Here is a 1,153,433-nt window from a genome sequence, read left to right as displayed (position 1 = left end):
CCACACAGGTGGCTGAGGATATGTGAGGCGCAGGAGGGATGAGGCAACTCAAAGTCTGGATAGCAGTAGGTCAGGGCAGGCGGCATAGGAGCAAGGTCAAGTCACAAGAGCAGGAGATCTGGTACACGGCAAGGCAATACAATGGAACGCTTTCTCTAGGGCGCAAGGCAACAAAGATCCGGAAGAGAACTGAGGAGGGTGGAGGAATTTATAAACAAGCCACAGGTGGTTACACTAATGAGTGTACTGGCCCTTTAAATCTTAAAGATCCGTGCGTGCACGCCCTAAGGAACGGGGACACGCGTGCCGGAGCAGAGAGGTGGAGGCAGAGGCAGGAGAAACACCCGGAGAGTGACGGACTGGGGCTCGCATGTGGGCGCGTCCCGCGATGCGAGTCCCAGCCCCTTCAGCAGCAGAAGGTAAGGGGACCATGCGCTCATGGCCAGCGTGTGAGGTCGGAGCGCATAGTGTAACAGCTACAGTACTCTTAAAAAATGTATTTTAGTAAATCACCAGCCGGTGATTACTTTTCCCAGATCTTTCACAGTACCTAGGCCCTTGAGGGTTTAACAGGTACAAAACAGTACACTACTTAGATGCAGGTATGTGGTATGCACATATTAGGGCAGAAAAAATGCGTTCAGTAGGCTTTAATGGAGTACAACACCAGCCAGTGAATACTTTTGCCTGGACTATACAGTATCTAGGCCCTTAACAGATTAACAGCTACAAAATAGTACACTACTTAGATGTACGAATGTGGTATGCACTTATAAGGGCAGAACAATGAGCCACAATACGCATTAAAAAAACTTATTTTAGTAAAACACCAGCCAGTGATTAATTTTCCCGGGCCTTCCTTTCACAGTATCTAGGCCCTTGAGAGTTTAACAGGAACAAAATATTACTCTACTTAGGTGTAGGTATGTGGTCTGCACTTATGAAGGCAGAAAAATGCGCTACAGTATGCTTACATTTTTTTATTTTTGGACAACACCAGCAGTACACAACAGTGCTGGAGCACACAAAAGCTGTGATTACTTTTGCCTGGACTTTCACAATATCTAGGCCCTTGACAGATTAACAGGTACAAAATAGTACACTACTTAGATGTAGGTATGCACTTATGAGGGTAGAAAAATGCTCTACAGTAAGCTTAAAAAACATATTAGTGCACAATACCAGCAGTACACAGCAGTGCTGCAGCACACAGTCACTGTGTACTAATCTCAAAATTACACTCTTTCAGACTAGTATAACCAGCAGACCATTTGTTGTGGAACAAAGATACAGAGTTGTACTAAAAACATATTCCTCCCTCCTTCTACTAAGGTTTCTCCAGCTGAGCCAGCTTGTTCAAATTTATGAGGCAACACATAGCTCTCTGCCCCTCTCTCTAATACAATGCTGTAGAAAGTGACTCGGAGGTTTATGGCTGCAGTAAACATTATTTTCTGTGAAAAACGCACAGCTCTCTATCCACCCGAACGCTGATGTGACTAGGAGGTGAAACGCTGCTGGAAAAAGCTTTTCTGTGTAGCACACAAAGCACTGTCTCTCCTATCTCTCTGCATTGAAAGGATGAAGTGACATGCCGGAATATGGCTGCCGATTATATAGGGCTGTGACATCACAGGGGTTACCTACTGCTGATTGGCTGCATCCTCCATGTCATTCAGGGTCATCCCGCCTGCCCTTGTTCCCACCTTTCCAGGATTCCTTGCCTCTGTCCTCACATGTGGATCCACCATTTTAGATGCATTGGAGCCTGAATCGCACTAAATGGAGTTTAATGAAGTGATTGGCGCAATAGAATCGCGGCGATATTCGCATTAATTGCAAATCAAATTTTTCATGAAATTTGTAATGAATTCGGATTCATCATATTCGATTCGCTCATTCCCACTTGTGATTAAATACTCGAAAACACTGCTTTAAATTGTATTTATTTAAACACATTTTTATCATATTCCACATATAAATTGCATATACAAATTTATAAATACCTTAAAAACATAGCATTAAAGGGGTATTCCAGGCATTCCAGATTTGTAAATTACTTCTATTAAAAAAATCTTAATCCTTCCAGTAGTTATTAGCTTCTGAAGTTTTCTGTCCAACTGCTCAGTGATGATGTCACGTCCCGGGAGCTGTGCATGATGGGAAAATATCCCCATAGGAGCTGCACAGCTCCTGGGAGGTGAGTCATCAGAAAGCAGTTAGACAGAAAACAGCAACTCAACTTCAGAAGCTAATAACTATTGGAAGGATTAAGATTGTTTAATAGAAGTAATTTACAAATCTGTTTAACTTTCCGGAGCCAGTTGATATATAAAAAAAAAGTTTTGGCCTGGAATACCCCTTTAAATACTGTAACTTTTTCCAAACAAAAAAATTCAAATATCTTAAAGGAAATTTTTTTAAATACAATGGGGGAGATTTATCAAAGGATTTAGACTGGTTTTTCCTGTCTAAATTTGTCGCACAGAAAGTCGCAGTCTAAATATGTGCGACTTTTCTGCGACTTTTGCTGTAGAGGATTTTTAGAACATGATGCATTCAAGTCTATTTTAGACAGAAATGCATTGGAAAATGCATTGGTGCGGAATTTATCAAGTGCGACTTTTGTGCGATAAGTCGCATCTGCCCAAAATACGCTGAAATGTCAGACCATGTTGGAGCAGGTCTAAATGCAGTTTAAGCTGTAGACCCTGAAGTCTGAGCACAGAATTTATCAAGGGCTGTGAGACCTTTGATAAATTAGGAGAACAATAGACAGGAGACTACCACATATGCTGGTCTATAAGCATACCCAGAATAGACTAGATTAGGAAATGTCCCCCAATGAAACTGGAATGATAGGGGATAGAATAGACATTTTAGTAAATCTGGGCTTGTTGTCAGTCTACATTGGTCTGCATTAGGGAAACACTCAAGGAAACCTTGCCATTTATGTTATTGTTTCCCAGAACCTTTCATCTAAAATATCAATTGTACAACTTTCCATAAGTAACAAAAAAATGGGGAGGATAAACTCTGAGGTTCAGACAGTGAGAAGACGCATGTTCTCTGTGGGGTCAAGTTATCCCATTGGTTTTGATTATAGTATCTAAGGATAACATATGACACCTCAGGCTTCTCATATAAAGGGTAAAACACATTTTATTTGGACACCATTTAACCCCTTAAGGACATAGCCCATTTTGGTCTTAAATACACAGCCATTTTATTTTTGCATTTTCGTTTTTTTTTTTTCCTCCTTCCCTTCTAAGAGCCATAACTCTTTTATATTTCCATCCACAGACCCATACAAGGGCTTGTGTTTTGTGCGACCAACTGTAATTTGAAATTATGTCACTTACTTTACCATAAAATGTATAGCAAAACCCCAAAGATATTATTTGTGTGGGAAAATTGAAAAGAAAACTGCTATTTTGCTAATTTTGGAGGGTTTCCTTTTCACGCCGTACATTTTATGATACAGATGACATGTTTCATTTATTCTGTGTGTACACAGTACACTTAAAATGATACCCATGTTTACATGCTTTTTTTATTATTATTGTACTGTTTAACAAAAAACTCAAACCTTTTTATAAAAAATAAATATGTTTAAAATAGCCCTATTCTAACCCCCTATAAACTTATACGAGGCTGTATGAGGGCAATTTTTGCGTCGAAATTTATAGTTGCATTGTTGTAGGTGCCGTGTGATCAAGATTAATTACGGCATCTGAGGGGTTAATGGAGGACATCAGCGCAATTGCTAATGTCCGCCATTACCAGTGGGTCACTGGCTGCTGCTAGTAGCGGTGACCTGCCGTACATGAAGCGTACGCAGCTCCTATGCTTGTTTCATGTACTGGATGTAAATGTATGTCCTGGTATGTTACGTACCAGCGCACCAGGACGTACATTTATGGGGTTAATGCAACAGATTAAGTGGTAGAATTTAGATTATCATCTATAACAGTGTTTCTCAAGCGCGGTCCTCAAGCACCCCCAACAGGTCATGTTTTCTGGATTTCCTTAGTCTTTCACAGGTGATACAATTATGGTCAGTGCATCAGGCATCAGGCATTGGGGGTACCTGAGGACCACACATGAGAAACACTTATCTATAGCCAAATCCTTTCTTGTTGTAGACTCCAACCCAACAACAACCCATCCAAGGTATGAAAAAAATCATAATTTTGACGTAAAATGTATAACCAAACACGTCAACACTAAACTTAATCTGACTTTTTGTGGCCATTTAGCATGTTTTTCCAAGTTCTCCTGTAGGGAAAAGACATCCTATACCATATTAGCCAAGTTATCAGCTTCTATCAAGGAGAGAGACAGAAGAGCATGAAGCTTTCTGCTATGATACCCCTCAACTTCCATAAAAGGTTGACAACTGCATATTTCTTATTAAAGCCAGAAATACACAATACAGCCTTCCTGTGATTGAACTCCTGTTTTGTGTTGGTTCTCTGGGAGGAGAACAATAATGAAGAAATTGCTTGGGGATTAATGCTGCTGAAAACTCCTATGCAGTGGGTTCTCATTGTCACATAATCTTGTATTTTATAAGTATCAGTTGTTCACGTTTCAGCTAAGTGGATAATGGAAAGAATAGAAAGTGTAATACGTTCGGCTTGTTCATCAGAATTCGATGCACTTCTGGAGAAACAGTTATATAGGACACTGACTATCACATTTGTCACTGCTCTGTCAAAAGACTGTTCAAAAATTGACAAACTTTGGAGTGTCCTTCTGCAAGAACCAGCCATAATAAAATGCAATATCATGAGAAGTTTCTATGCATTTGTCTCTGTTTATACTGGCAATATTCATTACTATTGAGGATTGCAGTATTTTAACAGTACAAATAGAACACCAATTAAGGGGTGTGGCACCAATGAAGATGGGCGCACACTAGGTCTGCTCCCACTGCCATGGCCGCAATATAGCCTCTACCTGCCAGTGACCCTTACAGGGGCTGTAAAGTTAGTGTAGTTCATAATATAGTGTCTTTACCTGTGTGTGACGGTTTTCTCACAATTCTTATGTGATTTTCATCCCAATATTAATTTTTAACAGCATACAAAATTACTGCTGTCTAGGATTTTTCCCAGCTTGCAATGCGGTCGAGACCTGACTCACTAGTCAGCTGATGACAGGGAGCCTTTCTGCTTCAATGGGTGCAGAGAGCAATCTGCATATAATGCAACAGCTGGAGGCACCCTGATTGAAAACCACAGGTCTGCAGCTCATTTATGTTTCAATGAGTGGGGTGGCTGATGTGTGGGAGGGAGGAAAATGGAATCATGGGATTTGTAGGCAAACAAGAAAACTGAAAACAGGAAATACAAGTTCACAGAAAGCTAGCCACAGTGTTCTGGTAATCTCACAGCATAGCCATTTAGCCCAAGACAAGCACAGACCCTTCCTAAGCATGTCCATTACTGTCTGCCAGGTACGTACTAAAATCACCTTACGCTGGATAACCCCTTTAACGCTTAGATGGGAAGAACCTCCCAGTGCCGTAAAAAGCCTCCTTCTACCCCCCGGCAGTCTCATGCCCCTCCTGGGGGAATTGTTCTCTTCTTAAGGCCGCCTTCGGCCTCTGCTTCTGGCTGCCCACCCGCAATTACAGGCCCTGCGCAAGGTCTGCGGTCACGCTCTCTGGGTCCTGCTTCCAGCCGGGCTGCTGACTTGCCTGTGCTATTGCCGACGTCACAGCTGCAGACACCTGCCTCAGCTGCTCGGCCGTCTCTCTGTGCGGACCGGCCGCCTCTTGTCTGCACCAGCTGAGCCCTATGAGATCTATGAGATCCCTGTTGCAGATGACGCTCCTGTCGGAGCACAGGACTGCTCTCCTGCCCGCCTACATAATGCGGTGAGTGGCTCCCTAGACTGCCTGCCAGGGAGATTAACCCTTTGGGCGCCAGCCTGCAGTCCTTCTCACAGGGGAACCTGACCTCCTCCCCCCTCATGAGCAGTGGGCCACCATCTTGAGCCTTACTAGTGCGGGGGTCTTCTTCCTCTCCCTCCTGCTCGCTGCCTGAACCCCTCTCCGCCAGACCAATTTTGCCTGCCTCACCTAAATCCCAGAGGATTATGACTGAGCATAAGCTGAATTCTGGGGCTCCACGCATCTCCACCCAGGGGGGCCCCTCAGTCTCCCCTGGGCCCTCGGTGCCTCCTTTGCTGATAGTTGATAAACTGTCTTGGGATGCGCTTTCACTGGCAGGTTTGGCTAGTTCGGGAGTACCTGCACCCTATCCTGACCCTCCTGATTGGAGTCAGCTCCTTTCCCAGATTCCTACTAAAGAGGACTTCCGTTCACTTATTGCTGAAGTTAAGGTTACCTGCCAGGCGGAGATTTCGTCCCGAAGCCAAGACTTACAGCATGTTTCCGACATAGTTGAGGGTCTGAAAGACGCCCATTATTCCACCAGAGCCTATGTTGCTCAGCTCCAATCTACATTTGTCCTTTGAATTGAATTTTTCAGTGATCTTCATTTTCATGTTGAGGACTTGGGCAATTGGGGGAGGCGTAATAACATCTGGGTACAGTAGTTGCCTGAAGCGACTCAGTAGGAGGACCTCCATGTGACCCTAGAGGCTATTTTCAACCTTATACTGGGTGAACCCCCTTCCCACAAAATCAAGCTGGACAGAGCTCATAGGGTCCTCTGCCCTAAATCCACCACTGGCACTCCCAGGGACGTTATTTGTTGTGTGCACGATTTCTAGCTTCACGAGGATATCATGGCCACTCTCCAGAAGTTTGCCACTCTCCAGAAGTTTGGAATCACTGGTAACTTTCTTACTGCGCTGCAGGGTCTTTACTCCTCTCCTACTGCCTTTAAACTTCTTCATGCTTCTTCTCCAACTTTCCCCTTCTGTAACGGTACTCGTCAGGGCTGTCCATGATCCCCCTTGATTATTGTGTCATGTATTGAGCCTCTTGCTGCCATGATCCGGGAGGGTCAGGACATTACTGGCATCATCCTTTATGATTGGGAATTTAAGATTTGCCTATTTGCTGATGATGTCTTGCTTACCCTTTCTTGACCTTTGCTTTCTCTTCCTAACCTTTAGAGGGTTCTTCACGCCTATGGCTTAGTCTCTGAGAAAAATTGGAGTCATTTACTCAAAAGTAGCAGAAAATATTGGGGGACATTTATCAAAGCTTTTAGTAGATTTTTTTTGCTTAAAAAAAAAATTGTCGCAAAAAAGTTGCAAGTGTGACTACTCTCTTTTTTCTGCGACTTTTTAATTGTGCAGTGTCCTAAGCAAAAAAATAAAAATCTTACTTACCAAAGCAAAAAGTGATTTTTGAATTGCAGTGGTCAGAGATTTATCAAGTGCAAAAGTCGCAAAAAAGTCGCATGGCATGAAAAAACTTACTAAATTTACTCCAGCTCAGACATGGAGCAGAAAAAGCCACTACCAAAGCAAAAAAAATAAAAAAAAATTGCTTATGTGAAATAAATTTATCAACAGGCTGAAACCAGTTGATAAATAAGTCGCACATAAGCAAAAAATTGTAATAAAAAAAACTAAAAAAAGGAATACATAAGCAAACATTGATAAATGTCCCCCATTATGTTTATTAGTACATTTATGAAACAGAGATTTCCACAAAAGTGGGGGACAAGGTCAATCTCTGGCTACAAGGCCAATCTCTCTAAAACTGAAGCACTCCCTCTTAACCTTTCTCTGCCCCTGTCTGCTCTCTTACGTGCTAATTATTCTTTTAAATGGTCGTCTTTTGCTATTAAGTACCTGGGTGTCAACATTACTCCCCGCTATTCCTCTGTCTATTCCACAAATTTACTTCCCTTTTTTTCGTGAACTCAGGGCTCTCATGGAGAAATGGGGGGTCGCAATATATTTAGTTTTCTGGCCATATTGCGGTAGTTAAAATGACGATTCTCTCTAAATTGCTCAATTTTTTCGAGACCTTGCCTGTCCGTGTGCCGTTGTCGGCTCTTCCTTCCTTTTTGGGAAGTGGCACCATCTCCCAATGTCGGTTATGATGGTTAGTAGATCGATTGGGGGTTTAGCGGTCCCAGACGTGACTAAACACTATTGGGCTGCCCACTTGCGCCATCTAGCTGCGTGGTCTACATACCATGCGTATTGTCGCTGGATGGAGCTGGAGAAGCTGTGTTTGGCCCCAATAAATCCCAATACTCTTCTTTGGTGTGTCCAGCCGCCTGCTATTTCTCTATCTCCTTTGTTAGGTCCCATGTCTTTCCCTAGTTAAGTGTGGGGATACTGTCCTAGGAAGTTTAAGTTGTTTTCTTCCCCTTCCCCTATGCGGTTCTTCCTCTACCATCCTGACTTTCCTTCTGGCTTGTCCTCTAGTATGGTGTGGGAATGGGGCTCCCCCTGTCTCGCTCTCTCTTGACTTTTGAACAGACGGTTTCTCGTAGGGATCTCCCCCCTTCTGAATGGTACCAATACCTGTAACTCCGGCATTTTGTGTCCTCTATGCTGAGTTCTGTGGTTGTTTCACAGCCTACCAGCTTTGAAAGATTATGCAAAGGTGGACCTCAGATGAGGGGACTTCTTTCTGATATCTATTCTCTTCTTCTTCATCCCCCTGATGGTGATCTCCATTGCACCGTTATATGGGTCACTGGGAGGATGTTTTAAATGCTATTATTACCTCAGTGGCATGTCATTTGGGAGCAGGCATCCATGGCTTCTATCTGCACTGCTTACAAGGAAACCCAGAATAAAATGCTTATGGGGTGATACCATACACCGGAACTGCTGAATAGACTGAATCCTGCTATCCTCCACAGTACTGGCGCTGTGGGGTAGGACTGGGATCGGTTTTCCATATTTTCTGGTCCTGTCCACTGTCTTGGGTGTTTCTGTCTACTTGGACCCCCTTATTTATCTTTTGCATTTGTCCCATTGGGCCCTGTCTAAGAAGCCCTTTAAGCTTTTCATGCATATTGCTCTGGCTGCTGAGACCCTTATTGCTAAGTGCTGGAAGAGGTCCCTCCCTCTGAGGTTGATTTAGTGGCTCATATACAAGAGATTCGTTCTCTGGAATCTCTCACGGATTCCTTAAACAACTCTATCCCTTTGTTCCTCTCTGTCTGGGAACCATGGCACTGCTTCTCTGATGGACAGCCTCCTTGATCTCCTCTGCTCCTATTTTACTTGTTCTTCCTTTTCTTCTTTCCCCTTCCTTGCCGGTTTTGTGGTTTGTCTTTCATGTTGGTCTTCGTGGTCCCCTTTCTGTTTTTCACTCCCCCTCCCCCCCCCCCCCCCGATGCTACCACCACCACTAATTCTTCTAAGGAGCTAAAGATGGGTGGGGGGCTGAGATTACACTACAGTGCTGTGGATATACAGCAGTAGGTACACTGGTAATGCATTTACACAAGAATCAGCTTCCCAGAATTTTAAGGGTGGTGTAAGATGAGAGGAAGGCCTTGATTTACCTTTCAGGAACAGTGTAAATAATCCTCAGCAGGCATATGCACAGTCTCTCTCTTTCATTCCTGCAAAAAGCACGTGCTTAACTCCATCTCCACTTTCCTTTCCCTTTTATTATTTTATTATACTACAAATATACATTCCACTTTGGATTTGAACTAGACATGTGTTATTTTCGTTTTGTTTGTTTTCGTTTTTTTTTTATTTTCGGTTCTGTGGATATTCGGAGTGCTGTGCATTCGTCATATTCGGTTTTCGGATGCATCCGAATTTTTTTTTTTCATTTTCGGATGCATTCGTTTAAAAAAATGGATGCATTCATTAAAAACAACAAATGCATTCATTAATTCTGATTTTTGGTTCTGCACATGTCTAGTGATCCCTCAACATACGATGGTAATTCGTATGTTGAGGGATTCGTGCAATGTAAAAAAGTAAAGTCCTACTCACCTGTCCCCGCTGCTCCCGATGGTGTCCCCGGGCCTCCGCTGGGCTCTCCTAGTCCTCTTCGGTACTCTGCTGGGCTCTCCTGGTCTTCTCCGGTCCTCAGTTGTCTGCCACAATGCCTTACTGGGCCTCCGTAGCGATGTCATCACGTCGCTGTCGCACGCCGTTCCTATTGGATGACGGGACGGCGTGCGCGACGGCATCATGACAACGTCAGAGGGAGACCCGTATGAAGGCCCCGGACCAGCCCAGGACCCACCGGAGCAGCGCGGAAAGGTGAATGAACCTGCCCGGGCTGCTTCAACTGCTCTCCGGCAGCAGCTTAAGCATTATGCGCTGCCGGATAGCAGTTGATGCATGGCCCCGACATTCGGTATACTGATAACGAATGCATTCGTTGTTCGTTAACATGCATATTCGTTATGCGTTAGTTAACGAATGCATTCGTTAACTGTATATTCGTATTCATATGCTTTTTCGGGATTTTGTAATTTTTTTTTCGTGCATTCTTTTCTAAACGAATTGCACATGTCTAATTTGAACATTATTCCTTACTTATAATACATTTTCATTTAGATAAGCAGCCTCTGACATCAGAAGGGTTTTCTTTCTTCACCTCCGTACTATGTATCTATGATTTTGGCTAAATTCTTCAGAAAATGCAAAAACTGGATTAAACAAACCTGACACCATGGATAAAGTAAATGTGCTCTGTATCTGCTACTACATTTAGGTAATAGGTACATATTAGAATATTTTCTGACTAAAATTTGACTCTGGTATTAAACCATCCATATACCATATATCTTATGGTCATCACTCAGGGATTGACCCCTGAAGTTATGCCAAACTGAGTACTCAAGAGGAAAAATAGGAAAGCTTTCCCTATACCGCAAAGCAAATATATTAATGTTTATGGTGATGCTGTACTGTACCTGTATAAAAGAGGAAGTACCCATTAAGCTGTTAATAGTGCCAGAAATACTCCATTTGGTAGGTAGAGGTGTAATGTGCAGCTTCTGGCCCCCAATGTGAAATCCAACACATAGGTTTCTATTATTTGTGCCACTTACATATATTTACATTTATTTCGTGGCAGAAGCACCATCAGATAACCTTAGGCACCAGGTGTGGGGTAGGACTGATACCTTTGCACCCCTCACACATATGCCCCCCTGGAATAAAGTCATCCATCAATTGATTTGCATAACAATCCTGACAGGTTATTTGGCTACATGAGTCACTTTTTTTCTATTTCCTATTTTCTTGTTCAACAGTTGCATAAAAATCTCATAAAAGATTCATGTCTTTGCAACTGATTGAATTCTATGGACTGCAACTGGGGCTATCTCATTTCCATAAATGACCAAATCCAGAATTACACTTTAAAATTAAATAATATTGATTCCCTTTGTGGAGTCTTATGTATTTAATCTTAGCTCTAGTATTTGCTTGTGCTGTTTTCAGAGTTATCTACCCACTTACAAGTGATGTATAGCCATCATTAATGGCAGCCATTATAATGCCAATAGATCTTTTCGCTTTACTTCTACAAACCCTAAATGGCATATAAAATTATATGTTAAGTTGCTCCCCCCCATCCGTTTGCATAATCTTTGCAGTGCTTCTAGTTGTTCTATAGCTTTAGCATTGTGTACTTGCTATATCAGTTTACCTTTAGTGATAGAAAACCCACATCCATATGACACTTTTAATAGATGCACCTCATTGCAATAAAGAGACGCATCACCAGAATAACATTATGGGGGGAGATTTATCAAACCTTGTACAAAGAAACTGTGGAACTGTTCTAATGATCCTTTGCACAAAGTTTGATAAATCTCCTTATTTGTTATGGCAAGAAATAATCTAACTACAACATAATCAACATATATATATATATATATATATATATATATATATATGTATGTATATATATATATATATATACATGTATACCGTATTTTTCGCCGTATAAGATGTACTTTTTCTTCCCCAAAACTGGGGGGGAAAAGTCGGTGCATCTTATACGGCGAATACACCCCTATCGCGGCGGTCCCTGCGGCCATCAACGGCGGGGACCCGCCGCTAAAACAGGACATCACCGATCGCGGTGATGCCCAGTATTAACCCTTCAGATGCGGCGATCAAAGCTGACCACCGCGTCTGAAGGGAAAGTGACACTAACCCGGCGGTCCCTAACAGCCCGACTGAATAGCCGGGTTAGTGCTTACAGGACACCGGGGGGGACCTTACCTGCCTCCTCGGTGTCTTCTCCGTTCAGGGATCCCCTGTATGGCCGGCGCTCTCCTTCCTCGTCATCACGTTGTTGCGTATGTGCGTCGGCGTGCGTAACGACGTGATGGCGGCGTCGGAGAGCGAGGATACCCGGCCGGCAGCAGAGACGTTCCGGAGCGACGGGGACACGGCGACAGCGATGGAGCGACATCCAGGGCAGCGGTGACGGGTTCGGAGCGGCGGGGACACGTGAGTATTAACTCCTATGCAGTGGTCTTCAATCTGCGGACCTCCAGATGTTGCAAAACTACAACTCCCAGCATGCCCGGACAGCCAACGGCTGTCCGGGCATGCTGGGAGTTGTAGTTTTGCAACATCTGGAGGTCCGCAGGTTGAAGACCACTATTGGGTTCAAAATCTTTATTTTTTTAGATTTTGCACCTATAAATTGGGTGCGTCTTATACGCCGTTGCGTCCTATAGGGTGAAAAATACGGTATATATATATATATATATATATATATATATATATATATATGTTTAATGGCAAAAAATTATAATAAAAAAGGAGAAAATTTCAAGAACAAAATAACATTAATGCATATGCAACAATAAATCATCCCCTTTATCCACCCATACCCCTTCCCTTCGCTTCCTTGTTTGCACTTAATAGACATGTGTCTTTTATTTATACGTCCTAACTATGTAACTATGCAACTTTATAATATCAATGGGAGTTTCCCTACACAGTTCACCTGTCGGAAGTTCTGCAACAGAACTGTCAACAAAGAATTGGAATCTTCCAGAGACATGGGACGGCACTTATGTCCATGACAAATTCCCACTGACATAGGCTTTGATGCTGGACCATTTTATAATGGCGCAAATCCACTGAGAAAATTCAGCGAGGAAAGTTCTTGCTGAATTTTCTCAGTGTGAACATATTCTTATGGTACGTTCACAACCTTCATGCTTTTTTAGATGAAAGCTGTACAGATTTTTAAAAAATCAAAAACAACATGGTGTTACTTTGCAAAACACTGTTCCCATTTACTTTAATGGGAGACAATAGACCATAGAAGCTCGACAGGTATTTCGGACCCAGTTCCTGCAACAAGCCAGGTCATTTACATATTTTGTGCCTCCAATAAAGCATTTAAAACATTTTTTTGTCTACGTTTTTAATTAGTTATATTTTGATAATAATTTTTCTGGGGGCTAATAATTTTTCAATTAAAACAGATAATGTTATCCCGGTGATCCTGGTCCTCTTTACATTCTTTTCTTTGCACAGGGTATTACATATTTGCAGATAGTGCTATGTAATTAAAAATTTTTAATTAGACAGATATCCACAACTATTTCTTCTAAAAGGCTTTCGCCAACCTAAACCTAAAAATAAATAAAATAAAAATATTTTTACAGCTATCATTCTGGAATAAATAATTCGTTTTTTTTTTCTCTCATAATATATTCATTAAAATGTTTTACAGTTATGTATATACGTTTATTCTTTTTTTCATATAGATATATAAAATTTATAAATATATTAAAAGTATTTGGCTGGAAAGTGAAATGTATTATTGTACACAGAAACCAAACAGAAATGAAACAAAATAAATATGGGAAATAATGGCTCATTTAATGTGCATTACTAGGCAGACAACTAACTGAAATCACCATTTCTCCTGACTGCACACAATGGCATGCTGTTCAGTTAATTGTAAATCCCCTAAACTTATACGACTAAATGTGCATATATCATGTTGGCGTTTCTTACAATATTTACTGGGTACAACTAATTTTCTCTGCTTTTAGAGAAAAACACACAAAAACGATACAAGAAAAATCTTTGTAAACTCTTCGTTTAAGTGGGCGCATTTCCATTTTTTTTTCTCACAAAGCACAGTAGTGGAGATTTATGGGGGAGCGTTATTAAAAGCTGTGCATAGGAAAAGCATAGCGATTGTACATAACAACCAGTTAGAGTGCCCCTCTTTGTTTTGAAAAAAGAAGCTGGAACCTGATTGGTTGTTATTGGGTACTGTGGTATAGCGACCAGGGTGTAGGCAGCACCGGGTGACACCAGCCTGATGGGGTGACACCATGCCGCTCAACGCCCGCCCCCCCTGGCCTTCAGCTGCACCCGGCTGAGTCCACGCTACTACAACCCCCCACACGTCTTCAGGTGTGCCCGCTCCCGTCCAATAGCACCCTCCACCTGTCCGGTAAAACGCTCTGCAGACCCGCGCAGAGTGACGTCAATGACGTCACTCTTCAGGCCACTGCCGGAGAGAAGAAGCGCTGCGCAGACTAGGTGAGTGTGTGTGTCTGTGTTTGTGTGTCTGTTTGTCTGTGTGTGTATGTGTGTGTCAAAGTGGGGGGGGGACTACATTGTTACCTAATGTGGGGAAACTATACTACTTAATGTGGGGAAACTATACTACCTAATGTGGGGAAACTGATTCCTAATGTGGGGAACCTGCTACCTAATGTGGGGAACCTGCTACCTAATGTGAGGAAACTTCTACCTAATGTGGGGAAACTGTTACCTAATGTGGGGGAACTGCTGCCTACCTAATGCTTCCTCCCCCCTTGCAGTAGCACCTTTATGATCCGCCAGCAACCCCCCCCCCAGCAGTAGCACCCCCATCAGCAGATCCTACTGGTGGATGATGGGGTGGCTACTGCCAGGATCATGATCCTGCTGATGGATGATGATGGTGCTACTGCACCCTGCTGGGGGGGGGGGGCAGTAGCACATCCACAAGCAACACCCCCCCAGCAGTAGCACCCCCATCATCCACCAGCAGCACCACCAATCCCCCTTCCCATAGTGATCAGCTAACGTATGATGAAGGGTGCTACTGCTGTTGTGGTATTGTAATCAGAGGGTGCACTCTATAGCAAGGTTATATTCAGAGGGCACAGTGTGTGGTAGTATATCCAGAGGGTACAACGATTGGTAGTATTATATTCAGAGAGCACAGTGTGTGGTAGTATTGTATTTAGAGGGTATGGTGTGTGGCAGGTTTATATTCAGAGAGCACAGTGTGTGTTGGTATTATATTCAGAATGTACAGTGTGTAGTAGTATTATTCAGAATGTACAGTGTTTGGCAGTATAATATTTAGAGGGTACAGGATGTCATAGTATTATATTCAGTGGGTACAGTGTGTGGTAGTATTATATTCAGTTGGTACAGTGTTTGGTAGTATTATATTCAGTGGGTACAGTGTGTGGTAGTATTATGTTCAGTGGGTACGGTGTGTGACAGTATTATATTTAGAGGGTACAGTATGTGGCATATTTATATTCAAAGGGTACAGGATGTGGCAGATTTATATTAAGAAGTTACGTTGGGTGGAAGGTTTATATTGAAAGAGTGCAGTGTATAGTAGTATTATATTTAGAGGGTAGGGAGTGTGACAGTATTACATCTAGAGGGCACAGTATGTGGCAGATGTGTAGTGTATAGTGCAGTGTATAGAGGATACAGTGTCTGGCAGGTTTATAATAATAGTTGTTTTTATATAGAGGATCAGAATAGTGAGGAGCCATCTGGGTATCATTCTGCAGAGAGAAGATTTAGCCAGAACAATTCATGGTGGTATGTTCCATCTGAATTAGATAAGGAAAGACTATAGAGAAGATGTCATCTATAGTCACTGATATTATTGTGTATTCTCCTCATTATGTCCTATCAGAGCTGTAGTCACTTTTAAGTTCTACAGTTATGATGAGTGAAACTACAACTCCCAGCATAACCTTACCACTGCTTAACATCTTCAGGATGCAGGGCATGCGTGTACGCCCTGCATCCTGAGTCATTAAGGACCTGGGGCATACAGGTACGTCCGTGGGAATTTCATTCAGCAGGCATCCCGGCACATTGCCGAGGGGGTCCTGAGACCGAGACACATGTGACCCTGATGATCCGGATAAGGAGGGTTACCAGTGGTGTAATATACACCACCAATCACCCTCCGTACTGTACTGGGAGGTGGCAGTGTTGCCACCCCCCAGGATAGCTGTGATTGGCTGGTTGTAGTGACAGTATGGTGAGGGGGAGGTGGGTGAAGGAGCATGTTGCTCCGTTCTGATCACCATTTTGTGTGATCTGGTGAGCAGGACGGAGCAGGACTATTACTATGTAAGGGAAAGGGGTGAGAGTCCTGTTATGTAGTGTGTGTGGGGTGGGGGACCTGTGATTTGGGGGGCTGGAGAGGGGGGACCTGTGATGTGGAGGGCTGGAGAGGGGGGACCTGTGATGTGGGGGGCTGGAGAGGGGGGACCTGTGATGTAGGGGGCTGTTATGTGGGGTGGGGGTGGCCTCTAAGGAGAGAAGACCTGCTGTTACTACTTTGTAAGAGAGGGCACTTTGGTTTTCTTTTTTTTGCAATTTAAGCTGTTAGTTAATGAAAAATAATAAATATTTTTTTACATTAATCTACAGTTAAGGGGAATGTTTTATCAGTTTTATGCTGCCTAAACAGTGGGCAGCATAAAACTGATGCAGGCATCACGATCCCAGGACACTAGGAAAAACACTGATATGCTTGTTCATTTAGAGTAATCTTAGTTTGCAAATCCCGCTGAAACTCTGGTAATTAGTCCCTGGGGCTGGTACCAGTAGGGCGGTTGATGCATCTCTCCCTATGCCAATGGTCTCCAAACTGTGGACCTCCAGCTGTTGCTTAACTAAAACTCCCAGCAAAACTACAACTCCCAGCATTCCCAGACCATTGTTGGAACAGCTAGCAGTCCACAGTTTGGAGACCTAGTCCCTATACAGTTAAATTCCTCGCTTCTGCACTACTACTCAAATTCTGTTCCTGGTATCTGGCACTTCCGGGCTAGGTGACGTCACATGGCTAGCCTTCCAATCAGCGGCTGAGGCTGGACATTGCTTTGGCCCATAATTCAATGAGCAGCTGCATAACGTCACCTAACCCAGAAGCGCTGGACACCGGGAACTGAGTTTCATGATTGTGGCGGTAGCGCAAGAGCAAAGAAGAGAGTTTTTTTTTTTTATACTGTCTTCCCAAGTGGATTTTACATAGCGTTAATACCACATTTCTGTCTTGTATGTTAACTTCAGAGCGCAGCCACAACATAGCTCTCTAATGGAGGCCTGGCAAAGCAAATGTCAAGCTTCCCTGTCCCTTCCCTGCAGCCGGCGGCTGCCACAATGACACAATGCTGTGGGGCTGGTAAGATCATTTTTCCAGGGCTGGTTTTTAGCCCCAGTTCCGCCCTGGGTGGGGGGAGAAATATAGCTAGCTAAGGCTGCATTCACACCACAATCGTTACATACCGGATCTGGCTGGGAGATGTGAAAACTAGGCGCTCCTGTATCCCAGCCGGACCCAGCCCCCATCTCATTTGAATGAGCTGACCGGAGTCAGATAGTGACTCCAGACAGCTCAGTTTTGCTCCGTATCCAGTTTTGTGACTGGACTTAAAACTGTAGAATACCAAGGTTTTAAGTCTGGTCAGAAAACCGGATACGGGGCAAAAATAAGCCCCGTATCCGTTCATTCTCAAATGAATGAGATGGGGGCTGGGATGGGGGCTGAGATACGGGAGCGCCTGGTTTTCACATCTCCCAATCGGATCCGGTCCTGTATGTAACAATCGTGGTGGGAATGCAGCCTAATGTGGAATGGAGGTGGAAGTAGGAAGAAGCCTGCCTACCTACCTAATATATTAAGGCTGAACATTTACTTAGCTAAGAAGGGGAGAGGGAAGGGGGGTACATTTGTAGTGTTGGTATCTATCTGTATATGATCACTTTATGGAGTTAACTTTGGTCTTTGCCTAGTGGATTTTTTATCAGTAGCAGTGTGGGGATATTAGTCCTTCTGCGGTGATACTGGTCATGATGTGGCAGTATTACTTGTCCCTTGTATACTGATATTGATCATTTCGATCTCAGTTCACAGGATTCGGTCAGTAACAGTATGACGGTAATATGTAATTCCTCCTTGTATACTGGTAATATTGGTCTCAGTATACAGGATTTGGTCAGTAACAGTATGACAGTAAAATGTATGGTGATAATTTTCCTTCTTGTATACTTGTATTATTCGTAATATTACTCTCAATGTACAGGATTTGGTCAGTAACAGTATCATGGTAATATGTATGGTGATAATTTTCCTCCTTGTATACTGGCATAATTGGTAATATTGCTCTCAATATACCAGATTTTCACATATGGCAAAGTACTGGTGTATTCAGTGATATATATATATATATATATATATATATATATATATATAGCCACGTAAAGTGGCTATGCTCAGTGACCGTTTGCTGGCACAATGACACAATGCTGTGGGGCTGGTATGCAGTAATTTCCAGGGCTGGTTTTCCTCCCCAGTCCGGCCCTACCTGACCCTGTGCCCCATGCTGGTATGAGTCCCCTTGGTGCTCATACTAGTCAAGCCCCCCAGCCAAGTTCACTGGTGCCCCGTGCTGGTGAACTTGTCTGGACTATGAGCGGACCACAAGCCCGTGATTCTTGAGTTTGTTGGTGATTCAGGAATCAAGATTGACATCGTCGGGTTCACTGAAATAGACTTTGTGAATCTTATGGTTGAGCAGACGAATCTGTACGCCCAACAGTTCGTCGTCGCAAACCCGGGTTCACTTTTGATAAGGGCTGGTGGCTGGTTTCCAGTCGATGCAGCCTAAATGAGGACATTTTGGGGCCTTGTGCTGCATATGAGCCTAGTCAAAGAACCTAGTGTCAAGCAATATTGGAGTGGGGACGTCCTTTACCAGACCCTGCTTTACAATATGGCCATGGCACGTCTCCGGTTCGAGGCTATCCGGAAATGTTTGCATTATGCTGATAATGCGGCATGTTCCCCCGAACTGATCCCGCATATGACCGCCTGTATAAAATCAGGCCAGTCATCAATCACTTGAGGGCCATATTTTGGGAGGCCTATGTCCCTGGAAAGGAGGTCACTATTGATGAGTCCCTCATCAGCTTTAAGGGGAGACTCAGCTTCCGGCAATACATTCCAACCAAGCAGGCGCGGTATGGCGTGAAGATGTATAAACTTTGTGAGAGTACTTCAGGGTACACTTACAGGTTTATGGTGTATGAGAGACAAGATTACCATATTGAACCCCCAGAATGTCCCCCCACTCTTTTGGGCTTTTTGCACCCATTGCTAGATAAGGGTTACCACCTTTACGTGGATAACTTTTATACTAGTATCTCTCTCTTCACATCCCTCACCGCCAGATCCACATTTGCTTGTGGGACAGTCCGGAAGAATCAAAGAGGCCTTCCTTTCTATTCCCTCCAAATTCCTGTCCCCCGGGGTGAGTCCCATGCCCTTACCAATGAAAACCTGTTGCTGGTCAGGTATGAAGATAAGAGGGATGTCCTTATGCTCACCACAATTCATGGGAGCGACAGCACCCCTGTTCCTGTGCTAGGTACCTTGGGACCGGTCCTCAAGATGTATTCTGGACTACAATCAGTATATGGGGGAGATGATCTTTCCGATCAAGTCCTCAAGCCATATAATGCCATGCGGAAAACACGGATATGGTACATATAATTTGCGGTCTACATGGTACAGCTTGCCATGTACAAATCTTTTGTACTGTCCCAGTACGTTGGCAACACAGTTCACCTGCAGTTCCAAGAGGAAGTTCTAAAGGCCCTAATCTTTGGTGACCGCTAAAGGTCACAGCACCTCTGGAACTGTGGGCCCCCGGATCGTCCCAGGTCAACCCTTTCCAGATGAGGTCCCCCACATTGGAAGGAAGGGATGATCCCAGAAAAAATGCAGAGTGTGTCGCAAGAGGGGTATATGGAAGGACACCACCTGCAACACTTGCCCCGATCATCTGGGCCTCTGCATTAAGGATTGCTTCAGGGAGTATCACACTTCCATGGAGTTCTAAATTTTTTATACTTTTCCCTAACTTTAATTCCCCAGAATTAGACTCCAATGTATCAGTCCAGAGTACATTGTCTTCCGTGGGAATTTCGGTCCCTGCCGCGCACCGGGCAGGGACCGGACCAGGGTGACTGCTCATATCGATCAGCAGGCACCCCGCGCAAATGCCCAGGGGGGTAATCAGACACCCCCATGTCGGCGATCGGCGCAAATCACAGGTGAATTCACCCGGTGACCCGGAATAAAAGGGGGATCGCGGTAGTCCAAGACACCCACGATCCCCCTGAAGGGATAGGAGTGAGGTGGCAGGGGTGCCACCCCTCCTATCCCTGCTTTTGGTCGTCAAGAGTCGACGACCAATAGCAGATCGGGGGCGGGGGGTTAACTTTCGGTTTCCCCGTTCTGCCCACCCACAATAGGAGGGGCAGAATGGGAAACCGACAGGGACCGGGTGCCGAAGTCCCCTTACCAATTGGTGGTGGCAGCGGGCAGAGATTGGTGGTGGCAGCAGGCGGCAGAAGAGGACAGCTATGCGGCTCCCTTGATCCTATGGAAGCAGGTGAGTTGCCTAGCAATATCTGGAGGGCTACAGTCTCAGACCACTATACAGTGGTCTCTAAATTGTAGTCCTCGAGATGTTGCAAAACTACAACTCCCAGTATGCCCAGACAGCTGTTTGCTGTCTGGGCATGCTGGGATTTGTAGTTTTGCAACATCTGGAAGGCCACAGTTTGGAGACCACTGTGCAGTGGTATCTAAAATGTAGCCCTCCAGATGTTGCAAAACTGCAAATCCCAGCATGCCCAAACAGCAAACAGCTGTCTCGGCATGCTGGGAGTTGTAGTTGCGTACCTCCAGCTGTTGCATAACTACATCTCCCAGCATGCCCTTCGGCGATCAGTACATGCTGGGAGTTGAAGTTTTGCAACAGCTGGAAGCACACTGGTTGGAAAATACTGAGTCAGGTAACAGAACCTCAGTGAAGGTTTTCCAACCAGTGTGCCTCCAGATGTTCCAAAAATACAACTTCCAGCATGCATGGTCTGTCAGTACATGCTGGGAGTTGTCGTTTTGAAACAGCTGGAGGTCTGCTCCCCATGTGAATGTACAGGGTACATTCACACGGGCAGGTTTACAGTAAGTCTCCTGCTTCAAGTTTGAGCTGTGGCAAATTTTTCACCGCAGCGCAAACTCCTAGCGGGAAACTACCCATAACCTGCCAGTGCGAACGTACCCTAAAAGCACTACACAACACTAACACTTAATAAAGGGTAAAACACTAAATATACACCCCCTTAAACTGCCCCCCCCCCCCCCCCCCCAATAAAAATGAAAAACGTATTGTACGGCAGTGTTTCCAAAACGGAGCCTCCAGCTGTTGCAAAACAACAACTCCCAGAATTTCCGTACAGCCACTGACTGTCCAGGCATGCTGGGAGTTTAGCAACAGCTGGAGGCACCCTGTTTGGGAGTCACTGGCGTAGAATACCCCTATGTCCACCCCTATGCAATCCCTAATTTAGTCCTCAAATGCACATAGCTCTCTCTCACTTCAGAGCCCTGTCGTATTTCAAGGAAACAGTTTAGGGCCACATATGGGGTATTTGCGTACTCGGGTGAAATTGCACTACAAATTTTGGGGGGCTTTTTCTCCTTTTACCACTTTTGAAAAGGAAAAGTTGGAGTCTACAAAGCCCTCCATAGTGCCAGAACAATGGACCCCTCCCACATGTGACCCCATTTTGGAAACTACACCCCTCATGTAATGTAATAAGGGGTACAGTGAGCATTTACGCCCCTCAGGTGTCTGACAGATTTTTGGAACAGTGGACCCTGAAAATGAAAATTTTTATTTTTTATTTGCACAGCCCACTGTTCCAAAGATCTGTCAAATGCCAGTGGGGTGTAAATACTCACTGCACCCCTTATTAAATTCTGTGAGGGGTGTAGTTTCCAAAATGGGGTCACATGTGGGGGAGGGGGTCCATTGTTCTGGCACTATGGGGGGCTTTGTAGACCCCAACTTTTCCCTTTCATAAGGGGTAAAAGGAGAAAAAGCCCGCCAAAATTTGTAGTGCAATTTCTCCCGAGTACGGAAATACCCCATATGTGGCCCTAAACTGTTTCCTTGAAATACGACAGGGCTCCGAAGTGAGAGAGCGCCATCCGCATTTGAGGAATAGATTAGGGATTGCATAGGGGTGGACATAGGAGTATTCTACGCCAGTGATTCCCAAACAGGGTGCCTCCAGCTGTTGCTAAACTCCCAGCATGCCTGAACAATTCTGGCACTATGGGGGGCTTTGTAGACCCCAACTTTTCCTTTTCATAAGGGGTAAAAGGAGAAAAACAGTAACAATGCAATGGTGTAAGTTATTATGTGATAGTAATAAGCATCATGTCGGGAAGCTTACAGGATTTATCCAGGATTTTAAACTATTCTTAGGATACCTCATCAAAAGGTTTTCTAGGAGTCCAAAATTTACTCTACCAGAAATCAACTGTTTGAAGGTGATGTGGTGCTTAAATGAGTGCCACTTCTTGTGAACTGTTTCCAGGCACACTTCCCTACTTTTAATAGCAGTTGTGCATTGTGTTACTACAGCTTGGTCCTATTGACATGAGAAGAACTGAGCTGTAATGCCAGATGAAGCCATTATTAAAAAGGGACTGTTTCCCAGTCTAAAAGGGAACCTGTCATCACTTTCATGCTGTCTGAGCCATTAGGGTGGTCCCCAGTGGCTTATGTTTGCTCCACTGGCCTTAAAGGGGCATTGCAGAAAGTTAAACAGATTTGTAAATTACTTCTATTAAAAAAATTAACCCTTCCAGTAATTAATTACATTAATGTGGTCTTAAGGTGATACAAGGTGCTCAACCCCAAGTGCAGTTGTGCACCTATATTGGAGTGGATGACCTGCACCTATGGATCACAATATGGTTTCACTACTGCGGTTAATGTAAACAATTACATTAGCTAACCCTCAAAACTGCCTCCGCTGCCTTCCTGGCTTCTTCCACTCTGGTCTGAGATCAAACAGACCAGAGCAGAAGATAGCAAAGAACACTGATCAGTTACAAAAAAAAAAAAAAATCCCCTCCCCAATAAAAATGTATATTGTCCCTTTTCCCCATTTACCCCCAAAAAGTGTAAAAAAATAATTAATAAACATATTTGGTATCGCCGCATGCGTAAAAATGTCCGAACTATTAAAATATAATGTTAATGATCCAGTACTGATCATGGCGCAAAAAATGAGACCTCATACTGCCGCTTATACTGAAAAATCAAAAAGTTATAGGTCGTCAAAATAGAGAGATTTTAAACTTACTAATTTGGTTAAAAAGTTAGCGATTTTTTTCAAGCACAACAATAATAGAAAAGTATGTAATCATGGTATCTTTTTAATCATATTGACCCACAGAATAGAAAACATTAGGTGCCACTTTGAAAAATTTACATAAGAAAAAGATAACAAAAGAGACCGAACAAAATTGGTTAACAGACAGTATTCCAACGGGTAACTTTAAATGTCACCAGTGTAATATCTGTAGTCATAACTTAAGTAAAAACGCTTTTAGATTGGGGGAGATCATGGTTACAGTAAATCAGTTAATAACATGTCAAAACCACCCTCGTAGTATACTGCCTGGTATGTCCATGTCAGTACTACTACATAGGAAAAACCAAAAGAAGACTTCTGCTACGAATGAAAGAACACTTTCGATCTATTCGTACAGGGACAGGGGCATCCCGATTTAAAGAACACATTCGTAACATTCACAATAGTTATATATCTACCATAAAATTTGCAGGAATTGAGAAAGTGGAAATATCTCCTAATGGAGGAGATCGTGATCTGATACTAATGGAGAGAGAAGCCAGATGGGTCATTCGAACGAATGCACTCGGACCTTTAGGTCTAAATGACAAGAATGAAATGGGCGGCTTTCTCCATTAAGTAACAAGCCGTTATAAGTATGATTTTAACGTGTCAGTCTTTATTGCACTGTATTTTCTCTTTTTTACTCACCTGTATGTTGCACTGAAGTTGATGTCAGTTTAGTAACGCCCAGTTGCAACTGCATAAAGTCTCCACCCTGACATGATGATGTCAGCGTGGGCCAGAGGAAGCGCCTCAGTGCGTGAAACCGGTTGCCACCCCTTCGTCACACCACCGCCTCACCTGTTTCATCAATGCTCCCTGTGTGTCTGTCTGCATTGTTTGTACCGCTCCAAGTTTGGAATAAATCTGAATCGTGTTGCTGAACCTCTGGCTGCGGTGAGTGCTTTATTCCCGTACGGTGTACGCCATGATCATAAATAATTTTAAAAAAGGCCAAAATTGCTGCTTTTTTTTTAATAACATTTCATTCCAAATAAAATTGATAAAAAAATGTATTAAAAGTTTCACATATGCAAATGTGGTATCAAAACAAAGTACAGATCACAGCACAAAAAATGAGCCCTGATACTGCCGCTTACACGTAAAAATGAAAAAGTCATAGTTCGGCAAAATAGAGGGATTTTAAATGCACTCATTTGGTTTAAAAGTTAGTGATTTTTTTAAGCTGTATAATAATAGAAGAGTATATAATCATGGGTATCATTTTAATCGTATTGACCCACAGAATAATGAAAACTGGTCTATTTTACCATAAAGTGTACAGCATGAAAATGAAACCTTCCAAAATTAGCAAAATTGCGGTTTTCTTCCAATTTCGCTCACAAATAATATTTTTTGGGTTGCGCCATACATTTTATGGTAAAATGAGTGATAGTACTTATGTTCTACAACATATCTCTAATACAGATCCATACTTTTTTTTTAATTAAAATAGTTTATTTTAATTTTTAAAACTGGCCACTAGGGGTCTCCCTCCTAGTGGCCGGCTGCAGGCTGGCATGACGTCACGCTTGAATTCAGACCGATGCTCCCTGGCTGAGAGCGCATTGGCTCCCTGGCCTCACACACCGGCCCCGCCTCCCAGGATTTACATGCTGCTGCCTCAGAACTCTGTACTAGGGTATATCTATAGTGGGGTTTGGGGTTTTCAACACGGGGGTTGGGGGAGAGGGGGGAGAGGGGTTCTCAACACAGGGGGGGAAGTGGGGGTTCAGGGTTTTCAACGCGGGGGGAGGAAATGGGGTAGCGCTGCGGCCATGGCCTAACTTATTGTTTTCAACACAGAGTGCCTCCAGCTGTTTAACCACTACAACTCCCAGCATGCCCTGACAGCCAATAGATGCCAGGGCAAGCTGGGAGTTGTAGTGGTGAAACAGCTGGAGGCACCCTGTATAGATGAACTAAGGGCGGAATTGTCGGCCCCAGCAGGCATCAGTGACGTCGCGCCTGCTGGGGAAGTATGCCTGGTGAGTGAGCACACTACCAGAATGGCCTTTTTAATCTAGTAAAAAAAAATAAAGGCAAGAAGGGGGTTAGGGATAGATGGGCAATAGGCAGGGACAGAAAAAGAAGAAAAAAAGGATGGTGGGAGCTACTTTTAAGGCCCAAATGGGCTGAGCCCTTAAGGGGTTAAAAAGCTATAGAGAAAAATGTCAAATATGTAAAAAAACAGATAAAAGCCGCAAAAATAGAGACAGAAAGACTCATTGCCAGAGAGAGTCAAATTAACCCAAAATGTTCTTTAACTATATAAATAGCATAAAGGTTAAAAATGAGAGTGTTGGCCCTTTAAAAAATAATGAGGAAGAAATTATAAACAGACATCAGGAAAAAGCAAATATATTAACCCCTTGCCGCAGAACGCCAGGTTTTTATGGTGCTGCGGCATAGGACGGTTATGATGTGAGCTTAGGAGCTGAGCTCACATCATACCCGCACAGTCCCAGCTGCTATCAGCAGCCAGGGCCCGTGGCTAATGGCGGGCAGGCTAATGCCTGCATTAACTCTTTAGACGTGGCGATCAAAGTTGATCGCTGCATCTAAAAGTGAGAGTAAAAGCATCCCGGCATGATCCCGGCTGAAATCCAGGCTTGAGCAATCAACCACCGATAACACTGATCAATGCAAAGCTATGGCTTTGCAATGAACAGTGTTAAAGATCAGTGTGTGCAGTGTTATATTCCCCTATGGGAGCTATAACACTGCAAAAAAAAAGTGAAAAAAAAAAAGTGAATAAAGATCATTTAACCCCTTCCCTACTAAAGGTTTGAATCACCCCCCTTTTCCCATAAAAAATGAAAAACTGTGTAAATAAAAATAAACATATGTGGTATCGCCACGTGCGTAAATGTCTAAACTATAAAAAATAAAGTGTTATTTAAACTGCACGGTCAATGGCATATGCGCAAAAAAATTCCAAAGTCCAAAATAGCGTATTTTTGGTTACTTTTTATAACATAACAAAAGGAATAAAAAGCGTTCAAAAAGTCCGATCAAAACAAAAATGGTACCGATGAAAACTCACGGTGCAAAAAATGAGCCCTCATACCTCCCCGTACATGGAACAACAAAAAAGTTATAGGGGTCAGAAGAGGACAATTTTAAACGTATAAGTTTTCCTGCATGTAGTTATGATTTAACAAAATCAAACCTATATAAGTATTTTAACCATATGGACCTACAGAATAAAGATAAGGTGTAATTTTGTATGAAAAATTTACTGCATTGAAACAGAAGCCCCCAAAATTTACAAAATGGCGTTTTTTCTTCCATTTTGTCGCACAATGATTTTTTTTTCATTTCGCCATAGATTTTTCAGTAAAATGACTGATGTCATTACAAAGTAGAATTGGTGGCGCAAAAAATAAGCCATCATATGGATTTTTAGGTGCAAAATTGAAAGGGTTATGATTTTTAAAAGGCAAGGAGGAAAAAACGAAAGTGCGAAAACAGAAAAACGCTATGTCCTTAAGGGGTTAAACAAATTTTTCTCCACTGTATGCATGGAGGAAAATGAAATGCCATGTGAAATACAGCAAGATAAGGTAAACTCCCCAGTACAGCTCACCTGTCTATCCCAGGAAGAAGTACAATGCCACCTACAAAAAATCAAATAGACAAATCACCAGGTCCAGATGGCATTCACCCCCATGTGCTAAAGGAATTAAGTAATGTAATAGACAGACCCCCTATTTTTAATATTCAGGAACTCTATAGTAACACGGACTGTTCCCCAGGACTGGTGCAAATGTGGTGCCAAAAGGTGAACCAGGAATTATAGGCCTGTTAGTTTAACCTCCGTTGTATGTAAATTGTTTGAGGGTTTTCTAAGGGATGCTATTTTGGAGTATCTTAATAAAAATACAGAGTATACAAATACAGAGTATACCAAAAAAATTTTTGACCAAGTGTGCTGCTGCAACCTTCTTTTTTTGTATACTCTGTATTTGCCACAGCAGCGTGCACCCGTGTATTAGGTAGTTGTGCTGGCTATTTTTCTTTTAGTTTTTTTGTGCAACTTAGGGGGAATGGCACCCTCTTTAGCCGTGCACCCCTCCCCTTTTTCACAGGAGGCACTTTAATTTAAATTGATAATGGATCCAGCATGTCACCCAGTCAGAGGCTATATTCCCACAGAGGTGAGTGTTATGAGTTTTAGGCTCAGAATGTGTGTTAGGGTCCCATCCAAAATGAGGCCACATCCACGTGGTAGATGGGGGGGGGGGGGGGGCACGTTTTGATCAAAAAGTGCACTAAGAGCCTCCATTTTTTGACCAATTGTGTTGCTGCAACCTTCTTTTTTTTTGTATACTCTGTATTTGCCACAGCAGCGTGCACCCGTGTATTAGGTAGTTGTGCTGGCTATTTTTCTTTTTGTTTTTTTAATAAAAATAAATATATGACCTTATATCAGCATGGCTTTATGAGGGATTGGTCCTGTCAAACTAACCTGATCAGCTTTTTTTAGGAGAATGTGTGTAAGTGAGTAAGTAACTGGTTCAGTGATAGGAAACAGAGGGTGGTTATTTATGGCACTTATTCTTATTGGGTAACTGTTACTAGTGGGGTACCACAGGGGTCAGTCTTGGGTCCTATTCTATTTAATATACTCATCAATGACCTTGTAGAGGGGTTGAATAGTGAAGTAGAAATCTTTTCAGATGATACTAAACTCTGTAAAGTGGTAAACACTATAGAGGACAGTGCACTGTTACAAATGGATCTGGATCGGTTGGAGGTTTGGGCTGAGAAGTGGCAGATGAGGTTCAACACTGATAAATGTAAGGTAATGCACATGGGGAATAAAAATCCGGGCTGGGATTATGTATTAAATGGGAGAACACTTGCGACGACTGACATGGAAAAGGACTTGGGAGTCTTAGTTGACATAAAATTTAGCTATAGTGAGCAGTGTCGGGCAGCTTCTGCCAAGACCAATAAAATCATGGGGTGCATCAATAGGGGCATAGATGCCCACGACAAGAAAATAATTCTACCGCTGTACAAATCACTAGTCATACCACACATAGAATACTGTGTACAGTACTGGGCACCAGTGTACGAGAAAAATATAGTGGAGCTGGAGAGGGTTCAAAGACGGGCAACCAGGGTAATACGGGGTATGGGAGGACTAGAGTACCCAGAAAGATTATCAGAATTAGGGTTATTTAGTTTAGAAAAAAGAAGGCTTAGACCAAATAATTATGTATAAATATATCAGGGGACAGTACAGAGATCTCTCCCATGATCTATTTATACCCAGGACTGTATCTATAACAAGGGGGCATCCTCTACGTCTAGAGGAAAGAAGGTTTCTACACCAGCACAGACGGGGGTTCTTTACTGTAAGAGCAGTGAGACTGTGGAATTCTCTGCCTGAGGAGGTGGTCTTGGTTTAGTCGGTAAAAGAATTTAAAAGGATGCATTTTTGGAGAATAACAACATTACAGGTTATGGATTCTAGATCCATAGGGACAGAAGGTTGATCCAGGGATCTATTCTGATTGCCATATTTTGAGTCAGGAAGGAATTTTTACCTTGAGTATGATGGTTTTTTGCCTTCCTCTGGATAAACTCAGTAGTGACTCATTAGGGTTATAGGTTGAACTTGATGGACTCTGGTGTTTTTTCAACCTTATGAACTATGTTACTATGCCAGTGGGCAGTAGGGGGTCCAACTTCTAGGACCTCCACCAATTTTAGAACATAGCTTAAATGTCCCCCTGATTGAATGGAGCACACTTTGCATGTTCAGCCAGTGCTCCACTCAATGTCCATGGGGTTTTCAAAGATGGGGTATGCATAAATAGGGGTATAGATGCCTACAACACGAAAATCATTCTACCACTATACAAATCACTAGTCAGACCACACATAGAATACTGTGTACAGTACTGGGCCCCAGTGTACAAGAAAGATATAGTGGAGCTGGAGAGGGTTCAAAGATGGGCAACCAGAGTAATAAGGGGAATAAGAGGACTACAGTACCCAGAAAGATTATTAGAATTAGGATTATTTAGTTTAGAAAAAATAAGGTTTAGGGGAGACCTAATAAGTATGTATAAATATATCAGGGAACAGTACATTTATAGGGACAGAAGGTTCATCCAAGGATTTATTCTGCATGCTATATTTGGAGTCGGGAAGGAATTTTAACTCTAGTATGAGGGAGTTTTGCCTTCCTCTGGATCAACTCAATAGGGACTCATTAGGGTTAAAGGTTGAACTTGATGGGCTCTGGTCTTTTTTCAACCTTGTGATGAACTATGTTACTATGTTACTTGGCACTGGCCAGCAGCCCTATATTAAATGCAAAGAGCAGGCAATTCTGAGTTGCAACTTCCTTCAGCTCTATTGATCATGGGGGTCCCAGTGATCAGATCTCCACTGATCATTATATAATCACCCATCATTAAGAAAGGGGATAACATTACACTTGTAACAATAAGGGCCTACCTCTTTAAGCACATTCTATATATCAACCTCACCTTAAGCAGTTGCAGAATGCTATGGGACTCATGTGTTAGCATATGGCAATTCAGTCACGGCAGATTAGCTTGACATATTTATTTTATCATATAATGAGTCACTGGCTAATATTATATTTTATATAAACCAGTCTTGTGTGGCCAAGAGATTAGGCACCACTGCTCAGTACCCATTAGGCCAGCTGCATTATCAGTAACTCCATGGCTGCCCTTTACTAATATACACACTTTCTATTTAAAGGGGTTGTTTCATGCTTTCCTTTTCTAGCCCACATTAATATTCTTCATCTCTTATCTTTTTTTTTCTTCACCCTGTTTATCTTCCCTCCCACTGCTAAGCTCTCCTTGCTGCTTGCAGAGCTGTCTATTTTTCAGTCATTCATTATCTATAAAAGAATCATGTATATAGGTGAGGATATGGCAGATGACCTTTCCCCATACACCTTCCCTTGTTTAATTAGCTGCCTTTAGATGCCAGAAGCAATTCACCTATCTAATTACATAGATGGGACATGTTGATATGTCAGACTATAAGGTCAAATATTTAACCAGACTATGGCCAATGATACAGTAAGAAATTGGAGAAGTCTACAGCTATGAGTTGTTTCAGAAATACTGAATTGTTAGACCTTGTTTTGAAGAAAGCACTGTGTTAGTGGAGCACTGTGAGTTTCTTTTGGGTTTCCTTTAAGATTTCTGCCACTTTTAATAGCAAGAATAGCACATAACGTAACAAATAATTTTACCAAACAACTGGCCAAACTCAGTAGCAGAGTCTGAGTACCTTCTAGGTTTTTACTGTTTATCCCACTCCAAGATGTGCAAACGTACTGACATTGCCTGTGTGAACAAACTGTAGCCTTACTGTTTCTTAGGAGCCCCTGACCAGGTTTATTGACCCCAGAGTTTTCAGGAATGTCTGTTGGGAATAATTTCTAAACATGGATGAAATCACCTACGGAACTAGGTGCAGCTCCTGTGAAAGGAGGTAACCAGCGAAGCAGGAGAATAAAAATTGGATGTACCGTAATAAAGAAACCATTGGCCCGGCACTAGCAGAACTAATATACGGAGTACAATGCAAGGGAAGGACTGGGGTATCCTGAGATATAGTTGGTCCCGGACGTGCAACGTCCACAATAAGACTAGGACAGTGATGACTGCAAGAAAGAAATGAGACTGCACTCACCATCCAACACCAGTTTATTCGGTATTCTGCAGGGGCAGACCGGAACAGACAGCTATTGCGCACCTTAGCGTGAAACAGACTGTTCCTGTCTGCCCATGCCTCCGCCACAGTACCTGCCTGCACTCACAGAATACCGAATAAAGCGGCATTGGATGGTGAGTGCAGTCTCATTTCTTTCTCATCACGGAGAATAAAAAGTGTTTGTGAAATGCAAAGTTCAGTTACATCAAGGTTCTTATACCATAAGCATTTAGTATATAATTTTATTAAGGTGTTTTGACAGTTTTATTTTCCTGTAAGTCTCTAATGTTTATTTGGTTTCTTGGTTTTTAAAGGTTATAGTTATGCTGACCTTTACAACCAATTTTTTATTGCTACAATGCATCTAAAATTTAAAGTGTTACCATCATTTAACAAAACTTTTTATAAGTCAAAGCTACATGTCAAAAGTTTTAATCCTTTGGGGATCTGTGTTTTTAGACCCTCCACAAATCCCTAGAATGACCTGGGAGAGATGCCCAGCTGAGCGCCTCTCTCCTCAGCTATCTGGTTTTCCCATCTCCCCACAGGAGACGGATTCTATAGTAAGTCTATGGAGCCCAGTCTGTGGCAGTGAGACTGGTAGGGTGGCGACACAAGAAGAGAAGGGCTCAGCCAAGTGCTTCTCCCAGCTTGTTCTTGTGATCAGTGGAGGGTCTATACACCCAGACCCCCTATGGATGCAAATTTCTGCTATGTCTCTATAATGTGTCAAAAGGTTTGTTAACAATAACGATAACTAAAAAAACTAAGTAAGCCCCTTTTCACAAGATGTTGGTGAAGCAAACATACAAGCAAAAAAAACGGTCTGGGAGGCGCTGCTCAAGCAGCACCTCCAAGACTGTTTTTTGCTTGTATGTCCTCTTATCCAGATCGGTTTCCTTCCTGGTATCTGATACCGGTCAGAGTGCAGCAGACAAAATCTACTTTACTTTCCTTACTACTGCATTTACACACCAACGAGCAACTTTTTTTACAGGTCAGTATATCACTTCGGTGTGGTGGAAGGTGCACACCTTTTTGATATACGATACCAGGGAGCGCCCCCCTGTCTTTTCTTCTCTCTCCCAATATCCTTAAGATGTTGGTGATAAATTTCATTTAGGTTTTTTTTTTTATATCTCCTATGCAGACTGGACATGAGCGAATCGAATTCGCAACTAATGCGAATATCGCAGCAATTCTATCACGTGAATCACTTCATTAAACTCCATTAAGTGTGGTCCAGGGCATCTGAAATGGCGGATACACATGTGAGGATATGGGGCAAGGAATTCTGGGAAGGCGGGAACAAGGGTAGGCGGGATGACCCAGAATCACAAGCAGGATCAGCAGCCAGTCACCCCTATGATGTCACAGCCCTATATAATCGGCGGTCATATTCCAGCTAGTCACTTCATCCTTTCACTACAGAGAGATAGGACAGACAGCATTTCATTTTTCAAAGAAAAGGTTTTTCCAGCAGCATTTCACCTCCTAGTCACTTAAGTGTTCTGGTGGATAAAAAGCATTTTTCAAAGAAAATTATTTTTACTGCAGCAATTAACCTCCCAGTCACTTTCTACAGCATTGTATTACAGAGAGGAGCAGAGAGCTGTGTGTTGCCTGATACGTTTGAACAAGATGGCTCAGCTGGAGAAAAATTAGGAGAGGAGGGAGATATTTTTAGCGCAACTCTGTTTCTTTGTTCTACAACAAATGGTCTGCTGGTTATACTAGTCTGTAGATGGTATAATATCCAACAGTCCATTCCTAATAGTCTTTAAGAGAAAGTGCAATTTTGGGTTTAGTACACAGATACTGTGTGCTGCAGCACTGCTGTGTACTGCTGGTGTTGTGCACAAATACTTATTTAAATGAAATATAGAAAAACGAGGTGCACTCCTAGTGGAGTATTATTAAAGGGGTATTCCAGGAAAAAACTTTTTTTTATATATATATATATCAACTAGCTCAAGAAAGTTAAACAGATTTGTAAATTACTTCTATTAAAAAATCTTAATACTTTCAATAATTATTAGCTGCTGAAGTTGAGTTGTTGTTTTCTGTCTGGCAACAGTGCTCTCTGCTGACATCTCTGCTTGTCTCGGGAACTGCACAGAGTAGAAGAGGTTTGCTATGGGGATTTGCTTCTAAACTGGGCGGTTCCCGGGACATGTGTCAACAGAGAGCACTTAGACAGAAAATAACAACTCAACTTCAGCAGCTCATAAGTACTGAAAGGATTAAGATTTTTTAATAGAAATAATTTACAAATCTGTTTAACTTTCTGGAGCCAGTTGATATATATATATATATATATATATATATATATATATATATAAAATCCTGGATAACCCCTTTAAGGTGGGGTAACGCGTTCACGAGTAGTTGCACCTAACCGTGTTTAGTTGTGCTGAGGGCACAACACCTCAGTGCGCCTGTAGACTCGCTGGGGTCTGTAGTCCAAAATCGGGCGGCAGCTTTGGCGTAATAATTATGAAAGGAAAAACAGGACGTTTATCCATATGGTGCCTATTCCCAGAAACCAAAATGCCACAGGATATTTGTTAAAATAAAATTGCATTTGTTGGTACAAAAAAGAGGGCAACACATTGGTTTTGAACACAGGCTGGGTTCTTCCTCAGGCAATGGGTGTTACAAGCGCATGTTTGCGCTGCTTTAAATATACACATGCTCACCCGGCATTGGAACAAAGTGGCCAATAAAGAAGTGAAAAATCAATAAAGTGACAACTGGTGGATATTTGCTAAAATATCCACAAGTTGTCACTTTATCGATTTTTCACTTCTTTTTTGGCCACTTCTGTGCTATCCAATATAGCTGTGTGGGATCGCTGGCTTAAAAGTCCACGATCCTCTGCTAACTGCGCCCTGGACCAATTCAATACACTAGCCCCATAACTATGCAGAGAACAACCCCTGTAACACCACCGCAAGCTTGGCCCTGCAACGTGGGCAAGATACGGGTATCTATAGCGCTGCAAGATAACTGTAACATCCACACCCATTTACTTCAGCGTGGGCAATTTGCGGGCATCTCCAGCGCTGCAATAAAACTCCGGGCAGTTATTTTAACATCCTCACTGATCAACTTTACATGTAATTTACTATCCCTTACCCTGTGAGATATCCTATGACCTCACAAGTACACTCGTGACCTACAGTAGTCTCCCGGTCAATTAATTAGCTTGGGACATACAGTATTCTGCTGATCAACTACCCAGCTATTTGGCTACATATATTACATCAGCCGTACTCACCCCTGAAACGAGCACTGTAGTATACAGCATCATAATACATGATAATATGATCCACGGCATACCAGCAGTGGGTTCCACAAGAGAGACCTCCAGCGCCTAGCGAAAATATACAATGTTGCAACATCGATGGCATAATACATCTTGCTACTAATAGTGCAAAAATTTGCATTTATGTCAAAAGTAAAGGTTTATGCTAAATAAATGTTAAATAAAGTTAATGCTAATTTCATGTTTTAATGTACCTTGACCCGGTGGCCCGCCAGTGAGCATGTGTATATTTAAACTAGCACAAACATGCGCTTGTAACACCCATTGCCTTAGGAAGAACCCAGCCCGGGTTCGAAACCAATGTGTTGCACCCTTTTTTGTACCAATAATGCCATTTTATTTTAACAAATATCCTGTGGCATTTTGGTTTCTGGGAATAGGCGCCATATGGATAAATCCTGTTTTTCCTTTCATACAAACACTTATTTAAGTGTACTGTAGTGCTTTTTTCTGCCCTCATAAGTGCATATCACATATTTACATCTAAGTGGTGTTCTATTTTATACCTGTTAAACTCTCAAGGGCCTAGATACTGTGAAAGTCCAGGCAAAAGTAATCACCAGCTGGTGTTTTACTCAAATACTTTTTAAGTGTACTGTAGCGCATTTTTCTGCCCTCATAAGTGCATACCACATACCTACATCTAAGTTGTGTACTATTTTGTACCTGTTAATCTGTTAAGGGCAAAGATACTGGGAAAGGCCAGGCAACAGTATTCACCGGCTGGTGTTTTACTCAAATTCTTTTTTAAGCTTATTGTAGTGTATTTTTCTGCCCTCATAAGTGCATACCAAATACCTACATCTAAGTGGTGTACTATTTTGTACCTGTTAATCTGTCAAGGGCCTAGATACTGCGAAAGGCCTGGCAAAGGTAATTACCAGCTGGTGTTTTACTCAAATACTTTTTAAGTGTACTGTAGCGCATTTTTCTGCCCTCATAAGTGCATACCACATACCTACATCTAAGTTGTGTACTATTTTGTACCTGTTAATCTGTTAAGGGCAAAGATACTGGGAAAGGCCAGGCAACAGTATTCACCGGCTGGTGTTTTACTCAAATTCTTTTTTAAGCTTATTGTAGTGTATTTTTCTGCCCTCATAAGTGCATACCAAATACCTACATCTAAGTGGTGTACTATTTTGTACCTGTTAATCTGTCAAGGGCCTAGATACTGCGAAAGGCCTGGCAAAGGTAATTACCAGCTGGTGTTTTACTCAAATACTTTTTTAAGTGTACTGTAGCACATTTTTCTGCCCTCATAAGTGCATACCACATACCTACATCTAAGTGGTGTACTATCCTGTACCTGTTAAACTCTCAAGGGCCTACATACTGTGAAAGGACAGCCAAAAGTACACACCTGCTGCTGTTCTAGACAAATACTGTTAAGCATAGTGGAGCGCATTCTACTGCCCTCATAAGTGCATACCACATACTTACATCTAAGTATTTTACCATTTTGTTCCTTATAAAGTCTTAAGAAGCAAGTTACTGTGAAAGGCCAGCCAAAAGCACACACCTGCTACTGTTCTGGAGAAATACTGTTTTAAGCAAAGTGAAGTGTATTTTAAGCCCCTCATATACTCACTAAGTATGTCAGGCAGAGAAGTGCCAGGATGTGCACAAAGGAGTGCAGAGGCCAAAATTCATCAGGTGCAGGCAGAGGTTGCAGCAGACTACGGCCGAGTGGCAGCAGGAGTCACAGCAGAAGGCCTGATCTCCCGTATCAGCTAGGGGTCATGTCTCGACCAGTGACCCATCTGCCGTCATCGATTGGTTAACACAGTCATCCACTTAATCACAAGTGACATCTGATACCCCCAGTCAACAGTCGGTGGGTTCCTCAGACACAATCCTCAGTTGGCATGGCTGGGGAGCAGTCCCTGTCCTCCCATTGCCTCTGTCCTATGTTGTCCTCCCTTAAAGAAGTATATTATGCTGTGGGTTCAGCTCCACTATTTAGTGAGGATGATCTAATAGAGGACAGTCAGCAACTACTTCCCAGCCAAGAAGTGGAGGAGACGGGTAAGTATTGATGAGGAGACTGACATGGGAGGTAGTGTTCAGGGTCCTGAAGCAGACACTATAGAGGAACCTGAGGAGGACATCAGTGACGTGTAGACACTTGTTGATGATAATGAAGCTGATCACAATTGGGTGCAGGAGGGGCTTCATCATCATCAGGAGAAGATGGTTGCAGGTTTCCCGTGAGGCAGCAGCTGAGCCAGCAATGTGGTAGCATGGTTGGCAGTCAGCATGGTGGCAGAAGTGGGAATTCTGGAGCCAAAAGTGCCCAGGGGAGACCACCTGCCTTGTGGCAGCCTACCTTCCCGGGAGGTAGTGAAACAGGGATTCCTGGAGACGGCAGTAGCAGTCAATTAGTGCAGACTGTTGGTGGGAAAATCAAATACTCTGCAGTGGGGCAGTTTTTCATCAAGAATCCGGAGGAGGTTAACATAGCCACATGCAAGATGTGTCGGCAGAAGGTGAAGCGTGGCCAGGGTCCCAATATTGGCACCACGGCGCTGCATCAATATTTGCTCAGCATAAGCGGCCTTGGAGAACCGTGGCTCCGATGTGGTGGTCCAGCCTGCTGCATCACCCAGTGGCACGCTGCTCCCTCTTTCAGCCAGCCAAGGCTCCACCACCTCAGCCGAAGGGAGCTGTGTGTCATACCCTTCATCTATCGCTCCAGATGCCCCTGCTCCTCCTACTTTTAGTCAGTCATTCCGCCAGCATACCATCAGCGAAGCCATGACCAAAAGACAACAGCATGCGCCCACTTATCCAACGGTGCAGAAGTTGAATGTGCTCCTGTCCAAGCTGCTGGTGCAGCAGTCCCTCCTTTTTCAAGTGGTGGACTCTGAACCTTTTAGAGAACTGATGGCTTGTGCCGAGCCGAGGTGGAGAATGCCAAGCCGTCATTTCATTGCGAAGAAGGCAGTACCAGCCCTGCACAATTTTGTGGAAGAGAAAGTGGCCCAGTCCTTGAGCCTGTCGGTGTGTACCAAAGTGCACGGCAGCACCGACGTGTGGAGCTGTATCTGGTCAGGGAAAATACATGTCCTTTACAGCCCACTGGGTGAATGTGGTTCCTGCACAGCCACAATACCAACTTGCACAGGTCATGCCACTTCCTCCTCCATGCTCTAAGGCCATTGGTCCTGTGACAGTGTTGGACTCCGCCTCCTCATCCTCCACGGTGTCCTCAGCCTCCACTGCACAAGTCTCAGTGCCCCTTCAGCATACCATGTGCTCGCAGTCACATGGGGAGGAACTGCTAAAAGTAATTCATAAAGAAATCAGAGCATGGCTTACTCCTCGAAAACTGGAAATGGGTACCATAGTGACTGACAACGGGAAGAACATCTTGTCTGTGCTGTGACAAGGAAGGCTGAGTCATGCGCCCTGCATGGCACACGTGTTCAATCTGGTTGTCAAGCGGTTCCTAAAGTGTTCCCCCCATTTGCAAGACATCCTAACAATGAGAAGGAAACTTTGAATGCACCTCAGCCACTCATACACCACAAAGCACACCCTCCTTGAGCTGCAGTGTTAGAGCGGTATCCCCAAACATAGTCTGATTTGCAACGTTGACACACATTGGAATTCCACCCTCCATATGTTATACTGACTATATGAACAGAGAAAAGCCATCACCAATTTCTTGATGATTCAAACGGATAGGGTTACTCCCCTGTGTAACTTCAATGTCAACCAGTGGCAGCTCATATGTGACACCTGCCGTTTGCTCAGGCCCTCTGAGGAAGCCACATTATTAGTCACCAGGATTACGGGATGAACAATGTCCTTCCACTGCTTCATTTCCTACAACACGTGTTGGGAACGATGGCTGTCAGGGCAAGGGAGATGTGGCGCCTACATCTCACGGCCACATGGGCCCTGTGGGGGCTGAACTGGAGGAGGAGGAGGGATAGGGGCACAGTAGAGCACAGTTTAGGTTTCGCAAAATGGGCAGTTTTTCTAGTCATCTGACAAGAGTGGAGGAGCAGGAGCAGCCAGAGGAACTAGAGGGTTATGAGGAAGGCGAGACAGAGGACCCAGACACACTGTGGCAGTATGCAGTGGAGATGGAGGCAGGGCGTTCCTCCAAGTCACTTGCACAAATGGCACAATGCATGCTCACTTGCTTGCGTAGTGACCACCGAATTGTCACCATTCGGCAGCGGGATGACTCCTGGCTCTCCATCTTATTGGACCCTCGCTACCGCCACAAAATGGGGGCTTTTTTTTACACCCACTGAGAGGGAGGAAAAACTGACCCAGTACAGAGACATCCTATGTAGTCAGTTGGCTGATCCCTATCTGCACCATCGTTCATCCTCTCGCAGGTTTGACTCGGGGGGCTCTCTGTGCTCACCTTCCACTGCCATGGCTGCTGAGTCTACAGTCGATGATGAGTACCTTTCTTCACCCACATAGTGAAGCAACTCATCAGCAGCAGGTAGACCTGGAGCAGGACCTAAACCAACAGGTTGTGGCATACCTTGACATTCCCATGCCAATACACCTTGAAGATCCGCCGGACTTCTGGGCAGCCTAACTTGATTTGTGGCCGCAACTAGCAGATTTTCCCTGGAAAGGCTGTCCTGCCCAGCCAGTAGTGTGCCATCAGAGCGGGTGTTTAGTGCAGTGGGGGCCATAGTCACCCCAAGGAGAACTCATCTGTCCACAAAAAATGTGAAGAGACTGACCTTTGTGAAGTTGAATCAGACATGGATCAGCCAGGATTTCCACCCCCCAATGCCTGATGCATCAGAGCGGATTGACCATGGTGCCACACCAACACTTCACAAATATGGATAATGCCAAACAGATTTAACCCCTTAATGACGCAGGACGTAAATGTACGTCCTTGTGCGGTGGTACTTAATGCACCAGGACGTACATTTACGTCCTATATATGACTGCAAGCATCGGGTCATGCGCCACAGGTCCCAGCTGCTGAAAGCAGCCAGGGACCCACCGGTAATGGCAGACATCAGCGATCAAGGGGATGTCCGCCATTAACTCCTCAAGTGCCGTGATGAATACAGATCACGGCATCTGCAGCGCTGCGGTCATTAAAATGGATGATCGGATCGCCCGCAGTACTTCCGCTGAGATCTGATCATTCAGAACGGCAGATGGAGGTCCCCTCACCGGCCTCCACTGCTTTCCACAGGTCCTTTCACCCCCAAAAAGTGTACAAATTTGGTATTGACGCATGCATAAATATCCGAACTATTAAGATACAATGTTAATGATACCGTACGGTAAACGGCGTGAGTGTAAAAGAAAATATTCCAAAATTGATGCTTTTTTTATAACGTTTTATTCCAAAATTGATAAAAATGTATTAAAAGTTTTATAAACTGTATGCAAATATGGTATCAATAAAAAGTACAGCGCATCACGGCGCAAAAAAATTAACCCTCATAGTGCCCTTATATGGAAAAATGAAAAAGTTTTAGGTTTTTAAAATAGAAGGATTTTAAATGTACTAATTTGGTTAAAAAGTTTGCGATTTTTTTAAGAGCAACAGTAAAAGAAAAGTATGTAATCATGGGTATCATTTTGATCGTATTGACCCAAAGAATAAAGAACACATGTCATTTTTACCATAAATTGTACGGCTTGAAAAATGAAACCTTCCTAAATTTGCAAAATTGCGGTTTTCTTTTTAATTTCCCCACACAAATAGTATTTTTTTGGTTGCGCCATACATTATGGTAAAGTGAGTGATGGCATTACAACGGACATCTGGTCACGCAAAAAGCAAGCCCTCATACTAGTCTGTGGAAGAAAATATAAAAGAGTTATGATTTTTAGAAGGCGAGGAGAAAAATACGTAAAAATAAAATAGTCAAAATGGGCTGAGTCCTTAAAGGGGTACTCCGCCCCTAGACATCTTATCCCCTATCCAAAGGATAGGGGATAAGATGTCAGATCACCGTGGTGCTGCTGCTGGGGAGCCCCGGGATCCCCCTGCAGCACTGCGCTATCATTACAGCACAGAGCGAGTTTGCTCTGCACGTAATGACGCGCAATACAGGGGCCGGAGCATCGTTACGTCACGGCTTCGCCCCTCGTGACGTCACGGCCCGCCCCTTTCAATAGGGAGGGGGCGCGGCGGTCGTCATGCTCCCTGCCATAGATTTGCATTAAGGGGACGGGCCGTGATGTCACGAGGGGCGGAGCCATGACGTCACGCGGCTCCATTCCCTGTATCGCCTGTCATTACGCACAGAGCGAACTCGCTCTGTGCTGTAATAATAGCGCAGTGCAGCAGCGGGGATCCCGGGGCTCCCCAGCAGCGGCACCGTGGCGATCTGACATCTTATCCTCTATTCTTTGGATAGGGGATAAGATGTCTAGGGGCGGAGTACCCCTTTAAGTGGTTAAGGCACTGCTTCCTAGTTACAAACATTCCACCGCATCAGACCGTTTTTCACCCACCTTCATCACCGGGTACTGGTATTGCCACCCACCGCACCACTCTGTCACTGGGTCACTTTCAGGACTCCTGCTACTGCCACCTCCAGGATGTCTCATTCTGCCACCATATGGTCTCCTTATGCTTCCGCCACCTCCAGGCTGTGTCATTCAGCCACTTTTTGTTCTACTCCTGCTGCCGCCAACTCCAGGCTGTGCAATTCAGCCACTACATGGTCTCCTCAGGCTGCTGCCACCTCCAGGCTGTGTCATTCAGCTATTATATGTTCTACTCATGCTTCCGCTACCTCCAGGCTGTGCCATTCAGCCACTGTAGGGTCTCTTCATTTTTCCGCCACCTCCAGGCTGTGTCATTCGGCCACTATATGGTCTCCTCATGCTTCCGCCGCCTCCAGGCAGTATCATTCTGCTCCTATATGGTCTTCTGATGCTTTTGCTACTTCCAGGCTGTATCATTCAGCCAATGTATTGTTTACTGATGCTGCTGGGCCTGGGACATTACCTAAATTTTTTATGGTAGCACTAGCTACCATAAATCTTTAATTTAAATTTGAAAATTCATCTTTTAATCTTTGGGATTGTGAAGCCCTATGGTCTCCTCATGCTGCCACCAGCTCCAGGCTGTGTCATTCAGCTACTATATGGTTTACTGATGCTGCTGGGCCTGGGACATTACCTAATAAATGTTATGGTAGTGCTAGCTACCATAAATCTTCAATTTAAATTTGAAAAATCATTTTTTAATCTTAGAGATTGGTAGGCCATATGGTCTCCTCATGCTGCCACCAACTCCAGGCTGTGTCATTCAGCCACTATATGGTCTCCTCTTGCTGCTGCCAATTCCAGGCTGTGTCATTCTGCCATATTATGGTCTCCTCATGCTGTTGCCACCTCTAGGTTCTGTCATTTTGCCACCATGTGACTCCCTGTTAGATTGTTTTTTGTGGTCATACAGTATTAGTTTAAACTAAACACCAGGACATTAAACTTGAGAATCTAATTTAAGACTGAGGCCCTTTTGGTCGTTGACGTCATATTAACTGTGGAATTATCACAAGAATCCAATGGAACAGCTTGGAGCGATAACATTGAACCATAACTGATTAAATGAAACATTCGCACAGTCAGGGGGGCACTGAGAGGCAGGGGCTGGGACAGGTGGTATATCACCTGGCGGAGGACCGCCAGCTCTGGCTTACCAGAATGTGTAATCAAAAAATTTAAATAAATTCAAATTAAATGAAATTTAAATTACATAAAAAATCTGCCACATCTAGACGCTCTGTGGCAGTGCTTCTAATAGCGATGCTTGTAATCTGCATATCACACTGAAAATCAGTATTATTTCACTAACACAGCACATTCCCTATACCTGTTGGGACAAAGCAAAGTGTTCTACACCCCTATTGAGCCTCTCTGTAGGCCAGAAATAGCTGTTTTTAATAGTGATTTTCTAAAATTCGCTCATCTCTAATGCAGACGATTAAGGGAATTTGCTAATCAAAAAATAAATAAAGGTCTCATATTTTGGTTCAAACATTTTTATTTATTTATTTTTGTTTCAATGCAGCCCTCACATTTCCCATAATTTACTATAATTTATTCCAAAAACTGACTTTAATTGTAGATAAAATATGTGGCATGGACAGGGAAAGATGCAGTAAAATATATTGAGTGCCACTTAATATACTTGAAGAATCTTACTACGACAGACTGGCGTATGAAATGAAGGTTTTATGTAAAATTCCCCTTATGTGTAAATAAGGGGGCAAACTGTGATGTTTGATCTTGCAGTCATACTCTCTTCATCCTTTCCTAGTTGTATTGTATTTAAGGTCTGATGTACATATAATAAGACATCTACAGTAAGCCTATAGTACAGAGCTGTAGTGATGTGTACTACTATATAATGCAGCACAGATTTTTTGTCTGAAAGCATTCATTCGAAGAAGAATATTTCCATAAATCAGCAAATGATGGAACATTCCTTTTAGTGTTACTTAATATGATTTGGGTTTATAGATTTTTATAGGCAGAGAATTATGGATCAAACCAGGATATAGTACCTATTTGCACCAATCATTTCAAGATTGTCTTTCCGAGAAATTTTTTAGCATAATTGGAAATGCAGAACTCAGTTTGTTACTAAAAAGACTTGACATTATAAAGCATGAAAAAGTATCTGATGAAAATGGAAATGTGGAAGTTGATTTTCACCTTTTCATACAGATGTCACCTGTAAGTCCTGTAACCCTTAATTTTTAAAACTTATTTAACATAATTCCTCATCTCCTGAGGGCTTCTAAATTGCATATTAGTCCAATTTAGAAACACCATTAGTAAAAGATACACGTTAACCTCACGTCATCAGCTTCAAGTAACATTTTGATATTCATGATAATTTTTGAGAGAGAAATTAAAGGGGTATTCCAGGAAAAAACTATTTTTTTTTTTATATCAACTGGCTTCAGAAAGTTAAACAGATTTGTAAATGACTTCTATTAAAAAATAGAAAAAAGTAATCCTTTCAATAATTATCAGCTGCTGAAGTTGAGTTGTTGTTTTCTGTCTGACAACAGTGCTCTCTGCTGACATCTCTGCTTGTCTTGGGAACTGCACAGAGTAAAAGAGGTTTGCTATGGGGTTTGCTTCTAAGCTGGGCAGTTCCCGAGACACGTGTCATCAGAGATCAATTAGACAGAAAAGAACAACTCAACTTCAGCAGCTCATAAGTACTGAAAGGATTAAGATTTTTTTATAGAAGTAATTTACAAATCTGTTTAACTTTCTGGAGCCAGTTGATATATATAAAAAAGTTTTTTCCTGCATAACCCCTTTAAGACTGAGAAAAGATAAGAAAGTTGGGACAAAATATCAGTATTGGAATTCAAGTTAATTTTATCTACTTTAGATAATTTATCTTGAACTCCATCTTCGTAGCTTTGCCACAACTGTAAGTTGGTTTACAAACATTAATGTATAATACTGTAAGTTAAAAGTGTCTACTAAGGAGAACAAGCCTCAACACAAATCAATTTTGGCTTAGATGTTGGCATGGGCCTACGATTGTTGTAGCATTGGACCGACCTTGACAGCTTTGTATTATACTCTGCTGCAGGGCCCAACTGGAAATCGAGGAAACATGTCCTGGGCAACTGTAGCTTTCAACTGTGTGTGTGATATGGAAAAGACTGCCAGGTATTTATGGCACAGGCAACATATCTGTAATGCTGGGTTCAGATATATCATAGTTTCCCTCCAGCGTTCACCGGAGGGAAACTGATGCTAGAACAGATCCCATTAATTTGGAAAGGACAGTTCACAATCATCCAGCATCCCAATTTTGACACCGGATGGTTGGACATGCCGGATAGCACCGGACAGGGGAATGCAGCAAGCCAGAAACAATGGACGCCGGATGCCATACAACTAATGCCAACTGATGTACGTTGTCATCAGTTGCAGCATCAGTTGTGTTGAGATTCATGCCGGGTGCTGGACATATGTGAACACATCCTAACATGCAGCCTGCACCAGAAGCTCAGAGAGCAGGGCTGCTGGACAAAGAGGGAGCCTAACTACTATATAAAGGCATATCCAGAGGGCCTAACTACTATAGGGGGAGGACACAGAGGGGGCCTTATACTACATAGGGGCACAGAGGCTACCTAACTACTACATAGAGTCATATACAGAGGGCCTAACTACTATATGGGGGAGACAAAGAGGGGGCCTTGTACTATATAAGGGCACAGAGGCTGCCTAAATACTATATAGAGGAATATACAGAGGAGCTGCAATCTCATAATTTGTTTAACTCTCATTGAGATTTCTGCACTTGTCTCCAGGTATCTTGGCCCATTCTTCATAAGACTATGAACAGAAATGAGAGACTTTCCGATTGGCGCCTTCCTTAATAACTGAAAATTGCCAAGAATTCTTCATAAGAAACTGCTCAAGCTGTCTCAGGTGTGAGGGTGTCTCCTCCAGACTGCAGTTTTCAGCTCCTTCCACAGATGCACACTATGATTCAGATCAGGACTTTGAAGGCCACATCAAAATAGTCCAATATTTTGCTCTTAGCCTTTCTTGTTTTTTTTAGCTGTGTGTTTTGGGTCATTATCCTGTTGGAGGATCCATGACCTGCAACCCTTAGAATACCTCAATAATCTTGAGATTTTATTGTGCCCTGTTCATTTTTGAGTCTGTGTACATAGAGCTGATGTGACTTGTCAAAGTTTTTTCATAATGTTCAAGGGAATTCTCCTAGAAGCATTGTGACCTGTCAATATGCATTTTGGCAAATTACAGTTTTGATTCATTTTTTAAGATTTTTTTTCAATAGTGGTGTTCTCCTCGGTCGTCTTCCATTAAGTAAACTTTTGCACAAACAGTGACAGATGATGGGATCTAAAACTGATGTACCTGATGTACCTTGACCTTGGAGTTCACCTCTAATGTATTAGCTATGACCTTTACCTTTGATATGCTTGTCTATAATTTTCTTTCTAATCTTCTGAGACAACTTTCTCCTTGGCTTTCTGTGGTCCGTGTTCAATGTGATACTCCCCATGATACCAACCTACTATCACCCTATAATTACACCATCTGCCTGATTACAAGTTTGGAGACACCTGTGACGGTATTTGCAGTACCCACCTTAGTTTAACATGTCCTTATTGTCAAATTATTTCTTTTCTAGGGGTACCATTATTTTTGTCAAGGCCAGTTTCATTATTTGTTTTTTCAAAATGATTCTGTTGAACCACAATTCAAAAGCAATGTCTGATATTATTATGCTTGGTCAGACAGCAGTGGGGCTGCCTGGCCACTGGGTCATTCCCCCCTTGGACATGGTGTTGCAGTGGCGGTGGCCAATGTTAAGTTAGGGACCCACTCTGAATAGGTAGCTTTGACGTGGTGAGTGGGCTTGTACTTTTTGATCAAAATGCATACTAACAACCTGTTAGTTTTTGAATTTATGCTGAGAAGCAAATTGTATATATTGGTAATGTGCGGCTGTGTTTCTGTTTCTCTATTTTTGTTCTACAATTGTAGTCTATCCCCTCTTTCATAGCCAGCACTCTGCTCCAACCATTCGGCCCAGGCATTTTTAATTAGCAGGAGACTGCAGATGGGATTCTTCCTAGCATTCTCTCAGCCCTCTGGCAGGGAGCACTTGGTAGGTGTTCACGCTGGTGTGGTGCTCTGCGGTGGTCATTATTACTGTGGTACTTTGTCTGCGGGATGGGTTGGCCCGGAGCCAGGGGCTTGGTCGGGCAGCAGTGGGGCTGCCTGGCCACTGGGACATTTCCCCTGTGGACGTGGTGTTGCGGTGGCGGTGGCCAATGTTAGGTTCGGGACCCACTCTGAATAGGTGGCCTTGACATGACAAGTGGGCTTGTACTTTTTGATCAAAATGTATACTAACAACCTGTTAGTTTTTGAATTTATGCTGAGAAGCAAGTAGATCAAAATACATATTGTGGATGTGCAGCTGTGTTTCTGTTTCTCTATTTTTGTTTTACAATGTCTGATTTTATTCAGTTAACTGAGAGATTTTTTTTAAGTGAAATTGTGTAGTTTTTGACATTGAAATCGTTACAAGTTAACAACATGGTTAATGCTTGTGTAAACATGTCCTAACAATGTTGTTGCAGAAATGTGTTGGGCTGAATGGTGTTCCCCAAGAATAACTTCCTCTAGTGGGCCAAAGATACTTCAATCTGACACTGATCATGTGGGCAACTGGACAAGCTTGTCACATCACATTCTAGAAAAAAAAAAGAAAAAAAAAGTGATCAAAAAGTCAGCTGCACTATATGCAAAAAGGGATACCAATCAAAAACACAAATCATGGTGCAAAAGATGAGCTCTTATACAGCCCCATATATGGAAAAATATGGAAATCACTGGCATTCAATATTAAGAAAAAGAGTTGAAGGATGGCACTCACTTCAGCTGGCATGCTGGAGACTTTGCTTTGTACACCGCACCTTTAATAAAGAAGCTACTTGATGCATAATAAACTCTTGAGTGCCATCCTTCATCTCTTTTGTGTTGTGTTCCCTTAGTTCAGATTTTTCCACCGGTTTATAAAGAATGTCCAAATTCTTAGAACACATTTATATCATTTATATCACATTTATATGTAAAGATATAGGAATTCTTGGGATCAAGGGGGAAATATTTTCCTTTTAGTTCAGAATAGCTCAAATCAGGGCCATCCCCTATCAGTTAAATGACTACTTTTCAGTTCAGAAAGTGTCTATCTATTCATGATATCAATTTTGTCCTCATGCACATTAGTTTTCAAAAATGTTTTTTATGCATTAACAAAAAGATTAAAATGTTAAGCACAACTTGGAGAATATGAATACTTTTTTAAGGTAAAAAATATTTCATATAGAAAATGTTAAAATAACGTTTTATAAAATAAAATGAAAAAAAAACATTAAGTCACAATCTCCTAATATCACGTGTGACTATAATGAAACCCTATCTGGAAAAACATTGCATGTGATCTGCAATAAACCTGTGATTTCATACAGCTCTATAGGATTACTTGACCTGTGAGATGTCACGGTTGGATTAGCGGGATAATCATAGTTTCTATGTTCCCTGGTCTATTCATTATCTTCTCTAGTAAATAACCAGTCATGCATTCCAGCATCTATTTAATTCACTAAACTTCTTGACTATTCAAAGGCTAGAGCTCCATGGTGACATTAGTGGTCTGTAAGTTGTGGCAAAAAGGGGACATTAGTGCTTCTCAGGCACTACCTTAAAGTCTCTGTCTGAGTTATCAAAGTTTCAGGTGACTTGTTGTGACAATTAATGGCTGATAAGTATCTTTGCCCATTCAGGGTATCATTCTGGGTAAATTCCACTCATCTAAGGTTACTTTCACACTACCGCTGACCTCCGCTAAAGGGAGTTCCATTCCAAAATCACAGGAGTTGAGCAGAGAAAAAAAATTACAGCATGTCTGGTACTTTTCTCAGCGCAACTCCTTCAGAAAAATGGACACAAAAAGCACCCCGTGCAAAGTAAATGGGATCCATTGGAACCCGGCGGTGCCCGCTGTGGTCCAACCTGTTCAGGGTCTGTTATGCGCAAATAAAAAAGAGCCTAAGGGACCCTTAACATGGGCATAGCAACAGTGTGAAGGTAGCCTTAATCCATCGACTTCAACATTTCTTGCTTTGAATCCTAACCTTAAAGGGATATTCTAGGATTTTTTTTATTTAACTATGCTACAGGGGCTGCAAAGTTAGTGTAGTTCATAATACAGTGTCTGTACCTGTGTTTGACGGTTTTCTCACAATTCTTATGTGATTTTCACCCCAATATTTATTTTTAACAGCATACAAAATGACTATTGTCTCAGATTTTTCCCAGGATGCAATGCAGCTAAGACATTACTCACTAGTCAGCTGATGACAGAGAGCCTGTCTGCTCCAATGGGTGGAGGGGTCACTTGGTGGGAGTGAGATCAATTTGCAACTAATGCAACAGCTGTAGGCACCCTGATTGAAAACCACAGGTCTTTTGAATGGATGTAGCTCATTGATGTTGCAATGAGTGGGGTGGCTGATCCGTGGGAGGGAGGAAAATGGAAATATTGGATTTGTAGGCAAAAGTAGAAACTCAGACAGGAAATACCAGTTCACAAAAAGCTAGCCACAGTGTTATGGTAATCTCACAACACAGCCATTTAGCCCCAAGACAAGCGCAGATCCTTCCTAAGCATGTCCATCACTGTCTGTCAGTTATGTACTAAAATCACCTTATGGTGGAGAACCCCTTTAATCTAATCTCTAATCTTATTTTTCAAGCATATAATAATATTCCTTCTTAAACATTTTTGCCTACCATCTTTACTAACATCTTAAACCAATCAAAAGATTTTACCATGTTTAACAAATAACAACAATTTATATATGGTAAAACATTCTTCCACACCATCCCCAAGAGATGTTCCTGCCCCTATGGATGGTGAGAATATGAAGTTAGGAAGTCTCCCTGGGCAGGGAGCTACTGTATACTTACCTATCTTCCTGTCTTCTCAGGCTATAATCCCACTTCCTCAGCATGATTGACAGCCTGGCCATGACCCGCATCATGGCTCTGCTCCAGTCTAGCCTTTATAATGTCTTTCATACACTGCACACCCACAGGAGAGGAAATCTTGCTCTTCTCTTTCAGTACAATTCATCATCATAGAAGCAGTAGCAAAGCTTTATAGAGCGATAATGAACAGTCAAAACTGTAAATCAAGCCCTTTGATTAGTTAGTTCTTGTGTAGTCTCTTTGTAGTCTCTCTGTGTTTCAATGTCTGTCTCTACCCTCTCAACTTACACCAACTCCCAACTCCCTCCTCACATCTCCTTAACTATGTTACTTATAGCACAGTGGATTTAAGTGAAAATGAAGTGTTACAATGATAATAGTAACAACAACAACTATCATTATCATCATCATAAGAACAAATTGAAAATTATAAGACCTAAAATATCTAGCAATACTAAAACAATAAATACTTTACACAATAAATCTTTATTTAATCGCTTGATGATGAGCACCATAAATGTATGGAACTGCCGCCTTGCTTAAAAGAAGAGCGCAGTACATTTACTATAATATGAAGCACGCCCATAAGCTAACACTCACTGCTAATGACAGACATTAGCTATTATGCTGATGTTGGCCAATAACCCCTAAAATGCTGCTGCATTTGAGAGAATTAGTGACAGAAGCAGCACTTGTTCTGCGCCTGATCGACACCCCCACAATGTGACTACAAGGTGTTGATCTGTTTTTTATGGCAGCTAAAGACCTTCTGAAGGCTTTTGGGCCAGCAACTCTGATAATGTTGGGTCTATAATATTCTGATATGTTGATTGATATATCTATACTCATATGCCTTTGCTAAATGCTATATGCTATTGCTAAAATATTGCAGAGGAACTTTGATGTAACGCCAAACGCTCCGGGTCCCGTCTCCATCCCAGAGCGCTCACGGCGTGTGCCCTCCTGCAGCGCCCCGGTCTGTCCCTCTGACCGGGAGCACTGTTACAGTGATGCCGGCGGGGATGCGATCCTCCGGCACAAGTCCGCCCGCGGGCCGCATCCCGTTCTACTCACGTCCCTCTGCCTGCTGTGTCCCCCCGGCGCGCGTGGCCCCGCTCTCTAGGGCACGCGTGCACCGGCTCTCTTAAATTTAAAGGGCCAGTGCACCATTAATTGGTGCCTGGCCCAATCACTGTAAAACATTATAAAACCTCACTTCCCTTTCCTGTCCTTGCCCGATCTTGTTGCCTAGTGCCTTTTGAAAGCGTTTCTTGAGTGTCCACTGCCTTGTTCCAAGAACCTTTGCTGTTGCCCCTGACTACTAACCTTGCCGAATGCCCTGACCTTCTGCTACGTCTGACTTTGCCTTGCCTTGTCCTTTTGTACCGCGCCATCTCCGCTGCCAGAGAGGTTGAGTCGCTACCGGGTGGAATGACCTGGGGGTTACAACCGCAGCAAGTCCATCCCGCTTTGCGGCGGGCTCTGGTGAATACCAGTAACCCCTTAGACTCCATTCCCCTAGTACGGCCCACGCCATCACCTCTCTGGCACAGAGGATCCACATACAGTGTCCTCACCATCCGCCAGCCCGGACCCTGACATTTGTTTTCCTTAATTCAAAACATTTCAGCTTGTACTTTGCCTGTAATTAAGATGAGAACCTTGGGATGGAGTCTGGAGATACAATAAGTTAGGAGTAGAAGGTCATACAGTTTTGTGGAAGGATGGAAAAATCTCAAGATAGAGATAAGTGACCTATGCTACGCCATGCTCAAATGACCAATCAGCATATAAAACAATGATTTGATGCAATAGTTTTACCCTCCCCTTTTTTGTCAATTATAAAAACTAATGTGATTTTCTAATAAAGAACAGAACTCCTTGGGAGTCAGTGTTGAGAAGGGGATTTATACCAACATTGACTCGTGTGAATTTGCTTATGTCGACACTCAGCAAAATAACACAGCAGTTTAAGCCCTCACCTTAAGGCATCCTTGTCACTAATAGTGGTAGGAAATGGAGGAAAAAAAACGGACTTGGAGCGCAATCCACTTAGACAGCAATTGAGAGCTAGATTGTTAATTATTACAGCCAAACAACAACGCGTTTCAAAGCTACACTGCCTCTTCGTCAGGTAAACAGGCTTGCATGTCTGTTTACCTGACATAGGGGCAGTGTAGCCTCAAAACACTTTGTAGTTTGGTTGTAAGGAAGAATCTTACTGTCAATTGCTGTCAAAGTGGATTGTCCTGCAAGTCCATTTTTTCCTATATTTCCTACAATTGTTCCAATCGGCTGGAGACTCACGTTGACATGGGTGAAGACGCACCACTATCTTTTACTGATGCGCAAATAGTAGTTGTGTCTATAACACAACCAAACCAGGTGAGCAGTTTTACTCATACACTAACGTGTCTGCACTTGGTTGTACTGGCGATACCATCCCATGGGAAGCTCTGCCTCTCTCTTAAAGTAACTCTGCTAATAGGGTATGCTTCAGACAGGCTCTACTAGCAGAGCATAGATCTAACTGAACAATGCTGTGCCATAGCATAGCATTGTTCAATATATGCTATCTAATAAAATAAATAAATACATTGTCCGTACTGTTAAAATACAGCATTACTGATTCCGTGATGTCACACAACGCACTCTCGTGATGTTACACCACGCCCCCTCCCATAGACATGAATGGAGGATGTGTGGCGTAACATCATGTCTCCAGTCCCGGAAACACCGTTTTCAAGACTCGAGTAGCAGCCCTGCATGGAATGTAGGTGCTGCACAGAGATCGTGAGGGATCCCAGCGGCGGGCCCCCCACGATCAGACTTCTTATCCCCTAGTCTTTGGATAGGGGATAAGATGTCTTCGACTGGAATACCCCTTTATTGTAAGAATCAGTCAACTTGAATATGAGGCTGTGGGGTGTGAATCATCTCCAAATTATAAAGCTCGCAGCTTTCAGCATCCTCATCACATTGCCATAGCCTAGCATTTACACCCTAATTTTCAATATAGTTACTGCTCATATGACTGTTCCGTGTTAAACATCTTTATCTTGGGAACAGGGGAGTATAGAAAGAAAGCAAAAACATCATAAAATCAGGATGCCCGAGACTAAAAAATTATATACCGTATTTATCGGCGTATAACACGCACTTTTTAGGCTAAAATTTTTAGCCTAAAGTCTATGTGCGTGTTATACGCCGAAACCGCCCCAGGAAAGGCAGGGGGAGAGAGGCCGTCGCTGCCCGCTTCTCTCCCCCTGCCTTTCCTGGGGTCTAGAGCCCTGCTGCCGGCCCTTCTCACCCCCTGGCTATTGGCACCGCTGCCCGTTCTGTCCCCCTGACTATCGGTACCGGCGCCGATAGCCAGGGGGAGAGAAGGGACAGCGGCACCCATTGTCGGCGCCACTGCCCCGTTGCAATAGGAGGGACCTATGAGTGGAGGGTAAATCCAATATTATTAACATTTGACCGCTAAGCGGTCACTAAGACCCTAAATTTCCCACCCAATTTAAAACTTAACGTTTAATGAGCCGAGATTAAAATAACCTCACACATATTGATCCATGGTGCATTGATGGGCATGACACTGCATGCTATAGAAGTGAATTGAAAAATTAGACTGTGGCTGCAGTCCACAGTCTATAGTGTGAGACAATTAAAAATCTAACACATTGCCCGCCCGCCCGACGTTTCGCCACAGGCTGTGGCTTTATCAAGGGCTAAGAGGCAAAATGCCCCGTTGCCTCCCCCATCCCCGGTGGCATAATTACCTGGGTCGGGTCCGCGCTGCTCCAGGCCTCCGGCGTGCGTCCCCTTCGTCGTTGCTATGCGCTGCACGGCGCGGCGCATGACGTCAGTGCGCCGCGCCGTGCATAGCAACGACGCAGGGGACGCACGCCGGAGGCCTGGAGCAGCGCGGACCCGACCCAGGTAATTATGCCACCGGGGATGGGGGGAGGCAACGGGGCAGCCGTGCCGGCAATGGGTGCCGCTGCCCCTTCTCTCCCCCTGGCTGTCGGCGCCGCTTCTCTCCCCCTGGCTATTGGCGCCGACAATGGGGCGCCGGTACCGATAGTCAGGGGGACAGAACGGGCAGCAACGCCGATAGCCAGGGGGTGAGAAGGGCCGGCAGCAGGGCTGTAGACCCCAGGAAAGGCAGGGGGAGAGAAGCGGGCAGCGACGGCCTCTCTCCCCCTGCCTTTCCTGGGGGTGTATCGGGGTATACACGCGCGCACACGCACCCTCATTTTACCATGGATATTTGGGTAAAAAACTTTTTTTACCCAAATATCCATGGTAAAATGAGGGTGCGTGTTATAGGCCGGTGCGTGGTATACCCCGATAAATACGGTAATAACAATTTTTTTTTAACTGACCACAAGTCCTCCTAAATTTCAAGGTTCTATAATGTACATTTAGTCAATACTTTCAGTATAAATACTTTATTCTAGCAAATGACTAAAATAAACTCTGAATAAAAATGTTCTGTAATGTCTGTCATTTTTCTGCGGGGCACCCCTACCAAATAATTTTCGACGCCCGACAAAAAATGGCTAAAAAGAAGCAATACAAATCACCTACATATCTGTTAGGTATGTAGATTACAGTGCTGCTATATGCAGGACTCACAGGTGATGTCTTCTCTGATCGTAGTCCTTCACTTTTCTTTTTCTTCTCCATCTGGCCCAGACTGTCATGACGTTTTCTTCCAGTCACAACTCTTCACCACAGAACATTAAAAAATAAAAAATAAAATAAACAAACATATTAGGCTTCATACATTTCCAGCATCATCCCATCTTTTTTTCCACAAATACCTTCAGTCTCACACACACAATGCCTCCAGCAACTTCACACAGTGCCTCCAGCAGCCTCACACACAAACACACAGTGCCTGCAGCAGCCTCACACACACAGTGCCTCCAGCAGCCTCACACACAATGCCCCCAGTAGCCTCAAACACACAGTGCCTCAAGCAGCCACACACACACACACACACACACACACACACACACACACACACACAGGGCCTCCAGCAGTCTTACACATGCACACAGTGCCTCCAGCAGCCTCACACACACACACACACACACACAAGGCCTCCAGCAGCCTCACACACACACACACACACACACACACAAATACCTCCAGTAGCACACACACACAATACCCCAAGCAGCCTCACATACAATGCCCCCAGCAGCTTAGAACATGCACACAATGCCCCCAGAAGCCTCACACATGCACACAATGCCACCAGCAGCCTCATGCATGCACAAAATGCCCCCAGCAGCCTCATACACAATGCATCCAGCAGCCACACACAAAATGCCTCCAGTAGCCCCACACACACGGACAATGCCTCCAGCAGCCTCACACACAATACCTCCAACCTCTCTCCCACACACACACACAATGCCTCCAGCATACCCCGAAATGCCTCTAACATCTCTCCCCCACACATACACACAATACTTCCAGCCTCCCCCCCTTATGCCTCCAGACCCTTTCTCACACACAATGCCTCCAGCCTCTCACAAACACAAATACCTCCAACCTCCCAAATGCCTCCAGCCACTACTTCCATTCACCCCGCAGTTACCCATCCACCTCTGCCACTGATTCCATTCACCTGCAGCCACCCAACTACCCACCCCTGCTTCTATTCAGCCCCCTGCCCCTGCTTCCCTTCAGCCCCCTGCCCCGATTCCATTCGAATGCACCCCTGCCCCTGCTTCCATTCCACTTCTTCTATGCCACTGCTTACATTCAACCCCCCCCGCTTCTGCCCCTGCTTACATTCAAACTCCTTCCCCCCTTCCCTTGCGCCCATTTTCATAAAAAATCCTGCTTCCATTCACCCCCCTTGCCCCTGCTTCCATTCACCCCACCACTCCTGCCCCTGCTTCCATTCACCTAACTTCTCCTGCCACTGCTTACATTCAAAGCCCTCCCCCTTCCCTTGTGCCCGTTTTCATAAAAAATTCTCCTTCCATTCACCCCCCTTCCCCCGCTTCCATTCACCACCCCTTGCCCCTGATTCCATTCACCCCCCTACTCCTACCCTGCTTCCATTCACCCCATCCCTCCTGACACTGCTTCCATTCACCCACCGCTCCTGCCCCTGCTTCCATCTAGTCCACCGCTCTTCCCCCTGCTTATATTCTCCCCACCGCTCCTGCCCCTGCTTACATTCATACCCCTTCCCTTGCCACTGTTTTCATAAAAAATCCTGCTTCCATTCACCCCCTTGCCCCTGCTTCCATTCACCCCCCTTGCCGCTGCTTACATTCACCCCCCTGCTCCTGGCCCTGCTTCCATTCACCCACTGCTCCTGCCCCTGCTTCCATTCACCCCACCGCTTCTGCCCTGCTTCCATTCACCCCACCGCTCCAGCCCCTGCTTCCATTCACCCACCGCTCATGCCTCTGCTTCCATTCACTCACGGCTCCTGCCCCTTCTTCCATTCATCCCAATGCTCCTGCCCCTGCTTCCATTCACCCCCCTGCTCCTGCTTCCATTTACCCCCTGCTTCTATTCACCCCACCTGCCCTGCTTCCATTCACCCACCTGTCCCTGCTTCCATTCACCCCACTGCTCCTGCCCCTGCCTCCATTCACCCCACCGCTTCTGCTTCCATTCACCCCACCACTCCTGCCTTTGCTTCTATTCAAACCCCTTCCCCCCTTCCCTTGTGCCCATTTTCATAAAAAATCCTGCTTCTATTCAACCCCCTTGCCCCTGCTTCAATTCACCCACCGCTTCTGCCCCTGCTTCCATTCATCCCACTGCTCCTGCCCCTGCTTCCATTCACCCCACTGCTCCTACCCATGCTTCCATTCAAACCCCTCCCCCCCCTTCCCTTGCGCCTGTTTTCATTAAGAAACCTGCCTCCATTCACCCCCCTTGCCCCTGCTTCCATTCACCACCCTTGCCCCTGTTTCCATTCACCCCCTGATCCTGCCCCTGCTTCCATTCACCCCATCCCTCCTGCCCCTGCTTTCAACCCCCCCTTCTGCCCCTGCTTTAAAACACCTCCCCTTTTGCCCCTGCTTTCAAACAACCCCCCTTCTGCCCCTGCTTTCAAACACCTCCCCTCTTCTGCCCTGCTTTCAAATACCCCCCTCTTCTGCTCCTGCTTTCAAGCACCCCCCTCTTATGCCCCTGCTTTCAAACACCCCCCTTCTGCCCCTGCTTTCAAACACCCCCCCTTCTGCCCCTGCTTTCAAACAATCCCCTTCTGCCCCTGTTTTCAAACATCCCCCCCTCTTCTGCCCCTGCTTTCAAACACCTCCCCTCTTCTGTCCCTGCTTTCAAAACCCCCCCCCCCGTCTTCTGCCCCTGCTTTCAAACACCCCCTTCTGCCCCTGCTTTCAAACACCCCCCTTCTGCCCCTGCTTTCAAACACCCCCCTTCTGCCCCTGCTGTCAAACATCCCCCCTTCTGCCCCTGCTTTCAAACATCCCTCCCTCTTCTGCCCCTGCTTTAAAACACCCCCCCTCTTCTGCCCCTGCCTTCAAACACCCCCTCTTCTGCCCCTGCTTTCAAACACCCCCCCTTCTGCCCCTGTTTTCAAACACCCCCCTTTTGCCCCTGCTTTCAAACACTCCCCCTCCCACTTCTGCCCCTGATTTCATTCAATCCCCTTCCCTTGCTCACATTTTCATCAAAAATCCCCGCTCCCCAATCCCTTACCTGTGCGCTGGACTGTGCGCTGTAAAGAACGCAGGATGCTGGAGAAGTGCCGTTGCTGCAGTAACGTGGACGCTTCTCCACCCGGCATCCCAATGCAGGATCCTCTCTGGCAGAAGTGTTAAGAGCATGACGCTTCCGCCTGGAGGGAAATTCAAATTAAAAACATAAAAAAATCTAAAAAGTTTTCCCCTCCGGAGCCCATGGCATTCTGGGCACTGCCAGGGCACCCCGGTTTGGAATCACTGGTCTAGAATATGTTTTCTAACCCTAGACTTTAGGGGTCATCCAGGAATAGAAAAAGAGAGTTAATTTATTTTCAAAAATATGCCTGGTGGCAGGTTATGTGTGGTATTACAGCTTGGCTCCATACACTTCAATGGAACTGAGTTGCAATAGCACACACAACCTGAAAACCGGTGTGGTTCTGTTTACTCGGTGTATGAACAAAGTATTTTCCACTGCATTTACAATTCTATTGGGTATTTTGATGCCTCTGAAAAGAAAGGCGTCTACTTGTGATGAACATGTGATAAGGCGGTATGGTGTGATGGTGGCTATAATGAGCAAAGGGCATATTAAAGGGGTAGAAAATTAAACAGATTTATAAATTACTTCTATTTAGAAATTTTAATCCTTTCAGTATTTATTAGCATCTGTATGCTACAGAAGAAATTCTTTTCTTTTTGGATTTATTTTCTGTAACGACCACAGTGCTCTCTGCTGACACCTCTATCCATGTCAGGAACTATAAAGAGCAGGAGAAAATCCCCATAGCAAACAAATGCTGCCCTGGACAGTTTCTAAAATGGACATACATGTCAAAAGAGAGCACTGTGGACAGACAGAAAAGAAATCCCAAAAGAAAATAATTTCCTCTGTAGTACACAGCCGCTAATAAGTACTGGAAGGATAAAGATTTTTTAATAGAAATAATTTACAAATCTGTTTAACTTTCTGGCACCAGTTGATTTAAAAAAAAATAGTTTTTTCCTGGAATACCCCTTTAATTTCTCTCTCAAAAATTATCATGAATATCAAAATGTTACTTGAAGCTGATGACGTGAGGTTAACGTGTATCTTTTACTAATGGTGTTTCTAAATTGGACTAATATGCAATTTAGAAGCCCTCAGGAGATGAGGAATTATGTTAAATAAGTTTTAAAAATTAAGGGTTACAGGACTTACAGTTTTCCACCAGAGTACCCCTTTAACCCCGTCATGACCCAGCCCATTTTCACTTTCAGGACCTGGGCATTTTTTGAAAATCTGACCCCTGTTACTTTAAACATTAATAACTCTGGGATGCTTTAACTTATCATTCTGATTCCAAGATAGTTTTTTCGTGACATATTCTACTTTATGTTATTGGTAAAATTTCACTGATATTTGCATCCTTTCTTGGCAAAAAATCTAAAAATTTCATGAAAATGTTGAAAATTTTGCATTTTTCTAACTTTGAAAGTCTCTGCTTGTAAGGAAAATGGATATTCCAAATAAATTATATATTGATTCACATATACAATATGTCTACTTTATGTCTGCATCATAAAATTGACGTGTTTTTTTTCTTTTGGAAGACACCAGAGGGCTTCAAAGTTCCGCAGCAATTTTCCAATTTTTCTCAAGGTTTTCAAAATCGTACTTTTTCAGGAACCAGTTCAGGTTTGAAGTGGATTTTAAGGGTCTTCATGTTAGAAATACGTTATAAATTACCCCATCATAAAAACTGCACCCCTCAAAGTATTCAAAATGACACTCAGTAAGTGTTTTAATCCTTTAGGTGTTTCACAGGAATAGCAGCAAAGTGAAGGAGAAAATTCTAAATGCATGTTCTTGTAGACCCAATTATGGAATTTTTACAAGGGGTAAAAGGAGAGAAATAACCCTAAAATTTGTAACCCAATTTCTCTCGAGTAAGTAAACACCTCATATGCGTATGTAAAGTGTTCGGAGGGCGCAGTAGAGGGCTCAGAAGGGAAGGAGCGACAATGGGATTTTGGAGAGTGAGTTTTTCTGAAAGGGTTTTAGGGGGGCATGTCCCATTTAGGAAGCCCCAATGGTGCCAGAATAGTTGATCCCCCACATGTGACCCCATTTTGGAAACTACACCCCTCATGGAATTTAATAAGGGGTGCAGTGAGCATTTACACCCCACTGGCGTTTGACAGATATTTGAAACAGTGGACTGTGCTAATGAAAAATTGTATTTTTCATTTTCCCAGACCACTGTTCCAAAAATCTATCATACACCAGTGGGGTGTAAATGCTCACTGCACCCCTTATTAAATTCCATGAGGGGTGAAGTTTCCAAAATGGGGTCACATATGGATATTTATTGTTTTGCATTTATGATTGAACTGCTGTAACAATCAGCCACCCCTGTGCAAATCACCTCAAATGTACATGGTGCGCTCTCCCTTCTGAGCACTTTGCACCCACATATGGGGTATCTCCGTACTCGGGAGAAATTGCATTACAAATTTTACCTCTTGTGAAAATGAAAAGTATAGGGCAACACCAGCATGTCAGTGTAAAAAATTTAATTTTTATACACTAAGATGCTGGTGTAGACCCCCCAACTTCACCTTTTCATAAGGGGTTAAAGAAGAAAAAGCCCCCCAATATTTGTAAGGCAATATCTCCCGAATACGGAGATACCCCATATGTGTCCCAAAACTGTTGCCCTGAAATACGACAGGGCTCCAAAGTGAGAGAGCGCCATGCGCATTTGAGACCTAAATTAGGGATTTGCATAGGGGTATTCTATACCAATGATTCCCAAACAGGGTGCCTCCAACTGTTGCAAAACTCCCAGCATGCCTGGACAGTCAATGGCTTTCCGGCAATACTGGGAGTTGTTGTCTTGCATTAGCTGGAGGCTCCGTTTTGGAAACAGTAGCGTACCAGACGTTTTTCATTTTTTTTCGGGAGGGGGGCTGTGTAGGGGTATATGTATATGTAGTGTTTTTTACTTTTTATTTTAGGTTAGTGTAAGTGTAGTGTAGTGTTTTGTGTAGTGTAGGGTACAGTCACATGAGCAGAGGTTCACAGCAAGTTTGCCGCTGGGAGTTTGAGTTTCAGCGCAAAATTTGCGCCATCTCAAACTTGCAGCACTCACTGTAAACCTCTGCCCATGTGAGTGTACCCTGTACATTCACATTGGGGGGAGGGGGGGGGCAAACATCCAGCTGTTGCAAACTCCGAGCATGCCCTTTGGCTGTCCGTGCATGCTGGGAGTTGTAGTTTTGCAACAGCTGGAGGCACACTGGTTTGGAAACACTAAGTTAAGTAATAAACTTTCAAGTGTTTTGCAACCAAACTTAGTGTTTCCAAACCAGTGTGCCTCCAGCTGTTGCAAAACTACAACTCCCAGCATGCATGGTCTGTCAGTGCATGCTGGGAGTTATAGTTTTGCAACAATTGCAACAGCTGGAGGCACTGAGGTAGGAAACGGACAATGTTTTCCAACTTCCAGCATGCTTGGGCAGTCTGGTATGCTGGGAGTTGTAGTTTTGCAACATCTGGAGGTCCACAGTTTGGAGACCACTGTATAATGGTCTACAATCTGTGCTCTTCCAGATGTTACAGAACTACAACTCCCAGCATGCCTGGACAGACTGAGCATGCTGAGATTTGTAGTTTTGCAACATCTGGAAGAGCACAGATTGGAGACCATTATACAGTGGTCTCCAAACTGTGGACCTCCAGATGTTGCAAAACTACAACTCCCAGCATGCACAGAGAGCCAAAGGCTGTCTGGGCATGCTGGGAGTTGCAGTTTTGAAACTCCAGAGGCAGCAGTGAGATCGCTTTACGGCGATCTCACTGCTGCCAATGAAGATGCTGCCCTGCTGCCGGAAACTCACCGCCGGGACGCACCACCCCCGGGACCGGCTGGAGGACTCCGCTCGCGCCAGGACCGCTCGGGACACCGTATGGCCGGGTAAGTGACGCCGGGGGACGGGTAAGGGACACTTAGCAGAGCGGTGTGTGTCCCGATCCCCGTGATCGGGACTCACACACCGCGCTGCTACGTATTCTGATAGCGAAACGCTGCTATCAGCTAGTCAGATTTGACTAGCTGATAGCAGCGATCGCTGGGGAGGGGGGGGGGTGGGTGATGAAACCCCCCGTGGTCGCATGGTAAGATGGCTGGCTATCAGTGATAGCCACCATCTTACCGGGCGCTGCGGGATGCCGCGAGTAGCGACAAAAATGTTCATGACGTACCTGTATGTCATGGGTCGGGAACACCTTCCCACTCATGACGTACAGGTATGTCATAGGTCGGGAAGGGGTTAAAGGGGTACTCCGGCCCTGAGACTTCTTATCCCCTATCCAAAGGATAGAGGATAAGATGTCTCATCGCGGGGGTCCCACCGCTGGGGACCCCCGCAATCTTGTATTCGCCTTGTATCCACCTGTTTCAGCTGCATGCTGCGATGCCAGCTCACAAACAGCCGGGTGGCGACCACAGGACCGGAGTATCGTAACGTCACGACTCCGCCGTCACGCCCCCTCCCATAGACTTGCATAGCGGGGGCGGTGACATCACACGGGGGCGGAGTTGTGACGTCACGATAATTGGGCCCCGTGGTCACCAACCGGCTGTTTGTGAGCTGGCACCGCGGCGTGCAGCTCAAACAGGTGGGTGGCGAATACAAGATTGCGGGGGTCCCCAGCGGCAGGACCCCCGCGGTGAGACATCTTATCCCTTATCCTTTGGATAGGGGATAAGATGTCTCAGGGCCGGAGTACCCCTTTAAGCCAACAAATGCAAAATAACCCCATGGCTGGACACAATATTCATATTTTTTAAAAGACAGAAGAGAAATACAAGAAGGAAGAGGAGACCTCTAAGACTGTATGTGTTTATACCTAAGTAGTACCTTCATCAAAATAAGCTGTCCTGTATTTACACGTGAGGTATAGCACTATTTCCCACCAGATTTTGCTGTGCTGGATTCTAATTTTCACTTGTCCCTGGGCTAGTGTGTGAAGTCTAGCCTTTATAATGTCTTCCATACAGTACACACCCACAGAAGATCTTGCTTTTATAGAAACATAGAATGTGTCTGCAGATAAGAACCATTTGGCCCATCTAGTCTGCCCAATAATCTGAATCCTATCAATAGTCCCTGGCCCTATCTTATATGAAGGATAGCCTTATGCTTCTCCCATGCATGTTTAAACTCCTTCACTGTATTTGCAGTGACCACTTCGGCAGGAAGGCTATTCAATGCATCCACTACTCTCTCAGTAAAGTAATACTTCCTGATATTACTGCATAAACATTTGCCCCTCTAATATAAAACTGTGTCCTCTTGTTGTAGTTTTTCGTCTTTTAAATATCTTCTCCTCCTTTACAGTGTTGATTCCCTTTATGCATTTAAAAGTCTCTATCATATCTCCTCTGTCTCTTCTTCCTTCAAGCTATTCTTGTTAGGGTCCTATAACCTTTCCTGATAAGTTGTATCCTGCAATCCATGTACTAGTTTAGTATCTTCTCTGAACTCTCTCTAGAGTATCTGTATCCTCCTGGAAATGCCAGCTTCAGTGCATAAAGAGGTAAACACATCATCATGTAGCATTTTCGCATATCCAGTGGCCTTGAGGTTTCCATTGAGGAAGAATGGCCCCACTGTCTTTGTACCCCATATACCACACCATACCATCATTTTTTTGTGTTCCAACAGTCTTTGAGGGATCTATCCAATGTGGGTCAGTGTGATATCAATAGCGGTGGTTTTGTTTGTTAACTTCACTATTCACATAAAAGTTTGCCTAATCACTGAACAAAATCTTCTGTGTAAGCTGAGGGTCCTGTTCCAATTTTTGTATTGCCCATTCTGCAGCACCTGAAACTGCGGATACTGGAAGCCTGTGCTAGCATTTCTCCTGCGGTGTTGCTACCAGTATGTGAAGAGTGGGAGAAGAGGGTTGCATTGACAATCCAACACAATGGGCAGCACATTAAACACATTTTATAAGTGGTCAGAAACTTGTAAATAACTCATGAAAGAATAAAGTTACGTTAAAACCAAGCACATCATTGTTTTCCTTGTGAAATTCTCAATAAGTTTGATGTATTGAAAAACAAAGTTGGATTGAAAATGGCCGACTTCAAAATGGCCACCAAGGTCACCACCCATCTTGAAAAGTTTCCCCCCTCACATATACTAATGTGCCACAAACAGGAAGTTAATATCACCAACCATTCCCATTTTATTAAGGTGTATCCATATAAATGGCCCACCCTGTACTATTTTTTACATGTTAATTTGTCAAGGTCCTACATGCTGTGAAATTCCAGGCAAAAGTACTAACCGGCTGCTGTTCTAGACAAATACTGTTTTATGCATACTGAAGTGTAGTGTACTCCCCTTATATACGCACTACGTATGTCAAGCAGAGAAGTGCCAGGACGTGCACAGAGGAGTGGCAGAGGCCAAAATCCTTCAGGCAGAGGTCGCAGCAGACTAGGGGCAATTGGCAGCAGGAGTCACAGCAAGAGGCCTGAGCTCCCGTTATCAGCTAGCGGTCGTGTCTCGATCAGCAACCCATCTGCCGTCGTCGATTGGTTAACACCGTCCTCCACTTCATCAAAAGTGACATCTGACACCCCCAGTCAACAGTCCTTGGGTTCCTCAGACACAACCCTCAGCTGGCATGTCCCTGTCGTCCCATTGCCTCTGTCCTCTGCTGATCCCTCCCCTACAGAATTATCTTATGCTGTGGGTTCAGCTCCACTATTCACTGAGGACGATCTAATAGAGGAAATTCAGCATCTATTGCCCAGCCAAGAAGTGGAGGAGACATGCGCCGCTTCCTCCGCTAGGCTGGCAAGTAGTGATGAGGAGAGTAACGTGGGAGGCGGTGTTGCCAGGGTTCAGGGTCCTGAAGCAGACACAGTTGAGGAACCTGAGGAGGGCATCAGTGACGTGCAGACACTTGTTGATGATGATGAAGCCGATTGCAACTGGGAGCCGGGTGCAGAAGGGGCTTCATCTTCATCAAGAGAAGAGAGTTGCAGGTTGCCCGTGAAGCAGCAGCTGAGCCAGCAAGGCGGTAGCATGGTTGGTAGTAGTGGAAATTCTGGAGCCAAACATGCCCGGGGAGACCACCTGCTTCGCGGCAGCCTACCTTCCCGGGAGGTAGTGTAACAGGGGTTCCTGGAAATAGCGGCAGTAGCAGTCAATTAGTGCAGACTGTTGGTGGGAAAATCAGCTACTCGGCGGTGTGGCAGTTTTTCATCAAGCATCCGGAGGAGGTTCACATGCAAAATATGTCGGCAGAAGGTGAAGTGTGGAAAGGGTCACAATGTTGGCACCACGGCCCTGCATCACCATATGCTTCACCAACATAAAGCGGCCTGGGAGAACCGTGGCTCTAATGTAGTGGTCCAGCCTGCTGCATCACCCAATGGCACGCCGCTCCCTCTTTCAGCCAACCAAGGCTCCACCACCTCAGCCGAAGGGAGCTTTTTGTCATACCCTCCTTCTGTCGCTCCAGATGCTCCTGCTCCTATGACTTTTAGTCAGCCATTCTACCAACTATCCATCGGCAAAGCCATGTCCAGGAGACAACAGTATGCGCCCACTCATCTAACGGCGCAGAAGCTGAATGTGCTTCTGCCTAAGTTGCTGATGCTGCAGTCCCTCCCTTTTCAAATGGTGGACTCTGCACCTTTTAGAGAACTGATGGTTTGTGCCGAGCTGAGATGGAGAGTGCCAAGCCGTCATTTCTTTGTGAAGAAGGCAGTACCAGCCCTGCACAATTTTGTGGAAGAGAAGGTGGTCCAGTCCTTGAGCCTCTTGGTGTGTACCAAAGTGCACGGCAGTGCCGACGTAACTACGGTCAGGAACAAAACATGTCCTTTGCGGCTCACTGGGTGAATGTGGTACCTGCACAGCCACAACCCCAACTTTGACAAGTGATGCTGCTTCCTCCTCCACGCTCTCAACCCGTTGGTCCTGTAACAGTGTGCGACTCTGCCTCCTCATCCTTCACCGTGTCATCAGCCTCCGCTGCCCAGACAAGTCTCAGTGGCCCTTCAGCATACCATGTGTGCAGGGCACGGCATTGTCATGCTGTTCTTCACATGGTTTGCCTTGGCGAAAAGAGTCACACAGGGGAGGAACTGCTAAAAGTAATTCGTAAAGAAATCGGAGCATGGCTTACTCCATGAAAACTGGAAATGGGAACCATGGTGACTGACAACGGGAAGAACATCTTGCATGCACTGCGACTGGGAAGGCTGAGCCATGCACCCTGTTCAATTTGGTTGTGAAGCAGTTTCTAAAGTGTTCCCCCCATTTGCAAGACATCCTAACAATGGTAAGTAAACTTTACATGCACTTCAGCCACTCGTACAACACAAATACACCTTCTTTGAGCTGCAGCGTCAGAATGGTATTCCCCAACATAGTCTGATTTGTGTTGTTGCCACACATTGGAATTCCACCCTCCATATGTTGGACTGACTGTTCGGACAGAGAAAAGCCATCACCGATTTCTTGATCATCCAAGCGGATAGGGGTACTCCCCTGTGCAACTTCGATGTGAACCAGTGGCAGCTCATACAGCTCTTCTGGGCAGCCAAATTTAATTTGTGGCTGCAACTAGCAGAGTTTTCCCTGGAAAAGCTGTCCTGCCCGGCCAGTAGCGTGCCATCAGAGAGGGTGTTTAGTGTGGCGGGGGCCATAGTCACCCCAAGGAGAACTCGTATGAGACTGACCTTTATGAATATGAATCAGGCATGGATCAGCCAGTATTTCCAACCACCAATGCCTGATGCATGAGAGTAGATTGACCATGGTGCCACACCAACACTTCACAAATATGGATAGTGTCAAACAGATTTAAGGCGCTGCTCCCCATTTACAAACATTCCTCCGCATTAGACCTTTTTTCACCCACCTTCGTCACCAGGTACTGGTATTTCCACCCACCGCACCACCCTGTCACCGGGTCACTTTCAGGACTCCTCATGCTGCGGCTGCCACCACCAGGCTGTCTCATTCAGCCACTATATGGTCTTTTCTCATGCTTCAGCCAACTCCAGGCTGTGTCATTCAGCCACTATATGGTCTCCTCATGCTTCAGCCACCTTCAGGCTGTGCCATTCATCCAATATATGGTTTACTGATGCTTCAGCCAGCTCCAGTCTCCATTCAGCAACTACATGGTTTAGTGATGCTACTGGGCCTAGGACATTACCTATATATATATTTATGGTAGCGCTAGGTACCATACATCTTCAATGGAAATTTAAAAATTCATCTTTTATCCTCAGAGATTGTGAGGCCTTATTGTCTCCTCATCTGCCTCCAACTCCAGGCTGTGCCATTAAGACACTATATGGTCTCCCCATGCTGCCACAAACTCCAGGCAGTCATTCAGCCCTTATATGGTCTCCTCATACTGATGCCATCTCCAGGCTGTCTCATTCAGCCACTATATGGTCTCTTCTCATGCTTCAGCCAACTCCAGGCTGTGCCATTCAGCCACTATATGGTCTCCTACTACTAATGCCACCTATAGGCTCTGTCATAGTGCTGCCATGTGACATGTGACATCTTGTTCGATTTGGTCCTTTGTACCCACACGCCGGCGTCCGGGACACTAAAACTTGGTTCAATTTCAAAACCCTCAATTTCAATTTAAAAATCTTAAATTTAAATTTAAACTCATAAATTTCAAGGGTCTCCTCATGCTTCTGCCAACTCCAGGGTTTACTGATGCTGCTGTGCCTGGGTATAGGAATAAAAAATTTGTTATGGCAGCACTAGCTACCCAAAATCTTTGGTTTAAATTTCAGAATTCCTCTTTTAATTTTAGGGATTGTGAAGCCCTAGTGTCTACTCATGCTGCTGTCAACTCTTGGCTGTGCCATTCAAACACTATATAATCTCCTCATGCTTCAGCCAACTCCACGCTGTGTCATTCAGGCAAAAGTTCGCTCATCTCTAGTTACTTGATTCCTCCCTACTACCTTTCTTGTGAATGGGCATGACATTTGCTAATTTCCAATCTTCCAGGATGACTCTCGTTACCAGTGATTGGTTAAATAAATCTGTTAACAGTTTTGTTAGTTCACCGCTAAGCTCTTTTAATAATTTTTGCTGTATCCATCAGGCCCTGTGACTTATTTAACTTTAGACAGCAAACGTAGAACCTCTTCCTCTGTAAAGACACATGCATCAAACAATTCATTAGTCTTCCTTACTAATTGAGGTCCTTTTTCTTCTTTTTCTTCTGTAAAAACTGAACAGATTCTCTTCTACATACCTTCCTTCCTTTGTTTCTACTTTAGTTATTCCTTGTTTTTATTTCCTTTTTTCATTTATATATCTGAAGAATGTCTTATCCCCTTTTTTCACAGACTGAGCTAGTTTTTCTTCTTCCTGCGCTTTAGAAGTTCTTATAACTTGCTTGGCCTCTTTCTGCCTATTCTTGTAGATTTGTAGATTTCACTTGTAGATTGTCATTGCTCTGTTTATATATATATATATATATATATATATATATATAGTTACTAAATGCTAGCTTTTTGTGTTTTATGATTTTGGTAACTTCTGCTGAGAAGTGGTTTCTTCCTTTTTCTGCTTTTACTGACAAGTTTAATGCAATTTTTGTTGCCTTCGTGCACCCAAAGGAATGTGGTGTCTCGTTATCAACGACAACAGCACATCACCTTGAGGGAGGGTGAAGAGGGGGCGGTCGTGGCAGTTGTACAGCTCGAAACCCCCATCCGTGACCACAACGGGTACGGAAATAGCGGAGATGGAAAATAACTAATCAAAAAAAGGGGGTTATATACGAGAGCTACTGCTGATTGGGAAAAGGATTCAGGATGCCACTGTAGCACAGGACAGTTTATTGAGATTCAAAGCAATAGGACAACGCGTTTCGGCACTAGCATGTGCCTTCCTCGGGTCCACAAAACAGTTAATGTCTGTTGTCCTGTAGCCTGTGTTGTGCTTAGGTGGCGTCCTGAATCTTTTTCCCAATCAGCAGCAGTGCTCGTATAACCACCTTTTTTTGTTTAGTTCTTTTCCGTCTTATGTATAAAGAGCATCCTGGTTATGTCCCAGTCATTACTTTCACTAAACCATGTTTCAGTTAGCCACTAAATCAACATTCTCAGATGCCATTATTGACCCAAGTTAATAGATTGTATTACCTATACTGCAAGCATTTGTAGACAGGACTCTGAGCTTGTCATTTCTTAACTTCTGTCATTACAGTACATCATCATAGAAGTAGATAGAAGCAAATAATAACTTTATAGAGTGATAATGAACAGTCTAATGTCACGATGCCGGCTGGCAGGAGGTGGATCCTCTGTGCCAGAGAGGGATTGGCGTGAACCGTGCTAGTGGACCGGTTCTAAGTTACTACTGGTGTTCACCAGAGCCCGCCGCAAAGCGGGATGGTCTTGCTGCGGCGGTAGTAACCAGGTCGTATCCACTAGCAACGGCTCAACCTCTCTGACTGCTGAAGATAGGCGCGGTACAAGGGAGTAGACAAAAGCAAGGTCGGACGTAGCAGAAGGTCGAGGCAGGCAGCAAGGATCGTAGTCAGGGGCAACGGCAGGAGGTCTGGAACACAGGCTAGGAACACACAAGGGAACGCTTTCACTAGGCACAAGGGCAACAAGATCCGGCGAGGGAGTGCAGGGGAAGTGAGGTATACATAGGGAGTGCACAGGTGAACACACTAATTGGAACCACTGCGCCAATCAGTGGCGCAGTGGCCCTTTAAATCGCAGAGACCCGGCGCGCGCGCGCCCTAGGGAGCGGGGCCGCGCGCGCCGGGACAGGACCGACGGAGAGCGAGTCAGGTACGGAAGCCGGGGTGCGCATCGCGAGCGGGCGCCACCCGCATCGCGAATCGCATCCCGGCTGGAGGCAGTATCGCAGCGCACCCGGTCAGTGGATCTGACCGGGGCGCTGCAGTAGCGAGGGTGTAGCGAGCGCTCCGGGGAGGAGCGGGGACCCGGAGCGCTCGGCGTAACATCTAAACTGTAAATCAAGCCCTGTGATTAGTTAGCTATTGTGTAGTCTCTTTGTAGTTGCTCTTGGACTCTCTTTTTAGTCTATGGGACAAACCATAATTATGGGCACAGGTTTAAAACATTAGAAAGCTGCAAGGCTGTTGTCAGAAAAAAAAAAAGCAGGGGCTCTACCAAGGAAAGAGTAGTGTTGGGCACGAATATTCGCATTTCGAATTTTTTTCGGGAATATCGCAAATTCACGAGTATTTCGAATATATTCCCTATATATTCAAAATTACGAATATTCACTTTTTCCGCATATGCGCATATTCGCATATGTGAATATTCGCATATTCGCATATGTAAATATTCGCATATTGCTTCTTTTCACTTGTGGGCCAATTAGAATGATGCAAATACACTTGTCAGATGTTATCAACAACATCCCTAGCAACCAATAGTAAAGTTGCCCACCCCCTCACTGTTTTCTTCCTCGAATACGCGAATATGCCAATGTAACGAATACACGAAATTCACGAATATAGGATGAATATTCGTCTATATATTCACGAAATATCGCAGATCGAATATGGCCAATGCCGCTTATCACTAGGAAAGACCAGAGCTGGCACTGGAGCCCGACAAGGTACATATGTAACACCAGCCCTACCTAACCATGTGCTTATTTATACCCCTAGTTGACTACTGATAGCTTTAAGTTTGAAATATGTACTTGTCTATGCAAATAAAAATCTAGAGATTAGTGAGCCAAGCCCTGCAAAACCCGGCAAACCGAGCTTTCCAACTTTGCCATGCTCAGCTGACTCAAGCCTGGCAACGGCAGTAATAATAGTAGAAGGGATAAGGAACACATGGCATTTTGGCACCTGAATGAAGGGAGGATGTACTAAGAACACTAAGATCATGTCAGGGTAGCCCAGAATACCTTGCAGATTGCTGCAAAATCACCTGACCTATGATTATACAATCATTGCTTGCATTTATGTGACATAAAGCTCCCAGGCTAATCAGGAGACAGTGTATGGGTGGGTTTGAGGCTTTTAAAGGGGTATTCCAGGAAAAAACGTTTTTTTTTTAATATCAACTGGCTCCAGAAAGTAAATTACCTCTATTAATTTTTTTTTATCCTTTCAATAATTATGAGTCTCTGAAGTTTAGTTGTTGTTTTCTGTCTGGCAACAGTGCTCTCTGCTGACATCTCTGCTTGTCTCGGGAACTGCACAGAGTAGAAGAGGTTTGCTATGGGGATTTGCTTCTAAACTGGGCGGTTCCCGAGACAAGTGTCATCAGAGAGCATTTAGACATAAAAGAACAACTCAACTTCAGAAGCTCATAAGTACTGAAAGGATGAAGATTTTTTAATAGAAGTAATATACAAATCTGTTTAACTTTCTGGAGCCAGTTGATATATATATATATATATATATATATATATATATATATATATATATATATACATATATATATATATATATATATATATACATATATATATATATATATATATATAAAGTTTTTTCCTCGATAACCCCTTTAAATCCCTATGCACTGCATTGAGGCCGTCATCTTGGAGAGAAAAAGAGTTAGCAGTGTTATATAAGGCCTGAGAGCTCTTAGGCTGTGTTATACACATGTTTTGAGGCATATTTTATTGCAGGTTTGCAGAGAACCTGTTTGCTGTGAACCAAACATTTGGAAAGTTCAAAGAGCTCTATTTAAAAAGTTCACTCTTGTTTATAAAATTTTTTTTACAGTAACAAATAATTATGGGAGAACTATTGGAATAAAGAAACTGTTAGTGTTAGTTGAGATAAAATAGCCAGTCTGATACTTCTACTGGGTGAGGTTAAAGGGGTACTCCAAAGGATAGGGGATAAGATGCCTGATCGCGGGGGTCCCGCCGCTGGGGACCCCCGTGATCTTGTTGTCACGGTGGAGCCGTGACATCACAATTCTCCGGCCCCGTGATCGACAGTGATCAGACCCGGAGCTAACACGCTCCGGGGTCTGATTTTAACGGGGTGCGGCGTGCAAGATCACGGGGGTCCCCAGTGGCGGGACTCCCGCGATCAAGCATCTTATCCCCTATCCTTTGGATAGGGGATAAGATGTCTAAACGCCGGAGTACCCCTTTAAAGACAAGTGTTAAATGGCATTGAAGATGGAAAAGAATATTTGGTAGAAAAAGAGGTTATCCTATGCAATAGAGGGACCTCAGAAGTGGATGCAGAAAAGTTCCATCAATGCCACTGTATAAGTTGCCATGGACAGGTCTCATGCATTCTAATGAAGGGAGCTATGACAGATTGCTGGAGGCATATTTTAAGTTATTTGGAGCAATTTGACAGAACTGTATTTATTTTAGAATGGGCCATGATTTTTGCTATATTTCTGTATGTTGTAACTTTCAATATTCCAAAAGCTACAAAATCACAATAGAAGATTTCACCACACTGCTTATGTGGACACATTTCTTATCTCAGCTAAACACTTCTGTTTGTTATAATATGCAATAAATTACTTTAAACAGGACAGTGATAGCCATGTGTGTTTTGCTTCCCTTGCACAATCCCTTGCAGTTGCAGTCGTTATAACAGTGGATAAGTATTATTTCTATATATAGCTAGCTATTTATACCCAGGCAGAAAACTCAACTGATTCTGCAATGTGAGCAGGAAAGAGTAGAACATAACTATATGCATCCAGATGCTCACAATGGAGCTCACTACAATTGCTGATTCACATACAGTATTATTATGCATTATTGTACAGAAAGCATTGCTGCATAGAATGCATAAGAAATCAACTGCAATAATTGCAAATTACAAAGCTTTTACATTTTCCTTTATAAAATTAATTGTCTAAGGAATGTAGACTGGTGCTTTTTGCTTCCTATGTCCATCATGTGCCATTAGTTTCATGGGACAAGGCTAGGGAGTATTGTAAAATCCAGCCACTTAACCCTTTGGGTACAGAGGGTTTTTCCACTTTTGCACTTTTGTTTTTTCCTCCTTTCCTCCTTACCTAATTTTGCACCTAAAAATCCATATGATTGCTTATTTTTTGCGCTACCAATTCTACTTTGTAATGACATCAGTCATTTTACCCACAAATCTACGGAGAAACGGAAAAAAAATCTGTTTCCGTTTCAACGTAGTACATTTTTGGGAAAAATTGACACCTTCTCTTTATTCTGGACATCCATACAATTAAAATGATACCCTGCTTATATAGATTTGATTTTGCGTACTTCTGGAAAAAATCATAATTACATGCAGACCCCTTTAACTTTTTTTTTTCCACGTACGGGGCAGTATGATGGCTCATTTTTTGCGCCGTGATCTGAAGTTTTATGCGTTACCATTTTTGTATTGATCGGACTTTTCATTGCTTTTTATTCATTTTTTCATTATATAAAAAGTGACCAAAAATACGCTATTTTTGACTTTGGAATTTTTTTGCGCGTATGCCATTGATTTAATTAACAATATATTTTTATAATTCGGACATTTCCACAAACTTTTATTAGGGAAGGGGTTAAATTATTTTTATTAACTTTTTTTTTCACTTTTTTTTTTTTTTTTTTGCAATGTGTTAGCTCCCATAAGGGGCTATAACACTGCACACACTGATCTTTTACATTGATCAATGGTTTCTCATAGGAAACCATTGATCAATGATTCTGCCTGGATCTCCTGGATCTCAGGCACTGAGCAGTCATTCGGCGATCGGACAGCGAGGAGGAAGGTAGGGACCCTCCTGCTGTCCTACAGCTGTTCGGGATGCCGTGATTTTGCCGTGGCAATCCCAAACAGCCCCCTGAGCTAATCAGCATTCGTTTACTTTCACTTTAGACGCGGCGTTCAACTTTGAACACTGCATCTAAAGGGTTAATAGCACGCGGCACCGCGATCAGTGTCGCGCGCTATTAGCCACAGGTCCCGGCCGTGGCCCCGCGTTATTGAAAGGGAGTTGGCAAAGGGCATACAGGTACACCCTCCTTCCCCAGCAGGTTTAAAGGGGTACTCCGCCCCTGGCATTTTATCCCCTATTCAAAGGATAGGGGATAAGATGTTAGATTGCCGCGGTCCCGCTGCTGGGGACCCCGGGGATCACCGCTGCAGCACCCCGCCATCATTACTGCACAGAGCGAGTTTGCTCTGTGCGTAATGACGGGCGATACAGGGGCCGGAGCAGCGTGACATCATGGCTCCGCCCCTCATGACATCACGGCCCGTCCCCTTAATGCAAGTCTATGGCAGGGAGCGTGACGGCCGCTACGCCCCCTCCCATAGACTTGTATTGTGGGGGCCGTGACGTCACGAGGGGCGGAGCCGTGACATAACGATGCTACGGCCCCTGTATTGCCCGTCATTACGTGCAGAGCGATCTCGATCCCCAGCAGCGGGACCCCGGCAATCTGACATCTTATCCCCTATCCTTTGGATCCTATCCTCAGTGTTTGACGTTTGCTCGCACACACCCCCTCCCATAGACTTGCATTGAAGGGAGCAGGGCATGACGTCATGAGGGGGCAGGGCTATGATTTCACAAGCTCCCGGCTTCAGCGTTCGGAACAGTTTGTTCCTAAAGCTGAGCAGCGGAGTACCCCTTTAAATTATAACAATTTTCATAGACTAGAGGCATCTTTCCAAGTTGAAGTGAAAAACTAGGCATACAAAAGAAAATATTGCAGCAGAACTCTATAAGCACTAAGGCATGTGAGCACTCTAGATTCTGAATTTTAAAACTGCTATATTAACTATATATGTAAATTTGAGGCTCTTAGCGCACTTTTTGATCAAAACAAATCACACCACGCCTCCTCCATTCATATCTATGAGAGTGGCAGCGGCCATCACGCCCCCTGCCATAGACATGAATGGAGGGGATGTGGCGTAACGTCAGCACAAACCCACCGTTCTAAACATACTGTTTAGAGTGGACAGTGCGGCACGGGTGCTGCATGGAGATCACTGGGGGGCCCAGCAGCCCCCCTTGATATGACATCTTATGCCCTATGCCCTTTGGATAAGGGATTAGATGTCTGTGGGCAGAGTACCCCTTTAAGGCATATAAACTGGGCACAATTAAAATGTTAGTGAGCTTCTATTGAAACACAAATGCTTGTTGTATTGATTCCAGCAGCATTCAACTAAATATATGGTTTCAATTGAGGAGGAGCTGTAGCTGCCCTTTTATGCTCTTCATAAACTCTATGTGCCACTTACCCAGGGGAGCAACATTTTATTAGTCACTTATAACTGTGGGCTACTACCAGCTCCCTATATGTGTGTATATTTCTTCAGCTTTGTGCTTATTTGGGTCCATTCTACAACATTTTTACTATAGTGATATGCAGGATATACAAAGATCCCTTAGTATTTCAACTTGCTCTGTACAGCCAACCTTTTCTTGTTTTACCAACTCCAGAGATCGATGTTAAAAGCAATTGCACTTCACAAATTTCATGTTAATTCAAAAGTGACTTTTACTACACATCTCCCTGTGAGCTCCCTTGATAAAGGACAAGCTTTTGTTGTTATTTCACTGCACTTTATTGAAAAAGTAATAAATTCAGCTTCCCCACAAGAACAACTTCTCTAGCTTCCTTTTCTTACTTTGTAATCATCTTCTTTACAAAGACTAAGTAATTTGTGGACCTCCAGAGTCCTATCGTCACTATTCAAAGCAGAGACATAAGGAAAAGTCTTTGGTCCAGATTTACTAATCTGTCTGTTTTTTCCACTGCAACCAATAACAGCTCACCTTTTATTTCCCATAGATCAATAAGATATGAAAAATGAGCTTTTGATTGGTTACTATGGGAAAAAAAAACAGTTTGTGAACCCCAAACCGAATGGTAGATTTGGGCCAAAACTTCTCCACCCAACTAGGCACATGGTACCATATAAAAGAATCAACGTATTTGTCACACTGATTGGTATATTAAAAATACAGTTGAGCAAGCTTTAAGAAAGTTTGACTCACTGGGATCAACAAACTTTGTGTTTGGTTCGCGTCAAGCTTACAACTTTATTCTTTTGTCTCGGTAAACCAGTGAAACCGCTATGCAACAGCCAAGCAGGAAAGGAGTTAATTAGCACTGCTGAGTCCAAAGCTCTTCTTGTGTAGACCCGTCTCTAGCGATTACATCACGGGAGGTTGGGGGAGACACAAGAAGAGGCCCAGACCAGCGACAAGATGGAAGGTATCACTCTCTTCACTGTATACATTATACAGCCATTTAGATGGCTGTGTAATGTATACCTCCCACCCCCCCATGAGTTAACTGGCATTGTTCAGCAGTGCTCATTAACTCTTTTCTTGCTGGGCTGAGCTGTACTCATGGCTCTCAGCTACGAGCACAGCTCAACCCTTGCGAGCCATGAATCCCATGAAGTTCTGCTCGGGGGGGGGGGGGGGGGGGGGAGAGGAAATTATACCTTGATTTTGCAGCAAAGAGTTGAGTGATATTTATGGTATTTGTAAAATTTGCTATCCACATTATTAACCACAAAAACACACCCACACTCATTTTACAATGTTTATTGATCACATCGACTTGAAGGTATTTTAGCCTATTCCTCCACACAAAGCAACATTACCTGTAATTGATTGGTGTGTTTCCTCCCAATAACTATTTGCTTCCACAACATTTGTTTTGGATAAAAAGCAGGACTTTTACTGATTGTTCCAAAGCTTTAGAGTACCTGTCACCAGATAAACTGCTCTAAACTAACTCAGGCTATGTTCCCTAGCTATTCCTAACACCCCTCCCACCCTTAAAAAATTTTTTTTTAGAGCTTTAACCCCTTAAGGACCGGGGGTTTTTTCCGTTTTTGCATTTTCGTTTTTTGCTCCTTGCCTTTAAAAAATCATAACTCTTTCAAATTTGCACCTAAAAATCCATATGATGGCTTTTTTTTTGCACCACCAATTCTACTTTGTTATGACGTTAGTCATTTTGCCCAAAAATCTATGGTGAAGCGGGAAAAAAAATCATTGTGCGACAAAATTGAAAAAAAAAAACGCTGTTTTGTAACTTTTGGGGGCTTCCGTTTCTACGTAGTACATTTTTCGGTAAAAATGACACCTGATATGTATTCTGTAGGTCCATACAATTAAAATGATCCCCTACTTATATAGGTTTGATTTTGTCGGACTTCTGGAAAAAATCATAACTACATGCAGGAAAATTAATACGTTTAAAATTGTCATCTTCTGACCCCTATAACTTTTTTATTTTTCCGTGTATGGGTTGGTATGAGGGCTCATTTTTTGCGCCGTGATCTGAAGTTTTTAATGGTACCATTTTTGCATTGATAGGACTTATTGAATTTTTTTGCGCGCACGCCATTGACCGAGCGGTTTAATTAATGATATATTTTTATAATTCGGACATTTCCGCACGCGGTGATACCATATATGTTTATTTTTATTTTTATTTACACTGTGTTTTTTTTTATTGGAAAAGGGGGGTGATTCAAACTTTTAATAGGGGAAGAGTTAAATGATCTTTATTCACTTTTTTTTAAACTTTTTTTTTTTGCAGTGTTATAGGTCCCATAGGGACCTATAACACTGCACACACTGATCTTCTATGTTGATCACTGGTTTCTCATAAGAAACCAGTGATCAACGATTCTTCTGCATGACTGCTCATGCCTGGATCTCAGGCACTGAGCAGTCATTCGGCGATCGGACAGCGAGGAGGCAGGTAGGGGCCCTCCCGCTGTCCTGTCAGCTGTTCGGGATGCCGCGATTAGCCGCGGCTATCCCGAACAGCCCGACGGAGCTAGTCGGGAACTTTCACTTTCACTTTTAGCTGCGTGGCTCAGCTCTGAGCGCGCGGCTAAAGGGTTAATAGCGCGCGGCGCCGCGATCGGTGCTGCGCGCTATTAGAGGCGTGTCCCGGCTTCACTATGACGCCGGGCCCGCCGTGATATGACGCGGGGTTACTGTGTAACCCCGCGTTATATCAGAAGAGCAGGACCAAGGACGTACCGGTACGTCCTTGGTCCTTAAGGGGTTAAAAAGCTGTGTATCTTACCTTTCTTCTTGCTCACAGCAGGAGAAAGTGGGTGTTTCCCAGAAGACATTACATCGTTGAAGCCTGCTGGGGGACCACTTCCGCCCTCACATGGTTGCAGTGCTGTGATGACTAGAAGACATCAAGCTCTGTGCAGGTTTCAGTCTGTGCATCTTTCAGTGAGATTCTGTGGATCTTTCACTTACTGTGCAGCTGTCAATCAAGCTCAGTGCAGCCAGAAGCACTTTCTGAGTTTGGTCTCCTGCCAGGCCAGGAGGAGACCAAACTCACTGCATTAATTGTGGCAGGGAACTGAGCAGAGCCACCTAGTGGCCATTTTTTCTATTACATTTTAAACATATTTATGTTGATAATTTTAAAAGCAAGTGATTGGGAAAGTGTCTTCTAATTACACAATGAACACTATATTAAAAGTTTTATTTGATGACAGGTACTCTTTAAAGGGTTACTCCAGTGGAAAACTTTTTTTTTTATCAACTGGTGCCAGCAAGTTAAACATATTTCTAAATTACTCATATTTAAAAATATCAATCCTTCCGGTACTTAGCTGCTGTATGCTACAGAGGAAGTTGTATTTCTATCTGGAGTTCTTTTCTGTCTGACCACAGTGCTCTCTGCTGACACCTCTGTCCGTATTAGGAACTATCCAAAGCAGGAGAGGTTTGCTATGGAGATTTGCTTGTACTGTGGACAGTACCTGACATGGACAGAGGTGTTAGCAGAGAGCACTGTGATCAGACTGAAAAGAATTCCAGAAAGAAATAAAACTTCCTGTGGAGCATACAGTAGTTGATAAGTACTGGAAGGATAAAGATTTTTTAATAGAAGTAATTTACAAATCTGTTTAACTTCCCTGGCACCAGTTGATTTAAAAAAAGAAATTCCAATGGAGTACCCCTTTAACTTTTTTAACCATTCTTTGGTAGAACAACTTGTGTGCTTAGAGTTACATAGAAACATAGAATGTGTCCGCAGATAAGAACCATTTGGCCCATCTAGTCTGCCCAATAATCTGAATCCTATCAATAGTCCCTGGCCCTGTCTTATATGAAGGATGGTCTTATGCTTATCCCATGCATATTTAAACTCCTTCACTGTATTTGTAGTGACCACTTCTGCAGGAAAGCTATTCCATGCATCCACTACTCTCTCAGTAAAGTAATACTTCCTGATATTACTTTTAAACCATTGCCCCTCTAATTTAAAACTATGTCCTCTTATGGTAGTTTTTCTTCCTCTGTAAAGACACATGCATCAAATGATTCATTAGTCTTCCTCCCTAATTGAGGTTCCTTTTTCTTTTTCTTATGTAAAAACTGAACAGAAGTATTCATTAAGGCAGTCCGCTAGCCCTTTATTCTCTTCTACATTCCTTTGTTTTTAATTTAGTTATTCCTTGTTTTATTTTCCTTTTTTCATTTATATATCTGAAGAATGTCTTATCCCCTTTTTCACAGACTGAGCTAGTTTTTCTTCTGCCTGCGCTTTAGAAGTTCTTATCACTTGCTTGGCCTCTTTCTGCCTAGTCTTGTAGATTTCCCTATCTTCATTGTTCTGGTTTGTTTCAGAATTATTAAATGCTAACTTTTTATTTTTTATGATTTTGGCCACTTCTGCTGAGTACCACAGTAGTCTCTTCCTTTTTCTGCTTTTACTGACAAGTCTAATGCAATTTTCTGTTGCCTTCAATAATGCGTCTTTTAAGTAGTCTCATTTCTCCTGGACTGCATGTAATCCCTTCCAGTCTGATAGGGACTCATTTATGACTAATATCATTTTTGAAAAGTTTGTTTTTCCAAAATCTAAAACTTTAGTTTTTGTGAGGTGTGACTCCTTCACTGTTTTTATATTAAACCACAGTGACTGGTGATACCTAGATCCCAAGCTTTAGCCTACAATAACATCATATACCAAATCCCCATTTGTGAACACCAAATCCCAAATGGACTCTCTCTGGGTTGGCTCCTCAACCACTTGTTGTAGACATAATCCCAGTAGGAAATTTAGAATATCTGTACTCCTGGCAGAACTGTGTTTTCCTGTTTATATCTGGAAGATTGAAGGCTCCCATAATGATACCTTCTCCTTTCATTGTCATTTTAGCTATTTCTTCAACTAGTAGATCATCTAATTATTTAACTTGGCCAGGTGGTCTATATATCACACCTACACAAGTTACTGTCTGATTACCAAACTGCAACGTAACCCAAACTGACTATATGTTGGCCTCACTAACTTGCATTAGGTTAGATTTTATGCTATCTTTCACATATAGGGCCACTCCTCCCCCTTTCTTGCCTTCTCTGTCTCTTCTGTATAATGAGTACAATGGTATGGATATGTCCAAGTCATTACTTTCATTAAACCATGTCTCAGTAACAGCCACTAAATCTACAATCTCAGATGCCATTATTGACCCAAATTCGTTGATTTTATTACCTAAACTGCAGGCATTTGTAGACAGGACTCTGAGCTTGTCATTTCTTAACCTCTGTGCTACTGGCATGTTCTGGCATTGTTTCAGGGGGCAATTGGACTCATGGATTTTCACTCTTTTGTCTCTGTCCGCCCCTTCCTAGTTTAAATACTCCTTATTCTTGGAATTGTTCACTGAGTTCATTTGTTCCTTTGAGAGAAAGATACAAACCATCTTTTTTGTACAGTTCCTTTCTATTCCAAGTAGAGCTATCATGAGACACAAAACCATATCCTTGCTCTTGACACCATTTACTAAGCCATAAGTTGAACTCCTTAATGCGCCTTTGCCAATCATTCTGAACATTATGCACAGGCAGGACTTCAGAAAATGAAATAGTGGATGCAAAATCCTGTACATCATTACCAAGTGTGATAAAAGATTCCTTCACCTCTGAAACTTCATTGCAAGCCAGGTCATTAGTCCCTAGATGGACAAAAGCATCCACGTCCCCTTCCTGCTTTGCTTGCTTAACAATATTAAGAATATGTCTTCTAACTCTTCTAGCAGTAGCACCCGGGAGACATATCACAAAACCATTTCCCTTAATCTCTACACTTCTTATGATTGAATCACCCAGCAACAGCTGCTTCCTTTCAGACTTTACTTCATCTTTTTTTGTCCTTGGCTGCAGTCTTGCATACATTAGACATAGGAGTCGATGGTTCCTCACCCTCTGTGCTTGAGCCAATATCCATGTTGCCCTTACATTCTGAGAGTGCTGCAAATGAATTATGGAGAACCACAGACTGTGGGACATGTCTTCTATCCACAACTCTAAGTCTTCCAGAGCCTACAGTAACCCTTCTGCCATTTCTAGGGGTCCTCTGTGGCAGTGGCATTGCAGCAGTCCCAGTTTGAGTTTGTTTAATAGATAATTTAAACATCTCAGATTTCAAAAATGCTATTTCCTGCTGTAGTAAGGAGAACTCTCTACAGATCTGACAGCATCCAAACCTCCAAAGAGTGGAACATGAAATAAATGCACAACAATTCATGCACTGAACAAAGTCTGCCACTTTAAAGAGGAGAAAAATATTTTAAACAAACAAATCTTACCTTTTTAGATTGTATCCACCTCCAGCCCACCTCCTGACTATCTCCTGCAACATCGCTCCAATGCACTTAGAAACAGCAGCACTGTTCTCAAGCAGCGGTCAGCAAAATCACAGATGTTGCAGTTGAATACTCCAAGTCAGTCTCCTGCAATATCTCCAAGTCAGTCTCCTGCAATATCTCTCCAATTCACTTAGAAACAGCAGCACTTTGAATACAGCAGCTAATGTTGTCTTACCGCATGACCTTGGGTTTCTTATGAAAAATGTCTTGACATTTTCCTTAAAGTAGTAGTCCAGTGGTGAACAACTTATCCCCTATCCTAAGGATAGGGGATAAGTTGCAGATCGCGGGGGGGGGTCCAATCGCTGGGGCCCCCGAGATCTCCTGTACGGAACCCCAACAGCCCGCGGGAAGGCGGGGTGTCGACCTCCGCACGAAGCGGCGACCGACACGCCCCCTCAATACAACTCTATGGCAGAGCCGGAGCACCTTACCTGAGCAAGGGTCCATTCCGGACCAGAAACATGTTGTATTTAGTGCAATAAAATACTATTCGGGCTTTAGAACGTGTCCGACTGCCTTCTTTGGAGATCAGCGCCCGAAAAAAGCTCAAGTTTTTTCTCTGAGACTGCCTTTCTACCAGACCAAGCGAAGCTACCACCGGATGAGCTGAGGCTGCAGGCTCCATACCCATATCTAGATGATTTCTTAGGTGTTGTGCTCTTAGCGCAACACTATCTGGTAAGTAGTAGTCTAACAGGGGGGTTGTGCAGCTCGACTAGGTAGAAAATTAGATAACCAAGGTTAACTGTATAGCACCTAATACCCAAGGTGCTTGGCTAAAAACATGAAGTGTGAAAAATAAGGTTACAGTCCTCAAGTGATCTAGTGAAGGGGGAGGAGGTGAAGAGGAGGAGGTAGAGGAGAGGGGAAATGGGAAGAGGTGGGAATCAGATAATAGAGGTGAGAACAAAAAGAGAGATTAGACCATAGGGCAAAAATTATATGAATTTAATGAAAAAAAATTAGATAAAATACAAAAAGGGTAGATGTGAGCTGGAGGGGGGTAACGCAGGGCCCTTGCGATTCCCCTCCAAAAATGAAAAATAAGATATAATAAATAGGATAAATTCAATATAAATAAATAAATAAATAAAATGTGCAAAAAATATGCAAAAAATATGCAAAAATAAATGTCAATTCTGAATCCCCAGATGGTGCATATAATGTCCTATAGATCAAAGTTCATGGATATGCATAGACATTTAGGTGCAAAAACTGTCAACACAGATATACGGTGTAATATGAGGCACAGTAATATGTGGCTGCACTGGTCATGTAGAAAATACCGTTCCAATACGTTACATGTACGATAAATAAGTGCAGAAGGTATGTATCCTGTAAAAGAAAGTCACAGCAATATGGTGTATCAATATGTACAGTCCTGTAGGTAAAAAGATATTCTGCAGGTTCCTGTCATGCAGTTATGTCCATAGGATCCTGTGAAGAAATAGCGGTGGGACTATGTCCCTCTCACCCTGTCCAGCTGGCAACAGCCTGGTGCAATGTCTTCTTTGCTCGCACTGCTGTGTGGGGCGGCCACTTGTCAGGCAGACTATCTCACCCAGCGAGCGCACAGGAGCAGGAGCGTGTTCGCAGTGGTGAGTGGGTTCAGCGTCCTCGTTGGTCCGGCTCCAATCCTGTGTGAGGCAGAGTGGTGCTGAGCGCGCTCAGGAGAAAGAAAAAAGGTGCCACGTTTGAATGCTGGCCAGTGATGGCAGTCTCTGTGTTGGTAGATATTCCGTATCAGGCTCTAAAGGGCAGTTGGGGATCTATGGTATAATCCTGGGGATTCAGGTAAAAACACTAGGGCTAGACGCGTTTCAGGAGACTACTCCTTTCTTCAGTAGCTGATTCATGATAGGGGTAGTGATCCTTTTATATTATGCAGTGGTCTAAGGCCTAATTATAAAAAAGAGGAAAGTGGATTGCAGGAAAGGAGAAAAGGAAAAGAGAAAAGCAGGAGTGGATGGGAGGAATGGGGTTGGCAGTGAGGGACATCTGAGCACAGCAGGAGGTTTGCTGCAATGCGTTATTGCCCATGAACTAGAATGGACTTGTGTATAAAATTTTTGTATAGTAACATTAATACAGTAAAAAAAGAATCAAAGTAAATGAGGAATAGAGGATAATAATAAAGTTTCATAAAAAAAAAAGGAAAAAGTATAAATGAATAAAGTAAAAAAAAAAAAAAAAAGGGTTAGCACAGCAGTAGGTTTGCTGCAATGTGTTATTGCCCATAAGATAGAATGGACTTGTGTATAAAATTTAGAATGATAACGTTACAAGTGAGAGATGGATATCAATGAGTTTATAAATATAAATATAAATCTAGTAATACAGTAAGAGTGAATTGAAATAAATGGGGAATGGAGAATAATAATAAAGTAAAAAAAAAATAATTATATATATATATATATATATATATATATATATATATATATATATGTGGGGGGATTAAAAATAGATAATAAAATGTGTTGGGAGGAGGTAATGCATGTAATGACCTTATTTGTGGCAGTAGTTCAGTCCCTATACTAATTAAAAAAAAAAAAAATATATATATATATATATATATATATATATATATATATATATATATAAAAAATAAAAGGGAAAATATAAATGGCGACAATGATGGTGGTAAAAAGGTAGGAAAGATAATAATGTTAAAATAGAATAATAATACTGGCTACATATGAAGGTCTAAAATGTAATTCTTATTGTGACCTTTGTGGTGGAAGTATTAAAATAAAAATAGAAGTGGTAATGGTGGTAAAGGGGTAGGCAAAATAATTATGTTAAAAGGGTAGAATAATAATATTAGCTACATATATAAGTCTAAAATGTCTTTCTTGGGTGACCTGTGTGGTGGAAATACAAATTATAATCTATCAAAGGTCAAAAGCGTAGGGGTTTACTCATACAATGGGGACCAAAGAGGTTCAAAGTCTGGGCATTCACGGGCTGTCATCAGTGCCCGTGCATGCCCAAACTTTTACCACCATGATTTCCATCATCTATATTTTTATTTTAATACTTCCACCACAAAGGTCACCCTAACAATAACATTTTAGACCTTCATATGTAGGCAGTATTATTATTCTATTTTAACATTATTATCTTTCCTACCTTTTTACCACCATCATTGTCGCCATTTATATTTTCACTTTTATTTTTAATATATATATTTTTTTTAAATTAGCATAGGGACTGAACTACTGCCACAAATCATTACGTGCATTACCTCCTACCAACACATTTTATTATCTATTTTTAATTCCCCCCTTTATATATATATATATATATATTTTTTTTTTTTTTTTTTTTTTTTTTAAACTTTATTATTATTCTCCATTTATTCTCCATTCCCCATTTATTTCAATTCACTCTTACTGTATTACTAGATTTATATTTATATTTATAAACTCATTGATATCCATCTCTCACTTGCAGCGTTATCATTCAAAATTTTACACAAGTCCATTCTATTTTATAGGCAATAACACATTGCAGCAAACCTCCTGCTGTACTAACCTCTATTTTTATTTTTTTTAACTTTATTATTATTCTGCATTCCTCACTTATTTTAATTCTCACTTACTGTATTACTAGATTTATATTTATAAACTCATTGATATCCATCTCTCACTTGTAACGTTATCATTCTAAATTTGATACACAAGTCCATTCTATCTTATGGGCAATAACACATTGCAGCAAACCTACTGCTGTGCTAACTCTTTTTTTTTTTTTTTAACTTTATTCATTTATACGTTTTCCTATTTTTTTTTTTAATGAAGCTTTATTATTATCCTCTATTCCTCATTTACTTTGATTCTTTTTTACTGTATTAATGTTACTGTACTAAAATTTTATACACAAGTCCATTCTAGTTCATGGGCAATAACGCATTGCAGCAAACCTCCTGCTGTGCTCAGATGTCCCTCACTGTCAACCCCATTCCTCCCATCCACTCCTGCTTTTCTCTTTTCCTTTTCTCCTTTCCTGCAATCCACTTTCCTCTTTTCTCTAATTAGGCCTTAGACCACTGCATAGTATAAAAGGATCCCTACCCCTATCATGAATCAGCCACTGAAGAAGGGAGTAGTCTCCTGAAACACGTCTAGCCCTAGTGTTTTTACCTGAATCCCCAGGATTATACCATAGATCCCCAACTGCCCTTTAGAGCCTGATACGGAATATCTACCAACACAGAGACTGCCATCACTGGCCAGCATTCAAACGTGGCACCTTTTTTCTTTCTCCTGAGCGCGCTCAGCACCACTCTGCCTCACACAGGATTGGAGCCGGACCAACGAGGACGCTGAACCCACTCACCACTGCGAACACGCTCCTGCTCCTGTGCGCTCGCTGGGGGAGACGGTCTGCCTGACCAGCGGCCGCCCCACACAGCAGTGCGAGCAAAGAAGACATTGCACCAGGCTGTTGCCAGCTGGACAGGGTGAGAGGGACATAGTCCCACCGCTATTTCTTCACAGGATCCTATGGACATAACTGCATGACAGGAACCTGCAGAATATCTTTTTACCTACAGGACTGTACATATTGATACACCATATTGCTGTGCCTTTCTTTTACAGGATACATACCTTCTGCACTTATTTATCGTACATGTAACGTATTGGAACGGTATTTTCTACATGACCAGTGCAGCCACATATTACTGTGCCTCATATTACACCGTATATCTGTGTTGACAGTTTTTGCACCTGAATGTCTATGCATATCCATGAACTTTGATCTATAGGACATTATATGCACCATCTGGGGATTCAGAATTGACGTTTTATTTTTGCATATTTTTTGCACATTTTATTTATTTATTTATCCTATTTATTATATCTTTTTTTTCATTTTTGGAGGGGAATTGCAAGGGCCCTGCGTTACCCCCCTCCAGCTCACATCTACCCTTTTTGTATTTTATCTAATTTTTTTCATTAAATTCATATAATTTTTACCCTATGGTCTAATCTCTCTTTTTGTTCTCACCTCTATTATCTTATTCCCACCTCTTCCCATTTCCTCTCTCCTCTCCCTCCTCCTCTTCGTCCCCCCTCCCTCACTAGATCACTTGAGGACTGTTACCTTATTTTTCACACTATCTGGTAAGTGGCTTTCCACCTACTTACTTACACACCACTGTGACATACTTCACTAGGGGCGTGTATCGCTCTTTTTTTTTTTTTTTCTAAATCATTTCAAGCAGGTAGCAGGTATACAATACTAACACAAAGGATGACTTCTCTCTCTTAGGCTATGCTCACAAGGTGGAATGTCTGCATTTTTGGAAAATTCCACTGACCGGCAGAACAAGCAAGCAATCAATGAGACTCTGCTGCAGCGGAATGTCTGTGTGGAATTCTTCTGCAGAATTACGCACTGAAATTCCATCATGGGAAGATGGTCTAAGTGTATTGTTTTACATTTGAAAACACTGAACTACATTTTCAGTGCATTGTGGAGCGCACATATAAGATGCTGGGCAGCCCGCCTGATCCAATAGCATGGGTGTCACTAATAGGTTGTAAGCCAGCATGGTGCACTACATGCTATCATGTAACTGGCACCCTGTATATATGCCTTATCTGTGTGTGTTCATCAATTATCTTTTCTAAAAAATGTAAGATCCTGTTTCGACCAACCACATATAACTGTCATTCCCAATTGATCATGATCGCACACATTCTGTATTGAGAGTAAATCCACATTAAGGGTAGGGTCACACACAGCAGATACGCAGCGTATTTCACACTGCACAAAATCCGCTGCGCAAACAGAAAAACGCTGCTTATTCTCCTATAAGCAGACACACAAGGCTACTCCAAACCATACTGCACACACATGGCTGCTGCCTACCCGGCAGCAGCCATGTGTGTGCAGTATGGTTTGGAGTAGCCTTGTGTGTCTTCTTATAGGAGAATAAGCAGCGTTTTTCTGTTTGTGCAGCGGATTTTGTGCAGTGTGAAATACGCTGAGTATCTGCTGTGTGTGACCCTGTATGACTGTTCATATGCTGCGTATACGCTGTGTGCCCCTCTCCTTAAAATGACTGCAGGAATACAATAGATGCAGTCCAATCTTTGCCGCCTAGATGTATCAGATGTTGCAGTGCCTCGCGCAACTTCTCAATAACAGCACAAGTCCAAACAATATCTACTCACGCCTTATTGCAGAAAATCTGGTATTGCGCTATAATCTAGGTTGGGGCGGCAGTGTTCAAGTGCAATGATGCAAATGTCGTAGACGGCAGAGTTCTTCTCTGTGGTCTAGTTTTTTATGGGACACTCTTGGATGACCTGTAGAGGTGATACTGCTCCAGCATTACATCTGCAGTGGACACAAAGCCTTTCTCATTCTACTGCCCATGTGGCTCTCACTCACCCCTCCTGCATTACCCACTACCCAGATCCTTGTCTAATCAGTCATTTCCTCTGTGATTCCTTTGTTATACATCCATGTGGCAGCGGCCTAGCTGTTGGGAACTGTATTCCTGTGCACTTTAGAAAAAAGATATTGGGGAAGAATTATCAAAACCTGCGCAGAGGAAAAGTTGACCATTTTTAAAAGAAACAATCTGATTGGTTGCTCTGGGTTGCACAGGTTTTTATAACTCTCCTCCATTGTCTCTTGTCGTGGGCATTAGCTGCCACACTCATAGGTTACATAAATGAACAGAATAAACATAATGTAAAGCTTTACAAAGCACTATTAGAGCAAAATGTGTAAGTACCTACTTGAAACATTATAAAGTTCTTTTGGCCTTCAAATATCTGACAAACTGTTTGCCTTTTTTCTATGTATAGTTCTGAAGAGGTAATGAGATTTCTGTTTGTACAATGTTCTATTTCAATAATGAAATGTTCTAGAACACAAACTGTTTTCCGTTACCTCTCTGCCACACTCCAAGTTGTATTGGGTCAATTAGGAGAGGATCCCGCTGTGCTATAAGAGATCAAGACTAGGACAGCTTGATGGCACAGACATCTTTAGCGTGCACTATTTTATAAATGAGGATTGGTTTTAGAGTTCAAGAAGGAATGTATAAAGCAGCATAAGCCAGGGGTCAAAAATCACAGTATCACAGTTCAGGGCAAAAGGAATACACTTTATCTCCCTTGAGGAAGGACATCGGCTTTTCCAGTCATACTCTATTTTTTCTGTTAATTAATCTGTTTTTTTTTTAAATGTAATTGTTGTTATTCATTAATTTTTGTTATTATTCATATTATTATCATGACATTGCTTTTTGGTTTTTTACAGTTTGCTTTATAGTACGAGTAGTTATGATTGTGACTTGATCAATTATGTCAGCAATAATCATGACATCTAAGGTGTTAAACGGACAGGATTGGAATTATCTCCAATCCCGGCCATTGCAGAAATGTCATCTGTATTATACAGCTGATACCCAAATTGGATTGTGCATGCTTGATTCCTGAGCTTGCACCATCTCAATGCTGTGCATTTAAACTGTCTGGCACTAACTAAATAGTACTCATGCCGTAGTGTAAAATGGATGTCACCAAGGGTTTAAAAACATATAAAAAGGTCTGAATAAGGCTAATATAAAGGAATGTGTCATTAAAAATGACCAAATGTATTATGTTAACCATATTTTCTAATAATTTGTCTTTTGTTTGTTGTGATTTTGCATTTTAATATCTATAATTTATATTAATCATGAAATATTGCAATTCTCATTCCAGCCACTAGGCTTAATGCAAAGTTGAGACCTCCTGTTCTGCACAGATCATTTCTCAGTAATGCTTTTCTGCTAAACACTGAGTACAGCAAAAAGTGACACCAGTATATAGATAACACTGGATCCACCACCATTCCTAGCAGAGCTCATCATCCCCATCCCTATAGAATGACCTCTTAAAAGGTCCCAAACAACATTTCCAATGCATGACAATGTCTAATTATGTTTATGTTTTTGAGCCCTGCTATAAAGCATATCTTTAAATGCTGTTAAAAAGCTAGGGCAAAATGGCAGCCCTCATAATAATGAACAATAAATGAAGAAAAAATTGTAACATAGAAGAAAACAGCACTGATGCACACGGACTCCGGTCAAGCGGTTTATTTGCAGGTGGAAATACTTGCCAACAATTGTTTCACTACTCACAGGTAGCTTTTTCCTAGCCTAATTGAACCAGAGATCCCCACCCCCTTAAGAAATCACAGCATTCCATTCATATTTTATTAACAGGGAACAAACAAGGACATATGTAGAAAAATTGCATGTGAAAAACACTATTTCTACTAAAAACAATTAAAAATAAACAAGAGAGTAGGTAGCAATATATGCATTACAAGCAACACTAGGGTCTTCTTCAAATTCAATTCCATTATACTGTTCAAATAACTTCTTTCATGCAAGCCTAATGGGCCCAATGCTTCTGTTTAAGAATAATCTCTGTCTCTTTTCTAAGTAACTCTTGGTTACGATCACCTTCCGTTTGTAGCGGATCAATTCGTCTCAATCCACAGAAACGCATGCGGTTAGCATCCCCTTCATTACATTGTTTCATGTGTTCTATTAATCTGGGTGATCTGACCTGTTCTGAGTGAACATACATGTTCACCAAAACTTCTGAACAGGGGTCGGATAGTTTTCCCAATGTAGTAGTGACCACAGTCACAAATGACTGCGTACACTACGAAACTCGTGCGACAAGTGAAAAACTGCTCAATCATAATTTCATGTAAACCCAATCTGATAAATGATATCTTTTGAAATTGGCTGCAGAAACGGCAGCTACCACAAGGGTGGTTGCCCTTAGAAACCGAACTCTGCAGCCAATTGTCCCTACGGGTCCTCTCCATTCTCCCCTTTACTAATGAGTCCTGTCATCTTTTGAAGGATACAATAGGTCTATGGCAAGCTTTCTCTGCAAATATAGGTTCTCTGGCAATAATGTGCCAATTCTGCTGTATGGCAGATCTGATTATATTAAACATGGCACTGTGTCTAAAGATAAATGAAAAACCTTCTCTCTTTTTCCTTCCCCAATTTTGGGGTGCAAAAGTTGTTCACAAAATTTAAGTTTAAGTACTGTCGCCTGTTGATTGAATGAAACAATGTCACTATTTATGCGGCGTAGTCAGACAAATTGTCCATAAGGTAGAGCATCCTTTGTGTAATTGGGGTGAAAACTATCATACTGTAGTAGTGAATTGGTCCAGTTGGTTTAATGTATGTAGAAGTGCTAATAGATCCATCCACTATTGAAACATTTATGTCTAGGAAGTTTATGGATTCGTCACTGCAGTCACTTGTAAAGGTCATGTTGTCAATTGTTTGAATTTAAATGCTGTACAAATGAATTAAACATCTCCCTCGAGCCCGCCCATACCATAAAGACGTCGTCAATATATCTTACATATAAACTGATATACCTCAAGTAGTGATTGGACAAGGAGAAAACCATCTTTTCTTCCAAATCACCCAGATAGATATTTACAAAGGTTGGTGCAACCGGGGTCCCCATCGCGGTCCCCAACCGCTGCCAATACCATTAACCATCGAAAGTAAATGCGTTGTGGGTGAGGACAAAAGTCAAAGCATGGTAGACAAAGTCCCTGTGGTAATCCTCCATCTGCAGGCAACCTAACTGGCGCCTGACAGCCTCCACACCCGCATCCTGTGGGATGCGGGTGTAGCGACTCTCCACGTCCAGGGTCTCCAACAGACAGTCCTTCTGCCACACAGCACACTCCACATGTTGCAAAAAGTCCCCGGTATCCTTTATGTAAGATGGTAATGTATTCTGAACTAGAAGTAATGTCCAGTCTAAATACAGTGACAGCGCTTCTGTAAAGGATTTTTCGACCCTCTACAATAGGACCCAGCGGTCGTGTCAATGGGTCTTACGGAGAAAGTACCAGTACGGTCATTCAGGAGAGGGCCAAATTAACTTTTCCGCGAATCTTTCTGAAAAAATGCCTCTCTCCACTGCTACTCACAATAGACTCCTCAGACCATCCTGATACTTTCTCGTGGGGTCAGTGGGTAAAATAACATAAGTATTTTTATCACACAACTGAGGTTTAGCCTCTTCTTAATAATAGGTTTTACTCATCAACACGATATTCAAGAAGTCAAACTCTTTTGGACTTTAAATTCCTTGCAATTGTACTGTGCCCATAACACGGCTCCACATGACTTATGTTCTTATAAGGAAATCTCCCAGTTCCAAGATGACCAAGACTTTGCCCAGGCATGGAAAGATCTACATGCCGAGCATGCTTTGAAACTCACTAACCTAGTGACTGACTGGACTGAGAGAGTACACTGCGGTCACTAGTGAGTTGCTATGGGCGAAAAAGGAGCTTAAAACTTGTCTTACCTCTGCACAGTTACAATTTTTTCTGAAATGGTTGGAGAAAAGAATCATCCCCATACAAGAAGAAACTAAAAAGAACAAAAAAGAGAAATTAATACATGATAAGACGGACTATGACTGGCAAACTGTTCAACTGGCAGAAGGGTAATGCTAACCCTAGACGACAGCGCCCGAGGAGACGTCCACAGTCAGTGAGCCTTGTGGCAAAACCAGGAGATGTCTCTTTCGGCACCGCACTCAGAGGGGCCGAAGAAAGCAACACAACATTGGCAAAAGGAGGTTGCAAGCGCAAACAGGTCTCCTGGTGATCGTAGGAGATTCTGCTGCCAAAAACACCACAGGTAATAACAATGTGATTAACCTGACTGATACTATCCTCTCACCTGATTGCCTTAGTTTGTTATCGAAAGGTCTTAATTTTTGTGCCACCCAAGCATTTGATTACACTGAGTTTGAGTTAGATCTACAGAAGGGAATAAGTAATTTAAATCTGCATAGGTGCTTTCACATGTCCAGTGAGGGTGTGCAGCCTAGATAATCCAAGTTTGTGGGAGAAAAAACAGTAGGAGGGGGACAGTTAGATTGGAATTTTTATGGTGCTATTTCCGATGAAGAACAGGATGTCATTAGGGGGTTATTGGATTTACCATCTGATTCCACTCCATTCACAGAGGTATTTGGAGAAGAATTTTTCAGTGGTATACCAGTGGTATACCATCACAATTTAACCCACCCTTGCCAATTTGTCCATGGGCGAAAGGAGGGCACTCAGATGGCTAAAATCCCAGGGTGACCTTATAATTAAACCGGCAAATAAGGGTGGGAATATCGTGGTGATGAGTAAAACCAATTATTTAGAGGAGGCTAAACATCAGTTGTGTGATACACGTTATTTTACAGACTGACCCAACAACGACCGCCGGGTCGTCCTATTGTAGCGGGTCAAAAATCTATTACAGAAGCGCTGTCAAGGTATTTAGACTGGACGTTACATCCAGTTCTGAATACATTACCATCTTACATAAAGGATACTGGGGACTTTTTGCAACATCTGGAGTGTGCTGTGTGGCAGGAGGACTGTCTGTTGGAGAGCCTGTACAACTGCATGCCACAGGATGCTGGTGTAAAGGCTGTCAGGTGCCAGTTAGGTCACCTGCAGATAGAGGATTACCAAAGGGATGTCGTCTGCCATGCTTTGACTTCCTTACCCACAACACATTAACTTTCGATGGTCAATGGTATTGGCAGTTGTCGCACAAACCTTTGCAAATATCTATCTGGGTGATTTGGAAGAAAGGATGGTTTTCTCCTTGTCCAATCACTACCTGAGGTATATCCGTTTATATGTAAGATATATTGACAATGTCTTTATGGCATGGGCGGGCTCGAGGTAGATGTTTAATTCATTTGTACAGTATTTAAATTCAAACACTGACAACATGACCTTTACAAGTGACTGAAGTGACGAATCCATAAACTTCCTAGACGTAAATGTTTCAACAGTGGACGGTTCTATTAGCACCTCTACATACACTTAACCAATTGCGACCAACTCACTACTACAATATGATAGTTTTCACCCTAATTACACAAAGGATGCTCTACCTTATGGACAATTTGTCTGACTACGCCGCATAAATAGTGACATTGTTTCATTCAATCAACAGGTGACAGTACTCAAAATTACGGGATCGAGGATATCCCTTTCCATTTATTCAACAAGCATGGGATAAGGCACATAACAGGAATCGTGAACAACCTTTGCACCCCAAAAATTGGGAAGGAAAAAGAGAGAAGGTTTTTCATTTATCTTTAGACACAGTACCATGTCTAATATCATCAGATCTGCGAAATTGGCACATTATTGTCAGAGAACCTATATTTGCAAAGAAAGCTTGCCACAAACCTATTGTATCCTTCAAAAGATGCCATAACTTGAAGGACTAATTAGTAAAGGGGAGAATGGAGAGGACCCGTAGGGACAGTTGGCTGCAGAGTTCGGTTCCTAAGGGCAACCACCCTTCTGCAGCCAATTTCAAAACATATCATTTATCAGATTGGGTTTACATAAAATTATGATTGAGAAGTTTTTCACTTGTCGCACGAGTTTCGTAGTGTACGCAGTCATTTTGACTGCGGTCGCTACTACATTGGGAAAACTATCTGACCACATGTACGTTCACTCAGAACAAGTCGGATCACCCAGATTAATAGAACACATGAAACAATGTCATGAAAGCAATGCTAACCGCATGCGTTTCTGTGGATTGAGACAAATTGATTCGCTTCCTACGGGAGGTGACCGTAACCAAGAGTTACTTAGAAAAGAGACCGAGATTATTCTAAAACCAAAGCATTGGGCCCTATGGGCTTGAATGAAAGAAGTGATTTGAACAGTAAAATGTAATTGAATTTGAAGAAGACCCTAGTGTTGCTTGTAATGCATATATTGCTACCTACTCTCTTGTTTATTTTTAATTGATTTTAGTAGAAATAGTGTTTTTCACATACAATTTTTCTACGTATGTCCTTGTTTGTTCCCTGTTAATAAAGTTTGCATGGGAATGCTGGGACTTCTTAAGGGGGTGGGGATCTCCGGTTCAATTAGTCTGTGAAAAAGCTACCTGAGAGTAGCGAAACAATTGTTGCCAAGCATTTACACCTGTAAATAAATCGCTTGACCGGAGTTCGTGTGCCTCAGAGCTGTTTTCTTCTATGTTTTTTTTTATTTTTTTTTATGAAACATTGCAAAAGTTTATTTATTGAGAATCATATAAAATATTCATCATAGCAATTAAAAAGCACAGTGTACACAGCTGGAAGAAAAGGCAGGAACACACAGGCCCAAAGTGAAGGGCACCGAACAAAAAGAACACCGACAAACGCCGCACTAACAGGGGACCCTGTTTTCTTCTATGTTACTTGCTGAAGTCTTTCCTTTATTTGGCCGAGAGCACCAGAGATCTTTGCCGCAGACACCCGGAGGTTTGGTGTGTGTTCCAGGTTGTAGTCATCCCCCAAGGGGGGGGGGGTGTTATATGTAGCAGTGCGGCTGCATCTCTTGGTGGTGAATAGAAAAAAAAATAATAATAGGTTAGAAAAATGAACGTGTTTAAGTATTAATCATGGAAAAATTCAAGTGACACATTCTCTTTAAAGGGGTATTTCTAACATATAAATTGATGGCCTATTACTAAGATAAGCCATATTTTTGGATTTGTGTGGCCACAATACATGTAGCCACTCACCTACTGCTGCCCATATTGTATAACTCTGTTAGCATGCAATCAGGTTCACACCCTAAATTACCACCCACATCTATCGTTCTGACATTATCTGGTACTCATTCCAAGCATTCAATGTGCTTACAGGGATCACATTATTTTGCTAACATATCTGTAGTTCTGTTGTTATGTGTATTCCACATCCTATATACATCCATTACTCATATAGTAGTTCACCCTCTGTTAGTTACAATATACATATGACCTGTTTGCAATCCTCACATTTTGCACCCAGTTATCTTCATCTGATCAGTACCAGGAGAGTTTCCATAGCCTCCACACTTATATCCCTCATGCATGGCCTCCAACTTCCAAGCCTTCTATTTTTATCTATGAGCTACCCATTCCTCACATTTCTTCACAAACACTCTGGTTTGTGCAAATTTTAATATATATATATATATTTTGCAGATCTGCGCAACACTCCACCAAATGGGTGCAGAGAGAGTGTAGTTTCGCTCTAAGGGGCCGAGGCATAAATTGTAGTTGAAATCCGTGAAGCAAACATTTTATGAGTTTGTACTAGATATTGTTTGCTAGTTACATTACTTACTACCATAACTCCAGTGCCAGAGATGGAGTCAAGTGCTTCTCAGCACAATAATAGAAGAATCCCCATGCTGAGTAAAATTGGCTGCCCCTACCAACATCCCTGGGCTTTTCTAGCCTGTACATCATTTTCTACAGGATGATCTTCTAATAGCTTCTCACCACAATGGACAGGCCACAATGGGAGGTTTAGTGACCTGAAGGAAGCCACTGCCAATGATCCATGTAATGTTGACATATAATATGTCTTTCAGATTCTGATTTGGTACACCATGTAGAATAGTGCAGCGAATTTATGTTATTCTTTTTGTTTTTCTAGCGGCCTATTACCAAGAGGATAAATGTGATTTTTCAGATTGTATTCTAGTCCTAGAGAATAACAAGTTAGGAGATAACATCAGGTAAGAGAATAAAGAAAATTCTTCAGGCGTTCCTGATATCTTCCTGGCTTAAAGTCTCTTCAAGAGTTCAGACAAAACAGATTTCACCATTCACATATACTGTATTAAAATATAATTTATTGTGATAATTAGTTAAAATATTTAAAACATTGAAATATAAAATTTGAAATATAAAATGTCATCCCTCTTCAGAGAGGCTTAAATTTAGCATTGTGGCTCTGTCCATCTGCTCTGAAAGTCAGGACAAGAGCCACCGGGATTCACCTCAGCCGTTGGGTTCAACCAACTCTCTAAGGTGTACGGTGGCCTCACAAATCTTCACCTACAGATAATGTTAGTACAGAGGCATACTGGATTTTCTAAGTTTTCCTCCATGTGTTTGCTGAGTAGTTTAGCACTATGATTCTCCCATAGATACCACACCCCTCCCCAATCACAGACTGTAATTTATTGTTGTTCGACATTTCTTTTATAACAAATGATGGAGTGGCATGTTAGTGCAGCATGTGGTATAGTGTACAGCTTAGGGAACCGGTGCTGTATATTGTACCGTCATGCTTTGTATGATTGTAATTTATTGTACGACTTGTAAAGATGACTGAATGCTCAATAAAGCTCTTTTGTTTTTGGAGGAATAAGCTAGGGCCAGAGCTATTTGTCTGAAGTGTACCACTCCAAATAAAAAATACATGAATGTTCGGCCATGCCGGACTATCAGGTATGTGGGAAAGGCATTAGAGATAACTGTCTGCTGAACGAATGTTCGTCCAAGAGTTTTTGAAAATATTTCGCCACAATGAAATCAATGGCCTATCTTAAGGATGGCACTGGGGGAGGTGGCCTGATAGTATCCTAGGCCTAATAGCAAATACAGCTTGATACAGACTTTTCACTGCCTTTGTACTGAGTTTGGAACATCATCAGGTAAGTAAGAGAATAACCGGGGGACCTGGAGCACTGTCACTGGACTGAGTGAGGTATGGGTCTGCTCAGTCTGCTAATAATAAGGAGCCGGCCCTCTGCCTCCGTCTGCCTGTAGACTGTAGTTTATTTTGTAATGTAATTGATCTGTTTAAGTACTAACTGTAGCCATGGCTTGCCCCCTCAAATCCAATGCTTGGCACATGCATTCAGTCTTCTGTGTCTGTTTAAGCGGCATATGCAGTCTTCATAGGTAGGTAGCATTTATATGAGGTGCTTACACACACAGAAAACAGCTCAACTCCAGAGAGAAACAATTGACTGCTGCAGTTGAAGAACACAAATATACTTCAAGGCTTAACCCTAGGACTCAAATACAGTGCGGAGAACAAGTATTTGATACACCGCCAATTTTGCAGGTTTCGCTACTTATAAAGCATGTAGAGGTCTGTAATTTTTATCATCTTAACCCCTTAAGGACCACAGGCGTATGGGTACGCCCTTGCTCGCTGGTACTTAAGGACCAAGGGCATACTTGTATGCCTGTGGGAATTTTGGTCCCCGCTGTGGGCTGGGCGGGAACCAGGGTGACTGCTGATATCTATTAGCAGGCACCCCGTGCAAATGCCCAGGGGGTCCTGAGACCCCCCTATGTCAGCGATTGCCGCAAATCGCCGGTGAATTCATACTGGCGATTTGCGGCAATTCCGGGTCATATGGGTCTCCAGTGACCCAGAAAATAAGGGGGATCGGGGTTGTCCAAGACATCCACGATACCCCTGAAGGGATAGGAGTGAGGTGGCAATGATGCCACCCCTCCTATCCCTGCTATTGATTGTTCAGAAGTGCCTACCATTAGCAGATCGGGGGCGGGGGGGGGTTAATGTTTGGTTCCCGCGCTCTGCCCACCCACTGTAGTCCGGGCAGAATGGGGGAACCGACGGGATCGGCGTCGAAGGTCCACTTACCCATTCGCGGCAGCAGTGGGCGGCAATCGGCAGCAGAAGAGGTCGGCGATGCAGCTCCCTGGATCCTACGAAAGTGGGTTAGTTGCCTAACAACATCTGGAGGGCTACAGTTTGGAGACCACTATACAGTGGTCTCTAAACTGTAGCCCTCCAGATGTTGCAAAACTACAACTCCCAGCATGCCCAAACAGCTGTTTGCTGCTTGGGCATGCTGGGATTTGCAGTTTTGCAACAGCTGGAGGGCTATAGTTTGGAGACCACTGTAGTGATCTCTAAACTGTGGCACTCTAGATCTTGCAAAACTACAACTCCTAGCATGCCCAAACAGCTGTCTCGGCATGCTGGGAGTTGTAGTTGGGTACCTCCAGCTGTTGCATAAGTACATCTCAACTACAGTTTTGCAACAGCTGGTGGCACACTGGTTGGAAAATACTGAGTTAGGTAACAGAACCTAACTGAAGGTTTTCCAACCAGTGTTCCTCCAGCTGTTGCAAAACTACAACTCCCAGCATGCGCGGTCTGTCAGTACATGCTGGGAGTTGTAGTTTTGAAACAGCTGGAGGTTTTCCCCTATGTGAATGTACCAGGTACATTCGCATGGGTGGGTTAACAGTGAGTTTCCTGCTTCAATTACCCCCCCCCCCCTAATAAAATTGAAAAACGTATCGTACGGCAGTGTTTCCAAAACAGAGCCTCCAGCTGTTGCAAAACAACCACTCCCAGCATTTCCCGACAGCCACTGACTGTCCAGGCATGCTGGGAGTTTAGCAACAGCTGGAGGCACCCTGTTTGGGAATCACTGGCATAGAATACCCCTATGTCCACCAATATGCAATTCCTAATTTAGATCTCAAATGCGCATGGTGGTCTCTCACTTCGGAGCCCTGTCGTATTTAAAGGAAACTGTTTAGGGCCACATATTGGGTATTTCCGTACTCGGGTGAAATTGCACTCCAAATTTTGGGGGGCTTTTTCTCCTTTTACCTCTTATGAAAAGGAAAAGTTGGGGGCTCCACCAGCCTGTTAGTGTTAAAAAAAAATGTTAAACTAACATGCTGGTGTTGCCCCATATATTTTATTTTCACAAGCGGTAAATGGGAAAAAAAAGACCCCCAAAATTTGTAACGCAATTTCTCCGGAAATACCACATATGTGGGCATAAAATGTGCGGATACACAACAAGGCTCAGGATTGAGAGTTCACTATGTACATTTGAGGCCTAAATTGGTGATTTGCACAGGGGTGGCTGATTTTTCAGCGGTTCTGACATAAACGCAAAAAATTTTATACCCACAGGTGTTTGAAGAATTTTCATTAAAGTTGGATGGGAAAATGAAAAAAAACTATTTTTCACAAAAATGCTGGTGTTACACTAAATTTTTCATTTTCACAAGGGAAAATAGGAAAAAAGCCCCCAAAATGTATAACCCCATTTCTTCTGAGTAAGAAAATAACCCATATGTGGATGTAAAGTGCTCTGCGGGAGAACTACAATGCTCAAAAGAGAAGGAGTGCCATTGGGCTTTTGGAGAGAAAATTTGTCTGGAATTGAAGGCCATGTGTGTTTATAAAGCCCCCATCGTGCCAGAACAATGGACCCCCCCCCCCGCCCACATGTGACCCCATTTTGGAAACTAAACCCCTCACCGAATGTAATAAGGCGTGCAGTGAGCATTTATGTCACAGGTGTCTGACAGATTTTTGGAACAGTGGTCCGTGAAAATGAAAAATGTAATTTTTCATTTGCACAGCCCACTGTTCCAAAGATCTGTCAAATGCCATTGGGGTGTAAATGCTCACTGCACGCCTTATTACATTCTGTGAGGGGTGTAGGTTCCAAAATGGGGTCACATGTGGGGGGGGTCCACTGTTCTGGCACCACGGGGGGCTTTGTAAACGCACATGGCCCCTGACTTCCATTCCAAACAAATTCTCTCTGCAAAAGCTCAATGGCGCTCCTCCTCTTCTGAGCATTGTAGTGCACCAGCAGAGCACTTGACGTCCACATATGGGGTATTTCCATACTCAGAAGAAATGGGGTTACAAATTTTGGGGGGCATTTTCTCCTATCATCCCTTGTAAAAATGGGGGGGGAAACCAGCATTTTAGTGAAAAAAATTTGGTTTTCATTTACACATCTGACTTTAACAAAAAGTCGTCAAACACCTGTGGGGTGTTAAGGCACACTGTACCCCTTGTTACGTTCCTTGAGGGGTGTAGTTTCCAAAATAGTAGGCCATGTGTTTTTTTTTTTTTTTTTTGCTGTTCTGGCACTATAGGGGCTTCCTAAATGGGACATGCCCCCCAAAAACCATTTCAGCAAAATTTGCTTTCCAAAAGCCAAATGTGACTCCTTCTCTTCTGAGCATTGTAGTTCGCCCGCAGAGCATTTTACGTCCTAACATGGGGTATTTCCATACTCAGGAGAGATGGGGTTACAAATTTTGGGGGGTATCTTCTCCCATTACCCTTTGCAAAAATGATACATTTGAGTGAAAAAAATGCACTTTAGTGAAAAAACCTTTTTTTCATTTACACATCCGACTTTAAAGTCGTCAAACACCTGTGGGGTGTTAAAGGGGTATTCCAGGCCAAAACTTTTTTTTATATATATATATATATATCAACTGGCTCCGGAAAGTTAAACAGATTTGTAAATTACTTCTATTAAAAAATCTTAATCCTTCCAATAGTTGTTAGCTTCTGAAGTTGAGTTGTTGTTTTCTGTCTAACTGCTCTCTGATGACTCACGTCCCGGGAGCTGTGCAGTTCCTATGGGGATATTCTCCCATCATGCACAGCTCCCGGGACGTGACATCATCATTGAGCAGTTAGATGGAAAACTTCAGAAGCTAATAACTACTGGAAGGATTAAGATTTTTTAATAGAAGTAATTTACAAATCTGTTTAACTTTCCGGAGTCAGTTGATATATATAAAAAATGGTTTTGCCTGGAATACCCCTTTAAGGCTCACTGGACCTCTTGTTCCTTGAGGGGTTTAGTTTCCAAATAGTATGCCATGTGGTTTTTTTTTCTTGCTCCAAAGGGGCTTCCTAAATGTGATATGCCCCCCAAAAACCATTTCAGAAAAACTCACTCTCCAAAATCCCATTGTCACTCCTTCCCTTCTGAGCCTTGAAGTTCACCCACAGAGCACTTTACATACACATATGAGGTATTTCCTTACTCGAGAGAAATTGGGTTACAAATTTTGAGGGGCTTTTTTCCTATTACCCCTTGTAAAAATTCAAAAACTGGGTCTACAAGAACACGCCAGTGTAAAAAATGAAGATTTTGAATTTTCTCCTTCACTTTGCTGCTATTCTTGTGAAACAACTAAAGGGTTAACAAACTTTCTGAATGTCATTATGATTACTTTGAGGGGTGCAGTTTTCATAATTGGTCATTTATGGGGTATTTCTAATATGAAGGCCCTTCAAATCCACTTCAAAACTAAACTGGTCCCTGGAAAATTCCGATTTTGAACATTTTGTGAAAAATTTGAAAATTTGCTTTTGAATTTTTAAACCCTCTGATGTCTTCCAAAAGTAAAAACATGTCAACTTTATGATGCAAACATAAATTAGACATATTGTATATGTGATTCAATATATAATTTATTTGGAATTACTATTTCCCTTACAAGCAGAAAGCTTCAAAGTTAGTAAAATGTTAAATTTTCAAATTTTGGAATTTTTTTTTACCAAGAAATGATGCAAGTATCAATGAAAATGTACCCCTAACATAAAATAGAATATGTAAAGAAAAAATAGGTTTGTGAGATGTACTCTATCTGTTTGTGGTGACCGAGAACTTCAGTCAAGGTATAATCTCCTATATACCCAAATGGCAATTAGTACGAGAAAGGAAAAAAGGTGACTGGTTCTCTAGGTCTATGGGGATTACTATAGTGATGTTCTGGTTAGATTGGGTGGTGGAGTGGTAGGGTGTTGTCAGTGTGTCTGTATATATGGGATGATGGTTATGGTAGTGTGTTATATATTGTGAATGTGATATGTATGGTAATGAATGTATGAGTATATGGCGGTGTATGAGATGCGTTGAAAATGTATGGCAGTGTGTGTGTGTGTGTGTGTGTGTGTATGATGTGTGTATGGCTGAGGTGTGTATGTTAGTGTAGCTGTGATAGAGGTAAGTTTTGTGATGTGTGAATGTGAAGAGGACAAAGAGAAAAAAGGAGAAAGAAAGAAGGAAAAGTGGAATGGTTTGTACTTGGATGCTTAAACAATTTATTTGTTATAAAATGACATACAATATATGCAAAAAAGTGCTGGGCCCTAGCACTTATGTTTTCCAATACACAATAAAAAATTATAATAATCAATAAAAAACAAATTAATATATATAGAACTACACTGATAATACCAAGTCAAATAATTATACCATAGAGTCAGTATTCAATAGCCGTAAAGTCAATAGTTCAAAGCACTGGACAGAAGCTCTGTTTCTCAAGTAACTGATGTTAATATTCACGTATATTGTCCAGTATGTCCCACTGGACCATGTTCCCAATTGGCCAATGCACAGTATCGGTGCTGCGACCGAAAAGAAGTTAGTAAGTTATCCACGGTACTGTGACCGTACTTATGCAGTGTCTCTAATGCAAAGGTGAAAGAAACAATCAATTGTAAAGTGAAACAAAGTTATGGAGATAGCGGTACTGCGACCGTGGGGACAATCTCGTCCCGTAGAAACAATGTATCCGATATAGCAATATTGCGGCTGTGATATGAGAAGGATACAAGCCTGTAGTAGTATAGCTGTTGGCAGTGCTGCGACCGCGCTGGATACAGCAGAGCGGGAAAGCCGCAGGATGTACTGCGGTCCCGTGGTGGGACAGACAGAGGAGGCTCCAGCAGTTGCAAATATAGGTAAGCAGAGACGGGGGAGAAGATGTCAGGTACTATGTACCTCTCACCCGGTGCTTCCTGTAGCTTCTGTGGTGTCCATCCTCTCTGCAGGTGAAGAAATTATGCTGTATCGGCCAGCGGTGACCGGAGCTGGTGGCGATGGGCGCGTGTGTGGTCCCGGGCGCGCTAGGATGATTTCCTTGGTCTGTGCTTAGCCTCAGGGTTAGATTAGTTGCTGCAGTGCTTGAGAGTAGTAGTGCTTGACTTGGTATGCTAGGACTAGATGCGTTTCGGACCTGCACGGTCCATCCTCAGTAGCAGGAGACTACTGAGGATGGACCTAGCAGGTCCGAAACGCATCTGTTTTTGCTGGATTTAGCCATTTGTCATATTGTTGTATATTGTTTGTGTATAACCCTGCATGTGTCTGCTATCTATGTATGGAATGTTACATTAATATCCCACTAGCCCTATCATGTTATGTAATTCATGGAGGTTGTTATTGGAGCGAATATTTGTAATCGATTTAGAAATTGCTTGTAATATTTCTAATAAAGATTATACATTTTTGAGTAACTGTGTGTGATAGTGTTCATATATTTGGGGTATAGTGATTAGTACAACACTTCACTGACTAATTCTTACAGAGGTTGCAGACACCCTGTTTTTTTTTTTTTTTTGGTGTACAAGTAGTGGCTCCGTAAGAAGCATCTCAAGGTCCTAGAGTGGCCTAGCCAGTCTCGTGACCTGAACCCAATAGAAAATCTTTGAAGTCCGTATTGCCCAGCGACAACCCCCAAACCTGAGGTATCTGGAGAAGGTCTGTATGGAGTGGGCCAAAATCCCTGATGCAGTGTGTGTGTGTGTGTGTGTGTGTGTGTAAACCTGGTCAAGAACTACAGAAAATGTTTAATCTCTGTAATTGCAAACAAAGGTTTCTGTGCCAAATATTATGTTATACTTTTCTGATGTATCAAATACTTATAGCATGCAAGAAAAATGCTCATTAAATTTAAAAAAAATCATACAATGTGATTTTCTGGATTTTCTGGACCCCCGATAAAAATATCAGACCTCCACATGCATTGTAAGTAGGAAAATCTGCAAAGTCGGCAGTGTATCAAATACTTGTTCTCTCCACTGAAGGCACTACTATGTGCATGTTCAAAGAAAATACTTGGCGTAGTATTAGCTTAGAATTTAATCCAAAATGTATCAAAAGATATTTTATATAGTGATGAGCGGCATAGGCCATATTAAAATTTGCGATATTTTGCGAATATATTCACGAATATTCGTCATATATTCGCTAAATTCGCATATTCGTTATATTCCCGACTTTTTTTTGCGCATGCGAAAATTTGCGTATGTGAAAATATTATTCACATATGCGAAAATATATTATTATTCATATATCCGCGAATATATATTTTCTTTATAGTCTAAACATATATTCGCGCATGAGAAAAACTTGCAAAGCTACAACTCCCAGCATGCTGGGAGTTGTAGTTTTGCAACATCTGGAGGGCCACAGTTTGAAGACCACTGTGCAGTGGTCTCTAAACTGTAGCCCTCCAGCTGTTGCAAAACTGCAAATCCCAGCATGCCCGCACAGCAAACAGCTGTCTGGGCATGCTGGGAGTTGTAGCTTTGCAACATCTAGAGGGCCACAGTTTGAAGACCACTGTGCAGGGGTCTCTAAACTGTAGCCCTCCTGCTGTTGCAAAACTGCAAATCCCAGCATGCCCAAACAGCAAACAGCTGTCTCGGCATGCTAGGAGTTGTAGTTGCGCACCTCCAGCTGTTGCAGAACTACATCTCCCAGTACATCCTGGGAGTTGTAGTTTTGAAACAGCTGGAGGGACACTGGTTGGAAAATACTGAGTTAGGTAACAGAACCTAACTGAAGGTTTTCCAACCAGTGTGCCTCCAGCTGTTGCAAAACTACAACTCCCAGCATGCTTGGTCTGTCAGTGCATGCTGGGAGTAGTAGTTTTGCAACAGCTGGAGGTTTCCCCCCCCCATGTGAACGTACAGAGTACATTCATAACACGGACGGTTTTACAGTGAGTTTCCTGTTTCAAGTTTAAGCTGCGGCAAATTTTCCACTGCAGTGCAAACTCCTAGCGGGAAACTCACCGTAACCCGCCTGTGTGAATGTAACCTAAAAACACTACACTAACACATATTAAATTGTAAAACACTACATATACACCCCTTACATTGTCCCCCCCCCCAATAAAAATAAAAAACATATCATAAGGCAGTGTTTCCGAAACGGAGCCTCCAGCTGTTGCAAAACATCAACTCCCAGCATTTCCCGACAGCTACTGACTGTCCAGGCAGGCTGGGAGTTTAGCAAAAGCTGGAGGCACCCTGTTTGGGAATCACTGGCATAGAATACCCCTATGTCCACCACTATGCAATCCCTAATTTAGTCCTCAAATGCGCATGGCACTCTCTCACTTCGGAGCCCTGTCGTATTTTAAGGAAACAGTTTAGGGCCACATATGGGGTATTTCCGTACTCTGGAGAAATTGCTTTACAAATTTGGGGGGGGGCTTTTTCTCCTTTTACCCCTTATGAAAAGGAAAAGTTGGGGTCTAAACCAGCCTCTTAGTGTAAAAAAATAAACATTTTTACACTAACATGCTGGTGTTGCCCCATACTTTTCATTTTCACAAGCAGTAAAAGGAAAAAAAAAGACCCCCAAAATTTGTAACGCAATTTCTTCTGAGTACGGAAATACCCCATATGTGGGCGTAATATGCTCTGTTGGCGCACAACAAGGCTCAGGAGTGAGAGCGCACTATGTACATTTGAGGCCTAAATTGGTGATTTGCACAGGGGTGGCTGATTTTACAGCGGTTCTGACATAAACACAAAAAAATAAATACCCACATGTGACCCCATTTTGGAAACTACACCCCTCACGGAATGTAACAAGGGGTATAGTGAGCCTTAATACCCCACAAGTGTTTGAAGAATTTTCGTTAAAGTTGGTTGGGAAAATGAGAACAAAAAACTTTTTTCACCAAAATGCTGGTGTTATCCCAAATTTTTCATTTTCACAAGGTAAAATAGGAAAAAAATCCCCACAAAATTTGTAACCCCATTTCTTCTGAGTAAGAACATACCCCATATGTGGATGTTGTCACGATGCCGGCTGGCAGGTAGTGGATCCTCTGTGCCAGAGAGGGATTGGCGTGGACCGTGCTAGTGGACCGGTTCTAAGCCACTACTGGTTTTCACCAGAGCCCGCCGCAAAGCGGGATGGTCTTGCTGCGGCGGTAGTGACCAGGTCGTATCCACTAGCAACGGCTCACCTCTCTGGCTGCTGAAGATAGGCGCAGTACAAGGGAGTAGGCAGAAGCAAGGTCGGACGTAGCAGAAGGTCGGGGCAGGCAGCAAGGATCGTAGTCAGGGGCAACGGCAGAAGGTCTGGAACACAGGCTAGGAACACACAAGGAACGCTTTCACTGGCACAATGGCAACAAGATCCGGCCAGGGAGTGCAGGGGAAGTGAGGTGATATAGGGAAGTGCACAGGTGAACACACTAATTGGAACCACTGCGCCAATCAGCGGCGCAGTGGCCCTTTAAATCGCAGAGACCCGGCGCGCGCGCGCCCTAGGGAGCGGGGCCGCGCGCGCCGGGACAGAACAGACGGAGAGCGAGTCAGGTACGGGAGCCGGGGTGCGCATCGCGAGCGGGCGCTACCCGCATCGCGAATCGCATCCCGGCTGGCAGCGGAATCGCAGCGCCCCGGGTCAGAGGATGTGACCGGAGCGCTGCAGCGGGGAGAGTGAAGCGAGCGCTCCGGGGAGGAGCGGGGACCCGGAGCGCTCGGCGTAACAGATGTAAAGTGCTCTGTGGGCGAACTACAATGCTCAGAAGAAGAGCGACATTGGGATTTTGGAGAGAGAGAATTAGGCTGGAATTGAAGGCCACCTGTGTTTACAAAGTGCCCCCATAGTGCCAGAACAATGAACCCCCACATGTGACCCCATTTTGGAAACTAAACCCCTCACGTAATGTTATAAGGGGTATAGTGAGCAATGATCCATAACAGACCAATATATGGAGGGTTAATCCAATTATTCACCAAAAGATCGCCGCAGTGATCCACTAATTCCCTAATTTCTCATATATTAAAAAGATATAGCTTTATTAATTCACACACTAGATTAAAAAGTCAGGGTGTCTTTCTCTTTTTATGTAGAATTGTCACTGAGTACAATGTAGCTCAATTATTAATTTGCTGTATGCACCTGCAGTGTGCCCTACAGGTAAGAAGAGACACCACTGTGTTTAAAATCAGATAGCAGCCCCCCTCGACATGTTTCACCATTCACACGGCTTTGTCAAGAGGCAGTGGGGCTAGGGGTATAGTGAGCATTTACACCCCTCAGGTGTCTGACAGATTTTCAGAACAGTGGTCCGTGAAAATAAAAAATGTAATTTTTCATTTGCACAGCCCACTGTTCCAAAGATCTGTCAAACGCCAGTGGGGTGTAAATACTCCCTGCACCCCTTATTAAATTCTGTGAGGCGTGTAGTTTCCAATATGGGGTCACATGTGGGGGGGGGGGTCCAAGCATCACGGGGGGCTTTGTATACGCACATGGCCCCCGACTTCCATTCCAAACAAATTCTCTCTTCAAAAGCTCAAGGGTGCTCCTCTTCTGAGCCCTGTAGTGCGCCAGCAGAGCACTTTACATCCCCATATGGGGTTACAAATTTTTGGAGTCTTTTTCTACTATTACCCCTTGGGGAAATGAAAAGTATGGGGCAACACCAGCATGTTAGTGTAAAAAATTAAATTTTTTTACACTAACATGCTGGTGTATACCTCAACTTTTCCTTTTCATAAGGGGTAAAAGCAGAAAAATACCCCTTAAATTTGTAACGCAGTTTCTCCAGAGTACGGAAATACCCCATATGTGGCCCTAAACTGTTGCTTTGAAATACAACAGGGCTCTGAAGTGAAAGAGCGCCATGTGCATATGAGGCCTAAATTAGGAATTTACAATAAGGGCGGACCCCGATACAAGGATGGCGCTTGTCTCCACCAAAACCCTAAGGCAGTGTTTCCCAAACAGAGTGCCTCCAGCTGTTGCAAAACTCCCAGCCTGCCAGGACAGTCAATGGCTGTCTGGCAATACTGGGAGTTGTTGATTAGCAACAGCCGCAGGCTCCAATTAGGAAACACTGCTGTATGAGATGTTTTTCATTTTTATTGGGGGGGGGGGGCATGTAAGGGTGTGTATGTAGTGTTTTACTTTTTATTTTTTGTTTTAGTGTAGTGTAGTGTAGTGTTTTTAGGGTACATTCACACAGGCGAGGGTTCACAGTGAGTTTTCCGCTGGGAGTTTGACCTGCGGCGGAAAATTTGCCACAGCTAAAACTGGTAGAAGGAAACCGAATGTAAACCCGCCCATGTGAATGTACCCTGTACATTCACATGGTGGGGGAGGGGGGGGCCCAAACCTTAAGCTGTTGCAAAACTACAACTCCAAGAATGCACTGACAGACCATACATGCTGGGAATTGTAGTTTTGCAACAGCTGTAGGCACACTTGTGGGGAACCACTGAGTTAGGAAACAGACTCCTGCTCAGTGATTCCTGCTCAGCAAGTACTGCTACAATTCCGTGATATCTGTGATACTTACTGGAACCTTCAAAATTTTTACTTGTGTTTAGCAATATTTCTCATTTCCGTTTGTGTCTTGTACATGTGTCTTTTCTCTCCCGTATTTTGACCATTTTATGGACATTGAGGATATTTTTTGTGCATACCCTGTGTGCAAGGAGGTACCCACGTGAGCAGGGCTGTATTTAGACTTCATGTTGCCCTAGGCACTTTAAGTTCTCACTCCCCATATTCCTGGGTCATACTAAGGTGGGGGGGGGCGGTCTTAAACTGCGCTGGGTCATTGGGATTATGGGATTGAGTTTGGATGCAAGGGGATTATTTTTTCATAGGCACATGTTTTTACAGCAAAACAGATGTTCACTATACGACTATTAACAATTAGAGCCCATTCACACTATGATTTTCCTAGCAGAATACCACTTGGAAAATACTGTGCAGCAGCCTCCCATGAAACTACAGAATTTCAACAGCAGATGTTCCGCCATGCAAATTACAGACCTTGGACTCCACTGAAAGAATAATCTTGTTCATTCTTTCAGCAGAATCCGATTTTAGAGCTATCCCAGCATCGGTTTATTTTGCCGGTGCTTGCTCCAGAGGGAATCTCTGCCTGGAAATTCTCTAGGGGGAGATTCCATAATGGGAATGAGTCCATAGACTGCTTATAACTGAAGTCAGTTTTTAAAGGGGTACTCCACTGATCAGTGTTTGGAACATTTAGTTCTAATGCTGGGTGCATGCTGCAGGGATTGACCACGCCCCCTTGTGCCATCAAGCCACGTCCCCTCAATGCAAATCTATGGGAGGGGATGTGGTGGCCACCACGCCCCCTCCCATAGAGTTGCATTGAGGGGCGTGGCCTGGTGTCACAAGGGGGCGGGCCAACCCACCACAGCGTGCACATAGTGTTCAGAGCTAAATGTTCCAAACACTGGACAGTGGAGTACCCCTTTCAAACTTCTCCGGCTTGCATGTCAATGCGATTTCGGCCACAATGATGCTACTAATTGAGCCATAAGCTTCCCATTCACTTTGGATTGCTTTTTTTCATGTTTTCTGGGAAGTGATGTGACCAAAAAAAAAACAATTCTGTCATATGGTATTAGTTTTTGTTCATGGCATTCAACATATCAGGTAAATAATGTTATATTTTAATAAGGCTGGGTTCACACTGGGTTTTTATATCTGTTTTAAAGTATGTTTGATTTTGATGTATACCAAAAAGTTGTCAAATATGCTAACATACATTACAATTCTTTTTTTCTATAATGAAAGTTAATAGGAAAAAGATCTGCTGTCGCATCCATGTTTAGTATCGGTTAACACATATATTTTTTTTCCGCGTGTATAAAACATGCAAGTTAAATGAAAACGAAGGTGCAGTGTGCTCATAATTTGGACATTTCAGTATGTTACATTACCAATTATATTTATATACTTTTACTAGGGATCTTATGATAGCAGTATACTTTCATTTGTGGTCTCCTATTACACTCTGCTTGTAGTAGGCTGTAATAGTTGGTTGGTGGCAGTCTGACTGCTGGCACCCTTGTTGGGGGAGAAAAGTAAGTCCTATGTACAATGGCATACCTAGGGTATGGCAACTATGTCACATGCCCTAGGAGCCACTGGGGGGGGGGGGGGGCAAAGACTCCATACACTCACTAATAGGGAATCAGGACACTTACTACGGAACCCCAGACATGCGACATAGCTGTATGAGTGTGGTAGGCAAAGGACTGAGTAAGTGCGGACTATTGTGTTAGTGATACTCGGCTGGCTGGTGTTCAGTTTTTGACACCAGGAGTGTTGTATAAACAGGTGTGTGTGCAGGGCTCAAGTCCTGCAGGAACTCATGGGAACGGAGTTCCTGCACTTTTTCCACAGCAGGAATGCAGTAAAGGGTTACTCCGCCCCTAGACATATTAGGGGATAAGATGTCTGATTGCCGGGGTCCCGCTGCTGGGGACCCCCGTGATCTCAGCTGCGGCACCCCAAACATCCGGTGCACGGAGCGAACTTCGCTCTGTGCCAGATGACTGGTGATGCAGGGCAGAGGCTCGTGAAGTCACAGTAATGCCCCCTTAATGCAAGTCTATGGGAGGGGGCGTGACGGCCGTCACGCCCCCTCCCATAGACTTGCATTGAGGGACCGTGACATCATGAGCCTCTGGCTCTGCACCCAATGCTCTGAACGAACGCTGTGAACAGCAGGGAGAATGTGGGGGTCCCCAGCGGCGGGACCCCCGGGATCAGACATCTTATCTCCTATCCTTTGGATAGGGTATAAGATGTCTAGTACCCCTTTAAGTTGAAACCTAGGGTGTGTTCCCAACTTTTTTCCCAGGACTTGACCCCTGTATGTGTGGTAATGTTGATGTTAGTAGTCCTGAACATAACGTTTACTTACCACAACTCCAATTGAAGAGGTCATCGCTGTTCCAAGCACCAGGGGAGACATTTTCAAATGCAGGGACTTCGGATAACCGCTTTTTAAGTTTTCTGAGTAATTACAATACAATACAGGATTACAATACCGAATTGACAGTTCAGGTTCTGGAGACACTGGAGACAAGGTTACACTTGTTCAATTGAACTTAGTGACTCGTCCGGTGTTCTGGAGTGCGGTGCGCAGGCTATATGACGTGGGCTCGAGAATGCACATTGGGGCGACAGTGTTAAAGGTGGTGCAGCTGATGGCGAGGTAGGCTGCGGTGGAAGCGCCATGACGCAAGTATGAACATGACATAGTCACATCCAGGTAGACACTATAGAAATAGTCTGGGGAACAGGACAGAGGGAGCAGCCCCTTGATGAAGATTCTATCGAAATGTACATAGGAATTCGAAGGAGTGCTAACTTCTGACATATACAGAACTTCTTTTTGATACAGCAGGAATTCTTACATATTGAGTCTCCTCTTTCTACCATAATAATGGACAAAGTAGCCACCAATATATAATGGTTATGTAGCCTATTAGGGCTTTATGTTTTGCATATCCAATATATTAGGTGGTATTTTGAAAACAGAATATATATATATATATATATATGATATGTGGGTTATATGTAATGTAAGGCTGTTCTCGCTATGTATCAATTGCCAATCAGTTGAGCTCACATTTCTCTGATGGACACGTGGTTGGGAGTTCCCATTGTTTTCTGACTATAGGGAGCCCATGCAGTCAGTGACCAAGATTAAGGTTACAGAGACAGTCTTATTGGATTTGTGTTTGTAATGGGTTAGTGGGGTTTAGCTCATATTCACTTTAATGGGAACTAAGCTGTCTGCTTCCTTTTTATTGTGCATGCAAACAGTATTGCCCTAGCAAACAGCTTAACGGCGGGGGTGCCAGGTGTCATGCCCCCACCAATCAGATGGTGATGGCCTCTTGAGAATAGACCGTCAATCAAAAAGCCCCCCTTTATTTTGACAAACTCCTGCTATAGATGGATGGGTACAATCATACTGATTCCAAACATGTCATTTTTATCTCAGTAGTTGTCTTTCCCCTGCAGTCAGTCTGTAAAGGTCTTGTTCACTCTATGCTCATGCATACAGAGAGCTACCAAACTCAGCATGATATAATAGAGAGGGCTACTAAGTGCTTCTGCACATGGACCCTTTGCTGGCTTACTGCATGGAATGCTAATAAGTACCAAGATGAAAATGTCATATTCGGAATCAGTATTGTCTCAAGCCATGACAGTATAATAGTTTGTTGGGTGGTAAAACATTGTGATAGATACCCTTTAAATGCTAAGACAATGGCTTTGTGGTAGTCATTGGACCATGTCTAAATAATGTGACCCAGGACTGTCCAGGGCTCAATGCACTTCTAGAGTTCTTTCAGTGTCTACTTAATGTCAGTGTGATGTCTCTATTTTTTTTATGTACGATATAATGCTTTATTGTATAAGCAAATTTTATACATTAATAGTTTTTACTCTATGCATATGCAGTTTATTGAAAGTTTTTTTTTCTGGTAAAAAACCTAGTTGTACTGCGTATGTTATGTTATGTGTGAAATAGAGTATAGGTGACACTGTGTAGATGGAAGCTCCACCAGTCCGATCCACTGTTTCACAATCTTTACCGGTGGTCACGGGACCACGTCAGTGCTCGCACGCAGTTCATATGTAATCAGTGGTAACAAACACCTCATGCCCACATCACAACAATGATCAGAACCTTCACTGTAGCATGTGACTGGCAGCTTAGAAGGTGCTTCTTGTAAAGTGTCCTCCCTGCATTCTACATGTCCAATCCTGGTGCTGTGCAGTCCAGAAACATCTCAAACAGCAAATGCTTTGGTAGATCCAGAATATTTTAGCTTCTTATGACAGAGTGTATCTTCTAATATTTTATATAACAATCAGAGACCTACAGCAGAGACCTTTAGGCTGCGTGGATGAGTAGGGGCTAAGGATATAACAGCAAAAAGGTATCCTGGAGCATTACGTGATATACTTGCAGTCGGTGCATTAACTAACCTATATACGAGTGACAACTAGAGATAAGCGAACTTACAGTAAATTCAATTCGTCACGAACTTCTCTGCTCGGCAGTTGATGACTTTTCCTGCATAAATTAGTTCAGCTTTCCGGTGCTCCGGTGGGCTGGAAAAGGTGGATACAGTCCTAGGAGACTCTTTCCTAGGACTGTATCCACCTTTTCCAGCCTACCAGAGCACCTGAAAGCTGAACTAATTTATGCAGGATAAGTCATCAACTGCCGAGCCGAGAAGTTTGTGACGAATCGAATTTACTGTAAGTTTGCTCATCTCTAGTGACAACATATAACTTTTTATACGGGACTCAAAAGCATACTTTGAATCCAGCAAAACAAAGGTATATTCAGAAAGTAGACCAAACGTTGTCACTAGTAGACAACTTTTTGTCCATTAAATTCAATGGCCCAACCCCCAGTATGCCATGAGATATGCCAGAATCCTTTTTTTTTGTCAGTATCCTGATATACTTCTGAAATGCATTGTGACCCCAGCCGTATTTCTTACTTACTACTATATAGGCATGGTGGTAAATGTTTCATTTAGGGAACAGCTTTCACTGCTACCAATAAAGTGTCTCAGTGGGGATTTATGTTTAGTCACCTTATACAGTGACCCCCTGACCTACAATGGCCCCGACATACGATCATTTCAAGATACGATGGCCTCTCAGAGGCCATCGCATGTTGAAGGCAGCATCAACATACAATGCTTTTGTATGTCGGGGCCATCGCATAAACGGTTATCCGGCGGCGCAGACTGCTTCAGCTGCCACCGGATAGCCGTTTACGGTGCCCTGTGTGGTCCGCTGACGGTCACTTACCTGTCCTTGGGGCTCCGGCACGTCCTCTTCGGGATCCCTGCATCGTCGGCGCTCTCCTCCAACGCCATCACGTCGCTGCGCACGCCGTCCCGTCATCCAATAGGAGCGGCATGCGTAGCGACGTGATCGTGGCGACAGAGAGCGAGGATGTCGGGGAAGAAGAGGCCTTGCCGGAGCGTCAGGGACACCCCGGGGACGCGGTGACAGCGATGGACGGCGACATCCAGGGCAGCGGTGACGAGCGGTGACGGTCCAGAGCGGCGGGGACAGGTGAGTACAACCATTAATACCAGTGGTCTCCAACCTGCGGAGCTCCAGATGTTGCAAAACTACAACTCCCAGCATGCGCGGACAGCCATTGGCTTTCCAGGCATGCTCGGTGATGTAGTTTTGCAACATCTGGAGGTCCGCAGGTTGTAGACCACTGTCCTATACTTTACATTGCACGGATCCCTCAACATACGATGGTTTCAACAAACGATGGTCCATTTGGAACGGATTACCATCGTATGTTGAGGGACCACTGTACTTTTAATTGTTCATAAACAGTTGTCTTTATTTTTTAATAAGCAACAAAACTAACTGTCTATTATGTCCTTAGGCTACGTTCACAATAGGCAGATTCACTGTGGATGCTGAAGATAATCTGCTGCCAAATGTACAGGTGAAACTGGGTGGGCGTGTGGATAGGCGCACAGATTAGCTGAAGTTCCGTGGAGCTAATCCATGGTTGGAACATGCTTCAATATGAACACGCCGCAGATTATAAAGTCTGTGGTAGAGTCATTATTCAGCACTGATTTTTTTTCCGGAGCATGAGAATGGGGAATCTGTGCTTTAATACTGACCGAATCCACAATATGGACATGTTTTTGTAGCTGAAAATATAATAATCCATCAAAGGACTCAGGGCGTACCTGTACGTCCTGAGCCCAGTCCCAGTGTTTAAAACGGGGTCACGCCGTGACCTCGCATCACACCGAGTCGGTCCCGGCTGCTAGTCAGCCGGGACCCTGGGCTAATAGCGCGTGGCACCGATCGTTGTGCCGCACGCAATCGCGATGTCCCGATCAGCTAGGACGCGAGCGGAGACCCCCTTACCTTGCTCCGTCGCGTCCGATCGGCGCTTGATTGCTCCAAGCCTGAGCTACAGGCTTGAGCAATCGAGCCCCTATCTCGCTGATCCATGCAAAACTATGGCTTCGCAGGAATCAGGGTAAAAGATCAGTGTGTGCAGTGTTATAGGTCCCTATAACACTGCAAAAAAAAGTGAAAAAAAAAAAGTTAACAAAGGTCATTTAACCCCTTCCCTAATAAAAGTTTGAATCACCCCCCTTTTCCCATAAGAAAAAACAAACTGTGTAAATAAAACTAAAAATAAACATATGGGGTATCGCCGCGTGCGTAAATGTCTGAACTATAAAAATATATAATTAATTAAACCGCACTGTCAATGGCGTACGCGCAAAAAAATTCCAAAGTCCAACATACCATATTTTTGGTCACTTTTTATATAACAAAAAAATGAATGAAAAGCGATCAAAAAGTCAGATCAATGCAAAAATGGTATCGATAAAAACTTCAGAACACGGCGCAAAAAATAAGCCCTCATACCGGCCCATACCGGCCCATAATAAAAAAGTTATAGAGGTCAGAAGACGACAATTTTAAACGAATACATTTTCCTGCATGTAGTTATGATTTTTTTCAGAAGTATATAAGTAGGGGATCATGCACTGCGTAGAAATGGAAGCCCCCAAAAGCTACAAAATGAAATTTTTTCTTCAATTTTGTCGCACAATGAATTTTTTTTCCGTTTCGCCGTAGATTTTTTGGTAAAATGACTGATGTCACTGCAAAGTAGAATTGGTGGCGCTAAAAATAAACCATCATATGGAATTTTATGTGCAAAATTGAAAGCGTAATGATTTTTAGAAGGTGATGAGGAAAAAATGAAAATGCAAAAACTGAAAAACGCTGAGTCCTTAAGGCGTGAAGGGAACAGCTTTCACTGCTACCAATAAAGTGTCTCAGTGGGGATTTGTGTTTAGTCACCTTATACTTTAAATTTTTATAAGAAAAAAAACTAACTGTCTATTACAGTATGTCCTTTACCTATTGTGAACATAGCCTGATTCACTGTGGATGCTGAAGATAATCTGCTGCCAAATGTACAGGTGAAACTGGGTGGGCGTGTGGATAGGCGCACAGATTAGCTGAAGTTCCGTGGAGCTAATCCATGGTTTGAATGTGCTTCAATATGAACACGCCGCAGATTATAAAGTCTGTGGTAGAGTCATTATTCAGCACTGATTTTTTTTCCACAGTATGAGAATGGGGAATCTTTGCTTTAATACTGACCGAATCCACAATATGGACAAGTTTTTGTAGCTGAAAATATAATAATCCATCAAAGACGGTAATCCCGCAAGTGTTTATAGCAAAGAACTCCAATTTAATGTGGACTTGAACCAGAAGAATGAGCGGTGACAAATAAATTCCTCCTTTGTGTTCACATTTTATTTTGGGCTTTGAAAGGATTTTTACTGTGCATTCATTGTGAAGAGTCTTTACAGTGTAGGAATATCCCCCAAAGATAAGTGACACAAATCAGCAATGCAATTTGAACATTGCTAACAGCTAACAAAATATTCACCTGCCTACCTGACCACCCTCCCCCTCCCGTCCGCCATATGACTTCCTGTAACATTCATTCAGATTGAACATTTTCTGACTTTTAAACAAAAGGTAAATTTGACAATGGAAGCCTGAGTAACAGAATAACACTGTTCACACATAGAAACTGATCAATGAGTCTCAATTAACATAGTTATACAAAGAAGACTGAAATACAGTTTCTCAATAATTGTTAAGGTTCACATCAAATGATGGGTAGTGTTTGGTTGTAGTGGCGCCCCCATCATCCAGTTCGACCAAATCACTGCTATTTTTGATTCTAGTGGCGTACCTATCATCTACTTTGACCAAGTCCCTGCTATGTGGCTTCCCCTGCATTTCCTTACAAAGTGATAGAGTTCACCTGCAGATACCTATGCAGTGAAATATACTGTGTAAAGATTGTGCCAGCTGTCCCTGAGTTAAAGGGGTACTCCGGTAGAAAAAAAAATGTTCAATCAATTGATGCCAGAAAGTTAAACAGATTTGAAAATTACTTCTGTTAAAAAATTGTAATCCTTCCAGTACTTATCAGCTGCTGTATAATACAGAAGTTCCTTTCTTTTTTAATTTATTTTTTGTCTGTCCACGGTGCTCTCTGCTGACACCTCTGTCCCTGTCAGGAACTGTGTAGAGTAGGAGCAAGTCCCCATAGTAAACCTCTCCTGCTCTGAACAGTTCCTGACATGGACAGAGGTGTCAGTATAGAGCACTGAGGACAGACAAAAAAGAAATTAAAAAATAAATGAACTTCCTCTGTATTATACAGCAGCTGATAAGTACTGGAAGGATTTAGAAGTAATTTACAAATCTGTTTAACTTTCTGGCACCAATCGATTTAAAAAACAAATGTTTTGTGAGTACCTTTTTAAATGTTGTATTATATCTGTAAAAATAGTGGATCTGATCTTAAATGTAGCCTTAGACCAAAAACATACAGCCAAAACTGTACTCAACTCTGGATTTCAGACTTAAGGCTGCCCCTGTGACTTTACTGGAGCCTTCCATAAAATTGGATGGCTACCAGGCAAGGGTCTCAAACTATGGCAGGAGCCCCAAAAGGGGTTTTGGTGGCTGATTAGCTGGGTCAGTACAAGGAGGTCTCGGTAGAAACAGGCAAGAGAATAAACAGATAACAATTCAGAGATCACATGTCCAGGAGGTCACGTATCTGTAGAATCATCAGGCGTTAACAATGACAAGACCAATAGTTAGACCGGGAGGTCACATTAGTACAGAATATGCAGACAGAGGGTTAAACCATGAAGCCATGCACAAGGTCAAAGATCAGGAGCTCAGCATGCAGATACAGTGGCTAGTAAAGTCAGTAGAACAAACAATCACCATCTGTCATTGGCCGGTCATATGTTGAAAAGACCTTGGCTGTTTGAGCATTGGAATGCCAAAGCAGAGCAGTGTTAGGCACAGCATTCCTGTGCTCTATTTAGGCTAAACAACGCTGCAAGCAGTGAAGCTTGTTTCCATGACAGCAGGACAATGCTAATAGCAGCAGAAGAAGCAGGGTGCAGTGGATGCAGCAGCACTGTTAATTAAGTACATTACAATATCTCATTAGAGAAAAATGACTCTTTCTCCTCATACCAGATCACTGAAGGATCAGGTTACAGCTGTCAATGGAAGCATATGGAGAAGGGAGGGGGAAGGGAGGAGGGAATGGCTAAAGAAAAACAGAGGCACAGAGACTGACCTTTACGATTTCAAGGGTTACTCTGGCGCTAAGACATCTTATCCCCTATCCAAAGGATAGGGGATAAGATGCCTGATTGCGAGGGTCCTGCCGCTGGGGACCCCGTGATCTTGCATGCAGCACCCTGTTAGAATCAGTCCCCGGAGCACGTCCGCTCCGGGTCTAATTACTGGCGATCATGGGGGCAGGAGCATTGTGACATCACGGCCCCACCCCTGTGTGATGACATGCTCCACCCCTTCAATGCAAGCCTATGTGAGGGGACGTGTTAGCGCTGAAGTACCCCTTTAAGGTGTATAGGTTTAAAAGCCAATACAAAGTCACATTTTTTTTAAAGATCGGTTGGTTGTACAGTAAAATATTGACAGCTGGGTCACTCTCCAAGACCCCAAGAGTTATGGATCCGAGATTGAGAAAAGTTACAAGGTAGATAGTCACATCGATCCCATGTGCAAATGGACCCCTTAAAATCTGTTTGCAGTAATCCAGGACTTTCATGCTCAGAAGGAAAGCCAGGTTCTGCAAAATCAGTAGCAACAAAAAGTTGGCAGGTAAAAAGAAGGAACAAACCTGAAGGAATTTTTTTTTTTTCGAGATGCATTGAAAGAGAGAGAGCAGCATGGCAGAATGTTAATTTTAAATATTATGCAGCAGCCAAACCAGGTAAAGTTAAGTTGATAGAATGAGGATCATTTAACAAGTGGATCCCCAATTATTCAATGACTTGTGCAGAAAATTTAAAGTGGAAGAGGTTTCCATTCCCCAACTTGGAATAAATGATTCTGAAGTTAGACAATTTGGAATACAAATCAAATTCCTTTATGAGGTTTTAGATGTTAACCCTTCAACAAGACAATGACATCCAGCACACAGCTAAGACAACACAGGGATAATTCTGTGAATGACTTTGAGTGGCCCAGCCAGAGTCTTGACAAGAACCCAATGGAACATCTCTAGAAAGACCTGAAAATGGCTTTCACTGAGGGTCTCCATCCAACCTGACAGAGCTTGGGAGAATCTGCAGGGGAAAACAGCAGGGAATACTGAAATCTAGCCACATAAAGACTGGAGGCTGTAATCGCTGCCAAAGGGGCTTTAACTTAGTCCTGAGTAAAGGATCTGAATATTTAAGTCAATGCAATATTACAGTTTTTCCTTTTCAATTAATTAGCAAAGATTTCTAACATTCTATGTTCACTTTGTCATTATGAGGTATTAAAGGGTACCTCTCATCAAAAAAACTTTTGATATATTATAGATTAATGTATGCAGAATAACTTTACAATTGCATGTTATTAAAAAACATGCTTCTTTCTATTTAATTTTCCACTTTGAAGAAATGACCACTAGGGGTCCCTCTACCAGTCCTGGCAGCAAGCATTTCAGACTCATGCTGGAGTCCTAAACACTACGAGCTGCCAGTCTGCTTTGTTCACAAAGGAGAACACTCAGAGCTGCCAGCCTGCTTTGTTCACAGCCTGTTTGGCTGTGAACAAAGCAGGCTGGCAGCTCTGAGTGTTTAGGACTCCAGCATGAGTCAGAAATGCTTGCTGACAGGACTGATCGGGAAAAATACAATAGAAAGAAGCATATTTTTCATTAACATGCTATTGGAAAGTTATTCAACATTCATTAATCTAAAATCTATCAAAAGTTTATTTGATGAGAGGTACCCTTTAAAGGAGTAGTCTCATGGATAAAAACGTATCCCCTATCCGCAAGAGCCCCGGTTCTCCCCTGGAACCGGGGGCTGCCACACCTACTCCATATATCTCTATGGGAAAGCCGAATATAGCTGAACAACTCTCCCATGGATAGGGGATAACATTTTTTTCCATGAGATATCTTCTTTATATGCTAAATCATGTGAGAAAACTGTTTTTTTTTTATTATAGCACAAGTACACAACAAAATGTGTGAAAAGGTCTTAAAAACTTTCCGAATGCATTGTATGTGTTTAATTTTATTACTGTTTAATGCATCAAAAAATTAGTTTGAATACACTGCAACAGTTTGCTAATAATGTGATTGGATATAATGTAACACAATCAGATTACAGTAGGAAAACTCTGACTTCCCGATCTGTCATGCGGGGAAGCTATACAATGGGATTGTGTGTAGTATAATATACTCTACTTACAGTAGAAATGTTCTGATTTCCCTGTCTCCCTGCAGCAGGGAAGTTGGGAAATGAAGGAACAATCGGGGCAACCCTCCAGCCTTCACTGGTCCAGGCCTTTGGCTATCAGAGTCCCCTGACTGTTGTCTCTGGCTGTCAGAAGTGACTCTCATCAGGCTGTAAAGAAACCACACAGTAGACAAATAAATATGAAGCTGTTTTAGACTAATGCCTATGTTAGAAGGAAGCATGAAGCAGAACCACCTTATACATATTGGGGGATATTTATCAAAGGATTTATGTGTTTTTTTCACGTAACTATGGCGCAATACTTTGGCGCAGTGTCTTTTTGCGCCAAAGTTTGGCGCATCTTCTCCACTGTCATTTTTACAACTTTCTCCAAATCACATGGTCCGGTGTGTGATTTTAACTTTAGTCAGTAATTCATCATTTGCGCCAATCGATCTTTGGCGCAATTTTGCGCCTTTTAGGTTTTTTTTTTGTCGCAAATCACCGCCAAGAAATTTTGCACATGGAAAACACACTTAGCAATGTCAGAAAATGTAAAGGCGTCAAAATAGATAAAAAAAATTTTTTGTGAAAGCAGCGACGCCTCCAGGGCTGCGCAATACTATCCTGCGACATGGTTGTCTCTGAGGAACCTTCACCCTCCGTTGAGCCAGCATTGGACATGGCTACACAGGTTCAGGAAAGATAAGCGCTAAAGCAGTGGCCTCCAACCTGCGGACCTCCAGATGTTGCAAAACTACAACTCCCAGCATGCCCGGACAGCCAACGGCTGTCCGGGCATGCTGGGAATTGTAGTTTTGCAACATCTGGAGGTCCGCAGGTTGAAGACCACTGCACTAAAGTAACCAAAAAAAAATAAAACGACTCAAGTTGAAAATAAAATCCATTTCACATGGTGGCTATAAACCCCACAAAAGAAAATACCTCATGTCGCTTGCTGATATACTGCAGGAGGGACTCCGAAATAACTGCTCTACAGGGTAAAATACGCGTCCTCTGTGGCGGTAAGTTCTGTGTAAAAGGCGCTGTGAACGGCTGATTTCAACATTTGAGCCAAAATTACTAACAACTTGCACCAAATGATAAGTTTGGTGCATGTCCACGAAAACCAAAGTGAAAAAAAAAATGGTAAAAAGAAACTTTCAACAGGCAAAATTGATAAATACCCCCCATTGTCCATATTATGTTCTTATTGCTACTTTAGCAAAAAATGACAGATAGTAGATTTATTTTTTTTATTACGTTTATATACATATTTTAATGTTAAAGGGGTACTCCACTTTAGATAAACATATCCCCTCTCCCTGTTCCAGAGGTCAGACCACCCACAATCTCCTGGACCTAGCCCCCTCTCCCACCTCTGGATTCTGCTTCTCCCTGCTGAGCACTCCACAACACCGGCCCCACTTTCTGAGACAACCACCTTGCCATAGGAAAAGTGTCCAGTTGCCCATAGCAAGCAATCAGATTTTTTCTTAAATTTTTAACAAGACCTCTGCAAAATAAAAGAAGCGATCTGATTGGTTGTTGGGGCAACTTTTCCTCTGGACAGGTTTTGCTAAATCTCCCCCATTAGGCTAAGTTTCCACTTGTTTTTTTTTTTCTGGCAATTTTTGGAAAACTGCCACTGCAGTTTTTGAGCCAAAGTCAGAAGTGGATCCATAAGGGAGGAGAAGTGTAAGTCCTTCCTTTACATGTCCTGTTCCTTTTGAATACACTCCTAGCTTTGGCTCAAAAACTGCAGTGGCAGATCTCCAAAAACTGCCAGAAAAAAAAAAAAAACAAGTGGAAACTTAACCTTATTCTTTGTTTTGAAGAGGTTTTTGTGTGTTAGCATGTTTTGTGGTTCATACCCATCAAAACTGCTTAAAAATGCCATGTTTTTTTGAGACCTTAGCCTGGCTGTGCAGTAAAAAAGAATTGCCCCAAAAACTGCTAAAAAACAAAAACGAAATAAATTCTCTAAAATATTTAAAAAAAAAGGCCTGAGGCTATCATCACACACAAGTTTTTTTTTTTTTTTTTTTAAACCAAAACCAGTAGTAGATCCAGCAGAAAGTCCATTATATCCAGGTGTGATGGTAGACAGAAAGATATTTTATGTATGGGGGGGGGGGGGGGGGGTATCATTTATGTACGTTGTGTACCTTGCTTTGAATTGTCACAAAAATTGGAGCAACCTGCAAACTATGCAGAAAATAGTTATTTTCCCACAAAAATTGTGAGTTTCCCCACAAAAAAAATTGCAAAGTGAAGCCACATAGGGGGTATTTTATCTGGATATTAAATCAGGCTGTGCTGTATGATATGGTAACCTAAAATGTAGCACCTTCATAAGTAAAATATATCAATGAAAAGTGATGTTTTACAGGAATAAATCATTACTAGATCATTGCTTAAAAGGTAATAATGAAAATATTATCCATTTATCATCAACTTAAATTATTGTACATGACTACATCGGTTAACTATGGGAAAACGGCAGCTGTGCTGTCTATCTACATTTATTCACTGATGCTGTTTTTGTTAGGTTAAGCTAAGGACGATTTTAATTTGTTTGTTGTTATTTTGTTTTTTTCCAAATAAATATATCTTTTATGACATTTTTCAGGACATGTTTATAGACCTAGTTACTTAGGTGAGTAAATTATAGCTGTATATTTTTTATGTTATATAAATAATGCTTCTTCGTCGCTGCTTTATGTCCTCATTTCGTGGCTTAGAGAAAGAAAATTATTTCCACCCCTTTGGTTGAATCCATAGGGATCAGACGAAAATTTACCTGCAGATTTGCCCCTGCAGTCACTCACTATGCCAATCATTTCAATGGCTCAAATGGGGTCAGTGTTAAGGTTGTATGGGTCATTTCCAGGGGACTCAAAAGCGCGGCCAGCTGCGTTATCCTGTCCCAAACATTGACTCCATTCGGGCCATTGAAATGAATAGCATCGGTTGCCCTCTGTTACAGTATATGTCAGCATCCAGTTTTCGGTGGGATCCTGAAGGATACATCTGATAGAAGCCCTAATGCAGTGTGAACCTAGCCTTAGGCCCGTTTCACATGAGCGTATTTCACTATTTCACTATTATATGTAATGACTTGCTTTATCTGTATAAGGCTGGGTTCACACTACGTTTTGTCCCATACGGGAGCGCATACGGCAGGGGGGAGCTAAAAGCTCGCGCTCCCGTATGTGACCGTAAGCGCTCCCGTATGTCATTCATTTCAATGAGCCGACCGGAGTGAAACGTTCGGTCCGGTCGGCTCATTTTTGCGCCGTATGCGCTTTTACAACCGAACCTAAAACTGTGGTCAACCACGGTTTTAGGTCCGGTTGTAAAAGCGCATACGGCGCAAAAATGAGCCGACCGGACCGAACGTTTCACTCCGGTCGGCTCATTGAAATGAATGACATACGGGAGCGCATACGGTCACATACGGGAGCGCGAGCTTTTAGCTCCCCCCTGCCGTATGCGCTCCCGTATGGTACAAAACGTAGTGTGAACCCAGCCTTAGTTATTTGCTTATATGTTTAAATCTTCATATTTTCATGTTTTGGGTTGACATTTCTGTGGTTTCGGTCACAATTACTAGCTTTCCTTAGAGTTGTGGTTTTAGACTTCAATGTACAGGTCGCCCCATCAGAAATTAATATTGTAACTTAAGAGGCTGCTGTATAATATAGAAGCCAGTGACAATAAAGTGAATAAGGGACACATCTAGTAAAATTTCAGTAACCTCTATAGCAGCCTAGAGGCTAGAGCAAAGGATCCTTATGGCCTATGTTGTCATAAATACATTTTTTGTTTAGGCGCAAAATTTGGAGAAAAATGATAATTTGACACAATTAGGGTCTAGTCTTATTCTGGCATCCACAGGATAACAACATCACATAAAAGAGACATTATTAATAGATGAGCTTGTGAAAACCTCACAGCCATTATCCTAGACAGGAGAATGTTTTCAATTAATACTGCAGGTGAAACATTTTTTACTGCAGTCTCATCAGTGTGGGCGGACAAACACTTCAATTACTATGGAAAACAATCGCTTAAGTAAATCAATGACTTCAAAACTCATTGTGGTTGATACATTCCTGTAAATTCATGATCTCAATCCACTACCTCACAAGCTACATATGGTTCATGAGCCTAAACACAGTGGCTCACAGAGTCATTGTAATATATTCATCTGTCTGCGTTAATGCAGCTTCTTCCGGTCGCTACCATGCTGGTCCCATCAGTAATGTTGGTAAAAGGACAGAAGGACATGTGTACATTGTAAACAGCAGTTTGTTAAACAACTAATAGGCAAAGTGTTCTTACCAGCCAAGGAGGCTTGGTCAGTGAACTTGGTTAGTGCAGCCAAATATGAGTGAAGCTCTCTGTTTGAGTCTTTTCTGGTCCATCCCTCTTACCAGATATTGTATCTTGTAAACTACCTGGTATCTTGTGGATTGGTATCTAAATCTTGTCCTGGTACTGTTTGATTATTCTACTGGATTACCTCTGTAATTTTATGTATTCACCTTGGATTGCTAGAACTTCCATTGCCATTTGTCGGTCTTTCTGTCTAGCTGTGCTCTTCTGGTTTGCCCATGGTTTTCAAGAAACACACTACCAGTATAACGTCTGGGTCTGGCCCAACATGAAGAGTTAAATGACTCTAGTTGGGCTTGAGCTGTTTGGTGCTCACCTGTATCCCTGATCACCTGCCTATATAAGCTAGAAGCAGTGATCAGTGTCTGTGAAAGGTATACCTTAGCTGACACCTCCTGCTTACTGGATACCTGCTTCTTTATTAATTTTCCTTTGACTCTTCTCTTGCTCTGTGTTCCTGTACTCCGCTTTTTGCTAGTACCGACCTTGACTAGACTGACATTGATTTGACCATGTGTGTCTTAATGTATCTCTGTTAGTTTGTGTGCCTTCAGCTGTTTCCCGACTCCTACTGTTTTTGTATTTTATTATTTTGACAACACTGCCCTAGCACTTAGCAGTGAGGATTTGTCATTGTGGTTGTCGATCTGTCACTTAGGGCGGATAGGCAATAGGTAGGGACAGTGGCTGTGGGTGAGGGCTTCCCGGTTCCCTGCCCATACATGACAACCAAGTGTTGAACCTAGTTTAGTTTTTCTTTTGCCTATGTCAGCTCCACCAACTATTGGCTATTCTGCAGACACAACCTGATATACAGATGTGTTGTTTCTTGAAGGAGAAGTTTCATGGTTAAAAAAAATGTATAAAATGGCCGAGCTGCCAGCATATAAAACAATAAACAAGATGTCCCGGTATCTCACTCTGCTCCTCTGCTGCCGCCATCTACTTCCTGGTCTGGCCTCAGTCAGCGCGTGACACTGAGGCTCAGCAAATCACCGGCCACAGCGATGTCCCGCTTCAGCCAGCGATAGACGGAGCGGCAGTGTAATGCATTGAGCCATGGCATTCAATGCATCACACTGGTGCCCAGCCTATCGCCGGCCGAGGCAGGACATCTCTCCAACGGGATTTGCTGAGCCTCAGTATGATGCGCTGACCGTGGTCAGACCAGAAAGAAGATGGCAAGTAGAGGAGCGAAGCAAGATTCCGGGACAATGAGGGAGAAGCGGCAGATGAGTCCTGTTTATTGTTTTATATTCAGGCAGCCGGGACTTATACAAACATTTTTTTGCGATGAGACTTTTTCTTCAATTCATCTCTAAACTTAATAATATATTCAGTGATGCCTGTTGTGAGATTTTCAGCTTTTCACAGTAACATGATCTCCATACACTGTTACTAAGTGTAAACACTGTGTATCCGTAAGTGTCTTATTTAGTGATTATATGTAAATAAAGCCTTTTGAGTGTTCACTGCTAAAAGTTAACATTTAATAAATATGCCAACAATACAATCCTCCACAAACACTGTGTCAAATATATGGAGAGGTGTGCTAGTAGACAAATACCAAATCCCTTTAACACAAGATACAACAATCCCTTACACTAAAAAAGGAACACAGTAGTACCCAAAGGGTCACATTATACATGCAAAGTTATAATGGATATACTGCCAAAATGTATGACAATAAATGTGTTCTCACCCACTCCTGATGATCCCAGACATTGAGAGTAGGTTTTAGAATTGACGGGGTATCTAATGGAAAACAGTGGAAGGAATTTGACACACAATCACTCCTGCAATGTACCCCAGAATACACTAAAGTAGAATCCCTTCTCGCTCAAGGACTGTCGGGCACCCACCTTAATTAGAGCGACCCATGCCCCGATCTACTCCTTGGACTATCCCAGGTACTCTCTAAAGTTCTTTCTACAAATCTGTGAATTCATCAGGGATCAGTAATTGGGATTAGGAAAAGTCAAGTAATGTAAAAGGAATATAGTGAGTGAATTGTCATATAAAACAGGTCAAAATAATTCCTAGTCCACAGTAGTATGTCAGTCAAGGATACGTGGTGTACAGTGGTAGAGTTCATATTAATGGCAGTAATGTATAGATATAGCCAAAATTGAGTATATAAGGCTAAAAACGGCCATGGTGTTTTGGTAATAAAAAAAAATGCCCCCAAAAGCCACGCATGGTGTTTTTTGGGCCATGAATGCTGTGGAAAGATGTCAGCCGGGAGTCAATAGTAAAATTTAAGAGGCCATACTCACATGGCTTTTTGCCTTTACTGCACCTCCATTTTATTATTCTCATTTCATATAAATAAAAAACATTTTTTTAAATTGCAAATTTTTACACAAAATGTGGCTTGAATAAAAATTCACAAAAATATTTTGTAACCCAGAAAACTGGTAAGAGGCACCATCCTGAAAATTGTCTAAAACAAAAGCTGCCTTTGTTTCCCATAAGAACCAATCACGGCACAGCTTTTGTTTTTCGAGAAATTAATGTTGTGCTGTGATTGGTTGCTACAGCAACAAAGGTATTCTTTCTTTTAGACACTTTCGTAAATCTCGCTGACTATTTCTCTTCTGCAGCCAAAACATTTAATAATGGAACTCAAATGAACTTCCAATCTAAGCACAAAATGCATATTGAATGAAAATGTATTGGCTTTCTGGAGAGTTCTCTAGTAAGGAAAAGGTTAAAATAATTTAGAAAAAAAGATATAAATATTAAAACTAGGCCTTCTTGAAAACAGTCACATACGCTATTTGCTGAAGGGCTCATCACCCATCCCTTTATTGAAATGGAAGTATGGCTAGCTGAAGCATTTTTTCCATTCCATTAAACAGAATGTGAACATGTTCAGGAAACATGCAGGGTGAGATATAATATGCACAGAGATCCCAGCAGCCAGGCATTGTGTTTTCGCATTTGTAAGTAGTTTGTGGATTCAAGACAAGGAATTATGCTTCCATAATCATATGTACACTGACCTGCACAGAAAGTCTACATGTACAGAAAAGAACAGTAAGCTGATTTAGCGGAAAGTTTAGAGGAAAGTCACTTTAGCGCTAAGGCTTTCTTCACACACGGTTTATTTTTTCGTAGAGATTTACAATGCTTTAAAATACACAAAATGTTATGCTGTTTAAAGGGGTACTCTGCCCTTAGACATCTTATCCCCTACCCAAAGGATAGGGGATAAGATGTCTGATCGCCGGGGTCCTGCTGCTGGGGACCCTGGGGATCGCTGCTGTAGCACCCCGCTATCATTACTGCGCAGAGCGAGATCGCTCTGCACGTAATGACGGGCAATACAGGGGCCGGAGCATTGTTACGTCACGGCTCCGCCCCTCGTGATGTCACGACCCGCCCCCGTCAATACAAGTCTATGGGAGGGGACGTGGTGGTCGTCACGCCCCCTGCCATAGACTTGCATTAAGGGGACGGGCTGTGATGTCATAAAGGGCGGAGCCATGACGTCACGCTGCTCTGGCCCCTGTATCGCCCGTCATTACGCACAGAGCGAACTCGCTCTGTGCAGTAATGATGGCGGGTGCCGCAGTGGCGATCCCCGGGGTCCCCAGCAGCGGGACCGCGGGGATCTAACACACTGGCGTGCGAAAATTCGCATATGCGAAAATTCGCATATGCTAATTTTCGTATATGCGAATTTTCACATTTATTAATGTTCGCATACGCGTATTTTCGTATATGCGAAAATAAAACGAGAATATAACGAATGTGCGAATATTCGCGAATATATGACGAATATTCGTCCATATATTCGCGAATATTCGCGAATTCGAATATGGCCTATGCCGCTCAACACTAGTCAATATTCAAAAACAGGTCAAAAAGTAATCCTAGAAACTATAGGGCTGTAAGTTTAACACCTCGACATCCTGACTCTCCATTATATATTAGTCCTGGACAAGAAATGTCTACAATTTTATAATCATACATTTTCTGGCACATCACAAAGTGTCCTTATAACAGTTCAGGCCTTCTGGATAGCCCGATCTTTGTGAACCTCAGAAAATAGTCAGTAAGCACAAAGTAATGCAACTACTTCTGGAAAAAGAGTCATTAGTTCTATTTCAGGACGTTCAACAAAGCCTGGGCAAACGGCACTGTCAAAAGATGTGCAACGTTGCTTCCTCAGCAACTTGGCACCTGGAACAGTACCTGATGTTGCATAGTCCATGGCAATGTATGAAAGTTCTCAGGGGCAGGCCCTCCATGCCTGCTAGAAGCTACATATTATCCCACACACTTGGCCGGAAGAAGCGTTGGATGACACGAAACTAGTTGCCACTCCTCCGTGTGCCCCTGCATCTCGAGAGCGGCTGCTCTCACTCCCCACTTCACGGAAAAGCAATTAAGCAGAATCAAGAGTAAAGTCATATGAATCAAGAGAAGCATATATGCTCATGACAAGAACATATCTTTACCCCTATGTAAATCTCTATTAGGACCACACTTAGAATATTGTGCTCAATTTTGGGCACCTGTATATAAGAAGGAGATGGCTGAACTGGAGCGGGTGCAGAGGAGAACGACCAAGGTAATTGATGGTATAGGAGGATTACAGGACCAAGACAGGATATCAAGCTTGGGGTTATTTAGTTTGGAGAAAAGATGTCTATGGGGTTATTTGATCACAATAATAAAACAATGGCTTTAGTTGCCAAATAAAGCACATACAACGCATTTCGAGGGGTTTGTACCCCTCTTCTTTGGGTGCTATATTGTATGTTTCACTATAGTACTTGACGAAGAGGGGTGCCATTATTTGGCATTAAAAGCCGTTGCTGAATTATTTTGCTGTCCGTTTGTGGTTACTTTTATTAATCTTCGGATAAGCACCAACATGGCATCTATTTTTCTTCTGCCATTTGAAAAGTTCTCTTCTCTACACAGGTCTTGGTCTAGCACTCAAAGAAACATGTAGGGAGAAACACACCAATAAATCCATTTAGTACCTAAAAGGGTAGCCCTTCTCTGTAGCAGCAAATACACATTGTGGCATTGTTGGTGGTCAACAAAGGCCAGTAGGGTACCAGAGAAGCAATGGCACAGGAGTGTCAGAGAAATGTTATATTAAAAAGTACCTGTCACCAAATAAACTTTTCTAAACTAACTCATACTATGTTCCCTAACTACTCCCAACACCCCTCTAACCCTTTAAAAAATTTCAGAGCTTTAAAAAGCTCTGTATCTTACCTTTCTTCTTGCTCACATAGTGAAATCTCCCAGCAGCAGAACGTGGGCATTTCCCAGCAGGCATGACATCACTGAAGCCTGCTGGGGAACCACTTCCGCCCTCATATGGTTGCAGCACTGTGATGAATAGAAGACCTCCGGCTCTGTGCAGCAGCTTTCAGTCTGAGTATCTTTCAGTGAGGCTCTTTGCAGCTTTCAGTCTGTGCAGCTTTTAATCTATGCAGGCTCTTTACAGCTGTCAATCAAGCACAGTGCAGAGAAACACTTCCTGAGTTCCTAAGATTCCCTGATTGCCAGAAGTATACAGCAGAAAAACTAACATAAAACTTTTTTTTTTTTAATGGAAGCCAATTACAAAAGTTTTTTATTTTAAAAATGTATTTGGCATAAGGAATCAAATATTAAAAATCATGTTTAATGACAGTTCCCATTTACGTATTACTACTTTCTTTTTTTTATACTATTGTCAGCTGTTTGTAAAAGATTACAAAGGGCTCGATAACCACTTTCAGAAGAAAAACATTACATTCTTTATATAAAGCATGCAATAAAAATGAGATGTATGCTCCTAAACAGCCATGAAGGTAAGAAAGAAACTGTGAGAAAGATTCCTTTGCAAAACCACCAAGATGGTAAACACAGAGCAGTTCACATGAAGATAGGAGACAATCTGTCAGTCTTGATGTTCCTTCCCCTGATACTTAAAGGGGTACTCTGCTGCTCAGCGTTTGGAACAAAATGCTCCGAACGCTTAGAGACGGTTCCGGGAGCTCGTGACGGCATAGCCCCGCCCCCTCATTATGTCACGACCCGCCCCCTCAATGCAAGTCTATGGGAGGGGGCGTGACAGCAGAGTACCCCTTTAAGATTTGATAACTCTTGACATGTTAAATGAATTACTTAGTAAGAATATCTCTAAAGCATTAGATAGTGACGCAAATGTTTCCACTGCTGGAGTTACATTCATTGAGATCTGTGAAGTCAACAAAACAATACGTACTATTTTATTCTTTACATTTTTGTTCTTTTTGCCCACCACAATTTCTTCTTGTTCACTCACATAAATACTGGACTAATGGCATGGTCTCTGTGCCAGAAACCAGATCATTTACATGCTGATTAATGCCGGCACTGCATACTCTAGTATATAGTGCCATCAGCAGGATCAAGCTGTGACAGAACATTGTGACAGGGAACTAAATAAATCAGTTTCCTGTCACTAAGACCCCTTGGTTACCTTTAATTTTTGTCTGTTCTATCTTGGTCCGATCTGCTTTTGCACCTTTTCAAAACTTTTTCTGGACTAGGATGATTATATCATTCATATACAAATTATATATGTAAAGCTTAGGAAGGAAAATACATGTAAAATAAAAATAGAGATGTTGTCCTCAACATTATATTAACATACATTACAGTGTAGACAGGTTTGACATTACAATGCACAGAAGTATGAGGAATAATTTATGTAGTAGATGGTATTCCTTGAACAAACTACCTTAAACCAAGATGTGGAAAAAATAGGTAAAAACATTTTTAAATTTTTTTAAAATATTTTTTTCTCTAAATAATACCCATAACTAAATAAAATAATATGAAATGGACAAAGAAAACCTGCTTGCTGTTACACTAATTTCTTGAAGTTTCTTCAATGGCTCATACATCTCTAGACATGACATATGCAACTTGCTCCTAGTTTTTGTCTATTCTCATGCGTGAGTATGTCCCAGTTAGATTGGATTCACATCATGTTTGTGCATGAAAAACATCTTGTTTCTGTTTTTTTTATCATAAAAAAAATCAGTGTCTTTTTCATGAAGTTAATTTTTTTTGTCTTTTTTTTTATGGATTAGTTTCTTTCAGTTTGTAGCTTTTTCTCATTGTTGCCGTTTTAGAGGTGGTAATGTCATTGGAAAGGTTTTGTAAAGAAAAATTTAATTCTAAACAGGATCTTTAACAGCATACAACAGGATGCCCATCTTACTGCATCCTGGTGCCACAGATTTGCATTATACAAAAAACAAATCTGACAAAAAAATTAAATAGTCTCTGTTTGTCTATCCTGTTAAAAAGTATCCTTGATGAATGTTGCCAACTATCAGAGATAGCTCCCATATAAGTTAAAGGGGTTATCCAGGAATAAACTATTTTTTATATATCAACTGGCTCCAGAAAGTTAAAGGGTACCTCTCATCAAAAAAACTTTTGATATATTATAGATGAATGTATGCAGAATAACTTTACAATTGCATGCTATTAAAAAATATGCTTCTTTCTATTTAATTTTCCACTTTGAAGAAATGACCACTAGGGGTCTCCCTACCAGTCCTGGCAGCAAGCATTTCAGACTCATGCTGGAGTCCTAAACACTACGAGCTGCCAGTCTGCTTTGTTCACAAAGGAGAACACTCAGAGCTGCCAGCCTGCTTTGTTCACAGCCTGTTTGGCTGTGAACAAAGCAGGCTGGCAGCTCTGAGTGTTTAGGACTCCAGCATGAGTCAGAAATGCTTGCTGACAGGACTGATCGGGAAAAATACAATAGAAAGAAGCATATTTTTCATTAACATGCTATTGGAAAGTTATTCAACATTCATTAATCTAAAATATATCAAAAGTTTATTTGATGAGAGGTACCCTTTAAACAGATTTGTAAATTACTTCTATTAAAAAAATCTTAATCCTTTCAGTACTTATGAGCTGCTGAAATTGAGTTGTTCTTTTCTATCTAAGTGCTCTCTGATGACACATGTCTCGGGAACTGCCCAGTTTAGAAGCAAATTCCCATAGCAAACCTCTTCTACTCTGTTCAGTTCCTGAGACAATCAGAGATGTCAACAGAGAGCACAGTTACCAGACAGAAAACAACAACTCAACTTCAGCAGCGGATAATTGTTGAAAGGATTAAGATTTTTTTAATAGAAGTATTTACAAATCTGTTTAATTTTCTGGAGCCAGTTGATTTAAGAAAAAAAGTTTTTTTCCTGGAATACCCCTTTAATGGGAAACCCCTTATAGAGCCCAGAAATGTGACTAGGGATTCTCAACCAAGTCAAAATCTTCTCCATAAGGTAGAGGACCCATCTGTAGACAGCTGCTTTGGGTTTCTGACATGACTAAACAATTTAGACACCACCTAATTTTAACAACTGATACCTGATAGTTTGAAACATAATAATGAAGGCAAATTACACAAAACATATGAAGAAGATCATAAGTGAAAGTAGATCCAATAATCAACATGTGGAAAAAGGGACTAAGGGGCTACTCCTAAAGGGCCTTTTAGATTGGCCAATGAGAGGAGGATAACAAGCGTTAATCTTGGCCTGTTTGCAGATCCTTCACACAGCTCAAATAATTGTACATCCTTTATTCATTATTATTGGGCAACCATAATAATGATTTCATTGACTCTACAAAAGGTTCAATCAACCAATTAAGTAAAATTATGGACACAAATGGATACTTTTTACCAATTAACACCAATGGATCTGTAGATGGATCCATTTGAAAACAAAACAAAAAATCGAGTGAATGTTTCAAGAGAATAGCTAAACATAATAGGGATAGATCCAAATACGCACTGGATGTGAGTTGTGTGTTCAAAAGTCTAAAGTTTACCTGTGCTCTGCTTTTCTCTACAGTTTAACCTCTTCAGGACACAGGGCGTATGGATACGCCCTGCATTCCGAGTCCTTAAGGACCGAGGGTGTATCCATACGCCCGTGGGAAATCCGGTCCCCACCGCTAGCCGGTTGGGGACCGGAGCCGGATGCCTGCGGAAATCATTCAGCAGGCACCCTGGCACATCGCCCAGGGGGATCCTGAGACCCCCCCCCCCCATGTCGGCGATCGGAGAAAATCGCATGTCAATTCAGACATGCGATTTTCTCCAATTCCGGGCTGATCGGGTCTCTGGTGACCCGATCACCCAGAAAATAGGGCTGATCGGAGTTGTCAGCAACACCCCCGATCAGCCCAAAGGATTAGAGTGAGATCGCAAAGCTGCGATCTACTCCTATCCCCTGCCATTAATCAGAACTGAGTTCTGACCAATGGCAGTGCAGGACAGGGGGTTGCCATGGCAACCCCCCGTTCTGCCCGCCCCTGGATGTAGAGGGGCTCTGGGAAGAAGATGGAGGCCGTACCTGCAGGAGAAGATGCCTGGGGACCTGGGATCTTCGCTGGAGCCTGCAGGATCCTGATCAGGTAGGGAATCAACAGTGGGGGGGGGGGGGGAATTGAAAGTGAAAGTAAATCGATCTTTACTGTGGCAACCACTAGGGGGGCAAAACTGCAACTCCCAGCATGCCCAGACAGCCAAAGGCTGTCTGGGCATGCTGGGAGTTGTAGTTTTGCAGCATCTGGAGGGTCACAGTTTGGAGACCACTGTTACAGTGGTGCCCAAACAGTAGCCCTCCAGATGTTGCCAAACTACAACTCTCAGCATGCCTCGACTGCCCAGGCATGCTGGGAGTTGTAGTTCTGTAACATCTGTCCCTTCAGATTTAGCAATTTTCATGACATTTTTGAAAATTGCTGCTCTACTTTGAAGCCCTCAAATTTTTTCAAAAAGCAAAAGTATGTCCATTTTATGATGTCAACATAAAGTGGACATATTGTGTTTGTGAAGTAAAATAAAATGTATTTGGAATATCCATTTTCCTTACAAGCAGAGAGCTTCAAAGTTAGAAAAATGCAAAATTTTCAAAATTTTCATGAAATTTTGGGATTTTTCACCAAAAAAGGATGCAATTAACGCCGAAAATTTACCACCAAAATAAAGTAGAATGTGTCACGAAAAAACAATCTCAGAATCAGAATATTCGGTAAAAGCGTTTTCGCGTTATTAATTTGTAAAGTGACGGTGGTCAGAATTGCAAAAAAGGGCTCAGTCCTTAAGTGGGAAAAGGGCTGCGTCCTTAAGGGGTTAAAAGGTCATGTGTACCCTTCACACTGCTTTATATGTGTTTTCCTCCCTCTCTACAACCTATTTGAGCTGCCCTCTTTGGATGCTTTCCCCTCTCCACACTCTGATCTGCCATGTACAGCCTCACCTCCCTCTAACACTGATAGGAGAGAGGTGCAAAGCAAAAAAAGCTCAACAGAAAAAAAAACTGTCTGTTGGATTCACCACCAGCTAGGTAAAGGACTTTCACAGGCTCCACTGCAGACACCCACTGACACCCGGCATGCCTGGCACTGTTACGCCGAGCGCTCCGGGTCCCCGTCCCTCCCCGGAGCGCTCGCTTCATCCTTGTTGCTGCAGCGCCCCGGTCGGATCCACTGACCGGGTGCGCTGCGGTTCCGCCTCCAGCCGGGATGCGATTCGCGATGCGGGTGGCGCCCGCTCGCGATGCGCACCCCGGTCCCCGTACCTGACTCGCTCTCCGTCGGTCCTGTCCCGGCGCGCGCGGCCCCGCTCCCTAGGGCGCGCGCGCGCCGGGTCTCTGCGATTTAAAGGGCCAGTGCACCTATGATGGTGCCTGGCCCAATCTTCCAATTAGCTTAATTAGTTTCCACCTGTGCACTTCCCTATATCACCTCACTTCCCCTGCACTCCCTTGCCGGATCTTGTTGCCTTAGTGCCTAGTGAAAGCGTTCCCTTGTCTGTTCCTAGCCCGTGTTCCTGACCTCCTGCCGTTGCCCCTGACTACGATCCTTGCTGCCTGCCTCGACCTTCTGCTACGTCCGACCTTGCTTCTGCCTACTCCCTTGTACCTCGCCTATCTTCAGCATCTTCAGCAGCCAGAGAGGTGAGCCGTTGCTAGTGGATACGACCTGGTCACTACCGCCGCAGCAAGACCATCCCGCTTTGCGGCGGGCTCTGGTGAAAACCTGTAGTGGCTTAGAACCGGTCCACTAGCGCGGTACTCGCCATCCCTCTCTGGCACAGAGGATCCACCTCCTGCCAGCCGGCATCGTGACAGGCACCCTCCAAAATGCGATTGATATGCCTGCTCAATGGTATAGGCCCTCAATGGTATTTGCCCAGAAACTCCTTTAATTCTGCATTAAGGAAGCAAATAAATCATATTGTGCAACCGTCTTCATACGATCTACATATAGTGATCTCGATTTAGAAGACATGACACTTATTTTAGCTGTGTGATACAATAGATACAGCAAGGGCTGGGTTAAATGGCTTGCCAACTCCTAGTTCCCTTGAGCCCTTCCAAACCACCCCAACAGCAAAACATTGCACAATTAAAACATGTAAAGTTTATGTCTAACTATACAAAACCTTGGTCAGTGAGTGGCACTGCTCTCATAGACAACAGATTGTTGTCAGGTCCTGTTGTTGTTTTACTTTACTTCACTGTTGCAGTACTGTGTTGTCCTTATTGGAAACCATATTGGATATAGCAGCTCTTCACTTTTTGTAAATTATTTTATACTGAGTATATTTTTGTGTATTTGTTGGTTAAATTAAGGTTATATTAAATTTATCAGGACCTTTTTACCTTGACATATATAATTTTATACAACTCTAAGCATGAGCTACATGCCTGGGAATAAATGCCCATAACATTGTGCATCCTAATGCAAATGTGATCCTTATCTTCTCCAATTATTATCCATTACCATATAATATAATATTCCTAAACCCTGCTTCTTAGTTTCCTGTATGAATTTTCTGAACAAATCCACAAGATAATGCTCTGATCTCTTATGTGCTACCATCAGCAGGTGAAAAGTTTACATCCAGTCTATAAAAATGCTACTCAGCTTTAATGCTTTCCCACATAGATATCCCACTGATACATACATACATTTTTATGCTGTTGTGGTGCTTTTTTCCCCCTAGAAAATATAAAGAGCTTTTTTATACATTTTTATTTTTTTGTTTTCTTTAGTGGAATCTTTGAGTAAAATAACATAAAAGATCCAATTAGAATTAGAGCATATCTTAAAAACATATTAAGTACTTTCCAACACTATAAATTCACTCTCTAACACTTGATGATTAAGTATTTGGTAGAAAAATGCAACAAAAGACAGTATGCGGGGGATTCATCAACATCAGTGTATGGTAGAGCTTTTTTTTACCCCTTTCTGCTGTGTGTATTTGTCATTTAGCTGCGCAAAATTTACTAAACTTGCACACGGGTCTCTGTGAATCGTGTGCAGTAATAGAATCCAGCCCATCTCAGCTCTTGAAAAAAAATATAAGGAAGACTTGTACGTGTGCTCGGAGCTGGTGTATATTTGCGCAAGAAAATGACACTTGCGTCCTTTTACTGCGCAAAAAGAAAAGACGCAGTTAATAAATTCATGTCTACAAGAAAAACGGCTCTACGGTACACCTGAAGGGTGACATCTTTAGAAAAAGTTCCACCAAAAAAGACGCACAAAAAGAACGCAGGAAATATCCTTGCGCAAGATTTTGCGCAAGAAAATACACCTAAAATGACTCTATATAGATTGATTAATCCCCCCCTATATGTGTGAAAGATCCCTCAATGTTCGCTTATTGTGGGGGATTAGCTCTGTAGTAAAATAACAGTTACGGACAGTGACATGGAATTAATGTTTTTCAGTAACAAATAAAGCCTTTAACATCAGGCACAACCAATAAAAAATGAATCCTGCTTGACCAGAGCCAACTACACACAATTTTCCTTCTCTGTACTGGTGGATTACTAACAGCCACCAAAATGTCTCTTTCTTTGTGGCTGCACTGCTCAGGAAACTAAACCTCATCAGATGTTCCTCAAAGCCTCTCAGTGCAGAATTCAATACACCTTTTGTAAGCCCAGTTTTAACTGGCTCACCACCTGTACGGATTAGAGGACAATCTAAAATTCTGGACTAAGGCTGGGTTCACACTACGTTTTTCAACTACGGTTCCCGCATACGTTTTCTATCAAAAACCGTATGGGGAAAAAACGGATGGAACAGTATGGGAAAAAGTAAACCGTATGGGTTTTTAAACAGTATACTGTTTTTAAAAGTGCATACTGTTCCGTCCGTTTTTGTAGAAAAAAACCCATACGTTTTTGAACATTTTGTCCATTTTTAATGGGAGGGGTCTTGGGTGGGGACTTTAGGATTCAAATGCGCATGTGCAAAGTAAAAACGTATACGTTTTTCCCGTATGGAACCGTATACATGTGCGTTTCCCATTGACGTCCATGTTAAAAATAACGTATGCGGTTGCAGTACGGTTTTTAAACCGGAGACAAAATCGTGGTCAACCACGGTTTTGACTCCGGTTTAAAAACCGTACTGTAACCGCATAAGTTTTTTTTAACATGGACGTCAATGGGAAACGCACATGTATACGGTTCCATACGGGAAAAACGTATACGTTTTTACTTTGCACATGCGCATTTGAATCCTAAAGTCCCCACCCAAGACCCCTCCCATTAAAAATGGACAAAATGTTCAAAAACGTATGGTTTTTTTTCTACAAAAACGGACGGAACAGTATGCACTTTTAAAAACAGTATACTGTTTAAAAACCCATACGGTTTACTTTTTCCCATACTGTTCCATCCGTTTTTTCCCCATACGGTTTTTGATAGAAAACGTATGCGGGAACCGTAGTTGAAAAACGTAGTGTGAACCCAGCCTAACTCAGGAAGGGGATGAAAGTCCACACTACTAAACCTGCCTTCCATCCCCCCAAAAATTAGTCTCTGATAACATGACTTATCTAATTCCCTAGTAAGCTACCAAACACACACATAGGTAGTAACAATTCAAAGATAAGTTACCTTGCAGCTTTAAGATAATCTGCACATGAAGGCATGTTCATAAAATGAGAATGCCTAAAGTAGTGTTGAGCGGCATAGGCCATATTGGAATTCGCGAATGTATGGACGAATATTCGTCATATAGTCGCTAAATTCGCATATTCGTAATATTCTCATTTTATTTTCGCATACGCGAAAATTCGCCTATGCGAAAATTAACATATGCGAAAATTATCATATACAAAAATTTGCATATGCGAAAATTCGCATATGCAAAAATTAGCATGCCAGTCTCACACAGTAGTATTAGAGCTTTCTTTACACCACACAAGCTGGAAGCAGAGAGATGTGACCACTGTGATGTGTACTGTGAAAAAAAACGAATATTCGTAATTACGAATATATAGTGCTATATTCGCAAATATTCGCGAATTCGCGAATATGCGACATTCGCAAATAAAATTCGCATTGCGAATATTCGCGAGCAACACTAGCCTAAAGGAGTATTCCAGTTAATAAAACTTGTTCCCGATCCAAAGGATAGGTGATAAGTGTCTGAACATGGGGGGGTCCAACTGATGGGACTCCCACGAACTACTATATGGGGCCCTGTCTCTCACCTCCTAATGCAGGCTTTGTCTCTGCTCCTTAGAGCACTCCGGCATCCAACCTCAGAGATGCCCTGGGGCTGAACTAAATTGACAACCCGCTCAGCCAATCGCCTGCCAAAACAGGACCCCATCTGGGCCAAATTAGAGCCAGTAAACATGACAAAATTAATTCTTCCTCAGGTTACTCATTGTGAACATACCCTGAGAAAAGGACCTCGTTTTTTTTAGTCAATGGAAAATTCAAAGGGGTTGTCCTGCGAAAAAAAAAAACTGTGTATGGTGTCAAAATGTATAATAAAGCAACTTACTAATATAAAGTTATATGCAATATCAGCTCTGCTCTCTCTCTCTTGTAATTGTGACATCACATTCACAACTCTCAACCCTGCCCCTTCTGTCTGCTCAGGGAGAGACCAATGATGTGATATTACTGATCATTACATTTTAAGGCAGAGGGAAGCTCAGTCACAGAAGTTCTAGCCAGAACAGGATTACTGCTGTCTTATCTGAGAAACGCTTCCTGCAAATCTAATAAGTAGTAATATGAGCTTTCCCCTTTCACAGCCCGTGACATGATGTCATAGCTACAAGCCAGACAGCTCACAAGAATGCTGTTTAATCTCTTAAGGGCGCAGGGCATACCTGTACGCCCTGCGCCCGGTCCCGGTATTTTAAACTGGGTCACGCTGTGACCCCGCATCATACCGGGTCGGTCCCGGCGGCTTATGATAGCCGGGACCCTGGGCTAATAGCATGAAGCACCGATCGTTGTGCCACATGCTATTAACCCTTTAGACACTGCGATCAAAGTTGATCGACGTGTCTAAAACAAAAGTCGGGCTGATCAGGACTATCGCGATAAAATCATGATGTCCTGATCAGCTAGGACGCGAGCGGAGGTCCCCTTACCTTGCTCCGTCGCGTACGATCGGCGTTTGATTGCTCCAAGCCTGAGCTTTAGGCTTGAGCAATCAACCCCCTATAACGCTGATCCATGCAAAGCTATGGGATCAATGTAAAAGATCAGTGTGTGCAGTGTTATAGCCCCCTATGGGAGCTATAACACTTCAAAAAAAAGTGAAAAAAAGTTAATAAAGGTCTTTTAACCCTTTCCCTAATAAAAGTTTGAATCATCCCCCTTTTCCCATAAGAAAAACTGTGTAAATAAAAATAAACATATGTGGTATCTCCACATGCGGAAATGTCCGAACTTTAAAAATATATTGTTATTTAAACTGCACGGTCAATGGTGTACGCGCAAAACAATTCCAAAGTCCAAAATAGCGTATTTTTGGTCACTTTTTATATCATGAAAAAATTAATAAAAAGCGATCAAAAAATCCGATAAATACAAAAATGGTACCAATAAAAACTTCAGAATACGGCAAAAAAATTATCCCTCATACCAGCCCGTACTCAAAAAAATAAAAAAGTTATAGGGATCAGAAGATGAGAATTTTTTACGTATAAACTTTCCTGCATGTAGTTATGATTTTTTTCAGAAGTACAACAAAATCAACCCTATATAAGTAGGTGATTATTTTAACTGTATGGACCTACAGAATAAAGATAAGGTGTAATTTTTACCGAAAAATGCACTGTGTAGAAACGGAAGCCCTAAAAAGTTATGAAATGAAATTTTTTCTTCAATTTTGTCGTACAATGAATTATTTTTCTGTTTCTTTGTGGATTTTTTGGTAAAATTACTAATGTCAGTGCAAATTAGAATTGGTGGCGCAAAAAATAAGTCATCATATGGAATTTTATGTGCACAATTGAAAGCGTTATGATTTTTAGAAGATGATGAGGAAAAATGAAAAAGCAAAAATGGAAAAACGCTGAGTCCTTAAGGGGTTAAACTGCCTGTTTCACCTGACAATGATATAGCCTTTCTTTTCCCTCCTCCGGTTCATCATCTCCATTCATGAAAAGGTGTTACTATTACTGACGTTGCATGTGAAGTTCTATGTAACTTTATTTAAACAGGTCAAAAGCGCAACGCTAGGAAGGGCTTGAGAAAGTGCCAACTCGGAGCGAAACAGTGTCGCTGGACGTCTCCTGAGTCTCCCCTGCATGTTAATATCTGCCACCCGTCTGTGTCATCCTAGAGGCACTCTAGGTCATTGTGACCGAAGTTATTGACAACCAAGCTGCCAGCATTTTTCAAGGTGGGTGCTCCATTTTCGTTCTTTTATAACTCGTATTGAATATTGGTCTATTCCTCTTGATGTGAGCACCAACCGATTGCATATAGCTAATATGGGAGACACTGGCTGATAGCTTCCTACTGGCAGTGGATATCTACTTGGTGCCAATGTTTCTTTTCTGTGGACTGTTGTTTAAAGTAAGTAACTGTTGCCAAGGTTTCAAGGCTGAATATAGGTACATGTTAGCTCAAGTTATCTAAATTTATTGCACACTGGACAGTCACTTCCACACAGTTGGATCTACTCAAGATCATAGAGATCGTAGCTTCCCGCAGATTCTGTTGCCTGATTTTATTCTGGCCTTAGCAAAGCAATGAAAAATTATTCATTAGAGAAAAGGAATTTATAGGGTCACAATATAGTAGGTGCGTCATATAGCTCTGAAATATGCAATGGTTGCTGAGGTAACAGTATGGCACCTGAAGCCACTCACTAAAAGACATTCCTAATGAATAGTTCCTATATAAAAAAATAAATAAATAAATAAAATAAAAAATAATATATATATATATATATATATATATATATATATATATATATAATTTTTTTTTTTACTTTTCCCTTTAAACTTCTTGAAATATTTGATAAAAGAAATAAAAAGGTCCAGGTTACTTCGGTAGTGTATTATTTTTTTATTTTAAAAGATTTGTATGTACAAAAAAGACATTTCTTGATCATTGATTTTACTTTGCTTGGTATTTTAAGAGTATAGGGAAGATTAAATACTTAGTTTGAGGTAATCTTCTATGAGATTTATATCTTTCCATGGCTTCCCCACAAAATGAGGTTCATTTTTTATCTGTTAGCTTCTTTTAATATAATGCTTTCATTTTACATAGTTCATTGCAATAATTCTTTTGGTCTAAATTTGCTCTTTTCTCTGAAATCCAATTTAGCATAATGAATGTGTCTCTGCATATAAAAAGCAACACAATTTACTTTTCAAACTCTTAGAAAACAGCTTTTTTTTTATATTGAGTCGATGTCAGATTTAAGTATTAATCATAAATATTTTGAAAACTATGGTATGTTGTAGAGCACCACAACACCATATTGTTAGATATATATTTATATTATATGCAGAAATCATTTTTGGATAGACCTATAAATACCTTTATAAACATAAGAAAATAATAATACATAAGACATAGGATGTATTGGTTCCTAATACAAATGGGGCTCATTATACAATTTTTATTTTTATTTTTTATCTCAGAAAGACATTAAAGGGGTAATCCAGAAAAAAATATATTTTCAAATCAACTGGTGCCAGTATGTAATAGATTTGTAAATCACTTTTATTTTTTTTCTATTTTTAACCCCTTAAGGACCCAGCCAATTTTCACTGTAGGACCCGGCCATTTTTTGCACATCTGACCACTGTCACTTTAAACATTAATAACTCTGGAATGCTTTTACCTTTCATTCTGATTCCGAGATTATTTTTTCATGACATATTCTACTTTATGTTAGTGGTAAAATTTTGTCGATACTTGCATAATTTTTTGGTGAAAAATTCCAAAATTTTATGAAAAAATCGAAAATTTCGCTTTTTTTTTTACTTTGAAGCGCTCTGCTTTTAAGGAAAATGAATATTCCAAATAAATTATATATTGATTCCCATATACAATGGGGGAGATTTATCAAAGGATTTAGACTGGTTTTTCCTGTCTAAATTTGTCACACAGAAAGTCGCAGTATAAATATGTGCGACTTTTCTGCGACATTTGCTCTAGAGGATTTTTTGAACATGATGCATTCTAGTCTATTTTAGACTGAAATGCATTGAAAAATGCATTGGTGCTGAATTTATCAAAAGCAACTTTTCAGCGACAAGTCGCAGCGGCTGAAAAAATGCCGAAATGTCAGACCATGTTGGAGTAGGTTTAAATATACACTAAAGCATAGATCTCAAAGTCTGTGCACAGAATTTATCAAGAGCCTTGCGCAATTTGATAAATTAGGCACACAATAGACCAGCCTAACCCTCTGTGGTTTGGTCTATATTCATGCGGGACATAGACAGCTTTGATAAATATCCCCCAATATGTCTACTTTATGTTTCCATCGTAAAGTTGACATGTTTTTACTTTTGGAAGACATCAGAGGGCTTCAAAGTTATAGCAGCAATTTTCCAATTTTTCACAAAGTTTTCAAAATCGAAATTTTTCAGGGACCAGTTCTGTTTTGAAGTGGATTGGAAGCGTCTTCATATTAGAAATACCCCATAAATGACCCCATTATAAAAACTGCACCCCACACAGTATTCAAAATGACGTTCAAAAGGTTTGATAACCCTTTTGGTGTTTCACAAGAATAGCAGCAAATTGAATGAGAAAATTCAAAATCTTCATTTTTTAAATTGGCATGTTCTTGTAGACCCAGTTTTTGAATTTTTTACAAGGGGTAAAAAGAGAGAAATCTTTCTAAAATGTGTAACCCAATTTCTCTCGAGTAAGGAAATGCCTCATATGTGTATGTCAAGTGTTCGGCGGGTGCACTAGAGGGCTCAGAAGGGAAGGAGCAACAGTGAGTTTTTCTGAAATGTTTTTTTGGGGGCATGTCGCATTTAGGAAGCCCCTATGGTGCCAGAACAGCAAAAAAAAAAAAAGCCCACATGGCATATTATTTTAGAAATTACACCCCTCAAGGTACATAACAAGGGGTTCAGTGAGCCTTAAAGGGGTATTCCAGGCAAAAACTTTTTTTTATATATATCATCTGGCTCCGGAAAGTTAAACAGATTTGTAAATTACTTCCATTAAAAAATATTAATCCTTCCAATAGTTATTAGCTTCTGAATTTTTCTGTTTAACTGCTCAATGATGATGTCACGTCCCGGGAGCTGTGCATGATGGGAAAATATCCCCATAGGAGCTGCACAGCTCCTGGGACGTGAGTCATCAGAAAGCATTTAGACAGAAAACAGCAACTCAACTTCAGAAGCTAATAACTATTGGAAGGATTAAGATTTTTTAATAGAAGTAATTTACAAATCTATTTAACTTTCCGGAGCCAGTTGATATATATATATAAAAAAAGTTTTGGCTTGGAATACCCCTTTAACACCCCACAGATGTTTCACGACTTTTTATTAAAGTGGGATGTGTAAATTATTTTTTTTCACTAAACTGCTAGTTTTCCCCCAAATTTTAACTTTTTAGAAGGGGTAATAGGAGAAAATGCCCACCAAAATTTGTAAACCCATCTCTTCTGAGTATGGAAATACCCCATGTGTGGACGTCAAGTGCTCTGCTGGCGCACTACAATGCTCAGAAGAGAAGGAATCACATTTGGATTTTGCAGAGCAAATTTTTCTTAAATGGTTTTTGGGGGGCATGTCCCACTTAGGAAGCCCCTATGGTGCCAGGACAGCAAAAAAAAAACACATGGCATACTATTTTGGAAAGTACACCCCTCAAGGTACGTAACAAGGGGTACAGTGAGCCTTAACACCCCACAGGTGTTTGACAACTTTTCGTTAAAGTTGGATGTGTAAATGATTTTTTTTCCTTAAAATGCTAGTTTTCCCCCAAATTTTTCATTGTTACAAGGGGTGATAGGAAAAAATGACCCCTAACATTTGCAACCCCATGTGTTCTTAGATTGGAAATACCACATATGTGGACAATGCTCAGAAGAGAAGGAGTCAAATTTTGCTGAAATGATTTTTGGGGGGCATGTCGCATTTAGAAAGCCCCTATGGTGCCAGGACAGCAAAAAAAAAAAAAAAAAACACATGGTATACTATTTTGGAAACTACACCCCTCTAGGAACATAACAAGGGTTACAGTGAGCCTTAATACCCCACAGGTGTTTGACGACTTTGAATGTGTAAATGATTTTTTTTTTTTACTAAAATGCTGTTTTTTCCCAAAATTTTATATTTTTACAAGGGGTAGTAGAAGAAATTCCCCACATCTCTTCTGAGTATGGAAGTACCCCATGTGTGGACGTCAAGTGCTCTGCTGGCATACTACAATGCTCAGCAGAGAAGGAGTCACATTTGGATTTTGCGAAGCAAATTTTACTGCAATGGTTTTTGGGGGTCATGTCCCATTTAGGAAGCCCCTATGGTGCCAGGACAGCAAAAAAAAAAAAAAACACATGGCATACTATTTTGGAAACTACACCCCTCAAGGAACGTAACAAGGGGTACAGTGAGACTTAACATCCCGCAAGTGTTTAATAACTTTTCCATAAATTTGGATGTGTAAATGATTTTTTTTTTCAACCAAAATGCTGGTTCCCCCAAATTTTTCATTTTAAAGGGGTAATAGGAGAAAATGACCCCAAAATTTTTAACACCATCCCTTCCGAGTATGGAAATACCCCATGTGTGGACTTCAAGTGCACTGCGGGTGCACTACAATGCTCAGAAGAGAAGGAGTCACATTTGCAAATTTTGCTGAAATGGGGGGGGGGGGGGGCATATCGCATTTAGGAAGCCCTTATGGTGCCAGGACAGAAAAAAAAACATGGCATACTATTTTGGAAACTACACCCCTCAAGGAATGTAATAAGGGGTACAGTGAGCCTTAACACCCCACAGGTGTTTGATAAATATTCATGAAGTGGGATGTGAAAATGAAAATTTAGATTTTTTTACAGTAAAATGCGGGGTTACCCCAAATTTTTCATTTTCACAAGTGGTAAAAGGAGAAAATGTCATTGTAGATTTGTAAATACATTTCTTTGGAGTAAGGACATACCTCATATTTGGGCATAAACAGCGTGCACACCAGTCTCAGAGGTGCCGGAGATCAGTCAGGGTCCTTGAGCTTTGTATTTCTCCTATGGAGCCAGAACAGTTGGACGCCCCCTCAAGGGGAATACATGGGGTAAATAACTGAGGTACACTAAATAACTAAAATGGGGTACAATGTGACATAAAATTATAAAACAGGTTATGTTCCCAGAATGATTACCCAAAGCATAGCCAAAACTAAAAAATATGCCCACCCCAAACCCTATGCTCTGAATCATCATTCTGGGAATGTGATGCGTGTGGCCATCCCTAACCTGTTGCCTCAAATGGGCACCCCGCTCAGGTGGAGTGAGAGCGCTGCACATTTGAGGCAACATAAAAAGTGCCCGATGATCCCCAATGATAGTGACTCAGTGACCCATGACCCATTATTTAGAAAAAATAGATGAAACATTATTTGGGGCAATTTTGTGGTTTTATGGAGTTAAAAATTGGAATGTACTCTGGATTTGGTACATTGGGGTCAAATTATGGAAAATTAAAATGAGAAGGGAAAATTTAGTGCTCCATGGAAGTGTGATACTCCCTGAAGCAATCCTTAATGCAGAGGCCCGGATGATCAGGGCAAGTGTCACATTGAGTAGTGGTGTCCTTCCGAATCCCCCTCTTGTAACACACTCTGCATCTTTTCTAGGTTCGTCCCTTCTTTCCAGTGTGGGGGACCTCACCTGGAAAGTGTTGGCCTGGGACGATCCTGGCGCCTATAATTTCAGTTCCTTGGGAAGTCCGGCCTGCTCTTTCCCGGTCGGCAAAGATCAGGACCTTTAGGACTTCTTCTTGAAACTGAAGGAATGTCCCTGTGTTGCCAGCGTTCTGGGACAGTACAAAAGAGTTGTACATGGCAACCTGTACCATGTAGACCGCAACTTTTTTGTACCATACGCATGTATGGCTTGAGGACTTGATCAGAAAGATCAACTCCCCCCATATACCGATTGTAGTCCAGAATACAATCGGGCTTGAGGACCATTGTTGTGGTACCTCGCACAGGGATAGCTGAGCTACAGTTACCATGAATAGTGGTCAGCATAAGGACATCCCTCTTATCCTTATACTTGACCAGAAACAGGTTTTAATGGGTAAGGGCACGGGACTAACCCTGAGGTGTCTTAACAAAATTTTTAGGGAGGCCTCTCTGGCTTTTCGGCACGGTCCCACAAGCGGACATGGATCAAGGGATGTGAACAGAGGGATGCTGGTATAAAAGTTGTCCATGTACACGTGGTAACCCTTATCCAGCAATGGGTGCACAAGGTCCCAAACGAGTTTCTCGCTAATACCCAGAGTGGGGGAACAATCTGGGTGTTCAATACGGGAATCTCTTCCCTCATACACTCTAAACTTGAGAGTGTACCCGGAGGTACTCTCACAAAGTTTATAGAGCTTCATGTCATACAGTGCCTGCTTCGAGGGAATATACTTCTCCACCTTCAGATTGACCAAGCTGTCACTGAAAAAATAACTGAAATAGTCAATTTCAGTGAATCCAGCCATGTCAATCTGGATTCCGGAGTCGCCACCAAACTCCGGAACCCGTGGCTGATAAGCCTCTGGGGGTCTCCAGACAGGTTCACCGGAAGGGGGCTCCAGTAAACTTGTCTGGGGGGTCGGACTCCTAGTACCAGCGGCATTGTAGCTTGTACTACTGCTGGCCACTGGGCCACTATCATGGGGGTGCGTGGCCTCGCCTGGCGGCATCTCCGCCGCCATACAGGTGACTCATCATCAGTACTAGATGATGAGGAGGACGATGAAGAACACAGGAATGTAGGATCTTCATCGTCCTCACTGGCATATTCGGAGTCAGAGGCAAGAAAGGCGTATGCCTCCACTACTGAAAATGCCTGGTGAGCCATTGCCTTTTTTCTACGGTGGTGGGGGTTGGCGATGTCGGGGGGGAGGGTGTGTGTGTGTGGGGGGGGGGTATGTAGTGTGTGTGATTGGTGTAACTATAACTGCATGGGGGGGGGGAAACAACTGCGGCCAAAAAATAATGGGGGGCCAAATGCAGCGCCCTGAACCCCTAACAGGGCCTGGGTCATGCTGAAAAATTGCGGCGGACCCTTGGGGACCTATTAGGGGGTCAGGGGGAGGAAATATTTTTTTAACTTTTTTTTTTTTTTTACTTTTTACCCTACCTTTCCCTGGATTGTATTCTTTCCCTGCTCTATGGGGGGGCTTCTTTTCTTCTGTGGGGGCTCTGATCTCGGCAGGGGGGGGGGGGGGGCCTGGCTTCCTCCAGCAGCTCTGACCACTAACAGAACTCAACCAGCGGCGGGAGCTGCGGGAAGATGCTGTTAACCCCTCCCCTGCCGGCTGCTATTGGCTGGACAATCGTCCAGCCAATAGCAGCGATCCTGGGGGGTTACAAAATCGCCACCTCCCAATAGATACAGGAGGTGATTGGGGGTGTATCCTACACCCCCGATCACCTTGTATCTCCGGGTCAGCGGGTCACCCGTGACCCTCATCACCGGAATCGCAGCAAATCACCAGTGTGAATTTACTTGTGATTTTCTGTGATTGCCGACATGGGGGGTCTGATGACCCCCCTGGGCGTTTGCACGGATGATTTCAGCAGGCATCCCAGTCCGATCCCCTCCCGGCGCGCGGCGGGGACTGGAATTCTCCATGACGTACGCGTACGTCAAGGGTCCTTAAGAGGTTAAATCAAGCCATCTTACTTATCAGCTGTTGTATGTAGCGGAAAAAGTCCTGTGGTTCCTTTAAATATGACACAGTACTTTTTGCCTCTGTCTGTATCAGGAAGTGTCAGTGTGGTGAGCAGGGTGGCGTGTTTGTAGACTTGTGTAGTAGTGTGACTATAATGAGAGTTTGTGACGCCAGGAGTGTTAACCCACTGCACTCCGAGTGTAAGCGGTTGTTGGTGCCAAGCGCCAGGTAAAGAATACCTTAAATGCCAGATTAGGGAAACCACTTGTCACTTTACTTCAGGAGTTGCAGCAAGATGGTACAGACAGTACCGTTTAATTGTAGTGTAATTTAGCTTAGGGATGCAGAAGGGAGCCACAGTTGCTTTAATGGCACTCTAGGACATGTACAGACTTGTCTTGCACAGACTGGATTTAACTAGCCTTGATGTGACTAGACTGGACTGACTTAGACTTGACTGAGGTAGACTTGACTTGGGAGCTGACTATCACTGACTCGCTACTGCACTGAGTTGAATCCAATGGGGGTGCTTCCCACCAGGGGACATTTGTATGGACAGTGGCCTGAGGATCATCAGTCACTTGCTCAGAGGAAAAGTTGCTGAGTTGTCCATAGCATCCAATCAAATAGCTTCTTTCAATTATGAAAAGGTATCTGAAAAATGAAAGAAGCGATCTGATTGGTTGCTATGGGCTTTTTTCTCTGGACAGGTTTTGATAAATCTTTCCCACAGTGTTTTAAGTAACTTATAAAAAAAAACACTATTTGTTGCAAGCAGCTTTAGGATTACACTTGTGTTTTTTTTCTAGGCACTTTTGGACAAGAAAACATCATATTTGCTGAATAGATTTTTGGGGGGCTGAAAATGCTGTGGCCAGCTATAGCTGGGAGTCAGTAGGCAAATATGAAACACTATACCCAATGCATATTTAAAACTGCAATTTTTTTCTGGCATTTCATTCCCCTCAATTCTCCAATATACCGTAACTCTTTAAAGAGTTCCTGTCACCAATTAAAACTTTTAATATAGTGTTCCTTGTGTAATTAGCAGACACTTTCCCAAAAAGACCACTAGGTGGCTCTGTTCTGTTCCCTGCCACAATTAATACAGTGAGTTTGGTCCAAACTCAGAAAGTGCTTCTCTGCACTGAGCTTGATTGACAACTGCACAGAGCCTTATTGAAAGCTGCAAGAGCCTCAGTAAAAGCTGCAAAGAGCCTCACTGAAACACGAAATAGCCTGAGGTCTCCTTTTATCACAGCACTGCAACGATCTGAGGGCAGAAGTGGTCCCCCAGCAGGCTTTAGTGATGTCATGCCTGCTAGGAAATGCCCACTTTCTCCTGCTGGGAGACACTATGCCCAGAGTATACTGCATTTTGGCATAACAGCATAAACATTTTATATGTAGGGAATTTTTTTGTATTCTTCTATAGACTGTAAAGTAACATCTGGCGTTACGGGTACACCCTCATGTCCTGGTACTTCAGGACCAAGGGCGTACCTGTACGTCATGGGAATTTCCGTCCCCGCCGCTCACCAGGCGGGGACTAGATCGGTATGACTGCTGATATCTATCAGCAGGCATCTCATGCCAATGCCCAGGGGGATCATGAGACCCCCCAATGTGAATTAGTAATATTTTTTACTTATGTGCACCAAATTTATCAACCCCCATGCGATATTAAGATAAATATGTTGCACGTAAGCAAAACCGAAGCAAAAGTGAATGACTTCAAAACACACTTTCTAAAGACACACATGCAAATCATATGCAATTTGCTTTGGACTTGATAAAGGGAGGAATCCCGAAAGCTTGTCTCTAAAAAATGCTGTTAGTCCAATTAAAAAGGTATGACAAGATACAGCAACATTTTATGATTTGCATCCGCATCACTGGACTAATACGGCTACTCAAATTTACTACATTAAAGACACACACAATGATAAATGTCCCTCATAGACTAAAACATTATATATGTTATGTCTCCTTCGCACATATTTCTGTATTTTTTTCTTTGCTTTGATTTTCATTTTTACAGCATTTTTTGAAACATACATTTTCTTTTGCCATTTTTCAAGTGCTATAGAAAAGTCAATAGTCTAAATGCCAGAAAAAATACCATACATACTTAAAGGGGTTTTACCATGAAAATCAATAGGCCTAAACTGATGCATTATATAAAATTAACTCCTTAAGGACTTATGGCTCGTGTTCTATAACGCGGGGCCACAGCGGCGAAATCGCGGCATCCCGAACAGCTGTAGAACAGCAGAAGGGTCCCATTACCTTCCTCCTCACTGCCTGATCGCCGAATGACTGCTCAGGGCCTGAGATCCCTATGGGAGCTATAACATTGCAAAAAAAAGTGGGAAAAAAAAGTTAGTAAAGATTATTTAACCCTTCCCTAATAAAAGTTTGAATCACCCCCCTTTTCCCATAAAAAAAAAACTGTGTAAATAAAAATAAACATATGTGGTATCGCCATGTGTGGAAATGTCCGAATTTAAAAAAAATATTGTTAATTAAACCGCACGGTCAATGGCGTACCCGCAAAAAAATCCAAAGTCCAAAATAGCGTATGGTACAAAAATGGTACCGCTAAAAACTTCAGATCACGGCGCCAAAAATTAGCCCTCATACCACCCCATATGTAGAAAAATAAAAAAGTTATAGTGGTCAGAAGATGACAATTTTAAACGTATAAATTGTCCCGCATGTAGTTATGATGGGCGGGGGGGGGGGGGCGCGGAGTGTTACAGTGTTGTGGTTTAACTTTTTTACTCGTGATTGACAAATGTAGGACAATTGGTAATTAAGAAAGCCTTTGAACCGTGGGAACAAGGTTAATGGGGTACCAAACATGGGTATTGGGGTTAATTGAAACTGGATGTAATGTGTAAGGCTGGGTATTCATCAAAACCTGTCCAGAGGAAAAGTTTCTGAGTTGCCCATAGCAACCAATCAGATCGCTTCCTTCATTTTTCAGAGGCCTTTTCGAAAAATGAAAGAAGCAATCTGATTGGTTTCTATGGGCAACTCAAAAACTTTTCATCTGGACAGGTCTTGATAAATCTCCCCCATAGGGGGAAATTTATCAAAACCTGTGCAAAGGAAAAGTTGTCCAGTTGCCCATAGCAACCAATCAGATTGCTTCTTTTATTTAGCAGAGGCCATGTGAAAAAATGAAAGAAGCTATCTGATTGCTTGCTATAAGCAACTCAGCAGATTTTCCAGGAAAGTAAAGTTCCGTCCCACCTCAGGACACGTACCACCACACAGTCTCCCATACACTGTACTGCTGAGACCCTCCTGCTTATCTTACAGTTTTACATACTGTGAGATCCCCATAGACCACAATGGGCCTATTGGTTTCACCAGGCAAAAAATCACAGAGTTAATGCACTAGCGCAATAAGTTCCCTATAAAGAAGGGAGGACTCAATATTTGAGAATATGCGCATATGCGCAGATATTTTCGCACATGCGCATAAAAAAACATAACGAATATGCGAATTTCACAAACATATGATGAATATCCGCGAATTCGAATATGGCCTATACCGCTCATCACTAGTATAGAAACGGAAGCCCACAAAAGTTACAAAATGGCGTTATTTCTTCAATTTTGTCACACAATATTTTTTTTCCATTTCGCCATAGTTTTTTGGGTAAAATGACTGATGTCATTACAAAGTAGAATTGGTGGCGCAAAAAATAAGCCAAAATATGGATTTTTAGGTGCAAAATTGAAAGGGTTATGATTTTTAAAAAGGTTAGGAGGAAAAAACGAAAGTGCAAAAACTGAAACACGCTCAGTCCTTGAGGGGTTGAACATATTTGCAAACACAAATAATTATCAGAAATCCATTGTTTTTGAAAGGCGGCCCTACCAATTTAGGCTGGATGTGGTCGTGTTTATTGTTTGTTGGCATGGGATATATCCTGTTGTTTCATTTTCTGCTCAGTTGCTTAGTTCTCCTCACATACAGTGAATAAACAGCCTAATAGTCTGCAGCATATACAGCTGCTACACTGCATTCAGTTCACTAATACTTATGTCTGAGGGAGTCTGACTGAACATTCACTGGCCAGGATAAGGTAAATGTAAATGATGTACTGTTATGGCTTCTACAGTATATTACAGTCTGTAATACTTAGTGGAAGGAGAGAGGTATTATATCCTATAGTAACACTGTACACTCTGTGAGGAGAGAAAAAATAACTTTCCCGTTATGAAGAGTAGATTCTTGGTGCAGCACAGAAACTAGCATCTGCTCTAATGTCTGCTGGAAAATAAACTTCTAAACAAATCATGTGACAGTCAGAAGCTCCGCCCACTACACAGATTTTCATATGAAAAAGAGAGTATAGAAAGAAAGCAGAGACAAGGAACTAAGGTCATGTCTGCATTATTTTTCAGAGGTGTTTAGTTTCACTCAACCTAACAAAATAGTACCAGACACAGGAAACCGGAGTGATTCAGGCAACACCGCTGGAGCGAGGGAGTGAAGAGAGGGTTCCTTTTTGTTCCCTTTTCCCTCACTGAACCTATTTTAAAGAGACGACAATCACCAGAGTACCCCTTTAACTGGTAATGACAAATAATGTGAACAAGGTTTTGGTAAACCTATGTTTGACACTTACAGTGTAGACTCTCAACAAGCTAAACAGATTGTAAATAGATATTTGCCCATTTTGTTTCAGGATACAAAATTCAGAGACATTCTTAAACAGGGCTGTAACTTTTGTCCAATAATTTGTCCCCAAGTTTAGTAGGGCAGAGGACAATATCTGGATGCAGGTTAAAGGATTTAATAAATGTGTCTAAAATCGATGTGTGTGTTGTAGATATGTGGTAAAAAAACAAAGATTTTACTGATACTGTAGACCACAAGAAATACCACATAAACAATGTATTCATTAATAGTGCATATGTAATTTGCATTATGTGGGTTGTTCTCAGCATAAAAAAAAAGGTTGTAGGAACATATTCATGATGTCAACGATCCTCTGTCTGTTATTCCTTGTAACTTTTTCTCTGCATTTTAATAATGTAGATTGTGAAGACTTTTTGTTTCTAAGTCATGGAAAGGGTAAAAATACCTTGGGGAGGAGGTGATTGGAGAAATGCTCTGCTAAATAGAGAGTTACACTGGGTTTTTATGTTGAATACAATTGGTCTCAATTAATACCATATGGTCTCAATTCTTGAACTAACCTTATTCTTCACTATTAGATTTATGCAAATATTCTTTTTGTACAAGTTCTTATGGGTATGTAATTAATTGTTTAATAAGAGCCAGAATTGCATAAATCTTTTGCACTTTTTATGTCCATAAGAATTTTTTTATGTGCTGTCATGATGTGTTGCCTTGAATTCAGAGGCTTATATTCAGAATGTACAGTAGTGTGGCAGGGTTACTCTGGTGGAAAACTATTTTTTTCATATCAACTTGTTCCAGAAAGTTAAACAAATTTGTAAATTACTCTATTACTTATCAGCTGCTGTATACTACAGAGGAAGTTGTATTGTTTTTTTCTGTCTGACCACAGCGCTCTCTGCTGACACCTCTGTCCATGTCAAGAACTGTGCAAAGTAGGAGCAAATTCCCACAGCAAACCTCTTCTGCTTCCAACAGTTGGTGTCAGCAGAGAGCACTGTGGTCAGACAGGAAAGAACAACTCAACTTCCTTTGGAGTATACAGCAGTTGATAAGTACTGGAAGCATAGGGGATAAGATGCCTGATCGCGGGGGTCCCGCCGCTGGGGACCCCTGTGATCTTGTACGCAGCACCCCAGTTAAAATCCGTCCCCGGAGCATGTTCGCTCCGGGTCTGATTATCGGCAACCATGGGGCCGGCGGCGTGTGACGTCATGCCTCCGCCTCGTGTGACATCACGCTCCACCCCTCAGTGCAAGCCTATGGGAGGGGGCATGACAGCTGACAGTGAACATGCTCTGGGGACTGATTTTAACTGGGGTGCAAAATCATGGGGGTCCCCAGCGGCGGGACCCCCGCGATCAGGCATCTTATCCCCTATCCTTTGGATCGGGGATAAGATGTCTAAGCGCCAGAGTACCCCTTTAAGGCCAAAATGGTCCTGGTCCTTAATGGGTTAAAAAATTTCAAATGTTCTTGAGGGCAAAATAGCCCTGAATATCAGAAAAATGCTTTTTCTTTAAAGCAATATCAGAGGGATCTGTCCTCCACATAGATTTTTTTTTTCATTTTGCTTTACTGTAAGAATTACAATTGCATATTGTTGTTTATTTGTTCTGTTGGTTTAGGCTATTGCTAGCATACCAGCTGTGAATACAATAAATTTAGTTTTTGGATTACCTGTATTGAATCAAGGTAAACTACAGACTCAATTTAGTTAGTGTAGTTAAAGGGGTACTTCGGTGGGAAAAAAATTCAAATCAACTGGCTCCAGAAAGTTAAACAGATTTGTAAATTACGTGTATCAAAAAATCTTAATCCTTCCAGTACTGATCAGCTGCTGTATACTACAGAGGAAGTTGAGTTGTTCTTTTAAGTCTGACCATAGTGTTCTTCGCTGACACCTCTGTCCATGTCAGGAACTGTGCAGAGTAGAATAGGTTTGCTATGGGGGATTTACTCCTATTCTGGACCGTTCCTGACATGGACAGAGGTGTCAGCAGAGAGCAATGTGGTCAGACAGAAAATAACACCTCAACTTCCTGTAGAGCATACAGCAGCTGATAAGTACTGGAAGGATTAAGATTTTTTTGATAGAAGGAATTTACAAATCTGTTTAACTTTCTGGAGCAAGTTGACATGAAACAAAATTGTTGTTCACCGGAGTACCCCTTTAAATCTTAAAGGCCATACAGTTTTTTTTTTTTTATGTATAGCACTGCATTTATTTTTTAGACATTTTTGTGACCTAAAAAAAAACTGCCACAAAAAAGTGCAATAATTTTGCACTAAAACCAACTATTTTTATTGAAAATAAACTTGCGTTAGGGCTTCTGTTTCTATCTAGTGCGCTTTTTGGTAAAAAAAAAAAAAATCACATTATCTTTATTCTGTAGGTCCATATGATTTCAGCAATACCCAGTTTATGTGGACTTTGTTTTATGTTACTACTTTTAAAAAATTATAACTTTTTATATGAAAACTAGTGTACCTAAAATTGCCATCTTCTGACCCTTATAACAATTTTAGTTTTTTGTATTTGGGGTATATGACAGCTCATTTTTTGTGTCCAGATATGTCGTTTTTATCAGTACAATTTTTTGTTTTCATGGGACTTTTTGAATTGAATTAATTCTTGAATTAATTTTTTAATTAATTCTGGACCTTGTTTTTTTTTCTTTACATTTATGCCATTGACCTTGCGATTTACATTTATGCCATTGACAATGCGCCATGGTGATACCACATATGTATATGTTTATTTTTGTTTACAATATTTTATTTAAAAATGGGAAAAGGGGAGGGCAGTCAAAGTTTGATTAGAGGGGCTTATTCATATTTTTAAACAATTTTTTCTACAATTTTTTTCACTATTTTTTAGCATAGCGGACTATTACATGTCATTTTGCGGTCGTATATATCGAATAATATTGTGCCATAGCACAGCATGGATCAGTGTTGTCGGGGCTCCATAAGTGCAGGCTGCCATGGCTTGAAGGAGTGCCGATCGGACAGTATGGAGGCACGTAGGGATCCTCCACCTGTCCTCTTAGCTGATCGGGACCCCACAATTTTGATGCGGTGGTCTCGATCAGCTCCCTGAGCTAACCAGTAGTGTTTTATCCCATATTTACATGCCTCAATTTAATGACAGAAGTGTTACTGGCCTATGAGAGAACCTCCACTGGTGAACTGACTTATGTGAGAGAAGTGAACAGCTGGTTGTGTATAGCTTTGCCAACGATGTAAATAGAAAGCTATTGCTGTTGACCAACACCAGATGAAGTGAGAGACAGCTGAAGCCAGAGGGTTTTTCAAGTAAGAGATAGATAAGTGTGATGTCAAGTGACATTAGATAGATTTTGAGCAGTAGTGCTGTGTGCTCGGGCATTGTATTGGAAGGTCATTATACTCTTATGCTCAAGGTTTACATCTGATCTCATGTACGCTATACCTGCTGGCTCAGAGGGCAGAGATTAAGTATGTGATTAGAGATTATGAGGAACAGAATTATAAGACTTTGGTTACCACTGCAACTGTTACTTAAAGAGGTCCTAGGGTCAGACCTACAATTTCAGAAACAAATGACAAAATCTGGCTACCTGCAGCCACCACTAGGGGGAGCTCACTTCATAGGATCTTACACATCTCTTATTGAACTTAATCCAGATCTATCCAGGTGTTTCTGCTAACAACAGAAGGAATATTATCCCCATACTATTAATATTTTCTATATAACAGCTTTAATTTAATGGCTTAGAAGTAAGGACATTGGTGTGGGGTATATGCGCTGCCCTTTCCTAGCTAAGGTCCAATCACAGCCTGCTGATATAAGTGATTTGTTTTTAATCCAAATAATCCTGGATTCTGTTAGTATTCAATTGTCCATCTACAATCCCTGGCAGTAATTCAGAAATCTAAACTACATATTAATCTCACAGTTTATTTTCATATTTGTTTGAATGATGCATTTATATGATTTAGCTTGTTCCCTCTGCTAAGTGCCTATTGGTAACAATTTTTACCTAGTTTCCTAAACAAGGATGAGAGACCGAAGTATATTGACATTTAAAAGAATTGGATGAGAAGACAAACAATATTATGAGAGGTAACGTTTAGGTTTCATTCAATGGTTTTTTCCATGTTTAAACCCAAATTAAATCATTGTTCAGCCACTTCCTGCCGTCCCACATGCTTAAACACCGCTTAATTTAACTGAGAGAAAACGGGAACCCTATCCTTGTGATCAGATGGGGGTTGCATAATTCATCAAATTTTAAAATTAAAACTTAAACTTATTTCTATACTTTATAAATTATCATTTGAAACTCATTCGATTAAGCCCTTGAAGATCTGCCTAGTTTCCTCAACGAGCTGTAGACAGCAGTTTGCAGGGAAATGAGACAGGACTTAAAGGAGTACTCCCCAAAGGATAGGGGATAAGATGTCTGATCATGGGGTCCTGCCGCTGGGGACCCCTGCGATCTCCAGGTTGGCAGCGGCGGGCCATCACGTATCCTCCCATAGACATGAATGGAGGGGGCGCGGTGGCAGTGGTCGCCAGTCATCTGGAACAGAGTGCACCGGATGACTGGGGTGCCACAGCGGAGATTGCGGGAGTCCCCAGCAGTGGGACCCTCCCGATTAGACATCTTATCCCCTATCCATTGGATACGGAATGAGTGATACACTCATTGACAAAAACATAACACACAAAGAAGGAGTTGTTGGAATCAAATGAAACTTTATATGTGTGAATCTAATAATAATAATAATATTAGAGCATAAGGAAAACTGTATAACACAAAAACGAAGACTCTAGTGGTGGCATGCAGGTTTTATATGACATTCTGTAGTACATTTGCCCACAGATGTTGTAACTGGGCCTGCACTTCCATAGGTTGTCGCAGCTGTCTAGCCATCAATGCTAGATTGGTGATAAAGCTGTCACATACGATGACATACTTCAATGGGTAGTGTGTTGCTGCATAGCAAAGGCAGGATTGAAACGCACACCACCAGGCCTCCATACTCCATCCCCACCATCCTTAGATCCCAAACAGAACCTGTATTGATCACTATAGACAATATGGTTCTAGTCTATAGCAGTCTAGGTGTCTCACTCACAACACCACTGTAAATGAAGGTTACGGTGGCTGTCTGTCAATGGCAGGACACGTAATGGGTGCCGCAACATCAAACTTCCTTCTGCTAAACACTCTCTGGGCAGAGACAAGATGTGTAATGAAGGTGCTGCCTGTATCTTGATGGAGGTTACGAAAACTGTAGGAGCTACTCCAAACCACAAATCTCCAGAACTAAACTAAGATACACTACATTCGCCAGTGACACGTATATGAGCATGGGTTCTCCTTTATCATACAGCAGCACTATGCACTTTTTCTTTACTGCTCCATAAGCATCTTCTGCGCACTCCTCTGAACAATCTATGCAATTTTCTTGTCATTCCAGAGAACTTATTCTTCTGAACACTGCCATATCAATTTCTCACCTCGAGCTACACTGTGTCTTATGAATTTAAGAGCAATCTCACACTTTTCATGCTTATTTGCAATTCGATAGTATTATACTTGAAATAAAGAGGATTTATTTTAAAAAATGCAGAGAAGATAAGCATAGTAAAAAAAATTTTAAACAAAGTACATTAGAAATATTTTTTATTTACCATAAGGAGTGCAATAGCAAAAATTTGTTTTAAAGAGTACCTATAATCAACAAAAATTTCCCTAATCCCCCTCCCCATCTGTCCCTGACTTTAACTATCTCTATCCCTGTGACTATTTCAAGTTTAAATCCCCAGTAAATACCTTATTACATCTATCTTTGGTAGCTCAGTTTGGAGCTGTGTGCGAGGGGAGGAAGGGGGCATGGCCTGGCAGGCGCAATGTCATCTGATGCCTGCCAGGGCCGGCTTCACCCTTCTTCCTGTATGCTGTGCTCCCTCTTGGGAGCGCGCATACAGACTGAGTACAGGGCAGGGACAGCAGTCTCTGAGTCTCCTCCTCTCTGTTTGGCTATACACGTGCCATACAGAGAGGAGGAACGTCAGAGGACTTAACATGCTGTGCCCTCCAGGGATTCGCGCACAGCGCTCGCTCCCGCCTGTCTGATTGACAGGCGGGGAGCTCCGCATAGTATGCGATTTCGGACTCAGCAGCCAGGCCGGCGTGAGTCCGAAATCACTGAAACAGGGACTCCTAGCGAGACCCCTAGTGGCCAAAATTTCAAAAGTGAGGAATTTTTTTATTTAATAGAATCCAATTACAAACTTAATCTATATATATATATAAACTTTTGATGAGAGGTACTCTTTAATGACAGTGCCCATTTAAGGGTACTTATCTGTCTCCTGCTCCAGGAGGACCCTGGCCTCATCTTTGTCACCTACTGTCTTCTCTCAAACACTTGGTAAGCATCATCATTGTCATTTGGCCTTAACCCATTAATTTTTATACTTAACCTACCATTAGTTTCATACTGCCCGAACCACGGGCAATATGGAAGACTACAGGGTCCCTTATTACCATGATCTATGATTCACTATGAAAGCGGAGTTTCAGAGAAATCATATCTGTAACTTTAGTCAGGAACGGGGTTCGAAATAACTAGAGTGGCCTGTCAGCCTTGACCGATAGACGTCTCCCTATTTGTGTATAGGGTGAGCTGTCAACCAGCGGACCACCCTTATGACTCACAATCTCTGTTACAGCTATCAATACTCAGCACCACCATTCAGAGTGATTCCTAGAATTTGGTTTTAGGGAAGCCTGTTAGTGTTTCATGCTGCACGTAATTCAGGCAGCATGAAACTAGCTATGGTCATATGGTCTTATATGCACCAAAATAGTTATACAGTGGACTCCCCATGCGAACCCCTGCTAAATAAAGGGGTTATCCAGGAAAAAACTTTTTTTATATATCAACTGGCTTCAGAAAGTTAGGGTGCATTCACACCACGTTTTTGCAATACAGTTACTGTATCAGGTTTTTGATGAAAAACGGATTCCTCAAAACCTGACTAAACTGTATCAAAATATGTGTACAAATTTCAACCCGTATACAGTTAAAAACCGTATACGGTCTGAAAAATGATGTCCGGTTGCATCCAGTTTTTAAGAAAAAAACTTATTCGTTTTTAACTTTTCCCTCCATTTTTAATAAAGTTTCACTTGTTTGATTGAAATTCCAAGAAAAAAAACTGTGCAAAGTCAAAAAACGTATGGTTAAAACCAGATGGAACCGTATGCACATACGGTTCCCATTGACTTCCATGTTAAAAAAAAAAAAACGTATACGGTTTAATACAGTTTTTCACCCAGACCAAAAACCATGGTAGACTACGGTTTTGGGTACGGGAAAAAAACTGACAAAACCTTATAGGATGCAAAACGGACACAACCTGATGCATCTTTTGGCATACGATTTTCAATGGAGAGTCAATGCATATGGTTTTCAATATGGTTCCGTACGGTTTTCACATTGAAAACGAATACGGGAACTGTATTACAAAAACGTGGTGTGAATGCACCCTTAAATAGATTTGTAAATTACTTCTATTAAAAAATCTTAATCCTTTCAGTACTTATGAGCTGCTGAAGTTGAGTTGTTCTTTTCTGTTTAAGTGCTCTCTGATGACACGTGTCTCGGGAGCCGCCCAGTTTAGAAGCAAATTCCCATAGCAAACCTCTTCTACACTGTGCAGTTCCCGAGGCAAGCAGAGATGTCAGCAGAGAGCACTGTTGCAAGACAGAAAACAACAACTCAACTTCGGCAACTGATAATTATTGAAAGGATTAAGATTTTTTTAACAGAAGTAATCTGTTCTGGAGCCAGTTAAAATAAAAATAAAAGTTTTTTCCTGGAATACCCCTTTAAATACCTATAGGCACATGTCACCCCAGGGCAAACTTTACTGCAACACTGTACATAAATACCAGTGGCAACTATATAATTTCAGTATTGCATTGAACTAGGCTTTTTGAAAGGGCATCAGTCAGTACAAGATTTCTTAAGGGCACAGGTTGTTGATGCATTGTGTAAACCAGTGTATTCCAACCAGGGGGGCCTCCAGCTGTTGCAAAACTACAACTCCCAGCATGCCCGGACAGCCGAAGGCTGTCCGGGCATGCTGGAAGTTGTAGTTTTGCAACAGCTGGAGGCACCCTGCTTGGAAATCACTAGGGTGGGTGGTATAAGCTATAGCTTTGCAGGCTACTAAGGAGGAGCCACCTTGAGTAGTGCCGGGTCATAAGCCCCTCATGCCAGCTTAGAATCGATATACTATACATATTGTAAAGTGTTTCATTGTCTAGCATATCAGCATATAAAAGTAGGCCTGCCGGCCATTCTCCTATTGGTAGTCCACAGACGGCGCTGTATGCACGCACAATTTTTATTACCTTTGATGAATAAATCTTTCTGTGAATTTGCAAATGTTGTATCAATATTATCCCGAGCCTCACTCTTGTAGATTTAATTCATGTATTCCCTGACAGCATGAATCACAATGCCTAAAGAGAACGAATGTACCGAGCTGTATGATAAAGGAAAGCCGTGTCCAGGCTTCTCTTCTACGCTGTCGGACTCTGGGGAGATAGGCGTAGCAGGACACGTAATTGGATGTACCTCTGTCAGACGCATACATTGCGGGGTCTTCGAACAGGTCAGACCAAGGATTTGTCTCACTGATGTGTCAGTGAACTCTTAATATTTAATAGAAGTCTAATTAATCCCTCCGAACCCTGAGCACTTAGTATACAGTGACACCACCCAAAGGATAATGAGGAGCGCTGCTCACGCTGCACTGAAGGTGGCGAGGAGCGATTGTTCCGAAGGAAAAAATAAAATAAATAAAAAATACAGTAAGGACAGAGAAAAATGCAGAGGTGTACAGAGGGAGTAAAGATAATGTCACTTGTGTATGTGTGTGACCTTGGAAGGGAAGAGCTGGAGAACAAATGCGGAATCAAGAAAAGAGATTGAGAGCGAACGGAAGAAAAAAAGGTGGGAGGTGGGAGAGGCGGAGAATAAATACGGAGGGAAGATGTTGTGGGGAGGACTGAGAGACCATAAGTAAGAGGAATCTATTATATTGTGATCCATTTGTGTCCATCTATAGAGAGAGAACACGAAAGCGATAAAGCTAGGTGAATGAATAGTTATGCAGAGAGATATGAGATATATGAGATAGATAGATAGATATGAGATAGATAGATATATAGATAGATAGATAGATAGATAGATAGATAAATAGATATGAGATAGATAGATAAATAAATATGAGAGACAGATAAATAGATATGAGATAGATAGATATATAGATATGAGATAGATTGATAAATAAATATGAGAGACAGATAGATAGATATAAGATATTTGAGATAAATAGATATATATATATATATAAGATAGATATGAGATAGATAGATATGAGATAGATAGATATGAGATAGATAGATAGATATATAGATATGAGATATTTGAGATAGATAGATAAAACAAAAACAAGGATGAGTTGGCCAGCACTACTGATATCAAACTACTGCATGGACCTGGCATACAGGTACACGCTGCTAGGCTGAATATACATAAACAGGAGAATACAGCAGCACACTGCTAGCACAAAGATGCAGATAAAACATGAAATGCTATACAGCTATAGTGCAAAAAATGAAAAAGTGAGGTACTTAGCTCACAATTTGCCGGCCAAATAGTTTGGACTATCCCACCACGGTATGGTGACCTCATTGGGACGGACCCTACACTGTGAATATGCCTCTGTGTAATCAGTTCAACAGGCATTGCAAGGTCTGAGACATCCAGCACCTTATACACACCTAATAGAGGTGGCTGGGGTGCAGGAGCCAACATGGAGGCAGCCACTCCCCCATATGTATGACACAAACAAGGATGAGTTGGCCAGCACTACTGATACCAAACTACTGCATGGACCTGGCATACAGGTGAACGCTGCTAGGCTGAATATACATAAACAGGAAAATACAGCAGCACACTGCTAGCACAAAGATACAGATAAAACATGAAATGCTATACAGCTATAGTGCAAAATATGAAAAAGTGAGGTACTTAGCTCACAATCCTTGTTTGTGTTATACATATGGGGGAGTGGCTGCCTACATGTTGGCTCCTGCACCCCACCCACCTCTATTAGGTGTGTATAAGGTGCTGGACGTCTCAGACCTTGCAATGCCTGTTGAACTGATTACACAGAGGCATATTCACAGTGTAGGGTCCGTCCCAATGAGGTTACCTTACCGTGGTGGGATGGTCCAAACTATTTGGCCGCCAAACTGTGAGCTAAGTACCTCACTTTTTCATTTTTTGCACTATAGCTGTATAGCATTTCATGTTTTATCTGTATCTTTGTGCTAGCAGTGTGCTGCTGTATTCTCCTGTTTATAGATAGATAGATAGATAGATAGATAGAAAGATAGCTATAAGATAGATAGATAGATAGAAATAAGATAGATAGATATTAGATAGATAGATATGAGATTGATAGATAGATAGATAGATAGATAGATAGATAGATAGATAGAAAGATAGATATGAGATAGAAAGATAGATAGATAGATATACGATGGATAGATAGATAGATATGAGATAGATAGATATGAGATAGATAGATGAGAAATATGAGATAGATAGATATGAGATAGATAGATATGAGATAGATAGATATGAGATAGATAGATAGATAGATAGGAGATAGATAGATATACGATAAATAGATAGAGAGATAGATAAATATGAGATAGATAGATATGAGATAGATCGATATAGATATGAGATAGATGGATAGATAGATATGAGATAGATAGATAGATATAGATATGAGATAGATAGATAGAGCAACAAAAAGATAGTCGCAGCACTCCAAAAAGTAGAAAGAAATATAAAGTTGCTTTATTCCATATCACAAATACAGGTGCAATGTTTCGGCTGCCTGTGCAGCCTTTTTCAAGCATGTCAAGTGACCAAAGTTGGTGGTTTAAATACAACATCCAAGTAAATTAAGGGTACATACAGTGTAATAATCAATGAATACAGAAAGAAAAAAAATTGGACATTTTATTTTATCAATTGAGCTCTTATGCATCTTTTTTCATGTGTTTTACCGCTGCGCTTTGGCACTTTACACCATTATCTTGACAAATACTTTTGTCCCATATGAGATGCACTTTGTTATGTATACACTTGTTTTGATGTCCAATTATTTTTTCTTTCTGTATTAATTGATTATTACACTGTATGTGCACTTAATTTACTTGGATGTTGTATTTAAACTACCAACTTTGGTCACTTGACATGCTTGAAAAAGGCTGCATCGGCAGCCGAAACATTGCACCTGTATTTGTGATATGGAATAAAGCCACTTTACATTTTTTTCTACTTTTTGGAGTGCTGCAACTATCTTTTTGTATCTGTCTATCTATCTATCTATCTATCTATCTATCATCTATCTATCTATCTATCTATCTCATATCTATCTATCTATCTATCTATCTATCTATCATCTATCTATCTATCTCATATCTATCTATCTATCTATCTATCATCTATCTATCTCATATCTATCATATCTATTTTGCTGCTGTATCTGGATTGTGGCCTTTAATTGGGGCCAACTAGTTACATAGTTACATAGTTACATAGTTAGTACGGTCGAAAAAAGACATATGTCCATCAAGTTCAACCAGGGAATTAAGGGGTAGGGGTGTGGCGCGATATTGGGGAAGGGATGAGATTTTATATTTCTTCATAAGCATTAATCTTATTTTGTTCCAGGAATGTATCTAATCCTGTTTTAAAGCTGTTAATTGTTCCTGCTGTGACCAGTTCCTGAGGTAGACCGTTCCATAAATTCACAGTCCTCACGGTAAAGAAGGCGTGTCGCCCCTTGAGACTAAACTTTTTTTTCTCCAGACGGAGGGAGTGCCCCCTCGTCCTTTGGGGGGGTTTAACCTGGAACAGTTTTTCTCCATATTTTTTGTATGGGCCATTAATATACTTATATACGTTTATCATATCCCCCCTTAAACGTCTCTTCTCAAGACTAAACAATTGTAACTCCTTTAATCGCTCCTCATAGCTAAGATGTTCCATGCCCCATATTAGTTTAGTCGCGCGTCTCTGCACCCTTTCCAACTCCGCAGTGTCCCTTTTATGGACAGGTGACCAAAACTGAACAGCATATTCCAGGTGAGGCCGTACCAATGCTTTATAAAGGGGGAGTATTATGTCCCTGTCCCTTGAGTCCATGCCTCTTTTGATACATGACAATATCCTGCCGGCTTTGGAAGCAGCAGCCTGACATTGCATGCTATTCTGTAGTCTGTGATCTACAAGTACACCCAGATCCTTCTCTACCAGTGACTCTGCCAGTTTAATCCCCCCTAAGACATACGATGCATGCAGGTTATTAGTACCCAGATGCATAACTTTACATTTATCCACATTGAACCTCATTTGCCAAGTGGATGCCCAGACACTTAGTCTATCCAAGTCATCTTGTAACTTATGCACATCCTCTATAGACTGTACCGTGCTACAAAGCTTGGTGTCATCTGCAAAGATAGAAACAGAGCTGTTAATACCATCCTCTATATCATTGATAAATAAATTAAACAACAGCGGTCCCAGTACTGAACCTTGGGGTACACCACTAATAACCGGGGACCAATCAGAGTACGAATCATTGACCACCACTCTCTGGGTACGATCCATGAGCCAGTGTTCAATCCAGTTACAAACTAAAATTTCCAAACCCAAAGACCTTAACTTACCTGTCAGACGTCTATGAGGGACAGTATCAAATGCTTTAGCAAAATCCAGAAACACTATATCCACAGCCATTCCTCTGTCAAGGCTTCTACTCACCTCTTCATAAAAGCAAATTAGATTGGTTTGACAACTTCTATCCTTAGTAAACCCATGCTGGCTATCACTTATAATACAATTATCCCCTATGTATTCCTGTATGTAATCCCTTATAAGTCCTTCAAACAATTTACCCACAATGCACGTTAAACTTACCGGTCTATAGTTTCCTGGGGAAGACCTAGAGCCCTTTTTGAAGATTGGCACCACATTCGCCTTGCGCCAGTCCCTTGGCACAATACCAGACACCAGAGAATCTCTAAATATCATGAACAGGGGTACAGATATTACTGAACTTACCTCTCTAAGAACTCTTGGGTGTAGTCCATCCGGTCCTGGGGATTTGCTTACATTTATATCACTTAACTTACCTTGTACCATCTCTACATTAAGCCAGTTCAGTACATTACATGATGTGTTACCAGCACTGACCTGGCCAATGTCAGCTCCTTCTTCCATAGTGTATACAGAACTAAAGAACCCATTCAGTAGCTCCGCCTTCTCTTGATCGCCTGTGACAACCTCCCCATTATCATTATTAAGGGGTCCTACATGCTCTGTCCTTGTTTTTTTTGCATTTATATATCTAAAAAAATATTTAGGATTAGTTTTGCTTTCTTTGGCCACCTGTCTCTCATTTTGAATTTTTGCTGTTTTTATTACATTTTTACAGATTTTATTAAGCTCCTTGTACTGTTTAAATGTTATCGCTGACCCATCAGATTTGTATTTTTTGAAGGCTATTTTTTTGCTGTTTATTGCTCTTTTAACATCATGTGTCAGCCATGTAGGATTTAGTTTCAATCGTTTATATTTGTTCCCCTTTGGTATATATTTAGCTGTATAGTTATTTAGAGTTAATTTAAAGATGTCCCATTTACCTTCTGTATCAGTATTTGAGAACACCTCCCCCCAGTCTATGTCCTGTAGTGCAGCCCTCAGCCCAGGGAAATTTGCCTTTTTAAAGTTATATGTTTTTGCCTTCCCCGCCTGTCTTTGTTTTCTACATTTTAAGTCAAAAGTAACTATATTGTGGTCGCTATTACCAAGGTTTTCCCGCACAGTTACATTACCAACCAGCTCTGCGTTGTTGGAAATGATCAGATCCAACAAGGCATCACTTCTTGTTGGGTCCTCCACAAACTGGCCCATAAAATTATCCTGCAATAAATTTAGGAATTGTCGCCCCTTTGTAGTTTTAGCCAACCCCGGACCCCAATCTATATCTGGATAGTTAAAATCTCCCATTATTACCACTGTACCTGCCCGGGCGGCCCTCTCTATTTGTTTATGAAGCCGAACTTCTATCTCTTCAGTGATATTAGGGGGTCTGTAGATTACCCCAAATATTATTTTTTCAGTATTTCCCTCCTTTTGTAATTCTACCCACAATGATTCCACATCCTCAGAATCATCACACACTATGGCATCGTTCACACTGACTTTCATACCACTTCTTACATACAGACAGACTCCACCACCTTTTCTGTTCATTCTATCCTTGCGAAACAATGTAAACCCCTGCAGATTGACAGCCCAGTCATGCGAGGAGTCCAGCCATGTCTCAGTGACCCCAACTATATCAATATGTTCCTCCAGTATCAAGGCCTCAAGCTCCCCCATTTTATTTGCTAGGCTTCTGGCATTTGTGAACATACACTTTACATTTCCATCCTTTATGTTATTGGGGTTAATGGGATTCAAGGGTGTAAGTTTTATTTTCCTATGAAGCCTATTCCTATTAACTATTCTAACCCCTCCCTCCGCTCCACCCCCAGGTACATTTATAATTCCCACCTCTCTATCTACACTATCTTCCCCCTCTTTGCTGTAGGTTCCCTCCCCCCAAGTCCCTAGTTTAAACACTCCTCCACCCTTCTAGCCATCTTCTCCCCAAGCAAAGCTGCACCCTCCCCATTGAGGTGCAGCCCGTCCCTACGGTAGAGCCGGTAACCGACAGCGAAGTCAGCCCAGTTCTCCATGAACCCAAACCCTTCCTTCCTACACCAGCTTCTGAGCCACTTGTTTACCTCCCTGATCTCCCGCTGCCTCTCTGGTGTGGCTCGTGGTACTGGTAGTATTTCAGAAAAGACTACCTTGGAGGTCCTTGCCTTAAGCTTGCGGCCTAAGTCCCTGAAATCATTTTTAAGGACACTCCACCTACCTCTTACTTTGTCATTGGTGCCAATATGTACCATGACTGCTGGGTCCTCTCCAGCCCCGCCCAACAACCTGTCAACCCGATCCGCGATGTGCCGAACTCGTGCGCCAGGCAGACAGCACACTGTTCGGCGATCCCGGTCTTTGTGACAGATTGCCCTGTCTGTCCCCCTAATAATTGAGTCCCCCACCACTAGTACCTGTCTGGCCTGCCCTGTACTCCTCCCTCCCTCCTTACTGGAGCAGACACCCCCCTGGCGGTCAGAGGCGGTATCCTGCTGCAGTTCTGCTAGCTCTGTAATGGCATCCCCCTCATCTGCCAAGCGGGCAAACTTGTTGGGGTGTGCCAGTTCAGGACTAGCCTCCCTGACACTTTTTCCCCTACCCCTCTTTCTAACTGTAACCCAGCTAACTGCCTGACTGTCCTGCAACTCCGTCCCACTGTCCTCCCCCACCTCTATTCCCGAGAGTGCCTGCTCAGTGAGCAGGAGACTCCTCTCCATGTTGTTAATGCTTCTCATTGTTGCCAGTCGCCCCTCTAGATGCAGGATCTGGGCTTCCAAACGGACAACTAGCACACATCTCGCACAACAATATGCACCCTCAAACTGTTGTTCAAGGATTGCATACATTGAACAGGATGTACATTGGACTGCATTTTCCAACATGGAGGCCATCTAATTATGGGGATTTCACAAATGTATAGGAAAAAACAGACAGTCAAAATGACACTTAAAATTTTTTGTAGACCTTGTGGGTTCAAAAATTAAAACTCACAGCGATCTCAACCTCCTGCTTTCAAACTCCAGTTTTTGAAACTCCTCTTTCACGCCCCCTCTTACACAGCAACACTCAAAAAGAGCAAGCTCTCAATAAGAGTCCCAAGCTAAGATTTATACACCTGTGCCCAATCTACTTCTTCTCCCCCCAAAATAAGAATGTGGGCTATAGGCAGTCGCACCCACTCCACAGATTCACTCCGCACAACAGATAATCACAGTTTTTGAAACTCCTCTTTCACGCCCCCTCTTACACAGCAACACTCAAAAAGAGCAAGCTGCACCCATTTACTTCTTGAACTTTTGCCTTGGTTGTGCTGCTCTTCCATTATTTTTATTTTATTTAGATAGATAGATAGAAGATAAAAAAGAATAATAATATTATATATATATATATATATATATATATATATATATATATATATATATATATGAAGATAGATAGGTAGAGAGATAGATAGATATGAGATAGATAGATAGATAGATAGATAGGAGATAAATAGATAGACAGACAGATAGCTATGAGATAGATATAGATGAGATAAACAGATAGATATGAGATAGATAGATAGATAGATAGATAGATAGATAGATAAATAGATATGAGATAGATAGACAGATATGAAATAGATAGATAGATAGATAGATATGAGATAGATAGACAGCTATGAGATAGATATGATATGTAGATATATATATACATTTATATGAGATAGATACAGTAGACATGAGATAGATTGATATATATATATATATATATATATATATATATGTGTATATATATATATATATATATATATAGATTGTTATGAGATATAGATAGATAGATTGATTGATATGAGATATAGATACATAGCACTAGGTGAGGGATGTGCCAGACCTTACATGCCCAGAAATTGCAGGCACCGTGATAGCCTAGAAGAGGCATATACATAGTGTAGAGTCCATCCCAATGAGGTCACCTTATCTTGGTGGGATGGTACACACTATTTGGCCAAATGTAAGATAAGAGCATCTATTTTTTACCACAGTAGTATTGCAAAGTAAAACATGTCATATTTCACAAATAGCTTAGCGCTAGCAGTTTGCTGCTGTCATCCTCTTGTTTAGATACATAGATAGAATTAAGGATGATTATTTATGCTAAAAAAAAAAAAAAAACAAGTAAGAAATGAAGTATTGTCAGTCACATTTACCTGCAAAGGAAATACGGGGGATCTAGGGTCTAAATCAATCCCGTGCCAGTGCAGGAGTTCACTGGATTTATTAAGAGAAGCACACTTCCTGATAATTCCAGTTCAAGTAAGGCTACCTCAGAAGTCTCTGCCAGTCAATTTCCAATACAATTTTCACCTGCTTAAAGATGTAAATTACGATAAATTTGGCTTTTGGGGGTGACCACTTCCTCTCTGCACTTAACCACGCCCTCAGCCGCAAGCTCTGAACACTGGATGAGCATAGCTTAAAGCGACCAAACGTCCCATTTGTTGAGCACAGCTGGAGCAGGCGCAGCAGTATACATATCCTCTGTAGTGTAGCTGCATTCATGGTAGGCAAAGCAGGTCTCTTCAGAAGAAGAAGAAGAGCTATTGGGGTTGGCCTCCCTGTTAGCCAATGCTTGAAAGAGGTTTTAAAAAAAACAAGAATGATCAGCTCTATTCCAGAAGAGAATGGCTTGTTCTTCTTTAGTTCCACCTAATAGAGGGAGCTCCCCTGTAGGTCCCTGAAAGGACCTTAAAACAAGACCAGTGATTATTAGCCAAACCAGATCTGTAGACAGGTGTTTAAGGGTCCTCCACCCCCCAGTACAGAGTAGGGTGCTGGATGGTTGGGTTATAGGCTGTTGTAGCGAGGTTCACTCTGATTTCCATTTCCTAATAGAAGATTCTCTTAGCAGCCGCACAGGGGATTACATTATGGAAGAAGGGACAAAGCAAAATGACAATATGTCTGTCAGCCTTGACCTCAGTAGTTTGACCTCTATCCTCATGCATATCCTAGAATGAATTCATCTTTCTATTCACACAATGGGAAAGCATTTTACTCCCCACAATATGCAGTACACAGATGTGCAGTCACATTGCCTGTGTATCATATTTGGCTGTTACATTTAATACTACAAGTTCCCTAAAACCTGGGTACATGTGGCCATATCTCTAGGTGATGCGTATAATGTCCACATGTTTGCGTCTTTCTATGTCTGGCCATAATACAATACAGGAATTTAGGTGCACTATTGTGGTGGATGTATACAGTGACATTGGCTATCCCTCAACACTGATGTTAAAATTGAAACATTAGCCAGTGTATCCTTATATGAAGGGCACACCAGAGCCCGCACACCAACGCCAAGGTTTCTCAAATGGCACGGGACCTAACGCTAAACCTACCTGTGCATGATAAGCAAAACAGGGGCCAGTGGGCAATTACGTCAGCATTAGGCCGACTCACAGCCTCCTCCCAGGTACCCTCCAGTATGGCTAAGCACACATACAATGGGAGGAGGGAGGCAAACTGCAAGCCCCACCTAAGTTGGCTTATATAGGTGCATGGCCTCACAGGTGCTACCCTAATGCTGCCTGGAAAATGTTCAAGGCGCATTACATGTGAAGTTTACACACCTCCAAGTATAGATTTTAAACAACAACAAAAAACGTGGTCTCAAATGGCTGGAGGTGCCATAGACTGGCCATAGACTTAGTCAAACTTTGATGTCATTTATTAGTTACTTGGCTTAAAGGATGAAATGTTGTCTGCATGATGCACTGCTTGGGCAAAGACAGTATAAGAACCTCTAAAGCAGAAGTAAATGAATAAATTGGTTTATTGAATTATATATTTTATTAATGGATTGAATCCTTTCTCAAGTCTGGTCACACAGAGAGGAGGCAGACCCATATTTATGCATATGGGTATTATAACCGAAACTCTGACCCTGGCGCAATGCTAGTATTATCCTCATTTTGGGGGAGATTCATCAAGACCTGTGCAGAGGAAAAGTCGACCAGTTGCCCTTAGCAACCAATCAGAGTGTTTTTTAGGTTTTGGAAGATGCCTCTTCAAAAGGGAAAGAACAGCTAGAAGAGACAGAGTGAAACCGGCAATGCAATCCACAATGAATACCATCCCGGAAATTAGACTTCAGCAAAAAACACTTGTAGGGCTGCCACAGGGGTGCACTCCAAATAAAGAAAATGGAAGCATACAGTTCAAAAAAAGAAATGGCTGCACTCACCCAGGGGTCTAGCCAGAGGAAATGTTTATTCAATAATCCATACAACGGTATAGCGAGTAGACGCAGAGGAGCAGCCTCGCAGCTGCGAGGCTGCTCCTCTGCGTCTACCCGCTATACCGTTGTATGGATTATTGAATAAAGATTTCATCTGGCAAGACCTCTGGGTGAGTGCAGCCATTTCTTTCTTTGAACTGTATGCTTCAAAAATGAAAGAAGCCATCTGATTTGTTGCTATGGGCAACTGGTCAACTTTTCCTCAGCACAGGTCTTGATGAATCTCCCCCTTTATCTACTTCAAATATATGTTTTTAGGCCAGCACCCATAGGCAAGAGAGCGGTAACAGACAACCGGACATGGATCTGAAATAGCCTTCTCCCTTTATACCACCTTCATTACCAAGATCTGTAATAATAAAAATATTTAATAATAACCATGCTGATCACTAGAATGCAGAATCAGGATTCTCCTTTAGTAGCCACTTTTCCTGAATACCCCCAGGACTTAGGGTAGGGCAGAATAGTTAGCCTCACCAGCAGTCACATAAGTTGTAAGAAATCATACAAGCTCATATTAAATGGAAGAAGCAACTCACCATAGATGTCAGATGATGTATTCCTAAAGGGAGTGTTAACTGTCTGCGGGGAGGATCAGATTAGTGCAACAACGAGCACAACAAGACAAAACAGACTGAAAAAATATTTGACGACAACTGGACCAGATACAGCGAAACAAGCGTATAGTGATCAATATATCAAAAGTTTATTTAACATAAATGCACACAAACATTTAAAAAACATTAAAATTACAAGCATGAAACAAGATAATAAGAGTACATAAATGTCCAATGTATGGGGCATATATAGCCAGGGAAAACCAAAGGAAAAGGAGGACAAAGGAGGTCTAGGCAATGTCCAGTAGCAAAGTCATTGCCAAAGTACAAAGTAAATGCATATGTAAACATTTGACTATAAGGTGCATAAAAAGTATATGTAAGCACCCTAGTACGTTACCCTATGCTAGGTAAGCAGTACCTATCAGCTGCTGAAGTTGAGTTGTTCTTTTCTGTCTGACCACAGAGCTCTCTGCTGACACCTCTGTTCATGTCAGGAACTATCCAGAGTAGGAGCAAATCCCCATAGCAAACCTCTCCTGCTCTGGAGAGTTCCTGACATGGACAGAGGTGGCAGCAGAGAGTACTATGGTCAGACAGAAAAGAACAACTCAACTTCCTCTGTAGTATACAGCAGCTGATAAGTATTGAAAGGATTAAGATTTATAAATAGAAGTAGTTTACAAGTCTGAATAACTTTCTGGCACCTGTTGGATTTTAAACTTTTTTCCCCACTGGAATACCACTTTAATGTACTCCTTTAATCAGGGGTCAAGTCCTGGGAAAAAAAAGTGTGGGAACTCACCCTAGGTTTCCACTTAAAGGGGTACTAGACATCTTATACCCTATCCAAAGGATAGGGGATAAGATGTCTGATCCCGGGGGTCCCGCCGCATTCTTCCTGCTGCTCATAGCATCCGTTTAGAGCATTGGGTGCAGCGCCAGAGGCTCATGACGTCATGCCCCCTCCCATAGACATGCATTGAGGGGGCATTACTGTGTTACGTCACGAGCCTCTGCCCGGCATCACCAGTCATCCGGCACAGAGCGAAGTTCGCTCCATGCACCGAATGTCTGGGGTGCCGCAGCCGAGATCGTGGGGGTCCCCAGCAGCGGGACCCCCGCGATCAGACATCTTATCCCCTATCCTTTGGATAGGGGATAACATGTCTAGGGGCGGAGTAACGCTTTAAGGGCTGGTCCTGCAGGACTCCTGCTAATGGGAATGCGTTCCTGCTGTGGAAAAAGTGCAGGAACTCCGTTCCCTTGAATTCCTGCAGGACTTGAGCCCTGCCTTTAAAGGGGTACTCACACCCTAGACATCTTATCCCCTATCCAAACGATAGGGGATAAGATGTCTGATCGCGGGGGTCCCTCCGCTGGGGACCCCCGCAATATTGCATGCGGCACCCACCTGTTTCTTGTCCGGAAGCGCTGGATGGTCTGGGTCGCGACCACGGGAATGGAAGTCCGTGACATCAGGACTCCGCGCCTGTGTGACGTCACACCCTGTCCCCTCAATACAAGTCTATGGGAGCTTTTTATCCTGTGGTGCATCAGGTGTTTTCTTCCTCACTAACCAATTAGAGCTGTGGTCTCAAACAGTGGCCCTCCAGATGTTGCAAAACTTCAACTCCCAGCATGCCCGGACAGCCGTTGGCATCTGGAGGGCCACAGTTTGAGACCACTGAATTAGAGTGTTAGCTGGAAAAAAAAAACAAGGAAAGAAGACATGGCAAGAAGGGTCGACAATCAGGCAGCAGAAATACCCATTGAACATTTTAGGGAATATGATATCAAATATCAAATATTCATATTCTGAAGTGACAAATTCAACAGGAGTCACGGAGAAGATGCTGGGGTGGGCATGTAAATAATAGCTATTTATATCAATTGGTTTTAGGTCATGATCTTGTCAATTACATAGCGGTTTATCCAGCGTTTAGCTTTATATGTCTCACATTACAGCGGCGGCTAATTGCTCTGTGACTCTTGGTATTTCATGTCTCAATGACACATAGTCGGCCCCTTCCATGAAAACGAGTCATTACGGACTCAGCGGGAGCCACCACACCACCGCCATGCTTCTGTGTTCACCGGGGTTCTGTACAGAGGAAGATAAGGAAATATGAATGCAAATTGCATTTCTGTAATTGATAACTACATTTCGGAGCATACGTTTTAATGAAAACAAAACATCCTGTCTAGTAGGATGATTCCATAATCGTGTTTTCTGATTTACTTGTTTATCAAAATTGCCCATATATCATGCTAGTCATTTATTACCGAAACTGTATTTATGGAGCATTTTTAAGAGCAGTGACATTTAAGAGCCAGTGCAGTCTAGCAGCTAAAAAGTTTCTTGCTGTGCGACTAGTAAAGCTATTATACGTATACATAATGTTTTACATCCTGACGGCTTTGTGCAGAGGGAAAAGAAAACAGGACAGCATTATGGCATAGGTAGAGGTAGATAGATATATAGATGATAGGTAGATAGATAGATAGATAGATAGATGATAGGTAGATAGATAGATAGATAGATAGATAGATAGATAGATAGATTATAGATAGATAGATAGATGATAGGTAGATAGATAGATAGATAGATAGATGATAGGTAGATAGATAGATAGATAGATGATAGGTAGATAGATAGATATATAGATTATAGATAGATAGATGATAGGTAGATAGATAGATAGATGATAGGTAGATATATATATAGATTATAGATAGATAGATAAAACCACAGGGAGGGAGCGGCACACAAAGTAAGCAATAGGAGTGCCAGCAGTCATATGTTTCAGACGTCAAGCCATGATAATAGCAGTGTAAGATGGCCGGAACGTTGCTCTGACATTTTGTGCTTAATAAAGTTACACTTTTGCCCTATGGATGTGCTGCTGTGATTACTTTTTGTGTAGATAGATAGATAGATAGCTAGATAGATAGATAGATAAATAAATAGATATGAGATAGATAGCTAGATAGATAGATAGATAGATAGATAGATATGAGATAGATGTGAGATAGATAGAATGATAGATGATAGATAGATAGATAAATATGAGATAGATAGATAGATAGATAGAAAAAAACATGCTCTTTTGTGCACTTATAAGACCAGACAGACAATTGTGTCACATAAACTTATTGTATAAAAGTTTGCAGACATAGTCAAGAGGTTCAGGTTTTCTTCAGAGTAAACACTAGACTAATGAAGAAATGTGACCTTCATAAAATAAAATGATTGTTGTTGTCAGACACTGTGGTTTGAGTATCTCTTAAAATTTTCATGCAAAACAAATGAAAATGATCCTGTAAGCAGCAGCTATGTGAGTAAAACTGCCTTGTTATAAAAATATATGCCCGTGCTTCTTATTAACACAGAACTAAATGAATACTTTCCCCCATAACATCATTAAAGGAGAACTACGGGGCACAAACATGTGTCTCCTATCCAAAGGATATATCTAGCTCTCCATTATGGAGGGGGGGTGACGGCCACCACTTTAGCAGGCGGTTGACATGCTCCATTCCAGGGGAGAGACGGGGTCCTGTGCAGGAGATTGCGGGGGTCCCCCCCAAAAAAAAAAAAAAAAACAATCTAGGACTTATCCTCTATCCTCTGGGCTGTTTAAATAAAAAAACAAATGTAAAGAGATTACTACATGAACGTAATACAACCAAATGACTCCATTCATTATATGGCAGCAAGTACAGGTCTAATCCAAGACTACAGGTCTAGAGCCCTATGATGCCGTCCATTGGGGTCGTTAGACCCTCGTTTGGATGAGGACTTTGGGCTGTATTACAGATTCAGAAATGCAGCCATATTACACTTGTCTGAAACCCGCCTAACTGTGTGTTGAAGATTTGGCAACTGGACTTATAGCTGACTCAAGTTTACATTAGTCATAGTTTTGGGAGCCGAGTGCCCATGTGACAGCTTCCTACGTTGCTTCATAAAGTATCTTGCTGCCTGTTAAGGGAAGAAGCATTTGCTGGGTTTTTACTGTTTTATATATGAAAGGGAACCTGAGGTTTATCCAGACCCCAGCCGCAGTCTGCTGAACTTCTAGTCAACTTCTAGCAGAATAATGCATCATATTACATGGCACACGTCACCTTAAAGGGGTACTCCGGTGGAAAACTGTTTTTTTTTTAGTTAACTGGTGCCAGAAAAATAAACAGATTCTTAAATTACTTTCATCAGCTGCTGTACACTACAGAGAAAGTTATATAAATGCAAAAAAACTAAGGAGAGAGCATGTAGGACCTCCGGTCGGCTGCTTTTTCGGCCGTATGCGGTTTCCCGCATACGGCCGAAAAAGCCGTCGAACGGAGGCTGCGGTTCACTCCGGTCGGCTCATAGACATACATTAACTACGGTCCCCGAATATAGCTGAGTGCGGGCGCCCCCATTAAGCCCCGCCCAGTCGTATACGGGAACCGTAGTTACAAACCGTAGTGTGAACCCAGCCTTAAACATATTTGTAAATTGCTTCTATTAAAAAATCTTAATCCTTCCTGTACTTATTAGCTGCTGAATACTACAGAGGAAATTCTTTTCTTTTTGGAATGCTCTCTGATGAGATCACGAGCACAGTTCTGTCTGCTGACATTATTATAATAATAACAATGCTTTATTTATTGTTTTCCTTAGTGGGATTTGAACCCAAGTCCCCAGCACTGCAAGGCAGTAGTGCTAACCACTGAGCCACCATGCCGCCCTTAGCATACATCTGCTATGCATGGTTGCTAAAATGGACAGGGATGTCAGCAGAGAGCACTGTGCTCTTGATGTCATCAGTGTTCCAAAAAGTAAGGAATTTCCTCTGTAGCATTCAGCAGCTAATAGGTACTGGAAGGATTAAGATTTTTTAATAGAAGTAATTTACAAATATGTTTAACTTTCTGCCACCAGTTGATTTAAAAGAAAAAAGGTTTTCACCGGAGTACCCCTTTAACCCCTTAAGGACTCAGCCCATTTTGGCCTTAAGGACTCAGACAATTAAATTTTTACGTTTTCATTTTTTCCTCCTCGCCTTCTAAAAATCATAACTGTTTTATATTTTCATCCACAGACTAGTATGAGGGCTTGTTTTTTGCGCGACCAGTTGTCCTTTGTAATGATATAACTCATTATATCATAAAATGTATGGCGCAACCAAAAAACACTATTTTTGTGGGGAAATTAAAACGAAAAACGCAATTTTGCTAATTTTGGAAGGTTTCGTTTTCACGCCGTACAATTTATGGTAAAAATGATGTGTGTTCTTTATTCTGAGGGTCAATACGATTAAAATGATACCCATTATTACCTACTTTTATATTATTGTTGCGCTTAAAAAAAATCACAAACTTTTTAACCAAATTAGTACGTTTATAATCCCATTATTTTGATGACCTATAACTTTTTTATTTTTCCGTATAAGCGGCGGTATGGGGGCTCATTTTTTGCGCCATGATCTTTAATTTTTTTTGATACCACATTTGCATATAAAAAACTTTTAATACATTTTTTATAATTTTTTTTTAATAAAATGTATTAAAAAAGTAGGAATTTTGGACTTTTTTTTTTTTTTTTCGTTCACGCCATTAACCGTACGGGATCATTAACATTTTATTTTAATAGTTCGGACATTTGCGCACGCGTTGATACCAAATATGTCTATAAAAAAAATTTTACGCTTTTTGGGGGTAAAATAGGAAAAAACGGACGTTTTACTTTTTTATTGGGGGAGGGGATTTTTCACTTTTTTGTTACTTTTACTTTTACATTTTTTTACATTTTTTTTTACACTTGAATAGTCCCCATAGGGGACTATTCATAGCAATACCATGATTGCTAATACTGATCTGTTCTATGTATAGGACATAGAACAGATCAGTGTTTTCGGTCATCTTCTGCTCTGGTCTGCTCGATCACAGACCAGAGCAGGAGACGCCGGGAGCCGCACGGAGGAAGGAGAGGGGACCTCCGTGCGGCGTTATGAATGATCGGATCCCCGCAGCAGCGCTGCGGGCGATCCGATCATTCATTCAAATTGCGCACTGCCGCAGATGCCGGGATCTGTATTGATCCCGGCACCTGAGGGGTTAATGGCGGACGCCCGCAAGATCGTGGGTGTCGGCCATTGCCGGCGGGTCCCTGGCTGCGATCAGCAGCCGGGATCAGGCGCGCATGACACGGGCATCGCTCCGATGCCCGCGGTTATGCTTAGGACGTAAATGTACGTCCTGGTGCGTTAAGTACCACCGCACCAGGACGTACATTTACGTCCTGCGTCCTTAAGGGTGAAAGGGGTACTCTGGTGCTCCGGCGTTCTGAACATTTTGTTCAGAACGTTTGGAGCCGAAGGCCGTGATTGTGCCGTCACAACCATGCTCCCTTGTGCTGTCACGCCACGCCCCCTCCATTCATGTCTATGGTTTGAAGTCACGACCACTGCTGCAGGAACCCAGCAATTGTTTAGAACGCCGGGTGCTGCGTGAGATCGCAGGGGGGGGGCCCAGCTGCGGGACCCCTGTAATCAGACATTTTATCCCCTATACAAGGGATAGGGGATACAATGTCTAGCAACGGAGTATCCCTTTAAATACTAATATCTTGCTAGATCCAAACATGGATTTACTGTGTGTAGACAATATCAAACTAATCTAACTTATTTCTTTGACTATGTCACAAAAGTGTTGAATAAAGGTGATGATGTAGATTTGCTATCTGGACTTCACCAAAACCTATTATGCAGTTCCAGATGAGTCCACTCTTACCTTTTCTTTGGCTACACAATGTTCTGCCTGTCGACTTCTATTGACACGTTGACTTGTAAGTCTTTGACTTCCATGCATTTGGTCTTGTTTATGCACGAAAATTTTTTATACACTTTGCATAAAAAATAAATAAAAAAAGAAAGCAAACAAAAGAATAAGGGAGCACAGTCTGAGTCTTGTTTGGGGCAAAATCAAAAGGGGTAGTAGATGCCTGGAATAAACTTCCAGCAGATGTGGTTGGTAAATCCAAATGAGTAAGAAGGTTAAAGAGGTTATTCAGAGTTAAAAAAAATAAAGCTGATTTCTTAAAAACACAACGCAGCTCCTGTCCTTAGGTTGATTTTGATAAGCTAAGTTTCACTGAAGTGAATGGAGCCAAGTTGTAATTCCACAAACTACCTGAAGAAAGGTGTGGAGCTGTTTTTGAAAGAAATCAGCTATGTTATTCTATTACTTAATAACCCCTTTAATATATATAGCTAATAAATCCTTAATTCAAAAATAAAACATAGTATAAGAGTAGACTTGAAAACCCAGAGGGTCTTTTTCTATTTCATTTTTGTTTGTTTTATAATGGTGTAAGGCACCTTAAAGCAGCAGTAAAAGTAAATGTGCTTGGAATGCACAGTCCATGGATTTAGAAAGCATTCCAGTATTACAAAGCACAGGCGCTTAGAACACATCAGTCTGGTATGTAAAAGACAAAGGCCTAAAAGCATTTGGAATACAAAGCTTTGAACACTGAATTAAGTCTAATTTTATTTAGCATTATGATGTCCCTGAAGAGGCAAAATGGAGTGGAATGGCCAAAACATGTTGAGCTAATTCTTATCTCTTATGAATAGAATAATTGTAATGCAGCCTTTGAAGAATGGACGAAGAAATCAGCCTAATGTGTTTTTTTTTTTTTATAAAGAGATGGGATTCTTAGCCCTTGTATATTTTTTTTATAAGGGCTAAGAATATCACGCCCCCTCCCGTAGGCTACCACGCCCCCTCCCGTAGGCTTGCATTGAGGGGCGGAGCGTGACGTCACATGGGGGCGAACACGCTCCAGGGACTGATTACAAACGGGGTGCAGCGTGCATGATCAAGGGTGTCCCCAGCTGCGGGACTCCCGCGATCAAGCATCTTATCCCCTATCCTTTGGATAGGGGATAAGATGTGTAAGCACCGGAGTACCCCTTTAAGGGGTTAAGGACCTGGCCAATTTTTATTTTTGCATTTTCGTTCTTTCCTCCTCGCCTTCTAAAATCCATAACGCTTTTAAATTTCCATCTAGAGACCCATATAAGGGCTTGTTTTTTGTGTGACCAATTGTAATTTGTAATTAAAGCTCTTCTTTTACCATAAAATGTACAGTGTACACAAAAAAAATAATTTAGGGAGGAAATTTGCATGAAAAACCCAATTTTGCACATTTTGGAGGTTTTCGTTTTCACACTGTACACTTTACAGTAAAAATTACATGTGTTCTTTATTCTGTGGGTCAGTACGATTAAAATGATACCCATGACTAGATTCTTTTCTATTTTTGTACCACTTAAAAAAAATCTAAAACTTTTTGTAGAAAATCAATAATCTAAAATCGCCCTGTTTTGACCACCTATAACTTTTTCATTTTTCCATATATAGGGCGGAATGAGGGCTTATTTTTTGTGCCGTCATCTGTACTTTTTATCGATATCACATTTGTATATATAAAACTTTTAGATAATTTTTTATAAAAAAATTTTGGAATAAAATGTGACAAAAAAAGCAGCATTTTTGGACTTTTTATATTTTTTATGTTTACGCCATTCACCGTACGGGATCATTAACATTATATTTTGATAGTTTGGACATTTACGCACACGGTGATACCAAATATGTTCATAGAAAAAAAATTACGTTTTTGGGGGGTAAAATGGGAAACACGGACAATTTTCATTTTCATTGGGAGAGGGGATTTTTCACTCGATCTCAGACCAGGGCAGGAGACACCAGGAGACGGACAGAGGCAGGTGAGGGGACCTCCATCCGCCATGCTGGATGATCGGATCACCGCGGCAGCGCTGCGGGTGATCCGATCACCTATTTTAACATGCGAATTGCCGCAGATGCCATGATCTGTACTGATCACGGGATCTGAGGGTTAATGGCGGACACAAGCGCGATCGTGGATGTCGGCCATTACCGGCGGGTCCCCGGAACCTGCCGTGTATGACGCGAGCACCGCTCCGATGCTCGCTGTCATACGCAGGACGTAAATGTTCATCTTGGTGAGCGAAGTACAGCTAAACCAGGACGTACATTTATGTCCGTGGTCGTTAAAGGGTTAATTATTATAAATTATAAATTTTTTAATTCATTATAATGTTTGTTAATTTCAAGTTATTTCAGGGAGCATTATGGGCTTTCCTGTCAGGGTACTTACAATTTTGTCCAGGTCTGTATAAAGGGAACAAAAGAGTTTTATAATACATGAGGAAAGTATGTAATATGCATCCTAAGTGTGTAACTTACCCGTATTTATCAGCATATAACACGCACTGGCGTATAACACGCACCCCCATTTTAACAGGGAAATTTAAGTAAAAAAATATAAAATGTAAAATAAATGACTTGGACTAAATGCCACATCATCCCCCCCAACTTCGTTTTCTTCTGCACCTCAGTTTGGTCCTGTCCCCTCCAGTGCCACATCATTCCTTCCCTTTTATCAGTCCCTGTGCCACATTTACCCCTCTCATCGCCACCCCCATGCCTCATCATCCCCCCATGTCACATTATTTCCCCCTGTCATAGACCACCACTAGCCATACAGACATTAAGCCTTTAGTGCCTCCCCCACCATCATTTCTCCCCATCTCATCATCCCCCACCCTGTCTCATCATGTCCCCCCATCATTTCCCCCTGTCTCATCATCCGCCACCCTGTCTCATCATGCCCCCATCATCCCTCCCTCATCATTTCCCCAGTCTCATCATCCCCCACCCTGTCTGGCTGTTGGCTGTCTGGGCATGCTGGGAGTTGTAGTTTTGCAACATCTGGAGGTCCGCAGGTTGAAGACCACTGTATGCTATTCTTCCCCTCCCTCATCATTCCCTCTTTTCCCTGCTTTTCAGCGTTTTTTTTTCCTTACCTGGCTGCGCTTCGGCTGTCTTGCAGGCTGTGCAGTATGTGAAGCATATGAGTGACTTCCTCTCCCGGCTCCTCTGCGCGGCATCAGTGACATCACTTTTCATTTCCTGTAACCGCCGCGAGTCAGAGTTCGGAGTGCGGCAACTACAGGAAATGAAAAGTGACGTCACTGATGCCGCGCAGAGAAGCCGGGAGAGGACGTCACTCATCTGCTTCACTGACCGCAGCCCGCAAGACCCGCCGCCTGCCGAAACGCAGCCAGTAAGGAAAATAAAAAAAACTATGAAAAGCAGGGAAAAGGGGGAATGATGAGGGGGGGGGGGTAAGAAAAATTACAAGCAGAGCGGGAAGGAGATGCCGTTGGTCACTGATTTAAAGTGGCCGCAGCCGTGCTGCTAATACTTAACAAGCAGCCCGCTGCTGCGGCCGCTTTAAATCAGTGACCAGAAGATTTATCGGCGTATAATACGCAGGCAGGCTTTTTGCCTTAAATTTTAGTTTTAAAAGTGCATGTTATACGCCGATAAATACGGTATATGGTGAGGGTTATGGTTAACCCCTTTACTTCTTAGCCTGTTTTGACCTTAATGACCAAGGCAAATTTTCTAAATCTGACATGCATCTACTTATTTGGTAATAACTTTAGAATGCTTTTTTTGTGACATAGTGTACTTTACATTAGTGTTACATTTTGATTGATATATTTAGCGTTTTTTGTAAAACAAAAATGAAAAATGTAACGAAAAAAATCAAAAATTCAAATTTTTTCAAGATTTTAAATGTTCTGCTCGTACAATAAATAGTCATGCTGCACCAAATTAATGATTAATTCAAATCTACAATATGTCTACTGTATGTTCCCATCATTTGATAAACATTCTTTTACTTTTTAGTATGTTAGAAGGTTTATAAGTTTAGCAGCAATTTTTCAGATTTTCAAGAAAATTTCAAAATCTGATTTTTAGGGACTAGTTCCATTCTGAAGTAGAATTGAGGGGCCTCTATGTTAGATACCCCCATAAATCACCCTGTTTTAAAAACTGAACTCCTTAAAATAGTCAGAATGACATTAACCCCTTCCCGCTATTGGACGTATGCATACGTCCAGGCGAATTACACGTTCGCGCAAATGGACGTATGCATACGTCCAAGCGATCTCCTGCTCTGCCGCAGGCAGCGCAGGAGATCGCGGGTGGGACTCAGCTGTCAATCACAGCCGGAGTCCCACCGCAGCTGCCGGGGCCGCGATCGCGCCGGTCCCGGCAGCATTAACCCCATAGATGCCGTGATCAGTTCTGATCACGGCATCTACGGTGTTTGCGCCCATCAACGGCGGCGCCGCAATAAAATAAGGGGGATCGGGGGTGTCCAAGACACCCTCGATCCCCCTTGAAGAGATAGGAGTGAGGTGGCAGGGTTGCCACCCCCTCCTATCCCTGCTATTGATCGGCGGAGCGGCCGACCAATAGCAGACTGGGGGCGGGGGGCTTAAAGTTCGGTTCCCCCCGCTATGCCCACCCATCGATGTCCGGGCACAGCGGGGGGAACCGTGTAGTAGCGGCGGCGGTCACTTACCTGGCGGTGGAGCTCCAGCTCCATGCTGGGAGTTGTAGTTTTGCAAGATTTAGAGGGGTTCAGGCTGGAGATCACTGACAGTGGTCTCTAAACTGTAGCCCTCCAGATATTACAAAACTACAACTCCCAGCATGCCCAGACAGCAGTTTGCTGTCTTAGCATGCTGAGATTTGTAGTTTTGCAACATCTGGAGGGCCACAGTTTAGAGACCACTGTCAGTGATCTCCAGCCTGAACCCCTCTAAATCTTGCAAAACTACAACTCCCAGCATTCAGGAACAGCAAATGGCTGTCTCGGCATGCTGGGAGTTGTACTTGCGTGCCTCCAGCTGTTGCATAACTACATCTCCCAGCATTCCCTTTGGCAATCAGTACATGCTGAGAGATGTAGTTCTGCAACAGCTGGAGGCACACTGGTTGGGAAATACCGAGTTAGGTAATAGGTTCTATTACCTAACTCAGTATTTTCCAACCAGTGTGCCTCCAGCTGTTGCAAAACTACAGCTCCCAGCATGCACGTTCTGTCAGTGCATACTGGGAGTTGTAGTTTTGCCCCCCCCTCCCCTCCCATGTGAATGTACAGGTTACATTCACACTGGCGGCGGATTACAGTGAGTTCCCTGCTTCAAGTTTGAGCTGCAGCAGCCGCAGCTCAAACTCCTAGCGGGAGACTCAGTGTAATCCGCCGTCAGTGTGAATGTAACCTAAAAACACTACACTAACATAAAATAAAGAGTAAAACACTATATATACACACGTACACTGCCCCCCCCCTACCACCCCTTCCCCCCCAATAAAAATGAAAAACGTATCCTACAGCAGTGTTTCCAAAACGGAGCCTCCAGCTGTTGCAAAACAAAACTCCCAGCATTTCCGGACAGCCATTGACTGTCCAAGCATGCTGGGAGTTTAGCAACAGCTGGAGGCACCCTTTTTTGAGAATCACTGGTGTAGAATACCCCTATGTCCACCCCTATGCAAATCCCTAATTTAGGCCTCAAATGCGCATGGCACTCTCACTTTGGAACCCTGTCGTATTTCAAGGCAACAGTTTAGGGCCACATATGGGGTATCGCCGTACTCGGGAGAAATTGCCTAACAAATTTTGGTGGGCTTTTTCTCCTTTTACCCCTTATGAAAAGGTAAAGTTGGGGTCTACACCAGCATGTTAGTGTAAAAAAAAACATTTTTGTACACTAACGTACTTGTGTAGCCCCATACTTTAAAATTTCACAAGCGGTAAAAGAAAAAAAGCCTCCAAAATTTGTAACGCAATTTCTCCTGAGGACGGAGATACCCCATATGTGGGCGCAAAGTGTTCTAAGGGCGCACAACAAGGCTCAGAAGGGAGAGTGCACCATGTAAATTTGAGGTCTAAATTGGTGATTTGCACAGGGGTGGCTGATTTTACAGCGGTTCTGACATAAGTGCAAAACAATAAATACCCACATGTGACCCCATTTTGGAAACTACACCCCTCATGGAATGTAACAAGGGGTACAGTGAGCATTTACACCCCACAGGTGTCTGACAGATCTTTGAAACAGGGGTCTGTGAAAATGAAAAATACAATTTTTAATTTGCACAGCCCACTGTTCCAAAGATCCGTCAAATGCCAGTGGGGTGTAAATTCTCCCTGCACCCCTTATTACCTTCCGTGAGGGGTGTAGTTTTAAAAATGGGGTCACATGTGGGGGGGTCCACTGTTCTGGCACCACGGGGGGGCTTTGGAAATGCACATGGCCAAATTCTCTCTCCAAAAGCTCAATGATGCTCCTTCTCTTCTGAGCATTGTAGTTCGCCCCCAGTGCACTTCACGTCCACTTATTGGGTATTTCCATACTCAGAAGAGAGGGGGTTACAAATTTTGGGGGGTATTTTCTGCTATTATCCCTTGTAAAAATGTAAAATTTGGGGGAAAACAAGCATTTTAGTGTAAAAAAAATATATATTTTTTTACATATGCAAAAGTCGTGAAACACCTGTGGGGTATTAAGGTTCACTTTACCCCTTGTTACGTTCCCCAAGGGGTCTAGTTTCCAAAATGGTATGCCATGTGGGGTTTTTTTTCTGTCCTGGCACCATAGGTGCTTCCTAAATGCGGCATGCCCCCAGAGCAAAATTTGCTTCCAAAAAGCCAAATGTGACTCCTTCTCTTCTGAGACCTGTAGTGCGCCAGCAGAGCACTTTTCATCCCCATATTGGGTGTTTTCTGAATCGGGAGAAATTGGGCTTCAAATTTTGGGGCGTATTTTCTGCTATTCCTTTTTTAAAAATGTAAAATGTTTGCTAAACCAAGCATTTTTGGTAAAAAAAAAATTTTTTTTTTTACATATGCAAAAGTCGTGAAACACCTGTGGGGTATTAAGGTTCACTTTATCCCTTGTTACATTCCTCAAGGAGTCTAGTTTCCAAAATGGTATGCCATGTCATTTTCTTTTGCTGTCCTGGCACCATAGGGGCTTCCTAAATGCGACATGCCCCCCGAGTAAAATTTGCTCTCAAAAAGCCAAATATGACTCCTTCTCTTCTGAGCATTGTAGTTCGCCCGTAATGCACTTCAGGTCAACTTATGGGGTACCTCCATACTCAGAAGAGATGGGGTTACAAATTTTGGGGGGTATTTTCTGCTATTAACCCTTGAAAAAATGTTAAATTTGGGGGGAAACACACATTTTAGTGAAAACATTTTTTTTTTTTTTACATATGCAAAAGTCATGAAACACCTGTGGGGTATTAGGGCTCACTTAATTCCTTGTTACGTTCCTCAAGGGGTCTAGTTTCCAAAATGGTATGCCATGTTTTTTTTTTTTTTTGCTGTTTTGGCACCATAGGGGCTTCCTAAATGCAACATGCCCCCAAAAAACCATTTCAGAAAAACGCACTCTCCAAAATCCCCTTGTCGCTCCTTCGCTTCTGAGCCCTCTACTGTGCCCGCCGAACAATTTACATAGACATATGAGGTATGTGCTTACTCGAGAGAAATTGGGCTACAAATTCAAGTATAAATTTTATCCTTTTACCCCTTGTAAAAATTCAAAAATTGGGTCTACAAGAACATGCAAGTGTAAAAAATGAAGATTTTGAATTTTCTCCTTCACTTTGCTGCTTTTCCTGTGAAACACCTAAAGGGTTAAAACACTTACTGAATGTCATTTTGAATACTTTGGGGGGTGCAGTTTTTGTAATGGGGTCATTTATGGGGTATTTCTAATATGAAGACCCTTCAAATCCACTTCAAACCTGAACTGGTCCATGAAAAATAGCGAGTTTGAAAATTTTGTGAAAAATTGTAAAATTGCTGCTGAACTTTGAAGCCCTCTGGTGTCTTCCAAAAGTAAACACTTGTCAATTTTATGATGAAAATATAAAGTAGACATATTGTATATGTGAATCCCCCAAAAAAATATTTGGAATATCCATTTTCCTTACAAACAGAGAGCTTCAAAGTTAGAAAAATGCAAAATTTTCAATTTTTTCATCAAATTTTGGGATTTTTCACCAAGAAAGGATGCAAGTTACCACAAAAATTTAGCACTATGTTAAAGTAGAATATGTCACGAAAAAAACAATCTTGGAATCAGATTGATAAGTAAAAGCATTCCAGAGTTATTAATGTTTAAAGTGACAGTGGTCAGATGTGCAAAAAAGGGCTGCATCGTAGAGGTGAAAATGGGCTGTGTCCTTAAGGGGTTAAAGAAGTTTATTAACCCTTTAGGCGTTTCACAGAAATTAAAGAAAAGTGGAGGCCGAATTTTTAAATTTCTTTTTGCAGATTTTGCTGATTTTAATCCATTTTGCTATGTAACACAATATGTGTTTACAAAGAAATAAAACTCAAGATTTATTCCCCGAATTCTGACGTACTTAGAAATATCCCATATGTGGCCTTTGTGCACTACATGTCTTTCACACAGGCCTCAGACAAGAAGGCGGGCTGTGTGGATTTGGGGGCCTCCTTTTAGTTTAAGATATTTTCCTGGCATAATATAAAGTCGCAGAGGCCTTGGGGTGCAAGAATTTTTGGGAGACAAGTTGACGCTTTCATTGGTACCATTTTGGGGTACATGTGACACTCTGATCATTTTTTATTTTATTTTTTATGATGTGGTATACATAAAAAGATCTATTCTGCGGTTGTTTTTAATTAATTCTTTTTAGGTCGTTTGTTATGTAGTATAAATGACATGTTAACTTTACTCTGCAGGTTGATACGGTTATGGCGATACCAAAATTACATACTTTTTTATATTTTAGTTAATTTATAGCATAAAAACTATTTTTGTTAAAAAAATCATGTTTCTATGTCGCCATTTTCTGTGAGCCATAACTTTTTATTTTTTCACTGACACAATTGTGTGAGGACTCTTTTTTTGCAGGACATGTTGGTGTTTTTGGGGGACTATTTTTGGGTGTGTTTTGGGTGTATTATATAAACATATATAATTTATTTTCTTATTTTTTATATTTGTTTTCACTTTTTTAATTTTATTGTTCTAATTTCTTTATTTACATTTTTTTCACATTTTCTTCCTATTTTTTTCCCATTTAACTTTTTTTTTTCATTCAGTGGAGTACACATCTGTACTCCACTGAATTATGCCTATGTCACGATGCCGGCTGGCAGGTAGTGGATCCTCTGTGCCAGAGAGGGATTGGCGTGGACCGTGCTAGAGGATCGGTTCTAAGTCACTACTGGTTTTCACCAGAGCCCGCCGCAAAGCGGGATGGTCTTGCTGCGGCGGTAGTGACCAGGTCGTATCCCCTAGCAACGGCTCAACCTCTCTGGCTGCTGAAGATAGGCGCGGTACAAGGGAGTAGACAGAAGCAAGGTCGGACGTAGCAGAAGGTCGGGGCAGGCAGCAAGGATCGTAGTCAGGGGCAACGGCAGAAGGTCTGGAATCACAGGCAAGGAACACACAAGGAACGCTTTCACTGGCACTAGGGCAACAAGATCCGGCGAGGGAGTGAAGGGGAAGTGAGGTGATATAGGGAAGTGCACAGGTGTAAACACTAATTGGAACCACTGCACCAATCAGCGGTGCAGTGGCCCTTTAAATCGCAAAGACCCGGCGCGCGCGCGCCCTAGGGAGCGGGGCCGCGCGCGCCGGGACAGAACTGACGGGGAGCGAGTAAGGTACGGGAGCCGGGGTGCGCATCGCGAGCGGGCGCTACCCGCATCGCGAATCGCATCCCGGCCGGAGGTGGTAACGCAGCGCCCCGGGTCCGTGGAACCGACCGAGGCGCTGCAGTGAGGGAAGTGTAGCGAGCGCTCCGGGGAGGAGCGGGGACCCGGAGCGCTCGGCGTAACAGTACCCCCCCCCTTGGGTCTCCCCCTCTTCTTGGGGCCTGAGAACCTGAGGATCAGACTTTTGTCCAGGATATTGTCCTCAGGTTCCCAGGACCTCTCTTCTGGACCACAACCCTCCCAATCCACTAAAAAAAAAGTTCTTCCCCTGACCTTTTTAGAGGCCAAAATCTCTTTGACAGAGAAGATGTCCGAGGAGCCGGAAACAGGAGTGGGAGGAACAGATTTAGGAGAAAAACGGTTGAGGATGAGAGGTTTAAGAAGAGAGACGTGAAAGGCATTAGGGATACGAAGAGAAGGAGGAAGAAGAAGTTTGTAAGAGACAGGATTAATTTGACACAAAACTTTAAAAGGACCAAGATAGCGTGGTCCCAACTTATAGCTCGGGACACGGAAACGGACATATTTAGCGGAGAGCCATACCTTGTCTCCAGGGGAAAAAATGGGAGGAGCTCTTCTTTTCTTATCTGCGAATCTCTTCATGCGAGAAGAAGCCTGTAAGAGAGAATTTTGGGTCTCTTTCCATATGGTGGAAAGATCACGAGAAATTTCATCCACAGCGGGCAGACCAGAGGGCAAGGGGGTAGGGAGGGGGGGAAGAGGGTGACGGCCGTACACCACGAAAAACGGAGATTTGGAGGAAGATTCAGAGATTCTGAAATTATACGAGAATTCGGCCCAAGGTAGAAGATCTGCCCAGTCATCCTGGCGGGAGGAAACAAAATGTCGTAAATAGTCACCCAAGATCTGGTTAATTCTCTCTACTTGTCCATTGGATTGAGGATGGTATGCAGAAGAAAAATTTAATTTAATCTTGAGTTGTTTACAGAGAGCCCTCCAGAATTTAGACACAAATTGGACGCCTCTATCCGAGACGATCTGTGTAGGCAACCCGTGAAGACGAAAAATGTGTACAAAAAATTGTTTAGCCAACTGAGGCGCTGAAGGAAGACCAGGAAGAGGGATGAAATGTGCCATTTTGGAGAATCGATCAACGACCACCCAAATAACAGTGTTGCCATGGGATGGGGGTAAGTCAGTAATAAAATCCATACCAATCAGAGACCAAGGTTGTTCGGGGACAGGTAGAGGATGAAGAAAACCAGCGGGCTTCTGGCGAGGAGTCTTATCCCGGGCACAGATAGTGCAGGCTCGCACAAAGTCCACCACATCAGTCTCTAGAGTCGGCCACCAATAGAAGCGAGAGATGAGTTGCACAGATTTCTTGATGCCCGCATGACCTGCGAGATGGGAGGAGTGACCCCATTTGAGGATCCCAAGGCGTTGGCGTGGAGAAACAAAGGTCTTTCCTGGAGGAGTTTGCCTGATGGAGGCTGGAGAAGTGGAAATCAGGCAGTCAGGAGGAATGATGTGTTGAGGAGAGAGTTCAATTTCAGAGGCATCTGAGGAACGAGAGAGAGCATCGGCCCTAATGTTTTTATCAGCAGGCCGAAAGTGAATTTCAAAATTAAATCGGGCAAAGAACAGAGACCACCTGGCCTGACGAGGATTCAGCCGTTGGGCAGACTGGAGGTAGGAGAGGTTCTTGTGATCGGTGTAAATAATAACTGGAAATCTTGATCCCTCCAGCAGATGCCTCCATTCCTCAAGTGCTAATTTAATGGCTAGAAGCTCTCGATCCCCGATGGAGTAGTTCCTCTCCGCCGGAGAGAAGGTCCTGGAAAAAAAACCACAAGTAACAGCATGCCCGGAAGAGTTTTTTTGTAGAAGGACAGCTCCAGCTCCCACTGAGGAGGCATCAACCTCCAATAGGAAGGGTTTAGATGGGTCAGGTCTGGAGAGCACGGGAGCCGAAGAAAAGGCAGACTTGAGTCGTTTAAAGGCGTCTTCCGCTTGAGGAGGCCAAGACTTGGGATCGGCATTTTTTTTTGTTAAAGCCACAATAGGAGCCACAATGGTAGAAAAATGTGGAATAAATTGCCTGTAATAATTGGCGAACCCCAAAAAACGTTGGATGGCACGGAGTCCGGAGGGGCGTGGCCAATCTAAGACGGCAGAGAGTTTATCTGGGTCCATTTGTAGTCCCTGGCCAGAGACCAAGTATCCTAGAAAAGGAAGAGATTGGCATTCAAACAGACATTTCTCTATTTTGGCATAGAGTTGATTATCACGAAGTCTCTGAAGAACCATACGGACATGCTGGCGGTGTTCTTCAAGATTGGCAGAAAAAATCAGGATATCGTCCAGATATACAACAACACAGGAGTATAGTAGATCACGAAAAATTTCATTAACAAAGTCTTGGAAGACGGCAGGGGCGTTGCATAGACCAAAGGGCATGACCAGATACTCAAAGTGTCCATCTCTGGTGTTAAATGCCGTTTTCCATTCATCCCCCTCTCTGATGCGGATGAGATTATAAGCACCTCTTAAGTCCAGTTTGGTAAAAATATGGGCACCTTGGAGACGATCAAAGAGTTCAGAGATGAGGGGTAGGGGGTAGCGGTTCTTAACCGTGATTTTATTAAGACCGCGGTAGTCAATGCAAGGACGTAGAGAGCCATCTTTTTTGGACACAAAGAAAAATCCGGCTCCGGCAGGAGAGGAGGATTTACGGATAAAGCCCTTTTTTAAATTTTCTTGGACGTATTCAGACATGGCAAGAGTCTCTGGGACGGACAGAGGATAGATTCTGCCCCGGGGTGGAGTAGTGCCCGGGAGGAGGTCAATGGGACAATCATAAGGCCTGTGAGGAGGTAGAGTCTCAGCTTGTTTTTTGCAAAAAACGTCCGCAAAGTCCATATAGGCCTTAGGGAGACCGGTTACATGAGGAAGCACAGGGACACGGCAAGGTTTACTGGGAACCGGTTTTAAGCAGTCCTTGGAACAAGAGGGCCCCCAACTCTTGATCTCCCCAGTGGACCAATCCAGGATTGGGGAATGGAGTTGAAGCCAGGGAAGTCCAAGAAGGATTTCAGAAGTGCAATTGGGAAGGACCAACAGTTCAATCCTCTCGTGATGAGATCCGATGCACATTAGAAGGGGCTCCGTGCGGAAACGTATAGTACAGTCCAATCTTTCATTGTTTACACAATTGATGTAGAGGGGTCTGGCGAGACTGGTCACCGGGATGTTGAACCTGTTGACGAGAGAGGCTAAGATGAAATTTCCTGCAGATCCAGAGTCCAAGAAGGCCACAGCAGAGAAGGAGAAGGCAGAGGCAGACATCCGCACAGGCACAGTAAGACGTGGAGAAGCAGAGTAGACATCAAGGACTGTCTCACCTTTGTGCGGAGTCAGCGGACGTCTTTCCAGGCGGGGAGGACGGATAGGACAATCCTTCAGGAAGTGTTCGGTACTAGCACAGTACAGGCAGAGATTCTCCATGCGGCGTCGTGTCCTCTCTTGGGGTGTCAGGCGAGACCGGTCGACCTGCATAGCCTCCACGGCGGGAGGCACAGGAACAGATTGCAGGGGACCAGAGGAGAGAGGAGCCGGGGAGAAGAAACGCCTCGTGCGAACAGAGTCCATATCCTGGCGGAGCTCCTGACGCCGTTCGGAAAAACGCATGTCAATGCGAGTGGCAAGATGGATGAGTTCATGTAGGTTAGCAGGGATTTCTCGTGCGGCCAGAACATCTTTAATGTTGCTGGATAGGCCTTTTTTAAAGGTCGCGCAGAGTGCCTCATTATTCCAGGATAATTCTGAAGCAAGGGTACGGAACTGTACGGCATACTCGCCAACGGAAGAATTACCCTGGACCAGGTTCAACAGGGCAGTCTCAGCAGAAGAGGCTCGGGCAGGTTCCTCAAAGACACTTCGAATTTCCGAGAAGAAGGAGTGTACAGAGGCAGTGACGGGGTCATTGCGGTCCCAGAGCGGTGTGGCCCAAGCCAGGGCTTTTCCAGACAGCAGGCTGACTACGAAAGCCACCTTAGACCTTTCAGTGGGGAACTGGTCCGACATCATCTCCAAGTGTAATGAACATTGGGAAAGAAAGCCACGGCAAAACTTAGAGTCCCCATCAAATTTATCCGGCAAGGATAGTCGTATTCCAGAAGCGGCCACTCGCTGCGGAGGAGGTACAGGAGCTGGCGGAGGAGATGATTGCTGGAGCTGTGGTAGTAACTGTTGTAGCATAACAGTCAGTTGAGACAGCTGTTGGCCTTGTTGCGCAATCTGTTGTGACTGCTGGGCGACCACCGTGGTGAGGTCAGCGACAACTGGCAGAGGAACTTCAGCGGGATCCATGGCCGGATCTACTGTCACGATGCCGGCTGGCAGGTAGTGGATCCTCTGTGCCAGAGAGGGATTGGCGTGGACCGTGCTAGAGGATCGGTTCTAAGTCACTACTGGTTTTCACCAGAGCCCGCCGCAAAGCGGGATGGTCTTGCTGCGGCGGTAGTGACCAGGTCGTATCCCCTAGCAACGGCTCAACCTCTCTGGCTGCTGAAGATAGGCGCGGTACAAGGGAGTAGACAGAAGCAAGGTCGGACGTAGCAGAAGGTCGGGGCAGGCAGCAAGGATCGTAGTCAGGGGCAACGGCAGAAGGTCTGGAATCACAGGCAAGGAACACACAAGGAACGCTTTCACTGGCACTAGGGCAACAAGATCCGGCGAGGGAGTGAAGGGGAAGTGAGGTGATATAGGGAAGTGCACAGGTGTAAACACTAATTGGAACCACTGCACCAATCAGCGGTGCAGTGGCCCTTTAAATCGCAAAGACCCGGCGCGCGCGCGCCCTAGGGAGCGGGGCCGCGCGCGCCGGGACAGAACTGACGGGGAGCGAGTAAGGTACGGGAGCCGGGGTGCGCATCGCGAGCGGGCGCTACCCGCATCGCGAATCGCATCCCGGCCGGAGGTGGTAACGCAGCGCCCCGGGTCCGTGGAACCGACCGAGGCGCTGCAGTGAGGGAAGTGTAGCGAGCGCTCCGGGGAGGAGCGGGGACCCGGAGCGCTCGGCGTAACAGCCTATGTCTGTCAGTTTTATGCTGACAGACATAGGATAGATCAGTCTCATAAATCAGAGACAGATCTGCTCCTTTTGCCATGACAACCATCTGCGCTCTGCTTTCACTTTGCAGAGCGTTGATCGTCGAGCTCCCTCCTTCTGTAACCCTAATAGATGCTGCAGTCACAGTGACAGCAGTGTCTATAGGGTTAACTCAGGATCAGAGCTCAGCTCCAATCCTGAGTGCTGCGGGCGGCCTCCTCTGACGGTGCTCCCCTTACCACCAATCGCTTCACTGATTGAAGTGACGGAGGAGAGGGGGAAGGAGAATCCTTGCTAATTGTCCATCTGTATTGATGGACCAATAGCAGCATTTGCCGACCAGGGACCGCTGTGATTGGTCTCTAGCCGGCTTCAGGGAGGCTAGCCGAGCTCAATAAACTGTCATTGCGCCCGGCGGCACTGTGACAATTTATTTCTATCAGGTACACGTACGTGGTGATTTGGCATGAATTCCCGCATAAGACATTGGCCTAAAAACCTATCCTATAGACCAGTTAATGCAAAAGTACATATATCAAGCATTTCATAATTATTTGCATATGTATACTGTAAAATTGGGAATCATTCAGATATTTGCCTATAATTTTAATTTAAAGTGTATGTATAGTGGATGTTCCAGGACATATTTGTGGTCTTTTGAGTGAACCAGTATACTGTCTATACAGCTAATATTCAAGCATTGAGCAGCCTCGCTAAGTGGTGGCCCTGAACCTTTTGTAAGTAAGATGCTTGTATGTTCTGTATGTAGGTGTATCTATACTATATAAAATAAGTGCAGTGAAATAATGAATATATTGCATGCCCATAGATTTTATTAAAGTGTACCTGTCGGATCGCACAAAAAAATAATTAATATGTTACTCAGTATCTAATCCTGACCATGTACATCTAATTTTATGCCTCTTTCACGTCATTATTATTGCTATCATTTTATCATTTTTTTTATGAGTAAAAGTTATGTTTTATCACGCCTTATTGGTATTTTTCTCTGTTGTGATTAGCCTTGTCCATGAGTCATCTCTTGTCCATGATTCATGGACAAGCTCGATGCTGCTGCAGGACTGGTTAGTGTCCCAGTAGGCATGGGGACCCAAAATGTTAAAGGGGTATTCCATGAAAAAACTTTTTTATATATCAACTGGCTCAAGAAAGTTAAACAGATTTGTAAATTACTTCTATTAAAAAATCTTAATCCTTTCAATAATTATCAACTGCTGAAGTTGAGTTGTTGTTTTCTGTCTGGCAACAGTGTGCAGTTCCCGAGACAAGCAGAGATGTCAGCAGAGAGCAGAGTAGAAGAGGTTTGCTATGGGGATTTGCTTCTAAACTGGGCGGTTCCCGAGACACGTGTCATCAGAGAGCACTTAGACAGAAAAAAACAGCTCAACTTCAGCAGCTCATAAGTACTGAAAGGATTAAGATTTTTTAATAGAAGTAATTTACAAATCTGTTTAACTTTCTGGAGCCAGTTATAAAAAAAGTTTTTTCCTGGAATACCCCTTTAAGGTCCTTAATTTTCATCAGTAACAACATATAAAAAGTTTTTGGATCTATGTTTTTGAGAATTGTGTAATATCTTTTATGATTGTTTTAAAAGATGTATATTTAATAGACCAAAGAAGATACGGAGGCACTTCAGGTAAGTTGACTGAGCATTGCTGTATGACATATGCACAATAAAACACACGCAACTTACCTGAAGTGCCTCCGTATCTTCTTTGTTTTATGGATCTCTTGTCGTCTGAAAGAGCACAAGGAGCTAGCGGGGGTCCATGAGTAGCTGTGTCTAAGTGCTGGATATCCACATAGATTCCTGTGGCAGTGCCAACAAGGACTTTTTTGCTTCTGTGTATATTTATAGGGATGTTCATGTTTTCTTCTCCATATAAATTGAATACATTTGAGAGATTTAGATCTAATTTAATACACTGCTGAAAAAAATAAAGGGGACACTTTAAGGGGTACTCCGGTGGTCAACGTGTTTTTCCGTTTTTAACTTACCCAATTTGTTTTGTTTCATTTCTATTCTTGTTGTTTAAGCTACTCTATTTTTGTTCTTTGTTGTCTTTTTATCCCCCACTTTGTTTTCCTATGTTTGCTTCTATTTCCTGTTTCTTGCTGTGCTGACAACTACAAATCCCAGCAAACCACATGCCTTGCTGGTTTGGAGAGGCTCCTATTTTCTTTTTTGTTTGTTCCGCCCATCCTACTATTTTCCCGGGTCAGCCCCCTTATACACAGAACACTAATATAATCAGCCCTGGTTGGGATACACTGTCATACACACACAAAAGGGACTACAACTCCCAGCATGTGTCATTCAGGAGTCTTCAGTCTGTGGTATAACACCAGCATGCTGCCTCTGTAGTCTCCTGGGGCTTGTAGTTCACCACACCTCTGTAGGGCATACACCAGTGTTTCCCAAATAGGGTGCCTCCAGGTGTTGCAAAACTACAACTCCCAGCATGCCCTGACAGCCTTTGGGCATGCTAGGAGTTACAGTTTTGAAACAGCTGGAGGAACCCTATTTGGTGTGACATGATGTGTATGCTGAATAGGCTAGAACAGTGTTTCCCAACCAATGTGCCTCCAGCTGTTGCAAATCTACAACTCCTTGCATGCCCAAAGTCGGTCAGGGCATGCTGGGAGTTGTAGTTTTACAACAGCTGGAGGCACACTGGTATGTAAACACTAGCATACACACACTTAACAGGGACTACAGCTCTCAGCATGTGTCATTCAGGAGCCCCCCCCCCCCTCCCCCTTCACATATAGATAACATTCCCAGTATGAGATTCATTCCCCTGCAGTCCATACATTCCCAGCCCGTGCACCTTCTCATCCTCCGCTTCAGATAACAATCTTATCTTAACTGTCACATCCGGATAGAGGAAGTGCACAAAACAATTTGTCCCGGTGACCCCTCCTCCACCCTACTCCCCCGCTTGCACCTTGTTTGATGTCACCGCAGAGTGAATAAAGAAGATACCCTGAATGGTGAGTGTCGCCTCTTCTTACTACTTCTTGCTGCCTTATCTTATCTGTGTTCCTTCTCCTGTGCAGACCTGCATCTTCAGAAAACAGAGTAGGGGGAAGGGAGGTGAGGAGCTGTGTACTCAGGCTTCTCATGCAGACCTCGGGAGGGGGGATATGAGGGGGCGTGGCTTATTTCTCATGCAGACAGAGAAAAAAAAAAGCTTTGACATCTTGTTCACAGCAGACTCAGAACATGGCCACTGTGGACAACAGTAAAAGAAAACACTCTGAACTACAGAACTTCCTGCCCAACAAACAGGTAAGCAAAACACACACATGCTGCCAAAACGTATAACACATGTATATTGCAAAAAAAAAAAAAAAAAAACTTACAAAGAAGATGCCATATAGTAAAAAAAAATTAACCACCGAGTACCCCTTTAACCCTTTAAGGACCAGGCCATTTTACACCTTAAGGACCAGAGCGTTTTTTGCAATTCTGACCACTGTCACTTTAAACATTAATAACTCTGGAATGCTTTTAGTTATCATTCTGATTCCGAGATTGTTTTTTCGTGACATATTCTACTTTAACTAAGTGGTAAAATTTTATGGTAACTTGCATCCTTTCTTGGTGAAAAATCCCAAAATTTTATGAAAAAAATGAAAATTTAGCATTTTTCTAACTTTGAAGCTCTCTGCTTGTAAGGAAAATGGATATTCAAAATAAAACATTTTTGGGTTCACATATAAAATATGTCTACTTTATGTTTGCATCATAAAATTTATGAGTTTTTACTTTTGGAAGACACCAGAGGGCTTCAAAGTTCAGCAGCAATTAAAAAAATGTTCACAAAATTTTCAAACTCGCTATTTTTCATGGACCAGTTCAGGTTTGAAGTGGATTTGAAGGGTCTTCATATTAGAAATACCCCATGAATGACCCCATTATAAAAAACTACACCCCCCAAAGTATTCAAAATGACATTCAATAAGTGTATTAACCCTTTAGGTGTTTCACAGGAATAGAAGAAAAGTGAAGGAGAAAATTCACAATCTTCATTTTTTACACTCGCATGTTCTTGTAGACCCAATTTTTGAATTTTTGCAAGGGGTAAAAAGGAGAAAATGTTTACTTGTATTTGAAACCCAATTTCTCTCGAGTAAGCACATACCTCATATGTCTATGTTAATTGTTCGGCGGGCGCAGTAGAGGGCTCAGAAGGGAAGGAGCGTCAAATGGTTTTTGGGGGGCATGTCACCTTTAGGAAGCCCCTATGGTGCCAGGACAGCAAAAAAAAACCACATGGCATACCATTTTGGAAACTAGACCCCTCAGGGAACGTAAAAAGGGGTAAAGTGAACCTTAATACCCAACAGGTGATTCACGACTTTTGCATATGTAAAAAAAAAAAAAAATGTTTTACCTAAAATGCTTGGTTTCCCAAAAATTTTACATTTTTAAAAAGGGTAATAGCAGAAAATACCCCCCAAAATTTGAAGCCTAATTTCTCCCGATTCAGAAAACACCCCATATGGGGGTGAAAAGTGCTCTGCTGGCGCACTACAGGTCTCAGAAGAGAAGGAGTCACATTTGGCTTTTTGAAAGCAAATTTTGCTCTGGGGGCATGCCGCATTTAGGAAGCCCCTATGGTGCCAGAACCGCAAAAAAAAAACACATGGCATACCATTTTGGAAACCAGTCCCCTCGGGGAACGTAACAAGGGGTAATGTGAACCTTAATACCCTACAGATGTTTCACGACTTTTGCATATGTTAAAAAAAAAAAAAAATTTTTACCTAAAATGCTTGGTTTCCCAAAATGTTTACATTTTTAAAATGGGTAATAGCAGAAAATACCCCCCAAAATTTGAAGCCCAATTTCTCCCGATTCAGAAAACACCCCATGTGGGGGTGAGAAGTGCTCTGCTGGCGCACTACAGGTCTCAGAAGAGGAGGAGTCACATTTGGCTTTTTGAAAGCAAATTTTGCTCTGGGGGCATGCCGCATTTAGGAAGCCCCTATGGTGCCAGGACAGCAAAAAAAAAAACACATGGCATACCATTTTGGAAACTAGACCCCTCGGGGAACGTAACAAGGGGTATTGTGAACCTTAATACCCTACAGGTGATTCACAACTTTTGCATATGTAAAAAAAAAAAAAATAATTTTTACCTAAAATGTTGGTTTCCCCAAAATTTTTGATTTTTAAAAAGGGTAATAGCAGAAAATACCCCCCATAATTTGTAACACAATTTCTCCCGAGTACGGCGATACCCCATATGTGACCCTAAACTGTTGCCTTGAAATAAGACAGGGCTCCAAAGTGAGAGCGCCATGCGCATTTGAGGCCTGAATTAGGGACTTGCATAGGGGTGGACATAGGGGTATTCTACGCCAGTGATTCCCAAATAGGGTGCCTCCAGCTGTTGTAAAAGTCCCAGCATGCCTGGACAGTCAGTGGCTGTCTGGTAATACTGGGAGTAGTTGTTTTGCAACAGCTGGAGGCTCCGTTTTGGAAACAGTGGCGTACCAGACGTTTTTCATTTTTATTGGGGAGGGGGGCTGTGTAGGGGTATGTGTATATGTAGTGTTTTTTACTTTTTATTTTATTTTATTTTGTGTTAGTGTAGTGTTTTTAGGGTACAGTCGCACGGCCGGGGGGTTCACAGTAGTTTCTCGCTGGCAGCTTGAGCTGCAGCAGAAAATTTGCTGCAGCTCAAACTTGCAGCCGGATACTTACTGCAATCCTCCGCCCATGTGAGTGTACCCTGTACATTCACATTGGGGGGGGAACATCCAGCTGTTGCAAAACTACAACTCCCAGCATGTACGGTCTATCAGTGCATGCTGGGAGTTGTAGTTTTGCAACAGCTGGAGACACACAGGTTGTGAAACACCGAGTTTGGCAACAAACTCAGTGTTTTGCAACCAGTGTGCCTTCAGCTGTTGCAAAAGCTACAACCCCCAGCATGTACGGACAGCGGAAGTGCATGCTGGGTGTTGTAGTTATGCAACAGCGGGAGGCATACTACTTTGGCTGGGGATGCTGGGGATTGTAGTTATGCAACAGCTGGAGACACACTGGTTTGCTACTTAACTCAGTGTGCCTTCAGCTGTTGCAAAACTACAACTCTCAGCAGTCACCGACAGCCAACGGGCATGCTGGGAGTTGTAGTTATGCAACCAGCAGATGCACCACTACAACTCCCAGCATGCACTTAAGCTGTTTGTGCAAGCTGGGAGTTGTAGTTACACAACAGCTGAAGGTACACTTTTCCATAGAAAGAATGTGCCTCCAGCTGTTGCAAAACCATAAGTCCCAGCATGCCCATAAGTGCATGCTGGGAGTTGTGGTGGTCTGCCTCCTGCTGTTGCATAACTACAGCTCCCAGCATGCCCTTTTTGCATGCTGGGAGCTGTTGCTAAGCAACAGCAGGAGGCTGTCACTCACCTCCTGCTGCTGCTTGATCGCCGCACAGGTCAGTCCCGCCGCCGCCGCCGCCGCCGTCGCTCCTGGGGCCCCGATCCCAACATTAACACCGGGGATTGGGGTCCCCAGCACCAGGGGTGCACGTCCCGCACCCGCTCACGTTCTCCGGAAGAGGGGCGGAGCGGGAGTGACACCCGCAGCAGGCGCCCTGATTGGTCGGCCGGTAATCCGGCCGACGAATCAGGGCGATCGTGAGGTGGCACCAGTGCCACCTCACCCCTGCAGGCTCTGGCTGTTCGGGGCCATCTCTGACGGCCCCGATCAGCCAGTAATTCCGGGTCTCCGGGTCACTGGAGACCCGATTGACCCGGAATCACCGCAGATCGCTGGACTGAATTGTCCAGCGATCTGCGGCCATCGCCGACATGGGGGGGCATAATGACCCCCCTGGGCGATATGCCGCGATGCCTGCTGAACGATTTCAGCAGGCATCGGGCACCGGCTCCCCTCCGGCTAGCGGCGGGGGGCCGGGAAAGGACAGGACGTACTCCTACGTCCTCGGTCCTTAAGGACTCGGAAACGGGGGTGTAGGAGTACGTCCATTGTCCTTAAGGGGTTAAATATCACAAAATAACTCCAAGTAAATCACACTTCTGTGAAATCACACTGTCCACTCACAAAGCAACACTGATTGGCAATCAATTTCACTTGCTGTTGTGCAATTGGAACAGACAACAGGTGGAAATTATAGGCAATTAGCAAGAAAGGAGTGGTTCTGCAGGTGGTGACCACAGACCACTTCTCAGTTCCTATGCTTTCTGGCTGATGTTTTGGTCACTTTTGAATCCTGGTGGTGCTTTCGCTCTAGTGGCAGCATGAGATGGATTCTACAACCCACACAAGGGGTTCAGGTAGTACAGCTCATCCAGAATGGCACATCAATGAGAACTGTGGCAAGAGGGTTTGCTGTCTGTCAGCGTAGTGTCCAGAGCATGGAGGCACTAGCAGGAGACAGGCCAGTACATCAGGAGACGTGGAGGAGGCCATAGGAGGGCAACAACCCAGCAGCAGTACCACTACCTCCGCCTTTGTGCCAAGAGGAGCAGGAGGAGCACTGCCAGAGCCCTGCAAGATGACCTCCAGCAGGCCAAAAATGTGCATGTGTCCACTCAAACGGTCAGAAAAAGACTCCATGAGGGTGGTATGAAGGCCCGACATCCACAGGTGAGGGTTGTACTTACAGCCCAACACCATGCAGGATGTTTGGCATTTGCCAGAGAACACCAAAATTGGCAAATTCGCCACTGGCGCCCTGTGCTCTTCACAGATGAAAGCAAGTTCACACTGAGCACATGTGAGAGATGTGACAGAGTCTAGAGACGCCGTAGAAAATGTTCTGCTGCCTGCAACATCCTCCAGCATGACTGGTTTGGCGGTGGGTCAGTAATGGTGTGGGGTGGCATTTCTTTGGGGGGCCGCACAGCCCTCCATGTGCTTGCCAGAGGAGGTAGCCTGACTGCCATTAGGTACTGAGATGAGATCCTCAGACCCCTTGTGAGACCATATGCTGATGCGGTTGGCCCTGGGTTCCTCCTAATGCAAGACAATGTTAGACCTCATGTGGCTGGAGTGTGTCAGCAGTTCCTGCAAGAGGAAGGCATTGATGCTATGGACTGGTCCACCCATTCCCCAGACCTGAATCCGATTGAGCACATCTGGGACATTATGTCTCGCTCCATCCACCAACACCACGTTACACCACAGACTGTCCAGGAGTTGGCTGATGCTTTAGTCCAGGTCTGGGAGGACATCCCTCCGGAGACCATCCGCCACCTCATCAGGAGCATGCCCAGGCATTGTAGGCAGGTCATAAGGGCTCGTGGAGGCCACACACACTACTGAGCCTCATTTTGACTTGTTTTAACCCCTTAAGGACACAGGGTTTTTCAGTGTTTGCATTTTCGTTTTTTCCTCCTTACCTTTTAAAAATCATAACCCTTTCAATTTTCCACCTAAAATCCATATTATGGCTTATTTTTTGCCCAAAAATACCACGGCGAAATGGAAAAAAAAAATCATTGTGCTACAAAATCAAAGAAAAAATGCCATTTTGTAACTTTTGGGGGCTTCCGTTTCTACGCAGTGCATATTTCGGTAAAAATGACACCTTATCATTATTCTGTAGGTCCATACGGTTAAAATTGTACCCTACTTAATTAAACCCTACATAGGTTTAATTTTGTCGTACTTCTGGAAAAACTCATAACTACTAGTGTTGAGCGGCATAGGCTATATTCGAATTCGCGAATATTCGCAAATATATGGACGAATATTCGTCATATATTCGCGAATATGCGCGTTTTATTTTCGCATATGCAAATATTCGCGTATGCGAAAATTAGCATATGCGAACATTTGCGTATAAAAGCTAAACAAGCAAAATTTCGTATATGCGAAAATTAGCATATGCAAATTTTCGCATATGCAAAAATTTGCACGCCAGTCCCACACAGTAGTATTAGAGCCTTCTTTACACCACACAAGCTGGAAGCAGAGAGGGATGATCACTGTGATGTGTACTGTGAAAAAAAAAAAAACGAATATTCGTAATTACGAATATATAGCGCTATATTCGCGAATATTCGCGAATTCGCGAATATGCGATATTCGCGAATAAAATTCGTATTGCGAATATTCGCGAGCAACACTAATAACTACCTGCAGAATAATTTATACGTTTAAAAATGTCATCTTCTGACCCCTATAACTTTTTTATTTTTCCACTTACATGGCGGTATGATACTCATTTTTTGCACCGTGATCTGAAGTTTTTATCAGTACCATTTTTATTTTGATCTGACTTTGGTATAAAAAGTGACCAGAAATAAGCTTTTTTTGGACTTTGGAATTTTTACGTGTACGCTATTGACCGTGCAGTTTAATTAATGATATATTTTTATAGGACGGACATTTACGCACGCGGCGATACCACATATGTTTATTTTTATTTTTATTTACACTGTTTTAGTTTTTTAATGGGAAAAGGGGAGTGATTCAAACTTTTATTAGGGAAGGGGTTAAATGATCTTAACACTTTTTTTTATTTTCTTTGCAATGTTATAGCCCCTGTAGGGGCCTATAACATTACATACACTGATCTTTTACACAGATCACTGGCGTGTATTAACACACCTGTGATCAGTGTTATCGGTGCTTGACTGCTCCTGCCTGGATCTCAGGCACGGAGCAGTCATTCGCCGATCGGACACCGAGGAGGCAGGTAAGGTCCCTCCCGGTGGTCCCGAACAGCCCGACTGAGCACCCGGGATAGTTTCACTTTCGCTATGGACACGGCAGTCTGAATGGTTAATACAGGGCATCACCGCGATCGGTGATGTCCTGTATTAGCGGCGGGTACCGGCCGTTGATGGGCGCCGGGACGACCCGATATGACGCGGGGTCACTGCGTGACCCTGCAGCATATCGCGGGAGTCGGTGGAGGACGTAAATATACATCCTTCGTTGTTAAAGGGGTACTCCAGTGAAAACCTTTTTTCTTTTAAATCAACTGGTGCCAGAAAGTTAAACATATTTGTAAATTACTTCTATTAAAAAATCATAATCCTTTAAGTACTTATTAGCTGCTGAATGCAACAGAGGAAATTCCTTTCTTTTTGGAACACTGATGACATCTTGAGCACAGTGCTCTCTGCTGACATCTCTGTCCATTTTAGCAACCGTGCATAGGAGATGTATGCTAAGGGCAGCATGGTGGCTCAGTGGTTAGCACAGCTGCCTTGCAGTGCTGGGACCTTGGGTTCAAATCCTACTAAGGACAACAGTAAATGAAGAGTTATTATTATTATAATGACGTCAGCAAAGAGCACTGTGGTCGTGATGTCATCAGAGAGAATTCCAAAAAGAAAATAATTTCCTCTGTAGTATTCAGCAGCTAATAAGTACAGGAAGGAGTAAGATTTTTTAATAGAAGTAATTTACAAATCTGTTTAACTTTCTGGCACCAATTGATTTAAAAAAAAAAAAGGTTTTCACCGGAGTACCCCTTTAAGGAGTTAAGGCCATCACGTCAAAGTTGGATCAGCCTGTAGTGTGGTTTTCCATTTTGATTTTGAGTGTGACTCCATATCCAGACCTCCATGGGTTGATAAATTTGATTTCCATTGATAATTTTTGTGTGATTTTGTTGTCAGCACATTCAACTATGTAAAGACAAAAGCATTTCATACGATTAGTTCATTCATTCAGATCTAGGATGTGTTACCTAAGTGTTCCCTTTATTTTTTTGAGCAGTTTTAGAAAGGTGTTGCCCTTCTAGCAGGTAGCATACACATAAATCTGCTTAGAAACAACTATTATATGCCATTTGGGAATGTGAACAATAATGTAGGCATTGAAGGATTTATTTACAATATGCCGCTTACAAAGAACAACATATGCTTAATGGATTTACATTCTTTCCATATTCCATCCGTTACAAAGGCCAAGGCAATTTTGCACTTTGATACAAAGAAGATGTAGTGTTATGTTTTCAAATCTTAGCCTTGCTATTTAGTAGAATACACAATAAAGGACACCAATTAATGCAAACACCTCATCTGTGAAACAAAGACGTTTATAATTGTAGTTATTATGATAAATGATTAAATAGATAAAGGGTTCTTAAAGGAGTAGTCTACCGATAAGTATTTCTTGTCCGTAGTGCTTTAACTTAAACGTTAACTCACCTTCCTCCGTTCCCCTGTAATGCAGCTACCGCTTTTCGGTCCTTCAATCCAGTCTTCTTCCTTCTTCCGTATGCACGGATCGTCACACTGTGCGCAGCCTATCACTGGAAGAAGTCCGGAGGACTGAACAACTGTAGCGGCGCTTCGGGGGACCGGAGGAAGGTGAGTTAAAGTTTGTTTTCTTTCATTTTTTTTTGCAACCCAGGCACTGACTACTCCTTAAGGGTCTATTCACATGTACAGTATTCTTTGCAGATTTGATGCACAGGATTTCAAGCTGTGTTCAGTCATTCAGTTTACATTGAAATCTGCAGCATAAAATCCTGCACATAAAATCTGCGCAGAATACTGTACGTGTGAATAGACCATTAAGGGGAGAGCTAGGCTAGTGACCTGATCCTGATGTTTGTTCTATTTGACCATTCATGTGAATTATAGAAACATTTGTAGTCGGAAAAACACATTTAGATGATATAAAGGAAATCTGACAGCAGGGTAAACTACACTACCTAATAAAGGTAGATAGTGCAGGTGACCCTGTTTCTAATGTTGCTTACCAGGTGAAAATCAGTGCAGCCGTTCCAGACATATTCATCTGATTGCTTTACGTGGTAGTTCCTTGTTCTGTGTAATGGAAGTGGGCCACTGCAGTATGAGCAACACTTTCTCCCACCTGCTCTGGCCAATATCAACACTCCCACCTCTCTCAATCTCACTGGGTGGGAGAAAGCATAGCTCATGCTGCAGCGGCCCACCTCATAACAAGGAATTACCATATTGGCAATCAGACGAACGTCTCCGAAACAGCTCCACCTATTTTCGCCTGGTAAGCAGTGTTAGGGTATGTTCACACAGCGGAATGTCAATGCGGAATTCCACCAGAATATTCTGCAAAGACATTCCGCTGCAACAGAGTCTCATTGATTTCAAAGGGATTCTGATGCACTGTTTACACAATGGAATTTCCCGGAAATCCTGATTCTGATGTCCACAGAAAGAATAGACATGTCTTTTTTTTTTTTTCGCAGATTTCACTTGGCATTGCTGTCTATGAGACAGTGAATTTCCAATAGGTCCAATCGGACTTTCTGCACAATTTCTGCTGTGTGAACATGGCCATAGAAACAGAATCACCCACACTATCTACCTGTATATTCCTGCTGTCAGATTCACTTTAAGTTAGAAAAGTTAGAAACATCTGTTTTATGGGGTACTTAAGGTTGAATAGGTGATATACACTTTCAGAGCATAGCACATGTTTTAAGTGACAAAAGTTTAAAGGGTATTATTACTTCAACAAGTTATCCCTTAGCCACAGGATAGGGTATAACAAGGGAATTGGTTGAAGTCTGAACTGCTGGGACTTAAACTCAGCCCTCAGCCCCACAGAGAAACATGGGGCAGTGGCTGTGCATCCCCATCAATATGCTAGTAATCTCCTATCTTGTGGATAAGGAATAACATGCTGAAATCAAAACACCCATTTAGAGAGGTTGTCCAAAATCCGAAAAATGCGTCTGCTTTTTTTCAGAAACCACCAATCTCATACATAGGCTGTGCCTAGTATGGCAGCTCAACACATTCTAGTAAATAAGACTGAGAAGCAATACTAAAGAAAGCCCAAGGACAATACTGGCGCTTCTTCTGGCTTCCTAATTCTGGACAAGACATTTCTGTATTCATTTGCCATAGACAACACAAAGAATGCTATTTTACTCACAAATTTAACCACAAATTTGAACAAACATAGACATTATCAACTCCCAGGAATATATCCACTTGGCCTGGAAATATTTAGTCATTAAGTGCCTTGTTCGTCATTCCAATAATATCACTCATTCATTATTTTCATAGATTCATTCTGTTGTGTTCATTTTGTTTCTTGTACTTTTCTTCATTGACATCTTCTGGCTCCGGAGCAGAGTTTGTTAATTCATTCCCTTGCTGTAATGCTTCCCTCAAACGTTTCCAGAAAACTTTTCTTTCTACATATCCATCCACCCACTTCAGGTAAGTGTTCTTACGTAGATATTTGTTAAGTCCAAGCATATGTTTCAGATGGGCCATATTAACTGCCTCCAGCAGGATAACAATGATTCCACATTGACTCTCCAAAAATTGCCAGGACAAGACCATCTCAAATTCAAAGCTGCACCACTTGCTCTCGATAAAGTTTTGTGACAGTATAACTAAAGCTTTCCGGCTCCTACGAATGCCTTCATTCACAATATTGGAAGTAATGGGAACACCTGGTATAAAATCCCTGTAATGTAAGCATAATTTGAAGCATGGGTAACCCTCTTCCAATTTGGGAACCAATTGCTCTTTTACCCATTCTTCATCTATGCTGGAATGGATAACAAATGCATCATATTCTTTTTCCGGATTATCATATTTATCGGTTTGTAATAAATAGCAAAGGTGAAAATATTTTTGTTTATAACAATGAAACAAACCCCCAGCAATGACTACTGTAATTGCAAACACCCCGAAACATACATAAATGGTCAAATTACAACTTAGGTTCACTTTACTAAGCTGTGTACCCTTGAGGTATTCGGGTGTATTACATTCCAGACTTTCTCTAAACCTCAGGCCTCTGCTGCTCTGCTCGTAAACCCACAGCAGAAATGTTTCCTGATCGCAAGAGCAGTCATATGGATTATGGGAGAGGTCCACTTTCACCAAATTTTGAGATAAACATTGTGTGGTTTCTTCAGAGAAACTCTGGAAGCGGTTGGAGCTCACATTAAAATATGTGAGTGCTGCTAAGTGGCTAAAGACTGAGGCCTGCAGTTCCAGCAAATTGTTCTTACTAAGGTCTAACGTATGTAATAACGTAAGACTGACAAAGGTTTCAGTCGGGATATACTTCAGTCCACAAGATGACATGTCTAGAAAACGGAGCTCAGTCAGGTTTTTAAAAACTGAAGCCAATATATTAGCATCAAAAGTAGTATGGGATACTTTAAGTACTTCTAGACTGCATAGACCACAAAATGAGCACTGGATATAAAAATGGCATGATGTGTATGAGACATCAAGATAAATAAGTTTTTCCAGTAACAAAAAGACTGGGTATTCGCCAACATTGGTCAGCTGAGTGTGACTGAGATCTAGTGTACGAAGATGGGACATATTTAAGAACTGTGTAGCTAAGACCATCAGAGGATTATAACTAAGGTTTAGATGATGAATAATAGGTGCCCCATTAGAAATCTGAGAGCAACATGTGTCAATCTTTAAATTATTATTGCTTAGGTCCAATAACTCAAGGTTAGGTACTTCTATAAGGTCTTCAAAGTTTTCCAATTTTTGGTTTTTTGTTATCCGAATCTCTTTAAGTTGCTTAAGTGCTGAGATGGCTGTGGAAGGCATATGAAAGAGCAGACTTTGTTTGATTTCAAGTTTTTCAATGTTGGAGGCTCCAGATTGGAATGACATTAATGTTAAATCAGTATTTACCACACGCATTGACGTGAGGTTTCTAAAACATTCAGAAAAGGTATTTGTAGCAAAGTGCAAACCATTAATTGTCAACTCCTTGACATTCATTCCACATAGTCCCTCAAAAGATCCAGTCTGTGAACTAATCTTTGAAAAAGAGTTTCTATAATGACCGACAACAAGCTTCTCGACACGAAGTCCAGACATGGCATTTAAGTTAGTATTCATTATATCTGCATTCGAAAAACATCCTTTTAAATGTAACATATGTAAGGAAAGGAATCTGAAGGCACCAGGAGCAATGTAGTCTATAGGATTCTGAGATAATATAAGAGAAAGATTGAACACATTTGTATTCTGTAGGTTCTTCAGGTCATTTTCTTTTATATCAGAAATCTGGTTTGCATAGAGGTTCAGAATGTGTAGGGAAGACACATAGGAAGGTAGGTACAAACTCTTGAGCAAATTCCTGCCAACATTCAGTTCTTTTAGCGAGGTAAGTTGTGTCACAGGGAGATTTGATAGTGATGTTAGAGATGTTTCTACTATAACAAGTCGATTTAAGAAAGTTAGGCCTGAAAAGGTTAGTGGAGACCAGTGACTTATTGGGTTTCCAGTAAGGATTAGCGTTTGCAAATTTTCCAGGCCAAAGAAAGCATGATCTTCAATTGAGGTAATACTGCACCTATAAAGATAGATACACAAAGTATTAGGTTATAATTCAGAGTTATATTAGAACAGATACCTTTATCTTCCATTTTGAAGCATTTTGTGGAACACCTACCTTGTAAGGTCTAGAAACTCAAGTTTCAACATTTGTAAGAATTCCTTTTTGTGAAGCCTCTTCAATGGATTAAAACTAAGATCTAACTGTGTAGTATATATAGGTAAGTCCAGTGGTACCACAGAAAGATTGCATTTACAACAATTAAAAGATACTGAAGGAAGTTCCTAGAGCGAAAAGGAAAATACTTTATTAATGCTATGTTAAAGGAAAAAATATCGTAGAATAACTAGAATCTGCATTAAACTTTTAAAACTTTAAATATACTACTTAAAAATCCATAACGTCATAGGACAGAAAAGTGGCACGTTTCAAGCACTGGTACATACAACTAGTCGTACTCAATAAGGTAGAGTGACTAAGGGCACACAATAGTGCTTGAAACGTGCCACTTTTATGTTCTGCATGGTGAAAGATTTTTAAGCTAAAACCATTAAGCTTTGAAGCTTTATCACATACACAGACCTATACTGGCATTACGGGGTCGATTTACTATTGCAAATGCACTAGAATTCTGGTGCCATTTGAACTGAAAAAGAAAATATATATATATATATATATATATATATATATATATTTTTTTTTTTTTACCTGAGCCAATTGCTCGTACACATTACAATTGTGCCATACGTGGTAAAACTACTAAAATGAGGTGCTGACCTATATATATGCATGGAAAATCACAGGCCCGATTGACTTGTATATTCAAACATAATCAGCTAGTGACTACACTCTGGTCATATCTCAAATGTAAAAGAAATATAAAAAAAAATTGGTTTTTACTAGGCGTACATGATTTGCAAAAAAGGGGTGGGACCTCAATATGGAAAAAATGCAACAACATTTTGGCACATGATTGTGGTATAAAGTTAGCAAACTAATCATTGTATACTACGGTTTTAGGTCTGGTCACAAAACTGTATACGGGTCAAAAATGAGCCGACCGGAGTCACCGTTTGACTCCGGTCGGCTCATTAAAGTGAATGGAGTTCAGTGCTGGTCCGGCTGGGGTATGGGAGAGCCCAGTTTGCCCCTCCCCCAGCCGGATCCGGCACCTGTTGTGTAAGAACGAGAAGGCGATCACCGGCAATTTCGTGTACTCAGCGCTTCATCCGGCCCGTGAGGGCCGGATGAAGCGCTGAGTGTGCGAAATTGCCAGTGATCGCCTTCTGAACGCTATGTAGCAGTGACCTCCCGGATTCTACTGCATCTCCATGTAGGAGCTTTTGGTCGCTTTCCCTGTGGTGAGTGCGGATATCGTTTTTTGTTGCTTTTTACCCCATAAACTTAGAATAGACATTGCATAAGCCACTGTAAAAGATCTGAAGCCAGTTGATATATATATAAAAAAAGGTTTTGCCTGGAATATCCCTTTAAGCAGTGTTTCCCAAGCGCAGTCCTCAAGTACTTCCAACAGGTCATGTTTTCAGGATGTTTTTAGTCTTTTACATACAAGGGGGCAACCACCAATTGTGCAAGTTCTCCCACTTAAAATATGAGAGAGGCCTGTAATTTTTATCATAGGTATACCTCAACTATGAGAGACATAATAAGAAAAAAATCCATAAAATCACATTGTCTGATTTTTAAAGAATCTATTTTCAAATTATGGTGGAAAATAAGCATTTGGTCACCTACAACAAGCAAGATTTCTACCTCTCACAGACCTGTAACTTCTTCTTTAACACCTTAAGGACCCAGGACGTATGGATACGTCCTGGCTCCTCTGTACTTAATCCTTTAAGGATGGCGGGCGTATGCATACGCCCCCATTTTAAAGTCCTTAAGGACTGAGGGCGTATAGATACGGAAAATTTTATTTTTCATTTGCACAGCCCACTGTTCCAAAGATCTGTCAAACGCCAGTGGGGTGTAAATGCTCACTGCACCCCTTGTTAAATTCAGTGTGGGGTGTAGTTTCCAAAATAGGGTCACATGTGGGGGATCCACTGTTCAGGCACCACGGGGGGCTTTGTAAACTCATATGGCCCCTGACTTCCATTCCAAACAAATTCTCTCTCCAAAAGCTCAATGGCGCTCCTTCTCTTCTGAGCATTGTAGTTTGCCCACAGAACACTTTTACATCCATATATGGGGTATTTCCATACTCAGAAGAAATGGGGTGGCAAATTTTGGGAGGCTTTTTCTCCAATTACCCCTTGTGAAAATGAAAAATTTGGGGTAAAACCAGCATTTTGGTGAAATTTTTTTTTTTCATTTTCACGTCCAACTTTAGCAGAAGTTTGTTAAGCACCTGTGGGGTGTGGGGTGTTAAAGCTCACTGTACCCCTTGTTACGTTCCTTGAGGGGTGTAGTTTCCAAAATAGTATGCCATGTGTTTTTTTTTTTTTTTTTTGCTGTTCTCGCACCATAGAGGCTTCCTAAATGCGACATGCCCCCCAAAAACCATTTCAGCAAAAGTTGCTTTCCAAAAGCCAAATGTGACTTCTTCTCTTCTGAGCATTGCAGTTCGCCCGCAGTGCACTTGACGTCCACACATGGGGTATTTCCATACTCAGAAAAGATGGGATTACAAATTTTGGGGGGCATTTTCTCCTATAACCCCTCGTAAAAGTTGGGGGAAAACCAGCATTTTAGTGAAAAAAAAATTATTAATTTACACATACAACTTTAACGAAAAGTCGTGAAACACCTGTGGGGTGTTAAGGCTCATTGGACCCCTTGTTACGTGCCTTGAGGGGTGTAGTTTCCAAAATGGTATGCCATGTGGGGTTTTCTGCTGTTCTGGTACCATAGGGGCTTCCTAAATGTGACATGCCCCTAAAAACCATTTCAGCAAAATTCACTCTCCAGAAATTGGGTTACAAATTTTGGGGGGCTTTTTCTCCTTTTACCCCTTGTAAAAATTAAAAAACTGGGTCTACAAGAACATGCGAGTGTAAAAAATGAAGATTTTGAATTTTCTCCTTTACCTTGCTGCTATTTCTGTGAAATACCTAAAGGGTTAACACACTTTCTAAATGTCATTTTGAATACTTGGAAGGGTGCAGTTTTTATAATGGGGTAATTTATGGGGTATTTCTAATAGGAAGACCCTTCAAATCGACTTCGAAACTGAACTGGTCCCTGAAAAATTCAGATTTTGAAAATTTTGTGGAAAATTGATGCTGAACTTTGAAGCCCTCTGATGGCTTTCAAAAGTAAAAACATGCCAATTTTATGATGCAAATATAAAGTAGACATATTGTATTTGTGAATCAATATACAATTTATTTGGAATATTCATTTTCTTTACAAGCAGAGAGTTTCAAAGTTAGAAAAATTTAAAATTTTCATGAAATTTGGGATTTTTCACCAAGAAAGGATGCAAGTAAATGTACCACTGTGTTAAAATAGAATATGTCATGAAAAAACAATCTCAGAATCAAAACAATCGATAAAAGCATCCCAGACTTATTAATGCTTAAAGTGACAGTGGTCAGAATTGCAAAAAAGGGCTCAGTCCTTAACGTGAAAAAAGGGCTCAGTCCTTAGTTAAAGACCCAGGGCGTACCTGTACGCCCGTGGCAATTTTGGTCCCCGCCGCGCGCTGGGTGGAGACCGGACCGGGATGCCTGCTGAAGTCATTCAGCAGGCACCCTGTGCAAACCCTTAGGGGGGTCCTGAGACCGGCGATTTGCGGCGATTTGCAGCAATTCCTGGTCAATCGGGTCTCTGGTGACCCAGTGACCCGGAAAAAAAGGGTGAATGGGGCTCTCTGAGACAGCCCCATTCACCCTTACCCACCGGAGTTTGGTGCCACAACGACTGACCAATCACTTCCCTGCTGGCCGACGATCAGGGCCGGTGGGGGTCTCCTACCTCTCCTTGGCCAGGCGGGGGTCTCCTCAGGAGCGGCGGCAGTCCCGGCGGCAGGAGCGGTGGCAGCAGCGGTGGTGGTCCCCAAAATAGGCCTCAAAATAGGCCTCAAATAGGCAAATCCCCAAAATAGGCCTCAAATGGCGCTCTCTCGGTTTGGAGCCCTGTCACATTTCAAGGCAACAGTTTAGTGCCATATATGGGATATTTCTATACTCGGGAGAAATTTGGGGGGGGGCTTTTTCTCCTTCAACCCCTTATGAAAATGTAAAGTTGGGATCTACATCAGCATGTTTTTGTAAAAATTTTTTATTTTTTTACACTAACATGCTGGTGTTGCCCCATACTTTTAATTTTCACAAGCAGTAAAAGGAAAAAAAAGACCCCCAAAATTCGTAACGCAATTTCTCCTGAGTACGAAATTACCCCATATGTGGTTGTAAAGTGATTTGCGGGTGCACAACAAGGCTCAGAAGTGAGAGTGCACTATGTACATTTGAGGTCTAAATTGGTAATTTGCACAGGGGTGGCTGATTTTACAGCGGTTCTGACATAAACACAAAACAATAAATACCCACTTGTGATCCCATTTTGGAAACAACACCCCTCACGAAATGTAACAATGGGTATAGTGAGCCTGAACACCCCACAGGTGTTTGAAGAAGTTTCAATAAAGTTGGATGTGAAAAGGAAAAAAATATATATTTTTTTCACTAAAATTCTGGTGTTACCTTACCTTTTTCATTTTCACAAAGGAGAATAGGAAAAAAGTCCCCAAAAATGTGTAGTCCCATTTCTCCTGAGTAACAACAAACCCCATATGTGGATATGTGCAGTCGAACTACAGGGTGGGCCATTTATATGGATACACCTTAATAAAATGGGAATGGTTGGTGATATTAAAGGGGTATTCCAGGCAAAAACTTTTTTTTATATATCAACTGGCTCCGGAAAGTTAAACAGATTTGTAAATTACTTCTATTAAAAAATCTTAATCCTTCCAATAGTTATTAGCTTCTGAAGTTTTCTGTCTAACTGCTCAATGATGATGTCACATCACGGGAGGTGTGCATGATGGGAGAATATCCCTTGCATGATGGGAGAATATCCCCATAGGAGCTGGACAGCTCCCGGGACGTGAGTCATCAGAAAGCAGTTAGACAGAAAACAGCAACTCAACTTCAGAAGCTAATAACTATTGGAAGGATTAAGATTTTTTAATAGAAGTAATTTACAAATCTGTTTAACTTTCCGGAGCCAGTTGATATATAAAAAAAAGTTTTTGCCTGGAATACCCCATTAACTTCCTGTTTGTGGCACATTAGTATATGTGAGGGGGGAAACTTTTCAAGATGGGTGGTGTCCATGGCGGCCATTTTGAAGTTGGCCATTTTGAATCCAACTTTTATTTTTTCAATAGGAAGAGGGTCGTGTGACACATCAAACTTATTGGGAATTTCACAAGAAAAACAATGATGTGCTTGGTTTTAACGTAACTTTATTCTTTCATGAGTTATTTACAAGTTTCTGACCACTTATAAAATGTGTTCAATGTGCTGCCCATTGTGTTGGATTGTCAATGCAACCCTCTTCTCCCACTCTTCACACACTGATAGCAACACCGCAGGAGAAATGCTAGCACAGGCTTCCAGTATCCGTAGTTTCAGGTGCTGCACATCTCGTATCTTCACAGCATAGACAATTGCCTTCAGATGACCCCAAAGATAAAAGTCTAAGGGGGTCAGAACGGGAGACCTTGGGGGCCATTCAACTGGCTCAAGACGACCAATCCACTTTCCAGGAAACTGTTCATCAAGGAATGCTTGGACCTGACACCCATAATGTGGTGGAGCACCATCTTGCTGGAAAAATTATGGGTGTCAGGTCCGAGCATTCCTAGATGAACAGTTTCCTGGAAAGTGGATTGGTGGATTCTGCAAAGGGACCAGGACGACTGATCCGTGAAAAGGAAAGAATGAATGGGGCAATATATCATGAGAATTTGAGTGAAAACCTCCTTCCATCAGCAAGGGAATTGAAGATGAAACGTGGCTGGGTCTTTCAGCATGACAATGATCCCAAACACACCACCTGGGCAATGAAGAAGTGGCTTTGTAAGAGCATTTCAAGGTCCTGGAGAGTCTCCAGATCTCAATCCCATAGAAAACCTTTGGAATGAGTTGAAAATCCGTGTTGCACAGCAACAGCCTCAAAATATCACTGCTCTAGGGGAAATCTGCATGGAGGAACGGGCCAAAATACCAGCAACAGTGTGTGAAAACCTTGTGAAGACTTACAGAAAACATTTGACCTCTGTCATTGCCAACAAAGGGTATATAACAAAGTATTGCAAAACAGAGGAATGTCCAGCACAAGATCCGTGGAAGAATGCGTACTTTATTCAGTAAAAACCGCGGTCATACCTCCCCCTGGCCCTGTTGTGTTTTTCTCATAACTCATTTCATGGTCTTTGCTTCTTCTCATTTTTTTGGTTTATTTTTATATTGAAATAATATGTTCCAATCCAATATTACACATAGTTGGACCGCTTTTGAATATTAGCTACTTTAACCTGCATGCTACTATGTTTATCATTTATAACGCCTATTTAGCGATTATTATATTAATAGATATTATTATATATTTTCTTCTATTTATATACATTTTTTACATGCAGGAACATTATATCACTTGTATAATCTGGATTGCTCTTTATTTATTAATTTTGTTAGATCTATGCTAACCAGTCCTGTACCGGACAATGAGCTTTATACAGTTTATCCTTTTTATACCTGTGGATTTTATTGTAGATTTATTCCTCTCCTTTCATTTGTATCTTAGATGTCCTGAAGTCTTTTCCTTTTTCCTTCTGTTTCTAAGCACTATATTTGTGTCTTTATACAAAAAAAGTGTTTGAGCAATATTACTTTTAATTGTTTTTATACATGTTCACACTTCATGCGGTTTTTGTAACTTAGGAACATCCATTGAATGGGCGTGGAAGTGGAGATATTCGTCATTTGCATCCCTCCCTACTGGGCAGGTGAGCCCTCCCCTTCCTTCCTCATGCCCTATTTAATGGATACCTGGACTTTATCTCTCAGTGTATGAGGAAAGCCGCCTTGGAGAGGCTGAAATGCGTCCCACCTGTTATCCTGTATGACCGCGGTTTTTACTGAATAAAGTACGCATTCTTCCACGGATCTTGTGTTGGACATTCCTCTGTTTTGCTTTGTTCGTGGCGTGGTCCGCGCCTGCCCGTGCACAATCGGCCATAAGGAGGTGAGCTGGACTAACAATTATCTCTACTATAACAAAGTATTGCGATTAACTTTTGTCATTGACCAAATACTTATTTTCCACCATAATTTGCAAATAAATTCTTTAAAAATCACACAATGTGATTTTATGGATTTTTTTCTCATTATGTCTCTCATAGTTGAGGTATACCTATGATGAAAATTACAGGCCTCTCTCATCTTTTTAAGTGGGAGAACTTGCACAATTGGTGACTGACTAAATACTTTTTTGCCCCACTATATGACATAATTATGGTCCGTGCATCCGGCATCACTACAAGTGCCCTCTGTATGGAATATCCTCGAATCATGACCTATTGGGGAGACTTGAGTACTGTGCTTAGGAAATACTGCCTTAAAAAAAGAATGACTTTTTGTAATCTCAGTGGTGAAGAACTGGAGTCCTACAGTAGAGAAACAAGTGGTATTTAGGGAGATAATAGTGTATTTGGCTGAAGGAAGACTTCAACTCTTACCACAGGAGATGGTGTATTTTCTGACTGTAGAATAACTCTATTTCAGTCATAGACAAGTACAAGCAGGTTAAGAAGATGTACCCTGATTATATATATATATATATATATATATATATATATAAAATATTTGTGTATTGGAGGAAGAAAACAGTAAGTGGGTGGGCAGCTTTACTATTGGTTGCTAGGGATGTTGTTGATAACCTCTGACAAGTGTATTTGCAACATCTAATTAGCCCACAAGTGAAAAGAAGGAATATGCAAATATGCAAATATGCGGGGAAAAATAGAATATTCGCAATTTCGAATATATAGCGAATATATTTGTGAATTTGCTATATTCGCGATAAAAATTCGAAATACCAATATTCGCGCCCAACACTAATGATAATTAAATCTACAAAGTACTTCAAGGTGGTATGGTTAGTGAAGATTGTGACTTAGAGTTTAGTGTCCTTACAGCAATGTCACTATTCCTAAAGTGAAAGTTTTAATCACTGTTATTAATTCATGATCCCCAATAGTATAATTTTAGGTTGGGGAGTATAGAGTATATTTTTCTCACACATTCTGCTCCCACCCATAAAGTAAAGCAGGGGATAGTGTACCCTGAGCTCACCCATAACCCCCTTTCCCTGCTTACTTGCTTTGTACAACTACATTCTACAACTGGTTGCCAGTCCCATCACTGGACTATAAACAGAATTTTGCGGTGGTCAGATAAACAGGTGTTATGGACATGGAATATGATGTGCTTTTACACCCTAATAAATCATTAAGTATACATTCCCTACCCCCGCAGTCTAGGTAGCTTCCACAGTGGGCGTGGCCAAATAACCTGTTTTTCAGCTTTATGTGAGGAGAGTAGGCAGAGCCTAAGCCACTGGGTTGGACTTAAGTGGTAGTTTAGTGAGAACTTGATGAACAAACAGTCTCTTGGAACTTCATGCAAGAGGGGAGCATCTCCTGCTCTTCATCACTGTAACATAGCCTGGGATGGATAAATATATTGATTGTATCATTCAAGGTTTAGTGTATAGTCAAAGTATATTGACTGTACACTAAATATTTATGTATCACTCAGGTAGATCCATGATAGTCTGTTAAACATAGAGCACGTACCATTGTATAAATGCTTGTCTGTATATTTTATTTAGTTAGCTATAAATGTATTATTGAAAGTTATTAACTTTGCTGGTTACCGAGTGATTGTTAATTTGGTGAGATAAACTGCTGGTACTAAATACCTGGGTCAAAATACTAGATACATTTTTTCATTGTTGTACAAAACTTAATCAGTGTTTCTGGGTGTTTGCAAACATATTTAGGCCCTATTAATTTAGCCTGTACTTCCTTCCTCCGTTTTAAATGGTCGTCGGCCATTTTGAGACAATATTGGGAGGGAGGACATATTTGTTTTACTCTATTCCTAAAAACCACAATTGTAGTCGGCAGGATTGCCACAATAAGTGGAATTGCAAACAGGATTAGGACCCAAGAACCACAACAGGTCACAATACAAAGGGTAAACAAGCTATATAAAACAGACAGGAATCCAGGATAATATATAATGGCAGGAATGCAAAGAAGTACCAAACAGATATCAGAGAGATATAACGGCAGGTATATAGACTATATAGACTATATATACTATATATATATATATATATATATATATATATATATATATATTTATATACTATATATATACTATATATATATATATATATATATATATATATATATATATACTATATAGACTATACATAGACTATATATACTAACTAACATCCTCAGTACCAGAGCAATGTACAACACTACAAAGCCAAAATGTGAACAGACACAAACCGGACTAAAACTAGATCAAAGCTGAAATCAAGACCGAATTTTAGAGCACTGCTAGAAGGCTGAGATGGAATCAGATACCCCTTCTCAGCTGCTGATTGGTCCAGGTCTGTAACTCCTCACTGACCAAAACGCAGCATGCACAGCCTGGCCAGGTGCAATTGTTACAATGATGTGTTACCTTAAAGGAAATGGAGCACTAGATAAATAGTTCCTTAGATTAAATACTTGGAGTATATCAACTGGCGATGCTTAGGGTTTACTCCTTTTCAAGTCAGTGTAGTAAGAGGAGCCACCTGACCTAAATAAAAACCCAGGATAAAGTGCTGGTAGTAATTGGCAAATCTGAAAAATCTAAATCTTCAGAAAGCCTTGAGTTCCAACTGGTTGGGGTCACTTCAGGATGGCTGAGATCATCTCCAGATTGATTGCAATATGTGGCCTGTAAGCATTAGAGGAGAAAATGGCCAGTTGATGGGAAGATGCCATCTTTGTCCAAAAAAAGACACAGCCTCTGTGCTATAATACATATGGAGAATGCATAATCCCTTAAGAAGCCAAGATGGATCTAAAAGAGCGAACATGTCAAACCAAATGTAGGGGATTAGTTTCAGACCTAAGCGTTATTGCTGAAGAACGGGGATCTGGAGTGCATATAAGACCAAAGTGTTAAACACAGAGGGGGAAGAATCATGGTCCAGATAATGTATGGTGTTGGACAGGGATTGAATTAATGGGCACTCATATCAGGTAAGCATACAGGCCATACTGAAGCTGGTCACAGAGATACAAATGATCTTGCATTACTCCCAATGCCATGATGGGAAGTCTTTCCAAGATGTTAATCATAAAATGGTTTCTGTGATCTCATTTAGACCATTTGGTACGAGTAGGGTCTGCCAACTCCTGCAGCCCCTCTACTCCTCCTACCTTTTCTTTTACAATGATCCTTTAAAAAGCAAAACACTCTTTGTAAGATTAAGAAAATATTTTAGTACAGATTAGTAGTCTAAAAGTTTGGCTGGTTTATAAATCATAGACAGACATGTCTGAATAGTACAACATAGTAAAGTAGAATACCAACAACCTACCTCTATGCAGCAACTTCCAGCAGAGTGAAACACATATGACAGGGTGTAACATAGAATCCACTGATAGTCCATACTCCATAAATTTCACCCCTTTAGTTTCTGTTTCTTAAATGCTTTGCTTCAAGGAGAGCACCTCTTTAAATATGCTTATCTCAGTTCCAAAACTCGCTGTGTTGACGTCCAGGAAAATACCACCAATATCAGACAAATGTCAATGTCCTGAAACTGTTGAAGAAATTGTTATTTGATACAAATTCTACATTAATATTTAATATACCAAAGAATGTAATGCAAGGACTTAAATAAATAAGAATTTAAATATTTTAGTAAAAAAATCAACATTTTCTTCTTTTGGTATGTTCCGTACTCCCCTCTGTAGCAAAGTTATTAGTGCATTCCAGACCAAGACTTTTTTACTTCCTCTTTTCATGGCATGCTGGTATATATATGATCTTTCATTAGCGTGTTTTTTTTAAATTTTTTTTAGTAAGTACATTTAGGTGACTTGAGCATAAAATATGCTGGGCAAATGATTATTTTGGACACATTAAGCATATTCATCCCTAACCCTTCCACATACATTATTACCTTGTAGTGTAATGTATTTTTGAGATATATATATATATATATATATATATATATATATATATGCAATAATGTACCACCTACTGCTAATTTACAAGAAATTCCATCATGACCATATGAAAGTGTAAAAACCACAGGGTGAGTGCATTTACACAGGTCATAATGTACCAAGGTAACATACAATTGTCTCATAATTTTCAATAAGGAATACAATAATTCTTATACTACACACCTCAGCTACTGCTCTCCCATAATTATAAACACTGCATGGCAGAACATTCATATGTCCTCTATGGAGAGAGGAGGGGTAAGCTGCTGCCAAACAACTCTAGGCAGTGACTTATCTCTCTGAGAAGAATAGGATTGTGCAGATGAAATCCAATTTACCCTTCTCTCCCTCAACATTATGTTTTAGGGAAAAGACAGGAGGCCACCATATACTTTAGACAGTCAGTGTTACTAAAGTTGGCAGGTTTGGCCAACTTTTGTCCAAAGTATATGGAGGTCTTTAGATTAAAGGGGTACTCCAGTGGAAAACTTTTTTTTCAAATCCACTGGTGCCAGAAAGTTAAACAGATTTGTAAATTAATTCTATTAAAAAATCTTAATCCTTCCAGTACTTATTAGCTGCTGAATACTTCAGAGGAAATTATTTTCTTTTTGGAACACAGTGCTCTCTGCTGACATCACAAGCAAAGTGCTCTCTGCTGACATCTCTGTTCATTTTAGAAACTGTCCAGAGCAGCATATGTTTGCTATGGGGATTTTCTCCTACTCTGGACAGTTCTTAAAATGGACAGAGATGTCAGCAGAGAGGACTGTGCTTGTGATTCAGCAGAGAGCCCTGTGTTCCAAAAAGAAAAAAAATTCATTCAACAGCTAATAAGTACTGGAAGGATTAAGATTTTTTTTATAGAAGTAATTTACAAATCTGTTTAACTTTCTGGCACCAGTTGATTTAAAAAAAAATTCCACTGGAGTACCCCTTTAAGGGGGAGATTCTTGTCCATTGCTGATTTTTGAGTTCTCATTCATTTAATTCATTAAAGAAGATCTGCAGCAGCTCAGTTGTTCTGTAATATCTCCAGAGCTGGGAAAAAAACTTTATAATACAGCTAGCATCTCAAATTGAATTTATTGGCTTAAGAGGGGCAAATTTCATATAGGCATTCCATAGAGTCCAAATGTTTAAGGTCATTAGCTGATTTATAGCGTTTGGTCCAAATTATCCTGGCTCCTGATATTACTTGGAAAGAACTTAAAGGGGTTATCGAGGGGAAAAAAAACTTTTTTTTATATATATCAAATATTATATTATATATTATGAGCTGCTGAAGTTGAGTTGTTCTAAGTGCTCTCTGTTGACACCTGTCTCAGGAACTCTCCAGAGTAGAAGTAAATCCCCATAGCAAACCTCTTCTACTCTGTGCAGTTCCCGAGACAAGCAGAGATGTCAGCAGAGAGCACTGTTGCCAGACAGAAAAGAACAACTCAACTTCAGCAGCTGATAATTATTGGAAGGATTAAGATTTTTTAATAGAAGTAATCTGCAAATCCGTTTAACTTTCTGGAGCCAGTTGCTAAAAAAAAAAAAAAAAAAAAAAAAAGTTTTTTTTACTGGAATACCCCTTTAAAAAAAGAAGCAAGTCTTCATATTTATCTGTATTTGGCATAGGAAGACTAATTTGCTATACAAGTTATTCACAACACACTTACTCTGCACAAAGAGATAAGCAAATCCTACATAGTGCCACTCACCTCTACATTATTATGTATATGCCCTATAAGCTCTCTCATCTTGCCATTACAATCACTTTAAAGTTTTTTATTTTTGACTGTTCTATAGCTAGAATAAGCCAAAACACAAACTGGTAATCCAGATGGGTGAATTGTCTACTAGAACAATTTTTTAGTTTTCTAAAGACCTACCTCTATGAAACAACTCTCAGCACTGTATAACAAATTGTCAGTCTAAGAGTAAATTCCATGGGTTGTCCATAGCCAAGCACCCTTAGAATCCTGCTTACGAGAAGGTTATCCCTGTGCGAGTCATTGACAATTAAAAAAAAAAAATGTTGAATTGAAAATTATAGGGAAGTACCAAAACTTACTCAAATCTCAGACATGTTTAGAAAACAGTATATATATTTTTATCTAATTATCTATCTATCTATCTATTTCGATAAATAATATAAATAATACAATAACACGAAGTAATGTTTATAATATAAAATAATGCTGTTTGTTTAAATAAATACAATTTATTTTGGTATGTTCCGTATACCCCTGTTTTTAGAAGCTCAGTTACAGCTTTCCTAACAAAAGTCATTTGTTTCCTCTTTTGAACACACGCGAATGTTAATATATTAGTTTCATATTTCATCATATGCTGTATGATGTGCCAATCCAAAAGATATCTATAGCTTGACTCTTTACTAAATATATTAGTGAGTAGTGTTAAAAATAATATATGAATTGATAGCAGTGTAGATTCTAGGGACTTTTGCTGACACCTATTTACACGGTCAAAGGAGAAAATCACACTAAGATATGTGTGTAATATAACACATTGTAAATTGCAATACTGATATAGAGAAAATAGAGGATCTTATTTTATTATTTTCCCATAAAGTGTGAACCATTCCACCTGATAAGGTGACCTTATTTGCGATGGACTTTACACAATAAATATGACTCTCCTGGGCTAGTGCTAAGCCTACAATTTCTGAGCATCTAGAATCCAGCTGATCCCAGCTTGAAACCACCAAGGGCAATGGGTGAAGTGAATCGTGCAAAACAAGGCATGGGATGGCCTGGCACAACAGGATTAAGGCTGCAGCGTCAGTAATGTAGAGCTGTGGTGGAGTGCATGTGGAACCCCGTAGGGATGCAAATACGGGAGGTGCAAAGTCCATGTAGAGAACGCTGAATACAAAAAGAAGCAAAGAGACTGCACTCACCATGGGCATTGGAACTTTAATGCAGCATACCAGGTAACAAACAGGTGGAATGAGGGAAGCGGGGAGCGTTCACCAGGACAGGCTGTTTCACGCCGCAAACTGCGCTTCTTCTTCAGCTTCTGCAGCTGGTATGCTGCATTAAAGCTCCGATGGCCATGGTGAGTGCAGTCTCTTTGCTTCTTTTTGTATGCAATGGGTGAAGTGCATGACCAAGATGGAGGCAGGCTCTCCCCAACATACAATACAAAAAAACAAAAATTGGTCAGCACAGTTAGGCTTACACCTGCTCTTCCAGTCATAGACAGGTGTAAGCTACCACTATACAAAGACTGGTGTTACCAATAATATTGTCATACATTGACCATATAGTGATCATAAACCAGTCGTACACAGGCTGTCTGCTTAGTATAGTCATGCTGCAGACTACACAAGAGATTCAGCACTGATCAGATACAAGCATAGGCAGATTATTACATCATTATTAAATAAAGTGACTCATAGGTAACTTCCTCTCTAATATAGTCATTAACTTCCCTTTTCTTCTTTATCTAGCCCAGACTTCCTTTACAAAATCTCTTGAAGACTACAGATTTGCTGCCCAGATTTGTTTGGCCCCTCTTTGGTGCAGTTCATATGCTTTAGAGCAGTGAATCTCAAAAGTGGGTGATATTGCCCTCTGGGGGTAACAGGAGCAATACGTAAGGGTGATAGTAGCCTCAAGTGCAATATTGGAGCGCTGAATAAAAATACTGGGGCACTGGAAGCATAAGGCCCCGTTCACACTGAGGAATTGGCTCGCTTAAAAATTCCGCCGCAGAATTTTTTTTCACGTGGAATTGACGCGGAATTGACATGGAATTCCACGCGGAAATATTGGAGGAAGCTACTTTTTTTTTTTTTTGCTGGACGACAACCACCAATTAGAATTTCCCTTTTTTTTTTTTTTTTTTTTTTTGCGTGAAATTAGGTCGTAATGATCACTTTATTTTGCTAATAAAACACACATGTGTTTGAAATCTAATTTAGTTTGTTTATCTATTGTTCAATACCTTCGATTTTTATGGATAACTGTTTACATACAAAGCAAATTGTATTATTGTTGTTTAAAAAACAAACAAACAGCTATTTAATCCCTTAAAGCGTACCGGTCAGATCACTCAAAACAAAACAAAAAACTGTTATATGTTGCTCAGTATCTCATCCTGATCATGTACATGTATTTGTTATGTGTCTATGACCTACATTTCTCTCAGAATTTGCTTTATTTCTGAAATACCATAATTTTGTCCACCAGAAGCAGGGGGCGGGTACTCACTGTGATAACCACTCCCCCTCCCTCACTCTCTTCAGTCCAGTGCTTCCCAACCAGGGTGCCTCCAGCTGTTGCAAAACTACAGCTCCCAGCATGCCCACACATCATTTGGCTGTGCAGGCATGCTGGGAGTTTTAGTTTTGCAATAGCTGGAGGCATATGATTGTAGTCCATCTTTATTACACACACACACACACACACACACACACACACATACTGGCTTCATATATTCTTACACATACACATTAGATATACACACTGATATACACACATACGCATATATCCACACACACACACACACACACACTGGCTTCATATATTCTTACACATACACATTAGATATACACACTGATATACACACATACGCATATATCCCCACACACACACACACACACACACTGGCTTCATATATTCTTACACATACACATTAGATATACACACTGATATACACACATACGCATATATCCCCACACACACACACACACACACACACACACTGGCTTCATATATTCTTACACATACACATTAGATATACACACTGATATACACACATACGCATATATCCCCACACACACACACACACACATACTGGCTTCATATATTCTTACACATACACATTAGATATACACACTGATATACACACATACGCATATATCCCCACACACACACACACACACACACTGGCTTCATATATTCTTACACATACACATTAGATTTACACACTGATATACACACATACGCATATATCCACACACACACACACACACACACTGGCTTCATATATTCTTACACATACACATTAGATATACACACTGATATACACACATACGCATATATCCCCACACACACACACACACACACATACTGGCTTCATATATTCTTACACATACACATTAGATATACACACTGATATACACACATACATCCACACACACACACACACACACACACACTGGCTTCATATATTCTTACACATACACATTAGATATACACACTGATATACACACATACGCATATATCCACACACACACACACACTGGCTTCATATATTCTTACACATACACATTAGATATACACACTGATATACACACATACGCATATATCAACACACACACTGGCTTCATATATTCTTACACATACACATTAGATATACACACTGATATACACACACATACACGTATATCCACACACACACATAGGGACACTAACTTTTTTTGTCTGCAATGCAATGTGTTTCTGCCTCTCTCACACAGCAGGCATCAGTGAGAGCCCGGCAGCAGTCTTCCTGCCCCTCCCCCTCCCCTTCTCTTCACATGAGTCTGCAGTGTGTACAGCCCCTCCCCCCTCCAACATTCAGGACGAAGCAGTGTTCACAGAAGGACTGAATGCATTCCAGAAGGCAGGGAGGCAATTGTTTGACTGGCTTTTTCAGTATGAAATACTGAAAAATTTCTAATGAAAGCAATTGCAAAACCCACTGGTTATAAATGCTTTACAACATATCAAACGTTTTTATATCTGACAGTGCCTATTTAAGGGCCAAGCCCATTTTCATCTTAAAGGGGTACTCCGCCCCTAGACATCTTATCCCCTATCCAAAGGATAGGGGATAAGATGTCAGATTGCCGCGGTCCCGCTGCTGGGGACCCCCGGGATCGCCGCTGCGGCACTGCGCTATCATTACTGCACAGAGCGAGTTCGCTCTGTGCGTAATGACGGGCGATACAGGGGATGGAGCAGCGTGACCTCATGGCTCCACCCTTCGTGCCCCTCCCATAGACTTGTATTAAAAGAGGCGGGCCATGACATCATGAGGGGCAGAGCCATGACGAAACGATGCTCCGGCCCCTGTATTGCCTGTCATTACGTGCAGAGCGAACTCGCTCTGTGCAGTAATGATAGCGCGGTGCCGCAGCGGCGATCCCTGGGGGTCCCCAGCAGTGGGACTGTGGCGATCTGACATCTTATCCCCTATCCTTTGGATAGGGGATAAGATGTCTAGGGGTGGAGTACCCTTTTAACCCCTTGGGGACGGAGCCCATTATGTCCCTAAGGACGGGAGCATTTTTTGCAAATCTGACCACTGTCACTTTAAGCATTAATAACTCTGGAATGCTTTTACTTATAAATTTGATTCCGAGATTGTTTTTTCGTGACATATTCTACTTTATGTTAGTGGTAAATTTTCGGCGATACTTGCATCCTTTCTTGCTGAAAAATTCAAAAATGTCATGAAAAATTTGAAAATTTAGCATTTTTCTAACTTTGAAGCTCTCTGCTTATAAGGAATATGGATATTCCAAATAAATTATATATTGATTCACATATACAATATGTCTACTTTATGTTTGCATCATAAAATTGATGAGTTTTTACTTTTGGAAGACATCAGAGGGCTTCAAAGTTCAGCAACAATTTTCCAATTTTTCGCAAAAATTTCTAAATCGGAATTTTTCAGGGACCAGTTCCGGTTTGAAATGGATTTGAAGGGTCTTCTGGTTAGAAATACCCGATAAATGACCCCATTGTAGAAACTGCACCCCTCAAAATATTCAAAATGACATTCAGTCAGCGTTTTAACCCTTTAGGTGTTTCACAGGAATAGCAGCAAAGTGAAGGAGAAAATTCAAAATCTTCATTTTTTACACTGGCATGTTTTTGTAGACCCAATTTTTGAATTTTTACAAGAGGTAAAAGGAAAAAAATCCTCTCAAAATTTGTAACCCAATTAAGAAAATACCTCATATGTGTATGTCAAGTGTTCGGCGGGTGCACTAGAGGGCTCAGAAGGGAAGGAGCAACAATAGGATTTAGGAGAGTGAGTTTTTCTGAAATGGTTTTTGGGGGGCATGTCCCATTTAGGAAGCCCCTATGGTGCCAGAACAGCAAAAAACCCCACATTGCACACTGTTATGGAAACGACACCCCTCAAGGAACGTAACAAGGGGTACGGTGAACCTTAACACCCCACAGGTGTTTGACAACTTTTTGTTAAAGTCGGATGTGTAAATGAAAAAAAAATATTTTTCCACTAAAATGCTGTTTTTTCCCCAAATTTTACTTTTTTACAAAGGGTAATAGGAGAAAATGCCCCCCAAAATTTGTAACCCCATTTCTTCTGAGTATGGAAATACCCCATGTTTGGACGTCAAGTGCACTGCGAGCGAACTACAACGCTCAGATGAGAAGGAGCGCCATTGAGCTTTTAGAGAGATAATTTGTTTGGAATGGAAGTCGGGGGCCATGTGCATTTACAAAGCCCCCCGTGGTGCCAGAACAGTGGACCCCCCACATGTGACCCCATTTTGGAAACTACACCCCTCACAGAATGTAATAAGGGGTACAGTGAGCATTTGCACCCCACTGGCGTTTGACAGATCTTTGGAACAGTGGGCTGTGCAAACAAAAAAATGTAATTTTTCATTTTCACGTACCACTGTTCCAAAAATCTTTCAGACCCCTGTGGGACGTAAATGCTCACTGTACCCCTTATTACATTACACGAGGGGTGTAGTTTCCAAAATGGGGTCACATGTGGGTATTTATTTTTTTGTATTTATGTCAGAACCGCTGTAAAATCAGCCACCCCTGTGCAAGTCACCAATTTAGGCATCAAATGTACCCGGTGTGCTCTCACTCCTGAGCCTTGTTGTGCGTCCGCAGAGCATTTTATGCCCACATATGGGGTATTTCCGTACTCAGGAGAAATTGCATTACAAATTTTGGGGGTCTTTTTTTCCTTTTACCTCTTGTGAAAATAAAAAGTAAAGGGCAACACCAGCATGTTAGTGTAAAAAATTTTTTTTTTTACACTAACAGGCTGGTGTAGACCCATACTTTTCCTTTTCATAAGGGGTAAAAGGAGAAAAAGCCCCCCAAAATTTGTAGTGTAATTTCTCCCGAGAACAGCGATACCCCATATGTGACCCTAAACTGTTTCCTTGAAATACGACAGCGCTCCAAAGTGAGAGAGCGCCATGCGCATTTGAGGACTAAATTAGGGATTGCATAGGGGTGGACATAGGGGTATTCTACGCCAGTGATTCCCAAACAGGGTGCCTCCAGCTGTTGCTAAACTCCCAGCATGCCTGGACAGTCAGTGGCTGTCCGGAAATGCTGGGAGTTGTTGTTTTGCAACAGCTGAAGGCTCCGTTTTGGAAACACTGCTGTACAATAAGTTTTTCCTTTTTATTGGGGGGGGGGGGGGACAGTGTAAGGGGGTGTTGTGTTTTACTCTTTATTAGGTGTTAGTATAGTGTAGTATTTTTAGGGTACATTCACACTGGCGGGTTACGGTGAGTTTCCCGCTAGGAATTTGCGCTGCGGCGAAAAATTTGCCGCAGCTCATACTTGAAGCAGGAAACTTGCTGTAAACCCGCCCGTGTGAATGTACCCTGTACGTTCACATGGGGGGGGGGCAAACCTCCAGCTGTTTCAAAACTACAACTCCCAGCATGCACGGTCTGTCAGTACATGCTGGGAGTTGTAGTTTTGCAACAGCTGGAGGCACACTGGTTGGAAAACCTTCAGTTAGGTTCTGTTACCTAACTCAGTATTTTCCAACCAGTGAGCCTCCAGCTGTTGCAAAACTACAACTCCCAGCATGCACGGTCTGTCAGTACATGCTGGGAGTTGTAGTTTTGAAACAGCTGGAGGCACACTGGTTGGAAAATACCGAGTTGGATTCTGTTACCTAACTCAGTATTTTCCAACCAGTGTGCCTCCAGCTGTTGCAAAACTACAATTCCCAGCATGTCTGATCACAGAAGGGCATGCTGGGAGATGTAGTTATGCAACAGCTGGAGGTACGCAACTACAACTCCCAGCATGCCGATACTGCTGTTTTCTGTGTGGGCATGCTGGAATTTGTAGTTTTGCAACATCTGGAGTGCTACCATTTAGAGACCACTGAACAGTGATCTCCAAACTGTGGACCTCCAGATGTTGCAAAACTACAACTCCCAGCATGCCCAAACAGCAAACAGCCTGTGTGGGCATGCTAGGAGTTGTAGTTTTGCAAGATCTAGAGGGCAGTATAGAGATCACTGTGCAGTGGTCTCTAAACTGCAGACCTCCAGCTGTTGCAAAACTACAAATTCCAGCATGCCCACACAGCAAACAGCTGTCTGGGCATGCTGGGAGTTGTAGCTTTGAAACATCTGGAGGGCTACAGTCTAGAGACCACTATAGTGGTCTCAGACTGTAGCCCTCTAGATGTTGCTAGGCAAATACTCACCGGCTTCCGTCGCATCCGGGAGCCGTCCTCTTCTGCCGCACGCCGCCGCAGATCTCCGTCGCCGCCGCCGATCCCCGTCGCTCCGCTGCCTCCGGAGGGGTAAGTGGACTCCGGCGCCGCTCCTCTTCGTTTTCCCCGTTCTGCCCCGCCTATTGTGGGAGGGCAGGACGGGGAAAACGAAAGTAAACCCCTCCGCCCCAGATGTGCTATTGGTGGTCGCGTCTAGACCACCAATAGCAGAGATAGGAGGGGTGGCAACCCTGCCACCTCACTCCTATCACTTTAGGGGGATCGTGGGTGTCTTAGACACCCGCGATCCCCCTTCTATTCCGGGTCACCGGGTCACCATAGACCCGTAATGACCCGGAATCGGCGCAAATCGCAAGTGTGAATTCACTTGCGATTTGCGCCGATCGCCGACATGGGGGGGTCTAATGACCGGCGCGCGGTGGGGGCCGAAATTCCCACGGGCGTATGGATACGCCCTTCGTCCTTAAGTACCAGGACGCAAGGGCGTATGCATACGTCCTTCGTCCCCAACAGGTTAAGGACCAGAGCATTTTTTTGCACATCTGACCACTGTCCCTTTAAGCATTAATAACTCTGGGATGCTTTTACTTTTCATTCTGATTCCGAGAATGGTTTTTCATGACATATTCTATTTTCATATTTATGTTAGTGGTAAATCTTTGTCGATAGTTGCATAATTTCTTGGTGAAAAATTCCAAAATATGATGAAAAATTTTAAAATGTTGAATTTTTTTAACTTTGAAACTCTCTGCTTATAAGGAAAATGAACATAGCATATAAATTATAAATTGATTCACATATACAATGGGGGAGATTTATCAAAGGATTTAGACTGGTTTTTCCTGTCTAAATTTGTCGCACAGAAAGTCGCAGTCTAAATATGTGAGACTTTTCTGCGACTTTTGCTGTAGAGGATTTTTAGAACATGAAGCATGGAAGTCTATTTTAGACGGAAATGCATTGGAAAATGCATTGGTGCTGAATTGATCAAGTCCGACTTTTGTGCGACAAGTCGCATCTGCCCAAAATACGCTGAAATGTCAGACCATGTTGGAGCCGGTCTAAATGCAGTTTAAGCTGTAGACCCTGAAGTCTGAGCACAGAATTCATCAAGGGCTGTGAGACCTTTGATAAATTAGGAGCACAATAGACAGGAGACTACCACATACGCTGGTCTATAAGCATACCCAGAATAGATTAGATTAGGAAATGTCCCCCAATATGTCAACTTTATGTTTGAATCATAAAATTGACGTGTTTTTACTTTTGGAAGACATCAGAGGGCTTCAAAGTTCAGCAGCAATTTTTCAAAAAATTTTCAAAATCTTAATTTTTCAGGGACCAGTTCAGTTTTGAGGTGGATTTGAAGGGACTTCATATTAGAAATACCCCATAAATGACCCCAATATAAAAACTTAACCCCTCAAACTATTTAAAATGACATTCAGAAAGTGTGTTAACCCTTTAGGTACATATAAAAGAGAGAACAGAGAAAGAGAGAGGGAAGGCGCTCTCTAAGTGTAGATGGTCCCAAATGTTAAATTATCTATGGCTCTGTGTAGGAGTCAGAGGTATCTGGCAGATAGTGAGGTATTTCACTCACCTTGCTGCGTTGTGCTGCAGGCAAAACACTGCGGTGCGCATGTAGAGGTAATTATTCCTCACTGAGAGATCCTGCGGCAGCCTAGCGTCCCGGTCACCAAAGATGGCGGTCTGGCAGTAGGAAAGGTGAGAGAGGTGCAAGCCCCTCACTGGTGAGGATCGCGGTACGGCACTGCAGGGTAGCAGTCTGATGCGGATTTACAGCAGAAGACCAAGGTAAAACCAACTGGTTTATTGTTTAAAATGGCAGAGACAACGCGTTTCGCAAGGCACCCCTTTCCTCGTCAGGTCTAAAATCTTGTGGTACAAACATCCTTTAAATGTTAAAAAAGCCCGCGAATGTAACATAACAATAGTGACTGATGACATCAGTGACATGCGCAATGCAAGCGGGATCGAGTATAGTTTAAAAACACAGAATAGCCTAACATAGTTAAAACATAACATAACATGTAAAATGTTCTTGTTTGTAGATGTATCCGTGGGTGTATGAATGTTATATAGTCTTTTTGTTGTATATCTCCTCCTGCCGTGTTGGTGAATACATTGGGAGTTTCAATGTTACAGACAGCTATGACAGGCGGCCGTGTGCTATGCCCGTGTGGACCGTACGGGGCTCATACTGATTATTCGCACGGCAAGTGCCGGGTAGGAAAGAAGAATGGGAGACTCGCTGGAGGGGGTCCGCAATGGTAGAAATGACTCGTTGTTTTGGCAGGAAGGGGACGGGAAGAGAAAAGAGGGGGAGAGGGGGGAGACGGAAAAAAAGGGGGAAGGAATCAAATGAACACTAGCAGGGTAGTGTGGCCCCATTATAGTGGGCCATTATCGGTCAAATTGTGGCTCCAGCTATCATATTATCAGTGGTCGGTAGTAAGTGTCCCTAGGATGTATACATGGACTAAACGTTGGGATTGACATCAGCTAATATAGTGCAGGCATATATCCATATATTGATCTGTAAAACATGCGCATATACATATCTAAAAATTAGGATCGACATCAGATAAAATAATGCAGGTATGGATTTATATATTCATCTGTAGAACATACACATATCTATATAATTGATCCCCATATGGGTGAATAGATTTACCGATGTATTCACCAACACGGCAGGAGGAGATATACAACAAAAAGACTATATAACATTCATACACCCACGGATACATCTACAAACAAGAATATTTTACATATTATGTTATGTTTTGACTATGTTAGGCTATTCTGTGTTTTTAAACTATACTCGATCCAGCTTGCATTGGGCATGTCACTGATGTCATCAGTGACGTCACTATTGTTATGTTACATTCGCGGGCTTTTTTTAACATTTAAAGGCTGTTTATACCACTAGATTTTAGACCTGACGAAGCAAGGGGTGTCTTGCGAAACGCGTTGTCTCTGCCATTTTAAACAATAAACCAGTTGGTTTTACCTTGGTCTTCTGCTGTAAATCTGCATCAGACTGCTACCCTGCAGCGCCGTACCGCGATCCTAACCAGTGAGGGGCTTGCACCTCTCTCACCTTTCCTATTAACCCTTTAGGTGTTTCACAGGAATAACAACAAAGTGAAAGAGAAAATTCAAAACCTCATTTTTTACACTCGTATGTTCTTGTAGAACCAGTTTTCGAATTTTTACAAGGGGTAAAAGGAGAGAAATCTCCCTAAAATGTGTAACCCAAATTTCTCTAAGGAAATACCTCATATGTGTACGTAAAGTGCTGTGTGGGTGCACTAGAGAGCTCAGAAGGGAAGGAGCGACAATGGGATTTTGGAAAGTGAGTTTTTCCGAAATGGTTTTTGGGGGGCATGTCACATTTAGGAAGCCCCTCTGGTGCCAGAAAAGCCACAAAAAAAACACATGGCATACTATTTTGGAAACTACACCCCTCAGAGAACATAACAAGGGGTACAGTGAGCCTTAACACCCCACAGATGTTTGACAACTTTTCGTTAAAGTTGGATGTGTGAATAAAAACATTTTTTTTCACTAAAATGCTTTTTTCCCCCAATTTTTACATTTTTACAAGGGGTAATAATAGGAGAAAATGCCCCCCAAAATTTGTACCCCCATCTCTTCTGAGTATAAAAATATCCCATGTGTGGATGTCAAGTCCACTGTGGGCGCACTACAATGCTCAGGATAGAAGGAGTCACATTTGGCTTTTGGAAAGCAAATTTTGCTGAAATAGTTTTTGGGGGGCATGTTCCATTTAGGAAGCCCCTATGGTGTCAGAACAGCAAAAAAAAAAAAAAAAAAAAAACATGACATACTATTTTGAAAACTACACCCCTCAAGCAACGTAACAAGGGGTACAGTGAGCCTTAACACCCCACAGATGTATGAAAACTTTTCATTAAAGTCGGATGTGTAAATGAAATTGTTTTTCACTAAAATGCTGGTGTTATCCCAAATTTTTCATTTTCACAAGGGGTAATAGGAGAAAAATCCTCCCAAAATTTGTAACCCCATTTTTTTCTGAGTATAGAAATACCCCATATGTGGATTTAAAGTGCTTTTTGGGTGCACTACAATGCTCAGAAGAGAAGGAGCGCCATTGGTCTTTTGGAGAGAGAATTTGATTGGAATAGAAGTTGGGGGCAATGTGCGTTTACAAAGCCCCCATAGTGCCAGAACAGTGGACCCTCCCCACATGTGACCATATTTCGTAAACTAAACCCCTCACAGAATGTAATAAGGGGTGCAGTGAGAATTTACACCCCACTGGCGTTTGACAGATCTTTGGAACAGTGGGCTTTGCAAATGACAAATTACATTTTTCATTTTCACGGACCACTGTTCAAAAAATCTGTCAGACACCTGTGGGGATTAAATGCTCTCTGCACCCCTTATTATATTCCTTGAGGGGTGTAGTTTCCAAATGGGGTCACATGTGGGGGGTCCACTGTTCTAGCACCATGGAGGCTTTGTAAACGCACATAGCCTTCAATTCCAGACACATTATCTCTTCAAAAGCCCAATGGCGTTCCTTCTCTTCTGAGCCCTGTAGTTCGCCTGCAGAGAATTTTACGTCCACATATGGGGTATGTTCTTACTCAGAAGAAATGGTGTTACAAATTTTGTGGGGCTTTTTTCCTATTACCCCTTGTGAAAATGAAAAGTATGGGGCAACACCAGCATGTTAGTGTAAACATTTTTATTTTTTTACAATAACATGCTGGAGCAGACCCCAACTTTACCTTTTCATAAGGGGTGAAAGGAGAAATACCCCATATGTGGCACTAAACTGTTGCCTTAAAATACAACAGGGTTCCGGAGTGAAAGAGCGCCATGTGCATTTGAGGCCTAATTTTGGGATTTGCATAGGGATGGACCCGGATGGAAGAATTAGACTTGCCTCCGATACCAAAATTACCCTACGGCAGTGTTTCCCAAACAGGGTGCCTCCAGCTGTTGCAAAACAGTGCTGTACCAGACTTTTTCATTTTTTTGGTGGGAAAAGGTAACTGTGTAGGGGTATGTGTATATGTAGTGTTTTACTTTTTATTTTGTGTAGTGTAGTGTTTTTAGGGTACATTCCCGATGGGAGTTTGAGCTTCAGTGGAAAATTTGCCACAGCTCAAGCTTGCAGCGAGAAACTCACTATAAACCCCCGCCTCTGTGAATGTACCCTGTACATTCCTTTGGGGGGGGGGGGGGCAAACTTCCTGCTGTCACAAAACTACAACTCCCAGCATGCCCTATGGCTGTCCGTGCATGCTGGGGGTTGAAGTTATGCAACAGCTGGAGGAATACTGGTTGCAAAACACTGAAGAGCCAGATGTTACCTAACTACAACTCCCAGCATGCCTGGACAGTCTCGGCATGCTTTGAATTGTAGTTTTGCAACATCTGGAGGGCTACAGTTTGGACACCACTGTATAGTAATCTCCAAACTGTAGCACTCCAGATGTTGCAAAACTACAGCTCCCAGCATGCCGAGACTGTCCAGGCATGCTGGGAGTTGTAGTTATGCAACATCTAAAGGGCCATATGTTATAGAACTACAACTCCCAGCATGCCTGCACTGTCTGAGCATGCTGAGAGTTGTAGATTTGCAACATCTAGAAGGGCACAGATTGGAGACGACTGCAGTGGTCTCCAAACTGTGGCCCTCCAGATGTTGCAAAACTACAACTCTATATAACCAAAAAACAAAGAGACCCACAATACTAATAATATTTCAAAAAAGTATGACAATCTTTATTAGACAATATTAAGACAAACAATTAAAATTATTAAAAAGGCAGAGGATAGCCTTAGGCAGGAGACAACAAGTGCCAGTGAATCTGGTATGGGTAATGTAGGTATTCAGTAGAGAGTATATACAATAAAAAACTGACAAAACTACAAACTCCTAGTATAGTACAATGTAGATATAACATCTAACATACATATATATGAGATAGGGAGCAGCAATACAGTATTATAGACAAAATGGAAACCCAAAAATTGGAAATGGGAAATACCTAAAGAAACTACCTGTCATATACCCACAAGCCAGGAACACCAAGGGGGTGTTGGTGCTTGGTGTTCCTGGCTTGTGGGTATATGACAGGTAGTCAGGCAGAGAAGTGCCAGGACATGCACAGAGGAGTGGCAGAGGCCAGAATTCATGAGGCAGAGGTCGCAGCAGACTAGGGGTAGGAGCATGAGGCAGGAGGAGCCGCAGCGAGAGGCCTGAGCTTCCCGTATCAGCTAGCTGTCGTGTCTCGACCGGCAACCCATCTGCCATCATCGATTGGTTAACACGCTCATCCACTTCATGACAAGTGACATCTGATACCCCCAGCCAACAGTCGATGGTTTCCTCAGACACAACCCTCATTTGGGATGGCCCGGGAGCAGTCCCTGTCCTACAATTGCCTCTGTCCTATGCTGTTCCCTCCCCTAAAGAAGTATCTTATGCAGTGGGTTCAGCACCACTATTCAGTGAGGACCATCTAATCGAGGACAGTCAGCAGCTACTGCCCAACCAAGAAGTGGAGAAGACATGCGCCACTTTCTCCGCTAGGGGGGCAAGTAGTGGTGAGGAGAGTGACGTGGGAGGCGGTGTTGCCAGCGTTCAGGGTCCTAAAGCAGACACTGTTGAGGAACCTGAGGAGGACATCAGTGACATACAGACACTTGTTCATGGTTCATGATGATGAAGCTGATCGCACATGGGAGCTGGGTGCAGAAGAGGCTTCATCATCATCAGGAGAAGAGGGCTGCAGGTTGCTTGTGAGGCAGCAGCTGAGCCAGCAAGGTGGTAGCATGGTTGACAGTCAGCATGGTGGCAGAAGTGGAAATTCTGGAGCCAAATGTGCCTGAGGGAGACCACCTGCAGCCTACCTTCCCGGGAGGTAGTGGTGACTGCTGCAGTAGCAGTCAATTAGTGCGCACTGTTGGTGGTAAAATCAGCCACTCGGCAGTGTGGCAGTTTTTCATCAAGTATCTGTAGGAGGTTAACATCGCTACATGCAAGATATGTTGGCAGAAGTTGAAGCATGGCAAGGGTCCCAATGTTGGAACCAAGGCCCTGCGCCAACATATGCTTCACCACCATAAAGCGGCCTGGGAGAAATATGGTTGCGACGTAGTGGTCCAGCCTGCTGCATCACCCAGTGGCACGCCACTCCCTCTTTCAGCTAGCCAAGGCTTCACCACCTCAGCCGAAGGGAGCTGTGTGTCATACCCTCCTTCTGTCGCTCCAGATGCTCCTGCTCCTCCTACATTTAGTCAGTCATTCTTCCGACAATCCATTGGCGAATCCAAGTCCAAGAGAAAACAGTATGCTCCCACTCATCCAACGGTGCGGAAGCTGAATGTGCTCCTGTCTAAGTTGCTGCAGTCCCTCCCTTTTCAAGTGGTGGACGAAGAACCAATGGCTTGTGCCGAGCCGAGGTGGAGAGTGCCAAGCCGTCATTTCTTTGCGAAGAAGGCAGTACCAGCCCTGCACAATTTTGTGGAAGAGAAGGTGGGCCAGTCCTTGAGCCTTTCGGTGTGTACCAAAGTGCAATGCAGCGCCGACGTCTGGAGCTGTAACTATGGTCAGGGACAATACATGTCCTTTACGGCTCACTGAGTGAATGTGGTTCCTGCACAGCCACAACACCAACTTGGACAGGTCACGTTGCTTCCTCCTCCACGCTCTCAGGCTGTTGGTCCTGTGACAGTGTGCGACTCCACCTCCTCATCCTCCACCTTGTCTTAGGCTTCCACTGCCCAGACAAGTCTCCGTGCTCCTTTAGCATACCATGTGTGCAGGACACAGCGGTGTCACGCTGTTCTTCACATGGTTTGCCTTGGTGAACGGAGTCACACAGGGGAGGAACTGCTAAAAGTAATTCGTAAAGAAATCGGAGCATAGCTTATGTGGTGTCCCGGTACCGTATGGTATACCGTACCTTGTATGGTGGTCCCCAAAGTCAGAGTTACTTCGTTCCAGTAGGGTCCTCCTGGTGGGATAGCCCATAGTCACCTCTTCCTTCTTTAATTTTATGATGTTTACATGTATATGTAATTATATATTTAATGTTGAATGTAGTGTGGCAGGACCTTCGGTCACATGACTAATGTTAATTCTAGTAAGGTATGTTAAAGGACCTGCTTAGGTCACATAGGTGGTCACATGTTTAGACCATAATTCCTTGTAAAGTGATTGACAGAGGGTATGGACCAATGAGCTCAAGGCCAGCTCCTGCCCATATAAGGGAGCTGCCAGCCAATCCTCGCTCTCTTGGGTTCCAGACTATCAGAGAGAAGAGATCCGTGCAACTTACAAAGACAAGACCAGGCCGAAGCCTGATAATACTAAATCGTGAGTTCCAATACAACTCCCCGCTAAAGTCCGCGTGACTGCTGGACCTAAACTCAATCCCCTAAATCCAGCGGAACAGCGCATATAAATCTCCTGAGCTTAAAACTCACAAGATCCCAACCAACTGTCAGGATCCTCATAGACTCTGATTGTACAAAGACTGTTCCTGTTTATTTCTGCATAAAACCTGTAGTAAAAGTTCCAGCAGTTTTCTGAAACCTCCGGTTCTGGACATTCATTTATTATACCTCCCTGTCTCTCTTGGGACGGGTGGAGATAGGACAAGCACATACAGAGGAGCCCTCACGCTGGCGTCATGACAGTTAAGGGTTAAACCAGCACCCTTTCATGACTGCACAGCTACACCCCATATACCCTATACCCCCACAAGCTTACCACACTTACTCCACGAAAACTGGAAATGGGAAGCATGGTGACTGACAACTGGAAGAACATCTTGTATGCACTGCCCTGCATGGCACATGTGTTCAATCTGGGTGTGAAGCTGTTCCTGAAGTGTTTCCTCCATTTGCAAGACATCCTAACAATGGGAAGGAAACTTTGCATGCACTTCAGCCACTCGTACACCACAAAGAACACCCTCCTTGAGCTGCAGCGTCAAAACGGTATCCCCCAACTTAGTCTGATTTGTGACATTGCCACATGTTGGAATTCCACCCTCCATATGTTGGACCGACTGTATGAACAGAGAAAAGCCATCACTGATTTCTTGATGATCCAAGCGGATAGGGGTACTCCCCTTTGTAACTTCAATGTGAACCAGTGGCAGCTCATACGTGAAACCTGCCATTTGCTCAGGCCCTTTGAGGAATGCCCAGGATTACGGGATTCCACGGTAATTCTACTGCTTCATTTCTTACAACACGTGTTGGAAATGATGGCTGGTCAGGGCACTGGAGACATTGTGCCTACATCTCATGGTCACATGAGCCCTGTGGGGGACAGAACTGGAGGAGGAGGAGGAGGAGGGGAAGGGGCACAAATGGGCGTTGAGGAGCATGAGCAGCCAGAGGAGCTAGAGGGTTATGAGGAAGGCGAGAGAGAGGACCCAGACACACCATGGCAGTATGCAGTGGAGATTGAGGCAGGGAGTCCGTCCGAGTCACTTGCACAAATGGCACGATGCATGCTCAATTGCTTGCGTAGTGACCACCGAATTGTCACCACAAAATAGGGGCCTTTTTTACACCCACTGAGAGCGAGGACAAACTGACCTACTACAGAGGCATCCTAAATAGACAGTTGTCCGATATCTATCACCGCCATCGTCCATCCTCTCGCAGGTCTGAATCGGGGGTTCCCCTGTGCTCACCTTCCACTGCCATGGCTGCTGGGGAGGGGTGGGGTGGCAAGAGCAGTACCAGCTCCATCAGCAGCAGCCTGAGTCTACAGTCATCAGCAGCAGGTAGACCTCGAGTAGGACCCGAACCAGCAGGTGGTGGCATACCTTGACATGCCAATGCCAACACACCTTGAAGATCCACAGGACTTCTGGGCAGCCAAGCTTGATTTGTGGCCACAACTAGCAGAATTTGCCCTGGAAAAGCTGTCCTGTCCGGCCAGTAGAGTGCCATCAGAGTGGGTGTTTAGTGCTGCGGGTGCCATAGTCACCCCAAGGGAACTCGTTTGTCCATGTGGAAAGACTGACCTTTGTGAAGATGAATCAGGCATGGATCAGCCAGGATTTTCACCCACCAATGCCTGATGCATCAGAGTAGATTGACCATGGTGCCACACCAACACTTCTCAAATATGGATAGTGCCAAACAGACTTAAGGCACTGCTCCCCAGTTACAAACATTCCTCCGCATCAGACCTTTTTTCACCCACCTTCGTCACCGGGTACTGGAATTGCCACCCACCGCACCACTCCACTTTCAGGATACCTTATGCTGCTGCTGCTGCCACCTCCAGGCTGTGCCATTCAGCCACTGTATGGTCTCCTCAAGCTTCAGCCACCTCCAGGCTGTGCCATTCAGGTACTATATCGTCTCCTTATGCTGCCACAAACTCCAGGCTGTTCCATTCAGTCACTATTTGGTCTCTTCATGCTTCAGCAACCTCCAGGCTGTGCCATTCAGACACTATATGGTCTCCTCATGCTTCAGCCACATCCAGACTGTGCCATTCAGACACTATATGGTCTCCTCATGCTTCAGCCACCTCCAGGCTGTTCTATTCCAACACTACATGGTCTCCTCATGCTGCCACAAACTCCAGGCTGCATCATTCAGCTACTATATGGTCTTGTCATGCTTCAACCACCTCCAGTCTGTGCCATTCAGACACTATATGGTATCCTCATGCTTCAGCCAACTCCAGGCTGTACCATTCAGACACTATATGGTCTCCTCATGCTTCCACAAACTCCAGACGGTCATTCAGCCACTATATGGTCTCCTCATTTTGATGCCACCTCCAGGCTCTGTCATTGTGCCGCCATGTGACTCCTTGTTAGATTTGGTCCTTTGTAACCACATGCGGGGCCATTAAAGCTTGGGAGTGTAATCTTAAATTTCAATTTCAAAATCTTCAATTTCAATTTTAAAATTAATCTTTTAATCTTAGGGATTGTGAAGACCTATTGTCTACTCATGCTGCCGCCAGCTCCAGGCTGTGTTATTCAGCCACTATATGGTTTACTGATGCTGCTGGGCCTGGGACATTACCTAAAACTATTTTATGGTAGCACTAGCTACCATAAATCTTCAATTTCAATTTTAAAATTCATCTTTTAATCTTAGGGATTGTGAAGCCCTATTGTCTACTCATGCTGCCGCCAGCTCCAGGCTGTGTCATTGTGCCACCATATGGTCTCCTTATGCTCTTGGCACCTTAAATTAAACTGTAAAAATTTGTATATATCTAAAATCTTCAATTTAAAATTTCAAAAATATCTTTAACCTTCTCTATTGTGAGGCCCTATGGTCTTGTCAGGCTGTTGCCACCTCCAGATTGGGCCGTTCTGCCACTTTATGGTCTCCTCGTGCTGCCTCCAATTCCAGGCTTTGTCATTCTGCCAGATTATGGTCTCCTCCTGCTGCTGCCACCTCTAGGCTCTGTCATTGTGCTGCCATGTGACTCCTTGTTAGAATGGGTTTTGTGGTCATACAGTATTAGTTCAAAGTAAACACCGGGACATTAAACTTGGGAATCTAATATAAATCTTAAATTTAAAATTAAAAACATTGATGTAATATTTTCAAGACAGAGACCCTATGGTCGTCTACATCATATTACCTGTGGAATTATCACAAGAATCCAATGAAACAGCTTGGAGGGATAACAATTAACCATAACTGATTAACGAAAACATTTGCACTTTTATAGTCAGGGGGGCGTTGAGAGGCAGGGGCTGTAACAGTTGGTATCTCGCCTGGCGCAGGACCACCAGCTCAATGCTCACCAGAATGAGTACTCAAAAATTTTAAATGAATACAAATGAAATTAAAGATTACATAAAAAATCTCTTTATTCTCTTCAGTTTTGACACCATGTGGTCTCCCTGCTGCCACATCGACGCTCTAATGCAGTGATTCTAATAGCAATGCCTGTAATCTGCATGTCACTAAACAGCACACTCCCTATGCTTGTTAGGACAAGGAAAACTGTTCTACATCCCCTATTGAGGCTCTATGTAGGCCAGAAATAGCCATTTTTAATAGCGATTCACCGCAAATAAATCAGTCCAAACCGATTTTTTTGGGAAAATTCGGCAAATCGTCCGAATCAAATTTTTCAAACGTTCGCTAATCTGCATCTTGATCCAAAAATGGTACTGCTAAAAACTTCAGGTCACGGCACAAAAAATGAGCCCTCATAGCGCCCTGAACACAGAAAAATAAAAAAGTTATAGGGATCAGAAGATGACCATTTTAAACGTATACATTTTCCTGCATGTATTCAGGATTTTTTTTTGAAGTGATACAAAATCAAACCTATACAAGTAGGGTATCATTTTAACACTATGGACCTACAGAATAAAGATAAGGTATCATTTTTGCCGAAAAATGTACTGCGTAAAAACGGAAGCCCCCAAAACTTACAAAATAGTGTTTTTTCATCAATTTTGTCGCACATTGATTTTTTTTCCCGTTTCACCGTAGATTTTTGGGTAAAATGACTAATGTCATTACAAAGTAGAATTAGTGATGCAAAAAATAAGCCATCATATATAGAATTTTAGGTGAACATTTTTAAGAGTTATGATTTTTTAAAGTTAAGGAGGAAAAATTGAAAATGAAAAAACGGAAAAAGCCCGGGTCCTTAAGGGGTTAATATAACATAAATAAATTCAACATAATTGTATAATACATTTTTTTGACCCCACAGTGTGTAATTGTATGTGCTGGAAAATACCTTAAAGGGGTACTCCACCCCTAGAAATGTTATCCCATATCCAAAGAATAGAGGATAAGATGTCTGATTGCGGGAGTCCTGCCAGTGGGGACAGGTGAGTGACACTCACCGGAGCACACGGGGCACATTAAATGGCTATCCGGCGGCAGCTGAAGCAGTCTGCGCTGTCCGATAGCCGTTTCTGCGATGGCCCCGACATACAAAAGCAGCGTATGTTAGTGCTGCCTTCAACATGCGATGGCCTCTGAGAGAAATGATCGTATGTTGAAATGATCGTATGTTGGGGCCATCGTAGGTTGGGGGATCACTGTATGGGAAAATTGATTTTAAGTAACTAATCAAAATAACATCACACAAACATCCAATTAAAAACATACACACATTAAAAACAGTAGGGGGAACACAAGTGTAATTTCATGGCTAATATTTATTAAATGCTACAATCTGCCTATACACGATATTTGAAAAATGCATCTATATATATATATATATATATATATATAAAAAGAGAAGGCCTGACTCACTGACTCATCAACGCCCAGCCTAAACCCTTGGACCTAGAAACCTGAATTTTTTCACAGGTGTTGTTTTTAAGACGTAGACGAGGAATAAGAAAGGATTTTTTGAAATTCAACCCTTAAAGGGGGGAAAAAGGGGTTGAAAGTTTACATGGAAGTCCATCATTTTTGAAGCTAGAAGCATGAAACTTTGTTTTTAGGCTAACAATTAGAGATAAAGAAACACATGTTTTAATGTTTTCTAAAATTCCACCCCTGTGGGTGAAACAGGGGTTTAAAGATTGCATGAATTAACTCCTTGCTGCAGAACGCCGGGTATACCCGGCGCAGCGGTATGGGAGGGTTTTGAAGCAAGCTCAGGAGCCAGGACCCGTGGCTAATGCCGGACATCGCCGTTCTGGCAGATGGCCAGCATTAACTCTTCACGGCGATCAAAGTCAAAAGAATTCGGGTTGTTTGGATGCCCGTAGACTTTACCCAGAGCGGCCTCATTACTATAGGATCGTAAAAAGTAGATCTATGTTACCCCAAATTTTACGTGAATGAAGCCACAGGCAAAAGCTAGTATATAGATACACGTGAATATTCGTCATCACAAAAATACAAGTGCATACCAGAAAAAAATTGTCCACAGAAAATATTGTCCTTGGCCCATAGGTGCTGTTTCACAGTAACATAGGTGCTCTCATATCTGCATAACCTACTTATCAAAACCTACTAATTTAGACTGTAAAGTGCATATATAATAATTCAACCCATAAAGTGCATATGACTAATTAGCATATGCAGTTGGTGCCAGTAAGGCCACTGATAAAGACAATATATCACCATATGCGGCTATACCTGCTAGCAAGCAGAAAGATGAACAGAGTCCCCTGTATTGTACCACCTCACACTCCAACCTATTACACCTTGATTCCTACTGCCTTGATCTGTATGAGCAATCACTTGATTGCTCATACAATTCCCTAGGTGACTAAAAATTTTATGGAAAGAGATTAATAAGACCCATCTACAAAAAAAAATGCTAACAATGAAAACTACAGGTCACGATATAAAAAAAAAGTAGTAAAACATAGAGGAAACCTTATACATTAGGTATTTTTGTGGTCATACCAACTTGAAGAATACAGATAACATGTCAATTTTAATGGTGAATATTATAAATTTCACTTCTTAAACATGTTATTTTTTTTTTTTTTTGCTACATAGAAACGTAGAATGTGTTGGCAGATAAAAACCATTTGGCCCATCTAGTTTGCCTAATAATCTGAATCTTATCGATAGTCCCTGGACCTATCTTATATAAAGGATAGCCTTATGCTCATCCCATGCATGCTTAAACTCCTTCACTGTATTTGCAGCTACCACTTCTGCAGGAAGGCTATTCCATGCATGCACTACTCTCTCAATAAAGTAATTCTTCCTGATAATACTGCAGAAACCTTTGCCCCTCTAATTTAAAACTATGTCCTCTTGTGGTAGTTTCTCTTCTTTTAAATATGCTCTCCTCCTTTACCGTGTTGATTCCCTTAATGTATTTAAAAGTTTCTATCATATCCCCTCTGTCTCTTCTTTCTTCCAAGCTATATATGTTAAGGTCATTTAACCTTTCCTGGTAAGTTTTATCCTGCAATCCATGTACTAGTTTAGTATCTTCTCTGAACTCTCTCCAGAATATTTATATCCTTCTGGAGATACGGCCTCCAGTACTGCGCACAATACTCCAAGTGAGGTCTCACCAGTGTCCTGTACAGCGGCATGAGCACTTCCCTCTTTCTACTGCTTATACCTCTCCCTATACATCCAAGCATTCTGCTAGCGTTTCCTGCTGCTCTATTACATTGTCTTCCTACCTTTAAGTCTTCTCAAATAATTACTCCTAAATCCCTCTCCTCAGATACTGAGGTCAGGACTGTGTCAAATATTCTATATTCTGCCCTTGGGTTTTTACGCCCCTGGTGCATTATCTTGCACTTATCCGCATTAAATTTCAGTTGCCAGAGTTCTGACCATTCTTCTAGTTTGCCTAAATCCTTTTCCATTGGGAATATCCCTCCAGGAACATCAACCCTGTTACATATCTTTGTGTAATCAGCAAAAAGACCAAGACCTTACCTTCGAGACCTTTTGCAATATCACTAATGAAGATATTAAACAAAATTGGTCCCACTACAGATCCCTGAGGTACGCCACTGGTAACAAGACCTTGCTCTGAATATTCTCTATTGACTACAACCCTCTGTTGTCTGTCACTCAGCCACTGCCTAATCCACTCAACAATATGGGAGTCCAAGCTCAATTACTGTAGTTGGTTGATATGTCTTCTATGTGGGACGCTGTCAAAAGCCTTACTAAAATCTAGATATGCAATATCTACTGCCCCTCCATCATCAATTATTTAGTGACCCAATCAAAAAAAAAATCAATAAGATTTGTTTGACATGATCTCCCTGAAGTAAAGCCATGTTGTTTTTCATCTTGCAATCCATGGGATTTTAGATGTTCCACAATCCTATCCTTTAGCAGGGTTTCCATTATTTCCACACTATTGATGTCAGACTTTCTGGCCTGTAGTTGCTTGATTCCTCCCTAATACCTTTCTTGTGAATGGGACGACATTTGCTAATTTCCAATCTTCCTGGATGACTCCTGTTAACAGGGATTGGTTAAATAAACCTGTGAACGGTTTTGCTATCTCACCACTGTGCTCTTTTAATAATTTTGGGTGTATCCCATCAGGCCCCTGTGACTTATTTGTCTGAACTTTAGACAGCATTATATTTTTATATAATATAAAAAAGTTAAATAAGCAAAAAAAAATATATAACAAAAATCCTCTCCCTCTTTTTGTGCGCACGGAGTAAGCATAAAAAAAGGCTCCACATACCTTGCTAAATGTCCCCCATTGTTTTCATATCCATACAGTCTTCAGGTGCTATAGTGGTAGTGTTAAGGAGATTTTATTAACTAACAGCTTTTTTAAAAACACACTGCTCTAGTGGATTTTTTATGCATTTTAACATTAGTTGCATAAAGTTTCCCTCTTTTGTTGGCAGATGCAGTCAAACGTGGGTTTTGAATTGTTTTTCTCATAATCCTGTGAGCTCTTCTGTCTGATATTTTTCTTGGTCTTCCAGATCTTGCTTTAACTTCCACTGTTCCTGATAACTGCCATTTCTTAATTACATTCCGAGCAGAGGATATTGACATCTGAAAACGTTTTGCTATTTTCTTATAGCCTTCTCCAGCTTTGTGAGCATCAACTATTTTCAGTTTCAGATTTCTAGACAACTGCTTAGAAGAACCCATGGTGCTGATTGTTGGGGCAAGTTCAGATAAGTCTGGGCATTTAAAACCTTGGAGATTGACATCACCTGGTATACCTGACTGAGAACTGAGGTCTTCCTGACTGAGAACAATCCATGACACTGGCAGGTCTCAGCTTTGCAAAGGGGGCAGTGCATGTTATAAATTCTGCAGGGTGCCCAAACTTTTGCAGATGCCATTTTTTTGTTTTCTGTTATTTTTAAAGTGTAAATGATGGAAATAAAATCTAACTTTTATGGACATATTATAAGAATGTCTAATCTGTAATTTGATGCATTTTGGAGATTTTCCCATCTTTCCTTGGCTTCTTTATGCACATTAATACAAATTTTGACCTGGGGTGCCCAAACTTTTCATTACCACTGTATTAGCAGGATCCGGATTGCTCTCCATTGCAGCCGCAGGCCTTCTGAAGATTATCTTATGCAGCCTGTGCCAGCAGAGCACCAATATAACTAATTAAAGGGGTACTCCGGTGAAAAACTTTTTTTTTTAAATCAACCGGTGCCAAAAAGTTAAACAGATTGGTAAATTACTTCTATTAAAAAATCTTAATCCTTCCTGTACTTATTAGCTGATGAATACTACAGTGGAAATTCTTTTCCGTTTGAAACACAGAGCTGTCTGCTGACATCACGAGCACAGTGCTCTCTGCTGACATCTCTGTCCATTTTAGGAACTGCCCAGGGTAAAAGGAAATCCCCATAGCAAACATATGCTGTTCTGGACATTTCATAAAATGGACAGAGATGTCAGCAGAGAGCACTGTGTTCGTGATGTCAGCAGACAGTTCTGTGTTTCAAAAAGAAAATAATTTCCGCTGTAGTATTCAGCAGCTAATAAGTACAGGAAGGATTAAGATTTTTTAATAGAAGTAATTTACAAATCTGTTTAACTTGCTGGCACCAGTTGATTTAAAAAAAAAGTTTTTCACCGGAGTACCCCTTTAATGCTATGCAAAAGCATAGCATTGATCAGTATAAGGATCTAATGATTGTTTTTAATTTAAAAAGTGTAAAAAAAAAAGTTTCAAATATAAAAGAGCTCCTCTTAAGAAAAATGTTATTATTTTCCCTTTAAAATTAAACATATTTGGCATCACAATGTGCAGACTTGTTAGAATATCGTACAAGAAAAAAAAACATGCCAGAGTTGTATAGCTTTTTTTTATATCATATATCAGAAAAAGATTAATAAAACGTAAGAAAAAAATTCCTATCTAAACCAAAACAGTACCAATAAAACTACAGATCACAAAACACAAATGAGCCCTTACACAGCCCCCTAAACTAAAAAAATTAAAAAGGTTATAGGGGTCAGAATAAGGCAACTTTAAGGCTATGTTCACATCAGCATTTTTAGATCTAAATGTGTCCCACATCCATCATGGGGAGGTAGACTAACTTTGGATGGGAGACTTACATGCTAACTCTACTTACCTCTGCTGAACATAGAGCCTCTAACCGGGCGAATGCAGAATCCACTATTAGTTTAAAAACCTCCATGTGGATAGGGAAGGTTCATGGCTCAGAGGGGTTACCACTCCCCCTTACTAGCAATGCCAAAAACACATAAAAAAAATAGGGTCCCATCTGAAGTAATACCGCCTTTGCATGATATATTGGGGACAGTTTTTGATTAAAAAGTGCACTAAGAGCCTTAATCCTTTGATTAAATATAGAGTGCTACTGCAACTTTCTTTTTGTGAATGGAAAAAGAAGTAACGTGTAATTTATTTATTTAATTATTTATTTATTTATTTATTTATTAAGCTCCATAGTACACTTTATGAGAAAATGACAGGTTTCACTACAAAGTGATGTTGGCCCCACAAAAAAAAGCCCTCATATGGCCCTTTTGATAGTAGAAAAAAAGTTGTGGTTCCTAAAATGTGGGGAGGGGACGAAAAAATGCAAAAATTAAAATTGGCTGCATCCTCGAGTCCCAAACAGGCTGGGTCACAAAGGGGTTTGTTAATCTATATACAAAACATGTGATCATAGGTTAAGTCTGCTCTCATATCTTACCGTATTTTTCGCCCTATAGGACGCACCGCATATAAGACGCACCCAATTTTAAAGGTGCAAAATCTAGAAAAAAAAGATTCTGCACCCAACAGTGATCTTCAACCTGCGGACCTCCAGATGTTGCAAAACTACAACTCCCAGCATGCCCGGATAGCCAACGGCTGTCCGGGCATGCTGGGAGTTGTAGTTTTGCTACATCTGGAGGTCCGCAGGTTGAAGACCACTGGATAGGAGGTAATACTCACGTGTCCCCGCCACTCCGGACTCGTCACCGCTGTCCTGGATGTCGCTCCATCGCTGTCGCCTCGTTCCCGGGGTGTCCCCGACGCTCCGGACGTCTTCTTCCCCGGGATCCACGCTCTCCGTCACCGTAAACATGTCGCCGTCATCATGTCGCTACGCACGCCACTCCTATTGGATGACGGGACGGCGTGCGCGACGACGTGATAACGTCAAAGGAGAGCGCCGCCATGCAGGGGATCCCGGCACGGAGCAGACACCGAGGAGGCAGGTAAGGTCCCTCCCGGTGTTCTGTAAGCTGTTCGGGACGCCGCGATTTCACCGCGGCGGTCCCGAACAGCCCGACTGAGCAGCCAGGTTACTGTCACTTTCGCTTCAGACGCGGCGGTCAGCTTTGATCGCCGCGTCTAAAGGGTTAATACAGGGCATCACCGCAATCGGTGATGCCCTGTATTAGCCGCGGGTCCCGGCCGTTGATGGCCGCAGGGACCGCCACGATAGGTGTGTATTCGTTGTATAGGACGCAGTTTTGGGGAAGAAAAAGTGCGTCTTATAGGGCGAAAAATACGGTATATCTGGTAACTCACAGACTGAAAAAAATTACAACCCCAGTTCAGTTATTAGAATGATTTACATTTTGCTTTACAAATGTTCAAGCAATTCTGACCTAAAGATGACAAATATGTAACTTTGTCAGATACCAATATACTGTTATAAAGGGTTACACAAAGAAATACATCCACAGAGAATTCCATCAGCATCGCATCTGCCAATACTTGCTGGTATCTATACACTTCTCTGCCTCAGAAGGTGACACCTATAGGGTTTTGCTTTATACGAGATAGAGGGGATGAATTGAATCTTGATCATCTATAGCCTTGAATTTCCCATGAGAGTCCACTGCCTAGAGCACCGTGTCATCTTATTCATTTCATTTTTTCATATATATTGTTACATGGTAAATAGACACACACATTCCATAGAATTGTATTAGATGTACTATATAAAAGAATAAAAGTGTTCCTATTAAAATGCATCCACTAAAAGGTGCAAGAGAAATATTTTTTTTAGTATTTTATTTCGAGAAGATTTGTATGTTTAGACACTAGTATGGAAAAAAAGACACAAGCCTTTATAGTCCTTTTTTTTTAATCATTGGGTTGATTCAGAATAAGACTAGACTAGAGGCAATTGCCAATTTACTGATATTGTGGTAAAATATCCATCCTAAATCCATTAAGCCAATTACACTGCTCAAAAAAATAAAGGAAACACTCAAACAACACAATGCAACTCCATGTTAATCGAACTTCTGTGAAATCACACTGTCCACTCAGGAAGCAACACTGATTGACAATCAATTTCACATGCTGTTGTGCAAATGGATCAGACAACAGGTGGAAATTGTGGGCAATTAGCAAGACACCCCCAATAAAGGAGTGATTCTGCAGGTGGTGACCACAGACCACTTCTCATTTCCTATGCTTCCTTGCTGATGTTTTGGTCACCCTCCTATGGCCTCCTTCACGTCTCCTGATGTACTGGCCTGTCTCCTGGTAGTGCCTCAATGCTCTGGACACTACACTGTGTCTGTCAGTCTAGTGTCCACTGAAGAGCATGGAGGCGCTACCAGGAGACAGGCCAGTACATTTGGAGACGTGGAGGAGGCCATAGGAGGGCAACAACCCAGCAGCAGGACCGCTACCTCTGCCTTTTTGCAAGGACGAGCACTGCCAGAGCCCTGCAAAATGACCTCCAGCAGGCCCCAAATGTGCATGTGTCCACTCAAATGGTCAGAAACAGACTCCATGAGGGTGGTATGAGGGCCCGACATCCACAGGTGGGGGTTGTGCTTACAGCCCAACACCGTGCAGGACATTTGTTATTTGCCAGAAAACACCAAGATTGGCAAATTCAACACTGGTGCCCTGTGCACTTCACAGATGAAAGCAGGTTCACACTGAGCACATGTGACAGATGTGACAGAGTCTGGAGACACCGTGGAGAATGTTCTGCTGCCTGCAACATTCTCCAGCATGACCGGTTTGACGGGGGGTCAAGAATGGTATGGGGTGGCATTACTTTGGGGGCCACACAGCCCTCCATGTGCTTGCCAGAGGTAGCCTGACTGCCATTGGGAACCGAGATGAGATCCTCAGACCCCTTGTGAGACCATATGCTGGTGCGGTTGGCCCTGGGTTCCTCCTAATCCAAGACAATGCTAGACCTCATGTGGCTGGAGTGTGTCAGCAGTTCCTGCAAGAGGTAGGCATTGATGCTATGGACTGGCCCGCCCGTTACCCAGACCTGAATTCAATTGAGCACATCTGGTACATCATGTCTCGCTCCATCCACCAATGCCACGCCGCACCACAGACTGTCCAAAAGATGGCGGATGCTTTAGTCCAGGTCTGGGAGGAAATTCTTCAGGAGACCATTCGCCACCTCATCAGGAGCATGCCCAGGTGTTGTAGGGAGGTCATACGGGCACGTGGAGGCCACACACACTACTGAGCCTCATTTTGACTTGTTTTAAGTCAACTTTTAAATAAAGTTGGATCAGCCTGTAGTGTGGTTTTCCACTTTGATTTTGAGTGTGACTCCATATTCAGACCTCCATGGGTTGATAAATTTGATTTCCATTGATCATTTTTGTGTGATTCTGTTTTCAGCATATTCAACTGTGTAAAGGCAAAAGTATTTCATACGATTAGTTCATTTATTCAGATCTAGGATGTGTTATCTTAGTGTTCCCTTTATTTTTTGAGCATTGTACATTAAAAAATTGGGTCAACAATTAATTTCAACTTGCCACACTTAATATACCAGTCAAGAAAGTCATCAACACGTTTTTATTTAGATTATATGAATCAACCATCACTCCCCAACTCCAGGCTTTTCCAAACCATGACATTGGCCCCACCATATATAAAACCTACTAAACAAGTAAATTTTTTCCCCATAATTTTCCTTTGGTAATCCATAAGGCTATGTTCACACTACAGAACATTCCGCAAACTGCAGATGCTTATGCCAGCACTAGGACCGCACAGAAATGCACATCTCATAGATGGCTATGCATTCTGTGCGGAGTCCGCAGAAAGAATGAACGTATTCATTCTGCAGACATGGAAAATTGAATTTCTGTGCCGGAAACATCTGGCATGGAAATTCCGCTGTGTACACAGCACAGAAGAATCCTGGTAAATTCAATTGGACTCATTGATGCAGCTGAATCTCTCTGTGCTGAATTCCAATGCGGAATCCAGCCCTGAAATTCCGACGTGTGGACATGGAAAAAGGATTTAAATATCTTTAAAGAACAAGAATAATTGTCCCTGCATTTTGTTCTCCAAATAAACAAAATCCCCCCCAAAAAATTGTTTCTTGGCTGTCTTCAACATAGCATTTAAAGTATACAAGTAACCTGAAAAATATTTTTGACATGTCTTAGAGACATGCCAAAAGTTTTGATCTGATGGAGTCTGAGAGTTAAGACCACGAGCGATCACTAGGACGAGCTGGGAAAAGAGCATGTGACTAAGCCCTCCTCTCCACATTATCTGTGCAATCAACTGAGACGGACTCATAGACTTGAATTGTAAGTTTGTCTCGGTCATGTGGCACAGAGCCATGAGCTAATGCTCTTAGCAAGAACTTCTCCTGGCCAGTTCTCCTAAACAGTAGGGGGCCTGAGACATTTTTGGTCTCTAGGACATGTAAAATGGTTTTCAAGTGACAGTGTCCACTTAATATAATGGTGAGAATGGATGCTCCTGAAAGTGCTGTAGACTTTCAAAACTAAATTTTTTTTATTTTCTTTTTGATCACTTATCAAAGTTTGAGAAAGTAAAATTTTTAACTCACTTTAAATATGCTATTAATTCCTTAGAGGTGTAATGTGTGTGAAGGGTAACACCATTTACAATTTCTAATCAAGTTAAATCTTCAATATCCGGGAAAGGATTTATTTTTTGGCCAGATAATAGACATAATTAAAAATGTTAATCGTCTTCTCTATATGTGTCTAGTTTTGTCTTGATGTAATGTTTCCAAATGTTTCCTACTGTGTCTATTTTAAGATTTCACAAGCTTTAAGATATGCAAATGTTAAGCAAAATTTTGGTTCTTAAAGACTTTATTTGCTGGATCTTATCTGTACCATTAAAGAATAAGTTCAGAGCTGTTCTTCTGCCCATTCTGCTAAAATTGGTGCAGAGAGGAGCAGCTCACACTGGGCAGTTGCGAAGGCAACCTTATGATGCCCAGCAAGTTCCGCACTTGAGTCCCATACATCAGAAAGGGGCTTGTGCATAGAAATTGCTGGGCGTTGTATGGTTGGTTGCCTTGGCAAAGGTACCAGCTAGTGGGAGCTTTGTCTCTCCGAGCCAATCTGTGCAGAATAGGTGGGAGAGCAGCTCTGGACTTACACATGAAAGCTGACTTTACACTTAGTTCACTCCATACTAAGGCATAGTCCATGAGATTTAGAAGAAATTATATTTTTATTTTGAAGACAAAGGCCCAGCCTTTACTTTGCCTCATGCACCAGAATTGTGTCTCTATATGCACCAAATTTGGGACACAAGATAATTGAGACTGTCGACCCTTGTGCGTCTGTTTACATGTACTTAACACAAAAGTAATATATTATTTTCTTATTTGCACTTCTATCAGGTGAATGCACCTGGAAATTGTTGTACTCGTTAATAAATGTGTGTCCAAAGGTTAAACCAATGTAAATGGTTGTTGTACAGGGATTTCAACTCTGTACACGTGTACACAAAATTTTAAGGGTGTTGTAGTAGCTGTATTCAGGTGACTCTCTCAGCTCCACTGAGAGTAACCTTAACTTCACTCATCACTAAAACCTACTCAGGGTAATCTATCCCTCAGATATCAAGACTGACTTCCAAGTAATTTCATGTACACATAGTACATATCTTCACTTATTTAGTGTACCTACCTCATGCTCATTGCAGTACACAAAACTAATATCTCACACTCTAAACAACTTAAAAAGAAAAAAAACGTTAGGGACTGTCACATGTCATTACCCAGTCCATACCCCTGTTTGTACACTAATTTGTTCTCTGTTCTCTCCACGAGTTCAGGATGCTCTTCCTGGCCAGGAGGCGCTCCTGTAAGCCTAAGTGTACACACATATTCAATAACGGTAAGGTTTATCTAAAATGAGTTCTAGGGATAAGGGCGTGTAGCCAATGGACCCTAGTAGCCAGGTATTGGTCAGACGGCCTCAGGCAAGCCAGTACATTATCAGTGTACGTAACAGGTAACTCATGCGGTATAAATAAAAAGTGTAATGTGAGATTGCTAATGTCTCAGTATGTAGTATTTCTCAGTTTGTCATACATACTTATAAAAGTTATAGTCAGTCAGAAAAAGGAAAAAAAAGAAAGAAAAATAAAGTAAATAGAGACTAGGATGTATTTCTTGCATAATAATGTCATCCTGTTCCTAAATTCATGGACAATACATTCTTGTTCATGAATTTACCAGTACTTATGTCTGTACATTAAAGTTTAAGTAATTTTTTTGGTATACAAATGGAAAAAAATAATAAGTTTATTCAGAGCTTGCATGGACATTTTCATGCGCAAAGACTCTCTTATTGTGTATTAATAGAGCCTGACAAAAGGACATTTGGAAATTATGCCCAGGACTGTTTCAGAACTTTCAGTACTTCGTCCCTCTGCCTTAGGGGATGGTCGTCGAGGTAGACTTATCTCAAGTAAGGGGGTTTGTGGTGTCCCGGTACCGTACTTTGTGCCTTACCTTGTGTGCTAAGTTCCCAATGTCAAAGTTCCTGCGTACCGGTAGGATCCTCCTAGAGGGATAACCCCTTGTCACCTCTTCCTTCATTCATTTTATATGTTTGGTGTGTATAATATGTATATAATCTATAGATATGTATAGTACTTCCAGGACCTTAGGTCACCTGACTACTAAGCCCACTGGTAGGTTAACCTTAAGGACCTTCCAGGTCACGTGAGTGGGTCTCATGATGTACCACAATGCTTTGTGAAGGGACTGACAGTTGGTGGAACCAATAAGCTATGAGCCTGCCCCCTTGCCATATAAGGTCGCTATATCCAATGATCGCTCTCTTCTCCCCATGCTCTCTTGGGTTCCGGACTAGCAGAGAGAGAGAAGCTCCATGCATATCTTCAAGACAAATCTAGGCCTGAAGCCTGCTAACTTCAGCCGAATACAAAACCGTGAGTTCAACTAAACTCAATCCTAAATCTACGTGACTACTGAACCTAAAACCAAACCCTAAATTCAGTGGAACAGCGTAAAGCAAGCCTCAGAGCTTATTTCCCTACAAGTACCTATTAGAAAAAGACAAAAAGAGAGGGACCGCGCCACGTGTATTACCGAAGACAATGGGGGTGGGACTGAAGGAGTGGCTGGATTGCCCCAGCCTTGCGGATGGCCGCTCACCTTACCGAAGTAACACTTCGCTTATCACCCCTGAATCGAGGTATAGTGGTAATAGTTAAGATGGAGGTGAACTGCAAAGCCCGAAGGGTCACAGGGATGGAGAATCCAGTCCTGTTAAGTGTAGCAGATAGGGGAAAAATTTACCCATGCATCAGGCGCTGTTCGGATTTCCAATATAAATAAGATCCAGATCTAAATGTAGCATTAAAGTACCATGAGGTACTATGTTTATTTAGCACACCAATGACGCATTTCGGAGGTGGCACCCTCCTTCCTCAGCATGCCAATCTGAGGAAGGAGGGTGCCATCTCCGAAATGCGTCATTGGTCTGCTAAATAAACATAGTACCTCATGCTACATTTGGATCTGGATCTTATTTGTATTGGAAATCCAAACAGCGCCTGATGCATGGGTACATTTTTTCCCCTATCCACTATTTCCCTACAAGGTCCCAACCAACTGTGAGGGACCTAAAGTCCAGTCCTCTGTAAAGACTGTTACTCCTGTTAACCTGCACAAAAGTTGCAGTAAATTTATTTCCAGTTTACTAAACCTCCGGTTGTGGACAATCCTTTATTCCTTCCTATCGTTCCTGGAACAGGTGGCGGTAGGATATATATATACAGAGGAAGAACCCGCACCCTGGTGTCACGACAGTTAAGGGTTAATCCAACACCCTTTCATCACTGCACAGCTACACCCTACCTACCCTACATCCCCACAAGCTCAATCTTTTCTCCTGCTCTGGACAGTTCCTGATACGGGCATCAGGTGTCAGCAGAGAGCACTGTGGACAAAACAAAAAAGTAGCTGTAGCTGTAGCATACAGCTGCTAAAAAGTACTGGAAGGGTAACGATTTTTTAATAGAAGTCATGTACAAATCTGTTTAATTTTCTGGCACAAGTTGATTTAAAAAAAAAAAAATGTTTTCCACCGGAGTACCCCTTTAACGACGCAGGACGTATATTTACGTCCTGCGCCGGCTCCCGCGATATGAAGCGGGATCGCGCCGCGGTCCCGCATCATATCGCGTCGGTCCCGGCGCTCATCAACGGCCGGGACCCGCGGCTAATACCACACATCGCCGATCGCGGTGATGTGCGGTATTAACCCTTTAGAAGCGGCGGTCAAAGTTGACCGCCGCTTCTAAAGCGAAAGTGACCCGGCTGCTCAGTCGGGCTGTTCGGGACCGCCGCGGTGAAATCGCGGCGTCCCGAACAGCTGACCGGACACCGGGAGGGCCCTTACCTGCCTCCTCGGTGTCCGATCGGCGAATGACTGCTCCGTGCCTGAGATCCAGGCAGGAGCAGTCAAGCGCCGATAACACTGATCACAGGCGTGTTAATACACGCCTGTGATCTGTGTAAAAGATCAGTGTATGCAGTGTTATAGGTCCCTATGGGACCTATAACACTGCAAAAAAAATGTTAAAAAAAAGTGTTAATAAAGGTCATTTAACCCCGTCCCTAATAAAAGTTTGAATCACCCCCCTTTTCCCATAAAAAAAATAAAACAGTGTAAAAAAATAAATAAATAAACATATGTGGTATCGCCGCATGCGTAAATGTCTGAACTATAAAAATATATCATTAATTAAACCGCACGGTCAATGGCGTATGCGCAAAAAAAGCGTATTTTGGTCACTTTTTATATAATTAAAAAATGAATAAAAAGTGATCAAAAAGTCCGATCAAAACAAAAATCATACCGATAAAAACTTCAAATCACGACGCAAAAAATGAGTCCTCAAACCGCCCTGTACGTCGAAAAATAAAAAAGTTATAGGGGGCAGAAGATGACATTTTTAAACGTATACATTTTCCTGCATGTAGTTATGATTTTTTCCAGAAGTGCGACAAAATCAAACCTATATAAGTAGGGTACCATTTTAACCGTATGGACCTACAGAATAATGATAAGGTGTAATTTTTACCGAAATATGCACTGCGTGGAAATGGAAGCCCCCAAAAGTTACAAAATGGCGTTTTTTCTTCTTGTCGCACAATGATTTTTTTTCCCGTTTCGCCGTGCATTTTTGGGTAAAATGACTAATGTCACTGCAAAGTAGAATTGGTGACGCAAAAAATAAGCATAATATGGATTTTTAGGTGGAAAATTGAAAGGGTTATGATTTTTAAAAGGTAAGGACGAAAAAACAAAAGTGTAAAAACGGAAAAACCTTGAGTCCTTAAGGGGTTAAGCTGAGGGATAACACCAAATGGAGCTGCTAGCCATCTGGAGTGTTTGGACCAATATCCTGACACTGAACTTGTAGAACAGGTACAGAGAAAAAAAAAGTGAACAATGCTGGAGGTGTTAGTCTAAAGAATATTTTCGTGAACTTCAGGATATTGTTATAAATGTCAAATTTCTTAACAGCATTTTAAAACATGAACAATACTAACATAAATAAAACAAAGTGAGAAGATATTGTACAATAAAGTAAACCACAAGTGCTCCCTGCTGACACCTCTGTCTGTCTCAGGAACTGTCCAGAGCAAATTTGCTTCAGCAGATTTTGCTTCCCATTGACTTCAATGGGTAGCAGAATCTGCAACAGAAAATCTGAGGCAGAAAATATGTCTGTGTAAATGTACCCTAAGGATGATTTTACACTGCGTTAATCATTGTCCGTTTAATGTCAGAGCTGGGCTGGGTCCCTGCATATGCATTAAATGGATCTCCCCCAAAAAGGTAAAGAGAGCTTAGTAATACAAGTAAAATTATATAAGTAATGAAAATGTAGCACCCACCACCAACTTTCTTGATGCATTTTTGTCACCTTTTATTGGAGAAATCGCTTTTCACGGGATGCCGAGAGGCAATAACGGTGCAGGAAGGCTTGTCTCTGTAACCACCCTCACTTTTACTCCCTCCCGGCATGTCAGCGGAATCTGCTAGGATCTGTACATTTTGTAATGTGTGAGCACCCCACCAACACGATAAACTTAGTAAATGGTCAAGTAATTTGAGCCGATAATGAGCTGTGCTATTTATTGTCAAACGCTTTTGTTTTACAGATGCAAGCTTAGTAATACTTTTAGTTCAAGGCCTATAATTCCCCTTTTTCTTATTTTTTTTCCCTCAGATGTAGACCTACCAATAATTCCACATTAACCTATTAGGCAATAGGTAACTGAAAGAATAGAGTCATAGGTCTTCCAATAAAAACCATAATATGCTCAATACTAAATTAATCTAAACTTAATCCAAGCGTTTGATTAGAGGAAAAAGGAAAATATGTTGAAGCATAAACCTGTGTTGAACTGTGGTAAGTTATTGTTCACATACAGCCTTGACTAAAAATAGTCTTGCAGTATATACAGACAAAGCTTTATACTTGACTTTTTGGTTTAATATTACAGACTCTGGCTGTTTACCGAAAAATAGGTTAGTCATCTATATCGAATGCCTTTGCCTTACACTGCACAATCATTGGTACTCACCCGATTAATGCTATAGGATGCCATTGTATTCTAGAATTGTGCTTGTGTGTAAACCAACAATAAGCAGATACAACTAATTGCTGAGATTCAGTCGTAAAGAAAAAATGGCAAAAAAAAATGGTTGAAAATAATATATAGCTGTATTTTTTACGTAATGTAAACATACTCATATACTGTACAAAGAATATTTTGTCCTATCATGAACTTGAATTAAGTTGAGAAACTGGCTTAATATAGAGAATATTATGATTCTAATTGTTCAGTCGGGTGACTGGAAGGGTACTACATGGCGCTATATCACATTATATAAAATTAAGTAAGATATAGTTGTCAATATATCCTACAATGCTGTGCAGAGCTTGTCATTGTCACGATGCCGGCTGGCAGGTAGTGGATCCTCTGTGCCAGAGAGGGATTGGCGAGGACCGCGCTAGTGGACCGGTTCTAAGTCACTACTGGTTTTCACCAGAGCCCGCCGCAAAGCGGGATGGTCTTGCTGCGGCGGTAGTGACCAGGTCGTATCCACTAGCAACGGGTCACCTCTCTGACTGCTGATGATAGGCGAGGTACAAGGGAGTAGACAGAAGCAAGGTCGGACGTAGCAGAAGGTCGGGGGCAGGCGGCAAGGTTCGTAGTCAGGGTGGATAGCAGAAGTTCTGGTACACAGGCCTTAGACACACAATACGCTTTCACTAGGCACAAGGGCAACAAGATCCGGCAAGGGAGTGCATGGGAGGAGGTTAGATATAGTCAGGGACCAGGTGGAAGCCAATTAAGCTAATTGGGCCAGGCACCAATCATTGGTGCACTGGCCCTTTAAGTCTCAGGGAGCTGGCGCGCGCGCGCCCTAGAGAGCGGAGCCGCGCGCGCCAGCACATGACAGCAGGGGACGGGAACGGGTAAGTGACCTGGGATGCGATTCGCGAGCGGGCGCGTCCCGCTGTGCGAATCGCGTCCCCAACGGCCATGACAGTGCAGCGCTCCCGGTCAGCGGGACTGACCGGGGAGCTGCAGGGAGAAAGACGCCGTGAGCGCTCCGGGGAGGAGCGGGGACCCGGAGCGCTAGGCGTAACAGTCATCACTCACATTGGGCATAGAGTTACTAAATGTAGATGTACCAGTCTAGGTTAGAGGGAATATGTTTAGTTATTCACAGAAAGATCACAAAAAAACTTATCCATTGAAACATGTATTACAGAAAGACAAATTAGTGAATAATTGAGGACAGTAGGTAATTGATATTAGATACAGATATATATATCTTAAGCAGCCCCACTGGTAATGGGTAGTAGACTGGACCTACTCTTGTCCTAATCTGAATGACCTGCCTGTAGGTCCCTGGTCCTTATGACTAGGGCCTACTCAGGAACCTCCTCAGAGTCCCTAGGCTGGACAAAGATGTAGGGGGTAGGGGCTTTATGTGAAGGTACAGTATGGCTGCATATACTGTAGTAACTTCCCAAATGGTACCCTGACGCATACAACTCACCATGAGAAAATATTCATCAACATGTGTCATATAACAAAGTAGACAAAAATCCTTGGGTGTGACCCAGGGACAGTAGTTAGTATTCATCAAACAAAATTAGGTTAAATAGACAAATAGCATCTGATATATCCATATATTCATCCAAAACATTTCACTACCTGGTGGCAACACTGGTAGCTCCTCAGGGAGAAGTAGGAATACTAGGAGGGGGTCATATATTGACCCGGGCATCAGGATGTGTGTGCCTACACATGAACAAAAGGATTTTTGTCTACTTTGTTATATGACACATGTTGATGAATATTTTCCCATTGTGAGTTGTATGCATCTGTGTACCATTTGGGAAGTTAATATATGCAGCCATACTGTACCTGCACATAAAGCCCCTACCCTCTATATCTTTGTCCTAGCCTAGGGACTCTGAGAAGGTTCCTGAGTAGGTCCTGGTCATAAGGTCATAAGATATATATCTGTGCATAAGAAGAAAAATGAAAGGTCGGCACTCACCGGATTTCCAATTCAGCAGGTTTTATTGCACACTACTCACAGCCATAGTACAGTTCTAGGGGAGACGACGGATGGTAACAAAGGGGGGTACCACAGAGAGGTGAAACCAGTGTTTCGCACTTAGTAGTGCTTCAACGGGCCAGTTGAAGCACTACTAAGTGCAAAACACTGGTGTCGCCTTTCTGTGGTACCCCCCTTAGTTACCATCCGTCGTCTCCCCTAGAACTGTACTATGGCTTTGAGTATTGTGCAATAAAACCTGCTGAATTGGAAATCCGGTGAGTGCCAACCTTTCATTTTTCTTCTTATGCACTGATGTCATATCCTACGTGAGTCTGAGCACCACTGAATCCTCTCCCCGTAACAGCGACTTAGTGTCCATCAGCTTCCAGGTACAGAAGTTAGCAGTGCAGAACATCTTCTACATACGTTTATAGATATATATATGTATCTAATATAAATTGCCTACTGGCCTCAATTGTTTACTAACGTCTTTCTGTAACATAAAGAAATATTGCAATGGATATGTTTTTTTTGTGATCTTTCCAACACTCACATTGGTCTCTGTTTCCAATTTGGATCACAATCTATATTGTAGAATAACCCCTCCTGCGAGTACTCATAGGGAACCCATAAAAACACCGTGGGAACTCTAAGTTCCATGCAGGTGTTACCCTTGGTAGAATCTGAACCCAGGGTTAAAAAAAAAAAAAAACAACGGTGCTAAAAACTAAGCCTACCTATTTTCTCACAGACCTTATGTGTTCATATTAGGGGTTTAGTCCTGAAAAATATTTGGGAACACAGGCCTAGGAGTAAAAATAATACTATACCCCCATTTTGGAGAGATAGGTGGTTTGTCGTTTATTTTACAATTTTGAAAACTTTAGTCATTTAGACTTATTTACATTAAAGGTTAAAGGGAATATGTAATCAGAAACAAGTTTTTATGTAAAAAAAAATTCTAATTTTCCATTTTACTATATGTATAAAAAAAATATGTGAGGAGGGTGAGGAGGAGAACACTAGATAATGTGCTGGTGAACTGTTTAATTGTACCTCTTTGTCTGACTGACTTTGTTAGCAATATCCAAATTTAGGCCTATTTTGAGCCTGCTACCATCTGCCACATGTAATACATTGCATTATACAGCTTTATCATCTATCAATATTATATGCACTCACACTTTACATTGATGTAATTCGGTCTTATTATTGTAAGTGCATGTGTTTGTATTTACTCATTTATGAATTATATATTTGTTATAGCTGCATTACATATACATGAAATATGTATTGGCAATATAGTATGTATCTGGATGTAATATATATATATATATATATATATATATATATATATATATGTATATATATATATATATATATATATATATATATATATATATATGAAATGCACTATTTATGGGCAAAGTACAATAGATTTATGGTCACCAGAGTGATATTACATAGAACTTTATTTTCATTGCAATGATTGTCCCTTGTGTTTCCCCATAATTGTGTTTTAAAAATGTCTGCTGTGTTTTTGTGTTTTTAAAGGATATTTTTGGATTACATATTGTTATACAATAAAGATTAATTTCCAATCTAGTGTTTGCATTGTTATTTAAAGGGATACTCCGCCCCTAGATATCTTATCCCCTATCCAAAGGATCCCCACAATTTCTGGCCCGACACTCCAGTTTATGTTGAACGACCACAGTGATCACAGCCCATAGACATGAATGGAGGGGGCGTGATGTCGCGACCACGGCCGCCCAAAACCAGAATTCTGAACAGAAATGTTAAGAATGCCAGGGGGCCAGACCAAAGATCGCGGTGACTGCCCATGATCAGACATCTTATCCCCTATTTTTTGGCTAGGGGATAAGATGTCTAGGGGCAGAGTACCCCTTAAAGGCAAGGTTCTTGTAGGTTGACTATATTATTAAATAACCCAGACATTTTGCAGTTTGTATTCTGGCCACTGAACCTAAAACTGAGCTAAGATATTCTGTTCTGTAGAGAAAACTTTTCGGCTTCCTAATTTTTAACATCACAGGACAAGACTACTATGAAAATTGACACCTGTTAATAGGTAACACAGGTTCACACTATTAAAAACAAGTTGTGGTCACAGCTCCCGTCCTCCCCCTCCCTGCACAATGACCTTTACACGTGTCACAGAGCATGCCAAGAAAACTCTGCTATAAAAGTCAATGAGTCTTCTCCAGATTACAGGTTTCTATAGTCCATGTGGCTATTGTAAAGCCTCTCTATAAATGCAGATAACTGACCAGAGCTGAAGCTAAGGCAAATTACTGCCCCATAATAATGTACACAAATGACAGGAAATCAGGAAATAGAAACATATAAAAAAATGTGTTACTATTTGGCTCAAAACAGTAAAAAAAAAAAAAAAAAAAAAAAAAGCTATTCCACACTACTCTTTCTTTTAGTATCAGTTAACTGCATATATATGGATTTGGTGGTGTATTCTAAGATATGATAATTGTAATTCAAAAACGTAAAACACTAACAAACACAAACTACATAAGTAATTCCAATTTGTATGTGATTAGTGGTTAAAGCCAAATGACGGTGGGCAGTTGTAAGGTTAACATTTACATAGACATATCAACTAACACACAAACAGGATTAAGAGAACTTTATCAGTGATGGGGTAATTCTATTTGCTAAAGATTATACTATTTCCTCACTTTCTTTATCTTCTTCACAATGTACTTTTATTTTTTTATTTTTTTTTGTCAACTGGTGCCAGAAAGTTAAACAGATGTGTAAATTACTTCTATTAAAAAAAAATCCTTCCAGTACTTATGAGCTGCTGTTATGATCCACAGGAAGTTCTTATCTTTTTGAATTTCCTTTCTGCCTGACCACAGTGCTCTCTGCTGACACCTCTGTCCATTTTAGGAACTGTCTAGTATAGGAGCAAATCCCCATAGAAAACCTATCCTGCTCTGGACAGTTACTAAAATGGACAGAGGTGTCAGCAGAGAGCACTGTGGTCAGGCAGAAAGGAAATTCAATAATAAAAGAACTTCCTGCGGATCATACAGCAGCTGATAAGTAATGGAAGGATTAAGATTTTTTAATAGAATAAATTTACAAATCTGTTTAACTTTCTGGCACCAGTTGATAAAAAATTTTTTCCCCGGTGGAGTACCCCTTTAAGAAATATTTAATACCAGCTGACCACACCAGTGTGAGGAAGTTCTTAAAACATAACGTTTAATGTATTCTTTTGAAAACATAACTAATAATGTGCTTTCTATTGTGCCGAATGATGTTAGCAAAGCAAAGCAATTGGAAGCTGCTAAAATGATACAAGGTACAATCTGGAGTGCAATTGGTTAAACATGCACCTCACAGATCCCCATATTATAAGAACAACAAAGTAGGTTCTCCCAATGTGCTTCTGTCGCTTGTAGGGGCGACGTCATCAGGGGAGTGCCCAAAATATAATAGGGGCTAATAATAGTAATTCCCCACACGAGAAAGTAATCACATAAATATAGAAATATATAAAAGCAACAATTTCAACACCATAACAATTGCAGGTACAAATTTCTGTCAACTATATCGTCAGGTGATTATGCAGGATTCCTCCGCCAAAACCTGTAAGAAAATACATACATATGTTTCAGAAGAGGCCCAATGGGGGACACCTCATACATCTACTATTTCATCTGTCATTCACTCACAAGTTCCCAGTTGTGTCCGGCGTTTTTCTGCATAGAATATACCAGCAGCGCGCACCCACAGTGGCCGGGAGGTCAGGTGCCCAGGTCAGGCGGTTACTGCCGAACTTCCAGCCACTGCGGGAGCGTGCTGCTGGTATATTCTATGCAGAAAAACACCATACAGTCACTACCCGCAACTGGGAACTTGTGAGTGAATTACAGATGGAATAGTAGATGTATGAGGTGTCCCCCATTGGGCCTTTTCTGAAACATATTTATGTATTTTATAACAGGTTCTGGTGAATGAATCCTGCATAATCACCTGACGATATATTATACAGAAACTTGCACCTGCAATTGTTATGGTGGTGAAATTGCTACTTTTATATGTTTCTATATTTATGTGATTACTTTCTCGTCTGGGAAATCACTATTATCTGCCACTATTATATTTTGGGCACTCCCCTGATGATGTCGCCACTACAAGCGTCAGAAGCGCGTTGGGAGAACCTACTTTGTTGTTGTTACAATATGGGGATCTGTGAGGTGCATGTTTAACGATTTGCCCTCCAGATTGTACCTTGTATCATTTTAGAAGCTTCTAATTGGTTTGCTTTGCTAACATCATTCGGCATGATAGAAAGCACATTATTAGTTGTGTTTTTAGAAGAATACATTAAATGTTATGTTTTAAGCACTTCCTCACACTGGTGTGGTCAGCTGGTATTAAACATTTTGTTATTTACTGCAAGGAGGATACTTTTACGGTTGTGTGCAGAACCAAAAACTTATATGCATAATCTATACTTAGGATCTCCTTTAAAATCTTTCTCAAGGTTAATGGCGTCCATAGGGACCTTGTTTGGATTTGAACTACACTATGTTGTTATCATGTGTATCTTGTGCACTTTGATGCATTAATGGTTTGGCAGCAGGGGCCTGGCACTAGTTTCTAATATGCGCAAATGGTTCTACAGCTCCAGGGATTTTTATTTTTATCTGTCTAGAGAATACTCTTTGCATCTATAAATTGTCTTGTATATTGATTAAAAACAGTGACAAATAGCAAAATGTGGACTATCATTATTTTAAACTTTTTGATAGCCAAAGATATAGGTCGTTTATATGTGTCACGATGCCGGCTGGCAGGAGGTGGATCCTCTGTGCCAGAGAGGGATTGGCGTGGACCGTGCTAGTGGACCGGTTCTAAGTCACTACTGGTGTTCACCAGAGCCCGCCGCAAAGCGGGATGGTCTTGCTGCGGCGGTAGTGACCAGGTCGTATCCACTAGCAACGGCTCAACCTCTCTGACTGCTGAAGATAGGCGCGGTACAAGGGAGAAGACAGAAGCAAGGTCGGACGTAGCAGAAGGTCGGGGCAGGCAGCAAGGATCGTAGTCAGGGGCAACGACAGGAGGTCTGGAACACAGGCTAGGAACACACAAGGAAACGCTTTCACTGGCACAATGGCAACAAGATCCGGCGAGGGAGTGCAGGGGAAGTGAGGTATACATAGGGAGTGCACAGGTGAACACACTAATTAGAACCACTTGCGCCAATCAGCGGCGCAGTGGCCCTTTAAATCGCAGAGACCCGGCGCGCGCGCGCCCTAGGGAGCGGGGCCGCGCGCGCCGGGACAGGACCGACGGAGAGCGAGTCAGGTACGGGAGCCGGGGTGCGCATCGCGAGCGGGCGCCACCCGCATCGCGAATCGCATCCCGGCTGGAGGCGGTATCGCAGCGCACCGGGTCAGTGGATCTGACCGGAGCGCTGCAGTAGCGAGAGTGTAGCGAGCGCTCCGGGGAGGAGCGGGGACCCGGAGCGCTCGGCGTAACAATATGACTTTATAGGGGAAATTTATCAAAACCTGTCCAGAGGAAAAGTTGCTGAGTTTCCCATAGCAACCAATCAGATCGCTTCTTTCATTTTTTCTGAAAAATTTAAGAAGGGATCTGATTGGTTGCTATGGGCAACTCAGCAACATTTCCTCTGGACAGGTTTTGACAAATCTCCCCCTGTATGTTTATCATCTTCCAAACTCATTAGTCAGACAGTGGCCGACCCTGTCAGTGATGAATAGATCCATATATATTATCCTTCAGATTGTATATGCCACTTTTGATTTTATTCTGATCTTTAAGGCTGGGTTTACATATGTCAGGCATCCGGCATGAGTGAACTCAGCCTAGATCTTGATGCAACTGATGCCACAACTGATGACAAATTGTCATAAGTTGTATGGCATCCGGCATGTGTGAACTCAGCCTAGATCTTGACGCAACTGATACCACAACTGATGACAAGTTATATGGCATCCGGCATCCATTGTTTCTGGACAGCAGACAGGGAAACTAAGCTTGCTGCATCCAGTGCCCTCTGGCGTGTCCAACCATCCGGCATCAAAATTGAGATGCTGGATGATTGTGAACTGTCCCATTCAAATGAATGGGATCAGTTCTTGCATCAGTTTCCCTCCAGTGCACACCAGAGGGAAACTATGCTGGACAACTGATATGTGTGAACCCAGCCATACCAAGTACCACACACATAGAATTACAATTGTCATTAGTTTCATTAGTTTAGAGGCCTTTTAACTTTCATGTTACATGTTTTAACTTTTATAAACTCCTCTTTTGTCTGACTCCTTAGCTACAATGCTATACAAGGTGAGGTTTGCACAGGTGCAAAATAGTGTTGAACAACCACTCACACGCCTACTATTCATGAGGGGGGTAGTTGCTTAGCATTATAGTTTCACACAGATAAGACATACACATGATAGTGTGTAGTGCACCATGCTGGCTTACAACTTATTGGTGACGCTAATACTATTTGATCAGGCAGGTTGCCCAGCATCATCTATGTGCACCCTACAATGCACTGACAAACCCGGGTTGCCCCAGCATTAATGCTTTAAAGGAGTTGTCCCACCTAGTTACTGTTTGCAGCAGACTAAGCTGGTCCAAAAAGCTGAATGTGGCCGAAGCTGGAAAGTTTTGCCATTTGCGTAGCTCCCATTGACTTAAATGAGAGTTAAGCAAATGTTATAGCCTCGCAACACATGATTTGCATGAGGGGGCAGGTCCAGGATCTAGTACTCATTGAGGAACTAGGAAGAAGATCATGGGATGGCAAGGTAAATATGTTTTGTTTTTTCGATTTTTCCCCTGCCACAGTAACATATTCTTTTTAAACAAAAGCCTCTAATTGACAGGATAAAATGTTGTTTTTCCCTTGATGTGATCCACAAATTTACCAGTTACTTTGTTGAATATTCAGAGGGTTCTCCCTTGCTTTTTTTGGTTATGTTGATGATACATTTATAGAGAGAGATAGATTATAAAATTATGACAATTATGTATTCATGGTGAATTTTTCTTTGAAAGAAAAAAACTAATTTTTTGTAACCAGAACATAAATATATATAAAAAGGAATAACGATAAGCCTATTTTTTTCTGTAAACTGTAAATAAATCCTTTTTTCTTCATATATTTCCCATTATTTCAATGTTTTCTCATTGAAAAGGTATATTTGTTTTATCAGAGCAAGACATAAAAGATTGCAAGCTAACATAACAATGCACATAATAAGAAGAGGGTGTGTGACAGTGGAATTAAACCAGCATATAGAGCATAGGAGTACATAAGCATGCATTGTACATAACAAGCACAGGGAAAGTGTTGTACAGAATGTATTTAAAAGAAGAAAATCTCAGGAGAAAAACTGAACAAAAAAGCAATCAGCCTTAATAATCTGAGCCCGCAAGGCTTAAATCTAGTTCAAAAAGATGGATAGACAAAGAGGAGGAGAAGGATAGAAGGTTGAGATGAAAGGATAGAAAGGGGATAAAAGTTGAGGGCAAGAGGGGGAATTCCTCTCACTGAAGGAGGACAGAGGGCTAGAAGAGCCAGGGGATCCAAACTTTCTCAAAACAAGTAGTGGTGTCCTAAAGCAATGCTTGTGAATAGTTTTTTTGACCATACAATTGCCTATTCTTTCAAAATGCTCTTCTGCTATATTACACAATAACCAAGGCAAGACAGTCAATTCTTTTATAGAAATCCAACAATGATCAAGAAGGTAATTGAGATAATTGTTCAATAAAATCACCTATCTTCATTGTATGTAGCCCGTTCCAGAGTACCTGTGGCAATTAATGGGTCATTCTGGTAATGTTTTTTATCCCTATATGCCTGTGCTACCACAAATAAAAAAAAATAAACCTTAACTTTGCTTCCGCTGCTCCCTGATGCTGCTGATATGGTTGTTCCATCTTCCAGCAAAAGTCTTGTTTCTGCTTTTGGGGCCCAACACATCAAACTGAGCTCTGACAATTGCCAGCCACAGTAATGTCCCACCTCCGCCTGTGATTGGCTGAGCAGCAATGTGATGTATTAGGGCAGGGCCCGGCCGTCTTCCTGGTACCTGGGCTTGATACATCACATTGCCGCTCAGCCTATGGTTGGACTTCTCACTGTAACCCCCTTTAAAATGAGCCCACACATGTCTGTCCAGACCTATTTAAGACCTGGAAAATTGGTTACCTTACGCAATCGGCAAATCTTTAGAAAGGGCACCTATACTTGGGAGAATAGAAATAAATATTGGGATAGAATTACGTACTTTTTGAAAGTAGGATTTCTACAATTTTTCTACTTTTTATTTTGTATCTGTGTGGTGTAAGTTAATTGCTAATATCTGTTTTCATGCACTGTGAATATTGTTTCTTAATAATTAATTTCATAATAAATCATTCATTTATCAAGTGCCTGCCTTTTTAAGCTACTTTGGGATAGTTGATTAAACTGAAAGTTTTATAAGTGATTATTCAGTGATTTTACCATTATTTTTCGTTCTGGTGCAGACACATAGCGATTTTTCAAACCATCACACTACCAACACAAGTCACCTGCCCACTTGGAGTAGGGTGAGCCATGACAATCTCCACAACTTATATTTTTTCAAACCATTAATTGAGAAAGCTGTATGTCAGTTACAGATGAATTAGTTGGCCGGTGCCAATATTAGACTAGAGACAACTTTGTGTCATAAATCAAATGAGGGTGGTCAGATAGAGACACGCAATTCAGCTTACAGGGCAGAGAGCAGTCACAGGGACCACCCTCCAGAACTATTAACCTGGGTTTCACTGGCATATTTAAATGTTGATTTCTCTGAAATGCCCAGTGAGAATCCATATTCTAGCTCCAGCAGATGTCAGTATAATGGGAAAGCCCAGCTAAGTAGTAGTCATTGTAAAACTGTGCATTATGGGTACATTTTCTCTGTTGACACAAAAGTGGGTCATGACAACACTACCCCATTTGGTGCCAGCACAGGCTTCAGTTGCAGCCTTATAGAGGGTATCTTTTTTTAGTTATAAATGCTGTGTTTCTGTAACTTTGAGTTCTTTGTTTTATCCAATTTCTTTAAGTTGAGTTCTTGTCTCTATCCCCTCTTTTTGAGACAGAATTTAATTGTGCAGTACTTGGCGTATTTTTGTAATGCAATTTTCTTTTACCCAACAATAAGAGTGGATCCAACAGGAAGGAAGAGTATAAAGGAAACAATATTTAATCCAAATCATATAAATCTCTTTTCATATCAACTCCAGTGGTTGACCATATGAAAGCATTGAAAACTGTATGTGTTAGTCCAGCCTAAATGGTACCTACATTATGTGACAAAATGAGGCAAAATATCATAAAACATTGTTGTGTATATACAAATAACCCTGGTAAGGCCTTTTTTCATATATCTTACTAATACTTAACTATCTGTTCAGTTAAACAAACCTGCCCAAGGACCTGCTAGGTGAGAACAGTCTATTGACACTACTCTCATCAGCTCTATGAAATGCCACATTGGGGGAGATTTATCAAAACCTCTCCCGAGGAAAAGTTGCTGAGTTGCCCATAGCAACCAATTAGATTGCTTCTTTCAGTTTTGAAAAGGCCTCTTAAAAAAGGAAAGAAAGGATCTGATTGGTTGCTATGAGCAACTCAGCAACTTTTCCCCCATAGAGATAAAAAAAGAACTTTAAACACATTTGGAGTTACGATTGGTATACAGTCACGGGGGAAGGGACCTGGCTTCTCCCTGCATTCAGACTGTCAATGAAGCTTGACTGACAGACTAAGTGCAGGGAGAAGCCAATCTTTCTTGAGTAAAACAGTATTCAGGTTTTGTGTGCATTTATATAATGGGTAAAGCACCCGCCACTGCAGACACACGGCATAGGCAGCTCATAGACAGCGTGAATTGACCCACCATAGGTCTAGATGGTGCTCATTATATGTCTAATATCTGTTTCGTCCATATCCTACTAACTGGTAAGCCTTTAACTTAATTTTGACATACTGGTTTCTTCTTTGATTAATCTATTTCTGGTTTCTCATTTTTGCTGTAATGCTTGAAAGTTCATTGTATGTAGTCACACCACCCTGTTGCTTCCCCTGATTAGGTCACACACATTTGACCGAAACATGTAGGGATGGTGGTGTGAGTTATTATTAAGCATTCTTAACTATTTAACTACCTTTATACCCAATACCTTTTAACTGAGTGGTGGAAGGTATTCATGGATTTGTCCTACTCCCAGGAGACCACATTTCTAGGGCTTCTGGTACTCATTACACTTACATTTGAGTAGTGAATTTTTATACTGGTTAAAAAAATGTAAAGTTATGTTTTAATCCCTTTCTTTTAGTATTTGCTAAAGCACCTGTAAGCCCACATTTCCAATCCCACCTCATAAATTGAAATACCTTTTGAAACTATTAGAAAAGGCATTAATACAGAGGTTGACATTTTATCCCTGCACTATGGATGTTTACACAATGGGCAAATGAAAAGATATAAGCAGTACAACTTTGTGTTATTAGTTTAATTATATTTTGTTTGTCTATAATTGTGACTTAAATAACAATCAGATCACATTATATTGGTAATCAATGCCCAAATCTAGGTAATCTTGCAACTGTATGTTTGAAAATGTTTGTTTTATCGATTGTACATTTTGTACATTTGACTTTCTACATTTTTCAATTCAACAATTTAAAAAAACAAATCATAAAATAAGCACATAGAACACTATTCTCACCAAATTATGCACAGTGCCTATAAAAAAGTATTTACTCCCATTGGACTTTATTATGTTTTCTTGCATAACATCATTAAATCAGCATGGATTTATTATGCTTTTCTGACAATAATGATAAAAAGAAAAAGTCGCTTTATATGAAAGTGAAAACAAATCACAGTAAAGTGATCTAGAATTGTTGCCTTATTATTTAATACAAAATCATTGAATTCAGAATTGTGCACCTTGTCAGATCAGTATTTTGTTGGGGCTAGTTTGTCAGTGCATTAAAACATTTTTTCTTATGCAAATCTCTCAGCTACTAACTCTACTTCTTTCTATTTTTCTATGAGAAAGGCTGGATGGATTTATCAGTGTACATCCATTTCAGTTCCAGGCATAAATACTCAGTTGGATTAAGGTTTGGAGGCTGCATTGGCTACTCAGGAAGATAAACATTGTTTCTTTCAAATCACTGATGTGTAACTTTGAATGCAATTTTAGGCATTTGTTTACTTATCTATTGAGAAAAACGTTTGTCCTCGTGTGGATTCTTAGGGTGTGTTAACACGGCCGTCTGTCCCCGTTTTTTTTATTTTTCTGCGTTTAGGTTTAGTTGTTGCTGCTTGAAAACTGATTACAAACGGTTGTAAAATAGTCCCGTTGATGTCAAAGATTTTTTTTTTAATCCTTTCAAATCCATTTGCACCCATCTGCTGTCATTTCCGTTTTTCTTTTTTTTCCAGGAGAAAAGACAGTGCATGCAGTATTTTTTCTCCTGTCAAAAAAACAGAAGAAAAAATGGATACAGTAAATTTATGTGATGGCTGCTGCGCTGTGAATGATAAAGCCTGGCAGGACCAGGCTTTATCAATCGAGAGCAGAGCACACAGATCAATGTGGTTCTATGAAACCACATTGATCTGTATGAGGAATCTAATGATTCCTCCTAAAAGTCCCCTAAGGGGACTAAAAGTGTAAAAAAAAAAAAAAAAAATTGAATAAAAAGTTAAAAAAAAAACACCCATTAACCCCTTCCTTATTAAAAGTTTAAATCACCCCCCTTTTCCCAAATTCTATATAAAAAATATGTAACCATAATAAAAATAGACATATGTGGAATCACTGTGTGCATAAATGTCCGAACTATAAAATATATCGTTAATTAAACCGCACGGTTAATGCCGTACACGTAAAAAAAATTCCAGAGTCCAAAATAGCGTATTTTGGTCACTTTTTATATCATAAAAAAATGTATAAAAGCAATGAAAAAGTCCAATCAATACAAAAATGGTACTGCTAAAAACTTCAGTTTTTGACAATTTGAAAAGTATAAATTTTCGTGCATATAGTCATGATTTTTTCCAGAAGTAAGACAAAATCAAACTTATATAATAAGCAGGGTATCATTTTAATTACATGGACCTACAGAATAAAGAGAAGGCGTCATGCACACAAAAGTTACAACATGGTGCTTTTTCTTCAATTTTGTCACACAATGATTTTTTTTGTTTCACCATAGATTTTTGGGTAAAATGACTGATGTCATTACAAAGTAGAATTGTTGGCACAAAAAATAAGCCATCATATGGATTTTTAGGTGCAAAATTGAAAGGGTTATTATTTTTAAAAGGTAAGGAGGAAAAAACAAAAGTGCAAAAATGGAAAAACGCTCGGTCCTTAAGGGGTTAAAGTCCGTTTTTATGTTTGACGGGAGAAGAACAGGACGGGTATAGATGGCCGTGTGAACGCAGCCTAAAACTGTTTTTAAAATGGTTGGTATTGATAGTTCTAAACATCCTTTATAAGTGATGTCTGAGCTAGTTATTTTTTTTATTCCATAAGCCTAAGCACATCCTTAATCCGTAGAGGACACAAAACATACATGTACATCCTGAGTATTCTATCATTCTATGAAGCACACTTCTAGCTATTAGCAGCTAGGACCTACAGCTAATGCCAGACATCACTGATCAGGCCCATGTCTGGCATTAACCCTTTAGACGGCATGATTAACAAATTCTGTGAAATTCTGTGAGATAACAAATTCCGGTTAGGTCAAGGAGCTGATCAGTACCACGGCTTTAAAATTACAGGTTCTCGATCACCTGAGATGACAGGAGGAGGCTCCTCCCAGGCTTCCTCCCGTACAATCAGTGATCCTGTACTGCAAAACCTAGTAGGGAAAAAGTAAAAAAAGAGGGGGACAGCGCCTCGTGTAATACCCAAGCCACCAGGGTCCCAACAAGGAGAAGGTCGGCTCTTCAAGATGGCCACTCACCTGGTCACAGAAGCAGTGTGCATATCACCCCAGTTGGGTACCAATATTCTTGTGGAAATTAACTGCTAGGCCCAAAGGTGGAATGGGAAAGAAGAACCTTTCTCCCATGTGGGACATGAAATAAGCAGGAAAAAAAATAAGCATGTTCTTTATGTATGCAAGTGACTTACAGTACTGTATGCTTTTATTTGAGATTGTCTTTTTAATAATTTTTTTGGTCTTTTTATGATTTGTATGGGGCAGTGTAACTCCTCCCACTCATAATCTGGTGCCCATTTTGTTCTATAAATATGCTGTTTGTGTAACACTTTGTATACCAATGTGAGAAAGAGGAATATATCTCCAAAACGAGTCGTTGGTTTTTATTTATCAATAGACATAGTGCTATATATCACTTCAACCATCCTCTAGCATCTGGCTTGAAATTTCTGGAACCAAGAACAGCACTGGCTGAAAAGTATAGAAATATAATGTTAATGACACCGCAGGGTCAATGGTGTAAATGAAAGAAGAAAAAAATACAGAATTGTGTATTTTTGGTCACATCATATGCCAGAAGAAAAAGCGATCAAAAAGTCCCATCAAAACAAAAATGGTACCAAAATATGAGCCTTTCTACAGTACAGCAAAAGTGTTAGAGGGGTCAGAAGAGTACAATTTTAAGTATACTAATTTTCATACAAAAAGTTATAATTTTTGTCATTTTTAGCAAACAGTGCAAAAAGAAAGCCCTGACATGGATCTGTAGGTGTAAATTAAAAGGCTTTATGGCTATTAGAAGGCAAGGAGGAAATATTTTTCTACTAAGTTGTAGCGATTTATTTTTTATAACATACTTGAGCTCTGGCTTATATGAAATATGCAATGAATATGAGGTAAAAGTCAAAGAAATGTTAATGGACTTATCCAGTCTCCAGAAAGAGAGAGTTTTGCCCTCCCTAAAGGATCAGCAAATGGTAGAGAAGTTGCTTTATCTATGTATGTTGCGATCCTGACATATCGTGTTTTTTTGCATTGTTGAAAGCCTAGATATCAGTCATTAAATCCTCTTGCAGCTTCCCTAGTCTACAGATCTAACCAGCACTAGTGTTGCTCGCGAATATTCGCAATGCAAATTTTATTCGCGAATATCGCATATTCGCGAATTCGCGAATATTCGCGAAAATAGCACTATATATTTGTAATTACGAATATTTTTTTTTCACAGTACACATCACAGTGATCATCCCTCTCTGCTTCCAGCTTGTGTGGTCTAAAGAAGGCTCTAATACTACTGTGTGAGACTGGCGTACGAATTTTCGCACATGGGAAAATTTGCATATGCTAATTTTTGCATATGCGAATGTTCACTTATGCAAATTTTTGCATATGCTAATTTTCGCACATGCGAATTTTCATTTAGTCTAATTGTAGCATATGCAAATTTTCGCATACGCGAAATATTACGAATATGCAAATTTAGCGAATATATGACGAATATTCGGCCATATATTCGCAAATATTGAGATTTCGAATATGGCCTATGCTGCTCAACACTAACCAGCACCAATACTACTGCATAGGTGCAGCAACTTGGGGCAGTAATATTGTCACTTACACAATAGTTTCTGTGGAACTCTATGCAAACAGCATAGCATCATGGAAACTCCCTGAGTGGAGCAGGGATTCCTGTTAACATTGACCAGAAGTCTCCTACTCCACTTACTGAAGTGCTTTATGCATCACTGGCCTATTGTTATTAGATTCACTAGCAGGGGTGCTCCACCCTAACCCAGGGTAGAAAGGAGGAGAAAAAACAATGGGGCGCTCCCTGTGTGGTATTTTATGGAAAAGTAAAGAATGAAAATACCCGCCACCGACACCTATGGTGGCGTACTGACCTTGAGTCAATAGTACACAATGGTGGTGAGAAGGATTGGCGACAGTCTGCTGCTCTTACCCCTTATTATTCCGTCTTCCCAAGGAGGACGGACAAACATGCAAAATAGGAGGAGTAAAAATGGGGGGTATGTTGAGAGTGCTACTGTCTGATGGCGATGGTTGAAGTCAAGAAACGGTATGAGCCAGCGCTTATGCAGGACTAACTTTTATTGAAAAAAGAGTCAAGACAGTAAAAACAGGACAAAACGCGTTTCGGCGCTCGCTGGCGCCTTCCTCAGGTCCACAATCATAAATTTGTGTAGTCCTAGCGGGAGCAGGAACTCCGGCTAGGACTACACAAATTTATGATTGTGGACCTGAGGAAGGCGCCAGCGAGCGCCGAAACGCGTTTTGTCCTGTTTTTACTGTCTTGACTCTTTTTTCAATAAAAGTTAGTCCTGCATAAGCGCTGGCTCATACCGTTTCTTGACTTCAACCATCGCCATCCGACAGTAGCGCTCTCAACATACCCCCCATTTTACTCCTCCTACTTTCCACCCTAACCCAGGGAATCTGTGACGCTGCTCAGAAGTAAGACAGCAATGATTTATATATTGCTGGATTACTTTGGAAACTATAATCGCGGTCGTCAATACCCAGAGGTAATGTTGCAGTCACTATATTGGTGAATGCTGGTGAGCAGGTAAAGTGGCTCAGGTTCAGTTGTAGGTGGACACTGAGCAGCTTTGGGTAGGGTAAGGCTGTGGGTAGCTGCTCTTCTAATGTCCTCAAGCACTGGGGGATGTTTTCCAGATCCACAAACCTGTTAGAAACCTAGCTTGCAAACAGTAAGCTGGCAATTCTGCCATTGAAGTGATTCATACAGGCTGGCAGCATACAAAAAAGTAGCAGAGAGTGTGTCCTTGTACCTGTTTCTATGGCATCCTATGGAGACAATTCATAATGAGCAGGACTCCTGTCAAGAACAGGTGCCCCTATTCTCTGCAGAACATGTTACATTAATAGTGTAGTATGGTTTTGACAGATGTATTATGCCAACTACAGTGGTCCCTCAACATACGATGGTAATCCGTTCCAAACGGACCATCGTTTGTTGAAACCATCGCATGTTGAGGGATCCGTGCAATGTAAAGTATAGGACAGTGGTCTACAACCTGCGGAACCTCCAGATGTTGCAAAACTACAACACCCAGCATGCCCGGACAGCCGTTGGCTGTCCGGGCATGCTGGGAGTTGCAGTTTTGCAACATCTGGAGGTCCACAGGTTGAAGACCACTGTTAGAGGAAGTTGTACTCACTTGTCCCCGCCGCTCCGTACCGTCACCGCTCGTCACCACTGCCCGGGATGTCGCCCTCCATCGCTGTCGCCGCGTCCCAGAGGTGTCCCCAATGCTCCGGCAAGGCCTCTGCTTCCCTGGCATCCTCGCTCTCCGTCGCCGCCATCACGTTGCTACTCACGCCGCTCCTATTGGATGACGGGATGGTGTGCGCAGTGACGTGATGACGATGATGGAGAGCGCTGACGATGCAGGGGATCCCGAAGAGGATGCGCCGGAGCCCCGAGGACAGGTAAGTGATTGTCAGCGGACCACATGGGGCACCGTAAACGGCTATCCGGTGGCAGCTGAAGCAGTCTGCGCTGCCGGAGAGCCATTTATGCAATGGCCTCGACATACAAAAGAATCGTATGATGATGCTGCCTTCAACATGCGATGCAGGTTTGTTGCACCACCAGTGCAAAAAAGTAGGGAAATTACACTAGTTGTGGACAGCGCTGCAATTTCCCTACTTTTTTGCACTGGTGGTGCAACAAACCTGCTTCCATATTCCCACGCTGCTGCGAGGGCGGGTCTAGCTGCAGTCCAAAGTGAATATCCACGCAACCATCCGAAAGGACTTTCTACACATACCCTTACGAGCGTTGTGCCTCTAAACAGCACAACTGTATCCGGTGAGTCTCTCTGCTTTTGGGATCCGTCCGGATTAATACTGTTCTTCACAGTGGAGCGCTTTGTCTCTCTCTCTTTTTTCAACATGCGATGGCCTCTGAGAGGCCATCGCATGTTGAAATTATCGTATATCGAGGCCATCGTAAGTCGAGGGGTCACTGTATAGGTGGGTGCTGGCCACATCTGTACATTGCAAAGCTGAAAAGTGAGCTGCAGAAGCTAGGAAGTATCATCTTTTTGTAATTGCTCCAATGCTCCAAATCTTAAAAATACTTTAAGATTTAATATATAGCAATTATTATATATTGTATTTGTAAGATATAGAGAGATATTTATATATCTATCCCTATTACCTTTAAAGTGGAAAACTACAACCATAAGAAAATATGCATTACACATTATGTATTGAAAAGAAATTGAAAGAGCTGTCAGGAGGCAGTGGTTCATCCAGCAGTGATCTTCCATGTCAGCCAGCAGTAGTCAGCAAGCCATGAGGTCAGTGCTCGGCTCCAGTCAGTCCCGTCTGAGTGGGATTTTAAGCTCTAGGGATACAGCTGCTCCTTAACAGCACAGTCAGAAAACCTGTTTATCACTCCGCTGTCATCTTTATTATCCTATTCAGTCATATTTAAAAGATGTGTATTCCTAAAGAGACCTTCGGATCGAGATAACAATAAAGCCTGAAAAAGGCTAGGCCTCCATTAAAACATTTAGGTGAATGGATTTACTGCTAAAGGCACAGCTCAGAGAAATTTCAAGCGATTTCTATATTTTATTTCTATGTTGGCTGTCTTTTTCATTTAGTTAAATCCCTACTTTGAGAAATAGCAAAAGGACATGACGTTTATTCTAGCTTGTAAGCTTTTAATTTCTATACACAAATGCATTATTTCGGCTATCGGATAGTAGAATATAGGGTTTCCTTGTGTTCGACTAATGACTAACCAAAATGATAACCAACAGACAGACTTTATACTTTAACTGTAGAACAACACTTTATACTTTCTACTTGAACTGTAGAACAATCTCCGTTGTGAGTTTTGTGAATGGAAACTGAAGCATTGTATGCATAAATTATATACAATATAGGCATTCTTCAGGGAATTGCCTACATATTTATACATTTCAACATATATTGAAAATGAACAATTAGTGACGATGTAGCAGGAAGCGTGAAAGCAAGTGGATTAATGCTGCCATCTAGTGAAAAAAGCAGCATTTTTGTCTTTTATGAAACTAGAGAGTTTAGAGGTATAAAGTAATCTGCTATACACAATTCCCAATGTCTACTTTACAGTGGTGATAATAAAACGAGATACTGTACAACATAAATCATAGAAAGCAAAGATGCTGTCCAAATAAAAGGTTTCTAGTCATACAATTTCTATAAAGCATAAACTATAAAAAAGCTAAATTAAATCAATATTTTATATTAGGTATATCAGATGTACAATGCTGGGCAGCTTCTCCAGAAAACTGGTAGTCTCGGTAAAGCATCTTGGAAAACTTGTCACAAGCAACAGCTTCAATACCATACAGTCAGACTGTGAGGCTGCTATAGGGAATGGAGAATGGGTGTTCCCATTTCTTTTACTGTTGGTCGGCCAAGGAATTTGCTGGGCGCCTGCAACAACTGCATTGTTAGCAAATAAGGAGGTGAAGTCAAGGCTTATGGAAAAGATGCCGAGGTGAGACAAAAACCCAATCTCTCTGGTCCTGGGTGACAAAACCCAGCATCATAATAGAGGTCCTACTTTGATCTTTGCTATGGGGCCACCTCTCTTCTAAGTATGTTGTAAGCTGGAGTTGTCGTGAAAGAGACTGTGAGTAGGGTTCAAAGGGGTACTCCACTGCTAGACATCTTATCCCCTATTTAACCCCTTAAGGACCAGGACCATTTTGGCCTTAAGGACCAGACCAATTTTATTTTTGCATTTTTGTTTTTTCCTCCTCTCCTTCTAAAACTCATAACTCTTTTATATTTCCATCCACAGACCCATATGAGGGTTTGTTTTTTGCGTCACCAATTGTACTTGATAATAACATCACTTATTTTACCCTAAAATGTACGGTGCAAACAAACAAATATTATTTATGTGGGAAAATTGAAAAGAAAAACGCAATTTAGCAAATTTTGGAAGGTTTTGTTTTCACGCTGTACACTTTCCAGTAAAATGACAAAAAATATATCCATGGTATATGCTTTTCTATAATTGTACCGCTTAAAAAAAATCTCAAACCATTTTAACAAAATTAGTATGTTTGAAATTGCCCTATTTTGACCCCCTATAACTTTCTCATTTTTCCGTATATGGGGTGGGATGAGGGCTCATTTTTGCACCATGATCTGTAGTTTTTATCAGTACCACTTTTGATTAGGTTTTACTTTTTATAAATTTTTTATGAATTTTTTTTTAAATAAAATGAGACAAAAAAGTAGCAATTTTGGACTTTTAAAAAAAAAATTACGTTTACGCCGTTCACCATACGGGATAATTAACAATATATTTTAACAGTTCAGACTTTTACACACACGGCAATAACAAATATGTGTATTAATTATTTTTTCACGCTTTTTTGGGGGTAAATTTGGAAAAACTGACATTTTACTTTTTCATTGGCAGAGGGGATTTTTCTAATTTTTTATTTTACATTTTTTTACTTTTTCTTTACAATTTAATAGTCCCCATAGGGGACTATTTATAGCAATCATTTGTTTGCTAATACTGTTCAGTGCTATGTATAGGACATAGCACTGATCAGTATTATCGGTCATCTTCTGCTCTGGTCTGCTCGATCTCAGACCAGAGCAGAAAACCTCGGCCAGAGCCAGGTGAGGGGACCAGCCAGAGCCAGGTGAGGGGACCTCTTGCTGCCATGCTGGATGATCGGATCCCCGCGGCAGTGTTGCGGCGATCCGATCATCCATTCAAAGTACCGCACTGCCGCAGAGCCGTGATCTGTATCAATCACGGCATCTGAGGGGATAATGGTGGACATCCATACCGGTGGGTCCCTGGCTGCTGATAGCAGCCAGGACCTGCCGCGCATGATGCGAGCACCGCTCCGTTGCTCGCGATCATGGCGGCGTGTAAATGTACGTCATGGTGCGTTAAGTACCACCGCACCATGACGTACTTTTACATCCATTGTCGTTAAGGGGTTAAAGGGGATCACCTGCAGCACCTGGTGTTCTAAACAAACGCCGGGTTCCTGCAGCAGTGGTTGTGACGTCACGCACACCCCCTCCATTCATGTCTATGGGAGGGGGCATGTCATCCTATGTATGAATTGAGATATACAGTGACCCCCCCCGATCTACGATGGCCACGACATACAATCATTTCAACATATGATGGTCTCTCAGAGGCCATCGCATGTTGAAGGCAGCATCAACATACGATGCTTTTGTATGTCGGGCCATCGCATAAATGGCTATCCGGCAGCCCAGACTGCTTCAGCTGCCACCGGATAGCCGTTTACGGTGCCCCGTGTGGCCCGCTGATGATCACTTACCTGTCCTTGGGGCTCCGACGCGTCCTCTTTGGAACCCCTGCAGCGTCGGCGCTCTCCATCATCATCATCGCGTCACTGCGCACACCGTCCCGTCATCCAATAGGAGCGGCGTGCGTAGCAACTTGATGGCGGCAACGAAGAGCGAGGATGCCGGGGAAGCAGAGGCCTTGCCGGAGCGTCGGGGACACCCCGGGGACGCGGCGACAGCGATGGAGGGCGACATCTAGGGCAGCGGTGACGAGCGGTGAAGGTCCGGAGCGTCGGAGACAGGTGAGTACAACTTCCTCTACCAGTGGTCTTCAACCTGCGGACCTCCAGATGTTGCAAAACTACAACTCCCAGCATGCCCGGACAGCCGTCGGCTTTCCGGGCATGCTGGGTGTTGTAGTTTTGCAACATCTGGAGGTCCGGAGGGTGTAGACCACTGTCCTATACTATACATTGCACAGATCCCTCAACATACGATGGTTTCAACAAACGATGGTCCATTTGGAGCGGATTACCATCGTATGTTGAGGGACCACTGTATAGACATGACTTAACATGCATTTACCTTTTCTCCCTTTGTCTTGTACTCCCAAAGGGATTGCTATAGATGCAGGTTTACAGTATGTATGTTTTTATCATGTTTGTTCCTTGTTACTTCTAATAAATATTTAAGCATTTTGTATAATATCTAATAGTAGTGTTATGTTTTGGTGTGATAGACGTCTCAGAGCATCACAAGGAAATGTAAGTGAGGGAGGGGATCTTTGCTAACTTTACCCCGGCACATACCCCAGTGAAGACCCCTGAAGTACGCCTATGTAAGTTAGACAAATGCTAGAACAGTAGTAAGTTAAAAGCTTCTTCGCAACTCATAAAGTATATACCAAGTAATGTATGCCAAGCGTCATTACAAGTGTCATCGACTGCATTAGAGCTGCAACATCAATGAGAAGCAAACTGTTATCCATAAATCCTGGCTTTTAAGGTATTTATTTTCTGGGACATTGATATGAATAGCTGCTTTATTAAAGTAGTGGTTAGTGGGATCTGTCATCGAACTACAGGGTTGCTACACTCCAGCCACCAGACACTACAACCCTCATCATCTAACACTGATCCTAATCACAACCCTACTGCTAGTGTCCCAAACCTGACAGCCTTGCCAGCTGAGTATCCATCACATATAATTACTATCCCTCCATACCACAATCTGACTCCATCATTCTTAGCATATTTACCCCATTATACCTGTACACAATTATGTACCATGCTCGACTATCTTTTCTTAAAGGGGTATTCTATTGTGACAATATGCATAGCCATGCCATGCCTACACATTTACTGCTGGACTGGTATACATTCTTGTTCATGGAAGAAATGTTATCTGTCTTCTCACAACAAGCAGGCTCACATCTATGGTGCTTTGTTCTCCATGTGAAATTGCTCCCAGGGTATATATATCTGAGATAGTGAATGAAATTATGAACTATGGGGATTGGGACTGTGAAACGAGGAAGTAAGATAAGATAAGAGAAGAGTCAAACCCTAATGTTATGACTGAATGGTGTACAGTATGCAATCGTTCCTTTCTATGCATCCCTATAGTCTAAGAATTTAGCTGTGCATGCTCTATTCCCGCTGAGTTTTAGCTGCTAACAGCAGCCAGGACTCACCGCTGATGATGGGCATTAGCATGTTAGGCAATATCTTACATTATCCCTTCAGATGCCAGAATCAAAGTCAATAGAGGGATCTAAAACTGTTAAAATGAGGTTGCCAGTCAGATAGGGGGATGTTTTGGATCCCCATAGCACCTTTGCAGGCTCCCTAGCAGGAAACATGACAGATCGAGGTCACTTACCTTCCTCCCTGCCATTAGATTAGTGCCCTTACTATACAGGTTTCCTTTGCAGGCTGTGTATGAGCATACAGCCAATAATTATAGAAAATATAATTATTGTTAGTTTAGGGCTAGCGTTGGAAAAGTGTCTACTTTAACATTTTTGAAGCATCCCTTCCCTATGTGAGGGCACAGAGAACTGGACCTGGGTGCTTTGTGACGAGTAATGATTGGGGTAAACTAGTGAAGTTGTGTATTTAACATTGGTCATGGGTAAAAAGGACAAATGTGCCTAAGATTTTCAAAACTCCAGGCACCACTTTTAAAAATCTGGCACTGTGTGTGGTGCTAACAAAACTGCACTAAAAATGAATTTGTCCACCACTGTGTCAGAATTTATATAGTGACTAAATATATGTGACTGTAGCCAGTACATGTCAATACATACGACGCTATGCAGTATGATTTAGGCAATGCGTACAAGATGATTTGGCATTAATATTATGTAGACCCTATATGGTATAAATAATATGACATGTCCAATCTATCAATATTACTGAAAGTGCCCCTGTCATTTTAAAAAACTTTTCACATGCGACAGAGACATGTCAAGTTTTTACTGGTCGGGGCCTCTGTGCTAAGACCTATTCCGATAAGGCTCTCAGTGATCTTTGTCTCGCTGCTTTATTGTAAGTCTATGGGGCTGCAAAACAAGTATCAATGAGAGCAAGGGAGTAAAAAGCATTACCTTAAAGTTATGCCTTCTTGTTTACCTTATGAGAACATGTGAAACGTGTTTTTCATCACAGGGGCACTTTAAAAAGCACAGTTGCTTCCACAAACTTTGCATTGATCGATAGTACAAATATAAGAAACTTTCTGTACTACAGTATATCTAATCAGAGAAAAATGCTTCGTTAAACAAAGAAGTGCAGGACCCTCTCCTCTGTGTGTGCAGTATATGGGGGACATGTTAAACAACAAACAACTCTAAGAGAACTGAAAAATATAGATAAAGCCTGCAGAGCAGAAATCTGCAGCAAAATGCCATAAACAAGTTTTCTAATGACCTGGAGTAGTGGTGCTCTCCTCGTACAGACATGTTAGCTTATCATGTAACATTATCTAAGACAAAAGGGACAGTATGTCAGCATTATCTGAGCTTTTTATGGCACTGTTGTTTATGCACTGGGCAATAAGCATTGTATAATTGTATTGTTGCAACTGTTATTTGAACACTGTCTGGAACCATTTACTTGACACTGTATTATCTCACATTGAAAGGAATAAATATTTATAGTCTTATTTGTAAGCCATTTATGGCACTTATTTATATGCAATATTATCAAAATAAAAAGCACAACGCATCGAATAAATGGGAGCTCATAACACATCTATGCCTATAGCAATGTGAGCTGCAAATGTGGCCTTGGGTGTGCACCAATTCTAAATAGCTATATATATACACACATATATATATATCCTATTCTGGCTTCTCAAGCATGTTAAGGCTCAATACGTGAGCTGTATAGTTAGTGCCAGGGATGAAAAAAATCCCATCCTGTGAGATTAAGATAGGCTTTCCTAAAGCCTTCTTCAAGAAAGGCTTATATGATCTCAAAGTATATGGGTCTAAATATATGGCTAACATGTCCTTATTTGCATAGTCGGGCATTTTAGGTAACAGTACAATTAACAATATTTAGGGTATTGTCTAGATTTAGAGGGAAAAATATGGTCTGTTATTTTTCCTAAAACAGCGTGACACTTGGACATAAGCCATGTTTTTTTTACTGCAGCTCATTCTGATTCACTACAACAGCATTATCCAAAAGTGTGCCCCAGTTGTTGCAAAATTACAACTCCCAGCATGCCTGGACAGCCTTCGGTTGTAGTTTTGCAACAGCTGGAGACACATCAAAACGTATCTGTGTGCAGCCACTTCAAAGCCTTTTTTTTTTTGCAGTGTTTTTGTGCAACAAATTTATCAAAACGGAGCAAGCCTTAATAAATTTCCCAAATTAAAATTGCCTTGGAACTTACTGTAGGATGTCAGTTTTTATGACATCCTACAGAGGCAAGGCAGAGATGGTGTAAATGAGCGTTTTTTTTCTAACGTTTGCGTAATATTTTCGGTCCTTTTTAAAAAGACATAGTTAATAAATCTCGTCCAGTGCATAGTCAGGAATAAAGCCCTGCATTTTACAGTCACTTTTGCCAAAAGTTGCCTATTTTGAAATTGCACAAAAACTAACGGCGCAAATATTTTGTGCCAAATTTCAGCCAATAAAATGTTAGAAAATCAATGATAAATCTCCCCCACACTGTTTGGACTGCAATAAAGGTAAGCTGTTATATATTAGATACAAACCGTGGACCTTTTTTAAACAAAAAAATATATAAAAATATTACCCAAGAATAAATGTTCTCATCATATAGTAGTTCTACACCTACCTCTTTTCTGTCTGTCTATGGTGCGCACATTATTTAAAAATACTAACACCCACATACAACAATCTATGCAGCTGTGATAGCAAATCTGTAAAAGAGAACCTCAGATGAACTGTATCCGGCTAAACATGTTTTTCATTTCTTTAATTCTTTTCCCCCAAAAAAGTCTAACTTTGTAAAGTAATAAGAATTGTAACAATCCGTCACCTGTCCTGTTGTACACTTCCCAGTTCTCACCCTCTTCAACCCAAGAAGTTTTATTTTTCCAAGAGATATTATCTAAGTTCTGGCAGCCAGGACACTCACTGTGTTGTCTCAAATCACCTCTAATAAATCTTCGGAATTGTGTGGCAACTCCTATTTGTCTGTGTCTTTTCGGCTATATAAACCTAAAGCAGTAGAAAGAAGTCTTGGAAGCTAAAAACTAGGAGAGCTCTAAAGTTGTTTTTGTGCAATTGCTTACCAAACAGATCTAACACATCAACACATAGCATTCAGAAAGGACTTTACTAGTCCAAATTATACATTTTTTGTATTATAACTATTATTTAGAGAAGTTTAATGTACATTGTTTAAAAAAAAAATAATCATATTTTTAGGTGAAAAAATGTTGTCCCTGCAGCTATTGCCAGCTTGTCCTCAGTGTACAGATCCCTGCTTGTCCACATTGCACGGAACCTTGCTTGTCCTCAGTGTACAGAGCCCTGCTTGTCCTCAGTGCACAGAGCCCTGCTTGTCCTCAGTGTACAGAGCCCTACTTGTCCTAAGTGCGCAGAGCCCTGCTTGTCCTCGGTGTACAGAGCCCTGCTTGTCCTCAGTGTGCAGAGCCCTGCTTGTTCTCAGTGTACAGAGCCCTGCTTGTTCTCAATGTACAGAGCCCTGCTTGTCCTCAGTGTACAGAGCCCTGCTTGTCCTCAGTGCACAGAGCCCTGCTTGTCCTCAGTACACAGAGCCCTGCTTGTCCTCAGTGTACAGAGCCCTGCTTGTCCTCAATGTACAGAGTCCTGCTTGTCCTCAGTGCACAGAGCCCTGCTTTTCCTCAGTGTACAGAGCCCTGCTTGTCCTCAGTGTACAGAGCCCTGCTTGTCCTCAGTGTACAGAGCCCTGCTTGTTCTCAGTGTACAGAGCCCTGTTTGTTCTCAATGTACAGAGCCCTGCTTGTCCTCAGTGTACAGAGCCCTGCTTGTCCTCAGTGTACAGAGCCCTGCTTGTCCTCAGTGTACAGATCCCTGCTTGTCCTCAGTGTACAGAGCCCTGCTTGTCCTCAGTGCACAGAGCCCTGCTTGTCCTCAATGCACAGAGCCCTGCTTGTCCTCAGTACACAGAGCCCTGCTTGTCCTCAGTGTACAGAGCCCTGCTTGTCCTCAGTGTATAGAACCCTGCTTGTCCTCAGTGCACAAAGTCCTGCTTGTCCACAATGCACAGAACCCTGCTTGTCCTAAGTGTACAGAGTCCTGCTTGTCCTCAGTGCACAGAGCCCTGCTTGTCCTCAGTGTACAGAGCCCTGCTTGTCCTCAGTGTACAGAGCCCTGCTTGTCCTCAGTGTACAGAGTCCTGCTTGTCCTCAGTGCACAGAACCTTTCTTGTCCTCAGTGTACAGAGTCCTGATTGTGCTCAGTGCACATAACCTTTCTTGTCCTCAGTGTACAGAGGCCTGCAGGATGAGCCATGTTTTAATGGCACTAACATGCTGCAGTTCATGGTGTACTAGAAAAAAAATGTATTATTGTTGATGGGTGGGGGAATACAAAAAAAAAATGTTAAAGTAATACTATTTTGTGATTTGATACAATTACAGTCATACCAAAATTGTATTTTTTTTATGTTTTAATACTTTTTTACACAATAACAACAGCATTTGTTTAAAGTAATTTGCATTGCTTTATTCTGAGATATTTTGTTTTTCTTTTTCTGTCCTTGAGACTGCATTATAGGCTTGCTTTCCTTGTTGTGATGAGTTGTAATCTTCATTGCTGTTATTTTGATGTACATAAAACATTTTGATAATTTTTTATTCAATTTTTGTTAGGCAAAATGAACAAAAAAACAACAATGCTGCCTTTGTTTTTTTCTTTATGGAGGCATAAATGACATGTTAAAGTGATATTTCCACCATGCATCATTTGAAAGCATACAGTACAAAGTAAACACTCCAAATATATAGTAATAAACTCTTTTTCTGCTGGTTACATATACTCAGCTGCAACACTAGTATTTACAAATCTGTTTAACTTGCTGGCACCAGTTGATTAAAAAAAAAAAAATATATATATATATATATATATATATATATATATATATATATTCCACCGGAGTACCACTTTAAAGCCTATGGAAAAGCAGCCTTAGTGCTTGGATTGGAGGGAATTTACTATCGGGAAACCAATCATTTTTTCTTGGGTTGTGCACCACAATTTTCGCTCAAGGGCTCTGCACCACAAATATGGCTCATGAGGGTCAGAAAATCAGAATAAAATCAACATACCCTGAAATCCACTTTCTGATTGTAAAATAAAGGGTTGTTAGGTCTACAAAACCATGCAGAAGGTATAGGTTTCTTGCTCTTTAGAATTGACATACAAATCCTTGTTGGGGAATGTTTGCAAAATGTAGGGGAATTTACTTTTTTTTTTTTTATTGTATCATTTCAGATTTTTGTTCTTTATACAGAACGTATTTTTTTTATTCCAATTTTTTTTCTTTTTAACACCTTCTGTCACCACACATTTTGGTCCTTACATAGGTGATCCCAGATTAGACAAATAGGACTGCAGATTTTGTTCAGCATATTTTTAAATTCTTTTTTGGAATGTTAATGGTGAGTTTTCCAATGCCATGGAATTACACTTTGTGTAGCCTTAAGAAAGTAACAGAGGAGACCTTTCTTAGCTTTAGATATAGCTCCAGGAAACAGAGATAGCAAAGCGATGAGTGGCGTCATAAAAATAGCACAGACCCAAACAATGTTATAAAATGCAAAAACCGCCATTCATAAATGATGAATTAAGGAACAGTTCCATTATATATTAAGGTAAGTGCCTATGGATTTTTCCCATCTCCAGCAAACATTAGAAGGTAAAGAGAAGAAGTGTTGAACTAGATTGGGGCATCTGTTCCACTAGGACACTGATGTCCTACAAGAAAAATACTTTGGTGGAAAGCAAATATTTTCAAACCAACTGGTGCCAAAAAAAATGTAAATTACTTCTATATAAAAATCTTAATCCTTACTGTACTTATCAGTTGCTGTATGCTCTGTCTGACCACAGTGCTCTCTGCTGACACTTCTGTCCGTGTCAGGAACTGTCCAGAGCAGGAGAGGTTTGCTATGGGGATTTGCTTCTGCTCTGAAGTTCCTGACACAGACAGAGGTGTCAGCAGAGAGCACTGTGGTCAGGCTGGAAAGAACTACACAACTTCCTCTGTAGCAAGTACTGGAAGGATTCTGATTTTTAAATAGAAGTCATTTACAATTTTTTTTAACTGTCTGGCACCAGTTAAATTGAAAACATGTTGTTTTCCACTGGAATATACCTTTAATATTGGCATGCTAAAAATAAAGGCCCTATAGTTTTTTTTATACATATAAAAATATAGGCAAGATTTATTTTGCTGCATTCTACTTTTTCTTCTTCTACCAGCTGCTGCCAGGCACAGACCATGCATCAAGCCATAAAGGCCTGGTGAACTGAGTTCCCTTTCTTCTAATTTGTAGTATATACTATCACTTCCTAATTAGTGGAGGATTGACTACTGGGACTCCCACGATTCTCAACATGAAGTAGCTGCAAAACTACTTCCATCAGATGGATCTATTCTACTTGGGGTTGTTTAGCAGACAATAGCACAAGAAATAATGTGCTAAGTAGAGAGAGAGAATGATTTACTAAAGTCCAACGAAGCCTGAAGCTAATATTCCACAGTAAGCAAAGAGACTAAACTGAAAATGATCCAAAACATACCTTAGAATCAATCCTAAACTACTTCAAGGGACATTTAAGCAGAAGGATTTTAAATGGCTTCCTTGACTTGAAATTTTTCTGAAAATTTGTTTTGGAAAGCACTGAAGAATGAATTGTATGTAAGATGTCCTCATAATATTTCTGAACTAGCGGCTTTCTCTAAGAAAGGAAGAAAAAAAAATGTAGTAAGATGAAAAAAGATCCAAGCGATATTCCGCTTATCCTGTATAAGCGTGCCAGCACCCGGACCAGTGTAGATGAGAACCGATTAATGCCAAAAAGTACAAAACAGAGATGTCCAGCGCAGCTTGCTTGCATTAAAAGCTTCTATTTATATAAAATCCAAGACATAACGATACACATGGCAGCAAAAGAGTATCATGTTTCAGTCGACCATGTCAATCTTAGTCGCACTACCAGTATGACTAAGGTTGACATTGTCAACTGAGGCCCGTTACTCTTTTGCTGCCACATGTCTCATTGTGTCCACCAAGTATCAAAGTGCAAGAATGAAAATTTCAGCACTCACCAGTTTGTGGTATACAGACTTTTTTTTCTTTTTCAACTGCTACAGGCAGGTGTACAGGCATGTTCATAACTAGGGATGAACGAGTTGAATCTGACAAATCGGAATTTGTTACGAATTTCAGGAAAAATTTGTTTTGCATCGAATGTGAATATCGCACGAATTGCTTCATTAAACTCTATTTAGTGCGGTCCGGGCTCCAGGGCATCTAAGATGGCAGGACCACATGTCATGACATGGGGCAAGGAATGCTGGGAAGGCACAAGGCGGGTAGGTGGGATGACCCTGAATAACATGCAGCATGCAGCCTATCAGCAGCCAGCCACCCCTGTGATGTCACAGCCCTATATAATCGGCAGCCATCTTGCATCCAGTCACTTCAGCGTTCTATTGCACAGAGAGAGAGAGAGAGAGACAGAGAGCAGTGTGTGTAGCACAGAAAAACATTTTTACAGCAGCGATTCACCTCAAGCCCAAATTCAGCCTAAAAGCACTGATAGGGAAGGGAGAGAGATTGAAAGAGAAAGTGCAATTGTGGGTGTATTGCAGCAGCGATTCACCTCAAGCACAATCCAGCCTAGAAGCACTGATAGGGAAGGGAGAGGGATTGAGAGAGAGAGGGGAATTTTGGGTGTAGTACACAGCGAGTGTGCTGCAGCACTGGTGTGTACAACAACTGAAAGAGAGAGAGAAGCCAACCTGTTACGGTGAGCAGAGCACTAAAAGCCGCAATCACCTGCTATTAGTGCCTAATACAGGTTGCGTAGCGGAGCGTATTGTCCTCTATATAAGTGTAACCTGTGCATACGTAGGAGGTATACCATTTTGCTCCTGTTAAAGTCTTAAGGGCCTAGTTGTAGACAAATACTGTTTTAAGCGAAGTGAAGCGCATTGTACTCCCCTCATAAGTGCATACCACCTATATACATCTAAGTGGTGTACCATTTTGTTCCTTTTATAGTCCTAAGAGCTTTGTTACTGTAAAAGGCCAGCCAAAAGTACACAGCTTCTGGTGTTGTAGACAAATAATGTTTTGAGCATAGTGGTGCTTATTGTGCTCCCCTCATATACGCATTAAGTATGTCAGGCAGAGAAGTGCCAGGATGTGCACAGCGGAGTGGCAGAGGCTGAAATTCATCCAGCACTAGGGGCGAGTGGCAGCAGGAGTCGCATCGAGAGGCCTGAGCTCCCGGTATCAGCTGGTGGTCATGTGTCGACCAGCCACCCATCTGCCTTCATCGATTGGTTAACATAGTCATCCACTTCATCACAAGTGACATCTGATACCCCCAGTCAACAGTCGGTGGGTTCCTCAGACACAACCCTCAGTTGGCATGGCCCCGGGAGCAGTCCCTGTCCTCCCATTGCCTCTGTCCTATGCTGTTCCCTCCCCCACAGAAGTATCTTATGTTGTGGGTTCAGCTCCACAATTTAGTGAGGATGATCTACGAGAGGATAGTCAGCAGCTACTGCCCAGCCAAGAAGTGGAGGAGACATCCGCCACTTTCTCCGTTAGGCGGGCAAGTAGGGTTGAGGAAAGTGGCGTGGGAAGTGGTGTTGCGAGCATTTAGGCTCCTGAAGCAGACACTGTTGAAGAACCTGAGGAGGACATCAGTGACGTGCAGACACAACTCGATGATGATGAAGCCGATCGCACTTGGGGGGCCGGGTGCAGAAGGGGCTTTATCATCATCAGGAGAAGAGGGTTGCAGGTTGCCTGTGAGGCAGCAGCTCAGCCATCAAGGTGGTAGCATGTTTGTCAGTCACATGTTGGCAGAAGTGGAAAGTCTGGAGCCAAACGTGCCCGAAGTGGACCACCTGCTTCACGGAAGCCTACTTTCCCGGATGGTAGTGGAACAGGGGTTCCTGGAATCGTCGGCAGTAGCAATCAATCAGTGCAGACTGTTGGTGGGAAAATCAGCTACTCGGCGGTGTGGCAGTTTTTCATCAAGCATTCTGAGGAGGTTAACATGGCCACATGCAAGATTTGTTGGCAGAAGGTGAAGCGTCAACATATGCAGCATCACCATATAGCGGCCTGGGAGAACCGTGGCTCCAATGTGGTGGTCTAACCTGCTGCATCACCCAGTGGCACGCCACTCCCTGTTTCAGCCAGCGAAGGCTCCACCACCTCAGCCGAAGGGAGTTGTGTGTCATACCCATCTTCTGTCGCTCCAGATGCTCCTACTCCTCCTACTTCGAGTCAGTCATTCCTCCAGCAATCCATCGACAAAGCCATGTCCAAGAAACAACAGTGTGCGCCCACTCACCCAATGGCGCAGAAGCTGAATGTGCTCCTGTCCAATTTGCTGGTGATGGAGTCCCTCCCTTTTCAAGTGGTGGACTCTGCACCTTTCAGAGAACTGATGGCTTGTGCCGACCCAAGGTGGAGAGTCCCGAGCCGTCATTTCTTTGCTAAAAAGGCAGTACCAGCCCTCCACAATTTTGTGGAAGAGAAGGTGGGCCAGTCCTTGAGCCTGTCAGTGTGTAACAAAGTGAACGGCAGCACCGACGTGTGGAGATGTAACTATGATCAGGGGCAATACATGTCCTTTACGGCCCACTGGGTAAATGTGGTTCCTGCCCATCCACAACAGCAACTTGGACAGGTCATACGGCCTCCACACTCTCAGGCCGTTGGTCCTGTGACAGTGTGCGACTGTGACAGTGTGCGAATCCTCATCCTCCACCGAGTCCTCAGCCTCCACTGCACGGACAAGTCTCAGTGCCCCTCCAGCATACCATGTGTACACTATTCTTCACATGGTTTGCCTTGGCGAACGGAGTCACGCAGGGGAGAAACTGCTAAAAGTCATTTATTAAGAAATCGAATCATTGCTTACTCCACTAAAACTGGAAGTGGGAACCATGGTGATCGATAATGGGAAGAACTTCTTGTCTGCGCTGCGACAAGGAAGCCTGAGCCATGCATCCTGCATGGCACACGTGTTCCATCTGGTTGTCAAGTGGTTGCTGAAGTGTTCCCTCCATCTGCAAGACATCCTAACAAAGGGAAGGAAACTTTGCATGCACTTCAGCCACTCGTACACCGAAAAGCACACCCTCCTTGAGCTGCAGCGTCAGAACGGTATCCCCCAACATAGTCTGATTTGAGACATTTCCACATGTTGGAATTCCACCTTCCATATGTTGGACCGACTATACGAACAGAGAAAAGCCATCACTGATTTCTTGATGATCCAATCAGATAGGGGCACTCCCCTGTGTTACTTCAATGTCAACCAGTAACAGCTCATACGTGACACCTGCCATTTGCTCAGGCCCTTTGAGAAAGCCACATTATTAGTCAGTTGCCAGGATTACGGGATGAAGGACGTCATTCCACTGCTTCATTTACTACAACACGTGTTGGAAACGATGGCTAGTAAAGGCACTTGAGACGTGGCACCTATATCTCACGGCCACATGAGCCCTGTGGGGGGCTGAACTGGAGGAGGAGGGGGAGGGGCACAATGGAGCACAGTTTACGTTTGGCAAAATGGCGGTTTTTCTAGTCATCTGACAGGAGAGGAGGAGCAGGAGCAGCCAGAGGAGCTAGAGGGTTATGAGGAAGGCGAGGCAGAGGACCCAGACACACCGTGGCAGTATGCAGGGGAGATGGAGGCAGAGAGTCCCTTCGAGTCACTTGCACAAACGGCACGATGCATGTTCAATTGTAGTGACCACCAAATTGTCACCATTCGGCAGAGGGATGACTTCTGGCTCTCCACCTAATTGGACCCTCGCTACTGGCACAAAATGGGGGCCTTTTTTCACCCACAGAGAGGGAGAACAAACTGACATACTACAGAGACATCCTACGTAGTCAGCAGGCTGATGACTATCTGCACCATCATCCATCCTCTCACAGGACTGACTCGGGGGGGCCCTCAGTGCTCACCTTCCACTGCCATGGCTGCTGGGGAGGGGAGGGGTGGGGTGGCAGGAGCAGTACCAGCTCCATCAGCAGCAGCCTAAGTCAACAGTCACTGATGAGTAGCTTACTCCACCCGCAAAGTGAAGCAACTCATCAGCAGCAGGTAGACCTGGAGCAGTGGTGGCATACCTTGACATGACCATGCCAACACACCTTGAAGATCCATTGGACTTCTGGACAGCCAAACTTAATTTGTGGCCGCAACTACCAGCATTAGCCCTGGAAAAGCTGTCCTGCCCGGCCAGTAGTGTGCCATCAGAGCGGGTGTTTAGTGCAGTGGGGGCCATAGTCACCCCAAGGAGAATTTGTCTGTCTAAAAAAATTTCCACCCACCAATTCATGATGCATCAGAGTAGATTGACCATGGTGCCACACCAACACTTCACAAATATGGATAGTGCAAAACATTTTTAAAGTGCTGCTCCACAGTTACAGACATTCCTTCGCATCAGACCACAAGTAAGTATTGAGAAAAGGTGTGCAAAAAACACCATGTGCCACCTACACCACTAAGTATTGATGTGATGCAAAGACCTCTAAAATGTGGAAGGGAACCACTTATGGTACATTGTAACCGGTGGGGGTAAAAACTTCCCCTGTCAGGCCCTACTCTCGCATTATTAATTCCCTTATTGGCAAGTGTTACTCACCCTATAAAGGGTGGCCCCACACAGGAACCTCTCCCTATTTCCACCTACAAACACTGCCATTTCACAAGATTTTTAGGTGGAAATAGGGAGAGGTTCCTGTGTGGGGTCCCATATTTAGGGCAAGTAACACCTGCCAAGAAAGGAATTAATGCGAGAGTAGGGGAAGTTACAGGGGAAGTTTTTACCTCCACCGGTTGCAGTGAACCATACATTGTTCCCTTCCACCTTTTAGAGGTCTTTGCATCACATCAATACTTGGTGGTGTAGGTAGAACATGGTGTTTTTTGCATACCTTTCCTTTTGTTTGATTTAAAAAAAAATGTGGGTACATACATTTAATCCTAAGAATAATATTAAAAGTTAAGTTTTACGTAATGCATATCCTCAATACTTATTTGTGCACACTAACACTTTTAAAAAACAGACCATTTTCGTTTGCCTACCCGCCTCAGCTACTATTCTGATCCTGGCACCCGCCTGATGCCACACTTCTGATGCCAAGTTCTTCTTTTTTCACCTACCTTTGTCACCTGGTACTGGTATTGCCACCTACTGCCCCACTATGTAACCTGTTCACTTTAAGGACTGCCACCTCCAGCCTGTCTCGTTTTGCCACTATATGGTCTCCTCATGCTTCCGCCACCTCCAGGCTGTGTCATTCAGCCACTGTATGGTCTCCTCTTGCGGCTACCAACTCCAGGCTGTGCCATTAAGCCACTATATGGTCTCCTCTTACTGCCGCCAACTCCAGGCTGTGCCATTTAGCCACTATATGGTCTACTCCTGCTTCCGCCACCTCCAGGCTCTGTCATTCAGCCACCATATGGTCTCCTCATGCTTCCGTAAACTCCAGGCTGTGTCACTGTACCGACATGTGGTCTGCTCATGCTGCTGGCACATACTCATACTGATAAAACTCATACTGATGCCACCTCCAGGCTCTAGCATTGTGCAGCTCTGCGACAGTGATTCTAATAGCGATGCCACTAATCTGCATGTCATAGTGAATAACAGTATTATTTCACTAACTCATTACACCCTATGCGTGTTACAAAAGTGTTCTACACTCCTATTGAGGCTCTCTGTAGGCCAGAAATAGCTGTTTAATAGCGATTCGCGAAAAAAATTCTGCGAATCGGCTGAATCGAATTTTTCTAAAATTTGCTCATCTGTATTCAGAACTAGAGCTCCAGTTATGCACCTACCTGTACACCTGCAAGTTTAAAAATAAAATAAAAACTGTGACTGCCAAAATAAAATAACTAGTGACTGCCAAAATTTTGATTCTCTCTTTAAAGGGGTATTCCAGGAAAAAACTTTTATATATATATATATATATATATATATATATATATATATATATATATATATATATATATAAAAAGCAAAATCATCGGTAGTTGCAGTATCTTGTAATACCTTTTTTATTGGACTAACAAGATTTTGTAGAGACAAGCTTTCGGGATTCCTCCCTTTATCAAGTCATAAGCATTTCTGAGCTCACAAGGAGAAAACACAGGTTCTATCTCACAAAATATGCAGGGGTTAAAACAACATTAGTGTTGTTTTAACCCCTGCATATTTTGTGAGATAGAACCTGTGTTTTCTCCTTGTGAGCTCAGAAATGCTTATGACTTGATAAAGGGAGGAATCCCGAAAGCTTGTCTCTACAAAATCTTGTTAGTCCAATAAAAAAGGTATTACAAGATACTGCAACTACCGATGATTTTGCTTTTTGCATCACTGGACTAATACGGCTACTCCTAACTAATCTATATATATATATATATATATATATATATATATATATATATATATATATATATATCAACTGGCTCCAGAAAGTTAAACAGATTTGTAAATTACTTCTATTAAAAAATCTTAATCCTTTCAGTACTTATGAGCTTCTGAAGTTAAGGTTGTTCTTTTCTGTCTAAGTGCTCTCTGATGACGTGTCTCGGGAAACACCCAGTTTAGAAGAGGTTTGCTATGGGGATTTACTTCTAAACTGGGCATTTCCCGAGACACGTGTCATCAGAGAGCACTTAGACAGAAAAGAACAATCTTAACTTCAGAAGCTTATAAGTATTGAAAGGATTAAGATTTTTTAATAGAAGTAATTTACAAATCTGTTTAACTTTCTAAAAAATATATTTTTTCCTGGAATACCCCTTTAACCCCTTAACGACGCAGGACGTAAATGTACGTCCTGGTGACGTGGTACTTAACGCACCAGGACGTACATTTACGTCCTGAGCATAACCGCGGGCATCGGAGGGATGCCGGCATCATGCGCGGTAGGTCCCGGCTGTGCATCGCAGCCAGGGACCCGCCGGTAATGGTGGACACCCGCGATCCCGTGGATGTCCACCATTAACCCCTCAGATGCCGTGATCAATACCGATCACGGCATCTGCAGGATCGCGGTCACTTAACAGGATGATTGGATAGCCCGCAGCGCTGCAGCGGCGATCCGATCATCCTGCATGGCAGATGGAGGTCCCCTAACCTGGCTCCGCTGCCTTCCGAGAGTCTTCTGCTCTGATCTGCCTTCCCGCAGACCAGAGCAGAAGATCACCGATAACCCTGATGACTGCTATGTCCTTTACATAGCACTGAACAGGATTAGCAATCGAGTGATTTCTTTAAATAGTCCCCTATGGGGACTATTAAAGTGTAAAAATAAAAGTAAAAAAAGTAAAAAAATAAAGTAAAAAAAATTAGAAAAACCCCTCCCCTAATAAAAACGTAAATTGTCCCATTTTCCCTATTTTACCCCCAAAAAGTGTAAACAAATTATTTTATATACATATTTGGTATCGCCGCATGTGTAAATATCCGAACTATTAAAATAAAATGTATATGATCCCGTACGGTGCATGGCGTGAATTTAAAATTTTTTAAAAAAGTTCAAAATAGCTGCTTTTTTATAACATTTTATTCCCAAAAAAATTAATAAAAATATTAATAAAAGTTTTGTATAAGCAAATATGGTATTAATAAAAAGTACAGATCACGGCGCAAAAAATGAGCCCTCATACCACCGGTTATTCGGAAAAATGAAAAAATTATAGGTCTTCAAAATAGGGGGATTTAACTAATTTGGTTAAAAAGTTAGCGATTTTTTTTAAGCGCAACAGTAATAGAAAAGTATATTATCGTGCATATCATTTTAATCGTATTGACCCAGAGAATAAAAAACACATGTCATTTTTACCATAAATTGTACGGCGTGAAAACAAAACCTTCCAAAATTTGCAAAATTGCGGTTTTCTTTTTAATTTACCCACACAAATAGTATTTTTTTGGTTGCGCCATACATTTTATGGTAAAGTGAGTGATGTCATTACAACGGACAACTGGTCGCGCATAAAACAAGCCCTCATTCTAGTCTGTGGATGAAAATATAAAAGTTATGATTTTTTGAACGGGAGGAGGAAAAACGAAAACGTAAAAATAAAATTGTCTGAGTCCTTAAGGTCCAAATGGGCTGAGTCCTTAAGGGGTTAAGGACTCAGGGTTTTTCAGTTTTTGCACTTTCTTATTTTCCTCCTTAACTTTTAAAAATCATAACCCTGTCAATTTTCCACCTGAAAATCCATATTATGGCTTATTTTTTGCGTCACCAATTCTACTTTGCAGTGACATTAGTAATTTTACCCAAAAATTCACGGCAAAATGGAAAATAAAAAAAATTGTGCGACAAAATCGAAGAAAAAATGCCATTTTGTAAATTTTGGGGGCTTCAGTTTCTATGCAGTGCATCTTTCGGTAAAAATGACTCCTTATCATTATTCTGTAGGTCCATACGGTTAAAATGATACCCTACTCATATAGGTTTGATTATGTCGTACTTCTGGAAAAAATAATAACTACATGCAGGAAAATGTATCCGTTTAAAAATGTCATCTTCTGACCGCTATAACTTTTTTATTTTTCCACGTACAGAGCGGTATGAGGACTCTTTTTTTGCGCCGTGATCTGAAGTTTTATCGGTACGATTTTTGTTTCAATCAGACTTTTTTGATCACTTTTTATAAATTTTTTAATGGTATAAAAAGTGACCAAAATACGCTTTTTTGGACTTTTTTTGCGTGTACGCCATTGACCGTGCAGTTTAATTAATTACATATTTTTAAAGATCGGACATTTACGCACGCGGCGATACCACATTTTTTTTTTTATTTACACTGTTTTATTTTTTTATGGGAAAAGGGGGCTGATTCAAACTTTTATTAGGGAAGGGGTTAAATTACCTTTATTAACACTTTTTTTTAAACTTTTTTTTTGCAGTGTTATAGGTCCCATAGGGACCGAGGAGGCAGGTAAAGGCCCTCCCAGTGTCCTGTAAGCTGTTCGGGATGCCGCGATTTCACCGCGGCGGTCCCGAACAGCCCGACTGAGCAGCCGGGATACTTTCACTTTCACTTCAGACGCAGCGGTCAGCTTTGATCGCCGCGTCTGAAGGGTTAATACAGGGCATCACCGCGATCGGTGATGTCCTGTATTAGCCGCGGGCCCTGGCCGTTGATAGCCGCTGTGACCGACCCGATATGACGCGGGCATATTGCGGGAGCCGGCGGAGGACGTAAATATACATCCTGCGTCATTAAGGAGTTAATATTATTAAATGTCCCCTTTAATTCTATATACTTTATAAAGCCATGCCAAGTTCCACTCCATGGACTATGACTTGTTTGCTGGCCACTCCTTTTATTCTGAGGGATATTTCTCCCCTGCTCAGAACCCAACCGTCACCTAGTTATTCCTTATCCTATAGGCTAAAGATAACTTTTTAAATGGTGGAATTAACACCATTCTACCTGCTTATCTGAAATACTTTGTTTGTGTGTGTATATATATATATATATATATATATATATATACACATATATATATATATATATATATATATATATATATATACACAGTAATGGCCGTAAAAGTTGGCACCCCTGAAATATTTCAAGAAAATGAAATATTTCTCACAGAAAAGGATTGCAGTAACACATGTTTTGCTATACACATGTTTATACCCTTTGTGTGCATTGTAACTAAACCAATAAAGGAAGGAAAAAAAGCAAATTGGACATAATGTCACACCAAACTCCAAAAATGGGTTGGACAAAATTATTGGCGCCCTTTCAAAATTGTGGAAAAATAAGATTGTTTCAAGCATGTGATGCTCCTTTAAATTCACCTGGGGCAAGAAACAGGTGTGGGCAATATAAAAATCACACCTGAAAGCAGATAAAAAGGAGAGCAGTTCACTTAGTATTTTCATTGTGTGTCTGTGTGTGCCACACTAAGCATGGACAACAGAAAGAGGAGAAAAGAACTGTGGGAGAACTTGAGTACCAAAATTGTGGAAACATATCAACAATCTCAAGGTTACAAGTCCATCTCCAGAGATTTAGATTTGCCTTTGTCCACAGTGCGCAACATTATCAAGAAGTTTGCAACCCATGGCACTGTAGTCAATCTACCTGGACGTGGACGGAAGAGAAAAATTGATGAAAGGTGTCAAGCAGGATAGTCCAGATGGTGGATAAGCAGCCCCAAACAAGTTCTAAAGAGTCCTGCAGGCTCAGGAAGCATCAGTGTCAGCGCGAACTATCTGTCAACATTTAAATGAAACTCTATGGCAGGAGACCCAGGAGGACCCCACGGCTGACACAGAGACATAAAAAAGCAAGACTACATTTTGCCAAATTTAACTTGAGTAAGCCAAAATGCTTCTGGGAAAACATCTTGTTGACAGATGAGACCAAGATAGAGCTTTTTGGTAAAGCACATCATTCTACTGTTTACCGAAAATGGCATGAGGCCTACAAAGAAAAGAACACACACTACACTACAGCGAAATATGGTGGAGGTTCAATGATGTTTTGGGGTTGTTTTGCTGCCTCTGGCACTGGGTGCCTTGAATGTGTGTAAGACATCATGAAATCTGAGGATTACCAACGGATTTTGGGTCACACTGTACAGCCCAGTGTCAGAAAGTTTGGTTTGTGTCCAATATCTTGGGTCTTTCAGCAGGACAATGACCCCAAACATACATCAAAAAGCCCCCAGAAATGGATGGCAACAAAGTGCTGGAGAGTTCTGAAGTGGCAGCAATGAGTCCAGATCTTAATTCCGTTAAACACCTGTGGAGAGATCTTAAAATTGCTGTTGGGAAAAGGCGCCTTCCAATAAGAGAGACCTGGAGCAGTTTGCAAAGGAAGAGTGGTTCAACATTCCGGCTGAGAGGTGTAAGAAGCTTATTGATGGTTATAGGAAGCGACTTATTTAAGTTATTTTTTCCAAAGGGTGTGCAACCAAATATTAAGTTAAGGGTGCCAATAATGTTGTCCAGCGCATTTTTGGAGTTTGGTGTGACATAATGTCCAATTTGCTTTTGCTTTAGTAAAAATACACCCAAAGGGAATAAACATTTGTATAGCAAAACATATGTTACTGCAATCCTTTTCTGTGAGAAATACTTCACTTTCTTGAAAAATTTCAGGGGTGCCAACATTTACAGCCATGACTGTTATTTCAATTCTTGCTCTTGTTTACTTGCAAACAGCTGAGAGTTTGTATATTTTGCAAATAAATCTAATTTGCAAAAGTGGTTGAATCATTTTGTTTATGTTTTTTATTGCTTACAGAGAGATTACAGCATATTGGTAAAATATTGACTTAACTGATGATACTAGCAGGTAAGGTCCTAAACTCTAACTAGTGGTGACTGCAGAGACAGAATTTACCATAGACTTCTCTGTCAATGCACAGCTCTGTATTCGAAAGAAGCAATCTGATTGGTTGCTATAGGCAACTAGTCACCTTTTCCTCGTCACAGGTTTTGATGAAACTCCTCCAGGGTTCTGACCACTAAAAATATTTTAAAAATTGTATCAGCAATTAAAGTGGAAACAAAATTAATTACTTCATGGACTTTCACCTAATGTAAAAAAAAAAGCCTATTTAAATACCATATGATGAATTCTTATTTTATAGCAGATCTTATTAGCTTATTGATACACATCAGATGTGCATTGCAATGGCACATTTACATGTACAAATCTGCATGTTTTAAGACATTAGTGGATACCTCAGGTTAAAACAATATTGCTATTATTGTTAGTTGGGGTCCTAGATCCATATCTATATCTGGTAGGGGAACTGTAGCTAACTACTGGTATACCCACTATTCATCAGAACAGGAGTCCTGTACCCATATTTTGAATGGAATGGTAACATGCATACACTCTAACCCAGCCATGTACTCCCCTATCTTAATCAGGTCTACAGAATTTAAAGGGGTACTCCGGTGCTTACACATCTTATCCCCTATCCAAAGGATAGGGGATAAGATGCCTGATCGCGGGAGTCTCGCAGCTGGGGACGCCCGGGATCATGCACGCGGCACCCCGTTTGTAATCAGTGCCCGGAGCGTGTTCGCTCCGGGGTCTGATTATGGTTGACCGCAGGGCCGGCGGCGTGTGACGTCACGCCTCCGCCCCCCCTTGTGATGTCACGCTCCGCCCCTCAATGCAAGCCTACGGGAGGGGGCATGACAGCTCACACGGGGGCGTAGGCGTGACGTCACACGCCGCTGGCCCTGCGGTTGACCGTAATCAGACCCGGAGCGAACACGCTCCGGGCACTGATTACAAACGGGGTGCCACGTTCATGATCCCGGGCGTCCCCAGCTGCGGGACTCCCGCGATCAGGCATCTTATCCCCTATCCTTTGGATAGGGGATAACATGTGTAAGCACCGGAGTACCCCTTTAATGAATTGTACTGGGTCCACTGCCCAGTATAATTCTAATAATGAGATGAAACAAGATGAAACACAGGAAACAAGGACAGGGCTTAGCTAGTGCTATGCACAGGAGAGCCAGAAAAAGAGCCTGTCTGCCTCCTCCAGATGGTCCACACTGTGTCTGAAACATAAATCAAGGCTTCCCTCTAATATCTGACTTCCCATAAAATTCTGGGCAGCTGTACCTTGTGTTCCCACCACTATATGTACACTTGCTTTTCATCATCATTATCATCAACGGCAATTCAGTGCTTAGTGTAACCTCCTTCCTTGCTCTAAAGCTGTTGCTGTTTTTTCATTCCTGCTGACAATACCTTGCAAACTCAAAGCATCAATAACCCGTTCTCTTTCCACAAGCCAGATATTATATGAAGGAACATTTGTAAGGCGCATCTTCCTGCATGAATGTACTGTAATGAGTGCTTCATGTCAGTACAGTAACTACACTGTGACATTGCTTTCCTCATTTTCAACCAAACATCACAACATCATACCGCTAATGTTGAATATTTGAATTAAATAAAGCGCACACACTAGTCAAGTATAATGTAAACAGAAATTAAAGTGTCCCTCTCATTAAAAAAAAAAGACAATTGACATGTGACAGAGAAATTTCAAAAGTTTTGATTGGTCGGGGTCTCAGTTCTGATTGCTAGAATGAGTGAGGAGAAGCGCTTCACTTCCCGACTCGAAGGGATTGCAGCAGATTTGGTTATCTGGTGCATAAAAGGCTCAGGTATCTTGCTTGCGGCAGTCTTGGTTCTCTGGTGTAGACAAGACTAAGTTATCTTGCTTGCGGCAGTCTTAGTCCTCTGGTGTAGACAAGGCTGAGTTATCTTGCTTGCGGCAGTCTTAGTCCTCTGGTGTAGACAAGGCTGAGTTATCTTGCTTGCAGCAGGCGTGGTTCTCTGGTGTAGACAAGGCTGAGTTATCTTGCTTGCGGCAGTCTTAGTCCTCTGGTGTAGACAAGGCTGAGTTATCTTGCTTGCAGCAGGCGTGGTTCTCTGGTGTAGACAAGGCTGAGTTATCTTGCTTGCAGCAGTCTTAGTCCTCTGGTGTAGACAAGGCTGAGTTATCTTGCTTGCAGCAGTCTTGGTCCTCTGGTTAGGCAAGGCTTAGTCATCTTGCTTGCAGCTGACTTGGTCCTCTGGTGTAGACAAGGCTGAACTATGTTGTTTACATCAGGCTTTAGCTAAGACAGCTTGTTTTCTTAAAAAATTACAGGGTATAGCAGGTTAAACTCACTAACTGGTCTCCTAGCAAGGGTAGCGCTAGGAGACTTCCTCACACTACACTGTCTAGAACCAGACTGGGTCTAGCCCTCTAAGGAGAGAGAGTTGGACTTTGGTACTCACCCCCCCCCCTCCCCCCACCCCTCAGCCTTTGTAGGAGTTTCTACATAGGCAATTCATGTGATCAATGTTCCACTCATCATTTACAAAAGCAATCTACCAAGGTTACATCCATATTTCGGATGATTGATAATATTTTAGTGTATGCAAAGATAGAATTTAATAGCAACTTAGACTTATTTAACTCACAATATTGAGACAAAGAGGTTAAAGGGGTATTCTGGGGTTTATTAACTTTAAACTATCCTGCCCATTATGCAAAGTTATGTTAGTGCTACATTTACTTGGTGTATGGCTCTGCCATGGATCATCCAGATTTCTTGTTTATACAGTTCCCCAGGTTCAGCATTACATTGTGGTATCGATAACATTTGTCTCAAGCCTATTCCGAGATCCTTTGCGGCTTGAAACACCAGCTGATGTCAGGCGGCTTGGCTTTTTCTTGTCTTTTCTAACAAGCCAGACCCTTGATGACCTGTGCGCTCCATCTGTACGTCCTGACCTGCCAGCATCACGTGATCTCAGCAATCTGCAGGATGAAGGGACGCAGTGAATACCAACACATTGGGATGTACTGATGGATCACACACATCATCAGGGGGCTGGCTTGTCAGGAAAGAAAGTTTGAAGTTAACAAACCCCAGTTTTAAATCAACTGGTGCCACAAAGTTAAACAGATTTGTAAATTACTTTTATTTAAAAATCTTAATCCTTCCATTACTTATCAACTGCTTTATGCTCTACAGGAAGTTCTTTTATTTTTGAATGTATTTTCTGTCTGACCACAGTGCTCTCTGCTGACACCTCTGCCCATGTCAGGAACTGTCCACAGCAGGAGAGGTTTGCTATGGGGATATATATGTGTGTGTGTGTGCGTGTGTGTGTGCGTGTGTGTGTGTTTATTGTAAATGAAGCAACATAAAAATTTCTTTCAACATAAAAATCATCAATATCCTTATATCTAATAATACCACTGAAATTAAATATTTTATAGATTCCCTTTTATATCATAACTGACTTAGTTCTGAAGGACTTAATTTATCTAGAGTACTCAAGCATAAGACACAATACATGTACTGTAATAGAAATAAACACAGACTAAATAAGCAATGCAAACGAAAAAAAAGGAACTTTAACCTCTTGCCGCATATGGACATTTATAAACGTCCATAAACGGCTCCCGAGGCTCCCGGCTCCCAGCAGGTGAGCACGCATCATACCCGGTGGGTCCCGGTTGCTATAAGCAACCAGGACCCACGGCTAATGCCGGACCTCGCCGATCGGGCTGATGTCTGGCATTAACTCTTTAACTAAAGTGAAAGTAAAAGTTTCCTGGCAGCTCAGTCGGGCTGATCGGAACCATTGCAGTAAAATCACGATGTCCTGATCAGCTAGAATGCAACAGGAGGGTCCCTTACCTGCCTCCTGCACGTCCGATCAGCGATTGATGGCTCTAAGCCTGAAATCCAGGCTTGAGCAATCAACCGCCGATAACACTGATCAATGCAATGCAATGGCAGGGATTAGTGTATTGAATTAATGTACTGCATGTTATAGTCCCCTACGGGGGCTTTAACATTGCAAGAAAAAAGTGAAAAAAAAAGTTTATAAAGATGAATTAAAAAATAAGCCATCATATGGTGGTGCTAAATTGAAAGGGTTATGATTTTTAAAAGGTAAGGAGGAAAAAACGAAAGTGCAAAAATGAAAAATCGACAAAGAGGGAAGGGGTTACAGGAAATACTAGGAACCAATATGTTAACCATATAAAGCTTTAATGATTAATGATGGGCCCAGACACTTTAGGTCTAAGAATTAATAATTAATGAAAGAGTAATGTGTAATATATAAGCACACTGGAGTCAGAAAATTATGTATAAAGAAAATCATGAATAAACATAAACTACATATTAGAAATATATGAAGGTTTGGATTGTATTTTAGGGTGTAGATATATGTCCGCTTCCTTATGTTTCACCATTAGGCCAATGAAATAAAGCTTTGTACACTTACTATAATTCATTTAGTAAGCCCGTTTTATGGCTGGAGACCCTCCATAACAGTGCAGTGTAGAGGTAACTAGTTTCACTGAAGTAATTATAGATAAAATATTGTATAAAAATATATTCCTGCTACATTAACCCCTTCAGGATGGAGCCAATGTTTGCAGCTTTATTTTTATGTTCTAACTTTTTTTTTTACTTTTTCTTAAAGTCATAACTATTTAAATCTCTTTCTACAATGCCAAATGAGGGCTTGAATCATAAAGGGCATAGAGGGCTTGAATATAAATGGCAAGCCGGAGACATCTTATCCGCTATGCTTAACCCCTTAAGGTCGAGCGCCGTAAATGTAGGGCACTGCTCAGCATCACACAGCATACATACATTTACGGCGCTTCCTTCCGTAATCACCGCGTCTCTGGACATGGTGATCATGCCGGGATGGCTGCTGTTATCTAACAGCAGCCACCCCAGGCATATCGCTTTGGGGGGTCCTGAGACCCGGGGTTCTGACTGGTGAATCACCGCTTTTCTGAGCCAATCGGGTCACTGGTGACCCCGTGACCCAGAAAATAAGGGTGATCGGTGCTGTCCGAGAACGCACCAATCACCCTTACCCAGCAGCAGTGAGATGGCACTGGCGCCACCTCACTATCTCCGTGATAGGTCGGCCAGGACCAATAAATCTCGGTGTCTGCTGGGAGCGGCAGAGTGGGGAGGGGGCATATCGGGGCTGGGGTACCTGAGGACAGAGGCAGAGAGGACCGGAGGAGTAGGATCAGTGGAAAGGAGCCATGAAGGAAGACCAGCGGCAGCGAGGAGCCATGAAGGAGGACAGGCAGTGGCGAGGAACAGCGGCGGGACCTCGAGGCAGAAGCAGGAGGTGAGGGCATGCTGGGAGTTGTAGTTATGCAACAGCTGGAGGCACTTTTTCCCTCTGGCTGTTGCATAACTACAATTCCCAGCATGCACAGACAGCAAAAGGGCATCCTGGGAGTTGTAGTGGTGTGCCTCCAGCTGTTGCATTATTATTACTTCCAGCATGCCACTCGGCTGTCCGTGCATGCTGGGAGTTGCAGTTATGCAACAGCTGCAGGCACACTTTGTGCTTGAAATAAAGGGCCTCCAACTGTTGCATAACTACAACTCCCAGCATGTGCAGAAAGTCAAAAGGCATGCTGGGAGTTGCTGTTATGTAACAACTGGAGGCTCACAACTACAACTCCCAGCATGCCATTTGGCTGTCCATGCATGCTGGGAGTTGTAGTTATGCAACAGCTGATGCATAACTACAACTTCCAGCATGCACAGACATTCAAAAGGCATGATGGGTGTTGTAGTTATGTAACAGCCGGAGGCACAAAACTACAACTTCCAGCATGTCCTTTGGCTGTCTGGCCATGCTGGGAGTTGTAGTTATGCAACGGCTAGTGACATTTTTTTCATCTGGCTGTTGTATGGCTACAACTCCTAGTATATAAAAACAGCTGGGAGTTGTAGTTGTGTGCCTCCAGCTGTTTTATAACTACAATTCTCACATGCCCAGTTGTTAAAGCATGCTGGGAGTTGTAGTTTAGCTACAGCTGGAGGGACACTGGTTGGAAATTACTGAGTTAGGGTCTGTTAGCTAACTCAATGTTTCCCCACCAGTGTGCCACCAGCTGTGGCAAAACTAAAACTCTTAGCATAAACAGTCTGTCAGTGCATGCTGGGAGTTATAGTTCTCCCTCCTCCACACACACACACACACCAAAAAAATAAAAATAAAAAAGTTCAGGGTACATCCACACCGGCGGAAGTTTACAGTGAGTTTCCCGCTGAGAGTTTGTGCTGTTGCAAATTTTTCACAGCAGCTCAAACTCCCAGCGGGAAATTCTATGTAAACCCCGCCCGTGTGGATGTAGACTAAAAACACTACACTACACAAAATAAAGGGTAAAACACTACCTATACACACACCATTACACTGTCCCCCCCCTCCCCCCCCCAATAAAAAAAATGGCTCATACGGCAGTGTTTCCTGAATGAAGCCTCCAGCTGTTGCAAAACAACAACTCCCAGCAGAGATGAACAGCCATTGACAGTCCAGACATACTGGGAGTTCTGCAACAGCTGGAAGAACCCTGTTTGGGAAACACAGCCGCATGGTATTCTTGGTGACAGAGGCAAGCGCCATGCTTGCATCCGGATCCGCTCCCATGCAAATCCCTATTTCAGGCTTCAAATGCCCAGGGCCCTCTTACTCCTGAGCCCTGTCGTATTTCAAGGCAAAAGTTTAGGGCCACATATGGGGTATTTCCGTACTCGGGAGAAATTTTGTGACAAAATTTTTTTCTCTCCTTTTACCCCTTATGAAAAGGAAAAGTTGGGGGCTACACCAGTAAGTTAGTGTGAAAAATTTACACTAACATGCTGGTGTTGCCCCATACTTTTTTTTTTCACAAGAGGTAAAAGGAGAAAAAGATTACAAAATTTGTAACAACACTATTTCTCCCAAGTACAGAAATACCCCATATGTGGACTGAAAGTGCTCTCTCTGTGGGCGCACAACAAGGCTCAGGAGTGAGAGCGCACCATGTACATTTGTGCCCTAAATTGGTGATTTGCATCGGAATGGCTGACAGTTGCAGCAGTTCTGCCATGAATGCAAAAAATACACCCACATGTGACCCCATTTTGGAAACTACACCCCTCAAGGAACGTAACAAGGGGTGCAGTGAGCATTTATACCCCACAGGTGTCTGACAGATTTTTGGAACAGGGTTCCGAGAAAATGAAAAAATGTATTTTTCATATTCACAGCCCACTGTTCCAAAAATCTGTCAAACACCAGTAGGTTGTAAATGGTCACTGCCCCCCTTGTTATGTTCCTTGAGTGGTGCAGTTTCCCAAATAGTGAAAAAATGAAAAATTTGGGATAATACCAGCATTTTAGTGAAAAAAAAATCAAATTTTTCATTTTCACATCCAACTTTAAGGAAAACTCGTCAATCACCTGTGGGTGTTATGGCTTACTGTACCCCTTGTTATGTTCCTTAAGGGGTGTAGTCGCCCAAATAGTGTTCCCTGTGTTTCTTTTTTTTTTTTTTTTGCTGTTCTGGCACCATGGGGGCTTCCTAAATGTGACATGCCCCCCAAAAACCATTTCAGCAAAATTCTCTCTCCAAAAATCCAAATTGCTCCTTCCCTTGTGAGCCCTGTAGTGCGCCCACAGAACACTTTACATCCACATTTGAGGTATTTCCTTACTCGAGAGAAATTGGGTTCCAAATTTTGGGTTGCTTTTTCTCCTTTTACCCCTTGTAAAAGTGGAAAAAAAATTAGGCTACAAGAACATGTTAGTGTAAAAAAAAATGGAGAATTTGAGTTTTCTCCTCACTTTGCTGCTATTCCTGTGTGACACCTAAAAGGTAAACAAACTTTCTGAATGCCATTTTAAATACTTTGAGGGGTTCAGTTTTCTGAATTTGGTCATTTATGGGGGATTCCTTACATAAAGGCCCCTCATATCCACTTCAAACTGAACTGGTCCCTGAAAATTCAGATTTTGAATTTTTCATGGAAATTTGGAAAATTGCTGTTATACTTTGAAGCCCTCTAATGTCTTCAAAAAGTATATACATGTCAACTTTGTGACATAAAGAAGACATATTGTATATGTGAATCAATATATAATTTATTTGGCATGTCCATTTTCTTTACAAGCAGAGAGTTTTTCATAAAATTTTTGAATTTTTCACAAAGAAATGATGCAAGTATTGACAAAACTTTGCCACTATCTTAAAGTATAATATGTCCTGAAAAAACAATCTCGGAATCAGAATGGTAAGTTAAAGCATCCCAGAGTTATTAATGCATAAAGTGACACAGGTCAGATTTGCAAAAAATGGCTGCGTCCAGGGGTTAACACTTTCACTCTCAGCACTTTTAATGGGTATTCACATTAAACCTGTCTTCAAATGCTATATGGTTAATTAAACCCAGAAAATGCAGGTAATTTACCTAAGTGTGTAAAATGCATATTCCATTTTCAACGTTTTTATGCATATTTATGTTAAACACAGGTAGAAATGCTATCTGTTTGAATAAAACCCAGAAAATACAGGCAACTTGGCCTAAAATGCATATTCCATGTTCACTATGAATGCTTTTAAGGTACGGGGACACAAAGTGCATCCGCAGTATATTTGACACTGCAGATGCGCTGATTGCAGTCACAAGAGTGAGCTCCCTTCTGCGGCCACATAGATCTGTGTGCCTGCTCATAGCTGTGGATTTCCCACTGTAGAGTACCTGCTCTTAACTGATGGGCAGTGGGAAATCTGCCACTATGAGCACAGAGCTACCTGACCACAGCATCAAACTTGCTCTTGTGACTGCTGTCAGTGGATCCACAGCCTGAAATACGCTGCAGATGCACTCTGTTTGACCCTACCTTTAATTTGTATTTATGTTATACACAGGTAGAAATACTACCTAAATCTGTTTGATTAAACCCCCCAAAAATACACATAATTTGGCCTAAGGCTGTGCTCTGATATTGTGGCTCGTTAACAGTACTAATTACCTCATGCCTTTTTTCCACAATTAAATGAAATTGCTGCACAACTTATGATAATTACAGTATGTAAATTTCATCATTTTTACCCCAATTTTATTCATTCATGGCAACAACAAAAAACACAAAAAAGCTGTGGTACTGCTAATTAGCTGCCATGCCTGAATACAGTCTAAGTCTGTTTCTTATAAAGATCAATAATTGGATGTGATTAGCTAAGCACACTTGGCTGCTAGTGTGTGTGCAGCCAGGGCTCTCTCAAGCTAGTCCGACATGTAACCATCACTTAACCCGATACCTGTAGATTCTTATTCAATGACATTTGTTATTCCAGTTCATCACAGTACATCCAACACATAAAGTCAATCAACAATTCAATTCACCCAAAGTGCTCTTACAGTATGGAACGATCCCCGTTGCGTCTTCACTTCCTTGGAGCTCCAAGTTCATGACTGGTATCCACGGGGGGAGAACGTAGTGTAGAGACACACAGCTCTGATGTGCTTGGGTGAATTGAGCTGTTGATGTTACATTGACTTTACATGTTGGCTGTACAGTACTGCAATGAATTGGAAGAAGAATTTCATTGAATAAGAATCTGCAGGTATTGTGTGCATTTATGAATATAGTCTGTATCCTATAGTTTGAAGTGGTAAGATTATTCCTGCCAGTTAGTGCTAACAATCCTTTCCTCAAAGGCCTCTGAGAAGAAGGGCTGTGTGGACCACAGTTGGCTCAATTTTGGAATCTCTGTATACATTCCTAATAGTGCCTTTTCTGATCTAGATAGGGATGTAGTTGCAGATACAAACAAGGGCATTCAGATGCAAGAAAATGTGACATCTAAAGAAGAAATTGTTTTGAATTACTGAACAGCCAGGTAAAGTTGATGGATTAAAAAAGAAGAGAAATAACCTTTTTGTGAGTAACATGTTGTTAGATATTTTAATTTAGGACAAAGTAAGGTTGTTTTAAAGAAGGTGAAATGTCTGCCAGGCACCTATTCATCAGGCACCTATTGCAACTAATGACAAGGCAATGATGAGTTTACCAAGAAAGTAAAAAAAAAAAAAATTTGCAAAATCTCATCCTCGAGTCCGGCAAAATAACAGGATCAGTGTATTATGGTCAGACAGTGCAAGACTGTGGCCAGTGAGGAGTTACAGACACCGGACCATTCAGCTGCTCAGGCGGGTTGTGTAGCTTCCTTCTCAGAATTCTGTTTGTGCTCTTGATATGCAGTTCTGATTTGTTTATCTTCATTTTAGCCTTGTCTTGTCTTTCTTGTGTTCGGACTGTGTTTTTTTTTAACTGTTTTACTCGTGTATTTTTACCCTGGCTTATATCCTTTTTTCCTTGTGTACTGCTCAGTATAGGTCTGACCCATTTCTTTTTCTGCTTTGCCCCTTGTGTTAGTACTTTTGCTTTGATCCTGAACCTGTATCCTGAACCTGTACTCTGACTTAACTCCAGTTACCTGTATTCTGACCTGTGTCCTGGACCAGTTTGTGAGTACTCTGTAAACCTGCCGTTATATCTTCTTGATTCCCTGTTTGCCAGTGCTCTATAGAACAGCCATTTTTTCTTCCTGGGTCCCCTTTTGCCACTACTCTTGCTAGTACCCTTAATGTCCTGACCTGTTTCCCTGACTTTAACTGTTTTGTTTATTGTATTGAAGTGTAACACACACTTTGCAGAAAAAATATACAGTACAGACCAAAAGTTTGGACACACCTTCTCATTCAGAGTTTTCTTCATTTTCATGACTATGAAAATTGTAGATTCACATTGAAGGCATTAAACTATGAATTAACACATGTGGAATTATATACATAACAAAAAAGTGTGAAACAACTGAAAATATGTCATATTCTAGGTTTTTCAAAGTAGCCACATTTTGCTTTGATTACTGCTTTACACACTCTTGGCATTCTCTTGTTGAGATTCAAGAATTAGTCACCTGAAATGGTTTTCACTTCACAGGTGTGCTGGTGTGGAGGAGGAGGTGTAATGGCGTGGGGGTGCTTTGCTGGTGACACTGTTGGGGACTTATTCAAAATTGAAGGCATACTGAACCAGCATGGCTACCACAGCATCTTGCAGCGGCATGCTATTCCATCCTTTTGCATTTACTTGGACCATCATTTATTTTACAACAGGACAATGACCCCAAACACAACTCCAGGCTGTGTAAGGGCTATTTGACCAAGAAGGAGAGTGATGGGGTGCTGTGCCAGCTGACCTGGCCTCCACAGTCACTGGACCTGAACCCAATCGAGATGGTTTGGGGTGAGCTGGACCGCAGAGTGAAGGCAAAAAGGGCCAACAAGTGCTAAGCATCTCTGGGAACTCCTTCAAGACTGTTGGAAGACCATTTCAGGTGGCTACCTCTTGAAGCTCATCAAGAGAATGCCAAGAGTGTGCAAAGCAGTAATCAAAGCAAAAGGTGGCTAGAACCTAGAATATGACATATTTTAACACTTTTTTGTTAAGTATATAATTCCACATGTGTTAATTCATAGTTTTGATGCCTTCGGTGTGAATCTACAATTTTCATAGTCATGAAAATAAAGAAAACTCTGAATGAGAAGGTGTGTCCAAACTTTTGGTCTGTACTGTATATGCAAAAACAGCTTGCATAAAATAAAATGTGCAATTTTTTTGTGCTGGCGCAATCAATGATGATGATTTTCCCAAGGGTGATGCAAACTAATTATTTTAAATAATAGTAATAATACTATTGTGTAGTTCTATATATGAATGTTATTTTATTTCTGTATGTATGGCAAAAAGTGGTTTTGTTTAAAATAATGTAATGGATCAGCTGCGACCTCGCCCTGAATATGGTGCCAACTTTGATATTTATTACTGATACATTCTACAATCCTGGTTATTATATAACGTGTATATGACATTTTTGCCTTCATTTCCTTCATTCTTTCAGAGGAGTCTTGGATAAGGAATTCCTGTGACAGAAATTCTGAACTGTAATTTCTGAGCGGAATTTTTATGCGGAATTCCATTTAGAAATTACATAAATTACATAATGGGCCCTAAGCCTGTAGAGTCTGTCTGTTTTTTCTAGCTGCATGATTTGCAGCAAGTTGAAGGGTACATATCAGAGAGTTGTTGTTACTGGTGTGTATTCTGAGCAGAGACTGCTTACAAGCGGTGTGCTACAAGGTTATGTTCTGGATCCTATTCTTTTTAATATGTTTGTAAGTGACAAAAGTTAGGTAGGTAAGGTGTGCCTGCTTGTTAACCCCTTCCCGCTATTGGACATATGCATATGTCTAGGCGAATTACACGTTCGCGCAAATGGACGTATGCATACGTCCAAGCGATCTCCTGCTCTGCCGCGGGCAGCGCAGGAGATCGCGGGTGGGACTCAGCTGTCAATCACAGCCGGAGTCCCACCGCAGCTGCCGGGGCCGCGATCGCGCCGGTCCCGACAGCATTAACCCCATAGATGCCGTGATCAGTTCTGATCACGGCATCTACGGTGTTTGCAGGGGGAGCGCTCTCCCCCTGCCCATCAATCGCGGCGCCGCGATAAAATAAGGGGGATCGGGGGTGTCCAAGACACCCTCGATCCCCCTAGAAGAGATAGGAGTGAGGTGGCAGGGTTGCCACCCCTCCTCTCCCTGCTATTGATCGGCGGAGCGGCCGACCAATAGCAGACTGGGGGCGGAGGGGGTTAAAGTTCGGTTCCCCCCGCTATGCCCACCCATCGGTGTCCGGGCACAGCGGGGGGAACCGTGTAATAGCGGCGGCGGCAGCGGCGGTCACTTACCCGGCGGCGGCGGCTGTGATTACAGCGGCGGTGGAGGTAAGTATGACGCCGCGTGTCCAGAGTCTGTTGCCTAGCAACATCTGCAGGGCGACAGTTTAGAGAGTGGTCTCTAAACTGTCGCCCTCCAGATGTTGCAAAACTACAACTCCCACCATGCCTTGACAGCTGTTTGCTGTGTTGGCATGCTGGGAGTTGTAGTTTTGCAAGATTTAGAGGGGTTCAGGCTGGAGATCACTGACAGTGGTCTCTAAACTGTAGCCCTCCAGATATTACAAAACTACAACTCCCAGCATGCCCAGACAACAGTTTGCTGTCTTAGCATGCTGAGATTTGTAGTTTTGCAACATCTGGAGGGCCACAGTTTAGAGACCACTGTCAGTGATCTCCATACTGAACCCCTCTAAATCTTGCAAAACTACAACTCCCAGCATTCAGGAACAGCAAATGGCTGTCTCGGCATGCTGGGAGTTGTACTTGCGTGCCTCCAGCTGTTGCATAACTACATCTCCCAGCATTCCCTTTGGCAATCAGTACATGCTGAGAGTTGTAGTTCTGCAACAGCTGGAGGCACACTGGTTGGGAAATACCGAGTTAGGTAATAGGTTCTATTACCTAACTCAGTATTTTCCAACCAGTGCGCCTCCAGCTGTTGCAAAACTACAACTCCCAGCATGCACGTTCTGTCAGTGCATGCTGGGAGTTGTAGTTCCCCCCCCCCCCCCCTCCCATGTGAATGTACAGGTTACATTCACACTGGCGACGGATTACAGTGAGTTCCCTGCTTCAAGTTTGAGCTGCAGCCGCAGCTCAAACTCCTAGCGGGAGACTCAGTGTAATCCGCCGTCAGTGTGAATGTAACCTAAAAACACTACACTACACTAACATAAAATAAAGAGTAAAACACTACATATACACACGTACACTGCCCCCCCCCCCCACCACCCCTTCCCCCCCAATAAAAATGAAAAACGTATCCTACAGCAGTGTTTCCAAAACGGAGCCTCCAGCTGTTGCAAAACAAAAACTCCCAGCATTTCCGGACAGTCATTGACTGTCCAAGCATGCTGGGAGTTTAGCAACAGCTGGAGGCACCCTGTTTGAGAATCACTGGTGTAGAATACCCCTATGTCCACCCCTATGCAAATCCCTAATTTAGGCCTCAAATGCACATGGCGCTCTCTCACTTCGGAGCCCTGGCGTATTTCAAGGCAACAGTTTAGGGCCACATATGGGGTATTTCCGTACTCGGGAGAAATTGCCTAACAAATTTTGGTGGTCTTTTTCTCCTTTTACCCCTTATGAAAAGGTAAAGTTGGGGTCTACACCAGCATGTTAGTGTAAAAAAAAAACAATTTTGTACACTAACATACTGGTGTTGCCCCATACTTTAAAATTTCACAAGCGGTAAAAGAAAAAAAGCCTCCAAAATTTGTAACGCAATTTCTCCTGAGGACGGAGATACCCCATATGTGGGCGCAAAGTGTTCTGGGGGCGCACAACAAGGCTCAGAAGGGAGAGTGCACCATGTAAATTTGAGGTCTAAATTGGTGATTTGCACAGGGGTGGCTGATTTTACAGCGGTTCTGACATAAGTGCAAAACAATAAATACCCACATGTGACCCCATTTTGGAAACTACACCCCTCACGGAATGTAACAAGGGGTACAGTGAGCATTTACACCCCACAGGTGTCTGACAGATCTTTGAAACAGGGGTCTGTGAAAATGAAAAATAAAATTTTTAATTTGCACAGCCCACTGTTCCAAAGATCCGTCAAATGCCAGTGGGGTGTAAATTCTCCCTGCACCCCTTATTACCTTCCGTGAGGGGTGTAGTTTTAAAAATGGGGTCACATGTGGGGGGGTCCACTGTTCTGGCACCACGGGGGGGCTTTGGAAATGCACATGGCCAAATTCTCTCTCCAAAAGCTCAATGATGCTCCTTCTCTTCTGAGCATTGTAGTTCGCCCCCAGTGCACTTCACGTCCACTTATTGGGTATTTCCATACTCAGATGAGATGGGGTTACAAATTTTGGGGGGTATTTTCTGCTATTATCCCTTGTAAAAATGTAAAATTTGGGGGAAAACAAGCATTTTAGTGTAAAAAAATTTTTTTTTTTTACATATGCAAAAGTCGTGAAACACCTGTGGGGTATTAAGGTTCACATTACCCCTTGTTACGTTCCCAAAGGGGTCTAGTTTCCAAAATGGTATGCCATGTGGTTTTTTTTTCTGTCCTGGCACCATAGGTGCTTCCTAAATGCGGCATGCCCCCAGAGCAAAATTTGCTTCCAAAAAGCCAAATGTGACTCCTTCTCTTCTGAAACCTGTAGTGCGCCAGCAGAGCACTTTTCATCCCCATATTGGGTGTTTTCTGAATCGGGAGAAATTGGGCTTCAAATTTTGGGGGGTATTTTCTGCTATTACCTTTTTTAAAAATGTAAAATTTTTGCTAAACCAAGCATTTTTGGTAAAAAAAAATTTTTTTTTTTACATATGCAAAAGTCGTGAAACACCTGTGGGGTATTAAGGTTCACTTTATCCCTTGTTACGTTCCTCAAGGAGTCTAGTTTCCAAAATGGTATGCCATGTCGTTTTTTATTGCTGTCCTGGCACCATAGGGGCTTTCTAAATGCGACATGCCCCCCGAGCAAAATTTGCTCTCAAAAAGCCAAATATGACTCCTTCTCTTCTGAGCATTGTAGTTCGCCCGTAATGCACTTCAGGTCAACTTATGGGGTACCTGCATACTCAGAAGACATGGGGTTACAAATTTTGGGTGGTATTTTCTGCTATTAACCCTTGCAAAAATGTGAAATTTGGGGGGAAACACACATTTTAGTGAAATTTTTTTTTTTTTTTTTACATATGCAAAAGTCATGAAACACCTGTGGGGTATTAAGGCTCACTTAATTCCTTGTTACGTTCCTCAAGGGGTCTAGTTTCCAAAATGGTATGCCATGTTTTTTTTTTTTTGCTGTTTTGGCACCATAGGGGCTTCCTAAATGCAACATGCCCCCAAAAAAACATTTCAGAAAAACGTACTCTCCAAAATCCCCTTGTCGCTCCTTCGCTTCTGAGCCCTCTACTGCGCCCGCAGAACAATTTATATAGACATATGAGGTATGTGCTTACTCGAGAGAAATTGGGCTACAAATTCAAGTATAAATTTTATCCTTTTACCCCTTGTAAAAATTCAAAAATTGGGTCTACAAGAACATGCAAGTGTAAAAAATGAAGATTTTGAATTTTCTCCTTCACTTTGCTGCTTTTCCTGTGAAACACCTAAAGGGTTAAAACGCTTACTGAATGTCATTTTGAATACTTTGGGGGGTGTAGTTTTTATAATGGGGTCTTTTATGGGGTATTTCTAATATGAAGACCCTTTAAATCCACTTCAAACCTGAACTGGTCCATGAAAAATAGCGAGTTTGAAAATTTTGTGAAAAATTGTAAAATTGCTGCTGAACTTTGAAGCCCTCTGGTGTCTTCCAAAAGTAAAAACTCATAAATTTTATGATGAAAATATAAAGTAGACATATTGTATATGTGAATCCAAAAAAAAATATATTTGGAATATCCATTTTCCTTACAAGCAGAGAGCTTCAAAGTTAGAAAAATGCAAAATTTTCAATTTTTTCATCAAATTTTGGGATTTTTCACCAAGAAAGGATGCAAGTTACCACAAAAATTTACCACTATGTTAAAGTAGAATATGTCACGAAAAAACAATCTCGGAATCAGATTGATAAGTAAAAGCATTCCAGAGTTATTAATGTTTAAAGTGACAGTGGTCAGATGTGCAAAAAAGGGCTGCGTCCTAGAGGTGAAAATGGGCTGTGTCCTTAAGGGGTTAATGGCACAAAAGTTGCATAGTTGCAAAAGAGTCCAACAATGTTTTATTCCTGGTGTCATCTGTAATATGTATATATAGCTCTACTAGATAATTACTCGAAACAATGGAAACTGCAGTTCAATTTTATTGTTGAGTGCGAATATTCGAAATGCTAATTTTTACCGCGAAAATAGGCACTTTGCGATTTCGCGAATATTTAGAATATAGTGATATATAATCGTAAAGACAAATATTTGTTTTTTTTTATGTGTATTTATGCAAATATTTATGCATATCTCGGCACTTCCAGAGGACACTGATCCCTCCCTTCTTTTAGGTGGAAGATATAATTGTGCATGCGCAATATGCAAATTTCATTACGAATTTTCGCATGGAAAAAAAGAAGAATGAACATAGTGAATATGCGAATTACGTGAACATAGGACGAATATTCATCCATATATTCGCGAAATATCGCAAATTTAAATATGCCCCCTGCCGCTCATCACTATTCAATGTTTTCAAATGTAAAATAATGCCCTTGAGGAGAAGAATGCCTCTGTTTGAGTATGGTATCAGTAGTTCTGCGTTAGTGAAGACTTCAGAAGAGAAGTATTTAGAAGGGATTTCTGACAGACTGTAGAAGATTCATCAGTTTTACAGCATATTTTATAGTAAAACTAGCTGAGTACCTGGCGTTGCCCGGTTTTTCCATCCTAATCCTTGTTGGGGAGGAAAATCAACAAAGGAGGACGCTTTTGACTTCATATACCATACTTATATATTGTTATCATATCCCGTCCCCATATCTCAACCTCATATCCCGACCTCCTCTCCCGTCATCATATCTCAACCTCATATCCTGACCTCCTATCCCGTCCTCATATCCCGACCTCCTCTCTCAACCTCATATCCCGTCCTCATATCTCGACCTGCTAATCCGAACTCCTATCTCAACCTCATATCCTGTCCTCATATCCTGTCCTCATATCCCATCCTCATATACCGTCCTCATATCCCGTCCTCCTGTCTGGACCTCATATCCCATCCTCATATCTCAACCTCATATCCCGTCCTCATATCCCGACATCCTATCTCGACCTCATATCCTGTCCTCATATCCCGACCTCATATCTCAACCTCCTATCCCGACCTCCTATCTCGACCTCATATCCCGTCCTCATATCCCATCCTCATATCCTGTCCTCATATCCCCTCCTCATATCCCGTCCTCCTATCCTGTCCTCCTATCTCTACCTCATATCCCGTCCTCATATCTCGACCTCCTATCCCAACCTCCTATACCATCCTCATATTCCATCTTCATATCTCGACCTCATATCCTATGCTCATATCCCATCCTCATATCCCGACCTTCTATCTCGACCTCATATCCCATCCTCATATCCCGACCTCAAATCCCGACCTCATATCCCGGCCTCATATCCTGTCCTCATAGCCCGACCACATATCCCGTCCCCATATCCGACACCATATCCTGTCCCGTCCTGACGCTCATCACTATTCAATGTTTTCAAATGTAAAATAATGCACTTGAGGATAAGAAATTCTCTGTTTGAGTATGGTATCAGCAGTTCTGCGTTAGTGAAGACTTCAGAAGAGAAGCATTTAGGAGAAGGGATTTCTGACAGTCTGTAGAAGATTCATCAATTCTGCAGTAAATTTTATAGTAAAACGAACTGAGTACCTGGCGTTGCCCGGTTTTTCCTTCCTAATTCTTGTTGGAGAGGAAAATCAACAAAGGAGGAAGCTTTTGACTTCATATCCCATCCTCATATATTGTTATCATATCCTGTCCCCATATCCCCCCCATCATCATATCTCAACCTCGTATCCCGTCATCATATCTCAACCTCATATCCCGACATGCTATCTCGACCTCATATCCCGTCCTCATATCCCGACCTCCTATCCCATCCTCGTATCTCGACCTCATATCCTGTCCTCATATCCCGACCTCCTATCCAATCCTTCTATCTCAACCTCATATCCTGTCCTCATATCCTGACCTCATATCCCATCCTCATATCTCGACCTCCTATCCCGACCTCCTATCTCAACCTCATATCCTATCTTTATATCCCGTCCTCATATCCCGACCTCCTATCCCATCCTCCTATCTCGACCTCATATCCTGTCCTCATATCCTGACCTCATATCTCGACCTCCTATCCCGACCTCCTATCCCGACCTCCTATCTCGACCTCATATCCCGTCCTCATATCCCATCCTCCTATCCCGTCCTCCAATCTCTACCTCATATCACATCCTCACATCTCCACCTCCTATCCCGACCTCCTATCCTGTCCTCATATTCCGTCTTCATATCTCAACCTCATATTCTATCCTCATATCCCATCCTCATATCCCGATCTTCTATCTCAACCTCATATCCCATCCTCATATCCCGACCTCATATCCCGTCCTCATATCCCGACCTCAAATCTCGACCTCATATCCCGACCTCATATCCTGTCCTCATAGTCCGACCCCATGTTCTGTCCCCATATCGCGACCCCATATCCCGTCCCGTCTTTGTGAGATGGGGTGTGGATTGCAAGCCTGACCGACACATTCACCAGGAGATGCAAAGCAGAGCTTGTGGAGTAAGGTACTGGAAGTCCCATATACTTGCATGGGACTTGAAACAAAAACCCATCTTTTATATAAGGGTGTAGGTAAGGGTTAATTTAACTATCAAATATATATTTTTTTCAAATATACCAATTTACAAAATAGTAAATTACAAAATAAACAACAAATAAAGCATTACATACCAATAGGTAATTACCACAGAAATGCCCATCCCCATATTTCCCATAGACTTATATGGGGCTTTAATCAAAAACCCTGACCCTGGCAAATGGGGGTGAGTAAGGGTTAAATCACCTATCCGTTGTTTGTTGTTGACATATAAGTAACATGTGTGCCAAGTTTCATGTTAATATCTTTAGCCGTTTGGACGTGATGCTGGAACATACACACACACACACATACACACACACACTCACACATACACACGTTGAGTTTTATATATATACTAGCTGAGTACCCGGCGTTGCCCGGTTTTTCCTTCCTAATCCTTGTTGGGGAGGAAAATAAACAAAGGAGGAAGCTTTTGACTTCATATGCAGTCCTCATATATTGTTGTCATATCCCAACCCCACATCCCGACCTCCTATACCGTCCTCCTATCTCGACCTTCTGTCCCGACCTCGTATACCGTCCTCCTATCCCTTCCTCCTATCCTGACCTCCTATCTTGACCTCCTATCCCATCCTCCTATTCCGTCCTCCTATCCCGTCCTCCTATCTCGACCTCCTATCCTGACCTCCTATCCCATCCTCCAATCTCAATCTCCTATCACGACCTCCTATCCTGACCTCCTATCCCGTCCTCCTTTCTCGACCTCCTATCTCAACCTCCTATCCTGTCCTCCTATCCCGTCCTCCTATCCTGATCTCCTATCCCGTCCTCCTTTCCCGTCCTCCTTTTCCATCTTCCTTTCCCGTCCTCATATCTCAACCTCCTATCTCGACCTCCTATCCAGACCTCCTATTCAGACCTCCTATCCCGTCCTCCTATCCCAACCTCCTTTCCCGTCCTCATATCTCGACCTCCTATCTTGACCTCCTATCCCGTCCTCCTATCTCGACCTCTTATCCCAACCTCCTATCCCGTCCTCCTATCCCGACCTCCTATCCCGACCTCCTATCCCGACGTCCCATCCTGTCCTCATATCCCGACCCGTAATATGTGTACCAGGTATTGAAATAGCTCCAGCCATACGGAAATGATATAGGAACATACAATTTCCATTGACCCCGACCCTCACAAATGGTGGTAGTTAAGGGTAAAATTAACTATCCTATATTTTAAGTGGACATATAAGTAATATGTGACCAAGTATTATCGAAATATGTCCAGCCGTTTGGAAGTAATGCGGTAACAAATATTTCCCATTGACTTGCATGGGACTTTAAACATAAGCCCCGCCCCTGGAAAATGGGGGTGAGTAAGGGTTAAATTACCTATCGTATGTTTGTTGTTGACATATAAGTAACATGTGTGCCAAGTTTCATGTTGATGTCTTTAGCCGTTTGAAAGTTTTTGTGGAACATACACACATACATACATACACACACACGTTGAGTTTTATATATATATATATATATATATATATATATATATATATATATATATATATATATATATATAGATAGATAGATAGATAGATAGATAGATGAAGTGAGTCATTACATAGTACAATTGGTCTGACAAAAATAAACCCTCATATGTCTATGTATATGGAAAAATTAGTTATTGTTATTAGAATTAGGATGTAAAAACAAAAACCTAAGGGGCTAAACATGCCTGGGATAAACACATACAGTATCTATCCTAAGATATGAATGACAATGAAATAATGAAAGGGCAGACTAGATGGACCAGGTGGTCTTTTTTTGTTATCAATCTACTATGGGGGAATTTTTGAAGACCGGAGTTTCATGCTTCGATCTTAGTGTGCTCTAGTGTTCCCTTCCTTGGCATGCGCCTCTTAATAAATCAGGCATCAAAGTACCCTGGGCGTCATGCTTCTGAAATCTACCCCAACTTCTGAAATCTACCCCAACAACCAAGTTAACATAGATTTCAGCTACAATTTACACAACCTATGTAGCATAAATTGCAATAAATTTGGCTTAGCAGAAGGCCACACCTACTGTCATGCTTACTATAAGACAAGCTTCGTCCGCTTGGGAAAGCGTGGCGTAAAGTTCAAAAAGTCACTATATTTTTGCACAAAACAGAGACTTGTGCACACATTTTGTGACTTTTCCTTGTCTGTGCCTAGCGCAGACAATGATAAATTGCCCCTTTTTTTTTTCATAAAAGGACTGATTATCTGTAGATTCTTAAATTGTCATATTTCTAGTGTTTAACTAATTGCAAATTCAGAATTTGATATATCATCCTTGCTTAGCTTAACCCCAAAGAAAGATTTCGGATTATTCCTTTTATTAAATATAAATGATCTAACACGGTTGGTAGTTTGCTCTTGATCATTGCAGCAATATTAAGTTATACTTTACATTCTTGGGAATTGAAGAGCCCAGAGCTCCTACAGACCAAGTGATATTTTACATGATTAAATAAACACTGCCTTTACAGAATCTTTACTTTAAAGTCATATGGATTATAATGATTTGTACGTGTCAACATAAATTGAATTCCACTCATGAAACATTTAATACATTGTAAGTTTGTTTGCAATCATTAAAGGGAATATGAATATATTTATTTTAAAAAAAGAACAATAAATTTTATATATATATATATATATATATATACTGTATATATATTGTGATGACTCGCTCTTGCAGATAGGTGCGGTTGCAGTATGGAGGCAAGGAAACAGTACTTTTCAAATCAAAGTTCAGTGTTTTATTCACACTTAGCAAACAGAAAACAGTCTTTAAATGCATAACAAAGGAAAATGTAACAAAAGTCCACCTGTGTTCTTAGGTGTCCATGCCATGCGGCATCAAGCAAGTCTTTTCCAAGCCTCCAGGCAGTCTGCTGACCAGCTTCCAAACTCTCAGGGAAGAACTCCACACTAAGCTCTCTCTGGTAGTGTGAGCTGCAACTAGCAAATCCCCCTGTGCTGGAGAGACAGCCTAGCTTTAAGGCCAACAAAAGACGGCCTGGATTTTGGGGAATGGCCCCCACCCTACACTTGACCATTACCAGTAAGAGCCGTCCCGGACTGGCCTTCCAGCCATACTATGGCCACAGTGTCAGTCTGCATCGCAGCACAGACACTGAAAAAATACCGGCTCCTACTTCACTGTGGTGACACATATCGCCCATCAATCGCCCATCAACCACCATGCCTTTCACCTTCTCAGTGTATATATATATATATATATATATATATATATATAATTTTTACTATTAACCTAAACATGAAATACCTGCTCTGTCAATCATTGTCTAATACAGATCACTGCTACTGAGACTGATTGGCTGAGTGGACATTAAAGAGTACCTGTCACCACAAAAACTTTTTATATTTTTATAATCAATGTATTAGAAACAACTTTCTAATAACGTGATGAACAAAATGTATCTTTATATGTTTTGTTTTTTTTACTTTTAAAAACAGACCACTAGGGGTCTCCCTACATGTCCTGGCTCATAGCGTACGGACTCCTGCTGGCCCTGCATGAGTCCGAACTCTCAGTGCAGCTGTAACACTGAAAAGCATAGCACAGCTCCCTGCCTGTGAATCAGACAGGCGGGATGTTGCACTGAAGACTGCCACACAAGGGTCCAAGACAGCTGCTGTGCCTGCTACATTGCCACTGTTGCTGCTGTTCCACTGTGCATCTACATTGTGCACATCACCAGCACCACCTCCCATACGATCTCCTGCTGCTCTGTATGCCTTGCGCATAACAGAGAGGAGGGGAATTACAGCCTGCCTGCCATGATTGGCTGCCTGTTCTTTTTTTTTTTTAAATTCAATGTTTATTGATTTTCAACAAATAAGCATACAAGTAAGCATACAATACAAAGTGAAAAATATGTATAAGTGTCCCAAAACAAGTCCACAGCATGGGTAAATTGGTACATGGTAATGCTGCAGCAACACAATGCGTACGACATCTCCATTACGACTAGAACTCCCCCCGTGCCCCATACCCACAGAAACTGAAACAAGTGGCCACCATCGCTCACCGAGATGGGGCCCGAGGCACGGGAGGAGCTGTAATTAGACTGCAGATCCTACATGACTAAACTCAAGTAATGATCCGCAACCCATATACATAGTCCCAATGTAGCATAAACCGGGAAGAGAAATAAGGGGTAATGAAGATAGGAAAGGAGAAGGAGAGGAGAGGAGAAAGAGGGGTGAGAGAGAGAGAGGTGGGAAAGATGGTGAGTGGGAGTAGGATCTGGGATAAGAGAGAAGGCACTTACCTCCAGGACCAGGACGACTACAACCCTCCACGACAACCGTAAATCAATGGCAGTCAGCAATGAGTACCAGGACTAGGGAAACAGGTAACACACCATAGGCATAAGGGGCAGGAGACCCAATCTGTATACATGTAACGGGTAGTATGGTTAATTGGTGAGGTGAAAGGCAGGGAAGTCCCGTGATGACATAAACACCGACCAGGGGTGCCAGACAGCAGTGTAGCGTGACAGTTGATTACGTGAGTCAGCAGTGAGTTCCTCCATTCTATGAATGTGAGATACCTCCTGTAGCCATGATGTGAATGTGGGGGCTGCGGTTGACTTCCACAGTCTCGGTATGACTGTACGCGTAGCTAACAGGAGGTATGTGATAAGTCTGGATGAGCAACGTGGGGTATTGGGTGGGAGGAGGGATAGCAGCATGGTTTCGGGGGTTAGGGGCAGACGTACAGAAGTGATACGAAAGATAATATCAGATACACCACTCCAGAATCTGGAGAGTGACGGGCAGGTCAGCCAAACGTGAATCACGTCTCCCCTTCCCGAGGCACAACGCCAACAGACATCTGAAACTCCCTGATAAAAGGATGCCAACAGAGTGGGGACCCTGTACCAACGAGTCAGGACTTTGAAGTTGGTCTCCTGTGCTCTGCAAGAGATTGATGTTTTATGACAGTTCACAATGACTGCCCGCCAGTCCTCCTCAGGAATTGTGTGGCCCAGGTCCCTTTCCCACCCTGCTTTATAAGGAAGAGGCAGAGTGGTCATAGTGTCCAAAAGGATAGAGTATAGGAGGCTAACTGAGTGGCTTGTCGAAGTGGACGCCGCACATAGCTGTTCAAATTTGGTGAGGGGGTGATGAAGTTGGAGTGCATCTTTCGATTGTAGATAGTAGTGCCTAAGTTGTGCATATTAGAGAGTTAAAGTGATTGAGGGGCTCGCATCTGGGAGTAGGACCGTTAGGGGCTTAATGGTGACTCCCTGAGTGCGGTGATAGATTAGGTACTGATTCGCTTGCTGGGCAGGAGTGAAGTCGGGGTTGCCAAATATGGGTGTCAAGGGGCCTCCATACGGGAATAGGTTCAGTTTGGGTAGATACAGTCTACGTGCCCTGTGAATTGAGTAGAGAATGGAGGGGGAGAGAGGAGAATTGCATTTGAGGACTCGCAGAGCGCGGTCTCCAAAGAAATGCCTTTAAGTCACATCCCACCATCGTGCCCTCCATTGCCACCCATAGTTTAACCTGGCGATGGTGACAACAATCCAATACCCTAGTCAATACAGCTGAGAGATAATAAGACAGATAGTCCGGCATTGCGAGGCCTCCATCCTCCTTCCTACGGATCAGGACCCTTCTGGCCAATCTAGGGTGTTTGTTGGCCCATACAAAAGACGCTTGCAACGAGGAGATTTCCTTGAAGAAAGCTCGAGGAAGATGAATAGGTATGCATGAGAATAGATAGAGAAGTTTGGGGAGTACGTTCATTTTCATAACGTTCACTCTACCCAACCAGGAGAAGTCTTTCTTATTCCATTTCGTCAAGGCCAGCCTCAAGGAACTCAATAAGGGCGGGAAAGTGAGTTTATAAGTGTTGGTCAGGTTTTTAGGGATTTGAATGCCCAAATAGGAGAGGGACGTGGATTGGCATTTAAAGGGATACACAGATTGTAAGTGATGGAGCAGTGAAAGGGGGAGTGTTAAGTTCAGGGCTTCGCATTTTGAGGTATTAAGTTTTTAGTTACTGTATAAGGAGAACCTCTTTATGGTGGTCAGCAGCGATGGAAGCGAGGTAAGGGGGGATGAAAGGTAAAGTAATAAATCATCCGCATATGCTGAACACTTATAGTGGTGAGAGGCTAGTGTGAGTCCAGTGATATTGGGATTTTGTCTAATGTCCACCAGTAGGTGTTCCATGCACAGTATGTACAAGAGGGGAGGGAGGGGGCATCCCTGTCATGCGCCATTTTGTATATTAAAGGGTTGGGACAGGCGGCCATTAACTCTAATTTGAGCCTGGGGATTGGTATAAAGGGCCATTATACGAGAAAGCATCTTGGAGCCAAGACCGATTTGTGTTAGCGTTGCAGACATGAAGTTCCAATTCACCCGATCAAAAGCTTTCTCGGCGTCGAGGGAGAGGAGGAAAGCATTAATTTTTTTCTGTTTGGCAAGATGTACTGCCGAGAAGGTACAGAGGGTGTTGTCCCTTGCCTCTCGACCCTTGACAAAGCCCACCTGATCCGGGTGTATCAGAGACACCATGTGTGCGGTTAATCGGTTGGCTATCAATTTAGCAAATAGTTTGGCGTCAGTATTGATAAGTGAGATAGGCCTGTAGCTTTGACATAGCAGGGGGTCCTTATCCTCTTTGGGCAGTACTGTGATAAATGCGCGTAAAAAGGAAGGGGGGGGGGGTGAGTTCGCAGATATGTTATTGAAAGCTTCCAACATGATTGCCATAAGGTTGGGATGCATCAGTTTGTAGAATTTAGCCGTATATCCATCTGGGCCAGGAAGAGTTCCCAGACGGCAACGATTTGATGGCAGCTTCCAATTCCATAGGTGTGAAAGGCGTCTCCAATTCCCCCACAACCGATAGGTCAAGGGTCGGGAGAGATGTATTGAGACAGGGAAGGAGTTGTAACTTCCAGGTGGGTTGGTTAGAGTGTAGGTGACAGATTATAGAGAGCGGTATAGTATTGGCGGAACGCCTCAAGGATATCTGGTGTTAGGGAGCAAGGGGAGCCATTGGCATTTTTAATGGTGGGGATAAATAGAGATGATTTTTTCTCTTTGAAAGCGTTATCTAGCATCCTACCAGACTTATTACCCCACTCGTAATATAAGCGACCAGTAAGCTGCCGGTAGTATTTGTGTTTGGATGTGAGTGACTCGAGCAGTTTGCTCCTCACTCGCATAAGCTCATGCATTACAGTGTCTAGTTGGGATCGCTTATGTTGTGTTTCCAGAGAGTGTAGCATTTGTTGAAGGTTACACAGTTTCGCTGCCGCTTCCCTCTTCAGTCGCACACCATGTTTGATCAGAACACCCCTGAGGACGCACTTCAAGGTTTCCCATTTATTCATGGGGGAAGTGTCGTCCGAGGTATGGTCAGAGAGAAAATTAGATGTGGAGACTTTCAAATCCTCCAAACACACAGTGTCCCGTAGCAGCGATTCATTCAGACTCCACGAGAACTGGGGTTTAACCAGAGAGGGGAGCGTCAGCGAGTAGTGCACCGGGGCGTGGTCTGAAAGAAGTCTCAGACCTATGGTGGTTTTAGTGACATTGGAGAGGAGAAAGTGTGGACAGAAGATGTAGTCAATGCGTCTATATGAGTTCCTGGGTGCGGAATAGAAAGTGTAGTCCCTGTCCTGTGGGTGGAACGTCCGCCATACATCACTCAATTGCATGAAGTGTAATTTCTTTCTAAGGGCTCTCAATGTGCAATGAGACACAACAGACGCTCCAGTAGAGGTGTCCACTTGTGGGAGTAGGGGAAGATTAAAGTCTCCACCAAGGAGAATCAGGCCTATGGCAAAGGTCATCAGGGTTGTGAGTGATTTCATGAGAAATTTAACCTGGTCTCTATTAGGGGCATAGATCGAAGCTATGGTGAGCGGCTGATTGGCAATTTCACAGTTGATGAATAGATATCGGGCATACGGGTCAGGGAGGGACGAAATAAGCTTGCCCGGCAGTGATTTGTGGAAAGCAATGGAGACCCCCTTAAATCTAGAATCAGGGTTGGTGCTATGTTGCCAGTTAGTGTAGTACTTTGTAGACAGGGTTGGTAGATGGTTTGTCTTAAAGTGAGTCTTTTGCAATGCCAGAATATCCGACCTTTGCCTATGGAAGGTATATAATAGTTGGGCATGTTTTTTAGGCGTGTTGAATCCCTGTACATTCAGGGAGGTCATGGTAATGCTAGCTGCCATGGGGAGGAGATGGTGCAGAGGTCCACTTACCGGTCTTGTCGTGAGGGGTTGGGCCGCCCAATCCCCGAGGCGATGGGGAGATGAAGGTCATGATCCTAGAAAAGGGAGAGAGGCAAGGGGAGACAAGAGGAGAGGTGGTGAGTATGAAGAAGGAAGAAATAGGCAACCTCAAGGGAGAGGATGCACGGGGTCTAGAGGGAATAGCTGTAAGGGCTAAGACTAGGATAGGTACCAGCCCTATCAGCATACTACAACAGAGCTGGGCCTAATATAACTCGGTATACTGATAGAGCTCTAACAGGGAGATACAACATACTAGACGAAAGGCACAGTGAGCTCTCTCTCTCTCTCTCTCTCTCTCTCTCTCTCTCTATATATATATATATATATATATATATAGGGCATCATAATGTAACTGAATTACAAGGGAGAAATCACTACATAGTACGAGAGGAGGAGGAGGAGGATATAGTGAGTTTTAACCCAGAGTGTCAAAGTCCAGGTAGTATAAGCGGAAAGCATAATTTTCCTGAAATATAACAAAGTGCGAACAGTCGTTAACCTAGGGGACAGATGAACATCTAGAGGTAAGCACAACCGTAAATGGAAGCATGTCCGAAAGTGAACAAGTACACTGGGGTTTAAGCCAGTACTGGTAAGGAGGAGAGTCAGGGAGTCGGTTCTTGCTGTAAGAAGCGCTGTGCTTTCTCCAAATATTCAGATCTGTCTCTCTGTTGTTGTTGGTGGTCCGGCGGATGTGCTCTGGGCCACTGGGCTGGTTGAAACATGGCCTCCCACTCAGGTAAAGCGATATGTGGTAGTTTGAAGGTGGCCAGGAAGGCAGGCAAATCCTCAGGCTTGCGCAAGGTGGCGGAGGTGCGACCATGTCGGGCTGTCATCGAGAAGGGAAAGCCCCACTTATAGGTAATTTGGGCGTTGATCAACATCTGAAGTAGTGGTTTTAGAGTCGCTCTCAGTTTGAGAGTGCGTAGAGACAAGTCCGGGTACAAGAAGATCTTTGATCCATTGTAGAATAGCTGTTTCAAGCCTCTTGCTTTATGCAATATTTTCTCCTTAATAGAGTAGTGATGCACCCTGCAGATGACATCTCTTGGTCTCAATGGGTCAGGGCTCTTTGCCTTTAGTGCCCGGTGGGCCCTGTCCAGCTCCAACGGCGTATCTAGTGGTCTTTGTAGAATTTCGTTGAAGATTTTCTGTATGGTCTTGTCCAAGTCCTGCGGGGAAACCGATTCAGGAAGACTTTTTATGCGCACATTGTATGCCCGTAGTGCTGTCGGCCCGGTGGGAGCTCTCACAGCGTGCGTCTCATCCCTACTGCGGCAAGCCACGCCCCTGGCAGCCTGTCCTATGCGCGCCCGGGCGCAGCATAGAACAGGGAAGGTCTGAAGTGTTACTTAGCATGCTTCAGGTGACATCACGCCTGCCAGGTAATGCCCCCTTGCAGCCGAAAAGGCTCACAGGCGTGAGCAGGCTTTAGATGGACATAATGAAATAATAAACAAATAATGGGTATAATTAAAAAAGGAAAAGTGCGGGGGACTTATAATGAAGAGGGGAACAAACCAGGTACATAATAAAACATCTTTACTTGGTGGAAAGTACTGTTTAACTGTTGGATTGATGAGCCTAATACCCCTTTCTTGAACCTCTTAGTGACCAAGAAAACATTTTATTTTCTTCTTTTCCTCCTTGTATTCTAAGTGTCATAATAACTGTTTTATTTTTCCAATAACTGGGCCAGTGAAGGTCTTGTTTTCCTTTGCGGGGCCAACTGTTCTTTCTAATAACAACCTACGTAAACACAGCTGGAGAATCAGGATCTTCCCCCAAGCTCCCACTAATAAGAGCCTCTCTGCCCTAGCCTCCCGCCTATCATTGACAGCTCCAGTGTTCAGAAAACTGCTTGAGTTGTCAGATGCACAGTATGAATTTTAAACCAGCAAGGAGAATAAAACAATATTGAAAAACTAAATCCTGTCAATATGCAGAGTTTTTTTTCAAAAGGAATGATCCAGCAAAAGGAAACTTCAGTACAACTTTATTGAACATCTTTAACCCCTTAACGACCTGCACCTTTTATGCACAGGGCAGCCGTGCGGCAGGTCTATGAAGCGAGCTCAGGAGCTGAGCTCACTTCATATCTGTTCGGTCCTGGCTGCTATCAACCCGCGCCTAATGCCGGACACTATTAATCAGGCCGATGTCCGGCATTAACTTTTCAGATGCCGCAATCAAAGTTGATTGCAGCATCTAAAATGCCGAGAATACACCCCCCAGGCAGCTCAGAGGAGCTGATCGGGATCATCTCCGGGAAATCGTGATGTCCCAATCAGCTGAAAGGACGGCGGGAGGGCACTTACCTGCCTGCTTACCATCCAATTGGTTCTTCAAGGCTCTAGCCAGCCTCAGCAGGCTGAAGCAACAGAGTACCGATAACACTGATCAATGCTACGTTATGGCATAGCATTGAACAGTGTATGCAATTTAATTAGAGATGAGCGAACTTACAGTAAATTCGATTCGTCACGAACTTCTCGGCTCGGCAGTTGATGACTTTTCCTGCATAAATTAGTTCAGCTTTCAGGTGCTCCGGTGGGCTGGAAAAGGTGGATACAGTCCTAGGAGACTCTTTCCGAGGAATGTATCCACCTTTTGCAGCCCACTGGAGCACCTGAAGGCTGAACTAATTTACGCAGGATAAGACATCAACTGCCGAGCCGAGAAGTTCGTGACAAATCGAATTTACTGTAAGTTCACTCATCTCTAAATTTAATGATTGCATGTAATAGTCCCCTATGGGGACTAAAAAAATAGTGTAAACAATTAGTTAATAAATGTGATTTAACCCCTTACCTAATAAAAGTTTAAATACCTCCCTTTTCCCATTAAAAAAATATGTAAAAAAAAATTTAACTTTTACATATGTGGTATCTCTACGTGCATCCAAACTATAGAAGTAAACAATTTTTGTGTAAATAAAAACAAACTTTAACATATGCGGTATTGCTGCGAGTGTCTGAACTATAAAAATATAATGTTAATTAATGAAAAAAGAATGAGAGGCCATTTGCCAGGTCCGTGCTCCAAGGTTTATTCTTAAAAATTCAGTGCATTAAAAACGCCAACAAGACAGGGTCAGACACCATGATGGCGCTGCAATTACAGCGGCTGTTTCACACGATGATGTGCTTCATCAGACTACAGTCTGATGAAGCACGTCATAGTGTGAAACAGCCGCTGTAATTGCAGCGCCATCGAGGCGTCTGACCCCATCTTGCTGGCGTTTTTAATGCACTGAATTTTTTAGAATAAACCTAGGAGCACTGACCTGGTGAGTGGCCTCTCATTCTTTTTTCATTTGCTACATTGTATACCTGAATTTCTGCACTGAGATTGAGCACCACCAACACCGGCCCACCAGTCTCACCTCCCTAAGAAGCTTCACCACCCGTAGACACCACAGCAGAAGCAGGTTGTGCCGACCGCTGTCTCTCCCAAAAGCATAATGTTAATTAAACTGCACGGTCAATGTCGTATATATGTAAAAAAATAACAAAGTCCAGAATTGCGAATTTTTGGTCACTTTGTATTCCCTAAAAAAATTTATCAAAAAGTCCCATCAAAACAAAAATGATACCGATAAAAACTACAGATCACGGCGCAAATAAACAAAAAAGTTATAGGGGTCAGAAGAGGACAAATTTTAAACATGCTAATTTTCCAACAAACACTTTTTTTTTTAAAGAAGTGAAACAAAATAAAACCTATATAATTTGGGTATCATTGTAACCGTATGGACCTACAGAATAAACCTACAGAGTAAAGTAAGGTGCCATTTTTACCGAAAATTGCTCTGCGTAGCATCGGAAGCCCAAATTGGAAGTTACAAAATCGAGATTTTTTTTCCAATTTTGCCCCTCATGTAATTTTTTGGTTTCGCCCTAGATTTTGTGGTGAAATAATTGATGTCATTACAAAGTTAAATTGGCGGTGCAAAAAACAAGCCTTCATATGGGTTTGTAGGAAAAGCGTTATAATTTTTAGAAGGTGAGATGGAAAAAAACGAAGTGCAAAAATGAAAAAAAAAATGTCCTTAAGGGGTTAAAAATGTGTACATCCATAGAAACAAGAACTATAAACTGACACATTTCGATCACCTTAATCATGAACATACATTGACCAAAATGCGTTGGGCATTGACCAAAAAGTGTTGGATTGTAGTTCTTCTGTCCATGGATATACACGGTTTTTTAAAGATGTTAAAAATGTTTTACTGAAGTTTCCTCTTGTGGGATCATTCCTTTGGGAAAAAAATGCATGTGGATTAGTGTCCGCGACTCCAGGCTAACTGTGTAAGAGGAACATCAGAGAGCATGAGAGCCGGTGTGCACTGTCTATGTGTTTATTATATTATAAATCCTGTTGATAGTTCATTCCTTGAGGGTGAGAAGTAGAGAGCTGACATATCCAAAAAGCTTCTTGCAAAACAAATGACAAACACAAAGCGGTCCCATGTGTAGAATTCTCCGTAAAGGTGAATGGGTTGTATATACAAAAACCACTCACCTATGTGCGTTGTGCAAATGCCAGCACAACTAGTATGATAGCATACAGATGGTCACAAGCGAACCATGGCTAGGCTGCTGCTCCTCCCCAACAGTATATGGAGGGTAAGCAATCAATAATACACTATAAGGTCACCTAGGTGACCCAAAAATATCCAATTCTTCCCATATACCAATTAGATTGTGCTCAATTATTTATTAATACACATAGTTTAAAATGAAGTGCTATGTATATAGGTCCAGATATACTTGCTTATATTGCACTTAGCCACCTTGCCTCAATCTATTGTTGTTAGTAGTGCGTACCGTGTCTGCAGTACACGATTATTACGGACCTCCTAGAAGAACTATATTAAAAACTTAATGCTCAGCCCCCTCAACATGTTTCGTCACGGAAGTGAATTTGTCAAGAGGTTATTGGGCTCTGGGGCTGCTCCTCCCTAAACACGCTCCAGACGCAAAGACAATATAAAAAGCTACCAACTCTTCCTACTCGTGGAAAAATGGGAGCTGGACTTTTAAAATTCACAGAAAGTCCTTAAAGTAAAATAAAGATAACATTTTAATAAAAGTAAAAAACGTTGTGTTTTTAATAAAATGTCATCGTTATTTTACCTTATGGATGTTCTTCGAATTTTTAAAGGGCAGCACCCATTTTTCCCTAAGGAGGAAGAAGAGGAAGAGTTGGTGGCTATTTCTATTAAAAAGCTTCTTGTGTGAGTTTTGTAACATGGTCCCTGGTAACCGGTAAAGTAACACTTTTAATTTCTTGCAACTGGATACCAGAGAGATCTCTGTGGTTGTACAGTGTAAATGTGTGGAGAAACAAGAGTCCCTTCTTTTGTGTGTTTATTCTGTGGAGAACAGCAATAGCATAGTACACCACACAAACAGGGCAGTGCATAACAAATATAATTGGCAGCTGCTGCAACTATAACTGTCACCTAGAAAATGGTGCCCTACCTTTATTTTATGTGGCTGCATTGGGTTCTGATGTTCCATGCAATGTTTGGTGACCAAGTGCCTGAAGAAAGACTTAGATATTCTGTACATCTTGTGAGTTTCTTCCTCCTGGCACCAGCTATGATAGCAGTTTATTCTCTAATAAATCTAAGCTTAGTGGTAGTATGAGAAAACCTGCATCAAATATATTCAACTTTTTCAACAAGAAAATCCAAATTTTTACTTTTAGGCTATATCGCCCTAACCTACAGGGGGATACTTAACGGGGACCTGTCAGCTTGCCTGACAGGTCTGTTTTATTTAGAAAATACTTGGATTCCCTTGAAATAATTCTTCCATACCTTTCCTCATAACTCACACATAATGCATTCTGCCATTGCTCTGCAATATCTTGAATACTGTGTCACTGACGAATCAGTTCTGACAATACCTTACTGTTTCATATTCACTCTTTCTGTTCTTTGAAGATTGTGGGTTGCTGTATTGTGTACTTCCTTCTTTGACACAGAGACTCACTGGGACATCATGATTAACCTGTTAAGGATGCAGGGCATACAGGTACTGGGGATCGACCGATTATCGGTTTGGCCGATATTATCGGCCGATATTCACGATTTTGGACGTTACCGGTATTGGCAATTACCTTGCCGATAATCCGATAATGCCCCGCCCCCCGCACCGCCGCTCGCACCGCCCGGCCAGAGACCGCTGCCGCCACCGCTGCTCCGTTGCCTCCCCCATCCCCGGTTTTATAATTACCTGTTTCCGGGGCCCGGGGTCCGCGCTACCTCTGGCTCCTGCTGCGTCCTGCGTTATGCTGTGCGCTGCGCAATGACGTCCTCAACGCGACGTCACCGCCAGTGCGCACGGGTACAGCTCAGGACGCTGCTGGAGCCAGAAGTAGTGCGGACCCCGGAGAGAAGCAGGCGGTGGCAGTCTCTGGCCATAGAATAGGCGGTGGGGGGGGGGGGGGGCAGCGGCGGTGGTTAGACTCGGGGGGGTGCTGAAAGATAACTTATACCGGAATATTGGTATAAGTTATCGGCTATCGGCCTTAAAGTCCACAGATTATAGGTATCGGCCCTAAAAAAATCGATATCGGTCGATCCCTAACAGGTACGCCCTTGCGTTCCGGTCCTTAACGATGCATGGCGTATCTGTATGTCCTTGTCGCGTTACTGGGGTTTAAAGAGGGCTCACGAGCTGAGCACGCTTTAAACCTGGTAGATCCTGACTGCTATCAGGACCCAGGGTTAATGCCGGAATTACCAATCGGGCCGATGCCTGGCATTTACCCTTTAGATGGCGTGATCAAAGTTCATTGCAGTGTCTAAAATTAAAATTAAAGCATCCCGACAGCTTAACGGAGCTGATTGGGAAATCGCGATGTCCCAATCAGCTGAGAGGACGGCAGGAGAGCCCTTACCTACCTCTTCACAGTCCAATTGGTCCTCTCCTGCTCCCAGCCAGCCATGCAGGCTGGAGCAGCAGAGCACCGATAACACTGATCAATGCTATGCTATGGTATATCACTGAACAGTGCATGCAATCAAAAGATTGCATGGCATAGCCCCCTATGGGGGCTAAAAAAAAGTGTAAAAAGTGTTAAAGTGTTAAATAAAAAAGTTAATAAATGTGAATAAGCCCCTCCCCTAATAACCCCCCCCCCCCCCATTTCCCATTTTGTAAATAAAATAATGTAATAAAAAATAAAAATAATCATATGTGGTACCACCGGGTGCGTAAATGTCCGAACTATTAAAATATAAGGTTAGTTAAACCGCTCTGTCGATGGCGTACACGTAAAAAAAAGTGATCAAAAAGTCCCATCAAAACAAAAATGGTACCGATAAAAACTACAGACCACGGCGCAAAAAATTAGCCCTCAGATAGCCCCGTTTTTTTTTAAAGTAGAAAATAAAATAAAGGCAGGAGCCGCCCCCATTGGGCAGAACTAAAAATTATCATAAAGAGCAAGATTACTCAATAATAGAGATGAGGGAATCGAATCTGACGAATCTGAATTTGTGACGAATTTCAGGAAAAATTTGATTTGCAATGAATGCGAATATCACCATGATTTGATCGCACAAATAGCTTCATTAAACTCCATTTAGTGAGGTCCAGGCTCCAGGGCATCTAAAATGGCAGATCCACATGTCAGCACATGGGGCAAGGAATCCTGGGAAGGCTGGAGCAATGGTAGGTGGGATGACCCTGAATCACATGCAGCAAGCAGCCTATCAGCAGCCAGTCACCCATGTGATGTCACAGCCTATATAATCGGCAGTCATCTTGCGGCCAGTAACTTCAGCCTTTTATTGCAGAGAGATAGATAGGGACAGACAGCGCTGTGTGTTATACAGAAAAACTTTTTCCAGCAGCGATTCACATCCCAATCACATCAGCATTCTGTTGCACAGGAGAGGGACAGAGAGCAGTGTGTGTTGCACAGAAAAGCATTTTTACAACAGCGATTCACCTCCCAGTCACTACAGCACTCTATTACGGCCAGAGGGCAGTGTGTTGCACAGTGTGTTGAACAGAACAGCAGCGATTCACCTCAAGCCCAAATCCTGCCTAAAAGAACTGATAGGTAAGGGAGTGAGACTGAGTGATTAAGTGCAATTTTGGGTGTAGTGCACAATGACTGTGTGCTGCAGCACTGGTGTGTACTGCTGGTGTTGTACATGTAAATGTCATACTGGAGCACATTGTCCTCCCTCATAAGTGCATACCACATACGTACATCTAAGTGGTGTACTATTTTGTTCCAGTTAAAGTCTCAAGGGCCTAGATACTGTGAAAGAACAGCCAAAAGTACACACAGGCTGGTGTTGTACACAAATACTGTTTTAAGCATACTTGAGCACATTGTCCTCAGAGTTCCCCTCACTCAGGTTTATGGAACGGACTGTTGCAGAAATTTCTACAACTTAAAGTGCCCCCATTTTAAATTCACTCTTGATGACCTTGTCACATAATGCTACCTCTTTTTTTATAGCAATTTTATCACAGATTTGTCTTTTGAAGTTTGTGTTTTTTGCACTTGAATGTTCTGTAATCAGGGCTGTAGCTCTAATGAGGAGAGTGAGGAGATCGCCTCAGGTGCACTGTTGCAAGGGGGCACAAGGGGGGGTCCAGCAAACATTACACTGAAGCATTGATTCTTAACCAGGGTGCCAGGACAGTCTGGTGGGAAATATGGTGCTAACACTTTTTGATTTTTCTGCCCCAGCCTTCTTTCACTCACCTACACTTCTGTGTCACCCCTCTTTACCTCTCTGTAACCCCTAAACACCCCTCTGTTATCCCATACACCCTTCTGTCACCCCTCTGTCTCCCCTGTATGTCCCTTTGTCACCCCTGTACACCCCTGTCTCCCATGCACGCCCCTCTGTTACTGTGTGAGGTAATGCAGGAGACATTGTGTGTGCTTGTGGGGGCTAGAGGCATTTTAGTGAGTCTGGAAACATTGGGGGAGATTTATTAAAACCTGTGCAAAGGAAAAGTTGCCCAGTTGCCCATAGCAACCAATCAGAAGGACTTGTTAAAAATTAAGAAGCAAGCTGATTGGTTGCTATGGGCAACTTTTCCTCTGCACATGTTTTGATAAATCTCCCCCTTGTGCGTTGTGGGAAGGCTGGTGGCATTGTGTTTGGAGGAGGCTGGAGTCATTTGTAGGGAAAAGGGGAGGATAATGCTGGAAAAGTGCAGAGTCTGAAAATAATATTTTGTGTTGCAGGTTCCTTGATGTCCTGTGCCAGATGGGGAAGGAAAAAAAAAGAGAATGACTGATTATTTTGTAAGGGTGTCAAGCTAATGTTTTTTTCCAAGGGGTGCCACAAGTCAAAATGTGGGGGGGGGGTCACAATTTTCTGTTCTCGCCTCAGGAGCAAAAAGAGCTAGCTACAGCTCTGTCAGTAAAGCACATCATGTAACAATGTTTAGCACTTATAAGATTGCTGTTATTTTCTGTTTTCGCCTCAGGAGCAAAAAGAGCTAGCTATAGCTCTGTCTGCAATGCACATCATGTAACAATGTTTATGACTCATAAGATCGCTGTTATAAGAGCCTTGTAGTTTGCAGACTTTGTTTAAAAAAACTTTATGAAAAGTGACTTGTAATTTTTTAAATAATATTTAATATAATTTAAATAAATAATTGCCATACATAAAAGCCAGGTAAAAAGTCCAGAATGGAAGGTAACTCTTGTCACTACATTCTCACTGCATGAAGGACATTTCCAAAATAATCAGCATGTCTTACTGAATAACAGTATTATTTCACTAACCCAGCACACTCCCTATGAGTGTTACAGCAGGGCAAAGTTTTCTCTGTAGGCCAGATAAAGCCATTTTTAAAAGTGATTAGCTGCGAATAAATTCGTACCGAAAAAATTTGGGGGGGAAATACGGCGAATCGGCCGAATCGAATTTTTTAAAAATTCGCTCATCTCTACTCAGGAATATCTGAACATATTAGAACGATGTAAAAATTTTATAGAGGCTCATCTAAACTAAATAACTGATATTTAGGTTAGTTTGGGTGATCCTGCTGTTAGTTTCCCTTTACCTCTTACAAACATTTTTTATTTTTTTTTATTTTACCTCTACTGCATGAAATTCTGTGTAAAAAAGAGTTCTTAAATAATGTTTTGAAGACTTTGAGTATGTTTGAATACTTTGATACAATTTTCTTAAAAATATATATTTGGTAATTATTACCTATTTTGTTTGGTAGATTGTCTGTCTTACAGGCCGAGAAATGTTAATCATTTGATATATTTCAATGTTTTTTTTTTTTACAAATAAGCAAAGAATGTAATAACAAAAATTTACAACTAACATAAAGTACAATGTGTCACTGAGGAACAATCTTGGAACCACTTGGCTGAGTAAAATCATTAAAGTTATTCCCACATAAAGTGACGCATGTCAGATTTGAAAATGAAGGGCCATCATTAAGCCCAAAACTGGCTGCTGAGCCTTAGAGGTTAAAGTATGATCTCTATCTGTGTACAGCCAGATTAATTCAATATGTACTGTATTATACATTATATTACTGCAGTGAATCATGTCAACCAATGAACTTGAACTGCACAGAAAACTGTAAATCTTTGCGGTGTGTTATTAGCCCTGATACATTGTCATTTGTGTGTTCCCAGTTAATCTTTTTTGGAAATGCATCACGCTGATAAGGCTGAATGGAAGGACTATTTTTATTTAACTATCTTATAAAAACTGCGGTGTAGGCAGAAGCAGCCATGCATATCACTTAGTGTGTAACTATTACCTATTCCTGCAGGTCGAGTGTATTGATAGAGAACTGAGTAATGGGCTGAATATGCCTCACAGTATTAATGAGCCATGAGCACGACAGGAAAAAAATCACACCTCCTAAACTTCACTCCATCAACCTATAATGTCAAGTAAGTCTACGTGATTAAAGTGCAAGGCATGCAGGGTGTAAACACAAATTGCAGGGCATCTCCACTGCAATATATATATATATATATATATATATATATATATATATATAGGCACATATATATATATATATATATATATATATATATATATAGGTTTCTCAAGTTTCAATACAAATTAGTTCCAGGATTGTTATTTGAATATATTGTACATTGAGACCAAATCTCTATGCAAAACTAATAATTGGTTCTAAAGGTTCCAAAATAAAAATAAAAAGATTAACAAGATTAATTATAAATAAATAGAAAAGGAACAGAACTAAAGTAAGTCCTTGCTTATAGTGGGAGCTGTAAAATACAGTGGACTAAAGCATCTTAAGGCTTCTGTGCAGTCCACACTGGTCTTTATTTAATAACAAATCATGTTTTTTCTCACTTCTATATTAAATGTGTTCCAAATAAAGGTTCTAACTTACAATTGCCAAAGAAAGAGTATTGTACATTGAACATATTGTACACAGGTTCTGCATAACTAGAAAACCCTTGTTTTTACACAGTTACGTTAACCTCGTCCTGACACAAATACCATAACAGTAATATCTCCTTTTTTCTTTGTCATGTAGCTTATATCACTGTTGATAAACTTTATTACTTGTACTGTTCTAAAAAATCCTCTACAGTGTATGTTGCAGTTTTCCTGCTGTGTTCAATCATTTAGTTACATTGATTTACACAGCATTTATTCTGCAGCAAACACTGTACCTGTGAATGTACCCTTAGGGGCGTGATATGTCAGACCTGATGGAGTTCTAATTGGGGAATGATTATCATTGTGTGCCTGGTAGGGTGTCTGTGACCCAAATTACTAAAATGATGATGGCTGTGTTAAAATCTACTAATTCCTTGATCACATTCAGTATGGAAAAACAGGCAAAACATATGTAAACAGAGTTATCTTCAGTCTAAAGTCAATGCTTGACAGCAAGGGCAGAAGGAGACTTGGTAAACTGTAGCCATAGGTGTGCATGGACACTGTAGGGATGGAAACATGTCATATGGTCTGATGAGTCCAGTGTCACTTTTTTTCCCACTTCTCCCACTACTCCATGCCATGGTCCAGACTTTGATAAGGATATAAAAAGACTAATGTCCATCAGGTTCAGCCTATATCCCTATTGGGTTGATCCAGAGGAAGGAAAACCCTAATGAGGCTGATGGCAATTGCCCTATACGAGGGGGAAAAATTATTTCCTAACTCCAATATTTGGGTGGGCAGCTGCTTAGTATTCTAGTTGCACACAGACTTATTTATTTATTTATTTATCTCTCCGATCTGCTAATGACCTCACACTAACATCTTCTATAATCCGAACTTCTCACTCCCGTCTCCAAGACTTCACTCGTGCTGCACCGGTTCTCTGGAATGCTATCCCTCAATCCCTCAGACTCAACAACAACATCCATAGTTTCAAACGTGGCCTAAAAACACATCTCTTCAGACAGGCCTACAACAGTCTCTAATTGGCCTCAACATATCCTCAACATATCCCCAACATATCCTCAACATATCCCCAACATATCCCCAACATATCCTCAACATATCCTCAACATATCCCCAACATATCCCCAACATATCCTCAATATATCCCCACACCTCTTGTTTGAATAGTTATTGTGTAATTTTATGTCTGATACTTGTCTTTGTTTGTACACCATAATTGTAAGCGCTGTGGAATCTGTAGGCGCTATATAAATAAATAAATAAAAGCAAAGTGCTGTCTTGCAAAAATCTGAAAAAAATTAGTGAAAATAATGAAATTGTCGCATCCACTGAGGATGGAGTTGTGGAACGGCACATCGCACTACATCCCCCGTAACTTCGTCTACTTTTAACCATCATGGTTAATGTGATCCGTTGACGCAGACTATGTATGGTAAGCAAGTGTTCCATATTACCAAAGTTAATGTTCACAATTAAATTTTTTTATCCAAAATATATTAAAATTTTTATGCTCTTTTGTATCTAGAGACAAGCCAGGCTTCGGAGGTACTGGGTGCACACAATTAATACCCTTCGTGATTCACATGGCCACATCGGTAACTATATGTTGAGCTGAGAAGGTACGTGTATATGGTTTAACCCCCAACCCCTTTTTTTTTATTTTATTTTTTTAATCTGTGCCATTTTTTTGTAATTTCTGTCTTCATAGGTATCCTGAAAAATTCCACAACTTCATGAGGATGCCTATGGAGTCCTTCGATTAGCTGCTAGACATTGTTGGTCCACACCTGCGGCATCAGGACACAATGATGCGTCAAGCAATATCACCCACAGCCCGTTTGTTGATCACATTGCGGTAAGTATAGTTTGCTATATGTTTAATTTTCACTTTTTATATCAACCTCTCTCTGCAACCAGGCTTGTTGGTACAGGACAGGCAAACCAAGCAATTGTTTTGGGTCCACGAGCTGGCTGAGGTGCACAGGACAGGGGGTATTATATATGAGGGGCACATGACAGCCCCCCCCCCTCATATCGCCCTCAAATATAATGCCCCCCTGACATGTGCCCCTCAAATATAATGCCATGTCCTATGCCCCTCACATATAATGCCATGTTCTGTGCCCCTCACATATAATGCCATGTCCTGTGCCCCTCACATATAATGCCATGTCCTATGCCCCTCACATATAATGCCCCCTGAGGGGCCAGGACAGTGGGCATTATATGTGAGGGGAACATGACAGTGGCATTATATGTGAGGTGCACAGGACAGGGGGGATATAATGGCCCCTGACATGTGGCCCAAACATATAATGCTCCCCTGACGTGCCCCTCACTTATAATTAACCTTGATAACCCCCTGTCCTTTGCCCCTCACATATAATGCCCCATGTGGGGAGGGGGTCCTCCATGTTTAATTTTTTTGGGGGCCCAAAAATACATTCAAACGGCACTGTCTGTAACGTGTATCCAGAATTGTTGTTCTGTGCGATAGAGTAATCTCATGCAACTACCAGCATGCCGTGATGCAGCCACCTGCTTAGCTGACCCTAAACTACAACTCCCACCATCTCACACCATATTGTTGTATGCTAGAGGGAATGTTAAACTTGCTTGGAGTTGTAGTTTGTGCTCAACTGAAAAACTCTATTGTTTCATGTTTTTATGATAAGTTCCTACATTTTTCTTTTCTCTTTAAGATTTCTTGCCACCGATGAAAGTTTTGCATCGTTGCACCTCCAATTCCGAGTCGGAAAATCTACCGCCTCTGGAATTGGGAGGTCAACATGCAACCTGATTTGGCAAAATTTTCAGCCCATTTCAATGTCCAGTCCAACCCAGGAGACGTGGCTACAGGCAGCAGTAGGCTTTCAGTCTGTAGCCCAATTCCTCAACTGCATAGGCGCTGTCGATGGGAAGCATGTACGAGTGAAGCAGCCACCGCGATCAGTATCACAGTACTTCAATTACAAAAAGTACTTTTCTGTGGTCCTGATGGCGGTGGCTGATGCCAATTATAAGTACATTGCTATTAACGTCGGCACCTATGGTAGTACTGGGGACTCGCGGGTGCTGATGTCATCTGATTTTGGGCGGCAAGTGTTGCAAAATCAGGTCACTCTGCCTCCACCAAGACCTCTTCCGGGTACCACACATCCAGTCCCCTTCGTCATGGTATCGGATGAGGCCTTTCCTCTTATGAATAACCTGCTGCGCCCATACCCACAGAGGGGACTGAATGCCCGGAAGAGAGTATTCAACGAAAGGCTGACCCGGGCACGATGCTTTGTGGAGTGCACCTTCGGGATCATGAGTAGGAAGTGGAGGATCTTTATCTGTGCAATGCAGTTGGATGAGGCCACAGTTGATACAGTCATCAAAGCTGCGTGTATCCTTGTTGTTCTACTAATTTATATTATGTATAAATAGTTGATATTTCTTACAACACCCTATTCTATAAAATGTTGTAACTAAAAAGTTATGTTGTTAGTATTTTTTTAAATACCGATATGTTTTGTGTTATATAAATTATATGTAGAAAATTTTTTTTTGGGCTATAGCAAACATTTATCTCACTTTTATTTTTTTTATTTAGTTCAACAGATGGCAAAATAGAAAGGGATCTGATTGTTTGAAATGGTCAACTCCATAAAATTACAGTGATCCACGACCTACGATGGCCCCGACATACCATAATTTCTACATGCGATGGCCTCTCACAGGCCATAGCATGTTGAAGGCAGCATCAACATAAGATGCTTTTGTATGTCGGTGTCATCGCATAAACGGCTATCCGGCAGCGCAGACTTCTTCAGCTGCTGCAGGATAGCCGTTTAAGGTGCCCCGTGTGGTACGGTGGTTGTCACTCACCTGTACCCGCGCTCTGGACCATCCTCTTCGGGATCCCCTGCATCGCCGACGCTCTCCATCGTTGTCAGCAAGTCACCACACACGCCGTCCCATCATCCAATAAGAGCAGAGTGCGCAGCAACTTGATGAAGGCGATTAAGAGACGCAGCAGAGACGGTCCAGGGACACGGCAACAGCGGTGGAGGGCAACATCCAGGCAGCGGTGAGTGGCGGGGACAGGTCAGTACTGTATAACCTCCTATACCAGTGGTCTTCAACCTGCAGACCTCCAGATGTTGCAAAACTACAACTAAAAGCATGCCCGGACAGTCATTGTTGTCCGGCCATGCTGGGAGTTGTAGTTTTGCAAAATCTGGAGGTTTGCAGGTTGGAGACCACTGTCCTATACTATACTTTACATCATACGATGGTTTCAAAACGATGGTTAAAAATAAAATAAATGAAAACAAGACAATAATTGATTATTCCAAAAAATGTATTACATTACAAAGCTTACCCAACCAACCACCCAACCTTCCGACCTTTAAATGATCCCAACCACCCACCCACCTAAAATTTACAACTCCCCCCCCCCCCCCCCAAAAAAAAAAAAAAAAAAAGAAAGTTTGTTTAGGTACTGACACTTATGCCACGGGGAGATTGAGAACACTGACCAGCGGTGATTTTGATTTGTTTAATCAAGTCCTCTACTGGAGGAAGAGGATCTCCAGAGGCATAGACTGCTGATGCCGCTAGGCAGAATGCCATAAAATCTGGGCGAGAGGCATTTCGTATTTCCCTGCAACGTGCAGCTAGGGTGTATAAAAAATAACCACATTCGTCGTTCTTGTTGACCCTCCGGATGAGAGACAAAGCTTCGCTTTCTACCTCCAATTGTTTGTCTGATATCCAGAGGGTACGATGGGAACGACAATGTGATGGCTTGGAGGAAGGGGGGCGTGTGTCCTGAGATGGAGTCTGAGATGGACCTGGAGCCTCTTCAACTGGAGTCCTTTCAGTGGACTCTGTGGGAGCTTCAACAGCTTGGGATTCTGCTATTGCAGACACTGGAGGATCTTCGACATGTACATCCATAGCAGACTGTTCACCTTGGCCTGCAGGCTGATAATTCCCACTTGTCCTGTTTGAAAAAAACTATTAAAAAAAAAAAAAAAAAAAAAAAACTTACTGTCGAAGTTATCTGGTTGGCACGAGGGAGCGCAGCTGGTCCTCATATGGTATTTTTGGCCTTTTTGAAGGCGATGCTCCAATTGCCTCTTGGTTTTTATTATAGGATTTTATAAAGTAATCCCTTGTGGATTTCCAATGGGTTCTCAATTCTTTTACTGTAAGATTAAAGTGAACAAATAAATAAAAAATAACATGCATGACATCAGCACCACTCTCAAATAAATAGCGTATGGACAGGACAAAAATATATGTCCTTGTGCATTAGTTTAAACCGTACAATGACATGCATTTTCATCATATGGGATTATCGTAACAATGGGATTATATCCCCGTTTGAAATCATGTGTGTATGTATGTTATGTAGAAGATCTGCTACAAGTGCAACATTTTCAGGCATAAATTATGCAAAAAATAAAAATAGGAAATTTATATATGTGCGAAGGTTAATTAATTACTTAATTAACCTGTATTTGTGGGAGGGGCGATATTCACCTTTAAAGCCGGCGGCTCCTCACGCTCTGTACGCCATGGCTCTCGTGTTGTTCGGGTCCGTGACGTCAGACGCCGGTGGAAGGTCCTCGCTGCTCTGTTCCTCCTGCCTCGCGCTCAGCTTCTCTTTCCGTCGGATCGCGCTGCTCATCGTTGTCAAGGTTAGTTCAGGGTGCCAGGTCCGGGGGGTGGCAGCGGGAGTTACCTCCGGAGCTTGTATATTCAGCCAGGAGCTCCGCGGTATCCTCCCGTGCCGCTATGTGTCACAAAACGATCCAGAATGCCGGCACTGTTATCCATTCAGCAGCCGCGGCAGTGTTGCACACTTCCTGCTGCTCGTCTCTGCATACTGGGCGCATATTTTTGTAACATACTATGGTAGGGATTACTGTTATTTTAGCATTTCTGGGTGTTAGCTTTGTTTGCAGCATGCGATGACTACAAGTCTCAGCATGCCTGCTCAGTATATTGCTACTGCATACTTTCTTATGTTTTACATTGTGTACTCAGCTCTGCTTTATTTCCGCTGCACACTCTGCCACTTTATTACACTATTTATTCCGCACAATCGCTCTTTTAATGCCTATGCTGCTACTCATTTTTTTTGTACATTTACGTTGTATACTCCATATGTCACTTTTATGCTTCTGCAGCATACTCTGCTAGTCATGTTATGTATTTATCATTTACGCTGTATAGTCACGTTTCTGTCACATTCTCTGCTTGTTATTTAACCCCTTAAGGACTGAACGATCTCACGTTTTACATTTTCGTTTCTGCTTTGCGGTGGCGTTGGTCATTTTGCCGGAAAGTCCACAGCAAATAAAAAATGTAAAAAAAGGGGGTTCATTGTGCGACAAACTTGAAAAAAAAATGGATCTTGGGGGCTTCGTTTTTGCACAGTGCATTTTTCGGGGGAATTGACGCCTTATCTTTGTTCTGTGGGTCCATACGGTTAAGCTTTGCATGTTACGGTTACGCTTCTGCTGCATTCTCTGCTGTTTTTACTTCATACACTATACAGTTATGTTCCCGTTGCATACTCTGTTATTTACATGTTATATAAACTACTGTGTGCTCAGCTTACTACGGTTACGTTCCTACTGCATACTCTGTCGATTATATATAATGTTATCTGCACAGTTACGCTACTACTGTATACTCCGCTACTTATCATGTGTAAATAACGTTGTTTTCTATATATTCGGTTTTGCCTGCCACTTATTTCACTTCTGTTCTAATACATGTTACATAGTATGTTCTGCTTGGTAACTTATACGGCATATTCTACTAGTCATAGTTATTTACTGTGTTCATTCCTCGCTACTATCTTGGCTTCATACTCTACTGGTTGTGGAGGGCGGTTATGTGGTTTTTACTCTATTCAGTTGGCCTTGCGGTATACTTCGCCAGTATACGCTGCAGGTTTGTTATGTTTATGCTCTTGTGGCATACTCTGCTGGTAGGTTAGGAATATGTGATATATTTTGCTTGGTTATACGGTTAAATTTTACTATTATAGCCACGCTGTGCACCCTGCATTTTTCAGCCCACGTCTGCACCTACTTACTAGACCCAGCATAGTCATACTGTGTGTTTTGCGCGTTGCTATTTCGTTTCCGTTACATACACTTAGTTTTCTTTCTCAGTCTAGCAGTTGTAGGCAGTTCAGTTGTATGAGTGAGTATCTTTTTAGGAAACACATGGTTGCATACGTAGGATTGTTTCTTGCAATTGTTTGTTTTATTTTCGGTCAAGCGGTGTATTTAGGCATGTTTTTCTGATTTCAGTATACCTGTAAGGAAATCTGTTCCCGTGTTAGTGCGTCGTCTTATTGACTCATCGTTCGTTGTTACGGTAATGTTCTTCTTTTCGTTTTCATCCAGGTCTGTTTTAGTATTGTGTTATTTAGTAACTCTCTGTTTTCTTCTAGTCTACCTACTTCATTTGTGGGTAGGTGCTGCTCGGTAATACTTGGCTTCCCCGTTCTTAAAGGGTGTCAACCCTTGGTGCTACATTGATCGGATCACTGGGTCAGGTATGTGCTTGTCGTCTCGTTTAGGTTATGGTTTAGTGTTATTCACTTGTTTCTGTTTATCTGTACATTGTAATCTCAATATTTTCCAGATCCATAGCCTTCTAGGCCTCAAATCCGTCATTTTGCGTGAGTTCGTTGTTCTCTCATCCTAGGCCCAGTCGTTTTATAGGTATTATAAAAAATATTTAAAAAATCTTAAATAACGTCATGTTTTGTGTACGTGCAGGTTGATTATTCTTCTCCCAACTCGTCTTTGGGCCTCGGTTCATATCCTTCCACCGACTCAACTCGTCTTTGGGTCTTCGTGTGGATCCGTATTAGCATATGCTTTTAGTTATGTGCTTGTTTTTATTCAGCAGTTGTCCATGTACGCTCATCTACGGTTACAGGTATGTGCAGTCTACACTCCTAGTGGTGGTAGTAGATATTTTGCTTATACGGCTCTCCTTTAGCTTGCAGAGTTCAGTCTGGTGGTGTTCTCACCTCACCTCGTTTTCTCCGTTGGTCCAGCGCCCTGTTCGGGTCGATTCTAGTCCACGACGTTCAGTAGTTAAGGTTGGTAATTTATTCCTTCAGGTATTGTTTTAAGCAGGATCGTGGTTCTCATTCGTTTTTTCTTTTAGGCTCATTCACTTTGGACTTTCAGGAAGCATAGGTAGTAGTCATGTGTTTTAGTTTATTACCCATCACGTCCTTGGGTAAACTTTTACCCCCTGCCCATCACATCTTTGGGCCAGGGATTCGTTTCGTTATCAGTAACTTTCACGTATCAAGTTGTCAGCACGCTTTTTTGTCACTACACGGCACTCTTCACTTTTCAAGTCTGTTACGTTTTCAGACTAAGCTTCTTCAGTATTATGTACATAGCGTCGGTGGCTTTGGTGGTCTTGTTCTGGTAAGTGAGTTACACTTTGGTTTATTTGACACTTGTTAATGGCAGGGTCTGATCATTGTGTATCTAATTTTTCAGAAATGTCTCGCGCTTCAGACATTGAAGATGCAGCCTCTGTTCTGGACAACGTTGCTAGAACATCTGATCACGGTAGCATCCCGTCACTTCGTAGCTGGACTATTCCCAAGCTGAAGGCTGAACGTGTCTGCAAAGGCATTCCGTTCCCTGCCACTGCTCGCAAGGCGGAACTTTATCGTACATTGGTCTCTGACCAGTCGGGACCTAGTGACCAAGCAGGCACCAGCAGTGGAGAAGTATCCATGCAGACACTTAATACATCCATTCTGCAATTGCATACGTTAATTAATTCACTGTGTTCTAGAGTTGATACCTTGGAGAGTAAAAATTCTGAGGTTCCCGCTCCAGCTCCAGTGGTGGATTCGGCTCCCGCCGTACCTCAGACTTCCATTGCCCCTCAATCTTCTGTCACTCCGCAGGCTTCAGTATTACCGGTTGGTCTTAATATACTCGTGCCAAATATCGCACCAGCTAATTTTATCCCGGCTAATCTGAAGAAGGACATTCTCAATGGTAAGGATGTTAATCTCGCTTCCTTGCTTATTGCATCTCATGATGTCTCCGAAAACAAGACTATGGCGTTTGCCATTTATCGTGACGTCGTATGCTCAGTCAAGCCAGAGAGACGCGAAGAGCTTGATATGTACCTTTACAAAGTTACCAAGTTAGCACATAAGTACGGTGGGTCTACGTTTTAAGACTACCATAAATCTTTTTCAGCTAAGGCGGCAGCAGCTCTGGTTCAATATAATTACACAGTTAACTGGGCGTTGGTTGATACCGATATTTTCTGCAATCATTTTGCAGGCCTTAAAGCACCAGTTTGTTCTCGGTGTCAATCTATCACACATACCACTGAATGGTGCAATACAGTTAATTCTCCATCCGAAGTATCTCCCGGTATGTCTTCATCCACATTCCAGCCTAGAAATCAGAAACATGCCGGCTTAACTGACAAACTGGGTAGACCCATTAAATACCTTGGGAAATCGCAAATTTGTAATAATTATAAACTTGGGTCATGCAATTATAACCAGTGTGGACTCTTGCATGTCTGCGCAGTCTGCTTCAGAGCCCATCCGAAGTCCAGTTGTCCACAGAAGTCAAAAGCATGACTAGCAGTAATAGATGTGTTATGTTTAGAATATTTTCTGGCTGATCACCCAGATAAACGTTTTGTTCAATTTTTGGTCAATGGGTTCCAGTCAGGTTTCCACACGGGCTTCATTACTTTACCCTCTGTTACTTATGAATGTGACAATTTACGTTCTGCTCTAAGGGATCCTGTTATTGTTGATACCCTGATACAAGCAGAAATAGACAAGGGTTTCATTATTGGTCCTTTTGATGAGTCCCCATTTGATGTTTGGAGAGTAAGTCCGTTGGGGTTGGTGACTGGGAAATTCAGTAATAAACACCGTTTAATTTATGATTTGTCCGCCCCTTACTTTGCACACACACCTAGTTTGAATTCCCTTATCCCTGCAGAAGAGTTCTCCTTGAAGTATGCTTCCATAGATGAGGCAATAGCTGTGATTTTGAGCATGGGCGGTAATACGTGGCTGTCCAAGATTGATATCTCTGATGCCTTTAAACTCCTGCCTATTATGCCTCAGTTATGGAAGTGGCATGGTATTAACCCTTTAACGACGCAGGACGTATATTTACATCCTGCGCCGGCTCCCGCGATATGAAGAGGGGTCGTGCTGCGACCCCGCATCACATCGCGTCGGTCCCGGCACTCATCAACGGCCGGGACCCGCAGCTAATACCACACATCGCCGATCGCGGCGATGTGCGGTATTAACCCTTTAGAAGCGGCAGTCAAAGGTGACCGCCGTTTCTAAAGCGAAAGTGAAAGAATCCCAGCTAGTCAGTCAGGCTGTTCGGGACCGCCGCGGTGAAATTGCGGCATTCCGAACAGCTTGCAGGACACCGGGAGGGCCCTTACCTGCCTCCTCGGTGTCCGATCGACGAATGACTGCTCCGTGCCTGAGATCCTGGCAGGAGCAGTCAAGCGCCGATAACACTGATCACAGGCGTGTTAATACACGCCTGTGATCAGGATGAGAGATCAGTGTGTGCAGTGTTATAGGTCGCTATGGGACCTATAACACTGCAAAAAAATAAGTAAAAAAAAAAGTGTTAATAAAGGTCATTTAACCCCTTCCCTAATAAAAGTTTGAAACACCCCCCTTTTCCCATAAAAAAAAATAAACAGTGTAAATAAAAATAAAAATAAACATATGTGGTATCGCCGCGTGCATAAATGTCCGAACTATAAAAATATATCATTAATTAAACCGCACGGTCAATGGCGTACGCGCCAAAAAATTCCAAAGTCCAAAAGAGTGTAATTTGGTCACTTTTTATACCATTAAAAAATGAATAAAAAGTGATCAAAAAGTCCGATCAAAACAACAATTGTACCGATAAAAACTTCAGATCACGGTGCAAAAAAAGTTATAGGGGTCAGAAGAGGACATTTTTAAACGTATACATTTTCCTGCATGTAGTTATGATTTTTTCCAGAAGTATGACAAAATCAAACCTATATAAGTAGGGTATCATTTTAACCGTATGGACCTACAGAATAATGATAAGGTGTTATTTTTACCGAAATATGCACTGCGTAGAAATGGAAGCCCCCAAAAATTAAAAAATTGCGTTTTTTCTTTGATTTTGTCGCACAATAATTTTTTTTCCGTTTCGTCGTGAATTTTTGGGTAAAATGGCTGATGTCACTGCAAAGTAGAATTGGTGACGCAAAAAATAAGCCATAATATGGATTTTTAGGTGGAAAATTGAAAGGGTTATGATTTTTAAAAGGTAAGGAGGAAAAAACGAAAGTGCAAAAACGGAAAAAAACCTGAGTCAATAAGGGGTTAAGTGGCGCAACAAGTATTATTTTGCGGTTAAGTTAACATTTGGTTCTAGGAGCAGTCCTTAGTTGTTTGATAAATTTGCGCAATCCCTACACTGGCTCCTGGAAAACAGATTTGACTGTTCCCATGTTATTCACTACTTAGACGACTTTTTGTTTATTGAGCCAGGTGATACGTGCCTTAGAGACTTGAGAACCTCGTTAGCAGTGTTTCAGCAACTGGCTGTTCCGGTGTCGGATAAAAAGGTGGAGGGCCCTTGTAAGTCACTGACTTTTTTAGGTATTGTCCTGGACACTCAGGCCATGGAAGCTAGGTTACCATTTGACAAGCTCTCACGCATTAGAGAAACCATGCACAATCTTGCTAATTCGCCCCGGGTGACCAAGGTGGAACTACAATCCATTCTCGGTATGTTGAACTTTGCCATGCATGTGATTCCACAGGGTAGGAGTTTCGTTTCTAGGTTGTTAGACGCTATGAACTCTGTGCCTGGTCAGAACGACTGTCACGATGCCGGCTGGCAGGTAGTGGATCCTCTGTGCCAGAGAGGGATTGGCGTGGACCGTGCTAGAGGATCGGTTCTAAGTCACTACTGGTTTTCACCAGAGCCCGCCGCAAAGCGGGATGGTCTTGCTGCGGCGGTAGTGACCAGGTCGTATCCCCTAGCAACGGCTCAACCTCTCTGGCTGCTGAAGATAGGCGCGGTACAAGGGAGTAGACAGAAGCAAGGTCGGACGTAGCAGAAGGTCGGGGCAGGCAGCAAGGATCGTAGTCAGGGGCAACGGCAGAAGGTCTGGAATCACAGGCAAGGAACACACAAGGAACGCTTTCACTGGCACTAGGGCAACAAGATCCGGCGAGGGAGTGAAGGGGAAGTGAGGTGATATAGGGAAGTGCACAGGTGTAAACACTAATTGGAACCACTGCACCAATCAGCGGTGCAGTGGCCCTTTAAATCGCAAAGACCCGGCGCGCGCGCGCCCTAGGGAGCGGGGCCGCGCGCGCCGGGACAGAACTGACGGGGAGCGAGTAAGGTACGGGAGCCGGGGTGCGCATCGCGAGCGGGCGCTACCCGCATCGCGAATCGCATCCCGGCCGGAGGTAGTAACGCAGCGCCCCGGGTCCGTGGAACCGACCGGGGCGCTGCAGTGAGGGAAGTGTAGCGAGCGCTCCGGGGAGGAGCGAGGACCCGGAGCGCTCGGCGTAACAGTACCCCCCCCCTTGGGTCTCCCCCTCTTCTTGGGGCCTGAGAACCTGAGGATCAGACTTTTGTCCAGGATATTGTCCTCAGGTTCCCAGGACCTCTCTTCTGGACCACAACCCTCCCAATCCACTAAAAAAAAAGTTCTTCCCCTGACCTTTTTAGAGGCCAAAATCTCTTTGACAGAGAAGATGTCCGAGGAGCCGGAAACAGGAGTGGGAGGAACAGATTTAGGAGAAAAACGGTTGAGGATGAGAGGTTTAAGAAGAGAGACGTGAAAGGCATTAGGGATACGAAGAGAAGGAGGAAGAAGAAGTTTGTAAGAGACAGGATTAATTTGACACAAAACTTTAAAAGGACCAAGATAGCGTGGTCCCAACTTATAGCTCGGGACACGGAAACGGACATATTTAGCGGAGAGCCATACCTTGTCTCCAGGGGAAAAAATGGGAGGAGCTCTTCTTTTCTTATCTGCGAATCTCTTCATGCGAGAAGAAGCCTGTAAGAGAGAATTTTGGGTCTCTTTCCATATGGTGGAAAGATCACGAGAAATTTCATCCACAGCGGGCAGACCAGAGGGCAAGGGGGTAGGGAGGGGGGGAAGAGGGTGACGGCCGTACACCACGAAAAACGGAGATTTGGAGGAAGATTCAGAGATTCTGAAATTATACGAGAATTCGGCCCAAGGTAGAAGATCTGCCCAGTCATCCTGGCGGGAGGAGACAAAATGTCGTAAATAGTCACCCAAGATCTGGTTAATTCTCTCTACTTGTCCATTGGATTGAGGATGGTATGCAGAAGAAAAATTTAATTTAATCTTGAGTTGTTTACAGAGAGCCCTCCAGAATTTAGACACAAATTGGACGCCTCTATCCGAGACGATCTGTGTAGGCAACCCGTGAAGACGAAAAATGTGTACAAAAAATTGTTTAGCCAACTGAGGCGCTGAAGGAAGACCAGGAAGAGGGATGAAATGTGCCATTTTGGAGAATCGATCAACGACCACCCAAATAACAGTGTTGCCATGGGATGGGGGTAAGTCAGTAATAAAATCCATACCAATCAGAGACCAAGGTTGTTCGGGGACAGGTAGAGGATGAAGAAAACCAGCGGGCTTCTGGCGAGGAGTCTTATCCCGGGCACAGATAGTGCAGGCTCGCACAAAGTCCACCACATCAGTCTCTAGAGTCGGCCACCAATAGAAGCGAGAGATGAGTTGCACAGATTTCTTGATGCCCGCATGACCTGCGAGATGGGAGGAGTGACCCCATTTGAGGATCCCAAGGCGTTGGCGTGGAGAAACAAAGGTCTTTCCTGGAGGAGTTTGCCTGATGGAGGCTGGAGAAGTGGAAATCAGGCAGTCAGGAGGAATGATGTGTTGAGGAGAGAGTTCAATTTCAGAGGCATCTGAGGAACGAGAGAGAGCATCGGCCCTAATGTTTTTATCAGCAGGCCGAAAGTGAATTTCAAAATTAAATCGGGCAAAGAACAGAGACCACCTGGCCTGACGAGGATTCAGCCGTTGGGCAGACTGGAGGTAGGAGAGGTTCTTGTGATCGGTGTAAATAATAACTGGAAATCTTGATCCCTCCAGCAGATGCCTCCATTCCTCAAGTGCTAATTTAATGGCTAGAAGCTCTCGATCCCCGATGGAGTAGTTCCTCTCCGCCGGAGAGAAGGTCCTGGAAAAAAAACCACAAGTAACAGCATGCCCGGAAGAGTTTTTTTGTAGAAGGACAGCTCCAGCTCCCACTGAGGAGGCATCAACCTCCAATAGGAAGGGTTTAGATGGGTCAGGTCTGGAGAGCACGGGAGCCGAAGAAAAGGCAGACTTGAGTCGTTTAAAGGCGTCTTCCGCTTGAGGAGGCCAAGACTTGGGATCGGCATTTTTTTTTGTTAAAGCCACAATAGGAGCCACAATGGTAGAAAAATGTGGAATAAATTGCCTGTAATAATTGGCGAACCCCAAAAAACGTTGGATGGCACGGAGTCCGGAGGGGCGTGGCCAATCTAAGACGGCAGAGAGTTTATCTGGGTCCATTTGTAGTCCCTGGCCAGAGACCAAGTATCCTAGAAAAGGAAGAGATTGGCATTCAAACAGACATTTCTCTATTTTGGCATAGAGTTGATTATCACGAAGTCTCTGAAGAACCATACGGACATGCTGGCGGTGTTCTTCAAGATTGGCAGAAAAAATCAGGATATCGTCCAGATATACAACAACACAGGAGTATAGTAGATCACGAAAAATTTCATTAACAAAGTCTTGGAAGACGGCAGGGGCGTTGCATAGACCAAAGGGCATGACCAGATACTCAAAGTGTCCATCTCTGGTGTTAAATGCCGTTTTCCATTCATCCCCCTCTCTGATGCGGATGAGATTATAAGCACCTCTTAAGTCCAGTTTGGTAAAAATATGGGCACCTTGGAGACGATCAAAGAGTTCAGAGATGAGGGGTAGGGGGTAGCGGTTCTTAACCGTGATTTTATTAAGACCGCGGTAGTCAATGCAAGGACGTAGAGAGCCATCTTTTTTGGACACAAAGAAAAATCCGGCTCCGGCAGGAGAGGAGGATTTACGGATAAAGCCCTTTTTTAAATTTTCTTGGACGTATTCAGACATGGCAAGAGTCTCTGGGACGGACAGAGGATAGATTCTGCCCCGGGGTGGAGTAGTGCCCGGGAGGAGGTCAATGGGACAATCATAAGGCCTGTGAGGAGGTAGAGTCTCAGCTTGTTTTTTGCAAAAAACGTCCGCAAAGTCCATATAGGCCTTAGGGAGACCGGTTACATGAGGAAGCACAGGGACACGGCAAGGTTTACTGGGAACCGGTTTTAAGCAGTCCTTGGAACAAGAGGGCCCCCAACTCTTGATCTCCCCAGTGGACCAATCCAGGATTGGGGAATGGAGTTGAAGCCAGGGAAGTCCAAGAAGGATTTCAGAAGTGCAATTGGGGAGGACCAACAGTTCAATCCTCTCGTGATGAGATCCGATGCACATTAGAAGGGGCTCCGTGCGGAAACGTATAGTACAGTCCAATCTTTCATTGTTTACACAATTGATGTAGAGGGGTCTGGCGAGACTGGTCACCGGGATGTTGAACCTGTTGACGAGAGAGGCTAAGATGAAATTTCCTGCAGATCCAGAGTCCAAGAAGGCCACAGCAGAGAAGGAGAAGGCAGAGGCAGACATCCGCACAGGCACAGTAAGACGTGGAGAAGCAGAGTAGACATCAAGGACTGTCTCACCTTTGTGCGGAGTCAGCGGACGTCTTTCCAGGCGGGGAGGACGGATAGGACAATCCTTCAGGAAGTGTTCGGTACTAGCACAGTACAGGCAGAGATTCTCCATGCGGCGTCGTGTCCTCTCTTGGGGTGTCAGGCGAGACCGGTCGACCTGCATAGCCTCCACGGCGGGAGGCACAGGAACAGATTGCAGGGGACCAGAGGAGAGAGGAGCCGGGGAGAAGAAACGCCTCGTGCGAACAGAGTCCATATCCTGGCGGAGCTCCTGACGCCGTTCGGAAAAACGCATGTCAATGCGAGTGGCAAGATGGATGAGTTCATGTAGGTTAGCAGGGATTTCTCGTGCGGCCAGAACATCTTTAATGTTGCTGGATAGGCCTTTTTTAAAGGTCGCGCAGAGTGCCTCATTATTCCAGGATAATTCTGAAGCAAGGGTACGGAACTGTACGGCATACTCGCCAACGGAAGAATTACCCTGGACCAGGTTCAACAGGGCAGTCTCAGCAGAAGAGGCTCGGGCAGGTTCCTCAAAGACACTTCGAATCTCCGAGAAGAAGGAGTGTACAGAGGCAGTGACGGGGTCATTGCGGTCCCAGAGCGGTGTGGCCCAAGCCAGGGCTTTTCCAGACAGCAGGCTGACTACGAAAGCCACCTTAGACCTTTCAGTGGGGAACTGGTCCGACATCATCTCCAAGTGTAATGAACATTGGGAAAGAAAGCCACGGCAAAACTTAGAGTCCCCATCAAATTTATCCGGCAAGGATAGTCGTATTCCAGAAGCGGCCACTCGCTGCGGAGGAGGTACAGGAGCTGGCGGAGGAGATGATTGCTGGAGCTGTGGTAGTAACTGTTGTAGCATAACAGTCAGTTGAGACAGCTGTTGGCCTTGTTGCGCAATCTGTTGTGACTGCTGGGCGACCACCGTGGTGAGGTCAGCGACAACTGGCAGAGGAACTTCAGCGGGATCCATGGCCGGATCTACTGTCACGATGCCGGCTGGCAGGTAGTGGATCCTCTGTGCCAGAGAGGGATTGGCGTGGACCGTGCTAGAGGATCGGTTCTAAGTCACTACTGGTTTTCACCAGAGCCCGCCGCAAAGCGGGATGGTCTTGCTGCGGCGGTAGTGACCAGGTCGTATCCCCTAGCAACGGCTCAACCTCTCTGGCTGCTGAAGATAGGCGCGGTACAAGGGAGTAGACAGAAGCAAGGTCGGACGTAGCAGAAGGTCGGGGCAGGCAGCAAGGATCGTAGTCAGGGGCAACGGCAGAAGGTCTGGAATCACAGGCAAGGAACACACAAGGAACGCTTTCACTGGCACTAGGGCAACAAGATCCGGCGAGGGAGTGAAGGGGAAGTGAGGTGATATAGGGAAGTGCACAGGTGTAAACACTAATTGGAACCACTGCACCAATCAGCGGTGCAGTGGCCCTTTAAATCGCAAAGACCCGGCGCGCGCGCGCCCTAGGGAGCGGGGCCGCGCGCGCCGGGACAGAACTGACGGGGAGCGAGTAAGGTACGGGAGCCGGGGTGCGCATCGCGAGCGGGCGCTACCCGCATCGCGAATCGCATCCCGGCCGGAGGTAGTAACGCAGCGCCCCGGGTCCGTGGAACCGACCGGGGCGCTGCAGTGAGGGAAGTGTAGCGAGCGCTCCGGGGAGGAGCGAGGACCCGGAGCGCTCGGCGTAACAACGACATAGTCACTCAACACTCAGAAAGTTTACCGTACAGCCTCTAATCTGTTTTCCAAATTCTGTCAGTCTCACTCACATGATGATTTTCTTTCAGTGCCTTTTCTTTTAGGTTTTATAGGGGTTTGCCACTCCTCCTTACAGCTGGCATATAACACTATAAAAATATATTTGGCGGGCATTCAACACTTTGTTACTCTAAAGTTCCCAGATAGGGCATCACTGTTCTCATCGCATGCTATTAAGGCTGCTCTTAAGGGAGTTGCCAAAAGTAGAGTACCCAAGCCTCCGGGTAGGCAGCCTATTTCAGGGTCACTGTTTAGGGAATTGTCAGTTGCTCTTGATTGCTCTCCGTTTGGTCTAGGTAATAGTTTAACACTAAAAGCTGCTCTTTCCTTAGGCTACTATGGCTTCCTGAGGCCAGGCGAATTTACGTGTAAAACCAGTACCACGTCATTTCTTAAGTTGGGTCAGTTGCAGTGGGTCATGGATCATTACGCTCTCATACTTTACGAAACAAAGACATCACTTCCCGGTCAGGAGGTGCATGTCAAATATTTTAAAACCTCTCACAAATGGTGTCCAGTGTCGGTCATTAACTCGTTACTTGCATTCCGTATGCATGCCAATCCAGAGAGCCTGTTGTTGTTATTTAATAATGTTGCCTTTACTACCTCAGTTTTCGTACGTTATTTACGTGTTTTGGTTAAATCTTTAGGCCATGATGCTTCAGTTATATCCGGTCATTCATTACGAATAGGGGCAGCAGCATCGGCTTCCCTTCATGGTGTTCCTGCACACGTTATCAGGAAATTAGGTCGCTGGAGGTCCAGCACGTATATTCCAAATCCGAAATCGGAAAGGCAGTATGCTTTTGAATCTCTTGTGTTGTGATTGCTAATAAAGCTTTGTGTTCTGATTTCTGAGTTTTGCCCTCTTATTTACCCAAGGTGTACCCTTACGCGGCAGTATATGGCACAATTCAGACTGCTTAGTCAAGTTAAGTTAGTTATAGTTATGTAGGCTCGCTATTCTGTAGCACTGAGCACAAATGCGAAGGTTAATTAATTACTTAATTAACCTGTATTTGTGGGAGGGGCGGTATTCACCTTTAAAGCCGACGGCTCCTCACGCTCTGTACACCACGGCTCTCGTGTTGTCCCACCCTGCCCTCCCCTCTTTTCTTCTCTCTGCTCTCATTTAAGGTATGCCCTCTTATTTATCCAAGGTGTACCCTTACGCGGCAGTATATGGCACAATTCAGACTGTCTAGTCAAGTTAAGTTAGTTATAGTTAGGTAGGCTCGCTATTCTGTAGCACTGAGCACAAATTATATATATAACTCACATATGTCTTCTTGTAAGTGCTCTGACATTTTGTTGAAATTATCATACATGGCCTCTGCCATCGACTTCCAAGCATTGTAAATGCACATCCGGTTAAAATGGTTGGGGTCTTTCGGATCCCACAATAATGGTCGTGACTGAACCTGTGCAAAAAAATAAATAAGTAAAAGAAGAACGGAAGAAATAAGGATATACACTGGACAATCTACTATTGACACGAAGGGGTACTTGGCTACCATGCGCCGGAAGTCCATTCCCCCGCGTCCATAAATTTAATGTTAACACAGTGTGCGGGCTTTCGTAGGTCCGCCCCACGTGACTGCATGCTCGCCGCCTCAATGAAAGCATAAGTGAAGGGGGCATGACTGCCTTTAACTTTTCTGGAGGGGGAGGATGTGATGTCACAAGGGGGCGGACATGAACACCAAAGTCCGCACACTGCGTTCGGAACATTAAAGTTATGGACGCAGGGGAGTGGAGTACCACTTTAAAAATAATACAATGCTAAGTGATTTTTTTGCATTTTTATCAACTGGGTGGAAATTATTTTTCACATGTGCTAAAACAAATATAATATTGCACAAGTTTGCAACCCCACAGATTTAGTAAAGTTTCCCATTATCAAACAATCAGGGTGCAAAGTACTCAGAGAAATAACAGTGTTTCCCAAACAGGGTGCCTGCAGCTGTTGCAAAACAACAAGTACCAGCATGCCACGAAAGCCCACGGCTGTCCGGGCATGTTAGGAGCAACAGTTGTAGGCACCCTGGTTGTTAAACACCGAACTAAGCAAACAGCTTAGTTGGTATGGGCAAATGGGTTGAACTTGGTAATATGCACATGAGCACATGGCTACTTAAAAAATATAGGATAGGCTCTAAAAACAAATTTAAACATACCTCTATGATCAGTTCGTCCAGATCAACTTGGAATTTCTTAGAAGACTTATTTTTTGACATTTTGGGGCTTATATACCACTTGCAGCAAACTCACAGGTGTATGCTCTTGATTTCTGAGTAGCAGAATCATAAAATGGCCGATTTGGCCCTCCCACAAACCCTCCCCTTCCTTCTTCCCCATTTCCACGCGCAATTCCGCACGCAATTCCGCGCACGAATTTCGCGCAAATCTAAATGTAGTTTTTTCTGATGTCGTTTTTTCAGCTTGAATTCCTCTCGAATTACTACGTGAACGCACCAGCATCACAAGGCCAGACAACATTATAAAAAATATATATATTAACTGTGAAAACCTTTGACCCTGCCCAGAGTCAAAAATCCCACCCCTAAAACTTAACCTTTATTAGGTACTTTGTAAAAGGAACATTTGTGAGTGGGCTTTAAAACCACGGGCCCTGTACACAGTTACAATGTCACATAAACTTGATCACATAGTCTTATTGTGGTATCACATACAACAGTGGCCTGCAGTACAACTGTGTATAGAGTGTTGCAGAGCTCCCCTGGTAAAACAGCAGAAATGCTCCCTCTACATGTTTCTTTACCAACGTGATGTCTTCAGGAGGGAATTTGGTCTTTACCTACACTAACATTACAGACAAAAAAAATACTGAAAAATGGGACAAAAATCCTTTAAAAAAAAATCATAGAGAGGCCAAACTTACTGGTTACTGGTACAAGAGCAGCTTAGACACCTATTCCCACTATGATGCAGTTCAGCCACAATGATATATAAAGGGATGTCACACAAAGGCAGAATACTGATGAACAACCACTCACACGCCTCCTATTCATGAGGGGGGGGGGGGGGGGTAGCTGCTTAGTATTCTAGTTGCACACAGTAGGCTAATACTAAGCAGCTCTTGTTCACCCACAATCTTCTAGAGCTTCATGATGTCACCATTCCTGCTTCTCTGCAGTGTCACTTTGCTAGCAGCAATGACATCACGAAGCTCTGCTCATGCTTCAAGTAGGTCCCCAGACAGAAGATACAGAAGAAGATAGTGGGAGAACCGGAGCACGGAACAGGATCAGGTAAGTATGGCTGTCTGTACCGACAGGTTAGTGCAGGTGAAACTGATGACAGATTTCCTTTAAGAACCTACCTTGGTCAGCTCAGTAAACAGATCTGAATAATATTGAGCTTGTATGGGATATTCTAGAGAACAAGGTAAAAAAAAATACAGAAAAGTGCGCTTCTTTGTGTATTATCCCTAGGTGGGAACTATTGATAACTACAGCTCATGAGGCCAACCCAAAATGTACTCACCTTTTAGGGTTGTGCAGATTAGACATAACTCTGCTAAGCATAAAATTATGGTAAATCACTGCAGAACAATGTTAGGACTAGATTCCCACCATCTCTTTTCTTCAGGAAATTAACATCTGTATTAATTTTAGTATTTGAAAAGTTATATAAAATTGACATACTTTAAATGTTGTTCCTGATTTTAATTTGTCTACTCTTAAATCCGTACAATGTAATGTTGCTCAGTCTTGCACTGGCTATAGGTATTGACATGCCCTTACACAACATATATTATATTGTTTATTGGATGGATTTTTAAAATTTGGAGTCAACAATTATTTGTCATGTTCCTCAAACCATTCCTGAACTACATTTCTACAGTACGATAGGAAGCATTATACTGCTCAGGGGCCACTGCCATTAGGGAATACCATTGCCATGAGTGGGTTTACCTATGTGCAAAGGTGTCTAGTAACATCCATACAAATGCCAGGACCAAAGGTTTCCCAGCAGAATATTGACCAGAGGGTCGTGCTACCTTATTAGAATTTGATTAATCAGACTGGGCAACCTTCTTCCATTGCTCCATGCTCATATGCCTATTGTAGGCACTTTCAGGACATGAACATTGCTTCTGTCTGACACAGAAATCTACAACACACTGGGGGAGATCTATCAAAACCTGTCCAGAGGAAAAAGTTGCCCATAGCAACTAATCAGATTGCTTCGTTCATTTTTAAAGGGGCCTGGAAAAATGAAAGAAGCAATCTGATTGGTTGCTATGGGCAACTCATCAACTTTTTCTCTGGGCAGATTTTGATAAATCTCCCCAAATGTGTTCTGACATGTTTCTTTCATTGCCAGTATTAAAGGAGTGATACAGTATCAATAAACGTATCCCCTAGCTGCAGCATAGGGGTTAAGTGTTTGATCCCTGGAGGTCCAACCGCTGGGCCCTCGTAATCTCCTGTACGGTGCCCTACTCTCCTCATGAGGGAGGCGTGTTGACCACCATGCATCTCTATGGGAGATTATTTAACAGTAGTAAAATAACAATAGCGCTGCGGAATCTGTAGGCGCTATATAAATAAAAATAAATAAATAATAACAATTTATATAAATTGGGTATTACTGTAATTGTACTGACCCATAGAATAAAGATAACATGTCTGTTTCACTGTGCTGAAGTACTGATGTACACCTTTATTATTATTATTTAATTTTTTTTACCTCTATAATTTTCCTTACCCCTATATGCCCGGGCAGCAAAAAAAAAAAAAAGACCAAAAACTTTAACATACCTCCCGCAGCTCCCTCAATGCCCAAGAATTGGTTTCCCGGCCTCTGGCCCAATCTTCTTCTGGCTTCATGTGCCCGACACATAACACTGTGGCAAAGGTTATTGTAGGCTGGAGCAATGTTCCTCCTTGGTTGGTGATAGGCTGAGCGGCAGGATGATGTAACGGACACAGCTACCAGGAAGAAGGCCAGCCCTTTACCTAACCTCCCGCAGCTCCCTCAATGCCCAAGAATTGGTTTCCCGGCCTCTGGCCCAATCTTCTTCTGGCTTCATGTGCCCGACACATAACACTGTGGCTCAGGTTATTGTAGGCTGGAGCAATGTTCCTCCTTGGTTGGTGATAGGCTTAGCGGCAGGATGATGTAACGGACACAGCTACCAGGAAGAAGGCCAGCCCTTTACCTAACACTGCTGCTCAGCCTATCAACAGCTAATGCGGGACATCTCTGCTGCTGGCGATTACCTGATTACATGTCAGGCACCAAAAGCCGAAAGAAGACTGATTCTTGGGCATCAGGGAGTTGCAGGAGGTTAGTTAAAGGTTACATAGTTACATAGTTAGTATGGTTGAAAAAAGAGATACATCCATCAAGTTCAACCAAGGAATTGAAGGGAAGGGGTTTGGTTAGAAGAAGGGGAAGGGATGTGATTTTATATTTCTTATAGTTATTATTGTTATTCTGGCAGCCCGGGCATAAAGGGGTAAGAAAAATTTCCACTGGAGTTCTCATTTGATAAACTGGAACATGCAATTGCTTGTTCAATACCAAACCATAATCATTACTGTCCTGCTCTCCTAACAGAAACTTTTTTTTAAATCAACTGGGGCCAGAAAGTTGAACAGATTTGTAAATTACTTAAAAATTCTTAATACTACAGAGGAAATTCTTTTCTTTTAGGATTTCTTTTCTGTCACAACCACAGTGCTCTGCTGACACCTCTGTCCATTTTAGGAACTGTCCAGAGCAGCATATGTTCGCTATGGGGATTTTCTCCTGCTCTGGACAGTTCCTGACATGGACAGAGGTGTCAGCAGAGAGCACTGTGATTGTGACAGATAAGAAATCCAAAAAGAAAAGACTTTCCTCTGTAGTATACAGCCGCTAATAAGTACTGGAAGGATGGAGATTTTTTAATAGAAGTAATTTACAAATCTGTTTAACTTTCTGACATCAGTTGATTAAATTAAAAAAAAAATACAGTTTTCCACCGGAGTACCCCTTTAAAGGGGTTCTCCGATGCTTAAACATCTTATCCCCTATCCAAAGGATAGGGGATAAGATGCCTGATCGCGGGAGTCCCGCCGCTGGGGACCCCCGGGATCATGCACGTGGCACTCCGTTTGTAATCAGTCCCCGGAGCGTGTTCGCTCCGGGTCTGATTATGGGCGACCACAGGGCGGGCGGCGTGTGACGTCACGCCTGCGTGTGACGTCACGCTCCGCCCCGCAATGCAAGCCTACGGGAGGGGGCATGATAGCTATCACGCCCCCTGCCGTAGGCTTGCATTGAGGGGCGGAGCGTGACGTCACACGCCGGCGCAGGCGTGAAGTCACACACCGCCCGCCCTGTAGTCGCCCGTAATCAGACCCGGAGCGAACATGCATAGACATGAATGGAGGCGGTGTGGCGGCTGTAGTCGCCTGTCATCCAGCATGGAGCGAAGTTTGCTCTGTGCACAGATGACTGGGATGTCGCAGTGGAGGTCATGGGGGTCCCCGGCGGCAGGACCCCCACGATTAGACATCTAATCCCCTATCCTTTGGATGTTTTCCAGAGGAGTACCCCTTTAAGGAGTTAAATCATAAGACTGTTGTTTGAGGCTCAAAAATATGCTTGTCCTTTGAGCAAAAAATGTCCATGATTTTTTTAAGCCTTTGAAGCATTTCTATGCACTTTTTTAATAGAATTTTTTCCCTTTTGTATCTGTCCCATTTGCGGATTTTGCGGTCGCTTATGGAAATGAGGTCTTTGCTTTCAATCTTGGAGTGTTAGGAAATGTTTACAGGCAAAAAAAAAAAAAAAAGTTAAAAGTCAAGAAAAGGTCAATTCAAACATCTTCATCATTAAGATGTAAAATAACTACACCTGAGCTGCCATTAAAGTCAATGGGGAAAAGGTTTTTTCAGGAGTTCATTACTGCAGTTCAGGTCCCGTCAGTAGGTGGTGAGGGGGACCTAGTGAGGACTTTGCTCTGGGGCCCCTAGAAGTGTACAGCGGGCCCGGGGGTCCTTACACCTGCTTGGAGAAGGACGCGTCAAGGACTTTATTGCAGGTGATAAATGAGGCTCCTTCAGGATGAAGTGACCGGAGGACGGGGGTGAGAACAGTGCTTTCCCCGCCTGGAGCTCCAGCAGACCGGGCCCTCACACAGCTCTTCTCCGGTCACAGTTCAGCAGTCATTTATCCCCCGAGCAGAGTTACCGCACACTGGTCCCCTAGCCGCTCCGTTTTCCCGGTTTGAGAGCGACCACCTCAGTGGCGCATCTCTACCCAAACCGCCCTCTCTGATTGGCCGTTGCCAGGAGACGTCCCGTTTAATTGACAAGGGGCGGAGCCCGGAGGGCGGGCGTACCTGACGGTGATTGGCTGTTGCCGGGAGACATAACGTTAAGAGGGCGTGTAATAGATGGACAGGAGCAACGCCTGAGAGGTGGCTGCCAGAAACATAGAGTTAAAGGGGGCGCTCACTGAGAGAGATGAGGGAGACGCGGCTCGGCCGGAAGATTTGGAGTTAACACTATTGGAGGACGAGGGGATTGTGAGGACTGTCCGGAGCCGCCTGTCTGATGTCCGTCCATAGACTGGGATCATAAGGCGCCAGCAGACGGAGCGCCCCTCCAGCGGCACCATGCCCTCTGTCCTGTGTCTGGGCCTCCTGGCTGTGCTCCCCTATGTCGCCCGCTCGTCCTCCCCGGAGGGATGCCTGGTGAAGACCGTCACCGTGTCCACGTTACCGGCGCTGAGAGAGCGGGAGCTGAGTTGGAGCGGCGCCGCCGTGTCCTCCGCGCATCCCGGACCGGGGGATTCCCGACTTCCCCTGCATGTCCACAGCGAGGCGCCTGGGAGCGTGTCCGTGAGGGACGACCTGCACAACACCGAGCCGCCCTACTTCACCCTGGGTGAGGGACCGGGGACCGGGGGGAGGGGCTGTCAGAGTTGTCAGGGGCCCCAGGTGAGGGTGATGTGTGATTGGAGGATGCGGCTCCTCAGGCATGGATGATGGGCTATTCATGTATAGACACTGGGCTCCTCAGGTATGGATGATGGGCTCCTCATGTATGGATAATAGACTCCTCAGGTATGGATGATAGGCTCCTCAGGTATGGATGATAGACTCCTCAGGTATGGATGATAGATTCCTCAGGTATGGATGATAGACTCCTCAGGTATGGATGATAGACTCCTCAGGTATGGATGATGGGATACTCAGGTATGGATGATAGACTCCTCAGGTATGGATGATAGACTCCTCAGGTATGGATGATAGACTCCTCAGGTATGGATAATAGACTCCTCAGGTATGGATGATATATTCCTCAGGTATGGATGATAGACTCCTCAGGTATGGATGATAGACTCCTCAGGTATGGATGATAGACTCCTCAGGTATGGATGATAGACTCCTCAGGTATGGATGATAGACTCCTCAGGTATGGATGATAGACTCCTCAGGTATGGATGATAGACTCCTCAGGTATGGATAATAGACTCCTCAGGTATGGATGATAGACTCCTCAGGTATGGATGATAGACTCCTCAAGTATGGATGATGGGATACTCAGGTATGGATGATAGACTCCTCATGTATGGATGATAGACTCCTCAGGTATGGATGATAGATTCCTCAGGTATGGTTGATAGACTCCTCAGGTATGGATGATAGACTCCTCAGGTATGGATGATAGACTCCTCAGGTATGGATGATAGATTCCTCAGGTATGGATGATAGACTCCTCAGGTATGGATGATAGACTCCTCAGGTATGGATGATAGATTCCTCAGGTATGGATGATAGACTCCTCAGGTATGGATGATAGATTCCTCAGGTATGGATGATAGATTCCTCAGGTATGGATGATAGATTCCTCAGGTATGGATGATAGACTCCTCAGCTATGGATGATAGACTCCTCAGGTATGGATGATAGACTCCTCAAGTATGGATGATGGGCTACTCAGGTATGGATGATAGATTCCTCAGGTATGGATGATAGACTCCTCAGGTATGGATGATGGGCTACTCAGGTATGGATGATATATTCCTCAGGTATGGATGATAGACTCCTCAGGTATGGATGATAGACTCCTCAGGTATGGATGATAGGCTCCTCAGGTATGGATGATGGGCTCCTCAGGTATGGATGATAGACTCCTTAGGTATGGATGATAGACTCCTCTGGTATGGATGATAGACTCCTCAGGTATGGATGATAGACTCCTCAGGTATGGATGATAGACTCCTCAGGTATGGATGATAGACTCCTCAAGTATGGATGATGGGCTACTCAGGTATGGATGATAGATTCCTCAGGTATGGATGACAGACTCCTCAGGTATGGATGATAGACTCCTCAGGTATGGATGATAGATTCCTCAGGTATGGATGATAGATTCCTCAGGTATGGATGATAGACTCCTCAGGTATGGATGATAGACTCCTCAAGTATGGATGATGGGCTACTCAGGTATGGATGATAGACTCCTCAGGTATGGATGATAGACTCCTCAGGTATGGATGATAGACTCCTCAGGTATGGATGATAGACTCCTCAAGTATGGATGATGGGCTACTCAGGTATGGATGATAGACTCCTCAGGTATGGATGATAGACTCCTCAGGTATGGATGATAGACTCCTCAGGTATGGATGATAGATTCCTCAGGTATGGATGATAGACTCCTCAGGTATGGATGATAGATTCCTCAGATATGGATGATAGATTCCTCAGGTATGGATGATAGATTCCTCAGGTATGGATGATAGATTCCTCAGGTATGGATGATAGATTCCTCAGGTATGGATGATAGACTCCTCAGGTATGGATGATAGACTCCTCAGGTATGGATGATAGACTCCTCAAGTATGGATGATGGGCTACTCAGGTATGGATGATAGATTCCTTAGGTATGGATGATAGACTCCTCAGGTATGGATGATAGACTCCTCAGGTATGGATGATGGGCTACTCAGGTATGGATGATAGATTCCTCAGGTATGGATGATAGACTCCTCAGGTATGGATGATAGACTCCTCAGGTATGGATGATAGGCTCCTCAGGTATGGTTTATGGGCTCCTCAGGTATGAATGATAGACTCCTCAGGTATGGATGATAGACTCCTCAGGTATGGATGATAGACTCCTCAGGTATGGATGATAGACTCCTCAGGTATGGATGATAGGCTCCTCAGGTATGGTTTATGGGCTCCTCAGGTATGGATGATAGACTCCTCAGGTTTGGATGATGGGCTCCTCAGTTATGAAGCTGGGATCCTCGTAAATAGACGTCAGGCTCCTCATGTGTGGATGATAGGCTCATTAGGTATGGACGCTGGGCTCCTCATGTATGGATCCTGGGCTCTTCTTATCTGAATGCTGGGCTCCTCTTGTATGGATGATGGGCTCCTCATGTATGGACGCTGGGCTCCTCATGTATGGACGCTGGGCTCCTCATGTATAGACACTGGGCTCCTTATGTATGTACACTGGGCTCCTCATGTATGTACACTGGACTCCTCATGTATGTACACTGGACTCCTCATGTATGTACACTGGACTCCTCATGTATGGACGCTGGGCTCCTCATGTATGTACACTGGACTCCTCATGTATGTACACTGGACTCCTCATGTATGTACACTGGACTCCTCATGTATGGACGCTGGACTCCTCATGTATGTACACTGGGCTCCTCATGTATGTACACTGGACTCCTCATGTATGTACATTGGGCTCCTCATGTATGGACGCTGGGCTCCTCATGTATGTACACTGGACTCCTCATGTATAGACACTGGGCTCCTCATGTATAGACACTGGGCTCCTCATGTATGTACACTGGGCTCCTCATGTATAGACACTGGGCTCCTCATGTATGGATGCTGGGCTCCTCATGTATGGATATTGGGCTCCTCATGTATAGACACTGGGCTCCTCATGTATGGATACTGGGCTCCTCATGTATGTACACTGGGCTCCTCATGTATGTACACTGGGCTCCTCATGTATAGACACTGGGCTCCTCATGTATGGACGCTGGGCTCCTCATGTATAGACACTGGGCTCCTCATGTATAGACACTGGGCTCCTCATGTATGGCTATTGGGCTCCTCATGTATGGATATTGGGCTCCTCATGTATGGATATTGGGCTCCTCAAGTATGGACGCTGGGCTCCTCATGTATGGACACTGGGCTCCTCATGTATTGATGCTGGGCTCCTCACATATTGATGCTGGGCTCCTCACGTATTGATGCTGCGCTCCTCATGTATTAGTGTTGGGCTTCTCATGTATTGATACGGGGCTCCTCACGTATTGATGCTGGGCTCCTCATGTATTAGTGTTGGGCTTCTCATGTATTGATACGGGGCTCCTCACGTATTGATGCTGGGCTCCTCATGTATTGATACGGGGCTCCTCGTGTATGGACACTGGGCTCCTCGTGTATGGACACTGGGCTCCTCATGTATTGATGCTGGGCTCCTCATTAATGGACGCTGGCTTCCTCATGTTTAGATGCTCATGTATGGATGCCAGGCCTTTTTTGGTTTTATGCAGGGTTCCTCATCTATGGAGGCCAGGATCTTTATGTATTGATGCTGGACTCTTTGTGTATAGATCCTAGACTCCTCATGTATGGATGTTGGGTTTGTTGTGTATGGACTCTGGGCTTTTCATGTATGGACACTGGGCTCCTCATTTATGTACACTGGGCTCCTCATGTATGTACACTGGACTCCTCATGTATGGACGCTGGGCTCCTCATGTATGTACACTGGGCTCCTCATGTATGTTCACTGGGCTCCTCATGCATGTACACTGGGCTCCTCATGTATGTACACTGGGCTCCTCATGTATGGACGCTGGACTCCTCATGTATGGACGCTGGGCTCCTCATGTATGGACGCTGGACTCCTCATGTATGGATGCTGGGCTCCTCATGTATGTACACTGGGCTCCTCATGTATGTACACTGGGCTCCTCATGTGTGGATGCTGGGCTCCTCATGTATGGATGCTGAGCTGCTCATGTATGGATGCTGGGCTCCTCATGTATGGATGCTGGGCTCCTCATGTATGGATGCTGGGCTTTTCATTTTTGGATGCTGGGCTTTTCATTTTTGGATGCTGGGCTCCTCATGTATGGATGCTGGGCTCCTCATGTATGGATGCTGGGCTCCTCATGTATGGATGCTGGGCTCCTCGTGTATGGATGCTGGGCTCCTCATGTATGGATGCTGGGCTTTTCATGTATGGATGCTGGGCTCCTCATGTATGGATGCTGGGCTCCTCATGTATGGATGCTGGGCTTTTCATGTGTGGATGCTGGGCTCCTCATGTATGGATGCTGGGCTCCTCATGTATGGATGCTGGGCTTTTCATGTATGGACGCTGGGCTTTTCATGTATGGACACTGGGCTCCTCATGTATGGACATTGGGATCCTCATGTATGGACATTGGGCTCCTCATGTATGGATATTGGGCCCCTCATGTATGGATATTGGGCTCCTCAAGTATGGATATTGGGCTCCTCATGTATGGCTATTGGGCTCCTCATGTATGGATATTGGGCTCCTCATGTATGGATGCTGGGCTCCTCATGTATGGATATTGGGCTCCTCATGTATGGCTATTGGGCTCCTCATGTATGGATATTGGGCTCCTCATGTATGGATATTGGGCTCCTCAAGTATGGACGCTGGGCTCCTCATGTATGGACACTGGGCTCCTCATGTATTGATGCTGGGCTCCTCATGTATTGATGCTGGGCTCCTCATGTATTGATGCTGGGCTCCTCACATATTGATGCTGGGCTCCTCACGTATTGATGCTGCGCTCCTCATGTATTAGTGTTGGGCTTCTCATGTATTGATACGGGGCTCCTCAGGTATTGATGCTGGGCTCCTCATGTATTGATACGGGGCTCCTCGTGTATGGACACTGGGCTCCTCGTGTATGGACACTGGGCTCCTCATGTATTGATGCTGGGCTCCTCATTAATGGACGCTGGCTTCCTCATGTTTAGATGCTCATGTATGGATGCCAGGCCTTTTTTGGTTTTATGCAGGGTTCCTCATCTATGGAGGCCAGGATCTTTATGTATTGATGCTGGACTCTTTGTGTATAGATCCTAGACTCCTCATGTATGGATGTTGGGTTTGTTGTGTATGGACTCTGGGCTTTTCATGTATGGACACTGGGCTCCTCATGTATGTACACTGGGCTCCTCATGTATGTACACTGGACTCCTCATGTATGGACGCTGGGCTCCTCATGTATGTACACTGGGCTCCTCATGCATGTACACTGGGCTCCTCATGTATGTACACTGGGCTCCTCATGTATGGACGCTGGACTCCTCATGTATGGACGCTGGGCTCCTCATGTATGGACGCTGGACTCCTCATGTATGGACGCTGGGCTCCTCATGTATGTACACTGGGCTCCTCATGTATGTACACTGGGCTCCTCATGTGTGGATGCTGGGCTCCTCATGTATGGATGCTGAGCTGCTCATGTATGGATGCTGGGCTCCTCATGTATGGATGCTGGGCTCCTCATGTATGGATGCTGGGCTTTTCATGTGTGGATGCTGGGCTCCTCAAGTATGGACGCTGGGCTCCTCATGTATGGACGCTGGGCTCCTCATGTATTGATGCTGGGCTCCTCATGTATTGATGCTGGGCTCCTCACATATTGATGCTGGGCTCCTCACGTATTGATGCTGGGCTCCTCATGTATTAGTGTTGGGCTTCTCATGTATTGATACGGGGCTCCTCACGTATTGATGCTGGGCTCCTCATGTATTGATACGGGGCTCCTCGTGTATGGACACTGGGCTCCTCGTGTATGGACACTGGGCTCCTCATGTATTGATGCTGGGCTCCTCATTAATGGACGCTGGCTTCCTCATGTTTAGATGCTCATGTATGGATGCCAGGCCTTTTTTGGTTTTATGCAGGGTTCCTCATCTATGGAGGCCAGGATCTTTATGTATTGATGCTGGACTCTTTGTGTATAGATCCTAGAGTCCTCATGTATGGATGTTGGGTTTGTTGTGTATGGACTCTGGGCTTTTCATGTATGGACACTGGGCTCCTCATGTATGTACACTGGGCTCCTCATGTATCTACACTGGACTCCTCATGTATGGACGCTGGGCTCCTCATGTATGTACACTGGGCTCCTCATGTATGTACACTGGGCTCCTCATGCATGTACACTGGGCTCCTCATGTATGTACACTGGGCTCCTCATGTATGGACGCTGGACTCCTCATGTATGGACGCTGGGCTCCTCATGTATGGACGCTGGACTCCTCATGTATGGACGCTGGGCTCCTCATGTATGTACACTGGGCTCCTCATGTATGTATACTGGGCTCCTCATGTGTGGATGCTGGGCTCCTCATGTATGGATGCTGGGCTGCTCATGTATGGATGCTGGGCTCCTCATGTATGGATGCTGGGCTCCTCATGTATGGATGCTGGGCTCCTCGTGTATGGATGCTGGGCTCCTCATGTATGGATGCTGGGCTTTTCATGTATGGATGCTGGGCTCCTCATGTATGGATGCTGGGCTCCTCATGTATGGATGCTGGGCTCCTCATGTATGGATGCTGGGCTTTTCATGTGTGGATGCTGGGCTCCTCATGTATGGACGCTGGGCTCCTCATGTATGGATGCTGGGCTCCTCATGTATGGATGCTGGGCTCCTCATGTATGGATGCTGGGCTCCTCATGTATGGATGCTGGGCTTTTCATGTATGGACGCTGGGCTTTTCATGTATGGACACTGGGCTCCTCATGTATGGACATTGGGCTCCTCATGTATGGATATTGGGCTCCTCATGTATGGATATTGGGCCCCTCATGTATGGATATTGGGCTCCTCATGTATGGCTATTGGGCTCCTCATGTATGGATATTGGGCTCCTCATGTATGGATGCTGGGCTCCTCATGTATGGATATTGGGCTCCTCATGTATGGATATTGGGCTCCTCATGTATGGATATTGGGCCCCTCATGTATGGATATTGGGCTCCTCATGTATGGATATTGGGCTCCTCATGTATGGATGCTGGGCTCCTCATGTATGGATATTGGGCTCCTCATGTATGGATATTGGGCTCCTCATGTATGGATATTGGGCTCCTCATGTATGGATATTGGGCTCCTCATGTATGGATGCTGGGCTCCCCATGTATGGATATTGGGCTCCTCATGTATGGATGCTGGGCTCCTCATGTATGGATATTGGGCTCCTCATGTATGGATGCTGGGCTCCTCATGTATGGATGCTGGGCTCCTCATGTATGGATATTGGGCTCCTCATGTATGGATATTGGGCTCCTCATGTATGGATATTGGGCTCCTCATGTATGGATATTGGGCTCCTCATGTATGGATGCTGGGCTCCTCATGTATGGATATTGGGCACATAAATGTTCAGATTAGTAGCCACACTTACTATGTTCAGACATTGAAGTTAACGGGGACTGGGCCTGTCCCTGCCTTTTGGAGTTTTTATGCACACTTTATGTATTATGTAGTGTTTTGGGAATTTTATAGGCATTTTATGCAAATAAGGTATTTGCTGTCAATTTTCAATGTGTTTTGAAGCATTTACAAAATGCTTTAAAGGAGTACTCCACCCCTAGACATCATGAAGTCATGGCCTCCCCCCTCGTGACATCATGGCCCACCCCCTCAATACAAGTCTATGGGAGGGGGCGTGGCGGTCACCACACCCCCTCCCATAGACTTGTATTGAGGGGGCGGGCCGTGATGTCACGAGTGGATGAGGGGGCAAAGCTGTGATGTCACGATGCTCCGGCCCCTGTATTGCCTGCCATTATGCACAGAGCGAGTTTGTTCTGTACAGTGATGACAGCAGGGTGCTGCAGCCGAGATCATGGGGGTCCCCAGCGGCAGGACCCCCGCGATCAGACATCTTATCCCCAATCCTTTGGATAGGGGATAAGATGTCGAGAGTGCGGAGTACCCCATTAATAGTACCTACCATTATGCAAAAGTTTTGGCATGTCCTAGCAACATGTCAAAAGTTTGATCATCGGGGGTCTGAATGTTCAGAAGAGGGGACCAGGAAAAATTGGCGCTGCCGTGCACCTCTCCCTGAGCACCCCCACCCGTGTCACGTGATCGAGACACTGTTTGTCTCGATCACTTGACACAGAGCCTGGAGAGAACACACTGGCCCTCATTTACTAAGAGTGTCGGTTTCATCTCTGAGTGTTTTCCCTGAATTCTGAGTTTTCCCTGAGTGAAAATCTCCATATTTACTTATCTGTCGCCCGACAATTTTTTTTTGGGCGCACGGGTTTGGAAATGTGTCCCACTGGTTTCCTGAAAGTGTTGCATGTTCTCGGAGTAACAAAAAAAAAGGTGAAACATCTCCCTTATTTACTAATGTGTCGCATGGGAAAAAAATTGTGTACCACGGGTTGGAAATTGTTTCGCAAGGTAAATTGTATATATGTCCCCCGCACAGCACATCTATATATGCCCCGCACAGCGCAAGTTATATACCGGTATGTCCCCCGCACAGCGCAATATATGCCCCGCACAGCGCAAGTTATATATGTCCCCCGCACAGCGCAAGCTATATATGTCCCCCGGACAGCGCAAGTTATATATGTCCCCGCACAGCGCAAGTTATATATGCCCCGCACAGCACATGTATATATGCCCCGCACAGCGCAAGTTATATGTGCCCCGCACAGCGCAAGTTATTTATGTCCCGCACAGCGCATGTTTATATGCCCCGCACAGCACATGTATATATGCCCCGCACAGCATATCTATATATGCCCTGCACAGCACATGTATATATGCCCCGCACAGCGCAAGTTATATATGTCCCGCACAGCGCATGTTATATATGCCCCGCACAGCACATGTATATATGCCCCGCACAGCACATCTATATATGCCCTGCACAGCACATGTATATATGCCCCGCACAGCGTAAGTTATATGTGCCCCGCACAGCACATGTATATATGCCCCGCACAGCGCAAGTTATATGTGCCCCGCACAGCGCAAGTTATTTATGCCCCGCACAGCGCATGTTATATATGCCCCGCACAGCACATGTAAATATGCCCCGCACAGCGCATCTATATATGCCCCGCACAGCACATGTATATATACCCCGCACAGCGCAAGTTATATATGCCCCGCACAGCGCATGTTATATATGCCCCGCGCACAGCGCAAGTTATATATGCCCCACACAGCGCATGTTATATATGCCCTGCACAGCACATGTATATATGCCCCGCACAGCGCAATCATATGCCCCACACAGAGCGTTATATATTTGCCCCGCACAGCCCATCTATATACACATGCCTCTGAAGCGCTATCAATGACTAACGCAGTGGTCTCCAACTTGCGGACCTCCAGATGTTGCAAAACTACAACTCCCAGCATGCACGGAGCATTTTGGGAGTTGTAGTTTTGCAACATCTGGAGGTCCGCAAGCTGGAGACCACTGGCTAATACTTGTCAATGATAGCGCTTCAGAGGCATGTGTATAGAAGCGAAGTGGGGAGCAGACATATAGCGTTATCTGGTCCCCACTTCGCTACAATACATAATCCTCAGCCATCACCGGAGCTTCCCCATCACCTCCCCCATCCCCAACAACTGGAGGTCCGCAAGTTGGAGACCACTGCATTAGTCATTGATAGCGCTTCAGAGGCATGTGTATATAGATGCGCTGTGCGGGGGCATGTATAATATATATCTGCATGCGCTGCGGGGGGTATATAATAGCGCTATGCGGGGGGGTATATAGTATATAATAGCATATATATGTGTACACATGCGCTGCGGGGGGTATATAATAGCGCTATGCGGGGGGTATATAGTATATATATATATGTGTACACATGCGCTGCGGGGGGTATATAATAGCGCTATGCGGGGGGTATATAGTATATATATATATATGTGTACACATGCGCTGTGGGGGGTATATAATAGCGCGGCGGGGGACAAGACATATTGCGCAGCGGGGAGCAAGATATATAGAAGCTGTGGGGACATATACAAAACCCCCAGCGATTGGATATATCTTTCCCCACTGCAGCTCGCAGGGATCCCTGATTGGCTCCTCAGTACGGGCTATTCAGGGATCCCGGATGGGAAAATGAAAGTAAAACACTTCATACATCGCTGGGGAGCGGACCATGCCGCCCGCCCCCCTGCTTAATAACTTTTGATCGGATCGGGTCTCAGAAGTGAGACCCGATGAGATCAACCCCTGTACTACTACCCCCAACATGGAACAGACCCTGTTCCATGATGGGGGTAGGATTCACTTGGTTTTTAGTAATTTCCCAACAGCTCAAAGCTTCTTGGTGAAGAAAAATTCACAGGTTTTCCTGTGAGTTTTTCATCATACTCCGAGTGTTTTTTCTTTTTTGTCGGAGACACGCCCCTTTTTGTGATAACCACGCCCATTTTGACGGGTTTTGAAAAACACTCGGAGTGATAATATCTTTTGGGGGTTTGCGCGACCAAATTTGTGTCGCATGGGCTATGCGACACAAATTTGGTCGCACAACCCGACAAAAACTGTCGGTTTCACGTTAGTAAATGAGGGCCACTGAGCGTGAACTTCTCATGGGGGCCAAGACATGACAAAAGTTTTGCAAAATGACAGTGACCATTTAAGCACACTGTATTGACGCATAAAGTTAAAAGTGACAGAATTGTTCACTAAACATTAAAGGGGTACTCCGCCCCTAGACGTCTTATCCCCTATCCAAAGGATAGGAGATAAGATGTCTGATCGCGGGGGTCCTGCTGCTGTGTTTACCCCAGATAATGCCTGTTATAAGTAGGCATACATTGATACTGCTTTTTTGCTTAATTTTCTGGCTTAAAACTTTTTGTTATTTCTAGTAAGTATTCAGGAACAGCTGTCACACGCACACAGACATATATATATATATGTATATACTATTTCTGACCACAATATAACTAATATATCACATTTTTATTTATGTAGCTGCTCTACAGGTTTCATGTTTAAAAGGGAACTCCAGTATGTAAAAACATATCCCCTATACTGTGATCAGACACTTATTCCCCATCCACAGCATAGAGGATTATTTTTTCCAACTGGAGTTCCCTTTCATTTTCAGTTGTCCTTGAGCTAGAGGCTAAAGCCTAAAGTCTATAGTGTCTCCCACACACTAAACACACAGAATAGGCAATCCTGCTTCCCTATATCTCTATATTAAACCATCAACGCAGGGGTGTGGGAATTTAATAAAAAAACTACTTGTCCACGCGACTAAAAAGGAGCAAAATCTACTTGGCCCTCATGACGATCCACTTGGCCGGGCCAATTTTCGCTTTTACACTCTCGTCTTTCCTCCTCGCCCTATAATAGCCATAAATACCTACTATAATGATACCTTTTATTTTTTCAATAACATATTCTCCGAAACAAAAAAAAATAAAAAATAAAAATATATATATATAATCGATGAAGTTAAATTGAAATAGTGAAAGATAATTTAGCAAATTTGGTGGTTTTCTATTCTACGCCATTTACCTTGTGGTTGAGATAACATGTTGTTTTGCTACTTTATGTCGCCTGATTACAGCAATACCAGATTTGTATAATTTCCATCATGTTTTACTAATTAAAAAAAAATCAGAACTTTTTCGAAATTTTTTTTATTGCCATTTTTTGACCCCTGTAACTTTTCAAAAAATTATTTTTTTTCACATACCAGGTTATATGAGGGCTCAGTTTTTGTGCCATAATCTGTTTTTTGTATGGGTATCATTTTGGTAATGATCTGACTTTTTAATCGCTTTTTAACTTTTTTTTCTGGCATATTGTAAAAATTGCAATTCTGTGGTTGGGTATTTTTTTTTACATTTACCGTATAGGATACATAATGTTATATTTTAATAGTTCGTACAATAACGACGCACGCAGCGATACTAAATATGTTGATTATTATGTTTACATGTTTTATATAGGAAAAGGGGGTGATTTGAACTTCTAACATGGAAGGGGTTAATGTGTGTCTTTTAAACTTTTATAAAAAATTTCTTTTTTACACTTTATTAGACTTTTAAGAGGAATCATTAGATTCCTCATACGGATCGTGCTGCTAGCCCACCCCATTAGCCCACCAGGGAGCAATCACATGTCCCTTTAGATGCCGCAGCAGCAGCGATCTAAAGGTTAATAGCCAGCCACGGCGATCGCCACATGCTGTCTATTAGCGGTGGCCCCCAGCTACTGTGAACAGCCAGGGGCTGCAGAGTATGGAGCGGGCAGGAGTCCGGAGCCCACTCCATACAGTCTGCTGAGCGCCGCCACCCCCTGCTTGCCCAAAGCCGGGCCGAGGGCTGGAAAAATTCACCTGCCCGGCGCCCGTAACTGCATGTCCCGGGCGTCAGGCGATAGGAATTCCACATCCCTGTCAACGGCAGCAGAAGTATTGAGGACAATATGGAGCAGTAGTGAACAGTCTAAGCTCTGAATCAAGATAGCTAGTGTTGATTCTTTGCGTTCTCTTTGTCTCTGTCCACCTCTGCTCTCTGAACTTACTCTCCCTCCCCTCTCCATAGACTTGTATGGGCAGCATGCAATCTGATATGTAATGGAACTACTAGTTTGGAATTGAGCACATTTTCAGAGTAAGTTTAATGGGGTTGGGGGGGTTGGGGGAGGGGGGTAGAAAAGAATAATAATACATATTACAAAGTTTCTTTTATTTCACATGTGAATATTGTTTAAATTGTATAACCATTTAATAAACTTGTATGTGGGTTGTTGCTTCACCTAATTTCGGGGGTGGCTTCTTTTTTTTTCAATATTTGATCAAACTAAAATATTGTCTTGATTCTTCAGGATGGTACAATTGCCACAATACCCAATTTTTATAATTTCTTTTAGTATCACTATTTTAAAAATGTTAAAACTTTTTGGAAAACAAAATATTATTGATATTTTAGTTTTGTGGTAAATTTTTGCACCATCTGTAGTTTTACCGGTACCAATTTGGCACAGATCAGTGTTTATCAATTTTTTTCTGGAATGTGATATGACCAAAAAATAATAATAATCTGCCGTTTGGTATTTTTTTTTCACTTGTGCCTTGCAGGCCCAATAATGTTATGTTTAATATGTTTTACAATCCTGCACAAAGCAATACCAAATATGTTTATTTTGTTTATATTTGTTATATGGAAAATGGGAATAGGGGTGGTTTGAACTTTAAGTATGGAAGGGGCCTATTTATATTTGTAAAACCTTTATTGGATATTATTACACTTTAGTCCTCCTATGGGACTTGGGCGAGCAACCGTTCAATTGCTCCCAGAGTTATGTCCTGCATTGATCTATCAGATCTGTTCTCTATGGGTCTTGGGCTACTGTTGCAATGTGTCACCTCCTTATGATTGCGTCGCGGGGCTGATCTGAATCACTGCACCACAAACGGATATTCTAACGCTCTTTTAGATGCCACTGTCAACACTGTCAGCAGGCATCTAAAAGGTTATCGCCGGCCAAGGCAATCGTGGCACATTAGTGGTGCCCACTGGCTACTGAAATCAGCCGGGGGCTGCCGGGTATGGAGGGGCTTGGTGTATATATATATATATATAAAACGAAAAGAAAGTTCACTCGCACTCACCGGTCCTGTGGTAGTCTGTGTTTCGGATGTTTCCGTGGTGCTGGGAGACGACTGGATGAGGGTGCTCAGAGTCTAACAGCACCCTCATCCAGTCGTCTCCCAGCACTACAGAAACATCCGAAACACAGACTACCACAGGACCGGTGAGTGCGAGAGAACTTTCTCTTCGTTATTGTACATGAATACTAGTATACTTTGACACTTAGCACCACGGCAGTGAAAAACTATTTAAACAGCTGCGGCCACTAATACCGCTAACCATACTCCGAGATTTAATATAAAAGTACAATAAGTAACAGAGCAGTGCCCTCCATAAATATCCAACAGCACTCCGATGTTGTGAAAAACCAAAGTAGTTTATTCACCCGTTCCTGTGCGACGTTTCGGCTACCCACTTGTAGCCATTTTCAAGCTTGAAACATCGCACAGATACGGGTATAATAAACTACTTTGGTTTTTCATAATAAAGGAGTGCTGTTGGATTACTTGAATAGAAGTTTTTTGGGGTCCGTGACCTGGTCCCTTGGCCTGCTTGCACCCGGCATCATCTAGCAACTTGTGGTTGTGCTGCTTTTCCCTATCTCCTGTCATATATATATATATATATATATATATATATATATATATATATATCATGTTGGTTTTTGTCTGAATGATGTGGGGGTCATAAATCTCAGATGCTGGAATTATTCTAGTACCTATTCCTCATTTTCTGTTGTGCATGCTGAGTTCAATGCATAGTGACCATGTAGAAAAGGGGAACAAGTGCTTTATATAATCACAGATGAGGATTCTTTACTGTAAGAGAAGTGAGACTGGAGCTCTCTGCCACACAATGCTGTAATGGTCCATGGGGCAAAAAAAAAAAAGTCATTCAGACTGGTACACAGTGGGCAAGATTATCCTCTGGTCTCATGTCTATGTTTAATGTTCCATCAACCCCTTAAGGTCCGGGCGTTTTTCCGTTTTTGCACTTTAGTTTTTTCCTCCTTACCTAAAAATCATAACCCTTTCAATTCTGCACCTAAAAATCCATATGATGGCTTATTTTTTTGCACCACCAATTTTACTTTGTAACGATATCAGTCATTTTACCCAAAAATCTACTGCGAAACAAAAAAATATATATATATCATTGTGCGACAAAATTTAAGAAAAAACAGCATTTTGTAAATTTTGGGGGCTTCCGTTTCTGCGCAGTACATTTTTCAGGTAAAAATGACACCTTCTCTTTATTCTGTAGGTCCATATGATTAAAATGATACCCTACTTAAATAGGTTTGATTTTGTCGTACTTCTGGAAAAAATCATAACTACATTCAGGAAAATTAATACTTTTAAAATTGTCACCTTCTGACCCCTATAACTTTTTTATTTTTCCGCGTATGGGGCGGTATGAGGGCTAATTTTTGTGTGCCGTGATCTGAAGTTTTTAGCTGTACCATTTTTTTATTGATCTGACTTTTTGATCACTTTTTATTCATTTTTTCATGATATAAATAGTATACGCAATTTTGGACTTTGGAATTTTTTTGCGCGTACTCCATTGACCGTGCGGTTTAATTAACTATATATTTTTTAAGTTCGTCCATTTACACACATGGCGATACCAGAAATGTTTATTTTTATTACGTTTACATATTTTTATATGGAATTTGGGAAAAGGGGGGTGATTTAAAAACTTAAACTTTTTTTTTTACACTTTTAGTCCCCTTAGGGGACTTTTAGGAGGAATCATTAGATTCCTCATTCAGATCAATGTGGTTTCATAGAAACACATTGATCTGTGTGCTCTGCGCTCGATTGAAAAAACCTGGTCCTGCCAGGCATTATCATTCACAGCGCAGCAGCCGGCATAGGACGTGAGGTAAGTCCTCCGGCTACCTCAGCAGTGGATCACCCCCCGCGATTGCGCTGCGGGCTATTAGCCGGCCATGGCAATCGCTGCATGTCGGCTATTAACACCGGCCCCCAGCTATAGGAATCAGCTGGAGGCTGGCCGATATGGTCGGGAGTCGTCACCATACAGCGGTTGCCGTCTCAGGATGAGCCGGCTCGTCCTCAGACTGCAACCGGTTAAGAGTTCCTATTATATAATGTATAAACAATCGATGACTTAGCTATAAAAAAAAAATAAGATCCAAAGGTACAAACTGCAGGAACAGATATCTGGGTAAAAATAGAACTTACCAATAATGATGTGGAATTAATTCAAGATTCTTGTCTATTAGTTGTACATTCTGCCATTGGAATGAAAACTATTAACCTTGATGGCTTCTCAGGTTCCAGTGATTATAATGAAGCTTCGGCTCTAATATTTCCAGGGAACCTGGCGACCCCATGCAGCTTTGGTGACCACCGCAGAATTAATGAGTTCATATATCAAGTTCCTAGCACAACCTAATGTGTTTTCTCTCTCAAACCTGCTTTGATTCCCTAGAGATTACATGTGTTATTACATAGCCATAAATTACCCTTCATGCCCAGCATTAGACAGATTAACACATCAGGGAATATTTCTTCATTCAATAAACTAAAATAATCAATACTCAATGTATGATCAAGAACTGCAGATGTTGGGTGATTAGAATAATGGAAGATTATATTATGAACCCTCTGATACTTCTACAATAGACACTCCCGGTTGCTATCAGCCCGCAGCTAATGCCGGACATCGTTGATCGGGCTCATGTCCTGTATTTAGACACCACGATCAAAGTAGAGAAAACGGGAGAAAAGTCATCCCGGCTAGCTCAGTGGGCTGTTTGGGACCGCCATTGTGAAATTACGGCGTCCCAAACAGCTTAAAGGACAGCGAGAGGGCGCTTATCTGCCTCCTCACCATCCGATCTGTACCTCGATGCTCCAGACAGGCAAAAAGTTTTAAAAAAAGTTAATAAATGTGATTTAACTCCTTCCCTAATAAAAGTTTGAATCACCCCCCCCCCGCTTTTCCCTTAAAAAAAAAAATAAAATATGTATACAAAAATAAGCATAAACATATGTGGTAATGCTGCATGTGTAAATGTCCGAACTATAAAAATATAGTGTACTGTCAATGATGTACACTAAAAAAATGTATAAAAGCAATCAAAAAGTCCCATTAAAACAAAAATGGTGCTGATAAAATCTTCAGATCACGGTGCAAAAAATTAGCCCTCATACATCCCCATATATGGAAAAAGAAAAAAAAGTTATAGGGGTCAGAAGATGACATTTTTAAACATGCAAATTTTCATAATTTTTTTTTTTTAAACAAAAGAAACCTAAATTAGTTGGGTATCATTTTAATAGTATGGACCTACAGAATTAACATAAGGTGTCATTTTTACTGTGCACTGTGTAGAATCAGAAGCCCCCAAAAGTTACAAAATTGAAGTGATAAGTGTCTGATCACTAGATGCCCATCACAGGGACCCCCACTGATCAGGAGTTCCCTAGTTGAATGGTGCATTGGTCATACATGTGCTCTGATAATCCATTGAACTCTATGTGCCAGATGGAGATAGCTGACTACAGATGATCAGATCCATCTTTTCCCTCATACCTGTAACACTCACGTTTCAGAAGAAAGGAACTCCGGTGGATGTGGATCCGCTGGACCTGTGTGGCAGATGACTCAGACCGTACCAGGGAGCAGAGTCTAAGGTCCTGCTGGTTTTCACCAGAGCCCGCCACAAAGCGGACTTGCTGCGGCAGGCGACACCCAGGTCGCTACCCCTTGCACGGCTCGACCAAACAGGTGGCTGAGGAGATGTGAGGCACAGGAGGGATAAGGCAGCTCATAGTCAGGATAGCAGAAGGTCAAGGCAGGTGGCAAAGTAGCGTAGTCAGGACGTAGCAGGAGGTCAGTAGGCAGAGCAAAGGTCGTAGAGTCGCAGAGCAAGGATCAGATACACAGCAAGGCAATAACAGGAATGCTTTCTCTCAGGCACAAGGCAACAAGGATCCGGCCGGGGAGTGAGGAGGGTGGAGGAATTTATCAATGAGCCACAGGTGAATTACACTAATCAGCACACTGGCCCTTTAAATCTTAAAGCTAGGGGACGGGGACACGCACGTCGGAGCAGAGAGGCAGAGGCTGGGGCAGAAGAAGCACCAGGTGAATGACGGACTGGGGCTCACATGCGAGTCCCAGCCCCGCCAGCAGCAGCAGGCAATGGGACCATGCGCTCACGGCCAGTGTGTGCGACCGGAGCGCGTAACGTAACAATACCCTATTTTGTCAGTGTAAGATTAGAGTACATTGGATCCACCAGTGGATAAGTCATTCTCTATATTTCCTATTCATAATTCACTTCTGGCTTTGGCTTAGTAAACAGAACACAAAACTGCTACAAAAAGTTGTATGTGAAATGCCCCTTCAGGGCCTGTGCACACCAGCATACTCAGCGCCTGCGTGCAGCTCGGCGCTGTGACCATCTGTGATTTGCAGGCAGTGCAGGGAGAGTCTTCAATGGGAGAAAAAAAAAACTATTTTACTTACCTCCATTCCTCTAATGATCCCCCATTCTGCTTGCGGTCGGCATTTTAGTGATACAAGGCAGCAGACGTGACATTTTTACAGAACCGTCATAGCCCGAGACTACAATGATCAGGATACGGATTTGGCGTAAGTCTCGTGCAAGTCTAAAGGACTAACGCCAAATCCGTATCCAGATTGCTGTAGTCTCTGATTTTAAAGGTGTTGAGAAATTCAAAACACACACATCCTGACTCCAGAGTGTGACTGGAGTTACACTTTAAATAAAACAAAATTACCAAGCACAGTCACTACAAAAAATATAGCCTTATGTCGTATTAACCAGTGTAAATGCCTAAGCACTGCTGCCCCTCAACTAGCTAATTGAAGGGGCAGTGCAGAGAGTCGGACACCCAGTGATGGATTACTGATAGTCTATCCTGAGGAAACACCAGTCTGGTTAACCTTTAAGTCCAAAATGATGCATATTCTGTTCATGACATGTATGGTGGTACCCTAGGTCAGCTGGAGATTTTTATTGAGTAGTCTCTTTAAAATATTATGGCAGCCACAAGAAAAGCCTGCATTTCTATACGTTTACTTATATGTTATACTTTATATTAATGCCACTAGACTAATGGGAACGCAAATCTGTCGCCATCAATCTCTTTTGATTAAGAGTACATCAGAATTTTCCGTCGACCACATTACTCATTGGTAACAGAAGTGCTTACTTAGTTCTTTAGCCTTACACTTGTTCTCTCTCTACATTGTAAACAGCTTCTTGAGAAGAAAAGGGGGGAGGACAGATTTATTCACTCCGGTGGTTCAATAAGAAAAATGGATGCTGGTATTAGTTCTCTTGGAGAGAGGACTAAATTGTGCTTCTTCTTTCCTAGCACACGGATGATCTGGATTAATTCTCCTTTATAGCAGTTTGATTTTATGGGAAGCTATCAGGCTACAGACACATTCATCCAGGCTCGGCTTTAAGTCGAGCTGACATTTCTACCTGATGTAGGGAGTGATACCGTCATTTTGTTCTTGATATGTAGATTCATTTATCTTATCAAAATCCTTTTGCAGGCACTGAATTTGCAAGCATTAGATGTCCGACTGTAAACAAATGTGCTTACCTTTTATTACTACCTGCCTGTTCTGGTAACATTTCTGTCAGGATTATGTATTTTTAGGGTATATTTTGCTTCATTTTTGGAAGATACATTCAGTTGAATAGGATAATGACGTACATTTTTGCAGTTAATCTTCTTCATGGTAATATACATTTAGGCACCAAGCTGAAGTGTGCATTTCAAGAGGTTTTCAAGGCACAAACATTTTTCTAAAATCCCTTTAGGTTCAGTTAAAGAAAAAAAAAAAAAAAAGAGAGCGAGGTCAGTATCACTGAGGTAAGACATTCAGCTAATGTTACTTAAAAGTCAACTAGGGAATATACCTAAGTCTGGTTCGTATCAGATAAGGGCAAAGTTTAAAGGGAAAACATAAAATGCTTTTACAAAGAGTCATGTACTTAAAAGGTCCAGCTGGGTAATTCCTCCAGCCTGTAAATATGGATGACTTTTTGAATCCATTGTTGGTGGGAAGGAGATGCTTGTTGTAGCACAAAAGAGGGATTAATAGCTTGTCTGCAGAATGTAGGTGAGTACGCAAAGAGTTCCTAAAGAGACGAAATTCTGTAGTAGGTAACGCCAGAGCCACAGTAGCTCGGATAAGCTTAATTTGGGTCCCTTATATCTGGTTGAGCACCTGTAAAAAGTATCTACTGAATGGTTGGATAGATGGACAGTACCACCATATATACATATGGGAGAGTGATCCTTTGGCGTCTCCAACATTTATCTGACAGAGAGACCCACTAGTGTTTTATACCAGCATTTGTGCAACTTATAATGAGTCTCCTGTATTTTCACACATTTAGAGAAACCAAATACATGTTTCAAAATAAAAGTTTGCTCTTCTTCAGGGAACATGCTGCCAATATTGTGTTCTTAGGAGATCACGAAGGTCAAGGCAAACGGATGTAAGTCCTTCACAATTGGTGAAATATAAGAGGAGAGTTCAAGGTAACATTTTCAAGATGGAGGCACATTTCTTAAACACAGGTTCAGGCGGTTTTGGCTTATGCTGCAGCAGGGTTTACCCAAAGTATATATTCCTTCCTTAGAGATGTGGAGCTTTTCTCTCTTCTACTCGAGACCTGGTTATCAGTCTTGTCTCTCTCTTTCTGGTGCAAGTAGAAAACTGCTTGGCTCATAGTTTTTAGTCTCTCTTATGGCAGAGCTCAGAGGAAGAAGAGTTTAGTCTGCTTCCCACAGTGTAGCTCAGAGACAGGAAAACACTAATGCTTTTCTCGTGGTGCGGCTTAGAGGTAGGGACACTTGTTGGTTGTCTCAATACAATGGCAGGGTGCAATTCTGTGACGTTCATAACATGGTAGCCTCGCTGCACTATACCTGGTTTTAGAGTAAAGGTTATGGGGTCCTTGTTCAGGATAAGCTTAGGATTCTGCATGAACAGTGTCCTAAACTGAACTTATAAGCTGGAACTCCTTATTCTAAGCTTCCCTCGGCTACACTCTTCACACTTCCTCTCCGTAGAGAGGTTGCTTTCTCTGAGCAGACAGCACAGCTACAGCTTCTTATTTCATGGAGCTCTGCACTTCTCACTAGTACTGCTAGCCAAGCTCCATCCCCCTTTTAGCAGGTTCCTGCAGTGTGTCTGTGGGTTAACATATTCAGAGCTTTCAGCCTTGCATGTTGCATACTATAGGAACAAGTCCCACTGTTAAACAAATTATAGCATAAAATACTATAAAACATTGTACAAGGTTTTGGAACATACAATACCCAACCATATGTTCTTTAGAGGTCTCCTGCAGGACACTGCAGATGTATAATTGTTTGTATAATTCTGAGGTATGAAGTACTGGGTGGGGTTGAGAGTTCTCTACTCTTTTCCATTGTTGTTACATGTCTAAATGATTTTAGTTAGTGCTGGACGGTATACCGGTTCATACCGAATACTGAATTTTTTTCCCTGTAAAATATGAATTTTTTCCATTCTACAATACCGGTTGGGCCCCTCGAATGAATGAATTATCAGTCGCAGCGCGCTGGCCCCACATCTGGGAACTAATCATATGTGACCCGCGGGCACTGTTCTGCTTCTCTCTTTCCCCCCCAATTAATTATCAGCCCAGTAATGCGCTGTCCCCCACATCGGGGAACTAATCATATGTCACCCGCAAGTGCCGCTCTCTTCGTCCTCCTGTGAGTTACGGACCGCCGGCACTGGAACTCTGTACTGTACTACATATTCCTTGTGTCCGGGCTGCAAAGATAAACAAAATAAACTTTAACTTACCTTCCTACGTTCCCCCGTTTCTGCGGTAACGGCCTAACGCTGGGGATGGGAACGTCACATAGCCATCAGCCTATCACCGGCCGCAGCGATGTCCAACCTCGGCCAGTGATAGGCAGAGCGCACTGTCATGTAAGCTTCCACTACTAAGCCTGTCAAGTAAATAAAAAAAAACACGTTTCAAAAAAATTTATTCCAAAAAACACTCCCCCACAAGCCCTCGTTAACCATTTTATTAACATTAAACAGATTTTTTTTAAAAAGCTGGTCATCGACGCAGTCCACCGAATCCGAAGTAGTCCACAGGATACAGGGATCTGAAATGAGAGCTTGTCACCTGCCCCCACCACCCCTACAACTCTCCCAGCATGCCCTTACTGTAAGGAAATGCTGGGAGTTGTAGTCGTGCTAGCCAGGGAAGCGGGTGGTAATTCGTTCCCCTCCCCGGCTGCAGTGATCAGAGAATCACTGTAATTTCATATTTCCCGTCTGGTCACGTGACACGCGACCCAGCGGGAAATTTGAAATTACACTAAACTCCGCGGCGCTGTGGTAAGGAGCCCGGGCTGACATAACTCTGCACTCAACCGGGACTCCCGCAGCCGAGCAGGGAGATGTGCAGAAGCCGTCCCTGCCATCTCTCGGCGTGTACCGCAGTGCTGAGGGACGGCACCTACACATCTCCCTGCCCTGCTGTGGGAGTCCCGGGCGGCTGCAGAGTTATGTCAGCCTGGGCTCCTTACCAGGCGCTGCGGAGATAATAGTTGACGGAGCCCGGGCGGCTGCAGACTGATGCCAGCCTGGGCTCCTTTTAACATCTAACTGAGCCGCGGAGCTTTTAGTCATTAATGTAATATCAAATTAATATGAAATTACAGTAGGGGAAATAGAAACTCTGCGGCGCCGAGTTATGTTAAAAGGAGCCCGGGCTGGCCTCACTCTGCAGCCACCCGGGTTCCTCTGATTCTATCCCCGCTACCATAATATAATGATGGGGATGGGGACAATGCTTTACATAACCCCCACCCCCCCTTGTCTTCCACCCGCTCGCGCCACACATTTCCTGCCCGCTACAATACTACAACTCCCAGCATGCCCTCACTGTATGGACATGCTGGGAGTTGTAGTCTTGCAACGGGTAGCAGACAGATAGGAGATGTGCGGCGTAGGCGGGTGGGAGACAAGGGGGGATGTCATTATGTTAGGGTAGCGGGGATAGAATCAGATCAGAGTGATGGACTTTTGTAAGCAAAAAAAGAGCTCTAAATCCCTTGATAAATGTCCCCCATTGTGTATAGCAGTCACTTGTATGAGCTATTGTAATGTGTTCACTTGTTTAGTGCATAAATTATAGCTCCTTGAATATCTAATAGAGTTTTGATATGTCTGAAAGACTAAGAGGCGAGCTGGCAAGTCTCCCAGGTAACACACATACTCACCTCTGCCTGTTCCTGCAGTTCCATAGGCAACATCTTGACTCCATTCTGGTCTAGTGATCTGTATGATTTAGGGAGTGTAGTCTTTGGTTTCCATTAGTCATTGGGGTATAGGCGAATCTGTATTTATTTATGGGTCTTAAAGAGTACCTGTAACCAAACTAAACGTTTAATATATTGGTCCTTATGTAATTATAAGACACTTTGCTTTTTACTTGCTGTTAAAATTCTCAACCTTTATATGTTTTTAATGTGATTAAAATACCGGCCTCTAGGTGGCTCTGTTCCTTGTGCAAGTCAAACAGTTAGTTTGGTCTCCTCCCAGCCTGGCAGGAGACCAAACTCAGGAAGTGCATGAGGGGCATGGCGAGGCACAGCTCTTCCAGGCTTCAGTGATGCCGTGCCTGCTGGAGAATGCCCTCTTTCTCCTGCCAGGAGCTCACACAATTTGTGCAAGAGGAAAGGTATGATACAAAGCTTTTTAAAGCTCAGAAAAAAAATTTAAGGGCAGGAGGGGTGTTAGGAGTAGTTAGGGAATATGATCTGAGTTAGTTTAGAAAATATTGTTTGACAGGTACTCTTTAATTTGTTCAGGAAGTCTGGTCTGGTGTCTGTGTGTTTAGGGGGTCTTATGTGTGGTCTGGTTTTGGGGTGTGCTGAAGGGAGTCCTATGTACTGTTTGTTACTGAAATTTCATATGTTGGAGACTTACCATATTTAAATGGAAGATACTGAAATCAAAACAATTGGCACATACAGAAATGCATGTTGTTGCCATGGAACGTAAACTGTATGCCATGTCAGGATCTAAACTTGTGGTTGATACAAGGGACTAGTGACCAGTAGGTAAGTTTACTTTATACTAAATATAGTGATATAATTGTCTCTTGTCAAGCAACAGGTGGTCTAACTCTTCCAGGCTTCTGAATGGTGAGATATAAAAAGATACCGGAGATGTCTCAGATCTTAGGTAGACCTGGATTTTTAGAAAATTAGATTAAGAATCTGTGAGAGATGGAGCTGTGCCCAGATTGCTTGTCACCTACTGTTCTTATATCTACTGAAATATATCTAATAATAACAATTTACATAACAATTGACTGAAATACTTATATGTACTGTTATTTTATGGTTTTAGGGGATTGTTATAATACTAGAATTCATTAGAGAGATATAACGTGATACATAGTGGTACGCTGTTCAAACAGTTTTTTTTTCCCCCATTGTTGATAAGGTTAAGGTCCTTATAAGATGGTGTGATAAGCTGTGGGACTATACTTACCTGGCAGTTCTCCTGCAACGGGGGCAACATCTGACATTTCTGGGATTTGATGTTATAAAAAATTAAATTCTGGTATTTGATATTTTATTATGTTTACACCATTTACCGTACGGAATATATAATGTAATATTTTAATAGTATGGACAGTTATGCACGCAGCGATATCAAACATTTTTTTTATATGGGAAAAGGGTGATTTCAACGTTTAATATGGAGGAGTATAATGTGTGCTTTTTACTTTTATTAAACTTTTCTTTATTTTATTTTTTTGCACCCTTTTACACCCTTAGGAGGAATCATTAGATTCCTCATACAGATCAATGCAGTTCCATAGAACTCTGCTGTTAGCTTTGACAGAGGCAACCTAAAGTGTTAATAGCAGGTTGTGGAGATCGCCACATACCCACTATTAGTGGCGGCATCTAGCTACTGAAATCAGGAGCCTGCTTCATACACCCTGAGTACTGATGGGTTTTTGGTCTGCCTCTGCTTGCTCGAAGCATGGCTAAAGGCCTGAAAAAATCACCTGCCTGGCGCCTGGAACTGCATGTCCTGGGCATCGAGAGATAGGATTTCTAAATCCCTGTTTGAATTATTTTCCTGTAATGCTGTTCTTTTTCCAGCAGTAGATGGATAGCATTACTTTGCTGCTATGGTTTTCTCCTATGGAATTGCCATCCACAAATACTATGTAGGAACATACCTAAATTGTCAGTTTTCTCTGAGCTCACCTCTAACTGCAGTTCCTCCGTCCACCTTCTCCTTCTCTTGTCCTCTTCATACACTATTTATGGTGAGATTAAGAAGTGTTATAAGCCTTCTTCCCAAATGTTATTTTGCTTTGTTAAAGGGTACCTCTCATCAAATAAACTTTTGATATATTTTAGATTAATGAATGTTGAATAACTTTCCAATAGCATGTTAATGAAAAGTATGCTTCTTTCTATTGTATTTTTCCCGATCAGTCCCGTCAGCAAGCATTTCTGACTCATGCTGGAGTCCTAAACACTCAGAGCTGCCAGCCTGCTTTGTTCACAGCCAAACAGGCTGTGAACAAAGCAGGCTGGCAGCTCTGAGTGTTCTCCTTTGTGAACAAAGCAGACTGGCAGCTCGTAGTGTTTAGGACTCCAGCATGAGTCTGAAATGCTTGCTGCCAGTGCTGGTAGGGAGACCCCTAGTGGTCATTTCTTCAAAGTGGAAAATTAAATAGAAAGAAGCATATTTTTTAATAACATGCAATTGTAAAGTTATTCTGCATACATTAATCTATAATATATCAAAAGTTTTTTTGATGAGAGGTACACTTTAATACTGTAAAATATGTTATGTGCTGGAAAAAGTGTGAAGTTCTGTGCCAATCTAAATTGTGCAGACTGTTTATATTGCGTTCCTTTCTTTTGTTTCGTTTTTTTAGTGCATTTTTAGTCACTTCATATATCATAAAAATATTAATAAAAAAGTGATCAAAAAGTCCCATTAAAATGGTACTGATAAAAACTACAGACCCGGTGCAAAAAATGAGCCCTCATTTAGCCCCGTACGTGTAAAAATAAAAAAGTTATAGGGGTCAGAAAATGAATATTTTAAACATACAAATGTTGGTGCATGTTGTTAAAAAAAATTTTAAGTAGTAAAATAAATAAAACCTACATAAATTGGGTATTCCTGTAACCATATGGACCTACAAAATAAAGTTAGTGTCATTTTTAACAAAAAGTGCAGTGCGTAGAAACTGAAGCCCCAAAAAGTTTCAAAATGGCGTGTTTTTTTATTTTGATTATTTCACCTCACAAATTTTTGTTTGTTTTGCCGCAGATTATGTTATAAAATAAGTAATGTCATTGCAAAGTACAATTGGTGATGCAAAAAACAGGAAAAAATGAAAGTGCAAAAACAAAAACTGTTTTGAGTCCTTAAGGTGAAAATGGGCTGAGTCCTTAAGGGGTTAAACATACTAATTTTGGTGCATGTAGTTATAATTTCTGTAGAGTAGTAAAATAAAATAAAACATATATAAATCAGGTATCGTTGTAACTGTATGGACCTACAGAATAAAGATAAGGTGTCGTTTGTACTGAAAAGTGCACTTCGTAAAATCGGAAGCCTCCAAAATTTGCAAAATGTTTTTGTTTTTTTTTCAATTTTGCCCCACAATTTTTTTTTCTGTTTTGTTGTAGATTTTGTGGTGGAATGATTCATGTCATTACAAAGAAAAATTGGAGGTGCAAAAAACAAGCCCTCATATGGGTCTGTAGGTGGAAAATTTAAAGTGATTTTTTTAAGGTGAGGAGGAAAAAACAAAAGTGCAAAAATTAAAAATGACTTGAGGGGGTTGGGGCTAAAGGGACTCTAGGAAGATATGTTTGTTGTGCTTTCTCTTGAATGGTAAGAGACAGCTACAGGCTTTTATTTGCTCTGAAGCAGAGTCATTGATGTATATAGGGGGATTCTTAGTCACTAGTGTACATTGACGGAGTGGGGATAGTGAATCCTTGAAATCAGGAGACAGAAACAGAGAGACTTGTTTAGTTCAAGCCATCAGTTTATTGTGTAACCACCACACTTTCTGTGGCTTGAACAATGTTTTGGTAACCATCAAGCATCAGTGCCTTTTGGAAGTAAAGTTATGGTGACTTCTGTATTCAGTGGGCTATGTCTGTGCTTTTTTTGCTGGGCTATCTTCTTCAGGAAGGTGGCCACCATGAGGGAAATATGAAAATAGAAAATATGCTTTCACAAACCAATAGTGGTTACCTTCAAACCTTAAAGGGGTATTCCAGGAAAAAACTTTTTTTTATATATCAACTGGCTCCAGAAAGTTAAACAGATTTGTAAATTAGAAGAAAGGGGAAAAAAGGGTGCAAGTGCAGCTCACAATTAGTGTGTAAACACTGCCTGAGGTCAACAGGGCATGCAACTATACCACAGTTGCAAAAAATAATAAAATATGTGCAAAAAAAAATATATTGCCCGGACCTTCCAAGGTAGTGTAATTTAATTATATGAACAATAGGAAACTGGGTCGTACTCCAATAATAATTCAATGGTTATTTATTTAAAATGTATAGTGCATTATTCCTCACAGGGCCCTTGTGAGAAGAAACACATATAATGGATATACAAAATTAGATATATAAAATTAAAATATAGAAATATTATAAAAATGTATCACTGGCATATAAAATAGCTCTATGTAGAAGAATTCATATATCGTCTTTAGAGTATTGTAAAGGTATAAATGTCCTTTTGTATGATAATTATAAGTCAAAGTGGATACTCTGTTACCGGTCCTGAGTGATGTAGCTGTGTCAGCTCCCGTGCCCGGATGGCGGTCAACGGTCCTAGATGGTGCTGTGGCTTTATCTTTCAAGATCCAGGTGTTATGCGGTAATGGTCGTCCCAGGCTAGTGGCACTGGCAGGTGCCGATGGTGAATTCGCTGGGAGGCCGTGCGCTGGCAGGCGCTGCTGGAAATTTGTCAGGAGACCAAGCGCTGGCAGGCGCTGATGGTATCGATCTCCTCACCGCTGGACTTGGAAGCCGGAGACTACACGCTGGGTAGATGGAGCTTGCCTCGTGTAGATGGCGTGTGACGTCAGCTTGAGCCGGAGCTGACCAGGTAAAATCAGGACCGGACACTAGTCTAGGTCGACTAATGCGTGGGGAATCCACAATGTGATGGATTTGCTCCGTAAACTAGAGCTTAGATTCATAAAGAGCATAAATGCCAGTGAACAAAATCGGTGCATAAGACTAGACGCGTTTCAGGGTTCTCAGATACGACCCTTTATACTGACTACTGAGGAAAGGGTCATATCTGAGAACCCTGAAACGCGTCTAGTCTTATGCACCGATTTTGTTCACTGGCATTTATGCTCTTTATGAATCTAAGCTCTAGTTTACGGAGCAAATCCATCACATTGTGGATTCCCCACGCATTAGTCGACCTAGACTAGTGTCCGGTCCTGATTTTACCTGGTCAGCTCCGGCTCAAGCTGACGTCACACGCCATCTACACGAGGCAAGCTCCATCTACCCAGCGTGTAGTCTCCGGCTTCCAAGTCCAGCGGTGAGGAGATCGATACCATCAGCGCCTGCCAGCGCTTGGTCTCCTGACAAATTTCCAGCAGCGCCTGCCAGCGCACGGCCTCCCAGCGAATTCACCATCGGCACCTGCCAGTGCCACTAGCCTGGGACGACCATTACCGCATAACACCTGGATCTTGAAAGATAAAGCCACAGCACCATCTAGGACCGTTGACCGCCATCCGGGCACTGGAGCTGACACAGCTACATCACTCAGGACCGGTAACAGAGTATCCACTTTGACTTATAATTATCATACAAAAGGACATTTATACCTTTACAATACTCTAAAGACGATATATGAATTCTTCTACATAGAGCTATTTTATATGCCAGTGATACATTTTTATAATATTTCTATATTTTAATTTTATATATCTAATTTTGTATATCCATTATATGTGTTTCTTCTCACAAGGGCCCTGTGAGGAATAATGCACTATACATTTTAAATAAATAACCATTGAATTATTATTGGAGTACAACCCAGTTTCCTATTGTTCATATAGATTTGTAAATTACTTCTATAAAAAAATCTTAATCCTTCCAATAATTATCAGCTGCTGAAGTTGACTTGTTCTTTTCTGTCTGGCCATAGTGCTCTCTGCTGACATCTCTTCTTGTCTCGGGAACTGTACAGTGTAGAATAGGTTTGCTATGGGGATTTACTTCTACTCTGGACAGTTCCCAAGACACGTGTCATTAGAGAATACTTAGACAGAAAAGAACAACTCAACTTCAGCAGCTAAAAAGTACTGAAAGGATTAAGATTTTTTAATAGAAGTAATTTACAAATCTGTTTAACTTTCTGGAGCCAGTTGATATATAAAAAAAAAGTTTTTTCCTGGATAACCCCTTTAAAGGGGTACTCAGCTGCTCAGGTTTGGAACAAACTGTTCCGAATGCTGGAGCTGACGCCGGGAGCTTGTGATGTCATAGCCCCGCCCCCTCATGATGTCATGCCCTGCCCCCTCAATGCAAGTCTATGGGAGGGGCTTGACAGCCGACACCGGTTCCAGCGTTCGGAACAGTTTGTTCCAAACGCTGAGCAGCGAAGTACCCCTTAAGATAGTTTGCAGTGAACTGTTTTAGTGAATGATCAGGAGGCAGTGAGAAGAGAAGATGTGGCTCATAAATGAAGGGAGAGGCATTTTTCTCTGATATTATATATTGCAAATGTTATTGTGTTTACTTGTACTATTGATTTATGTGAAGTTGCTGAAACCACAATGACCATTTAAGCCTTTCATTAGCTCCTTGAGAACCTCAGATACCATAGTAGGATGCAACTCAGAAGACATCAAGGGAATCCTAAAAGGACAGCGATCTTTACTGATGGTGGATTTCCATGTAGCAGATGATACAGACAGTGTCCTCGGATAAAGGGATATGCACTTTTTTCTAGCTGTTACTTGTTCTCTGTGGAAAGGTCTTACATGATTATTCACAATTTCAGGTTTTACATCTCACACACCAGCATTTTCCATGGCTTGTAGAAATTTCATAACTACTGTAGATATTAAGCTTCTAAATCCTTTATATGAATAGATATTTGCTCTTGGAATTTCATTATCAATTGATGACTCTGCCTCAGGATCTATGTGTCCTTAGATGAAGGCAGAACAGTTGCAGACGCTTCTATCACATGTAAAGCCAGAGAACACTTAGAAGACTCCCTTTAGCATACAGAATGGGTATTGAAAAAAGTCTGCCTCTTTTTATTTTGTTAACATGGGGTTTCTGTGATAGTAAAGGGATTGTCTTGAGGAAAAGGCAAAGGAGCAGAGAGGTAATTCCATTTATAGTACTGACCTGCTCCAGCACCAAGGCCCATGTACATGTATGTCAATGTCATACCTACGTGTCTGGAGCGGGGTTAGAAGCTGTGCCTACTACACACTCAACAGTTGTCTCCACCTGTGGTATCTAGACAAAGTAGGGTGCTGATCAGTTGTCATGGAAGCCAGGGGCTCAGGGAAGGCCTCTGTAACCACCATGCTGGATCTACTATTACAGCCTGCCATAAACAGGCAGTAATAGTAGATTGCTGTGTTACTATGTATTTCCAGTCCGTTGTTCCCGGGCTGCAAAAAAAAAGAAAAGAAAACAAACTTTAACTCAGTTTCCCCCGTAGCACCACAACAGCTGTTCGGTCCCCCCGGTCCGGTCTTCTTCCTTCTTCTATATGCCAATTTTGGCACGAAAAAAAAAAGTGGCACGAATATCAACTCTCACATATTTTCAAAGCTACACAAGAGTTCTTTGAAAATGTGAGGAGAAAAAGAACAGGTGTGATTAATAGCACTAGAACAGAAATTACATATCTCACCCTCTATGTTGTGATTGTAATTATGTTATCTCTTTTTTGGTATATTATTATGGGGCCAGCCATCTTGCCTTTTTAACAACATTTAGAGATATGCTTTACAGCAAGCCTCATGGACATCGATACAGTGAACATATCCAGACCATATTCTTTGTATGAGGGAGGTTTTTAAGCATGCTCTGTAACCTGTGCATTCTGTTGGGAGCAGGAGGCTGAGCTGCTATTGTCCCATCTACACTTTTCAGCAGTCTCCTCATGATACAGAGAAGAAGGTCTCAATTTTAGTCCTAGTGGCCAGACTGAAAAACTGCAAGATTTAAGGATAGTTCAATATTATGAATAGTAAAATGGAAAATTATGAAAAACTTGACTTAAAAAATTGGTCATTTTCTGATGACACATTTTGAAGATACATATACTTATTGCACCAATAATAAAGGTCTCCAATAAAAGGGTACTCTGCCCCTGGACATCTTATCCCCTAGCCAAAGGGTCTCTGGGTCTCCCTGATCCGTGATCTCTCTTCTGCACCCATCGATCGTTTAGAGCGTCGGGTGCAGTGCTGGAGGCCCCCTCAATGCAAGCACATGAGAGGGGGCGTGACGGATAGATTTGCATTGAGTGGGCGTTACCGTGATGTCAGGAGTGTGCGTGACTTTACGAGCCTCCTCCTCGCATCGCCAGTCATCCGGCACGGAGCGAAGTTCGCTCTGTGCACTGGATGTCTGGGGTGCTGCAGCCGAGATCGCGGGGGTCCCCAGTGGATAGGGGATAAGATGTCTAGGGGTGGAGTACCCCTTTAAAGGAAACCTGTCCCATTGAGAATGCAGTCCAATCTGTAGGCATCATGAATTAGAGGAGACGCTAAACAGATACATATATAGTTTTGTAGAGAAATTCCAGAATTGTTTTTATTTTTAATGTAACTCCCTGCTTAGTCTGGTCAAGTGGGTGGTCCACTTCATTGATTTACAGCTATTTTCTTAAAATAATGCATATAGAGGTACCAATGAGGTACCTGGGGTCGGCCACCCATGATCATAAAGTGGAATATCCTAGTAATGTGCCAACACAAACCTCTTTAAACCAGCTATACTTGACAAGAGGCTTATATCTCAGTCGTGTGTATTTTTAAGAAATGGAAAAGACATTGTGACTGTAAATGTTATCACATAAATTTCTTGTTTTTGTCTTCGACCTACAGAGGGAGAGTGCTGCACCCTATCTTGATATGCAGTCACGAGCCATTGCTTGTGGTTAGTAGGAAGCATGGTCTCTCCATTAATATGATGGGCACTGGACTTGTGAGCGTCTTGCCATAAAAGGGGTCATCTTCCTATACCATCTGCATCAGCTTCATTCCTTCATGCTAATGGAATCAGGGGCAGGATGCCAGAAACCAGAGAAACAAAATAATAATAGAAAACAAAATAATTGAGAAAAAGATGTTACGTACAGGAGATACCTGAAAGATATTTAACCTTTATTTTAAATGCTTTTACACAATGAAACTGCACTGTTAGAAAATCTTTGAGTTTATCCATCTGTGTGAGAGTATTGCTTCTCGGAAGTGTTTTTGTTTTTACATTGTTTACCAAAAAAGAATAGAGGTCAAATTTTAAAGGGGTTATCCCACGAGGGGGAGGGGGGTATTTTCCTAACTATGCCCATAATGTGTTCACAGGAAGTAATGTAGGTGAATACATGACATTTTTTGTGTATTTTGATTTTTTTTTTTATATATGAGGAGAATTTGGCAAAAGATGTACAATATTAACATATGACTGCTGTGACATTCAGACATTTCTTACTCTAAATACTTAAGCAAAAGCATTCAGCAAATGTGTTAAAGGGGTTTTTCCATCTTGTAAAGTTGTGTCAGCTTAGGCTAAGTTCACATTGCTGTTGTGCTCCGGTTCTATGTTTGTTCAGCAGTTTTTTTTGTAATTTTGTGTTTTTCTGCATGATTTAGGATAAATGACATTTTGCGATTATGGAACTAAATATTATAATTTCTACATTTGATTGTGATAAAGTTAACAAATAGTGAAATCCTTAATTTCATGTCCAATCCCCCAATTTCATGACCTTTCCCCCCATTTCATGTTCAATCCCCTCCATTTTATATCCAATCACCACATTTTATGTCTAATTCCCTTAATTTCATGGCCATTCCTCTCTCTTTTATGACCATTTCCCCATTTCATGTCCCTTTCCCCATTTTATGTGCTATTCCCTCCATTTCTTTACCATTCCCCCCCATTTCATGTCCTAACCCCCTGTAACCCCGCCCCCTCATATTTCACATTCATCCATTCTAGTAGCCAATCTAACATGCCAAATCTAATATGGTGTGGGGGCTTGTGGGGTACGAAAATATTTGATGCTTACCCAGCCACAGTTAACTGTTATCTGTCACAGCTCCCATTCTCCATTTGTTCCCTGTATCTTCTCTATGCCTTCTTTAGAGACAAGCAGCTGGTTGCAGAACCACCCCACTCAGTCAATCATTGGATGAGATAATGCTACAGCTGGTAATTGGCTTGTAATAAATATTTGCCGTGTACCTCACGGCCAGATTACACACATACAAACTGGGGTGGGAGGTAGTGGATTTACAGGTTGATCAGCCAGGAGTTAGCGGACCCACTACATAGCAATTGTCATAGGCTTCCATCGGACATATGTAAACATTTATCTCCAATGGAAGACAGCAAACAACAGAGAATTTAAGTGGGTGTAACAGTGCAAAATTAGGGTGAGGCCACATAGCAGCCATGAAGTCACACCCATGCAAGTAACCAACAATACCATGTTATCATTACACCGCTGTATATCTGCAAAATTATATATACACCAACAAAGGAAAACCAGTAATGAAAAATATACTTTATTTAACACATATGCAATTCGGCATACATTTAAAATATAAAGAGATATAAAATCAAGACACCACAGGAACAACTGCAGAAAAGTGGAGAGGGTACGGTAAGCACAGATACATGGAGTACAGGGAAAGGTACACTTATAAGCAGAGATGAGACCACAAGGAACATGTACAGAACCAAAGTATACATTAAGTCAATAAGTATACAAGAGAAATGTTACAAGGGTATAGTTGCAAAAATTATCATAGGAACATAAGACATAAGTAACATCCTGCCATGCACGGCCTACCTACCACCTCCAACTCCAATGTACGTTTCGCTTGTGCTTTGTCAGGGAGAATAGGAAAAAAGCCCCCCAAAATTTGTAGCACCATTTCTTCTGAGTAAGAACATACCCCATATGTGGATGTAAAGTGCTCTGCAGGCGCACTACAATGCTCAGAAGAGAAGGAGCGCCATTGGGCTTTCGGCAAGAGAATGTGTCATGTTTGTTTACAAAGCCCCCATAGTGCCAGAACAATGGACTCCCCCACATGTGAGCCCATTTTGGAACTTGCACCCCTCATGTAATGTAATAAGGGGTACAGTGAGCATTTACATCCCACAGGTGTCTGACAGATTTTTGGAACAGTGGTCCGTGAAAATGAAAAAAATTTTTTTTCATTTGCACAGCCCACTGTTCCAAAGATCTGTCAAACACCAGTGGGGTGTAAATGTTCACTGTGCCCCTTATTAAAATTTGTGAGGGGTGTAGTTTCCAAAATGGGGTCACATGTGGGAGGGTCCACTGTTCTTGCACCACAGGGGGCTTTGTAAACGCACATGGCCCTTCTATTCCAACCAAATTCTCTCGCCAAAACTCAATGGCGCTCCTTCTCTTCTGAGCATTGTAGTTTGCCCGCAGAGCACTTTACATCCACATGTGGGGTATTTCCATACTCTGGAGAAAAAGCCTCCCAAAATATGTAACCCCATTTCTTCTGTTACCCCTTGTGAAGATGAAAGATTTGGGGTAACACCAGCATTTTAGTGAAAAAAATAAAATTTTTCATTTTCATGTCCAACTTTAGCAGAAATTTGTCAAGCACCTGTGGGGTGTTAAGGCTCACTGTACCCCTTGTTACCTTCCTTGAGGGGTGTAGTTTCCAAAATCGTATGGCATGTGTTTTTTTTTTTTTTGCTGTTCTGGCACCATAGGGGCTTCCTAAATGCGACATGCCCCTCGAAAACCATTTCAGTAAAATTTGTTTTCCAAAAGCCAAGTGACTTCTTCTCTTTTGAGCATTGTAGTTCGCCCGCAGTGCACTTGACGTCCACACATGGGATATTTCCATATTCAGAAGAGATGGGGTTACACATTTTTGGGGGGCATTTTCTCCTATAACCCCTTGTAAAAATGTAAAATTTGGGGGAAAACCAGCATTTTAGTGAAAAAAAAAAGAAAAATGTATTTACACATCCCACTTTAAAGAAAAGTCGTCAAACACCTGTGGGGTGTTAAGGCTCAGTGGACCCCTTGTTACGTTCCTTGAGGGATGTAGTTTCCAAAATAGTATGCCATGATGTTTTTTTTGCTGTTCTGGCACCATTGGGGCTTCCTAAATGTGACATGCCCCCCAAAAGCCATTTTAGAAAAACTCACTCTCCAAAATCCCATTGTCGCTCCTTCCCTTCTGAGCCTTGTAGTGCACCCACAGAGCACTTGACATCCACATATGAGGTATTTCCTTACTCAAGAGAAAATTGGGTTACAAATTTTGGGTGGCTTTTTCTCCTTTTACCCCTTGTAAAATTTCAAAAAGTGGGTCTACAAGAACATGTGAGTGTAAAAAATGAAGATTTTGAATTTTCTCCTTCACCTTGCTGCTATTCCTGTGAAACACATAAAGGGTTAACACGCTTTCTGAATGTCATTTTGAATACTTTGGGGCATGCAGTTTTTATAATGGGGTCATTAATGGGGTATTTCTAATATGAAGACCCCTCAAATCCACTTCAAAACTGAACTGGTCTCTGAAAAATTCTGATTTTGAAAAATTTGGGAAAAATTTGAAAATTGCTGCTGAACTTTGAAGCCCTCTGATGTCTTCCAAATGTAAAAACATGTAAACTTTATGATGCAAATATAAAGTAGACATATTGCATATGTGAATCAATATATAATTTATTTGCAATATCGATTTTCCTTACAAGCAGAGAGTTTCAAAGTTCGAAAAATGCTACATTTTCTAAATTTTCATGAAATTTGGGGCTTTTTCACCAAGAAAAGATGCAAGTAATGACGAAAAATTTACCATTGTGTTAAGGTAGAATATGTCACGAAAAAACAAAAATAATCTCAGAATCAGAATAATCAGTAAAAGCATCCCAGAGTTGTTAATGCATAAAGTGACAGTGGTCAGAATTGCAAAAAAAGGGCTGAGTCCTTAAAGGGGTACTCCCGTGGAAAACTTTTTTTTTTTAAATCAACTGTTGCCAGAAAAGTTAAACAGATTTGTAAATTACTTCTATTAAAAAAATCTTAATTTTTCCAGTACTTTTTAGGGTCTCTATACTACAGAGGAAATGGTTTTCTTTTTGAAACACAGTGCTCTCTGCTGACATCATGACCACAGTGCTCTCTGCTGACATCTCTGTCCATTTTAGGAACTGTCCAGAGCAGCATATGTTAGCTTTGGGGATTTTCTCCTACTCTGGACAGTTCTTAAAATGGACAGATATGTTAGCAGAGAGCACTGTGGTCATGATGTCAGCAGAGAGCTCTGTGTTCCAAAATGAAAATAATTTCCTCTGTAGTATTCATCAGCTAAAAAGTACTGGAAGGATTAAGATTTTTTAATAGAAGTAATATACAAATCTGTTTAACTTTCTGGCACCAGTTGATTAAAAAAAAATAAAAAATTCCACCGGAGTACCCCTTTAACCCCTTAAGGACTCAGCCCATTTTGGCCTTAAGGACTCAGACAATTTAATTTTTACGTTTTCATTTTTTTCCTCCTCGCCTTCTAAAAATCATAACTCTTTTATATTTTCATCCACAGACTAGTATGAGGGCTTGTTTTTTGCGCGACCAGTTGTCCTTTGTAATGACATCACTCATTATATCATAAAATGTATGGCGCAACCAAAAAACACTATTTTTGTGGGGAAATTAAAACGAAAAACGCAATTTTGCTAATTTTGGAAGGTTTTGTTTTCACGCCGTACAATTTATGGTAAAAATGACATGTGTTCTTTATTCTGAGGGTCAATACGATTAAAACGATACCCATTATTATAGACTTTTATATTATTGTTGCGCTTAAAAAAAAATCACAAACTTTTTAACCAAATTAGTACGTTTATGATCCCTTTATTTTGATGACCTCTAACTTTTTTATTTTTCCGTATAAGTGGCGGAATGGGGGCTCATTTTTTGCGCCATGATCTGTACTTTTTTTTGATACCACATTTGCATATAAAAAACTTTTAATATATTTTTTATAATTTTTTTTTTAATAAAATGTATTAAAAAAGTAGTAATTTTGGACTTTTTTTTATTTTTTTTCGTTCACGCCGTTCACCGTACGGGATCATGAACATTTTATTTTAATAGTTCGGACATTTACGCACGCGGCGATACCAAATATGTCTATAAAAAATGTTTTTTACGCTTTTTGGGGGTAAAATAGGAAAAAACGGACGTTTTACTTCTTTATTGGGGGAGGGGATTTTTCACATTTTTTTAACTTTTACTTTTACATTTTTTTACATTTTTTTTTACACTTGATTAGTCCCCATAGGGGACTATTCATAGCAATACCATGATTGCTAATACTGACCTGTTCTATGTATAGGACATAGAACAGATCAGTATTATCGGTCATCTCCTGCTCTGGTCTGCTCGATCACAGACCAGAGCAGGAGACGCCGGGAGCCGCACGGAGGAAGGAGAGGGGACCTCCGTGCGGCGTTATGAATGATCGGATCCCCGCAGCAGCGCTGCGGGCGATCCGATCGTTCATTTAAATCGCGAACTGCCGCAGATGCCGGGATCTGTATTGATCCCGGCACCTGAGGGGTTAATGGCGGACGCCCGCGAGATCGCGGGCATCGGCCATTGCCGGCGGGTCCCTGGCTGCGATCAGAAGCCGGGATCAGCCGCGCATGACACGGGCATCGCTCCGATGCCCGCGGTTATGCTTAATACGTAAATGTACGTCCTGGTGCGTTAAGTACCACCTCACCAGGACGTACATTTACGTCCTGCGTCCTTAAGGGGTTAAGGTGAAAAAGGGCTGAGTCCTTAAGGGGTTAAGCTACTTTTTCAGTTATCATGTGGCTAGAGGATTCAACAAACTGCATTAATGCTGCAGTGAAGCAATTGGTCAACAATTAGTGTAAGGACAATAACAATACGAACATATAATGTTATTTATATGGAAGTAAATGTTCTGTAGAGGCACAAAAGGCGGCAAAGTGAATGCACCCTAAGTCAGAAGGACTCTAAATGTATTCCTCCAAAGGAAGGCTTCAAGATATTCCATTGTCGATGCAAATGTGGGTTACGTTACTCCCAGAAGGTTGCCTTGGGAAAGCTCTGATGATGTCACTGTCCATTTATGGACAGATCATATAAGGTAATTGGGGGGAATTTATAATTATTTGTCTATTGTAGACACAGTTTTACCCCTTTACACTGCTTGTCTATTGTACACTCTTGCTCAGAATTTACTAAGGCTGTACACTCCTTTGATAAATCTTGTGCAAATATAGAAACGCCCCCCCCCCCTCGCTCTATTGTACCCTCCTTCTCTACCTCACAGGAAAAGTGGACACAGGGATTTTGTTCTATTGCTTTGAGGCCAGGATTCCATTGAGGTTTTTTGTCCATCAGCAAAAATGCCAGAAAAACTGTCCCAGCTTTTTCCTGTGTTTTGTCAGTTTTTCTTGTATTTTTTTTACTAGCGTTTTTGCTGGTGTGTGGAAACAAGAAAATGTACTAAACTTTTTTTCTTTGAAATTTAGATACGTGAATGCGGAGGAATATGTCAGATTTGGTGGATTGCGACGATGAACAGCGTTTAAAAAAAAAATGTAAATAAAAGGGTTAACGAGGGCTGTGGGGGAGTGTTTTTTTTTTTATAAAATTTTTTTTTCAATGTGTTGTGTCTTTTATAATTGAATTTTCAGGCTTAGTAGTGGAAGGCGTCTAGTAGACAGAATCCATTACCAAGCCGGGGCTTAGTGTTAGCCCCCAAAACAGCTAGTGCTACCCTCCAAATATTACCCCGGTACCCACCGCCACTGGGGTGCCGGGAAGAGCCGATACCAACAGGCCCGGAGCATCAAAAATGGCGCTCCTGGGCCTAGGCAGTAACAGGCTGGCATTATTTAGGCTGGGGAGGGCCAGTAACATTGGTCCTCGCTCACCCTGGTAACGTCAGGCTGTTGCTGCTTGGTTGGTATCTGGCGGATACTGTTAAAATGAGGGAACCACACCCATTTTTTTATTTATTTATTTTTAAAAAACGCATAGGTTTCCCCCTATTTTCAGTATCAGACAGATACCAACAAGCAGCAACAGCCTGACGTTACCAGGGTGGGCGAGGACCATTGTTACTGGCCCTCCCCAGCCTAAATAACGCCAGCCTGTTACCGCCTAGGCCCAGGAGCGTAATTTTTGAGGGCTCCGGGCCTGTTGGTATCGGCTCTTCCTGGCACCCCTGTGGCGGTGGGTACCGGGGTAATAATTGGGAGTTAGCGCTAGCTGTTTTTGGGGCTTAACGCTAAGCCTCGGCCTAGTAATGGATTCCATCTATAAGACAGCTTCCACTACTAGCCCTGAAATTAAATTAAAAAAAAACACGAACACATTGAAAAAAAAAATTTATTTAAAAAAAACACTCCCCCACAGCCCCTGTTAACCATTTTATTGAAAGAAGAAAAAAAACGCTGGTCATCGTCGCAGTCCACCGAATCCGACGTAGTCCTCCGCATTCACGTATCTGAAATGAGAAGAAAAGAAAAACAAGAAATATGGGTTAGTACATTTTTTGCGCTCTCCCCTGGGAAGAGCGCACATAATGCAGTGTGTTCCTAAACAGGGAGCCTCCAATTGTTGATAAGCTTCATGGGGGGCTGTAGTTAAGCAACAGCTGGAGTCACACTGGTTGCAAAACACAGAGTTTGTTACTTAACTCAGTGTTTCCCAACCCGTGCACCTCCAACTGTTGCAAAACTACAACTCCCAGCATGACGGTTTGTCAGTGCATGCTGGGAGTTATAGTTTTGCAACAGCTGGAGGCGCACAGGTAGGGAAACACTGAGTTAGGAAAAAGACAATGTTTCCCAACCAGTGTGCCTCCAGTTGTTGCAAAACTACAACTCCCAGTATGCCCAGGCAGCTGAAGGGCATGCTGAGAGTTATAGTTTTGCAACAACTGGAGGGGAACAGTTTGGAGACCACTGTATAGTGGTGTCCAAACCGTAGTCCTCCAAATGTTGCAAAACTACAACTCTCAGCATGTCCAGACTGCCAAGGCATGCTGGGAATTGTAGTTCGGCAACATCTGAAGGACCAATGTTACAAAACTACAACTCCCAACATGCCTGGACTGTCTGGGCATGCTGGGAGTTGTAGTTTTGCAACATCTGGAAGAGCACAGATTGGAGACCACTGTACAGGGATGAAAAGTTCTATCAAAATTTGCACAATAAAAAGATGCAAAAAAACACTTGCGCTTTTTTTGCGCAAAAAAATAGACACAAAATAGCTCTATATACAATGATAAATTCCCCCCATAAGGGGAGATTTATCAAGACCTGTGCAGAGGAAAAGTTGTCCAGTTGCCCATAGCAACCAATCAGATCACTTCTTTCATTTTTAACAAGGCCTATGAAAAATTAAAGGAGCGATCTGATTGGTTGCTATGGGCAACTGGCCAATTTTTCCTCTGCACAGGTTTTGATAAATCTCCCCCATTGTGTATATATATGGACATTACCATACCTTAGCTGGGAAAGCTAAGTAGTTAGGCTCTTGGGTGAGTCTTCCTTTCCTCCTTCCAAGCTCTAGGCAGAATGATGGTATTTATGACAGCCACCCAACATTTTAATGCAAAATGTGTGTCAGACGGCTGTCAACAGTACCACTGCTCTGAAGGGTGCTGGGAAAAAGAGGAAGGAGTTCTCCGCATTCCTGCATTAAGAAGCTCCAGTGATAGTGTAAATACATAGATAGTGATGTCACTGGAACTTCCTGAGGTGGTAAGATGCCTGTGACAGGTGTCAAAGTGACATTTGTCATCCATTGGCTACTTTAATATGCATTAAATTAATTTTTTATTCTAATAGGGTCCTATTGGAAGTAATAGCATAGTCTGCTACACTAGTCCATCCTTCAATATTTGCAGTATAGCCAGATGGAGGCCTGTTAGCTTTCGGTTGGCAGTGGCAGCCTAAGGACAGCTGTGGCATGTACTTTGGGAGCCTTTCCAATGTCCATACTAAATTCATAGCACAAACCATGTGAACCCAGCAGAACAGGATGTCCACACAATTATTTATAGCAAATCCATAAATCACAGATATGACACAAATGTTTAATAAGTTCATATTTGGACATTGTGAAACATTTCTCAAACAAATGAAGGTAAATAATTATACTTAACATATCTTTCCATATTAAAGTAGTGGAAAAAAATAATAGAATCACCTTGTAATCTACATTTCTAAAACAATTATGATACAAAAGTCTAAAAATAAAAGAAGTTTCAGTGAAAACAATGAAAAGGATCATAAAACACCTTAACGTTCATGAAAAGCGGATCCACATCGTATTTTATGCTGCGGATCCACAGCTGAAGGACTGCTACAGGGTGCCTTTAGATGTGCCTGTTCGGCAGCAATGCACCGCTACAAGCAGACACACTGCTGGGATGTGTGAGTCACTGCGCATGCGCAGTGTACTCGCACACATCACGGCCTCTCCCACTGCTCCCTCAGCTAGGCCAAGAGCAGTCGCAATGTGCGAGTATGCTGCACATGCGTGCTACGACTCGCACATCGCAGTGTGTCTGCTCGTAGCGGTGTTTTACAGGCACATTTAAAGGCACCCTGTAGCGGTCCTTCAGTGGTGGATCCGCTGCATAAAATACACTGTGGATACGCTCGTCTGAACGTACCCTAAAAATAGAAATCCAACACAGTGTGTTGAAGAAGATGATGGTTGTTCCCAGTCAGCTGTTTGGAAAATGAAATGCACAAAGTTAGAAGGTCATAAAATGAAAACATATTGTAAAAGCATCAGGATAGATAACTCAAAGCAGTATGCCCTGAAAATTGAAAATGACACAAAACACTAATATGGACAGAACTGCAAAAAAATTGGCTGTATAAAATGGGATTCCTGTAAAAAGAACAAAAAAAAAACTGCAGTAAAAGCTAAACAGAAGTAAAAAAAAGGGGTAAAGAAAAGCAATCATGGATTGTGATGGATTGGATAACAGTAATATTAGGTGATGAATCACCAATGTGCATTGGCCAAGGAGATGATGCCTACATTTTTGTCTGAAGGTGTTCTAATAAAGATGAGGAATAAAATCATATTTACCATAATTTATCATTTGGAGTTACATGTCAGGTAATGGACCAGGGCAGAGGGCAGTCAGACAGGTGGACATAGAAATGTTCAACACTTTTCTCATTCCATCAATAGCAAATAGGTTTGGTGATAAAGTCATTTTTCAGAATGATGATGTATTTTGTCACATAGAAAAGAGTGGTAATGTTGTTCTTTAGAGAAGGCATATGAGTTTAATAACATGGACAGTAAACAGTCAGAATCCCAATAAGATCAAAAATGTATGGCAGAAATTTAAAAGAATTGGTCTATGTCAAAACTGCATTCTGTAAGACTTGTGTCGACAGCCCTTCAAGAAAGTTGGAGCCAACCTGATGTACAATATTTTTAACCATTAACCCCTTAAGGGTTTTTCAGTTTTTGCACTTTCATTTTTTCCTCCTTACCTTTTAAAAATCATAACCCTTTAAATTTTCCACCTAAAAATCCATATTATGGCTTATTTTTTGCGTCACCAATTCCACTTTGCAGTGACATTAGTCGTTTTACCCAAAAATTCACGGCGAAACGGAAAAAAAATCATTGTGCGACAAAATCGAAGAAAAAACACCATTTTGTAACTTTGGGGGGCTTCCGTTTCTATGCAGTGCATATTTCGGTAAAAATGACACCTTATTATTCTGTAGGTCCATACGGTTAAAATGATACCCTACTTATATAGGTTTGATTTTGTCGTACTTCTGGAAAAAATCATAACTACATGCAGGAAAATGTATACGTTTAAAAATGTCCTCTTCTAGTTTCTGTTCCTCAGATGCATACCGCTCAATCTCGTGACTTTCCCTTGCTGGCTTCTGTGGTATCTCCATCTTTCTTTACCTTCTCCTTTTGTCTGATATCCTAGCCATTTCCCTGCTCCCTCACCTTTCTTTCTCTTCCCTCCACCTCTCTGTGTCCTCCCTTTGGCCCCCCCCCCCTCCCCTTGTACTTTGTCTCGTCTACTGCCCGTCCGTGTTGGTCCAGTGTGAATAGTTCTCCCCCCTGTGTACTTTATTCTTTTTGTATTGCTTCCCCACTGGCTCTGTGCACATCTCTTTATCCTCCAGTCCCTAAGCCTTTTCCTTGTGCCCCCCTGGCTCTTACCCCTTGTTCTCCAGTTTGATGATTTACGTGCTATTTCTGTTTGAGCATTGTATTGGTTATTGAGACCTAACTGGTTGCTTTATTCTCGCCATTCTCTTCATTTGGAATGCTCTTTGCACCGATTTCTACTGTTTATTTAATAAAAAGCGTTTTGACTTGGAAAAATGTCATCTTCTGACCCCTATAACTGTTTTATTTTTCCACGTACAGGGCGGTATGAGGACTCATTTTTTGCGCCGTGATCTGAAATTTTTATCGCTACGATTTTTGTTTTGATCGGACTTTTTGATCACTTTTTATTCATTTTTTAATGGTATAAAAAGTGACCAAAAAAACGCTTTTTTGGACTTTGGAATTTTTTTGCGCGTACTCCATTGACCTTACGGTTTAATTAATTATATATTTTTATAGTTCTGACATTTACGCACGCGGCGATACCACATATGTTTATTTTTTTTTTATTTACACTGTTAAATTTTTTTATGGGAAAAGGGGGGGTGATTCAAACTTTTATTAGGGAAGGGGTTAAATGACCTTTATTAACACTTTTTTTAAACTTTTTTTTGCAGTGTTATAGCTCCCATAGGGACCTATAACACTGCACACACTGATCTCTCATCCTGACCACAGGCGTGTATTAACACGCCTGTGATCAGTGTTATCGGCGCTTGACTGCTCCTGCCTGGATCTCAGGCACGGAGCAGTCATTCGTCGATCGGACACCGAGGAGGCAGGTAAAGGCCCTCCCGGTGTCCTGTAAGCTGTTCGGGACGCCGCGATTTCACCGCGGCGGTCCCGAACAGCCCGACTGACTAGCCGGGATAGTTTCACTTTGACTTTAGAAGCGGCGGTCAGCTTTCACCGCCGCTTCTAAATGGTTAATACCGCACATTGCCGTGATCGGCGATGTGTGGTATTAGCCGCGGGTCCCAGCCGTTGATGAGCGCCGGGACCGATGCGCTGTGATGCGGGGACGCAGCACGACCCCGCTTCATATCGCGGGAGCCGGCTCAGGATGTAAATATACGTCCTGCGTCCTTAAGGGGTTAAAGGGTCTATTCACACGTACAGTATTCTGCGCAGATTTGATGCAAAGATTTGATTCACAGGATTTTCTGCTGCAGATTTTAATGTAAACTGAACGCAGCTTGAAATCCTGCACATCAAATATGTGCAGAATACTGTACACGTGAATAGACCCTAAAGGGGTACTCTGCCCATAGACATCTTATCCCCTATCCAAAGGATAGGGGATAAGATGTCTGATCGCTGGGGCCCCGTTGCTGGGATCCCCCCGATCTCTGTGCAGCACCTGGCATTCATTTACAAAGTTAGGTACAGGTGGCGGGGTCGTGATGTCACACCACACCCCCTCAATGCAAGTCTATGGGAGGGGGTGTGGCAGCGTAATGACCCCTCCACTCGCGCCAAGCTGCTGGGCAGCGGTGTACCCCTTTTATGATGTCTGTGCCTGAAAGAATTCAAGTGACATAAAACCCCACAGAGGAGCAACAAAGTAATAATTGGGATAATGTTGTTGACAATTCTAATACTCTTTTTGATTCAATTATTTTTTTCAATCCAACTTCATAAGGAGAATTCTATGCCATAAAAAAAAAAAAAAAAAAAAAAATAAATTATCAACATCCTCTGTGGCCAACCATCTAACATTCTTGCTCCCATGGACTCACTACTCTGACAAGTTCTACTCTCACCCACCATCACAACCTGCAAAAGTGAGATGAAAACCCATCCCTTCAGTATAGCCTACAATAACCCTGGTGCCAATGTATTGCACTGTTAATGGCTGCTTTCCTCACCTTCTGAATCAGGTCTGTCATTTACTTTATGTTTATTGTACTTGCACATATTTATTGTACTTGTAACCTCATGTATAGCACCTTGGATCCAAGGGTGCTCTAAAAATGATTGATAATAATTATCATAATACATGTTATTGAAGTATATTTTACTTCAGAAATGATACTTCTGAGACGACACAAAGATGAAAGGTAATAAGGGAATACCTTTCTTTCCAGCTCCCTGCATAGACCCTTTAAAGAAATATTGTTTTATGTTACTATATATCTGTGGTTTGTATATCTGTGGTTTCCTATAATGATCTAGGTGAACATCCCTTTAGTGTGATGATTCCATAATTTTTGTCCTGTTGTGACATGCAGCCAAAAGGGGAGACCCCTTAGCTATACAGTAACCCCCCCACCTACGATGGCCCCGACATATGATAAAATCGACATACGATGGCCTCTCAGAGGCCATCGCATGTCGATGTCAGCATCGACATACGATGCTTTTACATGTCGGGGCCATGGCATTAACTGCTATCCGACAGCGCAAAATGCTTAAGCTGCTGTTGGATAGCAGTGTAATGTGCCCCAGCAGGTTCACTTACCTATCCCCGCTGCTCCGGGTCCACTTCGCGATCCTCCGGTGTCTTGCGTATCTTCTCCCGGGGGGAGGGCCTTGCTTTCCGGCGTCGTTATTACGTCACTATGCACGCCGCGCCGGCGCAGCAGCGTAATAACGTCACCGGAAAGCAAGGACCGGACCCTGCAGAAGATGCGCAAGACACCGGAGGATCGCGAAGAAGACACCGGAGCAGCGGGACAGCATCGGGAGCCCCTGGAACAGCAGCGGGAGCGGTGAGGACCTGGTCCGGAGCGGCAGGGACAGGTGAGTACAGATGCCTATACTTTACATTGCACGGATCCCTCAACATACGATGGATTCGACAAACGATGGGTCGTTTGGAACGAATTACCATCGTATGTTGAGGGACCACTGTATATGCTGCTGTATTCAATGTCCTCCTCAGTTTTCTTGATACATTTAAAGCGTACCCGTCATCCAACAAAAACATTTTTTTTATATATCACTCAGTACCTAATCCTGACCATGTACATCAAATTTTTATGTGTCTAGCGCCTTTATTTATTTATTTTTTATTACACTTTTAACTCAGCTCACTAGTCTGAATTCCTCTCAAGGGGAGGGGCGTGGCCTCACTGTGCAGGTCTCTGCCCCCTCCCTCAGTATGCTGTCTGCTCACATCTCCCCTAGCATTAGCAAAACTACAACTCCCATCTTGTCCTCACTGACAGTAGCGGGACACAAGCTGACAGTGGGAGGATTTTTCCTCCAGTTGTGAGCCCTGCACTCACAGTTGTCAGTCAAGGAAGTGTGTCCATGACATAGGTGATGATGCATGGACACAGCAGGACTAGTATGTGTCCAAGGTGGCAGGGGGCAGTTGTTTGACTGGCTTTTACTGTATGAAATACCGAAAATGTTCTAATGAAAGCAATTGCAAAACCTATTGGGATTGCATGCTTTACAACATATCAAAAGTTTTTGTATCTGACAGTGCCCATTTAAGGTGACTTTTCATTTTTACATTATTCTGTGTCTTTTTATAATAAGATTCATTTAGGGTGTCTGTGTGGTTTTGCTTTATTCTGTGTTTGCTTATGATGAGATACATTTTGGGTGTCTTTATATCTTTGCGTTATTCTGTTTCTGCTTTTACATTTAGGATGTTTTTATGTATTTGCGTTATTCTGTGTCAGTTTATGATAGGATACATTAAGGGTGTCTATATGTCTTTACGTTTTTCTGTGTCTGTTTAAGATAAGATACATTTACGATGTCTTTATGTCTTTACGTTGTTCCGTATCTGCTTATGATTAGATATATTTAGAATGTCTATATGTCTTTACATTGTTCTGTGTCTGCTTATGATGAGATACATTTAGGATGTATATATATGTCTTTACATTGTTCTGTGTCTGCCTATGATGAGATACATTTAGGGTGTCTATATGTCTTTACGTTGTTCCGTATCTGCTTATGATTAGATATATTTAGAATGTCTATATGTCTTTACATTGTTCTGTGTCTGCTTATGATGAGATACATTTAGGATGTCTATATGTCTTTACATTGTTCTGTGTCTGCCTATGATGAGATACATTTAGGGTGTCTATATGTCTTTAAGTTCTGTGTCTGTTTATTATTAGATACATTTTTGGTGTCTATATGTCTTTATGTTTTTCTGTATCTGCTTATGATGAGATACATTTAGGGTGCCTATATATTTTTTTATGTTATTCTGTGTCTGCTTATGGTGAGATACATTTTGTGTGTGGGCTCACAGTTGGTTTAGACACTTCACAAATATAGGAAGATAAGCCGGTTTTATGTAATTAGGAATGAAGGAAATGTTCATCGTTCATTTATGAATTCAGCCGTTTCTGCTTTTCTCCCTTCTGTGTTTATTCACGTTATTTTTCTGTATATTTATAGAGCTGTTCCAGGAGGCCCCCATAGATTGCAGCTAGAGATGTGCATGGATTACTGATGACAATCAGCTTTTATATTAAAAATGAATTCATCCTAACATTTCCTTTCACATTTCAAAAAAGGTGTCTCCTGTTTGTGAGGGACTTATGACACTTGTACATTTATAATTTTCTGGATTTTAACACAAATACTGGATGGTCCTGTAGCTGAGGAGGTATACAAGTCTTCTTTTCACACATGGTAAATTAATTTTCACCCCTCAGTCTTTTTATATGAAATGGATAATCCAAATGGCTCACTTGTGGTGGTCCAACTAGTTCCCAGGTCACCTCTGCTTGTGACCAGTAGCACCTGAGCGATAGTGTCTCCTTTTATTAAGATTCCAATGTAAAGTTTAAACGTCATCCAAAAAATGTTAGGTCTTATTTGCAGAGCAGTTTAGTGCGGGTGATGCTGATGTCACTTTAGCTTTAAACTAAGGCTGCAACAGATGAGTAACATTGAAGTCCCATTACCCTTAGGGTATTATGGCATCCTTATAAAAATAACCGTGTCTTTGATCTATTTGTGCACTCTTACATTTGCTTTGTTCTTCCCGATTTTCCCACTTAATAGCTTTTTGGGTCATTAGTTTTGGAAATAGGTACCTAGACAGGTTGGTCACCACTGCTCAGTTCTCCACTCCTGTTTATACCCCATCGAGAACAGTGGTGTTACATTATGCACTCCGGGCCGCACACGCTGTGGGTGAGTGCATGGTCCCGTGACCTGCTCCTGCCAGCAGGGCTGGGATTCGCTACGCGGGACGTGCCCGCATGAGAATCTCAGCCTGTCACTCACCTGGTTCTTCTCCTGCCCCTGCCTCTGCCTCTCTGCTCCGACACACGTGTCCCCATCCCCTAGGGTGCTCGCCGGAGCGTTAAGATTTAAAGGGCCAGTGCGCCCATTAGTGATGTAGCACCTGTTGCTTATTGATAAATTCCTCAACCTCCCACACTTCCCTGCTGCATCTTTGTTGCCCTAGAAAAAGCATTCCTGTGCATTGCCTTGCCATGGATCATACCCTTGCTCCGTGATCTTACCTTGCCTACTGACCATTTAATATGTTCCTGACTTTGCTACTGTGCCACCTGCCCTGACCTCGTGCTATCCAGACCTCAAGTTGCCTTATCCCACCTGTGCCTAGGATCTCCTCAGCCACCTGTGTGGTCGAGCCATGCCAGGGGTAGCGACCTGGGTGCCGCCTGCCGCAGCAACTCCATCCTGCTTTGCAATGGGCTCTTAGACTCCGCTCCCTGGTATGGTCCGAGTCATCTAACACAAAGGTCCAGCGGATCCACTATCATCAGTGTTTCAGTCTCCTGAAATGTGAGTGTTACAGTAAGATCCGGCCGGGATCCCGCTGAGGGACCCCTGCCTGAAGTCGTGGATCTTCCCTCCGTTGTGGTACATCAGTCTCAGCAATTGGCATGACAGGCGCAGCAACTTACCCAACTGTCTGCTATGATGCAACAGCTTTCGGCCTTGCAGCAACAACAACAGCAGCAGCAGGTACCGCAACCTGGCTCACTTCCACCACCAGTTCCTGTACTTTCTTCTGGCTCCCAGCTATGTCTGCCTTTACCTTCTAAGTATGATGGTGATTCCAAGTTATGCAGAGGCTTCATTACACAGTGTTCCTTGCACTTGGAGCTCATGTCTGAACAGTTTCCAACGGACCGTGCGAAGGTGGCCTTTGTCATTAGTCTACTGTCCGGAAAAGCCCTGGCCTGGGCTACACCCCTTTGGGACCATGGTGATCCGGTATCCTCCAATTTGTTGGCTTTTTTGGCAGAATTTCACAATGTCTTTGAGGAACCCACATGTGCTTCTTCTGCTTAGACAGCTTTGCTGAACCTCTGTCAAGGGAATTCTTCCGTTGGTGACTACGCGGTTCAATTCCGCACTCTAGCCTCAGAACTTGCATGGAATGATGAGACCTTGTGTGCCATATTCAAAAAGGGACTGTCAAACAGGATTAAAGATGCACTCACAGCACGTGATCCTCCATCTTCTTTGACTGAACTTATCCACTTGGCCAAAGGCATTGATGTGCATTTTGCTGAGAGACAGGAGGAACTGCACTTAGAGAGTGAACCTGCCCGAACACAGAGATATCCTCACCTGGCACCCATGTTTCAGCATCCACCTCTTCCGCGCCTCTTGCCGAAGAGGCTATGTAAGTGGATCATTCTCGTTTTACGCAACAGGAGAGGTCATGAATTTGTGCTAGCCTGGAGCACTTCCTCAAGGACTGTACAGTTCGCCCACAGCATCCGGGAAACGCCTGCACCTAGGGTACTTGGGAGAGGCGTCCCTGGATGTGTATACTACCTCTCCACACTTAACTATTTCTGTACAAGTCTTCGCTTCAGCCAAGTCTTCCTTCAGTGCTACAGCATTTTTGGATTCTGGATCAGCAGGTGACTTTATTGATGCTTCTTTGGTCCACAAGTATCATCTTCCTGTCACTCGGCTTGCAAAGCCCTTGTTCATCTTCTCTGTTAATGGACAAAATCTGGACTGTATGGTTCACTTCCGTACAGAATCTCTCATTATGCAAGTGGGAGTATTGCATGAAGAAAAGATTGAATTCTATGTTCTGCCACACTGAACTTCAGAGATTCTTCTTGGCCTTCCTTGGCTGCAACGCCATTTTCTGCAACTGGATTGGAGAACTGGAGAAATAATTTGCTGTCAAAATCTTTGCCTCCAACCAGTTCAGTCTAAAGTTGTTTCTTGTCTTCCTCCTTTACCTGGCCTGCCACCACCTTACCAAGATTTCTCTGACATATCTGCAAGAAACAGGCTTAGTCTCTGCCTCCACATCGTCCTTATGACTGCCCTATAGATCTTCTGCCTGGTACCACTCCTCGTAGAAGGATATACCCTCTATTGATTCCTGAGACCAAAGCTATGGTTGTGTATATCCAGGAAAATCTCCAAAAGTGATTTATCCGTAAGTTCTCTTCTCCTGCTGGAGCTGGTTTCTTTGTAGGGAAGAAGGATGGCTCACTCCATCCTTGCATTGACTACAGGGGACTTAACAAAATCACGGTCAAGAACCGTTACTCTCTACCTCTTATCTCAGAACTTTTTGACCATGTACGTGGTTCCAAGGTCTTCTCCAAGTTGGACTTACATGGAGCATATAACCTCATTCATATCCGCAAGGGAGATGAATGGAAAACGTCCTTCAATACTTGTGACGGACATTTTGAGTATCTCGTAATACCTTTTGGTCTCTGCAATGCTCCAGCCGTTTTTCAAGAGTTTGTCAATTATATCTTCCGTGATCTTCTTTACACCTGTGTTGTCGTATACCTAGATGACATCCTGATCTTCTCTTCCAACTTAGAGGAGCATCGTACTCATGTTCGTCTGGTTCTTCAGCGACTATGGAAGAATCATTTGTACGCCAAACTGGAGAAATGCCTGTTTGAGAAGTCTAGTTTTCCGTTCCTTGGCTACATTGTCTCTCATCGGGGCCTGCAGATGGATCCAGTTAAATTGTCTGCAGTATTGGATTGGCCTTGTCCTTTGGGCCTACGTGCTATTCAACACTTTCTGGGATTCGCTAACTATTATCGACAATTCATCCCACATTTTTCTTCCTTGGTTGCTCCAATCGTGGCTCTCACTAAGAAGACTTCTAATCCTAAGTCTTGGCCTCAAGAAGCTGAAGAGGCCTTCTCCCGTTTAAAGTCTTCTTTTGCCTCTGCTCCTGTGCTTACAAGACCAGATTCGGAGAAGTCCTTTGCTTTGGAGGTTGATGCCTCATCTATTGGAGCAGGTGCCGCTCTCACTCAGAAAAACGCCAAGGGCAAGACTGTTACTTGTGGACTCTTCTCCAAGACCTTCTCTCTGGCTGAGAGGAATTACTCCATTGGAGATTGTGAACTCCTTGCTATCAAGCTAGCTTTGGAGGAATGGCGACATTTATTGGAAGGTTCTTCTCATCCGGTCAGCATCTACTCCGACAATAAGAATCTCCTATACCTTCAGTCTGCTCAGCGTTTGAACCCCCGCCAGGCAAGATGTAACACTGTAATTTGGGTCGTTCTAGATTGGTTTTCCAAGATGACTCATTTCATTCCTTTACCAGGTCTTCCTTTTGCTATGCAGACCTCAAGTTGCCTTATCCCACCGTGCTCTGGTGAAAACCAGCGGCACCTTAGACTCTGCTCCCTGGTACGGTCAAAGTCATCTACCACACAGGTCCAACGGATCCACTATCATCAGTGTTCCAGTCTACTGAAACGTGAGTGTTACAAGTGGCGACCTGACCACCCCCTTGACAGTCCATAGATACGCATAGACTGTGCGGCATTAATATTTTTTTTATTTAATCCCTACTATGATATTACATATCTTCATGTATGCCAGGCAGAGGTTTATGACCTTTGTCTAACTAATTGACCATAGTAAAAAAAAAAAAAAAAAGTTGAATGGGATCTTAATGTCCTGGTCACATGATCATATGGCTCAGTGTTGCCCTTGTTAAGAAGAGGCTGAGTCCTTGTTGGTCTGATGCCCTTTTTTACTTGTTGAAATTATATGAATTTTAATCAAGGGCAACATTTCTGACATAAATTTTTTATCATTAATTCCTTAAAGGGGTATACTGCTTCTCAGCGTTTGGAACAAACCCTCCCATAGACTTGCATTGAGGGGGTGGGGCATGATGTCATGAGGGGGTGGGGCTATGACATCATTAGCTCCCAGTGCCAGCTCCAGCGTTCGGAACATTTTGTTCCAAACGCTGAGCAGCGGAGTACCCCTTTAAAGGGGTACTCCGCCCCTAGAACTCTTATCCCCTATCCAAAGGATAGGGGATATGATGTCAGATCGCCGGGGTCCCGCTGCTAGGGACCCACAGGATCGCCGCTGTGGCACCGCGCTATCATTACTGCACAGAGCGAGTTCGCTCTGCACGTAATGACGGGCAATACAGGGGCCGGAGCATCGTTACGTCACGGCTCCGCCCCTCGTGACATCACGGCCCGCCCCCTCAATACAAGTCTATGGGAGAGGGCGTGGCGGTCGTCAGGCCCCGCCATAGACTTGCATTAAGGGGGTGGGCCGTGATGTCACGAGGGGCGGAGCCATGATGTCACGCTGCTCCATCCCCTGTATCACCCGCCATTATGCACAGAGCAAACACGCTCTGTGCAGTAATGATAGCACGGTGCCGCAGCGGCGATCCCGGGAGTCCCCAGCAGCGGGACCCCAGCAATCTGACATCTTATCTCCTATCCTTTGGATAGGGGATAAGATGTCTAGGGGCGGAGTACCCCTTTAAGGGTAGGGTCACACTTGCCATATTTTACTGCCACTATATTCTGCAGCCAATTTTGCTACCCATTGACTTCAGTGGGTGGGAAAATACACAGCAAAATAGGTTGTGTGTGACCCTAGCCTAAAGGCTAACTAAAGGCTAACAGTGGTCATTCTGCCAACATTTGGACACCTCTCGCTGTGTTCGCCTCGGTCCTGTCAATCATGTGGTGAAGGATTTTATTACACGCAAGTCTGATTTAATTGTTTATGTTATTATGTGTCCCTGGGCATTGTTTTATATTGGCAAAACTATCCGCCCATTATTCCATAGAATATGTGACCATTTTTATTCTATTCGCACAGGCAAAGGATGTCCCCGCTTTATCACTCACATGATTGACATTCACAAGGGGAATACAGCTGGAGTCCGGTTTGCTGGTTTACAGCGAATCCATAATTCTGACAGCAATATGGACAGACATACCAGGTTGCTTCAAACAGAAGCTAGGTGGATAATCCGGACGGGAGCCACCGACAATTTGGGTCTAAATGACAGAAATGATCTGTCAGCCTTTCTGTAAGATGTCTCTGAGCTATTGAGTTGTGACTTGCTGCCTTTTGTGTTTCATTCTTTGTAATTATATGGTTTATATACATGTATGAGCACGTTTTATTAGGATTTTTGTATAGAGGACTTTATTATTGTTCTAATGTGTGCACAAGGGGTTAATAGATTGTACCGCCCTCTTCCCCCTTCTACCTTGATAAAGCGTCATAATGACGCGAAACAACTGTCGGTTGTGCATCCTCGTGTATCCCCGCTCCTGGCAATAAAGTTGTAGATTGCATGAAGTTTCCTGAGTGCCGTGTCCTTCATCTCTCTATTGGATAAAGGCTAACTATGACTTGCACTACTTGCAATGCTCCTCGATTAGACCCACGAGGTCTCGGGCAGGAACGATCAGGCACAGCACTTTGCTTAGCGCTTCTGCCTACTTAAGTAATCATTGAGGGCCTCAGCATCCATACACCCACTATGTTACTATGACATTTCAGACATTTTTCAAAGTGATAATTGTGTGGCGTGTTTTTCTTATTTACCCCCCTTATTACTGTTCCAGTGTGGCAGAGTAAATCAAAGTATGCCAAGTTCAAGTAGTGTGGTCCACACTGGTCCGTGATGTGAGAGTTGAATGGGGGTGAGCTGGACCTCTCTGTTTGTATTCCTAAAACCAAAGTATGTTGTGATCCTGCCCCTTGTCTCTGTTTTATGCTGCCCGTGATTCAGGCAGCATAAAACCCCTCAAAAGAAATACAGAAAATCATGTAAAAAGTTTCTCTGCTTTGTAAATGATGTTTGTTCTAGTGTATGTTGGGTCTTGTATATATAGTACGTAGAAATGTTATGGTTTTGTGACATTTCAAATGTGCTGATGTTCTTCTGGGTCTGGTTTCAGTACTATAGATTTTGTGGAGTCAGAGTTAGCTCTTCACTTTAGGAATTGTCATAGGGAAGATGAGTCGAATGGATGTAATTAAGAATGAAGGACGCGTACGTCTCTCACTTATGCATTCAGCCCTGTGTTTATTCATGTGTTATTTTTCAGTTTAATTAATGAATACATTTGTTTTCTACTAATAAGCATTTCCATTTGGAGAGGACTGTAAAGCACAGGACGCCGTCTAATTAAACGCGAAAGCTTGTTCGTACAGGAGGATAGTGGAATCATCTGCAGATCACACACTCGGACAAGTCTAGATGTAAGAATAGACAGTTGCTTTTCATAAACAAACGCCTGAGACACTCACAGTAGTATATTAAATTCTGAGATTTATTGCCGGGAAATGGAGAATGGTTGTTGTCTACACTTTCAGTATAAGACCTGGTTAATAAATGGAGGCTCCTGCACATTACGCTGTGCATAAAGAAGAATAATTGAAGCAAGAAGTGACATTATGATGACTGTTTAAATGAATCGGTCTACTAAATCTACAACACGGTTACATCACATTCTATGTGCATGTGCATTAAAAAATTAAGATCACAAATATGCTTGGGAACAGCAAGATAGATTTCCAGGCAAAAAGAGCAGTACTTCAAATCTTTACCAGTAATGTGTCTAGGTCTTGCCGTCACCCTGTTATGGATTCTTGGAATGGCATCCAATATTTTATTCTAACATCCTAGTACAGAAAGAAATCACATGGGTAGAGTGAGTTTTGTCAGGAGCATTAGTCATTTTTGGGACAATCTTATATCCTTAAGCAACAGATTCTGAAATAGTGTTATATTCAGGCAATTGGAGAATTATTTTCCTGAAAATTTGTTGAGTCGAGTTTTGGCCAAACTATAGCCATATATTTTAGGCTCTGTTCAAACCGCACAGGATCGCATTGGATCAGAATGAGTCTAACAGGTTTCTCTTATTCACAGCAAACTAACACCAGTATGAACAGAGCTGTAAAATCTCTTACAGTTGTGAAGTTTCTAGCAGCAATGTTGTGATGCAGGTAGATGATCTTTTCAGTCATATGTCTCTTTTCATAACACTTAGACAGGCCAAAGATTGTGTCAACCCTTCCTTACCCCAGGTTAACCACTAACATTAAACATCTTAACGTGTATTCATATGTACAGGATCTGCTGCATATTTAAGGCTACAATTTTTATGTTTCTGATTTCAATGTAAACTAAATGACTAAACACAGCTTTAAATCTGCAGCATCAAATTTGCGTAGAATTCTGTATACATGAATACACCATTACTCTGCATTTATACATCCAAGGTCATTTAAATATGTTCTTTAGAGTAAACAGCTTTGTGAGCGATTAAACATTTGTAGTGGAGACGGAAGAGAAAACAGGTCGTGGGGAACCAACAATAGAATTAGATTTTATGGACATATAACATGGGTTGCTATTGTCTTGTATATGATTTTAAAAAAATTACAGAATAAAATTGTTACGCCTAGCGCTCCGGGTCCCCGCTCCTCCCCGGAGCGCTCACGGCGTCTTTCTCCCTGCAGCGCCCCGGTCAGTCCCGCTGACCGGGAGCGCTGCACTGTCATGGCCGTCGGGGATGCGATTCGCACAGCGGGACGCGCCCGCTCGCGAATCGCATCCCAGGTCACTTACCCGTCCCGGTCCCCTGCTGTCTTGTGCTGGTGCGCGCGGCTCCGCTCTCTAGGGCGCGCGCGCGCCAGCTCTCTGAGACTTAAAGGGCCAGTGCACCAATGATTGGTGCCTGGCCCAATTAGCTTAATTGGCTTCCATCTGCTCCCTGGCTATATCTGATCTCCTCCCTTGCACTCCCTTGCCGGATCTTGTTGCCCTTGTGCCTAGTGAAAGCGTTCCCTTTTGTGTTCCTAGCCTGTGTTCCAGACCTCCTGCCGTTGCCCCTGACTACGATCCTTGCTGCCTGCCCCGACCTTCTGCTACGTCCGACCTTGCTTTTGTCTACTCCCTTGTACCGCGCCTATCTTCAGCAGTCAGAGAGGTTGAGCCGTTGCTATTGGATACGACCTGGTTACTACCGCCGCAGCAAGACCATCCCGCTTTGCGGCGGGCTCTGGTGAACACCAGTAGTAACTTAGAACCGGTCCACTAGCACGGTCCACGCCAATCCCTCTCTGGCACAGAGGATCCACCTCCTGCCAGCCGGCATCGTGACAAAAATGTTAATATTTATGAAACTAAAATATATGAAAATTAAAGGGGTATTCTGTTGGCACTTTTTATATTAAAAAATAAGCTATACTCACCTGCCCTGATCCCCTGCAACTACTGTTCCAATGGTTCCCAGTCACAGCTGTTTTTGGCTTCTTCCTAGTTTTTGGTCACCTCAGGAAATTCTTGCTTAGCCGCTCATTTGTGGAGAGCTGTTGGAATGGCAGCTATGAGGGAACGAGGTTGGTGAATACGTTTTTGTAATACGTTTTTTCTTTAGTTTTACAGTACCTCAAGCTAAATATAAAAAATAAAAAAATTGTGCTGCCAGAAAACTTGTTAAAGAGGTAGACAATACCCCTGCCTTTCATGCACACCAATGTACACATAATTGTCAGTTTATTAGGTACACCTTTCCAATTGCATGTTACCACAAGTAGCTAATCAGATATTCCCATGGCAGCAATTAAATACATTTTGACATGTAGACGTTATCAAGACATCTTGCTGAAGAATGGGGGAAAAAAGGAGATTTAAGTGACTTTGAACGTGGTTTGTTTGTTGTTGCCAGACAGGCCTCTCTAAGTAATTCAGCAACTGCTGATCTACTGCAACATTTTTATGCACTGCTATCTCTAGGGTTTACAGAAAATATTACAGCAGGGAGCTCATTGTTGTGATCCTACACAAAAATGCATAATATGTGATCCCACAAATTTCGCATTTTTTTATTATATTTATTTAATAAACATGTTTTTTTATTTTATTTATTTTTTACACTTTTTTCCTTTGTTTTTACACTTTTTTAAAATATTTTTACACTTTTCTTACATTTTTTTAACCCTTTTTTACACTTTTTATTAATTAATAAATTAATTTATTTTTACACTTTTTTTTAATGCTTTGGAATACTTAGTATTCCAAAGCATTGAAGTTATATGCTGCGTGCCAGTTTTCACTAGCAGGCAGCATATCAGGACGTTCCTCTGGCACATCCTGACAGGCAATAGCCAGGGCAGACCTGGGGGTCTTTGTAGGACCCCCGGCTGCCCAGGTATGAAGCAGCACCCCGCGATCTTTGCGGAGTGCTGCAGGAGAGACAGAGGGAGCCCCCTCCCTCTGTCAAACTCCTTACAGCTCGCGATCACTTCCGACCGCGGCTTTAAGGGTTAACCTGCCGGGAGTAAAGTGAACTTCACTCCCGGCAGTGCGGCAGGCCCCGGCCAGCCGCGTATTAGTCACAGCACCCCGCGATGCGGGGTTCTGCAGGGAAGACAGAGGGAGCCCCCTCCCTCTGCCATAACACTTATAGCCGCGGTCACTTCCGACCGCGGCTGTAAGGGTTAAAACTGCCGGGAATGAAGTTTACTTCAGTCCCGGCAGTGCAGCAGGGTCCCGGCTGTGTGATACAGCCGAGTCCCTGCTGCGATCTCGTGGGTGCACTGGGCAGCACCCACGAGAACCATGGAGGAGTATACTCGTCCTGGTGCTGGAACGTGCATCTGCCCTGGACGTGTATACACGTCCATGGTCGTTAAGCTGTTAAAGGTGAACTCCAGAGTATAAAAATTGTCGCCCATACTGCCGGCAGTAAAAAAAATAAAGATGTACATACGTTCCTCCGCTCCCCTGGGGCCTCCGGTAACCGGCTCTGGTCTCCGCCGAGATCCACTTCCTGGTTGCCGGTGGTCGGAGAATCATACTGCGCTCAGCCAATCACCAGCCGCAGCGAAGTCCGACTCGGCCGGCGATAGGCTGAGCGGCAGTGTGAGAACGCTTCAGGAGACAAAATTCTTCACTACAGCGGCACCTGCAGCTGGGGCTGAAAACATCACACTGTTGCTCAGCCTATCGCCGGCCGAGTCGGGACTTCACTGCGGCTGCTGATTGGCTGAGCGCAGTAAGACTCTCCGACCACCAGCAGCCAGGAAGAGGATCACTGCGGAGACCGGAGGCGGTTACCGGAGGTCCCGGGGGAGCGGTGGAAGGTATGTACAGCTTTATTTTACTGCCGGCAGTATGGGCGACAATTTTTATACTCTGGAGTTCTCATTTAAGAGTCTCCTCTGTCCTCCACTCGTTACCTGTATTAAGGGCACCTGTTTGAACTTGTTATCAGTATAAAAGACGCCTGTCCACAACCTCAAACAGTCACACTTCAAACTTCACTATGGCCAAGACCAAAGAGCTGTCAAAGGACACCAGAAACAAAATTGTAGACCTGCACCAGGCTGGGAAGACTGAATCTGCAACAGGCAAGCAGCTTGGTGTGAAGAAATCAAGTGTGGGAGCAATTATTAGAAAATGGAAGACATACAAAATCACTGATAATCTCCCTCGATCTGTGGCTCCACGCAAGCAAGATCTCACCCCGTGGTGTCAAAATGATCACAAGAACGGTGAGCAAAAATCCCAGAACCACACGGGAGGACCTAGTGAATAACCTGCAGAGAGCTGGGACCAAAGTAACAAAGGCTACCATCAGTAACACACTATGTTGCTAGGGACTCAAATCATGCAGTGCCAGACGTGTCCCCCTGCTTAAGCCAGTAAATGTCAGGGCCCATCTGAAGCTTGCTAGAGAGCATTTGGATGATCCAGAAGAGGATTAAGAGAATGTCATATGGTCAGATGAAACCAAATTAGAACTTTTTGGTAAAAACTCAACTCGTCATGTTTGGAGAAGAAAGAATGCTGAGTTGCATCCAAAGAACACCATACCTACTGTGAAGCATGGGGGTGGAAACATCATGCTTCGGGGCTGTTTTTCTGCAAAGGGACCAGGATGACTGAATGGGGCCATGTATCATGAGATTTTGAGTGAAAACCTCCTTCCATCAACAAGGGCGTTGAAGATGAAATGTGGCTGCCCGGGCAACGATGGAGTGGCTTCGTAAGAAGCATTCCAAAGTTCTGGAGTGGCCTAGCCAGTCTCCAGATCTCAACCCCATAGAAAACCTTTGGAGGAAGTTGAAAGTCTCTGTTGCCCAGCGACAGCCCCAAAACATCACTGCTCTAGAGGAGATCTGCATAGAGGAATGGGCCAAAATACCAGCAACAGTGTGTGAAAACCTTGTGAAGACTTACAGAAAAGGTTTGACCTCTACCAACAAAGGGTATATAACAAAGTATTGAGATGAACTTTTGTTATTGACCAAATACTTATTTTCCACCATCATTTGCAAATAAATTCTTTAAAATTCAGACAATGTGATTTTATGGATTTTTTTTTTCTCATTATGTCTCTCATAGTTGAGGTATACCTATGATGAAAATTACAGGCCTCTCTCATCTTGCACAATTGGTGGCTGACTAAATACTTTTTTTGCCCTACTGTATCTTACCTTGCATCTTTAAAAGTTCACATTCTGAAGAGAGAGGTAGGGGTAAAATTAGAATTTCCTATAAGTAATCCAAAGGCAACTTTTTGAGTGTTAGAAAAGGATTATGCTAAGTCTGATTCCCAGGCTTTTATGAATGGAAGATTCTCCAGAGTGACTGTGATCTCTGACAAATACACTGCTCAAAAAAATTAAGGGAACACTAAGATAACACATCCTAGATCTGAATGAACTGATCGTATGAAATACTTTCATTTTTACATAGTTGAATGTGCTGACAACAAAATCACACAAAAATTATCAGTGGAAATTTATCAACCTACGAAGGTCTGGATAAGGAGTCACACTCAAAATCAAAGTGGAAAAACACACTACAGGCTGATGTATCAACTTTGATAACAGCTGATATTACATAAACTTTGATGTAATATCCTTAAAAAAAGTCAAAATGAAGCTAAGTAGTGTGTGTGGCCTCCACGTGCCCGTATGACCTCCCTACAACGCCTGGGCATGCTCCTGATGAGGTGGAAGATGGTCTCCTGATGGATGTCCTCCCAGACCTGGACTAAAGCATTCACCAACTCCTGGATAGTCTGTGATGCAACGTGGCGTTGGTGGATGGAGCGAGACATGATGTCCCATATGTGCTCAATCGGATTCAGGTCTCGGGAACGGGCAGGTCAGTCCATAGCATCAATGCCTTCCTCTTGTAGGAACTGCTGACACACTCCAGCCACATGAGGTCTAGCATTGTCTTGCATTAGGAGAAACCCAGGGCCAACCGCACCAGCATATGGTCTCACAAGGGGTCTGAGGATCTCACCTCGGTACCAAATGGCAGTCAGGCTTCCTCTGGCAAGCACATGGAGGGCTGTGCGGTGCCCCATAGAAATGCCACCCCACACCATTATACCCACCGCCAAACCGGTCATGATGGAGGATGTTGCAGGCAGCAGAGCATTCTCCACGGCATCTCCAGACTCTTTCATGTCTGTCACGTGCTCAGTGTGAACCTGCTTTTATCTGTGAAGAGCACAGGGTGCCAGTGTCGAATTTGCCAATCTTGGTGTTCTCTGGCAAATGCCAAACTCCCTGCATGGTGTTGGGCTGGAAGCACAACCCCCACCTGTGGATGTCGGGCCCTCATACCACCCTCATGGAGTCTGTTTCTGACCATTTGAGTGGACACATGCACATTTGTGGCCTGCTGGAGGTCATTTTGCAGGGCTCTGGCAGTGCTCCTCCTTGCACAAAGGCAGAGGTAGGGGTCCTCCTGCTGGGTTGTTGCCCTCCTATGGCCTCCTCCACGTTGGGACGTCTTGTTAGGGTGAGGGTCCTCACTTGCCTCCTGATCAGCGATCTACTGCTCCAAGCCTACTCAGTTTGAATCACCCCCTTTTCCTTTTTTTTAAATAAAATGATGTAATAATAAAAAAAAATCATATGTGGTACCGCCGCGTGCGTAAATGTTCGAACTATTAAAATATAAGGTTAGCTAAACTGCAGGGTCGATAGCGTACACATAAAAAAAATACCAAAGTCCAAAATTGAGAATTTTGGCACATCATATACCATAAAAATATTAATGAAAAGCAATCAAAAAGTCCCATCAAAACTACAGACCACAGCGCAAAAAATGAGCACTCATATATCCCCGTATGTGGAAAAATAAAAAAGTTATAGGGGTCATAATTTTAAACATACAAATTTTGGTCCATGTAGTTATCATTTTTTTAAATTTGTAAAATAAATAAAACCTACAAAAATTGGGTATCCCTGTAATATGGACCTACAGAATTAAGTTAATGTGTCATGTTTAACGAAAAGTGCACTGTGTAGAAACAGAAGACCTAAAAAGTTTCAAAATGTCTTTTTATTTTTCATTTCACCCCACAAATAATCATTTTTTGTTTCGCCGCAGATTGTTATAAAATAAGTAATGTGATTACAAAGTACAATTGGTGACACAAAAAACAAGCCCTTATATGGGTCTGTATGGGCAAAATTGAACCTGTTCAGATTTTTAGAAGGGGAGGAGGAAAAAACGAAAGTGCAAAAACGAAAATAGTTTTGAGTCCTTAACCCCTTAAGAACGCAGCCCTTTTTCACCTTAAGGACTGAGCCCTTTTTCGCAATTCTGACCACCGTCACTTTACAAATTAATAACGCGAAAACGCTTTTACCGAATATTCTGATTCTGAGATTGTTTTTTCGTGACATATTCTACTTTATTTTGGTGGCAAATTTTCGGCGTTAATTGCATCCTTTTTTGGTGAAAAATCCCAAAATTTCATGAAAATTTTGAAAATTTTGCATTTTTCTAACTTTGAAGCTCTCTACTTGTAAGGAAAATGGATATTCCAAATAAATTTTATTTTTCTTCACAAATACAATATATCCACTTTATGTTGGCATCATAAAATGGACATACTTTTGCTTTTTGAAAAAATTAGAGGGCTTCAAAGTAGAGCAGCAATTTTCAAAAATGTCATGAAAATTGCTAAATCTGAAGGGACAGATGTTACAGAACTACAACTCCCAGCATGCCTGGGCAGTGGAGGAATGCTGAGAGTTGTAGTTTGGCAACATCTGGAGGGCTACTGTTTGGGCACCACTGTAACAGTGGTCTCCAAACTGTGACCCTCCAGATGTTGCAAAACTACAACTCTCAGCATGCCCAGACAGCCTTTGGCTGTCTGGGCATGCTGGGAGTTGCAGTTTGGCACCCCTAGTGGTTGCAACAGTAAAGATCGATTTACTTTCACTTCCCCCCCCCCCCCCCACTGTCGATTCCCTACCTGATCAGGATCCTGCAGGCTCCAGCGAAGATCCCAGGTCCCCAGGCATCTTCTCCTGCAGGTACGGCCTCCATCTTCTTCCCAGAGCCCCTCGACATCCAGGGGCGGCAGGAACGGGGGGTTGCCATGGCAACCCCCTGTCCTGCGCTGCCATTGGTCAGAACTCCGTTCTGAATAATGGCAGGGAATAGGAGTAGATCACAGCTTTGCGATCTCACTCCAATCCTTTAGGCTAATCGGGGGTGTTGCTGACAACTCCAATCAGCCCTATTTTCCGGGTGATCGGGTCACCAGAGACCCGATCAGCCCGGAATTGGAGAAAATCGCATGTCTGAATTGACATGCGATTTTCTCCGATCGTTGACATGGGGGGGATCTCAGGACCCCCCTGGGCGATGTGCCAGGGTGCCTGCTGAATGATTTCAGCAGGCATCCGGCTCCGGTGGGGACCGGATTTCCCACGGGCGTATGGATACGCAATCGGTCCTTAAGGACTCGGAATGCAGGGCGTATCCATACGCCCTGTGTCCTGAAGAGGTTAAGATGAAAATTAGCTGAGTCCTTAAGGGGTTAAAGGGGTACTCCGGTGAAAACCTTTTTTTCTTTTAAATTAACTGGTGGCAGAAAGTTAAACATATTTGTAAATTACTTCTATTAAAAAATCTTAATTCCAGTACTTATTAGCTGCTGAATGCTACAGAGGAAAGTCCTTTCTGTTTGGAACACTGATGACATCACAAACACAGTGCTCTCTGCTGACATCTCTGTCCATTTAAGCTACCATCCATAGCAAATGTATGCTAAGGGCAGCATGGTGGCTCAGTGGTTAGCACTGCTGCCTTGCAGTGCTGGGGACTTGGGTTCAAATCCCACTAAGGACAACAATAAATAAAGCGTTATTATTATAATAACATCAGCAGAGAGAACTGTGGTCGTGATGTAATCAGAGAGCATTCCAAAAAGAAAAGAATTTCCTCTGTAGTATTCAGCAGCTAATAAGTACATGAAGGATTAAGATTTTTTAATAGAAGTAATTTACAAATATGTTTAACTTTCTGCCACCAGTTGATTTAAAAGAAAAAAGGTTTTCACCGGAGTACCCCTTTAAGGGCTTCTTGGTGTAGTAATAGTTGTTCAAACCAGGTAGGTGTGGTGGGTCTTTCATTGAGTTTCAGGATTAGCACTCCAGAGTCAATAAAATATATTCAAATCAACATATGCCAGAAAGTTATACAGATTTGTAAATTACTTCTATTTAAAAATCTTAATCCTTCCAGTACTTCTCAGTGACTGTATAATACAGAGGACGTTATGGATTTCTAGCCAGTCTGACCGTAGGGTTCTCTGCTCTCTGTCTGTGTCAGGATATGTCCAGAGCAGGAGCAAATCCCCAAAGTGAACAGAGGTGGCAGCAGAGAGCACTGTAGTCAGACTTCAAAGAACTACACAATTTCCTTTGGATCATATGCCCCAGAGGACACCCCAATTTCCCCTTCTCTTGCTGTATGTTTGTGTTACATTGATAAAATAACATTTATGACCTGTGAGGTGCAGCTGACCATTATACTCCATTAAAAGCTTTTACAGCATTTGTGCTTAGAAGGATCATTTTTCTTTTTTTGGAACCCACATAACTGAATTAATCCCAGAAGTCCATATGTGTTATCTTTGCCTTCTCAGTGGAATACGAAAGCCACATGATCTGGACTTATTAAAGTGTACCTGTCATTTCAGACTTTTGAGCAGCAGCACTATTTCTGGCCATTACTGTACTTGTTGCCTTACGAAGGTTCCTTGTCCTCTTATGGGATAAAAGAAATATTAGCTATCAGAGATTGAGAGGAGAATAGGAAACCTAATAGGGCTTTGTTAAATAGCTGAGTCATATGGGAAGTAGAAGGTCCTCAAATGAGATATAGTAATAAGGTGAAAGGCTATTTGGCCCAGGGAATTTGTTTTTTTTAACATTGACTTGAATGTTTTTAGAACTTTATATTTTGACAGCTTGACTTTTGGAAAGTTGTGGGAGATTGACAGAGACCAAGGGTTTCAAAGGGGTACTCCGGCCCTGAGACATCTTATACCCTATCCAAAGGGGATGGAGGGGGCGTGGCGTGACATCACATCCCCAGTCACGGAAAGCCGGAGGTTTCCGAAACTGGAGATTCAGCACCCGCATAGAAAGCGGGAGCTACAGGGAATTCGCGGGGGGTTTCAGCAGCGGGCCCCCCGCTATCTGACATCTTTTCCCCTATCCTTTGGATAGGGAATAAAATGCTTTTGCCCGGAATACCCCTTTAAGTCCGCTCTGACTAGTTCAAAGTATCAGAGATAACACAAACAGTGAATATTCCATGTGTGATAGAATAGATGTTGCAGCAAATAGTTCGCTGTATTGCATTAGGCGGTACACATTGTACCTCTCACCTACAGTGCCGCGGTCTCGCTGGTACAGACCTGGCAGGGCCGATGTAATTCCGGTATGACTTGTGGAGAGAAACGGGATATTTATCAAAACCTGTGCAGAGGAAAAGTTGCCCATAGCAACCAATCAGATCACTTATTTCATTTTGCAGAGGCCTTCCTTAAAATGAAAGAAGGCCTCTGCATGACCAGTTGTCTGTTGTAATGCCATCCCTCACTTTACCATAAAATGTATGGCGCAACCAAAAAAATACTATTTGTGTGGGGAAATTAAAAAGAAAACCGCAATTTTGCTCATTTTGGAAGGTTTCGTTTTCACGCGGTACAATTTACGGTAAAGATGACATGTGTTCTTTATTCTTTGGGTCAATACGATTAAAATGATACCAATGGTAATATACTTTTCTATTACTGTTGTGCTTTTAAAAAATTGCAAACTGTTTAACCAAATTAGTACATTTAAAATCCCCCTATTTTGAAGACCTATAACTTTTTCATTTTTTCGTATAAGCAGCGGTATGAGGGCTCATTTTTTGTGCTGTGATCTGTACTTTTTATTGATGCCACATTTGCTTATATAAAACTTTTAATACTTTTTTTATTAATTTATATTTGTTATAAAAAAGCAGCTATTTTGGACTTTTTTTTTTACGTTCACGCTATTCACCGTACGGTATCATTAAAATTTTATTTTAATAGTTGGGATATTTACGCATGTGGTGATACCTGTATATAAAATATTTTTTTTACGCTTTTTGGGGTGAAATAGGGAAAATGGGACAATTTCTGTTTTTATTGGGTGAGTTTTTTTTTTCACATTTATTTTAATTAAATTTTTTAACTTTTTTTACTTTTATTTTTACACTTTAATAGTCCCCATAGGGGACTATTTATAGCAATCAATCGATTGCTAATATTGTTCAGTACAATGTATAGGACATAGCACTGATCAGCATTATCGGTCATCTTCTGCTCTGGTCTGCTCGATCGCAGAGCAGAGCAGAAGACCCCAGGAGATGGCCGGAGCAAGGTGAGGGGACCTCCGGCCACCATGCTGGATGATCGGATCGCCGCGGCAGCGCTGCGGGCGATCCGATCATCCATCTAAAGTACCGCGATGCTGCAGATGCTGTGATATGAATTGATCACAGAATCTGAGGGGTTAATGGCGGACATCCGCGTGATCGCGGATGTCCGCCATTACGGACGGGTCCCTGGCTGCTATCAGCAGCCAGGACCTGCCGCGCATGACGCGAGCATCTCTCCGATGCTCGCGGTTATGCATAGGACGTAAATGTACGTCCTGGTGCGTTACGTACCAGCTCACCAGGACGTACATTTACGTCCTGTGTCGTTAAGGGGTTAAACCTTTTAAAGAGATCTGATTCGCCAATGAGCCTAAATTGGACTTTGTGTTACCCAATTGGTCCCTTGAGCAGCTGGTCACATGATGGTTCTTCCAGAAATGATGCTGATGCCTTTTGAAGGTTGCTGACAAACAGCCTGAGCAGATGTTCTGAACCTGCTTTTTATTTACTGTTTATTATTTTGGCTTCTGAACACAACATATACCACCCATATACCGTATGCTCACAGTTTTCTGTATTGGGTTCTTTATGATATTAAGAATGATATCACAGGGAATTAAATGTATTTTTTTATTTTTTATATTATTACACTTGCTTACAGTGCAGGCATGTCTTTCTTAGGCTAGGAGTCCACTTAGTTTTTTTTCCAGCATTTTTTTTACTGAACAAACGCCTGAAAAAACGCCAGTGCAATTCCCTTAGTCTGACGTTTTTTCAAAATGTGTTGAGTACCAAAAAATAAATAAATTAAAAAAAGAAGTAGGGATGGGAAAAAAATGTATTTAAGGACATTTTTTTTTTTTATAATGAACTTTTAATAAATTTTTAATAAAGTGTGTGTGTGTTTTTCACTTTTTTTCTCTACTTTTTTTTTAGGTAGTACTACTACTCCCAGGATGGAACAGACTGTTCCATGATGGGAGTAGTAGAACCTGTACTAATAGACATATCGCCCCGGGTGTCACTCCTGAGACCCGATGCGATTGTCCATAATATAGCCGAGATGCGGACTCTATACATCGCTCACATCTCTGCTCTATACTCCGGCCAGTGATGTGAATAGAACATCACTCATTCATATTTTCCGCCCAGAGTGGGGATTGTCCGGATGATTTCAGCCAATCACTGCTCTCAGAGGGAAATATAATTGAGTGATGTTCTATTCACATCACTGGCCGGAGTATAGTGCAGATATGCAGAGCGCAGGAGAAAGCCACTCCACATCTCTGCAATAGAAAGGAAGATCGCAGCGGGCGTCAGGAGTGACACTTGCTGTGATCTTTCCTTAACTGCAGGTACACTCTGGCACACTCTGCTCCATGTTGGGAGCTGTAGTACCTGCAGTTAAGGAAAGATCACAGCGGATGTCACTCCTGACACCCACTGTGATCTTCAAGTATGATGTATAGATGCGGCCGGCCGCTCTTCTATGGTCCCCTGCACTGACGTATATATACACCTATTCAAATAGGTGAATAGGTGTATATATACGGCAGTTCAGGGAACCATAGAAGAGAGGCCGGCCGCATCTATACATTATACAGAAGGGTCGCAATGGAACCCGGGGCGATCTGTCAATTAGTACAGGTACTACTACTCCCATCATGGAACAGTGTGTTCCATGCTGGGAGTACTGGGAGTAATAGTACCACCTAAAAAATAAAGAATAAAAAGTGAAAAAACACACAAACAGTACATTTTTATTATTGTCGGCTTCATTTTTAGTGCCCTGCCTGCCCACATAAATTGATCCCTGTTTAAAAATGTAAACAAATGTTGCTATAAAAATTTTTTTTTCGTTAAATACAATTTTTCCATCACTACTGTATCTTTTTTATAACTTTTTTTTTAATGGTACCCTTCGAATTTTTATAAAAAAAAAGGTATGAAAGGAATAAAAACCACCTGCAAAACAACAAAGTTAAAACCCACATGGCGTTTTTCTTATGGGAGAAAAAGGCCACAATTTCAGGGAAGAAAACGCCATAGGCTCAACATGCTGCGATTTTGCTAAACCACCAAGGAGCTGAAAAACGCCAAAAAAGAGTGAAAGAACGCCAAAATGATTTAAAAAAAACCCCGCCAAACTGAAAAACGCCAAGTGGAAAAAGAATTTTGCGATTTCTCATTGGTTTACAGCTAACATCTGGCTGCAGCGTTTTTTGGCCGAAAAACGCCATGCTACAGAATTGCCGTTTTTCTTGGCATTTCCCCCCCAAGAAAACAAGTGGAATTCCAGCCTGAGGGAAAATAAAGAGAATATGCAATCAGAAAATGACTTACTGATTAAGTCATGTTTTCATGATAAACATATTTACTTTTGGAATTTCTATTGTTTGTTTCTTTTTAATTTTCTATTATTTAATCATTCTAAATAGTAAAACTCTGCCAGTTTTTAATGTGATCACAAAACCTAATAATAAGCTGATTAAAAAAAAAAAAAAACTTCCCCAAGGTGTGTATCCCTCCACCTCCTCATCTGTCACGCAAGCGGAATTCCGCAAGCAGAAATTCCAAAGTGTGAATGGGAGTGGCAGAATCCCATAGAAGTCTATGGGCTGTAATTTGAGGCGCAATTTCGCAAGTGGAAATTCTGCCGTGTGAATAGACCCTAACTTGATAGGGTACAGAAAACTAAGTGAACTACAGTAGTTAATAGAGGATTCATCCCTTTAGGGTTCAGTCTATAACGTTTGTTGGAGCTATTTTATCTTTAGCTAAGGAAAACCCATGCCTAACGCAGTATGCTTGGAACGCATGCTAAGTAAATGCAATGAATGTAGTATTGGAATGTATAGTCACTCCTAATGTGTTCCTTGTGGAATAAGCAGTGTGTGTGAAGGTTATCTATTATTTGCCCTATGCATGCTTCTATAGGTGTTTCGCGAGTACACTTGTTGTTTTTGAAGTAGAAGTGCTACAACCTTTCTGTAAAAGGAGAGCAAGCTTTTTTTGCTGCTTGGCCTGTGGCATTCTGGTTTGTTAACACTGTGTCAAGGAAAAAAGACATCTGCAGTGATTTCTGAGAAGCAATTGTTGCTGTTCATCAGTGTGCGAAAGGTTATGAGGCCATTTCCAAACAATTTGAAGACCATCATTCTACAGTGAGAAAGATACTTAGAAATTGCGAACATTCAATACAGTTGCCAATCTCACAGGAGTGGATGTTCCAGACATTTTCCCAGAGACTAGATTGCATGAGGCTGCGGGAAATTGAAAAGAACCCAAAAGCTAAATTCAGTTATATACAAGTCTGGAAAAAGCGTTAAAGTTCATCAAATAACACAAAAAAATAGAAATACCCATTTGAAGGTAAAAAAATAATTGTCTTAGATTAGGTTTAGGTTTATATCATAACACCAAGATAACACCAAAATGTAGTTTGTTTGCTTAAGGACCCAGCCCATTTTCACCTTAAAGGGGTACTCCGGTGGAAAACTGTTTTTTTATTTATTTATTTTTTAAATGAACTGGTGCCAGAAAGTTAAACAGATTTGTAAATAACTTCTATTAAAAATCTTAATCCTTTCAGTACTCTTTAGCAGCTGTTTGCTACAGAGGAAAATCTTTATTTTTGGAATTTCTTTTTTGTGTTGTCCACAGTGCTCTCTGCTGACACCTGATGCCCATACCAGGAACTGTCCAGAGCAGGAGAAAATCCACATAGCTAACCTATGCTGTTCTGGCCAGTTCCTGACACGGACAGAGGTGTCAGCAGAGAGCACTGTGGACAACACAAAAAAGAAATTCGAAAAGTAAAGAATTTCCTCTGTAGCATACAGCTGCTAAAATGTACCAAAAGGATTAAGATTTTTTAATAGAAGTAATTTACAAATCTGTTAAACTTTCTGGCACCAGTTCATTTAAAAAAAAAAGTTTTCCACCGGAGTACCCCTTTAAGGACCCGGGCATTTTCTGCACATCTGACCACTGTCACTTTAATCATTAATAACTCTGGAATGCTTTTACTTTTCATTCTGATTCCGAGAGTTTTTTCGTGACATATTCTGCTTTATGTTAGTGGTAAAATTTTGTCGATACTTGCGTCATTTCTTGGTGAAAAAATCCAAAATTTGATGGAAAAATTTGAAAATTTAGCATTTTTTTTACTTTTAAACTCTCTGGTTATAAGGAAAATAGACATCTCAAATAAAATATATATTGATTCATCATAAAGTTGACATGTTTTTACTTTTGGAAGACATCAGAGGGCTTCAAAGTTCAGCAGCAATTTTCCAATTTTCAAATTTTTCACCGTGTCTAAAGTGAAAGTTAATAAATTCCGGTTAGCTCAGGGGGCTGTTCGAGATTGCAGCAGTGAAATTGCTGCATCCCGAACAGCTGTAGGACACAAGGAGGGTCCTCTTAACTGCCTCTGGTGTCCGATCGCCGAATCACTGCTCAGTGCCTGAGATCCAGGCATGAGCAGTCAAGCGGCAGAATCATTGAGCAATGTTATCCTATGGGGTAACAATGCTCAATGTAAAAGCTCCTGTGGGAGCTATAACATTGCAAAAAAAAAGTGAAAAAAGTTAATACAGATCATTTAACCCCTTCCTTAATAAAAGTAAGAATCACCCCCCCTTTTCCCATTAAAAAAAAAAAAAAAAACAGTGTAAATAAAAATAAACATATGTGGTATCACCACGTGTGGAAATGTCTGAATTATAAAAATATATCATTAATTAAACCGCATGGTTAGTTGCGTACGTACAAAAAAATTGCAAAGTCCAAAATAGCGTATTATTGGTTACTTTTTATTTCATGAAAAAATGAATAAAAAGTGGGCAGAAAGTCTGATCAATTAAAAAATAGTACCGCTAAAAACTTCAGATCAGATGCAAAAAATGAGCCCTCATACTGCCCTGTACGTGGAAAAATAAAAAAGTTATAGGGGTCAGAAAATGACAATTTTAACCCCTTAACCCCTTAACGACGCAGGACGTATATTTACGTCCTGCGCCGGCTCCCGCGATATGAAGCGGGATCGCGCCGCGATCCCGCATCATATCGCGTCGGTCCCGGCGCTAATCAACGGCCGGGACCCGCGGCTAATACCACACATCGCCGATCGCGGCGATGTGCGGTATTAACCCTTTAGAAGCGGCGGTCAAAGCTGACCGCCCCTTCTAAAGTGAAAGTGAAAGTGACCCGGCTGCTCAGTCGGGCTGTTCGGGACCGCCGCGGTGAAATCGCGGCGTCCCGAACAGCTGATCGGACACCGGGAGGGCTCTTACCTGCCTCCCCGGTGTCCGATCGACGAATGACTGCTCCGTGCCTGAGACCCAGGCAGGAGCAGTCAAGCGCCGATAATGCTGATCACAGGCGTGTTAATGCACGCCAGTGATCAGCATTAGAGATCAGTGTGTGCAGTGTTATAGGTCCCTATGGGACCTATAACACTGCAAAAAAAATGTAAAAAAAAAGTGTTAATAAAGGTCATTTAACCCCTTCCCTAATAAAAGTTTGAATCACCCCCCTTTTCCCATAAAAAAAATAAAACAGTGTAAAAAAAATAAAAAATAAACATATGTGGTATCGCCGCGTGCGTAAATGTCCGAACTATAAAAATATATCATTAATTAAGCCGTACGGTCAATGGCGTACGCGCAAAAAAATTCCAAAGTCCAAAAAAGCGTATTTTGGTCACTTTTTATATCATTAAAAAATGAATAAAAAGTGATCAAAAAGTCCGATCAAAACAAAACAAAAAGTCCGATCAAAACAAAACAAAAAAGCGTATTTTGGTCACTTTTTATATCATTAAAAAATGAATAAAAAGTGATCAAAAAGTCCGATCAAAACTTCAGATCACGGCGCAAAAAATGAGTCCTCATACCACCCCATACGTGGAAAAATAAAAAAGTTATAGGGGTCAGAAGATGACATTTTTAAACGTATAAATTTTCCTGCATGTAGTTATGATTTTTTCCAGAAGTGCGACAAAATCAAACCTATATAAGTAGGGTATCATTTTAACCGTATGGACCTACAGAATAATGATAAGGTGTAATTTTTACCGAAATATGCACTGCGTAGAAACGAAAGCCCCCAAAAGTTACAAAATGGCGTTTTTTTTTCGATTTTGTCGCACAATGATTTTTTTTTCCGTTTCGCCGTGCATTTTTGGGTAAAATGACTAATGTCACTGCAAAGTAGAATTGGCGACGTAAAAAATAAGCTATAATATGGATTTTTAGGTGGAAAATTGAAAGGGTTATGATTTTTAAAAGGTAAGGAGGAAAAAACGAAAGTGCAAAAACGGAAAAACCCTGAGTCCTTAAGGGGTTAAGGACACATGACGTACTGGAACGTCATGTGTCCACTCCCGATCTATAACGCGGGGCCACGGCGTGGCCCCGCGTCATAGCGGTTCGGGCCCGGCCTCTAACAACGGCCGGGACCCGTGGCTAATAGCGCGCGGCATTGATCGCTGTGCCGCGCGCTATTAACCCTTTAGACGCGGCGTTCAAAGTTGAACGCCGCGTCTAAAGTGAAACCGAAAGCATGCCGGCTAGCTCAGTGGGCTGTTCGGGATAGCCGCGGTGAAATCGCGGCATCCCGAACAGCTGACAGGACAGCGGGAGGGCCCCTACCTGCCTCCTCGCTGTCCGATCGCCGAATGACAGCTCAGTGCCTGAGATCCAGGCATGAGCAGTCATGCGGCAGAATCATCGATCACTGGTTTCTTATGAGAAACCAGTGATCAATGTAAAAGATCAGTGTGTGCAGTGTTATAGGTCCCTATGGGACCTATAACACTGCAAAAAAAAAGTGCAAAAAAAAAGTGAATAAACATCATTTAACCCCTTCCCTATTAAAAGTTTGAATCACCCCCCTTTTCCCATAAAAGAAAAAACACAGTGTAAATAAAAATAAAAATAAACATAAATGGTATCGCCGCGTGCGGAAATGTCCGAATTATAAAAATATATCGTTAATTAAACCGCACGGTCAATGGCGTGCGCGCAAAAAAATTCCAAAGTCCAAAATAGTGCATTTTTGGTCACTTTTTATATCATGAAAAAATGAATAAAAAGCGATCAATAAGTCCTATCAATGCAAAAATGGTACCGTTAAAAACTTCAGATCACGGCGCAAAAAATGAGCCCTCATACCGCCCCATACACGGAAAAATAAAAAAGTTATAGGGGTCAGAAGATGACAATTTTAAACGTATTAATTTTCCTGCATGTAGTTATGATTTTTTCCAGAAGTCCGACAAAATCAAACCTATATAAGTAGGGTATCATTTTAATCGTATGGACCTACAGAATACATATCAGGTGTCATTTTTACCGAAAAATGTACTACGTAGAAACGGAAGCCCCCAAAAGTTACAAAACAGCGTTTTTTTTTAAATTTTGTCGCACAATGATTTTTTTTCCCGCTTCACCATAGATTTTTGGGCAAAATGACTGACGTCATTACAAAGTAGAATTGGTGGCGCAAAAAATAAGCCATCATATGGATTTTTAGGTGTAAATTTGAAAGAGTTATGATTTTTTAAAGGCAAGGAGCAAAAAACGAAAATGCAAAAACGGAAAAACCTCCGGTCCTTAAGGGGTTAAAGGGGTACTCCGGTGGAAAACAATTTTTTTTAAATCGACTGGTGCCAGAAAGTTAAACAGATTTGTAAATTATTTCTATATAAAAATCTTAATCCTTTCATTACTTATCAGCTGCTATATGCTTTACAGGAAGTTGTATTTCTTTCTTGAGTTCTTTCCAGTCTGACCACAGTGATCTCTACTGACACCTCTGTCTGTATCAGGAACTGTCCAGAGTAGGAGCAAATCCCAATAGCAAACCTCTAATGCTTTGAACAATTCCAGGTACGGACAGAGGTGTCAGCAGAGAGCACTGTGGTCAGACAGAAAAGAACTCCAGAAAAAAATACAACTTCCTCTGGAACATACAGCAGCTGATAATTACTGGAAGGATTAAGATTTTTAAACAGAAGTAATTTACAAATCTGTTTAACTTTCTTGCACCAGTTGATTTGAAATTTTTTGTTCCACCAGAGTACCCCTTTATATAACTGTTTTAATTATTGTTTTGATCAGGATATTTAAGATACAAACAATATAAAAATAGAAAAGACAATAACGAGTCAAGAGCAGTCTCGTTAGCAAACCATCAGGTTCAGGCACATAAGGTTGTGTAGTAAACATCTTAAGATAAAAGCTCGATAAGGCCTTACATCTAACAGAGAGTTATAATGTAGTAAAATTGAAACCGACATTACATATGGAATCTCAACTACATCTACATGAGACGCATAGAATTTCTAAAGTATATGTAACAGAAAAACATAAAAAGAAATAAGTAGGGTAAAGAAAAATAAGGTATGGAAAGGTGGAGGAAAAAAAAAACTAGGCAGAACGAAATAAATAAAAGAGAAGAAAGAGAAGGGAATCATGCGTGGTCAGTGAAGAAATACAGAGGGAGAGATTAGGCTCCTGTAATGGAGGTCAGGGAGTCCTCATAGTCCTCCCAACGCTGCCATATCCTCGTAAAGGCCTCCAGTTTACATTTTCCTGCATGTAGTTATGATTTTTTTTCCAGAAGTACAACAAAACCAAAACTATGTAAGTAGGGTATCATTTTAATTGTATAGACCTACAGAATAAAGAGAAGGTGTAATTTTTACCCAAAAATTTACTGCGTAGAAACGGAAGCCCCCAAAAGTTAAAAAAAATTGTTTTTTCTTCAATTTTGTCTCACAATGATTTTTTTTCCATTTCGCTGTAGATTTTTGGGTAAAATGACTGATGTCATTACAAAGTAGAATTGGTGGCGCAAAAAATAAGCCATCATATGGATTTTTAGGTCCAAAATTGAAAGAGTTATGGTTTTTTAAAGGTAAAGAGGAAAAAGCAGGCCATATACATTGCATTTATGTCAGCTGCAACCAGCAAATTTAGCAGAACCATCCAACCATGAAAAATATATGGTGTCCATTCAACATTTAATAACAGACGATAATAGGGGGGGGGGGGTTTAACAGTTGGATTTCAACAAGACCGATTATTTTGTCCCTCAGACAAAATTATTTTTCAATAGGGATGTCCCAATACCATTTTTTTAAGACCGAGTACCAGTACCGATACTTTTTCTTTAAGTACTCACCAATACCAATTACCAATACTTTTTTCAATGTCATGTGACAGGGTTTTTTTTTTTTCTTTAATGGGAAAAAGTTTTTTTTTTATAAGAAAAAGGGCTTTTTTTTAAATTAAAAATATATATATTTTTATTTTATTTAAACTTTTCTAAAAGGGGGTTAATTAAAAATGTTTATTGAGAAGGGGTTAATTCACATTTATTCTTATTTTTTACACATTCTTTCCCACTTTTTTAGTCCCCATAGGCAATAGCATAGCCTTGATCAGTGTTATCGGCACTCCTTTACTAATGCCTGCCATGACTTGCAGCATTAAAGGAGTGATGATCGATCGGACACACGGAGCACGGTAAGGGACCTGCGGCCGTGCTCTCACCTGATCAGCATTCCTGAGCTAACCGGCAGTTAATCTCCGGACTTTTAGACGCCTTAATCAACTTTGATTGTGGAGTCTAAAGGGTTAATGCAGGTCCCGTCTATGATGTGCACTCAGCTGCTGAGCCCACTGCATAGCTCGGGAGCAGAGAGTGCAGGCGTCTTACGACACCAATGTGATACCTGCCGGCGGGTGTCCCGCCGACAGGTATCGGATCAGGTATCGGGGACATTTACACGAGTACAAGTACTCGTGCAAATGTCCAGTATCGGGACATCCCTATTTTTCAATATGTAAAGTATACTTGTGCAAAGATTACATTAATGACTACAGGATCACTACTGATTTCAAGGACAAAAGGGATCTATAGAGAAGCCAAAACCATTTACCACTGATAAATGTCTCGTACCAAAAATCTCATGCAACATTCATAGCAAAGAACCATTTAGGCTGCATTCACATCATGATTGAGGCATACTGCAGCTGGATGGGATACAGCAGCAGGTTTTAAAATTCTCTCTGGCTGCGATATGCCCCAATCACAAATGTAGCTAATAGTAGTCTAAAGTGTTCCATCGGGAAGGCTGGGTGTAGATTTTGCTGCATCTATATATTACAATAATCTTTTTCATTATTTGTAGCTATAAAATTGTGGACAAGAGAAATAAAAATGTGTGTGCCAGAATTTTTGCATGTACCCTAAAAAAAATGGTGAGCGTATTATTAGACACCTGTTCAAACAAATGAGCAAAAAATAATAGACATAGGTGACATGATTGACATTGAAATGGTGCTTTCTAACTTGCAATTTATAATAAAGTTGATATAAAAAGTCTATACACCCCTGTTAAAATGCCGGTTTCTGGTGATGTAAAAGATTGAGACAAAGATAAATCATGTCAAAACTTTTTTCACCTTTAATGTGACCTATAGCGTAAACAATACAATTGTAAAACAAAATGAAATCTTTAAAGGGGAAAGAAGAAAAACAAAAACTCACAATAACCTGGTTGCATAAGTGTGCCCACCCTCTTATAACTGGTCATTTTCAGAATTAACCAGTCACATTCAAACTCATGTTAAATGGGCCATCGTCAGATATAAAAAACTTTTTATATGTTGTATATCTTGCCAAAACAATAGTTTTTGCTAATATACTTCTTTAAGTATATTAGAAAAAGGCAAGACAGAAGCCTTTTCTAACAAAGAAAAACGACCAAGCCAGGCTGAAGTTTGCAAAAACAAACATCAAGTCCCCAGAAGCACATGGGAAAATGTCTTATGGAAATACAGCAAGATAAGGTAAACTCCCCAGTACAGGTCACCTGTCTAACCCAGGAAGAAGTACAGTGCTGCCTACAAAAAATCAAAACAGACAAATCGCCAGGTCCAGCTGGCATTCACCCCCATGTTCTAAAGGAATTAAGTAATGTAATAGACAGACCCCTATTTTTAATACTCTATAGTAACAGGGACTGTTCCCCAGGACTGGCACATGGCAAATGTGGTGCCAATATTTAAAAAGGGGTTAAAAGGTGACCCCAGGAATTATAGGCCTGTTAGTTTAACCTCCGTTGTATGTAAATTGTTTGAGGGTTTACTAAGAGATGCTATTTTGGAGTATCTTGATCAAAATAAATGTATGACTCCATATCAGCATGGCTTTATGAGGGATCGGTCCTGTCAAACTAACCTGATCAGCTTTTATGAGGAGGTGAGCTCCAGACTGGACCTGGAGCAATCGCTGGATGTTTTATATCTGGATTTTTCCAAAGCAATTGATACGGTTCCACATAAAAGGTTGGTGCATAAAATGAAAATGATTGGACTGGGGGAAAATGTGTAAAAGTCGGTTCAGTGATAGGAAACAAAAGGTGGTTATTAATGGTACTTTTCTTATTGGGTGACTGTTACTAGTGGGGTACCACAGGGGTCAGTCTTGGGTCCTGTTCTATTTAATATATTTGTTAATGACCTTGTAGAGGGGTTGAATAGTAAAGTGGCAATCTTTTCAGATATTACTAAACTCTGTAAAGCGGTAAACACTATAGAGGTCAGTGCACTGTTACAAATGGATTTGGATAGGTTGGAGGTTTGGGCTGGGAAGTGGCACATGAGGTTCAACATTGATAAATGTAAGGTAATGCACATGGGGAGGAAAAATCCGGGGAGCTGGAGAGGGTTCAAAGACGGGCAACCAGGGTAATACGGGAAATGGGAGGACTACAGTACCCAGAAAGATTATCAGTATTAGGGTTATTTAGTTTAGAAAAAAGAGGGATTAGGGGAGACCAAAAAACTATGCATAAATATATCGGGACCTTACAGAGATCTCTCCCATGATCTATTTACACCCATGACTCTATCTATAACAAGGGGCATCCTCTACATCTTGAGGAAAGAAGGTTTCTACACCAGTACAGACGTTTTTTTTTTTTTTTTTTTTACTGTAAGAGCAGTGAGACTGTGGAATTCTCTGCCAGAGGAGGTGGTCATGGTGAAATTTATATGGACAGAAGGTTGATCCAGGGATCTATTCTAATGCCATATTTGGAGTCGGGATTTAATTTTTACCACGAGTATGAGGTTTTTCTTGCCTTCCTCTGGATCAACTCAGTAGGCACTCATTAGGGTTATAGGTTGAACTTGATGGACTCTGGTCTTTTTTCGACCTTATGAACTATGTTACTATGTTACTATGAAAAAACCAAGATTGAACTTTTTGGCCATAATTCCAAAAGGTATGTTTGGCATAAAAAAAAACTGCATATCACCTAAAGAACACCATAGCCACAGTGAAGCATAGTGGTGGCAGCATCATGCTTTGGGTCTGTTTTTCTTCAGCTGGAACCAGGGCCTTAGGATAGAGGGTATTATGAACAGTTCCAAATATTAGACATTTTAGCACAAGACCTTAAAGTGGTACTCTGCCCGTAGACATCTTATCTGATATCCAAAGGATAGGGAATAAGATGTCTGATCACGGGGGTCCCAACCACGATCTCCCTGCAGCACCTGGCATTCTCGTGACGTCATGGAAAGGCCCTCTTGTGATGTCACGCACCCTCAACGCAAGTCTACAGGGCATGGCAGTGACGTCACGAGCCTCCGGTGCCCCCGTATCACTAGTCTTCAGGCACGGAGTGACACCAGATGACTGGGGTGCCGCAGCAGAGATCGCGGGGGACCCAGCAGTGGGATCCCCATGATCAGACATCTTATCCCCTATCCTTTAGATAGAGTATAAGATGTCTAGGGGTGGAGTACCCCTTTAAGGCAGTTAGAAAGATAAGGAGAAAGTTCATCTTTCAGCATGAGAATGACCCAAATCACACATCCAAATCCTCAAAAGCATGGCTTCACCAGATTAACATTTTGAAACGGTCCAGACCTTAATCCAATTAAACATTTGTAGAGTGATCTGAAGAGGGCTGTTTACTGGAGATGTCATGGTGATCTGACATATTTGGGGCGCTTTTGCAAGGAAGAGTGGGCAAGTGTTGCCATGTCAAGATGTGCCAAGCTAATAGACTTCTCCCAAAAAGACAGCTATAAAAAAAATAAAAAGGTGCTTCAACAAAGTATTAGTTTTAAGGTGTGCCTACTTATGCAACCAGATCATTGTGTGTTTTTTCTTTCTTTCCCACTCAAAGATTTCAGTTTGTTTGAACCTGAATTGTTCACATCATAGGTCACATTAAGAATAGCGTCACACGGAACAGATCCGCAGCATATTTTACGCTGCCGATCGGCCGATGGCAGGTCCTACAGTGTGCCTTTAGCCTGCCTGCTTGTAGCGGCAATCTGCCACTATGAGCAGACACACAGTGATTTGCAGTGAGTTGCCGCACTCATGCGCAGTGAACTTGCGGACATTGCGGACGCTTCCCCTGCTCCCTGAACTAGGCTGAGTGCAGCTGCGATGTGTGCGAGTACACTTCGCTTATGCGCAGCGACTCGCAGATCTGTGTGTCTGCTCGTAGTGGCGGATTGCAGCTACGAGCAGGCACAGCTGGAGGCATACTCAAGTGTCCGTTATCGGCGTATCTGTTCCGTGTGACTCTACCCTTTAGGGGGAAAAAGCTCTGACATGATTTATCTTTGTCTCAGTCTTTGACATTATAAGAACCTTTCATTTTAACAGGGGTGTGTAGACTTTTATGTCCAGTAGTTCTCTATTGGTTTGAGATCCCAAACTTCAGCAGTGTGATCTTTTTTAATTTTCTTTTTGTTGGTTTTCACTTTGGAGCAGATCATTATTAAGCCCTAGATGTGTCGAATTATATATTCAGGACAAGACTTTTTTTTAAATATCAACCTAATAAAAGGACCTTGGTAATAAAAATGTGAATGCATGAAATTGAAAAGGTAATTTTTATAGGGACATTTTGTTCCTGCATTATTTTGCAAACAATGCACATGCCAATTTCATTTATTACCTCTGCCAAACCTTTTACATTCTAATTTGTTTGATAGATCAAAAAAGGAAAGGGTTACACGAGAAATAGTTATTCAAGAAGAATTCTAGTTATGCGGAAATAATGTCTCAATGTCTTTTTTTAACTAGGCCAATGAATGTCAATGAATGTTAGTTGCGTCTCTCATTGAAATCATAAAGATGAAATAATGTACAGTATTTGTGTACCTTTGTACTGTTAACCCCTCAATGTCTTTACATTTTTAGTCATAACTTTTTTACTTTTTCATCAACAGTGCTGCATGATGCTTGTGGGACAAATTGTACTTTCTCATAGGACCCTTCTGTTTATCATAAGTATTAGTGCAGGGATGTGGAAATCCTGTGTCCCGATGCCCGGGACATGCAGTTCCGGGGATTGGACAGGTACATTTTTCATGCGTTTAGCCCTGCTTCAGGCAAGTAAAGGCGGACCGACAACCTGGCGGTACTCGGAGTGTATGAACCAGGCTCCTGATTTCAGTAGCTGGATGCCGCCGCTAATAGCGACATGCGTTGATCTCCTCAGCTTGCTATTAAACCTTTAGATTGTTGCTGACAGCAGCATCTAAAGAGACATTCAAATGCTGATTGTTGTAGCTGGAGCCGCCGCTAATAGCCGGCATGCGTCAATCGCAGGGACTGACTATTAACCCTTTTGATCTCCGCTGTCAGCTTTGACAGGAATAATCTAAAGGATTCGTATAACCATTTCTGGTGGTCTAGTGGGGTTCCCTATTTGGTATTGCCGGGTGCGTAATTGTCCGAACTATTAAAATAAAACATTAATTATCCTGTACAGTCCATGGCGTTAACGTAATAAAATACCAAACTTAGAATTTCTTTTTTTTATAACATCATATACCAGAAAAAATAAAGGAGGAAAAAGCATCCAAAAAGTCCAATCAATACCAAAATGGAATCAATACAAACAGCAGATTATGTCACAAAAAATTAGCCCTTATACAGTTCAGTAAACGAAAAAAAAAATTGTTATAGGAGGTCAGAAAATGCTAATTAAAAAAACATGCTAAAAAGTTTTACAAAAATTGAAATAAGTAAAACATGACATAAACTTTACACATTTGATATCGGTGTAATCAGGCCGACCTAAAGTATCTCATAAAGGGGATAAATCAAAATAAATCCCTGGGGAGGTGCATATAATACTGAACTTTTAATAGTATAAAGTTAAAATCATCACCAAATAATAGTGCTCAAATAACCCAAAATAATGAATGTAAATGTTCTGGTAGTGATAGGAGTCTTACTCCAGATACAATGTCAAGCATACAGGGTTTCGCTTGAAAGAGCAAAAACTACATACTATACTATACTACATACTATTTTGGTTAAAGTTCTTTTTACGCCATTCACTTTGTTGTAAAACTGACACGCAAACTGTCAGTACAATTTCAGAGGTGCCCGACATATTTAATTTTTTTGTGTTTTACTACTTTTAATGCCTTAAAGACATAGGCCATTTTGGCCTTAGGACCCAGACAATTTCCCTTTTTCCCTCCTTGGGTTCTAAATGGCATAACCTTTTTTTTATTTTTATCTATGGACCCATATGAAGGCTTGTTTTTTTGCGTGACCAAATGTACTTTGTAATGACACATTTCATTTTACCATAAAATGTACAGCACAATAAAAAAAAATATTAATTGTGTCAGAAAATTTTAAAGAAGTGCACAATTTAGCAACTTTAGGGAGTGTTGTTTTTACACAGTGCACTTTGCAGTAAAACTACCATGTTTTCTTTATTCTGTTAATACGATTAAAATGATACCCATTTTTATATGTTTAACTATTTTCTATTATACTTCTTAAAAAAACTTTTTTTTATAAACAAAATAACTATGTTTAACCCCTTAAGGACGCAGGGTTTTTCAGTTTTTGCACTCTCGTTTTTTCCTCTTAAGGACCAAGGATGTACTGGTACGTCCTTGGTCCTGCTCCCGCGATATAACGCGGGGTTACACGGCAACCCCGCATCATATCACGGCGGGCCCGGCGTCATAGTGAACCCGAAACCCGCCGCTAATAGCGCGCAGTGCCGATTGTTGCGCTGTGTGCTATTAACCCTTTAGCCGCGCACTCAGAGCTGAGCGGCGCGGCTAAAATCGAAAGCTGCCGGTTAACTCAGTGGGCTGTTCGGGATAGCCGCGGCGAAATCGCGGCATCCCGAACAGCTTACAGGACAGCAGGAGGGCCCCTACCTGCCTCCTCGCCGAATGACTGCTAAGTGCCTGAGATCCAGGCATGAGCAGTCATGCGGCAGAATCATCGATCACTGGTTTCCTATGAGAAACCAGTGATCAATGATAAAGATCAGTGTGCACAGTGTTATAGGTCCCTATGGGAGCTATAACACTGCAAAAAAAAGTGAAAAAAAAAAGTGAATGAATATCATTTAACCCCTCCCCTATTAAAAGTTTGATTCACCCCCCTTTTCCCATAAAAAAAAAACACAGTGTAAATAAAAATAAACATATATGGTATCACCGCGTGTGGAAATGTCCGAATTATAAAAATATATCATTAATTAAACTACTCGGTCAATGGCGTGCGCGCCCAAAAAGTTCCTAAGTCCAAAATAGTGCATTTTTGGTCACTTTTTATATAATTTAAAAATGAATAAAAAGCAATCAATAAGTCCTATCAATGCAAAAATGGTACCGTTAAAAACGTCAGCGTTTTTTTTTTCAATTTTGTCGCACAATGATTTTTTTTTTCCGTTTCACCGTAGATTTTTGGGCAAAATGACTGACGTCATTACAAAGTAGAATTGGTGGCGCAAAAAATAAGCAATCATATGGATTTTTAGGTGCAAAATTGAAAGAGTAATGATTTTTTAAAGGCAAGGAGCAAAAAACGAAAATGCAAAAATGGAAAAACTCCCAGTCCTTAAGGGGTTAAAAATCATAACCCTTTCAATTTTCCACCTAAAAATCCATATTATGGCTTATTTTTTGTGTCACCAATTCTACTTTGCAGTGACATTAGTCATTTTACCCAAAAATTCATGGCAAAACGGAAAAAAAATCATTGTGCGACAAAATCGAAGAAAAAACGCCATTTTGTAACTTTTGGGGGCTTCCGTTTCTTTCGGTAAAATTGACACCTTATCATTATTCTGTAGGTCCATACGGTTAAAATGGTACCCTACTTATATAGGTTTTATTTTGTCGTACTTCTGGAAAAAATCATAACTACATGCAGGAAAATTTATACGTTTAAAAATGTCCTCTTCTGACCCCTATCATTTTTTCATTTTTCCATTTACAGGGCGGTATGAGGGCTCATTTTTTACGCCGTGATCTGAAGTTTTTATCGATACCATTTTTGTTTTGATCAGACTTTTTGATCACTTTTTATTCATTTTTTAATGGTATAAAAAGTGACCAAAAATATGCATTTTTGGACTTAGGAATGTTTTTTACGTGCACACCATTAACCGTGCGGTTTAATTAATGATATATTTTTATAGTTCGAACATTTACGCACGTGGCGATACCACATATGTTTATTTTTATTTACACAGGTTTTTTTTTATGGGAAAAGGGGGGGGGGCGATTCAAACTTTTATTATGGAAGGGGTTAAATGACCTTTATTAAACCCTTAAGGACCCGGGCTTTTTCCGTTTTTTCATTTTCATTTTTTCCTCCTTAACTTTAAAAAATCATAACTCTTTAACATTTTCACCTAAAATTCTATATGATGGCTTATTTTTTGAGTCACTAATACTTTGTAATGACATTAGTCATTTTACCCAAAAATCTACGGTGAAACGGGAAAATTTACGGTGCGACAAAATTGATGAAAAAACACTATTTTGTAAGTGTTGGGGGCTTCCGATTTTACGCAGTACACTTTTCGGCAAAAATGATACCTTATCTTCATTCTGTAGGTCCATACGGTTAAAATGATACTCTACTTGTATAGGTTTGATTTTGTATCACTTCAAAAAAAATCATGACTACATGCAGGATAATTTATACATTTAAAATGGTCATCTTCTGACCCCTATAACTTTTTTATTTTTCTGTGTTCAGGGTCCTGTGAGGGCTCATTTTGCGCCATGATCTGAAGTTTTTAGCGTTACCATTTTTGTTCTGATCAGACTTTTTGATCACTTTTTATTCACTTTTTTGTGGTATAAAAAGTGATCAAAAATGCGCTATTTTGGACTTTTGAATTTTTTTGCGCATACGCCATTGAACTTGCGGTTTAAAAAGTATGCAGTACATTTTTATAATTCAGACATTTCCGCACGCGGCGATACCACATATGTTTATTTTTATTATTATTTACACTGCGTTTTTTTTATTCTTGGAAATGCCGGGTGATTCCAACTTTTTTTAGGGGAAGGGATAATTGAAAGGGTTAATGATTTTTTTTTACACTTTTCTTAGGAAATATTATAGCTCCTATAGGGGGCTATGACATTGCATGTACTGATCTTTACCACTGATCGATGCATCTCCATAGGAATGTTTCAATCAGTGCTTTCAAAGATTGAATGCTCAAGCCTGGATCTCAGGCTTGAAGCATTCAATTGGCGATCGGACTGCAGGAAGGAAGGTAAGAGACCTTCCTCCTGTAGTACAGCTGTTCGGGATGTCGCGATTATACCACGGCGATCCCGAACAGCTCCCTGAGCTAACCGGCAAATTTCACTTTCGTTTTTAGCTTTGAGGCGGGTCCCGGCTTCACTATGACGCCGGGCCCGCCGCAATATGATGCGGGGTCACCGTGTGACCCCGCGTTACATCGCAGGACTGGGATCCAGGATGTTCCCTTACGTCCTGGGTCCTTAAGAGGTTAACACCTTTTTTTAACTTTTTTTTTGCACTGATCTCTCATGCTGATCACTGGCGTGTATTAGTACGCCTGTGATCAGTGTTATCGGCGCTTGACTGCTCCTGCCTGGATCTCAGGCACGGAGCAGTCTTTCACCGTTCGGACACCGAAGAGGCAGGTAGGGGCCCTCCCGGTGTCCTGTAAGCTGTTCGGGATGCCGCGATTTCACCGCGGCTGTCCCTAACAGCCTGACTGAGCAGCCGGGATACTTTCACTTCAGACGCGGCGGTCAGCTTTGATCGCCACATCTGAAGGGTTAATACAGGGCATCACCGCGATCGGTGATGTCCTGTATTAGCCGCGGGTCCCGGCTGTTGATAGCCGCTGGGACCGACCCGATATGACGCGGGGACACTGTGTGACCCTGCGGCATATCGCGGGAGCCGGCGGAGGACGTAAATATACGTCCTTCGTCGTTAAGGGGTTAAGATTGCCCTTTTCTGACCCCCTATAAATTAAAAAAAATGTAGTATATATGGTTGCATGAGGGCTCATTTTTTTGTTTTGCACTGTGATCTGTAGTTTTTATCGGTACTGTGGTTTGTATTTTTTTTTTTTCGTTTACGCCGTTCAGCATGTAGGATAATAAACATTACATTTTATTAACTCGGACATTTACGCATGAGACAATACCAGATATGAAGTGTTTTTCATTTTAATTGCATTCTTAATTTTTTTTTACATTTTTTTTTAATAGGAAAAGGGGGCGATTTATATTTTTATTTGGGGGGGGGGCTTTTATTAATAATTTTTTTTTTTGTAAATATATATTTATTTTACACTTAACTAAGTCCCCATAGCAATCCCCCTATTAATAGCAATAATTAGATTACTGTGTAGTGTTTAGTACTATGTAATACTCTCCAGGCTGCTCAAGAAGCTCAGCCATCCTAAAAGCTGGAGGAATGTAAAAAGACCTCTGACGGCCATTTGAGCTTATCAGACGCCTGCAATTGCACAGCAGGGGTCTGTTAAATCCACCGGAACCTCCAGTTTCGCTATAGATGCCATGGTCGCCATTGATCATGGCCTCTTTGTAGTTAATGGCGGACATCAGTGGGATTGCTAATGGCCATCATTTTCGGTCAGGCCCCAGCTGCTATGAGTTTACCCGCTATGTTCTTGCGCTCGCTACATAGCTGCGTTGTAACTGTATGGCGGTGTGCGCAAAGTTACTCACTGCAGCGCCAAACATTTAAGGTGCTTGTCTTTACGGGTTTAAACAATAAAAACCTTATGGATTCACTTATGAAACAAATAAGAACAATAACAGACATTTGATGAGGATGGTCAAATGTGATGGGACCCTTGCTCTTTAGAAGGTCACTCCATTCTTGCTAATACAGTGGGCCCCAAATAGGCATTGCCCATATGTCTCTGTGAGTTAGGAGTTTCAGCCCTTGTCCATCTTCAACAGCTGCTGCTGGGACTGAACTAGTAATTTAGCGTTAAGCGACAGGTGCTTTGTTTACTCTCCTGCATAATTTGCTGAAATTGCTCCCATCTGTCCTTAAAGGGAATCTGTCAGCTCTAGATCATGCTCGGAGCTTAAGAGTCGAAGAGTCTGCATTCATGACCCATTTTTCTACTTGATGACCTGTCCTGCTTCAGATTCTCTATTTTTTACCTGGCTTGCTTAACCCCTTTTTTCGCTCGGTAACTCTGCCAGACAGTTTTTTATAATGTCGTTGCCAGTTCAGACTGATTCATCCTGGCACCACTGTTCTGTCAAGATTACTTTATGGGCCTCTCAGAATAAAGCTGCTGAATATGCTTCTCCTTGAAGCACTCACCGATAGTCCTTCACCACTGGACGTGCCATACTGTATATCAACATAGTGGTGGGTGGTCTGACCATGTTGATATGTGGTTTACCACAAGTCGTGACAGTTCATCTTTATGAACATCCTTCTTTTCGATCACTGGTCAGAATTGCCAACGCACATATATCAAACAAGCAATACGTTACGGAAAAGTTTACAACAGATAAGAATTAGATAATACAGATGTGTCTTTCCTAACGTTTCTGAAAATTTTGTTAGAGAATTTAATTTCTCACAATGCAAATTTGAAACATTTTGTACCGATTAATAGGCAACACCAGCAGTGGTGACCTGGGTAAAGGGGCACATCATCTCTGTAGCCATAAATCAGGGAACCCCATCCGCAGTGGTCTCAAATTGTGTCCCTCTAGATGTTGCAAAACTTCAACTCCCAGCATGCCCGGACAGCCAACGGCTGTCCGTGCATGCTGGGAGTTGAAGTTTTGCAACATCTAGAGGGCCACAGTTGGAGACCACTGCCCTACAGTGAACCAATTGCACTAAAACAGACTTTTGACCTGACACCAATAAAAATTGTTGCAGTTTAAAGGAGTAGTCCAGTGGTGACTCAGTGGTGAGCAACTTATCCCCTATCCTAAGGATAGGGGATAAGTTGCAGATCGTGGGGGGTCCGACCGCTGGGGCCCCCTGCAATCTCCTGTACGGAGCCCCGACAGCCCGTGGGAAGGGGGCGTGTTGACCTCCACACGAGGCGGTGGGCGACACGCCCCCTCAATACAACTCTATGGCAGAGCCGAAGCGCTGCATTCGGCAATCTCCGGCTCTGCCATAGAGATGTATTGAGGGGGCGTGTCATCCACCGCTTCGTGCAGGGGTCGACACCCGCTATCTGGGCCCCATACAGAGAGATCGCAGGGGGCCCCAGCGGTCGGACCCCCCGCGATCTCAAACTTATCCCCTATCCTTAGGATAGGGGATAAGTTTTTCACCACTGGACTACCCCTTTAACACAGTAGTAAGGAGGTGGAGATGGGAAAGGGGGTGGGGCGTGCTTCATAAATATAGTGTTTGTGCCAAAAGCCATATTTTCACAATAAACTTCAGCCACACACTTGTATAATTGCATTGATAAATGTTTTCTTTCTGGTTATTTTTGTTTTTATTGCTTCTTATTTTTGTTTGTTTTACCAGCAATTTGGTACTGTGCGGGATCCTATATCCCTGCTGTGTAAACTAGGAGTTTTTATGCCCACTCAAAGGCAGAGTAATATGTAGTCACGTACACTAAAACACCGTATTGACGACATAGATGAAATAGTGGAAACTTTATTATAAATACTATGTAAAAGTTAAAAAAATATATGCAAGTGTTAAGAATACATTAACAAAACATAAATTGCTTCAAGAAAGGGTTTTTAAAGACAAGTTTATTGCAATTAGAAACAAAGCAAAGTGATAATTAAAGCTACGTCCACATACTGTGAGCACAGCACTAGCAGAACCTCAGACCCAGATATGCTACAATGGTTTCAGCTGCTGGGTATCCAGATAGTTTCCCTTTTGTAATAATTTGTAGCTCATTCTGGTGAGGTTTGTCCAGGATTCTGTAACTACCTAAGGAGCTGTTCCATCTGAATCAAGTATAAACTGTCTACCGCCATATGGAATGCTGGCAGGTATTCTGCTAACACGCATCCATATATAAGCACTAACCGTTCCCACCAAGTATTGAGAATCAGCAATGTTAAATAAATTCCTGTGATTTAAGCCGTTACTATCATTAAAGGGGTAGTCCACTGGAAAACAGTTTTATTTAATCAACTGGTGCCAAAAAGTTAAACAGATTTGTAAATTACTTCTATTTAAAAATCTGAATCCTTCCAGTACTTATCAGCTACTGTATGCTCCACAGGATGTTCTTTTTTTTTTTTTTTCTATCTGACCACAGTGCTCTCTGCTGACATCTCTGTCCATGTCAGGAAATATCCAGAGCAGGAGAGATTTGCTATGGGGATTTGCTCCTGCTCTGGACAGTTCCTGATATGGACAGAGGTGTCAGCAGAGAGTACTGTGGTCAGACAGAAAGGAAATTCAAAAATAAAAGAACTTCCTGTGGAGCATACAGCAGCTGATAAGTACTGGAAGGATGAAGATTTTTTAATAGAAGTAATTTACAAATCTGTTTAACTTTCTAGAACCAGTTGATTTAAAAAATATGTTTTCCAGCAGAGTACCCCTTTAAAGGAGTTATTGGGTGTGTAAAAATCTGCATTAAAACAAAAAAGCTCAACTTACCTTCTGTCGCTTTCTCAGGGCCTCCGGTATGCTGTTCCCGTTGCGTCTGCTGCACTCTCTTCCTTTTTTTGTGGTCGAAGCATCAGACCACAGCTCAATTTATGCTGAGTGGTGGAGTGCTGTATTGAGCCCTTGCCTTAGTAAAGGGGCCCTATTTATCACACTGCCACTCAGCCAATCACTGGTCAAGGAAGGACATCGCTGAGTGACATCCTGATGCGTTAACAGCAAGAAGCAGGAAGAGATCGCAGTGGAGGCATCAGGAGCAGGATACCGGAGGCACCAGGGGCACATCGGTAGTCCAGTTTGTTTTTTTTTTAATACCAGCAGTTAGGCAGAATTAAAAAAAAGTTAAACGCAATAAGACCCCTTTAAGTGATTTATTTAATATAATGTGCTTGGTAAAGAGAACACTTCAAAAGTATCTGGAAGTAGCAAGGAAATAGAGGAGAGGGGAAGGGGGCAGACAATAAAGTCTGACAGGGCCGTATAGGGAATGAGAATGCGCAGTTGTTCACTTATGCAGGCATTTCCAGGAAAAATAACAGATAGTTCTTTGGAAATGCATTCTAGCAGCATAATTTCCTGGTGAATACAAGAATATAGGCATTTATAAAAGCCAATAGGTGCAGTAGCAGGATACCCTTTTTAATCCCCGACACTGCTAGCGAGAGGTTTACAAAATTGCACATAATCCTATAGTCTTGCATAGGATGTCTGGCAATTCCTTTGACTGCTTGCTTAAGCAGAGGGCTTCAGAGATGCCGTTAGTTTTAAAAGTGTAACATTGTAGTTGCACATTAAAGGGGTAACATTTTTTAAATCAACTGGTGCCAAAAGATAAACAGATTTGTAAATCACTTCTATTTAAAAAATTTAATCCTTCCAGTACTTATCAGCTTCTGTATGCTCTAGAAGAAGTTGTATAGTTCTTTTCTGCCTTACCACAGTGCTCACTGCTGACACCCCTATCCATGTCAGGAACTGTCTAGAGCAGGAACAAATCCCCTGAGCAAACCTCTTCTGCTCTGGACAGTTCCTGACATGGACAGAGGTTTCAGCAGAGAGCACTGTGGTCAGATGGAAAAGAACTACACAACTTCCTATTTAGTATACAGCAGCTGATAAGTAACATAATAACATAGTACATAAGGTTGAAAAAAGACCAAAGTCCATCAAGTTCAACCTATAACCCTAATGAGTCCCTACTGAGTTGATCCAGAGGAAGGCAAAAAAAACCTCATACTAGAGGTAAAAATTAGAGGATGCCCCCTTGTTATAGATACAGTCCTGGGTATAAATAGATCATGGAAAAGATCTCTGTACGGTCCCCTGATATATTTATACATAGTTATTAGGTCTCCCCTAAGCCTTTTTTTTGTAAACTAAATAACCCTAATTCTGATAATCTTTCTGGGTACTGTAGTCCTCCCATTCCCTGTATTACCCTGGTTGCCCATCTCTGAACACTCTCTAGCTCCACTATATCTTTCTTGTACACTGTTGCCAGGTACTGTACACTGTATTCTATGTGTGGTCTGACTAGTGATTTGTACAGTGGTAGAATTATTTCCTTGTCGTGGGCATCTATGCCCCTATTGATGCACCCCATGATTTTATTTGCCTCGGCAGCAGCTGCCCGACACTGGTCACTACAGCTAAATTTACTGTTAACTAAGACTTCCAAGTCCTTTTCCACGTCAGTCATCCCAAGTGTCCTCCCATTTAATACATAATCCCAGCCCGGATTTTTCTTCCCCATGTGCATTACCTTACATTTATCAGTGTTGAACCTCATCTGCCACTTCCCAGCCCAAACCTCCAACCTATCCAGATCCATTTGTAACAGTGCACTGTCCTCTATAGTGTTTACCGCATCACAGAGTTTAGTATCATCTGCAAAGATTGCTACTTTACTATTCAACCCCTCTACAAGTACTTGGAGATTAAGATTTTTATATAGAAGTAATTAAAAAATCTGTTTAACTTTCTGGCACCAGTTGATAAAAAAAAAAAAAAAATGTTTTCCACTGGAGTTCCCCTTTAAGTTGAAATATGGTGCATTTTACCAACTGGCTGGGTTACTGTATTTTGATACATTGCTTTATTATCAAATTTCCTGCAAAATTTTTATTTTTTGTTTTGTTTGCAATAGTACATTGTGAAACAGTAAGACTTGTAGAATAGGATATTGGAACAGAACAAAGCTATAAATGTACTGTGACTTCGGTATTATTAGGTTGTTGAAGTGTTCATTGGAGGAGTGTATATCATTCAGTACAGAGCTTCAGAGGAGGTTTGGTTTCAGGAATGATATGGCTGAGTTCTTGGGAACACTGCTGACATTAAGTGATCGGTTCTGTAGCGTTTCTTTCCATTGCTAGGAAGCCGCTGAGTGATCTAATAATTGAAATTGCTGTAGATGCTGAATCCTTGAGAGTGTGCCTGATGGAGTATGTATGTTTTCCTATTTTCTTCTTTACAGGACATTGTTTTAGTCTGACATTGTGTGAGGATCAATCTAGGCATTTTAGATCATCTGATACAATAATATACAATTTTGTGTGAATGGATTATACTCCGAACACAAAGGACATGACTTGATTAATGGAATATTTGCTGCAATGCTTTGTTTCTCTACCATGTGGTTGTCAATCCAGCTCTGTTTTGTGGCTTAGCAAACCCATAATTTGTGGAGGGTTTAGAAAGTGAGCAGAAATAAAATTATAGCTAGTACATAAGAGCCTGGGCCCATTGGTTGGGAAAAATAAATGGTTCTGACCTTCCTAGACATGACTGCGGTGATATATAGCCTGTTTCGCTGGTTTTACCGGAGCAAATACTGCAACGTGTGAATGCAGCCAGAGTCGAGATGCTTAGCTATGAGCTCTATCATAGGTCTCTCTAGCGGTTTTAGATGGAGCCAGCAATCCAATAATATAGGAGGGAAGTAACTCAGAAGCTCATAGAAGGCTATTTACTCTTAAAGGGTTACTGCACCCCTAGACATCTTATCCCCTATCCAAAGCATAGGTGATAAGATGACTGATCGAGGGGGGGCCCCATCGCTGGGGACCCCCATGATTCCCCCCTACACCCGGCGTTCCTTTAGAGCATCAGGTGCAGCGCTGAAGGCTTGTGACATCACAGCCATGCCGCCTGAATGCAAGTCTATAGGAGGGGGCATGAATGACGTCACACCCCCTCCCATAGACTTGCATTGAGGAGGCATGGCCGTGACGTCACAAGTGGGCATGACCGTGACGTCACAAACCAACACCCCGCGTTGCCAGTCATCCGACACAGATGTCTAGGGGCGAAGTACCCCTTTAATACTGTGTGGTATTGAAGTCACGTGACGTCACGAGTGGGCATGACCGTGACGTCACAAACCAACGCCCCGTGTTGCCAGTCATCCGACACAGATGTCTAGGGGCGAAGTACCCCTTTAATGCTGTGTGGTATTGAAGTCACGATGTAGCCCAAGCCTAAGTTTTATAGGTTTGTGTAAGGCTAAGTTCACATTGCCGTTGTGTTCTGTCCCATTAAGGACCCATTTTGGCTCTTTTTTTTTTGCGCCGAACGGACTTCACTAGGTCCCGACGGATCCCTTTTGACTTGAATGGGGTCCATCGAGGATCCAGTAATTTACTGGAGTTAAGCAGCAACAAAATATAGTGCATGCACTATTTTTATCTCTGCTAAACTCCCTTCATTCCAACGGACTTGCCGACGGAGCTCAGTGTAACAAAGCCTGACAACAATGTGAACGAGGCCTAAGAAGTGTCAGCTGTAGAGGTAGCTAGCCCCCTACAGTGCTATTGAAAGCTGGAGACAGAGAGGAGGTGGTAGCAGCCAGTGACCTTTGTTCTGAAAGTTGCTACAATGATAACTGCCCATGTGTGTAAGGGATGGAAGGAAACTAGAAGTATATATATAATGGGTAGAAGTATCAGAATTAGTGGAAAAGGAAAGATAAGCAATGGAATGAAAGTTTATTCAATATATTATTATAAACCTCATGTACTCGGGTAATGTAGAGTGATGATGGAAATAGATGAAAAAAAAATACTGTAAATTTTGAAAAGGGTCCTTGAAACTTTAGAAAACATCTGACAAATAAAGCATATGCTTTTTTAGTAAACCACTAGCGCTGTTAACCTTTTAAAGGTTTTGCTTGCAGGCATTAAGCCAGCCATTCATAGACAGTTCTGATATTTGTCAACATGTAAAGGTACTTTAAAAGGAATCGGCCGTCAGTGTCACCAGCACTAACCTGTTGTACAGGCTTGTAGTGCGGATGAAAATGATACTTACTTATCCCCGCTCTGTGCCTCCATTCCACAGCAATCCTGGTTCTTCTGGATATGCAAATGACCTGCTTGCCATGCACGGTGACAGAGTAATGGCTCCTCCCTTGTGAGCTCATCACGGGGAGGAGGCGTTACTCTGTGGATTTCCGGCCAGACGTCACTGTGCAAGATGAGCTTGGTAATGCCCCTGTGTACCAAGCAAGTCATTTGCATACCCTTAAGAACAGGGATTGCAGTGGAACAGGCATAGAGCAAAGAACAGTTAGTATAATTGTTATCAACAGGTAAGTGCGGGTGATACTGATCACAGATTTTCTTTAAAGGGGTACCCCACTGCCCCAGCGTTCAGAACATTTTGTTCCGAAAGCTTGGAGCGAGCCGCTGGAGTCGTGACGTCATGTTCACATCCCTTGTGACGTCATGCCACGCCCTCTCAATGAAAGCCTATGGGAGAGGGCGTGGTCACGTCCCCTCCCATAGATTTGCATTGAGGGGGCATGGTGTGAAGTCACAAGGGGCGTGGCCATGACGTCACGACTCCCGCCACCTGCACTCAGCATTCTAAAAGAATGTCGGGTCCTAGCTGCAGGACCCCCACGATAAGACATCTTATCCCCAATTCTTTGAATAGGGGCGGAGAACCCCTTTAAAAATCACTGTAGGAAACAGAGCATCATTGTTTATAGAATGGGGTTTTAGTTTTTGACTAAATTACATGGTTAAAAGGCAGCCTGAGTTAATAGAGTGGGACCCTCTTGTATGAGCCATAGAGGAGAGTGACTACAAAGAGTGACTCTTCTTAAAGGGGTACTCCGGCGCTAACACATCTTATCCCCTATCCAAAGGATAGGGGATAAGATGCCTGATCGCGTGGGTCCCGCCGCTGGGGACCCCGTGATCTTCCATGCCGCACGACGCGTGCTCGCTCCGGGTCTGATTATTGGCGATCACAGGGACGGAGCATATTCATATTCTGCGACTCCACGTCCTAGTGACGTGAGTCGCATGTCACGTGAGAGCTTCGCCCTGTCAGTAGAGCGTATGTGCTGGCAGCTCTACAGCTCTCACATGATTTCTTTCAGCAGTCAGAGCTCAGGACATGAGAGCTGTAGAGCTGTATGTAAACTGCCGGCACATGCGCTCTACCGACAGAGCTCAGCGCTCACGTGACATGCGACTCACGTCACTAGGATGTGGAGTCGCAGAATATGAATATGCTAACTAAGGAGACAGCTGATTGAGAAGATGGAAAGAAGCAGGGGCGGCCAGCCGGCAGGACCCCGCCTGCTGCGCACGACTCCCTGAAACCACAGCAACGATTGTAGTAAGTGACCCCTCTTTGGATTCCTGGTCACTCACACTATAACTCAGTGTATTGGGTTTAATGTGGGTGATCAAGGTGATAGTTTTCCTTTAAAGCATTACAAAGTTATTAGCACTTAAAGTGAGACAGGAGATATTTTAAAAATGGGCCTGGGTCCTTAAAGGGGTACTTCTCCCCTAGACATCTTACCCCCTATCCAAAGGATAAGGGATAACATGTCTGATTGCGGGGGTTCCACCGCTGGGGACCCCCGCAATCTTCCTGCAGGACCTTTCATCAGTTGCATGAAGTGAAGATCCCTCCATGCCTGATGACTCATGATAGAGGGGCTGGAGTATCGTGACGTCACGACTCCGCTTCAGCTGATGACAAGTGGGTGTTGCAGGAGAGATTGCGGGGGTCCCCACCGGCAGGACCCCCACAATCAGACATCTTATTCTCTATGCTTTGGATAAGGGGATAAGATGTCTAGAGGCAGAGTACCCCCAAAATAGGGTGCATCATTAAGGTGTTAAACTGCAATCATACACCAGCCCAGACCTGGCTTTCAAGACAGCAGTGGACAGCATTATTTTTTTTTTTTTCCAGATTTTTGCACAGCAGGGGAACTATACAAAGTTGTGTACTGAAGTGTTATTTCAAAATAAGTAATAGCACCATTTTTATCATGTCATGCAATTTGATACATTCCCTCTATTAACTTTAAATGGGCATTGTCACTCACAATTAAAAATGTTTTATATGTTTTACATCCTGGCAAAACATTAACCTTTCTAGTATACATCATAAAAAATATCACCTTTTTATAGAAATCATGATCACTAGAGGTCCACATACCTTCTAGAACATAATCCTGTACGGCTTTAGCATCATGTTCCAGCTGAAGCACAGGCTGGGAGAAAGTCCAAGAAGTGAGGATGGGACTAGCACTCCTCTGTGCTCACTCCTGTCCTGTCCATCAGACTCCTGTCTAAAAACAGAGAGGAGGGGGTTCCAGAGTAGCCTGCAGTGATTGGATGAAGAGACCTAGCACTGCACAGCAGACTCAGGTAGGAAGTGTATTGTGAGTGAAGGTGGGCTCAGTGCTTGCCTCGGACATGCCCCTTCATGAGCAGTGGATGTCAGAATAAGTGAGCAGCAGAACAAAGGGATTTGTGAGGCAAATACAGAAGCTAGACAAATAAAAAAGTTATGTAAAGATTCTGCATGACCTATTTAGTAACATATACAGTATATGCATTATTTTGTTCTGTGATATGACAGGTACAGAACTGACTGTTCCATTGCTACTTAAATATTCCACCCCTTGTCAGGTGTGGTAATAAGATAATGAATGTTATTCACACCACCTGCAGGTGGCTTCAGTGTTGTAAGTGTATATATATATATATATATATATATATATATATATATATATTACAGTTAATACATTTCAGATTTCTTTCACATTTCCTTACACTTACTCTTTTTCATTAAATTATTCAGTGCTGTGTCTCATCGTGATATCTCTTCATCTAAACACTTGGGACCATGTACATGTGTATGTCAGGGCCATTGGAATTCAGATATAATGTACATTTGATTTCTTTTCATATTTCAGGACAGGACGTTTTCTAATAGGAAGTTCTATATTACATTACCATACACAGCAGGTCACATGTTACTGTCTTTATCAACAGCAGGGATACAAAGTAATACAGTAAAGTGTAAAACTTTATAATACGCCAAATCATGAAAAAATCTGTAAGAAATAATTATGTAAGAAAAAGCACCTCTATGTAATTTACTGTGTGAACACCTGTATGTAATTTAATGTGTGAACCTAGTGTTAACGTGTTAAAATTGAGCTCACATTATAGATGTAACTGCATTGCATTTTTACTCAGTGCCATATGTGCAATATAAGTCCGTGAGAATTTATGAAATATCATTTTATCGTCACTGCTCTTATTTGCTTGAATTCACAATCATGGCAAAAATACATAACATTTGTATTTAAACCAACTTGTACTGTAGATTTCTCGGCTGTTTACCATCTTAATAAAAAATAGACAAAAAGGGAGAAAAGGCCGGTGCGCACCTCGTGCAGGTAAAAGGAGTACAATAATGTAAGTAACGTAAGTTAAGGCCAACGAAATGGACCTGCACCTTAAAGGGGTACTCCTGTGGAAACTTTTTTTTTTAATCAACTGGTGCCAGAAAGTTAAAGGAGTACTCCGGAGCTAACCTTTTATGGGGGAATTGGAGCATGAGGCAAAGTTATATAACATTCTAATATACTCACGTTTTCCATGTGGTCTTTTTCCCGCTCTTCTCCTCGCTTTTCTCTCCGGCCGGAAGCTGGGTCTTTTGATGACGCTCGACCTGTATTTCTTCTTGATCCCCTGCCATCTTCGCCCGGTGACTCATCGCTCCCATGAGTCACTGCGGGCTGTGCCGGCCTCCCAGCCTGGAGTCGGCTACTCCCCCAAAGTTAATTTATTCTGCGCATGCGCAGTACTACACAAATAGCGTAGGGCTAACGCTAGGCTCCTATCGCTGCCTACGTTAGCCCTACGCTATTTGCGTAGTGCTGCGGCATTCTTGTGACACCGCTAGTGCAGTGTTTCCCAACCAGGGTGCCTCCAGCTGTTGCGAAGCTACAACTCCCAGCATGCCCGGACAGCCTTCGGAGGCACCCTGGTTGGGAAACACTGCGCTAGTGGGCACATGGATCAGTGGGCTAGTGGGCACATGGATCAGTGGGCTAGTGGGCACATGGATGGGTGGATCAGTGGGCTAGTGGGCACATGGAGAGGGCTCATGAGCTGGGAGGGGTAGGTTGGGAGGAGATAACCACAAGGGAAGGAGCTGTGGGCGTCACTTTATTATAATTTATTATAATTTCGTGGGGGGGGGGGGAGAGGAGGGGGAGAGAGCAGCAGCTAACAGGAAGCTGGCGCAGGGAGTCATGGGAAATGTAGTCTTTATGACATGGCTGCTTACTGCTACAGGTGGCAATTACAAGAGAATGGCTGGGCCAAATTTGACAAATGAGGTATCATTGGAAAGAGCTATCAGATGAGGTAAACTTTTTTTTTTAAGTACCAGCGCTCCAGAGTACTCCTTTAAACAGATTTGTAAGTCACTTCTATTAAAAAATCTTAATCCTTCCAGTACTTTTTAGGGGCTGTATACTAAAGAGAAATTCAAAAAAGAAATGCATTTACTGTGATGTCCTGACCACAGTGCTCTCTGCTGACCTCTGCTGTCCATTTTAGGAACTGTCCAGAACAGGAGAAAATCCCCATAGCAAACATATGCTGCTCTGGACAGTTCCTAAAATGGACAACAGAGGTCAGCAGAGAGCACTGTGGTCAGGACTTCAGAGGAAATGCATTTCTTTATTGTATTTCTCTTTAGTATACAGCCCCTAAAAAGTACTGGAAGGATTAAGATTTTTTTAATAGAAGTGATTTACAAATCTGTTTAACTTTCTGGCACCAGTTGATTTAAAAAAAAAAAGTTTTCCACATGAGTACCCCTTTAATAAAAAAATATATATAATTACTTGTTTCTTAAAGTTAGATGAAGTAGGATTAAAAATATTTAGTATCTAGATGACTTTTAACTGTTTATTCGCCTTTAGGGTCACACAGAGAGCATCCGCATCGTATCTCACGCTGCACATGTGCCAACGGTAATCACCAGATCAAGCTCCCTGCTGCGGGCAAGCTCTGTGCGTCGGCTTGTAGCGGCGGATTTCCCACTGCATATCTGCTTCGAGCAGGCACTATGTCTACAGCGGGAAATCCACTGTTACAAGCAGACACACAGAGCTACCGGACCACAGCAGGCCGATTGCTCTTGTGACGTTCACAGTGTAAAATACCCTAGCGATGCACTCTTTTGACGTGTCCCAGCGACATGTCAACAGTTTTGATCGGCGGGGATCTAAGTGTTCAGACCTCCTTCGATCAGGAGAACAAGACGGGAGAAGTTTGGGCTGCTTCATACTCCTCTTCAGGCTTCGTGTCACGTGATCAAGACACGCTCATAGACTTCCATGGAAAGTTGTCTAGATCATGTAACAAAGAGTCATGAGAGAATGCGCTAACCGCTGGCTTCTCCCGGCTCGTTCTTCTGATTGGTCTGAACTCTCAGACCCGGGCTGATCAAAACTTTTGACAACTTGCTAGAACATGTTTTTATAAATGACAGTGACCATTTAAGCACCAATTTACCCTGCGTATATAAAATTGATATACTTGGGTTGTGTGCCTGTATGTCACAAAGGTGTCCCAATGCTGAACACCATATAGTCATCTGTAATCTTTGATGAAGTCTGGTAGCAGTTAAAGGGGTACTCTCGTGGAAAACTTTTTTTTTTTTTAATCAACTGGTGCCAGAAAGTTAAACAGATTTGTCAATTACTTCTATTAAAAAATCTTAATCCTTCCAGTACTTATTAGCTGCTGAATACTACAGAGGAAATGGTTTTCTTTTTTGAACACAGTGCTCTCTGCTGACATCATGACCACAGAGCTCTCTGCTGACATCTCTATCCATTTTAAGAACTGTCCAGAGTAGGAGAAAATCCCCATAGCAAACATATGCTGCTCTGGACAGTTCTTAAAATGGACAGAGATGTCAGCATAAAGCACCGTGGTTATGATGTTAGCAGAGAGCTCTGTGTTCCAAAAAGAAAACCATTTCCTCTATAGTATACAGACCCTAACAAGTACTGGAAAGATTAAGACTTTTAAGATTAAAAAAAAAAATAAAGTTTTCCATAGGAGCACCCCTTTTGTTTACAGTACTCTCTTTACTGTGTCCAGCTTTTGCAAAACTACAACTCCCAGCATGCCCAGACAGCCTTTGGCACTGTTTTAAAAAATTAAAATTAAAAAAGGTCTGCAGCTCCACTACAGGATAAATGGGGCATTTACACACAGCTCATCAAAATGATGTGGACAAATCCGAGTACCAAACAGCCCATCTGTACCACACGCATATGTTTGTATGTAGTATATGTTTTTTTGTATACGTTTTTTGTATACTGGCTGTTTACAATTGCATATGTTTGCATACGTTTTAAATTTATACTTGTTTTTGTTAATATGTAAAACTATGTAAAACTGTACAACCAGCAAAAAAAGAAAAACTTTTACTACTGTGGACTAGACTTGAACTCGCCCTAAAGATGATTGTCCACCTATTAAGAATTTAATTAAACCAAACAACTTCTCTTAAAGGGGTACTCTACTGGAAAACATTTTTTATTAAATCAACTAGCGCCAGAAAGTTATACAGATTTGTACATTTCTTCTATTAAAAAATCTTAATGCTTCCAGTACTCATCAGCTGTTGTATACTCCAGAGGAAGTTCTTTTCTTTATGAAATTCTTTCCTGTCTGACCACAGTGCTCTCTGCTGACACCTCTGTTTGTTTCAGGAGCTGTCCAGAGCAGGAGAGGTTTGCTATGGGTATTTGCTTCTACTGGACAGTTCATGGCATGGACAGAGGTGTCAGCAGAGAGCACTGTGGTCAGACAGAAAAGAACTACACAACTTCCTCTGGAGTATACAGCAGCTGATAAGTACTGGAAGGATTACGATTTTTAAATAGAAGTCATTTTAAAATCTGTTTAACTTTTTTGGCACCAATTGATTAAAAAAAAAAAAATGTGTTTTTCACTGGAGTACTTCTTTAAAGATAATTCCTGTTTTCTTAGACTCAGTCCCTTTCTCTATACCTTACACTACAGCCACATCATACTGTACTATGAAGTCGGCTAATGTGTTTTCCATTAGTATTACAGCAAGAATAGCATTGTTGTGAATAACAAGTAACAAACCCTCAGCCCTTTTGAATTGACTAGGGATTTTTGATACAGGGCTAGGACAGCATACTGAATCTTTATTCCAAGCAAACTGAAGTCTAGCTTCAACACTGGACAAATAAAGCTTTTAAGGGGTTGTCCTGTGATTTATTTTTACTTTAAAAGAATCTATCATCTATCTGTCTGTCTGTCTATCTATCTAATGTCCATACCAAACAGAAACTCTGCAGGTTACAGGTCAATCTCCAATGTCCATACCAAACAGAAACTCTGCAGGACTCCAAGATATGTGAACTCAAGTGAAGTTTTATTAGCCTGACGGCATAGCGATGTTTCGGCTGCCCACCTGCAGCCTTTCTAAAGCTAGAGAAAGGCTGCATGTGGGCAGCCGAAACGTCGCTATGCCGTCAGGCTAATAAAACTTCACTTGAGTTCACATATCTTGGAGTCCTGCAGAGTTTCTGTTTGGTATGGACATTGGAGATTGACCTGTAACCTGCAAAAATGATCTGCTGGCACCCATCACCATTTTCCTTGACTGGTTGTGCTGCTTCTCTTTATCTATCTATCTATCTATCTATCTATCTATCTATCTGCCTCTGTATAACAATATTAAACTTTGGTATAATTCGTACTGTCTTCTATTGCTTGTGAATCTTTTACAAGGTTGGGTAAATAACATGACGCTATAATTCGCAGTGGCAATCTATTGACCCTTAACTAGCACCAGAATTGCTTTCCGCGTGCCTTTTCAATATGTTGTGTTAGAAGAGATTGTTACAGTACCTGTGATTGTTTTTATAGCACTTTAATTCACAATCATCCTTCCGCTTGCTTACTATGCTATATTTCCCGTCCTTCATCTTTATTACTTTGTACACAGTGCTGATAAAGAACTTATAACTACAGCTAGAATTATTTGTTCATAAAACAGAAGCAAAGAAAGGCGGTATTAACTACCAGATTTACTTCTATTCTATGTATCTTTATGGCTGTATTTTTTTTCAGAAATCACTCATGAGAAGCAGAATAAATGAGAAAGGCAGACAGCATTAGACATTAGAACCGTGATCCTTACATATTAAGTCATAGTGAATTAAGGAAATTGAAGGACTGTAAGATAGCCCTTGAAATGATAAACAGTCCTTGTTGGACTGTTCATTCATTTGAAGGTCCTAACATAGATTTCTTAGTGGGTATGGGCACCTTATCATTCATTTTTATTACATTTTATTTATTTATTTTAATCAACATATGTACAATTGGTTTTAATAAGAATTTTGGACCATTTGTCGCCTGCATTGGTTTATATTACAATACACTGCCAACTGCAAGATGCTGTTCAGTTCTAATTCCCTCAGACAAGCTCTATGATGGATCTATCTGCAGCCCCTACCTCTGCTCTCTGAAATGAAAGAGGTTATCCAGGATTAGAAAAACAGAGCTGTTTTCTTCAAAAAACAACTCCACCCCTGTCCTCAGGTTGTGTATGGTATTGCAGCTCATTTTCACTTTATTTCCTTTCTGGTAATCCCTGAGGTTGTACAAGGTGTAAAGCTTTTGGTCATAAAGGTCTTTCTTAATAGATGTAATTCTACTCCGAATGGTCCCAGACACTGAGACTTAAGTAATGAAAGTTAGGAGATATAGTGTTCCTCACCATTTTCACTCTAATCTAGTAACATAGTAACATAGTTCATAAGGTTGGAAAAAGACCAGAGTTCATCAAGTTCAACCTATAACCCTAATGAGTCCCTACTGAGTTGATCCAGAGGAAGGCAAAAAACCCTCATACTAGAGGTAAAAATTCCTTCTCGACTCCAAATTTGGCAGTCAGAATAAATCCCTGGATCAATGTTCTGTCCCTATAAATCTAGTATACATAACCAGCAATGTTATTACTCTCCAAAAATGCATCCAGACCCCTTTTGAACTCTTTTACAGAGTTCACCATGACCACCTCCTCAGGCAGAGAATTCCACAGTCTCACTTCTCGTACAGTAAAGAACCCCTGTCTGTGCTGGTGTAGAAACCTTCTTTCCTCTAAACGTAGAGGATGCCTCCTTGTTATATATATAGTCCTGGGTATAAATAGATCATGGGAGAGATCTCTGTACTTTCCCCTGATATATTTATACATAGTTATTAGGTTTCCCCTAAGCCTTCTTTTTTTTTTTTTTAAGTAAATGACCCTAATTCTGATAATCTTTCTGGGTACTGTAGTTCTTCCATTCCCCGTATTACTCTGGTTGCCCGTCTTTGAACCCTCTCCAGCTCCACTGTATCTTTCTTGTACACTGGTGCCCAGTACTGTACACAGTATTCTATGTGTGGTCTAACTAGTGATTTGTACAGCGGTAGAATTATTTCCTTGTCATGGGCATCTAGGCCCCTATTGATGCACCCCATGATTTTTATTGCCTTGGCCGCAGCTGCCTGACACTGGTCACTAAAGCTAAATTTACTGTTAACTAAGACTCCAAAGTCCTTTTCCACATCAGTCATCCCAAGTGTTCTCCCATTTAATACATAATCCCAGCCCGAATTTTTCCTTCCCGTGTGTATTTTCTTACATTTATCAGTGTTGAACCTCATCTGCCACTTCCCAGTCCAACCTATTCAGATCCATTTGTAACAGTGCACTGTCCTCTATAGTGTTTACTTCTTTACAGAGTTGAGTATCATCTGCAAAGATTGGAACTTTTCAACCCCTCTACAAGGTCATTAATTAATATATTAAATAGAACAGGACCCAAGACTGACCCCTGTGGTACCCCACTAGTAACAGTCACCCAATCAGAATAAGTACCATGAATAACCACCGTCTGTTTCCTATCACTGAGCCAGTTACTTACCCACTCTAGACTATAATTAGTTAAAAGAGAAATAGTTTCACAATGCACAGCTGAAGTTTACTTTATCTTCTTTGAGTCCCGCATGAACAAACACAGATCGAATGTCAAAAAACGCTACATGCTACATAGCGTGTCTCGTCACCTTACAAAGAAACCTGATGGCAATTTCAATATTTTAAACCTGGTTATTATAGAAACGTTCCCCTCCTATGTACATAACAGATTTCAGAAATTGATTAATAGAGAGTCCTTTTGGATATTTACACTTCAAACACTTTTTCCGAGTGGTCTTAATGAGACCATCGAAAATGCATGGTAGCATTTGGCGGTTTTTATATTTTTATATACATTTGTTATTTATAATTTTTTTATTCATTTATATCTATTTTTATATCTATTTTTATATAAAAATATTTTCCTATATTGTATAGATATCCGTAAATTTATGTATGGTGAATCTTTGCCTGGATATATCTTTGAATTTGTTATGCAATTATTTTTGTATTTGTATGATTTTGTGGCACATTTGATGTTTTGTCTATGTAAGGGTTAATGTTGTTGTATAAATACCATGCACCCTTCCTGTTCCCAATATGCCTGATGAAGCGGTCTTCCGCGAAACACATTGCATTATGGGTAATAAACCTTTGAATGAGATTCATACGCCTGCTTGATCCTGAGATTTCCCTGGAGGTGGTTGTTTGGTTGCTGAATTTGCCTCAGGAGCGGCCTGGTCATTACGACTCTATTTGCGTTTACCATTGTTATACGTGGCCCGGTACAACCATGGCAGGTGTGCACCAGAACTTCTATTTCATTATATACTTTGGTTTACGTTATCAGACTATCAAGTGCTTTCCTTTGTTATAGTTACTCGCAGGGAAGTGTCATACTTAGCAGTTTCCCTGATATATGTTATACTTCACCACACGGTCAAGTGAGATCTTGTATGAAAATGATGGTACATAATCATTCTATCTGACTTATAAGGGTTTCCCAATGTTATTGTTTTTAGCGGTCCCTGTTGGACCAGTTAGTTCTAGATATCAGTCATGATGAGGGGCTTTCTTATTCTTTTACATAGAAAAACAGGATTGTATTGTTCTGCCTGTAAGACCTTCTGATCTCTCTCATTGTGTTTGTTTTACCAACTTTATTTTACTTATTCTTTTTAAAAGATGCTTGTATGTTTTTTCTGGTAAATAACATATATTTAAAAACAAAAAAACAGCAAGATAGAGACAACACTAAAGAGGCTCCTCCCAACATTCGGAAGTAAAGTGTAGCAAAATTACATTAAAATATAATATAGAGTCACTCACAACAAATGCATTAAACAGTACATTAAATCACAATAATAGGAAAGATATCCTGCGACCAACACTCTTTTCAGACAGGATCATGTAGTGAGACACTGCACTAAAAACAAATTCTAGTATTTGTGATGAATTTTCAATGCCTAATTGAATTTTTTTATCATGTTATATTAGAACTATAATTGGTGATTTTGCAAATAGAGAAAATACTCTTTATATCCACTGTTTGTTACTTCTCAGTTGTTAATAATTTCTATTTTTCATTCAGTCTTCACTTTAAAAGAAAAATGTGCCAATCAGTGAAGGAAGGTTTAAATTTCCATTCTTTTCTTCGGCGCTGTGATTGTTCTTATAACAGTTTAATTCACAATCATCATTCCTCTTGCTTACTGTGCTATTTTTCACATTATTCACCTTTATTACTTTTGCACGGAATGGTCATAAAGAACTTTTAACAAAGGTTAGAGAACTAAGACAAGTAAGACAACTGCTATCACATACCTGTAAAAAAGAGAGAGAAAAAACAAATCAAATTTCTATGTTGACTTTATATTATACAAGTTGTAATGTTCTTTATAAAGTAATTATAACTATAACAATTTGATAACTGGCACACAATCTCACACAAGATTTAGGGTGCGCAAAATTTACGGCAGCAGCGGGAAATATGCTACGTATTCCTTGCTCACCATACACACAGGGCTTTCCGGCAGCAGCCCTATGGGTGTAGTGAGGTTTGGAGGCGGGGCCGTGTGCCAGCGTGACTGTGATGCGCGGCTCCGCCTCCAAAACTCACTGCACACATAGGGCTGCCACCGGAAAGCCCTGTGTGTATAGTGAGTAAGGAATAAGCAGTGTATTTCCTTTTGCTGCCGTAAATTTTGCTCAGCGTAAAATACGATGCATAAACGCCGTGTGGGAACACACCCTTAGAAGGTTGTTTTTTTTTCGTTCTAAAGAGACTATATTACTCGGAACCTAATCCTGACCATGTGCATCTCACTTTTATGCTTCTATCTCCTACATTTATTATAAAAATCCCTCTTTTCATTAGCTCACATTGTTAGAAATCCTCTCAGGGAAAGGGGACGTGTCCTTCCCTTGTGGTGGTTGAAGGTGATTGGTGTGTCTGCTCATGCAGCCTTGTCCATGAATCATCTCTTGTCCATGACTCATAGACAAGCTGATGCTGCTTCAGGACTAATTAATGTCTCAGTAGTTATGGAGAGACCTACTGAGGAGATTTTCAGGGGCTGTTTTCTTTATTAAATATTCACAATTTTTCAGACAGCCACATGACAAAAGGTCTTTAATTTTCATCAGTAACAACAAATAAAAGGTTGTTGGATCTCACAGTGACATTTAAATGATATCAATATTTGTACTTGTAGAGTACGTTGGTTTTATTTTTGAGCACTATATGGCGATATTAATTTGTTAATGCATACTTTTGCATTGGGATCTGTCAATGGAATATGTTTCCTTTTTTCACAACCTGATTTTATTGCTTAGTACTCTCTTATATCAACCACTGGTTTAACAATATGAAGATGTATCCTTAGACGCCGCTGAAGAACATCGTAATTCACAACACAGTGCTGCTGACCTTTTTTATATCATTTATTAGTGGACAGGAAGCTCCTTCTGATGAGGTTTGTATTGTAAGGTTTAATATCCCCTACTGTAAATTACTAAGAACATTAAAAGTCACCTCAGAGATCTGTGACCTATGCAAATGCACTCGGCCAGCAGCCTTGTGCCTTTATAAAGTTACATAACTCCTCAGTGACTTCTAATATTCTTATAATTCACAGTAGAAATGCTTTAGTTCCATATATTATTTAAAGCGAACCTGTCAGGCAATTTATGCTGCCCTATTTGAGAGCAGCATATAATAGAGGGAGAAAAACTAAGCTCTGTGATATACCGTATTTTTCGCCCTATAGGACGCATCGGCATATAAGACGCACCCAATTTTAAAGGTGCAAAATCTAGAAAAAAAAGATTCTGAACCCAACAGTGATCTTCAACCTGCGGACCTCCAGATCTTGCAAAACTACAACTCCCAGCATGCTCGGACAGCCGTTGGCTGTCCGGGCATGCTGGGAGTTGTAGTTTTGCAAGATCTGGAGGTCCGCAGGTTGAAGACCACTGGTATAGGAGGTAATACTCACGTGTCCCCGCCACTCCGGACCCATCACCGCTGCCCTGGATGTTGCTCCATCGCTGTTGCCACGTCCCCATGGTGTCTTCGACGCTCCGGACGTCTTCTTCCCCGGGATCCACGCTCTCCGTCGCCGTCATCACGTCGCTCCGCACGCCGCTCCGCACGCCGCTCCTATTGGATGATGGGACGGCGTGCGCGACGACGTGATGACGTCGAAGGAGAGCGCCGGCCATGCAGGGGATCCCGGCACGGAGCAGACACCGAGGAGGCAGGTAAGGTCCCTCCCCGTGCAGCCGGGTTAGTGTGACTTTCGCTTCAGACGCGGCGGTCAGCTTTGATCGCCGCGTCTGAAGGGTTAATACAGGGCATAACCGCGATCGGTGTTGTCCTGTATTAGCCGCGGGTCCCGGCCGTTGATGGCCGCAGGGATCGCCGCGATACGGCGAAAAATACGGTATAAGGTAGGATTATATGGTTTGAAACAGCATTTCTAGTAAAAAGCAGAGTAAATCCTGACAGGACTCCTAGGGGTGACAGTAAGAGTCCTGCTACCCCACCCACACATTGATTGACAACCTCTTCTGTACACATTTACTGATACAGGGAATGTCATTCACTAGATTTGCAACAAAAGCAGAAAGCGCTCCACAGTGTATTACTAAGATCACAAGAAAATGTTCCAAGTGAAAAGGCGCCCTCCCTTGGTTGTTTTGAAGGCCAATCACAACTTTGAAATGTACATATAGGTGTGTATTGTTGCATCTCTCTGCAGCCTTCCCATTAGCAATACGATAAAGCAGATGATTCCTCCGGTCTGATAAAGGGATTACAACGGACACCAAAGAGAGCTTTCTCACCATATTGGTAAGAAACAACAGGTCTATTACCCAGCAGTACCTGACATGCACAGAGGTGTCAGCAGAGAGCACGGTGGTCAGACTGGAAAGAAATTCAAATATAAAGGAACTTCCTCTGTAGTATACAGCAGCTGATAAGTACTGAAAGGATTAAGATTTTTTTTTTTATTCTAAATTTTTATTGAGTTTTCAACAAGAAATCACACAAATAAGAATGTAATGGGAGTAATCCTCACGCAGGAAGAAAACATCCATCAAAATACAATAATGCAGCAAACTGAAGTAGTTAAAGATACAATATATCCGCCCGGTGAATGACCAGGCCATCCAAAATTAGCACCAAACAGGGGCATGTCACAAATGGAGGGAGGGGAGAATTAAGATTTTTAAATAGAAATATTTTACAAATCTTTCTCTCACCAGTTGATTTAACAAAAATGTTTTCCACTGGAGAACCCCTTTAAGGGTTGCTTACAGTATCCTGTATCCCTGAAATATGTGCTGGATACTGTACATGTGAATGCACCTTAAAGGGGTACTCCACTGGCTAGCAGTCGAGAACATTTAGTTTCAAATGCTGTGTTGGCGCTGTGAGGGTTGACCACGCCCCCTTGTTACATCAGGCCACGCCCCCTCAATGCAAGTCTTTGGGACGAGGTGTGGTATCTGTCATGCTCCCTCCAAAAGACTTGCATTGAGGGGGGCGTGGTATGACGTCACGAGGGGGCGTGACTGTCTCCCACAGGGTGAACGCAGCGTTCGGAACATTTAGTCCAGAGGAGTACCCCTTAAAGGGGCATTCACATGTACAGTATCCTGCACATATTTCAGGGATACAGGATACTGTACGTGTGAATAGACCAGGGGTAGGCAACCTGTTGGTAGTGTTGTGCCCAAATTTTTTTCGAAGTTGCTTGGTGTGTCGGCAGTATGAGTGTGGCTTTGTGTGGGTGTGGCTTGCTTTGGATGTGGTTTGTGGGGGTGTGGCTTGTCACAGGGTGTTTTTTTTTCTGAATTGTCCCTATATAATGTTCTCGCTGTAAGGACCTTACAGTGAGAACAACCACTATAATACAGACCCCAGAATCAGACCCCACCATAATACAGTCCCAAGAATCAGACCCCACCATACTACAGACCCCAGAATCAGACCCCACCACAATACAGATCCCAGAACCAGTCCCACCATAATACAGACCCCAGAATAAGTCCCACCATAATACAGACCACAGAATCAGACCCCACCATAGTACAGACCCCAGAATCAGACCCCACCATAATACAGACCACAGAATCAGACCCCACCATAGTACAGACCCCAGAATCAGACCCCCACCATAATACAGACCCCAGAATCGGACCCCACCATAATACAGAACACAGAATCAGACCCCACCATAATACAGACCCCAGAATCAGACCCCACCATAATACAAACCCCAGAATCAGTCCCCACCATGATTCAAACCCCAGAATCAGACCAACCATAATACAGACCACAGAATCAGACCCCACCATACTACAGACCCCAGAATCAGACCCCCACCATAATACAGACCCCAGAATCAGACCCCACCATAATACAGACCACAGAATCAGACCCCACCATAATACAAACCCCAGAATCAGACCAACCATAATACAGACCCCAGAATCAGACCCACCATAATCCAAACCCCAGAATCAGACCCCACCATAATTCAAACCCCAGAATCAAACCAACCATAATACAGACCCCAGAATCAGACCCCACCATAATACAGACACCAGTATCAGACCCCACCATATTAGCCAGGTAGGGAAGTGGCCAACGCTTCTCCACATTAACATCATCATCCCTCTCCCTGTCACCTGCCCCCCCCCCCCCCCGTCACCTGCACCCCCCTTCCCCCCACATTGCTCTCTCCAATTCTACTTCCTTTCTTCCCCCCCCCCTTCCCTTCATAATTCCTATCTTATTTTATCCTGTTTCTCTCTTAATTCCTTATTTGTTTCACCCCCCTGCTTTGCCTCTTTGTTTCTTTAATTTACAATCTCCCTACTTCCTTTCCTTCATCTATCCCTCTCTTCTATCTTTCCATTATTTCTCCTTCTATCATTCACATCCTCGCTCCCTTTTTCTCCATTCTTTAATTTACATCATTTATGTGTCCTTTCTTTGATTCTTCCTCCTTTCTAGCTACTTCCATCCTTCCTTCTTCCTTTCCTTCTCCACTTTCTTTTTCTTTTCTTCTTTCCTTTATTCTTTCCTTCCTCCTTCCTTTATCTTTTATTCCCATTCTTCCTCCATCCGTCACTTCTTTCCTTTCCTCCCTGCCCATCTCCCTTCTTTCATACCTTCCTTGCCGTCACTCTTGTGCCCCTTTCTTCTAAAATTTGTCCAGGTATTTAGTTCTATAAACCAAGAACATTGTCTATTATAGTCACAGGGCCTCCTATATAAACTTCACACATTCAACTCTGGGGTGTTTATATGTTTGGGCATCCTTCCTGGACTTATTGTACCTCGACTCCCTGCACCCCCGTCCCCCCTCCCATTACCTGCACCTCCCCTTCTGATGCCAAGGTGATAAAAACCAAAAAAAAAAAGCACTTTTACTCACCTATTTCGCAGGCAGGGATCTCCTTGGCAGCACAAGCTGGCTGCGTTCTTCTCCCGCTACAGTGCAGGCGCCGATGAGTGATGTGGAGCAGGGGCGTAGCTAGATACCCCAGGGCCCCAATGCAAAAAATAAAAAATAAATCACCTTGCATATATTCTCTGTTATCTTTTCTTCTTCATCTGGTCCAGAGACCAGGTCTTCCTCCAGCTCCATCTTCTCTGCAGGGTCTGACACCCAGACATCATTGGCTTCTCACTTTGTCAGCAGATCCTCATCCTCTGCATGAAGACAGTAATCATTATAACCTTGCCAGAAAGTGTACCCTAAATAAAATACTGTCCCACACTGTACCCACTAAATATAATCCTGCAACACACTGTACCCTGAATATAATACTGCCATACACTGTACCCACTGCCACACATGTATACACATCATATATACATATACACCCCCTCTTATCCTCTTTTATAATCACTCCTCATTACCCCCCATAACCCCCCGCCAAACCTCTCCTCATCACTACTATAACCCCCCTGCACCTCTCCTCATCACCCCCATAACCCCACTGCACCTCTCATCACCTCCATAATCCCTCTGCACCTTTCATCATCCCCATAACCCCCCTGCACCTCTCATCGTCCCCATAACCCCCTGCACCTGTTATCACCAGAATAACCCCCCTGCACCTCTCATCATCCCCATAACCCCCCCTGCACCTCTCATCACCCCTATATCCCCCTGCACCTCCCATCCCCATTGTAGTCTTCCAACCACCCCCCTGCACCTCTCATCATCCCCATAACCCCCCCTGGACCTCTCATCCCCATTGTAGTCTTCCAACGACCCACCTGCACCTCTCATCATCCCCATAATCCCCCTGGACCTCTCATCACCATTGTAGTCCACCATTGTAGTCTTCCAACCACCCCCCTGCACCTCTCATCACCAGCATAACCCCCCCTGCACCTCTCATCACCCTATAACCCCCCTGCACCTCTCATCATCCCCCTAACCCCCCCTGCACCTCTCATCACTCCCATAACCCCCTGCACCTCTTATCACCATTGTAGTCTTCCAACCACCACCCCTGCACCTCTCATCATCCCCATAACCTCCCCTGCACCTCTCATCATCCCCATAACCCCACTGCACCTCTCGCCACCAGCATACCCCCCTGCACCTCTCATCATCCCCATAACCCCCCTGCACCTCTCATCACCCCATAACCCCCCCTGCACTTCTCATCACCCCCATAACCCCCATGCACCTCTCATCATCCCATGACCTCCCCTGCACCTCTCATCACCCCCAATAACCCCCCTGCACCTCTCATCACCCCCATATCCCCCCTGCACCCCTCATCACCCCAAAACCCCCTGCACCTCTCATCACCCCCCATAATCCCCCCTGCACCTCTCATCACCCCCCCATAACCCCACTCTGCACCTCTGATCACCCCCCATACCCCCCCTCTGCACCTCCCATCACCCCATAATCCCCCCTGCACCTCTCATCACCCCCTATAACCACCCCCTGCAACTCTCATCACCCCCTGCTCCTGTCACTGCACGGGGAGGATCGTCTCTACCTCTGCTGGAGATCGCGCGGGGACATAGGCAGGGACAGGTCAGGTGATTGGAGTAGATGTGCGTTCCTGCGTGGGGCACATCTACTCCCATCAACCCCAGGCCTGTCCAGCCCTGCTGTGATTCTTAAGGTGCCCGCGCCCTAAAAAGAGTTAATTGAAAAGAAATGTGCCAGACTATAAGGCCCGGTTGACATGGCGACCATTGCGACCTCTGGGGGGCAGAGTTCACAGGTCTCCTCCCAGTGAAGCCGCAGGTCCTGTGGCTCACACTGAGAGGAGGCTTTGGCTGTGTGTGCGCATACAGCTTTAAGCGGCGCTCATTCACCTTGGGTTCTGGGACAGGTGTCCCGGATCCCCATTAGCAAGCAGAGTGAACACTTCTCCATGTGCCACTCATAAGAACCCTGCGTGCCAAGAGTGGCACGTGTGCCAGGGCTTGCCGACCCTTGGAATAGACCCTTAAAGGGGTACGCCGGCGCAAAACATCTTATCCCCTAGGATAAGGGGATAAGATATTAGATCGTGAGGGTCCCACTGCTATGTACTAGCCATCATGCCCCTTCCCATAGACATAAATGGATGGGGCGTAGCTTGACGTCACAAATTCGCGAGCTCCATGCTCCCCTGTTCCAGACGCCGCTGCTGCCGGCCCGGAGATCGCGGGGGTCCCCAGCAGCAGGACCCCCACGATCTAACATCTTATCCCCTATCCTTTTGATAGGGGATAAGATGTTTTGCACTGGAGTACCCCTTTAAGCACTCTAAAAAACTTCTCAGGAAGGTTTTTCAGGTTTCCGAGGAACAATACAGTATAGCTACTTAAATGTATATACAGTCTTCTTTCTCGTAAAAAATGTAAATAAGTGTTGCTCAAAGTTGATCTACGAAGGATGTTGGGAATCCATTTAATATGGTTTTGTATATGTATATACATATGTGTAAATATGTATATGTAAATATTAGATGTAGATATAAAAACACATCTTTTTTTTTCCAAAATAAAATTCTTAGTTCTGAAGCTTTTCAGGGCCTGCATTAGTAACACTACTAAAACTAATCCTAGACATAGGACAATAGATGTCCATATGATTATTCATATAATAGGTCTCTGTTCAGATCTCCCCATTAGTGGCCAGGTGCATTCCAGTATAGAAATGGAGAGAAATTACACCTCTGAGGCTAAAAATTGTTTACCCAATATTAGATGTTGGGAAAGCATTGATGGTAAGACTACAGTCTCATATCTACGCGCACCTAAAGGCACACAGAATATTGGTATCTAAAAATAAAAGTACATTATTACTTTTTTTTTCTTTAGGAATACCCTGAAAACATAAATTATCATTGAACATTTATCTATCTAACAGTAATCATATGAAAATGTTGCACAATTAATTGTGAGACATATTTGGCCTTTTCTACAGATGCTGCTATTCCTATCTTGTTCTTTTTCAATATACAACGATTAGCGATAACATTAAATCCACTGACAGATACATAAAAAAACCTTTGTTATCTTACTACAATGGCACCTGTCAAAATGTGTTTACATTTTTTAAGCTGCAAGTGAACAATATATACTTGAAGTAGATGTATTGGAAGCAGGAAAAGGTAAATGTAGAGTGTGACTTTGACAAGGGGAAAATTGTGATGGCTTGACAACTGGGTCAAAGCATTTCCAAAATGACAGGTCTTGTAGACTTGTAGGTAAGAGTGCAGGCTAGTGCTCACCCCACACCACTGTCCATTGGATCATCTGTCCTAAACAGCGACTCTCTGTATACTGGAATAAGTGTACAGGGGCATAAAGGGAGTCAGACAGTCCAGGTCAACAACACGCGGGCAAAACAGTTCAAATTCACCAGAGAACAAACCAGAGAGCCAAAGTGAAGAGAGCAGCGAAGTACAAAGTCAGTAGTTAAAGGCAAGGTCAGATCACAGGCAGAGATCAGAACAGGTACAAAAACACAAGAGTCATTAAAGCTAGTGAAGAGAGTAATCCACAATCACGGGCATCTGACTGCAGAAGCTTTTGATATGTCGTAGAAACATATCAAATGTTTAGATTGGTCGGGGTCTGAGTGTTCAGACCCGGACCTATCACGAGAACAATCTGGAAGAGGTGGGCACTTAGCGTGTTTTCTTCAGGCTCTGTTTGTGAACTGGGCAAACTTATTATAGTAAGTCTATGTCATGGTCTGATAGACACAGTGCGGGAAGAGAAGCATGTGGCCATGCTCCTCTCTACCTGCTTGTTCTCTTTGTAGGTGTTCAACCCCCAACCGAAAAAAACATTAAAAAAAATAAATAAATGACAGGAATGGTTCAGGCTGCATGCAGAGGCCACTACATAAGAACTTGTCCTCATTATGAAAGGAGTCATTAAAACCCTTATTCCCCTCCCTTGCTAACTATACATCCAGATCCCATGACTAAGACAAAGCCTGAAATAATATAGTAATTTAATTACACAGAAAAAAGAAGGTAGTATAAGCAATCAAATGTCTACTCTGTCTCAGTGTAAGTAAATGGCCTAAGGGGAACACACTGGAGATTAATATAGTTCACAGTGATCTTAATCATTTAAAAGGGTATTACACGTCAGTAAAGAAAAGTTATATATTGTATAATAAAAGTTATACACTTTTCTCTATCAATTATAAGAATTGTATACATTTTTATAACACAACGAATAACTGTTATTTGCTCAATACTCAATAAAACAAATTTTTAATAAAAATGAAATGAAAGGTATAATTTACAGGTATATCAAGATATAGAGAAAAAGGATCATTAAGGGATGTTAGGAGTTGTAAAAGCTATGTACATGGTGGATGTTGGCTGTTGACTACAACAGTCGGTAACAGGGATAATGAGTTATGCAATATATCCATTAAAGGGTACTTCAGGGTAAATAAAAAAAATGTTTTAAATTAACAGGTTGCAGAAAGTTATACATATTTGTAAATTTCTTCTATTTGAAAATCTCAAGCCTTCCAGTATTTATCAGCTGCTGTATGCTCAAGAGGAAGTCGTGTAGTTCGTTCCAGTCTGACCACAGTGCTCTCTGCTGACATCTCTGTCCGTGTCTGGAACTGTCCAGAGCAGGAGCAAATCCCCATAACATATGTCTCCTGAGCCTGCCACCTACAGATGGGGCAGCAGGGAACACTGTGGTCAGACAGAAAAGTACCACACAACTTCCTCTATAGCATACAGCAGCTGATAAATACTGGAAGGATTACGTTTTTAAATAGATGCAATTTACAAATCTGTATTATTAATTAATTTGGAAAAAAAAATATATATAAATAATAACTTGCCCCCTTTAAGCAATCACTTGTTCAACTTTTTATAAAAAAAAATGCATAAAAATTGAAAAAAATACTTTCTCCTATTTATCCTATGTAAGAAAAATTGTCCAAACTTTGAAATTACACCAGGTCTATTAAAATATCACACTGTTTATTCGACACAGTGAACTCCTTAAAAAAAAAATCGCCAGCTGTTTTGTTTTTTTGGTCTGATCAGAAAAATAGTACCAATAAAAACAACGTAAAAAGTAAAAAAAAAAATATATATTTTTTTTTTTTCATAGATAAAAAAAAAGACAAAAAATACAAAATCAATGAATAATAATAGAAAACAAACACCCACCCTGTTTGGAGAGGGGAAAAAAAAAATATAAATAAAAAAAAAACTTTATTACTGGGTAATTCCCTAAAAAATTTCATAAAATGGAATCAGAAAATTTTAAGTAACTGAGATAGTATAAAAAAAACAAGTAACAATAAAAGGTTTTATTCATAGGTGTTGGCAAGGCAAAATAAATAATTTTAAATAAGAGGTCTTTATGCCCATCCACAACAGGGGGAGGAGCAACCAGTTGTCCATTTATTCTTTTATTTCCAGGAGGAATAGCAGAGGAATGGCACAATGCTAAATTGTTATGATACGGTGAAGCAAACATTTACCAGAACCGACGTGTCAGGAGAGCTGGAGGGTACTTACTCCCTTGATGCCAAACTTAAAATGCGTTATGAAGAAATTATTGTTATTGAGCCTGCCTAGTTCCTATCGATTTGTAGACAATTCTAAAGCTGTTTTTATTATTTTATTATGCTTATGCTGCCATAGTCCATCTGCAGTGAGGTTTCTTTTCAACACTGATGCAGCAGAACACAATGCTTTACATCAGGGGTTTCCAAACAGTCTGCCTCCAGCTGTTGCAAAACTGCAACTCCCAGCATCCCAGGACAGTGTTTGGAAAACACTGCTTTATACATTTGGTCTCCTCATTAAATGATGTCTTACCTGGCGCCTACAGTTCTGTAATGAACATCTTAAAGGGGTACTCCGCTCCTAGACATCTTATCCCCTATCCAAATATAGGGCGGAAGCTTGTGACATCATGGCCACGCCCCCTCACTGCAAGTCTATGGGAGGGGGCGTTAGACCGTCATGCCGCCTCCCATAGACTTACATCAAGGCGGCATGACCCTGACGTGACGAACCTCTGGCGCTGCACCCTATGCTCTAAACGAAGCTGGTTGCAGCAGGAAGATCGTGGGGGTCCCCAGCGGCGGACCACCATGACCCCCCCAAAGGATAGGGGATAAAATGTCTAGGGGCGGAGCACCGTTTTGAAGGGGAACTCCGGTGCAGAGCATCTTATACACAAACACTGTATCTCTGGCTCTCTCTCCCATAGAGTCATGGAGGGGGTGTTTTGGCCACCACTTCATGCTGTGGTCTTCAGAAATCCGTGCACAGTGCGGAGGAAAGCTCTGGCGGTAGCTTACCTCTCACAGAACAATTTGGCTGGGTGGTTATAATCCAACATTTGCTGTGATCGACAGAAATCTGTGCACAGAGTGGAGGTAACTCCGTGCATGGAGAGAGCTGGGGCACAGAGATATCAGGGGTCCCAGTGGTTTGACCCATCCGACTCTCCCCCAACCCCCCACAATGAGACACTTATGCCCGATCATGTGGATAGGGGGTGAAATATTCTATACCGGAGTTCCCCTTTAATGAGCCATCTCCTTTCCACAAAATTGTTATCCGCAACAACTCTCATCCTTGCTGATATACACACGTCATTGTCTTTTACTTTTTTATTGTAATCTGTTAGATGAAACATCTCAACCGCTTCAATACGCGTTCCTGCCGTCTTATCGCTATTGCGTTCAATCTGTAGACCTTCCTGTAGAGCAATGGGAAATATGGTAGTGATACACAGATAAAAGATAATAATAGAGGCTTCAAAATATGCAAGCGGCGTGCCTGGAAGAGATCCAAGGGGTGATACATTAAAAGTCTAACCATCTGTACATATTAATCACGACTAACAAACATTTATATCAATGTGACAATCACCTAAACAAAATAAGAAGACGAGGAATATAAAGAGGCTTAGTCCGATGTTATTCTGGGCGCTTTCATCTTATGAAACAAATGTTTGTTCTTTTAGAACTAAGGTTTTTGCATTAATGTTTTGATTCTGTCTCAAAACATCCACCTTATGCTACTAGTATTTTATGGTGGCCATACACTTAATTTGTTCAGCACACAGCTATTGCTCCCGACCTGCCCATACTAATAATCGTTCAGCACAGCCTAACTGTCATATTTCCTCAATGAGGAGGGGTAGGCCACAGCCAGACAGCTCTGGCGGTAGCTTACCTCTCACAGAACAATATGGCCAGGTGGTTATAATCCAACATGTCTGACACTTCACTCCACCAACATTTGTCTGAAAAAAGTGGTGAGGCCACCTACCTTTTGTCAGTCAGCTGAGCCTAATGAAGTTGATGGGTTCGGCTGACTTTAGTCTAAGGTGTGCAGAAATGACCTTGCTGCCTGTGTTGAAGCGTACTTAAAGCTTACTTGTCATATGACAGAAAGAAATAATGCCTATGTATGTTACTAACTAGGTCATGCGGATTCGTTACATGTCTTTTTTGAGTTTAGCTCCTGTATTTGTCTCACAGATCCCTTTGATCTGCTGCTCACTCATTCTCACATCCACTGCTCAGGATGGGAAATGTCCGAGGCAAGCTTTGAGCCCGTCCTCAGTTAACATGCATTCATTTCCTCCCTGAGATTGCTGTGCTGTGCTGTGTCTCTTCATCTAATTACCGCAAGCTGCTCTGTAACCTCCTTCTCTCTGTTTTCAGACTGGAGTCTAATAAGACAGGAGTGAACACAGAGGAGTGCTAGTCCCACCCTCACTTACTGGCTTTGTCCCGGTCTGTGCTTCAGCTGGGACAAAGATGATGCTGCAGCCAGACAGGATTATGTTATGGAGGATATGGGGACCCCTAGTGGCCTTTTTTTTTTATAAGCCACGATTTCTATAAAGAGAAAAATTTGATAATTTTATTTTTTATAAACTATATTATAAAGGTTCATGTTTTGCCAAGATGTACAACATACAAAAAGGTTTTTTTTTTATTTCTGACAGTGCACATTTAACATGCAACATTTCGGTCTTTCATTTGGACCTTTTTCAAACAATCAGGGGATGAAGTTCAGTCTACATATGTAGCTGTATACTAATATAGAGAAGAATAACAATCTTATTGCTATGGCAATCCATAGACACTCATTCTGTAGTATAACACTACTCTATTGTGATAATAGAGATAGCAGTGTGTTATAACTCTGACCGATTCGACAAGTCAATATACATAAGTAGATATACATTGATTTTCCATATCTGTTGGGATTATCACATTGGACATTATGTTATATATATATATTGATCTGCATAATACTCTTTCAGAAAAGTAAATGCTTTAGACTATCATAACTTAATAGAAATAAGACTATAATCCTTTTGTACTGTTTATCTGAGGGTATTACTGTTTGTATCACTTTGTATACCTACACATGTAGATCGAATGTGCTTTTTCTTTTCTTTACTGTGAATGCTTTATGGATATAGATTCTTTGCATTATTGTTCTATCAACTGATTGTTTAAGAAAGGTCCAAATATAAGACCAAAATGTTACATGTTTAGTCTCAAATATTTGAATACTGGATCTCACATTACTATTCAGTATACAAAGTGAGCCCTATTATTGGCGTGCTGAGCAAGCTTCCTTAGATATTCTATTTACAGACCTTATTCTTATGTGGTTATAAAAGCTAGGCATATGTATAGGTGTCAGACACTAATACTGTTTATATGTATTGCCGTAAATTATATGACACACACTTAGTACTTGTACTATAGTTAGTTACATGATCTGTTTTTGGGATGTTTTATACTGTTTTGATGTCGTTTTATTTATAGATTTATTCTCTCATATTTTCAGAGATGTCTGGCATTGATGAAGACATTTCGCTCGTACACTGGACCCAGAAGTGGCTGGAAAATGGGACGCTTTACTTTCATGTGTCTCTACGCATGAGGGAGTACACTTCATTTAGTACTCCCCCAACTGTGCATGAGCCGGTGCAAGAACTCGATGAGCAGCTCCATGTACTACATGTATCAGTCATGGTGAGCGTGATTTTTATTTCACAGTAGTTGGTGTGATAGATGGGCTACAGTAAATAAATGACTTGTGGGTTAACCAATTCCATGCCAAGATTCATTCATTCTCTCAATGCCCATGCTTTGCTTTACACAGCATTATCTCACGACACTATTATTTAAAGTGTACCTGTCATTTGAAAAAACTTTGTATATAATGCAGATAATATTATATGTATATTTGTAATATACATTGTTTTAAAAATGTGTACATTTTTGAGTAAAAAAAATGCTGTCTTGTACTGGCAGCTTTTGTATGTGTGTCTCGGCTGGGACAAAATACAGGAAGTGAGGTGGGGACAAGCAGGGCTCTGTGCAGGCTCCTGAATTGTCAGTAAGCCTGCTGTGTAAGCCGGGGGTATTTCACAGAGTCTTATTGCACAGAGCTCTGTTTGTCCTCAGTGTACAGAGCCCTGCTTGTCCTCAGTGTACAGAGCCCTGCTTGTTCTCAGTGTACAGAGCCCTGCTTGTCTTCAGTGTACAGAGCCATGCTTGTCCCCAGTGTACAGAACCCTGCTTGTCCTCAGTATACAGAACCCTGCTTGTCCTCAGTATACAGAGCCCTGCTTGTCCTCAGTGCACAGAGCCCTGCTTGTCCTCAGTGTAAAGAGCCCTACTTGTCCTCAGTATGCAGAGCCCTGCTTGTCCTCAGTGTACAAAGCCCTGCTTGTCCTCAGTGTACAAAGCCCTGCTTGTCCTCAGTGTACAGAGCCCTGGTTTTCCTCAGTGTACAGAGCACTGCTTGTCTTCAGTGTACAGAGCCATGCTTGTCCTCAGTGTACAGAGCCCTGCTTGTCCTCAGTGTACAGAGCCCTGTTTGTCCTCAGTGTACAGAGCCCTGCTTGTCCTCAGTGTACAGAGCCCTGATTGTCCTCAGTGAATAGAGCCCTGCTTGTCCTCAGAGTACAGAGCCCTGCTTGTCCTCTGTGTACAGAGCCCTGATTGTCCTCAGTGAACAGAGCCCTGCTTGTCCTCAGTGTACAGGACCTTTCTTTTCCTCAGTTAACAGAGCACTTCTTGTCCTCAGTAAAGCTGTCCAGGCATGCTGGAAGTTGTAGTTTTTCAACAGCTGGAGACACTACTAAATCTACTAATAAGTTTTGATACCAAAAAGGTCCCAGGACCTCAATTTCAAGATCATTTATAAGAATGTGCATTGTGCCTCAGCTCCTGACTTCATACTGAACATTCCTTATCATTCCATGATTGCACAATGGCAGCCAAAATACTGTATAGATCTCCTCAGATACAGTTATAGATAAGTCACATCATGACAACACAGTTTAAGGAACATTGCTGTCCAGAATCTTTAAAGGGGTACTCCACCCCTGGTCAATTCCTTAAAGGGGTACCCTGGAGGAAAAAAAATTTTTTACTGGGGCCAGCAACTTATAGATATTTGTAAATTACTTTTATTTCGAAATCTTTATCCTTCCAATACTTATCAGCCGCTGTATACAACAGAAGTAGTTGTGTAGTTATTTCTAGTGTGACCACAGTGCTCTCTGCTGACACTTCTGTCCATGTCAGGAACTGTCCAGAGAAGGAGCAAATCCCGATAGCAAACCTCTTCTGCTAGAGACAGTTCCTGACACAGACACGGAGGTGGCAGCAGAGAGCACTGTTGTCAGACTGGAAAGAACTACACAACTTCCTCTGGAGCATACAGCAGCTGATAATTACTGGGAGGATTAAGATTTTTAAATAGAAGTAACATACAAATCTGTATAACTTTCTGGCACCAGATTTGAAAACATTTTTTTTTCCCCTTTAAGGCTCTAGCCTGATGCAGTGATAATCTTTATTGTTGTTAGATGGGGATGTAAAAGCCGATGATATGTCACAACTAATACCAACGAAAATTGTTTGTATAACCTGGACCTGGCTCTCGGTGATGTTTCCATAGTGAAGGGATGACTTTAAATGGGCACTGTCAGATACAAAAACATTTGATATGTTGTAAAACAAGCAAAACCAATAGATTTAGCAATTGCGTTCATTAGAAAATTTTCAGTATTTCATACAGAAAAAGCCAGTCAAAAAACAGACGCCCCCCCCCCCCGCCTGCTTGGACACATACTAGTCCTGCTGTGTCCATGCATCATCACCTATGTCATGGACACACTTCCTCGATTGACAGCTGTGAGCGCAGAGCTCGCAGCTGGAGGAAAATCCCTCCCACTGTCAGCTTGTGTCCCGCTACTGTCAGTGAGGACAAGCTGGGAGTTGTAATTTTGCTAATGCTAGGGGAGATGTGAGCAGACAGCATACTGAGGGAGGGGGCGGAGCCCTGCACAGTGAGGCAACGCCCCCTCCCTTTGAGAGGAATTCAGACTAGTCAGCTAAATTAAAAGTGTAATAAAAAAATAAATAAAGGTGCTAGACACATAAAAATTAGATGTATATGATCAGGATTAGGTACTGAGTGATATATTTAAAAAATGTTTTTTGTTGGATCTGACAGGTACGCTTTATTATTTTTCATCAGATTTTAGTTTTATACCTTTAAAATGTTTCTACAACAGTATACCATATGGCATTTGTTTTACCCCCTATTGGATCGTCTGAATGTCTATTTTGTAATGTTTATTAAATAAGTTTATAATGCCCCTCCTCTCGTCCCCAAGATTTTGGCCTGTGTTAGCACAATAAATAATGAGACTATTTGTTTTTGTTTTTCCTTTTCACTTGAAAATCATATAGAAAGAATAAAAAATAATAATAATTCAGTTCAGATGAAAAGCAACCTGTGTTTTTTATTTTATTTTTAAAGACAGAATTCAGAAACCTGTTCAGTGTCAGTAAAAATGCAGTAAAGGCTAAAGATAAATGTATTTTTAGCTCTCTCAACTCCTATCTTTCTTTGGATTAAGATTTTTATTTTTTTTATGGAGTCAGAGTTTTTAGCAACACCCACAGCAACCCACAGCAACTTCTAACAACAATTCATAGATAGGTAAAAATACCCCATAAAGCTTTTTCTCAACCTTAGTGTGAACCTGGAGTTTTAGGAAACATATTTTATACAATACAGATGTATCAGAAGTGTTCAGATCTGAGACTTTTACCTCTCTAAACAAAAATAGGTGAATCCGTGAATGTAAGAGGTGGTTGCAGATTTTCATTTTAACCCCTTCCCTCTTTGGTGATTTTTCATTTTTGCACTTTAGTTTTTTCCTTCTTACCTTTTAAAAATCATAACCCTTTCAATTTTGCACCTAATAATCCATACGATGGCTTATTTTTTGCGCCACCAATTCTACTTTATAATGACATCAGTCACCTAAAAATCTATGAAGAAACGGAAATAAAAATCATTGTGGGACAAAATGGAAGAAAAAAATGCAATTTTTGTAACTTTTGGGGGCTTCCGTTTCTACACAGTAAATTTTTCGGTAAAAATGACACATTATATGTATTCTGTAGGTCCACACGATTAAAATGATACCCTACTTATATAGGTTGGATTTTGTTTTACTTCTGAAAAAAATCCTAACTACATGCAGGAAATTTTATACGTTTAAAATTGTCCTCTTCTGACCCCTATAACTTTTTTATTTTTCTGCGTACGGGCCAGTATGAGGGCTAATTTTTTGTGCCGTGATCTGAAGTTTTTATCGGTACCATTTTTGCTTTGATCTGACTTTTTGATCACTTATACATTTTTTTTATGGTATAAAGAGTGACCAAAAGTACGCTATTTTGGACTTTGGAATTTTCTGCACGTACGCCATTGACCGTGCGGTTTAATTAACTATATATTTTTTATAGTTCGGACATTTCTGCACGTGGCGATACCACATATGTTTATATTTATTTTTATTTACAGTTCTATTTTTTATGGGAAAAGGGGGGTGATTCAAACTTTTATTAGGGAAAGGGTTATATAACTTTTTTTTCACTTTTTTTTGCAATGTTATAGCCGCCATAGGGGACTATAACATGCAATACATTCATTCAATACATTGATCACTGCCTTTGCATTGCAATGCATTGATCAGTGTTGTCGGCGGTTGATTGCTCAAGCCTGGATTTCAGGCTTGGAGAAATCAATCGCCAATCGGACGTGCAGGATGCAGGAGGCAGGTAAGGCACCCTCCTTTTGCGTTCTAGCTAATCAGGACATCACGATTTTACCGCCTGAGATTCCGGGAAGCTTTCACTTTAACTTTAGACGTGTCGATCAACTTTGATCGCCACGTCTAAAGAGTTAATGCCGTACATCAGCCCGATCAGTGATGTCCGGCATCAGCCGTGGTTCCTGGTTGCTTATAGCAACCGGGACCCACTGGGTATGATGCATTCTCATCTGCTGAGCGCGCATCATACCTCGGGAGCCACTTATGGATATTTATAAACGTCCATTTGCAGCAAGGGGTTAAGAATAGATGACAGACCAGATATAAGAAGAGATTACTTAGATTTATACTCGGCGGTACAGAATCTTGATGGCTGCAGACATTAAGTATGGTACAAAAAGCAGTTAAAGGACAGTCTTAAAGGCACAGTACACCACAGGATCACAACACACACAAGAATGCACAAGGACTTTACAAAATATAACTTAGGCTCCTTTCTCGCTATCAGTATCCTCCTGTAAAAACCTCTGTCATATACTCCCGTCAGAAAGTCCATAAAACGGCAGTCAAAAAATCCTATTCATGTCACTGGGATTTTTTGACCCTTCTTTAGCATCAGTTATGTCCCATTGTGACTCACATCTGTTATTTTTGATGGGGCAAATAACGGTGCATGCACTAATCTTTGTCCCGTCAAAAAAATAACAGTAAAAATAAAGGATGTTAAAACTTTAACATTGAAGTCCATGAGTGACTGATGTTCACAAATGACATCCGTTATTGTCAGTTTTTTATGTTCCGTTATTGCTACTAAGCATGCTCAGTACAGCATCACAACCAGGAATCACATGGAAATAAAATAATGGACATAAAATAAAGGACTATAACAGGTGATAACAGATGGCACATGTCCGTTATTTTAACATCATTTCCGTCAAATTTAGTCATCAGCTATCATCTGTTGTATTCAGTTATTTCATTCATTTTTTCATGACCCGTTATTGCTGAATAACAGGTGTCAGAATACAGGAACATAACTGTAGTGTGAAAGGGGCCTTAAAGGCATTGGCTCATTAAATCAATCACCAGTTATCCCCACGATTTAGAGATTTCAAGAATAGAGTGCCCCTTGTGAATTGAGCAGTAGTGTACGTAGGTGACTGACAGTGGTGGCCATTGTCCATGCTCCTGTACTTACTGAGTGGCACTGCTGTATGCTCCTCTGGGAGGCCCAGCACATTTGCTTGGTGGTGTCCAACAGGAGTCCCTACTTCTGTACTGATTTTCCCAATACAAATCTGGAAAAAAAAAATACTCAATTGAACCAATCCAATTGTTTGGAAAATTCAGAACACATTCAGTTTGTTTGGAATTATCTGGCTCATCTCTTTTTACAATGATATGTCTTTGAACGGTTCCCATTTAAAAAAAGAGGGGGAATAATGTTTATCACCCTTAAAAGAAAGTAGAGCTGCCTACAACACCTGGGTGGGGGGGGGGGGGGGGGTCTTAGAACCAGATCTGTACCTATAAAACTTATTATGTGACACAAAAAAGTGTGGAGAATAAAAACTAAGAGACACAATACTAAACTGAAATCTGAACACCGAGTTTACTTGCATGAGATGTGCTGTAAAGGAATATCATAGTCCCTGAGTCTCCCTCTGTGTCTCTAATGTACTGCAATCAGTTCACAAACCTAATAAATGTAGCATTAATCTAATAGAAGCATAAAACCTAATATGCCAATCCTGTTTGCTTTGACAGCAAAACAGATATTATGTTCCAGCCTCAAACTATCCAATGCTAAAGGCTCTTGATTTCTCTATTTCATTTTGTCATTGAACAAAACCTGACATGCCCCCCCCCAATCATATGAACGGGGTATAACTAGGAAAAAAGCAAACTCTCACAAAAGGTTATCATAACTATTTATTTTGAATTTTTTTTGGGCTTACGGTTAGTAGGGATCAACCGATTATCGGTATGGGCGATATTATCGGCCGATAATCACGATTTTGGGCATTATCGATATCGGCAATTACCTTGCCGATAATGCCCCGCCCCCCGCACCTCTCCCACCGCACCGCGACCGCCCCACCCCCACCCGCTGCACCGCGACCGCCCCCCGACCCACCGCACCGCGTCGCACCCCCCCACCGTAGTGCTGGGCGGTATATCGGTATGAACCGGATACCGTTTTTTTTTCTCCCACGGTATGGATTTTTGCCCATACCGCTATACCGGTCGGGCCCCTCCCCCACCCTCCGAGTCAATAAATAAAATTAAACTTACCCATAATGGGGGTGGTCCGGGCCATCCATCCTTCGTGTAGTGTCCGGCGGCATTCCGGGTGGAAGGTGAACCGGTCCGGGCTGTACTTCTCCGGGGGTCCTCTTCTCCACTCCGGGCAGGCTCCGGCCTAGTACGCTGCATAGACGCCGCTACGCCGTGACGTCAGGTGCGTCGCTTTGCACGGGCGTCACTGCGCAGCGGTGTCTATGCTGCGTTACTAGGCCGGAGCCTGCCTGGAGTGGAGAAGAGGACCCCCGGAGAAGAAGTATAGCCCGGACCGGTTCACCCTCCACCCGGAATGCCGCCGGACACTACAGGGAGGATGGATGGCCCGGACCACCCTGACAGGTAGGGGGAGAGAAGCGGGTGGCGGCGGCGGCGGTCCATGGCACCGCAAAAGCCACTGCAGTGCATTGATTTAAAGCGCCCGCTTTAAATCAATGATCTGCAGCGGTGTCGCGGGGGGATAAATAGCCTATAACTTATACCGGAATATCGGTATAAGTTATTGGCTATCGGCCCTAACCTCCACCGATTATCGGTATCGGCCCTAAAAAATCGATATATCGGTCGATCCCTAACGGTTAGTAATATTTTTGTCATGTATGTCAAAGCATTTATTGCACAAAAAACAGCCTGTGGATAAAATATATGCATATAAAGAGTTGGTGTTATTAGAAGGTTAATAATTCAATTCACTAGCGTGTCAAAGAAATCTCAGCACTCACGTCTTTGCTTCTGAAATCCATAGTGTTCTATTCACACATGGAACAATTCACATCACTGCAGTAACAGCGTTACAGCAGTGCTGTGAATTGTTCCATGTGTGAATGAAACATTAAGGATTTCAGAAGAAAAGACGTGAGTGCCAAAATTTCTTTGACTCGCTTTTGGATTGGATTGTCTGCGTGCACCACGCGATCACGAGTACCGACCTCCCTACTATAGATAAAAATTCGATTCACTACTGGGATATTATTGCTAGACAGGTTCCTGATCCTTTTTCATTCACCATGAGAAATGCTTATTGAGGATAAAGGTTTTTTTTTATGCAGTTTTTTCAAGCAAAGTCAAAAATGGAACCAAAAAGGAGGACATATATCATGGAAAGACTTATACTTCTCATCAAAAGCTGCAAGATAAATGCACTCAACCCTACACCTAGAAGTGTTTGGGATACTATCAAATATACCAATGGAATCCCATTACCTACCAATGTAAACATTTGTGAAGAGCTCACTGACATGGACTCGTAGGACAGGGTTTTTAACAAAACTACTTTAAAAGGCATTGGTGCTCACCTGGAATAACAGCAAATTCCAGCAAAAGTTAAGGGATTCAAAACAGGCTTAGATATATTCTTAGAACTAAATAACAATAATGCATATGCAGAAATATAAAATCCCCTCCTCTCCCCTTTATCCACCCACACCTCTTCCCCCCTTCCCTTCACCTCCTTGGTTAAACTTGGTAGACATGTGTTTTGTTTCAACCATACTGAATATGTAACTGAAGATGAAGACCATATAAAATTACAGACTGTTGGCCCGATCCAGTGCTCGCGTCATGTACAGGACATAAATGTACTTCCTGGTGCATTAAGTACCAGGGCACCAGGACGTACATTTACGTTCTATGATGTTAAGGGGTTAATGCACAAAGCCGTTCCTGTATGCCCTGGAGCATGAAGTAACTTTCCAGCTGCACTCGCTTCAGAGCAATGAGTGTCAGCTACTATCATCCTGCCGCTGGCCGTTATTAACCCTTTAGACACTGTGATCAATGGCTATGATGGTGTTTAAAGGAAAACTAAAGGATGCCGTTAGCTCCGTGAAGCTTATTGGAGCTTCATGACGGGGTTTGATAAACTAAAATGGTGGAGAAGGGTCCTCTTTCCTGCTGCCATTTGCCGTTTGTCACTGATGCAGCATGGCTTAGCCAGGATCACTGATCACCGATCTCACTGTGTATAATCCTGCACGGTAAACAAAATACCGATTTTTAATCACATCAGAAAACAATTAACAAAGAAACATCAAAATGCTCCATCCAAAAAATAATAGTTCCAATAAAAACTACAAATCATGGCAGGAAAAATGGGCCCTCATACATATAGATTCATACCTATATGGGGGAAAAAAAGTTATAGGGGTGAGAAAATGACAACTTTATGCACTAATTTTGTTTAAAAAAAAAGTACAGTAATAGAAAAACTATATAAATTGGGTATCACTTTAATCACATTGACCTACAGAATATATAGAATATGTCATTGGTACCATAAAGTGCACTGTGGTAAAACCTCTCAAATAAAAAATAAAATAAAAAAAATTGTAGTTTTCTTATCATTTTCTGCCCACAAATAATAGTTTTTGTTTCTGCTGTACATTTTATGGTATAATTCAAGGCGTCATTACAAAGTACAATTGGTCGTGAAAAAAAAAAAGACCTTATATGGGTCTGTAGGTGGAAAAAAAAAGAGTTATGCCTTTTAATGGGAGAAGAGGAAAATGAAAACGCAAAAAGGAAAATTGGCTTTGTCTTTAAGGGGTTAAAAAAATACCTGAAAGGCTGTGGGCTCCTTTGCCAATAACTGATTACGCCAATGAGAAAAAAAAACAACAACAAAAAAACGCACTCCATTAATAAAGTGATAAAGAAAAAAAATCTGAATTCTTTCATCCCAAAGTCACAAGATTTGTAAAATGACTTTGTAATTGAGGCAAATCATTTACAGTGTATGGAGTTCTGAAATGATCAATTGATTCATTATCATATTGTGCTACTTGTCAGCCAAGTGTCCTTGAACATAAACATTTGTTGCTATATAAACATTGCCTGATTAGGCAAATAAAGTACAGCCACCTACCTACTTGGCTCCTCGACAGTCTACAACACGACGCTCTCTTTAATCATATCTACAAATCTGTTAGCATTTGATTTTATGCCATTTTATTTCTGGGTAGTTTCTAATAGTTGCCAGCTGCTGGCTGTGCATAAATGTATCTATCTTGCCCCTTAGTGATTTCGCTGTCATTGCTCCGTTCAGATTGCCAGTAATTTGTCATATGATAACAGATAAAACCAACACATTCCGAAATGAACACAGCCGCACTAATGGGAGTCCCCCTGAGCTGCTTTTCCATGAAGAAAGGGAATATCTGATCATAACTTAAATTCCAATATTGATTTGTTAAGCTTTCCTTGTCTGACCAATGTGTCAATTAGAATTTTTTTTGTTAGATATTACTTACAGTTGCTTAGCCGTGTCATTTCAACAATGTGCATTTATAGGAAGGGAATCTGTCAGATATATATTTAGATATAGATCATAGTATGGTGTAAGTAAATTAAAACGGCTGTCCAAGTTATTTTTTTTTTTAAGGATTAGTTATAAAAAAAACTATTTTTCCATGCAGCGGAAGTGTCAAGTAGGCGGGGCTGAGCTGCTGAAGTGCTGTGGCATCATTTGCCTCCTCGCTTACCCCTCCCTGCATGATTGATGTGCCTACAGCTAAGCCCTGCACATTAATCATACATGGAATGGAGGGTAAAGCCAGAAGACAAATCATTCTATGACCCTTTAATCACATGGAAAAATGTTTTTGTTTTTATAACTAATCCTTTCACCTCCTCAGGCAGCAGTGGTATGGATTTTTGTACTATAGTCTATGTCAGAGTATCAACAGATCATAAGCTTGAAGGGGTACTCAGCTGCTCAGCATTTGGAACAAACTGTTCCGAACACTGGAGCCGGGAGCTTGGGACATCATAGCCATGCCCCCTCGATAGCCCAGCCCCCTCTATTGGAGGGGTCGTGATGGATGTCACGCCCCCTCCCATAGACTTGCATTGAGGGGGCGGGACTATGATATCACGAGCTCCCGGCTCCAGCGATTGGAACAGTTTGTTCCAAACGCTGAGAAGCGGAGTACCCCTTTAAAGGGGTACTCCGCCTCTAGACATCTTATCCCCTATCCAAAGGATAGGGGATAAGATGTCAGATCGCCAGGGTCCCGCTGCTGCAGCACCCCGCTATCATTACTGCACAGAACGAGATCGCTCTGCACGTAATGACGGGCAATACAGGGGCCGGAGCATCGCAAAGTCATGGCTCCGCCTCTCATGACGTCACAGCCCGCCCCGTCAATACAAGTCTATGGGAGGGGGCGTGGCGGTCGTCACGCCCCCTGCCATAGATTTGAATTAAGGGGACGGGCCGTGATGTCATGACGTCACGCTGCTCCGGCCCCTGTATAGCCCGTCATTACGCACAGAGCAAACTCGCTCTGTGCAGTAATGATGGCGGGGTGCCGCAGCAGCGATCCCCGGGGTCCCCAGCAGCGGGACCGCGGCGATCTAACATCTTATCCCCTATCCTTTGGATAGGGGATAAGATGCCAGGGGTGGTGTACCCCTTTAAAATGAGCTGATAGATTCCCTTTAAAAATATTTATTTTAGTTTATGTATTATGTAGCCACACTATAGAAGATGTATGCTTCCTTATTAGTTTTCCAGACAAAAAGTAAAAAGTTAAAGTTCTGCAAATGTAATAATGATGTGGATAACCATAAGGCATCAATGTCTGTAGCAGGTTCAGAGACTGTTAAGATAATTGAGGAGACAGTTCAGGAGTCATGACCAGGACCTCAGATACTGCCTTTTTATCTGTGTTTTCTTTATATTTTCTTTATATTCCTTTAGCTCTGTTTTGGACCTACCGGTTTGTTTTTGTTCCCGAGGCTAAACTTTCGACAATTAACCCCTTCGCTACACATGACAGATCTAGAGAGGGACTCACGTCCACTCCTTACCCAGCAACCCCCAGCAGATTTCAGTAGCTGCTGTCTGCTGCTAATTACTGGGTCCAGCTATTAATCCTTGAGGGGGGGGGGGGGCGATCGCGTCATATCCAAAACAAGAATCAAAAAGTTATTGGGGTCAGAAAATGGGAAAAATGTATATATATATATATATATATATATATATATATATATATATATATATCAACATAACATGTTAGTTTGACCACATGGTGAACAGCTTATAAAGAAACCTCCCCAAATTAGAAAAATTAGATTTTTTGTACAATATTACCTCACATCATTATGTATTAAAAAGTGGTAGCGCACTTGACTCCCTCAATACAAAGAAAATACCATTATATTATTAGACCATTATAGTCTATGAGGCACATCAGTCAGATCAGCTGAAGAGTCACTAATAACCCATGGTCACAGCGGTCTTCAGGACTGAGAGTGCAATACAAACTTTTATAATGTCTGGCAGTTATGTTTTAAAGGAAAATGTATCACCTAGATTTTTTTTTTATTAGAGCAAGACATTGAAACATGTTTTATTTTTCTAATCTGCTTCTATTTTCCGATTGTAATTAAAAACATTTTTTTTTTGCATTATTATAGAGGCTAAGCTGCTTTTGGCAGCTTTTAGAGATACATTTTTAAAGCAGGACCCATGGACAAGGGTAACAGTGGGAACTGTTATCCCATGAATTAGAAATGTTACTGGGCATTCTTTTTGACCTTTTCAGAAATCATTTACAGGGAGGGGGTACTGATCTGTGAGCAACAGCTATTGTGTGTAAATGTATCTGTACAAAACAGGAAGTCCCAGCTAAATTTTTTGCCTAGTGGCCAAAAAGGAAATTGCAAGATTTCTGGATTATTTTAAAAAACAGTTAGTAAAATGGACAATTAGAAAAAAAAAAACACCACTTAAAATTCTTACAAAGTATGGTTAACATAAAAACTTGATTTAAACAATAAGTCCTTTTTTGATTATGCTAACACTAAATTTACTTTAGGTGCCTTTTACACTTCACAGTTATGTAAAAAAAAACTGATATCTACAAAAAATCCTCATCTATGTACAGTGTAAACATGTTAGGGAAGAATTTGCTTGTTTGTCATTGATCAAATCTTTTACGATGGCATAAAAATTATCATTTGCTGGCATACTATACTGTCGTTTTAATTGGCATCTGGTAGTCATAAACAAAGAGGAAATAGGAAATACAAGGGATATATATATAAAAAAATTTAAGAACAAAAGAAAATGTAATTATTATTACGTATCCTTTGGATGTTAACAACTCGCTATATTGTCGTTCAGCACTTGTTTTTAAAAATAATTATCTTTACATGTAAGAGGACCCTTACTAACAATCACATCATAATTCTTAAATATTTTGGATAGAGACCTACACTGCTTATTCTCTACTTTCTGAAAATCTTCAGTTAAGTTCCTCTTCAGCAATGTTTATAATCTCGGGTGATGGGTTTTGTTGGTAGTGTGTTTATTATTGTATATTATTTTATTTTTTTATGTTTATTAATTAATATTTATATTACTAGCTTAGTACCTGGTGTTGCACAGTTTTTCCTACCTAATCCTTGTGGGGGAGTAGAAGCAACAAAGGAGGAAGCTTTTGTCCTCATATCCTGTCATCACATCCCATCTTCACATCCCGTCTTCATATCCCGTCTTCACATCCCGTCCTCACATCCCGTCTTCACATCCCATCCTCACATCCCGTCTTCACATCCCATCCTCACATCCCATCCTCATATCCAGACCTCACATCCTGTCCTCATATCCCGTCTTCATATCCCGACTTTACATCCCGACCTCATATCCAGACCTCACATCCTGTCCTCATATCCCGTCTTCATATCCCGACTTTACATTCCGACCTCATATCCTGACCTCACATCCTGTCTTCATATCCCAACCTTTTATCCCGACCCATATGCTATCCCCATATCCTGTCCTCATATCCCTATCTCATATCCCGTCCTCAAATATAATCCTCATATGCCTTTCTCAAGTGGGGCTGAGTTGTGATGAAGATATTCTAAGCCAAAAATAGAAGGGGGTGTGGCTTTGTGTAAGCGGGAGTGATTTGCCAAGCAGACCAATGCACAAAAGGGTAGAAAATAAAATGGGTGTGGCTTAAATGGTGGGTGTGGCTTTGTTAGATGGGGCAAGGTATGCGGGGAGGGTGTGGTTTGCAAGCCAGACTGACGCACTCACTATGAGATGAAGAGCAGAGCTTGTGGAATAAGGTACCGAAAGCCCCATTTACTTGCATGGTACTTGAAACAAAAACTCCATCCTTCACGTAAGAGGGTAGGTTAGGGTTAATTTAATTATCCTATATTTTTTATTTGACTTATACGTAATACGTGTACCAAGTATTAACGAAATATCTCCAGCCGTCAAAAGTTACGCTGGAACATAAATTTCCCATAGACTTGCATGGGAATTTAAACAAAAACCCTGACCATTGCAAATGGGGACAGTTTTGGGTTAAATAACTACCCTATATTTTTAGTGGACATATCAGTAATGTGACCAAGTATAATTAAAATATCTCCAGCCATTTGGAAGTTATACAGTAATATACACTGCTCAAAAAAATAAAGGGAAAACTTAACCCCTTAAAGGGGTACTCCGCCCCTAGACATCTTATCCCTTATCCAAAGGATAGGGGATAAAATGTCAGATCGCCGGGGTCCAGCTGCTGGGGTCCCCCGGGATCGCCGCTGCGGCACCGCGAGTTCGCTCTGTGCGTAATGACGGGCGATACAGGGGACGGAGCAGAGTGACGTCATGGCTCCGCCCCTTGTGACATCAAGGCCCGCCCCCTTAATGCAAGTCTATAGGGGGCGTGGCGACCGCCACGCCCCCTCCCATAGACTTGTATTGAGGAGAAGGGCCGTGACGTCACGAGGGGCAGAGCCGTGACGTAACGATGCTCCGGCCCCTGTATTGCCCGTTATTACGTGCAGAGTGAACTCGCTCTGTGCAGTAAGGATAGCACGGTGCCGCATCGGCGATCCCAGGGGTCCCCAGCAGTGGGACCCTGGTGATCTGACATCTTATCCCCCATCCTTTGGATAGGGGATAAGATGTCTAGCAGCAGAGTACCCCTTTAAGGACTCAGAGTTTTTCAATTTTTGCATTTTCGTTTTTTCCTCCTTACCTTAAAATCATAACCCTTTCAATTTTCCTCCTAAAAATCCATATTATGGCTTATGACATGCAGATTACAGGCATCGCTATTAGAATCATTGCCACAGAGCGTCTGGATGTGGCAGATTTTTTAATGTAATTCTTATTTAATTTAATTTAATTTGAATTTATTTAAATTTTTTGATTACCCATTCTTGTGAGCATTGAGCTGGCGGTCCTCCAGTTACCACCTGTTCCTGCGCCTGCCTCTCAGCGCCCCCCTGACTGTTAAAGTGCGAATGTTTCATTTGATCAGTTAAGGTTCATTGTTATCGCTCCAAGCTGTTTCATTGGATTCTTGTGATAATTCCACAAGTAATATGACGTCAGCAACCATAAGGCCTCAGTCTTGAAAATATTAATTAATTAAAAAATTTTTTTTATTTAAGATTTATATTAGATTCCCAAATGTAATGTCCTGGTGTTTACTTTGAACTAAATCTGTATGACCACAAAACCAAATCTAATAAGGAGTCAAATGACGGCACAATGACAGAGCCTTGAGGTGGCAGCAGCATGAGGAGACCATTATCTGGCAGAATGACACAGCCTGGAATTGGCGGCAGCAAGAGGAGACCATATAGTGGCTGAATGACACAGCCTGGAGTTGGCGGCAGCATGAGGAGACCATAGGGCCTCACAATCCCTAAGATTAGAAAATGAATTTTCTAATTTAAATTGAAGATTTATGGAAGCTAGTGCTACCATAAAAAAAATGTAGGTAATGTCCCAGGCCCAGCAGCATCAGTAAACTATATAGTGACTGAATGAAACAGCCTGGAGCTCGTGGCAGCATGAGGAGACAATAGGGTTTCACAATCCCTAAGATTAAAGGATGAATTTTCAAATTTAAATTGAAGATTTATGGCAGCATCAGTAAACCATATAGTGGCTGAATGACACAGCCTGGAGGTGGTGGAAGCATGAGGAGACCTTATAGTGGCTGAATGACACAGCCTGGAGGTGGCGGAAGCATGAGGAGACCATATAGTGGCTGAATGACAAAGCCTGGAGGTGCCGGAAGCATGAGGAGACCATATCGTGGCTGAATGGCACAGCCTGGAATTGGCGGCAACAAGAGGAGACCATATAGTGGCTGAATGACACAGCCTGGAGTTGGCGGCAGCATGAGGAGACCATAGGGCCTCACAATCCCTAAGATTAGAAAATGAATTTTCTTATTTAAATTGAAGATTTATGGAAGCTAGTGCTACCATAAAAAAATGTAGGTAATGTCCCAGGCCCATCAGCATCAGTAAACTATATAGTGACTGAATGAAACAGCCTGGAGCTCGTGGCAGCATGAGGAGACAATAGGGTTTCACAATCCCTAAGATTAAAGGATGAATTTTCAAATTTAAATTGAAGATTTATGGCAGCATCAGTAAACCATATAGTGGCTGAATGACACAGCCTGGAGGTGGTGGAAGCATGAGGAGACCTTATAGTGGCTGAATGACACAGCCTGGAGGTGGCGGAAGCATGAGGAGACCATATAGTGGCTGAATGACAAAGCCTGGAGGTGCCGGAAGCATGAGGAGACCATATCGTGGCTGAATGGCACAGCCTGGAATTGGCGGCAACAAGAGGAGACCATATAGTGGCTGAATGACACAGCCTGGAGTTGGCGGCAGCATGAGGAGACCATAGGGCCTCACAATCCCTAAGATTAGAAAATGAATTTTCTTATTTAAATTGAAGATTTATGGAAGCTAGTGCTACCATAAAAAAATGTAGGTAATGTCCCAGGCCCAGCAGCATCAGTAAACTATATAGTGACTGAATGAAACAGCCTGGAGCTCGAGGCAGCATGAGGAGACAATAGGGCTTCACAATCCCTAAGATTAAAGGATGAATTTTCTAATTTAAATTGAAGATTTATGGCAGCATCAGTAAACCATATAGTGGCTGAATGTCGCAGCCTGGAGGTGGTGGAAGCATGAGGAGACCTTATAGTGGCTGAATGACACAGCCTGGAGGTGGCGGAAGCATGAGGAGACCATATAGTGGCTGAATGACAAAGCCTGGAGGTGCGGGAAGCATGAGGAGACCATATCGTGGCTGAATGGCACAGCCTGGAGTTGGCGGTAGCATGAGTAAAACATATAGTGGCTGAATGACACAGCCTGGAGTTGGTGGAAGCATGAGGAGACCATATAGTGGCTGAATGGCACAGCCTGGAGTTGGCAGCAGCATGAGGAGACCATATAGTGGCTGAATGATACAGCGTGGAGGTGGCGGCAGCATGAGGAGACCATATAGTGGCTGAATTACACATCCTGAAGGTGGCGGAAGCATGGAGAGACCATATGGTGGCTGAATGGCACAGACTGGAGTTGGCGGAAGCATGAGGAGACCATATAGTGGCTAAATGGCACAGCCTGGAGTTGGCAGCAGCATGATTAGAACATATAGTGGCTAAATGGAACAGCCTGGAGCTGGCGGCAGATGAGGAGACCATATAGTGGCTGAATGGCACAGCCTAGAGTTGGCAGCAGCATGAGTAGAACATATAGTGTCTAAATGGAACAGCCTGGAGCTCGCGGCAGATGAGGAGACCATATAGTGGCTGAATGGTACAGCCTAGAGTTGGCGGCAGCATGAATAGAACATATAGTGGCTGAATGACATGGCTGAAGGATGAGGAGACCATATAGTAGCTGAATGGCATAGCCTGGAGTTGGCGGCAGCATGAGTAGAACATATAGTGGTTGAATGACACAGCCTAGAGTTGGCGGCAGATGAGGAGAACATATAGTGGCTGAATGGCACAGCCTGGAGTTGGCCGCAGCATGAGTAGAACATATAGTGGATGAATGACTCAGCGTGGAGGTGGCGGCAGCATGAGGAGACCATGTAGTGGCTGAATGACACAGCTTGGAGGTGGCGGAAGCATGAGGAGACCATATGGTGGCAGAATGAGACAGCCTGGAGGTGGCAGCAGCAGCATCAGGAGTCCTGAAAGTGACCCAATGACAGAGTGGTGCTGTGGGTGGCAATATCAGTACCCAGTAATGAAGTTGGGTGAAAAAAGGTCTGATGTGGAGGAATGTTTGTAACTGGTGAGCAGCACCTTAAATCTGTTTGGCACTATACATATTTGTGAAGTGTTGGTGTGGCACCATGGTCAATCTACTCTGATGCGTCTGGAATCGGTGGGTGGAAATCCTGACTGATCCATGCCTGATTCATCTTCACAAAGGTCAGTCTCTCAACATTTTTCGTGGACAGATGAGTTCTCCTTGCGGTGACTATGGCTCCCGCCGCACTAAACAACCGCTCTAATGGCACATTACTGGCCGGGCAGGACAGCTTTACCACGGCATTCTCTGCTAGTTGCGGCCACAAATCAAGTTTGGCTGCCCAGAAGTCCAGCGGATCTTCAAGGTGTGTTGGCATGGTCATGTATGCCACCACCTGCTGGTTCAGGTCCTGCTCCAGGTCTCCCTGCTGCTGTTGGGTTGTTTCACTATGTGGGTGAAGAAAGGTACTTATCAGTAACTGTAGACTCAGGCTGCTGCTGATGGAGCTTGTACTGCTCCTGCCACCCCACCCCTCCCCAGCAGCCATGGCAGTTAAGGTGAGCACAGAGGGCCCCCCCGAGTCAGACCTGCGAGAGGATGGACGATGGTGCCAACTGACTACGTAGGATGTCTCTGTAGTAGGTCAGTTTGTCCTCCCTCTTAGTGGGTGTAAAAAAAGTCATCCCACTGCCGAATGGTGATAATTCGGCGGTCACTACGCAAGCAAGTGAGTATGCATTGTGCCATTTGTGCAAGTGACTCGGAGGGACTCCCTGCCTCCATCTCCACTGCATACTGCCATGGTGTGTCTGGGTCCTCTGTCTTGCCTTCCTCATAACCCTCTGGCCCCTTGGCTCCTGTTAGATGACTAGACAAACTGCCCATTTCGTGAAACCTAAACTGTGCTCCACTGTGCCCCTCCCCCTCCTCCTCCTCTAGTTCAGCCCCCAAAGGGCTTATCGCCGTGAAATGTAGGCTCCACATCTCCAGTGCCCTGACCAGCCATCGTTTCCAACATGTGTTGAAGGAAATGAAGCAGTGGAATGATGTTGTTCATCCCGTAATCCTGTGGACTGGATAATAATGTGGCTTCCTCAAAGAGCTTGAACAAACGACAGGTGTCATGTATGAGCTGCCACTGGTTGACATTGAAGTTGCACAGGGGAGTACCCCTATCCGCTTGGATTATCAAGAAATCGGTGATGGCTTTTCTCTGTTTGTATAGTTTGTCCAACATATGGAGGGGGGAAGCCCAACGTGCAGAGCGCATGGCTCAGCCTTCCTTGTCGCAGCGCAGATAAGATGTTCTTCCCTTTGTCAGTCACCATGGTTCCCATTTCCAGTTTTCATGGAGTAAGCCATGCTCTTATTTCTTTATGAATTACTTTTAGCAGTTCCTACCCTGTGTGAGTCCATTCGCTAAGGCAAACCATGGGAAGAACAGCGTGACACCGCCGTGCCCTGCAAACATGGTATGCTGAATGAGCACTGAGACTTGTCCGTGCATTGGAGGCTGAGGACACGGTGGAGGATCAGGAGGCGGAGTCGCACACTGTCACAGGACCAACGGCCTGAGAGCGTGGAGGAAGAAGCGGCGTGACCTGTCCAAATTGATGTTGTGGCTGTGCAGGAACCACATTCACCCAGTGGGCCATAAAGGACATGTATTGTCCCTGACCATAGTTACAGCTCCAGATGTCGGCACTGCCGTGCGCTTTGGTACTAACCGACAGGTTCAAGGACTGTCCCACTTTCTCTTCCACGAAATTGTGCAGAGCTGGTACTGCCTTCTTCGCAAAGAAATGACGGCTTGGGACTCTCCATCTTGGCTCGGCACAAGCCATCAGTTCTCTGAAAGGTGCAGAGTCCTCCACTTTAAAAGGGAGGGACTGCAGTACCAGCCACTTGGACAGGAGCACATTCAGCTTTGGTGCTGTTGGATGAGTGGGCACATACTGTTGTCTCCTGGACAGGGCTTCGCTGATGGATTGCTGGCATAATGAGTGACTAAATGTAGGAGGAGCAGGAGCATCTGGAGTGACAGAAGAAGGTTATGACACACAGCTCCCTTCGGCTGAGGTGGTGGAGCCTTGGCTGGCTGAAAGAGGGAGCGGGGTGCCACTGAGTGATGCAGCAGGCTGGACCACCACATCGGAGCCACGGTTCTCCTAAGCCACTTTATAGTGGTGCAACATATGTTGACGCAGGGCCGTGGTGCCAACATTGGGACCCAGGCCACGCTTCACCTTCTGCCGACACATCTTGCATGTGGCTATGTTAACCTCCTCCGGATGCTTGATGAAAAACTGCCACACCGCCGACTAGCAGATTTTCCCACCAACAGTCCGCACTAATTGACTGCTACTGCCGCCGTCTCTAGGAACCCTTGTTCCACTACCTCCCGGGAAGGTAGGCTGCCGCGAAGCAGGTGGTCTCCCCGGGCACGTTTGGCTCCATAATTTCCATTTCTGCCACCATGCTGACTGCCATCCATGCTACCATCTTGCTGGCTCAGCTGCTGCCTCACGGGCAACCTGCAACCTTCTTCTCCTGATGATGATAAAGCCCTTTCTGCACCTGGCTCCCAATTGCGATCGTCTTCATCATCATCAACAAGTGTCATAGCCGTAAATGTTGGCACCCCTGAATTTTTCCAATAAAATTAAGTATTTCTCACAGAAAAGGATTGCAGTAACACATATTTTGCTATACACATGTTTATTCCCTTTGTGTGTATTGGAACTAAACAAAAAAAGGGAAGAAACAATAGCAAATTGGACATAAAGTCACATCAAACTCCAAAAATGGGCTGGACAAAATTATTGGCACCCTTTCAAAATTGTGGATAAATTAGATTGTTTCAAACATGTGAATCTCATTTAACCCCTTAAGGACGCAGGGCTTATGCATACATCCCCATTTCCGAGTCCTTAAGGCCCTGCGTTCTTCCAGTCCCTGCCGCTCACTGGGCAGGGACCGGACCGGGATGCCTGCTGATATCGTTCAGCAAGCATCCCAGCATATCACCCAGGGGGGTCCTGAGGTCCCCCCATATCGGCGATCGCCGCAAATCGCGCGTCAATTCAGACGTGCGATTTGCGGTTATTCCGGGTAAATCGGGTCTCTGGTGACCCGGAAAAAAAGGGTGAATGGGGCTGTCCGAGTAAGTCACCCTTACTCAGCAGGAGTGAGGTGGGACAGGTGCCGCCTTGCGGTCACGTGATTGATCTGTCGGAACGACCCATCAGTCACGGACCTGCTGGAGACGGCGATCGGAGCGGAGATCGGCGCCAGAGGGGGTCTCCTACCTTGCACTGGTCCGGCGGGGGTCCCCTCTGGTGCGGTGGCGACGACAGGAGCAGCAGGATCGGCTGCAGCTGCGGCAGCGGCCCGGGGCAGGATACACAGCAGGAGGTAAGGCCTCTTCATTTCCTGCTGTTGCTTAGCAACAACTCTCAGCATGCAAAAGCCAAAGGGCATGCTGGGAGTTGTAGTTTTGCAACTGCTGGAGTTCCAACTACAACTCCCAGCATGCCCTTTGCTATTCTGTGCATGCTGGGGGTTGTAGTTATGCAACAGCTGGAGGCACTGCAGCCAGGTGTTGCATAACTACAACTCCCAGCATGCAGAGACTACCAAAGGGAATGCTGGGAGTTGTAGCAGTGTGCCTCCAGCTGTTGCAAAACTACAACTCTCAGCATGCCCTTCGGCTGTCAATGCATGCTGATTGTTGCAGTTTTGCAACAGCTGGAGATACATTGGTTATGAAACACTGTGAGTTTGTTACCTAACTCAGTGTTTTGCAACCAGTGTGCCTCCAGCTGTTGCAAAATACAACTCCCAGCATGCACTGAGAGACTGTACATGCTATGAGTTCTAGTTTTGCAACAGCTGGAGGCACACTGGTTGCAAAACACTGAGTTAAGTAACAACCAATGTTACTCTAGCTGTTGCATAACTACAACCTCCAGCATGTATGGTCTGTCAGTGCATGCTTGGAGTTGTAGTTTTGCAACAGCTAGAAGTTTGCCCCCCCCCCCATGTGAATGTACAGGGTACATTCACACGGACGGGTTAACAGCGAATTCTGCTGCAAGTTTGAGATGCGGCAAATTTTCCAGCAACTCACTGTAAACCTGTGCCCGTATGAATGTATCCTAAAAACACTACACTACACACTACCCTATTTTGGAAACTACACCCCTCACGTAATGTAATAAGGGATGCAGTGAGCATTTATGCCCCACAGGTGTCTGACAGATTTTTGGAACAGTGGTCCGTGAAAATGAAAAATTTAATTTTTCATTTGCACAGCCCACTGTTCCAAAGATCTGTCAAACGCCAGTGGGGTGTAACTGTTCACTGTGCCCCTTATTAAATTCTGTGGGGGTCCACTGTTCTGGCACCACGGGGGGCTTTGTAAACACACATGGCCTCCCACTTCTATTCCAACCAAATTCTCTCACCAAACGCTCAATGGCGCTCCTCCTCTTCTGAGCATTGTAGTTTGATCGCAGAGCACTTTACATTCACATATGGGGTGTTTCCATGTGGTTACAAATTTTGGGAGGCTTTTTGTCCAATTACCCCTTGTGAAAATGAAAAATTTGGGGTAACATCAGCATTCTAGTGAAAAAAATCTAAATTTTCATTTTCACGTCCAACTTTGTCAAACACCTGTGGGGTGTTAATGCTCACTGTACACCTTGTTACGTTCCATGAGGGGTGTAGTTTCCAAAATAGAATGCCATGTGGTTTTTTTTTTTTGCTGTTGTGGCACCATAGGGGCTTCCTCAATGCGACATGCCCCCCAAAAACAATTTCAGCAAAATTTGCTTTCCAAAATCCAAATGTGACTTCTTCTTTTCTGAGCATTGTAGTGTGCCAGCAGAGCACTTGACGTCCACACATGGGGTATTTCCATAATCAGAAGAGATGGGGATACACATTTTGGGGGGCATTTTCTCCTATAACCCCTTGTAAAAATGTAAAATTTGGGGGAAAACCAGCATTTTAGTGAAAAAAAAAATGTATTTACACATCCGACTTTAACGAAAAGTTGTCAAACACCTGTGGGGTGTTAAGACTCAGCGGACCCCTTGTTACGTTCCTTGGGGGGTGTAGTTTCCAAAATAGTGTGGGGTTTTTTCTGCTGTTCTGGCACCATAGGGGCTTCCTAAATGTGACATGCCCCCCAAAAACCATTTCAGAAAAACTCACTCTCCAAAATCCCATTGTCGCTCCTTCCCTTCTGAGCCTTGTAGTGCACCCACAGTGCACTTGACATCCACATATGAGGTATTTCCTTACTCGAAGAAATTGGATGACAAATTTTGGGGTGCTTTTTCTCCTTTTCCCCATTGTAAAATTTCAAAAACTGGGTCTACAAGAACATGCGAGTGTAAAAAAGGAAAATTTAGAATTTTCTCCTTTACCTTGCTGCTATTCCTGTGAAACACCTAAAGAGTTAACACACTTTATGAATGTCATTTTGAATACTTTGGGGGTGCAGTTTTTATAATGGGGTCATTTATGGGGTATATCTAATAAGACGACCCCTCAAATCCACTTCAAAACTGAACTGGTCCCTGAAAAATTCCGATTTAGAAAATTTTGTGGAAAATTGCTGCTGAATTTTGAAGCCCTCTGATGTCTTCCAAAAGTAAAAACATGTCAACTTCATGATGCAAATGTAAAATAGACATATTGTATATGTGAATCAATGTATAATTTATTTGCAATGTCCATTCTCCTTACAAGCAGAGTTTCAAAGTTAGAAAAATGCTAAATTTTCATGAAATTTTGGGATTTTTCACCAAGAAAGGATGCAAGCAACGTTGAAAATGTACCACTATCAGAAAGTAGAATATGTCCCGAAAAAATAATCTCGGAATCAGAATAATCGGTAAAAGCATCCCAGAGTTATTAATGCTTAAAGTGACAGTGGTCAGAATTGCAAAAAAAGGCTGGGTCCTTAAGGGGATAAAGGTCTCAGTCCTTAAAGGGTAGCTCCCACCATCCTATTTTTTTTTTTTTGCTAGCCCGTTCCCCCCCCCCAGTGCGGCACTAGCCCGTTCCCTCCTCCCCCCCCCCCGCCCCGCATACCCGTTCCCTCATTACACTTGCAGTTACTGCAGAGTCCGGCAGCGGGCATGCAGGGACAGCAGGGGCAACGAGGCGGCGGCGGCGATGTGCGGGAGGAGTGGCCTCCCAGCCATTGGCCGGGGAGCCAATGTGCTCGCTCCCGCCTGTCTGATTGACAGGCAGGGAGCGAGTACAGCCTAACTGAAAAAGGACTGATTGCCACTCCAAAATCAGTCCTTTTTCAGTGGCCGGTTTTTAAATGTAAATTAAACCTTTTTAATGAAAAAAAAATAAAATTAAAGTATATTAGAGATATGTTGTAGTACATAAGTACTACAACATATCAAAAAAATAAAGTTGGTGACAGTGCCCATTTAAGGGGTTACACTCACCTGGAGCAAGTATGAGGTGTGAGCAACACAAAAATCACACCTGATAGCAGATAAAAAGGAGAGAAGTTCACTTAGTCTTTGCACTGTGTGTATGTGTGCGCCACACTAAGCATGGACTACAGAAAGAGGAGACGAGAACTGTCTGAGGATTTAAGAACCAAAATTGTTGAAAAATATCAACATTCTCAAGGTTACAAGTCCATCTCCAGAGATCTAGATTTGCCTTTGTCCACAGTGCACAACATTATCAAGAACTTTGCAACCCATGGCACTGTAGCTAACCTCCCTGGGAGTGGACAGAAGAGAAAAATTTATGAAAGGTGTCAACGCAGGATAGTCCAGATGGTGGATAAGCAGCCCCAAACAAGTTCCAAAGATATTCAAGCTGTCCTGCAGGCACAGGAAGCATCAGTGTCAGCGCAAACTATCTGTCAACATTTAAATGAAATGAAATGCTATGGCAGGAGACCCAGGAGGACCCCACTGCTGACACATAGACATAAAAAATCAAGACTACATGTTACCAAAATGAACTTGAGTAAGCCAAAATACTTCTGGGAAAACGTCTTGTGGACAGATGAGACCAACATAGAGCTTTTTGGTAAAGCACATCAATCTACTGTTTACTGAAAACGGAATGAGGCCTACAGAGAAAAGAACACAGTACCTACAGTGAAATATGGTAGAGGTTCAAAGATGTTTTTGGGTTGTTTTGCTGCCTCTGGGACTGGGTGCCTTGAATGTGTGCAAAGCATCATGAAATCTGAGGATTACCAACGGATTTTGGTTCGCACTATACAGCCCAGTGTCAGAAAGCTGGGTTTGCATCCAAAATCTTGGGTCTTCTAGCAGGACAATGACCCCAAACATATGTCAAAAAGCACCCAGAAATGAATGGCAACAAAGCGCTGGAGAGTTCTGAAGTGGCAGCAATGAGTCCAGATCTAAATCCCATTGAACACCTGTGGAGATATCTTAAAATTGCTGTTGGGAAAAGGCGCCTTCCAATAAGAGAGACCTGGAGCAGTTTGCAAAGGAAGAGGAAGGTGTAAGAAGCTTATTGATGGTTATAGGAAGTGACTGATTTCAGTTATTTTTCCAAAGGTTGTGCAACCAAATATTAAGTTAAGGGTGCCAATAATGTTGTATAGCCCATTTTTGAAGTTTGGTGTAACATTATGTCCAATTTGCTTTTTTCCTCCCTTTTTTGGTTTAGTTCCAATACACACAAAGGAAATAAACATGTGTATAGCCAAACATGTGTTACTGCAATACTTTTCTATGAGAAATACTTAATTTTCTTGAAAAATTTCAGGGGTGCCAACATTTACGGCCATGACTATGTGTTTTGTAGTGGTTATTAGTTTAAAGGAGTAAGACGATTTAATTTACAAACATAGCCTGCTGGGGCTATAAAATAACAAAATAAAGCATTATCATCTTGCCTTGTTAGCGCCAGCACTCTAGTCCACCCTGATGCCTGTGTTTATTTACCCTGATGATAACGTAGCGAACACACCGCTGCTGTAGTGACACCATTGCATGCACACCTGATGTATTCTGGTCAATAGCACAGACTGATGCAATGTTAGGGTACGTTCCCACACAGCGTATTTTGCTGCGTATTTGCTCCGTATTTGGTGCTGCGTATTTTCCTACCCATTGACTTCAACAGAGAAAATAAAATATGCAGCAGCAAATACGCAGCAAATACGCCGTGTGGGAATGTACCCTAAGAGTATATTCACAAGCAGCAGTTTTGTTGCAGAAATGTCTGAGACTGTCTCATAGATCTGACCCTTAGAAATGTTCATGCCGAAGAAATAACACCACGGAGCTGTGTGAAATTCTGCTGTATAAATATGTCTTAAACAAATAGAATAAAAATGTTACCTTTACACACACACACACAAACATATATAGCCGCTAAATTTCCCCAATGTCTGTTTTCAAGACCATAGCTGCTAAGAAACCTTTGGTAAAGTTCAATTTTAGGCCTAGAATTTTATTAAATGAAAGGCATGTTGGTAGTGGGGCTTTTTATTCCCTTCCTGGTTAGTCCCGGTTTTCAGTGTTGCCCAAAATTAGCACAGGTATTGAAGACAGCTGGTTACTGGGCTATAATATCAGGTGTAACTCAGTATGCAGGCTGTAGCAGGAAGGAACCTGAATCTCTGATGGGAGTTGTAATCCTGTTAGTAAGAGATACATAAAGATGTATATTAAAACTTTTGTTTTAGCGGCGGGATACAAAAAGTCTCTTTAAACTGTGTTGTCTGGGAAGCACTAAAGAGAATAGGAGGTTTGGGGCCAATAGTGGTGAAGGACCCAGAGCTTTGCCCCTTTTGCCCTATGAATACACTGGCCCTGTACCAACTGTTTTACATTGATACTATACATTTTATTATATTTCATATCTCTGTAACCATTGTGCAAGTGTTTCATTGTTGGCTTACATATACATAGCAATACTAATAAAACAAAATCACAACTTGGACAAAGCAATAAAAAACAATCCGGATGCATAAAAGCCACCAATAGGAAATATAACGACCTTTGTTGACATTTAGAGGCCATATACCAAAAGGTCTAACCACAGTTTTGTGAGAAAATAATTGATCTTTATGTCAAATGCACTGTCAGCACTAATAGCAGGAAAGACCTTGAACACCAGGAGGTGATGTATGAATGTATCAGTTTAACAGAATATACCCAGGGTAATGTATACAACAAAAAGAAACCTTCCTCCAACATTCTGACAACACAGCAGAGATATTCTATTGTAACTGATCAAATTAGAGTTGGGAATTATTCTTTATGAAATGTGAGACGTTTTAGATATAACCGGTCTGGAGTTCTGTGGTTATTCTGTAATTCCTTAGAGCATTCCCGTACATAACAACAGACAGTGTAGTATTTTTGAAAGACTGTTATGTCAGATTATTTGTCTACAGCTCTTGCTAGACAGGCAGCATTTTGTTATTACTGTCAAAGCAATGCTGTAGTCTGTCATGTTGCCTGCAGCTGCACACCATGTTAGGGGAATGCGTTACATGACATGATTTTCCTGCAACACAACCCCAGTTGTCAATCTAATAGGTTAGGTGTCTCATCTTAACCCGGTTCACTTTGGCACTTTTTCGCTGCATTTTTATTTTTTGTTGACTGCTATATGAGTTCTTGCTTTGTTTGCTTTGGAAATTTGCATTTTGAAGGTAAGGCACTCTATGTTATTTTTTGTACGCAGAATGTGCAAAAAAATATTTTTAATTCTGTAAATTGTGTTTTACATCTATTGTAAGGATTGTAATGCTTACATTGATAATTAATATATGTATTATGTATCAATCATGTATTAGAATATTTAGCTTTAAAAAGAATATATTTATTGATTCTTCACATTTTCTCTTTGTGTTTTTTTGTGAATATCCCAATGCAGAGAAAATCTGGCTGATACTGTATTGCAATCACTTAGGAGCAAACAATGCTGGTGGTAATAAAGTTTAATCCATTCGGGTTGCTCTGCTCCCCATTAAAAGTAGACAGGTGCAGTCCAGATTATAAGGGAAAAAAAAGATGGCACTCACCAGGTTTGTCTGAACAGGGTCCAATGTTTATTTCTTTGTGGTTTTACAACATGCAGGCTCGGTACTTAGCACAACATAACTCCCTGCTTTTTGTCAAGGCCTTAGAAAGTGCAGGGAGTTACATAAAACATCAGTAAGCTGTGTTGTGCAAAGTATCAAGCCTGCATGTTGTGCCGCAGAGAAATAAATATTGCACCCTGTTCAGCCTGGTGAGTGCCTGGTTTGCTCTGTTGAGACAGGCATCTAAAAACTCAGAACTGTGCTAGCGGCTTTTGTTAGACCAAGAGAGATCCCTTAAAGGTGTACTCCGCTGATAACATCTTATCCCCTAACCAAAGGATATGGGATGCAAAGTTAGATTGCGGAGGTCCCGCCGCTGGGGACCCCCTGCGATCACCACTGTGACACCCCTGTCATTCAGTGCACGGTGCGAACTCCACTCCATGCCCGATGACTGCCGATGCCAACCACCATGCCCCCTCCATTCATGTCTATGGGAGGAGGCGTGATGGCTATGTACTATCCAACACGCCCCCTCCCATAGACATCAATGGAGGTGGTGTGGCGTGACATCACAAACGCGGAAGCTGCAAGCTTCAGTGTTCTGGACACCGCTGCTACCAAACTCGATCGTGGGGGTCCCCAGCGGTGGGACCCCAGCGATCTAACATCTTATCCCCTATCCTTTAGATAGGGGATAAGATGTTTAGAGCGGAGTACCCCTTTAACCTCTTAAGGACGTAGGGCGTACCTGTACGTACCTGTAATAACGCATGGCACCGATCGTTGTGCCGCGTGCTATTAACCCTTTAGACGCGGCGCTCAAAGTTGATCGCCGCACTGAAAATGAAAGTAAACGCTTCCCGGCAGCTCAGTCGAGCTGATCAGGACTATCACGATAAAATCACGATGTCCCGATCAGCTAGGACGCGAGCTGAAACCCCCTTACCTTGTTCTGTCGCGTCCGATCGGCGTTTGATTGCTCCAAGCCTGAGCTACAGGCTTGAGCATTCAAGACCCTATCTCGCTGATCCATGCAAAGGTATGGCTTTGCAGGGATCAGGGTAAAAGATCAGTGTGTGCAGTGTTATAGCTCCTTCCCTAATAAAAGTTTGAATCACCCCCCTTTTCCCATAAAAAAAAAACCTGTGTAAATAAAAATAAACATATGTGGTATCGCCGCGTGCGTAAATGTCCGAACTATAAAAATATATTGTTAATTAAACCGCACAGGCAATGGCGTACAAGCAAAGAAATTCCAAAGTCAAAAATAGGTCACTTTTTATATCATAAAAAAATTAATAAAAAGCGATCAAAAAGTCCGATCAATGCAAAAATGGTACCGATAAAAACTTCAGAACACGGTGCAAAAAATTAGCCCTCATACCGGCCCATACGCGGAAAATTAAAAAAGTTATAGGGCTCAGAAGAGGACAATTTTAAACGTATAAATTTTCCTGCATGTAGCTATGATTTTTTTTCAGAACTACAACAAAATCAAACCTATATAAGTAGGGTATCATTTTAACTGTATTGACCTACCGAATAAAGATTAGGTGTCATTTTTACCAAATCCGAAGCCCCCAAAAGTTACAAAATTAAATTTTTTTCTTCAATTTTGTTGCACAATGAATTTTTTTTCCATTTCGCTGTGGATTTTTTGGTAAAATGACTAATGTCACTGCAAAGTAGAATTGGTGGCACAAAAAATAAGCGATCATATGAAATTTTATGTGCAAAATTGAAAGCGTTAGGATTTTTAGAAGGTGATGAGGAAAAATGAAAATGCAAAAACGGAAAAACGCTGAGTCCTTAAGGGGTTAAATCTACACAGGGAATAAAGTGTTATTGGCAGAGCATACCAGTTAATAAAAACTAACGGAGCTACTACAGAGTTGATTGAGTCTGCTCACGACTGCTAAGTACAAAAATGTTGATTACAAACCAAAACACAGTAATCCCTGAAGCTCTAAAAAAGGCATATACACATGTGTGCCTATGTTCATTTATATATAAAAGTCACAAACAAATGCCAATAAGGCTACTTGCTCTTAGATATGTCTATTCCTTCACATGTCTGCACACACACTCACTGGCCCTCGGTTATTGTGCCTAAATTTTAGTCACAACGCCTGTGCGACTATTTATGCGACCAAATTTTTGTCGCACAACCGACACTTTAGAAAACACTTGGAGTGTTTTTTTTTTTCGCTCTGAAATAGGCGTGTTTTATGCAAAATGGGCGTTTTACCGACAAAAAACAAAAAATACTCCAAAATACTTCCAAAATCACTCAAGAAAAAGTGTGAGTTTGCCTCACACAATAACCGACAGCCAAGAGGCCGAGTGAAATTCCAAAAATGGAGAGATTTGTAACAAGGGACTGTTTACCATTGTGTTTTTTTTTTGTAAAAGTAACTTGTTTTATAGCCTGAAAACATTTTGTACAGTTCAACAATGCTTTTGTGATAGTTAATGTTTATATATTTTTTCTTTTAACCCCTTAAGGACCAAGGGCGTACAGGTACGCCCTTGGTCCTGCTCTCCTGATAAAACGCTGGGTTACACAGTAACCCCGCGTCATATCACGGCGGGCCCAGTGTCATAGTGAAGCCGGGACCCGCCTCTAATAGCGCGCAGCGCTGATCGCTGCGCCGCGCGCTATTAACCCTTTAGCCGCGCGCTCAGAGCTGAGCCGCGCGGCTAAAAGCGAAACCGAAAGTGGCCGGCTAGCTCAGTCGAGCTGTTCGGGATAGCCGCGGCTAATCGCGGCATCCCGAACAGCTGACAGGACAGCGGGAGGGCCTGTCCGATCGCCAAATGACTGCTCAGTGCCTGAGATCCAGGCATGAGCAGTCATGCGGCAGAATCGTTGATCACTGGTTTCTTATGAGAAACCAGTGATCAATGATGAAGATCAGTGTGTGCAGTGTTATAGGTCCCTATGGGACCTATGACACTGCAAAAAAAAAGTGAAAAAAAAAGTGAATAAAGATCATTTAACTCCTCCCCTATTAAAAGTTTGAATCACCCCCCTTTTCCAATTAAAAAAAAAACATAGCGTAAATAAAAATAAACATATATGGTATCACCACATGCAGAAATGTCCGAATTATAAAAATATATCATTATTTAAACCGCTCGGTCAATGGCGTGCGCGCAAAAAAATTCCAAAGTCCAAAATAGTGCATTTTTGGTCACTTTTTATATCATTTAAAAATGAATAAAAAGCGATCAATAAGTCCTATCAATGCAAAAATGGTACTGTTAAAAACTTCAGATCACCGCCCCATACACGGAAAAATAAAAAAGTTATAGGGGTCAGAAGATGACAATTTTAAACGTATTAATTTTCCTGCATGTAGTTATGATTTTTTCCAGAAGTCCGACAAAATCAAACCTATATAAGTAGGGTATCATTTTAATCTACAGAATAAAGATAAGGTGTCATTTTTACCGAAAAATGTACTACGTAGAAACGGAAGCCCCCAAAAGTTACAAAACAGCGTTTTTTTTTTCAATTTTGTCGCACAATGATTTTTTTTCCGTTTCCCCGTAGATTTTTGGGCAAAATGACTGACGTCATTACAAAGTAGAATTGGTGGCGCAAAAAATAAGCCATCATATGGATTTTTAGGTGCAAAATTGAAAGAGTTATGATTTTTTAAAGGCAAGGAGCAAAAAACGAAAATGTAAAAACGGAAAAAACCCCGGTCCTTAAGGGGTTAAACACATTTGCAATATTAGGTTTAAATCAATTTAACACCCAAGCTGATAAACAAGGATAATTGTTGTAATGTTTGAAAAATTATGTACACATGAATACTTTTAATTCTTGGAAACATTTTTAAACAAACAAGTCTAAACCATTTTGACTCACACAACTCATTTCTTTAGCTCGGAGTTTGTCCGACAGAGGTGACTAGTGCAACACAAAAAACCGTGCAACAGAAAATTTACCAACATGTACAACAGAATAGTAAATAAGCCTGAAAAAAAAGACGAGTGATATTAAAATCACTCCAGAATAAACACTCCACTCTTAGTAAATCAGGGCCACTGTTTGTGTTAAGTAAGCCACACATCTTGGAAGTGACCGTTTACACTCCACCTCACTAGTGCTGATACTTGTGGTTGTATCCATAGAAGTGATAGGAGAGAAGACAGCACTGGAGACCATTACCATGCAAGCGACCATCCGTATTGCCAGTCCAGAACCAAATACAAATGTACAAGTGTAGATCACAGCACACATGAAGGCCCAATGTAGTATACAGGCAGTGTTTTTTTTATTTTTATTATTACATTCCCCATAAAGTGCAACGTTTCTGCAGCAATGCCTTTTTCATGTGGAAAAAATACAATTCTCCAGTGCATGTAATCATTTAGAAAGTAAAGCAAAGGGCATTGTGCAGCCATTTCCATGTAAAAGACAGGCATATAATAAAAAATCACACAGCCTTGAATCACAGCACCTACTTCAATCTGCCCGACCCGGGTTTCACCTATTATGGCTTCTTCTAAGGGCCCTTAAAACTGTCAGCCCTGTCAAATCCTGCTTCCTGTTATGAGGTGATTGCACTTGCTCGCAATATCTCAAGGGTCATACAGTACTGACAGCTTACTACAAGCTCCAAGCATTACACATTTATGGCAGATTGTGTCAAGGGATAAAAGGAGCGCTAAAGCCATTATAATTGATAAAAGAAAACACAAGATAAACTTGCTCATAGAATTTGTCAGTCTGCATGATTATTTGCATGCTACAAAAAACAAAGAAAGTATGCAGAATAAAGAAGGCATTCTCCCATCTAGAATCCTTGGAGAATTTACTGGCAGAGCCACAAAAAGGGCATTCTTTTGCTTTATTCTGGATACTTTCAGGTCCTAGATCAGGTCATCTTTGGTTGGTTATTTCACAGCATAGCAGCTTTATGTACTCCAACGTCACCCCAAATACATGAGTGATCCATTCAAATTCCCAAAGACTAAGGTGAGAGTGAAATGCCTATAAGAAGCATCCATTTTGGGGGACACCACCCCGGTGTTCTAATGGGCATTGTCCCATTTGTTTCCTTTCTACCCCTCTTTCTAGTACAGATTCGAGTAGTCTTATATTCAAATAGGAATATATATATATTAGACTCCTCTGGTTTAGTCTAGTCTAGATGTTTTTTCTACTCTTATTTAGGACTTTTATCTGTAACCCAGAGAAGACAACAGCTCCAAAGAGCTTCTCTTGCACAGGAAGACCTAGTATGCCCATGTGTTACATGGACACTCTATTCAAGGGGTACTCCGCTGCTCAGCGTTTGGAACTAAATATTCCAAACGCTTAGAGCTGGCGCTGGGGGCTCGTGATGTCCCATCCCCGACCCATTGTGACGCCACACCCTGCCCCCTTAATGCAAGTCTGTGGAAGTCTACTTTAATAGACTTGCATTGAGGGGGCGGAGCGTGACATCACAAGCCCCCGGCGCCAGCTCTTAGCGTTCAGAAACATTTTATTCCGAATGTTGAGCAGCGGCGTACCCCTTTAATGTAAATGAGAACTGTTAAAATTTGAGAGTCCTTAGTTGTCAATACCTTTTTTAATGGCTAGCTGAATGAATGATGATAAATTGCAAGCTTTCCAAACTTTCTAAGTTTCTACTTGTTTTTCTGTTTTTTTGTTGTTTGTTTTTTTGTTAAAATATATCAACAACTGAGGAGTCTTCATTTTTATTTCTTCTCTCTATTGGCTAAGGTGCAACTAAAATATTTTTTTCCTTTAACACAATTGGGGCTGTAAAAGGCTTCATTACTCTTGTGGTGTCACTGCATAGAAATTGAACACTTACTGCCTTGTTTCCGCATAGATTACAGCTGATCGCCAGGAGTCCCAGTGAGACACCATGATCAATTTATCATCTAGGAACCTTTCGACCAAAAAGGGATTATCCAGAACGGAAACCTTTTTAATCCGAAGACAAATCATCTTTTGGATGAAACGTGTAAAGCTTACCTGCGCACGAAAAGGCCAGGTTGCTTTTTGTCACTGAGCTTTGACAACCCAAGCAAATGGGCTAATATAAAGCATTCATGTGATCTAAGTAAGCTCAAAATCTACAAGAGATGGGTTTAACATTCCCTATATATTTGCATGAATTCAAATCTTAGGCCATCTGTTATAAGAAAAACTAACTGGCTGATTCACCTGCTGGGTTTCATTGCATAATGCACGTGCTTTCTAATTAGGAGTAAAGCTTTTAAGGCACAGCAGGGAGTAAAGTTGGCGCCGTGTAGGAACGGGAAACATACACGCATGCCACAAGTGCTGTATCAATGCGCGTCTGGAAGGAAGGATCTTACAGTGAGTTCTTTTACAGACTCTAACCTTTAATTTAGAAAAGCAAAAAATATTTGCTAAATTATTATGTGTGTTACGGATTCCTGGGTAAATGTGGTCTAAATTTCAACAGAAACCTTTAGATTCTTGTTTTTTGTTTCCCATTTTTGTTAATGGATCCTTGCTTCCAAACCTCTACTTATAACATTGTAATGGATGTGTGTGTGTATATATATATATATATATATATACAAAACCAAGTAGAAGCGGCACACCAGAATTTCATTAAAAGCGTGGGTTTATTTACACATCTGTGCAGAAAAGCTTTACTGCACAGATGTGTGAATAAACCCACGCTTTTACTGAAATTCTGGTGTGCCGCTTCTACTTGATTTTGGATACAATTTAGGAATCGGTCTGTTCCTGAAGCCGGGCACCCGGGCGGATCTCGAATACTTGGGCACGGTGCTCCCCTTGATCTACTATTGCTATCTATCTATCTATATATATATATATATATATATATATATATATATATATATACAGTACAGACCAAAAGTTTGGACACACCTTCTCATTTAGAGTTTTCTTTATTTTCATGACTATGAAAATTGTAGATCCACACTGAAGGCATCAGAACTCTGAATTAACACATATGGAATTATATACATAACAAAAAAGTGTGAAAATATGTCATATTCTAGGTTCTAGCCACCTTTTGCTTTGATTACTGCTTTGCACACTCTTGGCATTCTCTTGATGATCTTCAAGAGGTAGTCACCTGAAGTGGTCTTCCAACAGTCTTGAAGGAGTTCCCAGAGATGCTTAGCACTTGTTGGCCCTTTTTGTCTTCGCTCTGCGGTCCAGCTCACCCCAAACCATATCGATTGGGTTCAGGTCCGGTGACTGTGGAGGCCAGGTCATCTGGCATAGCACCCCATCACTCTCCTTCTTGGTCAAATAGCCCTTACACAGCCTGGAGGTGTGTTTGGGGTCATTGTCCTGTTAAAAATAAATATTGGTCCAACTAAATGCAAACTGGATGGAATAGCATGCCGCTGCAAGATGCTGTCGTAGCCATTACCGACCATTAGCCATTACACCATTACACCTCCTCCTCCACACCAGCATACCTGTGAAGGGAAAACCATTTCAGGTGACTACCCCTTGAAGCTCAACAAGAAAATGCCAAGAGTGTGCAAAGCAATAATCAAAGCAAATGGTGGCTACTTTGAAGAACCTAGAATATGACATATTTTCACACTTTTTTGTTATGTTTATAATTCCACATGTGTTAATTCATAGTTTTAATGCCTTCAATGTGAATCTACAATTTTCATAGTCATGAAAATAAAGAAAACTCTGAATGAGAAGGTGTGTCCAAACTTTTGGTCTGTACTGTATATAAGGGATCGACCGATATTGATTTTTTAGAGTTGATATCGATAACCTGCGAACTTTCAGGCCAATAGCCGATAACTTATACCAATATTCTGTGCATTTTAATTCCTCCCCCCCCCCCAAATATCCTTGGTAAAATGAGGGTGTGTGCGTGCGGGTATACCCTGATAAACTGTTTCTAGCCCCGCGGAAGCTGCTGCAAATCAATGATTTAAAGCGGACACTTTAAATCAATGAACTGCAGCAGCTATTGCGTGGCCAGAGACTGCCACTGCCACCCGCTTCTTGCCTGTCCTGAGCCCATCCACCAACACTGCCCCATAGCCTCACCCTGCCTATCCTCTGGCCAGAGACCGCCGCTGCCTCTGCCCCATTGCCTCCCCATTCACGGTTTTATAATTACCTGTTCCTAGGGTCCGTGCTACTTCTGGCTCCGGCGGCGTCCTGAGCTGTCACTGTGCGCCGGTCCTCTGACGGTGACGTCGCATTGAGGACGTCACTCGTCATTGCGCAGCACACAGCAACAGCGCAGGACGCCACAGGAGCCATAAATAGCGCGGACACCGGGAACAGGTAATTATAAAACCGGGGATGAGGGAGGCAATGGGGTAGCAGCAGCGGTCTCTGGCCAAAGGATAGGCTGGGGGAGGCAATCGGGCAGCGGCAGTGGTTGGACTCAGGACCCCAGGACAGGCAGGGGGAGAGAAATGGGCTGCGGTGGCAGTCTCTGGCCCTGCAAAAGCCGCTGCAGTTCATTGATTTAAATCGCCCGCATTATCGGCATTATTGGCAAGGATAGATGCCGATACCGATAACTTACAAAATCGTGACTATCGGACGATCTATCGATCCCTGATATATATATATATATATATATATATATATATATATATTAAAGATCTCTGCACTATGGCTAATGATATTATATTAGTTGCTTTCTTATTAATACTTTGTGACACCATACACATGTTGTTTCTTTCACTGGACAACCCCATTAATTCTAAATATGTACAACATTCTGTGGGATGCATTTTTTAAATATTTTATGCTCATAAAGGGTTCCTAATTCTATGCATAGAGTTAAAAAGGTTATCCACCATAAGGGGATTTTAGTATGTACCTGGCAGACAGTAATGGACATGCTTAGGAAGGATACGCGCTTGTCTTGGGGCTAAATGGCTATGTTGTGAGATTACCATAACGCTAGGACTATCTTTTTGTGAACTGTCTGTTTCCTGTTGGAGTTCGTTCTCTCAAACTACAAATCCCATAGTTCCTTGTTTGTAAGTGTGAGATCATTTTTCTTCCTCCCACACATCAGCCACCCCACCCATTGAAACCCATCTGTGCTGCCATCAATGCAATAGACCAGTGTTTTCTGACCATGGTGCCTCCAGCTGTTGCAAATTCTTGCAAAGTGACCTCGCTCCACCCATCGAAGCAAAGATAGGCTCCCTCTGAACACCTGACTAGTGATGTAATGTCTCGAGCCGCATTGCAACCTGGAAAAACCTCAGACGTCATTTTGTATGCTGTTGAAAATGAATGTAGGGGCAGAAATCACTGAAGAATTGTGAGATCATCATGAAACACAGATGCAGACACTATAGAATGAACTATACTAACTTTACAGCCCCTGTAGCATAGTCAAATAGAAAAAATACTGAAATACCCCTTTAAATGGTAAAAAGCCCCCACTAAAAGACAAAACTGCTGGCAGCTCTATGCAGAGGTTTTAAAGGTGAATTTATCAATACCTGCTGTCTTCGTGATGACTGAGAAAGATTTGTCCTGGCAGCAAGTGTCCAGTAGGCAGGCTCTTCTCCTTAGGTGCCCTGATCTTTCTGTATTGTAAGCCTCCCCACACCATCTCTAGCGATCTCCTATTAAAAGGTACCTCTAATGCCTTTTAGATAAATCGTGAAGCACTGTGCAAAATAGTAATTTGACTAAACTTGATGCATTTTAAATTCGGTGCCTAAATGCTTGAACAGGGCACCGCTCTTCTTACTCCCGCCATATTGCTTTGCAACTTAAAACAAGACTTTTTACTCCATCCCCATAGTAGCCATCTTGAGTGTGATAGTACAACAGAGAACCCTGTAAGGGTTAATGGATCCTTTTCATATCATGTATCAAATTAAAACATAACTTTTATTCTACACTTAATGATAATATAGAGTGAGGGAATACTAAGGTAAATAGACCCTAGGGTCTGAAATCTTTGTATGTACTACAATCAGTGATAGTGGTACATACTAACATTTGAGACCATAGGGACTGTGTTTTAATGTACCTTATTATTCACTCACTGTATATTATTATTTGTACAATAAAAATGATGTTTTAATTTGACACTTGATATGAGAAGGATCCATTAATCCTTACAGGGTTATCTGTTGTACTATTGTAGCATCTTTACATGTGTCAGAGGGCTTATCTTAGTCTCATAGTAGTATTTGTAGTAGTGTTTCTATGGATGGTTGGAGGTCTGTATGAGTAAAATAGAGTTCTGACCTCTAGATCTAAAGTTGTCTGGGCCTATATAATTTATAGTGTATTCTCAGGATGGACTGTCAATTGCTGATCGACAGGGTGCTAACATCTAATACCCTAGGGCCATAAATAGTTGACTCCATTCACTATGTAGTTGTGGCACCACATTACTGCAGCTCAGCTCCCATTAAAGTTAATGGGAGCTGAGCTGCAGTAACCAGGCCCATTCACTAGGCAGTGAACTGAGCTCACTGCTTCCGGCCCTGTGCCCAGGCTGCAAAAAGTATAGGTGTATTGGTCCTCTGGTGATGGTCTTCTTCTTGCTTCCTGGGGACATTGCCTTATCCCTGCAGCCTGGGCTCCTTGCATGACAGTGCGCTCAGCCTATCACCGGCCAAGGCAGGACATCGCTGTTGCCGGTGATACGCTGAGCGCAGTATGAGTCACCGTCCCCAGGAAGCAGGAAGAAGACCATCACAGGAGGACCGAGACACCAATAACGGCACAATGGAAGGTGAGTTAAATTTTCTTTTGTTGCTTTTTACAGCATGGGCACAGCAGATTATAAAAAATGTGTACCGCAGATCTCTTTCAATAGGGTAAAAAGATGTTCACCTACACCATTCTTGATGAATTCCCCCTATTGTACAAAAAGGTTGAGATTCCCTTAGGTATGGTACAATCTGTTTAAATATGGCTTTAAGGGGTTTTCCACCATTAGGTGACTGTAGTTCTTACCTGACAGACAGTAATGGAAATACTTAGGAAGGATTCATTCTTGTCTTGGGACTAAATGGCCGTGTTGTGAGTCCACATAAAGCTGCTGTTTTTTTTTTTTTTTTGTGTGTGCAATGTGCAGTTTCCTGTTTTAGTTCCCTCCCTTACTACAAGTCCCAGGATCCCTTGTTTGTAAGTGTGAGCTTACTTTTATCACCCTACCCTTTGCAGCACACCTGAAAGTATAATTCCTTGCAGCCCTGTGGAGAATGATCTCCTTCTCACCCAGCGATCGCTTCACCCATTGAAGCAGACAGGCTCTCTTTCAACACCCGACTAGTGATATTATGGCTCGGGCTGCACTGCAACCTGGGACAACCCTCATTTTGTATGCTTTTAAATATAAACATGGGGACAAATATCACATAAGAATTGCAAATCCAACCATCAACCACAGGTACAGACACTATATTATGAAGTACACAAATTTTACAGCCTCTGTAGCACAGTCAAATAAAATAAAAATTCCTGGAATACCCCTTTAATGTTCACATTTACACAGGGCGTTAGTCCAGTGTTTGTTGAATTTTAGTCAAAGCCAGGATAAAATTCTAAAGGCCAGAAATACTATTATTTCTATCACTTTTTTTGGAACAGTGCTTTATTCAAGGCAGCATCAAGGCAGCATCATGCGAGAAGACACAAGACAGGAACTCTATTCTTAGAATATTTCATCCTCAAGGGTCCTTAGCCTTTGCACACAAAAAGGTATAAAATAGTTTTCATTATACAGTCGTCTAAAACGTACCTGCTGCCCTGACAAACTCAAGCAAAGTGTTTGTAATAGAATGGCCAAATCACAAAAAGATTTCTTATGTCACTGGATTGTGCATTATATATTCTAGATATCCACTATAAACACCATATAAAAGTTCCCAATGGAAGCATAAGTGATGATATGCATGAATTGGGTTCCACGTGGCATCAGAAATGCGAGAAAGTGCAGATTTGGAAGTGAAAATTGCAGCCTAAAAAGATGCCAACATTGGTGAAAAAATCATAAATGACTGGGATTGTTAATATATCAAAAACCACGATCACATTCTGGAAAATGGGCAGAAAGTGACGTATTTGCATTTCCCCGTGCTTTTTTTCACAAAAAGCACAATAGTACATGAGCCCCATAAAATCAAACTCAATTTATCATAATTCTATATCTAATTGGAATATCTAAAAGGTGTTAGTTTCCCCTGCGTTCACCACTCAAAGGTTTAATAAACCCTGGAATTACCGCACAATGTAAAAATATATGGACCTGCTCTGTATATGTGGAAGAAATGTCTGGCTGTGCTGAAAAATTTTCTGTTATAGGGATTTGCAATGTCATTTAACCTCTTCAGGACATAGGGCGTATGGATACGCCCTGAATCCCGAGTCCTTAAGGACCGAGGGCGTATCCATACGCCCGTGGGAATTCCGGCCCCCACCGCTAGCCGGTTGGGGACCGGAGCCGGATGCCTGCTGAAATCGTTCAGCAGGCATCCCGGCATATCGCCCAGGGGGGTCATTATGCCCCCCCATGTCGGCGATCGCCGCAGATCGCTGGACAATTCAGTCCAGCGATCTGCGGCGATTCCGGGTCAATCGGGTCTCCAGTGACCCGGTGACCCGGAATTACTGGCTGTTCGGGGCCGTCTCTGACGGCCCCGAACAGCCAGAGCCTGCAGAGGTGAGGTGGCACTGGTGCCACCTCACGATCGCCCTGATTCGTCGGCCGGATTACCGGCCGACCAATCAGGGCGCCTGCTGCGGGTGTCACTCCCGCACCCGCTCCGCCCCTCTTCCGGAGGGCGTGAGCGGGTGCGGGAAGACGACCCCGGGTGCTGGGGACCCCGATCCCCGGCGCCCCTGTTGGGATCGGGGCCCCAGGAGCAGCTGCGGCGGCGGGACTGACCTGTGTGCCGGCAGCAGCAGGAGGTGAGTGACAGCCTCCTGCTGTTGCTTAGCAACAGCTCCCAGCATGCAAAAAGGGCATGCTGGGAGCTGTAGTTATGCAACAGCAGGAGGCAGACCACCACAACTCCCAGCATTGCCTTATGGGCATGCTGGGACTTATGGTTTTGCAACAGCTGGAGGCACATTCTTTCCATGGAAAAGTGTACCTTCAGCTATTGTCTAACTACAACTCCCAGCTTGCACAAACAGCTAAAGTGCATGCTGGGAGTTGTAGTGGTGCATCTGCTGGCTGCATAACTACAACTACCAGCATGCCCGTTGGCTGTCGATGACTGCTGAGAGTTGTAGTTTTGCAACAGCTGAAGGCACACTGGTTGTGAAACTCAGAGTTTTTTTTTTTTACCTAACTCAGTGTTTCACGACCGGTGTGCCTCCAGCTGTTGCAAACTACAACTCTCAGCAGTCACCGTACACCATGCACCATACATGCTGGGAGTTGTAGTTTTGCAACAGCTGGAGGCACACTGGTTGTGAAACACTGAGTTAGGTCACAAACTCAGTGATACATAACCAGTGTGCCTACAGTTGTTGCAAAACTGCAACTCTCAGCAGTCACCGACAGCCAACGGGCATGCTGGGAGTTGTAGTTTTGCAACAGCTGGATGTCCCCCCCAATGTGAACGTACAGGGTACACTCACATGGGCGGAGGATTACAGTAAGTATCTGGCTGCAAATTTGAGCTGCCGCAAACTTTCTGCTGCAGCTCAAATTGCCAGCGAGAAACTACTGTGAACCCCCCGCCCATGTGACTGTACCCTAAAAACACTACACTACACGAACACAAAAAATAAAAAGTAAAAAACACTACATATACACATACCCCTACACAGCCCCCCTCCCCTCCCCAATAAAAATGAAAAACGTCTGGTACGCCACTGTTTCCAGAACGGAGCCTCCAGCTGTTGCAAAACAACTCCCAGTATTGTCGGACAGCCGTTGACTGTCCAGGCATGCTGGGAGTTTTGCAACAGCTGGAGGCCCCCTGTTTGGGAATCACTGGCGTAGAATACCCCTATGTCCACCCCTATGCAATCCCTAATTTAGGCCTCAAATGCGCATGGCGCTCTCACTTTGGAGCCCTGTCGTATTTCAAGGCAACGGTTTAGGGTCACATATGGGGTATCGCCGTACTCGGGAGAAATTGTGTTACAAATTTTGGGGGGTATTTTCTGCTTTTACCCTTTTTAAAAATGTAAAATTTTTGGGAAAACAAGCATTTTAGGTAAAAAAAAAATTTTTTTTTTACATATGCAAAAGTCGTGAAACACCTGTGGGGTATAAAGGTTCACTTAACCCCTTGTTACGTTCCCCGAGGGGTCTAGTTTCCAAAATGGTATGCCATGTGTTTTTTTTTTTTTTGCTGTTCTGGCACCATAGGGGCTTCCTTAATGCGGCATGCCCCCAGAGAAATATTTGCGTTCAAAAAGCCAAATGTGACTCCTTCTCTTCTGAGACCTGTAGTGCGCCAGCAGAGCACTTTTCACCCCCATATGGGGTGTTTTCTGAATCGGGAGAAATTGGGCTTCAAATTTTTAGGGGTATTTTCTGCTATTACCATTTTTAAAAATAAAAATTTTGGGGGAAAACAAGCATTTTAGGTAAAATTTTTTTTTTTTTTTTTACATTTGCAAAAGTCGTGAAACACCTGTAGGGTATTAAGGTTCACTTTATCCCATGTTACATTCCCCGAGGGGTCTAGTTTCCAAAATGGTATGCCATGTGTTTTTTTTTTGCTGTTCTGGCACCATAAGGGCTTCCTAAAGGTAACATGCCCCCCAAAAACCATTTCAGAAAAACGTACTCTCCAAAATCCCCTTGTCGCTCCTTCCCTTCTGAGCCCTCTACTGCGCCCGCCGAACACTTTACATAGACATATGAGGTATGTGCTTACTCGAGAGAAATTGGGCTACAAATACAAGTAAAAATTTTGTCCTTTTACCCCTTGTAAAAATTCAAAAATTGGGTCTACAAGAACATGTGAGTATAAAAAATGAAGATTGTGAATTTTCTCCTTCACTTTGCTGCTATTCGTGTGAAACACCTAAAGGGTTAAAAGGCTGACTGAATGTCATTTTGAATACTTTGGGGGGTGTAGTTTTTATAATGGGGTCATTTATGGGGTATTTCTAATATGAAGACCCTTCAAATCCACTTCAAACCTGAACTGGTCCATGAAAAATACTGAGTTTGAAAATTTTGTGAAAAATCGGAAAATTGCTGCTGAACTTTGAAGCCCTCTGGTGTCTTCCAAAAGTAAAAACACGTCAATTTTATGATGCAAACATAAAGTAGACATATTGTATATGTGAACCCAAAAAAAATTTATTCGTAATATCCATTTTCCTTACAAGCAGAGAGCTTCAAAGTTAGAAAAATGCAAAATTTTCATTTTTTTCATCAAATTTTGGGATTTTTCACCAAGAAAGAATGCAAGTTACCATAAAATTTTACCACTAAGTTAAAGTAGAATATGTCACGAAAAAACAATCTCGGAATCAGAATGATAACTAAAAGCATTCCAGAGTTATTAATGTTTAAAGTGACAGTGGTCAGATGTGCAAAAAACGCTTCGGTCCTTAAGGCCAAAATGGGCTCCGTCCTGAAGGGGTTAAAGGGGTATTCTAGCCTTATACATCTTATCCCCTATCCTTTGGATAGGGGATAAGATATATGATCACAGGGGTTCCACCGCTTGGATCCCCGCAATCTCGATGCAGCCCCCGGCATTCTGTTCCGGGCACTGTCTCCAAGATGTGACGTCACGGCCACACCCCCTCAATCCATGTCTATGGGAGGGGGCGTGACCATGACGTCATGTCTCGCTCTTGGAGGCAGCGTCCGGAGAGTGCCGGGGACTGCACTGAGATCGCGGAGGTCGCAGCGGCAGGACCCCTGCAATCATACACCTTGTCCACAACCCCTTTAAATCTTCCTTCATTGTATATTGCAGCCTACAATCTATAGTCATCATTCTGTACAGGATGTTACAGGAGTACTGCAGCCGTAGACACTTATCCCTATACCCTATAAATGTCTGATCGCCGGGGGTTCCGACCGATGGGAAACCCACCCCCCCCCCCCCCCCCCCCCGCGATCTCCCGTACGGGGACCCTGCTCTACCGCAGCTCTGCACGGCTAATGCTCATCGACCTCACTGAGGTGGCATATGAGGTTCAACACTGTGTCCCTTTTGTGCCCCCTATTGATGCACCCTGTGATTTTATATGCCTTGGCAGCAGCTGCCTGACACTGGTTGCTACAGTTAAATTTACTGTTATCAAAACTCCTAATTCCTTTTTCATGTCAGTCGTCCATAGTATTTTTCCATGTAATATATATTCCCAGCCTAAATTTTTCTTCCCCATGTGCATTGCCTTACATTTATCAGTGTTGAACCTCATCTGCCACTTCTCAGCTCAAACCTCCAACCTATCCAACCTATCCAAATCCATTTGTAACAGTACACTGTCCTCTAGTGCTTAGTATCATCTGCAAAGATTGATATTTAATATACAATCCCTCTACAAGATCATTTTTAAAAACTGTATTTTAAAAAGAATAGGACCCAAAACTGACCCCTGTAGTCCCTACTAGTAACAGTCACCTATTAATAACCACCCTCTGTTTCCTATAATTGAGCCAGTTACTTAACAACTTACACACTTTTCTCCATCCCAATCATTCTTATTTTATGTATCAACCTTCTATGTGGCACAGTGTCAAATACTTGAAAAAAAATCAAGATATACAACATCCTCCGATTCTCTCTGTTCCAGTCTTGAGCATATCTCCTTTTTAATGTTGATCAGGTTAGTTTGACAGGACCGATCCCTCATAAGCCCATGCTGATATCGAGTTATGCATGTATTTTCATTGAGATACTCCTATATAGTATCTCTTGTTTATTTTGATTTTTGTTTTTAGGTTGCACTGTATCTCTTCCTAGGTTACAGATGACATGTACTGGGGAGTTTACATTATTCTGCTGTATTTTACAGTGGAGAAGAATATGCTTACTATATTAACTTTTTCCTCATCACCCTCAATAATTGCTCCCTCATTACTTTTTAAAGGGCGAATGTCTTAATTTATAACCTTTTTATTACTTACTAGTTGAGTATCCGGCGTTTCCCGGTTTTCCTTCCTAATCCTTGTTGGGGAGGAAAATAAACAAAGGAGGAAGCTTTTGACTTCATATGTCGTCCTCATATATTGTTGTTATATCCCAACCCCACATCTCGACCTCCTATCCCGTCCTCCTATCTCGACCTCCTGTCCCGACCTCCTATACTGTTACGCCGAGCGCTCCGGGTCCCCGCTCCTCCCCGGAGCGCTCGCTTCACTCTCCCCGCGGCAGCGCTCCGGTCACGTCCTCTGACCCGGGGCGCTGCGATTCCGCTGCCAGCCGGGATGCGATTCGCGATGCGGGTAGCGCCCGCTCGCGATGCGCACCCCGGCTCCCCTACCTGACTCGCTCTCCGTCTGTTCTGTCCCGGCGCGCGCGGCCCTGCTCCCTAGGGCGCGCGCGCGCCGGGTCTCTGCGATTTAAAGGGCCACTGCGCCGCTGATTGGCGCAGTGGTCCCAATTAGTGTGTTCACCTGTGCACTTCCCTATATCACCTCACTTCCCCTGCACTCCCTTGCCGGATCTTGTTGCCTTAGTGCCAGTGAAAGCGTTCCTTGTGTGTTCCTTGCCTGTGTTTCCAGACCTTCTGCCGTTGCCCCTGACTACGATCCTTGCTGCCTGCCCCGACCTTCTGCTACGTCCGACCTTGCTTTTGCCTACTCCCTTGTACCGCGCCTATCTTCAGCAGCCAGAGAGGTGAGCCGTTGCTAGTGGATACGACCTGGTCACTACCGCCGCAGCAAGACCATCCCGCTTTGCGGCGGGCTCTGGTGAAAACCAGTAGTGGCTTAGAACCGGTCCACTAGCACGGTCCACGCCAATCCCTCTCTGGCACAGAGGATCCACTACCTGCCAGCCGGCATCGTGACAGTAGATCCGGCCATGGATCCCGCTGAAGTTCCTCTGCCAGTTGTCGCTGACCTCACCACGGTGGTCGCCCAGCAGTCACAACAGATAGCGCAACAAGGCCAACAGCTGTCTCAACTGACCGTTATGCTACAACAGTTACTACCACAGCTTCAGCAGTCATCTCCTCCGCCAGCTCCTGCACCTCCTCCGCAGCGAGTGGCCGCTCCTGGGATACGCTTATCCTTGCCGGATAAATTTGATGGGGACTCTAAGTTTTGCCGTGGCTTTCTTTCCCAATGTTCCCTGCATCTGGAGATGATGTCGGACCTGTTTCCCACTGAAAGGTCTAAGGTGGCTTTCGTAGTCAGCCTTCTGTCCGGAAAAGCCCTGTCATGGGCCACACCGCTCTGGGACCGCAATGACCCCGTCACTGCCTCTGTACACTCCTTCTTCTCGGAAATCCGAAGTGTCTTTGAGGAACCTGCCCGAGCCTCTTCTGCTGAGACTGCCCTGTTGAACCTGGTCCAGGGTAATTCTTCCGTTGGCGAGTATGCCGTACAATTCCGTACTCTTGCTTCAGAATTGTCCTGGAATAATGAGGCCCTCTGCGCGACCTTCAAAAAAGGCCTATCCAGCAACATTAAAGATGTTCTGGCCGCACGAGAAATTCCTGCTAATCTACATGAACTTATTCACCTAGCCACTCGCATTGACATGCGTTTTTCCGAAAGGCGTCAGGAACTCCGCCAAGATATGGACTCTGTTCGCACGAGGCGTTTCTCCTCCTCGGCTCCTCTCTCCTCTGGTCCCCTGCAATCTGTTCCTGTGCCTCCCGCCGTGGAGGCTATGCAGGTCGACTGGTCTCGCCTGACACCTCAAGAGAGGACACGACGCCGTATGGAGAACCTCTGCCTGTACTGTGCTAGTACCGAACACTTCCTAAGAGATTGTCCTATCCGTCCTCCCCGCCTGGAAAGACGTACGCTGACTCCGCACAAAGGTGAGACAGTCCTTGATGTCTACTCTGCTTCTCCACGTCTTACTGTGCCTGTGCGGATGTCTGCCTCTGCCTTCTCCTTCTCTACAGTGGCCTTCTTGGACTCAGGATCTGCAGGAAATTTTATTCTGGCCTCTCTCGTCAACAGGTTCAACATCCCGGTGACCAGTCTCGCCAGACCCCTCTACATCAATTGTGTAAATAATGAAAGATTGGACTGTACCATACGTTTCCGCACGGAGCCCCTTCTTATGAGCATCGGATCTCATCATGAGAGGATTGAACTTTTGGTCCTCCCCAATTGCACCTCGGAAATTCTCCTTGGACTTCCCTGGCTTCAACTTCATTCCCCTACCCTGGATTGGTCCACTGGGGAGATCAAGAGTTGGGGGCCCTCTTGTTCCAAGAACTGTCTAAAACCGGTTCCCAGTAACCCTTGCCGTAACTCTGTGGTTCCTCCAGTAACCGGTCTCCCTAAGGCCTATATGGACTTCGCGGATGTTTTCTGCAAAAAACAAGCTGAGACTCTACCTCCTCACAGGCCTTATGATTGCCCTATCGACCTCCTCCCGGGCACTACTCCACCCCGGGGCAGAATTTATCCTCTCTCTGCCCCAGAGACTCTTGCCATGTCCGAATACGTCCAGGAGAATCTAAAAAAGGGCTTTATCCGTAAATCCTCCTCTCCTGCCGGAGCCGGATTTTTCTTTGTGTCCAAAAAAGATGGCTCCCTACGTCCTTGCATTGACTACCGCGGTCTTAATAAAATCACGGTTAAGAACCGCTACCCCTTACCCCTCATCTCTGAACTCTTTGATCGCCTCCAAGGTGCCCACATCTTCACTAAATTGGACTTAAGAGGCGCCTATAACCTCATCCGCATCAGAGAGGGGGACGAGTGGAAAACGGCATTTAACACCAGAGATGGACACTTTGAGTATCTGGTCATGCCCTTTGGACTGTGCAACGCCCCTGCCGTCTTCCAAGACTTTGTCAATGAAATTTTTCGTGATCTGTTATACTCCTGTGTTGTTGTATATCTGGACGATATCCTAATTTTTTCTGCCAATCTAGAAGAACACCGCCAGCATGTCCGTATGGTTCTTCAGAGACTTCGTGACAACCAACTCTATGCCAAAATTGAGAAATGTCTGTTTGAATGCCAATCTCTTCCTTTTCTAGGATATTTGGTCTCTGGCCAGGGACTACAGATGGATCCAGACAAACTCTCTGCCGTCTTAGATTGGCCACGCCCCTCCGGACTCCGTGCTATCCAACGCTTTTTGGGGTTCGCCAATTATTACAGGCAATTTATTCCACATTTTTCTACCATTGTGGCTCCTATCGTGGCTTTAACCAAAAAAAATGCTGATCCCAAGTCCTGGCCTCCTCAAGCAGAAGACGCCTTTAAACGACTCAAGTCTGCCTTTTCTTCGGCTCCCGTCCTCTCCAGACCTGACCCTTCCAAACCCTTCCTATTGGAGGTTGATGCCTCCTCAGTGGGAGCTGGAGCTGTTCTTCTACAAAAAAATTCTTCCGGGCATGCTGTCACTTGTGGTTTTTTCTCTAGGACCTTCTCTCCAGCGGAGAGGAACTACTCCATCGGGGATCGAGAGCTTCTAGCCATTAAATTAGCTCTTGAGGAATGGAGGCATCTGCTGGAGGGATCAAGTTCTCCTGTTATTATCTACACCGACCACAAGAACCTCTCCTACCTCCAGTCTGCCCAACGGCTGAATCCTCGCCAGGCCCGGTGGTCTCTGTTCTTTGCCCGATTTAATTTTGAGATTCACTTTCGTCCTGCCGATAAGAACATTAGGGCCGATGCTCTCTCTCGTTCCTCGGATGCCTCAGAAGTTGAACTCTCTCCGCAACACATCATTCCACCTGACTGCCTGATCTCCACTTCTCCCGCCTCCATCAGGCAGACTCCTCCAGGAAAGACCTTTGTTTCTCCTCGCCAACGCCTCGGAATCCTCAAATGGGGTCACTCCTCCCATCTCGCAGGTCATGCGGGTATCAAGAAATCTGTGCAACTCATCTCCCGCTTCTATTGGTGGCCGACTCTGGAGACGGATGTTGTGGACTTTGTGCGAGCCTGCACTATCTGTGCCCGGGATAAGACTCCTCGCCAGAAGCCCGCTGGTTTTCTTCATCCTCTGCCTGTCCCCGAACAGCCTTGGTCTCTGATTGGTATGGATTTTATTACTGATTTACCCCCTTCCCGTGGCAACACTGTTATTTGGGTGGTCGTTGATCGATTCTCCAAAATGGCACATTTCATCCCTCTTCCTGGTCTTCCTTCTGCGCCTCAGTTGGCTAAACAATTTTTTGTACACATTTTTCGTCTTCACGGGTTGCCTACGCAGATTGTCTCGGATAGAGGCGTCCAATTCGTGTCTAAATTCTGGAGGGCTCTCTGTAAACAACTCAAGATTAAATTAAATTTTTCTTCTGCATATCATCCCCAGTCCAATGGACAAGTAGAAAGGATTAACCAGATCTTGGGTGATTATTTGCGACATTTTGTTTCCTCCCGCCAGGATGACTGGGCAGATCTCCTCCCATGGGCCGAATTCTCGTATAACTTCAGGGTCTCTGAGTCTTCCTCCAAATCCCCATTTTTCGTGGTGTACGGCCGTCACCCTCTTCCCCCCCTCCCTACTCCCTTGCCCTCTGGTCTGCCCGCTGTGGATGAAATTTCTCGTGACCTTTCCATCATATGGAGAGAGACCCAAAATTCTCTCTTACAGGCTTCATCACGCATGAAGAAGTTCGCGGATAAGAAAAGAAGAGCTCCCCCCGTTTTTTCCCCTGGAGACAAGGTATGGCTCTCCGCTAAATATGTCCGCTTCCGTGTCCCTAGCTACAAGTTGGGACCACGCTATCTTGGTCCTTTCAAAATTTTGTGTCAAATTAATCCTGTCTCTTATAAACTTCTTCTTCCTCCCTCTCTTCGTATCCCTAATGCCTTTCACGTCTCTCTTCTCAAACCACTCATCCTCAACCGTTTTTCTCCCAAATCTGTTCCTCCCACTCCTGTTTCTGGCTCCTCGGACATCTTCTCGGTCAAAGAAATTTTAGCTGCCAAAAAGGTCAGAGGGAAAAATTTTTTTTTAGTGGACTGGGAGGGTTGTGGTCCTGAAGAGAGATCCTGGGAACCTGAGGACAACATCCTAGACAAAAGTCTGCTCCTCAGGTTCTCAGGCTCTAAGAAGAGGGGGAGACCCAAGGGGGGGGTACTGTTACGCCGAGCGCTCCGGGTCCCCGCTCCTCCCCGGAGCGCTCGCTTCACTCTCCCCGCGGCAGCGCTCCGGTCACGTCCTCTGACCCGGGGCGCTGCGATTCCGCTGCCAGCCGGGATGCGATTCGCGATGCGGGTAGCGCCCGCTCGCGATGCGCACCCCGGCTCCCCTACCTGACTCGCTCTCCGTCTGTTCTGTCCCGGCGCGCGCGGCCCCGCTCCCTAGGGCGCGCGCGCGCCGGGTCTCTGCGATTTAAAGGGCCACTGCGCCGCTGATTGGCGCAGTGGTCCCAATTAGTGTGTTCACCTGTGCACTTCCCTATATCACCTCACTTCCCCTGCACTCCCTTGCCGGATCTTGTTGCCTTAGTGCCAGTGAAAGCGTTCCTTGTGTGTTCCTTGCCTGTGTTTCCAGACCTTCTGCCGTTGCCCCTGACTACGATCCTTGCTGCCTGCCCCGACCTTCTGCTACGTCCGACCTTGCTTTTGCCTACTCCCTTGTACCGCGCCTATCTTCAGCAGCCAGAGAGGTGAGCCGTTGCTAGTGGATACGACCTGGTCACTACCGCCGCAGCAAGACCATCCCGCTTTGCGGCGGGCTCTGGTGAAAACCAGTAGTGGCTTAGAACCGGTCCACTAGCACGGTCCACGCCAATCCCTCTCTGGCACAGAGGATCCACTACCTGCCAGCCGGCATCGTGACATATACCATCCTCCTGTCCCATCCTCCTATGCCGACCTCCTATCCCGTCCTCCTGTCCCATCCTCCTATCCTGTCCTCCTATCCCGACCTCCTATCTCAACCTCCTATCTCAACCTACTATCCCGTCCTCCTATCCCATCCTCCTATCTTGACCTCCTATCCCATTCTCCTATCCCATCCTATCCAGTCCTCCTATCCCCACCTCCTATCCTGTCCTCCAATCTCGAGCTCCTATCCCGACCTCCTATCCCGTCCTCCAATCCGATCCTCCTATCCCGTCCTCCTTTCCCAACCTCCTTTCCCGTGCTCATATCTCGACCTCCTATCCAGACCTCCTATCCCGTCCTCATATCCCTTCCTCCTATCCCGTCCTCCTATCCCGTCCTCTTATCCCGACCTTCTACCTGACCTCCTATCCCTAGAGAGCGGAGCCGCGCGCGCCAGAACGTGACGGCCAAGGACCGGGACGGGTAAGTGGCTTGGGATGCGATTCGCGAGCGGGCGCGTCCCGCTATGCGAATTGCATCCCCGTCGTCAGTGTCAGTGCAGCACTCCCGGTCAGCGGGTCTGACCGGGGCGCTGCAGAGAGGAGAACGCCGCGAGCGCTCCGGGGAGGAGCAGGGACCCGGAGCGCTCGGCGTAACAATATCCTGTCCTCCTATCCCGACCTCTTATCCCGACCTCCCATCCCGTCCTCATATCCAGACCCATACCTCCTATCCCGTCCTCCTATCTCGACCTCCTGTCCCGATCTCCTATCCTGTCCTCCTATCCCGTCCTCCTATCCCATCCTCCTATCTCGACCTCCTATCCCGACCTCCTTTCCCATCCTCCTTTCTCAACCTCCTATCCCGACCTCCTATCTCAATCTCCTATCTCGACCTCCTATCCCAACCTGCTATCCCGTCCTCCTATCCCTTCCTCCTTTCCCATCCTCCTTTCTCGTCCTCATATCTCGACCTCCTATCCCGTTCTCCTATCCCGACCTCCTACCTGACCTCCTATCCCGACCCGTAATATGTGTATCAGGTATTGAAATATCTCCAGCCGTATACAAGTTATGTGAGAACATACATTTCCCATTAATTTGCATGGGACTTTAAACAAAAACCCCGACCCTCACAAATGGGGGTAGTTAAGGGTGAAATTAACTATCCTATATTTTAAGTGGACATATAAGTAACATGTGATCAAGTATTATCGAAATATCTCCAGCCGTTTGGAAGTTATGCGGTAACATATATTTCCCATTGACTTGCATGGGACTTTAAACATAAGCCCCGCCCCTGGCAAATGGGGGTGAGTAAGGGTTAAATCACCTATCATATGTTTGTTGCTGACATATAAGTAACATGTGTGCCAAGTTTCTTGTTAATATCTTTAGCTGTTTGAAAGTTTTTGTGGAACATACACACATACATACATACATACACACACACACATTGGGGGTCATGTATCAAAGATTTTACCCCTGTTTTGTGTGTATTTTTTTGCGCAAAATTTTGCGCAAGCCCTTTTTTTGCGCAATTTTTTTGCACACGTTTTGGTAGAGCATGTCCTCCAGATGTGGCTGAATCAGGGTACCTTGGAGTGACATCTATAGTACACATGGATTTATTAACTGCGTACTTTTTTTTTACACCCAAAATTTTGCCGCAAGAGCTGTTTTTTTTGCGCAAATATAAGCCATCTTGGACTTAATGTAGCAAGATGCTCTAAATAATTGATTCTATTTTCCAAAGAGTGGATTTAGGAGATTACTATATTTACCCGCAATTTATGAAGCTCATTGCGCTTGATTGATAAATTTAGCGCTTCTGCACATAATTTAGAATTCGGGAAAAGGGGTAAAATGCTTCTACCATACACAAATAATGATACATGTCCCCCATCGAGTTTTATATATATATAGATATAGTTTAAGAACATTTAGTTAGTTTTACTTTCTTTGGCAATTAGTCTTTTACCATCTTCACTTTTGCTGTTTCCCATATAAGATTCACAGGTCTCAGTTTCAAAGTTTATATCAGGATAGTTAAAGTCCCTCATAATAACCACCTGATTTGCTATCTTATATATTTGCTTCAATAATAAATTGCTTCAATAATAAATTCTTCATTTTCTTTGACTTTTTGTTATCTGATAGTGGTGTGATATTTAAGGATTTATTCCAGTTGCTGGAATCGGGGAAGTTAGAAGAAGGAAGATGGGGGAAGAATTTGATGGTTAAAAGTTTGGTTAAAACATGGAAGGTATTCAGGAAGGAGATGGATATAAAGGGAGTAATGGATAGAGCACCATTGTTGGATAATTTGAATATCCCTGAAGTAAGTGAGCTAGGAAAGATACATTTATTTAATAATACGAGGTGTATTAGGATAAAAGATGTATGGGGGAGAGATAACTTTAAAAACTGGACTGAATTGAAAGAAGAATTCAATCTAAAGGAGGGAGGATGTTTGGATTATATTGGCTTAAATTTTTTTTTTAATGTTTTTTAGTAATGGAGGATACATATATTCAGTATATTCAGTATAATAAAATAATGGATAGTAAAATGAATAAAAAACATATTTTGCATGTGTAAACAGCTTTGATAAATTTAGAAAAAAAGAAACTAATGCAAAAGAGTTCTCAGAAATGCGAGGAGGAGATTGGTTCCATTAAAGAAATAAAATGGGATATAGTACGGAAGAACATCAATATAGTGTCTCCAAATTTGAATCCTTCCTTCCTGGAAAGGATAAGTATCAGGGAAGGAAGTAACTGTAATAGATGTGGTGTGGAGAAAGCAGGACAAATACATTTATTATGGAGATGTCCGGAGATTAATTACTGAAAAGAAATATACTGCAAAATTGAGGAGAAAACTGGTGTATGTATGGAGTTCTGTCCCCTGATAGCGCTTTTGGGTGATGACTCAAGTATTAAAGCTAGTAAAGAGAAAAAAATGATATGTTTAAGAATGTTATTCTATGCCCGTTTATTGATTGTTAAAAATTGGATTTCCCCTAGGAGTCCTAGTTGTGCTGAATGGTATAACAATATGAGGAGGATAGAAGGTTATACTGTAAAGAGGGAGGGGAGGAGAGGTAGAGATTTTTTTTTCTTCCTGTGAGATGTGAAGGGGCGCGTAGTTAGGAGAACGGATTGGAATGAAACAGTTGGAACAATTGAAGGGGAGATATTGTGGTAGGGTGAGCTGTAACATTGAAAGGGTTGATTAGATAAAAGTTGGTGCGGAGGGAAGACATATGGGGTGGCGGAAGCTGTAAGATCATTTTCTGCCCTTCTGATTCCATGCCCCTATGTTAAGTAATGTATGTGGGACTGGGGGGGGGGGGGGGTGAAAATAATGTTGTATATGAGGATGTGTTTCTTTCCTTTGTAATTTGAAAATGATATAATAAATAAAAAAAATAATACATTCTCTGCTGCTACCATTACAATTGGCAGCTTATCTACCAATCAGTATTTTATTATATTTCTCTTCCCACTACCCATACTACCCATAATGACTCCACATCATCATTCCCCTTACATAAATCATCATGCAGTGTGGTCTTTAGACTGGACTTTACATAAAAGCAAACTCCTCCCTCTTTTCCGATTTTTACGATCCTTCCTGAATAGACTGTAACCCTTTAAATTACCCGCCCAGTCATAGCTATCATCTAACCATGTCTCTGTTATTTCGTTATTCCCACTATGGCATATTTTTCCTCATTTTTATTAACATCATCAATATTAACTCCAGTTTGTCAATTTTATTGGTCAGACTTCTAGCATAAGTCAGCATGCAATTTAGAGGTGTATGATACCTTATTGAGTCCCATTTTCAGCTACCCTTTCTTGTCCTTTACTTTTGAAGTCTTTTGCTCATTTCTGGAGCATTCAATATAAATTCAGTGTAAAATGTCTTTTTCTACAGAGCTCCAAATCTCTTCTTTATGCAGTAATGGAGCTACATGATAATGCCCTGCATGCAGGCACCAATTGGGGGCGGTAACTGTATAAATCTTTAAAAAGCTGGTACTGAACTCAATGGAAGTTGTAAAATCTTAGCCCATTGAATTATGCTGTGACCCCATGGAAGTCACAGCTTGAGTCTTTGTTGTAGGTATGCATCTGAATATTTAATAATTTTATTTATACCAAATTATTTCTTAATAAAGCTAATGATTCTATTCTATTACACACTATATTATAACAAATGCGTGACCGTATTCTAAGACTTCTTTTTGCTGGCTTTTTATATAATAAAGGACTGTATTCTTAGCTTTAATCTCTTCCAGTACCTCAGATGAAAACCCCCTGCTTCTTAAGCTGCTCTTAATATTAGTTATTTAACATGCAAAAACCTCTGAATTAGAACAGTTATGTCTGGCACGAATCATTTCCCCATATGGGATTGCCCTTAAAGTGTGGAAAGGATGACAGCTTTTTGCATGTTATTTCCTGCCGTTCATTTTCTAAAAGAACAGGTTTTGATCTCACAATGGGATTTATTAGTTGTCAGAATGGAATCTAATTTTTCTTTTAAATGGTTTGTAAAATTAGGACTACAGAATGAGTCAGGTGTTTTCTCTAAGGGCTCGTTCCCACAGCCGCCTGCTGCTGTCAAAAAATGCCCATTATGCAACCCGTTTACTATTTTTGCAAACTGGTTGCAAAGGGCTGTAAACGGATCCCATTGATCTCAATGGGATTTTTCTACAGTCCTTTATCACCCGTTTGCACCCGTTCTGTTCGTAACCCGTTATTTTTGACGGCCAAAAGACATTCCATGCAGAACTTTTTGGGCCTTCAAAAATAAAGCTGGTCTTTTAAATTTAACATTGAAGTCTATGGCAAACAGATAAACCTTTAATGTCAGCTGTTTGCAGGGCTGTGGAGTCGGTAGATAAATGGTCCGACACCGACTCCGCAGTTTTTTGTAGCCCCGACTCCGACTCCTCTGTATTAATATACGAATGTATTTATAAACACTTACAGTTGAATCCAAGAAGCTGTTCCACCAAGTTCTACTAAGCTCTTCTAGCAAAGATAGGTAGTTGGGCAGAAGCTTCTGCCTTCTCCTTTTTGTGTGCTGATCTGCTGCTGAAGATAGGGCAGTGGGAGGATCCAGGAAGGGGCATTTATTATAAAACAGGATTTCCCTAGTAGAATCCCATAGTCATGTTTAAAGTTTAAGCTAACAATCGGAGTTTACAAGTTTTTATAGCCTTAGCTGAATGTCAGCAGTTTTTCCAATGGTTTACAGCTTCAGTCTTGAACTATTGACAATCCATTACCTTCACTTATTCAAGTGTCTCTAGTCTTGCAAACAACATATCTACTTAATCCCTTATCAGTGAGAGGCTAGGTTACCCATGTGTTCTCTGTAACAGCAGAACACAACACTATGGAAAGTATAAGTATTGCCGCTCCTTAATGTGCATTGCATGCCATATAGTGAAGTACATGAAAAGCATGCTTCTTCACGGTCACTTAACGTGTTCATTTTGCGGTTACGTGAGGCACAGAATGCATTGGTCTTTATTCTTACAGTAGAGAAGTCACTAATTATAACTTTTTGTGAATTGGGACATTTAAACTTGCTTTTTTTTTTATTCCAATCTAAATTTAGTAGGTGCATTGTTTGCCGACTCCGACTCCAGGTACCCAAAATTTTGTCCGACTCCTTGACTCCAACTCCACAGCACTGGCTGTTTGCCCCCAGTTTATACCAACCATTATTACTTCTGAGCATCCTCAGAAGAGGTGAAATCAGCAGACTCCTGCAGTGTTGTGGGACTACTACTACTCCCATCATGAAACAAACTTGTTTCCATGATGGGAGTAATAGTTCACTGGCTGCTGGAGTCTGCGGGTTGCTGGGGAGACTACATTAGTGACTGTACTACTACCCCCATCATGGAACAGACTCTGTTCCATGATGGGGGGTTATTGTACAGGGGATAAGGGATTGATTGCACCATGTCTCACTTCTGAGACCCGATGCGTTCAGAAGTTATAAAGCAGGGGAACGGGCAGCATGGTCCGCAACCCTGCGATGCATCGTGTGTTTTAACTTTCATTTTAAATTCCACATGGATTTTAAAGCCCATTCAGGGCTCCTGGCGGTGCTTTTAAAATGAACATTGTGAGTGTCAGGGGGGCCATATCTATATTAAAAGCGCCGTGGGGGGCAAGATAGCGCTGCAGGGGGGGGGGGGCAGACATATAGCAGGGATGTGGAATTCCTATCGCATGACGCCCGGGACTAGCAGTTTTGGGCGCCGGGTAGGTGAATTTGTCCGGCCCTTAGCCCTGCTTCGGGCAAGCAGGGCCGGACCTGACAAGTGCGGCGGCGATCTGCAGACTGTATGGAGCGGGCTGCCGACTCCTGCCCGCTCCATACTCTGCAGCCTGTGTCCTCCGAAGCAGAGCAGTGGAGATGAGAAGCTGTGTACAGTATTTGTCTTCTCTCCTCTGCTCTGCAGACGTGCGGGGGGAGATGAGGGGGCAGGGCTTATTTCTCCCTGTGCAGACCTGCGTCCTCTGCCTTCACTCCCCCCAGCTGTAGCTTCTGAGAGCTGAGGGGAGGAGCGGACGCGCGTCTGCACGGGGAGATGCTTGTGGCACTCACAGGGGAGTATGGAGCGGGCTCGGAATTCCTGCCCGCTCCATACACTGCAGCCCCCGGCTGTTCTCAGTAGCCGGGGGCCGCCGCTAATAGCCAGCATGCGGCGATCGCCGCGGCTGGCTATTAACTTTTTAGATCGCCGCTGTAAAAGATGACAGCGGCGTCTAAAGGGACATGTGAATGCTCCCTTGTGGGCTAGTGGGGTTGATCGCCCCCCCGGAGCGCGATCGCAGGGGGGGGGGCGATCCACTATGGAGGTAGCCGGAGGGCTTACCTCTGTTCCCTGCTGTCCCAGCTCTGTCATTGATAGAGCCTGGCTGGACTAGGCTCTACCAATGGATCACAGAGCTCACAGATTAATAGAGTTCAATAGAACTCTATTCATCTGTCTGAGGAATCTAATGATTCCTCCTATAAGTGTAATAAAGTGTAAAAAAACAAAAAAGTTTTAATAAAAGTTTTAAAGACACACATTAACCCAGTGGTCTTCAAACTGTGGCCCTCCATATGTTACAAAACTGCAATTCCCAGCATGCCAGGACAGCCGTTGGCTGTCCGGGCATGCTGGGAGTTGTAGTTTTGCAACATCTGGAGGGCCACAGTTTGAAGACCGCTGCATTAACCCCTTCCATGTTAAAAGTTCAAATCACCCCCTTTTCCTATATAAAAACATGCAAACATAATAAAAATAAACATATTTGGTATTGCTTCGTGCGTAATTGTACAACCTATTAAAATATAACATTATGTATCCCGTACGGTAAATGTAGAAAAATACCAAACCACAGATTTGCAATTTTTATAATATCCCCCCAAAAAAGTTAAAAAGCGATTAAAAAGTCAGATCAATACCAAAATTGTACCGATACAAAAAACTGATTATGGCGCAAAAAATAAAGCTACAGGGGTTAAAAAATGGCAATAAAAAAAAATAGAAAAAGTTCAGAATTAGTAAAACATGACGTAAATTATACAAATCTGGTATTGCTGTAATCAGGCGCCTAAAGTATAAAACTAACATGTTACCTCAACCACAAGGTAAATGGCGTAGAAAAGAAAAACCACCAAATCTGCAAAATTATCTTTTACTATTTCAATTTCACTTCCCTTAATATATATATATATATATATATATATATATATATATATATATACATATATATATTTTTTTTTTCTGGTTCAGAGAATATGTTATTGAAAAATTTAAAGGTATCCTTATAGTAGTTAGTTATGGCTATTATAGGGCGACGAGGAAATAACGAGAGCGTAAAAGCGAAAATTGGCCCGGACAAGTGGATCGTCATGAGGGACAAGTAGATTTTGCTCCATTTTAGTCCCGTGGACAAGTAGTTTTTTATAAAATTTCCACACCCCTGTATAGCCTATATATATAGCCCCCCAGCACATTTAAAATATGCCCCCTGCATCACATTAATAAAGATATGCCCCCCGCCAGCGCATTAATAAAGATATACAACCAGCAGCACATGTATAATGTGCCCTCCGCAGCGCTATATGTGAAAAGCATTCTAGTAGCAGCCAGCCAGTCCGATGCTGCTGTTACAATACTTTGCATTCATAGTGCTGTGGCAGCATGTGTATATAGATGCGCTGGGGGGGGCAGACATATAGCGTTATCTGCCCCCACATCGCTTCTATATACATATGCCCCTGCAGTGTTATGTATTAAAAGTATTGTATCCGCAGCATGGGGCCGGCCAGCTGCTGACAGAATACTTTTCACATATAGCGCTGCAGGGGCACATGTATATAGAAGCACTGGGGGGGGGGGGCATATCTTTATTAATGCGCTGCGGGGGGCACATTATACATGTGCTCTGGGGGTATATATTTATAAATGCGCTGGTGGTGGGGTATATTTGTATGAATGCACTGCGGGGAGCATATTATAAATGCGCTGGGGGGCTAGATGTATAGCTATATATCTAGTCCCCCCCTGCAGCACTATATATATTGCCCCCCATGGTGCTTTTAATATAGATGTGGCCCCCCTGCCACTCACAATGTTCATTTTAAAAACACCACTGGGAGCCCTGAATGGCTCCTCGGTACCGGCCATTCAGGGCTCCCCGCGGGGGATTTAAAAATGAAAGTTAAAACATGATACATTGATGCCGCCCGCTCCCCTGCTTTATAACTTCTGATCGCATCGGATCTCAGAAGTGAGACCCGGTGCGATCAATCCCTCAGCCCCTGTACTACAACCCCCATCATGGAACATAGTCTGTTCCGTGATGAGGGCAGTAGTACAAGCACTGATGAAGTCTCCCTAGCCACCCGCAGACCCCTGCAGCCTGGGAATTACTACTCCCATCATGGAAACAAGTTTGTTCCATGATGGGACTAGTAGTAGTCCTGGCTGCAGGAGTCTGCAGGTGGCTGACTTTTCATATAACGGATGAAAAACTGATGCAAAAGGATGCCACAGAATGTGATCCGTTTGCATCCGTTTGCATCCGTTTCTAGTATGTTCCGTTTAGGAGGCAGTGACGGGAGAAAAGCGGGACGGCTGTGTGAGCCTGGCCTAAGAAGGTGTGTATTTTATACTCTCTTGACATATCTGTTTTAGAAATACTAAGCATAAGCTATAAAATAATAATAATACAAATGTTTAGGCCCACTGTTCCTTTATTAGTATTCTTCCTGGAAATGTATGAATAAGTCAACTACTGGGTGCTACCATTCCCCTTATCAGTCAGTGTAGAAGAAGAGTCACATTTAAGTGTCATTTTATTCATACATGTCAAAAAGAAATAAATGAGTAGCAGCACAATGCAAAGAAGCAAATTCTCTAGAATTGTTATTTATGGGGAATTTAAGTATTTCCTAAAACAGAAGTCAAGATAGCTGGCAGATTGTATATAAATCATTCTATATTCAATTTCTACAGATGACTTCTCCCCATTCAAATGATCAGTATAGCTCCACTTTAAGCAGTGGGTTTATTTGTATTATTTTTAGTTCGGCTTTATTAAATGGGCTGGGAGAAGAACCCCAATTTTTTTTTTTTTTTTATCTTTATGTAAGATATATGATCTTCCTATAATGCTAAATAAATACAGTATCATGTTGTTTTACACCCAGTGATCTTTCATGGAGTTTCCAAGAAATACATACTGTTAAATTCTAGAAATAAATTAGTGTTTTACAATAGAATAGTATACATAGCACTGTAAAACTGTTAAAATATATAAAGCAATGCTAGAGTATTTTTTATGGATGTCTTGTTTAACATTTGTACTGTGTGATGAGGACAACAGTTCTACTGGACTAACGGACATTACATGGCCTTCGTACTACAAGAGATTAAAAGGGTTATCCTGTGGAAAAAGGGGTTCAAAATCATGACCATTGTGGGAGAAAAAAATGATCCTTTAGACACTTCCAGTGCTCCTGTGGTGCCTCCGGTATCATGTTTCAGTCCCTCGATGCGATCCTCTTCCTTAGCTGCAGCATCTCGAGTTTGACCAAGGAAGCACCCGGACCCAATGTGTCATACTGCTGATCAGCAAATCCCTGGCAGCACATTGGTGCATGCAGTGATTCACTGAGCAGAATGACACATTGGCTCCAAGTGCTTCCTGATCCCGACATGTTACGCTTCAGCTCAGAAAGAGCATTACATTGGGGATATGAGCCGGACACAGGAGGCACCACAAGAGCTCTAGAGGTGAGTAAAGGTTTATTCTTTTATATCCCAGCCAATAAACATCGTTTTAATAAAATAAAAAAAATAAAAACACTCCCAACTTATAACCTCTTTAAGCCATTAACAGTACCACCAGGTACCACATACTATATCTAACTGATTCCTTAAGCACTACAAAAGAAGTATACATAGATGTGCTCTGGCTATGCCCAGGGCCAGACTAGCTACAACAGAAAGGTGGGTCCAGGGACTTTCTCCTGCAAATATTGGTTAGGAGATGGCATGTGACCAAATGCCTATTCAGCTGTGTATTGTAGGTGCAGCAATGCATGAAACATTTACCCTATGCACCAAGTGTATCCATGAAATAAAGTGCAATGCACAAAACACAGATGTGAGATTCTCCAGTGCCTGAAATAAAGAATATGCTGTATATCCAAAAAACCTTTATATACCCAGCAACCAAACTACTGTTTAGTGAGTAGCAGCTGGAGCAGCTGCACCGAGACAAGACAAAGACAAAGCTGGTGTCGACTGTAACACTTTAAAACAAAGGATCAGGTTTATTGAAATTGAACACACTAGATTCTTCTTTCAACATCATCTGCCAGGGGGAAGTCAGTATTTCCCTATACACATAAGATACCCCTCCAGTCCCATGGAGTAGGCCAACTATGCTCTTATGTTTATCGGCACATACAATATTCTTTTAGAGGGGCAGCAGAGGTTATTTAACACTCCTGACTATGTTTTCATGCATATAGATGTCTTAATCTCTGTGAATATGTTCTAAATTATTATCATTGATAAATATGTAGTAAGAGATTTAATGTGTGAAACACACAGCTGCATTTCCTAACTTGAATAATATGTTTATTAATGCCTATAATCCATCTTAATAGCATAGGAAGGAAACATTGACCTTGTTAGTTAGACTGTAATTGACTGTCAAGTAAACTACGGCAGTAAATTAAACATGGATTGCATGTCATTACACATAGTCATTTTAATCCTAATAGGTCAAGAGCAATACACATTGTTTGCCTGGTAAAATAAAAGGCATGAAAGATATCCCCAAAAAGTAAAGTCTCATTCTGTCAGCATGTTTTCTCAATAACCATCTGCTTGAAGAACCTAAAAAAGTTATCTTTCTCTAAATAGCAGCTAAATGGTAGGAATTTTTTAATGAAGACTATGTAAAAAGTTGGTTCGCTTTGCATTCCAAAAACAAATCAGCATTACACCCCCTCCCCCCCCCCCAAAAAAAAAATGCAGACGTGTCCATAGTCTTTCACAAAAGTCCCCAAGTCTGCTATTTGGATTTGCTTCTTAAGCCATGCCTAAAGCTCCCTGCCAGTACATCAGTGACAAATAATATTACACTGCAATACTTCTGTATTACAGTGTATTTTAGATATAACAAGCGTTTAAAGCTTTACTTCAACCTAATGAAGTGGGTACTGCTCTACACTATTAACAACAATCTACATAAATAAAGTAGTACTGCCATTCAAATACAATTGATACATTCAATGGCTTGCATTCAGTCACACATTTTAGTGCACACCTCATTTTTTTTGCTAAAAAATAGTGCAACTTTTACTCACTTTTGCACCTTCTCCACCAAAGGGGTGTAGCCTTGGTATAAAAGGGCAGTTTAGTGAGTTTTTAGCCACATTTATTATCTGATTGTGCAGTGCACTCCAGGAACCCAGTTTGTGCTTTCTCATGAACCCGCTATTTCACTCTTTGGGTGTACTCTCGGTTCGTGCTGAAGTGCTTGTGTGTGGTATTTTGCCTGGCTCTTGATCTGCCATTGCTAGCATTCTTATACTAATTATACTGACCACTGTGCATTCTCATTGTAAGTACCTTGGTACATTTGCTTCATTCTATCATATAATATACAGTGGTCCCTCAACATACGATGGCAATGCGTTCCAAACGAGCCATCGTTTGTCGAATCCATCGTATGTTGAGGGATTCGTGCAATGTAAAATATAGGAAGCTGTACTCACCTGCCCCTGCCGCTCGCGATGGTGTCCCTACCGCTCCCTATGGTGACCCCGGGCCTCCGCTGGGCTCTCCTGGTCTTCTCCGGTCCTCCGCTGTCTTCTCCGGTCCTCTGCTGTCTTCCGCAAGGCCTTATTGGGCCTGCGTAGCGACGTCATTACGCCGCTGCGTACGCCATTCCTATTGGATGACGTGCGCAGCAGCGCATTGACGTCATCGGAGAGGGCCGAGAAGACACCGGAAGACCAGCGCTGGACCCGGAGGGTACCCCGGAGCATCGTGGAGGGGTAAGTAATACTTACCGCACCACACAGGGAACATTAAGCTGCTATCCGCCAGCAGCTTAAGCATTTTGCGCTGCCGGATAGCACTTAATGCGAAAGGCCCCGACATAAAAAAGCATCGTATATCGATGCTGACATCAACATGCGATGGCCTCTGAGAGGCCATCATATGTCGATTTGATCATATGTCAGGGCCATCGTAGGTCGGGGGGTCTCTGTGTATATATATATATATATATATATATATATCTACATATTAAATTTTTTTTATTTTTAGAGGTAGAAGTGCAAAGCAAGTGCTGGGTATTTTCTTCATATACTCTACCATACCTGCCCTGTGCACTGCAACCAAACTAAATTGTAGAGTTTCGATCAACCTTCAAGCCATAAGAGTATGGAGAGAGCTTTGCTCCTGAGCCCTCGCCACACTTCCTTAAAGGAGTACTCAGCGTTTGGAAAAAACTGTTCCGAACGCTGGAGCCGGCGCCGGCGCCGGGAGATTGTGACTTCATAGCAATGCCCCCTCATGATGTTACGCCCCGCCCCCTCAATGCAAGTCTATGAGAGGGGGTGTGACGGCTGCCATGCCCTCTCCCATAGACTTGCATTGAGGGGGCGGATCATCACGTCATGAGGTGTCTATGATGTCACAAGCTCCCGGCACCGTCTCCAGCGTTCGGAACAGTTTGTACCAGATGCTGAGCAGCGGAGTACCCCTTTAACACTGCTACAGACTGTTAAGGGATTGATGAGTTGTCTTCCTTAGACATTCCCTATCCATATACCCTATTGGGGCATATGGACATCGCAGAGGGTCCACTTACAAAGAGCTGCTTTGAGTAAGTGGCTCCCATTTTGGCCGACTCCAAGCTTCATGATATCTCATACAGGACCTGTTGTGGATGTGTCTAGTTCTGAGTCTAGCAGCAGCGCAAACTTCTCCCCTCTTCAGCTTAGGCTTCCCTCGTTGACGTGACGACACCCAGACCTATAAGGCCTCCTTTACATATGTGCGCCGTCAGTTTTTTGGAGGGAGGGAAAATAAAGCAAGGACTGATCCCATTCATTTGGACACCTCAGTTTGGACACCTGATGATTGGACTTGCCAGAACGGCATAGACAGGAAAATGCATCTTGCTGCGTTCCCCCTTCAGGCGATCACAAACATTGAACGCCGGATAATGCACAACTGATGCCATCTGATGCACTTCTGGCATCAGTCGTGGTAATTTTCACCCAGTTTTTCCTGGATGCCGCATATATGTAACTCTAGCCTTAGGAAGCGTTGACGATGAGCCACTTATAATCAGTTTGGCTTTCCAAGCCGTGAGCTATTTCTGCTGTGAGCTATTTTAGCCTAGTTTGGCCTGGCTTTGGTTTGGCTTTATATCCTGTTTATCTGAGTTGACTTCTTTAGCTTTTGAAACAACTTTTTTTCTGCGTTTTGACCCTGTACCTTGCTGCTTTCTCAGTTTTTGACCTGGCTTGTTAGGCCACTCTCTATATGTCGATTTGTTCATTCCCTGTGTTTTGTTATTTTTCCTTTTTTTTTTTTTGTGTCTGTTTAACCCATTGTGTCCTGACCGACTTCCTGACAACTTTACAGTGTTTGTTTTATTGCATTTGACTTTGCTACACCCATAACTTAGGTAGGGTAGGGGTTGGCACTGTGGTTAAGGCTGCCATCCTATTAAGGGAGGGACAAAGGTTTGAGCGAGCTGAGGACCACAACTATCCCTACCCGAAATGACACGACCATTCATGTCAATGTCTGCCATTTTCTAAGTAGCAACTGTAGCTGTAGAAGAATACCAGACAAGTTGTCAGAAATCTTCTAGTGTAGCTTCCTTTTAACATACACACACAAAAAAAACAGCTGGAAGAGTAAATTGGTGTGAATATACAATATGTTGTTGGCTTTTCTCTTTTTTATAATAGGAGCCCTACAGCTAATAGAACTAAAGCTGAGAACTGAACTGATTTTGCTTGTATAGATCTTTGTTATAACAATAATGAAAGATTTCTGTGTTTTAGGTGTCTTTGGATTAAATGAGAGTTTCAGGCTATTTTTATGTCAGATCATTGTGTGATGAAACTTTCAGAAGATCATAGTTTGATTAAAGTTTCTTATTATTGAGGGTTGTCAAATAGTCGATTTTATTTTCTACAACCATATGGGTAATTTCCTGTCTTCTGTTTGGCTTTGCAGGCATCACCGCGGCATATTAATTATTACTGTGATTGCATGTATTTATCTTCTCGCTTGTCATCATTTTTTTTTTCCTTTCAACCTCACAAGCATAATTGTATTTCCCAATAAAGCACCACTTGTTTGTGTTCTATGCCATCTATTGTTTCTCTCAAGACTTCACCACCACATTCTTCACATAGATGCTGGAGACCATTTTGTTTACCTTATATACTCGAGTATAAGCCAACCCGAATATAAGCCGAGGCCCCTAATTTCACCCCAAAAACCCAGGAAAAGTTATTGACTCGACTATAAGCCTAGTGTGGGAAATACATCATCCCCCAATGTCATCATCCCCCCTGTCATCATCCAGACCCCCTTCATTAACACCCCCCGTCATCATCACCCCGTCATCATTACCCTGTCATCATCACCCTGTCATCATCACCCTGTCATCATCCCCCTCGTCATCATCCCCCCTTCATCATCATCGCCTGTCAATCCCTTCATCAGTGGTCTTCAACCTGCGGACCTCCCGATGTTTCAAAACTACAACTCCCAGCATACCGGGACAGCCATCGGCTGTCCAGGCATGCTGGGAGTTGTAGTTTTGAAACATCTGGAGGTCCGCAGGTTGAAGACCACCGCGGCCTTCATCATCATTCAGACCCCCCTTCAGTTTTCTACTAACCTCCCCTCGGTGGGAAGGAAGGGTGAGCTGGTCCGAGCCATCTATGCTGCAGGGATAGTGATGTTGCCTTGACGACGATGCACTGGGACGTTCATGCGCAGGGACGTCCCTGTGCATCATCGTCAAGGCAACGTCACTAGTCCGGGGCCGGCACGGAGCGGAGAAGAGGGCCTCCCGTGAAGATGGACAGCCCGGAACGACTAACCCTCCCCACTGGACGGACCCTGCAGCATAGATGGCCCGGACCAGCTCACCCTTCCTTCCCACCGAGGGGAGGTGAGCAGAAAACTAAAGGGGGGTCTGGATGATGACGAAGGCCGCAGTGGTCTTCAACCTGCGGACCTCCAGATGTTTCAAAACTACAACTCCCAGCATTCCCGGACAGCCGATGGCTGTCCGGGCATGCTGGGAGTTGTAGTTTTGAAACATCTGGAGGTCCGCAGGTTGAAGACCACTGAGAAGGAATTGACAGGAGGAGAGTTCACCCGAGTATAAGCCGATGGGGGCGTTTTCAGCACGAAAAATCCTGCTGAAAAACTCGGCTTATACTCGAGTATATACAGTATAAATGTCTGTTCCTTGAGTTCATGTGTTGTCTTGAGCTTTTTTTTCAAAAGCTTTATTTTCTTAAAATTCTGTGTATTTTTGTTATTTACAGTAAGGACTGTGAAGGATTGAAAAAACATGGCTTCCTTACAACAGCACCACCCCTTTCTACAGGATATGTGTGGTATTGCATCTTAACCATATTGGTGTGGATAGCATCATAAGGGTGTTGCTTCCCTAGCGTTTGTGGTATTGCAGCTCAGCTCCATTCACTTCAATAGAGCTAAGCAGCAATACCAGACACAACCCATGGGCAGGTGTCATGCCATTTCTGAAATAAAGCAGCTTTGTTTTTCTAATCCTGTATAATCCCTTTAAAGTCAATCTACACTGGTGTTATTAAAAATCTTAAAACATAGTCGGATCAACTTCAGTACTATGATAGCAGATAACTTTATACTAGTCCTTTTCCTTATCTAAAATTTATTTTCCTTTACATCATAAAAAGCCCATGATAAAGACACAACAGCAGTGGCGATGTTCATGGGTCTTCTAGGCTTCAACCTCCTTGTTACTTCATCATTAGTTAGTGATATTCTTTTTATAGTGTACATTTTTATCAATGTATTTTCCATCTGCAAGTCACTTTTTATAACTCATTTTTGATGTATGATTAAATGGTTGTTGGCTGTTAACTATTTTTGTTAACCATTTATGCTAACTAGGATTTATGTATTTTATGAATTTTGACAATATAATTTTTGTATTTATTGCTACATTGCTGTACTTTACTGCTAGGTTCATATTCGTCCATTGCTATATTGTGTTCTTATTGGCTTCACATGAACAGCACTTCATGTTATCTATAGGGATTAGCTATATATGGTTGAGAGAGGGGATCAGTTTATCATGGTCTGATCCTTCCTGGACTCTAGGTACGTGTAATTGTTTTTAATGGGTTCTTGTCTGCTTTTTTCTTTGTGTGACCATAAAATTAAAGGAGTTCTCAGAGATTGAACTTAAAGGGGTATCCAAAGGATAGGGGATAAGATGTCAGATCGCCGCGGTCCCGCTGCTGGGGACCCCGGGGATCGTCGCTGCGGCACCCCGCCATCATTACTGCACAGAGCGAGTTTGCTCTGTGCGTAATGACGGGCGATACAGGGGCCGTCTCCGCCCCTCATGACATCACGGCCCGTCCCCTTAATGCAAGTCTATGGCAGGGGGCGTGACGACCGCCACGCCCCCTCCCATAGACTTGTATTGACGGGGCGGGCCGTGACGTCACGAGGGGCGGAGCCGTGACGTAGCGATGCTCCGGCCCCTGTATTGCCCGTCATTACGTGCAGAGCGTTCTCACTCTGCGCAGTAATGATAGCGGGGTGCTGCAGCAGCGATCCCCGGGGTCCCCTGCAGCGGGACCCCGGCGATCTGACATCTTATCCCCTATCCTTTGGATAGGAGATAACATGTCTAGGGGCGGAGTACCTTTAAGAGAGTTCAAAAGGGACCTGAATGCATTTAAGGAAAGTAATAATATTACAGTTTATGGATACCAGATTTATAAGCTGAAACCAACCAGTTTTTGTCTGGTTACTTTGGCGCAGAGTGTCTGAGACATGTCTGCGCCAGTCTGCGCCAGTGTGCGACAGTGTGTGCCTGAAAAAAATGACAAATCCGACATTGCACTGTGAAAAGCCTAAAAAGGGGCGTGGTCGGCCCAAAAAGAGGTGCGGTTTCACAACTTGACCAATTTACTATTGAATTCACAGAAAATCCTGTGGATAAATGGCTGGATATATCCACCTAGAAAAAGCTGGTCAGAAAATGTTCCTGACTTTTCCCAATAGTAAATAGAGAGGAATCCTGCAAGTCTGAAACAACTTTTCCCACTAGTAAAAACCCGAAACTCTTAGTAAATGAGGCCCAGAATGTTGATCCATGGATTTATTCTGATCGCCATATTTGAAGTCAGGAAGGAATTTTTCCACCTGGTTACAGGGCAATTGGCATCAGCATAAGAATAGGTTTTAACACATGTTTTATTTTTTGGATCCTAGCCTAGTAAAAGTGTTTTGTCTTCCTTTGGATCAACATAATGGAAACAAAGACGGGATATAGGTTGAACTTGATAGATTCTGATCTTTGTTCAACCTCATGAGCTATGGAGGAGATTTATTAAAACCTGTGCAGAGGAGAAGTTGACCAGTTGATCATAGTAACCAATCAGATTGCTTCTTTTATTTTTGAAAAAGTCCTTTGAAAAATGAAAGAAGCGATCTAATTGGTTGCTATGGGCAACTCAGCAACTTTTCCTCTGGACAGGTTTTGATAAATCTCCCCCAAAACATACGTACATCCACAGTGACAGACAATCAGGTTTGGCGCCTTTCGGCAATGCCTCAAGTTTTAAAGCCTTTAGCCATGAACCATAAACTAGTGCTCTTATACTCTCCGTAAGAACACGAACGACCGTTCACATGACTTGAGCATATCATAAAATCATTGGTTAACAGGTAAAATCAACACACGTTCTATGCACACAGGTGCATGAGCAGATTCCAGAAGTAACTTCATATAGAATTTCATAAACATACTGTTACTTATAGAAAAACCGGTCCAAAGCGTGCCATCCGTCTCACAGTGCTATATAAACCTTACACTTAGATATATAACAAACAGGAAAAGCAATATTCAATAATGAAAGACCTGACAATAATAATAATCAATAGGTAAGTATTAAATCCTATTCGGAATTCACACTGTACAAAACATCTTTTGTTGCATATCTGGAGAATGAGAACAAACAACACATGGCTTTCTGTACTGAAAGCGTATACAGAAAATAATAAGCATGCAGTCATAATTGTGATGTAGAAACAGTTCTATACGATCACAGTTGCAATAAATTTGTTACTAAGTGCAGTAAAAAGAACATGTTACAAATAAACCAAATTAGACCTGAATTAAGTATACTGCAGTGCATCAGAGAAAAAGAAGTCAGAAGGGAGAGATTACTACAATTTTAGCATCACATTCCTACTTATTTAGTATAATGTAGAATTGGAGGCCAAATGACTGAAGTGTGAATAATCTCATACTGGTGTTCAACAACCTGTTACCTGAGAATATATGTGTGGAATTCCAGCATGTCTCCATAGGGAAAGCAAATTAAACTGCATTTGCACTTCAAAATGTTGGGAAAAAATGTATAGTCAACATGGCAGGTATGGCTGTGTTGTAAATGACACTTACTGGTAGTGGCTGGAAGATTTAAAGAGGTTATCCAGGAATAGAAAAACAAAGCTAATTTCTTTAAAAAAAATGCTTCCAATCTGTCTCCAGGTTGGTTGTGGTATTACAACTTGGCTCCATTGACTTTAATGGAATTGAGCAGCAGAACCACACCCAAACTGGAGATGGAGAGTGGTTTTTGAAAGAAATGTGTTCTGTTTTTCTATTCATGGATAACCCCTTTAAATCCCTAGATGCTGCTGACAATTTTACCTATGGTATCTTGGTGGTGGTTTGCTGGGAGTCACTCTATCACCAGGGGTTACCTCTATCACCATGCTTCTCTCCAACATGACTGGGGGATTCCATTAGGTGGTCATGGCAGCCGGGGGCATAGGGTATATTAAGAGACTAGTAAAAAATGTAAAAACCCCATGTCCAAAAAATGCCCAGCAAAACATAACAAAAATGATATACATTTGGTTATAATTTTACTGGCCCACAGAATAAATGTAGTAATTAATTTGCATATGCAAAAAAAATAGACATAAAACTATAATGGCCCTATTTACTTAGAAAATCGGGTTGTAAGTCTATCTTGCTTTCTTACCCGACTGCTTTTTCCCCCTGGTATTTATTATTATGTCGCATCTTGTTTGTCGCACGTGCGTTTTGTTGGTTTTTGTTTCCAACTCCTCTGAGCTGTCGGGAAGAAATTCACAACAATTCAACAAATTCGGGTTGGAAACCATTATAAATACGTGGGAAAGCTCAGAAATGTCAGGTTACGCCCCTTTTTCGGGTTTGGGAGAATCCACATCGGGTCCGTCGGGAAAAAATGTTGCATCGTGTCGCAGACTGGCGCACCATGTCTGCGACATGGCGCAGACAAAGATGCGACAAAAAAACCTGACAAAAGAAGTTGGGTTTAGAATAGTAAATGAGGGTCAATGTGTGCATTCATAATGGCCATCCACACCAATAGTATTGAGCATTTACAATGAATCTACACACCCCTCTTAAAATGCCGGGTTCTTGTGATCTTAAAGAATAAGAAAAAGATAAATTGTGTCAGAACTTTTTCCACCTTTAGGGTATGTTCACACAGCAGAATTTACAGGTAGAATTCCACAGAAGAGTTCCGCCAGAAATTCTACTGTAATTTACTGCCTATTGATTTGAATGGGATTTCACAGTCCCATTTATACAGCAGAATTTCTGCTTTCCGCATTCCACATAAATGTAAGACCAGTCTTATATTTTGCAGAATTTTGTAGTGGAATCCCATTGAAATTAATTGGGCTTTAGTTTAGGCAGAATCCTGTGTTCTGGAATTTCTGCGGAACTGCGAAACATCGGCCATGTGAACATACCCTTAATGTGACCTATAATGTGAACAGTTCAGTTGCAAAACAAACTGAAATCTTTGGGGAAGAAACAGAAAGAAAATAACACACTATTACCTGATTGCATAAGTGTGAACACTCTCTTAGGCTGCATTCACATTACGTTTAGTCACTACGGCTGCCGGACCAGCCTGGAAAATGTCAAAACTGGGAGCTCCCGTGTGCCAGCTGGACCGGCACCGAAATCCATTCACTTTAATGAGCCGACCGAAGTCAGATATTGACTCTGCTCGGCTCATTTTTGCCTCGTATCTGGTTTTGTGACCAGACTTAAAACTGTGGTATACTACGGTTGTAGGTCTGGTCACAAAACCGGATACTGGGCAAAAATGAGCCGAGTCGGGTCCCTATTTGACTCATTAAAGTAAATGGGTTTTGGCACCGGTCCAGCTTGGATACGGGAGCTCCCGATCACGGTTGAATTTTCCCAGCCCGACCCGGCAGCCGTAGTGACTAAACGTAATGTGAATGCAGCCTTAGAACCGGGGATGTGGCTGTGTTCATAAATAACCAAATTTAATTAGAAGTTGTACCTGCCATCACTTATAAATGCGCACTTTTTTTTGTATTTATTTATGTTTTAACATATGAAAATCAATTTGTTTCTCAGTTAAACAAATGCCATAAAGTCACACATTCAGCTAATGGTAGGTGTACTGTGTGAGCATAGTCCACAAGCATGGACCTCATGCTAATATTTCTAAAATTTACAGAAATCTAGAGAAATTAAGTGAAGTGGGAACTGAAGCCAATGATTTAAATCTTTTGTCCTTCCCTTTGTCCTTGGTTACCTGTGCTCTAGAACAGTAGGTGTATTAAAGCCAACTCTATTCAGCGTCTGCATTGCTGTTTGATAATATTGAGGAATTTTTACCAAATGTTTCAAAATTTATAGTTTGTCAAATTCAAGGCAAGTTTCCACCGGCCCCGCATCACATATTTCATAATTTAATTCCTCTACAAATAGGACTAGTTCCGGCTGTGTAATGCACTTATACTCTTGGACAGCTGTTCTCCCATATCTTGTTAGGTTTATGAGCACCTGGGCTCCGGCCAATTTAACTGGGAGCTGCCCAGGAGCCAACTGCAATGATGCCCTTATCAGCATGCGGTTGTGGGATTTTATTATATTAAATCTTACTCTGAAGGTGTATCGCTGAATTATTAATCATCATGTTCAGAACTTAAAAATACACTTTCGGAATTAAATTCATCTCTGGGGCTAGAAATGTAAGATTCTTTGAAACCATTCAAGAATTTCCAGCTGTTTCCTGCAGCAGAATAATATCAGCTCTGTGTGGGAATGTAGACTTACTGATCATCAAATTATAAGATGAAATAAACATGTATTTTATACACAATTTGACTATAAATCCATTTAAACCTGGCATTTTTTGGCCCTAATGATTTGAGCCTTAACGGATAGGTTCTATGGTGCTCACATATTTTTTTATCATCTTTGTTGCAATATTTATTGGGTTTTTGCAGAATCAACATATAGCCATGACTAAAGACAGGAGGTTCTTGACAGGAGGTGAATCGGCCATCTCATATAAATGTAATGTTCCTCTCTAAAAAGCTTGGATTTTAAGTATAAGGACCTACACTGGAAATTCTTTTATTCTGTTCTAAATTGCAGACTTGAAGCTCATCTGACCCCTAGGGGTCCTACTGTTACTAATCTCATAGGTTCCTTAAAGGGATACTCCGCCAAAAAACATCTTATCTCCTTTTCAAAGGGTAGGGGATAAGAAGTCTGACCGCAGGGTTCACGCCACTGAGAACCCCCTAGATCTCCAGCATGGCACCCTAGTCAACCATGGACGGAGCGAACACCGCTCCATGCTGGATGACTGGCGACTACAGCCACCATACCCCCTCCATTCATTTCTATCGGAGGAGGTGTGACGGCAACATACCGTCATGCCCCCTCCCATAGACATGAATGGTGGGGGCGTGGTGTGACGTCACAAACGCTCCAAGCTTCCATGTCCTGGATTCCCTTGCTGCCGACCTGGAGATCGTGGGGCTCCCCAACGGCGGGACTCCCGCGATCAGACATTTTATCCCCTATCTTTTGGATGGGGGATAAGATGTTTTTCGGCAGAATAACCCTTTAAATAGAGCATTATTGAGTATGATCAAACTTCAGGCAAGAAGCAGTGACATGTATTCGTAAGTATCCACTAAGTGATAATTATTGATTCAACCCCAGAATATATAAGAAATTGTTTACAATGTTTGTATACCATTTCACATTTTTTTTATGGCTATAATGACTCTAAAACCAAAATTAGTAATAACTTGCCAACCCTGTATGAAGTCTGATCCTGCATTGGTCTCCACTTTCATCTATCCCCTAGTTTTTGCCAACTTACATAATTTAGATTTCATTTATCCACTAGCTTTTGCCAATTTACATAATCAAGCATGGGACAGATGAAAGGGAATGTGACTGCAGGGTCAGACTACATAGGGCTTGTTTGTTGTCTGTAGTCATTGACGACACATAAGTCTTCATAAGAGCTGTAAACACAAACGTGTAGGAAGTTGTTAAACAAGATTATTTGCAAAGTTGATTCATTTAGTTAAAATACTGTGAAGCAGTAGTTACAAAGGTGCACAAATCCTTTATCTTTTCCTTTAACCTCATAAGTACTTTGCTAATTTTCATTTTCACACTTTTTGTTCTCGCAGGTACTCCGGTGAAAAACTTCTTTTTTTTTTTTTTTTTTTTTTAGTGAACTGGTGCCAGAAAGTTAAACAGATTTGTAAATTACTTCTATTAAAAATTCTTAATCCTTCCAGTACTTATTAGTTGCTGTATGCTCCAGAGGAAGTTGTTTTCTTTTGGGATTTCTTTTCTGTCATGACCACAGTGCTCTATGCTGAGACCTCTGTCCATTTTCGGAACTGTCCAGAGCAGCATATGTTTGCTATGGGGATTTTCTCCTGCTCTGGTCAGTTCCTGACAGACAGCGGTGTCAGCAGAGAGCACTGTGGTCATGACAGAAAAGAAATCCCACAAGAAAACAACTTCCTCTGTAGTATACAGCCACTATTAAGTCCTGGAAATATTAAGATTTTTTAATAGAAGTGATTTACAAATCTGTTTCTGGAGCCAGTTGGTATATAAAAAAAAAGTTTTTTTTTCCTGGAATACCCCTTTTTCACCTTAAGGACTCGGCCGTTTTTTGCAATTCTGACCACTGTCACTTTAAACATTAATAACTCTGGGATGCTTTTACTTATCATTCTGACTCCGAGATTGTTTTTTCGTGAAATATTCTACTTTAACAAAGTGGTACATTTTAGTGGGAAATTGCATCCTTTCTTGGTGAAAAATCCCCAAATTTGATGAAAATTCAGCAGCAATTTTCTCATTTTTCACAAAATTTTCAAACTCACTATTTTTCAGGGAGCAGTTCAGTTTTGAAGTGGATTTGAAGGGTCTTCATATTAGAAATACCCTACAAATGACCCCATTATAAAAACTGCACCCCCCCCACAGTATTCAAAATGACATAAAGTCAGCATTTTAACCCTTTAGGTGTTTCACAGGAATAGCAGCAAAGTGAAGGAGAATATTCAAAATCTTCATTTTTTTACACTCGCATGTTCTTGTAGACCCAATTTTTGAATTTTTACAAGGGGTAAAAGGAGAAAATGTATACTTGTATTTAAAACCCAATTTTTCTTGAGTAAGCACATACCTCATATGTCTATGTTAATTGTTTGGCGGGCGCAGTAGAGGGCTCAGAAGGGAAGGAGCGACAAATGTTTTTTGGTGGGCATGTCACCTTTAGGAAGCCCCTATGGTGCCAGAACAGAACCCTAATACCCCCCAGGTGATTCACGACTTTTGCATATGTAAAAAAAAAAAAAAAAAAAAATTTTTTACCTAAAATGCTTGGTTTCCCAAAAATTTTACATTTTTAAAAAGGGTGATAGCAGAAAATACCCCCCCCCCCAACATTTGAAGCCCAATTTCTCCCGATTCAGAAAACACCCCATATGGGGGTGAAAAGTGCTCTGCTGGCGCACTACAGGTCTCAGAAAAGAAGGAGTCACATTTGGCTTTTTGAAAGCAAATTTTGCTCTGGGGGCATGCCGCATTTAGAAAGCCCCTATGGTGCCAGAACAGCAAAAAAAAACACATGGCATACCATTTTGCAAACTAGACCCCTCGGGGAACGTAACAAGGGGTAATGTGAACCTTAATACCCCACAGGTGATTCACGACTTTTGCATATGTAAAAAAAAATAAAAATGTTTTTTTACCTAAAATGCTTGGTTTCCCAAAAAATTTACATTTTTAAAAAGGGTAATAGCAGAAAATACCCCCCAAAATTTGTAACACAATTTCTCCCGAGTACGGCGATACCCCATATGTGACCCTTAACTGTTGCCTTGAAATGCGACAGAGCTCCAAAGTGAAAGAGCGCCATGTGCATTTGAGGCCTAAATTAGGGACTTGCAGAGGGGTGGACATAGGGGTATTCTACGCCACTGATTCCTAAATAGGGTGCCTCCAGCTGTTGTAAAACTCCCAGCATGCCTGAACAGTCAGTGGCTGTCTGGCAATACTGAGAGTAGTTGTTTTGCAACAGCTGGAGGCTCCGTTTTGGAAACAGGGGCGTACCAGACGTTTTTCCTTTTTATTGGGGAGGGAAGGGGGGCTGTGTAGGGGTATGTGTATATGTAGTGTTTTTTACTTTTTCTTTTATTGTGTGTTAGTGTAGTGTAGTGTTTTTAGGGTACAGTCACACAGGCGGGGTTCACAGTAGTTTCTCGCTGACAGTTTGGGCTGCGGCAGAAAATTTGCCGCAGCTCAAACTTGCAGCCGGATACTTACTGTAAACCTCCGCCCATGTGAGTGTACCCTGTACATTCACATTGGGGGGGAGAAACATCCAGCGGTTGCAAAACTACAACTCCCAGCATGTACGGTCTATCAGATCATGCTGGGAGTTGTAGTTTTGCAACAGCTGGAGGCACACTGGTTGTGAAACACCGAGTTTGGTAACAAACTCAGTGTTTTGCAACCAGTGTGCCTTTAGCTGTTGCAAAACTACAACTCCCAGCATGCACTGATAGACCGTACATGCTGGGAGTTGTATTTATGCAACAACTGGAGGCATACTACTTTGGCTGGGGATGCTGGGGATTGTAATTATGCAACAGCTCGATACACACTGGTTTGCTACTTAACTCAGTATTTCACAACCAGTGTGCCTTCAGCTGTTGCAAAACTACAACTCTCAGCAGTCACCGACAGCCAACTGGCATGCTGGGAGTTGTAGTTATGCAACCAGCAGATGCACCACTACAACTCCCAGCATGCACTTTAGCTGATTTTGCAAGCTGGGAGTTGTAGTTATACAACAGCTGAAGGTACACTTTTCCATAGAAAAAATGTGCCTCCAGCTGTTGCAAAACTATAATTCCCAGCATGCCCATAAGGGAATGCTGGGAGTTGTGGTGGTCTGCCTCCTGCTGTTGCATGACTACAGCTCCCAGCATGCCCTTTTTGCATGCTGGGAGCTGTTGCTAAGCAACAGCAGGAGGCTGTCACTCAGCTCCAACTGCTGATCCACGCCGCCGCTGCAGGTCAGTCCCTCGGCGCCGCCGCTCCTGGGGCCCCGATTCCAACAGGGACACCGGAGATCGGGATCCACAGCTGCCGGGGTCCCCTCCCCGACCCACTCACGTCCTCCGGAAGAAGGGCGGAGCGGGTTGCGGGAGTGACACCCGCAGCAGGTGCCCTGATTGGTTGGCCGGTAAACCAATGCCACCTCACCCCTGCTGGCTATGGCTGTTCTCTGACGGCCCCGATCAGCCAGTAATTTGGGTCGCCGGAATCCGTCGCAGATCGCTGGGCTGAATTGTACAGCGATCTGTGGCCATCGCCGACATGGGGGGTCATCATGACCCCCCTGGGCGATATGCCGCAATGCCTGCTGAACGATTTCAGCAGGCATCGGGCACCGGCTCCGCTCCAGATGGCTGCGGGGGGGGGGGGGGGGGGCTGGGAAAGCTCATGACGTTCTCATACGTCATGAGTCCTTAAGGAGTTTGAGATGAAGACGCATGAGAACGTCATGAGTCCTTAAGGGGTTAAATCAGTTGATTTAAAAAAAAAGTTTTACACTGGAGTACACCTTTAACCCATTAATTCAAAATAATTGTTGCCAGAAAATTTTTAGTGATTTGTAAATTACTTCTATTTAAAAGTCTTAACCCTGCCAGTACTTATTAGCTGCTGTATGCTCCACAGGAAGTTCTTTTCTTTCTTAAATTCATTTCTGTCTGACCACAGTGCACTCTACTGACACCTCTGTCCATGTCAGGAACTGTCTAGAGCAGGAGAAAATCCCCATAGCAAATCTATCCAGTTCCTGACATGGACAGAGGTGTCAGTAGAGAGCACTGTGGTCAGACAGAAAAGAAATTCAAAAAGAAAAGAAATTCAAAAAGAGAAGAACTTCCTGTGGAGCAAATCAATTAGATCAACTGGATAGTAAAAGTACCCTAAAACACCACAGAGACACTGAGTTAGCATGCAGCAAAAACATTTTTTATTATGGTTGGATCCCTGTGCTGCCTTCGGACTCCAGGATCTGAAATTTTCAGGTAAGCATGGAAACATTTTTGTTGTTCCTGGACGTCCTATGGCAGCACAGTATGAGATCTAAGTAGCAATAATAAGGGTGGGTAGATTACGTAGATTTTGCACCTTTTCCAGCTTTGATTTGCCTAAGGCTGAACCTTGTGTCAGATCTAATCTGTAATGTTTCACAAAGGTAGAAGGATTTTTTCAGGTAGCTGCTTGACATATTTCTTGTAATGGAACATAACATGCTTCTGCCCATGATGTAGAGATGGCTCTTGTTGAATGTGTTTTAAAACCTATCGGAGAATCTATTCCTTCTTGAGCGTAAGCAAATAAAATGGTATTCTTTATCCAGTTTGTTATAGTTATAGTGGATTTTGCCGCTTTTTCGCCTACATGTCTTCCCGAGAATTGCAAAAAATAATCCTTCCTGACCTGTAAGGTTCTTTCAATATAACATAACACTGATCTTCTAACGTCAAGCGGGGAAGGTGAACCTTCATCATCTGAAAAGCAGAGTGCAGGAAGAATGATTTCTTCATTAATGTTTCGAGCGCTGTTGACTTTGGGAACAAAAGATGGCAAATATCTTAAACATAGCGCAGAACCCATAACTCTGAGGTAAGGTTTCAGATTTCACTAATTCTTCTGGTGTGTACAATTGCCACTAGAAAGGCTGTTTTCCATGACAAAGATTTTATGTCAATGTCCTGTATTGGTTCAAAAGGAGGTTGTGATAGATGATTGAGTACCATAGTTAAATCCTTTAAAACATTTCTGAATAATTTGATTACCTGAAAATGTAACCAAAAGGAAATGATTAATAGCTGAAAATTGGACAAAGTTCCTAATTTAAGTCCTTTTTTCTAATCCTGATTGTAAAAACTGTAAAATCATCTGTAAAGTCACTTCTTTGGACAGAAAACCGACCAGAATTCCCTCCAGATACAAGCGTATGATTTCTTGGTACCCAGTTTATTAGCCATGCTCAGGGTAGATAAGACGTTATCTGATAATCCTTCTTTCTATAAAGGATTTAAGATATCTTTCATGCTGCTAGGTTGAGTGACTGTAGGTTCTGATGGAATATTCCTTTTTGCTCAAGAAGATCCAGAATTTTGGGGAGAATCCATACTCTGTTCTGGCCAAAATATAAGTACAAAAATGTATTGAGACTTCACTCTCTTCACCTTGTCTAATGTTCTTTGTGTGAGAGCTGGAGGAGGGTAGGCGTACACAAACTTGTTTTGCTAGTTTAATGTTAGGCCGTCTAGGTGATAGGGATGTTGGTCTCTGTTTAGAGAGCAAACATTCTGCATGTTCCATTTGGTGTCGAACACATCTACTTCTGGAAGGCCAAACTTCCGAGTTATTTGACGAAACACTTTGTAATATAGAGACCACTCCGACAGAACAATCTGATGTCTGCATAGCAGTTCCGCTTTTATGATCAGGGACCCTTTTATGTGTTCTGCTGTAATATTGTTCAGATTCTTCTCCGCCCATTTGAAGATCTTTCTGCATTCTCCCATCATAGTTTTCGACCTCGTTCCTCCCTGCTTGTTGAGGTAATATACTGTGGTGAGATTGTCTGATCTTACCAACACTTCTTTTCCCTGGAGGTGATGAGAACACTGTAGTAGGGCTAGTGTGACAGCCCTTAGTTCTCTTAGATTTTATATTTTTCTTTTGATATTTTTCGTTTGAAGACCAACCACCTTGTAGCCATAGATTTTGCAGATGTGTGCCCCAGCCTGACTTGGATGTGTCTGTGTTTATATCTACTTTTTTTTTTTTTACTGTAGTAGAGTTTTCCTTTGTCTAGATGCCCTGGAACCAATCACTTGATCTTGTGTTACTTCTGTGGTGATCATCATCAGTGAGTCCAGAGAATCGATCTGTTTGTCCCAAGATGTAAGAATTACGTATTGAAGAAGTCTTATGTGAAATTTTGCCCATGGTACTGCATCTATGGTGGATGAAAGACAACCTAGAGTTCTCATAGCTTGGGGAATAGAGACTTTCGAATTGTGGATAATCGTGGAGGTTTCCTTCTTGATTTTTGCAATCCTTTCCTGTGAAAGAGAGACGTTCGTTGTGGTAAAATATATGACAAAACCGAGAAATTGGATGCATTGGCCCTCATTTCAAAATCGGGTTGTAAGTCTATGTTGCTTTCTTACCCGACTGCTTTTTTCCCCTGGTATTTATTATTATGTCGCATCCTGTTTGTCGCACGTGGGTTTTGTTGGTTTTGGTTTCCAACTCCTCTGAGCTGTCGGGAAAAAATCCACAACAATTCAACTAATTCGGGTTGGAAACCTTAATAAATACGTGGGAAAGCTCAGAAATGTCGGGTAACGCCCCTTTTTCGGGTTTGGGAGAATCCACATCGGGTCCGTCGGGAAAAAATGCCGCATCGTGTCGCAGACTGGCGCAGGATGTCTGCGACATGGCGCAGACAAAGATGCGACAAAAAAACCCGACAAAAGAGGTCGGGTTTACAATAGTAAATGAGGGCCATTGTGTTGGATCTGAGATTTTTTGAAATTTATGAAAAAACCATGTTCCTGTAGAAAATTGATTGTGGTCTGCAGATGTGACAACAGTAGGGCTTCCGATTCTGCCTTTATGAGCCAGTCGCCGAGGTATGGTACAATGAAGATGCCCCGCAATCGGAGAGCTGTACAATAACCATCTTGGTGAAGACTCTTGGAGCTGTTAAAATTCCAAATGGCAGCCTGAAAATTTACCTTATGCCAACCTGGAACTTAGTTAATTGGTTATCATACATCTTCATTCTTAGGTTGTGGTTTCTTTTTGTTGGCCGATGATTGAGAGTGGTATCATTTCGGTCTGTAATTCTTAAACGTGTCCCTCTGATAATTTCTCTTAAATTTTAGAGAGTAGCAAAATTTTGGTTTATATCTGTAGCTGTTTCTCGTAGGAGGGTGAGGAAACCAGGCACCTATATTCTCGTTAAGATCTTTTAATATTTCCTTTAATTTTGGACTAAAGATTGACTCTGGAGAAAAAAAGTAGTGAGCAAAACATTTTTTAGATGAGATATCACCCCACAAATTTTTTTTCCAAAGTGCTCTGCGAATAGAATTGCTGGTAGCCATACTCTTGGATGCCAGTTTCAGTATCTATAGTGGAGCGTCACAAAGAAATTCTCTAGCTGTCTTCATGATAGGATTTTTTTGTAGAATTTCTTCTCTGGGAACTCCATCTTCTAGATCTTTGGTTAGTTGGCTAAGCCAGATTCTTAATGCTCTGGCAACTGGAGTTGTAGCTATGGCTGCTTTAGATGTGGTTGTTGCAGCTAAGTATACTTTCTTAGTGAGAGTGTCTTCTTTTTTATCTATAGGATTGGACAACATAGTAGAGTCCACTGAAGGAAATATCGCCTTCTTAGCTAGTTTGGCTACAGAGAGATCAATTTTAGGAGGCTTATACCAGGATTCTGAAGTTCCAGCATCAAGTCTATGCAGAGATTTTAACCTGCTTCCCAGATCCAGACGTTTATCTGGTCTATTCTACTCTGATTTCATCCATTTGTTAATGAGAGGATGAGATGGAAAGCTTCTATCATCTGAGACCGGAAATTAATAAAGTCCCTATTTACGAGATTTTCCTAGATCTGTCTGACTCAACCAAATGCCTAGACTGGCACTTTGCACAATGCTCCCAGCATAATTATATTTTAGTCCATAAGAAAAAGGCATAATATAAATGAAAGTAAAAAAAATAAACCAAACTATATAGCACATGGTGCCAGTTAAGCACCTCTTGATTCTTCACATTTTGCAGAAGAAGAAAAACCTCAGTGTCTATGTGGTGTTTTAGGGTACTTATACTATCCAGTTGGTCTAATTGATTTATCTATTAATTATGCTAATTGATTTTTATGATTTTAGAAGGGGAACCAAACTTAACCCATACTGTGATGCCGTAGGATGCCCAGGAACAATCATTTCACCACAAAATCTATGGCACAACCACAAAAAAATAATTTGAATTAAAAAAAAAGCCATTTTGGGGACTTCTGATTCTACACAGTGACATTTTCGGTATACTTTAGCTTCTTTTAAAAAGTTAACATGTTTAAAAATGTCCTCTTCTGACCTCTATAAATATTTTATTTTTCCGTGTATGAGGATGTGTGAGGGCTTAATTTTTGTGCTGTTATCTTCAGTTTTTATCGGTACCATGTCTGTTTTGATGGAACTTTTTGATCGCTTTTTATACATTTTTTTAGGGTATAAAAAGTGACAAAAATATGCATTTCTGGACTTTGTTTTTTTTTACGTGTACACCATTGACCATGTGGTTAAAGTAACGTAATAATTTTATAGTTCGGACATTTTCACACATTTACAGTGATACCACATATTTTTATGTTTATTTTTGTTTACATATTTTTTATGGGAAAGGGGGTGATTCTAACTTTTATTAGGGAAGGGGTTAAATCACATTTATTAACTTTTTTAAAACTTTTTTTACACATTTTTAAGGGGGACTATTACATGCAATCTTCTGATTGCATACACTGAACAATGATATGCCATAGTTTAGCATTGACCAGTGTTATTTGTGCTCAATTGCTCCAACCTGCAGAGCCTGGATGGAGTATCGAGGCATAGATCGGATGGCGAGGAGGCAGGTAAGGGTTGCTCTGGATGCTACGATTTCACCGCGGCCGTCCCAAACAGTCCGGTAAGCTAGCCGGGATGTCTTTTCTCCCATTTTAGACATCAGCCCAATTGCCGATGTCCGGTATTAGCTTCGGGTCCTGATTGCCGATAGTAACTGGGACTCACCAGGTATGAAGCACGCTAAGCTCCTGAGCGCACTTCATATAACGGGAGCGGACAATGGACGTAAATATACGCCCATTGTCCTTAAGGAGTTAGCGTACGCCACATAATATATTATGTTTCATTAATTAAAATAGTTGATATATATATATATAAGTCCAATAAGAAGCAGCACATCCAGACCAAAATGAAGCGAGTGCAGACATAATACAGCCTCGGTGCTCCGGTTCCCTTGATGTAGAGTAAATAGTAGGCAGCACTCCCAGCAGAGTGCTGCCTACTATTTAATATACAAGGTGGGCCATTTATATGGATACACCTTAATAAAATGGGAATGGTTGGTGATATTAACTTCCTGTTTGTAGCACATTAGTATATGAGAGGGGAGAAACTTTTCAAGATGGGTGGTGACCATGGCGGCCATTTTGAAGTCGGCCATTTTGAATCAAACTTTTGTTTTTTCATTACGAAGAGGGTCATGTGACACATCAAACTTATTGGGAATTTCACAAGAAAAAAAATGGTTGGTTTTAACGTAACTTTATTCTTTCAGGAGTTATTTACAAGTTTCTGCCCACTTATAAAATTTGTTCAATGTGCTGCCCATTGTGTTGGATTGTCAATGCAACCCTCTTCTCCCACTCTTCACACACTGATAGCAACACCGCAGGAGAAATGCTAGCACAGGCTTCCAGTATCCGTAGTTTCAGGTGCTGCAGAATAGGCAAAACAAAAATTGGAACAGGACCCTCAGTTTATGCAGAAGATTTTGTTCAGTGATGAGGCAAACTTTTATGTGACTGGTGAAGTTAACAAACAAAACCACCGCTATTGGTCTGACACTAACCCACATTGGATAGATCCCTCCAAGACTGTTGGAACACAAAAATTGATGGTATGGTGTGGTATATGGGGTATAAAGATAGTGGGGCCATTCTTCATCAATGGAAACCTCAAGGCCACTGGATATTCGAAATTGCTACATGATGATGTGTTTCCCTCTTTATGCACTGAAGCTGGCACGTTCCCTGAGTTTTTCCAGCAAGATGGTGCACCACCCCATTATGGGTGTCAGGTCCGAGCATTCCTAGATGAACAGTTTCCTGGAAAGTGGATTGGTCGTCGTGGGCCAGTTGAATGGCCCCCAAGGTCTCCCGATCTGACCCCCTTAGACTTTTATCTTTGGGGTCATCTGAAGGCAATTGTCTACGCTGTGAAGATACGTGATGTGCAGCACCTGAAACTGCGGATACTGGAAGCCTGTGCTAGCATTTCTCCTGCGGTGTTGCTATCAGTGTGTGAAGAGTGGGAGAAGAGGGTTGCATTGACAATCCAACACAATGAACAGCAAATTGAACACATTTTATAAATGGTCAGAAACTTGTAAATAACTCATGAAAGAATAAAGTTACGTTAAAACCAAGCACATCTTTTTTTTCTTGTGAAATTCCCAATAAGTTTGATGTGTCACATGACCCTCTTCCTATTGAAAAAAACAAAGTTTGATTCAAAATGGCTGACTTCAAAATGGCCGCCATGGTCACCACCCATCTTGAAAAGTTTCCCCCTCACATATACTAATGTGCCACAAACAGGAAGTTTATATCACTAACCATTCCCATTTTATTAAGGTGTATCCATATAAATGGCCCACCCTTTTATATATATATATTTATATATATATATATATATATAAATGTAGAAAAGCAGCACATCCAAATTCAATGAAAAAAGTGCCCGGTGCAAAGCAGTTTACGGAGTATTGGCCAAGTTAACCCCAAGCTCATACAGCAAATGGATCTTACTGCAGCACACAGTCAACTGTTGACTGTGTACTGCAGTAAGATCCTTTTGCTATATATACCATATTTTTTGCCGTATAAGACGCACTTTTTCTTCACCAAAACTGGGTGGGGAGAAGTTTGTGCATCTTATACGACAAATACCTGTCCTATCGCGGTGGTCCCTACGGCAATCAACGGCCGGGACCCGCGGCTAATACAGGACATCACCGAGCGCGGTGATGCCCTGTATTAACCCTTCAGATGCGGCGATCAAAGCTGACCGCCGCGTCCGAAGCGAAAATAACACTAACCTGGCTGTTCAGTCGGGCTGTCCGGGACCGCCGCGGCGTCCCGAACAGCTTACAGGACAATGGGAGGGACCTTACCTGCCTCCTCGGTGTCTGCTCCGTGCCAGGATCCCCGTCATCCAATAGGAGCGGTGTGCGTAGCGGTGTGCTTAGCGACGTCATGGCGGCGACGGAGAGCGAGGATATCAGGCAGCAGAGACGTTCCGGAGCGGCGGGGACACCCCGGGGGCGCGGCAACATCGTTGGAGGGCGACATCCAGGGCAGCGGTGACGAGCGTTGACGGGTCCGGAGCGGCGGGGACACGTGAGTACTACCTCCTATACCAGTGGTCTTCAACCTGCGGTCCTCCCGATGTTGCAAAACTACAACTCCCACCATGCCCAGAGAGCCAAAGGCTGTCTGGGCATGCTGGGAGTTGTAGTTTTGCAACATCTGAAGGTCTGCAGGTTGAAGATCACTGTCCTTTACTTTACATTATATTTGGTTCAAAATCTTTATTTTCTAGATTTTTATCCTATAAAATTAGGTGCGTCTTATATGCCGGAGCGTCTTATATGACGAAAAATACGGTACATATATTACTTACAGTTATGTGCAATAGTCCCAAACTACTCTTTACACAAAAACCTCTGGGTTTGGGAGAAAAAAAAAATTTGAACAAATTGGGGGGGGGGGTAGTTGTTTCGTATGTAATTTTTATAGTCACTTTTGTTGCCTTTTTTTGGCGGGCACACGCATAATTAATCATATGTGTGATAAATAATGTACAAGGCCACCAAAACTAACAAAATGATTTCACAACACCATTTCTGACTTTGTAAATCAGGTTTCTAGAGCAGCACTGGAGGTGGTCTATGTTTGCAGGTTTTTTCAACCATTGAGTTGTAATTTTGTGTATTTTAAAAAAATTGCTAATAATAAATTAGTGACCACTGCATGTAAGATGGCCTACAAAGACATGTTTTCAGAAATCACTTTTATATTTTAAGTTTAAAAAAATTGCAAAAAAATACGCTAATGCAAAGGAATTACAAAAAACATGCAAATTAGACCAAAAACAAGTAAAGAAGATTAATAAATCTGCTCAATTGAGTTTTAGAACAACATATTAAAATATGACTTCTTACAATTCCGCAAGAGCTAGGAAACCATCAAGACTCATAAAAACTCCGAGGACTTAAATACAAGACTAAGGATCTAAAGCAGTGGTTCTTAACCTTTTCAGTGACTGTACCCCCAAAGGGTGAAAGTCTGTCTGCAGGTACCCCTCGCATGGAACTTACGTGCGAGGGGTACCCATGGACAAAATAAGTACTGAAAGTACTTAATTTCATAATGGGGTGTGCTTACCTTTCTAATGCGATACTAATGTGATACTTAATCCTCTTGTACTTTTATTCCCCCCTCCCACAGAGCAATTGACATCCTCATATGAGGTATTTCCTTACTCAAGAGAAATTGGGTTACAAATTTTGGGGGGCTTTTTCTCCTTTTATCCCTTGTAAAATTTCAAAAACTGGGTCTACAAGAACATGCGAGTGTAAAAAATGAAGATTTAGAATTTTCTCCTTCACCTCGCTGCTATTCCTGTGAAACACCTAAAGGGTTAACACACTTTCTGAATGTCATTTTGAATACTTTGGGGGGTGCAGTTTTTATAATGGGGTCATTTATGGGGTATTTCTAATATAAAGACCCCTTTTCAGTGACTGTACCCCCAAAGGGTGAAAGTATGTCCGCAGGTACCCCTCGCATAGAACTTACGCACGAGGGGTACCCATGGACAAAATAAGTAATGAAAGTACTTAATTTCATAATGGGGTGTGCTTACCTTTCTGTTGCGATACTAATGTGATACTTAATAGTGTTGAGCGGCATAGGCCATATTCGAATTTGCGATATTTCGCAAATATATGGACGAATATTCGTCATATATTCGCTAAATTCACATATTCGTAATATTCACGTTTTATTTTTGCATATGTGAAAATTCACGTATGTGAAAATTAGCATATGCGAAAATTAGCATATACAAAAATTTGCGTAAGCGAAAATTCGCATATGCGAACATTAGCATATGCAAATGTTCGCATATGTCAAAATTCGCACGCCAGTCTCACACAGTAGTATTAGAGCCTTCTTTACACCACACAAGCTGGAAGCAGAGAGTGATGATCACTGTGATGTGTACTGTGAAAAAAAAAAACGAATATTCGTAATTAGGAATATATAGTGCTATATTCGCGAATATTCGCAAATTTGCGAATATGCGATATTCGCGAATAAAATTTGTGTTGCGAATATTCGCGAGTAACACTAATACTTAATCCTCTTGTGTCTTTATTCCCCCTCCCTCTGATCCCCTTTTTCCATAATCGGATAATGGCAAAAGGGAATCGGATGGAGGGGAGAATAAGGGCACAAGAGGATAAAGATGGGGGGGGGATAATGATTACTCCCCCTCCATATTAATCCCCTTGTGTCATCACACGTCAGGCCCGGCAGCCACTGCAGCTCTTGTAAAGCGGCTGCAGCTCCGGCCGCGGTACAATATAGTGAGCTGCCATGGCGACTGCAGCGTCCAATCCCCGTTTTGCACTGACAAATCCTGGCCAATACGTGGCCGTATTTAACAGCGAATAGCCTTACCCCCGCTTAACCCTTGGTGTACCCCTGGTTGAGAACCCCTGATCTAAAGGATGTGTATCTGTCAAGAGAGAAAAGTAAAATTTGCACTAGAACCTTGCAACTAAACATCAGAAATGTGGAGTAATGTTGTACTGTAATTTGAGATGTTTAGAGGTAATGGAAGGCAGTATGTATGCCTCTGAAGCAATGACAGGCTCTTTGAACTATGTCTACAAACATCTGTTAAGCATGGTAAAGATTCAGTGCAAGTCTTAGGACATATGACTACTTCTAAAATCACTAACTGAATGTGTCATGATGGCTTGTAGGCAGCAACAAATTTTAACACATCATTTAATATCACTGGCATATGGTTCATTGGAAAATCAATTCTAAAGCAAGATAACAAGGATACTGGGGCAAGTGACTTTAACTTTTGATTATTTATTTTTTTATGTTAGACCGAGCTTTTACAGTAGAATTTTGTAGTTTAGGACAACCTCATTTTATAAAACCTATCTATCTATCTATCTATCTATCTATCTCTATCTTTCTATTCTAGATACTCTATGCCATTTCAAACTGTTTTGATGTTGTGTCTAGCAATCTGTGTTTCTGTATTTATTTTTTATATATTTATACAAACGTATAAAAATCAAAATCCACAGCAATTCTCAAACAGCTAAATTAGCAACTATAAAACCCACCAAATCTAAAATCAACTCAATACATTTATTGGTGAAATGACAAAAAATGTAAGACTACTGTACATAACCACAATTAAAATTTAAAACCTACACATATACATATTTTTGAAAGCTAGAATCTTTGACTAATTATTTTTATTAACAGTGTATGTTTTAGCGGGTAAAGACTTACAGTTACCTTTCCCAAAAACCAAGTAGAAAACCTAAAGCATGATGTAAATGTTACGCCGAGCGCTCCGGGTCCCCGCTCCTCCCCGGAGCGCTCGCTTCTCTCTCTCCGCTGCAGCGCTCCGGTCACGTCCTCTGACCCGGGGCGCTGCGATCCCGCTGCCAGCCGGGATGCGATTCGCGATGCGGGTAGCGCCCGCTCGCGATGCGCACCCCGGCTCCCCTACCTGACTCGCTCCCCGTCTGTTCTGTCCCGGCGCGCGCGGCCCCGCTCCCTAGGGCGCGCGCGCGCCGGGTCTCTGCGATTTAAAGGGCCACTGCGCCGCTGATTGGCGCAGTGGTTCCAATTAGGGTAATCACCTGTGCACTTCCCTATATTACCTCACTTCCCTTGCACTCCCTTGCCGGATCTTGTTGCCTTAGTGCCAGTGAAAGCGTTCCTTGTGTGTTCCTTGCCTGTGTTTCCAGACCTTCTGCCGTTGCCCCTGACTACGATCCTTGCTGCCTGCCCCGACCTTCTGCTACGTCCGACCTTGCTTCTGCCTACTCCCTTGTACCGCGCCTATCTTCAGCAGCCAGAGAGGTGAGCCGTTGCTAGTGGATACGACCTGGTCACTACCGCCGCAGCAAGACCATCCCGCTTTGCGGCGGGCTCTGGTGAAAACCAGTAGTGGCTTAGAACCGGTCCACTAGCACGGTCCACGCCAATCCCTCTCTGGCACAGAGGATCCACTACCTGCCAGCCGGCATCGTGACAGTAGATCCGGCCATGGATCCCGCTGAAGTTCCTCTGCCAGTTGTCGCTGACCTCACCACGGTGGTCGCCCAGCAGTCACAACAGATAGCGCAACAAGGCCAACAGCTGTCTCAACTGACCGTTATGCTACAACAGTTACTACCACAGCTTCAGCAGTCATCTCCGCCGCCAGCTCCTGCACCTCCTCCGCAGCGAGTGGCCGCTCCTGGGCTACGCCTATCCTTGCCGGATAAATTTGATGGGGACTCTAAGTTTTGCCGTGGCTTTCTTTCCCAGTGTTCCCTGCATCTGGAGATGATGTCGGACCTGTTTCCCACTGAAAGGTCTAAAGTGGCTTTCGTAGTCAGCCTTCTGTCCGGAAAAGCCCTGTCATGGGCCACACCGCTCTGGGACCGCAATGACCCCGTCACTGCCTCTGTACACTCCTTCTTCTCGGAAATCCGAAGTGTCTTTGAGGAACCTGCCCGAGCCTCTTCTGCTGAGACTGCCCTGTTGAACCTGGTCCAGGGTAATTCTTCCGTTGGCGAGTATGCCGTACAATTCCGTACTCTTGCTTCAGAATTGTCCTGGAATAATGAGGCCCTCTGCGCGACCTTCAAAAAAGGCCTATCCAGCAACATTAAAGATGTTCTGGCCGCACGAGAAATTCCTGCTAATCTACATGAACTTATTCACCTAGCCACTCGCATTGACATGCGTTTTTCCGAAAGGCGTCAGGAACTCCGCCAAGATATGGACTCTGTTCGCACGAGGCGTTTCTCCTCCTCGGCTCCTCTCTCCTCTGGTCCCCTGCAATCTGTTCTTGTGCCTTCCGCCGTGGAGGCTATGCAGGTCGACCGGTCTCGCCTGACACCTCAAGAGAGGACACGACGCCGTATGGAGAACCTCTGCCTGTACTGTGCTAGTACCGAACACTTCCTGAGGGATTGTCCTATCCGTCCTCCCCGCCTGGAAAGACGTACGCTGACTCCGCACAAAGGTGAGACAGTCCTTGATGTCTACTCTGCTTCTCCACGTCTTACAGTGCCTGTGCGGATGTCTGCCTCTGCCTTCTCCTTCCCTGCTGTGGCCTTCTTGGACTCTGGATCTGCAGGAAATTTTATTTTGGCCTCTTTCGTCAACAGGTTCAACATCCCGGTGACCAGTCTCGCCAGACCCCTCTACATCAATTGTGTAAATAATGAAAGATTGGACTGTACCATACGTTTCCGCACGGAGCCCCTTCTTATGAGCATCGGATCTCATCATGAGAGGATTGAACTTTTGGTCCTCCCCAATTGCACCTCAGAAATTCTCCTTGGACTTCCCTGGCTTCAACTTCATTCCCCAACCCTGGATTGGTCCACTGGGGAGATCAAGAGTTGGGGGCCCTCTTGTTCCAAGAACTGTCTAAAACCGGTTCCCAGTAACCCTTGCCGTAACTCTGTGGTTCCTCCAGTAACCGGTCTCCCTAAGGCCTATATGGACTTCGCGGATGTTTTCTGCAAAAAACAAGCTGAGACTCTACCTCCTCACAGGCCTTATGATTGCCCTATCGACCTCCTCCCGGGTACTACTCCACCCCGGGGCAGAATTTATCCTCTCTCTGCCCCAGAGACTCTTGCCATGTCCGAATACGTCCAGGAGAATCTAAAAAAGGGCTTTATCCGTAAATCCTCCTCTCCTGCCGGAGCCGGATTTTTCTTTGTGTCCAAAAAAGATGGCTCCCTACGTCCTTGCATTGACTACCGCGGTCTTAATAAAATCACGGTTAAGAACCGCTACCCCTTACCCCTCATCTCTGAACTCTTTGATCGCCTCCAAGGTGCCCACATCTTCACTAAATTGGACTTAAGAGGCGCCTATAACCTCATCCGCATCAGAGAGGGGGACGAGTGGAAAACGGCATTTAACACCAGAGATGGACACTTTGAGTATCTGGTCATGCCCTTTGGACTGTGCAATGCCCCTGCCGTCTTCCAAGACTTTGTCAATGAAATTTTTCGTGATCTGTTATACTCCTGTGTTGTTGTATATCTGGACGATATCCTAATTTTTTCTGCCAATCTAGAAGAACACCGCCAGCATGTCCGTATGGTTCTTCAGAGACTTCGTGACAACCAACTCTATGCCAAAATTGAGAAATGTCTGTTTGAATGCCAATCTCTTCCTTTTCTAGGATATTTGGTCTCTGGCCAGGGACTACAGATGGATCCAGACAAACTCTCTGCCGTCTTAGATTGGCCACGCCCCTCCGGACTCCGTGCTATCCAACGCTTTTTGGGGTTCGCCAATTATTACAGGCAATTTATTCCACATTTTTCTACCATTGTGGCTCCTATCGTGGCTTTAACCAAAAAAAATGCTGATCCCAAGTCCTGGCCTCCTCAAGCAGAAGACTCCTTTAAACGACTCAAGTCTGCCTTTTCTTCGGCTCCCGTGCTCTCCAGACCTGACCCTTCCAAACCCTTCCTATTGGAGGTTGATGCCTCCTCAGTGGGAGCTGGAGCTGTTCTTCTACAAAAAAATTCTTCCGGGCATGCTGTCACTTGTGGTTTTTTCTCTAGGACCTTCTCTCCAGCGGAGAGGAACTACTCCATCGGGGATCGAGAGCTTCTAGCCATTAAATTAGCACTTGAGGAATGGAGGCATCTGCTGGAGGGATCAAGATTTCCTGTTATTATCTACACCGACCACAAGAACCTCTCCTACCTCCAGTCTGCCCAACGGCTGAATCCTCGCCAGGCCCGGTGGTCTCTGTTCTTTGCCCGATTTAATTTTGAGATTCACTTTCGTCCTGCCGATAAGAACATTAGGGCCGATGCTCTCTCTCGTTCCTCGGATGCCTCAGAAGTTGATCTCCCTCCGCAACACATCATTCCACCTGACTGCCTGATCTCCACTTCTCCTGCCTCCATCAGGCAGACTCCTCCAGGAAAGACCTTTGTTTCTCCACGCCAACGCCTCGGAATCCTCAAATGGGGTCACTCCTCCCATCTCGCAGGTCATGCGGGCATCAAGAAATCTGTGCAACTCATCTCCCGCTTCTATTGGTGGCCGACTCTGGAGACGGATGTTGGGGACTTTGTGCGAGCCTGCACTATCTGTGCCCGGGATAAGACTCCTCGCCAGAAGCCCGCTGGTTTTCTTCATCCTCTGCCTGTCCCCGAACAGCCTTGGTCTCTGATTGGTATGGATTTTATTACTGATTTACCCCCTTCCCGTGGCAACACTGTTATTTGGGTGGTCGTTGATCGATTCTCCAAAATGGCACATTTCATCCCTCTTCCTGGTCTTCCTTCTGCGCCTCTGTTGGCTAAACAATTTTTTGTACACATTTTTCGTCTTCACGGGTTGCCTACGCAGATTGTCTCGGATAGAGGGGTCCAATTCGTGTCTAAATTCTGGAGGGCTCTCTGTAAACAACTCAAGATTAAATTAAATTTTTCCTCTGCATATCATCCCCAGTCCAATGGACAAGTAGAAAGAATTAACCAGATCTTGGGTGATTATTTGCGACATTTTGTTTCCTCCCGCCAGGATGACTGGGCAGATCTCCTTCCATGGGCCGAATTCTCGTATAACTTCAGGGTCTCTGAATCTTCCTCCAAATCCCCATTTTTCGTGGTGTACGGCCGTCACCCTCTTCCCCCCCTCCCTACCCCCTTGCCCTCTGGTCTGCCCGCTGTGGATGAAATTTCTCGTGACCTTTCCATTATATGGAGAGAGACCCAAAATTCTCTCTTACAGGCTTCTTCACGCATGAAGAGGTTCGCGGATAAGAAAAGAAGAGCTCCCCCCGTTTTTTCCCCTGGAGACAAGGTATGGCTCTCCGCTAAATATGTCCGCTTCCGTGTCCCTAGCTACAAGTTGGGACCACGCTATCTTGGTCCTTTCAAAATTTTGTGTCAAATTAATCCTGTCTCTTATAAACTTCTTCTTCCTCCTTCTCTTCGTATCCCTAATGCCTTTCACGTCTCTCTTCTCAAACCACTCATCCTCAACCGTTTTTCTCCCAAATCTGTTCCTCCCACTCCTGTTTCCGGCTCCTCGGACGTCTTCTCGGTCAAGGAAATTTTGGCTGCCAAAAAGGTCAGAGGGAAAAATTTTTTTTTAGTAGACTGGGAGGGTTGTGGTCCTGAAGAGAGATCCTGGGAACCTGAGGACAACATCCTTGACAAAAGTCTGCTCCTCAGGTTCTCAGGCTCCAAGAAGAGGGGGAGACCCAAGGGGGGGGGTACTGTTACGCCGAGCGCTCCGGGTCCCCGCTCCTCCCCGGAGCGCTCGCTTCTCTCTCTCCGCTGCAGCGCTCCGGTCACGTCCTCTGACCCGGGGCGCTGCGATCCCGCTGCCAGCCGGGATGCGATTCGCGATGCGGGTAGCGCCCGCTCGCGATGCGCACCCCGGCTCCCCTACCTGACTCGCTCCCCGTCTGTTCTGTCCCGGCGCGCGCGGCCCCGCTCCCTAGGGCGCGCGCGCGCCGGGTCTCTGCGATTTAAAGGGCCACTGCGCCGCTGATTGGCGCAGTGGTTCCAATTAGGGTAATCACCTGTGCACTTCCCTATATTACCTCACTTCCCTTGCACTCCCTTGCCGGATCTTGTTGCCTTAGTGCCAGTGAAAGCGTTCCTTGTGTGTTCCTTGCCTGTGTTTCCAGACCTTCTGCCGTTGCCCCTGACTACGATCCTTGCTGCCTGCCCCGACCTTCTGCTACGTCCGACCTTGCTTCTGCCTACTCCCTTGTACCGCGCCTATCTTCAGCAGCCAGAGAGGTGAGCCGTTGCTAGTGGATACGACCTGGTCACTACCGCCGCAGCAAGACCATCCCGCTTTGCGGCGGGCTCTGGTGAAAACCAGTAGTGGCTTAGAACCGGTCCACTAGCACGGTCCACGCCAATCCCTCTCTGGCACAGAGGATCCACTACCTGCCAGCCGGCATCGTGACAGTAAATAGATCCTAAACACTATAAAACATTCAATTAAGATGCCGTAAACCATGTACCAAAGCAAAAAAAGGTAAATAAATGAATAATTGCTAAAGGCATTGAGTGAATGAGATAAAAAGGACTGCACAACAAGGAGATTCAAATAAATTGTATAAAATAGATCATTAAAGAGTTCAAGCGATGACAAATCGAATACATAACTGAATAGTGCATAAAAGAAAACCAGAAAGTAGACAATGGAAGCAAATAAAACAAAAAATTGTATGCATCATTCCCACATGTAAAGAAAAGTTTTCTTAAGGTAAACATTAAAGGGCTACTCCGATGGAAAACAATTTTTTAAATAAATAATTGCCAGAAAGTTAAAAAGATTATGTAAATTACTTCTATTTAAAAATCGTAATCCTTCCAGTACTTATCAGCTGCTGTATGCTCCACAGGAAGTTCTTTTCTTTTTTAAATGATTTTCTGTCTGATCACAGTGCTCTCTGCTGACACCTCTGTCCATGTCAGAAACTGTCCAGAGTAGGAGCAAATCGCCATGGCACTGACAGAGTACCTCTTTAATCCCTTGGGGACGAAGCCCATTATGACCTTTAAGGACCAGAGCATTTTTTGCTAATCTGACCACTGTCACTTTAAGCATTGATAACTCTGGGATGCTTTTACTTATGAATTTGATTCCGAGATTGTTTTTCCGTGACATATGCTACTTTATGTTAGTGGTAAATTTTTGTCGATACTTGCATAATTTCTTGGTGAAAAATTCCAAAATTTCATGAAAATTTTGAAAATTTAGCATTTTTCTAACTTTGAAGCTCTCTGCTTGTAAGGAAAGTGGACATACCAAATAAATTATATATTGATTCACATATATAATATGTCTACTTGATGTTGGCATCATAAAGTTGAAATATTTTAACTTTTTTAAGACATTAGAGGGCTTCAAAATTTAGTAGCAATTTTCCAAATTTTCCCGTAAATTTAAAAATCTGAATTTTTTAGGGATCAGTTCAGTTTTGAAGTGAATTTGAGGGTCTTCATTTTTTATACTAAGATGTTCTTGTAGACCCATAATTAGAATTTTTACAAGGGGTAAAAGGAAGAAAAAGCCCCCCAAAATTTGTAGTGGAAATACCCCTGACGTGACACTAAACTCTTTCCTTGAAATTCGACAGGGCTCAGGAGTGAGAGAGCGCCATGCGCATTTGAGACCTAAATTAAAGATTTGTAATGGGACCCCCACCACCAAAAAATACCCTACGGCAGTGTTTCCCAAACAGGGTGCCTCCAGCTGTTGCAAAACTCTCAGCATGCCTGGACAGTCAATTGCTGTCTGGAAATGCTGGGAGTTGTTGTTTTGCAACAGCTGGAGGCTCCATTTAGGAAACAGTGCCGTATGAGACATTTTTCAATTTTATTCGGGAGGGGGGTTGGGGTTAACTGTGTAGGGGTAGTGTTTTACTCTTTATTTTATGTTGGTCTAGTGTAGTGTTTTTAGGATACATTCACATGGGCGAGTTTCCCGCTGGGCGTTTGAGCTGCAGCAGAAACCCACTGTAAATCCCCGCCTGTTTGAATGTACCCTGAATGTACCATTCACATTGGGGGGCCTCCAGCCGTTGCAAAACTACAACTCCCAGCATGCACTGACAGACCATCCATGCTGGGAGTTGTAGTTTTACAACAGCTGGAGACACACTGATGGGAAAACACTGAGTTAGGGTCTTTTACCCAACTCAGTGTTTCCGCACCAGTGTAGTTCCAGCTGTTGCAAAACTACAACTCCCAGCATGCATTGTCTGTCAGTGCATGCTGGGAGTAGTAGTTTTGCAACATCTGGAGCACCACAGTTTGGAGACCACTATACAGTGGTCTCCAAACTGTGCCCCTCCAGCTGTTGCATAACTACAACTCCGAGCATGCCCTTCAGCTGTCAGTGCATGCTGAGAGTTGTAGTTTTGCAACAGCTGAAGACATACGGATGGGGAAACACTGAGTTTGTGTCTGTTACTTAACTCAGTGTTTCCCAACCCTTGTGCCTTCAACTGTTGCAAAACTACAACTCTCAACATGCACTGACAGCTGAAGGGCATGCTGGGAGTTGTAGTTATGCAACAGCTGGAGGGGCACAGTTTGGAGACCACTGTGTAGTGGTCTCCAAACTGTGATTCTCCAGATGTTGCAAAACTTTTACTCCCAGCATGCCCAGACTGTCCAGGCATGTTGAAAGTTGTAGTTGTGCAACATCTGGAGAGCCAGATGTTGCAGAACTACAACTCCCAGCATGCCTGGACAGTCTGGGCATGTTGGGAGTTGTAGTTTTGCAACATCTTTAGCATCACAGTTTGTAGACCACTGCAGCCAAAGGCTGTCTGGGCATGCTGGGAGTTGCAGTTTTGAAACTTCTAGGGGGCCACAGTTGAAGATCACTCACCTTGATCTTCAGACTGTGGCCCGCCTGTGCCGCTCCCGCCGATCACCTGCGCAGCAGTTGTAGATGTAGACCTGTAAGTGTAACATAGACTTGTCAAAGAAACAAGAATTGTCCAGCGTCAAAATGTAGAAAAACACTTCTTGCTGGGGTTATCCAGGAAAAAACTTTTTTTTAATATATCAACTGGCTCCAGAAAGTTAAACAGATTTATAAATTACTTCTATTATTTTTTTTTATCCTTTCAGTACTTATGAGCTGCTGAAGTTGAGTTGTTGTTTTCTGTCTAAGTGCTCTCTGATGACACCTGTCTCGGGAACTGTCCAGAGTAGAAGCAAATCCCCATAGCAAACCTCTTCTACTCTTTGTAGTTCCCGAGACAAGCAGAGATGTCAGCAGAGAGTACTGTTGCCAGACAGAAAAGAACAACTCAACTTCAGCAGCTGATAATTATTAGAAGGATTACGATTTTTTTAATAGAAGTAATTTACAAATCTGTTTAACTTTCTGGAGCCAGTTGAGATATATATATATATATATATATATATATATATATATATATATATATACACGTTTTTTCCTGGAATACCCCTTTAATTTAAACATATATATGCAAGAAGAACAGGTACAAAAACTAATAAATAACACTCTGACACGTTTCTCGCTGTAAGCGCTTAGAAATAAAGCACATACATGTAATCTAATCTGTAATTTGATGCCTTTTGGAGATTTTTCCATCTTTCCTTGGCTTCTTTATGCACATTAATACAAATTTTTACCTGGGGTGCCCAAAGTTTTGATCCCCACTGTGTGTATGTATATATATATATATATATATATATATATATATATATATATAGATTAGTTGGGAGTGGCCGTATTAGTCCAGTGATGCAAAAAGCAAAATCATCGGTACAAGATACAAGATACTGCAACTACCAATGATTTTGCTTTATATATATATATATATATATATATATATATATATATATATATAATATATATATATATTTTTTTTTTTATGAAAACAGCTATATAAGAACAATTTTACATCATACACATGTTCATTCCATAAAACAAACAAACGCAATCTATATCCAATACCATATATTGTATTTCTTAATCATAAAAGTTTTTGCTGTTTTAGGCTGGGATTACGGCTGCTTTATCCCGGTAAATAGGTGCCTATTTTATTTTACCATGTGGACCCAGCCTTATTCTGAAACCCAGCATCCTTTTTATATAGTACAGTAAACTATTGCAACCCGGTATAGGCATGAAAACTTCTAGAACCTCCACTATTTTAGATCAAAGTGCAAAGGTTTTCCAATTTGACAACTATACTGTTGAGGGTGTAATTTGTGTATAGAACTCAATGTAGAACCTGGCAGCAGAGAAGCGAGAACTTCTTCAAATGCAAAGAAATAAAAAGTTGTTTTTAGCTTCCCGGAAAGTTCTCTAACCCTGTACTGGACCCTGTATTATTCTATAAATGTCCAATAATTTAGTTCACAAATTCTGAATATGGATCAGGGCAATCCTGAGTACAGTGGTCCCTCAACATACGATGGTAATCCGTTCCAAACGGACCATCGTTTGTTGAAACCATCGTATGTTGAGGGATCCGTGCAATGTAAAGTATAGGACAGTGGTCTACAACCTGCGGACCTCCAGATGTTGCAGAACTACAACACCCAGCATGCCCGGACAGCCAACGGCTGTCCGGGCATGCTAGGAGTTGTAGTTTTGCAATATCTGGAGGTCCGCAGGTTGAAGACCACTGGTAGAGGAAGTTGTACTCACCTGTCCCCGCCGCTCCGGACCATCACCGCTCGTCACCGCTGCCCTGGATGTCGCCGTCCATCGCTGTCGCCGCGTCCCCGGGGTGTCCCCGACGCTACGGCAAGGCCTCTGCTTCCCCGGCATCCCCGCTCTCCATCGCCGCCATCACGTCGCTACGCACGCCGCTCCTATTGGATGACGGGACGGTGTGCGCAGCGCTGTGATGACGTCAATGGAGAGCGCCGACGATGCAGGGATCCTGAAGAGGACGTGCCGGAGCCCTGAGGACAGGTAAGTGATCATCAGCGGACCACACAGCGCACCGTAAAGGGTTATCCGGTGGCAGCTGAAGCAGTCTGCGCTGCCGGATAGCCGTTTAAGCGATGGCCCCGTCATACAAAAGCATCGTATGTTGATGCTGCCTTCAACATGCGATGGCCTCTGAGAGGCCATCGCATGTTGAAATTATGGTATGTCGGGGCCATCGTAGGTCGGGGGTTCACTGTATTTGGAATTTTACCACCATTGCCATACGAGAGCCATCATCAGAATGGTGGCTGCCTTTAATATGGATTTAATAATGAATATATATGTAAAAGTAAAAAAAACCTGCACCTTATTCTTTTAACCTTTGACTAAACATCCAATGTGTTTATGGCCTGTGTTTTCTGTTTTGTGTGCAGGGAGGTCTAATCGCACTGCTATTACTTCTGCTGATCTTCTCAGTTGCTTTGTTTGCTCAACGGCGCTGGCACAAGAGAAGAAGGATTCCACAAAAGAGCGCCAGCACCGAAGCCACTCATGAAATTCACTACATCCCATCTGTTTTGTTAGGACCCCATTCTCGAGACTTCAGGTCATCGAAGTTACATTCAGACAACTCAGTTTTGAGAATGTCCATACGAGAGACCCCAATATTGGATGACTATGATTGTGATGACGATGACTCTCAAAGATGTGGAGAGCGTGGGAATCAAATGGATCACACAAAGCAAATGACACAAGATCGAAAAGAGAAGAGAAAAATACAAAAAAGAGGTAAGTCACATACTATGTGCTAAAAACAAATCTGCGTTTCAGGAAAGAGTTTCTAAAAACAATATAAAGTATATGCAATATAAACGTATATACAAATATTAGTTTTTATAAGCTACTTTGGTTAGCTACAGGATGGCATAAGGTAAAACTTCAAAGAGAAAGTTTTACTTCTCCTCTCTTATTCGTGTAGCTCTATCTTAAAAGGTTATTAGTATCCCCACCAGACAAGAGAGTGGTCACGGAGTGTCTATTCTAGAGATAGGAGGGACACATGCAGAAACTTATGTCATTTCTTGCAGATATAACAAGATATAACAAAAAGACCTTTCATCCAATATGTCTGTTTTAGTAAATACTTGTATTCCTAATGAAATATCAATGATTTGGCACAATTTCATAGAGCTCTGGATTATGCTGGTCCTCTGTTATTCTTCCTGATAATATACAATGCACACAGTGGAAATTCAGCAGTGTGCATGGTGCAGAAAAATCCCATTGAAGACAATAGGAGGCTGCTGCACCGGAATTTCTGAGCAGAATTATTCAGTTTGTAAATTACATATTGTAAATGTGAATGTAGCCTTAGTTCTCTGTTTCCTTCTCTTGTGGCCTTTAACCCACTCAGCCCACCAAATGTTCCTGCAAGCACCTTTTCCTACCCTCCTATACCATGCCAGCCCCCTGAAGTCATGCTCTTTTTCCTCCACCATACCAACAGAAGGTATCATGCCCTTCTCTATAATACTTTATTTGCTTTATTTTCCTTGCTGAGCCAAGTACCTTAAAGGGGTATTCCGGCCAAATGCATCTCATCCATTATCCAAAGGATAGGGGCTAAGATGTCTGATCATTTGGACCCCCCTGCGATCTCCGTGCAGCACCCACTTTCTATGTGGGGCCGCGTCTCTTTGTTTCCGGGACTGGAGATGTCACGCCACACCCCCTCCATTCATGTCTATGGGAGGGGTGTGATGACTGTCACGCCTCCTCCCATAGACATGAATGAAGGGGGCGTGGTGTAACATCTCGATGGGGGCGAGGTGTGACATCATGTCTCCAGTCCTGTAAACAAAGAGGTTCTTGAGACTGGAGACGCAGCCCTGCATAGAATGTGGGTGCTGCACGGAGATCGTGGGGGGGGGTCCCAGCGGCGGGCCCCCCACAGTCAGATATCTTATCCCGAAGGGTAAGATGTATTGGGCCGGAATACCCCTTTAAACATAGTCTCACTAATACTGCTGTTTACCTATACATTGTGTAATTGTGTGTTGTGTGTTCCTCTGCTCATTTTAATATGTTATGCCTTTTTTTGCCCAATTTTTAAAGTTGACTTTTCCGTTGCAACCCTGTAGTCAATATCTCAAATTTTTACTATTTTAGATGACACATTTGATGTGTATTGTTGACATAAGTATTCCCTTCTTTGCAGGATATACCATATATGATAGGCGCAAGTCCCCCTTCTGACACCTTTCTCTATTGGGAGAATGGTTCCATGCCTCCGTTTATCAGATCAACTCACTGCCTTCAGGGCTTACTCTTTCTGGCTCATGCAGTCTCTGATACTTTATGTGGGCTAATGCATTACACATCTTGCAGTCCAAGTAAAGATAATTTACATATTTAAGGGCTGAGTCACACAGTAGCAACAAAATTTTACACACAAAGCTATCCGGGCGCAGCCAGGAGCTCACGCTGCAGTCCCTCTGTGACTGCCGTCAGCGCATGTACAGCATGAAATGCACTGCAGATGTGCCCCGAGTTACCCTGCCCTTACATAACATTGGTGCGCAGACTATGTCAAGGATTTGACAAAATAAATTAATAGATTATTTAGAATTGAGTGACTTTGCCATTAGGGCACTGGAATATGTGTGTGTGTGTGTGTATATATATATATATATATATATATATATATATATATATATATATTTATATATAAGGATTATCTACTTTCAAGCAAAATATTTAAAAATAGAGATAATGATAACCATGGCTATATTCACCACATTTTAATAACTCTGCTCAATCATCAGATATTTTTGTCTATGTAATGTGACTGCAGGCTTCATGACTGACAGTATGGGACAGTATGATATCTTGTGTAGGAGGCATCGCTGGAGGAAACAGTCAAGTGGTTTTATTTTTAAACTTTCATCACATGACGTTCACTTGATCCTACGAATAAAGCTTCTACAAAAAACTGATTTGAGATTTTTTTTGGTCTAAGGTAAAATAGATAGGTATTTGTAATACTGATAATATATATAATTTAAAATGTATTGTCCATGACGGATGTATTTTGTAGTTATAGGAAAAGGCGGTAAAATATTTCACTGTTCAATTATTATTATGCAAAATAGACTAGGCAGTATTTGTTTCTAGTTTCAAAACTCTATTGTTTATAATTGACATCTAGCATTATGCATAGACATTAAATATTATTTATTTATTATTATACATTCAATATTTTACATTCAATATTATTAAGGCTGGGTTCACACTACATTTCGGCTATACGGGAACCCATTTCCCTGTGGTATTCCACGGTTTTAGGTCCAGTCAGAAAACCAGATACGGGGCAAAAATGAGCCGACTGGTGTCACTATCTGACTCCAATCGTCTCGTTTCAATGAATGAGAAGGGGGCCCCGTTTTTCGCTCCCCCCCAGCTGGATCCAATCCCCGTATAGCCAAAACGTAGTGTGAACCCAGCCTAAGGGTGCACTCACACCACGTTTTGGCAATACTGCAGCCTTATACAGCTGTCATATTGCCAAAACATGGTGTGAATGCACCCTAACCAACAAATAGTTGTCAATAGATGTCGAGTTGCAATTCACTAGTATTAAAGAGTTGACATGTTACTTAAATGATTCAGTAATATTCTTAACAATTCTCAGTTATATTTGCAAGCTTTATCCTTTGCAAGACCATCCTTGAACTGACATAGCAAATGCAATGTTTATATGCAATAATAATAAAAACTGTAAAGAACCCATACAGAAAGATATTATGCTGCACATGCCTACCCAGCTTACACAGTCAAATACTAAGCTATACTGATTCAGAATGTTTCATAAAACCTTAGCTTTTAATATTGCCACAAAATGTCACCTGTCATGTGATGGAAGAAAAGTGCTAACTTTTTGTATTGAACCTGCATCGCATACTGTTTCTAGTTTACTTTGTTGTGGCATAGCATTTAGAAATGTCATGTTAAATTAGGCTGTTCATATTTTAGGACCCTATGTTCAGGGTACTTAACCCCTTGGGGACTGAGCCCATTTTGACCCTAAGGACCAGAGCATTTTTTGCAAATCTGACCACTGTCACTTTAAGCATTAATAACTCTGGGATGCTTGTACTTATGAATTTGATTCTGAGATTGTTTTTTCGTGACATATTCTACTTTATATTAGTGGTAAATTTCTGTCGATACTTGCATAATTTCTTAGTGCAAAATTCAAAAATGTCATGAAAAATTTGAAAATGTAGCATTTTAATAAATTTGAAGCTTTCTGCTTGTAAGGAAAATAGACATACAAAATAAATGATATATTGATTCACATATACAATATGTCTACTTTATGTTGGTATCATAAAGTTGACATGTTTTTACTTTTTGAAGACATCAGAGGGCTTCAAAGTTCAGCAGCAGTTTTCCAATTTTTGAAGTAAATTTCATTTTAAATACCCTGTTTGTCTGAAAAGAAACTAAATCAGATGTTTTATATTTAATAAGTGTACAGCCCAAGCAGCGGTTTTTACCACACGGAGCACAACGAGACTCAGTCTGAACAGTGTCATACGATCATTTCTTCAATCTACCTGAGGCAATTAGATTATGAATGCACATCAATCATCTTATGGTTTTTGACTTTTTCATAAGTGTTAGATAGGATATGTTTGGAGTAACCTTTCTCTAAGAAGCGGCCCCTTAGGACAGTAACCTGCGCATCGAATTCACTATCTAGAGTGGAGTTTTTTCCAGATACGCAGGTACTGGCCTTAGGGAATGCCTCTTAGCCAGCTAGGATAATGTGCGATATTGTAATTAAGGAAACTGTTGACATCAACTTTTTACAAAAGGTTTTTGTCATTATTTGTGCAGTATTTGACTTGAAGATTTCCAAATCCAGAAACTGAATAGAATTTAATGAAAAGTGCATAGTAACTTGAATGCCCCATGAGTTTTGGCTTAGCTCACGAACTAAATCCTCTGGTTGGGTTTGAGTTCTATACCAAATAAAAAACAAGTCGTCTATAAAACGACAAAAAAATAAATAAAATTAAATGCAAGGAGCTGTGCGATATACAGGGACTCAAATAGCCCCATAAATAAATTTGCATAACTTGGGGTGAGACGAGTCACCATGGCACAGCCCCTGGTCTGCCTATATAAGATACTATCAAATGAAAAAATATTATGTTCTAAAATAAATTGAATGGATTCTAATAAAAAGCTAGATTGACTATTACTGGATGGCCCTAATACCTAGATCAGTGTTGATGGTGGAGTAGAGAGAGCACACGTGTGTTAGTGTTAAAAAAGAAAAAAATGGGGGTAAAGATATATTTAGTTCTTGTATGAGTTGAGTGGAATCTCATAAATATGATGGTAAGTTAAGTACGTAAGGCTGTAAAAAAGATCAATATAGTGAGAAAGATTAGCAGTCAAAGATCCTATACCGGAAATAATAGCGCAACCAGGGGGATTTATAGGGTCTTTGTGTAATTTTGGTAAATAATAAAAATGAGGTAAAGCATAATTTAGATAAAAACTTGTGCTCCCTCTTGTCCAACAACCGCATGTCATTGGCCTTTTTAATTAAAGTGCAATACGCAGCATAATATTCTTCCGAAGGGTCGTTCTCCAACATAATATAATATTCTACATTAGATAGAATATGCAATGCTTCTTTTATGTATGCGAATCGATTAAGTACTGTGACTCCCCCACCCTTTTGCGTGGGTCGGACAATAATGGAGGTGTTCACCTGTAACATTTTAATAGCTCCTCTTTCCATTCAAGTTAAATTATGTGCATTTTAAAAAATCACAGATTTTTTACTCAGGTATTAAATTATTTAATAACTAACATATTAAACATGTCTAATTGGCCACCACGATGGTGAGTTGGATAAAAGAAGAGAGGTGTTTAACCTCTACATGTTTAGCAATATCCACATGGGTATTTAAGGGGTACTCCGGCACGCCCCCTCCCATAGACTTGCATTGAGGGGGCGGAGTCATGACGTCACAATACTCCGGCCCCGTGGTCGTCACGCTTCACACTCGGAGCCTCCAGCGCTGCGGAAAGCTCACAAAGGTGGGTGCGCAAGGACAGATTGCAGGGGTCCCCAGCGGCGGGACCCCCGCGATCATACATCTTATCCCCTTTCCTTTGGATACGGGATAAGATGTATTAGGGCCAGAGTACCCCTTTAACTGATGGTGAAGTAACATCCAAATTAGTGGTAGGGGTAAAATGGTTTCGCTTAAATCTTTCAAGAATAGAAAAATTACTACTTAAAGGGGTAGTCCAGTGGTGAAAAACTTATCCCCTATCCTAAGGATAGGGGATAAGTTTGAGATCGCGGGGGGTCCGACCTCTGGGGCCCCCTGCGATCTCTCTGTACGGGCCCCGGCTCTCCGCCGAGATAGCGGGTGTCGACCCCCGCACGAGGCGGCGGCCGACACGCCCCCTCAATACATCTCAATGGCAGAGCCGGAGATTGCCGAAGGCAGCGCTTCGGCTCTGCCATAGAGTTGTATTGAGGGGGCGTGTCGGCCGCTGCTTCGTGCGGAGGTCGACACGCCCCCTTCCCGCGGGCTGTCGGGGCTCCGTACAGGAGATCGCGGGGGGCCCCAGGGGTCGGACCCCCCGCGATCTGCAACTTATCCCCTATCCTTAAGATAGGGGATAAGTTGTAAACCACTGAATCACCACTGGACTACTCCTTTAAGGAGAGTTTTCTAATGTATTGGTTAAAGTCTAAAAATAAGTGAAAATCATTTGGACGAGTAATGGGACAAAATGATAATCCAATCCAATAGACTCACTTCACTGTCTGATAAAATGTGGTTTGATAAGTTGAATATTTTTATTTTGTCTTTTTCATTACTCTCATAATGCAATTTATTTATTGTCTTGTGAATGCAATTTACAATATGTGGGCCGCACTGTTGAAGCGGTGAGGTCCTGTATTAATAAACACAGGTGGAACATTAAGCACGGTTTTATGCTCCACAGTGTGTCAATATATTTTACTACTGTACATCAGGGTTCATTGGATTCATTAAGCTTAAAAATATTAGAGTCCATTTCTAGTGACTCCCCCAATAGGTACCAGCGACTTATAAATAAAGAATCATTTTGGATTCATAAACTTGTTACTTTAGCACCTTATGGTCTTAATGAAACAATAGAAAATACTCGGTAATAGATTTATTTTCAAATATATGTAGCGGTTTTATATTATATAATGATTTTTTATATATACTTTTTCTATTTATGATAGTTGTGTTATACTTTATATATTTTTAGGTTTGCTGATTATGTAATTTTATAATATGGAATTTGTGTGGAAACATGCATGGTAAATATTGTATATTATCTGGTGCAGAACTTTTAGACACGGGTGGAAGTGACGATGCCAATGTGTGAACAGGAACGAGCGTTCTTGTCCGCTGTTCTTGTTTCACCTGCAGTATTCCTTCACTTCTTATCTCATTTTTTTTGTGTCATAGAAATGTAAATATAAATACGTATGTAGTTTTAGGATGATAGGCGTTTTTATATATATATATATATATATATATATATATATATATATATATATATATATATTGTTTTTGCATTTTTTCTATATAAATGTATTGTTTCTGATATATGAAGAGTTAACTCTCTGGTTAATAAAAAATTGTTCTGCCTCAAGTCATCGCACCTGAGTTGTGTCCATCCCGGTCAGTGCTGCTGAATTCCTGATTTCCTTGAAGTCCGGCTTTTTACCCTATGTTGGGTGGTGTGGAAGTTTTCTTAAATATATTGAAAGTCTAAGACATCAAATGACTATTTTTGTATAATAGAATACTTAAGAAAATTTAAGAGAAGCAGCACGTCCAAGGACAGAGCTGAAGAAACTGACAAGCATGTATAGGAACCTTGGAGAGATACTTCCTTTGATGGAATAAAACAATCTGTTTGCACTGGATTCTACGTGCTGCAGCGTTTTTTTTTCTTCTTGTTTTCATTCAGTTGAAAAACAAGGGAGAAAGAGTGTGAAATGTTTTCAATACCACTGGTGTACAGAATATAGTATTTTAGTTTTTCAGCTCTCTTTTTTTTGTGTGTGTGTGTGCCATGTGAGAAAAATAACCTTTAAGATATGGGGAAACAACTGCTGTTGCAGTATTTGGAGGGCCCCTGGGCTCAGCCAGCATTGCCACTGAGCCAAAATAGTACAGTATTGTGCAAGCATCTGCTGCTACTTCGGAGATATTCTCTATGGGCTTAGCTACCCTGACAATTGGAGAGGCTGCATGAGCGGCTGCTCAAAAATCACTGCTGCCGGACCTGCGCTAAACCGTGTGTTTACAGGTCAATTTCACAAGCCATGTTCCAAATTGAAAATAAAAAAACTAAATTTAATATACTTTATACCTGACGCTACATACTCTAAAACCATAACAATGTTTAATGCTTAGGTAATATACAATTCTTACATGCAAATTATATTCTCCTCCTTCTCAATAGACTATTTGTTTTACATCAGAATTATTGACATTGTACAGTTTTCCAATGGGATGTTAATAAGTGGAGTCTACTCAGGGTCTAGGTGTAGGAAAATCACTATCACAATAAGCCTTCAAGAATTGGAGTCCAAACCACCCCAACACCACAGTGAAGGCCCAATCTGCTGGAGACATTATTCTTCACCCATTTTAAAATCTTTGAGGGCCACACAATGGAAAGGGACAGTCAACCTAAAGCTGCAGTCTGATATCTGCAATCTGCACTTTTTTTTAATTATCATAATGTTTGTTCAGGTTTTTATATAATAACTAGCTGAATACCCGGCGTTGCCCGGTTTTTCCTTCCTCATCCTTGTTGGGGAGGAAAATCAACAAAGGAGGAAGCTTTTGACTTCATATCCCGTCCTCATATATTGTTGTCATATCCCAACCTCATATTCCGTTCTCATACCCCAACCTCCTATCCCGACCTCCTATCCCGTCCTTCTATCCGGTGCTCCTATCCCGTCTTCCTATCCCGATCTCCTATCCCGACCTCCTATCCCGACCTCCTATCCCGACCTCCTATCCTGTCATCCTTTCCCATCCTCCTATCCCATCCTCCTATCCCGTGCTCCTTTCTCATCCTCGTATTCAGACCTCCTATCCCGTCCTCCTATCCAGTCCTCCTATCTCATCCTCATATCCCGACCTCCTATCCCGACCTCCTATCCCGTCCTCCTATCTCGTCCTCCTATCTTGTCCTCCTATCCCGACCTCCTATCCCATCCTCCTTTCTCGTCCTCATATCCCGACCTCCTATCCTGACCTCCTATCCCATCCACCTATCCCTTCCTCCTATCCCTTCCTCCTATCCCGTCCTTCTATCCCTTCCTCCTATCCCGTCCTCCTATCTCATCCTCCTATCTCGACCTCCTATCTCAACCTCCTATCCCGACCATCCCGTCCTCCTATCTCGACCTCCCATCCCGTCCTCATATCCCAACCCGCAATATGTGTACCAGGTATTAAAATATCTCCAGCCGTACGGATATTATGTGAGAACATACATTTCCCATTGATTTGCATGGGACGTTAAACAAAAACCCTGACCCTCACAAATGGTGGTAGTTAAGGGTTAAATTAACTATCCTATATTTTAAGTGGACATATAACTAACATGTGACCAAGTATTATCGAAATATCTCCAGCCGTTATGGAAGTTAAGCAGTAACATATATTTCTCATAGACTTGTATGGGACTTTAAACATAAACCCTGCCCCTGGCAAATGGGGGTGAATAAGGGTTAAATCACCTATCCTATGTTTGTTGTTGACATATAAGTAACATGTGTGCCAAGTTTCATGTTAGTATCTTTAGCTGTTTGGAAGTTTTTGTGGAACATACATACATACTGTGGCAGTGTGGCAAGGAAAGGGTGTATTTCCTTGGCTCACCCTGCAGAAACTCTCACCTGCTTCTTAAGTAATGAGGCAGGAAGGAAGGGAAGTGTATATGAGAGGGAGACTCAGTCTAATCTGGGCTCTTCCTAGGAGACAGCACGTGGGCTGTAGGGAAGAGACAGAGCCTGCTGAAGAGTACCCAGCCCGAGCTATGAGGGGCTCAAAGAGAGTGACATTGTGAGTAGAAGGTTGCAGGGGACATATGTTTAACCGGCTGAGGGAAGCTCAGCGGTTGTTAGTCAGGACAAGCTGATCTGTTTAGTCAGTGACCAGACGGTCTAGGATTTTGTTTTGTTCCTGCTTTTTGTTTATTTATTTCCCTGCAACCTGTCTAATAAAACTGGCAAGGTGCCAGATTTGCATTATAAGCGTTTGTTTGCTGGTTTATTGAGAAGAAACGCATCCTGTGGCGTAGTCCAGGACGATCCCAGAGCTAATCCCCAAGACGGATCGTCACATTTTGGTGGAGGATGCGGGCACGCCGTTGCTAAGGGCAACCCGTTGCCAAGGGCAACCAACAAGCGAGTTGGAGAGGAGCTGTTGCTAGGAGCAACCCCCTGCAAGATTGCAAGTCGGAGGAGCCCAGCAGAGGAGTTCAAGCACAGTTTGGTGTCTGTGGAGGAGCGTTGCTAGGGGCAACGGATAAAGAATTTTTTTTCAAGAAAATGGGACAACCTCAAAAGGCTGTTGCTGGGAGCAACCAACGTGGGCCACAACCGATGGACGCCAAGAAGAAGCCGAGGTCCCGTGAGTTGTCGGTGGGCGGAATCCCACTGTGGGTGGACTTGGATTGTTGCCAGACTGTATCTCGGATTATGCCAGAAATAATTCCCTTTGTGAAGTCCCGCCCGGAGCCCGGTAAGACTGTTCAAATTACCTTTGATACATGTTTTGGCACAGTAAGCCATATGATGGAGGTATGTGCGGAACTTACAGTGGAAATTGTACTGGGCAGAGACTTTCCGTATTTCTGGCAGCTGTGGGATGCTGAGAGTGCACCTAAGAGTTCGCACACAAAGGTTCCGGAAGGAGTGAGGACTGGGGGGTCTCTACTGGACTGTGTGAATGGGGCTGTATATTGTGAACCCATGCAGGCTGATAATGTTTTTCTTGAAACACTTATGTTAATGTGTTCTGATGTAAAGAGTTCTATTCCCACCTCTCGCAGGACAAAAGAAAACCTGTGTTAGGCTGGGTCCACACTACGTTTTGTCCCATACGGGAGCGCATACGGCAGGGGGGAGCTAAAAGCTCGCGCTCCCGTATGTGACCGTATGCGCTCCCATATGCCATTCATTTGAATGAGCCGACCGGAGTGAAACGTTCGGTCCGGTCGGCTCATTTTTGCGCCGTATGCGCTTTTACAACCGGACCTAAAACCGTGGTCAACCACGGTTTTAGGTCCGGTTGTAAAAGCGCATACGGCGCAAAAATGAGCCGACCGGACCGAACGTTTCACTCCGGTCGGCTCATTCAAATGAATGGCATACGGGAGCGCATACGGTCACATACGGGAGCGCGAGCTTTTATCTCCCCCCTGCCGTATGCGCTCCCGTATGGGACAAAACGTAGTGTGGACCCAGCCTGAGCTGGAAATAGAAGGTAAAAAGATGACTGTTTTGTTAGATCCAAAATGTATATTAAGTCTGGTAAAGACCAGCTGCAGAAAGCCAGACCCTGCTATAGTGTCTATACAAGCCGGTATTTGGGGTTATAAAACAGTTAATGTGTGTATTTCTACTCCCTATGGTACCATAAGTCACAAGGTTGCAATAGAGCCTACCTTAGAGTATGAAGTAGTGCTGGGTAGTGTTGAGCGGCATAGGCCATATTCGAATTCGCGAATATTCGCGAATATATGGACGAATATTCGTCATATATTCGCGAATATTCGCATATTCGTTATATTCCCGTTTTATTTTCGCATGTGTGAAAATTCGCGTATGCAAAAAGTAACATAAGTGAAAATTCGCATATGCGAAAATTAGCATATGCGAAAATTAGTATATGCGAATTTTCGTATATGCGAATTTTCGCACGCCAGTCTCACACAGTAGTATTACAGCCTTCTTTACACCACACAAGCTGGAAGCAGAGAGGGATGATCACTGTGATGTGTACTGTGAAGAAAAAAAACAAACCAAAAAAAACGAATATTCGTAATTACGAATATATAGCGCTATATTCGCGAAATTCGCGAATTCGCGAATATGCGATATTCGCGAATAATATTCGAATTGCGAATATTCGCGAGCAACACTAGTGCTGGGGAAGGATTTTCCGTTTTTTCAGCAGTTGTGGGAAGATAGTCAGGTGACTAGAGCAGGAACACCTGATAGGCTCACAACACTTGGTTTTCACCACATAGCAGGGGACAGTAACTCAGCTGAGGACAGGGAGTGTCAGCAGACCCTAGGTATATGTCAGGTGGGAGTGTGCCAGACCACTAGGGGAGCTGAAGAACAGTCTGCGAGTCAAGTTAAAGTGGTGACTGGAATAGAAGCTCCAGAGATGGCTGTGGAAAAACCAAAACTCCAGAAAAGAGTACCAGTGGAGCTGGGGGCTGCACTTACGGTCACAGACAGAGTCCTAAGTGAAGGAGACTGTGACAAGACAAAAGAAAAGTCTGCCAAGAAGCCGAGAGACAGTTCAGAGGAACTGATCAGGAATCTCCCTGACTCGCTGGTGCCAAGAGCCATTGAAGTTGTTGCTAGGGGCAACAAACTTACCACCAAGGGATTGCCGGTCCGACGGGAGTGTTTAGCGAGAGTCTCCAGAGTTGCCAGCGTGGTGGGAGAGGAAGAGTGCCAGGTGTCAGTGGCACCTGTTGTGGATGATAATAATGAGGCACAAGTGGCCGCAACCCCGGAAAAGGGGGAGACTTCATCTAGAGATGGAGAAGAGCTGGGTCGAGTGTCTGACAGAGGACCAGAGGATGTCTCAAGGTCTAACAGCGAGAGTGAGGAGACCACTGTCAGTAAAAGGTCTCGGAAAAGACGAGCTGGCCTTGGGAAAAAACTGGAGCAAATCCAGAATCTGGAAGAAACCCTGCAGATGGTTTCTGTGAAGTTGATGGAGAAAGAAAAAGAGGTACATCGCTTGATAGAGGAGAGGGACAAATCACTTGCTGACTTTAAAAAAGAGCAAGAAGTGAGGCTTCAGCTGGAAAAAGTCATGGAGCATCACAGAAGTGAGTTTGTGGCTCTGCAGGATGAACTGTCCCGCTCCCAGGGTCTTGTGACCAGCAAGGAGAGTGAAGTGCAGAGTCTGGCCAAGTGGATGTCATTCCAGGAAGAAGAAGTGAGTCTTCTACATGGTGCATATCAGGCTCTGCAGAGTGATCACAAGGCTAGCCTGGTAGCCATGGAAAAAATAGAAAAAGAGAAGAATGAAATGAAGATGGAAGATGAAGCTCTTGCCAGCAATCTGGAGAGTGTCTCTAAAGCTAAGAGACAACTTGAGGAGGAAGTAAAGGTGAAGAATGCCCTTGCACATGCTCTTCAATCTGCGCGTCATGACAATGTCTTGCTCCGTGAGCAGTATGAGGAGGCCCTGGAACAAGTTGAGACTCTGCAACATGAAAACAAGAACTTGCAACAGGAGATCTCAGATCTATCTCAACAGATTGGTGAGAGTGGAAAATCTATCAATGAGTTAGTGAAGTCCAAGAAACAGTTGCTGGACAGTGAGAAGATGATCTCCGCACAACTCAAGAGTGAGCAGCTGAGATATATAAAGCTGGAAGATGACATGAAGATCTTAAAAAAGAGCCTGGAAGCACAGAACGAAACGCGCAGAAGGTCCCACGTAGCTGCCTTGGTTTTGCTGGGAGCGCAACTCTACGAGCAGGTGGCTGTGCTGGCGGACAATGAACAATTGAGGAAACAATTGCTGTCTTCGGAAGACACTATCAGGGACTTGACAGAGTTACTTGACAGTGAGAGGATGAAGTCCGCTAAGCTCCAGTGTAAGCTGCGAAAATGTGAGAAAAAGGAAGAGGACCAGGAAGTACTAAAAGTGAGCAGAGACCAAGATATGGCGGAATTGGCTCAAGAAAGGCTTCTGGGGCCGAAGTTACAGGATACAGTTATGCTTTCTCTGAATGCCAAAAAGTCCTCTAAAGCTAAGATTGAGGTGAAGTCCCCTGAAGCTAGTACTGAGCTGAAACCTGGTGGGAAATCCTCTGAAGTGGAGACTAAGGAGAAGAGAGGTGGGAAATCCTCTGAACCTGAGCAGACCAAAAATTCTGAAGGTAATGCTGAGGCAGAGAAATCCTCTGAAGCAGAAGCTAAACCAGAGTCAACCTCAAAAGCTGTGAGTAAAGAGAATGGCACAACTGACGCTACAGGTGAAGAGAAGAGTAAGCCTGAAGAAGCTGCAATAGAAGTTGATTCTACACAAGAATCTGAAGGTGCCAAAGACTCTGAAGCCAAACCTGAGGAAGCTGGTGCCCCTGAAGAGAAAGCTGGAAGGGATGAGGTAAAACCATGTGAGAAATCCACTGAAGTCAAGACTGAGGTGAAACCAGGTGGGAAGTCCTCTAAAGTTGAAACTGAAATGGACCCGTGTCAGAGGTCCCCTGATGGTACAGAGAACAAGACAGTGGTTGGTGAAGCCACTGAGGCCGAAAGATTCTCTGAAGCAGAGGCAGAGGTCCGGCAAGCCAGAAGAAGACAAAGGTTCGAAGCATCGGTCCTCTCACTCCTTAATTTCAAGAACCCTGCCCACACCAGGGTGAAGAACCTGGTACTGGAGAGGTGTGACCGAGAGACTTGCAGTTGGTGGCTGGTAAAAGTCCGGAAGAAAAAAGTCAAGGACTTCAGAGACCCTGGGACAAAAGTTGTCCAAGAGAAAGGAAAGGCAGATGGTTTCTGCCTTTCAAATACATGTGCTCCTTCCCGGTGGTCTGAGCAAAGGGGGGGGATATGTGGCAGTGTGGCAAGGAAAGGGTGTATTTCCTTGGCTCACCCTGCAGAAGCTCTCACCTGCTTCTTAAGTAATGAGGCAGGAAGGAAGGGAAGTGTATATGAGATGGAGACTCAGTCTAATCTGGGCTCTTCCTAGGAGACAGCACGTGGGCTGTAGGGAAGAGACAGAGCCTGCTGAAGAGTACCCAGCCCGAGCTATGAGGGGCTCAAAGAGAGTGACATTGTGAGTAGAAGGTTGCAGGGGACATATGTTTAACCGGCTGAGGGAAGCTCAGCGGTTGTTAGTCAGGACAAGCTGATCTGTTTAGTCAGTGACCAGACGGTCTAGGATTTTGTTTTGTTCCTGCTTTTTGTTTATTTATTTCCCTGCAACCTGTCTAATAAAACTGGCAAGGTGCCAGATTTGCATTATAAGCGTTTGTTTGCTGGTTTATTGAGAAGAAACGCATCCTGTGGCGTAGTCCAGGACGATCCCAGAGCTAATCCCCAAGACGGATCGTCACAATACATACATATCTACATACACACACGCACACACACACACACACACACACACACACGTTGAGTTTTATATATATAGATATAAGTAAAGTTATCAATGTAATGTTAACATTTAGGTAAAATATTATCCATTTTGTTGTAGGGCTTGCTACCTGATAACATATGTATCTTATAGCTTGGTTGTGTAAACTATAGCCATACAATGGAAACAAGAGAACAATATGCCAATCTACAATTCTACAAAGGTGCTTAGCAGTGCACTTTTATAAACAGGGTTATCACTATTTCTCCATATTTCTATAGAGATATAACCACACATCTCCAACACATAAAGTACAAAGAGAAACTCATATACACAGCTGTTCTTCCCCCTCCTCGTCTCTCATCACACTGCTGCAGAAGCACTCAGCGAGGCTAAATGATATACAATGTGACTATTAGGAGAATTCAAAATGGACAGAAGGTTTCACCGGTATGGGATCCCCTGGCCAGCTGGCCCAACCTGTTACTGCTAGACTTCACTGTTATGTTTTATTATTTTATTGTCATGAACTACACCATGTACAACCATACGGCACAATCATACAACCATGCAGATAATGCAACTACACCTGTAGTACACTCTGTACTGTCTCCTGTGTATCTTGAACAGATAAACAGACAATGGCTCGTACACACAATTACCGGTATGTAAAAACAGTTTCCTCTCCATTATTATGTAGAAATATGTCATCCAAACAGAGGACAAAATGTAAACAAGACTGTGTATTTATAATCACAGAATTTTTTTTGTTCCAAACGATAACAGCTGAAATATAGTTAACGTTTTTTATAGTCTCTCAAAACGCTTATCGGCTTTGCATCTGCTTTGGTGACACATTTTGCCACATTCCTATTTTGCTAAACGGAATATTGAAGGAGTATTCCCATGTAGGAAATTGTATCCCCTGTCCAAAGAATAAGTGATAAGTGTCTGATCAAGGGGCTGGTGTGCTCGTGTATCTCTGGCACTCTCATAGAGATGCATAGAGGGGTGTTGTACAGGAGAACACTGGGGTCCCAGAGGTCAGATCCCTGTGATCAGACAATTATCCTGTATCCTTTAACACCTTAAGGACCAAGCCCATTTTGGCCTTAAGGACCAGGCCAATTTTCGTTCTTGCACCCTCTCCTTCTAAAAATTATAACGCTTTTAGTTTTGCACCTATAGACCTTTATAAGGGCTTGTTTTTTGCGTCACCAATTGTACTTTGTAATGACATCACTTATACCATAATCTGCAGTACACCTTCGGACCTTAAAGGGGTATTCCGAGCAAAAACATCTTATCCCCTATTGAAAGGATAGGGGATAAGATGTCTGATTGCGGGGGGCCCGCCGCTGGGACCCCCCATGATCTCCCTGCAGCAGCCCGCATTCTATGCGTACCTGCCTCTGAAGTTTCGGAAACCGCCAGGCTTCCGAGATGGGGACGTGACATCATGCCACACCCCTTCCATTCATTTCTATGGGAGAGGGCGTAACGGCCTTTCGATAGGGAATAAGGTGTTTTTGCCCGGAATACACCTTTAAGGTGTTAATTAGGGTATACATTTTCTTACATGGGACCCCTTTAATTAATATAAATATTCTGCCATATTCTGACTTACTCCTTTAGGCAAGAATAAAATTGTAGGGTGCATACGTAATGTCCGTTATTTTCTGCTATTGCAACATCTGTAGAATAAATGTAGGCCATTGAAACTCCTGATTTTAACTTTGTATAGTGGCTTATAGTGGCTTAAAAGCACAAATATCAGAAGAGACTTCTCATTTATATGTACAGTTCACAATATATGGGAAAAAGATGCATGCTGAAGATACATATAGGTGAAGGTTCTGAGCAAATTAGTAACATAGTAACATAGTTCATAAGGTTGAAAAAAGACTAAAGTCCATCAAGTTCAACCTATAACCCTCGTACTCGAGGTAAAAATTCCTTCCCGACTCCAAATATGGCAATCAGAAAAAATCCCTGGATCAACCTTCTGTCCCTCCAAAAATGCATCCGGGTCCCTTTTAAATTCTTTTACCGAGTTAACCATAACCACACCCTCAGGCAGAGAATTAAACAGTCTCACTGCTCTTACAGTAAAGAACCCCGTCTGTGCTGGTGTAAAAACCTTCTTTTATCAAGACATAGAGGATGCCCCCTTGTTATAGATACAGTCCTGGGTATAAATAGATCATCATAGAGAGAGATCTCTGTACGGTCCCCTTATATATTTATACATAGTTATTAGGTCGCCCCTAAGCCTTTTTTTTTCTAAACTTAATAACCCTAATTCTGATAATCTTTCTGGGTACTGTAGTGCTCCCATTCCCCTTATTACTCTGGTTGCCCATCTTTGAACCCTCTCCAGCTCCACTATATCTTTATCTTTCTTGTACACTGGTGCCCAGCACTGTACACAGTATTCTATGTGTGGTCTGACTAGTGATTTGTATGGCGGTAGAATTATTTCCTTGTCATGGGCATCTATGCCCCTATTGATGCACCCCATGATTTTATTTGCCTTGGCAGCAGCTGCCCGACACTGGTCACTACAGCTAAATTTACTGTTAACTAAGACTCCCAAGTCCTTTTCCGACAGATCGCCCTGTCTGTCCCCTGATAGTTGAGTCCCTCACTACCAGTACCTGTCTGGCCTGCCCTGCACTCCTTCCTCCCTCCTTACTGGAGCAGACACCCCCCTGACAGTCAGAGTCCTGCTGCAGTACTGCTAGCTCTGAAATTGCATCCCCCTCATCTGCCAACTGGGCAAACTTGTTGGAGTGTTCCAGATCAGGACTAGCATCCCTTATACTTTTCCCTCTACCCCGTTTTCTAACTGTCTGTCTTCCCTGCACCTCCGTCCCTCTATGCTCCCCCACCTCTACCCCAGAGAGTACTTGCTCAGTGAGCAGGAGACTCCTCTCCAAGTTGTCAATGCATCTCAGTGTTGCCAATTGCTCCTCTAGATCCAGGATCTGGGCTTCCAAATGAACAACTCACACACATCTTGCACAACAATTTGCACCCTCAAACTGCTGTTCAAGGATTGCATACATTGTGCAAGATACACAGATACACACTGGACTGCCTTTTCCAACATGGAGGCCATAATAGATTTCAAACAATCAAATATTTCAATTAAATTCCCTGAATTTATAGTCCCTTAATTTTAAGTCCCTCTCACTTTTATACTTACACTCACTTATATACTTCACACTCTTGTATACAGACACACAACCCCTTAGTATACTTTCTTTTACAGTAACCAGACACCACCTCTCTCTTCCACTGCCTGGAAGTGAATGCAAAATGACAGTGCCATGATCATTGATTCTAAACCTCACTGACTGACATTGTGACTAATTTCCAGGAAGTGTTATGGTATAGATAAATCAGTTTTTTCTATCTTAGTGGATAACTTATGTCCATCAAGGTGTATCCTGCATCCATTAGCGGTTTATTCCATGTAATTTAAACCACAGGGAAATGGCAGTAGATCTATTGCGTAGCTGGATCTACATGCACATCTGCCTCCTATAAGGATGACCTGCGTGTGAATGATGAAAAGTGTCCCCCTTTTATAATGCTTTTGCAATTGCTGCAGTCAAGACAGTAAAATGACCATGTTTAGGCTTCCCCTGTGTAATTGACTCAAAATCAGTTTGAAAGGACTGAGAAAGTACTAATTTGACCAAAAGGTCTTTTAAACTCCTCCCATTTTTGCAGGTCATAATGGGCGGCTTTCGTAACCCCACACCACTGCTAACCAGTACCCAATTTAATCTCATGATGTTGGCAATGGCTTGACTATTACTATAATAATGGAGACAAAAGGAACCTCATAGTAAATGACTTCTATTATCATTGAGAAAGGCAGAACAGAGATGAAAGGATGAAGCGGCACTCCAGCGGATTACAATCCAAATGTGAATTAATTCACCCATCAGTACAGATGCAACGTTTCGTTCCACAGTCAGGAACTTTCTCAAGCCTGAGAAAGTTCCTGACTGTGGAACGAAACGTTGCATCCTTTCATCTCTGTTATACCTTCGGGATTGTGAGTCAGATCCCTTGGAGCTGTGCACCCACTTAGGACATCAAGCCCTTCACTGTGCCTTACCTTACTTCTCTTTTTTTCTGGATCATTGAGAAAGGCAATACTGCAGAAACGCTGGAATGCAATAATGAAAACAGCTTGAAGGTTATTCCAGATCTCCATGTGGGCTGTGACCTTGACATGTATTGTTACATAGGCTAATATGTATACAAATATATATATATATATATAAATATATATATATATATATATATATATATATCATGAAACTCATTTTATTCTTTTTAAATGGGGACCATCAGCGATCCTAATCTCGTGTTGTCACACAGGTAGTTATTTGTAACTTTATTGTAACTAATTAATTTGTAATTAATTATCAACTAGTTTATGAAGATCTAAGGGCTTGTCATGGAGGTTCTCCAAGAAATTATTCAGCATTGTGTTATTTCTCAAGATTGCATTCTACCAGGGATTATTGGCCATTGGAATCTTTAACTCTAGTCTAGTACGAAGAAGAAAGCGCATTTGTTATCATTTTAGGGTGATTGTGGACCCCTTAAACTACAGATTACTATACATCTGCACATAAGATATGTCTAGCAAACAGCTTTGTGGGTCGTCTGTTTTCATCTATCTCATAGACCTTACACCATAAAAAGAAACAGCTTTTTCCAGCTGCCTCGGATGTGATTGTCGTTTCCTACTAAATAAATATAACTTTTCTTATATACATCTAGTTGAATTTATGTACCAACTAATCAGGCTTACAGGGGAACTCTGATACTTAACAACTTATCCCCTATCCACAGGATAGGGAAAGTGTCTGAATGCAGGGGGTCCGACCGCTGGGACCCTTGCAATCTCCTGCCCAGCGCCCTGGCTCTCCCCATGTAGAGAGTGGTGACCATTTCATGCACAGAGCTGTGTCGAACACCACATGAAGCCTCCATGCAGCTCTATACTGCGTTTGTGTATCTCCAGCTCTTACATAGAGATATATGGAGAGGGCGTGTCAGCCACCATTCCGTGTAGTGGTCAACACAGGAGCGATGGTGAGAGCTGATGTGCAGGGCACAAAATCACAGGGGTGTGCCAGCGGTCACACCCCGTGATTAGACACTTATTCCCTATCCTGTGGATAGGTGATAAGTTGTTATGTACCGGAGTTCCCCCTTTTTCAAAGTCCGGACCCCAGATTCAAGATAAATTTGCTGGCCTCAGTGTCCCAGATTATGGAAATTAAAATAATTTTAAATTACAGGACTGAGCAACCAAAATAGTCAACTGTACTGTTCTTGTCACACATTGGGGTTTATTTACTGTGAGTGGAGTGTAGGTTTCTTTGTGGGTTTTGATTTCTGACTGGTATTTTTCCAAGGTATTTACTAAGATTTCCCTATATTTTGCACTTTTCCCTTTTTGGCACTTTTCCGTTTTGCTTTTTTTTACAACTGTTCTGATCTGTCGGGTTTTGCTGAGCTCAAATCCACCACATTTTGTGTTGAAACCATAGTAAATATGTTGGGCCACGCCCCTTTTGTCGGGACCACGCGGACAAGCCCTGTTTTTGGATTTTTCTTGTAAAATGGAGGGTTTTGGTTTTTTGGTCGCAAATTGTGTCGCAAGGGACAAAAAAGAGTCGGGATGACGTTAGTAAATAAACACCATTGTCTCAGCAGGAACTTCCCACTAAGTTGATCACTGGCCACAACAGTGACCAAGTGATTGGCTAAGTTGGGTGTTCCGATGAGGACAACACATCACAGGAAATAGCCGAGAGCAAAGGGGATCAGAAGTCATCGGAACTGCAGCTGAGGACGATTTGGGGCAGGTGAGTATGTTTGTTTTTTTCTTTTTTTTCCCCTATCACCTCAAGCCATATACAAAAAAAACATTGTGCCATCAGAATATCAATTTAAAGTGGTAACAGTGCCACACCTGTCCTCAGGATTAGTGTAATGTTGCAACTCAGTTCCATTGAAGTGAATGGAGCTAAGCTGTAATAACTCACACAAACTGAGGACAGGTGTGATGCTGATTTTGGAAGAAGTTAACTGTTGTCCTGTTCTTGGATGACCCCTTTAAAGGAAAATGGTCACCTGATCACCCAAACTAAACTGAATACACTGAGTTATAATCGGTGCTGTGATTCCCAAAATATTGGCTAGCAAAGTTCCCTTTCTAAATTCAGGGAGTTGCATGCAAGAGGCGGGGCTCCGCCGGCTGGTGCCCCTGCTTCTTTTCGTCTTCTCAATCAGCCATTCCCCTTGGTTAGCATATATACATATTCTGCGACTCCATGTCCTGGAGTTGTATGTCACGTGAGCACTGCGCTCTGTCGGTAGAGCGCATGCGCAGGCAGTTTACATTCAGCTCTCATGTCCTGAGTCCTGACTGCTAAAAGCAGTCATGTGAGAGCTGTATGTAAACTGCCTGCGCATGCGCTCTACCGACAGAGCGCAACACTCACTTGACATGCGACTCCAGGACATGGAGTCGCAGAATATGAATATGTTAACCAGCCGGCAGGGCCCCGCCTCCTGCGCGCGACTCCCTGAAATCAGAAATGGAACTTTGCCAGCCAATATTTCGGGAACCACAGCACCAATTACAGTAAGGGACCCCTCTTTGGATTCCTGGTCACCCACACTATATCCCAGTGTATTGGGTTTAGTGTGGGTGATCAGGTTGACAGTTTTCCTTTAATGATGAATGACATTTTAGAACCTAGAATAGTGTTTCCCAAGTGCGGTCCTCAAGTCACCCCAACAGGTCATGTTATGGTCAGCGCATCAATTATATCCCCTGTGAAAGACAAAGGAAATCCTGAAAACATGACCTGTTGGGGGGACTTTATGCCCGTGCTTGGGAAACACTGACCTAGAAGACAATTTTACTATTTTACTGTGTTATTTTAACAGTCTTTCTTTCACTAAAGACAACTTTAATTATAAATTTTGTCAAGTCATTGTGTAGTATATAGAATTGTATAAGATTTTTGGACTACATATTCATCTCTGCATGAATGTCATTGAGGGTACCCTCAGAAAACAGAACATTCAGCATCTCATTGTCTTCTAGTCTATTAGTGGTCACATCACGTTTAGCAGTACGTAAAACACTGACATAGTTCAATTTTATCAATTTCATCTACTGTAGTGTATGCAGCTGTGACATGAGATAACTTATTACCTGCCATAGACCTTGAAGCTTCTGAAATTACAGGTAGTAATTCATTATGTGCACATTGCCTAACCTGCGTGAAAAGCCACAAATGCTCCCCCTGCATAAATGGAGTATGCTCCAGCACTGCTATTGAGAACAGCATGCTAATAGTCCCCACCTGTTCTGTAGACAGTGCTCCTTCACTGTCATGTAAAGTGATGGCGACTTTCCACTTCAATATCAGTCCACTCCACTTTTCTCAGTGGAAAACAAAAATGCAGTAAAAGAGACAGCAGTCTAAAATTCAATAAAATGATTGTTTTAGCTTAAAGGGATATTCCACCCAAAGACATCTTATCCCCTATCCAAAGGAGATCGCTGGCAGGACCCGGCTGTCAATCACAGACCAGGATCACGCCACTCTGGGCAGCATTAACCTCATAGATGCCGTGATCAGTCCTGATCACAGAATCTATGGGGTTGACAGGGGGAGAGGGCTCCCCCTGTTCACCAACGGCGATCCCACCATGCGATCGCTGGATTCCTTTGGTTGCCATGGCAGCAGGAATCCAGCCTCCTGTCTGCCTAGTATGGAAGCCTGTGAGGTCCAGCCATAAGCTAGATCACACAGGCTGCATGTCAGTGTATACTGACAGTTATACTGTACTGCAGTACAGATGTACTGCAGCATAGTTTAACCTAGAAAAAGGGAAAAGTAAAAAAAAAAAAAAGGTTTTTAAATAAATTAATAAGGTGTAAATAAATGCTCCTTTCCCAATAAAACCCTATATTATCACCCCCAAAAAAACAATAAAAAAAAACACAAATTATGGTCAAAAACATGGAATAAAGATCAAAAGGTAGCATGAATCACAAAAATGGTACCAATAAAAAGTGCTGCTTGTCCCACAAGAAATAAGCCCTCACACAATGTGGTTGAATGAAAAATAAAAGTTATGGCTGTCAGAACATGACAACACAAAAAAGGGGAAGAAAGGATTTTGTTGAGAAAAGAAAAAAATAACATAAAAAAGCTAAAACTATATAAATTCACCTTAATCGTACCGACCCACAGGAAAAAAATTTTTTCATACAGTATACAGTAAATGCTACAAAAAAATATTTTAAAAAACGCCTGAAATTTTCAATTTTTTTACGATATTTAACACTAATATAAAGTACATTATGTCACACACAAAAAATTCCAGAATCATGTCGCTAAGTAAAAGCATGTCAAAGTTATTACCACCTAAAGAGACACAGGTCAGATTTGAAAAATTGGGCTTAGTCATTTAGGTAAAAACAGGAGGCGTCCTTAAAGGGGTACTCTGGTGGAAAACATTTTTTTTTTAAATCAACTGGTGCCAGAAAGTTAAAAGATTTGTAGATTACTTCTACTAAAAAAAATCTTAATCCTGCCAGTATTTGTCAACTGCTGTATATTACAGAGGAAGTTCTTTTCTTTTTGAATTTATTTTCTGTCTGACCACAATGCTCTCTGCTAACACCTCTGTCCATGTCAGGAACTGTCCAGAGCAGGAGAGGTTTGATATGGCAATTTGTTCCTACTCTGGACAGTTCCTGATACAGACAGAGGTGTCAGCAGAGAGCACTTGTAGTCAGATAGAAAGGTAATTCAAAAGAAAAGAACTTTCTGTGGAGCATACAGCAGCTGATAAGTACTGGAAGGCTTAAGCTTTTTAAATAGAGTTAATTTACAAATCTGTTTAACTTTCGATTTTTGATAAAAAAAAAAAAAAAAATCTTCCAGAGTTCCCCTTTAAGGGGTTAGATTGTGATCTGGTTATCTATGTCACAAGCATAGACAAACACAATCTCACCAGCCTAATAACAAACAAACATTTCATTCTTTTGAGAACATTGGGTAAACATTAATTGTGAAGAAAGAAAAAGTAATAGAACCCTTGAATTTTATAACCTGAAACAATTATTTAGGTGCCTGAAGAAGAGGTCAGATCAACCTAGAAATGCATTGCATTTGAACAATAAAAACCCTTTCGATACTTACCTATTGTGAGCTGTGCTGTGCTCTTGGCAGTTTGTGTATTCCGGGTATTGGCAGCATGGGGGGGAGTTTTGCGTTTGTCCTCTATGTCCCCATTATAGTGGGCCCATTTTTACCCTTTCTTCTATATATATATATATATATATATATATATATATATATATATATATAAAAATATATATGCCAAGACTTTGGCAGAAATGTATCAAAGCTTGTATGCCCATTTTCTTCAATAAAACCGTCAAAAATTTTTGTGCAAGCTGCATATTGCTAAAAAAAAAAATCAAGAGTTTTCCTGTGAGAGCATTGCGCAAAAATTTGCTACTTTTGTACACCAATTTTCTGGTGTAAACATTGATGAATTCCCCTTTTTGACAACAATTTTTAAAATTTAATTTGTCATCAACTTGATGTTAAGTAAAGTTTTGCAGCTCTCAGTGAAAGAAACAGAAACAGTTTTGCAGATATGATACCTTTTAAACTCTACATGATCAGGGGTCTTCTGGGCCTTTGTGACAAAAACAACATTTCACCTTTTGTAATGCTGCTAAATTTGGCTTTATTTTAATTGTACTGAGTCGCAGAATAAAGTTAACATGCCATTTTTATCACATGGTGAAGTCTAAAAAAGTCATTGCTCAGCAAATTTGTGCAATTTTATCTTTTTTTTCAATTTCAACCCACAAACTTTTTTGTTGTTGTTTTGCAGTATGTTATGAAATAGATTGAAGGGTGCTAAATCTTACAAAAATAAGGCCTCCTACACAAATGTGGCACTTAGAATGTGAGGAGGAAAGAAATGTAAGCAAAAAAAACTAAAAATCGCCAGAATGCCACCTTCATTTTGACGGTTTGAGACACCATGAAAGATTTCTAAAGGGGAAATAAGATTTCTTAAGAGGGCTTCTTATTGAAGACATAAATCCAACTAAATACAAGAATAGAGCTTCATCATAGACCTAACAATTCAGAGTGAAATAAATTCAGGGTAAATACCGTACATAGCAACTCCATTCTCTATAATATAAATAACTCGCTGGAAGCACAAAAATTGCTCTTGGGTCACCCCCTGGAGCGGTCATTTATTCGCTATCATAGCTAGGGCACAACATAAATACTGCTATGTGACTAGGTTAAAGTTGTCTAATGGGAATTTAAAGGAATTTAATTTCTTCTGTAAAGATGTCTGTTTATCTAATCTTAAAAAAAATCTGTCAATGAGCTTAAGTAAGGAATAAGAAATATGTATTTAAAGTGTACCCGTCAGATCCAACAAAAAACATTTTTTTAAATATATCACTCAGTACCTAATCGTGACCATGTACATGTAATTTTTATGTGTCTAGCAGCTTTATTTATTTATTTAATTACATTTTTAATTTAGCTCACTAGTCTGAAGTCCTCTCAAAGGGAGGGGGCGTGGCCTCACTGTGCAGGTCTCCGCCCCCTCCCTCAGTATGCTGTCTGCTCACATCTTCCCTAGCATTAGCAAAACTACAACTCCACTGAGGACCACTGACAGTAACGGGACACAAATTGACAGTGGGAGGATTTTTCACAGCTGTCAATCAAGGAAGTGTGTCCATGACATAGGTGATGACACATGGACACAGCAGGACTAGTGTGTCCAGGCAGGCAGGGGGGGCAGTTGTTTGACTGGCTTTTACCGTATGAAATACTAAAATTTTTCTCTCCATGCATCCTAATGGGAGAGCCAACACTTGTGTATCTCCGTCTCTCCCATAGAGATGCATGGAGGGGGCGTGTTGACCACATCTTCATGCAACAGTCTCAAGCAATCCTTACTCCATGGACAAGGAGATTTGGGGTGTCGGGCATCCCGCGATCAAACACTTATCCCCCTATCCTGTGGATAGGGTGTAAAATGTACTGGAGTTCCCCTTTAACCATAATCTATAAAAAAAAAGACAATGGTCATACTCCTGCCCAAATTGAATGATATTAAGCTATTAATTGTTGGCTTTGAGGATTATTAACAGCCAGCTAAATCTACCGTATATACTCGAGTATAAGCCGACCCGAGTATAAGCCGAGACCCCTAATTTTAACCCAAAATCCCAGGAAAAGTTATTGACTCGAGTATAAGCCTAGGGTGGGAAATACCTCATCCCCCCCTGTCATCATCCAGACCCGTCATTAACATCCTCATCATCATCCCCTTGTCATCATCCCACACATCCCCCCCTTCATCATCCCCTTATCATCCCACACATCCCCCCTTCATCATCCCCTTATCATCCCACACATCCCCCTTCATCATCCCCTTATCATCCCACACATCCCCCCTTCATCATCCCCTTATCATCCCACACATCCTCCCTTCATCATCCCCTTGTCATCATCCCACACATCCCCCCTTCATCATCCCCTTATCATCCCACACATCCCCCCTTCATCATCCCCTTGTAATCATCCCACACCCCCCCCTCATCATCCCCTTGTCATCATCCCCACCCCCCTTCATCATCCCACACCCCCCCCTTCATCATCCTCTTCTCATCATTCGCCCTCAGTGGTCTTCAACCTGCGGACCTCCAGAGGTTTCAAAACTACAACTCCCAGCAAGCCCGGGCAGCCATCGGCTGTCCGGGCTTGCTGGGAGTTGTAGTTTTGAAACCTCCGGAGGTCCGCATGTTGAAGACCACTGCGGCCTTCAACATCATCCAGCCCCCTCTCACCCCCTTTAGTTCTGAGTACTCACCTCCGCTCGGCGCTGGTCCGGTCCTGCAGGGCTGTCCGGTGAGGAGGTGGTCCGGTGGGATAGTGGTTCCGGGCTGCTATGTTCACCGGGGGCACCTCTTCTCCGCGCTTCCGGCCCGGAATAGAGGCGTTGCCTTGACAACGACGCAGAAGTACGTTGGCAATGAACGCACCTCTGCGTCGTTGTCAAGGCAACGTGACTATTCTGAGGCCGGGCCCGAAGCGCTTAGAAGAGGCCTCCCCGGTGAAGATAGCAGCCCGGAACCACTATCCCACCGGACCACCTCCTCACCGGACAGCCCTGCAGGACCGGACCAGCACCGAGCGGAGGTGAGTACTCAGAACTAAAGGGGGTGAGAGGGGGCTGGATGATGTTGAAGGTCGCAGTGGTCTTCAACCTGCGGACCTCCGGAGGTTTCAAAACTACAACTCCCAGAAAGCCCGGACAGCCGATGGCTGCCCGGACTTGCTGGGAGTTGTAGTTTTGAAACTCTGGAAGTCCGCAGGTTGAAGACCACTGCGGGTGGGGGAGTTCACTCGAGTATAAGCCGAGGGGGGTGTTTTCAGCACGAAAAATCGTGCTGAAAAACTCGGCTTATAGTCGAGTATATACGGTATATGCTTCAACCAGTTGAAGCCATCTACAGTTGGGGTTAAGTAGTGTTCTCACTCAACAGTGCAAAAGCATTTCACAGTTTCGAGAAGGAATATGTGCGGCAGATTTTTAAACTAATGGGTTTTGGTGCTAGTTGCCTGTCTTGGATGCAACTCCTATACTCATCCTCTAGAATAGAGTCCATTAATGAGACTATCAAGAATGTCCTTGGTAGCTTTGACCCCACTTGCTTGTAGTGTTCATATGCCCTTGGAAATGGTTTACTAATAACTATAGAGAAGACATGCCTGAACAAAAAAAAAAAGGCTAATTTATCTGTATCTACCTCTTGGATAGATACTCTGCTCTTCCATCACGATGAAGAGAATAGCTGAAGTTTCTCTGGGTAAAGAGATATAGCAAAGAGATAAAACAACCGAACAACTTTATCATCAATATCCCTACTTTCCACTAATAAACCTTGCTGTCTTTGGTATATAGGACACCCTGCCCTATTCAGAGAAATAAATAAATACAAAAAATTTGCTTTGGCATGTACAGTATATTGTACCAGGTTAAGAAGCTGATGGAAGCACACTGGCTCATTAGAAATTTTCCCACCCAAGAGAACACTACCTCTCAATTAGAAGAGGGGATATATAAGAAAGGAATGCTATCTCTAATGTTAAAAAGGTTTGGGGAATTAAAATACATTTTCACAGAATCCCCTTACAGTTTTTATTGCTTGCTAAATGCCGATGAGAACCTGTTTACATGTCTATACCATATTGGACTTGGGGATACAAATTTAAAAATTAAATCTGTATATGCACCTAAAATAAGTTTACTAATAAAGCATAAAGCAAAGTTATGTACAATATAGAAAAGGAAACAGGTTAAATAAAAAACCAGGGTGAATACAATGAGATGGGGATCAAATGTTAAATGCTTATTTAATGTTTTTTTATGTTAGGGTTGGTGTAAAGATGAAAAAAGTGATGTGGTACTTAACTACCTTGGCCCCCTGCAGCTCTCTTTGCAGCTTCCTCTGGTCCACTGCTGCTTGTTTCTTCTGTCTGCTTCTTAAAGGGTTACTCCGCTACACAGTGTCTGGAACATTGAGTTCCGAACGCTGTGCGCAGGATTCCATGTTCACGCCCGCCCCCTCGTGACATTACACCCCGTCATGTGACGTCGCCGTTGCGCCCCCTTCCCATAGACTTTCATTGAGGGGGCAGGCCGTGACGTCATGAGGGGGCGGGCGTACACACGGAAGCCCGCACACAGCGTTCAGAACTCAGTGTTCCAGATGCTGGGGAGCAGAGTAACCCTTTAAACTAAATGTCTCAGAAATACCTGCCTGCTGATCCAATCTCTGACTGCAGTGGTGTTCCGTCTCACATAGTGATTGGCTTGAGCTGTAGGGATCGGTGTAGGAACCTATTACTTTTTTCTTTTTTTTACACCAGTCACGCAAGAATTTCTTACACATAAGTACATATACAGAAAACAATTTGTCCTTGGATACTGTTATTTTTAAGGCACAGTATATTAGTAAAGCAGAATACTATGTGATCAGTTACTGTAGTTTAGCCCATTACTCTTTCAATTTGCAGTAAAATTCCTTTAACTGATGAATCATTAATTGTTTTTCCCCATGGTCCTGCCCATTGTACCATTAATATTAATGGTAAATGGATATTGATAAGAACTATGCCTTTACTTATTATTGGGTCACCCATGTTAAACTGTGGTTGTCTCAGGGGAAATTATCTGAGTAAAACCGCTGCCAACCTTTCCTGTTAATGCTTTCTTCCAGGTACTTGATCTAAGAGATTTCTGAGGCTTGTTGATACATCTGTGAAATTTAAAAGGCAAATCTATCCTAAAATATGTGTAGCCAAGTAAAGTTTTTGTTCAGTTATGAAACAAAATGTTTTTTGAATTATTATTACATTTATTTAATAAACAACAAAGCTGGAATCGGGTGGGATAAACCAGCAATTGCCCATGGACTGGAGCCCAAATAGGAAGCACCACATTCGACTGTATCCATATCCTCTGCATGTAGTTCACATAGGCATCCACACATAGGTGGCACAATAATGTGTGTGTGTGTGGGGGGGGGGGTGCTCAATTATAGTTATGGCACAAATATTTTGTAGGGAGGGCACTAGAAAAGTTTCTGGGCAGTTTCTTGGTAGAAAACTCTGTAGATACAAGTTATGTTTAAAATATGTCCTGGCAGTCTGATCCAGAGGAAAAACATGGTGCAAGTGAATAACTGCAGCCAGAGAAGACTTGAACTCTTAATTATTAGGTTATTGGTCACGTGAGCGCTCAGTAGGTACCAGCGCTCACGTGACCAGCGCCCATTAATATTTAAATCCAGCTGGCGGGCCCGCTTACAGTGCGCAGTTCAGTGTTGAAAGAAGCCGAACTTTAGAGGGATTGGGCGCCAGAATGCAGGTACGTATATAGATCAGAAAACATAGTGGTCTCCTGTTCACCCACACTATAACCCAGTGTATTGGGTTTAGTGTGGGTGAACGGGTGACAGTTTTCCTTTAAGTGATTGGCAGTGATCGACTGTGTAGAATTGGTATGTATCACTATATGGTCACTGTACTGGGGTAATATTTGCTTGGATTTCACATTGTTTCCTAGACATTTAGAAACAGGAGAAAAAAAGGGCGCACATAGATCAAATAAAACTTTTTTTTTTTACTAAACATAAATGCATCAAGGACATAACATTTAAAATCACTAAAAAGTGTCAGGTGAGTTGTAAACAGAGACTAGTCTGACAAGTACAGAGCAAGAGGTCCACAAAGATAACTTAATATAGAGGCTAGAAAAGAAGTGCCAAGGGGTATATAAAAGATGTTCCCTGCGATACTTCAAGTGAATAGATTAATTATAGTACAAATAATGCCGCAAAGAAGGATATATACAAGTTTCACCTATTAGGAGCACAACAGGAACTCCAGCACCACCCAACGTTTCGCTCAGTTTGCTTCTTCCGGATTATATCCAGAGGTTGTCTTTGGTAAATAGGTGTATAAGTGCTGCCATCTTTGCTGCAGAGTTTGAAGAGGTAGGGGGATCAGCCTGTCAGTGCTCAGACCATAAACCGCACATTGCATCAAATTGGTCTGCATGGCTGTCGTCCCAAAAGGAAGCCTTTTACAAATGATGCACAAGAAATCCTGCAAACAGTTTGCTGAACACCAGTAGACTAAGGACCCGGTTTGCTCCCCATTCACACCTGAGACCTTGTAACACTAACGGGTCACATGACATTGAGGAGGAAAAATGGCTGTGCAAATACAGAGAAATACAGGCTGTGCACTCACTACTTTACATTGTCGCTGAGAGTCATTTGTTCAGTGTTGTCACATGAAAAGATATACAGTGACCCCCCGGCCTACGATGGCCCCGACATACGATCATTTCAACATACGATGGTCTCTCAGAGGCCATCGCATGTTGAAGGCAGCATCAACATACGATGCTTTTGTATGTTGGGGCCATCGCATAAACGGCTATCTGGCAGCGCAGACTACTTCAGCTGCCACCGGATAGGCATTTACGGTGCCCCGTGTGGTCCGCCGACGATCACTTACTTGTCCACGGGGCTCCGGCGCGTCCTCTTCGGGATCCCTGCATCGTCGACGCTCTCCATCGTCGTCATCACGTCACTGCGCACGCCGCCCCGTCATCCAATAGGAGCGGCGTGCGTAGCGACATGGTGGCGGCGACGGAGAGCGAGGATCCCGGGGAAACAGAGGCCTTGCCGGAGCATCGGGGACACATCGGGGAAGCGGCAACAGCGATGGATGGCGACATCCAGGGCAGCGGTGACGATCCGGAGCGGCGGGGACACGTGAGTACAACCTCCAATACCAGTGATCTTCAACCTGCGGACCTCCAGATGTTGCAAAACTACAACTCCCAGCTGGGTGTTGTAGTTTTGCAACATCTGGAGGTCCGCAGGTTGGAGACCACTGTCCTATACTTTACATTGCACGGATCCCTCAACATACGATGGTTTCAACAAACGATGGTCCATTTGGAACGGATTACCATCGTATGTTGAGGGACCACTGTAATAAAATATTTACAAAAATATGAGGGGCTTATTAAAACCAGTTTCCTTCTGAACCTTGCTTGACCCTTCTACAAATTGAAAGGCTTTAGTTATGTCAACCTTTTCACTTATACAAATTTATTTTTTTTGTTTTTTCTTCTGTTAATATTTTTGTGTTACGCCTTGGTCCTTTTGTAGTGTAAATTGAAACTAGTAAACTAATGGTGTGAATGTGGATGCCCACCTCAACATGAAATAAATGATCATAGAGTATTCATAGTTTAATGAAGGTTCTATAGTGCACATCACCAGAGCTGATAATCTTAATTTTCTGTTCAATTAATCTTATATCTCAGCAAAACATTTTGTCAGAGTCATTTTTATTTTTTTCACAAAAAATCTCTTTCCTGATGAAATGATTATTCATAATTTGGAATGGTATTAAGTGACATATGGCAAAGCAGATCAGCATGTATTAGTTTAAGAAATCAGAGATTATAGAAAGTGGCTTTCGGATGGGCTGTTCAGAGTATATTTGTAGTAATTTTATTTGGTAAATATTGTAGACATGCAACTGACTAAACCTTGAATGCATGAAAATATGAGTAGTAAATGTTTATTTTTTTACTTTTCTGGTTAGTGAGTAAGTTAGGAAGTTAAAATTTTTCACAATATATTAGGAACTACTCTCAATCTGATAGCAAAGATTGACATTCATAACTAGATCCCTACATCTCTTAAGGGTACATTCACACATACGCAGATTTGATGCGCAGGATTTGATGCACAGGATTTTCTGCTGCAGATATCAATTTAAACTAAATGGCTGAGCACAGCTTCTAATCGGCAGTTACAAATCCTGCACATCAAATCTGCGCAGGATCGTGTATGTGTGGAGTGCCCTAATAGTCTATTCACACGTACAGTGTTCTGCGCAGATTTGATGCGCAGATTTAATGCGCAGGATTTTCTGCTGCAGATTCCAATGTAAACTGAATGAGTGAACACAGCTTGAAATCCTGCGGATCTAATCTGCGCAGAATACTGTATATGTGAATAGACCCTAAAGGGGTATTCTGGGATTTTTGCCCTGTCACATTTGCTTCAATGGGTGGATCGACCATTGGATTGGAGGTCATTCTGCAAGAATCTGAGACAGCTGGAGGCCACCTGGTCAGAAAACACTGGTCTATTGCATTGGAGGCAGCACAGGTGTGTTTCAAGGGGTGGAGTGGCTGATGTGTGGGAGGAAGAACAATGACCTCACTTTTACAAACAAGGAATGATGGGATTTGTAGTTTGAGAAAACAAACTCCAACAGGAAATAGCCAGCTCACAAAAAGATAGCCTCAGCTTTATGGTAATCTCACAACATAGCCATTTAGCCCCAAGACAAGCGCTGATCCTTCCTAACCATGGCTATTACCGTTTGGCAGGTACATACTAAAATCACTTTATTGAGGATAACCCCTTTAACAGAAGTCTGTAGTCAATAATGAAGCTCTAACTAAAGAACACTGTAAAGGCTGTATTCTAAATTTAGAAATTTTGAGTCTGTAGTCGTAGGAGTAGTAGGAATGGAGACTAAGGGTATATTTGCACATAACGTATCAATATTATTTATCTGAATGGGTTTATTTTGGAGGTAAGCAACATGAATGTTTGGGTCAGATGAATGGGACAGTCGTAGAAATTAGTCCTTACTGTTAGTTGAAGTGCATATACAATGTACACTTATATTACAAAACATCACACACAAAAAAAGCCTTGAGAAGTAAAGAACTGCCTGTAGAGATCAGTGACTTGGGTGGAGCCACATATGTGGAGAAAGGTACAAAAGAGTTTTGGCTGCAATGAAAGTTTCCAAGAGCAAAGTGGCCTCCATTGCCATAAAGCCCAGATCTGGTGCTGCAGTAGAGTGGCTAAAAAGAAGCTTTAAACTCTGCAACAAACCTGCTGCGTGAGTCCACCGTGAAATTCCAGAAAAGCCCTTTGTTATATAACAGTGTCAATAGGCAAATTGATTTCTTGGATTTTTTACATTGATGGCCTCCTATCCTCAGGATAGACTATCAATATCAGATGGGCAGGGGTTCCACTTCCATGCCTGCACTGATCAGCTGACAGAAGGGCCCATGATCATTATGCCTCTTTCATCTCTCACTAGGAACAACTTTTTACAATATATTCGGTGGTGGCTGTACCTAGTATTGTTGCTAATTCTAATAAAGTGAATAGAGAAAACTGCTGTAACAGATGCATATAAGCACTACATGATATACATAGGCCACATGGCTTGAATTAGCCAGATATTGATGGCAAAATAAGAGGTGATGTACCTTCACTGAATATTTAGTGTTTACACCTATAAATGTTGACAAGGTGGGTCTAGATAAAATTATGTAGCATTACGGATATAAGGTTATATGGCACACTTGCAAGTTTGAAAGGACGTCTAGTCTGAAAATTCAGAAGACCTGTAGCGGTCAATGACATTTCAGGGAAGTCAAGTTTGATGTCCCCCATTAAAACCTTATTGACTCATTTGGACATCAAACATCTGACATGTACAGGAGCCCATATGGCTCTAAAGTGCAAGATAAGGCTGTCACATGATCATGTCAAGTCAAAACATGTCTTACAAGATGTATATTGCTAAGTATTAAATTAAATATGATATTTTATTACCTATTTAAAGGTCCAAGAAAACATTTCAGCACAAGGGCTTATTCTGACAAATAATAACAGTGCAGAAAATATGTAATAAATTGTATCACTTAGATGGGTTCTGGTGATGGAGAGGAACATTTAGATGAGAACCTTAGATGATAATGGACTCTCATAATTATATACCACCATCATAATCATAATAAATGCTCACAACAGAAGGACAACAGTGTTCATCTTTAACTTAACATGCTGAAGAGAAACAAACATCACAATGTTAGAATATGACACAGACAAACTTACATTGATGCCTGTATGGTTGGTTCCACTAAATGTTGTATTTGAGCCTATAACCTCTCATTGTGTAATCAACATTGCTAACAGAGAATTTATATTATTAGTACTAAGGATCGCCTATCTTCGATAGTCAGTGTCGAAAATGGGTAAGCAATGCCTGACGTGGGATCTTGAGGGAGAGAAATAGTGCATGTCAGGAAGAACGCAGATAGAATGATCGGTACAGGTGCTAAAGTCAGAGCAGAAAAGGGGGCAACTACCCAGTGTAAAAGGGCTGACGCCAATAGCTGGAGTGCAAGAATAAGAGTAAGTTTAGAGAGGAGAGAAGAAAGGAGAAAAGAAAAAGAGAAAAAAAGGGGGGAGTGAAGATAAAGAGGGGGGAGAGAGGGGGGAAAAGAGGGAAGGGGCATAGGAGAAAAAAGGACTATGACATAAGAGGCTTACCTGCGGACAAGACGGATCCCAAACCCCTGCTGCACCCGGCACAATGCCCTTGATTACAGTTATCGTGATCGTGTAGAAGTGAGGAGCGAGGTCTTGGAAGTGGGGAGAAGCAGAGCGTGGAATGCGGGAGAAGGAGTGGGTGGGATCATTGAGATAATTGCAAATTAAGAAAGTCCTGGGAGTTTAGAAAGGTAGTCCATGGGCCCCATGTCGCCAAGTATCATGTATGTTGATTGTGTGTATCAGCGGTTAGTTCCTCCATTCTATGGATATGAGACACCTCCTGCAGCCAGGATGTGATAGAGGGTGGAGTGGTATTTTTCCACAGTCTCGGGATAGTCGATCTCGCTGCTAGTAGGAGAAAGGTAAGAAGTCTGATGTAGGCTGAGGGAGTGGAAGTGGGCAGGATGGAAAGAAGGGTAATTTCAGGGCTGGGTGGGAGCCGGACCGAGGTGATATGGAACACGACATCGAGAACCTTATTCCAAAACGCAAGGAGCCGTGGGCATGTCAACCAGACGTGCAACATGGTGCCTTTAGATTGGTTACACCTCCAGCACGTATCGGAAACCCCGGGGCAGTAGGTGGCCAACAAGGCCGGGACTCGATGCCATCTTGTCAGGATCTTATAATTGGTGTCCTGAGCTTTGCAGGAAATGGATGATTTATGACATTTAGAAAGAGCCTTGCTCCAATCAGCATCCGGAATGGGATGGCCCAGGTCTTTCTCCCTTCCAGCCCTGAATGAAAGGGAGTGGCTGGTGGACTCCTCAAGGATCAGGGAGTATAGGAGACTAATTGTACGTGTTAGAGCGTTAGGGGCGAGACATAGTTTCTCGAATTGTATAAGGGGCTGATGTAATTGCAGGGCGTATTTGTGTTTGAGATAGAAATGTTGTAGCTGAAGATATTGAAAGGAGTACTTAGCAGAATTGTGTGGGTCAGGGATCAGGTCATTGAGGGGTTTGAGAGATGTTTGGTCGAGGAGGTGATGAAATGTGATACCTTGGCTTTTATGGAATGACAGGAAGTGGGAGCTGGACAGTGCCGGTGGGAATAAAGGGTTGCCGAATAGAGGTGTCAGTGGGCCATGAGGATGGAATAGGTTCAGGCGCGATAGGTACAATTTACGTGAGTGGAGGATAGAGGAGAGCACCAGTGGTCGCATCAGGGGGGATTAGTGGGGAGTTAGGAGGAGAGAACCACATGTAGGCCATTAAATTACAATCCACCGCATGATTCTCTACTTCCACCCACTGTTTGTGTGTATTCTGCCTACAAAAATCTAGAACTCTGGTGAGGATGGCCGCAAGATAGTAGGAAAGGGCATCTGGAGCAGCCAGTCCTCCTGCTGTCTTTTTTCGCGTAAGAATTCGTCTGGCTAGCCTCGGGTGCTTTCCTGCCCAGATAAAGTCCTTCTGGAGAGCAGAGACCTCTCTAAAGAAAGTACGAGGCATACAGAGGGGTATGCAGGAGAAAGATACAGCAAGCGGGGGAGAATATTCATTTTGAAAACATTGACTCTCCCCAACCAGAAGTCTCTTCTCTCCCACCTAGCCAGGTCTTGTTTCAGGACTTGTATGAGGGGAGGAAAGTTAAGGTGGTATGTGTCCGATAAGTTTGAGGGAACTTGAATCCCTAAATAAGTAAGTGAGGAAGTCAGCCATTTGAAGGGATAGGAGGAGCAAAGATGAGCTACCAGGGTCGCCGGCAGGGAGATGTTGAGGGCTTCAAACTTGGAGGGATTCAGTTTATGAGAATTTATGTTATTTTTATGTTAACAAACTCACCGATCAGTTGAGTTTCATTTGCTAGTGGGGATCTCCTTGGTGCCAACAAATGGGCACCAACAAGCTACCCTCATATTTCCAAGGTATTTAGATACTCGTATCTAGTAGCTTTGGCTAAAAAAAAGAAATAATTGAAATGCTACATGCATAGTTGGGACTCACACAGCATGTAGTTACCGTATTTATCGGGGTATACCACGCACCGGCCTATAACACGCACCCTCATTTTACCAAGGATATTTGGGTAAAAAAGTTTTTTACCTAAATATCCTTGGTAAAATGAGAGTGCGTGCGTGTGCATGTGTATACCCTGATACACTGTTTCTGACTCCGCAGAAGCTCCCAGGAAAGGCAGGGGGAGAGAGGCCGTCGCTGCCCGCTTCTCTCTCCCTGCCTTTCCTGGGGTCTAGAGCCCTGCTGCCGCCGCTTCTCTCCCCCTTGCTATCGACGCCGCTGCCCCTTCTCTCCCCCTGGCTATTGGTGCCACTGCCCCATTGCCGGCGCCGATAGCCAGGGGGAGAGAAGTGGCGCCGGCAATGGGGCAGCGGCACCGATAGCCAGGGGGAGAGAAGGGGAAGCGGCACCCATTGCCGGCGCCGCTGCCCCGTTGCCTCGCCCATCCCAGTTGTATAATTACCTGTTTCCGGGGTCGGGTCCGCGCTGATTCTGGCCTCCGGTGTGGCGTCCCCTGCGTCGTTGCTATGCGCTGCGAGACGCAATGACGAGTGGCGTCACTCGTCATTGCGCCGCGCCATGCAGCGCATAGCAACGACGCAGGGGACGCCACACCAGAGGCCAGAAGCAGCGCGGATCTGACCCTGGCAACAGGTAATTATACAACCGGGGATGGGGGAGGCAACGGGGCAGCGGCGCCGGCAATGGGTGCCGCTGCCCCTTCTCTCCCCCTGGCTATCGGCGCCGCTGCCCCATTGCCGGCGCCACTTCTCTTCTCCTGGCTATCGGCGCCGGCAATGGGGCAGCGGCACTGATAGCCAGGGGTAGAGAAGGGGCAGCGGCGCCGATAGCAAGGGGGAGAGAAGCGGCAGCAGCAGGGCTCCAGACCCCAGGACAGGCAGGGGCAGAGAAGCCTTCAGGTCTCTGCACCTGCAAATGCCGCTGCAGTTCATTGATTTAAAGCGCCCGCTTTAAATAATTGAACTGCAGCGGCTTATTGGCGTATAACACGCAGATAGACTTTAGGCTAAAAATTTTAGCCTAAAAAATGCGTGTTATACGCCGATAAATACGGTATATCTTTTATAATGTTTTTAGTATTTATTTATTTTTGGTCTTTTTTTGGTCAAGAATGATGTGGCTAGAGTTACCATTAGCCAATAGGAATATATGAAACCCTCAACATGAATCTTGGTCTCTCTCTTGAGTGTTTTTTTGCCACGATTAAAAAAAAAAAAAATTGTTCTGGTAATGTGACCTGTTGGTGACCTGTGGACACTGGAGGAGGGAAAGTAACCCCACTGGGGCGACAACATGTGAACACACTGCTTATTTATTTATCATTAACCAGGATCTGCTGTATATTTTCGCTGCATATTTTGTGCAGCTGATTTTGTAACCCCTTCAATGGGTAGCAAAATCAGCTGCAGAAAATATACAGCAGATCCTGCAGGTGTGAACGTACCCTAAGGGCTCATTCACACGGACAGGTCCGCAACATATTTTAGTTTGCAGATCTGTCCAGACACAGAGCCCGTTTAAATTTAGAATTGAGACCTCTAACATTCCAACTCAATTTTTTAAGGGACCCCATTTCTGATATTTGGAAAGACAATCGGCAGAATGTACATCAAGTCGAAGCGTCCACCCACCATACTAAAAGAACAGAGTGCATAGACCATCAAACCTGGGCCAAACCACTTCCTGGGAAACTCCCGGAACGAACAGCAGGCCGAAACCCGATGTGCCCTCTCCGCTGTAAAGTAAGGTGAGAAGGTGTCAGGTGGCAATATTTCTTTCAGCCATTTCTGCAGGAAGGCCACAGGATCCGAGCCTTCCGCTTTTTCAGGGAGGCCCACCAGACAAATATTGCTGCACTGGAGCCTATTTTCAAGATCATCAGCCCTATCCAGCACAGTCTTAATTTGCCGTTGCATGAAGGACAACTGTGAAGGAATAGGTTGTAGAGTATCTTCGATAGTAGAGACCTGCTGTTCCACCTCTCCAGCACGTTCACGGAGCTTTTGAGTCTCATGACAAAGTGTCAGAGATTCATGTCGGTGTTCAGCAACTTTGGAAACCGTCATGGTTTGGCAAGAGGTGAATGCAGCCAACAACTGAGTAAATTCTGATCCACGGAATCCGCTGGATAAGAGAAATGAGGAGGAGAATCACACCTCTCAGAGCCAGGAGAGCCGGGGAACATAGGGGGGCAGGAACAGGAGACAATTCAACCGTAGCGGCCTGCACCGAGAACTCAATGGGGTAGGCACACAGGTGTTACGTCATGTTGATCTCTGACAGGTGGAGGTCCCTCATCAGAGGACTCATCTTCTTCTGTAGATTGTCTCACAGGTTCAGCCGCAGGTTTTAGCTTTCTTGTTGCATCCTTTTGGACCCCCATATTTAGCAACACTGTAAGCACCACAAAGTCCAGCAATCCAGCAACATAGAGCCACAAGCAGGGGCGGACTGACCAGCCGGTCCATTTGGACATAGTCTGAGGGCCCGGCCAGGTAAAAGGCCCGCTGCAGCTTCTGAGGATCCAGCATACTTGTCCCAGATCCCCAGTCAGACAAGCTCTAGTTTCAGCTAATGTTTTCTTCTATGTAAATTTCCCTTCACTGCTCCTGGTCAGCGTGTCATTAGCAGAGACAGGCAGCAGCGCAGGGATGAAGGGTACCTGATTGATGGCTCCGTGCCCAGCACAGGAAGAGGACGGCTGACAGGCCTCTGAGCAACACAGAGCAGCCGCTTCATGTGGGGGTGAGTGATGTACTTGTGACCTGCCTCTCTCCCCCCTGACTAGTAGTATAACCTGGGGCTGGATATGTGTAAAGTATCAGCCGAGTGGCATCACTTTCCCTTCTCCAGTGTCCACAGGTCACCAACAGGTCACATTACCAGAATAATTTTTGGGGAAAAAATCGCTGTAAAACCTTGCCATTTTTGCCACGATTAAAAAATAAAATAAAAATTGTTCTGGTAATGTGACCTGTTGGTGACCTGTGGACACTGGAGGAGGGAAAGTAACCCCACTGGGGCGACAACATGTGAACACACTGCTTATTTATTTATCATTAACCAGGATCTGCTGTATATTTTCGCTGCATATTTTGTGCAGCTGATTTTGCAACCCCTTCAATGGGTAGCAAAATCAGCTGCAGAAAATATACAGCAGATCCTGAAGGTGTGAACGTACCCTAAGGGCTCATTCACACGGACAGGTCCGCAACGTATTTTAGTGTGCAGATCTCCCGACAATGGACCCTACAGTGCTGCCTCCATTTGTGCCTGCTCATAGCGACAGTCGCCGCGTGCATGCACAGTATACTTGCAGACATCGCAGCTGCTCCCCCTGCTCCCTGAGCTAGGCCGTGAGCAGCCGCAATGTGTGCGAGTATACTGCGCATGCGTGCGGCGACTCGCACATGGAAGCGTGTCTGCTCGTAGTGGCAGATTGACACTATAAGCGGGCACAAATGGAAACAGCACTGTAGGGTCCATTGTTGGCGGATCCGCACCATAAAATACGCTGCAGATCCGTCCAAGTGTATGAGGCGTACATATGCACTATGCCTGCTCTCACTGATGTCAGACATTGACCCTAATGGCAATGCCTAAAAGTGTTAAAACGCATGTGCTAGTCAGTTAGGGAAGCTGATCTGGACCACAGCGGCAAAATTGCAGAGTCCCAATCAGCTAAGGGGTAGGCTGAAGGGGCCCTAACTGGCTCAGTTCCGTCAGATCAGCGCTCCAAGAATATAGGCAGCCTGTATGATTATACGCCAATAACACTGCTATAGTACAGCATTGTTCAGTGTTTGCAAACAAAAGGTGACATGTGACAGTTCCCTAAAGGGACTAAAAATGGTGAGAAAACTTTAACCCCTTAAGGACGCAGGACGTAAATGTACGTCCTGGTGAGGTGGTACTTAACGCACCAGGACGTACATTTACGTCCTGTGCATAACCGCGGGCATCGGAGCGATGCCCGTGTCATGCGCGGCTGGTCCCGGCTGCTGATCGCAGCCAGGGACCCGCCGGCAATGGCCGATGCCCGCGATCTCGCGGGCGTCCGCCATTAACCCCTCAGGTGCCGGGATCAATACAGATCCCGGCATCTGCGGCAGTTCGCGATTTAAATGAACGATCGGATCGCCCGCAGCGCTGCTGCGGGGATCCGATCATTCATAACGCCGCACGGAGGTCCCCTCTCCTTCCTCCGTGCGGCTCCCGGCGTCTCCTGCTCTGGTCTGTGATCGAGCAGACCAGAGCAGGAGATGACCGATAATACTGATCTGTTCTATGTCCTATACATAGAACAGATCAGTATTAGCAATCATGGTATTGCTATGAATAGTCCCCTATGGGGACTATTGAAGTGTAAAAAAAAATGTAAATGTAAAAGTAAAAAAAAAGTGAAAAATCCCCTCCCCCAATAAAAAAGTAAAACGTCCGTTTTTTCCTATTTTACCCCCCAAAAGCGTAAAAAACATTTTTTATAGACATATTTGGTATCTCCGCGTGCGTAAATGTCCGAACTATTAAAATAAAATGTTAATGATCCCGTACGGTGAACGGCGTGAACGAAAAAAAAAAATAAAAGTCCAAAATTCCTACTTTTTTAATACATTTTATTAAAAAAAAAATATAAAAAATGTATTAAAAGTTTTTTATATGCAAATGTGGTATAAAAAAAAAGTACAGATCATGGCGCAAAAAATGAGCCCCCATACCGCCACTTATACGGAAAAATAAAAAAGTTAGAGGTCATCAAAATAAAGGGATTATAAACGTACTAATTTGGTTAAAAAGTTTGTGATTTTTTTTAAGCGCAACAATAATATAAAAGTATATAATAATGGGTATCATTTTAATCGTATTGACCCTCAGAATAAAGAACACATGTCATTTTTACCATAAATTGTACGGCGTGAAAACAAAACCTTCCAAAATTAGCAAAATTGCGTTTTTCGTTTTAATTTCCCCACAAAAATAGTGTTTTTTGGTTGCGCCATACATTTTATGATATAATGAGTGATGTCATTACAAAGGACAACTGGTCGCGCAAAAAACAAGCCCTCATACTAGTCTGTGGATGAAAATATAAAAGAGTTATGATTTTTAGAAGGCGAGGAGGAAAAAATGAAAACGTAAAAATTAAATTGTCTGAGTCCTTAAGGCCAAAATGGGCTGAGTCCTTAAGGGGTTAATGTAGGACAAAGGGCTTTTTCATTTTTGCACTTTGTTTTTTTCCTCCTCATCTTTTAAAAATCATAACGCTTTCAATTTTCTACCTACTGAACTATATGAGGGCTTGTTTTTTGTTCCACCAATTTTGCTTTGGAATGACATCAATCATTTGTCCAGAATTGCTGAGTTTTGGTCACTTCATATACCTTCATATATGAAAATGTATTAAAAAAAAAAGATCAAAAAGTCCAATCTGGACAAGAATGGTATCAATTAAAACTACAGATCATGAGCCCTCATACATCCCCATATACGGAAAAAAGAGTTATAGGGGTAAGAGGATGATTTGAAACATACACATTTTCCTACAAAAAGCTATAATTTTTAAGAGTAGTAAAATAATACAAAACCTATATAATGTGGGCATTGATGTTATAATTTCATATTATTATCATAAAGATAATGGCCCAGTTTTATCAACCTGTGTGAGAGAATAAATAGAGTGATTTTTTTTCACAGCAACCAATGACAGCTCAGTTAAGGAGCTCTAGTAAAGTGAAAGCTGAGCTGTGATTGGCTGCTGTGGGAAAATCACTCCACTTTTTCTCTCACACAATTTTATAAATCTGGGCCAATGTGTCATGTTTGTGTAGTGACAAACCCCTAAAAAATTTGCAAACTGCGCTGTTTTTAAAAGAAAATTTGACCCACACATATTATTTGCTTTTGCCATAGATTTTATGGTAAAATGAGTAATTTAATGACAAACTACCTAGATAGTTACCTGGATACTTAATCTGGCTACCTAATTACACACCTACCTACATACCTTGCTGGATACCTACCTATCTGGCTGGTTACCTACCTACATACCTGACTACCTAACTATCTAGTTAGCTACCTACCTGGCTACCTACCTACCTGCCCTTTTACTGTGCATGAGGGCATTATAACAATCCGGGGCCTGTAGATGGGGAGATTGTATAGGGGAGGGGAGGGCACTGTAAAAATGCAGAGTGTAACATGCTTGTCTTACATATGTTTAGGCTTGAAGAAGCCGACATGGCGGTCTGATGCAGACAGAGAAGAAAACAAAAAAGGATGACACTGATCAGAAAAAATGTTGATTGTGAGTCCTCAAATGTAACTGTAATCATTTATATGGTATACACATCCTGTGTACAGCTGGTGTCTCGCTCTATATGGCCCTGTATATAATCACTTATATGGTATACAGATCCTGTGTACAGCTGGTATCAACCGCTATATGGGAACTGTATGGGGGAATACTGGTCTGTGTATAGTGGTTTAATTCAGTACAGTATGTTGGTATTATCCAGTTATTGTGTGGTGGTATATATTTCCTCCTTGTATACAGGTATTATTGGTCATGGAAAATTATCTCACCTACGTTATATATATTTCATTTTATTTTGTATGTAGAAGTGGTGCATGAGGATGGATTTGGGTAGAATAGGGACGGGCAGAGGTATGGCCAGGGGCCAACTGGGGGCCCTTGCTTAATTTGGTCCGGGGCCCCTGAGTGTTTTCAGTCTGCCCCTGGCCACAAGCAAGATGCAGAGGTGGAGAGCGTCAGGTGGGGGTTAATGAGGAGCCTGGAGCAAGGACATCACAGCTTCCCTCACAGCCGCAATCCAACAGCAGCACCCGAGCACTCACAGAGGAGCAGGGGGGGGGGGGGGGTAAGCTGAACTCTGTGGGAGGCCAGAGACCGGGGCACATGGCCCTCAGTGGAAATTCAATATAGTGAAGGAGACCTCACTTCACCCCCTTTACTGATAACATACAGCACTGCAATAGAGTCCACACCTTATTGCACCCTCGCTACCGGCACAAAATGGGGGACTTTTTTACAACCACTGAGAGGGAGGACAAACTTACCTACTACAGAGACATCCTGCTTAGTCAGACAGCCGATGCCTTTCTGCACCATCGTCCATCCTCTTGCAGGTCTGACTCGGAGGGCCCTCTGTACTCACCTTCCACTGCCATGGCTGCTGGGGAGGGGTAGGGCGGTAGGAGCAGTAGAAGCTCAATCAGTAGCAGCCTGAGTCTACAGTTGCTGAGGAGTAGCTTTCTTCACCTGCATAGTGGAGCAACTCATCAGCAGCAGATAGACCTGGAGCAGGACCTGAAACAGTAGGTGGTGGCATAACTTGACAAGACCATGCCAACACACCTTGAAGATCCGCTGGACTTCTGGGCAGCCAAACTTGATTTGTAAAAGGAAAAGCTGTCCTGCCCGGCCAGTCGTGTGCCATCGGAGCGGGTTTTTAGTACGGGGGGGGGGGCATAGTAACCCTAAGGAGAACTCGTCTGTCCACCAAAAATGTGGAGAGACTGACCTTTGTGAAGATGAATAAGGCATGGATCAGCCAGGATTTCCACCCACCAATGCCTGATGCATCAAAGTAGATTGACCATGGTGCCACACCAACACTTCACAAATATGGATAGTGCAAAACATATTTAAGGTGCTGCTCCCCAGTTACAGACATTCCTCCGCATCAGACCACAAGTAAATATTGAATTAGCTAAAACTTAACTTTTCTTAGGCTAAAATATATGTACCCCAAATTTTTTTGAAATCAAACCAAAGGAAAGGTGTGCAAAAAACACCATGTTCCACCTACACCATTGATGTGATGCAAAGACCTCTAAAAGTGGAAGGGAACAACGTATGGTCCATTGTAACCGGAGGGGGGTAAAAACTTCCCCTGTAAGGCCCTACTCTCGCATTATTAATTCCCTTCTTGGCAAGTGTTACTCGCCCTAAAAAGGGCGGCCCCACACAGGAACCTCTCCCTATTTCCACCTACAAACACTACCATTTCCTAGGGTTTTTAGGAAATAGGGAGAGGTTCCTTTGTGGCGCCACCCTTTTTAGGGTGAGTAACACTTGCCAAGAAGGGAATTAATAATTGTAAGAGTAGGGCCTTACAGGGGAAGCTTTTACCCCCTCCGGTTACAATGAACCATACGTTGTTCCCTTCCACCTTTTAGAGGTCTTTACTTGATGGTGTAGGTGGCACATGGTGTTTTTTGCACACCTTTCCTTTTGCTTGATTGAAAAAAAAATGTGAGTACATATATTTTATCCTAAGAATATTATTAAAAGTCAAGTTTTACGAAATGCATATCCTCAATACTTGTGCACACTAACACTTTTACAAAAGAGACCGTTTTCTTCTGCCTACCTGCCTCAGCTACTAATCTGATCCTGCCACCCATCTAATGCCACACATCTGATGCCAAGTTCATCTTTTTTCACCCACCTCTTCACCGGGTACTGGTATTGCCACCCCACCATGTCACCGGGTCACTTTCAGGACTCCTGATGCTGCTGATGCCACCTTCAGGCTGTCTCATTATGCCACCATATGTTCTCCTCATGCTGTTGCCAGCTCCAGGCTGTCTCATACTGCTACCATATGTTCTCATCATGCTGATGCCAACTCCAGGCTGTCTCATACTGCCACCATATGTTCGTATGCTGATGCCAGCTCCAAGCTGTCTCATTCTGCCACCATATGTTCTCCTCATGCTGCTGCAAGCTCCAGGCTGTCTCATACTGCCACCATATGTTCTCCTCATACTGATGCCAGCTCCAGGCTGTCTCATACTGCCACCATATGTTCTCCTCATTCTGCCACTATTTGGTCTCCTCATGCTTCCGCCACCTCCAGGCTGTGTCATTCAGCCACTATATAGTCTCCTATTGCTGCCGCCAACTCCAGGCTGTGCCATTCTGCCACTATATGGTCTCCTCATGCTGCCGCCACCTCCACACTGTGTCATTCAGGCACTATATGGTCTCCTTATGCTGCCACCACCTCCACGCTGTGTCATTCAGTCACTATATCGTCACCTCATACTGATGCCACCTCCAGGCTCTGTCTTTGTGCTGCTCTGCGACAGTGATTCTAATAGCGATGCCTCTCATCTGCATGTCATACTGAATAACAGTATTATTTCACTAACCCAGCACACACCCTATGCGTGTTACAGCAAGGCAAAGTGTTCTATCCTATTGAGGTTCTCTGTAGGCCAGAAATTGCCGTTTTTAAAAGAGATTCCCCACAAATAAATTCCGACCGAACCAATTTTTTTCTGAAAATTCGGCGAATCGGGCGAATCTAATTTTTCAAAAAATTTGCTCATCTCTAATCTTATCCCCTATCCTTTGGATAGGGGATAAGATGTGTAGGGTCATAGTACCCCTTTAAGAAAATTTCAGGTCAGAATAAAACCATTGAATTGGATTGCACTGTACAACTATTGTACATCTTTGAATCCTATGCTGGAACAAATTTCTTCATTTGTTTTGTTATAGATCCAGCAGGGTATCTGAAGTCAGAAGAGAATTCTGGATCAGAAACAGGTGATGAAGCACAATTGACAATTCGAGGAAGACAGCATGAAAACCACCAGAGAAGCAAAGGTATCAGTATATGTGCATGGGAGAATGGTTTACTAATATTGCAGTTCTGGAAAAAATTCCCTGAAGGGCTCATTTAGTATTCAGGTCAGGTCTTGTCATCAGTATTTGGAAGCCAAAAACAGAAATGGAACCTACAGAGAAAAAAAAATCTATGATGGAAAGATTTGTATCTCTTCAATGTTCTGGACTCACTACTGATTTTGGCTGTTAGGGAGTTATCACATTGCGTCAAGCAGTGTCTGTTAGATGTTGAGTCTGAGGTATAGTTAAAGGTGTTCTGTAGTGAAAGATAACTTATCCCCTATCCAAAGCATAGGAGATAAGTTATAGATTGTGGGGGGTCCAACCACTGAGGACCCCCCCCCCCCGCAATCTCCTGAACTGGGCCCTGGCAGTCTACTGGAAGGGGCGTGCTGACACTCCCCCTCCATGTATCCCATATAGATACATGGAGGGTGCATATCGGCGGCAGCTTCACATGACTTTTGGCTCTTCTGGTGACACATACATTTAAATTTATTTTATTTTTTTTCAAACTGATCGACTAACTGATCCATTGGCTTTCTTGGTATAGTAGGACACTGTCATTGTTAAAAGTGTCCATTTGAAATTCCTTTCAGGGTCGTTTTTTCAAAACTGTTCAGACCTTCTTATTTTTTTGTTCTGTCAAAAATAAAAAGTATCTTGACTCATCTGTTTTTTGTTCGATGCAAGTATACGATATGGGATGCTGCAGGATAGGCATAGTGTTGGACCATCCTGTTTGGCATCCATTTTGCATTTGACTTCAACTCCTTTAGAAAAGGTTAAAGTGTACTCTGCTGGAAATTTTTTTTTTTTTAAATCAACTGGTGCCAGAAAGTTAAACAGATTTGTAAATTACTTCTATTAAAAAATCTTAATCCTTCTAGTAATTATACGCTTCTGTATGCTCCAGAGGAAATTATTTTCTTTTAAAATTTCCTTTCTGTCTGACCACAGTGCTCTCTGCTGACATTCTGTACATTTTGAGAACTTTCCAGAGTAGGAGAAAATCCCCATAGCAAACCTCTCCTGCTCTGGACAGTTGTGTCGGCAGAGAGCACTGTGGTCAGACAGAAAGGAAATTCAAAAATAAAAGAACTTCCTGTGGAGCATACAGAAGCTCATAAGTACTGGAAGGATAAAGATTTTTAATTGAAGTCATTCACAAATCTGTTTAACTTTCTGTCATCTTTTGATTAAAAAAAAATATTTTTCAGTGGAGTACCCCTATAAATAAACTCTGTAAAAAAATGGACATTTGATCTTAAAAAGTTTTCTATTGCCTTCTGTAAAAGATGAAAAAGGGTGTTTTACCATGTTTCAAAAACATGATGCAAACCTAGCCTTAGCATGATGTGAGCCTAGCCTTGAACCTAGCTATAGAAAGGCTAAGTTTCCAAGGGCCCCCTTGGCATATTTTCATTGAAAAAACGCTGCGGCTAGATGTTAGCTGTAAATCATTGGCGTTTTTCAGCTTCTTGGCGGTTTTGCAAAGTCACAGCATGTTGACCCTATGGCGTTTTTTCCCCTGAAATTGTGGCGGTTTTTTCCAATTGAAGTCTATAGGAGTAAAAAAAACGCCAAGAACAACGACATATGGGTTTTAAATTTGGCATTTGTCCAGGTGGTTTTTATTCTTTTTTGGACTTTAGCGATCCAAAATAGTGATGAAGATACCTTTTTTAATAAAATTTCATATGGTATCATTAAAAAAAAATTATAAAAAAGATACAGTAGTGATGGAAAAAAATGGTATTTAATGAAATTTCTCTTTTTATAGCGAAATTTTAATTAATTTTTAAACAGGGATCAATTTATGTGGGTGGGCAGGGAACTAAAAAAGTAGCCAACAATAATAAAAATGTGGTATGTGTAAATGTAGTGTGTGTGTTTTTCACTTTTTTAAAAAATTTTTATTTTATTTTGTAGGTAGTACTACTACTCCCAGCATGGAACACACTGTTCCATGATGGGAGTATTAGTACCTGTACTAATTGACAGATCGCCTCAGGTGTCACTTCTGACAACCATTGCCATCGTCCTGTATAATGTATAGGTGCGGGCAGCCGGCCTTCTATGGTCCCCTTCACTGCCGCATATATATATATATATATATATATATATATATATATATACACACACACCAATTCATATTTCCCACAGAGAGCTGTGATTGGCCAGATGGTTCCAGCCAATCACAACTCTCTGGGGGAAATATGAATAGGTATATATATACGTCAGTGCAGGGGACCAGAGAAGAGCGGCCGGCCGCATCTATACATTATACAGGAGGATCATAGCAGGTGTCAGGAGTGACACTCACTGCGATCTGTCTTTTAATACAGGTGCTACAGCTCCCAGCATGGAGCAGAGTGTGCTCCATGTTGGGAGCAGTAATACCTGCAGTTAAGGACAGATCACTGCGGGTGTCACTCCTGACACCCGCTGCGATCATCCATTATTCCTGAGATGCGGACCGGCTTTCTCCTGCGCTCGCATCTCTGATCTGTATTCCGGCCTGCCACTCCCTCATTCATATTTCCCGATGAGAGCGGGGATTGGCTGCCACCATCCGGCCAATCCCCACTCTGGGCGGAAAATATGAATTAATTTCTATTCACATCACTGTCCAGCCGGAGTATAGTGCAGAGATGCGAGCGCTGTATAGAGCCGCTCCGCATCTCTGCTATATTATGGACAATCGCATCGGGTGTCAGGAGTGACACCCTGGGCGATTGTCTATTAGTACAGGAACTGCTACTCCCATCATGGAACATTGTGTTCCATGCTGGTTGTATTAGTACTACCTAGAAAATATTTTAAAAAAAAAGAAAAAAAAAGTGAAAAACACATAGGGGGAGATCTATCAAAACTTGTGCAGAGGAAAAGTTGCTGAATTGCCCATAGCAACCAATCTGACCCCTTTTTCACAAGGCCTCTGCAAAATTAAAGAAGCAACCTGATTGCAACTAGTCATCTTTTCCTCTGTACAGGTTTTAATAAATCTCCCCCATACACACTACATTTTTATTGCCCTTCCCGCCCACATAAATTGATCCCTGTTTAAAAATTTATAAAAAATTTGTTAGAAAAAATATAAATTTTGTTAAAAAAAAATGTTTCCATCATTACTGCATCCTTTTCTTTTGTTACCCAACAAATTTTCAAAAAACAAAAGCGCAATTTCCAGGCAAAAAACGGCAGAAAAAAAAAAACTACGAAAAAAAAACGCCAAACACCGGAAAATGCTGTGGCGTTTTTTTCTGGCGTTTTTTTCTTGCATTTTTGGGCCAGAAAAAAACCAAGTGGAAACTTAGCCAAAGGCTGGTTTCCAAAACAAGTCTGTGAGTAGCTGGAAAAGGTGTGTCAATTTCTGTTTGAGGGTGCATTCACACGCCCTTTGTTTTTGCGGGTTTTCCGCAGCATATTTGAAAGGGGTGGGCTCTTCTTGGCTGTCCATAGCAGATTGTCCGCGGCGGAATTTACGCTGCGGAAAATCCGCCGCAGTCCCTACTGACTCCATTGGGGCTTGCAGCGTAAATTCCTCCGTGGAAAATCTGCTGCAGACAGCCGAGAAGAGCCTGAACCCTTTCAAATACGCAGCGGGAAACCCGCAAAAACAATGAGCGTGTGAACACACCCTGAGGGTGTGCCTGTTTTTGGCAGCCAAAGATTATGCAAAATGCAAAAATTGCTTTCATACACAATTTGAATAACTCCCATTAATAATTTATAGGCATTGCACAAATGGCATTGCACTTGGAGTTACACTGTTTTTGTAACTTTATATGCAACTTCCAATAATGTAATTGGGAGTCACACAAATTGCATTAGGCAGCCATCTTTTTCAGCTTCCCGGCCATCTCTGGTCATCCCATACAGGCTTTGTAGATTTCACCAATTCAGTGTAAAGAGTAGAAACCAACAGCAATATCTGCATGCTACATATTCACCGTTTTCTGTCCCATTCGGATGTACTCACAGCGGAACTTATGCGGAATGTCAGCACAGAATGTTCTGTACAAACATTCTGCTGCAGTAGAGTCCTATTAATATCACATTGCACATTTCTGAGCGGTCCTAGAGCCTGTTTGATCAGGCAAATGTGCGAAATGTCCGCCTGAATGTTTCCGGTGGACATTCCGCACAATTTCCTGACGTGTGGACATACTCTTAAAGTAACCTCAAATGATACTTTGTTATACAATCTTAATTAAAGGGGTACTCCCGTGGAAAACTTTTTTTTTTTTTTTTTTTTTTTAAATCAACTGGTGCCAGAAAGTTAAACAGATTTGTAAATTACTTCTATTAAAAAATCTTAATCTTTCCAGTACTTTTTAGGGTCTGTGTACTACAGAGGAAATTCTTTTCTTTTTGGAACACAGTGCTTTCTGCTGACATCATGACCACAGTGCTCTCTGCTGACATCTCTGTGCATTTTAGGAACTGTCCAGAGCAGCATATGTTTGCTATGGGGATTTTCTCCTACTCTGGACAGTTCTTAAAATGGACAGAGATGTCAGCAGAGAGCACTGTGATCATGATGTCAGCAGAGAGCTCTGTGTTCCAAAAAGAAAACTATTTCCTCTGTAGTATTCAGCAGCTAATAAATATTGGAAGGATTAAGATTTATTAATATAAGTCATTTACAAATCTGTTTAATTTTCTGGCACCAGTTGATTAAAAAAAAAAGTTTTCCACAGGAGTACCCCTTTAATATATTCCGCAACTTCTCTCATCTATGGAGCGGCGTTCTCTTTCCTACCACTTTTAGCTTCACAAGTCTTATTAGAAATAATTACTTCACAAGCCGCTTCTCTTAACCTGCAGTATAACATGTTTGCCAATCTTTTAAATAATCAGTATTTAAGAACAAAGGACACCAGTTTTATTTTAGATCTCTCAGATTCCCGTTCTTTGCCAAAAGAGCAAGAATAGAATTATAGTGAGATCTTAGAAGTTTGCCAATAGAAAAGACAATCATTTTAAACTCTCACCCGGTCAGGGGCTAATAAATCTTTACATTCTTATACAATTTACTAGTTGGACTGTCAAGCCCTGGATGACTCCATTCGCAGGGAATCAGTACTCCTTCTAAGCATAGTTGGACTGTCATACTGACACAAGGTTTTGATGTATTTTCAGTAATGCTTTTCATTTTCACTTAAAAAAAAAAAAAAATGTGTATATATATATATATATATATATATATATATATATCTGCAGCCATATGTAACTTAAAGTTACAGTAAAACATTAAACACTCTACATACACATTTTTTGTTTTTGTAAAGTTTTCGTGGGCAGTTTTATTATTATTTTTTTAATGTAGCATGCTATAGGTTTGGTATACAGTATAGTCCAATGTTCTCTCTACAGGTATTCAAAAGTGCCAGTAAATACTCCGAAAATTGAATCTCATTAGTCATGAGATTGAGGGAGCTTTGGGAGCTTAGTCCTTTGTTTCTACTTTGCTGCCATTTAAAGCAGTTTTTTTTGTTTGCTTTTCTGCAAAGTAAATGGTATAAAAATTACATGTTATGTCTATTCTGTGGGTCAATAGGATTAAAACTCTACCCGTACTTACATTCGTGTCTATTACTGTACTGCTTTTAAAAAATAGTCAAACTTTTTAAACAAAATTAGTATATTTAAAATTGCTGTATTCTGACCCCTATAACCTTTTGGGCATATATTACTTTTTAATCACTCTTTAGTCATTTTTCTGAGATGTAATCATAAATCAGAAGTTTTAGAATTTGTATTTTTTTTACATTTAGGACGTTTACCATACAGGATCATTAACCTCTTCAGGACACAGGGCGTATGGATACGCCCTGCATTCCGAGTCCTTAAAGGGTAGCTCCCACCATCCTATTTTTTTTTTGCTAGCCCGTTCCCCCCCCCACCCTGCTACGGCACTAGCCCGTTCCCTCCTCCCCCCCGCCCCGCATACCCCGTTCCCTCATTACACGTGCAGTTACTGCAGAATCCGGCAGTGGGCGTGCAGGGACAGCGGCGGCAACGAGGCGGCGGCGATGTATGGGAGGAGTGGCCTCCCAGCCAGTGGCCGCGGAGCCAATGCGCTCGCTCCCGCCTGTCTGATTGACAGGCAGGGATCGAGTGCAGCCTAACGGTTTTTAAATGTAAATGAAACCTTTTTAATGAAAAAAATTATAATAAAAGTATATTAGAGATATGTTGTAGTACATAAGTACTACAACATATCAAAAAATAAAGTTGGTGACAGTGCCCATTTAGGAACGAGGGCGTATCCAGACGCCCGTGGGAAATCCGGTCCCCACCGCTAGCCGGTTGGGGACCAGAGCCGGATGCCTGCTGAAATCATTCAGCAGGCACCCCGGCACATTGTCCATGGGGGTCCTGAGACCCCCCCATGTCGGCGATCGGAGAAAATCGCATGTCAATTCAGACATGCGATTTTCTCCAATTCCGGGCTGATCGGGTCTCTGGTGACCCAATCACCCGGAAAATAGGGCTGATTGGAGTTGTCAGCAACAGCCCCGATCAGCCTAAGGGATAGGAGTGAGGTCGCAAAGCTGCGATCTCCTCCTATCCCCTGCCATTAGCAGAACGGAGTTCTGACCAATGGCAGCGCAGGACAGGGGGTTGCCATGGCAACCCCCCGTTCTGCCCGCCCCTGGATGTCGAGGGGAGCTGGGAAGAAGATGGAGGCCGTACCTGCAGGAGAAGATGCCTGGGGACCTGGGATCTTCGCTGGAGCCTGCTGGATCTTTGCTCAGGTAGGGAATCGACAGTGGGGGGCGGGGGAATTGAAAGTGAAAGCAAAGCGATCTTTACTGTGGCAACCACTAGGAAGGCCAAACTGCAACTCCCAGCATGCCCAGACAGCCAAAGGCTGTCTGAACATCCTGAGAGTTGTAGTTTTGCAACATCTGGAGGGTCACAGTTTGGAGACCACTGTTACAGTGGTGCCCAAAGGTAGCCCTCCAGATGTTGCCAAACTACAACTCTCAGCAGGCCTTGACTGCCCAGGCATGCTGGGAGTTGTAGTTCTGTAACATCTGTCCCTTCAGATTTAGCAATTTTCATGACATTTTTGAAAATTGCTGCTCTACTTTGAAGCCCTCTAATTTTTTCAAGCAAAAATATGTTCATTTTATGATGCCAACATAAAGTGGACATATTGTATTTGTGAAGAAAAATTTAATTTATTTGGAATATCCATTTTCCTTACAAGTAGAGAGCTTCAAAGTTAGAAAAATGCTAAATTTTCATGAAATTTTGGGATTTTTCACCAAAAAAGGATGCAATTAACGCCGAAAATTTACCACCAAAATAAAGTAGAATATGTCACGAAAAAATAATCTCAGAAACAGAATATTCGGTAAAAGCACTTTCGCGCTATTAATTTGTAAAGTGAAGGTGGTCAGAATTGCGAAAAAGGGCTCAGTCCTTAAGGTGAAAAAGGGCTGCGTCCTTAAGGGGTTAAGATTATATTTTAATACGTTTGACATTTCCGCATGTGGTGATACCAAATATTTTATATGTATATCTTATTTGTATTTTAAAAGAACATTTTCTCTTCTTTTTTTTTATTATAAGGGACTTTTCCTTGTAATCTTTAGATTGCCAGGTTCAGCAGTCTCTATTAGCAGTTTAAAGTCGGGACCTGTACGGATCAGGTGAGGGGACTTCCTGCAGGCAAACAAGCTGATCAGTCCGTCACATACATAGTGCAGGGATGGCGATTGAGCAGGGACACTGTAAGGCTAAGTTTCCACTTGTTTTTTTTTCTGGCAGTTTTGGGAAAACTGCCACCGCAGTTTTTGAGCCAAAGTCAGAAGTGTATTCAAAAGGAATAGGACATATAAAGGAAGGACTTACACTTCTCCTCCCTTATGGATCCACTTCTGACTTTGGCTCAAAAACTGCAGTGGCAGTGTTTCAAAAACTGCCAGAAAAAAAACCAAGTGGAAACTTAGCCTTATTGCGGCACTTAAGTACCGTGATCACTATTAAGGGGTTAATGACAGAGAATGATCGCTGTACTCCTTGAATGTAAATGCACAGCCTATGAAGCTTCATATTCAGACCACTGCTCATGACGTAAATGTACGTCCTGGTGTGTTAAATACCAGGGCATCAGGACGTACATGTATATCCATTGTCGTTAAGAGGTTAAATGGTTTGACTGTTGAGGACAACTCCTAAAATTGAAGTGCCCCAATTCTCCTACCTCTGATTATTTTGCCAACGAATTGTTACTGTTGACTAACATTGATGATAGCTAAAAATACAATATTACAGTCATGGCCGTAAATGTTGGCACCCCTGAAATTTTTCTGGAAAATTAAGTATTTCTCACAGAAAAGGATTGCAGTAACACATGTTTTGCTATACACATGTTTATTCCCTTTGTGTGTATTGGAACTAAACAAAAAAAGGGAGGAAAAAAAGCTAATTGGACATAATGTCACACCAAACTCCAAAAATGGGCTGGACAAAATTATTGGCACCCTTTCAAAATTGTGGAAAAATAAGATTATTTCAAGCATGTGATGCTCCTTTAAACTCACCTGGGGCAAGTAACAGGTGTGGGCAATATAAAAATCACACCTGAAAGCAGATAAAAAAGGAGAGAAGTTAACTTAGTCTTTGCATTGTGTGTCTGTGTGTGCCACACTAAGCATGGACAACAGAAAGAGGAGAAGAGAACTGTCTGAGGACTTGAGAACCAAAATTGTGGAAAAATATCAACAATCTCAAGGTTACAAGTTCATCTCCAAAGATCTAGATTTGCCTTTGTCCACAGTGCGCACCATTATCAAGAAGTTTGCAACCCATGGCACTGTAGCTAATCTCCCTGGGTGTGGACGGAAGAGGAAAAATTGATGAAAGGTGTCAATGCAGGATAGTCCGGATGGTGATAAGCAGCCCCAAACAAGTTCCAAAGATATTCAAGCTGGGAGCATCGGTGTCAGCGTGAACTATCCATCGACATTTACATGAAATGAAATGCTATGGCAGGAGACCAAGGAGGACCCCACTGCTGACACTAGAGATGAGACTAGAGATGAGCGAAGTTTTGAAAAATTAGATTCGGCCAATTCGCCGATTTTTCAGAATTTTTTTTTCGGGTCGAATTTATTCGCAGCAAATCTATATTAAAAATGGCTATTTCTGGCCTACAGAGAGCCTCAATAGGGATGTAGAACACTTTGCTTTGTTCTAACACGCATATGGAGTGTGCTGGGATAGAGAAATAATACTGTTATTCAATATGACATGCATATTACAGGCATCGCTATTAGAATCACTGCCGCAGAGCGGCACAATGGCAGAGCCTGGAGGTGGCATCAGTATGAGGAGACCATATAATGCTGGTGTCGGCAACCCCTGGCATGCGTGCCAATCATGGCACGCAGGGTGCATTTGAGTGGCACGCGAGTGAGTGCCGACCTGCAGGTAGTTCTGGGACTCTGTCACTTTAAGCAGCTGCTAAAAGATGCGGCCAGGGCTGGAAGATGTATCCCTCCTCCTTCCTCTCCCTGTCCGGTTATTGCTGTGCTGTGCTGGGAACAACTTAAGAGATAGAGAGTTTTCTCTCTTTTCCTCCCCTGTCACCTTTCAGCTGCTGTGCTCTGCTGTCTGTCAGTAGCATGGAGGGGGATTGCTCTGAGCTCTGTACCGGCCGCAGCAAGGTGTCTGAAGGAGGTCAGGGGTCACTGCTAAAGACCAGTAAGTCGTCTGTATGTTTCTGTGGAATACACTTAGTTCAGCTCCTGGCTCTGACAGCAGCTTTCCTGCCCCAGAGACAAGCTCTGGTCTCTGTCAGTCAACAGATCCCCATAACTGTGTTATCTACAGATTCCCCCATAGCAGTGTTCATTCACAGCTCCCCCATAAAAGTGTTCATTCACAGCTCCCCCATACGTGTCTCATTCAGAGTTCCCCCATAAGTGTATCATTCACAGCTCCCCCATACATGTGTCATTCACAGCTCCCCCATACGTGTGTCATTCACAGCTCCCCCATAAGTGTGTCATTCACAGCTCCCCCATAACAGTGTTCATTCACAGCTCCCCCCTAATTGTGTCATTCACAGCTCCCCCCATTAGTGTGTCATTCACAGCTCCCCCATAAGTGTGTCATTCACAGCTCCCCCATAAGTGTGTCATTCACAGCTCCCCCATAAGTGTGTCATTCACAGCTCCCCCATAAGTGTGTCATTCACAGCTGCCCCATAAGTGTGTCATTCACAGCTCCCCCATAAGAGTGTCATTCACACCTCCTTCATAAGTGTCATTCACAGCTCCCCTATAAGTGTGTCATTCACAGCTCCCCCATAAGTGTGTCATTCACAGCTCCCCCATAAAGGACAAGATGTAAAGAACAAAAGATGTTGGCAACTCACCGCTTCTTCTCAGTCTTCTTTATGGTAGAAAAATACTCGCATTAGCACAGACAATGGAGAGGGATACATATGGGGGGGGGGGGGGTATGTGGAAGGCAATACCCCCCTGCCTTACACATACCCCCCCCCCCTGTATGTATCCCTCTCCGTAGTCTGTGTTAATGTGAGTATTTTTCTACAATAAAGAAGACTGAGAAGAAGCGGTGTGTTGCCGACATCTTTTGTTCTTTACATCTCGCTGTCAATTACTTTACTGGATCAGAGCAACTCTGCATCTCAAGTTGCAACTACTTCCCATCTATATGCACATAGAGATCTCGTACATACAGATTTAAGCAGTGCTGGTCCTATCACTCCTTTCAGTCCCCCATAAATGCATCATTCACAGCTCCCCATAACAGTGTTCATTCACAGCTCCCCATAACAGTGTTCATTCACAACTCCCCCATAAGTGTGTCATTCACAGATCCCCCATAAGTGTGTCATTCACAGCTCCCCCCATAAGTGTGTCATTCACAGCTCCTCCATAAGTGTGTCATTCACAGCTCCTCCCGTAAGTGCGTCATTCACAGATCCCCCATAAGTATGTCATTCACAGATCCCCCATAAATGTTTAATTCACAGATCACCGTATAAGTGTGTTATCTAAGAAACCCCCATAACAGTGTGTAATTTGCATATCCCAGAAAGGTGTGTCATCTTAAGATCCCCCATAAGTATGTCATCCATAGATCCCCCTATAACAGTGTATAATCTACAGATCCCAATAACAGTCATCTACATATTATGCATGGCAGGGATTCTGGGGTCTGTATTATATAGGGCAACGATACTGGGGTCTGATTCTGGGGTTTGTTTTATGGTGGGGTCTGATTCTGGGGTCTGAAATAAAATGCTTATCCATGCTAATCAAATACTTTTGGCTGTTGTGGGCAATCCCCTCTCTTTGTATTGTCCTCACTGTAAGTTCCTCACAGCAGGGACAATATATTGGAAACATTCAGAAAAAAAAACACTTACCCTGTGACAAGCCACATCCCCACAAACCCCACCCACAGTAAGCCATACCCATAATAAAGCCACACCCATATTTCTGGCACACCAAGTGACTTGAAAAATGTTTTGGGCACAGCACTACCAAAAGGTTGCCTATCCCTGATATAGTGGCTGAATGCCACAGCATGGAGGTGTTGGCAGCATGAGGAGACCATATAGTGGCTGAATGGCGCAGCATGATGAGACCATATAGTGGCTAAATGGCACAGCGTGGAGGTGTTGACAGCATCAGGAGACCATATAGTTGCTGAATGACACAGCCTGGAGCCGGCAGCAGCATGAATAGACACTAGGTCTTCACAATCCCTAAGATTAAAAGATGAATTTTGAAATTTTAATTGAAGATTTATGGTAGCTAGTGCTACCATAAAAAATTTTAGGCACAGGCCCAGCAGCATCAGTAAACCATATAGTGTCTGAATGGCACAGCCTCGAGGTGGCTGAAGCATGAGGAGAGACCATATAGTGTCTGAATGACTGCCTGGAGTTTGTGGCAGCATGAGTAGACCATATAGTATCTGAATGGCACAGCCTGAAGTTGGCATAAGCATGAGGAGACCATTGAAAGTTAAGATTTTGAAATTGAAATTTGAGATTTTGAAATTGAAATTTTAGCTAACACTCACAAGTTTTAGTGTCCCAGGCCCCGGCATTTGGGTACAAAGGACCAAATCTAACAAGGAGTCACATGTCACATGGCGGTACAATGACAGAGCCTGGAGGTGGCATCAGTATGATGAGACCATATAGTGGCTGAATGACTGCCTGGAGTTTGTGGCAGCATGGGGAGACCATACAGTGGCTGAATGGCACATCCTGAATGTGGCTGAAGCATGAGGAGACCATATAGTGGCTGAATGGCATAGTCTGGAGTTTACGGCAGTATGAAGAGACCATATGGTGGCTGAATGGCACAGCCTGGAGTTTGTGGCAGCATGAGGATACCATATAGTGGCTGAATTGCACAGCCTGGAGTTGGCTGAAACATGAGGATACCATATAGTGGCTGAATGAGACAGCCTTGAGGTGACAGCAGCAGCTGGGGACCAACACCTTAATTATGTTTTGCGGTATCCATGGCAGCACAATGGGAGAGACTGGAGGTGGTAGCATCAGCATGAGAAGAACATAGAGAAGCACAATTAGAGAGCCTGGAGGTGGCAGCATCAATGTGAGGAGACCATATGGTGGCAGAATGACAGTGCCTGGAGGTGGTAGCATCAGCATGAGGAGACCATATGGTGGCACAATGACAGAGCATGGAGGCATCAGCATGAGGAGACCATAGACCAGCACAATTAGAGAGCTTCGAGGTGGCAGCATCAGCATGAGGAGTCCATATGGTGGCACAATGACAGAGCGTGGAGGTGGTAGCATTAGCATGAGGAGACCATAGAGCAGAACAACAAGAGAGCCTAGAGGTGGCAGCATCAGCATGAGGAGACCATTTGGGGTACAATGACAGAGCCTGGAAGTGGTAGCATTAGCATAAGGACACCATAGAGCAGCACAATGACAGAGCCTGGAGATGGTAGCATTAGCATGTGGAGACCATAGAGCAGCACAATGACAGAGCCTTGAGGTGGCAGCAGCAGCATGAGGGCCATGCCAACTGAGGGTTGAGTCTGAGGAACCCAGCGACCATTGACTGGGGGTGTTGGATGTCACTTGGGATGAAGTGGATGACCAAGTGAACCGATCAATCACGGCTGCTGGATTGCTGGTCAAGACACGACTGCTAGCTGACACCAGGAGCTCAGACCCATCACTGCGACTCCGGCTGCCCCTACTCTGCTGCGACCTCTGCCTGCGCCTGATAAATTTAGGCCTCTGCCACTCCACTGTGCATGTCCTGGCACTACTCTGCCTGACATACTTATTGCGTATATGAGGGGAGTAAAATACGCTTCACTACGCTTAAAACAGTATTTGTCTAGAGCAGCAGAAGGTGTGTACTATTGGCTGTCCTTTCACAGTATATAAGCCCTTGAAAGATTAACAGGTACACAATAGTACATTTCTTAGATGTAGGTATGGGGTATGCTCTTATGAGGGCATAAAAATGTGCTACAGTACACTTAAAAAGTATGTGAGTACAACACCAGCCGGTGAGTACTTTTGCCTGGACTTTCACATTATGTAGGCCCTTGACAAATTAACAGGTATAAAATAGTACACTACTTAGATATACGTATGTGGTATGCAATTATGAAGGCAGAAAAATGCGGTACAGTACACTTCAAAAATTATTTGAGTAAAACACCAGCCGGTGATTACTTTTGGCTGTCCTTTCACAGTATGTAGGCCCTTGACAGATTAACAGGTACAAAATAGTACACCACTTAGATGTAGAGAAATTAAGGATATCCAGCTCACCTTGTTAGTCAAACCCCTGCCGCACGGAACTGTGTGAACCAGCACCACGGTAATATTGGGAAGAATGGAAGATCCAGCGCAGGGTAACGTGCAAATAAAATCGTATTTTATTTCAAAATCAAACCACAGGACAGCAGGACACAAAGTTACGCGTTTCAGGTGGGAAAACCAGCCTTACTCATACTAAGTATGAGTAAGGCTGGTTTTCCCGCCTGGAACGCGTAACTTTGTGTCCTGCTGTCCTGTGGCTTGATTTTAAAATAAAATACGATTTTATTTGCACGTTACCCTGCGCTGGATCTTCCCTTCTTCCCAATACCACTTAGATGTAGGTATGTGGTATGCATTATGAGGGCAGAAAAATGCGCTACAGTAAACTAAAAAAAAAAATTGCCCACAACACCAGCTGTACACAACAGTGATGCAGACACAGCCACTTTGTACTAAACGCAAAATTGCAAAAAGACTCTCTCTCAAATACTATTAGGAATAGACTGCTGGGTATGGATTATACCATCTACAGACTAGTATAACCAGCAGACCAGTTGTTGTGGAACAAAGACACAGATATGCCTAAAAAATTATTTCTCCCTCTTCTGAAAACATTTCTGCAGCTGAGGCAACACACAGCTCTCTGCCTCTCTCTGTAATACAATCCTGTTCACAGTGACTGAGGGGTTAATCGCTGCAGTTAGAATTAATTTCTGTGCAAAAACGCTGTGCTCTGTGTCCTACAGAAGGCTGAGGTGACTAAGAGGTAAAATGCTGCTGCAAAAAGCTTTTCTGTGTAACACACACACAGCGATGTCATCCTATCTCTCTGCAGTATAATGAATGAAATGATGAGCCGGAAAATGTCTGCCGAATATATATATAGGGCTGTGACATAACTGGGGTGACATGCTGCTGATAGGCTGCATCCTGTATGTGATTCAGGGACATCCCGCTTACCCGCCTTCCCGCCTAGCCTTACCGCCTTCCCAGCATTCCTTGTCCCATGTACTGACATGTGAATCCACCATTTTAGATGCCCTGGAGCCTGGACCGCAGTAAATGGAGTTTAATGAAGCGATTCGTGCTATAGAATCGCAGCGATATTCGTATTCATTGCAAATCAAATTTTTCATGAAATTCGTAATGAATTCTGGTTCGTTAGCATCGATTCACTCATCTCTAACAGAGACATAAAAAAGCAAGACTACATTTTGCCAAAATAAACTTGAGTAAGCCAAAATCCTTTTGGGAAAATGTCTTGTGGTCAGATGAGACCAAGATAGATCTTTCTGGTAAAGCACATCATGTAAACTACTGTTTAGCGAAAACAGAATGAGGCCTACAAAGAAAAGAACACAGTACCTACAGTGAAATATGGTGGAGGTTCAATGATAGTTTGGGGTGGTTTTGCTGCCTCTGGCACTTGGTGCCTTGAATGTGTGCAAGACATCATGAAATATGAAGATTACCAATGGATTTTGGGCTGCACTGTACAGCCCAATGTCAAAAAGCTGGGTTTGCTTCCGAGATCTTGGGTCTTCCAGCAGGACAATGACCCCAAACATATGTCAGAAAGCACCCAGAAATGGATGGCAACAAAGCGCTGGAGAGTTCTGAAGTGGCCAGTAATGAGTCCAGATCTAAAACCCATTGAAAACCTGTGTAGAGATCTTAAAATTGCTGTTGGGAAAAGGTGCCCTTCCAATAAGGAAGACCTGGAGCAGTTTGCAAAGGAAGAGGGGTCCAACATTCCGGCTGAGAGGTGTAAGAAGCTTATTGATGGTTATAGGAAGTGACTGATTTCGGTTATTTTTTTAAAGGCTGTGTAACCAAATATTAAGTTAAGGGTGGCAATAATTTTGTCCAATTTTTTTTGGTTTAGTTCCAGTACACACAAAGGGAATAAACAAGTATATAGCAAAACATGTATTACTGCAATCCTTTTCTGTGAGAAATACTTCATTTTCTAGAAAAATATCAGGGGTGCCCACATTTATGGCCATGAATGTATGTATGTCCATCCATTGGAATGGATTTCCAACCATACAATACACAAATAGCTTACACTTCAACCTTGGTGGTGGCGTTTCTTGATAAACTAAGCAATGTTCTTCCAATCCTGGACAACCACTGTAAAGCCACAAAAGCAAGAGACAGTGGTAGAGATTTACCACTGTGTATTTCGCTACATGTTTTTAAAACTAAATGACAACTCAATTTATGTGTATGTGCACCTAATTTATCAAAAGTCATAAATATAATACATTTGACGCACGTGTGGGATGTTTGATTCTGTGAAGTTGCTGTAAGCAAGTTTTGTAATTGAAAAGATTGCTGGAGCCCTCTGCCAGCAAGTTTGGCAAAAAAATCACTTCAGAAAAAAAGGCTTACCAGAATTTACAAAACCAGCAAATTTGCACCTTTTTTACACACCAAAAGATGTTTAAAATACTTGATAATTCCCCCAGTGTGTTTACTTGTCTGTAACCACAATTTATTCTTTCGTGAGTACATCCTGCTCGATAGCCGTGTTAATGCAGAATACATCATCAGATTCTCATTATCACATTTTGCAATAGGCAATAAACATTTTTGCCCAGAAGATTTAATTAAATGTTTGTGACTTTTCAACCCTCAACGGACTGAATTTTTTTAAAATAACTCTCACTTTTAGTACAGATGTTCTCATTCTTAACTAACCATATCTCTAAACTGAATGCAGGGTAATCCAAATAGAATGGTGTGAACCTGAACATTCTCTGATCAGGCCCCAGTTGTTCGATGTAGAGGTGGGTTCGCTACTTCTGCCGCTTGATATAGAGGCCAGCACAGGCGCAGTAGTACTTGATAAGGCTCGTTTTCTACATATGGGTGCCGGATCCGGCTAGGGGAGGGGCAAACCGGGCGCTCCCGTACCCCAGCCGGATCAGCCCGTGACTCCATTTACTTTAATGAGTTGACCGGAGTCAAATGGTGACCACGGTCGGCTCAGTTTGGACCCGTATCCGGTTTTGGACCGGACCTAAAACCGTAGTATACTACGGTTTTAGGTTCGGTCAGGAAACCGCATACAGGTCAAAACTGAGCCGTCCGGAGTCACCGTTTGACTCCGGTCGGCTCATTAAAGTAAATGGAGTCACAGATTGATCCTGCTGGGGTCCCGGAGCGCCCGGTTTGCCCCTCCCCCAGCTGGATCCAGCACCCGTATGTAAAAAACGAGGTGTGAATGCAGCCTAACACTAGCTGTGAGCGAGGAGAAACTGCTGCACAAGATGCAGTTAAAGGAGTACTCCACTGGCCAGTGTTCAGAACATTTAGTTCTGAGCGCTGTGTGCGTGCTGTGGGGGTCGACCACGCCCCCTCGTGATGTCACACCACACCCCCTCATTGCAAGTCTATGGAGGGGGCATGGCGGGTGCCACGCCCCTTCCATAGACTTGCATTGAGGGGGCGTGGTTGGCCAGTGGAGTGCCCCTTTATGCTATAAAGTATAGAGAATTCTCATCGAACATTGATTATGGATAAATAAATACATAATGATGTTGCATGCAGTATAGTTTGTTGTACTGTACAAATATAATAAAATTATATAGACCTAGAGAGATTAAACAAGACACTCATGTATAATATAAATACAAATATACCCATATCAAAATTATGAATTATCATTCAGACTTTTCAGTCTAAAAAGAAGAAAATTGGCCAAATGTAGCCACAAATATCTGCCAATGTAATAGGGGGACTTGCTAGAGAAAAAAAAGCTGAGAGGGGTTGTGCTTCAGGCTCCATCGACCACCAACTTCATTATCACACGATAGCTACAGAAAATGGGACCTAGCGGGTCCTGAAATGTGTTTTGCACTAAAGACTACTACCACCACCATCATATGTTGAAAAGAAGTACATTATCCATTTTTATGCATGTGCATTTTAAATCCTTAAATCAAAAGCAGATTTATTTCATATAATAATCTATTGTGGACAATATGGATCAATCTGCACAGGTAGCACCTTATAGTCATGGACTACTACCACCATTGGCCTTTGGAAAGTAGTCCATCATCTATTTTTATGTATGTGAGGGGGTACTTCACTGCCCCAGCATTCAGAACATTTTGTTACGGGGTTTGTGACATCACGGCCATGCCCCTTGTGACATCAAGCCTACGCCCCCTCAATGCAAGTCTATGGGAGAGGCCTGGCAGCTGCGCTGGGGCAGGGGAGTACCCCTTTAAACCCAAAGCAACAACATTTTTTCTAGTAAATCTATCTGTATTCCTTTTTTACTTCACTTCTGACACCTCTATGGATCCGTAATGACAAGGCTGTTCCTCCGCTCCCGCAACTAGCATTGTCCAGTTCCAGTGCGGCTATGCAGGCTTCCAGAGTGCAATCGGCAGAAGGATCGGTGAGCCTCCCCACTACCTCTATAGTTTTATCTATTATTCCTAGTATACAGCGGTTGAAATAATTATTGAACATATCACCATTTTTCTCACTAAATGCTGTTTCTTTAAAGGGGTTCTCCGGTGCTTACACATCTTTTCCCCTATCCAAAGGATAGGGGATAAGATCCTGATTGCGGGAGTCCCGCCGCTGGGGACCCCTGTGATCTTGCACGTGGCACCCCATTTGTAATCAGTTCCCGGAGCTGTCACGCCCCCTCCCGTAGGCTTGCATTGAGGGGCGGAGTGTGAGATCACACGGGGGCGGAGGCGTGACATCACACGTGACCCGGTGGTCACCTGTAATCAGACCCGGAGCGAACACGCTTCGGGGACTGATTACAAACGGGGTGCTGCGTGCAAGATCACGGGGGTCCCCAGCGGTGGGACTCCCGAGATCAGGGATAAGATGTCTAAGCACCGGAGAAACCCTTTAAGACAACAGTATCTCCTGATTCCAGGTCTTTTTGAAGTTCTCGACAAGTGTCCTTGGCTCTTGGACAACTTTTCTGATTATTCTTCTCACTCCATTGCCAGAAATCTTGCGACGAGCCCCTGGTCAAGGCAGACTTATTTATGTCTTTCCACTTCCATATTTTGGCCCCAACAATGCTCACTGGAACATTCAGAAGCTCAGAAATGTGCATGTAACCAACACCATCATTGTGCTTTGCAACAATTTGGCTAGGTTCAGACTACGGAATTTCCGTCTGCAATTCCACTTTGAAATTGCAGGCGGAAATTCCGCTTGCTAAAATTCATAGTGTAGTGAATGGGTTTCCGTTCACAAATTCACACTTTGGAATTTGTGAAGCGGAATTTGTGAACGGAAAATCCGCACGGAAATTTCCGCCTGAAGAATGGCGGTGCTCTTTCTTCAGGCGCAAATCCGCGCGGAACACATTGCAGTCTATTGGAGACTGCAGTGTCCACACGGTCCTAGCGCCGACTGATTCAGTCAGCACTGGCTGCACTCGGAATCTCCGGGTGGAAATTTTCTGACCGGAGATTCCGTAGTCTGAACCTAGCCTTTGATTGTAAAGGTCTGAGGCAACTCTTTGCTTTTACCCATCATAAGATGTGTCTCATGTGACAGCTTGGCAATGATACTTTTGTAGGCCATCAGTTTGGACTGAACCAGCTGATATTGATTTGCACTGACAAGGAGCTGTATTGCTGTTAATTACTCATAGATTTTGGATGTTGTCTTGGCTTTCCATGCCTTTTTGCACGTCCCTTTCTTTATGTGTTTAATACTTTTTCCCCTTTGCCATTTCATGCTATGACACAAAACCTAGTTTCTGAGCTTATTTGTTTTGGTTTCTTGGATGGATAACTGGGGTTGTTGCCAACATCTGGTGAACATTTCATGTCAGTAGCACCTTTAGAAATATATTTAGTGAGAAAAATGGTGACAATGGTGATGTGTTTAATACTTACTTCATCAACTGTATCTATGATCCTTACCTAGGCGGCGTTCACAAGGCTGACGCTCAATTCTTCATCACCACTGTGGCTCTGTCATTTGTCACACACTGTACTCAATATGCACTAAGCGTGACGTAAAGTGATAAAGGGCCAGAGGTGCCATAAGCTGATAACCTCTTACCTTTTATCATTTAACCAATATTAAAGGGCTCAGCTAGCCCTGACCTTGACTTTTTAATGATGCTGCTTCTGTCTGTCGTATGTATCATGAATGGCAGATTTTGCAGAGGTTTCGCCACAGAGTTCACCTTTTCGAGGGGGACATATTCGCAGGTAAAATCCTGTTACAAAACATTTTCACGCATGCTGCAAACTTGAAATCATGCCTTGACTTTTACTTCGATTTTTATTCGTGGAGTCTTTGAAATACCGTAATATACTGCAGACAGAGTTACTTGTACTTCGGCCCACAGATGCCTTTCTGCTGTCAGTGTATAGAGTTAAATCAACACTTGTAGTGAAACCCTTTATACTTTCTGCCATGGCCACTTTGAAGAACTCCTCACTTTTTTGTTAGCTGGCTTACTCCTCACCACGCACTGTCTGCTCGGGAATGTTGTAAATCCGCTTATGCTACCACTTCAGGCTGGAATAAGACAGCTACTGTGACTTTTGAGAACTAAATCAAATATGTGGTAGATGCCTCGATATCTTTTGGTGTGGTCTTGGCCCACCCTGCACGGTAAATCCGAGAGGATGTTTTTAATCTTTGCTAATACGGTGTTTTAGTATGTAAAATAGTAGATTTTTTTTCCTTTCCTTTACAAAAGGCACATTAAATTTAAAGGGGTATTCCGGGTTTATACATCTTATCTCCTATCCAAAGGATAGGGGATAAGATGTATGAATGCAGGGGTCCTGCCGCTGGGGACCCCCGCGATCTTGGTGCAGCCCCCAGCACTCTGTGCCGGGCCCTGCCTCTGAGATGGGAATGTGACATAATTACCACACCCCCAGTGATGTCAGACATGAATGGAGGGAAAGTGGCTGTGATGTCACGTCCCCATCTCGGAGGCAGCGCCTGTCACAGAATGCCGGGGGATGCACAGAGATCGCAGGGGTCCCCAGCGGTGGGACCCCTGCGATCATACATCTTATCCCCTATCCTTTGCATAGGGGATAAGATGTATAAACCCAGAATACCCCTTTAATTGAATGTTTACCTCTAGACCAGTGTTTCCCATCCGGGGGGCCTCCAGCTGCTACAAAACTACAACTTCCAGCATGGCCAGACAGCCTTTGGAAAAGTTGAAAAAGATTGCTCTAGACTAAAGGATTTAGCTTTAAAGGGAACCATTCAGCAGATTTTAGCATATATAACCCTTGACAATGCCAGCATATATTTAGCATATATAACCCTTGACAACCGATATATGCTAAAATCATTATCCTCACCATCCCCGGGGGACGTTTTTGCCCCATGGATGGTGAAGATATTAAGTTATAAAGCCCCCCCGGCTGGTCCGCAAGTAGTCCCCTGGGCTGGGACTTCTATTTACCAGCTCCCGTTGCTCCGCATTGCTCCGGTAAGGGCTCCGCCCCTTTGCCTTGATTGACGGCTTGCGTCATCACTCTACTCTCTAATCATATGGAGCAGAGCGGTGACACGAGCCGTCAATCAAGACCAGGGGACAGGACCACGACCGAAGCTACAGGAGCTGGTAAGTAGAAGTCCCTGCCCTGGGAACTACTTGCGGCCCGGCCGGGGGGACTTTGTAACTTAATATATTCACCATCCCTGGGGGCAAAAACGCCCCTGGGGATGGTAAGTATAACAAATTTAGGATACATAATGCATTGTCAAGCGTTAGATATGCTAAAATCTGCTGATTGGTTCCCTTTAAGGCCATGTTCACATGATGGAATTTCCCCTGCAGCATAGTCCTATTGATTTCAAGGGGATTCTGCAGCACTGTGCACACTGCGTAATTTCAGTGGCACATGTTTCCACAGAACAGTTAGACATGTCTATTCTTTCTGCCAATTCAGCACGGAAATTGCTGTCTATTTCCAAGCAATCCTAGTGCTGGCATGTTCTGCCAACGCTTCACAGTCGGTGGAATGTCTACAAGGAAATTTTCCGTGCAGACATTCCACTGTGTAAACAGTATTCAGAAAACGTAATGCTTTAGAGGGTGGGTATTCACTTTCATGTTGCTGAAAATATACATAGATGTAGCTTCTCAAGCATGCCGCAGAATTCTGCAGGGAGGGCAAATTAAAGTCTTCTTCTTCACCAAAGCTACACAGGCAACACTTAGGCTAAGTTTCTACTTGTTTTTTTGTCCTGCGCGTTTGGTTTGAAAAAAACGCAAAAAAAAAGCCTGAAAAAATGCCAGTGTAAGTCCTGCGTCTGGCTTTTTTCCTGGCGTTTTTTTCATTTGTGTGGAAATTACATTTTTATCGGTTTTTTTTGGGTACCCGAAATTTGTTGGGTACAAAAATAAAAAAAAGTAGAATGCAGTAGCGATTGCAGATAGAAATTTATATTTTTTATAATGAAATTTTAATTAATTTTTAATCAAGTGTGTGTGTTTCACTTTTTTTTTCTCTCTTTTTTTAAAATTTTTTAGGTAGTACTACTACTCCCAGCATGGAACAGACTGTTTCATGATGGGAGTAGTACCTGTACTAATAGACATATCGCCCTGGGTGTCAGTCCTGACACCCGCTGTGATCCTCCTGTATAATGTATAGATGCGGCCGGCCACTCTTCTATGGTCCCCTGCACTGACGTATGTATACACCTTTTCATATTTCCCACAGAGAGTTATGATTGGCTGGAACCATCTGGCCAATCACAGCTCTCTGTGGGAAATATGAATAGGTGTATATATACGGCAGTGCAGAGGACCATAGAAGAGCGGCCGGACGCATCTATACATTATACAGAAGGATCGCAACAGAACTCAGGCAATCTGTCAATTAGTACAGGATCTACTACCCCCATCATGGAACAGTGTGTGTTCCATGCTGGGAGTAGTAGTATCACCTAAAAAATAAAGAAAAAAAGTGAAAAACACACACACACACACACACTACATTTTTATTATTGTCAGCTATATTTTTTGTGCCCTGCCTGCCCACATAAATTGATCCCTGTTTAAAAATTTATAAAAATGTTGTTATAAAAAAGATACATTTTTTTATTATTTTTTTTAATGGTACCCTATGAAATTTTATTAAAAAAGGTATCTCCATCACTTTTTTGGATAGCTAAAGTCCAAAAGAGAATAAAAAACGCTTGAAAAAACGCCAAAGTTAAAACCCACATGACGCTTTTCTTGGCGTTTTTTTACTCCCATAGACTTCTATGGGAGAAAAACGCTAGTGGCTCAACATGCGATTTTGCAAAACCTCCAAGGAGCTGAAAAAAGCCACAAAAGAGTGAGGAAAAAAATGACAAAATAACCTAAGAGTCTGTTCACATAGGCGGATTTCATGTGGGTTTTCTGCTGCAGGTTTCACAGCAGAAAATCAGCAGCAGACCCATTTGAAGTCAATTCCCTAGCAGCAAAATGCTGCAGCGAGAAACCCACAGAAAATTTGTCTATGTGAACGTACCTTAAAGGAGATGGCCAGGCTCCTTTACATGACAGTTCGCTCAGCCTATTTCCGGCCGAGGCGGGACATCGCTGTGGCCGCCGATACGCTGACGGCTCCGTGACACTCCGAGCCCATAGACCTGCAGCACCAGAGGAACAGGACCCAATACCAGGGCAACAGGAGAATGCAGGAAGGTGAGTTAAAGTTTGTTTTATTTGTTATTGCAGCCCGGACACAGGGAGACAAAAAATTTTTGTGCTGCATATCTCCTTTAAAATAAGGGTCAGACACAGCGCATCCGCAGAGCTACTTGGCCGCAGCAGAGAGCTTACTCTGCAGTGGTTCTGGGACTGCTGGCAGTGCATCCGCAGCATCAAATATACTGTGGATGTGCCATGTGTGACCCCACCCTAAGGCTAGGTTTCTACATAGGATTTTTTCTGGCATTCTTTGGAAAACTACCGCTTCAGTTTTTAAGCCAAAGCCAGAAGTGTATTCAGAAGGAATGGGAAATATAAAGGAAGGACTTCTGGCTTTGGCTCAAACACTGCAGTGGCAGTTTTCCAAAAAATTCCAGAAAAAACCTGTGTGGAAACCTAGCCCAAGAGTTATAAGGTCTAAGAAAACATATTGAATTCATAAGTTAGTTTCTGCCACGTGATTCAGCAAGTTCAACGATTTTGCCTCTTAGGACTATATCCCACTAGTGACGGGAAGTAAGAAAGTGTCAGCTCAGCAGCAGCCCAACCCTGGGTTTCACCTCATTGCAACACTTTCATGCAGATGAAACCATGCCTATGTGTAGAAGTCGCTGAACAGTCGCAGAGAAGAAATTATGTTTTGAAGTAATTTCTTAACTTTTACCTATGTGCGCCGTATTTATCAACCTTCGTATACCACTATGATAAATAGGTCCCAGGAAAGCAAACCAATATGAAAAATAAGCTTCACACACAATGATAAATGTCCCACAATGTGTGTGTGTATATACACTGCTCAAAAAAATAAAGGGAACACTAAGATAACACATCCTAGATTTGAATGAATGAACTAATCTTATAAAATACTTTCGTCTTTACATAGTTGAATGTGCTGACAACAAAATCACATAAAAATTATCAATGGAAATAAAATGTATCAACCCATGGAGGTCTGGATATGGAGTCAAAATCAAAGCTGAAAACCACACTACAGGCTGATCCAACTTTGATGTAATGTCCTTAAAACAAGTCTAAATGAGGCACAGTAGTGTGTGTGGCCTCCATGTGCCTGTATGACCTCCCTACAACACCTGGGCATGCTCCTGATGAGTTGGCAGATGGTCTCATGAGGGATGTCCTTCCAGACCTGGACTAAAGCATCTGCCAACTCCTGGACAGTCTGTGGTGCAACGTGGCGTTGGTTTATGGAGAAAGACATGATGTCCCAGATGTGCTCAATCGGATTCAGGTCTGGGGACTGGGCAGGCCAGTCCATAGCATCAATGCCTTCCTCTTGTAGGAACTGCTGACACACTCCAGCCACATGAGGTCTAGCATTATCTTGCATTAGGAGGAACCCAGGGCCAACCACACCAGCATATGGTCTCACAAGGGGTCTGAGGATCTCATCTCTGTACCAAATGGCAGTCAGGCTACCTCTGGAAAGCACATGGAGGGCTGTGTGCCCCCCCCCCCAAAGAAATGCCACCCCACACCATTACTGACCCATCACCAAACTGGTCATGCTGGAGGATGTTGCACAAAGCAGAACGTTCTCCACAACTTCTCCAGACTCTGTCACGTCTGTCACATGTGCTCAGTGTGAACCTGCTTTCATCTGTGAAGAGCACAGGGCGTCAGTGGCAAATTTGCCAATCTTGGTGTTCTGTGGCAAATGCCAAACGTCCTGCACAGTGTTGGGCTGTAAGCACAACCCCCACCGGTGGACGTCGGGCCCTCATACCACCCTCATGGAGTCTGTTTCTTACCGTTTGAGTGGACACATGCACATTTGTGGCCTGCTGGAGGTCATTTTGCAGGGCTCTGGCAGTGCTCCTCCTGCTCCTCCTTGCACAAAGGTGGAAGTAGCGTGGCCTGCTGCTGGGTTGTTGTCCTCCTATGGCCTCCTCCACGTCTCCTGATGTACTGGCCTGTCTCCTGGTGGCACCTCCATACTCTGGACACTATCCTGACAGACGACACAGAAAATCTTCTTGCCATAACTCGCATTGATGTGCCATCCTGGTTGAGCTACACTACCTAAGCCACTTGTGTGGGTTGTAGACTCCGTCTCATGTTACCACTAGAGTGAATGCACCGTCAGCATTCAAGAGTGACTAAAACATCAGCCAGGAAGCATAGGAACTGAGAAGTGGTCGGTGGTCACCACCTGCAGAAACACTCCTTTAATGGGGGTGTTGTCATGACCAACTGGGGGACATGGAGAGTGAGCCCTAAACTGATAAGGAAACATAGGACAGTGTTTGCACCGGGACACAGAGCAAATAAACTGGACACCCCACTCCACAAAAGTAGTAGCCATTAATAATAAAGCCAAATAGACTACTGGCCAGCAGGCACACTCCACAGTGTGGTCAGGATGCTGACCCAGTAGGAAACAGAAATATAAAACACAGAACTTCATAAAAAAACAGATACAAGAACACTAAACTCTACAACGTAGAGGAACACTAGTCAGGATACTAGACAGGATATTTCTCAAGATACAAGACTAGAACTGGATGAGTCTTAATAGACTCCAGGACACCAAACAGGAATTATAAAATACAGAGCACGGATAACACTAGCAAGACTAACTCAATGTGAACACAGACAAAGCAGAATGAACAAACATAATCCTAAAACCAACTAATGTAACACAGAATAAAATACAAGGAGCATGCTATTAGTGTTGCTCGCGAATATTCGTGATGCTAATTTTATTCGCGAATATCGTTGTTTTTTTTTTGTTTTTTTTTCTTCACAGTACACATCACAGTGATCCTCCCTCTCTGCTTCCAGCTTGTGTGGTGTAAAGAAGGCTCTAATACTACTGTGTGTGACTGGCGTACGAATTTTTTCATATGTGAAAATTTGCATATGTTAATTTTCGCATTTGCGAATTTCCGTTTATGCTAATTTTCACACATGCAATTTTTCGTTTATGCGAATTTTCGCATATGCGAAAATAAAATGCGAATATTGCGAATATGCGAATTTAGCGAATATATGACAAATATTCACCCATATATTTGCAAAATATCGCGAATTCGAATATGGCCTATGCCGCTCAACACTACATGCTATATAAACATTGCTAAAAACTCAGATAAAATGACAAGATAGATACAAGGTAAATGCTCAAGCAGACTTAGTAGTATTATTGCACAAACAGACAACGAGTATTGCACTAAGAGACATCATAGAATTGCACTCAATAACCAGCCCTTAATGCAGGAGAAGTCTGGCTTAAAATACACCCAAGTGCTCATTCGTTCAGAGCATTAACCATTCTTTAACCAGGGAGAATAGAAAATTGCTTAGAAAAATACAAAAACAAAAAAACGGACATTACAGGTGTATTGCTAATTGCCTATAATTTCCACCTTTTGTCTGTTCCATTTGTACAACAGCATGTGAAATTGATTGTTAATCAGTGTTGCTTCCTGAGTGGACAGTGTGATTTCACAGAAGTGTGATTGACTTGGAGTTACATTGTGTTGTTAAAGTGTTACCTTTATGTTTTTTGAGCAGTGTATATTTCTGTATATTCCAGCATCACTTCCAAACACATGTTACTTATATGTCAACTAAAAATATAGGATCATTAAATTAACCCCAACCCATCCCCATTTGCGAGGGTCAGGGTTTGTATCCAAAGTCCCAAGCAAGTCTTTCAGATTTCTGGTACCTTACTCCACGAGTTCCACTCAGCATCCCCTGGTGTGTGTTTGTCCAGCATGGAAGCCTCGTCCCCTCCGGCAAACCTTCTTTTTTCCGCTTTCTTTCTTTTCTTTCTTTTTTTTTTAATCTCTAGGACAAAAACACCATTTTCGTCTGATACACCCACATCACAGGTCCTTTTACCAATATCTCTTTATTACAGCTCAGCCTCACCTTACTCCACAAGCTCCACATCTACAGGTGAAAATCACGCTCCGTTCCACAAGCCATGCCCTACAAAGCCACGGCCCCTTCTATTTTCCCCCTACAATCTTTTCATCACAGCTTAACCCAAACTGAGGACGGGATATGACGACCAGATATGAGGTCCCTATATAAGGACGGGATATAGGATTGGTATATGAGGAAAGAATATTAGGACAAGATATAAGGATGGGATATGACAACGGGATATGAGGTCAGTATTTGAGGACGGCATATTAGGTCAGTATATGAGAATGGGATATGAGGACAGAAAATAAGGACAGGATATTAGATCAGTACAAGAGGAAAGGACATAAGGATGGCATATGAGGTCAGTATATGAGGACGGGATATGAGGACAGAATATTAGGACGGGATATAAGATTGGTATATGAGGATAGGATATTAGGACAGGATATGAGGTCAGTATATGAGGATGGGATTTGAGGACAGAATATGAGGCCGGGATATAAGCACAGGATATGGGAACAAGCTAAAAGGATGGGATATGAGGACAGGATGTGAGGACATGAGGACAGGACATGAGGATGGGATATAAAGTTTGATATAAGGACGGGATATGTTTTTTCATATGTTGCTTTTCTGCTTCTTCAAGGTAGGAAGACCGGGCAATGCCAGGTTCTTTGCTAGTTTACTTTAAAATAACATAGGGACTTGTGTACACTTGTATATTTGTGTGGACTTGTATATTGTGTGGACTTGTATATTTGTAATCAGCACAATCTTTTCTCTATGGGAAATCTTCAAGACATGATGTGTTAGGATCTACATACAAGCACACCAACCTGCTGAGGAACAAAGCAGTCCAATAATTCATCCCCCCTAACAGCACAGATAAAGCTATTTACATAATAAGACTGATGATCACAAATAACCATTTATGGAGTATGTGACAAGAATACATTCTAACAATAAAAGCCTAAGGATTTGAGTATAAACAGCATAAATGAATAGTCATTCCTACCAAACTCTTGTCTGCACAACTATCCTATCCCACAAAGCCAAGCTGATACAGCAATTACTTACAGTAACTGTTTAGAAAAGTGGTTCTCAGGGGGCCACTATAAAAAGTATATGTAATTACACAGCAGCTAAGACAGAAACATAGAACTGAAATTCAGATGATTTTAAGATAATCATAACAATATTGGAATATAAGCAGAGCCAACTGGAAAAGAGGATAGGATCCCCAGTTGGCAGAAATAATCAGGCAAGGTGATTTTGCATTCACTTTCAGGCATTGGAAAGAGATGTGGTGTCTGGTAACTATAAAAGAAAGTATACTAAGTGATTGTCTGAACTAGTGATTGTGTGTCTGTATACAAGAGTGTGAAGTATACAAGTGAGTGTAAGTATAAAAGTGAGAGAGACTTAAAATTAAGGGACTTTAAATTCAGGGAGTTTAACCCCTTAAGGACTCAGGGTTTTTCTGTTTTTGCACTTTCATTTTTTTCTCCTTACCTTTTAAAAATCATAACCCTTTCAATTTTCCACCTAAAAATCCATATTATGGCTTATTTTTTGTGTCGCCAATTCTTCTTTGCAGTGACATTAGTCATTTTACCCAAAAATGCACGGCGAAATGAAAAAAAAATCATTGTGCGACAAAATCGAAGAAAAAAACCCATTTTGTAAATTTTGGGGGGCTTCCGTTTCTACGCATTGCATATTTCGGTAAAAATTACACCTTATCTTTATTCTGTAGGTCCATACGGTTAAAATGATACCCTACTTATATAGGTTTGATTTTGTCGCACTTCTGAAAAAATCATAACTACATGCAGGAAAATTTATACGTTTAAAAATGTCATCTTCTGACCCCTATAACTTTTTTATTTTTCCATGTACAGGGCGGAATGAGGACTCATTTTTTGCGCCATGATCTGAAGTTTTTATAGGTATGATTTTTGCTTTGATTGGACTTTTTGATCACTTTTTATTCATTTTTTAATGGTATAAAAAGTTACCAAAAATGCGCTCTTTTGGACTTTGGATTTTTTTTGACCGTACAGTTTAATTAATTATATATTTTTATAATTCGGACATTTACGCACGCGGCGATACCACATATGTTTTTTTTTTTTTTTTTACACTGTTTTATTTTTTTATGGGAAGGGGTTAAATGACCTTTATTAACACTTTTTTTTTTACTGTTTTTTTGCAGTGTTATAGGTCCTATAGGGACCTATAACACTGCACACACTGATCTTCTACACAGATCACAGGCGTGTATTAACACGCCTGTGATCAGTGTTATCGGCGCTTGACTGCTCCTAACTGGATCTCAAGCACGGAGCAGTCATTCGCCGATCGGACACCAAGGAGGCAGGTAAGGGCCCTCCCCGGTGTCCTGCAAGCTGTTCGGGACGCCGCGATTTCACCGCGGCGGTCCCGAACAGCCCGACTGAGCAGCCGGGTCACTTTCACTTTCACTTTAGAAGCTGCGGTCAGCTTCTAAAGGGTTAATACCGCACATCGCCGCGATCGGCGATGTGTGGTATTAGCCGCGGGTCCCGGCCGTTGATGAGCGCCGGGATCGACGCGATATGATGCAGGATCGCGGCGCGATCCCGCTTTATATCGCGGGAGCCGGCGCAGGACGTAAATATACGTCCTGCGTCGTTAAGGGGTTAATTGAAATATTTGATAGTTTTTTTTACTGTAAATATTTGCAATCTCCAAATCTATTATGGCCTCCATGTTGGAAAAGGCAGTCCAGCGTGCATCTTGCACAATGTATGTAATCCTTGAACAGCAGTTTGAGAATGCATATTGTTGTTTGAGACATGTGCGAGTTGTTCATTTGGAAGCCCAGACCCTGGATCTAGAGGAGCAAGTGGCAACACTGAGATGCATTGACAACTTGGAGAGGAGTCTCCTGCTTACTGAGCAAGTACTACTTTTTGGGGTAGAGGTTGGGGAGGATAGTGCAGGACAGTCAGGCAGCTAGCTGGGTTACAGTTAGAAAACGGGGTAGAGGGAAAAGTGTCGAAGAGGCTAGTCCTGATCTGGCACACCCTAACAAGTTTGCCCGGTTGGCAGATGAGGGGGATGCCATTTCAGAGCTAGCAGTACTGCAGCAGGACTCTGCCTCTGACTGCGAGGGTGGTGTCTTCTCCAGTTAGGAGGGAGGAAGGAGTGCAGGGAAGGCCAAACAGGTACTGGTAATGGGGGACTCAATTATTAGGAGGACAGACAGGGCGATCTGTCACAAAGACCGAGATCACCTGTGTGTTGTCTTCCTGGCGCTCGAGTTCGGCACATCGCGGATCGGGTTGACCGGTTGCTGGGTGGGGCTGGAGAGAACCCAGCATTCATGGTACATATTGGCACCAATGACAAAGTAAGAGGTAGGAAGAGTGTCCTTAAAAATGATTTCAGGGACTTAGGCCGCAAGCTTAAGGCAAGGACATCCAAGGTAATATTTTCTGAAATATCACCTGTACCACGAGCCACACCAGAGAGGCAGCGGGAGATTAGGGAGGTAAACAAGTGGCTCAGAAGCTGGTGTAAGAAGGAGGGGTTTGGGTTCATGGTGAACTGGGCCGACATCGCTGTTGGATACCGGCTCTACGATAGGGACGGGCTGCACCTCAATGGGGAGGGTGCCGCTGTGCTTGGGGAGAAGATGGCTAGAAGGGTTAAGGAGTGTTTAAACTAGGGACTAGGGGGGAGGGAACCTACAACATAGAGGGGGAAGATAGTGTAGATAGAGAGAGGGGGCTTATTAATGTACTTGGGGGTGGAGAAGAGGGAGGGGTTAGAATAGTTAATAGGGATAGGCTTCATAGGAAGAAAAAACATACACCTTTGAATTGCATGTTGACTAATGTCAGAAGTCTGTCCAATAAAACAAAGGAACTGGGGTGGTTGATGTCTGAGGAAAATTATGACATAGCGGGTATAACAGAGACTTGGTTGGATGATAGCTGTGACTGGGCGGTCAACATACAGGGTTATAGTCTATTCAGGAAGGATCAGACAAAACGGAAAGGGAGAGGAGTTTGTCATTAGGTGAAATTGAGTCTGAAGGCCGCACTGCGGGAGGATATATGGGAGGGAAACGATAATGGGGAGTCATTATGGGTAGAAATATATGGAGATAAAAATAAAATAAAAATCTGATAGGGGTTTGCTATAAGCCATATAATGGAAGAGGCAGAAGATCAATTACTGAGGCAAATAAACAAGGCAGAAAATCAGAATGAGGTGATAATAATGGGGCAGCAAATCAGAATGATTTGATAATAATGGAGGACTTTAACCCCTTAAGGACCAAGGGCGTACAGGTACGCCCTTGGTCCTGCTCTCCTGATATAACGCGGGGTTACACAGTAACCCCGCGTCATATCGCGGCGGGCCCGGCGTCATAGTGAAGCCGGGACCCGCCTCTAATAGCGCGCAGCGCCGATCGCGGCGCCGCACGCTATTAACCCTTTAGCCGCACGCTCAGAGCTGAGCCGCGCGGCTAAAAGTGAAACCGAAAGTGGTCGGCTAGCTCAGTCGGGCTGTTCGGGATAGCCGCTGCTAATCGCGGCATCTCGAACAGCTGAGAGGACAGCGGGAGGGCCCCTTCCTGCCTCCTCGCTGTCCGATCGCCGAATGACTGCTCAGTGCCTGAGATCCAGGCCTGAGCAGTCATGCGGCAGAATCATTGATCACTGGTTTCTTATGAGAAACCAGTAATCAGCATAGAAGATCAGTGTGTGCAGTGTTATAGGTCCCTATGGGACCTATAACACTGCAAAAAAAAAGTGAAAAAAAAAGTGAATAAACATCATTTAACTCCTCCCCTATTAAAAGTTTGAATCACCCCCCTTTTCCAATAAAAAAAAAAACAGTGTAAATAAAAATAAAAATAAACATATGGTATCACCGCGTGCGGAAATGTCCGAATTATAAAAATATATCATTAATTAAACCGCTCGGTCAATGGCGTGCGCGCAAAAAAATTCCAAAGTCCAAAATAGTGCATTTTTGGTCACTTTTTATATCATTTAAAAATGAATAAAAAGCGATCAATAAGTCCTATCAATGCAAAAATGGTACCGTTAAAAACTTCAGATCACGGCGCAAAAAATGAGCCCTCATACCGCCCCATAGTTATAGGGGTCAGAAGATGACAATTTTAAACGTATTAATTTTCCTGCATGTAGTTATGATTTTTTCCAGAAGTCCGACAAAATCAAACCTATATAAGTAGGGTATCATTTTAATCATATGGACCTACAGAATAAAGATAAGGTGTCATTTTTACCGAAAAATGTACTACGTAGAAACGGAAGCCCCCAAAAGTTACAAAACTGCGGGTTTTTTTTTCAATTTTGTCGCACAATGATTTTTTTTTTCCATTTCACCGTAGATTTTTGGGCAAAATGACTGACGTCATTACAAAGTAGAATTGGTGGCGCAAAAAATAAGCCATCATATGGATTTTTAGGTGCAAAATTGAAAGAGTTATGATTTTTTAAAGGCAAGGAGCAAAAAACGAAAATACAAAAACGGAAAACCCCCCGGTCCTTAAGGGGTTAACTATCCTGATATAAACTGGGAGACTGAGACCTGTGAATCTCATAAAGGAAACAGGTTTCTGACTATAGCTAAAGACAATTATCTGTCCCAAATGGTGCAGAGCCTGACCAGAGGGGGCCACATACTAGACTTAATACTAACCAACAGACCTGACAGAGTAACTATTGTGCAAGTAGAAGGACACCTAGGAAATAGTGATCATAATATAATACATTATAGCTTGTTCTTCAATAAGGGAATCTCTTGAGGGCCACAAAAACAATGAACTTTAGGAAGGCAAAGTTTGACCAACTCAGAGAATCCCATAACAATATAAAATGGGATAATGTCCTCAAAAACAAGAATACTGACACTAAATGGGAGACTTTTAAAAATATCTTAAATTCTCACTGTAAGAGAATTATGGGAATTCCTTATGGGAATAAAACGGTCAGAAATAAAAGAAAACCAATATGGATGAATGAAAATGTTAAGGGGGAATAAACGACAAAAATGAAGCATTTAAACTACTAAAACAGGATGGCAGTGAAGAAGCATTAAAAAGCTATAGAAAAAGTCAGCACTACCTTAGGGCTCCTCGGCAAAAGGTGCTATACAGTCCTGGCAACAGCTGCAGGTCCACCGATGGTGCTCTGTTCCGAGTGCGAAGAAAATCCAGTAATGAATCACAGAAGAAGAGGAAATGCGGCAGCTCACCAGCAAGGTGCAATCACACTTCTTTACAAAACATGCCCAGTTGGAAGAAAAATGATGCTTTAAACTTCTTGACAGAGAACAACAGGTAACGCCGTTACACGTGTGCTTCTACAGACCTTCCCACTTCCTGCATCTCGGCTCTGAAGTACTTGCCCCCAGTGACGTTTGCAGGACAGGTGAGTTACAATTAAAACTCCAACATGAAAAAGTAAATCACAACATTAAAATCAGAGAAAAACACTTAAATCAACCTTGTCGTTCATGCCTAGCATTTCTTTGGCTCTCTTTAAGCTTCTCGTTGTAGCAATTTTCTATGCCTATCTTCTCCGTTGTCAGCAGTGACGCTCAGAAATCCCAGAAATCTTAGACTGGAAGCGTCACTGCTGTAGTCTGTTCTTACATGGTTCAGGAATCTAGGTGAGCCTTTTCTGGATTTTACGGACCACACATGCTCTCTAAATCTAGTTAATAGCGGTCTGATGGTACTTCCAATATAAAAAAAATCCACAACTGCAGAGAATAACATAAACCACGAATTTGGACCTACAACAAAGAAAATCAGTGATTTAAAAATGTACTCCTCCTAGATTAAAGCGATACTCTCGTGGAAAACCATGTAAAAGGATTAAAGGGGTACTCCCGTGGAAAACTTTTTTTTTTTTTTTAATCAACTGGTGCCAGAAAGTTAAACAGATTTGTAAATCACTTCTATAAAAAAATCTTAATCCTTCCAGTACTTTTTAGGGGCTGTATACTAAAGAGAAATCCAAAAAAGAAATGCATTTCCTCTGATGTCATGACCACAGTGCTCTCTGCTGACCTCTGCTGTCCATTTTAGGAACAGTCCTGAGCAGGAAAAAATCCCCATAGCAAACATATGCTGCTCTGGACAGTTCCTAAAATGGACAGCAGAGGTCAGCCGAGAGCACTGTGGTCATGACAGTGAAATGCATTTCTTTTTTGGATTTCTCTTTATTATACAGCCCCTAAAAAGTGCTGGAAGGATTAAGATTTTTTAATATAAGTGATTTACAAATCTTTTAAACTTTCTGGCACCAGTTGATTAAAAAAAAAAAAAGTTTTCCACGGGAGTACCCCTTTAATCCTTTTACATGGTTGAAAATTGGAACACCAGTTACATGAGCCACATTTAAAATTGCTACTCGGTTTAGATTTAGACCAATTCTCTGTGGTGGCACTTCTTAATCTGCTCCGAACCAGTTCGTCTTTTAGACTCCTACTTTTTCTGAAGGTTATAATGGGTCTCTTTAAACGGATTTGACCTATACTTGGATCTTTTTCAACTAAAGGCCAATTCAAAATTGCCTTTTTGATAGTGTTTGCCATGGGGCTGAATTTGAAAGAGAAACAGAAGCGTTCACCCTCCGTATTTTGGGTGACATTAGGACGCCTCTGTTCCACTTCCAGAGGAGAGCTGAGGGTTGGGCATGCCGAAGCAACAGCTGTATTAGCAGAGGGAATATTTTTACTCTTCTTGTACAAAAGGTCAGAGCGGTTTTTATCTCTCGCTTTTAACAAGCCATGATATAAAGGACCCTCTGGGTAGCCTCTAAGTTTTAGGCGCTCAATTAACTCAAACTATTGTTCCATGAAAGTATCATCATCACTAGTGATTCGCCTTAGTCTCAAAAACTGGCTATAAGAAATAGCCCTTTTAGTGTGCTGGGGATGATAACTTTCATGGTGCAAAAGCGTATTTGATGAGATTGATTTTCTGAACCCTTTTGTAGTCGGATGTCCCTCCTTTACAGAAATCTGTACATTAAGGAAATCTAGAGTGCAGTTATTTATTTTGTGGGTGAAATGCATGTTAAAGTAATTGGGAGTGTTCATGTATGTGACAAAACCCTCAAACTCTTGGACCGAACTGGTCCAGAGAAGATGTCGTCCACATACCTGAAAAAACATTGTAAGTGTTTGAGATATGGGTTAGAGGTAGAGAAGACAAATTTTTGCCCAAACGCAGCCAGGTAAAGGTTGGTGAAAGTGCAGGCCACTGGAGTGCCCATCGCTGTCCCATTTACCTGGGCGTACCAGGTGTCATCAAATAAAAAGGCATTATGACTTAATACAAAATGGAGGGCATCACTAATGAAATCCATGAAATCTCTACCTTTATCAGTTGCAAAAATGATGCATTCTATTCCCTTTCTCTGAGGGATCCTGGTATAAAGACTTTCTACATCAATGGACGCTAAAAGAAAGCCTTATTGCCAGTGTAGACCCTCTAGAGCCACCAAGAATTTGTTAGTTTCCTTAATTAAGGAGGGGACATGATTCAGCATAGGGCGGAGGAGCCAGTCCAAATAGCGTGAGAGAGGTTCTGTTACCGAACCCACCCCGGAGACTATTGGTCTCCCGAAAGGGGACTCAAGGGTCTTATGTATTTTTGGTAGAAAATACCATGCCATGAATTTAGGGTGGGTCGGTAACAGTCTCTCTGCAGTGCATTTGGAAATAACACCGCTCTCAACATATGTTCTTAAAAGGGACTGCAAACTGGATTAAAATTTTAAGGTAGGATTCTGACATAATTTTAAATAAGTGAGTTTGTCCCCCAACTGGCATAAAGCCTCTTTTTTTCAGTAGTCCTCTGTCATAAGGACGGCATTCCCACCCTTATCAGCCTTTTTTTTTTACTACGAATGCTTTTTGTGATTTAAACCATCAAAGGGCATCAATTTAGGCACGGGTTAGATTAGGAGTATCTATAGGATATATCAACCCCCGTACCTCTTCAATCACCTTATAGTAAAATAAATCAAGGCTACTTCCTGCGACTATGGGGGGATGGAACCTTGATTTGACACCGCCGACAAAGTCGGCAATTTGTATAGTGTCTTGGTCAGAAAAAATGAATTGTTCATTCATCAATTCCCCCAGAGCCCTAAAGGGCCCACGACAGCTGGAATTTAACCAATTTTCCGTTCATGATCAAACTCTTTATTTAGAAAAATTTCTTGAGGTTGATTTTACGGATCGCTTTGAACAGATCGATTTCAAAAGTTGTGAGATGGAACCGTTCAGGAAAGCAGTAGTTCAACCCTTTAGTAAGTAAAGAAATAACTGCATCACTCAATTCCAGTTCTGTTAAATTAATGACAGGGGGAGCATCTATAGGATTTGGATTCTCATTGTACTGTATTAAGTGGGACGCTGCCAAGAGACTCTCTTCCTTTTGTCTGGTGCTCTTTCTCCCCTTCCTCCCTCGTCTTATACTCTTCTTCCCCCTAAAGGGATCGCTGTGGTATCTTTTGGTCTTGCGCCTGAACTGTTGGCATCTTGTGAATTAGAGGGTATATTATCCATTAAAGGAGCTGGATTAACTGCCTGGCTATCGGATAAACTGGAGTCTGAGTCAGTCGTCCAGTAATCTGACACTTTTTTATTGTGTTTTTTTGTTTTTTTATTGGTATTATGGATGTTCCTTTTTTGTGGCTTAGCTGTTTTTTTCTTAAGAAAGATGTTTCCTGTATCATAGTCTTTCTTATCGCGGATCAACTTTTCTCTCTTTACTTCTTTTATGGAAGATTGTGGGAGAGAGGTTCTTTTTTCTAGCTTTTTTGTGACCTCAAATCATTGTTTTTCTCCCGACTGGACATGTTTTGTACCTGCAACATGTTTTAAAGAATAAAGAAGTCTGATTGCACCTTACCGGTAAGCTGCCGCATTTCCTCTTCTTCTGTGTAACAGATAAAAGCTGCAAAAATAGAGACAGAAAGACTCATTGCCAAAGAGAGTAAAACTAAATCCAAAATGTTCTTTAACTATATAAATAGCATAAAAGTTAAAAATTAAAGTGTGGCCCTTTAAAAATGATAAAGAAGAAATTATAAACGGGGATCAGGAAAAAGCAAATACATTAAACAAATGCCAGGTGAAATACAGCGAGATAAGGTAAACTCCTCAGTACAGGTCACCTGTCTAACCCTGGAAGAAGTACAGTGCCGCCTACAAAAAATAAAAATGGACAAATCACCAGGTCCAGATGGCATTCACCCCCGTGTTCTAAAGGAATTGAGTAATGTAAAAGACAGACCCCTCTTTTTAATATTCAGGGACTCTATAGTAACAGGGACTGTTCCCCAGGACTGGCGCATGGCAAATCTGGTGCCAGTATATAAAAAGGGGTCAAAAGGTGACACCGGGAATTATAGGCCTGTAAGTTTAACCTCTGTTGTATGTAAATTGTTTGATGGTTTTCTAGGGGAGGCTATTCAGGGATGCTATGATGCTATATCAGCATGGCTTTACGAGGGATTGCTCCTGTTAAACTAACCTGATCAGCTTTTATGAGGAGGTGAGCTCCAGACTGTACCACGGGGAATCGCAGGATGCCGTATATCTGGATTTTTGCAAAGCATTTGATGCAGTGCCCCATGAAAGGTTGGTGCATAAAATGAGAATGCTTGGACTGGGGGAAAATGTGGGCCAGTGGGTAAGTAACTAGCTCTGTGATAGGAAAGAGAGAGTGGTTATTAATGGTACTTATTCTGATTGGGTGACTGTTTCTAGTGGGGTACCACAGGGGTCAGTCTTGGGTCCTGTTCTATTTAATATATTTATTAATGACCTTGTAGAGGGGTTGAATAGTAAAGTAGCAATCTTTTCAGATGATACTAAACTCTGTAAAGCGGTATACACTATAGAGGACAGTGCACTGTTTTAAATGGATCTGGATAGGTTGGAGGTTTGGGCTGGGAAGTGGCAGATGAGGTTCAACACTGATAAATATAAGGTATTGCATGTGGGGAAGAAAAATCCGGGCTGGGATTATTTATTAAATGGGAGAACACTTGGGACGACTGACATGGAAAAGGACTTTGGAGTCTAAGTTAATAGTAAATTTAGCTGTAGTGACCAGTGTTGGGCAGCTGCTGCCAAGGCTAATAAAATCATGGGGTGCATCAATAGGGGCATAGATGTCCATGACAAGGAAATAATTCTACCACCATACAAATCACTAGTCAGACCACACATGGAATACTGTGTACAGTACTTGGCACCAGTGTACAAAAAAGATATAGTGGAGCTGGAGAGGGAACAAAGACGGGCAACCAGAGTAATACGGGGAATCCTCCCGATTACAGTACCCAGAAAGATTATCAGAATTAGGGTTATTTAGTTTAGAAAAAGAAGGCTTAGGGGAGACCTAATAACTATGTATAAATATATCAGGGGACAGTACAGAGATCTCTCCCATGATCTATTTATACCCAGGACTGAATTTATAACAAGGGGGCATCCTCTACGTTTAGAGGAAAGAAGGTTTCTACACCAGCACAGACGGGGGTTCTTTACTGTAAGAGCAGCAAGACTGTGGAATTCTCTGCCTGAAGAGGTGGTCAACTTTACTCTGTAAAATAATTTAAAAGGGGTCTGGATGCATTTTGGGAGAATACTAACATCACCAGTTATGTATACTACATTTATAGGGACAGACAATTGATCCAGGGATTTATTCTGATGTCATATTTGGCATCGGGAAGGAATTTTTACCTCTAGTATGAGGGTTTTTTGCCTTCCTCTGGATCAACTCAGTAGGGACTCATTAGGGATATAGGTTGAACTTGATGGACTCTGGCGTTTTTTCAACCTTATGAACTATGTTACTGTGTTACTAAGATTAGCTCAAGGAAAGAATACATAATTGCAAACACAATGATCCTTTAGAATACATGTGGTTCTTTACACTGTAATTGACTCACAGGTCTCCTCTTTATAAGAAATCTGTCAGCAGGGTAGCCCATACTAACCTGCTGGTATCTGTAACTAGCGCTAGGGATGCTGATCCCTATACTACCTTTCTTATGTTCCTTTGTTGAGACATTTTTGGAATAATTTTATTAATAGGTGTATACAAATTAGGTTCTTTTGTGCACTGCATTACATAGCCCCCAAGTGCACCACTATCCCCGCTGCCAACCCCTGTAACAATGTTTGCTTCCCGAACAATGACGTAGCTAAAATGAGCTTGGAAATCCCACGCTCGCACAGTAACATCTGCAGCATGGCAGCTCTGGATTGTCACTGTAGAAGCATGGAATTTCCGACATCAGAACATAAGAAAGGTAACATAGTGATCAGTGTCACTAGTGCTATTTACAGATACCAGCAGGTTAGTATGGGTTGTCCTGCTGACAGATTCTCTTTAAAGTCATTAAAATAACAAGAGGATCGCCAATTTCTAGTCTCTTGGCATTCAAATCTGTCGGGGTTATGCTCAATTTGAATTGACTTTGAGTCATGGATAAAGTGTCATGTCATTACACCCTGTAAGGTGCAGCATTGATTGGTTCCTGCAAACAAATATGTGGCCCAAGTTATTGTGTAGCGTAACTTAAAAGATCGTAAAAGTCAAGAGTACATAGTTCATGATTAAACAAAAACCTAAGCCCATCAGGTTTATTCTTTTATACTAAAGGCGCTTTAACATGGGCCAAAAAGGGCACAGGGATGATCATAGAGATCGACATTGTTTAATGATCCTTTAAATGGCTCAGGTAATCGCAGGTCGCACAGTCACGGGGCTATTTGCATGATTTCTGGATTATTTAACCTCATCCTTTATCCTCATTTATGCAGGTGATAACAATGATATTAAAGGGGTACTTTTTTTATTAACTGGTGCCAGAAATTAAACAGATTTGTAAATTACTTCTATATATATATATATATATATATATATATATATATATATATATATATAAAATGTCAATCCCTCCAGTACTTATCAGCTGCTGTATGCTCAACAGGAAGTTCTTTTCTTTTCTGTCTGACCACAGTGCTCTCTGCTGACACTGCTGTGCATGGCAGGAACTGTCCAGAGCAGGAGAGGTTTGCTATGGGGATTTGTTCCTGCTCTGCACAGTTCCTGACATGGACAAAGGTGTCAGCAGAGAGCACTGTGGTCAGGCAGAAAATAGATTAAAAAAGAAAAGAACTTCCTCTGGAACATACAGCAGCTGATAAGTAATGGAAGGGTTAAGATTTTAAAATTTAAGAAATTTACAAATCTTTTTAACTTCCTGGCACTAGTTGATTTAAAAAAAAAAATTTTTCCACCATAGTACCCCTTTAATATCCACTCTAAACAAAAGATGCAATCACCCGACGTACGTTTGTTTGTAAAAGGGCCTTTACAAGACCAATTTTATCAACAGGAAAGGAAAAAACACTATCAAATGGCTTATCACATTAAAGTGGTACTCTGGTGCTTAGACATCTTATCCCCTATCCAAAGGATAGGGGATAAGATGCCTGATCGCGGGAGTCCCGCCGCTGAGGACCCCCCGTGATCTTGCACGCGGCACCCCGTTTGTAATCAGTCCCCAGAGCGTGTTCGTGTTCAAGATCACGGGGGTCCCGTGATCAGGCATCTTATCCACTATCCTTTGGATAGGGAATAAGATGTCTAAGCACCGGAGTACCCCTTTAAAGGGAACCTGGAATCATGTTCATGCTGCCTGAACCACAAGTAATCAGAACAGTCCGCAGTGGTTTCTGCCTGCCCTACCGGTCTTGATTGATAGATCTTATCCTATACCAAACAGGAAAAGATCTATCAGTCAAGGCTGCTGGGGTAAGGAAAAGCCAATGGGGACCTTGCCAAATGAATAATGGCTTGGGTAGCAAGAAACTGATAACAGGTTCTCTTAAAGCGGAAAAAAAAAAATTCCCCTGATATCTATTAGCAGTCAGGCAGATCCTTGGATTAACATTCTATATATTCTATTATATTTAGAGATGAGCGAATCGAATTGGACGAATCCGAATTTGTTCCGAATTTCATGACTAATTCGATTCTGACCGAACCCCAATTTCCACTCGATTCGAAATAACAAATTTTTTCATTCACTCCATTTTGTTATTGCAGTAAAAAAAATGTATTTAACGGAAAAAAAAATTCTATAACAAAATTTTTATTCATTTTTAAGCAGGGACCAATTTATGTGCGGCAGGGACCTAAGAATGCAGCCAACAATAATAAAAATTTAGAAAGGGGCCACTTAAATGTAAAAATAATATATTTTTTAGAATAAATTTTGTTAAACTTTTTATTACGGTAGTAATGTATTTTAATAATGTGTTTAATAAAGCGTGTGTGTGTCAGAAGTGACACTCGCTGCGATCTGTCTATTAATTCAGGTACTACAGCTCCCAGCATGGAGCTGAGTGTGCTTCATGTTGGGAGCAGTAATACCTGCAGTAAAGGAAAGATCACAGCGGGTGTCACTCCTGACACCCACTGCGATCGTCCTGTATAATGTATAGATGCGGGGCATGGCCGCTCTCCCCCCCCCACCACTGCCGTATATATATATATATGTCTATATACCTATTATTCATATTTCCCGCCCGTAGAGCGTTGTGATTGGCTTAACACATGTCTCTGCGGGAAATATGACTCGGTGATGTGAAGAACTTCACATCGCAGAACATAGTGCAGGATCACGCGGAAGAGCGGCCGTCTGCCCGCATCTATACATTATATAGGAGGATCGCAATGGGTGTCAGACCCCGGGGTAATCTGTCTATTAGTACAGGTACTACTACTCCCATCATGGAACAGTCTGCTCCATTCTGGGAGTAGTAGTACTACCTAAAATAAAAAAATGAACAAAAAAAAGTTTTAAAGTTAAATACACACACACTTTAGTATATCGATTTGTCGTGAATTTATTCGGATCGAATCAAATTTTTTCAAAAATTTTGGTGAATCAGCCGAATCAAATTTTTCAAAAATGCGCTCATCTTTAATTATATTCTATAACATTCCATTTAAGGAAGATGTCTAACCCAGTCTTTAAGTTTTAAGCTGTTTATGAAAACTGACTATAGTACAGCACTATAGCAAAAGATCCCAGCATTTACCAGTAGATGCATAAAGTTTTCAAGTTTATTCCATAATAAACAGGATGACTGTAGTAAAAGTAGTGACAGGTTGTGTTGCTCGCGAATATTCGCAATGCAAATTTTATTCGCAAATATCGCATATTCGCGAATATAGCACTATATATTCGCAGTTACGAATATTTTATTTTTTATTTTTCACAGTACACATCACAGTGATCATCCCTCTCTGCTTCCAGCTTTTGTGGTGTAAAGAAGGCTCTAATACTACTGTGTGAGACTGGCGTACGAATTTTCGCATATGCAAAATTTTTGCATATGTTAATTTTCTTATATGCCAATTTTATTATATGCTAATTTTCGCATTTGTTAATTTTCGCATATGCACATTTTTTTGGCATATGCGAAAATAAACACGAATATTACAAATATGCGAATTTAGCGAATATATGGCGAATATTCGTCCATATATTCGTGAAATATCGCGAATTCGAATATGGCCTATGCCGCTCAACACTAGTGACAGGACACGTTGCGGTCGTTTGCCTTCCACTGTGCACAATGATAATTTTTCTTAATCTTTACCTTTTTAATTCGGTGCCAATATACCTTTACCAAGTGCCCATTCTCCCCACTCCTTGGCACTGATAACCGTGAATTAGGAGACAGAGCTTTCTGGTTAATCTTCATAGTACTGTAGCCATTATGAGACTCAGCACTCTAGGATCGCATTATTCTGGATCTTGCACTGGTTACTGGTGCTATGAAGATGGAGAAGAAAGCTTCATCTCCAAAGTAGTTACCAGCTGGGGAGAACAAGCATTCGGTATAGATATTTCGGTGCTAAATTCAAAACTAAAATGGTTTCGAAAAATGACTTTGAAGTTGCACTTTAAATCAATCCACATGTTTAGTCATCATCAAGTCCTGCATGAGCATATTCAATAACTTTTTGGGTAATCGATGAAGTAATACTTTCAAACTGTGTGATTATAGCCGTTACCACCAGTCTCTGTGGGAGCAGTAAAATGGATATCTACTCCTGTTTTTTATAGAAGCCATTTACATAAAGATATTATAATCTAATATTAATTTGCTTTCCCTACTTTGAACTTTCTCAAGCTCTCAGATATCTTTTTTACGCACTGAATGGCAACTTTATTTTAGAAAAACCTGCAGTTGTGCATTGGACATCCTTTGGCCTTCAGAACTACAGCAGTCCGTCATTACATAGATTCTATTTAGTGTTGAAATAGTTCCGGCAGACAGGATAGCTTCTTGGAGTTGCCACAGATTGAATGGAGTAACTGATGTGCTGTGAATAGCCCATTCTACCTTGTCTAGAGATGCTTAATAGATTCCAGTAGGTTTGATTGTGAAAGCCAAGAAAGCAAATAAAACTTGCTGTAATGTTCCTGAAAGCAATCCATAACCCTTGTGGCTTGTTTCACTGTCCTGTTGAAAATGTCTTTTTATTATAAGATAAACTGTTGCCATAAAAGGATGAACTTAGTTGACCACAATGGTTAGACAAGTCCTTGTCCATACACATCATACAAGGGTTCCAATAGACCAAGGGTGTGCCGAGAAAACATTCATCACACTGAGTTGCCACCATGCACCTGCTTGAATTGTTGACATCTTACAAAAAGGTTTTGTTTTTTCATAGCTTTTTCCCAAATTCTAACCCTCCCATCAGCATGGTGCTTAATAAGTCTATTTGGTGTAACAGAAATCTCAATTTATCTGACCAGATAGTGGTTTTCTACTTCTTATTCATCAAATGTTTGTGCCATATTGCCCACTGGAGTCTTGCCTTATTAATTTCCTCAGACAGCAATGCTTCTCGAACTGGTCCCCAGCTGTTATGGCCCAACGGTGTTAAGAAATGATAAATTCTGACACATTAGCTTAACACAACTATTCGGGTGCAGTTTGCTTTACTGTGCATCTGCCTATTCATCCGGACGATTATTCACACCCTCTTCTGACCCCTTGCCAACCAGATGTTTATGTCCTTAGGATTCCCATTTTTTCTTTTCCCCACTGAACACCAATGACAGTGCCCAATTTGTATATTTGTCTTGTGTACAGAAATGCTGCACCACCCACTAGGTTCCTCTAAGTGGGGTAAAATCTATGCCTCGTCCCCTGTCGGCCAATAACATAGAGACCCTCCCTGCTTTCTGAGAATCTTTTTGATTGGCTGACACTTGAGGGCATCTGACTAGCCAGGGAGTCCTAAACATCAGCAGGAAGCTGTGCTAGGAGTGGAGGAGTAGACAGAAGGATGAGTGCTGTTTGTCTACCTTCCCAATCGGGTTTTGTTAGCACAGACAGGCCCTTTCTTGCACAGTGGCCCTCTGCAGTCTCTGTCCATCCCTGAATCCCTAAATTATGCTATTCACAGAAATAATTATATTGGGGTTACAAACGAGGAAAACCAAGGAATGAGGATACATCAGTCTGTAATAACAAGTTTGGAAACACAGAATATATCAGATATCTCTATAATATCACTAAATTAAATACATGCACGAAACCACAATAAGAACAAAATGTCTCCAAAGTATCAGCATTTTACTCTATGAACTTTTATCTCAGTATTTCTTCTTGGGCTAACAATATCTTTAGGTTTTAGCACTAATAGAAGCATCATATTAGTTTTTCTAAAAATGACATCTTGGCAGTACTATTTATGTCCTCGTACAATCTTTAACTGTTATTAATAGTATATTTCTAAAAACAGGAGAGAAGGCGCTCCATAGGGTAATACCACCGGAGATGGGGGGAGGGGAGAGTAAAAGCTAATTTTAAACTGCTCACCCTGGGTGGTTGTGTAGCCTCATACACAACAATTGAAATCGCTTGGATACAATGGTCCGTCTGCGGCCCTCCTGGTGTGGATTCCACAACGTATAGGTACAAGACAAGGCTTCAGTATAGGGTGCAGGAGTACATCGGCGCTGAACGGACCCAGGACACAGCAGGTAAGAAAGTAAAATACAATTTATTTGATGCGACGCGTTTCCCTGCGCAAGCACAGATTCATCAGGCATCATACATGCCTGATGAATCTGTGCTTGCGCAGGGAAACGCGTCACATCAAATAAATTGGATTTTACTTTCTTACCTGCTGTGTCCTGGGTCCGCTCAGCGCCGATGTACTCCTGCACCCTATACTGAAGCCTTGTCTTGTACCTATACGTTATTAATAGTATATGGAAACACCCCAACTGCTTACACGCTGTCAAAATATTCATCAATTTCTTGCAGGAATAACAAAGGACCAATGCAGAGATGTAAGAAAGTCCAAATTGTTATGTTATGGGTCATGCAATTCTGTACTAAAACAGATGCATCAGGAGAGCTGACAGGTCTTCCCTAAATTTATTTATGTGTCAAGTTAGATGTTGCTGAATGCTGAGGCTCCATGTTGTGTAGCTATATATTTTTTACTTTATAGGAATCTTGAAGCTCTACTTGCTGATAAGAGCTGTAGTCACTGTTGGATAGCTGATACTATATAATAGTAATTTGTATTATTCCTGGAGCTAATGATGGCTGCCCAAATCACTGCTCAAATGCCACATCCTGGCATGCCTCCTCGCTCACCCTCACCTCCCATTTGTTCCTTGGTTGACATACAGGGCTTGACTTACAATCAAGGAGGTGAGGGCATGCAAGAGGAAGAGCCTTGAGCAACTTGGCCCCGCCTCCCTGACATTTAGCTGAGCAATTATATACGTTTCGCAACCACCATGAGCTCTGTATCCTAACAGCAATGCATCCATGCAGCTTTTAGCAGCAAATAGAGCTGAGCTGGTTTTGGGACACTAATCCAGACGTACGTCTTCATGCTGCTGGGATTCAGTGTTCCAAAACTGCCTGCATAAGGCATCTATGCACAGAAATGTAATACAATTTGATATATATTACGGGTAAATTGCCAGGCAGTGGTGGGTTTGAAACAAGTATTTTAGGATGGCAATCCTAAGCTCCATGAAGATATTCTGGTGGGTGGTCACAAAACCAGGTGAAAAGTTTTACTTATACATCGCAGAGTATAGGGCAACAGAAAATTATTCTTATCAAATAAAGGAATTCACAGACCTGTTCAGACGTAATTCTTAATTCTTCTTTTTCGTTCATTAGTTTCAGGTATAGAATTTCAGTAGAAACTTTGCATATATTAAGAACTTAGAGCCTGATCACTCACTTCCATTGCTGTTCCTGACGCTACATTTCGGGACGAACACCTAAATAATGTGCTCAGGCTACCAGCTGGAGATGACTAAAATACCTTTTAGTACATATGCAAGTCTAGAAAGAGTTAACTTCATGTTTAACATAGCACATTATATAAATACTTTTTTTTTATTTATAAATAGAAGAATCCATGCTTGGGATGTGTTAGTTGCAATGCTATTATTAAGGGTGTTTATGTAAGCCATCCTACAAAAGGGATAAAAATCATGCTACAAGGTTTCCATACATGTCTTAGTCGTAATGTCATCTATTGAAATACCCATGTGGGAAAGCATATGTGGGGCAAACAATCAAGGTCCTGTTATCTGACCATAAGTCTATGATTAAGAAATTTAAAGTGAATAAAAATAAATTACCAGTAAACTTGCTGCAGTGTAAAGTTTACTGGATAAGTGAATTAGATACAATGGAGCCGAAAGGGCTAAATATGTTATGTAATATATAAAAATCGAGTATTTTTGCAACATGTTTTTAGTACATTGCTGTAATTTTTTATTAAAAAAAAAAAAAAAAGTATTTATATAATGTGCTATGTTAAACATGTAATTAAGTGCATTCACACCATAATTTAGCAATATGCTCATGGTGAGAACCTTATAAGTTTTATTGGCAGATTAAAAACCGCAGCAGACCACGATTTTCAGTCCAGCATGAATGGGATGCGGCATGGGTATGGCGGGGATACGACAGCAGACGTTTTTTAAATTTCCCTGTCGGATCTGGCAGCCATATCACACATATTGTGAATGTAGCCTAACTTTTTCTAGACTTATGTCAATATGTACTACAAGGTATTTAAGTCATCACCAGCTGGTAGCCTGAACGTATGATTAAGGGGTCTGCCCCTAATCGAAGCGTCAGGAACAACAACGGATATAAGTCCAAGCTCTGAAAGAAAATCTGTCAGGTAGTGCAGGTGACACTAATGACAATGGCACTTACTGTGTCCTGTTCCGTCCAGTTGTTCTTTGGTAACATAGTTCATAATGTTGAAAAAAGACCAGAGTCCATCAAGTTCAACCTACAACCCTAATGAGTCCCTACTGAGTTGATCCAGAGGAAGGCAAAAAACCCTCATACTAGAGGTAAAAATTCCTTCCCAACTCCAAATATGGCACTCAGAATAATGGATCAACGTTCTGTCTCTATAAATCTAGTATACATAACCAGCATTGGTATTATTCTCCAAAAATGCATCCAGACCCTTTTTGAACTCTTTTACAGAGTTCACCATGACCACCTTCTCAGGCAGGGAATTCCACAGTGTCACTACTCTAACAGTAATGAACCCCCATCTGTGCTGGTGTAGAAACCTTCTTTCCTCTAAACATAGAGGATGCCCCCTTGTTATAGATACAGTCCTGGGTATAAATAGATAATGGGAGAGATCTCTGTACGGTCCCCTGATGTATTTATACATAGTTATTTGGTCTCCCCTAAGCCTTCTTTTTTCTAAACTAAATAACCCTAATTCTGATAATCTTTCTGGGTACTGTAGTCCTCCCATTCCCCATATAACTCTGGTTGCCCGTCTTTGAACCCTCTCCAGTTCCACCATATCTTTCTTGTACACTGGTGGCCAGTACTGTACACAGTATTCTATGTGTGGTCTGACTAGTGATTTGTACAGCGGTATAATTATTTCCTTGTCGTGGGCATCTATTCACGTATTGATGCACCCCATGATTTTATTTGCCATGGCCGCAGCTGCCCGAAACTGGTCACTACAGCTAAATTTACTGTTAACTAAGACTCCCAAGTCCTTTTCGACGTCAGTCGTCCCATGTTTTCTCCAATTTAATACATAACCCCAGCCCGGATTTTTCTTCCCCATGTGCATTCCCTTACATTTATCAGTGTTGAACCTCATCTGCCACTTCCCAGCCCAAACCTCCAACCTATCCAGATCCAATAGTTCACTGTCCTCTATAGTGTTTACCTCTTTACAGAGTTTAGTATCATCTCCAACTTTACTATTCAACCCCTCTTCAAGGTCATTAATGAATATATTAAATAGGACAGGACCCAAGATGGATGCCTGTGGTACCCCACTAGTAACAGTCACTAAATCAGAATAAGTACCATTAATAACCATCCTCTGTTTCCTATCACTGAGCCAGTTACTTACCCACTTACACATATTCTCCCCAGCCCAATCCTTTTGGTAATCTTCACCGATATCTTCAGCTCTGGGCCCAGCTTGGAGCATGGGCGGAGCTTAGTGACATCACCGCTGATGTTCTCTAGCAGCGGGACCCAGCAGAGAACAGCAGCGGTGACATCACTAAGCTCCGCCCGTGCTCCAAGCCACGCCCGGAGCTGAAGATACCAGAGAAGATTACCGAAAAACGACTGTACTGACAAGTTAGTGCAGGTGACACTGGGGACAGGTTTCCTTTAATATATGCAAAGTTTCGATTGAAATTCTATACCTGAATCTGATAAAAGAAATAGAAGAAGAAATGAAATAACATCTGAAGAGGTCTGTGAATTCCTTTATTTCATAAGAATAATTTTCTAATGCCCTATACTCTGCTTTGTATGAACAAGTGTATGGATAACTGGATGGATGTATAGCTGCAGACACACCCTTGTTTACATTATTAGTGAAGACAGGTTCTGCTTAACATTAAACTGCTTCTTTATATCTCTTCCATATTGTTTTTTGGAATCACGATATGGCATATGAAAATAGCATATTTATTTCCAGTATGTCTTTTTGTATTGCTGACTTTTTAAATTACATTGTCAATCTTTTTAAATTATTTGCTTAGGGCCTTTATGAACACATACCATCAGCCTTATAATATTTTTTTCATAATTTCAGGTACTCTGAAGAGTCCATTGAGCCGAACAGCCCTGACGTTGGTCGGGGTGAGTGCCTGCGTGTTGGCTGTAGTGTGTGGGTCGCAAATATCCTGCCCACTCACCGTGAAGGTCACACTACATGTGCCAGAGCACTTCATCGCAGATGGTGAGAGAGTGAAGGGCACTAAAGAGTGAGGTTTTACACAGTGGAACAAATTAATAACAAAAAGAAGCGTTGGAAGAAACAAGGTGACGGAATGAAGGGACAGATGCAGCAGTAAGAATGTTTCAGACATCTTATTAGTATTCTGTTCTAAACTTTTCCCCACAGTCAATATTTCTTGTTTTACCCTGTATGTCCTTAGATGTATTACATGTGTCAATGTTTACCACAACTAGATACTATGTAAAGAAAAATATCTTCTTAAACAAGAAAACCATGGAGATGGAGGAATATTGCGTGACCCACCACCTGAAATCGCAATATAAAAGACTATAAAAGGCAAATGTACTTTATTTTAAAAGTTGTTAGATTTCGCAGTTGGCCTCTACGTTCTACAGTTTAGGAGTTTTAAAAGTTTTAAATGTGAATGTAATACGTGAGCCACTGCAGTTTTTTTACTTTAAGATTTAAGAAAATTGGTAGGCAAGATATACTAGTATATTTTTTATATATATTATACATTTTATACATGTAAATATCCATGCTAAAATAGATTAAAAAAAATAGATATCAAGCAGAAGAACAAAGGAGTTCCAATTTTTGTTTTGTTATGTTAGATTGATAAGTTCAAGGTCATATGACATTATGATGACTATAACATTATGTTATGTTTACGCTAGTAGTGAGGTGATTGTTTCCATGGTGTCACCTTGTGACTGAGGTACTTTGGACCTTAGAGTTGTCCATGCTAAAAATAAAGAGTTTGTGGGCTTTTTTCCAGAAATAGTACCACTTTTGTGCATGGTTTGTGTTTGGTATTCAAACGCATCTCCATTCACATAAAGAGAGAGAAAAAAAACTAAACTGAAAAAAAGTCAGACTATTGTTCTAATTCTGGACAACCCATTTAGTAGTCAGATAGTGTTTGTTCAGTTTTAATTCTGTAAAATGGCTCTTTGATTTTTTTAGGAATCAACATTTTTGAATAGATGCGATAATTCTTCCTAAAATTATAAATTTTACACTTTTCTATGGGGTATCTCTATTGTATTGGATGTCTCCCATATTTTTTAATATATGTCTGGGTCATTCATGTGTTGTGCTGCCCATGTAGTCCAATGGGCAACTACATGTGGCTTTGTAAATCACATCTTAGTAGCACAATCCCCAATGTCAAATTTCTCTCCTATGTTCTCACTCTAGACTTTTTTTTTTGGACAAAGCAACATACTTTACAATGTCCACATCTGAAAAAGGAATTCATATATATAGATATATATAGACTTGCATTGAGGGGGTGGGGTGTGATGACACACAGGGGCAGAGTGACACTCCGGCCCCGTGGTCGTCACGCTGCACACTCGGAGCCTCCAGCGATGCGGAGAGATCCCAAATGTGGGTGCTGAATGACAGATTGCGGGGGTCCCCAGCAGCGGAACCCCCGCGATCAGACATCTTATCCCCTATCCTTTGGATAGGGGATAAGATGTATTAGGGCTGGAGTACCCCTTTAACAGTCTCAGTGCCTCATTCAAGCCTGATTGAGACACTGTATGATAGAAGACCCTCTTGTAGTTAAGATTGCCAGCCCCAGTGACATTCATGCCAGAGCTGGCATCACTATGGAGGCAAACTGGGACCAAGTTCAGGTCCCTGAGCTATGTCTTGTAAAAGCTTATTAGGATGTACCAATTTAAGCCCAATTTCTATGCACAGACACAATACTGTGCACACATAATTATGCTAATTTATTGTAACAAAATAATTACATATACAAGACAGTGATTCTTTGGGCTACAGAAGTTGTACCTACACGAACACCCAATAGAGTAGGACTGTGATTGACAGCTGCCCTCCAGCACTGATAGACAGAATTGGAGAAAACTTCAGTCCCAGACATTTAAATAGGTTGGTGAGCAATTTATCATTTAGGCTTATACTTAAATATTTGCTAAAGGCTTCAGGCATCACTTTGTTTATCAGTTCTCAAATGTAGTAAAACCCTGATTTAAAATCATTTGTTTAAGATAATTTTTGACCTTGTCAAAAGCCTTGATTTAGTTTGTCCGGTGTTACAATAAATTTATATACTACTTTCCTAAAATGTCTTTTTCTGTCATCAGTATATTTTATGTACCTTGACATATGTACGCACAGACTGACATAAATCATATAGATGCAAAACAAAAGAACACTGATATTCTATACGCCTTATATAGTAATTAAAACTGCAATGGTCTTTAATCAGATTATATTACATGTTCAGGCCTTTGTTTGTTAGACACCTTCAGAAAGCATTAGAATAATAAATATTAATGGAAATAGATTCTTTTTATGTTAAAAAAAATAGTGTGCAGTAATCTTACCTAAAGATAAAAAAACATACCTTGGAGATGGAAAAAGTACAAAGAACAAAGCTGATAAGGGGATAGAGATCTTTAGTTAGGAGAAAAGGTTAACAATTATTTGGTTTTGAGGAGAGACATCTAAGGGGCATGATTATTTGTGTAAGTGTAAAAATGGCTCATACAAATAAATTGGTAAAAATATGTGGTTTGTTTAAAATCTCCTTAGAAGACAAGAGGACATTTCCTCCACATGGATAACAAAACTCAATGTCCAGGGGCAACAACCTGTGCCTCTGTAGAAATATCTACTGTACCATAGAAGTCGGTCATAGCAGTAACAGTTGCTAGGCTTAAAGATAAGCTTAAAGAGGTGGTCCAGGGATGAAAATATTTTTAGGATGGGTCCAGGGTACTGTCAAATACAAAATAAAGCAAACTTACCTGCACCAATCCCCTTCAGCTGCAGTCCCACCAACTCCTGGTCCCAAATCCTTTCAGCTTTTTCCACCTACTGTGAAATGGTGACCATACAGGAACTGCCTTTTGAACCAGTCACTGGCTACAGTGGTGACCCACTTCAGTCATTTATTGGATGGGCAGGTAGCTGAGAAGCTGAGATGACCACAAGCTAGTGGCCCTGGGTGAACAGGGCAAGAAAGTATGCTTAATTTTTTTTATTTTGAAAGCACCTGGGGCCCTTTCTGAAAAATATTTTTGTCCCTGGACAACCCCTTTAAGATGCCCAAAATAATTAGATTGATGTCGTTCGATAATGATTTTGCCATTATGGGTTGCCTGATCTCTGTTTATGAGGGTTTCCCAATTGCCATCCAAAGGCAAATGTCAGAGGAAAAAGGCTCCTGCATGTTGGATATCAGTTGGCTTTATTCTTTATTCCAGAAGGAGATAAACAACTATCAGATCAGGCATCAATGCCAGCTGCCCTTAGCATCTCAGTCTGGAATTTATCCGGGCAGAGATTCCGTAGTGTCCATCGACCCTCATGCAGGACAAGACAGGTCCTGTTTGAAGATGGATTTTTACAAAACTGTCCAACCCTTTAGGCTGGTTTTACATAGGTCCTGATCTGGTATCAGCTTGCAACCTTCTCCCCACTGACAAACATATACATATATATCTAAAATATGTTTGAGAAAACTCTGTGTATAGCTCCCTTTAGATAATTTTTCAAACAACATACCAACAATGGCTATATATATATATATATATATATATATATATATATATTACCCTGCTCTGTACTGACGAGGGGCAAGAACCCCGAAACAGCTGTCTGCAGATGGGTCCTCTTTCCTTCTGGAGAGAGAGTTCTGGCTTGGCATTAATCCCGATTATTCCGTAACTGGAGCTAAGCTGATACCAGGGAACATCGCCTAAGAAGGTGATGTAATGAGCTGATTTGCTAATTACCCTACATATATATATATATATATATATATATATATATATATATATATATATTATACAGATAATATCCTTGTTTGAATGTTCTTTGCTAGTCCCCCCTTTTCCTGGAATACTTATTTTATCTTAGTACTTGAACCTTATGAATCTGTATCTTTTTTAACCATACTAATTACATAGTCAATCATAGCTAGGGTTACTGAAATTATACGGAATATTAGAATGAGAAATACGTTTAGTGTGGCAATGTAAATGTAGGTGGATAAAATACTTTATAAAGATCACAGTGCCTTCAATAAAATTTAGCAGTCAAAGTATTTAAATATGAAATAGGAAAATGTGTGAAGACAATACTAATCTGAAAATTATCCTTGTTTTAACGCTTAGTTTAAAAGATTTAATAATTCTATCAAAATGCAAATAAAACGAGCAACTTGACAGTGAAAGAACAAAAAGTTCTGCAGTAGTTAAAAAATAGCAAAATTAAGATCTGAAAAAGGGGAATCAGCAGAGATACTCAGCAGGTCCCAGTGTGACATTTAGAATGTTATATCTAGATGAAGGGTATATTAAAAAGAAGCAAAAGTAAAAGATAAAAAAAAAATCTTTAAACATCTTCATTTCAATGCAAGTGTTTTTTTAATTTAAATATATTTTATTAAATCTGATTCCTACCGGGTTATGTATCCCTCCAGAATTTCATTTTCTTACCTTACTATTTAAATGAATAGAAGTACAAAAACTTAAGAACTTTATTAAAGACACTCACAGAGGCAGCATGGTGACTTCATGGGAGTCCTAAGATATCATTTTTTTAACAATTTAGAATTCAGAATAGTATTCTATTTGAGGACTCTGAAAAAGTAATGCATAGTTCAGGGGGAAAAGGATTTTTTTAATCCATAATTCCATGCGTGTTGGTGCCCATAGTTGAAAATGCTAGCCTTTACTCATTATACTCACTTGGCCAACTTTTTAGCAAGGAGGGAAAAACAGGGTTTGAATATATATATATATATATATATATATATCCAAGTGGTATAGGTCACAGCAAAAAGTATGCAGACTCCCAATTTGAAAAAGGCTGTGGTCTTTATTTAGGTCATCAGCAGTGCTGACCTAAATAAAGACCACAGCCTTTTTGAAATTGGGAGTCTGCATAATTTTTGCTGTGACCTATACCACTTGGATGTTCTGTATCTGGACTGGTTATCCGGATGGTCACGGGCATAGGAGCAGGGACTAGTGCTATCTTCCCCCTTGGACGTATATATATATATATATATATATATATATATATATATATATATATATATATATATATATAGTAAAATTAAGGGAACCGGCACTGTACAGTAGGACTTAAAGTCCAAATCGGGTGCTCAGCCTTCACAGGTTCAAACTCCAAACCCTTCTTAAACAACTCCAAAAAAGGAAAGTGGCACTCCAATGGCAGAAAAAAGGTGTATTTATTCACCCATCAAGTCAAGTGCGACGTTTCGGCCTCACAATGAAGCCTTTCTCAAGCAGTGTATTAGTGTTACATCACTTCCTTAAATATCATTAATCGTAGTGACATCATCACCTCATTTACATTAATTAAATGTTAAACATCCATATACAAAATAGAAAAATACATCTATGCTATCATGTGCATCATAAAACCATATTAGACATCTATGCAAATCATAGCTAAGTGTTGATCTATACAAAACAGTGTTTAAATACAAAAGTGCATCATGTAAACATAACATCACGTCAGCCGAGAGGGTGGTCCCTCACCTTCATAGCCATGTGTTCACCTCCTGATTCGCTGCTTCATCATCGGGTCCTCTGTTTGTAAATAACTCAACTGCGCAAAACTGGAAGGGCATCGCGTCACTCACGCGCGCTTCCCCTTCACTGACTTCCCATAGTTAATGCGCAGGACCGGAAATGTATAACGTTACATACATCCTCATTCCTTTCTAAGTGCTTCTCTCACCTGGCTTTCTGTGTTGCCCCGGCGCATGCGCACACACCGGAGACCACAGAATCAGCCATCTTGAAGTCGGGCTACATAAAGAACGCAAAGGGCCAATGCCGTATCTCCAATATTCACTCCGTGGCCATTTTACTAAGGGGCACACTGCCCTCACATTTATTCCACCATATGTAGGAGATCGGCATCGGCACTAAGTCACGTCAATATCACTAGGGATAGAATTGGACACACTGAAAATGTACCCCGTCCACCCGATAATCACTGGTGTGTGGCACATAATCTCAATGGGAAATCCGTGCGGGGTATGAAAAGCATCGGGGTACTCAGATTAGGGAATAAAGGAGATGATACAGAACATACAGGAATCAGTGAGAGGACAAAACTAGTTCCATGGTTACCCTAAGTTTTTTACCTTGATCAATAAATTATATCAGTTGTGTTATATTCATCAACAAGTGTATATATCCACAGTACCGTATGTCCCAAGTGTATGCTGAAACAGTCACACACTTAAAGGACGGGTATGATCATCAATACACGATCTATAATCGTATATAGCCCGACCCTGTGTATATCATGTACTTAATAATCGGTCATTTGGGACATCCCGTCCACATATGTGACCATCTAATTACACACTATCGGGTGTTCAAGAGCTATATCCAAGCTTCCGCACTCCATATCAAGTGCATATATGTACCCATGTTCTATCACTTGTCCAGCTCAATAGATTCCCCCACTGTCCATGTCAGCACCTCTCCCCTCCGAGATCCCACAAAGGCTCCTCCCACTCCACAACTGCTATCCCAGATCAGTGCCATCACACCAAAGAACACAGGTGAAATCTGGGGTCATCCTCCGTGAACCAAAAAAATCCACATTCATTATCTACAGTACCATATATAATAAAAAAGGTTGGAATTCCGGACGGTAAAGAAATTCTCAGTTTCAGATGACACGATGAATGAAGTCGCGATCAGTGGTGACGTGATGTAGTTACATCACGTCACCACTGATCGCGACTTCATTCATCGGAGGCTGCGGGCGACGGAGATCGGCGGGCGGCGATGACGTCTGGCTGGATCCGACGGAAGCCGATGAGTTGCCTAGCAACATCCGGAGGGTACAGTTTGAGACCATTATACAGTGGTCTCTAACTGTAACCCTCCAGATGATGCAAAACTAGAACTCCCAGCATGCCCAGACAGCTGTTTGGTCATGCTGGAATATGTAGTTTTGCAACAGCTGGAGGGCTACAGTTAGAGACCACTACAGTGATCCCTTAACTGTAGCCCTCCAGATCTTGCAAAACTACAACTCCTAGCATGCCCAAACAGCTGTTTGCTGTCTGGGCATGCTGGGATTTGTAATTTTGGAACAGCTGGAGGCACACTGGTTGAAAAATACTGAGTTAGGCTGGGTTCACACCACGTTTTCTTAAATACGGTTCCCTTATACGGTTTGGAGGAGGAGGGCGGGGCTTAATTGCGGCGCCCGCACTCAGCCGTATTCGGGAACCGTATTTAATACAAGTCTATGAGCCGACCGGAGTGAACCGCAGCCTCCGGTCGGCTTCGTTTTCGGCCGTATGCGGTTTCCCGACCGCAGGCAAAAACGTGGTCGACCACGTTTTTGCCTGCGGTCGGGAAACCGCATACGGCCGAAAACGAAGCCGACCGGAGGCTGCGGTTCACTCCGGTCGGCTCATAGACTTGCATTAAATACGGTTCCCGAATACGGCTGATTGTGGGTGCCGCGATTAAGCCCCGCCCCCTCCTCCAAACCGCATACGGGAACCGTATTTAAGAAATCGTGGTGTGAACCCAGCCTTAGGTAACAGAACCTAACTGAAGGTTTTATAACCAGTGTGCCTCCAGCTGTTGCAAAAGTACACCTTCCACCATGCACGGTCTGTCAGTACATGCTGGGAGTTGTAGTTTTGAAGCAGCTGGAGGTTTGCACCCCCCCCCCCCCCCCAGGTGAACGTACAGGGTACATTCACACGGGCAGGTTTACAGTAAGTTTCCTGCTTCAAGTTTGGGTTGCGGCAAATTTTTCGCCGCAGCGCAAACTCATAGTGGGAAACTCACCGTAAAACGCCAGTGCGAATGTACCCTAAAAACACTACACTACACTAACACATAATAAAGAGTAAAACACAACATATACACCCCCTTACACTGTCCTCTCCCCCCCCAATAACAATTAAAAATGTATTGTATGGCAGTGTTTCCAAAACGGAGCCTCCAACTGTTGCAAAACAACAACTACCAGAATTTTCGGACAGTCACTGAGTGTCCAGGCATGCTGGGAATTTAGCAACAGCTGGAGGCACCCTGTTTGTGAATCACTGGCATAGAATACCCCTATGTCCACCCCTATGCAATCCCTAATTTAGTCCTCAAATGCGCATGGTGCTCTCTCACTTCAGAGCCCTGTCGTATTTCAAGGAAACAGTTTAGGGCCACATATGGGGGATTTCCGTACTCGGGAGAAATTGCACTACAAATTTTGGGGGGCATTTTTCCCTTTTACCCCTTATGAAAAGGAAAAGTTTGGGGCTACACCAGCTTGTTAGTGTAAAAAAATAAAAAAATTACACTAACATGCTGGTGTTGCCCATACTTTTTATTTTCACAAGCGATAAAAGGAAAAAAAGACCCCCAAAATTTGTAACACAATTTCTCCTGAGTACGGAAATACCCGATATGTGGGCGTAAAATGCTCGGTGGGCGCACAACAAGGCTCAGGAGTGAGAGCGCACTATGTACATTTGAGGCCTAAATTGGTGATTTGCACAGGGGTGGCTGATTTTACAGCGGTTCTGACATAAACGCAAAAAAAGGAATACCCACATTTGACCCCATTTTGGAAACCACATCCCTCATGTAATGTAATAAGGGGTACAGTGAGCATTTACACCCCACAGGGGTCTGACAGATTTTTGCGACAGTGGTCCGTGAAAATGAAAAATAAAATTTTTCATTTGCACAGCCCAATGTTCCAAAGATCTGTCAAATGCCAGTGGGGTGTACATACTCACTGCACCCCTTATTAAATTCTGTGAGGGGTGTCATTTCCAAAATGGGGTCACATGTGGGGGGTCCACTGTTCTAGCACCACGGGGGGGGGGGGGGGGCTTTGTAAACGCACATGGCCCCTGACTTCCACTCCAAAAAATGTTTTTCCTCAAAAGCTCAATGGTGCTCCTTCTCTTCTGAGCATTGTAGTGCGCCCGCAGTGCACTTGATGTCCACACATGGGGTATTTCCATACTCAGAAGAGATGGGGTTACAAATTTTGGGGGGCATTTTGTCCTATTATCCCTTGCAAAAAATGTTTATTTGAGGGAAAACCAGCATTTTGGTGAAAAAATAAATAAAATCATTTACACATCCAACTTTAACGAAAAGTCGTCAAACACCTGTGGGGTGTTAAGGCTCACTGGACCCCTTGTTACGTGCCTTGAGGGGTGTAGTTTCCAAAATAGAATGCCATGTGTTTTTTTTTTTTTTTTTGCTGTTCTGGCACCATAGGGGCTTCCTAAATGTGACATGCCCCCAAAAAACCATTTCAGAAAAACTCACTCTCCAAAATCCCACTGTTGCTCCTTTCCTTCTGAGCCCTCTACTTTGCCCGCCGAACACTTGACATACACAATTTTCTTAATCAAGAGAAATTGGGTTACACATTTTAGGAAGATTTCTCTCCTTTTACCACTTGTAAAAATTCAATAACTGGGTCTACAAGAGTGTAAAAAATGAAGATTTTGAATTTTCTCCTTCAATTTGCTGCTATTCCTGTGAAACACCTAAAAGGTTAACAAACCTTTTGAATGTCATTTTGAATACTTTGAGGGGTGCAGTTTTTATAATGAGGTCATTTGTGGGGTATTTCTAATAAGAAGGCCCTTCAAATCCACTTCAAAACAGAACTTTGAAAATTTTGTGAAAAATTGGAAAATTTCTGCTGAACTTTGAAGCCCTCCAAAAGAAAAACATGTCAACTTTATGATGCAAACATAAAGTAGACATATTGTATATGTGAATCAATATATAATTTATTTGGAATATTCATTTTCCGTGTAAGCAGAGAGCTTCAAAGTAAAAAAAAAATGCTAAATTTTCTATTTTTTCATCAAATTTTGGAATTTTTCACCAAGAAATGATGCAAGTATCGACAAATTTTACCACTAACATAAAGTAGAATATGTCACGATAGCAGCTCAGATCCATTCCGGTGTAACCATCCCGGTGCAGCCATCCCGGCTCTGACTACAGCTGACGTCAGACGCCGGCAACACGAGGTGAACTTCCAGCCTTCCAGTATACGGTCCTGTTTACCAACCAGCAAAGCGGTGAGGAATACCAACTCCAGCGCAGGCCAGCGCCAGCAGTCCCCGGGCATCATTGCGATCTTCGGCGCCTGCCAGCGCCTCAGCCGTTAGCGACTGCCACCGCGCTCAATCAGACCATACTGGACCAGGCTCACGATTGGAAGTGCCCCACAGAGGACTGTGCGCACCACGGACACTCAGCCATTGCGGGAACAACACCCATCGCCTGAGTTATTATTTACAGACCGGTATCAATTTCTAATATTACAGACTGTTTGCTACTGTATCTAAAAGGGACATATCTACCCTAAATACCCAGAAGAGCAACTCTTTAACATAATTGTTTGGTACAGATCTTACTTTGCTATTTTATTATCCTATGCCAGGATTATAGTTTTAATTACCGTATATACTCGAGTATAAGCCGACCCGAGTATAAGCCGAGACCCCTAATTTCAACCCAAAATCCCAGGAAAAGTTATTGACTCGAGTATAAGCCTAGGGTGGGAAATACCTCATCCCCCCATGTAATCATCCAGACCCGTCATTAACATCCTCATCATCATCCCCTTGTCATCATCCCACACATCCCCCCTTCATCATCCACTTATCATCCCACACATCCCCCCTTCATCATCCCCTTGTCATCATCCCACACATCCCCCCTTCATCATCCCCTTGTCATCATCCCACACATCCCCCCTTCATCATCCCCTTATCATCCCACACATCCCCCCTTCATCATCCCCTTATCATCCCGCACATCCCCCCTTCATCATCCCCTTATCATCCCACACATCCCCCCTTCATCATCCCCTTGTAATCATCCCACACCCCCCCTTCATCATCCCCACCCCCCTTCATCATCCCCACACCCCCCCCTTCATCATCCTCTTCTCATCATTCGCCCTCAGTGGTCTTCAACCTGCGGACCTCCAGAGGTTTCAAAACTACAACTCCCAGCAAGCCCGGGCAGCCATCGGCTGTCCGGGCTTGCTGGGAGTTGTAGTTTTGAAACCTCCGGAGGTCCGCAGGTTGAAGACCACTGCGGCCTTCAACATCATCCAGCCCCCTCTCACCCCCTTTAGTTCTGAGTACTCACCTCCACTCGGCGCTGGTCCGGTCCTGCAGGACTGTCCGGAGAGGAGGTGGTCTGGTGAGGAGGTGGTCCGGGTTGCTATCTTCACCGGGGGCGCCTCTTCTCCGCGCTTCCGGGCCGGAATAGAGGCGTTGCCTTGACAATGACGCAGAAGTACGTTGGCAATGAACGCACCTCTGCGTCGTTGTCACGGCAACGTGACTATTCTGAGGCCGGGCCCGAAGCGCTTAGAAGAGGCGCCCCCGGTGAAGATAGCAGCCCGGAACCACTATCCCACCGGACCACCTCCTCACTGGACAGCCCTGCAAGACCGGACCAGCGCCGAGCGGAGGTGAGTATTCAGAACTAAAGGGGGTGAGAGGGGGCTGGATGATGTTGAAGGCCGCAGTGGTCTTCAACCTGCGGGCCTCCGGAGGTTTCAAAACTACAACTCCCAGCAAGCCCGGACAGCCGATGGCTGCCCGGGCTTGCTGGGAGATGTAGTTTTGAAACCTCTGGAAGTCCGCAGGTTGAAGACCACTGCGGGTGGGGGAGTTCACTCGAGTATAAGCCGAGGGGGGTGTTTTCAGCACGAAAAATCGTGCTGAAAAACTCGGCTTATACTCGAGTATATACGGTACTATATGCCTAAATATATTGTTAGGTTGCCTTTTAATATATATGTTCTTCTCACAAGGGCCCTGTGAGAAGTACCTAATCTTATTCATATTTTATAATAAATATTGATTATTATTGAAGCACGATCCACGTATATCTATTTTTATTTACTCACCTAGAAGGTCCGGGCTACATTGTATTTTTTTGGTTTGCCCTTTTCTAGCAATTAGGGTATAGTTGCTTGCCCAGTTTGACCTCGGTGCGTATTAGTTGTGAGCTGCACATACCTATATAATGTTCTCTTTATTGTACAAATCTGTTTAACTTTCTGGAGCCAGTTGATATAAAAAATTTTTTTCCTGGAATACCCCTGTAAGTGGAACCTTTTTCTGCATGTGAACTGTTCCAATAATCCCCAAACTACTGGACTGTGAACCTGTCTGTATGAGTCTGTTTACTTGCTGGCAAGATAGTTTGAAGGGTCCCGTGCTACAATTTATATAATTCTAAAATCCTGTAGTTTTTACTTTGAGACTTATGAGGCTGAAACTTCGTGTTCTGTAGAGATCACTTTTCAGCTGGCCCCATAATCATGTGCAAACACATAGTAGAATAAAAAAAATAAAAACAGATATGAAAATAAAAATAGGTATCAGTGTTTGGTTCTAATTAGCAAAAATGTACAGTGTAGGCGATACATTCCCTTTAAGGTCACATCATCTGTTTGGAATCAAGGTAGTCAACCTTTTTTGTAGTTCTGCAGGACAACATATCTAAAATTATGGATAGCCAACAATTTTATGGAAACATTGGAAAACCATAAGGAATCATGAACATTGCAATACATTGTTCAAGCTCTTCCAGCTTTATCAGAGCCAAAGACATTTTTTACAGACACTGGGAAAAAGTTTTTTAGTTTTTTTGGCTGTTAAAATTTTTTTTGGACAGTTGTCAATGCTGTCTGGAATTTTTTATTGGTTATCTCAATTAGACTATGATAACATTATTTAAATATGAAATAGGAAAATGTATGAAGACAATACTAATCTGAAAATTAGTGATGCAAATAAAATGAACAACTTGACAGTCAAAGAGCAAAAGAGTTCTGCAGTAGTTAAAAAATGGCTCAAGTAATCATTTGTATAGCTAAAGGTACATTAAAGTGTTAGACTGTCCAAAACCCAAAAGGTGAGTAGAAACAATTCATATTACAAAATCAGCTAAGGACCTGAATGAAAGAAGCTGTGACAAAAAACATGAAGCTCACAGAAACACTATAATAAAGGAATAGAGACAGAAGAATGAGGAGGGTGGATTCCTTAGACAAAATTAGTTTGAAATCAACACATGAAATTTAATAGTATGTTTCACTACCTTTGCCTGAAGATTTACCTTAAAGGTAACAGGTCACTCATTTTATGCTGCTGGAACCACAGGCCCTTAGCACAGTAATAAATTATTGACTCTGAATGGTTGTGCCATTCAGAGTAATCATAGATATAACTTTGGCCAGGAACGGGGCTCCAAGTCATTGTGGCAGTTCCTGGTCCTGATTGACAGATCTTTATATTTGCATTTAGGCCTTGGGACAGCCCTGATGACTCGGAGCCCTGTTCCTGCCTGAAGTTACAACTTTGATTATTCTGAAATTGTACAGCCATTCAGAGTCAATCATATATCACTGTGCCAAGGCAGCAGGAAACTAGTGGCAGGTTCTCTATAATGATTTAGCACAATGGTTTGGGTGTTTCTGAGACTCTCTATATGTCTAGCCCTTACTTGTGCATGTAATAGATGTATAGTTAAAGAATGTCCTTGAAATTCAGTGACCATGCCAGGTTTTCAAGATTTGCCCCAGAAATCTATTTTTCAAACTAATGAACCATAGCTACTTTACAGCATGTAGATGTGATTTTAATATTCCACTTATATAATGTACATTGTGCAGTCAATTCTAATTGGAAAGGAGTTTTTCAGACGTAAACAGTCCAATTAAATGAAGTTCATTGAACATAACCGGGTTGTAAGCATCATGTGCTTGGGGGGCACCCTATGTTGTAATGACTTCTGCCAAGAACATCCTACACCCGGGAACATCCTAATGATGCATTGCAGTTAATACTGCCTCAGGATACATAATACCTGATAAATGATATAAATGATACTTGTATGTTACTAGTTCCAACTTTTATTGAAAGGACATTCTGTGGTGCATCCCAAACTGTGTATTTACATTTACCATTGCTCTTAGGTTGGGTTCACACAGGGCAAAACTTTCAGCGCATATTGCATTTTGCATGTGGATATTCCTGTAAAATGTGGGTGCAGATTATGGCTGTATTCTCGTAGCAAATCCATGCACAAATTAAAAGAAGCACCAAATTTTATGCAGTGTGAACCTAGCCTTAGTATTATTTGCATATCTTGACACTGGTAATAAAAGGAATATTTCAGGATAGATTTATTTTAGAAAGTGTGAATTGTGTACATACTGTACATGGGATAGCTAGATGAAAAGAAAAAAGAAGGCATACTTCCTGTCTCAATCCCACGTGGCTGCCATTCTGACACCTCCCAGTCCGCTTCTTCCAATGATTTTTTGTTTGTGCAGAAAATGTCTGCTCAGCCAGTCATCAAAAACAAGAAGAAACAGACGGAAGAAGTGACCAGGAGATGTTGGAATGGGAGCTGCAGGAGCGTCAGGGCAGGTGAGTATGCTTTCTTTTTATTTTTAGCCCCTTAAGGAAATGCACTCGTAAATATACAGAATTGCAGGGAGTAACTTTGCACGCTGTATGTTTATACCACTGCTATGAAGCGAGGGCAGGAGCTGCACTTGTTTTATAGCTGATGAGTTACTTTTATAGCTGATGAGGATAGTACTAATCAGTACTATATAATTACATTTAACAACAAAGAGTCCAGATCAGCTCATCCCAAATAGCCTGGAGCAACACGGACTGACATAGAAAGACACTCAACCAAACCGAAGAAGAAAAACTTTTGTCCAGCACAACCGTTTGTGGTAAAAGCTTCATTCTTAATTAAATCACATCAAGACGGGCACGTAGACAGTGACATGGTTCAGTTGAAGATCCCAACCTTAGTCATACATAGTACTGAACAGTACATTTTATTCCAGTGATTGCATATAATAGTCCCGTAAAAGGACTTAATTTGGATTTATAGTTTTCTTAACTGTCCTGCTCAAACTGCCTTGAAGACTTCTTCCGATAATGACTTGGCACTGCAGAATTTGTCAGAAAAACATGTTAGGCTCCGGATAATTCCAGAACATTTACCAACTTTTCCCTACCCTAAGTGCCCCAGATATTGCCCACCTTGGTGCCCTGCATAGTATAAATGAGCAGGTTAACATGTTTTGGGGAAGGAGTATTGAGTGGTGGTGGGTAAATAGTTTGCCCCAGTAGGTAGAAAGAAAGATCACCTTCCCCAGTAGGTAGGTAGATTGGCATCCCCCCTTAGGTAGATACCCCCAGTAGATAGTTAGGGAATCCCAATGGTAGGTATTAGGTAATTCCCCTGGTGGGTAGATAATGTCCCCCTGGTAGGTAGTTAATGGGCCCTTTCACTGAACCTTGAAACCCCTAAAGAATCTTCCATTAGGCAGTGATACTCATGGGATTGCATACCCAAGCTCTTTTATACAGGCAGGGTTTACAGTGGTTATATCTGCCATATATCATTACATTATCATTACGTTATTTATTTATTTGATTATTATATTTTTTCTACATTTAGGCAATTTATTATTAAGTTTTTTTGTATATTTTGGACTTCTCATATACAGTATGTTAACACATGTTGTGTTTTCTAATAGTCATATGGATCTCTTATGATGTATCCAGTGTTGTGTTTTGTACATTTATTGATAAAATAAGGTAATTCATTGGGAGAGATTTATCAAAACCCGTGGAGATGAAAAGTTGACCAGTTGCCCATAGCAACTAATCAGATCGCTTTTTTCATTTATAAGAGCCTTGTTAAGAATGAAAGAATGGGTGTGCACAGGATGTTTATTTTTTTGTCGCTTATTTTTTTAAATAAAATATTCATTATATGGACATTAAGTTGTTGCAGCCCTAAGTGTGGCTTTAGGCTGTACTCACATTTACATTCTATGACATAAGATTGCTCAGCTAGCCTCTAAAGCTTAGAGTGAACATTGGTTATAAGCTCATAAAGCAGCCATCCCCTGTCTACAGTCCGTTCTGTTTTGTCACTGCTGTTGATTGCTGACCCACCAGACTTGGACAGTTTTATTGCATTTCTGGCACTGCCTATTTCTAGTGGGCAAGCGAACAACACCACTGAGTTTGTAAGTTCAAGAAATGTGATTTCCCCATCCCCAAGTGAGCATTTACACTAAAGAGACTGTTGTGCCCCATTTAATCTAAATGGCACACTGGCATTGAGTATGCATGTAGTTAAAGTTGCTGTCTGAGTGTTAAATGGAACTGGCAGCAGCAAATGAGAAACAAATAACAGTACTTGTCTGTTAAGCTCTCTGCCACTCCAGCACCCATGGTGGTCCCGGGGGCTTCTTTTACTTTCCAGGAGTGATATTGTGCCATGGCGTAATGTGAGGGCTGCAGAAAATTACTGGCCTCAGCAGAGATGCCAGTATGTAAGACACTTGACTGCTGAGACATTGGCCTCTGGGTATGGGTTACTCTTCAATAGTGATGCTTGTGGTGGTAAAAAAAAAAGCTATTGTTAGGATTCTACAGGATTCATGTGCCCCTTCCTGGCAGCCTCAGCATAAACGCTCAGTATTAAACCTGGACCAGCCAATTACCGAGTGATTTGCAAGCTAGAGTTGGAATGGGAAATTAAAACTTCCTGTCTGTATATTTCTGTGAATATAAGCTACCACCATGGTCAGACCACAGAGGGCAATCCAGAACTTAAACTGCAAAAAGCACAGTAAACAGTTTTGCAAGCAGCAGTGGTCAGGGAAATGACTGCTTTTCAGGAATAAATGTAAATGTTAAAAGCTTCTGTTAAAAGGTAAATATTGCCCAAAATATAAATATTCAAATAAAAAATAAAAAACACCTTAAAAAAAAAAAAAAATATATATATATATATATATATGGACAATCTACACATTTTAAAAGAAGTAATTAATTAACAATAGCATGGCATTATATTATTAAGTCTTTCTGCAGAACTATAAACAACAATGATTTCATTATAAGAATATAAATAGCTGAATAGCTGCAAAGCCATTACAAACGTGTAGGTACATTTCTATTATTTTACACAATGGAGCAAGTAAAGTTATTCATGGACGGTCATTTAAAAATGGCATTAAAATATTTTTTCTTTTCAACACGTCAAAACAGAATAAATTAGTTTAATAAAAAAGATTATTGATTCTTTATGTAGAATGCATAATACACATTGACTTTCAACATCGACAAATGATCTACAGCTGGAGATAATGTTAATGGGAATTCATAACAGTAAAACAGCAAATACACCAGAATACAACAAATAACATTTTGGGCTCTGCCATTAGTGTCCATTTTAACTATAAGAATTCATAAAAGTCCCACTATAGTAAATTCACAAAGCTCTAAACAGCTTGAAACATTTTGCGTTCATGAATTTTTCAGCTATCAATAGGGAAATTGATGGCCCACGCATATAATTTCACTCTTTCTACCTGTTTATAGTAGCATTTACTAAAAGGATATTTAAGAAGTATTCAAGGGCTCAACATAAAAAAAAAAAAAAAAAAAAAAAAAAAAAATGAGAGCAGATGCATTTACCATTTTCCTAAGGCTAAAATTATAGATGCAGTTTTTGTGCCATTTTTTGATGTAGTTTATTTTTTATTCGACAAAGCCAGAAATGATTAAAACAAATACAAAATATAAAGAAAATACTGAAATGCATTCTCACTTTTAGATCTGTCTAGTTCAAAAGTGCCAACGAAGCCGCATGTGTGATTCCAGCCTAAAACTTGCCAAATAACTAACCTGCAAAACAGTTTGTACCCCTAGAAACATAACCATGGTTTGTACCTGGGGAGATAGGAAGATGCTTAAATGGGAACTGTCAGATTTAAAAATGTTTTATATGTTGTACATCTTGGGAAAACATTAACCCGTATAATATACTTCATAAGAAAATGTTAGTTCCTTTTAATAGAAATCATGGCTTATAAAATTGTGGCTTTGTCCAAGCTGAAACAAAGGCACGGACAAAGTCCAGTAAGTGGGGGTGGGCTAGCACTCCTCTGTGCTCTCTCCTGTGTGAAAGTACTCCTCTGTGCTCTCTCCTGTGTGATAGTACTCCTCTGTGCTCTTTCCTGTCTGATAGTACTCCTCTGTGCTCTCTCCTGTCTGTCAGTACTCCTCTGTGCTATCTCCTGTTAGTACTACTCTGTGCTGTCTCCTGTCTGATAGTACTCCTCTGTGCTCTCTCCTGTCTGATAGGACTCCTCTGTGATCTCTCCTGTCTGATAGGACTCCTCTGTGCACTCTCCTGTCTGATAGTACTCCTCTGTCCTCTCTCCTGTCTAATAGTACTCCTCTGTGCTCTCTCCCATCTGATAGTACTCCTCTGTGATCTCTCCTGTCTGATAGCACTGCTCTGTGCTCTCTCCTGTCTGATATCACTCCTCTGTGCTCTCTCCAGTCTGATAGTACTCCTCTGTACTCTCTCTCCTGTCTGATAGCACTCCTCTGTGCTCTCTCCTGTTTGATAGCACTCGTCTGTGCTCTCTCCTGTCTGACAGGACTCCTCTGTGCTCTCCTGTCTGATAGCACTCCTCTGTGCTCTCTCTCCTGTCTGATAGCACTCCTCTGCGCTCTCTCCTGTCTAATAGTACTCCTCTGTGCTCTCTCCTGTCTGATAGCACTCCTCTGTGCTCTCTCCTGTCAGATAGGACTCCTCTGTGCCCTCTTCTGTTTGATAGCACTCGTCTGTGCTCTCTCGTCTGATGGGACTCGTCTGTGCTCTCTCCTGTCTGATAGCACTCCTCTGTGCTCTCTCTCATGTCTGATAGTACTCCTCTGTGCTCTCACCTGTCTGATAGCACTTCTCTGTGCTCTCTCCTGTCTGATAGCACTCCTCTGTGCTCTCTCCTGTCTAATAGGACTCCTCTGTGCTCTCTCTTGTCTGATAGTACTCCTCTGTGCTCTCTCCTGTCTGATAGTACTCCTCTGTGCTCTTGCCTGTCTGATAGAACTTCTCTGTGCTCTCTCATGTCTGATAGGACTCTTCTGTGCTCTCTCCTGTCTGATATGACTCCTCTGTGCTCTCTTCTGTCTGAAAGCACTCCTCTGTCCTCTCTTCTGTCTGATAGTGCTCCTCTGTGCTCTCTCCTGTCTGATAGCACTCCTCTGTGCTCTCTCATGTCTGATACCAATCACTCCTCTGTGCTCTCTCCTGTCTGATAGCACTCCTCTGTGCTCTCTCCTGTCTGATAGTACTCCTCTGTGCTCTCTCCTGTCTGATAGCTCTCCTCTGTGCTCTCTCCTGTCTGATAATACTCCTCTGTGCTCTCTCCTGTCTGACAGCACTCCTCTGTGCTCTCTCCTGTCTGATAGTACTCCTCTGTGCTCTCTCCTGTCTGATAGCACTCTTATGTGCTCTCTCCTGTCTGATAATACTCCTCTGTGCTCTCTCCTGTCTGATAGTACACCTATGCTACAACAATAGTGACCACCCATATATTTTTTTTTTCGCAATTGCTAAGGGGCTTTTAGCCAGGTTGCCATTTCTTTTAATTTCTTTTTTTTTTTTTTTTTTTTACAACAGCAGCATTGCCACTAGGCACAGGTCTCTGGAATCATGGGGCACCATCTGTAAATATGACAACTGGGGCCCTACCCAGACTGTCAGGAGTGGAAAAATCTTAATTTCAGGCAATTTAACCCATTAAACACGGCAGTGTTTAGGGCAGTGGTCGCATCGCAAACTGTGGCCCTCCAGATATTGCAAAACTTCAACTCCTAGCATGCCCGGAGAGATGTTGGCGGCAGCCAACGGCTCTCCGGGAATGCTGGGAGTCAAAGTTTTGCAACTTCTGGAGGGCCACAGTTTGAGACCAGTGGTTTTGGGGGATATAGTGTTTTCAGTGGTAAATGTAGCATATAGGTACAAGTTGGTGCATTGTCCCTTACACTTGACAGTCAAAAGATCATTGGAAACATTAATTGTAGTAGTTCCCGTACAGTGTAAAAACCTGTAACCAGACTGTAAATAAAAATAAATAAATAGATAAATAAATACCGTATTTATCGGTGTATAACACACATTTGTAAAAAAAAAAAAAAAAAAATTGCTTAAGGTCTATCTGCTTGTTATTTGCCGATAATCTCTTTCTGGCCCCGGAGAAGCCGTTACGGTTCAATTATTTAAAGCGTCCGCTTTAGATCATTTAACTGCAGCGGCTTTTGGGGGGGCCAGATTCCCTCTGCCGCCGCCGCCCAATTCCATCCCTAACTTTCATATCTACCTCTCCTGCAGGCTCTCCTGCCGCTTTAAATCATTGAACTGCAGCGGCATCTGCAGGGCCAGAAAGAGTTTATCGGTGTATACACGCACCCTCATTTAAACAAGGATATTTGGGTATAAAACTCTTTTTTTACCCAAATTTCCTTGGAAAAAATTAGGGTTCATGTTATAGGCCAGTGCGTGGTATACCCCAATAAATACGGTACATACATAAGAAAAGGATTGACTAATAAGCCTAGTTTGCTGCCTTACGGATCTCAAAACCTACAGGGTGCACTGTATATTGTCAATGTTAAAGGGTTATCCAGGAATAGAAAAACACCAGGAAAGAAAAATTTCTTTCAAAAACAACTCCCCGTCTGTCTCCAGCTTGGGTGTGGTTTAACAACTTGGCTTAATTCACTTTAATGGAAATGAGCTGCTGAACCACACTTAAACTGGAGGCAGACGGGGAGTGTTTTTTGAAAGAAAGTAGCACTGTTTTTCTATTCCTGGATGTCCCCATATACTGGTTTAATTTTTAATCCTGCTGCAGGAGTAGAATGGCTGATGCTAAATTTATAGCGTTCAAACCTATAGGCATCTTAACCCCTTAAGGACTTAGCCCTTTTTCACCTTAAGGACTCGGACGTTTTTTGCAATTCTGACCACTGTCACTTTAAACATTATTAACTCTGGGATGCTTTTACTTATCATTCTGATTCCGAGACAGTTTTTTCATGATATATTCTACTTTAACATAGTAGTAAATTTTTGTCGATACTTGCATCCTTTCTTGGTGAAAAATCCCAAAATTTTATGAAAAAAATGAAAATTTTGCATTTTTCTAACTTTGAAGCACTCTGCTTGTAAGGAAAATGGATATTCAAAATATTTTTTGGGGGGTTCACATATACAATATGTCTACTTTATGTTTGCATCATAAAAGTTATGAGTTTTTACTTTTGGAAGAAATCAGAGGGCTTCAAAGTTCAGCAACAATTTTCAAATTTTTCACAAAATTTTCAAACTCACTATTTTTCAGTGACCAGTTCAGTTTTGAAGTGGCTTTGAAGGGTCTTCATATTAGAAATACCCCACAAATGACCCCATTATAAAAACTGCACCCCCCAAAGTATTCAAAATGACATTCAGTAAGTGTTTTAACCCTCTAGGTGTTTCACAGGAATAGCAGCAAAGTGAAGGAGAAAATTCAAAATCTTCATTTTTTACACTCGCATGTTCTTGTAGACCCAATTTTTGAATTTTTGCAAGGGGTAAAAAGGAGAAAATTTTTACTTATATTTGAAACCCAATTTCTCTCGAGTAAGGACATACCTCATATGTTTATGTTAATTGTTCGGCGGGTGCAGTAGAGGGGTATGTCACCTTCAGGAAGCCCCTATGGTGCCAGAAAAGCAAAAAAAAACAACAACAAAAAAAACACATGGCCTACTATTTTGGAAACTAGACCCCTCGGGAACATAACAAGGGGTAAAGTGAACCTTAATACCCCACAGGTGATTCACGACTTTTGCATATGTAAAAAAAAAATATTTTTTTTACCTAAAATGCTTGGTTTCCCAAAAATTTGACATTTTTAAAAAGGGTAATAGCAGAAAATAACTCCCACAATTTGAAGCCCAATTTCTCCCGATTCAGAAAACACCCCATATGGGGGTGAAAAGTGCTCTTCTGGCGCACTACATGTCTCAGAAGAGAAGGAGTCACATTTAGCTTTTTGAAAGCAAATTTTGCTCTGGGGGCATGCCGCATTTAGGAAGCCCCTATGGTGCCAGAACAGTAAAAAAAATAAAAAACATGGCATACTGTTTTGGAAACTAGACCCCCTCGGGGAACGTAACAAGGGGTAAAGTGAACGTTAATACCCCACAGGTGTTTCACGACTTTTGCATATGTAAAAAAAAAAAAAATTTTTACTAAAATGCTTGTTTTCCCCAAAATTTTACATTTTTAAAAAGGGTAATAGCAGAAAATACCCCCCAACATTTGAAGCCCAATTTCTCCCGATTCAGAAAACACCCCATATGGCGGTGAAAAGTGCTCTGCTGGCGCACTACAGGTCTCAGAAGAGAAGGAGTCACATTTGGCTTTTTGAAAGCAAGTTTTGCTCTGGGGGCATGCCGCATTTAGGAAGCCCCTATGGTGCCAGAACAGCAAAAAAAAACACATGGCATACCATTTTGGAAACTAGACCCCTCGGGGAACGTAACAAGGGGTACCCCACAGGTGTTTCACGACTTTTGCATTTGTAAAAAAAAAAATGCTTGGTTTCCCAAAAATTTTACATTTTTAAAAAGGGTAATAGCAGAAAATACCCCCCAAAATTTGTAACACAATTTCTCCCGAGTACAGCGATACCCCATATGTGACCCTAAACTGTTGCCTTGAAATACGACAGGGCTCCAAAGCGAAAGAGCGCCATGCGGATTTGAGGCCTAGATTAGGGACTTGCATAGGGGTGGACATAGGGGTATTCTACGCCAGTGATTCCTGAACAGTGTGCCTCCAGCTGTTGTAAAACTCCCAGCATGCCTGGACAGTCAGTGGCTGTCTTGTAATACTGGGAGTAGTTGTTTTGCAACAGCTGGAGGCTAAGTTTTGGAAACAGTGGCGTACCAGACGTTTTTCATTTTTATTGGGGAGGGGAGGGGGGGCTGTGTAGGGGTATGTGTACATGTAGTGTTTTTTACTTTTTCTTTTATTGTGTGTGATTGTAGTGTAGTGTTTTTAGGGTACAGTCACAAGGGCGGGGGTTCACACTAGTTTCTCGCTGGCAGTTTGAGCTGCGGCCGAAAATTTGCCGCAGCTCAAACTTGCAGCCGAATATTTACTGTAAACCTCCGCCCATTGAGTGTACCCTGTACGTTCACATTGGGGGGAGAAACATCCAGCTGTTGCAAAACTACAACTCCCAGCATGTACGGTCTATCAGTGCATGCTGGGAGTTATAGAAACATAGAATGTGTCGGCAGATAAGAACCATTTAGCCCATCTAGTCTGCCCAATAATCTGAATCCTATGAATAGTCTCTGGCCCTATCATATATGAAGGATAGCCTTATGCTTATCCCATGCATGTTTAAACTCCTTCACTGTATTTGCAGCGACCACTTCTGCAGGAAGGCTATTCCATGCATCCACTACTCTCTCAGTAAAGTAATACTTCCTGATATTACTTTTAAACCTTTGCCCCTCTAATTTAAAACTATGTCCTCTTGTGGTAGTTTTTCTTCTTTTAAATATGCTCTCCTCCTTTACCGTGTTGATTCCCTTTATGTATTTAAAAGTCTCTATCATATCCCCTCTGTCTCTTCTTTCTTCCAAGCTATACATGTTAAGGTCCTTTAACCTTTCCTGGTAAGTTTTATCCTGCAATCCATGTAGTAGCTCTTCTTTGAACTCTCTAGAGAAGTATCTATATCCTTCTGGAGATACGGCCTCCAGTACTGCGCACAATACTCCAAATGAGGTCTCACCAGTGTTCTGTACAGCGGCATGAGCACTTCTCTCTTTCTACTGCTTATACCTCTCCCTATACATCCAAGCATTCTGCTAGTGTTTCCTGCTGCTCTATTACATTGTCTTCCTACCTTTAAGTCTTCTGAAATAATTACTCCTAAATCCCTTTCCTCAGATACTGAGGTCAGGGCTGTGTCAAATAATTTATATTCTGCCTGAGGGTTTTTACGCCCCAGGTGCATTATCTTGCACTTATCCACATTAAATTTCAGTTGCCAGAGTTCTGACCATTCTTCTAGTTTGCCTAAATCCTTTTCCATTTGGCATATTCCTCCAGGAACATCAACCCTGTTACATATCTTTGTGTCATCAGAAAAAAGACATACCTTACCATCGAGACCTTCTGTAATATCACTAATGAAGATATTAAACAATATTGGTCCCAGTACAGATCCCTGAGGTATCCCACTGGTGACAAGACCTTGCTCTGAATATTCTCCATTGACTACAACCCTCTGTTGTCTGTTACTCAGCCACTGCCTAATCCACTCAACAATATTGAAGTCCAAGCTCAATGACTGTAGTTTATTGATAAGTCTTCTATGTGGGACAGTGTCAAAAGCCTTACTAAAATCTAGATATGCGATGTCTACTGCCCCTCCGCCATCTATTATTTTAGTCACCCAGTCAAAAAAATCAATAAGATTTGTTTGACATGATCTCCCTGAAGTAAACCCATGTTGTTTTTCATCTTGCAATCCATGGGATTTTAGATGTTCCACAATCCTATCCTTTAGTAGGGTTTCCATTAATTTCCCCACTATTGATGTCAGACTTACTGGCCTATAGTTGCTTGATTCCTCCCTACTACCTTTCTTGTGAATGGGCACAACATTTGCTAATTTCCAATCTTCCGGGACGGCTCCTGTTACCATTGATTGGTTAAATAAATCTGTTAACGGTTTTGCTAGCTCACCACTAAACTCTTAATAATTTTGTGTGTATCCCATAAGGCCCCTGTGATTTATTTGTCTTCACTTTAGAAAGCAAACATAGAACCTCTTCCTCTGTAAAGACACATGCATCAAACGATTCCTTAGTTTTCCTCTCTAATGGAGGTCCTTTTCCTTCTTTTTCTTCTGTAAAAACTGAACAGAAGTATTCATTAAGGCAGTCGGCTAGCCCCTTATTCTCTTCTACATACCTTCCTTCCTTTGTTTTTAATTTAGTTATTCCTTGTTCTAATTTCCTTTTTTCATTTATATATCTGAAGAATGTCTTATCCCATTTTTTCACAGACTGAGCTAGTTTTTCTTCTGCCTGTGCTTTAGAAGTTCTTATAACTTGCTTGGCCTCTTTCTGCCTAGTCTTGTAGATTTCCCTATCTTCATTGCTCTGGGTTGTTTTATAATTACTAAATGCTAGTTTTTTGGTTTTTATTATTTTGGCCACTTCAGCTGAGTACCACAAAGGTCTCTTCCTTTTTCAGCTTTTACTGACAAGTCTAGTGCAATTTTCTGTTGCCTTCAATAAAGCGTCTTTTAAGTAGTCCAATTTCTCCTGAACTCCATGTAATTTGTTCCAGTCTGATAGGGACTCATTTATGACTAATCTCATTTTTGAAAAGTCTGTTTTTCTAAAATCTAAAACTTTTTGTTTTTGTGTGCTGTGACTCCTTCACTGTTCTCATATTAAACCACACTGATTGGTGATCACTATATCCCAAGCTTTCGCCAACAATAGCATCATATACAGCTGGAGGCACACTGGTTGTGAAACATCGAGTTTGGTAACAAACTCAGGGTTTTGCAACCAGTGTGATTTCAGCTGTTGCAAAACTGCAACTCCCAGCATGCACTGATAGACCGTAGATGCTGGGAGTTGTAGTTATGCAACAGCTGGAGGCATACTACTTTGGCTGGGGATGCTGGGGATTGTAGTTATGCAACAGCTGGAGACACACTGGTTTGCTACTTAACTCAGTTTTTCACAGCCAGTGTGCCTTCAGCTGTTGCAAAACTACAACTCTCAGTAGTCACCGACAGCCAACGGGCATGCTGGGAGTTGTAGTTATGCAATCAGCAGATGCACCACTACAACTCCCAGCATGCACTTTAGCTGATTGTGCAAGCAAATGTGCCTCCAGCTGTTGCAAAACTATTAGTCCCAGCATGCCCATAAGAGAATGCTGAGAGTTGTGATGGTCTGCTTCCTGCTGTTGCATAACTACAGCTCCCAGCATGCCCTTTTTGCTTGCTGGGAGCTGTTGCTAAGCAACAGCACTCACCCAACTGCTGCTCCCACACACAGGTCAGTCCCTCGTCACGCCGCTCCTGGGGCCCCGATCCCAACAGGGACGCCAGGGATCGGGGTCCCCAGCTGCCGGGGTCCACTTCCCGCACCCACTCACGTCCTCCGGAAGAGGGGCGAAGCGGGTTGCGGGAGTGACACTCGCAGCAGGTGCCCTGATTGGTCGGCCGTAAACTGGCCGACAAATCAGGGCGATTGTGAGGTGGCACCAGTGCCACCTCACCCCTGCTGACTATGGCTGTTCAGGGCCGTCAGAGATGGCCCCGATCAGCCAGTAATTCCGGGTCACTGGAGACCCGACTGACCCGGATTCCGCCGCAGATCGCTGGGCTGAATTGCACAGCGATCTGCGGCCATCGCCAACATGGGGGGTCATCATGACCCCCCTGGGCGATATGCCGCGATGCCTGCTGAACAATTTCAGCAGGCATCGGGCACCGGCTCCGCTCCAGCTGGCTGCGGGGGGCCGGGAAAGCTGATGACGTACTCATACGTCATGAGTCCTTAAGGACTCTGAAAAGGAGACGTATGAGTACGTCCTCAGTCCTTAAGGGGTTAAATGGGTACCTAATTCAACCCATCACTGTTAACATAATATGACTTTATCTGCCTAGAGTGTCAATCCAATGTGGCCCTGAATCTTTACATTAAGCCCTTCTATTTATAACACAAGTTAACACTACTTTTTGTCATCCATATTAGCTCTCATGGGGCTAATACTTCTCCCAGTCACTGTCAGCTTGTAAGGTTTCTTCTTCTCACTTGACCCCTTGTCACTTAGCTGTGAGAGAACTAGCTCTCAGAGAAATGCCTGATTCAATCTATGCCAATAGCTTCAGAGGTAAGACCATGTTGTGCTTTAACAGTGTCAGAATGTTTTGCTAATGGAACATGCCATGAATAGAAATTTTTATACTATATAACAGAACAAAAAAAATCCCCTGAAGGACATACTGTACAATATAACCTACTAGTTAATCAAAAAATCTCTAAAACACTGAATATTTTAAATAACAGAATTTAAATGGGACTCTTGCTAGAGACATGTCAAAAGTTTTTATCTGTCAGGGTCTGGGTGCTGAGACCTGAAAGTCCACTAGAAGGAGCCAGGTGAGGTGTGCACTTAGCTCATTTTTCCCCAGCTCTATTTCACGTGACCCAGACAGACTCCCAATGTAAGTCCTTGAGACCATCTCTCAGATACACACACAGAGAGTTAGGAGAGAAACACTTAGCTGCATGCTTCTTTCCCCACTAATTTTAGGGATCTGTCCGGGTCTGAACACTCAGACCCCAACCAATCAAAATTTTTAATATGTCTCTTGGACATGTTACTTTCTTTTGTTAAGTGACAGTGCCCATTTAAACTCTGATGTGTCATCCTGTAAGGATAAAGGTGATGGAACTGAAACAAATAGATTGAACATTGATTTTGCAATATTTAATATTAATAATCAAGAAATATTCAGATATTAAATTCCATTTTGTGGGTCAGCATTGGGAGTAACTGTTTACAAGGGTTGCCATGGCCATCAGGAAAACTCTGGGTAAGGTTGGTTAAGCACTTTACAATCTTGGACACTAAGCCTATTAGGGCTCTGGTTTGATATCCAATCAACAGCCTTTTGCTTTCTTGCTCCTTTTTCATTGCCTTGCTTGGTGTTTTTGATGTTCTGGCTTCTGGCTCTGGATTGTATTCTGGTTAACTCATTGTCTGATTATTTTAGTCTATCTGTGTTATTCTGATTGTCTTTGGACTGTATTCTGGTTTACACTTTGCCTGCTGTATTGATTTATTCGTGCCCTCTTGGCTGACAACTATTTTGCCCATACCAAGTTCTCTGGGTTTGTTTGAAGCCATTTGTCTTGCACTATTAATCTGTCAACTGTCTCTAGCAGCAGAGTCTATTCCGCCTTGCTGCTGGCTTTGGTGAACACCTGGGAGGTGCCTTAAATAGGCTGCCAAAATCAAACACCACGTTGGCCGAATTTAAGTACATTTTGTCATCTTTCATCCCAAGGACCTAATAGTCATAAAAATATCATACTTATTATTGTCTCTAAGAAAGAAAATAGATTTTAGATTTACAAACTTATTAAGCTTTTCTTACTTTTTTCAGATGCTTCAAAATTCTCAATCTTAAGTCACAAGATCAGTCTTCCATAAATAAAAAAAAATGGGAACAAAGCCAGTAGATTCAAAGGACTAGATGAAATATTAGTTATTTCATATTGTTTCTGTTCTATGGGGAAAAAAAAATATCCTTTTAGTAGTACAGAATGTGCTATAACGTCTTTAAGAATCTATTCCCAAGTGATTCCCCTACAGTTAAATGTATAGTATAAAAAATATCTAAATTTTTATTTCTCTTTGGAGTTACTGAAGAAAATGTAGTCAGATATTTTAATAAGGATTTCATTTAGGGTGGGACAGTCTATGTATCACAGCGTGCGCTCCGGTCCCCTTCCCCGGACCGGAGCGCCCGCTCCCTCAGCCTACTACCTCGGGATCCCGGCGTCCGGGTTCCCTTGTGTCGGGGATGGGGCTGCCGTGACGGCTGGTCCCCGTTCACGCGCCGCGTCCCTATTCCACTTACCTGGCTCCCCACTCCCTGCGCCGTCCACCTCTGCCTCCCAGTGCGCACGGCCCCGCTCTCTAGGGCGCGCGTGCCGCCTTCAGTAAATTTAAAGGGCCAGCACACCGGTAATTGGTGCGCTGGTTCCTCACTTCCCCTGTCCTTCCCAATAAAAGACACCTTCCCCTTCCTGCCCTTTCCGGATCTTTGTGCCCTAGTTCCTCTGAGAAAGCGTTTCATATTGTTTGTATTGCCTTGCCTGTTGCCGAACCCGTTGCTACCGCCTACTCGCCTTTGAACCCTTGCCGCCTGCCCTGACCTCTGCTACGTCCGACTATGCTCCTGCTTGCTCCCTGTGTACCACGCCATATCAGCCGCCAGAGAGGTCGAGTTGCTACTGGAGGATACGACCTGGTGGTTACCGCCGCAGCAAGTCCATCCTGCCTTGCTCTGGCTCTGGTGAAAACCAGTAACCACTTAGAACCGGTCCTCTGGTACAACTCGCACCATCCAGAGGATCCACTACCAGTCCTGCCGGTACGTGACACTATGTGGAAAACCTTCTTAATCACAGTCAATGGAAGGGACAGCGACCCTCTCCAATCAGTCACGGGAACCCCATTAACCTGTATAGGTTCTATAGGTGGGCCCTAAAACTAAACGATGAATGTGTCAGCAAGAAAATTATATTTGCAACATAAAACTAATTATGCACACAATTACAACTGAGAAGCTAAATTCCTTGTTTAGCATTTCTATTGTAATGCCTTATTTGCTGTTAATGTATGGATTTTTCATACGGTCTTGATAAGATATACCGTGTTTTTCCGAAAATAAGACCGGGTCTTATATAAATTTTAGTCCCAAAAAACACACTAGGGCTTATTTGCAGGGTAGGGCTTATTTATTTATGGGGGCTGCAGGAGTGTGGAGGATGGGAGGCTGTAGCAGTGTGGAGGATGCCGCACCCCCCCCATCTTCCACACTGCTACAGCCCCCCACCCTCCACACTCCTGCAGCCCCCCATCCTCCACACTCCTGCAGCCCCACATCCTCCACACTCCTGCAGCCCTCCATCCTCCACACTGCTACAGTCCCCCATCCTCCCCTTCCCCCATCGTCCTCCACACTCCTACAGTGCCCCCCACCCCTCTGCCATAATAAACTATGGTACATTACACATTTCATCCCCAGCGGAGACCAGCACTTCCTCACCTTCGTCCGTACCGTAGCGACTGTAACTTGTACTGTACTTGTACTGTATGGGATCTCCTTCTGTTGCCTGTTGCTTAGCAGTCGGGGGCAGGGCGTGACGTTGGCCGTGCATACGTGCGGACGTTTTAAAGCGAAAGCGTCCCTGCCCTTGCTCAATTACGGTAACTTGCCGCGACCAGCTAAAGGAGGTGAGGGGAGGTGAGGAGGGATGGTCTGTTTTATAGATGGGTAGCTTTTCAAAGGTTTGATTTTTACTGATCAGTTAGAAATGGAGAAACGTGATCAAAGAAAGTGTATAAATCGATTTAAACTAGGATATAGCCTTGGCACATTTAAACTTAAAGGGGTACTCTGCTCTCCCAGCGTTCAGAACATTTTGTTCCAAACACTTGGAACGGCCGCCCGGGTTCGTGACATCACGGCCACACCCCTTCAATGCAAGTCTATGGGAGGGGGTGTGATGACCGCCATGCCCCCTCCCATAGACTTGCATTGAGGGATCGTGGTGTGACGTCACAAGGGGTGTAACTGTGATGTCACGACCCCCACCGCCCACACCCATCATTCTAAATGAACGCTGGGTGCTGCACAGAGATTGTGGGGGTCCCAGCTTATAGGGGAGAAGATGTCTAGGACTGGAGTACCCCTTTAGGAACAAAGAAGAACATCAAGGTTATGTTCTCATGTCAGAATGTCTGCATGGAAAATCATGATGACTGCGGGCGCTGGCAGAATATGCCGACACTAGGACCACACAGGAATTCGCCATCTCATAGACAGCTATAAATTCCGTGTGGAGTCCGCAGAAACAATGAACAGCTTCATTCTTTCTGTTGACTGGGAAAATGGAATGTCCTTGCTGGAAACATCTGGCACGGAAATTACCCCGTCTGCACAGCACAGCAGAATGCCATGGAATTCAACAGGACTCTGCTGCAGCAGAATTTCCGTGCATAATTCCAATATGGAATTCCACATGGAAATTCCAAGGTGTGAACATAGCCTAAGAGGAGAAGGGGTAGTGGTGCAACCAAAAATTGAAATCAGTTTTACCACTAAGAATGTGTTCGCACGTTGAAACTAAGTAGCGGTACCACAACTAGTGATGTCGCGAACATAAAATTTTCCGTAAAATGCGAATTTCCGCAAATGTTCACAAACGGGTGAACCGCCATAGACTTCAATAGGAAGGCGGATTTTAAAACCCACAGGGACTCTTTCTGGCCACAATAGTGAAGGAAAAGTTGTTTCAAGGGGACTAACACTTGGACTGTGGCATGCCAGAGGGGGATCCATGGCAAAACTCCCATGGAGAATTACATAGTTGATGCAGAGTCTGGTTTTAATCCATAAAGGGCATAAATCATCTAATATTCCTAAATTGTTTGGAATAACGTGCTTTAAAACATCAGGTATGATGTTGTATCGATCAGGTAGTGTAAGGGTTACGCCCGCTTTGCAGTGACAGACCAAACTCCCCATTTAACACACCGCAAACAACTGCAAACAGTCCATTTGCACAACTACAAACTCCCCATTTGCACAAGGTTGGATACCAAGCTAGCCATGTCCCGTTCCTTGTCCTCACAGATGTAATTGAAGGTCTCTTCCTCCACGCAGCCACGTTCAACACCAAGGGTCCCCGAAGGGTTATAACAAGCCCCCTGGGACACCTGCTGTGTTTGGTCTTTCACCTCCTCAAAGCCACCTTCCTAATCTGACTCCTCTTCTTCAGACTCCTCTCTCTGCATTGCCTCTCTCTGCGTTATTATAAGGTGTGTTAAGTAGTAGTAGAACCGTGAGATGGAAAAAGATGCTTGGTTGGTCCTCCTACTTCAAATTTGGGGCACTGCACATGCAAACTAATGTGCCACCAGATATGACTGGTGTGTTAAGTAGTACTATTCTCATCAGTTTAATCCGTGTTACATCCCCTATCAGGGGACATGTATACGGCATTGATTTTAGGAACCGGGAGATGGAAAAAGATGCTTGGTCGGTCCTCCTACTTCAAATTTGGGGCACTGCGCGTGCAATCTAATGTGCCACCAGATAGGAGTGGTGTGTTAAGTAGTACTATTCTTATCAGTTTAATCCCTGTTTCATCCCCTATCAGGTGACGTGTATATGGCATCGATTTTAGGAACCCGGAGATGGAAAAAGATGCTTGGTCAGTCCTCCTACTTAAAATTTGGGGCACTGCGCGTGCAATCTAATGTGCCACCATATAGGAGTGGTGTGTTAAGTAGTACTATTCTTATCAGTTTAATCCCTGTTACATCCCCTATCAGAGGATGTGTATATGGCATTGATTTTAGGACCCGGGAGATGGAAAAAGATGCTTAGTCAGTCCTCCTACTTCAAATTTGGGGCACAGCGTGTGCAATCTAATGTGCCACCAGATAGGAGTGGTGTGTTAAGTAGTACTATTCCAGTACTATCAGTTTAATCCCTGTTATGTGACTTTTTTTTTGGTTCGGTTTTTGAAGCCACAGTGCAGCACCAGAGGCCAGAAAAATTAGGCATGTAGACATGCCTGAAAAATTAGGTATTGTTGCAGCCGCTGTTGCAGCGGCCAGAAGAATTGATGTTTGTTTCCCAGGCAGTGCCCTAAAACATTGCGGCTTGAACCCTAGTTGGTGGCGGATAAGTCACGCAAGTCATCTGGCATTCAGAGCTAAAATACAGCAGGGTGTGGACCATTTTTAGCCCAAGGCAGCTCATCTCATCAGGCCTTTTTTAGTCGAATGTATCGCCCACTGTCAGTCCCTTCGGGATCCATCCCTCATCCATCTTAATAAAGGTGAGGTAATCTAGACTTTTTTGACCTAGGCAACTTCTCTTCTAAGTGACAATACCTCCTGTGGCACTGAAGGTCCTTTCTGACAGGACACTTGAAGCGGGGCAGGCCAGAAGTTCCATCGCAAATTGGGAAAGCTCAGGCCACAGGTCAAGCCTGCACACCCAGAAGTCAAGGGGTTCATCGCTCCTCAGAGTGTCGATATCTGCAGTTAAGGTGAGGTAATCTGCTACCTGTCATTCGAGTCGTTCTCTGAGGGTGGACCCCGAAGGGCTGTGGCAATGCGTAGGACTTAAAAAGCTCTGCATGTCCTCCATCAACAACACGTCTGTAAAGCTTCCTGTCCTTGCCGGCGTGGTCGTGGGAGGAGGAGGATTACTTTCACCTCTTCCCCTGTTAGATTCCTGTTGTGCTGTGACATCACCCTTATACGCTGTGTAAAGCATACTTTTTAATTTATTTTGGAACTGCTGCATCCTTTCCGACTTGCAGTAATTCGGTAACATTTCAGGCACTTTCTGCTTATAACGCGGTCTAGTAGCGTGGACACCCAGTACAGGTCCTTCTCCTTCAGCCTTTTTATACGAGGGTCCCTCAACTGGCACGACAGCATGAAAGACCCCATTTGCACAAGGTTGGATGGCGAGCTACTCATGTCCCATTCCTCGTCCTCAGTGATCTCACTGAAGGTATGTTCTTCCCCCCAGCCACATACAACACCACGGGTATCAGATAGGTGACAACGAGCAACCTGGGATGCCTGTTGTGGTTGGTCTTCCTCCTCCTCCTCAAAGCCACATTCCTCCTCTGACTCCTCTTCCTCACAATCCTCTTCCAGCGTTGCCGCAGGTCCAGCAAGCAATGCTGATAAGGCTGTTTCTGGTGGTGATGGTGACCACAAATCTTCCTCTTCACGCTCGTCTACGGCCTTCTCCAGCACTCTTCGCAGGGCACGCTCCAGGAAGAAAACAAATGGTATGATGTCACTGATGGTGCCTTCGGTGCGACTGACTAGGTTTGTCACCTCCTCAAAAGGATACATGAGCCTACAGGCATTGCGCATGAGCGTCCAGTAATGTGGCAAAAAAATTCCCAGCTCCACAGAGACTGTCCTAGCACCCCGGTCATACAAATAGTCGTTAACAGCTTTTTCTTGTTGGAGCAGGCGTTCCAACATTAGGAGCGTTGAATTCCAACGTGTCGGGCTGTTGCAAATAAAGCGCCTCACTGGCATGTTGTTTCGCCGCTGGATATCTGAAAAGTGCGCCATGGCCGTGTAGGAATGCCTGAAATGGCCACACACCTTTCTGACATGCTTCAGGACGTCCTGTAAGCCTGGGTTCTTATGCACGAAGCGTTGTACGATCAGATTACACACATGTGCCATGCACGGCACGTGTCAACTTGCCCAAATTCAATTCCGTTGTCACAAACCACTTTGCCAATCTCCAGTTGGTGCGGAGTCAGCCACTGATCCACCTGTGCGTTCAGGGCGGACAGGAGTGCTGATGCGGTGTGACTCTCTGCTTTCAGGCAAGTCAACCCAAAGACGGCGTGACACTGTTGTATCCAGGATGTGGAATAGTATCTGGGTAACTGGGGGGGGGGGGGTGCCGTTGATGTGGAGAAAGACGCAGCAGCAGAAGAGGACTCAGCTGAGGAGGTTATGGAAGAGGATGGAGTAGAGGAGGTGGCAGCAGGCCTGCCTGCAAGTCGTGGCGGTGTCACCAACTCCTCTGCAGAGCCACGCATTCCATGCTTGGCAGCCGTCAGCAGGTTTACCCAATGCGCAGTGTAGGTGATATACCTGCTTGACCATGTTTGCAGATCAGGTATCAGTGGTCAGATGGACCCTTGCCCCAACACTGTGTGCCAGCTATGCCATTACTTCCTTTTGCACAATCGAGTACAGGTTGGGGATTGCCTTTTGTGCAAAGAAATTTTGGCCGGGTACCTTCCACTGCGGTGTCCCAATAGCTTCAAATTTTTTGACTCCACCAGCTTGTATGGTAAAAGCTGGCAGGCCAAGAGTTCAGACAAGCAAGCTGTCAGATGCCGGGCAAGGGGGTGACTTTGTGACATTGGCTTCTTACGCTCAAACATGTCCTTGACAGACACCTGACTGTGGGCAGATGAGCAGGAACTGCTCAAGGCGAGAGACGGAGTGGCGGATGGTTGAGAGGGGGCAAGGAGGACAGCAGTGGTTGACGTGGCTGAAGATGCTGGACCAGGAGGAGGATGGCGGCTTTGAGTTTGTGTGCTGCTTGCACTCATGTGTTGATCCCATAGGCGTTTGTGATGTGCGATCATGTGCCTTCGCAAAGCAGTTGTACCTAGTTGGGTGTTGGACTTCCCACGACTCAGTTTCTTTTGGCACAGGTTGCAAATGGCCTCGCTGTTGTCAGAGGCAGACACACACAAAAAATGCCACACTGCTGCACTCTGCAATGACGGCATTCTTGTGGTGGAAACAGCGTGTGTTGATTGGCGTGCTGTCTGGCTGACCCCGGGTGCCGATGCATGCTGTCTGACTGTGCCACTAGCTCCTTGCGACGACCTCTCCCTGCTTCCAACTCGTCTCCTCCTCCTCTCTGTCTCCCCATCTGAACTTTCCCCCTGTTCTTCTTCTCTTCTAGCGGGCACCCATGTGACATCCACGGACGCATCGTCATCATCAACCGCTTCACTTGTATCTGACAACTCAGCAAAGGAAGCAGCAGCGGGTACAACATCATCATCCCGTACGTCCATGTGTGTAATGCTGCCTGACTGAGACATATCCCTGTTATCTACATCCTCTGGCAATAATGGTTGTGCATCACTCATTTCTTCCAACTCATGTGTAAATAACTCCTCTGACAGATCAAGTGAATCAGCTGTGGTGCTAGTGTTGGTGGTGGCGGCAGGCGGGCGAGTGGTAACTTGAGAGGTGCCCGAAGCTAAGCTGGAGGAGGATGGTGTGTCAAGGTTCTGAGCGGAAGCTGTAGAAGATAGGGTGTCCTGTTTAGCCAGTCAACTATGTCCTCAGAACTTTTCGAGTTCAGGGTACATGGCCTCTGAACACTGGGCATTATTCTAAGGCCAAAGGGAATCACAGCATCACGATCACGACGGCCCCTGCGGGGGGGGCCTGCCTCTGCCTGTCATTTTTTTTCCGATTAGTGGTACTATGCGTGCAAGCTACTGTGACCACAGATATGCGTGGCACTGTGCAGTGGCAGAAGTTGGCAGAGTAGATGCTGTAGGACTGACACACATGCTGGCAGACAACTAAATGCTATTCAATCTACAGTTGCACTGGTGTGACACTGTGCCCTGGCAGGCACTGAAACGCACACATGTGAAGGAAACTGACTGCTATCATTTCAGTTAAATTTCTATTATTTTTTTTACTGTACACTACAGTTACACCAGATATGAGTTGCACTGGTGTGACACTGTGCCCTGGCATGCCCTGAAACGCACACGTGTGAAGGAAACTGACTGCTATTATATTACAGTCAAAACAGTTTTTTTTTTTTTTTTTTTTTTTAAATGCAAGCTATTGTGACACCAGATATGAGTGGTGGCACTGGGCAAGTGGGCACAGTATACACTGGCAGGCAGGCAACTGCAATTAGATTACACAGGGGAAAAAAAAGCAGACTGATGTTCTAGCCCTAAAAAGGGCATTTTGGGGTGCTGTCCTTACAGCAGAGATCAGATGAGTGCTTCAGGACTGTAATGGACACTGAATACACTAGCCTAGCTATCGATTTCCCTATTACATCAGCAGCAGCTACACTGTCCCTCTTCTCACTAAGAATGCAGCTTCCGAATGAATCTAAAATGGATGCTTTCCAGGAGGTGGGAGGGTCTGAGAGGGAGGGTCTGCTGCTGATTGGCTGGAATGTGTCTGCTGACTGTGAGGTACAGGGTCAAAGTTTACTCAATGATGACGAATAGGGGGTGGACCAAACATCGCATATGTTCGCCTGCCACAGCGAAAGCGAACAAGCTATGTTCGCCGGTAACTATTCGCTGGCAAACTATTCGGGACATCACTAACCACAACTAATTACTGCATGCATTTCAACTGAACAAAATGACAGTAAAAAGTAGCATAATCACGGTAAAACAAGTAATTTGTTGCAGTACCGCTAATTAGCCGCAAGGTGTTAAGACGCAGCCTAAGGAGTTAATATGGGAGGAGTAATCTGCATCACAGTTTGTTGATTCTATTTCAAAGTTGACGTTGGCTCTAACTACTGAATTAGCTGCAACATTTTTACATCCAGGGACAGATCTCAATGTGTAGAAAATTAATCAAACAGGTAGAGTGTATGTTGACACAATAAGCAATAAACAATAAGACAGCGGCAAACATTGCCTAATGAAATTCTTGCTTGGCTAATTCCCTCAATAGAATGAATCTGTAGGAGCTTCCTGAGTAATTTTCTAGATATGTCTTCTTAGAAACCTGTTTGGTTACATATTTATTGGGTCAGAAAGGGATTATAAATATTAAATTTGATCCAGAGAGAATGATAACTTTTTAAAATTCCAGGGTTATAGGGTCTTAGCTAGCATCTAAGCTGGAACAATGTGGGGGAGATTCATCAAAACCTGTGCAGAGGAAAAGTCAACCAGTTGCCCATAGCAACCAATCAGATTGCTTCTTTCATTTTTGAAAAGGCCTCTGAAAAATAAAAGAAGCGATCTGATTGGTTGCTATGGGCAACTGATCAACGTTTCCTCACCACAGGTCTTGATAAATCTCCCCCAATATGTCTACATTTCTGAAAATAAGATTGTGGTTATGTAAATAGGCACTGTGGCAAGGTATTGCATGATGCCAGGGCAGTCCTGCTGGTTACCAGTGGGGCATAAATATACTTGAGGGCAGTCCTCATCATTATAAATGGGTCATAAACTTCAGCATAGTCTTGCATGGTACAATAGGGGCATATACATAAGATTTTTTTTTTAAAGCATTTTCAACTGTAAACATTGGTCCAAAGGGAAAATGAAGATTGAGGGTCTACGTTTACCACACTCATTATGCAGCTTTTGGCAGGCGCACATGCTATTTGTACCATATGCGCCAGAGGGTGCGTTTATTATGCAAAGTGGGAGTAGTTTGTATGGCAAATGTTTTGCCGGATTTAGAAAGTTACACTAATTTATCAAATCACATGCCACCCCTGACTATCTGTACCTAACTTTACAATGTTTACTTTATAGTAAATAACCCTATTAACAGAGAGAATCTGCGACTTTTAGATTAAATTGTAACATTATCTCTAACTGACTATTGCTTATCTCTGCAATGTTTAATTAGCAACATTACCATTCATTGAATGATCTGTATGAGACTTTACTTTAAAAAGGTTATCCCCTTGACCTCTAGACAATGCAGAGCTTACATGTACATCTTGGAGCTCTAGTTGACCTTGAATCGAGCACAGGAGCTGCACTTACTTCATAGTGGTGAGTGTTTGCTACTATCATTACCTGGACATTCACTGCTTATGAGGGGCAGCAGCATTCCCGATTCTTCCTGGCATTGATCACAGCATCAAAAGCATTAAATCCCACATGCTGGTAGCTCAGAGAGCTGATCAAACGGATAGGCTATAGTTGTGGCGTAGGGTCCAGCTGCTAAACACTTAAAATTGTACAAAATAATTATACATTGTTGCATTAAAAACATGCAGGTAGTGAATGTCCCCCATTGTGTTAATTTCTACAATATATTATCAGGAACTGCCAGTTTCAGTCTGGGATTAAAAAGTAACCTGCTAGCAATTTCATGCTGCCCGAACCATGGACAGCATGAAACAAAGATAGATGCAGGATCATGACATATAATGACTGGAGCGGGATCATGACATATAATAATTTACTCTAAAAAGCCCTGGAGTTACAGAGACCCCATAGGTTTAATATCCACCATTAGGGCAACTAGTCATCAAAGCAGTCCCCACAGCTGTTTTCCACTTCAGTGACACATCTCTTATTATATGTGTATAGGAGGGACACATCACTCTAGGATGATGGGTGGGGGACAGCTGCAGAAACTGCCGCGATTAGTTACCCTACTTCCTGCAATTTCTAAAACTATAATCTCTCTGATACACCTGAGCATTTTAGAGTAAATCATTGTATGTCATGATCTGGCTTCTTGTCTCTGTTTTATGCTGTCTTGGGTTCAGGCAGCATGAAACCACTGACAGATTCCATTTACACCATGTCAGAACATGAAACAATTCTTTCTATCAATAATAAGTTCACACTTTTTTCCCAGCAATGACCCTTGTTCTGTCAGATGTGTCACCTGTCATATCCCACAAAAAAAGAAAGTTACTCAGTACCTTATCGTGATCACATACTGTTTATGTGTCTAGCTTGTATATTTCTGTTACAAATACCTTCTATCTGTTACTCACTTCATGTGCTTTAGTGGGGGAGTGTCCTCACTCTTCATGACACATCTTCCTCCATGATTTTTATAAAAAGGAAAAATAATCTTATGAAGTATATTAGAAAGGTAAATTTTTGCCAAGATGTACAACATATAAAAATTTTTAATCTGACAGTGCCCACTGCCCATTAAACTTAATAAAAAATATACATTTTTGATAGACCTTGAGAATTTAAAGAAAATCTGTCATACAGGCTTGTAGTGCGGGTGATACTGATCAAAATTATACTTACGGCATCCTGAACAGTCACTCCTTTTTGCCGTAATTCATCTTTTTCTGTATGTGCAAATTGCTTGGGGTATGGGCGGAGCTACGATGAGCCCTCATACTGCCGCTTATACGGAAAAGTTATAGGTCTTCAAAATAAGGGGATTTTAAACGTACTAATTTGGTTAAAAAGTTTGCAATTGTTTTTAAGTGCAACAGTAATAGAAAAGTATGTTATCATGGGTATCATGTTAATCGTATTGACCCAAAGAATAATGAACACGTCATTTTTACTGTAAATTGTACGGCATGAAAACAGAACCTTCCAAAATTTGCAAAATTGCGGTTTTCTTTTTAATTTCCCCACACAAATAGTATTTATTTTGGTTGCGCCATACATTTTATGGTAAAGTGAGTGATGGCAGTGCAACGGACAACTGGTCGCGCAAAAAACCAGCCCTCATACTAGTCCGTGGAGTTATGATTTTTTGAAGGCGAAGAAGAAAAACGAAAACATGAAAATAAAATTGTCCTTAAGGGGTTAAACAATTTAAAAGAGCATTAGAAGTTAATATTTATTTATTAAATAATGTCCATTTAAAACTAGACTGAACATCTAGTCTTTGTATAATGTATCAAAACATTTTTAACAATAGTTTTTCTTGATGTAATATTTGGAAATGTTTCCTTCTATGCTTTTATTTTTTTTTAGATTTTAGTGGTTGTGTCTGATCTTTGCCACTAAAGCTCAATTTTCAGTTAAGCCAGTCAGTACTAGAGGATAACTGCTGAAAGTTAGAAGAACCTAGATTTTTTTCAAGACTTACATTCTGTGCAGCCCCAAGTACCTTTACAAGTTAGCCAATTGTGCTTTCCTTTATTCTTCATCCTTTGTTCTTCAGATCATAGCTATGGAAAGTTAGCTTCTATGAGCTAATTTTCAGTTTTTTGATCTGTTGTTGAATCGTCCCATATTACACTTTCATCATTCACAGTCCCTGTTACATTCATTGGAATATTTATGTACATTTGCCCTAACTTCTGATGCATTTATACTTTTATTCAAACTTTGTATACAGTGTATACATAATTTTTTTTCTGATTAACAGTACTATGTTTTATTACGAATAATTTATATATTAAATATAAGTCTGAGCTGTAGGTTCCAATTATACATTAGCACAATTCAAACAGACAAAATGACTGATGTGTGACCAATAGAACTTGTGGGTTGTTTAAATTAGAATTGGGTAAAAAAAATGTGTAATTTATAAAAATGATGGGTTGTTCAAATAAGAACTGGGCGTAAAATGGCACAATTAAGAGAAAAACATTACTGATGTGAACTTCAAATTGTGGGTTACACTTGGCACAAAGTGCAAAAAAAACAGCAAAAAAATTGTCAATGCGTATTTAGTATATAGTTATTTAATGCACTGTTAACAGAAAAGATGAATGAGGTGTAATAAAAGTTACAAAAAAATATATATCAAATCATTATAATATTGTAGTTATTCTGGGCACAAATTAATTTGTGCAATTAATAGAAAAAAATGGCAATACATAAAGATTGTGGGTTGTTCAAATTACTGGATTCTAGAAAGGTCACCACCTCACCAAAGAAAATTTTAAACCCTTTTCAGTCACAGATTTTAATATGTCTTACAGCAACTCTTTTTATCTAATTGTTATTGATAGTTTTACAAACACATGGGCAAACACATAACTAACATACAGTGCATATCAAAGCCTTATAAAGTAGTGCAAGGCAATGTATGGCGTAAAGTGAAAAATACGGCAAACTGCAAAACGGACATGTTTGGCGCAAAGTGAAAAAAACGGCAAAGTGCCAAACAGATAAAGTGCATAAAAAGTGATTTAAATAAAAAAAAAAGTGAATAATACAGTGATCCCTTAACTAACGATGGTAATTTGTTTCAAATGAACCATTGTCACTTGAATCCATCGTATGTTGAGGGATCCGTGCAATAATAATATAGAGAGTTATACTCACTTGTCCTGCCACTCACTGCTGCCCTGGATCATAGCTCTCCATCGCCATCATCACGTAACTACGCACGCCGCTCCTATTGGATGACGGAACGGCGTGCACGGCGACGTGATGAAGAAGAAGGAGAGCCACAACCATGTAGCGGAGCGCGAAGAGGAAGGTCCAGAACGTCAGGGACAGGTGAGTGTCACTCATCGGACCACACAGGGTACATTAAATGGCTATCCGGCGGCAGCTGAAGCAGTCAGCGCTGCTGGATAGCCGTTTATGTGATGGGCCCCGACATACAAAAGCATCGTATGTTGATGCTGCCTTCAACATGCGATGGCCTCTGAGAGGCCATCATATGTTGAAATTATTGTATGTCGGGGCCATCATAGGTTGTGGGATCAATGTAAAAGAGATGGGAATTCAATTTAAAGGGAGACTGCCATCGGTTTCACCCGCACTAACCTGTTGGTACAGGTGTGTAGTGCGGGTGACACTGATGATAACAATAATTAACCTACCCCCGATCAGTGGTCCTTTTCTCCCCTTATTATTCTAGTTCGGGTGGCAGGCTTGGTATGTGTATGGAGCTTCAGGAGCACCCTGATGTCAATGCTGCTGCTTCCCCAAGGCTGTCCGAGTTAAGAAGCAGCAGCAATTATGTCGGCATGCTTCTGGACAACCGACCAAGGGTAGGTAAGTATTTTTATCATCAGTATCACCTGCACTACACACCTGTACTAACAGGCTAGTGTGGGTAAAATTGATGTCAGTTTCCCTATAAATTCAATTTTCATCTTATGTATTATTACCTTTTTTTTTGTTTACATCACCTTTTACAGTCATAAAACGTATTTGTATGCTAACTTTTGGTTTTTCATTTTTATTTCATTTGCATTATTCTAATTATGGGTATTGAGTTCAGAAAGGTGGGGTAAAAGTAGATTTTGTTTTTATTTTAGCACAAGGCTGCAACAAAATGTTAAAAAAAAGGTAATGGGTCTAAAAAACTCTCCCAATTATATATATATATATATATATATATATATATATATATATATATATATATATATATAGCAACAGAATATTATATACCGTATTTATCGGCGTATAACACGCACTTTTTAGGCTAAAATTTTTAGCCTAAAGTCTGTGTGCGTGTTATACGCCGATACACCCCCAGGAAAGGCAGGGGGAGAGAGGCCGTCGCTGCCCGCTTCTCTCCCCCTGCCTTTCCTGGGGTCTAGAGCACTGCTGTCGGCCCTTCTCACCCCCTGGTTATCGGCGCCGCTGCCCGTTCTGTCCCCCTGACTATCGGTGCCGGCGCCGATAGCCAGGGGGAGAGAAGCGGCGCCGACAGCCAGGGGGAGAGAAGGGGCAGCGGCACCCATTGCCGGCGCCGCTGCCCCTTTGCCTCCCCCCATCCCCGGTGGCATAATTACCTGAGTCGGGTCCGCGCTGCTGCAGGCCTCCGGCGTGCGTCCCCGGCGTCGTTGCTATGCGCTGAACAGCACGGCGCATGACGTCAGTGCGCCGCGCCGTGCATAGCAACGATGCTGGGGACGCACGACGGAGGCCTGCAGCAGCGCGGACCCGACTCAGGTAATTATGCCACCGGGGATGGGGGGAGGCAACGGGGCAGCGGCGCCGGCAATGGGTGCCGCTGCCCCTTCTCTCCCCCTGGCTGTCGGCGCCGCTTCTCTCCCCCTGGCTATCGGCACCGGCACCGATAGTCAGGGGGACAGAACGGGCAGCGGCGCCGATAACCAGGGGGTGAGAAGGGCCGACAGCAGCGCTCTAGACCCCAGGAAAGGCAGGGGGAGAGAAGCGGGCAGCGACGGCCTCTCTCCCCCTGCCTTTCCTGGGGGTATATCGGGGTATACACGCGCACACACGCACCCTCATTTTACCATGGATATTTGGGTAAAAAACTTTTTTTACCCAAATATCCTTGGTAAAATGGGGGTGCGTGTTATAGGCCGGTGCGGGGTATACCCCGATAAATACGGTATATATATAATTCAAGCCACCAGGAATTTCTTTAAATTAACATGTTCGTATATGTATATATTTTCATAGAATTTTTGTCATTAACTATCTGCGTATATTTACCACCTCCATCTCACATGTGATATTTCACATAAATTGTGGTTATTGTATATTCTTTTGAGATATTTTGTAGGTTCTTAGTGTTTTATTTAAGATTGTATTAGTACACACTGGCTTTGTAGGTATTGAATGTGCAAAGCATTGCCCGCTTTTTACTTTCATACCAAACAGGCTTACTTCTTAGTTCTGACAGGCTGAACAGAATACATCTCTGGCTTACTGTACATAGATACAAGGAGCAGGGACTCCTGTTTGATGACAAGATATCATTGCTCTCCTTACTTCTATGACTGTAAAAGGACTGTTCAGCCTCTATCCCTTTCAATTTATGTAGTTATTCCCTCCTCCTTCCCACAATACAGATGGGGCACAAGATGTCGTCATGGGTCCCATTTTATTTAGCAACTAGGGAGGAAACAACTAGGGAGGAAGTGCCTAGAGTCACCGGTGGGCAGTGGGTTGCTCACTCAGCTATCCTTTCTACTTATTAGCCTTGATTTGCCAGGAGACTGTCACTAAAATGGGCACAAAACCAATAATAGAACAAATGTATTTTCTGCTAAAGTCTTTTCTCCTTATTGAGTCCTGGATGGGCAATTTCAGTCACATACCTTCCTGTGCATCTCAATAACTTTCAATCTCTAGTCGCATGACAATAATGCTATTGATGCATCATCACAATTGTAGTAATATGACCTGTATTGCCATGAGATTCTTTAAATATAATTTGTATTCATTTACAAATTGTATTATCCAGGCCAGTGGACTTAATGTGCAACAGAGGCACTGGATCAAATTCTTTCAAAAAGTCAAGGACTTTCACACATTAAAATAAGTCATAGCTTCCATTCCCAACATTAGCAGATCAGCATGAACGGAATCTAACGCTGTGAAAAAATAATGTTTTTTCAAATGATGAATACTGTATACACTAAATCAGCTAAAATTGTCCTAAGTGAGTCAATTTGAAGCTACAGGTAGTGAAATCATTTAGACCTAACCTTTTTCAGCTATATAGTGAATCGATCCTGGTGGGAGATACATTTATGAACATTGTATCTGTAGAATGTTCTGACTATATAAAGGCAGATGTGTCCTCATCATGTGCCTTTCTGCCCTTTTCAATGCATTATATTATCCATGATTTGGCAGTAGCCACTTGGCATTGTTTCCCACATAGTAGATTTTCATCCACTAATATCTCAAAATCTTTTTCACATCTGTTTCATCTCATTTTATCCCATTTATTAAGTGGTGTTGATATTTGCTTTCATTTCCTTTGTGCTTTCTCAAATATATTTAGTCCTTTTTTAGCTTCATTTCTATAAATTTAGATGCAGTATAAATGTTCCAACAAATTTGTAATTAGTTTTAAGGTAATCGCATATCTCAAAAACCCTATATAACCCGGAAAGATAGGCTTACAGATTTTATATTCTCAGCTTTTTTGCCACTACATTTTATTTTAGAAATAAAGGTCTGTCTTTTATAGTAAAGCATTGATCAGAAGACTGACAGTAGGTATATGCTATCTGGACTGACTGACTTGTCTACTTTGTACTTGATAAAGGGAGGAGGGTCCTATGCCTGTTGTGTTAGTGACATTTAACAATAAGTATACTTTTGACCGAACATTTCTTCTAACATTTTCTTCTGCACAAACCAAAAAAAGCATTCCATAAGTTACCTTTCTCCTCAGCCTCTCAGCTGCCGAACCCAGATAGACTTTAAGATTTTTAACACCTTTAATTTCAATCCTTTTCTATTTAGATATATTCTAGCTTTCGCTCCCTTGTATTGTTTTGATGCAGTTTTTATGTTTCGAAGCCAAAACCAGCAGTGGATAGAAAAAAAAATGTGGGAAGAAGAATAATTCCTATTTAATTATTCTCCCTTTACGATCCCCACGAGAGGGATCTTCTGACTTCAATAACTGGATTAAAAATGAATCAAAACAAAACCAATGAAAGGACCGAATAAGTCTTATTTGTTTTTTATAATCATTCCTTTTCTTTTTGCAGTTTCTGCTCATGGTTTTAAAGATATACAAAAAAAAAAAAAAAAAAAAAACTTCAAGATAATGAGGTTTTGTTGGATTTGCTTTTAACATCACTTGATTTAACATAATTTGAAATAGTCTAAAATCTCTGGCTAAATATCAAAGGTTTTTTTTATTTTATTTTTTAATACCTGCCCTTTATGTTTTGTTATTTGGTTTCCCATAAAACCAAATTTCTGGCTATGAATATTTGTCAGCTATCCAAGGAAGTCCAACCAGTGATATAGAGACAGCTGAATGCTCTCACTTTCTCCATAGCTCCAAAAATGTTTTATAGATTGGTGGTGCACATACTCATAGGGGTATCAACCGCAGAACCCCTGTTAATCTAACTTTTATAACCTTTGCTGTAACATAAGAACATTATACAATTAAAGTTTATGCCTGGAATACCTCTTTAACAACTGTACTTGGACACTTTAACCCCATTAACACCCATTACATTTATATATATAATGGGGCTGTTAAATTGCAACTGTCATTAGCAAAAACTTTTTATATAATGTAGAAAATAACATTGACTTGCACTGAGAGGCAAGGTGTGACATCACAAGGGAGCGGAGTCGTGACGTCACGATACTCCGGCCCCTTGGTCATGGGTCTTCAGACACAGAACGATCATCGCTCAGTGCAGCTGAGACAGGTGGGTTCTGCATGAGAGATGCGAGGGATGTACTCACTTATGTAAGATACTATATACCCTAGCAAATGCTGTAGTTTGTTGTGTTACATTATATCAGTTAGATCTGTATTAACAATTACTCACCATGGTTACATTGTAAGGGAGGCCAGGAAGAACTGTCATGATCCCGTCAAGCACCTATGCCATTTTATTCTTATTATGCGCATGCCCAAACCTTACAGAGAGTACACATTATACCCTTATTCTCTATTCTTAGTCTAACAAAGCACTTACCCATTGTCATGGTTCAAAAAACATAATTGTCATTTTTTTCCACCTTGTGCATGCACAAATTTTACAGAGAATAGATATTGTTGACGAAGAATACAAGTTTGGTATTCTTTGTGCTATATTTAGATAGTGTATCCACTGTTCGTTTAACTTAAATTGGTAAACTATGCTTTCAATTGTATCTCTAGGAACACTTAGTGTCTTTGCTATATTTTTTGTATCCTTTCTTTGTTTGTACAAGACAATAATCTCTTCTCTTGAGATTTTGGACACATCTCTTGACTTATTTCTAACATGCCATCAAACATCAGTCTGTAAAGCCCCAGCCAATCCAGTATTTGATGTGTTGTAGCTTAATCACACCTGGTGCAACTAATGAAGCCCTTGATACTTGAGACCACACCAGGTTTGCACACAAATGCTCTTCTGAAAGATAGATTAAGCATTTTGGGGCTGAATTTCGAGAAACCACTTGTTATATCAGTGGTGGCAGCTATTGTAATTGTTCTGTTTTTTTTTTCTTTTGTAAACAGCTAAAAATATGTGTATTGTTGAAATAAACCTAAATTGTAATAAAGGTTGCAACTGTATAATCTACAGTGTCTAATGGAAAAGTTGTTTGTAATTTTTTTTATTAAATTGACTGGATAAACAGAAAATAATCATAATTAAATGGCGTCTAATGCAATTTTAGATCAGTTTGCGTATTAACAAAACAAATTAATGATTTGTATTGTAAGGGCTCTACTGACCCTAGCATCATGCTTTCCGTTCTTCACAACTTACTTCTGTAAGGATGCATCATGTTTCCATCTGTTTTCTGGAAGTTTCGACCGCAAGAGTAGCGTTACAGACTATGCCATTCCTGCTGCCAGAAAGAAACCTGGTGAAACAGGAAGCAATCCACTGTGATTAGAGCCTTAGGTCTATTCTGGCAGGTTTCTTATTGACCAAACAGCATGTTGCATTAGTCTAAGAGACACTAGACAGATGGATTATAAATCTGTGTGAGCTTAAAGTATAAAACTGATTCGAAAAAATCATAACTTGGATCATAAAATAATTTTTGGGGAAGTTTAATAAGTTACTAGACCTGATATGCCAACGTTATCAGTGGTTCATACTCTGTGTTAGATTTGGCACTTTATTAGACACTTTTTGGCCATCTTTCGGATGGCTTACTTTAGAAACATTTTTGAAAATGGCAAATTATGGTGCAATGTAATGCTATTAAAAGACATCTGCAGCCTAAATACACTTATCCCCTATCCACAGCATAGGGGATAAGTGTTTGATTGCAGGAGGTCTGACCGTTGGGTCCCCCTCCGATCTCCCGAATGGGGCCCCGGCATTGCAGCTAATGTGTGTAGCGTTGACCTCACTGAGAACGACGGTACGCCCCCTCCCCATACAGCTTTATGGGGGAGTGGGGGAGGTGGGGATGAACAAACGCTGCCTCCCCTCCTCTCCCATAGAACTACATGGAGGAGGCGTGTTGGCCGCAGCGTCATGCTGTGACCGGCATGCTTCCTGAACAGGAGATCGCGGGGGGGGGGGGGGCCCTGCGTTCAGACCCCCCACGATCAGACACTTATCCCCTATCCTGTGGAATAAGTGTATTTAGGCTGCAGATGTCCATTTTACAGTAAATGTATCCTTATCTGTATTTTTAAGTGTATTTAGACTGCTGTTTTTTTTTAAATATTCTGTTAGACACTGCCTACAAAATAAAATGATCTATTTGATAATTTAGGCTGCAGATGTTCTTTAAAGGAAATCTTTTACCAATGTGAACTGCACTAACCTGTCGGTACTGACAGGTAGTGCAAGTGACACTGATGACAACGGTACTCACCTTGTCCCGGTCCGTGGTGGGGATCTCCTGTAATCTTCTCTGGTATCTTCGCTCTGGGCACCGGCTTGGGGAATGGGCGGAGCTTAATGACGTAACCAATGCTGTTCCCTGGACCAAGAACCCAGCAGAGAGCAGCGGCGCTGACATCACTGAGCTCCAGCCATGCCCCAAGCTGCTGCTTTCTGCAGGGTCCCGGGCAGCAACGATTAGATCATTAAGCTCTGCCCATGCCCCAAGCCTGGAGCGAAGATAATGGAGAAGATTACAGTAGATCTCAGCCACAAACTGGGACAAGGTGAGTACCGTTTTCATCAGTGTCACCTGAACTACCTGTCGGTACTGACAGGTTAGTGCAGGTGACACTGGTGACAGATTTCCTTTAAGGCACACCTCTTTTACAGGAAATGTATCCTTATCTGTATTTTTTTTTATATTCTTTTAGAAACTGCCTACAAAATAAAATGATCTCTTTGATATTAAAAGGCATATCTGCAATTTAGACTTGCATAAGTGTTTTTTACTGACCAACAATGAATTGTATCAGGCTAAACATAAATTTCTAATACTGTATGGATTCAGTGTGTATAATCGCATTTAATTGCAATATTTGTGTGGGTTGGACAGACACCTTTTTAGTTTTTTTCATGGCCCTTCCAGGTTCAACTTTCCTCTTGACTCTGGCAAACTGTTGTCTCAAGCCTTTCCCGAGATCCTGTTGGGCTCGAGACAATAGCTGATTAAAAGGGGCTTTGCTTCTTCTCTTGACAAGCCAGCCCTCTGATGAAGCGTGCAGTCCATCTGTAGGTACCGCCACACCAGCCTTCAATATGTCCCCTGCTGTCTGTGGACTGCTAAGAGCAGGGGATGCATTGAACGTCTGCACCTACAGATGGACTGCACATGTCATAAGGGGGCTGGATTGTCATGGAAGACAAGAGGAAGCCAAGCCACCCATGATTAGCTGTTGTGTTGAGTCGAACAGGATCCCAGGAAAGGTCTGAGACAACAGTCATCCAGAGTCCACAGGAATGCTGATATTTGGGTGGCCATGAAAAAACAAAAAGGGGGTCGATCCACCCCACACAGGTAACACAAGTATATGCACTTAAAGAGTACCTATCATCAAACCATATTTTCTAAACTAACTTAGAATATATTCCCTAACTACTCCTAAGATCCCCACACTGCACTTAAAAAAAATTTCTAAGCTTAAAAAAGCTCTGTATCATACCTTTCCCCTTGCTCACATTGTGTGAGCTTCCGGCAGGAGAAAGTGGGCATTCCTCAGCAGGGCAACGTCAGTAAAGCCTGCAAGAGCTGTTCCTCCCCATGCCACGCATTCATTTCCTGAGTTTGGTCTACTGCCAAGCCGGGAGGAGACTAAGCTAACTGCTTGACTTGCTGCAGAGAACAGAGCCACCTAGTGGCCGTTTTTTCAATCACATTAAATACATATAAAGGTTGAGAATTTAAACAGCAAGTAAATAGCAAAGAGTCTTATAATTACATAAGGAACAATATAATAAAAGTTTAGTTTGGTGACAGGTACTCTTTAAGACATAACTGTGCATCAAAGGCACGATACTGAAAAGTGAAAAAAAATGGGCACCTAAAAAAAAAAAATTCTTTAAGCACCCTATAGAAGTCCAGGGATGTCCTTTTATAGCTTTGTATAACTTGGAGAATTTTGCTTTTATAAATATTTTCATAAAGCTTTGGAACTTTTCATGTTTGTAAAAAGAAACAACAACTTTAGATTACTCCTTCTTACCTTGACCATGTTGTAGCTTTTATGTTCCTTAAAGGTAATATATTACAAGAAATACAGTATAGCATCTAGCTGTGACAAACATTGACACAATGTATGGGCACTTCCATCATCAAAGGAAATTTTGGCTGTGGGGAGAAGATTAGAACAGAGTATTGATGGTTGATCTCAGGAATCTTCTGCAACAGCATTAACCTTTATTTGTCATTTGCTAAATTATTACTGTTAAATAACTTATGTTGATATGTATACCATTTAGGTGACAGCATACCACTGTCAGAAGCCTATACTCATTCTTATTATTGCTCCTTAATTTGCTTTTTATAATGTAACAGTATAGTATGTAATTCTGACACTCCTCTTTGTCTATGGTAACAGATCAGGTCACTAGGGACAAAAAAATAAATAATAAAAACATGCAAGTGCATCATGTTCAGCAGCATTGCTAGCTACCCAGCTGTGCAGGAAACTGCAGTCAGCCCCATTCGTGTGGATGTAGCTTTGCTGCTGTTCTCTCACACAGGGTTGCTGGGGTGACGCTGAGGTATGTACCAACACTTTAGAAGGTAGGAGCACATTCAAAAAGAAAACAAAAAAATATATATTTCTACAGTAGAAAATTGTTTGTGACAATGGAAGAATAAATTGCTTCTTTCATTTTTCACAGGCCTTTTCAAAAATGAAAGAAGCGATCTGATTGGTTGCTATGGGCAACTCAGCACTTTTCCTCTGCACAGGTTTTGATAAATCTCCCCCATAATGTTTTCAATATGTTATAGGGGTTTCAGGCACCACAAAATTGGGGAGTATGGGTGCAGTCCGGCAGAAAAATGAAAACGTAAAATTAACTTATGCCAAACTGCATCCATCCTGATGGTTTCTGCTTTTAAAGAGTACCTATTATCAACTAAACTCTCCTTAATCCCTGCCATTTGTCCATGACTCTCACTGACTCTATCCCTGTCATAATTTTTTCTGAAAACCCCATAAAAAATACCTTATATACATCAAGTGCGGCAGCTCAGTCTCCTGCCGTGTGCAAGTGGAGGAAGGGGGCGTGGCCCGGCAGGCACAACACTGTCTGATGCCTGCCAGGGCTCACTTCTGCCCTTCTTCCTAGCTTACTAGCAGAGTTTTCAGCAGAGTTAGGTTTTTTTTGGCAATAGAAGACCTCGATCAGCGCTATTGGGAGGCAGACCCTATCCATTCTTCATGCAGGGCAGCGTTGCACTGACATTTTGCCAGCGCACGTCGGCTCTCCTGCTCAGGGGCGGAGCCTGATGCCTTGGTGTGCCCTGCTGATTGAAAGGCAGAGAGCAGCGCTGTGCTCATCATGTGTCCTGGCCGCATTCTATGATTTCAGACTCATACCAGGTCGGCATGAGTCCAAAATTAATAAGAGACTAGTGGCCAGGGCATGTAAGGAGACCCCTAGTGGTGGGTTTCCTACAAGAAAATAAACATGTAAATATTAATTTATTTTTATAACATTCATTTAGGAACTTGTTAAAAATACATTACTTTGCAATATATAAAAACTTTTTTTCTTGACAGGTACTCTTTAAGTTAATCTACGGGAAACACTAGTTCAGTAAATCACTGGCCAAAGGTTGGTTATGACTACAGGCAGTGATATGCTGAGCAGGTCTCCTCTGTACGTTAAAACAAAAGCAATGCTCAACAGGGACAGTTGGGATGAACACGGAGGGGGATCAGGGTAGGTGAGTATGACTTATTTTCCATTTCTGTCTATACTTCTCAATTTTGCAGAATATGGTAACAAATTATCTATCCTTTATCTACCGCAAACAAGAGCCAAATATTCAAGTGTACTGGGAGACCAAATAAAATGCATTTTGCTGTTTTGTTTTGTTTTTTGCTGCTTTTATGTCTGTTTTACTTACTTATTTACTTAGTAATGTCACTTTGCTATCTGTACCTCCATAACAGTACAAAAGAGACCAATGGTAACTGTAAACTAGAAAACACTATTAACAATATGAGATTTTAGTTATTAATTTTTTAACAAAACGTTATTGTATAGCGACACTAAGAAAATTATAGGTCGATAGAAAAAAAGATGAAAATAGGCTACCTGCAGCTATTGCACTGGGTGTAGATTGATTGATGTTTAATTATCCAATACCATAAATATTTACTACACTGACTATTGAATACATTAATCTATTAAACTGTAAATGCCAAATTCTCACTCCATATAAATCAAATGAAAAATATATCCTTTAGTAGACAAAACTGTATCCACAGGAGTATAAAATCCACCATAACCGTTCAAAAAAAGGAATATTGTATTTATAAGTGGTGTCCTAATGAATATTGTATTCAGCAGGATAACTGATAAAGAATCCCTCCAATATGGCAAGTAGATCTATCAATTGAAAATAATTCATCACTTGTGACAGATAAATCTATCATGGCAACAGCAGGATCAAAAAGCAGCACAATAGAACGTCTGCGTGTTATATATTTAGTAATGAATTGACATTTATTTGTATTCAGAAATGGGGGGAAAAAATGAAAGATGTGCAGTCTTGCCAATGTATTGTAGTGAAAACTCAGACACCAAGCTCCAGCATCAGATTCATTTCTTTAATCTACACTGCTCACAAAAATAAAGGGAACACTTAAACAACACAATGTAACTCAAAGTCAATCACACTTCAGTGAAATCACACTGTCCACTCAGGAAACACTGATTGAAAATCAATTTCACATGTTGTTGTGCAAATGGAACAGACAACAGGTGGAAATTATAGGCAATTAGCAAGACACCCCCAATAAATTAGTGGTTATGCAGGTGGTGACCACAGACCACTTCTCAGTTCCTATGCTTCTTGGCTAATGTTTTGGTCACTTGTGAATGCTGGCGGTGCTTTCACTCTAGTGGTAGCATGAAATGGAGTCTACAACCCACACAAGTGGCTCAGGTAGTGCAGCTCATCCAGGATGGCACATCAATGCGAGCTATGGCAAGAAGGTTTGCTGTGTCTGTAAGCGTAGTGTCCAGAGCATGGAGGTACTACCAGGAGACAGGCCAGAACATCAGGAGATATGGAGGAGGCCGTAGGAGGGCAACAACCCAGCAGCAGGAACGCTACCTCCGTCTTTGTGCTAGATGGAGCAGGAGGAGCACTGCCAGAGCCCTGCAAAATGACCTCCAGCAGGTCAAAAATGTGCATGTGTCCACTCAAATGGTCAGAAACAAACTCCATGAGGGTGGTATGAGGGCCCAACGTCCACAGGTGGGGGTGGTGCTTACAGCCCAACACCGTGCAGGACATTTGCCAGAGAACACCAAGATTGGCAAATTCACCACTGGCGCCCTGTGCTCTTCACAGATGAAAGCAGGTTCATACTGAGCACATGTGACAGAGTCTGTAGACGCTGTGTAGAATGTTCTGCTGCCTGCAACATCCTCCATCATGACCGGTTTGGCGGTGGGTCAGTAATGGTGTGGGGTGGCATTTCTTTGGAGGGCCACACAGCCTCCATGTGCTTGCCAGAGGTAGCCTGACTGCCATTAGGTACCGAAAGGAGATCCTCAGACCCCTTGTGAGACTATATGCTGGTGCGGTTGGCCCTCGGTTCCTCCTAATGCAAAACAATTCTAGACCTCAAGTGGCTGGAGTATGTCAGCAGTTCCTGCAAGAGGAAGGCATTGATGCTATGGACTGGCCTGCCAGTTCACCAGACCTGAATCCAATTAAGCACATCTGGGACATCATGTCTCGCTCCATCCACCAATGCCACATTGCACCACAGACTGTCCAGGAGTTGGCATCCCTTAGGAGGACATCCCTTAGGAGACCATCCGCCACCTCATCGGGAGCATGCCCAGGCATTGTAGGGAGGTCATATACACTACTGAGCCTTATTTTGACTTGTTTTAAGGACATTACATCAAAGCTGGATCAGCCTGTATTGTGGTTTACCACTTTGATTGTGAGTGTGACCTCCATGGGTTGATAAATTTGATTTCCATTGATAATCTTTGTGTGATTTTGTTGTCAGCACATTTAACTATGTAAAGACAAAAACATTTTCATATGATTAGTTCATTCATTCAGATCTAGGATGTTTTATCTTAGTGTTCCCTTGATTTTTTGAGCAGTGTATTATGGTTAAAACCGATCTTATATATTATTGCACTGATGTTAAGTAGTTGTATTTAACTCTTCTATAAAATATTGCTGATAGGATAGTGAGAATAGTTACTTTTTCTCCTTCCTCTAGTGTCCACTAGTGAACTTTAGCTTTGCTGGAGCTTTGCTGACATCTTAATTATGAATAATATTTCAATAAAAATGGTAAATTCTAAATGTATGTTAAAAAGAATATGATAAAGTTACCTTGGGATCAAATTGTTTATGTCCTAGGTTTTCGACAAAATAGGGTGTGGAGAGTGTGAAGACTCTATATAATGTAAACAGACTATGCTGTATGATATGTTATACAGTTATCAACTAAGGGGTCTGGCCAGAAGAGAGGATGACGGATAAATGTCCTCAAGGTGCCAGATACCAATACCAATGCATTTCTTATTGCGTGATTTGTGCAGTGTCATCAGGGGATAAAAATCAGTGTATAGAATAAAGCAATGTCCATGCTCAGGATAGTTGGACCATGAATGCTGGCTGTCTCTGTCCCATAGCACCATAAGGCACTACTCTGTAACCAGGGGTTGTAAAGATGTACATTGTATGTACATTACATATGCCACACAACATAAGGAATGTGGGGATTTGTAATCTGAGAAGGTCCCTAAACGAACACATTTACCAGTATTCGGAACAGAACAATACAGGCAACCATAAGGTGTCCCAAATTTATTAAAAGGTGCGTGCCTTGCTGTTTAAGGCTTCACAACCATTTTTTAAAGCCACAGGAAGGCCAGAGGGGACCGGAAAGCTCTTGTTCACTGATGGGTTTACCATCTCGGACTGACATATAAAACCGCACATTCATCAGTGTACATGCACCATTTTTTACTGCAAAATAGCATCCTATTTACTGTATGATATATTCATTTGCACCAAAATAAAGATCACTTTTACCCATGCATGTCAGTTTGCTAATCAACAACTTGCATTGCTTGCAGGTTGCCAGCATTTAGACACATTTAGACATAATTTCTAAAACTTCTAATGGATAAATGTAAAATGGATAAATGTAGGCCAGAATGTGTCAGAAAAGTGGTGCAGAAGATTTGTAAATATGTTGCTCAGTACACAAACTAGACTTTCCAATTAATTTATGCATGAAATCTAGGATAAATACACTGATAAATCTGTCTCAACATTATAATCTACAAAACAAAATGTTTAAATCTTTTAAGACTTGTGGGCCAAAAAAGTATAATCTTCCCTTTGGAACATTGCCATAATAATAATTTTTTTGAACAAATAATTTGATTTTTTTTTAACCCATAGACAAACACTACGAGAGGTAGTTTTTAAACCTTCCCCGACACAAGGCTCCCCATCCAACACACATATTCCAACAGCAGCCTATGCTGTTTCGGCAGTGTACGTTTCTGTAAATCTTGCCATTGGAGGGTGGACATGTCCCCTTTGCCTGTTAGCATGCCCCCTTTTTGCTAGCCTATGCCTCTTGTGGGTGTGCAAGCTAACATGGTTAAAAATCGCACAACATCAGCAGCGAACCCAGAGATTTTTTGATTTTCTTAACATTTTCGCCACTTTCTAAAAAGATTGCACATGATAACTACCTCCCATGCAGAATCAATGGAAATGCATGTGGTGAGCATTGTCTCTAGTTTCCTTTCACCATTCACACTTTTTCTTTCATCAATTGTTTATTTAAAGTTTTAAATACAAAAACATAAGTGTAAAAAGTATACAATACACATAAAAAAGACCTTCCTTTTATAAATGACATAGCAGTAAAGAAGAAAGCTATGTGGGCACATACAATACAACCCATTTGTAAGCAAAGGAGTGGTCCGGGCAAGAACCAGAAATAGGAGCCTCGGAACATCAGTCATTAAAGTTGTGGCGACAAGGAACATAAATAGGGAGGTCGGTTACCACAGACAGCAACCGGTCTCAAACTTATAGGTTAACTAAAGATGGCTAGGAGCCAGGAACCATAGTACCAACAGAAAAGAATGATGAAGGGAAAAGAGGGAGAGGAAAAAAAGTAGAAGGCACAATAGTTAAGAAGAGAGGGAGTTACAGGAGGGAAAAGAAATGGAAAGGGGGTGATGAAAAATCATTCTACATTTTTTAATGAAAATGCGCAATGTCACACATCATCCGTGTCCTCCTAATTTCCTCTTTGTGCAGATCACTGCTAATAGTGATCTAATGGCCAGGAGGCATTAGATTCACTATTATCTGCAATTGATTTACTACCAGAGAAATTCTGAAAATAGCACAGATTATCTCAGCTTCCAATAGCCACAGGGAGACAAAGGCAAGGTAATATATATATATATATATATATATATATATATATATATATAGCTAAATGATAAATAGATAAATAAATAAATAAAAGGAAGAAAGAAAGAAAAGTCTATCCAATAAAAAAAAAACACACTTGTACTTTTGTTACTTTATTAATAAAAAATATGTTACAAAAAATAATAACCTCTTTTGTGACATGGATTCACATGATAATGCATTCACAGCACATAAAACATTATAGCAAATCCAGACAAACGGTTACCTCTCACCAGTTTTTGTTCTCTGCTCTTTCAACTACAATATTAATCTCTGCATGTGCATCCATTATCAATCCCACATAGGAGCCATGGTAGAAAAAATAGAGAATTTTGTTCTTAGACGATATATGGGCAACTACATGTATTTTGTACCATTATATTCATGGGAGCAGAGGGATATTAATGGGGCATTGGTTTGGTTAAATTAACTGCATTAAATTACATTAAAGGGTAAAAAGGCATGGAAACCTGTCACTAGTTCATTATAATGGGCAGCATGAAACATTGACAGACTCCTTTATTCCAACGATCTATGATGAACAGCCGCACTCTAACTTTCACTGAGACATCTATATAGGCAAATAGGGAGAGATCTGTCAATCAGGGCCAGGGATGGCTTGATAAGTCCAATTCCTGGTCAAAGTTACAACTATGGCCATTTATAGTGAATCATAGATTGCCATAATAAGGGAGTATGCCTTATTGGGGCCATCTCTCCCTATATTCCTATAGGGATGTCTCAGAGTGCTGTTACCGGTCAAACTTACAACTATAATAACTCTGAAACTACACACATATTCAGAGGGAATCAGAGATCTTTGTTATAAGGGAGTTTGTCAGTAGTCAATGCTGGCCCTGTTAAGCAAACATGAAACTAGTGGCATGTTCCCTTTCATAAATAAAATGATACTGGTTCTGTTTTGATATCATTAAAAAGGCAGATTGGTGTACCAAAAAGACAAATAAATAATTGCCCAAAATATAATATAAACATAAAAGCCTAATTTATTAAAACTGTCTAATAAACTACTTACCTTTCATTGGTTAATAATATCTTTCTGTTTGAAAGTTCTAAGTAAATTAGAATAAATACATTTTTGTTTGTGACTTTTTGTAATGTTTTGCCCAATGTAGCATTTCTCCAAAATGCAGTAAGCTTGAACCATTTTGAGGGCATTTTTCACACATAACTCTCAACTGAAACAAAAATAGGACCAAAAACTAAAACTGCCTGTGTGACCTGTGTTGTTGTTTTTAGAAATGTTTTTTTTTCATGCCATGGTTGTAAACAAGGCCTAAGTAATGCACGAAAAACTGCCACAGAATCCTGCAGTGTTTTTCTGCCTACTTAAAGGGGTTATCCAGGAAAACTTTTTTTATATATCAACTGGCTCCAGAAAGTTAAACAGATATGTAAATTACTTCTATTAAAAAATCTTAATCCTTTCAGTATGCATGAGCTTCTAAAGTTAAGGTTGTTCTGTCTAAGTGCTCTCTGATGACACGTGTCTCGGGAACCACCCAGTTTAGAAGAGGTTTGCTATGGGGATTTGCTTCTAAACTGGGCGGTTCCCGAGACACGTGTCATCAGAGAGCACTTAGACAAAAAAGAACAACCTTAACTTCAGAAGCTCAAGTACTGAAAGGATTAAGATTTTTTTAATAGAAGTAATTTACAAATCTTTTTAACTTTCTGGAGCCAGTTGATATATAAAAAAAAGTTTTTTCCTGGATAACCCCTTTAATTTGAGTCAAATTAAAATATTACATTTCTGACTATAGAGAAATTAAAGAATAAAGAATGTGTCTGATAGCAAAGAGTACGACTGCAGGGGCCCCCCTTAGATCTCCAGAACTGTGAATGACTGTCCATGTGCATGAAGTGCAGGGTCCACACGCTCCATCCATGCATCTCTATGGGTGCCAGACAACGCTTTTCGTTTTAACAAATAAAGGTTATTGTTTATTTAATACAAAGTTATCCATATTTTCAATTTATTTTCTGTTTACTTGGACACACAGGATATAACTTTTCAAGACCAGAAGAATAACATTTATTTGCTGAAACCTGAATAATCCTTTAAATGTTGGACACAATGTAAATTGATCTTAACAAGCTTTGTGAGGTTTTGCTAGTCTATATTACTTTATTAGGACACAGTAGATGCAGGAGAAAGAATATCTTTTTTTTTTTTTTGGAAGTAAGTCTTTCACTTCATGACATTTAAAAAATGTCAAACCACTTTTATCGATTTGTAAACAAATAAAAAAAAATTACACCAAATACAACACCATTTATGATGACTCCAGAAGTGCTAAAGAATGTTACCCAGTCCGATATGGATCATTTCTTGTGTCAATCTTTGCTTAGAAAATAGTCAAGAAGTGATCATTCATATATATTAGTAAAAATGCATATGAACTCTTAAAAAGCAGTGAAGATCCTATTACTATAATATTGGTGTAACATCTTGATGCAGTGCTACTCAATTAGTTTGGCTTTGGGCCAAGCTCAGGAGCGGAGTCTAAGTATCCTAGGTTTTCACATTTTATCCAACTGCTGGATGGTCAGGCTGGACTTCCGCTGCTAGATTTCTTCCCATGAGTGTCCTGGTATAGGTTGTGGCTGGCTAGAGGGCCACTGGAAAAAAGGTAGTGAAGTCAATTGTGTGAAAAAAAATGAAGAACAAAATGGGAGCACAATAAACTCTTAGGACTCTCCCTAGCGCAATAAACTCTTAGAGGTAAAACAATAAAATAAGGCTCACCTTTGGGTATTGGGCCCAGAGCTCAACACCTATTAGCATGTTTAGAAATGCCAAGTAGTTGTCCAGACGCAGCCTGCGTCCCGGTCTGATTCTTTAAAAGGAAGATTGGTTTATGTGAGGAGAAGGATCCAATGGGAGCTTGTAAAAGACGGGATTGCTTGTTGTGCTGTGCGGGTATCGTGGAGGTGCAAAGACACAGACCTCGATAAAATAAATAAACTGTATATTTAATGTTAATAAAACGGACCAGGTCCCTTTCTTTACACCACCACAATATTGGCACAGTGCCATGAGCGATCCAGTTTATGCTCCATTTGGATCCCTTTCTCCAGATAGTGAAGTCAGGTCCAGGGAGAGTCGTGCAAGGCAACACAGGTTCAATATCAGGTGCAAGCAGAAGAGTCATGGAAGGCAACATGGATTCAGCAGTACAGGTCAACCCTAACTACACCTAACACCTAACACCTCCACACATCCCCCCCCCCTTGCCCTTACATTTTTTTTTAAGCTTCAAAAAGCTCTATTTCGTACCTGCAGGCACAGCAGGCACAACGTCACTGAAGCCTGCTGGGGGACTGCTCCGTGTTGAGAGCGTGCAGAGATGCTTAGGCTAAGGCAGGCTGCTCTGGGGTCCATACTTGCAATAAACAGTTCTCCTCTTGCTTTCCTAATTACAGGTCTCCTCTTCTTGCACAGTGCAGCTCTCCTCTTGATATCCGCTCTTCCTCCAGGGCTGCACTGAGCTTCGGCCAGAGCACACTGCTGGCTGGCTCACCTTCAGATGGGGCAGGGACTGATGAAGTCGGAGATGTTGGGGAGCGTGCCACACGGCTGGCACAGCGCTTGCTCCCGTCTGTGTGATTGACAGGCAGTGAGCGAGAGCTGTGCCTCGCTCTTTGCCAAGGCACTTTCTGAATTTGGTCTCCTGCCAGGCCGGAAAAAGACCAAACTCACTGTGAGCACAGTGCAGAACAGAGCCACCTAGTGGCAAGTTTTTCAAAGCAATAAAACACATGTAAATGTTCAATATTTTTAATGATAGTGATTTACAAAGTGTCTTGAAATTAGATAATGAAACACATATCAAAAGTTTTACTTGGTGACAGGTACACTTTAAAGATGACACTTGGAAAATCCCATTAGCTTTTCGTCTCAAAATTATAAAATAACTTAGATTAAAGGGGTTGTCTTACTATAGCTTCCATTGGAAGAATCTGACCAGTGGGTTCTGCCACTGTAGCCACCACTAATAGCTAGGTCACCATGGAAGTGCCATGCCACTTTGGCTTCTGTTCGCTCTACTTAGCTTTCTCTGAGAGGTCACATGGTTGACCACAAACCGTAATTTGCTAAGGACAGCACAACATCTGTCTACAGGTTGAGTGTGGTATTATACCCTAGCCCAGTGGTTCTCAACCTTTTTTGCCTGAGTACCCCTTGAGAGCCCATTCCGGAAAAAAATGTACTCCTATATTAGGGACATTTTGTAATGATTATAGTATAATTTATTTGCTTTACTTTCCTCTATAACATGCCCCCTGTTGCTCTCCCTATCTTCCCAGTCCCCCCGATTTACAGGTGACGTCTTCTCTAACCGGAGTTATTTACGTTTCTTTTCTTCACTATCTGGCCTAGACCGCCATTAAGATTTTTACAATACAAGACTTTTCCACAGAACCAGCAAAACAAACATTTTAGGCTCCTTTCTGCAGTATAATACCCACCTATTTACAAACCCCAATGTTTATTGTCACACACAGTAATAGTACCCGCTTTGCATCCCCATAAAGCTGCTCCCATATATAGTTGTAGGCCACCATACTGTCCCGCTTTGGTGCTCCACTGATCCTCTGGTCTGGGGACCTGTTGCTATGGCTCATAGCAGAAGGTCCCCGGTCTGCAGGGGCAGTGGAGCAACAAAGCTGATCGTATTACTGCCCACAGCAGCCCAGTGCCCGTGCTTCCCCTTTGCTGTCCTCTTGTTCCGCTCCTCGGTGCAGTGAGGAGCGGAACAAGCATTTTTTCAAAGTGGTCCAGACCCGTAACCAGTGGCTATCGCTGCCATAACTGATTTTTTTTCAAGTACCCCCTGGAGAACTGCTAAGTACCCCTGGGGGTACTTGTACCCCAGGTTGAGAACCAATGCCCTAGCCCCATTAACTTCCATAGAGTTGATCTATAATTTCAGACACAACCATTAGGGCGACATTTTGTGACTGGCAAGTCACACTATTGTCATAAGTAATTATTACCTGGTCTGTATACAGACAGGACACCATGCAGCTGATCAATGCAATGTTCACAGTAACCAAAAAGGATTTTGCCACTCTGAAGGAGGGGCAAGGATGTGATAATTCTGGTGACTATGTTGATAAAGACCAGCATACACATGACAAGGTAGGTGGGAATCTATAGACAGAGATACTATAAGAATTAGAGAAAGCTAGTTTGTGTATTGTGCAATATTATTGCTTCTATTGTTTTCAGAGAAATAATTTTTCATTACTATTGGCCATTAAAAGCTCAATTACACTGATTTCTTTATTGTTTTATACAAAAAATAGCCATGTTAAAAGCAAAATATTACTTGATAATTATCGGATTTAACCTAGACGCCATCGTACAAAACGACAGCGTCTTCTTTTATAGGTGATTAAGCCTTTTTTTATATGAAGGCTTTTCTCTACAATTACTTTTTAATGATTACATATTATTTCTTAGTGTGCTGAACTGTCATATTATATGAGTATTTAAAGCATTAATTGCCTTTTTAGCCGATGCAGTATACTTTATAAATCTCACTTCTCAGGCTAGGTGGCTCAGTCAAAACTATAGAGCTCATAATTAACTTATGGATAATGTGATTGTGCTTGAAATATTGCCATTGTGTGGACAAAGGAAACGAAAAAATATTTTAAAGGAAATTGCAGAGATCAAGAGTCAAGCATTGTGTAAAAAACGGCAAATGAAAGGCACAGGAAAAAGCAGTGTACGATATGAACTTAAAGTGATCTGAAATAAAAAAATTTAACTCGCTGACCTATTTTGTATCCTTCACTTCTGTACTTCCTGTTGTAAACAGCAGTTTCTTAAAGAGGTTGTCTGGTTAAAAGCAGGGTGTCCCTTATTCATTAGCCTTTTATCAACTCTATAAGGTGAAGCAAAGAGTGACTAGAAATAACTTTAGAGGACTCTCTGATGCGCCATATAATGCTCCATTTCCCTATGACGGTTCTGTGGGGGAATAGGACACATGCTGATGGTCTTAACAACAGATTGCAGTTAATAAATGGAAACCACAGCGGAAGACCATTTTGTCATTCATTTTAAAGAGGGGTTAACTTAATCTTCCCAAGACTTTTGAGTTCTTCCCTTATTTGTTTCTATCTTCACGTTTAAGTGCACATTTTGCCCCTTATGTTAATGATTTGCAGACCGCTCGCTGCCTGGTCCTACCAGTGTTGTTACTAAAACAGAAGGAACAAGCGCTCTGTAGTGTGATACCGTAATTGCTCAAATTATTAAAACCAGAAACAGCTGGTGCTCACCAATTTTGGTTGTAGTATCCAAGTACACCTTTGGTGTCTGCATGAAAATAAGGCGCAAACAAGACCCTGCAGCCGCTCTTGACACAGCAAACAGCAAAAGCAACGAGCACACCTCCAAAGAAAACGGCAGGATCAAGCAGGCACTGGGACTCTTCTCAGTACAAAGAAGGTTAATAACCCATAATGCAACGCGTTTCGCAGAAACTCTGCTTCATCAGGCATATTGGGAATAGGAAAGACTAGTGGTATTTATATTGCACAATTAACCCTTAGTTAAATGTACATAATAGATAAAGATACATATAAACTATGACATAAAATACATAAAATCTATTATACAGAGTACAAAATGGCAGCAGCACAAGAATGTGGTGGTTCATGTGCTGCTGCTATTTTGTACTCTGTATAATAGATTTTATGTATTTTATATTATAGTTTTTATGTATCTTTATCTATTATGTATGTTTAATAAGTAAGGGTTAATTGTGCAATATAAATACCACTAGTCTGTTCCTGTTCCCAATATGCCTGATGAAGTGGAGTTTTCATGAAACGCGTTGCATTATGGGTAATACACCTTTTTGTACTGAGAAGAGTCCCAGCGCCTGCTTGATCCTGCCATTTTTCTTGGAGGTGTGCTTGTTGCTTTTGCTGCTAGTGTTGTGACCACCGCTATAAGCAACTGCCATAAGCCCAGCTGCTGTAATAGAGTACAATAGAACACCCACTAATGATTTATTTCTATTGATAAGTACGAGTAACTTGGACACTGTGTATACTAAGGCTGGCCACCGGGAGACATGATTTTCTGGTTGCCAGCATGAGCTGAAGACATGGACTAGAAATGTAAAGGTGACCCTTTGGCTTGGGGGGCCATACTTCTGTGTTTCACAGAGTATTATGAGACTACACATTGCACATTGTTATGCCCCGCGCTCCGGCCGCCTGCACCGGCCGGGAGCGCATTGTTCACTTGTCCCCGGCCGTCGGCGGGGCTGGGATTCGCATTGCGTGAGGCGACTGCATGCGAATCCCAGCCCGTCATTCACCTCTCTCTCCTGCTGCCTCCGCTGTGTCTCAGCTCTGGTGCGCGTGTCCCCATCCCTTAGGGCGCGCGCACGCCGGAGCTAAAAATTTTTAAGGGTCAGTACGCCCATAATTATTGTGTCTACCTTACACCATTCTATAAATCCATGCACCTCCCACACTTCCCTGCCAGATCTTTAGTGCCCCAGCCTGAGATTAAGCGTTCCCTATAGCCTATTAGCCTTACCCGTGTATCCAGACCTTCTGTTACGTTATTTTACTGCTCACCTTTGCCGCCTGCCTTGACCTCCTACGCCTCCCTGCCTTGACTACGCTACTGCCTTATCCTTCAGTACCTCGCCTTGCCCAGCTACCTGTGTGGTCGAGCTGTGTCGGGGGTACCGACCTGGGTGTCGCCTGCCGCAGCAAGCCCGTCCTGCTTTGCGGCAGGCTCTGGTGAAGACCAGCAGCACCTTAGACTTCGCTCCCCGATACGGTTTGAGTCATCAGCCACACAGGTTAGAGGATCCACATCCAGCTCCGTTACAGCAAGATCCGGCCATGGATCCCGCTGGGATTCCTCTGCCTCATAGTCCGGATATCGCTTCCAGTCCCAGCAGTTGGCCCCGCAGGCACAGCAGTTGAGCCAGTTATCCGCCATGATGCAGCAGTTGCTAACCGCTCAGCAACCACTGCAACCACAGCCTCCTCCTGCTCCGGTGGTACCTCCCGCTCCTGCAGTTGTCTCTGGATCAAGGCTCCGCCTGTCTCTTCCCAAGAAATATGAGAGGGATCCCAAGTCCTGTCGTGGTTTCGTGACTCAGTGCTCTATGTACATTGAACTCATGGCAGAACAGTTCCCTACGGAACGAGCAAAGGTGGCCTTCCTCCTCAGTCTTTTAACTGGAAGGGCTTTGCCCTTTGGCAACTCCACTTTGGGACCATGGTGATGCTCTCACTACCAATCTCCAGGCATTCCTGACAGAATTTCGGGGTGTCTTCGAAGAACCTGCTTGAGCTTCCTCTGCTGAGACGACATTGCTGAGTCTTACTCAGGGCAACTCCTCTGTAGGCGAGTATGCCATTTGGTTTCGTACCCTGGCATCAGAGTTAACATGGAATGATAAAGCTCTCTGCGCCACCTTCAAGAGAGGACTGTCAAGTCAAATCAAGGACTGGGAATTGCCATCTAATCTCAATGACCTTATACAGTTGGCATCCCGGATTGATATCCGTTTCTCAGAGCAACGTGAGGAGCTACGCCAAGAAAGGGAGTCTGCACGACTTCGGCGCTTTCCTCGTCTGGCACCAGTCTTCCAGCATCCACCGCAACCTTCTCCCTTGCCTCCCGCAGTGGAGGCTATGCAGGTGGATCGGTCTCGCCTGACCCCACAGGAAAGGACTCACTGACGAACTGAGAATCTCTGCCGACACTGCTCCAGTGCAGATCACTTCCTAAAAGACTGTCCTCTGCATCCCCAGCCACAGGGAAACACTCACACCTAGCATTTGTGGGAGAGGCCTCTCTAGGTGTGAATACCACCTTTCCATGCTTAAATATGACGGACCAGCTTTTGCTACCTTCCAAAGAGATCATCTTTGTTCTTGCCTTTCTGGACTCTGGCTCCGCAGGAAATTTTATTGATGCTTCCCTAGTGCATAGGCATCGTCTGCCGGTGTCCCGCCTGTTAAAGCCTCTCTTCATCTCTTTGGTAAATGGTGAAAGACTGGATTGTACTGTGCTATATAGCACAGTACCATTGACTATGCAGGACGGAGTCTCGCATAGAGAGAACTTGTCCTTCTATGTTCTCCCTCATTGTATTTCTCCTCTCTTGCTTGGCCTACCATGGTTGCAACTCCATGCTCCACAGCTGGATTGAAAAACTGGAGAAGTTCTTCGCTGGGGTCCGCATTGCAACAACAACTGTATCCACATACGTATCACAAAATTGGAACCAACACCTTGTCCACTGCTTGGTTTGCCTTCCTTTCTTCTGGACTATGCTGATGTCTTCGGTGAAAAGCAAGCCGAATTGTTACCACCACATCGCCCCTACGATTGTCCAATTGACTTGCTACGCGGCACCACACCTCCCTGGTGCAGAATTTGTCTGTTCCTGAAACTCAGGCCATGTCTAATTATATCCAGGAGAACCTTCAGAAGGGATTCATCAGGAAGTCCTCTTCCCCTGCCGGAGCCGGGTTCTTCTTCGTGGAAAAAAAAGATGGGTCTCTGCGACCTTGCATCGACTATCGTGGCCTGGATAAAATTACAGTAATGAACCGCTACCCACTTCCTTTAATCTCGGAGTTGTGTGATCGTCTGCGATGTGCCAAAATCTTCTCTAAATTGGATCTTCTTGGGGCCTATAATTTGATTCGTATACGAGAAGGGGACGAATGGAAGACTGTGTTTAATACTCGTGACGGACATTTCGAATATCTAGTGATGCCATTCGGACTCTGTAATGCTCCAGCAGTTTTCCAGGAGTTCATCAATGATATTTTCCGTGACCTCCTGTACTCCTGTGTCATTGTTTATTTGGATGACATACTCATCTACTTGCCCAATGTCCAGTCTCATCGCTCTAACCTACGTCAAGTCTTACAGTGTCTCCGAGAAAATCATCTCTACCCTAAACTAGAGAAATGTACTTTAGAAAAAAAACAGCCTTCCATTTCTGGGGTATATTACCAGTCAAGGCCTTCAAATGGATCCCAACAAGCTGTCCGCAGTACTAGACTGGCCTCAACCTTAGGGCTTGAAAGCAATTCAGCGCTTTCTCGGCTTTTCCAATTACTATCGGCAATTTATTCCTCATTACTCCACTCCGGTAGCCCCCATCGTTTCGCTTACCAAGAAGACTGCTAATCCAAGAGTCTGGACTCCTGAGGCTGTAGAAGCTTTCAAACAGTCAAAGTCTGCCTTCACTTCTGCTCCTGTCCTATCTAGACCCGATCCTAGCAAGCCATTTTTCTTGGAAGTAGGTGCTTCATCAGTTGGAGCAGGTGCAGTATTGATGCAGAAGTCTTCTAAAGGGAGAACTTTAACCTGCAGATTTTTCTCCAAAACCTTCTCTCCTACGGAGAGAAATTACACCATCGGATATCGCGAGCTCTTGGCCATTAAGTTAGCATTAGAAGAATGGCGTCACCTCTTGGAAGGCTCTGTACACCCGCTTACTATCTATTCCAACCACGAGAACTTGCTCTATCTCCAGTCTGCTCATCGGCTCAACCCCCGACAGGCTCGTTGGTCTCTGTTTTTCTACAGATTTAACTTCATAATCCACTTCCGTTTTAACTTCATAATCCACTTCCGTCCTGCAGAGAAGAATCTTCCTGCTAACGCTCTGTCCAGATCCTCCGATGTTCAAGGCCTGGAATCCCATTCTCAACATATTATTTCCCCTGATTGTCTCATCTCTGCAGCACCAGCGTGTCTTCAGCACTTGCCACCAGGGAAGACTTATTTACCTCTCCGTTTAAGACTCCGAGTCCTGAAATGAGGTCATTCCTCTTTATTGGCCGGTCATGCTGGTATTTGTAAGTCCATACAGCTCATCGCCCGAGAGTATTGGTGGTCCACTCTAAAACAGGATGTCGTTGATTTTGTCCGAGCTTGTTTAGTTTGTGTCCGGGACAAAACCCCTCGTTCCAAGCCTGCTGGTCTACTACATCCTTTGCCATTTCCAGAGCAACCCTGGACCGATATTGCAATGGACTTTATCACTGATCTTCCCTCTTCTAGTGGGAATAAGGTAATTTGGGTTGTTGTGGATAGATTCTATAAAATGGCATAGTTTGTGCCCTTACCTGGATTACCCTCTGCACCACAGCTTGCCAAGTTGATCCTCTGCCATATCTTCTGCCTGCATGGATTGCCCTCCCATATTGTCTCTGACCGAGGAGTCCAATTTGTCTCTAAGTTTTGGAGGGCCCTCTGTTCACACCTTCAAGTTAAATTAGATTTCTCTTCGGGTTACCACCCTCAATCCAATGGGCAGTTCGAAAGAGTAAACCAGGTCTTGGAAGACTATCTCTGCCATTTTGTTTCCGCTTGCCAAGATGACTGGGCCGATCTGCTGTGCCGAGTTTTCATACAACATTTGTGGTCTATGGACTTCATCCTCCTTTACCCTTGTCCACTTCCTCTGGAGTTCCCATGGCTGATTATCAAGTGCAGAACTTCGTCTCCATCTGGCAAAAGACTTGTGACTCTCTTCAGCATGCCGCCACTCGCATGAAATCACAAGCGGACAAGAAAAGACGTCCCCCTCCAGAATTCTCTCCAAGGGACAAACTATGGTTGCCTTCCAAGTTCATCTGTTTTAAAGTTCCATGTTATAAACTGGGCACTCGCTATTTGGGTCCCTACAAGATCAAAAACCATTTAAACCCTGTGGCTTATTCTCTCCATCTGCCCTCTTCTCTCTGGATTCAGAATTCTTTTCATGTATCCCTTTTATACCTGTTCTCCATTACCGTTTCTCTAAGAAAGTAATCGCTCCTACTACGATCTCTGGTACCTTCAATGTTTATGTTGTCAAATAAATTTTAGACTCCAAGTTGGTCAGAGGAAAAGGTTTTTTCCTTGTGGATTGGGAAGGATTTGGCCCGGAGGAAAGATCTTGGGAGCCTCAGGACAACATTCAAGACTGTGACCTTATCCACAAGTTCTTGTCCTCAAAAAAGAGGGGGAGACCAAAGGGGGGACTGTTATGCCCCACGCTCCAGCCACCTGCACCGGCCGTGAGCTCATTGTTCACTTGTCCCCGGCTGTTGGCGGGGCTGGGATCCGCATCGCAGGATGCATGTGAATCCCAGCCCGTCACTCACCTCTCTCTCCTGCTTCCTCCGCTGTGTCTCAGCTCCGGCGCGTGCATCCCCGTCCCTTAGGGCGCGCACTTGCCGGAGCTCAAAAATTTAAAGGGCCAGGATGCCCAAAATTACTATGTACACCTGACACCATTCTATAAATCCATGCACCTCCCACACTTCCCTGCCAGATCTTCAGTGCCCCTAGCCTGAGATTAAGTGTTCCCTATTGCCTGTTAGCCTTACCCATGTATCCAGATCTTCTGCTACGTTATTTGACTCCGCACCTTTGCCGCCTGCCTTGACCTCCTACGCCTCCCCCTCCTTGACTATGCTACTGCCTTATCCTTTGGTACCTTGCCTTTCCCAGCTACCTGTGTAGTCGAGCCGTATTGGGGGAAGCGACCTGGGTGTCACCTGCCGCAGCAAGACCATCCTGCCTTGCGGCAGGCCCTGGTGAAGACCAGCGGCATCTTAGACTCCTCTCCCCGATACGGTCTGAAGCAGGAGAGGGGGATTTGCTTGTTGCTTGTTAGGCCCATATAACAAAATAGACTGTTTTTCTGTTTTTGGAGATGAAATGTGGCAACCACCTGCATATGTAAACAATTAATGATTAAATATATTTCCAGTGACACCCACACCAGCTATAAATGATGTGGTAAACAGATAAATGTTATTTTATCTGATGAACAAATGAAAAATAATGACCGTTAGGAAAAGAAATGCTACACTAATCAGACATTGGTCCTCATGTACTAAGGCTTTTCCAGTAGACTTTGTAGGGTTTTTTTCTGTTGCATGTGTCGTATGCCAGAGTCTCTTACAAAAAATCAAAAAAAAAAAAAATGCTAACTCTACACTTTAGAAAAGGGGTGTGTCTACGAAAAACTACATTTAATATATAAAAAAAAAAAAAACCTACAAGTTTACTAATGTCTCCACATAAAATGTGGTGGATATAAGCTTTGGAAAACTGAACAACTTAAAGGGGTTATCCACCATAAGGTGATAAGGCCGCATTGCAAGCTGGGAAAAATCAGAGACAACTGTCATTTTGTATGCTGGTAAAAATAGTGGGGTGAAAATCACAGAAGAATTGCGAGAAAACCGTCACACACAGGTACAGACACTATATTATGAACTACACTAACTTTACAGCCCCTGTAGCATAGTCAAATAAAAAAAATTCCTGGAATACCCCTTTAAGGCATGTGTAAAAATGTCAAATACAAGAGACAATAGTAAATACTGTGGAAAAATATCTGTCAGGAAAAAAATCCACAAAGAAAACTACACTCTTAGTAAATGAGGCTTATTATGTTCCGCAACATATTTTTAAAAGAGGGCTTAGCATATAGAGGATTATGTTGAATCTTTTCATCTACATTTAAAGAAGACAAAAACTGTAGCACAGCTTGGGAAAAGTTTTGGGGTAAATGATTATTTGGGATGACCTGCATGCCTTATGAAAAGAGAAGCAATCTGGGCAGAACCCTGACTATAGATATTGACAATATTATTGAACTTGTCTATCAGGATTTTTAGAATAAATCCAAGTATCACATCTATTATCCCAAAATCAGAGCAGGACATGATAAAGAAAAGAGGCTCCAAATTAATAAAATGCATAAAATATTTTACAGGGCACTGCTGAACATGGCAAACATATGAAACATAGATAAGCATAAGGAAAATAATAATATAAATACAAAAAATCACAATGAATACACCTATAAATAATATGAGGCTTTTGAAGGGAAAACAATTTTTAAACAGTAGATATAATCGTAATTCCAGTAAACCTGTTTCGAAACACTCTATTACCCAACAACATACTGAAGGACATCAAGAAGATAAAAAACAAACAAATACACACTCTTCACCAATAAAAAGTAACAGTTCTTTTCTTGATACACTTTATAAATTATTTATGGAGTGCAACAATTCAAAATCTTCTCCACAAAAGAAATAAATGCCCCACTGAAAGATGACAGTACTTTCTTGAATACAAACTAAAACTGGAATGTAACATCTGAAAACCTCCCTTGCAGAATGAATCTAATAATCTGTCACCGTCACTGCTTTCTCCCCCCTCCTCTAAGAATAGCTCACAGGTGACCAAAGAAAACCTTAAAGGTGTACATTTTTTTTTTTAATTAACTGGTGCCAAAAAGTTAAACAGATTTGTAAAGTACTTCTATTAAAAAAATCTTAATCCTTCCAGTACTTATCAGGTGCTGTATGATCCACAGGAAGTTCTTTTGTTTTTGAATTTCCTTTCTGCCTGAAGTGCTCTCTGCTCTCTGCTGACACCTCTGTCCATTTTAGGAACTGTCCAGAGTAGGAGCAAATCTATCCTGCTTCCTGTGGAGCATACACAGAACTTCCTGTGGAGCATACAGCAGCTGATAAGTACTGGAAGGATTAAGATTTTTTTAATTGAAGTAATTTACAAATCTGATTAACTTCCTGGCAGCAGTTGATTTACATTTTTTTTTCTTCCCTACAATACAAAATAGGAGTAATACACTTGTGTTAGTAACCCAGATACAGTACATTAAAGGAATATTCCCATCTGAGGAAAATATCCTCTATCCACATGATAGGGAGAACAAGCTAATAGGTGGAGCCCGACTGCTGGTAGGACCCATTGAGAATGAATAGAGTACTGGCTCCCCACAAGAAGTATGCACCATTCATTCCAGGGCTCGAACAACACCAATTAGTTTGCTATACCCTATATCGTAGGTAGTGGATGACTTTCAATACCTCTTAAAACCTTAACAAATGTCACACAAAAAAAAAAAAAAAAAAGAACACAAAAACACAAACCAACAACAACATTCTGAAACTACAACAAAAAAGAAAAATGTAGAAGCAAAAATAAAAGAGGCCAAAAAGAGAAAAAGAGACTGCAACATTAAAAACAACCTAGATGCCCCAAAACCCTTAAATTTTGCTTCTATAACACTTATTTCTCTGTCTATGTTTACTTTTTATTCCTTTCTTTCTGGCATATGATATGACCAAAAATGAGAAATGTTGTTAATTTTAACTTTGTTAATTTTAAAGAGGTTATCCGGGAATAGAAAAACAGAACTCATTTCTTTCAAAAATAGCTCCCCATCTGTCTCCAGGTTGGGTGTGGTTCTGCAGCACAGTTCCATTGAAGTTAATAGTGCCAAGTTGTAATACCACACCTGTGGTTTTTGAAAGAAATTAGCTCAGTTTTTCTATTCCTGGATAACCCCCTTTGTAAAAGGAAACAAAAAAGGACAAGGTGCGCTCCTAGTGCAATAGGTTTAAAACGGTAGGCCCCAAAGTAAGGTAAGATGTGAGCTTACCAGATGGTGTTGTGGAAAATGATCCCATACTAAGCACCATTATACCTAAGAAGCCAATGGTAACATACCGGAGAGCCCCTACTTTAAAAAACATTCTGGCACCCAGTGTGATTAAACAACACAAACACGTAAATAAAGAATCCAAACTTCAAACTGGCTCATATTGTGGTAACATAAAGCGCTGCCTCTGCTGTAATGAGATACAGAACAAGAGGACATAGTTCTGTTCTAATAGCACAAAAGAAAAATTCATCTTAAAACACAGATTGACCTGCAATTCATCTTATGTTATATATCTTCTTGAATGTATGCGTGGCCTTCAATATGTGGGTCGGACTATACAACCACTGAGAAACAGACTGAATAAGCATAGACAGAATGTCAAAAATAAGTTTATGTTACATTGGGTCTCTAGACATTGTACCTTGAAACATCCAGACCAAAAAAACGTGTAGACTGTTACTCCCATAGACCATATACCTGACAATGTCTCAAACCGATTTGAGCTGTTGAAGAAAGAGGAGGTCTATTGGATGTATAAGTTGTCCACCGTAGCACCCAGAGGCCTCAATGAGACTGTTGAAACAATCTTGTAATGTGAATCTTTAATTCATATATCCTCATGGTATGGATCAATACATACAGTTGTGCTAAGAATGTATTATCTGCTGATATGCATTATCCACCTTTAATCACATAGGTACATTTCATTAAAAAATGAGGAAACAAGCCATGGGGTTTATATCCCTTTCAAGAATAACATAATGGACCACCTTCAAGGTAGTATATAACCATCCTCCTCTTCTTGTAACTTGTGTTATAAGCCCGAAAAGACTGTTGTAATCAATTAGGGACATGTAGTTGTATCCCTTAACAATTAATGCTTTATCTGGTTTTATAATATGAGCATATTACCATGGTTATTGTCTATCCGAATCAGCTCTATATTGTGTCCCCTTATATTCTTACATTCACAATATATCCATGTTAGCCCTGTAAAGTCTTTATAATGTGAGTATATTACCACGGTTATCATGCATTTGTATCCTCTCATATTGTCACATCAGCATATCTGGAAAGTACCCAAAGTAGCCCTGAAATGTTTCTTTTTACATCTTACTAGGTTATATATATATATATATATATATATATATATATATATATATATATATATTTATATATATATACCTTCTATGGCCAGCTAAACATCATATAGAACGGCCCGGCTCTTTACATTAACACACCGCCCGTAACGAGCGTTCTTCCTATCTATTTGCATTAGCCCCATCCCTATCTGGTTTAGTATACACCTATTAGCTCCAACTCACCTGATAAGCTCACGGTCATGGTCTGTTTGTTTACATTTTGTAGCGTGTCGGCCATACGTCACCAGCCTCGTTACCAATTATAGCAATGTTCATTCACAACCTGACAGCGCATCACCCAGATGTTTACCTCTGTGACAGGGTAATGCGCTGTTTTTGAAACACCGGCCTCACTCAAGCAGCGCTGACAGCACTGATAAGCAGCGCAGGTGTTCCCCGAACTTGGGTACTCCAGCGCTGCAAAATACAACAAGCTCTCCCATTTTAATGAGGAACGGTGTGAATTAAAGGTATATTCTACCTATCTTTTAAATAATCTTATTCAGAAATTTAGAAAATATTATGTTTGGACAGGTGTGACATCACCATGTAACCTGTGACCCGGTAGGAGTTACCTGTCTAGTGTATTTAAATGTTGCCTGTTTGATGTATGTTATGCCTGAGGAAGAGTCCAGCATAGGACTTGAAACTTTTATGTTGCATTAAAGAAACTTTGATTTTACCTACACATGACTCTTGACACCATCTAATTGTGAGGACCAGCACCTGGACTATATCCTTATTTTACGGCTTCCATATGCCAAAATTTAGCTGGATAACCCCTTTAACCCCTTAAGGACTCAGCCCATTTTCACCTTAACCCCTTAAGGACTTTGTTTTTGTAATTTCGTTTTTTCCTTCTCACCTTTTAAAAATCATAACCCTTTCAATTTTGCACTTACAGACTCATATGATGGCTTTTTTTTTGTAATGACATCAGTCATTTTACACAAAAATCTATGGCACAACAAAAAAAAATCACTGTGCGACAAAATTTAAAAAATACGCCATTTTGTCAAATTTGTGGGCTTTCATTTCTACGCAGTGCATTTTTTGGTAAAAATTACACTTTATCTTTAGTCTGTAGGTCCATACGATTAAACTGATACCCTACTTATATAGGTTTGATTTTGTCGTACTACTGGAAAAAATCATAACTTCATGCACGAAAATTAATACTTTAAAGGGGTACTCCGTTACCTTGCTGTCGGAGCTCCGCTTTGCAGCGTCCGGAAGTTATTGTTCCGAACGGCCATCACGCTCCCTTCCCATAGACTTTCGTTGAGGGGGCGGGCATGATGTCACGAGGGGACGGATGTGATGTCACGAGGGGCGGCCCTAAACGTGGAAGCCCGCACACACATTGTTCGGGACAATAACTTCCAAACGCTGCAAAGCGGAGCTCCGCCAGCAAGGTAATGGAGTACCCCTTTAAAAATGTCCTCTTCTGACCCCTATAACTTTTTTATTTTCCCGCATACAGGGATGTTTGAGGTCTCATTGTTTGCACCGTGATCTGAGGTTTTTATCGGTACCATTTTTGTTTTGATCAGACTTTATGATCGCTTTAATTAATTTTTTTATGGTATAAAAAGTGACCCAAAAATATGCTATTTTTGACTTAATTTTTTTTACGTGTACACCATAGACGACCCCTTAACGACCAAGGACGTATATTTACGTCCTTGGCCGGCTCCCGTGATATAATGCGGGGTCACGCGGTGACCCCGCATCATATCGGGTCGGTCCCAGCATGTATCTGATGCCGGGAATCGGGGCTAATAGGGCTTGGCAGCGATCGTGGTGCCACGCGCTATTAACCCTTTAGATGCGTTGTTCAAAGTTGAACGCCGCATCTAAACCAAAAGTAAAAGCTGCCCGGCTGCTCAGCGGGGCTGATTGGGACTACCGCAGTGAAAATGCGGTGTCCCGATCAGCTGGGACACGAGTGGAGGTCCTCTTACCTGCTTCCGGCGTGTCCCCTCGGCGATTGATTGCTCCAAGCCTGATATTCAGGCTTGAGCAATCGACCGCCAATAACGATGATCATTGCAAAGCTATGGCTTTGCAGTGAACAGTACTGGCAATCAGTGTGTGCAGTGCTATAGGTCCCTATGGGAGCTATAACACTGCAAAAAAAAGTTTAATAAAAAGTTAATAAATGTGATTTAACCCTTTCCTTAATAAAAGTGCAAATCACCCCCCTTTTCCCATAAAAAAAACACCATGTAAATAAAACAAATATAAACATATGTGGTATCGCTGCGTGCGTAAGTGTCCGAACTATAAAAATATATCATTAATTAAACTGCTTGGTCAATGGCGTACGCACGAAAAAATTCCAAAGTCCAAAATAACGTATTTTTGGTCGCTTTTTATATCATGAAAAAATGAATAAAAAGAGATCAAAAAGTCCGATCAATACAAAAATGGCACCCCATATGCAGAAAAATAAAAAAGTTATTGGGGTCAGAAGATGACAATTTTAAACGTATACATTTTTCTGCATGTAGTTATGATTTTTTACAGAAGTACAACAAAATCAAACCTATATAAGTAGGGTATCATTTTAATCGTATGGACCTACAGAATAAAGATAAGGTGTCATTTTTACCGAAAAATGTACTGCGTAGTAACGGAAGCCCCCAAAAGTTACAAAATGGCGTTTTTTCTTCAATTTCGTTGCACAATTATTATTTTTTTACGTTTCGCCGTATATTTTAAGGTAAAATCACTGATGTCTCTGCAAAGTAGAATTGGTGGCGCAAAAAATAAGCCATCATTGAAAGGGTTATGATTTTTAAAAGGTGACGAGGAAAAAACGAAAGTGCAAAAACTGAAAAACCTGTGGTCCTTAAGGGGTTAATTAACGATATATTCTCATTGTTCGGACATTTTTGCACACGGGAAATAAAAAACTTTTATTTGGGGAGGGGTTAAATCACATTTATTAACAATTTTTTTACACTTTTTCTTTTTGCAATGTTAGGCTGGGTTCACACCACATTTTTGCTAAACAGTTGCCGTATAAGGTTTTTGATTAAAAAAAAACGGATTCCTTGAAACCTGACTAAACTGTTTTAAAACGTGTGTACAAATTTTAATCCATATACAATTTTCCACCGTATGGGTTTGAAATATGATGTCCGGTTGCATCAATTTTTTAAGAAAAAAATTTATACATTTTTAACTTTTCATTCCGTTATGAATAAAGTTTCATTTGTTTGACGCGGAGTCACCGCATGACCCCGCGTTATATCGTGGGAGTCGGAGTAGGACGTAAATATACCTCCTGCATCGTTAAGGACGCAGCTAATTTTCATTTTCACATTTTTTTTTCCTCCTTCCCTTCTAAAAATCATAACGCTTTCAATTTTGAACCTAAGGTGTTTTGTGCATTACCAATTGTACTTTATAATGACATCACTTATTTTATAATATAATCTGTGGCGAAACAAAAAAAAAAAAGATTTGTGGGGTGAAATAAAAAAGGACGCCATTTTGTAACTTTTTGGGGCTCCCGTTACTTTGCAGTGCACTTTTCGGTAAAAATGACACATTATCTTTCTTCTGTAGATCCAAACAGTTACAAGAGTACCCAATTTATATGGGTTTAATTTTATTTTAATACTTTTAAAAAATTATTAACTACATGCACCAAAATTGGTATGTTTAAAATTGGCATATTCTGACCCCTATAACTTTTTTATTTATCCGTATATGGGGCTATATGATGGCTAATTTTTTGCACCGTCGTCTCTAGTTTTTATCGGTACCATTTTTGTTTTGATGGGATTTTTTGATCACTTTTTATTAATATTTTTATGGTATATGAAGTGACCAAAAATGCAAAATTTTTTACTTTAGTATTTTTTTTTACATCATCGACCGTGCGCCTTAGCTAACCTTGCATTTTAATAGTTGGGACATTTACGCACATGGAGGTACCACATACGATTATTTTTATTCTTTATTACATTACTTTATTTAAAAAATGGGAAAAGGGGGGTGATTTTAACTTTTAATAGGGAAGGGAATAGGAAACTTTTATTAACTTTTTTGTAGCTAAAACATGCAATCTTCTGATTGCATATACTGATCAATGCTATGCCATAGCATAGCACTGATCAGTGTTCTCGGCACTCTGCTGCTCCTGCCTGCTGAGCAGGCATGGACGGAGCAGTAGGTCGCCGATCAGACAACGGAGAGGCAGGTGAGGACCCTCTTGTCATCCAGTAAGCTGATCGGGACAGTTTTAGTTTCGTTTTAGACGCTGCAATCAACTTTGATCGTGGTGTCTAAGGGGTTAATGGCGGGCATCGGCCCAATTGGCGGTGCCCGGCATTAACAGTGGGTCTTGGCTGGTGAGAATGGTTTAAACCCCATTAATGGGATCAGGGCATACAGGTACACCCTGCGTCCATTACCCCTTAAGGACGGACCCATTTTTTACCTTAATGACCAAGCTCTTTTTTTTTTTTTCTTTAAATGGTAATAACTTTGGATAGCTTTTTCTGAGCGGAGCAATTCTGAGATAGTTTTTTCATGACATATTGTACTTTATATAAGTGCTGCATTTTTTGTTGACAAATGCAGCATTTTTTTTGAAAAACTCCAAAATATTGAGAAAAACTAGAACATTTCTGGTGTTTTTTTTAATGGTGTACACTGTGCGGTAAAAGTGATGTTATATTTATTCTATGGGTCAGTACGATTATGGGGATACCCAGGGGTCAAGTCCTGTGAAAAAAAGTGTGGGAAGATTTCCACTTAAAGGGGTACTAGACATCTTATACCCTATCCAAAGGAAATCCAAAGATGTCTGATCCCGGGGGTCCCAACCGCTGTGGACCCCCATGTTCTCCCTGCTGCACCTGGCGTTCATTTAGAGCATTGTGTGCAGCGCCGGAGTCTCGTGACATCATGACCCCTCAATGCAAGTCACGCCCCCTCCCATAGACTTGTATTGAGGGGGCATTACTGTGATGTCATGAGCCTCTGCCCCGCATCGCCAGTCATCCAGCATGGAGTGAAGCTTGCTCCGTGCTCCGGATGTCTGGGGTGCCGCCGCCAAGATCGCTGGGGTCCCCAGCAGCAGGACCCCCGGAATAAGACATCTTATCCCCCTATACTTTGGATAGGGGATAAGATGTCTAGGGGTGGAGTACCCCTTTAAAGGCTGGTCCTGCAGGACTCCTGCTAATGGGAACTGCGTTCCTGCTGTGGAAAACCACGAGGAACCATGAGTTCCTGCAGGACTTGAGCCCTGGCGATACCCATTTATGTCAAGGATTTGTGTTTTTGATCTTTTTTGGTGGTAATATAGGACTTTTATTGGGAAAGGGGCACGTCATACATTTATTGAAGAACTTTTTATTAAATTTTTTACACTTTTTACAGGTTATACTATGCTGCAATACATTTGTACTGTGGCACAGTATGACACGATCAGCTGCACACGGTACAGCCTGTGCGATTCAGCCTGTGGCTGTGATTGACAGCCGGGTCCCGCCGCCGATCTCCTGCACTGCCCGCGGCAGTGCCAGAGATCGCTAGGATGTATGCATACGTCCCAGTGCGCGAACGTGTCGGGTGCTGGGACGTATGCATATGTCCTTTAGCGGGAAGGGGTTAAGGACTAAGGATTCAGGGCCAACCTGTACGCCCTGCATCGTTAAAAGGTTAATATACGCTGTTCGCCATTCAGAATCAGATATTTTAATCTGCACGTTGCTATACCAAATATGTTTATTCATTTTATTTTCTTAAAATGTTATTTGTAAAATGATAAAAGAGGGTCATTTAATGATTAATGGGGGAAGGGCTTCTTGACATTTATAAAAGCATTTTATTACTTTTTTTTTACATGTTTTGAAGGGGCACTGTATTGGAAGAAAAAAAAATTCCAATCAGCTGGTGCCAGAAAGTTATACAGATTTGGAAATTACTTCTATTTAAAAATCGTAATCCTTCCAGTACTTGTCAGGTGCTGTATACTACACAGTAAGTTGATTTGTTCTTCTCTGTCTGACCACAGTACTCACTGCTGACACCTCTGTTCATATCAGGGACTGTCCGGAGCAGGAGAGGTTTGCTATGGGGATTTGCTCCTACTCTGGACAGTTCCTGATAAAGACAGAGAACGAGCACTGTGGTCAGACAGAAAAGAACAACTCAACTTACTCTTTAACAAAGAGCAGCTTATAAGTACTGGAAGGATTAAGATTTTTTAATAGAAGTAATTTACAAATCTGTTTAACTTTCTGGAGCCAGTTGACATGAAAAAAAAAAATTGTTTTCCACTGGATTAACCCTTAAAGTCCCCATATGGGACTATTTATAGCAATCTACTGATATAGCAATTACTGTCTAGTACTATGCATTGGCATAAGACTGATCAGTGATATCTGCGATATACTTAAATAGTCTGTCAGAAGGCAGACCATACAAGAGGATCGCCTGAGCGGCCCTGGAGCAGATAAGTAGAGCTACGGCCACCATCTTAACTCATCTAACCCCCGTAATCATGCTGTGGGTGGTCCGAGTTTCACAACCCCTTCCCTAAAGCTTCACATGCTCCAGCGCTTGCTTCATAGTCTGGATGCCTCATAGGATGTATGTGTATGTTCTGGTGCGCCAGGTACCAGGCAGCCAGGGCGTTCATGTATGTCCTATGTCTTTCAGGGGTTAAAACACATGCAAACCCCGCTATTATATTCTTCCTAAAATTCACAAGAACCTAAACAAACATAAGTGATCCATACTCTCTAGTATAAACTCGCACTATGTAGATTTTCAACATTATATAACTTAGTTACAAAACATACCAGAAGTCAATTGACTGGATGATTACCTTTTGCTAAATATGAACATCATGATCCTCTATTACAATGTTTATTACAAAGTTGGCCTGGGATTTGTCAACTGATAACAAGAAATAATCCAGAAATATCTACCTTACAAGAAAGACTTTCTATTAGAAGCACTTGAATTCATACTATCTAATAACCATTTCAGTTATGGCACCAAATGTATCATCATCCGCTCTGCACAGCCATGGGTACAAAGGTTACACCTTCATACGCAAATTTATCTATAGGCCAGTTTGAAAGTAGCGTTATTTTGTCAGATCATTCTTAAAAATGTAATATAATTCTGTACAAAAGATTTATAGATGATCTCATTTTGTATGGAGGGGAGATGAAATCACAGCAAGAGATTTTGTAGTAATGATTAATGACAACAATTGGGGAATAAAATGTATACCAAAAAAAAGGAAATTAGATTCTTGGACCTTCTCATCTCATACCAGGATAATAAATGTATCACAGCTACATATTTTAAATCAGTTGATGCTATCAGCTATTTGAATTTTGGAAGTGGACATTATAAAAAATTTATAGAAAATATTAAATTTACCCAATGCAAAAAAAGCAAAAACACCCCTGAGAATAATACCTTAAACAAGCAAAAAAAATGCCTCAAAAATACTTCTAAGATAAAGGCTACGTGAGGCTATTGATGCTGAATGCATATTGAAAGATAAAATCACTTCTTTAACAAGACTGCCTGAACATGTAAAAAAGGGGACAAAAGGTACTTACAAATAAATTTCATGACCCATTCAAAATCCAACCCCCCCCCCCCCCTTTGATGGGTCCTGCACTAGTTGGGTATGGTAATAGTCCTTTACCATTGCCAAAAACCTGTTTCCTTTGTTGGAGGTTTCAGCTTCTTAGTTTATATCAGGGTAGTTAAAGTCCCCCATAATAATAATTTCACCTTTCATTTCTCCCCCATCTATTTGTGTTATTAGTAGGTTATTCTCTGAATAGCTTAAATTAGAACTATTGTGCAGGACAATTTATCCTCTATACAAAGGATAGGTGTCTGAATGCTGGGGCCCCCTTGATCTTCTGCATGGCACCTCGGATTTCCACAAGAACTGAGCGTGTAGACCCCTGCACGAGGCGGTGGTCGACATGTCCCCTTCATGTATCTCTATGGGAGAGCCGGAGATATAGCAGCAGTCGGACCCTCCGTGATCAGACACTTATCTCCTGTCCTTTGGATAGGGGATAAATTGTCCTGCACTCCTCTAAAATTGAGCAATAGCATTGGGGTAGTGTCTGGGAGGTGGTCCCCCAGATTCTTCCTTCATCTACAGTAGCTCAGCTTCACTGACAGATATCTCCTTATACCCTAAACCTTGTCATCCAAGCTTAGCTGGGCTGAGAGAAGACAGGCAGACCACATCATGGTATAACGCAGGCTATGTTCACATCTATGTAGAGGCTCTGTTTGCTTTTTTGTTTATTTGCCCTGTCTGGAGAGAAGAAGAAAAAATGGAGCTGGTGGATTCACTGCATGACAGACACCAACACAGCCCAATAGACCCCATTAACTTTATTGCAGCCCAGTGAGTTTATGGCTGTTGTCTGTTATTTTAATGGATTTAACCAGACAACAAAAAATTGTTCTTGCTATGTTTGTATTTGTCCAGTTATTTGAACAGAATCTGTAACAGAGGCCCTGAAAAGAGCTTCCAACACACGTGAACTTAACCTTAGTTGTCATTAAAGAGAGTGCCTGTTGAGTTTTCATTCTGCTTCTAGTTTAGTCCGCAAAAGGTCTCATTCACACTACAGGATCTCCGCCCAGAGATATTCTGGGCAGAGATTCTGTTTGGAGCGGGCACCGGCAAAACAAGCCGGTGCTAGTACCACTCAGTAGGGATTAGTCTCAATAGATGTCAATGCATTTCAGAGCGGAGTTTGGGGTACAGACATAGCAGCACAGAAATTCCTTAGTGTGAATGGTGCAGCAAAAACCCATTGGGAATAATGGATAGCTGCTTCACCACATTTTTCAAACAAAATTCCGAACATGATATTTAAGTGTTTCTGTAATTTCTCAAAACATTATAAACTAGATATATGTAGAGATCGCAGGAGGGCTCAGTACTGCAAACAATCTAAATTTTTGACATGTCTTTGTGATGTCAAACATATTCTGGTTTTATAATGCATTTACTTAAAATGTCTATCTGCTATTTAGATTTACACCAAAAAGCCCCTTGTAAGTATGGCCGGGGTATACTGTAATCCACAGAGCTAGCTGTTATAAATTCTGCTAGGTAAATTGCTTCTTAGGTAAACTACAGAGACAAAATCAGAAATCCGCAGCACTCACCATCAAGAGTCAGTTTATTTATAGCTGGCTGTACATGCACAGGCAACAACCGTTTCACTGTCACAGCTTTATCATAGCCCAAGTGCATAATGTGCACACCCTCCCCCTACATACATTAAACACAACTTAATAAATGAATATCACAAAAAAGACAAACTATAATAAAAACAAAAGACTCCTAAGATTTGGTTAAGGCTAGGTTTCCACATGTTTTTTTTCTGGTGTTTTTTATGGCAAAAATGCTGTGATTGGCTGGCACCATCTGGCCAATCACAACTCTCAGCGAAAAATATGTGTCAGTGATGTGAATCTCTATTCATATCACCATCCGAAGTTCATAGCAGAGATCATGGAGTGCTGCAGAGTGCCGCCTGCTTCTCTGGGTTATAGGTCTGGATCGCAAAACGTCTCAAGATTGATACCCAGTGCAATCTGTCCTGTAATGCAGGTACTACAGGTCCCAGCATGAAACAGACTTTAATTCAGTCCACAGGGTCCTAGTGCCTCTGACTAAAGTATGCATAATGGCTCTCCGTGATGATCCCTGCCTGATCAGGGAGCGTGCACACTTTGCAGTCCAAGAAATTGCCTCTTACTGACATCATCCAAGTGGCATTAAATAGTTATTATTAACCCAGGCTATCCATTGCCCATACTGATGGAGGGTACATGCTCAATGAATCGATTAAAGAGCGGGCAAATTGTTTTGTCTATGTAAAATTTGATGCAATCACAAACCGCAACATATGAGCACAACCGTGCTCTGTAATGGGGAGATTATGGGCCACAGATTTCTGGACACTGATAAAAGTTGCATGAATGTACCTACCTGATGCCAACTGCAAACTAGTGTTTGTCCAAAAATAGTGTCCATTGCTTGTGGATAAAGCTAAGATGTTCTCAGTACACATGACAGCTAGTGCCCTTTGGGTGTGTATGTTGGCCATTGCTCAATATGTCAGAAAATGTTGATGCTGTTGTGACAACCTGTACAGGAGACATCTTCATCCTAAAATACATTGATTGCGTGCCAACAGGCAGCTCCTGGACTGTCACTGATGTGGTCAGTAAGACAGCACTGTGGTAGGGTGTCTTCACTGCAGGATAAAACACACACCACCTATAAGCTGCATGGCAAGAGCATGTGATCCCTATGTGGATACTTTTTACAGTCACAAGACTATTGAGGGTAATTATGACTATTGGTGACTGGGGTTTATTAAATACTTTGCCCGGTTTTTCCTTCCTAATCCTTGTTGGGGAGGAAAATCAACAAAGGAGGAAGCTTTTGACTTCATATCCCATCCTCATATATTGTTGTCATATCCCAAAACCATATCCTGTCCCCATATCCCGTCCTCATATCTCAACTTCATATCCCATCCTCATATCCCGAACTCATAACCCATCCTCATATCCCGACCTCCTATCCCGTCCTCATATCCCGTCATCATATCTCAATCTCATATCCCGTCACCATATCCCGTCCTCATATCCTGTCCACATATCCTGACCTCATATCCTGTCCTCATATGCTTTCCTCATATCCTGTCCTTATGTCCCGTCCTCATATCCTGACCTCATAGCCCAACCTCACATCCCCTCCTCATAATCCGACCCCATATCCCGTCCTCATATGCCATTCTTATGTCCCATCCTCATATCCTGTCCTCAGGTGGGACTGATTTGTGATGAAGATATTGTAAGCTGAAAATAGAAGGGGACGTGGCTTTGTGGGAGTGGGCATGATTTGTAAGCCAGACCGATGCACAAAAAGGGTAGATAATAAAAGGGGTGGAGCATAAACAGTGGGCGTGCCTTTGTGAGATGGGGTGTGGCTTGCAAGCCAGACTTACACATTCACCAGGAGATGCAGAGCAGGGCTTGTGAAGTAAGGTACTGGAAGTCCCATATACTTGGAAAAAACATCTTTTATATAAGGGTGTAAGTAAAGGTTAATTTATCTATCATATGTTTTTATTTGACATATAAGTAATAGGTGTACCAGGTATTGAAATATCTCCAGCCGTACTGAAGTTATGTGGGAACATACATGTCCCATTGATTTGCATGGGACTTTAAACAAAAACCCTGACCCTCACAAATGGGGGTAGTTAAGGGTTAAATTAATTATGCTATATTTTAAGTGGACATATAAGTAACATATGACCAAGTATTATCGAAATATCTCCAGTTGTTTGGAAGTTATGCAGTAACATATATTTCCCATAGACTTGTATGGGACTTTAAACAAAAACCACGACCCTGGCAAATGGGGTTGAGTAAGGGTTAAATCACCTATCCTATGTTTGTTGTTGACATATAAGTAACATGTGTGCCAAGTTTCATGTTAATATCTTTAGCCATTTGGACGTGATGCTGGAACATACACACATACACACACATACATACATACACACACACACACACACACACACACACACACACACACATTGGCCCTTATTTACTAAGAGTGTTGTGTAGGTTTCTTTGTGGGTTTTAATTCCCTACAATTTATTTTCCACAGTATTTACTAAGGTTTTCCTAAATTTTCTACTTTCCCTACACTTTGCTTTTTTTTACACATGCTCTTATCTGTCTGGTTTTCCTCAGCTCATATTCACTACATTTTATGTGGAAACCTTAGTAAATATGTTGGGTTTTTGTGAAAATGTCGGTGACACACCCCTTTTCTGAGACCACACCCCTTTCCAGGCAACCACTCCCCTTTTCTGAGACCATGCCCCTTTTCCCAGAGGGTTTTCTTAGCAAAATGGAGAGTTAGTCTGGGTTTTTTTCAATTCTGGCGCAAATTCTGGTGCAAAATCTGGCGTTGATTTTAGCTCCTCGGTACTGTTACTCAGGGCTGCAGATAAACCTTGGAATTTCTATTGAAATATCACTCAAAAAGCAGAGTTTTCAAATATAGTATTTTTTTTATATTGGATACAGAATGTATAATGTTTTCCATTGTTTGTGTGGTGATGGTTGCTGCTCTTTGTAAAAAGTGAGATACCAGAATCCATAGACCATCAGGGAAGGGGGAAGGCTGATCATATACCTGTTTATAGTATTGGGATTGCCCCCACTGTTCCAAAGATATAGGGCTTATTAGCCCATCTGATCATTCAGGTACTCTGTCACATGAGTGGGGACGGCATTAACCTCTTAACCACCACGGACTTCCTGCACCAGGACGTACATTTACGTTCTGTGTATGACCGTGAGCGTCGGAACGGTGCTCACGTCATATACGGCAGGTTCCCGCCGGTAATGGCCAACATCCGCGATCGCGCGGATGTCCGCCATTAACCCCTCAGATGCCGTGATCTGTACAGATCACGGCATCTGCGGCAATGCGCATAATAATATAGATGATCGGATCGCCTGCAGCGCTGCCGCGGCGATCCGATCTTCTGTAATGGTTGCCAGAGGTCCCCTCACCTGGCTCCGGCCGTCTCCCGGCGTCTCCTGCTCTGGTCTGAGATCGAGCAGACCAGAGCAGGAGATAGCCGATAATACTGATCAGTGCTATGTCCTATACATAGCACTGAACAGTATTAGCAATCAAAGGATTGCTATAGATAGTCCCCTATGGGGACATAAAAAGTGTTAAAAAAAAAGTTGAAAAATGTTAAAATAAAAAGTGAAAAAAAAGTGAAAAATCCTCTCCCCCCAATAAAAATAAAAATTGCCCATTTTTCCCATTTTACCCCCAAAAAGCGTAATTTTTTTAAAATAAACATATTTGGTATCGCCGCGTGTGTAAATGTCCGAACTATCAAAATATAATGTTAATGATCCCGTACAGTGAACGGTGTAAATGTAAAAAAAATTTTAAATGCTTTTTTGTCACATTATTAATTGTCATCATACTATAAACACCATACTTTTTACAAAGACACCACAGGTCCTCTGTAAAGGGAACCTGTTACCATGAAAATGCTGTTTAATCTGCAGATATCATGTTATAGAGAAAACGGTGCTGAGCAGATGGACAAATAGTTATGAAGTGAAAAATTTGGTATAACCTGTTTGCTTTAATTATTGATTGAACTCCCTTCTCTTGGAGTCCAGTGGGCGGTACTACCCAGTAATTGACAGTTTTCCCTGAACAAGTGATCATACAGAGATGACTGTGAAACATTCATTAGTTAATGAGTACCGCCCATTGGGCTCTTAATACCAGAATAAGTAGATATTTATTTAACTATACTTTATACTGAATACTTTCCCACAAGCCTATATATCAATCCGCTCAGCTCCTCCTGCTCTATAACATGCTGCTGACAGATCAGATTGCTTTTCCCACATGACAGGTTCCTTTTAAGCAGAAGGTAAGCGTTTATTTATGTATGTCAAAGTGAAGGTTAAGATAACTGTGAAAAAAAGCTTAGGGAAAGATTTCCACAGATATACAGTATAAAGTAACAATATATAATCTAACATGGCTTTGAATTATACTGCCCAGAATTTTCACTGGTAAATACTGCAGAATGAAGCAGATAGTAGAAAATGTGGCACAACTCTTTAATCAGGAAGATTAGTAAAAGTCTCTGCTTTTAGACTGCTACCAGTAATATGTTTTATCATCTCTTGGCAAGTCCTCTTAAAGGGGTACTCCGCTACCCCAGCATTCAGAAAATGCTGTTCTGAAAATTGGAGTGGGGGGCGGGGTTGTGATGTCACAGTCACACCATGCCCCCTCAATACAAGTCTATGGGAGGGGGAGTGGCGGAGTGACATAATGCGGGGTGTAGCTGTGATGTCACAACCCTACCGCCTGCACCCAGCGTTTTTCAGCGATCAGACATCTTATTTCCTATACTTTGGATAGGGGATAAGAGGTCTAGTGGCGGAGTACCCCTTTAAGATAGTTGAGTGCTCTACTGGGCTATTTTCAGCATTCCCATAGAGTAAGAATGAAGCAACTTTGTTCATACCCTACTCGCTACTCAATTTTGACAGGAGACTCAGGCCCCCATTTTCGAGATCTGACTATTCCTGTGGATAGGGAATAAACATAGTTACACAGTTCGGCTGGCTTCACACTCCGTTTGTAGTGTACGGGAACTGGATACGGCTGGGGGGAGCGAAAACCGGATGCTCCCGTATCCCAGCCAGATCCGGCCCGAATTTCAATGAGCCAACCGAATTTCAATGAGCCAACCGGAGTCAAACCCTGACTCCGGTCGGCTCATTTTTGCCTCATATACGGTTTTCTTACCAGACCTAAAACCGTGGTATAACACGGTTTTAGGTCCGGTAGGAGAACTGTATACAGGGCAAAATTGAGCTGACCGTAGTCAGTGTTTGATTCTGGTTGGCTCAATGAAATGCATTACATACAGGCCAGGTGCGGCTGGGATACGGGAGTGCCCGTTTTTTGCTCCCCCCCAGCCATATCCGGTTCCCGTACACTACAAATGTAGTGTGAACCGGCCCTGAGTATGTCCATCAATTGAAGGGAAGGGGTACGATGTATCAAGTCCTGTGCTTCTGGTCATTTGGTGCACATTGGTGGTTTTGGCTTTCTAACATGTGCGAGCTAATTGCCCTGAGCGTGCCAGTGGGCCTGTTTTGGGTGTGTTTTTAGTGTGGTTTCACTGATGTGACAATTTCCACCCTATGTATGATGGGCAACTTTTGGAAAAGTCGAACAGTTTGCACAAAGGCCGCTCCACCCCAAACCATAAGCAGCAGGCTGTGCTATGCTGATTTCTGTGGTGCACTGCAAATGTATCATGCGCAAAGGGAGGGACTATTTATTATGTTTAGCAAGCCAAGTCTTTTTAATGCCTGAGACGCAAACCTGTGCACCAATGGTTAAGCTAAAGTCGCACTCTAATGTTAAGCTGGAATATATTAGAAAGCACACATGATCATCATGATACATGCCAACCAGACGTGAAATGTGTTAAAATGTGCACCTTGGGGCACCAAAACCTCCCTGATGTTACATGACCCCCTATGTTTTGGAATACCCCTTTTATAAATTGTGCCCATATCTTCTAAAAAAGAAATGAAACATTTTTAGAAATAAAGCTACTAGCCTGACACATATCATGAAGTGTTTTGGTGATAACTCAGAGTATACAAAGTCTGCAACTGATGGGACCTCTAACCATAGATTATAAACATCACTACAATATAATACAGACAACACACACATAAGCTATACAAGATTTCCTTCTGCTTCCCTGGGATATTATTAGAGCACTCCAACTCATGAAGTAAGTGATTCTAGTAATTGAAGTATATCAGGGGACTGCTGTCTATGCAATATCAAGTGTGGAGTCACCTTCGGTTTAGCAGAGGTGAACCTACACTTTGTACCGGTAATGAAAAGCTCTTCTGATCTTTACTTTGCTAACTATTGGATTAATCTGTAAGAAAAGGTGGTAAACAGAGGACATATAATCCCTTTATGATTCGGGATAACGTTTGGTCAGATCACAGCATTGACTTTGTATAAACACAGTTAAAGAAAGCGTTTCCATACAAGATAACAGGGACTGCAGTTTCATATGTTGTGCTATTTTAACTAAGGTTATTACACATTCAGTTCCGTCTTAATGAAATTAAATTGATAACTTTGCCTCCCAGTTTTATTGACCGTAGACATGAAGCGACTTTGTATGAAGTTTTTGATCAGCTTTGTTTTCTTTGTCTTATCTGCAGGGAGCAGCTTTGTGATCAGTGAAGGAAGCTTTCTTGATGTGTCAAACTGGGTAAACCCTGCCCAACTGTTCCTCTACTATCAAGCAAATGCCAGCTCTCAATGGGTGCGGGATCTCTGCGGCCAAAGAACAATAGATGCCTGTGAGCAGATCTGTGATCCCGAAACAGGTGAGTCAAGGGTTGACCTCATAAGAGTGATTAAATAAACCATGCTCTCATTCATAATACATGATGCTTGGGGTAAGTCTTTATGTACGAGCCCCAGGAATGCTTATAAATACCTTCTAATGCAGCCATTCACTTTTATTTTACATGTATAATAAGCAGTAAGGCTGGGTTCACTTATGTCCGGAATCCATCAAAGGTGAACTCAGCCACGATCTGGAGGCAAATGATGCCACAACTGATGACAAGTTGTCATCAGTTGTATGGCATCTGGCGTTCCCCTGTCCGATGCTCTCCAGTGTGTTCAACCATTCTGTGTCAAAATTGAGACGCTGAACGATTGCGAACTGTCCCATTTAAATGAATGGCATCAGTTCTAGCATCAGTTTCCCTCCGGTGCACTCCGGAGGGAAACTATGCCGGACACCTGATATATGTGAACCCAGCCTAACAATACTGTCAGTACTGATAAACAGAAGCAAAATGTCCAGCGCAAGTATCAAGGAACAGGATGTTTTATTCCAATAAAAGCCAAAAAGACCAGGAGAACATGACAAGGTGACGCGTTTCGGTCCTAAAACTGGACCTTATTCTAACTAAGGTCCAGTTTTAGGACCGAAACGCGTCACCTTGTCATGTTCTCCTGGTCTTTTTGGCTTTTATTGGAATAAAACATCCTGTTCCTTGATACTCGCGCTGGACATTTTGCTTCTGTTTGTTGGTTCCAGTCGGTGTTGCCCACGCCGGTCCTGGCGCGACGGGCTGAGGGAGTGAGCTGGACTACATACATCTTTGCTTGCTGTCAGTCCTGATGTAATAATTGGAAGATATTTGCTGGATTAACTACAGTATAAGATAATGGACAATGACGACCCTTTAGAATGTGGGAGAATCATACATATCCAGGTGTTTGCATTTGTGTTACACGCACTTTTGGTGCAGATTTGGATGCATATTTGTTGCAGACTTGCTGTGGATTTTACCCTTTGCAAAGCATTCACTGGATTCAAATCCATGGCAGAAATGTGAGCAGCTTCAGATCCCAGGGGTTCATAGTTGACTGAACATGAATAATTTATTTAAACAGTAATAAGTATGCCAGTGAGACCAAAAGGGATGTATAATCTAAAAACATTTAAGAACCTTAATTGCTGTTGAATGCATGTAACTTTAATAAAGGGGTGTTATCTGCTGGGTAGCCCGCTCTTATAGCTTAAGCGGTGAACGTTTAGAAGGAATATCTCTGCCCAAAAACACCAAAAAGCCAAATAAAAAGGGTACCCTCCCTAGGGAAGTATATTCTCTACTAAGAAAAACAAAGTGCCCACTAACCTTGGAGGGTTGTGCTGTACATAAACACAACATTATATTTCACAAGAAAAAAGATACAGTCTACTACTCTACAACCCAGCTCCACCATCCTCCCTCCATACCTAAATGCCATGAACAAAATTGCTGGTTCTGCATAGAGTTCTACTGTAGAACCACCATAGACAAATGTAGGTTTTAATTTTCCATTTCATTTGGTGTAGATGCACACATTAAACATGCAACAATGTGTTTTGGCGCCCAATCCTGTGGCTTTCTGAAGCCCAAAATATGTACCTAGGTAGGGAAGCAGAACATCTAGGTCTTGGTTCCCAACATGGAGAGCACACTAGGAACTTTAAACCACGTGTTTGGGTGTACCCGATGATATATGTATGTTTTGCTTCCGCCATCGTCATCATGTCCTGATTGATCTGTAATCGAGCCATCAAGGTTTGACAAAGGTCATTTGCAAATGTTTTGAAGCCCAGATAATGCCTCCCTCTCCCCATCTAAACATTTGGTCTTGACCAGTTAATGGTAACGAGCTCAGAAGATGATATTTTCTATAAATGTTGCAAACCCCCAATAATTCCCAGAAAGTAGACTCAGGGGTGCCAACAATAACCTGCTTTTCGTTTGGCCAAACTCACATATTTATATTGTTTTTTACATCCCAACTATAAACCTAAATTGATTGTTATTGGTATTGTTCTAGCTATAGCACATAAAAATATATTTGGCCGTGACAAGTACGATACCAATAATGAAAAACATACCATAGTTCTGATACTTTCCAATATGCCCAGAATTCCTCCTGCAATAATATCATAGAAGGGCAATTGCCGGTAATGGTATATGCACTAAAGGCTTATTATATGTAAATGTAAGCAAAGTGAAAAATAAATTTGCAGAAAGGTTCTCGAATAAGTCACTTCGTCTCTGCAGCACTTTTCCTTGTTGACTGCATTTACAATGTAACATTTACTTTAACTTTTTTTTCTTCCCTTTTGTTTTTTTTATATTGAAATAAATATTATTTTTCTTCAAATGCTTCATTGCTTCTGTATTTTCTCCACATTGACCTGAAAAAAAATAAATAAAAATACTAAGCAGTCTGGTAGGTAATAGCGCAGGGAATTTTTACTAGCAATAACCACGGGAAATATCTATCAATTCCTACTTACAGTACAAAAATAAAGTAGTGTAAAAGCAAAGTGCCAAGGCGAAAACTGCCTTGACATTTACTGCTGCCTGGAAACTAAATAGGTGTAAGAAGTGTATGAACTAATACTGAGGCTTAGAAATTGGCTTTCTCTCCTTGTCTTTCTATTGACAAATCAGATTCCGCACGTCACTGAGTGTATTTACAGACAATTTTTATTGAACGGAGCATGGATATGCATAGTGTAATGCTGAATGAGCAAAACTGTGTACCGAATAATGGCCAGACTTGGATGAATGGGGCACATTTTTCATGCCTACGAGGTAGGCACAATAATCTGCTGGATAATGGCTCCAATTCGCTAAACAATATTTCACAGTTACATATAGTAAAATTAAAACTTGAGGAAAACACTGTTTATTAAATCTACTAAATGTATTTCTGGTACTGAAGAAAGTTATATATATAAAAGCCCTACTTAAAGGGGTACTCCGCTGCTCAGCGTTTGGAACAAACTGTTCTGAACGCTGGAGCCGGGAGCTTGTGACGTCATAGCCCCGCCCTCTCAATGCAAGTCTATGGGAGGGGGCGTGGCAGTCGCCATGCCCCCTCCCATAGACTTGTATTGAGGGGGCGGGGCTTGACATCACGAGGGGGCGGGGCTGTGATGTCACTAGCTCCGACGCCGGCTCCAGCATTCGGAACAGTTTGTTCCAAACGCTGAGCCGAGGAGCCCCCCTTTAACAAATCTAGAAAAATAAATACAGAGGTAAAAAAAAAAGTTTCTAGATACAAAGACCTGACCTGCTTTTTTTACGCTGCTAAATGGAGTAGTACAGTTAGGTTCACACTTAGTTTGTTCTCTTTGTTTGGCATATTCACTAGGAACATTTATTGCGTCCATAGACTGTTGGTACAGAAATATATGGCAAAACAGTGTCTGACCAGTATATGTCATCTATATTAAAAAAAGCATTGTCAAGTAAGTGTATTAATACAACTATATGCAGAGGCAATCAATGGCAGACATGTACAACTATGTTAGGCTACAAATGAGTTTTATAATATCTATATCTATGTTGATAGCCAATCCCAAGGCCATAAGCATTTGTCAGCTACGTGCTGACACATTGCATGGGAACTAAAAAAAAGTTGTACTCTCCTGCCTTCTATTCCCCACTGGTGCCGTTGCTGGTCCCTGCTTCCAGACATTTCCTGGTCTTTGCTTCACACACAGGGCATAGCTGTGACACACCTCAGCCTAGATTGTGTGTTAAAAAGAGACCAGGAAGCACTCGACAGTAGGACTGGCAGTCATTAACTGGCTCTGGCAAGGGATCAGTAAAAGTGAGTACAGTCTTTTTTCTATCATTCCAATCTGAGCTTTTTTCAGGGTAAAATGAAGGCTCTAAAAGATGTCTTTAATACTATAATATATATATATAATATATTTAGCTACTATTAGCTGGAGAACCACATGCAAAAGGCCAGAGCCACTGGTTAGGAAACCCTGACCTATACTATCAGGATGAGTTCAGACACTGCAGACTTTTTGCTCTGTGGACTCTACGTCAGATTTGCTGTGGATCTTCTCAGTGCGGAAACCACATAGAATTAAAGGGGTACTCCAGTGGAAAACACATATTTTTTAAATCAACTGGTGCCAGATTTCTAAATTACTTTTATTTAAAAATCTTATTCCTTCCAGTACTTATCAGCTGCTGTATACTACAGAGGAAGTTGTATAGTTCTTTTTTGTCTGACCACAGTGCTCACTGCGGACACCTCTGTCCATGTCAGGAACTGTCAAATCAAAGCAGTTCCCCATAGCAAACCTCTCCTGCTCTGGACAGTTCCTGACACAGACAGAGGTGTCAGCCGAGAGCACTGTGGTCAGACAGAACTACACAAGTTCCTCTGCAGCATACAGCAGCTGCTAAGTACTGGAAGGATTAAGATTTTTAAATAGTAAAGTAGCTTACAAATCTATTTAACTTTGTGGCACCAGTTGATTTAAAAAAAAAATGTTGTTTTCCACCGGAGTACCCCTTTAAGAGGTTTTGAGCAACTTTCACATTCTCCATTACTGACTTAAAATTGGGACAATACAATATGGAAATACTAACAATATGTGAGTTACAGAAGTAGACAAATAGTTGAAAATAAGGTCTTTTGCCTTAAGCTAAGATTTTGATGGGCTGAAGTCACAGTGTGCCTCTGTGGCCTATGTATCAACAACAGGCAGATTTACTGAACGTCTTGCTGTGCCAGTATCCAAAGCATTATAAGTAGAAATACATTTGCAATAAACAGTAAAAGGACAAAAAGAATGCTCACTGTCAGACTGGTAAGATTTTTCTCTAACTACACAGAAATTGAGTTTTCATGGTTCCTGTGGTGCGGAGCCGAAATGTTTTTTGGACAGAAGCAGGAAGCAATCTATATGTGACAGTCGAAGTTTAAGTTTCTGCTCTAAGCAAGATTACGTGCCAAGTGGAAGTACATAATGTACACATTAGCCCTAGAATAATTTATTTTGTTACTCACCATAGACAAATGTCCCCATCCTGCATTGCTATGTCTTAGGTGTAAAACACATCGCCATATTACTCCGCAGCAAGTGAAGCTTTATCTTGGAGCCACTTTAAACATTACATTATGAACTGCATGAACAGCAATACTTTATCTCTGGTAATTACAGGTTATCACCAGGATTAGTTTCTTTGAGGGACATTTATCAATGTTTGCTTATGTATTCTTTTTTTTAGTAATTTTTTCCTTACTTTTTTTTTGCTTATGTGTGACTTATTTATCAACTGGTTTCAGCCTGTTGATAATTTTCTTTCACGTAAGCAATTTTTCCTTTTTTACTTTGGTAGTAGCTTTTTCTGCTCCATGTTTGAGCTGGAGTAAATTTAGTCAATTTTTAACGCTGTTGCGACTTTTTTTTGCGCAGTTGCGACTGTCGCAGTTAATAAATACCTGACTACCCGTAGTCCATTTTAAAATTATTACTACATAGTTAAGTTTTGGAAAACTTGCTTTTCTCGCTTTCCAGTCAAAATGTCGCACGAAAAATCGCGTAGTCGCAGTTGCGACAATTTTGCGACAATTATAGTAAAGAAAACCTGACCAAACCCGTTGATAAATGTCCATATTTGTCTATATATATATATATATATATATATATATATATATATAACTTGACTTCACCTATAGCATTGGCCTTTCCTGTGTCCTTGCAATGGCTTCCAAATACCCTCAGGACTTATAGTATGGCACAAAAAGGATAAAATGCAAACAGCAATCAGAAAGAAAATCATACAAACATGTATTAATAGAAGAAGAACAAAACAATAAATCCCCATTAGATGCCTGAAACTGGAGGTGATGGGGATGAATGACTCAAATTGATAACAGCCAATAGTCATAAATGGAACAAACATTGGCAAAGACAACACTGGAAGAATATGACTTTTTCTTTCTTTCCCTTTATCTCCCCCTATTCCATCCTGAGTTTGCTGTCCCTGTTATATCCCTGCACTAGCCCTGAACTAAAGTATGCAAACTAAACATGCAGAAGGCACTAAAGACACAGAAAAAAACACATGGGGGGAGATTTATCAAAACCTGTGCAGAGGAAGAGTGGTGCAGTTGTCCATAGCAAGCAATCAGATTGCTTCTTTCATTTTCCACAGGCCTCTTTAGAGGCCTGTGGAAAATGAAAGAAGCGATCTGATTGGTTGCTATGGGCAACTGCACCACTCTTCCTCTGCACAGGTTTTGATAAATCTCCCCCATAATGCTGAAAGCAGACTGAGAAACATTAAGCAGGGCTCAATGACTTTCATATACCAAACTGAGGAAAAAATCAATGCACAACATAGTTTGATACCATACAGAAAAACACCAATATTGGATTATTGGATTTAAACCAACCACTGAACTGCGAATGGAGCTTCAGTAAAAAAATTGATCCGCAGACGATCCTTTACATTGCTAGGAAACCAAGCCTAGCATAGGTCGTATCCAAAGGGTTCAGCAAGGCAAAATAAGAATTAATGTATAATGAAATATTTATTTATACAAACTTAAATACAACTAAAACCAAACAAACCTGGCCTAACAACAACATGTTTTTGAATTTCCCTTTATCAGATCATTAAGATAACCTGGCAAGGTTCCAAATGCAAGAATCAGCATACCGTAACAAGAAATAGATAAGGAACTCAAGACACAGGACATAGAGTAAATAGAAACTTAAAGGGGTACTCCACTGGAAAACATTTTTTTTTTTTTAAATCAACTGGTGCCAGAAAGTTAAACAGATGTAAATTACTTCTATAAAAAAATCTTCCAGTACTTATAAGCTGCTGTATACTACAGAGGAAGTTCCTTTATTTTTGAATTTCCTTTCTGTCTGACCACAGTGCTCTTTGCTGACCCCTCTATCCATTTTAGGAACTGTCCAGAGCAGGAGAAAATCCCCATAGCAAACCTATTCTGCTCTGGACAGTTCCTGACATGGACAGAGGTGTCAGCAGAGAGTAGTGTGGTCAGGCAGAAAGTAAATTAAAAAAGAAAAGTACTGCCTCTGTAGTATACAGCAGCTGATAAGTACTGGAAGGAACAATATTTTTTAATAGAAGTCATTTACAAATCTGTTCAACTTTTTGGCACCAGTTGATTTAAAAAAATGTTTTCCAGTGGAGTACCCCTTTAAGCGTTGAACCATTAAACTTGTTTTACTCTAGTCTGCATGGAGATTAAATGTGCACACGATATGCCAGTATATTAGCCATGGCACTTAGGTACATCAGTGTACCCTGGGTTGTCTGCCTATACAAAGTATGAGCCCACAGGGATTCATGACAATGTTTATTTTATGACAATATTTATCATACTTTTATTAGAAACTTTAGGGATTAAACATACTAATGTTTATGAATGTGTCCACAGGTCTATGCAGTTGTCATGATGGCTACTCTCCTGATCCAAACCATCCTCATTTGTGTGTACGTAGTGACTGGGGACAAAGCCAAGGGTACGTTCCTTCAAAGCACATTGAATTTTATGGTGACTAATATTGCTCTGCATATAAAAATTAGATTTGCAAGCTACAAGAATCTACATGTTAGGTTTCTTATCATGTCAGCATGTAACCAGATCGAGTCTCACAGAACCCACAGTAAAAAACACAACCTTATTGACGACACTTCACCCAAATGGGATTTCACCTGTAGCCTTAGCAATGAGCTCTCGCCCATCCCCCCTGTGGGGGGATGGGTGGGAGCCCATTGCTGAGGCTGCAGGTAAGGTCCAAAGTTGTGTTTTTTATTACAGGTTCTGTGAGACTCAATCTGGCTACATTGATAATCCTGTCCGAGGTGTCATTTACCGGTCCAAGGATAAGGCTGCGCACCCTTATTTGATATACTCCCTCCAAGGTGTTGTACTCTGAGCGCAACCTGCTTCGGTAAAAAGTAACTTATTCTGACCGTTCTTCTCCACCTATCTTGCGATCTTCACTGGGCGCGCACCCCCTCTATTTTTCTTTCTTTTGTTGCATAAATATTTAGCCAGCATGTTACAGATCTTGAATAGCATTTAAATCCTTTTTTTGTTGTTGTTGTTTTCCGGTAACATAAAATGCCCATCATTGCCCACTATTCTGCCTATTTTTTGAAGTTCTGTAGTTCTGAACTTGTAAATTCTACCATTGGAGGTCAAACCAGTGTCATTTTGGCCTCAGCTCCTCTGGCGGTATACATATACATATATATATATATATATATATATATATATATATATATATATATATATATATATATATATATATAGACACATATTGGATGATGAGACCGCACCAGCCAGCCAGGGATAGTAGTACAAGAGTCCAAAAATCACTGCACAATCAGGTCTTAGATCAATAAAAGCTGCTGTTTTTTATTCTCAAAATAAAGTGCAATGTTTCGGCTGCAATAGCCTTCATCAAGCATCTTGATAAAGGCTATTGCTGACGAACCGTTGCACTTTATTTTGGGAATAAAAAACACCAGCTTTTATTCATCTAAGACCTGATTGTGCAGTGATTTTTGGACTCATATATATATATATATATATATATATATATATATATATGAGTTAGTTGCATGGAATAGCTCAGATTTCACTAGTTCATCTGGTTACATTATGTATAACCAGTACTATTAAATCCTGAAGCTGAGGGAGGAAGATGTTTCTTGTTTCCACACGTTTGAGATTCCATTGCAAGCAAGTATCTGGGTTTCTTTGTCCATTGTGGAGACAGATGAAGGAGGTACTAGTCGGGTCTTAGTCTACTTGTCTTGCTTAAAGGGGTACTCCGGTGAAAACCTTTTTTCTTTTCAATCAACTGGTGCCAGAAAGTTAAACATATTTGTAAATGATGTCTATTAAAAAATCTTAATCCTTCCAGTACTTATTAGCTGCTGAATGCTACAGAGGAAATTCCTTTCTTTTTGGAACACTGATGACATCACGAGCACAGTGCTCTCTGCTGACATCTCTGTCCATTTTAGCAACCGTGCATAGCAGATGTATGCTAAGGGCAGCATGGTGGCTCAGTGGTTAGCACTGCTGCCTTGCAGTGCTGGGGCCTTGGGTTCAAATCCCACAAAAGAACAACAATAAATAAAGAGTTATTATTATTATTATTATTATAATGACGTCAGCAAAGAGCACTGTGCTCGTGATGTCATCAGAGAGCATTCCAAAAAGAAAAGAATTTCCTCTGTAGTATTCAGCAGCTAATAAGTACAGCAAGGATTAAGATTTTTTAACAGAAGTAATTTCCAAATCTGTTTAACTTTCTGGCACCAGTTGATTTAAAAGAAAAAAGGTTTTCACCGGAGTACCCCTTTAACCTACTAGACAGAGTTCATCTGTCTAATATTTTAGCTTATAAAATACATAAAGTAAAAATGAAATAAGGAGAGTTGTGTTTTGTTTGTTTGTTTTAGCAAATCTGTGTTCTATATGGAAATGTTATAATTTAATTAATTGTATTGTTTTGGCTTAGAATGTGTTGATATTGTGCAGTAGATTTTTAAATAAATAAATAGCTACATACTCCTTTTAGGCCATGGCCATACAACACACTGGAAAGGGGCTATGATCTGGTGACAGGACAGCAAGCACCCGAGAAAACCCTCAGGTAAGAATTTCTGCTATAAAACAAGAGTTTATGAATCATATAATCTGTGTGTGATGTGCATGGTATTAAATGTTATATAGTTAAAGTGGATATATATAAAGGGGGGGGCTAGCTATAGCCATTGTGTGTAATATAAAAAAATAAACCTCTACTTACCTCCAGTGCTCCTATGGTGCCTCTGGTGTCCTGCTCCAGTCCCCTGCAGCGATTGTCTTCCTAAGCTGTAGTATGACATGTTGGGCCCATTAAACACCCGGGCCCAATGTGTGATACTGCAGCTCAGTATATTGCTGGCCACAGAAATGTCCTACATCACCCAGTGATTTGCGAAATGGCAGGATGACACATTGGTCCTGGGTGCTTCCCGGGCCCATCAGTCACGCTGCAGCTCAGAAACATAATTTCATCAGGAACCAGAGCAGGGCAGCATTGGTACTGTAGGAGCGATTGAGGAAGGTAGAGGTTTATTTTTTTTCTAACCCACACAATGGGGGAGATTTATCAAAACCTGTGTAGATGAACAGTGGTGCAGTTGCCCAGAGCAACCAATCAGATTGCTTTTTTTCATTTTTCACAGGCCTCTTTGAAAATGAAAGAAACAAACTGATTGGTTGCTATGGGCAACTACACCACTTTTCCTCTACACAGGTTTTAATAAATCTCCCCCAATGGGCATTGTTAGGATGCTGTTTACAACCAGAACGAGTATACTCATCCTGGGGCCAGCGTAGGGAATAGCTAACATGGAGTGATAGATGGCAGCTATTTTAACTGCTTAGATACCACTGTCAAAACTGACAGTAGCATTTAAACAGTAGTGATGCGCATGATTATTGGTTCAGGGGTCAAACTTGCTCCTTGCGAAATGATTGCATGGAGCTGATCCTTTGTCATTGCAGCCTGAGGCTTTCTGAGGGCATTGCGTTCTCTAGCATCCTGCCACTGTCAATTTTATGTTGACAGCAAGTGAAGCAGAATGGCAATCGCCGAGGTATGTGAAACAATCTTAATGCTTTATTTAGCATAATACAAAAATGTGCAAGACAGTGCAGTTCAGCAACACCACAGGAGAGTTGGTTACAGCTTCATCAACATTAAAGAGACTTTCCCACTAAAATAATTTATCGCCTAACCATACGTGATGACTGGGGGATCCCCGACAATCTCAAGGACAGCCATCTGATGCTGAGGGACTGACAGACTTGCCAAGTATGATTGGCAGTTGGACCCCCAGTGATCACATATTTGTCACCTATCCTTTAGATAGGTGATATATGCTGATAGTACGAAACCCCACTAAACTTTATTTGATACCCTGATTTCTTCCGCTATCCTTGAAGAATAGTATGCTCTGTATTGTGATAATACATTAACACAGTTAAAGGGGTACTTTTTTTTGTTAATCAACTGGTGCCAGAAAGTTAAACAGATTTGTAAATTACTTCTATTAAAAAATCTTTACTCTTCCAGTACTTTTTAGCAGCTGTATGCTACAGAGGAAATTATTTTCTTTTTGAATTTATTTTTTGTCTTGTCCACAGTGCTCTCTGCTGACACCTCTGTCCCTGTCAGGAACTGTCCAGAGCAGCATAGGTTTGCAATGGGGATTTTCTCCTGCTCTGGACAGTTCCTGATACGGGCATCAGGTGTCAGCAGAGAGCACTGTGGACAAGACAAAAGAAATTCAAAAAGAAAAGAATTTCCTCTGTAGAATACAGCTGCCAAAAAGTACTGAAAGGGTAAAGATATTTTAATAGAAGTCATCTACAAATCTGTTCAACTTTCTGGCACCAGTTGATTTAAAAAATATATATTTTCCACCGGAGTACCCCTTTAGGCATTATCTACAAATATTTTATTCTGTAGTCCAGTGTCCACCACAGGTTGGGGAACATTACTGTAGACCATCTATAACGTAAGCAACCTTAAAAGAACTAGGGTCAATACTTTCCAACTGCACTAGTAACTATAAGCCAGCCTTGGTATGTTGCATTAAAGGAGTAGTCCAGTCCTGAAAAACATATCCCCTTTTCTAAGGATAAGGGATAAGTTTCAGATCGCGGAGGGTCCAACCGCTGGGGCCCTGGCAGCCTGCAGGAAGGGGGCATGTTGACCACCGCACGAAGCGGCGGCCGACACACTCCCTCAATACAGCGCTATGGCAGAGCAGTGATTGACGAAGGCAGCGCTTTTCAAGACTGGACTACTCCTTTAACAATTCATTTAAGAAACTGGAAAATGCTCTTAAAAACCTATGTAAAAGAAGTTTCATATTAGGACTATATGTACAGTATTTCTTTTGCCATTGCTGGAAGAGTTGTGCACAGTGCGATGATCTTCACTCGCCCAATGTTACAATTTAATCCTGTTGCTTGAGGTTCGGTACATTAATCTCCTTGACACAGTTTAATGAGAGTGAAAATTAATCACCGGTCTCGGGAGATATTCGGCTTTTGTGGTGTGGAGCTACACACTGTACTCCGAGTAGAGAAAACAGGAAGTTGTTTATTTTGCTTGAGGTTGTAAATCTTGTTCAATAAACCTCATAAAATCATATTTAATTATACAATGGTTAACCATGGTTTTAACTAACAGTCGCACATAAATTCAGAGTGTTCATGATATGGCTCAACACATTTCTTTAAAATCATTTATAAAAATGAAAGCCCTAAAGACTCCATTATTTGCCACTGTATTTTTAAGGAAAAGTTCTCCTTCTTTCCTAGTAGCCTAACTGGACTAAACAAGTATTGATAATGCAGCGTCACAGTAAAAACCAGAAAAATAAACAAAAATAGGCGCTATATGGGCTGTTACCCTTGATATACAAAGGTTATACAGGAAAACAGATGTGCGCTCACCCGATTCTGTCATGTTTTGGGCACGACACCAATGAAGGCCTTTCTTAACACCACATTTGGAGGTTGCTGCTGACACCAACTGAAGGTCCAGAAGGTGTTCAGTAAATTCTCGGGGCAGACTTGATTTTTTGATAACACCTGGAGAAAATGGTGATTATATGGCAAAACCATAAATTATTACTTATAATGTATAGTGCAGGAATCACAATACGGATATGGATTGAAAATAAGTTTATTTATTAAAGAGTAGCAGACCATGCATTATGAAGGAGGATTCTCTCTTCCTCAGGTCCATCAGGTTAGGTAATAATTTGGGGTTGCACCATGTAATCACCATTCAATCCCATGTAAACAGGGAATCAAGTCTGCCTTAAAAAATATTTAACCCTTTATTGACGGCCCTTATTTGTTTTTATAGCAGTCACTAAGGGGCTTTCGGCGGCAGCCGCCCAGTACGGTATGACAGCCAAGACCCACACTCACTGCCAGGAGCAGAGAAACCTTCATTCCTTGCAGGTTAACCAGTTACATACTGTGGTTTAACCCCTTAAGGACTCAGACCTTTTTTTACCTTAAGGACTCAAAACAATTTACGTTTTTGCACTTTCGTTTTTCTCCTCATGTTCTAAAAAAGTTCAATTTTACACCTACAGACCCATTTAAGGTCTTGTTTTTTGCATCCCCAATTTTACTTTGTATTGACTTTACTTATTTTAAAACATCATTTGAGGTGAAATGGAAAAAACATGCCATTTTGCAAATTTCTAGTGCTTCCGTTTCTAAGCAGTGCACTTTTCAATAAAAATGTCACCTTATCTTTATTCTGTAGGTCCATACGGTTACAGGGATGCCCAATTTATGTAGGTTTTATTTATTCTACTACTTAAAAAAAAATTATAACTTATAAAATTAGTATGTTTAAAATTGTCATCTGACCCCTATACATTTTTTATTTTTCTGCATACAGGTCTCATTTTTTTGCGCCATGGTCTTCAGTTTTTATTGGTACCGTTTTTGTTTTGATAGGACTTTTTGATAGTTTTTTATGAATATTTTTAAGGTATATGAAGTGACCAAAAATGCACAATTTTGGACTTTGGTATTGTTTTTTATGAGTACACCATCGACCGTGCGGTTTTGTGTATTTTACACCATCGACCGTGCGACTGTGTATTTTAATAGTTCGGACATATACGCATGATTATTTTTATTCTTTATTACATTATTTTGTTTAAAAAATGGGAAAACTGGGTGATTTGAACTTTTAATAGGGAAGGGGTTAATGCTCCTTTATTAACTTTTTTTAAATTTATTTTTTAGCCCCCATAGGGGGCTAAAACATACAATCTTCTAATTGCATATACTGATCAATGCTATGCCATAGCATAGCATTGATCAGTGTTCTAAGCTATGTGCTTCTCTAGCCTGCTGAGCAGGCATGGAACAGTAGATTGCCAATTGGATGAGGAAGAGGCAGGTGAGGACCCTCTCGTCGTCTGGAAAGCTGATCGGGACATCGCAATTTTGTCACGATAGACCCGATCAGCTCCACTGAGCTGCTGGGACAATTTTAGTTTTATTTTAGATGCTGCAATCTAAGGAGTTAATGCCGGGCATAGGCCCGATCAGTGGTGCCCGACATTAGCCGTGGGTCCTGGCTGCCAGTAGCAACCGGGACCCACGGGGTTTAGCTTGTTCTCCGCTGTTTAGAACGGTTTAAACCCCGTTAATGGGATCAGGGTGTACAGGTATGCCCTGCGTCTTTAAGGTGTGGGGATCCAGGGCATCCTGAACAGGTTAAACATGACCATGGAATATAACTGAGAAGTATAAAAAATATAAAAGTAGCGCTTCATAGTGAAATACCATCAAATGAGGTAAGGAGATAAAGACAGGTGTTACGCCGAGCGCTCCGGGTCCCCGCTCCTCCCCGAAGCGCTCGCAGCGTTCTCTTATTCGCAGCGCTCCGGTCAGACCTGCTGACCGGGTGCGCTGCGATATTGCTCCCAGCCGGGATGCGATTCGCGATGCGGGACGTGCCCGCTCGCGATGCGCATCTCGGCTCCCGTACCTGACCCGTTCCCCGTCTGTGTTGTCCCTGTGCGCGCGGCCCCGCTCCTTAGGGCGCACGCGCGCTGGGTCTCTGCAATTTAAAGGGCCAGTGCACCAATGATGGTGCCTGGCCCAATCTCCCTGATTAGTTTCCACCTGTGCACTCCCTGGCCAGATCTTGTTGCCCTTGTGCCAGAGAAAGCCTTTCCTTGAGTGTTCCTAGCCTGTGTTCCAGACCTCCTGTCGTTGCCCCTGACTGCGAACCTTGCCGCCTGCCCCGACCTTCTGCTACGTCTGACCTTGTCTCTGCCTAGTCCTTCTGTCCCACGCCTTCTCAGCAGTCAGCGAGGTTGAGCCGTTGCTAGTGGATACGACCTGGTTGCTACCGCCGCAGCAAGACCATCCCGCTTTGCGGCGGGCTCTGGTGAATACCAGTAGCATCTTAGAACCGGTCCACCGGCATGGTCCACGCCAATCCCTCGCTGACACAGAGGATCCACCTCTAGCCTGCCGAATCGTGACAGTAGATCCGGCCATGGATTCCGCTGAGGTGCCGCTGTCAAGTCTTGCCGACATTTCCACGGTGATCGCCCAGCAATCCCTAATGATCACCCAACGAAATCACCAGCTGTCATACTTGACCACCGTGACACAGCAACTTCAGTCACAGATACAGCAGCTGCTGCCGCAGATACAGCAACTTCAGTCACAGACACAGCAGCTGCAACAGCAACAACCATCTCCTCCGCCGGCTCCTGCAACTCCTCCGCAGCGACCGGCCGCTCCTAACCCCCGCTTGTCCCTGCCGGACAAATTTGATGGGGACTCTAGACTCTGCCGTGGTCTCCTGCCTGGGAAGGCCCTGCCATGGGCCACACCGCTCGGAGCACCTCTCTCACAGTATCCTTTGCAATCTACCCCTGTGCATCCCGCCGAGGAGGCTATGCAAGTGGATCGGTCTCGTCTGACCCCTGAAGAGAGGACTCGCCGCAGAAAGAAAGATTTACTTCTATACTGCACTGTGCGTTACCGCACAGAACCCCTGCTCTTGAGCATGGAACTGCATCTCGAAAAAATTGAACTTTTTGTTTTGCCCAAATGCTCCTCTGAAGTCCTCCTCGGTCTGCCATGGCTCCAACGCCACTCCTCTACCCTTGTCTGGACCACCGGTGAGATCAAGAGCTGGGGTGCTTCTTGCCACAGAAAATGCCTCACGTCTGCTCCCAGTCCCGTCAGTCAAACCTCTGTGTCTCCTCCTTTACCTGGTCTCCCCAAGGCCTATCTGGACTATGCTGTGTCTCCTCCTCACAGCCCCCGTCCTGTTAACACTCTGCCCTGTGCCAAGCTTTACCCTCTTCCCTGCCTCCCCACTCCCACGCCTTCTTATGTGCCCGCTGTTGATGAGGTTTCCCGGGGCTTCGCCACAGTCTGGAAAAAGACTCTAAAATCCCTCATACTAGCCTCATCCCGGGTGAAGAAGCTTGCCGAAAAAAAAGAAGAACTCCTCCTGTTTTTGTGTGGCTCTCCACCAAGTATATCCGCTTCCGTGTCCCCAGTTTTAATCTGGGACCACGTTATCTTGGACCCTTTGTAGTTAAGTGCCCAGAGGAGAGATCTTGGGAACCTTAGGACAACATCCTGGACAAAAGTCTTATCCTCAGGTTCTCAGGCTCCAAGAAGAGGGGGAGACCCAAGGGGGGGGTACTGCTACGCCGAGCGCTCCGGGTCCCCGCTCCTCCCCGAAGCGCTCGCAGCGTTCTCTTATTTGCAGCGCTCCGGTCAGACCTGCTGACCGGGTGCGCTGCGATATTGCTCCCAGCTGGGATGCGATTCGCGATGCGGGACGCGCCCGCTCGCGATGCGCATCTCGGCTCCCGTACCTGACCCGTTCCCCGTCTGTGTTGTCCCTGTGCGCGCGGCCCCGCTCCTTAGGGCGCACGCGCGCCGGGTCTCTGCAATTTAAAGGGCCAGTGCACCAATGATGGTGCCTGGCCCAATCTCCCTGATTTGTTTCCACCTGTGCACTCCCTGGCCGGATCTTGTTGCCCTTGTGCCAGAGAAAGCCTTTCCTTGAGTGTTCCTAGCCTGTGTTCCAGACCTCCTGCCGTTGCCCCTGACTACGATCCTTGCTGCCTGCCCTGACCTTCTGCTACGTCCGACCTTGCTCTTGCCTTATCCCTTGTACCATGCCTATCTCAGCAGTCAGAGAGGTTGAGCCGTTGCCGGTGGATACGACCTGGTTGCTACCGCCGCTGCAAGACCATCCCGCTTTGCGGCAGGCTCTGGTGAAAACCAGTAGCTACTTAGAACCGGTCCACCGACATGGTCCACGCCAATCCCTCTCTGACACAGAGGATCCACCTCTAGCCTGCCGAATCGTGACAACAGGAAGGAGCTCCTTACCAAAGTTGGTTGTGTAAACCCAGCTAAAGCCTTGCTGCTCTTAAACAACAGACATAGACAGCACGAAACTTCACATCAGGGCTAGCAGGATCAACACTGCGCTCCAAACGACATCCACAGGTGTACAAACAAAAGGTTTATTGGACCGATATGCAACACATTTCAGCTGCCTATGGGCAGTGAAACGCGTTGCATGTTGGTCCAATTAAACTTTTGTTTGTACACCTGTGGTTGTCCTTTGAAGCACCGTATTGATCCTGATAGTCCTGATGTGAAGCTTTGTGCTGTCCATATCCGTGAAATATAATGGCACAGAGGGGCTCTCTTAACTCAGTGGTAGGTATTTTCATGGCAGCCACGGCCTAATGAAGCCCCCAGGTCTGCCATGGATGTTAAATATAGTGTAAAATATACTTTAACATTTAAAAAATTATCCAAGAAGATATCTAAACTAAGCCCAGTTGCAATGCGCATATAACTTCCATCCTATTCAGTGCAAGAGTCTTTCTAGGTAAATTATCACAACCATATAATTACAGCCTTTTAGTTGCATTTGTAATATGTAAAACCCCCAATCACAGATGTACACCCACACTCACATGTATGCACACAGTCATGTTTTTGTAATTTTTTTGTGCCTGTGTACTGCACGTCACTCTAATATGGTCACACTCAGTCCCTCATTCACCGACATTTAACCTTAACGGCATAGGACCTTGGTATAAGGCCTTCAGGAATGAGGCAGCCAATGCAACAGGGGGGATCCTAAGGGTGGGTAATGGGGGTTGAGCAGGGGCTTGTGAGTTCTGTTAACATCACTGTAGTAGCAGCTGACAGTGGTGATAATAATGAATGGGCGACACTATGACTGGAAGAGCCAGAAATAAAGTTGGCCAGTCAATAGCTTATTACTGTAGTATCACATTGGGTTTAACAGGCCTCTGGATCTGCTGTTCTTTAGTGTTGTAACATGGAAGCACACCAAGAAAAAGTTTAGGAATCCCCTGGTCTTCACCCTTGGCCTTTGTGAGTGGGTTTGGAATTCTGGGGCAGGACAATCCAAATTTGCTACCTTAAGGCTAGGTTTCCACACAGGTCTTTTTCTGGTGTTTTTTTTTTGCAGTTTTTGAGCCAAAGCCAGAAATGTATTCAAAAGGAATAGAAAATATAGAGGAAGGACTTATATGTCTCCTTCCTACTGGATCTACTTTTCACTTTGGCCTAAAAACTGTAGTGGCAGTTTTAATAAAAACACCAGAAAAAAAAACTGTGGAAACCTAGACTTAGGTCACCAGTACCATTTGCTGAGCGTGGTACTAAAGGAATAGGCAAGGTGTACATGCAGTACACTTAATAAAGGTTCAGCAGATCAAGGAATAGTCAGGAAATACAAAAATCAGCACCCACTAAATGAAGGAGAGCAAGCTCATGCATGCTAGGTTGCCAAAGCAGAGAAGTGGCGGCATGAAGCCTGTTACCACAGAGGAGTGGAGAGGAGGTAAGTATGTTGCAAACAAAAAATAAGCAACAAAGCAAAGGTGCTGCCTGGTTCTGTTATCCAGGGTGACAGTTTCTTGAAATAAGCAAACTCGCTTACCTGGTGGTCTTGGGCTAGGAGCTCAAACACCTATTTGAGCATGCAGTAAATCGTAGGCTGCCACCGACCTGAACCCGTCCTGTGGAAAGGTCCTTGTGTACAGATGAAACCATAGCCTGGAAGCTAGATGAAGTGGAAAAATGGGTCTAATAGGCTGCACACCGTAGCGGCGTGTAGAAGTAACTGCGGTCCGTGGGTAGCTCCACATACCGTTAAGGCGTTGCCCCATTAGATCCATTTTTCCACTTCACCAAGCTTTCAGATCATCTGTAAACAAAGAGAAAAAAATCTAAGACAAAACTAGTGTAGTTAAAGCACCATAGGGATAAAAAGTTAATAGTTATATATATTCATAATATATAACACAGTATATATTCATACAAATCAAAACAAAGTGCATTATAATAATAACATATGGGGACTATCAGTTATTGTCTGGTAAATGTAGGTGTTTTCTTGCCTGTGGTAAAGAGAATGTCAAGGACAAAAAACGCTTCTAAGTGCCTCTCAGTAGATGAGGTCTGATTTCAAGTTTTTTTTAATAAGGTGATGGTTATTTTGTCTCAAACCTGTAAAACCACATAGGTGCTTTTCGGCTGTAGGTACTCTGTAAAAAATGCAGGCAGCACTTTAGCATAAACCTTAATCCCAGAAAGTTATTTTCCCATTATAAAAATTCATTGCTTATTCTGTTCCTCGGTAAGCTTTGCCACCAGTCAGTCAACATCTTCAAAGTAAGAGATATTGTATATGGAATTCAGCACATGTTTCCTGTACATCAAGATGAGAGAGTACAGAAATATTATTTAGCCCAGGCTTTAGCAGAGCAAAATAAATCCTCGCAATGCTGTAAATTTGTGATAAGGGGCAATTAATATGATTTAAGATACAAAATTGAATATTGTCATAATGATTGAGTAAATAATAAAACTCACATTACAGAAGGCTCGTGGTCTAAAGTAATAGCGCGTGCAGCGATCAGACAGCATGGTACATTAGGGTATACATGCTTCTCTCTATGTACAGATATAGAAAGATAACGTGCAGATTCTTGTAAAACTTTAATTAATCAAGAAGCTCGACTTTTTGGGGATTAAAGATCCTTAGGGCCAGTAGTAATTACTTAGTTAAATATTATCTCTAAATACAGATGTAGCAAAGCGGAGACCGTGGTTATCGCAACACACAAAAGAGAGAGTTCAGTAACAGATTCATATCTGATACATCTGTACGGTAATTGGATAATAGGGTGACCATCTCTATTGAATGCTCAGAAGCAAATGTAGATGTAAATGTAAGTGCCGATTTCTTCTGAGTAACAAAGTAATTGTTCCCAATCATGATATTATCCAGAATAAGAAGAAGAAAAAAGTTTTAACAGGAGATGTGTGAGAAGATACAACGACCCTCTGACAGGATGAGATGGAGAGCCCACTAAGTCTTATGAACAGTAGGGAAGCTTATTGCTATTTTCACCATTACATGATCTGATGCGTAAAGCAAAAGGCCTTTGAAACGTATAATCTGTACCAAATAAAAGTGGCGCTATATATATATTTAAAAGAACTTTAATATCCCACATCATTCCTGTTCCATGTAACGCACACGCATCATCCATCTTTTTCTTGTTTACTAATGCTGACTATATGCACTATTGGGACACATGGGAATCCCACACTCGGAGCCGGCTTAACAATGATCATCCCCCGGTGGCGGTTTTCTATATAACTAGGAGAAAAGCCGTATAGCATGTCAGATGACTTTCTAAGAAGAGCTGCTGCTAACACCAGACTATTTCTGAAAACAACAGACTCTAAGCCACCTGGTTCAATATTTTTCTGCTTATTATGGAGTTTCAGAAGCTGAGCAGAACCTAAATCTGTTGGCTGTAAAAAAAAAAGAGCAATTTATAAAATGTTATTGTGATAGTATGCATATATACAGTACCTAAAGAAATGTAAATGTACTAAAATTAAACGTAATAAAGAGTAGAGTTCAGGAGTAAATGTGGGGCACTTATGGGATGCTTTCCAATAGTTTCGGAGCACGGGGCACACACATCAAATTTTCTTCAGAGGACTTTGCCAACTTTTTACATAAATTACATGTTTCAACTGTTACTGTCGGATGTTTTAGATGTAAGTAAAAAAGGCAATAGGTATGAAAAGCAACCACTTTGGGCCAGAGCAAAATCTAAGCAGACCCTTTCACCCTCCATCACACACCAGCATGTAAGAACTGGACTTAAAGGGGTACTCCGCTGCTCAGTGTTTTGAACAAACTGTTCCGAACGCTGGAGCCGGCGCCGGCAGGAGCTCTTGACTTCATAGCCACGCCCCTCGTGACATCATGACCTGCCCCCTCAATAGACTTGCATTGAAGGGGTGGGGCTATGACATCACTAGCTCCCGGCGCCGGCTCCAGTTCGCAACAGTTTGTTCCAAACGCTGAGCAGCGGAGTACCCCTTTAAGTCCAGTAAAACTGACCCCATGTTGACTAGCAGCTGGCCTATGATGGGAAGAATGGTTGAGCCGGCAGCTCAGGTTCATGAGTCTACAGTTCAGGTCATACACTGGAGAGGTAGTAAGGTACAGAGGATCAGCTAGACGCAGAATTGATGTGCACGGCAAAGGTTATGCACAGGACACTGCAACAGAACATCGTTACATAACACTGGACAAGCTAAGAATCTTTGTTCAGACTGAGTGGATCGCCTTAGGGTCTATTCACATGTACAGTATCCTGCTTAGATTGGATTCGCAGGATTTGTAACTGCAGATTAGAGGCTGTGCTCAGTCATTCAGTTTACATTGAAATCTGCAGCAGAAAATCGTGTGCATCAAATCTGCACAGGATACTGTACGTGTGAACGTACCCTTAAAGGACAAGTCTCACAGTAAACAATTGTTCAACTTTTAGTGCAGAAGGTAAAGTTATATAGGTTTGTAAATCACTTCCATTACCAATGCTGCTTAGAAACCAGCTTTATCTGCATTCTTCTGTCTGACAGGAAATTCAGCTGTTCCAGGTTTTCATGACTTTCGACCCCCTATTCATGCTGTTATCAGCAGCATCCAGGGGCCGTGACGTGACAATTACCCAGAAAACCCCTGTGCTGCAGAGAGCTCCCTGAGCTCGGCCTTAGCCCCTCCCATCTGATGAATATTCACACTGTCCTCCCTCTGTTCTGCAGTGATTGGCTGAGCAGCACTGCCTATATGCCGGCTGATTCAGATCATAGTTCTCTCCCCTCTCCTTGCTAATGTTTTTACACTGATAACGGAGGAGAGGGGGGAGGGGAGGGAGCTGCCAGCGTAGACCTGTCACACTGAGAATGGAGGGGAGGGAGAGTAGAGTTGTCACACTGAGCACTGGGGAGAGAGGAGTGCAGTGCAGAGGAGGGGGGAGGTGATTGTGCCACTGTAAAGCTGTTTCATTGAGAGGAGGAGGGGGAGGGAGTGATTTTACAGTGTAAAACTGCAGCTTCAACTCCAGGGTCCCTCTCTCTGAGCACTGAGATTACATTTTGTTTCTTCTTGGCCACCCTGCTGTATAGGGCTATGATTGGAGCTCAGTGTTATGTGACCACCCTGCTGTATAGGGCTATGATTGGAGCTCAGTGTTATGTGACCACCCTGCTGTATAGGGCTATGATTGGAGCTCAGTGTTATGTGTCCACCCTGCTGTATAGGGCTATGATTGGAGCTCAGTGTTATGTGGCCACCCTGCTATATAGGGCTATGATTGGAGCTCAGTGTTATGTGGGAGTGAGCTAGCAGAGCTGTGGGAGTGACTAACATAAGTTAGGGGAGGTAACAAGTTCTCTGCTCAGGCAGCTGAGAGCAGGAAATGTGAGCAGTGCATGCAGGGAAATGTAGTCTTTGAGATCACAGGCATAGCCACCATAACCAGGAAGTAACTGGAATTTATGAGCTGAATAGCCGGTGAATGGGGGCCGGAAAAAAAATCACAAACATGTCAGAGAGGTGGTAGGTGAATATACTATGGAATGGCTAGTTTTTTTTTTTTTCTTTGCTGCATGGGATATCTTCTTTAAGTCAGTGTTTCCCAACCAGGGTGCCTCTAGATGTTGCAAAACTACAACTCCCAGCCAAAGGCTGTCCAGGCATTCTGGGAGTTGTAGTTTTGCAACACCTGGAGGCACCCTGGTTAGGAAACACTGCCTTAAAGGGGTACTCCGGTGGAAAACTTTTTTTTTTTTTTTTTAAATCAACTGGTGCCAGAAAGTTAAACAGATTTGTAAAATAAGCAAAAAAGGAGAGGAGGGAGAGCACTCATAGGAGCAGCATCACCTTAACATATGTATGAAGCGGTCCTCAGCGACCTCTGACAATGTCTCCTGCAGGGTGCACGTATAACAGTATACAATATATTACAAGTATACAATTTGAACGCAAAAAGAAGCACATACGTGCACTCACCGTAAAGCAGAGACAATCGAGCCTGGAGGTCCGGTGACTGTGACGGGATGCCGGGTCTCAGCGTCGGCGCTGGTGTATGGCGCTCAGAGGCCTCTGAGTGCCATACACCAGCGCTGACGCCAAGATCCGGCATCCCGTTACAGCCACCGGACCTCCAGGCTCGATTGTCCCTGCTTTGTGGTGAGTGCACGTATGTGCTTCTTTTTGCATTCAGATTTGTAAAATACTTCTATTAAAAAAAATCTTAATCCTTCCAGTACATATTAGCTGATGAATACTGCAGAAGAAATTATTTTCTTTTTGGAACACAGAGCTCTCTGCTGAATCACGAGCACAGTGCTCTCTGCTGACATGTCTGTCCATTTTAGGAACTGTCCAGAGTAGGAGAAAATCCCCATAGCAAACATATGCTGCTCTGGTCAGTTCCTAAAATGGACAGAGATGTCAGCAGAGAGCACTGTGCTCGTGATGTCAGCAGAGAGCTCTGTGTTCCAAAAAGAAAATATTTTTTTCTGTAGTACTCAGCAGCTAATAAGTACTGGAAGGATTAAGATTTTTTAATAGAAGTGATTTACAAATCTGTTTAACTTTCTGGCACAATAGGTGTAAGGCAGAACTGGAGTAAAAGTCCTGACTCTTTAAACAACAGTGCACACACATGTGCAACACCGCTCAGACAGGAAATTTTGGTAATTCCTGTGATGCTGCCCTCCATCCATGCGGGCTCCCTTTTTCCCCTTCTCACTTTCCCCACAGTGTGGAGGGGGGTGACGAGCCACTTCTACAGCCCCATCCTCGCTGTCATTGCCATAGCAGCATACCCGGAGATATGGCCTGAGCAGGGGAAGGCACTGCACATCTAGGGAGAGGCAGTTCCCTGTAGTCCTAGTCCATCCCCCAGTACTACTTCCCTTCCCAGAGCCCTCCACAGCCAATCTCTAAAGAAAGGGGGCAAGAACAGGAGGAAAGATGAGATGCATCGCCTGTGCTCCTGGTAGCAGCCTTTGTCCCTTCTTGTGCTGTCCCAAGCCAAGGTGCTTGTTTGGCTGCCAGTACAACCACCAGAAGCACCACCCGGGGGCTATGGGGATGATCTCCCTGAGGACTCCCAGAATGAATTCCTTGAATATGGAGATGCATTGTACCTTGTACTCAGGGCCAGTTTTAGACAAAGTTTGGCCCTGGGCATAACTAAAAGTGGGGCCCCAAATGCTAAAATATTGTAACAACAATACGGTCCCATTCAGCCAATTCAGGTAGAGTGGCATGCTAGGAACGTTGCTATTGTCCTAAACTATCAGGGACACACGCCACAAGAAATATGTCCCCTCTGAAAACACACAAAATATTTATATGCATAGTTATCAAATAATAATACTACAGTGTTTAGCCCTTCTTCAGGCAAGCTGCAGAGCCAGACAGAAGGCCAGTGGCAGCTGCCAAACATATTTAGTGTATGTTCACACAGTGGAATGTCTGTGCGGAATTCTGCAGGAATATTCTGGATGAACATTCGGCTGCAGCAGATTGCTATTGAGTTTAATGGAATTCTGCTGCACTGTTCACATGGTAGAATTTCCACGACAAAAACATGTTCCTGCCATGGAAATCCTGATTCCAGAGTCCACAAAAAGAACAGACGTGTCTATTCTTTTTGTGGATTTAGGTTGGAAATGCATTGCCGTCTATTTCCGAGCGGTCCTACGGATTATTCAAATGTGCGAAAAGTCCACACGTGTTTTCCAGGTGGCCATTCCGGACATTTTACATTGTGTTAACATAGCCTTACACCCACAGCTATCCCTGCGTGCCCCCTCCACAGAAGATTACTGGCCTTGAGGGTATGGAGTGATGTTCAACAGGTGTGGGGTGTGTAGTTACTACATGTCCCGTTTCTTTAAAGCGGTACTCCGCTGCTCAGCGTTTGGAAAAAACTTTTCCGAACACAGAAGCCTATGCCGGGGGCTTGTGATATCATAGCCCCGCCACCTCATGATGTCACACCCCTTCCCCTCAATGCAAGTCTATGGGAGGGGCGTGACAGCTGTGATGTCACGAGCTCCCGGCGCCAGCTCCAGCGTTCGGAACAGTTTCTTCCAAACGCTGAGTATTCTGTACACCTGCCCACACACATAACGTCCCACAAATTCCACACACATTCGCACACCACAGACCTGGCCTCTATACGTTATTTCCCAGGTGACTAAGCTCACCCGGGGCTGGCGTCATGCTGTGTCCACTGCGCACACACAACTTCTTGCTGTCTCCTCTATCCGCCATCATCTAGTACTAGTGTACCAGAATGTTATGTGACATTGTACAACGGCCGCTGACTGGATATAAATATATATACCTCTGCTATTATCAGTAATCAGCTACAGCAAGGTGCACTCCCAAATGTTGCAGGCTGCTGTTGATGCACTCTGCCCAACCCATGTGAGTCAGGGAAGCTGCAGGGGGCCCTCTGGTGGATGGCCAGACAGCAGTGCAGTCACATTGAGTGCAGCTAGACAGCAGGGCAGTCACTGAGTGCAGCTAGACAGCAGGATGGTCACAGTGAGTGCAGCCACACAGAAGTGCAGTCACAGTGAGTGCAGCCACACAACAGGATGGTCACAGTGAGTGCAGCCACACAGCAGTGCCGTCACAGTGAGTGCAGCCAGACAGCATTGCGGTCACAGTGAGTGCAGCCACACAGCACGGCAGTCACAGTGAGTGAAGCCACAATAAGTGGAGCCTATTTTAATTTTGCCCCCCACCTACTGCCAAGTTGTGTGGCCCGATATAGTGTATAATCTGTATAAACTTTGTATAGAATAAGAAAATTAGATGGTTATCTTTACCAAGTGCCAATTTTATCATGTGACAATTTTACATAACACTAGAGCATATGTTGATACTATATACAAAAGGTAATAATGATAAACTGGCTTTGTTGTAGTTATATAGTACCTACTTTTGCTTTGTATATATCCAATATGGGCCATCAGACAGTCCTAGCACATCTTTATGTAGTAATGAAAAAAATAAGTTTCAGCATATTCATAGAAATAAATGATACAGTCAGCCAGATGCTGCAGTTATAAAGTAGGTTAGCTGAGGTATATGAATTTCTTAGACCACTTTGAACATTTTGGCAATGTGATTATTTTTCCTACTATATTGGACATATTACTGCATTTTATAAATAATGTACTTACATTTCTGTTAAAAATAAAACTTTTAATGTAGAGGACGTGCTGGCTCATATCCGTAGATTTAATAGTGCCAGGTGTCTTGTAATATAAAAGCATGATAATGGATACAGTACAAACAAAGCTATTGCCAGAACTTGTCCATGTTTACAGTCTTAAAAGTACTTTCATACTTTTTATAAAGAATGGATGTCCTCATAGACTATGGGTGATAGAGTCCACCGTATGGCATCTGTCACAGGCATCTGTCATTTATACCCTAATATGGCATATTTTTTAATAGATTAATCATAAAAAGCAATGCCATCTATCATTCATATACTTTTTATGGCCTCTGTTTGATGGATACTTTATTTTTTTAATTATTTTTTTAACATGATCTTGTATATAGATCATTGTGGACTACTGCCCTATGAAATCACGAGCCTCCGCTCTGCATTGCTAGTCATTCGGCACCAGATGTATGTGGTGCCACAGCCTAGATCGCGGGGATCCCCAGCAGAGGATAAGATGTCTAGGACCGGAGTACCCCTTTAAAGCGCTATTCTCATTATCAAATGTTATCTCCAATCCACAGCCTAGAGGATAACTAGCAGATTGGTGGGGTCCCACTACTGGCCCAAGTACGGAGGACAAATGTCAGTACTCCATACATTCTCTATGAGGCTTCCTTACATTGCCAAGCTCAGCATGAATCAATATCTTCACAATAACATGTAGCAAAGAGTTCCACAGTCCAGTGTTCTTACAGTGAAGAATCAGTCAACAAACAAACCAGGAATAGTCTGATCCTACAGTCATACTGCTTTCTATCTGACCCCCTACTACTTTCTTGCCTACTGAATATATCTTAGTAAGAATAATGGGATCTGAAAGTTTACTGGACGGTCCTATCTGTCTATCATCGCTTTCTCCTCCACCTGGTTACAACCTACTATGCATACACTGCTCAAAACAATAAAGGGAACACTTAAACAACACAATGTAACTCCAAGTCAATCACACTTCTGTGAAATAACACTGTCCACTCATTGACAATCAATTTCACATGCTGTTGTGCAAATGGAACAGACAACAGGTGGAAATTCTAGACAATTAGCAAGACACCCCCAATAAAGGAGTGGTTCTGCAGGTGGTGACCACAGACCACTTCTCAGTTCCTATGTTTCCTGGCTGGTGTTTTGGTCACTTGTAAATGCTGGCGGTGCTTTCTCAAGTGGTAGCTTGAGACGGAGTCTACAACCCATACAAGTGGCTCAGGTAGTGCAGCTCATCCAGGAGGGCACATCAATGTGAGCTGTTGCAAGAAGGTTTGCTGTGTCTGTCAGTGTAGTGTCCAGAGCATGGAGGCGCTACCAGGAGACAGGCCAGTACATCAGGAGAGGTGGAGGAGGCTGTAGGAGGGCAACAACCGAGCAACAGGACGCCTTTGTGCAAGGAGGAGCAGGAGGAGCACTGCCAAAGCCCTACAAAATGACCTCCAGCAGGCCACAAATGTGCATGTGTCCACTCAAATGGTCAGAAACAGACTCCATGAGCATGGCATGAGGGCCTAACATCCACAGGTGGGGGTTGTGCTTACAGCCGAACACCGTGCAGGACGTTTGGCATTTTCCAGAGAACACCAAAATTGGCAAATTGGCCACTGGTACCCTGTGCTCTTCACAGATTAAAACAGGTTCACACTGAGCACATTTGACAGACATGACAGTGTCTGACATGAGTCTGGGGACTCCGTGGAGAACATTCTGCTGCCTGCAACATCCTCCAGCTTGACCGATTTGGCGGTGGGTCAGTAAGGGTATGGGGTGGCATTTCTTTGGGGGCCACACAGCCCTCCATGTGCTTGCCAGAGGTAGCTTGACTGCCATTAGGTACCGAGATGAGTTCCTCAGACCTCTTGTGAGACTATATGCTGTTGTGGTGGGCCTTGGGTTCCTCCTAATGCAAGACAATGCTAGACCGCATGTGGCTGGAGTGTGTCAGCAGTTCCTGCAAGAGGAAGGCATTGATGCTATGGACTGGCCCGCCCATTCCCCAGACCTGAATCTGATTGAGCACATCTAGGACATCATGTCTCGCTTCATTCACCAACGTCACGTTGCACCACAGACTGTCCAGGAGTTGCTGGATGCTTTAGTCCAGTTCTGGGAGGACATCCCTCAGGAGACCATCCACCACCTCATCAGGAGTATGCCCATGCATTGTAGGGAGGTCATACGGGCACGTGGAGGCCACACACACTACTAAGCCTCATTTTGACTTGTTTTAAGGACATTACATCAAAGTTGGATCAGCCTGTAGTTTGGTTTTCCACTTTGAGTTTGAGTGTGACTCCATATCCAGACCTCCATGGGTTGATAAATTTGATTTCCATTGATAATTTTTGTGTGATTTTGTTGTCAGCACATTCAACAATGTAAAGACGAAAGTATTCCATATGATTCATTCATTCATTCAGATCTAGGATGTGTTATCTTAGTGTTCCCTTTATTTTTTTTTTCAGCAGTGTACTTTACATGCAATACCTGACAGTGACTGGCAGTCACTAATAAACTCTCTTTCTGACTCTCTCCTTAGATTCACCCTTACCTACCGTCACATACTGTTTTGCCTATGCTTCCCCCTTCTGTTCTCCTTTCCACCCTACTGTTTTAGGATTATTCTGTTGTTCTAACTCCAGTCAGATATCCTATAACTGCAATGTAGTTATAAGCTTATTGTGAAATCTTGCTATCTACATGCTACAAGTTTGTCACCCTGTCTGGATGTATACTATTGTCACCAATGTCTGTTTCTGAGTTTTTGAAACATTATTCTGTAAAAAAAAACACCCAAATAATTAAGGGATTGATGGAAGACACAATTAATTTGTTATCTGTTACTATGGAGACATGAACACAGAATGATAGAAAACTTCTCAAAAAACATTTGCAAAGTTTTACTCTTCCTTCTCAGACCTGTTATCACTATCGTGGAAAAGAGGAGGGGTCTTAAATTGGGGAGATGGATGTTTGGGAAATATTTTCAAATGATTTTAACGACCCCCACAAGAGAAGTATTTTCCTTATTCATTTCATTTACTATTGCTACAAATCTATGGAAAGAATTTCCTGGGCTGTCATTTGTTTGTTATGATATCTCTACATCCTATTTCTTACTTGAGCCTCCTGGTCGTAAGGTCATGTCCATACCACATGCAGATCTATATTTTATGTATCAAAATGGCATATGACCAGCTAAAAAAAAAATGGGTGACATGAGATAAAACAAAAAATAAAGTGGGGTACAATTAAAAATAAAATAAAAATCGCACAAATATGTGGGGCAGTTATTTTTGCTGAGTTCACCATACGGTAAGGCCTTACCTGGCCTTACCGTATGGTGAACTCACCTGCTGCTGAATTACACTTGAAGCAGAGTCCCATTTTTTTCAATGGGATACTACTGCTCTGTTCAGACTGCGGAATCGCTACAGGGAAATTCTGCTGGGGAAAGTAAGTCTGCACAAAGAATGAACGTGTTCATTTTATGAATGGAATTCCACCGGGATTGCCGTCTGTGGAGGCAACAATGTCAACAGGGCCCTATCTTATGCAGCACCCGCTGTAGCAGAACTCCACTGTCTAAATTCTGCAGTATGGATGAGTATGTTTTACTACTTTTAGTGAATAAAAAAACATATATAGCTTTTTTTAATTTTTTCACCCACAAAGTTGAGTGATGGCTCATTTTTTGCTCCAATATTTTTTTTCTGATTTTTAGTACCATTATAGAGTAGATACAACTTTTCAATTGCTTTTTATTCCATAGTTTTTTCTGGTGTGGGATGTGATCAAAAATCAGCAACTCTGGCATTTTTTTCCCCATTAATAGCATTCACCAATAACTTCATAGTTCAAAACAATTCTGCACACATTAATACCAGATATGTTATTTTTTGGCACTCTACTAGGATAGCCTGCTTATTACAGGCTGTACTTGCAAATATGTCACCACTGCCACAAAGGCCTCAGTTGCTATGACAACCAATTGACACCTAGCGATAGCATCAGACAAGACACGATAACTGTGAAATAATTGACTAAATGCTGCATTCGCTATTGATCACAGCATGTTGACAGCTCTATGGCCAGCATCGGACTGACATCCAATACCGGTCATTGATAATGTGTATAGGGCGGCTCAGCCCCCCAGTGTATTGCTTATCAACATTCATTATGGTTTTCCAGTGTATCAGTAAAAAATGTGGGCTCTTCAAGATTTTTGATAATTCGTCCTGAAAAAAAGAAATTTTGTTGGCAGCCAACCTATTTTACAACAACCTTTTTTCAGAATTTAGGTTGTTTAGCCAACATAATGGCTACAGAAAATAGTCAATACCCTTTCTGTTTGCTAGCAAAGGCTACATCAGATATTTTGTCTATGGGAGCTCTTGAGATTACATATATTTATTAAAATGTTCTCCAAATCAGGTAACCTTGGGTATGCAGAGATATGTGTATAGTGCTGTTTGTTACATTAACAATGGGACTTGTACAGACGGAGCAAATTTATTATGACCTTATGACATGTTCTCTTCTAATTTCATATTTATTTTTAATATTTTATGTTGTTTTTTTCTGCTCAATACCTGTTTATAATGCATATGCAGTACATGTGACTTGTCTTTATTGTAACAGCAGATTTACTGTTCTCTCATTAAAGTGTACCTGTTGTTAGCAAAAACTTTTATATAATGTAGATAATACCAATTTATGTATATTTGTAATACACATTGGTTTAAAAAGGTGTATATTGTTGTCCCTGCAGCTTTTGCCTGTGTGTCTCTGTGGGGAGACTAAATACAGGAATTGAGGGCAGGACAAGTAGGGCTCTGTGCAGGCTCCTGGCTTGTCAAGCATCCTGATGTGTGAGCCAGGAGCATGTCGCAGAGCCTCACTGCACAGAGCCCTGCTTGTCCTCAGTGTACAGAGCCCTGCTTGTCCTCAGTGTACAGAGCCCTGCTTGTCCTCAGTGTACAGAGCCCTGCTTGTCCTCAGTTTACAAAGCCCTTCTTGTCTTCAGTGCACATAGCCCTGCTTTTCCTTAGTGTACATATCCCTGCTTGTCCTCAGTGTACAGAGCCCTGCTTGTCCTCAGTGCACAGAGCCCTGCCTGTCCTAAGTGTATAGAGCCCTGCTTGTCCTCAGTGTACAGAGCCCTGCTTGTCCTCAGTGTACAGAGCCCTGCTTCTCCTCAGTGCACAGGGCCCTGCTTGTTCTCAGTGTACAGAGCCCTGCTTATCCCTAGTGTACAGAGCCCCGCTTGTCCTCAGTGTACAGAGCCCTGCTTGTCCTCAGTGTACAGAGCCCTGCTTGTCCTCAGTGTACAGAGCCCTGCTTGTCCTCAGTGTACAGAGCCCTGCTTGTCCTCAGTGCACAGGGCCCTTCTTGTCCTCAGTGCACAGAACCCTGCTTGTGCTCAGTGCACAGAGCTCTTCTTGTCCTCAGTTTGCAAAGCGCTGCTTGTCCTCAGTGTACAGATCCCTGTTTGTCCTCAGTGTACAGAGCCCTGCTTGTCCTCAGTTTACAAAGCCCTGCTTGTCCTCAGTGTACATAGCCCTGCTTGTCCTCAGTGTACAGATCCCTGCTTGTCCTCAGTGTACAGAGCCCTGATTGTCTTCAGTGCACAGGGCTCTGCTTGTCCTCAGTGTATAGAGCCCTGCTTGTCCTCAGTGTACAGAGCCCTGCTTGTCCTCAGTGTGTAGAGCTCTGCTTGTCCTCAGTATACAGAGCCCTGCTTGTCCTCAGTGTACAGAGCCCTGCTTGTCCTCAGTGTACAGAGCCCTGCTTGTCCTCAGTGTACAGAGCCCTGCTTGTCCTCAGTGCACAGGGCCCTTCTTGTCCTCAGTGCACAGAACCCTGCTTGTGCTCAGTGCACAGAGCTCTTCTTGTCCTCAGTTTGCAAAGCACTGATTGTCCTCAGTGTACAGATCCCTGTTTGTCCTCAGTGTACAGAGCCCTGCTTGTTCTCAGTGTACAGAGCTCTGCTTGTCCTTAGTGCACAGAGCCCTGCTTGTCCTCAGTTTACAAAGCCCTGCTTGTCCTCAGTGTACATAGCCCTGCTTGTCCTCAGTGTACAGATCCCTGCTTGTCCTCAGTGTACAGAGCCCTGCTTGTCCTCAGTGCACAGGGCTCTGCTTGTCCTCAGTGTATAGAGCCCTGCTTGTCCTCAGTGTACAGAGCCCTGCTTGTCCTCAGTGTGTAGAGCTCTGCTTGTCCTCAGTGTATAGAGTCCTGCTTGCCCTCAGTGTACAGATCCCTGCTTGTCCTCAGTGTACAGATCCCTGCTTGTCCTCTGTGTACAGAGCCCGGCTTGTCATCAGTGTACAGAGCCCTGCTTGTCCTCAGTGTACAGAGACCTGTTTGTCCTCAGTGTACAGAGCCCTGCTTGTCCTCAGTGTACAGAGCCCTGCTTGTCCTCAGTGTACAGAGACCTGTTGGTCCTCAGTGTACAGAGCCCTGCTTGTCCTCAGTGTACAGATCCCGGCTTGTCCTCAGTGTACAGAGCCCTTCTTGTCCTCAGTGCACAGGGCTCTGCTTGTCCTCAGTGTATAGAGCCCTGCTTGTCCTCAGTGTACAGAGCCCTGCTTGTCCTCAGTGTGTAGAGCTCTGCTTGTCCTCAGTGTATAGAGTCCTGCTTGTCCTCAGTGTACAGATCCCTGCTTGTCCTCTGTGTACAGAGCCCTGCTTGTCATCAGTGTACAGAGCCCTGCTTGTCCTCAGTGTACAGAGCCCTGCTTGTCCACCCTCACTTCCTGTATTTGGTCTCCTCACAGAGACATACAGGCAATTGCTGCAGGGACAAAAAATATACAAGTTTTTAACTGATGTATATTACAAATATAGATATATATATATATATATATATATATATATATATTGCAATTATTATAGATACATATGTAATGGGAATCATTCTACAATTATTATAGCTACATATGTAATGGGAATCATTCTGCAATTATTATAGATACATGTGCAATGGGAATCATTCTGCAATGATTATAGATACATGTTCAATGGGAATCATTCTGCAATGATTATAGATACATATGCAATGGGGCTCACTCTGCTACTGACTTTACAATTTTTGCATCAATCTTTTTATTTGTCATTGTGACAGACACTGACATTCTGGTTTTCACAAATAAAGCAGGTACAATAGTCCTTTATTGCCATAGTCTCCATGTATGACAGAAGAAAGCCCCAAGGCAAGGCCTCAGCAAGTAGCAGAATCAGCAGGGACTTATGGGTCCTTTTATACGGGAAGATCTGTGCCCGATACAAGCACCAACCTAGTAAATTGGTGTACTTTCAGAGAACCAATTGCATGGCTAATTATTGTTTGGTCACTGGATCATTCGTGTAGCCCTATACTTCCATTATTGTTGGCAGCACATCTCCTGTTTACTGTGTGGCCAATGAGACATGGTTTTTAAGCCTGCATACAATGTGTGATCAGCCAAGGAACGAGTGCTTGCTCATTTGTCAGCTGTCCTCTGAGCCTATTACGCAGGGTAATATCAGCCTATGCGGCCAATAATTGACCCATGTAATAGAGCCTCAAGGCAACTCCACTACACTGATAAAGTCAGATTAGCCTGGAAGCCGATCATTATAGCAGAAATGACTGAACATTAGTGCTGCAACCTTCAATTTACTTTATGTTGCGTATTCAAATCAATGATAAGCTGCCGATGAAGAACTTACCTCCTATATCAGCATCTAAAATGTTACTTTTATTTACTATTAAGCATAACTCAGTTCCTATTTGCATTTTTGGTGCAATTGCTTCTCAATCCCAAACTACTAGCACAGGTTAACCGTGCCTCCTTGAAGTCATGTTACTATCTGTACATGGTTCACTTTATACTCTGACCCATTCAGGGTCCATTCGGTGCCAAACAACAAAGCCAAATGGATCCTTTGCACAATTGACAGCGTTGGGTTCTGACAATTCCCATTGACTTGAATTGGGTCCATCGGGGATCCGTTACTTTAGGGGAGTTGAGTAGAGAAAAACTATGCTCAACTCCTTTCCTTTTGTGATGGAGCTTTCATTAGCAAAGCTCAATGGTAATGTGAACGTAGCCGTACATAGCCACTTTCTTTGCCTTTGACCATGTCAGAAGATATATACACAGATATTTCTGTTTATATTGCTTTGGTTAGCTATTGTTATCATTTGAGTAAAAAATGGTATATTGAACACATCTTTACATCTAAGGCAATAGCATGATGGATTTGGAAAAGAATCATAAGCAGAAATCAGAGAAATAGACATACACTTACTGGTTGCATTATTAGGTACACCTTGCTAGTACTGTTTGGACTCTGGCATCACGCAGTTGCTGCAGATTTGTCGGATGCACATCCATAGTTCAATTCTCCCATTCTACCACCTCCCAATGGTGCTCTATTGGATTGATATCTGGTGACTCTGGAGGCCATCGGAGTTTAGTGAATTCATTGATCAAGAAACTAGTTTGAGATGATGTGATCTTTGTGACATGGCGCATCATGCTGTTGAAAATAGTCATCAGGAGACATGAACACTGTGGTCATAAAGAGATGGAAATGGTCAGCAACAATATTCAGGTAGGCTGTCACATTTAAACATGTTTAGATGGTACTAAGAGATCTAAAGTGTGCCAAGAAAATTTCCCCACACCATAACACCACCACCACCAGTCCAAACCATTAATACAAGGCAGGATGGATCTATGTTTTCATGTTCTTTAGCTTACCTGGTCTGGGTGGTCAGACGGGGTTACATAGGGGAATATGGGAGTGTTCTGGCGACTGCAAATTGCCATGAAAATAAATGCTGATTCAACAGAAAGGTGCAAGACTCTAGAGCAATAAAGCAGGGAAATTGTCCTAGTGTTAATTCTGTAGTGGGATCCTACCCTAAACCTAGGTGAAGAACAGAGGTTTTGAGGTTGTGAAAGACCTTGTCAGTTTCATAATCATACACCATGGCAAGACAGAGAACAGCCACAAGACACGAGGCAGTTATGCTGCATCAGACTAAGATTTAAAAGCAGACTGGGGTATCAAGATGTGCTGTTCAATCTTTTTTAAACAAGCACACAGAAACAGGCAATGTTGAGGACCACTGATGCAGTGGACGGCCAAGGAAACTTTTGTCCACGGAAAATTATGCTTACTTCCCATGAAAATTAGAAGATGTCCAGCAGTGCCAGGAACTCAGAACTGGCAGAAACCAGTGGGACCCAAGTACACTAATCTACTGCCTGGAGAAATCTGGCCATAAGTGGTCTTAACAGAAGAATGTCAGCCATAAAGGCAAACCTTTGGCATTGAAACAAGCCCAAGTGACTTAACTATGCACAAAAACATGGGAACTGGGGTGCAGAAAAGCGGTAGCAGGTGCTCTGAACTGAGTCATAATATGAAATATTTGGCTGCAGCAAAAGGCAATGGGGGAGATTTATCAAAACCTGTCCAGAGGAAAAGTTGCCCAGTTGCCCATAGCAACCAATCAGATCACTTCTTTCATTTTTAACAAGGCCTCTGCAACATGAAAGAAGCAATCGGATTGGTTGCTATGGGCAACTGGGCAACTTTTTCTTTGCACAGGTTTTGATAAATCTCCCCCAGTATGTCCACCTAAGGGATGGAAAACAGTGCAACACTTGCAAGTTTGGGGCTGCATTTCGGCAAATAAAGTTGGGTATTTGATTAGGATTAAGTGAATATGCTGCTTTGAAGACCACACGGTGGAATTTCCTGATTCCGGCGTCCATAAAAAGAATAGACATGTCTATTCTTTTTTGGATTTCTCTAAGAAATGCATTGCCGTCCATGTGCATTCCCAAACAGTCCTAGTGGCCGATAGATTATTCAAATGTGCGGAATATCTGAACATGTTTTCCATACGGACATTCCGCAAATTTTATGCCGTGTGAACATTGCAGCAATTTTCCCACACCTGCCTAAAATTACAGTACTGTACTGTGTAAACTTTATTTATTGTATTATCGATCCTTAGGGTTTTCCTTATGTCTGTAAAAATTATGTTTGTACCTGACTGGTAAAGTGTCCAGAAAAAAAGAAAAAATCATGTTGATAAACCTGACAACAAGAGAGTCAGATGGTAGATGGTGTCAAAGAACTGACTATGTTTTGACTAGAATCGGTCTTAAAATTTGGAACATTATGAGGGATATTTATCAAAGCTGTCTATGTCCCGCATCAATATAGACCAAACTACAGAGTGTTAGGCCGGTCTATTGTGCGCCTAGTTTATCAAAAGTCACACGGCTCTTGATAAATTCTGTGCACAGACTTTGTGATCTATGCTTTAGACTGTATTTAAACCTGCTCCAACATGGTCTGACATTTCGGTGTACTTTCAGCTGATGCGACTTGTCGCTGAAAAGTCGCTTTTGATAAATTCAGCATCAATGCATTTTCCAATGCATTTCCGTCTAAAATAGACTAGAATGTTCTAAAAATCCTCTAGAGCAAAAGTCGCAAAAAAGTTGCATATATTTAGACTGCGAATTTCTGTGCGACAAATTTAGACAGGAAAAAAACAGTCTAAATCCTTTGATAAATCTCCCCCTATGAGTTGTTATAGCCCTACATTATCGGTCACAGCTGTTTACCATGTGTATTGACTACTGTGTATTGTACATTACTACCGGTTGGACTGTTCTCAGACACAAAGTGGCTTTTTATTTTCTTAAGTAGACTGGTTTTCCTGTGTTTCTAACAAGTTTTGCTTTCTCTTTATCATCCAAGAATGTTCAGCTTTTTCCACCATCGTAGCTAAAAGTACCAAAAATAAGCTTCTATAGTTTGGACAGTCAATGAGTTTACTGGGCACTGTTATAGAAGGTATCTGTCAAAATATAGACCTATGCCTTAAGCAAAGGCTTTTAAGAAACAGATAGTAAAACTGTCTCTTTGATATTGACTTAACATGCTGACCGAAACCTAGCTGTTTGCTCATAACTTATTAATTTATACAGAGAAATAGCTTGATCTATTAAGATTATATCACTGTGCAACCAGAAGTCATTGCACCTTTCCACCTTCTTATAATCCTACTTTTTCATGTATCTGGATGCGCCCAGATCTGCCCTCTTAAAGCTTTGATACTTCAAACCATTTATGAGAGCAGATGTGACTTGCTTTTTATTCCACCTTCAATGTATAGCTCACACACAGTATCCTTCCAAGATCCTGACAGTGAAATATTCTTTACCATTCTGTACAATGAATCTCTGTGATTTTTCTTTTTTACTGCTATAGTCATTGTTATCTAGTTTTTGATGTTTTACAAGTCAAGTAGGCTGCTTTTGTGCCTTCTTTGGATGAATTTACTTAATAGCTGATAATAGGACCATAAATGTTTTTTTTTGTATGTTGCTTCATTAGATGCTTATTCTTCTTTTAGCACGTTTCATTATTTTTTTTTTAGTCCCTTGTCTACATTGCTTTTTGTGTTTAAAATAGTAGACAGCTGGGAACTCATTAATTCTGTAAATGCTTGTTCTTTTTAGAGGAGAAGAAGCCCAGGTGTAAAAAAAAAAAAAAAAGACAGACTAGAGGAGATCAGCCAAATACACACTGCATGGTCTTAGGAGTGTGGCTCCTCTGTGTTATATGGAGAGCAGTGCCTTGTTCTTATAAAAAGCAGGTGCACTTATCGGGAGCAAATCCAGTCATTTAACTTCATATTACAAGTCGGAATTAATTGCTGCAGTAAATTTAAAGATATTTACCATTAGAACCATAATTACCATAATTGTTCAAATGGTAAATGTTTCCACCGCCCCCTTCCCTGCCCCCTTTCGCCAGTTTCCATAGAATCTTGGGGTACAATGATAATTGTACCACTACGAAAAAAGGTAAAGGGGTCTGCGTTTTTCTGAGAAACAGCACCTCTGTTATCCAGTAACTGTATTTGGTCCACCCTAAGTACATGAATAAATATAAGCGCCAATACAAAACATACCTTTTGTGCAAGAGTAGTGCTGTTTCTGGAAAACAGTACCCTTTTTCCCAGTGCCAGACTATAGCTTTAAAGGGGTACTCCTCCCCTAGACATCTTATCCCCTAGACATCTTATCCCCTATCCAATCAAGTGAATCACATAGGTTGATGAGCAGCATAATCTGGTCTTAATATTAAAGCTCTCTCCAGTACTGTTACTCACGTACGTGGTGACTCCATGGTTCATATTCGTACAAAGTTTGCATGCTTTCAGCCGCATTTGTAGCAGCCGTGTTTCCCCTGCTATAAAGAGGGGAAACCTGGCTGCTACAAATGCGGACTGAATCATGCAAACTTTGTATGAATATGAACCATGGAGCCACCACGTACGTGAGTAACAGTACTGGAGAGAGCTTTAAAGGGGTATTCCAGGCAAAAACATTTTATCCCCTATCCAAAGGAATAGACATGAATGACATGAATCGAGGGGGTGTAGTGTGACGTCACGTCCCCAATCCCGGAAACCCGGAGGTTTCCGAAACTGGAGATTCAGCACCTATGCGGGTGCTGCAGGGAGATCGCGGGGGGTATCAGCAGTGGGCCCCCTGCGATCAGACATCTTATTCCCTATCCTTTGGATAGGGGATAAAAAGTTTTTGCCCGGAATACCCGTTTAATATTCAGACCAGATTATGCTGCTCATCAACCTACGTGATTTACTTGATTGAATGTGACTGCATATTGCAGTATATTGGAAGGACGATACAACAACTAAGGACCCGGATGAACAACCATCATCACAATGTCAACCACAAATTCATAAAACAGAGCATATCACGCCATGCTATGGAAGTTCATAATAGCAACTTCTTCGCATTTATAGTGACAGCGTTGGAAAAGATACCTTCGAATGTACAAAACCGATTTGAAAATCTTAGGAGACGTGAATCCTACTGGATCTTTAAGATGAACACACTATATCCAGCTGGATTGAACAAAGAAATTGACAACATCTAAAAGCACTCAATATACATTCATTACACCCATCAGTTTTCTACAAAGATATATTCTATATGGTCATGGCTTAATATAACGCTCCTATATATCCAGATTGGTTAAGCATAAACCAGTGACATCCAAGCATATAGTGGACTCAGGATCCATATATATATACGAAAATCCAAATAATCTACCAGCACATGGAATAACATACAGAACCATGGAACATCTTTACTCCTTCCACGGGTAATAACAGAAACATGATGCAGGTTATGACACACAATAATGGGTATCCTTCATATACCCCTTATCAACCATGTAGTACATTGCTAATATAATAATAGTGAACATTTTTGCTTTCTATGAAAATCCTAAGGTTCTCAATACTCAATATTACAAGAACCCCCTTCCATAAACATGGTTATTTACTTATAATTCTTACTTGCATGTATGAGTTATTACTCCCTTAGTGAAGAAGCTCATGTCCACGAAAGCCTTTCATTCTGTCTGCACGCCAGCGCGAGCTGTAACACTTTGAATCACACTGCTCCATAGCATGCTATGCCCATGTCCACAAAAATCACTTATTCTGCCCACGCGCATATATGAGCACTAGTGTCCTTAGTTACACTGCTCCACAGCCTCGCTATGGACACACACTGACAACTCACTTCTTACTGACAGTTCGCTCCGTGCGAGTCACGGAACAAATCGCCCACTGGCATTTACATGTCCCTGCATGGCGCTAGCAGCGACACTACAGGGGACACAGGGATATACTTCATTACTGTGGCACATGTTCCCCTATGCATTAACTTTGCGTTTCCGTCAGGAGAGCTGACGTCAGACACTGTTCACCAATTAAGCTTTTATCGCCCTTTCACCTTTTTAACCACACTGTTTGTACTGTCTGCACATGCCATTGTAACATTGAGAAAGAGGCTGGTTAAGCCTCGAAACACATTTGTTTGGCACTACAATAAATTGACTTTTCTTCATTGTGATTCCATCAAATAGTTTGCGCCGAGACCTCAGGATTTTTCCACACCCATTCATCTGATGATACTATTTTATTATGTATTATTTATTATTTGTACGTATGTGGTTTTACCTGTTGTAATTTTTGTTTCTTAACTTTACATAAAAAGTTTTTAAAAAGTAGTATAAAGCTGCAAGAGCCAATCACACGATCAGTGTGTAGGTACAGATGTGACACATCTGAAAAAAAAGGAACATTAAGCTGCTTTGTAGGGGCAGATGTAAAGTATACCGGTATATTATGGCATTGAGACTAAGCAAAATCAGGGATCAGGAGATTTAGATTAAAGGGGTATTCCAGGAATTTTTTTTTTTCTTTATAGATCACCTGGCTCCAGAAAGGTAAACAGATTTGCAAATTACTTCTATTAAAAAAGCTTAATTCTTCCAATAAATATCAGCTGCTGAAGTTGAGTTGTTCTTATCTGTCTGGCAACAGTGCTCTCTGCTGACATCTCTGCTTGTCTCTGGAACTGCACAGAATAGAAGAGGTTTGCTATGGGAATTTGCTTCTACTCTGGCCAGTTCCCGAGACACTTGTCATCAGAGAGCACTTAGACAGGAAAGAACAACTCAACTTCAGCAGGTCATAAGTACCGAAAGTATTAATATTTTTTCATAGGAGTAATTTACAAATCTGTTTAACTTTCTGAAGCCAGTTGATATATATATATATATATATATATATATATATATATATATATAAATAAAGTTTTTTTTCCTGGATAACCCCTTTAAAGCATCACATCTGTCTTCAGGTTGTATGTGGTATTACAATCTGGCTTCATTCACTTCAATAGAACTGAACTGCAATACCACACACAACCTGTGGACAGGTGTGATGCTGTTTTTGGAAGCCTGATTATCAGCTTGGTTTTTCTAATCCTGGATAAACCCTTTAAGGAATATAAAAGGATTGCTTATAAAGATGTGTGTTTAGGGTCTATGGACGATGGGAATTACCTGTTTGGGCTACTGCATCTGTTAAACTGATGCAGCTTGAACAAAGTCTTGGAGATGTGGGTGAAGGATTGTAAGGGCCCTGTTACATGATCCGACACTCACTTTAAACAAGCGCCAGTCTCAAAGATTGGTGTACTTTTAAAGTGTCAATTTCAAGACTTGACCAAATTGTGGGCAGGGCCACACAAAAGATCACTGGATCCAAACGCAATGCAGACACCTCATTGTTATTGTCTATTTACCAAACGCCGTGTGGCAAAAATCGCATATGGTTTACTGTAAATGGCTGCAATCTTGTGGCAAGCACAGGTAACACACAAAACCTTTATACACTTTACCTCCACTTGACGCAACTTGCAGCAATTCCCAGTAAACAGCATCATGGCGTACGGGCGCTGGACATTAAGTGACAACCCCTCAAGAACGATCATTTACGGAATAATTATTATGTATTCTCGTTGTGATTTCTATGTCGTGCCCTTTTGTACGAAGATATTTTTCAGGATTGTTAAAAATTGTATCACAAACACCTATGCTGTACAGTCATTATGAAGTTCTGATCAGACAGTGTCTGCTGCCACAATGTTAACTCCCCTTCATCTATTATAATAGGCCATAACATATCAATGGGTTGTTTTTGACCCTAATATAATTGCATAGTTACTTAGACGGTAAGGTATAATGACTGCTTCAATTAGCTTTAACTCATTAGCATCACTTGCCACATTTATTAAGGCAAAATAAAGCCCACTAATTTTCCTCATAGAAACAAAGATAACATTCCCGACATCCATAAAATGAAGCCGTAGTCAAACAACCCTGTAAGGCTATATAACCTTTTTGCTGCTAAATCCAGCACCTCCTGTTGGAAAGGCATCCAAATCTCTTTTAAATTCACTCCCCTGCCTTTTGGACCCTCATTTAGGTGAGATACAGAGTATTGGAGGTCGAGCTCTCATACTAATTGTGAGATTTTGGCTTAGATATGCAGTAAAGACAGTAATTGAAATTACTTGGAAAATAGATGTCAGCACTATCGGTGATTGCTTTTATATAAGGTAGTAAATTATAAAGTGACTTGTCATATTCGTTCTCACAATAGGTATTAGATTCCTTGGAATATTTATTAGAGGAGGTCAGGCTTTACATATGTTTTTACACTTGATTAGTCACCAGGTTAATCCTTTAGAATTCTCGGTAGAGTCCATCTCAATGTACATTTTCATTAGAACGTATTAGCAGACCGCACTGGCAGTGTAATGGTAATTTATGCGGCAAGCGAGCGCCATGTATAAATGACAACAAATTAATTGCAGCATTAAATAAGCCCCTAGCCCCAAGCAGAGTGAAGGCTTATATACTACTGACTATGCATGAGAATAAGAAGTGATTTTGAGAAGATGGAAAATAATATTTTTCCCTCGATTATGTTGAATGAGATTGCCATACCATCAGGTGGTATTGCTATTAGATAATAGAGAAACACATTAAAATACAGGTAGCGACTTCCGGTTTCGGCGCGGCCGATGTAGGATGCAGCGGTGGTGGGCTCCCTATATGCTCTCCCCGGCATATACCAACACTGTTCCTGGCCTCCACTGCCTGCCGTGTGTCCCGTCGGCTCCCCTGTGCCTCGGTGAGCTCCGAGAATGGAGCGCTTCCTCCAGCGCAGCGGCGCAACAGCAGCCGCTGGTATCTTCACAAGTGCTGCTTGGCGCATCCAAGATGGCGCCCGCAGCTGCAGCCTTGTTCTCCTCAGCAGCCCTGTCCCAGTCTGAAGCTCCAGCAACAGCAACAGTAGCTGTAGAGGTGACACTGCGCCTGATTCTGGCAGAGACATGGAGGTAAGCTTGCCAGCTGAAATCCCAGGGGAACCCACCAGCTCCTCCCAGGGCAGAGATGAGCCCTATGCAGCCCAAGGACAGTACCTCAGTTCACCTCAAGGGGGCTCTGTTCACATTAATTACCAGAGGTTAGTTGAAGCAGTAGCCCAACGTATTACGCCAAATGTACAACACATAGTGGAAGAGGTGCTCAAAGAAACTCTGTAAAATTTACAGTTGGAAGTGACATCACACTCTACTCACTTATCTGAAGTTGAACCGAGTGTCTCCACGCTGGAAGATAGTGAAACGGATGCAACGTGCCGCTTGCGCACCACAGAGTCTGAATTATCTAGCATGACTGACAAACTGGAAGACCTGAAAAATAGGTCACGGTGTAATAATCTTTGCATAGTGGCCCCCCCGATCTGCAGCGCTACTGTGAGCGCGACCTTCACAAAGCCCTGGGCCTCTCTTATCCGTGCCGTGTAGAAAGGGCCCATCGTATCGGCACAGTACCTGCCTCATCTCAAGGGGTGCCTGTAGTTTTAGCGCACCGTCCACGCCCAGTCATCCTACGTTTCCTAGATTTCAATGACAAAGTCGAGATTTTACAGGCCTACCGACGCATGTCCCATCCGTTTATGCTTTATGGAATGTGCCTCTTGCTCTTTGAGGACCATTCAGTAGAAGTGACGAAACACCAAAGAGCCTTCAGTGCCATTTCTATATCTCTCTTCAAAGCTTCCAGCTCCAGTACCCGTCGGTTCTACGGGTATTCCACCCTGATGGCACTTTATCTGTTTATAAATCTGCTGAGGCGGCATCCTCCCCCCTAGACCAACTGTTGGTCGCTTCTTCACAACATTCCTCTACGCGGTCAGGCCGCAGATCCTGCTCTCCTACTAGACACAGCCTACTCTTCAGAACAGAGGGATCGTCGGAAGAATTTCCGCTCTCCTCACTGCGGTTATAGAAGCGACCACCATTCATCTCCTGATTGATGACTTTCTGCCTGTCCTCCACCTATTCCAGGCATCCCTGGAATTGATGGCTTCACAAAGCCTCCGATGGACTGCTGTTATCAGGTCTTATCACATGTTATTATGCCTTACATTGTTTCACTCTTTTATTGTCCCTAGTATATAGTGATTCCCCCTCCGAGCCATGGATGTCTACTGCCCTTTTATAGTGGATCTCCGGAGCCCGGGATTGCCGGTGGGCACGACCGGGGAGTAAGGGGTGGACTCACCGTTTTTCTCTTTATTTGAAAGTAGTGTTGAGCACGAATATTCGAAATGCTAATTTTTACCATGAATATCGGCACTTCGCGATTTAGCGAATATTTAGAATATAGTGATATGTATATTTGTAATGACAAATATTCATTTTTATGCAAATTTATGCAAATATTAATGTGAATATTTATGCGAATATCAGCACTTCTAGACTGAACACTGATCCATCCCTTTTTTTAGGTGAGATATAATTGCACATGCGCACTATGCAAATTTCATTACAAATTTTTGCATGAAAAAAAAAAGAACAAACATAGCTAATATACGAATTTCGCAAACATAGGACGAATATATGTCCATATATTCATGAAATATTGCAAATTTGAACATGGCCCCTGCCGCCCCTGCCCCTGATTATACAGTATTTTTTTTTGCCTATGCCGTCCGAAAAAAGGGAGTCCCTCACCCGGTGTGAGAGTGGTAATGCTATTCTGGTGCTCTCAGGGGATGTTATATTCTGCATGCCTTACTTGCTGTTATTTTCTGCGTTACCTGTTTTCTTGCTCTCTGTTTTGGGTATTGTTATTAGTTGGTGTGTGCTAACTTATTTAGATTCATTCATCGTCCATTGGTTTGTGCCTAGGCTGGATACGTGGCTGTACTCCTTGCTGCTGCTTTTCCCTTCCAAAATTGATTCCAACTACTACATATTGTTCCCCCTTGTTTTCTCCTTCCATAAGACGTGACCATGGCCATGATAGTAACGTGGAATGTCAAGGGCCTTTGTTCCCTGCATAAGCGAAGGCTATTTCTACGATATTTAAAACGTTTTCACCCAGACATTGTATAATTGCAGGAAACGCATCTCTCTGAGATCGATTTTTTTCCGGCTGCAGCAGCAATGGGTGGGGAACGTATAAGGTTCCTCAGCGAAAGAGGGTAAGGTGGGGGTTCTTACACTGATACATAAGTCATTTCCATTTACTTTCATCTCACAAAATACTGATACTGAGGGTAGGATATCACATCTCCAACTGACCCATAATGGGGAACCATTTAGTATTTATAATGTCTATGCCCCCAATGGGGATAACAGGTCTTTTTTTAGGGACTTGACTGACAAGGTCCAGAATACGATACTATGAGGAAAATTATGGGGGGCGACTTTAACACAGTGTTAGATCCTCTAGTCGACGGAAGAGCCTGACTCCCATCCTGTCATGGGTTAGATCTAGGGATTGTGTCCTCCCTTATTCCTTGACCAGTCTAACCTACAGGATGCATGGCGCTTATCGCATCCGGATGGTCGCAAGTTTACCCATCTCTCCAGTGCCCATAGTTTGTGGTCCCATATAGATAATTTTTTTCTTGGTTCTGGCATTAGCCATCAGATACACTCTGTGGACATTGGAGACTTGGCGCTCTCTGATCATGCCCCGTTAACGCTAGTGTTCCACCCCTCTTACCCCAAAGGGACAGACATACTATGGTGCTTCTCCTCCTTCTGGACCAAGGACGAAACCTTTGTAAAGTTATTACAGGGATGGTGGCTGGAATATAGGACACATAATGAGGCCCACAGATCAGATCCGCAATTGTTCTGGGAGACTGGAAAGGCAGTTATTAGGGGTAGAGTAATGGCCTATGTAGCAAACTTACGGCGTACCTCCAATGCCCAGTTCACTGCAGCTAGTAACAGATTGAGGGAAACTTATGCTCAATTTATACATTCCCCGCAGATGTACATAGAGACGAGTGGAAAGCAGCTAGGTCTCACTTTGAACTGTGGCACGATCGAAAGGAACGCCTTCGCCACTCACAGTTTGAAGTTGATCTTTTCCGGCACGGAAACAAGGCGGGTCACCTGATGGCCCGCCTGGCTGATATTTACCGTCCCATGTAGCGGCATTGAACGATGCCTCTGGTGCGGCCCAAATCAACCCCCATCTGATAAATAAGATATTGGAAACGTTTTACACTAATCTGTATGAGGACTCTCCTGCTGATCTATCCGCCTGTGAAGCTTTTTTTTCAAGGTCTGAATAAGCCTTCGTTGAAGGATGATCAGCGGTAAGTACTTAATGCCTCTGTGATGTAGGAGGAGATCCAGTCTGTTGTTAAACACTTACATAATGGCAAGACACCTGGCCCAGATGGCTATTATGGGGAATTTTATAAGTCCCTCCTACCCCAACTCTCTCCGGTTCTTGTCGAGGTCTTTGCTGACTACATGTCGTCAGGATCACTCTCTAAGGAAGCATTGTTAGCCTATATAAAAACCTGGCAAGGATCCTAGAGACCCGGGCTTATATCACCCAATTTCCTTAACAAACCAAGATATCAAAATACTTTCCAAAATTCTGTCAGATCGCCTTTCTAAGTTCCTTCCGGCTCTGATAGAAACCCACCAGGTGGGATTCATCTGAAACCAGTCTGCCACTATGAATATACGGATCATCCCGACGGTCCTGGACAAGCTGCAACACCAACCCCTGCCTGGGGAACAGCCGGCATTGTTGGCGCTGGATGCCGAAAAGGCCTTTGACAATGTCCACTGGGATTGGTTTTGGTTGGTGTTGGACCGCTTGGGTCTTCATGGCTCGTTTCGTACCTACCTGTCAGGAGTCTATCGGGCTCCGGTGGCAAGGGTCTACACACCGGGTATCCTATCTACCCCCTTTCCCCTATTTAAAGGGACTCAACAAGGTTGCCCACTATCGCCCCTCCTTTTTAATCTAGCCATAGAGCCCTTAGCTAGATCTCTGTTAAACTTGAATATTTACAATGGTATAAAGATGGGAGGTGAGGAAGTTAAACTTACTATGTTTGCCGATGATGTCTTACTTTTCCTAGATCATTGATTACCTATTGGACATTATGCGATCTCAAGCAACTGCTTCTTTCCTCCTGCTCTAAATGGTGCCTTATGTTCATGCACACAATTGTATGTTGTTATTTCTTTTTTTTTTTTTTTGTTCTGACTATTAACAAAAATTTTGCAATAAAATGTGTTGAAAAAAAAAAAAAAATGGTAGCCATGGGGGACATAGGCTTAAAAAGGCACTGTCACCAATGTAAAATATTGATATATTACAGATATAGTAATTCTAAGATATAGTAATTCTTTAATATATGTCTTGTAAAAGTATTGTTCTGCCTTATATTTGGCCATTATAATCAGGGCCGCCATCAGGGGGGGTACAGCCAGTACCCCAGTCAGGGGCCCGGGCACCCAGGGAGGCCCGGGAGCCCTAGGGCTGCAACATGCAGGGACCTTCACCTGCGGGCCCCATTGTTCCCCCTGCGACTGGACCAGCAGGTTAAGGGGGGGGGCTGCACCCGCAGATCCGGGACACCTGTCCCGAATATCCGACCGACCGCAGCTTTTAACACTGAGTGCGCCTTTAAGACGTGCTCGGCTGTGGCAGCTGATGTAACAGGAAGGAGCCGGCGGCTCCATCCTGTCACTCCAGCCCGGGCTTCCTGTGCGACAGCGGCTCTGCAGAGGCTGTCAGCACAGGAAGCTGAGGGAAGAGGAGAGAACAGGAGCTGCGGGGGAACAAGGCAGAGGTAAGTGTTTTTTTAGTTTTTAGTTTTTGTTAGAGGCATTACTATATATATATATTGGGGCCATGTGACGGGGCATTATTATGTGAGGGGGCATTACTTATATGGGGGCAAAGTGACGGGGCCATTACTTATATGGAGGGGGGGGGATCAAAAGTTTGGGCACCCCAGGTAAAAATTTGTATTAATGTGCATAAAGAAGCCAAGGAAAGATGGAAAAAATCTCCAAAAAGGTTTCAAATTACAGATTAGACATTCTTATAATATATCAACAAAAGTTAGATTTTAGTTCCATCATTTACACTTTCAAAATAACAGAAAGCAAAAAAATGGCGTCTGCAAAAGTTTGGGCACCCTTCAGAATTTATAGAATGCACTGTCCCCTTTGCAAAGCTGAGACCTGCCAGTGTCGTGGATTTCCTCAATCATCATCTGGGAAGACCAGGTGATGTCAAGCTCAAAGGTTTTAAATGCCCAGACTCATATGACTTTGCCCCAACAATCAGCACCATGGATTCTTCTAAGCAGTTATCTAGAAATCTAATACTGAATATAGTTGATGCTCACAAAGCTGGAGAAGGCTGTAAGAAGATAGCAAAACATTTTCAGATGTCAATATCCTCTGTTCGGAATGTAATTAAGAAATGGCAGTCATCAGAAACAGTGGAAGTTAAAGCAAGATCTGGAAGACCAAGAAAAATATCAGACAGAACAGCTCGGAAGATTTGAGAAAAACAATTCAAAACCCACGTTTGACTGCAAAATCTCTCCAGAAAGATCTGGCAGACACTGTTGTGGTACACTATTCCAATATAAAGAGATACTTGTACAAATATGGTCTTTATGGAAGAGTCATCAGAAGAAAACCTCTTCTACGTCCTCACCACAAAAATCAGCATTTGAACTTTGCAAATGAACATATAGACAAGCCTGATGCAATTTTGAAACAAGTTCTATGGACCGATGAGGTTAAAATTTAACTTTTCGTTCTGTGGACCGATGAGGTTAAAATTGAATGAGCAAAGGTATATTTGTAGAAGAAGGGGAACAGAATTTAATGTAAAGAACCTCTGTCCAACTGTTAATCATGGGGGTGGATCAATCATGCTTTGGGTATTGTATTGCAGCTAGTGGCACAGGGAACATCTCACGAGTAGAAGGAAAAATGGATTCAATAAAATTTCAGCAAATTTTGGAGGCTAACTTGATGCCATCTGTGAAAAAGCTGAACTTAAAGAGAGGATGGCTTCTACAAATGGATAATGATCCTAAACACACCTCAAAATCCACGGGGGATTACATAAAGAGGTGTAAACTGAAGGTTTTGCCATGGCCTACACAATTTCCTGACCTCAACATAATTGAAAATCTATGGATAGACCTTAAAAGAGCAGTGCGTGACAGACAGCCCAGAAATCTCAAAGAACTGGAAGACTTTTGTAAGGAAGAATGAGCAAAGATACCTCAAACAAGAATTGAAAGACTCTACATAAAGTGTTTACAAGCTGTGGTACTTGCCAAAAGGGGCAGTACAAGATATTAACTCTGCAGGGTGCCCAATCTTTTGCAGATGCCATTTTTTTTTTCTGTTATTCTGAAAGTGTAAATGATGGAAATAAAATCTAACTTTTGTTGACATATTATAAGAATTATAATCTGTAAATTGATGCCTTTTGGAGATTTTTCCATCTTTCCTTGGCTTCTTTATGCACATTAATACAAATTGTTACCTGGGGTGCCCAAACTTTTGATCTCCACTGTATATGGGGGCAAAGTGAGGGGGGCATTACTTATATGGGGGCAAGGTGACGGGGGAATTACTTATATGGGGCAATGTGAGGGGACATTACTATATATATGGGGGCCATGTGGGGGGACAGTACTTATATGGGGGAAAAGTGACGGGGGCATTACCTATAATTAATGCCCCCCTCACTTTGCCCCCATATAAATAATGCCCCCTCACATGGCTCCCATACATAATAATGCCCCCTCACATGGCCCCATACATAATAATGCCCCCTCACGTGGCCCCCATATATAGTTATGCCCCCATATAAGTAAGGCCCCCTCACATGGCATTGTAAGGGGGCATATATATATATATATATATATATATATATATATATATATATGTGTGTATGGGGGCCATGTGAGGGGGCATTATTATGAATGGGGGCCATGTGAGGGGGCATTATTATGTGTGGGGGCCATGTGAGGGGGCATTATTATGTGTGGGGGCCATGTGAGGGGGCATTATTATGTGTGGGGGCCATATAAGGGGGCATTACTATATATGGAGCCATGTGAGGGGGCATTACTATATATGGAGCCATGTGAGGGGGCATTACTATATATGGGGGTCATGTGAGGGGGCATTACTATATATGGGGGCAATGTGAGGGGGCATTACCATATATGAGGGCAATGTGAGGGGGCATTACTATATATGGGGGTCATGTGAGGGGGCATTACTTACATGGGGGCATGTGTGAGAAGGCATGATTATATATGGGGTCAATGTGAGGGGGCATTATTATGTATGGGGGATGTGTACGGGGACATTATTTTATATGGGGACAATGTGAGGGGTCATTACTATATATGAGGGCAATGTACAGGGGAATTATATTATATGGGGGCAATGTTAGGGGGCATTATAATGTATCAGAGCAATGTACAGGTGCATCATAATGTATGAGGACAATGTTGGGGCCTAATACTTTACAGGGCACAGAAGGGACTACTTTCTGGGGCAGTGTAATACATATAGGTGGTTTGTATAGAGGTGAGGACTTTGCTGTAGCGAGAATCCTAAAATGTTTGTCTGGCAGATTCGGTGAAGACGAGTTGTGATCATGATCATGATCTTCATGATGACCCAGGGCAGATGCAGAAGAAAGAGAAAAGTGAACAACTCTTATCAGAGAAGACTCCCCTGTGAGTATGTAACTATAATGACTTATATAGTCTGCAGCACCTGGGTACATCGCAAATCTACCTCTATATAGGGGTTTTTGATCTTTTGTATAATGGTTTTTATTCAATAACAATATAGCAGTGTTAGTCAGTTGTAATGGTAGTGGTCTTGGTGTGGCAGAATTACTGCATATGTCCCTTGTATTGTGGTGTTATTAGTGATACTGGTCTGTGTATAGTGACTTTTATTTCCTTACAGTATGGTGGTATTATTTAGTTACTGCAGAAATAATATGGAGTGGTGATATTATTTTATGTTTCTAAGCCCGATACTAAGATAAAATACAGCGTGTCTGCAGAGAGGGGGGGGGGGGTGGGCAGAATACAAGCTGTGTAAGGGGCCCCAAAATTTCCGATGGCAGCCCTGATTATAGTCCTGTTCATAAGATGTCTCCATACAGGCTAATTTGATATTCAGTTTCTGGCTGTGACATCTATGTTCTCACAGCTTGCCATCTAGATCCCTGCAGCACGAGCTGAGATACACAAAGTAAGGAAGTTAAAACTGAGACAGCTTGTGCAGGGACACACACCTAGGGAGAGGAATGCAGTGGAAATGAGCAGCGCAGAGGGGCTGTTATCTGCCCAGTCCTAAAGTCAACACAGATAAGTGACAGGAACAGGATCCTAATTTTCAATTTTATTTTTATTTACCTCAGTGTCAGGTACACTTTAAGAAAGTTCATTCTCAGAGAGTATGTCACAGTTTTGCAGTACAAAGGCTGTGTTTCCAAGAGATGATCTTTTTTTTTTTGTCCATTTTTGTTAAACACTGTTTCTTAACTTCTCATGGCCATTCAAAAGGTCATGATTTGAGGATATAAATGGAGTTTTCTAGGGTAAAGCTATTGATAACCTATCCATAGGACAGGCCATTACTAGCTGGTTGGCGGGGTGTTGGCACCCAGCACGTCTGCTGATCAGCTGTTCTACCAACAAATAAGCAAGTCATCAGCTGATCGCTGGGATTGTGCAACTGTAAAAACTATTGTTGGTCAGTTGCACATCTCCCAGTGTAAATAGGATGTGCAGTAGACCATGATGTAAGCAAAGGGCTGCACAAATGATCCAGCAATTGTTCATCTTAAAGAGCCATTACATACTGAAATTGTTTTTGATGTTTCCTTATGCCCATAATTTTATGTTTATTGACCTAAAAACATGACCTGTTGGGGGTCCTTGAGGGCTGGAGTTGAGATACTGTTCCCTAATAAATCCCATTTCCTTGTGATTATTTCTTTGGTATATCACACGACAATCATCAATACAGATATATATATTTTTTGTGCGGTTGGACCCCCTTGCCCATAGGTCCTCTATACTGCACAGGTTTCATATGTTTATACTTTCAGTGGTTGTCAGAGCTCAAATAATGTATGGCAATTCCTCATAAGAGAGTTTTTCTAGAAAGTTATCTTTAATAATGTTTCTGTTTATGGCAGGTCCACCTACAGCCTAGGACAAGGAGTATGGCTTCCAGTTAGCAAAAGTTTTGTTGTGCCCCCCATGGAGTTGTCAATTAGTCCATTGGCCAGTTGTAAAACAGATGTACTGGTGACGGAAGATCCTTCTGATGTCCGGTAAGAATGTATTATGTCATATATAGTAAATATAACAGTCTTGAAAAAAAAAAATCAGCAGAATAAAAGAAGTCCACGGTAGCAGGTAGTCTCTTTCAAGTTAAATACTCACCCCTCCCTCTGTTACAGCACTTAGGTTTTGGTGCTTCCGACTTTACTTTGCTGGGACAATATCATCACATACATCCATGTGGCCATTGCAGCCAATCACTGGCCTCCACGGTGAGGTTTGCAGATACAGTACAAGTGATTGGCTGCAGAGGCCATATGGATGTACACGATATCATTACTACAGCAAAGAAAAAAAGACCAGTGGGGAACGTTGGCTCTGGAGCAGCAGGGATTTTAACGGGCAATGGTTATTTTTTTTTATTTGATCACATTTCCTGCTGTTAGACTAATTCCTTACACTTCCAGACAAGCAAAAATGTATTTTAATTTGTTTTTATTTGTGAATACAAATGTACCTTAATATAAATAGTTATTTTAATTTTATTATTTATGTATATATTTATTTTATTATTATTATTTCTAATTATTATTATTTTGTTAAATGGGCACTGTCATGAAAACAAAAAATTGATATGTTGTAGTACTTAAGTACTACAACATATCTCTAATATAGTTTAATTAAAAAAGTGATTTTAAAACAGTTTAAAATCACTTTTAAATTCGGCCACTAGGGGTCGCCCTCCTAGTGGCCGAATGCATTCAGCAGTGACGTCTCCACTGAATTTCGACTCGTTGAAGCCTGGCAACGAGTCGAAATTCAATCACTGCTGTGCTCGCTCCCGACTGTCAATCAGACAGGCGGGAGCGAGCGCTTTGAAGGAAGAGGATGCGCGCAGGCTCGGGGACAAGGTAAAGTATTATGTTCACTGTATTATGTATACATGTATTATGTATATGTTCAAGTATTATGTATACTTTTCACCTATATAGTATGCCTCCAGTTTCCCCACTACAACTCCCAGCATGCCCTGGGAGTTGTAGTGGGGAAACCTGGAGGGACACTGAATAGGTGAACTGAGGGGGAGTGGGTTGAGCGGAGCGGCGGGGCCGGGGGGGTTGCGGGCTGCGCGGCGGGGAGGGGGTACTCTGGGTGAACTAAGGGGGAGGGGGAGTGAGTTGAGCGGCGCGACGGGGCCGGGGGCGGGGGGGTTGCGGGCTGCGCGGCGGGGAGCGGTATGTGCTCCGGTGTTCACCTATACAGGGTGCCTCCAGTTGTTTCCCCACTAAAACTCCCAGCATGCCCTGACAGCCAATAGATGTCAGGAAAAGCTGGGAGTTGCAGTGGGGAAACAGCTGGAGGCACCCTGTATAGGTGAACTACGGGCGGAAGTGCCGGCCCCAGCAGGCATCAGTGACGTGGTGCCTGCTGGGGAAGTCTGCCTGGTAGTGAGCACGCTACCAGGCAGACAAAAAAGCATTTTTAATATGTAAAAAAAAAAAAAATTAAAGGCAGGGAGGGGGTTAGGGATAGATGGGTAATAGACAGGGACAGAAAGAAAAATAAAAGTGATGGTGGGAGCTACCCTTTAATATTAATTCGTTTTACAGAAAAAACATCAAACATCAAGACAGGGCAATATTTGTTGGCAATTTTGTTTTCACAAAGTTTTTTTTTTTTTTTTTTTTTAAATAACGTAGGAGCATTAAAGGGGTTATCCACCATAAGGTGATTTTAATATGTACCTGGCAGACAGTAATGGACATGCTTAGGAAGGATCTGCACTTGTCTTAGGGCTATGTCTATGTCATGAGATTACCATAACTCTGTGGCTAGCTTTTTGTGAACTGGTATTTCCTGTTTGACTTTTCTTTTTTTTAATACAAATCCCACAATTCCATTTTCCTCCCTCCCACACATCAGCCACCCCACCCATTGAAACATAAATGAGCTGCATCCATCAAAAGATCTGTGGTTTTCAATCAGGGTGCCTACAGCTGTTGCATTAGTTGCAGATTGATCCCTCCACCCATTGAAGCAGACAGGCTCCCTGTCATCAGCTGACTAGTGAGTCAGGTCTCGGCCGCATTGCAACCTGGGAAAAATCTGAGACAACAGTCATTTTGTATGCCGTTAAAAATATATATTGGGGTGAAAATCACATAAGAATTGTGAGAAAACGCTCACACACAGAAACAGACACTGTATTATGAACTACACTAACTTTACAGCCCCTGTAGCATAGTGAAATTAAAAAAAAATTCCTGGAATACTTCTTTATTAACTATATATAATATTAAATATTATTTATATTTAAACAAATTATTTATATAATTGAATTGGCTCAGAACACAAGGGCAGATAAATGATAACTAATTCATAGTGTAAACTTGAAAATTGGACAGCTGGCCTACTTTTTGTAAAAATTGTGTGCCGAAATCCACACCCTTTGCATGCCATGCCCATTTCCTAGTAAGCTTTATACCCTTGTTAAAGAAGAAGTCTCATGGTTGAAAATAAAAAATTTCAGTATAATGTTCGGGCTGTGTGAAAATAAAACAATAAACAGGACTCACCTGCCTCTCGCTCTGCTTCTCTGCTGCCATCTTCTTCCTGGTCTGGCCATGGTCAGCACGTAACAGTGTCGGACAGAAAACCCCACAGCAATGTTCCGCCTCAGCTAGCGATAGGCTGAGCGGCAGTGTGATTCATTAAGCCACGGCATTGGTTGCCTAGGATCAATGCATCACAGTGCGCATCCTATCACCGGCCGAGGCGGGACATTGTTGCAGCTGGGGATTTGCTGACCGACTCTGTGACGTGCTCACCGCAGCCAGACCAGAAAGAACACAACGGCTGGGAAGCTGAGAGAGTGATACTGGGACACCAGTGGAGCTGAGGCAGATGAGTTCTGTTTATTGTTTTATTTTCATGCAGCCCGGACATAATAAAACACGTTATTTACCTTTAGACTTAAAGCACAAGGTCCTAAAATGTTTTAAAGGGGTCTAAAACACTAAATTTGGTGCAAATCTAGTATCCAGTTTGCATCAGATTTTAGGTATATGTAGTTAAATGTTTCCCTCTCTACTGTATGAATAAAGACCTACATTAATTTGTCACTTTATCTGCTTTATGACATGAATGCATTTTATACTAGCCAAACCAGAGTATCCTCCTAAAGGAAGAGTCTTCCATCAAAGGTTATCTTTTTGACTTGCCTGAAAAGAAGTCTCTTTAAAGGTGTATTTCAGTGAAAACATTTTTATTTTAAATCAACTGGTGCCAGAAAGTTATACAGATTTGTAAATTACTTCTATTAAAAAATCTTAATCCTTCCAGTACTTATCAGCTGCTGTATAATACAGAGAAAGTTCTTTGCTTTATGAATTTATTTTCTGTCTGTCCACGGTGCTCTCTGCTGACACCTCTGTCCATGTCAGGAACTGTCATTGAATATATTGCTGTCTAAGAGGATGACAAATGTATGTGTGATCGTAGTGTTGACTGATTCAGTCAGCACTGGCGGCACTCGGAAACCGCACTGGGCCAAAAATGTTCCTGCCAGAGATTCTGCAGTGTGAACCTAGCCTAAAGAGTAAAGGCTCATATTATACACTATATGGCCATCACTATTTTGCATTGAGCTCCACCTTAAAATTTTTTCCATTTAACCACAAACCTAGATGCAAGGTAATGATCATGGCCACGTCAAAAATGTCCATAAGTAACCGTAATCATTAAAAATTAAAAAATTGTTGTTTTCTCATATGAAAGTGGTTTGAGATATATATATATATATATATATATATATATATATATATATATATATTTATTATTTTTTATTTTATTTTTTGCACATGTGTAGCGCTTGTCATGAGAGTTCAAGGACACCTGTTGTGACGCACATGGCTGAAAAATAGTCACAAACAAAACCGAGAAAAAAATGAATTTTTTTTATTTAATTTGATTCAAGGTCGGAGTGAGATAAATAAGAAGAGAATGATGAGAAGAGAAAATGAAATGGGAAAGGGATGTAAGCACCACAGATATATCTGAGAATAATGAAAAAGGATGACAATAAACAGGAAAAGGGCAGAGTTCATGGCTAGGAACATGTCATTCTGAGAACTCATAAACATTTCTCTTTATAGAGTATATTTAACGCATCCGATGGTGTGTCGTTATTTTGCCTAAATCTTAATTATATTATATGAAAAAGAATTTTAATAGGGGTATAAAATATATGCCTACGGATACTTTTGATGAAAAATGTAAATGGTAAAAAGTAACAAAGCAGAGTAGATTGTGTCCATGTGAAGTAGCGCTCAATAATGTGATGCCGAATGGCCTTGGACTTCTGCCATCACTAAGTGTTCTTTGGCAGAGAGTGGAATGAAAAGTTTCTAATGCAGCAGAATGTATGATTGGGTTATTTAATTTTTTTGTAATCTTTGTAAGTTTTATAGGCTAAATGCCATCTTTCTTTGCCAGTCAAGTGGATAACGGATTAAAAATGGCAGCTATAATATAGTTAACTTATACGATAATGCGTTATTGATGCTGAAACAGATGTCACAGGTAATATATTATGTTATTTCAGAAGATGTTGTTACGTTTTATGTCATTAGATGTGATATATGGAGCCATAATAAAGGGTTGATAGACCTGTGTGGCTTCTAGAATTTATTATACAATTTATAAGTGATGTTTCTGGCTGTTGTTTATAGAGTGAAGATCAGCAAACGTGGTCAAAATGTCCAGGTCCAATAGACTTTTTCTTCTACCAGGATAGATGAAACAACAGTACTCCAAACTGAAGTACCGTATTTTTCGCCGTATAAGACGCACTTTTTCTTCCCCAAAACTGGGGGGGAAAAGTCGGTGCGTCTTATACGGCGAATACACCCCTATCGCGGCGGTCCCTGCGGCCATCAACGGCCATTACCCGATCGCGGTGATGCCCTGTTTTAACCCTTCAGACGCAGCGATCAAAGCTGACCGCCGCGTCTGAAGGGAAAGTGACACTAACCCGGCTGTTCAGTCGGGCTGTTCGGGACCGCCGCTATTTCACCACGGCGGTCCCGAACGGCCCGACTGAATAGCCGGGTTAGTGCTTACAGGACACCGGGAGGGACCTTTCCTGCCTCCTCGGTGTCTTCTCCATTCAGGGATCCCCTGTATGGCCGGCGCTCTCCTTCATCGTCATCACGTCGTCGCGTACGTGCGTCGGCGTGCGTAACGACGTGATGGCGGCGACGGAGAGCGAGGATACCTGGCCGGCAGCAGAGACATGGCGACAGCGATGGAGCGACATCCAGGGCAGCGGTGACGGGTCCGGTGCGGCGGGGACATGTGAGTATTACCTCCTATGCAGTGGTCTTCAATCTGCGGACCTCCAGATGTTGCAAAACCACAACTCCCAGCATGCCCAGACAGCCGTTGGCATGCTGGGAGTTGTAGTTTTGCAACATCTGGAGGTCCACAGGTTGAAGACCACAATTGGGTTCAAAATCTTAATTTTTTTAGATTTTGCACCTATAAATTGGGTGCGTCTTATACGCCGGTGCGTCCTATAGGGCGAAAAATACGGTAGATGCAAGCCATTATTTACTCAAGAGTACGTTCACAGTGTTTCAGCCCCTATGGGGTCTTAAGCAAGTGCATAATGCAACATACAAAAAAATTGTAACATAATGATAAATAGATAATTTCTTGAGAAACATCAATTCATTCATTGCAGTATGACTTTCTCAGTCGCTAGGCGACCAGTGCCGCCGTTCTTTCAGTACCAGTTTCGGAAAGAGCTATTTGCAGGAACAACAAAGATTCTAGTTATTGAGTAGTTATACAAAAATAAGAATGCGGGCCATCTGTACTCAAAGATCTAAAGTAAGGCGAGCTAGATATAAGTTAAATGAATATAACAAATTTACTAAAGCTTCAGAGGAAAACTAATGTAGCAAAATACAATGAAACCTTTTTTGGAAAGCCCACCCAAAATTGCATTGAAAAGAAGGGCGGTTGCCTCAAAGAAAACAAATGCATAATGTGTTATGGACTGAAAATCTGTCACGCGAATTCCGGTGTAGAGGAGAGAGTGGTCGTCTCAAAGAGGTTGCCTTTTGGAAATATTTCACTGTATATTCTTCACATATATATATATATATATATATATATATATATATATATATATATATATATAACTCAATGGGGGGATTTATCAAAGTTGTCTATTTCCCGCATCAATATAGACCAACCTACAGAGGGTTAGGCTGGTCTATTGTGCACTTAACTTATCAAAAGGCACACGGCTCTTGATAAATTCTGCGCAAAGACTTCGGAATCTACAGTTTAGACTGTATTTAAACCAGCTCCAGCATGGTCTGACATTTCAGCGTACTTTCAGTCAATGCGACTTTTCGCCGAAAAGTCACATTTGATAAATTCAGCACCAATGCATTTTGTTGTGAAAAAGTTGCACGTATTTAGACTGCGACTATCCGTGCGACAATTTTAGACAGGAAAAAAACAGTCTAAATCCTTTGATAAATCTCCCCCAATGTGGGTGTGTGTGTATGTATGTATGTGTGTATGTATGTGTGTGTATGTGTGTATGTATGTGTGTATATGTGTGTATGTATGTGTGTGTATGTATGTGTGTATGTATGTATGTATGTGTGTGTGTATGTATGGGTGTATGTGTGTATATGTGTGTATGTATGTGTTTATGTGTATGTATGTGTGTATGTGTGTGTATGTATGTGTTTATGTGTGTGTATGTATGTATGTGTGTGTCTGTGTGTGTGTGTGTATGTATGGGTGTATGTGTGTATATGTGTGCATGTATGTGTTTATGTGTATGTATGTGTGTATGTGTGTATATGTGTGTGTGTATGTATGTGTTTATGTGTTTGTATGTATGTATGTGTGTCTATGTGTGTGTATGTATGTGTGTATGTGTGTATATGTGTGTATGTATGTGTTTATGTGTATGTATGTGTGTATGTGTGTATGTATGTGTTTATGTGTGTGTATGTATGTATGTGTGTGTGTATGTATGTTCCAGCATCACGTCCAAACAGCTTAAGATATTAACATGAAACTTCGCACACATGTTACTTATATGTCAACAACAAACATAGGATAGGTTATTTAACCCTTACTCACCCCCATTTGCCAGGGTCGGGTTTTTTGTTTAAAGTTCCATACAAGTCTATAGGAAATATATGTTACTGCATAACTTCCAAACGGCTGGAGATATTTGGATTATACTTGGTCACATGTTACTTATATGTCCACTTAAAATATAGGATAGTTAATTTAACCCTTAACTACCCCCATTTGTGAGGGTTGGGGTTTTTGTTTAAAGTCCCCTGCAGATCTATGGGAAATGTATATTCCTGCATAATTTCCGTACAGCTGGAGATATTTCAATAATTCTCTACTGAAGAAAGGGTCATTACATTAAGTACCCTTAAACGCGTCTAGAGAAAATTACCGCACAAAATACCGCAATTTCACTGCATTGAATAACAGAACTTTACTCCACAACCCTTGAAGGACCGCTATATCTTCCATTACACAGCTGCTTGTTTCTGTTACAATCACCTAATCCAGCACTCCACCTTGCCCGCTTTCTTTCCATCTTTACCTGACTGACGTCAGATGCTGAAGTTTTCTCCACGAGGCTGTATCCATCTCCGAAGCGATTCCATCCATCTCCGAGACCAGCGGCTCCCCTAAGGCCTGTGGCAGGCAGGCCAGCCGCTGCAGCGCACGCCAGCTCTTCAAGACAGCCTAAGCTTCGCATTCCATCTACCTCCCGGACGTTTAACATAACGTTGTATTCCCCATTTACTACATTTCATCTCAAGCTGGTAATTATAAATGGTGATCTTTGCTTAATCTGGACATTTATCATACATATATATGCGGACTGTATCTTAGAATCATGGATTGTGAATATTGCTGGTCCTTCAGATGTCGGACTAGTCGAATTCAATGCACACTTAGCGTTTTTTTATGGTTTTTTATTGTAATCCTTATTGTATGTTTTATTTCACCTCCCCACAAGGGCCCTGTGTGAGGAGGTTGAAATTATAATATTCTAATTTTTCTTTATTTTTCTTTATTGCATACGTTAAACATAAATATTTTTCATCATAAATTTGAAGCACAGTTCTATTCAACCAATTCATCATGTACCAGTATATCTGGTATTAGTCTGGAGGTTTATGGTCACCCCCTTTTTCTGATATTTCAATAATACCTGGTACACATATTACTTATATGTCAAATAAAAAGATATGCTAGTTCAATTAACCCTTACCTACACCCTTATATAAAAGATATGTTTTTGTTTCTAGACCCATGCAAGTATATGGGACTTCCAGTACCTTACTCCACAAGTTCCGCTCTGCATCTCCTGGTGAATATGTCAGTCCGGCTTGCAAGCCACACCCCATCTCACAAAGACATGCCCCTGTTTAAGCCCCACCCCTTTTATTATCTTCCCTTTTTGTGCATCGATCTGGCTTGCAAATCACGCACAGTCCCACAAAGCCATGTCCCCTTCTATTTTCAGCTTACAATATCTTCATCACAAATCAGTCCCGCCTGAGGACAGGATATGAGGATGGGACATAAGGATGGGATATGAGGACAGCATATGAGGACAGAATATGAGGTTGGGATATGAGGACGGGATATGAGGACAGGATACGAGGACAGCATAGGAGGACTGGATATGAGGTCGGGATATGAGGACGAGATATGAGGATGAGATATGGGGTCGGGATATGAGGACGGGTATGAGGTAGGGATATGAGGAAGATATATAAGGAGGTTGAGATAGGAGGATGGGATATGGGGTCGGGATATGAGGACGGGATATGAGGAGGGGATATGAGGATGAGATAGGAGGTCGGGATAGGAGGTCGGGATATGAGGACGGGATAGGAGGTCGGGATAGGAGGTTGAGATATGAGGTCGAGATATGAGGATGGGATATGAGGTCGGGATATGAGGATGGGATATGGGGACGGGATATGGGGTTGGGATATGACAACAATATATGAGGATGGGATATGAAGTCAAAAGCTTCCTCCTTTGTTGATTTTCCTCCCCAACAAGGATTAGGAAGGAAAAACCGGGCAACACCAGGTACTCAGCTAGTCTATCTATATATATATATAAAACTCTATGTGTGTATGTTCCAGCATCACGTCCAAACGGCTGAAGATATTAACATGAAACTTGGCACACATGTCCCATACAAGTTTAAAGTCCCATACAAGTCTATGGGAAATATATGTTACTGCATAACTTCCAAAGGGCTGGAAATATTTCGATAAGACTTGGTCACATGTTACTTATATGTCCACTTAAAATATAGGATAGTTAATTTAACCCTTAACTACCCTCATTTGTGAGGGTCGGGGTTTTTGTTTAAAGTCCCATGCAAATCAATGGGAATTGTATGTTCCCACATAACTTCCGTATGGCTGGAGATATTTCAATAATACCTGGTACACATATTACTTATATGTCAAATAAAAATATATGATAGTTAAATTAACCCTTACCTACACGCTGATATATTTTATTTATTTATTTATTCATTTATATAGCGCCTACAGATTCTGCAGCGCTTACAATTATGGGGTAAAAGATGGGTTTTTGTTTCAAGTCCCATGCACGTATAGGGGCCTTCCAGTACCTTACTCCATAAATTCTGCTCTGCATCTCCTGGTGAATGTGTCAGTCCGGCTTGCAAGCCACACCCCATCTAACAAAGAAACGCCCACTGTTTAAGCCCCACCTCTTTTATTCTCTATCCTTTTTGTGCATCAGTCTGGTTTGCAAATCACGCCCAGTCCCACAAAGCCACGTCCCCTTCCATTTTCAGCTTACAATATCTTCATCACAAATCAGTCCCACCTGAGGACATGATATAAGGATGGGATATGAGGTCGGCATACGAGGACCGGATATGAGGTCGGAATATAAGGACAGGACATGAATTCGGAATATGAGGACAGGATATTAGGTTGGTATATGAGGACGGGATATGAGGATGGCATATGAGGTCGGGATATGAGGACGGGATATGAGGTCGGGATATGAGGACGGGTAATGAGGTCGAGATATGAGGACGGGATATGAGGATGGGATATGAGGACGGGATATGAGGTTGGGATATGAGGACAGGACATGAGGTTGTGATTGGAAGTCAGGATAGGTGGTCGAGATATGGGAATGGGATATGACAACAATATATGAGGATGGGATATAATGCCAAAAGCTTCCTCCATTGTTGATTTTCTTCCCAACAAGGGTTAGGAAGAAAAAACTGGGCAAAGCCAGGTACTCTGCTAGTATTATATACATAAAGAATCCCCACATTATATATGCATATAGTCAATGTTGGCATCCCTGAAATGTTTCAAGAAAATGAAGTATTTCACACAGAAAAAGATTGCAGTAACAAATGTTTTGCTATACACATGTGTATTCCCTTTGTATGTATTGTAACTAAACCAAAAAAGGGAGGAAAAAAAGCTAATTGGACATAATGTCACACCAAACTCCAAAAATAGGCTGGACAAAATTATTGGCAACCTTAACTTAATATTCTGTTGCACACCCTTCGGAAAAAAAAAAAAACTGAAATCAGTGGCTTCTATACCCATCAATAAGCTTCTTACACCTCTCAGCCGGACCACTCTTCCTTTGCAAACTGCTCCAGGTCTCTCTTATTGGAAGGGATTTCCCAACAACAATTTTAAGATCTCTCCACAGGTGTTCAATGGGATTTAGATCTGGACTCATTGCTGGCCACTTAAGAACTCTCCAGCGCTTTGTTGCCATCCATTTCTGTGTGCTTTTTGACATATGTTTGGGGTCATTGTCCTGCTGAAAATCTTGGACGCAAACCCAGCTTTCTGACACTGGGTTGTACAGTGCGACCCAAAATCCATTGGTAATCCTCAGATTTCATGATGCCTTGCACACATTCAAGGCACCCAGTGCCAGAGGCAGCAAAACAACCCCAAAACATCATTGAACCCCCACCATATTTCACTGTAGGTACTGTGCTCTTTTCTTTGTAGGCCTCATTCCGTTTTCGGTAAACAGTAGAATGATGTGCTTTACCAAAAAGCTCTATCTTGGTCTCGTCTGCTCACTCAAGTTCACTTGGCAAAATGTAGTCTTGCTTTTTTATGTCTCCGTGTCAGCATTGGGGTCCTCCTGTGTCTCCTGCCATAGCGTTTCATTTCATTTAAATGTCGACTGAGCCTGCAAGACAGCTTGAATATCTTTGGAACTTGTTTGGGGCTGCTTATCCACCATCCTAACTATCCTGTGTTGACACCTTTCATCAATTTTTCTCTTCCGTCCATGCCCAGGAAGATTAGCTACAGTGCCATGGGTTGCAAACTTCTTGATAATGTTGCGCACTTGGACAAAAGCAAATCTAGATCTCTGGAGATGGACTTGTAACCTAGAGATTGTTGATATTTTTCCACAATTTTGGTTCCCAAGTCCTCAGACAGTTCTCTTCTCCTCTTTCTGTTGTCCATGCTTAGTGTGGCACACACACAGACACACAATGTAATGACTAAGTGAACGTCTCTCCTTTTTATATTGCCTACACCTGTTACTTACCCCAGGTAAGTTCAAAAGAGCATCATATGCTTGAAACAATGTTAATTATCCACAATTTTGAAAGGGTGCCAATAATTTTGCCCAGTTCTCTCCTGTCTGATATCACTCCTCTGTGCTATCTCCTGTCTGATAGCACTCCTCTGTGCTCTCTCCTGTCTGATAGTACTCCTCTGTACTCTCTCCTGTCTGATAGCACTCCTCTGTGCGCTCTCCTGTCTGATAGGACTCCTCTGTGATCTCTACTGTCTGAGGATACTCCTCTGTGCTCTCTCCTGTCTGATAGGAATCCTTTGTGCTCTCTCCTGTCTGATAGTACTCCTCTGTGCTCTCTCCTGACTGATAGTACTCTTCTGTGCTCTCTCCTGTCTTATAGTACTCCTCTGTGCTCTCTCCTGTCTGATAGTACTTCTCTGTGCTCTCTCCTGTCTGATAGTACTCCTCTGTGCTCTCTCCTGTCTGATAGCACTCCTATGTGCACTCTCTTGTCTGATAGTACTCCTCTGTGCTCTCTCCTGTCTGATAGCACTCCTCTGTGCTTTCTCCTGTCTGATAGTACTCCTCTGTGCTCTCTCCAATACTATCAGGCAGCACAGAGGAGTACTATCAGACAGGAGAGAACACAGATGAGTCCTATCAGACAGGAGAGAGCACAGAAGAGTGCTATCAGACAGAAGAGAGCACAGAGGAGTACTATCAGACAGGAGAAAGCACAGTGGCATACTATCATACAGGAGAGAGAACAGAGGAGTACTGTCAGACAGGAGAGAGCACAAAGGAGTACTATCAGACAGGAGAGAGCACAGAGGAGTCCTAACAGACAGGAAAGAGCACAGAGGAGTCCTATCAGACAGGAGAGAGCACAGAGTAATACTATCAGACAATAGAGAGCACAGAGGAGTACTATCAGAAAGGAGAGCGCACAGAGGAGTATCATCAGACAGTAGAGATCACAGAGGAGTCCTATCAGACAGGAGAGCACACAGAGGAGTGCTGTCAGATAGGAGAGAGTACAGAGGAGTACTATCGGACAGGAGAGAGCACAGAGGAGTGCTATCAGACAGGAGAGCGCACAGAGGAGTGCTATCAGACAGGAGATAGCACAGAGGAGTGCTATCACACAGGAGAGCGCACAGAGGAGTGCTATCAGACAGGAGATAGCACAGAGGAGTGATATCAGACAGGAGAGAGCACAGAGAAGTACGATCAGACAGGAGAGAACACAGAGGAGTGCTAGCCCACCCTCACTTATTGTACTTCCTCCATGCCGGTGCTTCAGCTTGAACAAAGCCAAGATTTTACAAGCCCTGATTTCTATAAAAAAGAAAAGAAAATTTGCTCATGAAGTATAGTAGAAAGTTGTGTTAGAGTATATTAGAAAGATGTACAACATATAAAAAGTTTTTGTATCTGACAGTGCCCTTTAAATCCTATTCTCTTACTTTGCTTTATTCAATATATACACGTTAAAATGTATTACACATTTCAAGTAGTTCACTCACTTTAATATCCAATACAATTCTCATTACTCTCATTACTTAATAAATGATTGTGGGGTAAAGAGTTGATTGCTTGGCAACTAAGATGCTTGTTGCTATTGTTACCATATAACGATAGCATTGCATTTCTGCATATGGACAGTTTTCAACTGTTGGACCCTAGGTAGATGGAGATTATGTATGGATACATTGCAAATTTTTATTTTATTAAATGCTTTCTTATGTAAGGAAAAGTGCAGGAACTCTATTCCAATGCGAGCCCTGCTTATGCACTGTGTTATAGTATTCATATATATTTCACACTGCCACTAATAAATTCAATGTGTTTCAATGAATGGTTTAATAATGATACAGTACCTCTACTACTAATAATAATTATTATATTATTTTTGAGTGATAAAATGTTGTAAACATGTTGCTGATTTAAAAAACGCTCACATCTACCTCCAGTTGGAGTTTTCATATTCTGGCTGATTCTGGTTATTTTCTATTTAAAACCTAGCACAAAACATATTTTTTCCATTTATGTGCTACTGAAAAATCAAATACATTGTTTGTTTCTTATTTCTTGCTGATAAAATTGCAGTCGAAAGAACAATAGTGTTTGATATCTGAGCTGCTTGCTCCATCTTGGTACCCAATCACCAGCATGGCTGAGTACTTTCATCTATAGCTGGTTTTAGAAAGATTGCATTATTTATTCCATAGATAGGGATGGTTCATATTAAACAAATATACCCTATGAAACATGTAGAAAACAGCTGGCAGTGCTGTAACTTCAGAGTGAGCTCGCTCCCTTTGCCCTCCAACTTAAAGTCACTGCACAGTCACTCACTGTAGCCTGTAATGTGGTGATGCTCAACACAAAAGAAAACTAAAATCACTTGAAACGTAGCTCAGGGAAGAAGAACATGCAGCAGCTCACCGAAACTTTTGCAATCCGGCTGGTTTATTCATCCACCATGGGGTACAATAGTAGTGCAGGGTGCAAACAAACACAAAGGAGCAACGTCCGTTTTGCACGTGTAGTGCTTCTTCAGGCTCATACATGTGATGTGTAGACACTCTCTTATGTGCAGCTAACTTGTGACATCAGCTGGGTGAGGGGCGCGAGCCAGCCTGCTGACATACACGCCCCAAATACTCGGCTGACACCCCAAAACAAAGAAATAAATCATGTGCTCTGTTGCTGGACGTGACGTTGGCGTAGCATGGACTGTGATGGGTACACCCGTTGCATGTTCCCTAGCCAACCTGTACCTTGCCATCTTTAAAAAGAGGTTAATTTTCACCAAAAATAACCCTTTCTCCAGGTATATTTAATCAATTTTTAGATATATGGATGATATTTTTGTAAGATGAGGGGCAATTTAACAGCTTTTTTTAGTACTTGAATTAGAATGGGGAATTGAATATGAAATTTACTTATGTCTTCAGGGGTAATTACCTTGAGTTCTTGGACGTGAGGGTGGAGATAGCGGATGACGGTTTTATTACCAGTGGTTTCTGCAAACCCACTGTGGTTAATGACACTTTGAAAGCTATCACCCCCTCACATGAAGAGATCTATCCCTTTTAGACAGTTTCTTCAACTTAGGAGATTGAACATTATGGAGGAATCTTTTGAGATACAGGCGCTCAAACTCACTCATAGGTTGCTAAGTAGAAGGTATCCCTCAGAAATAATCAATAGTGTGCTGGTTAGAGCAAGGAGCTTGAGTGCAAATGAGGTAATCTAGGAAGCCTAAGGGAGGTACTAAAAGATTTGTCTTCTCTTTTAGACATAGTTCAATGAACCAGGTCATTCAGTCAGCAGTTAGCCGACATTGGCATCTTATAGAGAGGGATCGTGACCTGAGGGACATTGCTGTCAATAAAACCTTAGGAAGTTTGTTAGGTCCCAACCAGTATAGGGGTATATCCGATATGTGGCTGACAGGTGGGAGACCTCAAGGAATCTTCAAATGTAGGCAATGCCACCAATGCCCTCATAATATGAAGCAAAAAATATAAGGCTAGGAGGAGTGACCGGGCAGGTGAGGAATTTTATAACGTTCAAGTCCAAATTTGTTGTATTTGCTGTCATCTGTGATTGCGGACAATTCTTTATAGAGAAGACAATCTGGAATCTGAATGTTAGGATAAGGGAACACCTTAAGTCTATTGTTACAGGGGTGGGTTGCCCTAGACTCATCAAACATTTTAGGGATGATCATAAGTGAGTTATCAGACCTGAAGCTTGCAGGTCTCGAATTAGTCAACTGCCCAATAAATGGGGGAGATAGGAACAAACTCCTCTTAGAGTGCGAGAGTAGATGGATCCTAAAAACGGGAGCCATGTGCCCAGCAGGCTTGAACAAAAATAGACATGACTATGTTCTTATAAATTAGAGTATCCTATTGCTTTTAATGTATTATATTTTAAAAGTTCACAAGTTTCACTGTATTCAATATCAGTTTCTTTCATGCCTTCCCTTAGTGGTTATATTGTCCTGTGAGGCCGAGTTGCTGTGGAGACGAGGGGAAACTACGACGGGTCAGCTGACAAAGTGGTCCGTGCTTCGTCACCGTCACGTCCAGCCCGTGTCCACGGCAACAGAGCACATGATTTTAGAAAAAAACGACTTTTCAAAAATTAGATTAGTCATAAATGTGTCAGTCCAGGAGAAATGGGACTACTTAAAAGATGCATTATTGAAGGCAACAGATAATTGCATTAGACTTGTCAGTAAAAGCAGAAAAGGGAAGAGACCACTGTTGTACTCAGCAGAAGTGGCCAAAATCATAAAAAACTAAAAGCTAGCATTTAGTAATTATAAAATAAAATAGAACAATGAAGATAGGGAAATCTACGAGACTAGGCAGAAAGAGGCAAAGCAAGTTATACGAACTTCTAAAGTGCAGGCAGAAGAAAAACTAGCTCAGTCTGTGAAAAAAAGGGGATAAGACATTCTTCAGATATATAAATGAAAATGGAAATTAAAACAAGGAATAACTAAATTAAAAACAAAGGAAGGAAGGTATGTAGAAGAGAATAAAGGGCTAGCCGACTGCCTTAATGAATACTTCTGTTCAGTTTTTACAGAAGAAAAAGAAGGAAAAGGACCTCAATTGGGGAGGAAGACTAATGAATTGTTTGATGCATGTGTCTTCACAGAGGAAGAGGTTCTACGTTTGTGGTCTAAAGTTAAGACAAATAAGTCACAGGGTCCTGATGGGATAATACCAAAAATTATTAAAAGAGCTTAGCGGTGAACTAGAAAAACCGTTAACAGATTTATTTAACCAATCACTGGTAACAGGAGTCGTCTCGGAAAATTAGAAATTGGCAAATGTCATGCCCATTCATAAGAAAGGTAGTAGGGAGGAATCAAGCAACTGGAGAAATTAATGGACACCTTACTAAAGGATAGGATTGTGGAACATCTAAAATCCAATGGATTGCTAGATGAAAAACAATATTTGATTGGATGACTAAAATAATAGATGGCGGAGGGACAGTAGACATTGCATATCTAGATTTTAGTAAGGCTTTTCACACTTTCCCACACATAAGACTTATCAATAAACTACAGTCTTTGAGCTTGGGATCCCATATTGTTGAGTGGATTAGGTAGTGGCTGAGTGACAGATAACAGAGGGTTATAGTCAATGGAGAATATTCAGAGCAAGGTCTTGTTACCAGTGGCGTACCTCAGGCATCTGTACTGGGACCAATTTTGTTTAATATCTTCATTAGTGATATTGCAAAAGGTCTCAATGGTATGTCTTTTTGCTGATGACGCAAAGATATGTAACAGGGTTGATGTTCCTGAAGGGATACGCCCAATGGAAAAGGATTTAGGCAAACTAGAAGAATCGTCAGAATGGCAACTGAAATTTAATGTGGATAAGTGCAAGATAATGCACCTGGGGCATAAAAACCTGAGGGCAGAATATAGAATATTTGACACAGTCCTGACCTCAGTATCTGAGGAGAGGGATTTAGGAGTAATTATTTCAGAAGACTTAAAGGTAGGCAGACAATGTAATAGAGCAGCAGGAAATGCTATCAAAATGCTTGAATGTATAGGGAGAGGTATAAGCAGTTAAAAGAGGGAAGTGCTCATGCCGCTGGTGAGACCTCACTAAGAGTTTTGTGCGCAGTACTGGAGGCCGTATCTCCAGAAGGATATAGATACTCTAGAGAGAGTTCAGAGAAGAGCTACTAAACTTGTATATGGATTGCAGGATAAAACCTACCAGGAAAGGTTATAGGACCGTAAAGGGGTACTCCAGTGGCTAATTTTGTTAGTGAAGTAACTCCCTTTTGTTATTGTGAATATTTTATTAATTGATATGTGTTATTTTTTTCTGCAGGATGTTTGTGTTTTTATTACCTGTATCTTGGGCCGGATGTGCTGTAGTTTTTCAATGTATCCGTGACGTGTCGTCCACACTGGCAGCCATGTTTGCTTCATGCTGTGACAACGTGTTGCTGTTTTTTTTTTTTTTTCTTTGCCCGCCTCAGAGATGCATTCTTTCATTCTTTCACACGCCCTCCTTATGAATATGTATGTTGTTTGTTCGCCGGGGCTGCCTTGATTGGCGTTCCATTTTGCTCGGCCTGCTAACCCCAAATTTATGCCCCTGTGCATATTTATAATAAATTACTGGCCCCAGTGTGCAAAATAAGTTTATTCCCCCCAGTGTCCTTATGCCCCCGTTTCCTCATCTCCCCGTAACCCCCCCCCCCCCCCCCCCGTCCTTATCTGTGAGAGCTCACTGCTGGGACCAGAGCGCACCATGTCCATATCATTATCCTTATCCCTTGATGCTCCTCATCTTCTTGGAGGAGGGCAGCAGCGGGGACATGTTGGGAACTGGCAGCGGCAGTGAATGAAGCCGACATGTCCTGCATGTAGGCTCCATTAATACATTCGTCGCCGCCGCCCATGTCCCCGCTGCTGCCATGCTCCTAGAAATCAGAGCGCACCGCCGGGACCTTTCTATTCTCTGCTGCTCATCTCACTGCTGCCTTGCTCCAAGAAGATGAGGGGATAAGGATAATGATATGGACACGGTGCACTCTGGTCCCAGCCGTGAGCTCTCACAGATAAGGATTAGGGGGGAATGGGGGAATAAACTTATTTTCACATTAGGGCCAGTAATTTATTATAAATATGCACGTGGGGAATAAATTTGGGGTTAATACAGTAGTAGTTTAAAAACCCCGCCGGGAGCCCTGAATGGCTCCTTGGTGCCGGCCATTCAGGGCTCCCGGCAGGGGATTTAAAAATGAAAGTATACACTGTACAGACATCGCAGGGGAGTGCAGCATGCCGCCCGCTCCCCTGCTTTATAACTGCTGATTGCCTCAGGTCTCAGAAGTGAAACCCAGTGTGATCAATCCCTTATCACCTGTACTACTACCCCCACCATGGAACAGACTCTGTTCCATGATGGTGCTAGTAGTACAGACACTAATCTAGCCTCCCAGCCGCATGCGGACTCCCACAGCCAGGGAACTACTACTCCCATCATGGAAAGGGGTCTGTTCCATGATGGGAGTAGTAGTAGTCCCGGCTGCTGGAGTCTGCAGACGGCTGATACTAACAGATGAAAAACTGATGTGTGCGTGCGTGTGTGTGTGTGTGTGTCACATGCAACAGACACTCCTGATTGGCCAATAACCCACAAACATAAGCAAACACTGACAGGGCAACATAGCAACCAAACAAATCCCCATAGCAAACCTCTCCTGCTCAGGACAGTTCCTGAGACAGACAGAGGTGTCAGCAGAGAGCAATGTTGTCAGACAGAAAGGAACAACTCAACTTCAGCAGCTGATAAGTACTGGTAGAATTAAAACATTTTAATGGAAGTAAGTTACAAATCTGTTTAACTTTCTGGAGCCAGTTGATATGTAAAAAAAATAATTTTCACCGGAGTACCCCTTTAAGTGTTGTTCAGTGTTCTGATGAGTCCTTTGTGAGGACTTTTAAAGGTTTTTCCAGAAATTAAGCTGTCCAGGAGCTGTGGTATAAAAAAAAAGCAGCTATATCTGCTTCAGTGCATACCAGCTCCCATTTTGACGTCTTAAGATTCCTAGGAACTTATCTTTTCGTCCCTCTTTCTGTTTAGGAAGTGTAACAGTGCTGGATGTGGATCCACTGACCTATGTGGCTGATGACACGTGCCATATCGGGGAGCGGAGTCTAAGGTGCCACTGGTCTTTACTAGAGCCCGCCACAAGGCAGGATGGGCTTGCTGTGGCAGGCAACACCCAGGTCGCTACCCCCGATACGACTCAACCACACTGGTAGCTAGGTGAGGTACAGAAGGATGAGGCAAAGGCATAGTTGGGCTTAGCAGAAAGGTCTAAGCAGGCGGCAAATGTGCGTAGTCAAAAAACTTAGTGGAAGGGTCTAGAACACGGCAAGGCAAACAGACAAAAATACGCTTAATCTCAGGCAATGGGCACTGAAGATCCAGCAGGGAAGAGGGGGAGGAACTGCCTTAAATAACCAGGCACCAATCAGTGGTGCACTGGCTCTGTAAATCTAGAGAAGCCGGCATGCGCGCGCCCTAGGAGGCTGGGGCGCGCGTGCCAGGAACTAGAAAGCCGGGCAGAAGCAGGTAAGGAAATGTGTCATCAGAAAATAATCTACTTGTTAAATCAAGTTTTTATGTTCACTTTTTTTTTTAACGGAATTTATGGTGATGTTTTTTGCTAATTTTCCCTTTTACCATCTAAAATTTTAAATCATCCTAAAATCTTACATTGTCCATTCTGGCTCTAGGCCTAAATCTAAGCAGAAAATAATGGAAAGAGGGCGGCACTAGAAGTTCTTTGCCATGCAAGTGGATTGTAGGTATCCAGAAGAAAGAAAATATCCCGACACTGGCTTCTTTGATGCTTTTTCAATGCTTTATTAATGCATAAGTTGCATACATAAACGCAAGACACGTTTCGGCTTTCACCTTTATCAATTGCATATACAACACTGGATAATACATGTTTATGTAGCATCACTTCCTTCACTCAGGATCACAGATGTAGTAAACAATGATTGACATATATGCAAACCAATCGTATTCAAGAAAAACATAAACAAAACACACGTGGAAAGAAGAAGACACATGCTGTTATTCACAATTCTGAGGGGGCATAAGACTGCAAAGTTAGCCGGCCCGCCCATTGTGGCATCGGTCGATTCTGAATTATCCCCATTATCCATAGTACTGGAAAAAGCACTCACTCTACTGACTAAAATGACAAAAGCTTTTTTATTAGACACTACCGACTTTCTGAATGCACAACAGATATACATAATGTAAATGAACAAACATGGCTAGTCACAATAGATGTGACTAGCCTTTACACATCAATTAAACACACAAAAGGAACAGAAGCAGTGCAGTGGCTATTAGATTCTAGCACATACCCTGAGAATCAAAAATCTTTCTTGCTACAACTCTTACATGTGGTACTACATGACAACTATTTTCTGTACAAAGACCAACTCTACCTACAAAAATGGGGATCGGCGATGGGGCGAATGTGCCCCCCCCCCATACGCAAATGCCTATATGGCATATTTTGAGGACCATCATGTGTTTACTAATACATTATTTCACATGCATGCAAAAGCATGGTGAAGATTCATAGACAATATTTTCTGCGTTTGGGAGGGGCCACATTCTACCTTGATCGACTTTTTCAAGTCCATCAATCAAGTGAGACCAGAGCTGAAATTCACCATGTCAGAAAGCCAAACCAGGGTTAATTTCCTTGACACCTTGATGGAGCAGGAGGTCTTCACTCTGACTTATATCGCAAGGAGACAGACAGAAATAATTTATTGTTATACTCTAGTACTCATCCACCGTCAGTTAAGAATCGAAGATGACAAGATCTGCCCCCAAAGAATAAAAGAGTTACATTCTACATTCAGAGAGAGAGGCTACACAGACAGGGTATTACAGGAAGCCATGTGTGACATTAACCAACATAGGGATACCCAAGGTGACAAAAGAATCCCCTTTGTACGTACACTTCATCTGCAGCAATACAAACTAGATAAAGCAGTGATAGAATACTTGCCAATTCTCCCAAAATCCCATCCCACCATAGAAGAGTTCAAATTACTCCCCCCCCCCCCCCCCCCCCGATATGTAATAAAAGGCCACCGAACTTAAAAGACCGATAAGTAAGGGCGGATGTGGGTACAAATAAAAAGATTCATAAGCAACAGTTTTTAAAATCCAAGAGAAATGGGACCTTCCTATGCCTACAATGTGGGCAGTGTAATAATATAATAAAAGGAGATTTTTATCTCCCACCCACACACAGGTAAGAAAATTTCCATAAATGGATTTTTTACTTGCAGAAGCAAGAATGTGATCTGTGTAATAAAATGCCCTTGCAGTCTCATATACATTGGAGAAACAGCCCAACGTGTAGGAGACCGCATCAATAGTCATAAAACTACCATACGCTGCGAAAATCTTCTATTCCCTATACAGCACATTTCAAAAGTAGGGGTCACACCGTTTCACAATTTAAATTCCAGGTAGTGGAAGAAGTGTTCCTGCCAAGAAGGGTGGGGACATCTAAAAGCTGCTGCGGAAGAACGGGGCCGCTTGGATACATAAGCTGAATACTATAGAACTGAAAGGGTTAAATTGGGATTACGAGCTCACCAGCTTCCTAACCTAATTGCTTATTATTAACAGTTTCTTACCTTTTGAAGTCTTATGCCCCCTCACAATTGTGAATAACAGCATGTGTCTTATTCTTTGCAGATACATAGTCTGATGACGTAGTGCAGGACTTGCGGAAGTCTATCTGGTCATCCACGTGTGTTTTGTTTATGTTTTTTTGTAGATCGATGCCTCAATGGGCGGACCGGCTACCTTTGCAGTCTTATGCCCCCTCAGAATTGTTAATAACAGCATGTGTCTTCTTCTTTCCATGTGTGTTTTGTTTATGTTCTTCTTGAATACGATTGGTTGGCATATATGTCAATCATTGTTTACTACAGCTGTGATCCTGAGTGAAGGAAGTGATGCTACATAAACATGTATTATCCAGTGTTGTGTATGCAATTGATAAAGGCGGAAGCCGAAACGCGTCTTGTGTTTATGTATGCGACTTATGTATTGAAAAGAGCATCAAAGAAGCCAGTGCTGGGATATTTTCTTTCTTCTAAATCTAAGCATCTATTCTGTATAGGTCATTTCACAGTAATGCCTTTCTTTTTATCACAGACAGGACTACAGTGAAAGGTGACACCAGCATATAGATGACATACACTTCACCTTTCGATCTAGAATGACTTTGTATTAGGTCACAGAAAATGGGCAGTAATGTTACGAATATGAATGGGACAGATTATTGTTGCCTGGGACTTGCAGTACATCTCTTAATATTTTAAGACAGTTCAGGCAAGATGGAAGCCACAATAATGTTTACTGATATACTGGACCTCCAGGGAAAAGTCTGGATACATTTTAATGTGTATATTCCTAAGTTGGAGAAGCCTTTACTTTTATGCCAGACAACTCTCTTCTGATAATCTTCCAAAAACATTATAGTCCTTTTCCCCCAACATCTGGCGTGGAAGAAGAGTCAGGAAGCCCCCATACACAAAATAGATGGTTGGCCAATCCTGCCACGATTTTGAGAAATGGCTAACATTTATCTAATTTGTATGGCCAGCTTAACCCTCTCATTCATGACCCAACACATTTCACACTTGACAGCCTCCAGATCTTCAAGCTTCTATGCAATCAGATTTATTTACCTTCATTCGGTAACAAAAACCTCAGTTTTATTGCTATGGCTTATTTTAATAATGTATCACCATGTACAGTGTCTTGGTGTAACATATACTTAGTCATTAATGTGTTAACATGGCTGATATTGGGAGAACTGTGCTCCAAAAATTTGAAAATACAAATGCCTCTAGTTTGCCAATACAGGTAGCACTCCCTTAAAACCTTTTGTCATTTTTGAGACAAAAGCATTTAACAAATGGATTTGAAAGAGTTTGTCAGCATGTCTCATTGTTGGGCAACATATTCTTGAACATAAAATAAAATAAATAATGGCTGGATGTGCTGAGTTCTATATAGTAGTAAATTGTCCATTTCTACCTTTCTCTTAAAGGGATTATCCGGACAGCAATGCACCTTTCTCTTATCCGGGTTATCATGCATATGCTCAGTGAGTAAGTAGTTAAAAGAGAAACAAAACACACACACTTGCCTTCTTCGCTCCCGCACAGTATTACAGAGCTTCCGGGACGTGATGTCACAGGTACGCTCAGCCAATCAGTGGCTTAGGTGGGGTACCAAAGCCTGACTGAGCCGCAGTGGCGTGAGGAAGGTGTTTTATTTTTTATTATTATTTTTTTTTAAACTACCCACTCCCTGAGAAGTGATGAGCGGCAGTGCCCATATTCAAATTCGCAATATTTCGCAAATATATAGACGAATATTCATCTTATATTCACGAATTTTGCATATTTTTATATTCTCATATGCGAATATTCGCATATTTGCGTATTCGAGGAAGAAAACAGTAAGAGGGTGGGCAACTTTACTATTGGTTGCTAAGGATGTTGTTGATAACCTCTGACAAGTGTATTTGCATCACTCTAATTGGCCAACAAGTGAAAAGAAGGAATATGTGAATATTCACATATGCGAATATGCGGAAAAAAGGGAATATTCGTAATTTCAAATATATAGCGAATATAGTCGCAATATTCGCAAATTCGAGAATTTGCGATATTCGCAATGAAAATTCGAAATGCGAATATTCACGCCCAACACTATCCCTGAGCAAATACATAATACCTGCCCAGAAAAACCTCTAATTTTGCTATTATCAACATACTATGAGAAGTGGGAAATGTGTAATGACAGAAATATGCTTATTGCAGATCCCAAAGGAGTGGGCTGTGGGAGAATACATACAGCTGCAAAAGAGCCTGTCACTCCTCTTTCCTATGATCAAGGAGTAAGCTCAGCTGTAGTATTGAATGCCTAAATCCATTTTCCCCAAGAGTTTGTATTCAATGCAATACATGAATCATTACATCCATGGAAACAAAACTGCAACATATATCTCTATCCACAGGTTTGGCTGCCGGTCTGAAAGAATAAAATGGTTAAGTCTCTGGGGCCAGTTTTACTGTCCTGAGAAGGACACCTTTGAATTAATGCAGGTCAATTGCACATCCGTCAATCAATGTAATCCAGTATTTTCATTCAGGTGCAAGCATATAATGAATTTGGTCACTGGCCAGGATTATTTCAGCTAGTCCTCTAGCCCTGAACAACCTGTGTGTTATTCAGGGGATCCCAAAACAATAGTGTCTTAGTCAGAGCTTGGCACACACATCCATTTTATAATGTGGAGCTCTTTTCAATAGATTGCGGGTAATTTTGAAGAACAGTTCTGTTTCTTGGAAGTATAAAGAATAGATATTATACAAGAAAGTGGTTTGCTCTATAGGGTCCATGGGGAAACTAAACATACTTATATCCACCCTATTTTGCAGCATCCATAGGTGGTCCATGTGGAGGAATGTAGAATAAGTTGTTGGCCATCCTTTCTATGGTATAAAACAGGCATAGGCAACCTTCAGCACTGCAGATGTTTTTTTACATCTCACATGATGCCTTGTCAGCATTTAGTGTGTAAGTGCATCATGGGAGATGTAGTCCACAACATCTGCAATGCCAAAGGTTCCCTATGCCTGGTGTAAAATATTCAATACTTGTAACGCAGTATTACAAAGGGGCTTTCTGAGATCTTAGGATAGGCCATAAATATCATATTGCTGATCATCTGTTTGAAGAAGCTTTGTAGTCTTTGTTGTTTTCCAGGGTTTATTATCCTGCAAACGGTACATTTAGACCTGGAAAAAGAGAGTGTTTTAGTCTCTTGAAACGCGTTGTCTAAATAAAGAACTCTTTGAATTGATCCACGTGCAGCACTCCAGTATTTCTCTTTCTTTTCCTGTTTCTACACCATACAGTAGTCCCATTAACTTGACTACATGCAGTGCCTTCAAACAGCTGATAGATGGGGGTGCCGAGAGTCCCCCTCAGATCTGATGTTGATGGCCTATTTTAAGGAAAGGCCATCAGTGTTCAGAACTCAGAAAACCCTTTCAAAGGTAGTAATAGAGTAGAAGATAACAGAGTTTGAAAAGGTTATTATGTCCAACTAAAAGAAGATGACAAGTTTGGAAACCTGACCAAATACATTGGTCTTCAAAAACAGTGGTCAACATCAAAATCATGATATAATAGTGGTTGAAAGCCTCGCCCAGTGCCAGGTTGTGCTGCGACATTTTATATGTCGGATATGAAGCAGACTTGGAATGAGGCAGTGAATGAGGGATCACGTCAGCGTCTCTGAACAAGCTCCATAGAGAACCTCCAAACTATAATTATCAGGAGCGCAGGTCTTGAAAGGAATCTTTGTTAATATTTGCACAAAAACAGCTTTAGTGTTTTACAGTGGGTAATGTGGTGGAAATACACATTGTTTTATCAGTCTGATGCTGGGGCTAGATAATTAGAGTTATTCCTGCAAACATACATCATACATTTATTTAAGATTATGATGTTTTAACTACAATTCCTATGGCCGTTCAGTCAAAATCAAAATTTTAAATACTCACATTCAAACCTACATATCTATGGTCTCATGATATAGTAAAACCCTGTTGTTTCAAATTCTTTACGCAATATGTAACACAAATCGAGTCATTCCAAAAGGTTTTTAACTCCCATGTATGGTCCCACGTAGTGCTTATGCACTGTATTTCACACTGTGCAAAATTTTCCACGCGGCGGGAAATACGCCAGCGTGACTGTGATGCACAGTCCCGTCCCCAACGCTCACTGAACACACAGGGCTGCTGTTGGGTAGCCCTGTGTGTATGCTGATCGTAAAATAGGAAGCGTAGTTCCCATTGCGCAAAACATTTTGTGCAGCGTGAAATACGCTTTGTTAGCGCTACATTGGACCGTACCCTTAAAGGAAAAGCCCTATGAAAAGTGAATTACATTACTCCTCAGGGTACTCAATTTCTCCCATATGGCCAAAACCATGCAGGTTTCTACCATGAATTTCTGCAAACATAAATTATTTTTATTTAAAATTTTAAATCTTACAAATCACTTACTGGAATGGATACACTTGGGGGGGGGGGGGGGGCTTTTATCAAATCAGCACCTTGTACATATCATATAAAATGTAGCTTTTTTACATTTTTGCTCACATTTTTAGGCTTTTTGTCCTTCTCCACATGTATCAAATTTACTAAGGTTTAACCCCTTAAGGACCGGGGTTTTTTCCGTTTTTGCATTTTCGTTTTTTGCTCCTTGCCTTTAGAAAATCATAACTCTTTCAATTTTGCACCTAAAAATCCATATGATTGCTTATTTTTTGCGCCACCAATTCTACTTTGTAATGACGTCAGTCATTTTGCCCAAAAATCTACGGTGAAACGGAAAAAAAAATCATTGTGCGACAAAATTGAAAAAAATAACGCTGTTTAGTAACTTTTGGAGGCTTCTGTTTCTACGTAGTAAATTTTTCGGTAAAAATGGCACCTTATCTTTATTCTGTTGGTCCATATGATTAAAATGATACCCTACGTATATAGGTTTGATTTTGTCGTACTTCTGGAAAAAATCATAACTACATGCAGGAAAATTAATACGCTTAAAATTGTCATCTTCTGAACCCTATAACTTTTTTATTTTTCCATTTATGGGGCGGTATGAGGGCTCATTTTTGCGCCGTGATCTGAAGTTTTTAACGGTACCATTTTTGCATTGATAGGACTTATTGATCGCTTTTTATTCATTTTTAAATTATATTAAAAGTGACCAAAAATGCACTATTTTGGACTTTGGAATTTTTTTGCGCGTATGCCATTGACCGAGCGGTTTAATTAACTATATATTTTTATAATTCGGACATTTCTGCACGCGGTGATACCATATATGTTTATTTTTATTTTTATTTCACTGTTTTTTTTTTTATGGGAAAAGGGAGGTGATTCAAACTTTTAATAGGGGAGGGGTTAAATGATATTCATTCACTTTTTTTTTCACTTTTTTTTTGCAGTGTTATAGCTCCCATAGGGACCTATAACACTGCACACACTGATCTTTATCATTGATCACTGGTTTTTCATAAGAAACCAGTGATCAATGATTCTGCCGCTTGACTGCTCATGCCTGGATCTCAGGCACTGAGCAGTCATTCGGCGATCGGACAGCGAGGAGGCAGGTAGGGGCCCTCCCGCTGTCCTGTAAGCTGTTCGGGTCGCCGCGGCTATCCCGAACAGCCCACTGAGTTAATTGGCAGCTTTTACTTTCACTTTTAGCCACGCGGCTCAGCTCTGAGCGCGCGGCTAAAGGGTTAATAACGCGCTGCGCCGCGATCGGCGCTGCGCGCTATTAGCGGCGGGTCCCGGCTTCACTATGACGCCAGGCCCGCCGTGATATGATGCAGGGTTACCGTGTAACCCCGCGTTATATCACGGGAGCAGGACCAAGGACATACCTGTACGTCCTTGGTCCTTAAGGGGTTAAAATGTAGTGGAAATTTATGCCAGTTCAAAGCTGTTGACATACATTTCAGTGAGTGCGCACGGGGCAGCCTTAGATGCAGCAGGACAAGGTGTGAGATGTGTAATTATAATCCATGTGTTATTTTTTTCCTAATTTTTATTATGCTTATTTGTGTGGGTTTCTTTGGTGCAATTTGGACACATATTGGAATTTTTGGCGCATGCCGAAAAAAATGTAATTTGAAATTACACTAAAAATGAATGATTGTACATACATTATAACTAGGGAACCTAGTACCAAGCAAAATCACGTAGAAAAAACAAACCCAAAAAATTCCAAAGGGTCAGAAGTGAAGGGATGGAGTAATGTGGTGTTGTAGGGTTTTTCAGACCATTAATTTTTTGATCAGCAATTTTCCCAACAGAATTCACTTTTTTTTTTTGTAGAAGCAAACCTTAATAGATGGCTCAGTATGTTGAAAAGGAAATTCTTGAAAAGATGATCTTGCCAGTATTTATTTTCAGAGCTCTGGGACTCTAGTTCAACCCAATGGGAGGCCTTAAACAGTACTGAAACTTCCTATAAATGGCTGGCCAACCACAAATCATGCTGGAAACCATGAACACATGGTTATTTCTCCCAGAGCAGATTTTTTTGGCTATTTTTGGTAAGCTAGTCAATGAATGCAAAGCTCCTAAGATATCAAGAAGACATAAGAAAATGAAGGATAATTAAGAAAATATAAGAAATTACAGATAGTACAGATAGGCTGGGTTCAGACCACGTTTTTGCATTACAGTTCCCGTATCAGGTTTTTGATAAAAAACTGATTCCTCAAAACCTGACTAAACTGTATCAAAATGTGTGTACAAATTTTAATCCATATACGGTTGAAAACCGTATACGATTTGAAAAATGATGTCCGGTTGCATCCGTTTAAAAAATAAATAAAAAAGTCAACGTTTTTAACTTTTCACTCCATTATGAATAAAGTTTCACTGCTTGATTGAAATTCCAAGAAAAAAAACTGTGCAAAGTCAAAAACTGGATGGTTCTGTACAGTTCCCATTGACTCCCATGTTAAAATAAAAAACGTATACGTTTCAATACGGTTTTTCACCCGGAGCAAAAACCGTGGTAGGCTATGGTTTTGGGTACAGGAAAAAAACGGACAAAACTGTACAGGATGCAAAATGGACACAACCTGATGATCTTTTGGCATACGCTTCTCAATGGAGAGTCAATGCATAAGGTTTTCAATACGGTTCCGTACGGTTTTCACATTGAAAACGTATACGGGAACTGTATTACAAAAACATGGTGTGAACCCAGCCTTAGAAAGTGCAGGTAGGAGCAGCACAATGCATTTATTGAGCAGGATAGTACATGTAGTACAAGTAGCGAACAGAACAGGACAAGTATTTGGTTATACAGCTATGCAGTAACTAAAATATGCTTCTAACTTACAGTGGTCCAGGAAAGTCCATTGTAAGGTTTAACATGAAGCCTTATGAACTGACAGATAGCATTGTAAAATCATAAATGTTACAATATGGTTATAGTTGAAGAATATGAATGGAGAACCTTCTTCTGGCAGTTCCGGAAAAAAAGAGCACAACATGTCTGAATGATTTTTGTAGACTAGAAAATTCATGTATCAGTGTTACATCCCGTGGCTGATTCTACCCCTTTGCCTTATACAGTGAGGAAGCCCTCTTGGCAACACACTTTGAATCCGTTGATGACCTCCTTTCATCGTTTGGCCCAGTCCGAGATTGTTCATTCAGTAATGGCGGCTGTTCCCGTAATTTCAAGTGTGTCTCAGAGCGCAAGGTGGATTCTACAGGATGTGTGGTAAGTCATCCTTTACCTTTGTATTATTTTGTTACAATAATAAAACCAATATTTGCTGTTTTCACTTAGCATTTCTATCATTCTATATTTTAAACTTCATTTTATAAGGGTGCATTTACACCATGTTTGTGCAATATGACTGCCGGCGATGAAATTTAAAAACCATCCTTTGCCGTATCCCATTCATTTGAATGAGCCACATAGTGATTCCGGTCCACTATCTATTTTTGTTGGCAGACTGATAAAGCATGGTCTGCCACAGTTTTTAGTCCGGCAATAAAACTGATACGGTTAAAAAATTAGCCGACCACGGCCTTGTTGCACAAACGTGGTGTGAATGTATCCTAACACTTGCTTTCTCATGTACTGAATAGTGGCTCCAAAGTTGGATTGCCCCTTATCAGGTTTAGTCCCATTGATGATTGAGTTTTCAGTAACAATGACAAATGGTGTACAACCTATGCAAAGTGACCAAAAATACGCTATTTTGGACTTTTTTTCACTTTTTATTCAACTTTATATCCCCCGTAGGCCTGGATCTCAGGCACAGAGCAGACACTCGGCGATCAGACACGCAGGAAGCAGGTAGGGATTCTCCTGGTGTCCTGCAAGCTGTTTGGGATGCCACGATTTCACCGCGGCGGTCCCAAACAGCCCGACTGAGCTGCCGGGATGCTTTCAGTTTCACTTCAGACGTGGTGGTCAACTTTTATCGCGGCGTCTAAAGGGTTAATACTGGGCATCACTGCGATCTGTGATGTCCAGTATTAGCCGCGGGTCCTGGCCGTTGATGGCCACCGGGACCGACCCGGGGTCTCTTATATCGCGGGAGGCGGCGCAGGATGTAAATATATGCCCTGCGTTGTCAAGGAGTTAAATTGACAAGTATGGGACCTTTAAGGTACGAAATGTTTGTAAGTTTATTCAGAATAGAGGAAACATCACTCTTTGGTTTGAGAAAGCAGTTATATATATATATATATATATATATATATATATATATATATATATATAAAAAATGCAAAATCATCTGTAGTTGCAGTATCTTGTAATACCTTTTTTATTGGACTAACAAGATTTTGTATATATATATATATATATATATATATATATAAGGGGTACTCTGGGAAAAAAAAGTTTATTTCAAATTAACTGGTGCCAGAAAGTTATACAGATTTGTAAATAACTTTTATTTAGATATTTTTAGCCGCCCAGTACTTTTCAGCTGCTGTATGCTCCAGAGGAAATTGTGTTGTTTCAAATCTGAACACAGGAGCCGTCTGCTGCCACCTCTCTCCATCTCAGGAACTGTCTATAGCAGGAGCAAATCCCCATAGCAAACCTCTCCAGCTCTGGTCAGTTCCTGACACAGACAGAGGTGGCAGCAGAGAGCACTGTATTCAGACTGGAAAGAACAACACAACTTCCTTTGTAGTACACATCAGCTGATAAGTACTGGAAGGATTAAGATTTTTGAATAGAAGTATTTTACAAATCTGAATGACTTTCTGGCACCAGTTGATTTGAAAATGTTTTTTTCTCCAGAGTTCCCCATTAAGAGTGTAAATGGTTGCTTCTACCTCCTCCTGACCACATTGTGTTACACTATAGAATATAAAGTATGGTGAGGACTTCAGGTGAAAGTAACTTAAGTAAATAACAACTTAGATAATTGGCAGTGAGCCAGCAAGCAAGATAGGTCCCAACAGTACCCGAGCAGACTGGAACTGACAGAAAAAATTCAAGGGGCCCCCTCGGGTTATGGTTTTGAAAAAGAGATACAAAATATCTTTGGCAGGCAGAACCAGATCCCATCAGAGTGGAGAAAAAAAAACTATACAAGTGTGTGAAATAAATACATTTAATTCAGAAAACTCTGCCTCATAGCAGAGGCACAGAGAGCAAATATTGAGAATAAGAAAATGGGAAAACAAAGTAATGAAGCTACAAAGTCAGATAGGAGTGACATTGATTTTCTAATGACTTAAGCTGACATGTTTTTGTTTCTTTCCAGAATTCTTAATGTGAGATGTGTGTGTGTATCACAAATTGTGTTGCCTTTATTTAGAACTTTTTTTCCTTAAATAAAGAATAGGCCATCAATTCTGAATAAGCTGATAACTCTTTAAAGGACTTGGCCCTCCTTAATAAGACGGGTTTGTAGTAAGTGACAGCATGGTAAAATTAAATGTAGATAAGGAGGAAGGTTATGTTGATTTGTGTCCCTTAAAGTGGTATACTGGGGCTGTAGAAATAAATAAATAGGAAGATACTAACCTACCCCACATCCCTTGCTGCAGCTCTGGAAGCTTGGAGCAGGACCTGCCCGCTCAGGCAATCACTGGCTGCAACAGTGTCCTGTCATGGCCAGTGGTAGACAGGTTGTGCTCTGAGCGCCCATCTTAAAACAGGCATAAGACAGCAGCAGAGGACATAAAGAGACAAAATGAAAGCTGAGGGGACTGGGGATAGGTAAGGCCTAGCAGAGGCCTCAGGCTGCCGTGACAACTGACCAGCACCCTATAATCAGTGCATTGAACCACCAGTGAAGTACATCCAGACAGGTTAGGTACTGTAACAGCTACTGATAGTAGCAGGTAAACAGTTAAATGACTGGCATTAGAGTGATCTCCACTGTCAGTTATTGCTGGTGAATGTCGACTGTAGATAGCGGTTGGCATCCAAGTGGTATGGGGCCAAAATGTCAATATTTTGTGTAGCCAGCATTATTTTACAGCACTGTCTTTAGCCTCTTGGGCATGGAGTTAACCAGAGCTTCACAGGTTGCCACTGGAGTCCTCTTCCACTCCTCCATGATGACTTCACAGAGCTAGTGGAAGTTAGAGACCTTGTGCTCCCCCACCTTCTGTTTGAGAATCCCAAAACAGATACTCCATAGGGTTTAGGTCTGGAGAAATGCTTGGCCAGTCCATCACCTTTGCCCTTAGCTTCTTAAGCAAGGTAGTGGTGGTCTTGGAGGTGTGTTTGGGGTCAATATCATGTTGGAATACTGCCCTGGGGCCCAGTCTCTGAAGGGAGGGGATCATGCTCTGCTTCAGTATGTCACAGTACATGTTGGCATTTATGGGTGCCTCAGTGAACCTTAGCTCTCCAGTGCCAGCAGCACTCATGCAGCCCCAGACCGTGACACTCCCATCACCATTCTTGATTATAGGAAAGACAAATTTGTCTTTGTACTCCTCACCTGGTTGCTGCCATACACACTTGACACTATTTGAAAAAAAAAAAGGTTTATCTTGGCCTCTTTGGACCAAAGGACATGGCTCCAGTAATCTGTGTCCTTAGTCTGCTTGTCTTCAGCAAACTGTTTTCATTCTTCTTTGTGAATAATCTTCCTTCTGGGATGACAGCCATACAGACCAATTTAATGCAGCAATGTCATCAGCACTCATACATCTATTACCTAAAGACAACCTCTGGGTATGACGCTAAGCATGTGCACTTGACTTTTTCACTCAACCAAGGCGAGGCCTGTTTGACAGAAGTGGAACCTGTCCTGTCAAACCACTGTTTGACCTTGCCCACCATACTGCAGCTCAGTTTCAGGGTCTTGGCAATTTTCTTATAGCCTGGACCATCTTTATTTAGAGCAGACAAAAAAAAATTCTCAGATACTCAGCAAGGTGCCATGTTGAACTTCCAGTGACCAGTATTAGAGCGTGTGAGAGCGATAATACAAAATTTAAGACAGCTGCTTCCCAATCACACCTAAGACCTTGTAGCACTAATGAGTCACTTGACATTGGGGAGGGAAAATGGCTAATCAGGCCCAATGTGGACGATTCCACTCAGGGGTGCACTCACTTTTGTTGCCAAGGTTTAGACATGAATAGCTGTGTGTTGAGTTATTTTGAGGAGACACAACATTAAACACTGTTATGCAGGCTGTGCACTCACTATTTCTTCAGTTTTACAAAAATGTGAAGGGAGATACTATACATTTTTAGTTTATTTTATTCATTTCTAAAGAAACAAGAGAATCGTGTTTAACAAAAGGGTAAAATAAAATAAACACTGTAGCTGCACATTTCTTACCATACTCAGGCCAGTGGGGAAGTAAATAACCATCATTTTTATAATAAAAAAAATAATTGTTTCCCACTACCAGTTATATTCCTAGCGGTGGGTTATATTCCTAGTGGTATATTTATTTTTATAAATCCTAGAGTATATATAGTCATATGTGGTTCTTTTCTAAAACATTACTTAATGTTTACTTTTTCCCCTGGTGCATTTATACTGTATTGTTTTTGTGACTGTAAAGCAAATAGGTTTTTACCTCTTTTACCTTAAGGATTAAACTGGTGTTTGCACAATGGGTAGGTTGGATGTTATCCCAGCCAAAAAAACAAACAAACTATATTCAACACAGGTTCTATAAAATAAGTGTTTTACTTGAAAATATGACAAATGGTTAGTAAATGCTAATTTCTCAGTAAAAAATAGGAAAAAATGCTGTTAGTTACAAAAAAAAAAAAATCTAAAATGATGCGTGAGCCTGACTAGTTTAGCTGGGTCAGCCCTGATAATTAGTTTATTGGGTGTAGTGGTTGAATCCCGGGAGTGCTGCATGTTTTACTAGCCATATGGTTGATGTGACATGTTGCAATAAACCTCTAAAATCTGGACAAGTAATGGACCAGACCCATACCTTTCTCTGTCGGTTAGATTAGTCTGTAAACAATATTGCCCTGCAATTAAATCATTGAGGGAGATTTATCAAAACCTGTGTAGTGGTGCAGTTCCCATAAGAACCAATCAGATTGCTTCTTTCGTGTTCAAGAGGCCTCTTTAAAAATGAAAGAAGAAATCTGATTGGTTGCTATGGGCAACTGCACCACTCTTCCTCTTCCATTTCATAAATCATCCCAAATGTCTTTTATTATACAATATAGACCTCTTAATGACAACTAATCATTTTTTTTAAGGCAGTCATTAAAGGTACTTATCCACAGCTGGGAAAGAATAATGCGGCTGGCTCTCCAGCCCCACGGATCCTCGGCCCCTGCGATCTTCAGCCCTTGTTTCCAGGGCAGCCAGGGTTCTTGTGAAGTTCCCGGGCTTGCCATGGTTGCCTGTGTACCTGGCCGTGCTTTGCCACATTGCCTTCCATTATTCTTACAAGCTGTATACACTACACTAGAGAAATAGTCAGCTGTCAGTGCCTATGTGAGACTTATTAGGAGTAAAGAAAAAAAGTAAATATAAAATGTAGAAAAGATTTAAAAAAAAAAAGCTAAATGTAATAATCCCCCTCCCCCCCCCCAAAAAAAAAAATTATATCCCATTATACCCCTTTTCATGAATAAAACTTGAAAAAATACACATATTTGGCCCCATCCATAATAAGCAGAACAATAAAATGATTTTATTATTTGTCCTACAAGTTGAATGCTGTAAAAAAAAAAAAAAGCAAACAAAAAAAAAAGACTACAAGTTTTCCCATTAAAAATTTAAAAAAATTGCCAAAATGGTGGCATTAAAAAGCTCAAAACATAAGCCCTCATATGGCTTTGTCGATGGAAAAATAAAATAAAAGTTAGGGCATTTGGAAGGAGATGAAAAAAAATTTGGAATTAGGCATCCCTGGGGAAATGGTTAATAATGCTGGCAGCATAGGACATGGCAATGTTACTGTTCATTGTACATTGAGTTTTGCTATGTTGTTTCAAGGATTGTTCTGACTAGATACATAAAACATGAACAAATAGCTATAGAAATTGTTAATAATGTCAGTATAAATAATATTGATGAATCATTCAAAAATAGGCAAATAACACTTTAGCTCTTTAATGCCTATGAAATCTAGTTGGATATTGGTCTCTTGGGCACAAAATTTACTGAGTATTGTTTGTGTAAATACTGGCAATTTAGGCAAGAAGAGCCACTTGAAAATCAGACTATTTATTAATTTTTGTGTAGGAAAAATCCTAGCACTTTATTTTTGGTGTACAGAATGACAGTACACCATTTCTGTATCTGTATCATAGCTTTGCACATTAAAGGAGATATCTTATGGGAAAAAAATGTATCCCTGATCCGCAAGATAAGGGTTAATTTTTTAGATCGCGGAGGGTCTCAGCTCCCCACTGAACAAGAAATATTTGAGCCTATTTTGTTTAATACTGCATTTTATATCCACCATTGTTAAACAATGGGAATTCTATTTTTTTCATATTTTGTTGGCTTTAAAATATTCATCTCTCGGCCCTCTCCAGTGGGCGACAGTTCTCACGCTCACAGTTAGGCTACACGCATATTACATTTTTGGAACATTTATTTAAAGCAATAGAAAGTCATAAATGTTTTTTTTTCTTTGGCTGTTTTTGGGACAAATGTTTTGCAGTTGTATTTTGACACATAAACACCTGAATAAAGGTACCCAACACCTAATTTTACGGCTGTAATTTGGCATATATGTATAGAAACTAGAGCTCAATTGGAAACATTTTTAGTTTTTTGGGCCATGTAAAATGTAAGAAAGTAAGAAATTCACCACACAGTGTGCATTTTATTTAAATGTTTTTAAATATGTAGTGATTGTGTGCATTCATTTATTTACTTGTGCTTTTGTGTATATTAAATATGTATTCATGGGGTTTACCTGTGTGAAGATACACATTCTCTGAAAAAATAAAAATGGAAATTAATAAGAGATGTGTGGACTTTTACTAGGCCAAATGAACCTGTCAACCTTAATGGGGTCCCTTAGGTATTCGTCATGGTGAATAGCACTTAACTGGACAAAATAACACAGCATGCTAAGCCATTTTGTCTGGGATTTTTTTTTATCAAATCTGCCATGGAGGCCTTTAATGGAACTCCTGACTACATTAAAATGGCTCTTTGTTTCAATAAAAAAATATATAATATATGTTTTATATATAGCACTGACTGTTCAGCATTTTATTATGCTGATGCTTCATTATCATTGACTACTTCAAGTTTTGTTTTACCTTTCGTTTCTGCACTTAACACCCCTCTTCATCTGACAAGTTCTAAGATGAGGCCTGTGATTCCTGTTATTTGATGTGATGTTCTGGATCTCTAGGGATGGTCTATGTGTTATACCCTAATTAAAAATAAACCAAATGACTCATGAATGTTATTAAAAAACAACTAGAAATCACAAATTAAGGTGATGTAGAAGCTACAGATATTCCCCCAAGGGTAGTATTAAAATATGAAGCAGACATTACTATTACTGCCTGAGGCGGCTCTTCTTCCCCTGTCCGACATAACTCAATAGACTGAGATGCCATGGTGGATATTAGGCGGCTGCATTAATAATAAAGCACGTAATAAATAGTAACACAGTGTTGTTACAGAGTCCATTAATACAATAAAAATTTACACACAAAGGATTTTTCCGTTATCGTAGTTGTCCACAGATCCTAATGTTATGTACCCAAGAATTTTTAGATAATTAAGTGATTTACATAGCTGTCTTTTTCTTAAAACCCTCAACATGAAATCATCATAGTGTAAACTGAAGCAAAATAACTTTACTTATATATATTTATTTAATAGACAGTTAAAAATAGGTTTCAGAATATCAATTTAAAGAGAATCTGACAGCTAGTTCACCAGCACTAAACCAAGGAAGTACACTGGGTTATAGTGCGGGTGATGAGCTGTAAAATGATGGGTCACTTACTTAATTCTATTAGATAGGGGCAGCAAATTATAAAAAATAGTCTTATTCCTAATGCGCCCCAGCGCGCATTGGAGGTGGGAAGCTGGCTGGCTGAGCTCCCCTGCCTCTCTGAGCAGAGCATATTCGCTGCTAGCTTGCTACACTCGGAAGTCGGGTGTTTAGAGGCTTCAGTGGCGCAAGTAAAGAGACACGCTCACCTCCCCCCGCTGACTCTCACGTCCTAGTGACGTAAGAATTTGAATAATTAAGCTGGGGGCAGAAACTATAGATGAGGCAGGGGAGCTTGGCCAGCCAGCTTTCCGTCTCCAATGCCAGCTGGGGCACATTAGGAATAAAACTATTTTATTCTATTTTGCTGCATCTATCTAACAGAAATAAGTACGTGACCCATCATTTTACAGCTCTTCAATGAAGTAAGTGACCCATCATTTTACAGCTCTTCAATTAAGTAGGTGACCCATTATTATTATGAATGTATGGAGGCCCCTATACAAATAAGATTGTTCTCCAATCATGACAAAATCAGTAGGCTTAGTAATAGATGTGCAAGACTGTGAGTATTCAAGAATTAACATGTAGTTTTGCAAAAGGCATTTTTTTTACCAAGAAACTTTCCAACAGATACAATAAATATTCCTTGAGATTTCTTTTAGTAGTGAAATATTTTAATGCCATACAAATTGTTTGGATTGGTAACAACAACCATACTCAGAAAGGTCATTAATTACTCTCATTCATACTAGTGTCCTGGGGGATTAAAGCCGATGAAGGATGGAAGCGGCTGCTATGATTACACCAAAGGAATCGACTGTTCTGATGGATCCAATGGAGGCTGTGAACAACTTTGTTTACAACAGATGATATCCCTTCCAAATGATCCAAATGAGAGTGCTATATATATGTTCTGTGGGTGAGTAGATGAAAAGAACTGACATAATATAGGACTGTCACCTGACCAATTGTTAAGGGGTTGTTTATGCAGAGCAACTTTCCAATTTTATCTAGTGACTGCTGCAGCCTACAAGACCTCAACTCAGAGTATTCTTCTGGTTCTGCTTCTGTAGCACTATGGTTAAAAAAGTTGTGCTGCAAAAAGTCTCCATATTGCCCCATTCTAAAGAAAGACACAAGATCTTTAAAGGGAAACCAATACTAAAGTTTTCTTGTGTTGCATAGACTCAATCTAGCTTCCATCTCTAAATAACACACTGGGGGTTGACTGTGTCTCTTACACAGATACAAACTGGGACATTAATTGGGTTGTTTGGAAAGGGAGAAATTTTTTAAATGTGGCCCTGACTGCAGTAAGAATAACAAAAAGATAAAGTAAGCAGACATGAGGCTGGAAAGTAACTATAATAAATGGAAATTGGTGATTCTGCTGAAGGTCTTCTTTATCCCCTTTTCAACCTGCACTGTAAAAGTACAATGCATTCAGACTTAGAAACTATAGAAGCTGAATCATAAAGCCGACACCATGCTGCAACAGCGGTGACTTCAGCATCTAAAAGGCTACACAGTATACAAAAAAGAAGGTTGCAGCAGCACTCTTGGTCAAAAAATGGAGGCTCTCAGCGTACTTTTTGATTAAAACATGTCCCCCATCCATCACGCGGAGGTGGCCTCTTGTCGGATGGGACCCTAACATGCTTAATCCACTCACCTCTGCTGGGCATATGGCCTCTGACTGGGTGACATGCAGGATCCACTATCAATTTAAAAACCTCCTGTGAAACAGGGAGGTGTGCACGGCTAAAAAAGGGGGCCACTCCCCCTAACTTGCATAGCGAAAACACAAAAGAGAAAAATAGCCAGCACAACTACCTAATACATAGGTGCACGCTGCTGTGGCAAATGTGCCACAGCAGCGTGCACCCATGTATTAGGTAGTTGTGCTGGCTATTTTTCTTTTCTTGTTTTTGCTATGCAAGTTAAGGGGAGTGGCACCCTCTCTAGCCATACACACCTCCCTGTTTCACTAAAGGTATCCTCCACTGCACCAGCGTTAGGAACATTTTGTTCCTAACACTGGGTGCGGGCTGTGGGGGTCATGACATCATGGTCATGTCTCTTGTGATGTCAAGTCACGCCCCCTCAATGCAAGTCTATGGGAGGGGGCATGGCAGCCTCCACACCCCCTCCCATAGACTTGCATTGAGGGGGCATGACATGATGATACGAGGGGCTTGTCCCTGAATACACAACCCCCGACTTGCATTGGCGTGTCTGACTTCATGACCCCTGAAAGCTGGGGCAGTGGAGTACCTCTTTAAAGGGATTATTGAGGGATATAAAAATAGAGCAATTTTTTTCCTAAAACTGTACCCACTTTGTCCGCAGGTTGCATGTGATTTTGCAGCTTAGTTCCATTATAGTGAATAGAGCCAAGTTGTAATAACACAACAACAACAGATGTGATGCTGTTTTTGGAAGAAGTTAGCTCTGTTTCTCTATCTCTTGATAACCCATTTAAATATATGAATTAATTTTCTTTATTAATTTAGCCCTTCATTAGTATCCCTATTTTTATATGTAGCTGTGTGGATGAATACCGACTCGCACCAGATGGCAGATCGTGTATAATGGTGACAGATCTTTGTGAAGGTTCCAAGTGTTTGCGTCCAGAAGGTCACCAGAATGACACATTGTTTGGAGAGATGCTTCATGGCTTTGACAACAAAACTCAGAGAGTCAATCAAGGTCAAGTTTTCCAGATGACTTTTAGGTGAGACCAAATTTTCTCATTTTTATCTTACCTAGACAAAAAGTCTGAATATAAATGTAATACCTTCTAACTAGGGATGTACCGAAAGGGTAATTTTGGCCGAAACTGAAAATTTAGGCTGTGCTTGGCCGAAAACCAAAACCGATTGCCCGTCCCCTTTTTTTATATAGTTTTTGTGACATTTTTTGGGGATGTGATGTTACCAAAATCAGCAATGTTTGTGTTAAATTTTTTTTTGTGTTTATGCCGTTCACACGACAGGATCAGAAACAAAATAATTTAATAGTTGAGATACTTATGCACGTGGCATTACAAATAGGTTTATTTTTGTAATTTTTTTCATATTTTTATATGGAAAATGGGAAAAGGAGGGTGATTTAAACTTTTATGGAAGGGGTTAATGGATGTTTTTTGAAACTTTTATTAAACTTTTTTTTTCTTTTTTACACTTTATTAGTCCCCTTAGGGGACTTTTATTAGGAATCATTAGATTCCTCATACAAATCAATGGGGTTCCAAAGAACGGGGGTTAATAGCCGGCCGCAGCGATCACTGCTACAAGAATCAGCAGGGGGCCTTTGGGTATGACGCGGGCTCGAGTCAGAAGCCATACACTGTGGCAACTAGTTAAATGATGGACATTGGAGCAATCTCTGATGTCCGTCATTAGCATCATCCCAGTTATGACACGGACCCGACCCGCTGCCCGCTTCTCTCCCCCTGCCTTTCCTGGGGTCTAGAGCCCGGCTGCCGCCGCTTCTCTCCCCCTGGCTATCGGCGCCGCTGCCCCATTGCCAGCGCCGCTGCCCCATTGCCTCCCCCATCCCCAGTTTTATAATTACCTGTTGCCAGGTTCAAGTCCGTGCTGCTTCTGGCTCTGGTGTGACGTCTCCTGCGTCGTTGCTATACGCTGTGCAATGACGAGTGACGTCGCATTGAAGATGTTACTTGTCACAGTGCCTCGCAGCGCATAGCAACAATTAGAGGCTCCTTGTTTGGGTAGACATTGCATTATGAGCGCACTCCCCAGCATCAGGCTGTTGCTGCTTGGTTGGTATCTGGCTGAGAATAAAAGTATGGGGAACCCTATGCGTTTATTTTCCATGTATAAATAAATAAAATTGAAAAAACTGCATAGAGTTCCCCGTATTTTTATTCTCAGCCAGATACCAACCAAGCAGCAACAGCCTGACATTACCAGGTTGGGCGAAGACCATTGTTTCTGGCCCTCCCCACTGTGAATAATGCCAGCCTGTTACCACCTAGGCCCAGGAGCACTATTTTTTCATGCTCCAGGCCTGTTGGTACTGGCTCTTCCTGGCACCCCTGTGGCGGTGGGTACCGGGGTAATAATTGGGGGTTAGCTTTTTTTGGGGGTTAACGCCAAGTCCGGCTAAGTAATGGATTCGGTCAATAAAACAGCTTCCACTACTAAGCCTGAAAATTCTATAAAAATAAAAACAAGACACATTGGAAAAATTATGTTATTTAAAAAACACTCCCCCACAGCCCTCGTTATTAAAAGAAAAAAAATCGAGTTCATCGCTGTAATCCACCGAATCCGCTGTAATCCTCTGCATACACTGATCTGAAACGAGAAGAAAAAAAACCACAAAAAATTGGTTGGTAAATTTTTGGCGCTCTCCGCTTGGGAGAGTGCCCATAATGCAATGTCTTCCCAAACAAGGAGCATCCAATTCTTGAAAAACTACAACTCCCAGCATGCCCAGACAGCCTTTGGTTTTCTGGGCATGTTAGGAGTTGTAGTTTAGCAACAGCTGGGGTCTCCCTGTATGGGAGGACACTGCCAGAAGGGTCTGTTCACATTATACAAAACGGACAAAGTGAACAGAGCCTCACACCCTTACCAGCCTGGCTCCCATCTTTAGCGCTGCACTTTAATGACGTCATCACTAGGGGACAGAGCAACATGGACCCGGCAGGGACAGGGAGCAATGGGAGGAAAGTCGACCTTGTGTTCTGTATACAGTATATACAGCTATCTATAGGAGCAGGGAGTTTTGTCAGTCTGGTGACAGGATTCCCGGCTCCTGTATAGTATATGCGGTTGCACTATGCGGCTGTACATCACGCCTCACCTCTTTACACTCTGTGAACCAGGTGCTCAGCATCTGACCCACAGAGTGGTACCCTGAAGGCAGTAAAAACACACCAGGAAAAACGCCAGAAAAACTGCCAAAACGCAGGAAAAAGCTGTGGCAGTTTTTCCTGCCGTTTTTGCTGGTGGGAAAAAACCTCAGTGAAATCCAAGCCTTAAAGGGGTACTCCGGTGGTTAATTTTTTTTTACTATATGGCATCTTCTTTGTAAGTTTTGTTTTTTGCAATATACATGTGTTATATGTTTTGGCAGCATGTGTGTGTTTTGCTTATCTGTTTGTTGGGCAGGAAGTTCTGTAGTTCAGAGGGTTTTCTTTTACTGTTGTCCACAGTTCTGAGTCTGTTGTGGACAAGATGTCACAGCTTTTTTTTATTCTTCTCTGTCTGAGTACACAGCTCCTTAGCTCCCCTCCCCCCTGCTCTGTATTCTAAGGAGGCAGGTCTGCACAGGAGAAGAAACACAAAGAAGATAAGTGTTATCTGAAGGGGAGGATGAGAAGGTGCACGGGCTGGGGATGTATGGACTGCAGGGGAATAAATCTACTGGGAATGATCTCTATATGTGAAGGGGGAGGGGGGACTCCTGAATGACACATGCTGGGAGTTGTAGTCCCTGTTGTGTGTGTGTACGCTAGTGTTTACAAACCAGTGTGCCTCCAGCTGTTGCAAAACTACAACTCCCAGCATGCCCTGACAGACTTTGGGCATGCTGGGAGTTGTAGATTTGCAACAGCTGGAGGCACACTGGTTGGGAAACACTGTTCTAGCCTATTCAGCATACACATCATGTTACACCAGTGTTTCCCAACCAGTGTGCTTCCAGCTGTTGCAAAAATACAACTCCTAGCATGCCCAAAGGCTGTCAGGGCATGCTGGGAGTTGTAGTTTTGCAACACCTGGAGGCACCCTGGTTGGGAAACACTGGTGTATGCCCTACAGAGGTGTGGTGAACTACAACCCCCAGGAGACTACAGAGGCAGCATGCTGGTGTTATACCACAGATTGAAGACTCCTGAATGACACATGCTGGGAGTTGTAGTCCCATTTGTGTGTGTATGCCAGTGTATCCCAACCAGGGCTGATTTATATTAGTGTGCTGTGTATAAGGGGGCTGACCCGAGAAAATAGTAGGGTGGGTAAAGGGCGGAACAAACAAACAAAAAAAAAAAGGAGCCGCCCCAAACCAGCAAGGCATGTGGCATGCTGGGATTTGTAGTTTTCAGCACAGCAAGAAACAGGAAATAGAAGCAAAGAGAGGAAAACAAAGTGGGGGATAAAAAGACAACAAAGAACGGAAATAGAGAAGGCTAAACAACAAGAATAGAAATGAAACAAAACAAATAGGGTAAGTCAAAAACAGAAAAACACGTTGACCACCGGAGTACCCCTTTAAAGGGGTTCTCTGGTGCTTAGACATCTTATCCCCTATCCAAAGGATAGGGGATAAGATGCCTGATTGCGGGAGTCCCGCCGCTGGGGACCCCCGTGATCTTGCACGCGGCACCCTGTTTGTAATCAGTCCCCAGAGCGTGTTTTATGTGGCTCTTTCTTTTTTTTCCCCAGCTATCCTAGTACTAACCTGGTGGCCTGTTTTCTGGTTTCTGTGTTCAGAATTTGTCCTTGATGTGTCCTTGTATAATTTACCTGGTTTGCCTGACCTTCACTGTAACCCTGAGCACTAAGCCCAGGGCTGCACTGTTCCCTACCTGATGTGACACTCCTTTTTGTGCAATATAGCAGATACAGGTCAGGTGCTTGACTGTCTGATACAGCTAGGGACACTGGGAAGGTTGTAGAAGCAGATAATAAATGCTTCTTTCTTGCAGCCTACAGAACACTAAAAATGTGATGTGTTTGTAAATAAACATAGATACAGTATAGTGTTATTGTCCCCACAAAATTGTCCCTACAGAGCCTTTTATGAGATTTTGGGAAACTTAACAAATTTTTTATTTTTTTTTAAAAAGAAAAAACAACCTGCAAAAATTCACAGACTTGTTTAGAGGCTAAATAATAAAATGAATAATATCATATGTAACATAAGGTCTAGTTTGGAACCCAGTCTACAACACAAATCCTTAGTTAATTCTGATTCTAACCATTTGTCCTCAGTCCATAGTGAAAACAGGGTGTGATATGATCTGCATATAATACGTAGAGTATGGGTCAGGTTTTTTGCAGGTGTTTATACTTAATTGGCCATATGAATTATCATCCGCGAGTGCTAAACGCATTGTTTTGCTCTACTACAAGGTGATGAATTATCTTTTCACACTGAAGGGCATGACTTTCAAGGCTAATACCGCTGCAGGTACAATATTACAAAGAATTAAAGATGTGGAGATCACATTATTTCCCCACACCTTGATGCGAGTGAGAATGCTGAGACATCCAAAGCAATCTCCATTAAACTGCACAGTTGGGAAGAAGGTCTTCTGAATAAATAATGTGCTATGTGTAAATGAACAAATGAAAAGCTGTGGGTTTGAAGTTTTGTGTGAATTCAGTTCTGTTCTCACACAACAGAAGCATATACTGTATGATATATAGCCCCATCAGCCATAACATCAAAGGGGTACTCCTCTGACCCAGCATCCAGAACATTTAGCTCGAACACTGAGTGCAGGCTGCGGGGGGTCATGACGTCACACCACGCCCCCTCAATGCAAGTCACGCCACCTCCCATAGACTTGCGTTGAGACGTCACGACCCGTGCAGCTTGCACCCAGCGTTCGAAGCTAAATGTTCCGGATGCTGGGGCAGTGGAGTACCCCTTTAACACCAACACCCTAATAATGTGTAGGTTCCCCTTATGCCACCATGGGGTGGACTGGGATGGGGTGGCGGGCAGTGAGTGTCTTGGAGCACAGGTGTAACTCAGGGAGAGCCTCTGCACTTAGTAGGGAGAAATCCTGGTGAGAAGCTATAGGATCAAGGTCCTCCTGTACTGTAGCATGCCTTCGGGGGAACAAGGATGCTTCCCTGTGAATAGAAGCAGGCAAAGCCTATAAACCCCATTATGAACAGTTTGGGGAAAGTGCCATATGTTGTGTAGGTGGGCCTTGAACACAGGGCTGGTGCAAGAATTTTTGACACCCTAGGCAAAAGCTAATTTTGCTGCCCCTTAACCCTGCCCATTGGCTCCGCTTTTTGACATGCCACACCTTACTACTAGGGTGACACACTGTAACAAACCTCCTCATCATGCAATCACCTTAGTGGACAGAGCAGCACCCCCATCAAGAGTGCAGAGCGGGCCCTGCATGAGGACAGGGTTAGGGACCTCCGGTCTACCAAAATACTCCAGCCACTTGTTTCAGAGTAAGGTTTTGTCAGCTGGAAAGCACTATGCAATCCAATGTTATTACAATGCACAGGTGATGCAGCCTGAAAAGTTATGTGACTATGACAGTGCAGCTCTGCTAAATCTGCTTTATTACATCTTCTCTTTTCCTCCTATATCAGGTATGGAGTTGTGGACAGGTTGATGCATGTCTGTGTATACTAATGTTACCCGGGTCCTCAGGATAATGTAATCAATTTTGTCTGTTGCAAAAAGCACAGATGCTACTGTTCACCCATAAGGCAAAAGGGAAAAAATAATTACAGAGGAAAATATAAATTACAAGTCAATGCATCCTTAAGATTCTTAGCATTATGTATTCAGATTGTTGGTTAGAATAAGTTCTCAAATTTGTTACAGTGTAATGTTCTTGTTTGTCTTTAGAGATCACAACCTCCATCATACATAATTTATTAATTACTTGATTAAAAAGCATGGTAGCTCAGAGGAAAAGACGTTCTGTATACTGCGTATGCTGTATAAAAAATCATCCACCTTTCTAGCATCCCCTATGTCATAATTTATCACAAATTTTAAGAGCTCCCCTGGCTGCCAAATTCTGACCATGTCTAACTGGCAAATGCATAGGCAGGATTAGACTAGCCCCTCAGAGAGCTCAGGTTGTATGATAGTCCCTTGTAAAATGAAGACTTTTGGCCACAGTATTAAAAAACCCTAAACTTTCTGTCTACAATGAAGCTGCTTCTTTCTTTTTGTGAAATGGCTATTTCCTGTTGTAGTTTGTTCCCTCCAACTACACCTGAATTCCTTGTTTGTAAGTGTGAGGTCACTTTTATCCCTCCCACACATCAGTCACCCCACCCATTGAAGCACAGCTAGGATCCCTTCCATGCGTGATGTGCTTGAAACTATAATTCCCTGAAGTTCTGTGGAAAATTATCTCCCTCTCACCCAGGGTCATTCAACCCATAGAAGCTCAGACAGACTCCCTTTTAACACCTGACTAGTTATGTAATGTCTCGGGCAGCACTGCAACCTGGGAAAAGGCTGAGACAACACTCATTTTGTGTGCTGCTAAAAATGAACATCGGGGCAAAGATCACAAAGAATTGCAAGGCCAGCCATCAAACACAGGTACAGACACTATATTAAAAAGTACACTAAAAAAAATCCATGTATCCCCCTTTAAAGAAGACCTGTTATCAGGTTTTTAGGGTGCTTAGTTAGGGCGTGGTTGTATAGGGTGACCCTAAACCCATTCATACCTCATTAGTTTAAGGCATTGGCCACCTTTTATGAAGTATATTACAAACTACTAATGATAATAATAATTCACATCAACGGCCGGGACCCGCGGCTAATACAGGACATCACCGATCGCGGTGATGCCCTGAATTAACCCTTCAGACGCGGCGATCAAAGCTGACCGCCGCATCTGAAGGGAAAGTGACACTAACCCGGCTGTTCAGTCGGGCTGTTCGGGACCGATGCGATTTCACCGCGGCGGTCCCGAACAGCCCGACTGAATAGCCGGGTTAGTGCTTACAGGACACCGGGGGGGACCTTACCTGCCTCCTCGGTGTCTTCTCCGTTCAGGGATCCCCTGTATGCCGGCGCTCTCCTTCCTCGTCATCACGTCGTCGCGTACGTGCGTCGGCGTGCGTAACGACGTGATGGCGGCGACGGAGAGCGAGGATACCCGGCCGGCAGCAGAGACGTTCCTGAGCGACGGGGACACGGCGACAGCGATGGAGCGACATCCAGGGCAGCGGTGACGGATCCGGAGCAGCGGGGACACGTGAGTATTACCTCCTCCTGCAGTGGTCTTCAATCTGCGGACCTCCAAATGATGCAAAACTACAACTCCCAGCATGCCCGGACAGCCAACGGCTGTCCGGGCATGCTGGGAGTTGTAGTTTTGCAACATCTGGAGGTCCGGAGGTTGAAGACCACTATTGGGTTCAAAATCTTTATTTTTTAAGATTTTGCCCCTAAAAATTGGGTGCGTCTTATACGCCGGTGCGTCCTATAGGACGAAAAATATGGTACTAATAGCCTAAAACTTTACTTTGACCCTTATCCTGTGTGGCTCCATGTGGGTCCTCATCATGCGATCCCCAGTCTCTGTGTTCTGGCCAGGTGGCTTCTCTGTCTATCAGGTGGCCAGCTATGGAGGAACATGTGATGAATATGTCTCCTCTATAATTATAAAGAGCACCTGCCGCCACTCTTAACCTTTCTTATTAGTAAATAACAGGTTGTGCAGCACTTTAAAATTTTGGGGGGGGGGGGGGGTACAAATTAAGACAAGTATCGGAAATTAGAATATTACACACTAAAATATTGAAATAGGAGGAGTGGGGGCCCTGCTAATGAGAGCTTACAGACTATGAGGAATCAGATTAAGACAAAAGGCAGAAAGTGCTATATTGATGCAACCGTCGAGCCATGTTTTATAAATAGGGTCGGTTACATTAACGTAGGTGATCTAACTAATCTCTGAATGTCTAAAATGCATGGAGCATAGGGGAGGACTGCTGCACATGGTACTTTAGATGTTTCTAAGACTCAGATAACAGCGAAACAGCCCAACAAAGAGTTTTTGTAACGACTGGTTCTGAGTCTGACCGCACCTGTAGAGTTAATGCTGTTTAGCTCTGTTGTTTTTTCTGGTTGCTAGGACTACACTATCACTCCCTGATCACTTTCATCTATCAGAATCTTCCTGCTATCCTCACACTCACATATCAAGAAGTCTCTTTCACTTGTGAAGTGCCTGTGAAAGTTACCTGCTGACTGAAGCTAGCACTCCCTGTATTTCTACTGTCTATTTGTGGTACTCTGATGCTTTGGATTGACTCTTGACTTCTCTCTTGGCATTTGCATTGTTTCTGCATGTTCTCCTGGTATAGATTTTGGCTAGTTGACCCTGACTTTCTGTGTGATTGTCTTTAGAATTTTTTGTTAGTTTTTGTCTATTCCTGCAGTTCCTCGACTGAATTATAAATGGTTGTTTTGGCATTTTCTGGCCCAGCACTTAGCAGGCAAGAGAACATCTTCGTGGTTGTGGACCCGTTGCCTAGGATTGGTACCCAATAGGAAGGGACAGAGGCTGTGGGTGAGCTAGGGCTTCACTTGTCCCTTGCCCAAAACATGACAGTTCTAAGCGAAGATTCTCCATAATTGTTATTTTATTAATAATAAAAGTTGACAGGTCCTCTTTATTGACATGCATACCTGGCGATGTAGGACAGTGAAAAAGGGTTAATGTCAGTGTCACTGGTAGCTGAGGGCAGTGGAATCTCTGGTAGTCACATCATGACCGGTGTCAAATGGGCTACTTACCCCTACAAGCAGCAGTTTTATCCCTGTAACAGGAAGTCTGAGACTTAAAAGGGGTATTCCAGTAATTTATTTTTATTTGACTATGCTACAGGGGCTGTAAAGTTAGTGTAGCTCATAATATAGAGTCTGTACCTGTGTGTGACGGTTTTCTCACAATTCTTATGTGATTTTCACCCCAATATTTATTTTTAACAGCATACAAAATGACTGCTGTCTCAGATTTTCCCCAGGTTGCAATGCAGCCGAGACCTGACATCACTAGTCAGCTGATGACAGGGAGCCTGTCTGCTTCAATGGGTGGAGCGATTGCTTGGTGGGAGACTAATGCAACAGCTGTAGGCACCCTGATTGAAAACCGCAGGTCTTTTGAATGGATGCAGCTCATTTATGTTTCAATGGCTGGGGTAGCTGATGTGTGGGAGGGAGGAAAATGGAATTATGGGATTTGTAGGCAAAGAAGAAAACTCAAAAAGGAAATGCCAGTTCACAAAAAGCTACCACAGTGTTATGGTAATCTCACAACATAGCCATTTAGCCCCAAGACACGCTCCTTACTGTCTACCAGGTACGTACTACAATCACCTTATGGTGATATATTCCCTTCCTCACACAGACTCTTGTCCAGGTGTTTATCTCTCTTCAGATTGCTACCTATGCCCTCTCCCTCCTCCCACCATTATACAAAATATTTTAACCAGGGTTTCACCTCTCTCAGAGATAACTCTCCATGGTTCTATGTCTATAACAGACTGCTTTTCATAGAACTTATATCTTACAATTGTTTCCCCTCTCTTAAAGGGGTACTCCGGTGGAAAACATTTATTTTTAATCAACTGGTGCCAGAAAGTTAAACAGATTTGTAAATTACTTCTATTAAAAAAATATTTGTCTTCCCAGTACTTATTAGCAGCTGTATGCTACAGAGAAAATTCTTTTTTTTTTTTATTTCTTTTTTGTCTTGTCCACAGTGCTCTCTGCTGTCACCTGATACCAGTATCAGGAACTGTCCAGAGCAGGAGAAAGTCCACAGAGCAAACCTATGCTGAATCTGGACAGTTCCAGACATGGACAGGTGTGTCAGCAGAGAGCACTGTGGAAAAGACAAAAAACTAATTTAAAAATAAAAGAATTTCCTCTGTAGCATACAGCTGCTAATAAGAACTGGAAGGATGAAGACTTTTAAATAGAAGTAATTTACAAATATGTTTAACTTTCTGACACCAGTTCATTAAAAAAAAAAAAAAAAAAAATTGTTCCACCGGAGTACCCCTTTAATGACAATGGACGTAAATGTACGCCATGGTGGCGTGGTACTTAACGCATCATGGCGTACATTTACGCTCCGCCATAACCGCGAACACCGACCCGGTGCTCACGTCATGCGCTACAGGTCCCGGCTGCTATCAGCAGCCAGGGACCCGCCGGTAATCGTGGACATCCGCGATCGCGCGGATGTCCGCCATTAACCCCTCAGATGCCGTGATCAATACAGATCACAGCATCTGCGGCAGTGCGATACTTTAAATGGATGATCGGGTCACCCGCAGTGCTGCCGCAGCTATCCAATCATCCAGCATGGCGGCTGGAGGTCCCCTTACCTGGCTCCATCCATCTCCTGGGGTCTTCTGCTCTGGTCTGAGATCGAGCAGACCAGAGCAGAAGATGACCGATAATACTGATCAGTGCTATGTCCTATGCATAGCACTGAACAGTATTAGCAATCAAAGGATTGCTATAAATAGTCCCCTATGGCCTGGGTTCCCAACCTGGGGTACGCCAGGGGCTGTCAGGGGGTACGCGAAAGCGCTGTCAAATACTGGCCATGCATTGGCCAGTATTTGACAGCGCATAGTGGAGAACCACCGTGGCAGCTCACTGTACAGTAGCCGTGGCCCGAGCTACGGCCATGGCTACTGTGAGTGAGCTGCGTGGTTGCCGGGGAGACGTGTGACCTCCCCTGACGTTGTGCGGACTTGCCGCACAGCGCAGGAGACGTCACATGTCAGTGCAGCCCCGCTGAACGCCCCAAGGGCAGGCCACAGGGGACCGCAGGTAAAGAATAAAAACAAAAGTAAAGAATAAAGAATAAAAACAAAAAGTTGAACACAACTGTATGGCACGGAAGGGGACTATATGGGACGGAGGAGGGATATATGGGACGGAGGGGGGCTATATGGCATGGAGGAGGGATATATGGGACGGAGGGGGGGATGTATGGGATGAGCACAAGGCATTAAGATGGAGGGGGAGAGGGATAATGGTGGAGGGGGGATGGGGAGTAATAAAGCACAAGGCATTAAAATTGTATTCCTTGTGCTTTATTTCTCCACATCCCCCCTCCTTCATTATCCCTCTCCCCCTCCATCTTAATCCCCTTGCGCCGTTTCCCCTTGCTATGATTCCCTTTTGCCATATTGGATAATAATGGCACAAGGGGATTAATATGGAGGGGGGAAAATGGCAAAAGGGGGATCAGAGGGAGGGGGGAATAATGAAACAAGGGGATTAAGATGGAGGGAGGGATAATCAACCCCCCCCCCACCCCTCCATATTAATCCCCTTGTGCCATTATTATTCGATATGGCAGAAGGGGATCAGAGGAGGGGGGAATAATGGCGCAAGGGGATAAAGATGGAGGGGGAATAATGTCACAAGGGGATTAATATGGTTGATTATCCCCCCCTCCATCTTAATCCCCTTGTGTTATTATTCCTCCTCCATCTTAATCCCCATGTGTTGTTATTATTCCTCCTCCATCTTTATCCCCATGTGTTGTTATTATTCCTCCTCCATTTTAATCCCCTTGTCCCATTATTCCCCCTCCATCTTTATCCCCTTGTCCCATTATTCCCCCTCCATCTTAATCCCCTTGTGCTATTATTCCCTCCTCCATCTGATCCCCTTTTGCCATATTGGATAATACTGGCACAAGGGGATTAAAATGGAGGAGGGACTAATAGCATAAATGGATTAAGATGGATGGGGAATAATAGTACATGGGGATTAAAATGGAGGGGGAGTAATGGAACAAGGGGATAAAGGTGGAGGGGGAATAATGGGACAAGGGGATTAAGGCTGGGTCCACACTACGTTTTGTCCCATACGGGAGCGCATACGGCAGGAGGGAGCTAAAAGCTCGTGCTCCCGTATGTAACCGTATGCGCTCCCGTATGTCATTCATTTCAATGAGCCGACCGGAGTGAAACGTTCGGTCCGGTCGGCTCATTTTTGCGCCGTATGCGCTTTTACAACCGGACCTAAAACAGTGGTTGACCACGGTTTTAGGTCCGGTTGTAAAAGCGCATACGGCGCAAAAATGAGCCGACCGGACCGAACGTTTCACTCCGGTCGGCTCATTGAAGTGAATGGCATACGGGAGCGCATACGGTGACATACGGGAGCGCGAGGTTTTAGCTCCCTCCTGCCGTATGCGCTCCCGTATGGGACAAAACGTAGTGTGAACCCAGCCTAAGATGGAGGAGGGAATAATAGTACAAGGGGATTAAGATGGAGGGGGAATAATAACACAAGGGGATAAAGATGGAGGAGGAATAATAACACAAGGGGATAAAGATGGAGGGGGGAATAATAACTCAAGGGGATAAAGATGGAGGAGGAGTAATAACACAAGGGGATAAAGATGGAGGAGGAATAATAACACAAGGGGATAAAGATGAGGAGGAATAATAACACAAGGGGATAAAGATGAGGAGGAATAATAACACAAGGGGATAAAGATGGAGGAGGAGTAATAACACAAGGGGATAAAGATGGAGGAGGAGTAATAACACAAGGGGATAAAGATGGAGGAGGAATAATAACACAAGGGGATAAAGATGGAGGAGGAATAATAACACAATGGGATAAAGATGAGGAGGAATAATAACACAAGGGGATAAAGATGGAGGGGGGAATAATAACACAAGGGGATAAAGATGGAGGAGGAACAATAACACAAGGGGATAAAGACGGAGGAGGAATAATAACACAAGGGGATAAAGATGAGGAGGAATAATAACACAAGGGGATAAAGATGGAGGGGGGATATTGGCACAAGGGGATTAAGATTGAGGAGGGAATAATGGGACAAGGGTATAAAGATGGAGGGGGAATAATAACACAAGGGGATTAAGATGGAGGGGGGGATATTGGCACAAAGGGATTAAGATGGAGGGGGGATGCATTAGTATAAAGGTAAGAACACGCCTTTTGTCCACGGGTACCCCTCACGTGCAAGTTCCGCGCGAGGGGGTACCCGCGGACATACTTTCAGCCTTCGGGGGTACAGTCACCAAAAAGGTTGAGAACCACTGCCCTATGGGGGACTATTAAAGTGTAAAAATGAAAGTTAAAATTAAAAAAGTAAAAAAAAAAATGTGAAAAATCCCCTCCCCCAATAAAAAAGTAAAATGTCCTTTTTTCCCATTTTACCCCCATAAAGTGTAAAAAAAAAAAATAATTAATACACATATTTGGTATTGCCGCATGCGTAAATGTCCGAACTATTAAAATGTAATGTTATTGATCTTGTATGGTGTACGACATGAACGTTAAAAAAAGCATAAAATTGCTGCATTTTTGTCCCATTTTATTTAAAATTATAATAATGAAAAAAAATGTATAAAAGTTTTGTATACACAAATGTGGTATCAATAAAAAGTAAAGATCTTGGCGCAAAAAATTAGCCCTCATACTTCCGCTTATAAGTTGTTAAAATAGAAGGATTTTAAACATACTAATTTGGTTAAAAAGTTTGCAATTTTTTTTAAGCGCAACAATACAGTGATCCCTCAACTTACAATGGCCTCAACATACAATAGTTTCAACATACAATTTCTTTTTCTGGACCATCGTAACTTGAAACCAGACTCAACATACAATGTACAGAGAGTCCAGATATGTGATACCTGTCACAACTGGAGGAACTGACCAATCAGAATGGGCATTTTACTGGTAAATCACCTCTATTACTGAAGTGCCTGCACTGACTGGTGTCTGGTAGCGCTCCCTACAGTACACGGAGGTATTACATGTTCTGTACTACTCTTTACCTGTATTACTGAAGTGTATGCACTGACTGGTGTCTGGTAGTGCCCCCTACAGTTCAGGGAGGTATTACATGTTCTGTACTCTTTACTTGTGCCAGGGTTAGCTGCTCCTTTGGACACCAAGTACGAGTGGCTCCATTTTGGACACTGTGTGTGCTGTATAAGACCCTGAAGAAGCTCCTGTCCTCTATATAAACCATTGTTTCCCAACCAGGGTGCCTCCAGCTGTTGCAAAACTACAACTACCAGCATGCCCGGACAGCCAACGGCTGTCCGGGCATGCTGGGAGTTGTACTTTTGCAACAGCTGGAGGCACCCTGGTTGGGAAACACTGACATAGACCAGTGATTACAGCTCCCAGCAGATCTTTCTTACTTTTATATCTAAGGACTTGCTTTATCTGTATTAGTTGTCTACTTATTTTTCTTTAATCTTCACCTTTTCCTATTTTTGGATGACATTTTGTTGGCTTCAGAACCAATTACCAGGTTTCCATTGAGTTCTGGTCTCAACATACAATGGTTTCAACATACAATGGTCGTCCTGGAACCAATTAATATTGTAACTTGAGGGACCACTGTAATAGAAAAGTATATAAATCATAGGTATCATTTTAATCGTATTGACCCACAGAATAAAGAACACGTAATTTTTACCGTAAATTGTACGGCATGAAGACAAAACCTTCCAACATTTGCTAAATTTCGGTTTTCTTTTTAATTTCCCCACACAAATAGTATTTTTTGGGTTGCGCCATACATTTTTATGGTAAAATGAGTGATGTCATTACGCAGGACAACTGATGCGCAAAAAACAAGCCCTCATACTAGTCTGTGGATGAAAATATAAAAGAGTTACAATTTTTAGAAGACGAGGAGGAAAAAACAAAAATGCAAAAATAAAATTGACCTGGTCCTTAAAGGGGTACTCCGCCCCTGGCATCTTATGCCCTATCCAATGGATAGGGGATAAGATGTTAGATCGCCGCGGTTCCGCTGCTGGGGACCCCGGGGATCGCCATTGCGGCACCGCGCCATCATTACTGCACAGAGCAAGTTCGATCTGTGCGTAATGACGGGCGATACAGGGGCCGGAGCAGCGTGACGTCATGGCCCCGCCCCTCATGGCCCCGCCCCTTAATGCAAGTCTATGGCAGGGGGCGTGACGACCGCCACGCCCCCTCCCATAGACTTGTATTGACGGGGGCAGGCTGTGACGTCACGAGGGGGGCGGAGCCGTGACGTAACGATGTTCCGGCCCCTGTATTGCCCGTCATTACGTGCAGAGCGTGCAGTAATGATAGCAGGGTGCTGCAGCAGCGATCCCCGGGGTCCCCCGGCGATCTGACATCTTATCCCCTATGCTTTGGATAGGGGATAAGATGTCTAGGGGCGGAGTACCCCTTTAAGGTCAAAATGAGCTTGGTCCTTAATGGGTTAAAGAGCATTCCTCATGTCCCTCCTGTCTCACAGACTGCTTCCCATTATTTCACATCTATTGCACACTGCTCCTTATTGCCTCCCTCTTCTCCCTATCAGACTGTGCCCCATAACCCTCTTTCTTGCAGAATGTTCCCATGAGTCTTCTAAGCAGATTTTTTGTGCTTTCTTTGTTTAGCTAAGGAGGTACGAGGGCTTGGAGTATTTTCTTTTGGTACTTCTAAGTCTATCTAAGCTGTGTTTAATCCATACAACAGTGTCCCTTTGACATGATGAAGACAAATACATTATATATAAAATTTAGCTCCTAAAATGTTTCCTTGTTGTATCCTATTTCCGAATACCCCCCTGAATACTCCTGTAAATCACCATTATTGTGTAATCCCTTAACCCCTACGCAATAACTCCGGTATATCAAGTATCTTCAGATGTAATTAGAAATAAGCCAAGACATGGGATTCCTCGCTGATCAAAAATTGGGCACAATTGGGAAAAGTAATATTGCAAATGCTTTTCAAATGCCCCTTTTAAAACATATAAAATAGAAAGAAGGGCAATAAACAAAACGTAAGACTGCACATCCAAATATAGAATAAAAATATGTACAATTTATTGAAACCTTAATAAGATTTTTCATTCAGTCTACACACAACATCATAGTGAGCCACAATATGTTAAGTGCCGGGTATAGAGCCCAAAAAAATAATATTACATAGACACTGCAAAATGTTTTCTATGTGAAAAATAATATAATAACACATACCAGCACATAAACTAAAGTGCATCAAATCTCCAATAATATAAGTACAAAAAAAGTGCTAACACCAATTACAGTAAGTATAAGGTCAATACCATACCAACCTAGTCCGCCTGTTGCCGAGTTTCTGGCATCCTCAGGGATGACAGTGTTGTGGCTCATGCTGAAATAAATAAACATTAGTTAAAATGAATCAAATATATTTACATGATGCCCACATATGTGCAGTGTCTAATACATAAAAGCCCTATGTACAAGTCCATACCCAACCACAAAAGAGCACTGGTGCCAGAATTTCTGTGTAAGCCAGTCTAATGGGATGTGCATCTGCATTCTGTGGATATGCTCATACATAATATATGTTTCAACCACACATTAGCAAGTATTAGTATAGAATAGAGGTACAAAAAACAATATGAATGTGCACATAGGTAATCTATTTACATTAAGTACAATAAGCTTGGTTATAAGTCAGCGAGACAGTCAAGAATTAATACGGCAAATTGTATCAAGCGGAAGCAGGGGTGGATCCAGAGTCTAGTCTCGGGAGGGGCACTATTAGAGTATCATGCGCCGGTCGACACGCCGCCTCCCATAGACTTGCATTGAGGCGGTGTCGTGTGACGTCACAAGGGGCATGGCTATGACATCACAACACCCGCAGCCTGCACCCAGGGTTTGGAACAAAATGTTCAGAACGCTTGGGCAGTGGAGTACCCCTTTAAGTATGCAGCATAGTGCCCCCACACTAGGTAATCCTCATAGTTCCCAGTTCCCCCACACTAGGAAGGCAGCATAGTTCTCCCACATTAGGTTGTAGTTCCCCCACATTAGGTTGGCAGTATGTTCCCTCACATTAGGTAGTAGTCCTCCCCCCCCCCCATTAGGTTGGCAGTATAGTTCCCCCACATTAGGTTGTAGTTCCCCCACATTAGGTTGTAGTTTCCCCACATTAGGTTGGCAGTATAGTTCCCCCACATTAAGTTGTAGTTCTCCCCCCCTCCAATTAGGTTGACAGTATAGTTCCCCCACATTAGGTTGTAGTCCCCCCCCCCCCATTAGGTTGGCAGTATAGTTCCCCCACATTAGGTTGTAGTCCCCCCCCCCCCCATTAGGTTGGCAGTATAGTTCCCCCACATTAGGTTGTAGTTCCCCCACATTTAGTTGGCAGTATAGTTCCTCCACATTAGGTTGTTGTTCCCCCACATTAGGTTGTAGTTCCCCCACATTTAGTTGGCAGTATAGTTCCCCCACATTAGGTTGTAGTTCCTCCACATTAGGTTGGCAGTATAGTTGTGATGCCCGCAGTGTAGCACGCTGCAGAAAATAATTTCCAGTATAATAATCAAATATGCCAATTGTCACAGAATGGGAAAGTGCTAAAGAAGTTTTTACCATTTAAAACTACAGCTCCCAGTATGACCTAAGCAGTGGTGAGGGTATGCTGGGAGTTGTTGTTTCACCCATCATTACTGCAAAACTTACAAGTGACTACAGCTCCGATGGGACATAGTGAGGCAAATACACAGTGATATCAGTGACTACAGGTGACAGCTTCGATGGTACATACCGCTGTGACTTTGTCAGCTAAATATTCTCTCTGCAGGAAATGACATTTAGATGGCTCCTTAATTTGTCAGCAGATTCTGATCCTCTATATGAAAACCATAATTATTATAATACTGCTAAACACCGTATCCTCTGAATATCCCACACTGCACCCTCTGAATATAATACTACCACACACTGCACCCTCTGAATATAATACTACCTCACACTGCGCTCCCTGAATATAATATTACCACACACTGCGCTCTCTGAATATAATACTACCACACACTGCGCTCTCTGAATATAATACTACCACACACTGTACCATCTGAATATAACCTTGCCGTGCAGTGCACCCTCTGAATACAATACTGTAATGTAATGTGGCCCCGTTGCCCCCCCCCCCCCCCCTGGATCCGCCACTGAGCGGAAGTATGTAGCAAACACAACAATATACCACTATACTGTACATCAAAAAGAGCTCAAATAAAAAAAAAAACACTAGCTATGGATGGACCCAAATTCAAGTGTACACCAAAACCACAGAAGGCTCTCAGTTCTTCAAAATGAAACCAGCCTTTAATATCCTATATCCTTATGTGTCGTTGAAAACAATACTTCAGTCTGTTCTTTAGTGTACTCTGCCAAAGAAGAATCCTTACATTGGCTTTTGCTTCTTTAAATAAATAAATTAGGAACAGGTCATTAGGATGCAATATACAGGAATGTCCACCGCTTGACTCGGGAACGGGTACTTTTAATAATGAGCCAGGGTAGACATACAAGTACACGAAGATAAGTGACTCGTTTCGGCTTTCATTACGAAGCCTTAGTCATGCATAGAATGCAATATACAGTTTTATTCTATAATTGCAAATAAATATGACACAGGTAAAGTCTAGAGTAGTGAAGACCTGTGCTGATTTGTTCTTGGGTTTTTGTTACGCCGAGCGCTCCGGGTCCCCGCTCCTCCCCGGAGCGCTCGCTTCACTCCCTCCGCTGCAGCGCTCCGGTCACGTCCTCTGACCCGGGGCGCTGCGATCCTGCTGCCAGCCGGGATGCGATTCGCGATGCGGGTAGCGCCCGCTCGCGATGCGCACCCCGGCTCCCCTACCTGACTCGCTCCCCGTCTGTTCTGTCCCGGCGCGCGCGGCCCCGCTCCCTAGGGCGCGCGCGCGCCGGGTCTCTGCGATTTAAAGGGCCACTGCGCCGCTGATTGGCGCAGTGGTTCCAATTAGGGTTTTCACCTGTGCACTTCCCTATATTACCTCACTTCCCTTGCACTCCCTTGCCGGATCTTGTTGCCTTAGTGCCAGTGAAAGCGTTCCTTGTGTGTTCCTTGCCTGTGTTTCCAGACCTTCTGCCGTTGCCCCTGACTACGATCCTTGCTGCCTGCCCCGACCTTCTGCTACGTCCGACCTTGCTTCTGCCTACTCCCTTGTACCGCGCCTATCTTCAGCAGCCAGAGAGGTGAGCCGTTGCTAGTGGATACGACCTGGTCACTACCGCCGCAGCAAGACCATCCCGCTTTGCGGCGGGCTCTGGTGAAAACCAGTAGTGGCTTAGAACCGGTCCACTAGCACGGTCCACGCCAATCCCTCTCTGGCACAGAGGGTCCACTACCTGCCAGCCGGCATCGTGACAGTAGATCCGGCCATGGATCCCGCTGAAGTTCCTCTGCCAGTTGTCGCTGACCTCACCACGGTGGTCGCCCAGCAGTCACAACAGATAGCGCAACAAGGCCAACAGCTGTCTCAACTGACCGTTATGCTACAACAGTTGCTACCACAGCTTCAGCAGTCATCTCCTCCGCCAGCTCCTGCACCTCCTCCGCAGCGAGTGGCCGCTCCTGGGATACGCTTATCCTTGCCGGATAAATTTGATGGGGACTCTAAGTTTTGCCGTGGCTTTCTTTCCCAATGTTCCCTGCATCTGGAGATGATGTCGGACCTGTTTCCCACTGAAAGGTCTAAGGTGGCTTTCGTAGTCAGTCTTCTGTCCGGAAAAGCCCTGTCATGGGCCACACCGCTCTGGGACCGCAATGACCCCGTCACTGCCTCTGTACACTCCTTCTTCTCGGAAATCCGAAGTGTCTTTGAGGAACCTGCCCGAGCCTCTTCTGCTGAGACTGCCCTGTTGAACCTGGTCCAGGGTAATTCTTCCGTTGGCGAGTATGCCGTACAATTCCGTACACTTGCTTCAGAATTGTCCTGGAATAATGAGGCCCTCTGCGCGACCTTCAAAAAAGGCCTATCCAGCAACATTAAAGATGTTCTGGCCGCACGAGAAATTCCTGCTAATCTACATGAACTTATTCACCTAGCCACTCGCATTGACATGCGTTTTTCTGAAAGGCGTCAGGAACTCCGCCTAGATATGGACTCTGTTCGCACGAGGCGTTTCGTCTCCTCGGCTCCTCTCTCCTCTGGTCCCCTGCAATCTGTTCCTGTGCCTCCCGCCGTGGAGGCTATGCAGGTCGACCGGTCTCGCCTGACACCTCAAGAGAGGACACGACGCCGTATGGAGAACCTCTGCCTGTACTGTGCTAGTACCGAACACTTCCTGAGGGATTGTCCTATCCGTCCTCCCCGCCTGGAAAGACGTACGCTGACTCCGCACAAAGGTGAGACAGTCCTTGATGTCTACTCTGCTTCTCCACGTCTTACTGTGCCTGTGCGGATGTCTGCCTCTGCCTTCTCCTTCTCTACAGTGGCCTTCTTGGACTCTGGATCTGCAGGAAATTTTATTTTGGCCTCTCTCGTCAACAGGTTCAACATCCCAGTGACCAGTCTCGCCAGACCCCTCTACATCAATTGTGTAAATAATGAAAGATTGGACTGTACCATACGTTTCCGCACGGAGCCCCTTCTTATGAGCATCGGATCTCATCATGAGAGGATTGAACTTTTGGTCCTCCCCAATTGCACCTCGGAGATTCTCCTTGGACTTCCCTGGCTTCAACTTCATTCCCCAACCCTGGATTGGTCCACTGGGGAGATCAAGAGTTGGGGGTCCTCTTGTTCCAAGAACTGTCTAAAACCGGTTCCCAGTAACCCTTGCCGTAACTCTGTGGTTCCTCCAGTAACCGGCCTCCCTAAGGCCTATATGGACTTCGCGGATGTTTTCTGCAAAAAACAAGCTGAGACTCTACCTCCTCACAGGCCTTATGATTGCCCTATCGACCTCCTCCCGGGTACTACTCCACCCCGGGGCAGAATTTATCCTCTCTCTGCCCCAGAGACTCTTGCCATGTCCGAATACGTCCAGGAGAATCTAAAAAAGGGCTTTATCCGTAAATCCTCCTCTCCTGCCGGAGCCGGATTTTTCTTTGTGTCCAAAAAAGATGGCTCCCTACGTCCTTGCATTGACTACCGCGGTCTTAATAAAATCACGGTTAAGAACCGCTACCCCTTACCCCTCATCTCTGAACTCTTTGATCGCCTCCAAGGTGCCCACATCTTCACTAAATTGGACTTAAGAGGCGCCTATAACCTCATCCGCATCAGAGAGGGGGACGAGTGGAAAACGGCATTTAACACCAGAGATGGACACTTTGAGTATCTGGTCATGCCCTTTGGACTGTGCAATGCCCCTGCCGTCTTCCAAGACTTTGTCAATGAAATTTTTCGTGATCTGTTATACTCCTGTGTTGTGGTATATCTGGACGATATCCTAATTTTTTCTGCCAATCTAGAAGAACACCGCCAGCATGTCCGTATGGTTCTTCAGAGACTTCGTGACAACCAACTCTATGCCAAAATTGAGAAATGTCTGTTTGAATGCCAATCTCTTCCTTTTCTAGGATATTTGGTCTCTGGCCAGGGACTACAGATGGATCCAGACAAACTCTCTGCCGTCTTAAATTGGCCACGCCCCTCCGGACTCCGTGCTATCCAACGCTTTTTGGGGTTCGCCAATTATTACAGGCAATTTATTCCACATTTTTCTACCATTGTGGCTCCTATCGTGGCTTTAACCAAGAAAAATGCTGATCCCAAGTCCTGGCCTCCTCAAGCAGAAGACTCCTTTAAACGACTCAAGTCTGCCTTTTCTTCGGCTCCCGTGCTCTCCAGACCTGACCCTTCCAAACCCTTCCTATTGGAGGTTGATGCCTCCTCAGTAGGAGCTGGAGCTGTTCTTCTACAAAAAAATCCTTCCGGGCATGCTGTCACTTGTGGTTTTTTCTCTAGGACCTTCTCTCCAGCGGAGAGGAACTACTCCATCGGGGATCGAGAGCTTCTAGCCATTAAATTAGCACTTGAGGAATGGAGGCATCTGCTGGAGGGATCAAGATTTCCTGTTATTATCTACACCGACCACAAGAACCTCTCCTACCTCCAGTCGGCCCAACGGCTGAATCCTCGCCAGGCCCGGTGGTCTCTGTTCTTTGCCCGATTTAATTTTGAGATTCACTTTCGTCCTGCCGATAAGAACATTAGGGCCGATGCTCTCTCTCGTTCCTCGGATGCCTCAGAAATTGATCTCCCTCCGCAACACATCATTCCACCTGACTGCCTGATCTCCACTTCTCCTGCCTCCATCAGGCAGACTCCTCCAGGAAAGACCTTTGTTTCTCCACGCCAACGCCTCGGAATCCTCAAATGGGGTCACTCCTCCCATCTCGCAGGTCATGCGGGCATCAAGAAATCTGTGCAACTCATCTCCCGCTTCTATTGGTGGCCGACTCTGGAGACGGATGTTGGGGACTTTGTGCGAGCCTGCACTATCTGTGCCCGGGATAAGACTCCTCGCCAGAAGCCCGCTGGTTTTCTTCATCCTCTGCCTGTCCCCGAACAGCCTTGGTCTCTGATTGGTATGGATTTTATTACTGATTTACCCCCTTCCCGTGGCAACACCGTTATTTGGGTGGTCGTTGATCGATTCTCCAAAATGGCACATTTCATCCCTCTTCCTGGTCTTCCTTCTGCGCCTCAGTTGGCTAAACAATTTTTTGTACACATTTTTCGTCTTCACGGGTTGCCTACGCAGATTGTCTCGGATAGAGGGGTCCAATTCGTGTCTAAATTCTGGAGGGCTCTCTGTAAACAACTCAAGATTAAATTAAATTTTTCCTCTGCATATCATCCCCAGTCCAATGGACAAGTAGAAAGAATTAACCAGATCCTGGGTGATTATTTGCGACATTTTGTTTCCTCCCGCCAGGATGACTGGGCAGATCTCCTTCCATGGGCCGAATTTTCGTATAACTTCAGGGTCTCTGAATCTTCCTCCAAATCCCCATTTTTCGTGGTGTACGGCCGTCACCCTCTTCCCCCCCTCCCTACCCCCTTGCCCTCTGGTCTGCCCGCTGTGGATGAAATTTCTCGTGACCTTTCCATTATATGGAGAGAGACCCAAAATTCTCTCTTACAGGCTTCTTCACGCATGAAGAGGTTCGCGGATAAGAAAAGAAGAGCTCCCCCCGTTTTTTCCCCTGGAGACAAGGTATGGCTCTCCGCTAAATATGTCCGCTTCCGTGTCCCTAGCTACAAGTTGGGACCACGCTATCTTGGTCCTTTCAAAATTTTGTGTCAAATTAATCCTGTCTCTTATAAACTTCTTCTTCCTCCTTCTCTTCGTATCCCTAATGCCTTTCACGTCTCTCTTCTCAAACCACTCATCCTCAACCGTTTTTCTCCCAAATCTGTTCCTCCCACTCCTGTTTCCGGCTCCTCGGACGTCTTCTCGGTCAAGGAAATTTTGGCTGCCAAAAAGGTCAGAGGGAAAAATTTTTTTTTAGTAGACTGGGAGGGTTGTGGTCCTGAAGAGAGATCCTGGGAACCTGAGGACAACATCCTTGACAAAAGTCTGCTCCTCAGGTTCTCAGGCTCCAAGAAGAGGGGGAGACCCAAGGGGGGGGGTACTGTTACGCCGAGCGCTCCGGGTCCCCGCTCCTCCCCGGAGCGCTCGCTTCACTCCCTCCGCTGCAGCGCTCCGGTCACGTCCTCTGACCCGGGGCGCTGCGATCCTGCTGCCAGCCGGGATGCGATTCGCGATGCGGGTAGCGCCCGCTCGCGATGCGCACCCCGGCTCCCCTACCTGACTCGCTCCCCGTCTGTTCTGTCCCGGCGCGCGCGGCCCCGCTCCCTAGGGCGCGCGCGCGCCGGGTCTCTGCGATTTAAAGGGCCACTGCGCCGCTGATTGGCGCAGTGGTTCCAATTAGGGTTTTCACCTGTGCACTTCCCTATATTACCTCACTTCCCTTGCACTCCCTTGCCGGATCTTGTTGCCTTAGTGCCAGTGAAAGCGTTCCTTGTGTGTTCCTTGCCTGTGTTTCCAGACCTTCTGCCGTTGCCCCTGACTACGATCCTTGCTGCCTGCCCCGACCTTCTGCTACGTCCGACCTTGCTTCTGCCTACTCCCTTGTACCGCGCCTATCTTCAGCAGCCAGAGAGGTGAGCCGTTGCTAGTGGATACGACCTGGTCACTACCGCCGCAGCAAGACCATCCCGCTTTGCGGCGGGCTCTGGTGAAAACCAGTAGTGGCTTAGAACCGGTCCACTAGCACGGTCCACGCCAATCCCTCTCTGGCACAGAGGGTCCACTACCTGCCAGCCGGCATCGTGACAGTTTTATTTGGGATCTTCTAAGAATTTAGCGAACTTGTATGGTATCTTAGGACACATGTTTGCTAAGCATAAAGAGCATAAAAGGCCTGGTCCAAGTGCCCCGTGCAAGAGATGCCATTGCTGTCACTACTAAATTAATGGTGAAATGGTGGTTCTGAAAATATTGTATTTCATCTATGGTACAAAGATGGATAGATAGACAACTAGATAGATATTCTGACATTTATTTCTTATTCATGATGTTTCTCTTTAAATATTATAGAGAGAATAATTTCATCAAAGATTTCCCCCAACTGGCAGATGGACTCCTTGTAATCCCACTTCCAGTGGAAGAACAGTGCAGAGGTGTTCTGTCTGAGCCACGACCAGACATACTACTGCTTACAGGTCAGTGCTGAAGACTGCTCCAATGTATACTAAGCACTATTGTCTATGAAAATCTTTTAGCTAATATGTTAAAATAAAAAACAGTATTGAATACACCATAGACATCAACCCCCTCTAAGGCCAGGTTCACACTGCATTTTGACTCCATGTTTAGTGTAGAAGCCAAGATAATGGGCTATGGAAGGACAAAGGGCAGTAAACGGCAGTCTGAGCCAATGTCACAATTTAGATGTAGGACTTCTCCAGCCTTTTATTTTCAAACACTAAATAAAACCTTTCACACTTGTTATGTTTCCCCTGCTGAAGTCTTCATAATAACACAGTTCCCAGCAGTCTGTAACTTGTCCCGATACATAGAGTAGTTTAAAAGAAGTTACACTGTGAAGCCTGCAGTGTGCACCTATCAATGCCAGATAACGTATTCATAAGGCTTCTTTCACACTACCGTTGCGACCTGTCGAGAACGGCCATGACTTTGTTTCTTTTTTTAATTTGACGAGGCACAACGTGCAACAGCGGTTTCCGATGGACCCCATTATAGTCAATGGGGTCCGTAAGGCACCGCTGTTTTTCAGCTGGAGTAGAGGGAGAAAAAGACAACGCAAGCAGTATTTTTTCTCCCACTATTCTCCCCGGCGGCCATCACACTAACGGTGTTGTGAAAGGGGCCTTAAGGTCACTCCCCCTGCCCAGCTTCTCAAGATTTACAGGTTTCATCCTATGAAGAATAACAGTAAGAAACCTGTCAATTATGAGTGGGTGAAGAATATACTGGACCCATCTCTGCCACTGCTGGAGGGCCACATCAGTGGAGACAGCATAACACACAGCACAGTTTATTGTATGTATTGCTGTTAGTAGAGATGTTTAGATTTTTTAGCATGTTGAGTGTCATGATGTTGAGCTGTCACATTCATGTTCATAGCAGCTATAACTGTAGATAGCTTGACTGTGTCCAGTAGTCCTGTAGAGCATGAATGGATGGGGCAACATACATGTTAAATAAGGGTATATTCACACAACAGAATTTCCGCTTTGGGAATTCCACCTCAACTTAAAGCACATAGATTTCTATGGGATTCCACACTCCCATTCACACTTCTGAATTTTCGCTTGCGGAATTCCGCAAGCGGAAATTCATAAGTGTGAATGGGAATGCGGAATCCCATAGAAGTAAGTCTACGGGCTTTAATTTGAGGTGGAATTCCACAAGAGGAAATTATGCTGTGTAAATAGACCCTAAGGCTGGGTTCACTCTGTGGAATATCTGGGCAGAATTTCTGCTGGAGATTAAGCCATCGGCACTAGGACCGCACTGACTGCATTGCCATCCCCATAGATGTCAATGCATTTCTGAGCAGATCTCCCAAAAGATCCACCCAGAAACTCATTGCCGTCTATGGTGATGGCAATGCATTCAACACGGCCTTGTGCCACAAGCTTAATCTCCAGCAGAAATTCTGCCCAGAGATTCCACAGTGTGAACCCAGCCTAATCCTTCTATTTTAAACTAAGGACCTGGGAGCTTTGTTCTTTTGATAAATGAAGGTCTGGCAGGACTTAATAGCAGTGCTAAGATGCCAACCTGGAGTCCTTCATTTAGCTCCTGGCTGCCATTACAACTCAACAGCTCCTTTCAAGTATGTCAGTGGGGAACAATTGGGTGACTTGGGTGAACAAGTGGGGGCCTTATCCCGCTGACCAACCACTTAGATGCCTTGGTCTCTTTTGAAGTGGTTAAGTGGCCAAGATTGGCATTATCTGTCTGGTTGACCTACAATAGATATGCAGTGTGATGTGTTGCAGATCCTTTATCAGTACTATCCCAATTCAGGGTCTACACGTACAGTATCATGCCCATATTTGAGGAGCAGGATTTAAAGCTGCAGGTTTCAATGTAAATTAATTGACTGAACACAGCATCAAATCTGCAGCTTCCAATCCTGCATATCAAATATGCACATGATACTGTGTGTGTGAATAGACCGTCAATCTGTAATCTATGGGAATAAGTAACATATACTCATTCTTACATATCATTTTCTCCACGACACAGACTATTTTCCAAAGCATGTTGACTGGATTACAAAAATATGCATTAGAGGCGGCTTGCTGTAATTTCCCCCAAAATCTTTAAAATCCTAATATAAAGTAGGTGGAATAAACCACAGCACTCGCTTACTCCAATGCTTTATTCGACAAGGATCAACACTGACATCGGCAGGGGAACAGAAGGATGATGACCATTTTGCAGACGCTGGGAAATAGTCGTCTTCCTGTCCTTCCGTTTCTCTCCCGATGTCTGTGTAAAGCGTTGGAGTAATTACAGTAAGCGAGTGCCGTTTGTTCCTCCTACTTTATATTATGCACATGGAATCTGTATACTGGGACTAGAGATGAGCAAATTTACAGTAAATTCCGATTTGTCACGAACTTCTCGGCTCGGCAGTATATGACTTATCCTGCATAAATTAGTTCAGCTTTCAGGTGCTCCCGTGGGCTGGAAAAGGTGGATACAGTCCTAGGAGACTCTTTCTTAGGACTATATCCACCTTGTCCAGCCCACTGGAGGACCGGAAAGCTGAACTCATTTATGCAGGATAAGTCATATACTGCCGAGCCGAGAAGTTCGTGACAAATCGAATTTACTATAAATTCGCTCATCTCTAACTGGGACCACTGAGCACCAGATTTACTGGGTGTATAGCTGGAGTAGCCTTGACCCTCCGCTGCACCAGGTGCAGCTTGCTAAGTGCGCAGTGCCAACTGCATAATCTGTTTTACAATATTTAAAGGGGTATTTCGGTGGAAATATTTTTTTTCTAAATCAACTGGTGCCAAAAAGTTTAACAGATTTGTAAATTACTTCTATTTAAAATCTTAATCCTTCCAGTACTTATCAGCTGCTGAATACTACAGAGATAATTGTATAGTTCTTTTTTGTCTGACCACAGTGCTCTCTGCTGACACCTCTGTCCATGTCAGGAACTGTCCAGAGCAGGAGCAAATCACCATAGCACACCTATCCTGCTTTAGTTCCTGACATGGACAGAGGTGGCAGCAGAGAGCACTGTGGTCAGATAGAAAAGAACTACACAACTTCCTCTGTAGAAGATAAGCACAAGAAGGATTAAGATTTTTAAATAGAAGTCATTTACAAATCTGCATAACTTTCTGGCACAAGTTGATTTAAAAAATGTTTTTTATAATTTCACTAGAGTACTCCATTAAAATCCTACATATTTGACTTTAGATTTAACTCAATGTGAAGACAGAGATAGCAGCTCGGTAAGACTTTTAGATTTGCCTGATTTAAAAACTTTGGTCCTGAGCTGTTTTTTTTATTTTTATTGGAGGTCTGAAATGTTATCAAGCATATGATGGATTATCCGAATTTTCCTCCAATCTGTCAATACCCTCAGTGTTCGTCCAAAAAAGCCAATCCAGTCCATCATACTAGAATGCATGACTGCTTAATACCGAACACCATCATTTTTTTTTCTTCTTGCTGTGACAATGACATCTATTCTACATTCTGCAGACTTAAAAGAGGAATCCATGAATATGTTATTGGTTTTAGGGCGGCAGTAAATTTGCCATAATAAAGATCCATATATTTGTATGACAATGAAGCCTCCCACACAAGACATTAGTCATTACTAGGTGATCTGTGCTGTTGCAGCCACGTTGGAGAATTTTCCTGACAAGTGACAACCATCAGAAGAAAAGGCTAATAATTATGTTCTTGACAGGACTCATATGTCTGATTTCTTGCAACCAGCTTCAAAAACTGTACACAAATTTAATAATCCCATTTTCCAAAGAGAAAAAAATGATAACTAGTTGGTGCAGCAATAACTCCTGTCCCTGTTACCTGAGGTGACTTTTTATTGTACCCTTCTGACTGCACATTGGGGGAGATTTACTCATTCTGTGGTCATTTTACACAGGATCAACTAGACCAGACAATAAGAAACTATACTTTTAACTAGAATAAAAACTGTTTACCGTATTTTTCGCCCTATAGGACGCACCGGCGTATAAGACGTACCCAACTTATAGGTGCAAAATCTAAAAAAATAAAGATTTTTAACCCAATAGTGGTCTTCAACCTGCGGACCTCCAGATGTTGCAAAACTACAACTCCCAGCATGCCCGGACAGCCGTTGGCTGTCCGGGCATGCTGGGAGTTGTAGTTTTGCAACATCTGGAGGTCCGCAGATTGAAGATCACTGCATAGGAGGTAATACTCACGTGTCCCCGCCGCTCTGGACCCGTCACCGCTGCCCTGGATGTCGCTCCATCGCTGTCGCCGTGTCCCTGTCGCTCCGGAACGTCTCTGCTGCCGGCCGGGTATCCTCTCTCTCCGTCGCCGCCATCACGTCGTTACGCACGCCGAAGCACGTACGCGACAACGTGATGACGAGGAAGGAGAGCGCCGGCCATACAGGGGATCCCTGAACGGAGAAGACACCGAGGAGGCAGGTAAGGTCCCTCCCGGTGTCCTGTAAGCACTAACCCGGCTATTCAGTCGGGCTGTTCGGGACCGCCGCGGTGAAATCGCGGCGGTCCTGAACAGCCCGACTGAACAGCCGGGTTAGTGTCACTTTCCCTTCAGACGCGGCGGTCAGCTTTGATCGCCGCGTCTGAAGGGTTAATACAGGGCATCACCGCGATCGGTGATGTCCTGTATTAGCCGCGGGTCCCGGCTGTTGATGGCCGCAGGGACCGCCGCGATAGGGGTGTATTCGCCGTATAAGACGCACCGTCTTTTTCCCCCCAGTTTTGGGGAAGAATAAGTGTGTCTTATACGGCGAAAAATACGGTATTTCCTAGACAATGTAACTAGATAGTTCAAGAGGGCGCCAGATTTTCAACAGTGGCTGAGCCATAAGTTGGTTTCATTTTACTATGTGTTTCAGTAAAAAGTGTCTAGTAAAAGGGGCCAAGAGTTTTTGTAAAATGCTCCAGATTTATATACATGTTTGACATTTTTTGACAACAAAGGGGGAGGTAAGTAAAATTGTCTGAGCCAGAATTTGTTTATTTTATTTTTTATTTTTTTTTTCAAATTAAAATTTTATTGAATGTTTTCACAAAGAACAAGGGAAAAGATAAACAATGTCCAATATAACAGGTGAACAAAATAAGTAGTTGCATACGTCATCAACATAACAAAATGGCAGATTCCAAGCATAGCAAATCTCGTAGGTTCGATCAAGGAAGGCCAAGTCATGGGTAGGAACATCATGGATGCAGTGAACAAGTTGTAGGCAGTCCACCAATAAAAAACAAGCAACCTTAGAAATGCAATATCAAGAAAACTCAGAAGGGAATGAAGCGAAAGAGAAGAGGGGAACTTAAAGGGGTACTCCGGTGGAAAAACATTTTTTTTTTCTTTTTTAAATCAACTGGTGCCAGAAAGTTAAACATATTTGTAAATTACTTCTATTAAAAAATCTTAATCCTTCCAGTACTTATTAGCTGCTGAATGCTACAGAGGAAATTCCTTTCTTTTTGGAACACTGATGACATCACGACCACAGTGCTCTCTGCTGACATCTCTGTCCATTTTAGCAACCGTGCATAGCAGATGTATGCTAAAGGCAGCATAGTGGCTTAGTGGTTAGCACTGCTGCCTTGCATCGCTGGGGCCTTGGGTTCAAATCCCACTAAGGACAACAATAAATAAATAAAGACTTATTATTATAGTAACATCAGCAGAGAGCAGTGTGTTTGTGATGTCATCAGAGAGCATTCCAAAAAGAAAAGAATTTCCTCTGTAGTATTCAGCAGCTAATAAATACAGGAAGGATTAAGATTTTTTTTATAGCAGTAATTTACAAATAGGTTTAACTTTCTGCCACCAGTTGATTTAAAAAAGAAAAAAAAATTGTTTTCCCACCGGAGTACCCCTTTAAGGGAAAGAGAAAGATATGGGAAGGGAGGGAAGGGGGGACAAAGCAGTGAGGGGCGGGAAGCAGAAAGGAGAGGGAAGACAGAATTTTAGTTTATGCTTAAAAGCTGCACATGTAAGAGACAAATTTTTGAACCACAATAGACAAAAAGAATATAGATGTGCCCCATGCTTGAGAAGGGGTGGGGCATAACTTAGTAGAGAGTGGGCATGGATTTAGCAAAAGGGGCATGGCTTAAACGAGGCATCATGTGACAATTTTAGTGCACATTTTTGGCTTAAAGGGAGTCTAACATCAGTGTTACCCTCACTAAACTGTTGGAAGTGGTGCATGCCAGGAATTTCCGAAATAAGGCAAAGGGAGGGATATAAATATTCATGAGGAGGAAGTGGGCTGGACGTCAGGGTGCACTTGGGCATTGGGATCGCCCTGTGTACACCAAGCAGGCTCATTAGCATAAAGTAAAGGCAGGGATTACAGCCCAACAGAGCTACCAAGCTAAGAAAAGTAAAGACCATTGTCATGAGTATCAACTGCACTAAAAGCCTGCACCAATAGTTTAGTGTGGGTGATTCTGATGACAAATTCCCCCTTAAACCAAACATTTGTACCAGAATTTGGCACATGATGTCACATTTGACCATGCCTTTTTGCTAAATCCACTAAGCCATGCCCTCACCCCTTGTCAAGCATGGGGCACATCTATATTCTTTTTGTCTAATACGGTTAAAAAAAAATTGTCTAATACGTGCAGTTTTTGAGCATAAACTGCACCAAAATTCTGGTGCACCCAATTTTATTTACCTCTCTCTTTGTTCACAAAAAATGGCAGACATGTTAATCTTGGAGCATTTAAAAAAAAAAAAATCTTGCCATTTTTCTAGACATTTTTTTTATTTTGTTGAGGAAGGTACAAAAATGGTCTAAACGCAAAGTAAATTTGGCACAAACAATGTGTACCATTTTTTTGTTTAACTTTGTGCCAAACTTCTGTCATATTTTGCTAAGTAAATGTCCAAGTTTTCCACAATACTGCAAATTGAACACTGTCTGTTGGACCCAATATAGCCAAAAGTTGGTGGAAGCTGTGTGACTATGTAACATCAGTAAAAATAAAAGTAAGGCCCCCAGTGCCACTTGTCCAGTGATCCAGTTCAGTTTTCCTATGACGTGGCAGTAAAATGCTAGAGGGAAACAGATGGCAAAGCTGATCCGGTTGTGGTCAGTTGAATCATTCCTGCTCCAGAAGCCAGACACGAAAACATCTCCTCTAAAACATTTAATTAAAATAAGGGTGAAACATATCCCCATAGAGAGGATATATGTGGACCGTAAATCATATGTAACCAGAAGATTCACTCTCATTTCCGTTGTCTTTAACTAAAGTGTCAAGATTTTAAAGCGGTATTCCGACTTTATACATTTTATCCACTATCCAAAGAATAAGGGATAAGATGTATGATTGCAGGGGTCCCGCCACTGGGGACCCAAGCAATCTCCTTGCAGCCCCCCTGCATTCTGTGCCGTGCCCTGCCTTCGAGACGGGGACATGACATCATGTCCCCTCCATTCATGTCTATGGGAGGGGGCGTGATGGCAGTCAAGCCTTCTCCCATAGATATGAATGGAGGGGTTTGACGTAAAGTCACTTGGGGGCATGGCCGTCATGTCACGGCCAGGGGCTGCACAGAGATCGGGGGGTCCCTCACCAGGAGTGGGACCCCTGCGATCATACATCTTATCCCCTATCATTTGGATAGGGGATAAGATGTATAAAGCCAGAATACCCCTTTAAGGCTGCATTGTGTGGCCCCCTTGTATAAAGCATTAAGCTACGTGCTCATCTGTGAGATACAAAAAGAGCCGACTGCATTCTCAGCCAACAGTTGCACACAATATCAGAAGCAATGGTGCAGAAAAGGCTGCCTGCCATGTATCCATAGCCTAGAAATAGCGAAAACATAGGGAAAAGTGTGATGTGATTTTAATGTTCTGACGCTCCTTCTGCTTACTATTATTAGGTGAAGTGAGATATAATGAAGCAATGGGATACCCTGTTGTGCAGCAATGGAGAGTGCGCAGCAACCTGTATAAAGTAAAGCTCAACTCAATTTCATTGTCCACAGGTCAGCTCTTCTGATTATTATTTCTCTCAAAGTTTTACTAAAAAGAATCATGGGAAAGAAAATAAATAAAAATAATAGAATGCTATGAAAACTATTAACCCATGAATGACGGGCCTGTTTGAGCATTAATACACAGGGTGGGCCATTTATATGGAGACACCTTAATAAAATGGGAATTGTTGGTGATATTAACTTCCTGTTTGTGGCACATTATTATATGTGAGGGGGGAAACTTTTCAAGATGGGTGGTGACCATGGCGGCCATTTTGAAGTCAGACATTTTTAATCCAACTTTTGTTTTTTCAATAGGAAGAGGGTCATGTGACAAATCAAACTTATTGGGGATTTCACAAGAAAAACAATGATGTGCTTGGTTTTAATGTAACTTTATTCTTTCATGAGTTATTTACAAGTTTCTGACCACTTATAAAATGTGTTCAATGTGCTGCCCATTGTGTTGGATTGTCAATTCAACCCTCTTCTCTATATACTGCTATATACTACTATATACACCGCAGGAGAAATGTTAGCACAGGCTTCCAGTATCCGTAGTTTCAGGTGCTGCACATCTCGTATCTTCACAGCATAGACAGTTGCCTTCAGATGACCCCAAAGATAAAAGTCTAAAGGGGTCAGATTAGGAGACCTTGGGGGCCATTCAACTGGCCCACGACGACCAATCCACTTTCCAGGAAACTGTTCATCAAGGACTACTGGGACCTGGCACCTTCCCTGAGTTTTTCCAGCAAGATGGTGCACCACCACATTATGGGTGTCAGGTCCGAGCATTCCTAGATGAACAGTTTCCTGGAAAGTGGATTGGTCATCATGGGCCAGTTGAATGGCTCCCAAGGTCTCCCTATCTGACCCCCTTAAATTTTTATCTTTGGGGTCATCTGAAGGCAATTGTCTATGCTGTGAAGATACGAGATGTGCAACACCTGAAACTACAGATACTGGAAGCCTGTGCTAGCATTTCTCCTGCGGTGTTGCTATCAGTGTGTGAAGAGTGGGAGAAGAGGGTTGCATTGACAATCCAACACAATGGGCAGCACATTGAACACATTTTATAAGTGGACAGAAACTTGTATATAACTCATGAAACAATAAAGTTACGTTAAAACCAAGCACATCATTGTTTTTCTTGTGAAATTCCCAATGAGTTTGATGTGTCACATGACCCTCTTCCTGTTGAAAAAACAAAAGTTGGATTCAAAATAGCCGACTTCAAAATGGCCGCCATGGTCACCACCTATCTTGCAAAGTTTCCCCCCCCCCCCTCACATATACTAATGTGCCACAAACAGGAATTTAATACCACCAACCATTCCCATTTTATTAAGGTGTACCATATAAATGGCCCACCCTGTATATCTTTTTTGTTGTTGTTTATGCAGCCATATTTTTATTTATTTATTTAATTTATTTATATATATATTTTTTTATTTTATTGACATGGCTTCATGAGGCTTTGTTTTATGCAGGAGAATTTAAATTATTTTAGGTGCTGTTTAGAGGTACTGTTTAATAGCTTTTTGCATTTTGTATATAAAAAGCAATATTCTTAACTGCTTATAATATAATAAGGCCCCATAATAACTTTGGATTATTATGCATACCTCAGTAGTATAGATGTGTTGTTGTTATGATGTATGAGCAAGAAATGTATTTTATACTTAAATTTTTACAGATCATTTTTATTGATTACTTTTTTATAGACTGATTGTATGAATATTATATATATATATAAATATATATATATATATATATATATATATATATATATACACACACATACATACATACACACACATTTATATATAAAATTTTTATTATTATTATTCCCCCTCAATGGCCACAGCAATTATTAATTTACTTACTGCCTCAAAACTGTGTCTATGATATACTTAAGCGGCACATCATGTGATTTGTCACCCACAATCCCTTTTTTTTTAAATGAGGTACTAAATGCCTAGCTTAGAGGCAAGTGGTTGGGATTCCTAGCCTGATAAACAAGATGGAGAGACGTTGTAGGTCACATGACATACTGCTAAAGTGACAGGCAAATATTCATGACAGTAAGTAAATCTCTAATTTAAATTAATACTGTGGACTAATGCTGTATATACCATTACATTTTGACTTGTGTAACTATATCCGGGGTCCTTTCAAGGCCCCCATGGCTTACTGCAGAAGAGTTTTCTAGCGCTCTATTGTGCCAAAGAAAAACCCTGTGACCCAATGGCAGGGAGAAGTTCCCTCTGATCATACCATGATCAATATTGAGGTTCGTCTGGTCCCTGTCTTTAAAGGGGTAGACCAGTAATAGAAAAGCAAAGCTAGTTTCCTCCAAAAAAAAGCACCACACCTGTTCTCAGGCTGGGTGTGGTATTCCAGCTCAGTTCCATAAGGCCCCGTTCACTGGCGGCCGCCGCCGAAGCTACTTCAGCGCTAGGGCCGCGGGGCACTGAGCCGTCACCATTGACGGCTATGCAGTGCTCGCGGAATCCGCGCAAAGAATGAACATGTTCTTTCTTTGCGTGGAACAATTTTAGCGGCGGAGTTGTCCACCGCGGAAATTCCGCAGTGTGAACGGGTCTCGTGGAGACCCATTCACACCAATGTTAAGTTCACACCGCGGAATTCCGCTCGCAGAGTTCCGCTTGTGGAATTCCGAGAGAATTCCGTAGTGTGAACGCACCCTTAAAGTGAATGGAGCCAAATTGTAATACCACACACAAGCTGAGGACAGGTGTAGTGCTCTGTTTTTCTATTCCTGGAGAACTCCTTTAATGCAAAAAAATAAAAATAAAAATATTCTGTTATTAGAAATAAAAACACACTTCTGTAGAATAATGCCCCTTAATGACCACCGTGAAAAAAGTATTGGTAGTCATTAAGCGGTTAATCTTGAATATACTATAAAAGAAGTTGGAATCAGAAAGATGTCAAAGAAGCACTCCAGTCAAAATTGGTACATTACGTGATGTATAGTGCGATGCTATAGAGGGACGAAGTTGTTTCTGCATTAACCATGTATTAGCTTCTCCCTTATTGATTTAAAGCGGCACTTCAGTGGAAAACAATTTTAAACAAATCAACTGGTGCCAGAAAGTTAAAGTTGTAAATGACAAGACTAAATAAGTACAAGACTTGGAAGGGAAAGCACAGTAAATAACTGTATGAACCAAGCATACGACATCTAATATAAGGGGATTGCAGATACCATAGGCAGAGCTCACAAGTCTTCAGTAAAACAGCTTCCCCTGCGGGGTGCATGTATCCGATAAAGTATCATGTAAACAAAGTAAAAAGAAAGCATACATGCACTCACCGCCGAGATGGTATGAACGCGTCCGGGAGTCCTGGGTACGGGATCATGCAGAGATATGCAGGAGTGCTCAGAGGCGTTTTCAGGCAAGAACACGCTCTCCAAACCACCGAACCTAAGAATATCAATATCATTGTTATGACATGCTTGCAGATGTTCTGCCAAACTAGGAACACCTGTTCCTTTCGTCAGAGCATAGAGTTGTCTCTTGGTTTTGCCAATGTAAAATATTCAGCAAGGACACATTAGATAATAAATAATAGCATCACAGGTAATCAGTTGAGAAATAGAATGAAAAGGGCCTCCTAAAACAACTGGTGGTGCATGTAGTGTAGTGACATAAGTTACAGTTGCCACATTTGTGGTTACCAATGGGACTTAGTTCTTTTAACCAGTTTGTGTCATTCGTGTTTTTAAAGCTTTTTAATTGATCTGATTTAGTTTTGTTTTTACGATAGGAAATCATGGGACATAGACCTGCTACGTCTATCAGATCATTGTCATTCGCAAGTATATGTCAGTGGCGCATGATAGTGGAGTTAATTGTAGAATTCATTTGTGAAATATTAAAAGAAAAAATGAATCTCCGTTTCTGATTGGTGTCCCTTTTCCGATGCCTATATAAAATTCAATTTCCGCTCATTTTATCTTCTTTATCATAGGCTATAGATATAACTGAAGGTGGATAGCCTCAATCGGCTAGCCTTTTCTTCAACTTGTCAGCTTGACAAATATAGGTTTCAGGATCGCTATTTAATCTCTTCAAGCAGATAAATTGACTGGGTGGGATCCCTTGTTTCGTAAAAGTGGGGTGAGAGCTTGAGTAATGTAGAATACTGTTCTTTGCTATCTCCTTCCTATATCCTTCTGTAGCAATTCCGTGTGGAGTTATCATGATCCTAATGTTCAGAAATTGCAGGCGACTTCGACTGAAGACACTTGTGAATCTCATGTTCATTTCATTGATGTTCAGACAATTGATACATTTATGGAATCTCTCTTTGGTCCCATCCCAAATCAGCAGGACATTGTCCACGTACCTTTTATACCCTTTAATATTCATTTTAAAGGGGTTGAGCGTGGAGAAAATTTTTTTACTTGTACTCTTACACTGCCAGAAACATATTTGCAACGGTGCATGATATGGGAGTCCCCATCGCGGTCCCCACTTTTTGTTTCTACCATTGTTGTTGGTATTGAAAGGTATTATGGGATTGGACGAATGTGATGGACTCACAGACAAAATCAATGAAATCGGGAGATTTATTGGTGTGTTCCAGAAAGAAGTGGATTGCCTGTACACCAGCATCCATAGAAATTGGTACATTATGTGAGGAAATTGGTACATTATGAGGTGTACAGACTCTCCACACTACATACTTGTGAGGCAGTATAAGGTGTTCCAAGGAAACTATTCCAGATGTTTAAGTACATCTCCTGAATATTTTAGATAGGAGGTTATGGTTATCAATAGTGGATAGAGGAGCCAATCCATATACTTTTATAGGTATTCAGTTGCGGATCCGATCCCCAAGACGATTGGATGTCCCGGGGGATCGGTTCACAACTTATGCACCTTAGGGAGCAGGTACCAAGTGGGCTTTTTGGGGCATCTTGGTAGTAATCGCTCAGCAGTACGGCTATTGATGACCCCTCTTTACACAGAACTACGCAACTTTGACCGTAGTTGATCAATGACCTCTCTTGACGGATCAGATGTTAGATGTTCATAGGTTATGGTGTTTGATAGCTGGCTAGTGGCTTCCTGTTCGAATTGTGCTGTTTTCATGACTACCACTCCACCACCTTTATCTGCCCTGACTATAGTCAGATGTGTCTGTGCCGCTAACCATTTAAGAGCTTGAACTTGAGTCATCAATAGCTGTACTGGTGAGCGATTAGTACCAAGTTGCCCCAAAAAACCCACTTGGTACCTGCACCCTAAGGTGCATAAGTCGCGACCAAATACCTATCAAAGTATATGGATTGGCTCCTCCGTCCACTATTGATAACCATACCCTCCTATCTAAAAGATTCAGGAGATGTACTTAAATATCTGGAAGAGTTTCATTGGAACACCTCATACTGCCTCACAAGTGTGGATGTGGAGAGTCTGTATACCTGCATCCCTATGGATGCGGGTGTACAGGGAATTCGCTTCTTTCTGGAACACACCAATAAATCTCCCGATTTCATTGATTTTGTCTGTGAGTCCATCACATTCATCCTATCTCATAATACCTTTCTATACCAACAACAATGGTATAAACAAAAAGTGGGTTATGACCACGATGGGGACTCCTATATAATGCACCTTTGCAAATATATTTCTGGTAAATAAATTTTTTCCACACTCAACCCCTTTAAAATGAACATTAAAAGGTATAAAAAGGTACGTGGACAATGTCCTGCTGATTTGGGAGGGGACTGACGAGAGATTCCATGAATTTATTATTTATCTGAACATCAACAAAATGAACACGAGATTCATGAGTGTCTTCAGTCGAAGTCACCTGGAATTTCTGGACATTAGGATTGTGATAAGTAGAGAAAATGAGCCGAAATGAAATTTTATACAGGCAGCGGAAAAGGGACACCAATCAGAAACAGAGATTCATTTTACTTTTAATATTTCACAAATGAATTCTACAATTAACTCCACTATCATGCGCCACTGGCATATACTTACGAATTACAACAATCTGACGTAGCAGGTAGGGACCGACCGATTATCGGTATGGCCGATAATCACGATTTTGGGCATTATCGGTATCGGCAATTACCTTGCCGATAAGCCGATAATGCCCCCCCCTCTGCACCGCCCCCCCCCCCCGACCCGCCGCACCGTGACCGCCCCCCTGCACCGCACCCCCCACCGCCCTGACCCCATTGCCTCCCCCATCCCCGGTTTTATAATTACCTGTTCCCGGTGCCCACGCTACTTCTTGCCCCTGCTGCATCCTGCGTTACGCTGTGCGCAATGACGAGTGACGTGCGCGACGTGACGTCACCGTCAGTGCACACAGTGACAGTTCAGGAGGACGCCACCGGAGCCAGATGTGGAGTGGACCCCGGGAACAGGCAATTATAAAACCGGGGATGGGGGAGGCAATGGGGCCGGTGCGGTGCAGCGGGTCGGGAGGGCGGTAGGGGTGCGGTGCGGCGGCCGCGGTGCAGCGGGGGGAGTGGTGGCGGTGATAGGTCTCGGGACCCCCGGACAGACAGGGGGAGAGAAGCGGGTGGCGGCAGCGGCCTATGGCACCGCAAAAGCCACTGCAGTGCATTGATTTAAAGCGCCCGCTTTAAATCAATGATCTGCAGCGGTGTCGCGGGGGGATAAATAGCCGATAACTTATACCGGAATATCGGTATAAGTTATCGGCTATCGGCCCTAACCTCCACCGATTATCGGGATCGGCCCTAAAAAAAACGATATCGGTCGATCCCTAGTAGCAGGTCTCCATCCCATGATTTCCTATTGGAAAAACAAAACTATATCAGATTAATTAAAAAGCTTTAAAAACACGAAAAACATAAACTGGTTAAAAGAACTAAGTCCCATTGGTAACCACAAATGTGGCAACTAACTTCAATACCTGCGCCACCAGTTGTGTTTTAGGTGGCATTTTGCATTCTATTTCTCAACTGATTACCTGTAAAAGTACCTTTGTTATTTATCTAATTTGTCTTTGCCAAAGATTTTACATTGGCAAGACCAAGAACATCTGCTAACATGTCATAACAATAATATTGATGTTCTTCGGTTTGGCGAGAATGTTCTTGCCTGAAAACGCCTCTGAGCGCTCTTGCACGTCTCTGCATGATCCCGTAGCCCCAGACTCCCGGATGCATTGATACAATCTCGGCAGTGAGTGCATGAATGCTTTCTTTTAGATTTGTAAATTACTTCTATTTAAAAATCTTAATCCTTCCAGTACTTATCAGCTGCTGTATGCTCCACAGGAAGTTCTTTTCTTTTTGGATTTATTTTCAGCCTGACCACAGTGCCCTCTGCTCACACCTCTGTCCATGTCAGGAACTGTCCAGAGCAGGATAGGTTTTCTATGGGGATTTGCTCCTACTCTGGACAGTTCTTGACATGGACAGAGGTGTCAGCAGAGAGCACTGTGGTCTAACAGAAAAGAAATCCAAAAAGAAAATAAATTCCTGTGGAGTATACAGTAGCTGATAAGTACTGTAAGAATTAAGATTTTTTAATAGAAGTAATTTACAAATCTGTTTAACTTTCTGGCATCAGTTGATTTAAAAAAAAAAAAAAGAAATGTTTTCCACCGGAGTACCCCTTTAAGAAGAACAATCCATGTAAAACAGTCTGTTGAACCTTGTCCTTTTCCTTACAATATTCCAATTTAATACATTATTTTCATGGGGTTTGACTGATTTAAGAAGTATTATACTGTGCTACATATAATATATGTGGAGAAAGAAAATAATTTCACCAAGTTCTGTTATAGGGTTTGCCAACGTGCTGAAGATGATAAGTCCCCACAGTAGTCGGGAAGAGTTACAAAGTATACTACAGATGTATGGCTCTCATTATATTTCAGAGGCTCTTTATGGTTCAGAGCTTACCTGTACCATCCGATTCCCCAGCAAGAAAGTTCAACAGCAATTGTGGCTTCAGTATCAAAAAGGTGAGATATAAAAATTATATTTTAGAATATAAGAATATATTTGAATGTAAATAACTCCCAGAGTAATTCCAAGAGCATACAGTATATTGCTATGCATAATAGAAATGTATATCTACCTGAGCTTTATCCTATGCTGTCTTTAAACAGACAAGAGTTGTAAGCAGGAATCACAAACGGCGATGATCAGCCACCCTTGGTGTTTTTACATTTTCTTTTCTTCTTTAGGGTACGTTCACACAGGAAGATTACCTGCAGAATTTTCACAGTGTATTTGTGGCTGAAAATCCGCAGCAGATAATCTGCTACCATTTAATTCAATGGGTCCAAAGGAAAATCTTCAAAACTGCCTCTATTGCGGTTTTTCTGATGACCCATTGAAGTCAATGGTAGCAAAATCCACTGTCGATTTTCCACAGCAAATACGCTGCGGAAATACCACAGATAATCCGCCCGTGTGAACGTACCCTTAGACAGACATGGCAGGTCTGCTTGACATGTTTCTTTAGATTGAACCTGTCAGGGGTATTTGTCTGAACATTGCTGGGATCCCCACTTGAGTCATAGTAAAGTGAAATCAAATGGAATCCCAGTGATTTAGACAAAAAAAGAAAACCATTGTGTGAGCATAATATAGTGTAGAATACCATAGCCATCCTCTAGGTATCCTGTGGTTTGTGGCAGCAGATCCTTTAAATCCTGTAAGTTGTGTGGGGTCTATGTACCAGACTTGTCTTTCCAGCACTTACCACAGATGCTCGATGGGATTGTGATCTGGGGAATTTGGAGGCAAAGTCTACACCTTGATCTCGTTGTCATCTTCTTGAGACCATTTGTGTGGTAGGATGTATTATCCTGCTGGTAGAGGACACTGGGGGAGATTCTCAAATAATTTTGCCCCAAAATTTTGGCACGAAAAGTATCGGCCACATTTTCAGAGCTTTGTGCCGCGGTTTACACTGTTCATGTCAGTTTTGTAAAACTGGTTGTGTCCACGTATATTGGCCCTCATTTACTATTCTAAACCCGACCTCTTTTGTCGCATCTTTGTCTGCGCCATGTCGCAGACATCGTGCGCCAGTCTGCGACACCATGGGACATTTTTTCCCGACGGACCCGATGTGGATTCTCCCAAACCTGAAAAAGGGGCGTTACCCGACATTTCTGAGCTTTCCCACGTATTTATTAAGGTTTCCAACCCGAATTTGTTGTATTGTTGTGGATTTTTTCCCGACAGCTCAGAGGAGTTGGAAACCAAAACCAACAAAACCCACGTGCGACAAACAGGATGCGACATAATAATAAATACCAGGGGAAAAAAGCAGTCGGTTAAGAAAGCAACATAGACTTACAAACCGATTTTCTTAGTAAATGAGGGCCATTGTCTGCTTTACACGATATTTTCATGGGGTGAGAGTCCAGTTTACATCAAAAATTTCACACCAGCTTTTTGATTTGTGTAGAAATCACAGAAATTGTTGTAGCTTTATTGTTTTTATTTTATTTTTATTTTTTTGGGGAAAAGATGTTATTTAAGTAGTTATTAAAAAAATAAATTATTGAAAATAAATTTTTTTTTTCTTTTTTCTTGGTCACTGCCCCTGCACTCACATTTAAGCTCAGAAATGTTTTATTTATACAGTTATCACTTGTCTGGGCACTAGTAACCATGGAATATTTGAGATGAGATATTTGCGCCAGAAATCGTGACCTGTTTCCACCAGAATTTTCTGGGATGTAAAATTTGGCACAAAAATTGCCAATTTTGGCGCCAAACTCGCAATTTTCACCATAACTGGTCTAGACCAGTATATGAAGGGTTAACTTGTTTTTTTCCAATAGATTCCCCTTTTCGGGGAATCCAATAACACCCTAATTTCCCATACACTTCTTATGTTAGTATTAAAATTCCCATAAGCTTTATTATTTTCTACACAATTTTAAAAATCAATAGCGCTGTATGCCCTTATTATTCTATTGTCAGAACTGCTTATCTCTGCACAGATGTCTCTGTTGCTTTATGTTGGTTCACTTGTGGTCCCTCCTTCATTTATTTGATTGGACCATTCCTTTTGAATTTGTCATATAATTGTGCCAATCAGGACCCTGCTTAACTCCTCTCCCCATCCTGCATACTTACGTTGCGCCAGCCGACCAATCACCCCATTGGACAGGAACACATCCTGTTAGATGTCAGTGACGTAACAAACAGAGTCTATATTAAAGGCAGACACGGCATCCATGCTCAGATGCCCGCCACCTCTTGATAAAGAAACTCTGTAGCGAAACATGTCAAGGGGGCAGAGTAGGATATTTTAACTAAGAATAGCGCTGCTGCCCTGTGATATAACTGGGTGTTGACCTGCAGGCACACTCAGCTTCTCACAAGTGAACCAACATAAAGCAACAGAGACATCTGTGCAGAGATAAGCAGTTCTGACAATATAATAATAAGGGCATACAGCACTATTGGTTTTTAAATTTGTGTAGAAAATAATAAAGCTTATGGGAATTTCAATACGAACATAAGAAGTATATGGGAAATTAGGGTGTTATTGGATTCCCCGAAAAGGGGAATCTATTGGAAATAAACTCGCAATTTGGCACCAAAAAATCCAATATGGTTGCAAAAAAAAAATAATAATTGGTATATAATAATCATAATGCTATAGGGTAAAGAGGACCAGCGGTTGGTTCAAAACTATTTAGTGTTAAAGCCTCAGGTGCCCTAATTCTAAGTATGCTTTTACTTTTTTTTGCTACATTACAGCATCAGTGGCATCTCCATATTTCAGTTTTGTTGTTTGTTTTTTTTTGTTTTTTTGGGGGGGGGGGGCACACTGGGGGCCGTGACAAACGAAAGGGGGGCAATTATGCCAATGTTACATTTACAAACTGCCTTTCTCCTTATATACCAGAAGATAAGGAGTAATATTATTACTATAAATATTACCATCATACTGTTGCAGACCAAATCCTGTATACCGCGACCAATATTACCCATAATACCATTATACAAGGAGGAAATATTCCCCCCATACAGTGACCATATAATGTTAGATATCAGCTCTACACAGCCTCTGCAGACAAAATAAGTAATTACATACAGTTATATCAGGTGACTTCTCTATTTGGAGTCATTCATTTTCTTTTATCTTCTCTATCTGGCCCAGACCATCATGACCACTTCTTCCAGTCACAACTCGTCTCTACAGAACCGGCCAGACAAACATTTTAGGTTCCGCACTTTTCCAGCGCCTACAGCTCTCCAAACAATAATAATAACCCCCTTGGTGTCTCACACAGCAGAGTGAATAGAGTTAATTTGGGTTTGGAAAGAGTAGGTAGCCCCCCCCCCCAAGTAGATATTACGCTCCAGTAGGTAAATAGGTCCCTTTACGTGGGTTCCCCCATTATGGAAGTGCCCCAAATAGGTAGGTGCCACCTGTAGGTAGGTTTCCATGTAGATAGCTGCCTTCTGTAGATAGTTACTACATGTATGCAGTAGCAGCCTGCTATAAGTAGGGGTTATTTTCTGCAGGTAGGTCCCATTAAAAATAGTAACCCCCTGTATATAGTAGTAGTAGACCCCTATATATAGTAGTAGCAGCAGCCCCCTAGGTAGTAGTAGCAGTAGCCCCCTTTAGGTAGTAAAAGCAGTAGCCCCTTTTAGGTAGCAGTAGCCCCCTTTTGGTAGTAAAAGCAGTAGACTCCTTTAGGTAGAAAAATCATTAGCCCCCTTTAGGAAAGTAGTAGCAGCAGTAGCCCCTTTTATGGTAGCAGTAGCCTTCTTTAGGTAGTAGGAGCAGCAATATTCCTTAAGCTAGTAAAAGCAGTAGCCCCATTTAGGTAGTAAGATTAGTAGCCCCCTTTAAGTAGTAGTTGCAGTAGCCCCATTTAGGTAGTAAAAGCGATAGACCCCTTTAGGTAGTAGTATCCGTAGCCTCCTTTAAGAAGCAGTTGCAGTTCGGGCAACCACAAGAGTGATTGACAGGGTGAGGAGCCAATGGCCCTTTGCTCTGTAAAAAAGTGGACGGCTGCATATAACTATAGGGCATCTGTAAGACACACTTATGGTTTTATGTGTGCCAGACCAGCCGCCACATCACTCACGCTGCAGCTTGGCTGCTGTGTAGCCGGCAAGTTTTACTGCCACTGCATAGTAAGATGATGGCTGGCTGGACGGGGCGGGAGGGTCCACACTGGGAGGGGGCAACAATTATTTGGGGCGGGGGGCATGGCCCCCTTAGTGATGCCCTCGCACAGCATTTCTGAGGGTTTTACTGTTTGGTTCACAATCTGTACTTCATTAAATAGTCAGATGGGCGTGAATTTTATTACAAAATGTTGGGCTAAGGGGTGGGTGTCATTAGGATCTTTATAATTATCCCCTCCCCCCCCCCCCCCCGCAAACATGATCGCAACCCCAGAGCCTAGTATTCATGACCTATATTGCAACAAAGTTCCCACCCACCTGAATATTCTATTGAAAGTAGTCAACCAAATAGTAAAACCTCTATGGGGGACATTTATAAAAGCTTGCTTATGTATAGTTTTTTTTTTTAGTTTTATTTTTCTTAATGTTTTGCTTATGTGCAACAAATTTATTAAAAAGTAAAACAGCCTTTATAAATTTGTCGCACGTAATCAAATCAGCTTTTTTTTCCTCCACTCAGTTTTCCATTTTGAGATTTTGCTCATGTAAGCAAAATCTGTAAGCCAGGGTTGAGTAAATGTATTGCATTTTTTAATGGCATGCGACTTTTTTGCGACAGTCGCACATTATAAATCTCTGACCACTGCAAGTCATTTTTGAAAATTTGCTTACGCCAAATAAGCCAAACAGATTTTTTTTGCTATGATAAGACACAAAAGAAAGTAGAATCTGGTACTGCCACAGTGTTTGTCCTATATAAATCTTTCCACCAATGATATGGCCTTATGGCCACACTGTGCTCTGCTAGTGGTGGTGCTACACGCAAGAAATGAATGAATAAACAATGCATTACGTCCATTTGGTGAACAAGCAGGGAGGTGGAAGATAGAAACGGGGGAATCAGTCGACGGGCCACAGCCGTCTCACACCATTAGGTGCTTCGTCAGGCCCCTGGTGTCACATGACACAGGTGAGTAGGTCTAAACAAAAAAATTAAGGTGCCTATAACAAAACTGAGTGGGTTAAAAACATAACAGGAGGAACAAACTTGCATGTGAACGGGAACCAGGATACAGCGTGTCATATTAAGGCTCCCAATTCGTTTTTGTCATTAAGACCATTTAGGAAAGAAACTGCTCGCAATGCTTTTCTTCATTACAATTCCTCCCATCAAAACCAAGAATAGTATTCCATACAGCTAAATGGTCCGTCTGAAACAAATAAATAGTAATCCCAAAGTATTTGCCAAACAATTTGATGATTTGGCTCACCGTTTACTAGCAAGAGGTTATCCCCCAGACGTGATAGCACAAGCAAGAACTCGAATAGAAAACATTTCAAGAGAAGCATTGATATATAAAAACAAAGAATTTAATGCAGAAACATCCATCTAGAGTCACATTTGTCTTTTAAAATACTCCTTTGAACAAGAAAATTCAACAATCTATTTATTCCAATTGGTATATGTTACAAACAGATCATGACATTCGAGAGATTACATCCCAAAAACCTATAATTACACACAAACACAATAAAACTATTCAGGATTATTTAAAAATCAACAAAACATACAGCAACATCACAATCAAACTGGTTAAGTGAAACCAGACCAGTAGGGAATCATTCATGTGGGTCTTGTTCTTTTTGCCACATGAACTTAAAAACCCAAACTATTAAATTAGGAAGTTATACAGTGTATGTGAAATAACCAATTACCTGTAGATCTAATTATGTGGTATATTGCATGGTATGCACATGCATTTTTTTCTACATAGGGAAAACCAAACAGCCTTTATTCCATAGAATAAGAGAACATATAGATCCCTCGCTACTGGAAAAGGTTCAGCTAGATTTATAGAACATATGATTAAATCACATAATGGTGATGGTTCTACATTAAAGTTTGGTGCCCTAGAAAGAGTAGAAATTGCTAACCAAAATAAAGATAGGCACCAGACATTATTATTAAAAGAAAGTAAATGCACTAAGACCGTTAGGTCTTAATGACAAAAACGAATTGGGAGCCTTAATCTGACGCGCTGTATCCTGGTTCCCGTTCACATGCAAGTTTGTTTCTCCTGATATGTTTTTAACCCACTCAGTTTTGTTATAGGCCGCTTAAGGGTTAATTTCTTGGTTTACACCTACTCACCTGTGTCATTTGACAACATTGGTAATAAAACCAGCGGAGTGAGCATGATGACGTCGCAGGGGCCTGACGAGGCACCTAACGGTGTGATACTGCTGTGGCCCGAAGCCCGATTCCCCCCCATTTCCATCTTCCACCTCCCTGCTTGTTCACCAAATGGACGTGATGTGAATAATCCTGCTGCTATCAACCTACTGGGTGAGTTGCTCCGCACTTTTCCTTTTAGTGTTTGCAGAATTTCTTGCTCTTCTCGCTCGGCCGGTTAAAATTTGCACAGAAAAGTGCCTAGTCACACGTGAGACATTTGAGAGACAAATATAAGCAAAAAAAAATAATCTACTACAGGGATATGGAAATCCTATCACCCGACGCCCGGGACAAGTAGTTTTGGGTGCCGGGCAGGTGAATTTTTCATAGATTTAGCCCTGTATCGGGCTAGCAGGGACAGACCAACTTCCCCTTATTTTTCTTTAATACCGGTGTGAGGTGCAGGAGCGGATGCAAGTCTGCACCTCACACCGGCGCTCAGGGTGTATGGAGGGGGCAGCGGTGTGAGATTTACAAACCCATCTCACCTCACAGCGGCCCCCAGCTGATTTCAGTAGCCGGGGGCCGCTGCTCAGAGCCCCCCCAGCCGGTGTGAGGGGATCTCACCTCACCGCTCTCCGAAGTTTGCCGAAGCTAGAGCGGGGAAGAGCGAGGGCTGAGCCCGAGGACGGTCTGCAGGAGATGATTAAGCCACGCCCCCTCATCCCCCTCCCGGAGGATGGAGAGTGCAGCTCTGAATACAAGAAGACAGGGGGAGAATGAGGACGTACACAGCCCCTCCCCTGCTCTGTCTACACAGGACCTCACTTATCACGGGGAGGTTTCAGGTTTTCACGGGGGAAAACACAGAGCGGGGGAGGGGAGAGGACATGTGTGAGGAGACATACTGAACTGCACTGCACAGGCTGGGGATTTCACCTCACATCGGCATGTATGTATGTATATGTATGTAATGTATGATTAGGGGGGGTGTATCAGCGGTAGGTGTATGTATGATGTGTGCATATGTATGGTGTATGTGTCATGTGTATATATGATGTGTGTATGTAGTCTGTATGATGTGTGTATGTAATGTATGATATAGGGGGCAGCAGCCCGGTGTATGTAATGTATGATGTGTGAATGTATGATGTGTCTATGTGTGATGTGTGTTTGTAATGTATGATATAGGGGGCAGCAGCCCGGTGTATGTGTATGTATGATGTGTGTATGGTGTATGTGTGTATGTAATGTATGATGTGTCTATGTGTGATGTGTGTATGTAATGTATGATATAGGGGGCAGCAGCCCGGTGTATGTGTGTGTATGTATGATGTGTGTATGGTGTATGTGTGTGTGTAATGTATGATGTGGGGGAGAGCAGCAGGTGTATGTATGATGTGTGCATAAGTATGTTGTGAGTGTATGTGTGATGTGTATATATGATGTGTGTATGTGTGATGTGTGTATGTAATGCATGATGTGGGGGGGGGGCAGCGGCAGGTGTATGTATGATGTGTGATGTGTGTATGTAATGTATGATGTGGGGGGGCAGCGGCGGGTGTATGTATGATGTGTCTATGTATGATGTATGTTTGTAATGTATGATATAGGGGTCAGTGGCCGGTGTATGTATATGTGTATGTATGATATGTGTATGCATGTATGTTTTGTTCAGGGGCGGACTGACAAGTGCTGCCGCCAGTTGTGCCATCTAATTTTTTAAATTTATTTTTAGTGGCTTCTGGCCACCCGCACTGAATTGCACCCCCAGAATCCCACCCCTTTCATACTCACCCGCCAACCAAGAGCCCCACGGATGCACGCAAACACGCCCGAACCAAAACTACAACTTCCAGCATGTAACACCATAACCTAAACTGTAGAACTATAAAGTGTAACATGCTGGGAGTTGTAGTTTTGGTCCGGGTCAGCTGCAGAGCCATAGGCTGCATCAGGGCATGCTGGGTGTTGTAGTTACTAACTGCAATTCCCTGTATTCCTTGACACAGACTATGGCTCTGCAGCTGACACGAACCAAAACTACAACTCCCAGCATGTTACACAATAACCTTAACTGTACTACTATACAGTGCAACATGCTGCAACACCCACACAACCATAGGCTGTATCAGGGCATGCCGGGTGTTGTAGTTATCTACTAACTAAATGCAACATAATGACACATAAATTAGAGTAAATAAAATGCACCACACAAACTGGAGAAGCAGAACCCCCCCCCCCCCCCCCCGCCCAGTAACACAGCGTTGTTCAGTGTTTTCAAATCAAAAGACTCCATAGATAAGTCCCTATGAAGACTGAAAAATAGTGATTAAAATGTTTTAAAAAGTGCGTATATATGTGAATAAGCCCCTTTCCTAATAAAAGTTCTGATAATAAGTTGTTCTGATAAAAACTACAGATCACGGCACATAAGATTACCCTCATACATCCCTGTATGTAGAAAAATTGGAGTTATGGGGGTCAGATGGGGGGGGGGCGCAATTTTCTGGGCTTGCCTCGGGTGTAAAAGGAGCTAGCTACAGCTCTCCCGCCGCTAATAGCCTGGCATGCTGCGATCGCTGTGGCCGCTATTAAACCATTAGATCACCGCTGTCTAAGTTGACAGCAGTGTCTAAAGGGATCTTATATCCATCCCTGGTGGTCTAGTGGGGTGGATCGTACTATTTCTGTTGAAATTATTTCATCTACCAGGACAAGTGGATTTTCTTGAGGGACAAGTAGATTGTGTTCCGCTTTAGTCCCTTGGACAAGTAGTTTTTTTTTTTTTTTTAAATGTCCACACCCCTGCTACTAAATGCTTTTATAAATGTTGTGTGTATAAACTGAGATGCAAAAAGGCAGGAATCGGATTCACCATTCAGGAATACGACTACGCCCAATGAACACACTTCACCACCTTGGAAAATCAACCCTGAGAACTACTATGAATATCCATAGGGTGGTGTAAGGACAGAACATAATGCAAGTAATAAATATATAAGTAAAGAAGAGCAATTGTCCTGCACTCACCGCAATCCACCGCTGCTACAGGAGAGGCACCATGGAGGTGACAGGGCTTGTACGGGGGCTCAGAGTCAACAATCGGTGATTTTGTGCAAATGTGCACTTCTTCCAGCCTCGGCTTACGTCATCGCAAGCACTGTATATATGGGAATCTTGCTGCATCCACTTGATCCAATAAAATAAGCAAAAAAAGTGAAAAACAAAAACAAAAGTAAGTACCGATAATCCCAAATAACCTAAAACACAGGACTGGAGCTAAAAAAAAAATAAAAAAAATGGGAATAGATTTATCCTATCATTCAGTCCTATCGGACCTTGTGCTTTGAGTTGGAGTATCCATTTGGTTTCAATGCACAGGAGTGCGCGATCACGGTCACCACCTCCTCTAAGCACTTAAACTCTTTCAAGATCGCCAAACTGCAAATCATCCGTGATCCCATTATGATTTTCGTGCATGTGCATTATGAATCTTGGAGACCCTACAGCAGTTTTCACAGAATGGAGATGCTCACGGAATCTCGTGCATGATTGACGTTTTGTTTTCCCGACATAGAATCTGCTGCAACTGCATTCAATAAAATATACTATGTACGTACTTCTGCAGGTGATCAATTCACGTACAACATGCTCATAGAAACCTAATTTACAGACCGTAGAAGGTGCAATAAACTTGCAATATGAACAAAGCCCACATTTTTCGTTCTCTTTGGGGAAAGATTTAGTGAGCCAATTTTCTTGTTTGTTGCTCTTATGTTTCATTTTCTTTTTCTTGATGTAATCTCCAATAGTATGGTTCTTTTTAAAAGTTATGACAGGCTTATTAGTGGCTATATCTGCTGTGTCTGGGTCTCTTTCTAGTATAAACCAGTTCTTTCTGATTACCTGACTAATATATGTATTCATTTGACTATTGGTGAAGGAAAAGAAAAAAACGTTCCATAGTATAATTTCTTTCTTGTTTTTCAGACCATAATTCCTCCTCTTTCGTGCGGCTTTTAGTTTTAGACCATGCTTGTTTAATAATGTGTTTAGGATAACCTCTCTTTTGTAATCTATCAATCAGGAAGTTCTTGTGCTTGAGTCTCAAATCTGGCATTGTTGCTGTTGATACGCTCCAGTCTGATCATTTGACTATACGGTATTGTGAAAACCAGAAAGAAGGAGATATATGGTCCTTCAGCCAATAATATACATGCCCTTGGAGACAATTTGCAAAAATAATAACGCTACTGAAATCTACCAATGAGGCCACAGCAAGACGCATCAAGCTAAAAATGTATAATTTTATTAATAAAGATAATAAGAAAAACAATGCCTCACGATACAGTGCTCAGAAAGGTATCAGATATAGCACTGAATAATGAACACAAAACCAAGGGAGGGGGTTTGGGGTACAGGTGAACAACCTGACCTGACCAACCCTACCTAGTCTAACCCCTTGCCCTCACTACAATAAGTGTGGACAGGGAGTAGGGATAATATAAGTCACAAAAACATTAAAAATAAACAATGCAATGACTTAATGTGTGTATATTCTTACTCCTAACGACCTACGCGTTTCACCCTTACTTATAGTTAGGGGTTCATCAGGGCTCAGGGGAGCAGTCAACATATCACAAATAATAATCAAAAAAACACTATAAAAAAGTGATAAATGAACAAGTGAAGCACACGTGATACAAAGGTATAATAGCCGCACATTGATACTGAGTAATGATAAATAGATGTATGAAAAGTAGATAAATCATCCCACACTGGCCACCATGGAAGAAATGTGGATCCTTAATTGTACTATGAGTAGATGAAGAATACGTCCCTTGTCCAAAGCAAGTACTGTAAAAATAAGATCACAAGACCACCTGTCAAAGTCCCATATTATAACAAAAATAATAACAACAAATGCATAAGATATAAGAATAATTATAATATATACCTCCAAGAGTAATTAGGTATGCATAAAATAGCCCAACGTCGTATTATAGATGAAGCACCACAGGGATCACTGTTTGCCACACCCTGTGTTAATGAATATGCTAGAACCTGATAAGTGAATACATCAAAATTAACTTAGGTAAAAGAAACCAAAAATGACACCAAAAAATAGATAATGAGCCAGTCTTACCCATATATGATGGTAATGGGCCAAAAAACTGATGACTGGTGTGACACACCAAATGCAATGATACAAAATGTAGGGTCAAAGATACTATAAGGATAAAAACAAAAACAAAGTGTCACTGTCTAGACTATATGGATATGAGCATAAGCTAATATGGGCAAATACAAGATAGAGCTTACCCCCTGACCAGAAAATGCAAAGCGTCAGGACGAATAAAGATGGATTATGAATAAATTGGAAACACTTCCAGCAGAGTACTAGAAATAATAATAAATAAAAAATATATTAAATAAAACACCATATGACCAAGAGGTGTTATTACTACCGTATCACTGGGACCAACAGGTGTTATTACCACCGTACCACTATAACCCCAATAATGCAAACAAATGTAGTATAATATATATATATAGCCTACCCTAATGTAGGATGTTTAGAACATCAGGCAGTCCAAGATACAAGATGAATATGGTAACAAGAAAACCTGGTATCACCTCCCTATTATGGAGGCTTCAGAGGAGACGATGACTCCTACAATGGGATAATATAAGGGGTGTATAGTTACCGAAGGTACGGGTCACATAATGTATGCAAAGCAATGCAGCCACAGTGCACTCACCCAGTCCCCGGTGTCCCATGTGTGGACTCAGTGTGCGGCGTCAACACTGAACGCCGCGAATCAGATTAAAAAGCCGCGGGACCGGAAGCGGAAGTGACAAAAGGTATGTCACTGCGCATGTCGAGAGTTAGTGGAACGCAATGCGCTTCAGAAAGCGGAAGTGACAAAAGATATGTCACTGCGCCTATCGAAAGTTATTGAAACGCAATGCGCTTCAGAGGGCGCATGAGTGGTTCGGCAAATCCCAAAACGAGGCTTGGATGCAATGCAAGTCACCCCGCGCCCGCGCCCTATGCAGATATCAGAAAAATAAAAGTATGGGACGTATTAGAGAGTGAAATCTTAACTCATAGCCAAGGATAATGTACATTTAAAGAAATTATAGATGTACATAAACTGGGCCAACGTGGAAATATTAATAAAGTATGATGAGTACGATCTAAGAATGGTGAACATAAGATAAAATAAAGCAAACAATAGACGATACATGTATAATCGTACATAAATGAATAAGTACATAAATAACTAAATAAATGGCAGGTAAGTAAAGACACCCACAATAATCAGAAGGTGTATGACATAAGAGGTGAGAATTGTAATGTTAAATAAAAAATATCCATAACTACATCAAATGAAAGGGCAAAAAGATAGTTGGTCATTAAGACCATAGGGGGTGGTAGTCTTTAGCCGGTATATCCAGCGTGTTTCGGCTTGTAATAGTCTTTTGTCCAGGTCGCCGCCCCTAATGTCGGGTTTGAGGACTTCAATGACCTGGAAGTCCAAATTAAAGGGGGTGTCCACATGATGCCTAAGCATATGAAGCGACAACGGTTTCTCCCTCTTGTGTCTGATGTCACTTATGTGTTCGAGTACCCTACGTCTTACCTCCCTCATGGTCTTGCCAACATAGCTCAAGGGGCAGGGACAGGTGGCCAAGTAGATAACTTTACTTGTTTTGCAGTTCGCATAGTCATAGCACTTGTAAATCTTATTAGTGCTGGGACTAAGGAATTCTTTAGAAACACGCATGTATTTGCACGCTTTACATGATCCACATTTGAATGATCCAGATATTTTACGGTCAAGCCAAGTTCCTGGACCTCTTGGGGGAGTGTACAAACTGTGTACCAAAAAATCCCCCAGGTTTTTTCCCCTCCTATAAGTGATTCTGGGTGTCTCTTCCACTAAGGAGCCTACTACCGGGTCCGTCTTTAGAATAGGCCAGTGGTTAGTCAGAATTTGACGTATCTCCTTAGCCGCTGCATCAAATGTGCCAATAATTCGAGTTGGGAGGTCTTTGTCCCCTGCCTTAGGTTTAGAAAGTAAGAGTGTAGATCTGTCCACATGTTTTGTTTCTATATATGCCTTTTTGAGAACCCTGTTAGGGTATCCTCTGTGTTGAAATCTGCTACGTAACTCCTTAGCCTCATGATGGAAAACTTGTTCCGAGGAGCAGTTCCTTTTGAGTCTCAAATACTGTCCCTTAGGGATCCCATTTCTAAGGGAAAAAGGATGGTGACTGGACCACATGAGTAGGCTATTGCCAGCTGTGGGTTTCCTATGGATTTTGGTACTAATGTTGCCATTGCTGCTACGTTCTAGCAGTACATCCAAAAAGACTAGGGAATCCTTGTGGATCTCAAAAGTAAATTTGAGACCCACTGGGTTAATATTGAGGGACTGCACAAAATTCTCAAATTCCACTTTGGGGCCGCTCCAGATGACCGCCACGTCATCAATGTAGCGGCCCCAGTAGATGATATGGTGGTGGAAGCGAGAGTTATCCTCCCCAAAAACAATCGCTTCCTCCCACCAGCCCAGGAGCAAGTTGGCATAGGTGGGTGCCACTGGACTGCCCATGGCAGTGCCCCTGAGCTGGTGGTAGAAGCGTGAGGAAAAAATAAAAAAGTTCCTATTGAGGACAAATTCCAAAAGAGTGAGGATAAATTGATTGTGCGCGGTATGGTGGATACTGCGACTACGCAGGTAATGTGCTACCGCACTAATCCCAAAATTGTGGGGTATTGAGCTGTAAAGCGCTTCAACATCGATTGAACATAACCAATAATCTTCCTCCATGATGATGTCCTGGATCTTAAGCAGGAGGTCCATCGTGTCTCGTAGATAGGACGGTAAGCATAACACAAAAGGGCGAAGGACCTCGTCCAAGTAGATACCTATATTCTGGGTTAAGTTCCCCACTCCGGATACTATAGGTCTACATTTAAGCGGGTCCAAGCCCTTGTGGACTTTCGGTAGTCCATAGAATGTAGCGAGACGTGGTGTATTTGGTAATAAAAAATCATATTCACGTTCATCAATTAAGCAATCGGTTCTTGCTTGTATCAATATCTCCTTCAGTTCCTTCAGAAAGATAGTGGTAGGGTCCCTTTCTAGAACACGATAGGTCGTCTCGTCTGACAAAATACTGGTACACATATTCACATAGGCCTTGTGCTCCAGTATGACCAAATTACCTCCCTTGTCCGAGGGTTTTATAATAATTGTACGATCAGACTGTAGTTTTTTGAGGGCATCTTGTTCAGCTCGGGTGAGATTGTGTGTCGGTATCCTAAAATCACACAATCTTGCCTCGATATCGCTACAGACAATGTCTATAAAGACATCGATACAGTCTCGATCCCCCGTAGGGGCAGGTCTTGTGCTCTTAAGATGACAAGTGGAGAAGGGACCCAAACCAATCCCTTTCTCTGACTCCTCTAATAAGGATGCTAAAGTGGAAACACCTCTCAGGTCCTCTTGGTCAATCCCTAATTCTTGGCATGATCTTTTATCATGGTGGAAGAAATTTTTTTTCCACTTTAACCTTCTACCAAAAAGGTGGAGATCCTTGATCCACCCAAATATGTCAGGTTTATTCACAGGGACAAACGAGAGGCCATGTTTTAACAATGAGATCTCGGCCTCAGATAACAAATGTGAAGATAAATTGATTATCTGGTTATCCTCAGATGTCACATTCGAGGGGGCACTTGTGTGTCCTTCACTAAAAAACCAGAAGTTGTGGAAGAGGATGCTGGGCCAGATGGTACAGAGGGTACAGCAGAGGATTGTGAACCAAAGCCCTGGGCTTCTCCAGAGTTTCCACGTTTTGTGGATGAGCCCCGTGGTCTTGATTTCTTGCCCCAACCTCTGTTGTTGCCACGATAGGTACCCCGATACCGAGTGGAATAAGGAGACCGATTCCATGGTTGATAGTTAGGTCTTTCTGAGTCCGAGGCGTCGGTTTCAGAAGATGATATCTCTGTTTCTGTGCCTTGATATGGTTGTTGATTTAAGAAATTATAGGCCTTATTGTCCCTAAAGTCATTCAAATCCCTAATGAACTGCTTATGCTTTCTATCTTTAAGGGAATGTTTAAATTTCTCAATGTTGTTCTTTAGTTCAGTGTCCTTTTTTGCAAACTCCGGGTCTTGTTTTAACTTCAGGGCAATATCGATACTTTCCTGTAATTTCTTAGTAGTACTGTCCAGGGTATTCCTTTCCTCTTCCAATAGAAGATTCATAAATCGAAGCGAACTCTCTGTAGCCTCCTTCTCCCACTTACTCATCAGAGTCGGGGTCCTAGAACGGAGGGCTGGTGATATAGCTATCCTTAGGCCCTTGGGAACAATCCGATTTGAGATGTAATTATCTAAAGATTGTACCTCCCACCAAAATTTAATCTGGTTTTTATACCTATGATTCAATTCTTTAAAGACTGAATTGAGTGTGGGAGTCAAATGACTAGAATGTGACAGTTCTTTCTCTGAAAAAACCTCTTTCGCCTCTTCTAGCCATAAAGAAGTGTCAAAACCACCTGCTAATAAACTATTTGCCATTCTTAGATACACTACAGAAATTAATCCGTGATATCAAGATAAAAAATATTCGTCAGCTATGATGAGGATCACCGTCCTACATCTAATTGGAAAACACGAAAACCAGAAAGAAGGAGATATATGGTCCTTCAGCCAATAATATACATGCCCTTGGAGACAATTTGCAAAAATAATAACGCTACTGAAATCTACCAATGAGGCCACAGCAAGACGCATCAAGCTAAAAATGTATAATTTTATTAATAAAGATAATAAGAAAAACAATGCCTCACGATACAGTGCTCAGAAAGGTATCAGATATAGCACTGAATAATGAACACAAAACCAAGGGAGGGGGTTTGGGGTACAGGTGAACAACCTGACCTGACCAACCCTACCTAGTCTAACCCCTTGCCCTCACTACAATAAGTGTGGACAGGGAGTAGGGATAATATAAGTCACAAAAACATTAAAAATAAACAATGCAATGACTTAATGTGTGTATATTCTTACTCCTAACGACCTACGCGTTTCACCCTTACTTATAGTTAGGGGTTCATCAGGGCTCAGGGGAGCAGTCAACATATCACAAATAATAATCAAAAAAACACTATAAAAAAGTGATAAATGAACAAGTGAAGCACACGTGATACAAAGGTATAATAGCCGCACATTGATACTGAGTAATGATAAATAGATGTATGAAAAGTAGATAAATCATCCCACACTGGCCACCATGGAAGAAATGTGGATCCTTAATTGTACTATGAGTAGATGAAGAATACGTCCCTTGTCCAAAGCAAGTACTGTAAAAATAAGATCACAAGACCACCTGTCAAAGTCCCATATTATAACAAAAATAATAACAACAAATGCATAAGATATAAGAATAATTATAATATATACCTCCAAGAGTAATTAGGTATGCATAAAATAGCCCAACGTCATATTATAGATGAAGCACCACAGGGATCACTGTTTGCCACACCCTGTGTTAATGAATATGCTAGAACCTGATAAGTGAATACATCAAAATTAACTTAGGTAAAAGAAACCAAAAATGACACCAAAAAATAGATAATGAGCCAGTCTTACCCATATATGATGGTAATGGGCCAAAAAACTGATGACTGGTGTGACACACCAAATGCAATGATACAAAATGTAGGGTCAAAGATACTATAAGGATAAAAGCAAAAACAAAAACAAAGTGTCACTGTCTAGACTATATGGATATGAGCATAAGCTAATATGGGCAAATACAAGATAGAGCTTACCCCCTGACCAGAAAATGCAAAGCGTCAGGACGAATAAAGATGGATTATGAATAAATTGGAAACACTTCCAGCAGAGTACTAGAAATAATAATAAATAAAAAATATATTAAATAAAACACCATATGACCAAGAGGTGTTATTACTACCGTATCACTGGGACCAACAGGTGTTATTACCACCGTACCACTATAACCCCAATAATGCAAACAAATGTAGTATAATATATATATATATAGCCTACCCTAATGTAGGATGTTTAGAACATCAGGCAGTCCAAGATACAAGATGAATATGGTAACAAGAAAACCTGGTATCACCTCCCTATTATGGAGGCTTCAGAGGAGACGATGACTCCTACAATGGGATAATATAAGGGGTGTATAGTTACCGAAGGTACGGGTCACATAATGTATGCAAAGCAATGCAGCCACAGTGCACTCACCCAGTCCCCGGTGTCCCATGTGTGGACTCAGTGTGCGGCGTCAACACTGAACGCCGCGAATCTGATTAAAAAGCCGCGGGACCGGAAGCGGAAGTGACAAAAGGTATGTCACTGCGCATGTCGAGAGTTAGTGGAACGCAATGCGCTTCAGAAAGCGGAAGTGACAAAAGATATGTCACTGCGCCTATCGAAAGTTATTGAAACGCAATGCGCTTCAGAGGGCGCATGAGTGGTTCGGCAAATCCCAAAACGAGGCTTGGATGCAATGCAAGTCACCCCGCGCCCGCGCCCTATGCAGATATCAGAAAAATAAAAGTATGGGACGTATTAGAGAGTGAAATCTTAACTCATAGCCAAGGATAATGTACATTTAAAGAAATTATAGATGTACATAAACTGGGCCAACGTGGAAATATTAATAAAGTATGATGAGTACGATCTAAGAATGGTGAACATAAGATAAAATAAAGCAAACAATAGACGATACATGTATAATCGTACATAAATGAATAAGTACATAAATAACTAAATAAATGGCAGGTAAGTAAAGACACCCACAATAATCAGAAGGTGTATGACATAAGAGGTGAGAATTGTAATGTTAAATAAAAAATATCCATAACTACATCAAATGAAAGGGCAAAAAGATAGTTGGTCATTAAGACCATAGGGGGTGGTAGTCTTTAGCCGGTATATCCAGCGTGTTTCGGCTTGTAATAGTCTTTTGTCCAGGTCGCCGCCCCTAATGTCGGGTTTGAGGACTTCAATGACCTGGAAGTCCAAATTAAAGGGGGTGTCCACATGATGCCTAAGCATATGAAGCGACAACGGTTTCTCCCTCTTGTGTCTGATGTCACTTATGTGTTCGAGTACCCTACGTCTTACCTCCCTCATGGTCTTGCCAACATAGCTCAAGGGGCAGGGACAGGTGGCCAAGTAGATAACTTTACTTGTTTTGCAGTTCGCATAGTCATAGCACTTGTAAATCTTATTAGTGCTGGGACTAAGGAATTCTTTAGAAACACGCATGTATTTGCACGCTTTACATGATCCACATTTGAATGATCCAGATATTTTACGGTCAAGCCAAGTTCCTGGACCTCTTGGGGGAGTGTACAAACTGTGTACCAAAAAATCCCCCAGGTTTTTTCCCCTCCTATAAGTGATTCTGGGTGTCTCTTCCACTAAGGAGCCTACTACCGGGTCCGTCTTTAGAATAGGCCAGTGGTTAGTCAGAATTTGACGTATCTCCTTAGCCGCTGCATCAAATGTGCCAATAATTCGAGTTGGGAGGTCTTTGTCCCCTGCCTTAGGTTTAGAAAGTAAGAGTGTAGATCTGTCCACATGTTTTGTTTCTATATATGCCTTTTTGAGAACCCTGTTAGGGTATCCTCTGTGTTGAAATCTGCTACGTAACTCCTTAGCCTCATGATGGAAAACTTGTTCCGAGGAGCAGTTCCTTTTGAGTCTCAAATACTGTCCCTTAGGGATCCCATTTCTAAGGGAAAAAGGATGGTGACTGGACCACATGAGTAGGCTATTGCCAGCTGTGGGTTTCCTATGGATTTTGGTACTAATGTTGCCATTGCTGCTACGTTCTAGCAGTACATCCAAAAAGACTAGGGAATCCTTGTGGATCTCAAAAGTAAATTTGAGACCCACTGGGTTAATATTGAGGGACTGCACAAAATTCTCAAATTCCACTTTGGGGCCGCTTAAGATGACCGCCACGTCATCAATGTAGCGGCCCCAGTAGATGATATGGTGGTGGAAGCGAGAGTTATCCTCCCCAAAAACAATCGCTTCCTCCCACCAGCCCAGGAGCAAGTTGGCATAGGTGGGTGCCACTGGACTGCCCATGGCAGTGCCCCTGAGCTGGTGGTAGAAGCGTGAGGAAAAAATAAAAAAGTTCCTATTGAGGACAAATTCCAAAAGAGTGAGGATAAATTGATTGTGCGCGGTATGGTGGATACTGCGACTACGCAGGTAATGTGCTACCGCACTAATCCCAAAATTGTGGGGTATTGAGCTGTAAAGCGCTTCAACATCGATTGAACATAACCAATAATCTTCCTCCATGATGATGTCCTGGATCTTAAGCAGGAGGTCCATCGTGTCTCGTAGATAGGACGGTAAGCATAACACAAAAGGGCGAAGGACCTCGTCCAAGTAGATACCTATATTCTGGGTTAAGTTCCCCACTCCGGATACTATAGGTCTACATTTAAGCGGGTCCAAGCCCTTGTGGACTTTCGGTAGTCCATAGAATGTAGCGAGACGTGGTGTATTTGGTAATAAAAAATCATATTCACGTTCATCAATTAAGCAATCGGTTCTTGCTTGTATCAATATCTCCTTCAGTTCCTTCAGAAAGATAGTGGTAGGGTCCCTTTCTAGAACACGATAGGTCGTCTCGTCTGACAAAATACTGGTACACATATTCACATAGGCCTTGTGCTCCAGTATGACCAAATTACCTCCCTTGTCCGAGGGTTTTATAATAATTGTACGATCAGACTGTAGTTTTTTGAGGGCATCTTGTTCAGCTCGGGTGAGATTGTGTGTCGGTATCCTAAAATCACACAATCTTGCCTCGATATCGCTACAGACAATGTCTATAAAGACATCGATACAGTCTCGATCCCCCGTAGGGGCAGGTCTTGTGCTCTTAAGATGACAAGTGGAGAAGGGACCCAAACCAATCCCTTTCTCTGACTCCTCTAATAAGGATGCTAAAGTGGAAACACCTCTCAGGTCCTCTTGGTCAATCCCTAATTCTTGGCATGATCTTTTATCATGGTGGAAGAAAATTTTTTTCCACTTTAACCTTCTACCAAAAAGGTGGGGATCCTTGATCCACCCAAATATGTCAGGTTTATTCACAGGGACAAACGAGAGGCCATGTTTTAACAATGAGATCTCGGCCTCAGATAACAAATGTGAAGATAAATTGATTATCATTAGTCATAGCACTTGTAAATCTTATTAGTGCTGGGACTAAGGAATTCTTTAGAAACACGCATGTATTTGCACGCTTTACATGATCCACATTTGAATGATCCAGATATTTTACGGTCAAGCCAAGTTCCTGGACCTCTTGGGGGAGTGTACAAACTGTGTACCAAAAAATCCCTCAGGTTTTTTCCCCTCCTATAAGTGATTCTGGGTGTCTCTTCCACTAAGGAGCCTACTACCGGGTCCGTCTTTAGAATAGGCCAGTGGTTAGTCAGAATTTGACGTATCTCCTTAGCCGCTGCATCAAATGTGCCAATAATTCGAGTTGGGAGGTCTTTGTCCCCTGCCTTAGGTTTAGAAAGTAAGAGTGTAGATCTGTCCACATGTTTTGTTTCTATATATGCCTTTTTGAGAACCCTGTTAGGGTATCCTCTGTGTTGAAATCTGCTACGTAACTCCTTAGCCTCATGATGGAAAACTTGTTCCGAGGAGCAGTTCCTTTTGAGTCTCAAATACTGTCCCTTAGGGATCCCATTTCTAAGGGAAAAAGGATGGTGACTGGACCACATGAGTAGGCTATTGCCAGCTGTGGGTTTCCTATGGATTTTGGTACTAATGTTGCCATTGCTGCTACGTTCTAGCAGTACATCCAAAAAGACTAGGGAATCCTTGTGGATCTCAAAAGTAAATTTGAGACCCTACAGTCTGATCGTACAATTATTATAAAACCCTCGGACAAGGGAGGTAATTTGGTCATACTGGACCACAAGGCCTATGTGAATATGTGTACCAGTATTTTGTCAGACGAGACGACCTATCGTGTTCTAGAAAGGGACCCTACCACTATCTTTCTGAAGGAACTGAAGGAGATATTGATACAAGCAAGAACCGATTGCTTAATTGATGAACGTGAATATGATTTTTTATTACCAAATACACCACGTCTCGCTACATTCTATGGACTACCGAAAGTCCACAAGGGCTTGGACCCGCTTAAATGTAGACCTATAGTATCCGGAGTGGGGAACTTAACCCAGAATATAGGTATCTACTTGGACGAGGTCCTTCGCCCTTTTGTGTTATGCTTACCGTCCTATCTACGAGACACGATGGACCTCCTGCTTAAGATCCAGGACATCATCATGGAGGAAGATTATTGGTTATGTTCAATCGATGTTGAAGCGCTTTACAGCTCAATACCCCACAATTTTGGGATTAGTGCGGTAGCACATTACCTGCGTAGTCGCAGTATCCACCATACCGCGCACAATCAATTTATCCTCACTCTTTTGGAATTTGTCCTCAATAGGAACTTTTTTATTTTTTCCTCACGCTTCTACCACCAGCTCAGGGGCACTGCCATGGGCAGTCCAGTGGCACCCACCTATGCCAACTTGCTCCTGGGCTGGTGGGAGGAAGCGATTGTTTTTGGGGAGGATAACTCTCGCTTCCACCACCATATCATCTACTGGGGCCGCTACATTGATGACGTGGCGGTCATCTGGAGCGGCCCCAAAGTGGAATTTGAGAATTTTGTGCAGTCCCTCAATATTAACCCAGTGGGTCTCAAATTTACTTTTGAGATCCACAAGGATTCCCTAGTCTTTTTGGATGTACTGCTAGAACGTAGCAGCAATGGCAACATTAGTACCAAAATCCATAGGAAACCCACAGCTGGCAATAGCCTACTCATGTGGTCCAGTCACCATCCTTTTTCCCTTAGAAATGGGATCCCTAAGGGACAGTATTTGAGACTCAAAAGGAACTGCTCCTCGGAACAAGTTTTCCATCATGAGGCTAAGGAGTTACGTAGCAGATTTCAACACAGAGGATACCCTAACAGGGTTCTCAAAAAGGCATATATAGAAACAAAACATGTGGACAGATCTACACTCTTACTTTCTAAACCTAAGGCAGGGGACAAAGACCTCCCAACTCGAATTATTGGCACATTTGATGCAGCGGCTAAGGAGATACGTCAAATTCTGACTAACCACTGGCCTATTCTAAAGACGACCCGGTAGTAGGCTCCTTAGTGGAAGAGACACCCAGAATCACTTATAGGAGGGGAAAAAACCTGGGGGATTTTTTGGTACACAGTTTGTACACTCCCCCAAGAGGTCCAGGAACTTGGCTTGACCGTAAAATATCTGGATCATTCAAATGTGGATCATGTAAAGCGTGCAAATACATGCGTGTTTCTAAAGAATTCCTTAGTCCCAGCACTAATAAGATTTACAAGTGCTATGACTATGCGAACTGCAAAACAAGTAAAGTTATCTACTTGGCCACCTGTCCCTGCCCCTTGAGCTATGTTGGCAAGACCATGAGGGAGGTAAGACGTAGGGTACTCGAACACATAAGTGACATCAGACACAAGAGGGAGAAACCGTTGTCGCTTCATATGCTTAGGCATCATGTGGACACCCCCTTTAATTTGGACTTCCAGGTCATTGAAGTCCTCAAACCCGACATTAGGGGCGGCGACCTGGACAAAAGACTATTACAAGCCGAAACACGCTGGATATACCGGCTAAAGACTACCACCCCCTATGGTCTTAATGACCAACTATCTTTTTGCCCTTTCATTTGATGTAGTTATGGATATTTTTTATTTAACATTACAATTCTCACCTCTTATGTCATACACCTTCTGATTATTGTGGGTGTCTTTACGTACCTGCCATTTATTAAGTTATTTATGTACTTATTCATTTATGTACGATTATACATGTATCGTCTATTGTTTGCTTTATTTTATCTTATGTTCACCATTCTTAGATCGTACTCATCATACTTTATTAATATTTCCACGTTGGCCCAGTTTATGTACATCTATAATTTCTTTAAATGTACATTATCCTTGGCTATGAGTTACGATTTCACTCTCTAATACGTCCCATACTTTTATTTTTCTGATATCTGCATAGGGCGCGTGCGCGGGGTGACTTGCATTGCATCCAAGCCTCGTTTTGGGATTTGCCGAACCACTCATGCGCCCTCTGAAGCGCATTGCGTTTCAATAACTTTCGATAGGCGCAGTGACATATCTTTTGTCACTTCCGCTTTCTGAAGCGCATTGCGTTCCACTAACTCTCGACATGCGCAGTGACATACCTTTTGTCACTTCCGCTTCCGGTCCCGCGGCTTTTTAATCAGATTCGCGGCGTTCAGTGTTGACGCCGCACACTGAGTCCACACATGGGACACCGGGGACTGGGTGAGTGCACTGTGGCTGCATTGCTTTGCATACATTATGTGACCCGTACCTTCGGTAACTATACACCCCTTATATTATCCCATTGTAGGAGTCATCGTCTCCTCTGAAGCCTCCATAATAGGGAGGTGATACCAGGTTTTCTTGTTACCATATTCATCTTGTATCTTGGACTGCCTGATGTTCTAAACATCCTACATTAGGGTAGGCTATATATATATATTATACTACATTTGTTTGCATTATTGGGGTTATAGTGGTACGGTGGTAATAACACCTGTTGGTCCCAGTGATACGGTAGTAATAACACCTCTTGGTCATATGGTGTTTTATTTAATATATTTTTTATTTATTATTATTTCTAGTACTCTGCTGGAAGTGTTTCCAATTTATTCATAATCCATCTTTATTCGTCCTGACGCTTTGCATTTTCTGGTCAGGGGGTAAGCTCTATCTTGTATTTGCCCATATTAGCTTATGCTCATATCCATATAGTCTAGACAGTGACACTTTGTTTTTGTTTTTGCTTTTATCCTTATAGTATCTTTGACCCTACATTTTGTATCATTGCATTTGGTGTGTCACACCAGTCATCAGTTTTTTGGCCCATTACCATCATATATGGGTAAGACTGGCTCATTATCTATTTTTTGGTGTCATTTTTGGTTTCTTTTACCTAAGTTAATTTTGATGTATTCACTTATCAGGTTCTAGCATATTCATTAACACAGGGTGTGGCAAACAGTGATCCCTGTGGTGCTTCATCTATAATACGACGTTGGGCTATTTTATGCATACCTAATTACTCTTGGAGGTATATATTATAATTATTCTTATATCTTATGCATTTGTTGTTATTATTTTTGTTATAATATGGGACTTTGACAGGTGGTCTTGTGATCTTATTTTTACAGTACTTGCTTTGGACAAGGGACGTATTCTTCATCTACTCATAGTACAATTAAGGATCCACATTTCTTCCATGGTGGCCAGTGTGGGATGATTTATCTACTTTTCATACATCTATTTATCATTACTCAGTATCAATGTGCGGCTATTATACCTTTGTATCACGTGTGCTTCACTTGTTCATTTATCACTTTTTTATAGTGTTTTTTTGATTATTATTTGTGATATGTTGACTGCTCCCCTGAGCCCTGATGAACCCCTAACTATAAGTAAGGGTGAAACGCGTAGGTCGTTAGGAGTAAGAATATACACACATTAAGTCATTGCATTGTTTATTTTTAATGTTTTTGTGACTTATATTATCCCTACTCCCTGTCCACACTTATTGTAGTGAGGGCAAGGGGTTAGACTAGGTAGGGTTGGTCAGGTCAGGTTGTTCACCTGTACCCCAAACCCCCTCCCTTGGTTTTGTGTTCATTATTCAGTGCTATATCTGATACCTTTCTGAGCACTGTATCGTGAGGCATTGTTTTTCTTATTATCTTTATTAATAAAATTATACATTTTTAGCTTGATGCGTCTTGCTGTGGCCTCATTGGTAGATTTCAGTAGCGTTATTATACGGTATTGTGTATTTATTATGCTTTGGGTGCGAACTTTCGTAGTGTAAAAATACATTCTTGGCAATAGTTTTTCTGTAACCTTCAGTATGTATCTCCCCTCTTTGATCTGTATCCTAACTAGGGATGAGCAAATTGAATCTGACGAATCCAAATTTGTAACGAATTTAATTTCGCTTCATTAAACTCCATTCAGTGTGGTCCAGGCTCCAGGGCATCTAAAATGGCGGATCCACATGTGGGGACATGGGGCAAGGAATCCTGGGGAGGTAGCGGGATAACCCTGAATCACATGCAGAATGCAGCCTATCAGCAGCCAGCCACCCCTGTGATGTCACAGCCCTATATAATCAGCAGCCATCCTGCGGCCAGTAACTTCAGCCTTTTATTGCAGAGAGAGAGAGGGACAGAGAGCAGTGTGTGTTGCACAGAAAAGCATTTTTACAGCAGTGATTCACCTCCCAGTCTCATCAGCGTTCTATTACTGAGAGGGACAGAGAGTAGTGCGTTGCACAGAAAAGCTTTTTAACAGCAGCGATTCACCTCAAGCCCAAATCCAGCCTAGAAGCACTGATAGGGAAGGGAGTGAGATTGAGAGAGAGGGTGCAATTTGCCAGCCAAAAGTACACACCTGCTGGTGTTGTAGACAAATACTGTTTTTAGTGTAGTGGAGCGCATTGTCCTCCCGTCGTCAGTTCATACCACTTACGTACATCTCAGTGTGTACTATTTTGTTCCTGTTAAAGTCTTAAGGGCCTAGATACTGTGAAAGGCCAGCCAAAAGTACACACCTGCTGGTGTTGTTGACAAATACTGTTTTAAGCGTAGTGGAGCGCATTGTCCCACACTCATATACGCACTAAGTATGTCAGGCAGAGTAGTGCCAGGATGTGCACAGAGGAGTGGCAGAGGCCTAAATTCATCAGGTGCAGGCAGAGGTTGCAGCAGACTAGGGGCGAGTGGCAGCAGCAGCGAGAGGCCTGAGCTCCTGGTTTCAGCTAGCAGTTGTGTCTCGAACAGAATCATCCACTTCATCACAAGTGACATCTGACACCCTCAGTCAACAGTCAGTGGGTTCCTCAGACACAACCCTCAGTTGGCATGGCCGGGAGCAGTCCCTGTCCTCCCATTGCCTCTGTCCTATGCTGTTCCCTCCCCCACATTAGTATCTTATGCTGTGGTCTCGGCTTCACTATTTAGTGAGGACAATCTTCTAGAGGACAGTCAGCAGCTACTGCCCAGCCAAGAAGAGGAGAGACATTTAACGCTTCCTCTGCTAGGCGAGCAAGTACTGATGAGGAGAGTGGCTTGGGAGGTGGTGTTACGAGCGTTCAGGCTCCTAAAGCAGACACTGTTGAGGAACCTGAGGAGGACATGAGTGACATGCAGACACAACTTGATGATTAAGCCGATTGCACTTGGGAGCCGGGTGCAGAAGGGGCTTCATCATCATCATCAGGAGAAGAGGGTTGCAGGTTACCTGTGAGGCAGCAGCTGAGCCAGCAAGGTGCCCGGGGTACACCAACTGCTTCTGCTTTGCGGCAGTCCACCTTCCCAAAAGGGGTCCCTGGACTCGGCGGCAGTAGCAGTCAATCAGTGCAGACTGTTGATGGGAAAATCAGCTACTCGGTGGTGTGGCAGTTTTTCATCAAGCATCCGGAGAATGTTAACCTGGCCACATGCAAGATGTGTCGGCAGAAGGTGAAGCGTGGCCAGGGTCCCAATGTTGGCACCACAGCCCTGCGTCAACATATGCAGCGTCACCATTAAGCGGCCTGGGAGAACCATGGCTCCGATGCGGTGGTCCAGCCTGCTGCATTACCCAGTGGCCAGCCGCTCCCTCCTTCAGCCAGCCAAGGCTCCATCACCTCAGCTGAAGGGAGCTGTGTGTCATTCCCATCTTCTGTTGCTCCAGATGCTCCTGCTCCTCCTACTTAGAGTCAAACATTCCGCCAACAATCCATCGGCAAAGCCATGTCCAAGAGACAACAGTATGCTCCCACTCATCCAACGGGGAAGAAGCTGAATGTGCTCCTGTCCAAGTTGCTGGTGCTGCAGTCCCTCCCTTTTCAAGTGGTGGACTCTGCACCTTTCAGAGAACTGATGGCTTGTGTCGAGCCGAGGTGGATAGTCCCAAGCCGTCATTTCTTTGCGAAAAAGGCAGTACCAGCCCTGCACAATTTTGTGGAACAGAAGGTGGGCCAGTCCTTGAGCTTGTCTGTGTGTACCAAAGTGCCCGGCAGCGTTGACGTCTGGAGCTGTAACTATGGTCAGGGACAATACATATCCTTTACGGCCCACTGGGTGAATTTGGTTCCAGCACAACCACAACAGCAACTTGGACAGGTCACGCAGCTTCCGCCTCCACGCTCTCAGGCCATTGATCCTGTGACAGTGTGCGACTCTGCCTCCTCATCCACCACCATGTCATCAGCCTCCACTGCACGGAGAAGTCTCAGTTCCCCTCCAGCATACCATGTGTGCAGGGCACGGCGGTGTCACACTGTTCTTCAAATGGTTTGCCTTGGCGAATGGAGTCACACAGGGGAGGAACTGCTAAAAGTCATTCATCAAGAAATCGAATCATGGCTTACTCCACGAAAACTGGAAATGGGAACCATGGTGACCGACAACAGGAAAAACATCTTGTCTGCGCTGCGACAAGGAAGCCTGAGACATGCGTCCTGCATGGCACACGTGTTCAATCTGGTTGTCAAGCGGTTCCTGAAGTGTCCCCCCCATCTGAAAGACATCCTAACAATGGAAAGGAAACTTTGCATGCACTTCAGCCACTCGTACACGGCAAAGAACTCCCTCCTTGAGCTGCAGCGTCAGAACGGCATCTCCCAACATAGTCTGATTTGCGACGTTTCCACACGTTGGAATTCCACCCTCTATATGTTGGACCGACTATACGAACAGAGAAAAAGCCATCACCGATTTTTTTGATAATCCAAGCGGATGGGGGGACTCCCCTGTGTAACTTAAATGTCAACCAGTGGCAGCTCATACGTGACACCTGTCGTTTGCTCAGGCCTTTTGAGAAAGGCAGGTCAGACGCCAGGATTACGGGATGAACAACGTCATTCCACTGCTTCATCTACTAAACATATGTTGGAAACGATGGTTGGTCAGGGCACTGGAGACGTGGCTCCTACATCTCATGGCCACATGAGCCCTGTGGGGGATGAACTAAAGGAGGAGGAGGGGGATGGGCACAGTGGAGCACAGTTTAGGTTTCGCGAGATGGGTGTTTTTTCTAGTTATCTGACAGGAGAGGAGGAGCAGCTAGAGGGTTATGAGGAAGGCAAGACAGAAGACCCAGACACACTGTGGCAGTATGCAGTGGAGATGGAGGCAGGGAGTCCCTCCAAGTCCCTCACTTGCTTGCGTAGTAACCGCCGAATTGTCACCATTCGGCAGCGGGATGACTTCTGGCTCTCCACCTTATTGGACCCTCTCTACCGGATCAAAAAGGGGCTTTTTTTTTTTTTTTTTTTTTTACACCCACTGAGAGGGAGGACAAAACTGACCTACTACAGAGACATCCTACATAGTCAGTTGGCCGATGCCTATCTGCGCCATCATCCATCCTGTCGCAGGTCTGACTCGGGAGGCCCTCTGCACTCACCTTCCACAGCCATGGCTGCTGGGGAGGGTGGGGTAGCAGGAGCAGTACCAGCTCCATCAGCAGCAGCCTGAGTCGCTGATGAGTAGCTTTTTTCACCTGCATAGTGAAACAACTTATCAGCAGCAGGTAGACAGGGAGCAGGACCTGAACCTGAACCAGCAGGTGGTGGCATACCTTGACAAGACCATGCCAACGCACCTTGAAGATCCGCTGGACTTCTGGGCAGCCAAACTTAATTTGTGGCCGCAACTAGCAGAGTTTGCCCTGAAAAAGCTGTCCTGCCCGGCCAGTAGTGTGCAATCAGAGCGGGTGTTTAGTGCGGCGGGGGCCATAGTAACCACAATGAGAACTCGTCTGTCCAGGAAAAATGTGGAGAGACTGACCTTTGTGAAGATGAATCAGGCATGGATCAGCCAGGATTTCCACCCACCAATGCCTGATGCAACCATGTAGATTCACCATGGTGCCACACCAACACTTCACAAATATGGATACTGCCAAACAGATTTAATGCACTGCTCCCCAGTTACAGACATTCCTCCGCATTGGACCACAAGTAAGCATTGAGGATATGCATTAGCTAAAACTTAACTTTTCTTAGAATAAAATATATGTACCCAAATTTTTTTTTTATTCAAACAAAAGGAAAGGTGTGCATAAAACACCATGTGCCACCTACACCACCAAGTATTGATGTGATGCAAAGACCTATAAAAGGTGGAAGGGAACAACGTATGATCCACTGTAACCGGTGGGGGTAAAAACTCCCTGTAAGGCCCTACTCTCGCATTAATTAATTACCTTCTTGGCAAGTGTTACTCACCCTAAAAAGGGTGGCCCCACACAGGAACAACTCCCTATTTTCCCCTACAAACACTGCTATTTTCAAGTGTTTTTAGGTGGAAATAGAGAGAGTTTCCTTTGTGGGGCTGTCCTTTTTAGGGTGAGTAACACTTGCCAAGAAGGGAATTAATAGGGCCAAAGTAGGGCCTTACAGGGGAAGTTTTTACTCCACCTGCTACAATGGACAATACGTTGTTCCTTTCCACCTTTTAGAGGAAAGTGTTACTCGTCTTAAAATGGGTGGCCCACACAGGAACCAATCCCTATTTCCACCTAAAACCCTGGGAAATGGCAGAGTTTGTAGGTGGAAATAGGGAGAGGTTCCTGTGTGGGGCCACCCTTTTTAGGGTGAGTAACACATTCCAAGAAGGGAAAGAATAATGCTACAGTAGGGCCTTACAGGGGAAGTTTTTACCCCCACAGGTTACAATGGACCATATGTTGTTCCCTTCCACCTTTTAGAGGTCTTTTCATCACATCAATACTTTGTGGTGTAGGTGGCACATGGTGTTTTTGCACACCTGATGCCATGCATCTGATGTCAAGTTCTCCTTTTTTCACCCACCTTCGTCACCGGGTACTGGTATTGCCACCTACCGCACCACTTTCAGGACTCCTGATGCTGGAGATACCACCTCCAGGCTTTCTCATTCTGCCACCATATATTCTCCTCGTGCTGATGCCATCTCCAGGCTGTCTCCTTCTGCCACCTTATATTCTCCTCATGCTGATGCCAGCTCCAGGCTGTATCATTCAGCCACTATATGCTGCCGCCACTTCCACGCTGTGTCATTCAGCCACTATATGGTCTCCTCATGCTGCCGCCACCTCCAAGCTATGTCATTCAGCCCCTATATGTTCTCCTCATGCTGCCACAAACTCCAGGCTGTGTCTTTCAGCCACTATATGCTGTCGCCAACTCCAGGCTGTGTCATTCAGCCACTATGTGGTCTCCTCCTGCTGCCGCCAACTCCAGGCTGTGCCATTCAGACACTATATGGTCTCCTCATGCTGTCGCCACCTCCACACTGTGTCATACAGCCACTATATGTTCTCCTCATGCTGCCACAAACTCCAGGCTGTGTCATTCAGCCACTATATGCTGCCACCAACTCCAGGCTGTGTATTCAGCCACTATGTGGTCTCCTCATGCTGCCACCACCTGCACGCTGTGTCATTCAGCCACTATATGGTCTCCTCATACTGATGCCACCTCCCGTCTCTGTCATTGTGCTGCTCTGTGACAGTGATTCTAATAGTGACGCCTCTGATCTGCATGTCATACTGAACAACAGTATTATTTCACTAGCCCAGCACACACCCTATGCGTTACAGCAAGGCAAAATGTTCTACACCCCTATTGAGGCTCTCTGTAGGCCATAAATAGCAATTTTTAATAGTGATTCGCCACAAATAAATTTGAACTGAAACAAATATTTTTGGAAAATTTGGCGTATCGGACGAATCAAATTTTTCAAAAATTCGCTCATCTCTAATCCCAACGTCAAAGAAATCCAGTGTTTGACTTCCAAACAAGCTTGTAAACTGCATATTCATCCTGTTAATTTTATTCAAATAATTCACGAAGTCATCAAACGCACAGTTGGAGTCCTCCCAAACAATAAATTTGCATAAGTGCATGAAGTTAGAGTCCCCATAGCAGTACCCGATCGTTGCATACATCAGTTTTTGTATTGAAGAGTGTTACTATTTAAGATTAAATCTATAACTTCACAAATGAATTCTATGAATTCAGCAGATTTATTAGATTCTTGCATAACTGTACGGACGGCCTGTACACCCGCATCGTGAGGGATGCGGGTGTACAGGCACTCAACATCAATGGATGCGAAATAAAAGGTAGATTGCCAGGGGAAATCGCTCAAAAACTTCAGAAACTCTCCGGTGTCTTTTAAATAGGCTAGAGTAGCATGTAATAATGGCCAAAGGATCCAGTCTACATATTTGGAGAGATATTCGGTGACACTTCCAAAACTAGCAACGATGGGGCTAGTACTTTAGGGAGTACATATAACTTTGTTTTTTTTAGTATGGAGGGAAATTAATTTCTCAGCTTCACCATTACTCAATATTCCTTTCTCTACGTATCTCCTTAAGAAGGAACGTAATTTATCTATTGATGATTTTGGTAGTAGGGTCACATCTGAGTTTTTCATGTGGTGATATCATTTAATTGGCGGAGAATTTTGGTGTCATATTGTATAGCTGATAGCTCAAAAATACTACCACCTTTGTCTGATCGAGTGATGACTATACTGTCTCGTTCTGCAAGCCAGCTTTCTTTTCTTTTCCAGAGAAGTTAGGTTGGATGTTAGGGTACACAGGGGATTTCAATTTCTTTGATGATTGTATGCTGGAATAGATCCAAGGGAGAACCTGGTGTCACCGGGGGATTAAACATGGAGGGTTTAGACCTGTAAATTTAGTATGTACAGTATAATTGTCTTGGTATCCAGGGAATTGATCACCCAGTTTGCTATCGGCTAGACTCGCTAGTACTTGTACCATTAAGTTATCAGACTGATTGAACTCTGTCACAAGTATGATGCCCAACGGACATACAGTGCAAGGAGTGTTATGTCCGCCCACTGTTTTATGTTGGGTATTTTTGCTAGAATTTTTTTTTCTTCAAATTAATATTCCTTACAACCCTGAAGAATGTAATTTTCGAAATTATCAAAATCGAATTGTTCAAGGATGCCATAGTTAAGGCCTTTGGATAGTAGACTAACGCAATCTGGTGGTTATTCGATTCCCGAGATGTTCACTACTAGAATATCTTCCTCTAGCTTCTCCTGGACACATTCTCTCTCTTCTGGTAAGTGCGTCCGGGATAGGTGTCCCTTCCTCTCCGTCGCATTCTTTTGCTAAAGGGGTATTCACACCAGTAGAGGAAGGTCCAGCATTATCCCTCTCTTTAGATGATTTGTCTGATGTATCGGATTCTGTTGTCCAATAAATCATACTTCTCTACTTTTTAGGTACGCATATTCTGTTGTTATTTCTGTTACTAGTCTCAGAATTTGCTTATAACCTCCATGAAAATTAATTGTTGGTCTCGTAGTCTTTCTTATATCTTAGGAATTTATCTCACTTCCATTCTTTGATCTCGGCTTGTAAAACGGTGGCTTTACAGTCTAAATTCTTAAAATGTGCATTAGAATGCGATTCAGACACTTGTTCTAAATTCTATTTTGGATTTACAGAGGTCTTCTGTGATTTTCACATACTCTTGCTGATTCTTAATAAGTATGATAGCTAACAAATTATTTGCGTGCGTCAAGTGTCCGGTTTTCCAAGTCTCCAAAAAATGGGATGATTTAAAAATTGTGAGGGTGTTTTAAAAGAGTGTAAACCTTGTGGAACTCGGCCACAATCTTTGTACACTTGCAATGAATTGATAGTCCAAAAGGCATGAGTTTCTCTATCCATAAGATTGTTAATCCTTGATTCCAATGCTTTCCCACTAAGTACCTGTAACCTGCTTTTATAAATGTCCCCCTATATCTCTAGAGTCATTGTGTGTAGCAAGAAAGTATATCATTGGAGTCAGGGCACCCAAGGTTACATATAAAAAACTAAAATTTTTGGACTGACCACAGGTACTCGATAAAGAGTAGTTGTCATTTTAGGTAACGTTTCAGGATACGCTCTCCTGCGTGTGTACATGAGGAGTAGCACTATTTCTGGCCACAATATAACTTTTCAGTTGTCCCTGATCTAGTGGGTGCAACCTAGCATCTATATTGTCTGCCATACACTACACACACAAAAAAAGGTAATCCTGCACTTCTAGGTCTCTGTGCATACCCAAGGAAACAACAGCAGCATTAAGGGCATTATAGAGCACCAGTGAACAGTCTAAACTGTGAATCAAGCCCTACTTGATCAAGCACTACTCCTGTGAAGTCTCTCTGCAGCTTCTGGTCTACTTAATAACTCCAACACATCTTTCTCCTCACCTCTTTGCTCTATAGACTTGTACTGGAGCATGTAATATGATCTCACAGTAAGAAGCAGGTCCATCTTGATGAAATAAAAGTATGCTACTATTACAGAGTGAATGATGAATGGGGGAATTCCCAGAATGGTGGGGGAAGCTTGATAAGTGAAGTAAAAAGCATTTTTCTATGCGAAAATATTTTTACGCTTGCTTGTACTGTTTGTTGTTGCACAGTCTGTTGAAACAACAGCGAACTCTGGTGGAAAACACATTTTTTCAAAGCAACTGGTGCCGGAAAGTTAAACTTTTATAAATGACTTTTATTCAAAAATCCTAATCCCGGTAGTACTTATCAGCTGCTGTATGCTTCAGAGGAAGTTTTAATTTTTACTGTTCTTTTCAGTCTGACCACAGTGCTCTCTGCTGACACCTCTGTCCGTAGGAACTGTCCAGAGTACAAGCAAATCCCCATACCAATTCCTGATATGGACAGTGGTGTCAGCAGAGAGCACTGTGGTCAGACTGAAAAGAATTCCAGAAAGAAATGCAACTTCCTGTGGAGCATACAGCAGCTGATTAAGATTTTAGAAGTAATTTACAAATCTGTTAAGTTTCTGGCACCAGTTTATTTGACAATTTTTTTTTCCCAACGGAATACCCCATTAAGGCAAAATAAATGCAACACTTTTACTTGGCCAAGGTAGTAGTAAGCATACTTGACCAACCGAACCATCAAACTCATTCCCACCATAAACTTTCTAGTGGGAGGCTTTTCATAATAAGGATTGCTGGCGGTCCAAAGAGACATAGACCCCTGTTCATCTCATATGTTCCTATTCTGTGAATAATATAATACCCTTTTAATACATCGTAAAATGTGTTTTTACGTTTTTCATTAGGCTTCTTCTGTAAATCTGTGTCACACTGCCAAATTAAATCCACTGTGATTCGATGTTATACAATAAAAAAAGGAAAAAGTCCAAGGGTTAAACACTTTTTTTTTATAGGTTTTTATAGGTATTGCTACTGCTATAACCTGTAAAAGGACATTATTCCCATAATAACATATTAGGGATTTGCTGATGATGATATTTAAAGTGACTCCCAACCAGAGCTGCACTTTGAATGCAGGTTGTAAAATGAAAGCAACAACCTAATTTCTATGGGGAACACTAACTATTTCTTCACATGCATTTTTATACATCTCCACTGGTATACAGGATCTTTATGCATTTCTTTCATTAGCAATGGAATTACACTTTGAAAACTAGTGAATTTCATTGTGTAAAGTATGCAGAAATATACAGGGAAAAGGCAATAAATTATATAATACTACACAAATTTACTACAACTTCCAGCATTGTATGCAGCATTGTGTTGTCTTTTATTACAATATACATCTGCAATATGTCTGTTCTTACCGGCACTATGATCTTTTAATCTTGCATACTTCTTTCATAAATATCTCTGGCTATTTTTTTTGGGTGTACAAAAATATCATTCATCTATTTGGGAAATGTTATTTTATAAAATTAAATGTGATTACTCTGAATGCAGAAAATGGCTTAAAGGGGTATTCCAGGCAAAACCATTTTTTTATATATATCAACTGGCTCCGGAAAGTTAAACAGAATTGTAAATTACTTCTATTAAAAAATCTTAATCCTTTCAATAGTTGTTAGCTTCTGAAGTTTCTGTCTAACTGCTCAATGATGATGTCACGTCCCGGGAGCTGTGCATGATGGGAGAATATCCCCATAGGAACTGCACAGCTCCCGGGACGCGAGTCATCAGAGAGCAGTTAGACAGAAAACAACAACTCAACTTCAGAAGCAAATAACTATTGGAAGGATTAAGATTTTTTAATAGAAGTAATTTACAAATCTGTTTAACTTTCCGGAGCCAGTTGATATATATAAAAAAGTTTTGGCCTGGAATACCCCTTTAACAGGTCTCACCTTACTCAGATTTACCCCCAATGTTAAAGGGGTTAACAGGTGGAAGGTTTTTTTCCCCCAGAAAAAGCTATACATACCTTCTGCACTCTTTCAGTTACGCTGCTTGTGGTCTCCAGTGGTTGCCTCTTCCAGATGCTGGAGCCCAATATGTCAATTGCCGCTCTGCAGTGTCCTGCCTCAGTCAGTGATTGGCTAAGTAAAATACTGATGTATTGGGGCCCAGAACCAGGAAGAGGACTGCAGTTGAGACCAGGGTTGGGCCGAATACCTCAATTGCCTTTTAACCAATCACTGGCTAGACACTGCTCTGGCCAGTGATTTGCCAAGAGACATTTGACGTATTGGACCCCAGCACCATAGTGAGACCATGAGCAGCGTGACTGCAGGCATTGGGGGAGTGCAGAAGGTATGTATAGCTTTGGGGAGGTTTTAATTGTAGTCAGTGCAGGCCTTTAAACAAAAGGCATCGGGAATCAGATGTAGACCAGGTTTACACTTTTTTTTTGGCTAAATTGTGATGAGATCATTTTTAGGCATTCATAACAAAAACTGATGTTTTTTTAAAGGCTAAAATATTGACCCATTAAAATTAAAATTTTTCAAAGAAATTTGGTACACACAAAAGGCCCTTTTATTAACGAGAAAAAAATTAATAGGATAGCTCACGGTACAAGACCAAAATTGTATTAGACCGAGCTATCCAAATATTGCACCAATACCCTAGGGGCAGAGTTTATAGAGTAATAATGGAAAAAAGGATTTAGAGCTCTAGGTCTAGAAATATATCATTTTCCATGAAATGCATCAATGGGAGCATGTAAAACTTGCAACAGTAATATTGAGTGCTCTTCAATGTTCCGCAAATGGGTAGGAGATAATCCTATAGGTATGGAAACTGGTACACAGTACCGCTCACCCTTAGAAGATAATGCGAGTCCTCCCTGGTTCTTGCTGTGAGAGCGGCTACTAGCGGAGCTCCGCGAGCCCTCTCAGTATGCAGACCTTGGTGTAGTGAAGCGGGGGTGTCTCGCTGGGTCTGTGAAATTTGTTGAAGAGCACTCAATATTCCTGTTGCAAGTTTTACATGCTCCGATTGATATATAAGCAATTGTCCATGAAATGTATTTATTTTGAGTGGTGGTATATTTTCAGTAATTTTTACCATTTTAACCATCAACATCATTTTTATTCTATACACTGTGATTATTTTTGCATTTATTCTGCTAATTCACCCACAAGGACCCTGTGGGTGGACTGTTTATATGCATTTATTTGTTTATCATTTTCTTATATTAAAATTTTAAACTTATCACTGTCCATATATTTCTAGACCTAGAGCTCCATATCCTTTTTTCCTTTTACTATTGAGTTCAATAAAACTTTTAATAGTTAAAAAAAAACTAAAAAACAAACAAAAAAAATTTTTTTTTTGGTAGTGGTGCCCTAGGAAAAAGATTGGGAAACACAGCTTCAATTTTGCCAGAAGTTGTAGAGCAGCATGCTCAATATGACAGGTTCTGTGCAAGTAAAGGTTCTGCCACTGGAGACATTTATGTCATGCTTGACTGGTTCCATATCTCTTATTAATGCAGAGTGGTTTACTTATACAGATGTAGCCAGCCTAATCTTTATAGCTGGTGCATAAAGATACAGTATTGTACTCTTGATGTTCAGATAATATATTTTATCCTGATGCGTTGCACAAACAATACTCCCTAATTACTGGTCTTATATTGATTTCTGGTACATTATGATATACTAACACAACACATTGCTGTATACGGTTAACACACTTAACCATAACCATGGCTACATCTTTATGTAGATTTATTCCCCATATATAATTTCTAAGGTTATTACAGAAATCATTAATCTGACCCCGGAATGCTGAGTAACCTAATGCCAGGTACTGGCATTAAGTTACATTGTTGTGTAGCATTACACTGTTTATGTATTTTATTATTTACTGTATCTCCTGCATTGTGAAGAAAATTCTAATTATTTTCTGTACATTCTCTTCACATATTCATGTCAATGGAGAAAAAAAAATTCCATTGGGGTATACAGAAGCCTTAAAAGGGGGTTCACCCAATCAGGATGCAATCTATGACCCACAGTAGATACAAATTACAGCTCCCGCTCAGGGAGCCATTTATGTACTGCATAGATAACTATTTACTCAGCTAAGTGGCATTTAAGGCCTTGTTCACACACACAGTATTTTGGTCAATATTTGTAGCCGAAACCAGGAGTGGAACCAACAAAGAAAAAAACTATACAAAGATTTGCATTTTTTTCTGTGTTTTGGACCCACTCCTGGTTTTGGCTAAAATACCAATCAAAACAACCTCCAAAATAAAGACTAAATACTACATAAAGGCCTAACACTACATAACCTACGCCAATGGCCCCCCTTGCACAGATCATTTGTTTCATAAAACAACCCTTTTTATTTTGTTACTCTGATCATAATTCATAATTCTGCTGTGTGAACCCAGTCAGGTAACCTGCTTCAAAAAGATTAACCTTTTAATGACCATTTGAGTTAACTTGTTAGCATTTCCTTTTTACCTTTTAATAGCCATAAGCCTTTTAACTTTTATCTACGGACATTAGTCCTGCAAGGGTTTGTTTCTTGCAGGACCAACTGTACTTTGTAATGAAATCCTTAATTTTCCCTAAAATATGCTGCAAAACTGAAAAGAAAGAAAAACAACACACATTTGTAAAGGTGAAAAAAAAAGTTGCATTATTGGAAATTGGTGGTAGTAGTTCTTTTTTTATGCTGATACCCAGTCTGTATAATTTCCATCATGCTTTAATGTTTGGAAAAAAATGCAAACTTTTTAGAAAACTAAATATTCTGTAATATTTATCAGTACCATTTTGTCATTGATCACATTTTTTGAATGCTTTTTATTGCATTTTGTGTGTGATGTGATGCAATCAACATAATGTTATTTACCATGCAGGGTAAATGTAATATTTTAGTAGTTTGGACAATTCCGCATGTGCCGATATTAAATAGGTTTATTTATTTTTATATGGAAGTATAGAAGGGGTTAATTTATGCATGTTAAAACTTTATTATATATTAGTTTACACTTTATTAGTCCCTCTAGAAGACAATGTTTTGATCACTCAGAGATCAGTGCAGCGATTTCTTCTATCTGTACTCTATTAGTAGAGCCTGCTTCAGACAGGCTCTATCAATAGAAGAGCCACAGCAGCCTCAGAAGCCAAGGAAAGCCCTCCGGTTGCCAGGACTAAGGATCGAACATACCACACCATATATAACCACCTTTTTTTTTCAACTACAATGATAAGCCTTCCATTCATAGTTTGTTATTCTGTTGACAAACAACTTTTTGTATAGCAGCAACCACAGCCTTCAAGACACTGTTTAACCCCTTAAGGACCCATGACGTAACGGTACGTCATGAGTCCGCTCCTGTTCTATAATGCAGGGCCGCGACGTGCAAGTGAAAGTAAATCATTGCCGGTTAGCTCAGGCGATATCGCGGCATGCCGAACAGCGGTGATACAGCAGGAGGGTCACTTACCTTGCCTCCTGGTGTCCGATTGCCGAATGACTGCTCAGTGCCTGAGATCCAGGCATGAGTAGTCCCATATGGGAGCTATAACATTGCAAAAAAAAAAGTGAAAAAAAGTGAATAAAGATCATTTAACCCCTTCCCTAATAAAAGTTTGAATCACCCCCCTTTTCACATAAAAAAAAAAAACAGTGTAAATAAAAAATATTTCTGCCGCGTGCGGAAATGTCCGAATTATAAAAAATGTTGTTAATTAAACCCCACGGTCAATGGCGTACATGCAAAAAAATTCCAAAGTCCAAAAATTCCAAAGTCCAATCAATACAAAAAATGGTACCGCTAAAAACTTCAGATCACGGTGCAAAAAAGTATCTCCCCCCCCCCCCCCCCATAGGCAGAAAAATAAAAAAGTTATAGGGGTCAGAAGATAATTTTAAAACATATACATTTTCCTGCATGTAGTTAGGATTTTTTCCAGAAGTACGACAAAATCAAACCTATAGGGTATCATTTTAATCGTATGGACTTACAGAATAAAGAGAAGGTGTCATTTTTACTGAAAAATTTACTGTGTACAAACCGAAGCCCCCAAAAGTTACAAAATGGCATTTTTTTCCAATTTTGTCTCACAATTATTTATATTTTTCCGTTTCACCGTAGGAAAAACCGGAAAAACCCCGGGTCCTTAAGGGGTTAATCCTTTTGGCGTTTTTTTTTTTCACTTTTTTTTCCGCTTTTTTCAGCTCCTTGGCAGTTTTGCAAGGTTGCAGCATGTTGAGCCTATGACGTTTTTTTCCCCTGAAATCGTGGCATTTTTCTCCCATGGAATTCTATGGGAGTAAAAAAAAAAAAAAACGCCAAGAAAAACGCCATGTGGGTTTTAAATTTGGCGTTTTTATTCTTTTTTTGTACTTTAGCGATTTCATAGGGTACCATTAAAAAAAAAAAATTTTTAAAACAGTAGTGATGGAAAAAATTTGTTTAAAAAAACTTTGTTATAACAAATTTTTTTTAAAGTTTTAAACAGGGATCAATTTGTGTGCGCGGGCTGGGCACTAAAAATTTAGCTGACAATAATAAAAATGTGTGTGTGTTTTTTACTTTTTTTTCTTAACTTTTTACATTTTTTAGGTAGTACTACTACTCCCAGCATGGAACGCACTGTTCCATGATGGGAGTAGTAGTGCCTGCACTAATTGACAGATCCCCCCAAGTCCATTGCAATCCTTCTGTATAATTTATAGATGCGGCCGGCCGCTCTTCTATGGTCCCCTGCACTGCTGTATATATGCACCCATTCATATTTCCTGCAGAGAGCTGTGATTGGCCAGATAGTTCCAGCCAATCACAACTCTCTGTGGGAAATATGAATAAATGTGTATATATATATATATATATATATATATATATATATACACACGTCAGTGCAGGGGACCATAGATGAGTGCCGGCCGCATCTATAGGTTATACAGGAGGATCACAGCGGGTGTCAGGAGTGACATCCGCTGTTATCTTTCCTTAACTGCAGGTACTACTGCTCCCAACATGGAGCACACACGCAACAGGTGTCAGAAGTTATACTCGCTGCGATCAATTAATGCAGGTACTTCAGCTCCCAGCATGGAGCAGAGTGTGCTCCATGTTGGGAGTAGTAGTACCTGCAGTTAAGGACAGATCACAGCGGGTGTAAATCCTGACACCCGATGTGCGTGTCCTATCTATTGTAGAGTTGCGGAGCGGCTCTCTACAGCGCTCGCATCTCTGCAATATACTCCGGCTGGCCAGTGATATGAATAGAACATCAATGAGAGCAGGGATTGGCTGCAACCATCTGGCCAATCCCCGGAAAATATGAATGAGTGATGTGAATTTCTATTCACATCAATGGCCGGCCCGGAGTACAGAGCAGAGATTCGAGCGCTGTATAGAGCCGCTCCACATCTCTGCAATAAATAGGATGATCGCATCAGGTGTCAGGAGTGACACCCAGGGCAATGTCTATTAGTACAGGTGCTACTACTCCCATCATGGGAAGGTGTTCCATGCTGGGAGTAATAGTACTACCTTAAAAAGTTTAAAAAAAAAGAAAAAAAAGTGAAAAACACACACAAATTATAAAAAATGAAAATGTTGTTAAATTCCAGCACTGGAATATAATGGGTTCCTTGTAGCTTCACATTTGATTTTTCCCAAATCTTTTAGAATTAGTTTTTTTTTCTCAACATGCTTCTTAGGCCACATCCTCTCTTAATACACAAATAAACATCACCTGATATGCCTAAATCCAATAAACATTCAAGTTTATACAGCTTGAGGTTTGAAAATATGCATAAAAATGAGGATGTGGTTAAAATATTCACTTGCCTAATAATTGTTCACAAATATTAAAATAGGAGAATAAAGCGGGCAAGCAACTCTCAAATGTAGAAAATAAATAGGAAGTACGCCATAGCAATAGGTGGTGATGACTTACACATAATTGTGAAGACCACAGCTGCACTTCCTCTATAGTCTGGAATAAAGACATTTCAAATATCCCCTTAGTTGCCACTTGGCCAACCATGAATTTGGAAGTGCCAGTTTATCAGCATGGATACAGCTCAAGATAAAAGCCATACATTCAAGTGGCATTACACAGCTGTGAATTTCAGTCATCCAAAAAACAATCATTTGCATTATACTTTAGAGTTCTCATTTAAGATGCAGACCAGGGTCATCCGGTATTGACATTCCAAGACCTTGAAGCTCCTAATGCAAATATATATAACAAAGACAATGATTGCTGCATTATGTGAACGCTTGCTGCGGCATGACTCCAGCCGCCCATGAAATGTTTTCATCTTCTCGGCATATTGTTTGTCTTCTCCCTGAAATTAGTTGGAGGGCACTTATGGTATTAAACATTGCTTTAGTCTTATTTCTCCTGTCTACTTTTATATCCTTCATTCTTCCCGTGCCTAATAAATATGAATACTAATAGGAGGCGCTTTCTAACTTATTTGCTGTTTGCTTGCTTCAAAGTAATTGATTTAATGGCCAAGATAAACAGCATTTACCGTTCTTCTCATATTTTTCACATTTTATATGCGCTATACTGATAATCTGATAAAAAATATTGATAGTTATATACACATCTTATCCTTTGGACAACCACTCGAAGTTTAATTACCCATTATCCGCTGTAATATATGATCCCGGACTTGCTCAGTTTCTTTGATGTTTTGCTTTTAAGGATGTGAGTGGGTAATTTTATCCCTCTATACTTCCCTTTATGGGTTTAAATGTTCAATAAAGTTTTGTATTGTAATGTTTTCAGCAGTGCAGCGCATTATTTGGCTTCAAGTGTCCTCATAATTGAGTGCTGATAGCTCCCTTGAATACGTTAATTACTTCTATTATGTTACATTTACTGTAGTCTGATGCATACTATAATAATACAGCCAGTGTTTATGAAGAAGGATGGATCCGTCTTTGTGAAGACTTTTTGTTCCTTTCCAGGGAGAGTTTTTGAACATAAATGGCTCATATTTTGCAGCAAAAACCTTTGATGATCCTTATGAGATGGAAGATCTGATTTACTCTATAGTATCATAGTTAATAGAACACAAAAGGTATAAAATATGTAGCTATAAGAATAGCTAGAGCTTACAGCATTTGATACCTGCACGGACACTGGCTTCATAAGTTTCTGCCGGAAGCAGTCTATGCAGAATAAGATAATTTTACACAAGTATAGCATGGCCACAAGTCATGCGCGGATGTTGAGTCTAATAATCTCAACTAAAAGCATTGTAAATCCCTGCAATATTTTCAGTTCGGGTCATCAGACCTGAACTTGAGGCCATAACACAAAGGCATAAAGATGGCCATATTGCTCTCATGTGACACTGGCCTACAGCTGAGCAAGAATTTAAAGGAGTACTCCACTGGAAAAGTATTTTTTTTTCCAAAAATCAACTGATGACAGAAAGTTAAACAGATTTGTAAATTACTTCTAGTACTTATAAGCTTCTGTATGCTCCACAGGAGGTTATTTTCTTTTTGAATTTCTTTTCTGCCTGACCACAGTGCTCTCTGCTGACACCTCTGTCCATGTCAGGAACTGTCCAGAGCAGGATAGGTTTGCAGTGGGGATTTGCTCCTACTCTGGACAGTTCCCAAAATGGACAGGTGTCAGCAGAGAGCACTGTTGTCAGGCAGAAAGGAAATTCAAAACGAAAAGAACTTCCTGTGGAGCATACAGCAGCTTATAAAGTACTAGATTAAGGTTTTTTAATAGAAGTAATTTACAAATCTCAATGCAATCCACAAAGAGGCACCCGGCACTGCCCGGCTCAAGCACTAATTTAATGCACGTTGACACCTTCCTACAGATCCCGTGATGAATATTCAGCACATAGGTGATGCTCACCGCAATCCAACAAACAGTTCACTTCTATAAACTTCCAAGACGAGAAAGAAATCCACAGGGCACTCACCAATGCTGCAAAATGTGTCCTTTATTTCATGGGTCCATACATCAGTGCGGAGACGCTCATACAGGTGTGCTTCTACAAACTAAGCACACCTGTATGAGCGTCTCCGCACGGATATATGGACCCGTGAAATAAAGGACACATTTTGCAGCATTGGTGAGTGCCCTGTGGATTTCTTTCTCGTCTTGGAAGTTTAATTTACAAATCTGTTTAACTTTCTGTCATCAGTTGATAAAAAAAAATAATAATTCCAGTGGAGTACCCCTTTAAGGCTATCATGATCTACATTAGGGCTTAAATCTTCACAAACACAGAGTCTTCTTATTACCATGGTGCTTATTATGTTATTAATGGAATGTATATAAAATAAATATCTAACTGTGGTAAGCTATTGTTGTTCTAACTAAAATAGCTAATCCCCTTAAAGGTAAAATGTTTTGACTGAGAAATGTTCTTTTACAACATATAGAAATATACAAATAATAAAACAGCACATTTTGGAGGTATTACAGATCAGAATGTGTTTCTAAATAACAGAGAAAGAGCTAAGCTGGATCCCATGACGTTGTACATATATTGCCCAGTATTTGATGCTCTTTATAGTGTGTACCAAAACAGGGTGGGGAGTAAAGGAGGAGTTGCTGGTAGCAATTTATATACCTTCATAACTCTGTATTTGCCTTATTGCAGGAGCTCTAACCAGTGATACACTTTACCAACCTTGCAATGAATGCCCAATGCCAACTATAATTTAAAGAGGTTATCCCAAGATCAATGAGGCTGATCAGTGGGTGACTGACCACTAAGACCCCTACTAACACCAAAAACAGAGAACAATTGTCCTTGCCAAGAATCCATTAGTTCTCTGTGGCTTCTGAACAAACCTCCTAGAGAATGAACAGAATGAGGGCTGCACATGCGTCGTTGGGAGGATGTCGGTCTTCCATTCTAGGCATTAGTGGAGGTCCCAGTTGTAGGACCTCCACTAGAGATAAGCGAACTTTAGAAAAATTCGATTTGGTCGTTTCGCCAAATTTTTCGAAAAAATTTGGTTTGGAACGAATATTTTATCGGCAAATCGCTACTAAAAACGTCTATTTCTGGCCTACTGAGAGCCTCAATAGGGGTGTAGAGCACTTTGTCTTGTCCTAACACACAAAGGGATTGTGCTGTGTTAGTGAAATAATAGTGTTATTCAGTATGACCTGCAGATAACAGGTTCTCCGCCAGGGCGAGCTACCACCTGTTCCAGCCCCTGCCTCTCAGCGCCCACCTGATATGAAATTGCGAATGTTTCATTTAATCAGTTATGATTCATTGTTATCACTCCAAGCTGTTTCATTGGATTCTTGTGATAATTCCACAGGTAATATGACATAGACGAACATAAGGCCTCAGTCTTGAAAAGATTACATTGATTTCTTTAAATTTAAACTTAAGATTTGTTAGATTCCCACGTTTAATGTCCCAGTGTTTACTTTGAACTAATACTGTATGAACACAAAACCCAATCTAACAAGGAGTCACATGGCGGCACAATAAGAGAGCCTGGAATTGGCAGCAGCACGAGGAGACCATATAGTGGCAGTATGACCCAGTCTGGAGGTGGCAACAGCCTGACAAGACCATAGGGCCTCACAATAGAGAAGATTAAAGATATATTTTTTCAAATTTTAATTGAAGATTTTTTGTAGCTAGTGCTACCATAACATTTTTTTGGGTAATTTACTAGGCCCTGCTGCATCAGTAAACCATATAGTGGCGGAATGGCACAGATTGGAGCTGGTGGCAGCATGACTAGACAATAGGGCTTCACAATCCCTAAGATTAGAAGAGGAATTTCAAAATTTAATGCTACCATAAAATATTTTTAGGTAATGGCCAAGGCCTGGAGGTGGCTGAAGCATGAGAATACCATATAATGGCTGAATGCCACACCCTAGAGGTGGCTATAGCATGAGGAGACCATATAATGGCTGAATGGCACAGCCTGGAGTTGGCTGAAGCATGAGGAGACCACATAATGGCAGAATGGCATACCTGGAGTTGGCTGAAGCATGAAGAGATCATATAGTGGCTGAATGGCACAGCCTGGAGGTGGCCGCAGTAGCATCAGGAGTCCTGAAAATGACCTTGTGACAGAGTGGTGTGGTGGGTGGTAATACCAGTACCTGGTGACAAAGGTGGTTGAAAAAAGGTCTGATGCGGAGAAATGTTTGTAACTGGGGAGCAGAACCTTAAATCTGTTTGGCACTATCCATATTTGTGTGAAGTGTTGGTGTGGCTCCATGGTCAATCTACTCTGATGCATCAGGCAACGGTGGGTGGAAATCCTGGCTGATCCATGCCTGATTCATCTTCACAAAGGTCAGTCGCTCCACAGTTTTTGTGGACAGACGAGTTCTCCGTGGGGTGACTATGGTCCCCGCCGCACTAAACACCCGCTCTGATGGCACACTACTGGCTGGGCATGACAGCTTTTCCAGGGCAAACTCTGCTAGTTGCGGCCACAAATCAAGTTTGGCTGCCCAGAAATCCAGCGGATCTTCAGGGTGTGTTGGCATGGTCATGTCAAGGTATGCCACTACCTGCTTGTTCAGGTCCTGCTCCAGGTCTACCTGCTGCTGATGAATTGCTTCACTATGCTGGTGAAGAAAGGTACTCATCAACAACTGTAGACTCAGGCTGCTGCTGATTGAGCAGTGGAAGGTGAGCGCAGAGGGTCCCCCCAAGTCAGACCTGTGAGATGCACGGTGGCGCCGTTAGGCATCGGCCAACTGACTACGTAGGATGTCTCTGTAGTAGGTCAGCCTGTCCTCCCTCTCAGTGGGTATGAAAAAGGCCCTCATTTTGTGCCGGTAGCGAGAGTCCAAGAAGGTGGAATGCCAGAAGTCATCCCGCTGCCGAATGGTGACAATTCGGTGGTCACTACGCAAGCGAGCATGCATCGAGCCATATGTGCAAGTGACTCGGAGGGACTCCCCTGCCTCCATCTCCACTCCAATGCCATGGTGTGTCTGGGTCCTCTGCCTCACCTTCCTCATAACCCTGTAGCTGCTCCTGCTCCTCCTTTCCTGTCAGAGGTCTAGAAAAACCGCCCATCTGGCAAAACCTAAACTGTGCTCCACTGTGTCCCTCTTCCTCCTCCAGTTCAGCCCCCACAGGGCTCATGTGGCCCTGAGATGTAAGCGCCACGTCTCCATTGCCTTGACCACCCATAGATTCCAACACGTGTTGTAGGAAATTAAGTTTGACATCCAGATTGAACATGTGTACCATGTAGGGCGCATGGCTTGGCCTTCCCTGTCGCAGCGCAGACAAGATGTTTTTCTCATTGTCAGTCGCCATGGTTCCCATTTCCAGTTTTCATGGAGTAAGCCATGCTCCAATTTCTTTATGAATGACTTTTAGCAGTTCCTCCCGTGTATATCCGTTCACCAAGGCAAACCATGTGAAGAACAGCGTGACACCACCATGCCCTGCCCACATGGGATGTTGAAAGGGCACTGAGACTTATCTAGGCACTGGAGGCTGAGGACACAGTGGAGGATGAGGAGGCGGAGTCGCACACTGTCACAGGACCAATGGCCTGAGAGCATGGAGGAGGAAGCGGCGTGACCTGTCCAAGTTGATGTTGTGGCTGTGCAGGAACCACATTCACCCAGTGAGCCATAAAGGACATGTATTGTCTCTGATCATAGTTACAGCTCCAGACATTGGCGCTGCCATGCACTTTTACACACCAACAGGCTCAAAGACTGACCCACCTTCTCTTCCACAAAATTGTGAAGGACTGGTACAGCCTTCTTCACAAAGAAATGATGGCTTGGCACTCTCCACCTCGGCTCGGCACAAGCCATCAGTTTTCTGAAAGTCCACCACTTGAAAAGGGGACTACAGCACCAGCAACTTGGACAGGAGCACATTCAGCTTCTGCTCCAGGACCCTGAATGCTGGCAACACAGCCTCAAACGTCACCCTCCACATCACTACTTGCCCGCCTAGCAGAGGAAGCGGTGGAGGTTTCCTCCACTTCTTGGCTGGGCAGTAGCTGCTGACTGTCCTCTATTAGATTGTCCTCACTGAATAGTGGAGCTGAACCCACAGATACTTTTGTAGGGGAGGGAACAGCATAGGACAGAGGCAATGGGAGGACAGGGACTGCTCAAGGGCCATGCTAACTGAGGGTTGTGTCTGAGGAACCCACCGACTGTTGACTGGGGGTATCAGATGTCACTTGTGATGAAGTGGATGACAGTCTTAACCAACCGATGATGGCAAAAGGGTTGCTTGTCGAGACACGACCGCTAACCGATCTTGAGAGCTCAGGCCTCTTGCTGCGACTCCTGCTGCCACTCGCCCCTAGTCTGCTAAGACCTCTGCCTGCGCCTGATGAATTTAGGCCTCTGCCACTCCTCTGAGCACATCCTGGAACTTCTCTGCCTGACATACATAGTGCATATATGAGGGGAGTACAATACGCTTCACTAGGCTCAAGGGCATGTTCCCACTTGGCGTATACGCAGCGTATTTCACGCTACGCGAAATCTGCAGAAGCAGTGGGAACTATGCTGCCTATGCCTCGCTCACCATTCACACAGGGCTTTCCAGCGGCAGCTCTTTGTGGGCAGTGAGTTTTAGAGGCAGGGCCGTGTGTCGGCATGACTGTGACACGCTGCTCCACCTCCAAAACTCACTACACATATAGGGCTGCCGCCGGAAAGCCCTGTGCGAATGGGGAGCGAGGGATGCGCAGCGTTCTGCAGATTTTGCGCAGCATGAAATACGCTGCATATACGCCAAGTGGGTACGTGCCCTATAACTGTATTTGTCTAGAACGCCAGCCAGTAATTACTTTTGCCTGGACTTTCACAGTATGAAGGCCCTTGACAGATTAACAGGTACAAAATTGTACACTACTTAGACGTACGTATGTGGTATGCACTTATGAGGGCAGAAAAATGCGCTACAATACGCTTGAAATTTTTTAAAAAATTTTGCACAACACCAGCAGTACACAGTTGCTGTGTACTAAACCCAAAATTGCACTCTCTCAAAGACTATTAGGAAAGGACTGCTGGGTATTATACCATCTACAGACTAGTATAACCAGCAGATCATTTGTTGTGGGAAAAAAAGACAGAATTGCGCTGAAAAATTATTCCTCCATCCTCTTAAGGTTCATCAAGATGAGCCAGCTTGTTGAAATGTATAAGGCAACGCACAGCTCTCTGCTGGTGGTTAATTGCTGCAGTAAAAAAAAATATTTTCTGTGCAAAAACGCACTGCTCTCTGTCCACCAGAACACTGATGTAACTAGGATGTGAAACGCTGCTGGAATGAACTTTTCTGTGTAACATACACACACAGCGATGTCCGTCCTATCTCTATGCAGTGTAATGAACGAACAGACTGTCCGTAATATGGCTGCGTTGTGACATCACAGGGGTGACTGGCTGGTGCTAGGCTGCATCCTGCATGTGATTCAGGGTTACGCCCGCCTACCCTTGTTCCTGCCTTCCCAGAGTTCTTTGCCCCATGTGCTGACATGTGGATCCGCCATTTTAGATACCCTGGACCGCACTAAATGGAGTTTAATGAAGCGATTTGCGCGATAGAATTGCGGCGATATTCGCATTCGTTTTGAATTGAATTTTTCATGAAATTCCTAACGAATTTGGACTCGTCAGCTTCGATTTGCTCATCTTTAACCTCCACCAATCAAATAGGTATACTTATGAGATGTGCCAAGGGTGAAGAATATTTACTACCTTTTCTGCTCCCAAGATTACCCCTATAAAGGTTGTTGTATAGATTAGTGCAAAAAATAGACCAAAGGTAGCACGATTTAAAGGGGTACTACCGTGGAAAACTTTTTTTTTTTTTTTAAATCAACTGGTGCCAGAAAGTTAAAACTGATTTGTAAATTACTTCAATTTAAAAATCTTAATCCTTCCAGTACTTTTTAGGGGCTATAAACTACAGAGGAAATGCTTATCTTTTTAGATTTCTCTCATGTCATGACCACAGTGCTCTCTACTGACTTCTGCTGTCCATTTTAAGAACTGTCCAGAACAGGAGAAAATCCTCATAGCAAACATATGTTGCTCTGGACAGTACCTAAAATAGACAGCAGAGGTCAGCAGAGAGCACTGTGGTCAAGACATCAGAGAAATCTAAAAAGATAAGCATTTCCTCTGTAGTATATAGCCCCTAAAAAGTACTGGAAGGATTATGATTTTAAAATAGAAGTAATTTACAAATCATTGGAGCACTCACCTCAGACGCCAAGTATGTAGTGCAGAAAAAACACATTTATTTTTGTTTTCAAAGCTTTATACACTTGCAGGGAGGTGGAGAGATGGTACACAAGCGGGTGGACACCGGTGGGCGATGGTCCGTTATCGCGCCTTAGCGCTTCGTCAGGCCCCTTCCGGTAGGTGTGTTCCAGACAGGTAAGTACAGAAAGACGGGGGGAGGGGTCACAATACCACACCAATAAGAACAAAGTGCAAAAATTAACTATGTGAGTACCAGTGACAACCAAACACAAAAAGTGCATCTTTAAAACCAAGTCTGAACATATAGCAGCATGGTATAGGCAGAAAAGGCATACGGGAAAAATGTTTCATAATAATGCACTTAATTTGTTGCAATAGTTCAGGCCCAGGGGTCCCGTTGCATTGCATCAGATTATCCACCTGGCCTCTTTCTTCATTAGATTTTTGATTTTTTTAGAATTTGATTTTAAATTTTTACCTCCGTAAATCTAGCCTCCGCATCTAGCATACGTTCTATGAAGCGGGTCGATCCCTTCTTTGTTTTCATAGAATATATATGTTCCCTAACCCTGTGGAACAAGGGGCGAATTGTCTTCCCTATATAAAAAATAACCGCAATTGCACATTAGGGTATAAACTACATGGTCCGTCCTACACGAAATGAATTGTTTTACATGGACGTTTACATCTCCCAATTTTATCATTTTAGTATCTATACTTTATTTACAATAATGGCACGTACCACATTTGAAATGCCCTAAAAGTCGCGTATCTGTAAGCCAGTCTTTGCCAGTATGCCAGGAAGGGAAAGCTTTGATTTATCCATCTACGGTAGATAAGATCACGAAAAAAGAGAAACAAGCATTACAATGGTTGGGCGCCCAGCAAGACATAATTATATCTAAAGCAGATAAAGGGGGTGGAGTGTTTGTGTGGAGGAAGGAGGACTACAATAACGAGTCATTGAAGCAACTGAATAATGCCCAGGTATATCAAAAACGTATACAAGACCCCACTAGAAAAAAAAACTATAAATAAATTACGTAGTCATTTTAGGAAATACACAGAGCAGGGGGTAATCTCCACCAAAACCGCAGAAAAACTTATACCAGAGTCACCAACCAAGCCTAAATGGTATATTACCTAAAGTCCATAAGGGGGTTATTACCCCTCCTGGGAGGCCAATTGTGGCAGGGATAGGATCCCCCACAGAGCACCTGTCAAGTTACATTGAGTGGCTCATCGCCCCTTTATTAAAATACATACCCTCATACGTGAGAGACATGGGTGACGTTATTTCAGTCCTAGAGAAGTTTGAGTGCCAACCAGGATTCGCATTGGCATCCATAGATGTTGAGAGCCTGTATACCCGCATCCCACAGGATGCGGGTATACAGGCTCTTAAAGAATTCTTGCAATATACTGATAACTCCCCTTCATTTATTGATTTTGTTGCCGAATCTACCCGATTTGTCCTGTCCAACAACAATTTTCAGTTTGAGTCCCAGTGGTATAACCAAAAAAAACGGAACGGCGATGGGCACGCCCATATCATATTCATTCACCAATATTTTTTGCCAATTTTTGAAAAAAATTATGTTTTTACTTCGCTGAACCCTTTCACACATCACATCAAACTTTTGTTACGTTTTGTTGATGATTTATTGCTCATTTGGGATGGGACTCACAAGGAATTCCAGGAGTTCGTTTCATATTTGAACGACGTCAATATGAAATTCAAATATAATTTTGGAGGCGACTCTGTGGAATTCCTGGATATTAAAATCGAAGTCACAGATAATCTAATAGTGACCTCAGGCTATCGGAAGGCTATTTCTAAGAATGCCCTATTGCATTATGAATCTTCCCACCCCCCTCTAGTAAGGGATAGTATCCCATACGGACAGATGGTCCGTTTAAAACAAATTAATAATACAGAACAAAAATTTCAGGAGCAAGCCACAAATTTAATTTACAGATTGAGGGACAGAGGTTATCCTAAACAAATATGTAACCAGGCAAGAAAGAAGATTAATAAGATCCCGAGAAAAGAGCTATTTAAAAGTCAAAGTAATAAGAGAAAAGGTGGAATGTGCGATTTTTTCGTTCAAGAATACTAATATGAATAACAATTTAAAATGAATACTAATATGAATAACAATTAAAAAATTTACCAAAAGTGCAACAATAAAAAAAGACTGGCTTACAGATATGCGACCTTTAGGGCATTCCAAATGTGGTATGTGCCCTTATTGTAAATACAGTATAGATACTAAAATGATAAAATTGGGAGATGTAAACGTCCATATAAAACAATTAATTTCGTGTAGGAGGGACCATGTAGTTTATACCCTAATGTGCAATTGTGGTTATTTTTATATAGGGAAGACCATTCGCCCCTTGTTCCACAGGGTTAGGGAACATATATATTCTATGAAAACAAAGAAGGGATCGACCCGCTTCATAGACCATATGCTAGATGCCCATAATGGGGACCCTAATGCTCTAAGGCTCATTGGATTGGAAAGAGTAGTACAGGCATACGGAGGTAAAAATAAAAATCTAATTCTAATGAAGAAAGAGGCCAGGTGGATAATCTGATGCAATGCAACGGGACCCCTGGGCCTGAACGATTGCAACAAATTAAGTGCATTATTATGAAACATTTTCCCCATATGCCTTTTCTGCCTATACCATGCTGCTTCATGTTCACACTTGGTTTTAAAGATGCGCTTTTTGTGTTTGGTTGTCACTGGTACTCACATAGTTAATTTTTGCACTTTGTTCTTATTGGTGTGGTAGTGTGACCCCTCCCCCCGTCTTTCTGTACTTCCCTGTCTGAAACAAACCTACCGGAAGGAGCCTGACAAAGCACTAAGGCGCGATAATGGACCGTCGCCCACCGGTGTCCACCCGCTTGTGTACCATCTCTCCACCTCCCTGCAAGTGTATACAGCTTTGAAAATGAAAATAAAGGCATTTTTTTCTGCACTACATACCTGGAGTCTGAGGTGAGTGCTCCAATGCACATTTCTTTCTACTGGTCTTTGATTGAACTCTGCCTACATTGTGAAGCACACCTGACGCCGTAGTGAAGTGTGGTACGACTGGAGTGTCATCTGCTTGCCAGCAGGTGAACAACTGTATACGGGAGTGAAATTGGACAGTGCCAGGTTAATCTGTTTAACTTTCTGGCACCAGTTGATTTAAAAAAAAAAAAAAGGTTCCACGGTAGTACCCCCTTTAAGTTGTAAACATACATGCTATTTTGAAAAAGACATTCAAGGAGTGCTTGTCAAGTCAGTCTGCCAATGTCTTTCCTCCCATCAGTGGTACCAAAAGTTTTTGAGGCTGTGACAGCAAAGTCCAGCCAAATACAGCACCAGCCAAAATGACTCTAATACTGAGACCACATAGCTCAAAATACTCAACATATCACTTTCCCCTCTATCATAACTCACCTTCTGCAATCAAGTCTTTGCCACAGTATGAAGCCTGTGTGAGTGGGTTCTAATGCTTGATGGTTGGACTTGCTATATATTTACTTTAGTAAGTAAAGTACTTACTCCTTAAGGGCCGGACCAATGAAATTTTTTTTCCTCCTTGCCTTTTAATAGCCATAACTTTTTTTTTTTTTTTTATATCTACACACCTATATGTGCCAAACTAACATGTTATTTAAATTTTTTAGGTTGTCGTGATTACAATACCCAATTTATTTAGTTTACATCATGTTTTACTACTTTGTAAAACTTAAGTAATCAAATGTTTTAGCTTTGTTTTTAAAATTGCCATTTTTCATACCCTTTTAACTTAATTTTTTATAAATAAAGGTTGTTTGAGGGCGCCATAATCTGTAGTTTTTATCGGTACCATTTTGTTGTTGATCTTATTTTTTTAATTACCTTTTAAATCCATTTTTTCTGCCATTTACTAAATGGGATCAATGTTATATTTTATTAGTTCAGGCAATTCTGCACATGGTGATACCAAATAAAGTTTTTTTCTTATGCTTACATATTTTTTATATGGAAAATAAGAAAGGGTGGATATTTTTTTTAATTTTTTTTTTATTAATTTTTTTACAATTTTTGGTCTCCCTTAGGGGACTTATATGATGAATCATTAGATTCCTCATACAGGACAATGCAATTCTATTAAACTGCATTGATCTATGTGATCTGCACTCTATTGGTAGAACTTGCTCCAGGCAGAAGATTCCTTGCAGCGATGGAACAGGTCTGCCTGAACATCAGATGCTCACCATCACCCCCCATTTTTGTGATTGCACCCAGGGGTATGGGGTTTGGTGCAATCCACACCAACAAGCATTTATATGCCGATGTCAGCTTTGACAGCAAAATCTAATAGCAGGTTATTAGCGGCAGCCCCCAGTTTGTAAAGAGGGGTTAAGGTGTTAAAAAAAAGAATAAATACATCGAGATTACAAAGTAAGCAAATTAATTTGTTGGAAAGCCTAGCTTTCCACATCACAAACCGCTGCTGGAGCATGAAGTGGAACATGCAGGGGTAATGTGGGCACAAGCTCCTGAGAAAGCATAAAAAAGCAACTTCCAGGCAATGTCTGAGCATAGTGGAAGTTGTTTTTTATCTTAAAGGTTCTTCTGAGAATGGTGATTAGATGCTATTAAGTTATTTGTGATAAAGAGTGGGAACCCGCTTGAAACGTGCCCAAATAACCTGTCCCATTAACACTGTAGTGTGAATGATAATTTTACTGTGATTCATAAATAAAGCTGGAAGTTTTAATTCAAAAGCTGGATCAGTCTCTCATTTCTCCTGACAAGTCCACGCAAAGTAGATCTGTGTTCTAGTAGCCTAAACAGCACAAAAACCTATACATACGATTTGGCTTAGAAGAGAAATCAAGGCATCCGGCTGATCAATACTATTTTTACTTAGTGGAGGTAGTAAAAGGTGAAGTCAGCTGGCTTGGTGTACCACAACACATATTGTGTAATCTGTACTGCCAGCAGCGACAGTTACCAACACACTCTGTAGGGACTGCACCAGTTATCACTTAAAGGAGTTGTGTGCATCCCTGATTCCTGTCCTCCTCCAGTCCCTGCAAGGCACCACCTATATGAGAGTACTTCTCCCTTCCTGTGATGCCTGAGCAATATTGTGTATCTTGACAGCAAAGGTGCCTGTCTGTTCTTCTGTGCTCCACCTGGCTGCATTTGAACTCCTAAGCTCTTCTGTTCTTACAGCTCCAGCTCAGATATACACCAAGTCAGCTCTCCGTCATCAGACTCTGTTGTTGCACTTAAACCATCTATAGCATAGGCTCGCCCCACCTGCCTGTATCCTTGGTGCTTGGCATTAGGGCATTCTGGCCTGCCTTGCCAGCTGCCACTTAACTAGGACCACTATTTCAGTTGTGACCTGGTGTCCCCCCCCTGTAGCTGAAGTCCAGCTACTGCATCCTAGAGCAAAATAAAGGGTGAAAGCCAGGGGAACACTAAGACTCCGTTACTAATATTGGCCCAAAGCCAAATCAGTTAGTGGCACAGTCAGTCCACACCCTTTACAGCATTACAGTATCCATTGACCCCCATTACCCAATGAAACCCAATAAAAAAATATATTTGCCTTTTTTTGGTGGTACCTACTGGGAATTATGTTTATTTGTTGTATGGAATAGCGCACAAAGTGCCCAATAGGTGACTATGGTGACAAATTCCTTCAAACAAATTTCATGCAGTGAAGAAGTACTGTATTCTGTCTTCCAGTTCCAGTGATGTAACTCCAAACATGAATGGGGACTGACTTATAATGAAAAAATCTACTGTGTCATCTGTGTGAATGCAGTCATGCGGTCAACCTTTACCCACACATCTGTGAAAATTCTTAGTTGCTTTGGTATATGCATATTAAATTATTTATGTTGTGGTTTCTGACAAGAAAGATTTTGTTGGCATATTTTTTTATTCTTAGAAATGACGACAACTATCATTGCAGAGGTATAATACCAGTCACCAGACAAATGACATTCTGTAGACACTGGATATGGTGCTATGGTCCCTGCTCTCAGAGCATGAGCATCTGCACTTAGACCCTACAGTCATAATTAGAATAAGTATATAAGATTAGGGTGAAGGAGCGTTCTATTACATTTCATGCTTTTCTACATCTCTTTTCCTCAAGGCCTGTCAGAATTTACACTGCTTTCTAGTCTTTTCAGCACTGAGAACCATTTTAATTAGTCAGTTCTCGCTAGCATGTCTTTATCTGGATGCCACATAGTGCCACGTCTCGATAAAGACATGTCAGCCGCTCAGAACTTTGATTAATTAAAGTAGTCTTCAGTATCAGAAGATTGTAAGGCCGACGATTTCCTTTTAATAAATTATCTCTGTTGTACAGATAAAGAGTTTTCAGATACTTTCAGGATGCTGCTATTTGGTCTTACATGGACTTACTTTTACTAAAACTGTTTTTATCAGAGCAATATAACAAATTTTCACTTTTGTACACTGTTACATGTATACTTATAACTTACCGTATATACTCGAGTATAAGCTCGAGTTTCTCAGCACAATTTTTCTTGCTGAAAACACTCCCCTCGGCTTATACTCGAGTGAACTGTCCTCCCTCAGTGGTCTTCAACCTGCGGACCTCCAGATGTTCCAAAACTACAAATGCCAGCAAGCCCAGACAGCCATCGGCTGTCCGGGCATCCTGGGAGTTGAAGTTTTGAAACATCTGGAGGTCCGCAGGTTGAAGACCACTGCCCGGGCCTTCGTCGTCATCCAGAACCCCTCCTTCCCACCCTTCAGTTTTGTACTCACCTCCGCTCGGCGGGACGTTAGGGTGAGCTGGTCCGGGCAATCTGTGCTGCAGGGACCGTCCGGTGGGGAGGCATAGTCGTTTTGGGCTGTCCATCTTCAGCGGGGGTGCCTCGTCTCCGCGCTTCAGGCACGGCCCCGGAATAATGGCGTTGCCTTGACGACGACGCACAGGGACGTTGCTCATGAACGTCCCTGTGCGATGGCTGTCCGGGCATGCTGGGAGTTGTAGTTTTGGAACATCTGGAGGTCCGCAGGTTGAAGACCACTAAATCAGACATTGACAAGCAGTGATGATGAAGGGGGTGGTGTGGGATGATGACATGGTAATGATGACAGGGTAATGATGAAGGGGGGGATGATGACAGGGTAATGATGAAGGGGGGATGATGACAGGGTAATGAGGATGAAGGGGGGATAATGACAGGGTAATGAAGATGAAGGGGGGGATGATGACAGGGTAATGAAGATGAAGGGGGGATGATGACAGGGTAATGAAGATGAAGGGGGGATGAGGACAGGGTAATGATGATGAAGGGGGGGATGATGACAGGGTAATGATGAAGGGGGGATGATGACAGGGTAATGATGAAGGGGGGATGATGACATGGTAATGATGATGAAGGGGGGATGATGACAGGGTGATGATGATGAGGGTGTTAATGACGGGGGTCTGGATGATTACATGGGGGGATGATGTATTTCCCACCCTAGGCTTATACTCGAGTCAATAACTTTTCCTGGGTTTTTGGGGTGAAATTAGGGGCCTTGGCTTATATTCGGGTCGGCTTATACTCGAGTATATATAGTAGTAAAATTTGTAGGGAAAACAGCCTAGTAAAAGCATATGCAACCATTACTGTGTGCCTGTACTATCAAAAGAATTTTAGAAAACTGTATGCTTTTGTTACATTAACCCTTTGGAGTGGAGAAAATGTAAATGTTGGCCTCTTGCTGCTGTTATTGAGAGCCCCCTTTATGGTACACAGCTATTTCCCATTCTTTCCATTTTAGGGGTTGTACCAGAGCAAGGCTGTTCTCACACCTGGACTCTCTTTCCCTTATTTATCTGGTAAATCACAGGGCAGCACCTACTGTTATCTGCTTTGCCATGTCATAGTGCAGAACAAAGTTCACTGGACTAAACAGACTGAAGCTGTGCTGTAAGATTTACAGTACACTATACTCTATATAGTACTATAGAGCAGGGGTTCGTGTACCTCTAGGGGTACGCCAAGGGTTATGCAGGGGTACGGCAATTCGCTGACAAATACTAGCCATGCATTGACCAGTATTTGTCAGCGCAGAGCGGGAAATGGACACAGCAGTCGCACGGCCTCTTCAAGTGAGCTGCAGTGGCTGCCGGGCCTGATGTGTGACGTCCCTGATGTTGCGCGGAGGTGCCAGCATAGCGCAGGACGTCACCCGTCAGTGCGGCCCTCCGACTCCCGCCGAACAGGATAGACACAGTCCTGGCAAGCATGGTAAACTAAGTGCAACACTGCAGTATGGGAGGGTGTTATGGTATGTATTTCATATATCGGCACAGGAGGATTGGAGGTGGGGGGGGGGGAATGGCAAAAGGGGATCAGAGGGAGGGGGGGATAATGGCAAAAGGGGATCAGAGGGAGGGGGAATAATGGCACAAGGGGATTAATATATCTTAATCCCCTTGTGCCATTATTCTCCCCTCCCTCTGATTCCCTTTTGCCATTATCCAATTAGTGCAAAAGGGGATCAGAGGGAGGGGGGAATAATGGCCCAATGGGATTAAGATGGAGGGGGGAATAATGGCCCAAGAGTATTAAGTATCGCATTAGAAAGATAAGCACACACCATTATAAAATTAAGTACTTTTACAAATTATTTTGTCTGCGGGTACCCCTCACGCGTAAGTTCCACGCAAATTTACGCACAAGGGGTACCCGCGGACATACTTTCACCCTTTGGGGCACAGTCGCGAAAAAGGTTGAGAACCACTGCTATAGAGAACTTGTGGGGGGTTACTGATGCACTGGGTTTGCAAGGTGCTGTGTAGGCCAAAAGAAATACAGCAACATCATCACAGCAAGGTAGAGGTTACATCATGGTCTAAGTAGCCATGGTCTAAGCAGTGAACTGCAGCTGATAATTACAATGTAAGGTCAGAGGGGAAAACAGTAAAGAAGGGTTTACAACACAAAAGCAGACCTAGTCTAAGTGGTAATCCTTTTACAGGGGGTAGTGAGACCTTATTCACTTGCACTGCGCTGAACATTTTTGGGGATTTGGTAGCCTATTTATGAGGTAGCTGTAGTGGCACTGAGTAGGGAATTCTGGAATTGTCAACTTGCAAACTATACTAAGCCTAGGGAAGAACTCACAAAAGCCTTGCTGACAAAAATCTGGTATGAACATTGCTGTATATATTGGTCTGGGCACTGGCCTTCACACAATCTATGTTTATGTCCTATATTGTTCCAAAATCAGAAGTGAAATGAACCCAGAAAAAAATGAGAATTAAAAGAATTGCATATTTTTTGTGTTTTAGACTTTTGGTGTCTGTGAACAAAAGAAATTCACACACACTGTTTAACTGCAACAATTTCTTCCTTTTATATTTATATTTCCAAAATTATAACACGGTACAGGAAGGCAGAAAAAATTATATTCACCCACTGTGGATAGAGCAAAGTTCGCACGATGTGTCTTGGAGTAATAGCCGACTTCTTTATAACTTCATGTGCAGTGTTCACTGCTGGATACTCCGGCCATCTCCCTTCACACGAAGGACAGGTGAAACAAGTTGCTACGTTTCAGAGGCTAAGCCTCCTTTCTCAAGCATAGTGCACGTTTCCCATACTGTGAAACAGTAGTTCCTGCAGTTCAGTGCTTCTAGGAGCTAGCGGCTATGCAATAAGGCATGTAGGCCACTTGCTTCATTTTTTTAAACAAATGAATTTATGTATGAAACCCAAAAGCATATGGAGGTACAGAATATTTTTCTCTGGACACCCTATAACAGATCAGCACAAATCTGTGTTTAGTTAGTGCTAGAAAGCCAGCAACTGGATAGTTTATTTTTTTTAGTGAACAAAATACACCGATCAACCATAGCAGTAAAGCAGTGACAGGTGAAGTGAATAATACTTGCCTCATTACAATGGCGCCTGTAGAGTCACATTCCAACATGCTGCTGAAGGTATGTGGCTTTATTTTACTACAAACTTCGGCAGAAATAAGAAACTAATTACCAAGATCGGGTATAGGTCTAGGTAAGAGAGGGGGAGGGGGGGGAGGCGGAAGGGGAAAAAGGGAAGGAGATGATCAGAAAGAAGGGGAGATGGGGAAGATGGAGAAGAAAAGGGGGGGTGATTTTGAATGTGGGAGTACATGTGTCAATATCCATTTAATGTTAGAGATCCATGCAAATATAAGATATAAAATATTAGAGATTAGATGAGAGCATGCCACTTTCCTTTTACCATGAGTAGACTGTAACCAGGGAGTCCACACTTTCAAAAACACATCATGCATTTGTAGGGCTCTGTGACTCATCTCTTCAAACCTGCATATCTGGAGCACCTTGTCAATCCACTCCCTCAGTGAGGGGGGCTCAGTACTGAGCAAATGTAGAGATATAATAGATTTGGCTGCCACCACTAAGGGTGAAATTAATGATCTTTTGCCCGGTGTGTACCCCAATGAGGACAGGCCCAACAACACTGCTGCGGGGGAGAGAGATATCCTCGATTTCATGATGGAATCTATGGTTTGGTTTACTTCCTTCCAAAAGGTCGCATTGACCGGGCAGGTCCACCAGATATGTGCATGTGTCCCCACATGAGTATTACATCGCCAACATAGGTTGGTTTCAGATAAGCCATGATTGTACAGAAATTCAGGTGTTTTATACCAGTGGGAGACCACTTTATAATTTGACTCCTGAAGCCTGACACAACAGGAGAAGCCATGTGAGTTGCAGAGTACCGATTTCACATCTTTCTCCGACAGAAGCAAACCTAATTATTTCGCCCATGAGTCTACAAAGTGTTGAGAGGTGCGACTGGACAGTGTTCCTATCAAGGCAAGGCAGTTTGACAGCTTACGTTTACTGGGTTATGTGTTGAGGAGGAGTTCTTCAAATTTAGTTAATTGCCTCAGAGGTTTAAACCGATCAAGGAAAGCTTCACAAAAAGAGACAAAATTATTTGAGTGAACGAATCTCTTACCTGAGGAATTAGACTTCTAAGTGAGTCTGCAGTTGGCGCCACTCCATCCCTAAACAATTGAGCCACAGAGATCTTGCGAAGCCTGTCCCACATCGGCTGAAAAGTGGGTTCCAATCTATTCAGTGCCGCAGGTATTTAGTTAGAAGGAAGTAAAGGGGAGATGACAGAATCTGAAACAGGAGGTAGGAGAAGAGGGGCAAATTCCGACCATACCGCTACAGCACCCTAATATAGTAAGTACTTGGAGTCCGCTCTGTACCTAAGCCTGGTAGGGAGCCAAAGATCCCCCAACAAGGAGGGTGAATGTATGCCTGCCATGGTGTGAGTTTTATCGTGTAGAGGGGATAAGGGGGCCACTAGGTGCATCCACTTTTGCAGTTGTACTGCCTTATAAAAAGAGTTCTGACGTCAGGAAGACCTATCCCGCCCTCTGATGGCAGTCTGGTTAATAAAGTGTGCGCTAAGCGAGGCCTGTTCGACTTCCAAACATATCTGAAAAATAAAGATTTGACCTGGTTAAAAAATGTTGAGGGCAAAGCTATAGGGAGCATTCTCATAAGGTAGAGCAGTTTAGATAAAACATAGCACTTAATTACATTTTCCCTTCCCAACCAGGATATAACTGGGAGATCATAGTCATTGAGAATGCGACTGATATCTTTTAGCAAGGGTTTGTAATTGTGTACAAAGACATTTGCAATTGTAGCAGGGATATGAACCCCAAGATATTTCAGAGAAGTTGTGGCCCACGAGAACTGAGTCAGCTCTGTGACCCTGCGTACTAAAGTGATAGGGAGAGTAACATTCAGCAGTTCTGACTTGGCCACATGGACCTTAAAATTAGAGACACGTTCGAATTCCCCAAACAGCCGGACCATGCAGGGCAGACCTCTCATGGGATCACAAAGCATGAAAAGTAAATCGCCCGCAAATGCTAGGACCTTCAATTCTCCCCCTGCAGTAACGTGACCCTTAATACCCTCTGCCTGGTGTACTTTTTATTACAGTCTCCATTACTAGAACAAACAGAGTCAGCGATAAAGGGCAGCCCTGCCTGGTCCCATTGCTGATGGAGAAGGGGGAGGAGAGGACTTCATTTATCAGTAGGGAAGCGGATGGACTAGAATATAAAGAGAATAACGCTCGGATGAACTCCTGTGGAAAGAGAAATTTGGCCAATGTTGCTTTCATGTAGGGCCACCCCACTCTATCAAATTCCTTCTCGACATCGACACCGAGAAGGACCAGAGGATGTGGCATGTGCTTCATGTATGCATGTAAGCAGTTTCCATGTGTTGGTGCGGCCCTCTCTCCCAGGCACAAAGCCAGATTGCTCCCTGCCAATCAAGTAAGGGAGGAATTTTTTGATACGTAAAGAGAGCAATTTCGCCAAAATCTTGAGATCAAGGTTAAGCAGGGAGATTGGCATATAGCTGCCACACTCCACTGGATCCTTCCCCTCCTTCACTAAAAGAGTGACATGAGCCTCCTGAGTCTGTGCAGGGAGTCCCTCTCCTCTGAATAGTGCCTTACAAAGTTCAGTTAGTCTAGGCTGCAGAATACCACTGAACATCTTATAATAGGAAAGAGGGAGACCATCCGGGCCGGGACTTCTTCGAGGTGGAAAAGAGTTAAGAACTCTACCCACTTCATCCGATGTGATCGGAGCGAGCAGCTCCTGAATCATGGGTTGTGTTAAGGTAGGAAGATTGATCCCGGTCAGGAATTCTTCAATAAGAGAACCCCTGGCAGCCACCGGCTGCTCGGTGTCCCCCTCCCTCAGATTGTAAAGGGAGTGATAAAATTCCCTAAAGGAGTTGACCATATTCTGTGAGCTCATATGCAGCCCTCTTTCCCTGTTTCTGACGGAATAAATATGATTTTTAGATTTAGCCTTCTTCAAGAGAGCGGACATTAGTTTACCACCTTTGTTCCTGTAGGCATAGATCTTATGTCTGTAGTGAAGGTATGCTCTAGCTGATTTCAAGTGTAAGTGTTTCAAGATCTGTTCTCTCAAGGATTTTAGTTTGTCCTGTGTTTCTATTGAACGCATGCGTTTGTGGGACCTCTCTATGCAATCTCCACCAGCAAAGAATCTACAACACCATGCTTTTCTAAGTTTGGAGCCCCAGGCTATAAATATTCCCCTGATATAGGATTTATGGGCTTCCCATACTACTGGGATCGATGGGCCCGAGTTAGCGTTAAGTTCAAAGTACAATTTCAGGTGGGATAAAATGTCTTCCCTTGTTCTGGAGTCCTGTATAATACTTTCATTAAGCCTCCAGCGGGAATGAATAAGGGGGGTAGACGTTAAAGAGAGAGAGACAAAGAGGGGGGAATGATCAGAGACTGTTATACCTGCGGCCTTGAGAGAAATCAAGAAGGACAACTGGATAAAGATGTAATCAAGCATTTGGTAAGAAATATGGACTGTGAAGTCCTTCTCCATGGGATGGAGGTGGTGCCAAGCATCTAGAAGAGAAAGGTCAGAGAATTTAGACAACAACTTGGAGATGGCTCTGTGTGATATGTGGGATTTACCTGATGTGGAATCTAACAAAGGATTCATAGTGACATTAACATCTTCAACCAGTATAATGGGGCCTTCTGAAAACAGGGTTAGTGTGTCTAGAGCATCAAGCAACCATGCAATTTGGCCCTGATTCGGTGCATAGAGGTTAGCTATGGTTAATTTAGATCCCTGAAGTTGAACCTTTAAGAATAGAAGTCTGCCCTCATTATCACTGTAAGTATCCACTACCTGCAAAGGGACTTGTGCCTGCAAAGGGACTTGTGTATGGCTATGGTGACTCCCCTAGATGCTGAGGATGAATGACAGGAATGATACCATCTATCAAAATGTCTAGTCAGCAATTTCGGGATCTTATCCTCCCTGAAATATATCTCCTGCAACAATAAGATCAGGGCACCTCGCCTCCATGTGACCTCAAGAACATGGTGGCGTTTATTGGGGGAATTAAATCCCTGTACATTAAAGGATAATAATGTGACATCAGACATGAAGACACAATGACACTGCACTATGTATTTGTAACCCACTTAACAAGTACAGAGAAGAGGTAAGGGGAGAGGAAGGTTTGGGAAGAGAGAAGTAGGAACAGGAAGAAAAGGAAGGGAGTGGGAAGGTTGAAAATCAAGAAAAAGGAAAAAAGAGTGAGAAGGTGGATTAAAACTAAGAACAAGGGAAGAGGAAAGAAACGAGTACATATATTCACTCGGGAAATTAGCAAATATCCCTCAATTAACAAAGGCACTACTTCAGTCCTGAGTTGAGGGAAATGTGGGGTAAAGGAATACGGTTGTGATAACCTGAGTCCTAGCCTGTGAACACACGGGCTCAGCACCTCACTAGTGAGAAACCCGAAAAGGAAAAACTAGATCGAAGGCAGTGGAGGGGGGAGGGGTTAGAGGCAGGGAGTAACGGGGAGAAAAGTGGTCAGTAGAAGAGGGTGCCGAAGCCCGGTACAAGGAAGGAAATAACCACGATAGGACAAGGAGGGAAGTACAAGCAAGAGGAATAGAAAAGTATTGGTTCCATACCATAACTTCACGAGCCCTCCAGCCAGGGCAGGAGAGTCATGTAGTGCAAGCTGTATCTGAACATTGAAAGTCATAATAGAAATCCATTTAACTGTATAGGGAAGGAAAAAGGATGGGAAGATGGAGGGGGGGGCAGGAGGATCTCCACTAAGTATAGAAGACCTAAATAAATGTAAAAGGGTTATAAAACAGAGCATAGCATAATATGAAGTAACAAAACATCGTGGAACTTGCTAAATCTTGCGTATAGACTATGACCAATAAAGCTCACAAGTCCCGGGATTGTACTGAGTTCTGATACAGTGCAACCAATGAACATTAAACAGTCCTGCATACAACGTATGGCCAAACAGTAATGCATTCCCGATGGAGAGAAGGCTGGTCGCCTCGCGACATAAGTAACAGCAAGTACACAGTTAAGGGGACACTAACTGTCCCAAGACATGATCTTAAGAGTTAAACTAAAGTCCCGATCAAACCCCAGTACCAGACACAAGGAAGACACAGCAGCTCACAACATGGTGGCGGTTGTCCCTTGACAGGCGTCTTCTTTTGCTTGTTAGCCCTCCGTCCGGAGACCTGCTTCCAGTCTTCTGGTCTTGGTAATGTAGGCAATGGAGGCATATCAGCCACCGGCAGCCAATTAGGTATGTCTATCGGGGAGATGTCCAGAGCCGACAACAGCACAAGCAGGTCCCTCGGTGTCCGCACCACTAGTCGCCTCTCGTTCACGTTAACCGATATCCCAAAGGGAAACAGCCATGCGTAGGTCATGTTCTTGTCTCGGAGCTTCTCAAGCAACGGCCTGAGGAGTCTGTGCTTGGCCAAGGTAGTAGGTGAGATATCTTGGTATAGTGCAATTTCCACCTCGCCATACAGCAGCAGTCTGTGATCCCTTGCCACCTGTAAAATAGCTGCCGTGTCCACATGAGACAGCAAGCCGCAGATCAAATCTCTCGGGGGCTCAGACAGCTGCTGCTTAGGGCACAGCGCTCTATGTATGCGCTCGATGACCACCTGTGCAGCCCTCTCAGGACCCAGAAGGTTCTTGAAAATGTCCATGGCAACCTTTTGGAGCGACTCCGGAGCCCAGGATTCGGGTAGGCCCTTAAATCTCACGTTCTTTCTGCGGCTTGTTTTCCTGATCTTCGAGCAGCGACAGTGCATAATTAACATGCTCCACCAAGTTCCCTTGTCTGGCGGCCAGTACCGCCGAATACGCCACTACTCCTGTGCAGACCGCCTCCAGTGCCTCTGTTCTGAAACCGATAGAGTGGACCTCAGACTTGATCTCGGCCAGGTCCACTATAACTGGTTTGAGAGCGTGTTAGTGCCTTACGCATGAAGGTCTTGAGGAAATGCTGTGTAACTACAGCTGGTGCAGCACCATCCTCATCGTCTTCATAGTCCTCCATGTCCTCATATGCTTGCTCCGGAGACGCCGCCCACGCCATCTTGGCCGCTCTAGCCGGGGAGCCCGCACTTTTCTTTTTAAGGAATTTGGCCATATCAGCTTGGTTTTTCCCAGGCCAGGTTCCATGACCTATTTTGCCCATTTTCTTGCTAAAGAGAGTGGAGTAAGAGGTGCTGAAAGCGTGTGAGGAAGGAGAGCAGCAAGCTCACATGTCCATTTCAGTCTGCGGCTAGGCTCCGCCCCAATAAGGTTATCCCTTAATATTTTTGACAATAGAAAATGTATGTTTTCGGGTTTTACGTTTTACACTTTTTTATTTGACAAGTGGGAAAAGGGGTGATTTTAATTTTTATTAGGGGAGGGACTTTAAGAACTTTTTTTTTTTATTATTATTTTTTTTTCTTTTTAGGTTCCCCTAAGGGACTTTTATTAGCAATCATTAGATTGCTTACACTGATCAATGTAATGGATTGATTAGTGCAATTGGTGATATTCTAATAAAGCCTGCCAGAGGCTTAACCCCTTAACGACCAAGGACATATATTTACGTCCTTGGCCGGATCCTGCGATATAACGCGGGGTCACGCGTCATATCGGGTAGGACCCGGGGCTAATAGCGCGCGGCAGCGATCGCGGTGCCGCTTGCTATTAACCTTTTAGACGCTGCGTTCAAAGTTGAACGCCAAATCTAAAACAAAAGCGAAAGCTGCCCGGCTGCTCAGTGGGGCTGATCGGGACCACCGCAGTGAAAATGTGGTTTCCTGATCAGCTGGGACATGAGCGGAGGTCCTCTTACCTTCCTCCGGCGTGTCCCTTCGGTGATTGATTGCTCCAAGCCTGAGATGCAGGCTTGAGCAATCGACCGCCGATAACACTGATCAATGCAAAGCTATGGCTTTGCAGTGAACAGTGTATAAGATCAGTGTGTGCAGTGTAATAGCCTCCTACGGGAGCTAGAACACTGCAAAAAATAAAAATTGTAAAAAAAAAGTTAATAAATGTGATTTAACCCTTTCCCTATTAAAAGTCCAAATAACCCCCCTTTTCCCATTTAAAAAAAAATGTAAATAATAATATAAACATATGTGGTATCGTCGCGTGCATAAATGTCCGAACTATAAAAATATATAATTAAACCGCTAGGTCAATGGCGTACGCGCAAAAAAATTCTAAAGTCCAAAATAATGTATTTTTGGTCACTTTTTATACCATGAAAAAATGAATAAAAAGCGATCAAAAAGTCCGATCAATACAAAAACTTCAGATCACGGCGCAAAAAATGAGCCCTCATACCGCCCCATATGCGGTAAAATAAAAAAGTTATAGGGGTCAGATGATTGTCAGAAGACAATTTTAAACGTATACATTTTTTTGCATGTAGTTACGATTTTTTACAGAAGTACACAAAATCAAACCTATATAAAGTAGGGTATCATTTTAATCGTATGGACCTTCAGAATAAAGATCAGGTGTCATTTTTACCAATGTACAAATGTACTGCGTAGAAACGGAAGCCCCCAAAAGTTACAAAATTGTGTTTTTTCTTCAATTTCATCGCACATTGATTTTTTTTTACCTTTTCGCAGTAGATTTTTGGGTAAAATGACTGAAGTCACTGCAAATTAGAATTGGTGGCGCAAAAAATAAGCCATCATATGGATTTCTAGGTGCAAAATTGAAAGGGTTATGATTTTTAAAAGGTGGAGGAAAAAACGAAAGTGCAAAAACGGAAAAACCTGTGGTCCTTAAGGGCTTAAAGGCCTCTGGCAGCCATAGTGACTGGTTGGCACCCTGACTGTTGTGGCACCATTGAGCCATTTAAGTGCAGCGATTTTTATTGATAAGAGCTTTAATGTCCAACTACAATGTGATGACTTGAGGTCAGTCATTACCAGTGAGTGTCGGCTGCTATCAGTGAAGCTAGTCAGCTCCTGAGCTCATATCCTAGTCCCACAGCGCTTGTCCACCATTTATGTCTGAGGTTCTTCGAGAAGGGGTTAACCAGATATGTAGGACCACATTGGCAACCTTTTGAGTCAAAGCCAAATGTGGTTTAAAAAAGAATGGGAAGCACAAAGAAAGGTCACATCCTTCCCTTCCTGTTGGATCCACTTCTAGATTGGCTTGATAAAAATTGCATCTGCATTAAAAGCTAAATGTGAAACCTCCATAAAAAAGTTTGACTATGCCAGAATTAGTAAAATTATGGAAGTTTTCTGGATCCCCAAAATGCCGATTGAAAGGTAAAGGTTTTAGCATAATTATACCTTGGCACACCATTGCAAAGACTCCAAATGGTAATGAAGACTCCGGAATCTTTTTTCTCACTGTCTTAGATTCTGTTAAGCATAATACAAAGGATTAAAAAATGTGCTGAAAAGAGCGGATGTATGAAAAATAAGGTAGCATTAGGGGTCTCATGGTACTGTTAATTCTACCTGTGTGTTTCCTAACTGGTTATTAATAGGTTTAATTTGTCTTCAGTCCCTGATGTCTGCTCAGTTTGAGAAGCTGCTGTTCCTTATCACTACTTCCCAGATTTTGGCACTTGCAGAGGACAACACAGACATTAAACCAATTAAGGGCCCCGCTCACAGCACGTCTGGGCTCTGCTTTTCAAATATATAAAGGGAAAAAAAAGTGTATAGGGGAGAACAGGGCAGGCAAACCTTTTTCTAACAGATCCGATTAACATCAAATATATATTCATATCAATGTCCTTTTGTTTAAGGGAGCCTTCATGTACACATTTTGCAGCAATTCTTAAAACACAGAATTTCAGGCATTTTTTGTGCCAAAACTGCAAAAATAAAATATATAATAAAATAAACAGAAAACATAAATAACATACCAAGCACACACTCACTTTTTAACCCCTTAAGAACGACAGGTTTTTTTTCCATTTTTTTATTAGTTTTTTCCTCCTCACCTTCTAAAAATCATAACACTTTCAATTTTCCACCTACAGACCCATATGAGGGCTTGTTTTTTGCGCCAACAATTTTACTTTGTAATACCATCAATCATTTCACCACAAAATCTGAGAAAAAATATTTGTGGGGCAAAATTGAAAAAAAAAAAAAAAAAAAAAATCAATTTTGTAAGTTTTGTGGGCTTCTGATTCTACGCAGTGCACTTTTCGGTAAAAATTACACCATGTATTTATTCAGTAGGTCCATACAGTTACATGGAAACCATTTTGGCCTTAAAGGTTTTTTTTTTTTTTTTATCAACTAGTGCCAGAAAGTTAAACAGATTTGTCAACTACTTCTATTAAAAATATTTACCCTTCTAGTACTTATCAGCTGCGGTATACTCCACAGGAAGTTCTTTTTACATTTATTTTATCTTTGACCACAGTGCTCTCAGTTGACACCTCTGTCTATCTCAGGAACTGACCAGAGCAGGAGAGGTTTGCTATGGGGATTTGTTCCTGCTCTTGGCAGTTCCTGAGACAGACAGAGGTGTCAGCAGAGAGCACTGTGGTCAGACAGAAAATAAATTTAAAAAGAAAATAACTTCCTGTGGAGCATACAGCAGCTGAATAGTACTGGAAGGGTTAAGATTTTTAAATAGAAGTAATTTACAAATCTGTTTAGCTTCATGACACCAGTTTATTTAAAAAAAATTGTTTTTCACCAGAGTACCCCTTTAACCTGTCCAGGACCAAGGGCATACAGGTACACCCTCGAGCCCTGGTGCTTAAGGATCAAGGGCGTACCTTACGCCCTGGTCCTGTTAACAGGGTTTAAACTGTTCTCGTGAGAGGAGAACAGGTTAAACCCAGTGGATCCCGGTTGCTACAAGCAGCCAGGACCCACAGCTAATGCTGGGCACCGCCGATCGGAATGAACTCTTTAGATGCCATGATCAAAGTTGATTGCGGTGTCTAAAATGAAACTAAAACTATCCCGGCAGCTCAGCGGAGCTGATTGGGACTATTGCGACAAAATCGCGATGTCCCCATCAGCTTACTGGACGACGAGAGGGTCCTCACCTGCCTCTTCATCGTCCGTTCGGCAATCTGCTGCTTCAATCCTGCTCAGCAGACTAGAGCAGCAGAGCGCCGAGAACAATGATCAATGCTATGCTATGGCACAGCATTGATCAGTGCATGTTTTATCCCCCTGTGGGGGGGGGGGCTAAAAATAAATAAATTAACCCCTTCCCTATTAAAAGTTTAAATCACCCCACTTTTCCCAATTTTTTAATAAAATAAATTTAATAAAAATAAATCACCACGTGCGTAAATGTCCGAACTATTAAAATATGAGGTTAGCTAAACAGCACGGTTGATGGCGTACACGTAAAAAAGTCCAAAATTGTGCATTTTTGGTCACTTCCTATATCATAAAAAAACTAATAAAAGGCAATCAAAAAGTCCCATCAAAACAAAAATGGCACTGATAAAAACTACAGACCACGGCGACCAAGTGATAAAATAAAACTTACATAAATTTGGTATCCTTGTAACTGTATGGACCTACAGAATAAAGATCAGGTGTCATGTTTACCAAAAATTGCACTGTGTAGAAACAGAAGCCCCCAAAATTTACAACATGGCATTTCTTTTTTTTTTTTCAATTTCACCCCACAAATATATATTTTTTGGTTTTGCAGTAGATGTTAAAGGATTGATGTCATTACAAAGTACAATTGTTAGCGCAAAAAAAAAAAAGTCCTTATATGGGTCTTTAGGTGCAAAATTATAAGCAGTATGATTTATAGAAGGAGAGGAAGAAAAAACGAAAGTGCAAAAATGAAAATTGGCCTGTCCTTAAGGTCAAAATGGAATTGGTAATTAAAGGGTTAAGGACCAGGCCAATTTAATTTTAGCATTTTCGTTTTTGCCTCCTAATAATCATAACTCATATTTTCATACACAGACCCATATGAGGGCTTGTTTTTGCATCATCAATATAACTTTGTAATGACATCATTCAATTTTACCATAAAATGTACGGCGCAACCAAAAAAATATTTTTTTATGTGGGGAAATTGAAAAGAAAAATGCAATTTATCAAATTTTGGAAGGTTGTGTTTTCAAGCTGTACACTTTATGGTTAAAATGATATGTTTTCTTTATTCTGTGGGTCAATACAATTAAAATGATACCCATGTTATATGCTTTTCTATAATTGTTCCGCTTTAAAAAAAAATCTCAAGATGCAAGTTCTGTGTTTGTGGCAGAGGTCACAGATCAAAGAATGGATACTTCTCTGGCGCTCGCAGGATCCGTATTGGTGGTCAATTAGGTTTAGACTTCAGGTTTGATAAAGAATTCAGTCTTTATTTCTTCATATAAAACAGACAACGCGTTTCGAGGGGTCGCCCCTCTTCCTCAGGGGGCGACCCCTCGAACTAGAGGGGATAGCAAGGGCATACATGTACGCCCTATGTTGTAATAAAATGAACAAACACCATAAGCCTGTGTGTGAATCCAGTCTGAAGATGACATTTTTATCTCCTATGTTTTCTTTATAAGGATCCAAAACAGGAAAGCAGTGGGAAAAATATAAAAAGTGGTACCAAGTAAGGCTATGATCCCACATAAAATCTCGGTGCTCATTTTGGCACACTCCATTTAATTGAAACCTTGGGACAGTTCATCCTGAGAATTGCAAAGCATATACGTTGCATGACACTTATTCTGAGCATATTGCTTAGAAAAGTTCTAGATAGGTATTAGTCACATTGAATGGGTCTAATATTCATCCATGACAGCAAGTAAAATATGTGATATCTTTCTTAGGTAATATAATTATTGTCACTGCATCAGCCATCTCCGCAAGTGTCCTATATCCTCAAATCATCACCTGTTTGGGAAGTACTTAAAAAGGGGTACTCCACCCATAGACACCTTATCCCCTATCCAAAGGATCAAGGCCAAGCCCCGCACGTGACGTTCACGGAGCGAAGTTCGCTACATGCACCGGATGTCTGGGGAGCCACAGCCAAGATTGCGGGGGTCCCCAGCGGCGGGATCCTGCGATCAGACATTTTATCCCCTATCCTTTGGATAGGGGATAAGATGTCTAGGGGCAGAGAACCCCTTTAAGGACTGCTTTTGAAAAACACACTTTCCTAGCTTATTGGCAGCCCATTAGCTAGCATTGTTCACTTGCCACTCTAGGATCCTAAATTTAAATCTGACCAAGGATATACTCTGCATAGAGTTTGAATACTCTCTGGGGGGAATTTATCATTGCCTTTGTAAATTAAGTCATTTTTACCCCCGTTTGCCTGGGCATATGTCATGAGTACTTCCCCCACAATGATCAAAGAGGTGCACATCATTCATAAATAGAAACCCATCTACATCTAAGCAAGGTTGCTAAGGTTGGCACTAGTTTAAATTGTATAGATTACTGGTTTTATAATTCACATTCGTAAACAATAAGTAGACAAATGTATTAATTAAAAACATCTTTATTTACAAAAAAAAATATGAAAAAGGGTTAAAACAGTTCCATACCTAATAGAAATAATTCACTATCACATTTTGTATTTAAATTCTGGTAATCATGATGAATACATACACACAACCTGGCTAATGAGAAAGACCATGAGGGACCATGAACGGCAAAAGTAATGAGACAATGAGAAGTGTTCCTTTCCCCCTATTAAACACAGCATAGCTAGATTACTTAGGCTAAGAGGTTAATTCCAACACTGTGCTACAATGTACAACGAGCAATATAATCTACATTTATCAAGTAAACTATGACACAGACAAAGCAGAAAGAAAAATGCCCCCCAGGCTGGTGACCACTAATGAGTGGGGGTCTCTTTCCTATAGCTCTCCAACTGGTTTGAACCTGCAATTCCTAGTAGGAGTAGTAGTATGCTGGGAACTAAAAGAGAGATGCAGGTTGGAAATCACTAAAATATAGGGGTTGTCCAGGATTAGAAAAAAAATAAAGTGTTTGATACTGTATATAATCCTCATAAAAAAATAAATAAACAAAAAGTACAAATAGAGCAGGTCATGTTGCAGGCACTTCCTTAAATTACATAAGGAGGTTCCTGGGGACCAAAGAATACCGTTGGGACATTTCATAAACCCCCTAGTTTAAATAGGTATATGGCTCTGACCCTTTTCAAGCCCTCTGAATGGGTAAAATGAATGTTATTTTGTTTTAATGTCAGTTTAGCTTGCCTTTGTCTCATTAAAGTAGAGGTCTGCTTTGTGAGGTTGAAATAAAAAAAATAAAAAAAAACACGCTTACCTTACTCGCTCCCCCTGGTATTATAGAACTCCAGTCCCTGCTGCATGGAGCTTCCAGGTTCGAGAACATGATGTCATAGGCCTGCTCAGCCAATTGGTTTTAACAAGTTTGACACAAAAAAAAAAAAAAATTGCAGCACTTCCAAACAATGACAGGTCAGGGCGACAGTGCAACATTTTGTAGTGCTACTAATTTATTTCATTATTTATCATTTATTATTTTACTACATTTATTTAACTATTGAGTGGCAGCTGCAGTCCACAAGACTCCATACCCCATACCACTCAATGTATTGCTGTATTACAGATAGCTTGATAGGTAAAATCAGTTACCTAGTTACCCCCCCCCCCCCCCCCATAGTGCACATTTCAGCTTTAGCATTTTGGATGCTCAGAAGTAGGGCCGTGTAGCTGAGGGATTTGTGGCTTGCCCCATAAGTTGGAGCAATATACTGGGCTGCTTTCTTTTATGATAGCTGTAAAAGGGGTACTCCCATGGAAAAACTTTTTTTTAAATCAACTGGTGCCAGAAAGTTAAACAGATTTGTAAATTACTTCTATTAAAAAATCTTAATCCTTCCAGCACTTTTTAGGGGCTATATACTACAGAGGAAATGCTTATCTTTTTAGATGTCTCTGATGTCATGACCACAGTGCTCTCTGCTGACCTCTGCTGTCTATTTTAGGAACTGTCCAGAGCAGCATATGTTTGTTATGAGGATTTTATCCTGCTCTGGACAGTCCTTAAAATGGACAGCAGAGGTCAGCAGAGAGCACTGTGGTCATGACATCAGAGACATCTAAAAAGATAAGCATTTCCTCTGTAGTATAAGCCCCTAAAAAGTACTGGAAGGATTAAGATTTTTAAATAGAAGTAATTTACAAATCTGTTTAACTTTCTGGCACCAGATGATTTAAAAAAATGATTCCCACAGGAGTACCCCTTTAAGAGGTTTCTCGAAAAAAACATTCTCTTACACATTCAGGTTAGGATTTAATATATTCACAGCAGCAGTGTCATTGCAGGCGTTTCTGCCACAAAAAATCCATCCCATTCATACAAATGGGATTGTTCCTATGTGTAGGTTTCTACAAGCTTTACTGTAATGAATGTTGCGGTCACTGGTGAATCCAAATACTGTGGCTGCAGATTTTTATAGGCTTTCAAATTCCAGCTTTGTTTTATGGGTCAGAATGCAGCAAATACAGGTACAATCTAGTGAATATGATAAGCATCTGCCCCCTGCCCTGTACACTTTCATGCATTAGCCTTTGTTGATGTCAAGGATTATGTGCCAGCAAAAAGATCTGAAAAGGAGGCCGAAGCCTATGTGCATTGAGTGAAGGTTTGTTATCTGAAGATATGTTATCTCTAATGTCTATTAAAAGCTAATGTTCTTACTGTCCAAATAATGTCATACCCTAATACTGTATAGACTTTTACTTCATCTTATTGATCGGCTTTACAAAGAGCAGCAGTTGTGTACAACAAAGTAACAAAAAGTGTCAGCCATGCCAAATGTAACCAATTACTAGTTTTACATAAAACTAAAAAAAAAAAAAACTGAAAATTGTAGTGTCCTATAATAAGCAGTTGGTTGTTAAAATAAAAGAACCTTTCAGACAGCCTGCTATTAGTGACTCTGATCAGCGTTTGATTCCATTTATAAAATTATATTTTATTATTTCTATGCAAATAGCAGCACACTCCTACAATCGTGACATCACGACTCCGCCCCGTGTGATGTCATGCCCCGCCCCCTTAATGCAAGTCTATGGGAGGGGGCGTGACGGCCTCCCATAGACTTGCATTGAGGGGCGGGGCGTGACTTCACACAGGGGGTAGAGTCGTGATGTCACTATACTCTGGCCCTGTAGTCGTGAGGCTTCAGACTCAGTCTCCAGCGCTGGCGTGCAGCTCACACAGGTGGGTGCTGCATGAGAGACTGTGGAGGTCCCCAGCGGTCGGACTCCTGCGATCAGATCCTTTGGATAGGAGATAAGATATCTTAGGGCTGGGGTACCCCTTTAATGGTCAACATCCGCTTGATTGCTTTTGTTGGTCATTGATTGTGAGTGGATGGCTGCTGATAGCAATGGTCACTCACATCTATGAAGAGAGCGAACCTAATGCACTCGCTTCATAGATTGATTGTACAATGCACCATTTAATGCAGCGCATGTCATCTAAAGGTTATTCACATTTCAGACAGTGATGGTGTATTGCAAGGATAATTTACTCTTCCGTGTCACATACACATCTGTATCCTTTAAAATGGTATGCCGCCATTTATATGTGTCTACTGACAAGGGCCCCATGGACTTTAAAAGTCCTAGTGTAATCAACTAGTGACTACTTTTAGGTCATTTCCCACATGTATACATTTACTTTTTGGGGCTTAAAAGTGTAGTACACTACGCTTTTAGGTCCTACAAAGTAAACTTATACAAGCAGGAAATTACCCAAAAGTAGTCACTAGGTCACAGGAGGTCTCCTGGGGACCAACTGTACAGCACGGTCTATTTAACTGAATGGGTCTATATAGCAGTTATTTGCTACAGTTACTTTTGGTGGCCAAAAGCACTATTATGCAGAAACAAGTTCCGTCCAACTCTGATCAAAAAGTAATGCATATCTTAGAATGGTACCTAAATATTTACAATTTTTATTTCATTTTTTTATTGAAAATTGTGCTTCGAGTCAGAAAATGAGGAGGAAACAATAAGCATTAAAGTCTCCTTCTCCTTTCCATAGCAGGAAGTACTTTAGTTCTTTGGCCCTTTAAAAGGAATGTGAAATTCCAAAGTGAATTAAAGGGGTACTTCGGTGGAAAACTATTTTTTTTTTCACATCAACTGACTCCAGTAAGTTATACAGATTTGTAAATTACTTCTATTAAAAAACCTTAACCCTTCCAGTACTTATCAGCTGCAGTATGCTACAGAGAAAGTTGAGTTGCTGTTTTATGCCTGACCATAGTGCTCTCTGCCGACACCTCCATGTCAGGAACTGTCCAGAGTAGGCGCAAATCCCAATAGAAAACCACCCTGCTCTGGACAATTCCTAACACAGACAGAGGTGTCAGCAGAGGGCACTGTGGTCAGACTGAAAAGCACAACTTAACTTCCTCTGTAGGTTACAGCAGCTGATAAATACTGAGGATTAATGTTGATGTTCCTGGAGGGATCCGCCAAATGGAAAAGGATTTAGGCAAACTAAAAGAATGGTCAGAACTCTGGCAACTGAAATTTAATGTGGATAAGTGCAAGTTAATGCACCTTGGGCGTAAAAACCCTCAGGCAGAATATAGATTATTTGACACAGCCCTGACCTCAGTATCTGAGGAAAGGGATTTAGAAATAATTATTTCAGAAGACTTAAAAGGTAGGAAGACAATGTAATAGAGCTGCAGGAAACGCTAGCAGAATGCTTGGATGTATAGGGAGAGGTATAAGCTGTAGAAAGAGAGAAGTGCTCATGCCGCTGTACAGAACACTGGTGAGACCTCAATTGGAGTATTGTGCGCAGTACTGGAGGCCGTATCTCCAGAAGGATATAGATACTCTAGAGAGAGTTCAAAGAAGAGCTACTAAACTAGTACATGGATTGCAGGATACAACTTACCAGGAAAGGTTAAAAGGACCTTAACATGTATAGCTTGGAAGAAAGAAGAGACAGAGGGGATATGATAGAGACTTTTAAATACATAAAGGGAATCAACATGGTAAAGGAGGAGAGCATATTTAAAAGAAGAAAAACTACCACAAGAGGACATAGTTTTAAATTAGAGGGGCAAAGGTTTAAAAGTAATATCAGGAAGTATTACTTTACTGAGAGAGTAGTGGATGCATGGAATAGCGTTCCTGCAGAAGTGGTCGCTGCAAATACAGTGTAGGAGTTTAAACATGCATGGGATAAGCATAATGCTATCCTTCATATAAGATAGGGCCAGGGGCTTATTCATAGTACAGTGGTCCCTCAACATATGATGGTAATTCGTTCCAAACGAGCCATCGTTTGTCGAATCCATTGTATGTTGAGGGATTCGTGCAATGTAAAGTATAGGAAGCTGTACTCACCTGTCCCCGTCGCTCGCGATGGTGTCCCCGCCGCTCCCGATGGTGACCGCGGACCTCTCCGGTCCTCTGCTGTCTTCCGCAAGGCCTTACTCGGCCTGCGTAGCGACGTCATTACGCCGCTGCGTACGCCATTCCTATTGGATGACATGCGCAGCAGCGTATTGACGTCATCGGAGAGGGCCGAGAAGACACCGGAAGACCAGTGCTGGACCCGGAGGGCACCCCGGAGCATCGTAGAGGGGTAAGCATTTGCGCTGCTTAAGCATTTTGCGCTGCCGGATAGCACTTAATGCGATGGCCCCGACATAAAAAACATCGTATGCCAATGCTGACATCGACATACGATGGCCTCTGAGAGGCCATCGTATGTCGATTTGATCATATGTCAGGGCCATCGTAGGTCGGGGGGGGGGGGGGGGGGGGGTCACTGTATTCCGATTATTGGGCAGACTAGATGGGCCAAATGGTTCTTATCTGCCGACACATTCTATGTTTCTATTTGAAAAATAAATAAATTGTTTTTCACTGGAGTACTTTAAATAAATTAACAGGAAATAAAAGGGTCTCATGGATTTGCCAGTCTGCATGTAATTCTCCAAGTAAGTATAGAAAAGAATTTTCTAGTTTTTCTGCTTATGAACTGAGTGGTGGGACTTAGGCAACAAAGTTGCCATGATGGCCACCGTATTTTGGTTCAGAAACTTTACCATTTGTGGTTTTCTGGCCCTAACTTTATTTCTTGGGTTACCAAAATCATATTTGCATCATTTTTCACATGTAAGGCTATGTTCACACATTGTACTTTGGTCATTATTTTTAACGAAAACCAGGAGTGGGTCCTAAACACAGAAAAGGTGCAAATCTTTCTAACATAGTTCTTATCTGAACTGGTTCTATTCCATGTTTTGGTTAAAGGGGTACTCCGCCCCTAGGCATCTTTTCCCCTATCCAAAGGATAGGGGATAAAATGTCAGATCGCTGTGGTACCGCTGCTGGGGAGCCCCAGGATCGCCGCTGCAGCACTGCACTATCATTGCTGCACAGAGCGAGTTCGCTCTGTGCGTAATGACGGGCGATACAGTGCGCGGAGCAGCGTGATGTCATGGCTCTGCCCCTCGTGACATCAGGGCCCGTCCCCTTAATGCAATCTATGGCAGGGGGTATGACGACCACCAAGCACCCTCCCATAGACTTTTATTGAGGAAGCGAGCCGTGACTTCACGAGGGGCAGAGCCGTGACTTAACAATGCTCCGGCCCCTGTATTGCCCTTCATTACGTGCAGAGCGAACTCGCTCTGAGCAGTAATGATAGCGCAGTGCCGCAGCTGCGATTCCGGGGCTCCCCAGCAGCGGGACCGCGGCGATCTGACATGTTATCCCCTATCCTTTGGATAGGGGATAAGATGCCTAGGGGCAGAGTACCCCTTTAAACATACTAAACAAAAAACTGTGTAAACATAGCCTGTATACATGTTTATCTGTAAATTTAGGAGTTCTACAGAATTTTACACTAAGTAGTGTATTTAATGTTTTTCCTATTTCGTTTTCTCTTGTTTGATACAAAATTGGTATAGACTGGGGTTACAGGATGGCTATGCTAGTGTTTCAGATAGGGTGTTTCTTTTGTCATATAAAATATGTCTTTAAGAGTTCACAAAAGACCTCTGAAGGACTTCATCACTGTATATTTCGTTTTGTTCTGCTTCACACTGTAATTGAGGTATCCAGAAGAATCCCATTTATAGGGGGAAACAGCCCCCTATGTAATTGGAACATCTGATGTGGGTTCTGTGAAGACCCAGAACCTATGTCATGTTAGGGCACTTGGCAACCACTTGATTACAAAGTCGAATATGGCAAATCCTGCGTCTCTATTTAAAGTCACTCACTGAGTGCTATGTAGCCTTCATAAGAGCAGACAGAAGCATATAAACTACTACCTTCTCAGCATCCCTGTCTGTCTCTAATGCCTGAGCACCAAGCCTGCCTCTGCCAGATTGCAGGAGCATCAAAGCAGCAATGCCAAAAGATGTAGCTGAAGAATCAGGAGCTGCCGTCCGTCATCAAAAAACAACAGTCTATTGTTAAGAGGGTTAATGATCTGTGCATCCTACAGCAGACCTGGCAGAGGCTCCTGATTCTATAGTCAACTTACAGTCACACACAGGATTGTGAGGAGGATGGAGGACATGGCTGAGCTCCGGGGACATATAAAGGAGATTTCTTTTTATATATATATATATATATATATATATATATATATATATATATATATATATATATATTTCTCTTTGTACTTGCAAAAAGAGACAAAAAAAAAGGATCAAAAGGAAACTGGGAGATTAGGGGAATAAGAAATTGGTTTTATATTTATTAAATTGTTTTGTAAATGTTCCGATTAGTGATACTTTTATGTCACAAATGCCTCTTTCTTATATGACTTACTGTCAAGTTCAGATACATAAAGCAACCCAACCCAAAATGTCGCATTAAATCTTATTAGATCTCCATTAAACAGAAATAAATAATGACTTGTGTCACAATCCCCACGGCAGTTTCTTTGTTAAAAATGTTCACATACATGGTCATCATACAGTAAAGCATTTCTACTACAAGGCCCAGGAGAACATTGCTTGGAGACTGCATACATTTATTCCTTAAAACAATATTTCTAATCTCTCTTGGATATGATCCAGCTTGGCTTTCAACAAAAAGAGTGGCAACTACATGTCGTAGACATTGGCCCAGATCTAGCATTGCAAAGTGTGCCAAAAATCTTTCACCACACTGAGTTTCAGACATAATTCTGCCAGACCTGACGAAGAAGGTGTGGCCTTGCTATCTGAAGCTGTAGCCTAAATGTACCAAATTATGTACCAACTGGTTTGGAGACTACTAGTCTAGAAAAGTTTGCAATAAGAATTAGACAGTTTTAGTAAAACACATTGGCCCAGGTTTTTCAAACTGTGTGAGAGGAAAAGTGAAGTGATTTTTCCATAGCAACCAATCACAGCTCAGCTAACTAGCTCTAGTAAAGTGAGAGCTGAGCTGTGATTGGTGGGAAAAATCACTCCACTTTTACCCTCACATAGTTTGATAAATCTGGGCCATTATATTGATGGGACCAGCAAACCATCAAGTGTGTATGTGTGTGTTTGGCTAGTCCCTAGACATTATTGAATAATATGGGTGTCCTTAACAGGCTTTAAACAAGCATGGTGAACTACACACCATCATGCCATTGGCACCCTTTGTATGCCCTATGTGCAGTTCTCATATTAAGCAGCTACCCCCTTATGAATGGTAGGCAGGTGAGTAGCTGTTCATTTGCATGTTGCACCTATGACCTCCCCCATATAGCATTGTTGCTGAACTACACCATGGTGGGAAAAGGTTTTTTAATCTGCCATTTTATCAGTAACCCGTAAGTATGGCCTTTTGTTGGTGATTTTAGTAGGCCTGGGAGTTATAGTCCTCTGACATCTGCCACCTGATTTAAAAATGCCTAGTTCTTTTGTTTTTATGAGAGAGAAGATGCTGTAGAAGGGGGTCTGGCAACTGCTTACCCCCCTTTGCTCATTCAGAACACATGCATTTCTGACTATGTGTGGGTTGAAAAGGAATAGCTGTAGGATAAACACCCATTCGCCTGAAAGCTATCTAAAAAGTGTATGGCCAGCTTAAAGGACAACTGCAGACATAACAAGTTATCCCCTATTCACAGTATAGAGGATAAGTGTTTGATTGCGGGGGGTCTGACCGCGTAGCGTTGACCTCAGTGATGTCGTCGAAACGCCCCCTCCACATACAGCTCTATGGGAGAGGTGGGGAGGCACGAATGCTGCCTCCTCGCCTCTCCCATAGAACTACATGAAGGAGGCGTGTCAGCCGCCGCAGGAGATTGCAGGGGGGCCCCGGCGGTTGGACCCCCCGCGATCAGACACTTATTGTTGTTAGGGCTGCATATTTCCTTTAACTCTGCATATATGGAGTAAAAGCTAAATACTGAATGGAAAATCTAGACACTAACAATGTTTCCTTTGTTCCTGGAACAAAGACAAGGCCAGCCCATTGACAGTTTAAGAACTGCTCTTTTCCTTCTGTGTAAACGAGAGATGTTTTACCAGTCGATATAGAAAGAATAGCTGACATGATTAGAGCGGATACTGTAAACCAGAATATAATGTTGGGACAATACTCCCTACAATAAAGACATGATATTGAATTCTTACAATTGTTGACATCTGAAAGCCTCTACGAGCTGTTAAAAGCCTTATTTTTAGAGGTGTGAGATGAATGCATATATGATACACTCTTCTTGGTTCCTTTCTATTATAATGACTCATAGGTGAATTGGAAAATGCTGAGTGGTGCATAGACTGCATTTTTCTTTTGTTAAAGTGCCTAAAAGCAAATTGTCACAGCAAGGGCTATCAACAATGTAAGGGACCTATCTGTGTCAAGGTGAAGAATACCTGCGTGTATGGTAACTATAAATTTTAATACAATGATCCCAACAATCCAGCACCAACAGTTGGCCCTTCGGAGTTATGGACACTCCAACAGGACAGGTCAAGCCCTCTTTGATTAAGACACTGTACCCCCCGCTTTTAGGGAAATGTAGAATTTCTTTTCGACCACTATCAGCCACAATTAAGTCTCCCCGGGCCCCAACACACATTCCTGCAATACAACGGAAGTCTTCATTCTCTGAGAAAAAGTGACTGATTTGTCGACCCAGTTGCCCGTCAGCTCCCACTGAGCCAATCGAAAACCCTCCTTCAAGATTATGCTCATACTGACGGTTTTCCAAGTTTAGACCTAGCCCTTGAGTGAAATATACAGTTCCGTGCTGGTCACATGCTACAAACTTTGGCCGCACAGCACTACAAAGCCGACTGTATTTGACAACACCAAGGCTTCGGTCTACAGTCAGACACCACAGTTTTCCACCTTCCACATCAGTTACTACAAACTGACCCGTAGGCATGGCTGCAATTCCCCATGGTTTGCTTAGTTGGCTTCTGTGACAGGCAATACAGTGTCCTTCCATTGTATATACTTTCACAGAGTTATCATAATTGTCTGTTACACCTATTAGTCCATGGCAGTTCATAGTTACCGATAACGGAATCAAGTTAGGAAGATCTGCACCAAGGAAGCTTAACACAAAAGTATCAATTCCAGTGGGACTTCGTCTTATTTCTCTCAAAAAGCCTTTTCTGTTAAAAACCTGAATTCTGCAGTTACCTCTGTCCGCAACAAGTACCTCGCCCAGTGATGTAACATGGATACTGACAGGCAGATTAAACATTCCTGGCATATTACCCTTAGATCCCATCTTCCTCAGAAACTGACATTGCTGTAAACTACATGCAGTATCTGCAAGTTGGACCATAGGAGTTGAAGTACAAGGTTGCACATGACTTAGTTCCTCTGCTAGTGGCTCTATATCATTGCTCATAGCCACAGGAAATCCATCTGTGTTAGGGTCATCTAAATTTGCATTGTAAGGCTTCTTGATGACTTGACCTACCTGTACAGGACCAACATGCCCTAGCTTAAGAAATTCTACATCTTGTAGTGTAAGGTCTTGTGTTAAATTAGCCACTAGGTTGGGTTCTTCTTCCTCGAAAGACTCTTCCAGAAGAGCTGAATCTGATTGTTTTACCTTAAGCATCAGGTAGTCACACCTAGACACAATCTGTACTTCTGCTATGTTGAGAAGGTAAGCTTGCTCATCCAGAACGTGATTGTTTAATTTTTCTACCTCATACAAGGAAGATGTAAAATGCTTGCGCGATCGAGCCAGCTCCTCTTGCACATTAATTTCTTCTTTACTGTAATCTTGCAAAACTAATTTGTACTTGCACTTTAACTGTGAAGAAAGACTGTCTAGAGAGGATTTTCTCTTCTGTAGTTCCTGAATGGACTGTCTAAGACAAGTAAGCTTTTCCTGTAAGCTTTGCCGACGCTCATTTGCGGCTTCAGCGATTGAAAGTACAATGTGATCTGGAGAGGGATGTGCCTCTTCTCCACACATTTCACAAATCACATAAGCACATTTTTTGCAGTACCTTCGTGGTAGTCTTCGATTACACGTCTTGCACATTAAACCTATGACTGCCTCGCCCAGTTCTGCTGTGTTCATGATTTTTAATACTGTCAAGTTATCAGTCAGCTGAGATGAATTTGTGACACGGGTTACGCGACTACAGAAAGGACAGCGCACTCCATTAATGGTACTGGCTAAAAGCTTTTCAAGGCACTGTTTACATATGGTGTGACCACACTGGAGAAGTTTTGGCCTCAGTTCTTCTTCTGTGTATGTCTCCATACATATTGGGCACTCAAGCACTTCTCGGAGGCCATCCAGATTCACAGACGGGGCAGTAGCCATGGTTTCCTATGGGGAGAAAAGTCAATTTATGAGTTTTTATTAGTTATTTTTTTTTCCTCTCCGGGACAATAGACTACAACTCCTGTGCTTTGTTCAGCCTACCTATAAAACCATGAAAACAAGCTGAAGCAGTAGGCTGAATATGTGTAGAGATCCAAAATTTCTTACACTCTAAAGTAGGGATACAGTGTTTATATGTATTGATGTGGGTTTCCTGATTTTTATTTTTTTTAAAGGGGTGGGGTTGTTAGCTTGGGTGTATTGGCTTTGCTCATTCTCTGGACAGTTCCTGAGACGAACAAAGGTGGCAGCAGAGAGCATTGTGGTCAGACTGGGAATAACTACACAACTTCCTCTGTAGCATACAGCAGCCGATAAGTACTGGAAGGATTAAGATTTTTTTTAAATAGAAGTAATTTACAAATCTGTTTAACATTCTGGCGCCAGTCGATTTGAAAACATTTTTACCTCCGGAGCACCCCTTTAAATCCTCCATATCGAAATTAAATGAAATGGCATCTGTTAAAATAAATGTTTTTAGGAATAACCTGCGACAAGCATAGAGGATTCCTGGTTTGCTTTAGGTTAGTACTGTATGTAGACGACCAAGCTTAAAACTTTACTAGTACTGCAATAAAATTCATAAATGCTTATTTATGGTAAATGCTTGTAGTCTGTTTAATACATCTATCTACATATAGACAGCCATAAGCACACACCTAGGAAAATGCAGATTATTAGGACATGGTCACTTCGATAGGAAATGCGGCAGGGAGATTAAGTGGAATGGGTCACATTGAAGATTCAGCACGAGTACCTACTTTTAAATGGCTAATCTGGGAAACCTATTTGAGAATTCAAATCATGGAAACTGGCGTATGCAGCGACAATTTAAGAAACATGGAGGCAAAACTAATAGGAAGAAGCAATGCATAGCTGCGTCTTAGCTAATCTCACAGTTGAACACTTACAGCTCTACCCTGCCAGCAGCTCCATGCGATAATAGCAATTTAGCGACATAATTTAAAGCTCAAAACAAGAGAGATCTATTGGCAGCTACAATATTCCTTTTTGCTAACAGATAAATTGTTCACCTCAGGTCATGCTTTGGAAATGACGCGTGAGGAAACGTGTTAATATTGTGGGTGCTCTCCAGCTGTGGAATTACATACTAGCCGTGCATAACTAATACGTGACCTGTTATGTTTGCTTGTTACTGTGCAGCACCTGGAGCCTAGAATTAGCAATGTGTGCAGAAGCAAACACCGGCGACGTGGAGAATTCTGTCACTTCCCAGAAATTAATGACACTTTTTTTTTTTTTTTTTGGTTAAATTGCTGGGGCTGGTAAAAAGAAAGAAATATCTCACAGAGAATTAATGTCACTTTTACATAAGCAGAAAACTTCCCTCCCAGGAAGGACACAGCATATTTAATAGCGTATTTGTGTGTGTTTGTATCTGCACAACATACAAATTATCAGAGCCGGTCTGCAAACAAAGTGGTGGTGATAACTCAGCCGTCTCAGGATGAACAACTGGCACCACGATTAGTGGGCTTCATTTATGAAAACTGTTTTAAAAGGGGTACTGCATATTTTGCATAGGGGATACATTTTCCAAAACTGGACTACTGCTTTTAAGGGGTACTCCACTGGCCAGGAAATTGTGACATCATAGCCCCACCCCTTCATGACGCCATGCCCTGCCTCCTCAATGCAAGTCTATGGGAGGGGGCGTGACGGATGTCACGCCCCCTGCCATAGACTTGCATTGAGGGTGTAGGGCGTCACAAGGGGTTGGGGCTATGATGCCCCCCTCAATGCAAGTCTATGGGAGAAGGTGTGACAGCCATCCCGTCCCCTCCCTTAGACTTGCATTGAGGAGGCGAAGCGGGGCGTGATGTCATGAGGGGGTGGGGCTATGAAGTCACGAGCTTCCCAGCATTAGGAACAGTTTGTTCCAAATGCTGAGCAGCCGAGTACCCCTTTAAGTTTATTTATTAATATTTTTTAATGTCATATAGTAAAAAGTTTTAGTTAGTCACAGTCTAGTGGCCAAGACAGACCCCCCCCCCCCCAAACACACACTAAAAGAGTGAGGAGAAGTGCTTTGCTGCCAGTCGTCCTTTTGCTGCACGAGATGGGCCCCATAATAGACTTTCTATAGCACTGTAATCACTTTCTTATAATCTGTGGAGGCCCCAGAGTATATAATGTAATAGCATTTCCTAATTATATGCCATCACTGTATACACCTTTATATCTGTAGCACCTTTCCTCAGAACTTGGCAGTGTGCTGCTGCGCTTTTGTTGCGCCTGTATAAATGTTACATTGACAACGGTGTATTACCATTTCTCTCTTCAATAGGATGTGTTGTTCACCGACGGCCACTGTCAGCACTGACTGGACACGCACCGTTGTCTGCTGCGAATTTGCTGGTAAATCAATATAACGAAATGACTGAACACAGCATCAATTCTGCACCAGACACGCTACGTGTGAATGTACTCCAAGTGAATGCCCATTATTGCCCTGAACTACAGCCAGATGTCAATAACAGGACAGCTGCTCGATGCAGCATTATAAGAAAAGATGATCCAGAATGGATATTTTATGTGAAACAAAGTATTCACTAAACCAGACATGTCCAGAGTGCTGAGAAAATGCTCTTTTTTCACAGCCGGTGAAAAAGTTGCCCGAGGACAATGGCCCCACTTGCTGCCATTCCTGAGCAACTGCTACTTCAGAGCCTCCCTCACAAAAGTGCTCTAATGGCATCCCAAACACTCAACACAGGCGTGGAGCCATTCACTGAAATACAGTGCACTGCGGCACCGTGACGGCTGCAGCTCCCTGTGCTGAGTGTACGAGGGCAACCCTGGGGCACTTCGTCTAGGCAGTCTGGAGTGGAAGCAGTGCTGGACCAAGAGCAAGCAGAGGGGCGAGTGTGGCTCCTTTTTTTTTATTTTCCAACCACTGCTTTTCTATTCCATTTGGACTTAACCAGAGTTCACATGGAATATAAGGTCAGTATTTTTTACTCCCAAAAAAAGGAGTGAAAGAAAAAAAATTTAAAATAAAAACTATAGATCAGATTCATCAATCTGTCAAGGACAAAAACTAGAGGGACTTGCCCATAACAACCAATCGTGGCTCAGCTTTCATATCTTAAAGGGAATCTGTTCACGGCAATTCATGTTCTAAACCGCTGACACTGTTAGATATCTGTTGGATATACCACGTGTCTCCTTGCCATGTCTTTGCTTTCATAGGTGTCAGAGAAGCTTTCCCAAGCCCCTGAAGTTCTGAAGGCTGGAAACTCGCTCCCCCTCCCATCCCTGATTGACAGTCAGCTGGAAGCCGAGCCCTGTTTCCAAATTTTGTTTCTGCTCTGTGTATATAAATTGTGCAATGGTGCAGGTTTGAGACACAGGGCTTGGCTTCAGCTGACTGTCAATCAGAGATAGGAGAGGGACCAAGGTGGTGTTACAGACCCTTTACGCCAGAGAATAAAAGCATCAAGACAGATATATAAAAAGTACCACGTGACTCCTTGCCCTAACAGTTATCTAACAGTAGCTGCAATTCCCATTCCAAATTGCTGGAATGGGATAGCCGTTAGATAGCCGGATTAAGACTGATTAACCTCTTAAGGACGTACGGGGACGTCCCCGCAACCTGGGCTTTAAGGACCCAGGACGTCCCCATAGGTCCTGGCATTTTCCAGTCCCTGCCGCGCGCCGGGCAGAGATCGGAAGCGGATGCCTGCTGAAATGCTTCAGCAGGCATCCAGGGCAAACGCCAATGGGGGCCATGTAGGCCCCCCATGTCGGCGATTCCGGGCTGATCGGGTCTCTGGGACCCGACCGCCCGTTATTTTGCATGATCCCGGTTGTCACAGACAGCCAGGACCATGCTGAAGTATAGGAGCGAGGTGGCAAGCCTGCCACCTCCTCCTATCCCATGCGATTCTTCGGTTAGTTAACCGACCAATCGCAGGGGGGGGGGGGGGGTTACTTCCCATAAAAACACGTAAATTTTATGATGCAAACATAAAGTGGACATATTGTATATGGGAATAAAAATTTTTTTTATTTTGAATATCCATTTTCCTTACAAGCAGAGAGCTTCAAAGTTAGAAAAATGCAAAATTTTCAAATTTTTCATCAAATTTTGGGATTTTTCACCAAGAAAGGATGCAAGTTACCACAAAATTTTACCACCATGTTAAAGTAGAATATGTCACGAAAAAACAATCTCAGAATCAGAATGATAACTAAAAGCATTCCAGAGTTATTAATGTTTAAAGTGACAGTGTCAGATGTGCAAAAAATGGCCGGGTCCTAAGGTGTAAAATGGCTGGGTCCTTAAGGGGTTAAAGGGGTACTCCGGTCCCAAGACATTTTATCCCCTATCCAAAGGATAGGGGATAAGATGACTGATCGCGGGGTGGGTCCTGACGCTGGGGACCCCCTCAATCTCTCATGCAGCCCCTAATCATCTGCAGCACGCCCCCTCCCGTGACGTCACAAGGGGGCAGAGTCGTGACGTCCCGATACTCGGGCCCAGGAGTCGCGAGTCTTCAGACATGGAGCAATCATCGCTTCGTGCAGCAGCAGGACCCCTGCGATCAGACATCTTATCCCCTATCCTTTGGATAGGGGATATGATGTCTTAGGGCCGGAGTACCCCTTTAATACATTTTTTTGCACCCACTCCTGGTGTCGGAAAATATACTGACCAAAATACTACACCCAGCCTTATCCTTAGAGAAGTTTTTTGTCAGCCTTATTCAGTAGGGGTTGTCAATCGTTTTATTTATTTATTTATTTTAAACTGTTTTATTTGCCTCCACCTCTGTTCCCTCGCTAATCCCCCGTTCTGCTTCTTGTTGGTGCTCCATTGTTACATGAGCAGTGGATGTCAGGTGACCACTGCAGCCAATCAGCAGCCTCGGCAGTCAGGCTCTGTACTCACGTTGCATGACTTCTGGTATCTTGGTTCTTAACTTTTTATACAATATGTGGTTGCAGCGTATCAAGGTTCCCAACTTCCCCTTCACAGTAGCAGGGGTTGTCTAGGGACATAATTTTGTGATATATGGCTGGGGGCGGAGTAAAAATAAAATAAGTTATTTTCTCCTGCTCACCGTCTCTGACCTGCCCACTTAGCCAATCTCTGTCCACAGCAGTGTCCCTCCTAAGTCAGTGGTTGGCCAGGTGGGCAGACCCTGCTGAGACCACTTGTCTCTGAAACAGGGGGGAGACGAGGGGACCAGATGACATCAGACCGGGTTCTGGGGGGGAATCGGAGAAGGAGAGTTTGATAAGAGGCCTATGATGCTTCTTTGTTGTTTGTTTCCTTACTTCTGATGGGTTTTCTGGCTTAGTGGCAAAAAAAAAAAAAAAAAAAAGAAAGGTAATTTAAAATTTGTTTTTCCCCCTAAAATCTTCTTTTTGGAATACTGCCACTGCAGTTTTTGAGCCAATGTCAGAAGTGGTTCCAGTTGGGAAGAAGTTTAAGTCCTTCCTTTATATTTCTTATTCCCTTTAAAGGGATACTCCGCCTCTCAGCATTTGGAACAAACTGTTCCGAACGCTGGAGCTGGGAGCTTGCAAAGTCATAGCCCCGCCCCCTCAATGCAAGTCTATGGGAGGGGGCGTGACATCCATCACGCCCCCTCCCATAGACTTGCATTGAGGGGGCGGGGCTATGACTTCACAAGCTCCCAGCGCCGGCTCCAGCATCCGAAACAGTTTGTTCCAAACGCTGAGCAGCGGAGTATCCCTTTAAAGGGAATAAGAAATACTGTACTAAAATGCTATATTTTTGAACAATTATTAAAAAAATAAGATTGTGCAGCAAGTATGCGGCGTGTGACCCCCAAACAATTGGGGGGGTGTTGAATGAAATGTAAAAGCAGTTGCTTGTGGGAAGAATCACTATACAGGAGGGAATTTACCAAAACCTGTGTAGAGGAAGAGTGGTGTCCAGGTGAAAGAAAAAAGGATTGGTTGCTATGGGCAACCACACCGCTGATCTTATACACAGGTTTAGCTAAATCTCCCTCTATGTGCATGAATAAGATAAAGAATTGAACAAAATCCAGGGCAGTGTGGAGACTGACAGATGTATGCTGTGCACCCTGACAGATACCAATAAACCCCACCCCTTAAGTATGACAACATGCAAACCCCACCCCTTTCTACACACCTGCTAGCCCTGCCATGTCCTGTGCTGCCCCACCCCTTTCCTGTGAGGCTATGCTTGTCCCGCCCCTTCCTATATCTTGCTGGTCCCACCCTGTTCATATGATGACCTGCTAGCCCGCCCTTTCAGGATTGTAAGCCCCACCCCTTTCAGATAACCCTTTGCCTCACCCCTTTCCTATGATGACCTGCTAGCCCCACCCTTTCCTAATGATGACCTGCTAGCCACGCCCCATTTCTTATGACCTACTAGTCCCACCTCTTTCTTATGGTGATCTAGCCCCGCCTTTTCTATACTGCTGCTAGCCCCGCCCTTTCCTGACGACCTGCTAGCCACGCCCTATTTCCTATGATGGTCTGTTAGCCACGCCCCTTTCATATGGCACAGCACCACAAGATCTCGTATGGACCTCTGCACAATGACATGACAGGTCCCTACATGATGCATGTTACCACACGAGAGTCTTATCCAGTGCTGCTCTATATAACACGTATGTCTGTATGCTGTGCGCCCCCTTGTGTATTGTTGCTGTCTATACACATGTACACAGGTCAGCGGTGATACATACAGGGGATGTAATGTCACCAGTACAAGTGACACCGCTCCCTCCTCCCCCCGGAGGTCCCGCACCGGTCAACACACCAGAGCCGCGCCTGTACATCATTACCTGAGGATGACAGTGCCGACCCTCCGGCTGCGGCACCGCACCGGTCACCTGACACCAACACACGGGAGCGCCGCTTACCTGCGTATACTGCGCCACTCCCCAGTCTGGGTGAAAGTGTGCTCAGTGACGTCACTTCCGCTTCACCCCAAATGCGGCATGGGAGCTGTAGTTCCCTGCTGTACCACAGTAAAGGCGGGAAATTGTCTGTAGAATCCGCTCCGCAGTGTGTGAAGCTTGTGCCTGTCTGCTCCCAGCTTGTTATCTGCCAACCGGCTACATATACACAAGTCCTGCGTTTATATCAGTGTTTCCAGACCAGGGTGCTTCTAGCTGTTGCAAAACTACAAATCCCAGCATACATGGACAGACTCTGCCTTTCTGGGCATGCTTGAAGTTGTAGTTTTGCAACAGAACAGTTGGACATCCACAATTTGGATTTCCGAACATGGCAATACCAAATATGTGGTTTTAAAAAAAACTTTAAAAATAGTTTTAGGGGAAAGGGGTTGATCAATATCTTATTGGGGGGGGGGGGGGGGAATGGGGCTTTATATATTTTTGAAAACTTTTTTTGTATATATTTATATTAAACCTTTCCGTAGAGTACCTACCTTCCTTGACAGAAAACACATGGAAATCGGAGATCCTGCATGTCGGAGGAAGGTATAAGACCTCCATAGGGTTAATAGCGGACATTAGTAGTGAGTCCTAGGCTGCTGATAGCAGATGGAACTCATCCGCTTTGAAGCAAGCTTGCTGTAGCACTCTCTACATAGTCGTACTGTAATTGTATGGTACTGTGCCTGAAGTAGCTGTCTGCAGCGCTATATATTTACAGTGCTTTTTTTTTTTTTTTTTTTTTGCTGGACAGCCTGTTTAACCCCATAAGGACCCAGACCATTTTCACCTTAAAGTACAACTGTCATGGAAATTATACCCCCCAGACTAATAACATGATAGTATAGATGATGATATGTGTAATGCAGCTGCTGTTTATCACTCTTTATCAGCAGCAAAATAGTTTTATCGTGCGGTCAGCAACAGTCGGATAGGTGTGGCTGGGGATCGTAATGCCCCACCTCCGTCACGCCTATCCCCTGTAAATGAGCGCTGGACCACTGTGTGATTGACACACAGGACCCCACCCCCCGATGTCCATGATGTGCTGGCCGGCGTGACTCCACTGAGCCTATGCATATAATGTGCACCTTTATGTTATATGCTTGATATGCAGAAAAATTGGAAACACAAAGAGGAAGCGCAACAATGTGCCGTAAAAGTATTCAGATAAAAAGAAGGAAAAGAGGTGAAAAAAACGTGCTCACCTTCTCACCTTCCATAGGTGCGGGTCCTCTACCCCATTGTATGTGTGCACAATTGCACTTGGGGTTGAGCACTTGTTATCACCTTGAGACTACGTTGTTTTGTTTCACCTTCTGGTGTGCAGTGAGCACAACACCATATCGCGCTTGTATCCCTTTTCAAAGGGAATAGTGAGATCAGGGGGTGCAGCTCACACCGTGGCGTCCTCGGATTCCTGGACGTCTGGAGGATGCAAGAGATGAAGATCCCCGGGGCTCCGGTTCACGTGGTAAAAAGGTGGTTAGAGCGCTCACTCCTGTAGAATAGCTTGACTGGGATCGTGGCAGTATAGAAGTAGCCGGACACAGTTGAGTTTAACAGATGATAACCGGATTTTATTAGGGTAGATCACAGATAACGCTTTTCGAGGGGTGGGACCCCCTCTTCGTCAGATCCAAAGATCCAATGATCTTCATCTCTTGCATCCTTTATGTTATATGAAATACAGTCCTCTTCTTTCTTCTCCTGGTGCCGGAGATGCACTGCTTATGCTTTCACTACAGGCAGAGCTCTCTGCCTATAGTGAAAGCAGAAGCAGCGCGTCTCCGGCACTACAAGAAGAAAGAAGAGGAGTACGGGCACTGTATTTCATATAACATAAAGGTGCACATTATATGGATAGGCTCAGTGGAGTCACGCCGGCCCGCACATCATGGACATTGGGGGGTGGGGACCTGTGTGTCAATCACACAGTGGTCCAGTGCTCACTTACAGGGGATAGGCGTGACGGAGGTGGGGCATTACGATCCCCGGCCACGCCTATCCAACTGTTGCTGACCGCACAATAAAACTATTTTGCTGCTGATAAAGAGTGATAAACAGCAGCCAAAAGTACAGCTGCATTACACGTATCATCATCTATACTGTCATGTTATTAGTCTGGGGGGTATAATTTCCATGACAGTTGCGCTTTAAGGACGGGAGCATTTTTTGCACATCTGACCACTGTCACTTTAAGCATTAATAACTCTGGGATTCTTTTACTTTTCATTCTGATTCCGAGATTGTTTTTTCGTGACATATTCTACTTTATGTTAGTGGTAAATTTTTGTTGATACTTGCATCATTTCTTGGTGAAAAATTTCCAAATTTTATTAATTTTTTTTGAACATGTTTTTACTTTTGGAAGACATCAGAGGGTGTCAAAGTTCAGCAGCAATTTTCCAATTTTTCACAAAATTTTCAAAATCTGAATTTTTCAGGGACCAGTTCAGATTTAAAGTGGATTTGAAGGGCCTTCATATTAGAAATACCCCACAAATGACCCCATTATAAAAACTGCACCCATCAAAGTATTCAAAATGACATTCAGTTGTTAACCCTTTAGGTGTTTCACAGGAATAGCAGCAAAATGAAGGAGAAAATTCAAAATCTTCAGCTTTTACACTCACATGTTCTTGTAGACCCAGTTTTTTAATTTTTACAAGGGGTAATAGGAGAAAAAGCCCATCAAAATGTTTAACCCAATTTCTCTTGAGTAAGGAAATAAGTGTATGTAAAGTGCTCTGTGGGTACACTAGAGGGCTTAGAAGGGAAGGAGCGACAATGGGATTTTGGAGAGTGGATTTAGCTGAAATGGTTTTTGGGGGGAATGTCACATTTAGGAAGCCCCTATCGTGCCAGAACAGCAAAAAACAAAACAAAAAAAAACACATGGCATACTATTTTGGAAACTACACCCATCAAGGCAAGGCACGTAACGAGGGGTCAAGTGAGCCTTAACACCCCACAGGTGTTTGACGACTTTTCGTTTAAGTCGGATGTGTAAATTAATTGTTTTTTTTTTTTTCATTAAAATGCATTTTTTTCCCCAAATTTACCATTTTTACAAGAGGTAATAGGAGAAAATGCCCCCCAAAATTTGTAACACCATTTCTTCTGAGTATATAAATACCCCATACATGGACGTAAAGTGCTCTGCTGGAGAATTATATTGCTCAGAAGAGAAGGAGCACCATTGGGCTTTTGGACTGAGAATTTGTTTGGAATGGAAGTCGGGGGCCATGTGTGTTTACAAAGCCCCCATGGTGCCAGAACAGTGAACCCCCCTCACATGTGACTCTATTTCGGAAACTACACCCCTCAAGGAATATAACAGGGTGCAGTGAGCATTTACACCCCACTGGCGTTTTACAGACTTTTGGAACAGTGGGCTGTGCAAATGAAAAATAAAATTTTTCATTTTCATGGACCACTGTTCGAAAAATCTGTAAAACGCCAGTGGGGTATAAATGCTCACTGTACCCCTTATTACATTCTTGAGGGGTGTAGTTTCCAAAATGGGGTCACATGTGGGGGGGGGGGGGGTCCACTGTTCTAGCACCATAGGGACTTTGTAAACAATTTCAATTTCAATTTCAGCCAAATTCTCTCTCAGATGGCTCCTTCTCTTCTGAGCATTGTAGTGTGCCAGCAGAGCACTTTATGTCCACATATGGGGTATTTATATACTCAGAAGAAATGGTGTTACACATTTTGGGGGGCTTTTCCCCTATTAACTTTTGTGAAAATGAAAAATTTTGGATAACACCAGCATTTTAGTGAAAAAATTAAGAATTTTCCCGTCCAACTTTAGCGTGTGGGGTGTTAAGGCTCATTATACCCCTTGTTACGTTCCGTGAGGGGTGTAGTTTCCAAAATGGGGTCACATGTGTTTTTTTTTTTCCATTTCTGTCAGAACCGCCATAATGATCAGCCACCCCTATGCAAATCACCTCAAATGTACATGGTGCGCTCTCACTCCTGAGCCTTGTTGTGCGCCCGCAGAGCATTTTACGTCCACAAAATGGGTATTTCCGTACTTTTCCAGTCTTTTTTTCCTTTTACCTCTTGTGAAAATGAAAAGTATGGGGCAACACCAGCATGTTAGTTTAAAAAAAAAATAATTTTTGAATAACATTCTGAAGTAGACCCCAAGTTTACCTTTTCATAAGGGGTGAAAGGAGAAAAAGCCCCCCAAAATTTGTAAAAGCAATTTCTCCCAAAAGCACAGAAATACCCCATATGTGGCCCTAAACTGTTGCCTTGAAATAAAACAGAGCTCGAAGTGAGAGAGCGCCATGCGCATTTGAGGCGTAAATAAGGGATTTGCACAGGGACAGACCCGGATGCAAGAATGACACTTGCCTCCAATACTAAAATTACTCTATGGCAGTGTTTCCCAAACAGGGTACCTCCAGCTGTTGCAAAACTCCCAGCATGCCTGGACAGTCAATGGCTGTCCGGCAATACTGGGAGTTGTTGTTTTACAACAGCTGGAGGCTCAGTTTTGGGAAACAGTGCCGTACCAGACATTTTTTATTTTTATTGGGGGGGGGGGGGGGGGGGGAGGAGGGGACTGTGTAGGGGTATGTGTAGTGTTTTACTTTTTATTTAGTGTAGTGTAGTGTTTTTAGGGTACATTCACACAGGCTGGGGATCAAAGCTAATTTACATGTGCCCTGTACATTCACTTGGAGGGGCAAACCTTCAGCTGTTGCAAAACTACAACTCCCAGCATGCCCTTTGGCTGTCCGTCCATGCTGGGGTTTGTAGTTATGCAACAGCTGGAGGCACACTGGTTGCAAAACACTAAGAGTTTATTACTTAACTCAGTGTTTCGCAACCAGTGTACCTCCAGCTGTTGCAAAACTATAACTCTCAGCATGCAGTGACAGCCGAACTGCATGCTGGGACTTGTAGTTATGCAACAGCTGGAGGCATACAACTACAACTTCCAGCATGCCCTTTGGCTGTCCATGCATGCTAGGGGTTGTAGTTATGCAACAGCTGGAGGCACACTGGTTGCAAAACATTGAGAGTTTGTTACTTAACTCAGTGTTTTACAACCAGTATGCCACCAGCTGTTGCAAAACTACAACTCCCAGAATGTACGGTCTATCAGTGCATTCTGGTAATTGTAGTTTGCAACAGCTGGAGACACACTGGTTGCGAAACACTGAGTTAGGTAACAAACTGTGTTTTGCAACCAGTGTGCCTTCAGCTGTTGCAAAAATGTAACTCTCAGCATGCACCTACAGCTGAAGGGTATGCTGGGACTTGTAGTTATGCAACAGCTGGAGGCACACTACTGCAACCCCAAGCATGCCCTTTGGCTGTCAGTGCATGCTGGGGGTTGTAGTTATGCAACAGCTGGAGGCACACTTTTTAATAGAAAAATGTGCCCCCAGCTGTTGCATAACTACAACCCCCAGCATGCACAAACTACCAAAGGGCATGCTGGAAGTTGTAGTTGTGCCTTCTGCTGTTGCATAACAACAACATCAAGCAATCCCTTTTGTGCATGCTGGGAGTTGTTGATAAGCAACAGCAGGAGGCAAGGCCTTGGGGTCCCAATCCCGATCGATGTTGGGGATCGGGGGCCAAAGGTCAAGGTGAGAACTCCCGGGACCCGCTCTCGCCCTTCGGAATAGTGGGGACACCCCCACAGCAGAAGTCCTGATTAGTCGGCTGGTAATGGCCGACGAATCAGGATGATAGGGAGGTGGCACCAGTGCCACCTCACTCCTACTGCTAAAGGGTGATAGGTGCCGTCTCATACGGCACTATCACTATTTTATACGGGTCAGTCGGGTCCTCGAATTGATTGGCGTTTTGCAGACATGGGAGGGGGGGGGGGGGGGCTCAGAACACCCCCAGGGGTGCCTGTGGAATGATTTATGCGGAATTTCTGCCTGCGGAAAGATTGTACATGTGCAAAATACACAGGGCCGATGTCATTAGGTGAGACCTGAATGTCAATGAAAGGGCAGAGGAGCATTGCAACCTAGAGGCACAGTGGACCCCTGGCTACACCTCTCTGCCTCTACGGACGCACAAAAATCTATAGTTTGTTCATAATAGAGCCCCCACATAACATAAATGGTATAGTTAGCACAGAGACACTATAGACTGTTTGGCAGTTTTATAGGGTTCAGTTAAATGCTTTGGGAACAATAAATAATAAAAAAAAGTTTTAAAGATATTTAATAACTCCTTAATAACTGGATATACAGAAACAGCCACAACTAGGTCCCTCCAAAGATATACATCGACAAAAGAGCCAGTAATGTAAAAATAACCACTTTATTAGACATATATGCAATATGCATACATTTAAAATATAGCAAAGAGCATAAAAAACAGGCACTGGGTTGACAACTACAGAAAAGTGGGGCGCAAAAACATGGAATACAGGGGAATGAGAATGTTACATAAAATGCCAATAACACTGCTGGAAAAGATGTAAGTGGTATAACCACATGGCATAAGGAAAAGCAGTAGACCAATAAATCACAGTGACATTACATATGGAAAGATGCATGCAAAATACACAAATAGAATATCAGAACATCCTGCCATGCATACTGCCAACCTACCAGCTCCAACCCCAACATATGTTTTGCGTTGTGCTTTGTCAGGGGGCAGTCTAAAACCCCCAGGTGGGTATATACCGTATTTATGGGGGTATACCACGCACCGGCCTATAACACGCACCCTCATTTTACCAAGGATATTTGGGTAAAAAAAGTTTTTTACCCAAATATCCATGATAAAATGAGGGTGCGTGTGTGCGCGTGTATACCCCGATACACCCCCAGGAAAGGCAGGGGGAGAGAGGCCGTCGCTGCCCGCTTCTCTCCCCCTGCCTTTCCTGGGGTCTAGAGCGCTGCTGTCGGCCCTTTTCACCCCCTGGTTATCGGCGCCGCTGCCCGTTCTGTCCCCCTGACTATCGGTGCCGGCGCCGATAGCCAGGGGGAGAGAAGCGGCGCCGACAGCCAGGGGGAGAGAAGGGGCAGCGGCACCCATTGCCGGCGCCGCTGCCCCGTTGCCTCCCCCCATCCCCGGTGGCATAATTACCTGAGTCGGGTCCGCGCTGCTCCAGGCCTCCGTCGTGCGTCCCCGGCGTCATTGCTATGCGCTGAACGGCGCGGCGCTCTGACGTCATGCGCCGCGCCGTTCAGCGCATAGCAATGACACCGGGGACGCACGACGGAGGCCTGGAGCAGTGCGGACCCGACTCAGGTAATTATGCCACCGGGGATGGGGGGAGGCAACGGGGCAGCAGCGCCGGCAATGGGTGCCGCTGCCCCTTCTCTCCCCCTGGCTGTCGGCGCCGCTTCTCTCCCCCTGGCTATCGGCGCCGGCACCGATAGTCAGGGGGACAGAACGGGCAGCGGCGCCGATAACCAGGGGGTGAAAAGGGCCGACAGCAGCGCTCTAGACCCCAGGAAAGGCAGGGGAGAGAAGCGGGCAGCGACGGGCTCTCTCCCCCTGCCTTTCCTGGGGGTGTATCGGCGTATAACACGCACACAGACTTTAGGCTAAAAATTTTAGCCTAAAAAGTGCGTGTTATACGCCGATAAAATATGAGCCATCATATGAGTGGCATGGAACCTGTTTATTGTTTAAGGGAATGTGCAATAACTCCTACCCTAAAGTAATTAGTGATAGATGTACCATGTACCTGTGTGCCTAGAAGATGTGTAGCCGCCCGAATAGTGGGTAAAGTCACTGCTGATGCGACTAGCGCATTGCAATAATGTGGAATCGGGACCCGGCCCGCTGGTGTGTGAAGTCACTGATGCGACCAGCGCATCACTATGGTGCGCACCGGAGTGCCGCGGCTCCCGAGTGGAGGCGCAGCATTGTGGAAGTGTGAAGGCGTCAGGGGGTACAGTCATGTGATCGGAGCACCGATCACATGACCCGACATCAGAAAACAGGGCGGGGCTCCATGATGGATGCCGAGGAAGAGACTGCACTATGCGGGAGATTTTTAAAGAGGCCTCTTCAAAATGAAAGAAGAAATCTGATTGGTTACTATGGGCAACTGGGCAACTTTTCCCCTCTGGACAGGTTTTGATAAATCTTCCCCTATGTGTCCAGACAGGGGAATGTGATTCCTCTTGGGAGTGCAAAGTGCAGAGTCCAAAGGGGGGGGGGGGGGGGGGGGGGCGTAGGGAGAACACTGGCCAACCAATTGAGAAACAAAAATAAGGGAAAATACTGACATAAAACTGGAACAAACAACACAAACCACAAAAAGCTAAATAAAACCATGGTGCACAATGGAAAAGGTGAAGAGAAAAATGGTGCTGTGGCATAATAAAGAAAAATAGCCACCACCAAGAACCAAACAAATTTATGTTGATGACGGGAATTGTGTATGTAAACATGTGGAAAGATAAGAAAATATAAAAAATAATAAATAAAATATAATATAGTAATATAATAGTGTAGTAATATGGAAAAATGATGATTGTGAGAAATAAAGATTATAAAAATAGGAAAATAAAATCAAATAAGGTAAAATAAAATGGTGAGAATATGAAAAGGAGCAGAAAAAGGGGGGGGGATTGGAAGTGAATGTGTGTGAATATGTAAGTGTACAAGTGAAAAAAATGTTATGAAAATAAAAGTGCAAAAAAAATGAATATAGTGTACTCTAGGAGATCGCTGTGGTTACCGAAATAGTGAGAAATATACTGTCAACGAACATAAATATAAAAGTGCAATGTGTAATCACATGTGTGCATAAATACCACTAGTCAGGAGTCATAAGGACCCCCGACGGAGCGCCCACCATACCGCCTCCTCTTTTCTGTAGTTGCCAACACGGTACCTGTTTTTTATGCTCTATGCTATATTTTAAATGAATGTCTATATTGCATATTTGTCTAATAAAGTGGTTACTAAAATGTTAAAAGATTTTGTAAAACTTGCATATAAAATAGTGGACCATAAACATCTGTTATTTGCCGATAAAACATCCGATTATCTCCGTTAATGTCCATTATTCTTTAACTAGTTATTTGTTACTTCTGAGCATGCTCAATAGGAATAAAGGATATAAATAACGGATGTTAAAGAGTACCTGTCATCAACTAAACTTTCCCTGATCCCCCTCCCCATCTGTCCCTTACTCTAACTATGCCTATCCCTGTGTTTATTGAGGTTTAAAACGCTGTGGAAATACCTTTTTTTATCCCTCTTCATTAGCTCTGGAGCACTGTCTTTCTGAGGGGTGGAAGGAGGCGGGTCCAGGCAGGCATGATGTCACATGAAGCCTAGCCGGGACTCTGCTTCTGCCAGTCTTCCTGTATGCTGCTCTCCCTCTGCAGCAGTGTTTCCCAACCAGGGTACCTCCAGCTGTTGCAAAACTACAACTCCCAGCATGCCCAGACAGCCAACAGGTGTCCGGGCATGCTGGGAGTTGTAGTTTTGCAACAGCTGGAGTCACCCTGGTTGGGAAACACAGCTCTGCAGTGTGCATACAGACTAAGTACAGGGGAGGGACGGTAGCCTCCATCTCTCTCTCTCCTGTGTCTCTCTGCACTAAAAAGTCAATGCTGAGAACCAGGGGCGGTGGGGGTAATTACAGAGGCAGTAATTAAATGAATGTCAGGGGGAGGGGGGGGGGCACAGAGCAGGGAGTGCAGTGAGATAATACACTGTAAAAGATGTACAATATCTCTTCATTAATGATTATGAACAACATATTAAAAGTTTTTGTTGATGACAGGTACTCTTTAAATAATGGAGGTTACTTTTTGCCACCATAGACTTCAATGTTACTTGCTAACGTACCTTAGAATATTCATTATTTATTACAAAAAAAATTATGCATGCACAGTATTTTTCTCTGTTATAAATGACTGAAATGAAGTATTACATATAATAACTACAACAGAGTTTAAAAAAAAAGCCTATAGGAATGAATGGGAGCAATTACTGTTACCTTACAACATTTTCTTTTCTGTTTCTCAATTCCTCTAATAAAAGTTTCAAAATTGCGATTTTCTATTCAATTTCCTTCTGCAAATAATATATATATATATATATATATATATATATATATATTATATATATATATATATATATATATATATATTTTTTTTTTTTTTTTTGCTTCACCATATAATTTATGGCAAAATGAAAGGTGTCAGTACAAAGGCCTTTGGTCCCACAAAAAACAAGCCCTCAAGGGTCTGTGGATGGAAAAATTGAGGCGTAATGATTTTTAAAAGGTGTGGCGGAAACACGAAACTGCACAAATAAAAACTGTGTCCTGAAGGTCCAAACAGACAGTTTTTAAGGGGTTAAAAATTTGCAAAGTTGCTAAATTATGCAGCAATCGCTCTCTGTTCATTGTGTGGCCTGAAGATCCAAAAAGCGTAAAAAATTATGTTTTGATAATACATCAAATTCATCATTCACTCAATATGATCAATGTAGCACAATTTTTTTTAGCATGAGGACAACATGCAATCTCGAAAGGTAGTGTAAAAAATGCACAAATAAATCCCCCTCCCCCTATATTTTTAACGTTGAGATGATAAATGTGGTTATCCCACCATCCACAACAGTAACGGTAATTAATAAGCATGTATCAGTAGAGTATTAGAATATACAGCATATATCTATATATTTAATTTTGGGGTAAGTTTCACTTTGCTGGTGAATAAGGGAACTGGGAATATCGAGCACCAGTGGATGTTAATATAAGGAAGAGATGGAAGCATCACTATTATGATGATTTAAAACAAAACACTATTACCAAGAAAATGAATTATTGAATAAATGAATAAGAAAAATCTGTATTGAACATAATATGAAAAGGTGTTACATTATTCATACAGAGATAAATAAATATATAAGTAAAATCTTCCATAAGTAAAATTATCTGAGTAAAATCATTTGTTTGAAGTATTTACCATTGATGTATAATACACAAAAAAGTATCACAGGGAACAAAATCAATGCAAGGAAAAACAGCATTAATTGGTACAAAGTAAAAAACAAAGTATAGAAGCTGCATACATGGCAGTATGCATATTACAGAGAAAATGTTATCAAAGGGAAAATATACCGATTAAATAAAATGTCTTTGATGTTTTTTTTTTTAAACTGATGTATCATTTAAAAGTTATATTTGTATAAAAGAAATTACTACAAACTCTGCCATTTTGATACTGGGTACAAACCAAGGTATGTGCTGCAGGGAAAATAGATTAAGTTTAGCGGCACACTTTCTAGCTTGCTTTTTTGGCTGAAAAATGCTGCACTATGCTACAAACTATGCTTTTCTTTTTCTTTTTTTTTTTTTTTGGTCAGGTTCTAGGTTAGTGCATTTTCAGGTAGTTTATGGCATGTTTCTCCCCTAGACCTGTATTTTTTTTTACTGCTTGAAGGGGTAATCCAGCACCTGAAAAATGTTAAACTGGGGAAGCAGGCAGCATTGCACTCCACTCCCTGGCCAGCCAAGAGATCCATACATTTCTCTGCACAGAAGTCTATCTCACAATTGTAGCAGTCTTAGGAGTGAGACCTGGTGATATCAACAACTTTTGACATGTCTGATCAACATGTGAAAAGTTGTTTTTATTGAAAGTAACGCTTTATGAGTCAGGGAGCTATAAAAAGGAGACCATACTCACCAGCCCAACCTACCATTCAGTGCTTACCATTAGGAACTGCCTGCTCAGTCATCCATTAGCTGCAGCGGTGACCTGCCTTAGTCAATAAGGCTATGCTCACATGGTTTAATGACCACATGGAAAATCTCTTTGCGGACAGTGCCCTGACAGCAGAGCACCGCTATGACATGCCGACTGCTCGGTAGTGCACCTTCACATAGACGGCAAGGCATCTCCGTGCGGACTCCACAGAAAGAATAGACATCTCTATTCTTTCTGTGGACACCGGAATTTAAAATTCTGCACCAGATGTTTCTATGAACAGCCCAGCAGAACTCTATACTTCCTGATAAAGTAGCTGCGCTACTAAACGGCGTCGAGGAGGCACGAGGGTCCCCATACGGCACACCACCATGTCTAACCCAGGTAATAATATTGGTAAATTGTAATGTTATGGATCAATTGTTGCTCACTGAGAGAGTTATTGTACTGTACTGGGAATAGAATGTGGTTATACTTACCATCATTTGATTTGTGACCACATGTTAGTTACCCTGTGACATTGTTTTGGGGGTACATGTGCTTTAAGGGTTAGGGTTTGTCCATGTCTATTTTTGATATTGATTTAATCAAGTTTTGAATATTATCGCTGTATTATAGTGTTTACTTTTTTGGTAGCACATGTAGGATTTATAATTGATATGGTGGTGGTACCTGTTAGTTATTGGATTATTTTCTGAGGAAGATTGTAGATTCTTATTAATTTTGAAATCAATATAGGCGTTTTGCATCAGTATGTTTTACACCACTGTTCACTGACCACCCCTGACCCGACTGTTCTCCACCCGTCCAGAATCTGCTTCCTCACAACCAATCGTTCCCTTCACATAGCAAACATGGCATCCTTCTGAACCTTCAGACAGTGATCATTGAACACTCTGTATTTGGTTGGCAGCAAGACACTATGGGGAGATGTCTGTTCGAAGGAATGGAGAGAGGCTTTCTTGACTGAGTTCGCCAGTCTACCTTTACAAATACTTAGAACCTGAGCTATCTGAAGAAAACAACAGTAAGAAAGTGAGAAGCAACTACAGATCTACTTACGGTTAAGCCAACTCTTTTCCTCTATATGAAGCTGATGTTCAGCCCGGATAATGCCTCTTTCCCTCCTTTCCACAAAGAGACTAATGTCGCTGCCAGAGCATCACTGGTTTCGACATCAGAAATGACAGACCAGAGACCCTCCAAATCATGCCAACAAGATTCAAGCCAACATGATTCATGCCAACATAGTATCCCTTAGAACCAAAGGAAGTTTTAATAGAGGCAGTAATGCCATAATATGTGTTGAAAGGCAAGACTGATGAATCCATTCCAAACACACACCTGAATAACATGAGATTGTAACCCCGAATGTTAGAGAAGTTAACACCCCAATCTGTTATTGTGAGCAGGAGCTTCTGAAGAACTATGCAAGGTCACCTACCCTTCCAGATAAAATGAACAAAAGCTGAGTGAAGTCGTTGCAAGTCTTTGTGCTTTAGCAAGACAGGAATGGTCTGGAGAGGCTAGAGGAGCCTGCATTTTGATGAGGTGACATCTCCCCATAAAAGAGAGGAGTAGAGGAAACAATCTTTTTAGATCCCTAACTATCTTTTAAAACAAGGGGTTATAGTTTAATTGGTACAATAAAGTCTGATCTCTACTAATTATGTTGCCCAAATAGGTGATGCTGTGTTTTAATGCTTATGTCAATAAACCCACCAAGTCCCAGAGACTATAAAGATGACATTGGCCTAACTTTACCACATTACGAGCATTCATCTTATATCCAGAAAAGGAACTTAAATAAGGCCCAGCAGTTGGACCCCCCCCCCCCCCCCCCCCCATTGATCAGACACTGGGGGATAGGAAGTTAAATACCAGCATTACCCTTTAATTTGACTGGTGATATCTTAAGCCAAGCCAGAAACTCTATTTAGTAGAGATAGTTACCCTTCTAAAGACAACTGTGTCGGGGTTGTTGCCCCTTGTCAATACAAAGCAGACTGTATGTACATATGAACTGATCTTTTTGATCAAAGATGTACTTCATTCCTGAGATTACTAAAATATTTAATACCCAAGTAAAATATTGTACCCAGAGATAATAGAACAACATTTTACAATAAAATATTTACTAAGATTGGAGTGATTTTTTTTTTTTTCGAGGGGTACATACACCTAAATAGGATATCAGTCAATTATCAATCTGTTACTGTACAATATGATCTAGATCAGGGGTGATCTTTTGGAGAGGTTTCACTGTAATAAGGAACTTGGGTAAACTTATATTGTACAAAAACAAATAATTGTTTATGTCAACTTAAAAGGAAAGAAGGAATGGATGTTGCAACTCTTTATAGTTATGAATACCCTATGGAAACATCCACCATCATCTTACTGTAGAGTTCTTTCCTTAATAGCCTATTATGTTTGATAGAAATCCTGTGCTGTAGTAATGGCCACGTATTAACACTTCATCTGTGTAACTGCCACGTCAACATTCTATATATATAAGTCTGTAATACTTTTTGTGTAACCCACTTTCATTTACTGTTTTCATGCTATTTGCACCTTTTAGAATTTTGTCAGATTATTTTTTGGGGTTTTTGAATTTTCTTTCATAAATGAAAGTGTGGCTTACTGCTTTAGGTAATTCATCTTTTTTTTTTTTTTTTTCAAGATTAGTACATTTTATAGCCTTTACACCCCCCCCCCCACACACACACACATCTACACAGTTTGTACTGAATGTGGTAATGTAATTCTATTTTTATGAGAATGTGTTGAAACCACAGGGTAATGGAGGCTGGGTGAATATTTTTAGCTTGATATATACCTGCCCGATCCCCAGCCACTATTGTTCCAATGTTGCCTGGGTTCCCGCGCTGGGTGGGCATTTTCATTGTGCCATGATGATCAGTGGGGACCCTGGCACCTTCTGAAACAGCAGTGGCGTATCAACTTTTTAAAATTTTTCCTTCTTAAAGGGTTTATCCACCGTAATGTGATTTTAGTACGTACCTGCCAGACAGTAATGGACATGCTTACGAAAGATCTGTGCTTGTCTTGGGGCTGAATGGCTATTTTTGTGAGATTATTATAACGCTCTGGCTATCTTTTTGTAAACTGGGTATTTCGTGTTGAAGTTCGTTCTCTTAAACTACATATCCCATAGTTCCGTGTTTGTAAGTATGAGGTCACTTTACTCCCTCCCACACATCAGCCACCCCACCCATTGAAACACAGATCAGTTGCATTCCATTCAAAAGACCAGTGTTTTCTAAGCAGGGGGCCTACATGATCTCTCTCCCACCCAGCGGTCACTCCACCCATTGAAGCAGGACAGGCTCCCTTTGCACACCTTACTTGTGATGTCAGGTCTCGATGCACTGCAACCTGGGAAAACCTGACACATGAGTAATTTTGTATACTGTTAAAAATAAATATTGGGGCGAAAATCACAGAAGAATTGCAAGACCACTATCTCACACAGGTACAGACACTATAATATGAACTACATTAACTCTACAGCCCCTGGAGCAAAGTCAAATAAAAAAAAAATCCTGGAATTCCCCTTTAAGGCACCCTCAGTTCTTTAAGCCTTTTTTTACGGTGGGAAAATCCTGATAAACAGTGCAGATTTGCTGTTGTTTATTATGAAGTTGAAAAATACACTTTTTGTAAGGGTCAAAAAGTGCCTTAGGGTTTGTTCACACTGCCTAAAATGTTACTTTACACGTGCATTTTCTTTCATAATAAACTACACTAGCGAATTTTACGCTGTGTAAACATACTCTAACGCCGCGTCCACACGGCAGAAATTCGGTGCGGATTTCCACTTGAATTCAACGGGATCTGCTGCGCCGTGACACATGGCACATTTAATCTTTGTGCAGAGCCGCACGGAATCCTCGTCTCGTAGATTCTGCCAGGGCCCTGCACTGTACGGGATGTCCGCATGGAGATTTTTTGTATGGACATTCCGCCATGTGAACGCGGCCTAAGGCCATATTCACAAGGCAGAATTTCTGTGCTGAATTATGCATGAAAATTCTGCATGAATTTATTTCTCATTGAAGTCAATTGGCAGCAAAATCTGCAGCAGAAAATCTGCAACAGATCTGCAGCAAAAATACGTACAGGAGCTGCTGCATATTTGACACAGCTAATTTTGCTACCCATTGAAGTTAATGGGTAGCAAAATCAGATGCATAAAATATGCAGCAAAAATATAAAGCAGATCCTGTACATGTGAATGTACCCTAAGGGCTTGTTCACACAAGCGGACTTCTTTTCAAATTCACAGCGGATCTCCCACTGCGAGTTGGAAAAAGGTCTCCATGCGCTACCCACAGCAGATTTTCACCAGCAAAATCTCTCTGTTGAAAATCCACTGCAGACCCTGTTGACTCATATGGGTTTCATGCATTTTATTACTCAAAGTGTATTTTTTAGGAAAATATTTCCATGAGGAGAAAGTCATTTGACCTATAATTACAATTGAGGAGTCTTATGAAGATTTTACATCTTTATACTGTGTTTACGCGTTGACTTTTTACTTCATTTTTGACATATATTTACTGCATTTTAGTTGTTTTTGCTATTTATTTTGCACAATTGTGGTACAATATCTACACCCCCCCCCCAAATAAATAAATAAAGCAGCAAGAAATGCAGTGTGGGAACAGAGCCCCAGGGGAGGTGTATAACTACTATATATCCTTCCTCATCCTATAGAGATAGCAGTTGGAGCTGGGTGGAATTCCGGTAGGTGATTATGATTATGTCATGTTGTAATCCACAGGAAGTCATAAACCACTGTATGACTAGTGATGGTGAATGTGTATAATATTGGCTAACAAACAACAACCCCCCCCCACCCCAAAAAAAATATATATATATAATAATAAAGAAATAATAAATTTATAAAAAAAAGCTGGAGTGCTTTAATAGACACACACAAAAATAGTAGAATGTATCCCTTTAAGGAATTTGCTAAGCACATATGACCCGAGTTGTATTCAAGGGCAACTAGGACAATCAGCTCCTACAAGATGTTACATAGGTTATGGTGACAGACAAAAGCTATTACCAACAAATCTATGCAGCATGGTGACAGCAATATAAAATATCAGTTTAAGGTCTGACAAATGACTTCCAATGAGACAAAAGAAAAATAAATTTACTTTGCGGAGAACCATTGTAGCAGGTCAGTGCTGGTATTTTGACATTGGGAAGGAGACTGATCTGAGTGACCACATGAGATAAGCATTTATACCGACACAGCGATAAAACCTGAACAATGGCAGCAAAAACAAAAATAATTATAAGGCTAGGTTTCCACTTGTTTTTTTTTTTGTTGCAAAAACGTTAATAAAAACGCCCATTCTTCCGCATGGTGTTTTTTTTTTTTTTATTTGTGAAAAAATGCTGCAGCCAGATGTTAGCTGCAAGTCAATAGGGAATTGCAAAATGCCATATCCATTTGGCATTTTTTCTTTTTGCCATTTTTTTTTATCCTTTTGGCGTTTTTCTGCAATTTTTGGCTCCTTGGCAGTTTTGTTCAAAAACGACCTCTTGTTGAGACTCAAACCGGCGTTTTTTGTCAAAATCTTGGCGTTTTCCTCCCATAGATGTCTATGGGAGTGAAAAAAATTTCAAGAAAATGCCATGTGGGTTTTAATTTGGCGTTTTTGCAGGAGGTTTTTATTTATTTTTTGGAGTGACTTTTTTTTTATAAAATTTTGTAGGGTACCATTAAAAAAATAAAAAAAAGATACAGTAGTGATGGAAAAAATTGTATTTAATGAAATGTATCTTTTTTGTAACAACATTTTTATAAATTTTTAAACAGGGATCAATTTATGCGGGCGGGCAGGAAACTAAAAATGTACCCGACAATAATAAAAATTTAGAAAGGGGCCATTTAAATGTAAAAATAATATATTTGTTATAATTAATTTTGTAAAACTTTTTATTAATAATGTATTTTAACCCCTTAACGACCACGGACGTATATTTACGTCCGTGAACGGCTCTTGATCTGTGAAGCACTAAGAATCACCCCCCTTTTCCCATTAAAAAAAAAACTGTGTAAAAAAATAAATAAAATAAACATATGTGGTATCACCGCATGCGTAAATGTCCAAACTATAAAAATATATTGTTAATTAAACTGCTTGGTCAATGGCGTATGCACAAATAAATTCAAAAGTCCAAAATAGCGTATTTTTGGTCACTTTTTATACCATTGAAAATGAATAAAAAGCGATCAAAAAGTCAGATCAAAACAAATATGGTACCGATAAAAACTTCAGATCACGGTGCAAAAAATTTGCCCTCATACGCAGAAAAATGTAAAGTTACAGGGGTCAGATGATGACAATTTTAAATGCATACATTTTCCTGCATGTAGTTATGATTTTTTTTAGAAGTATGACAAAATCAAACCTAAATAAGTAGGGTATCATTTTAATCATATGGACCTACAGAATAAAGATAAGGTGTCATTTCTACTGAAAAAAATGTACTGTGTTGAAACGGAAGCCCCCAAAACTTACAAAATGGTGTTTTTTCTTCAATTTTGTCACACAATGATTTTTTTTCCGTTTCGCCGTAGATTTTTGGGTAGAATGACTGGTGTCATTAAAAAGTAGAATTTGTGGTGCTAAAAAAAAGCCATCATATAGATTTTAAGGTGCAAAATTGAAAGAGTTATGATTTTTAAAAGGTAAGGAGGAAAAAACTAAAGTGCAAATACGGAAAAACGCTTGGTCCCTAAGGGGTTAATAACATGTTGAAGTGTGTGTGTTTTTTTAACTATTTAAACTTTTTTTCCTTAATTGTTTACATTTTTTAGGTAGTACTACTACTCCCAGCATGGAACACACTGTTCTATGATGGGAGTAGTAGTACATGTACTAATTGACAGATCGCACAGGGTGTCGCTTCTAACACCCATTGAGATCCTCCTGTATAAAGTATATATGCGGGCGGTGGCTCTTCTATGGTCCCCTGCACTGCTGTACATATACACCTATTCATATTTCCCGCAGAGAGCTGTGATTGACCAGATGGTTCCAGCCAATCACAACTCTCTGCAGGAAATATGAATAGGTGTATATATACATCAGTGCAGGGAACCATAGAAGAGCAGCCGCCCGCATCTATACATTATACAGGAGGATCACAGCGGGTGTCAGGAGTGACACCTGCTGTGATCTTGCCTCCCAACATGGAGCACACTCTGTTCCATGCTGGAAGCTGTAGTACCTGCTTTAATAGACAGATTGCAACAGGTGTCAGAAGTGACACTCGCTGTGATCTGTCTATTAATGCAGGTACTACAGTTCCCAGCATGGAGCAGACTGTGCTCCATGTTGGGAGCAGTAGTACCTGCAGTAAGGGACAGATCACAGCAAGTGTCACTCCTGACACCTGTTGCGATCGTCCTGATGTGAATTTCGGGACTCAGCTGTGCCCATGGCTACAAAGCTGGGGGAATAGCTGATGCTCAGCAGTAGATATACGTCCTATATCTATTGCCCAGCAAGAACTTACAGTGAGCCTGCAATGTATGCACCAGCCCGGCAAGGAAAGAGTTAACTTACACTGCTGGACAGTGTAGGTTTACCCTTTGGGCGGTATAACCTATATAAAGAAGACATAGAAGTCCCCTTACCTCCCTCCAGTCCCGGCTGGGTCAGTGTAGTTCCACCCCCTAGTGATGACATTATTAGTGGGTGAAGCTTAATACGGAAGCCAGGCTGGTAAGGGTTTGAGGCTCTGTTCACATTGTACGTTTTGTAAAATGTGAACAGACCCTTCTGGCAGTGTGCTCCCAGACAGGGAGACTCCAGCTGTTGCTAAACTACAACTCTCAGCATGCTGGGAGTTGTAGTATTGCGACAATTGTAGCCTCCCTGTTTGGGAAGACATTGCAATATGGGCGCTCGCCCCAGCAAACAGCGCCAAAAATGTACTAAACAATTTTTATTTATTTTTTTCTTCTCGTTTCAGATCCATGTATGTAGAGGATTACAGCGGATTCAGAGGACTACTGGGGAGGCTGGCGTGGGCCAGTAACAATGGTCCTCGCCCACCCTAGTAACGTCAGGCTGTTGCTGCTTAGTTGGTATCTGGCTGAGAATAAAAATACGGGGAACCCTATGCGTATTTTTTTAAATAAATAAATACATTTTAAAAAACACATTGGGTTCCTACTATTTTTATTCTCAGCCAGACACCAACCAAGCAGCAACAGCCTGACGTTACCACGGTGGGCGAGGACCATTGTTACTGGCCCTCCCCAGCCTACATAACACCAGCCTGTTACCGCCTAGGCCCAGGAGCGCCATTTTTGATGCTCTGGGCCTGTTGGTACCGGCTCTTCCCGGTACCCCTGTGGCGGTGGGTACCTGGGTGATAAGTGGGGGTTAGCACTAGCTGTTTTGGGGGATAATGCTAAGCCCCGGCTTAGTAATGGATTCTATCTATTAGACAGCTTCCACTACTAAGCCTGAAAATTCAATTAAAAAAAAACGACACATTGGAAAAATGATTTTATTTTAAAAAACACTCATCCACATAACCATTTTTTCCATCCAAAGTAGTCCTCCGAATCCTCCATAATCCTCTGCATACACAGATCTGAAATGAGAAGAAAAAATAAACACAAAAAATTAGTTAGGACATTTTTGGCGCTCTCAGCTGGGGAAAGTGCCCATAATGCAATGTCTTCCCAAACAGAGAGCCTACAATTGTTGCAAAACTACAACTCCCAGCATGCCTAGACAGCCTTTGGCTGTCTGGGCATGCTGGGAGTTGTGGTTTAGCAACAGCTGGAGTCTCCCTGTCTGGAAGACACTGCCAGAAGGGTCTGTTCACATTATACAAAACGTACAATGTGAACAAAGCCTCACACCCTTACCAGCCTGGCTCCCGTCTGAAGCTCCAGCTCCTAGTTATCACTAGGGGGCGGAGCTACACGGGCCTGGCGGGGACAGGGAGCGAGGGAGGTAAGGGGATCTCCTCTTCTGTATACACTATATACAACTATCTATAGATAGCTCTATATACTGTATACAGCCCAAAGGGGCTATAGTAGCAGGGAGTCCTGTCAGTCTGGTGACAGGATTCCTGGCTCCTGTATAGTATACACGGGTACACTATGCCCCCCTGTATACTATACGGCCAGGGGAGGTGAGTAGTGATGCTGTACATCATTCCTCATCTCCTTACACTCTGTGGACCGAGCGCTCAGCATCCGACCCACAGAGTGGTACCTGAAGACAGTGAGAAAACTGCCACAAGGGACAAAACTGGCTATTTCCACACACCAGGAAAAATGCCTAAAAAACTGCCAAAACGCAGGAAAAAGCTGTGGCAGTTTTTCTGGCATTTTTGGTGGCATTTTGTTAGGTGTAAAAAAAAGCAACCTAGTGGAAACCTAGCCTTATACAGTCACAAAAAGCAAAACATACATCACATTTCTTTTGTGTCAATAATTATTTTTTCTTATCACGCTGCATGTTGAGAAACGTTACCTGAAGTGACAGAGTCCAGCTGCTGACTGAATTTTCTTAATGTGTTCTGGGTTGGACATAAGTGCCCAGCTTTCTGGGAGATATTTAGAATTTTCATCACCATGGCAACCTAGATTCCACCCTAGATAGAATAGCAGGTCTCTAGGCATGCAAATAAAACTTTAGTTAGTGATGACACGTTCCGTTTCCTTTCTTAAAGTCAGTTTTGCTTCCATCTTCAAGCAGTATGGGTTTTGTGTATTGAGAAAAAACATGTACACATGTTGCCTGCATGATACCGCCATACCCTACTGATGTAAAATGTTAAATCATACTCTTATAAAATACTAAAGGAGAAATGAGGAAAAAAAGTGGAGAGAGGACAGCGCCTCGTGTGATAACGTAAAACAAAAGACCCCAGATGCAAACCCTGGCAGGGTATACTCTCACCTGGTGACCCTCTTGAGGGTTATGCGTGTCTCCCCGTTTCAAGGGGTACTGATGATATCCGTGCTGCAGCCGAGGTGCCTTGACTGGTATCCTGTGCAGGAACCCGTATGATAATGGAATGTGAAGGAAAGAAGGAGGCCCCTAGGTCCGGCGCCGCCCGGTCCACAAAGGCCCAGCGGAAGATGCAGTGAAGGCCAAAAGCAGTCCACCTTCTCCTATAGCGCCACCTCTCTCTAGTCCAGTGTAGTCACTACACTATCACTGGCGCGAGGTCTGTGCTGTATGGAACTTCCTGCCGCCTATGTACTTACGCAAATACTGTGTGTTAACATTATATGAAAATATTACTCCCATAGCAGAATACATTCAGTTTAAGGTTAAAATCCTTGGTTGTCCAGAGTGGTTAGTGGGGAAAATGGAATAGAAATTGTGGTCCAGAGTGGTGAAGGAGTTAAAGGCATACTCCGCCACTAGACATGTTATCCCCCATCTCCACCGTGGCACCCCAGTCACCCCAGTCATCCGGTGCATGGAGCGAACTATGTACTGGCTGCCACGCCCCCTTCATTAGACATGAATGGAGGGGGCATGGCATGGTATCACAATCATAGAAGCCCCAGGCTTCCGTGACCATAACACCGCAGCATCAGCACAGAGATCGCGGGGGTCCCAGCAGCCAGGCCACCTGCGATCAAACATGTTATGCCCTATCTTTTGGCTAGGGGATAACATGTATAGGGGTACCCTTTACAGTACCCCTTTAAAGAGGTTCACTAGCATTAAACTGCCTAATATCCGGCCTCTGCCGTTGAGATGGTGCTTGGGTCCTTACAGCTCATTGCTCCCTGGTGGTGCCTTAACATGCAGGAAATGGAGATGACCTGTCTCAGCCAGTAGTGATAATGGAATAGAATATTATTTTCCTTTGCTATTGCCTCTTGGCACCAATTATTTTTTTTACCCCTTAACGAAAATGGACTTAAAGCACCAGAATGTACATATATGTCCTAAGCAGCATTCTGACTTTGAAGTGAGCACATTGCAGTGGTCTGATGAGTAAAAAATGCAGTTGGTGGTCTCCTCACCTACCTCTTGCAGCTCTGGGATCTTCTTGTATAGTCTGCCAACAGAGGCAGGCTGTATAAGTAGATAACCGATTGTACTGATTAGTGCTATGTTTATTCGTAGCACTGAACAGTATTAGCAAACCAAAGATTTGGGGGCTTAAAAAATCTAAAATATATAAAAGTAGGTTTTTTTTAGGGTGAGAGGCAGATTTTTGGTCATATCCGAGAAAAATCCCAAAATGTTGCACCGTTAAAAACTACAGGCGGTGCAAATGAACCCTTATACAGCCCGTATACGGAAAAATAAGAAAGTTATAGGGGGTCAGAATTTTAATCGATTTTAAACATACTTAGGCTAGGTTCACACTACCGCTATGCTCCGTCCCGCTATGCTCTAAGGTCTGTTAGGCTCTTTTTTTATGTGCTTACAGACCCTGAATGGGTCGGAGCATGATGGGTACCAACGGGTGCCGACAGATACCATTGACTTTGCATGGGTTCCGTTAGGTGTCCGTTTTTTTGGAGCAGTATGCGGGGAAAAATATACCAGACATGCAGTAATTCCCCCCCCCTCAAACTCCTGTCATTTGATTAAAAAAAGTAAAACATTTTTTAAAAGCAATAACAAAAAAACCTGTCAATTTGGGTGTAATTTAAATTGTAATGACACACAGAATAATGATAACATTTCAGTTCTACCATAAAGTGTGCAAAAACGAAACTCTCCAAAACTTGCACAATTCAATTTCCCCATTCAATTCAATAAAATAAAAGGTGTCATTACAAAGTACAATTGGTCACACAAAAAAACAAACCTTCATAGAGGTCTGTGGGTAGAAAAATAAAGGCTCTTAGAAGGCGAGGAGGAAAAAACGAAAACGCTAAAATGAAAATTGCCTGCGTCCTTAAGGGGTTAAAACGCTTTATGTAACAGACTGTACCAATTACAGAATACATTGTGGTACAAAGAAATACAACAAAATACATTTGGATGGAGACCTGGCCATACAAGCTTATGATCAGCGAGGAATAAGAAATAGAAGAGAAGAGGTCGGGGAGGAAGAATATCAGTCGGGGTTCTCTGTAGGGCAGGTTATATGTTGTAGGAGATAAGTCTTGAATCAATGTTACTACTTTTTTTTTTTATACATTTATAGTTTTGGTAAATGAATCACAACGTGAAGTCTGTAACGGACTGTTCTAGTCTGACTGTTCTCATGTCCTACCAGTAGATGGCAGCAGAATTCCACACGGACTGAACGCTGGTTTTCACCCTGTGACCTCAAAGTTATTGTACTCTAGGAATGATCTGTGGTTATTTTTGTCAAATGTACCACTTGCTCTTTTTTATTCTAATATAAATCTAATATTAACATATTAAGTAGGTCTACGCAAAAAAAAATTATTCAAATGAACTCTTATCATATGCCTTATGTCAGTGTTTTCCAACCAGGGAGCCACCAGCTGTTGCAAATCAGGCATGCTGGGAATTGTAGTGCTGCAACAGCTGGAGGCACCCTGTTTGGGAAACACTGGCTTATGTCTTAGTAAGCCCGTTACTCTTTTTTTGTTTTTTTTTGTTTTATTGAACAGTAAAAAAAGAAATAAATAAATAAACAAGTACAAAACCTAGGGGTATACCCCCAACTAGTGTGCACAGGTATCATATACAAGAAGACAGTATCCTACGCAGGGGAACAAATGATATACAGAAGAGTGCATACAATCCGAACTGATTAAGGAAAACAACAACTAACAATGGTACATAATGAAACGGTTGGTCCTAACTAGGACATGCTAGGGGAGAAAGTGGGCCAGTAAGGTATCTCTAGTAGCTCGGAAAGCAGGTCCTGTGTATAGAGTAGTTGTAGAAGAGCACCAAATCCCCCAAACCTCAAGCTTCCCAGGACATCCCCTGTGCTTAAAAGCCAATTGCTCAAAGGGGATCACTGCATTGTCCAGTTGTCTTCAAGCTGAGAGAGTAAGGCGTCTTTCACTCTACAAAATTACTCCGTTTTAAAGATCCGTAAGAAAGTTCTATCTGAAAATCAGCTGTAAAACGGCAATTACAAAATCCTTGCTTTGTGAAGGAAGATAGTAACGGGAGAAATAGTGCATGCACTATTTCTCCCGTTACTATCTTCCGTCACAAAATCACGGCCGTTATTAATAACGGGCTATAACGGGTTAAAACGGCTATTAGAAAAATTACATAGACTATAACGGCCGTATAGGATTTTGTAACTGCCGTTTTACAGCCGATATTCAGACGAAACTTCGTACGGATCTTTAAAACGGAGTAATTTTGTAGTGTGAAAGGGGTCTTAATGGACAGGGATCCAGCCACTTCAAAGCTACGGTTGTCTGTGCCAGAAATAGTGTTTCCCTCAGTAATATTCTGGTGTGGTGAGGCCACGTCTCTTCAGATAGAACCCCAGAGAGGCAAGGTAATGTTCCATCGGCACTGGCATAGACAGTTAAAAATGCTACGAACTAGGACACGTATGGGCAGCTTCACATGAGGTGCGTGAGTAGAGATAAGAGCTCTGGGCCCCTCAGAGATCACAGTCCCACGCTGGGGAAATTGGGGGACATGTATCATTATTTGTGTATGGTAGAAGCATTTTACCCCTTTTCACGAATACTAAATTAGGTGCAGAAGCGCTAAATTTATCAATCAAGCGCAATGAGCTTCATAAATTGCGGGTAAATATAATAATCTCCTAAATCCACTCTTTGGAAAATAGAATCAATGATTTAGAGCATCTTGCTACGTTAAGTCCAAGATGGCTTATATTGGCGCAAAAAAAACAGCTCTTGCGGCAAAAAAAGTACGCAGTTAATAAATCCATGTGTACTATAGATGTCACTCCAAGGTACCCTGATTCAGCCACATCTGGAGGACATGCTCTACCAAAACGTGCGCCAGAAAAATGCGCAAAAAAAAGGGCTTGCGCAAAATTTTGCGCAAAAAAATACACACAAAACAGGGGTAAAATCTTTGATACATGTCCCCCCATTGAGTGTATTGTCGGAGTACACAGCCCGTAAAGTGGTGACATTACGATCTCTCCAAAATTGGGGATCTAAATCTGAGGTGCGTTGTGGGAAATTGCTAATATCTCCCATAAGGGAATATCAGACATAATGTTATTGTAGGCATGAAAGGATCTGACTGCTCTCCATATCTGAAGGGCCAGATGATGAGTCGGGAAAACCTGTTCATCTTAAGAAATCATTAATGTGTGAAAGGAAACAAGTACTTTAGGCAAATATTGCAAACAAGGGCAGAGTATACAAACTTCATCCAGATGCTAAAATAAAAAAAAAGATGGTGGTCAGCTCTCTATTAGTCTCAATACATATTCAGTCGGGTCATAACAATGGGGGGTATTTATCAATTTTGCCTGTTGAAAGTTTCTTTTTACCCTTTTTTTTTCACTTTGGTTTTCGTGGACATGCACCAAATTTATCATTTGGTGCAAGTTGTTAGTAATTTTGGCTCAAATGTTGAAATCAGCTGTTCACAGCGCCTTTTACACAGAACTTACCGCCACAGAGGACGCGTATTTTACCCTGTAGAGCCGCCATTTCGGAGTCCCTCCTGCAGTATATCAGCAAGCGACATGAGTTATTTTCTTTCTTGGGGTTTATAGCCTTCATGTGAAATGGATTTTATTTTCAACTTGGGTAGTTTTTTTTTTGGTTACTTTAGTGCAGTGGTCTTCAACCTGCGGACCTCCAGATGTTGCAAAACTACAATTCCCAGCATACCCGGACAGCCGTTGGCTGTCCGGGCATGCTGGGAGTTGTAGTTTTGAAACATCTGGAGGTCCGCAGGTTGGAGACCACTGCTTTAGCGCTTACCTTTCCTGAACCTGTGTAGCCATGTCCAATGCTGGCTCAACGGAGGGTGAAGGTTCATCAGAGACAACTATGTTGCAGGATAGTATTGAGCAGCCCTGGAGACGTCGCTGCTTTCACAAAAATTTTTTTTTAAATGTACGCCTTTACATTTTCTGACATTGCTAAGTGTGTTTTCCAGGTGCAAAATTTCTTGGCGGTGATTTGCACCAAAAAAAACCCTAAAGGCGCAAAATTGCGCCAAAAATTGATTGCCGCAATTTATGAATTACTGACTAAAGTTAAAATCACACACAGGACCATGTGATTTTGATAAAGTTGTAAAAATGACAGTGGAGTAGCTGCGCCAAACTTTGGCGCAAAAAGACACTGCGCCAAAGTTACGTAAAAAAAAACACATAAATCCTTTGATAAATACCCCCCATTGTCTTTAGGTGCAACACAGACAACATGAAACAGAGGGGGACGGGATAAGATGTCAGATCGCCGGGGTCCCGCTGCTGGGGACCCCGGGGTTCGCCGCTGCGGCACCCCGCAATCATTACTGCACAGAGCGAGTTTGCTCTGTGCGTAATGACGGGCGATACAGGGGCCGGAGCAGCGTGACGTCATGGCTCCGCCCCTCATGACATCACGGCCCGTCTCCTTAATGCAAGTCAATGGCAGGGGGCGTGATGACTGCCACGCCCCCTCCCATAGACTTGTATTGACGGGGGCGGGCCGTGACGTCACGAGGGGGCGAAACGGTGACGTAACGATGCTCCGGCCCCTGTATTGCCCGTCAATACGTGCAGAGCGATCTCACTCTGCGCAGTAATGATAGCGGGGTGCTGCAGCGGCGATCCCAGGGGTCCCCAGCAGCGGGACCCCGGCGATCTGACATCTTATCCCCTATCCTTTGGATAGGGGTTAAGATGTCTAGGGGCGGAGTACCCCTTTAAAGATCCATTCATCCATATGCTGCCCTGGTTGGATTTGGATTTGGTTTAGCAGTTGTGCTACCTATCTGCTCCTAGTTTTTGCTCATATGAGGAAGTACAATGTTCTATTGTTATCCTTGGCTTCCTATTTTAATTTGGAATGAAATAAGCCAATGTATTATTCCATTACTATGTATGTCCTATGTGCTTTATATTTATCAGATCTACTTTCTCTTTGTAGAAACCACAGAGTTGGGCAGCAAGAAAGAGTTGAAGTCCATGCCGTTCATCACGTACCTCTCAGGTTTGCTGACAGCACAGATGTTGTCTGATGACCAGCTCATCATGGGAGTGGAAATCCACTGTGAAGAGAAGGGACGTTGTCCATCCAGCTGCCATTTGTGCCGGAGAGCAGGCAAGGAACAAGTCAGTCCCATCCCAGTTCTCCTGGAAATTAACCGCATCACTCCCTTGTATAACCTAATTCAGGATAATGCTACACGGGAGGTAAATATCTTACCCTTCAAGATCTATATTTTTATTCTTAGGGTAGGGTCACACATGCCTTTTTTGCTGCATAATTGCTGCTGAGTATTTTGCTACCCACTAACTTCAATGGGTAGGAAAATGCAAAGCAGCAAATACGCAGCAAAATACAGCAGGTGTGACCCTACCCTCAAAGCAAACCTGTTGTATCACAGAAAACATGAAGCTTATATATCTTTCTGACTATATCATGCAGTCGCTTTTCATGTCTTTTTATGTGTCTAGTTTCTGTATTTCACAATAACTACAAACCCCAGGGCCGAAGCCCAGGAGTCACTAACTCCCCTCTTAATAAGTCCCCTAAAATATAACTTTTATTAGTGTGATAAAATATTCCCACTCAATTGGTTAAAAATAAATGTCAGAGTGTTGCTTGAACAGTGAAAAATATCCAGTGGGGGACCCCCTGTCTGATAATGTAACTGTTTTAGCGGCGCTGCAGCCTGCCGCAATGGCAACACTATGACGTGCAACTTAAAATATAAGCACAGCCACCCCCGACATGTTTCGCTGTTGAGACAGCGTTATCAAGAGGTTATGTGGCTACCTCTTGATAACGCTCAATTTATTTTTAACCAATTGAGTGGGAATATTTTATCACACTAATAAAAGTTATATTTTAGGGGACTTATTAAGAGGGGAGTGAGTGACTCCTGGGCTTCGGCCCTGGGGTTTGTAGTTATTGTGTCTTAGGACCCCTCATTCCCCCGTTTGGGGTGTTTTCATAAGGGGTTAAAGTAAAAAATCTTCATCCTTCCAGTACTTATTAGCGTCTGTATACTACAGAGGAAATTATTTTCTTTTTGGATTTCATTTCTGTCACGACCTCAGTGCTCTCTGCTGACGCCTCTGTCCATTTCAGGAACAGTCCAGAGCAGGAGAAAATCCCCATAGCAAACATATGCTGCTCCGGACAGTTCCTAAAATGGAAAGAGGTGTCAGCAGAGAGCACTGTGGTCATGACAGTAAGAAAATCCAAAAAGAAAATAATTTCTTCTGTAACATACAGATGAAAATAAGTACTGGAAGGATTAAGATTTTTGAATAGAAGTAATTTACAAATCTGTTTAACTTTCTGGCACCAGTTGATTTAAAAAAAATATATATTTTTTTAAAGTTTTCCACCGGAGTACCCCTTTAGTGTGACATGTTTGTACTATGTTTGTACTATGTTTGGTGACATGTTTGTACTATGCCCCTCAGCACTTGTGACTCCTGCTCTTTAACTTTATGCAGTCTACATATCATTGCTGTGGTCTGCTACTTTGTGGTTGACTTACTGTGGTTCCTAAATCCTTTAAACTTTTTGTAATACCACCAGAGCTGATGGTGGAAGTTCTTGAAAGGAAGAAACTTGGCTTGTTGCAACAGTGGTGTCCTATGTCCTTTTACAGTACCGTGCTAGAATTCAATGAGCTCTTTAAAAGTCCTATTCTATCACACAATATTTGTAAAGGCAACTGCAATGGTAGGGGCTGGGTTTTATACACCTATAGCAATGGGACTGAATGAACCATCCAAATTCAGTGATTGAGATTGAGAGTTGTGTCCCAATAGTTTTGTCCATATAGTATATGTGCTATGTCACTTATACCATACCCTTGTTTTGGTAGCATAGACAATGGTCCTCATTTACTAAGAGTGTTGGGATTTTACTAGTGGGAAATGTTTCCGACATGCGTGGTTCCACTCTATTTACTATGGGGATTCACAGATTTACAAGTCAGGCAAGTTTTCTGGTGGAAGCTTTTTCTTGGTGAAAATTTCCAGTCATTTATTCACAGGATTTTCTGTGAATTCAATGGTAAATTAATTAAAAGGAAAATTGAGGCTCTGGATCTTGAATACTGGATAGACATTTATGAATTAATTGTGTCAAATATGTAATGTGCTCCGTGACGCACAGGGCCCTGGTGGGTCAGCGGGGACGCAAAATACAATTTAATAAATTATAAAATGACATAGATAGCATAGAATACATTATAATATAAAAATATATAATAAAATACAATCAATATAAAAGCCACACGTCTGTGGATATTCCAGCCTGTAAGAATAAAATAGTGGTGCACGTGTCTTTTGAATAGAAACGAATCTGTAAAGTGCAAAATTGTACTGTTCAATGCGCTGTTTGTAGAATGAGTGGTATCCGTTGGCAACAATGTAACAATTATTGCATGGTAACAATGTAGCAATGTCTGGTATGCTAGCAGTGTTTATGAGCAAACAGCAGCAATGTTAAGTATACTCGCAGTACTGAAGAGCTGAAGGATAGATCGCTGCTTAGAGACTCGGCCGTCTCATATGGATAGCGGTGATAGTGGGCTTCAATGATGGGGACTGCAGCGCTTCAATGAGCCTGAATTTCTCCTAATCGCGTAGAATGCGCGGAATGTTCAAATTCACGGTCCTCTTATATGTGGCATATGCTGATAGAGACTCAGCCGTCTCAGAAGTTATAGCAATAATGAAAGATCCAGTTTTTTTTGAGGCTGTAAAGGAAATCCCCGATGTGGTTTAGAGAGTATGTGGCATTGCGCATAGGTACCTGGGGCTTAGCGAATGCCATATAAGCGCAATAGCTGTATTCCAATATAGAGGCTGGATATATTTGGCGTTAGTAGCTGAGCTGGACACGTTTCAAGTCCTCCATAGGACTTTTCTTCAGCAGCTTTAACCTGTTAAGGACCCAGGGCGTACCTGTACACCCTGAGTCCGCTCCCGATCTATAATGCGTCATAGCAGGTCAGGCCCGGCCTCTTACAATGGGGCCCGTTGAGCAGTCAAGCAGCAGAATCATCGATCAATGGTTTCTTATGAGAAACCAGTGATCAATGTGAAAGATCAGTGTGTGCAGTGTTATAGGTCCCTATGTGAGCTATAACACTGCAAAAAAAAAGGGAATAAAGATCATTTAACCCCTCCCCTATTAAAAGTTTGAATCACCCCCCTTTTCCCATAAGAAAACCCAGTGTAAATAAAAATAAACATATGTGGTATTGCCGCGTGCGAAAATGTCCGAATTATAAAAATATGTCATTAATTAAACCGCACGGTCAATGGCGTGCACGCAAAAAAATTCCAAAGTCCAAAATAGTGCATTTTTGGTCACTTTTTATATCATGAAAAAATGAATAAAAAGCGATCAATAAGACCTATCAATGCAAAAATGGTACCCTTAAAAACTTCAGATCATGGCGCAAAAAATGAGCCCCATACCGCCCCATACCCGGAAAAATAAAAAAGTTATAGGGGTCAGAAGATGACAATTTTAAACGTATAAATTTTCCTGCATGTAGTTATGATTTTTTCCAGAAGTACGACAAAATCAAACCTACATAGGTAGGGTATCATTTTAACCGTATGGACCAACAGAATAAAAAGAAGGTGTCATTTTTACTGAAAAATGTACTGTGCAGAAACGGAAGCCCCCAAAAGTTACTAAATATATTTTTTTTCAATTTTGTCTCCCATTGATTTTTTTCCGTTTAGCCGTAGATTTTTGCGTAAAATGACTGATGTCATTACAAAGTAGAATTGGTGGCGCAAAAAATAAGCCATCATATGGATTTTTAGGTGAAAGATTGAAAGAGTTATGATTTTTTAAAGGTAAGGTGGAAAAAACGAAAATGCAAAAACGGAAAAACCCCGGGTCCTTAAGGGGTTAAGAGGATGGTAAATTAGTCGGGTTGTGAAACCACGTCCCTTTTTCGGGTTTGCCGGGAATAAAGGTATGTTTTATGCGCAATGCACCAAAAATGTGGCACATTGCACCCCTAATTGTGTCTGCGACAGATTTTTTGGCGCATTGCACAACCAGAGAAAAGCAGTTGGTATTACAATAGTAAATCAGGGCCAATATGTGCCAACTGATGGCTCTATGCCAGTTAATCTTTGTACATGGACTGGGGGTAATTTATAAAAGAAAACTGACAGCAGCGTTACCTGCAGTAACCTGCTGGCACTGCTTGATCACAGGGGTGTTTAGTGTGTTTGTGCATTCCGCTAATGCTAAGATATAGGTCAACATAGTCATAGGTAAATGAGGTCCTTTGGTCCATCAGGGGGACTCTGTTGCCCCTTGTGCACTTGCATTCCTGCTTTGTGGTCCCCATAAATATTTTTATCCCCACCCTCCCCCCATCAGATCTCCAGCTATGCAAGACCAGAGCATCCCTGTGCATGCGCCATTTCTACACTGCACCTGGAAGCGGTGAGCGCATCAGCTTCAGAAAAGCTGCCATCTTTCACAAAGTAAGTAGCTTCTGTGGTCTTCACTAAAAAGTTTTCTCCTTTATTTGACCTAAAATTCTCCTAATGCTGTCTAACATACCAAAAGCTTTTTACTGTGTGATAGATGGCCTCTCTTCTTAAGCCGATGTCCTTGCCACTTCCAGGTGTAATGCGGTGCCAGCAGGTTAGGGGGGGTGATGCTGCTTTGACATTTCATCTGCCAGTTCTAATACACTGATGTGTTGGAGAGAGGCTTCTTTCACACTGCCGTTATGACACGGCATTGTGAGGCCCGTCAGAGGAGCCGGGGAGAATAGCGGGAGAAAAAATATTGCTTGCGTCGTCTTTTTCTTCCTCTATTCCAGTCAAAAAACAATGGCACCCGACGGACCCCATAATAGTAAATGGGAGCCGTCGGCACCCGTTGTTGCCCGTTGTGCCCCGTCGCGAGAATGGCCGTTAAAAACACACACAAAAAGACAGCTTTAACAGCTGTTCTTGATGGGTCAAAATGGCAGTGTGAAAGATGCACACCTCCTAATAAATTTGGCGCATATTTGATTGCCATATAGGCTGTCATTTGTCATCTATGTTTCGGTGGCCTTTAAACTTGGGTAACTGTATATAGTTAATTTAATCTGATGATTTTATTTTAAATCCAGGTGTGTTTACTGTTTTATTATTAGCTATTTGCAATGCTTTCAATGTGTAGACATTGATGTGGCTGCTGATGTAAATACACTTCCCATATGAAACGAATGAACATATTCTGAGTGTGTATACTTTGGATAAGGAATGTTGCTTTTAAATTACAGTTGAAATTTTCATTTTTGAGTTTTAGAGCCAGTATCTATATTTATATAGAACACTGTAAGCAATGTAGTTGGAGTGTAAACTAAACTCACATCAGCTGTTCCCCAGTTCATAAAACAGTGTACAGTTGGCAAGCTACCTTGTTTGATATCCGCTAACTAAACTTACGGCCCAGCTGCCTTTTAGTGATTTATGTAATAGTAAATGATTGCAATGTTGTGCATAAATATTACAAATGGCATATAAAAGCATGCCGGTTAAATATTTCATGTACTACAAATGAAATGTTAATGACATGAATATTAATTTAATGTGGATACGCTTTTTAAATAGTTTATTCTAATGCACTTATGGCTTGATTAGCTGTCTTATTGGATTCCTTTAAGGCACATTTGGAACTAGTCAAAGGAAAGTGAAGGTGGAAAAAAATCAAAAATCAAATATTATCTTTATTGTTAGTTTAACCTCTTCACACCATGTGTCATACTAGTATAATATTTCTGGGTTGCTCCTATGTAACAGGGTTTTGGGGGTGTCCACCTTTGTCTCTGGGGTCCCTTTCCTTTGTTAACTCTCTACGCTTTGCAGGCTGATTTTGGTAGCTGGGGTATATATCTGCGGCTGTGCCTCCAACCAGTGGAGTATCTGGGGTACTGATGTGTGGTCCTGATGAGAACATCTTAAACACAACCTAACTTGAGCCTAACTTTATATTGCATGAAAAAAAAAGTTACAACTGTGCATAACATAACACAGTATTAAATGGTATAACACAGAGTCAGATAAGGCAATGTGGATATAGATTTCCTTTGCCCACCCACATGTACACCTGTGGCCCACCCTGATCTTCACCCTAACGGCTGTGAGTGCACATAGAAGAGATGGGGCCAATACAAAGTCCTGCTCCGCAGCATCTCTTGGAGTACACTGAGCTCTTAGACTGTCCCCAACCATACTTCAAGACCTTTAATCTATGTATGGAAACAGGGTTCCCTGTTGTGGGACAGGGAAGAAGGGCTTCAGGCTTACCCTTACCCCATAGTAATCAGGTCAGTTCAACTGCAGTTTTTTTTTACTGCTCATATTGGCTGTAGTGGAATCAATTCTGATCTCTCCAACTCAACTTGGGGCAGATTCTTGTAACCTATTTCCTGCATGTCCTTACAGCATGCTTTCCCTTGCTGGACTGCTAAAAAAAAACTGTGTAATCTCCCAAAATGGCTGCTATTGTTAGTGTAGTTTGCCATCTACTGAGCACTTCAGGTAATAATCCCAGGAGTTTCACCTATGAACCTCCATAATACTGTATTACAGCTTAGCAAGGTGAGAATTATTGAACTATCAGCCAACTCTGATGGCTGGGATTAGAGCCAACGGCAGTCTTGGCTGTTAAAACCCTTAGATTCCTCAGTCAATAGTGACTGTGGCATCTAAGTGGTCTTACAGAAGGAGCAGGGAATCAACACAATCATAGTAAGCCATGGGTTTGCCATGGCAGCCAGAGGTAACACAAAACTTCTTATCTGCCATGTTCATCAGCCTATTAGGCACTAAGTGTATAGGACCTAATACACTGCCTGAATTTGTAGCTCTGATTAGCATAATACATTGCAATACAAATGTATTGCAATAAATTATACAGGTAACCAGAGGAGTGCTTATTTAAGTCCCATATGATTATAAAATTAAAATAGAATACTAGAGACTTTACAGGAAAAGAATCCTTTCAATTAAACAGTGCCAGCATTGCTGTTTCTTGTTTATTTTCCTCTCAGCAAAAGTTATTGAATAAATAGTGTCTACCCTAAAGTGGCACAATTGAAGACTACAATGGTCTCACTAAAATATGCGCTCAGAGAGCACTGCTGATGGTTAAACAAAAATGGTGCTTGGATGTGGCCATACTAAAACAAATTATTTTAAAAGTGTTTTTCTTATACAAAAGTAGTAAAACAAAAAAAAAGATATAAATATGGAATTTGTTTTACTACTGTCTAACCTGACTAACCTGTCATCAGATTTTACCATATATATATAATAATGGCAAAATCTTTTTCACTATCCCCGGGGGACCTTGTTGCGCACAGTGATGGTGAGGATATATAGTTTAAAAGTCTCCCTTGACGACCTTGTAAGTATTCCCATGGGCAGGGAGCTATCCTCTCCTAGTCTTGCTGCTCCAGCTGTAATAAAGTCCCCTCAGCGTGATTGATATCCCTCGTCACTGCTCTGCTCCCTGCGCAGATGGAGAAAAGGGTGACAAGGGCATGTCGATCACCATGAAGGGGCATGATTTGGAGCAGCAGACAGTACTAGGTAAGTATAGCTCTCCATCCAGGGGACTACTTTTAAGGGTGGCGGGGGATGCTTTTTAACTATATAGCATTTATAAATAGATTTTCTAAATCTGGAGAGCATTTAAACTAATGTCTTTCTTTTTTCAGGTTCTGAAAAATGCTTTCATGAGCTTATATTGGTGTTCTGGAAAAGGAGAAGTCATTGAAGATTGGTGTCGATGTGATCTCACTGCTTTTGATGAGAATGGACTACCCAACTGCAGCCCCCTTCCACCACCTGTGTAAGTTATTTTTCTAAATTTTATGAACTGTAACAAGCCCCTGTGATAAGGCAACAGAAAGGGTTACTTAATGCCTGATACATGGTCACAAATTTTCCATTGTGTTATAGCGCCCATGACAATATAAATATGACTTTGATCAAGTTTTGGGAACATCTATGTGACATTTGTGGAGCTTTAGTTATTAAATACCTTGTGTTCGGCTTTATCAAAGACCATTCAATTACCGGCATTCTTTGGCCATATCCAGTCATCGCTTGTGTTTTATGGACAGTGGCCCATTACATAGCTGTCTTGGCATTACCAAAAGTGTATCAAAGGGGGCACATCCACATGGCATGTTATGTCCTTTTCCTCTGGGTACTCCCATGTCCTGACAAAGTTTTAAAACATGTACACATTGGTGCTCTTTTTGCAGGTTTCGTCTGTCTCCCAACATGGAACCCTCTAGCACCGTGGTTGCCCTTGAATGGCTAGATGTCCAAGCTGCTATAGGAACCAAAGTTTCAGATTACATTCTCCATCATAAGAAAGTAGATGAATACACTGACACAGAGTTATACACAGGTAAGATGAATACCACCAGGTCAAATCACTGCCATTTCAATTTTTTTTTCCGTATAAACGCATACAACAAAAAGTCAGTTGATGAAAAAAAAAATGTGTTTTCCACGGTAGTAAAACCTTTAAGGGATATTCCAACATAAACACTTTTCACCTATCTACCGGGTAGGGAGTAAGTGTGAGATTGTAGAGGGTACAACCACCAGGACCCTGCAATCTCGAGAGGAAAGTAGATATGTTTTTCTTAATTTTCCATGTCACCATTAATATATATATATATATATATATATATATATATATATATATATATATATATATATATATATATAAACTAAAATATTCTCGTTGTCTTGCTGGTTACACATTTATCATAAAGATGAAGACCGCACATGATGCAAATGCCCACAGCACTCTTAAAGTCGTTATTAGCATTATTTTTTCTATGTTTTAGTTGTAGAAAAATACAATATAGTTAAACAATAAACACAATATAGAAACTGCTTAGTGTCAGTATATACTTTAAGGAGTCTTAAAAGCATGAAAAATTGTATTTAGAGTGAATCTGACACCTTGTTTACTCACACTTAACCCAATATACATGGTCATAGTGCGGGTGAACCTGATTAAAAAGCGGTATAACTTACCCAGTGTTCTGTTCAGGAGATCCAGGCTGTATACATGCACCATTGCTAATCCCTCCTGTACAGTGAAGGGGGAGCCAATATACGGAACTTCCCTACCTTCGTCCTCTTTTGCTCTCATATACCCACCCTCCTCATAAATATTCATAGACCCTTTGTTTTTGTGAGTGCAGACAGAGGCAGGGAAGCTTTATATTCTGACTCCCGCCTCCATTTCGCAGGAGGGATTAGCAATGGTGCATGTATACAGCCTGGATCTCCAGGACCGAATGCTGGGTAAGTTATACCGCTTTTTAATCAGGTTCACCCGCACTATGACCCTGTATATTGGGTTAAGTTTGAGTAAACAAGGTGTCAGATTCACTCTTAATACTATTTTTCATGCTTTTAAGACTCCTTATTCCCCTGTTTATGTTGCTCACACTGCATGCAAGCATGACACTTGCCCTCACATCTCATGAGCGAATTCCTCCCTCACTCCTTAGAGCTGACATCTGGCTGCTCTCTTCACTGAGGCTCTGTGACACTCCCCTGGTTCACACAGCAGGCTGAAAAGCCAGGAGCATGCACAAAGCCCTGCTTGTCCCGCCCACACTTCCTGTATTTTGTCTCTGTATAGAGACACACTGCAAAATAGCTGCAAGGACAAGACAGAGTTCTGGACAGTGGAGGGACCTCTAGTGGTAAGAAGTATGGAACATTCCTTCACCTATAAATATACACATTTTTAACCAATGTATATTACAAATATACATATAATGTTATTATCTACATTATATTAAAATCTAAATTGGACAAATCATTTTATTTATTGGCTGCAAACTAGGGAAGCGCATGTGGGACAGCAGAGCTGATAAGTGTGATTCACATTACACAGTGCAACACATGATAGTCCCTTTCCATATACCCCATTGCATGTAGATATTAAAAAGGAGGTACTATTATTGGCAATGTGGCAGTGGCAAGCAGCTGATCAGTGTGGCAGTGTTTGTCAGGGTTTTTTGGCCAGTTTTCTTCTTCCAAAAACAGCGCCACTGCTATCCACAGGATATATGCAATATTGGAGGTCAGTGCTAAATGTTGTTGGGCTGCAATACCAGACACAACCAGAGGGCAGGTGTGGAACCATTTCTGGAAATGAGCAGGCATGCTATGCTTTTATTTTACACAATTATCACAACTTCTTTAAGATCTTCTGAACACCATTGTTATGAGTTAGTATCTTGAGGGAAGGATGGGAGGAAACGGTTTTAGAAAGATATTCTCTCTAGGTTAAAGAGAGATGATAAGGGAATGCCATAACCTATATGCGGACCTTGAAATATGTCTTTCTAGACTGATGCTTTAATGTTAGGTAAAGCTATGGAGGAATAAACGCTTGTTATACTGTTATTCGCTCTCATCGTAGCTGCATGGCTGTGATAAAATCCTTATTATCCTATCCCAAGAGGACATTTTGCATTACAAAAAAAAAAAGTGTAAATAGGTACCTGGCATGGACACTTGGTTATTCACTTTCCTATCTTGTCCTGATATGTTAAATTGGGGAATACATCTGGTTTATGTCCAGTTTTGTGGTTAACTTAGGTTTCCACCAGTCCACTCAACGGGCTTGTATTTTCTTTTAGGTTAACTTATCACTTGGATAGTCTATAATGGAAACAGTCCATAAAACTAATAAGCGTAACTGTGGTGTGAAACTATTTAGCATCAGGCTGATTCTCTCCCCAGATGTTAACTGTGTAACTTTATTTAGAGCATCTGTAAGAGATTCCTGTTAACTGTACGGCTACCTAATGCAATATACATATAACATATTTGGTCTAATGGCATGTAAAAGAGAAACTGGATTTAAATTTTTTTTTTTTTTATAAAGGATGCATAAGCTGGACCTCATAGTAATTTTCAGGCAACATGTATCTCTATATACTATACTATATACATGTAGGAGGCGTAGATAAACTGGTGTAATGGGTCTTTTCCACTAGGTGACCTGACATTTCTCTGTGTCTATTGGTGTGGGAGCACGAGAATCAATCCAATCCAAGTCAGTGTTTCCCAAGCGTGGTCCTCAAGTCCCCCAACACATCATGTTTTTAGGATTTTCTTAGTCTTTCACAGGTCAGTGCATCAAGCATCCCCACAATTATATCACATGTGAAAGACTAGGGAAATCCTGAAAACATGACCTGTTGGGAGAACTTGAGGAACTCACTTGCCAAACACTGCCCTAAGTGAAACAACCCAAACCCCCTCCCCAGCATATTTGGCTACATGATCTCACTCCTGGTCAGCTACAAGGCCCAGGGTAATTGTAATATAATACAATCTAATTAAGTTTCCTGAATGTTTAGAAAATGGATGAATTTAAATGAATGAATTAGTGAATTATCTAAACAGGGCATCTGTTCCAGATTTTCAGATTTTTTTCTGGTAAATTATGTAAACTCTGATACACCCTGAAAAACTCCAACCCCTGACGAAGCTCAGTAGAAGTGAAACGTGCGTCGGGGTCTGCACACACCTTTATAAGGGTTATGAACATGGCAGATATTGGGACTGCCATTTTCTTACCATATCTCCTGTTTTTGGTCATTCTTTGACTATTTTTTGCACTGTGCTTTATTGCTGCTGCTCAGTGGCATTGCCATGGGGGATCAGAAGGTACGGACCGCACCAGGTGACACCACCAAGTGGGAAGTAATCCCGCAATACTGTCACCCCCAGCAACGCTTCACTGTTTCTGTGTCTGCAGAGGCAGTACACTAAAATGGTAGAGCTGTCAGCTTGTGCTCCATCATTTACTCTCACACGCTGCGAGCACTCCTTGCTTGCAGCGTGTGAGCCGTAGGGACACGTTTGTGGTAGTATTATATTTAGAGAGCGCAGTGTGTGAAAGTATTATTTGCAGAGGATGCAGTGTGTGGTAGTATTATATTCAGGAGGCATAGTGTGGGGTAGTATTATATTCAGAGGGTACACTGTGTGGCAGTATTATATTAATTACTGTTTTCATATAGAGGATCAGAATCCGCTGACATAGTGAGGAGCCATCTGGGTGTCAAGTTGTGTAGAGAGAAGATTTAGCTGGAACAAGTCCCGGCGGTATGTACCATCTGAATTAGATAAGGAAAGACTATAGAGAAGATGTCACCTGTAGTCACTGATATCATTCTGTATTCTCCTCACTATGTCCCATCACAGCTGTAGTCACTTGTAAGTTCTGCAGTAATAATGGGTGAAAATACATCTCCCAGCATAACCTTACCACTGTTTAGGTCATACGGGGAGCTGTAGTTTTAAATAGTAAAAATATCTTTAGCGCTTTCCCATTATGTGGCAATTGGTATATTTGATTACTATACTGGAAATCATTTTTCACTCCACTGGCATCCTTCACAACAGGCAAAAAAAATTACTTGGGGATTGGGTGTATGGGGTGACACAATTTTTTACCACACCGGGTGACACCAGCCCTAGCAACATCAATGCTACTGCTGCTTTTAATGTCTGCACCGGGATACGTTTGTTCTTTGTTGTTTAGCCTTCTGATGTCATATTGCTTCATTATGTAAACAAGCTGTTATTTCTCCTTCCTTGCAATGTGTGTGTCTTGTGGGAAGTTTTGGTGCCTTTGTTGTCTTCTTCTTTGATTTATTTGTTTTTTTATTTCATGATTCTTTTGATACATATTCATTTTGTTGCAGTGTTTCTGTATGGAGTATGTTTAAGTGTTTTTCACTATGCAGGTTTATTTGCTCCTTTATGTGTATGTGATGCCTTTTGTGTATTTCAGTGATAAAAATCTGGTAGGTGTAGAATAGATTATTTCCATCCAATGGAATGAAAAGTCTTGGACAGCATGGTGACTTATTCTTTGGCATCAGTGCATCATGGTATTATGGTCATGGCTTTGAACCAGACAATGTGCAATATCTGCAAGGAGCTTATATGTTCTCCATTTGCTTGCTTTGTTAGGTCACTTGGCTGCCCATTAAATTGGCACTTGTGTTTGTGTCTGTCATAGGGAATTTAGGCTGAGTCTCCTTTAGACAGCTGAGTATGTTGGCTCTATATAAATAATGGGGAATAAATAATACTAAAGTCTTAAAGGTGTTTGCTCCTTGTGCTTTCAATAAGTGAAAAACTAAAGATTAAAGTGGTTATCCAGGAAAAAAACTTTTTTTTATATATCAACTGGCTCCAGAAAGTTAAACAGATTTGTAAATTACTTCTATTAAAAAATCTTAATCCTTTCAGTACTTATGAGCGTCTGAAGTTTAGGTTGTTCTTTTCTGTCTAAGTAATCTCTGATGACACGTGTCTCGGGAACCGCCCAGTTTAGAAGAGGTTTGCTATGGTAATTTGCTTCTAAACTGGGCGTTTCCCGAGACACGTTTCATCAGAGATTACTTAGACAGAAAAGAACAACCTTAACTTCAGAAGCTCATAAGTACTGAAAGGATTAATATTTTTTAATAGAAGTAATTTACAAATCTGTTTAACTTTCTGGAACCAGTTGATATATAAAAAAAAAGTTTTTTCCTGGAATACCCCTTTAAGAATGAAATCCAAGCCTTTGCACAATATGAGGCTATGTAGAAGCAAACAAAGTACCTGCAGCACACAAAGTCCCATTCACTTGAATAGAACAACTGTGCAGTACCTTGCACCATAGCTACTAATAGTGCAAGTACCAACACTTGTAAACATTGTAGGGTCTGCAGCACCTATTCTTGTGCCAGGGCCCTTTAAAACAGATATATGGTGGCTGAGTCAAACTGCTGCTCCTCTAAATAGAAAATAGAAATATGTGTTACTATCTCTGCACCCTTATATTTTAATTCCCTTTAAGCTATATAAGTCGTATAATACCCTTTCTTTTATTTAGTTTTCTTTTATTATTACAGTCCCATTTTTGCAACTGTTTTGCGGCTTAGTGTCCCGGAGTAGGTTTATTGACTTGAACTTAACATTATAGATACCTTTCCTGCTATGAGTTTGGATCAGTAAGACCGTGTTTGTGTGGAGACAGCTGGTCATAGAGTGTTACATATGCTCTCTTTGGATTTAAACAAAAGGCATAACCCAAAATATAGAACTGCATAACATTCACATAAAGCAGCTCGAGCTGTGCAACAATATATTTTATTTAAATAACCTTTATCTATCATTACCTAAAGCCACAATACTTCCATGGCTGTGCACGAGAAATTGTGGCTCGTCCTTTTAGTAGCGCATTTCAATCCCTAATGTTCACGTCTAACAGTTAACCCTGTGGCCAAGAGAGGGGGCTCCTGCATCAGATATTCTGTCACACAAAACTAATACTTTTGTTCCTTGCCATCTGATCTCTATTCCACAGTTTATGTGTTTCCAGAGCAGCTGAGATATTAGCCATGGAGAGAAGAGGAGGCACCTGGAAAGGGTAGAAAAGCTGCATGCATAGCGGCAAGGTGTAAAGAATGTGAAGCAACAATACCATGCATAAAGAGAAACGCTTCATCCACAGGGGGACACGATTCAATGACCTAATGATTAAGACATTTCATCTGTAGGTTTGAAGGTTCGGAATGGTTGGTATTGTTACATGCTGCCTATTTGATTCTATCGTAAATGAATAATACCCGCAGCAATTCAGCACAGCCATTCCTCAATTCATACCGCCTTTGCCTTTTTATATTACCTTAAACAGAGAGACCAGGACCTCCCCAGTGAGATAGAGCGGTAGGGAGGGGGTCATGTTACACACAGAATTGCTGACTAGCTTTCCTTCATAGCTTCTCAGGCCAGGCACAGTCTGAGGGGACTCATTCCATCCCTGTTTTAAAAAGCAAACATAGCGCTGGGGGTTTTACTAAAGGAGAAAGTCACTTAAGGACACCAAGTGAAACCAGAGCCAGAGAGAATTAGTAGCAAAAGGGGGGGAAGGGGTCCTTCAATAATGGCCAAACAGGTCTGATGCCGAGCATACATACAGCCCTCTGTGAACTGTTATTAGCGCTGATCAGTATGCAGACGGCACAAATCTATTTATTTCAGCACATGTGCTCACTCCTAATGAAGACAAACAAACGCAGGAGGCCGCTTTCCTTCCCATAAATTTGACATCAAAATATTGTTGCTGGGCTTAAATAAAACGTAAGCTTGCAGCCCTGTGCCAGTTCTACTGTGCATTTACAGCGTTTGACAAATACATGGCAAAACTTAGGTGCAAATGTTCTATATTGCGCTATGAAAGAAAAAGGTACAATGAGCAATAAAAAAGGATTTCCAAGCTAAATATGGATGTGTCATTTTTGGGGATCTCTTTACAATTTCTTTACAATGGTGTGAAGTGTGAATAGTTCAAAAACCTAGAAGAATAGGTGTATGTGAGTAGATATGCTTGAATATTAAAATTGCAGGGATCACTTTATGACAACACCTGTTCTGGTAATGTCATAGAGACATTGAGAAAGATTTTTTTTTTTACTTGTTATTGGTCTAATTTCTGTGTCTTTTGAGCATTGTTGGATTTGCATTTTTTTTTAACTTACCATATACCGTATTTTTCGCCGTATAAGACGCACTTTTTCTTCCCCAAAACTGGGGGGGGGGGGGAAAGTCGGTGCGTCTTATACTCCAAATACACCCCTATCGCGGCGGTCCCTGCAGCCATCAACGGCCGGGACCCGCGGCCAATACAGGAAATCACCGATCGCGGTGATGCCCTGTATTAACCCTTCAGACGCGGCGATCAAAGCTGACCGCCACGTCTGAAGGGAAAGTGACACTAACCCGGCTGTTCAGTCGGGCTGTTCGGGACCGCCGCAATTTCACCGTGGCGGTCCTGAACAGCCCGACTGAATAGCCGGGTTAGTGCTTACAGGACACAGGAAGGGACCTTACCTGCCTCCTCGGTGTCTTCTCCGTTCAGGGATCCCTTGTATCGCCGGCGCTCTCCTTCCTTGTCATCACGTCGTCGCGTACATGCGTCGGCGTGCGTAAGAACGTGATGGCGGCGACGGAGAGCGAGGATACCCGGCCGGCAGCAGAGACGTTCCAGAGCGACGGGGACACGGCGACAGCGATAGAGCGACCTCCAGGGCAGCGGTGACTGGTCCGGAGCGGCGGAGACACGTTAGTATTACCTCCTATGCAGTGGTCTTCAATCTGCGGACCTCCAGATGTTGCAAAACTACAACTCCCAGCATGCCAGGGCAGCCGTTGGCTGTCCGGGCATGCTGGGAGTTGTAGTTTTGCAACATCTGGAGGTCCGCAGGTTAGAGACCACTATTGGGTTCAAAATCTTTATTTTTTTAGATTTTGCACCTATAAATTGGGTGCGTCTTATACGCCGGTGCGTCCTATAGGGCGAAAAATACGGTAAGTGATTTATGAAGACTTGTCTTTGTTGAACCTTATATGAACCAGCAGTCTTGTATTTGTCCTATATGGGACCTCGCTACGTGAAAGAAGCCAGTGCAGTGGTCATTAATTATTCATGAGAATTAAAAGAAAAAGATGAAAAATTACAACGCATCGGTTAAAAAAAAAAACTACAAACGTAGACTGCTATCAGTGCTGCTCTAGAAAGCTGCTTTACAAAGTGAGAAATGGTGTTGTGGTGTCATTTTGTTAGTTTTGGTGGACTTGTGCATAATTTACCACACATAGTGAAACTATATGTGAAAGTATATGATAAATTATGCGTGTATGTCCGCCAAATAACCTGCCACAAAAGTGACTTAACCTCCCTGGCGGTATGATTCTGTCTGGAAATTTGTACCAAAAGCGGTACAAGTGTTTGCACTGAATTTCACATCTCCCCCCGCCCATTTCACATCTCCCCCCGCCCATTTCACATCTCACCCGTCACATTCCCCCTCCCTTGTCACATTCCCCCTCCCCCTTGTCACATCCCCCCCGTCTCATTCTCCCCCTCCTTGTCACATTCTCCCCCCTCCTTGTCACATTCTCCCCCCTCCTTGTCACATTCTCCCCCCTCCTTGTCACATTCTTCCCCCTCCTTGTCACATTCCCCCCTTGTCACATTCTCCACCTTTCCTGTTACATTCCCCTCCCCCTGTCACATTCCCCACCTTGTCACATCCCCCCTTCATGTCACATTCCCCTTCCCCCCTGTGACATCCACCTTTCACATTCCCCCCTCTGTCACATTCCCCCCCTTGTCACATTCCCCCCCTTGTCACATTCCCCCCTCTGTCACATTTCCCCCCGTCACATCCCCCCCTGTCACATCCCCCCCTGTCACATCCCCCCTGTCACATTCCCCCCCTTGTCACATTCCCCCCTCTGTCACATTCCCCCCTCTGTCACATTCCCCCCTCTGTCACATTCCCCCCTCTGTCACATTCCCCCCTCTGTCACGTTCCCCCTTCTTTCACGTTCCCCCCCTCTGTCACATTCCCCCCTCTGTCACATTCCTCCCTCTGTCACGTTCCCCCCTCTATCACGTTCCCCCCTCTGTCACATTCCCCCCTTTGTCACATTCTTCAAACCTAGTGTATTTGCTGCAGAACAAGTCCTTTCCCCTTCAGCCAATCACAGGCTTTACACCACTGCGGCCTGTGATTGGCTGAAAAGGGAAAGGTCCTGTAAGATGAATAGTGAAGAGAGCAGGGACCAGAGCACACGGAGGGGAACGACATCTGCAGGGACCGGGATTAGGTGAGCAAAAGTTTTTTTTTAATTTTACTCCTTTTTTCTTTTACACTTAGCTCAGTGTTTTTCTAACAGAGTGCCTCCAGCTGTTGTGAAACTACTACTCCCAGCATGCCCGGACAGCCTTTGGCTGTTCGGGCATGCTGAGAGTTGTAGTTTTGCAACAGCTGGAGGCCCCCTGGTAGCGAAACACTGACTTTTAGTATTTTTCTTTACCTGCTCTGGCCGGCCCCCGCAACGGGAGCCGACCAGAGCAGATAATCACATGTTTTCCCAGGGGCCGCATCGCTATATCGCATTGCTTTTGCGATATATCGCGCAGCCCGGCCGGGAACTCTGCAATTCTACCCCGAGCGTGACTCGGGGTTACCGATCCTGGCAGGGAAAATTAACTCCCGAGTCACGCTCGGGATTACCGCTCAGGAGGTTAAAAAATGACATACAAAACAACTGTGATAAATAAATCTCCTACATTGAGTCTTATACATATTGGCAGAATTGCAAATAGCGACCAGTGAAATCAGGGCTAATATTTTCAAGGCTCTTGTGGTGAACAGAAGTTCGAGGATTGTCTTTCGAAGAACTTCCCATTCACAATAAACAGTGCTTTCACTCTAGTGGTTGCATGTGGCAGAGTCTACAACCCACACAAGTGATTCAGGTAGCGCAGCTTGGATGGCACATCAATGCGAGCTGTGGCAAGAAGGTTTGCTGTGTCTGTCAGCGTAGTGTCCAGAGCATGGAGGCGCTACCAGGAGACAGGACAGTACATCAGAAGATGTGGAGGAGGCCGTAGGAGGGCAGCAACCCAGCAGCAGGACCTCTACCTCTGTCTTTGTGCAAGGAGGAGCAGAAGGAGCACAGCCAGAGCCTTGGAAAATGACCTCCAGCAGAAACAGACTCCATGAGGGTGGTATGAGGGCCCGACGTCCACAGGTGGGTGTTGGGCTTACAGCCCAACACTGTGCAGGACATTTGGCATTTGCCAGAGAACACCAAGATTGGCAAATTTGCCACTGGCGCCCTGTGCTCTTTACAGATGAAAGCAGGTTCATACTGAGCACATGTGACAGACGTGACAGAGTCTGGAGACTCTGTGGAGAACTTTCTGCTGCCTGCAACATCCTCCAGCATGACCGGTTTGGCGGTGGTCAGTAATGGTATGGGGCAGCATTTCTTTGGGGGGCCGCACAGCCCTCCATGTGCTTGCCAGAGGTAGCTTGACTGCCATTAGGTACTGAGATGAGATCCTCCCTTGTGAAACCATATGCTCGTGCAGTTGGCCCTGGGTTCCTCCTAATGCAAGATATTGCTAGACCGCATGTGGCTGGAGTGTGTCAGCAGTTCCTGCAAGAGGAAGGCATTGATGCTATGGATTGGCCTGCCAATTCCCCAGACCTGAATCCGATTGAGCACATCTGGGACATCATGTCTCACTCAATCGATCAACGCCACGTTGCACCACTGACTGTCCAGGAGTTGGCGGATGCTTTAGTCCAGGTCTGGGAGGACATTCTTCAGGAGACCATCCGCCACCTCATCAGGAGCATTCCCAGGCATTGTAGGGAGGTCATACAGGCATGTGGAGGCTACACACACTACTGAGCTTCATTTTGACTTGTTTTAAGGACATTACATCAAAGTTTGATCAGCATGTAGTTTGGTTTTCCACTTTGATTTTGAGTGTGACTCCATATCCAGAGCTATCTGGGTTGATAAATTTGATTTCCATTGAAAATTTTTCTGTGATTTTGTTGTCAGCACATTCAACTATGCAAAGATGAAAGTATTTCATATGATTAGTTCATTCATTCAGATCTAGGATGTGTTATCTTAGTGTTCCCTTTAGTTTTTTTGAGCAGTGTCTGTTTTTTCGGTGTTTGGTATTTTTTTTTATGCTTATGCCGTTTAACGTGTGGGATCATAACAGGTATTGATCACTGCGTCTAAAGTGTTAAATGCTGGGCAGCAGCATGATGTGTCTCTTTAAGGGGTTCTCCAGTGCTTACACATCTTACCCCCTATCCAAAGGATAGGGGATAAGATGCCTGATCGCGGGAGTCCCGCCGCTGGGGACCCCCGGGATCATGCATGCTGCACCCCATTTGTAATCAGTCCCTGCAGCGTGTTCGCTCCGGGACTGATTACAGGCGACCACCGGGCCGGCGGCATGTGACGTCACGCCTCCGCCCCTGTGTGACGTCACGCTCCGCCCCTCAATGCAAGCCTACGGGAGGGGGCATGATGGCTGTCACGCCCCCTCGCGTAGGCTTGCATTGAGGGGTGGAGCGTGATGTCACACGGGGGTGGAGGCGTGACGTCACACGCCGCCGGCCCAGTGGTCGCCTGTAATCAGTCCAGGAGCAAACACGCTCCGGGGACTGATTACAAACGGGGTGCCGCGTGCATGATCCCGGGGGTCCCCAGCGGCGGGACTTCCGCGAACAGGCATCTTATCCCCTATCCTTTGGATAGGGGATAAGATGTGTAAGCACCGGAGAACCCCTTTAAGTGAAAATACCTCTGACATGCCTTTACTTTGCAACATGAATTTTTTGGGACATATTGTACTTTATATTAGTGGTAAATCTTTATTGATTCATGCAGCATTTTTTTGTGAAAAACTCCAAAATATTGTGAAAAATTCCTAGCATTTTTTTTATTTATCATTTTTTTTAATGGGATTTACTGTATGGTAAAAATTATGTTAAATCTTATTCTGTGGGTCGGTACGATCATGGCAATACCCAATTTATATAGCTTTTTTATGTTTTTTTTTCCTTTTCTCAACCAAATCCTTTTTTACCCTTTCTTGTGTTGTCATGTTCTGTCATAACTTTTTTATTGTTTACCCAACCGCATTCTGTGAGGGTTTTTTTTTTTTTTTTTTCCGGGACAAGCAGTACTTTTTATTGGTACCATTTTTCTGATCATGCTACCTTTTGATCTTTTTTATTCCACATTTGGATCTAAAATTTGCATTTTTTTTTCTTTTTTTTGTGGCTTTCACAGTGGGGGATAAATACCATTATCATTTTATTGTACAAATCATTACGGACGTGGCAATACCTTTTATGTATAGGTTTGGGCATGTTTTGTTGTTTGTGGTTTTATTGGGAAAGGGACATTTATTTTATTTTTTATACACATAATTTATCTAAAAACCTTTATTTATTTAACTTTTTACAGGTTATACTATGCTGCAGTAATCTGTACTGCAGCATAGTATAACTGTCCGTATACACTGACATGCAGAATGTGTGCTCCAGCCTATGGCTGGACCTCACAGGCTGCCATACTAGGCAGACAGGAGACCATCAGCTGGCCTCCTGCTTCCATGGCATCCAATGGGATCCCGCGATCCTGGGTTCCGCCAGCAATCTCCTGCAGTGCTGAGCAGGATATCGCCACGATGTATGCATATGTCCAGTTGCGCTAACATGTTGGCAACTGGGACGTATGCATATGTCCTGGAGCTGGAAGGAGTTTCTTACCTGCCAATATTATTGGTCCCTAAAATATCTACTAATAATAAAGGTCCTTAAAATAGCTAACAATAATAATGATCCCTGAAATACCTACCAATATTTAGGGTCCCTGAAATACCTACCTATAATAAAAGTCTCTGAAATGCCTACCAATGATAAAGGTCCCTGAAATACCTACCATACTGCTTTGACTTTGTCAGCTAAATCTTCTCTCTGCAGAAAATGACACCCAGATGGCTCCTTAATTTGTCAGCGGATTCTGATCCTCTATATGAAAACAATAAATATTATAATACTGCTAAACACAGTATCCTCTGAATACCCCACACTGCACCCTCTAAATATAATACTACCACACACTGTACCCTCTGAATATATTACTACCACACACTGTACCCTCCGAATATAATACTACCACACACTGTGCTCTCTGAATATAATACTATCACACACTGTACTCTCTGAATATAATACTACCACACACTGCACTTTCTGAATATAAAACTACCACACACTGCGCTCTCTGAATATAATACTACCACACACTGTACCATTTGAATATAACCTTGCCGTGCAGTGCACCCTCTGAATACAATACTGTAATGTATTGTGGCCCATAAAAATCATACCACCCCTGAAATTCCTTTACAATATACACCATACCTCTAAAATTAAAAACACTCTGTGCCTTCACATATAGTAATAGTGCCCAAACCTGTGCCCCCACATATATAATAATTATGACCCTTCCTGCACCCTCCACATAATAATATTGTCTGCCCTGTCCCCCCACATAATAAAAATGCTCTCTATCCTGTGCCCCTAACATATAATGCCCCCTATGCTGTGCCATTCACATATAATGCCCCCTGTGCTGTGCTATTCACATATAATGCCCTCTGTCCTGTGCCCCTCACATATAAAGCCCCCTGTGCTGTTCCCCTTACATATAATGCCCCCTGTGCTGTGCCCCTTACATATAATGCCCCCTGTGCTGTGCCCCTTACATATAATGCCCCCTGTGCTGTGCCCCTTACATATAATGCCCCCTGTGCTGTGCCCCTTACATATAATGCCCCCTTTGTTGTGCCCCTTACATATAAAGCCCCAATCATGCTCCCCTAACATTTAATGCCCCCTGTGCTGTGTCCCTCAAAAAATGCTCTCATCATGTGCCCCTCACATATAATGCCCCCTGTGCTGTGCCCCTTACATATAATTCCCCTGTCATGCTCCCCTAACATTTAATGCCCCTGTGCTGTGTCCCTCATATAATGCTCTCCTCATGTGCCCCTCACATATACTGCCCCCTGTCCTGTGCCCCTAACATATAATGCCCCCTGTGACATGCCCCTCACATATAATGCCCCCTGTCCTGCCCCACAGGGGGCATCATACTCTAGCTTTATCTTTCTCCTGTTTGAATAAATCTACTGAGTACTAGGAGCAAACACTTTGGACTGAAGACTAACTTCTTCCTGTTACTGTACTGAAAAAAGTGTTTCCTCAGAGCCGCAGGAGGCTTTTTTGACAGTTTGCATTATTATTTTATAGAATTCCTCATTCAAATTATTTTGTAGACCCTTTGTATTTGAACCTATAATTTGTTCCCAGTATAATTTGGATGATTGATCCCTGCATTAGCCTGATTACTATTCTAAGGCTCAGACCATTCCTCCCTCTCCAATGTTAAATTGACATCTGCCTCACTTATGAGAGGGGGTTTAATGGCCTTCAACCTCGGTGTGTAACTATGACCTCAGCCTGCAGATTAAAGAGTGCTCCGCTATTTTTCTTCAGTCTCATCCAATTTTATCACAGTTATATTTTTCCCCTACTTTTTTCCTTTTGTCGACACTGGAATAACTCAGAATATTAGATTAGAATGTTTTGAGTTGAACTTGTATACTAAAATTAGCATTATTTTCTTCCATGGTATAGAAAGTAAATTTCTAATTTTATGAGCATCTTACGCATGTTACTAGGATGACCTGATACTATGGTGTAGTGCCCTATTGATTTAGCAATTTTGGCAGCTTGCGAAGGGGATTGAGCAATGGGATTAGCCGCTCTCATTTTGGGATATCATGAAAGTTTATTATCTTCCATTATGTCTGATAGTTAACCCAGGAGCATGGCTCACACAAACTCAAACATTATTGGAAATCTTTTCAAACGTCCTCTCTTTTGCTGTAATCCAAGCCTTTTTAAGACAGTGATGTCATGGACATAAGAAACTACACAGACAAAATGATGACTGTTTTTTGTTTCCTTGATTGCATGAATTGAAGGCATGATGGTAATATAATGCTGGGACGCTAGCTGCTCATTAGGCCATGCAAACAGCATTAGAGCTCAATATGTTTTTATAATTTTCACTAACTTCCTTCCCCTTATTAGAAAGAAAAAACATAAAACAGATACTCCTATTAACAAAACACAATAAACCAGATAAAACATCATAAATACATCTTAAATATTAACTTCAAACACAAGCACTACTACAGCTTATAATAAAAATAGAAATCTTTGTTGGACATAGATATAAAAATACATAAAGTAAAGGAGCACTATAAAAACTATCCCCTCAGAAACACATACAAAAGGGAGGCAACAATATATTAAATGGATAGGGAATGTAGAGACTCAGCTGATAAAACTATACAGTAATCAAATAGATAGCATGGTGAAAATAGTGTCCTGAAATGAATATAAGACAGCTGATAAGTACAATAGTCCCAACCTATATCATAGATAACAGACTTACCCACATATGTGTAGACCCCAACATGCGAGTTTCGCTCAACTGAGTTTCGTCAGGGGGCGTAAGCTCAGTCAAATAATACTCGCATGGGCATTACTTGCACTATTTGTACCATGATATCTATTTGATTACTGTATAGTTTTAGCAGCTAAGTATCTATATTTCCTATCCATTTAATATATTGTTGCCTTCCTTTGGTAAGTGTTCCTGATGGGATAGTTTTTATAGTGTTTCTTTACTTAATTTATAAAATAATGCAAGGGTTTAAATCTTATCAATGAAGAAAAATAATGTCTATGTAGGGAATTTTTTTTTTTTACATTAAAGTTCTGTATTTAGGTTTAATTTAATAAAATTATTATTGAAATAGTCTTTAAAACTCGTGTAAATTCAGGCTTCCAATCTAGGATTAATAAATGAGTGCTTTAGGCAGTTTTTGTACAGTTCAGAATAAAGCTGGCACTGCTAACTGCGTAGTCCCGCTTGAATACAGAACTGCTAAGGATCTGTGCACTGACTTCGATGATCTTAACTAGGTTTCAAACAGCAGCTTTTCACAATTGAACAGTGTACCACGGTTAATAAAATTGGCATTTTCTTATTCTTCTTTATTCAAGCATAGGAGACTTAAATAGGGACTGTCATATACAAAAACTTTTTATATGTTGTAAAGCATGCCAAACCAATAAGTTTTACATTTGCTTTCATTAGAAAATTTTAAGTATTTCATACTGAAAAAGCCAGTCAAACAACTGCCCCCCCCCCCCCCTGTCTGCTTGGACACATACTAGTCTTGCTGTGTCCGTGCATCATCACCTATGTCATGGACACACTACCTTGATTGACAGCTGTGAGTGCAGGGCTCACGGCTGAAGGATAAATCCTCCCACTGTCAGCTTGTGTCACCCTACTGTCAGTGAGGACAAGCTGGGAGTTGTAGTTTTGCTAATGCAATGGGAGATGTGAGCAGACAGCAAACTGAGGGAGGGGGCGGAGACCTGCACAGTGAAGCCACGCCCCTCCCTTTGAGAAGAATTCAGACTAGTGAGCTAAATTTAAAGTGTAATAAAAAAATAAAGGTGCTAGACACATAAAAATTAGATGTACATGGTCAGGATTAGGTACTGAGTGATATATATAAAAAAAAAAAAATTGTTGGATCTTACGGGTATGCTTTAACCTGTTGGGGACGAAGGGCGTATGCATACGTCCTTGCGTCCTGGTACTTAAGGACGAAGGGCGTATCCATACGCCCGTGGGAATTTCGGTCTCCGCCGCGTGCCGGGCAGGGACCGGACCGGGGTGACTGCTGATATCAATCAGCAGGCACCCCGCGCAAATGCCTAGGGGGTCATTAGACCCCCCCATGTAGGCGATCGGCGCAAATCACAAGTGAATTCACACTTGCGATTACGGGTCTATGGTGACCCGGTGATCCGGAATATAAGGGGGATCGCGGTTTTGTAAGACACCCACGATCCCCCTGAAGGGAATGGAGTGAGGTTGCAGGGGTGCCACCCCTCCTATCCCTGCTATTGGTGGTCTAGAAGCGACCACCAATAGCAGATGGGGGGCGGGGGGTTTACTTTCGTTTTCACCGTCCTGCCCACCCACAATAGGCGGGGCAGAATGGGGAAAACGAAGAGGACCGGTGCCAAAGATCACTTACCCATCCGGAGGCAGAGGAGCGACAGTGATCAGCGAGCGGCGTGCGGCAGAAGAGGACGGCTCCCTAGATCCGACGGAAGCCGATAAGTTGCCTAGCAACATCTGGGGGGGTTACAGTCTGAGATCATTATACAGTGGTCTCTAACCTGTAGCCCTCCAGATGTTGCAAAACTACAGCTCCCAGCATTCCCAGGCAGCTGTTTGCTGTTTGGGCATGCTGGAATATGTAGTTTTGCAACAGCTGGAGGACTGCAATTTGAGACATCTATACAGTGGTCTCTAAACTGTATCCCTCCAGATCTTGCAAAACTACAACTCATAGCATGCCCAAACAGCTCTTTGCTGTCTGGGCATGCTGGGATTTGCAGTTTTGCAACATCTGGAGGGTCACAGTTTGGAGATCACTGGACAGTGGTCTATAAACTGTAGCCCTCCAGATGTTGCAAAACTGCAAATCCCAGCATGCCCAAACAGCTGTCTCGGAATGCTGGGAGTTGTAGTTGCGTACCTCCAGCTATTGCATAACTACATCTCCCAGCATGCCCTTCGGCGATCAGTGCATGCTGGGAGTTGTAGTTTTGCAACAGCTGAAGTCCCACTGGTTGGAAAATACTGAGTTAGGTAACAGAACCTAACTGAAGGTTTTCCAACCAGTGTGCCTCCAGCTGTTGCAAAAGTACAACTCCCAGCATGCACGGTCTGTCAGTACATGCTGGGAGTTGTAGTTTTGCAACAGCTGGAGGCACACTGATTGGAAAATACTGAGTTAGGTAACAGAACTCAGAAGAGATGGGGTTACAAATTTTGGTGGGGCATTTTCTCCCATTGCCTTTTGTAAAAATGGTAAATTTGGGGGGAAAAATGCACTTTAGTGAAAAACATTTTTTTCCATTTACACATCCGAATTTAACGAAAAGTCGTCAAACACCTGTGAGGTGTTAAGGCTCACTGGATCCCTTCTTACGTGCCTTGAAGGGTGTAGTTTCCAAAATTGTATGCCATGTGGGGGGTTTTCTGCTGTTCTGGCACCATAGGGGCTTCCTAAAGGTGACATGCCCCCCAAAAACCATTTCTGTAAAATTCACTCTCCAAAATCCCATTGTTGCTCCTTCCCTTCTGAGTCCTCTACTGCGCCCGCCGAACACTTGACATATACATATGAGGTATTTCCTTAATCGAAAGAAATCTACAAGAACATGCGAGTGTAAAAAATGACGATTTTGAATTTTCTCCTTCACTTTGCTGCTATTCCAGTGAAACACCTAAAGGGTTAACAAACCTACTGAATGTCATTTTGGATACTTTGAAGGCTGCAGTTTTTATAATGGGGTAATTTGTGGGGTATTTCTAAACTGTTCAAAACTGAACTGGTCCCTGAAAAATTCCGATTTTGAAAATTTTGGAAAATTTGAAGCCCTCTGATGTCCTCCAAAAGTAAAAAAATTTCAACTTTATGATGCAAACATAAAGTAGACATATTGTATTTGTGAATCAATATATAATTTATTTGGAATGTCTATTTTCCTTACAAGCAGAGAGCTTCAAAGTTAGAAAAATGCAAACTTTTCAAATTTTTCATCAAATTTTTGAATTTTTCACCAAGAAATTATGCAAGTATCGATGAAAATGTACCACTACCTTAAAGTAGAATATGTCACGAAAAAACTGTCTCGGAATCAAATTTATAAGTTAAAGCTACCAGAGTTATTAATGCTTAAAGTGACAGTGGTCAGATTTGCAAAAAATGCTCCCGTTCTTAGGGACATAATGGGCTCTGTCCCCAAGGGGTTAAGACAGTGGGATCAAAGATTGGTGCATTACTCTAATTGGGCAATGGCCGTTTTGCGGTGCCCCACTTCCTCTGGCACTGTCTCACTATGTCATGAAGATGACATATGTCCAAATAGATCTACTGCAGCAGTGTTATTGCTCAGGCACGTTTGGAAGAGAAAGGATTGTCTTACGTTAGAGGTGGCCTGTGGTGATTGACAAGGGAAGGGTTTTAGGTGTGCATACAAGCTCTTTAGGAGCCAAAAATGGAGTGTGCACACATGGTAAAGCAGAGCCAGCAGCATCAAGACTGCAGTGAGAGTAGACATGGAATGGACCGCACACGAGAAGGTAATCTGGCAGCCTTACCCACTGGAAGCAATAGCGTGCCAGCAGGAACAGCCAGCCAGCATTACAATAGCAGCAGCCTTAGTACTTTGCCAAGTGTAATGTGACCAGGCTATAGCTCCACTATATCAGTAAAAACATGGCAGTCAATGATAACTTCCTATTTGGAAGTTAAAAAGATGAAAATGTCTGCAGTAAAAATAGCATAGTATGGTTTACTATATTTGTATTAAAGTTTTCAAAATGAAAAGACAAATATGGGCAACATAGCTTAAGAACATTATAAACAGCTCAAGCTATAAAGTGTCATAAAGCTACAATCATATTCAAGATAATGACAAGTTGATTAAAAAGATTCTGCCTGCCGATCAATATATTAATACTTATATACTTATATACCACTGCTAATGCTGCAAAAAATATATTTGTTACCCTTAACCTTGCTATCTGCTCGTGACTAAGATGGAGACCTTGGAATGAGGCCAAGAGAACCAAGATAAGAAGAGGAGTTGGAAGTTTAGAGATAAAATATGGCCAAGAGAGAAATGAATGATAATATGATAATATATACAGACACAAAACTCAAATAACCAATCAAAATATAACATGATGATTTTGACGTGATTACTAACCTACCTTTTTTGTCAAATGTAAAAACCAATGTACTTCCGTGTAATAAACAGAGCTCTTACCAATCCTAGGACAGCTGCTGAGCTTCCTGCTGAGAAAGAGTTTTATATCAACTTTTTGTCTGACGTATATTTATTTATGTCGACACTCAGCAGTATACAGCAGCAGTCATGCACATTTTAAGGCCTCATCCGCGGCCATCCTTGACAATAACATTATTCGGAAATAACTGGGTCTCAAATTTAAGAAGTGAAATAGAAGAAGAAAATGACGGAAAAGAGGAAAAGAAAAAAGAAAAAAAAAGGATAGAGGTGGGGACAAATAGAAATTACTAAGAACATTATAGAAGGACAGATCTAGCCATGAAAAAGTGGTCAACACATGATTGCCAATTTTTTACGAAAAACAGATCTGCCTTATCAGTCACTAAGCTATGTAAACTGTCATTAGCTATTATACAGTTAGGGTTAGCTTTGACTACGTCTTAAGAAAACGTGGACTTCTTCCACTATGTTGCGATAGAATTTTTGGCAGCTAGAAATAATAGAAATAAAAAACTGTTTAAACACTCCAGAAACTTTCGCATTTAGCAGAGCTTGGGAGGAGACAGTCTAATATTAACATGCGTAATAAACTAGAACATATAAAAAATCTGTCACCAAAAATGCCTTACCTTGGGTCTGCACCACCAAATAAACAAAGATTACTACACCATTTTAATTACAGAATAATAAATGAGAGCCAGAAGGGAAAATTGTATCTGCTCTCTATGGAACAAACAGCTTAGCTTAGCTGTTAGAAGAGAAAAGTTATACAATCACACAATAAAGTATTTATTTTACACAATAAGAATCTGACACCATACAGATGCCTTAAACTAAAGGCACCCATTATACTGAATTTTAAAAACACAAGCTGTCTGCAAATAAAGGTGCTTCAAATCCAGATCCCAGCCTTAAAGGGGTACTCCAGTGGAAAATATATTTTTTTTAAATCAACTTATTCCAGAAAGTTTAACAGATTTGTAAATGACTTCTATATAAAAATCTTATTCTTTATAGCTGTTGTATGCTCCAGAGCATGCCATGTCAGGAACTTTCCAGAGCAGGAGAGGTTTGCTATGGGAAATTGCTTGTACTCTGGACAGTTCCTGACATGGACAGAGGTGTAAGCAGAGAGCACTGTGGTCAGACAGAAAAAAAAAAAAAAAGGAATTTCAGTGGAGAATACAGAAGCTGATAAATACTGGAATCATAAAGAATTTTAAACATAAATCATTCACAAACTTTCTGGCACTAGTTCATAAAAAAAAAACAAAAAAAAAAAAACACCAGAGTACCTCTTTAACTTCTTTTGACAGTTAAGGCCCTGTTACATTATGCACTCCGGCCGAACACACTGGCCGTGAGCGGATGGTCCCGACACCTGCTGCTGCCGGCGGGGCTGGGACTCGCATCGCAGGACGCGCCCGCATGTGAGCCCCAGTCCGTCACTCACCTGGTGTTTCCCCTCCCCAGCCTCCTCATCTATGCTCCGTCATGCGTGTCCCCATCCCCTAGGATGCGCGCGCTGGAGCTTTAAGATTTGAAGGGCCAGTGCTCTCATTAATATAATTAACCTGTGGCTCATTGATATATTCCTCCACTCTCTTCACTTCCCTGCCAGCTCTTTATTGCCTTGTGCCTTGGAGAAAGCATTCCTGAGAGTTGCCTTATTGTGTGTTTGATCCTTTTTCTCTGTGACTTAACCTTGCTCCTCTGCCGCCTGCCTACTGACCTCCTGCTACGTCCTGACTACGCTACTTTGTCGCCTGCCTTAACCTTCTGCTATCCTAACTATGAGCTGCCTTATGCCCCCTGTGCCTTGCATCTCTTTAACCGTCTGTGTGGTCGAGCCGTGGCAGGGGTAGCAACCTGGGTGCCGCCTGCCACAGCAAGTTCATCCCATTTTGCGGCGGGCTCTGGTGAAAACCAGCGACACCTTAGACTCCGCTCCCTGGTATGGTCTTTTTCTCCTGCTATTCTGCCTGGCTCTCCCGACAGCCATCACACTGCTGTGAACTAACGGCAGTGTGAAAGAAGCCTTAGTACCGTAGACGCAAGCACTTGGTGCCTCTTGGCCCATTAGACAGAGAATCATGCATAAAACATACTATATATTAGGGTGACATTTAGCAAATACATAAGCACATGCTGCTGTTATTTAGAAAGAGCATATAATAATGTCAAAACTTTGGTGACTTATTGCTAAAGGTGGGGTACCGTAGTGATTGGTAAAGTAACAACAGCCAAACTAAAGTTGTTACGACCGACGGGATGGACAGGGAGAGTGAGCCCTAAGCTGTCCCGAGAAACACCTTCCCTGACTACTTGTCCATCTGCCCTAAACAGCGGATCGACAACCACGTGGGCCAGTCCCTTCCTGCGCTGGGGCATGGGGCGTAAAGGTACACAAATAATACCGTACATTATCGGGGACAGGCCAGAAACATAACGGGAAAAAAAACAGATAAACCAGACAGGATATAAATATACAAACAGGGTAGGATATAGTGTACTAATATACAGTTCAGAAACTGGAATCAAGATAAACGGCAGATATAAATAAATAAACAAGATTAGAAATGGAATAAGTATACAGCAGAAACCAGGAGATGCAGGGGATGAACAGATTAACTGAATGTAAAACACTAAACAGGTCAGGAAACATAGAACACTGTTCACACTGGACACAGAACACTCTACACAAACAGATAAAAGTTCAGAGGACACAGAACAGTGATAAAGTACAGAGGACACTATAGAACAATAGTAATGTACAGAGGACACTCTACACAGTAATCTTGTACACTATGATCAGTACATGTACTAAAAACACAAAAGATCAGAAATAATGAACTCTCTAGACTCCCCACTCCGAACATGGAGGGATATCAATACTAAAGCAAAATAGACTACTAGCCAGTGGGCACACTCCAACGTGTGATCAGTATACTGGCCTAGTAGGAAAAATAAATATAATACACGGAACACTGGACTGAGAACCAGATGAGTCTGAACAGACTCCACAAAACCAAACTCCAAAACATGGAGGAATGCAGGTCAGGATACAAAACAGGAAAATACAAAACCAAACTCTGTAACATGGAGGAATACGGATCAGGACTCTAAACAGGAATATTAAATACAGAGCATGGTAAAAGCAAGGCTCACAGTGTGAACACAGACTAAGATAACAAGGTTAAAGCAGAACAGGCATACATAATCCTAAAAAACAACAGATGTACTAAAAACCAAGCAGGCTAAAATCTATCATAAACAGACATAATAACCATGGTTAAAACTCAGACTAAAACAGTCATAGTTAGAATAAGAACTAATTAACACCTCCGCATTGCAACAGAGATCGGGTTTTAAAGCCACACCCAAGCTGTCATAGGCTGATGACATTAACTCTACCAAGGAAGAATTAGCATAGAAAACAGTTCATACACATCCTAGTGTCTGAAAAGATACCAAACTAAAAAACGGACATTACAAAAGTAATATGCAACTAATATCTGTGATAAGACAACTCATTCCGACCTTAAATTGGTGTCATTTGAATTATTTGTAAAACTGCTTAAATTGAACAAAACAATACAATAAGTCATAATTACTTCACAGTCCTCTGCCACTCTCATTCCAGTGCTTCTCAAGTCCCTTTGGTCTCTGTACTTCTTGGTCCCTCTCCACACAGACAAGTGACGTCTGATCACATGTCTGTACCAAGAAGGAACAGGAAGTACAGAGACTTATATGACCTGGAAAGTATTGGATCAGGACTGGCAGGGATCGATAGTGTAAGTATGACTTACTTTAATATTTTTCTCCAGTCTGGGCCAGAGAATAGAGATGAGCGAATTTACAGTAAATTTGATTCGTCACAAACTTCTCGGCTCGGCAGTTGATGACTTTTCCTGCATAAATTAGTTCAGCTTTCAGGTGCTCCGGTGGGCTGGAAAAGGTGGATACAGTCCAAGGAGACTCTTTCCTAGGAATGTATCCACCTTTTCCAGCCCACCAGAGCACCTGAAGGCTGAACTAATTTACGCAGGATAAGTCATCAACTGCTGAGCCGAGAAGTTTGTGACGAATCGAATTTACTGTAAGTTCGCTCATCTCTACCAGAGAACTTTAAAATTATTAATAAAGAATTGGAGTAAATTTGAGTAATTTACTAATTTGAAAACATGGGAGTATCTAATCTGGAAAAAAAAAAATGTTTGGCATTAAAGTTATTTCAGTGATAGGATAAATTGTCCTTATTATTAGTATCCAGCACTCTAACCCCTAGGCAACACAGGGAATACCTTACCGGCCAAGGCCATCTAGGACTTTATGATCATAGGCGCTGAATGACGGCTACTACAATTGCAGCATCTAAAGGAATAAATGACAGATGGCAGTATCTCAGTGGTGCTTATCTTACCCCCACAATATAATCACAGGAAATCGATGAGCTAAAATTGCAATGAAGGGTCCCTTCTCCAGCCTCCTGTCGCCAGATCAGCGCCGAAATAATGCAGAAAGGCTATCAGTAGAGTGTCAATAACACTTTGCAGTGCTATACAATAGGCATAGCATTATACCGTAATGCATCTAATGATTGCATATTAACGTAATTTAAAAAGTGTTATAAAGATAAAAATCTTAAATTATATGAAAGCCCCTCCCCTAATAAACAATAAAATTGCCCCTCTTTGCCCATTTTACAAAAATACAAAATAATAAACATATTAGCTATAGCAAGTTAAAATATCAAAATAAATGGACAGCTCACAACAAAATTAGTACAAGGTTAACTGGATGCACCTGTACCCTCAGGTCCTCAAAGAGTTCCCAGTCCTCAAATACCTCTGACAAAAAGGTTATACAATGGATGTTTGGAATGATGCATACATTTTATTATAAATAACTTTACACATAACATTTCTCACAGGGCCCGTGTGATATAACATAAAATAACATAAAAATATACTTGATAGTAAATGGACAAAAAAAAATGGAAACCTGTGAGGTACAAGAAAAATGTCCAACGTGTAGTGAAGGACGCTTCTGAATATATATATATATATATATATATATATATATAACTGCAATAGTGATTGACCGCAATTCACATTCAATTACAGTTCGTATTCAATAAAGCGGTATCTGAATAACGGATGGTACCATGTACCGCTCACTGCTCCTTGAATATTCACCATCCACCACTCAGTAAAGGCTCCGCCAATGTATGTAAAAGTTGCCAGTATACAGTAAATATTGCGACTCTGCCGTAACAGTATACAGCCAAGGTGCTCCAGATGGGCAGAATTTTCAATCTAATAGCGAAAATCCAGGTAAAGTTCCTAAATAAAAAGTCCTTCCTTAGCCCCCTTGTTCAGCCAGGGTAGGTAGGCCAAACGCATTTCGGGGCATGGACAAAAAGCCCTTCCTCAGTGGCTTTAAAGTGGCTTTAAAACGTATACATTTTCCTGCAGGTAGTTATCATTTTTTCCAGAAGTATGACAAATTCAAACCTAAATAAGTAGGGTATCATTTTAATCATATGGACCTACAGAATAAAGATAAGGTATAATTTTAACCGTAAAATGTACTGCATAGAAACGGAAGCCCCCAAAAATTACAAAATGGCGTTTTTTCTTCAATTTTGTCGCACAATGATTTTTTATTCTGTTATGCCGTAGATTTTGGGGTAAAATGACTAATGTCATTACAAAGGAAAATTCGCGGCACAAAAAATAAGCCATCATATGGATATTTAGGTGCAAAATTGAAAGGGTTATGATTTTTAAAAGGTAGGGAGAAAAAAATGAAAGTGCAAAAACGGAAAAATGCTCAGTCCTTAAGGGGTTAAATAGGGGATAATTGTCTAGCAAAGGAGTACCCCTTTACATTTAAATTGAACTAACTGGAGGACTACCTGGCATGTCCAAGCATTACACAGATAATGGCCTTCATTTACTAAGCTGAAACCAACTAGTTTTTGTGGGGTTATTTTGGTGCAGAGTGTCTGCGACATGTCTACGCCAGTGTGTGACAGTGTGTGGCAGGAAAATCCAACAAACCCGTCATTGTACTGCGAAAAGCCAAAAAAGGGACATGGTCTGTCGCAAAGGGTGCGCGGACGGCACAAAAAGGGCCGTGGTTTCACAACCTGACCTATTTTCTATTGAATTCACAGAATATCCTGTGAATAAATGGCTGGAGATCTCCACCTAGAAAAAGTTGGTCCGAAAATTTTCCCGACTTGTAAATCTGTGAATCCCCATTGAAAATAGAGTGGAATCCTGCAAGTCTGAAACATTTCCCACTAGTAAAAACCCAACACTTTTACTGAATGAGTCCCAGTGTATTGGCTTAACCCCTTAAGGACCCATGACGTATGCGTACGTCTCCGCACCCTGGGCTTTAAGGACCCATGACGTATGAGTACGTCATGGCGTTTTCCGGTCTCTGGCGCTCACCGGGCGGAGATCGGAACGGCATGCCTGCTGAAATCCTTCAGCAGGCATGCCGTGCAAATGCAGAGGGGGGTCCCGGGACCCCCCCATGTCGGCGATCGCAGAAAATCGCTTGTCAATTCAGACATGCGATTTTCTCCTATTCCGGGCTGATCGGGTCTCTGGTGACCCGATCACCCGGAAAATTGTGATGATCGGAGCTGTCAGTGAAAGCCCTGATCATCTTGCAGGGTAGGAGTGAAGTCGCAATGCTGCGATCTCCTCCTATCCCCTGCCATTAGTCAGAATTGATTCTGACCAATGGCAGAGCAGGACAGTGGGTTGCCATGTTCTGGCCACGTTCTGGCCACCCCTGGATGTTGAGGGGATCGTGGGAAGAAGATGGAGGCCGGGTACCTTACCTGAAGATGCCTGGGAACAGCTGATTGTCGCTGGAGACTGCTGGATCCTTGCTCAGGTAGGGAAGCGACGGTGGGGGGGGGATTGAAAGTAAAAGTAAAGTGATCTTTACTGTGGCAACCACTAGGAAGGCCAAACTGCAACTCCCAGCATGCCCAGACAGCCAAAGGCTGTCTGGGCATGCTGGGAGTTATAGTTTTGCAACATCTGGAGGGTCACAGTTTGGAGACCACTGTTACAGTGGTGCCCAAACGGTAGCCCTCCAGATGTTACCAAACTACAACTCTCAGCATGCCTAGACTGCCCAGGCATGCTGGGAGTTGTAGTTATGTAACATCTGTCCCTTCAGATTTAGCAATTTTCATGACATTTTTGAAAATTGCTGCTCTACTTTGAAGCCCTCTAATTTTTTCAAAAAGCAAAAATATGTCCATTTTATGATGCCAACATAAAGTGGACATATTGTATTTGTGAATAAAAATAAAATTTATTGGGAATCTGCATTTTGCTTACAAGTAGAGAGCTTCAAATTTAGAAAAATGCAAAATTTTAAAAATTTTCATGAAATTTGGGGATTTTTCACCAAAAAAGGATGCAAGTAACGCCAAAAATTTACCACCAAAATAAAGTAGAATATGTCACGAAAAAACTGTGTCAGAATCAGAATGATAACTAAAAGCATCCCAGAGTTATTAATGTTTAAAGTGACAGTGGTCAGATGTTCAAAAAATGGCCGGGTCCTAAGGTGTAAAATGGCTGGGTCCTTAAGGGGTTAAAGATGTATTCCCACCTTGTTACTTACGCAGCAGAGTCCCATTGGTTTCACTGTGCACTCAATGGAAACATCTGCCACAGAAATCCCAATTCTAGAGTCTGCAGAAAGAGTAGACATCTCTGTCTATGAGACGGCGCATTTCCGAACTGTCCTAGTGCCAGCATGTTCTGCCAGCGTTCTGCTGACAGGGGAAACATTTCCGTACAGACATTCCACCATCTGAACATAGCCTTAAAGGGGTATTCCGGGCAAAAACATCTTATCCCCTATCGAAAGGATAGGGGATAGAATGTCTGATCGCGGGGGGCCCGCCGCTGGGACCCCCGCAATCTCCCTGCAGCAGCCCGCATCCCATGCGTAGCTGCATCTGCAGTTTTGGAAACCGCCGGGATTCTGAGACGGGGACGTGATGTCACGCCACGCCCCCTCCATTCATGTCTATGGGAGGGGGCGTTGCGGCCGCTACGCCCTCTCCCATAGAAATGAATGGACGGGGCGTGGCGTGACGTCACGCTCCCGTCTCAGAAGTCCGGCAGTTTCCAAAACTGCAGACGTAGCTACGCATAGAATGCGGGCTGCTGCAGGCAGTTCGTGGGGGGTCCCAGCGGCAGCCCCCCCGATCAGACATCTTATCCCCTATCCTTTCGATAGGGGATAAGATGTTTTTGCCCAGAATACCCCTTTAATGTTTTAATTCCCTTGCATTGCTGCTAAAAAATATATCAACTAGAGCCTAAACTTAACTGTCTTGGTCCTTAGGATTTTATTTGCTCACTTTTAATTTGTTTGTTTATTTGTATGGATTGTTTTTATAATTTGTTATTATTATTGTTTGTTATTATTTTTGCTAAGTTTTTAAATCTTTTATGTTTGAGTTTTTTTTTTTTTAAAAGGATTCATTTTTTTTCCTATTTAAGCAGTAGGAATTGCAATGTAGGGTGCTTCTACTTAAAATGTAAATGTTAGACCATTGTATTGTTTTAACATTATTTTAGAGTTTTAAAAATGCATAATTTAATACATAGTGGTGTGGATACTGGATGACCTCGGCAAGGTGCTTATCCAGTCCTGGTGAAAAACGGCGATGCTTCTCTGGGGCGCCTCCGGATGCGTAGATGGTTCAGCTCCCAACCCAGGTGGGGGTTGAGGAAGGAGGAAGATACGGGAGCAATTGAAAGTTTTTAAAAGCTTTATTCAGACGACGCGTTTCGCAAGGGGTCCCTTGCTTCATCAGGTCATAGACAACAGGGGTACAGACAGTCTTTATATACAGTGTGTACTTTAAAAAGTGCAGGAGTTTGTGACAGGTGTGGTGCGTCACCTGGATGCCGGATGTGACGTGCCGGCTGAGAACGGGAGTATTCATTCATAAAATGTGCTGTTTGTATACAATGTACCGAGTGTAACTTTGTGATTGGATGTAGAGAGAGCTGCTGGGTGTATCATGTTCGGCTTAGAGGATGTTCTCAATGTGTTGGTGAGTGGGAAACTGTGATTTGGTTCGCTTGAGGAAAAAATGTCAGTAGACTGCGGGAATACTAGGAAATATTTTACTATTATATTGGAATATAATACAATATAATATTGTGAGTTGAATATTCCGTAGATTATGTTTCTGTGTAATGCATCTCGTATATCAATTGTAATTGATGAAGATACCAGGTAATTACTGGTGTATTAGTGTGTAAAAAAGATTATTTTATTTATTTTACACTATAAGTTATGCTGCTGCATACTATGAAATTGTGTCTATCGTGTGGGACGATATGTACATTATGATAATAATCTTTATGGTTAAGCTTGCTATTCTAATATAAACGTGTTAATGAAAAGGGTTTTTGTTTATATTTATATATATACTTATTGTCGCTTGTTGTAATGTCATAATATGTTTTTTGGTTATTGACAAATGTATATTGGATACACAGAAAAATGCTGGTATCAGCCTATTTGATAATTGGTAGTTGATAATTGGTAGTTGATATTTGTTGATTCGTGCGCTTTTGGCTGTCTATAGATGGGTACGGAGGTACAAGGCGAAAAAATGCCTTGGATGGAGAGTGTATGGATGTAGGATAGGTGCAAAATGATTGGTAGTGATTGCCACACTGTGGTGAGATCTCATAATTATGTGTATAGTATATTGAGATCACAGTATTCCACTGTCTTTCTCATGAGTGGTGAACATGTAATTTCACAGTTGGCAAAATAATCAATAATACATGGATACAAACATATAGGTGGGGAAAAAAACATATATAAAACCATATATAACAATTATATATATAAAAAACATACACATATGGAAGTGACCTATGGAGGTACACTCTAAAATTGGACATAATAATACTTGATAAAAACAATAATAAAAATATGGAGGTGTATGTATAAAAAAGTATTGATGTAGAGGACACAAATTGGAATGCGTCATTTGGGTGGTGATTTGATGTAAATATACTTATGGAAATGATGGTGGTGGGCCCTGTGGATGTAGGATGTATTGGATAAAATAAGCCTAAAGTTGTTAACGTATAAGTTCCACTGCTTCATTCAGACCTCTTGGGACTAAGGTGCCAAGGCGGAATATCCAGAACATCTCTCGTTTGGATAGTTCTTCGAATCTATTGTGGACAGTAATAATTTAATACATACATATACATGTTTGATGGAAATTCTATTATATAATACCCGCCATGCTAAACATCAGCAGGGAGAATAGAGATATCATATTTACGTAAAGGTTTTAAAGGTATTGGTTATATAAATTATTCTTTGGCTTTTCAAGCTCCTAATTGAATTACAATAAGCCCTTCATGAATACTATTACTGGTTGTGGTTGTACCACTAAACAGATTGGGGGAAATTGTGAGAAAACATTTGGCTTTTTTTGCTCTATAAACGTCACAAATTTTGCCGCATGTTCGGAAACTACCTAATGCACACATTTTATTTTATTATTTTACAGTGGTTATTATGAAGCGAGCACAGCTCCTGGTACCTCATTTTTACTGTCAAAGGTCCGAGGAGGCCAAATCACTTTACTACATTATAATATGTGCGTCAGACAACTGATAGCACAGGCATTCAGCACTGTGTGGGGGCACAAAGGTGGACATCAGGGCTGTGTGGAGTCGAAAAGTGTCAACACTGTATGGGTCACAGAGGGGAACATTGGCACTGTGTGGAGGCATTAAGGGGGGGGACATAAACTTTAAGGAAGCAAAGAGGGGCATCAGCACCATGTAAAGGCACAAAGGGGGACATCAGCACTTTGTAGGGTCACAAAAGTAGATATATTATGGCACTTTACTGTTACTCAGACTTAGTAAAGGGAAATTAAAGAATCTTATAAGACAAAACTTACCCATTTTGGGGATCTTAGTGGGAGATAAAGAATATGAAATATTTAAATTTTCAGATGCTTTAATTAGCCCAGGTCATGTTTTCTAAAGATTTCCAGACTATCCATTGCAATATTAAATGGCTTGTATGGTTTTAAAGACCTATTTATAGAATGTTCCCCACTGCTGCAGTAAACTAATGGAGGTTCTAGATGAAAGTGTTTACAAAGTAGAATAGCTGGAAACTATGCAATGCTTTATTTTGCCTGTCATAAATCAGGGAAACTGAACAGTTGTGACTAGGGATGTCCCGATACCATTTTTTGAAGACCAAGTACGAGTACCAATACTTTTTTCAATGTCACGTGACAGGGTTTTTTTTTTTTTTTTTTTTAAAGAAAAAAAAGGGGTATGTTTTTTTTTTTTTTGATAAGAGAAAGGGCTTTTTTTATATTAATATATATATATTTTTATCTCAACTTTTTAAAAAGGTGCGTGATTCAAATGTTTATTAGGGAAGGGGTTAATTCACATGTATAATTATGATTTATGACAAATTTTTTCACTATTTTGTAGTTCCCATAGGGGACTTATACATGCAATCTGTAGATTGCATGCACTGATCAATGCTATGCCACAGCTTAACATTGATCGGTGTTATCGGCACTCCTTTACTACTGCCTGCCATGCCTGGCTGCAGTAAAGAGGGATGGCACGGAGCACGATCAGATGGCACGGAGTACGGTAAAGGACCTCCGGCCATCCTTTCAGCTGATCAGGACACCGCGATTTCACCGCGGGGATCCCGATCAGTATCCTTGAGCTAACCGACAGTTAACTTCAGGACTTTTAGACACTGCCATCAACTATGATTGCGGCATATAAAAGGTTAATGCAGGTCCCAGCTATGACACACGCTCAGCTGCTGAGCGCGCTGCATAGCTCGGGAGTGGGCGCAGAGGGCACAGGGGAGTTGATCCGTGCAGCGTGATACATGCCGGCGGGAGTCCCGCATATCCATAGTCTTACTCACCCCACCTGGGTCCTGTGCTATGTCCAAGCAATTGGCGACAGCTCAGAATTGTTTCCTAACCGTACTCCTGCCTTATACTTCAGATACTTTCTGATTGCTAGAGGTCTAAGCTGATCCTGAGAATAAAGGGGCACCAGCGCAAATGTAACTCTGTGTCCACTACCTCTGTGTAGGGACTTATTGGCTACTAGTTGTGCAAGGAACTACAATGTGGCCCTATTTAAGTGTAAACACCTGCTGTTTCCAGTTCTCCTAGTAATGTAGCTTTAATTCTTATGTATAAAATGATCTAATAATTTATTTATACCAGGCTTGTGATTGTTATAAAAAAGACCATTATGTCAAGAGGAGAAAAAAAAGTTTTACCATTGGCCCAAAAGAGTTTTTCCTGTGAAATTATGACAATTTTGACCCCTCTTGGGATCAGCATTGCATTATAATAAGTTGAGCTAGATGACTGTCTTTTTTCAACCTGATTAACAAAATATATTTAACGTATCCATTTTATTACTAAATAAGGTGACTCATGATCTCCTTGGATCACGACTCAGCAGCCCTATTACAATCAATGTTTCTGACATTTGAATGCCTAATACAAAACAACACATATTCATCCTCTACTCACAGCCACCCAGAAAAATATTCAGAAAAGAATGAAGTCACCTACTCCACCCACTATTTAATGGTTTACTCAAAGCACCCTACAACAAGGAGTCAGGACAATCCTGCGCACACAACAGGTTTTTTCTAAATCCATAACCTAATTTCTTATTAAGTAGCCACCAAAATTGTCACTAACGGGTAAGAGTAAGGTAAAAAGTGGCAATAGTAAGTTATTATTGGCATTATTGTAGTTTTTTGTACAGTTTCATAGAAAATTGTATAACTGTACAACTTAGCCAGCTGTTTTATACAATTTGTATATCTCCCATTGATGTTAATAAAAATTGTGCAAACAGTGCGCTGCTACACTGTTTATGCAACTCCCTTGTCACAGCGAGCGCTCCGGTCATCTCCTCCGGACCGGAGCGCCCGCTGCCGCAACCCTCTGTCCTGGGGCCCCGGCATCTCTCGGTCAGAGGCACTGACCGGGAGCACGGGTCTCACAGTGGCAGGGACGCGGCTGGAGTGGCGGCTGGTCCCCGCTCACGTGCCGCGTCCCTGTTCAGCTTACCTGCTCCTCGCACGGCTCTCTGCACTCCTGCATCCCGGAGCGTGCGGCCCCGCTCTCTAGGGCGCGCGCGTGCCGGCTTCAGTAAATTTAAAGGGCCAGCGCACCGGTAATTGGTGCGCTGGTTCCTCACCTCCCACTGTGTCCTTCCCAATAAAAGGCACCTGCCCCTTCCTGCCCTTGCCGGATCTTTGTGCCTTGTGCCTCTGAGAAAGCGTTCCCTTCTGTGATAGTTGCCTTGCCAGTTGCCGAACCCGTTGCTACCGTATTCTCACCTGTGAACCCTTGCCGCCTGCCCTGACCTCTGCTACGTCTGACTACAACTTTGCCTGCTCCCTGTGTACTTCGCTATATCAGCTGCCAGAGAGGTCGAGTCACTATTGGGGGAACGACCTGGGGACTACCTGCCGCAGCAAGTCCATCCCGCTTTGCGGCGAGCCCTGGTGAAGACCAGTAGTCCCTTAGACTCCGTTCCCCTGGTACGGCCCATGCCATCGCCTCTCTGGTCTGGAGGATCCACTACCAGCCGTGCCGGTTCATGACAGTAAGATCCGGCCATGGATCCTGCTGATGTTCCCCTGCCAAGTCTAGCGGACCTCACCTTCATTGTGGCCCAGCAAGGTCAGCAGCTGGCCCAGTTACCGCTATGATGCAACAACTCCTGCCTGCTCAGCAACAGCCTGTTCCTCCATCTGCACCTTCTGCGTCACCTACGCCTGCAGTTGCCACCGGATCCAGAATCCGTTTGTCCCTACCAGACAAATACGACGGAGATCCAAGACTATGCTGAGGGTTCCTGTCTCAGTGCTTTCTTCACCTCGAGCTACTGTCGGACCAGTTTCCGTCTGAGCAAGCCAAGGTAGCCTTCATCCTCAGTCTCCTCTCCGGGAGGGCCCTGGCCTGGGCTACACCGCTTTGGGACAGCACTGATCCAGCCACCGCATCTGTTCAGAGTTTTTGTCAGGAGTTTCGTAGTGTTTTCGAGGAACCTGCCCGGGTTACCTCCGCAGAGACTGCTTTGCTAAACTTGTCCCAAGGAAATTCTACCGTGGGTGACTATGCCATCCAGTTCCGCACCCTTGCTTCCGAGCTGAACTGGAACAATGAAGCTCTTTGTTCCACTTTTAAGCAGGGACTTAATTGTGACATTAAGGACGTCCTTGCTGCACGTGACCTGCCTACCACCCTGAGTGACCTCATTTTGTTAGCCACAAGGATCGATAAACGTTTCTCCCAGAGACAAGAGGAACTCCATCTTGAGAAGGAAAAAGCTCGTCCTAAACGCTGCCCTCGTCTAACTCCTGTGTTCCAGCGTCCACCTCTACCTGTCTCTGGGTCTTTGCCTGTGGAGGCCATGCAGGTGGACCGGTCTTGCCTGACCTTGCAAGAACGGAGTCGCTGTAGAGACGAGAACCTGTGTTTGTACTGCGCTAGTACCGAGCACTTCCTTAAGGACTGTCCTCTTCGTCCTCCACGTCCAAGAAACGCTCGCACCTAGTGGATGTGGGAGAGGCATTACTAGGTGTGGATTCTTCCTCACCACGTCTCATGATATCCGTACAGTTGTTCCTTTCATCCAAGTCCTTCTTCTCTGCTGCTGCCTTCTTGGATTCCGGTTCAGCCGGCAACTTCATCCACGCCTCCTTGGTCGACAAGTATCAAATCCCTATAATCCGTCTGCCCAAGCCGTTCCTTATTTCTACGGTCAACGGGGAGAGACTCTCTGCTACAGTACAATACCGCACCCAGCCCCTGCGGATGTACATTGGGATATTTCATACCGAGACTCTGAAATTTCTTGTTCTTCTCTTCTGCTCTTCCGAACTCCTGCTGGGTTTACCGTGGTTGCAACGCTATTGTCCTGTCTGGAATTGGTCCACCGGTGAGATCCTGCATTGGGGTTCCTCCTGCTCTGACCGGTGCTTCAAGCCTGCTCCTATCAAACAGGTCCCGCCAGTTCCTCCGCCACCAGGTCTCCCCAAGCCTTACCACCATTTTGCGGACATCTTCTGTAAAAAACAAGCGGAGACTCTTCCTCCTCACAGGCCTTATGATTGTCCTATTGACCTGTTACCGGGCTCTACTCCTCCTCGGGGCAGAATTTATCCTCTCTCACCTCTAGAGACTCAGGCCATGTCGGACTATGTACGTGAGAATTTACAGAGAGGCTTTATTAGGAAGTCTTCTTCTCCTGCTGGAGCCGGTTTTTTCTTTGTGTCTAAAAAGGATGGTTCTCTCCACCCCTGCATCGATTATAGGGGCCTCAATAAAATTACCATTAAAAATCGTTACCCTCTGCCTCTAATCTCTGAGCTGTTTGACCATCTCAGAGGAGCCAAGATTTTCACCAAGTTGGATCTCCGCGGGGCCTACAATTTGATCCGCATTCGAAAAGGAGACGAGTGGAAGACCGCTTTTAACACTAGGGACGGTCACTTTGAGTACTTAGTGATGCCTTTTGGACTTTGTAATGCACCAGCAGTCTTCCAGGAGTTCGTTAACAACATCTTCCGGGACCTTCTCTACACTTGTGTAGTAGTATATCTGGATGATATCCTTATTTTTTCATCTAATCTGGATCAACATCGAGTCCATGTTCGACAAGTTCTCACCCGTCTCAGAAGTAACCGCCTCTATGCCAAAATTTAGAAATGTCTGTTTGAGTGTACCTCCTTGCCATTCCTGGGGTATATCATCTCTGCCCAAGGTCTGCAAATGGATCTTGCCAAGCTATCTGCGGTTCTGGACTGGCCACGCCCCTCTGGTCTCCGAGCTATACAGAGATTCTTGGGTTTTGCCAATTACTACAGACAGTTTATTCCTCATTATTCCACCCTGGTGGCTCCTCTTGTGGCTTTGACTAGAAAGGGTGCCAGTCCCAAGACCTGGCCTCCTCATGCTGAAGAGGCCTTTCAGTCCCTAAAAGCCGCCTTTGCGTCTGCACCTGTCCTTTCCTGGCCAGATCCTTCCAAGCCATTCTATCTTGAAGTGGATGCATCCTCGGTGGGAGCTGGAGCTGTATTAACTCAGAGGTCTTCCAGAGGCAAGACCATAACTTGTGGCTTCTTCTCTAAAACCTTTTCTTCCGCCGAGAAGAATTACGCTATTGGGGACAGAGAACTGTTGGCAATTAAATAAGCCTTCCGGGAGTGGAGACATCTTCTTGAGGGTGCTCCTCACCCTGTGACCATTTTCTCGGACCATAAGAACCTAGTCTACTTCCAGTCTGCTCAGAGACTAAATCCCTGCCAAGCCCGTTGGTCCATCTTCTTCGCCCGCTTCAATTTCCAGATTCACTTCCGTCTTGCTGCCAAGAACATCAGGGCAGATGCCCTTTCTCGCTCTTCAGATGTGGTGGGCGACGTACCCACTCCTCAACACATTATCCCACCAGAATGTCTCATCTCGGTTGCACCTGTGGACTTGCGGCTTCTTCCTCCGGGTAAGACCTATGTTCCTCCTCGTCAGCGGTTACAAGTTATCAAGTGGGGTCACGCTTCCCTCTTTGGCGGTCATCCTGGGATTAAGAAGTCTCTTCAATTAAGTTCTCAAAGATATTGGTGGTCCTCGCTAGAAAGAGACGTCACAGAATTCGTCCAGTCCTGTGTGATCTGCGCCCGTGACAAGACTCCTCGTCAGAAACCTGCGGGCCTTCTTCTGCCCCTTCCTGTTCCGGAGACCCCGTGGTCACACATCGCCATGGACTTTATCACTGATCTTCCCTCCTCCCATGGTATGACAGTCATTTGGGTCGTGGTTGTCCGATTTTCGAAGATGGCTCATTTTGTGTCCCTGCCTGGTCTCCCGTCCGCGCCTCAGTTGGCCAAACAGATTTTTCTACACATCTTCCGCCTCCACGGTCTTCCCAGACACATTGTCTCTGACCGTGGGGTGCAGTTCGTTTCCAAGTTTTGGAGGGCTCTCTGTGGTCAACTCGGAGTCAAGCTGGATTTTTCTTCCTCGTATCACCCTCAGTCCAACGGCCAAGTAGAACAGGTGAACCAGACTCTGGGAGATTATCTACGCCATTTTGTGTCCTCCCGCCAAGATGATTGGTCGGACTTACTCCCTTGGGCAGAGTTCTCTTACAATTACAAACAATCTTCCGCCACCAATAAGTCTCCATTTTTTGTGGTTTATGGCCATCATCCTCTGCCTCCTCTGCCTTGGACCTCCGCACCCTCCTCTGTACCAGCTGTAGAGGACCTCCTTCTGGACTTCACTTCTATTTGGCGAGAGACCCACTCAGCCCTCCTCAAGGCCTCGGCCCGTATGAAGCTTCAGGCCGACAAAAGTCGTAGAGCTCCTCCGGAATTCAGTCCCGGTGACAAGGTGTGGCTCTCCTCGAAGTACATCAGATTTAAGGTACCAAGTTACAAGCTGGGCCCTCGTTACTTGGGTCCCTTCAGAGTCAAGAGCCACATTAATCCGGTGTCCTACCAGCTCCATCTTCCTCCTTCCCTCAGAATTCATAACTCTTTCCATGTCTCCCTTCTCAAACCTGCTATCTTTAATCGCTTCTCTCCTAAACTTCTTTCTCCCACCCCTGTCACTGGTACCTCAGATATTTTTACAGTTAAAGAAATCCTAGCCACCAAGCTCATTCGGGGGAAAATATTTTTTTGGGTCGACTGGGAGGGCTGCGGTCCTGAAGAGAGGTCTTGGGAGCCTGAAAATGACATCTTGGACCGCAGTCTCATCCTCAACTTTCTTGGTGCAAAAAAGAGAGGGAGACCTAAGGGGGGGGGGGGGGTACTGTCACAGCGAGCGCTCCGGTCATCTCCTCCGGACCGGAGCGCCCGCTGCCGCAACCCTCCGTCCCAGGGCCCCGGCGTCTCTTAGTCAGACGCACTGACCGGGAGCACGGGTCTCACAGTGGCAGGGACGCGGCTGGCGTGGCGGCTGGTCCCCGCTCACGCGCCGTGTCCCTGTTCAGCTTACCTGCTCCTCGCACGGCTCTCTGCACTCCTGCATCCCAGCGTGCACGGCCCCGCTCTCTAGGGCGCGCACGCGCCGGCTTCAGTAAATTTAAAGGGCCAGCGCACCGGTAATTGGTGCGCTGGTTCCTCACCTCCCACTGTGTCCTTCCCAATAAAAGGCATCTACCCCTTCTTGCCCTTGCCTGATCTTTGTGCCTTGTGCCTCTGAGAAAGCGTTCCCTTCTGTGATAGTTGCTTTGCCAGTTGCCGAACCCGTTGCTACCGTATTCTCGCCTGTGAACCCTTGCCACCTGCCCTGACCTCTGCTACGTCCGACTACACCTTTGCCCTGTGTACTTCGCTATATCAGCTGCCAGAGAGGTCGAGTCGCTATTGGGGGAACGACCTGGGGACTACCTGCTGCAGCAAGTCCATCCCGCTTTGCAGCGGGCCCTGGTGAAGACCAGTAGTCCCTTAGACTTTGTTCCCCTGGTACGGCCCATGCTATCGCCTCTCTGGTCTGGAGGATCCACTACCAGCCGTGCCGGTTCGTGACATCCCTCTAAGGGTGTTACATAAACTATGTCAAACAGCTTGCTCAGCTCTTGTTGACCTCCCGACTACCTTTTACTGCCACAAGCAGTCCAGAGAGGGCAGGGTGTCCCATGTATGTGTTCCAAAGGTGGGATCTATCAAATATTTTGGGCATATCCCATGGATATGATATGCCGTAAGTGTCCAGATGGGAATATCCCTTAAAAAATATGATAGGAAGTATAAAACAACACAATTTTACCAAAACAAAATAAATCCACTGTGTGAAAGACAAGTGAATTAAAGCAACACAGTAGGTGACACATGGCAATTGATGTATGATAACAAGAATTGGATAGCTGTATATATTTTCAAACTCCATAATATTGTCACAGTACAGCTGGCGCCACTGTAATGTGCTTGGAAAAACTATATACATAAATCAATAAACTAATAAGCTAATGGAGAAATACTAACAGTAATTATGAAAATAAACCATTGAAAAGAATACAAATCTGTCACCAATGAGGTATTGTACTAAATATGGAAAGAGGTTTGGTTTATCGTAAGAGAATTGGGAAACGCTGTTGGCATGAAAAAGTATGCACATCCCTGGAAAATATAAATGCACAAGAATGCAGTTATATTTTTAGTAGCAATATAACTAAAATGTGTATATATATATATATATATATATATATATATATATATATATATATACACAAACACACACATATGTATATATATATATATATATATATATATATATATATATATATATATATATATATATAATATATTCATTAGTCAATTTTTCATCCGCAGTTGCTATATAACGAACTTTTTTATTTTATTAGGATTTTAAACTTGGCCTATTATTTTGATTTGAAATTATTGATATAATTTCATTTTAAATATTTCTGCAGCCTCATCTGAAGGCAGAATTTGATAGAGGGACAGAAGCTGTGCTCCAGGATTTTTTGACTTATGTGATTTGGAACAGAAATGCTGAGTAAAAAACAAAGTGAATTCTGACAGGACTCCTAGGAAAGACATAATCCTGAAAGCCCCGCCCATATTTTGTGAGTGACAGCTTTCTCTGTATCACTGCTTGTGGGAGGGGTTATCAGGACTCTTACTGACTCTTCTAAGAATCCTGTCTGCATTTATTCAGATTTTTTATAAGAAGTTCTGTTTAATCTTATATCAACCAACCTATATACGGTAAAGCTCAGAATCTATCCATCTATTACAGTCATGGCCGTAAATGTTGGCACCCCTGAAATTTTTATAGAAAATGAAATATTTCTTACAGAAAAAGATTGCAGTAAGACATGTTTTGCTATACACATGTTTATTCCCTTTGTGTGTATTGGAACTAAACCAAAAAGGGGAGAAAAAAGCAAATTGGACATAATGTCAGACCAAACTCCAAAAATGGGCTGGACAAAATTATTGGCACGCTTTCAGTATTGTGGAAAAATAAGATTGTTTCAAGCATGTGATGCTCCTTTAAACTCACCTGGGGCAAGTAACAGGTGTGGGCAATATAAAAATCACACCTGAAAGAAGATATAAAGGAGAGAAGTTCACTTAGTATTTGCATTGTGTGTCTGTGTGTGCCAAACTAAGCATGGACAACAGAAAGATGAGAAGAGAACTGTCTGAGGACTTGAGAACCAAAATTGTGGAAAAATATCAACAATCTCAAGGTTACAAGTCTTTCTCCAGAGATCTAGATTTGCCTTTGTCCACAGTGTGCAACATTATGAAGAAGTTTGCAACCCATGGTACTGTAGCTAATCTCCCTGGGTGTGGACGGAAGAGAAAAATTGATGAAAGGTGTCAACGCAGGATAGTCCGGATGGTGGATAAGCAGCCCCAAACAAGTTCCAAAGATATTCAAGCTGTCCTGTAGGCTCAGGGAGCATCAGTGTCAGCGCAAACTATCCGTCGACATTTAAATGAAATGAAATGTTATGGCAGGAGACCCAGGAGGACCCCACTGCTGGCACAGAGACATAAAAAAGCAAGACTACATTTTTCCAAAATTAACTTGAGTAAGCCAAAATCCTTCTGGAAAAACATCTTGTGGACAGATGAGACCAACATAGAGCTTTTTGGAAAGCACATCATTCTACTGTTTACCGAAAACAGAATGAGGCCTACAAAGAAAAGAACACAGTACCTACAGAGAAATATGGTGGAGGTTCAATGATATTTTGGGGTTGTTTTGCTGCCTCTGGCACTGGATGCCTTGAGTGTGTGCAAGGCATCATGAAATCTTGATTACCAATGGATTTTTGGTCGCACTGTACAGCCCAGTGTCAAGGTGCATGCACACCACGTTTTTGCTATACAGTTCTCATATACGGTTTCAAGTTAAAAACCATACGGAACCGTATAGAAAACCGTATGCATTGACTTAACATTGTAAACCGTATGCCAAATGCATCATCTGGTTTAGTCCATTTTGCGTCTTATATAGTTTTGTCCATTTTTTTACCCGCACCCAAAACCGTAGTGTACCACGTTTTTTGGTCCGGGTGAAAAAACGTATTTAAACCTTATACTTTTTTTTAACATGGGAGTCAATGGGAACCATACAGAACCGTATGTGCGTACGGTTACATCCGGTTTTCACTATACGGTTTTTGACTTTGCATAGTTTTTTTTCTTGGAATTTCAATCAAACAAGTGAAACTTTATTCAAAATGGAGTGAAAAGTTAAAAACATATAAATTTTATTCTTAAAAAAAGGATGCAATCGGACATACGTTTTTTAAAACCGTATACTGTTTTTAACCGTATACAGGTTGAAAATTGTACACACATTTTAATACAGTTTAGTCAGGTTTTGAGGAATCCGTTTTTCATCAAAAACCTGACAAGGGAACTGTATTACAAAAACAGAAAGCTGGGTTTGTGTCCAAGATCTTGCATCTTCCAGCAGGACAATGACCCCAAACATACGTCCAAAAGCACACAGAAATGGATGGCAACAAAGCGCTGGAGAGTTCTGAAGTAGCCAGCAATGAGTAAAGATCTAAATCCCATTGAACACCTGTGGAGGAATCTTAAAATTGCTGTTGGGAAAAGACGCCTTCCAATAAGAGAGACCTGGAGCAGTTTGCAAAGGAAGAGTTGTCACACATTCCGGCTGAGAGGTGTAAGAAGCTTGTTGATGGGTATAGAAAGCGACTGATTTCAGTTATTTTTTCCAAAAGGTGTGCAACCAAATATTAGTTATGGGTGGCAATAATTTTGTCCAGACGATTTTCGGAGTTTGGTGTGACATTATGTCCAATTTGCTTTTTTTCCTCCCTTTTTTGGTTTAGTTCCAATGAACACAAATGGAATAAACATGTGTATAGAAAAACATGTGTTACTGCAATCCTTTTCTGTGAGAAATACGTCATTTTCTTGAAACATTTCAGGGGTGCCAACATTTACGGCCATGACTGTATATGCTCTCTTCAGAATGAATCATTTAAAGGGGAACTTTGATGGAAAACTATTTTTTTTAAATCAACTGGTTCTAGAAAGTTAAACAGATTTGTAATTTACTTCTGTTTAAAAATCTTAATCCTTCCGGTACTTATCAGCTGCTGTATACCACAGAGGAAGTTCTTTTTTTTTAATTTCTTTTCTGCCTGACCACAGTGCTCTCTGCTGACAACTCTGTCCATGTCAGGAACTGTCAAGAGCAGGATAGGTTTGCTATGGGGATTTGTTTCTGCTCTGGACACTTCCTGACATGGACAGAGGAGTCAATAGAGAGCACTGTGGTCAGACAGAAAAGAAATTCAAAAAGAAAAGAACTGAAAACAAAATATAGGTATCAACTGCTGTATGTATGCTTCCTGTGGAGCATACATACAGCAGCTGATAAGTACTGGGAGAATTAAGATTTTTAAACAGAAGTAATTTACAAATCTGTTTAACTTTCTGGCACCAGTTGATTTTATAAAGACGAAAAAGTGGCCGCAAAGCGTATACACTCAGTACATTATATGACGGCCCATTCATTGACACCATATCATGCTTCATTCTGTGGCATTGCAGGGGAACTGAACATTTGCTGCTAGGTTCTCCTTCAAAGTACAGCTGGGAGACACTTTTAACACTATTAAAGGGTACCTCTCATCAAATAAACTTTTGATATATTATAGATTAATGAATGTTGAATAACTTTCCAATAGCATGTTAATGAAAAATATGCTTCTCGCTATTGTATTTTTCCCGATCAGTCCTGTCAGCAAGTATTTCTGACTCATGCTAGAGTCCTAAACACTCAGAGCTGCCAGCCTGCTTTGTTCACAGCCAAACAGGCTGTGAACAAAGCAGGCTGGCAGCTCTGAGTGTTCTCCTTTGTGAACAAAGCAGACTGGCAGCTCGTAGTGTTTAGGACTCCAGCATTAGTCTGAAATGCTTGCTGCCAGGACTGGTAGGGAGACCCCTAGTGGTCATTTCTTCAAAGTGGAAAATTAAATAGAAAGAAGCATATTTTTTAATAACATGCAATTGTAAAATGATTCTGCATACATTAATCTATAATATATCAAAAGTTTTTGTTGATGAAGAGGTACCCTTTAAAGAGATTTTACCCCTTTTTTTCCGGGGCCACACACTTTTTTTAAAAGATTGGCTCACAGAACATAAATAAATGTTTAAAAATGTGCCTTGTTCCACTTTTTCATGCAATCTGATACAAATTACAGCCCAAAAACTTGAATTCAGTTTTGAAAATCCCCCACACAAGCTTGTTCTTTGCACTGATGTAGATGGGCTATTCATAATATAGATTGGTTAGGTGAATTTTTCTTTATTATGTGATAATGAGCAGGTTCATATATGCTTTGTTTTAGTCAATTCAACCCTCCCTTTGAGAGAGCCCACAAATCTTACACTTGTAATTCTTATAATTTTTTATTTTGACTATAGTGCATTATAATAATCCCCAGTGAGTTGTGTTATTTATTTTCTTCTTTCTTTTGTCTATTGCCAGGAGAGTCCCTGAGCCTCACCGATGATTTATTGTCTGGTTTGGGTACGGCTTGCATTGCAGCTGGGAGAAGCCACGGTGGGACATCAGACAACAATCTTTACTCTGTCATTTTCAAGTGCTTGGAAGCAGACAGTATTTACAAGTAAGCTGAGACCAATTATAAAAAGAAATCAATACGCTAAATATATTGTTGAGAACAGCTGCGCACACTGTACCAAGATGTTGGGCAGAACCATGCCTTGTTAATACGCTGAATATTTTTAAGCTTGGGTTTCCATGTAGCTTGTGTATTTAAAGTGAATCTTTTTAAAGCACTTGTTCCCTAGGTCGATTTGGCTATGATGTCAAGGCTGAAGAGCTATGTTAAACCCTTTTATATGACTGTGCTTGCAGCTAGAAGCCAACAGTAATATGGACTGTGACAGATGAGTTTTTATATCATTTTATAGCCCTGAGTGCTCTGATTCCAGCAGTGCTTTTGTTATGCCTACACACTCCAGAGATATAGCTTTTTACAATTTTTCTGACAATCTATTATTTTCACTGAACAATCGGATAGATGGGATTTTAACTTCAAAATAAGTTGTAAATGCAAGGGAGGGGCTTCATAATCACACCCTCTGAACAAAACTTTTTCTTTTGCACTGCTGTTTGTGGCTCACAATTACTTTTGAGCTGAAATCTTACTTTATCATGTAAGCAATATGTTTGCGGATAGATTGATTACAAAACATCCTCTCTATTTCTATCTTTTTTTAAGGGGTTGTCTGCTTAATTTTCATTCGCTCTGAAAGTTGTGAAATACTTTTCCACCCCCTTGCCGATCTCATCAATAAGCCTATGCTGCAGTTCCCTACACAACTGGTGGGCATAGGCATTGGCCGGGGCGCTAGAGGTTTGACCCCACCGATAATTGATGGCAGTTATGGCATATCCTATAGATGAGCCATCATTTTATAAAATGAGAACAACCCTTTTGCATGGATTAATACTAAATGTATGAAATCAATTTTTGCCAAATTAAAATAAGTTCCCACAGTTCCCGCCATCATCACAGCACAGAAGAAAATCTCTGTGCATGATGACGGGACGATACAGGGGCCGGAGCACAGTGACACCACAGCCCCGCCCCCTCCCATAGACTAATATTAAGGGGGCGGGGCTGTGGCATCACGGTGCTCCGGTCCCTGTATCGTCCCGTCATCATGCACATAGATTTTCCTCTGTGCTGTGATGATGGCGGGAACTTATTTTAATATGGCACAAATTGATTTCATACATTTAGTGACGGCCGCCACGCCCACTCCTGTAGACTTGTATTGAGGGGGCAGGACGTGACGGCACGAGGGTCCGGAGCTGTGACGTCATGGTGCCCTGGCCCCTGTATCACCCCGTTATCACGCACAGAGATTTTCCTCTGTGCTGTGATGAGGGTGGGGTGCCGCTACTAAGAACAGGGGGTCCCAAGTGGCGGGACCCCCACGATCAGACAACTTATCTCCTATTCTTTGGATAAGGGATAAGATGTCTAGGGGCAGAGTACCCCTTTAAAGGGGTACTCCAGTGGAAAACAATGTTTTTAAAATCAACTAGTGCCAGTCTCCATCCAGTACTTATCAGCTGCTGTATACTACAGAGGAAGTTCTTTTCTTTTTTAATTTCTTTTCTGTCTGACCACAGAGCTCTCTGCTGACACTTCTGTCCATGTCAGGTACTGTCCGGAGCAGGATAGTTTTGCTATGGGGATTTGCTCCTGCTCTGGACAGTTCCTGACATGGACAGAGGTGTCAGCAGAGAGCACTGTGGTCAGACTGGAAAGAAATTCAAAAAGAAAATAACTTCCTCTGTAGTATACAGCAGCTGATAAGTACTGGAAGTACTGGTTAAGATTTAAGATAGAAGTAATTTACAAATCTCTTTAACTTTCTGGCACCAGTTGATTTAAAAAGAAAATTCACTGGAGTACCCCTTTAAATTTAATGCATTTGCTGTTTGTGTTTCAGAATTATATATTATATATTTCTTTCTCTTGTAACAAAGCTGGTTGGTCACAAGACAGCAGAACTTCCCCTACAGCGGTTGCTTCTCCTTGGTCCTCACAATGGCTTCCAGCACTCAGATGCCCCCTGGACTTATAGTAGAGCCAAATTGTAAAACAAATAGTCACAAGAACAAATATAACAAATAGATGGAAAAGGATCATAGCAATCAGTTAAAAAATATCAAGAATAGCAACTCACCTATGTCAAAAGTTTATACTAATGACAGTGACACTTCGATAAAGTATACAAAAATAAGAAATCTTTGCCCCTTAATAACTTACAAAAAGGTTGTATTATAACAAAATTTTTATTGTCAAAACTTGTATTCTATACAAATGAGTTCTGATTAAATGTAGGGATACAATATTGACACATTTATATTTATTTTATCATCGATGACAAACATAAATATTATTGATAACATTCCTAGCTTTCTTGTGTTAACACCATTCCACATCCCATAAGAATTGTCTGTACAAAAGTGGCACCACCTGTCAGCTTTCTCAGTCACTTATCAGTTAATTGGAAATCAGTATTGCATTTTTTAAACATACAATATGTCAAGTCTCATCAATATTTGGAAGTTAAGTATTTGACTCCAGCAAAATGACAAGCTGCAGGTGACAAGTGGCACAGTGATTATTTGCATATGCATAGGAAGGTGTAGAAGATGAATATGGGAGATTTTCTTAAAGAGGTATTCTGGGAGTTTTAAAGTGTTTTACTCACTCCTAAATTTACTGCCAATACAGTATCTTCCGACAAAACTGCTATGGTCACACATTGGTCATGTGATGCTGCAGCCAATCACTGGCCTCAGCAGTCTCTTCATGCATGTACAATGAGGCCTGGAATTGTCATATAAACAATGAAGGTTACATCATTACAGCAGTACAGGTGTGGGACATGGAACGGCAGTGGTGCTGGAGCAGTAGAAAATTTAGGGGTGAGTAAAGACTTTTTTTCACCCGATTACAGCCTGCACTAGATTTTACAAAAGATTCCAAAAACCTTTTTGAAATTTCACATTTACTTACATGAATTTTAAAATTCTATCCTGTACTGTATTTCCAGGGATTTTAATCATTGAGGACTATTTCTGATAACCCAAACCCTATCAAAACTATTATTAACCATGTCTTCTGTGGTATTCAAATAGTATCTTTACTTTAAATTTTAAATATGTAGTAAACTTTCAATAAGCATTACATTTATGTTTCTATCCCAGATTTAAATTAGAGGGGCAAAGGTTTAAAAGTAAAATCAGGAAGTATTACTTTACTGAGAGAGTATTGGATGCATGGAATAGCCTTCCTGCAGAACTAACACAGTAACATAGTTAATAAGGTTGAAAAAAGACCAGGGTCCATCAAGTTCAACCTATATCCCTAATGAGTCCCTACTGAGTTGTACCAGAGGAAGACAAAAAACCCTCATACTAGAGGTAAAAATTCCTTCCCGACTCCAAATATGGCAGTCAGAATAAATCCCTGGATCAACATTCTGTCCCTATAAATCTAGTATACATAACCAGCAATGTTATTACTCTCCAAAAATGCATCCAGACCCCTTTAGAATTCTTTTACAGGGTTCCTCATGACCACCTTCTCTGGCAGAGAATTCCATAGTCTCACTTCTCTTACAGTAAAGAACCCCCATCTGTGCTGGTGTAGAAACCTTCTTTCCTCAAGACAAAGAGGATGCCCCCTTGTTATTGATACAGTCCTGGGTATGAATAGATCATGAGAGAGATCTCTGTACTGTCCCCTAATATATTTATACATAGTTATTAGGTCGCCCCTAAGCCTTCTTTTTTCTAAACTTAATAACCCCAATTCTGATAATCTTTTTGGGTACAGTAGTCCTCCCATTCCGCGTATTACCCAGGTTGCCCATCTTTGAACCCTCTCCAGCTCCACTTTATCTTTCTTGTACACTGGTGCCCAGTACTGTACACAGGATTCCATGCGTGGTCTGACTAGTGATTTGTATTTCCTTGTCGTGGGCATCTATTCCCCTATTGATGCACCCCATGATTTTATTTTCCCTTGCAGCAGCTGCCCGACACTGGTCACTACGGCTACATTTTCTGTTAATTAAGACTCCTCAGTCCTTTTCCACCTCAGTCGTCCCAAGCGTTCACCCATTTAATACATAATCCCAGCCCGGATTCTTCTTTCCCATGTGCATTACCTTACATTTATCAGTGTTGAACCTCATTTGCCACTTCCCAGCCCAAACCTCCAACCTATCCAGATCCATTTGTAACAGTGCACTGTCCTCTATAGTGTTTACCGCTTTACAGAGTTTAGTATCATCTGCAAAGATTGCTACTTTACTATTCAACCCTTCTACAAGGTCATTAATGAATATATTAAATAGAACAGGACCCAAGACTAACCCCTGTGGTACCCCACTAGTAACATTCACCCAATCAGAATAAGTACAATTTATAACCACCCTCTGTTTCCTATTACTGAGCCAGTTACTTACACACATTCTCCCCCAGCCCCATCCTTCTTATTTTATGCACCAATCTTTTATGTGGCACCGTATCAAATGCTTTGGAAAAATCCAGATATACGACATGCAGCGATTCCCTCTGGTCCAGTCTGGAGCTCACCTCCTCATAAAAGCTGATTAGGTTAGTTTGACAGGACCGATCCCTTATAAACCCATGCTGTTATGGGGTCATACATTTATTTTTATCAAGATACTTCAAAATAGCATCTCTTAGAAAACCCTCAAACAATTTACATATAACCGAGGTTAAACTAACAGGCCTATAATTCCAGGGGTCACTTTTTGACCCCTTTTTAAATATTGGCACTACATTTGCCATGCGCCAGTCCTGGGAAACAGTCCCTGTTAATATAGAGTCCCTGAATATTGAAAATAGGGGTCTCTCTATTACATTATTTAATTCCTTTAGAACACGGGGGTGAATGCCATCTGGACCTGGTGATTTGTCTATTTTGATTTTTTGTAGGTGGCACTGTACTTATTCCTGGGTTAGGCAGGTGGCCTGTACTGGGAGGTTTACCTTATATTACTGTATTTCACCTGGCATTTCCTCGGTGAATACAGTGGAGAAGAATTTGTTTAATATATTTGCTTTTTCCTGATCCCCATTTATAATTTCTTCTTGATGGTTTCTTAAAGGGCCAACACTTTCACCTTTTTGCTATTTTTTTTGCTATATAGTTAAGGAAGATTTTGGGGTTAGTTTTACTCTCTTTGGCAATGAGTCTTTCTGCCTCTATTTTTGCGGCTTTTATCTGTTGTTTACACAATTTACATTTTTCTCTATAGCTTTTTAATGCTTCTTCACTGCCGTCCTGTTTTAGTACTTGCCGTCCTGTTTTAGTACATGCTTTATTTTTGTCGTTTATTGCCCCCTTAACATTTTGATTCATCCATATTGGTTTTCTTTTATTCCTGACCCTTTTATTCTCCTAAGGTATATACATCTTACAGTGAGAATTTAAGATATTTTTAAAAGTCTCCCATTTAGTGTCAGTATTCTTGTTTCTGAGGACATTATCCCATTTTATATTGTTAAGAGGTTCTCTGAGTTGATCAAACTTTGCCTTCCTAAAGTTCATTGTTTTTGTGGCACCTCGGAAGATTCCCTTATTGAAGAACAAGCTATAATGTATTATATTATATTATAATCACTATTTCCTAGGTGTCCTTCTACTTGCACATTAGTTACACTGTCAGATCTGTTGGTTAATAAGTAGGGAGCCCCCTCTGGTCAGGCCCTGCACCATTTGGGACAGATAGTTGTCTTTAGCTATAGTCAGAAACCTGTTTCCTTTATGAGATTCACAGGTCTCAGTCTCCCAGTTTATATCAGGATAGTTAAAGTCCCCCATTATTATCACATCATTCTGATTTGCTGCCTTGTTTATTTGCCTCAGTAATTGATCTTCTGGCTCTTCCATTATGTTTGGTGGCTTATAGCAAACCCCCATCAGATTTTTTTTATTTTTATTTCCATATATTTCTACCTATAATGACTCCACATTATTGTTTCCCTCCCGTATATCCTCTCACAGTGCAGCCTTCAGACTGGATTTTACATAAAGACAAACATCTCCCCCTTTTCATTTTGTCCGATCCTTCATGAATAGACTATAACCCTGTATGTTGACTATCCAGTCACAGCTATCATCCGACAAAGTCTCTGTTATAAACACTATGTCATAATTCTCCTCAGACATCAACCACTCCAGTTCGTCAGTTTTATTGGTCAGACTTCTGACATTAGTCCACATGCATTTCAATGGTGTATGTATTTTTTCCTATGAACCCTATTCCTATTAACTATTCTAACCCCTCCCTCCGCTCCACCCCTAGGAACATTAATGAGTCCCCCCTCTCTATCTACACTATCTTCCCCTCTATTTTCTTGGTTCCCTCCCCCCTAGTCCCTAATTTAAACACTCCTCCACCCTTCTAGCATCTTCTCCCCAAGCACAGCTGCACCCTCCCCATTGAGGTGCAGCCCGTCCCTACGGTAGAGCCGATATTCCGACAGGAAGTCGGCCCAGTTCTCCATGAACCCAAACCCCTCCTTCCTACACCAGCTTCTTAGCCACTTGTTTACCTCCCTAATCTCCTGCTGCCTCTCTGGTGTGGCTCGTGGTACAGGTAATATTTCAGAAAATATTACCTTGGAGGTCCTTGCCTTAGCTTGCGGCCTAAGTCACTGAAATCATTTTTATGTACCAGATTTATGACAGTGGCTCAGGCTGTTTGGTCTAGACTGTGTAGTCTAGACCAAGTTCAGATCAACTATTAAATCTACACCAGCTCAGAACGGACATAGATATCTGAGGTTATTGCATGGGCAATAAATCCGATCCTATGGACATGGGCATATGAAATGCAGCTCTTGATGAATTCCACCTTAGTGTTTTATAATACAAATTCATGGTTTATGCTGGCCGTAACAGTAAATGCTGTCATTCTCACAGTAGGGATTACAAACTGATATCAGTGGGCTTAAAGATGCTTGGTATTGAGGCAGGCAAAGAAGACAACAAATCTCAGCCAAACATAGCTCTGGCCAACATTTATGGAATTCTTCTTTGATGTAGGGATAGGAGATGGGGGTTTCCTTATGGATATTAAAAGGTTCTGTCACGAATGGGCAGGGAAGAATGAAGCCCTGAACTCAGCCACACCCAGTTGCCCGGCCTAATTGCGTACCCGCCCAAGTCGATGGTTTTGCAAAACTACAACTTCCAGCATGCCCACAGAGCAGTTTGCTGTCTGAGCATGCTGGGATTTGTAGTTTTGCAACATCTGGAGGGCCACAGTTTGGAGATCACTGTGTGGTGGTTTTTTAAACTGTGGCCCTCTAAATCTTGCAAAACTACAACTCCAAGCATGCACGAACAGCAAACGGCTGTCTCACCATGCTGGGAGTTGCAGTTGCGTACCTCCAGCTGTTGCATAACTACATCTTCCAGCATGCCCTTCGGTGAACAGTACATGCTGGGAATTGTAATTTTGCAAAAGCTGGAGGCACACTGGTTAGAAAATACTGAGTTAGGTAACATAACCTAACTGAAGGTTTTCCAACCTGTGTGCCTCCAGCTGCTGCAAAAGTACAACAACCAGCATGCATGGTCTGTAAGTACATGCTGGGAGTTGTAGTTTTGCAACAGCTGGAAGTTCCCCCCCCCATGTGAATATACAGGGTACATTCACACGGGATGGTTTACAGGGAGTTTCCTGCTTCAAGTTTGAGCTGCAGCAAATTTTCAGTTGCAGCACAAACTCAGCGAATGTACCCTAAAAACACTACACTAACACAAAATAAAGGGTAATACACTACATATACACCCCCTTACACTATCCCTCCCAATAAAAGTTAAAAACATTTCGTACGGCAGTGTTTCTAAAACTGAGCCTCCAGCTGTTGCAAAACAACAACTTCCAGCATTTCCCGACAGCCACTGACTGTCCAGGCATGCTGAGAGTTTAGCAACAGCTGGAGGCACCCGATTTAGGAATCACTGGCATAGAATACCCCTATGTCCACCCCTATGCAATCCCTAATTTAGTCCTCAAATGCGCATGGCGCTCTCTCACTTTGGAGCCCTGTCATATTTCAAGGAAACAGTTTATGGCCACATAGGGGGTATTTCCGTATTTGGGAGCAATTGCGTTACAAATTATTTTTTTTTCTCCTTTTACCCCTTATGAAAAGGAAAAGTTGGGGTCTACACCAGCCTTTTAGTTTAAAAAAAATTACAGTAACATGCTGGTGTTGCCTCATCCTTTTTTATTCTCACAAGAGGTAAAAGGAAAAAAAAGACCCCCAAACTTTGTAACGCAATTTCTCCTGAGTATGGAAATACCCCATATGTGGGTGTAAAATGCTCTGCGGACGCACAACAAGGCTCAGGAGTGAGAGCGCACCATGTACATTTGAGGCCTAAATTGGTGATTTGCACAGGGGTGACTGATATTACAGTGGTTCTGACATAAACGCAAAAAAATAAATAGCCACATGTGACCCCATTTTGGAAACTACACCCCTCTCGGAATGTAACAAGGGAGCATTTACGCCCCACAAGTGTCTGACAGATTTTTGGAACAGTGGTCCGTGAAAATGAAAAATGTCATTTTAATTTGCACAGCCCACTGTTTGAAAGATCTGTCAAACGCCAGTGGGGTGTAAATGCTGACTGTACCCCTTATTAAATTCTGTTAGGGATGTAGTTTCCAAAATGGGGTCACATGTGGGGGGGTCCACTGTTCTGGCACCACGGGGGGGCTTTGTAAACGCACAAGGACCCCGACTTCTATTCCAACCAAATTCTGTCTCCAAAAGCTCAATGGCGCTCCCTCTCTTCTGAGCATTGTAGTGCGCCAGCAGAGGACTTGACGTCCACACATGGAGTATTTCCATGGGATTACAAATTTTGGGGGGTATTTTCTCCTATTACCTCTTGTAAAAATTTAAAATTTAGGGAAAAACCAGCATTTTTATGAAAAAAAAAATTCATTTACACATCCGACTTTAACATTTAAAAGTCGTCAAATACCTGTGGGGTGTTAAGGCTCACTGTACACCTTGTTACGTGCCTTGAGGGGTGTAGTTACCAAAATAGTATGCCATGTGTTTTTTTGTTTTTTTTTGCTGTTATGGCACCATAGGGGCTTCCTAAATGCGACATGCCCCCCCCAAAAAAAACATTTCACAAAAATTCAAATCTTGGTAGTGTTAGCAATAAGTTACTGTCTGCAACATTGGCAACAATTGTATCAGGCGGATTTAAGTCACACTGCTCTGTATAGCATAGAATGAATGAATGTATGTGACAATTCACAGCTCTGTGTGATAGAGATAGAAGCGATACGCTCACCAGTCTGGGCGTCTGCTGGATCGTTGCGGTAACGGCTTATCCAGTTGCTGGAAGGGTATCTCCGGTAGGTGAGTGGAATCCCCGTACGGCTCCTCTGTGTGCCAGCTCTCTCAGCAAGAGAGATTGCCGCTCGGAGACTTGGCCGTCTCCCGGTTAGGGCGGTGGAAGTAGCAGTGGGCTCGGAGTCGGGGGACTACAGCGCTGCAGCTGTATCACTCAGAAGGAAGATCCGGTGATCTCCTCGTGTCTCACCAGCGCGCGCTGGGAAAGGATTTGTTTGACAGGTAGTAGCCTTTTGGTTTAGATTAGATTTTACTGATGTTGGAGGCAAAATCTCATGGTATAGTTGATCTCAAGAGTAGGTAGATATGTAGGGCTGGATGCGTTTCAGAACCTCCTGGGTTCCTTCCTCAGCAGCATAAAATGTGAATAGTTTGGGGATAATTCGCTATCTCTTTATATATGGTAGAGACCTCCCCTTAATACATGTCGACATATCCAGTGTAAACAGTGGTAAATTTATGAATGGGACTAGTAGTAGTCTATTTAGTCTGACTAATTGTATATATAATGTTGGTATCATACAACTCCATTGGTCATTGTGTGTATAAGTCATATATACATGATTATGTCTGCTATGTAGATGTAATCTATTCTGGTTGTTATGTGATAGGTAATAAACAATAAGTAAATATAATACAATCCTCATAATTATATGAATATGGAAAAATGTAGAAATATGGAAAAATGTAAAAAAAAGGTGGATATGGACTATTGCACCAATTGATGAAAATGAGAAATAAATAGTAATTAATGCAAATATTGATATGTAGTCATGAATTGTATAATTGTGCAATTATATACAAAACAAAAGAACCACCTAAGAGAAGGCCAATTAAGGTAAATTAATAGGGTATTGGACAAAAGATAAGCAAGAACTGATGAATGTTGTCTATACGTAAATATCTATAAAAATATGGATGTAAAACATAAATATATGTATATAAACACGCATAGATCCATATGTGAATACAATCTGAAAACTCGTATTTGTTGGACATATGAGGTTCCATATAGGTATGTCTTAAAATTTTCTACATAAAATAACTATATATATATATATATATATATATATATACAAATTGGCACAGTAGAGAATGCATATGGATATTCGGCATGGTGGTGATGAGGTGGGGGGGGGGAAGGCCCAACGCAGGGCCGGTAGGAGTGCTGGAAAACAACAGCCAAATGCGGCCATCCAGTGGAACCACCCCCTTATTTCTCCAGGAAGCCGAACAATTCCATATCGTTATTTATAGAAAGAAAAAAGATCGGGGAACGGCGCCTCGTGTATTACCCTTAAACACAAACAGCAAGTGTAAATGTGGGAGAAACCCACGGCACTTATAGGTGGCTGCTCACCAGATGTAAATAGAAGTAACGCATATCACCCCAAATAGGGGTACTCACTGATGTCCAAAGGAGGGCTGCAAGCCGGAGGTCACAGGCACATACGTCCTGACGTAGTCATCAAACGGAAAATGGAAAAGGACCTCATTCATCCAGGCGCTGCCGGTTAGGTCATCAGGTGCACAAAATGATGCAATGTATACCTTGGAATATTGTATACATGAAAGTTTATTAAAAAATTATAAACAACATACAGATTACGCGTTTCAAGGGTGACTCCCCTCTTCCTCAGATCAGGTGTGTCACACCTGATCTGAGGAAGAGGGGAGTCACCCTCGAAACGCGTAATCTGTATGTTGTTTATTATTTTTTAATAAACTTTCATGTATACAATATTCCAAGGTATACATTGCATCATTTTGTGCACCTGATGACCTAACCGGCAGCGCCTGGATGAATGAGGTCCTTTTCCATTTTCCGTTTGATGATATCGTTATTTAGACCTTTAGGTGCTAATGAGCCGAATTCAAAAATCTTTCTAGATTCGGCTCGAGACATTTTGCTGATAAAATTCCCGCCTCTCCAATCCTGTTGAATTTGTTGTAAAGCTGTAAATTTGAGATTATTGGGATTGCTTTGATGATATTGTTTGAAATGTGCTGATAGGGGGTGTTTGTCGTTTTGTCTTTTAATATTGTATCGATGTTCCAATATTCGCGTTTTAAGAGCTCTAGAGGTACGGCCCACATACTGTTTATGACATGGGCATTGTATCATATGAATGACACCCTTACTGGCACAGTTCAGAAATTTGTTTATTTTAAAAGAAAAATCGTTGACCGTGGATTAGATTTCTATAGTTCTTTTTCAAATTTTGTTACTTTACAGTTGGGGCATTGCCCGCATCTGAAAAAACCTTTTAGATCAAGTAAGGTTGATGTGGGTTTTGAACTGGGGTTTTCAACACGGATGGTGGGGGCTATTTTAATCCCAAATTTGGGGCCCTAGTGTAGACAATAGGGGGTTTATCTGGGAGAATGTTACCAATAGTTCTGTCTTGTTGCAATAATGGCCAATATTTTTTAAATATGGTTTAGATTTTTCTATGTTGTGTATTATATGGTATGACTATTTTGGAATTCACTGTGTTTGTCGTAATTGATGTGATGGAATTTTTTGGGGTGAAAAATGTTGTTCTATCCAATTGGCGTACTTTTTCCAATGATCTCTGTATACTCGACAGTGGGTATTCTTTTTCCAAAAACTGGTTGGTGAGGGTGACAGCTTCCACCTCAAACTGTTCATTTTCTGTACAATTGCATTTTAACCTTCTAAATTGGCTGGTTGGGACATTTGTCAACCATTGTGGGAGATGACAGCTAGTGTGTAATATGAAGCCGTTCTTAGCCACCGGTTTCCGATATGTGCTACAAATTAGTTTGTCTGCTTTTGAGGTGATTAATAAATCCCAAAATTCTACAAAATCAGGGCTGATATTAGGTGTGAATTTCAAATTGAGATTATTATTGTTGAGAGATGAGATGAAGTGATCCTCAATAGATTCATTTGAACACACCACAGAATTTTTAAAATATCAAGAAAGTCTGTGTAAAAAATTGGACAAAGTGGTGAATGAGATAATTACTAAAAAAAAACAAAAAAAGACTTTGGAATTTCAAAAAACAAACTACCGAGCAGAACAAGACACAGTCACAAACATGCAATGTCACCACTTCTAACAGATATGCAGCACTAGCTCCAGAAAATCTTTTTTTAGGGAGCAATCCCTCACGAAGAAATCCAACCCCACCGCAGTATTCTCCTCAGACCACCAATCACAGACCATATTATGGACACACAACACACTACACTTATCCTAGACACAACCCCAACACATATCCGCACAGTCCACGAACATCTCACTCCCCACACCACAACTGGAGACAAGCCAGACCATATGTCTCATACCAAACACAACCCAAGAGATATCACAATCACCAAAACAAGCAACCACCCACCCACAATGTGGAAGCAGTATCCAAACTCACTACAGAACCACGGAAAATAATACAGACGGTAGAAACAGTAGCCCAAATACACACAACACCACTCATCACCCGACCCCACTGATAAGCAACAGAAAAAGAGATTTCGTAGAGGACATAATAGAAGAAATAGAGCAACCAAAAACCAAACTGAGCAAATCATAGACCCGGACAATACAGACAGTGCTATTTTTAATCTCAGCTCCTCCCCCCTCAACTCAAACCAGCTACAATTGCTAAATAAAGGCCTCAAATTTGCCCCAAGTCAACACCTTGACAAATTTGGGGTGTATATAGGTCTAGAAAAATACATTCGCCAACTTAGTCTTAAAAAATATTTTATTAAAAATCCAATAGAATCTAAATTAGAGACCACATCCAAATACCAACACACAGTCCTTAAAAATAAATTCAACTTTTCTTCCTAGACAAGAAATAAGCCCAGACATGATGTCCTTCAAAAAGCCATAGAAAATGATCTAAGAAAAATGAAAACACCTAAAAACGCATGGGGCAATCTGGAGAAACCATAGCGATCAAACAGCTTCAACACAATCTGTCCATCACCATTAGGCCAGCCGACAAAGGCGGAGGCATAGTGGTGATGGACACATCAACATACACAGCAGAATGTATACCTCAATTGACCGATTCCAATACCTATACCAAACTTAAAACTGATCCAACTTTAGGTTACTATGAGGAACTTAATACCATGTGTACTAAAGCAACGGAGAAAGGGATACTAACCAAACAAGAAGCAGATTTAATTTTAGGTACACCAAAACGTCTCCCAGTGTTTTATACCATCCCCAAAATTCACAAAAATCCGAAACAACCAACCAGCCGCCTCATCGTCTCAGGCATTGGTTCCATCACCTCTAATCTGTCTCCATATATTGATCAGTTTTTGCAGCCATATGTTAAACTATCCAAATCCTATTTACGTGATACAACTCAAATTATCCAAATTATAGAAGCTGTCAATTGGGACCCTTCATGGTTTTTAGGTACCCTTGACGTCAGTTCATTTACACAATTATCAACCATCAACAAGGACTCGATGCCATCTTGGCCACACTACAATCATATGCAGACTTACCACCAGAACAAATCAATTTCATTATAGACAGTATCCATTTCATTTTGACACATAATTATTTTTATTTTACCGGTGATTATTACCTGCAAACCAACGGGACAGCCATGGGTACCAGATTTGCCCCCAGCTACGCCAATCTGTTTATGGCAGATTGGGAGACCACCACCGTTAATCCAAAGCTGGGGGGAGATCTGGTGTCCTGGCACCGTTATATAGACGACATCTTTTTTATCTGGCATGGCTCGAGACTGAATCTGGACCACTTCATCTCATCTCTCAACAATAATAATCTCAATTTGAAATTCACACCTAATATCAGCCCTGATTTTGTAGAATTTTTGGATTTATTAATCACCTCAAAAGCAGACAAACTAATTTGTAGTACATATCGGAAATCGGTGGCTAAGAATAGCTTCATATTACACACTAGCTGTCATCTCCCACAATGGTTGATAAATGTCCCAACCAGCCAATTTAGAAGGTTAAAAGGCAATTGTACAGAAAATGAACAGTTTGAGGTGGAAGCTGTCACCCTCACCAACCAGTTTTTGGAAAAAGAATACCCACTGTCGAGTATACAGAGATCATTGGAAAAAGTACGCCAATTGGATAGAACAACATTTTTCACCCCCAAAAATTCCATCACATCAATTACGACTAACACATTGAATTCCAAAATAGTCATACCATATAATACACAACATAGAAAAATCTAAACCATATTTAAAAAATATTGGCCATTATTGCAACAAGACAGAACTATTGGTAACATTCTCCCAGATAAACCCCCTATTGTCTACACTAGAGCCCCAAATTTGGGGATTAAAATAGCCCCCGACATCCGTGTTGGAAACCCCAGTTCAAAACCCACATCAACCTTACTTGACCTAAAAGGTTTTTTCAGATGCGGGCAATGCCCCAACTGTAAAGTAACAAAATTTGAAAAACGAACTATAGAAATCAAATCCACGGTTAACGATTTTTCTTTTAAAATAAACGAATTTCTGAACTGTGCCAGTAAGGGTGTCATTTATATGATCCAATGCCCATGTCATAAACAGTATGTGGGCCGTACCTCTAGAGCTCTTAAAACGCATATGTTGGAACATCGATACAATATTAAAAGACAAAACGACAAACACCCCCTATCAGCACATTTCAAACAATATCATCAAAGCAATCCCAATAATCTCAAATTTACAGCTTTACAACAAATTCAACAGGATTGGAGAGGCGGGAATTTTATCAGCGAAATGTCTCGAGCCGAATCTAGAAAGATTTTTGAATTCGGCTCATTAGCACCTAAAGGTCTAAATAACGATATGGAATTGTTCGGCTTCCTGGAGAAATAAGGGGGTGGTCCCACTGGATGGCCGATAGGCGTTTGGCTGTTGTTTTCCAGCACTCCTACCGGCCCTTCGTTGGGCCTTTCCCCCCCCCCCCCCCACCTCATCACCACCATGCCGAATATCCATATACATTCTCTACTGTGCCAATTTGTATATATATATAGTTATTTTATGTAGAAAATTTTAAGACATACCTATATGGAACCTCATATATCCAACAAATACAAGTTTTCAGATTGTATTCACATATGGATTTATGCGTGTTTATATACATATATTTATGTTTCACATCCATATTTTTATAGATATTTACGTATAGACTACATTCATCAGTTCTTGCTTATCTTTTGTGGTCCAATACCCCATTAATTTACCTTAATTGGCCTTTTCTTAGGTGGTTTTTTTGTTTTGTATATAATTGCACAATTATACAATTCATGACTACATATCAATATTTGTATTTATTTCTCATTTTCATCAATCGGTACAATAGTCCATATCTACCTTTTTTACATTTTTCCATATTTCTACATTTTTTCAAATTCATATAAATATGAGGATTTTATTATATTTATTTATTGTTTATTACCTATCACATAACAACCATAACAACATCTACATAGCAGACATAATCCTGTATATATGACTTATACACACAATGACCAATGGAGTTACCACTGTTTACACTGGATATGACGTCATGTATTAAGGGGAGGTCTCTACCATATATATAAAGAGATAGCGAATGATCCCCAAACTATTCACATTTTATGCTGCTGAGGAAGGAACCCAGTAGGTTCTGAAACGCGTCCAGCCCTACATATCTATTCTTGAGATCAACTATACCATGAGATTTTGCCTCCAACATCAGTAAAATCTAATCTAAACCAAGAGACTATTACCTGTCAATCAAATCCTTTCACAGCGAGTGCTGGTGGTACACGAGGAGATCACCGTATCTTCCTTCTGAGTGATACAGCCGCAGCGCTGTAGTCCCCCGACTCCGAGCCCACTGCTACTTCCACCGCCCTAACCGGGAGACGGCCGAGTCTCTCTTGCTGAGAGAGCCGGCACACAGAGGAGCCGTACGGGGATTCCACTCACCTACCGGAGATACCCTTCCAGCAACTGGATAAGCCGTTACCGCAATGATCCAGCAGACGCTCAGACTGGTGAGCATATCACTTCTATCTCTATCACACAGAGCTGTGAATTGTCACATACATTCATTCATTCTATGCTATACAGAGCAGTGTGACTTAAATCCGCCTGATACAATTGTTGCCAATGTTGCAGACAGTAACTTATTGCTAACACTACCGAGATTTGATTTATTGATGGTCATTTGATGCCCCTGGCTTGACATGGGACTAAGACTGGATTCTTTTTGTTCGTAGCCTTATCGATGGAGGCTCCCCTGGATGTTTTATCAGTGACCCCGAGCAATGAACTTTGTTGAACTACTGTGAACTCTGCTATAACTACAGTAGTCCAATAACATTATTTCTGTTTGATCTCAGAGTAATAGTTTGTTTGTTATCTTTTAAAAGCTACATACTTTTAGACATATACATTTTATATTATTTTATTAACTATCATTATCTGGTTTCTGTGCACCTGCAAGGGCCCTGCAGGCAGCCAGGCACCAACCAATATTGAGTGTATTTTATACTATTATAAATACATTTTATTATTACTTCATATATCCTTGAGCCCCATTCTTTATTTAACTTTTTTAGGTTAATGTTTTGCCAAGATGTACAACATATAAAAAGTTTTTGAATCTGACAGTGCCCATTTAAATCACATATGTACACATATATAATTGTTATTTCTGTGCTTCTCTTATGAATTTGTAGTTCAGTTAATATTATGGCTATAAATGTTTCTGTCTCTCTGCCCTACAGGTTTAGCCTTTTTGCTGTAGATACTCATGGGCGGCACTCAGTGCAGAGTTTAGTCACACTGCGTACTGCTTGCTCTTTAGTGGATGACAGTAGAGCAGAAGGTAAGCATTATGTTATGTAAAAATGTATCAGAAAACTTAATTTCATATCGGTACGCTTTTATTTTCACCCAGAAAAAGTGCCATTCTTTGAAAAAAGAAATCCAGCTGTCACCCTTAAAGGATAGGGGATAAGATGCCTGATTGCGGGAGTCCCGCAGCTGGGGACGCCCGCGATCAAGCACGCAGCACCCCGTTTGTAATCGTGTTCGCTCCGGGACTGATTACCGGCAACCGCAGGGTCGGCGGCGTGTGATGTCACGCCTCCGCCCCCGTGTGCCATCACGCTCCGCCCCTCAATGCAAGCCTACGGGAGGGGGCTTGATAGCTATCACGCCCCCTCCCGTAGGCTTGCATTGAGGGGCGGAGCGTGACATCACACGGGGGCGGGGGCATGACGTCACATGCCGCCGGCTCTGCGGTCGCCGGTAATCAGTTCCGGAGCGAACACGCTTCGGGGACTGATTACAAACGGGGTGCCGCGTGCATGATTGCGGGCGTCCCCAGCTGCGGGACTCCCCCGATCAGGCATCTTATCCCCTATCCTTTGGATAGGGGATAAGATGTGTAAGCACCGGAGTACCCCTTTAAACAATTGTGGTTGCATGGATTGCCCGGAGCTTGGCCCAAAAATTGTGTATAATGGAAGCAATGTCCAGCAGTCACTGGGTTCTATAAGAAAACATTCATGAAATTAATTGAAGCATGTTAAACTTTAATCGACATCCAACCACAGTGCGGCAACGCAGGTTTGACATGTTTCGTCACATAGACTTAATCATGGTCTATGATTAAGTATATATGATGAAACATGTCAGACCTGTTTTCTAATAGAACCCTGTAACTGCTAGAATCTCTTCTGTTATGCAAATGGGTACTCCGTTTGAAACATCGTATCCCCTATCTCTCTTATATCTATCTCTTATCTATCTATCTCATGTATAACTATCTACCTGTCTCTCTTATATCAATCTATCTCTCTCTCTCTCACATCTATCTATCTCTCTTATATCTATCTCATATGTATCTAGTTGACTGTCTTTCCATATAAATATATATACATATATATATATATATATATATATATATATATATATATATTTGTGGTCATGGCTACGGCCGAGATACTGGACTGAACCCAACCCTCCTGAAACCGTATAGGAATAATCCAAACTTACCACCACCTAAAGTCTACAAGATGGCTGATTCAAGAAGACTGGAAATGAGGGAGGGTTGGGAGGGGCATGACGCAGCACCCGTAGAGAGGCAGGAGCTGGCCGCCATTTTAAGCTGGGCCTCCGCCCTTCCCACAAATACAGGCTGAATATTCAGCCTTAAAGGGGTAGTCCAGTGGTGAAAAACGTATCCCCTATCCTAAGGATAGGGGATAAGTTTGAGATCGCGGGGGTCCGACCACTGGGGCCCCCCGCGATCTCTCTGTATGGGGGCCAGGCTCTCCGGCCAGATAGCGGGTGTCGACCCCCACACGAAGTGGCGACCGACACGCCCCCTCAATACATCTCTATGGCAGAGCCGGAGATTGCCGAAGGCAGCGCTTCGGCTCTGCCATAGAGTTGTATTGAGGGGGCGTGTCGGCCGCCGCTTCGTGCGGAGGTCGACACGCCCCCTTCCCGCGGGCTGTCGGGGCTCCGTACAGGAGATCGCAGTGGGCCCCAGCGGTCGGACCCCCCGCGATCTGCAACTTATCCCCTATCCTTAGGATAGGGGATAAGTTGTTCACCACTGGGTCACCACTGGACTACTTCTTTAACTACATATTTAAACTCCAAATGGTCTTTTATAGGGCAGACTTCTTAAAAAAAATGTTTTGCTTATAGCAACCAATCATATTCCAGCTTTTATTTTTTACTGGCCTTTTTAACCCCTCAAGGACCCATCCAATTTTCATTGTAGGACACGCCCATTTTTTGCACATCTGACCACTGTCACTTTAAACATTAATAACTCTGGGATGCTTTTACCTTTCATTCTGATTCCGAGATAGTTTTTTCGTGACATATTCTACTTTATGTTAGTGGTAACATTTTGTCGATACTTGCATCATTTCTTGGTGAAAAATTCCCAAATTTCATGAAAAAAATGAAAACTTTGCATTTTTTTTTACTTTGAAGCTCTCTGCTTATAAGGAAAATGAATATTCCAAATAAATTATATATTGATTCACATATACAATATGTCTACTTTATGTTTATATCATAAAGTTAACATGTTTTTACTTTTGGAAGACATCAGAGGGCTTCAAAGTATAGCAGCAATTTTCCAATTTTTCAAAAAAAATTCAAAATCTAAATTTTTCAGGGACCAGTTCTGTTTTAAAGTGGATTTGAAGGGCCTTCTTATTAGAAATACCCCACAAATGACCCCATTATAAAAACTGCACCCCTCAAAGTATTCAAAATGACATTCAAAAGGTTTGTTAACCCTTTAGGTGTTTCACAGGAATAGCAGCAAATTGAAGGAGAAAATTCTAAATCTTCATTTTTTACACTCGCATGTTCTTGTAGACCCAGTTATTGAATTTTTACAAGGGGTAAAAGGTGAGAAATCTTCCTAAAATGTGTAACCCAATTTCTCTCGAGTAAGAAAATACCTCATATGTGTATGGCAAGTGTTCAGCGGGCGCAGTAGAGGGCTCAAAAGGGTGTTTGACAACTTTTCGTTAAAGTTGGATGTGAAAATGATTTTTTTTTTCACTAAAATGATAGTTTTCCCTCAAGTTTAAAATTTTTACAAGGGGTAATAGGACAAAATGCCCCCCAAAATTTGAAACCCCATCTCTTCTGAGTATGGAAATACCCCATGTGTGGACGTCAAGTGCTCTGCTGGCGCACTACAATGCTCAGAAGGGAAGGAGCGCCATTGAGCTTTTGGGAAAAAAAATTTTTGGAATGGAAGTCAGGGACCATGTGCATTTACAAAGCCCCCCATGGTGCCAGAACAGTGGACCCCCCACATGTGACCCTATTTTGGAAACTACACATCTCACAGAATTTAATAAGGGGTGCAATGAGTATTTACACCCCACTGGCGTTTGACAGATCTTTGGAACAGTGGTGGGCTGTGTAAATGAAAAATTACATTTTTCATTTTCACGGACCACTGTTCCGAAAATCTGCCAGACCCCTGTGGGGCGTAAATGCTCACTGTACCCCTTATTACATTACGTGAGGGGTGTAGTTTCCAAAATGGGGTCACATGTGGGTATTTATTTTTTTGCGTTTATGTCAGAACCGCTGTAAAATTGGCCACCCGTGTGCAAATCATCAATTTAGGCCTCAAATGTACATGGTGCACTCTCACTCCTGAGCCTTGTTGTGCGTCCGCAGAGCATTTTACATATGGGGTATTTCTGTACTCAGGAGAAATTGCGTTACAAATTTTGGGGGTCTTTTTTTCCTTTTAACACTTGTGAAAATAAAAAGTATGGGGCAACACCAGCATGTTAGTGTAAATTATAATTTTTTTTTTACACTAACAAGCTGGTGTAGACCCCAACTTTTCCTTTTCATAAGGGGTAAAAGAAATACGACAGCCCTTGAAATACGACAGGGCTCTGAAGGGAGAGAGCGCCATGCGCATTTGAGGACTAAATTAGGGATTACATAGGGGTGGACATAGGGGTATTCTATGCCAGTGATTCCCAAACAGGGTGCCTCCAGCTGTTGCTAAATTCCCAGCATGCCTGGACAGTCAGTGGCTGTCCGGAAATGCTGGGAGTTGTTATTTTGCAACAGCTGGAGGCTCCGTTTTGGAAACACTGCCATACAATACGTTTTCATTTTTATTGGGGGGGGGGCAGTGTAAGGGGGTGTATATGTAGTGTTTTACCCTTTATTATGTGTTAGTGTAGTGTAGTGTAGTGTTTTTAGGGTACATTAGCACTCGGTGTTACGGTGAGTTTCCCGCTAGGAGTTTGCGCTGCGGTCAAAAATTTTCCGCAGGCAAACTTGAAGCAGGAAATTTACTGTAAGCCTGCCCGTGTGAATGTACCCTGTACGTTCACATGGGGGAGCAAACCTCCAGCTGTTTCAAAACTACAACTCCCAGCATGTACTGACAGACAGTGCATGCTGGGAGTTGTACTTTTGCAACAGCTGGAGACACACTGGTTGGAAAGCCTTCAGTTAGGTTCTGTTACCTAACTCAGTATTGTCCAACCAGTCTGCCTCCAGATGTTGCAAAACTACAACTCCCAGCATGCCGAGACAGCTGATTGCTGTTTGGACATGCTGGGATTTGCAGTTTTGCAACATCTGGAGGGCTACAGTTTTAGAGAACACTGCAAGGTGATCTCAAAACTGTGGTCCTCCAGCTGTTGCAAAACTACAAATTCCAGCATGCCCTGACAGCAAACAGTTGTTTGGGCATGCTAGGAGTTGTAGTTTTGCAAGATCTGGAGGGCTACAGTTTAGGGACCACTATATAGTGGTCTCAAACTGTAGCCCTCCAGCTGTTGCAAAACTACAACTCCCAGCATGCCCATACAGCTGTCTGGGCATGCTGGGAGTTGTAGTTTTGCAACATCTGGAGGGCTACAGTTAGTGACCACTGTATAATGGTCTCAAACTGTACCCTCCAGATGTTGCTAGGTAACTCACCGGCTTCCGTCGGATCTAGCTGCACTTCATCGCCGCCCGCCGATCTCCGTCGCCTGCCCGGATCGATAAGTGGATCTTCGGCGCCGGTCCCCGTCGTTTCCCCGACCTGCCCCGCCTATTGTGGGTGGGCAGGACGGGGAAAACAAAGTTAACCCCCGATCTCCTATTGGTGATCGCGTCTAGACCACCAATTGCAGGGATAGGAGGGGTGGCACCCCTGCCATCTCACTCCTATGCCTTCAGGGGGATCGTGGGTGTCTTAGACAACCGCGATCAAGGGGAGATTCCGAGTCACCATAGACCCGTAATGACCCGGAATCGCGCAAATAGCAAGTGTGAATTCACTTGCGATTTGCCGCGATCCCCGACATGGGGGGGGGGGGTCTTATGGCATTTGCACGGGATGCCTGCTGAATGATTTCAGCAGGCATCCCGGTCCGATCCTCGCCCGGTGCGCGGCGGGGGCCGGAATTCTCCATGACGTACGCGTACGTCATGGGTCCTTAATTACCAGGGTGTCATGACGTACGCGTACGTCAAGGGTCCTTAAGGGGTTAAACAAGAAAGAAGCAATCTGATTGGTTGCAAGGGACAACTGCTTCACTTTGCACAAAGTTTGATAAATCTCCCCCAATATTCAGTATATAACAATAAAACAATAGTTTTCTTAGAACTTTGTGACACTGTACTTTCCTTAGGAGCCTGTTTTTTTTTTTTTTTTTTTTTCATTTCCCTTCTTTCTAAACCTTTGTACACTATTTTAGCAGAAATGAACGGTTTTGCCTTTGCGCATCATTTTTTCATTCTGTCCATGGTTTAATGAAAAGCTCCCTGTGCTAATAAATCATTTGCGTTACAGAAATCGCTGACAGAATTTATACATTGTACAATGGATACACCAGTGGCAAGGAGCAGCAGATAGCATACAACACTCTCATGGAGGTGTCCGCTTCAATGCTCCTGCGAGTCCAACATCATTACAATACTCTCTATGAGAAGTTTGGAGATTTTGTGTGGCGCAGTGAAGATGAGCTGGGACCCCGGTAAGAAACTATTAATAAATAAATATAATAATAATACAATGCTGCCAGAGTGCATCTTACGATAAATACATTTCACATTATGTTTATCACTAGAAATGTAGTAACTTCACGTTTATATATTTTCTCATTTAATGTAGCACCAGAATATTCTATAGCATACTATGTACAGATTATACTACCCCCTTTTTGCAACAATAATTTTTGGGGTTTTTTGTTCTTTTCCTCCTTGCCTTCTCGGATCCATAACATTTTTATATCTATGTCGTCATTGCTTGTTTTTTATGCTAGACAAGTTGTACTTTTTAATGGCACCTTCATCTTTCCATATAATGTATTGTGAAAGACAGAAACAACACAATTGCACAATTTTTCTTAGTTTACTGTGCATTAACAGTGACATGTTAACTTTTTTCAATACCTGATATATATTGTTTTTGTTACGCTTTACTAAGTTTTGTTTAAAGTTTTATTATTTTAGAATAAATAACATAATATTCTAGTAATTTAGATGTGAGCCCATGCAGCAATACCAATTATGTAAATTTATTTACTTTAGTTTTTTTATTTAAAAATGGGAAAAGGACAATGGGGGAGATATATGAAAGCCTGTCCAGAGGAAAAGTTGCCCAGTTGCCCATAGCAACCAATCAGCTCGCTTCTTTTATTTTTAACAAGCCTCTGCAAAATGAAAGAAGTGATCTGATTGGTTGCTATGGGCAACTGGGCAACTTTTCCTTTGCACAGGTTTTGATAAATCTCCCTCAATATTTTTAATTTATATTATGGTGGATTTTTTTTTAAACCTATGGGATGGCATTTATCATTGTAGGTGTAAGTGAAGCATTTTTCTACACCTTTTTTGTGTAGGATTAGCCTGTGTGACCCAAGGGCAGTAAGGGGCCCTTGACTAATATAATTACCATACCCCAGGGCAAAAAAGCCCGGGGTGAAAATCCCCTTTTAAGGCAACCCCTAAAATATAACTTTTAGTGTTGGATATTTTTAAATATTAACCCCCAACAGTGATTAAAATTATTCAGAAAGGACGTTGTAAGCTATAATAGTGTGAGGAGTTAACACTCCATTTGTCTATATGTCGTGGCCCTGCAGTACCACTATGCTTAGGTCCATTCTGATATGTTAAAAAACACATTCAATTGCCCGCCTCTACATGTTTTGCCGTCTCCACGGCGTTATTAAGAGGCAAGAGTGTCAATGATGGTAACAATATGGCGGAGGTAGAATTTATAATAGCTGTTGAATGCATCAGTAACCTGCGTCCGGTCTCTGGGGCCATTCACAGTTGTTGTTACAAGCAGGGGCGGCCATACCATATGTGCAGCCGGTTCAGCTGCACAGGGGCCCTAGCGTGTGAGGGGGCCCGCTGCCCTTTGAAAGGGCAGAGGGCCCCCTCACACAACACACACTGAGCAGCAGCGCTGCACCGCTGCTGCTCACAGTCAGGGCCAGGGTCGCCATCAGTGGGGTACAACCCCGACTCCTGTAAGGGGCCCGGAGCTTTAGGGGGGCCCGCCGACCCTGTGCTTTTTTTTCTTTCTTGTCAGTGAGTGACTGTGTCTGTCACTCACTGACCGCTGGGGGCCGCCACTGTGCACTGCTCATTGACTGACTACATACAGTCAGCCAATTAGTCAGACTACAGTAGCGTGCCCCGCACATACCTCCATGGCGAGCATCTGCAGGGCCCCCTTCCCCGTCTTATGTCAGCCCCCCTCGTCGGAAACAAAAGAAAGAAAAACTTTACTGACAGCACTGCTCCATCCAGGCTTCCTCTCGCCCCGGCGCCGCTCCGAGCTGTACACAGTATACAGAGCAGGCCGTGACCCCTGCCTTGACGACATCACTCACAGATGCCTGGCCTGTGGAGAAGATAGGACGTGACCCGTTGGACATGGTGTGTATCTCTGCTTTTGTTATTTTTTGTCCGGGGGCGGTTACACCAATGTTTACAAATCAGTGTGCCTCCAGCTGTTGCAAAACTATAACTTCCAGCATGCCTGGACAGCTAGAGACTGTCCGGGAATGCTGGGAGTTGTAGTTTTGGACCACCTGGAGAGACACTGTTTTGAAAACACTGCCTTAGTCGGTATTTTCCAATCTGGGAACTTCCAGCTGTTGCAAAACTACAACTCCCAGCATTCCCCTGACAGTATTTAGCAGTCCAGGCATTGCTGGGAGTTATAGATCTGCAACAGCTGGAGACACTCAGGTTTGGTAGGTAGGTCCTTAGTCCATTGTTTCCCAACCTTAGTGCCTCCAGCTGTTGCAAAACTACAACTCCCAGCATGCCCAAACAGCCAAAGCCTGTTTGGAAAACACTGGACTAAGGGCCTACCTACCAAATGTAACATCACCACCCACCTACCAACCAAACATATACCTGCCCACCTACCAACCAAACATATACCTGCCTACCTACCAAACAAACATATTACCTACCTAGCAAATGCTTTTCCTGCCTACCTAACAAACGTATAACCTACCTACCTAGCGGCAAACCTTTTACTTGCCTTCCTACCAACTGAACTTACTACCTGCCTAAATAACTTGCAAACTTACTACTTGCCTACCTACTTACAGAATGTTCTACTTACCTAATTTACTACTTGCAGGCGTACTACCTGCTTACCTAGAAAACATATTACCTGGGTGGGGGTGGGGGGCCCAGGCACATTCTTTGCACAGGGGCCCTCTGTTGTCTGTGTCCGCCCCTGGTTACAAGGTATTACTCCTCATATCCAATCAGGTGTCGAGAATAGTAATCACTACCTGGGTGATCTTACAGAATTTACCTATGGTCGCAGGTAACGGCCCTACGTCACTGTTCTGGTCCGCGCACTGCCGGGTCGGCATCATTCGCTTGCGCCACGCATGTCAATTAATGCGCCCAGGGAACTTTCACTTTTTCCGGCGCCTGTGTTACTTCTTGCGCATGTGTTGACACTTGGAATCTAGAGCTTCAATGACTGTGTAATGCACGTGCGTGCACCAAATGCCTCTGTTGTTCACAATGTATATTATATCTGTTGATTCTGCTGTATTGCCCTAATAGAACATATGAACTAATGCTCAATCCTAGCCTCCAATAAGATATTAGTTAGGCTCCATAAAGGACCCAAAAATATAATTATTATATTTAATTATATTAAAGGGGTAGTCCAGTGGTAAAAAAAATATTCCCTATGCTTAGTATAGGGGACAAGTTTCAGATCGTGGGGGGTCACCATGATCTCCTGTGTGGGGCCCTGGCTCGCTGGCCAGATAGCGCGTGTTGATCACCGCACAAAGCGGCCGACACACCCCTCAATACATCGCTATGGCAGAGCCGGAGATTGCAGAAGACAGCGCTCCGGCTCTGCCATATAGTTGAATTGCGGGGGTGTGTCAGCCGCCTCTTCGTGCGATGGTCAACACGTGCCCTTCCCGCGGGCTGTCGGGGCCCCGTACAGGAGATTGCGCGGGGCCCCAGCGGTCAGACCCCCAGCAATCTGAAATTTATCCCTAATCCTTAGGATAGGGGATGCATTTTTCACCACTGGACTACTCCTTTAATAATTAAGTGAAAGTAAAAATATGTAAAAGTGAATATATAACGATGAAAAATAAAATTGAACTTAATAAATCGCTAATTCATTCTATGTTTCTAATAATCTGAGTTATTCACATAATAGTTCTTTCAAGAGTATATTTAGGGACTAAAGGATATAATTGTTACTCTGGGATGTCCCTCTCTAAGATTATAATATCCCAGAGGTATCCCTAAAGTATAATATCCCAGAGTTCTTTTGAGAGTACCGTATATTTAGGGACCAAAGGATATAACTGTGACTCTGGGATGTCCCACTCTAAGATTATAATATCCCAGAGGTTCTGCTAGGATATTACATGATATCCACACTTTAATAATTATTGGGTTATGTCTTTTGTGGATAAAGATATTATATTGATATTTATCAACAAATTGTGAATAACGAGGTGAGAAGACCTATTGTGAATAGGGATATGAGAAGAGATATCTGGATATTATCGCCAAATTACCATAATTAACTGATTTTCTTATGGGGTGAGAATATTATCTCATAAATCATAATGTCAATAAAACAAAAAAAGCACTAGGGCTGAACCATGAAGTGGAATTATCCACCCAATCACAGAAAAGCTGCAAATGTGAATCCCTCAATAATACCGACGGGTGCCTGGCTACATAGTCACCAGATCCATTTGGCCTCCTCTCTTAGTAGCTGTACATCAATATTTCCTTTCCTGGGTCCTAGTTTTAGTTGACATAAACCTGCTAATTTTAACTCCCGTAGATCACCGCTATGAAAGACATGAACATGTCTGGCTATTGGTGTGTCCTTCCTCGTCCCAATGTTACTTAAGTGTTGTGATATTCTCCGACGAAATTCTTGAGCTGTCTTGCCTACGTATATTTTTGGGCTTGAACACTGGGCGACATAAATAAGATTCTTGGAGCTACAATTGATGAATTCTCTTATCTGGTATACACGTTGGTCGGCTTAATTTTTTTTTCTTTGGTTTTATGGATTTTGTAACAGAAGCTACAGTGGCCACATGGATATGTGCTCACCATGCCCTGACTCCTTCTTTGATCTGTCTGTAGATGACTATGGACCAGCTGATCTTTAAGGCTAGGGCCTTTACGAAATCACGGATGACAGATCAGGGTCCCTTGACAATAAATGCCAGTGTCGCCGCAGTATTGACATGACATGGTCTGTCTGGCCGTCGTAGGTTCTTGAGCATTTCACTTTCTTAGTGGTGGATTTCTTCCCTGATTCCACAATTAATGTGTCCCTTTCAGATTGGCATGCCCTGTGAAAGGCATTCTTTAGATGTTTGCATGGATACCCTCTATGCCGAAATCTCTGAAAAGAGATTTGTACTCTCCCGTATGAAACTGGACTCCTCCGAGCAGTTTCTCTTTGCCCTGAGATACTGGCCAACAGGAATACTCTTTTTGAGAGCTCACGGGTGCCAGCTTTCCCAGTGTAACAGGGCATTGGTGGATGTCGGCTTTCGGTGCCTACCTAATGTGTGCATGCTGGGAGTTGTTGCTTAGCAACAGCAGGAGACCGGCCTTACCTCCTGCTGCTGCGTAGTGAAGATCCGCCTGCCATCACCCCCTCCGCTGCTGGAGCCCCGATCCCACTGCCGATGCTGGGGATCGGGGGCCCCAGCCTCAGGTGAGGGCACCTGCTCCCGTCCTCCGGAACAGGAGCGGAGCGGGTGCCGTTAGGGACACCCCCACAGCAGGTGTCCTGATTCGTTGGCCGATAACAGCCAAATAATCAGGGTTGATAGGTGCCATCTTGGACTGCACCTATCATCCTTTTTTTTCCAGGTAACTGGGACCCGATTGACCCGGAATTGACACAAATCACTGATCTGAATTGGATCTCAGGACCCCCCCAGGCATTGTCACGGGATGCCTGCTGAATTATTTCAGCAGGCATCCCGGTCCGGTCCCCGCCTGGTGAGCGGTGGGGACCGGAAATGCTCAGGGCGTACAGGTGCGCCCTGAGTCCTTAAGGATCGGGGATGCAGGGCATATGCATTCGCCCTGCGTCCCCAAGAGGTTAAGTTCTCTTTTTTTTTTTTATTTATTAATGGCCGTTATCTTGACAGGGCACAACAGGCAACAACAGGTCCCGATGAATCCCATTATAGTCAATGAGGTCTGGCAGGCGACATTATTTTGTAGCAGGAGTAGCACAGGGACAGGGGTGCTGCCGTTCCCATGAATAGTGGTGAGCATAAGGACATCCCTATTATCCTTATACTTCACCAACAACAGGCTATCATGGGTGAGGGCACGGGCCTCTCTGGTTCTTCCGCACGGTCCCACAAGCGGACATGGATCTGGCGGAAAGGAATTTGAACAGAGGGATGCTGGTATAAAAGTTATCCACGTACACGTGGAAACCCTTATCCAGCAATGGGTGCACAAGGTCCCAAACGAGTTTCCCGCTAACACCCAGAGTGGGGGGACATTCTGGGGGTTCAATACTGGAATCTCGTCCCTATACTCTAAACTTGCAAGTGTACCCGGAGTTACTCTCGCGAAGTTTGTAGAGTTTCACGCCATACCGCGCCAGATTCGAGGGAATATACTGGCAGAGATGAGTCTCCCCTTAAAACTGATGAGAGACTCATTTACCGAGAGGTCCCTGAGCGGTACATAGGCCTCCAAAAATTTGGCCCCAAAGTGATCGATGACCGGCCTCACTTTGTAAAGCCAGTCATGGGCGGGATCACCTCGGGGCGGACATGCCGCATTATCTGCATAATGCAGGCATTTCCGAATGGCCTCGAACTGCCTCCGTGTCATCGCCATACTGTAAAGCGTGGTCTGATAGCGGACGTCCCCGCTCCAGTAATGACGAGCACTTGGTTTTTTGTCCAGGCCCATATGCAGCGTGAGGCCCCAAAATGTCCTCATTTCCGCTGCATCAATGGCGCTCCATTCATTGGGCCTGGCCAAAAGCGAATCAGGGTGGTGGGCAATGAACTGCTGGGCATACAAGTTAGTTTGCTCCACCATGTGATTGACCAGGCTGTCACTGAAAAAAAACCTTTAAAAAGTCCACATCAGTGAAGCCAGCATGGTCAATCCGGATTCCTGAGTCGCCAACAAACTCAGGAATCCGTGGCTGATAACCCTCTGGGGGGCTCCAGACAGGGTCACCGGAAGGGGGCTCCGGTGCACTTGTCTGGGGGGCCGGACTCCTATTACGAGCGGCATTGCCACTCGTACCAGTGTCGGCCACTGGGTCACTCTCATGGGGGTTGCGTGGCCTCGCCTGGCGGCGTCTCTGCCGCCATACAGGGGACTCATCATCACTAGTAGATGATGAGGAGGGCGAGGAAGAACACAAAAATAGGATCTTCCTTGTCCTCACTGGCAGATTCGGAGTCGGAGGCTAAAAAAGCGTAAGTCTCCGCTGCTGAAAATGCCCGGCGGGACATCGCCTTTTTTCTACGGTGGCAGGGGGGGGCAGTGGTGGGGGGGAGGGGGTGTGTGTGGGGGGGCGGGGAAGTATGTAGTGTGTGGTGCTTGGTGTAAAAAGTGTAATAACAGTAGTAGAAAAAAAAAAGCTGCGGCCAAGGCCCCCCCCAAAAAAGGGGTGGCAAACGCAGCTCCCTGAACCCCTAATAGGGCCCGGGGTAAGGGATCAGACCCTAATAGGACCCTTGGGGACCTATTAGGGGGTCAGGGATTTTTTTTTATTAAAAGAAAGAAAAAAAAAAAAAAGCTGCGGCCAAAAAAAAAAAATTATTGCGCACGCAGCTCCCTGAACCCCTAATAGGACCCGGGGTCAGGGATCAGACCCTAATAGGACCCTTGGGGACCTATTACGGGGTCGGGGGGGGGGACTTTTTTTATTGGTACTTTTTTTTTACCCTCTGGGGGGCTCCAGACAGGGTCACCGGAAGGGGGCTCCGGTGCACTTGTCTGGGGGGCCGGACTCCTATTACGAGCGGCATTGCCACTCGTACTAGTGACGGCCACTGGGTTACTCTCATGGGGGGTGCGTGGCCTCGCCTGGCGGCGTCTCCGCCGCCGTACAGGGGACTCATCATCATTACTGGATGATGGGGAGGGCAAGGAAGAACACAAAAATGTAGGATCTTCCTCGTCCTCACTGGCAGATTCAGAGTCGGAGGCTAAAAAAGCGTAAGCCTCCGCTGCTGAAAATGCCCGGCGGGCCATCGCCTTTTTTCTACGGTGGCAGGGGGGGGCAGTGGCGGGGGGGAGAGGGTGTGTGCGGGGGGGGGAGGGGGGCGAGGAAGTATGCAGTGTGTGGTGCTTGGTGTAAAAAGTGTAATAACAGTAATAGAAAAAAAAAGCTGCGGCCCCCCAAAAAAAGGGGTGGCAAACGCAGCTCCCTGAACCCCTAATAGGACCCGGGGTAAGGGATCAGACCCTAATAGGACCCTGGGGGACCTATTAGGGGGTTGGGGGGGGGTTATAAAAAAAAAAAGCTGCGGCCAAAAAAAAAACGATGGCGGACGCAGCTCCCTGAACCCCTAATAGGACCCGGGGTCAGGGATCAGACTCTAATAGGACCCTTGGGGACCTATTACGGGGTCTGGGGGGGGACTTTTTTTTTTTTACTTTTTTAAAACTTTTTTTTAACTTGTTTTTTAATTTTTTTACTTTATTAAATCCTACCTGTCCCTGCAATCCGCTGTCCCTATTCTAAGGCTCCTGAGGGGGCTCCGGAACTCTGAGGGGGGATCCACGATCTTCTCCTCACTGCTGCACCCGCTGACTGAACACAGAGAGCGGCTGCAGCAGCGGGAAGGGACCGTTAACCCCTCCTCTGCCGCACTGCTATTGGCTGGACGATCGCCGGCCAATAGCAGCGTTGCTGGGGCGGTGACAGTATTGGCACCGCTCCCTAGCAATGGCAGGTGATTGGCGGTAAATTGTACACCGCCGATCACCATTTATTACCGGGTCATCGGGTCACAAGTGACCCGAATAGCCGAAGATCGCTTGTGTGATTTTGCAAGCGATCTCCGGCGATCACCGACATGCGGGGGTCCCGGGACCCCCTTAGGCATTTGCACGGCATGCCTGCTGAACATTTACAGCAGACATGCCGTTCCAATCTCTGCGCGGCGTGCGGCAGAGACCAGAGAAACACCAGGACGTTCTGGAACGTCCTTGGTCCGTAAAGCCCAGGGTGCGGGGACGTTCCAGAACGTCCTTGGTCCTTAAGGGGTTAAATAGGCACCGTCATAGCCAAAAACATTTTATATGTTGTTGTAAATGAAAGACCTTTTGTAATATGGTTGTTTAAAATTTTTTGAATACTTAATAAAAGAAAACAGCTCCTTAAAATCCCAACACTAGGGGTTCCCATACCTACTGGGACACTAATCAGTACTGCAGCAGCATCATGCTTTTCCATGAGTCATGGACAAGAGATGACTCATGGACAAAGCTGCATGAGCAGACACACCAATCACCTTCCACGACTACAAGGGAGGGACACGCCCTCTTCACCTGAGAGGATTTCTAACACTGTGAGCTAATGCAAAGAGGTATTTTATAATAAATATAGGTGATAGAGGCATACAAATTATATGTGCATGATCAGTATTAGGTACTGATTACGTACTAAGTTACCTTTTTTTGTTTTTGGGGATCTTACTGGTACGCTTTAATGAATATTTATCTTTTTTTAACCTATGCACCTATATATCGATTATAGTTCATATTACATACATAATCCCTGAATAATAGCTTTATCCCTGCTTTATTTTCCTCTTCCTAAACCATCAGCAACCATTATTAAGTAATAAGAAATTAAGCATTACTAAGAAGTATAATCACTGTTATCCAGAAAGCATTGGTCTATGACAGCGACACGCCTAAATAATACAATGTAGTAAAATGTATTTTTTTGTACATCCTTTCTCCAAACAATAAAATAGCTAATGAACAACAGAATAGGTATCACACATGTATTATGAAGGATTATAGCCCCTCTATTGTAATGTGCTCCACAGTTTGCTTTCTAATTCCTTTTAATTCAGTAACACATTGTATTATGCTTTATAAACTCATTTTTATTTTAATACTAAGCTTTGATATCATGTTTATAGGAAGAATTATGTCAGAATAACTACTGTGCTTGAAGTGATTCGACACAGATCAATTATTTAAAGGGGTTAGCCACTTTATAGAAAAAATCTGAAAAGGCCATTAACTCTATTGTCTTTGGCCGCATTGGAATGCTGGACAACAGTGAAATAATAAGTCACATGGTCTCCAGGGGGTGTGTCTATGCTGCAGTGGGTAGGTGGAAGAGATTCACTGAAGTAATGCAATCTACCCATCAACTGCACCAGAGCCACACCCCCTGCAGACCATGTGACTTATGACATATTGTCCTTGGCTGCATGAAATGCTGGGAAAGGTCAGACACAACAGTAAAATGAAACGACTTGCACTTTAGCAGGTCCTGTGCTTAAAAACCAGACAAAGCAGCGCATGGGGGTAAATGAAGCATATTACATAATTATATAGCTTGGCATGGACTCAAAGGCTAAGAAAAAAAATACAGCAGTACCCCTTTAAGCTGTGATGTCAGAAGTATAATTATTTATACTGTATATTATTCTGCTGCTGTGCAAATATAGGTCCCCGGCTCTCTAGGTATGTACTGTGTAAAGGATAGACAGTGGTGGTCATTGAACCTACTGTATATGATGTAAAATACCAGTAGTCACGTGGATATGTCATTAAATATAAAGTTTTATTATTAGGGGTAAGTGAGACACCAACGTAGCGTTTATAGAGTTGGTATATCATGAGTTTCATACCACTTTGATCCAAATTGTAGGCTGACGTTTCGCCCCTTTTGGACTTGTGTATGTGTGTTGTGGCCATCCACCCTGAACAAGACCCAGGAGGGCTGATATGTTGGCATATGATTTGCATACTAACTCTATAAACTCTATGTTGCAGTCACCCCTTATCCTAATAAAGAATTATCATACTTTTGTGCCTTGGTTTCTTTAAGTTGAAATGCACTGATGGTCCAACCCTACCATCGAGCACCACGATTACCCAGTGAACAGTACCGATTTTATATGGACATGCATAAATCATAAGACCGCATCCCTCAAATCTTAAAGGGAACATGCTACCTAGATTTTTTTTCTAATTAGAACCAGATAATGAAACATGTTCTATTTTCTAATCTTTTTATATTGTTTTACTTTCATTTTTTATTTCAATATGTAGAGGCAGCTGTATTGTTAAAGGAAATCTGTCACCAGTGTCACCTGCACTAACCTGTCGGTACCGTGCAATGACAATGGTACTTACCTTGTCCCGTTCCGTGCAGGGGATCTCTGGTATTCTCTGTAATCTTCAGCTCCAGCCCAGCTTGGGGCGCGGACGGAGCTTAGTGACGTCACCGCTGCTGTTCTCCAGCTCTTGCTCTATAACATCCTGCCCGAGAACATGATAGCATCTGCTTGGACTGTATCTTTTGTGTGACAGGTTCTCTTTAAATATTTTCTCTACAGAATAGGAAATGTCAACTTAGAATGAGACTTAGTGGCCAGAAAAGAAGCTGCAAGATTTTAGGATTATTTAATTATATATACAGTATATAGCAAAATGGAAAAGTTTACCAAATATTCTTTCAAAATACGTTTAACATAATAACTTATTTAAACAATAAGTATTTTTTCTGATGACACATTCCCTTTAACCGTTATTACCTTTTTAGATATAATAATAATAATAATAATAATAATAATAATAAAGTAGCCAACCCCTTTAACATAAAGGTTTAAGGAATTTTCAGAAACATAAACTCCAGCATCAAAGGAAAAAAAAAAAAAAAACAGTGCACGAAGCGAGAATTAACACATTACCATATGACAAGACTCTCCACATGAGTCACAATGGAAAAGCTACAGTAACTGTGCCATTTGAGGACAGTGATCATGTTTTCATGCTTTGGGGCCAGCCATGAAGGCCCAGATTAGGTTATACAGCTTAGATTTATTAGATTCCCTTTGTTTCACACATGTGCTAATTGGAATGTTTCATTCACATGATAACCATCTCTCATGAAGCCACGTAATAAACAGCTTAGCTTCTTCATTCAGTGTGCCGCGGAAACGTTTACATGTAAAGCTTTCATCTTCAGCTCCTATTAGCACTTATTTTTATTACCATATCATGGGTTAATGAATGACGAGCATGAGTCACAGCGGAAAAGCTACAGCATCTATGCTATTCGGGGACATTGATCGTGTTTTCATGCTTTGGGACCAGACATGAAGGCCCAGGTTACGTGATACTGTATAGATTTAAAGTTTCCCTTTTGTTTAACACGTGTTAATTGGAAAGTTTCAATCCCATGATAACCATTGACAGTGGCCATAAATAACCCATGAGCAACTATTGATAGAAAGACAAATAAAAAATAAGATGTAGGCTACAGCCACACATAGAGGAAATGCTGCAGATTAGAGAACAGAAAATCCGCTGCGGATTAAAGTCCATGTGCCATGTGGATTAAATTTGGAGAACATCTTCAACCGCGACCGTGAGGAAATAGGGAAGCGAGAAGCCACAAACAAGTTCTTGTGTTACAGATTTTTCGCTGTGGATCAGCCAAAAAAAATCTGCAAGTGCATACTTGTCTCCCCTGTTTTCAGTTTACAGGTTCCTTCTGATGACTTGTCACATTAGACACATAACCCTTGCAGCCAATCACATGCTTCAGTACTCACGTGTCAACATGTCCTCACTGAAACCGTAAGCACAGGGTCCGCCTGGGTGACCAGGGAAGCCTCACCATGGGAGGTAGAACAGCTGTTGAAATCCACTACTGAACATCAAACAATGTCTGCATCAAAATCCACACAATTTGGTGCATATTTCCCTTTGTATTTCGTTTTAAATAATATCCATCAGAATAAAGAATCCAACGGCACTCACAATATGGATGCAAATTATGTCACATTCATTGTACTCACATGAGGGATGACAAACGGTAATGAAGGGAGGGAGCAGGCACGTTGGAACTTTCCCGTTTGTCGTCCCTGATGTGAGTACAATAAATGGGACATAATTTGCATCCATATTGTGAGTGCCGTTGGATTCTTTACTCCGATGGATATTATTTTGTGACTTCACTGTCTGCTAGCAACTTAGCACCATGCTACATTGGATTTTACTATTTGTTGGGGACTACACAGTGAATATATCCCCCATTGAGGATCATCAGATAGGGTCAGTAGTGCCGACTCTGCCATTCTTTTGTTAACTGTTGTATTTAGTTTTAAATTGGCAGCAAAATGATATGCAGGAAATCCAACCTATATGAAAGGGCTCCAAACGATTTCCCCTATGAATACAATGGCATATGACAATACAATAAGGCTACATGCACCTCTAGTTTAAGGCTTTCTACAAAACCAAGCTTTATTATAGCAATTTGCATTACGCCTTATGGGAAGACCAAGCCTATATTGTGGGGATCGGATTCTCCTGATAGGTGGGGTCTTAGATCTTTTTACATGTCTTAGATATTTGCGATGGGAATACCCATATCATGTAGGATGGATAGTTTGTACTTTTATTTGACACAATCAGTTCAGTTGTAGGGCACATGCAGACAGCAATGTGTAGATTCCACGTCACAGACCTGTAGGCACCTCATGGCCTCCTGTATGGTGCCTCCATCCAGAACCTACTTCTTCACTAGAAGAAGCTGCTTAATAACGCACACAAAAACCTGCTTAAGGCTAGGTTCACACTACGGTTTGTCATTACGGTTCCCGTATATGGCTGGTAGGAGGGGTGGGCGGGGCTTAATTGCGGCACCCGCACTCAGCCGTATAGGGAACCGTAGTTAATGTATTTCTATGAGCCGACCGGAGTGAACCGCAGCCTCCGGTCGGCTGCTTTTTCGGCCGTATGCGGTTTCCCAACCGCAAGCAAAAACGTGGCCGACCACGTTTTTGCTTGCGGTCGGGAAACCTCATACGGCCGAAAAAGCAGCCGACCGGAGGCTGCAGTTCACTCCGGTCGGCTCATAGAAATACATTAACTACGGTTCCCTATACGGCTGAGTGCGGGTGCCGCGATTATGCCCCGCCCACCCCTCCTCCCAGCCGTATACTGGAACCGTAATGACAAACAATAGTGTGAACCCAGCCTAATACAGCACACAACATTGGGGACATTTGGTATTAGAGTATAGGCTTAAAGAATTCCATAGCCAAAAATTCTTTATGGTTACATTGAGCACGGCTAAACTGAAAAGAGTTTCAGGTCTGCTCACGTTTTCTGTTACATATTTATTGTTAAAGGGGTACTCCCCTGGAAAACATTTTTTTTTATCAACTGGTGACAGAAAGTTAAACAGATTTGTAAATTACTTCTATTGAAAAATCTTAATCCTTCCAGTACTTATCAGTTGCTATATGCTCCACAGGAAGTTCTTTTCCTTTTGAATTTCCTTTCTGTCTGACCACAGTGCTCTCTGCTGACATCTCTTTCCATTTTAGGAACTGCCCAGAGCAGAATAGGTTTGCTATGGGGATTTGCTCCTACTCTGGACAGTTCCTGACATGGACAGAGGTGTCAGCAGAGAGCACTGTGGTCAGACAGAAAGGAAATTCAAAAAGAAAAGAACTTCCTCTGGAACATACATCAGTTGATAAGTACTGGGTTAAGATTTTTAAATAGAAGTATTTTACAAATCTGTTTAACTTCCTGGCACCAGTTGATTTAATTTTTTTTTCCAGTGGAGTACCCCTTTAAAATTCAGTCTAAGGGTACATTCCCACACGGCGTATTTGCTGCGTATTTGCTGCTGCGTATTTTATTTTCTCTGTTGAAGTCAATGGGTAGGAAAATACGCAGCACCAAATACGCAGCAAATACGCAGTAAAATACGCCGTGTGGGAACGTACCCTAAATTGCTTATCTGAGAGGCTGCAGATGAAGAGTGGGGGAAGCTAGCTTATATTTGTTTAGCCACACGGATATATATATATATATATATATATGTATATATTATATGTTATTATTAAAACATTTTGAATAGTCCAGACATCAATTCAGGATGATTAAAAGGTTTGTACAAGATTGCAAAAAAAAACAACTTGGCTTGTTTGGTCTAAAACAGCGCCACATGTGTCTATGATTTGTGTCTAATGAATGGGTCTGAGCTGCAATACTACACATAACCTGTGGACAGGTGTGGCACTTTTTTTCAGAATTCTGCAGAAATATTTTGCTGGTAAACTCCGCTGCAGCAGAATTCCATTGATTTCAATGGGATTCTGCATCACATGCACAGGCCAAATTTTTTTATTTCAGCATCTACAGAAATAACGAACCTGTTCATTGTTTCTGTAGATTTACTCGGAAATGCGTTTCGGTCCTAGTGCGGGCAGAACATGCAAATGTGCGGGATGTTCGCCTATGTTTTCCAGTCTGCACATTTTCCGCTGTGTGAACATAGCCTAACAGAGTCTTTGAAAGAAATGTTCAGTTGAAGTTTGCGGACATTATTGATTTTCTGAACTTTATATGACTCTGCTGATTTGCTATTCACCGTTTCTAATACCTTCAGTACATTAGAGGCAAATTGCTAACTTTAGTAGGTGGATGTATTGCACTTTTAAGTAAGAATAAGTAGTAAAAATGTGTGCAGCAAAGGTCCCTACAGAGAGCCTTATCTTTCCGCACAGTACATGCCAATGGGCACTTCTCCCTCCAGCGCTAAAGTGCAATCCAATGTTTCTGTAGCAGTTGTCTGATTGAAGTGAATGCGCTGCCGGAGGGGCAATTCTAGATTGAAAAAATAAGGCAGCACAGGAGATGCACTACATTTTCGCTAGTACTGTTCTCTGATCCATTTTCTATTTTTGCATTAAAATGTTTGGAATGTTATGTAATCAATATCATTACAATTCCACTAGATATATAGCAGTAAAACAGCCTATTGGTTAGTACTGTTGCTTTGCAATCTCAGTCTGTTTAGGGAGAGCACCTGCATGGAGTTTGTATGTGTGGAATGGTGTGAATAGTTAAAGGGGTATTCCGAGCAAAAACATTTTATCCCCTATCCAAAGTATAGGTGATAAGATTTCTGATCGGGGGGGGGGGCACTGCTTAGACCCCCCGCGATCTCCCAGCATGCACCCGCATTCTATGCGGGGACTGCATCTCTAGTTTTGGAAACTTCCAGGTTTCCGGGACTGGGGACGTAACATCACACCACGCCCCCTCCATTCATGTCTATGGGAGGGGGCGTGACGGTCGTCATGCCCCCTTCCATACACATGAATGGAGGGGGCGTGGCGTGACGTCACGTCCCCAGTCCCGGAAATCCGGAGGTTTCCGAAACTAGAGACGCAGTCCCCGTGCTGCAGGGAGATCGCGGGGGTCTCAGCAACGGGGCCCCCGGGATCAGACATCCTATCCCCTATCTTTTGGATAGGGGATAATGTATTTTTGCCCGGAATACCCCTTTAAAATCTGTGTAAAATGCTGCAGAATATAGTGGCGCTATATAAGCATCTGAAAATAATCAAATAAACATTGGTACTAATATTACTAATCTCCTCATCACTTGTAAACATAATTGACAATCATTTTTATATTATTTGCTTTCATTTAGTTTGGTAAATTGAAACTTTCTGGTTGCCTGTAAGGCCCCTATTTAATATTATTCAATAATCGCATTATAGGCCGAAATAATGATGAGATCCAACTTTATAAAGTTTTCTAAAAAAAATCCACCTTTCCAGATTCTACCTCTTGTCCACATTGTGAGATGGAGGTGAAATAATTAGGTAATACATTTCCACACGTCCTGTGTAGGAAGTGTTGCCCTTTTTTCAGAAGCACCTAATCCATTTATTTTTCCATTTTAAGTGGAAATTTCCTTGATGTAAACTATAAAGCATTTAAAAAATACCCACAACCCACATAAGTATCTGTGATCCCCACCAAACATTCATGCGCACAGAATCTTTCTCTCCCGCTGCTAGTCTATGGCATACTGTCACTATTAAATGTAGGTATAGTAGCCAAAATAATCCTAGGACATTTAATTCCCATCAAATGGCCAGGATTGCCCAAACTTCTCCCTGGGCAACTATGTACAGGATAACGTTAAACTTTTTAAAAAATGGTTATTGTCATTTAAAACAACTTTCCTCCATGTGACAGCCTATGGAATTCCTAACATTTTACTAAATTACTTACTAATAATGACTCCTTAACCCAGAAAAAGCTCTAAACTTTTTGCCCAAAACTGTTTCCCTTTCCATTATGAAACACAGGAAGTTGGGGCAGGGCTTAGCTACTACTATGTGAAGGAAAGAGTGAAAGACTGTGTGCCTGCAAACTGTGTCTGTTCTCCAGAGGATCTTCACTGTTTATGCAAGGTAAATCAAGGCTTCCCTTTCACCTCATTTGCAGTTTCAGTGCTACTGCTGTATCTTCTCCCCCCCCCCTCCCTTTAGTCTGTTGGCTTGCCTTAAAGGGGTTCTCCGGTGCTTAAACATCTTATCCCCTATCCTTTGGATAAGATGCCTGATCGCGGGAGTCCCGCCGCTGGGGACCCCCGGGATCATGCACACGGCACCTCGTTTGCAATCAGTCCCCCGCCCTGTAGTCGCCGGTAATCAGTCCCAGAGCGAACATGCTCCGGGGACTGATTACAAATGGGGTGCCACGTGCATGATCCCGGGGGTCCCCAGCGGCGGGACTCCCGCGATCAGGCATCTTATCCCCTATCCTTTGGATAGGGGATAAGATGTTTAAGCACCGGAGAACCCCTTTAAACAGAAGCTAAGTGTTTATTGTTAGTGCAACTCCTATCAATGCCGTCCTGTTGTTTCTTTAAAGGGGTACTCTGGTGGAAAACTTTTTTATTTAAATCAACTGGTGCCAAAAAGTTAAACAGATTTGTGAATTACTTTTATTTAAAAAAATCTTAATCCTTCCAGTACTTATTAGCTGCGGAATACTACAGAATAAGTTATTTTCTTTTTAGATTTATTTTTTTGTCTGTCCACAGTGCTCTCTGCTGACACCTCTGTCCATGTCAGGAACTGTCCAGAGCAGGAGAAAATCCCATAGCAAACATATGCTGCTCCGGACAGTTCCTTACATGGACAGATGTGTCAGCAGTGAGTACTGTGGACAGACAAAAAAAAAAAAAAAAAAGAAATCCAAAAAGAAAAGAATTTCCTCTGTAGTATTCAGCAGCTAATAAGTGCTGGAAGTATTAAGATTTTTTTACAGAATTAATTTACAAATCTGTTTAACTTTTTGGCACCAGTTGATTTAAAAAAAAATGTTTTCCACAGGAGTACCCCTTTAATTCTGCTTACATAGCACCTTACATTTTTTGATGATTTCATCTGCCACTAGGCTGAGCCATAGAGATAACAGCAATGTGTGGTGTTTTAAGGCTCTTTTATTGTTGGACACTTTTAAGCAGCCAACAATTTTTTTCCTTCTGGAAGAGAGCTTACTTACATAGTGATTTATTATTAATTGATGTACAATTAGATTGTAGTTAGACCTCTATCTGTAGCTTCAACCAACCAGAATTTACCATTTTAATTTATGTATAACATAAATTGCACACCAATAAGGTCCTGTACACGACCGATTTAATAAACCTCTTAGCCAAGTATCAATGTAACTAATAATCACCAACTGACCAACACCAGTGAATAGAGGTGGCTTAAAACATCACTTTTAATATATACTCAATAAAAGTAGAAAGTACAATCAGTGCCGTTCCGTGCATGTACTCAATAATCTTTAATCCAAACTATAACTGCTAAAAGCAAATATAATTATATCCAAGTTAGGAGTGCTATACTGTAATACAAGCACATCCAACCATGAACAAAGTGTGCTACATCAAGGCACAATCTAGCTGATGTGACAAATCACTTGGGGTCACCCAGCAGATAGTTACTCCTTCAGTCATCCAATGATGGCGACTGAGTCTCCCAACGCGTTTCTATCGCCTGTTACGTCGGTGTCATCAGGGGAGATATTGACATAGGAGTCAATAAGAAATATAGACCGTCAGGGTATGTACCAACTGACCGGACTAAGTCAAGGGGCTGCAGCATGTAACCATACACAACACGTGGCAGCCTCTTAGCTATGGTACTTAGATATATAAAACATCAAAATAGGATTTTCTTTTTAAATAAAAAGACCATATGATTATGTTACTTGAAGTCCAGCACCAACAGAGGCCTTTCCTGTAAAAGAAAAGAACATATATGTAGACAAGTGGCCATATGAAGCTGATCTTGTTTATAAGTCAGCATTGCATTGCTTACTCACTTAACCACCTCCGATTGGCTGCCCTGCAAAACAAGAGAAACACAACCCCATTCAGTATTCCCTACGTTAAATCCACCTGTAGGGAAGGAATACTCCATATGGAGTGTACTCACTATTGTGTGACTTTAAGAAAGATTACCGGTGGCGCGCACTCCCGCAGTGGCGAAGAGGCCGGCTGACATCCAGCCCAGCGCGCTGCCGGGGAAGCCGGCGTCTGACGTTATATCCTGTGCGACCATTACCTCACGTCCGGCGCATCCGCCCCGCTTCCCAGGGCGACGCGTCCTAGGGCGGTGCTAAGTTATCTGCACTCGCCAAACGTGTTAACCATTTGTGGTCCATACAGGACGTTTGTGGTTCGCAGGACGTTGAGCGAACGTTCTGTATGGACCACAAATGGTTAACACGTTTGGCGAGTGCAGATAACTTAGCACCGCCCTAGGACGCGTCGCCCTGGGAAGCGGGGCGGATGCGCCGGACGTGAGGTAATGGTCGCACAGGATATAACGTCAGACGCCGGCTTCCCCGGCAGCGCGCTGGGCTGGATGTCAGCCGGCCTCTTCGCCACTGCGGGAGTGCGCGCCACCGGTAATCTTTCTTGAAGTCACACAATAGTGAGTACACTCCATATGGAGTATTCCTTCCCTACAGGTGGATTTAACGTAGGGAATACTGAATGGGGCTGTGTTTCTCTTGTTTTGCAGGGCAGCCAATCGGAGGTGGTTAAGTGAGTAAGCAATGCAATGCTGACTTATAAACAAGATCAGCTTCATATGGCCACTTGTCTACATATATGTTCTTTTCTTTTACAGGAAAGGCCTCTGTTGGTGCTGGACTTCAAGTAACATAATCATATGGTCTTTTTATTTAAAAAGAAAATCCTATTTTGATGTTTTATATATCTAAGTACCATAGCTAAGAGGCTGCCGCGTGTTGTGTATGGTTACATGCTGCAGCCCCTTGACTTAGTCCGGTCAGTTGGTACATACCCTGACGGTCTATATTTCTTATTGACTCCTATGTCAATATCTCCCCTGATGACACCGCCGTAACAGGCGATAGAAACGCGTTGGGAGACTCAGTCGCCATCATTGGATGACTGAAGGAGTAACTATCTGCTGGGTGACCCCAAGTGATTTGTCACATCAGCTAGATTGTGCCTTGATGTAGCACACTTTGTTCATGGTTGGATGTGCTTGTATTACAGTATAGCACTCCTAGCTTGGATATAATTATATTTGCTTTTAGCAGTTATAGTTTGGATTAAAGATTATTGAGTACATGCACGGAACGGCACTGATTGTACTTTCTACTTTTATTGAGTATATATTAAAAGTGATGTTTTAAGCCACCTCTATTCACTGGTGTTGGTCAGTTGGTGATTATTAGTTACATTTTAATTTATGGCTAGTTAATTTGGAGGTTTGTAATGTAAAAAATTGAGCTCTCATCCTTATACAGCAATTTTAAGAAATCAAAACGTTACTGTCGTTAAAAAAAAACAAAAGAAAAACACTCAATGTTCGGATTGGTCGACTCGGGATGTTAGTCTTCTAGAGCTGCTAGAAGTGCAACTAGTCGTGCAAAGCAGCAAGCCAGTAGTACATATCAGAGGGCTTCTCCCAGCTCCTTCTAGCAGTCGGTGGGGGTCTGGACACCCATGTGTTTCATGTTACACTTTAATCAGCCTAGAATTTTGAACCTGCTAGAAGTAAAATAATTAAAGTGTTTTCAGTGGTGGAGTTTTACTTTAAGCCCCCGATGCCTCTAGAATATCCTCTGGCATACGATATCTACAATTTTATTTGGTTTCTATCTTTTATATCCTAACCCAGACCTCGATGTGACAATCACAGGAGGCAGTGTTATGTTATACTACATTGTTAAAAGCCTTTAAATGTATCCACCGCAGAATGTAAAATAGCTTAAAGCTCCATTGTCTACAGACACTTGACTTTTGTTATTCTATCTGAGAACGGAGAACCTGGTTCTGGAGATATGCTCTGCCTTACTGCCACCAAGTTCTTTCTGATCTCCGCTACAACTAAATGCAAACACTGGGGTCTGGGAAACCTGCAGAATGACTGCATATATGTTATTCTCAAAGAGAGAAAGTGTTTCCAGATGTTTGAGCTTGAATGGGCTTTTCTTTACTTTCCATGTGTCCCTCCTTTTCCTATCATAACAGTGAGCTGGAAAGAGTTACAAAGCTTTAAGTCTCCTCTTCCCAAACTCCCTAATTTCTCTGTCCTGCCATGACCGTCTCATCCAGAATTTGACATGCAGTCCATCCAATGATTTCATAGGTCATCTTCTTACATGCAGGTCACACCTTTTCTTTTCTGTATGTCTGACTCATACAGCGTACATTACAGACTTCATAATTCCACCAGGAGAATCTGAGATGTGGAACTAAGGGTATAGAACTTTTATAGGTAACATTAACAAATATAACAATAGTTTTTCCTCATCTACAAGTGAAAAATAGTGTGTGATAAACACATTTGTAAAAATCAACATGTAATACATTGTAACAGTACATGTAAGAAAAAGTTGATGTCTCTAAGAAAATAATTTTAGCCTTTAGTCAAAGTCCCGGTCACATATTTGGCCTATTTTACTACTATCCAATCGGTGTAGTTTAAATGGGCACTGTCAGATACAATAACTTTTGATATTCTATAAAATATGCAAAAACAATGTGTTTTGCAATTGCTTTCATCAGAAAATTTTCAGTGTTTCATACTGAAAAAGCCAGTCTAAAAAGTTTCCACTAGGGGGTCCCCCTGCTGTCTGGGCACATACCAGTCCTGCAGTGTCCAGTGGTCATTGACACGTCATGGACACCATGAGTGATTAACAGGGCTACAGGCAGGTCCAGAACTGCTGTGCTTGCTCCTGTCCCTCTGTGAGTCAGAGCAGAGTGAGGGAGGAGGAGGAGTCATCACAGTGAGGAGAAGAGAGGGACATGCTCCATGCCTCTTCATGGACCAGAAACCTCACTGAGCAATGATGGCAACTAAATAAAGGTAATTCTGAGAAATATATAGGTTGTAGAAGCATAAAATTAGATGTACATGAGCAGGATGAGGTACTGAGCAACATATAAGATATTTTTCTTTTTTTGGGGGGGGAGGGGGGGGAATCTGACAGGTACGCTTTAAAAAATCCACACTGCAGTAATGGTCACTATTTGCATCCTTATTTTCTTTCACATGGCGGTCTATGTCATCATAGTGCTTGGCTATCATCATTGCCCAGCTGGATACTCCGGCCCAAATACATCTTATCCCCTATCCAATGGGGACCCTATGGGAGGGGTGTGGCGGCTGTCGTGCCCCTCCCATAGGCTTGCATTGTGGGGGCGGAGCGTGACGTTACACAGGGCAGAGCCGTGACATCAAGATACTCCGGCCCCATGATCGTGATTCATCAGACCCGGTGCAATGTTTTGCTCCGGAGGCTGATGATAGCGGAGTGCTGCATCCCCAGCGGCGGGACCCCCATGATAAGATGTCTTAGGGCCGGAGTAACCCTTTAAGTAATATATCTCTTCATTAAAGGGGTACGCTGGTGAATGAAACCTTTGCAAAATCCACTTGTGAAGGGGGACAGTTAAAAAATAAAAAAAAACTCTCTCTTACCTTTCTCGCTGCCATTAGAAACATGACCAGTCATATTAGCAGCTGCTGACGTGGGACATCGATACGGTTGCTTAAATAAATGAGTAGCTATGTGACATCAGGTCACCAAACCCGGATAATGGTAACTGAGTTACGTGATTCTGCCAGCAGTCCGGAAGTGAGGAAGGTAAGAGAGGGTTGTTTTTTTTTTTACTGTCCCTCTCCTCAAGCAGATTTTGCCAAGTGTTAATTCCCCATAGTACCCCTTTAAGGTAATTTTTTGGGACTTTAGGATAGACCATCAATATCAGATTGGGGGGGGGGTTCTATCACTGCAGCCTCTTTAACCAGCTGATCAGCAGGGAAGTCCAACAAGCATTCATCTTATATCGATGGCCTACCCTAGTCATTAATTATAAACTCCCAGAAAACCTCTTTGAAGGCTTTCATAATAAAAACTTACTGTGGGAAATCTTTTTGCCTTAGTTTCTGTCTTACTAGAAATTGTTTTGTACATTCCTTAAATGCCATCCACTATGTATAGAGACACATAATTCTTTCATTTATACATTTTTGACTTATCAATGTCAGGTGCCAGGAAATTTCTCAGCAGGAAGCTATAATGGAAACCATCTATGGAATCTACCACCAATAATTTAATATGGACAGGTTGCATTACATTTTTAAAGTTGGTTTACCCTTGTTAAACTCCTTATTTGAACAAGAGGATGAAGGGTATAACTTAGAATGGTATGACTGTAAAATCAGTTGTCTGTAGTTTGGACAGGCCATTAAAGGGGTACTCTGGCCCTTAGACATCTTCTGCCCATCACGCCCCCTCCCATAGACTTGCATAGCGGGGGCAGGGGTGGCATCACACGGGGCGGAGTCGTGATGTCACGATATTCCATCCCCGTGGTCTCCACCCGGCTGTTTGTGAGCTGGCACCGTGGCGTGCAGCTTAAACAGGTGGGTGGCAAATACAAGATTGCGGGGGTCCCCAGTGGTGGGACCCCCGCGGTGAGACATCTTATCCCCTATCCTTTACCCAGTAAATCATCTGCATCCTGAGAACCATTTACTTGAATTGTAATACCAGGGAAAGCAGCTACTAAAAGTATGAATTTCTGCCTAATAAACTATTTCGTTCTTTAAACTACAAATGGGCAGAAGTTTCAATATTTGAACCCCCAGGAACTAGTATTTATAGTATTGGGTAATCTCTTTAGGGGTTATACCTTATCCTACATTGTTATTGGCTACAATGAGTGGGCCTACAAGTTAATGGTTTAGACAAAGTGTTATGTAAATCCCAACTTTATAGGAAGTATTAGCTTTGAATTCTACTAATAGCAGCTGATGCAATCCATTATCTGTCAAATTCTTTCATGATCACCTTGTCTTTACCGCCTTAGGCTTCTTTGTCACACAACTGTCCTACTCAAAGAGAAAACCGCAGTATAAAGGGAAACATCACACATTTTAAGTAACCACAAATCTTCCACTACTTACTGTAGAAACCGAAATAATTCTGTTCAAGATAATTTTACAGATTTAACAGTAACATTAACTATTGTATTCCTAATTTTCAGGACAGATTTAGCAGCTGTAGAACAGTTACAAAAATGAAAGGGGACAAAATTATGTGAATTTGTCACTTGGACACACTACTTTAATGTATGTGTGTAAGACATGTCCTAAGATAAACTCTCCAGCATATGTTTTGGAACCCACTGCGGGAGATGTATCTGTCCAGAGGAAAAGTTGCTGAGTTACCCATAGCAACCAATCAGATCACTTCTTTCATTTTGCAGAGGCCTTTTCAAAAGTCAAAGAAGCAATTTGATTGGTTGCTATGGACAACTCAGCAACTTTTCCACCATTGAGTGGGCCTGTGAACAGGAAAATATGTCCTCTATTGGTGGCTTGAAGTACCAAGTAGAAGCACGCTGTCACACTCCCAGTGAAGTGGTCCTACGTGGTCCAGCGGGTAATTTTCACACATCTGTGAGCTAAACAGCCTCATCTATATTTTACCTATATTATACCGTATATACTCGAGTATAAGCCAACCCGAGTATAAGCCGAGACCCCTAATTTCAACCCAAAATCCCAGGAAAAGTTATTGACATCCTCATCATCATCACCGCCTGTCATCATCCAGACCCTCATCATCATCACCTGTCATCATCCCCTTGTCATAATCCCACACCCCCCCTTCATCATCCCCTTGTCATCATCCCCACCCCCCTTCATCATCCCCTTGTAATCATCCCACACCCCCCCCCTTCATCATCCCCTTGTCATCATCCCCACCCCCCTTCATCATCCCCTTGTAATCATCCCACACCCCCCCCCTTCATCATCCCCTTGTCATCATCCCCACCCCCCTTCATCATCCCACACACCCCCTTCATCATCCTCTTGTCATCATCCCACACCCCCCCTTCATCATCCTCTTGTCATCATCCGCCCTCAGTGGTCTTCAACCTGCGGACCTCCAGAGGTTTCAAAACTACAACTCCCAGCAAGCCCGGGCAGCCATCGGCTGTCCGGGCTTGCTGGGAGTTGTAGTTTTGAAACCTCCGGAGGTCCGCAGGTTGAAGACCACTGCGGCCTTCGACATCATCCAGCCCCCTCTCACCCCCTTTAGTTCTGTACAGTACTCGCCTCCGCTCGGCGCTGGTCCGGTGCTGCAGGACTGTCTGGTGAGGAGGTCGTCCGGTCCGATAGTGGTTCCGGGCTGCTATCTTCACCGGGGGCGCCTCTTCTCCGCGCTTCGGGCCCAGAATAGAGGCATTGCCTTGACGATGACGCAGAAGTTTGTTGGCAATGAACGTACCTCTGCGTCGTTGTCAAGGCAACGTGACTATTCTGGGGCCGGGCCCGAAGCGCTTAGAAGAGGCCTCCCCGGTGAAGATAGCAGCCCGGAACCACTATCCCACCGGACGACCTCCTCTCCGGACAGTCCTGCAGCACCGGACCAGCGCCGAGCGGAGGCGAGTACTGTACAGAACTAAAAGGGGTGAGAGGGGGCTGGATGATGTCGAAGGCCGCAGTGGTCTTCAACCTGCGGACCTCCGGAGGTTTCAAAACTACAACTCCCAGCAAGCCCGGACAGCCGATGGCTGCCCGGGCTTGCTGGGAGTTGTAGTTTTGAAACCTCTGGAGGTCCGCAGGTTGAAGACCACTGCGGGTGGAGAGTTCACTCGAGTATAAGCCGAGGGGGGTGTTTTCAGCACCAAAAATCGTGCTGAAAAACTCGGCTTATACTCAAGTATATACGGTACCTATATTTCACACATGACTACAAATCAGTTCCATAGAACTGAATGTTATTGCTTTGGGAGCAAAACATGGATTTCTGCAAGCCCCATTCAGATGAATAGAACAGCTACAGAAATTTTTGCAAACAATCTGCTTCCTGTGAATATATCCTTACTGAGAAAATGGTGAATTTGTAACTTTTTATTAAATAATTAAAATGATTAAACGTACTAAAACATTGGGATACATCAAGTATAGGTACTAAATGATTCTCTTTTTGGTAATCTTTATATCATACATTAGCCTCTTAAGGGTACTGTCTGGGGATTTTTTTTTTTAAACATGGCCGGGGTTGTTGTAAAAATAAAAGTCATACTTTAATCCCCAGCAGCTGCTGTTCTGACACTCAAGGTCACTCAGGGTTATCACCACTTGTTCCTGTGACGCATTGACCCCACAAAAACTGCCCCACTCAGAACTGCAGCCTCTTCATTCTCAGGATAAGTTGTTATTTAGGAAGTTACCCCTCCACCAATCATAAAGTTGCGGAATATCTTTGTGACATGCCATCACTTCAAATGATTGGAATACCACTTTAACCAATGCTGCTTTGACTGTTCTTTCCATAATATGATATTTAGTAAAGCATTTTATTACATAAAAAGTATTAATAAGAAAGAAGTATTTTAAGGATCAAGCTGAAAGAAGCCTACACTTTCCATAAGGAAGTATTCTTTGCCAAGGCAAATTGATGTCTCTCCACTAGAATTATGTATGATTCACTAAAATCTAGAAGTCTGAAGCAATGTAAAAATTCTTTAGAGAATAATAATAAAAATAGGAAAAAATAAGATGTTAACATTAACATTTTAGTGAAATAAGAAATGTTCATCAAAAAGAAATACCTTGAAGCAGTATAAAACAGCTACAATAAATCCAGAATGGGGAGGTATGTTTGTGTGGTATGAAGACTGAGGCATTAAATCTAGATTATATCTACCCTGCATTTTCTTGACCATTTAGATATGGTGTAAATACTGTAGCACTCTTATACTGTAGGTGTCTTTTGATAGAGAGGACATACCCTGATAGGTTCAGTTTTCTCTCCTATCAAGTGAGTAAACTTATGAACATGTCCTCTCTTCAATAGAACTGTATAAGAAACAATAAGTGGGCAGGGTAAATCACCTAGAACATGGAAAGAGAGGGTAGGGGTGGCAAAATTTGGCTCCATAATAGCATATTGGGACCCTTTGCTGCTATGTCCAGCATTGAATATCCAATGTCAGATAGGCAATATTCCTTACCTAATCTGTCACAGTGAAGACCTCCGAACGTCAGGTTTTGTTTTGTATAGCATATTTGGGGACATCTTATGTTTGAGGGAAGATAAAAATCGTATCCATGCCTCACAATATATGAATAAACTCTAACTTTTTCAAGATGTTTTTGAGAGGGAATGGAATAAATTATCATTTTGGGTAATTTACAGAATAAATAGATCTTCAGCACCCTGAGAAGCTTCAGATGACCGGAACAAGGGAGTTAGAATGGCATGACCAGAGTTGGTGTTTTATAGTACTTAAAAATTCTCAACCTGAACATATAATTTATATAAAATAATTCCATACTTTAACACTTTCTGACATAAAATCCATTTGAATACTTAACATGTGATTTTTTTCTTTTTAGGAAAGCCCACTTGGTTCTCAGAAGACTAGAGAAAGTAAGCAGCCATTGTTCTGGATTACTGCGGAGTGCACATATCCAACGTCGGATAGACAATATCCCTTACCTAATCTGTCACAGTGAAGACCTTCGAACATCAGGTTTTGTTTTGTATAGCATTTTGAGGGACAACAAATTTACATGTGAAGAGAAAATGGTATCCATGCCTCGCAATACTTACGGAGATTCCAAAGGTCGATGAGCACGGTGAGGAAACTCTAACCTCTTCAAGATGTTTTTGAGAATTAAGGGTCATGCCAGCGTTATGTCACAAGCAGCCAAGAAACCGATCATAGCGTCTGTTATAAACTATGGACAGATAAGGTGCTATGAACACACACATCCATTTTTAAAAACTTTCCTAGAGAGAGACAACTTTTTTTTTAAGACATTTTTGTTGAAATCCCAAGAAGAGTACCAGCAAGGCACTGCTCTACAACTTTACTCCTTGGATGGAGTTGTTCCTTATCTAATGTTTTTAGTTTCCCTTTCGGTTTTCCAATTAATGTGGAAATGATGCAGGGAATTTTATATTTTTCTTGCTTTTATAGGTCACTTAACCTGCTCATTTTTGTGCGTATTGTCCAACAATCTGTATGCATCAAACATCTTATTACAGTACATACTATGTGTACACTGACTGTCACAGTGGTCATATAACTGTAATCACTCCATTGTGTTAAGTGTTTCAGATATCACAGAAAAAGGTGATGGACTAATAAAACATTGAGTAATGACAAGAAAGGAATAAAGAGATGCAACATGGAAATCAGAATGGGAAAACTGTGGAAATATTTCAGAAGAAAGCAAAACCATTGTTGAAAACTTTATTAAAATTAATAAAGAATAAAATACATGAATAAAACTGATAGTATTGGTTTAACCTGGTAAAATTATGTGGATTATGACCATTGGTTTTTCTTTTTGTCAGATAAGATATGATCTAGACGGAATTACATACTATCTTGCGTACAAGTCTGAAGTCATAGATGTAAATATTATCCTTAAAGCATACCGTCAGATCCAACAAAAAGTGTTTTTTTAATATATCACTCAGTACCTAATCCTGACCATGTACATCTAATGTATATGTGTCTGGCACCTTTATTTATTTTTTGTTACACTTTTAATTTTGCTCACTAGTCAGTTGTTTGACTGGCTTTTTTTTGTATGAAATACTGAAAATGTTGTAATGTAAGCAATTGCAAAACCTATTGGTTTTGCATGCTTTACAACATATCAAAGTTTTTTGTATCTGACAGTGCCCATTTGACTTTTCAATGATATAATGATATTTAAAGTGGATGTTCAAAGGTAGAATAAGGGTTTCTTATTTTCTAGAAACAGAATGCCTCTTTCGAATGGGCTGCTTCTGGAATTGCAGCTTAGCTTAATTCACTCAAATAAGCTACATTACTGGACACTGCCCATGGACTAAAGTGTTGTTGTTACACAAGGGGTGTAACAGGAAACTGTTATCAGTATCACCCACACTAACTTGTTGGTACAGGTTGGTAGTGCGGATGACACTCATCGTAACAATCCTAACCTACCTCTGATCCATGGTCTTGTTTATCTGTTATAATATTTAATCCATTGGGAGGTTTGGTGCACAACACGAGCACCCTGACGCCACCGCTGCTGCTTCCCCAAGCCTGCTCACAGTGGGGTTCAGTGAAGAACCAGCAGTGGAGATGTCAGCATGCTCCTGCCATGCAACAAGAAAATAACAGACAAATGGGAGCATGGTTCAGGATTAGGTTAGTATTAGAGATGAGCAAATTTTGTAAAAATTTGATTCGGACGATTCGCCGAATTTTCCCCCAAAATTAGTTTCGTTTTTAATTTATTTGTTGTGAATCGCTATTAAAAATGGTTATTTCTGGCCTACAGAGAGACTCAATAGGGGTGTAGAACACTTTGCCTTGCTGTAACACGCATAGGGTGTGTGCTGTGTTAGTGAAATAATACTGTTATTCAGTATGACATGCAGATTCTTTTGGAAATGTCCTTCATGCCATTAGAATGTAGTGACAAGAGTTACCTTCCATTCTGGACTTCTTACCTGGCTTTTATGGATCAAAATTATTTATTTAAATTCTATAAAATTTTGTTTCAAAATTTACAAGTTACTTTTTCATAAATCATAAAAAGTCTTTATTACATGATGTGCATTACAGGCAGAGCTGTAGCTATCTCTTTTTGCTCCTGAGGCGAGAACAGAAAATCCTGCCCCCCCCCCCCCCCCCCCCCCATTTTTGCTTGGTGTACCCCTTGGGGGGAAAAAATTAGCGGGACACCCTTACCGAATAATTTTTAAAATATGTTTCTTATGTAGATTACAGTACGGTTTTATGCAGCGACTCACAAATGCCATATTCACTGATCAGAGTCATTCTCTTCTTTTCTTCTTCCCCATCTGGTACAGGACATCATGATAATCTGTTCCAGCCAAAACTCTTGGGAAGAACCTGCACCACAAACCTATTAGTATTAGGCTCTACAATTTTCCAGCAAAGTCTGCTAACTACAAGGCTCTTATAGGAGCCAGCAGATAAGTGCTAAACATTGTTACATGATGTGATGTGCATTACAGACAGAGCTGTAGCTAGGTCTTTTTGCTCCTGAGGCGAGAGCAGAAAATTGTGCCCGCCCATTTTGCCTTGGGCCACCCCTTGGGGAAATAAAATTAGCCAGACACCCTTACCGAATAATCAGAGTCATTCCCTTTTTTTTCTTCCCCCCCTGGCACAGGACATCATGGAACCTGCAACACAAATATATTAGTATTAGGCTCTGAACTTTTCCAGCATTATCCTCCCCTTTTCCCTACAAATGACTCCAGCCTCCTTCAAACACAATGCCACCAGCCTTCCCACAACGCACAAGGAGGGAGATTTATCAAAACCTGTGCAGAGGAAAAGTTGCCCAGTTGCCCATAGCAACTTGCTTCTTTCATTTTTAACATAGCCTTTACAAAATTAAATAAGAAATTTTATTGGTTGCTATGGGCAACTGGGCAACTTTTCCTTTGCACAGGTTTTGATAAATCTCCCCCAATGTTTCCAGCCTCCCCCCTCCCTCACAAGCACACACAATGTCTCCTGCTTTACCCCACACAGTGACAGAGGGGGGTACATTGGAGACCAGGGTGTAGGGGGTGTATATGGGTAACAGAGGGGCACACAGGGGTGACAGAGTGGTGTAGAAGGGTGACAGAGGGGTGTACAGGGTAACCGTGGGGTGTACAGGGGTGACAGAAGGGGGTAGAGGGGTGACAGAGGAGTGAACGGGATAACAGGGGTGTCCAGGGGTAAAAGAGAGGTTACGAGGGGTGACAGAGAGTTGCAGAGGAGTGAAAGAAGGGTGTGGGTTCACTACCTGAAGCTGAGTAGGCCGCTGCTCCATCCACATCATTCTGCTGAGGGACCAGGGAGAATACAGAGTCCAGAGCTGCTCCACAGGAGAGGAAGGATACACATCACCCGCAGCATCAACCGTCCCGGCACTGCACACAGACTTCCCTCCCGCCTGGCCTGCACGCCTGTGACTCACAGGTGCGCAGGCCTGGCAGAAAAATCTAAAAATGTTAGTGCCATATTTCCCACCAGAGTGTCCTGGCACCCTGGTTGGGAATCAATGCCTCAGGGTAATGTGTGCTGGACCCTCCTTGCGCCCCCTTGCAACAGCGCACCTGAGGCGATCGCATCACTCGCCTCATTGGAGCTACAGCCCTGATTACAGAACATGCAAGTGCAAAAAATACAAACTTCAAAAAACACTAAAATCTGTGGTAAAAGTGTTATAAAAAAAGAGGTAGTATTATATGTGACAATGTCATCAAGAGTGCATTTAAAAGGAGGGCAGTTTAAGTTGTAGAAATTTCTGCAACAGTCCGTTCCATAAACCTGAGTAAGGGGAACTCTGAGATTAATGTTTTGCCACCAGTTGTTTCAAAACAATATTTTCCAGATTTGTAATTTTCTTCTTCTTAAAAATCTTAACACTTCCACTACTTGGTGCTGAAATAACTGCGGCTGCTGGCATCAAATTTTCCCTCCCATGGGTCCTCAAAAAAGGATTTAAAAAACATTAAAATAAATTAAAATTAAATAAAAAAATCTCTTTAATTTCTTCATTTGTGACACCATATGATTTCCCGACCCTGCTGCCACATCCAGACATTCTGGGGCAGTGATTCTAATAGCGATGCCTGTAATCTGCATGTGACTTGTACATTTTTAAATAATATTTAATATAATTTAAACAAATAATTGCTATACAACCCACTGACTGTTGACTGGGGGTGTTAGATGTCACTTGGGATGAAGTGGAAGACCGAGTTAACCTATTAATGATGGCAGATGGGTTGCTGGTCGAGACATGACTGCTAGCTGATACCGGGAGCTCAGGCCTCTCATTGCGATTCCTGCTGCCATTCACCCCTAGTCTGCTGCGACCTCTGCCTGATGAATTTTGGCCTCTGCCACTCCTCTGTCCACATCCTGGCACTTCTCGGCCTGACATACTTAGTGCGTATATGAGGGGAGTACAGTACGCTCCTCTACGCTTAAAACAGTATTTGTGTACAACACCAGCCAGTGTGTACTTTTGCCTGGCAGTTCACAGTATCTAGGCCCTTGAGACTTTAACAGGAACAAAATACTACACCACTTAGATGTATGTATGTGGCATGCACTTATGAGGGCAGAAAAATGTGCTAAAATACGCTTAATAAAGTTGTTGTGTACAACACCAGCCGGTGAGTACTTTTGGCTGTCCTTTCACAGTATCTAGGCCCTTAAGATTTTATCAGGAAAAAAATGGTACAACACATTAGATGTACGTATGTGGTATGCACTTATTAGGGCAGAAAAATGTGCTACAGTACGCTTATAAAAGTTTTTGTGCACAACACCAGCAGTAGACACCAGTGCTGCAGCACCCAGTCGCTGTGTACTACAACCAAAATTGCATTCAATCTCACTCCCTTCTCTATCAGTGCTTCTAGGCAGGATTGGTGCTTGAGCTGTTCTTCTATGCAACACACTGCTCTCTGATCCTCTCTATAATAGAATGCTGTAGAGAGTGACTGGGAGGTTAATCGCTGCAGTAAGCATGCTTTTCTGTGACAAGCAAACTGCTCTCTGTCCAACAAAACGCTGACTTGACTATAAGGATGAAGTGACTGGCCGCAATATGGTTGATGATTATATAGGGCTGTGACAGCACAAGGGTGACTGGCTGCTGATAGGCTACATCCTGCATGTGATTCAGGGTCATCCCACCTACCCTTGTTCCTGCCTTCCCAGGATTCCCAGGATTCCTTGCCCTATGTCTATCACTTACTGGACTTTGTCCATGCCTGTGCTTCATTGGACAAAGCCATGATTTTATAAGCCATGATTTCTATGAAAAGGAAATAAAATTATCTTATGACGTATACAATAGTCCCTCAAGTTACAATATAAATTGGTTCCAGGACGACCATTGTATGTTGAAACCATTGTACAGGGTGGGCCATTGATATGGATACACCTTAATAAAATGGGAATGGTTGGTGATATTAACTTCCTGTTTGTGGCACATAAGTATATGTGAGGGGGGAAACTTTTGAAGATGGTTGGTGACCATGGCGGCCATTCTGAAGTCGGACATTTTGAATCAAACTTTTGTTTTTTCAATAGGGAGAGGGTCATGTGACATATCAAACTTATTGGGAATTTCACAAGAAAAACAATGATGTGCTTGGTTTTAACGTAACTTTATTCTTTCATGAGTAATTTACAAGTTTCTGACCACTTATAAAATGTGTTCAATGTGCTGCCTATTGTGTTGGATTGTCAATGCAACCCTCTTCTCCCACTCTTCACACACTGATAGCAACACCGAAGGAGAAATGTTAGCACAGGCTTCCAGTATCCGTAGTTTCAGGTGCTGCACATCTCGTATCTTCACAGCGTAGACAATTGCCTGCAGATGACCCCAAAGATAAAAGTCTAAGGGGATCAGATCGGTAGACCTTGGGGGCCATTCAACTGGCCCACGACGACCAATCCACTTTCCAGGAAACTGTTCAGACCTGACACCCATAATGTGGTGGTGCACCATCTTGCTGGAAACACTCAGGGAACGTGCCAGCTTCAGTGCATAAAGAGGGAAAAACATCATCATGTAGCAATTTCGCATATCCAGTGGCCTTGAGGTTTCCATTGATGAAGAATGGCCCCACTTACTTTGTACCCCATCTACCACACCATACCATCAATATTTGTGTTCCAACAGTCTTGGAGGGATCTATCCATTGTGGGTTAGTGTCAGACCAATAGCGGTGGTTTTGTTTGTTAACTTCGCCATTCACATAAAAGTTTGCCTCATCACTGAACAAAATCTCCTGCGTAAACTGAGGGTCCTGTTCCAATTTTTGTTTTGCCCATTCTGCAAATTCAGTGCGCCGATCTGGGTCATCCTAGTTGAGATGCTGCAGTAGCTGGAGTTTGTAAGGGTGCCATTTGTGAATAGCTAATATCCGCCGAAGGGATGTTCGACTAATGCCACTCTCCAGTGACATGCGGCGAGTGCTACGCTGCTGGCTCTTGCTGAATGAAGCTAGGACAGCCGCTGATGTTTCCTCATTAGTGACAGATTTCATGCGTCCACATTTTGGCAAATCCAACACTGAACCAGTTTCACGAAACTTATCAAGCAGTTTGCTAACTGTAGCATGGGAGATGGGTGGTCTAGTAGGGTGTCTTGCATTGAAATCTGCTGCAATGACCTGGTTACTGCGTTCACCAGACATCAACACAATTTCTATCTGCTCCTCACATGTTAACCTCGACGACATGTCAATGGCTGTAAACAAAGAGAAACTTGTAAATAACTCATGAAAGAATAAAGTTATGTTAAAACCAAGCACATCAGTGTTTTTCTTGTGAAATTCCCAATAAGTTTGATGTGTCACATGACCCTCTTCCTATTGAAAAAACAAAAGTTGTATTCAAAATGGCCGACTTCAAAATGGCCGCCATGGTCACCACCCATCTTGAAAAGTTTCCCCCCTCACATATACTAATGTGCCACAAACAGGAAGTTAATTTCACCAACCATTGCCATTTTATTAAGGTGTATCCATATAAATGGCCCACCCTGTATGTTAAGGCCATAACTCTATGGAAACCTGGTAATTGGTTCTGAAGCCCCAAAATGTCATCCAAAAATTGGAAAAAGGAAGGATTAAAGAATAATAGGTAGATAACTAATACATCAATCAAGTCCTTACATATAAAAGTACGAAAGAGCTGCTGGGAGCTGTAGATCACTGTCTATGTATAGGAGATGGGCTTCTTCAGGGAAGAATATAGTGCACACAGCATCCTTAAAAAGTAAAATGGAGCCACCCCCACCTGTTGTTCAAAGAAGCAGCTAAAAAAGGTAAAGAGTAGTACAGAACATGTAGTACCCCACTGTACTGGAAGGAGCACTACCGGACAGACAAACAGTGCATGTGATTTAGTAATTCAGGTGTTTTACCAGTCTGGCCCCTTCTGATTGGTCAGTTCTTCCGGCCATTGATACAGTTCACAGATATGGACTGTCTGTAGCATTGTATCTTGAGTCTGGTTTCAAGTTACAATGGTCCAGAAAAGACCATTGTATGTTGAAAATATTGTGACTTGAGGCCATTGTAAGTTGAGGGATCGCTGTATTAGAAAGGTTAATGTTTTGCCAAAATGTACAACATATAAAATGTTTTTGTATCTAACAGTGCCTATTTAAAGTCTATGCAGAGAAATGGAGGTATCTCTTAGCTGGCCAAGGTTAAAATTAAAGGAATAGTCCGGTACGGACTATACTTATTCTGTCCTGCCCGGGCTGCAAAAAAATAAAGAAAATAAACTTTCACTTACCTTCCTACGCTCCCCCGTCGCTCCGCTACAGCGATGCCCCACCTCAGCTGGTGATAGGCTGAAGCGCCGTGTGGCTAAAGGAAGTAGGAAGCAGACAGCCCGGCCGACTGATCAGCTGTAGCGGAGCTCCGGGGGAACGTAGGAAGGAAGTGAAAGTTTATTTTCACTTTTTTGCAGACCAGGCAGGATAGAATAGCAATATTCCATACTGGACTATTCCTTTAGGTACAAAGAAGAGGCATTTAAAATGATGTATTCTACTGAATGGCATGGTTGTTATTGGATATTGATGTGATACCTGAAGGTAATAACCTGTTGGTTGCCAAGAGGGGGTGTTAATAAACCACTCCACCTTGGCAAAGAAATCCCAAACAAAAACTGTGTCCTGGGTGAAGGAAAATCTAGGTGCAACTTTAATGCTGGCATTTTTCTATCTACTACATGACATGGCTTTAAAGGGTACCCATCATTTGGACTTGGTGCCTGGCTCCAAGTGCTGTATCCTTTCACTTCTGTTCCACTTAACTAAAGTGAGTGGTATATGGAACTAATGCAAGGTAAATCTATGGGACTCTATCAATTCTGTACACCACCTGATTTAGATGAGAAGAGCAGAAGTAAGAACACTATGCTTGGAGCCACACCATGTCCAAATGATAGGTACCAGAAAAAATCCAATCATATCACTGAATCGAGAATGCTAGGTATTCTAGTACAGGATAACCCTTGATGAATGTATGTAATAAAGTCACTACATCAATAATCTTCTACTAATATGTGGTTGGTCGGCTATACCAGAATTTATGTAGTACATTAATTGAAAGGAACGCAATTGATCCTTCACTCTGTGTATGTGCCATATAAAATTGCTATTTTGCACTTAATATTGACAGGGGGAATTGACCATTTGACAATGTACACACAAACGTTTGAAAATACAGTCTTGGGCAACACAACACTCTATGCTATAATACTTTACATAACATATTATATAGACATCCCAATAGGTGAGAACCATAAGGAATTGCTCAATAATAACAAATAGAGATGAGCAGATTTTTGAAAAATTTGATTCGGCCGATTCGCCGAATTCTCAAAAGTTTTTTGTTTCGGTCTGAAGTTATTGGCGGTGAATTAAAAACGTCTATTTCTGGCATACAGAGAGCCTCAATAGGGGTGTAGAACACTTTACCTTGCTGTTACACGCATAGTTTATGTGAGATGCAGATTAGAGGCGTTGCTGCACAATGACAGAGCTTGGAGGTGGCATCAGTATGAGGAGACCATATAGTGGCTGAATGACACAGCGTGGAGGTGGCGGCATCATAAGGAACCCATATAGCCCCTGAATGACACAGTCTGGAGGTGGTGGCAGCATGAGAAGACCATATAGTCCCTGAATGACGCAGCCTGGAGGTGGTGGCAGCATGAGGAGACCATATAGTGGCTGAATGACACAGTGTGGAGGTAGCGGCAGCATGAGGAGACAATATAGTGCCTAAATGACACAGCGTGGAGGTGGCGGCATCATAAGGAACCCATGTAGCCCCTGAATTACACAGTCTGGAGGTGGTGGTAGCATGAGGAGACCATATAGTGGCTGAATGACACAGTGTGAAGGTAGAAGCAGCATGAGGAAACCATATAGTGGCTGAATGACCCAGCCTGGAGGTAGCAACAGCCTGACGAGACAATAGGGCCTCACAATTGAAAAGATGAAAGATATTTTTTAACCCCTTAACGACCAAGGACATATATTTACGTCCTTGGGCGGCTCCCGCGATATAACGCGGGGTCACACGGTGACCCCATGTCATATCGGGTCGGTCCCGGCATGTATCTGATGCCGGGACCCAGGGCTAATAGCGCGTGGCAACCCTTTAGACGCACCGTTCAAAGTTGAACGCCGCGTCTAAACCGAAAGTGAAAGCTGCCCGGCTGCTCAGCGGGGCTGATCGGGACTACCGCAGTGAAAGTGCGGTGTCCCAATCAGCTGGGACACGAGCGGAGGTCCTCTTACGTGTCCCCTCGGCGATTGTTTGCTCCAAGCCTGAGATTCAGGCTTGAGCAATCGACCGTCGATAATGGTGATCATTGCAAAGCTATGGCTTTGCAGTGAACAGTGCTGGCAACCAGTGTGTGCAGTGCTATAGGTCCCTATGGGAGCTATAACACTGCAAAAAAAGTGTCAATAAAAAGTTAATAAATGTGATTTAACCCTTTCCTTAATAAAAGTTCAAATCACCCCCCTTTTCCCATAAAAAAAATAAATATAAACATATGTGGTATCGCCGCGTGCGTAAATGTCCGAACTATAAAAATATATCATTAATTAAACCGCACGGTCAATGGCGTACGCACAAAAAAATTCCAAAGTCCAAAATAACGTATTTTTGGTCACTTTTTACATCATGAAATAAAAGAAGAAAAAGCGATCAAAAAGTCCGATCAATATGAAAATGGTACCACTAAAAACTTCAGATCACGGTGCAAAAAAATGAGCCCTCATACCGCCCCATGTGCAGAAAATTTTAAAAGTTATAGGGGTCAGAAGATGACAATTTTAAACTTACACATTTTTCTACATGTAGTTATGATTTTTTACAGAAGTACGACAAAATCAAACCTATATAAGTAGGGTATCATTTTAATCGCATGGACCTACAGAATATACATTAGGTGTCATTTTTACCGAAAAATGTACTGTGTAGAAACGGAAGCCCCCAAATGTTACAAAATGGCGTTTTTTTTTTCAATTTTGTCGCACAATGATTTTTTTTTCCATTTCGCCGTAGATTTTTGGGTAAAATGACTGATGTCATTGCAAAGTAGAATTGGTGGCGCAAAAAATAAGCCATCATATGGATTTTTAGGTGCAAAATTGAAAGGGTTATGATTTTTAAAAGGTGAGTAGGAAAAAACTAAAGTGCAAAAACGGAAAAACCCGTGGTCCTTAAGGGGTTAAAGTTTAAATTGAAGATTTCAAATAGATGAACCTAAAAAGTTTTATTTAATGTGCCAGCAGTATGAGGAGACCACGTGGCGGTACAGTTACACAGGCTGGAGGTGGCAGAATCATTAGGAGACCGTATAGTTGCTGAATGGCACAGCCTGGAGTTGGCGGCAGCAAGAGGAGACCATATAGTGGCTGAATGGCACAGCCTGGAGTTGGCGGTAGCAAGAGAAAAACATATAGTGGCTGAATGGCACAGCCTGGAGTTGGCAGCAGCAAGAGGAGACCATATAGTGGCTGAATGACACAGCCTGGAGTTGGCGGCAGCAAGAGGAGACCATATAGTGGCTGAATGGCACAGCCTGGAGTTGGCGGTAGCAAGAGAAAAACATATAGTGGCTGAATGGCACAGCCTGGAGTTGGCGGCAGCAAGAGGAGACCATATAGTGGCTGAATGACAGCCTGGAGTTGGCGGCAACAAGAGGAGACCACATAGTGGTTGAATGGCAAAGTCTGGAGTTGGCGGCAGCATGAGGAGACCATGAAGTGGCTGAATGACACAGCCTGGAGTTGGCGGCAGCAAGAGGAGACCATATAGTGGTTGAATGGCACAGCCTGGAGTTGGCGGCAGCATGAGGAGACCATATAGTGGCTGAATGACCTGGAGTTGGTGGCAGCAAGAGGAGACCATATAGTGGCTGAAGGACACAGCCTGGAGTTGTGGCAGCATGAGGAGACCAAATAGTGGCTGATTGACACTGCCTGGAGTTGGCGGCAGCAAGAGGAGACCATATAGTGGTCGAATGGCACAGCCTGGAGTTGGTCTCAGCAAGAGGATACCATATAGTGGTTTATGACACAGCCTGGAGTTGGCAGCAGCATGAGGAGACCATATAGTGGCTGAATGGCACAGCCTAGAGTTGGCGGCAGCAAGAAGAAACCATATAGTGGCTAAATGGCACAGCATGGAGGTGGCGGAAGCATGAGGAGACCATATAGTGGCTGAATGAATCAGCCTGGAGGTGGCAGCAGCAAGAGGAGAACATATGGTGGCAGAATGGGACAGCCGGGAGCGGGCATCAGCATAAGGAGAACATATGGTGGCAGTATGAGACACCCTGGAACTGGCATCAGCATGATGAGAACATATGGTGGCAGAATGAGACAGCCTGGAGGTGGCATCAGCAGCATCAGGAGTCCTGAAAGTGACCTGGTGACAGCGTGGGGCAATGGGTGGCAATACCAGTACCCGGTGATGAAAGTGGGTAAAAAAAAGGAGAACTTGGCATCAGATGTGTGGCATCAGGCGGGTGGCAGGATCAGAATAGTAGCTGAGGCAGGTAGGCAGAAGAAAACTGTCTCTTTTGTAAAAGTGTTAGTGTGCACAAGTTAGTATTGAGGATATGCATTACTTAAAACTTAACTTTTCATAATATCCTTATGATAAAATATATGTACCCAAATTTTTTTGAAAACCAAACAAAAGGAAAGGTGTGCAAAAAACACCATGTGCCACCTACACCACCAAGTATTGATGTGATGCAAAGACCTCTAAAAGGAGAAAGGGAACAACGTATGGTCCATTGTAACCGGTGGGGGTAAAAACTTTCCCTGTAAGGCCCTACTCTCGCATTATTAATTCCGTTCTTGGTAAGTGTTACTCACCCTAAAAAGGAAAACCTATCCCAGAACACCAAACACAGTACTAAGATATTGAATCAAGCAAATCTTTATTAAGTTACACAAATTTTAAAACATGATTAAAAGGATCAGCAGAAATCAGATAAAATGTGCGAGGGTTACTACAATGTTATATGCACTGCACTATAAGATACTGTATACTAGAAACCCCAATAAATTGCCATAAGTGCATCAAAAAAAAAAGGCTATACAGATACAAGGGGCAAGCTAATGCAAACAAAAAGGAGATACAACAACTGTCCAAAGATTGGTGTGACTTTAGTTGGCATACCAAGGGAGAGAGTTAAAGGGAGGAGATGGGGATAAAATCACCAAGTCATCCCTATATACCATGCTGTCCCCTGACCTCCAATAAGGACAAAGAAAGAAAAAACATACTTAGTCACTAACAATACAAAGGACCGGCTGGTGTACTCACATGTACAGACCCCGCACGACCCCTATGCCGTTTCGCAATCTCACTTCATCAGGGAGTGTAAAAAGGGCAGCCCCACACAGGAACCTCTCCCTATTTCCACCTACAAACACTGCTATTTCCCAGGGTTTTTAGGTAGAAATAAGGAGAGGTTCCTGTGTGGGGCCGCCATTTTTAAGATGAGTAACACTATCCTCGAAAAGGTGCAAGGGAACAACGTATTATCCATTGTAGTTCCACCACGCTTAAAACAGTATTTGTCTACAACAGCAGCAGGTTTGTACTTTCGGCTGGCCTTTCACAGTAACTAGGCCTTTAAGACTTTGACAGGAACAAAATGGTACACCACTTAGATGTACGTACGTGGTATGCACTTATGAGGGGAGTACAATACGCTCCACCAGCAGGTGTGTACTTTTGGATGGCCTTTCACAGGAACTAGGCCCTTAAGACTTTAACAGGAACAAAATGGTGCACCAGGTAGATGTACATCTGTGGTATGCACTTATGAGGGGTGTACAATGCGCTCCACTATGCTTCAAACAGTATTTGTCTACAACACCAGACGGTGTGTACTTTTGGCTTGTCTTTTACAGTAACTAGGCCCTCAAGACTTTAACAGGAACAAAATGGTACACCACCTATGTATGCACAGGTTACACCTAATAGAGGACAATACGCAACCTGTATTAGGCACTAATAGCAGGTGATTATGGCTTTTAGTGCTCTGCTCACCCTAACTGGCTAACTACTATTAGCTTTTGAGTTGTTGTACACACCAGTGATGCAGCACACAGTCGCTGTGTACTACACCCAAAATTGCACTTTCTCTCTCAATCTCTCTCCCTTCCTTATCAGTGCTTCTAGGCTGGATTTGGGCTTGAGGTGAATCGCTGCTGTAATACTCCCACATTTGCACTTTCTCTCTCTCTCTCTCCCTTCCCTCTCAATGCCTTTAGGCTGGATTTGGGCTTGAGGTGAATCACTGCTGTAAAATGCTTTTTTGTGCAACACACACTGCTCTCTGTCCCTCTCTCTCTCTGCAATAGAACTCTGAAGTGACTGGCCGCAAGAAGGCTGCCGATTATATAGGGCTGTGACATCACAGGGGTGACTGGCTGCTGATAGGCTGCATGCTGCATGTGATTCAGGGTCATCCCGCCTACCCACCTTGCCGCATTCCCAGCGTTCCTTGCCCCATGTCCTGACATGTGGAGCGGCCATCTTAGATGCCCTAGAGCCTGGACCACACTAAATGGAGTTTCATGAAGTGATTTGTGCGATCGAATCGCTGCGATATTTGCATTTGTTGCAAAGCTATTTTTTACTGAAATTCATAACGAATTCGGATTCGTCAGATTCCCTAATAAAAAAACTATGGGAATTAGCATCAGATCATATAGATAGCAGCACAAAAAGACATAAAGCTAGAAATTGTATTGCCAAAAGTAACTGAAGTATATTTATTTGTTCTCTGAAAATAAAGACAAACACAGAAAGCTCAGTAAAGAAACTGACTTTTATTACCATTACATGCTATATTGCCATACTTGACAATTTATTACGAGTAATCTTACCAGAAGGCTGCATGTTTGTAATAAAATGATCCCTGGGTAGTTTACAAAATCATTGTCTAACTTTAGTATATGAAGTTGCAGTATATGTAGCGGCAGTCATGCAATCATATTGAATAAGGGGAGAAAACAAAAGTGAATTAGAAGACGGCACTCACCAACCAGATAATTGCTTTATTTAGTCCGGAAAAGACCAATTTGTGCACGTGATCCACTTCCTGTAGTCAGTACCGGCTAGAGGAAGTGGGTCACACACACAAAACAGTCTGTTCCGGTTGCCTCCGCCTCACACAGCCATACCCGCCTGTGCCTGTTATGCTTTAGTGGACCGAATAAAGCGATTATCAGGTTGGTGAGTGCTGTCTTCTAATTCTCTTTTGTTTGCTACATGTTTCCCTCTGTTTGGACTGTGCACCACTGCTGCCAGTTGGTTGGGTCAGTGTGTGTCCCATCCTCTGCTCCTAGTGTCGTACGTGCCGGACCCATATCTCCTTTTGGTCTACACATTGAATAAGGGATAACAATGCCATATTCTCTATAAAAGTGATCCTTAACAAGAGGCATAGGAGTTACATGTACCTGTTAGGTCCCCTGCATGTGGATCCACATCTGGTGGTAAATGAAGATGCTATTGTCTACTAGTACCTCAAGGGAGGTCATAATGTTGCTAGAGCTTGACATTAGCCACCAAAATGATATTACTGCCAGTTAGCACTATGCTATCACTTTTGTCTGGTTACATTTTTATTGGCTTTTCCTTCTAATATAGATTGTGGGTCAACACCGACTGCACTATGAAAAGCATTAACGCAGGACAATGCATAGTATTTATATGACTTTGTGTTTACTTAAGGAGTCAACAGCACAGTAGGAAAAGCAAGTTAAATCCTTGGCTTTATAGCTAGGGGTATATTCAGTAAGAAGAGGGAGATTGTGACCCTAGTGTAGAGAGCTTTTTTTGACATCACATCTTGGATACCTGTTTTAGTTCTGGAGACGTCCCTTACTAAAAGACATTGATAAAAAAGAATGGGTCCAAAGATGGGCTACAAAAATGGTGATAATATGATTTTTAAATGTAAGTTTAATCAGTAAGAATATTATTGCAAAACATGTGATTTCCTAGTCATTAGGTTACATACCTTGGGGATTTCTTAAGTTATTATGCTATGACAATGAACTCAGGCTCGGAACACCCAATTGTAACAAGGCCAAGGAAATGTGACTATGAGATCGCTTCAGCACTGGAAACATGTTGGTTTGTGCAGGGGTCCCATGAAGACTCTTAGCAGTGAATCAGTCCTGATCATTTGCCATGATACCACTGTGGAGACCATCAGAGCCGCTACCCGGGAATGTTGTAAATGTAATCCAAAATGTGGGCACTTTGACAAAATTTTATGAAATAAGCAATCTTATACTCCACCATTTCCTGCACTGCGGTCCAAGTCCTTCCTTCTGGCTTTGTTTGCAAGGCTAAAGTAATGATGTGCCGTATATCCACAATACCGCGTCAGCCAATCACTGGTCTCAACAGTCTGCAGCCTAAGAAACCTAAGGGCCAGTGATTGGCTGCCACATGACTTGGCACACTTTACTTTTTTAATTATTTATCATATTCCCTCCCTGTGGCCACATTTTTGAAGATGTTGGAAAATTCCTTTAAACATCTTTTGTGTTACCATAGAATGTTTTAATATTTTTAAAGTGTTGGGTTATTGTTTTGAAGACTTGTAGCTTCAGCCTAGCTCAGGTAGGCATCATTAGAGAGTGAATGGGCATGATTACAGCCCGGTGCCTGGTGACTAGTTCAGAAGTCCAGTGACCCAATGACTAATTCAGCATAATTTACATACAGTGCAAGAGTTATTTTCTCTACTTTCACAGACGGGAAAGCAAGACATCCAGACATAGTAGCAAACCTTACCTTTACATCTCTAACATGTTGGCACAATTTATATGGGGTCAAATCTGGTGACAGGTTCCCTTTAACAACAACACCAACATCCTGAGAATAGGCCATCAGTATTGTGATCTAGGGAAACCATTAATATATTTTTTAATAACATAAACATATGTAAAACAAAAAGATGAAGTTGGCACTGTGTTCCAAGTTACTTAACTTCTCTAGATGCTCTAGCCACCAGATTCCTGAATGTGCAGCACAGCTCCCGAAGCTCCCAACGTACCTCATATGTGGTGCTCAGTCCAATTATTAACAGCTGAAGAATTCCACTAAAGTAGGAATGAATGGGCAGCACTCACAACTTGCAACAAACAAGCAACGCTTTATTTTCTTGAAGCAGCAGAGACAGGCAGTTGCATTACAAGATGTAAGCGACAATTGTTTCACGCTACATGCACTTCTTCTTGGCTTCTTCATGAAGAAGCGCATGTAGCATGAAACAATTGTCGCTTACATCTTGTTATGCAACTGCCTGTCTCTGCTGCTCCAAGAAAATAAAGTGTTGTTTGTTGCAAGTTGTAAGTGCCATCCATTCATTCCTACTTTAGTGGAATAAAAATATGTAGTGGGTGAAAATCAGCCAGATTATCCAGATCTTGAAAATTCCTTTTTACATTTATTTTTGTATATTTTTCCGCCATTTTAGGAAACGTGAAAACTGACTTTTTAGTTCCACTATCTCTTCATATATATACACTTTTATCACGGCCATTTGGACATTCTGGGGTACGTTTATCATCCATCCAAGGCAAAATGCTGGAATTTGTTCCCATTGTTTGGACAAATAAAAAACAGAGGAAATGTAGAATGAAATAGATTTTCACAATGTTGATCACTAGTGTCACGATGCCGGCTGGCAGGTAGTGGATCCTCTGTGCCAGAGAGGGATTGGCGTGGACCGTGCTAGAGGATCGGTTCTAAGTCACTACTGGTTTTCACCAGAGCCCGCCGCAAAGCGGGATGGTCTTGCTGCGGCGGTAGTGACCAGGTCGTATCCCCTAGCAACGGCTCAACCTCTCTGGCTGCTGAAGATAGGCGCGGTACAAGGGAGTAGACAGAAGCAAGGTCGGACGTAGCAGAAGGTCGGGGCAGGCAGCAAGGATCGTAGTCAGGGGCAACGGCAGGAGGTCTGGAACACAGGCTAGGAACACACAGGAAACGCTTTCACTGGCACTAAGGCAACAAGATCCGGCGAGGGAGTGAAGGGGAAGTGAGGTGATATAGGGAAGTGCACAGGTGTAAACACTAATTGGAACCACTGCGCCAATCAGCGGCGCAGTGGCCCTTTAAATCGCAAAGACCCGGCGCGCGCGCGCCCTAGGGAGCGGGGCCGCGCGCGCCGGGACAGAACTGACGGAGAGCGAGTCAGGTACGGGAGCCGGGGTGCGCATCGCGAGCGGGCGCTACCCGCATCGCGAATCGCATCCCGGCCAGAGGCGGTATCGCAGCGCCCCGGGTCCGTGGAACCGACCGGAGCGCTGCAGTGAGAGGAGTGTAGCGAGCGCTCCGGGGAGGAGCGGGGACCCGGAGCGCTCGGCGTAACAGTACCCCCCCCCTTGGGTCTCCCCCTCTTCTTGGAGCCTGAGAACCTGAGGACCAGACTTTTGTCCAGGATATTGTCCCCAGGTTCCCAGGACCTCTCTTCTGGACCACAACCCTCCCAATCCACTAAAAAGAAGGTTTTCCCTCTGACCTTTTTAGATGCCAAAACTTCTCTGACGGAGAAGATGTCCGAGGAGCCGGAGACAGGAGTGGGGGAAACAGATTTGGGAGAGAAACGGTTAATGATAAGTGGTTTAAGAAGAGAAACATGAAAGGCATTAGGAATACGAAGAGAAGGAGGAAGAAGAAGTTTGTAAGAGACAGGATTAATCTGGCGCAAAATCTTGAAAGGACCAAGATAGCGTGGTCCCAACTTATAGCTAGGGACACGGAAGCGGACATATCTGGCGGAGAGCCATACCTTGTCTCCAGGGGAAAAAATGGGAGGAGCTCTTCTTTTCTTATCTGCGAATCTCTTCATGCGTGAAGAAGCCTGTAAGAGAGAATTTTGGGTCTCTCTCCATATGATGGAGAGATCACGAGAAATTTCATCCACAGCGGGCAGACCAGAGGGCAAGGGGGTAGGGAGGGGGGGAAGAGGGTGACGGCCGTACACCACGAAAAACGGGGATTTGGAGGAAGATTCAGAGATTCTGAAATTATACGAGAATTCGGCCCAAGGTAGAAGATCTGCCCAGTCATCCTGGCGGGAGGAAACAAAATGTCGTAAATAGTCACCCAAGATCTGGTTAATTCTTTCTACTTGTCCATTGGATTGAGGATGGTATGCAGAAGAAAAATTTAATTTAATCTTGAGTTGTTTACAGAGAGCCCTCCAGAATTTAGACACAAATTGGACGCCTCTATCCGAGACGATCTGCGTAGGCAACCCGTGAAGACGAAAAATGTGTACAAAAAATTGTTTAGCCAACTGAGGCGCTGAAGGAAGACCAGGAAGAGGGATGAAATGTGCCATTTTGGAGAATCGATCAACGACCACCCAAATAACAGTGTTGCCATGGGATGGGGGTAAGTCAGTAATAAAATCCATACCAATCAGAGACCAAGGTTGTTCGGGAACAGGCAGAGGAAGAAGAAAACCAGCGGGCTTCTGGCGAGGAGTCTTATCCCGGGCACAGATAGTGCAGGCTCGCACAAAGTCCACCACATCAGTCTCTAGAGTCGGCCACCAATAGAAGCGAGAGATGAGTTGCACAGATTTCTTGATGCCCGCATGACCTGCGAGATGGGAGGAGTGACCCCATTTGAGGATTCCGAGGCGTTGGCGTGGAGAAACAAAGGTCTTTCCTGGTGGAGTTTGCCTGATGGAGGCTGGAGAAGTGGAAATCAGGCAGTCAGGAGGAATGATGTGTTGAGGAGAGAGTTCAATTTCAGAAGCATCTGAGGAACGAGAGAGAGCATCGGCCCTAATGTTCTTATCAGCAGGCCGAAAGTGAATTTCAAAATTAAATCGGGCAAAGAACAGAGACCACCTGGCCTGACGAGGATTCAGCCGTTGGGCAGACTCGAGGTATGAGAGGTTCTTGTGATCGGTGTAAATAATAACTGGAAATCTTGATCCCTCCAGCAGATGCCTCCATTCCTCAAGTGCTAATTTAATGGCTAGAAGCTCTCGATCCCCGATGGAGTAGTTCCTCTCCGCCGGAGAGAAGGTCCTAGAAAAAAAGCCACAAGTAACAGCATGCCCGGAAGAGTTTTTTTGTAGAAGGACAGCTCCAGCTCCCACTGAGGAGGCATCAACCTCCAATAGGAAGGGTTTAGATGGGTCAGGTCTGGAGAGCACGGGAGCCGAAGAGAAGGCGGACTTGAGTTGTTTAAAGGCGTCTTCCGCTTGAGGAGGCCAAGACTTGGGATCGGCATTTTTTTTGGTTAAAGCCACAATAGGAGCCACAATGGTAGAAAAATGTGGAATAAATTGCCTGTAATAATTGGCGAACCCCAAAAAACGTTGGATGGCACGGAGTCCGGAGGGGCGTGGCCAATCTAAGACGGCAGAGAGTTTGTCTGGATCCATCTGTAGTCCCTGGCCAGAGACCAAGTATCCTAGAAAAGGAAGAGATTGGCATTCAAACAGACATTTCTCAATTTTAGCATAGAGTTGATTGTCACGAAGTCTCTGAAGAACCATACGGACATGCTGGCGGTGTTCTTCTAGATTGGCCGAAAAAATTAGGATATCATCAAGATATACAACAACACAGGAGTATAACAGATCACGAAAAATTTCATTAACAAAGTCTTGGAAGACAGCAGGGGCGTTGCACAGGCCAAAGGGCATGACCAGATACTCAAAGTGTCCATCTCTGGTGTTAAATGCTGTTTTCCACTCATCCCCCTCTCTGATGCGGATGAGGTTATAGGCGCCTCTTAAGTCCAATTTAGTAAAGATGTGGGCACCTTGGAGGCGATCAAAGAGTTCAGAGATGAGGGGTAAGGGGTAGCGGTTCTTAACCGTGATTTTATTAAGTCCGCGGTAGTCAATGCAAGGACGTAGAGAGCCATCTTTTTTGGACACAAAGAAAAATCCGGCTCCGGCAGGAGAGGAGGATTTACGAATAAAGCCCTTTTTTAGATTCTCCTGGACGTATTCAGACATGGCAAGAGTCTCTGGGACAGAGAGAGGATAAATTCTGCCCCGGGGTGGAGTAGTGCCCGGGAGGAGGTCGATAGGACAATCATAAGGCCTGTGAGGAGGTAGAGTCTCCGCTTGTTTTTTGCAGAAAACATCCGCGAAGTCCATATAGGCCTTAGGGAGACCGGTCGACCTGCATAGCCTCCACGGCGGGAGGCACAGGAACAGATTGCAGGGAACCAGAGGAGAGAGGAGCCGAGGAGAAGAAACGCCTCGTGCGAACAGAGTCCATATCTTGGCGGAGCTCCTGACGCCTTTCGGAAAAACGCATGTCAATGCGAGTGGCTAGGTGAATAAGTTCATGAAGATTAGCAGGCATTTCTCGTGCGGCCAGAACATCTTTAATGTTGCTGGATAGGCCTTTTTTAAAGGTCGCGCAGAGGGCCTCATTGTTCCAGGATAATTCAGAAGCAAGAGTACGGAATTGTACGGCATACTCGCCAACGGAAGAATTACCCTGGACCAGGTTCAACAGGGCAGTCTCAGCAGAAGAGGCTCGGGCAGGTTCCTCAAAGACACCTCGAATTTCCGAGAAGAAGGAGTGTACAGAGGCAGTGACGGGGTCATTGCGGTCCCAGAGCGGCGTGGCCCAAGCTAGGGCTTTTCCAGACAGCAGGCTGACTACGAAAGCCACCTTAGACCTTTCAGTGGGGAACTGGTCCGACATCATCTCCAAGTGTAATGAACATTGGGAAAGGAAGCCACGGCAAAGCTTAGAGTCCCCATCAAATTTATCCGGCAAGGATAGTCGTAGTCCAGAAGCGGCCACTCGCTGCGGAGGAGGTACAGGAGCTGGCGGAGGAGATGGTTGCTGGAGCTGTGGTAGTAACTGTTGTAGCATAACAGTCAGTTGAGACAGCTGCTGGCCTTGTTGCGCAATCTGTTGTGACTGCTGGGCGACCACCGTGGTGAGGTCAGCGACAACTGGCAGAGGAACTTCAGCGGGATCCATGGCCGGATCTACTGTCACGATGCCGGCTGGCAGGTAGTGGATCCTCTGTGCCAGAGAGGGATTGGCGTGGACCGTGCTAGAGGATCGGTTCTAAGTCACTACTGGTTTTCACCAGAGCCCGCCGCAAAGCGGGATGGTCTTGCTGCGGCGGTAGTGACCAGGTCGTATCCCCTAGCAACGGCTCAACCTCTCTGGCTGCTGAAGATAGGCGCGGTACAAGGGAGTAGACAGAAGCAAGGTCGGACGTAGCAGAAGGTCGGGGCAGGCAGCAAGGATCGTAGTCAGGGGCAACGGCAGGAGGTCTGGAACACAGGCTAGGAACACACAGGAAACGCTTTCACTGGCACTAAGGCAACAAGATCCGGCGAGGGAGTGAAGGGGAAGTGAGGTGATATAGGGAAGTGCACAGGTGTAAACACTAATTGGAACCACTGCGCCAATCAGCGGCGCAGTGGCCCTTTAAATCGCAAAGACCCGGCGCGCGCGCGCCCTAGGGAGCGGGGCCGCGCGCGCCGGGACAGAACTGACGGAGAGCGAGTCAGGTACGGGAGCCGGGGTGCGCATCGCGAGCGGGCGCTACCCGCATCGCGAATCGCATCCCGGCCAGAGGCGGTATCGCAGCGCCCCGGGTCCGTGGAACCGACCGGAGCGCTGCAGTGAGAGGAGTGTAGCGAGCGCTCCGGGGAGGAGCGGGGACCCGGAGCGCTCGGCGTAACAACTAGATATACGTTTTCAGTCTCAATTGTTATGTTTTTTTTTTACTATACAGTAAGGGCCATAAAGTATTAATTTTACTTTGTATGTGAGTGCATATGTTTCTTTACACTTTTTACTGTTAACAAAATGGTTCCCTGTCAAAGGATGACTAAGGTTGTCCATTTTATTTTTAATAAAATATGTCTTTAATAATGGATCGGCTTTAATGGAATAAAATTATGTCACAGGATAAAATATATTCCATAATTCATAGTATGTGTATTATTAATGTCCACGGCCAGTGACAGAAAGTTTTTAATCACCAGATGGGACTTGTTAATGTATATGTAACTTATAATGGGTTAGAAGCCAAGATGGCCTCTGAGGTCTGAAATTCTGGTAAGTCCTTCTCTTGAATGTTTTCCAGATAATCCATTACACGATGTATTCATTTGTCACTTACTATTTACTGTTTAAAGGTCTTCTTATTTTGCCAATGCAACAAATCACAAGTAACATGCAAGGTTAAGTTAGATTAGTTTTGGTCTAATGATATAGGAGGCTAGTAGATATTGGTTGGGGTGGGGTAGAGGGGATTTTTTTTATCTGTAATTTATGGAGATGTTCAGACACTTGACAAAACTGTTATCTTTTAGCAACAAATGTAACAAACTACTCCTAAGATATATACAATAGCGAGAATATAAGAAAGTGTTGCATTGCGTTTATGATCTGAAACGACTTATTGGAGGACTTCAGCTTTTGTTTTTTAGGATTAAAGATATTTTTATGAATTTATAAGAATGTAATATTTTATTACTCTTATTTTAAAATAAACAATACTTACTTACCCGGGTGCCCTGCAGCTCCCCTTCTGCCCTGTTCAGTCATTGGCTGAGGTTGGACACTTGCTGAGATGGGGGAAGGTCTTAATTCAGCATCGTGTCTCAGAAGAAGAATCAAGAAGTGAGCAGTGGGGGACTGTGAGTCACTGCAACAGAAGCTGAAAGGGACTGGGGTGGATAATTATTTTTAATTTTTTACCCTGTCCCCAGCAAAATATAATAAATTATGATCCTGGAGTATCCTTTCGACCTTTGTTCTGCAGTAGTCACATCAGATGAACTTTTCAATAATGATAACTGATCACCCATTTGTAGGATGTGTCTGATAAGTGGGGTGTCTCCTGGGAACCCACTGATCAGGAGAATGAAAGTCCTAAGTGCTCCTGTTTATTGAAGTGGGTGCTCCATGCAAACTGAATAGGCGAGGCAAGTACAGTACCATAAAGTTCGAAGGGAGAGGCAATATGCATAATCAACCATTGTGCCATTTAGAGAGTTGAACTGGGGACTCCATTCTTGAGATCAGTGGAGGGCCGCAGTGGTTGGGTCTCCACCGATCAAACACTTAAAGCGGTACTCTGGCACTAAACATCTTATCCCCTATCAAAAGCATAGGGGATAAGATGTTGGATAGCGGGGATCCCGTTGCTCGGGACCCCCACGATCTCTCCTGCAGCACCCCCATTTTTCAGCTGCATAGAGCGAGGATCGCTCTGTGGCTGATGAGGGGCGGCGCAGGGGACATGACGTATCGTGATGTGAGTATAATGATGCCCAGCCCCCCCCCCTCGTGACATCATGCCCCGCCCCTCAATGCAAGTCTATGAGAGGGGGCATGACGGCTGCCATGCCCCCTCCCATAGACTTGCATTGACCACCCGTCATCAGCCACAGAGTGATCCTCGCTCTGTGCAGCTATAAAATGGGGGTGCTGCAGGAGAGTTCGCAGGGGTCCACTCCCATGGCAGTATCCCCGCGATCTAACATCTTGTCCCCTATCCTTTAGATATGGGATAAGATGTTTAGCACCGGAGTACCCCTTTAACATGTAATTTTCACAAGGATATCAAGTTGTCATCACTGGAAAATGCTCTTTATGGTTGTCAATGCCACCCACTTACCATCTTACCGCTTAATGAAGGCAGTTCTTAAAGAGGTACTCCGCTGCCCTGCTTCGGAAGCTTTGCTCCCCAGCGTCACGTGGGGCTGTCCTGAACACGGAAGCCTGCACGCAACATTCAGAACAATAAACTTCCGGAAGCTGGGGAACAGAGCTTCCGAAGCAGGGCAGCGGAGTACCCCTTTAAATAATAATATGAGGGTACATTACGTGTGACTTGCTCTTTGCGTATTGCTGATACTGAAGTAGCAGTGCTTTGGTAAAATGTATAGCTTTTTAAATAAAATGTATAGCTTTTGATCTACCTCTCCACTCCAGTGTGTTTTAAGGCCAAAAATACAACTTTCTGCATCAACTGTAGGAATAACAAAAAAAGAACCAAAAAAATACATTGTGCACTGCCATAGCTACATGCCAACTTCATCTTTTTGACTGTAAATATGAGACACAACATTAATGATGTGCTTGTGAAGGGACTAATTATCCATGGATATCTCCTACTAACTTGGGGTTTTCCTTTTATGGGACCTCACGACCTGAGAATCAAAGCTGGACAACTGCACCTGTTACCAAAAAGACAATAATGCAAAAATGGTGTTGAAAGTACTCCATAAACCTTCATTGGTACAATGTGTTTTGAAGCAGGACATGCATCTTTCTCAAGTACTTGAGAAAGCATGTCCTGTGCTGAAATATGCTGTACAAAAAAAGATTTATGGAGTACAGTACGTTCATAAACTACACCATCTTTGCAACACTATCTGTCTGAGATCAGCACTTTGGTAACATCTGCTGTTGTTCACATATGGTTCCCGCATCAGTTATGCAAGATTTCTGCGAATTCATAGCTGTATGGACCAACATCATTTTGGTGATATGTATGTTTTACGCCGGAGATCTTGTGTTGAATACCTAGTAAATCACCAAAGTACCATGCATAAGATGCAAATGTCCATCTAATATAGTGATACCCCACCTGTAGCTCTCCAGTTGTCCAGGCATGATAGGAGTTGTAGTTTTGTAAAAGCTGAAGAGCCACAGGTTGGAAACCACCAATCTAACAGGTGTTCTTTCTTTAAAAAGTTTCTTTGGTGAGTAAAAACAGGCAAAACCAACATAAACAATAAAAGCGCCTCCATGTAAATCCATTGTCTAAATTGAAAGACATCAAGTTAATAAACATAAGTTTATTTGTATAATTTTTGGTGGTAGTGTCCCTTTAAGAACATATCAGCATTGCATGTAAATGAAGTATATTATACATTAATGGCTGATTCCGAATCTTAGTTTTACCATGCAATGCCACATTGCATATTAGCAGGTACTAATCTGAAAGCTACTGGTAGGAGATTGTCTTGTAAATCCGCCAACATGTGACACCATTATAATGAAAAATACCTGGAACATTCCATTAAACCTTTTACCTTCCATAACATTTAGGTAATCTAAATAGTTAAATAATAGAAGTACAAAGTAATATACATTACCATACAGGGTATTCAAACAGAAAAATATGTTTTTTTTTTTAAGTTTTTTTTTTTTTACATTTTTAAAAATGTTGACCTGTGTACAGTTTGTGAGTAATGAAAAAAATAAAATTCATGACATAATGACAAAATAATATTTAAAAACTGTATTGAATGAAGTAAAAATAACTTAAAAATAACATTGTGTAGATATAAATTAAATGTATGACATTCTTAATAAATAAGCTCTACTATTTACATCTTTATATATTGCTTGAAAGTTTTCAATTATATATTTTTTTTCCAAACAAAAAGTTTTTTTTCTTTCTAAAATACAACAATACGGAGCAGCACAAATACACATGAGGTGTGGAAAGGAGAATAGGAGGAAGGAGAGGAGTGAACATTACAATTACAGTAGGTACGGAGACATACTCTTAAAAAAAGGTCAATGTTTGTTCTTGATAAAAAAAAAATATATATGATTCCATAATATCACAAATAAAAGTTCCATTACAAGACATAAATAAGGAAGAGCAGTTTCCATAATAGACATACATTACACTTCTTTTGAGGAGATCACAGTTTGTATATGGAGATTGGCATGTAATATACACAGAAGCAATTGACAATGGGCCTACGTACACAAAGCCATGTTCATACACGCACACACGCTCACGCCTATATAATATATATCTTATTCTTAACATGGGCAGGTAATTTCAGAATAATCTTGAAGTGGTGAATATTACTTACCATCTGCTGGTGTAAACTGGAATTGAACACTCAGACCTGCCTTCCAATCTAGATCAACATATTTGTATTCTTAAATTTAATTCTAAATTTTTATACAGTTTTTATTTTTTATTTTATTTTTAAGTTCCCTCTATATTCATTCTCCATATCATCCACATAGTAGAGTAGGTTCACCCCAAAACAATGTTTTAGTATACAGATAAATATAGTCAAATATTAAACTCCCAGCATCCCCTGCTCTTTAAAGGGTTGTCTTTCTTTAATGTTGCTGCATTGCTAGAAAAATAGGAATGTCTTGTGAGGACAACACTTGTCCATATGCCCTATCAGGGGATAATAGAGAAGAGCCCTTGTTCAGGACCCCCATTCTATGAGACAGTGCAGAGCAATAAAATCTATAACCTAGAATCTTTAACGTAACGTAAACTGTAATAAGTTGTTCAAAGGTGAACCTACGGATTAAAGCTGATCACTGAACATATAAAGAGGTAATGCGTTGTCCCCAAACCCACATAATTTATTTAAAAAAATAAATAAAAAAAGAAGCATTTCTTCTAGTTGCATTAAGCTATATAGATTTAACAGGAGTATTAATCAGGCTTTTTTATTTAATTTTTTTATTGATGACCAATAGATGATCAATATCTGATCGGTGGGGGTCCGATCTCTGACATCCTCACCGATCAGCCATTTGCAAGACAGAAAACAAAGACAGATCCATATCATGTGTAGTGGCCAGGTTGGGTTACTACAGTTCTGCCCTGGTTGAAGTGAAGAGAAGCTGCGCTGCAGTAACCCAGCATGCCCACTACACTCTACAGAACTGTCTACTTACTGTTCTGTTCACTGTGTATGTTGACAGCAAGCAAACGATAGGTGGGACTTCTGGAGGTCAGACACCCACCAGTAAGATACTGATGACCTGTCCTGAGAATAGGCCATCAATAAAAAAAAAGTACCAGAAAATTTAGTAGAGGAATTCTTTTAATTTTTTTTGTATTTTGTCTTCAAGGCTACAAACAAACTTTTTTTTCTCGAAAGCTGAAGGTCATAGAAATACATTCAGCCATAAAATGATGCAGTGTTCATGCAACTACAATAAAAAAAAATATCAATATAATCCGAACAATAAAGTGAATATCTACTGGTGAACATTTGGTTACTTTAACATCCAAGATTTTGTAAATATTATTTTTATAAGATATCTCTATGTTGACTGGAGTTTTGTTTTTCTAATACTCAGCTCCAAAATCCCCTGTAGAGCCACAATGTTCTGTTACCAGAAACCATCATTAGGAAATCGATAAAAGCTGTATGCAAAAGAGCCCCCTAGTGGTGGTTGTGGGTAGGAAATATTTTTTCTTTTAACTCTTTTGCTGTATAAAGGGAAGCAGGGGATATAGAGCTCTATAACAGACAAAGGGATCTCTGACCCATATAAGAAAATATGTTATGAAACACATTATTACGGAATATTGGACCTAAAGTATTTAGATTAAAATACAAAACTGTTGGTGTAAGGTACAGAATAAGCTTATATCTTATTTTGTAAAATATGTCTGTTTAGTCTGCAGTTATGAGGATTAAGGTTTATAGAAAGGTATATAATATACAAATACATTTAAATGCAACCATAAAAATGTCATAGAAAATGTAATAGTATATTCATGTGTGAGGACCCCTAACTATTATAATAATACCAGACAATAAAATTAAATAAAGTCATTGTAGATACCTAATCCGAAATGCTTAGAACAGGTAAATGGGGTTTTTCAGTTTTATGTATATGAAGTACAATCAATGTGTGGTGAAAAACTGTAAAAAGGTTAATAGATTTATTAATGCTTTACTATATTCAAAGGGACATTCCACAGAATTTGCTCAGGGTGCCAGGAACCCCCCCCCCCCCAAAATAACATGTACTCGCATGTACATTCCTCTCTTCCCCCACTGAGGCCATTCCACCAATGTTGGTCCCAGCTGTTGGATCACCACTGTGGCCAGTAACTGACTAACAGGGCACTTCCTATGTGTCAGGATGGAGAACAGGAAGCTCTGACTGTACGGACTAGCACCAAGGTTGAACAGCACTAGTAGGGGATTGGTGGCATGTATGTTTTATTTATTTTTCTCTGACGCCCAAAACAGTTTTAAATGTGCAAATATTTCTATGTAATATATTCTGAGAGTGAATATGGTCACTAGCAGATTTTGTTCACTTTATTGAAGTCAATGAGCCTACCAGGGGTGAAATAAATTTTTGTAGATATTCCATATCATATCGGTGATGTAGCCCCGAGCTTTGTCGGTTAAAGGACTCTTTTCTAAACAGGATCGGGACTGTAGAGACATTTATGCTCTTGGAGTGTTTGCACGCATAGGCTATGTTCACACACAGAAAATGGCCATTATTTTCTACAACAATGTGTGCCTTACCAGCTGTTTTTTCTTGAACTGGAAAAAGACTTTCGGATTCATTAAACCAAGTGGATTATATTAACTGTGGATTTAAGTTGTGATCACTTTAAAAGTCTTATTTTAAATTCCAGAGGTTTTGAAAATAATGAGGAATTAAACAAAAGATGAGAAGTGTCTAACTTCTCTGTAGGTAATGGACTTGTTTCGAATCTCTAAATAGTGTTTAATTTTCAGTGTTTACATATTTGCTTGGTCTTATTAGGTTGTTTTTACACTTGAAAACTCTTTGCGAAAGTTTTAACAATCAACTGAAGATTTTCTCTTTAAACCGATGGCAACGGCAATGGTATCCAAAATAAGATAATGTATGGTACAATGGTATGTGAAATAAGATAATGTATGGTACAATTGTATGTAAAATAAGACGATAATGTGCTATACTTTTACTGTACTAT

The 1,153,433-nt window shown here is 42.4% G+C and overlaps 3 protein-coding genes and 2 long non-coding RNA genes across 14 annotated transcripts; 2 read left to right on the top strand and 3 right to left on the bottom strand.

The window, feature by feature from the left end:
- Window positions 1-205,190: 205,190 nt before the first annotated feature.
- Window positions 205,191-224,142, top strand: LOC130291214 (uncharacterized). Its single transcript, XR_008847825.1, has 3 exons — window positions 205,191-205,311; window positions 207,072-207,159; window positions 224,005-224,142. It is a non-coding gene; the product is annotated as an uncharacterized LOC130291214 (long non-coding RNA).
- On the bottom strand, window positions 205,307-226,036 carry TLR4 (toll like receptor 4). 2 transcript variants are annotated; one of them, XM_056539750.1, is made up of 5 exons: window positions 225,974-226,035; window positions 222,422-222,532; window positions 219,908-220,132; window positions 209,381-209,547; window positions 205,307-209,281 (listed from the first exon to the last, which is right to left on the bottom strand). In XM_056539750.1, exons 3-5 carry the CDS (start codon window positions 219,977-219,979, stop codon window positions 206,998-207,000), a joined length of 2,523 nt encoding a protein of 840 aa, XP_056395725.1. In that variant the 5' UTR covers window positions 219,980-220,132; window positions 222,422-222,532; window positions 225,974-226,035; the 3' UTR covers window positions 205,307-206,997. The 2 variants fall into 2 exon arrangements, with proteins under 2 accessions (XP_056395725.1, XP_056395726.1); XM_056539751.1 differs by lacking the exon at window positions 222,422-222,532 and having other exon boundaries at window positions 225,974-226,036.
- Window positions 226,037-345,425: 119,389 nt separating this feature from the next.
- LOC130291213 (uncharacterized) lies at window positions 345,426-365,019 on the bottom strand. Its single transcript, XR_008847824.1, has 3 exons — window positions 364,881-365,019; window positions 359,287-359,428; window positions 345,426-345,577 (listed from the first exon to the last, which is right to left on the bottom strand). It is a non-coding gene; the product is annotated as an uncharacterized LOC130291213 (long non-coding RNA).
- Window positions 365,020-365,385: 366 nt separating this feature from the next.
- ASTN2 (astrotactin 2) lies at window positions 365,386-1,124,916 on the top strand. 5 transcript variants are annotated; one of them, XR_008847822.1, is made up of 23 exons: window positions 365,386-365,914; window positions 485,311-485,498; window positions 584,178-584,532; window positions 630,772-630,879; window positions 680,554-680,700; window positions 769,731-769,898; window positions 777,328-777,412; window positions 779,489-779,563; window positions 822,174-822,311; window positions 851,720-851,870; window positions 860,292-860,458; window positions 862,085-862,273; window positions 886,668-886,792; window positions 894,732-894,836; window positions 902,643-902,822; window positions 1,021,318-1,021,583; window positions 1,029,113-1,029,246; window positions 1,029,665-1,029,813; window positions 1,073,475-1,073,616; window positions 1,090,715-1,090,815; window positions 1,096,291-1,096,474; window positions 1,113,359-1,113,463; window positions 1,123,976-1,124,088. XR_008847822.1 is itself a non-coding variant. In XM_056539746.1 (22 exons), the coding sequence occupies exons 1-22, from the start codon at window positions 365,644-365,646 to the stop codon at window positions 1,124,211-1,124,213; spliced, it is 3,666 nt and encodes a 1,221-aa protein (XP_056395721.1). In that variant the 5' UTR covers window positions 365,391-365,643; the 3' UTR covers window positions 1,124,214-1,124,916. The 5 variants fall into 5 exon arrangements, 4 of the variants coding, with proteins under 4 accessions (XP_056395722.1, XP_056395721.1, XP_056395723.1 ...); XM_056539746.1 differs by lacking the exon at window positions 1,113,359-1,113,463 and having other exon boundaries at window positions 365,391-365,914; window positions 1,123,976-1,124,916; XM_056539747.1 differs by lacking the exons at window positions 630,772-630,879; window positions 1,113,359-1,113,463 and having other exon boundaries at window positions 365,388-365,914; window positions 1,123,976-1,124,916.
- On the bottom strand, window positions 982,434-994,208 carry TRIM32 (tripartite motif containing 32). 5 transcript variants are annotated; one of them, XM_056539752.1, is made up of 3 exons: window positions 992,784-992,875; window positions 991,426-991,950; window positions 982,434-986,575 (listed from the first exon to the last, which is right to left on the bottom strand). In XM_056539752.1, exons 2-3 carry the CDS (start codon window positions 991,471-991,473, stop codon window positions 984,629-984,631), a joined length of 1,995 nt encoding a protein of 664 aa, XP_056395727.1. In that variant the 5' UTR covers window positions 991,474-991,950; window positions 992,784-992,875; the 3' UTR covers window positions 982,434-984,628. The 5 variants fall into 5 exon arrangements, with proteins under 5 accessions (XP_056395727.1, XP_056395728.1, XP_056395730.1 ...); XM_056539753.1 differs by lacking the exons at window positions 991,426-991,950; window positions 992,784-992,875 and adding an exon at window positions 994,059-994,208; XM_056539755.1 differs by lacking the exons at window positions 991,426-991,950; window positions 992,784-992,875 and adding an exon at window positions 993,526-993,820.
- Window positions 1,124,917-1,153,433: the final 28,517 nt, after the last annotated feature.

This window comes from Hyla sarda, chromosome 9 (assembly GCF_029499605.1).
Source record: "Hyla sarda isolate aHylSar1 chromosome 9, aHylSar1.hap1, whole genome shotgun sequence".
Lineage (NCBI taxonomy): Eukaryota > Metazoa > Chordata > Amphibia > Anura > Hylidae > Hyla > Hyla sarda.
This window is presented reverse-complemented; position numbering and strand designations above follow the sequence as displayed.

What these genes read in the sequence shown, in the direction of transcription:
- TLR4 (XM_056539751.1), bottom strand. Translation starts at nt 219,979, where the DNA reads ATGGACTATCAGTGGATTCTATGTTACACCCTGTCATATGTGTTTCAC. An exon ending in CTGGAAGTTGCTGCATAGAG is followed by an intron (nt 209,548 to 219,907) that starts GTAGGTTGTTGG and finishes TTTTCGCTCTAG; the next exon opens with GAACTTCCTTCAGTATCTTT. An exon ending in GAGTTTCTAGACCTTACAAG is followed by an intron (nt 209,282 to 209,380) that starts GTAGGTGTTCCA and finishes CTATCTTTATAG; the next exon opens with GTGCAGTATTACCTCAATTG.
- ASTN2 (XM_056539746.1), top strand. Translation starts at nt 365,644, where the DNA reads ATGCCCTCTGTCCTGTGTCTGGGCCTCCTGGCTGTGCTCCCCTATGTC. An exon ending in GATCTGTGATCCCGAAACAG is followed by an intron (nt 769,899 to 777,327) that starts GTGAGTCAAGGG and finishes ATGTGTCCACAG; the next exon opens with GTCTATGCAGTTGTCATGAT. An exon ending in GAAGATCCTTCTGATGTCCG is followed by an intron (nt 822,312 to 851,719) that starts GTAAGAATGTAT and finishes TGCCTTATACAG; the next exon opens with TGAGGAAGCCCTCTTGGCAA.
- TRIM32 (XM_056539752.1), bottom strand. Translation starts at nt 991,473, where the DNA reads ATGGAGCACCAACAAGAAGCAGAACGGGGGATTAGCGAGGGAACAGAG. An exon ending in GGATTAGCGAGGGAACAGAG is followed by an intron (nt 986,576 to 991,425) that starts GTGGAGGCAAAT and finishes TTCTCCCCATAG; the next exon opens with GAAACCATGGCTACTGCCCC.